The 1,029,674-nt window shown below is 41.1% G+C and overlaps 48 protein-coding genes and 2 long non-coding RNA genes across 105 annotated transcripts; 25 read left to right on the top strand and 25 right to left on the bottom strand.

Moving 5' to 3' along the window:
* Window positions 1-9,024: 9,024 nt before the first annotated feature.
* LOC143356509 (putative aminopeptidase-2) lies at window positions 9,025-44,519 on the top strand. 3 transcript variants are annotated; one of them, XM_076792255.1, is made up of 32 exons: window positions 9,025-9,469; window positions 12,235-12,345; window positions 12,858-13,263; window positions 14,660-14,815; window positions 15,491-15,959; window positions 16,133-16,371; window positions 17,280-17,647; window positions 26,441-26,721; window positions 26,812-26,999; window positions 27,661-27,828; window positions 28,350-28,502; window positions 28,928-29,545; window positions 29,766-29,924; window positions 31,224-31,695; window positions 32,079-32,317; window positions 32,944-33,296; window positions 33,819-34,096; window positions 34,999-35,171; window positions 35,678-35,845; window positions 35,928-36,074; window positions 36,151-36,229; window positions 36,436-36,962; window positions 37,229-37,387; window positions 38,109-38,405; window positions 38,807-38,990; window positions 39,316-39,472; window positions 39,887-40,149; window positions 41,047-41,702; window positions 42,279-42,458; window positions 43,263-43,415; window positions 43,540-43,618; window positions 44,102-44,519. In XM_076792255.1, exons 2-32 carry the CDS (start codon window positions 12,252-12,254, stop codon window positions 44,342-44,344), a joined length of 8,106 nt encoding a protein of 2,701 aa, XP_076648370.1. In that variant the 5' UTR covers window positions 9,025-9,469; window positions 12,235-12,251; the 3' UTR covers window positions 44,345-44,519. The 3 variants fall into 3 exon arrangements, with proteins under 3 accessions (XP_076648370.1, XP_076648369.1, XP_076648371.1); XM_076792254.1 differs by having other exon boundaries at window positions 12,224-12,345; XM_076792256.1 differs by lacking the exons at window positions 9,025-9,469; window positions 12,235-12,345; window positions 12,858-13,263; ... (2 more) ...; window positions 16,133-16,371; window positions 17,280-17,647 and adding an exon at window positions 25,462-25,621.
* A 1,723-nt stretch (window positions 44,520-46,242) lies between these two features.
* Window positions 46,243-94,686, bottom strand: Superdeath (Suppressor of ER stress-induced death). 2 transcript variants are annotated; one of them, XM_076792267.1, is made up of 15 exons: window positions 94,601-94,686; window positions 59,359-59,722; window positions 58,373-58,671; window positions 57,176-57,334; window positions 53,957-54,256; window positions 53,378-53,561; window positions 52,937-53,093; window positions 52,758-52,839; window positions 52,257-52,440; window positions 51,925-52,132; window positions 50,572-50,849; window positions 50,026-50,225; window positions 49,498-49,809; window positions 48,628-48,709; window positions 46,243-47,891 (listed from the first exon to the last, which is right to left on the bottom strand). In XM_076792267.1, the coding sequence occupies exons 2-15, from the start codon at window positions 59,707-59,709 to the stop codon at window positions 47,742-47,744; spliced, it is 2,946 nt and encodes a 981-aa protein (XP_076648382.1). In that variant the 5' UTR covers window positions 59,710-59,722; window positions 94,601-94,686; the 3' UTR covers window positions 46,243-47,741. The 2 variants fall into 2 exon arrangements, with proteins under 2 accessions (XP_076648382.1, XP_076648381.1); XM_076792266.1 differs by lacking the exon at window positions 94,601-94,686 and adding an exon at window positions 66,176-66,730.
* Window positions 73,710-89,116, top strand: LOC143356878 (organic cation transporter protein). Of its 6 annotated transcripts, XM_076792929.1 has the most exons (3): window positions 83,677-83,908; window positions 84,410-84,623; window positions 84,700-89,116. In XM_076792929.1, the coding sequence occupies exon 3, from the start codon at window positions 85,395-85,397 to the stop codon at window positions 87,081-87,083; it is 1,689 nt and encodes a 562-aa protein (XP_076649044.1). In that variant the 5' UTR covers window positions 83,677-83,908; window positions 84,410-84,623; window positions 84,700-85,394; the 3' UTR covers window positions 87,084-89,116. The 6 variants fall into 6 exon arrangements, with proteins under 6 accessions (XP_076649041.1, XP_076649046.1, XP_076649043.1 ...); XM_076792926.1 differs by lacking the exons at window positions 83,677-83,908; window positions 84,410-84,623 and adding an exon at window positions 73,710-73,952; XM_076792931.1 differs by lacking the exons at window positions 83,677-83,908; window positions 84,410-84,623 and adding an exon at window positions 74,500-74,669.
* A 3,395-nt stretch (window positions 94,687-98,081) lies between the features above and the next one.
* Window positions 98,082-99,908, top strand: Syx8 (syntaxin 8). Its single transcript, XM_076792281.1, has 6 exons — window positions 98,082-98,598; window positions 98,708-98,773; window positions 98,844-99,038; window positions 99,121-99,371; window positions 99,439-99,531; window positions 99,606-99,908. Exons 2-6 carry the CDS (start codon window positions 98,745-98,747, stop codon window positions 99,764-99,766), a joined length of 729 nt encoding a protein of 242 aa, XP_076648396.1. The 5' UTR covers window positions 98,082-98,598; window positions 98,708-98,744; the 3' UTR covers window positions 99,767-99,908.
* Window positions 99,909-100,052: 144 nt separating this feature from the next.
* On the bottom strand, window positions 100,053-103,441 carry LOC143356518 (uncharacterized). The gene is made up of 11 exons (XM_076792273.1): window positions 103,187-103,441; window positions 102,885-103,048; window positions 102,405-102,799; window positions 102,124-102,280; window positions 101,783-102,019; window positions 101,588-101,714; window positions 101,123-101,507; window positions 100,933-101,045; window positions 100,695-100,862; window positions 100,501-100,632; window positions 100,053-100,418 (listed from the first exon to the last, which is right to left on the bottom strand). The coding sequence occupies exons 1-11, from the start codon at window positions 103,288-103,290 to the stop codon at window positions 100,160-100,162; spliced, it is 2,241 nt and encodes a 746-aa protein (XP_076648388.1). The 5' UTR covers window positions 103,291-103,441; the 3' UTR covers window positions 100,053-100,159.
* A 29-nt stretch (window positions 103,442-103,470) lies between these two features.
* Window positions 103,471-107,979, top strand: LOC143356512 (uncharacterized). The gene is made up of 3 exons (XM_076792262.1): window positions 103,471-104,084; window positions 104,156-104,269; window positions 104,340-107,979. The coding sequence occupies exons 1-3, from the start codon at window positions 103,971-103,973 to the stop codon at window positions 107,445-107,447; spliced, it is 3,336 nt and encodes a 1,111-aa protein (XP_076648377.1). The 5' UTR covers window positions 103,471-103,970; the 3' UTR covers window positions 107,448-107,979.
* A 50-nt stretch (window positions 107,980-108,029) lies between these two features.
* Tmep (Transmembrane endosomal protein) lies at window positions 108,030-113,246 on the bottom strand. 2 transcript variants are annotated; one of them, XM_076792279.1, is made up of 6 exons: window positions 112,827-113,246; window positions 112,294-112,487; window positions 111,057-111,651; window positions 110,756-110,991; window positions 110,597-110,681; window positions 108,030-109,112 (listed from the first exon to the last, which is right to left on the bottom strand). In XM_076792279.1, the coding sequence occupies exons 2-6, from the start codon at window positions 112,477-112,479 to the stop codon at window positions 108,937-108,939; spliced, it is 1,278 nt and encodes a 425-aa protein (XP_076648394.1). In that variant the 5' UTR covers window positions 112,480-112,487; window positions 112,827-113,246; the 3' UTR covers window positions 108,030-108,936. The 2 variants fall into 2 exon arrangements, with proteins under 2 accessions (XP_076648394.1, XP_076648395.1); XM_076792280.1 differs by lacking the exon at window positions 108,030-109,112 and adding an exon at window positions 109,334-110,126 and having other exon boundaries at window positions 112,827-113,243.
* Window positions 113,247-113,895: 649 nt separating this feature from the next.
* LOC143356763 (uncharacterized) lies at window positions 113,896-116,830 on the top strand. 5 transcript variants are annotated; one of them, XM_076792712.1, is made up of 5 exons: window positions 113,901-114,802; window positions 114,884-115,425; window positions 115,538-116,085; window positions 116,198-116,343; window positions 116,438-116,830. In XM_076792712.1, exons 1-2 carry the CDS (start codon window positions 114,142-114,144, stop codon window positions 115,285-115,287), a joined length of 1,065 nt encoding a protein of 354 aa, XP_076648827.1. In that variant the 5' UTR covers window positions 113,901-114,141; the 3' UTR covers window positions 115,288-115,425; window positions 115,538-116,085; window positions 116,198-116,343; window positions 116,438-116,830. The 5 variants fall into 5 exon arrangements, with proteins under 5 accessions (XP_076648823.1, XP_076648826.1, XP_076648824.1 ...); XM_076792708.1 differs by having other exon boundaries at window positions 113,896-115,425; XM_076792711.1 differs by having other exon boundaries at window positions 113,896-115,425; window positions 116,198-116,380; window positions 116,444-116,830.
* A 390-nt stretch (window positions 116,831-117,220) lies between these two features.
* Window positions 117,221-119,160, bottom strand: LOC143356762 (uncharacterized protein C19orf47 homolog). Of its 2 annotated transcripts, none has more exons than XM_076792707.1 (4): window positions 119,142-119,160; window positions 118,732-118,824; window positions 117,593-118,651; window positions 117,221-117,521 (listed from the first exon to the last, which is right to left on the bottom strand). In XM_076792707.1, the coding sequence occupies exons 2-4, from the start codon at window positions 118,748-118,750 to the stop codon at window positions 117,379-117,381; spliced, it is 1,221 nt and encodes a 406-aa protein (XP_076648822.1). In that variant the 5' UTR covers window positions 118,751-118,824; window positions 119,142-119,160; the 3' UTR covers window positions 117,221-117,378. The 2 variants fall into 2 exon arrangements, with proteins under 2 accessions (XP_076648822.1, XP_076648821.1); XM_076792706.1 differs by lacking the exon at window positions 119,142-119,160 and adding an exon at window positions 119,093-119,111.
* Window positions 119,161-120,242: 1,082 nt separating this feature from the next.
* Actn (alpha actinin) lies at window positions 120,243-143,602 on the top strand. Of its 4 annotated transcripts, XM_076792051.1 has the most exons (15): window positions 121,017-121,124; window positions 121,454-121,578; window positions 136,953-137,187; window positions 137,446-137,781; window positions 138,272-138,361; window positions 138,971-139,056; window positions 139,487-139,832; window positions 140,091-140,367; window positions 140,462-140,633; window positions 140,694-140,930; window positions 141,272-141,356; window positions 141,426-141,529; window positions 141,605-141,844; window positions 141,916-142,212; window positions 142,551-143,602. In XM_076792051.1, exons 2-15 carry the CDS (start codon window positions 121,477-121,479, stop codon window positions 142,707-142,709), a joined length of 2,766 nt encoding a protein of 921 aa, XP_076648166.1. In that variant the 5' UTR covers window positions 121,017-121,124; window positions 121,454-121,476; the 3' UTR covers window positions 142,710-143,602. The 4 variants fall into 4 exon arrangements, with proteins under 4 accessions (XP_076648164.1, XP_076648166.1, XP_076648165.1 ...); XM_076792049.1 differs by lacking the exons at window positions 121,017-121,124; window positions 138,971-139,056 and adding an exon at window positions 120,243-120,432 and having other exon boundaries at window positions 138,272-138,357; XM_076792050.1 differs by lacking the exon at window positions 138,272-138,361.
* A 428-nt stretch (window positions 143,603-144,030) lies between these two features.
* Window positions 144,031-183,627, bottom strand: LOC143356396 (uncharacterized). Its single transcript, XM_076792045.1, has 19 exons — window positions 183,518-183,627; window positions 167,902-167,962; window positions 162,860-163,042; window positions 162,488-162,747; window positions 162,135-162,389; window positions 161,889-162,074; window positions 159,721-159,986; window positions 159,105-159,571; window positions 158,902-159,024; window positions 158,350-158,814; window positions 157,794-158,082; window positions 154,829-155,023; window positions 154,680-154,760; window positions 154,541-154,621; window positions 154,009-154,465; window positions 149,158-150,588; window positions 147,281-147,449; window positions 146,952-147,071; window positions 144,031-146,303 (listed from the first exon to the last, which is right to left on the bottom strand). Exons 1-19 carry the CDS (start codon window positions 183,524-183,526, stop codon window positions 145,852-145,854), a joined length of 5,550 nt encoding a protein of 1,849 aa, XP_076648160.1. The 5' UTR covers window positions 183,527-183,627; the 3' UTR covers window positions 144,031-145,851.
* On the bottom strand, window positions 150,468-154,002 carry LOC143356399 (uncharacterized; the record flags this gene model as incomplete). Its single annotated transcript, XM_076792052.1, has 1 exon — window positions 150,468-154,002. A coding segment is annotated over one exon (2,850 nt), but the record flags the coding sequence as incomplete, so codon positions are not given.
* A 1,091-nt stretch (window positions 183,628-184,718) lies between the features above and the next one.
* Window positions 184,719-188,789, bottom strand: LOC143356397 (putative RNA-binding protein 19). Its single transcript, XM_076792047.1, has 12 exons — window positions 188,660-188,789; window positions 188,383-188,587; window positions 188,111-188,307; window positions 187,817-188,035; window positions 187,476-187,743; window positions 187,201-187,407; window positions 186,092-187,023; window positions 185,815-186,017; window positions 185,626-185,742; window positions 185,350-185,455; window positions 185,148-185,271; window positions 184,719-185,090 (listed from the first exon to the last, which is right to left on the bottom strand). Exons 1-12 carry the CDS (start codon window positions 188,693-188,695, stop codon window positions 185,023-185,025), a joined length of 2,682 nt encoding a protein of 893 aa, XP_076648162.1. The 5' UTR covers window positions 188,696-188,789; the 3' UTR covers window positions 184,719-185,022.
* Window positions 188,790-188,982: 193 nt separating this feature from the next.
* On the bottom strand, window positions 188,983-191,858 carry Pnkp (Polynucleotide kinase 3'-phosphatase). Its single transcript, XM_076791383.1, has 9 exons — window positions 191,735-191,858; window positions 191,339-191,509; window positions 190,615-191,135; window positions 190,310-190,555; window positions 190,181-190,249; window positions 189,842-190,111; window positions 189,495-189,776; window positions 189,352-189,413; window positions 188,983-189,262 (listed from the first exon to the last, which is right to left on the bottom strand). Exons 2-9 carry the CDS (start codon window positions 191,478-191,480, stop codon window positions 189,139-189,141), a joined length of 1,716 nt encoding a protein of 571 aa, XP_076647498.1. The 5' UTR covers window positions 191,481-191,509; window positions 191,735-191,858; the 3' UTR covers window positions 188,983-189,138.
* Window positions 191,859-191,868: 10 nt separating this feature from the next.
* On the top strand, window positions 191,869-195,464 carry LOC143356039 (tRNA (uracil-5-)-methyltransferase homolog A). Its single transcript, XM_076791385.1, has 8 exons — window positions 191,869-192,285; window positions 192,394-192,555; window positions 192,621-192,816; window positions 192,952-193,079; window positions 193,156-193,406; window positions 193,478-193,712; window positions 193,967-194,159; window positions 194,336-195,464. The coding sequence occupies exons 1-8, from the start codon at window positions 191,992-191,994 to the stop codon at window positions 194,587-194,589; spliced, it is 1,713 nt and encodes a 570-aa protein (XP_076647500.1). The 5' UTR covers window positions 191,869-191,991; the 3' UTR covers window positions 194,590-195,464.
* Window positions 195,465-195,617: 153 nt separating this feature from the next.
* On the bottom strand, window positions 195,618-233,183 carry LOC143356040 (uncharacterized). Its single transcript, XM_076791386.1, has 3 exons — window positions 232,642-233,183; window positions 196,509-196,691; window positions 195,618-195,803 (listed from the first exon to the last, which is right to left on the bottom strand). The coding sequence occupies exons 1-3, from the start codon at window positions 232,780-232,782 to the stop codon at window positions 195,717-195,719; spliced, it is 411 nt and encodes a 136-aa protein (XP_076647501.1). The 5' UTR covers window positions 232,783-233,183; the 3' UTR covers window positions 195,618-195,716.
* Window positions 233,184-265,177: 31,994 nt separating this feature from the next.
* Window positions 265,178-296,936, top strand: LOC143356025 (prohormone-1). Of its 2 annotated transcripts, none has more exons than XM_076791338.1 (3): window positions 265,178-265,380; window positions 277,693-277,809; window positions 294,248-296,936. In XM_076791338.1, the coding sequence occupies exons 2-3, from the start codon at window positions 277,705-277,707 to the stop codon at window positions 294,410-294,412; spliced, it is 270 nt and encodes an 89-aa protein (XP_076647453.1). In that variant the 5' UTR covers window positions 265,178-265,380; window positions 277,693-277,704; the 3' UTR covers window positions 294,413-296,936. The 2 variants fall into 2 exon arrangements, with proteins under 2 accessions (XP_076647453.1, XP_076647451.1); XM_076791336.1 differs by having other exon boundaries at window positions 277,693-277,815.
* Window positions 296,937-298,212: 1,276 nt separating this feature from the next.
* Dnalig3 (DNA ligase 3) lies at window positions 298,213-369,285 on the bottom strand. Of its 4 annotated transcripts, XM_076791320.1 has the most exons (21): window positions 369,102-369,285; window positions 343,128-343,347; window positions 341,847-342,177; window positions 339,357-339,650; window positions 308,860-309,098; window positions 307,004-307,083; window positions 306,605-306,682; window positions 306,306-306,483; window positions 305,671-305,826; window positions 304,438-304,569; window positions 304,287-304,366; window positions 304,140-304,227; window positions 303,899-303,976; window positions 303,342-303,465; window positions 302,941-303,011; window positions 300,745-300,891; window positions 300,113-300,655; window positions 299,924-300,037; window positions 299,717-299,808; window positions 299,395-299,485; window positions 298,213-298,995 (listed from the first exon to the last, which is right to left on the bottom strand). In XM_076791320.1, exons 3-21 carry the CDS (start codon window positions 342,160-342,162, stop codon window positions 298,849-298,851), a joined length of 3,048 nt encoding a protein of 1,015 aa, XP_076647435.1. In that variant the 5' UTR covers window positions 342,163-342,177; window positions 343,128-343,347; window positions 369,102-369,285; the 3' UTR covers window positions 298,213-298,848. The 4 variants fall into 4 exon arrangements, with proteins under 4 accessions (XP_076647435.1, XP_076647434.1, XP_076647436.1 ...); XM_076791319.1 differs by lacking the exon at window positions 343,128-343,347 and having other exon boundaries at window positions 369,102-369,284; XM_076791321.1 differs by lacking the exons at window positions 343,128-343,347; window positions 369,102-369,285 and adding an exon at window positions 360,871-360,972.
* On the top strand, window positions 328,944-365,694 carry LOC143356024 (uncharacterized). 2 transcript variants are annotated; one of them, XM_076791334.1, is made up of 4 exons: window positions 328,944-329,366; window positions 360,268-360,449; window positions 360,644-360,872; window positions 364,765-365,694. In XM_076791334.1, the coding sequence occupies exons 2-4, from the start codon at window positions 360,288-360,290 to the stop codon at window positions 364,824-364,826; spliced, it is 453 nt and encodes a 150-aa protein (XP_076647449.1). In that variant the 5' UTR covers window positions 328,944-329,366; window positions 360,268-360,287; the 3' UTR covers window positions 364,827-365,694. The 2 variants fall into 2 exon arrangements, with proteins under 2 accessions (XP_076647449.1, XP_076647450.1); XM_076791335.1 differs by lacking the exon at window positions 328,944-329,366 and adding an exon at window positions 349,161-349,275.
* Window positions 369,286-369,536: 251 nt separating the features above from the next.
* Window positions 369,537-371,883, bottom strand: LOC143356021 (peptidyl-prolyl cis-trans isomerase sig-7). Its single transcript, XM_076791329.1, has 4 exons — window positions 371,698-371,883; window positions 371,135-371,625; window positions 370,821-371,062; window positions 369,537-370,426 (listed from the first exon to the last, which is right to left on the bottom strand). The coding sequence occupies exons 1-4, from the start codon at window positions 371,765-371,767 to the stop codon at window positions 369,685-369,687; spliced, it is 1,545 nt and encodes a 514-aa protein (XP_076647444.1). The 5' UTR covers window positions 371,768-371,883; the 3' UTR covers window positions 369,537-369,684.
* A 1,160-nt stretch (window positions 371,884-373,043) lies between these two features.
* Pkc53e (Protein C kinase 53E) lies at window positions 373,044-446,613 on the bottom strand. 5 transcript variants are annotated; one of them, XM_076791323.1, is made up of 13 exons: window positions 445,644-446,613; window positions 409,517-409,548; window positions 409,353-409,435; window positions 404,470-404,581; window positions 389,961-390,089; window positions 388,220-388,373; window positions 385,191-385,419; window positions 384,973-385,104; window positions 383,668-383,933; window positions 383,262-383,463; window positions 382,989-383,177; window positions 382,512-382,652; window positions 373,044-382,163 (listed from the first exon to the last, which is right to left on the bottom strand). In XM_076791323.1, the coding sequence occupies exons 1-13, from the start codon at window positions 445,841-445,843 to the stop codon at window positions 382,011-382,013; spliced, it is 2,022 nt and encodes a 673-aa protein (XP_076647438.1). In that variant the 5' UTR covers window positions 445,844-446,613; the 3' UTR covers window positions 373,044-382,010. The 5 variants fall into 5 exon arrangements, with proteins under 5 accessions (XP_076647438.1, XP_076647439.1, XP_076647442.1 ...); XM_076791324.1 differs by lacking the exon at window positions 404,470-404,581 and adding an exon at window positions 399,080-399,188 and having other exon boundaries at window positions 445,644-446,597; XM_076791327.1 differs by lacking the exon at window positions 445,644-446,613 and adding an exon at window positions 440,169-440,316.
* Window positions 446,614-451,049: 4,436 nt separating this feature from the next.
* Window positions 451,050-452,580, top strand: LOC143356707 (UPAR/Ly6 domain-containing protein cold-like). Its single transcript, XM_076792617.1, has 4 exons — window positions 451,050-451,236; window positions 451,298-451,417; window positions 451,675-451,853; window positions 451,936-452,580. The coding sequence occupies exons 1-4, from the start codon at window positions 451,182-451,184 to the stop codon at window positions 452,017-452,019; spliced, it is 438 nt and encodes a 145-aa protein (XP_076648732.1). The 5' UTR covers window positions 451,050-451,181; the 3' UTR covers window positions 452,020-452,580.
* An 82-nt stretch (window positions 452,581-452,662) lies between these two features.
* Window positions 452,663-459,652, top strand: LOC143356706 (cationic amino acid transporter 2). Of its 2 annotated transcripts, XM_076792615.1 has the most exons (12): window positions 452,742-452,795; window positions 453,299-453,413; window positions 453,845-454,091; window positions 454,499-454,783; window positions 457,066-457,170; window positions 457,262-457,640; window positions 458,152-458,291; window positions 458,598-458,700; window positions 458,780-458,928; window positions 459,005-459,171; window positions 459,241-459,349; window positions 459,419-459,652. In XM_076792615.1, the coding sequence occupies exons 2-12, from the start codon at window positions 453,384-453,386 to the stop codon at window positions 459,544-459,546; spliced, it is 1,842 nt and encodes a 613-aa protein (XP_076648730.1). In that variant the 5' UTR covers window positions 452,742-452,795; window positions 453,299-453,383; the 3' UTR covers window positions 459,547-459,652. The 2 variants fall into 2 exon arrangements, with proteins under 2 accessions (XP_076648731.1, XP_076648730.1); XM_076792616.1 differs by lacking the exon at window positions 453,299-453,413 and having other exon boundaries at window positions 452,663-452,795.
* Window positions 459,653-459,654: 2 nt separating this feature from the next.
* On the bottom strand, window positions 459,655-467,952 carry Prp6 (pre-mRNA processing factor 6). The gene is made up of 18 exons (XM_076791944.1): window positions 467,789-467,952; window positions 467,640-467,699; window positions 467,435-467,561; window positions 466,792-467,342; window positions 465,923-466,703; window positions 465,646-465,861; window positions 465,217-465,558; window positions 464,665-465,008; window positions 464,319-464,586; window positions 463,454-463,791; window positions 463,205-463,350; window positions 462,903-463,127; window positions 462,660-462,820; window positions 461,228-462,581; window positions 460,723-461,075; window positions 460,303-460,470; window positions 460,027-460,226; window positions 459,655-459,894 (listed from the first exon to the last, which is right to left on the bottom strand). Exons 1-18 carry the CDS (start codon window positions 467,881-467,883, stop codon window positions 459,747-459,749), a joined length of 5,877 nt encoding a protein of 1,958 aa, XP_076648059.1. The 5' UTR covers window positions 467,884-467,952; the 3' UTR covers window positions 459,655-459,746.
* A 767-nt stretch (window positions 467,953-468,719) lies between these two features.
* On the bottom strand, window positions 468,720-472,239 carry LOC143356215 (NF-X1-type zinc finger protein NFXL1). The gene is made up of 5 exons (XM_076791720.1): window positions 472,038-472,239; window positions 471,613-471,919; window positions 471,423-471,535; window positions 469,674-471,354; window positions 468,720-469,409 (listed from the first exon to the last, which is right to left on the bottom strand). Exons 2-5 carry the CDS (start codon window positions 471,874-471,876, stop codon window positions 468,981-468,983), a joined length of 2,487 nt encoding a protein of 828 aa, XP_076647835.1. The 5' UTR covers window positions 471,877-471,919; window positions 472,038-472,239; the 3' UTR covers window positions 468,720-468,980.
* Window positions 472,240-474,041: 1,802 nt separating this feature from the next.
* On the top strand, window positions 474,042-476,712 carry LOC143356175 (zinc finger protein 706). 2 transcript variants are annotated; one of them, XM_076791648.1, is made up of 4 exons: window positions 474,042-474,454; window positions 474,674-474,913; window positions 475,186-475,330; window positions 475,467-476,712. In XM_076791648.1, the coding sequence occupies exons 3-4, from the start codon at window positions 475,187-475,189 to the stop codon at window positions 475,554-475,556; spliced, it is 234 nt and encodes a 77-aa protein (XP_076647763.1). In that variant the 5' UTR covers window positions 474,042-474,454; window positions 474,674-474,913; window position 475,186; the 3' UTR covers window positions 475,557-476,712. The 2 variants fall into 2 exon arrangements, with proteins under 2 accessions (XP_076647763.1, XP_076647762.1); XM_076791647.1 differs by lacking the exon at window positions 474,674-474,913 and having other exon boundaries at window positions 474,113-474,454.
* Window positions 476,713-477,329: 617 nt separating this feature from the next.
* Window positions 477,330-484,923, top strand: Gnmt (Glycine N-methyltransferase). The gene is made up of 5 exons (XM_076791333.1): window positions 477,330-477,482; window positions 479,920-480,255; window positions 480,360-480,495; window positions 481,360-481,480; window positions 482,019-484,923. Exons 2-5 carry the CDS (start codon window positions 479,922-479,924, stop codon window positions 482,307-482,309), a joined length of 882 nt encoding a protein of 293 aa, XP_076647448.1. The 5' UTR covers window positions 477,330-477,482; window positions 479,920-479,921; the 3' UTR covers window positions 482,310-484,923.
* Window positions 484,924-494,108: 9,185 nt separating this feature from the next.
* Window positions 494,109-682,745, bottom strand: Eag (potassium voltage-gated channel protein ether a go-go). Of its 4 annotated transcripts, none has more exons than XM_076791314.1 (15): window positions 682,157-682,745; window positions 632,200-633,593; window positions 546,257-546,357; window positions 545,591-545,723; window positions 527,632-527,900; window positions 524,823-525,122; window positions 523,863-524,131; window positions 520,857-521,122; window positions 518,581-518,866; window positions 517,820-518,183; window positions 510,082-510,197; window positions 508,251-508,367; window positions 499,325-499,482; window positions 498,155-498,546; window positions 494,109-497,994 (listed from the first exon to the last, which is right to left on the bottom strand). In XM_076791314.1, exons 2-15 carry the CDS (start codon window positions 632,276-632,278, stop codon window positions 497,353-497,355), a joined length of 3,492 nt encoding a protein of 1,163 aa, XP_076647429.1. In that variant the 5' UTR covers window positions 632,279-633,593; window positions 682,157-682,745; the 3' UTR covers window positions 494,109-497,352. The 4 variants fall into 4 exon arrangements, with proteins under 4 accessions (XP_076647429.1, XP_076647430.1, XP_076647431.1 ...); XM_076791315.1 differs by having other exon boundaries at window positions 523,878-524,131; XM_076791316.1 differs by lacking the exon at window positions 508,251-508,367.
* On the top strand, window positions 512,123-516,915 carry LOC143356022 (MTOR-associated protein MEAK7). Of its 3 annotated transcripts, none has more exons than XM_076791332.1 (2): window positions 512,123-512,359; window positions 513,557-516,915. In XM_076791332.1, the coding sequence occupies exon 2, from the start codon at window positions 513,557-513,559 to the stop codon at window positions 514,886-514,888; it is 1,332 nt and encodes a 443-aa protein (XP_076647447.1). In that variant the 5' UTR covers window positions 512,123-512,359; the 3' UTR covers window positions 514,889-516,915. The 3 variants fall into 3 exon arrangements, with proteins under 3 accessions (XP_076647447.1, XP_076647446.1, XP_076647445.1); XM_076791331.1 differs by having other exon boundaries at window positions 512,123-512,592; XM_076791330.1 differs by lacking the exon at window positions 512,123-512,359 and adding an exon at window positions 512,858-513,101.
* LOC143356211 (uncharacterized) lies at window positions 606,293-607,226 on the bottom strand. The gene is made up of 2 exons (XR_013082631.1): window positions 606,970-607,226; window positions 606,293-606,933 (listed from the first exon to the last, which is right to left on the bottom strand). It is a non-coding gene; the product is annotated as an uncharacterized LOC143356211 (long non-coding RNA).
* Window positions 682,746-686,066: 3,321 nt separating the features above from the next.
* Window positions 686,067-861,382, top strand: LOC143356414 (uncharacterized). Its single transcript, XR_013082664.1, has 2 exons — window positions 686,067-686,144; window positions 860,593-861,382. It is a non-coding gene; the product is annotated as an uncharacterized LOC143356414 (long non-coding RNA).
* On the bottom strand, window positions 692,720-693,583 carry Grx5 (Glutaredoxin 5). The gene is made up of 3 exons (XM_076792774.1): window positions 693,365-693,583; window positions 693,037-693,178; window positions 692,720-692,973 (listed from the first exon to the last, which is right to left on the bottom strand). The coding sequence occupies exons 1-3, from the start codon at window positions 693,557-693,559 to the stop codon at window positions 692,786-692,788; spliced, it is 525 nt and encodes a 174-aa protein (XP_076648889.1). The 5' UTR covers window positions 693,560-693,583; the 3' UTR covers window positions 692,720-692,785.
* Window positions 700,998-822,947, top strand: LOC143356411 (uncharacterized). Of its 5 annotated transcripts, none has more exons than XM_076792083.1 (3): window positions 700,998-701,133; window positions 816,562-816,892; window positions 817,282-822,947. In XM_076792083.1, exons 1-3 carry the CDS (start codon window positions 701,058-701,060, stop codon window positions 817,925-817,927), a joined length of 1,053 nt encoding a protein of 350 aa, XP_076648198.1. In that variant the 5' UTR covers window positions 700,998-701,057; the 3' UTR covers window positions 817,928-822,947. The 5 variants fall into 5 exon arrangements, with proteins under 5 accessions (XP_076648198.1, XP_076648201.1, XP_076648200.1 ...); XM_076792086.1 differs by lacking the exon at window positions 700,998-701,133 and adding an exon at window positions 795,031-795,931; XM_076792085.1 differs by lacking the exon at window positions 700,998-701,133 and adding an exon at window positions 797,856-798,024.
* Window positions 824,893-844,655, bottom strand: East (enhanced adult sensory threshold). 4 transcript variants are annotated; one of them, XM_076792054.1, is made up of 9 exons: window positions 844,536-844,655; window positions 842,780-843,003; window positions 842,281-842,406; window positions 837,757-842,001; window positions 837,594-837,669; window positions 836,639-836,901; window positions 836,297-836,452; window positions 835,892-836,205; window positions 824,893-835,699 (listed from the first exon to the last, which is right to left on the bottom strand). In XM_076792054.1, the coding sequence occupies exons 4-9, from the start codon at window positions 841,975-841,977 to the stop codon at window positions 834,103-834,105; spliced, it is 6,627 nt and encodes a 2,208-aa protein (XP_076648169.1). In that variant the 5' UTR covers window positions 841,978-842,001; window positions 842,281-842,406; window positions 842,780-843,003; window positions 844,536-844,655; the 3' UTR covers window positions 824,893-834,102. The 4 variants fall into 4 exon arrangements, with proteins under 4 accessions (XP_076648169.1, XP_076648170.1, XP_076648168.1 ...); XM_076792055.1 differs by lacking the exon at window positions 842,281-842,406; XM_076792053.1 differs by lacking the exons at window positions 842,281-842,406; window positions 842,780-843,003; window positions 844,536-844,655 and having other exon boundaries at window positions 837,757-842,013.
* Mrpl49 (mitochondrial ribosomal protein L49) lies at window positions 844,927-846,436 on the top strand. Its single transcript, XM_076792058.1, has 3 exons — window positions 844,927-845,058; window positions 845,606-845,792; window positions 845,871-846,436. Exons 1-3 carry the CDS (start codon window positions 844,954-844,956, stop codon window positions 846,143-846,145), a joined length of 567 nt encoding a protein of 188 aa, XP_076648173.1. The 5' UTR covers window positions 844,927-844,953; the 3' UTR covers window positions 846,146-846,436.
* Eef1gamma (elongation factor 1-gamma) lies at window positions 846,673-849,586 on the bottom strand. Its single transcript, XM_076792057.1, has 8 exons — window positions 849,439-849,586; window positions 849,163-849,312; window positions 848,880-848,943; window positions 848,663-848,805; window positions 848,109-848,411; window positions 847,704-848,027; window positions 847,462-847,614; window positions 846,673-847,373 (listed from the first exon to the last, which is right to left on the bottom strand). The coding sequence occupies exons 1-8, from the start codon at window positions 849,448-849,450 to the stop codon at window positions 847,218-847,220; spliced, it is 1,305 nt and encodes a 434-aa protein (XP_076648172.1). The 5' UTR covers window positions 849,451-849,586; the 3' UTR covers window positions 846,673-847,217.
* On the top strand, window positions 853,753-859,468 carry LOC143356412 (orcokinin peptides). 2 transcript variants are annotated; one of them, XM_076792090.1, is made up of 4 exons: window positions 854,052-854,239; window positions 856,847-856,922; window positions 858,746-858,857; window positions 859,199-859,468. In XM_076792090.1, exons 1-4 carry the CDS (start codon window positions 854,159-854,161, stop codon window positions 859,395-859,397), a joined length of 468 nt encoding a protein of 155 aa, XP_076648205.1. In that variant the 5' UTR covers window positions 854,052-854,158; the 3' UTR covers window positions 859,398-859,468. The 2 variants fall into 2 exon arrangements, with proteins under 2 accessions (XP_076648204.1, XP_076648205.1); XM_076792089.1 differs by lacking the exons at window positions 858,746-858,857; window positions 859,199-859,468 and adding an exon at window positions 857,151-858,497 and having other exon boundaries at window positions 853,753-854,239.
* On the bottom strand, window positions 859,597-860,144 carry LOC143356339 (uncharacterized). The gene is made up of 2 exons (XM_076791943.1): window positions 860,019-860,144; window positions 859,597-859,951 (listed from the first exon to the last, which is right to left on the bottom strand). The coding sequence occupies exons 1-2, from the start codon at window positions 860,142-860,144 to the stop codon at window positions 859,634-859,636; spliced, it is 444 nt and encodes a 147-aa protein (XP_076648058.1). The 3' UTR covers window positions 859,597-859,633.
* A 10,244-nt stretch (window positions 861,383-871,626) lies between the features above and the next one.
* On the top strand, window positions 871,627-873,499 carry Cdk5 (cyclin-dependent kinase 5). Its single transcript, XM_076792726.1, has 7 exons — window positions 871,627-871,821; window positions 872,005-872,093; window positions 872,177-872,370; window positions 872,440-872,527; window positions 872,602-872,773; window positions 872,837-873,048; window positions 873,149-873,499. The coding sequence occupies exons 1-7, from the start codon at window positions 871,785-871,787 to the stop codon at window positions 873,254-873,256; spliced, it is 900 nt and encodes a 299-aa protein (XP_076648841.1). The 5' UTR covers window positions 871,627-871,784; the 3' UTR covers window positions 873,257-873,499.
* A 210-nt stretch (window positions 873,500-873,709) lies between these two features.
* Window positions 873,710-876,317, bottom strand: LOC143356769 (T-cell immunomodulatory protein). The gene is made up of 2 exons (XM_076792725.1): window positions 874,383-876,317; window positions 873,710-874,113 (listed from the first exon to the last, which is right to left on the bottom strand). The coding sequence occupies exons 1-2, from the start codon at window positions 875,919-875,921 to the stop codon at window positions 873,850-873,852; spliced, it is 1,803 nt and encodes a 600-aa protein (XP_076648840.1). The 5' UTR covers window positions 875,922-876,317; the 3' UTR covers window positions 873,710-873,849.
* A 1,147-nt stretch (window positions 876,318-877,464) lies between these two features.
* On the top strand, window positions 877,465-882,190 carry Pat1 (Protein interacting with APP tail-1). Of its 3 annotated transcripts, none has more exons than XM_076791932.1 (10): window positions 877,465-877,656; window positions 879,008-879,324; window positions 879,583-879,702; window positions 879,772-880,022; window positions 880,112-880,213; window positions 880,360-880,615; window positions 880,699-880,820; window positions 880,885-881,158; window positions 881,605-881,770; window positions 881,838-882,190. In XM_076791932.1, exons 2-10 carry the CDS (start codon window positions 879,175-879,177, stop codon window positions 882,068-882,070), a joined length of 1,674 nt encoding a protein of 557 aa, XP_076648047.1. In that variant the 5' UTR covers window positions 877,465-877,656; window positions 879,008-879,174; the 3' UTR covers window positions 882,071-882,190. The 3 variants fall into 3 exon arrangements, with proteins under 3 accessions (XP_076648047.1, XP_076648046.1, XP_076648045.1); XM_076791931.1 differs by having other exon boundaries at window positions 880,112-880,288; window positions 880,732-880,820; XM_076791930.1 differs by having other exon boundaries at window positions 880,112-880,288.
* Window positions 882,191-883,883: 1,693 nt separating this feature from the next.
* Rbpn-5 (Rab GTPase-binding effector protein rabaptin-5) lies at window positions 883,884-888,933 on the bottom strand. Of its 3 annotated transcripts, none has more exons than XM_076791927.1 (9): window positions 888,853-888,933; window positions 887,401-888,101; window positions 887,020-887,127; window positions 886,497-886,942; window positions 885,810-886,306; window positions 885,391-885,672; window positions 885,077-885,296; window positions 884,880-884,990; window positions 883,884-884,814 (listed from the first exon to the last, which is right to left on the bottom strand). In XM_076791927.1, the coding sequence occupies exons 2-9, from the start codon at window positions 887,462-887,464 to the stop codon at window positions 884,647-884,649; spliced, it is 1,896 nt and encodes a 631-aa protein (XP_076648042.1). In that variant the 5' UTR covers window positions 887,465-888,101; window positions 888,853-888,933; the 3' UTR covers window positions 883,884-884,646. The 3 variants fall into 3 exon arrangements, with proteins under 3 accessions (XP_076648042.1, XP_076648043.1, XP_076648044.1); XM_076791928.1 differs by having other exon boundaries at window positions 886,509-886,942; XM_076791929.1 differs by having other exon boundaries at window positions 887,419-888,101.
* A 53-nt stretch (window positions 888,934-888,986) lies between these two features.
* On the top strand, window positions 888,987-893,222 carry LOC143356327 (zinc finger FYVE domain-containing protein 1). 4 transcript variants are annotated; one of them, XM_076791926.1, is made up of 8 exons: window positions 889,057-889,197; window positions 889,511-889,965; window positions 890,044-890,310; window positions 890,416-890,788; window positions 891,230-891,494; window positions 891,573-891,611; window positions 891,675-892,020; window positions 892,326-893,222. In XM_076791926.1, exons 2-8 carry the CDS (start codon window positions 889,512-889,514, stop codon window positions 892,547-892,549), a joined length of 1,968 nt encoding a protein of 655 aa, XP_076648041.1. In that variant the 5' UTR covers window positions 889,057-889,197; window position 889,511; the 3' UTR covers window positions 892,550-893,222. The 4 variants fall into 4 exon arrangements, with proteins under 4 accessions (XP_076648040.1, XP_076648039.1, XP_076648038.1 ...); XM_076791925.1 differs by having other exon boundaries at window positions 888,987-889,197; window positions 889,511-889,956; window positions 891,573-892,020; XM_076791924.1 differs by having other exon boundaries at window positions 889,005-889,175; window positions 889,492-889,965; window positions 891,573-892,020.
* A 44-nt stretch (window positions 893,223-893,266) lies between these two features.
* LOC143356331 (uncharacterized) lies at window positions 893,267-901,841 on the top strand. Of its 3 annotated transcripts, none has more exons than XM_076791934.1 (6): window positions 893,267-893,497; window positions 895,845-896,254; window positions 896,328-896,761; window positions 896,859-897,162; window positions 897,232-897,337; window positions 897,478-901,841. In XM_076791934.1, exons 1-6 carry the CDS (start codon window positions 893,391-893,393, stop codon window positions 897,749-897,751), a joined length of 1,635 nt encoding a protein of 544 aa, XP_076648049.1. In that variant the 5' UTR covers window positions 893,267-893,390; the 3' UTR covers window positions 897,752-901,841. The 3 variants fall into 3 exon arrangements, with proteins under 3 accessions (XP_076648049.1, XP_076648048.1, XP_076648051.1); XM_076791933.1 differs by having other exon boundaries at window positions 897,475-901,841; XM_076791936.1 differs by lacking the exon at window positions 893,267-893,497 and adding an exon at window positions 893,537-894,949 and having other exon boundaries at window positions 897,475-901,841.
* A 385-nt stretch (window positions 901,842-902,226) lies between these two features.
* LOC143356435 (uncharacterized protein CFAP97D2-like) lies at window positions 902,227-903,808 on the bottom strand. The gene is made up of 2 exons (XM_076792129.1): window positions 903,542-903,808; window positions 902,227-902,745 (listed from the first exon to the last, which is right to left on the bottom strand). The coding sequence occupies exons 1-2, from the start codon at window positions 903,614-903,616 to the stop codon at window positions 902,521-902,523; spliced, it is 300 nt and encodes a 99-aa protein (XP_076648244.1). The 5' UTR covers window positions 903,617-903,808; the 3' UTR covers window positions 902,227-902,520.
* A 7,013-nt stretch (window positions 903,809-910,821) lies between these two features.
* On the top strand, window positions 910,822-925,195 carry LOC143356413 (protein big brother). The gene is made up of 3 exons (XM_076792091.1): window positions 910,822-911,251; window positions 912,873-913,064; window positions 924,674-925,195. The coding sequence occupies exons 1-3, from the start codon at window positions 911,060-911,062 to the stop codon at window positions 924,968-924,970; spliced, it is 681 nt and encodes a 226-aa protein (XP_076648206.1). The 5' UTR covers window positions 910,822-911,059; the 3' UTR covers window positions 924,971-925,195.
* A 71,911-nt stretch (window positions 925,196-997,106) lies between these two features.
* Window positions 997,107-1,014,442, bottom strand: Kat80 (katanin p80). 3 transcript variants are annotated; one of them, XM_076791670.1, is made up of 15 exons: window positions 1,014,126-1,014,442; window positions 1,013,448-1,013,578; window positions 1,013,028-1,013,372; window positions 1,012,752-1,012,942; window positions 1,012,524-1,012,674; window positions 1,012,282-1,012,445; window positions 1,012,082-1,012,203; window positions 1,011,834-1,011,887; window positions 1,011,165-1,011,705; window positions 1,010,776-1,011,079; window positions 1,010,108-1,010,287; window positions 1,009,844-1,009,920; window positions 1,009,694-1,009,768; window positions 1,000,636-1,000,755; window positions 997,107-999,690 (listed from the first exon to the last, which is right to left on the bottom strand). In XM_076791670.1, the coding sequence occupies exons 1-15, from the start codon at window positions 1,014,157-1,014,159 to the stop codon at window positions 999,600-999,602; spliced, it is 2,580 nt and encodes an 859-aa protein (XP_076647785.1). In that variant the 5' UTR covers window positions 1,014,160-1,014,442; the 3' UTR covers window positions 997,107-999,599. The 3 variants fall into 3 exon arrangements, with proteins under 3 accessions (XP_076647785.1, XP_076647784.1, XP_076647786.1); XM_076791669.1 differs by having other exon boundaries at window positions 997,107-999,658; window positions 1,014,126-1,014,440; XM_076791671.1 differs by lacking the exon at window positions 1,011,834-1,011,887 and having other exon boundaries at window positions 997,107-999,658; window positions 1,014,126-1,014,440.
* A 143-nt stretch (window positions 1,014,443-1,014,585) lies between these two features.
* LOC143356196 (UPF0598 protein CG30010) lies at window positions 1,014,586-1,016,543 on the top strand. Of its 4 annotated transcripts, none has more exons than XM_076791689.1 (5): window positions 1,014,586-1,014,742; window positions 1,015,499-1,015,657; window positions 1,015,741-1,015,789; window positions 1,015,850-1,016,070; window positions 1,016,132-1,016,543. In XM_076791689.1, exons 2-5 carry the CDS (start codon window positions 1,015,505-1,015,507, stop codon window positions 1,016,369-1,016,371), a joined length of 663 nt encoding a protein of 220 aa, XP_076647804.1. In that variant the 5' UTR covers window positions 1,014,586-1,014,742; window positions 1,015,499-1,015,504; the 3' UTR covers window positions 1,016,372-1,016,543. The 4 variants fall into 4 exon arrangements, with proteins under 4 accessions (XP_076647804.1, XP_076647800.1, XP_076647803.1 ...); XM_076791685.1 differs by lacking the exon at window positions 1,014,586-1,014,742 and adding an exon at window positions 1,014,899-1,015,250; XM_076791688.1 differs by lacking the exon at window positions 1,014,586-1,014,742 and adding an exon at window positions 1,014,901-1,015,221.
* On the bottom strand, window positions 1,016,369-1,018,467 carry LOC143356193 (angio-associated migratory cell protein). The gene is made up of 8 exons (XM_076791681.1): window positions 1,018,315-1,018,467; window positions 1,017,965-1,018,172; window positions 1,017,638-1,017,894; window positions 1,017,426-1,017,570; window positions 1,017,160-1,017,359; window positions 1,016,901-1,017,095; window positions 1,016,647-1,016,828; window positions 1,016,369-1,016,576 (listed from the first exon to the last, which is right to left on the bottom strand). The coding sequence occupies exons 2-8, from the start codon at window positions 1,018,158-1,018,160 to the stop codon at window positions 1,016,504-1,016,506; spliced, it is 1,248 nt and encodes a 415-aa protein (XP_076647796.1). The 5' UTR covers window positions 1,018,161-1,018,172; window positions 1,018,315-1,018,467; the 3' UTR covers window positions 1,016,369-1,016,503.
* Window positions 1,018,468-1,022,354: 3,887 nt separating this feature from the next.
* Window positions 1,022,355-1,027,348, top strand: LOC143356100 (putative glutathione-specific gamma-glutamylcyclotransferase 2). The gene is made up of 4 exons (XM_076791510.1): window positions 1,022,355-1,023,420; window positions 1,025,333-1,025,368; window positions 1,025,870-1,026,132; window positions 1,026,466-1,027,348. The coding sequence occupies exons 1-4, from the start codon at window positions 1,023,256-1,023,258 to the stop codon at window positions 1,026,737-1,026,739; spliced, it is 738 nt and encodes a 245-aa protein (XP_076647625.1). The 5' UTR covers window positions 1,022,355-1,023,255; the 3' UTR covers window positions 1,026,740-1,027,348.
* Window positions 1,027,349-1,029,674: the final 2,326 nt, after the last annotated feature.

Genomic DNA, 1,029,674 nt, shown 5'->3' with positions numbered 1-1,029,674 from the left:
AGCCCACAATCAATTCATTTTAATTTCATTTTAAATTCAAGTCTTTTATCCCCCATATTCGACATTTGTTTACTTCTTGGAAGATGAGGCAAACGCATGTTAGAGAATAATTAATGATGGCCTGTGAACGTAAAGGATAAACGAGCTTTAAAATTAATCCAAACTTATTATGGTACTGTTTTTTATAATTTCTTGAGAATTTCTTGAAAATCGAAGTGCTCAAATACTTTTTCGATCGACTGTAATTCAACGAATATTAGTTCAACATATTCGTCGTATAAACTGAGATAAAGTAAGTAATTGGTCACAAATCGTTTAATCCACTCATGTCTCAAAGTACGAATGTACTTGGAACAAGCATAAGACATCAATTATCCTTATCCATCAATACCTCTTATCGTTTCAAAAAATATTATCTGGAAAATGAACTTCTATTTCCTTTGTGTCGAGGTTAAAAATAAGAACATCGACAAGAAACGTGTCCAATAATGCATGTCATAATTCTTATGAAATTTTATATCGCGAATAACGCAGTAATTGACAACTTTATGTGACATAGTTTTTAAAAGAATTTGATAGAAACTGACGTGCTTCAATTTTATAATTGCCAAGCATTGCGTACAATCAAATGCTACAAAAATAATTCTACTCTATGTTGAATAAACTGTAACAACACAAGGTACTCCATCTTTACCGAAACGCTTGTATTCGAAACAATACATTTTAGAAACGATTGTATTTATTTACATTATAAGATGTTGCAATAATAATAAAAAATCTTAAAGATTATTTCGAATAATGAAATTTGAATCATTCTAATTGAGGAATTCTTTAAAAGCAAAACATTCAAAGAATGTTAGTAATTATTAATAACATCTGTTTTTAATTTCAAAGAAAAAATTTATAAATCATTGATGAACTTCATACAGAAACAGTTGTGATTTCGGCTTCATTTTTTAGTTATTAACAATTAAAAATCCGCCTAAAATGCGGCAACCCGGCCAGCAGAGGTGTACGTTGCGTACGTGATAGAGGCGCGCGACAGTCACGTATCAAGTGACTGATACTCCGCGTGCCACGCAACAAGTCGCCTGGCAAGAATTCCCCCAGAGACTCTTTATGTTATACGATAGAAATAGGCCCACGATAGAAACAAAAATGCAAGTTGGACAGGCCTGAGGTAGGTAATGATTGATACAGAAACGACACAATTTTTTCTTTTTAGAGGTAATCAATTTTGATAACGAGTGGAAGAGTTTTGTCAGCCAGAAATTTCTTGGAAATTTGTCGGCACTCTCAAAGGCTCCTCAACAATATATTATCTCGGAGATCGTTTTTAACAAACAATGGCAAGATTAGGATATGTACATCACTGGCTGGTATTCTTATTCATTGAATTGCTATTCTCAGTATTACATTTACCAGTAGCTTCAGCGTAATGTATTATAATTCGGTCGATAATAGCTAAGTATGGTATATTTAACAAAATAAACACCTTGGAAATTCGAAAGGAAACTTTCTTCCTGATGTTGATTATATTGTACAATATAGTATCCATTTCATTTGTACACTGTGTACATTTATTGAAACCAACATTGTCATTGTATATGAATATATTTTATATTAAAAGACCGACTATTTAAGAAACATATGTATCGGGAATATATTGTGCCTCCCGCTGTTTAATCACTCATTTCAAAATGAATATATTTGACTTTACTCAATTTTGCGAATTTTATAAATCCTTCGGTCGTTAAAACTGTCGGTAGAAATGACTTTTAATTATAGAAGTCTCGTCACAAAACATTTACAGCATTATCAGGCTTCAATGGAGCCTGTATTTACTTGTTGGCTTAAAAGCAATTCTTGATTCAGTTAATCAGGTCTGTATACGTGAAGATTAAGAAATCTGTTTCCAAGAAAAGAAACAGTGTCTTATATTATAGTCGGATTTAGATATAGAGATCAATATGACTTAGTGTTAATATTGTGACAGATACTAATCGTTGTTTAATATTACGAAAATAATACTACCAGCGTTATGTATGTAAGTACAGTTTACCGTTTCATATTTATTCGACGATTCATCAGCTCCTGTAACGAAAGGAATTGTTACTCTTAGGAACTTCGAAACGTGTTCTCATTGAACAAATATTTTAGTATGTGTTCAATAAAAACTCCATAAAAACAAGTTCTTTTGGAGCGTATTTTTTTTTCTTTTTTTTTATAGGTGTAAGCATTTCGGAGATTTTGAGGTCAACTCCGGTTTTTTTTTTAATGGAATACTATATTTTTTTATACCAAAATATGGATGGACATCGAATTCTAAGTAAAAATGTATTGACCTTCATTAGTCCAAAACCTACTAATTAACAATAATTGGGAATAATATTTAATGTGATGTGCAGTTATATTTTATTTTACTAAACTTCATTGAAAACTAACTCAAACTTAAAATCATAATAAGAAATTTAACAACACTATGTATAATTCGGAAACTATAGCTGAGTGGAGGTTATATGTATACAAAGATGTGTAGAGAAAACTTGTTCAAAATGTGACCTTGCTAATCTATTTCTAAAGTAAATAATTGCCAAATTTTGTCAACACCCTTCTTGCAATATAGAATTTAAAAACTATCTCTTTGCAGTTTTAACGTTGATTTCTCAGAACTGGTAAAGCTAGATTCATTTTCTAATTAACTGTTATTTCTTATCATCTACGCGAACATAATAAAAGAACATCTGCAGATGTGATAAGCTGCTCCAATTAGATGCTTGTCGAACAACTTAAAATGGATTGAAAAATGACGCAAAAGATTTAGCTCAAGGATACACACGCAAGAGAGTTAGGAGTCCCCAGAATCGTTTACCATTTAGCAAAGTAATAAATAATGTAAGCTTTTCAGCTACACCCAAACGATAAAAGGAATCTAACATTGACAATTCGCACAATCTTCCTAGGAATTCTACTATACAAGAAGGAATAACGTCACACTTGAAACAGATCTACGAGAAATTCGATTTGGTAGAGTAATTCTTTCAGACAAAGTGCCATTTTTTTTGACAAACTTTGATCTTAATGCGTTCTACATTCAAACACGTGGACACCTCGTGCAACAGACTCATTGAAAAAAAACTTTCTATGTATAAATCGTGATAACGATAACACCAAGTAAAAGGACAATATTTTCACTAACAGATTCCCATTCTTTCAGTGACGACTATCGCAGACCGATAAACAAATAAAAAAATTCGACAACCACTGCGCATCACATACGACCAATCATGACAAAACCGAGTCGATGCAGAACAAAAGAACTGGCCTCAGACAGAATAAACAAAAGCATGATAAGGAACAAACCAAATCGCGCAGTAGAACACGCTAAAGCTCGGTAAATCACGAATAGAACGCGATAAAACATAAATTTGTACAAATCGGACAATTTTCAAGTTCAAAAATGTTTACAAAGAAGACCTGAATATCTATTGTTAATAGACTGCGGATTTTATACATTTATAACAAAACTTGGTGCGTGAAATTTCAAATAGTGGAAAGATTAAAGAATAGGAATTACTCGAAAATGTCGTATTATTTCATTTTTATTATTTAATATTTTGAAATATTGAAAATGTTTCGGATGTAACGACGATACGTCTACTTTATTGAGTATATTGGAATTTCATTTGACAGTGTATAATAATTATGTCAACCTGACTGTCAGCAGTCGAGGCTAATTCGTCAATTATATAATATTGATTTCTTGCATGCGAATTCATCCGTTAAAGTAGGATATAAACAACCAGTGCCGCGTCAATCAATATAATTAAATATTAAGTAACACCTAATACAACATAAAAATTGATTTACATTGCATCGTCAGCTTTTCATCGTGAAATTTCATAAAAAAACGAGTAAATTTTTTCTGATGAAGATAAAAATGAATATTCGTAAACCGAAAACAGTGAATCCGCATTATACAGTAAAAATTCTACTGAAGTCACTCTTTTGGTTCTTTTTCAGTGACTTCTGTAGGGAACGTCGGAGGTACTCGCCGGCGTCGCGTTTGAAATACGATGTTGTACGGAGGTGCTGACAGCGAAACTCGAGAACCGTCGCGGTCACCACATTGTCGGGTATATCGGTGTGAGACCCGAAGACCACTACTAATCCAATTACAAAACTTCTTTATTTTTCGTTATATTTTTATGAAACTTTTACCAACATATTCGTGGCATTTTTCTGATTAAAATGATACCAAATATGATATAATTCCGATGTTATTTACTTGTGTAACAAGCGATAAAAGTTTCGAACGCAGAGGAGGACAGCGTATGGGAAAGAAAGAGACGCAGAGAGTCGAAGCGTTCGGAAAAGATCAAAGACTGGCGTGAGCGCAGGCTTTTAAATGAAAAATTTAACTTTTTTATTATTAATTATTTTTTTATGAGAATTTCACCAATATATTTGTGGCATTATTCTGGTTAAAATGATACCAAACGCGATATAATTTGGATCACATTTACACTAATTTTCCGTCAATGTAATTGTTATGGAAAGTAACTTTCATCGTTCATTATACAGGTAAATATTATCGGAATTATGTCATATTTGGTTTCATTTTAATCAGAAAAATGCCACGAATATGTTGGTAAAAGTTTCATAAAAAAATAATGAAAAATAAAGAAGTTTTGTAATTGGATTAGTAGTGGTCTTCGGGTCTCACACCGATATACCCGACAATGTGGTGACCGCGACACGACGGTTCTTGAGTGGTATGAGGTGTTCGAGTGTCATAAGTAGGGAACGTCGGCAGTGACTTCAGTAGAATTTTTACTGTATGTCAGAAGCTCGGGTCTTGTTGTGCTCGGGGCACTGTTCTTTTATGAAGTTCCGAACGCAGAAAAGGACAGCGATAGTCTAACGTCTTTTACAGCCCGCCGCGGTCGGTAAACACGTCGTAAATCGCGTGCCCTATACGTTACATGCCAAAGTCACAGCGGGGAAATGCTGCCGACGAGACCCTACTATTCTTTGATGCAGTGCCGAACGTAGAAAAAGACACCGAAGCTCCAGAACTTCTTTATTTTTCATTATTTTTTTCTGGGACTTTCACCAACATATTCGTGGCATTTTCCGATTAAACTAATACCAAATATGATATGATTCCGATGATACTTACTTGTGTAATGAACGATTAAAGTTTCGAACAGAAAGAAGGACAGCGTCTGAAGGGGAAAGAGACGCGGACTTTTATTATTGATTATTTTTTTATGGGACTTTCACCAATATACATATTTATGTGTTTCGACTCATTTTCGTCGGGATAAGCTCTACAACTTATTCGTATTAAAAATATTATTCGCATTAAAAATATAAAAGCTTAAATTGCCAATAATGCTCGATTCTCCATCTGCTTACATTGTATGCCGTTTATCAGTCGCTATCATCACAACTCATTGAAGATATGAATATTTCGGTTTACCGATGCACGGGTCTACCGAAGAACAATGAATGGCTCGTTCCTCACGGCTTTTACTCGTAAGAAACATTAAGTTATACGTTCTATGTCTTGTATGACAACACGAGGCATTGCTCGTTCGAAAAGTACGAAACGGAAAGCTGCGTTGACACCGAGATATAAGAAGTGTCTTATCAGTGAATTGCTGATTTGATGCACTCATAACAAAAGTGAGTAGGTGACACCTGAAACAGTGGAAAGATAAAATTGTTATCAACTTATTAAAATTATTAATGGAAGAAAGAAATTTTCCAGTACCTTGTACCGTTCGTGTCTCGTGAGAAGAGACCCGGGACACTACAGGGACAATGGGGAGCGAAGTTCTGGCGATACACCTGAAGTAGCACAGTTTTCTTTCGTTATAAGTCGATACCTTGGGACGTCTTTCGGCGTATTGCGGACGAGAGTACCTATTCGACTTGACATAGTTCTTGAGTGGGCTGAGAGTTTATGGGTTCCATAAAGTCGTCCGGCAGACCATAAAGTGGTCGGCTCCTCAAACGCTTGCTTCCTCCAGCAACCTCTCTTCCATGCAGCGCGCACCTTCGTCGCGTTCACTGCTGTCTCGTGTCTTCGTTGCCCCACCCCGGACAACTGGTGGCTCGCGAGCCGCATACAAGTACAGTGAAATCTCGTTGTATGTCAGTCCCGCTGTTCTTTTTACTGACACGAATACGAAATCGGAGGTTCTCGCCGAGCGTCGCATTTGAAATACACAGGGCACGCTGGAAACCTAAGAGTCATACCGTCTTCAAGTCATAAGAAACCTATGGCCACTAAGCGCTAGTGACAAGAAGACTGCGAAAATTTCCGTCTCCTATGCAATGTTGCACGGAGAAGCGGACTGCGAAGCTCGAGAGCCGTCATCGGAATTATATATCATATTTGGTTACATTTCAATCAGAAAAATGTCATGAATATGTTGGTAAAAGTTTCATAATAAAAATAACGAAAAATAAAGAAGTTTTGTAATTGGATTAGTAGTGGTCTTCTGGTCTCACACCGATATAGCCGTCAATGTGTGGCCGCGACGGCTCTCGAGCTTCGGCCACTCACCGCGGTGGTGTGAGTTTTTCCACTGACTTGGAAACGTAAGGTTGGCACTGTCATACAACGAGAATTCACTGTACTCTTCCCACTCTTGAGACCTGTCGCCAAGGTCCTATGGAATGTGGGAGAAGGAGGCGGGGGCCTAGAAATCTACATAGGACTATCTCCAGAAGAGGTAAAAGCACGGTAGGGTAATGCGAAATGGACAGCGGTGGAGAAATTTGCACACTGCTGGTAGAGATCGTGAAGCGACGGCGGGGAAGTTGTCCAGGCCTGCCCCTTCAGGCCTGTACCCTCGTAATTACTCGTAATTACTTGCAACTACTCGCGACAGGCGAAGCGCGTCGAGCTTTGAATTTTTCGTTGAATCGCAACAAACGCTTCACGTGAAAAAAAAAACTGAAAAAGCTGAAGGATTGCAGAACTGTTGGAATCGCTATATTAACGCAGAATGGAACTATTGCGAAGGAAATGGAAGTCAAAGTTGTCTGATTAATAAAACCTTTCTGAATTTCGTCTGGATTCGTTCCATTCTTCACCCGTTGAAATTTTGCAGATTGCTACACAAGGACATGGAAAAGTGACTAGCAACGCCATTAAATGTTATCTGATATCATCCGATATCACATTGAATTTTATATTGAAAACAAATTCCGACATACATATACAAAGGTGATAAGGAGGTGATGTATTTGTGCTTCTTTGCGACACAATGTCCAAACGAGTACATATAATACAGGCTGATTCACGCAATTGTAACAAAATATAAATTTTTCTTTCGTTGGTATTAGTAATGTTTTCTCCAAGTGCAACCGAAGAAAAAACTGCGACTATTCACAGCCGTGTAAATCGCCCTACTTGAAATGTAAATACAGGCACTGTGAAATTTGTCTTATATTGTAACATGACAGTATGAAATAATATTAATATCATGTTCCTTCAGAATTTGTATTTGTAATTCAGTATTTAAAATATTCCTTTTTAATTTGCACGCGAAGCAACTTATGTAAATGTCCATATCTCTCGCTTACCGCGTTCGCAATGTTACTTTTAAATAGTCGGTGAACAGTGAAACGAAGTTGTAGTGTATAGAATACTCGGGTAAGAAAACATTCCACGTACACCTAATTTTCTTTTTAGACGAAACCAAAAAAAAAACACAGTTAGAAAATTTAAAAAACTTCTCTTTCAGCGATATGTTTTAACTTAACATGGTTCGAGTGGCACATATTTTTAAAATTTCTAAATTCAATTCTTTCCAATAAAGAAACAATTGGATTGTAATTATCATTTACTGGAATGGTAAATACATTATGTATTTGTTTGCGAAACGAGTTGTGAAAAGATGAGAGGAAAGAGCGAATTTTCTGCATTAAACGACTATTACAATATCATTGAAATGCTGACAGAAAACGAGAAATATATGCGTGCAGTAACGAATGGATATTTACAATAACGATGAACAAAAGTATAAGAAAATAATCGTTCCACGCAAAAAGACTTTGCAACAAGTAGTTACGAACGTCGTTTTCGCATTTCTTGCTTTATCAGTGACACATTATTTTTGTTAAGAAAGATACGCATGTATATGTATATGTGTATGTATGTATGCGCGTATACGCTTGCGTGCATATATTAAATGATATTTTAAATGTACAAGTAAGAAAAATTGTATTACAATTGAATAAAGTTTTACTAAATGATTTTACAAAGAATTGGCAAGTTAATATCAACCAAGAAGAAGAGGAGTAAAGTAATAGTAACTTTTAATAACGATATGTTTAAAATTGTTTATTGAAATCATATTACACACGTCGGAAGAGAAAGTCCCGACTATTGAAACTAGAACGAAATTACATTACATTTTAGTGTCTAATATAAAAGATGAATGACTGCCTCTGGCAGAAAATATTCGATCGCAATCGTCAACATGATTGTTGAACAAATTATTTGAGCTCGTAACAATAGTATATACCATATTAGACGAACGTGGTATAAGAGGTAATGATATTTGAGAAATATATGAATAAAATGATGAATTAATGTGCATATTTTTCACATTGGGAATTAAGTGGAGAACGATATACACTTGATTTGTTTGATCATCGAAAGATTTTTATCAGGAATTAGTATTCAAATTATGAGAAAATAAGAGCAACATTAACACTGATTTGCGAATGCTACTTAAAATAATTTACACATCCATCTATAATAGATTTTGTGGTCTTTATAATAGTCTTGCACAACGTTCATGAATATATGCATCAATTTGTGTCGTCATATCTATTGATACCAAGAATGAGAAAGACCCCGCACATCGTTGCTTCAGTTTTATCATTCCCCTTTCCTTCGAGTGCCCATATATTGGCTACAAAAATCTTTTCGACGATTGCAAGTGGCTGCAGTGCCCACTATTCCTTAATACTCTAAACAAAATACCATCATTTGTTAATTTCTATCGACGGTTATAGTATCGCGGTAAAAAGAGCGCAAATATTGTGACTGATTAAGGAACTGATAAGATAATCGACGATGCTAATCCTAAACAAACACGGGAAACATTCAGAAGTAGGAGCAGCCATTCAGTGAGCGAAGCGTGCGTGATCGAGATACATACTCACCTCACGCTGATACTTCGCATAACAGTTACTTTTTTTTTTACGGTGTATAACATCGATAAGAGAATCGTATGACAATCGATCGCGTGCTCTAATGTGACCAGTGATCGGTGGCTCGTGGCAGTGAAATAATCGTGACGGGAATTCTCATCGCCACTTTCATTTTTTCGAGGAACTCATTTCTACCAACGATGATAGTTACTTCTCCATGAAACATGTGGTTCTACAGACGATGTGCTGAAGACTGTAGGAACAATTAACAGACAACAGCATCGACAATGTAAGACACAAAAACTGTATACGTCATTAATAAACTGCGGGTTTTTTGCATTTGTAGAAAAAATAAGTAGATCAACTGTGAAACAGTAGAACCATTCAAAGAATTGTAAAAATACTATTGTATTTGATTGTAATGTAAGTTCGTAACGTTTTTACATTAAAATTCAATGATAAAATTAAGATTTTTTTTGTTTAATCATAGGTTTAATCATCAGAAATGGGAGAAAAGTAATAAAACAGAATGGACAATATATTATTGAATAAATCTATGAATAAATAACTTAATTTTATCTATTTTAATGTAAACATAATTATTTACTCTTATTGCACATTCCTGAATTTATGCATTTGCATGTAAGATCTATCCAAGCATTGGAAAATAGCGATTCTCTTGGAGCATGTATCAGATAAAATTATACAAACATGTAATAAGCCTTGACTAAATTTAACACAGATGTAATTGATACACTGGTAGACAATATCGTTATTGATGTAGTTCAGTTGATGTACACGTTGAAAAATTCAAGTTTTTGGAGATAAGATTGCAAAGTAATCCAATACTTAAAATAGAATTCGACTATCTTTATATCAATGACATTTGCAAACTATAAAATCGTAGTTTAAAGTTGCTCAAGCTTTTCTATCAGTTAATGAGTTGAAAATTCGTTTTCGAGATATTAACAATCGAAAAACGAAGGTCCATATACCAAAGAGACCTGTTTAACCCATTAAGTCCCAACCAATGAAGTAAGACGATTTTTACACAAACCATTATTTATTGCTTTTAATTGTGTGCAATAAAGTGTATAAATACTATCAAAGGAACTTATAAACTCATTCGTTTTTGTAAAAAAAGGAAGTAATAAACGTAAAGAAAATAACTTATAATAATTTAAAAGACATCGATAATTTAATTTACATGTTATTCTGTCGAAACACGAAGGGGTCCTTTAACCCATGGAATTTTGTCGATGCCATTCGTCGAGGAAACGGTTATGAAGCAACAATTTCGAAAGCAGATCAAATAAACGAGAAAAATTATGCTCACGATATATTACATTGTCCAACGAATTTTAACTTTTTCGCATTTCGATTTTGATGCACTGAATACGAACCCTTCCAACAGATTTTCCTCCAACACCCTCAGTTTTTGAGAAATTTAATTTTCGAAAGAAACTTGAATTTTCAACTTTAAGAATTTCTTCCAATTTAATCGTGCAAACTATGCAAATGAAATATTCCTGAAATAATTTTGTAGGCCTTCCTCAACACAACATACATACATATAGGTACATATTTTAGTGGCATTATAAACATACAAACATGTTTGAATAATGTCTAAAGAAAGCAAGACGTCTTTAATTATAATATGATAAATGTGGTATTTTCTTCAATGGGGGACTGCAAACACGAAAATGATGACAAAAGTTCTGAAAAAAGGTATTGAGATGTTCTCGATGTGATCAGAAAATTATAATTTCCATGATCTTGTTTTTTGAGTTTAGATAATAAAATTTGTTTGCATATTACTCACAGTTACAGCCTGCTGCGTAACATTTCAGAGATCTACAGATATTTGTATTATATATTTTCTATTCTACTCTCAATCATATTTGTATAATCATATTTGTATTCTAATTATACAGATATTAGCAAAACAAACGAAGATAGTGATCGAGTTAAGTAACACAACACACTAATGTTGTTATCTCATTAGCTGCATGTTTATGATGAAAAGGTCATGGCGAGTATGATCTTCTTATGAATACGCGTGCAAGACGACGAGCAATGCAGACGAGCCACTGAATATGTACATATGTGTCTACAGTTTTCAAAGTTAGTTCCGAGCAATCTTACTGTCGATTAGAACTGGTATCGGTTAATTTTGTTTTACGAGCGGACGAGACAACGTCGATGAAATACTTGTGAATAATTTTAGGGTTTTACCCTTCTAAAACACCCCGCCTATAAGTTAAAATATTTTAACGGAGTGATACGCCATAGAAGAAAATGAGAAATTAATTCAATTTTACATTCGAACGAAGAACAATTCAAGACTAAGGTACAACCTGTTTTGAAACAGGGAGAAGTTTATTGTTAGTTAAACAAGCATGCAGTTGTTGTTGAAAAAATAGCACGTTTGATGTTATAAAAATAAACGAAGAAAGTTACACGTGAACGTATTTAAGCCTGATAAACTGATAGCACGTTTGTATCTGTAGAATATTGGTGATTTAGATATTGATAACACTTCATCAACACTTTCATTTCATCGGACGCTTTCAAGTAAAATTTTCGATCATGATTCATGTCACTTTTATAATTAAACTATCTCAATGCATTTTTATCTAAAGACTTATCGTTCGTCAAATTGTTATCTGAACATTTTCATCAATGTTTGCTATACCGTGTTTATGGGTGTACGTGTTCAATAATGCTTAAGTGTAAAGATTTACCGTTTCGATGTTTAATGACGAATATACTCTGTACATAAATGTATAGCGCACAATGTCATCTGCAAGATGACGTTTGACCGATAAGAGTTCACCACATATTATCAGTTATATCAATTTTGTGTATTTTTGTACAGATTACGTACGATATCGACTTGCCATATGACAACACAGCAAATTATTTCTTTTGCCACATTTTTCTTATGATATACCTGACATTTATTATATATTATTATTATGTATTTTTCTATTTTTGATAATTATGGAAATTTTTATATTTTCTTGTCTGTAATTGAATTTAGCAAACGGAAAGAATATTGGCGAGACATCATGAATTTCTCCTGGGTGGATCGTTCAATCATTCTTCTTATTCTGATTTGCGCGGGATGTTATGGAGCGAGCGATACGGCCAATAACATTGCAGGTGAATGTTAACATATTGTAATAACTTATAATTATTGAATACATTCTTATAAAGAATAACAAGTAACATAACATTCGTATAAATATATCTGTATAATTTGATTTCCTTTAATTTTTCAACGAATGAAAATTCAATCTATATTAGATCTTAGATACTTGAAAATCAAATCTAAAGCCTACCACAATTGTTATCTTTAATCAATTGCATTGAATTTAAATAAAGGTATGATGTTATGCGTTCGAAACCGATCGATGATACCAAACGCGATATCATTCGGACTGTATTTATGGATATTTACGTATTTACGTATTTCTAATCGTGTTGTTGACATATTTCAAGAATTTATTGTACTTTGAATAAAATATGATACTTTCTATTTTTCTATTCAAACAACGGACTTTTATGTATCAAAAGAATGGCAGAAACTTATTCAAGTATCTAAACATGTTGATGAGAGGCAATATAACATGTTTATATTAATTTTCAATCATAATTCTACTTTCATTGCACAGGCACATTGGTGGGAGGCAATGATGTTTTGGACCTCCGACTGCCAAAAACGATCGTTCCTATTGGCTATGACATTCTGCTAATACCAAAATTAGAAGATGACTTTGTATTTGACGGGATCGCGCAGATCAATGCTACGGTTCAAGAAGAAACCGATACCATAATTCTTAATCATGGGAACATCACTATACCCTTAAAATCTGTATCGTATTTAAATGACAAAAGTGCAACGCTGGAGATAGTAAATGCAAAACTCATCGAGAACACAGAAAAGTACAGAATTAAACTAAAGAATCCTTTGAAAAAGGGATCGAACATATCTATCGACTTTAACTATTCCGGGATGCTCCGAAACGACATGATTGGATTTTATAAAAGTTCTTATATAGATTCGAATGGAAAAATTAGGTAAAGATTCTACTAAATTCATTGAATAATTAATTTTAAATACACATTAATATCGTTCATTCATAAGAAAAGCGATACAGCTCAAACATTTTTTTAATTATTTTTATTGGTTCACTAGCTTTGAAGTCACTCTGACTTGTCACAGTAAAAACGTCAGAACTCTAATTCAACCTTTCAACAATTGTTCGCAGGAAAAACGACATAACTCAAAATATATTTGTAAAAGAAATTATTATAATATATATATATATATATATATATATATATATATATATATATATATATATGAATTGTGGTGTACTTTAACTAACGCACATAACTAATGTACATGACAATTAACCCAGTATTTAAATAACAAATTATTTTACATTTCTAAGTTGGTTATATACAATAAACAAAATTGGCAAGTTTAGGTTATTTTCAAATGGCTCTCCCGTAAAATTTCCTTTTTTTTTACTTGTGTCACTTTTCTTTTTGAATGAACGATATTTTCACCTTCATAGTTAACTCTTAACTGATCAAATCCAGTTCGATATGCGTAGCATTCAATTTACTCTTTGGACAGTAACATTTCGACATTTTCTTTGAAACAAACAAGCTACATAATGTTGTAAATACAATGAGACAAAAATAACTTAAATTTTTGTTTCAAATAAATATAACCCAAATATTGTTCTTTTAAAAGCTTTCATGCACACTTTAAAATCTCACTTTGCCGATTAAGGGTTAACTTTCTCATATGGTGACCAATTATAACATAAATATATTTCGCTAACTCATTTTTAAGTAAATTACTAATATGTGACATGTGATACAAATTTCAACATATCGACTATCAGATATCAACAAACAAATTTCAATATATCGGGTTGGAACGAAAGTTAACGTTTTTAAATTAAAATTCAAAGATAAAATTAAAATACTTACCACAGGTTTATTCAATAACACGACAAGTTACCACAAAAATGACAAATGATAATAGAACAGAATGGACAATATGTTATTGAACAAATCTCTGAATAAATATTTTAATTTTATGTTTGAATTTTAATTTAGAAACGCTCCGAACCTTTGTTCCAACCCAATAGTTTATGAATTCATTAAAAAAACATGCGAATTGAAGCAATTATATCATTGTTGGTCTTGCAGTTCGAAAGATTACTATTTATTATAGTAGTATATCTATTTGTGTAGTATACTAAAATATTATTCCATTTTATAATTACTCTCCAGATTTCTTGATTTATGTAACAACAATATATACTTGTGTTCCTTAATTTACAATTTTGGTGAAATATGCATAACGTTGTGCATATTAACTAAGGCTCCCATTTGTTTCACTAATCATAAAAAGGCGTTGGTTATTCAAATATAAATATTGTGACAAATATCATAGGTGGCTCGCTTCAACACAATTCCAAACGAAACATGCAAGGCATGCTTTTCCATGCTTCGACGAACCGAGCTTCAAGGCGACGTTTCGAATCCGGATTTTAAGATCAAAGGAGTATTCGTGCTTGAGTAATATGCCGTTGAAAGAGACTATACCCACGTAAGTACTTGTCTAGGAACCTCGTTTATTGCACGAAATCCGCATTCGTTGCATACCAGCGATTCCCACAACAAGGTGTTCAAGGGTCTGGAACTCGTGGTGGGAATTGCGGTCTACGTAGAAACAAAAGAAGATCGACAATAGGATTGGTTATCTCTTTTTCCTTGTATGTGTAACCCCGATATTTGCACACATTTTCGGTCCCGTTTCGTGCAACGAGCGAGGTTCTACTGTATTTAAATTATTCTTTAAGGTTCTACTGTATTTAAATTATTCTATTATTATATTGACAAGGGTGCATCTTTATATTACACAAGTCAATTTTTACGAGATATATGTGAAGGATAGTTTTTGGAAAAATGTTGAGATACACGTAGGAGGACTGAAAACAACCCTCAGAATTGAGGGTTAGAAACCCTCGATTTGTTTAAATAATATATCATATATTCCAATTTTTTGCAATTTTTCTCACAAATTGTTAATCTATTTTGATGTAATCTTGTACGTGCGTCGCATGAATCAAAATAGAAGATACGTGTTATTGGATCTTTTTTTGAAAGAAAAAAAACGTGAACAACAGTAGTACATACTATCTACTTCCCGACAAAATTGATAAATTCACTTAGCAAACATTTTGCATTAAATTAATTAAGAAAAAATTATTTATTGTTACAGGAATGGAATGTACTGGGATATATTCTATGATAGCATTCCTATGTCCACGTATCTGGTAGCTACCGTTATTTCAGATTTCAAAAGCCTGTCAGTAGGTAACTTTAGTGTCTGGGCCAGGCCTGAGGCAATAGACCAAGCAAAATATGCCCTAGAAATTGGTCCGCAAGCCCTCCAGTATCTTTCCGAATTATTCCAACAAGAATATCAACTCCCGAAAATGGATATGGTAGCAGTTCCTGATTTTTCCGCGGGTGCGATGGAAAATTGGGGATTGGTCACTTACCGAGAATCAAGAATGTTGTACGACGAGAATACGTCTTCCGACATTGCCAAACAGACCATAGCATCGGTGATAGTTCACGAATTAACCCATATGTGGTTTGGAAATCAAGTTACACCCGAATGGTGGAGCTATTTGTGGTTGAGCGAGGCATTCGCTAGGTACTTTCAATATTTCGCTACTGCTCAGGTAATTTCTAGTTTCAGTAATTAAGAAATATTATTATAATACTACCTACAGGAGAGCTAATCAAATCTACCTTTTAATCTTTCGTAAAAAGATGACGCGATATGAAAGAAATAAAAGACAGTGTACGTACAAAGAAAATTAAGAACTAAATAGAATTGTTACTTATCTTGCAGATTGAAAAATCTTGGAACATGGAGAAACAATTTATTGTAGAACAGCATCAAACAGCTCTCGCAGCAGATGCTGTCGAATCATCTGAGCCAATGACTCGAAATGTTCTTACTGTCTCACAATTGGAAGGAATTGGGGATATCATTACGTATAATAAAGGAGCAAGCATTTTGCGAATGATAAGACTTGCTTTTGGCAACGATATATTCGACGCGGTATTACGAAACTATCTAAAACACAAGTAATACAACGATTTATTATAATGACGTAATGCATGTACTCTGTAAATTGTAATTACACTTTTCCTCAGACTGACTGTGAGTAACACTTTCAACTGAGATATCCCCATCGTTTTTATTGATACAAGAAAAAATATGATACAAGAGAATACACTTTCATACGTAATGATCAAAAATATTAGTTTCAACGGGGCAATTATAGCGATGAAGAACATTATTTCCTCAAAGTCATATTTTTCGATTTTTCAAGATTACCGTCGTTTTTAAAAATTAGATGACATACATATGTATGCTGATTAGAACAGCTCTATGGCTGATGAAAAGAGAAATCCGACCATGAATAATACGTTAACCTTCAAATGATCTTCGGCGTCATTATGGCAAGAAACTGGATTCGTTCAGAAATTAAATAAAAATTATGTTACAGATAAGATAAGATTTTATTAAAATGTTATTCGTGCCGATGAAAATTACTCTATTTCAAGTGTTACTGCCCACGATAGTAGGCATTAATTTTTCCCAGATATCGTACACATCTCCGTCACATGTATCGAGGCATTACTGTATTAACAAATGAGTACATGCATTACATTTAAAGTAATTTAACCTTTTAATTGGGTGATTTTTCGATCATGAACACTTACGAATATGTAACGAAGGACAAGTAAAATGGAGATAATACAAATAATTTTGCTACAATCAATATCAATACAAAATAGTTTATACCAATATACAAGATACTATGACAGAATGAATGAATGAAGTTATTTGTCGAGTTGGAAAGAAAATAAATAGTTTCAGAAAGTAAATGGCGAACTCGAATGACGAATTAACTCGTCATCCCCAGTTAAAAGGTTAACTACACCTTCGTCCCTGTAAATGAAAATAACACGACATACGTCTATCGCAGCAAAGAAAAGAAAGTGGCACAACCCGAGAATCTGTGGATAGAGCTACAAACTGAGGTTAATCGTCAAAACAAAAAGCTGGTTGCTCCAGTGAACGAACTTATGTCAACATGGACAACGAAGTCCGGGTTTCCAGTTTTAAATGTTTCCATTGAAAATGGTATAGCTACTGTGCGCCAAAGTCGCTTCCTATTGAGAAATTTGAAATCGACTCCTATAAATTCCACATGGTGGATACCCATCACGTGGGCCAGCGAAAGCAATCCAAATTTCGATCATGTGAATGTGTCACGTTGGATAAGCAAACAACAAGATACCTTCAAACTGGGAACTGAACGTGGATGGGTAGTACTAAATGTCCAATCAGCTGGTGAGTAGTTTATTAATTATGTTTTCTACAAAAAGAAAAAACCATATTGACAAATTGGTTTATATGAACGTGAAACAGTTCGAAGGAAACTAGTGGTCCACGAAAGTATTCGAACGCCCTTTAAATCGGAATAACTTCTTCAAAATTGGACCAAAGATTTCACTTCTTTTAACAATTAGAAGCATTGATTTACTGAATAACGTGAAAAAAAAATATTTTGAAGAAATTGCAATTGGTTAGAATTACATGAAAAAATAAAAACATTGGCACTTTTCAAAACTTTTCTATTTGAGCCCGTAAGGAAAGTTTAAAATATGCGTCTTGTAGATCTATATTACAATAGTTGCACACATTCTGAAAATTTCATACGCCACTCAACATTGCTGTCAGTAGTAGAGCAATTCTAGATTATATTAAATTATATTAGATTCTAATTTTCATCTATCTATCCGGTTCCCCCAATTTTAGCTATTTCATTTCGATTTGCCTCGCGTGGCCGCATGACTGCGAATATATGTATGTATGCGTGTACATCTACACTCTGCAGGAGTTTGGAGGGTGTGGGGGGGGGGGGGGCACGAATAGGGCGACGAGTCATCTGCGGCCAGAGTTGTGCAGATTTACAATTGAATTACTCCAGGAATTATAATTACAAAGTAATTGAATTACATTGTAATTAAATCGTATTGTAATTTATAATTCAGATCTTCATTCAACTAAATTACAATGTAATTCGTAATTGCAATGGAGTACAATTACAAAATACTTTGTAATTAAATTACATTAATTACGAATTACGATCAGACTTGTGCAGATTTACAATTGAATTACACCGGGGATTATGATTGCAAAATAATTGAATAACATTGTAATTAAATCATATTATACTTTATAATTCAGATCTTCATTCAACTAAATTACAATGTAATTCGTAATTGCAATTGGAGTACAATTATAAAATACTTTACAATTAAACTACGTCAATTACGAATTACGATGTAATTAAATTAAAAATTAAAGACTAATAAAGTAATATGTAATAAGGGGTTGAAAAATCGATGTGAAGATTTCAAACAGAAGGAATTTATTATTAATAAATTTATAATATATGAACAGAAATACCTTCTGCGTTAAAAATTTTTTAAATTTCAAACATAAATATAAAAAGTAAAAAGGGGAAATATGTCTCTACTTTACCTAGGTTACGATATATATATACAGGGTGTCCCACATAAATGGGAACACCTAAATATCTTTCGTATTTACAGTCCTATCAGAAAACTTCAGAGACAAAGTGACACTATTGCAGGAGGCCATTTTAATGGTGAAGAAAAAAATTTTTTATGTCGTGTTTTTTAATGAAATTTCAAGGTCACCGATATTTTTTTTAAATAGAATAGTATATTTTTTTACGATAGCATGATAAATAAAACAACAATAAAAAACTAAATTTAGTGGATACCACCTTTTTGACCTTGAAATGACCTTGAGCAAGAATAATCATGTTGAAGCGGATGAAATGTGGACGTTTAAAACTTACGTGTTTCAGCAAAGATTGCGCGTTGTTTACGTCGGGTTGACCTCTACATATCATAATAAATGTTCGAAATGTTGACCATCCTCATTTATGCAATGTTGCAATCTTTTAATAAATGATCTGTAGGCATTGTCCATTTCCTGAGACGTAAGCAGATGCTGCAATAATCCTTTGCCGCATATCCTCTGGCGTTGTGGGTTTATCGTACTTTTTTATTTGCAGTATTCGTGAAATACTACTTCTGCTAATACCGGACTCTTGTTCGAGTTGTCGCAAACTTACATGTGGATCATTAGATACTACAGCTAGGATATTAATTCTATTTTTTTCGTGAGTTACAATTCTTCGTTTATTACGATTTTTAGAACTTACACTACCGGTATATTTAAATTGTTTTACCACGACGGAAAATGCGTGTAACGAAGGACAAATACGATTCACAAATTTTTCACGATACAAACGTACTCTTGCCTCAAAGCTTGGTGGCTTTCGCCATAAGTGAAAACCATATCGATTCGTTCATGTACAGTATAACGTTAACGATCTCAATGATACATACTCTAACATAAACATACGCTGTTTACTATGAAAACTATTTCGAACATTTATTATGATATGTAGAGGTCAACCCGACGTAAACAACGCGCAATCTTTGCTGAAACACGTAAGTTTTAAACGTCCACAATTAAGGTTTTTATTGTTGTTTTATTTATCATGCTATCGTAAAAAATATACAATTCCATTTAAAAAAACATCGGTGACCTTGAAATTTCATTAAAAAACACGACATAAAAAATTTTTTTCTTCACCATTAAAATGGCCCCCTGCAATAGTGTCACTTTGTCCTCTGAAGTTTTCTGATAGGACTGTAAATACGAAAGATATTTAGGTGTTCCCATTTATGTGGGACACCCTGTATATTAAAGGAAAAAATAACGACAATCATCTAATGAGACTGATTAAACAAACATTACTACTATATGTAAGTAAAATGAAATACGTTATCTATTAACAAAAAACTGAAAAAGGAACGTTTTTAGTTTATCCCTAACCAATAATAGGATCACTTTGACGTATTACGAACAAGGACGAGGTAATTCTTCAAAGTTCTGGGCTATATACAGGGTGAGTCACCAAACGTTAGCACCTCAAATATCTTTGTTGATTCTAAAGATACGTAAAATATGGCAACGACAAAGTTGAATGGTACAATGGGGCTGACACGATGCAAAAAAAAATTTTGTTTTTATGTCATTTTTTTGGAGATATCAAGGTCACCTTGACTTTTTTAAATGGAACCACCCCTTTTTAAACGCCTACAATGATAGTCCCTTTCATAAGGAATTCAGTGACTATAATTAGCCCAAGGTCATTCAAGGTCAAGGACAGAAAAAACGTATAAAACTAAAATATGGAAGCATAATACGTTTATCACGGTTGAGACTTGTAGGAAATAGTAAACATACTATGGTCGTAGTTAAAGTAAACATACTAAGGTCCTTCAATGTTATTCAGCATTCTTATTTACTATCAGTATGTTTCCAAACGCGATTCCGCTATGTTATATTCGATGACTGAAAAGTGTGATATGATCACGATTTACTGTGAATGTAGAAAAAATGCTGTGCAGGCCCGAATACTTTATGAAGAAAGGTACCCCGAGCGAAACACTCCTTCTAGACATACTTTCACTAATACGTACAGGTTGTTTCGAAGTACTGGAAGTGTACATGCAAGACAGTACAAACGGAAGAATCCCACGACTAATGAAGACAATGAAATTAATATTTTAGCAGCTATAGCTGTCAATCCTCACGGAGTACGAGAAAAATTGCCCGAGAAGCAGGCATAAGTCAAAGTAGCGTAATACGAATTCTGGCCCGACATAAATTTCATCCGTTCCACATATCGCTCCATCAAGAATTGCACGGGAATGATTTTCAAAATAGAATTAACTTTTGTCAATGGGGATTGCTTCAAAATCATTCATTTTTTTCTAATGTCTTGTTTACGGACGAAGCAACATTTACTAATCATGGCTCAATTAATCTACGGAACGCACATTATTGGTCTGTGGATAATCCGCACTGGCTGCGAGAAATTGATCATCAAAGACAATGGAGCGTAAACGTGTGGTGTGGTATTTCGAACGACAAAGTAATTGGACTATATTTCGTTAACGGAATGATGATGGGACAGAAATACGCTCAATTTTTGCAATAAGATCTGCCAAATTTGTTAGAAGATGTCCCTTTACAAAATCGCTACGATATGTGGCACCAACATGACGGTTGTCCTGCTCATTATGCACGAGTAGCAAGAGAAACGTTGGATTCTCGATATCCAAACCGATGGATTGGACGAGGCGGAACAGTTTCATGGCCAGCACGTTCGCCTGATTTAAATCCACTGGATTTCTTTTTATGGGGTCTGCTAAAAGAGACCGTGTACACGGATGCTCCAACAACAGTTGAAGAGATGCGTCAGCGTATCATCACAGCATGTACGAATATCGTCGGATACACTTATCAGAGTTCAACATTCTTTCAGAGCTCGTTAACAACAATGTATCGACGCAGACGGCCCTCATTTCGAACATTTATAAAATACAGGTATTCTGCTTCCATATTTTAGTTTATACGTTTTTTCTGTCCTTGACCTTGAATGACCTTGGACTAATTATAGTCACTGAATTCCTAATGAAAGGGACTATCATTGTAAGTGTTTAAAAAAGGGTGGTTCCATTTTAAAAAGTCAAGGTGACCTTGATATCTCCAAAAAAATGACATAAAAACAAAATTTTTTTTGCATCGTGTCAGCCCCATTGTACCATTCAACTTTGTCCTTACCATATTTTACGTATCTTTAGAAACAAGAAAGATATTTGAGGTGCTAACGTTTGGTGACTCACCCTGTATAATTTGGAGAGCTGTATTTTAATTATATTGTATTTCAATTACACATCTTATTAAAATAATTAATAATTTAATTAATTGAAAGGTTTGGATTATGTAATTCAGTTACGACGTAGTTGAATTACTATATAATTGAAATAAAATGTAATTCAATTGGGCAATTGCATTACAACGTCACTGAATTAGCACAACTCTGTCTGCGGCTCGCGAGCCGCAAGTTGCTCAAACCTGCTCTATAGCATTCCATTATTTTAAAGGAAGGATTTACATTAGCAAGTTGAATACAGCAAGTATCAATTGTATCGTCGATTACCTTGAAATGGGTAATTTATAAAATCTCGAATTTTTCGTATGAAAATTACTAATCCGCCACCAGACGCGAATTGTAAGCTTTCCTCAGGCTTTAACCACGATTCCATACAAACAAAAATGTCTATGTGTATTCTACAATATAACTTGTTGATCTTCCTCGCGTTCCATAAAGGTAGCCATAACAGAACCGATGATTTTGTTGTGACAACGTAGTTTTGTTGTGTAAGTGAACAAGTATATCATGATAATCCATTGCTACTCATTGCCAGAACTACGATAGTCGCTTAAGCTGGGCCTCTTATCTTCCATTCCTAGTTTTTTAATTGTATTCCTTATACGAACCCTCACAGCTTCTTGTGTAATATGCAATTAATTGCATTTTTCTTAGTATGTTACCGACAGCTGGGATGTCATTCGCGTATTTACAGGTTATACTTCTTGTTGGGGTTATTTAATATTTTCTAAATTTCATGACTGGTGGATGTAGATATATGTACATGACCTTGTCATTGTTGATGTTTTTTATCAGAGGTCGTTAGACTAAATATTAAACAAATCTTTTTGTTAGGATTTTGGATTAGTGCAAAATTGAGTCAGGAATAAAGTACTGTAACTAGCAAACAGGATTATAACATTAATCGTTTCAGTAGCCAAAAACAAAAAAACATGATTTTTTGAAGAAATGATTTCACCGATTCAGTTTTATTCCCCACTGTATATCTTCTGCGCAGTCGGGGTTTGTAGATTTGTAGATACGACATTGGTATCTCTTCATTTCTAACATACCAATTATGTAGACGGCGTTGTAGCGATACAACAAAAGCATATCTGCAGTGTTCTTAAATAAATATTGATAGAAATGATTGTTTCCTGATCCGTATTTACCCAAGGTATCTTCCCTTATCGAAAAGCTTCTCGTTTTAAAATATTATGCTTAAATTGCCGATTACAAGTATACAAAGAATTAATTAATTATATCGCTCTCCTATCAGTTGCACGATAACGAATCAATACGTCTCCAAGATATCAAATTTTGCTGATTAATCATATTGATCTCGATTAAAGTACTTAAACCTTTCGTAATGTATCAATGGTCACAGATAAAAATGATAAAAGAATCGATTCATCATAGCCGATAATTAGAGACTGAAACGTGCTTTACGATAGTCACGAAATATTGACTTACTCCGCCGCACTAGAGTACATAGACAGTCGTAATTTTTTAAGAGTCGACGACATAAATTTACTTTATTAAACGATGTTTATTAGTAAATTCTCTTACATAGGTCTATTAATAGTATTAGCGGGGAGTAGTGTAATTTGCACCAGTGCCTACGATTTATAAATTAAATTCAACATAGGCGTTAATCTAAATTCAGCTCCTTTCTCCTACATTTAAAAATTGTTACATTCAAAATAACGGGTTCCAAATTTTGTGATTCGCCACTATTAAGAATACAAAAAAAAATTAGTCAAAGTACAGTGGATCCAAAAAGTATAATATTTAAACACTATATTTCCGATTCTCGATAAATTGGCAATATTTGAATTAGAATAATCTAAAGTAGATCAAGCTTTAAGCAATTGTTGCTTCAATCTCTAAATCTACGATTCTTTCAGTCACGAGAAAAATTTTTCAATGTTTTTGCATGCATTTCAATTTGTAATATTTTGAAACAAAAAAGCGTCTCCATTTCTCCAGTCATTATATTACGCAACCGATATCTTAGACAAAACGATGAATGGAAAAACAGAGGCTTCCAGCATCAAAATGAGTCCAACTATATTGTTGTACTATTTTTTTAACGAAATCATCATAGTTTAGATATCGAGAATTTCTCGAGAATGGCAAATGTAGTGTTCATTTGCTTTTTGGATATTACAATAAAAATCGCTAAAAATTTGAAGAAATCAGACGAAACAATTGTGTAAAATAGTCACTTCTAGTGCGTCCTAGATCTAGTATAAGGATAAAATGAACTTTGTAATAAACTGTTTGTTGTGAGTCTCGAAGATATTTTGGGACTCGAAAATATCGGGATTCCCAAGAATTTCGAGCACCTGAAGCACGTGCCGATCTAACTTTGTTGAATACAATCATGCGGTTTTACGTATTTTGCTTTTGGAGAGTTTTGAAACTCCTCAGTACGAAATAAAGAAATCATAAGAGATAATTGATTGGTTAAAAATAATTCACTAAAACTACATGTACATATATGCTATATGCTATTTCAAATTGATATGTAAAAAGGCTAATTTTTTTAAACTTTCCGGTATTAATTTCGTTTTATTTGTATGTTATTCAGTGCGTGCAGAAGTTTTAGTCTTTTCTAATTTTGTGCAAATATTTATTTGCCACCGATGTGTCCAAATAACTATTTTCGTTATCGACTGGTAACATGCTTCGTATGTCGTGTATAAATAAAAGAAAATTTAAAATACGACTAAAACTTTTGCACACACCTAATACAACATCATCGGCACTGGAAAAGAGTTGTTTTTTGTTGTCCCGAAACAAATTCCCTTCGTAAGGGACCCACTTACTGTTGGGGTACCAATTATTGTGACTATATTAATTATACTTATGTTTAAAGTATATTCAATATTTAAAAAGAGATATATAACAGATATATGTATATTAACTGATTTTAATGAAGAAAATGTAATATTTCTTTTTTAATATTCATTGTGCTTTAAATAATAAGTATAATTAATCTAGGCATAATAATTGATACCCGCACAGTAATTGGGTCCCTTACCCTATGTTTTAAGAAACAGAACTTTGAATGCAATTCGTCGAAAATTTTTAGAAAATCAGTATAGCATAGTTTCAATCTTTGCCATGAAAAGTGTCAGGATTTTTTTAATTACGTAAACACAACGTCGAGAATCGATAAGACGTTCATCGTTCAATTTTGATAGGCTACTGCATATCCCACTTCTTCTAAAGTGGTGAGATACAAGTACTCGATAAGTCTAGAGCTATAAAAGCGATGAATGTGTGCAGCGTGGACCTCATTTTCTTCTAGTCAATTGATAATGATTGCTTGTATACAAAAATTTCGTAAATTAACGTAATGAAATAAGAAATCGATAAAAATTAGTGATCTTTTATCATGAATATCTTGTGGGTTGTACTTCTAATCACTGGTTTCACCTTATCCATCCATGAAAATCAAGCTACGGACAGCAATACTGATAAGGCAGAAGGTAATCAAAGAAATGATTAAATTTCATGCTTAGGTTCGTTGATTATAAATATTAAGACTGATCACATGATCAGGAGAAAAAATGAAAGTGAAATGAAAATGAAATGATGTGATTGTTTTAAGTAGCACACAGTAAACAGGAATGGTTGACCCCATAGTTTGTTTGATTTTATTCGAATAATTGAAATAACAAGAATATATCACTTAACACTGTACAAATAAATTTGTTCTATACTTTTCTATAAAATCGATTTAGTGATCACAATAGTAATGTGTAAAACAAATAATGCAAAATAGTAATATTATAATACTAAATGTTACTGTTAAGCTCACTTATGTTGTTGTATTGTTAAATTTTTCATTGAAACAATTTAATGCTCGATGGTGAAGTTGGCTGCGACAATTGCTCGCGACTGTAAAAAGTCGAATTTATAAAAGAAGAAACTGAAGCATTTGTTAAAAATTTCCAAGATTTTATTTAATCCAGAAGGTAAAGTAAAAGTAACGATTTAAACATTTCAAATTTATGCACGATTATTCTTTGGAATTCTACACGCAAGCATGAGTAGAAAGCAAATATAACACCGCACATGCATGAAACGATATTACCTATTGATGGAAGTATAAATAATCGCACTGCTAAAGTAGTAGTATCATATGTATTGTCTATGATTTTTAGGGATAAAAAATATCTGATAATGTGATTATGAATTGATCTATTTAAAATGCTGATGGTCTCGTAGTAGATCTATTGCACATTAATGGACCGAAATGTTTGAAAAAATTATATAATTACTGTATTTCTTGGTCATTTTTATAGGTTTCTACCGGGTAAATTACGACAATGCTTCTTGGTATCGTATCATCGAGGTCCTGAACAGCAAAAATTATCAAAGCATAAGCGATGTTAACAGAGCTGCTATCGTTGATGATTTATTGAATTTGGCAAGAGCTGGTTTGCTGGAATATAAAACAGCTCTGGACGGTTTAAAGTATCTCAGACAGGAGACGAATTATTTGCCATTTAAGTCGGCCTTTTCTGGTTTAACTTATCTTGATCGACGTTTCTCTGGTCATCAGGATTATTACAAAGAGTTTAAGGTTCGTTTGATACGCTTCTAGGTATAATTCAACATACATTCAACATACATGTTACAAAACAACGCTGACTTATTTCATGAATTATTGCAGGTTTTTGTGTTATCACTAATCGAAAATATATACAAAAATCTTGGTTACGTGGACCGTTTGAACGACGACAGATTAACGGTATTATTGAGGAGTGAACTGAATAAGTGGGCTTGCAACTATGGTCACAAAGGATGCATAGAAACTTTTACAAAAGAATTTCAAAAATGGAGATCAACTAATAATTTAACGTAAGAAAGTGTTGACGTTTCTTGTTAGTCTTTTACATTTCGAGAATTCCAACACATAGTAAGCTATTTGATAGAATCATCTGGTTTAGAACAATAAATGCTGAGCTTCGTGATTTTTACACTTCAAGATTAGTTTATATACAGTTATCAAGACGACGGCATTTTTTAAAAGCAGTAACTCGTAAAATCGAATCCTATCATAATATAGTGATCATAATAAAAGCAAACAATTTCATTTTAATGAAAATCGTTGTCTTTAAACAATTTTGAAACATGTGGCCTTGCTTACAATTTTTACTTATCATAATGTTTACACTTTGAAATCCAATCATATTTTATTATGATACTTCGTTTATTAGCCATAAGATGTGAAGCAATTAAGCTGCCCCAATCAGATGGGATAGCCTGTATGTTATGTAATAATTTATAGTATGAATCATTCTTAAGTGTTCCCAATTTGTGTATTTTCGCTTAGGTAATAATATAATAATTTTATCGAATAATATATAAACTAAAAGACACACATTTATTCTAACACACTCAGTCACTCATATATGTATAATTAGAAAATATTTAATTGCTGAAAATTATTAATTAATACTTACAAAAAATTGTATTTATATGGCCATACGACCTCTATACGTGTTTATTATATTCGCAGAATTAAACCTAACCAAAGGGCTGTAGCTTATTGCACAGCCATTAGACATGGAACCAAAGATGATTGGGAATTTTTGTGGAACAAATACATCAATTCAAATTCAGCTAATGAACAGGCAGACATAATGCAAGGTCTCGGTTGTACGGAAGATCCTGCTCTTCGAGAAAGGTAAAACACATCTCATGATCAAACACGTTAAAATAATAATTTCGAACCATTTTTATTGAACCATCCATTTATTGTTCATCTTGTCTATTGCATTGAATTCTTCAAAGTATTACGAACATAATTAGTATATTGGTATTAAAGTGCCTCTTGTAACTTGTTATACATATTAAAAATCGATTTTGCAACCAAAAATTTCGAAATAATTCACTGTCATGTGTGCCATTAGGTAGAATGTTCACGAATTTGTTCGTGATTTTTTGTTGAACAGATCAGAAGAAATAGAAAGTTGAAACTTGTCACAAAGGGGTTTCTTTGGGACCCTTTGGCTATTCTCCCATAATTCGTGTCAGCTGATATTACTGTTTAGAAAACAAAACAGCCATCGAAAATGGGCTGAAAACCTTATACATACATATTTTATGATTTAAATTTTTAGAAAATTCTTAACGAAATTGCATTTCAGTAAATATTTTCGATGTAACCGTCGTATGCGTGTCATTGAATCTTTTTCGTATTTCCAGATACATGTTAAACGCACTCAAGAGTTTAGAAGAAAGCAGAATTCGCCGACAGGACAGTGCTTCCGTGTTCTCTGCAGTTTCCGGTTCCGGTTATGATGGCGCAGTAAATGTTTTGGACTTTGTCCAGAAATTCCATAAAAAGATGAGCGAATAGTACGTATCGAAACTGCAAAATTATGAAATACATTCTCGAACGACATCTATGTCTTGAAACTTTCACATTTACTATTCAATTATTTATAGTTTTATCATATTATTACAAGTAACGGAAGGTGGTCAAAGTTATTGGACCACTCTGTCCATTAACGCATTATCTACCGTTGATTATGCCATAATTTTTTAAAGTCTACAGCTGAGGATTTTTTAATAGATCCTTCAACAGCCACAGAAACTACAATCATAAGCAACTCAATAACATAATCCCTTTCGGATTACTGTGCAAAAGAAGATTTTTAAGCCATTTGTTACAGCATAATTATTGAAAAGCCTACTAATAGGCTTCCGGTAGATACGGTGTTAGGAAGGTAGATAGGTATTATTTATTACACGCATTTCCAATATCGCCATATTTGTTGCAGTAATAACGGACCAGGGAACATCGCCAGCGTCTTGTCAACAGCGTCGCAAGGTTTCGCGACACAGGAAGCGGTTGATAAATTTGAAAACCTAATCGAGACTCACCGAACGGAATTCAAAGACATTGCAAGCTCCCTAAATAGTTCTCTCGAAATTGCAAAATACGAATTACTTTGGTTCAACAAAAACCAGAATGATATAATGTCCTGGATACGGAAGAGTAACAATAGTAACGGGAAAGATCCAAAGCAGACATCTCACCGATTGCCAGGAGGCTTTGCACCATCAACATACTCAATCCATGTCACACCATCTATCAATGCATTCACATTCACTGGAGAAGTAGACATCGTTGCAGAAGTCAAAGCAAAGACAAACACCATAGTCTTGCATTCTGCGGTGAATATAGATAAAAATGTGGCAGTCTCTGTTAACAACAGACAGATCAAGGTTACAGACATAAACACGACTAAGGAATACGACTTTTTGAGTATAACAGTTGACGAAGAATTGACAGTTGGACAGTTTGTGAAGATTCACATCTCGTTCGATGGCATAATAAATGACAAGGGGCGGGGATTCTATCGAAGCTGGTACTCGACAGACTCGGGTCAAACAAGGTAACATTAAAAGTACACTGCATTCACGTATCTTTTAAGTCTTTTATTTCATTTTGAAACGGTACATCTAAAGCGCAATTTAATAGTGCGTGTGACTAACAAAAATCAAGGACTTTCATGAAAGGCGAGAATCATATTTGGTCGTATTTGGTTCAGATCGAATAACGTAAAATTTAAAATAAGTATAACTGTAGATTAAACTATCTCTTTTTGTTGGCAGGTGGATAGCTGCTACTCAAATGGAGCCGGTAGGTGCTAGACAAATGTTCCCCTGCTTTGACGAGCCAGCTATGAAAGCAAAGTTCACGATGAAGGTCACTGTACAGGAAGGATACGATGCAATCAGTAATACACAGATGGATACAGTACTCAGACACCAGTATGTAACATTAAATACATTAATTTTATTCATCTATATTACGTTGCTTATTCTAGCAAACAAATTTATTATTTTATGAGTTGTTAAGAAATCCATCGCCCAGTAAAATCGTTTTGAAGATTTTCAAATCTAAGCTTTAAAGAAATGCAAAAAAAAGGAAAATCGATTTTTCAAGGTTCTAAAACAGAAGACCCCCTTAAAGAAATTATATTTTTTTTTTACATATTTAATTCTATTAGGTACTTGAATCAGTTTCTGCCGTTCCCTTGTCAAATAAGAATCATTTGTTCGAATAGAGATTATACAGTCTTTCACATCGAAATCGTAATTTTTAATTGGCTGAAACCAATCTCTACAACTTTTTTTTTGATAATGCATTGACAGTATCGACACAGTAAACTTCTGCAATATCTCTATCTCCATAATTGTCGTATTATCGGGTCTGCCGAGCGACAGTTCTACTAGAGGTGTTACATTCTTTGTAGTCAATGTAGAGAAGAACAGTGATTGAAAGAGAAAGAAGATTGAAGAAGAAGAGAAAGAAAAAGTTTCGTGCCAGCTCGAAACCTTTAAACTCAAAAATCAAAATTCCTTATTTTTGGTTTTTCATCAATGAAAGTTTTATCATCGTATTCGTCTCGTGTATTTTTTTTTTTATTATGACACATAACACGATACAATTACGATCATAATTACTTGTGTAACAAGCGATTAAAGTTTCGGACCCCACATGTACGAAATTCGTGTCTCTGCCATAAATGCGAAGTCCGAAACTTCAATCGTTTGTTACATGAGAAATTATGATCGTAATTGTATCGTATTCGGTGTCATTTTAATCAGCAAAAGGAGGCGATTACGATGGTAAAAGTTTCATAAAAAATTAATTAAAAAATTAGAAAAGTAGCAATGCTTTGCTTCAGTTACATGAGTGTGATTGTGTTCATCGCTTGACTGGTTCCAAGGGGGATCCCCCTAGTGGTGGCGATAAAATTTTGTCAGTTATGGTAGACAGATTTGCGATATTTACGGAGATATTACTGTACATTACTGTACAAGCAAGCGATAACTTTCAGGTGCACTTTTCATTAAAATGCAATAATGCAGCAACGTCTGCCACAAATGCTGTATTGCGGCACGAAATCCTACATTTTCAATGTAACGAGAATACTTGCTGTTTACGTTAGAGTCAAGTGTCATGCTAAATCTTAAAGCTTGTTTAATGCACTGTCGCATACATGCTACCGAATCAAGCACTTTCAAGATTATCAAACATCGTTTATTGTTTCTGTTGTATTATAGAAACGGACAGAAAACAATAACCTTCAAAGAAACGCCAAGAATGTCCACCTATCTTGTGGTCCTGATTGTCTCCGATTTCGAAGGTGTAACCAGTTATGAAAGATACACAGTCTGGGCCAGGCCGAATGCGATTAATCAAACACACTACGCTTTGTCCGTCATGCAGCCGATTGTGCAGTATTACGAAAAATCACTAAATATTCCATATCAACTTGATAAACTCGACATGACAGCGCTACCAGACTTTGTGTCGGGAGCAATGGAGAATTGGGGTGTACTAACTTACAAAGAAAGGAATTTGTTATATTTGGATGGTGAATCTACGCTCCCGACAAAGCAATCCATAACTAATGTTATATCGCATGAGATCGCTCATCAATGGTTTGGAAACATGGTGAGCCCTGCCTGGTGGAACTACACCTGGTTGAACGAGGGTTTTGCCAGATACTTCCAATACTTTGGCACAGAGTCTGTGAGTATCAAACGTATTCATTTAGATTCTCAATTGGATTGCTGATTTTATGTATTTATGACAAAAATGGCTACAGTATTTTCTCGATATATGTCCATAACACGTGACCTGTACTTTCTTCTTCGCCACTTCGAGCAACAGTAATTTTTAAATAACTTTTTCTATACGTTATCGAGTAAACTAATCCTTCTAACATTTCGAAAATACTGAAATCATTTCAACCGATTCGGAAAAAGTTATTTCTTTTTGAAAGGTGCACGGATTCTTTGTTAAAATTAAAAATAGTAAATTATTCATCGGTAATTTAACATTCATTGATATAAATATAACCAATACCAATTGTTGTTACAACTGATAAAAAAAAGAAAACATCTTTGTAATAGGTAATGAAAGATTGGTCCCTAGAATCTCAATTCGTAGTGGACCAAGTCCACACAGCCCTTAATGTAGACAGTTCTGTAACCAGCCACCCCATGACACACGATGTAGACAGCCCAGCAGAAATTCGAGCAATATTTGACAACATATCTTACAATAAAGGAGGCAGTGTGCTCAGAATGATAAGAGCGGCATTAGGTGATGCTGTATTCTTCAAATCTCTCGAAAATTACCTCAAGAAGCGGTAGGTTGCAAATTAATTCAAAAGTATATTGAATATGCATGAAAATGTTGCACCCATTAGGATAACTACAGTTCAATTAAATTTTCCGTAATAAACGAATCTCGAATGTTTAAACTAAAGTGATAGTGCAATATTACAGCTTAGATCGTCTTGAAGAAATTTTTCTTTTGAAACTGATGCGAAAATAAACAATTTTTAAAAAATACTGTTTTACAATTTCAACACTTTACTTGCCGGCAATTTTCTTACAGTCTTTTTAAAATCGAAGATCAACAGTGGATAATTGCTCAATGAATTATTTAAAAGCAACCATGTCATTCGTAATTCATCAATTTTTCGAATTAATGAAATGTAATGGAATAACTTTTCCTGTAGTTATTATTTACTTATAGCTAAAAAAACCAAAGAATTAAAAGACCTACTAATAGGCTTCCGATTGGTAAAGTGTCAACGAAGGTTGATTCTGTTGCTCAATTTCGGAAGATGTTCGTACAAAATTAATGGGAAATCCATACAAAAAAGTTGTTCTGTTAAAAATCACTTCTTCGTTTCACCAATTATGGTTCACTTTGTACGGGTCGAGCTAATACGTTCACTAATGCTTCTTCAATTGTTTGATTTCGTAGGGAATACGACGTAGCTACACCAAAAGATTTGTTCGATGCCTTCAAACAAGAAATCACCGATAACAAACTAAAGAATTCGATACACGATATCATGAACTCGTGGACCACACAAACTGGGTATCCTGTAGTGCACGTTAGCATGAATCGCAACCAATTGACTTTGACCCAAAAAAGATTTCTAACTGACGGAGAAGATCTTACCAGTGTCTGGCATGTTCCTATCACGTGGGCGATTGCCGGAAAATCGAATTTCGAAAATGTGACAACAAATCATTGGCTGACCGGATTGAGCGAAACAATTGCCTTTCCACATAACGCATCAGATTTATTCGTGTTTAATGTACGACAAATGGGTAAGCAAGAAATTTCCATTTTAATGACTTCCATGAAAGTGAATCTGATATTTTGGTATCTGTCGCGCTAACCCTTAGCAGCTATTATCGAAGCAATTTTACTCACCGTCAATTTAGTTTAACCCTTATGGCGACGCCCTTTCCTGTCAAAAACGCTGAAAATTGCACATCTTTACACACGCATCACTTTAGAACTACCGATCTCCTACCGGGCCATTTTCTCGCCAAAATCTACAGGATTCCTGAAGTAAAGATTAGACCGTGCATTTGAAGATATAGGAGCTGTATAGGCAGTTGTTTCTAAATGCAACGGCGTTTGGAAATTCTCTAACCTTTAGGGGGCCGGAATTTTTCCATCTTTAACTTGAATTTTCTTTATGAAAAATTGATATACAACCAACAAGTCACGCAAAATTCCTTAGTTTAACCCTGGCCACTATAGTGGCCTCTCTATAATTAATTTTTTAAGCAAAATCTAATTATATCATACGATACAGAAAAATAACTAATACTTCATTACAGGATTCTATCGCACAAATTATGACACCGCTTATTGGGAGCGATTAATCGGTTACTTGAAATCTGGAAACCATAAAAATATTCATGAAATCAATCGAGCTGCGATCGTCGATGATTTAATGAACTTTGGTAAAACAGGTGATGTCGATTACGACATGGTTCTGTCTGCGACACAGTATTTGGTTAACGAAACACACTACGTTCCATTGAAAGCATTTTTCACCGGATTAACCTTCCTGCGTAGACACTTCGAGGGCAGGGATGCGCACGGTGCTTTCAAAGTACGATATTAATTTTATGAAAAGTTTCCTGTGTTAGCGTGAATTAAATATTTATTTTTACAATGCTTCATTCAGTTTATACTAATGATTGTTGTAGTACAGTAATATCTCGGCATTGTAATTTCGGTAGTCAGCCATTTAAAGCCAATAGTCAGCCATCGTAAGCGTTGAGCATGGCGTGGGAATCGGCCAAGCCGAAACCTGTCCATCGCTGCCACACCCTGATTGGTCCGTGTTTTTCGTTAATAACTCCTTAACAAAGCCACGGGGAACATTTTCGCAAAGGAAAAAGTTACTTGAAATGGACCGAGAAATCACCCTTTTCAAGGGAGTACAATATTTTTGGGGTGTCCTCCTTTTTTACGTCCAACGCTAACGGCAAGAGTCCAAAGAATACGTAGTGTCTGTACTTCAGTACACGATATAAGTGACTTTTCGATCTCGAACTTTTCACATATAGGATGGACCAATAACTATGACCACCTTAACTATTTCCGCTATTTGCAATAATTTGAAAAAATGATATACGCAAAACCTGCATGGTATAGGAGGGGAAATATTGTGATGCGCACATATTTCATATGAGTGAAGGCGTTTCAGAGATTTCAAGGTCACCCTGATTTCTTTAAAGGTTTTGTACATATAATGTTTTCATGTTATTACGAATAACAGAAGTATTCATGGTGGTCATAGTTATTGGTGCACCTAGTCTACCGAAATATTACCGTACTAGTATAATGCTATGAGATTACTGTTAGGCACTAGTATTGTGAGAATAAATATGGACGCGGTTACTTTATCGTTGACGTGATTTATCCGTATTGCTATTAAATGTTTTGAGTTTTTCGTACGAATGTATAAAAAGAAGGTTTCGCTATCGCAAATACAATCACTTGTTACAGAGATATGTAACTGGAATCATCGGTCCAATATATAATCGATTGGGTTTCTATGAACGCAAAGGAGATACACACCAAAGAAAACTTTTAAGGATACAGCTTCGCAAATGGGCTTGCGATATGGGAATTGGAGATTGTGAAAAGAATGCCGCCAACTTATTCCTGCTTGAAACAAAGTTCGTATTTACGGGGACAGAATTAATAGCTCCTATACGAATTCATTTTCGATCTAACAAGGAACATCACCCAAATCTAACAAACCGATTTGAATGGAATTTATACAGGATATAATTTGTTTTTATCTGCAATGGTTTATATCTAAGGGGTAAAAGTAGCCCTCAAAGTTGGGGGTGAAAACCCTATTTTTGCTAATATCTCGAAATCCTTTTATACGACTACATTCCTTGATCGAAAACACACAAATTGAAAAAAATCATTATCCTAGACTCTCTAGTTCCCGAGATATTTACAAAATAGGGTTTTCACCACCAACTTTGAGGGCTATTTTCACTCCCTAGATATGGATCATTGCAGATAAAAAAAAAGTACGTGTGAAATATTTTTCAAAAATCTATATCCAGTATTTCATTAAAATCGGCGTGTTACACTTGGGTGATGTCCCCTGTAAGACTCCTAACTAAGTCAGGATATAAATTCACGTTGCAATGAATCTTGATTACAGCATTAAACCAAATTATCGCAGCGTCAGTTATTGTGTAATAGCTAGGAAAAATGACAACGAATATTGGAATCTATTGAACGAGCGATACGAGAAATCGACATTAGCTTCGGAGAAAGCATTAATTCTTCAGTCCCTGGCTTGTGCTACGGAACCAGTATTCCTCAACGAGTAAGTCAATTGATTGTTAACGATTTCATTCGTATTTAGTATAAAAGAAGAACTATAAATGTTTATCCGTTTCGAACTAAAGATTACTCAAGAAGGCTATCACTGAAAATTCCGTAATACGAAGAGAAGACAGTACCGGTGTATTTTCTAATGTCATTGATGCTAGTCTAGAAGGTGTTGATACTGTAATGGATTTCGTGAAGATCAACTATGATGAGATGGTTAAATAGTAAGTAAAATATTCTGTTGGAAGTCCAATAAATCAATGCAAAATATTTTAACTTATTTTTTTACAATGCCTACAGTTACAAAGGCAATTCGGAAATCAAGAGCATAGTTAACACTTTGGGGAGAAGGGTGACCACTGAAAAACTCTATTCAAAGGTAGGTAACATTCGTTTGACTATTGTTAATTTTCATTTGGATCACTTTCTTTTATGCCTGATAGTTTTCTAGTCATTCAGATTAAAACGGTTTTCGAAAAAGTTTCTTTTCACACAAGAAATTGATTCGTAATTCGAAATTCATTCAAGTTTTAGGGTGATCGTTAGGATAATTGTTGCTAAATCCAGAATAATCTTCACTTACAGTACATAGCTCTGAGGGCTTGGTTGAACGGAAAGCAGTTGGCACTTGATGAGACTGACACTGTAGCTGACAAAGATCGAGTTTGGGTTGAGAAATATATTCCACGGTTGCACAGATGGATGGAAATTAATTATCCAGAGACAAACTATCGCTTACCGAAATTATTCACCCCATTAAAGTATAATATCTCTATATCGAATATCGAATTCGGGGAACGTTTCACTTTTACCGGAAAAGTGCAATTAGAGATGAAGTCTCTGCAACCGACGTCGCGTATTGTTATTAACAGTAATGGGCTTGGAATAGTGGGACAAAAGGTTTACAATAGCAAAGGAAACTTGGAAAAGGGTGAAGAATTGAAAGTATTGGGACAAGCCGTCCCGAACGATAAGTCTGAAATGCTGACGGTCTTTATGAACGAGTTCGTAAATAATAAAACTATTATTCTTGAGATCGAATATACCGGTGACTTAAATGAGGATATGGCAGGCTTCTACCGCAGCTATTATCAGAATACCAATGGAATACGGTAAGTAAACATGATTTGTATATTATATCCACTATAATATCGAGTCAGACTCGCGACGAAGATTTCGAACTGTATCTACTAAATAAAAAATAATTAATAGTTAATAGTAATCATTATTGATAATTATTAATAATTATCATTACTAATTGTCCTTAAAAAGAAATAAAATTCTATTTTATTGTTAATGATCTGAACCCATCAAAACTAGTAACTTAAATAAATAGAATATTATATAAATGTGTAATTGTTAATTTACTGTTTTGCAGTTGGTTGGCGACAACACAATTTCAACCCACTTACGCCAGGAGTGCATTCCCTTGCTTCGACGAGCCTGCATACAAGGCTCGGTTCGCAATCAACATTGAAAGGCCAGACAATTATGTCGCGCTTAGTAATATGCCTTCTGCGAAAGTGACGCCGTCAAAGTGAGTATATTATTCGTTTTGGTTGATTTTAACTGGGGATTGAAATAAACAGTTATACAATGGATCTGAGAAGTATTTGATCGCAAAATATCCGATTTTCGAAAAATTGTCTATATCTAAACTTCGTGAAATTAATTGGACTCGTTTCAAAGCTAGCATCCTCTAGTTTCATAATCCATCGTTTATTTTATTCTAAGACTTTTTTATGATGCAGTGGGCAAGAAACTGAAGACCCATTTTTTCGTAAAAAATGTTGCAAATGCGAACCAAAATTCCCCAAAAAATTTCAAAAATCTTTTTCATGAATGAAACTACCATATAATAATAATGAAAATTAATGTACCACTTTTTTAGCCGTTTTACCTAGCTTTGAATAAGAGATGTGCCGTCAGCTGAACAGTAGTTACACTGTTGTATAAGTTAGACCACGGGGTCTTACACGACCGAAATTGTTCCTCGTTTTTTTTTTCTCCATAAAACAGTGAAAAAAATCGTGCATCAATTTTTGAGTAATCGTTGTAAAAAGGAGGCTCCAATCTTCAAATCTAAATAATTACTTTTTTAATACTTTTAAATACTGTATAAATACTTTTTAGATCTATTGTATGTTTCTTTACTAAAGAAATTATGTTCAAACTTATATTTTCTAATATAATTTCTATCAAGTATAATTATATTTGAATTCTCCACAAATTTTTAACATTTTGGACGACGTACTTAGTGTTTCAGGTCGTGTGTGGGAAACCTTTGCTGATACTGTACCCATGTCAACATATTTAGTTGCATTTGTCGTTTCCGATTTCAAACCAGTGAGGGAACCAGGCACAAACAGCGTAAATGTGTGGAGTACACCCGATATGGCATCGAAAAGTGAATACGCACAAGTTATTGCGCAAGACATGCTTGAGCATTTGCACACCAAAACGGGCATCAAGTACGCTTTACCAAAATTGGATTTGGTATCGGTACCAGACTTTTCAGCGGGCGCTATGGAAAACTGGGGCCTTGCCACGTTTAGGTGAGTAATTTCATTAATATATGTAGTCGCAATATAGCGATACGTCATTTACAAATTTTTTTATTTCCGTTAACGTTTCTATATGTACACTCGCGTTGGTATCGGTAACGGGCCAAGTCACCGTAACCCGCGATAAGGTAGAGTGACAACAACGTTACCATCAAAATTAGGCGAAAAATGATTTCACGTGCGTCAACTTTATCGTCTTTATATGAGTAATAAGTGAAGTACTGACATTTTCGACGATCTTTTTGGGATAGAAAATATTATTCGATTACATTCGAATTTTAATCGTTTGTTATCGACGTCAATCCACAATTTTTACTACTCTGGAGCTCCACGAACGGGTAGTTGGGCGGTTAATGTACTACACCTAATATGAGAAACAATTATCTTTGCAGAGAGTATGCTATCCAGTACGATGATGCAGTAACGTCAGCCAAGTATAAGGATTACGTGACGACCATAATAGCGCACGAATTGACTCATATGTGGTTCGGAAATTTGGTGACCTGTGCGTGGTGGGAAAACACCTGGCTTAATGAAGGATTCGCCGAGTACATGCAATGGGTCATTTCTGACATGGTGAGTGCCTATAATTGAGTTGTTCAGTATGATGAAAGTCATAGCAGTTAATCATTAGATAATCAGGAATTAAGTAAAAGTTCTACTAAATACAATAACATTGAAGGATGTTACGTTTATTGTATCCTGTATATACAAGCCACGCTAAAATTTTTTTATAATTATTTTAATTAATGACGATTAAACCTTCGAGTTGTGGTTCTAAACCAAACAGAAAAATATCGACCTACACCGCCTGTGCGTTAAACGATTGAATTGTTTTCTATTTCCAATAGCAATAATAACCGATTTTTCCACTTCCAATTTCCAATTCTTCTCATTACAGGTTCACCCTGAGCATAAGTACCTAGATCTCTTCGTTGTTGACGAACTGCAAAAGGCGTTGCTGGCAGATGATTACACGTCGTCGCATCCTATGAACAAGCCTGTCAACTCACCCGCTGAAATAGAGGGCATCTTCGACGGTATTACGTATGGAAAAGGTAAGTGAAGGAAACACGAATACGAAAAAAAAAGAATAAAATTTTCTCACTTAAGACTGCGTTTTCGAATAAAGTGGGTTTGACAATCCGTCAGTCTGTTGCTGCTGTTGTCTAACTTCTGCGATGTAGATTATTACTTTCCTGTATTCTGTATTTAATTTGGATGGATGTATAAATAAGGGTAAGATTAGTATAATAAAGTCCTGATCTAAGAAAACGGGAACTGTAGGATCCTTGAATTTTCAAGCTCAAGGTGAATTTTGCGGCAAGTTATTTACATCAATGTCCACCAAACCGAGAGCGTAGAACGTACCATAGAGTGTAGACATATCATTTTGTGGCACCCTGTACCTAGTGTTCAATCGTTATGTAGCATAGTTAACCTAATTACACACACACTTAATCGCTTTACAGGAGCCAGCGTGTTGCGAATGGTAGAACGTTCACTCGATCCAAAAGTTTTCCCAATGGCAATCAACCGATATTTATCTCGGCACCAGTACAATTCAACGACACCAAAAGATCTCTGGCAAGCTTTCGACGAAGTGATCGAGGAAACAAAAGCATTTGGGGACATGGAAGTGTCTATGACAGAAATAATGGACAGCTGGACCAACGAAGCTGGATTTCCTGTTGTACAAGCAACACGTATGAACGGAACAGTATTGTTGACACAGGTACTCGTTTGAAAATAATTCATTTCTAAACGAATAATCGAAAATAAAATTCCACGCGTCGTATGTACAGGGTGGTCCATTTAAACCGCCCCACTCGAATATCTTCGAACCTGCTGAAGATACTAAAAAATATTTCAGACAAGTTGCATACAGCAGAACTTCGATTATCCGGACCTGCGATCTACATGCAACACGATTTATTGTACAACTCGACATGGATTTACTTTAACACTGAAACTAAGTAACTGCTCTATTATCCAAACACTCGTGTTTCACTGATTAGTACGGATAATCAAGGTTTTACTGTAGCTTTATGTGTACACAGTCAGTGCAAGAAGTATTCGTACACCCCTTAAAAACGCATAACTTTTTTAAATGTGGGCCGAACGGCTTGAATTTTTCGAGATGTTAGTAAGATTAGATTACTAGCTAATGTGTAAGTAATTTTGTTTTTTAGTTACTATTGATCGCAATTTCGAAAGAAAAAAGTAATGTACGCGAGTTTTAAAATTTTTATCTGTCCCTACAATGAACATATAAAACATTTCATGATGTTCTCGTTGAAGGTCACGCGAAGGTCAACCTTACCGCACATCGTTGAATTTGTTTTTTTACGAGATACAAGACTTTTGCATCGAAAATATGTAGTCACATTTTTAAAAAAAACCGATGATCTTCAAATCTCGAAAAAAGTGACCTAGAGAAAATAATTTTGCCTATCACCGCATTTGCCGCTACGAACCGAATACTCTTTTCCTCTGACATTTCATTCCTGTACCATTCTATTTTCGTTTACACAGTGTTTTTATATTTATTTGTATACTTTTCTTTCTTTTTTATTACACAAGTTTTCGGTATCGCGCGGGATTTCGATACACTACAAATTGTTTCTTGCAGGAGCGATTCAGCTACAAAGAAAACGGCGACCCACGAATGGTTTCTTATTGGATACCTATCACCATAGCAACTGCCTCTACCCCGAATTTCACAAGGACGTCGACGAATACTTGGATGGATATGGCTCCGTTGCCACTTACAGTGAAAAATTCGGACTGGTTCATCATAAACGTTCAACAAACCGGATTCTATCGCGTGAAATATGACAGAGATTCGTGGAGAAACCTGACGAAAGCGTTGACACAGAAAGATCACAGCAATATCCATGTAACAAACCGTGCTCAATTAGTCGACGATGCCTTGAACCTGGCTCGTGCACAGAGAATGTTTTACGACGAGGCGTTCAATTGTACCAACTATTTGCGAAATGAAACGGAATATCTGCCATGGAAAGCGTTCTTCAATGGAATAGGTTTCGTGCTTCAACGAGCCGAGGGTCATACGGACAACGTGACTTCCTTGCTCCAAAAGTACATTTTGCATTTAACGTCAAACATGTATAAATCACTTGGCTTCAAGGATGCGAGCGACGACAGTCATTTGAGAAAATTGAGCAGAGAACTGATTTTGACTTGGGCCTGCAAAATGGAGGGTGAGGAGTGCGTAAAAGAAGCGAAGCAATTGTACATCGAGCTCCAAACAAATGAGACAGATGGGTAAGCTTTCTTGTATTGCTACACTCGCATAGTTATGGCACCAGTCATGACGTGTACAATCCTTTCCATATTTTTGTCGAATACACTAGTCATGAAGATAATGGAAATATTTTAGTTAAGGTTTTTCACTGAGGTTCTCGCGTACATATTTCCTATTACTTGGACTATATATAATATAATTTTTTGAAGTAGGTGTACTGAAAATTGTGGGAGTTGTAGAGGTGTTCCTTGAAGAGGGGCATATCGAAATAAAATGCCTTGTTACTTGATACGATTCCAATCGTTCTACAGATCTGAAATTAAAAAATGAATTATCATTTTAATTAGTATGAATGCAATAGCACTAAAATTTCTGAAGATTCTCTTCGAATTTGAAGTTGATCGCACAACTAGCTCTCGAGATATCTTGTCACTTGTGTCAGAAAACAAGGTTTTGAGAAAAATGCGTTTTGATTTTGTAGAAAATGATAATAAAGCGTTCCTGTATATATATATATTAAGAAATTAAAAATTAGGTAGATATCGAATAAACAAAAACACAATAACGTCAGAAATGTTTTTCATTCTTTTTTATAGAAATCCCATTACTCTTTCGCCGAACGCGAGGGCAGCAGTTTACTGTACAAAAATGAGAAGCGCAGATAAAGTTAGTTGGGAGTACTTGTGGAAATATTACTTAAAAGTAGAGTTTTCTTCGGAAAAGAAAACTATCTTGGAAGCCCTTGGGTGTACGACGGATAAGGAAATTCTACAATCGTAAGTATAAATCCATCTCTTTTTTAACGACGTATTCAAAGCCGTTTTTTCACCAATTTATAGGATTTTTTGTCAGAAAAACTATTAAACTTTTTGTATCGGAATTTTCCATACACACACATACATGCGCGCGCATTTATGGGTATTCGATGCACTTAACTTGTTTTTTTTCGAATCAAAACAATCAAAATCACATGAGTTATACATATCTTATAGAGTACGTTTCGATAGTCATGTGTTTACTGCTACCATAATTCCGGTCCTTCTCCTGATCGGAAACCAAAAGACGAGCAAGTGTGCTATTCAGTCTGAATATGGTCTGCATCAAAATAAATTAAAAATCTCGATTATTTACAAAATGGCGGCATTTGAAACTGAAATTACTGATTTTCTAATCGTTTTTCGCCTTTAGCACATTTAAAAAATAAGAAAAAAAAACCGACGGATTATTTAAATTTTAGTTTATGCGCTTACCGGGTATGTGTTAAAGATCCTCTGAAAGAATTTGCGATATCGTGGCAACAGTTTCGAAAAAAGTAGTTTCAAGCTAAACGCGTTTAAAGATACAACTACTAATTGTATGAAATACGAGTTGCATTCTGCAAACACCAATGACCATGTTAATTTTACACTCATACTTGAAGAAAATGCGAAAAAATTGATTTTTTAAAAATGAAAAATCAATATCCCCTTACTGAATCATTCATCGATCAACTTGTGAACAAGATTAAATCCAACATTTCATATTACAGAACCTAATAGCAACATGAATTTCTATTATTGATATCTTTATTTCTGTCATAGGTACATTGACCGGGCAATCAGTGGTTCTTTCACTTCCGCTATTCGAAAGCAAGATGTTACTGCGGTCTTGACATCTGTCTACAATGCTGGAAAAGTTGGAGTGGACCTGATGTCAGACTACTTGACGAGTGAATACAAAAAGCTCCATAAATAGTGAGTATAAAAATACAGTTGTTGTAGAAAAATGGCGTTGAGTCAATAAACAAAGTTGTTTTCCTGCTTCTTATTACACAAAATTAGGTGTATACGCTAAACACATTTATTTTTATTTCCTCAGTTATGGCGAATGGGATAGTGTCGGAAGTCTATTCACCAAATTAGCAGCTCGGATTTCCACAGTAGAACAACTCAGAAAGGTATATTTATATCTTATTAATTATTTTAAACGTTGTTATACATATAAATAATATGTACAACAAATTTTACCTTTGACAATCGTAAGCGTCGTCGTTAGTTTGACATGAAATTGTAATTTCATAATTCTTACAAATAGAATTTTTATAAACATACGTTATTTAAAACGTTTATTTTTGCAAACGTTTTAAATTCAACGACACGTACTTGTCGATTTAAAACGATTACATGAAAATTTATTCGTCGTATTGAGAACAATGCATTGGCCTTACTTTCATTAATTGTAAAATTTAACATTGACCAATTTCCAGGTTTTTAATTTGCAATTTAGTTTACTTATTTGTTGTAAATAAATTTTGAATTTTGATTGGTGCGAATTCTAAATATTACATCCATTAACAGAGAAGCAACAAATTCATTTTTCTATCACCGTTAATATGTTTTAAATTAATCACATTATAATAAACAATTTTCGTTTATTATAGTTCGAGCAATTCATAAACTCTGGCGGGAAAGATCTGGAAGAAATTTCATCTACGCTCAAGAAAGCACTCGAGGCTGCAAAAGAGAACTTCTATTGGTATGAGAGAAATGTCTATTTAATCAAGTATAGTTTAAATGACACAGTTACACGATGGGATCAAGAGACATCAGACGGAGTTACTCTAAATAGTTTCAGTGGGCTATTACTGATAATATTTTCAATTATCACATTTATGTTACATTAATAGATAGATTGGTAGAGATGATTAATACTGACCTTTAAACTGTATGTATCAATTAATAAACAAGTGTATATATACGTATACATATATATATTTTTAATTTATTATGTAATAAATTATGTAATAAATTGCAGTATTGATGTATTGTACAGTATAATAATATATAATTTTGTAAAAATATTAGCAGAGATTTATATATTTTCCTTCATTACTAATCCAGAGAAGTTTTTGTTGTTTTCTATGTTGTATGTGTATGAAGTATTAAAAAGCATATTTAAGTTATATGTTCTTTTTATATGTCTTGTGTTTGTATGGCGTTTTTGGGTTAAACTTCACCTTGGCAACCCACAAATTTTTAACTTTTTTTATATAATCCTGTAGATTTTGACGAGAAAATGCCAAAAATCCAAGTTTTAGCGTCAGGAATTCACTGGTTCAAAAGTTATCTTTATTTTAAAAAATGAACACAGAATGGACGCACTTCTTATAACTCGTAATAAATTATTTGCTATCTAAGGTTTATATTGTCATTTCCGGGCTCATTCAAAATGAAATTATAGACTTAGATTCCAGGAAGGGGGTTGTCAGATAAACGTAAACAATGGCATTAAATTGTTTGGTATATTTTTAATATGAAACATTATACAAAAATGATTGAATTGCGCGTAAACATTCGTTAAACGGTGTTTAATAGATCTATTGCAAATAATCGAAAAATTATTAATTAGATTTACCTATAAATGATTTAGGGAGGATTTCGAACTTATCGTGAAATATGTCGGAACAACCATAATTCGAAAGCGGTAAATAATATTAGACGATAACCGAATTCAACGGTACAAAATTTCACCGATTAAAAATAGTTCGTATCGTATAAATTATAAATATCGAATGAACGAGTAATTGTATAGCAGTCAATTAGTTCCGCTATTCAGCTACCACTTAAACAACGAACGTTCGATGAAATGTCCAAAGATGAATATACGATAGCGCCACCTTGTTTGTAAACGGAAGTACTTAAAAGACACGAAGATTACGTTAACTCTATTTTTATATTACCATATTTATCAATAAATATTGATTTTCTTCGCTTCTTCTATCGGTTGGTTTTTACATAATTATGCAAACAACAGAAACTTGTTCGAACAAACATCGTTAATTTAAAGGTATTAAAAATTACATCGACTAATTGACATAATAGATAATAAAAGATATTTAAAATTGTTAATCAACGAACTCGTAATAGTTGATCAATTAGATAATTTATAGTTGATGAATTAGATAATCGATTAAAAAAAAATTTGACGGTGCCCACATCATGCAATTCTAAACTGGACACTATTGTCGCGTTTGCAAATCGATTAATTTTAAATGTGTAATTTGCAAAAATCTACTTCATCTTCGTATCTCGTATCATGCATAGAACATCCCTGAGTCAGATTTACGTCAAATTGATGTTACTTGTTTGGATATTCCTAATATCACGCAAGCATGTGGTTTCCCAGGAAGTGCAACATTTCTTCGAACAATTTACCTGTCTATATATTCACCATTATGCATACAGTAACACAGTGTTTAATAAGTAGTAAATAAATCGAGTTTCCCTACCTCGTCTCCGTTATCAAGAGAACGAAAATACTAATTGTAAACACAACGCCATTAATTAACATTTCACATTTAACTTTCCACTCTTTCTATCTTCTATCATTCATTATCTCAGCTGGACTGTGTTGACAATGTGGAGTGCATTTTAAACCATGCAAACAGAACCAACTTTGAATTGCAATGCTGGAACCTAATAATTTGTTTAGATACACCTACGTTACTTACTTAACAAACTATTTACAACTAAGTAAAATAAGTAGTACAAAACTGTGGAATGTAAGTGTAACACAGACAAGGAAACAGGAAGAATTGTTTAATATCGACTATACGAATATGAACAGATGGGTCACTGTACTTACAGAATTAACCGGGTGTTAAAACAATTAATGAACCACGCTGTATAAATTACAATTTGCTTGTGAAATGACACTATTTCGAGATCGATCGAGAGATTTCGGTATAATAGTATCCTCGTCTCTTCCTTTAAAATTATATTGGTGCGTTTCAACGTGTACTAGTGGAGATCGATCCATCCTGCCTGTCCACTATACATCTAAATATTCCATTATATATGTGAGGTATCCCATAATAAGTGGATTCCAATAAATTGAAATTGTTCCGTTGAAAATAGTGAAATAAATTCATACGAATATACAACGAGTGACCAAAAAAAAACAGACTCTGTCAGTTTCCTTTCAGCATGACTATTCCTTGCAACTTCTTCTTGCTACCAAAAGTCAAATCGGAGTTCTGAGTTTTGACACTGTAGACGAAATTCGCGTCAAATCGCGAAAAAACTAACGTGAAGACTTGGAAAAAAAGATTTCGAAAAATTCAGTGAGGGGTTGCGGAATTGTTGGAATTGATATATTAACGCAAAAGGGAACTACTACGAAGAAAATGGAAGTCAAATTTCGGGTTGGCGGATTAATAGAATCGTTTTGAATTTAGTCCGGTTTCTTTCCATTTTTGGGTACATTGTCAAATCAGAGAACCACGTGATCATAGTTCTACCCAATTGGACGTAGCAGAGAAGTGACCAGCGAACCAGTCAAATTTTATCGGATACCATCGCAAAGAAACTGACACCGGTTTCCTTTTTGTCACACCTCGTACAGTATGTTGCATCCATTCGTTAGTTATAAATACGACACTTGGAAATATGAAAAATTTGGCACATGTTTAGACGAATCAATTTCATTGTTCACCAAAATTTCCACCGCATTGGATTCAACCTGTTATGCGATACCCTGGGTATATAATTCTTCGGCGCATATTTACAAAAACATACAAATACATTTAATAATTTTGTAAAGTTTAAAGACATCTCGTCTCTGGCGGAAAGTTTGTATTTAAGTCAGTCCATAAGTTCGTTAGTAAGTTTCTATAACACTATTTCAAAACGTCTGAATACTTTGCATTCAGAACGAACTCTTTAAAACTGAAATAAGCGATGAAACATGTGACAGACGGATAAAGCCACTCTCTTTGAGAATTTAAGGACGCCAACAAAAGTGGCGTCCGGATTACTATAATAGGTAAATGATACTTTTGAATACAAAGGTTTGGGGTCCCGAGAAAACTATAGGTTCCATCATTTTTTATTTAGAATGCAACTCTTTGCGTTCCCTATATGTATAACAAGAACATACACACGAATTTACGACTGACTTTGAAACTTTCTAAAACTGACGTTGAAACTTTCATTCTAGAACATTCTAGTCATTCTTTTAATCATTCTAGACCTATTTGTTTGGTCTAGAATCTCTACGATTTTGTCGTTCCTTTGCCATCATTACGCAGTGTTTCGTTTTAACCAGTCGTAGATCATGTCGTGGTTATTTTCCAACCATCTGATATTCGCTTCAGACTGCTCAATCACTTGCTGAACTGTCCTTGTTGCGCCGCTGAGGCTTTCTGCGTGTTCATTTGTAAATTCCAATAGCTAAACGGGAAGAAAGTTCACATTAGTCAAATTTTAGAGATCGTTTATGTATGTATAAGGTAATTCGGGGAAAGATGACAAATAACTAGAATTTCGAATTTATTCGGTACACGTTAACAAAATAACACAGTAGAACCGCAAGTTCCGGAACATCTAACAAGTCGTGGTGGGAATCGCGAGTGTACAATAGGCGAGGATTCTGCGGTATAAACGAGGTTGCAACGAGCGACGTTCTACTCTATCTGTGTGTTTTTGCTGTATCAGTTAATGAAAGAAAGTATGAAGTATTTGTTTTAACATATGACATATTGTGAATAAGTTTTTACCGTTTACTAATATGTAAATGTCGGAATTAATAGTACTTGTATGTAATTTCAGATGGTATACCATGTATGCGATAACATTAGTACCGGGTCTAGCTAGAATTTTCATTACATTGAAAATGTCGAATTTCGTGTCGCTAAGCAGCATTTTCATTTTAATGAAGAGTGTAGCCCAAGGTCACCGTTGACTTGTATAGTCGGTAAACAAATTTAAGTGGGCACCCGTTAAAGAGTAATAACTTTTTTAAAATTCAACCAAACGACTTGAAATTTTTTGAGATGTGAGAAGATCGCGATTTTTAACTTTTTCATCTGTGCCTATAATGAAAATTTGTAGCTTTTGTAGGTCTAAGTAAGTTATATCCGTGCATACAGTTTCATCGAAGTAATAAAGGATTTTTCTTCATACTTACATCTTTGAGATCATATTTGGTGCTTATACCCTTGGTACCTGACTTCACAATGTGATTAATGGTGACTAGGGATGATCCAAAACTAGAAAAAATAATTTTCGTTGTATGTACAGTAATGCTAAACGGTGAATTCAGAAATTATTTTGACAGTTCCTCGAGGAAATAGTTAATACTTCACTTCTTCATACAGTTTAGCTAATTTTTAATAAAGTGATGCCACCTATTGATCAAGATTTGAAGAATTTTATTTTATAAAAATCAGAAATGTTGAGTTCAACGGTTTTTTTTTTATAAACTCTGCTGAAATCATTTTATCATTTATCACTTTTAGGGTCGCAATATATAATATTCCAAATCAAAATAGTAGCATAAATGATGTAATTTGAAAATAAAAGTTTCTTAATTTTCGATAAACGTTAATTCTAAAATGTTTGTTGATTTTATTACTAATTCTATATAGGATAAAATTTCCAATTATAATATTATTTTGTAACACGAGACAATATAATTTTGTAAATATTTCGTGCTCTCTGAAACTATAGGTACAGTTTTCTTTCGATATAAGACGATGGCTCGAGACGGTTTCCAACGTATTGCGGATGAGGGTACCTATTCGGCTTAATATTACTCTTGAGTGCGCATAGAGCTTATGGGTCCCATAAAGTCATCCGGCAGACAAAAAGTGGTCGGCCGTGCAGCGATATCTTTCGCTGAAGAAAGATGGAATGTGACGTACCCTCTCGTTCAAAGAAGAAGAGGGGATAGAGATTCTCTTGTTGCGAAAGAAACATCGTCGTCTTATATCGAAAGGAAACTGTATTAAAATATCGGTGCGGCTATATATTTGCCACTTGATGTAAATAGACTTACTATTCTTTAAGGCGCATCCACTTATTCCTCAAGAAGTTGAACGCCAAAGACTGTCCAACAGGATGATTAGAAATCGAGCCAAGTACCCGTCTGGCATCCTGTTTCCTAATTCCGGAGTTCTCAGTGATCGTCCATTCCAAGTATCGACTGAGAAGCCACGTTTCTTGGGTACAACCCAGTGCATTCAGCAGGAGATCCTTCTCAGAACCCACGTTTGTCTGTTGGTACATTTGCCAAGCGAAATTCCACTCGTTTTGCCCGCCAACCCGAATGGCAGTACAGTAAACCACAGACTTCAAATTCGGTGAAATTCTAAAAAGAAATTATGCTGATTGCTTGAATGCTTCATTATCCAACTGGACACAGTGGTTACTCTAGGTGTGTCCCAAAAGCCTAACAGATAAAAGTCCGAAAAGTATCCCCACTGCCGCGGGGTATATCCAGTGAAGGGCCATCAAGCTTGAGGAACCTCGGTTGCCGAAACACATTCAATATTGTTTTAAACTATCTGTTATGGTTGATACTTACGGATTATTTCTGTTCGGATTGGGCATGTTACGCCAATTATAAAACTGACTTCTGGCATTGTGGACACAATCCTCGTGACCAAAATTACACGCCCATGTTAATACGTTGATACGAGTGAACACCGTTAATTGTGGATCGTCAGCGTTATCCTTGAAGCCAACTTGTTTGTAAATGTTGTCAATGAGTTTCAGAACGTAGACCTGAGAAAAACGCGAGAAAAATTCCAAATGTAAAACAAAATTTATTTCTAATGCTCAGCTTACAAGAGAATCAATGTTCAAAATTCATTAGGAATTTTTATAGTGATATAGATAATACCAGCTGGTTAACTCTAGCATCAATAACATAACATTTTGTACTGTGACCACTAAGTTCGAAATGTTCATATCTAAAATTTTCAAGGTATTTTTTATAATTTTAATACCTGATAACAATTTTGCAATTTCTCTGTTATCTCTTTTATGCAACTATTTTTGAGGATTGTATGTGGGTTAATTCATATATGTTAAGGTGTTGAATATAATATATATATCTATATTTATTTACTCGGAATTTATCGTAGCCGGGCATTTTGACCAGCATGGTATCTAAATAGTGCATGGCAGTGAAAGCAGCCTTCCAAGGTAAGTATTCAGTCTCGTGTGCCAAGTATGACGTGACATCCAATGCAGTAGCGTAATCTAGTCTTCCAGCTCTAGCTAAATTTAAGGCATCATCGATCAACTGCGCTCGATTGATCGTTGATATATCTCTGAATGATTCCTTGTTTAACTGGTTAATTATCATCTGCCAGTTCATTCTGTCATAATTGACTCTGTAGTAACCTGGAGACAGAAGATTCAATGGACGTGAAATCATATTAACGATGCTTTTATTACGTATTAAATGTAATGGAAATTACAACTAAAGCGACAGAGAAAATTCCTGTAATAAACATTTTCTTTGAATTGGATGCTTTTGTTAAATTTTGTTAAGACTAATAGATGTAAACACACCTGCCCCTACTGTTGTTGGTACTTTGTATGAGACAGATTTTTTAACAAAATATTACATACGTCTTTTTGTTAGTACTTTGGATTGGTGCAAAATTGAGTCAAGAATAGAATACTGTATATCTCTATTAATGATAAAATCATCTTAATTACACAAATGGAATTGATGCAATAAATTTGTTTACTGTTAGAATTTCTGTTTTAATTTTCGTTAAATTATCTTGGAATTCTTCAATGAAGTTTTACTTTACTCACAGTAATTCTACAAACTATAACAACAATTGCAATACGTTTGAGAAGCTCCGAGTTTTTCAAAGAAATGTAAACGAAAAATTAGGTACTTTTGATTCGTGTACAGGACAGTTAGAGTAGTGCAGTCAGAGGGCTTATCAAAGATTCTTTATGTTTATCTGTAATGAATCTCAGTAGTACAAAGTTAGCATATGGCAATACGTTTGTGAATATTTCTAAATTGTTCCACGGAGCCCCAGATCATAGTTCCAAGATAAACCACTTTTGCATGGTACGTCACTGCCGTGGACTCCTATTGACCTGATTCACGCGCGCCGCGCCGCCGCTGTTGGCGGGTTGTCATAGCTTAGGGATATCCTTAATTATTCATAACTTGCAAACGAGTAAGAAACTGCTATTTTACTACTCTGATTTTCATGGAGTCCTAAAACGACGTCTCTCTATAGTTCAATATTCTATTATTTATACAGAAATAAAGTAATTGAAATCTCAAAACCTTGCAAATCCTATTTAAATCACGTTTTCTCGTCTCCAATGATTCTCAATGGCCGACTAGAGATTTGAATAAAAATAGGTCTTCAGTTTAAAAAGCTTATAATTAATTAGGTGACCTTAGATAGGTGTGTTGTTGGAGTTCTTATAAATTTTAGCTTACCAGTTTCCTGAACGTTAAAGATTGTCCATTCTTTCGGGCCGGCATTCAATTTCGGCAGAACAATCGATTTTTCAGCTTTCATCCATTCAGATGCCTGGGTCGTGTTGAAATCTAATAATTTCTCGGTGGTGTAGGTGATTGGTATCCACCACAATGATTCAGTCTCAGACGTGGTCTTTATAGTGCCATTATGAAACCGGAAACGTTCCTTAAAATGAAATACGTAGGTCACAGAAACTGCTAATGAATGAATGATAATAAAAACGATGAATAATAGGTACAAAATGGTGGCAGAAAATATTTGAGCCGTTTAATACAAAAGCGTTGCAAACCTGCGTTAACGTTGCGGAGCCATTCTTGTAATTCCGAATAATCGTGACTACAGGGAATCCTGTCTGAAGAGTCCACGTGTCCATAATTTGCTTTATTGTTACGCTTGGGCTTAAGATATTATCCTTGTGTGCTTGCTTCGTTAGAGCGTCCCATAGATCATCCTGTTCCGCGCTTTGATAAGCCCTAAAATCAAGTTGTAAATCGTAGTTAGCAGTGATTAAACCATACTTTATTTTAAGTCGAATTAATAGACTGCGGATTTTACACATTTGTCAAGAGATTTTAAGAATATCTATATGTATAGTATTGTCAACCTATTAAAATTATTAAACCAAAAAACAGATTTATATTTAGCTCCTGCAATTAATGCGATTAATGCAAAAAAATTTGATTTTGCGCAAAGTTCCGCAGTATTGTCCGATGTTTGCTTAGTAAATAATTTATTTAGTAAATAACGCAAACTTATCGGAGTTATATCGTTCTACAATATGATCACTTACTTTCCATTTAAGTAGTTCGTTAATCCTCGTTTGAAGACCTGGGTAGTAAGGAAATGGTCCATCATTCTTATTATGGAAGCCCCTATACCGATACATATTGGTGTTACCATTTATTCATGTCATTTATTACTCGAAAAAGCTTCTAATTGTACGATCAATTATACATAATTATTTAATACCTTTTTCGTACGATATCCTGTCGAAAATTTCGCTGATCTCATCCGGGTGTCTAACTTCAATGGATATAGGGTGCGAAGATTCTAAAGCATCCAATCCAAAAACGCTTTGAAGATCATGAACCACAAACTGTTCCAAAACTTTCCAAGATGGTTCCACCTACACACGGTAAAAGGACATCTTCATGGAAAAATATTGGCAAGAAGTTACAATTAAGAGACAATGAGACAAAAAAGAGATAGTTTCACTTCGACATAAAACGACGGTATTTATTTCGCAATAAGAAAATCGCTATCCCCTCTTCTTCTGCTGAAGTTGTTCGAGAACAAAGTCAAGCTGTACAAGTACTCTCATCCGAAATACAACGGAAGCCGAAGCCATCGTCTTATATCGGAATAAAACTGTAAAAGCTTTTACTTTTTGATTTTTGATTTTTAACTTACTACGTCCATGCCGACGTATTCGACATAACTGGCAAACCCTTCGTTCAACCAAAGGTCTGTCCACCAACTCGGAGTTACCAAGTTTCCAAACCATTGATGGGCAAGTTCGTGAGAGACTACGGTGGCTACTCGGTGTTTATTGTTACTGGTCGAAACGCCATCTTGGTATAATAGGGCTGTTTCCCTAAAACGAGCAGTAATTACATTCTAAAATCCAATTATTCTTACATTACTACTATACTATAAGGTCAAATTGATTTATACAGGGTGTCCCAAAAATGTTGTACTTCCTTGAAAACTTTGAAGTAATACTTCCTTTGAAGTAACTTTTTCGTTTGCGATAATGTTCTCCGCGGCTTTGTTACGAAATTACCAATGAAAAACGTGTGTTTTCGTTAATAACATCTTAACAAAATCACGGAGAACAATTTTGCAAAGGAAAAAGTTACTTCAAATGACGACACTTTTGTGACACCCTGTATAAATTAGAGGACATCCTAACGTTATAAAACATACAATTCATATATTGTACAAATAGAAATCATTATGTCTGTTAATTTAAATAAAATCTCGAGTCACCTGTAAGTAATCAAACCCCAGTTTTCCATGGCCCCAGCCGCAAAGTCGGGCAGAGCTACATTGTCAATCTTCGGCAGGGGAAATTTAATTTTGAAGTAATCCTCGAAATATTCAAGGACCTTCGGGCCTATCTTCAAACTGTAATGTGCTTGGTCAATGGCCTCGCTACGTGCCCAGACTCTGAACTTTCCAGACTCTGATTTCAACATCTTGAAATCGGAAACTATGAAGGCAACGAGGTAAGTGGACATTGGTACCGAACGCTCGTAATGGTCCCACACGTAGGATGGTAATCCTGGCCTGATAACAAAAAATGTTATGCCATCAGTTTTCAGCATAGACAAAAAATAACAATTATTTTGAAAAGTCCAAAGAAGAAAATTAACGAAACGTTATATTTTGCAGAAATTATTCTAAAAATGAAGCAATTAAAAGATTTCAAGATTTCCATGGATTTTTTATTATACTGACTTTAACATTTATCTATTCAATGAGAACACTTTTGACAAAAGTTCCTAACAATTTGTTAAGAAAATTGTTTTCATTTTCAGAAATTTGTATGGATACCGGTTCCTAGTCAACATATTTGTAGTAGTTATTACAATAATTATTCTTAATTTTCCTAACTTCAAAATGAACAATGTGGTTTGTATACTTTAAACGGGTAAATGCATAGTAGCCTTGTATGGACTTTATGAGTCACTACATCTGCAATGACACATTTGCAAGGAACATCGCCCAAGTGTGACACGCTAATATTGATGGAAACCTTGCACCGAGGTAGTGAGCATGAAAACATTCTACTTGTACTACGTTTAGCAACTCATGTTTGTGTCATGGAAGCGAAACCATTTTTTTTTCTTTTTCAAAGTTTAATGTATATGTAAAACATTTTCTATTGCATGATAAAGATCTACAATAAGAAACACATCTCAAACATTAACACTTTTTGGTATTAACCAAGATATTAATACCATAGTCTAAACAAATTTGAATAAAATCAGATGTAGTGTTATAATAGTACATTCTGTCCTATATTTCATAAAAATGGAGTATTTTATTCATCTATCTTAATTTTCGATTTTCGAGTAATTGTGAATGTTTGAACAGCGATCTTTAAAAAAATTTTAAAGATCGATTTTTAAAAAAAAAATAGTACAATAATAAATTTGGACTCATTTTAATACCCTACTTCCGCAGACCATCATTTATTATTTTTCTACAATATTTCTGCATGATATAGCAAGCGAAAAACTGAGAACGCGTTTTTGACCGAAAATGCTACAAATTGAATCGTCTGTAGAAGCACTAAAAATTTTTTCAGGATTAACAATGCAAGGATATCTTAGATAAAAATGAACGATGGATTACAAAAATAGAGACTTCGAGATTTATTACAAAATTAATCCAGGCACATTTCTTGTTGTGCTATATTGTTTAAAAAAATTAAAAGTTCAAATATCAACAATTTCTCGAGAACGGGAAATCTAGTGTTCAAATACTTCTTGGATCCACTGTAGATTATAATAACAAGTAATTGTCCTAGAAAAGATTAACATTGTTATTAAGCAGCCTTGCATACAGCAATTACTAATATTTGATGTCTATGTTATTTTCCGTATTGCTGCCACTATCAATTATTACGTACATGTGAAAATTACATTCTTTAGAAGACAGTTCATTTTGCTTCGTTAATACAAGAGTGTCAATTCAAGGCACGAATTACTTGAAAATGTTTTTCGGTTCTTGGATACCCGGATTTATTTCTACAAGCAAAAGTAGACATGTATAATAATAATTCTATCACGTCCTACTTAATTGTTGTTAATAACTAATAAATTATATTGCTTCATAAATATTGTACGTGGTATAAACACTGTAATTGTCCAGATCTTCTAAAATTTGAATATGTTGACTATGAAAAATCATTTTTCCTAATCATTAGAAATCAATTTTAAAATGCACTAGATCATTTGATGGTGTACATCGTTCAAGTACATCGTTGCTTTATGTTGTTTGTCTGTTTACAGCTAACGGAATCTTCTGCATTATTGGGTCTAACAAACGAGAAGCGTCGCAGAACAATTAGCTGGCACGATTCGTCTTACACAAACAACTTGATTATACGTTCCTTGCTGATTCTGGAAACTAATTCTTCGTTTTATTTGTGTCAATTGCGCGTGCATCACATTTATTTAACATTGGATGAGCTATTACGAAATTTAAGCGTCTTGCCGGAAAAATTCTAATCACTAAATTGATGTCTAACTGAATCGATAGATATCGATACCTGGTTATTATAGTTATTTTCTTATAACCTTGTAGAAATATTATAAGGCACGAATCAATGGAAATGTGATATTTCAGAAAGAAATTACATAGAACATTAACACTTTAACTTTGGAACCAAAGTTACAGATACTTTTTATTTTTCATTATTACTAAATGTTTGAAGTGAAATGTATGCAAAAGTTTTAGTTCCTCAATTTTCTGTCATTTGTACACGACATAAGGGACCCAATTGCTGTGGGGGTACCAATTACTGTGCCTATATTAATTATACTTATTTTTAAACCATAATGAATATTAAAAAAGAGATATTAAATTTATTTCATTAAAATCAATTTATATATATATATATATATATAAATCTATCTATCTATCTATCTATCTATCTATCTATCTTCTCTTTTTTAATAATAATCTACGGTTCCTTACCCTACGAGGTATGTTATCAGTCGATAATGAAGTTGGTTATTTAGACACATCGATGGCAAACAAACAATTGCACCAAAAAGTGGACAATTTTAATCATTGTAACAGCAAGTCGTTACGAATGAACGATTGAAAAAGACTAAGACTTTTGCATACACCTGAAAACCTAAAGCTACCGCCGGCGTTTGTGCGCGCATTCGTGCGAACGAATGAAAATTATACAAATCTTCGATCCCAGTTTGTGAAATCATTCAGGTCCCTATGAAATGGTTGCAGTTTGATATGTTACATTTGACAAATGCGATTCCTAGCGATGTTGAAGGATTAGGATTAGGATTAGGATTTTCCCTATATCACTTTTGTTTTTCCCTATCCCTTGCTGTAAATTTTGATTCGTTTCGAAGAAACTGGTGTTCCAAATATGTTGCATTTCCTCCATACATGTGGCAACTTTCCCCTACGTTTTAACCTGTAAAAATTGATTAAACGATCATAATTACTCACACAGGCATGGGCTCTCCCTTTCTTGGCATATTCGCAATCGATGTCATGTTGGTGGGCCTGGCGATGCTGATCTGAAAACGAGCTTTCAAGGCAGGCTCGTCGAAGCAAGGAAAAGCACGTCGTGCATCCGTGGCTTGAAATTGAGTGGTGGCGATCCATCTGTAATACAAAACCGAGGGGAACTTTAGTAAACAGCCATTGGGAAAGCCTTGTTTGCACTTCCATGGACTCTGTCCATGCTCAGCCCATGACGATATACCCCTGGCTACCGCAGCTATCAGAGACAAGAATCATGAGACACTCTTCTATTCAACAGGGTCGCAGGGCTTGGGGAGATGATGTTGAACTGTTTAAATTCACAGACATTTCCTGCACTGAAAAGAAATGCCGTTGGAAATAGAAGTTTCGTTGATACGAAATGCTGGAGACGGAATCTCCGTTCTTTTACCACTAACCGTAGCCAGCATAAAATATCACTGATATACGCTGTTTTATCAAAATTTCTAAGCTGAATTTATTTAACCCCTTAACTTGTACGCTCGAGTTAATTCGAGCGCGCTAAACAGGCCAAACTGTGCACACTCGAGATAATTCGAGCGGCGTTGTATTTTATGCTGCTATAATTTTTCACACTCGAATATAATAGAGAATTGAAAATAACAATGTGAAAGCAAAGAAAAAAAATCGTTTTATTGATATTTATCATTTACGTGGGATTGTAAGCTATAACACTTATTTATTCAAGAATAAAATTTAGCCTTTTTCCATGGAATAAAAGCGCAGTATATCAAAAATTGATTTTTTCAAAAAAACTGTGCGTTAAGGGGTTAAATATCTCGAAATTTTTATAACAATATATGCTTGAATGAAAAAATTTATTTAATAATTTCTAATAATTAAGTGTTTGTCTAATAATAAGTCTAATAATAAGCGTTTTTAAACATATTTTTAAAGAAGTATTTCTGCGAAATCGAACAGACAGGTTTTGTTTCTTAGTCGAATCATAAAAATATCTTCTAACATTTTATTGGAACATAACTGAAGAATTTAGAAAATGTTATTTCTTGAATCTAACAGTTTTACGATTGCTTTTGTCTTTGTATTTTGTTGAATATAATAAAGCTACACTCTTCGTGTTACTTTATCGCGAATTATGTAATGGTAGGTTTGTACAATTTAATCGGCGAGGATATTTACCTGATCTCACTGCCAACGGTATAAGAGCTTCTGTAGAAACCTTGCAAGTAATCGTTCAAATAACCAACAAACTTGAGATGCACAAAGTACTGCTTGCCCTCTTTCAACGTGTCTGAGGTTTTAATCACGTGAAACTGCCGTTCAGTGTCGTTCTTTTGCTCGACTATTCCGATCGCTTTGGTTGAGTTGCTTGTGCCTGAATATTCTCTGATATTCGTGAAACTTTCATCGATGTCCATGCTAACCGCGTGTAACGTCACATTTTTCGTATCCTCGGTTACGTTCACAAGAATCTTCACCTAAAACCATAATCACAGTTTCGTACTTACAGTGACTCACAGCAAGTAGCTCTTTTAAGATTGAACCGAGCTACTTGAATTTTTTTTCTAGAAAACAAGAAGAAAAAAAGTATATTTTATCGGCGACAGGATAACTGGTGTCAATTTTTTGTAGTTACATTATTTTTCGAGAAACGAAGGTGACTTTCATGCTATATATTCTTTGTCATATGGAAGCGTGAGTCACATGTGACACAATGACTTCCAAGGTCATACAAGGACATAAGGGAAATATGTAAACTGAAGTAGCATGTTGCGGCTACAAATTAATAATACTACAGATCAGGTAGTTTGTGTTAACGTTGCCCTTGATATGAATGCACATGCGTTTTTTATTTTAGTTTTTAAGTGGTTTGAATCTCTCGTAGTATAAACATCATCTTTAATATGACTCTATAAAAAAATCCATAGGTGACAAATGAATCGTGCAGGCCATTTTATAGGTCCGTACGGTCCGATCGATTTGGTTCAATTTACCGCGAACACCCTGTACATATACAGCTTCTCTAAGTAATTTTTCGATCGCGTTACACGGGGATCGACCACATCGTCTACCGATATTTTCCAGCCAGCTCTGCACGAAGTAAAAGCAACAGTGGTTTCCCCGACGCCAGACAAAATCGTTTAAAAGAGGAAGCGTATGCGTACCTCGCCGTGGTAGGTGAAGTTTCCCTCCCATATAAACGGTATCAACCTCAGCTCGTAACTATGTGGTAGCACCGATCTAGGCAATCTGACGTCCAGTTTCTTCTTGACTGAAAACTCCGTGGGGAACATGCCGCGCGGTTCGAATACGGAATTCCTGAGATCATTGCACGATTTAACGAGCTTTTCCTCCAGGCACGGGGCGAAATGATAGACCAACAGTCCCGTCACTACCAGGGACGCCAGGAATGCCGCGCTCAGAAGGAAACCACCGCAAGGTGACAACGTGCATCCTCGTTTCCGGCCGAACGTTGTCGTGTGATCATCCATCATTCCTAAAACCTCGCGAGACATATCATGTGGGGACCTGGAATCATTCAAACACATTCTCGTTCTATCAGCTACTCGAATATGCTTCTGCCGTTCTGTCGGTAAATATACAGGGTGGGTCACCACATTTTGCCATCTAGATTTACGTCATTATTATTACGCGTAGCAAACAATGTTTCAGATGAAGTTGAATGGTTTTGAGAGTGGCACATTCTGATGGTACATTTTTTTTTTGTAGGTGGACGTGTAAAGGACGTATGAAGGTCATTAATGTTTTTTTTTTGTTTTCAGCAGCTGATGCTCCTTCATATTCTTTACAAAAAAGTATTAATCTATTTGTGTAAAAAAATCATTAGTTTAGGAGATATTTTAATTCCAATTTGTTAGGAAATCTCGACTTTCTGGTCAATATTATGAATTCAATGTGATAATGTAGTAGGAGAGCAAGAATTATCATTGTAAATATTTACATTTTCTGTGTTGATAATTCTTGCTCTCGTACTTATTGTGAAAAGACTTATTGGTCCATACTTTATCGAAGGATCACTAACCGGACCAAAATATGCACATTTTTTATCAAATGTTCTATGGACATTTTTAGATGATTTACCATTGCATACACGACAAATAATGTGGATTCAACAAGATGGTTGCCCTGCTCATTATTCAAGAATAGCAAGATTCATTTTCGTACAAAGTGTACGCTGAGTCTCCGACTACAATGGCCAATATGAGGGATCGTATCATCAATGAGTGTAACAAAATAACATCAGATACACTACGTAATGTTACTGAATCATTAACTTCTTGATTAAGAAAGTGTTCCGATGCAAATGGTCGCCACATTGAACCTTTTCTGTAAAGAGACATTAGAATTGAAATATCTCCTAAACTAATGATTTTTTTACACAAATAGATTAATACTCTTTTGTAAAGAATATGAAGGAGCATCAGCTGGTGCAATAAAAAATATATGATTCCATTTAAAAAAATATTAATGACCTTCATATGTCCTTTACACGTCCACCTACAAAAAAAAGTACCATCAGAATGTGCCCTTCTCAAAACCATTCAACATCATCTGAAACATTGTTTGCTATGCTTAATAATAATGACGTAAATCTAGATGGCAATATGTGGCGACCCACCCTGTATATATAGTTCTTTCGACCATTTTTTGTATCTTCATAAGATTTGAAGTACTACTGGGAAAGGCAATGCTGGATCGGAATAGATAATATATATGCAGGGGTTTACGGGTACCCGAAATTACGGCCTCGGGTCGGGTTCGGGTCGGGATTCCGAAAGTTTGTCGACACATAAATATATTCTGGTACCCGTTGTTTCGGGTCCCGATTTGCGACTCAAGACTTGTCGCGTGATTCAGTACAAAACTTTTCCCGCGTAATTTAGTGTCGGGTACCCGCACACTCCTAGTTGTCTGATTAGATTATGGCGAATACGGCGGGTGTGGTAGCACATTCCATTCAAGCAGTTCAAACGTTCCCCGGACTGGTTTTGCAAAATGCGTGGTATAGTATTGTCGTGCGAAAAATTCACTTTGTCATGTCTTTTGGCATATTCTAGACGTTTTCCTTTCAGTATACTTCAATATACTTCCTTTCCAGTCAGTATACTTCACTCCCGGCCACTCGAGAACAAAGCAAAATCCACACATAGGTATACTGATCCGAAATACGGCAGAAGCCGATCCTGATCCTTCGCCTTATTTCGGAACAAAACGGTAATATTGTGTAGTTACCTAGGTATTTACTATTGCTTGTTTAATAACGCACTGGCGATGCGGGGAACACGGTGTGGTTGAATAATTATACTCTGGTGATTATACTGTGCTCGCGGAATCTATAAAATTGCTCGATTCAACAATCAGCTCCAAAACGAGATTCAGCGTAACTCTAACAGTGTAACGTTGCCCTTCTGTACTTTTAATATTATCCCCAAAGGGCTAAAATTCGAGGGTCATATTCTGTGAAATCGAAGTGGGGATGCTCGGGGGATGCTTGCTGTGGAGATCCGGAAATCTTGAGGATGTTCTCAAAATTTCTGTATAAGGAAATCTTATGGAGTTTGTCACTGTATTGAGTCACGCCATGCTGCATCCAGCCGGAGCATAGACTCAGTAAAGAGATTAAAAAATTCTGATCGAAATAGCAGAGTTTGAATTGGATTTTCGTTTGTCTGTAAAAACGACAGGTTGTCAATCGTTTATCGATTATCCGAACCGATGATATCTGAAGTCGCAACAAGCTTCAAATAGCACAATCTAAAATGATCCATACGCAATGCTGTTTATTGTATAATTCAATACAGACGGACCTAGCAATTTGATTAGGTTACTGTTCCATTATATAAACTTTCAGGTGTCCTTGTTTAGATCGGACACTTATACTACTACACTTATATATTACGTTTCGGATTACTCAAATCAAAATCAAATTAAATCAAATTAAATCAAATTTAAACTATTTAAAAAAAAATTGGCTGCGTCATGAAAAATTCCAGTGTGTCTTTAGAAGTATAATTATCAGACTAATTTAGCAAAAATGATAAAAACGATATTACTTATTGATTATGTTTGAAATTATTGCGTACAAATCCAAAATTTGTCATTTGCGTAACAATATTGTTTATGCTAATGACAATCTTGTATTGTTTTTTGATAACTACAATTTCATATCAAGTGCTATGTGTATTACGTTCATACACGTATCAATGTGAACGTAATAATTATTTGTATATAATTATTTAACTTACACATTTGTTACATGATCTATAAGAAGTGTATTTTACCAAGCAGTACAACAAATTAAAAACACAGAATTCAATACCATAAAATGCTGAATATGTAATCAAAATCATTTCACTAAAGAATAAATAATCTAACATCGAGTTTAGAATAACAATACAACGTTTAAATTGTAAATAAAATGATTTGGCATAGAATGCCACATGTAATATAAAAATAAATAAATTTTCTTGAATATCCAATTCAATTGAAACTTATGGTGTAACGTACTGTGTCTTATTCTTCAGGCATTGGCAAACGTTATTAGCGCGTGTGATGAAATATACGCAGGCTGTCATTGGATCATTGTTCTGGAGAAACTTCCTGCCCAGAGTAAACAGGGTGAAGGTAACCGGTCATTAAAAGTAATTTCACGTTTACATCAAACGCGTCAAGGAAAGGAAACGTCCAGAAAGGATCCTTGCAATTACTGGTCGCCTCTTATTGACAATGAATCAATTAAATAGGTGTTGCAAACTCAATGGAATCAATCTCAAGGAACATCGATTGATTCGGTCGCCAGTAATCAATTCCGGCGTAGCTGTCTGCCATTGCACGGAATAGCCGAGAGGTTTGTGGTTTGTTTAATACGACAAAGTGAAATGTACAATCTGCAAAATACTTACTACATTCCTATAATAATTATTCTATGTATTAACACTCTGAGTATCAACCACAAAAATCCCATAAAATTAAAGTAATTTATTTTATGAAATAAAAATAAAAAAATTAAGATGTACGATACCGGCTGCTCTTTCCACCTTCTTGTATTTTCCAAATCATAAGCAAATTTTGCATTTTTATTTGAATATATTAGTGCGAAAGTTCACTTTCAAATCTGAATAAATGATTGTCTCCTACTTTTGAGAGACGTGTTAATTAGTGTTAGTCTATCTTTATTTAAATACGTGTTTGACACTGGAAATAGGATATTACTTCTAAAACGAAAGCAAATCTGAAGCAAGAAAGTTACGAGATAAATATTTGATTGCGAAAACTTTACAAATTACTTCTCCTTTCGTCTATAAGTTTATGTCGTTAATAATATTAGGAGTAACAATACATCTTATCAAATTATACATCTACCTTTTGACCCATTTCCATCATAAGGAAGAATGAAAAATAATGTCCTAAAAATAAATGAATGATTTGTCATTTTGTTTTATTATTTCACAATAGAAAAAATTCAAAAAGTAAGAATACCTCGTGTTTCAGTAATTTGTACGTATTGTTACGTATGTAATGTATTATTGTAAATAAGAAATAAAGAAGTATCTCCAGTACTTATGAAAAAGTAGTAGCATATTTAATAAAATGTTTAACATCCAACGAACGACGTCAAGTATCAAACTTATTAATGTAGAGTTAAAGACTCTCTGTGATTTTATTGCTATTATTAATTGCTAACAACTTTTAAAATTAATTTAATAGTTGAAAATGACATAGTAGTAAGGGACATTATTTTTGCACTAGGCTAGGAAGTTTATGACTGCTGTTGCGTTGTGTCTCTCCGATACCAAAAGATACAGGTAAGTGCCTACGGCATGTCAGTCGCAGTGAAAACTTTTCAAGAATTGTCTGGCACTGCGAGGTGTCGCAACATCGATTACGCTTGTTCATAGCTCTTACTCTTTCCGTTATGTCAAACTCTCTCTCTCTTATGGTTTGTACCTGACTAGGATATTTTCTCTTATTGCAAGGTCTCCATATAACATACACGTATACACTATAGCCTTGGAAAAAATAATGCGATCAAACAAATCGAGTGTCCGCCATTATAATTATTTATATTTCCAATGTGGAAAATAATTTCATTAACGATAAAGGTAAATGCAATGATACACCTTATCATATACAGTGTGTCCCACGAACTTTGCCCACCTGAAATATCTTTGTTATTTTAAGCAATACCCGAAAATGTTTGAAATAAAAGTTATGGGATTTAAAACAATTAATAATACAATAGTAATATCAGTTTTGGACAAGTGGACGCGCAATGGAGATATAAAGGTCATTGTTCTTCAAAATTATGTCAGCTAACAGGATCATGTATCAGGCTTGAGTTCAGTTTATACTGACACCCTTTGTTGCATATTATTTTGATTATTTCTTTTGGCAAACTTGAAATAAAGAAACGTCGAAATAATATACTATTTACAACAACTATTACTTCAAATAAATCTATATTATTTTTATGTTCAAATAACAGTATTGAAAATAACGATGCGAAATAAATTATTTCAAATAGTTATTTCTTATAAAATTTATCCAAGTCAGGCAATGTGTTATTAATGTGTTGCAAAGCTTTAAGAGTTATTCGAATTCACAGAGAAAAGCAGAACAGACTATGGCTCAGTAAATTAATTCGGTTTTTACATATTCACTTTCCAATGGCGCAAGTGCCGATACATAAGAAATCATTACATAATCGGAATGTATATGGAATATATACGAAATGTAATACGATGTAAAAACTGCGGAATATAAATTTTGATGGGCTAGTTGCCTAAGACAAGTTATTAGGCTACCGTAAGATAATATATAAAATTAAGTAAAATATATCCGACACTGATGATTTGTCCTTACGCGTTTGTTTACATGTGTTTCTGAGCTCTGATAATAAGTTTTGCTAGCAAGTTAAACATTACTCTATATTTCAATTACAAACCTCTGTAAATTCTACTAATTGGACATCCCCTTTGTTGTCAGATTATGCATGTTTATTAAAGATTTTTCGTAAATATTTTACACAGATAGGATTCACATATTCCATCGACACTCTCACGCATTACAAATTAAATATTAGCATAAAGTAGACAAAATTTATTACCGCGCCGTTTTATAATAACGCTTTTCCATATTTATATGTATACGAATGATTGATTAGTGCAATGATTTCGAACCTATCGATTACATAGAATTTAACTCAAATCATGATATAAAGAAGTATACATAGAAAACGTAGTTATTCAAGTGACATAAAAGGCACCGAATATTATATGAACTCATTTCATCGAGCTCAAACGATAATTAACTATAGGTCTTTATAGGAAATCGCAATATCTATTACTTAAAAAAATTGTTCAAGTTCGACACAGAAAATTTTTATTTTGCATAGAAATCCGTAATCTAATTATCACGTCTTCATCTACCAACTATAGTCTTCCGACAATTTTCCCTATGAAATATATAAAAAATCTTCTGAAGAAATCGGATAATTTCGGACGAACATTTCAAAAGTCGTTACTCTTAACTCGTTAGATTACAGACTGTAGAATGGCACCGGAACGATCCCGGAAGAAAATCGACACAATAGTTAATACAACTGTACAAAACTATTAACATTTTGCCTATTTTGCCTTTTTTTCACGTGGCAATCCTCCAACTGTTTAGATGGTGGAAAACTGCTATAGCATGAATAAATGAATTAATATTAAGGCATAAACAAATTGAATTCAATAAAATTATACAGTCATTCCCTAATCTAATTTTTCAGGTAGCATTGCATAACTGTTCTAACGAACAGCATGTTACTTTCCCTCCTTCCGAATTTAATGTCACTAGCTGTAAGTGAATTCTTGGGTACAGAAAGTAAAAAAGCAAAACAGTGACTAGTACAGTGTATAAGACTAAACTGTATTTATCTTAACTATTTAGTTCACTATCAAATCTTCGTCTACCTACCATGCACAGTCAGCCGACGATTCTCCGAACTGGATGAATGTAAAATCTTGCGAAGAAATATAGAACAATTTTGAACAAACGTTAACGGTCACCGAACTTCGTTTCGGGAGCCGTTAGATGAACGTTAGACCGCCGACTATAGAATGACACCGGGGTACGATCGAGGAGGAAGGTCGACGCGAATCGGCGCGAATCGGCGCGAAAATGTTCCGCTCCAGGCCGTGGTTAGCGCGCGACTGGCAAGGATCTCGTAGCATTCCGGCTTCGTAGCTTCCTCCATCCTCCATACTCCTTCCTCTCCTTGCCATCCGAGCTTCCTGTCCTCCCCATCTCCCGCTTGCCGAGCCACTCGTATCACCTTCCGTAACCATACATCCTTCCACCTGCATACCGTCTTCCGGATCCTGCGAAATCATACGATCGACAGGACGCCACAGGTTCGATGAATCCTAATATCAACGTCACCGTTTCTCGCTTGATCGATCGCTTCGCTTTGTCACTTGCAAACTTGTCGATTAACTCTTTGCACTCGTACACTCCGCGATAATAGGACACTATACAAAATCCTACAAATCTGTGTTATGAAAGAGTATTTGTCCCTCCCATCTTCTTATTGTACACGCCATGAGAAGTATTGGGTTGTTCGGAAAGTAATTTCGTTTTTTCCCAACCGAGGACGTAATTGTATTTTTTCGCAGGCAACTTCGCCCTTACGCCGCATTCTCATTATTAGACTGCGGATTTTATGCATTTATGACAAAAATGAGTGGGTGCAATTTGAAAGAATAGGAAGATTACAAGAATTTAAAAGAATAGATCTATTATTTCTAAGTTGTTGAAATCATTGTTGAGGAAACGATTTTTATTTTGCAGAAAAATCCGTGGTCTAGACATTGTATATTTTGACAGCTGATATAGCAAGGCTTGTTTCTGAAAAAGTTTGTTTGATTCTGCGCAATAGTTTTTGTTTGGTGCCCTGTCTAATATGGAAAGTTGAAAGTAGTATTTTCGGCAGATTTTACTTTTTTGGTAACTTTTACTTTTCTGGTTTGCAAAATTTCGTTCCAATTTTGATGTTGAATGTACACCACGTTCTGGAAGGTCAGTTGAAGCTGATAAAGACAAAATTGGGTAATTAGGTAATTAGGTACATTAGTATTGCACCGAAATGGAGAATATATAATTACATAAAAGATTTATATACTATAAGAAAATCGTCTTTCATTTTCATCAAAAAAGAAAACGATATTACTTTCCGAACAATCCAATATTATATAATTATAACTGGACCCCGCATCTTTATGCAAAGTAAAAATTTTATAACTCGTCTCTATGCAGTGGAAGTTCCATGAAAATTTATTAAATTCTTCTAATGTCTTTGCAGTGTTATGTTGCACTCATCCACTTTTACCATCAATGCATAACATCCGCAGTCTACCTACCAGCAACTTGAACACATTTACTTATTTATTAATTACGGAAACGATTTCTCTATTATCCCCGGAATACTAAAACTGACTATTTTACAGTACTTTAAAAAAAAAATAACAAAAATATGTTCATCCTGATTGTTAACGATTTTTATTATAGTATATGTTTCTAAAATATAAATTGTAAGATAAAGTACTTAGTAAGATAAATAATCGTAAGATAAAGAATTTAGAATCCGCTATTTTGTAAGGTTCCGTAGTTCTAGTGATAAGTGAGATTTGGCATGATTTTTATTGACATAGATTAATTAAAAATATTATATCGAACTACTCTTTAGACAATGAAAACTATAAACAAATATTTCATTTTAATCACATTAATTAGATTAGTGTTTTCTTAATTGAATTATCAAGGCCGTTGGCAATTTATGGTTACACGCAAATTCCATTAAAACAAGTGTAATAGTGAAATTTATATCAATTATTTAAAATAATAAAATTAAATTAATTTATAATCAAATTAATATAATAATAATTTTACTTATATCACACTTATTTAAAATATAAAATAAACGAATAAAAGCTAATTCAATTAAGTTACTTAAATTCGGTGGTCTTAATGTTACAGTTCTTAAGAAAATTTGTTTTTACAGGATAGAGATTTGTCATTCGTTACAGAGTGATTCACATCCAACTACAATTCCTGGATCTTTTATTATTAGAACGATGAATCGTTACTCTCATCGTTTCTTCTTATTAACCGCGAATCAGCCATGAAGAAAACTATGACACTCCAAGGCCTGTAAAGTTTTTATTTTAGTTGCGTATTCACAATAGAAAAAAACTTTTCCTCAATTTTTCTTTTATTTCGAAACTCGGTGGAGATTAATATATCGTTCACTTATAAGAAAAGTGACACAACTCAAAATATATTTATAAAAAGAATTATAATAACAAATATTATAAATTGTGCTGTACTTTATAACTAATGTACATGACAATTAACCCAGTTATCTAAATAACAACAAATTATTTTACATTTCTTAGTTGGTGATATACAATAAAAAAAATTGGCAATTTTAGGTGATTTTCAAATAGCGCTCCTGTATAATTTCCTTTTTTTTTTACTTATCTCACTTTTCTTACGTATGAACGATATATTATTCTGTTATATTTATTAAATTTAATTATTATTATATTTTTTTATTTAACGATATATTAAAAATTATTACTGCCATATTATAGATCTCCCTGACCTGAACAACTTTTGTTAATAAAGTTTTTAAATATCTCCAAAAATAACAGATATATTCAAGTGTTAATTTTTACTGGACCACATACATAAAATTATTTGTATGTATATGCAGCTTCTGTGGCACAATGTTTTGTACATTTACTGGGCATAAAGAACACATATAGTCTTCTCAAACTGTTTTAATAAATGTTTATTTATTTGCTACACGCTTCCCCTATTTCGACATAATTAATTCTTGGTTTTGAAATTCCAATTAGTTGAAATTACAAGGAGTAGGGCGGGGGGGGGGGGTTAATCTGCGATTGATAGAGTAGCGGCACGAGACTGAAGTTTAGTTAGTAAGTACCCAATAATCCTCTAAATCATCAGGAGGTGGGTAATTGATTCAGGCGCGTGTCCCTAATTGATTGAAATCATCTTTGCTACCCGTGGCGACTCATGATACGTAAATCGTTCGTCACACAAAGCTTGCGCGCGGAATTTGACACGAAATATTTCTCGCAATTGCCATCATTAGCACATCAATTACCTATAATAATTAACAAAGTATTTTCAAAGTGAAATATAGTGATACGAAATAATAGTCGTTATAAGAAATAAAATGATATTATAAGAAAGGTAAGGGACACACAAAAGAAAATAATTGATAATAAGAAGGATTGTAAATATAACAGTGCAAACTTTATTAATAATTAATAAAGCAATTACTTATTTAATTTAATTAATTAACACGTTCGTCGCCGCGTCACCCATATGAGGGTGACGGAATTATTTGTGCAGGTTTTAAAATTAATTTTTGCGTTGATATATTCATTGTACTAAACTTGATTAGGATCTGTAACATGCAAGAAAGTTGGAGGATTATTCAGTATCATACATTTAATTTTTTGCAATTTTTATTTCATTAAATAACACTTTAATTTTATGGAATTTTTGGGGTTTCTAGTTGGACGTTCAAAGTGTTAATTTAACATAATTACTTTATTTTTCATTTAGTTTTATATATAATTTCGTAAGGATTAAAGTGAATATAAAAATATCAGAAATTCAGACTTCAAATTTATTGCAAAACAGGATTTTGAAAGGTTATGTTATAAGTTTGATGTTTCAAACCAAGTCAGTTTAAAATTATTCTACAACATGTCCAATTTACGTAACGTACGCTCTTCATCCTGTTTACGTTTCTTTATTATGTGATAGGATAAAGTGAAATAAGAAGATGTACGAAATAACACTACATAGCAGCAGGAGTTATGACAATACTCAATTCTTACAAAAACGTTCAATAACGGGCTCGGCCTCTGAACGTTCCCATCAAATATAATAGAACTTTACGAACTGAAACAGTCATGAAGATTGAATTAAGTCTGAATTAGCGACTATTTTGTAAGTTGGATCTCAGTGTCAGTTGAACTTCGGTTAAATATACTAGAATCTCTGTTACCCGAATTAATCGGAAATAAGTAGAATTTAATCACATAAACCAGTTAATCAATTTCAATGAAATTTCTAACATGTATATAACTTCCTGTATATAATTCCGACTAAACGTAATTTTTCTAAAATTTCCATTACATCATCTAGTAAACGAATCAGCTTGGCAGAAAAATTAAAGTCCATTTGTAAGATAGTTATTCAGATTTAATCTGTATGCCATCAATTATGAATAGACTGCGCATCTTTATGCATTTATGGCCTATGAAAATGTTCAAACAATGCTATAATACAAAATTAGATAGAATTTAGTACGATGTGTATTTGTTTTGGATCTACAGAGGTTTTTCTCATGAAAAATAGGGTTTTATTACATTCTCTTACATTTTCTTAAAATTTGTCGGCCAAAATTGGAAATTGTATAAAAATCCGCAGTCTAATTAGGTGTGAGACTGACTGTAATTCATTGATAGAATATATGGATTACAATGGTAGTTACTGTAGCCAATGAGTTTATCTCGACAAAAGTAATATTCGTTTAACGACATTTCGTATGCAACAACCTAACAGAATATCAAGGTCTGAAGTAGTGTTCCTGATTTCTCAACATTTTTCATTTCTCGAGAAATGAGAACTAAGACTATATTTCTCGATAATTCTCGAGAATTCTCGAGAATTTTTAATAAAATAAAAAAATATTGGGAAACTTTTACCAAATTTTTATAAAGTGAAACATTACGCTTTTGTTTTGAAATGACTTCTTAAGAAGCATAATGCGTCTAATGTAGAATCAGACAATCTACTTCTTTTTTTTTTTTTGTAACAAAATCTATAGCCGTAGAAAAATTTCTTTCATTTTCTTTCATTTCTTTCATCCAAAATTTGCTGAAGATTGGGTGTCCTTTTTCCAGTGGACTCAAAAATTTGGAATTCCGTTGTTAGAGTCCGGAATTTATTTTCTTCTGCCGCTAAACTCTTGACACTAAATTCTTGAAGACTGTCTGCAATTTCTAATTCTAACTGTTTTTCCAGTGATAGTTCCTCATTCTGAGAATCTGAAGGTTTTTCACTATTTTCATAAGAATCATTGTTATATTTTCCAAAAAGTCTGCTTAGAATTTGTTTTGCCATTTTATACATATCTGCCTTGGATGTTAAATAAAAAAATGTATCTTCTGAATCTTTTTGCAGAGATTCTGGGTTATGCAGATATTTTATAAGGGATACAACAATCTTGTCTCTTCTTTTAGATATTTCTTCTGTAATAACAACAAGAAACTCATTACTCAATTCAGTATTCAGTTTTTCTAAAGTTTTAAATAAGAATTTAAGAGAATTTAAGCATTTATATGTTATAAAGTAAATGAGATTCATAAGAATTTTCCTAGATTTAAATTTCTCGAGAAATCAGAAATAATCAATTATAAAATTTCTCGAGAAAGAATTCTCGAGGAGGAACACTAGTCTGAACGAAGTCTCGGAATAAGAAATTTTGAGTAGAAAGGAAAGTAATCGGATAAGAAAGAATCTGCTTGAAGGGAAGTTTCGCCTCTCTCGCGAAGAAGCTTACTTCCGACCGGAAGAAGCCCGCCGAATTTCATGTCTGCGGCCGAAGAACGAATCTCCTTGGTTCACTCGGTTCGCGTTCGTTACAATAGTAGATGACGGTGTTTTGTTCCGTAAGAGTACACCACAATGAACTGTAACCCAACCAGGTACTGTGTAGGTGGAGCACGTCCTGCATGTAGGTTCGAATTACGGGTACATACCCACTGGATTTTCGATTCGCTCCTATCCAACCCTCGAGAGCCTCCCAAGAAGGAATTCGATATTCTTCCCTTCTACAAGCTCGATCGCTTAAATGCGTCAATAAACAAAAATGTGCAATTTTTTGTTTGATACCTTTCCTTATACAACGTGTAATTTACTAGTAAAAAGCGGTACAGTTAAGTGACTGTCGTTACGAACTTAAAAATGTTTAAAAAGTGTTTACATACTCGAGCAAAGTTGTATTTCTCGGGTTGCGAATGGTACGTAAAAGCAATAAGTAATATTACAATTTTTTCAAAATGAAAATGTACGTAACGCGCCTAATAAATAATTTGTGAATACTACTCTGCGAATCTCATTACTGACATTAAGGGCATAATCATTTTTAATAATATTCTAGATGTTAAGTTTCTATTTTATCATTATTCCATATTGACAAATGACAAGGTTCTAGAGTGAATGTTCTTTAGAATTATGGTATTTTGGTTTGCAATTAAAATTATGGTTTCCAAATGGTTGGAAACGGTATTTGCCATATGTGGAGTGTATTAAGAATTTCAACGAATTTCTAGCATGTGCGAGTCGAGTGGAGAAGGTCAGTTATGTGTCTCGATAACACTCGGTCAACTGCATAACTGTATCCATGTCATTATCCACTTACCTCTCAATTCGTTCCTCTCCTACTTCTACATAGTATGTACTAGTGTTCATAAAATAAATCGCATAATCGGATAACAAGTGCTGACTCCTTGCTACTTGAATGAATATTACACGTTCACTCGTGTCTTAAACCTTATTTAACCTTCTTATTCCCTACCTTGTTTTTCACATTTAAAGAAACTAAGGAAAATCGCTATTCAATATTGCTCAGATATTTGGGAACGAAGTACATTGCCGCTCAGAAGTATGTGGACACTACCTTTAATTGCGACCACCTGAACACAGTTACGAAGCCGTTAATACTAAATCTTTGAAGCACTGGACGTAACCATTTTACGTTACTTTTTCGTGAAAAGTCTAAATAGTTAATCATTGAATAATGAAGATTTAAGTAAAAGTTCTATGATACGCGTTTGTCTTGTGCGAGCCACGCTACAATTCTATTACAGTAATTTTCTTTAATGACGATTAAACCCTCGAGATGTGTTACACCAAACAGAAAAATATTGACTTACACCACTTTCGCATTGAACGGCTCACGTGTAAACTATGAAAATTGGAAGTTTTAAAGTTCATTAGCACTTGATACTATTACCTATATTTACATTCTTTATTTGGTTCGTTTCTATTGTACTACAATTTCCGATATTTGCACGCATACGTGGAGTCTTCTTTCGCACAGTAGAAAATGTGTTAAAAGTTACTAAAATGTACAACTTGTAGAAACCCGTATGAAAATTATTTACAAACATGCCGCATAGAAATAGATTCAGGTGTACTATTGTCCAACTTAGGAATGACATTAAACTGAAACAAAGTGCTCGAAACATAGATAACCCATTGCATATTGTAAGAAGGCAATCGCTGTTCAAACGCGTTTGTCGTTTTCTGGAACGTTTCGCCCGATAACACTCGAAACGTATAAACACAGATAATTATGCGACAGCTGTATGACATCTACCCACAAGTTGATCAGTCATAAATTTGTTCGAAAGTACACCGTGGCTATCAGAGTTTCATCCATCAGAAAATTTTTATTTCGCACCGCTATGACTTCATTATCTCCTACCAATAAGAAGTACACGATTTGTTCGCCAGAGCGCTTCGTTCACTTTCATCCGGTCGCAGACGGTTGCCTCCTTTCGGCTGTTGATCATTTAGTGCCTCAACAATCACTAACAATCATTCCTTGATTTTCAATGTTCACCGCATAACCACCGTGCTCATGGTAAGTACTTTATTGCCACCCGTATTGTCACTCCAGTTACCACTCTCGCGACTCGCCCTCACCCTAAATTACTCGGCACACGCCAATCGTTACAGTTGACAGACGTTGGGTAGTTATCACTGAACAAAGCAACGATCAACTGTTAATTAATAACGAGTTTGAATGATAGTAACACGCATTCGCGAAACGTAACGTATCGAAAACTAAGACGATTTTATAGGGAACCGAATGATTTCACAAACTGCGATCGAAGATTTCTATAATTTTCCCAGTTAGCTTTCCTATCGGCTTTTCACTCAAATATTTCTTTGATCGACTGTGATACACCGAATAGAAGTGAACGCAATGCCACACAATATTTCATGATCTCGCAGTGCAATAGAGCCTTGGAATCCATTTAAGTATATTGGATCAATGTGATCGAAGTCAGCGTTCGTGGGAGGTCTCGCTTAAAAATCCAATATTCTGTTGCGAACCGTTTTCGTTAAAGCAACGATCTTGCTAATGACGATCACATTATCTTGTCTCGGTCTTGGCGCGAGCCAAACTATCCTGGATAACGTGTTCAACCTTGATAAAGGTTCCTGTAGTGTGGTTGTCAAATAAAGTTTCGAAGATGACGCTGGCGATAAAAAACAAACGTGAAAGATATAAGAAAAAGTACTTCCGCTGTGACAGTTTATGCGATGAAGTTACATGATCGATGGACGAAAACAAGTGAGTGAAAACAAGTGTGTGGTGGTTTCATTTTCATAAGGGAAATTGTCGACTTTAATTAAAGTATGGTGCTTTATACGTACTACATTTTTGTCCTTCGGAAGAGTTACGCGCGTTTAGGTATATTGCTTTGAAAGCCGCGCGATTAATGTATCCGAGATCGGTGAGGTTTTTATCGTCTACAACTATTTCTGATCAGATTCTAATCTACTATCCGACAAAAACAGAGAACGAGTCGTATTGCTTCCGAGCGAACTATAAGACTAGTAACGAACACGTTTAGACGGCTTCTGCAACTTCGAAGCTGTGCTGACAGTGGCCACGTGGGTCAACGACTAATGCAATATAAATATTTCTTTGTCTATCGTTAGACGTGTTTTTACAAGAACACGCGCTAATAAACAATTGAGATTGTTTCGTGAAAATTATACCACACGCGACACCATTTGGAAATTATTCCTTAGCACTTTGCTGGCCGCACATTTTGCTCGTTGACTGTTTGCCGACAGTCATCTCGCGCAAATAATAAGTTGTTCACAATCTTCGTCCTGACAACGTATTAAAAAGTCATCGTAATCGGTGAGGTGCACAAACATTTATGCACATTTACCAAAAAAATTCCGATGAATTATGCATGTCGAAGAAAAGATTCAATAATGAATCACAAATTGATAAATATTGATATATATAATATATATATTGATATATGAATATTGATTAATATCTAACGGTAAAGTAAAGGTTAAAGGAAATCATGCATTTCACTTCAATTATATTTAAGGTATTACAACTGTACCTCCGATATTCGTAAAATCTTACCCAATGAAAATAGTTTTCCAAATGAAAAATTCACCGTTTTATCTTAAGTGTGAATTAAATAGGAAACATGCATGCGCGAAGGTTATGGGAAATTAATACGCCTGTTTGTGAAACGTCCTGAATACATATGCATCGGACGACAGCGAAATGTTGCTGCAAACTGGTAGTAAGGGAAGAGTCTCGAACGTCAATGCTATTACGGGTTGTACAGGATGTCTCAAAACTATGCACACAAATTCGTGCTTTACGATTTTTTTTCACAATTATCTCCAAAATTACTTCAGGTTCATTTTAAGGACAGAATGGAAATATCTCTGCTACTTTAATAGTTTTATAGAATGGAAAATAATATGTTGGTACTTTCAAATAATACTAAAATACTTTCAAAAAATACCAATAATATGATAAGTAATAATAAGTAATATAATGATAAGTAAAATTGATAAACAAAAATTTGTAAAAAAAGTTTCGCATAAAAAGTTTCTGTTAATTAATTGAAGAGTGCAGTTGTTTTGGGTGAATGACAGTAGAAATTCATTTCTGAAAAGATAATATAAACATCTTAATAAGACGTCTGAACGAAAGTCATTTTTAATAATTGGCTGTTGCTTTATTACGAGCAATCAGTCTATCAATTCTCATTCGTATACTTTTAATAAATTTCAGTGTGAAATTTTAATCGTTTCCCACTCACATACTTACACTCGGTTTTGCCATTCTCGAGTGGAGTTTATCCTCGTCTTGAACGTCAACAATAAATATATGTTTAAAAATCGGCTACTACCGATTCAATATACTCGGCTGTATATTATCGTCTTGTCGAAATTTCAATATTATTGTGCTATAATCTAGCACGTAGAGGAGGAAACATGACCCAATCAGTTTTTGGGATTATCAGTTATTAATTAGGGCCATACAGAAGGTTACGATAAGCTTTCCAGAAGTTTCTTGCACCGCATGTGCAATACACAATAATAATTGATATACGTATTAATCGTTGGGTATACTTCTTAAATGTTCAATAATGTTTCGACTGTACAAATTGCACAAAAATCCAATTTTTGTCAGTGTAACGTATTTGAAAAGGAACAGAATATCTTAAAATTCCGAAAATATCGTAGAGTTATTGTCGATATAAGCCGAACACTTTCAAAATACACACTGCACTTCTGAAAGTCTCCGCAATTCTGAAACAGACTGTAACTATACACTTCACTCTTCTACACCCGTTAAGCAGATTTTTTCTTCCATCAAGTAATTCGGCATCATCGTCCAGCCCCCTTTTACAAATATTTCCTGCTTGGCAACTATCCTGGAATGTCGATACATGGCTCGCCTTACGGTTCTTGCAAGATTGCTTGCCACACCGGCATAATAATGATTCCGTTTCCTGGATTAGTTTACACGAGATAGTAATCACTGCATCTTCACCTCCAACGCGAATAGTTCACTTCGAAAACTACGAATCGCGAATCTTTTGCGAAATACCATACGACTAAAATAGATGTACGATCATGCATCAAATTCTCTTGGACAAGTGTTTATCATTATTACATAATGAATTCGAACACTCTCTGTACTAATTCAAGATCCCACTGTTCCAATCACTGGACTGTGGGGCTTTATGCAAAATAACAATTGTACGTATAAATTATACAAAACAGCAGCCAAATAATAATTTCATTCTACATTCAATGATTATAGTCAGCTGAATCTGACACATCGATATATTTTTAAATTCTTTTAATTCGACCGGCTACTTTAAATTGCATTTAATCGTGTTTACAAATGCAACGGTCGGAATAACTTTTTGTATTAATTGACCAAACTTTCGTTTTTCTGCCGAGATAGATGGATTAGTTTACTAGATGATATGTAATGAAAATTTTGGAAAAATTACATTTCTTCTGAATTTTGGAAAAAATAGTAAAAATAACTTTTTACAATTTTTTTATTTGCGATTGCAACGAAAACTTAAAAAATGCAATTGATTTATGAGTGATAAGCTCCGGTGAAAATTACAGTTTTGCACGATTTTTAGACTATTTTCGGCGATTTTCACCACTTTTGATCGTTTGTAACTCGTAAACCAATCAACCAATTTCGATGAAATTCTCAGCATGTATACCTATAGATTGTCTAAGTCTATAAAACCCACTTTTTTATATTTTCGTTCCAACAAAGGAGCCCGAATAAAGGAGTTGTAAAAAGCAATTTTTACTCTTTTTTCTTTCTTTCTTTTTTTTTTTTGGTAATTCAGAGTACATTCAATTTTTCAAAAATTTTCTTTATCCTGTCTAGCTTGGCAGAACAACTGATGTCGCTTGGTCCATTTATAAAAAAGTTATTCCGATTACAAGTGTGTGCCATCAATTATGAGACTGCCTGTAACTTTTTTAGAAATTCTTGTAGTCGGGTGAAAACGGTACTGTCTAGTGTTTTGTTTGTTACAAATAAACTGAATGCTTCATAATATGAGTACTTTGAGTGTGAAAGATGTTGCATGGCCGTTCAGATTTAACATAATCTCGTTAGTATTGTAGTTTCTTTTAATTTCTCATTAAACTGACATCGCTAAGTAAATCTTATTTTCGAACAGAATTTCGTTGGTGTAAATATCGGGAAAATGCGCAAACGGAAATCTTCGAAGTCCAGGACAGTGTCAAATTAGCATAAGATAGACACGTCGCGTAAACAGCGAGTAGGTAGCCACCGGACAATGACTTTCTCTTCTACGAATCGTTGCCCCAGACACACACTGAAATGAAAATACGTGTTGTAATTGCTCCTTTCTAATCGGTTGCTTTTAATTACGAGAACGCGTTGCATTTGCAACGACGCCGACCGAGAAGACAAAAACTGAAACGCGTTTCTCTCGAATAAAATTCGCTTGGATCAACCAAGTGGTCGATCCTATTAATACTGTTTTCGTTGTGATCGAGCAAAATACTCGTGAAGATCTTAACGGATACTTGGATGTACATATGTAAGTACTTCGATTTCAAGTACTGGAAACTCACAAGAACAAGTGCACGTGATCTGATACATAAACCTACACACGTGCACCTTTCGTAACGGTTTGCTCCAGTTTATCTTGCATTCGACGGATCAGTCATGTTCAACATTCCTCGGCGAACAATCAAGCGGCCGAGCATCGCGAGACGATAGTCTACCTTCGCGTCCTGATCTATTAACTCTGTAGTACAAATTAGGGACGTTTCGTAATTGGACAAGGAGACTCAACGAGCTTTAAAAAGTGGGGGCACACGGCTGATCGATTAATTCATTGTTCGACTTCGTCTCTCTCAATAAACGAAAGGCGTAGATCGAGGAGCCGAAACTCTCGGGTGATTTCAGAGGCGAGTTCGAAAATGTAAGTTTCCAAAAATAATTTTTCGATAGTTTTCATGCGCTGCACTGCCCGGCAAAAGATAACACAAAGTACAAATTTATACGATTTTATTGAATAAGCAACAAAAAACAAAAATTTTGTTCGCTGACCGTGATACGCTTACAAACTAGCTTCAGTTGTAAAATTTTTAAAGTGTAAACAAGCTTTTTCATCAGCAAAAATGCAGGTATTACAAGTAGAGTCGAGCAGCATAAAAACAAAGTTAACCTTCATAAGTCCTTGACGCGTCCACCAGCAAAAAAAAACTAATAACACCAGTATGTGCATCTTTTGAAACCGTTTGATTAATCTCCATCGAAACATTTCTCGCTACGTACAATAATGACGTAAATCAAGGTGGTAATAACTGATGGCCCACCCTGTATACTTCTATACTACCTGTCTAGTACGAATGGTAACATTATCTTACTTTTGTTGGTAAAACATAATTTTTCCCAACAAGTTACATATACGGCGTGCGTTTAGATTTGTTTGTTCACCAGTTCAGCATACTTTCTGATGTTTATATCACCTTAAATTTATTAAAACCTTTAAAAAAGTAGAGATACAAATACACATACAAATTTTATTTTGCATTATATCATTATATTAATATCATTGTAATACAATTCATGGAATAGCGTTCAATATTTGTGACAATGGTTGAGAACTTTGTTATTATTGATGGGCAAAGTATATGTCTCTGTTACATAATACAATTTTTATTTGGCTATTCTATAAGTTGTATTAAAGTTTTTATTTTCAAGAACTTTTTTTATCTATACTCATCGGAACTTATACTGTAAAAGCTTTTTTTAAAAAAATTTCTATGGTCCCTATTTTAAATCACACCGATTAAAAAGTTCCATAACTCTCTCAGTCTCTGGTATTTTCAGGTATTAGGTCCAAATGAGACTACTTTTATCTGCAAAGATAACATTTGTACATTATCCATTTTAAGAGCTTCTGTACAAAATTCGAACCTTCCTTGTACGACAATGGAGATTCTTCGCTTTCTCGCATTTCAAATACTTACTGAATTCCATTTATTTTGCACAAAACTTTGCAAAACGCGTCGAACATTTCTAATATTCGTTTTCATTCCAACATTTACAAGCGTCGTTATCTTTTTCGAATTCATAACTTTCCTTAAAGTTGCTCGTTGTTCTCAAAGAGTTACTACTGTAGGGCACCTTGTGCTATTCTGTTTCCCAGAATCTTGAGGATCTTTTGAAAACAATAATCATTAGTAGACTCTGGATCTTTATGCAAAATAAAAAATCTGCGCATCAATTGCCAGGCACAGAAGCTAAATATAAATTTATATTTTTCACTAATAATTTTAATGTAGCAAAAATAATATATTGATACTCTTAAAGTCTTTTAATCTATTCACAGTTTTTAACTGTATCTGCTCATTTTCATTAAAAATGCATAAAATGTGGAATCATGTGCTTTTGAAGAGCAAATACATACACTTTTACATATACATGTACTTTTACGTACATATACTTTTTTTATCTTCTTCAACCTTTATCTACGAACGATATTTTTCGAATGATTTTAGTTTGTTAGTATAATTTGATTACTATTTGACAATTCGGACCACTATATTATAACCAATTTATTCGTTTTAATGATTTATATGCGAATGTGTTATCCTCTGTCCATTTGCATCATTGGCGCATATATGCATGCAATTTTTCTGGTCGTTGTCACCACAGGGCATACAAGCATACTAAAATGACGTTCACAGTATGAGTAAGTCGTATTGGATTCTTACGATGATGTAATCGACACAGATTTTGTATAGTTTTTTTTTATACATACCTACTTTTATCCTTCAGAAATTGTTGAAACATCGATGCTCTTATACTGTTTGTAATATTTACACTCGAATTTAATAAATAAGTATTTGACAATAAAAGCACATTTTCTATTCTTACATACGATGTAATTCTTTTTCCATTCTTACACAGCTGTAATTTCGATACTTGAGAAAAGGTAGAGATGTTGCATTTCATTAAGTAAAAAAACAAAACTTATTGTAATTATTAAATTACATTTTATACGACGTATCATTGAACAAACATTCGATGATAATATTAATCAATGAACTGCCTTATTTTTTTTATATAGTTTTTATACGATTACATGTATTCTGTCATTTTCCAATCAATTTAATCAAACCGTATTCTTCAACACGTTCGAATAAAACATAATTCAAAAGAACACGAATTTACATTGATTTTATAGCCGAAGTAATGGGCGTAGTCGTTGTAGGTTTATACAACAATAATAATATTTTGACTAATTAAGATACAACCTTTTTGACATTTAACGTACAACTAATTTTTAATAGTAGTGTCACATGCACTACATAATCTTGATATAAAAGTATATAAATAAGGTGAACTAAAAAAAATTACTCTCAAGAATGTATTAATTTCAATAAATGATCGTCTCATATATTTAACATTAAACGTGCCAAGTATTAAAAGTATCTAGTAAATGTTGCCTCATAAAAATTACAACGTTATATGTATTCGGATTGTCCGTACGCTTGAACAAGGTTTATTTCGTCATATTTTATGAGTGCGTTTTTATAATTTTAATAATCGTAGAATATAAAACCGGTCGTTTGACTGTGACAGGTTTAGTGTAAAATTAGCTAGCAATTCCTTTAATAAATCTGGGATGGTATTTTCCTGGTTAGATCTTGGGAAATATCTTGCGTGGACTCGCAACGAACGGATCTGAAGTGGCTAATAAGTTTCTCAGTAGATTCATCATTGAGCAATCTCATCAAGTTTTCCTGAAAAACCATTCCTGAAGCTACTTGCTATCCACGTTTCTTACCTCTTAAAAAGCATTTCCTAAAACGGAGTATAATCCTTTTAAACCTTATGTATAATTTACATATTAAAAATTCAACTTACAGAGTAAAATTTTGAAATAATTGATTTGCACGATTAAAGAATTGCAAAAAAGGTTAAAGAACGAAAAATTAACATCTCGCTTCATGTGTTCCACAGGAGAATGAAACCCTGTAAAAAATAAGGTCTCGAGATTTGACATTTTTATTGGAAATTGAGTTAGGAGAAAATAAATATTTTTCTGTGTTTCCAAAATGTGTCTTTCTTCACAAAATTTCATATTTCGTTTTCGGGAATAAGTATAGCGTTACTATACGCACAGTGAAGTAAGTTCCGTTCAGAAATCATTAAATATTTTTCACATGCCGATAGAACTCGGCCTTCATAATTGTAAGTTGCGTTAATGGAGTCGCGGAAACTGTTTACACGGATGCATTTGTCAATTCATTGTATAGCGGAGTCGTGATAATTTATGAACTTGAGGCCAATGATTATATGCGGTGTCAGACTCGTTTCATTTCCATTTATGCTAACGATAGTTCATTGGCACCCGATCGTGTCACTTGGTAGACTCGTAAGGTGTACGCAATACCGTGTCGAGAGCCGATGATCGCAATATCGTGTGAAAGTAACTTGGCAATATGGCTGTTTGATATCCACCGAGCCATTCACAAAGTATGATCGGAGTGGTTGAACGCGCGTTAGGCAGGACGAACGTATGGAATTATTTCGATAAGAATTTCGTTGCTTGGGACATAGAAAAATAGATCCGAAAAAATAGAGAGTAAAAAGTCCGACGGACGGGGACCGGTTATTCCGAAGTACTTTAGGAAAACGATCAAGGCCCTGCAGGTATGAAAAGTTTACGAATCAATTTGACACTATGCGAGAATTGAGCATGCGGTCTTTTTTTTTAACATGTTAACACCTTTTTCGGACGAATCAAGTCTGCCTTGGACGAATGAAAATTATTTTAAACATATCTTTCGAAGTGTCTTGTCACAAGTGGTGTATATCCTCGTCCGTTTTGTTTTGTATAATCGTCATTGAATGAAATGATTTTAACACAATTTTAGCGTGGATTGCATAACACAAACATAACGTCATTGTGTTTTGTAGAACTATTACTTAAAACATCCAATGGTTCATTGTTTTGGCTTGTTTCGACTTGCACTATCTTTGCATTGAACGGCTCAGAACGTGCACAGAATTCAATCTATAGTAATATGTTTTCATAGTATGGTTCAGAAACAACCCGGTTTTTTTTTATAAAATTGTTTTTTTTTCTTACGGTCGCATTAACATCATTAAGTCATTAGCGAACAAATTTTGCTACAAAATTATAGATACGTTGTTTCGTTGACGCGGTAATAATAGTGTAAGAATATTGTATACATAATTTATTTGCATTTACTCTAAGAATCAATTTCAGAAGATTGCAATTCACTCGGACCACAATTTTATTTTTTTCTAACGTGTAAACGGAAAAAATGGGAAAATTCTAATTTTCATAGTATGGTTCAGAAACAACCCGGTTTTTTTATAAAATTGTTTTTTTTTCTTACGGTCGCATTAACATCATTAAGTCATTAGCGACCAAATTTTGCTACAAAATTATAGATACATTGTTTCGTTAACGCGGTAGTAATAGTGTGAGAATATTGTGTACATAATTTATTTGCATTTACTCTAAGAATCAATTTCAGAAGATTGCAATTCACTCGGACGACAATTTAATTTTTTTCTAACGTGTAAACGGAGAAAATGGGAAAATTCTAATTTTCGTATTAGATGCAGCACAAGTGTCGCTGCAACCGCAGAAGGTCACAATCAAGATAGAAAGCAAGGCTGTGGCAAACTGGCAACATTCTGACATTTACAGGCATCGGAGCTTATCTGTTGAATAACGTTATCAAATGGGAAAACTCTTTCGAAATTAGGGTAATCGATCCTACTTCCAGTAGATGGCAACGAAAACCATCGCGTTATCTGTACACGTGATACGGCGTTACACACGCGTTTATAGAGACTGCCGTGTGATTGCGAGCTCAGTCGAACATCTAGCGTCTCGCTAGAACTTTTCGAGTCTTTGATAAAAATTGAGGCGGAGCCTGAAAAATGAGGAACAATGGAAATATCATTCGACGGAAAAGGTTCGAGTCTTATACCGTGGCGAATTGCATTCTATCTGCGCGCTTGATTCGAAAAATTGGATTTACGCTCGTTTTGTAAAATAAAATAAGTTTTTGCAATGTAAAGGATGCATACATATTTCTTACGAATACTTTATGCGTTATTAAATAAAAAAAATTATGCATCAATCGTTAATGGTTTTTCTCAATATCAATTCTGAATATAACGTTCTGAACGATACATACTTCTCATGCGTAATTATTATCGAGAAAAAATATGTGCCTATCAGTTTCTTAACCGCACATATTAATGCGAATGGTACGCGGTTTTTCCCGGTATATGTACACTGGGTGTCTCACTTGCAATGAACATTTGAATCGTTTTCACTACTATCGGAGGTAAACAGAAGTATGCAGAGAGGATATTCAGGGAAGAGATGTAAAATTTAAAAGTGTTATTACAAACGGAATTCAAAAATTTAACTGCTAAATGTTCAACAATCTTTGTTATAACATTTTTAGGATTCCGAAACTACCTTCGTTAAGTGTTTCTTGCTGAATATTATATGACCAAATATTCGAAGATTTTGTCAGTGATGACGAACGTGGTGATTATGTTTATATCAGGGTGCGTCTAAAACATGTCAAATTGACTGCGAGAATTTAATGTTTCGTGGATAATACCTATCTACATACGAATTTCGAAGATTGTCAGAAAATTGTACTGAAATTCTTGGTCCGTATCTACTTTTGATGCAACCAGTTTAATCGTGTGGAACGTTTGTGTTTGATTTCTACGTGTTTGTTTTCAGACTGATCATCTCCGGAGTCGTCGCACGAATTTTGTTCGGTCAACAGTAACCTGTTCGAGTCGATACGAACAGTCTGACAAGGAACGTACACGACTAAGATCCAAGGTCGTCAAGCAGATTTCGTGGAAAGTCAATCGAACGCGTACACAGCTTACGAGGAGTTGTTGTTGTTGTTCACCGTGCCAGCTTCAGCCGAGTGATCCAGTTCACCGCGGGCATTCGAACAGACCACTTCACACGATCGTGCAACCACAAGCTTCTTCAAGCTTAACTATCAATTCCGTTTCGTCTTCTAAACCGTTCGCGTCAAGTACTAGCAATGCTGGAAGGGCGCGGATAACTCAATTATAATTATAATAGAAAAACCAGAAGAATCTCCGAACGATCAGATGGAAGAACTTGTACCTGAAAAATACAACAACTACTGCTAGTTGAAAAGTCATAAGATCAACAGCGAAAAAATAATAATTTGAAGCAAAAGGTGCAGGTAGAGCACAGCAGCCATTATAGAGGACTAATAACGCTTCGAAGCTAGATTTGAAACAAGTGCTGCTAGAATCGTGAAGCTCTTCTGGATCTTTTTCTGGCGGATATGTAACGCAAAAAACGACTGTTCGATAACTGTCCAGACCTAGTAAAACCTCCCGTATCGGATTTGAATAGAGGATTCTCCATTCCTGCGGATAGCATCAACGATGGCGAGTGTCGACAGGAACCTCGAGGAACTGATGTCGCATCTGGGCGAGTTTGGCAAGTACCAATGCTGGCAGTTCTCGTTGCACATTCTCGGTGCGTTGACAGCAGGACTTCACATGCTGACGCTGTTAACAGTCGCAGCCGTCCCCCCTCACAAATGCAACATTCCGGGATCCTTGGAGTCTCTGAACGCTTCGTCGGCCGACCGGAACTGGAACGGGTCGTTGCTGCTCGAAGATCTCCCTCGGGTCGTGGACGCTTGTCACTACTTGGACGCCAACAATACTATGCAAAACTGCGACTCGTGGACATACGACACCCAGTACTTTAAATCGTCGCGTGGAATGGAATGGAATTTCGTCTGTTCGCAACGTTGGATGGGCTCGCTCGCCCAATCGACCTACATGTTTGGTGTTTTCATCGGTGCGGTGACCCTGGGCAGCCTGGCTGACAAATACGGCCGCAAGATCATCTTCTACGTGTCCGGCGTAGCTCAGTTGATCCTTGGAGTGACCGTAGCTTTGGTGAACGACTACTATATCTTCCTGTCCCTGAGATTTCTTTATGGAATCTTCGGATCGGCCGGCGCTTACATCACAGGATTCGTCTTGACCATGGAGCTGGTCGGCGCATCGAAGAGAACGGTCTGCGGAGTGATGTTTCAGTTAGCGTTCGCGGTTGGATTCATGCTGGTGGCTGTCTGGGGAGCCGTGATCAAAGACAGGATGTCGCTGCAGATCGTCTACGGTCTGCACAGTGCTCTTTTGGTCGGCCACTGGTGGCTGATGGATGAATCGCCGCGATGGCTTTGGGCTCAAGGCAGAGTCAGCGAAGCCCTGGTGATCGTTCAAAAAGGTTTGAAGATGAATGGAAATCACGTGGACATTGACGCAGCTAAACTGATCAGCGAAGCCAAGGTCCAGCATGTTAGACAAGAAGACAGATCGCACGGGGCTCTGGACCTCTTCAAAACGCCTAACTTGAGGAAGAAGATGTTAAACGTCTGCTTGAACTGGTTCGCCAACTCCCTCGTCTACTACGGGCTGTCGCTGAATGCTGGCAACCTGGTTGGCAATCCTTTCCTCATGTTGTTCCTGAGTGGCCTTGTCGAATTACCTTCTTACATTCTAATGATCTGTTTGATGGACAAGACCGGAAGAAGATGTCTGGTTAGCACGTTCATGCTGATTGGCGGAGTCTGCTGTATCGTAGCCTCCAGTGTGCCGACAGGAAGCAGCCTGGCCGCTACTGCGATCGTAGCGATCGTTTTGTTCGGGAAAGCCTGCATAGCCGGTTCTTTCGCTGTCATCTACAATTATACAGCCGAGTTGTTCCCCACCGTGGTTAGGAACACCGCTCTGGGCATCGGATCTATGTGCGCTAGGCTCAGCGGAGCTTTAACGCCAATGATCATGCTGTTGGACTCGTTCAACCCCAAAGTTCCGGCAGTCTTGTTCGGGTTTGTCGCTTTGGTGTCTGGATTCTTAGCATTGTACTTGCCCGAGACGGTCAACCAACCGATGCCTGAGACCATCGAAGATGGGGAAAACTTTGGGATCGGTGACACGTATTTCACAACTTGTTTCGGCTCGAAGAGGAAAACCAGTGCCAGCTACGAAGTGACGATGAACCAGCTCGGCGAGAAGGACGAGAAGGAGAAACTTAATCGAGCCGAGGCTGCCAAGTAAATTTACGAGGGAATTTTTCATGACCCCGGATTCTGAAGGCGATGATAGACTCTGAGTGAGAGACCTCCCAGCGGTTCTCATTCGGAGCGCAGTGAATGTATCACACAGTGGGTAATACTAGTTGCAATACTATTACAATTTTACCGTGTAGTTTATATCAACAAAAATCAGCTTCCAAATGAATTGGTTAGAACTGGGGGGGGGGGTGCTATACAATTATTATGAATCGACGACGGATCAATGAAAAATAAACAATATCTCATCACAATTAACGATATGCATAAGTTGCTCGGTATGAATTATATAGATTAAATACATACGTCGTCTCTTATCAGTCAATAAATAAAAATGATAGAATTATTGATAAGCGAATTTACGTAGTTTACTTGACTTGTAAAACATGTACATTCTACATAGGTGTACGTATAGTCATAGTTCGCTTGTTTAACAATTTTACGTGAGCGTACTGAATCATCGATATCGTAAGTTAATTCTATTTATTGACTTTTCAAATTTACTGAATGTGAGTACAAAAATATAAAAATGTGTACATCGAATGGAATTGAAAGTTTCATAAATGTAGAAAATAGTTGAATTACATTAGTAAATTATTATGTGGTAAATTTGATTAATTTATAAAAAGCGAATGCCTTGGATCTTTTATTGATAATGTAGATCTCATCTAAAATACGATAGTGAGGCCGAAGATAATGTGTGTACGTATGTAGTAGTAAGGCAGAATAACTTCAGTGTTTTAAAAAAAAAGGAAAGACACATTTTCTATTTTCAAAATGTAATTACAAGAAATCTTAAATGTATGCTCGGATTGGGTGTTATCAAGGGTTTTTAGGTGTTCCTATAAGTAGGAATTGGTAATTAGTGACTAGACTACGGTAGGTTTTATGCATTTATAACAAAAATAAGTGAATTTTAATTTTAAACTTAATTTAATTTTAATTTTAACTTAATCTTAAAATTAAGAAAATTTGAAAGTACCAATATTATTTTCCATTCTCTAAAATGATTAAAGAGTGAAACTATTCGACTCCTCTTTCTTGCAATGGATGCAAACAATTTTTATTTTAAGTAAAGATCTGCAATCTACTAATGATGCTCTGCCTTTCAACCACAAACCGGTGAAACAGTTGTTTAATGCGACGTAAGGAAATAGTTTGTTGATTGTAACTACTGTGTCGGGTAACGAGCTGCATTTGTTGCAGGATTATTTTGTAACTTAGTGCCGTGGATATACAATTACGATAGCTTATGCGTACTGCGGGTTCTCAATTGCGATTGTAATACGACTGTATGTAGAAACACAGCAGTGCTGTCTATCGATAATTTATGCATGGCTCTAATCACGCGTGTTAAATTGGATTACGACATTCCATTGGATAAGGTGAATGTGAAACCTGTTCTAAACAATAAAAGTTGAATATATATATTCTTTTTCTATTATTTTATATCGTAATAAGTACGATTAAATATAATGTCAGCTTTAAATTCATTTTGAGCAGTAAAATATGAAAGTTTTCTAAAATTCTTCGGTAAGATACTCTTCGCTATCCTAAATACTAGTTATTCTTTTCTTAAACGTAAAGAAAATAATATTGTATAAATATCGTCTACCTAGTAAAACGTTCTCGGAATTGTACTTTACTGCAGAAACTTACCTTCAGTCATAAAAGCATACTGGTAATATCGCATACCGGTACTGTTTGTCGTATACGTAATTGAAAAGTCTGCATACAACTGTTTAAACAAAAACGCACAATTTGGCAGACAGTCATTGGCAGTGTTTCTCTTTTATGATTGATAACGTAATTGGTGTCGTCTGAATAAAGGATATGACGTCTATTTTTATGTATTTCAGAACCATTTGGATCATACGTGTTTCATATTTATATTATTCTGCATATTTGCAGACCTATTTTGTAAAAGGAAAGCGTTCATTTTGTTGAGTACGCAGAGTTACTTATGCTAAATGGCCAGTTTTCCAATCCCTTGTAACTAATAAAGTTAGTTTTAGCTTAATGTAGCACGATACTTGTTAGCCAATTTACTACAATTAAACTAAACTACATGTCTTTTCTATATGTAAAGTCAATTCTTTTAGTCGAATAGTGTTATGTTCGAGTAAAGTGTGCGTTAAGTTTGAGTTAAATCTCACCCGTTAGTTCCGAGTTATTTTTTCGTGTGAAATAAACGTTTGCGATGTTTTAGTTGGCGTTTGTTTATATTTCGGTTATTGACTGAGATCTTAATTCGATTTAAATTAACTTAGAATTAATCAAATTATTAAGATACTGTTAAGTATACATACATAGATTAGGTCATAACTAGCTTGTCATAGGTATTATTTGCTTGCTAACGTGTCGATTGACTCCTTCGAAATATAATTAGTTAATTCAAGTCTGCACTGAGCCTATCCATATTTAAATCATCTCTATATTGTCTCTTGGTAGATCAATTGTATTTATGTTTGTGTTACGACTGTCTAGATGCTAACCACTACTCTCTAAATCCACTTTTAATGAAATTATCCAATTGAACCTGAATGAACCCTGTCAAAATGTTTTTATATTCGAATTAGCTATGTATAAAGCTCGACTATGTCTAAATTTGCATCATGTTAGTTTTAATTTAAACTGATTACTATTGATTCAAGGGTTTTGTTCCATTGACAATAAATTTAGGCTATCCATTATGATTAAGTTAGGCCTGTGATGGGTTACATTCATATTATTAAATTGAAGCTTTCATCGAGTGTTGTTTTGCTACCGCTCTTAGAACATTATAAGCAGAATTAGATTTACAACTTACAACCCATAAGTAATGGGGCACCCGTAAGTAATAAATTTCGGGGCACCCATAAGTAATGTCGTTTCTTCATGCATTCGTTTCTATATACAATTTTTTTTTTTTTGTAAATATTTAAATTATAATAGATTAGAATTAATGATCTTAAGAAGTTATATCTGATAATGTTACATCAATGATTAATGTTTGAGACGTCACATCCTTTGAAAACACATATTGTAAACGTATCGATAGTTTCTTAAGCCAGAAAAGCAATAATGTCAATAAAAGAGAATGTTTACTTAACAATTAAAAGTATTTGTTTTTACATTCCTGACTATTCTTCTTCGAATGTTCCCAATTAACAATCTTCATCTTCAGTTGTGTTATTGTTAGTAGTCACAGAAATATTCTCAATTTTTTGGTACCATTCTCACTATTACTTTCCTACTTCTATGCTTTTACGAACATTGAAATTACCGTTATTGTTTAAAAATCCTTCATAATAGTTTACAACTGATAATTAGACTGCGGATCTTTACGCAAAATAAAAATATTTTACCTGTATTACAACGAACCGAATTGAAATAGAATAGACATTTATTTTCCTTCTTATTATGTTTAGCAGATAGAAAATGATATAGTCGTATTTTTAAATTTTTCTAATATTTTCATTACTTAAAATTACACCTACTAATTTTTGTCATAAATCCATAAAATCCGCAGTCTACTGATAATGCAACTTCTCAAACATTTTTAAGATTTTGTGATTCATAGGGTTAAGCAACTTCCGTTTTTTTTAGAATTAAGAATTTGTATTACGAATATACAGTGGATCCAAAAAGTATTTGAATACTAAATTTTCCATTCACGAGACGTTGTCGATATGTTCAGGAACAGAGACCTTCACGTCGTAAATGGACCGGCCCCTAATTAGAAAAGCAAACATTTATGACATTACACACTTGATTGGAATATGACCTGCAGGTAGTGCGACTTAGGCCCCGCCGCACAGTGTGACGAATGGCCTTTTTAGCTGGACAAAATTCTAAATCGCCTATTTTTCTATATTTATCGATTAATATGTTTACAGTTGCATAAAATATGAATAATTATTAATTTTTCACAACATTTAGTTGGTTTTTGTTAATTAAACAATATATTTTAAATGATTTATAATTAAATATAAAATACAACAAAGTTAGTAATGGATCTATGTAACACAAAATGATTTAACAAGTAGTAGATATTGTCAAAGAAGACGTCATTTTTAAGTATGGACAAAAAGAATGTAATTTTGGAAAATTATTGTAAATGTTACTTTTTGGAGATTCAGACATTCTAACGGGAACGAATTATTCTTTGGTTTAGTATAAGGTTTCAATTTATAAATAACAATTCTACTTCATATTATTGTTTATTATTTTAATAAAAAAATAACATGAAAATATAAATAAAACAAAAGAAATAACAGAGATCAAAATCAAAGTCTTAAATAGAAACGTTCGGTTGCTAAAAACAAATAACTTATATACTAATAACTAAAACTAATAACTTATAAACAAATGTAAATAGAATATATCTAAACGTATTTGTGTTACGACAAATGTTTGGGTTTACGACTGGAGAAACGAATTTTCATACGAAGAAAGTTCAGAGGAAAACTCGGGGATCTTATCATTGTTTATTCCTTCAATATAAAATGAATGAGACTAAACAAACCGCTAACAATAAGTGGCAACGGGAATCGGCATCGGCTGCGTTCGAAACGCCCGGCCCGAGCTATGATTGTCACGAGCGTGTACGTAAAACGACGTAACTTGATTGTAAAAATTAGTATAGTTCTGCAACGTGCTGCAAGCCAATTTTGGTATTAAAATAAAGTAGAGAATCTCTACTTTATATTATATGTACAAATCATCGCGTAGGGTGACGTGGGGCATATACTAATTCATTAACGAAGAGTAGTAACATGGGCGTTTCTGTGGAAAAATAAGATAAAGATAATTTGGAATTACTAAAGTGAAAATACATGTTTTGAGATGTTATATCCATCATATATAGGAAATTTGAATACTGCTTAGTACATTTTAACATATTTCTAGCGCGTATGGAAATGTGCCCATTCATTTATAGGTTAGGTGTTCGTTTTTTAGGTGAAGTTTACACGCTCTGTAAATATACAACAAAAGAATTTTAAGTTTTAATATTCCAGGGTTTTAAGACATGGTTATTTTAGATTATATTAGCACAGTTAATTTTTGTTTATTTGAAAGTTAATTTTGGTCCGACGTCGCACAGTGGTGCCAAATGGCCAAAAAACGGGAAAAAATCCGTAGAAACCAAAGTACCCACCCGTATTTGTTTTGTTGGACACTTATCCAACAAAGGTTATAGCCGGTTTTGGGGGTCAAATTGGCCCGGCCCTATTTTAATCTAGTTTGAATCATTCGGTAGCCTACCAAAAAAAACCTCTCTGCCAAGTTTCTCAATCAGATAACTCATCTGTAAGGGTAGTTAATCTAAAATCCAGTTTTTCCACATTTAATGACAATTTAAAATTCTGAGAAAAATCTAACACATTTCGGATACCAAGCCACACATTAGGAATCGTTTTCAGATTTTTTCCGTTGCAAACTTTGGTAATAAAAAGCGAAAAACACGAAAAAAATCGAAAAAATGCAGATTTCATATAGAAATTGAAGTGACACTACGACAAATTTAATTCAGCAATGAGATATTGTCCTAACTTTCAAATTCCTGAGTTTGGTGCGTCATAATTGAAAAAATCAAAACCACTTTTTTCAGCGTCTTTCCCGTGAAAAATTAAGTTATAATTCTCTTAAAAATATATTATGTAATATTAAACATTCCTACGTTCAAAGAAACATCGTGCAGGCATTAAAACTGGAGTAGTACAAAAGAAAAAAACGAAAATTATATGCACTATGTGACTGATGCAGCGGCTATAGTCTCCGACTGAGGAACCGCTGAAGACTTTTTGGACCAGGTTCGAATCCCGCCCAAGTCAATTTCTTTTTTTCGTTAATCAGATGTTTTCTCGATTCCTAACCGTATGATTGTTGTTACGTCATTGTAAAAACATTTTTTAACTATGTTTAAACTATTTTTAAATAATTTTTCGGGAAAATATTTTTGGTGCACTTTCGGCCCCTAATCATTTACAGGCTGTATTACTGCTCTATTTAACATTTTTTTATATGGAATAAGTGCACCGTCTTGACTACCATGTCTTTTATATTGGGTAGTTATTGTCCTTGGAATCGTAACTATTATGATGAGATGTTTTCTTTTGTGTAACCTGTAAATAAGGTTGATTAGTTTGGTCCCCTAAACCAGTATACAGGGTGCCCCAAAATTGTTGTAATAATTTTTTATTCGATGTTAACAGACATTTTAAGCTTTGCACTGTCGTAGCTTTAAGGGAGTACGATAATTTTTAATAACTCAGCTAGGAAATGAAATTTTTCGTTCGAGGATGTCTTTTAAAGGTGAACGACCCAAGTTTAAAGGCCAGTTACTTTCTCGGTATTACCTGAAGCTCGGATGGAGAGTTGAAAATATGGCGGATGCAATTAATGAGGAATTCCATGATATCAAAAGCAGCTGCGTTATAAAAAAAGTTGTAATATTGCAGTCAGTATATTAAAGAATATTTTTATAAACGTGCTGTTTTCAGACGTTTATTTGTTTATAAATGCTATTCTCCAGCCTTTAGCGAAGTTCTTATTGTATTATGTAATATATGCATACATATTTATTTTAATTTTGTTAAATGTGCAACAAATATATTTCTTTCCAACTTCCATTAGTACACAGTGGTGGGCAAAGGTGTTCGTATACCCTTAAAAACAAATGACTCTTTTAAAATTGAATCAGGTACTTTGAGGTTCTCTGAAATATTAGAAAGATTAGTTTACTAGGTGTAAAAAATAATTTAGAAATTGTGATTGGTCGATTGCGAATAAAATTGCAAATAAAATTGTAAAGGTCACGATATTTAATATTTGTACCCGAGCCTCTAATAAAAATTTATTCTTTTTAAATCAAAGGAAGTTATATGAATGCATAAAGTTTCATTAAAATCTATTAACGTCGTCCCAAAAGTTTTTTTCACGATTTGTATGTTTCGTATTGTTAGACAACGCGAGCATACACAAACAACGCGTTCACTTTTTCGTTAATAAGCTTCGTCTAACTTAACATACCATTTGCTTTCTTAAAAAATTACTTTGCGTTGTGAACGTTAATCGAAAACGAAACGAACTTTCGAAACAACCTAATACAAACTTTTTACAAGCTGGTGTCGGAGTGTATTTTACAATTATAAAAAATACATTTGTAAATAAATACACACAGAAACTCTCTCAATTTACACAAAATATTATTCTACAATAAATAAAAAATATTAAGACATAGATATTCACACGAAAAGTACATTGTTAGAATATTCGACACCCCTATCTCTCTCTCTCTCTCTCTCTCTCTCTCTCCCTCTCTCTCTTCCTTCACCAATCCGTTCCCCTCCCTCTGCTTCAAATGAAAACGAAAATCTTAACAACGCTCGTTGTCGATAAACATTAGATTTCTAATGAACCAAACTTAAGTTTCCGGTTTCCAGCTTCAGCCAATTAATATTGGCCACTGTTAATCTCTCGTGAAGTCAACACGGATACATCCAGGTAACGTGTACTCACCTGTAGAGATGAAATACACGGCGGAACGTTCGGAAAAACGCGCACTAGACCTCGCAGCATTGACGAACGCGACTCGTTGACTGAACTCGCTCGCGATTGAAGCACAGGAAGTCGTTGCACAAGCGCGCGCAACTACATATATGTATGTACGTAGACCGCGTCTCACCCCTCGTTTTTCCATGCTAGGAAAACAACGATGAAAAATTGTGCGCGAATCGAAAAGATATTTGGGATCATCGAAATACAATGGGTCCAAAAAGCATTTGAACGCTAAAGGGTATAGCCGGATAAGTCTGTTCTAAAACGCCCTTGGACCAACTTAAAAGGCTAGCGGACCATTCGATAGGGCATCAAGAAAAAAATTTTATTTAAATTATTTTTTTGGGATTTTCACCAACATATTCGTGGCATTTTACTAATGAAAATGATAAGAAATATGATATAATTCCGATATTTCCTTGTGTAATGAACGATTCAAGTTTAGGACGCAAAGAAGAACAGCGTATGGAAAAGAAAGAGCCGCGGAGAGTCGAAGCGTTCGGGAAAGATGAAAGATTGGCGTGAGCTCAGGCCTTTAAATCAAAACTCAAAATTTTTTATTATTAATTATTTTTTTACGAGATTTGTCATTTCCGATTCCAGCGTGCACTGTGTAATTAAAATGCAACGTTCGGCGAGAACCACAGATTTCGCCGGAACACCGCGTAAAGGACTTATATCGAGAATTCACTGTAATATGTGTTCCTTCTCTGTCTATACCTCCAGTAAGTTGCTCTTTGCTAAACACAAAGTTTCGAGGTACGTTTCTGGAACTGCATTTAATTTTACATACCCTCCTGTATACAGAACGTACGGATACCACAGCCCCTCATCGTCCACATTCTAGGTATCGCATCGCATACTACACGCATGTCTAACTGTTCTTTCCGTTGAAATATGGGGGTACTACTAATACTAAAATTAAGGTAATACTAAAATTTTTATAATGAACAATACCATCATTTTGGAATAATGGCGGGATTCTTTTATTATTAGATATTAAAATTTAATAAAGATTAAAAATACTAAACTGAGATTAAAAAATAAGAAATTAATGGAATCACGCTAAAATACGCTCTGGAAAAATGAGAAATTGTATGAGACTAACTCACCGATACAGCGAAACTCGCGAAATGAGAAAGCTTTGAGTGACTACATGTTACCACATGTTATACTAAGTATACTAATTGTACTAGTTACATCTCCACATACATTTTACTTATTATACTGACTGCAATTGTTTGTGGTTTTAAGCAGTATCCAATTAAGCACCCCGACATCTCAAAACGTGTGCCGCAAATACAGTGAGTTCCGTGGATATACATCGCCGACACTTCTGAGTTAGCTGTCGCGAAATTATCCCCACTACCGCGGGGTATATCCCGTGAGAGACTAAAAAGCTCGAGAGCCGCCGCCACCGAGGAGTGTGAACGCAACACGGGTCAGGTATGTCGGTGTGAGACCAGGCGACCACTACTAATTCAATAAGAGAAACTCTTTATTTTTCTTTATTTTTTTATGAGACTTTCGCCAATATATTTATGGAATTTTCATTTTTTAATGAACGATGAAAGTTACTTCCCATTACAATTATATTAACGGAAAATTTTAATCACAAAAGTTCAACAAACATATTGGCGAAGGTCTCGTAAAAAAATAATTCATACTAAAAAAGTTTCGATTTAGACAAAGCGCTGGGTAACTAGCTTCGCCGTCGCTTTCAGTCCAGCGTGCGCCAGGTTGTGCAGGCTGTCGAATACGCCCCTCCGGAAAGCTGACGGTACCAGAGGGCGAGCGTGACCTGTAGAGATGTCGCAGAACACGTCCACGCTGGACTGCAGAAGACGAACCTTCTTCATGTCACCAGACCCCTAGGATCTGCTATCGTCTGTCGAAGCTCGTCATCACACTTCTGCGCCTCGGCGAGCGCTTGGCAGTCCACCGGCGCGATCACCTCCTCGATGCGAGACAGGGCGTCGGCGGTGGAGTAGTCCTTGCCAATGCTGAATATCTGACGAAAATTGTGCAATATAATTCAGATACCGAAACTGGATAGGCGTATCAGAAGTACTTGACCGCCGAGTACATCGTCAGCTCCTGGTCGTAGGCGCTGTCCATATTTCTACTGGGCCACATTGAGCTTCTTGAAAAAGAATGCTAGGGACTCCCAGCGTCGTCCCGGAATTGCTGCAACACCGCCCCAACCGCGATGTCCGAGGCATCCACTATAATGTCCAGTTTGACCCTGGATGACGGGTGCGCCAGTGTGGCTGCGTTATCCAGAGCTGCCTTGGTCTTTTCAAAAACGACCTCGGCCTCAGGCGACCAGTCGACCATGTCCTTCTTCTTCCCGGTCTTCAGGCAGCCTACCAACGGAGCTTGGATTTCCGCTGCACCTGGTATGCACCGCCGGTAAAAGTTTACCATGCCGAAGAACCTGCTGAGTTCCGCTTGGTTTACCGGCTTGGGATAACTCGCGATGGCCTCTACTTTATCGGCCAAAGAGCGAATCCCTTCCTTGTCGACCGCGAACCCGAGGAAAGACAGTTCCGGCACTGACAAGATACTGCTGTAATGCAGCCAAATGCAGCCCATAAAAGATTAGAAGAACGATGAAATAAAGAGTAAACTACAATGTTTTCGTATAAAATTATTTAAAAATAGTTCAAATATGTTTTTAAAGTCATCTAGTAAAAATCCTATGGTTCGGAGGTCAAAAAAATATTAATTCATGAAAGAAAAATTTGTTTAAATTAATAATAACTAAATAGTGATGACAATACCTCATTATTAAATTAATGTTCAGGGTTTTTCATTCTTTACAACTAGAGTTTGCAACTAAAAAATTGAAAAAAATTAAAATACTTATCATTACAATTAATATTATATGTAATTTATATTAATTATAGATGTTGTATGTTAGATTTATATGCTAGTTACATATGTGATATAAAACAATGAAACTGTACGTTCTGATCTGAGTCACCGACGAGATAATATATCTCTTTAGTCTTTAAATATATCATCTTCGTGACCTGATCCAGGCTAAAAGATGATACAGGTTCTGTTCCAGGCTAAAAATTAGACTAGGGGGCAGCACTATACGAGTTACATCGCATAAAGTAAAGAAATAATGAGGAATAATGAATAAATTAATGGTTACGAATAGTAAGCGTAAATTTAATTAAAAATTTCTTTATATTTAATTGTACAAGACATATACATTACTCTGTTACAAAATAGTATAAATAGTAAATAAATACATGAAAACTTAGCCTAAATAATGGAAAAATAAAAAATTAAAAAAACTATATACCAGAGAGGAAATGAGAGTGCTCACGAGAGTACGCCCTCTCTTTTCTATCGGTTGCCTGTAGAAATGCACCTTTCTGTCTGCCTTCCTTTCTTTTATGCTAAAAATAAGGGTATGTCACACAATTGCACTCATGATGTATCCACAATCCATGAGGAACTAATTTACAGACGCAAGCGCACAGAAAATTGACTGCCAAAAGACACTGTCGTTTTGCCTCTGTAAGAATGCTCTGTGGTTCATGTTATGACAAGTAACACGTAACACTTTTGCAATAATAAATTGCTAGCCAATAAGAGCAAAAACAAAATAGCTTCATCTACTCTCGAGCGTATTCTAAGTGAATGGACGATAAGGAGCACTTATTGTATATTCTTTACAATAAATCGTTTACTGGAAGTCGTGCCCGTATTTGCGACCGTGTACATTTTTCTTGAACATTTTCTTTTCATTTATTAATGCACTTGCAATTATGCAGTTACCTACGCAAGCAAGATAACTTCGATCGAAGAATAAAGAACTTCACTGAATTACAATGTATATGTAGTTAGCTGTATTGTATACAAAACATTTTGGAGTACACATTAAAGGGACAATCTGTCGTTTTGACGTTACATCGAATATTACATTGGATTCGTAAGAACCTGTCACGAAATGTTTAGGATTATTGAATGTTTCAATATATTTATATAATTTGAGTGGTCTACACTACCGATGTGCCATCGTCGACTGTCAATGTAATTCCGATATAATCTCCAATACGTCAAAAGTGTGCGTAATAATTCCACGAAAATGATTTCTTTCGAAGACTCCGACCCCTGGTAAAAACCGTGATTTATGCAACAATTGATTTTTCCGGAATTTTTTCATCAATATCATATTTGTAAATAGGTTAACAGAGTATGATGCCTGCGAAGAGCTGTTTAGGTCCATCATGGAACAACTTACGGCCCGCAATAGATTTCCAAAAGCTTCAAGAACGTACGGGCATTATTCATCTACTGTACGACTTCGTCTGAAAAAGTATAGCATGGATGTTCAACGGCTTAGGAGTAAAGTGGATGATGCATTAAGATCTAAAACTATGTATCCTTTTCTCCAATGCTTGACACACATTTCTGTCGTTGCTGTCTTGCATAAACGATTTCCTTAAAATACAGGTAAATAGAACTCTCGAAGAAGCAGAACGGAGAACACGTCAGATAGAAGTACTACAGAGTAAAGACATACAATTGCAGAGACTGTACGATGCTCGTACAGACAGTTTTGTGAACTCCCGCACAAACTTGTTTGCACCAACAGCATCAGCATTTGCGGACGGAGGCACAACTTCTTGGGCAGCTGACGACGATGACGACGAGAAACTCATAGACATAGATGTTGCTGACCTTAGAACTCAACAGGACAGGATTTTACAAGGTACAACTGTGGTACCTATATTCTGTTATATTCAGTTCAATATAAATGTCATGTTAATATTTTCTAGAACAAGACAAGGGATTAGAAGAATTATGTAAAGTCATTGCAAGGCAAAAGGAGATTGGTCAAAACATTAGTAACGAAGTAGATCATCAAAATGGTAATCGATATTCATTCATACTGTAAATGAGAAGACGCGAGAAGATTTACTTAACAATTCATTTTTTTATGCAGAAATAATCGACAATTTAGCCGATCATATGGATACAACTGATGAATCATTAATTAACAAAACGCAACAAGTACAAAGAATCAGTTCTAAGGATAGGACTTGTGGCTATTGGATAGTAATAATTCTTCTGTTTATTTCTATTCTCGTCGTGGCACTAATTTAAACGAAGAAAAGCGTAATTTTAAATTGAAGAAATTCCACTGTATGTAGATTTCAATGTGCATTTAAATTGTACAGACTTTTAAGCATATGAATGATAAACATTTTGTAAATACATGTAAAAATCTTTTACGATTAAAGAAGATTTTATTCTTTCAAATATTTACTAGTTTAGAAACATTACTTCTATTTAAGATACAATGTACCGCAAAGAGTTATTGTAAGTAATTGAAAACTAAACATAAAAAGTTGTATATTGTGTTATAATTAAATAAACTTGAACAATGAAAGATTTTACAATTTTCATATTTATATAAATTACATTTCTTGGTTTATTATACAAAGAAGAAAACTAAGTTTCTTGCACTGTTATGTCTTTAAGATATCTTAGATTCTGTTATTGCTTTTTGGCATTAGACTCTAACATACTGGCTTCAACATCTAATCCCATATTTATCAAAAGTGCTTTTGGATTAGGATCCCTGCCTCTGAATTTTCGGAAAACCTCACTTGTTGGTTGACTTCCTCCTAAGGCCATAAACGTTGCACGGTATCTGTTACCGAGTTCTTGTATCATTCCCTCCATTAAATTTTTCGACGATTTCTCTTCGAAAGCATTAAACAAATCGGCAGCAACCATTTGCGACCAAATAGTGCTGTAATAAAAATGATTGCGATCTCAGGATTTTGAAACTTTTTATATAGCTATGCATTCCTTCCACGCTTCCCATGTCTCACCTGTAATAAGCAGCTGCAAAATCTCCGCTAAAAATAATGTCGAACGAACAGATGTGACAATCTACTTTGTGCTGTGGTAAAACAAAGTGTTTGTTCCAAATGCGATTCATTATATCGTTCCAAAATTCGTCGCTAAAAATAAAAGAAAAATGATTCAATACATTACCATATACTATTGTCACAGTCAATCTTACCTAGAATGCAACTCTAAATCGAATCGCGATAAATACAGTTCTTTACATAAATTGTAACCAGCGAAATGTGATTTTGAACTTCTTAACATTTTAATCATCTCTGCGGATAATGGTTCTCCCGTATCAATGTGAGAGGAGATTTGTTGCAAAGTCGATGGTTCGTACAACCTGTGAAGATAATCATAATATTACATGAATGGAACAGCGTTAGAAATTAATTGAGTAAATTGCCATGTACCAGTTTTCAAAGAAATAGTCAGAGATAAATACTGCGTCCCATTCTACATTCGAATGTCCAGATATTTCGGAATACTCCACTTTTGTACATATATGTTGCAACATGTGTCCAAACTAGGTAACAACATTTAAAGTTACAAACTAACGTGCCAGAGGAAGCGATGATCGTTTTTATAAACAAAAAAAGTTACCTTTTGGAAAAGAGCTTTAACATCTTTAAATGATAATAAAGAAGGCTTTTCCCCGAATGGCGATTGGAAGTTAAATATCAAAGCAACTAATGGTTTCGTTCCACTTGCTTTGCTTCTATTTTTCAAGGGCACCATGTAACCGGAATCATGCGATATCCTCACTTTACCGTCATCCCTTGCGTAAGGGTCTAAATAAAAGCTTCCTATGGGGGTGGTACTCGATTCGTTTAGGTCATAGACATCGAAAAATCGGACATCGTTATGCCAAACGTCAGGTTTTTTGGCTTCAACAATCTTTATACTGAATAACCTTTCAATGAATTCAAATGTACCACATAATACTTTCGGCAGTGGGAAATATTGTTTAAAATCTTCTTCTTTGAACCTATAAGTTGAATGACCATGAAACAATATTACATTTCAAGAGTTTCCATTGTGCATAGATAACGTTCACTTCTCAATTACTTTTGTTGACTTAGCTGTTGTCTCTTGCTCCAAAACGGTACGTCCCAATGTTGAAGCGGTGTTTCACAAGCTTTTTCCTTCATAAATGCACTTAATTCCTTGAGTTCGATTTCTTGGGCACGACGAGCTGTGTGCAAAGAAAGATTCGAACATTGTTCGTTTATCACTTTCCATTGACGACCACAAAAATTTTACCTGTTTCCAGTAAAGTGTCTAATGTATGATAAACATTCTCCACATTTCCAGCCATTTTAGTTTCCATATTTAAATCGGCGTATGTTTTATATCCTAGTAATTGCGCCCGCCTCTTTCTTTGGTATCGAATCTCTTCCACCAGAGTACTAGTTTGTACAAATCTGTCTTGCAATATTGATGCTTTGGTAACGTCTGCTTCCCAAACTCTCCATCTCAATGTATGGTCAGGACAATATTCTAGTTAGTGTGCAACAATAAACAGTTAAAAATTTTAGTTTAGCAAAGATAATTGGAAAATCTCTCTTTTGCTAATATTGAAAATATTTAATGTATCACTATACCCATGAACGGTTTCATAATAGCAGGATTTAGTGTTACGGTCCAAGGACCAACAGTGTATTGTGTTTCGTCTGTTACCATACTCTTTAAAAGCTCCTCTGGAAAATCTTTCACAGTTGAAGCATCTTTTATTACAAATTTAAACTGATTGGTTGCCACCTACAAAAGGAAGCATCAGTATTCGTACTATGTTACTTTATTATGCTATAGTGCATAACATAAAAACACTGCCTACAATTTAAAATGTTTGTAAATGTTTTCAAACACCATAGTGTCTACCAACCTGCAGCCTTTGTGAATATTCTTTGATCTTTCTGAGTAGTATATACGTTAACTCTGTGAGTATGTCTCTGTCTCTGTTGCTCAGATCTAATCCATTTAGCTTACCCTCCAATATGATTTTATTTAGGATTGTTCTTTGTTCGGAGCTCAACTTATTATTGTTGTCATTGATAATGCTTTGGCATGCTTCATAAATCGGTATGTTTACATTTCGACTAGCTAAAGCTCTTTTGGCACGTTCGTGAATACCTATATAACATCCTGTGGGCATTACACTCTGATTACCAAGATATAATATTTTTGCAATGCCCCATGTAATGTACAGGGACGCGTATATTTGTTCTATAGGATCCAAGACATTTTTGAATAGACTCTCTACAGTAACATTCTCCTCGCCTGAAAAAAAATTTGTTTATGCAATACAAGCTATGACAATGTAATAAACACCGAGAGGTGTCAGAAAATATTTTAATAAAATTACTTTTCAGAACCTCCCCTAAGGATTTCACTTCATTTTCGAAATCCAACGCTTGTTTTCCGATAGCGGCTATACATTTCTCTACGGTAATGGTATCAAACTTCGGATTTTTGTCTTCATTCAACAAGGGATCTTTCCCTGGTAAATCATCTCCGATTTCTGGAACGCTACATTTGAACACGAAGGAATATTTTTGATGTATTCGAACTGCTGGGTATGATCTAATAATCGTACGTTATTTTTCTAATGGACAGGTTCTACGAAATAACCCCCATCTAAAACGAGAAACTCGTGACAATACGTACAGTACTAAATAACTATTGCGTTTTGGAATTTTCAAGGAAGAACTGCTAGGCAATATAGCTCTTTTCCCGTAGAACGAGATTAATCTTGCATTTTTTAAAAACATCGTGCCTCTACGGATTTTCAAGTTGCATTTTCCGGGCAACTGTTCCACACGATTACTTCGTCATGAATTATACCGTGCAATATAGAGTCACACAGAGTTACATATATTCTGCGGCATAGGTGGGAGAAATTCTCACGATATTCCCCTCGAATGATTTGCTCGAGCAGATAGTTGGTACCACCACGGACAAGGTATTATGGTACCACGATGCGTTCCAGAGTATAGATTTGATCGCATATTTGTATAGCATAATCGCATCGTTCGTGGTTCAACTATTTTACTGTTCGTTCTACATTGTAACGAAAACAATAGGGAACATGAACGATTGAGGAACAACACTCGTACGAAATGCACGACGTAATATGTGATCGATGCGTTGTAGCGGACACACAAGACAAAATAAAAGTACGCCATATTTGTTTTTGAAGCAACTCATCCCGTGTCTAATTTACGTACGATAATGAGAAAAAAATATCGGTTCAGAAACAAGTTAAAACACGTGGATCGGTTCGAGCTTTAAAACTCTAAACAGTGTGGAATAATTGACGGGAGGGTATGCAGGTGTTCCAATCGGAGTAATTGACGTGCCTTCAAGATTTTGGTTGCACCACATAAGCAGAAAACATATTATGATTTGCTGTTTATGCGTGTAATGTTAGTGCCTATGCTTATTGCTTATTATGCAAATAAAATTCTATTATAAAATGGCGAGGAACGATGGTTCATTGATCCTCTGTGCGAACACTGTACAAGAGAACGAGAAAATGCTACATGAGTCTTGCCGCAGGCATCAAGTGAGTGTTGTATCTTTTAAGTGTACACATGTGATAGACGAAAAACTATAAGTCTACGATTAATTTTTTAGATGGACGGTAAATGCAAGGAAGATCTGGAAAAATTGTTTATTAAACTCAATTCTAACTGTCAACTAAAAGTATCCAAAGAAGAAATGCAAGCAACTTCTTGGAGTAACAAACATGTAAGATCTAATCTAATTGTTTTGTTTTTATTCTTGCGTGAATGAATTCTATCTTCTTCTTTCTTGTTAGGTTATGAACTACACGTATGGACCAATCCCAGAGTTTCCACCTGGCTCTTGGTGGGGTATCCGTATGGACTGTTCCAGGGATCGTGTTCACAATCCTTTTGACAAAAATGTCCAAATCGGTCCGTTCGGAGTTACTTCGTTTTGCACTTCAAGCGTCAACTCCAACGAAGACATTGATCTTGGTAATTTTCTTACTCTTACGGGTCAGAGATACTCCGACGAAAAGTCTGATGCAGATCCATTGATTAAAAATTACGAGAATCAAATACCAGTGAGATTAATCAGGAGTTACAATCTGTTGAACGAGTTTGCTCCAAAAACTGGTTACAGATACGACGGTCTGTATATCGTGGCGAACTTTTGGATAGGCGTGAATTCAGATGGTACGAAACATTACAAGTTCGCTTTGTTACGTTTAATCAATCAAGATCCACCATCCTGGAGCATCAAACAGTCTACTCCGACGACTGTGTCTCTTCAAAACAACTGTGACAGTTCTTCTTCCAGCCCGTACGAGTTTAAAAAATACTTGCACAGTTCTGAACAGGCACAAAAGGGAAAACACGACAAGGCAAGCGGATCTATGCAGTCTCCGAATTTCGAGAGCAAAAAGTTCGACGAGAAGGAACGAGGTGCTTCTGAAAGCGCAATAGTAACTCGACACGTGTTTAAGAAAGGGACTGCGGACTGTACGTTTAACGCAGCCATGTCCGTTATGTCTGAGATCAAGTCGCTAACTCATATGAGTATGCAAGGATCCAAAGCCCACAACACAAACATTTCGATACGTACTGGGCTTTACGACTCGTCGCATAGTACGCAACACGACGTCAAGAGGAATACTTTGCCGACGTTTTGTAGGACCGTTCAACCGCTTAATCTACCCAGAGCTAATCCACAAGCGGAAACCATAAGTTTGTCTAATAAGGATAAGAACAGAAGTTTAAATGGGAAGGTGCAAACAATCGGAGCGAATGAATTTCATGAGCGTGTGGATTATATTTCGCCTAATACAGTAAAGTCGGATACGCCGAAAGTAAAGTTAACTAAAGATACGAACACAGCAATGTGCTGTAGTCCTACGGACGTAAATTTAAATTCTTGTTATAAACGTGAGAGCAATGTCGGCGAGACGTACGAAGACGCGACGAATGATTCCAAAGTGGTACAAGAGAGCAATTCGTCCGATGCGCCCAATGATATATTAAACTTGACAAATTCTTTGTACGGGGATGACAAAGCAACGGGCATAGTTTCACTGAAAGAGTCGCAAGAGTTAAAATCGCTCGACTCCTTAGACACGTTGACGCCGGATAAAATTCTACACTTGATCAACAACAAGTGTCATCCTTTATCAAAACTGCTAATGGGTAACATGATAGGATTAACATCGGAACAGTCTGTGGCATTGAAACCGCACGACTTGTCAATCATTCAATCCGAGAGCAAGAGCAAAATCAGAACACAGAAAGATGTTACGGAAGAAACGAAGGCGAAGAAGAATAGCTCGGACGATTTGTCCGCACCGAGATATTACAAGTTCAGGCGACACAGAAGATTGTCTAGAAAAATGATGAACGGAGAATTGCAGAAAAGGCCTGCACAGTCTTCAAACATTTTAGAGCAAAGTGTAATGGGTTTTAACGGTTTGAATACACCGGAGGTGGAGGAGGAGGAAGACACTATGCATTCGAACAGTCACAGCAAGCATGTGAAAAGTAAAATAGCGAAACAGAAGAAAATCAATTGTCTGGAGGAGTCGTCAAAGAGTACGAAGAAGAACATAGGGACCAGAAACGAGATGAGGACGCGTTTGAGAACGGTGAAAGCGATCAAGTCGTCGATGAAGAAGCACATAAACAAGAAACAGAGACGAGAGATTGCGAATTTATTAATAGACGCGAAAATTGGTCCCAAAATACGTGGCCCGCGGAACAGGAGGCTACGGTGTATCAGCAACACGTATTCGAAGCACTCGTGCGAACGATTCGGTGGCGGGATTTGTGCGTTAAACAAATGTCAAATTAATCCCGAGATGTCCGGGCAACAGGCTTCTTTCAAAACTCGCGGCAGACTGATTAAAATCGGAAGCTGTAAACGCGTTAAGGACAAGCCGGCGGTTGGTATTGAAAAGTCCGAGGCGTTGAAAGAGAATAGGATACACAAGAATCTTACTGTACCTGGGAAACTAACTAAGCACAATGTCGACGATAAGATTGTAAATAATAATAGTATCAACGTGAGGGGTGACAACAAGAAATCAAAGATAGCGAAGACCAGTGAAACGTCCATGGTGGTCAGCCGGAAAAGAAAATTGATGCAACCGATTCCTACGAAACTAAAAACCGCTAAATCCGAGGAAGCGGCGAACGAGGTTTCCAAACCGTGTAAAACGGACGCGGTTACCCAGTGTTCCCTCATCAAGGAACCGTTGATGAGGAACCTGAAGCTGTACGATTTCGGCCAGAAGTGTAATCGCAACGAGCAGTACACTTTTATTAAGATAGAATACGGCGAAAGCAAAGACATGAAATCTGAGACGTGCGAAGCCGCCAGATCAGATAACGAGAAAAGGAGATATAAATGTGTACAACCCGTATGCAATACGTCGACGGGCAACAATATTTTGAAGATAAGGGAACAGAATAAAGTCTCGATGAAACGAGTGTCCGCATTTGTACCTGTTAACGCTTTGGACAGCGACTTGAAGATTGCTCGTCTCAGGTCGATAGGATTTAAACCGATACCTAATGAAGGCACGAAGAGCGACGCAAATCAAAGTAAAGGAGGCTCCTCGGGAACGTTTATTAGCAAAGTATTGAGACAAAATGTTGCCGAGAAGTACAACAAATACACCAACGAGGAGAATGATATTGTGGTGTACATGGACGACGAGTTACAATATCAGGATATCGAGGACGAGGATAACAATTTATCGTGCGCGAAACGGAAATCGTTGAAAACGGAGGGTTATGGTTCTAGCAACGATCACAAAGAAAGAGAATCGACCGACGATCCCAGAGTGTCATTGGAACAAGATTTAGAATCGCCGTGGCACGGCTGGAAGAAAGTTGTGACAAATACAAATACGTACTGGGTTGGTTGGTAAAAGAAACGAAACCACAAGTATATCAAATGATTTGTAATTTTCTGTATTATTGTATTGCGACAAGAAATTTCGATATGTATACATATATACATCGACGAGAGTATCGATATATGTATAACATATACGTACAAGTATATATATATATTTTTTTTCCCGCCAAAAGAAAGGCTGTTGATATAATACTAAGTTATTTTTTCACCGATAGTTGTACCGATTCGATGGATTAGAAATGTAATGATAGGTAACGCTTTTTGTAGAATAAAATGAAACTTGATCTTTCGTTAAATTCATTCGCATTATCCGATTGACATTCGTTGTTATGTCTTTTACTATGTGTTTTTACTAATAAGAGATTCGGAATGTAATCGTAAGACGCTAATAATTAATAGTACAAAATATAGCGGTTTACTTTTAACAAATGAACTTTATTGTTATCTCATGGAACAGAATAATATATTCGTTCCTCAAATATAATTTATGTATACAGAAATATTTCTATTGTACAGAAAATAAAGTTGAATTAAGACCGAGACTGATTCTCGTTCCTTGGTGACCGTTCAACAGAAAATAAGGCGTAGAACATTGAACATCAAATACTTATATTCGAATAAAATAAATACATTGAAGAAAAAAAAATCTTTAATTTTTGCATTATTAAATACATTCTATTGTAACGATATATACACTCATTAATTCTTTAATCTAGGACGCAAAGATTTTTGTGGCTCAGATATATATTTATGTATATATATATATTTTTTTTTTCCCCGGACGCGTGCAAGAATCAGAAGTATCTTTCCCGGTGTATATCCCAATGAAATTAGTGTTCTCCGTCGGCGAAATTACATTGATTTCCGTTCAGACTGGGAATATCGATGTAAAAACGTATACGCGATGTTAGAGTCAGAGTGTAAAAATATCAATTAACTACGGTAAATAATGCGGCAACGTATTTGTGAGTATTCAGATATTTAAGTACTGTACAATCCTCCCCCATTTAAGAAACGTAAACCGTTCCGTGAAACAAAGAATAGTATTATTATAGTAGAGCCACCTCTATAGGTAGGACTGCCTTAAATATGTTCAGCATATTAAAATAAATATCTTCTATGCTATGTTTACATGATGTAACGTAATACATATATTAACATGGATTATGGAACTATTACAGCATGATGGAATCGTTTCCCTTCACATCACGCACAATTTGTTACTTTTTCCTTTTCCTTTTTTTTTTTTGTATCTATCTGCTGTTTGTTTTTCGTGAGCGAGTTAAGTTCCTACCTAATGATGTACAATCAATTTTCAATGGTGTATGTTGCGTTTCCTCGAGACCGGTTAGATTTTTGTAATTTCACGAAAGTCCAGCGTGAGAGAGCGTGGCGTGCTCGCATTTAGCTTTTCAGTTTTTCTCTGTTGTAAATGCGATTCTCAGTTCCGTTTCTCTTTCTTTTCCCCGTGTTGCTTCTTTTCTCATCTCTTGTGACATTTATTGGAACTCATCGTCGCTGCTCAACAGCATGGTTTTCTCGTTATAATTTTGAGAGATGGTCGCAACACGTTGGTGAGAAGTGTGTCGTCTTTGCGGCGGAGGAATTGGCATATTCTGCGGATCGTCTGGATCAAAGCTGGATATCCGCATACCACGTTGTCCTTTGGGCGCTCCTGATTGTTACATTACATCACGTATGTATTATCGCCGGCAAAACCGTGACTAATGGGATACATCGATCACTCAGCGAATTAGCAAAACAATCATGCGTAAATTTATCCTGTCTCTCTAGGCTGCATCAATGCGCGAGATTATATGCACAATGTCTTTTTTGTCTTTCTTTCTTTTTTTTTTGTCGTATGCAATCGGGCAAAATTTTTGTGTACACACTGCATGATATACTACAGCATTTTTTATTCTCATAACATCATTACAATGAACGTACGCGTAACACAATGCTACCAAACGAACATGCATATGCAATAGAATCGTTAAGTTGAATTTTCAAATTCTGGCAGAAACCATCGAGAAGGCATAAATAATAGACACGAGAAAAACAGAATCAAAATATAATACTAAATGAGTAATACTAAATTAAACACGATCGATCATGTTCACATGCCAATCTTCTTTCCAAAGTACAAATCAAGGAATTACAAGATAATACTATGTTCTTCGATTACTCCTTGTCTATCGTTTAAAATGATATTTAATTGCAATATACTGCTGTCATTATCATTTGTCTTCTACGTTTATTTAAAAAAAAAAGCAAAATTTTCCTATGAAATTACACTGTACTCTAAGTGCTCCTGTGGTTAAGTGCTTAATTTCTATTGTACAGTAGATTTCGTTAATTGCAAAATGATGGAATCGTATGCTTATGTATTATATGTATTATATATATATGTGTGTGTGTATGCATATAAGTATATACGTATACAGGATTTTTAATATAAACCTTAAATCATAATTTGAGCAGAGAACTCTTTGCCCACCCTGCAACTTCATTCGAACTTAAAACATCAAGTAAATCTGTAATATTAGTTTTATGAAACTATAGTTAGAGCATTAAGAATTTTTCAATCTTCGTTTAAATTGTATAAATGCCTGACGTCCAATTTCTTGTAATTAAAAAACTGATGCCTCGCACTCTCATAGTTTTTCATACGGCAAGTTGGTATTAACGTCTGAAAAATAATAAAAAGGAAGTGCCTTCAAAGAATTTATCCCTAACTGGCACGTGTAAACTGATATTACAGTAGAAATAATCTTTTCTGTTATAGAGTCGCCTCGTCGCAACTTTGCTCGTAACTCGCAAGTATTGGCAATCTTTTAAATCAGGACTACAGCAATGAGCAGTGAACTATACTCGAAATTGTTTACTTCGTTTAAATTCGGATGAAACATTCGTAAAAGTTGTTAAATGTTAGATTCAATCTTCCTGTCTTTCTTTCATCAATATTTGCGGAGTATAAAGAAATTCAAAGAAAAAAGATATAAATGTACGAAATGAAATATAGATGATTTTAGATTTTGTCATTCGCTACGTCATGCTATATGAAAATATACCAATTAAGAAACATAAAGTAGAAAAAAGAATCTCAAAGGCAATATTCATTAAAACAGACATCTTGCAAAAAGAGTTAATCATACATACCAGAACTGTACTGGGTGTATTGTTGATACTGTGGATGGAAATTGTGAATGGCATCAGTCATTATGTCTTTTGGATTCATAGTTTCCTGCGAAAGAATCGTATTAAAATGAATTCGTCTTTTTCGATTTTGAATACGACTACTAATCGAACCGTTAATACCTTTAGACTGCTGCTAATACTTTGCATCGTTACGCTTCTTCCTCTTGAATCCGTTACACAACCAGCCGAATATACTTGGTAAGGAAACGCGTAACGCAAAGCTATAGCGGCGAACAACATTTCAATGCAAATCAAAAAGTTTTGGTAACCAGCAGATACTGTGCCTGCACTGGTCGACTGGCCTAAGGTAATAGGCGAAATTACATTGGCTTTCTCGAGAATAGCCAGCAAAACTCCTAAAAGAATAGAAATTAATTCGCGATCGGGAGATAGAAAAATCTCGGAAAATTCTGAATATTACCTTGCCAGAACGAGAGGAAGATAACGCTCTTGACGGTACAAAATTTTAAAACAGGTTCGAACGGCGTCAACAGGTCTCTTGTAGCAAAGTAGAAGAGGAAAAGTCCATAAAGCGCAAGGGACACGCTGATATTGTAAATTATAGTTATATAAATATAGCCCCCATCCGGAGACCAATCCCCATCTCTGTAATGTCCAAATGCTTGAAGGAATATGATGACAAATGCCATCACTGGTTTCACCAAGCAAAACTGCAAGGTGGCTTGCTTGCAAAATCTAAGAAAGCCGATAGTGTACGTTTTCCCAACTAGGCAACATGTTCCGTATAGGCAATTGGAGCGAATAGGTTTGCCCCGTATCTCGGACATAATGTTTCCTTCACCTCCCAGGTACTCGTAGCATAAAGACAAAAAGTTATATATAACAAATGCTTCGTAACAGTCTCGTACAGTGAAGAAATAAACATAATAACTTTCACTGTTAAAAAATACTAGAGAGACCCAAGAGTGTGTTGCGTATATTGGGACTATGAACAGAATCCTCACTATCCATCTCTGTTCTGTCGGATTGGTATACCACCTCAGGTGTTGGAAAATCTACAAAAATACCGAAACGATCATATGTCTATTCTACAACACGATCGAGTACACATGTATAGTGTGTATCATAAATAGACTGTGGATTTGATGCATTTAGGACAAAACTGAGTGAAATGCAAAACTATTGCACTATTTTTGACATATTAAAAGAGAAAATATATTTTTACTTGATTTCTGTTTTTTATAACTGATTTAACAAATTTTTATTTTGTGTAAAGATCCGCAGTCAAATTGTAAATTTTTCATATAAGCAAATTGCACTTTTCTTTACCGAAGAGAATTTCAAAAAGACAAATCTGTAAGTTCATTGAAATTAATACGTTTAACTAGAATTATAAGAAAACTGCTATCTAAAGATGTCAGTCCTAAGAATAAATAACTACAGTGTTGGCAAGATAATTGTAATGATAAAACTTTGTGTACTGATGAAACACTTGAAATCTAGTACCTCATTGTTTTTATCTTGCCACTTCCATCATGTGCATTAAAATGTCACGATGCTTTCTTTTCATTAATTTAAACTGTGTTCTAGATTAATCTAAAGTAGCATATTAGCAAAACTTTTTCGTAAACTGTTAAAAGTATTGAAATATTGGTGGGTTGTGTATTTCTGACTTGTACTGTATTGTTTTGAAGTACCTGTTGACACGTTATGAACAGAGCGAACCAAACGGATGTGCCAGCGATAATTTGAGCAGCTTTTGTCTGCAAGAATATCGGCGTTGGTTCCTCCTCCTTGGAAAACGTGGTGACAGTGGTGGTTGTCATCCCATCTACCAAGAACTTGACAATAGTAGACGGTTCTGTTGCCATAGTGCTAGTCATATTTCGATCTAAAGAAAAGTCAGTGTTGCGATATGATAAACAATAACAAGTTCGGAGTTAAGGTAATCGTGGGCGTCGTATGAATCCATTTTAGCGACGGTCACGAAGGGGAGAAAACCGTGCGAACCGAATATAACGTGTTTTCCCGTGACACAGAAGAAACGTCGAACGGGTACACGAGTCGCTTGTTGAAAATCAATATATGCACAACAATAACAACGGGTACACTCGGTCCGTGCGCGAAATTTCGTCCCGTGGACGCACCCGTGCTCCATTCGTCGATGTTTTTCGCAAGATTTCCAGCATACGCGCGTTCCCTTGGTCGACGTAACTCTCGTAGTACTTACGCGTTCTCCTTTTTCCGTTCGTATCGCGCACCGTAACGCGCTGACCTGTGCACGATCGAGCTCCTCCGAGATTCCCCGCTTTCAATTAAAACCAGCCACCAACGCAGCGGTTTCCGCGAATGGTCGTGACCTTCTCGAGAGATAAACGCGCGGAATAAATTCCACCGAATTCACTTCCCTTCACTGTCTGCTTCCGTCCAGCCTGGATCACCGAGTTTCACTTTTACCCGACATTTTCAGGCATCTCTTTACGTTCGTTCCACGATACGTCAAACACGCATTAGTTGCGAGACCAGCTTCGCGAAATATGCCAGTCGACAATAAAAATATAACTGGTCTCACCACCACCACCATATACTCTTCTCTGTTGCACCCGTAAATCTTCCCCTTGGCTCTCTCTTTGTTTCACGCTCATGGACGATCTCTTTTTCCCTTCTCCTTCAGGCGAAATCCCCTCCTATGGTTCTCTTTTAATTAACATCGCGAACGCATGCGCTCACCGCATCTACATTGCCATAATGCCTCGACAACGTCGCGTTCCGCGACTTCTCTGTCGTCACGTTTTCTACCCCCACCACACCCGTTGCGCATTTGATTCTGCGCAGACCTTCGACAATGATATGGAGCATTTCTATAGAGACGAGACTCCTATCAACATCTTCTATGTTTACGTCCTCGAAATTTTAGACCTATATACGGACAGCGTTGCCATTTCTTTAAGTTAACGTCTCTATCCTTTACACTGGCCCTCTAGATGAAAGAGGACGAATATACTGAATTTCAGAAAATTGGAAACGTTGGAGAGAGCGCGATATTTGAAATGGTAGAAAACATTGTTCAACAAATGTACACGATTTCATGAACTGACTCTTTCGAAATCCACCCTTTCACTTTTCAAAGCAAATCAGTTGTATGAAAATTTGGCCTTAAAGACCGATTAGGTAGTTAAAAAGATAAAGAACATTTCAATGAATAAAAGGTCGGAAAATTATCTTGTACAGAATCAAGAGAGAAATCTCTTATACACGGGAACCTTGCATACTCGCAGTCGAATCTAGATAGAGGTGTGTAATCAAAGGCTTAATTTCGCTGACTGCTCCAATACGCATTCTTGCGCATACTTAACTGCTTCATATGCGTATTTCGGAGTGATCCTAATTGGATAGAAAAATTGCGTATGTATTGAGGTTGTTGATAGCGGAATATATCAATTAGTCAGAACGTGAAAGTGCAATTTATTTACCAGTCAAAAAAGTAACATTAACACGGTGTTGTTTCGGCAGTCTAGCCATTGCAAGTGCGTATCCCTGCGACAATGTCTGGAAAAGTTCGAGGAGGAACAAATGTCAATTGGGACAGTTCGGAGGAGGATGATGATGACACATACGAGCCGAAGTGTAATATGAGATTAAGGGATTCTCGAAGAAACACGCAACAAGCTGATGTGTCCGAGAATGAAACTGTCTCGGAACCACGAAAACGGGGCAGGGGCCCCTCAAAGAGGCCCTGCCTAAACCGAAACGCTTTGATGGCTCGCGAGAACAGGCTCCGAAAGAAAGCGTACTTGGAGAAAATAGAAAGCAAACTATCGTTTTATCAACAGGAAAATAAAAATTTGGTGAACGTCGTCAGAAAACAAGGTATCGATATTAAAAGACTGACAGGCGAGGTGGCTTATCTCAGAAACGTTCTGAACAATAACACAAGCATCACGGCGCTGCTCAAGACCATTAATGAGGGTCTCCGTAAAATGAACACGCAAAAAAATGGTAATTTGTTATATCCGAATCATACCTCCGAGTACCCGGTAGAGACTGAGACCCGACGCAAGTGTACATGTTACACGAATACAAAGGAGAGTCTAGCAAATGTCGAAAGTAATAACATGTTTGTCAACAATGACATATTAACAGAAGAAAGTACCACTGAAAGCCAAGTTAGCGAGTCTCGTATCAATGCCAAGAAGCAAACCGCATGTAAGGATTCTAATTTTGATAAAATTGGACCAGCCTATTCTTATTTTGATCACACTTATAGTATTTTCAATAACCCTACAGTTGACGTCAAGAGCAATCTAAGAAAGAAGGACCCAATAAACATAATAACTTCCACAACAGACTCGATATCGGGAGATAGTTACATGGAGAATACAAAAGATTTGGATAATTTGTTGCCAATTACCCAATCAGACTTTCCTAATATTCATGTGAAAAAGGACGACACTATCGGGCTTGATTTCGATCAATTGTCTACTTTCAACATGGACATATTTGAAGATCTGCCTAAATGCGATGAAATGTTGAATTCTGTGGACAGTTTAAATGATACATCCAACCTTTTTCCAGAAGAGGAAACAACCCAAAATTTAGATAGTACAGGAATATGCCTGCATCTAAACTCAGACAAAGTATCTTTGGAATTTTGTTCCATATGCCATTTAAACAGTAAAAACTCTGGATAAAACTGAAGGGGGAATCGATCGTGATATAAGCTCATCCGATGATGGGTCCCATATAAAAGGGACCAGACGTTTTACAGAGGAGCATAAAAGTATTTCTTGATCAGTGGAGAAACGAGCATAAAAGAAGAATAGAACAATGTATTACATAAAGTTCCTTAGTATAGACATTTCATAGAATGTTAAAGAATAATATGTAAATATGTGCACATGAATGGTATGTAATGGTAGTAGATATTCTCTGTATTTTCAGGTATATCAAGAAGATATATATCGCCATCTAGGTCTACCTACCTACTGTTCTTACAACAACACAAGACTATTATCCTTACGGAGCGAAAGTTGCGTTAACTAGTATTCATGTTACATACATGTGTATATATATGCACTATATGTAGACACATGGATGCACATATATATATATATATTAACACGTACATATTAATATATATTTATGTATGTATGTCAACATGTATATAACTATTTTATAAGTATGAGACTCACTATCTGGGTAATGTTTTTAATGATCATAACTGTTCACATGTAATTGTATAATACTACCTCTTGCAATAGGCTGTATCGCTGATATTTATTAGCGATGATATCGAACGAGATACAAGTCCTTTTTGTAAGAAGATTTTATTATGTTTAGTTGTAGTCGCTAACGTGTTGGAGAACTGCTAGTTACTTGATTTACTATAAGCAATGGGCCACTTCTTTTCCCCTGAAATTGTAACTGTTTACTTTTTCCAGGATAATTACATTGGCATTGAAGTTTACTAGCAAGGATGATGCGAAAAGGTGGGCAACATATAATTTTGATTAAAAAAAAAAATTATATTCTTTGAATCACGAACGTATACACCCGATATATATGTATATATAAAACATACAATATTTTTGTTTCATTTAGCACGGTCTGGCATTCCTGATGCGCTTGGTTTAACGACGTAGAGTATTAGATCGGAGTGAATGCGATGAGCTTCTTATGGGAAATGCACATGGAATCACGATCACCCCCTTCTTTTATACGAATTAAATACATACGTTAACGAGCAGGTTGAGTAAACACGTGCTAGTATTCTTCATTGAAATGGTATAATGACTGCACTGCGTGAAAAACTGTATTGCAAACATCTTTTCAATGGTTCAGTTTCAGCTGCATTTTATGGATATAGCTGCCAATATGGAACAACATTCCATCCACTGATCAAGTATATCGTGGTAATTCAGAGTAAAATCTGAATGTTAAACAAAACCTACTTGAAAAAAGTAGATCTGTCGAAAGCGCTCTTGTAATGCCAGAATTTTAGTTCTTCACGATTTTATAAGCTTTTGTTTTTTCTTAGAAAATTTCCGTAGAAACGTTCGCGTTTATATCTACACTGAAAAATATTCAGAATTCTATGATACGTTTTTGTTATTCAGGGAAAAGAAGTGTAAACGAATTAGCTCTTTGTTGTAGCATGTGTAATTTTTTTTTTTATTTTTCTGTAACACAAAGAAAGATCGTTTCTATATGTAATAAAACATAAGCAAATGTTGACACTTAGGTACATTTATTTCGAACTTATGTATCTGTAGCAATAGTTCTCTGGAACTTATGATTGTCTCTGCGTACAAATCAAAATTTATTCATAAATGGACTCAAAAATCATAAACTATTTTGTATAAAAAATTGTTTATTAATAATAAACAATGCATTGATACTTATATTCTTTTGTAACTAAAATATGTTCACATACATTTGTACCCATGTTAATTGAAGCATATACCAAATATTTTGTTTAACTAAAAGAGCATTTCAAATATTGTTTTTATACACTTCTAAGAATATAAAATAATGATTGCATTTCTATATTAAATATATGTATATTTTTAAACGAACATATGTATCAGCCATGATTACTGGGAAACAATGAGATTCCTGGAAACGTTTTTATGTTTAATATTACATTCTTTAATTAACATCGTTCAATAATAGTAATTATCTCTTATATTTCTACATTATATGCAGTAGGAAACTAGTTAACTTTGTACAAAAAGATCTCGACCACGAAGACATGTTACTTTAATAAAAGGGATTCACAGTATTCAAATTCCAAGGCGACTAAAGACATCCGGTTTCTTCACATGTGCCACTGTCGTAATTCTATCAAAAGTTACTTGTTTCGGACCACTCGTCCTAACTGTTCCCAAACGTGCTTTTGCAGGTATCGAAGTCAGTCGTTCAGAAGCTGAAAAATCGTTACTCATTAAATCTAGAGAAACAGTTACAATGCGAAATAATAAAAACCATAGTATTTACCCAATTTTCCAGATGTAACACTAGATTTTATGGATCTAATGGTATCCGGGGATGTGCTATTAAACGAGATTTTTTTAGTTGTTTTCACTACTTGAGACACATTATTAGACAGACTTTTTCTTGTAGCCTCTTGATCAGCTCTCATTGTTCCCATGGTTTTTGATACCGCTTTGCTTGTTGTAATGATAGAGGTTCTTCCGCTAATACTTTTTGGTTTTAATATTCCAGAACTAATTGTCCCATTTTTCAGAATACCTACTTGCATTGCACTGTCTTTCTGAGCATCTTTATCTCCTAGACGTTTAAAAACACTCACAGATCTTTTCAAAACATCTTTTCCTATGCCAGTGATATTGAACGTCGGCGATGTTTCTGCTAGATTTGTTGTACTAGTTACAGAACTATCTCCTAGTCTATCGAAAACAGTTCTCTTCTGTTCTGTAGACTTCTTAAGAATCTGTTGACTTCTAGATGTCGAACCCTTCGGAAGTATTATCGTATAGCCCACTTTATCGTCCTTATTGTCCAATGATTTGACCTTTTTCACTGTCCCGTTCCATTCCTCTTCATTATTACTCTCATAGTCTTCTTCTTCCAATTTTCTCTTAAGAATTGTCTGTTTCTTTTGATTAGCAAAATCTATTATTACCTCGCTGGATGTGGACACTGGTTTTTTTACAGTGATCACACTTTTTTTTACTGAACTTGTTGGAACTTTTACGATCTTTTTTGTTGCTATAGAATCTGATTTGACTTTGGAAGCCACTGTTTTGATAGATGCTTTGGTTACCACTTTTTTAGCAACTGGTTTCTGATTTGTGGATGAATCTTCTGTGTCTACGAGAAACCTTTCGCATGTTGTTTCTTCGACTACTTTCTTGGCATACCTCAAGATCGCGATCATATCTCCCATTAAAGTTATTCCCATTTCTTTGAGACTAGGCTTGTCTAAATCTGGCAACATATCCGGCTTTATGCGATTATTCGAGAATACAACAGCATGCTTTGTGGCAACATCTTGGGGAAATCCTGCTCCCTTAAAAAATTTTACCCAGTATGCTGTAAAAGTAGGATAAAATTGAGCGTATCCAAATAAGGCCACGAAAATAGAAAGGTAACGGAAAGAAATTGTAATATACCTGATAACGACGATGCCATTTCACACCGGTTAGGTTATTTCGAGTATTTTGCTCGACGAACGCCTTCCAAACAACTTTCTCACCAAATATCCACTGTTTAAAGAGAATACATCGATACTGATCACATATTTTATAAAACTTGGCTTTTCTCAAAAGAATTTCGCTTGAAAAAGAAAATCTATCAAAACGTAAACGAGCGAGCCTGTTTCAAGTACATATATCTATTCTGTAAAATACTTAATTGTAGTGTTTCAAATAAGTATTACAAAATATATTTAGGAAATGACAATAAATATCGACATTCCATCGCTTGTGGCTTCAGATCTATTCACGTCTATTTCTATATAATGTATATTTATACCTATGTACACAAACGCGAATACAGAAATGAAATTAGAATGGTTGCTCACTCGGCGTATGGTGTGAAGTATCAGAGGTGAAAACACAAACAGAACTGTTGAGATTCGTGTTTGCAAAATGACGACCTTGGAATCCTAGGTGCATACAGTGTTGCCACATCTCTACGAGAAAATCGAAACGTTGGACAGCGCGGCAACATTTGAAAAGCAATGCGGTAGAACACCTGCAATACACTGGATATTACTAAAAAAATTATTTTTACCATTCCGCGTATGTAACTGAATATTTTTATATATTTAAAATAGACAGTACACACATTTTGTATAAATATTCAAGAATTTTATCATCAATATAAATATTCTCGTAAGATGTCGCCTGCGTAAACTTGTGTGCGCATGCGCGTTGGATCTCCTTACGGACGCATGCGCACTGGGAATTGATTCTTGAAATATGTAACAGTCTCATCTTCATAGAATACATACTTTATGGTTTAGAAGTTGCAACGTGCAGCGACATCATTGGTACACGCGTGTACTAGTAGGTGAATTCGTTCTCTTTCTGTGCGAGCGAATTCTGAACAGCTTTGATGTTCCAAAATTATAATAAAATACGATTTCAAATGATTGATAAAATCCATATCACTTATACCTTAAATACCCTAATTTATCGCATCACATCGCTTCTTGATGCCTCATATTATAATCATCTTTGTTATGTAGTATACGTAAACATTAATCGATCAATAATCTACAAAAATTGTCCTTCCTAGCAAATATACGTTTTCATTAAATTTCGTACAGATACAACAGATGCGTAAATAAACTAATAAAAGAAACGTTCGAAGAATCTTTCGATACGATTTATTATAATTTTAAACAAACTGTAATAGAAAAGTTGTTTATTATTTATTTGTTTAAAAGAAATTGATTCACAAAGAACAAGTGAAAAAACTTCGACCTCAATTCAAATACAACTGCGCGGTTACGAAGACCGCGTTCGAATCGTTCTGTGGATAACAACTATGCTCAATGTTCCCAAGCAACGCGTCCTCTGGTCCAACGATCCACTCGAGATGCAAGTGTCAGGTAAAGGGTTCGCAATTTCGAGTAACGCAATTGTTGCCGTTCTATGTAGAAAAACGTTCATGCCCCAGTGTCCGTGAAGTCTCGGAGGAATGGAGTTACCCTTGTTGTTTTGGGAATTTCGCGCGAATTACCGTACTATTTTTATCGTGTGTGGGTGAATCAGGTGTCTTGGTCGCCTTCGATACTATTTTCGATATCTTGGTATTCACCGAGCTGCCTGCCGCGCGGGATTCGCGTTCTAGAAAGAAGAACGGAGGTTAGTTTCGAACGGTGTGCTTGGGTACGTTCGGATGTCGAGTTGCTCGATGTCGGAGCAATCCGAAGAACGATGGTGTTCCGTCTTCCACGGCGAACATTAAAACGGTGTCGATTGCATCGCAATAACAGTTCATTGGCGAAAGGAGCCACGGTCGAACAGAGAATAACAATAAACCGCCTGCTCGAGAAAAAAACTCGCGGGTATCTACATACTGTACGATCGGTTTGGTAATTCGCTTGTTTTGATCGGCGGATCGTGGATCGAACATTCTAATACGCGCCAGTTTGAAAGATATGAATGAGTATTTAGGGCGGATTATCGTATACGATCTTGACTCGTGTTGATGAACGCATACGTACACGCATATGCATATTCGGAATACTTGACCCGATTGCGAAAAGTTCGCGGGGGTTGAACACACGGAAGCTGCTGCATGGGAACCAGATCTTTGGGTGGGCGACGGGGTGTTGGTGGTCGGGGTGCGGGACGATATCCTACAAAGAGAGAGAGAGGGGGTATGGGGGGAGGAAGGGGAGAAAGAAAAAGAAAAGTAGAAAGAGAGACAGAGAGGGAGGGAGCGTGGGAGGGGGGCTCGTGCGCCGGCGAGCAAATCGTGTGTCAGACTCGTGGCAGAGGGGTCAGCGCGAGAGAAAGAACGACACGAACCGAACGTTTTCTGGGCTTAGCGGGTACGTTTTCACGATTACAAAACGTACACCTATTCTACGTGCTCCCGCAGAGTCGGTCATCCTCTCGTCTCTATCATTTTCATATCTTTCTGTTCTACGATCCCGTACTCCGTACCCTACATTGGTCTCCCATTCTCTTTCTCGTTGCAGCCGTGAACAATCTTTTGTCCCTTTTATCGACGGTACACGGCATTAGACTCGTCGTCGTTATGTTCCTGGTTGTCGTGAACCGTGTGTAGGGGCCATTCGCGTATTTGTCATAGCCAAACGAAACCCGAAAATCGTCGTTACCACCAAAAGTGACACGGAAACTCGTTTTGCGTTTAAAGGAACGTGAGATATCCGCGGAAGGATGAACGACATGGAAGCTTACGGGGACGGATACATGGAGCCGGAGGAAGAGTGGGAGAGGGAAGGTCTTTTGGATCCTGCCTGGGAAAAACAGCAGAAAAAGGTGAGTAACCCGATGAATCGTCACGATATCTACCGTGTTTATTTCGTAACCGACGCTTTTACCGTGTGCGGTCTCCGCTTCCCTCGCTGCTGTCTCGCCGGCGAGAACTTTCGATTCGATTATCGCAATCGTTCCGTCGTTACGCTCGCGATCGAACCAACCGGCTTCAATCCACGATACGTGCACTCGATAAGCGAAATTCCACGCGAATCGAGCTCCTCGAAAAACCACCACGATTCTTTGAATCGCGATCCATCGACTGTCTGTATCGATTCGATTCTTTTCGGCAGCCCAGCTGCGCATAACCTTGCCGACAGCGTTCCGTAATCTCGGAAATATTTATTTCCCCGCAGTAAACCGCAATCAAGAACAGCATCTGTTAGTTCTCAGATGGTTCGCCAATTTCTGTCGAACCTCGAAGTTAGTCGCGTCCGTTCACAATTTATGGGCATGTTTACGATCGCGGGCGATCGATCGAGCGAGTCATTGATCAAATAAATCGTGCAAATCGATACGATATAATTTACGTATAAATATAGCAAGCCCACCCAGAGAGACCCGGGAAAATTAAACTCGATAACGCGCTCGTTTCTCTTCCCTTATTTCTTGGAACATTATCGCGCGCAAATAAATCATATATTTTTTTTTTTCGGTACCATCTATCGCGAATCAGTTTGTACATTTCTGACGCGGCGAGTTTACGATAGTGAAAGTACGGTAATCGTTTTAATTTCTTTCCTTAAACAGCGTTATCGCGGTCACGTCGACGATCGATCTGTAGTTCAATACGCTTCGTCGGGAATGTATAATATATTCGACTCGACGAACCGATAGCGAATTATTTTCGTTAACGACGTGCGAGGAATACGCTGGCACGGGTTCATCAAATGTGTCAAACAGGCGGGGAATTTGTTGGTTAATTTTAAACATTCGGAGCAACGAATAAGATCAGGCGGGAAATTCGAATTTGCGTATCCGAGATGCGACTCTGGTAAATACGGCAGGCACCGATGGTAATGGAACTTCGTGCAAGCGTTACGGACGGTGTAATTACAGGCGCGAAACTTTTTTCTGTTATCAAATAATGAATAATATATTAACGAATCGTAACGGGATCAAACGACGAAGCAAATCGAATCGCGGAATTTTCCTGATCGAACAGGATGGTACTGATATTCTCGGATTCCGTTCGAATTGTTTCCTGATGTCAAGCACGGTCGTGCAGAATCCCAAAACGAAATCAGGGGCGACGTAATACGAGACGTTTGATCCGGGACGGGGTGGGCTCTCGATGATTAAATACGATGACGAAAAGAGAGAGAGAGAGGGCGAGGGCGAGGACGAGATAGATAAAAAGTGAAAAGTAGGGGGGGGGGGAATGTAATCACCGGGACAGGACACAACCGAGTAGTCAGATTAATGCGGTGTCAATTGATAAAGTGGAGCAGCCTCAAGTACGCGTTGAAGACGACGTTTTCCTAATTTTTGGCATGGGCTCAAGGCTCTCTCAGGTCCGACTCGGTTTACGCGGATCGCCGTTCGGGAGCCCTTCAGATCGTATTTTCAGACTTTATGACGAAAATAATCATGCACTGAGTCACTACAGTGACGTTCAGGCTTCTAGTTCGAGCTCCTAAGAATCGATCTCGACCTCGACGATCCAGAGGGACAACCATTCCGATCGATCGTCCCGAGGCGTCCGATCGTCGATGGACAAACGAATCGATCGGAGATCTTCCGAGACGATAGACCGTCGATCCTCTCCGTAGTCTTTGCAACGTGCATGCTCGGTAATGAAATTGCGCGCTTGTACCCGGCGCACGACTCCGTGAAATAGAGCGGTATCGATGTCATGATCATTGTCTTGCTTCGGGAGTCCCTGAGAGTCCCGGAGGAACCGGGTCCGCGCTAGCAGGCCAAGGTGCGTCTAGCGCGCGACGTTTACAATGACAATGCGCGATCCCGACGACCCTGGGCAATTAACGTCCGCAAATTTGGCAAGCGGCTGCGTTTCGGCTCGAGACGCGACTCCCTCAGCGCCAGAAAATCGAACGAAAACGGTCCGTTGATCGGGAACTTTACGGCTCGTACCTTTACATCGTCAATTATCGGCGGCACGCCTTCTTGCGATTTTTGAACAATGTTCTTGTCAACCCCATTCACATCGACAATACACACGGCAGACCGTCGACCAAGGTGCTACGACTCATCAGAAATGTTTTCAAAGGCAAAAACAGTCAATTTTCATTGGCTCTTGCTTGGATAGGAGCGCTCCGAAATGCCCCCGGGGCCAACGCCCCGGGGCGAACGACGATGAAATCTACTTTTTACGGTTACCGAGGATTAAAATCCTCGGATGACGAACTGTTTTTGCGGCTATAAGGCAGAAAATGTTATTTATAAATTTTTTAATGGAACCGTCACAGTGCTCCGTAGGGCACTCTGTGCTTATGTCTATCCTAGAGCGTCACTGCAAGACAAATAGCGTAGAAAAATGAAATCTTTGACCGTGTAAAGTGGCCTGAGTGGGCGTGGCCTCGTTCTACTCCATCGTTGATGGGGCCAGTATAATGCTCCGTAGGGCAATCTGTGGTCACGTTCAGCCCAGAGCGATCCTGCAGGGCAGATACGACCAATTAAATAAATAAAAGGATTACGTAGCTCCGTAGCTGCATCAAGTGTATCGAGTGGGCGTGGTCTGGTAGCTCTTGATTTTAATGTAGCTAGGCCAATGTCCCATAGGGATAGGGCAATATGTGTCTGTCCCAGAGCGATGTTGCAGAGCAAATACGACCAAATAAATAAATAAAAGGATCGTGTAGCTTTATAGCTGCATCAAGTGTCTCGAGTGGGCGTGGTCTCGTGGCTTTTGATTTTAATATAGCTAGGCCAATGTCTTAGGGCAATATGTGTCTATCTCAGAGTGATGCTGCAGAACAAATACGACCAAATAAATAAATAAAAGGATCGTGTAGCTTTATAGCTGCATGAAGTGCCTCGAGTAGGCGTGGTCTCATTGCTCCCGATCATCAACAGAGCCTGGCCAGTGGCCCGTGGGGCAACCGTCGGAAAGCCTGCGCCGCAGCACAGCTAGAAAATGGAAAGCTGGTCGGTCCCGCGAGAAATTTAGTGGATCACGACCCGTTCCGAATCGGCCGTGGAAAAATGACTATCGCCGCGTTCTCTGGAATGTTTGACGCGCGCGGCCGTGCGCGGCCGAGATTTTACGAGAAATTGTACAGTTAACCGTCCCGTACGGAACTAGCCGGCTGCTTCGTTTCCCATATACAGGCTGATTCACCTAACACGACGACCTCGAATTGCTCTCCGGGGAACCGTTCGTTGCACCGACAAAATTATTTAAAGATCTATCGGCGATGCGGCTATCTGCACAGTCGCCGCCGCCGCCGCCCCTTTCGCCGATCGATCCCGTCCCCTTCCGTGTTGTCGTCGCTCCAGCTTTCTCGTTGCTGCCACGTGCTTCTCCGACTATTTTCGAGTCCCCGGCGCCGCGAAGTATTCTCAAAAAAAAAAAAAAAAAAATACCCGACTGCCGGAACAGAATCGTTAACACGTACGTCGCGTCCCGTCGCGCGGTGGTTTCACACGCGGTTCCACCTGAGCAACGTTATACTTCCAATTATTTACGATTAGATCTCGCTCGCTTTCCTGCGCGAGTTAGCGAGGAGAATCGGACGCCAGGATGTCGATTAATATTCTTCCAATTTCTAGACTTTGAATTTGTTTGAGATATTTCTTGCAAGATCCTTCGATATTCTTTTATTTTCAGATTTTTCGGATTTATGACTAGACGGCCGATTTTGTGCATCTACGACGAAATTCAATGGATGAAATTCAAGATAGTGGGAAGATTAAAAGAATTTAAGAACGTCAATGCGTTATTTCCGGTCTGTTAGGATGAGTAATGAACTTTCTATTCGATTTCTATTCGAAGAAATCTTTGCTCGCTTTCGATTGTGCGTTTGCAAATCTTCACGGCACTATTTCTAGATTTGTGAATCGTTTACGAGCGTCCCATTTTCAATTTCTGCTCAGCTAAAACCGCGTTTCAAACGTCCTTGCGTTTGTCGCACGGAGCGGTACCGTGACGCGGGAAACATTTCAAAAATGGCGGACAGAGGTGGCGAACCGTGGACGACGCCGTTAATCCCCTTTTAAATGGAAACTGCGTTAGAAACGCTTCTTCGGATCGTGCAAAGATCATCCCGGACCTCGATCGTGCATTGTTGTTCGCGCATCGCTGTCGGGACGATAACAAATTATAATTAGCGGTGGCAGCATCTGCAATTTATCGGAACCATTTCGAAACGCTAACGATTCGAACGGGCTGTCGAAAAATTTGAATTTAAGAACGTTGTAATTTCGGGACCGAATGAAAGACGAGAATGAGGGTTCAACGGTAGGTTAGGAGGGATTAGATTGAAGATGAAGATGCCAGTGAATCAACACCGAATCGAAACAAACGATTGGTACGTTACTAGTGTTCGCGTGATCGAGTCCTCGAGCCACTAATCTAGAAACGGTTGAAAATTCATGTTCGAAGGCCGAGGAACGGCTTATCGGCCGTTATCGTCCGCTGGCAAATAGCGTGTATTCCCGGCGTTTACACAAGGACTCGTAACATAAAGTTCGACATGAGAATTGGACGTCGCCGATGCGCTTTCCTCGTCGTTTCCGTCCGAGCGTCGCGACGACCGGCGTTACCGTATAAATAGCCGATATACAGGGTGGTCCACTCTGAAACAAACACCCGATCGCTTCTCCTCCATCGAGAAACGCAACAGCAGCTTTGTTTCTTTACTTTTGCCGCCCTCCTTCAAGGAACAAGCTCCAAAGAAACTGTTCTCTAAATAAGTTAGGCTCGCTAGAAATTTTGCTAGTTAATCTTGCTCAGGGACGGAAAGCAAAGCCTGAATGCATTTTGACCAAACCCGATAACCAAAGTTTGTTGCTAATGTTAGCTCCATTGATAGACGGAAAATCTTTTGCATAATTGGTTTCGTTCAAATATGTGACTTGGGGGAACTCTTTACTTAGAGTGGCTCGAGTAGGCGTGGCTTAAGTGCTCTCGTCCTCAATAGAGTCCCCACAGAACCCCATAGACAAAATCTAGGATAAAGAGCATTAAAATCCTGAAGCCTTTTAAATTAGCATTAACCCATTTTCTTTAATTAGAAGTTTTTCGACTTTAATCATTCCTTAAGAGAAAAAGAACGATTACTGTACTACAGGGCGTTTCATCCGGTGGCACAGTCGGAGATTTACTTTTTAAAATGAGGTTTAGAAACTCGCCGTAGTATCTATGTAGAGGAAGTAGAATCGGTCTGTCATGATCAGACGCACCGGCCGACTCGGCGAGGAAATTTATATTCTCTAACACTGGTTAATAATAATTTATTCGTAATTATACGAGTTGGACTGCCCCTGGCCGCATTCAGCTTGTTACATAGATCAATCACATGAGACGGTAAAATCGATATTGCAAATTCATGTCGCAATTAAAATCGTAAATTCATGTCGTCTCAAAATAAATACGCACGCATTCATATTTATACACATACTATTTCTCACACTTCCAGATTCGCTCAATTTCCCTGTTGTATACCCTCTGTATCTACGTTCACTGTTTAAATATCGGTTGCGAAAGAACAGAACTCGATTTAGATCCAAGAGATAGGAATAACTTTTCCATTCATATTTATTAGGTTGTAACACAAATACATTCGGTCGCAAGTATAAATATGTTCTAATTTTAACGATTTAGTTGTGACTCATGGCAAACACATAACAACTGTGGTTAATCAGAAGCCACTGGCAGGCGACGATTTTATAAACGACTGATCGTAGTTCTGTACACTGTTCACACCAAACCTACCGAGTATTCAAAGTGGCTAGTATGTGTTGTCTTAAAAAAATAACAAGATTGAATATCTTTCGATTTTGTGCGATTTTTATCGTAAGATGTATTGTACTTGAATAAGGCAAGAGGAGTGTTTATAATTTCAGTAACCGTAAAACAACGAATCTGAAACCGGTCGTTTCACCGGCGGCGATTTAGTGTCAATAAATGCAACAAATTTATGTTACAAGTCAACAGTACAATACAAACAAATGGCAATCTTTGATTCCATTTAGTTCATCGATTTTTTTCAAATATATAGTTAATAGTACTTTATCTAGATCCGTTGATCTTTCTACGGCACCCCAGCTTTCGATTGAAATTAATCGATTAATGGCTAGGTGATGCCTTTGAGATGGTGGGTGTTAAAACTAGGATAAATCCAGGTAAATCTAGACGAGCCGCAGCTGATTCGCGCGTACGTTTCCACGGACCTTCCGGATCCTCTGGATCCGTCGGATCGATTTTCGAGCGTGCCGAGCGGATTGTTCGCGATCGCCGCGAGTTTTTCGAGCGTCAGTGTCGCAGAATCGTGTTCTGCTCGAGCAGAAAAGACACGGGTGTATTTTTAGAGGCGGTCCGTGGCCACTGCACGGCACCACTCGCAATCAGCTCTCGGCTCCGCTCGGCGTCCTCGCGTCGATTCGTCGAGCGGACCGCGACGAGTGAGCGTGTACGCTCGTCGTCGTCGTGGTCGTCGGTCGCGATTCGATCCTCGATCGATCCGATCCTCGCGGAACGGCACGAACAAGATCGTTAACCTTTCGGAGAGGAGTTTTAGGCTGTGCGCCAGATCTCAGATTGGAACCGGGTGAGCCGCGGCGGCTCGGCATCGCGCTCACGCTCATGCTAAGCCGATTGTTATGCGATGATTAAGCCCCCGTCTCTCTCCCTCGAGCCCGAAGATTACGTTTCGGCTGCGGGAACGGCACGGCGCCCACGCGCTCCTCTATTTTCAGACGGGCCCGCGCTCGTGCTCGCGCTGGCAAAGGTCGCGCGATAATTATGCGAAATTATTGTTTCATTGTCGGGACAGGGAACGCGCGCCGCCTGGAAACCTCCGCGCAAAAGACAACCAGCGTGCAACAAGTGTTGGGTACCGGTGCACCTGGACATTCTAGACCTCGACGCGCGGTTTCCCCGTCTCTTAACCCCTCGTACTCACAATGTCAAAATTACCAAAATTTCGAACAGAATTTATTAAATTTATGTCTTCGAATCCCTAAAATGCGAAATGTTCCACTTTTCGCGGCTAAAGGCGAGACGTGCTACTTTTCGCAGCAACATGTGTACCGAAATATGCTACTCCTCGTCAACAACGCGCTCGCATTCGTCTTGGCGAGAAAGAGCAACGCGCTAGTTTTTGCGAGACAAAACAAACGTGATGCTTTCGCAACGCACGTCGAAATTGTTTCAAATGGACCGATCTATTCGCCGAGGAACGATGGAAAAATAGAACCGTTTTCTCGAACCTATTCATTTCTGATCAGAACGCCACCGACGTATATACGCGCGTGATCGACCTCGCAATTCATTATGACGGTAGTCAAATTAACCCTTAAGTTGTACACTGGTGTTTCGCTACTGCACTGTACGATAACTGCAAATATCACGTTTCTGTTACTTCTTCGGAACGTTTGGATTATTTCGTCCCAAATTATACTCTTAAAGCTACCCGAGAGAATTTATATGCCGAATTTTAGAAAGGTCCTCGTATGATACTTCGTAGTCCGTGTAAACGCTGTATCGTTTAGAACACGTTGACATCATTAATATTTGAAGGAATTACCTCTCGAGATTTGAAAATTAATTTCCGCGTCGATGGATAGAGTGTGCCGCTTATGGTCTGTGAACTGTAAGATTAGAGGGGCGATTGCCAGAAATTTTTACACTTTAATTTCAGATGTAATTAAGTAAATTGCTTTGATTTCGTCGAATGTTTCTGGCCGCAGAAAATGAATGGCCAGAGCCGCGAATAAAATCGACTAGGATCTCGTTCGATCGCAGATCTATCGAAGCAAAACCAGCGCCTCGAAATTGTGCTCGGGTGGTCCGAGACGGCTCAGAGTGTCCAAGTATATAGTAAAATGTCAGCGGATCGTTTCCTGAATGAATGTTCGCCACGTTTCCGTTCGCCCCCGCCGATATCGTACGGAAATAGATCGCTAGAGCGTCGCGTTTTCCACTCGGCGTGATCATCCGGGCATATTTTCGGCGAGCGTAACGTAAACCGCCGCCGGAATAACGTGTTTTCCGCGAAACCAAGTATCGATCATTTGTAAAGATCATCGGGCAACACACCTGGATCCCTAGACGCGGGAAAACTGGGGCATAGTTGTGTTTCGAGCTGGCTTCCGAGCGTGAACCACCCTCGATGGATAAGCACCATCTGCTCTCGCCGTCCATTGTCCTTTTTCTGTCTGTTGTACGGGACGATGGGGAACGCGGAATCGATGCTGCATCCTTCCTACCATCATTCGGGACCCCCATGGCATTTTTCGCAATCTTTTAACTCCCGGACCGCGAATTTTTTATTTCTGGTCGAAGTTAGGCAGAAAACTCCAGAGTCTAGTCTTTAACACTGAACCTACCACGGTCAAAATGACCGGTTTTCTATTTCACAATTATTAAAATTATAAAAATGTTTTCATAGGAAATTATTGAATTGACCTCTCTATAAGACGTTTCACTTTTATATATTTTGTGCTTGGTAGGTTTAGTGTTCATCTAGGATTGACTATAGTCAATTTGCACTGCCAGTAGTACCATAAATGTTCTTTGACAGGTACCTTCCTAAGTTGAGCTGGATCGTCTAACCTAATAAAAGATATGTGTGTCCATTTGAAAAACAACTTTGACCTTCACGTGTCCTCTACGCACTCCTACACGAAAATCGTACCGTAGTGAAGAAATGTTTCATGGCTAATACAGTAATGGGACTGGTTTCGGTTACTTGCTCCACCCTGTGTATCATGTCGATTGATTGTACTGGTAATTATATAGTAAATTGAAAAATGATATGTTATAAATACGGCACAATTCACGATCAACGAATCGAACGAAGTGTTTTTCTGTTTCTGTCGAGAAGAATCAATCGCGATCGAACGGTCGTAGATCCGCGGAACAAGTATGGCGTATAAATCTGCGGGATAATGCGGGTTTCGAATGATCCAACGAGGACAGAGCATGATTCGCGTGAAACGCGGCGTGGCGTCGCGCGGACGGTCGCATCATCTCGCGGGATTTTTACAGGTAGAGCCCGGCGCGGTCGCGCCGAAAATAAATGCAGTTAAACACGAAACGCCCTAAATACGATGCACATAATTCACGTAACCCGAATTCTAAATATCGCGCGCGCGCGCGCATAGAACCGCGCGCGCAGCCTCTGAATTCTGTCTATTCTTAAAGTCTCTGGCATTGAATTTCTTTTCAGCCGTTGAACTTCCCTCGGCCGCGCGATTCGATATCATCCGATTCGATCGGCCAACAATCTGTCGATGAACATTCCACGGTTGCAACACGCTCGATTAGAAAGTTATTACTAGTCCGTGGATCTGTTTGGAAAATAAACGGTCTCCGTATCCGCTCGAAGCCACCTGCCAATTTATTTCACTCTTTTTCTTCTGTCATTTTAACAGAATATAAATTTCGATTAAACCAGCTGGACCAGAGCCATTCAAATCTTTGCTCACTAATTTTATATGCTTTCGAACCTGTTCGTTTGAGGTCAACGTTGATCTTACTGGGCCTAGTGCAGAGAGCTGACGATACGAATTGGCTACCGGAAAAGTTTAACTCTGGGTCAAAATGGACCCCAGGCTCGTCGTTCGAGGGTTAATGTTCCCGGTACTTTAAATTGCAGTTGCTTTGGTCATAACTGTATGAAATCCGTATACTCATCGGTATTATCGATTGATTCGGGGTAACATGATATCTGTTTTCGAAGTGTCAGAAAGGGCTTGTTCTCCGAGGGGGATGATTCAGGGAGGATTGAGTTACCTGTGTGCTGGTCGTTCACTGAACTTCGTGTTTGTGCTCACATTCCGCGTTAGTTTACTCCAGTTTCAGTTGTTTAGTATGCCAACAGAACGAACAGATTGCCCCTTCTTCAACGACCAACAACGAGGCAAACATTTGTTCCAAATTTTCTTCGTTCGAGCGAAAAATTCATGTTATCATTGCCATTCGAATAAAAGTGTTTTTTCGTTATTTCGACGCTTCTCGAATCGGCATGTGCTGGTAGCAGGGAATTATCGCAATTACGATTTCGGTCACGGTTGTAAATCGAGTTCCCACGAGCGCGTTCTCGCGTCGCGTCTTCTCCCTGAAATACATACAACGATCCGAAAGAGGATCCGCCGCATGAATCGTGATCCTCAGAGACGTCGTCGTCGTCGTCGCGGCGAGATTGGCACGAGTCACAGTGACACGGTAGCCGGCCGCAACAATCTTGCGACAAAGCGACTGTAATGCTTATTTACGAGAGCCATTTAGCATGCACTGTCAACCTTTTCTGGCCGACGACCCCCCTTCAGTCCTTCCTCCTTCAGCGCCAACTGCGAGCGCGAAATCGCCAAAATTGCGACTGCGATCTTTCAAGAAACGTTCGACCAGAGCACAGCAATCGAAGTCACCAGGAAGTCCTCAGGGGGACCATTTTTCGGGAAGTTTGTAAAGTCGGGAATGTATTGATTGAAAAATTGGATAGCCATGATGCATTATTTAAAAAGACAGCAGAAACGCCGTTTTGCGACACGTTTGCGAAACTCCTGCGGGGGAAATGGGGTTTGTGGTGAGAGAGGCAGGTGTTGGCAAGGGGCAGGTGGCTAGGTAGCCGACGGTTGAACCCTTTAGCACCCTCTTCGACGCGCCGTCCATCTTCTCGCGTGCTCGGGTAAAAATGTTTAATTCATTTAATTAACCGTTACAGTTGAGACGCTGCGTGCCCGCGCAATTCACGGGGTTCGATGGCGATTAATGCAGTGGCTAATTTGCCGTGGATGACACCAAGATCTTGCTCGAGACACGGTCTTGGTCTGTTCTTATTTTGTCACGCCCCTTTGACATTGAAAATATGGTTGGCGCAACAGTTGCCGTACTATTCCATGGAAGTTTGTTTGTTTGATGCAATCGATTCGCGTGTTTTCTTCTTCTTCCTGTTCTCATCGAATCATGAAAGGACGCTCTTGTGAATTTCTTGGTCCGCTGACAATGGCACTGATATCGCTGCGTTCCTTTCTGCTGAACTTTTCGCTGCGATGCAACGGCGTAACTTCTTTTATTTCTTCTCATTCCTTTCCACCGACATCGTAGAACGATTCTGTTAGTTTGTTCAACGAGAAATAGTACAAAGGCTGTGTTGTTGGGCCCGGGAATTTTAATATCGATGCACTGGATCGATACTTTTAATACTGAAGATAAATTTCCTTGTAGTACCGAGCGGTCAAGCTGGCCGAATTGATTTCATTGTCTAAATTAAGAGAATGCATTTGTCGAGGTTGCGATTGAATTTTATCGCGGTCTGCGTACAACTGACTCGATCTACTGAATAAACACTCGCAGAAGCAAGTTTCTAATGTTTAAAAATTGTGCAGCCAGAGGCTCCCGAAAAATGAAAAAGATATTGTTCTAGTGAGTCACTGTGAAGCATGCACGCGGAATTTCGCCGATTATGACATTAAAATCCATAGTATGAACATTCCGCTGTTGGGATCGTTACGTAACCTGTTATTTTCACAGTTGGAGTGGACTGTAGACATCAAAGTCGGTAATCCGGCCGTGAACACGCGGCGGAACCGCGTTGTTCGGAAAGGGACGGCCCGTGGATTCTCGCGAAGCGTATTTTCGGAGCAGAAACTCGCGCTTGCCGCGGGAAACGCGATCGCCGTGGCCGCTCTTCCGGATCGCTAGCGATTTTTTTATCAGCAAATTCATTCGATCTCGCCAATTTCTGCGTCGCTCGGCGGTTTTTTCCTCGCACTCGTCGCAGGTTAAGCCTTTCCCGACGATCGCACAGGGTTTCGAGAAAATCAGAGAGATCAATTTTGATCATTGCAAGAAATTGTTCTTGCAGTTGCAAGGTCTTCTAACAGTACATACACCCTGTAAAAAGTTAAAAAAATAAATCGTTTGCCGAGTGCACATGTTTGAAAAGACGATTCCAACAATACATTTCAAGTCCCGATTTTAACACTAGGTTTACGGAGCACTAAAAGTAACTATTTTGCATTACTTTATGAAGACAACAAGAACGTGCTACTCACATTTTTAGTAATATTTTAAAAATAATATATATATATATATATATGATATATCCGAAGAAATAAATATGCTAAATAATTTCTCATGTATGCATCATTAGAATCTTAATAATTTTAAATTAAAAACATTAGAACCCGTCATTTCGACGGGCCCTGCAAACCTAGTGTTAATAACAAATTGAAACATTTAGCTAAAATTATAGGTAATATTACAAACGACGCACAGTGGATCACAGTGGATTTCCTTCAAAAATGGGAAAAAAATCTATATCGCCAAAGAACTCAATTTATTGAGTATCGCTTGAATAATAATATAAAACATAGCTTTTAACCTTCGTAAATAGTTGTATTTTCCTTGTCTAGTAAATAATAATTGGTGGAAATTACAGAGAATATACTGGAAGTTGGTGTTTACAACTTTTTCATGTGAGCCTATATTGAAAATTTAAACAATACGTCTTGTAGATGTGTGTCAATGATACATGTCCTGAAAACTTTTAAAGGTGGTGAAAATTGCAGTTTTTCACGATTTTCAACTGACTGTAATAAATGTAAGGATTCTTGCATCTTTCAATGCCTGTAGTTTTTTTCCGCATCAAGCGATTTTTATGAAATTATCAGAATATGTATAATTGACACAGATCTACAAAATGTATTTTTTCAATTTTCATTATAGGCCCACATGAAAAAGTTGTAAACAACAACTTTTAGTATTTTCTTTGTAATTCCAACCAATTGCGATTTTTGAACTTTTTCACGCCATGTAGTAATCTAATTGTTACAACTTCTCAAAAAAATCTAAGTTGTACGGTCCAATATTAAAAAAGTGATCGTCCTTTTAGAAGTGTCCGAATATTATTGTAATTCCACTGTACGTTTGCGTATAGTTTTTAAACTCAAAAAGCCGTAGCTGATTTGAAATTTTGCAGTTGCAGCAATGAATATTGTATTATGTGCAACAAAAAAGAATTCATTCGGAGAAGTTCCAAAGAAGATATGTAACAATATTTAAACCATTGGATTTATTGCAAATTGTACCTGTTGCCTAAATAATTTATGGATTATTGTAATATTTTCGGCCCATATTTTCGGGTTTTCAAAAAATGTTGAACATGTTCAGTTCGGTGGAGGAAGAAAGTAAAATTTTAGTACTTTTTAAAAGAAGCACTTTGTAGTACCTTTTAAAATAAACGTATCAGTTTTACGTATTAGACAACAAAACATATTACCAAAAAATGTTCACTTTTTAAAGAATTTTTTTCCCATTTTTCGAGAAAATCGTCCACTATGCGACATTTTGTTATGAACATTTCAGGAGAAGAAAATTGTGTACATCTTACGGTTCGAGTTTTCGATTTTTGTTTCCCCATTGGACGAAACACTGTGGACCGGTGAGAATCGGTGTCGCAAGATAATAAATTGTCGTGGGTGAGATTGCGAGTTGTAATCGGCCCGTGAACGATCGCGCAGGATGTTTTCGAGATGCTAGGCCGTCCGGCGCGGGAGGAGTCGATGTTTTACAAATAGATCTTAGAGCGGTCTCGTAGAAGTTAAGGTGGCTCATGTCCAATTTTGGCCGGTCGCGCTTCACGCCGCCCGTATTAAATTTCACCCAATATTTTTCTCCGTCGTCTCTCCCCGCTGTGTTCGCCCGGCAGACAGTGAAGCAGGAAGCGGGGGAAAAAAAGAGACACGAAAAAGAAAAAGAATCCGCGGATCGTCGATCCCGGATTTTTCACGCGCCCTCGACCCGCCGCCCGCCGCCATTTTCTCGACTAAATCGGTCGCGATTTCAATCAATCTTCCGCGATTTCCTCACGTTCGCTCGTCGCGGCGGATCAGCCATCTTTTTCCTCTTGCTCTGTCCGATCAACGGCGAGGCTCCTCCACTTAACAATTATGAATTTTCGTTTCGCCGAAAAGCTGAAACATCGAGCAATCGTTTGCGACATTCGTGGTTATTCTAGATCCCGTTCGTTATCTTTGCTGATTCATAGGTTTAATGGGCTAAATCGTTGCGTTGGATTTACGTACAATCGGACGAAAAGTCTCTGTGCACCTTTACCAACACAAAATACCTTTCTTTTAAACGAGTCAAGAATTTTTCGAGATATTATTAAAAAGATTCGAAGCATTTCCAGTCGGTCACAACTCGCTCAATTTTAACATATTAGGTGACCAAAGTTTGCAACGTTTTTCTTTTTTACGTTGAAGGTTCGAACGAAAAAGCTGTGAAATCAAAATGTATAATTTTCTCCAAATTTTTGTACACCTCGCGATACTAGTCCTTCTCGAAGAGAAAATTCAATTTGTCTAGATCGCTTTGGAAGAAGCGACTCCGTTTGAAATATGTACGGAGACTTTTTCGAGAGAGTGTACGCTGTTATTATTTGCTGAGCGTGTTATCAGCGATCGGTTCACGTTCGGCGATACCAAGGGTTCGAAAATCTTCGGACCAAGCGATAGGAAGCACGGTTTAAGAACCAGGACAGGGGATATATATAGCAGGTGGGATTGGGGTCGTTACTAAAATATACACTAAGCAGCAGTCAAGCTCAATTCCCCATTTTAAATTCTTCTTGGTCATAAAGTCCTGTCTGCTGCCGTGTTATTTAATCGAACTTTCCGGCACGGCGGGAGAACCTTGCGTCGATTCTTCCCGCGGTCCTTTTCTAGAGAAATTCCCAGAAAATATGCTAGCCTGTCGTGCGTAGATTCCGAAGATTTTTGCCAGACGACATGGACGAAGAATCTCTGCGAAACAGTCGTCGACCCCTCTGCGGAACCGTGAAGCGGAAATTTCCTTCCGAAGCTGAAGGTGCAATGCCCCATTTTCCCAATTTAATTTACACCTAGCTATCCAATTATCGCATTGGCAAGACGAGAAAGTCGATCAAGCAATATTGCAGTACGGGGGAAATGAACAAATTCTGCTAGTCTTGTAATATAAGTTTTGTACATCGATCGATTAATTAAACTGCGGCTTTTACGTATTTGTAGGAAAAAGGGGTGGTGCAATTTAAGATGGAAGAAAAATTGAAATAATTGAAGAATAACGATACACTGTTTGCAAGGTGTTTAAAATTATTAAAGAAAAAGAAAAAGGAATTTCGTGATAGGGGAATTATTTTTCATTGTTGCTTACGTCTTTTCAAATCAGCGGTGAGTAATCGATCGACGATAAATGTTCGCAGACATTCACAGCCTGGTGTAACTCGCATCTCCGCAAAGCCGGGACCGCCATCGAATCGATCGAGGACGACTTCAGGAATGGGCTGAAGCTGATGCTGCTGCTCGAGGTGATCTCAGGTGAAACCCTGCCGAGGCCTGACCGGGGCAAGATGCGGTTCCACAAGATCGCGAATGTGAACAAAGCGCTGGACTACATCGCCAGCAAGGGGGTGAAATTGGTCTCGATCGGAGCAGAGGGTTGGTATTCTCCTAACAGCCGCCTACCCTTCTAGATTTTCGTAGAATTTATAGCTTCCCTGTGCCAATATTCTTCTTCGCAATTGTATTGTTACGGGGCTACTAAAACAGGGTCAGATAAAATCATTTTACTATAAAATGTGTTTCTATCTTGAAGTACTTGAAATGTTCTACAATCGAATAAAGATATTTTTAAAAAATCGTATTTTCGACCCAACGTCCGAGGCGTCTGGTAGCTGACGTGCTTGTTGTTTGCAGAAATCGTGGACGGCAACTTGAAGATGACTCTCGGCATGATCTGGACCATAATCCTGCGATTCGCGATCCAGGATATCTCCGTGGAGGAGATGACTGCGAAAGAGGGTCTGCTGCTCTGGTGTCAGCGGAAAACCGCGCCGTACAAGAATGTCAACGTGCAGAACTTCCATCTGTCGTTCAAGGACGGGCTGGCGTTCTGCGCTCTTATCCATCGTCATCGTCCCGACCTTATCGATTACAATAAGCTTAGCAAGGATAATCCTCTAGAGAATCTGAACACTGCCTTCGACGTTGCTGAGAAGTATCTCGACATTCCTCGCATGTTAGATCCCGATGGTAAATACGTTGCTCAATCTGTTCGGCTACTCGAACACCCACCGATCCGATATACAAGATGAAAGCAGCATTGGCACCGGCAGTTCTTTCTGCAACAATGTACAATCATCAAAGTAGCGTCAGCGTCCGTAAAGTCCATATAGCAATTTTAGTGGTAAACGTACAATTCACTCCCTGTAACCGTAATCTGATAGTTTTGCTTGGCATAGTTAAAATATGATTTTTAATATTTACTTCCGGTAGATAAACTGTTGAGATAAACAATGAGGGAACCCTAAATGAGGTCCATGCATTTCTGAACTGTAATTTACTGTAAGGGACTTGGCTGAGTGTTACAGCAAGACCGAGCGTGCCAATGCTCTTTCGAACCACCGTACACAGCTCCGAGTCGATGTAAAGCTAGGCGGTTCGTTAGTCCGGGTACTGGATCAAGCTCTCGCCGCTGGATCGTTCAAATCCTTTAATGCATTGTTCCATTGATATCGTATAGATTTGATCAACACACCCAAGCCGGACGAGCGTGCAATCATGACGTACGTGTCCTGCTACTACCACGCGTTCCAAGGTGCTCAGCAGGTCAGCGGAAAAAAGAAATGCGTGTTGCTCCCCCTAACTTTTCGTTACCGAGATCTCTCTACCTTCGAAAGCGGGCTCTTGTGCGCGTTGAGATCGATCGGCTCTTAAGCTATATCCACACCGAAACAACATCGAGCAATTTTTCATCGCCTTTCGTTGCCTTCTTTCTTTTTTTTTTACCGAATAAAAGTTGCAAGATGTTACTTCAGCGTGGACGTCGCTTCGCAAGGGAACATACGTATGCAGAAGTCTGTCGTACGTTCCCACGTTAGATAATCTATCCCAGAAACGTAAAAATTAGTTGCGCCGTCGATCGCAAAGTGCACGAGCCCCCTTCGCACCGTTTTAACCGACTGTCTAACACTCTGATCATGTTCGTTGACCCCGTGATTACTTTGTAACACCCTAAGAATTGTTCGACTTGCATCGATGTACGTTCAGCTCCGTTCGACGAGTTCACTGTACCATGTAGGTGGCACTCGTTAGGCCCGCGAACGTTTCTCCACCACGCACCAGACCCTTCTTCTCCGTCGAAGACCGCGTCGTGTTCTCGGACAACTGACCTAAGCTAACACCGCATGGTTTGAGCCTCCTTTGAATGTGTGTTTTCTAGATATGCGAAACACAGCAATGCCCGACGAGAGGGCTGTGATGACCTACGTGTCCTCCTACTACCACTGTTTTAGCGGCGCGCAGAAGGTGTGTGTGTTTTGCATCCGACATTAACCAGTAACTACAAGCTACCTTGTCTATGTTTTGCGAATGCTTCCGCCACGATCATGCTCCGCCGTTCGGAAGGCTCTTGTTTCTACATATCTTGGGATTGCTGAAAATACTCGAGAATCCCGGCATAGTTGAGAACCCTAATATACTGGGGAATAATCCTAAAAACTTTTTCGAATCCAAATACACATACTCAGGAGTCCCTAATAATTTCGGGAATCCCGATATATTTGAGAATCCATAATATTCCCGAGAATCTCAAAATCGTTCATCCGAATTAAATGCTCGACCTGTCCCGACCCAATATTTTCGAGTTCCCTGACACCTTGAAGAAGTACAGTTCTCAACGGCGGAGCATGTCAGCGAGTCGTTTTATTCTGAAAGCTAAAGTTAATCTGCGCGACAGGCGGAGACGGCCGCGAACAGGATCTGCAAGGTCCTGAAAGTCAACCAGGAGAATGAGAGGCTGATGGAGGAGTACGAGCGACTGGCCTCCGACCTTTTGGAGTGGATACGACGAACGATGCCGTGGCTAGCCAGCCGTCAAACTGACAACTCTCTCGCCGGCTGCCAGAAGAAGCTCGAAGAGTACAGAACGTATCGTCGCAAGCACAAGCCGCCGCGTGTCGAGCAGAAGGCTAAACTCGAAACGAATTTCAACACGCTGCAGACCAAGCTGAGACTGAGCAATCGGCCCGCGTACATGCCGACAGAGGGCAAGATGGTCTCGGACATCAACAAGGCTTGGAAAGGTAAACTCACCGTGGCCAGCGAGCCGATCAGTCGTCCCATTGTCTGAGAATACAAGCTGCATTGTTTTAGTAAACGGTCGGCAGCCTAGATAGTCCGAAGTCTAAAGGAATATCTCTGGGAACTACTGATCGTTGCAATGAATAATTAGCAGTCTGCTAATTATAGTTGAACTCGGGATATTTTTCTATAATTTCCGAACTGTACCCGGCAGTTCGCGCTATTTGCCCTGACGCATGACGATGCGATCATCGTTGCAGGCCTGGAGCTGGCAGAGAAGTCGTTCGAAGAATGGCTGCTGTCGGAGATGATGCGGCTCGAGCGTCTGGAGCATCTTGCCCAGAAGTTCAAGCACAAAGCAGACGCCCACGAGGAGTGGACCGCGGGCAAGGAGGAGATGCTGACGTCGCAGCACTTCCGACAGTGCAAACTGAACGAGCTGAAGGCCTTGAAGAAGAAACACGAGGCCTTCGAGTCCGACCTCGCGGCTCACCAAGACCGCGTCGAACAGATAGCTGCTATCGCGCAAGAGCTCAAGTAATGCTTTTCAAAATAACTACACTTCATTTTGGTCTACCACGGATAATTCCACGAAACAGAATGTTAAATAGGAACGTCAATTTCTGTTCAGCACCTTGGAATACCACGACAGCGCGTCCGTCAACGCTAGGTGTCAGAGAATCTGCGACCAATGGGACCGTTTAGGCACTCTAACTCAACGCAGACGCCAGGCGCTCGACGAAGCCGAACGTATCCTCGAAAAGATCGACGTGCTGCATCTCGAATTTGCCAAACGAGCTGCTGTAAGTGGTTTGCCCTCGAGTAATTCGGAATAACGTTTAACCATTCGATTCGTTGCGCAGCCATTCAACAACTGGCTGGATGGAACCAGGGAGGATCTGGTAGACATGTTCATCGTTCACACGATGGAAGAGATCCAGGGTCTGATGGATGCTCACGCAGCCTTCAAGGCCACCCTCGGCGAAGCCGACAAAGAGTACAACTCGATCGTGGGACTGGTCCGCGAGGTCGAGTCCATAGTCAAACAGTTCCAGATCCCCGGCGGTTTGGAGAATCCGTACACCACGCTTACTGCATTGGTAAACCCGCTAGAATTCTCTGCCTTTAAGGCATCATGCGGATCTTATGCAAAAGAAAAATTGTTAGCATCAATTGCACGAAACAGTAGACATACCGAAGCTTCTTTCTTCCTTTAATGATCTTAACAAGTTGAACATAATATATTGACACCGTTAAGTACTTCCAACTTTTCTACTGTTTTAAATGGTACCAACTCGTTTTTATAAAATGCATAAAATCCGCAGTCCACTGATTGCAGAGTAGAGCTGTAGTATAATTGGTTCGGATAAACGAGATTCTACTGTAGCCACAAGCCCGAAATTCCGCGCGCAACGAGTACATAGTGTGTCATCGGTTGCAGGACCTCACGAAGAAATGGAGCGACGTTAGGCAACTCGTTCCACAGCGTGACGGTACACTGCAGGCGGAACTTCGCAAACAACAGAGTATCCTTTTTATGAAAACAATTTCGCGATTGATCTCTAGATGATAAGTTTCCTTAGTCGCATGAACAGACAACGAACTGCTTCGACGACAGTTCGCTGAGAAAGCGAATGCCGTTGGTCCATGGATAGAACGTCAATTGGATGCTGTTACGGCTATCGGCCTTGGTCTTCAGGTGAGTAGTCGTCTTTGCTATTAGTTTCAAAGTGTCATCTCGAAAGCCGTACCCTAAAACGTTACAATTCTCCAGGGTACTCTGGAAGATCAGCTACACCGTCTGAAAGAATACGAGCAGGCTGTCTACCAGTACAAGGCTCACCTCGAGGAATTGGAGAAGATTCATCAAGCTGTACAAGAGGGTATGATCTTCGAGAACCGGTACACTCAGTACACAATGGAGACGTTGCGTGTCGGCTGGGAACAGCTGTTGACTTCGATAAACCGCAACATCAACGAAGTCGAGAACCAGATCCTCACCAGAGATTCAAAGGTGATTTATCGTTTCGTTGTTTCTCGACATGCTGAAACGCTGAGTGACTTCATGGTCCGCGCGTGTTTTAGGGTATCACGCAAGAGCAGCTGAACGAGTTCCGCAGCAGTTTCAACCACTTCGACAAGAACCGAACGGGACGACTGGCTCCTGAAGAATTCAAATCCTGTCTCGTGTCTCTTGGCTACTCGATCGGAAAGGATAGGCAAGGCGACATCGACTTCCAGCGTATCCTGGCTATCGTCGACCCGAACAACTCCGGTTACGTGCAGTTCGACGCGTTCCTGGACTTCATGACACGCGAGTCCACGGACACCGACACTGCTGAACAAGTCATCGACAGCTTCCGCATCCTTGCTGGAGACAAGGTTCCTATATATTTGATAAATCATCGCGTAACGATTCTATTCCCGATAGTTCCACTGCTTTCCGCAATTTCATCGAGGTGGCGCCACCTCCTATTTCCATTGGCGTTTCACTTTCATTTACACTTTTGTCTCATTTTCTCACAGACGAGTTATAGGAGTAGACCAATCACCTAGTGTATTTTACTGTCACACGCTCGCGGGGCTCTAGAGACAATCAATTCGTTCGATGTGTATATTTTAAATCGTGCGACACGAAACCCCATAAGGTGATCGGTGTAGTCCTATACCTTGTCCGTGATTTGATTCTGTTGTGTACACGATGAAACGAATTGTTGCAGCCGTACATCATGGCGGACGAGCTGAGGAGAGAACTACCACCCGACCAGGCCGAATACTGCATTCAGAGAATGCCGCCTTACAAAGGACCGAACGCCATGCCCGGCGCGTTGGACTACCGTTCGTTCTCCACCGCTTTGTACGGCGAATCCGATCTGTAAATTATACATATCACAAACGCAACTGAAGAGAACATGTTTTCGGACGATTCCCAGTTGAACAACAAGTCAAACGATAACTCGCGAAAGTATGCTCCACGGATGTTTGGTACTCGAACGCACCTCTACAAGTCAGGAATAAGCTAGCGCGTCCTCAAGGAGAACCATCGTTTAGAAGAGATTACGCGCAGTACAATATTCGGAACGTTTTCGAAGAGAAAGGGGCTCTCATCGAATAGTTTAAATACGGAGCGTTCGAACGAGATTTTATTACGCGCGGTGTCGTTTGAACGCGAGGGGACACCCGAGGGCAGTCATATCTAGAAATTTTGATACATCGATATTTTCCTAGGACGACCGTCTTCCAGATACGAGGCGAAGGATCGTCGCAAAGCGCTCAATGTAAGGCGGTGCACCGCTCGAAATCATAAGTCTGTACAGTAAGTGACAGTAAGTGTCTTACCCCAAGTAAACCGTCTCTGTTCAAAGGACATCGCGTGATCGAACGCGACAGGCTCGCCCAGAGTGAGCTCGCTTCTTGCCTAACGTCTAAGACGGATCCTATAATTACTAAGTTATCTCTTCGATTGTATATAAACGTCCCCCAAGCCAAGAGAGAAGTCACACGAGTACCAACAATGAAATACTAAAAAAATCTTAGGTCCCGGGAAAGGGGAACCAGCGAAGCTGTGCCGAAAACGAATATTATATTTAAAGGAAGCTAGGGAGAAGAAAATGGGAAAAGAAAACGGGATAACGAGGAGGATGGACGCGATCGAGAATAATTCGCGACGCGTCCGATCGGCGCCGACGTCGATGTTGTAGCCTTACGTGTCGTAGAACGTAGAAATTCCTTTCGAGCGAAAAGCAGGACGTTTAGTTCAAGGCAAAAGAAACACCTTCGACGTGTCGAACCGAATTAGTTGTTGATCGTGCTCGAAGTACAGTTCCTACGCGTGTTCCTGCGGGTCGCACACAGTTCTGTTTCTTTAGTTTCGTCGATACAGTCGAGGCGTCATTACCGAGAACGTAAGGTACAAGTCGAGGTTCGCGTTGTCGCTAAAAAGGAAAAGGTTGAACAGAAAAAAGAAAACGATACAAATTTCACGATGTATGTGTGTAAATTACGGACATTAACGATACGCAAACTTAATATAACGAACTTTTTTTTGGTAATCCTTGCAAACACGTACGAATCGACTTTCTCGCTAAGGAACCAGAAAACATTGTAAACACGCTCGAAGAAAAAAAAATCGAACATAAACGTTCATATTTTTTTATATAATTAATAATACGCGGCGAACACGAATTTTTTAAACGAGACGACGATACTACCCGCCGCCTTTATACTTCGCGAAGAATCATTACATTATAAATGATAGGGAACGCGAAACGATGCTAAAGAAAGCAAATTTATTTATTTATTTGAATTAAATGATTTATTTATTATTGTTCCGATATAATTAATCACGGTAGCGAAACGAACGCCACTTTTTTCGAGGTATTTATTTTTATAGATATTTGAGAGAAGTGATACAAACGAAACAGCCACTGTAATATACATATAGGACCTGTTACTATGAAATCTCTTCCAATCGCAGCAGCTGCCATTACCGCGTCACGTGTAATCTAGAGTTCACGAGTACTACGCTAGCAGCAGCTTAACAAAACAAAAGGGAAAAAAACGAGAATCGATCATTTAGTCGAATCATTGTCGTCCAAATCATTACTACTACTACCATAATTACTACTATTATTATTGTAAGATCATTAAAAAAAAAAAAAGAAATGCTCGTGTGTGAAATGCAATTATTTTATTCGAGAGAAAAGGGAAACAAGTATACTGTAACCATTTTTGTTTCGCTTGAGGCTTAACGCTTTACTCATTGTCTATCTTAACGCGTTTTGAGAGTTCTATCTTAATTTCTCGCATCTACACTTTCGTTCAGAGACAAATCATCGAAACAGAAGGAAAAACAAAGAAGAGCATAAAAAACGCAATCGGACAGTATACATTTCGACACAAACACCGAACATGTACACACGCAAACATTGAGATATATACGCACACCCAGTCATCATTACCGTACACAGTGAATGGAAACATCGATGTTCGTCAAAATTTAATAAAACCGAAATGCGTACATATGTGTAAGAGATGTAAGTAGGTGTACGGCTAGAAAAGAAAACAAAGAGAAAAACAAAACAGAGATCTCGTTCCGCAAAGTGCACACGTGATACATATTCTCATCGATCGATCATGTACGCTTACAGTTCACGATTCTTTTGATTTCAAACTCCGACACATCGATCGAATCGAGAAATTTGTTTTGCCCCTCTCCACTTACCGAACTGGTTCGATATAGATATATTGTAAAGTCAAAATACGAGGAAAACAAATAAAAAGGAGAAATAAAAAAATCAAAAAGAAAGGAGGTTTAATAAAGAGAGGATGAGAGAGGAATTGTAGAGAAACATCAAGGAGAAAGGTCGACGCAACGGAGGACTAGGCTCGAATGAAGGTGTCCGACATTGTACAATATTGTGGTTAAACGATGCTTTTATTCAAAATAGAAAAAAAAATTTCGTCGTGGCGCGCACGTTCGCGCGGGCGAACGGCTCGATCGATCTTCGTAGAGAGATTCGAGAACAGTTTTTTTTTTCTTAAAAAATTCAAATGCAAGACTCGATCGAGCTCGTCCCTCGACTAAGCCTACGTATATACAATAACTCGAGAATATTTACACGAGGATGTTTTTTTAAACGATAATATCACCGCTCTTCCATTGAGATTATGGCTCGCTCATTCCGAAGCATACCATTTTAATCATAATCCTTACCATTCTCTCTTCTCAATATCATTTCGCCACGGACAAAACATGAGAATAGACCAATCACCTAATGCCATTATCATTCGTGGATCGCATCCTTATCGATTGGAATCAGGCATTGCATCGCAGCGCCACCGTTGGTAGAAATCGATACTAACAAAGTTCTTCGTTATCGACTACACACAGGGGGCGTGACTAGTCGATTCCCTCACCATCGGTATAGCAGGACGGCGTGGTTGATCTACTCTCACGCCGAGTCTGTGTTCGCGGTATTCAATGGTTCATCGATCGGTAAAGAGGATCCCTAGAACCGTTTACTCTTTACAACCGAGTCCCGCGGACCAGTTGCAGATCCCGCCGACAGGATCGTAGGACAACTTATCGGGGCAGGTGTATTCGGCTCCGACCACCAGACCGTTCACCATTCTCGCGCAGGTGATGAACTTCCTGCAGGAGTAAGGGTGCGGGAAGTTGCCCTGGTCCAGGCACCGAATGCTGCCCTGGTTCGTCAGGAATAGTTTGCCGTTGTAGGTGGATTTGCCGACCACCGGTTCCTCCTCGTCCTCGTAATAGTCATAGTCGATCACCTGGGGTCTCCTCGGTCGGCTGGTCGCGTTCTGTTGGGGCCTATCCTGCGTCTTCGGCTTTTGTCGGTCTTTGCGCGCCGCGGAGAAGCTGACGCCGGTCCTAGGGGTCGTCGAGTCTGTTCTAGGTGATAGCGTAGTGCTTATCCTGCGCCTTAGGGCGTCCCTTAACGACGGTCGACCTGATCGTGGAACCCGATTCAATTATTCTGTTCCCAGCTCGAAAGAAAGAGTCTAGAGGAAGGCCTGTTAGCACCCACAGTGTGTCGCAGGGATGATGCGTTAGCACCACGAAGAACCGAAGGCATCGGCCGACAAGAGGATGTCGGTGACAGAAGAAGAAAGTATCGATGTGTGCGCACGAGTTATGTGATTGCATTAGTACTGAAATAGAGCGACAGAGTGAGGGAGAGAGAAAGAGAGAGAGCTAGAGAAAGTTCTGGATAGAGAGGCACGACTGATAAAAGACGATGATTATGTGATTCAGATTAGCGAATCTAACGAACGATTTTTCTGGCCGCTGACGCGACGGAACAATGGTTAGCGCCCCGACAGATCCCCGAGAATTAGGTACCTCGTTGAAAGAAGATAATGTGATTAGTGGTTGTTCGTTTAATGAAAGCCTCGGTTGCGCCGAGGGTTCCGATGACAGAGGCGTCGACGGATGAGAACAGACTGCTGTGACAGAGAGCATGGCGCGCGGTATAAGTCGAAGGTTGAGAATGCGATGAGAAGTTATGCACCGGATGATCCATGAACCTTCACGTATGATCATTTAGCTAGGTAGATTAAGAAGTTGGTTGATGGTGTAGTTAACAAGCTCTGTGTACCGGTGGCTGGTGTCTGTGGCAGCGGCGGCTCCGCCAAGGTCACCGCGATCTCCTGCGCACGACTACTCTGATCAATATCCTTTTCCGGCTTCGCCGTTTCCGGTACGTTCTCCGTGACACCTGAAACAAATACCACAGCATTCTACAATGATTGTTAAACATCTGCACAAAGTGATTTGAATTGAAAATTTCAGCAGAGAGATCGCGGCACTGGTCCAGTGAGCATCTTCTTCTGCGCAGTTAGTCTCGGCGCGCAGTGAGCTGAAAATGTCGGTCCGCGTCGCCCTCCGTATTCACGTAATTTGTTTATCGTTTAGTGTTTTGCTTACCGAGTTTATCGACTCCTTCCGTCGGGCTGTTGTTTCGGTTGGCGATGATCGTGTTCGGTGACTTGTTTCGCGGCGGCGTCAACGAGAATCCGGACGGTTTCCTGAACCTGTTCGTCGACGGACTTCCCGGTGTTCGAGAGGAGGCTACCGTGCTTCTGGTGGAATTCACCTGTTCGCGGGGCACACGCAGATTGTATTTGGTGTCGACAGAAAGCCGGAATCGAGAGTATTTCTTTCATAAGGTTCGCTATTTTTTCAATCTGACACGGTCAATGGGTAGTACAAGCGAGCCACTCGAGTCGCGGGCAGTCGAGGCGTCATTAGACGCAAACAGAGACGTCCGAAACGTCAGAAGCGACAAGAACATAGTGAATCTCTTAAATAGCTAATCCTATTAAGACTCGAATAGCTTCGGGCTCATATTCTCGTGAAATTAGATCGTTCGGTGACGGAACATTGTCGGACGCTTCAAAATGACTTTACAAGTTGCTTGATAGTTCGGCTACCTTCTCTAGATGGCGCTGCTCGTTTGCGCGCCAGCGACGTTTCAACTTTTGAACCTCTTTCGAACTTAAAGTTTAATTTATAACTGGTCTTTGTAACCTTTATCAATCTACCGTTAAGCGATCGACTGTTTTTAACAAACCGATTACATGCTTGAAACTCAACGCGTCCCGAATTGTTTTCTATTCAAAATGGCGGAGGTGCATGGCGAACGCATTAGCTTCCAATAACATAATAATTAGCGAACACTTATTATCGGTACAGTCGATATACCCGAGCAACGCGGATAGATACGATTAACCCTTCGACGGCGGAGCCTGGGTCTATTTTGACCCAGACTATCAAAATCATCCTTTAATCACTCAATTTCTAGCGATTCGGTTGAATATACAGCTGTTACTGTCTGTTAGTGTCTACAAGTACCATGAAAAAAAATATGTTTAAAAAGATTGCTGAATAAAGCGGCGAATAGTCGCAAACATCTTGAATTATAAAATTGTAAAGATGGTCTGCCGTCCGAGGGTTGAGAGTATAAATAAAGGAAAATACGCGATCCCCGACGTCCGCCATTTTGCGTCGGGAGAGACGCATAGGCGTAGAAGGTACAAATTAGAGTTCAGAAGCGAGCGACACAAACGTTCTGGCTAAGCGTTACCTGTCTCGAACAGCGAGAACCCTATTGGAAACGTGAGCCGCGAGCCGACGAGTTAACTCGTCAGCTGCTAGAGACAGGTTAAAGATCATAGAGACACAAACACAGGGACTACGGTCATAGGGCGAAGAGAGACATGATAAGCTCAGGCTGGGCGGCGCGATAACGTGCGACACGCGCCCCCTGCGATAGGAAGAGTTGTGTTAATTGGCCGGAGAGAAGTATAGAGAAAATAATACATCAGCAGGCGTGGATGAAGATATATGTATAGGCAGGCATGGCGGCGAGACAGGTCCCCGTCGAGAGTCTCCTCCGTGCAACAATCTCTCTCTCTCTCTCTCTTTCCCTTTCTCTCAAACGAAACACCTTCACATTCTTCCTGGAGGTTACGAAACGAAGCGTTCTATTTTTCCGGTTAACCGTCGTCGAAGATGAAGAACGGGTCCCGTTGGTATATTTTATTTATTTTTTTGTTAGGCGAGGCTCGCGAAAGAAAAGCCGTAGGCTCCTCGTGCTCGGTCCGTTCGGACGCATTAGTCAGCGGATAGCGAGGTCGTGGACGATGCTGGTGTTTCCGGTTGCGGCCACCGCTTCCCGGTTGGTTAGGCGTAAAAAGAAGAATGGCCGAGCAACAGTTAGTCCTACGTTCTACGAGGTTTGGTTATATTGCGGTTCGTTCTCTCTCTCTCCCGCTCCTACGCCCGACTAAGTTTACACTGACCTCTGGTTCGCTTCGACCGACACTGTCCTTGATCCCGACCTGTTCTTCGGCGTTCTTCTCATGCTCTTCCTTCGCCGGAGAGGAATCGTTCTTCTCGGTCAGGTCCTTGGGTGCGGACTCTCCGGGAACCGAGTCGGTGGACACGTGATCAGCACCCGGTCTCCGCTGACGTCCTCTGTAGAATCGCCGCCGTGGAAGCTGCGTCCTCTTCACCGAATTCTCTTGATCCTCTATCGGCGATTTCACCCGCGGCCTGTCGCGGCTACCTCGACGACCGAACTCGGGCGAATTGAACCTCTGCGCGCCACGGGCAGGTGTCTCTGTGCTCGCTTTGGTAGTCGGCAATATTGAGGTTAAGGTAGTCGGGTTCTGATCCTCCTTCGTCGAGGGTTCTTTCTCAGTACTAGACTTCTCTTCTGGTCCAGGTTCCCTCGGAGTGGTCAACGTCTCGGTCGCAGTGTACTCTATCGTCGAACTTTCGGTGGATGGTTGATAAGTTTCCTCGGTGCTGGAGGAAGTGAAATCGTTCGGCGGTCTGTACGTCACAATGGCGTCGAGGTCTGTCGTAGGAGCTATGGTCGACTCGACGATCGACGTTACGGCTAGAGTCGAACCGGTGGAAATCTTCGAGGCTGTGGAGGACGATGGTTTGATGGTCGTTGGCACCGTGATGGATTCGCTAACTGATTCTTCTTGCTTGATTGATGGAGTCGTTGCTCTATGTCTAGTCCTTCCCCTGCCTCTGACTACTTGTCTAGTAGTTGCGTAGTCAGTGGACGAAGGAGTTTGTGTGAAGGAGCTCGAGGTGGTTCGTCGACGCGACCGTTGCGTCGTCGTCTCGCTCGGCCCGGTGTAAATTGGGGACTCTTCGGTGTTCAAACTCGTTGGGACCTCCGTGCTCTTCTCGGTTCTATTCTCCTGTTCGATGGACAAGGTGGTCGGCTCGGTAGCAAAGGTCTCGGTCTCGGTGAAGCCCGTTGGGGTCACGGTTTGGCTTCTGGTCACGTAGAAACCTCGCGGGTTCGTCAGGTTCTTGGGCAGGTGGGTCAGAGGGGCGCCGCGCATCGTGGTCGGTCTGATGGTGGTCGACGAGTCCTCGCGGTCGATCCTCTTCTTGCTGGCTAGAGAGGATTCCGCCTCGTCCGCGACATTCTCCTCTTCGTAATACAAACGCGCCCTGTCCTCGATCGGATCCAGCTCGGCCTGTTTCGCCTTGGTCAGTATCCAGGCGTCGTCTTTCTGGTAACCCGGCTGTTCGGGTACGTTGGCCTCGCCTCGAGCATCGTTCTCGTCGACCTCGAGAACGAGGTTCGTCTCTCTGTTGTCGAGCAAGCTCAACTGCACGGGCGAGGCATTGTCGGCCTGCTCGCTGGACCACTGACCGATCAGTTCCTTCAGGGTCGGTAACCTGATTGCTTCCGAGCCGGCGACCTGAAAATCAGAAGAAAGGCAGCACGCTTAATCACCGATCCTCCCGGATCATTCCCTTGATTCCCTCTCTCTCTGCGGTGCCGTCCCGGCAGTCTCCGTCCTGGAGGAGAAGAGGCGGAGAGAGAAAATAAGAGAAAGCCGGCGATCCTCTTTATCGGCGCAGGTCCTCCTTTCTACTAGAACTCTCGAAAACGCAGCTCTCCTCTACGAACGAACGATGAACCGATGAAAAATCGGTCTTCGACACGCACAGCCTTCGGCGGGTCCTAGTCCTCTACTCCGATACCCTAACTCTCGCAAAGAGCGTGCGGACGGCTTCTCCTACCGTTCGATCTTGGAGAATCAATTTACATCCTCCGGGCTGTGGTCCTCTGTTTCGATACCCTAACTCTCCTTCCGTGAACAACCGTGATCGATGAACCGACGAATGGAAGACGAAGAGAGTTCCGGTCGCGCGCTACTCTCGAAAATCGGTGTGTGATCTTGCAATATGATGACGAAGAAGATGAACGCTCGTATGTACATTAGTATCGATGGGATGAATGATGAGACGTGGACGGGCCATCACTGGTCCTTGCCGGCGATCAAGTTGCTGAACACCGACTCGATCTCGATGGTCGAGGACTCGTGCGACTCGGTGGTGAGCCTACCGCCGCCTGTCCGATGAAGAAACTCGCTCTCGATGGGCAGCGTGGACCTCTCGACCTGACCTTGACGTATTTCGTTCGCCGACTCGTCCTCGCCGGCGGAGGACTCGTTGGAGGTTGTCGGGAGGATTTCGGGGATCGAGGACGCGGTGGTCTGCACGGGGATCCTCGTGGTGGAGGTTAAGGACGAGTACTTGGTCTTGATCAGGATCTTTTGCCTCTCGGTGGTGGCGGATTCCTCGACCGAGGTGACCAACCTGGTGACCAGGGGCTGCGCGGTGGTGATGTAATCGTCCACGAGATTTTGGCCCTCCGGTTGACCCTGGCTTCTCTGCTTCGTCGAGTCCTCGCTGGGACTCCTGGGGGTGGTTCGGAGGGACTGCTGCGACCTCCTGTGAGCGTCCGCTACATAATCGAACTTCTTCGCCGGGATCAGGGTCTCGGTGACCGGGTTCTCCGTGCTGGTAGGTCTTCGCGCGTAAAACCTGGTCCTCACGTGCGCAGACGAGTCGAAGCTTGGCGACTGCGTGGCGTCCAGCACCGGCTCGTCTTCGTCCGTCGGGAGTCTGCCACGAGTCCTCGGCTGTCTGTAGCTCTGGTAGCCAAAGTACTCCTGGGTATTCTCCGGCGGCGAGTCGGCGAAATACGGGATCTCTGTATTGACTTTCCTCAAGGACTCGGGTACCCTGTACCTGGGCCGGGACTCTGGTTTACGGTTCTTGCCGGGCGTCGATCGGTAGAAGTCCTCGCTCCCTGTTGAGAGAGCCTCTTCTAGAAGTATATGCTGCGTCAACGGGGCCAAGTGACCGGTGGACAGCGAGGGAGTGGTGTAGCGACTCCAGAACTCGTTCGAGTCGCCGTGCTCTGGTAAGTTTACCTCGAAGACTTGCCGAGCGTTGGCTCGGTTGGTCCTAGGGGTCGCCTCCAAGGAGACGTCCTCCTCCTCCAGCGACAGTTCCTTTTCTTCTTTGGGTTCTTCTTCTATCGCCGTCTGTGTTGTTTTAGCGGTCGTCGACGAAACCGGTCTGCGACGGATGAACAGACTCTTCCTGCGCTTCGACACCTCCGGATTGCTCACCTCGGTGGACGAAAACACTCTGCTTGGAGTCCTCGAGACAACGTTCTGCCCGGCGATGTTCTCCAACGAATCGACCGGTCTCCTGCGCACGAACTTCTTCCTGACGAACCTGGAGTCCTGATAGTAGGTTTTGTTGTAAGGCTCAAGCCTCCTGGTGCTCTGAGGAGCCAGCGAAGTCGTAGTCAAGGCCACCGTCGGCGCAGCCTCGGGCTGACTGCGGTCTGTCGTCGTTTCACCCACGACGTTGTCCGTGAACCTGATCAAGAAGGTGGTGGGCGATGTCGTCGATTCTGTCGAAGCAGTTTCCGCGAGGGTTTCTGCTTGCTCAGTCGTGGCAACGGTGAGGTTGTCGAGCATGGTCGAGGCCATCGTGGCCGTGTCAGGGTCTTCGAAATCCTCGTAGGTCGAGGTGCCCGCGGTCGGTGTTTCGAAGCTGGTATAATCGGTGGTCAGAGCATAATCTATCGTGCCTGTAGTCTCTGCCGTGGATGAGTAGATAGTTTCCGTGGATGTGCCTTCCGCTACATCCTCCACCAGCGTCGAGCTCGGGTCAGCGTCCTTAGGGGTCGTGAACCTGAGAACTATACGGTCGTCCTCGGTCGAAGAGACGTCCGCTGGGGTGGTAGCATTCTGATGTATACGAAAACGTCTGACCACCTTCCTCCTTCTCGGCGCCGGCTGCTCCTCTTTGTCTTCTTGCGACGCGGAGGTGGTTGATGTCACGGGTCTCTTCCTCAACAACACCTTCCTCCTCCTCGGCACCGTCCCGTTCTCTTGACTCGGGGAGCTAGCATTCGCGTTGAACACGATCTTGATGATATCTGGATTAAACTCGTCGACCTTATTTTCTCTCCCGACCGTAGTCGGAACTTGCGGTGGCTCGGTGGTGGTGATGGCGATGGTGGTGGTGTAAGGCAGACTATCCGTCGCGGTAACCACTTCGTTCTCCCCTATTGACTCCGTGGTGCGAACCGACTCGACGGTGTTGGTCTCGAGCACCGGATCGGTCGTAGTCTCGTCCTCTTCGATGGACACGCTCGTGGTGGTAGCACGAGGTTCCTCTGTGATCGATTCGCTCAAGGTATCATGGACAACCTCCTCTTCGATCTTCGACGTCGTAGTCACAGTCGTGGAGAGCGTGCTGGTGGAGACTTCGGCCGTCTTGGCAGCCTCTTCCGCGTCGTTCCTCTTCCTGGTGTACCTGGTCCTGGCGTAGATATCCCTGCTCGAGGCGGGTTTCTTGAATACTCTGATGTTCGTGATCCTGTCCTCCTCGTTCGTCTCCTGTTTCGACGCGCTTCTGGACCTGGACAAGGTCCTGCTCGGCGGGCCTTGGGTGATCCTGACGATGGGACTGTCCTCGAGCTCGTTGACCTTCGGTTGGTCGGTGACTGCCCGCGAGTTAGGCTTTCTGAGTCTCCATCTGGCTGGTTCCGGTGTGCTCTCGGGACTCGATGCTCTACCGTGTTCCCGGACCAACGAGTTGGAGGGCTCCTCGGCCTTGGCCTTGAAGGTTGGCGGCGTGTACCTGCTCGTGCCCCTCTGCCGCGGCCGGCCAGGTCTACCTAAGCCCGGCTCCTCGATAGGTTCGCGAGGAGTCTCACTCTCGGCGACCGTTTTCTCCTGCCTCAACTTCGACCGACCTCGTCCCGCCAGGAAGGTCGGCCGCGCGACGTTTCGCGAGGGAATACTCACCTTGGACCCCGGCAGCGGGGTGGTCGGCTCCGTGGTCGGTCTGCTGCGACGGCTCAGTCCGAAAGGTCTCGGCTGGGACACTGTCGCGGCGCTGGTGCGAGAACTGGGAGCCGACAACGTCGACGACAGGCTCGCCGGAGCCGTGGTCAACAGGATCTCTGTCGCCGAGTCCTCGACCAGTCGCACCGCCTCAGTCGTTGAGCTGCTAATCGCCTCCGCGCTCTCGTTCGACCCCGATCTCTTTGTCTCTTCCTCCGCAACGATGCTGTTCGCCGTGGTGAACGCCAAAGTGGTCGACGAAGGGCGGCTCGTCGACGTAACCGTGCTCGTCTCTATTTTTTCCTCTTCCTTACCAATCGACACCGCTTGCGTCACAGGATCCGGGCTAGTCGATGGCTCCGAGACCTCCTCCAAAGACCTCGAGGTCGTGCTTCGGAACCTCTGAATGTTGACGTACCTGCGAAACCATGGTTCATCCTTCGGTTAGCGCTGTGGAGCTTGAAAGTAAAGAGGATTGTGCTGGAGTGTGCACCTGAACTTGGTGGTCGGGCTCTCTTCACTCGAGTTACGCGACTCTTCTTCCTTGATCTCCGAAGAACTGTCCTCGGTGCTTCTGGAATTGTTAACTCTTCAGGATGTTCGTTCCTGTTCTTGGTTTGTCGATTACTTACCTGGATGGGGTCGTGGGACGGCGAGAACGAGCAGGCGCCTCCTCTTCCTCCTCGTCCTTCACCTCGACGTCGTTCTCGTTCCTGGAAACAATGCGAATCTTGATTCTTCACTGCTATCTACACTTTCTCCTGACGGTCCGTTTTCTCACCTGGATGTCGTGCTCGACGGCCGAGTTCGTCTGATGTTGAAGTAGTTGGGAGTCGCCCTCTGCGTCGAGCTGGCCAAGAACGGGTTGCTGACAGTCCGTTCCTCGGACGATGCGACGTCCGCGATGTCGTCTTCGAAATCGTCGTCGTCCTCGACGTCCTCTTCGTCTTCGACTGGCGGCTCCTTCGTGGAGGGTCTATACCAAAAGACGTTACAGTAGCTTCTTGCTCGTTGTACTCCCGATCAAGCGGTAATTTCGTGGAGGTGTTGCGAATCGCGATGTACACATTGTACACTGTAGCGGGGTAGTTACAGGTGGAAAATCTTGCAAGATTGATTAAACACCGCGTTCATTGCAAAAACCTCGGATCAGTGCCGGATTAAGACCTTCAGAGGCTCTATGCCCGTGATGGGCACCAGTGTCGCCAAGTGATACCCATTTGGGTATCTGTTTCCCCTCCTCCTTTTCTCCTTCCACTATCCTATTCCACCACCATGAGTATACTCCAACGTCCCCCAGTAAGACCGTAGACTGGTAACGTGACGTGCCGCGTGGTGCCGCGCACGACTGAGACGACCGTCGTGCACGCGCAACGTGTCACATATTACTCTGGTCATCAGAGAGGGGGTACATTGTATTCCCCTCGAATTTCTCGACCTGGCGACAGTGAGCCAGTGATGGGCACGTATGCCTGCCACAGGCAAAACGCTTCACCCACCAACGTCTCTTTCATGCAGCGCGCAACTTCGCTGCGCAGCGGTCTCGTGCCTCCATTTCTCCCCCCGTACGTCCAGCCGTAGTTGACCCGTGCGCGGCTTATGCTGTCTACAGTAAATTATCGTTGTAAGTCACTGCCGCCGTTCTTTTCACTGACACTCATACGAATCGGTGGTTCTCGCCGAGCGTCCCATTTGAAATACACCGGGCACGCTGGAAACCTAAGAGTCATCCCGCGTGAAAGTCATGACATACAAACATGACTGACGTTCAAACGGAAAGAATATCCGTCTCCGATATAATGTTGCACGGAGAAGCGGACAGCGAAACTCGAGAACCGTCGTCGCCGAGGAGTGGGCCACACATTGTCGGCTGTATCGGTGTGAGACCAGAAGACCACTACTAATCCAATTACAAAACTTCTTAATTTTTCGTTATTTTTTTATGATACTTTTACCACCATATTCGTGGCACTTTTATGATTAAAATGAAACGAAATATGATATAATTCCGATGATATTTACTTGTGTAACAAGCGATAAAAGTTTCGAACACAGAGGACAGCGTATGGGAAGGAAAGAGCCGCGGAGAGTCGCGGCCGCCGGCACAGATCAAAGCCCGCGTGAGCGCAGGCCTTGAAATGAAAAATTCAACTTCTTGATTATTAATTATTTTTTTATGAGACTTTCAAGAATATATTTGTGGCATTATTCTGATTAAAATGATACCAAACGCGATATAATTCGGATCACATTTACACTAACTTCCCGTTAATGTAATTGTAATGAGAAGTAACTTTCATCGTTCATTACACACGTAAATATCATCGGAATTATATCATATTTGGTTTCATTTTAATCAGAAAAATGCCACGAATATGTTGGTAAAAGTTTCATAAAAAAATAACGAAAAATAAAGAAGTTTTGTAATTGGATTAGTAGTGGTCTTCTGGTTTCACATCGATATAGCCGACAATGTTGTTGCCGCGACGGCTCTCGAGATTCCGCCACTCACCGTGGTGGTGTGAGGTGTTCCACTGACTTGGAAACGTGAGATTGGCACTGACGTACAACGATAATTTACTGTATTCACATCCATGAGGCACCGCTGCGCAGCGAAGGTGCGTGCTGCACGAAAGAGACGTTGGTGGGGGAAGCAGGCAGATCAGGGGCCCCTACCGTGTCCACCACTGCCGTAAGCATTTAAAAGATTTTTAAATAAGGATCACTTCAACGCGCAATGTAGGGAGTCCTTAGGCATTTTCGATAATTTGAGTAAAAAGCGTTTTTAACAGAAGTTAGAGCACATAAACGCTTGGTAATATTATTACTATGTAAAAGATTTGACGGTGCTCCCTTTTCCGGATGCCCTAAGCACGAGGTTGCTTCGCTTATTCGGCACGGCTATTCGAACGAAGCTACGACAGCGCCATCCACGTTGTCGCGCCGCTCATGCTCCTACAGGCCTCTCTGGCGGACAACATGCTGCCGAATATAGCTAATCATTTCTCGATGACGCAAAAGTAGGACTTCTGAGGACCTTTTCACCCTAGATTGAACCTTTATCTAACTCTTTTCACTATGGAAAAGTCCCGTCGCTGCATTATTGGGAAATATTTCCAGGCATCCCGGACCCTTGCGATCGCCGTCGGCACACGTACACGCCGACCAGGCGGTGTGTGAGTGTGCCGCCATGTCAGTTTCCATAGCCTCCCTGAGAAACGACGTGCTGCCGAATATTGCTAACCGTTTCTCGATGATGCAAAAGTACGACTTCTGAGGACCTTTCCACCCTAGATAGAACTTTCATCTAGCTCTTTTCACCATTGACAAGTCCCGTGACTGCATTATTGGGAAATATTTCCAGGCATCCCGGACCCTTGCGATCGCCGTCGGCACACGTACACGCTGATCAGGCGGTGTGTGAGTGTGCCGCGGCACGGCTATTCGAACGAAGCTACGACAGCGCCATCCACGTTGTCGTACGTCCGTACATTCTCTCTTCCTCTGTTTTACCAATACAGTGTGTTGCTCGATACTGAACTTTGGAAAACGTTCCTAGCTCCCCTACTGGACAGAAATGTTACTATTTAGCTTCCTCTAGCGGCCGTTCGTTCTTTCATAGCGTGACGATCATTATTGTGTCGGGGCATTCGGAGCTTGCCCTGGTCAGGTCCGGTTCCCTCCCCTTAATCCAGCACTGCCTCAGATCTTACCTGTTCGACCAAAGTCAGTGTTCCAAAACTCACCTAGGCCTCTCGATGGTCACGTACTGAGGCTTCTGCGACCTCCGCAAGCTCTTCACTTCGGGAACCTCGTCCAAACCTTCGAATTGCGCTCCGCCTGGTCCATTCGCGTAGCTCGTGCCCCTCGACGTGCTCGTTTTACTTGTAGCCGCCTTGGCGGACTGACGATTTAGCACCCTTTCGTACAGGCTGCGACTTATGGTTGCAGGAGTGACGCGTTCGATGTCGACGCTTGTTTCGGCCGGACCTTTGCCCTGCAGGTACAGTTGCTTCTCCAACTCCTCGATGCCGCCTGTGGGAACGGAACCTTGTACATGATCTTTACTTTGACCTCGCTGAGGAGCAGAAGTCTCCGCAACAAGTATACAGTGGATTCTATGCATAAGACAGTAAAGAGATTAGAAAAATTTAAGGCTACATTATCTTCAACTGTATACAATTTTGTGCGCAAGATATTCGGCTCCTATTTCATACAATCGATGAAGAACCGCAGTCTAGCGACCCTAACTAACCCTTTACCTACGGCAGTTGCAGCCTGGCCGTAGCTAAAATAAATTACCTGCTTTCTTGATGAGCTTTATCAGCTCCTTGATGACTTTAGGGTCCTCTTCGTCCTCTGTGCCGAGAATCTTCACGGATTCGTCGTGGCTCTCGGACTTCTTGGTGACCTGAGGCGCCTCCGTGGTCGAAGTAGTGGTCGTGGTAGTGGTAGGCTTGTTCCTGGTGATCGTTTTATAGAGAAGAGGCTTCGGAGTGGTGGTCGTGCTAGGCTCCTTCTTCTCTTCCACCTGTTCCTCCTCTTCGCTTTCGTCTTCGTCTTCGTAGTCGTCATCGTATTCATCCTCTTCCGGTTTCTCGGTGGTTGGCTTCCTGGTGGTGCTGTAGAGATAAGTTGTTCGACTAGTGGCTGCCGTAATCGGTGCCCTGGTCGTGGACGCTGAAGCCTGTGACGACGTCTTCGACTTCGGACAGACCACGTTCCGTGGATAATCGCAGGAATCCGCCGCCTTGTTGAACACCAGTCCTGTTCGAAAACGTGTTCGAGAACGACGCGATCAGCATCGAGAGATCCGATTACAAGGCTCAATGAGAAAGTGAAGGTTGAACTCACCGGAAGGACAGGTGAACTGATGCGCGACCACGCCAAGGCCACCCGGTCCGCTGTCCAGGCACCAGAAGTACTTCTTGCAGTCTCGGGGATGCGGGAAGAATCCTTCGTCCTCGCACTTGAAATCTAACATTTGACAGCGTTCGTGTTATCACTCCGATCGGGCCGACGGTTCGGTTTACAATGTGAATTACCAGGGCACTTACCAGTGCCAGGATCAGGCGTGGTTGGGGGCTCGGGTGTGGTCAGCTTGTTGCTCAGAGACTCCTCTTCCGAATCGTTCTCCTTGCGGCGGTTCTGTTTCCTGCGATTCCGATTCGAATTTCCTGTCGGTCGATTCTTCGGCCTGCTCTTCCCCTTCTCCCTCGATCTATCGTTCGTCTCTGCTTTCACCGCGTTCCCCTTATCAGAGTCATCTTCTTCGGAAGAAGATTGACTGTAGGACCGCCTGTACACGTCTTGGTCCTCCTCGTCCTCCTCCCTGCTCGTCTTTGGTCTCGCGTAAGTCCAGAATTTCGGTCTTGGAGACGTGACGCGTTTCTTCGTGATCGGTGCCGCTGTTGTGGTGGTTCTTCTGTTACCGGAACCATGTCTTCTAACTCCTGAGCTGCTTTGCGCTGTTGGCAGCCGTGTCTTCTTGCGATTCTCTGGCTGCGACTTCTGAACGGCGTTTCTGATTCGAACATGAAGACAAGGTTAACGAGACCGCACCCTGATCTTGATCCACGGGTATCGCACAGAGATTAATTAATATTTTACAATAACAGGGTTTGTATAACAATCTACTAGATTGTTTAGAAGATTGAAGCGCTAGAATCTCACGTGGAGTCGGTCAGAAGGGCTTGCTTGGCTGCCTCGATCAGCGGATACGGTCGCTCGTGGCACTTGCCCCTGAAGTCGTCGTTGTCGATCGTCCAGAACATGATGCCGCCGAGATTCTTCTCGTTCGCGTATTTCGCCTTCAGCTTCACGATGTCCTCGTCGTCGTAGCCGACCCACTGGTCGTCCTTGAACGCGTATGGACCCATTGCTTTTGGATTTGGCTGCACCACCTCCCAGTCCTCCGACTGCGATAGACTCTCGCAGATCTGAGGAGTGATAGCAACGTTGAATCAACTATACAGACATGTCCAACATGGAGCTGACCGATCATCGAAACCCTATGTCATGGATGAAGCACTTTTTGGAGGCACTATAAAGAATAGTACCGTTGTAAGTATAAGTCCTACGACTGCAGCGTCAATTTTGCATTTCGAAAGCCAATGCAGGATCAAAACTATTAGAGGAGCCAGCTTAAGCTAGCATTTTATTCCCAAGCGTATTGGTCCAACATGAATTTTGTGTTTCAGGAGCCAATGCATGATCAAAACTATTAGAGGAGCCAGCTTAAGCTAGCATTTTCTTCCCAAGCGTATTGGTCCAACATGAATTCTGTGTTTCAAGAGCCAATGCAGGATCAAAACGAATAGGGGAGCCAGCTTAAGCTAGCATTTTCTTCCCAAGCGTATTGGTCCAACATGAATTCTGTGTTTCAAGAGCCAATGCAGGATCAAAACGAATAGGGGAGCCAGCTTAAGCTAGCATTTTCTTCCCAAGCGTATTGGTGCAACATGAATTCTGTGTTTCAACAGCCAATGCAGGATCAAAACGAATAGGGGAGCCAGCTTAAGCTAGCATTTTCTTCCCAAGCGTATTGGTCCAACATGAATTCTGTGTTTCAAGAGCCAATGCAGGATCAAAACGAATAGGGGAGCCAGCTTAAGCTAGCATTTTCTTCCCAAGCGTATTGGTGCAACATGAATTCTGTGTTTCAACAGCCAATGCAGGATCAAAACGAATAGGGGAGCCAGCTTAAGCTAGCATTTTCTTCCCAAGCGTATTGGTCCAACATGAATTCTGTGTTTCAGGAGCCAATGCATGATCAAAACTATTAGAGGAGCCAGCTTAAGCTAGCATTTTCTTCCCAAGCGTATTGGTCCAACATGAATTCTGTGTTTCAGGAGCCAATGCATGATCAAAACTATTAGAGGAGCCAGCTTAAGCTAGCATTTTCTTCCCAAGCGTATTGGTCCAACATGAATTTTGTGTTTCAGGAGCCAATGCAGGATCAAAACGAATAGGGGAGCCAGCTTAAGCTAGCATTTTCTGCCCAAGCGTATTGGTCCAACATGAATTCTATGTTTCAAGAGCCAATGCATGATCAAAACTATTAGAGGAGCCAGCTTAAGCTAGCATTTTCTTCCCAAGCGTATTGGTCCAACATGAATTCTGTGTTTCAGGAGCCAATGCATGATCAAAACTATTAGAGGAGCCAGCTTAAGCTAGCATTTTCTTCCCAAGCGTATTGGTCCAACATGAATTTTGTGTTTCAGGAGCCAATGCAGGATCAAAACTATTAGAGGAGCCAGCTTAAGCTAGCATTTTCTTCCCAAGCGTATTGGTCCAACATGAATTCTGTGTTTCAAGAGCCAATGCAGGATCAAAACGAATAGGGGAGCCAGCTTAAGCTAGCATTTTCTGCCCAAGCGTATTGGTCCAACATGAATTCTGTGTTTCAACAGCCAATGCAGGATCAAAACGAATAGAGGAGCCAGCTTAAGCTAGCATTTTCGTGCCAAGCGTATTGGTGCAACATGAATTCTGTGTTTCAGGAGCCAATGCAGAATCAAAACTATTAGAGGAGCCAGCTTAAGCTAGCATTTTCTTCCCAAGCGTATTGGTCCAACATGAATTCTGTGTTTCAAGAGCCAATGCAGGATCAAAACGAATAGGGGAGCCAGCTTAAGCTAGCATTTTCTTTCCAAGCGTATTGGTCCAACATGAATTCTGTGTTTCAAGAGCCAATGCAGGATCAAAACGAATAGAGGAGATGCCAGCTTAAGAATTTTCTTAAAATTGAAAGGTCCTATCATTCCCTAAAACTAGATAAACTGAAATGGACTTGGACATGTCCTCCGGAACACAATTCAGTATTCTGAACGAATCCTGACCTCGTAGTAAGCGAGATAACCCTTCTCCCTAGTCGCATCGCCTTCAGTTCCAGGACCATCAGCTGGCGCTCCTAGCTCCGTCGCGTCCTTATTGAACAGCGTGTACGATCTACCATAAGTTGGGATTCCCAAAATGATCTTCTCCGGCGAGGCACCCTTGTTCATCAAGTAATTGATCGTATAATCCTGAAAAATTCGTCAAAGTCACCGCACAATCGAATGCAAATACCACAGAGCAAATCTTACAATCGTCAGCTCGCTGTCGTAGTTATATTCGTTGTCCTCTTCCAATGGATACAGAGGAGAATGATGATTGACAGCAGGCTCGTAGGACGAATGATAGTCGTACGACAGCAGATTGATGAAGTCCAGGTACTCGTTCAACCTGGGCACGTCGTAGCCTTTGTCGATGTACTCGATACCCGCAGGCATGGCCAGGGATAACAGTAATCTCGGTCTTCCGGTCTTCGAGGACTCCCTGTCGAACTCCTCTCTGAGTTCCTTCGATAGAAACAAAATTAATTAATTTCAACTGGATTTACAACTCCTGTGAGGAATTATCGAAGAGATCATCCAGCACGCGAGTACCAGGCGCATACCTGGACCAGGCTGGCATAGTTGTCCTTGTCCCGAGGTTTCCCGCCGTCCCTGAACGCCGGGTACTCCCAGTCGAGGTCCAGGCCGTCGAAGTGGTTCTTTCTGAGGAACTTGACGGAGTTCTTGACGAACTCCCGTCGCCTGTCCTGGTCGGCGACCATCGGCGAGAATCGGCTTGACCCCTCGTTCCATCCGCCAATCGCCAACAAGGTCTTCAGGTTCTTGTTGTACGTCTTCAGCCCGGTGAACTTGGCGTAGCCACCTTCAACATTCGCCACGGTTCATCGTCAGACACCACCTCTCTCTCTCTCTCTCTCTCTTTATGTTCAAGGTCACTGATCACACGACCAGAACTACTCAGCCTCTTCTTTTACCTTTCTCGATGTCCTGGTACTTGTCGAACGGCTTCAGAGCGTTCTCCTTGGTGAATCCACCGAACGCGTAGATCAGGTGGGTGCACAGGTACGGGTTGATGTTCTGAGGTGAGAATTTCGCCGTACCTGGCCTGTAGATCGACCAGTTAGTGTAGTAGCAGACGACCTTGCGCTCGGCATCACCTGCAACGCGAATTCAAGTACGTCCAGGTGTTTTCCCATTTCGGTTTTCGCAGAATTTTGCTACGCGAACGGCGGCGATTTTGAAGACGATTTCATGAGAAAATAGGGGAAGAACGCGTGCTCGAAACCGACGAGGCTTAATGATCCAGCTTAATGATCGATCGAGACACCTGTCTCCCCCGGTGAAACTGAAACCCGTTTCTTCCACTTTCCCACGAATCTCCTCTCTGTATTAAAACTTACTCTCGGTAATTTTCTATAACATAAGGTTGCGGACGGAGGGTTGAATACGATTTTATTCGAATAAATCGATTTTAATCCGGAACAGTGTCACAATCCGTTCTCTCGATATTCAATCTCGTCGAGCAATTAGCACGCGTGCCCCGCTAATCAAATCAGCGGAAGTTTCTCTTTTATTTTCGCGCGCACTCGCGCTGGCGCGAGTCCCCACGATCGCTTTCGATCGCGAAGAGTCACCCCAGGTGCTTTCACCGATGATCGAGCGAATCGAGGTCGACTCCAGACACAATGCGAAAATCGAGTCTGGAATTAAGATCGAGCGCGACCATGACCACACAGCTTGCCCTGGGACTCGAGCAGCGATCGCACGATCCACAAAAACCATTGTTTCTGCTTTTGTCGGCCCTAGAATTTCGTTACAGGGTCATTTGTCCCATAGGTCCCACAATGTAACCCCTAGACATGTTCTCGCGTGTCCTATATTTTTTACAGGCTCCACAATTATTCTACAAATTCTACAATTTTTTTTTCTGGGCCCTATAACTTTTTTCTACATGTCCCATACTTTTTTCGCGGTGTCTACAATTTTTTAACGCATTCCAAAATATGCTTTCAGGTCTCGGACGAAGATGGCCGCACAAATCGCGTGCGCTCATGACACAGAGTGAGTAGATTTAAAAACCATAGTTATTTATATCTACAGAAACCATTATTTTCCCGTTTGTGGGTTCTAGAATTTTTGTACAGGCCCCACAATTTTTCTCACAGATCCCATAATATTTCGTCACACCTAGACATGGTCTCTCATGTATCCTATAATTTTTTACAGGCTCCACAATTATTTTACAAGTTCTACAATTTTTTTCTCGGCCCTATAACTTTTTTCTACATGTCCCATACTTTTTTCGCGGTGTCTACAATTTTTTAACGCATTCCAAAATATGCTTTCAGGTCTCGGACGAAGATGGCCGCACAAATCGCGTGCGTTCATGACACAGAGTGAGTAGATTTAAAAACCATAGTTATTTATATGTACAGAACTCATTATTTTCCATTTTGTGGGTTCTAGAATTTTTATACAGGCCCCACAATTTTTCCCACAGATCCCACAATATTTCGTCGCACCTAGACATGGTCTCTCATGTATCCTATAATTTTTTACAGGCTCCACAATTATTTTACAAGTTCTACAATTTTTTTTCTGGGCCCTATAACTTTTTTCTACATGTCCCATACTTTTTTCGCGGTGTCTACAATTTTTTAACGCATTCCAAAATATGCTTTCAGGTCTCGGACGAAGATGGCCGCACAAATATCGTGCACTCATGACACAGGATGAGTAGATTTAAAAACCATAGTTATTTATATCTACAGAAACCATTATTTTCCCGTTTGTGGGTTCTAGAATTTGTGTACAGGCCCCACAATTTTTCCCACAGATCCCACAATATTTCGTCAGACCTATATATGGTCTCTCATGTATCCTATAATTTTTACAGGCTCCACAATTATTTTACAAAATCTACAATTTTTTCCCGGTGGTTCTATAACCTTTTTCTACATGCCCCATACTTTTTTTCGAGGTGCCTAATTTGTTAACGCATTGCAAAATATGCTTTCAGGTCTCGGACGAAGATGGCCGCACAAATCGCGTGCGCTCATGACGCATGGTGAGCAGATTTAAAAGCGACATTTATCCGGCTCTCATTAGTCTTTAACGATTCGTTTCCACGATCGACCGCGCTGTTGCAAATCGGCCTCGAGTCACGAAAGAAGTTTCATAATTGCCTAGAAAGCAGTTCGATTTTCCCGGTGCGGTGGAAAGAAGAAAAAAAAAAAAGGAACGATCGTTTCGCTGGAACTGTTTCCACGGGTATCGCTAACGACTCGCGCGCGTTTTGCATGGAGCGGAATTGTTCTCCCGTTCGCGGCAGCCATCGACGATTCGACGGAAACGGCTGGCGCCGCGCGACGATTCTCTTTCACCGCATAGTTTCGCGTTGCGCCGACGGTAATGGTGTTAAGGCGATGCATAACATCGCAGATAATATCGGTAAGAGGCGCGTCGCTCGCTGAGAACCTGGAATTATCGCCGGGAGCTCGCGAAATTTCCACGCGGACGTTTTCGGCGACCTATTTCCTTCTTCCCGTGCTTTCTTCCCGTGACTTCATGGTCTCCAAAATTTTTGGAAACACTGGCCACTTCCCTTCATCTACTCTCATTCCCTGTCTGACCCCTCATCGTAAACTACAGCCAAATATTCCTCACAATCGCTTCTTCATTCGTTAATCTCCTCTTTTCGGACCCTGAAGATGTAAACGGTTCTAGCGACCTGGTTCTTGCCTTTTGGGAGGTCTCGATTTTTTCGTGGACCATACGCAGTTGCGTGATCTACCCTCTACTCCGTATATTTCATCTTTCACCGCAAAATACTTCTTACTATTTCTTGCATTCGCACTTTCGTTCGTTAATGTCCTCTTTCTGGACCCTGAAGATGTAAACGGTTCTAGCGACCTGGTTCTTGCCTTTTGGGAGGTCTCGATTTTTTCTTGGACTATAGACACTTCCGTGGTCTACCCTTTACTCCCTATATTTCATCTTTGACAGCAAAATACCCCTAACTATTTTTGCATTCTCTCTTTCGTTCGTTAGTGTCCTCTTTCTGGACCCTGAAGATGTAAACGGTTCTAGCGACCTGGTTCTTGCCTTTTGGGAGGTCTCGATTTTTTCGTGGACCATACGCAGTTGCGTGATCTACCCTTTACTCCCTATATTTCATCTTTGACAGCAAAATACCCCTAACTATTTTTGCATGCTCTCTTTCGTTCGTTAGTCTCCCCTTTCTGGACTCCGAAGATGTAAACGGTTCTAGCGACCTGGTTCTTGCCTTTTGGGAGGTCTCGATTTTTTCGTGAACCATAGACACTGACATGGTCTGCCCTCTACTCCCTATATTTCATCTTTCACCGCAAAATAGCTCTAACTATATTCTGCATTTACACTTTCGTTTGTTAATCTCCTCTTTCTGGACTCCGAAGATGTAAACGGTTCTAGCGACCTGTTTCCTCTCTTTTTATAGGTCTAACATTTTGCTTGGGCCCGGGACACTTCCAAGCGGATCCAGCGATCTATTTCTGGTCTCTCCACGATCTCAGATTCTCAGGCCTCCGGCACTTCGCCCACGCCATCGATTCGTATGAAACAATCCCGATCTACGCGAACGACCATCGATTTATCGCTCGGAGAACGAAACGATCGAGAAGAACATTCTTTCGGTTATAAGGGCGTTCCCGCGCGTCGATCACGATCTCACCTTTAGCTAGCCACAAGCGGATTGCGTCAATTATGCCGGTTTTTTCAGATCCCGGAAACGGTTACCGTATCGATTACGAGATGCGAAGATAGAAACTCGGCGGGAACGATCGCCTTTAAGGATCGCTCGATCGCGAGCCTTTTCACACTTACAATGTTACTTTCGACGATTCCGAGACCGCCTCCGATTCCCCGCCAGATCTCACCTGGTCCCACCTGATTCCCACATGATAGGCAACCCCTCTCCTCGAACGGAATCCGATCGAAACGCTCTCGAACCTCCGCTTCGGGAGGTTTTTGCCGCGTACCGTTTTCACCGGGAACGGTGCTTGTCCGTGTATAAGCACGTTTCACCGATCGGCACACGGGACACGCAGTGAAAACTGCATCCGTGCGTGCATGCATGCACCGGTCCTCACGTGCACCGAGCACGCTAGAGAAATTACGAGGGACGCCGGGAGACTCGGTCACAGAGTAAATGGGCCATTCTTTCGCGGCGCTAACCTTGCTGTCTGTGTACTCTTCTCTCTCTCTCTCACACACACACACTCTCTTTCTCTTTTGCCACCGATTGCTCCAGCGGTGGAAATTCGATCTCGTTAGAAATTGCATTTGACCCTTCGTTGCACCGACCGGGTCTGTGCGATCCGCGAATTGAATTTGCACCGTTTCAGTTGTCTTGAAATTATCTTGGAATTCCTCAATGAATTCTTGTTTTACTAGGAACATGTAGTTTTATGTAATGCAACAACGACAGATCTTATCGTGTGAGAATGCTTGTTAAAACGGCTCCACGGTTCACATAGGAAACAGAACCTGTTAAAATATTCAGCAGCTCTTCCTATCGCTGCTAGAAACTCGTACGTGTCGGCTGCGATTTCCACAATTTTCGCCGACTCGCAATTTTCATCGATACTCCAGTTCGAAATTGAGATAACGTTGAGTCCGTTCGATCTCAGCAACTCACGCGTGTGCTACATTTCTCAACGATAATTCGACGAGTTCATACGTGCAACGAGTAAGCCGCTAAAGTGGAATAAATGAGTTGCAATATTTCGAGGTTTTGTGTACAGATCGTACAAAAACGCCTGTGTATCAAGGCTGAAATGTTTCACTTTTACATGGATCTTGTATTGTCGCAGCAAGCATTGAAATCAGACTTTTCGGTGCGTTGTTCCTGGATCCTCGATCCTGATCAAGATCGAAGACGCGTTCGAGTGGGCGCGCGAGCACGTCGCGTCGTTGTGCGTTTCTAATGACGAAATTTGTTTCTTTCGTTGCTAAATAGAACTAAATATGTACTCACCGTGCTGTACCGCCGCGAGCAAAATACACAAGGCGAGCACCAGCGACACCGTTCGGCACCCCTGAAACGAAAAAGCAATCCCGTTAAAAATCAACGAGATATCCCAACATCAAGATGGAGCCCTAATACTTTAATACAAAAACTATTTCTTCTCACTGTGGCAGAAAAAGCGTTGCCTTCATTGGCAGACTGGAAATTATTCAGATTGTACAAAATTTTCAATGGCTGTACCAAAAGGAAGCTTGACAATCATATTTTGCGCGATAATCCCAACCAAAACTATTAGATTATGTTGCTGTTGAAGGAGCTATTGACAAATAATTCTGCAATCTCGTCATAAATGCACGTCAGTTATTTTCAAAAGGAAATAGAAATTAAACCACGGAACAAGTCCAACTCGGTATGTATATCGAACATACTCTTAGCCTGATGAATGCTTTCGACATCGAGATGATTGAACTTTGAGTCGGCTTGTTTGTATCGAAACGGAAGAATTTTTCTGCGAAAATCAATGGAAGACAGTCGAAGAAAGGAAAGTTTAGGCTGCCTAGCTTCGAAAGTAAAAGTTAATCCTACATAAGAATTGTACAAACAAACGATTAAGCCTGAATATCTACCCCACGCTTTCGTAACCGAGTCACGAGCAGCAACAGGCTCGCAATTATGATCGTAAGTAGCCACGAACGGCTCTCGTTTCGAATTGTACGGCCGAGGCTTCCGCGGCCGCTGTCTACACGCCATTATGTTTCTCTTGCGTTTTTCCCCTTGGGCCTTTTTCCGTTGTCCGGTGCACAGGCGCGTTCAACGATCCCCATTACCCTTGAGCGCTCTTTACTTTCTGCGAACAGTGGTTTCTCCCTCGTTCTCGCAATCAAGGACAGCGTTGTTATCGCTGATCCGTTCGCGGAAGATCGCGATTCCCTCCAATGAGGAAGGACCTGTCCACGAAAGGTTACAGAATATGCAAAAATATTGTAGCGTCTATGAACAAATTCTAGGACCCATGAAAAAATTGTACAACCTTGGAAAAACGTCCAGAACTTACGAAAAACGTTTAGGATCTACCAAAAAAATTGCTGAGCTTGTGAATAAATTTTTGAAGCTGTAAGGACGTCTGTCTCACGAAAAAAAGTATGCAGTCTCCAAAAATTATTGAAGCTTGTGAGAAATTGTAGAACTTTCGAGAAGCGTTCAGAACTTTCAAAAAATGTTTAGGGTTTACCAAAAAATTGTAAAACTTGCGAATAAATTTTGGAAGCTGCGAGGACGTCTTAGGTCTCACGAAAAAAAGTATACAGTCTCCAAAAATTATTGAAGCTTGTGAGAAATTGTAGAACTTTCGAGAAGCGTTCAGAACTTTCAAAAAATGTTTAGGGTTTACCAAAAAAATGGTAAAACTTGCGAATAAATTATGGAAGCTGCGAGGACGTCTTAGGTCTCACGAAAAAAAGTATACAGTCTCCAAAAAAATATTGAAGCTTGTGAGAAATTGTAGAACTTTCGAGAAGCGTTCAGAACTTTCAAAAAATATTTAGGATCTACCAAAAAAATTGTAAAACTTGCAAATAAATGGAAGCTGCGAGGACGTCTTAGGTCTCACGAAAAAAGTATGCAGTCTCCAAAAAATATTGAAGCTTGTGGGAAATTGTAGAACTTTCGAGAAGCGTTCAGAACTTTCAAAAAATGTTTAGGGTTAACCAAAAAAATGGTAAAACTTGCGAATAAATTTTGGAAGCTGCGAGGACATCTTAGGTCTCTGGATAAAAAGAATAGAGCCCCCAAAAGAGTTCTGAGGCTTTTAAAAAATTCTAAGACCCGTGAAAGAATTTTAAGATTTACCAGAAGGGTTCTAGGGCCCCCAAGACGCGTTCAAGGCCCGGGAAAAAATTGTGGGGCCCGCGAAGAGATTGTGGAGGTCAGGAGAAATCGATATAGTGAGCATAGAAGTTGTGGGACTCGTGAAAGAATGGTTAGTACGGCGTTGTTACAACAAATAAATAAAGGAAGTTTGTGATCCATATAGGGTCTGTGGCTCGACTATTTTGGCAGACTGCTTTCTACAGGTTCTGACGATCTCGCCTAATTAACGTCCCCCGACCGATTCCACTTTCGACTTCAACGGAGTCGACTCGATCCGTTATGGATTTGCATAGGCGGGTTCTCCGAGGAGAATACGATTAGCCGCGATCCTCTTTCGAAATCCCGCCGCTCGGAAACGACCGGTCGAGGACAATTGCGTGGATTTCCGTCGGCCGACCTCGTTCGACTTTCCTACCGATCGAAAATACACGAGCCTATCGGAACCCGATCGTTATTCGTGCCCTGGGCAGTACAGAACGCGATAACAGAGATTAATTACTGCGGGTCTTTATGCAAAATAAAAATACATAAGAATTTCTTTCTTCAAAATTTAAAAAAAATTTTATCGTCCATTGTTTACAATTTTCCCTACTCGTTCCATTACATACTCTATTAATTACGTCGTAGATAGGACTTGATTTTAGCTTTATGAAATTGTTGCTGATCATTAGTCAACAAGTTCAAGAGAAATTACACTCTATTAGAAATAGTATCAGTGAAAATAGAAACCCGGGTAACGGGACCGTGCGGTGATAAGTAGACTGTGCATCTTCTCAAAATGCAGCCGAATGATCCTTCTCTCCCAATTTTCCATAACTACAGATTTTCTATCGTTCCCCGAGCACCCTTACAATTTCTCATTGTCGAAAATTCTTCCTACGGGCCTTGAAAATTATTTGCAAACCTCAAAAACTCTTTTTACAAGTCTTGAAAGTTTACTAGAACCTCGGGAGCTTCATCACAGGACCACGCGTTCTCTTCCTTGCTCACAAGTTTCACAATTTTTTCCTAGGCCCGGAACTAACGGTAGATTTTGGGAAATGCTCGGGAAAAGCTCCAAAGTGATCGCAGTCGTCGGAAAGGATGAATTTGCCATCGATCAGCCAGATCGCGGACGCCGGCGCGCCGATCTCGCGTCGTTCTCGATCCAGAGGGTTCCGGATTCGATCGAGGATCTCGGTGATGATGCGCAAAGGCGGATCAGGCCCGCGACACCTGTCGGGGCACCTCCTCTGGTTACGCAACCCGCGAACGCGTAAAGAGAAAGCAAGAAGAAAGAAGGCTCGCGGCGGCGACTTTCTCGCGCGTTTCGGCCGACGAGCGCGCGTTACGTTCGCGTTACGTTACGTTGCGACGGCGTTCCTGCGCCTTCGAACAATTAGCCGGTGTCTAGAGGGAGGCTGCATTTAGGCTAGACTATCCTCGATCGCGGATAACGCATTCCACGCCCGTTTACCGCCTTGGAATCCGCTGGTTTTCCCGCGTTTCCCTTTCACCCGCGCCGCGACTACTGAAACCTCTCATATTAACGTTTATCGCCTGCTCTCGGGCTCTTATGAGACAAGTTCAATTAAATTTGAAAAATTGATCACCGTTGCGATCAATTTAGTTTTCTTTATTTTCCCCAATTTAGTATTTAGTTCTTTTTACGCCACTCCTTAGTGCAATCCACGCGCACGATCCGAAACGGGGATCGTGGCACGTAATGGGTTAAAATAATCGTTGGCCGGGCCGAGCCGGTGATACTCGCGAGCAAAAATAAGCGGCTCGAAATTTAAAGGCTCGACGGGTTCCGCCGCTTTCTCGCGTCGCGGAACGGGATTCCGATAGAAGGAATCGGTCGGGAACGCGTGTGGAGCGGCTCGAAAAATTCTCCCCCCGGACCCTTCTAAATGTCAAATCACTTTCTACGGGGCCGAGAGGCTTCGGCTCGTCGAGATCACAGCCGTTCTGTAACGCCTGTAACGTTTGTAACGCCAGCGAAAAACCACCTGCTCGACGGGCCAATTCCTTTCGGTAAGTTTCGCAACCGGAACGGAAAGCGTCTCGACGCGACGCGTCACGGAATCCCGTCGCGTCGACTTCCAGGAAACATATTATCCAATTCGTTTCTTCGGCTGCGGATTAGCGAAACAACTTCTGGTCGCCTAAACTGTGCGCGTCTGGCCGAGAGCGGAGCTTTTTTTTTTTTTTTTTTGGTCGAACGATTTCGCGACACAGAAGCCGAACGAGCGAGAATGTTGCTTCACCGTGTGTGCTTTGTTCAAGTTGACAGAGTATGTGCTTGGGTAACGCTTTCGATTGGTGAAAACCAGGGACCAAAAATAAAAGTTATTCTAAAATTTTCTACGATAAAAATCATTGGTAAAAGATTGATTATTATTGAAATTTAAGATAATCTATACAAAGTATAAAGAAAACAATTCGAAGAAAACGATTAAAAAGTATCGATTTTTATACTTTTTGGTTACAAGTAACAGTTATTAGCGTCCGAAAAATTGGATCCTCCGCGATAACTGTTATCGATGAAGAAAAACTGTTTCGATTGCTCAAAGCAGTTGTCGATGAGAGGAGTTCATTTCGATCGCTCATAGTTAATGCAAAATAAAAATTTTCTATCTGAATTGCAACAAACTGGAGTGAAGTAGAAATTTATTTTCTTTCTTAATATGTTTAATAGATTGGAAATAATATAACAGTATTTTTAAAATCTTCTGTTGTTTTTACTGTTTTAAATTACACCTACTCATTTTTGTCATAAATGCATAAAATCCTTAGTCTACTCATAACAGTTATCAATGAGAGAAATTTATTTCGATCGCTCATAACAGTTATCGATGACAAAAGTTAATTTCGATCGCTCATAACAGTTATCAATGAGAGAAATTTATTTCGATCGCTCATAACAGTTATCAATGAGAGAAGTTCATTTCGATCATACATAACAGTTATCAATGAGAGAAATTTATTTCGATCGCTCATAACAGTTATCGATGATCGAATTTCTTTTCACTTGTTCATAATAATTATTGATGAGAAAATTCATTTCAGTTGCTTATTTAATTGCTGAGTTGTCTACTCTTTTTCGGATGGAGCAAGCCTTTGAAACCATAAGAACAAAACAAAATATGAAAAAAAATGTTTCAACATTTTTTCAACTGGGAAAATCAGAAATATATACTCCCGTATTTATCAAAACTAGCGTGCATAATTCATGCAGTGCCCTCAACTGAGGTTAGCGTTGAACGAACCTTTTCTGCTCTAAAATTAACGTTAGATGATTTGCGGTGTAATTTGTTAGGAGAAAATTTGGAAAAATTCATGTTTGTCACCTTAAATTTAGATTGTAGCAATTAATTTTATGAATACAAAATTTATTAAACAATTGATTGCCTACCATTTGAAAGTTGTACTATTTAATAATAACTTTATTTAATAACTGTTATGAGCGATCGAAATGAACTCCTCTCATCGATAACTGTTATTAGCGATCGAAATAAATTTCTCTCATTGATAACTGTTAGAAGTGAGCGAAATGAATTTTTCTCAACGATAACATTTACCAACAAGAGAAAAAATTTTCGGTTACTTATAATCTTTATTTGTAACCAATACGATTTTAGTCGATGAAATACTTGTTATTCCATGGCTTTGTTTCTTTTTGGTTTTAACAGTTATGGTCCCTGGTGAAAACGTTTAAGCACTGGTACTAAATGGCCCGGTTGAACGGTCGATTGCTGAATGGTCGTCCTGAGTCCTGAGTTTCAGTATGCAAATTTTTATTGTCCGTTGTTTCGCCAAAATATTGCCGGGTAATTCTCTTTCCTTGTTGTAAATTGTAAATGAGAGTAGATAGATATACCGTCGATCCTGATTTCATAAGCTTCATACTTCATTAGAAAATTGCCAGCAGGTAAAGTATTAAACTCGTAACTTTCATTTATAAGCAAAGAAACTTCTTCTGGAAAGTGCGTATTTAATTACACATTTAAAAAAGAACTACGCGAGTTTTTTAATGTACAGTTACTGAAAATTAATAGCCTTCCGTTGACTAATATGTTCAGACTGTCATGAATGAATGAAGCGCGTTAACTATTCGGTACTAGACACGACACGAAAAGAGATAGCTGTGCAAAAAGAAAATCGAACCGTGATTTCGTAAAAGTCATTAAAAAGAAGATGTAGGTTGAGATACTCGTATGGTACAGTTGAGTGCGCGTTACGGCTGCATAAAGATCGCAATCGGTACAAATATTTCCGTGTATTTTACAAACGTAAAAATTCCACGAACGCATAAAGTTTGCCAACGGGTAAACGCGACACCTACGAAGGGAATTGGGTTCATTAAATAGAAAATGGAAGGGCGACTTCGTGGAATAAACGTTTAGGCTGACAATAGGCTCACGAGGTCGTAAAAATGTCGGAGATGTTTCGGTCGAACGTTTGCCGGAGAGAATTCAATGAACTCGGCCGCGAAAGTTGCGCGAAACGTTCGGGCATTGCACGGCGTGCGTTTCATCGCCAGTTTAGAGACTTCGACGCCCGCAATGGACGTTAGGCGGAGTCTCGCTCGTAAATCTCGCTCGACGAACAATATTTGACTCAATATTCGACTAAAAAAATTGACAAAATTGTAGTGAGAGTCTCTAAAAGTTCCTGAGATTCGATAGAGTATCCGTGAGCAGTCCGAGAACCTCGTTTATCGCAGTACAGTGATTTCTCTATACAGGGTGGCCCACATAACTCTGAACAGCTCAATATCTCGAAAACTATGCCATCGATTTTAAAGTTCTTAGTCTTAAATTGCATGGAACTGAAGGGCCTTTCTGACTACATAAACGTGAAGTGGCCTCCCTTCCCCTTTAACGGGGGAGGGGAGGTACCTTTGTAATTTTAAATGGAACCCCCTATAAAATGTTACATATTTAGATTCTACCGGAAAAAACAAGTCAATTTTGTCTGAAACATTTTTTTGTCAGATACTTCCATGATGAGATATAACAGTTTGAAGTTTCGAGTTGTAGGTACTTGAAGCGCTCGGAAGTAGCGTTATGGAATTATACGCGCTTGAGTCCTTTGCTTATTCATGAAGAAACACAAACAATAATATTTACAATTCTTGAGTTTGACTCACTTATCTATGAAAACGTTTTCAGTTTAGAGCTGTTATTCAAGCAGTAACATTGTGATTATGGCTACTTTTGACACAGAAGTGAATATGTTATTAACGTTAGGTGAATGCCAAAAAAATTATCGGCGTGCAGCAGTGATGTTTTCTGAACGTTATGGGATCAAAAAATGTCATGCAACATTTCATAATTTAGAAAAGCGGCTTCGCGAGCACGGTGAATTGTGTAAAAAAACTCGCAATAAACCTAAAGCTGTTACTAATGAAAATAATAGTGCCAGTATTCTTGCTGCAATTACATTAAATCCTCATATTAATCAACGTACACTTGCACAAACATCACATATTAGTCGCTCATCAATTCAACGAATTTTGAAACGGCAAAAGTATCATCCATATCACATGGTTTTATCACAAGAGCTTTCGATAGCAGATTACGATCACCGCGTAAGATTTTGTGAGTGGCTGCAGGGTGTTGTGGAAAACGACTTTTTGTGCAAAATACTTTTTTCCGATGAGGCCACTTTTATAAATTCAGGGCATGTAAATAGACATAATCTGCATTATTGGGCCGTGGAAAACCCAAATTGGATGCGATGTGTTCCCTTTCAACATCGATGGTCTTTAAATGTTTGGTGTGGCCTAATAGGAGATTTTGTGATTGGACCTTATTTTTTTCAAGAAACTGTAACATCTGCAAGTTATTGTGATTTCTTAAAAAATCATTTTCCTGCGCTTTTGGAAGATGTGCCACTGCATGTTGGAAGAGAAATGTGGTTCCAACAAGACGGCGCTCCTCCACATTTTGCAATCATCACCAGGCAATTTTTGAACGAAAAATTTGGGAACAAATGGATAGGTCGTAGGGGGCCTCGTCAATGGCCTCCTCGATCCCCCGATCTAACACCATTAGATTTTTTCTTATGGGGATATGTAAAGGACAAAGTTATGTTTGAACCACCGACGACAAAAGAGGATATGAAACAAAGAATACGTAACGCTTGCGCTTCAGTGACTCCCGAAATGTTAAAAAATGTTAGAACAACTTTGATGTTTCGAGTAAATAAATGTTTACAAGCCCGTGGTGGACATTTTGAACATTTAATTTAAAGTACATTTTATTTCTTCACGAATAAGCGAAGGACTCAAGCGCGTATAATTCCATAACGGTATTTCCGAGCGCTTCAAGTACCTACAACTCGAAACTTCAAACTGTCATATCTCATCATGGAAGTATCTGACAAAAAAATGTTTCAGACAAAATTGACTTGTTTTTTCCGGTAGAATCTAAATATGTAACATTTTATAGGGGGTTCCATTTAAAATTATAAAGGTACCTCCCCTCCCCCGTTAAAAGGGAAGGGAGGCCACTTCACGTTTATGTAGTCAGAAAGGCCCTTCAGTTCCATGCAATTTAAGACTAAGAACTTTAAAATCGATGGCATAGTTTTCGAGATATTGAGCTGTTCAGAGTTATGTGGGCCACCCTGTATATGTCGCCAAGACCTGGATGATAAACGTCGCGGAATTATCCCCACTACTGCGGGGTATACCCCGTGAGGGGCCGCGAAGCTCGAGAGGCCTCGGATGCCGAAGAGAATTCACTGTATCTGCATTATTAGCCTGTTGCGCGACTAATTGTCATTATTACTGTTACTATGATGCCTTGAAGAACCAAGTGAAGTACCGTTTGCTTCGATATTATGCTGAGAGTGCATTAAAAATTTATAAAATTCACTAGTGTCCATAAGTACTGTTTTATTGCAACTTTCTTGCAACCTCTGTTCATTTCAGCATATCATTAACTTCTCCGTCTTCTTCTTATTATTATTGTGGTGATTATGTCTTCAGAGTCCGGGTTACTTAAAGCAACCGGATCACCGGATCGATAATCGTTTCAGGGGTCGGCGAGGGATCGGTTTCTCTGGTATTTTGTATGCTAATGACTCGCTGCAGTTTCGAAAAGTTGCAAGTGCATAATACAAGAATGCAGGAGTGACGCAGGATCTGTGAAGGGCGGGAATTACGGGACGTCCGTAACGTTTCACTGGAACGAGATCGGTTGCGCAATCGTTGCTGGTCGATTATTTCGAGATTGTTTGCATTCGTGTCGCGTTGCAGGTTGCACGCGTCGGAGCCGATTGAACGGTTCGATGCCGATGCGGATGACTTCGCGATTGAGTACCGTTGCTCGATGAGTGCCTCGTCGGTCGTTAGGACACCTTCACCGGCGCGACAATAATAACCGGGCTGCGGATTTTTATGCGAAATGAAAATTCTCTGTGTTAATTATTTACGTGGCACAATACAACGGTACTTTTAAATTCTTTTACGTTTCGCATTTGTTCTATCCATTTTTGCCATGAATGCACAAAAACCGCAGTCTAATAATATTGGGTTGTTCGCAAAGTAATTTCGATTTTTTTTTTGTGAAAATGAAAGACGATTTTCTTATAATGTATGAATATTTTATTCAATTATATATTCTCCATTTTGGTGTAATACCAAAGTACCCAATTACCCAATTTTGTCTTTATCAGCTTCAACTGGCCTTTCAGAGCGTGGTTCATTTTCAACATCAAAATTGCCGGAACGAAATTTTATAAACCAGTTTTGGCACTGGCTGTCTATCAATATGAATAATTTTTTTTTCTTGCTTAAACAGCATTTTTACCTTTTCGATAGTAAAAAGTAAAATGTGCCGAAAATGCTGCTTTCGACTTTCCATAGTTGATAGGGCACCAAACAAAAACTATTGCGCAGAATCAAACAAACGTTTTCACAAACAAGCCTTGCTGTATCAGCTGTCAAAATATATAATGACAATGCGGCTTAAATATGAAGTTGGCTGCGAGAAAATACAATTACGTCCTGTGTTGAGAAAAAACGAGATCACTTTCCGAACAATCCAATAACATATGAATAATAACTAATAACAGAATGAACATAATTTAATATAATATAAAATGGATAAATTAATTAACAGAATGGATATTAACGGAACGAATAATTTAATTATATAATTGAAGCAATAATTTCGTAGCAGAAGTAGATCCTAATTAGAGTGCTCTTCTCCGTAATTGTCGCGAAGGGTAAACCGTAGTTGCGAACCGTTGTTAGCCTAATTTCGAGGCCGCAGCATTGAATCAAGTAAAAGATAATGCCCAGAGCAACTCTGCGGTTTGAATAGAGGAGACAAGGGAGCACGTGAAAGGAAAGTAGAATGATAACGACGACCGTGGGAAATGAAAACCGATGATTAACGCGAGAGGTATAGCGAGTCGTTCGATGCGTTCGAGCGCCGATTATTATGGAGGACAGGTTTACCGAGATTTCGAGAGAAAAATGGAACCTCGAGGAGAACCTGTCCGCGTTGTTTTCGGCGAGCATAAACGGAGAACGGTGGAATAAAAAGTGGTCGGCGCGTTTCGACTTGACCTTGGGAATCCTGGATCTGGTAGCGGATCGAGTATGCCGCTCGCAAAGGTAAACAGGGTGATTTGGCAGTGGTCCTCGACCAATCCGGACAAAGTCTGGTCTCGGAATTTGTTTTTAAAATCCATCGAAAACCGCCGGCCATCTTCTTTAATCGTCGCGGATCGCATGACATACGGCCTCTCCATATATTTCGAACGGAATCAAGTTTCCTTTTCGAAAGTGGTCCTGCCGTCGAATCGAAAAGTGACCCGGTCTATCTTGGAATTTTTTAAATCCAGCAACGAGGAACTGACGCTTTGCTGCGCGCGCCTTTCAACGCAGAAATTCATAGCTCTCGAAGCAGTGACTTTTAGTGGAATCGATCGAACATCAGAAAGGATGTTGTAGGCTCGAAAGGTGATTTATCTATTAGTTCTTTTAATTAAAGGACGAGTTTACTGTTTTTGCGAAGCGGATTGGCATATTTCAGAAAGCTAGGCAGCATGATAAATTGTAAACGGTAGTTTTCGTTAATTTATAAACATAAATTGGATAAATTTCGATGTGGGAAAATAGATCTCCAAGCAAACGAACAGCCAAAGATCCAGTTCCGAATCGCTGCGTCGGCCGATTAATTATCGTAACGACGATCGATTTCGAATGGTAATCGAGCGATCGAGGGAGCGGGCGAATAAATTCGCATCCCGGCGAAGCAAGCCGCGGGATCGAAAGTAAAATCACCTCGATCCGTCGCCGTCGGATAAATCTAGCGTGGCTCGGCCACTTTTACTTTCCGCGGAATTTGCTTCGAGGCTGTACACCCGTTGCTCTCCGTCCTTTTCTCTCTCTCTCTTTCTTTTTCCGTCGCTCCGTTTACCAGGAAACTAATGGAACGGTCACGCTGCTAATGAAATACCCTTTGTCGTCCCTAATTGCCCGGGGGAATCTCGATGGACCACGACCGTCCGAAGATAATGCTCCTTTCGCTCCATACTCTTCATTCTTTTCCTCTAGAGAAAGATTCCCCAGTCCCCCGTCTTGTTTTGCAATTTATTTCGGCTCGTTAAAGTCCGAGTGGAATTCTAGTTGGTTGAAAAAGTCAGATTTTCTACCGTTTTAACTTCCCGCATTTATTTAGATTTATTTCCCGAGGGAAAAACTTTGCACTAACAAACGATTTCCCGGTCCGCGCTTCTTTTCAGTTTCTGAGGGCTTGTTTTATTCCGAGTGGAATTCTCGCAGAGGTTGAGGAAAACATTTCTTCTTAGCCGGTCGATCATCCTGCATTTATTTGAATTTCAAGTCCTGCCGAGTCTAAAAATGGAAGATGTCTTGATCCCCCGTTTCGCTTTTTTTGGATTTGTCCCGTCTCGAATGGAATTTCTCGAGAGGTTAAAATCGCAAGAGGTCGCGAGAGCAAAATCAACGGATCAGACGCGGGAATGCAGATCCTGGCTGCGAGTCTAAAGGTCCTTGCGGTGACTCAACCGGAGAAATTCCAACCCGAGGAACGAAGAAAGCAAACAGCTCGCCGAAACCGCTGAGCAAACAATACGTCGACTTCCTCACTTATTACTTGCTATTAACGTCAATATTATGCTGTCCATTTAGTTGAATCCAAAGAGCCCCATTAGCTATCGATTAACAAACGCATTTTCCTCTTCTTGTTGCAACGAGTTTAACCTTTCGCACTAGGATTGCAATTCTCTCGGATCACCAATGGTACTTCGACGCTGGCTCGAACGCTATTAACACGATGAGTGCCATAAGCAATAATGCCCATAAAAATCACACAAAATCAAAACAACCTGTTTAATAATACAAGAATAAAAAAGACAAAGTTTATCATAACTATGATTGTCGTAACATTTTCACATCTCACAGATCCTAACAAAAATTGATTTGCTTAATGGATTGTACCAAAAATTGACTTTCAAGTTTGGTGAACAAATTGTTGGATGTGCATGACCGACGTGGCACTCAAAGTGTTAACCGCCAAGGCGCCACTAAAAATTGCTGTACCAAAATATTTTTTACATTACTAAATTTGTTTGTATCTAATAAATTACTAAACATTGCAGTATTGTACAGTTGTATTGAGTAAATTGCACCATTTTCGTATGTATAACATAAAAAATATATATATATAGAAGGGAAATATTCTAGGTCGGAAGAAATGTTTCGTTTTGGAGTTAAAATAGCTTCGTGTGCACAGAGTTAATAGGCTTCCGGTAGATAAAATGTTCGAAGAAATTATCGAGTGCAAAGATCGCACACTGAGCAATTTGCTCGCAATGAAATTCTGCGATGATCGAACAGAAGACTATTTTCGCATTTCGTGGGTCGACGATAGAACGATAACATGAAATTGCACGATTTATCGAGAGCATCGTAGTCGCCGTGGGCTCTGGTATTGCAGCAGCGTACGTGAATTGCAAATGGAGGATCGCGATCATCGATTAAATGGACAACGAGGGAAGGGTCGGTCCGCGAGTCTCGAAGGAAAGGTCACCGGCTGACCTTCCTCGCTCGATCCAGCGGCATTTTCGCTGTCGTCTTCTTCTCCTTGTTTTCTTCGACCACCTTCTCCTCTCGGGCCGAAGGAGCGCTTTCTTTTCCTCTCGCGCATTCCTCCGAACACCTCGATCCGTCGAAGGTCGAGCCACGAAGGTCGCCGGGGTTCTGATAACTCGGACCCGACAGGAAACCCTTTTCCTCTTCCAAAAAAAGACCGGGGGAACCATCGTCCTTGTCCCGAGTCGATTCGATCGGCGGGAAATCTGTCGCGGTGTAATCGTCGAGAGAACACCTGCCGTCGACATAATTGTGAAACGTGAAAGCCGCTCGCAGGAAAGCCTCGCGAATCTCGTCGCCGCTTTCGTGGAACGTTGCACAACGATTTCCGATCGATCCTTCCTCGAAAATCCTCGAATTTCTAATCGCGAACGCGTTCTACGCCGCTGGAACGCTTATCGATCGCCGCGGGCTGCCGAACACACTTGCACACCATTTTTCCTCGTCGTAAGTGTCCGAAATTGTAATTTAGCTCGTCGGACACCTTTCTCCAAGCTTCCATCGAATCCTCGATTCGTGTCTCACACCAATTTTCATTCGTTACGTCCACAGTTGTTCAGCGAAAGACTGCCGTTCGATTTGACGCCACATCGCGTCATTGGTCTTCACGGTGTAAGCGCACTGTGGTCGACGGAAAGTGGCCGCACAGATCGTCTTGAAAATGCGATCCAATGGGCTGTGCTTCGGCGTAAGAAGCCTAAAGCTGTTACGGACCGGGAGAATTAGGTCTCCGGGGGAGAATGTTGAAGCAAGCGAATTTGCAACCCGTTCGTCGGTCATTCTACCTAGTATCTAGCCTACTTGAAGGATTCCAAGCATATTTTCTGCAACTGGGGGAGGGGAGACCGTCTCGGAATGAAGATGCACGGACCTAGATGTTAAAGGGGTCGTCAAAGGGGGCTGGAGAGCTGAGATTTTAGGGAAAGAATGAATCGCGAGACGGTCACGGGAGCCAACGTCTCGGCCTCGGCGATCAGTTTTGCAATCTCTCGTTGCTCCACACACGCGTTCGCTCCTTGTTTGCTTGAAACGCGGCTCGGCGTGTCTCGAATAACCGGTAGATTTCCTCCTCCTCCTCCTCCACTGCCGCGGCCAGGAAGCCGCCGATCGTTCCCAGGTATTCGATACGCATGCAGATCGCGCCCTCGAACGAGATCCCAGCCGGTTCTCCAGTTTCGAAGCGTCGAAAAGACGACAACGACGACGACGACGACGACGCGACGCGACGCGACGGTAGACTCGAACTCGAACTCGGGCCCGGACCCGGACCCGGACCAGAATTCCTTCTCGTTCTCTTTTTTTCCTCGGGCACGCGCGTGTCCCGGCGACACGCGGAGAAAGTGGAATCGATCAACGACCCAGAAGAATTTCGCAAGATCCGATCCATTCAAGTACCTGCTTGCCCGCCCGTGTCTGCCTGCCTTTTATCGGCGTTTATCGTTTATTGGCGAGCCAATCATCGACACGTTCCAGCGAGCCCTATGTTTGCCTATCCTAACCGAGCATCGAGGTCTCCGCAATACGGTCGAGAGAAGGCTTAACACACTCGGTTGGCGGACTTTATTCATCAATTTTTAAAAAGTATATTTTGAGCAGTACGACTTTTGATACTCTGGGTCAAAATAGACCCTGGGAGAGCTAATCCAGGATTAGAAATCCTCTATGATCGAGAACTCGCTTTGTTGACTGTATCGATGGTCGTCCAATTTTCTGAGATTTTTTAACATTTATGGGGAACTAACATTTCCCCATTTAACATTTATGAGGTTTTTGAATGTTGAGTATGGACCTGGTAGACATTTTCACCTGGCAGAGATGTGTGTTGGGGTGCTGTGCTTCTATCTGGTGTTTGTTTTCATTGATTATGCTTTTAGCGATCTACTGATTCCATAAAGGATCAAATTGGTAGCATAAGACGTGTCTTCATAAATCCCTGGTGGTAACTTACGGGTTGACACTTGGTTAATTCTCAAACATTTGAATGTTTAAGAGCAACTGCTATGTAAGCAAGTGCAACTGCTGATGACGGTATGAACATGACAGATTTTATTAGAAAATGTTGTATCGCCTTTCAGTGCATTTGTTGGTTTAGACTATTTCTCTTATTCTCGGCTTGTTAAAATGAATGAAGTAAGAACGAACTGTTTAACGGTAATTTAACCGTTAACAATCTGTCTAACGATTAGATTGCGTATTTTTATGCAAAATGAAAATTGTCCGCATCAACTAGGAGAAAGTGGAGTTACATAAAGATTGGTTTCTTTTCTTAATAATTTTAAGAGGTTGTAAACAATGTCTAGTAATATTAAATTCATCTCATGTTTCTTCTATTTTGTGTTTCACCTATTCATGTTTGCTGTAAATGCATAAGATTCGCAATCTATCAGAATAGAGACTTTTGAACATCGTTCCCTACCGAATCCCAAATCATAGGGAATATATACTTAGATAAACCAAAGATAATGCAAACACGATTGTGGTTAAACACAACTTGCACATCTTTATGAGTCCTGAAGGACAGGGTTCCTCTAGAAGAGAGGATCTTCTCGCACAAATTTGCTCCACAATCTTACAGATTTCGCGAAGTCTGTTCGCCAGGATATTGGCAGAGAAGTGTGTCGCAACCCGCAGACTCACCCAGTCCATTTTGGCAGCTGGAGCGAGCAGCTATCCCGTGTCGAATGATCTCGCTGTTCGATCAGGTCGAGCACATAGTGCACCACGGTTCCTTTGACACGATAGACGATCCTCGATCGTTGGTGCACGCGTTTCCGGTGCACGGTCCGCGACCTTGCGAACACCTCACACAGGTAGGGGCACAGGTTGGTCAAACTCGCGCGAGAGCTTCACCGTTCTCCAGACGCTGGGAGAGAAGGACTGAGTCTCGCTTGGATCCCGGAGAAGCACTGTTACTTTCATGGGTCGTCCCTCCACCTCTCGGGAGAACTACCTTCCACCTCCTCTTCATCCGCGCAGGTGAAAGGAAAACATTTCTTCCCCCCTCTCGAGCGTCTTTTAATATTGATAACGCGGGACCGTCGTATTTTCAGACGCTTTTTCGCGAATTTCTTCGTCCAGGAATGTATGCTAATCTCGAGCCGCGCCTCGCTTTTTTTGGAACCCTAACTGGTCCATAAATTGGACTTTAGAACTGCCGTATTGTCAACTTTTGCTTTTTGAAACTGTTCCGAGTTAACCGACATTTGTCACGATTAACCATCTGATTTTATAGCCCCTAGGCAACGTTAATCTCAAGTCCCATTTTTATATGCAAGATCTACGAAAACGTACTTTTGGTAGTCGCTAGCATCGTACAAAAATTCAAGAACATGGTCGAAATATCCACCAACGAGTCTGTCAAGTTTCACGAAAATACGTCGTTAACTTCACCCCCAAAGATTGGAATGAATCCCGAGGTCCCGGGTGATCGGGCGGAGGATCGCCATAAAATCGGCTTCCACAGATTTCAGCGGTCCTGGATTATGGGCGCAAACAGGTTGAAAACCAGTAGACGCATTCTTGCATTGGAACGAGGTGCAACAGCCCGTCTCGAGGCTGCAATTAAATCGGCCGAGACGTGGGTCGGCGATTAAACGCGACGAGAACACCGTGCCGAACCCAAATACATGGCATTAGTAACCGCGACGCGGCCAGAAATCCAAAGTATTTTCGAGAAAAGCACGGCGAGAGAAAGAGCGACGACGACGTGACGCGAAGGTCAATGCCGATATCCACGCCCTCGGCGATGATTTTTATCACTTTCGACAAGGAGCTTGACTCGCTGCCAGCCGGCGACGGAAAGGAAACGCCGCGTCGGTCGCGATAAAATCGCGAAGCCTTCTCGTGAATTTATAGTTTATTCGTTGCTATGTACAAGTCTTCGGCGATGCGAGTCGTCGAGCGATGGCTCTTTGTTCCAACTGTAAAAAGTAGACGCTAAATACCCATAGCTAATGCTATGTCCACACTATAGCAACATTGAAGAACTTTTTGACGCCTTTTTCTTTTTCTTTTACCGGGTAAAAGAAAAAGAAATGTTGCTCGGTGTTGCTTCAGTGTGGACATAGAACTTAAAGAAGTTAAAATTTGCGTTTCCCTATTTTAGACTAATACCAAAATCTTTATTGAGAAACATCGCTCGTCTACTCAGCTTCCAAGCCAACGTCTTCAGGACTGATGATAGCCTTCCTGTTCCTCTTCGTTGCCTCCTCTGAAAATGAATCGTGTTAACGATACAGCTGAATAGTTGATTGTTGAAAGGAAATACCTTGGTGAAAATGTTTGGCGGTTCTTTTCCTGATTTCCTCGATACCCTCCTCCGTTTGGGCCCACTCCAGCACCAACCTTCGACCGTACAAGTGAGTGCTCTGACACAAAGCCTTGAACGCTTTCTGCGAAAAGAAGGGATTTAATTGATCACCGTAGACCCAAAGGGAAAAAGACGTTCGCATCGTCCTTGAATGCCATACCTTGGCCTCGCTCTTCGTGTAGAACTCGACGAACCCGAAACCTCTGTGCTTCTCCACGCCGACCAACTTCCTGGGCAGTCTGACTGCCTTCAGCTCCCCGAACGCTCTGCGGATTTATTCAAACTTTCATTAATCATTTCCCTCGGTGTTTATGCAAACTCTCGCATTGTTACGAGAAAGATAAAGCAACAAACTCTAGGGGATATACTGTTAATATGTTCATGTTAATGTGTTCATTTTCCCTACAATTAACTCTTACAAATCTAAGAGACGTACTTGAAGAGTTCGGTTATTTCTGCAGCGTTTGCTTGGAACGGCACGTTCCTGATGAGAATCTTGGTGCCAGTCTGAGCGGACACTTTGGCTGTCTTCTTCGTGGTCTTGACATCGGTGCTGCGTTCAAATGTCTTTGTGAATATTTTTTGGAATGGACACTGACGATTAAGGTTAAATTAGTTAGCATACGTTAAAGTTCTCTCCGAACGCTTCAGCTCGAGCGTCTTCCCCTCGAGCACGGTCATCTGCAGGGTTTTCAAAGCGCGTTCAGCATCTGCTTTCCTCTTGTACCTGATAAACCCGTAGCCCATGGACAGTTTCGCGGCTGGATTCTTCGGGTCCTTCTTCGTCGCCACGGTAGCATAATGGAGAGGGCCGCATTTGCTAAAGTACTGCGGAAACACGAACAGAGTTAGCCTCCCGAAGAAATCCCATGAATTCTAATAGATCAATGCGGGTCAGGTACCGTTTTCAGTTGTTCATCCGTGGTGGAGAAGTTGATGTTCTTCACAAACAGAGTGGTGTCCGGCTCGGGTTCCTCTTCGTCTTCGCTCTCCACCTCGGCGTTCTTGCTCGCATTCTCTTGCAGCCGCTCTTTCTCTTTACCAGGAGCCTCTGCAGAGTCGTTTTTCTCCGTTCCATTTTCCACTACAGCCACTGCTTTGCTCTTCTGGGCGGGGGTGGAGAAGCTGTTGTCGGGAGCCCATTCCAGATAGAGCGGCAGGTGTTTGTACTTGGTGTAAGCCAGTTTGGTGAACGCCTTGCGAGCTTCCGATGGCTCTAAGAATTCCACCAAAGCCGTGACCCCTGAAGGCGGCATCACCACCCTGCCTAGTTCACCGTGCTGGCTGAACAGCTGTACGAGATCCTGTGCCGGAGTCCCAGCAGGCAAATTCTTTATCAGAATCACGGTCCTTGATCGCTTTTCCGCGGGTCGATTGAACGCGTCCAAGCAGACTCCGTTGTCCTCTAAAAAGCTCCTGGTGTCCTGGACCAGCTGCGTCTCTCCCAACGCCAGCTTCACAGCGGCACTCAAACCTTTTGACGAGCTGTCCTCCAGAACTTTCTCCTTGGTCGTGTTGTAGGTGGTTGCAATTGCATCCGCCACTGCATTCTGGCCCAGGAACAGAGCGTTCCAGTTGTGGGAGGAGCCAGCGGTCGCCTTTGTCTTCAGATCCTTCTTCTCCTTGTAGGACAGCCCTTTCTCGTTGAGCAAGTCCATCGGGTCTGCTTTCGCCTTGCCAGGAAGCAGGTGCAGCATTCGACCATCGAGAACGCTACCGTCCAGCTCGCTGTACGCTTTCACGGCGTGCTCTGTCATCAGGAAGGTCACTGTACCGAAACCCTTTGGCTTCCTGGTCACCCTGTCCACAGGGAGATTCACCTCGGTAAGAGGACCTGGTTTCGAATCAGTAGATTAGCATACTGTTAGTGGTTACCATACTTTTCAAATGGAATTAGGACAGGGCTGTCGAAACTCTTCCCTACCGCTGCTTTATAAACCTACTCATTCGGCTCCCCCACTATTATTATTTATTTATTATCTTAAGACCTCCGAACAGTACTGAGACGTACCGTATTTTTCGAACAGCTTCCGGATATCGTCCTCCGTCGTCGTGTAGGATAGATTTCGGACAAACATCCTTCCAGACTCGGCTATGCTCTCCTCCTCTTTCAACGCCTCCTCCTGCTTCTTCCACCTAAAGTTCGCATCGTTTTCGTTTTGCTCTGGATCCACTTTCTCCTTCTCTTCGTACCTTGTTAGGAGTATTTGTTTGCCATCTGAAAAGGCAAATTGAATACAGTTTTGTAGCTCGATTTTAGACTCACGACGACCGTCAGATGTTTACCTAAGAAACTTTTATTCTTTAATAATGCCTTTTTGAGCTGCTGCTCGGTTTTAAAACCGACGTACGCTATTCCCTTGATTTTTGGAGGCACTCTTATTGATTTTGCCTTCAGCGGATGGAAGAAGTGTTTGATGTCTTTTTTCTTGTGATTGTATCCTAGCCCACGGAGTTTTAATGTGAAGAACTTCTGAGGGCCACGGTTGTGTGTGGTTTTCTTGTCAGTGTCTTTTGTTGTGCTCTGATCTTTTCCCTTCAGGGCTTCCATATACTATAAAAGAATAGTTAAAGTTGTTGTCTTTATAGAGATGAGTAATTTTGTGATGTAAAATAATTTCAGTCACCTCCAAGTCAGATATAACTTTGTTCGCCACTTTCGGCTTTTCTTCCTCTTCTTTTTCTTCTTTTTCATTTTCATCATTGTCGCTGTCTTTTTCGTCGTCATCTTCACTGTTGCTAGATTCCTTCTCTTGAGCATCATCTAGCGCAATGTCGTTGATCCATACAGCTTTGTTTGCTGCGTGACTTTCGAGAAATTCGGCGAATAAGGGATCATTTTTGTGCTGAATCAAACCAGCGTGAATATTAGATTATTGTTATTAATACTATGCAATGGTAAAATAAATATAGAGACATACTTTCTGAAGAGCCTCTTTTACTTTGTCTTTAGTAACATTCTCCTTCTCCTTCTTCTTTTTATCTTTCTCCTTTTTCTTTTCAACTATTGTTGTTTTATCTATGGAATCGTTTTCTGCTGCATTGGTAGAGTCATTATTGCTTTGCTTGGAACTATCAGGCGCATGTTTACTCCATGACCTGGGTTTAGAAGAATCCCCTATGAGATTAAATGCATCAAATCAAATTATAACAATTCCAAAGCCGTCTTAACATATTGTTGTTGTAAGGGTACCTAAACTTGCACAGAGTTCAACGGATATTCTGCTGGTGTCTATACAGGTTTTGTCAAAGTACTCCTTTGCAGCAATAGCTTGTTCCTCTATCTTAAATCCAACAAATGCAAATCGTCGAAACACTCCATCTTTCGTGTACTTCAATTGCACATCAGTTACCAAACCCTTTTGGCTGAACAACTCCTTCAATTTGGTATCTGTAGTCTACAAAATTTAATTGTGTGTAATCGTTTCTGTTTCTATTCCATACTTGTAAGATTAATATTTATTACTTACACCTTTCGGCAAATTTTTCACGATCAAACGCGACATTTTCTATCTGTCATAATTATTTTTGACAAAATTCTGTATGTTTACATTGACACACTGATGTACACCATGTGGTTTTCAAGAGGTTAGGTTCCCCAGGATTTCAAATTTGTGGCGCGAATATTTAAACGATGAAGATAGTGGCTACGAAATATGTATACTGTTTGAATAAACATCCTAAATTCAAATCGAGTTTATATTGTATTTCTGTTGAATCAGAATTTATGGTAGACTCATTTAGGATTGTAGGAAGATTCGCGATCGTATTGAAATAATCAAAAAACGAACAAGCATGTGGAATGCATTATTTTTATTAAAAAGTTACAATTGCTTTAATGTCTTCAATGATAATAATTTTTTAACTATGTTCTAACGAAGGCTTCTTTTAATGGATCGCGTACACGTCTATTGTTGCAAAATTAATATCTTTTAGCTTTTTAATATCATTAGCTTTCGAGTAAGTACATTTCATAGAGCTCTCGATTTTCGTTGTTCTGAAACGCTGGGACAAAGTTGACTTGCACGATTTCAGTAAAACCCTCGTCCAAAGTCGGTGGTTGATAATTTTTCCTAAAAAAAATGTAGAACTGATTAAATATGTACATTACCGAACGATTCATTGTTATAATTAATAACTGATTTTATTTCTACCAACTCACACGTAAGAATTAATGATTATCTCACTGACTTTAGCGTGACTAGGATCTGTTAATTCCCGGAACTGAAACAGAACATTTGATACACTTTTCTTGTCACGATTATTGCTTCATATGATTGTAATTAACAGTTAGTACTCTGTTACCTTATTATTATGCTTTGCGTGATCGACACTCGTCGTCATGATGAAACATCTGACAGGAATCCCGCGTTTCTTCGCTACTTCTATGTACCGTTGTCTGGAGGTAGGATCAGGATTTGTATTATCTACAACCACGCTCTTTCCCTCGGTCAATTCTTGCTCCATTAGGACAATACATTTTTTCCAACTGCCGAGGGTATCTCGGTTCACGTATCCGTAGTCGTTTAGGTAGTTCTTAACAAAATGGGACTTGCCCGAGCCTGGGCATCCAACCATCAGGACTATCTAAAAATACAATTAAACAACTTGCATTGTATTTGTAAATTATGCATTGCTTTTGCTTCAATTACTTCTTGCTCGTTCGAAGTCGCGTTGCCTCCCGTGCACACATCGACAGTTTGTATATCTTTTGGATTAAACGCAGGCAGCTGGTAAGGTGGTTCCTTCTGACCAAGGAAGTGTCCTTCAGGGGTTTCAAATTTCAGTCCTAGATTCAATGCTAACAATCTGTCCGCCATCGAGTGATCCTTCTTCTTTCCTGGAGCCCAATTTTTCGGTCGACCAGCTGCATCTCCCACGTGGAAAGATTTCGCTTTATCGATCGGTACGGAGTCGTTGTTCTTGAAAATTAATTTTACTCAGCTTCTCGTGAACACAAGTGTTAGTCTATGAATTAATTGAATACATACTTCTTCTAATTTCTGCCACATACCAGTCGTCGGCTTTCTGTAGATGGTGTGTCCGGTGGCTATGAAAATCTGCAAATAAATTTGATCTGTTATACGGAATTACAATTTAATTGGAATCGTGAAGTATACCTGCATCGGTACGCCAATTCTTCGCACTATGTTCTCTATTTTATTTTTGAAAGATTTAACGATATGCCTTCCAGAGCCGAGCCCACTTTGATTAGTGAAGATTACTATCTTGTAACCATTACCGTGAAGCGCTTTTAATTTCCCTGTTACCTCTGGATATATAAGTTGCCAGTCGTCATAGTCTTTCGGAAATACTAAGCCAGAACGGGTTTTTATCAGGGTCCCGTCCATGTCATACGCGGCTATCTGAAAATAAAACAGTCCCGGTAATTTCTCCATAGACTTTTATGTAAATATTTAATTACCTTTGTACGGCCTTCTACATCATGCACCGTATACATTAATAATTCTCCATTGTCTATACTTTCCCATATACCCTGTTTATCTTTGGGATCCACTGAGCTTATTCCATCTTCCGACTTATCCGAACTCATGCTATCTTTCTTTAAAAATTTGAGGATTCCAGTTTCAGTATTTTTTTTCGATTTTTTCCCTTTCACTGTCTTTTCCTCTTGCTGTTCCATTTTAAAGCTTCCAAAACTAAAGCTATTATCTTCGTATTTTGCCATTTTGCAAGAGTATTCCTCATCTTCTGCACTCTCAACTATGTCTCTAGCCCTTTTCTCAGAAGGGAAGCTTTTGGGAGGAGGAGGAGGATTGAACTCAATTTCATACACATATTTGCCATACAAGATCTCTAAGCAGTCTTCGTGTTTGCCTACAAACTTAACATCCTTACGGGTCTTGAAGCCATTGAACCCACAAGGTCTTTTACCCAGTTGCTGTACAGTGACCTTGTATTCCTGATAATCGGCGTATAATCTCACTATGGAAACATAATCATAGTAGTTACACTGAGAAGTCACTGATTACTAGACAGCAGATATTTATGTAAAATAAAAATTATCTACCTGAATTGCAACAGATTGGAGTGAAATAACAGTTAAATTACACCTATTCATTTTTGTCGTAAATACATAAATCCACTGTCTACTGAGTACATAAATGATAATGTGATGAAGTACAAACCTTGTTGTCTAGAACATTGAGAGTCTGTAATGTTGGTCTCTGGGCACCTCCCCACAACAACTGGTTTCTGATGTGGTAGGTGAACCGTCAGTAATGCCTTATCATTGCTCTTTAAATAACAACTTGTAGCTTCTTGAGTCATTGCAATTTATACAGCAAACAATACTAAATCTATAATGGAAATGAGAACGATACGTTTACACCAAGATAAATTTATGAAAAAAATTGCGGCTATCGTATAGCTGATTCTTAAATAAAAATATATTAAAAATGCCAACGTTACGTCTCACAGATGACAATGAAAATCTCCGGAAGTTTATTTTCTATTTACATATTCATTTATCTCAATCGGTACAAGTTAAAAAGTGCTTTATTATTTTTCTAAAACTTCTTTACCTTCGCATCACCGTTTAATTTCACCAGTCGCAAATTCTTCTCCATCATTTTCGCATCTGCTGCGTCGGTCAGGGAAGGTTAGGACCGACGCGAACCTAACCTTACGCAACGGACAACAGCACGTGGTGTTTTGGTAAAGAGACAGAAAAACACTTGAACTAAATTGGAGTGCATATTATTCTTTATTAGGGAATAGTGTGATGGTTCAGTGAACGAGTAACGTGTAAGTCTACAACTCGAACAGGATTCCGAAGAAAATGACTGCGAACGAGTCCTCGGGGGCGGAGAAAAACCCTTATGCGTATCTGGACAGAAAAGATTTCACGTCAGAGAAGTTCAAAATTGAAATACGTGGTCTGCCAAGGTATTACGGGATCGGCGAATTCAGAAAGCTTCTGAACGAAAAGCTAGGATTGGAGACCTGTAAAATTAAGCCACCGAAGAAAGGCAGTGCTTGGTTGTATGTGTCCTTCAGAAGCGAAGAGAACCGTCAGAAGGCCATAGAAAAGCTGAATGGAATCCTTTGGAAGAACTCCAAACTTACTGCTCAGGTATATATTTGTTCATTAGCTATTACATTACATGAATGATTGTTAGATCAATCAGTGGGATCTATTGTACTTAGTATAGAAAGTTTTATTCTTTAATTTGGGACATAGATCGCCAAGCCAGCCCCGGATCCGTTTGTAAAACGAAAACTGGAGCAGGAGAGAAAAGAAGCAAAACGCAAGCGTCAGAAGACAGAAGACGAGTCTATCTCTGCAGCCGACAAAATTAAATCCATCACTATTCCATTGTGGAATATGCCTTACCCTGATCAAGTAAGACAATTGTTGGAATAAGAAACAGGAGCATAGAGATGACAAGGATATTATGTTGTTTTTAGTTGGAGTTGAAGCAAAAGGAAATGAGGTCTATTCTGACAAATATTTGCAAGGAAATGTTAGAATCAAGCAGGGGCGATCTCCAGGACTGGTTGAACTATCAGAAAGACAAGTATGAAGGACTGCCCTGCGAGCTGCTTCCCATTCTCAGTACAGACAAGATCACAGAGTACAGAAATAAGTGTGAATTCACAGTTGGTAATTCGAGATCCCATTAGTTTTTATAATAATGTTAACCATTCGAGTGCTATGAGCCTTTGCAAAAGTTCTGTGCTGCATGGCACTCGATTAGTTAAGAAATTGAAAGGAGTACAACGCGTTATCGGCGTACAGGTAGAAGCACAGACAGCAACGAAACCATGATAGGATTCAGGCTGTCCAGCTACGCGGCAGGATCCACAGCGGTGGGACCCATAGACGACCTCTGTCACATTCCCAGCAGAATGAAGACCGTGATCAAAGTAAGTTCCCTGAAACGATCACATCGATCTTCATCGTCCAGGCTCCAGATTCGTCTTTCGCACAAGCAAATTTCAGATACTGGAAGAGTTCGTGCGAAACTCAGGTCTGGAACCTTTCCAACCAGTTGATCACAGCGGCCACTGGAGGCAGGTGACTGTCAGGACGACTCAGAGTGGACATCTGATGGTGATAGTGGGCATCCATCCTCAGGACTTGACGCAGGAACAGCTAGAGGAGCTGAAGTCGCAGCTGAAGGACTTCTTCGAGACTGGAAAGGGCTCGGAAGCTGGCATCACGTCCTTGCATTTTCAGATCATGAATAAGAAGTATACTGCCGAAGTAAAATGATAAGGAGGAGGTCTCCCTCTGGGGATTTTATCTCTTTATTCTCGCTTAGGAGCCGCGACGGGCTGAACCAGGACAATATCTCCCACATTGCCGGCTCGAAGTGCATAGAGGAGACGCTGCTAGGCATGAAGTTCAGGGTGTCGCCGCAGGCGTTCTTTCAGGTGAACACGACGGCCGCTGAAGTGTTATACAAGGCAGCTATCGAGCTGGCAGCACCGAACGAGGACACTGCTTTATTGGACATCTGCTGTGGCACTGGGACGATTGGCCTAGCCTTCTCAAAGGTTGGCAAGATCTGTTCGCTCTGAACATCTGAAAATTGTTCAAAGTAGCTCGATTGCTACTCCATGTACAGTGACTTGCCTAATTGACCGAGCACGATGTAAAGCAGAATAGCGTTTTCGAAATTGGACAAGTGGTTTTGCGTTAAATAATGATTTCTTCTAGCTTCTCTGTCTAAAAAGGTGCTTGGTCAATCACATGAGGCATTGTATATCTAGTTTCAAGGATCGCAAGCATTGAACGCGTCACGTTGCAGCATTGCGGCGAGGTGTTCGGCGTTGAGATGGTGGAGGACGCGATTAAGGATGCTAAGGAGAATGTTTTGGCAAACAATGTGACCAACTGTGAGTTTTTCGTCGGCAAAGCTCAATACATGCTGCCGCCGACGATCCGCAGGATCACGAAGACCGACATCATTGCCGTGGTCGACCCACCCCGTGCAGGACTTCGTAAGAACGCTTCGCGAAATTTTTATATGCATATGAAACGCGAAAAGGAACACAAAGCTGATTTCACGGCCCAGTCTCATACAGTTCTAACTATTGAGACTTTCGGGTTTCATATGTAGCGTCCGAATAGGACAGCCCGTTGCTGCTAGAATTATACTACGATGAAAATATTCCAGATCAGCGAGCCCTGTTGACCCTGCGCAAAACGAAGAAGCTGTCACGACTGGTTTACGTGTCCTGCGATCCCCGGGCTGCCGCTAGGAACTTGATAGACCTAGCCAGGGCAACGTCGAAGCAGTACACTGGCGACCCGTTGGTGCCCGTCAAGGCTGTCGCCGTCGACATGTTTCCTCATACGAAGCACTGCGAGCTGCTGCTTTGCCTGCAGAGACTGTCGGTCGCGATGAGAGCGCACAATCTCCCGGTCTAAGTCGAGGAGAGCTCCAGTTAGCGCTAGAGGAGCCTTACGATCTGTATTTGCACCGATTAGATTTAGGAAGCTCGGGGAGTTGGCGTTCAGAAGCGTTTCTTTGTCTCTGGATTGAATTTTGTCCGATGGAACAGACGTGGGCAACGAGTCCCCTTTGTGGGCCACCGTTTTGGCGAGAGCAGGGATGCCACGCCCACTTCGGGAAAACATGCCCATTCTGATCAGCTCTGATGGGACTCGTTGTCCACGCCTGCTGTAGAAGCTGTTCTCAGCTAACCACCGCGCAGATGAGATGGTTGAGCAGAGAAACGCGGTACCAATTATCGTTGATATTACTGACGCGACTAAGCAGAATAGGGGCACTTGGAGGAGGTCCTTGTGTCATTGCTCCGCCCAGAGCTCAAACTCGCGAGCTTCCGACCGCCCGTTACAGATCACGAATGCGAGCTACTCGATTAAAACCAGCGTCCCTTATACACAATCTTGTAATCTGAATAATCATTTTATTCGACATAATAATACCAAGACCAGCGAAGTTTGTCGAGTGTCGCACGCGTGACGCGTCCAGAGAACCTTAGTCTACAGGCGGAGATAGAATTTGATGGGATTCTCGGGAGGGGATAAATAGGAGTCGATCGGGATGTCACGGTGTAGACGCGGATCAAGGATCGCTTCAGCTTCGAGAGCCAATTGAACCGGCAACAGCGGGTGTCGTCTTGCTTGGTACGCTTTCAAGTGGGTACGTTTAATCGAGGTGACGTTTTATAATCCAGGGGAATTAACATACTTGATAAAACACATGTGTTTCGATCGAGCGTCGGCCGATGCTGCTTCGAAGGATAGTGAAGAAAGCGGAAAAGAGTGAGAGAGAGAGAGAGAAAGAAAGAGAGTAGAAACAACAGATTACGATCCCGACTCGTGACGAAGGGTAGAGAGCAATCTCGTCGGTGGAGCCTTAGGGGCCTAGTTTCCGTTGATTCCGCGTTTTATTTCGTCTGCTGTGTGCGTGTATGGATCGATCGGGGAATGCATGTGACAGAGGAGGAGTTTCGAGTTTCGGTTGCTCGAGCAGCGGGTCGTCGAGTCGGGCATCGAAGTTGAGGCTGGTGTTGTTGGACAGTGGGTTATCACTTTCTCTTGAAGCACGTCACCGCGTTGAAGTAGCACCGCCAGTAAACGCGTCCTTTCGACTGGCCGCGTCGCTGCAGGTCCATCTACAAATTCGATTTTCAATTAGAATCTGCTCTCCTTTCGATCTACGGTGGCTGTGTGAAACCTCCAAGCGGGACAACTGGCCTGGCACCGCTGAAATCGGGAGCAACGAAGCCACGCTCCTTCTAAGGACAAATTACAGGGCCACAAGGATCCGCTGACTTAAATTTTCAAAGGATAAGAAGCTAGGCTGAGCAAGTGTAGCGCCCTGGCTATACAGAAAGCAGGAGCACCGAAGCCATGCCCACTCGGGGCAAGCCACGCCCACCATACACAGAAAGAGCAAGGTGGACAGTCTTCTATCGGAGGTTTTCTATTTTTCCTTTGACATTATGGAAGTTTCCAACAAAAATATTCGATACACCTTTTTTTAAGGTTGTTTTGACCTCTTCAAAGTGAACGATGGTGGATAGAAAAGTGTGTCGAATATTTTTCTAAACGCTATATCAATGAATCTGTAACCCAACTGTTTCAATAAAAGTAGGATTGAACAGCGAGAAGTCTCACAGTTTGGTGCCACCATAGATCAAATCGTTTGGCTTGAAAATACAGTTCTCTCTCTTTAGCATCACCCTCTTTCGTCTCGTGGTACTTTCACAAGACGGAACATTGGCTGGCCAATAAAATACTATTCAACAAGCAAAGTAATAATCCGCGAACGCGACGCTAAGGAGAGAAAAGTCGTGGCGATCCTAGGGCGACAAGACCTTCACCGTTTGCTCGTCCCCGGTGGAAATGATCTGCGATTCGTCGACTGGGATGTGGGGGGCTGAGGATCTCGCATACGATCTGCCGTTACCCAGCTCGCCCCTGTTCTGATTGTCGACTACTTTTTGTAGCGCGACCATCAGCTGGTCGAATAAAAGAGCCGCCCTTTTCGGCACCACCACCTGCAACAACAATAAGTTCTGATGTACAGTGAATTCCCACTATAAGTTAGTAGCGCGGTTTTGGCGAGAGACATTTAGACGAAATCTGAGGTTCTCCCCGGACGTTGCATTTGAAATAGGGTAGAACTATACAATATGCCCCGGTTGACAAAACGCCTCACAATTGTATTACGCATATAAGTAAGTATACACCGTTGCAAACGACACGATCGAACCTTTCTAAGTCACTATTTCTTATATGATAAATTAACGTATATGTTTAAAAAGTAGAAAAAGTAACTTCTTTAAATCGATATTACCCACGCCTCTTGTCAATGCTTTATTGCCAAATTTACGCCGAGGCGTTTTGTATCCAAGAATTTACAAAACGCCCCAATCGTTATTGGATAATACGCCCCATCTTCAAAATCATATTGTTTATGTATTATGACGCATTTTTTTCTTAATTGTTAATAGAAATGCCGCGTAAATGTGTAAGGACTACATTAAGGACATCATGGTCTGAGAAAGATCTCAATGATCTCAAACAATTCTTTTTGCAATCGTTGTGGTCGAAAAGCCAAAAGAGCAGTCCTTAATTTCGAGAGATTTAGTGTTCGTATCGAAAAAAACGCTCTGGACAGACGTAGCAAAGACATGTACGAACACGGTGGTATGCATTTTTAATTGATTACTTACTTATTTAAGGCGTAAAATGTCTAGAAAAAAACGCACCATTTCGCGGTTCCGCTTACTAGCGCCCCGGTCTCCCCGTGGCAAACACTGTACCTTGCGATAGAATACGGTCGATAATGCAGATCGATATTACAGGTTTACATATGTACGATATGTATGCTGCCGAATATTGCAAATTACTCGACGATGAGGCAGAAATTCGCAATTTGGGCTCTGGACAGACGTAGATTGGACTTTTAGGAAACACAAGTGACCAGTTTTAAAGTACTCATTGCAATATTGAAGCGTCAATTTGTCAAGATTTTGACCCCTGCACGTTTCGCTACGCATCTCGTAACGTCACGCTTGCTATTTTTGTTCGTAACTATAGTATTTGTTGCTTTTGTTTAAACTTTTATAATACTTTATTAAGCATAATATACCTAAAGTAGTGAATAATTTATGTAGAGGCGTATTGTCACATGGATGAGGCATTTTACCCGTCTACTGTGTTACAATATGTCCCACCTAAGGTTAACAAAAATAATTATTTTCTGCTACTTTTTATTACGTTTTGTTCATGATCAAGGAATAGTTGTGAAGAGAAATGAACAATTTATGTGATTTGACAGATAAAATAAAAAATTACTGAAAAATATTTTTTTTTATTGTTTTTTCTTTAAAAATGGGGCGTATCGTATAGTTTTACCCTACAGTGAATTCTCGATATATGTCAACAACACGGATCTTGCCAGCGTCATTTATCGTCCAGGTCTTGGTGACATATATAGAGAAATCACTGTACACAGATCACGCTGGAAACGCAAATGCCACTATCTGTCTCTATGTCATAAACCTATGACATGTTATCGGATTGTGACAATAAGGAGGAGTGTAACATAACATGGTCGGGTATGCCGATGTGAGACCGGAAAACCACTACTAAGCCAATTACAAAACTTCTTTATTTTCATTATTTTTTTATGAGACTTTCACCAACATATTCGTGGCATTTTTCTGATTACAATGAAACCAAATATGATATAATTTAAAAATAGACCAAAAATTCTTCAACGGTTTCGCAGTCGGAGACCATAGCCGCTGCACTAACCGGCGCCGTTGAAAGTACCTTCGAAATATTCGAATACTTTCACGGAAAAAAGTGGTTTTTATTTTTTTCAACTATGTTGTGCCAAACTCAGGAAATTGAAAAAAATTGAGTATAATACTTAGGACAGTATCTCATTGCTAAATTAAATCTGTTTTAGTGTCTCTTCAATTTCTATATGAAATCTGTATTTTTTCGATTTTCTTCGTGTTTTTCGCTTTTTACAACCAGAGTTTGCAACGGAAAAATCTGGAAACGATTCAAAAATATGTGGTTTGGTATCTGAAATGTGTCAGATTGTTTTCAGAATTTTAAATTGTCATTAAATGGGAAAAATGGATCAAAAACTGGATTTTCGATTTTCCTCTATAACTACCCTTACAGATGAGATATCGGGCTGAAACTTGGCAGAAAGGTTTCTTTTTCGGTAGGCTATCGAATGGTAGAAATTAGATTAGAATAGTGCCGGGGGCGAATTTGACCCCCAAAACCGGCTATAGTCTTTGGTATCATTTTCATTAAAAAAAAAGCCACGAATGTGTTGGTGAAAGTCCCATAAAAAATAATGATAAATAAAGAAGTTTTGTTATTGGATTAGTAGTGGTCTTCTGGTCTCACACCGATATACGCGCGAGATATCCCGCGGTGGTGTGGGTAGTTCCAATGACTTTTAAACGCGAGGCTTGCACTGACTTATAACGGGAATTCACTGTATTCCTGCCACCAGGGCTCGGACATGGTTCGGATTCTCGACAACAATGACAGTCAAGCTAATCGTAAGCCGCAAACCGTTAATTACATGCACGCAGGATTTACGCGATAATCGATTGAATGCCGTCAAGCTGCGCGACACGCCGTAATACACCGTGCTCGCGAAATCCCGGACTCTTTATTATCCCGGCTGTTTCCATCGATCTATCCTCTCTCCCCCCTTTCCCCGACATTTAATCTTCACGCTAATTAAAATTAATTAGAGTCGCGCAGATAATTGCCGCGAAGTTTTAACTGCCTTGTTTGGCCGGTCGCGCGGGAGCCCCCGAAAACCGGATCCGAACCTCCGCTGTCTTCGACGGTAGTGGTTCTTAAATCGTTGATCAATTAACCGTGTGCTCATTATCTGACTCGTTCATGGCCCGGAGCGATTAACGACGCTTTTTTAAACCTGTTCACTTTTGTGCATTTGATCAACTTTTCGGAGCTGTTCCTTGCAGTCTTTTTTAAACGCGTGTATTATTTTCTCAATTATTTTATACTGTTTGTTTCGGGCAGCTAATGAGCGAATTGTTAGTAACAACTTGGCGATACCACTTATTTTAACGATTTGATTCATCCGTGCTGCGTCGAATACTTGGTCCCGCGAAGAAAATGTACCGAATATGTCGGAGTCGTTCTCAGCACTTAATTAATTATACCCTATCGTTAGGCTGTGGATCTTTATACAAAATGAAGAGTAAACGAAAAGGAAACTAGCGGGCGATCGAATCTGTTAGCCAATTGTAGGAATTTCACATTGAAATAGACTCTCAAACAGAATCCGTCGAACGAAGGACAATCCATAGATCATTGTGTCCAGAGACCCAGTTCCCAGAACCGCCCACTCAAGCACAACTTGCAATAAACTGTGAACAGCTCGCATAAACCACGAAGGATTCCGAGAAACGTATAGAGGTCATTCGCAAGCGGGAGACCGAGCTTTTCTCGCGCCGATAAATCATTCTACCATGCTGTAAAACGTACGTGCAACGCCGCCATCTTGCCGGTTCGCTTCCGGTCACGGCGGTCGAAGGAACAAAAGGTTAATTCGTATCAGTGTCCTCTTTGATCCAGCTCGCTTTCATATCGACGATAACGAGTTTCCCAGCTTGCAGTATAATATCGCGACTTATTTGATTAGCTGAGAAAACGGTTCTCTTTGTTGCGGGCCGACGGATCTCGGTGAGTGAATTTCATCATTTGTTGTCCCCTTTGTTAGCCGCGACGCAATAGCGCGACAATAAAAACCGCGAGCGTCGTTACGGCCCCAAACGCCACGGGAATCGTTAAAAAATAATTTAATAAATAATGGCTCCTCGCCACTTGTAACAGCCAATTTTCGTTGATCAGGGTTCCTGCGTACTCGTTATCTTCGCCTATCTTTGTCTTTGGATCTCCGAGGCTCTTGTTTAGTTGTCCGTAGGTATCTTTGCGAGTAACATTATTTCACGTTGCGACAATCAGTTTTTTTCCAAAAATATTTTAGTCACTTATTCTTATCATTTTCGTGTGACGTACATTTGGCCTTTGTCGTTGTAGAATTCTATGAAATATAATACATCATCTTGTAAATTAATTTGATTTGATTTGCTCGATGTACAAAATCGTAGTCGTCCCACACGCGTGCACGAATAAGCGAACAAATTAGCGAACGCGTTAATTCCAAATATTGATTATTTGTTTTGTCTATTGAGCGAATGAAATTGGCTGATGCGTCTGGTCGTGACCGGCCGATTCTACTTTGTATTACTGTTAGTAGACCGTGGATCTTCATGCAAAATAAAAATTGTGTGATTGCAGGAGACGAGAGCAAGATAAAAATTTTTTCTCCTTTTAGGAACTTTCTTAGACTAAAGGTCACATGTTCTTAAATTTCATTTATACTATTTTCAATTGAACCCACTCACGTTTCCTGTAAACGTATAAAGTCAGCAGTTTAACTATTATTATTTCAGGTTCGTCGTTCCCACGATCGTCGAAAGATTCTCAAGCGAATCTTCGCGTCACCGTAGTCACCATAGTTGATCGAGAAGCGTTCGGTGGAAAGAGTGGAATCAGGAAGGAAACAAGGTTCCAGAGGACGCCGAAGTTGCCGGGAACGTTTACCGGAGGTTCGCGCTCGATTATCCGCTTGCTCGGGGCTGTCCGAAAGTTGCGAACTCGTCCCGGGATCTAATTATCGCGTTGATTAGCCGTGCACGGTTCAAATTGCACGACGCCAATCTCGTGTCGTACGAGATGCGCGCCGGCACGGCCCGGAACGAAACGTGTTCCCTTCGATTCTGACTGTCGCACGCCGGCGAGAGCCTAACTGCTAGTGACGTTATTAAAAATCCCTTCTAACGAACTATCTCTGATGTCTATCTTAAAAGTTAAACAAACTTACATAAGGATCCCGATGTTTAAACTGTTATAGCTTCGCGAAAAGAAGTCGTACGATCATCTACCTCATTTTAAAGCACGAATTTCTACTTTCGCAATCCTTGATTTTCTTCTCGCTCCTCTATCTTCCATTTTATTTCTGCTCTTACACGTTTTCTCTCGAAAATGGTGCTAATTGAAGCATCCCTAGAAGAAAAAATATTTCCCGTGCCTGAGACCACCATAGATTCGAAGAATGAAGCTTCTTCTTTGAAAGGAGCGTTTAAAAATTGCCGTATGATTCTTCATACTTATTCCATTGAACCTTTAAGAGTAGATTAATTGAACTAACGAAAGAAAACGATTTAATAGATTGCGTTCATTGTTCTGCATTATTAGGCGGAAGGTTAGGAGCACGAGTTTCTCAAGCTTGCGATTTTCGCGTGAAAGGTGAGCAACTGCAAACTTTCGACGCACTACGAGAAATCGCCGGAGTCCCATGAGTGCCTGTAAGGGCGCGTTTACCGGGTGGAGTCATCCGAGAAGGAAATGATTTTCACCGGGAAACTACTCTGATTTTCCACGGAAACGGCGCCAGCCGACCGCAGGCAAACAAATATAAACGCGGTCGGTTATTCGTTCTGCGCGATTTCCCAGTGGCTCGCGCGGCTCCCAGGGGCCCCGGAGCTTTTTATCGGTGCCAACCGGAGCTTGCCAGTCCCGTGGCAAGATTATTATCCCATTCTCGAGGACGTCGGGCCGATTGCTTGGCCAATAAACCGGAACAACCCCGAATCTGTCCTGAAAAGCGATATTAGTTTCCTTCGCGACATTGTTTGCCGGACGCACACACGCTCACTGTATTCCTTTCGAATAGCTACATTTCATCGCGTCGTTGTGTACAAAATATTAAAGTGCGGCTCACTGTATTGTTATTGTTAGACTGCGGATTTTTATTTATTCACAAGGAAATTGATAGAAAACTATGTTCGATTAGAAAAATCTAAGAATATTATTGTTGTCAATGTAAAATAACTATTAAGGAACGAAATGAATTTTTATTTAAAAGCATCTGGTGTCTTGCGAAAATGGCAACGCTGAATTTATTGAGATTTGGCCGTAATTTTCACAATATAACAGATGCTCGGACAACGAAATTTATTCCGTTGTTTTCCATGATTGAATTTTTATAATTTCAATAATTGCAAAATGTAATACCGGTCGTTTCACCGTTTAGCGTTAATTCTCACTTCTCGCCGTCGGTGCAGAGCATTTTTATTTTGTATGAAAATCCACAGTCGAGTCATTGTCATTTTTACTGGGAATTTTGTGTGTGTGTGCGAGTTGAACGGACAGTTTTTCTCGAACACAATGCGTTTCGTATGGTCCGAGGCAGCGAACGACTGTCGAATAACCGGTACGTGACTCCACGAGAGAGATAAATCTGGGCAGGAATTAGTTTCGTTTACCTTCGCGACGCTATTGTCACCGTTTAATCCGGATTCCGACGAAGTAATACAGATTTCGACAAAGACTTCCGATAGAACCGTGGGAGGACCTACGTACGAGAAAATTAGGAGAAAGGTCGCCGGTCAGCTCCGTACGCTCTGTTTCCGTCTCCCGGCGAATTAAGTTGATCCCTTTACCTAGCAAATCGACGTTGCCTCTGTGGTTTCTTCGGTACACTGCAAATCGGCTTGCGAAATTACAGTTTCTTAACCGTGGATCGTTAAACTGTCCGCTAGTAACGTTATCATCACACTGCGGATTTTTATGCAGAACAAAAACGTTCTACCCCACTCGCAATAACTAGGAATTAAATCAAACGGTATTTTCTCTTTCGATCATTTTAACAGGTTGGAAATAATATAACTAGACTACGAATTTATACGCAAATACACCGAAAAAAATACAAATGTGTGTGTTGGATTGAAAAACGTCATTCCTAAAAAGTAATTTTTCCTGTCTCGGCTAGGAAAGTTGGAACGATCTGTGCACAACTATTTTGCGTATTGTAGCTTTAGAATCTTTTGATGTTTCACTGTTTTATATTTCATTTACTCAGTTTTGCCATAAATGTATCAAGTCCGCACTCACGAGAAAAATGACTAGCAGCAATTGAAAAACAAATGACAGAGGCTAGAAAGCTCTAAACAGTTTAATGGTAGCAACGCATCGTTTTCAGAGGGCTAACTATGAAATGAAATTTTGGATAACGCCGAATGCTGGATTCGAAAGGTGAAAATTCCAATTACGAGGGAGCCGAGCGGCTTATCTCGGAGTTTCAAGGGGATCGCTAGTAATTAAAAATCCGCGGTAGAAATTAGCGAGAGCGCGTCTGAGACTCGGAAGCAATTAAAGAAGGGACATCAAGGAGCCTCGGGGCTCGGATCCGTGATGGGATCAAGACCGATCGAGGAAGAGACGCTTCCGGACAGGTGCCGCGCTCCTTCCTTTCGCAGGATGTCGCTGGACGTCGCTGGACGTCGCAGTTCCGACGGGAAGTCGCCGGATTTGTCGAGTCAGTTTTGCTTCTTCTGCCAACTGCGCCAATATTGGTCATCGTACTCCATTCTCGGTTTCAACATATTATGGATACTGCGGCTTTTTTTATAGATTCTTCAATGACAATAGCAATTTCTCCTCCGGTATCATAATCTAATAATTGCGCAATTGTTCGTTTCGTTGCCTATTCTCATTGTTAAACGTCCTAGTTTGTGCATTAATTAATACGACTATTTTTGTACAAAATTACGAGATCGTGAACGTGACCTATATGCAATAACTATAAAAATGGAATTTTTTTGTAGAAGAATGAGTCCAAGGGTGCGAAAGTAGAGGGTTGGGTCTATAAATAGAGCAAAGGTAGATCGTCGTACAATTCACTTCCACGAAGTTACATAGGTTTGAACGTCGGCAATCTTTCACGTAAGATCTAGCAATTTTCGTTCGCTCGATCGGATTTCTTACTAAAATGTATTGCTGTTTGCAGTGATCTTGTGTGGACTCACGCTTCCCACCCCTAACTTCGAGGGTCGTTCTCCCTCGACGTGAACGAGGATCGACCGAGAGAAGACGCCTGTCGAACATCTTTACCATTCTGTGAGTCTCAATTTTCATTTTGCACGGCTCAAAGCAACTGAAAATTAGACCTCGGATTTTCTGCAGTTATGACAAAAATTAGTAGCAGCAATTCAACACGGTGTAAAGATTAAAGAAAATAACGCGGCAGAACCGGGAAAAATGATAAACGCTGGAAGCATCGATCCCGAACGTCATCGCCATGTCAGCGTCACTATTATCCCACACTGTAGAACATCATGACCATATCTGACGTTCAACTGAATTATAAACGTCTTGCACACGGCTCGAAACGGCCCCGAAAATAACTGATTCGAACTGCAAACGTCCTGATTAAAACGGTAAACGCCTTACGGAACTGTGACAAACAATCGAAATTTTCCGAGTATTGTTTCTGTTACGGTTTCCATGTTTCCTGTTAGGTTCACCTTGTCGATTCTAAAAGTTTAACGACGTACCGTTAAACGAAACAAAATCAGCGAAAGAGTTCCAGGTAAAAGCTACTGCCGAACCTTTGTATTAGGTTGTTGCAAATGAAATGGCCGTTTTTGAATCTTTAACATAAACTTTTATTTTACAAACTTTATTCATACTCCATTAATCGAAATAATTTCCATCGACATCAATGCACTTCTTCCATCGTGATACAAGTGCCCCAATGCCTTTCTAGTAGAAATCTAATAAACGGGAGGCAATCATTTCATCAAATGCAGTTTTTACCGCACATTCTTCTTTGAATATTTTTCCATTCAAAAACCCATCTAGGTGCTTGACAAAATGGTAATCAGTAGGTGATAGGTTAGGCGAATAAGGAGAGGGAGAACTTCACGCTTCAACTCTGCTCATTTTTTTACAGAGTTTGTTTCGCAATATGTGGACGAGCATTATCGTGAAGCAATAATACATCACGTCTATTGACTAATACCGGCTGTTGAACACGCCAGTTTTTCGTACATTATATCAATTTCCTGACAGTATTTATCAGCATTCATGGTTTCACATTGTTTTAAAAATGAGTAATGTACAATACCCTTTGCTAACCACCTGTAGAGAATCCATTTTTCGTCACAGGTAATTATCCTGTTTAATATGCCTTCATCATTCTATCGAAAAAGTAACGAAGAACTGATCTCCAGACGGCACATCTTGTTCCTTCCAGTGAGTTCATGTGTTCATGGTTATGATCACGAGGCTCATTTTCCGGATTTGTATCACCGGAACGAAATTTTTCAAACCAACGCCTTATGGTCCGATCACTTGCTATATCTTCACCAAAAGCAGCATTTATGTTTTTCGCTGCTTCAAATGCAGTTTGTCCAAGTTTGAACTCGTACAAGTAAATTGCACGAGTTTCCTTTTTTTCCATGGTGAACGAAAATCGATTTTGGATCACGTACACTATACAATATCAATAAACTTATACACGCAATGTACGAGATATGCACTTTTCATATTGCACAACTTCAATGCTATCTGTCGTGGAAAAACTAAACTGCAAAGACGGGAAGTTTCAAATGCGAAAAACGGTAATTTCAATTGCAACAACCTAATATCATTCAATCGAATGAGGTGAAGAATGCAGAGAGCAAAGAATAAGTTCGCTGTGTTCCATTTAGGCAGCTCCTTGGACGGTGGAGTCCGGGTCTATTCTGACCCAGAGTATCGACATCGTCGTATTCAGTATCTGACGAGTTAATTAAATTAACTGCATTATAAAAAGATTAACGGTGTCTATAAGAAGCATCTTCGAAAATGTGTTTTCAAAAAATTGATAAATAAATCAGTCCTAAACACAATCAATTACGTAGTTATAAGAACGGCCCGAGGGTTAATAGATGTTGATGATGTATCGGGGACACACAAAGTAAAGCAACACAAAAAGTTTCAAGAAAACGAGCAGCACGGTTTCTCTGAAAAAAATTCTGAAAAATGTACAGCGTCGACTACACCGGAAATCGTTTTGTGGTGGTAGATCTAGTGTTCCTTCCGGAAGATTTATCCGTGTTTCGTGGACGTTAACGTCATGTAATCTCGACCGTTCCTTGATCGAGGTGTCCCTTTCACGTGACCGGTTTGCGGCCGAGAATAGACGTCATCCATTTTCGGGTGACGCGTTTCCCTCGACGCGTCAACCTATTCCGCGTGATTTGACGCCGCGCCGGACGAATTCCAGATAAAAGATCGCGTCCCAGCCGTTCCATCTCTTTCACAACGCCTCGCAGACGGTATTCTGCTGAAAAGAGGAACGACCCGCGGCGAAATCGCGTTCTCACCTCTCGACGCATGTCCGACGATTCGTCTTGCTCGAATCTGGCCTCTGCAATCCACAAATTCCTCGAAACACTATACTCTATACAGGGTGGCCCACATAACTCTGAACAGCTCAATATCTCGAAAACTATGCCATCGATTTTAAAGTTCTTAGTCTTAAATTGCATGGAACTGAAGGGCCTTTCTGACTACATAAACGTGAAGTGGCCTCCCTTCCCTTTTAACGGGGGAGGGGAGGTACCTTTATAATTTTAAATGGAACCCCCTATAAAATGTTACATATTTAGATTCTACCGGAAAAAACAAGTCAATTTTGTCTGAAACATTTTTTTGTCAGATACTTCCATGATGAGATATGACAGTTTGAAGTTTCGAGTTATAGGTACTTGAAGCGCTCGGAAGTAGCGTTATGGAATTATACGCGCTTGAGTCCTTTGCTTATTCGTGAAGAAATAAAATGTACTTTAAATTAAATGTTCAAAATGTCCACCACGGGCTTGTAAACATTTATTTACTCGAAACATCAAAGTTGTTCTAACACTTTTTAACATTTCGGGAGTCACTGAAGCGCAAGCGTCATGTATTCTTTGTTTCATATCCTCTTTTGTCGTCGGTGGTTCAAACATAACTTTGTCCTTTACATATCCCCATAAGAAAAAATCTAATGGTGTTAGATCGGGGGATGGAGGAGGCCATTGGCGAGGTCCCCCACGATCTATCCATTTGTTCCCAAATTTTTCGTTCAAAAATTGCCTGGTGATGATTGCAAAATGTGGAGGAGCGCCGTCTTGTTGGAACCACATTTCTCTTCTAACGTGCAGTGGCACATCTTCCAAAAGCCCAGGCAAATGATTTTTTAAGAAATCACAATAACTTGCAGATGTTACAGTTTTTTGAAAAAAATAAGGTCCAATCACAAAATCTCCTATTAGGCCACACCAAACATTTAAAGACCATCGATGATGAAAGGGAACACATCGCATCCAATTTGGGTTTTCCACGAACCAATAATGCAGATTATGTCTATTTACATGCCCTGAGTTCATAAAAGTGGCCTCATCGGAAAAAAGTATTTTGTACAAAAAGTCATTTTCCACAACACCCTGCAGCCACTCACAAAATCTTACGCGGTGATCGTAATCTGCTATCGATAGCTCTTGTGATAAAACCATGTGATATGGATGATACTTTTGCCGTTTCAAAATTCGTTGAATTGATGAGCGACTAATATGTGATGTTTGTGCAAGTGTACGTTGACTAATATGAGGATTTAATGTAATTGCAGGAAGAATACTGGCACTATTATTTTCATTAGTGACAGCTTTAGGTTTATTGCGAGTTTTTTTACACAATTCACCGTGCTCGCGAAGCCGCTTTTCTAAATTATGAAATGTTGTATGACATTTTTTGATCCCATAACGTTCAGAAAACATCACTGCTGCACGCCGATAATTTTTTTGGCATTCACCTAACGTTAATAACATATTCACTTCTGTGTCAAAAGTAGCCATAATCACAATGTTACTGCTTGAATAACAGCTCTAAACTGAATACGTTTTCATAGATAAGTGAGTCAAACTCAAGAATTGTAAATATTATTGTTTGTGTTTCTTCATGAATAAGCAAAGGACTCAAGCGCGTATAATTCCATAACGCTATTTCCGAGCGCTTCAAGTACCTACAACTCGAAACTTCAAACTGTTATATCTCATCATGGATGTATCTGACAAAAAAAATGTTTCAGACAAAATTGACTTGTTTTTTCCGGTAGAATCTAAATATGTAACATTTTATAGGGGGTTCCATTTAAAATTACAAAGGTACCTCCCCTCCCCCGTTAAAGGGGAAGGGAGGCCACTTCACGTTTATGTAATCAGAAAGGCCCTTCGATTGCATAGTTTTCGAGATATTGAGCTGTTCAGAGTTATGTGGGCCACCCTGTATACAAGCGTTTCACGTCGATCGCGTTCTCCTGCCCATATCGCCGATATAAATCCACACGTTTTTGCCCTAGATAACTAACCTTTAGTCAAAACGTACCTGGATGGCCCTACCAAAACGGTCCCACATACACGTCATCGTGTTTTCATTTCTGCCGGATATTTTTCAATGAAAAAATTCGTATACGTCCATCGAGTACGAAAGAAATTACTGTTTTGAAAAAAAATTGGAAAGTCCACCCTCTTTTGATCGTTCAAAGCGAAGTTCCTCGAAAATTGTAGATGTGTCGTTTAATTTGTTTTTTAACGGCTCACCGGTGATTTCCGATGGCATTTCGAGAATGGCGGGACAAATCATAGAGCAGACACTGCTCGCAGTCGCGTTTCACCGTTCTCCCGTTCTCGCGCGAGCGTTTTCGCGATTAGAAAAGAGGGTTGATGGATCGGAACGCATCGGACCCTGTAATCCCAGAGAAACCGCAGCACCGAATTGTCCCCGCAACAATCGGCGTCGATCGATCACGAGAAGAGAGAGAGAGAGAGAGAGAGAGAGAGAGAGAGAGAGAGAGAGGCAGACAGACAGACAGACAGAGAAATAGAGATCATGTGTGCCGGTATCGAATGTACGGGTGCAGAATAACGTGCAACGCGTCATAGCAATCGCATTCACAGTGTTTTGTATTCGCCGCGCCGCGATTTAAATCGATTTCGCGCGAGAGGCGTGTCGACACGTTCTAGGCATAAGGGTGCCGATTGTCGCGATCATGGTCGCGTTTAATTGCTACATTCACTCGCAAATCAGCGCCGAATTAGCCCCTGAACAACCGAGGACACGAAACGAACGTTGTCTCCTTGCGTTAGCATACTCTGTTCATTTGGACGATCGCTATTACAACGGAAAACAGCATTTTGCTCCTTGGAAACGTTTCATTGGATCGATCTTCACGGATTCGGTTTAGCGGGAATCGTCAATTTGCCGGAATTAGCCTTAAATAATTTTACGACAAAAATGAGTAGGAGTAATTTAAAACAGTAAAGACATTACAAGAATTCTGCTATATTATTTTCAACCTATTAAACATATTAAAATAAATTTCTACTTCATTCCAGTTTGTTGCAATTCGGGTATAAAATTGTTATTTTGCATAAAGATCCTCTATCTACCGATTGGCATTTATTCGTCGTCGAACATTTTCTACAACAAGAAATTTCTTAATTTTTCAGGATCTTCCAGGACCTCACAAGGACGAACAGAGAATCAGAAAATATTGAAATTGAAACGAGCGATTACTATCGATAGAAGTTCCCGGTACTTAATGAACGCGATTTTTGCAATTTAGCGTAAGGAGGGATCCGTGTTCAAAGGTTCCTGGATATTGCCTCCTCCTTTGGTGGGAGGATCGTCATAAACGATCGATAGTGCCACGATCCAACGTTGATAATGGACAGCTCAAACACGTACGGTTCATAGAATCGCGAGATTAGCAGCGAAAAAGCGACAAAGGATGCTTAATCCTTGGACGTGAAAAGGCTGGCCGAGTTCGCGACGTCCGATCCAGCGGAGATCGCTCGCCGATCGATTTAATTAAAATCGACGCGCGACTTTCGAGCCTGTTCCGGGCATTGTTCGGCCGCGTTATCGCCAGCCCTGTCGATAATCGAATCGTAAACGCGCGTACGCTGACGGTTCCCGCGTTTATCGGTAATTGAATCGTGATCCACCGGCTTCCGATTTGTTTCGAGATCCGGATCGAACACCGGCTGCGTTGAAGTGTTTACTATTTTTAGGGACGACCGGAAAATGCCGACACGCTTCCGCGTGTCACATCGATTTTCCCAGGTTTTTCCCGAGATGAGTTTCCCGATTTGCCGCGACGCGTTACTGCGCCCAGTATTATGAACTGCGGTATCGTTCATTTTAATTCTAGATTTTACGCGAAGGAAATTGCTCACCTCGTCTGGGGCATTTCTTTCTTTCTTTGATAACTTCCAGATGCAAGTTTCTTGATCTTTCTACTCTCCCGCGAAATTAAATTCGCAGTCTTGTTATTACCGAGTGAAAATTACTACGTTCATTACTGGACTGTGGGTTTTATACATTCTTTTTTAGGATAAATGGATGGCTGAGATTTGAAATAGTAGAAGAATTAAACGAATTTATACGTTATTTTCAATTGAAGAATATGATTGAAGCATGAGAGTAATTTCTATATGGTTCCTATGTCTTACAATTCAGACAGACAATTTTTAGTTAATACGATGACCCGTAGTCCATTACAAACACGGGTATAATTAAATCCTTCATTGCTAAATATTCTGTCACGCAAAGAAGCAAGGTAACTCTCACAAAGGTATATTTGATCATTTACCAAAGTAACGAGAAAATAGATGGAATGATATTTGATTTCGAAGAGCTCCTTCAATGCTTGTTGCTCGGCGGTGTTAAGTCCGATTATTAAAATCGGCGCGTGGGCATCGCACGTGGTAACGAGGAAACGCGTAAACACGGTTTACGTGGGCTCGTCTAACTAATCAGAAGATTGTTTATGCGTGCAGGTACACGTATCCGATCCAGCGAACACCTTCCCGCTGCAAACCCGAAACTCATCGGTCTTCCACCCACACTCGCTGCTGAGCCCTTTGCTCTCTTTATGAGTCTCATGAACTCCTTTCTGTTCACCGATTTTCTCGAGTGTTTCCCTTTCCCTACGCTTCATTCTAATTACTACCACCGCCGATCAAAATGACTGGTCCCAGATTTTTGATTTTACAATTACTGAAATTATAAAGATGCTTTTCTGGGAAAATGATTAAATAAATATATTTAGTAGATCAGGGAGAGGCGCACCACATTTTGTTTTCTGCTCGATAAAAATTTTACTGAATATAATTGAAAACATAGGCAGGTATAGTTCAATTGTTTATTTCAATCTTTTTAAGAAAATATTACGTAAAATGAGTAAAACTTTTATATTAATATATTACTCGTATTCTTTTTTTTTCTCCACTACATATTACACAAAGGAGAATACATAGTACATGTTTCATGGAGCCATTTGAAGCATTCTGAACAAGAAATCCAATCTACTTTAGATGTGGTTGAATAATAATCTTCTAAACATTCAATACAATAATTATTAGAATCTACTAGCCAGTCGTTTTTGTCAAAAATGAAGTATCACCTTTTTAATTACCTAGTTACAGAGCAATGAATATAAATCAATTAATTTTAATTAATTAAAGCGTAAGATGTTAACAAATAGTGTGGTAGAGAACAAGTCTCAGGTTTAATTTACCGCTTCTTAATTAATTAAAGAGAAGGTGCTTCATTTTTTATAAATACGACTGCAAACGCGTCTCTCCCGGAATTACCTTATTACAATACGAATCATCACATTTAAAAGACAACATATATGAGTTATTTTTAAGGCTCGGTAGGTTTAGTGTTAATCAGCGTGGAAAGTTAATAGTAATTTTTATGTGCACCAAAAAGGTACAGTTTCTTTTACCGACCGTCTTGACAATTGACCAAAAACGTGAATAAATTGACAAATGGAGGATCTCGCGGAGAGGATCCACGCGCTATTTCGCGGGTATGATATTCGAACGTGGCTCTCGAGGAGAGTCCCCCTGCTTTCGCAATTCACCGGGAAGCGGAAAGTTGTTGCCGAAGTGGGCGGAAGCACTCTTTGTGCCGGTTGTTCGTTTACGAGCGATTAAAGAGACAGCGGGCAGATGTTCCCGCTCGTAAATACGCGTTCAAGCGAAAAGAACTGTCTTCTCGAAAGCGAAGAGACTTATGTCGCGTGGGTGCGGCTGGGAGGGGAAATTTATGCGAGTGTATCCCGTTTGCGAATTTTCTTCCGTGGCGGAACCCCGCTGGAAGACAACGATATCCAGAAGAAACTGGCATAGTTCAATTTTATGCAGTATTCAATTCTTACAGCGTAAAATTATTATGAAAAGATGTAGATTTAGCTCCTGTGTTTTACAAGTAATACACCATTGTATACAGGGTGTTCACGCTATTACTAGCCAACGTTTTTCTTGTAAGTATTAAATATTAGAGAAAAATGAAAGAGGAAAAAGTAGTACTGTTGTTTATTCCCAACACAATGGCGTATGTAACTTTTTATCTTCAGAAAGAAGACATTTCCGATTATGACACTTATGTTGCTTATTACTTGGCACACAAAACAAACTGATTTTCATTTGCTTGCACTCTGTCCGAATGTTCTTCTATGTATTTCAATGTACTTTTACTTTTATTTCCATGGCACTGGTAATAAATGCGTACCATATCCGCCTTCTCGGCCACCGAATAACTATACATTACTATAGAATATTACTAATCGGTTTCGGAAGTAATACTGAAATTGTCTCGTCATAGTAGAATGTGAATGACAACATCATCTGATTCGACTCAAAATGTTTCTTCCATTTCTGATCTTACATGATCTTGAAGGTCGCTGCAGGATATGGATGATTTCATCTAGACACAGGCTTTCATGTGATATCAAAAATATACAGCATTCAATTTAAAAAATTGAAGATCACCTTCATATCTAACAAAATAGAATCAACAATAAAAAATTTCATACGCCATTGTGTTGCGTGTAAAAAACAGTACTACTTCTTCGTCTTTAATTTTTTCTAATATTTACTATTTACGATAAAAACGCTGTCTGGTAATAGCGTGTACGCCCTGTATAATTTTTACAACGTGGAGAAGACGATTATTTCGTTCGAAATTCTCCGGGCAGTGCCCCCTCGATCGTTTTAATTATTCGAGCATCGAGTAATGTTTTGCCGTTCTTATTATTGTTGTCGGTTTACACTGATTCGATCGTTTGCCGCAAACTGTGTTTACCAGTTAACCTAATGGAAGCAACGCAGTCCGAACACCTCGATTATTACCTGGGGACGCATTTGTCACATTCATTCCGAGCAACAACGCAACGACAATTAAGATGCACAATACCAGGGAATTGCTGGCATTCCGACTTTTTGCGAGCAACGTGAAATATTAGCTGTGCGCTAGCATTCCGAGTGTAAAAGGTAAATATTCCGCGACTGTTGACGTCCGGGATTGTACACCCCCACTGTCCTCATTGTTTGCAGAAATAAAACTCGCCGTTCCAATTTCAATTTATGAGCAACTGCTCTCTTTAATATACGTCTGCTTTCATTGAAGGGAATCGCTACACTGCTTGCGATAATGCCTTCCTTCGCGATTGACCTCGTTCGTTTATATTAAAAGCAAGGGAAAGTCACCTTGCAAACAATGTTGGGCAGGAATTTCTCTTAAACAGGCCACGGATTATTTATCGACGGACGCGATCATTATCTACTGTTTATGCGTTGCAAGAATGAACAAATCTATCAAGCAAACTTGTAATCCGCGGTCCAACCTACAATCGAGTCCATTGACTAATGGTCGGCGAATGCGGGCATCAGGTGCTCGTCAAAACTGTGATCAATAGGCTGCGGATTTTATGCGTTTATTATGGAAGAATGAGTAGCAACTTAAAACAGTTTCAAATAAAACAAAAAAATTAAAAAAGTGGGGAAGATAAAATGATTTAAGAATGCCGATTTGTTATATTCAACTTGTTAAAATTATTCGAGTGAGTTGTCTCCAGTGCGATGTCCTCATGATTCTCTAAAATGGCAAATATTTTGAAGCTTCGGAGGCGACGAAAAATTGGTTGAAAATATGAAACTTGAGAAATTCAATTTTTGGGCCAGGGATAACGAATTTCCAGCCCAGTATGCGATGCTTGTTCGGTGGACCTAAAATTAGCGCCAGAAGACATTGGCCGGAATTAGCGTTTAACACGCGATTATTGTGCGAATGTCGGCAGCGTGGAGTGGCACACGCGGTGATCGGACGTATACACCGGGTAACTAACATTGAATTGATCGGCATCGTCTATTCTGCGGTGACGAATGGACGCGTAATTGTCGGAGGATCGCCTGCGAGCTTTTGCGAGCTTGCAAGAACTGCTTTCAAACGGTGGGCGAGTTCTATTATTCCGAAGCTACGCGGAGTCTGTTCGCCGAAATAATTCCGTTGGACGCGTGGGCGGAAACGGAACCGGGAAGCGTGCGAACACCCGTTACCATCTCTGACGTCCGACAGGGATCGGGTCTGCTAATGGATTCCTCGTGGGGTCGTCCCTCTAATCCAGTTCCGCTAAATCGATTTTTACAGAAGAAGTTTCTTCGCGAGACTGCGACGCCGAACTTTCCTACTGATATTAATCCGTGGACCCGGCATGCGATCCATTTCGCAATCGAGAATTTTTCATATCTACTCAGACATATTCTTTAACATGTACGAAAAGTTTCACAAAGCTTCGTCGAATAGTTTCTCCGATAGAAATTTTTGAAGATCGCCTTGTTTTTAAGGTGTCGTTTCAATCGCTTGTGTCTAACATTGTTTCAAGAATTTATTTCGCTGTCTAATTCTTCAATTTTTGGTGAACAAATATTTTTACCTGTTTAAACGAAGTCTAATCGATATTCTTGACATTTTTGGAATCGATCGCTTCACTTGTTCTCTTGGAGAAAAATCGCGATAATCTTGATCTCAATATTTCACACAGGGAGCTTTTCGTAACTTTATGATTTCCTTTGTTTTCAAAACTTTTCTGACCATCTAACCTTAGAATTTTCGATAAAAACTATTTTTCCCTGTTCAAACGAATTCTGAAAAGTATTCCTGAACTTTTTGGTATTGATCCTTTCGCTTGTTCTCTTGGGAAAAAATCTCAAGAACAATCTGAAAAACAAAAAAAGAAAGAAAGAAAGTCTGAAGAACAAAACTCCAAATTTGTTTACGAATGTATATGTATTGTTAATTATTCACAGAAAATGAAATTTAACAATACAACTAATACATTTAAAAAGAGATTAACAAATTTTCCACAACAGATCCTAAAGGAAAGGTACGGACACTTGTTAAAAAGTTTATAAAATTAAGAGTAGCAGCTAGTTGCAAACAAAACTATAAAATTCTTAAACTATAACAAGTAATATATCCGAATATGTAAGAATCTCAGGATATAATTTGTCGTTTTTGTTATATGTGAATTTGAAGTTTTATATGCAATTAATAAATAAAACCACCGTTGAAAATTTATTCAAAAAATAAATCTGCTTCGTTAAACGTAAAAAGAATGCATATACCTTGGTGAGCACTTTCCATTATACAGAATTATTATTGCAACACTCATCTACAAATACAGTAATGTTCTTCGATTTTTGGGACTCTAGAGAGCGCGGCCATGGCAAAATTTTGTACAAAAATCTAAATTTGGTTTCTAATGTACACGTAACGGTAATTATTCACAAAAAATGAAATTTAACAATAAAATGAATAAATTTAAAAAAATTAACAATATTTATGCATAAAAATGATTGTTAATCAATTTCCTCCTAATATGCAATTTTGCCAAAGGAATTTATCGCACATCGTGATATACACGTGAAGTGAGATATGCCCCGCTTGTCCGCACTGTGTGTCGGTCGAAATTAATAAAAATTCCGGAGAAACAATTTCAATTTTAGGATTCGATGAAAGCAATTTTCTCTTCGATTCGAATCTCTCTAGTCTGCAATTGTTTGTCTATTATGCATCTCTTCAAATGTCGCTGATTCAACGGTTTGCACGTGATTCCGTGGTTGTCTTTTCACAGGTGTTCGCCGACGCTCTACACGTAGAATATTTCGCGACTCTGTAATTCGACTTTTCACCGCGAAATTAGTGTTATCAAGAACAAACCAGCGTGGTCTTTGTGCGACGCGCCGGTGGAAACTAGCGGTCCGGACACGAAAAAAGACAGTAAATTCGCGAGAGAAAAGATATCGCTCGTCCTTTTAGTTTGCGCTTGTACACGCAAATGAATTTCGCGCAACATGATGAAACAGAAAAGGGCCAGGTCCGTTCGCAAGCTGGACAAACTGAATACCGATTTGCGAAACATTTTCTGCGCGGGACGTGGAAAACTGGTTTGCCATGAAAAAATATCCCACGTAGAACAAAGAAGTAGGAGGACGCGACATTTACGGGACATAGATAGGATTCTACGCGTTTATGATGAAAATGACCAGGCGAAATACAAAACTGCACAATTATTGCAAATAATTGACCGTGCAGTTTTAAATAGAAATCAAAAGTCTATTAAGAGGGAGACTTTGTGTAAAGTGAAATTTTTGAGAATTTTTTTTTTTTGTTTAAATCAATAGGAAATTTTCTCAGGAATACGATAAAAAAAGTTGGAAAGTGATCAGAGATGTTTTTGTACGTTATTTTCAAAATAAAGTAAATGGTTATATAGGACGGAGTGGCTCAGATAGTCGGGCTCTCGTCGGAAAGGCTCGTGCTTCCCAAAATGAAGAAAAAACGGCTGAAGTACAACTTTTTGAGGAAGAGGAAGATCTATTCTATGGCCCTGGAATCGCAGATTAGCAAAAAACCGCGGTAAGTCAAAATGAATTAAGATTTTTTCACGATTTTTCTGTTACTCAAACTTTAAACGCATGTCTGTCGAAAGGCAAAATTTCGCACGCCGTGCAACGTAGCTCAAAAACTGATTAGTCGATCTTTATGAAACTTGGTATAAATATTCTATAAGTAATTGGCCACAACATGACGAGCTCCGATTTATTAATTTTTTATTTGAAACATTGTTATTAACAGAAAATCCGTTTTCTTTCAAAACTTCGCCTTTTGTGCAATTTTGCAAATTTTAATAAAAGAAGAATGTCATGTTGTGCGTACTTGTATAAACTAATGATTCCGTTTTGATTTTTTTGTTTCAGATCATTTTTGTGCACTGTACGCTGCATTTTCAAGCCGCCATTGCATCATTGATATGAACGATTAAAATTTATAAAAAATATTTTTGTTTACATTACAACGTTAATCAATGATACCTCAAATTTTAAATCAATCTACGCATTACATTTTTCAAAAAAAAAAAAAAATTCTTGAAAAACGGACCATTTACACAAGGTTCCTCCTTTAATAACAATATAAAGAAATAGCGGCTGGGTTTCCAATTGAGAACTTTCCTGGACAAAATCGAGAAGCAAAAGGTCGATCCACAGTCGGAAAATGTGCCGCACAAACTGAATGAACGGAAGATCGATTTACAGTTGAAAAGTGTGCTAACAAGCTAGAGAAATAGCATGTCGCTTCACAATTGAAAAATTAACTAAAAAACAAGAACAAAAAGGGAAATTAAGTTTCCCCGGCGAAGACCTATCAGCGAGAGGATCGACGCGACGCCGAATTAGGAAGTTCCGAGAACTCAATCGAGAGTTTCGACGTCTTAATGGTTCAGCTCGTCCCAGCAAGGTCCTGTAGCTTTCTCGATTAATAATCCTCGAGACACCGAATAATCCTGGACGCGCGTTCCAGTTCCTCGGCTTCGGAAAAACGAGCAGTTTCCATGATTCCCTGGTAATCCAGCTGGCGCGGCCCGTTAATCCACAAGTGTCCGGTGTCGGTTCATTAATAAGTGAACTTTCCGGTCGCATTAATCACGTCTCCGTTTCTCCGGTGAAACGAGACGGGGCCACGCTAATTGCTCGCCCCGTGTCACGCTCGACGGCTAATTACCAATCAGAGGACACCGGACTTTTTTCCAAGCACACCGTTGGCTGACGCTCGGGATCGATTCTTCGGACATGTAACGTAGAGACTCCTGTATCCGGTGGGTTTTCTAACATGTTTCCGAGGAACGGCAAGATTCGAAATTAGAGTACCGATCGCGAGAGTCCTGAGAAATCCGGTGACTTCAACGCCTGCGTAGTCAGCACTGTCTTATCGCTCGCAGCTCTCCTCGGGATCGTTGACAGTGTTCGACACGACACCGCCATGCTTCTTTGAAACGACGACTCGGTGGTATGAGTAATTCCGAAAATTGTCGACGAAGGGGCGAAAGATTGTTCCCAGGACGCGATCTTATTAAGCGTGTAACAAGAACGAACTGCTCGGCGACCTTTGTCGAATAATTGTCAGCGGAACAAGTTAGTGCCGCCATATTGGCCGCGACGTGAGAGGAATAGGCTGTTTCGCCGACCAGAATCAGGATTGGTGAAGGACCATGGCCGTTCTGTGCTTGACATGATCAAAAACATTATTTAACCCTTGGAAGACGGACCACCATTTTTGTAACAACCGATTGTTTAATACCGATGCGCCGCCAAAAATGCATAAAATTCGCAGTGTAGTTATTAACACTAGAACTACTCTGCACTAAATGCAACTGGCATACATTGCCTCATGATAACAACAAAATTGCATATGTTTAGATTTCGTACCAGTTCTGTTTAAATATCTACTCCGATAGAGAAGATAATTAAAAATTTTTTCATGGAAACGTATGTATAATTTCAATATTTCCAAAAGAAAAAATTAGGAGCAACTCATTTTGATCTTATCCGGTAGTTCTAGTGTTAAAGTATCTCTTTTAAATCGAAATCAAATTCGACGTTGTTAATGTAGCCATTGGAGAATACACAGGCACGCGATAAATACAGAATAATCCTTCTGCTAAGAAATTGTGAACGGAAAAGACGTTCCGATCACTGCAATCGTAAAATAAATCGCAGTACAAGGGCTGATTATTAATGCCTTAACGCTAGGTTTACGGATCACTAAAAGTGACTATTTTACATTACTTTATAAAAATAACAAGAACGTGCTACCCATATTTTTAGCAATATATGGAGAAATCACTGTATATTAATACTCGCAAAGTCTTTTAATCTTTTCAATGTTTTAAATTGTATCTACTCACTTTTGTCATAAATGCATAAAATTCGCTGTCTAATAATAATACATCTCAAAGTATCATAAATGCATAAAAATCCGCAGTCCAATTATTATATCTTGTTTCTTCATGCATCGTTCGAAAGGCTATATAGAGTATAATTTATAAATAATTTTGATTTAGATCAGCAAAAAAATTAGTCGAAATATTCGAAGGAACGATCCACACAGCGATCGAAACGCGAGATGAATGTCTATCGAATTACCTATTGTTATTTGAACTGATTTTCAGCGCAATTTAAAACACCGAAGACGAGGACGAACGACAATTCCCCGAAGGACGACGATTCTCCGAAGAAGCGCAAGACGACACCGGCCAAAGATGATGAGAAGAAACGCAAACAGATGAAAAAGAAAGATTCAGAATCCTCGAACGAAGATCGATCGAAGAAGGATCCTGCAGTTCCCAGCACGCACGACTCCTTTGAGGAGTTCCAGAGGGTGTGCGAAAATATTGCGAGGGTGGACGCTTACACCGACAAAACCGCTGTTGTCACAAGAATGTTCAGCAAAGGATCTACGGGCGGTGATTATTGCGATACCTGTGTGTTTATTATTAGTAGACCGTGGATCTTTATGCAAAATAACATTTTTTTACTTGACTTACAACGAACTGAAGTGAAATAGAAATTTATTTTTCTTCTTATTATGCTTAGCAGATTGAATATAATATAACAGTATGTTTAAATTTTTCTAATATTTTTGCTGCTTAAAATTACACCTATTAATTTTTGTCATAAATGCATAAAATCCGCAGTCTAATTATTAGACTGCAGATTTTTCTGTGAAATAAAAGTTGTGTTGGGTTGCAAGGTGCAATGTATACCTGCTTGATCATTTTGATGGATTGGAAATAATAAAACAGTATTTTCGGATACCTTAAATATTGTCATTGTTTTGAATATGATCCACCCATTTTTCTCATAAATGCAGAAAGTCCGCAGTTTGTTAATTATTATTCGAAATAGATGCGGATTTTATGCGTTCATGACAAAAATCATGGAGTTTATGTACGTTTCGTTGGCACATTTTGTCGTTTTATTATCAGATTTATTATTATTATTATTAAAGTAATAATTTTCTACATCAGTTGCAAGGAAGCGAGACCAAATCGAAATTCTTTTCCTATTTTAAATAACTTCTACAGCCAAATTATCATTATTACTAATAATTAAACTCCGGATCTTCATGCAAAATAAAAAGCTGGTGCATCGATTGTAAGACACAGAAGCTGTATGAAAATTTATATCTTTTACGAATATTTTTAATATAGCGAGAATGATACAGTGAATTCTCGATATATGTCAACAACACGGGTCTTGCCAGAGTCGTGTATCGTCCAGGAGACATACCCGAGCCGTGTTATGTTTACCGAGGTCTCTCGAGCTTCGTGACTCCTCACGGGGTATACACCGCGGTAGTGGGGATGATTCCGCGACGTTAATCATCCAGACTTTGGCGACATATATGAAGAAATCACTGTATTGTGTTCAGATCTCGCTGGAGGGTTGAGAAATCGAATCCACCACGAAATATAGTGCAAACGACGAGGGGACCTAGCTCCTCGAATCTCGGACCCTCCTCTGCCAAAAGTCATGCGGAAACCCTTAGTTTCCCGGTAGCAGAGGACAGAAGTTACCCCTTTTCCTTCGGCTCACTTTCCCTTTCGGGTAACGAAGTTTTGCGGGTAACAACGCGGCATAGAGATAGCCGGTGGGAGATTAGACAGGGAATCATGGCGTTCCGCGTGAAACTTGGAAAAATTGAATTGCGGGATCGCGGGGTGACCGCGGGCTGACCGCCGAGGGTTCTAACGAGCGGATCGCCAGGACAGGGATCGATAGAGCGGAGAACCATGAAAGCCGAGCATACCAGGACCACGCAATATGGTTTTTACGCGTGGCGGCTAATAAAAAGTAACGCGACGAGACGGTGCGGCTTTAATCATCGTTAAATCGACTCGCAGCGGCGACGACGACGTGTTATTTACCGGCCACGGGGAACGACGACGTATCCCGCTGCTCGTGCTCTCGCCGCGAACATTCGACCTGATCACGTTCGCCGTCGAACAGGATAATATATTTATCGTGTTTCGATGGGTGCTTCGGTCGCAAGATCGCCTCGAGCATCGGAACGATGATGATGCGAATGCCGCGAGCATCATGGCGATCGAACGCGGAACGACTAGTCCTCGGTTCAGTTCAACCGTCCGCGTATGTTATGGCGTTGTGAAAGAGTTAGCTGCTCAGCCATTCACATCTTTAGTGAATTTTTGACGTATGTCAACAACACAGGTCTTACTAGCGTCGTGTATCGTCCAGGATAATCGTCTTGAATAATTCCTCATGCCTATATCTTTAGAATCTTAGTAATTGTAAAATGAAAATATTAGAACCCGCCATTTTGACTGGTCCCGTAAACCTAGCGTTAATATGATTACAGTGAATTCTCTATATATGTCAACAACACAGGTCTTACTAGCGTCGTGTATCGTCCAGGATAATCGTCTTGAATAATTCCTCATGCCTATATCTTTAGAATCTTAGTAATTGTAAAATGAAAATATTAGAACCCGCCATTTTGACTGGTCCCGTAAACCTAGCGTTAATATGATTACAGTGAATTCTCTGTATATGTCAACAACACGGGTCTTACCAGCGTCGTGTATCGTCCAGGATAATCGTCTTGAATAATTCCTCATGCCTATATCTTTAGAATCTTAGAAATTGTAAAATGAAAATATTAGAACCCGTCATTTTGACTGGTCCCGTAAACCTAGCGTTAATATGATTACAGTGAATTCTCTGTATATGTCAACAACACGGGTCTTACCAGCGTCGTGTATCGTCCAGGATAATAGTCTTGAATAATTCCTCATGCCTATATCTTTAGAATCTTAGTAATTGTAAAATGAAAATATTAGAACTCGTCATTTTGACTGGTCCCGTAAACCTAGCGTTAATATGATTTCAGTGAATTCTCTATATATGTCAACAACACAGGTCTTACCAGCGTCGTGTATCGTCCAGGAGACATATCGTCTGACATGTATCGTACCAGCCGTGTTATGTTTACATTTCTAGGCGCCCGAGGCCTCTCGAGCTTCGCGGCCCCTCACGGGGTATACCCCGCGGCAGTGGGGATAATTCCGCGACGTTTATCATGCAGGCCTTGGCGACATATATAGAGAAATCCCTGTACTAGGTAGTAGTTGCTTAACAGTAATCCTACGACGATAAAATGTTTCAGATTTTTATTTTATAATTGTTGAAATTATGGAGATATCTTCGTGAGAGTGGATTTCTTCGTGCAAATTATACCTACTTTATTATAACAATCACACAAAATCTAAGTAAATTCAGTCTTGGTATTTTCATAAGAACGAATTTTATTTTTTAAATCGAATTTCAATAGAATTTCTACCATCGGCAAAAATGTCCAGGATAAATTCACTGTGCTTCGCACAGACTTGTGCTACTTTCATTGCATTGTAATTCGGTTACACAACTGAATTACATTGTATTTCAATTCTATAGTAATTGAAGTACGTCGTAACTGAATTACGCAATCCAAACCACTCAATTAATTCAATTACTAATTATTTTAATCAGATGCATAATTGAAATGCAATATAATTAAAATACAGCTCTCCAAATTATAGCCCAGAATTTTGAAAAAGTACAATATATTTTTATGTTTTTTTTTCATATACTCGTTTTCTGTCTATGCGGCGTATTTTCTATTCATCATCCTAGTTCATAATACGTAACGCTATTCTATGTAAATTAATTACAAAGTATTTTATAATTGTACTCCAATTGCAATTACGGATTGCATTGTAATTTAATTGAGCGAAGATCTGAATTATAAATTACAATATGACTGAATCACAATGTAACTCAATGAAACTCAATCTAATTACAATGTAATCAATGTAATTGTAATTATAATTCCTGGAGTTATTCAATTGTAATTCTGCACAACTCCGGCTTCGCGCCAACTATGCACACGCGACGTCCACAATTTTGCAGTCCACTTGAAAACAGTCGAATTAATTTTGCATATTTTGTCGCTTTGAAACACAGCACACAGCATAACGTTCATAGAGCGTATCACTTCTGCCAAATTGTTTGGACCATTTGACAAAACATTTTGAAGATGTAGGTGTACAATGACGCAAATGCAGGCAGCGTCACATTACTTCGATATTCCGGGATGTTCGATGCGAGATTGTTCGGTAAACAACGTATTAAATATCAACGTCAGAAGAGTAGGATGTTCATTGGATGTGAGGAACGGCCGAGAATCGAAACGTCTCGCGTTTCGGAGATCTCGATTGAGCTCCGTCGGAAAAATGAATTTCCAATGCTGCGTCGCGTCGAGGCGGCAGGATCAGGATTAATTTCGTTCGCGATGATCCGAGGTGGAAACCCGAGAGATCATGGAACAGCATGGGAAGAGAACAGGACCCGGACGGGAAGATTGCTCGTTATCGTGGACCGTGGAAAGGGAACACCGGATGACTCGCGCCCGCGTACGTTGCGAAACAAACGCGAGCCGAACCGCTCGCGGTTCCTGTAATAAAGAAATTCGAGAAGAATGAGATTCCAGAGCCTCGAGACGTCGCGGTAACAACGTCGACGTCGATCAGGAATCAGATATTCCGTCGCGCTATTGCGAGATCGGATACCGTTGACTTTTACGCTGGCTTCCTTCCCTTGGAACGCTGATCTTTCACCCCCCCACCCCAGCAACCTTACAGGGTTGTTCTGGTTTCTCAGTTTCAAAAAATTGATTTTTATTCGCGTACTATTTTTATCCTTTATCGAAGTCGTCAATCTCGGATGGCAAACCTGATCACTATGCACTTTTACGCAAAATGAAAATTTTCTTCACCCAATATGAAATTAAAGGCTCAGTTTAGTTATTAAGTACAGTGAATTCTCGATATATGTCAACAACACGGGTCTTACCAGCGTCGTGTATCGTCCAGGAGACATACTCGAGCTGTGTTATGTTTACACCCCTCGGTGTTCGAGGCCTCTCGAGCTTCGTGGCTCTTCACTGGGTATACCCCGCGGTAGTGGGGATAATTCCGCGACGTTTATCATCCAGGCCTTGGCGACATATATAGAGAAATCACTGTATATTAATACTCTCAAAGTCTTTTAGTCTTTTCAATGTTTTAAATTGTAGTATCCAGGCCTTGACGACATATAGAGGGTGTTCACGCTATTACTAGCCAGCGTTTTTCTTGTAAACAGTATACTCCACAGTGACCTCCAAGGTCAGAAATGGAAGAAACATTTTGAATATGTCATATCAATGTGTTTACAAGTATTCCTTATTTATACGAATCAGGCGATGTTGTCATTCACAGAGTGTTTACTTCTGGTTTCAACTATGACGAGACAATTTCAGTATTGCTTCCGAAACCGATTAGTAATATCCTATAGTAATGTATCGTTATTCGGTGGACGAGAAAAGTAAATTGAAATACCTAGAAGAATATCCGGACAGAGTGCAACCAAATGAAAATGAGTTTGTTTTATGTGTGAATCGTTTGAAGGAAACAGGGTCTTTTCTAAATAAGTGTCATAATCGGAAATGTCTTCTTTCTGAAGATGAAAAGTTAGAAGTCCTCTTACATTTTGAAGAAAATCCGACAACTTCGGTAAGAAAAGTAGCTTTCGCGTGTGGTATTGCAGTTGGCTCAACTCATAACATCTTAAAATTACATAATTACAAACCCTTTAAAAATACCATAAAGTACAAGGGCTACAAGAAAGTGATATACCGCCGCATACTGAATTTTGCGATTGGTTACTTATGAAGAACAGAAACGACTGCAATTTTTATAAAACCATTCTTTGGACAGATGAATCAAGCTTCGATAACAATATAATGACCAACACTCATAATGCTCACGTATGGTGCAGTGAAAACCCAAGAGTGAGAAGGGAAACAAGTTTCCAAGTGCAATTTCGCATAAATCTATGGTGTGGCATAAACAATGTGCTATCAGGGCCTTATTCTTATAGTGGAATATTGAATGGGGAAAGTTATTTAGCGTTTTTAAATACACAATTTAGAGACTATTGGGCACATCTACCACTGTCTATTATGCAAGGTATGTATTTCCAACAAGACAGAGCCCCACCACATAACAGCAGAATCGTAAGAAATGATCTCAACGACATGTTTCAAGACCGATGGATTGGAACATACGGATCTGTCAAGTGGCCAGCAAGATCTCTAGATTTATCACCCCTGGACTTTTTTTTATGGGGTGCTTTTAAAGATTTTAAAGAGTTCGTTTACGATACACCACCGAGAGATGATAACGACTTGAAAAGCAAAATAGCACAAGCATGTTCGTCATTATCTCGGACTACATTAGAGGAAGCTGCCAAATATGTAATTAAAAGAGCCGAAATGTGCATCCATGGACGAGGAAGTCATATTGAACATTTACTGTAGCCTCACCGATAAAGAATACTTGTAAACACATTAGTATGATATATTCAAAATGTTTTTTCCATTCCTGACCTTGCATGGCCTTGTAGGTCACTGTGCAGTATACGGATGAATTCGTCTAGACACACGCTTTCATTTGACATAAAAAATATGCTGCATTCCATTTAAAAAATTGAAGATCACCTTCATATCTAACAAAATAGTATAAACACAATAATATTACATACGCCATTGTGTTACATATAAAAAACAGTACTACTTTCCCCTCTTTCATTTTTTTCTAATATTTACTATTTACAAGAAAAACGCTGGATAGAAAATCACTGTATCGTGGAACACGTGTGCGAAAGAACTTGTTCGAATTCGTAAAATTAGTGCAGTGACTTGGGTTTGAAGAACGCGTTCGAAACGAGTCACTTTTTAATCCTCCATACGCTATGCCGGAGTCATAGGTACAATAAGTCAACATGTACAATTTTATTCCGATATAAAACGACGCTTTTTACTCCGATGTAAGAGAATTGCTATCCCCTCTTCATCTTCTTCATCCGAAATACGACGAAAGCCGGTCCCGAGTCATCGCCTTGTATCGAAAGAAAACTGTAAATATCGGTGTGGGTCAGAAATGACCGCGGCTCAGGTCTAGAACTCGTAGGAGTCCGTAGGAGTTAACAGTTTCCATAATTCATGCTCTTGTTTCGTCTTGTTTAGAGTATTCCGCAACGAAATGCATCCTAACACCCCGATGCATTTCAAGCTCCGCCCACTGCCGTTCGGTAAACTGTTGCGTCCAAATATCCCGAATGAAATTAGACCGAAGTTGATGCTCGATTCGGTCGAAAAACTTTCGAACTGTCTAACGCAATTATTCTATGCTCGGATTAAATTCATTTGCATTCATTTGCACACGTGCGCTCGGCACGCGGATAAATTATGATGCACGAGACTTAAATATCCATCCAAGCGTTGCTATTTATAATTATTTTATGTCGGGAAGTTGTATGGCTGCGAGAGACGACTGGAACAACAGTGTGTTGTTACGCATGCTGATTTTTCCGAGGTGACCCAATTAATTGGATATATATATATATTGTTAATAACGTTTCAATCTTTTCTCTTTTCGAAAACATTACTCGCACAAGTAATATCTTGTATTACTGTTTTTCGACGAACGAATCACTTTGTTTCAGACTGCACCACGAACGCGGTTTTGCATCCTGTTGCGATATTGTAACTTTTATGATTTTTTCTGTAACTCCGACCAAGTGCAGTTTTTTTCAAAAGTCGTTTTTTTCGCGTCATGCAGCAAACTAGTTGTTCTAATATCTCAAAAAAAAAAAAAAACAAACAAACAAAATCCAACAAAAATATTGATTGAATATTGAATTAAAAATGTTATCGTTCTTGAGTGACTCTATTGCTTTAAACGCGCGTGCGTTTCGTCGTGCAAACGAGAAATAGGTGTTTCAATCGTTGCAGTTCTATCGCCGTGGAAATGATAAAGGGGAAAAACCGTCAGCTTTGAAAACAATAGAGTCAAAGGAAAAATTATAAGACCACCACGGGTCCGAGAAAAATCAATGGCGATCTTAATTACACGACGACGCGATGTCGAGCCCCGTTAATTGCCGTGTCAATTGGAGAAGCGAGATAAAGACATTTCTATTAACCGGCTGTAGCCGTTGGCTGTACGGAAGATCGTTCCGATACACCCGCTTAGCGGCATTATGTTCGTTAATATTATAATGATCGAACGTGTTTGTTCTGCGAATAGGTATTCGCGAGATTTTCGACGCGAAAAGTCGATATTTTCAGCAATATTGTCGTCGTGTCATTGGATAGCAGTGACTTATCGATAATCGATAGCAGCGTCTCTGCAAATTGTAGCAGAGGGTGTTACCGGAGAGGGCGATTCCTCGATTCCTCGATACAGGATACCGCGAAATTCGTTTCGAATTACAGGGAAAATCCCGGATTCGATGGTCTTTATGCCAGGGTCGATTAGGCGACTGCGAATCGAGCCCGATAAGTCCGTACCTCAAGTGAGATTGAATATAAGACTTTGTCCCGTTCAAACTGACCCGATTTGAACCTATAAAGAGGTCGAGAAAGGGACCAGGAACAGGAAAAGCTACTTGTTGATTCCGCGCGGCGATCATGCGACTCGTCGCGAGCAACGAGAGCAGCGATTCCGGACCGATTCGAACAGGTTCGACGAGCCCCCCCGGGACGAGGATAAGGTTGTCAAAGTTGATCCTCTCGATCCTGTTCGCTCGAGGTAATTAATGAGACCGGAGACGCGCGCGAATACCTGGAAACTCGGCCGAGACGAAGATCGAATTGCAGTCTCGCGCTTTGCCTAACCTGCAAAATGCGAGAACCTGCTTTTTCGCAATGTCCTGCAGTTGCTTCCGAGACAGGACTAAAATTTTTCCCAAGTTCCAGGACTAATCAACACTTCGACTTCTGGTCTTGTTTCAACTGATCTTGTATAATATATTAGAACTACTTAACTGGTGACAGTTAATTTCAAATTCGTTTTAAACTCGAATTTTGTCACTTTTTCAGCTGGGTAGAAAATTGATCTCTTTTTGAAGCATCTGCGAAATTGTGGTGGGTACAGAAATTAATTCTTGGCTCCCGTCAGCAGTCAATTTCAAATTCGTTTTAAACTCGAATCTGTCACTTTTTCAGCTGGGTAGAAAATTGATCTCTTTTTGAAACATCAGTGAAATTGTGGTGGGTACAGAAATGAATTCTTCACTTCCGTCAGCAGTCAATTTCAAATTCGTTTTATACTCGAATCTGTTACGTTTTCAGCTGGGTAGAAAATTGATCTCTTTTTGAAACATCTGCGAAATTGTGGTGGGTACAGGAATTAATTCTTGACTCCCGTCAGCAATCAATTTCAAATTCGTTTTAAACTCGAATTTTGTTACATTTTTAGCTGGGTAGAAAATTGATCTCGCTTTGAAAAATCTGCGACATTCTGGTGGGTATAGAATTAATATATATTATATTAGATATACATAATTCGTGACAGTCAACTTCAAATTCGTTTGAAACTCGAATGTTGTCACTTTTTCAGCTGGGTAGAAAATTGATCTCGCTTTGAAAAATCTGCGAAATTGTGGTGGGTATAGAAATTAATTCTTGACTTCCGTCAGGAGTCAATTTCAAATTCGTTTTAAACTCGAATTTTGTTACATTTTTAGCTGGGTAGAAAATTGACCTCTTTTTGAAAAATGTGCGAAATTGTGGTGGGTATAGAAATTAATTCGTGACTGTCATCAGCAGTTGCAACTTCGTTTTAAACTGGAATTTCTTGCTTGGGAAGAAAATTGATCTTTTTTCGAAGAATCATTTGATTTTTCAGAAACGTCTCTAATGCAGTCTAAGGTGCATTCAGGCTGCATGTCTCTAAGGTAGCCCAAAGTGGAGTTTCGTTTGCACCACAGAAACGAGCAGGTATCGATTGCTTTAAAAAAAGTATTTTCCTTCGTTCGGAGAAATGTTTATGTAAACAAATGTGTAAATAATTCGTGGGCCAGACAAGAATTAAGCACTTCTCCGTGAACGAAAAATCGTGTCGGATAAGTTTAATTTTGTGTGCTTCGGAAATAGTCGAGCGAAACACAACCTGTGAACTTTATGGAATATTGACGAATTTTAACAAAGTAGAGTCGTCGGTTTCTAGAATAGCACACGATGTATTATGCATGCCCTCCGGAAGTTCGCGCTCTTTAAGAGAAGTATAAGCAACCCCCGCCGATCGGAAATGAAAATCGACCTCTCTCTTCTCTGGGAGAAATCGGAACTGGACAAAAGTTCGATTAGCTTTGTATTTAAGAAGTTCCTGGAAGATTTCCAAGCTAAATAGCGGATCCCGCTGGCCAATGGAGGCTAAGGAAATTCCGCTCCGGAGACGTCAGCCCTTTAGGTCGATTCGACCGAAATAAAAACCTCTCTTCTCAATTATTCATTCTCTTCAATTGTTCTCGGAAACGCGGAAAATTAACAATAAACCTACCAAGCATTAAAAGTATTTGGCAAACGTTGCCTTACAAAAATGGCAACAGTAAATTTATTGTGAATGCCCGTAATTCCACAAATGAGTTTTTATAATTTCAATAATTGAAAAATGTAAAGCCGGTCATCTGACTGCGGTAGTTTTAATGTTAATGTGTCATTCAAATTCCTCGCGCGTCGCGGTCAATTTCGCGAGCAACCTTTTGCTAGAAATCGGACACGAACTTTGCTCCAATTCGCAAAAGTCAAATGTGCACCAGCTGCTCAAACTCGACACAGTACAATACACCGAATACAATTGTTTGTTGCAGTGAATTATGCATCGTAATCTGTTGCTTTTCACGGTCAGGAACTGCTTTCAAATTTGGCTGTAGAAATATGCTTACAATGGAAGTTAACCGAATAATTTTGATTATAATCGAACAACTTTGTTCAGATGCAGTCGGTCGAATTCGAGCACAGCAATTTCATAATAGCTCATTACAAAAATTCAGTTTATTACAGCCAGCCAGACATGCGTTTCTTATGCTTCACGATCAAAGCCCAACGATCTAAAATTCAGCTCTATCACATCGATCTTCAATCAGAATCAGATTAATAAAATCCCAAAACACCTGTGCAACGCGACAACCTCGCACTTTCTTTCGCGCGCGAACGGAACCTCGAAGCACCCCTAACCGCGTCGACAGTTTCCCAGTCCACGGAGGGCTGGAAACACCTGTTCCGCGACCAAACTTGTTTCAGCGTAATTGTTAAATAATTCTTTCATGCTCTACAATCAATTATTAAAATAATCGTCTCCACTTTGATCTTCCGAATTTTCCGGGTGACGTCCCCGCACACATAATTCTCAAAAATGGCAAATATTTTGGAGTTCGAAGCTTCGAAGGCGCAGAAACATTTCTTGAAAATATGCAACTTGAGAAATTCAATTTTCACCATGAAAAACGATTTCGCAGCCTACTGGAAACACCTGTTCCGCGGCAGAACTTATTGCAGCGTAATTTTTAAATAATTCTTTCATGCTCTACAATCAATTATTAAAATAATCGTCTCCACTTTGATCTTCCGAAGTTTCCGGGTGACGTCCCCGCACACATAATGCTCTAAAATGGCAAATATTTTGGAGTTCGAAGCTTCGAAGGCGCAGAAAAGTTTCTTGAAAATATGCAACTTGAGAAATTCAATTTTCACCATGAAAAACGATTTCGCAGCCTACTGGAAACACCTGTTCCGCGGCAAAACTTATTGCAGCGTAATTGTTAAATAATTCTTTCATGCTCTACGATCAATTGTTAAAATAATCGTCTCCACTTTGATCTTCCGAATTTTCCGGGTGACGTCCCCGCACACATAATTCTCAAAAATGGCAAATATTTTGGAGTTCGAAGCTTCGAAGGCGCAGAAAAGTTTCTTGAAAATATGCAACTTGAGAAATTCAATTTTCGCCAGGAAAAACGATTTCGCAGCCTACTGGAAACACCTGTTCCGCGGCAAAACTTATTGCAGCGTAATTGTTAAATAATTCTTTCATGCACTACAATCAATTATTAAAATAATCGTCTCCACTTTGATCTTCCGAATTTTCCGGGTGACGTCCCCGCACACATAATTCTCTAAAATGGCAAATATTTTGGAGTTCGAAGCTTCGAAGGCGCAGAAAAGTTTCTTGAAAATATGCAACTTGAGAAACTCAATTTTCACCAAGAAAAACGATTTCGCAGCCTACTGGAAACACCTGTTCCGCGGCAAAACTTATTGCAGCGTAATTGTTAAATAATTCTTTCATGCTCTACAATCAATTGTTAAAATAATCGTCTCCACTTTGATCTTCCGAATTTTCCGGGTGACGTCCCCGCACACATAATTCTCTAAAATGGCAAATATTTTGGAGTTCGAAGCTTCGAAGGCGCAGAAAAATTTCTTGAAAATATGCAACTTGAGAAATTCAATTTTCACCAAGAAAAACGATTTCGCAGCCTACTGGAAACACCTGTTCCGCGGCAAAACTTATTGCAGCGTAATTGTTAAATAATTCTTTCATGCTCTACAATCAATTGTTAAAATAATCGTCTCCACTTTGATCTTCCGAATTTTCCGGGTGACGTCCCCGCACACATAATTCTCAAAAAATGGCAAATATTTTGGAGTTCGAAGCTTCGAAGGCGCAGAAACATTTCTTGAAAATATGCAACTTGAGAAATTAAATTTTCGCCAGGAAAAACGATTTCGCAGCCCACTGCGAGCAGCCACCGATCGCGCGCGAAATCCTCCCGCGTTTCGTGGTCGTCACGGCGCTGGAATTGACCCAGCTTCCGACGCATCCAAAACACGCCTAACTCCGTCGCGGAGCGGAGATGATGATAACTCGCGATGATCAGAGTTTAGCCGTGACAGTGTTCCGGCGGGAATAGAACGCGTGGAATTACTCACCGGATACTCGTCGTACTTGGTCGAATAGTCTGGATAATCGATGCTGTTCGCGTTCCGTTTTCCAAGGGCTCGTTGTCCTATGGTGCCGGCGATGATGGGCACCATGGCCACCACCACTAATGGTATCACGCCGTTGCCCATCTGTCTTCTTCTTCCTCTTCCTTTTCCTCTTCCGTCTGTCCGTCTGTCTGTCTGTTTCGCCGGCGATCACAGCATCAAAGAAAGACGAAGAAGCAGCGACCCTCTTGATCTTCGTTGATCCTTCCGGCGAGGCGCGTCAGGATCGAACCACCACCTCGATCGTGCTGTTCGATCTCTTCTCGATGATCTACCGTCGATTACCAACGGTTTTTCGGGCGTTCTTCCAGAGCGGACGAGGGATGGTGAGTACGATGGGGTTTTGCACGGTGTTTCTTTTTGTTTCGACGGGTTCGCTCAGCAGGATCCGATTCGGGGAGGATCGAACGAGGATTCAGGAGACCGATCTCACGTCCGGCAGGACAGCTGGCTATTCGAGGAAGACGAAGGACCTGCTCTCGAGGACGCAATGTGACGCTACGAGCGGCAAACGCTCTCCTATATACTTCGTCGTGTACGCGTACTCCACGCTACGCAGGCGCTGGCCATTTCCGCCCGCGAAACTAACCGCCCTTGGTTTCTCGACCACCGACGCGCCGAACTACCTTTGTCCTTTCCCTTACCGGACTCTTTCCATTTGGCCCTGATCACGAGGAAACATTTGCAAGCGCCGGCACATCTTCTTGAGATTATACGAAGTTTAGACAATTTTGCGTTTCGGGGACTCTTTCGAGGTAGAGACACGCTACTGTCACGTGCTATCACGTTACATACAGAGCGACTGATAATTGGAAAAAGAAAGAAATTTTTATTTGATTCCTGGGTCTTGCAAACAGATGCAAACATTTTGTTTTTGTTTTGCATAAAGATACGTAGTGGAAGGGAAGCTTTCCTATTTTTGGAGCCAGTGATAAACGAAGGAGTAGCCCTTTGAGTGGAACATTGCTGGTTCCTTGTAAGAAGGCTTGTACTGTAGCGATTTTGGAAGTATAGACAATTTTGTGTTCTCATAAGGCGTTTTAGGGTTGTCCTTTTCTTATGGTTTTTCACGGCTCCTTTCATCCCTTCGGTATGAATGATATTTTTACCCTTTTAGTGCCAGAAATTTTACGGAGTACATGCGAAGAATGCCACGGGCCGATTTGATAAACAAGCGAGGCCCTTCAAACGATCACAGTTTTCGCATAAACGATCACAGTTTTCGCACAGTTTTTGCATAAGTTTTCGATAGATCGGCCCGCTGGCACTAAGAGGGTTAAGGGGGGAACCTTGTGTGAAATGAAATTTTCGAGAAATTTGAAATTTCCTCAAGAATACGACGAAAAAAGTTAGAAAGTGGTCAGAGATGTTCTTGTAAGGTTATTTTCAAAATATAGCGAACGGTTGTGTCGGGCGGAGCGGCACAGGTAGTCGGGCTCTCGTCGGAAAAGTTCGTGCTTCTCGAAAAGAAGAAAAAACGGGTGTAGTACAACTTTTTGAGGAAGAGGAAGATTTGTTCCATGGAAATAACCGCGGTAAGTTAAAATGAATTAAGATCTTTTCACGATTTTTCTGTTAGAAAAGCTTTAAGCGCATTTTTCTCGACAGGTAAATTTGCATACACTAAAGATTCCATCTTGATTTTTTTGTCCACTGTACGCTGCACGGAGCGACGCATCTTCAGGATGCCATTTTCAAGCCTCCATTTCACCATTGATATGAACGATTGAGATTTATAAAAAATACTTTTTTGTTAACAATATAACGTTAATAAATGATACCTCAAACTTTAACTCTTCGTACTCGAAGATATTTTAACATCAAAACGAAACGTTTCTTCCGACCTAGAATATTGTCCTTCATGTTATACATACGAAAATGGTGCAATTTACTCGTACAATACCGAAATGTTTAGTAATTTATTAAATAGAAACAAATCTAATAATGTAAAAAATATTTTGAATAATAATACAGCAATTTTTAGTGGTGCCCTACAGTCGCCATTCGAGTGCTAAGGGTTAAATCAATCTACGCTTTACATTAAAAAAAAAAATTCTTGAAAAACAGACCATTTACATAAGGTTCCCCCTTAAACAACAATATGTTCTCTTAGATTGCTGCTGGACATTTCTAGATCCTTGTAGTAAGTCTTCTACTGTTGCGATTTTTTGTAAGAGTAGATAATTTTTCTTTTCAAGAGTCTTTTTAGAGCTGGCCTTTTCTCATGAATTTTAAGGGCTCCTTTCATTCCCTCGGAATGTGTGACCTTTAAACAATAATGTGCTCTATTGCTGCTGGGCATTGCTAGATCCTTGTAGGAAGTCTTCTACTGTTGCGATTTTGAAAGAGCAGACAATTTTTCTTTTCAAGAGTCCCTTGAGAACTGTCCTTTTCTCATGAATCTTAAGGGCTCCTTTCATCCCCTCGGAATGAGTGACCTTTAAACAATAATGTGCTCTATTGCTGCTGGACATGGCTAGATCCTTGTAGGAAGTCTTGTACTGTAACGATTTCGGAAGTGTAGACAGTTCAAGGGTCTCTTTGTATCGTTCTTTTCCTCACCTTCTGTTTCAAGGGTTCTCTTCACCCCTTCGGCATGGATGTTCAAACAGAGGTGTATTGGTCCCTTGTAGAAAGCTTTGGTGGATATTTCTCCTTGTTCCTGAACGATTTTACGGATCCAGACGATCTCGCCATTTGAAGTGTACTTTCAAAGTTGGTTCTTCGTGCTTCATCCCTGATCTGTAGGGTCCCTTTCATTCCTCTGGCATATATAATGTTTAAACTAAAGTATGCTCTTCCAGATCGATGCTGAATCTTGCTGATTCCTTGTAGGGAGCTTCGATTCGTGTATATCTCGTTCCTCAGCTGTTTTGGTGCTTCAGAAACTATTGGAGTGCATTTTTGGAGTTGAACTTGCGTTCCTCGACCCCAATTTTCGCAACTCCTTTCGCCCCTCCGATTTCGATGATGTCGAAACAAAAATTTACAAAACTATACCATATATACCTACATACATTATTAAATTTAAGTAATAAAATGAGAAAAAATAGAATGGAAATATTCTGAGTCGGAAGAAATGTTTAGTTTTCGAGTTAAAAACCTGTTGGAGATCGCGCGACTATAATTGTTTTCTACCATGATAACGTTGACACAAAGCGAAGGATTAAACGAAATATTTGTAGGCGAACAGGATCGAAGAAAATTAATTGGTTCGCCGGGCTGCAGGTTGCAAAAACGGTACCGGGTTTCGCTTGCACGGTTGATCGCGGTTGCAAACTTCCGCGGTGATCGACGCATCAAAGTTCCCGAGAGTCTTTTCTTCCTCTACGGCGAGCCTAGCTAATTAAAGTTCGCGAACCTCGAACCACGAGAGACGACTTCGACCGATTTGTCGCGAGGTGATCCTCGCTGACGTCGAGAAGCACTGTCGAAGAATCAATCGCGCTGAAACGTGCCTAATTGGCTAACTAATTGGTAAATCTAGCCGCAAACACGCATCCATCGTCGCAACAATTTCGACCGAATTTTACGTCAACTTTGCTCTTTCTGTGCAATAGAAAATTTTTAATTCCTTTTGTCAATCGCATGTTTTATGCTATACCTACTCATGTTTATCAGAAATGCATAAAATCCGTCATTAATGAACGAAATAAAACGAAATAAAATGATTAACAGTTTCAAATCAGATGGGTTCCTCGTTCTTGCGAAGGTTTGGACAGGTGTAACAGGTTTTTGAAGGTCGCAATTTTCCGGACCACGAGCAGTGGACGCGGTCCTCGTCGCAGACCGATTACAAAGTCGCCGATTAACCGATTCGGGAATTCCAACTTCCGGTCTCGGGAGGTTTGGAAAGTTTCGTTCTCCAGCTAATAGGATCTTGATCTTGAGAGTTTTCACTCTCGCCCTCTCGCCCTCCCGCCGCGCGAACCTTTGCCCTTTTACTCGCTCGGGACCGCCCTCCGTTCATAATATCGTGCTATCCCTCGAATGATTACGTTTTCGACTCGAGACGGCCGACTTCTAGTTTCTTCCACTTTTATCACCTCCTTCTTTCCCCTTGAAACAGTGTCAACGTTGGAAATTGTTGAACATTTGTGTTTGGCACACTTCTAATCTCGTGTTTCGCGGGACGGATGGAGAATTTTCAATTTCGAGAACCAAGTGAATTGGAAACTCTTGAGAAGCTGCATGGATTAGTTTTTTGCAGGATAAATGAATAAATTGGTCAAGCAGACTTCAAAATTTAATAACTTTTTTAAAATTGATTCGAGTGACTTGGGAATTTTTGAGAAGCTAGATGGACTAGTTTTAAAAATTTAATAGCTTTCTTAAATTGATTCGAGTGACTTGGGAATTTTTGAGAAGCTACATGGACTAGTTTGTTAGAGGATAAATGAATAGATTGGTCAAGCAGACTTCAAAATTTAACAGCTTTCGTAAAATTCATTTGCGTGACTTGGAAACTCTTGAGAAGCTGGATGGATTGGTTTTTTTTACAGAATAAATGAATAAATTGGTCAAGAAGACTTCAAAATTGAATAGCTTTCGAGTGAATTCGGAATTTTTGTGAAGCTAGATGGACTAGTTTGCTACAGGATAAACGAATAAATTGGTCAAGCAGACTTCAAAATTTAATAACTGTCTTAAATTGATTCTAGAGAATTGGGAATTTTTGTAAAGCTAGATGGACTAGTTTTAAAAATGTAATAACTTTCTTAAATTGATTCGGGTGACTTGGGAATTTTTGAGAAGCTAGATGGACTAGTTTGCTACGGGATAAACGAATAAATTGGTCAAGCAGACTTCAAAATTTAATAACTGTCTTAAATTTATTCTAGAGAATTGGGAATTTTTGTAAAGCTAGATGGACTAGTTTTAAAATTGTAATGACTTTCTTAAATTGATTCGGGTGACTTGGGAATTTTTGAGAAGCTAGATGGACTAGTTTGTTAGAGGATAATTGAATAAGTTGGTCAATCAGATTTCAAAATTTAATAGCTTTCTTAAAATTGATTTGCATGACTTGGAAACTCTTGAGAAACTAGATGGACTAGTTTGCTACGGGATAAATGAATAAATTGGTCAAGCAGACTTCAAAATTTAATAACTTTCTTAAAATTGATTCGAGTGACTTGGGAATTTTTGAGAAGCTAGATGGACTAGTTTTAAAAATTTAATAGCTTTCTTAAATTGATTCGAGTGACTTGGGAATTTTTGAGCAGCTACATGGACTAGTTTGTTAGAGGATAAATGAATAGATTGGTCAAGCAGACTTCAAAATTTAACAGCTTTCGTAAAATTCATTTGCGTGACTTGGAAACTCTTGAGAAGCTGGATGGATTGGTTTTTTTACAGAATAAATGAATAAATTGGTCAAGAAGACTTCAAAATTGAATAGCTTTCGAGTGAATTCGGAATTTTTGTGAAGCTAGATGGACTAGTTTGCTACAGGATAAATGATTAAATTGGTCAAGCAGACTTCAAAATTTAATAACTGTCTTAAATTGATTCTAGAGAATTGGGAATTTTTGTAAAGCTAGATGGACTAGTTTTAAAAATGTAATAACTTTCTTAAATTGATTCGGGTGACCTGGGAATTTTTGAGAAGCTAGATGGACTAGTTTTAAAAATTTAATAGCTTTCTTAAATTGATTCGAGTGACTTGGGAATTTTTGAGAAGCTACATGGACTAGTTTGTTAGAGGATAAATGAATAGATTGGTCAAGCAGACTTCAAAATTTAACAGCTTTCTTAAAATTCATTTGCGTAACTTGGAAACTCTGGAGAAGCTGGATGGATTCGTTTTTTTTACAGAATAAATGAATAAATTGGTCAAGCAGACTTCAAAATTTAATAACTGTCTTAAATTGATTCTAGAGAATTGGGAATTTTTGTAAAGCTAGATGGACTAGTTTTAAAAATGTAATAACTTTCTTAAATTGATTCGGGTGACTTGGGAATTTTTGAGAAGCTAGATGGACTAGTTTGCTACGGGATAAACGAATAAATTGGTCAAGCAGACTTCAAAATTTAATAACTGTTTTAAATTTATTCTAGAGAATTGGGAATTTTTGTAAAGCTAGATGGACTAGTTTTAAAATTGTAATGACTTTCTTAAATTGATTCGGGTGACTTGGGAATTTTTGAGAAGCTAGATGGACTAGTTTGTTAGAGGATAATTGAATAAGTTGGTCAAGCAGATTTCAAAATTTAATACCTTTCTTAAATTGATTCGAATGACTTGGGACTTTTTGAGAAGCTAGATGGACTAGTTTGCTACGGGATAAATGAATAAATTGGTCAAGCAGACTTCAAAATTTAATAACTTTCTTAAAATTGATTTCAGTGACTTGGGAATTTTTGAGAAGCTACATGGTCTAGTTTGTTAGAGGATAAATGAATAGATTGGTCAAGCAGACTTCAAAATTTAACAGCTTTCTTAAAATTGATTTGCGTCACTTGGAAACTCTTGAGAAGCTGGATGGATTGGTTTTTTACAGAATAAATGAATAAATTGGTCAAGTAGACTTCAAAATTGAATAGCTTTCGAGTGAATTCGGAATTTTTGTGAAGCTAGATGGACTAGTTTGCTACAGGATAAATGATTAAATTGGTCAAGCAGACTTCAAAATTTAATAACTGTCTTAAATTGATTCTAGAGAATTGGGAATTTTTGTAAAGCTAGATGGACTAGTTTTAAAAATGTAATAACTTTCTTAAATTGATTCGGGTGACCTGGGAATTTTTGAGAAGCTAGATGGACTAGTTTTAAAAATTTAATAGCTTTCTTAAATTGATTCGAGTGACTTGGGAATTTTTGAGAAGCTACACGGTCTAGTTTGTTAGAGGATAAATGAATAGATTGGTCAAGCAGACTTCAAAATTTAACAGCTTTCTTAAAATTGATTTGCGTCACTTGGAAACTCTTGAGAAGCTGGATGGATTCGTTTTTTTTTACAGAATAAATGAATAAATTGGTCAAGTAGACTTCAAAATTTAATAGTTTATTAAAAATTGATTCGAGTGACATCGGGACTCTTGAGAAGCTAGGTGGACTAGTTTGTTAGAGGATAAATAAATGAATGGATTCACGCACAGTTTGAAAAACAATAACTTTCTTATTTGAGATTTCTCGAGGAGCTAAATGGATTAGTTTGCATCGGAAATCGTGCGGCATGGGGTTAATAATCTTCTCGCAGTCGAAGCGTTGATATAATTCGAACAGTCGCAAACACAGTGATCGGCGAGAAAATCCGTGGCAAGGAAAAGGCAGAAAGGTGCTGTGAACACGATTAGTCGGTGTTTGGCTGTGGAAAAGTAGAAGTGTGAAAGAAAGGTAGCCTGGTGGATGGTGTCGCAGATAGGGTGGCGCTTTGGATAATCGAGTTCCCTTCAGTTCGCCGGAAACTCACGGGGAAAGGTCTCTCTCCGTGGGGAGAACAAACGAAGAAACTTCTCGCCATGAGTTTGAATGGGGTCGCTATAGAAGGAGAACTGGACGAAGAAGAAGGGGCGGCGACACGGTGCCGCGGGGCAGAGTGTAAAAATGATTTCGAAGAAACCGTGCACTATCTTGATTGCAGGGAGATGGGGGACGAATGATCCATAGTGTGCGATTGCTGTTTCAATTCGCCTGATGAGTCGGACTGTCGCAGGGGTTGTCTTTTCAAATTCTGCGTCGATGTAAAGACGAAGGAGGTCAGAAGAGGAGAGGGGAGGGGAGGATAGGAAGAGAAAAAGAGAGGAGTCCATTCGTCACAGCGTAGAGTTATTAGTCGTTAATTATAGCCGGTGCGGAACGGCGCGGCGCGTGACACCGGAAGACGGTTAATTGAATCTATCCGTTTTCCCTCGGCAAACCACCTGTCGCATTTCCGATTCCTCTCGGGATACGTGGCTCGTTTGTTTCTCCTCGTCTCGTGGAGCAGAGAAAAATGCGAGACACGGACAAATGCGCCGACGGGTTAACGTCGAACCCGCCTGCGTCTGGGAAAACCGACGCGAAAAACCGTTTTCTTGTTTATTCTTTTCGACACGATTGTGGATCGCGTGGAAACTGTAGCTGTCGGGTTTGGATAATTTTCGCGAAACGGATTAGTCGATTCCCGTTAGCAGATTCCTTCGTTAACCCTCGCTTGGTTGGCAATCACTCTTTCATTCAATTTTTTGATTAATTTAATCACGCCATCATAGTGTCAACTTGTGTACTTAAAAGTTAGCTGTGTCAATGATTTTGTTGGTCATCGTGTGGCAAGGTTGGAGACGGAGAACGGAAAAAAGTGGTTCGAGCTGATTTAGGGAAACACGGGGCCGCCCCCGCAACAAATGTCGTGTGGCTCATCGAGCAATTAGCCTTACCGGTGGCCATTAATTAGCTAATGACGGTCGAACGAGCCGTGATTCGTTCCCGCTTTGAAACAACACGCGCGCACCGCGAGCTGCGGTTGCTCCTCCGCAAGCGTACTCTCCAAATTGTTTTCCGTGTTGTTCACCGCGCAATTATAGTTCGCGCGTTGGATCCAAACGCTCTCCAAAAAGCTTCCATCTTTCCCATTTGGTGAAACGCAATTTTCTCGTGATTTTAATCGGTCGACCCATAAATGTCATAATTCGAGTAGGCGTGGCTTGGTTCCTCTGGATTTCTACAGAGCTGGAGCCGAGCTCCATAGAGCAATTGATATTCATACTTGTTGCTAATTCATGTTTTTAAAGAAACAATCTTAAAAAAAGAGACACAGGACCTTTTCCGTTGTTCGTTCGTTGCGTCGCGCCATGTCGAGTGCTTTTAGTGGGCGTGGCTTCATTGCTCCGGACTTCTACAACGCCAGAGCGACCACTGTCCAAACTTGTGTTTAATCGATGTTTTAAGAGAAACAATCCTAAAAAAAGAGACACGGGACCTTTTCTGTTGTTCGTTCGTTGCGTCCGCCATGTCGAGTGCTTTCAGTGGGCGTGGCTTCATTGCTCCGGACTTCTACAACGCCAGAGCGACCACTGTCCAAACCTGTGTTTAATCGATGATTTAAGAGAAACAATCCTAAAAAAAGAGACACGGGACCTTTTCTGTTGTTCGTTCGTTGCGTCCGCCATGTCGAGTGCTTTCAGTGGGCGTGGCTTCATTGCTCCGGACTTCTATAACGTCAGAGCGACCACTGTCCAAACCTGTGTTTAATCGATGATTTAAGAGAAACAATCCTAAAAAAAGAGACACGGGACCTTTTCTGTTGTTCGTTCGTTGCGTCCGCCATGTCGAGTGCTTTCAGTGGGCGTGGCTTCATTGCTCCGGACTTCTACAAAGCCAGAGCAACCACTGTCCAAACTTGTGTTTAATCGATGTTTTAAGAGAAACAATTTTAGGCTATATCTTTTTTTCCTCCACCGTATAGAGTGCTTCCAGTGGGTGTGGCTTCGATACTCCGGACTTTTACAGAACTAGAGCAGTGCCCCTACGGCAACGAATCACTTACTTTTAACCGGCATTTTAAGAAAATAATGTTAGAGAACAAGGTAGGAGACCATTTGTTTTCTTCCTTGCCAATGTAGAACGCATTCGGGGGGCGTGGCTTTGACAGAGCCGGAGCAGTGCTCTATAGAGCAATGGGTACCAAAATCTGCTTTACAATAATGCTTTAACTTGAAAACATACAATTTAACATTGTACGTACCAAAAAACCAGATAGAACATTATTTGTCTTGTTTTTTGTTGAATAGGCGGGGCTTCGTTGCTCTTGGCGGAGCCACAGCAATGCTCCACGAAGCAATCGCTGCCCCTGACTGTTTAGGAAGTTGAAAATCGCAAGGTGATGGCACAGAAAAAACCCAATCACTGTCCCACGAAATATTCTGGGCTTCGCGCTCGTATCCGCTCGTGTCCGCTCGAACCCGCTCGAGCCCGCGTCGAACCTCGAGGAGGGTAAGTTAAGCGGCGTTTAACGAGCCGGCTGCACGCGCTAATGGGACGCTTACGACCGCGACGATGGACCGTATAAAACCACGAGAACGGTGGAATGCTTCTTGACTCCGACGCGGCGGGTCGAAGCTTTTACCCGCCGCGCAGCGGGTCGCCCCCTCGTTCGGCTTTACTAAAATTTTATAATGTACCAACGAAAAAAAAAAGAAGTAGAGAGCCGGAGGGAAAGGAAAACGGAGCGAGCTCTCGACGAACCTCGTAATCCGTTTAACCCCGCTTCGGTGCCGGACGATTTACCGCTAGTCTACGATCCACCGTCAATGAAGCACAGTTTGCCTTACCTTTCCTTGTTACTAGATCCTATTTAACACTAGAACTACCGACAGTTGATACGTAGCTATCTCTACCAAAACCAGTCAAAATGACTGGTCTTTAAAAAATACGTAATAGTCGAATATTTTTATATTTATTGATTTATTATTATCTTACAAAAGGAACTGCATGTTCTGAGATCATAAAAACTATATAATAACAATAAGTACAATAATGAAGAATATTTAGTACCAAAATCTTTGGTAACAAGAATATTAAAATAAATTTCCATTGGTAAATATAAGAAGTATAATATAATAATATAATAATAATAATAAACGTAATAGAATAAATAAAATACAAATATAACTTAAATTATTAGGTACAAAAAATTATCATTCGTCACAGTTCTTACAAACGTACAGTTTCTTCTGCGTGCATTTTCCGCATACATATTGTTTACAAAGATTGCAAATGGTGGTAGTCTTATTATTATTACAGTACCCTATCCGACACCATTTGCGTGAATAAGGTGAGTTCTTTGACGTACTTTGGATCTCAGATGCTCTTTGTTCTATTCGTGATTTTTCATAGTCAGCGGCAAGTTCATCTGCTAATTGAAACATAAAATCTTTTCTGGATATCTGCTCACCTGTGGTTTCCTTATATAAAATCCAGGGAAATCCATGCGAACTAAATCTAAAATATTAAAAAATACTTGAAGTGGCCATCTTTTTGATCCCGACTTCACGTTATATTTTTTTGCCATTTGGTCTGCTATATCTACCCCAAATTTTGTTTTATTATAAAATTCGACCGTTTCAGGTAGGCCCTTTTCGCTTTTTCCAATTTTGACGGTTTTATGTTTTGAGCTCAGAATAAAAACTTTCTTCTTCGACTTACTTTTATAAATTGTGAGTGTAATCTCATTTGATCGATACAGCAGCGACGAAAAGCGAGCCATGGTATCCTTCTTCGTTTTACAAATTTTTGTGAGTTCTATTTTGTTTCCGCGTATTGTGCCAACCAGTGTGGTTCTTTTGGCTAATAATTTATATGCCAGCGACAAGCTTGTAAAAAAATTGTCGGTTGTTATGGTCCTTCCCTTCATACAATACGGTTCAATAAGTTCACACCAGTCAAATTGACTGGTACTGGTATAAGTAGCCATGATAAAAAATTACTTTTATTTTAAATGAATAAAACAAAATTAAAGTTTATTATATTATTCCTTTAGCTATCCCTGCAAAAGTCATTACATCATTGCGGAGAAAAAATATAACATGACGTAGGAATTTTAAAATAAAGTTGTCAAACCAGTCATTTTGACTGGTGTGGTAGTTCTAGTGTTAATAACTAGCAGAAAAAATATCGTTTGTGATTGCTAGGTTCTCGTCCGATTTACAGTCGGGGACGATATTAAGTGGACACTTAAAAATCGCATAACTTTTTCAAATTGGTCCAAATGACTTGAATTTTTTTTTTAGGTGTTAGACCGATTAGTTTGCTAGACAATGAGTAATCAAAAATTTCTTTAGGTTAGAATTGGTTGGAAAGCTAAAAAAATTTTTTAATAATAATTTTTCAACTTTTTTATCTGAGCCTATAACGATAATTTAAGAAATGTATTTTGTAGATTCCGGTAACTTACATGCATACTGAAAATTTCATCGATCAACGTTGCTATGAGCTACAAATGTTTAAAGATCACATAAGGGCGAAATCTCCTCGCAAGGTCGAAAATCTGCGACTTTCAACCTTAAGTTTTCATCTTGAAACGTTTGTAGCTCACTGCAACGTTGACCGATTTCGATGAAATTTTCAGTATGAATATAAGTTAACGAAATCCACAAAATCCATTTTTTAAATAATAGTTATAAACTCAGATAAAAAAGTTGAAAAATCATCATTTTTTTAATGATTCCAATCAATTGCAATCTAAAGAAATTTTTGTTTACTCATTGTCTAGCAAACTAGTCGGTCTAACACCTAAAAAAAATTCAAGATTTGCATGAATCTTAAAAAAGTTATCTTAAAAAAGTGTCCACTTAATATTGTCCCCGACTGTATCTCGGATCAATATACGACGAATTATAAATAAATAGACTCCGATACTATTGAGTTTTTAATAGTAGAACTGACCGGTGTTCAGAGTCGGATCAATGCTGTTCAGAAAAAAAATTCCGACTCGACATCCACCGGAATCGCGGCGTTTACACCGTCAAGACCGATGACGCCACCGTGGCGTAATGCTCGGGTCGAGACGAGGTTAGAGCCGGCTTTCCAATGATCGCGTTCAAAAAATGGACTGAAAATCGCGACGACAATGTTGATGGTAAGGGTGGTGATCGTGTTTCATGGTTCTACCTGGAAAATGGCCGGTCACCCAAACAATACGATCCAAGGACAGCTCAGTTGTTCCGCGAACGCTAACCGGCACGGACATTGCCGGTGCCGCGTGCGAGTGAGTCGCGTTCGTGTTTTTTTCTGTTCTTTTCCTCTTCGGCGTCGTTTCGCGAGTGTTTATTAATTGTGCAACATTTTTACGGAGATGGTTCTGCAAAAAAGAAAACGTGGAGGGAAACGCAGAATTGTGAGTAACGAAATAATAGCAATCATCGGAAAAATTAATAGTAGCGATAATACATGGAGAGTTGTTGTTGAATTAATTGTCATCGAATTTTTCACATTTAGCTACATCGTTTGCGGACACCTCCGGCTCCGTTCTCCGATAATTTCCTTTTAAAGAATAACAATATATAGAATTAGTCGAAGCACTTTTTTCCATTAGGGCTACAGCCTGTAACTTACGTTTACCGAGCTTCGACTTCTGTTACAACGACCGACCGAATTTCGTTACCGGATTGTAAACGTTTACGAAAATTTACCGTTGGCAACCGTGCAGTAGTTAGTAAAATAGTAGAATCTTCCTGAATATTTGATTGCTTTCGAGGGGATCGTAAAAATATTCAACGACATAGGAAGGAAACTATAAAATTTCATTGCCTCTGAAACACAGATTTTCACAATATGGTTTAGTTACGATCGTAGTAAGGGTAAAATAGAGATACGGGAAAGAGTCGAGGAGAAATGGTTTCGTTCGGCGAGTCGTTCGCGAAATCGCTGAAAGATGAAGGATGTGGGTGGAGGGACAAGGTTTAATCCTGTGAACAGATTTTTATCGACGCTCGTTTCGGGGAGCCGTAAAAGGGGGACGAGTAGTTGGGGGGAAAGCGAGAGGCAAGAGAGGGAAAGGCGACGAGAACCGTTTCGCGACACTGGAAGTCGATCAGCGAGCTGGCTGGGACGGGCCCTGTAATGGGAGCTAGCCCTAAAGGTTTCTCTGGTAGCACTCAACCACCTACTGCGATCTTCTACCCCGCCATTTTGCCGTTTACGAGGCGATCTCGCGACTTCCTGCTACCTCACGCTCGATCCTCGGCCAATTATACTTCCTCCCGTTAATAATAATCGAAAGTCGATCAAATAGAAACATTCGAGCCATTGTTGTTGTTTAAAATTAACAAAAGATCGGCCTCCCATACGTCTCGGGTAGGCAGAGTGATGCGAAGAAAACTCGATAGTTAATCGGCTAATTGGACAATTTTTTCAAATATTTTTCCAGTGGAGCAATATTATTGCAAACTTTTTCGCTGATAGCCTCGTGTTAGAACTGCCCTGAAAAAGAATTTCGAGCAGAACTAATGCCTATAAGGGTGCGAAAGAAATAATTGAATTAAAAGAAAATATTTTTCTAGACAAAGTGAGTCTAACTTTTCCTTGATAAATAATTTCGGGAAATATTCTCAGCATAATGGTCGAAGCAAGGGCTATATTATCGGGCGAGGAATTATTTGCAATAATTACGGGGGTGATGAGTGTGAAGAAACTCATCGAAGACAACGTCTTTGTCCAATTTTGAGAGCCGGAGGATTCGCTGGTAGAGAACAGGGATTTCAGGGGGGACGGCTGATTTTATCGACAGAGAGTAACAGGTGTCTCTCGGGCGGAGCTTGCGAGATAAGCCGCCGAGAGCGAGGTTCGATAAACTACCTATCGAGGATCGAAACTGCACAATACAGGGATTACCGACGCGATTCCGGCGCGCTTTGTTGGCTGGCGCGCCCTGCGAGAACGACCTACTCTCCCGCGGCGTTTGTCACGATCAATTTTTCAACCGGAGACTCGTTTTTTATCAACGAGCAACTCGAAGGACCTGCTCGAAAGCTTCCGACCGCGATCATTCTCCGGAGAACAGTTTCTCCGAAGCGCTCCGAACGTTGGTGGATCGCTTGAACTTTTTACGCCTGCTCCCCTAACGCGCCCGGTAACGTTTACAAATGCTTCCACCGTGGTTAAGAAAACATGGAACCTTTCGAATTTCTGCTCGATGACGTTCTCGGTACGTCCTTGGCGGAAAGAACGTTTTTTTATTAACCGTTTCCATAGCTCCTCGGAAATGAAATTGTTTGGCTTTACACTGCCAACCAACAAATTCATCTGTGACGTCATATTTCAACAAAACTCACTTTGCCAGTATGTAAAAATATAGTAAATGGGTGAATATACGAAATAAAAATGTATTTCCCAGATTCAGGAGAATAATAAAAATATTTATTCCTTTTTGCTACGAATTATGCTAGAAATGTGTTTGTGAGTTTTTTTATTAACCGTTTTCATAGCTCCTCGGAAATGAAAATTGTTTGGCTTTACACTGCCAACCAACAAATTCATCTGTGACGTCATATTTCAACAAAACGCAGTTTGCCAGTATGTAAAAATATAGTAAATTGGTGAATATACGAAATAAATATTTATTTTCAAGATTCAGGAGAATAATAAAAATATTTATTCCTTTTTGCTCCGAATTATGCTAGAAATGTGTTTTTTTATTAACCGTTTTCATAGCTCCTCGGAAATGAAATTGTTTGGCTTTACACTGCCAACCAACAAATTCATCTGTGACGTCATATTTCAACAAAACTCACTTTGCCAGTATGTAAAAATATAGTAAATTGGTGAATATACGAAATAAATATTTATTTTCAAGATTCAGGAGAATAATAAAAATATTTATTCCTTTTTGCTACGAATTATGCTAGAAATATGTTTTTTTATTAACCGTTTCCATAGCTCCTCGGAAATGAAATTGTTTGGCTTTACACTGCCAACCAACAAATTCATCTGTGACGTCATATTTCAACAAAACTCACTTTGCCAGTATGTAAAAATATAGTAAATGGGTGAATATACGAAATAAAAATTTATTTTCAAGATTCAGGAGAATAATAAAAATATTTATTCCTTTCTGCTACGAATTATGCTAGAAATGTGTTTGTGTCATTTTTATGCAGTCTACGGAGTTCACGATTATTTATACACTGTAAGAGAAAAGAAAAGGTATTGATCAATTTTTGTTATTAGCACGTGTTATAACAGAATTTGACGCAGTTAATAAATATACATTTAATAGAACACGTGCTTTCAGTGTCATCTGAATTTTTCAACTTTAATTTCGTTAAAACGATTCCTTTTATTTTAGGGAATCTTTTAGGCTGTTGAGCTGGCAGTCGACGTGTTAACAGATTTTTATTCCTCATAGAGATCCGCGGTCTAACAAATAACGTGGTGATCGTCCGGTCGTTTAATTTCTGTGGCGGAACTGCGAGGAGCTGGTAGTTTTCCAGGAAAATTCGAGGAACGGGAACGCCGTCAAAGAGTTGAACGAAACTCGGCTGATTGTGGAACCCTTCCTCAGGAAGAAGGGGGATCCAATTTCGCGAGGGACAAGAGACTTTGACGGGGACACTCTTTGCGTCCGCGGATCGATCCCTCGGATCGAATCGGAACGAAACTCTGCCTCGTTAGCCGGATAATTACTGTGCTCGTTTCTCGCGCGCTCTTCGTCCGTTTTTCTTTCGTTGCTCAAACGCCTCTTTAATTTCACCATCGGCGGAAAACCGAGACGCTGCTGGGCTCGCCGATCGATTCTTGTAAACTGATCCTCTTTCGGTCCCCGGCAAAGAAATGCCGGTTGTTCGTTCGATTTTTGAGATACCCACGCCAGGACATCGAGAACGCGATGTTCATTTGATCCGTGTGACGCAAGCTGTTGTGTTCCGCGAAATGAAAATTGTCTGTGCCGGTCGCGACAGACAGGAATTAAATAGAAATCTATTTGTCGTTAGTCCCAAGAAAGAGGAGGATTTAATCCATTTTTATCACCCACGCATAGTGCGGAAAAGCGGGGCATATCTCATTACACGTGTACATCACGATGTACACTCCCGCTCATAAGTCTTAGGACACCTCTGGTTTTTAGTGAAACTCTGGTATTTCGTATAGATTATGAACCTTTAACTGTATTAACTGCATAAATATCCACATATTTTCAGTAATAATTGCAACTTCAATGAAATAATTCATTAAAAATTATGAAATAGCCACACTGATCACCAGATTCGAACCCCATAGAAAAATTATGGGATGAACTGAACAGACAGGTACATAACTTTTGCCCTACTTGGAAAACATATTTATGGAATATTTCAGAACAAGAATGGAATAATATAAGAACAGAAAGTATGAAAAAATTGATCATGCGTATGCCAAGAATAGTGGAAACTGGAATAAAGAAACGTGGCGGATTCTTCGATGAAAAGAAAATATACATATATTTTACATATTGGTAAGATTTTTGATATATGATTTCAGCATCCTTTCCTTGACATGTAAACCTTTAAATAAGAAAAAATTTGTTCGGATCCTTCTACGATTATTTCATTTTTACAGAGTTCAATACAAATATGAACACTGTCCTAAGACTTATGAGCGGGAGTGTACCATAAATTCTTTGGGCAAAACTGCATGTTAGTAGGAAATTGATATTATTAATCATTTAACAATCATTTAACAATAATTTTTATGCATAAATATTGTTAATTTCTTTTTTAATTTATTAATTTTATCGTTAAATTTCATTTTTTGTGAATAATTACCATTACATGTACATTAGTAACCAAATTTAGATTTTTGTAAAAAATGTTGCCAAGGCCGCACTCTCTAGAGTTCCAAAAATCGAAAAATATTACATTAATTGTAGATGAGTGTTGCAATAATAATTCTGTATAATGGAAAGTGCTCACCAAGGTATATGCATTCTTTTTACATTTAATGAATTAATTTTTGAATAAATTTTCAACGGTGGTTTTATTTATTAATTGCATATAAAATATCAAATTAACATATAACGAAAATGACAAAATATATCCTGAGATTCTTACATATTCGGATATATTACTTGTTATAGTTTAAGAATTTTATAGTTTTGTTTGCAACTAGCTGCTACTCTTAATTTTATAAACTTTTTAACAAGTGCCCATACCTTTCCTTTTGGGTTCTATTGTGGAAAATTTGTTAATTTCTTCTTAAATTTATTAGTTGTATTGTTAAATTTAATTTTCTGTGAATATTAACAATGCATATACATTCGTAAACAAAGTTGGAGTTTTGTTCGTAATTTTGCCATTTGTCCGCCACAGTCACAGTGCGGAATTTACTAGAAAAATTCAATATTCTTGTATACCACGATAGGAAATACATTTCTTTTGAAAAAAATGCGTATTAGGATGGAAATTGTTTACAATTTTGCAATAATTATATGTCAATCATTTTGAAGTATTCGTAATTTGTTTTTAATATATGTTATATACCTATTGGAAAAGCAAGAAGAATGCAAGGTCGAGATTGTTTGGAAGAACGTGAATGGAGATTACATTCCAAGTACTGAGAATGCGTCAGATAGCGAATTGCGATTTGTTAAGTTTGTTAATTTTGTTTACTACTATTATAATTTGTCTAAGTTTCTTATTATTAATTTTACATATGGTTCATTTACTATTAATTTCGTTTTATATCTGTTAGTTTTTAGAAACAAATTTTTTTAGTAAAAATTGTTAATTTATCATTATATTGATAAATTTCATTTTCTGTGAAGAATTACCTATATATATAATACATTAATAACCAAATTTATTTGCATTTGTCAGCACTGTGCGACGGCGCGCATGATGGTTGAGAGAAAGATACATTTCCAAAGAATTGTTTATCGCTGCTGGCCTTTTTAAGATTTATATTCAGGAGTCGTCTTCGGTTTATCGAGAATGTTATTTCTCGAGAATGGCGTCGGAAATCGGCGTATAAGCTGCTTACGCGTTCCAGGAGCGATCCTTGACAACGCATGCATTGCTTTTGCCCCATACAGCACCTGCTTGTTAATAAACAAAATTCGAAACTAGGAAGCTGGAACATTATCCTAGGACACAAAAAAACGGATCGGAAATGCGAAAAGAAAAATACTAGTTTTCACACGTAGAATTCCGCGCCCGCGTGATTAGCTCGGGTTTTCGCGTGACCATCTAATCACGTGTGCCCTGTGTCTGATTCAACCATGGACGACGGTTTAATTATCCTTCCACTGTGATCTTCGTTCGCCGGCAGATTTGCGTAACGCCTTTATTAGCCGTCGTTGCTTCTTCTTAGCGTGGTGCTCGCGTAACGACGGTCATCGTCAGTGTCACGTAACGATTCTTGCAGGCGAGATGCGACTTTAACCTGGCTTTATTATCAAGAAGTAATTGTCTCGTCCCTACGAGTCGCATGGACGATCCTCGATAACTTCTTCTTTGTTGTTGTCCTCCAGTGAACTGTAATCGTCGGACGCGTTCAACTGAAACTCGAGCGAAAAATTGATCGACCAAATGGCAAAAATTTTACAAACTTTACAACGCACAAGACTGGTGACATGTTAGAACGTTAGCTGGAAGATCACAGACAGTGTCCTTTTCAATTATGCTCGACGAATTTTGTCTAGTTCAATTTTTGCCATAGACTTACGCGAGGCTACCATTAGAGAGAGCAATTCTATGGGAAATTGGTCAGTGAAATGTCAAAAATACAGTGAAGTCTCGGTATATGTCAACAGCACGGGTCTTGCCACCGTCATGTATCGTCCAGGAGACATACCTGAACCGTGTTATGTTTACACTTCTCGGTGTCCGAGGCCTCTCGAGCTTCGCAGCCCCTCACGGGGTATAGCCCGCGGTAGTTAATAAATGTTTTCCTGTCAACACCGAATCTGTTATTATATTGTGTATTGCAAAACATTTGAATGTATAGCAGCTCAAGGGAATATTTTTGAACATTTTGCGTAACAAAAATAAAGCAAATGAATCTAACACGTTGAATTTTATTTATTCCATTTTTCTGGGTTGAAGGTCATTTGTAGGTCACATTGTGTTACATGGATAAATTCGTTATTTTGTCAGCTATAAGATTACGTTAACGAAAATATATCATTCCATTTAAAAAAACATCGATGACCTTGAAATCTCATAAAAAATGACCTTCAAATTTTTCCCTTACACCGTTACATGTGGCCCTTCAAACAGTGTAACTTTGTGTTAAGAAGTTTTTTTGTACAACAGAAAGTAACGGAGATATTTAGGTTATTCTGTTTCTTCGGACTCACCCTGTATAAAGAAATCACTGTAATTCAAAATTGGCAACGTACAAGACTAGTGACATGTAAGAAAGTTAGCTGGAAGATCACAGACAGTGTTCCTTTTAATTATGCTCGTCGAATTTTATCTAGTTTGATTTTTACCGTAGACCTACTCGAGGCTACCATTGGAGAGAGCAATTGGGAAATTGGTCAATGAAAAGTCAAAAATATTGTAAAATTGGCAACCAACAAGACTCTCGACGTGTAAAAGCGTTAGAATCGAAGATGTTGTTCTTTGCAGTCCGTTGATCGAGTTCCATTTAGTTTGATTTATGCGATTAGTTCAGCGTGTTTGCTTTCTTGGCTCGCGATCGAAACGTTACAACGCACTGTCCGACGTTCGTTGTCTGACTGCACACCGACCTATTCCACTGCGACTCCAAGACAGGAATTCAGGGGAGCTTGTCTCTCTCGCCATTGACGACGATTCGATCGTTTCAAGGACACGATCCGTTCAAAGATAGCAGAGAATTGTGTTCGAATTTGCTAGGCAGCGGTTTCCTCGCGTCTTACAGATACGGGACGAGTCTTTGTCGGGAGATAGAGACACCTTGCCGTGACAGACCTCATCGAGAATGCGTTGTTTCTGTCAGAGAGGTTTGAAATTCCCATTGGTATCACTGGCTCTGAAATGAACCGGTCGGAACGCGATCTTCCATCTTCTCCCCTGAAAAATGCATAGCCGGTCATAGGTGTAACTAAACCGAACTGAACCGATATTCTCTTCCGTGTTCTCCTCGAAATTGCGAGCGAAAATTAAGATAAAAACTAGACACGTTGTAGAAATTGCGATATGTACGACAGAATTTTTACCGATTTTTATGTTGTAAATTTTATGTAAGAGAAATTAATGAAACCGAAGGAAACTATTTGATTTAATTTTTCTTGTTTGTTTCGATTTGTGCCTGAATCTAGACTCCGATCTGGATCCATATTTAGGAGATATGTGGCTCTGACCTTCACCTTTGTCCAGGTGACCTTTCTTTCGAAACCAGTTGGACGTTTTAATCATGGAGGCCGTCCCATTACGACGCGAGATCGTGTTGCGTTCGTGAAAGTTTGATACCGACGGACTCGGATGCGTCGCGGCGGTCGCGTAAACCTCGAACGAAGTTGTGGAAAAGAATTTTCAAAAAAGCTGAGTCCAAAGGTGTGAGGCTGGAGACCCCTTAAAATAAACGGCGGAAGAGTTTGGAGATGCATAACGTGTACGAAATGTGATAATTAGACTAGGGATGTTTATGCAATTTTCAATTTTTGTAGGCAAATTTTAGGAACGCGGAAACAAATAAAATCTAATTTTCAGTGGTAGTGACCTTTGTAGATCGGAATTAAATAAAAATCGTACTAAATTCTGTGGAATTTTATATTATAGTATTTTTTGAAAAATTTCCAGAAGCCATAAATGCATAAAGATCCGCAATCTAGTGGTAGTAATGAATTAATTTAGCAGGCAGCAACGTCGTATCTATGAGATTTTTAAAAGATACAGTGTGTCCTACGAGCTCTGTCCACTTGAATATCTTGGTTATTTGAAAATGTTACTCATAGAAGTTATAGGGTTTAAGAAACTACATAATATGGTATAAATGATATTTTTTGCAAGTGGAGGCGTAGAGAAGATATAGAGGTCACCTTTGTTTTTTTTTTTAAATGGAATGACCAATTTTTTATGCTGGATTTCGATACATTGGCGTATTCTGAGTATAAAAGTACTAAAATGTATTTGTTCTAAAACTTACCGTTGCTGAGATATTTGACTGTTTTCGTTCTATTAATTTCATTATGGAACGTATTTAAGGATATGCTCACTACGTCAAATGTAAACATTGGTAGGCTTTCGACGTCTCTCAGTGCCAGTCAGTTTCTCAGTTAGTGAACGTAAGACAGTCGATATGAAATTTTCATTCTAAGAACAATTAGAGGTGCTTCTAATTTATGGAGAAAGTAAGAGAAACGCAATTGTGGTCCGAAAGTGCGGTGAAAGATATCCAAACCGCATATGCCTTTCACACAAGGTTTTTGAAAGATTGTGTAAAAAATTAAAAGTACTGGAAATCTCGCTGTTCGTAAGATGAATCGTTAAAAGCCTGTATGTACTGATGAAGATAATGAAATTAATGTCGTTGAAATGGTGCATCATAATCCTTGTATCCTCTGTACGTCAGATTCAGCGCGAATCTGAAGTCAGCAAAAGTAGTGCAACACGAATTCTCACTCGTCACAAATATCATCCGTACCACATTAGCCTTCACCAGAAATTACACTGTCCAACACCAAAAAAATTTTGCAATACCTGTTGGGTGATTCTTATACACTTTGTCATCCTAAAACCGAATCTAAAAGTAGAATTGCTCCATCACGCAACGTTTTCGAAAAATTTTGGTTTTTGTAAAAATGCCCGATTTTGATACGAAACGACGTGTTACGCAAAAACTAAATACGCGAGACAGTTCAAATTTGAGTCAAGAGATAGAGGGGACTCTCCTTTACATATTCATATAGTCAATTATATTTTGATGTACTTCCTAATAGTTGTAAATGGTTGTTAAAGTTTGAAAATGTGCCGACGCGGGTACTTTGTACGCTCTATTTTTGTCTTTATGTGAAAAATCCTTTATCTAGCAGAAATTTACTATACAGGAATGCATTCTACAGACATTTCTGGTAAAGAAACCATTCACGAAAAGTATTTGGTTCCCTTAATGTACGAGAAGGATCAGAAAATGTTAATTGACAGCGTGTGCGCGACGCGTTCGCGCCAGACGGCCATTGCAGCCTTTTCGCGACTCGCCAGGGCCGTCGCTATGCGTAGTCGACGTTGGTACCACTCAAGTATGTCTTTGCTTACTATGCTTAATTAAATACATTTTTTTTTGTCTTTTTGGGTGCCAATCATTACAAAAGATTATAAAAATACGAGTTATATTCACATTTCATTGTGGAAATGCTTAATAAAGAAAATTGACCGCAGCAATGCGGTGACTGGAAAATTTTGATTTTCAGTAATTGTTGTCTTATCCTTATAATTGTAATACCAATGGACATTCAAGATTCTTCCGATTAAAATAAGTCCAAACACTATGTAAATGGGACTATTTTTATCGATTTTATTGATCGAAGTACATAATTAAGACATAGATCGCTCTATATTAAATCGATAAAATCTCGCGGAAGTGTATAAATCAGCCGGACTGTTTTTGTTATATTCATGACGAAATTATTTTAAAATCAAAACAAGGAATACAATTCCAGCATTAATCTTTCATCAAGATATTTCAACAATGGAAAAACGTTACAAAGGAAAAGACTTATGTGCGGATGCTTGCTAATTACTGCTGGACACTTATTATTGAAAATCGGGATACCAGGAACAAACGTCAAGCAAGGCGGAAACATTTTTAATTTGTTTACATCAGAAATAGGTAAGTTTTTGTATTCAATTTTCTTTATTAAGCATTTCCACAATGAAATGTGAATATAACTCGTATTTTTATAATCTTTTGTAATGATTGGCACCCAAAAAGACAAAAAAATGTATTTAATTAAGCATAATAAGCAAAGACATACTTGAGTGGTACCAACGTCGACTACGCATAGCGACGGCCCTGGCGAGTCGCGAAAAGGCTGCAATGGCCGTCTGGCGCGAACGCGTCGCGCACACGCTGTCAATTAACATTTTCTGATCCTTCTCGTACATTAAGGGAACCAAATACTTTTCGTGAATGGTTTCTTTACCAGAAATGTCTGTAGAATGCATTCCTGTATAGTAAATTCCTGCTAGATAAAGGATTTTTCACATAAATACAAAAATAGAGCGTACAAAGTACCCGCGTCGGCACATTTTCAAACTTTAACAACCATTTACAACTATTAGGAAGTACATAAAAATATAATTGACTATATGAATATGTAGAGGAGAGTCCCCTCTATCTCTTGACTCAAATTTGAACTGTCTCGCGTATTTAGTTTTTGCGTAACACGTCGTTTCGTATCAAAATCGGGCATTTTTACAAAAACCAAAATTTTTCGAAAACGTTGCGTGATGGAGCAATTCTACTTTCAGATTCGGTTTTAGGATGACAAAGTGTATAAGAATCACCCAACAGGTATTGCAAAACTCGAAAAAAGTTTAATTTTGTTGGACAGTGTTACATGGCATGGATTATGCAAATCGTGTTAGATTTTGTGGATGTGCTCAAGAGCAGCTACAAATCAGTCCACCTTGTTTCTCTTCAATACTATTTACCGATGAGGTTACTTTTACCAGCACTGGGCGTGTTAATTTACATAACACGCATTATTGGTCAGTACAAAATCCTCACTGGCTACGAGAAATTGATCATCAAAGACGCTGGTCAAAGACTACAACGTTGCATCGCTGCAAATGGCCGACATTTCGAGCATTCTTTATGAAAACAGTCGAATATCTCAGTAGCGGTAAGTTTTAGGACAAATACACTTTGGTACTTTTATACTCAGAATACGCCAATATATTGTCGAAATCGAGCATAAAAAATTGGATATTCTATTTAAAAAAAACAAAGGTGACCTCTATATCTTCTCTACGCCTCCACTTGCAAAGAATATCATTTATACCATATTATGTAGTTTCTTAAACCCTACAACTTCTGTAAGTAACATTTTTTCGTATTGTTTGAAATAACCAAGATATTCAAGTGGACAGAGCTCGTGGGACACGCTGCATTTTTAACGTTGCTTTACAGCTATAATTAGTACAATTTTCAACTAATCGATAGCAGCGTCTGTACCTGAATTTCTTCTGGAAGTTAAGTCATATTTTCATCAGATTTGTCATCGTATAAATGAGTTTGTTTGCTGGTCTTTGGAGATGGCGAGCGGTTTCGCGTAGTTTTCGATCAAGCGATCGGCGAAAGAGATTTGATTCCGACGGGACTCGACGCGTCGATCGGAGTGACGCATCGGTTCCATCGCGTTTCACGGTCGTCGACGAGCAGATTACAGCTCCGAACGGTTGATGGCCAGTCTCTGCTGAACCGATTACCTATCGTCGACTATCGATTACCGTCTGATTCCTCCATCTGCCAACAGGACGATCGAACAAAATCAATTCCCGAACGTTATCTATCCAGCCGCGAGCTGGAAGCGCTCGAAAGGCTGCCGTTTCGAATTGAGCAAACTCGACGTTGACACACGCTGTCTTCCCATCCTGCTTCATCGTTTATTAACGAAACGTAGCCACGATTTTCAGCGCATTTCGCAGCCAACGTCGAGAAATAAAGTGCAATATTTTCTCGTGTCCTACATTGCGTATCCTGTACAAACTTAATTTTTATTTTCGCTGCGAATTAATGGCGTGCATGACATTTCCGAACCGTAATTTATTTGGTGAAAGGTGAAATGTAATATCCTTGTTGAATTATCAAGAATATTGCTCGATTTAATGTCGTCAACGTTGCGGTTTAAAACTTTTTTAATATTAAACGATTTTTGGAACGTTTTACATACGAAACGGTCACTGTGCATATTTTAAAATTTTTGCACCGAAAAATGGAGCGGTTTTATGTTACGCGAACGGGCACTCTGGCCACCACGGTGGAAAATCTCTATCGAAAAACACGATCACGTTCTATACATTTATATACTTATTATTGCTTACTACGACTCCGGTGCACATTTCGAATCAAATTCGAGCAATTTCACGTCGATACTCGCACACCAATAAATCGTTCGGCCGTGTTCGAGCGGTCGCGGTTTCGACGTCAGAGAATTTTATCACGATTGCTTGTCATTTATTGGAACTGTGTTTATTTAGCAAATGTTGCGGCCATTTCACAACGAAGAAAATACACTGGAAAGCATTCGGCCACCGCAGTTCCGATTTTCGCAAACATTTTCGATATTCGTGTAATTTCGCGAAAAATAATCGTACAACGGAAAATCGTTTGACAAAGCTTTCGCAACCCAACGTTTTTCCTCGAAAATATTGTGGGTTGAAACGTCTCTGGAGGATTTGCAAAATTTTTTCCGCGACCGAATCCACCGTGGAGTCGAAGATTGAAGCTTCCCCTTTGCAACGAGCTCTTAAAAATTGGTGTGCGATTTTTTTTTCACTGTTTTATGGAACAAGTTCGGGCGTAATCGTTAGCGCAAACTTGCTGGCACACCCTTCACTCGAAGCTCGATAAAACGACAAAAAAAAAAAAATAAAATCGTACATCAATTTTCAAGGTGTCGTTGGAAAGAGGAAGCTTCAATCTTTGAATCCGTGATGATTTCAGTTACGAAAAATAATTTTTGAAGTTTCCACGAACGTTTGAGTGTGTAGCATTTTCGAGAAAAAATCAGAAACGATTAAACGAATTGAAGCACGTGTTGTTATAAAAATTGCGTGGAATAAATTCAGTGTTTTAATTTCTATAAAACGACCGATACCAGTCGCATTTTGTGATTAGGGTTTAAGAGAGAAAGGATGAGAGGGAATCTACTGTAGGTGGGCAAAATTTCTACAGAAGTATAGCAAATACTTCGGAACTTGTATACTTCCTCTAATATCGCTAAAAAAGGCACCGAATTTATTGTTGGCATAGCTAATAGCCAAACACTGGTTTGTCCGTCAGCGGCAGTCATCGACACGGAAATCGATTGACGAATTTATGCGAGGCTGGTCGAACGGATGCGCAAAGGTAGGCGAGGCAGTAGAGCGAACGTGATTCGCACCTGTTTGCGTGAAATTCCGCGCGCGTCGATGGGCTGGTTCGGTCGCGTGTCATGGTAATTCAACGAAGACAGTTGGCGGTGTCGAGTGCGCCGGAAACGGCGGTTGCCCACCGGAAGGGTTTGGCACATGGGGTGAGAAACGGCTGATGAGAGGGACGAGAAAGGGGTGAGAAAGGGATAAACCATGGCTCGTGGCTCGTGGCACGCGGAACCGCACCGCCTCGCATACCGATCCGCATATTTTCGCCGATGAGACATTCCTGGCTCGGACAACCACTGCCGAATTTCGACCTCACCGTTCCACAATTCTCGGCCCTGTCCAAATATTGTTTTGCCCACCCTTGAATGCGTCAACGCGAATTTTTAGCGATCGATCGACCCTCCGAATGACCCTCCATTCACCTGACACGATTTTTCTCTTCATTTTCCGCTGTTCAATATCCTTCGGAAAACCTCGTCACTCGTTTCTTCACGTTTGAGCAAACATTTTTGGGCACAGGTGCGCAGAACCTTGAATTAAATAACATTTGGTATTTTTAGAAAGAAATATGATATGGCATGAAACGGTATGAAGGAAGAAGTGGTTCCTAGATTGTGAATGTTTGTGCAAACTTGATTTTGCGTTGGCAAGTTTGCAGAAGCTGAAATTGAACAAAATTTAGGATCCTTAGCTAGAGAGTTCATAGGAGCTTATATAAAAGACATGACTACTAGATTGTGAATGTTTGTGCAAACTTGATTTTGCGTTGGCAAGTTTGCAGAAGCTGAAATTGAACAAAATTTAGGATCCTTAGCTAGAGAGTTCATAGGAGCTTATATAAAAGACATGACTACTAGATTGTGAATGTTTGTGCAAACTTGATTTTGCGTTGGCAAGTTTGCAGAAGCTGAAATTGAACAAAATGTAGGATCCTTAGCTAGAGAGTTCATAGGAGCTTATATAAAAGACATGACTACTAGATTGTGAATGTTTGTGCAAACTTGATTTTGCGTTGGCAAGTTTGCAGAAGCTGAAATTGAACAAAATTTAGGATCCTTAGCTAGAGAGTTCATAGGAGCTTATATAAAAGACATGACTACTAGATTGTGAATGTTTGTGCAAACTTGATTTTGCGGTGGCAAGTTTGCAGAAGCTGAAATTGAATAAAATTTAGCATTCTTAGCTGGAGAGTACATCGGAGCTTATATAAAAGAGGTGGTTACTAAATTGTGAATGTTTGTGCAAACTTGGATTTTTGTTCTCAGATTTGAAGAAGCTGAAATTGGAGACCATTTTATTCCCATGGCTAAATAATTCAAGCAAAGCAAACGCAGATGCACGATAATTACAAGCTTGTACACGTGTTCTCAAACGCGGAGTTTCACAAATAGATTTAGTTGAAACTGAATGAAAGATCACGTTCTTCGCGACTTTGCCACAGCCCGAATAAAATGCATTCAACTTCATCACACTTGTTATTATAATCCACAATATAAACAGTTGACGTTTCAGTGTGCACGGACCAGATTATTTCCAACGAAAATGTTTAGTAGCTGAACAATCGCTCGTTGATTCGATTTGCACGTTAAGCAGTTAATCGAATTGTTAATTGACCGCGGGTATCGATCGCGTTAAAAATTGAATAGCTCATCGTGGTCGTGGATTGAATAAATAGTTAATGGAGTTAAATGTTGGGAATCGCCATCGGCGGGGCAATCGCTCGGATCAAATACGAGTTTCCGGTAACAGAAAGCAAACGACGGGACACGTGAGCGGGTCTCGTGGCTTCGATTAAAAACTATCTGTACCACACTATATAGAGAATGGATGGCCCGTGGCAGAATACTGTAACGTTGTCTGTGAACAATTGGCTGTCACTGTGCTGTTTGTTGAAGCGTTTCAGAGAAGAGCCGTGGATTTTTTTCGAGACCGTCGTGTCGATGACATTATTTTGTTGACCCACGCGATACAACTAGCGCTATTATTTGTCCGCCAACATTTTATTATTTGCTAATTGTCCACTCATTTAACCGCGCTATTTGTGCTGGCTTCTCTCTGCTAAAAGTACGTATACATAGCACGAATGTTTCCGCACAGTTTAACGCATTTTTCTTTGATATTTGATAATTCTAAAGTTTCCGATTTACGGTTTGGAATAATTACCGCAACCAATTCGATACGCGAATACGATCGGATTGCTTCGAAACTAGCAACAGCGAAGACTCGTCGAAATCGTGGACGCTCGCGCAGTTAAAACACACCGGAATATGTAAATAAAATATTGGAAATGTGCAAACGTATGGTTCGAGTATTTTCTCGCCTCCGAGAGGATTACATTCGGTAACGTGCGCAATTAGCACGCGAAAAATCCTGGCGAATATCGGATTCTACCATACGAACACGTCGAAAGTGTTTATTATAATGCGAGCGAGGTGTGCACTGTTTTTAAAAAGTAAATGAAACGAAGCTTTTGAAAGCTTGCGTTCAAAATCATCGCGTTTCTATTTTTCCAAGCTCTCGGGCTTCCCGGCATTTTTTCAAACTCCTTCGAACACTCTCGAGATCTTCGTAATACTCGAAATTATTGGAATTGTCACGATTCTTCGACTTTTCAACTCGATTCGAAGCTGTCCGAGATTTTTGAGGATTTGCAATTTCAAATTGAACTTACAAGACTCTCGGAATTCTGCGAACGACAGCATTTCAACTTTCCCAGGCTCTCAACTTTCCCAAGATTCTTGAGAACTGCTTTCAGATTTTCGGAGTCTTTTGAAATTTTCAAAAATTTTGGAGCTTTTCAAGAACCTCAAGATCCAGTTCGAAATAATCGAAATGATTAGGTTTCCCAAGGAGTAACAAGGTTTTCTAAAACAACTTTTAGAATTTCAAAGATCCTGACACTTTCCGACATGCTTTAATTAAAGTACTGAACCGAACCGAAGCATTTCAAATGGAATACAACTCGGAAGGTAGTTAGTCGTTCCAACCTGTGCACGGTTTAAAACAATCGACAAACAACGCTAGGCGAAAGTTGATACACTGACAGGCTGATACAATGCAATTATCTGGACACTGTTACCTGTTACCTAGGACTATAGTTAACTGTCTCGTATGACGGAATGTACGTCTGTACTTGCATTGAATCGAATATCGAAATAAAATTTTAATTAAACTTTCACAATGTATATATACAGGGTGTTCGCGCTATTACTAGCCAGCGTTTTTCTTCTAAATATTAGAAAAAAATGAAAGAAGAAAAAGTAGTACTGTTTTTAATACGCAACACAATCGCGTATGTAATATTTTTTGTGTTTATACTATTTTGTTGATATGAAGGTTACCTTCAATTTTTTAAATTGAATGCTGTGTATTTTTTTATATCACTTGAAGTGTGTGTCTAGACGAATTCATCCGTATACTGCACAGTGACCTCCAAGGTCACGCAAGGTCAGAAATGGAAGAAACATTTTGAATATATCATACTAATGTGTTTACAAGTATTCTTTATTGGTGATGGTACAGTAAATGTTCAATATGACTTCCTTGTGCATGAATGCACATTTCGGCTCTTTTAATTACATTTTTGGCAGCTTCCCCTAATGTAGTCCGAGATAATAACGCGCATGCTTGTCCTATTTTGTTTTTCAAGTCGTTAACATCTCTCGGTGGTGTATCGTAAACGAACTCTTTAAAAGCACCCCATAAAAAAAAGGCCATGGGTGATAAATCTAGAGATCTTGCTGGCCACTTGACAGATCCGTAAGTTCCAATCCATCGGTCTTGAAACATGTCGTTGAGATAATTTCTTACGATCCTGCTGTTATGTGGTGGGGCTCTGTCTTGTTGGAAATACATACCTTGCATAATAGACAGTGGCAGATGTGCCCAATAGTCTCTAAATTGCATATTTAAAAACGCTAAATATCTTTCCCCATTCAATATTCCACTATAAAAATAAGGTCCTAATAGCACATTGTTAATTATGCCACACCATACATTTATGCGAAATTGCACTTGGAAACTCGTTTCCCTTCTCACTCTTGGGTTTTCACTGCACCATACATGAGCATTATGAGTGTTGGTCATCATATTGTTATCGAAGCTTGATTCATCTGTCCAAAGAATGTTTTTATAAAAATTGCAGTCGTTTCTGTTCTTCATGAGTAACCAATCGCAAAATTCAGTATGCGGCGGTATATCACTTTCTTGTAGCCCTTGTACTTTATGGTACTTTTTAAGGGTTTGTAATTATGTAATTTTAAGATGTTATGAGTTGAGTCAACTGAAATGCCACACGCGGAAGCTACTTTTCGCACCGAATTTGTCGGGTTTTCTTCAAAATGTGAGAGGACTTTTATCTTTACTTTTTACTTTTTATCTTTAGAAAGAAGACATTTCCGATTATGACACTTATTTTGCAAATACCCTGTTTCCTTCAACCGCTTGGCACACAAAACAAACTGATTTTCATTTGGTTGCACTCTGTCCGAATGTTCCTCTAGGTATTTCAATTTACTTTTACTTTTATTTCCATTGCACTGCTAATAAATGCGTACCATATCGGCCTTCTCATCCACCGAATAACGGATACATCACTATGTGATATTACTAATCGGTTTCGGAAGTAACACTGAAATTGTCTCGTCATAGTAGAAACCAGAAATAATCACTCTGATTGTGAATGACAATATCATTTGATTTGTATGAATAAGGAATACTTGTAAACACATTGTTATGAAATATTCAAAATGTTTCTTCCATTTCTGACCTTGCATGACCTTGAAAATCACTGTGCAGTGTACGGATGAATTCGTCTAGACACACGCTTCATGTGGTATAAGAAAATATACAGCATTCTACTTAAAAAATTGAAGTTCGCCTTCACCACTAACAAAATAGTATAAACCCTAAAAAATTACGTACGCCTTTGTGTTGCGTATAAAATACAGTACTACTTTTTCCTCTTTCATTTTTTTCTAATATTTACTATTTACAGGAAAAACGCCGGCTAGTAATAGCGTGAACACCCTGTATATAATTAATACAAAACGTATTTTTTAAATTTTCAGTACAGGCCCACACAAAAAGGTTGTAAAATACAACTGTTAGTATTTTCTGTGCAGTTTCCGACCGATTGCAATTTTTTCAAAATTGTATTCTACGTTATGTAGTAAACTAGTTGTTCTAATTTCTCAAAAATATGCTGGCCGTATGGTCCAATATTAAAAAAGTTGTCGTCCTTAGTGCGTTCGAATATTAACCCTTAGCACTCGAATGGAGACTGTAAGGCGCCACTAAAAATTGCTGTATCTTTACTAAAAATATTTTTTACATTATCAAATTTGTTTGTATTTAATAAATTACTGAACACTTCGGTATTGTACGAGTAAATTGCACCATTTTCGTATGTATAACATGAAAAGAAAAGAGAAATATTCTAGGTCGGAAGAAATGTTTCGTTTTGGCGTTAAAATAGCTTCGAGTGCAAAGGGTTAATGGGAGTGACTGTATGGAGAGTGACTATTCGAAGAATATTTGAGCGTACTGTATCTCACGTAATTGATTGAAACGAAAATTGTAGAAATGAGAGATTTGATCAACTTGCCCCGGTCTCCTATATCAAGGATTGAAGAATCGGCGAGCAAGACGAGCTCGCGAGTGCGAGTCGTTCAGGAATGGAATTTGACGGACAACTGGCAACAAAAGGGGTCCATCGAGCAGCCATCGTTGTCTCGTTTCGTCGCGAGAGACTTCTCGTCGTGGGAGACCGAACGGGACAGCTCGGCTGGTTCGCATCATTGTTCCCGGACGGGGTGGCCAAGGGGGTGGCAAAAGAGAGACGGGGATGGGGAAGGGGTAGGAAAAAGGGGGTTGGATGGAACGCGTGCAACGTCGGGGTCGGGGTGAGTTGCGAGAAAGAGTGGCTCGGAAAGCCGTGTGGGCTGGCGGGGGTGAGTTTTCCACCACCGAGCGAACCGGTAGCGCGACGTTACCACCGCCAACACCGCCAACAGCGCCGACCCAGTCCGTGTCTCGGATATAAAGTGGTCGCGTGCTTGCAAGCTCAGTCACTCTGTCCCCTGTGTGTGAAGGCACCGATCCTTGCTTTGCCGCTTGTCGCCGCGAGCCAAAAACAACAACCACCCTATACAACCCCTGGATCCCTGGATCGCACACCCCCACGTCGCTACCACCTTCGTCACCTTACACGAGGTATTTTCTCATTCCTGATTCAACTCCCTTTTATTTCGCGCGCTCCCAAACGAGAGCGCCACCGGCCTCGCGATTTCATTTTTTGTCGCTCTTGTACTATACATTTCAATTTTGAGCGACCCGTGCTCTCCGTTTTCGGTTTTATAGAGCTACCCGCGTTTCCAAATTTTATTTCTGTGCGCTCCCGTGCTCTCAATTTTATTTTTAAGACATTTCCCCATTTTCGGTTTTCTGGAACCCCCTGTGTTCTCAAATTTTAATTCTCCGCGTCCCCGTGTTCTCAATTTCATTTTTGGGTGCCTCCGTGCTCTGCATTTCAATTTTGGGGCGCCCCTGTGCTCTCATATTTTATTTCTGCGCGCCCCCGTGCTCTCACATATTATTTCTGTGCGCCCCCGTGTTCTCAATTTCATTTTTGGGTGCCCCCGTGCTTTGCGTTTCGATTTTGGGGCGCCCCTGTGCTCTCATATTTTATTTCTGCGCGCCCCCGTGCTCTCACATATTATTTATGTGCGCCTCCGTGCTCTCAATTTAATTTTTCGGCGCCTCCACTTGCATTTCGATTTTGGGTCGCCCCTGTGCTCTCATATTTTATTTCTGTGCGCTCCCGTGCTCTCACATATTATTTCTGTGCGCCCCCGTGTTCTCAATTTCATTTTTGGATGCCCCCGTGTTCTCAATTTCATTTTTGGGTGCCCCCGTGTTCTCAATTTCATTTTTGGGTGCCCCCGTGCGTTGCGTTTCGATTTTGGGGCGCCCCCGTGTTCTCATATTTTATTTCTGCACGCCCCCGAGCTCTCACATATTATTTATGTGCGCCTCCGTGCTCTCAATTTAATTTTTCGGCGCCTCCACGCTTTGCATTTCGATTTTGGGTCGCCCCTGTGCTCTCATATTTTATTTCTGTGCGCCCCCGTGCTCTCACATATTATTTCTGTGCGCCCCCGTGTTCTCAATTTCATTTTTGGGTGCCCCCGTGTTCTCAATTTCATTTTTGGGTGCCCCCGTGTTCTCAATTTCATTTTTGGGTGCCCCCGTACTCTGCATTTTGATTTTGTGGCGCCCCTGTGCTCTCATATTTTATTTCTGCACGCCCCCGAGCTCTCACATATTATTTATGTGCGCCTCCGTGCTCTCAATTTAATTTTTCGGCGCCTCCACGCTCTGCATTTCGATTTTGGGTCGCCCCTGTGCTCTCATATTTTATTTCTGTGCGCCCCATGCTCTCAGTTTCATTTTTAAGACATTTTAATTTTGGGAGCTCCGGTACTCGCTATTTTCGGTTTTGGGGCGCCCCTGTGCTCTTACATTTTATTTCTGTGCACCCCATACTGTGAAATTTTTATTTTTCTACGCCCCCATGCACGAGAACCCTTAAAGTCGACATTCGAGAGATCTTTTGAACGGGACTTGCGATATTTGTTTTGCATAAAGATCCGCCGTCTATTGATAGCCGTATAATAGATTGCACATCTGAAAGAAAATTCGTAATGAAATTGTAGCTTTGAAGGTGTCCTGTGCTTCAGAGATCGTTATCAAAATAAAATCTGCTTTTTAGGTGAAAACAGTATAAGTAGATTGCTGATCTTTCTGCAGGATTCTTGATATTAGCTTTGAAAACGACTTGTTCTTTTTAGATTATCTTTAACGAAGATTGTAAATGTGATTTACGCTACCGGGCTGTTTAAAACGAAATGCACAGATTTCTTTTCGTCGTGAGGCGTGTTCTTGTTCGCAGACCAAGTATGTAAAGCGTTATTTCAGAATCTAGGTTGCACGGCTCCGTTTCGCAAACTTTCCGAATTCTCGCGAAAGCTTCTTTCCCTTTGTCGCATTTTCAAGTGGGTTCCCTTTGGTTCATTAGGACAAGATATTACAAGAGCATTGTTTTAACGAGGTACTCCTGCATCGTCGATTTGAATCAGGCAAACAGCGCTTTGGTATTAATATGTACAAAATTCAAAATTAATATGCACATTGAAATTTCATTTTAATTTCACATATTAAAATGTGACGTCTCCAACATGCTACGATTAAATTCCGGACTTTTGTGTACCTTGAACAGCTTCAGCATAATCTCATCCTGTTGTACACTGTTTTAATCCCGACCGCAGCGATTAGCAGAATAAGTAAAATTGCATTACGCCGCGAACTTTTCATTTTGAATGGTAACGCTTGAATGTCACAAGTTTAATGTCCAGATGCAATCGAATTACCAACGAGTCTTTCTCAACTTCGATTTTCATCCGTTTTAATGCCTCCTGCTTGGCAAAGGGCGAAAAGATGAACAAAGAGAAGAAGCCACTTTGATAAAAAGTACCGACAATTAAACCTCAGAATGTTTGCGCAATTAATTTTCCTGTAACCTCTTCAGGAACGTGTAAGTTCTACTTTCTTAATTAAAAACTATTCAAAAATTTGTTGAGCCGGAGAATCTCTTGGGAATAAAAACAAAAATCTCTTGTCGTGCCGATAATATTTTTAATAAATCAAAAATCCGTATTACAATTTTTCTCACTTGAAAAAATTCGTGGGTGTCTCATCGCACACCGAACTTTTTTCATTAGAATAATTTAATCTAGATTGAAAAATTATAATTGTAATCTGTCTGTGAACTAGTCGCTGCAGAATCTCTCGGCAATAAAAGTAAAATACCGGTCGCATGGGAGCGTTGATAATATTTTCATGAAAACTGGAAATTAAATATTTAAAAAGCTCGTCTCTCTGGAGAGGTTAATTGCGATGCTTGGTAAAAATGCCGCAGACGAGCTAACATTCGTAATCTGCTGATAAGAGACCGCGATAGCACGGAATAAAATCGACGCTGCGAATCGATCCTTCACCGGCAGCACAAAGATTCACGGGACTATCGAATGGCAGGGAACTTCTCGGATAATTCTCGGCAAACGTGCCGGCGACTGCCGTTCGAATATTGCCCGCCATTTTTTCGAAGTTAAACTGTGCGTGATGCTGCACGGAGGACGATCGCGTGTTTCCAAATGCTCAAAGCGACACAATTTCATTTATGAACCAATCAATTCTTGTTGCAAGCTGTAGATTGGACATCGAAGTCTTTCTATTTTTTTTTTTTTTTTTAGTTTATTGCTGGTATTAGTCGCGGGAACAAATGTTAGGATAAAATAGCCGCTGCGAGATGATAGAATGCTTTTCAATTGATTAGACGATGCTCGGACAATGCAGAATCGATGCACAATGTGAAATAGATAACGCAAAATACAAAACGTACAGTACAGGACGCTATAGAATATGCAACAGAATGACGCCCGACCAATCTAATATCACGGAAACCAAAGTTCGTCACGATCCACAACGTGAGTTGCAGAAGTAGTGTTGCTATAATAAATCTTTGGTCGTCTCTATTCTGGCGTTATGAAATAAGTTGTTCTGGTTTCGTGTGACTTTTATGGGCTCCGTTGTACCAGTCAACGAGTTGACCTTTCGTCACGTAGCCGTAGAAGACCAAAGTTGAGATTTGTCCGTGTTACTTTCGTTGGAAAGAATTGTTTTTAAGAATTTTTAGCGACGGACAACAAGATGATCTATTTTAATCCCTTGCACTACTATTTATTTTGTGATTATATTGATCAGAAGTTTATATTTATTGTATGCCTCTGTTTTCTCCAAACGATATATATATATATATCAACTACAACAAAATAGAATTTTATTTCGGTTTAAACGAAATTAATAACATACATATTTATTAGACTCTGTTCAGAATCTTCATCACGAGTCTAACTCGATATTGTAGGGCAAGGGGTTAACACAATTTTTATCATTGTAACATAACTCAAAGGTTTTTGTATAGATTACTCTTTGACATTTCAATTTTTCAATTTTTCAATTTCAGTTTTTGATGGAGTTCCGCTGTTACATTTTGAATAATTTTTCTTTGGCTCTTCAGTTTTTTATGAAGTTCACATGTTACATTTTGAACAGTTTTGTATGGCTCCTCAATTTCTGACGGAACTCCGCCGTTACATTTTGAATAATTTTTCTTTGGCTCTTTAGTTTCTTATGAAGTTCACATGTTACATTTTCAACAATTTTTTATGGCTCCTCAATTTCTGACGGAACTCCGCTGTTACATTTTGAATAATTTTTCTTTGGCTCTTTAGTTTCTTATGATGTTCACATGTTACATTTTAAACAATTTTTTTGACTCTTCAATTTTTGATGGAGCTCGCGTGTTTTAAATTGTGAGCAATTTGTTTGCGGTTATATTGGCAATGCGGGATTACCCTTTTTGCCCGAATTTGTCGCCCAACAAGGAGACATTATTATTACCATTGTTATTATTATCGCGGGTGACATATAGGTACACAGAGAGCTGAGGTCGTAGATTATTTAAACGTGCTCCTGTTCCAGGCAATTAGCCGCGAACCGCAGGCTGAAATTGGTTAGCCGGGACGCATTAGGTCGCCGCATTTGAAAAATCGTTTTCTTCGGTCTTGCAACCGAACAAGTTCTATCGGGACTTGTCCAGTGCACGAGCGAAGAGCGTCTGTCAACCGGCTAATTCGTTAATTAATCTGCTAATTGGGCCGAGTTCTCGCTCGGTTACACGACACTCTAACTAGCAAGTTGCTCATAAATAATTCAATAAATACCTATCACTTTGATCGCCAAACTAGTAATCCCCAAAATTCCATAAAATCAAAGTAAGTTATTTAATGAAATAAAAATTGCAAAAAATTAAATGTATGATACTGACAAGGGAACATATTCAAGTGCGAATTTCCGATTTTGATGAAACTTATGTGACATATAGTTCTTTGAAAAATATTTGACACGTATTTTTTTTTATCGGCAACCATCCACTTTGAAGGGGTGAAAACAGCCCTCAAAGTTGGGGGTCAAAACCATATTTTTTGAAATACCTCGGAAACCAGAGGTCGAAAAAATTTGAATTTTTTTTTAAATTGTGTGTTTTTCAATGAGAAATGTAGTCGCGCAAGAAAAATTTAACAAAAGTCTTTTGTTTAAACAATATATTGAAAATTTGATTTTTTTTTGCAGTTTCTCTTATTTATTGTTAGTTCATTTTAATGTAAACTTGGGTGTGTGATCTTTGATCAAAATTAGGGTTTACATGTTTCAGGATTTTTTTTTTTTTTGCCATTTAACAATAATTATGCATTATGGAAGATAGTCTTGCATCTGCCGTGCGTAGGAAGGAATTGTGGCTTGTTTTATCGAAATATAAGTATTTACTATAAACGTGTATAGTATTTTAAACAATACCACTGGGTTATGTGTCGTTTATTGTTTTATTAGTAGCTAAAGAAGGTGGCGCAGGTAGCAGCGTGACGCGGTGCTAATTACCGCGGCGGAGTAAGGGTACCGACTTTTATAGCCAATTCGCCTGTGAATTTCTGCAATCGTTGGGCCTTCGGTCAAAATATCCCTGCAGCCTTTTTAAACTGTGAATCCTCGAACCTGGAGTTTCCCTCGTCATTTATGGTAGCTCTAAAAAGAGCTGATTTTGAAAGAAGTGCTGTCCACAAAGATTATTCTACATAATTCTGGCAATATTGATGTCCTGTGATTGTTGGGCCTTCGGTCAAAATATCCCTGCAGCCTTTTTAAACTATGAATCCTCGAACCTGGAGTTTCCCTCGTCATTTATGGTAGCTCTGAAAAGAGCTGGTGCCAATGCCGCACATCAGTTTTACCTCGGTTATATACAGCATTTAAGAAGGACCCAAATATTTTCAAACAATTCCATTGGTTGTTAGAGTGAGAGAGGGGGAAACGTAAAACAGTCTTCAGAATGTATAAATATGGGCACTTTGCTGTATGTGCTATTAGTCTTTCTGCATTACGGTTTGTAAAGCAACGTACATATCAAGAAGTTAAGGCTACTTCTTTCGGATTTTTAAAACGGTGCCACATATATCAAATAATTTCTGGCAATAATAAAGTTCGAACATTATATTAATTTTGCTTTTGCTTATTGTTTATTTGTATTGTTAGATTCGTTTTTACAAACATGAAGGTCAATCCGGTGAACGTTATAAATATTTTGATGGCAACATATAGCAGTAACAATAACGAGGGAACACCCACGAATGGAAAGGAAATTGAACTGGCAAACATAATTATAGACCTGATTAATAGCTACAGAGAAGCAGGGTACATGAATTTCGAAACGCAACAGGAATTAATATTCGATGACCTAACAGACGAACCGACTTCATTTAATGTTCCCGAAGATGAAGAAGATTTGGAATCAGCGTCAACATCTAAACCGTCGTCTTCAAGTTCTCCAGACGAGAGTCCAGAAGAAATAGAATTTGGAGGCATTGATTTAGATTATAAGAAGAAAGCTGTAGATTTTTGGAAGAGTGGAAGAAAAAGACCACTAAACTTCGAAACTGTGAAGAACAAATACAAGAAATTGAAGAGAAAATCAGATTTATACAGATGGGAAGAGCAAATTAATACAGGCGGATCTCGTTACGATAAACTTACAGCAATTGCACATGCTACACTTGAAAAATTTATTGTAGCGAGAAATAATAAAATTTTGGTACACGACGTAGATTTGAGACGGTGGGCAATGCACGAAAATTTATCAATAAATTTAGAAGGATTCCAGGCATCGTCCTTTTGGTTGTGGAAGTTTAAAGAAAACTATAATATAGTATCGAGAAAAACGACGAAACTCGTTACCCGCCATCATACTAACCATTTAACAGATTTGACCGCAGCAGCAGAAGATTTTGTGCATCATGTGAAAGGGTATTTTGAAAATTATGGCGCAAGCAATATTTTCAACAGTGATCAAAGTGGGTTCCAGTTGGAATTGCACTCTGGTCGAACACTTTCACACAAAGGTGAAAAAGAAACGGGTGCTCTTGTCCAATCGATATCTTCAACAACGCACAGCTACACTATCCAGCCCACAATTTCAGCTGACGGACAGTTGCTATCGCCATTATATATTGTTTTGAAAGAAGTCAAAGGGCAGTTAGGACCTCGTGTACGAAGAAGTGTGTTCACGGCACCTAATGTACATATTGAAGCTTCCACATCGGGAAAACTAACGAAGGAGTTATTTAGAACGTGGTTGATTGAAGTATTTCTCCCATCTGCTCCAGAAAATTCTGTTTTACTTCTTGACTCGTGGAATGGATACAACGACGAGATCATACGTAACGCCCTGCCAGAAGACAAACAATTAGAGGTATTGACGATACCAAAAAATACGACGCCATTAATCCAACCACTTGACGTGTATGGATTCCGCATTTGGAAGAATTTTGCAAGAAAACTTTCCGATCTTGCAATATTGTTAAATATTGATTTTAATCTACACGCAAGAAATAATATTATTAAATTACAGTCATTAATCCACAACCAATTATCAGCTGCGCGTTATAAACGGCTGTTTCAATATGCTTGGTTCCGCAGTGGATATATAGAAGAACGGCCAGGAGAATTTGAAAATCCCGTAGAGTTCTGCTTTACAAAATTAGATGGTTTAACGTGTTTCCATTGTTCAAATGTAGTCGTACTGAAATGTTCTTGGTGCAAAGAACATTTATGTTTTTCTCATTTTATCATCGAGTATCATTATTGCCAGAATTATGTAGAATAATCTTTGTGGACACCACTTCTTTCAAAATCAGCTCTTTTCAGAGCTACCATAAATGACGAGGGAAACTCCAGGTTCGAGGATTCATAGTTTAAAAAGGCTGCAGGGATATTTTGACCGAAGGCCCAACAATCACAGGACATCAATATTGCCAGAATTATGTAGAATAATCTTTGTGGACAGCACTTCTTTCAAAATCAGCTCTTTTTAGAGCTACCATAAATGACGAGGGAAACTCCAGGTTCGAGGATTCACAGTTTAAAAAGGCTGCAGGGATATTTTGACCGAAGGCCCAACGATTGCAGAAATTCACAGGCGAATTGGCTATAAAAGTCGGTACCCTTACTCCGCCGCGGTAATTAGCACCGCGTCACGCTGCTACCTGCGCCACCTTCTTTAGCTACTAATAAAACAATAAACGACACATAACCCAGTGGTATTGTTTAAAATACTATACACGTTTATAGTAAATACTTATATTTCGATAAAACAAGCCACAATTCCTTCCTACGCACGGCAGATGCAAGACTATCTTCCATAATGCATAATTATTGTTAAATGGCAAAAAAAAAAAAAATCCTGAAACATGTAAACCCTAATTTTGATCAAAGATCACACACCCAAGTTTACATTAAAATGAACTAACAATAAATAAGAGAAACTGCAAAAAAAAATCAAATTTTCAATATATTGTTTAAACAAAAGACTTTTGTTAAATTTTTCTTGCGCGACTACATTTCTCATTGAAAAACACACAATTTAAAAAAAAATTCAAATTTTTTCGACCTCTGGTTTCCGAGGTATTTCAAAAAATATGGTTTTGACCCCCAACTTTGAGGGCTGTTTTCACCCCTTCAAAGTGGATGGTTGCCGATAAAAAAAAATACGTGTCAAATATTTTTCAAAGAACTATATGTCACATAAGTTTCATCAAAATCGGAAATTCGCACTTGAATATGTTCCCTTGTGAGTAATCCTCCAACTTTCTTGCATGTTACAGATCCTAATCAAGTTTGGTACAATGAATATATCAATGTAAAAATTCATTTTAAAACCTGGACAAAAAATTCTGTCACCCACTATGGGTGACGTGGCAGTCAACGTGCTATTGCAAAAATAAAGGAGAAGGAACCGACAATTCGCGGTGTTTTTTTTTCGAGGAACGAGGCTGATCTTTAATCATGTTGACATTCGATTCGGGGAAAATCTGGCTTTTAACTCGCGCGCGATGCGTAGAAAGTGCGATTAATATTAAATTAGTGCGCGCGTTCGCACAGTCGCCCTCGATAGAGAAATGTTTGTTATAGCTTGGCGAAACAACAATCGTACAAGGAGGAAATTCGACTTCAACTAAACCCATCATTTATTGTCTTCTCAATTGTTCTAGCCAGAGACCGTAACTGTTATAACCAAAAAGAAAAAAGTCGTGGAATAACCAGTATTTCATCGACTATAATCCTATTGGTTACAAATGAGGATTATAAGTGACCGAAAATTTGTTCTCTTGTTGGTAAATGTTATCGTTGAGAGAAATCCATTTCGATCACTTATAACAGTTATCAATGAGAGAAATTTATTTCGATCGCTAATAACAGTTATCGATAAGAGAAATTTATTTCGATCGCTCATAACAGTTATAAATGAGAGAAATTTATTTCGATCGCTCACAACAGTTATCAATGAGAGAAGTTCATTTCGATCGCTCATAACAGTTATTGATGAAGGAATTTGTAATAGTTATTATTAAATAGCACAACTTTCAAATGGTAGACAATCAGTTATTTCATAAATTTTTTATTCACAAAATTAATTGCTACAATCAAAATTTAATGTGACAAACATGAGTTTTTAAAAATTTTCGTTAATTAACGTTAATTTTAGAGCAGAAATGGTTAGTTCCACGCTAACCTGAGTTGCGAGCACAGTCTTGCGGGCGCGGTCTTTATATTTTGTGTAGATTATCTTAAATTTCAACAACAATCAACTTTTTATTAATGATTTTTATCGTAGCAAATTTTAGAATAACTGTCATTTTTGGTCCCTGGTTCTAGTAGTTTGTTTCCACTTGAAATATTGGTGTAGTAGGTGGGATTTGAGGAAACTTCTTTCCCGAGAATGCTGCGTTCGAAAACAAAACTTCAGCTGCAAGTTGCGCCTGCCATTGTTCAATACAAGTTAAATAATCCCTTTTGTCGAGACCGTATAAGCCTTGTACAATACAGGGTGACCTAGCTTGATCACCTCGAGTAACTTCTAAATGCGTCGCACAAAAAAATTATTTCTCCAGATGTCACATCGTATTAACCCTTAGCACTCGAATGGCGACTGTAAGGCGCCACTAAAAATTGCTGTATCATTATTCAAAATATTTTTTACATTAGTAAATTTGTTCATATGCAATAAATTATTAAACGCTACAGTATTGTACGAGTAAATTGCACCATTTTCATATGTATAACATGAAAAAAAAAAGAGAAATATTCTAGGTCGCAAGAAATGTTTCGTTTTGGAGTTAAAATATCTTCGAGTGCAAAGGGTTAAAGGAGGTATACTGTGGTATACATGACTTCTTTATGTATGGAGGCGTTTATGAGATATTAAGTTCAACTTTGTTTTTTCTGAACGAAATGCACTATCTTTTTACGCCAGTTCGAAAGAGCACGAATTTCCAAGTAAAAGAGTATTGAACATTGTTTGTTTGAAAGCTAATAATTACTGAAATATTCGCGAAAGTTTGATCCGCTGTGCAACGCATAATTCAGAAGTGATTCGAGGTGATCGAGTTGAGCGCCTCACCCTGTATAACGTCATCAAGGTGAATGCACTCTTTTTGTCGAAGCCGCCAAATTCGGAGACGCTGTTCCGCGTAATTGGCAATTTCCATCGGCGAAATTTTCACGGACGCGGTGTCGTTCTGTCAATGGCAGCCGGCCGTCGTTCATCGAGCGGAATCGAATCGCCGAATACCGTCGATTCGGTAGGAAATTTTGCAGCTGGTGTCGTGTCGCTGGCAAACGAATAAAACTAACTGTCAAGGACTCGCAATCAACGCTCCTCGAATCGCTCCCCTCTCTCTCTCTCTATCTCGATTAATTCCGCGCATGATTTGCTCTCTTGATCGATCTTCAATCAACTTCGCCTCTCGCGATGCTTCAATACAACGGGAATGAACGCCTAGACCGCGAATTTTTCTTCATTCGCGCCGGCTTCGCGTTGACGAGCCGTTTTGGAAAATACACATCTCCGCAATTTTCACCATTTGTCCAATGTTGTGTCCCTGTTTTATACGAAGTGCCGGTTTTGATAAAAAATTAGTTTGATAAATCTGGTAAATTTTATTAATATTTGATTACGAGACCACGAACTCTCTTTGTCTTGTAACACTAACCACCACTGGTCAAACGACCATTTGAAATTGAAATTTCAGAATTTTCATATTACAATTATTGAAATTAGAAATATGGGAAATAATTCAGTAGATTTCTTTATTCAACCGTATATTATAATAAATATTACACAAATTCTAAATAAATTCATTCTTGCTATTTTCGTGTAAGAGAAGTCACTTTTAATTGTCGGTTAACGCCAGAACTACCTGTGAATATTATGATAATAAGAAGAATGGATTTGTTCAGATTTCATAGGATTTTCGAATAAAGTAGTATACTAAAAAATTACTAAAGAAAATATTTCTGTAATTTCACGAATTGTACAAGAAACATTTGAGGGCCGCCATTTCCACGGGCTCGGTAAGTAATCGCCATAGGCACTGTAATCGTGGAAGCAGTGAATTCGAGCAGCGTTGGTAAAGTCGGTCATTATTTATTGGAGAACGACAGAAAAGGTTCGAATTTGTTGCGACAACGTTGTTAAATCAATTAATAAAGAGTGCTCAAAATCCTGTTGGTCGGAACATAACTGAACAGAACGAATTACGGTGATAACGAGCGGCGTTAGGACCTCATTCGTTCTTGTTAGGCGATCATTGGTCCGACTGGACCGTATCCCGACCACTGTAATTAAGAAAAATTGCGCGCCATTCAATTCAATGATAGTTACGCCGATCCTCAACACGTTCCACCATTGTTCGAACGAATTTTCTCGATCGGAGAACGATTCTCGAGCCTTGATCGCTGCAAATTTGAATAGAAAAGAATACTGCAAATATTCAAACGGCCCTAGAAGTTTCGCAAAATTTTTTTCACAACTAAATCTAACCTGGATTTTTTTACCTTCTCAACGATGCCCTAAAAATTGATATACGATTTTTTCGGCTCTTTTATCCGAACAGAAACAAAGACAGACTCGGTCGCGCAAATCCCTCATAGTGTACTTTCGTTCGAAGTTCGACGAAACGACCAAAAGAATCGTATATCAATTTTTAAAATGTCGTTGGAAAGGGTCTTCCATTCTATGGTGGATTCAATCGCGAACAAAAATTTGCAAAGCTTGCAGAGACCTTTCAGCTCTGATCATTATCAAAAATGCAGGAGGATTGTGTTCGGTCTTCGTTTGTACAGATAGAAATATTGTTTTTTTTTTACCGAAATCAGAGGAATTGCGTAACCAAAAAAAAGTTGCCAAATGCGTCCCTGCGCGTTTTAACAGATCGAAGGACGTGAGAGGTTGCAGATTGACAATTGTCGGGGATTGTGTAAAGCGTACAGCATCTTGGAAAATGATTGTTGCAGATTGAAGTGATCATGTCGTCGCTGCGAATCGCCGTGCTCCTGGCCACGGTCCTGATGATCCTAATCGACTGGTCCACGGCTCTGCCGGCCGCTGACAAAGAGAGACTCTTGAACGAGGTAGACGTAAGTAGCAAAACGCTTGCCAGCTTGTCAGTAGAATGGGAACGCGTCGGCAATCCTTATTTTCCTTGGAGGAAAAGGTTCGGAAAAATGTACCGCAGAAATAGATAAATCAGATCAGTTTAGCATAATTATCGCGGGACCTCTCTTACATCAATTTCCATCAAACACTGATTTCTCTATATATGTCGCCAATGCCTGGATGATAAACGTCACTACCGTGGGGACAATCGGCTTGTTGACATATACCGAGAATTCACAGTATAGACTCTCTCTATGGTAGTTGCGAAATATAATTTCTGTACACCCCGTATACGTCGTTCGGCTGCACCCTGTATAAATAAATCGTCACAGAAGCACTTTCCAGTCCTGAAACGAAATCCTAGTAGCGTTGAACGTGGCAATTATTAGACTGCGGATCTTAATGCAAAATAAAAATTGCAGGCATCAATTGCATGAAATTGTATTGCAGTGTTCTTTCTCTTCTCTTTTAATAGTCTTAACACTAAACCTACCAAGCATTAACAGTATCTGGTAAATATTGCCTTATAAAAATGGCAACCATAAATTTATTGAGATTGTCCGCAATTTTCAATATAATAAATGCTTGGACAAGGATTCCACTATTTTCCATAAATGAATTTTTATAGTTTCAATACTTGTAAAATATAAAACCGGTCATTTTGACCGTGGTAGGTTTAGAGTTAATAAGTTGATATATTGATTTAAATAATGTCTCTAATGTTTCCCGTGACTTATAAATGCATAATATCCGCAGTAATCCTTCTTGTCTGTCACATTTTGTATCGAGCCGTTATGCTTCCGGCACGATTCCGCTCGAGTATCGTTCGTTCGAATGGAAACCGTGTAGCGGGTAATAGCGACTGGCTGGCGTACGAGAAAAATTAGAAACTCGCGAGGAGAATGTCGCGCTTGTTAGAGTCGCATACTCGCGACCCTCGAGCGCCGACAAATGGGCCTCGTTACCGTCTTCGGCCACCGTTGGCCCCGATTTTTTCGCCCAAGAAAACGGCCAGGCTCGTCTTGAACTCGTTTCGATCTTCTCCAAGAAGAGCGTCGTCTCCTAAGCACGCTGATCTCGAAATTTCTCCGGCCGTCTGACCGATTACGTTCCCATTCTACTTGCGCGCTATCATCCGCTCGCTCCACTTGCACGTACAAACCAACACACTGACTGCTTGGTATTCACACCGACGCGTTGCTTGTTGGACACCGTGATTATTATTTGTTTTTGTACCTTACTAATACTAACCCAACCGAGCATTAAAAGCATGTAAATATTGCCTTATAAAAACGGCAACACTGAATTTATTGCCAGGAAATATTCCACTATCTTCTATAAATGAATTATTATAGTTTCCATAATTGTAATATATAAAACCGCTCCCGTTTAAGACAGAATTATTTATCCAGTTGGGAGAAACTTTTGCGCTATCAGGACATTGAGTGTGGCAAATTTTATTACAATCTAGAATTGAACAGAATTCGGGAAGACATTTTTTGAAAAATCTTACACGAAGGGAATCAACTTCAGCTGCTCGTGTAGGAAAAGTGTCTGAAAATTTTTTGGTAAATCTAAGTTGAAATACGCGAAAGTAGAGACAAAAGTTCAAATGTTGACGACGTTTCGGCGGTGATTGATTTCGCGGGAGGCGAAAGAAATTCTAGAGAGCCGGACAGGCTCGAATTGGCCACGGTAATTACTCTTTCAATTCTCTGGCGCCTCGCAGCCGCTAATTAGCAGGTGCACACGGTGGCCCGTGCTTCGGCTTGTGCACTTTCGACGAAACAGCCGCGCGTAAACATTCGTTATGAGCTCCGCGTTTACGCAGCGCTGTTTACTCGTAGATATTCGTGTCGCGGTGCATCGCTAAATATTGTTGCGTCCTTATTTTTCGTTCCACTCGGTGTACTCGAGTGCCCGGAGTGCCTGTGTCTTTTGTCATGTACTCCTGTTTCACGTGTTATCCTTATTTTCACGATTCAACGAAACATTGTTGCATTGTTGTATTCATGACAAAAATGGTGGCCGAAATTGAACACGGTAAAAGTAATTTAAGACCAATGTATTATTTTTGTCGTGTATAAATTATTGAAAAAGGAATAGAAATTTCTTGCTATTCCCGTTTCCCAGAATCGATGCAGGAAATTTTGATTTTGCATAATGATCCGCACTCTGCTTATGAGAATTTACATTCGCGACGACCGCGGCCACGTGCGTCACGCGAGGGAGTCGAATAAATTTTATGCGCGTTGTTGTTTCGCATTCGTAACTCGTGCCGCGACATTCGAGGGACCCGGGACTATTCTTCATTACATTTTTTGAAATGACTCGCCAAAAGGACTACGCTGCGTTTAATTAAATGTTGCGACCCTGACGGCGAGCGTCATGGAAACTCCAGCCGCGAGGTTTAATTGGTAAAAATGGGAATGGGACCGTACTTTGCTCTATTAGGTCCCTTTTATTTTCCACTTCAACCCGTTTATTTAAGGTCAAAGTTGCTCGTCGGGTTCCACGCATTCCGAAGCCTTTTCTTGAAACGATTCGGCTGCGTTTACATTCGAAAGAAATTGAAATTTCAAACCGCAGAAACAACATTGGTAGTACATTTTTCATTAGCGCAGCGAATGTTGCTTGCAAGTAATTTATGAGAAATGAAATTAATTCAACTCCCAGCACTCCCAGTTCGATGTATAGCTCGGTGAGTTAGAATACTTGGGGAACAAATGGCTGCCATTTGAACGTTTTGTAGTACTGCGGAGACTCCGAGCTACTGCTAAAAATTTCCATAACATAATTTAGAACAGTATATTACATTGTTGAATTTATTTGCGTCGGATAAATGGCTCGGAGTACAAGTGTGCCGTGTGTGTTCGCGTAAAAATGAATTAAAACCCGGGTAGAATGAAGATGTTCTACTTTGCACTGCAATGGCGACTCTGTGAGACATCGTTGAAAATTACGGTACCGTAATCTTTTACAGGAAAAAAGTTTATATCTATGTACTCCCTGCGGGGTATTGTCGAGAACAAATTAGAATTTTATTTCCGTTTATAGGAAATTAATAGACGGATTTTATGCGAAATGAAAATTGTCTAAGTCAATTATAAAAGACAGAAATTAAATGAAAATGTAGTATTTTCTCTTTGAATAATTTCAGAAAGTTGAAAATAATATAGCAGTATCATTCAATTTTTCTATAAAATTTGATATTTGACCATTTTTATTATAAAATCTGTTAAAAACCTTCGCCAAGAGTCTCCAAGTCAATTATAAAAGACAGAAATTAAATGAAAATGTAGTATTTTCTCTTTGAATAATTTCAGAAAGTTGAAAATAATATAGCAGTATCATTCAATTTTTCTATAAAATTTGATATTTGACCATTTTTATTATAAAATCTGTTAAAAACCTTCGCCAAGAGTCTCCAAGTCAATTATAAAAGACAGAAATTAAATGAAAATGTAGTATTTTCTCTTTGAATAATTTCAGAAAGTTGAAAATAATATAGCAGTATCATTCAATTTTTCTATAAAATTTGATATTTGACCATTTTTATTATAAAATCTGTTAAAAATCTTCGCCAAGAGTCTCCAAGTCAATTATAAAAGACAGAAATTAAATGAAAATGTAGTATTTTCTCTTTGAATAATTTCAGAAAGTTGAAAATAATATAGCAGTATCATTCAATTTTTCTATAAAATTTGATATTTGACCATTTTTATTATAAAATCTGTTAAAAACCTTCGCCAAGAGTCTCCAAGTCAATTATAAAAGACAGAAATTAAATGAAAATGTAGTATTTTCTCTTTGAATAATTTCAGAAAGTTGAAAATAATATAGCAGTATCATTCAATTTTTCTATAAAATTTGATATTTGACCATTTTTATTATAAAATCTGTTAAAAACCTTCGCCAAGAGTCTCCAAGTCAATTATAAAAGACAGAAATTAAATGAAAATGTAGTATTTTCTCTTTGAATAATTTCAGAAAGTTGAAAATAATGTAACAGTATCATTCAATTTTTCTATAAAATTTTATATTTGACCATGTTTATCATAAAATCTGTTAAAATCCTTCACCACGAGTCTCCAAGTCAATTATAAAAGACAGAAATTAAATGAAAATGTAGTATTTTCTCTTTGAATAATTTCAGAAAGTTGAAAATAATATAGCAGTATCATTCAATTTTTCTATAAAATTTGATATTTGACCATTTTTATTATAAAATCTGTTAAAAACCTTCGCCACGAGTCTCAACTTGATAGTGCGAGCTGATACAATATACTGCCAAATGATTTTCATTTTAAATAAATTCGTCGCTGACCCACGAATTAATTTGCCCACTTAATATGAACTCGTCAATTCAATCAAGTGGATCGAACAATTTAATCACTAACTGGCGAACGCTTTTCAGTTTCTTTCGTCTCGGGCACGTGCCGGTTCGCTTTGACGCGGTTTAAAACAAATTCGGCCGCTCGGAAATTCATTCGGCCCGACAATTAATTTGCGGATTGGCGGACCGACGGGTCGACTCGCATTGTTTGCGTCACCGGAACGAGAACGTCTTCCGTTTCCCAGGAAGATGTCCGTGCCCCGGAACAATTTCCCTGGCGACGGAAAACTCGTCGGAAGGAACACGAGGCTGATTTCGCATTGCGACCATGTGCGACCACCGACAAATGGAACACGATGTCACGTCGGGTTTCGATCATTCCCTTTTAATATAAGGGCTTTAATATAATGCCCATGCGTCAGCCTGACAGTCCTCGACCCGTCACCCATCACCCATTCCCATATCCCCACATATATGTCCCGTTTCTTCCGGGGAAACGCGAACAAAATAAAAAGAAACAGTGGACACCGTTTTCGGTATTCGGGGAATACCTTACGCCCTTGTACGGAATTTTAACATAGACCTTCGAAGAACCCTACAGCTTCCGCTCGGAAATCGATTGAGTTAGGCATCTCGAAGGATTATGATACTTCGTAACAGATTCTGTTCCGTGAGACATGGACCGCAGAACTTTTTTTGTTAAAAGCGTTCTCTCGCGTTAGAAGTGCCGATAAAGGGAAGTTGCTGCGAGTAAAAGTTTTAGCGCAAATAGAACTTGGAAAATACACAGGGCGTTTTGTGGCATGATTCTGCGCTGGAGCGGCCAGGGGATACAAAAGGTTATGTAAATATGTGTTGCGTTAGTCTTTGTTCGAAAGTTGTTGATACTCTTCTGTCTCGACAAACTGAGATGGGTTTGTTTCGTGCAGGGTACTCGAAATGATCGTTTTCGGATTGTGCTTAAACATGGATTTAGGTCTTGTGAATATATCTAGACTGCAAAATTTGAGTAAAATAATTTGGATAAATTGGACATTTAACAAACGCGGGACAGCTTGGAAGAACCAACACAGCTTCAAAATTGGAAAGTTTCGTGGCTCAAAGAGGTTTTCGTTGTTCCCTGGTAAACTTGCACGCGCGTTCTCGATTCTTGGGAAGTTGCCAGTTCTACCGCACTCGGGAAACATTTAGGGACGGGTTAGCATAAACCAACGTCGGTCGATACGCTCGGATCCCTCAAACGGAAACCGTTGTCGCGATTAGTGGTCGAGGGTTAAAGCAGGACGACGAAAACGGGCGGAACCTGTTGCACGAGGCACCCCCTTCTACCGGAACGAGAGTTTCCTTGGTACGAAGCGACGTCCTGTTTCCTGAAAACGGCCGGGATTAACTGTTTGATGGAATTTGTTCGTGGAATTCTGGGAATTCTGACGTCTCTGAGGTACCGCGAGAATGCTATAGGATACTGGTCGATGTGGTTTATTTCGCGGTTAGGTCTCGGCGAGTCTTTTCCAGGCCGAGTAGGAACGATATGATCACTTCTTTATATGATTAGAGGCAATATGATTTCAGTTTATAATACAATTAGATTCAATATGGTCGCTTTCTGACACGAGTAGATTCGGTATGATCAGTTTCTGATACATTTAGATTACGTATAGTCACTTTCTGACTATATGATATTAGTTTAGGTCTCGGCGGATCTTTTCCAGGCCGAGTAGGAACGATATGATCACTTTTTTATATGATTAGAGGCAATACGATTTCAGTTTATAATACAATTAGATTCAATATGGTCGCTTTCTGACACGAGTAGATTCGGTATGATCAGTTTCTGATACATTTAGATTACGTATAGTCACTTTCTGACACGATCAGAAACTATATGATCACTTTCTGACACGATCAGAAACTATATGATCACTTTCTGACACGATCAGAAACTATATGATCACTTTCTGACACGATCAGAAACTATATGATCACTTTCTGACACGATCAGAGACTATATGATCACTTTCTGGCACGACTAGATTCAACATGATCACTTTCTGACACGACTAGATCCAATATTACCACTTTCTGACATGACTAGATTCAACATGACCACTTTCTGACACGACTAGATTCAATATGGCCACTTTCTGACACGACTAGATTCAATATGGCCACTTTCTGACACAAGTAGATTCAGCATGATCAGTTTCTGACACGACTAGATTCAACATAACCACTTTCTGACACGACTAGATCCAATATTACCACTTTCTGACACGGCTAGATCCAACATGACCACTTTCTGACACGACTAGATTCAATACGATCACTTTCTGGCACGACTAGATTCAACATGACCACTTTCTGACACAAGTAGATTCAGCATGATGAGTTTCTGACACAACTAGATTCAACATGACCACTTTCTGACACGACTAGATTCAATATGGCCACTTTCTGACACAACTATATTCGGTACGATCAGTTTCTGGCACGACTAGTCTCAGTATGACCACTTTCTTACACGACTAGATTTAGTATGATCACCTTCTGAAACGAGTGAACCCAGTATGATCACTTTCTGACACGATTAGTTGTCGTTCCTAAAAAAACGTTTTAACCACATTCTACGCGAGTGTACACTAATTCACAGATCCTCGTAATTCATCTTCCTCCGCTAGTCTTCCGCTATCTCCTTTGTCTTATTATGTCCGACGAATAAGATAAAACTTAGACCTTATACCTTTCACATAAACCATCCACGCAATCATGCGACCATGCTCTCAGCGCAATCAGATTGATATCACGAGCAATTAGACCTAATCCCAGCTCTTCATTGGCTACCTGCTATATGGGATCAAAGCGCCAAGCGATCAATCACAACCAAATTCGAATTCGCTGAGTCCCTCTTCAGCTTCTAATGGATACTAATGGGGTTCTCGACTATGTCCTATTGACATTTTCTTTCGGGGAGTCAAATCGGTCGAGGGCCAATTCTAGAATCTCAGTTTCTCGAGAGACGCTCTCTCCCTCTCCGTGTCTCTTCGTCTCTCTCTCCCTTGAGTGTGTTCGAAGTTAATTCCTGGACAGGGCAGAAGTGGATGCTCGCATTCCTCGGTAATGTCGCGTTGCGGCGGCTCGAGGATAATTAACGCTGTCTCTAATAATCCATAGATACGGGTTTAATCGCGCTTTAGTCCTCGACGCGATCAAAGACAAAGGAGCCTCTCGGTGCACGATACAATACAATAGCTACGCCCTTCTCTCTCTCTCTCTCTCTCTCTCTCTCTCTCTCTCTCTCTCTCTCTCTCTCTCTCTCTCTCTCTCACTCTCTCGATTTTCTCGCTCCCGATTTCCTCGCTCGCTTTTCTCTCTCGCGTGTAATGCGGACGGTAATTGTAACGCGTTAATCTCCGTTAGCATGAGCGAACGGGTTCCTTTCCGCAGAATTTCCTTCGTTAACCAAAGCTGCCGCCGAAGAACCGCCGCCTCCGTTTTCCTTCCCGAATTACCAGTTCCGCGAGGAAATTGCACGCTGCGATTTCATTCGCGACGCGATTAGAACTTGCCAGCAACCTTCGCCATTATCCCTTCCAGCATTGTATCTAAGATCATTGGAATTTACCAACGACCTTCGGGAACAATCTTTTTAGATTGTCCTTTCGTTCCCTTGTATACTGATCGGGGGGTACGTTCTCAGAGTTGACGTGGATCTCGTGTAAAATGGATATTTTCTGCGTGGGTTGCGAGAAATAGAAACCGACACAGAAAAGGCATAAAATCCTACAGTCTCGTTATAATCAAGAAGATCATTGCTGAAACAAAATGCTGACAACAGACGGGTCGACTTATATTCTGCATGCCAGAAGATATCTCGAGAACCGTTTGTCAGAGAGACCGGTCCCCGAGAAACTTTTGCACGACGATGTACCTTGCTGTCGAGAGTCCCGATACGTCGCGAGCGTGTAACGAGGGACAATGTTTTCCCAATATCCTCCGCGGTGCCTTATCGTCGCCGATAAGCTCGGAATTTTATAGAGGCCGTGGCCGATCGATCTCCGACGTTTCAAAGACTCGCGACGACGAATTTTCTCAGGCAAAAAATCCGTTTTGTTAGCTTAATCCGCTTTTTCGTTTTACTTTACATCGTGCAAAATCGGTGAACACGAATAGTAAGTACGAACACGAAGAAAATACTGGAGTAGGTGGTTCCGCTGTGAATGCTTCAAAGCGCGGCGAATTAAATTTTCTTCATTCGAAGAACAGCTGCGGCAAAGAATCCGCGAGATGGATTACAAAGCGAGTGGTCGGTATAACGAGATTCCGCGGCTCGACGATCCGTTTCTCCGATGTTTTCACAAAGAGCAACGGCGTCGAAAGATGCTCCTTCGAGAAACATCTGCCGCGTTAATTTAACGGGTCTCCGTGCTAAATTCCGGCTGTTAAATATTCGCAACTTTGCGAAAGTTACGACAGTTGTAGCTGTGCTGGAGTTGTACGCGAGTTTCTCGGAGAAGCTTCCGGTGCAACCATGGTTCTCCATATGTTATGTAAAAGCCGTAGAAAATGCGAGGAAATCGATGGAAAAATAATGGCGTACTCGCGGAGAAAAGTATATCGGAACAGAAAAGCGAAACTGTGTGGAGAGATGTACGAAAGTATTTTCCGACGAAAGAGAATAAATGACATAACGATCGGCAGTCTAGCAATTATGCTGGTACAGTTACGATACATTCTCTGACAAAACAGAACAGGTGATAATTTCGAAGATATGCTACGACAAACGTGGAATGGATTACCAGAGTATAAGTGCACGGAAACAGAAACAACAAAGGGTGCTCGAACAGACCGCAGTCCAAATAAACAGCACAATCACATACGATTCGAATATACTTATCTAACAAAGTAGAACAGATGACAATCTCCAAGACTTGCTACGACAAATGAAGAATAGATTGCCCAGAGTATGAGTGCACGTGAACAGAAACAAAAGAGTGTGCTCGAACAGACCGCAGTTCAAATAAACAGTACAATCACATACGATTAGAATATACTTATCTAACAAAGTAGAACAGATGGCAATCTCCAAGACTTGCTACGCCAAATGTAGAATAGATTGCCCAGAGTATGAGTGCACGTGAACAGAGACAAAAGAGTGTGCTTGAACAGACCGCAGTTCAAATAAACAGCACAATCACATACGATTAGAATATACTTATCTAACAAAGTAGAACAGATGACAATCTCCAAGACTTGCTACGACAAATGAAGAATAGATTGCCCAGAGTATGAGTGCACGTGAACAGAAACAAAACAGTGTGCTCGAACAGACCGCAGTTCAAATAAACAGCACAATCACATACGATTAGAATATACTTATCTAACAAAGTAGAACAGATGACAATCTCCAAGACTTGCTACGACAAATGAAGAATAGATTGCCCAGAGTATGAGTGCACGTGAACAGAAACAAAAGAGTGTGCTCGAACAGACCGCAGTTCAAATAAACAGCTCAATCACATACGATTAGAATATACTTATCTAACAAAGTAGAACAGATGGCAATCTCCAAGACTTGCTACGACAAATGAAGAATAGATTGCCCAGAGTATGAGTGCACGTGAACAGAAACAAAAGAGTGTGCTCGAACAGACCGCAGTCCAAATAAACAGCACAATCACATACGATCAGAATATACTTATCTAACAAAGTAGAACAGATGGCAATCTCCAAGACTTGCTACGACAAATGAAGAATAGATTGCCCAGAGTATGAGTGCACGTGAACAGAAACAAAAGAGTGTGCTCGAACAGACCGCAGTTCAAATAAACAGCACAATCACATACGATTAGAATACAGCTATCCAACAAAGCAGAACAGATGATAACCTCCAAGTCTTTGCTACGAAAAAGGTAGAATGGATTACCAGAGTATGAGTGCACGGGAACAGAGACAAAACAGTGTGCTCGAACAGACCGCAGTCGAAATAAACAGCACAGTTACATACGAATACAACATCGTTATCTAAGAAATCAGAACATATGATAAGCTCGAAGACTTGCTACGACAAATGTAGAGTGGATTACCAGAGTATAAGTGCACGCGAACAGAAACAAGAGAGTGTGCTGGAACAGACCGCGGTCTAAATAAACAACGCAATTACATACGAATACAATACCGTTATCTAACACAGTGGAACAGGTGGTTATCGCGCAGACTCGTTGCGGATACCGTGAAATAGATTACCGGAGCATGAATGCGAGCACAGGCGAACAGGCAGTAAAATGATGGAACGGTGGATAGCAGGTTTTTGAGGAAAGTTGACCGAGTGTGACGGGAAAAATAGAAAAAAACGTCACACGACCTACGAGAAAGAAAGGGCGAACAGAGAGAGAGAGAGAGAACACCCACTCCGCAACTGACAGAGGCAACAATGGGCGGTTGCGTAACGCGTTTGAATTGCAAAACAGGGGATCACGAGCGCGAGTCCCGTCTCGTTTCGTCTCGTTTCCTCACTGTCGGATACGTTTAAACGGTGGAATTCGCTCACATATTAGCATACACCGGTTACGTTTAAACTGCGACCGGCGAGCTCGAGTTACGCGGGTCCTCGAGAGAACGTCTTGCGTAAGAGATTGCTCCCTTCCTCTCTCTCTCTCTATTTCTCTCCTTTCACGTTTCTCTTTCCTCATAGAAGGGAGTAAATTCTCCGCGTTGCGCTCTTCCTCCATTGAATTTTTTCACCTCGCATTTTTATTATATTCCAGACGCGTTCACGTCGACGGTCTTGTTTCACAGGTGTACCTCTTATTTCGCTTTTCGCTTAACGACTTTATTTGCCGTGCCATAAAACAGACGTTGCTCGCGGAAATCGAGGGGAATGGCTTTGCACAGGGTGTGTCGAGTGCTCGTGCAGATCTTTTCTTCGAGAAGCCGTATTTGTCAAGCTTCTCCCGACCAGTTGCACACTCGGACGTGTGCTCCCCTTGTGCCGGAAGTTGTTCGTTCTTAACCCTTTGCACTCGAAGCTGCTTTAACTCGAAAACGAAACATTTCTTCCGACCTGGAATATTTCCCTTCTATATACAGGGTGAGTCACCTGACGTTTGCACCTCAAATATCTTTGTTGTTTCTAAAGATACGTAAAATATGGTAAGGACAAAGTTGAATGGTACAATGGGGCTGACCTTGGAATAATATAGTCACTGCATTCCTAATGAAAGGGACTATCGTTGTAGGTGTTTAAAAAAGGGTGGTTCCATTTAAAAAAGTCAAGGTGACCTTGATATCTCTAAAAAAAATGACATAAGAACAAAATTTTTTATGGCATCGTGTCAGCCCCATTGTACCATTCAACTTTGTCCTTACCATATTTTACGTATCTTTAGAAGCAACAAAGATATTTGAGGTGCAAACGTTAGGTGACTCACCCTGTATGTATATTTTTCATGTTATACATACGAAAATGGTGCAATTTACTCGTACAATACTGAAATGCTTAGTCATTTATTGCATACAAACAAATTTAATAATGTGAAAAATATTTTGAATAATGATACAGCAATTTTTAGTGGCGCCTTACAGTCACCATTCGAGTGCTAAGGGTTAATTGTGTCGGAAGAATTAAGGGGGCCGGCAGGCATTTGGCCTTGACTGTCACCCTATGTTACGGTGTGCCTTTTTTTTTCTAGACATTTTACGTCTTAAATAAGTAAGTAATCAATTAAAAATGCTTACCACCGTGTTTGTACATGTCTTTGCTACGTCTGTCCAGAGCCTTTTTTTCGATACGAACACTAAATCTCTCGAAATTAAAGAGAATCTCTCTGCAATATACGTATATGAACTTGCAAGGGTCAAAATCTTGACAAATTGACGCTTCAATATTGCAATGAGCAGTTTAAAAGTGGTCACTTGTGTTTCCTAAAAGTCCAATCTACGTCTGTCCAGAGCCCAAATTGCGAATTTCTACCTCATCGTGGAGTAATTTGTAATATTCGGCAGAAAACTCGCTTTCTGAAGCAAGTATGACGTCACAAGATGGCTGCCGCAGAGAGATTCTCTTAATTTCGAGAGATTTAAGTGTTCCGGGTGACGGAATTATTTGTGCAGGTTTTAAAATGAATATTCACGCGAATATATTCATGGTACCAAATTTTATTAGGATCTGTAAAATGCAAGAAAGTTGGAGGACTATTCAATATCATACATTTAATTTCTTTAAATTTTTATTTCATTAAATAACTTACTTTGATTTCATGGAATTTCCGAGGTTTCTAGTTTGGCAGTCAAAGTGTTAAGACGTAAAATGTCTAGAAAAAAAGGCACAGCGTAACATAGCGTGACAGTCAAGGCCAAATGCCTGCCGGCCCCCTTAACCCCTAGCCCTTTGTAGAGTATTTGGTTTGCAAAAGGAAAATACGATCTGCGAAAGGGCGAACTGCAAAAACTGTACTGTTTTCAAATAAATCTCACTTTGATACGTTCAATAGATCACAATAAAAATCGTCAGAAACAGTCGAGTCGGAAAGTAACTTATTGGTGAACGACGAATGAAATGAAATTGTTGCGTTGTTTTTACTTACAAGGCCACTGTCAACATAGTTGGGTTTTCCGTTGAATTCTAATCGCGTCCCTTTTTTTCCCCTGTTTGTCGAAGTACCGTGCGCGAACGACAAGTTGTGATTACAGCGGCCTCGTTAATATTCAAATCGCGGGCGGGCGCGCCGCTTTCTGTGAGAGTAAATACGAAATAAATCGAGAAGCTTGGACCAAGAGGAGACTCGGACGGACAAATATGCAAATCTGATTTATCATTTATTAAACGGACGGCGGTCGATTGACGAGACCGAGCGAGCGTGTCGCAGAAAAATATTTCTCCGTCCGAGGAATTAACGACTTTAACTCCTTTGACCTTCGTCAAAGGAAAAGCGAAGAAAAGATACTGGGCTGACTTTTCCTGGTGGATCCGCTCGCGTTGATGACAGGAACGTGGAATTATGTATGAATATGGAATAGCGGCTTTTTTCAGGACACGAGTAATTAACTCTCCCATTCAGGTGTTAGGAAAGAAATCGGGAATGAAAAAGTACGTTTTAGTCTGAAACCTTGGAATTAAATCGAAAGCCTTATCGACGCGATTTCAAAATATTTGAAGAGTTTGAAGATATTGTTACGTTATTTTCATTATTTTTTCGATTTTTATTCTGCATAAAAATCCGCAAAAAAAGCGACGAGCGTCGAGCCTTCAGCAATGAGAAATCGCCTCGAGACTTGGATCGGCTGTGTACTCAGCTTTCTACGCCAAGTAAAATGGCGGTTTTCGCGGGAAACGGATCCGGTGAACCGTTTCGCAACGGCGAAACGAGCTCGACCGGGCGATTTTTCCCTCGTTAACGAGCGTCGTTCGTGAGCGTGAAACGAATATTGTTCGCCTAACGGCCGATAACCGTCGCGTCGCTTTGAATAATTGAAACGAATCGCGGCGGATGGGAACGAGGAAGCTCTTCCCGAGACACGATTTTCCCACCGATTTTTCATGGTTTTCCCTATGGGAGCTGCCCGCCGCGCCGACTGCGAGCGTTCGTTCGTTCCCGATTCTTTCCGACGACGACGCAACGCAACGCAACGAATCGAACGAGGCGTTAATGGCCGATAACGCCGAGTGCAGATTTTATTCGCGAGCGGATTAAACAGGAAAAAGGGGGCGGCGACGACGGCGTCGGCCCCGCATAGATTCAATTTTGTCGATTTCTCGATCGGGACGGTAAATTCATAAACGAGCGGCACGCGCGCCCGCCCGAGAGAGAGACAGAGAGCCCGTTCTCGGAAATTAGAATATTCGTTTATGGCGGCGACATTTTACCGGCGAGAGACCGCGACCCGAACCGTTTGCGTCGATTACTTCGAACTAGAGCAACGCGGATTTTGTGTGTTTGTCGCTTTTACGGCCGGGTAAAACGGGAAATGCATCGAGAGAGTATTCTCCGATTAACGCCTCGAATTTGCCCCGGAGCGCATGCCATCCGAAGCTTATGGTTTCCGTGCGGATAAACTCAATTACCACCATGAATTAAAATTCACATTTGTTGGTCTGGTTTAACATGGTTACATTTCCTCAGCTAACTTGAATTTTTTCTTTGCGTTTCCGTCGCTCGATTTTCAACGCTAAACCTACCGAGCGCCAAACGTGTAGTCTACGTTACCTTATAAATTCTCTGCTTCAACAATCTGTTCGTGTTACGGTCATTAACGCGTTCTTGATCGAGGGCAAGAGGAATCCTTGCATCGTTAACCGCGAAGCAGATTCTCTTGATCAGATTATTCAATTAAAATGAACGAGGGTCTCCGTCGAGGTACAGAAACTTAACGATCTAGACTAATAACGATACAGCGAATTAATTGACGATAAAATCCATCAAAGACTCGAGAAGAACCTCCTGCATGCGCTCCTCCGCCATTTGCTTTTCTACTTTGGTTAATGTTACTTGCTCGAAATAGTTCAGCTTGTACGAGAACTCCTCGAAATAACAATTGACGAAGTGGCAACTTGTGAAAATTTAAAAGTAATTATTTTCGCAATAACCTGATTCTATTAAATGTATCCTCTTATGAAGTTATGAGAAAAGCTTGTTGTCCCAGAAAAATGATAAGCTCTTCGAAGCTCGTGTTACGCGTTAGAATGATTAATAACGAGGTGCACAAAATTAATTTGATTTTTTCGCATGTGGTAACTTCACATGTTAATACTTTACCTACCGGAAGTCTATTTACAGGCTTTTAATGATTATGAAAGAAGCCGAATAATATTCTTTTAAATAATAATTTCAGAAGAATTTGGTGCGCCATATTGATTCGAAAAATTTGTTGAGTTCCGAGTGAAATTGCTCTGTCGCTTTTGAACAATTTCTTCTTTTCTTCAATTTCGTTTTTCGCTGGGGAAGACTATTCGAAAATTGCCGCCGGTGAGTAAAGAGTTAAGACCAGGGACCATAACTGTTATAACCAAAAAGAAACAAAGCCATGGAACAACAAGTATTTCATCGATTAAAATCGTATTGGTTACAAATAAAGATTATAAGTAACCGACATTTTTTTCTCTTGTTGGTAAATGTTACGGTTCAGAGAAATTAATTTCGATCGCTCACAACAGTTATCAATGAGAGAAGTTCATTTCGATCGCTCATAACAGTTATTTGAAGGAAATTTGTAATAGTTATTATTAAATAGCACAACTTTCAAATGGTAGACAATCAATTATTTAATAAATTTTTCATTCATAACATTAATTGCTACTAATTGCTACAAATTTTCTCCTGACAAATTACGCCGCAATCATCTAATGTTAATTTTAGAGCAGGAAAGGTTCGTTCAACCTGAGTTGCGGACACAGCGTGAATTATGCACGCTAGTTTTGACAAATACGGGGGTCTATATTTCTGATTTTCCCAGTTGAAAAAATTTTGAAAATTTTTTTCAGATGTTGTGTTGTTCTTATGGTCTGTTGATTCGTCTTGTTGTACGAAACTTTCTCAATGAATTTCACAGACTTGTTCCTCACGAAAAAGAGCAGACAGCTCAGTTATTCAATAAACAACTGAAATGAATTTTCTCAGCAATAATTATTATGAACAAATGAAAAGAAATTCGTTCGTCGATAACTGCTTTGAACAATCGAAACAGTTTTTCTTCATTGATAACAGTTATCGAGGAGGATCCAATGTTTTGGACACTAATAACTGTTATTTGTAACCAAAAAGTATAAAAATCGATATGTTTTAATCATTTTGTTCTCCGCATTTTTTTCTTTATATTTTGTATAGATGATCTTAAATTTCAATAATAATCAACTTTTTAAAATGGCTTTTATCGTAGAAAATTTTAGAATAACTGTTATTTTTGGTCCACTTTGCAAGAGTTTTTTTTTCGAGATTGATGCCCAGTGTTCGCAAATCACTCGCAGCTTTCACGCTGTCGCAATTGTGGCATGCGAAATGGAAGATGGCTTGGTGTGTTGTTGTCCGCGAGATGGATAGATCTTCAGATCGAGCGGATCGAAGACGACAAATTGTGTTTTTCAGTTGGTGGACGACGACAGCAGCGTGGAGACGGCCCTGATCAACTACCTGTTCAGGAAGCAGATCGAGAAGCGGCTTCGGAACCAGCTGGACGTGACCGATCTACAGCGCAAGCGCAGCTATTGGAAGCAGTGCGCGTTCAACGCGGTCTCGTGCTTCGGCAAATAGATCGACCTGGACAGCCCCAGCGACCAGCAAGCTTTCCTCTTCGTCTCCTCTTCGTCTGTCTCTTCCGGTCTCTTCCGGACACTGATATCCACTTCCGGTCGACACGACATCCGCGCGGACAACCCTGCGACTCCCTTCCAACCCCCCGGATTCAATTAGTCTCTCTCCATTCTATTTGAATATCAATGTTGCTCTTCGGATTGCACTTTTCTAGATTGTATTTATTTGTTTATCAAGTTTCTCGTTCGTCGACCAGCTATGTCGAATTTTTCTATATTTTTGTCGGAAAAAAACGGATTGGTTTGTCGAAGCAATCCGATTTAACCAACAGAGCCATCGTTCGTGGAACGATGCCAATTAAAAACGAAAATGTAATTTAAATCCATTTTGGTCGACAACAAAATCGTTTCGCCCCGCAAAAATTCAGCTTACCGAAAAACGAAATCAATTATATTCGGCATCGATTTTACTGAACGAAACACTCGATGGCTCATTCGAAGTGATAGGATTCGAAGGTTCCTCCAACAATAAGTTAATCGAGATCTTTACAATTAGGTCAGTTGCATCTTTCAGATCCAAAAGGTTAAGGAAATCCCACTGAAGACTACATTGTTTCGAAAAAGCGCCGGAGGAGCCGCGCGGATGCGAATACATAATCGATGTAAACACGTTCGCTATCACCATTTGCTGTCTATCTTCACTGTCAGAATGTTTCATTAAATGCGGCGCATCTCTTCTGTGAAACATTGAAATAATTTTGCAGAAGAAATTCTAGCGCTACTTTAACGCTAGAAGCATCAATTGTCAATGTGTCTCATTTCCAATACTTTCCAAAAACTGCAAGAAAATGAATTTATTTAGTAACGTTCCCGAAAATCTCTAGTAAAACACTGGTAAAATAACAAAATCTAAAGTGCTTTATTGTTAGTTCCATCGTTCAATACGAAAGTGTGTGATTAAATAAATTATATGAGAGAGTGACCCAAAAATGTGCTTCCTCGAAAGGGGCGATTCCTCGGGTGATTCGAAGTAACTTTTTCCTTTGCAGAAATATTCTGCGAGGCTTGTTTAAAGAGTTATTCGCGAAAAACACGGACCAATCAGAGCGCGGCCACAGCGGACAAGATTTCGGCCGGGCCAATACCAACGCCACGCTCGGCGCGAGCCGCTGTAGTCGCGCTCTGATTGGCCTGTGTTTTTCGCGAATAACTCCTTAACGAAGCCGCGGAGAGGATTTTCGCAAAGGAGAAAGTTACTTGAAATCGCCCGAGGAATCGCCACTGAAGTAAGCACAAATACAGTGTAAAAGACGGCGCCAGCGAACGTGTTGCGTCCAAAAATCGTAGATTAGCGAACAGACCGAGAAACACGTCCGAGAGCTCGTGTTAAACATGCCGTTTACTGCGTGTATTACATGTATATTTTCGCGAGAATTGCGAGCCGTGAGTTTACGCGGGTCAGCAAACGCACGGGCCTCGCGTATATGGTGTTGCGCAGCGCGTCACGAACAGTCGAAAGTCGAAAAAGAAAACTATTTCCTTCCATTGCGATCGACGGAAATATCTCTCCGATATCGATCCGTTTTCCCCTCTCAGCTTCCATTCTGATTAAATGTCGCCGGTTTTCGTATCCCGCTGGAACTACCGGGAAGAGAAAAAGGCCCGACAGTTAATTTTTAGCTTGTCGAGCAATCTTCGAATTGAAATGCGAAAGGACTGCGAACAATTGCGAAACTTCGCTTCTTAATCGACCGGGCGATGAACAGTTCAGACTGAAGCGTTCGCACGGTTGCGATGTTTTAATGGAAATGCGAATTGTCGTGTCTCAGAACGATAATTGATGGGACGAAGCGAGATCGATTCAGAGTTTTGTTTGAACGTGAATCGAAACCCTGTAGCACGATATTTGACTGGTTTACGATGATTCATAACGATCACTGGACTGTGGAAATAAAAATTGTGCTAATTATGGGGAACAAAAACGAGATAAAAATGAATTTAGTCGTTCAATAATATTAGTCGAAAGTGTAAAAATATTCTTAAATTTTTCTGTCTTCAGATTTTGATATTCTAACAAGTAATTTTTATCACAAATGCATGAAATCCGCAGTCTAAAGATAATGGGTCACGATAAAAATCGTGGAACGTTTAAATATCCTGAATCGATTTATTACCAACATATCATAAAAAAATCTCCGTCACAATTCGCAAAATTGCACGATCAGGGATTAAAAAGGAAACGTTGCGCGAACGTGCAAGCCTAATAAAAACGTCGAATAATAAATTTCCGTTCAGGTGCTTCGTCAGCTTATCGAAAATAATTGTCGCTTATTAGTTTTTTCCCTTTACAGCCTCCGATTTCCCCGGACATTGGCAAACGCCTGTAATCGTTATTGCTCCGACACAGAAATAAGAAAACGTCGTCGGTAGATCCAGCGAGCGATCATCGAATGTACGATAATAATTTGGTTGAGTTACCCGGCGCAAATTGTATCCAGAAAAGCGATATAAAAGTGTGGTACGTTCGAGACTTGTCCTCCTTTTCATTCCGTTCCTCGTAGATTGTGCGAACGAGTCCGAGGTACCAGTGCTTATGGCGATCGAAAGGTAAGTCAACGGGAGTTCGATAACTACAGCGAATTCTCTATACAGGGTGTTAAAAAAAAGCATTCAATATTTATATGGTACGGTATACAGGATACACTGTACTGAGTAAAAAAACTTTAGTAAACATAGGTTGAAAGGTCAACCGTTTCTGAGATATAGACATTTTTGTTTGCTAACATCAGGATTCATTTACTACTGGCTTTTTGATATTTATAGAAAATTTTACACGTGTTATGATTTTCCGCTACAGAAATGACTGATTCCGGATGAAATCTACTGTCGGCACTTGAAGGAGGACAGTAAGCATCGCATGCGATGGAAGTAAGTTGATCATAATGCTAGCAAACAATAATGTTCATATCTCAGAAACGGTTGACCTTTTGACCTATGTTTGCTTTTTTACTCAGCACAGAGTGTTCTGGTTTTTTTACATCCTGTATCAAAAGGCGAGTAGTAAATGAATCATGAAGTTATCAAGCAAAAATGTTTAAAAATGTGTACCCTATATACCATATAAATATTGAATGCTTTTTTTTTGAACACCCTGTATATGTCAACAACACGGGCTTGCCAGCGTAGTGTATCGTCCAGGAGACATACTCGATCCGTGTTATGTTTACACTTCTCGAGGCCCCTCACGGGGTAAACCCCGCGGTAGTGGGGATAATTCCGCGACGTTTATCATCCAGGTGTTGGCGACATATATAGAGAAATTACGGTATTCAATGTTGATCCGTGAACGGCGCGTGATGCTTGCATACGACGAGCATGATTTAGCAATCGTTGGAATGTTCCGACGACGGCAATTAACCCCTTCGTCGACTATAGCACTCGATTCACCCTTTATGGCTTCTGGCACGGTGCTCGAGATCTGCTCGAACGTGGTGTCGATTTTTCATCCTAAACTAGTATGCATTTGGTGTAATACTTCCGTTGGAAATTATTAAATTTTCTCCACTCGAGCACACACTGGTCTAAGAATTGCTGGAGGTGTAAATAGATTCAGTCTTGTAATTTTTATAAAACAACGTATACCAGTGACATTTTCTGCTTTTGCGCATAATGGACACTTAATGGGTACATTTATGTTGCACACATATAAATCCGCAGTCTAATTCAGGCTTTCAGCAGCTCAAATATTAATCGAGTTTTGTTCGTGGAGGGATTATCGAAGGATTACAAGAAGCACTTCTGGTCCATGCGTTTATTAATGTAAAGATCAGTGGGTTTGTAAACTCGAAATTGATTTTCCATCTGGTGCATAAATATTCTAGTAAAAAAATGCGATTCCAATAACAATTGACAGCACACGGTACGTTAAAATACGGTGTAAAAGTAAACAATAGTCATAGTTTCTGAAACGAGTTGTAGACATTTAAAATTGTTCGCACGCAGTTCACGTGGTCCGAGGTAGTAAAAATTTTACAAAAATTGTGTTTTATCGATTTGAGTAAATGGCGAGAGGTTGCCTAATATAAAATCTCCCCATTGTTACTCCGTGCAATTTTATACAATTCACCCAAGAATGATGTAAAAATTTCATTCCTTTCACTTCGACGACGTGGCCTGGGTCCGTTTTGACCCAGAATATTAAAATTGACATTTCATTACTCACTTTCCAGCGATTGAATTGATTGAACGAAATGTTAAATATGTTTAAAAAATCAATACATGAAACAGCGAATGGTCATTCGCAATATTCATTTTATAAATAGAGTTGTGAAAAAGTAAAGGACTTAATTCGCTAAGTTAAAAGTAATGCATGGACGTCGTATTGGACAACTTTAGCCGACTGTAGGTCGTTTAGGCGACTCTGGGAGCGGTTTCGGGTCATCGGTGCTTACAGGGGCAAACGCAATAGTCCGGGGCCAACTGGACCGCGTGCTCCCCGACATTTTGCGCGAAAGAAGCCGAAGCGGATGCTTCCAGCCAGCCGACGCTCACGTGCCTCGCAGACTTCGGCACGTCCTCGAACTCCTGCAAAACGTGTCGGCTAGATTAGCGTCGCTGCAACATGCGGAACAAGCGGAAATCGCGATCGACAGCCCGCCGGGTACCGGATAGCCGGTAATTGGCGCGTGCGATCAGCAAAGCTGACAAGTTGTAGCGGCCGGAAGCCGCTTAACCGACTTTAACCCCGTTATTCCAGGGCCCGAACCTTTCAATCGATTCGAAACCCGGTTATCGAGAAACCAGACTCGACTAACAAGTCGAAAAAATCGATTGGCTTTTTTATCGCACAAACTAGTCAACCCTTTACGCTGCACAATTCGTTCGCAGACAACAATGCGTGTGAGCAAATATTTTTCAGCCCTTTACAACAGCCAGACCAGACCAGAAGGAGTAAGAATCTTTCCGATCTCGAATCGTACTCACGTGGATCATCGAGGAGGAGATCTCAGGCCCGGGATGGATCACGTGAGTGGCCATCGATCCCTCGTGGTCCTTCAACGTCTTAGCTCCGAGCCTGACCGATTCATCAGGATTAAGGAAAATACCTGGAACTCGTTAGGCGAGATCCAATCATCCCCTTTAAATCTCCCAGCGGGCGGAACGGCGAACGACAACCCTGTTCCCCGATTTCCTACTTTATTCCTCGCTGGAGAAACATTATCCTCTACCTGTACCCCGAGATAATCAATAACCAACTCCGTGACCGGTCGAAGCCGAATGTCGGGTTCGATGAGCAAAAGGATACGTTTTTAGCAAACGACGAACACGATCGCGCTTCTTTCTCTTGAATCCTGACGCGAGGATCACTGAAGCAGCTCCCAGGATCGTTTTCGATTTCTGAAAAGCATACAACTTAGTATGTTCTCGGTAGTTCTAGCGAGTTGAACGGGTTGAATAAATATTAGAAGAAGATTTAGCGTCGGGATTAACGAAGATTAATGCGGTTCATTACCAATTCGCTGTCCGAGAGCCTGGAGAGCGGTTTCGCATTTGCAGGAAGACCGTCCTCAGGTTTTCGTCCATCTATCCAATTCAGAGGCGTTCCGGTTGCGGAATACTCTATATACTGCGAAACGAACAATAAACAAGTCAACAACGCCATCGAAAACAATCAAAATCCAACGAAATATTGCCTGCGTACATCCTTGTCCACGAACGCGTAAAATTCTGGCCGCTGCTCCCGATCTCTTTCTCGACTGGCAGCGTCGAAACTGTCGCTTTGTTCTTCTTTAATCTTCATCTTCGTTTGTTCTACCTTGATCTTCATGCCCATCGATTGTTCCTCGACGTCCGTACCCGTTGGTTCCTTCTTGATGTCCGCGTCAATCGGTTCTTCCTTGATCTTCACACTGCTCGGCTCCTCTTTCGTTTCTCTGCGAACGATCTTCTCCTTATTCGAGTAACTCTTCTTCGCGTTCGGCGACGGCGTCTTCGATCTCTTCCGGCTCCCCGAAGACTCTGGTTCCCCGAGGATCTTCTGCTCTCCCTTGAGCAGGAGACTCACGTCTATCGAGTCCGATCTTTTGCTGAAGAGCCCGCGGAGTTCGGATAAGTTGGTGGCAGTGGACCAATCTTTGTCGCCGCGAATCCTCGTCACCCTCGGGAACCTGATGCTGATCCCGTCCGCGGTGTGCACACCTTGGTTCGTGAACTCCGCGCCAGTGATCTCCCACACCGGTTGCTTCTGAAAATCGAAATCGAGCTGTTGTCATTGATCCTGTATTCCGATCGATACTTCGCTGCGGCTTTTTCTACACAGACAGAAGTTCGTACCTTTGGATCCCTCGCCACGAAGTCGGGAACCATCGGCTTGTTCGCCCGCAGCCAGGATGGTAGCTTGTTAGGGTCCTTGCCGATCTTGATCATGTCCAGCTCGTCCTGCAGTCTGGCTAGTGTCGCGTCATCGTGACCCGTGTGAACCTAAGATAAGATATTATTTGTCGAGGCTGAGATTCGGGGGATCTCGCGTGATATTCAAGATTGATTACACTGCCCCAATACCAATTTCGTGTTTCGAATAATAAATAGGGTAAGGAACCCAATTACTGTGCCTATGTTAATTATAATTATTTTTAAAGCATATTAAATATTAAAAAATGTATACAAGGTGGAAAACATTAGTTGGTTCAAAGGGGAAAATATTATGATAGGCAAAAAAAATTTGTTCAAGGTTTTTTTTTTGAGATTTCAAGATCATCGAAGTTTTTTTAAATGGAATGATATATTTTTATTATCGCTATATGATAGTCGAGGTCAAGACGAATCCAACAACCTGTAATATTATGACCTTCACGTGACCTTGAGTGTGAAAAATTAATGAAAGTAGGCCACTTGATGTAAATAGTAAAATAACAATGATATGATGCCCTTCGGGTTTTAAGAAATATTCTTGAACCTTGACTAATGACTGTAAACACGCTTACAATAAATTGTAAACACTAATACAAATTCTTCTGCTTTCGGTGACTCTAATCAGTACGTTTAAGAAATTCATCGGGATTTATTCGATTGTGAAAGATAACGTTGCTTCTCTGAAACGATGGCGTACAGTGATACAGAAAAAATAGAAATGATTTTAGTTTATGGTGAGGCTAAAAGTAACTTGGTACAAGCATCTCAACTGTACGCAGAAAGATACCCTGAAAGAAATCATCCTTCTCGAAAAAGTTTTGACCGCATAGTTCAATTGTAACTTTTGTATTGGCTACAGTCATTATTGATCGTACTACAAGTTGTCGAAAAACTGGACGTTCTTTAGGCATTTCCAAGGCAAGTGTGTCCTGACTATAGCAACGTCATAAATTTCATCCATACTATATTTCCTTACATCGTGAACTTCATGGCAACGACTTTGAGAATCGTGTTGCTTTTTGTACATGGGCATTGCAGTAAACACAAAGAAATAAATATTTCTTTCACGACGTTCTCTTTACTGATGTAGATAATTTTTCTAACCATGGACAACTGAATACACATACACATTATTGGTGGACTGAAAACCCGAAATGGCTTCGACAAGTTGTACACCAGCGTCCATGAAGTGTAAATGTTTGGTGTGGTATCGTTGGTGATAACATATGAATTTTTCGTACTCAAGGTCATGTGAAGGACATAATATTACAGGTCGTTGGATTCGTCTTGACCTCGGCTATCATATAGCGATAATAAAAATATATCATTACATTTAACACTTTGACTTCCAAACTAGAAACCTCAAAAATTCCATAAAATCAAAGTAAGTTACTTAATGAAATAAAAGCTGAAAAAATTAAATGTACAATATTGAGTAGTCCTCCAACTTTCTTGCATTTTACAGATCCTAACCAAATTTGGTAGAATGAATATATTAACGTAAAAATTCATTTTAAAACCTGGAAAAATAATTCCGTCACCCACATATGGGTGACATGGCAGTTAACGTGTTAAAAGAACTTCGATGACCTTGAAATCTCAAAAAATATAACTTTGAACAAATTTTTTTGCCTTTCATAATATTTGCTCCCCTGAACTAACCAATGTTTTCCTCTGAAATTTTCTTCTATCATAAAAAACAAGCGAGATATTTTAGATGGTCGAGTTACGTAAGACACCCTGTATATAATATATATATTAACTGATTTTAATGAAAAAATGAAATATCTCTTTGTTAATATTCATTATGCATTTAAAAGAAGTATAATTAATATTTTGGTACAGTAATTGGCACCTCCACAGTAATTGGGTCCCTTACCCTAGGGGATTCTAATGTGATGCCTACGAAAATCAATTTCTACTTCTTTTAGTATACTACGTTTTCGATTTGGAAGAGTACACGGAATCGTATGCAGAAACCATTCGGAATATCGGACGAAATTTCTTTTTCAAACGAAATTTCTGGAAAACTGAGAGTGACGGAGTGAAATGAATCGAATTTCGAATTTATCGGACAGTGTTACTGTCGTTATAGTGCTATTGATGATAGATTCTCACTTTGGTCACTGTTACCCACTGTCGGTGTTCCTCGTCGTAGCAGCCCATCAGAAACACGGACATCATTCCACCTACAAGTACCAGAACATGTGTGTAATATGTAATCGTAGTATGTAATGTAATTTTCTTGTCAATGCAGTAGTTTTTTTTAAATGAGGGCGACTTTCAATTTTTCAAATAGAATTATACATGGATTATACTTGTATATATTTTTGGATGTCATATGAAATCGTCAGTCATGACAAATTCATTCGAATACGACACAATGACCTTCATACAACGTCAGAAATTGAAGAAACCTTTTGAATGACAAATATACCTCAGGTCCTTTGGGACAAAGAAAGGCAAGGGACTAGAGTACTATTCTGTGTGAACGTAAAATATCAATAGTCAGTACAAACCCTTGTTTCCAGTGCCGTACCAAGCACCGAGAACGACGAGATCTGCGGTATCGGCCATCGCACCTCCGAGCAAGTAATCCTTCTTTACCTTCAGCCAGTGTCTCTTCCCGGGCTCGTATTTACCCTGGGAACAATTTATTGTTAGTCCACCGAAGCGAAAACCATCGATCGATCCCTCGATTCCAAATTTATTGACAGGCAACAATGCCTAGGCATACAACGTAATCTTGTTCGCAAATAATGGGTTCGTTCTTCGATAATCCCTAATGACGAGTGCAGCTTGCCGTTGCCTACTCGACAGGGAAAGCTCGTGGCTAGACTGTGAATCATTTTTATGCGAAATGAAAATTGTTTCTGTGAATTGCAAGACACCGAAACCAAATAGAAACTTATTTCTTCGTTTAATAATTTTTAAAAGGTACAACGAACATATTGATATTCTTTCAGTCTACTACTTTAAATTACACCTACTCGTTTTGATGCATAAAATCTACTAATGACGATTCAAACTCTTTCAGTACGCTTAATGAAGTTCAAACGCTAGTTGTGACACTCACGGTGACGTCCTTCAGGACCAATCCCTCCAAACCCATCCTGAGGACCTTGGCGATCATCTCCGCCAACTCGCGCGGTTCCTGAAATCATTGTTAAAAAGTACATTTTCGTATTCTCCGAAATGCTAAATGTCGATTCCGCGATTAAAATCAAGCCAGCTTCCGTTAGATACCTACCAGTCGGATAGCCTAATCACCTATGCACCTAACATTGCTTCGAATGGACGACCTCGCGTCTACTTACATGCACTTCCTGGACCTCCGAGAGCATTATCCTGTTTGGAATCTCGGTCATCCTCTTCTTCAAGATCCGTCTGCGCTCCATCATACTCCTGTACAAAAGAAAACATTACCTCTCTCCCAGAATTAGCTACCAAATAAAGGAACTTACTTGTGCAACAGAACCTCCCCGTTGTAATAAATGCAGTCGAACACGAAGAGACAAACGTTGGCGTCCTTGAACTCCGCTTTCTACGGGGAACGGAGTCTGGTTAAACAAGAGAATGCGTACTAATCGAGATCTAACTGCGAACAATTCGAACCTTGTGGATGCCCAAGCTCCCGAAAGGCAAGGGCTGGCCTGTCTTCGTGTCTATCACGAGTACCTCCGAGTCCAGGATCAAGTCGTCGCCGTCCGGGAACGCCTTTGGAATATAGTCCTTGAAGTGGTTCACCTGAAACCATATCGTTAGCGGATCCTAGTCTAGGGCTGGGCTGACCTAGCTTGATGTAGACTCCAGATGGTCTAGTTCTAGCTCTTCTAGTTCCACATTCCAGATTCTCTAGTTTTGGATTCTAAATTCTACATTTTCTAGATTATAAATTCTAGATTCTACATTTTCAAGATTCTGGATTCTACATTTTCAAGATTCTAGATTCTACATTTTCTAGATTCTAGATTCTACATTTTCAAGATTCTAGATTCTACATTTTCAAGATTCTGGATTCTACATTTTCTAGATTCTAGATTCTACATTTTCTAAATTCTACATTTTCTAGATTCTAGATCCTTGATTCTACATTTTCTAGATTCTACATTTACTAGATTTTAAATTCGACATTTTCTAGATTCTAATCTCTACATTCTAGATTCTACATTTTCTAGATTCCAGATTCTACATTTTCTAGGTCCTAGATTCTACATTCCACATTTTCCGGATTATAAATTCTAGATTCTAGATTCTAAATTTTCAAGATTCTAGATTCTAAATTTTCAAGATTCTAGATTCTAAATTTTCAAGATTCTAGATTCTACATTTTCAAGATTCTACATTCTACATTTACTAGATTTTAAATTCTACATTTTCTAGATTCTAAACTCTAGATTCTAGAATCTATATTTTCTAGATTCTAGATTCTACATTTTCTAGATCCTAGATTCTCCATTCCACATTTTCCAGATTATAAATTCTAGATTCTACATTTTCAAGATTATAAATTCTAGATTCTACATTTTCAAGATTCTAGATTCTACATTTTCATGATTCTAGATTCTACATTTTCAAGATTCTAAATTCTACATTTACTAGATTTTAAATTCTACATTTCTAGATTCTAAACTCTAGATTCTAGAATCTATATTTTCTAGATTCTAGATTCTACATTTTCTAGATCCTAAATTTTCTAGACTCTAGGTTCTACATTTTCTAGATCCTAGATTCCACATTCTACATTCTACATTTTCTAGATTCTAGGTTCTCTAGTTCTAGATTCTCCAGTTCCAGATTCTACACAGCACGTTACACCTAGAAAAGGATACAGAAAAAGAGACTTGCCTTGTGAGCGAGCACGGGCTTCAAGGACCTGCTGAAGTACCGGAACTCGCTGCCTCTCTTGTGGACTTGGACGCGTTCCCCGTCGTACTTAACCTCGGACAGCATTCCATCGGGACACTTCTTCATCGCCATCTCCACAGACTTGCAAGCTTCTGCCTGTTCATTCATTATTCGAAACAAACGCTCTCCTTTGCTCGCGGAAGACTAACGACTGACACTGACTGGACATCCGATCGAGCAGACTCGAATTTAACACTTTATATATCGGAATCCGATTAATAGGCTTTTCAATAATTGTACTGTACCAAAATGGAAGCTTAAAAATCATCTACATAATAATTCCAAACGAAATGATTAGATTACGTCATTTAGAGTTGTTGGTTAATGATCGAAGTTGATAATCGCCGGTAGATAATGTGTTAAGTTAATCATTGACGACTAGGCTGCAGATTTTAAAATAATAGTAAGATTTAAAAAATTCCAGAATGTTGATATACTATTTTCAACTTGTTAGGATTATTTAAGAGAGAAAGATCCACAGCCTATCGATGATAATCCAGCAGTTAAAAGATTAAATTGCGAAAGAAAGTGAAGGATTGACTTTCGGCATTCGACTATAGTGAAACGAAGCTCACCAGCATCGGTAGAACGGGCGTCATCAAAGTGAGAGTAGCGACCTTGTTGCCGGAAGGCGATCCCGAAGAGGAAGCCGGTCCTCCAGATCTAGATGTCTCCAGACATCTTTTGACGACGTTAACCAAGTCCTTGGAGGTCTGGTAGGCGGCGTACGCGTCATCGTGCACCGCTGCCAAGCTGCAATCACGTCCAACGATCGATCGCAAGCCTCGCTTATCTTACACCTAGCAGACCTTAACTGGAACCTTCGAACACTCTAAACCCTAATTGGAGGTAAGCACTTGTAAAGGACACTCACATGTGCTTGGGTCCAGCGTTTATCCTAAGGTCGTGCTTGATCAGTCTGATGATCATCTTGAGGTCGTTGCAGGTGCACCTGAGGCCCACGATTAGTCAATGTTAGGAGGTCAAACTTCGAGAAACTTATCTTTCCAAATGAAATTTCTGAGAGAACCCAGAATACCATAAATGGATTACGGATTTTATGCATTCGTGACAAAAATTAGCAGATGCAATTTAAAACGGCGAAAACATTTCGAGGATTTAGGAGCATCGATGTTTTGCAAATTTCTAAAATCTTTTTTATTTGGCTCCTATCGTTCGCAATTGACGCAGATTTCTTTTGCATAAAGATCCGCAGTCTAATGATAAAGATATGATTGAATCTTCCGGGATCTTCCAGAAGATCCTCGTTTACCTGGAGACGGTCGAGCGGAAGTGCTGCGTCTGCTCGTCCTCCTTGGTCAGGGTCGACAGTTTAGCGAGGAACTGGTCCACCTGATAACAGAGAGAGAAAGAGAGAGAGAGAGTGTGTGATGGTTGCGAGCGATCGATGCGCTCGAATCAGCGCGTGATTTATTCCATTTACGACGTAGGTGTTTTACCAAAGGGACACGGGGCTTCTCGATCCAGGCCCGAAATCCTGGTAAGCCGATCGAGCCCTGAGGAATTGTCCTCCCGGCCGAAACTCTATGCAATCTAATCGCGCTGCCAAATCGATTCTCATTCGAGGCGGAAGCCTCTTTTCCTCGGGAGCTATCCAAACAATCTACTTCCGCGTATAAACGACGAAAATATGGAGAAACTGGTGGCTCGTTTCTTTGAAAAACACGATCAGTAACAAAATCAAGAGAGAAGAGTAGATTTTTTCGTTGCGAAGGAGAGAAAATTGTGTTGTTCAGTTTACTGGAGATGCTAAAATAGCTTGAACGTTTCACGTTGAAAGAAATGTTGCAATCCGAATGTTAAAACGCATCGCGAACCACCCCATCAATTGACCCTTCGCACTCGAGACTGTTTTAACTCCAAAACAATCGACCATGATTTATTTCCTTTCATTCATATGAAGCAGGGACCACAACTGTTATAACCAAAACGAAAAAAAGTCATGGAATAACAAGTATTTCATCGACTAAAATCGTATCGTTATAAATAAGGATTATAAGTAACCGAACATTTTTTTTTTGTTGTTGGTAAATGTTATCGTTGAGAGAAATTCGTTTCGATCACTCATAACAGTTATCTATGAGAGAAATTTATTTCGATCATTCATAACAATAATCTATGAAAGAAATTTATTTCGATCGTTCATAACAGTTATCGATAAGAGAAATTAATTTCGATCGCTCATAGTTCAGTTATTTGAAGGAAATTTGTAATAGTTATTATTAAATAGCACAATTTTCGAATGGTAGACAACCAATTATTTAATAAATTTTTCATTCATAACATTAATTGCTACAATCAAAATTTAATGTGACAAACACGAGTTTTTCCAAATTTTCTCCAGACAAATTACACCGTAATTCATCTCATGTGAATTTTAGAACAGGAAAGGTTTGTTCAACCTGAGTTGCGGACACAGCGTGAATTATGCACGCTAGTTTTGATAAATACGGGGGTCTATATTTCTGATTTTCCCAGTTGAAAAAGTTTTGAAAAATTCTTTTTCAGATTTTGTGTTGTTCTTATGGTCTGTCGATTCGTCTTGTACGAAACCTTCTCAATTAATTTCACAGGCTTGCTCCATCCGAAAAAGAGTAGGCAACTCAGTAATTAAATAAGCAACTGGAATGAATTTTCTCATCAATATAATTATTATGAACAAGTGAAAAAGAATTCGATTATCGATAACTGTTAGAAACGATCGGAATGAATTTCTCTCATTGATAACTGTTATGAGTGATTGAAATGAACTTCTCTCATTGATAACTGTTACGAACTGCTTTGAGCAATCGAAACAGTTTTTCTTCATCGATAACAGTTATCGAGGAGAATCCAATTTTTTGGACACTAATAACTGTTATTTGTAACCAAAAAGTATAAAGTTAAATTTCAATAACAATCAACTTTTTATTAATGATTTTTATCTTAACAATGATTTAATAATGAACAATGATTTTAACTTATTATGTTTTCAGAATAAAAATAGCTCCGAGTGCAGAGGGTTAATGGTACTAATTGATCAGGAGTTGTAAATTAGTTTTCAATTCGATAGAATTCTCCGGACGATTCTAAGGGATTTCCGTGTTCTAAGATGGAGGATCGATTTACCTCCTGAAGGGTGAGGTCGCTGCTGCGAGCAGGCTTCGCGACGACGCTCTTCTCGAAGAATAATCGAATGGTCTCGGCCACGTCGCCCTGTTCCAGGTGCTCCAGCATCTCGTCCTCGTCCTGGAGCAGTATTCTGGAGAACAGTTTGACCAGCTGTTTGTTCTGCAGGTTGTAGATCCTCTTCTCGGCGCCTGGTAGCAGCATTCTGCACCAGAGCACCGTGTCGCCTTTGAAACCGTCTGGAGAACCACCGGAAAGTTTTTTCCCAAAATTCTTCAACTATTCCTTCAAATTCTCCCAAGCTACTTCTTCTAATTAGTGAATCGGTTTAACACTGAACCTACCGAGCATTAAAATTCACTACTACGCATTGTCTTATGAAAATAACAAGATTTCTGTAGACTTTGTGATATTTTCAGTGCCATTTAAAACGTTAGAAACGAACTTAATAGAATTTAATATTGATTAAAACAATTTAATTATTTATTAAAAGAATTTAATATTGTTCTCAACGTAGTAAGATTGTTCAAGAAGGAGAGAAAGATATGGCTACTGTTTCTTGCAATTGATGCCAACAATTTTTATTTTGTCTAGCAATCTGCAGTCTAGTTATAACATATGCTTGAATGAAGAAATCTATTGAATCAATTCCCATGAAGCCATCTTTACAACTGCAGTAATTGTAAAATCAAAAATCTGAAACCGGTCATTGTTTAATTAATTTGAATTAATATGATTAATTTTTATAACAACCGTGGCCAGCTTCATCGAATTTTCTCGGTTGTTTAACGGCTGCAAAGAAAGTTCGATTTGCTCCAATTCTTACGTGTCAATTTTCTTTTGGAACATCGTAATCTGACGTAACCTCTTACAGGATTAAGTCAGTGCAAAAGTTTGTGCCCGTGTATTTTAATACGAAATCGGGCACGAGCTTTCGCACCGACTTAATAATAGGAGCAATTGATCATTTCAACTGGCTGTTAGAAAATTCGATGCCGAAAAACCAACAACGCGAGATTGTCGCTCGGCTAGAGACGAATATCCACGATCAGCGGCCCGGTTTTATCGTGCACAGTTATCGCCTGGGAACTTTCCGCTCACTTGTTGCATTCCGACGCGACGCGTTTCGCTCATCGCTCCCTTTTTCCCTTGCGACCACGCACTGTCTCTTCTCGTTCGAGACCGAGCTCGACTCGTCTATCGATTCAATCATTCCTGGACGCCGCACAGTGGGCAATTTGGACAAAATCAAGGAACTTTCGATAAGAATGAGGTAGAGCAATGAAATTTTTTTTAAACGAAAGCTGCAACTTTGTAGAATATGGGAAAAATAGAGAGATTGTGGTACGAACGTTTTTTAACCTCGAGAAAATTCGTTAAACGCGAACAAATTCAAGAAAATTTTAGTTTTTCCAATACCACGCGCGGGAAAAAATTTTTTTTAACATACTATAAAATTTGTCTACGACCTCAGGATTCTGCAAAAAATAGATTTTTGTGACAAAAACTAATGAAGTCATTTTTTCGTTGAAATGATTGGATGGTAATAATCTCCCTATTTTTCCCATATTCTACAAAGTTTCAGCGTTAATTTAAAAAAATTTTCATCGTTCTACCTCATTCCTATCGAAAGTTCTTTGATTTTGAATCCGATTTATTCCAAATTGATCACTGTATGCCGCGTGCCGCACAATGGGCAATTTGGACGAAATCGGATTCCAAATCAAAGAACTTTCGATAGAAATGAGGTAGAGCGAAGAAATTTTTTTTAAATGAAAGCTGAAACTTTGTAGAATATGGGGAAAATAGGGAGATTATTACCATCCAATTATTTCAACGAAAAAATGACTTGATTAGTTTTTGTCACAAAAATCTATTTTTTGCAAAATCCTGAGGTCGTAGACAAATTTTGAGACCAGATTTGAAATCTGCGTGAAAAAATCTATGGGAAATGATGTATAGCATGTTAAAAAAAATTTTTTCCGTGCGTGGTATTGGAAAAACCATAATTTTCTTGAAATTGTGCAAGTTTAACGAATTTTCTCAAGGTTAAAAAACGTTCGTACCATAATCTCCCTATTTTTCCCATATTCTACAAAGTTTCAGCTTTAATTTAAAAAAAGTTTCATCGCTCTACCTCATTTCTATCGAAAGTTCTTTGATTTTGAATCCGATTTCGTCCAAATTGCCCACTGTGCGCCGCTCGACGAAACATTCGTCGACGATCCTTTGACACTAGGTTTACGGGACCCGTCGAAATGACGGGTTCTAATATTTTTAATTTACGATTATTGAGACTGTGAAGATCCATCCACGTGGAATTACTCAACAAACTTATTTCCTTAGGTACATATTATTTAAAACATGGCTGAAAACTAGGATAGACACATTCTTCTTATTTTTATAAAGTAATGTAAAATACTCACTTTTAATGCTACGTAAACCTAGTGTTAATAACGCGTCTGTAGCCGAGAACACAATTCTTGAAAAGATCAACCCACGATGCTGCGTCGATTAGGGGTTCTTAAATCCTACCGAGCATGAAAAGTGAGCGATATTGATTTCGAAAAATAACAGGATTGAATTTATTCCGATTCTGCGCGATTTTTATTGAAGTATATCAACGAGGAAAGCTCTTCAATAATGCCTCATGAAAGCGTCTTTGTATTTTCATTAATTGTAAAATAAGACACCGGTCATTTTGTCGTCGTAGGTTTGGTATTAAAATCAAATGTGTCTGTAAAGAAATCGTTCAACTCGAACGCTATCCCCGATTGTCTTTCGTTTCATTTAAAAAATTGTTCAACGCAGAAACTACCCCCGAATTCTTTTAAGAAAATTTTTAATGCGAAAACGACCCTCGGAATGCGTTTAAAAAATTGTTCAAAGCAGAAGGTAACCCCGAATTTCTTTGAAAAATTGTTTAATGGTGAAACGACCCTCGCGTTTCATTTAGAAACATTGTTCAACGCAGAAGCAACTCCTGAGGTTATATAAAAAATTGTTTAATACAGAAACGTCATTCGGCTATCATTGAAAAAAAGTTGTTCAACGCAGAATCTACTCCCGAGTTCTTTAAGAAAGTTTTTAATGCGGAAACGACCCTCGGAATTCGTTTAAAAAATTGTTCAAAGCAGAAGCTAACCCCGAATTTCTTTGAAAAATTGTTTAATGGTGAAACGACCCTCGCGTTTCATTTAGAAACATTGTTCAACGCAGAAGCAACTCCTGAGGTTATATAAAAAATTGTTTAATGCAAAAACGACCTTCGACTTTCATTGAAAAAAAATTGTTCGACACAGGAGCTACCCCTGAGTTTCTTTAAAAAATTGTTTAATGCAGAAACATCACTCGACTATCATTGAAAAAAGTTGTTCAACGCAGAATCTACTCCCGAGTTCTTTTAAAAAAGTTTTTAATGCGGAAACGACCCTCGGAATTCGTTTAAAAAATTATTCAAAGCAGAAGCTAACCCCGAATTTCTTTGAAAAATTGTTTAATGCAGAAACGTCACACGGCTATCATTGAAAACAATTGTTCAACGCAGACGCTCCGTCCGAGCTTGTTAAATAAATCAGGTGAGCCAATGGACAATCGAGTTGCCGAATCGGTCACCGAGTGACGGAGCTGTTTCTTTCGATAATATTCGTGGGTGTGGACAAAGGTCACGGCCCCCGATTCCACCAGAGCCGCTGCACACGACGTGTCGAATTTTTCGGCGACAATTTATCTCTCCGCGTCGAATTGTCCGTAAACCGGGTCCAGATAGAGAGATGGACGTTTCGCAATGATTATATTTCCGTCGCTCTAATCTGAAGGCCCGCAAGCCTATTTCGAATGAACGAGAAATTCTAGTTGCGACGGTTGCCCGATCGAAACGCAGGTTTCTGTTCGTTCTATTCGGACGGGATCGAGGGATGCGCGTCGTTCGACAGACAGAAATTCCATTGATAAAACCCGGCCGCTTCTTTTTCCTGGTCCAATTACTGGGCTGAGTAATTTCTCGGGATGAATCGAAGCGGCGCGTCGGCTTCGGAACACTCCCGGTGTCATCTGTCTTCATTAATTACAGCCGATAAGATAACGACCGCGAACCGTCCGGACCGCCACGACTCGGTTACAGAATAGGGTTACTGGCCGTTAGAAAGTTCTCGCGTAAATAAATAAACAAGACACCGGCCGATTAGGATGGTCCTTATTTCTCGACTTTCGACGTTTTCTGCTCCGACGCCCCCTCAAATTGCGACAGAAATTTCCAAGTAACACGAGAATCCGTACTCGTGAAGAAAAATTTTTCATCTCTACAGCTCAGGACCGCCCTACTAATATCTAACTATTACCTAATTTCTCTGTCTTCTTTTCTCACTTTCGAAACCGTGCTTCTAGCCAGGTGCGACCTGTTGCCGACGATCCTCGCACCGTTGCTTCACGGCTTCGTTCTTTCGATTTTTCACAGTCAATGTCGACGATTTTTTACCGTTATTGTTCCGCGAACGGTCACGCAGAGGGTTCAGTGAGAAAAACTTGCTACAAACGTCGGCACGTGCAACGATTTCTAAAGCAGCGTCTGCACGTAAGCATGCCAATTGTCAAAATGACAGGGAGATTGTTAACAGTCTGGTGGTCCAGTAACAAATGGACGGCTCTTTGTGCATTTATAGCGCGTGCAAATGTTTAATATACAAGAAAACAGCAACGAGGATTAACACGTTGACTGCCGAGAAATCATCCCTCAAAAATCCTACAAAATCAAAGTGATTTGTAATCAAAATTGCAGAGTTGAACCTTATCAGTGGAATTACTTCTCGAACTGTTTTAGATCGCGCAAATCCCAATCATGTTGTACTATGAGCAAAATTAATTTTTAACGCTAAACCTACCAATCACAGAACATATTACGACCCATAAGTAATAAACAATTTGCAAAGAATTTGTTTTGCCTTTAGTTCTGCACCGATCGTTGAAGAGGAAACACGTATTCTTTCACAGTTTTCGGTAAAGCAGCCTGTGTCGAAAATATTCTAAAAAGTATAATTTTTTTTACAACCCTGTAATAAAATGGCGGCGTCCGTCCCTTCCGAGGATCATATTCGTCATTGCATACTTTTTCATTTTCATGCGGGATTTAATGCAACGGTAACAACAAAGAAAATTTGTGATGTTTATGGAGATGTATTGAAGGTCAACAAATGTCAGCGATGGTTCAGAAGTTTTACTACTGGTGATTATGATCTCTGTGACAGGCCTCGGAGTGGACGACCAGTCGAATTTGATAATGACACCCTAAAATCTCTAGTGGAAGCTGATCCAAAATTAAGTATACAAGAATTATCGAGAAGCCTTGGGTCCACATGGGCAACTATACAAAGGCACCTACACGAAATGGGAAAGGCGTATAGACAAGGAATATGTGTACCGCATCAATTATCTGAGACCAACGAGAATATTCGTCGATCAATTTGTACTTCATTGCTATCCATTTCTTAACAGAATCGTTACCGGAGATGAAAAATGGATTCTTTATGATAACATAAAGCGTTCCAAGCAATGGTTTTCTGCAAATCAAACCGCAATATCAACCCCTGAACCTAGCATATCACTTAGGAAGGTGTTACTGTGTATTTGGTGGTACTGTCGTGGCATGATTCACTTTGAGTTGTTGAAACCTGGAGAAACAGTTGCTGCTGAGTTGTATTGTCAGCAATTACAACGGCTGTATTCAGAACTATTGAAAAAGAGGGCATCTTTAGTCCACAGGAAAGGTGTAATACTGCAAATTGACAATGCCCGGCCCCGTACAGCGAAACTCACTCAGGAAAAAATCAAAGAATTGCAATGGGAAGTTTTACTCCCAGGGATATTGCTCCCTCTGATCTTTTCAGATCTCTGGAGCGTTATTTAGGAAATAAACATTCTGAAGAAGATGCAAGGAGGCACCTTGAGTCGTATTTTGCTTCACGAACCCTGGATTTCTGTAAGAGGGGGATTGAAAATTTGCAGGAAAGATGGCAAACTGTCCTTGATAATGATGGAGATTATACAGGGTGGCCCACATAACTCTGAACAGCTCAATATCTCGAAAACTATGCCATCGATTTTAAAGTTCTTAGTCTTAAATTGCATGGAACTGAAGGGCCTTTCTGACTACATAAACGTGAAGTGGCCTCCCTTCTCCTTTAACGGGGAAGGGGAGGTACCTTTGTAATTTTAAATGGAACCCCCTATAAAATGTTACATATTTAGATTCTACCGGAAAAAACAAGTCAATTTTGTCTGAAACATTTTTTTGTCAGATACTTCCATGATGAGATATAACAGTTTGAAGTTTCGAGTTGTAGGTACTTGAAGCGCTCGGAAGTAGCGTTATGGAATTATACGCGCTTGAGTCCTTTGGTTATTCATGAAGAAACACAAACAATAATATTTACAATTCTTGAGTTTGACTCACTTATCTATGAAAACGTATTCAGTTTAGAGCTGTTATTCAAGCAGTAACATTGTGATTATGGCTACTTTTGACACAGAAGTGAATATGTTATTAACGTTAGGTGAATGCCAAAAAAATTATCGGCGTGCAGCAGTGATGTTTTTTGAACGTTATGGGATCAAAAAATGTCATGCAACATTTCATAATTTAGAAAAGCGGCTTCGCGAGCACGGTGAATTGTGTAAAAAAACTCGCAATAAACTTAAAGCTGTCACTAATGAAAATAATAGTGCCAGTATTCTTGCTGCAATTACATTAAATCCTCATATTAGTCAACTTGCACAAACATCACATATTAGTCGTTCATCAATTCAACGAATTTTGAAACGGCAAAAGTATCGTCCATATCACATGGTTTTATCACAAGAGCTTTCGATAGCAGATTACGATCACCGCGTAAGATTTTGTGAGTGGCTGCAGGGTGTTGTGGAAAACGACTTTTTGTGCAAAATACTTTTTTCCGATGAGGCCAGTTTTATGAATTCAGGGCATGTAAATAGACATAATCTGCATTATTGGGCCGTGGAAAACCCAAATTGGATTGCGATGTGTTCCCTTTCAACATCGATGGTCTTTAAATGTTTGGTGTGGCCTAATAGGAGATTTTGTGATTGGACCTTATTTTTTTCAAGAAACTGTAACATCTGCAAGTTATTGTGATTTCTTAAAAAATCATTTGCCTGCGCTTTTGGAAGATGTGCCACTGCACGTTAGAAGAGAAATGTGGTTCCAACAAGACGGCGCTCCTCCACATTTTGCAATCATCACCAGGCAATTTTTGAACGAAAAATTTGGGAACAAATGGATAGGTCATGGGGGACCTCGTCAATGGCCTCCTGGATCCCCCGATCTAACACCATTAGATTTTTTCTTATGGGGATATATAAAGGACAAAGTTATGTTTGAACCACCGACGACAAAAGAGGATATGAAACAAAGAATACGTGACGCTTGCGCTTCAGTGACTCCCGAAATGTTAAAAAATGTTAGAACAACTTTGATGTTTCGAGTAAATAAATGTTTACAAGCCCGTGGTGGACATTTTGAACATTTAATTTAAAGTACATTTTATTTCTTCACGAATAAGCAAAGGACTCAAGCGCGTATAATTCCATAACGCTATTTCCGAGCGCTTCAAGTACCTACATCATGGAAGTATCTGACAAAAAAATGTTTCAGACAAAATTGACTTGTTTTTTGCGGTAGAATCTAAATATGTAACATGTTATAGGGGGTTCCATTTAAAATTACAAAGGTACCTCCCCTCCCCCGTTAAAGGGGAAGGGAGGCCACTTCACGTTTATGTAGTCAGAAAGGGGCCCTTCAATTCCATGCAATTTAAGACTAAGAACTTTAAAATCGATGGCATAGTTTTCGAGATATTGAGCTGTTCAGAGTTATGTGGGCCACCCTGTATAATAAATTAAGAAATAAAAACTTGAATTTACTACAAAGTTTGTTTTAGATTTCAAAATAATTGATTACTTATGGGTCCCCCTAATATATTTATATTAAACGTCTTATAGAAGGGAGAAGATTGAGTTTACTTAAACTTTGTACGATTTTCATTATAATATGTGCTTAAATAAATATGCCAAGTCGGTAATTTCCCATGAAAACGTTTTTATAATTTCAGTAATTTTGAAATAGAAAACCAATCATTTTGACCGTGGTAGGTTTAGTGTTGAAGATACACAAGAAGAATTGTTTCACCCATATATGACCGACGTGGCAGTGAACGTGTGATACGATCTGTGCTCTGTGCTTGCCATAATGAATTTTCTAGTCGATAAATTGAACTTGTTCCTCATCCTCGTTTCTATAAAATAAGCCAGGAAATTTTGAATTTGCGTACAGATACGCAGTGTAATAATCGATTACGGGAGTCGCTGGCACAGTGTGTTAACATTTGCCATAAAAATTGCATACTTTGATGCGGACGAAGGAGCGGGCACCGAGTGTAAATCAGTCGGCGTGTCTGATCATTGCAAGCTGATTCCACTGGTAATTACGCGAGTCGTGAGAGGATTCAGTGAGTCAGCTGACGTCCCCCCGAGGAAATTCTAATCGAGGGCCCGACGAGGACGCTGTCGCGCTATCAGTTATCAGCTGTCCGCGGAACTACACTTTGTACGAGGCGGTGGTATCAACTCGGTGACCTCTCCCCTCCCCCCCTATCGTCATCCCGCGTTTCCTTCGGCCCATCGATCATTAATTAACTCTTACTCTCTCACTCATTCTCTCTCTCTCTTTCTCTGTTTGATCATTCTCTAATCTTACGTATGAAGTCACCTCCGCTTTTGCGAGCGAGCGTCTCGTCTTGCCGATGCGAAAACGAAAACGAGAGCTAGCAGATCCCGCGTGCGGTCTCCGAGACGCGCGAGAATCGTGTTTACTTCGGCGCTGCGGAATCGCGATCTGCCCCGTAAACAAAGCAAAAAGAAATTCAATTGGCCGACCTTCGCGCCAACTGCGGATTTTTCGTCTCGCTTTATCGTCTCTCCGTTTCGCATTGCACTCTGTTTCTCTCTCTTTCTCTCTTTCTCTCTCTCTCTCTCTCTCTCTCTCTCTCTCTCTCGCGCGCGCTTTCTCTATATCCTCTCTCTTTGTCGCTCTATCTGCCGACAAAGTGAAAGAGAGATTTCACTTTTCGGAGGAGCACGCGCGAGAGGTCAGATCGGCCCTCCATCGAGCTATTGACCGAACGCCGCGCCGCGGTCGACTTTAACACGTTTCAGCATTTGTCCCAATGCTCACCTCCCTTGGTAAAATGTACCCACCTAACCTACCCTCGGACTCGACATCGGTACGCCGCACAGTGGTGCCAAATGGCCAAAAAACGGCAAAACATCTGTAAAAACGAAACTATCCAACGAATTTGTTTGAAAATTTGTGGAAAGATTGCCATAGGTACAATGCTTATTTGGCAAAAATAATTTTTTTTAAAAAGTTGTTAAACATTACGTAACATGGGCTAATCGGGAATCTCTGTTTTCTGCTCATTTTTTATTTATGGAAGCATACAACAAATCCTTTAATAGATGTTGGTCTAGCTCTGATCGTTTTGGCAAGGTATAATATTGAACTAACTTTGTGTAAAAAATCTCAACACCCTTCGATACCCCTTAGCCGCAATTTAAATTTAAATATCATCCTTCAGAATTCCCAAGAAAGAATCGTACGAAAATTACGGTGTATTCGATGTTTTAGGTGAACTTTAGTAGGAACATTTCCAAATAATAATGGAAAATGTGAAATGCATTATTAATTCTTTATGTATAAAAAAATATTTAATAACAATTTTTTATTATTTTACATAAATTATTTTTATAGCGTTCATTGAAATACCTGTTGCATTTTGGGACAGTGGTCCAGTGAACGAAAAATTTGTTTATTTAACATTAAAATATTGTTATTAAATATTTGTTTATACGTATGAATTTCACATGTTTCTTTATTATTTAAGATATATCCCTTAAAAATTTCATTTAAAATATAAATTTTCACCGCCGTTGAAGGTATGTAACCCCTTAACACTTTGATCGCCAAACTAGAAACCCCCAAAATTCCATGAAATCAAAGTAAGTGATTTAATGAAATAAAAATTGAAAAAAATTAAATGTATGATACTGAGTAGTCCTCCAACTTTCTTGCACATTGCAGATCCTAATCAAGTTTGGTACAATGAATATATCAACGTAAAAATTCATTTTAAAACCTGCACAAATAATTCCGTCACCCACATATGGGTGACGTGGCATTCAACGTGTTAAAGTGATAGATGTAAGAATCCAGTCATTCCATTGTTGCAGTTTATTATCGGGAAATGTTAAGAAACCGATTACATCACTAAAACACACACAAACGACACTAACCACACATTACACATGGGGTGCATTCCGATCGTGCGACCTCCACGTGGTGTATCTTGCGTTACTCTAATTCCGGAGATACACTTTTCGTTCAGTATGCGATAAAACGGCAACAAATTTTGTTGGATAGTTTAATTTAAAAACAGTGATTCAATTTAAAAACAGTGATCTAATGAACAAAACGTAGACAGATTATTATTAAATTTTTTTTGTTTAAAAAATTAATTCTAACTAACTATTTCACATTTTTCTTTATTATTTATGATATCTCCTTAAAAAATTTCACCCAAAACATCAAGTAACGGTAACTTCCGCGCGATTCATTCTTGGAAATTCTGAAAGTTGATGTTTAAACTTAAATTGCGGCGAAAGGGCCTGGAAGTGTCTCAAGATTTTTTAAACAGAATTAGATCAATATTGCACTTTGCGAAAACGATTATTTCCAGATCGAAGCTTTTCAAAGGATTTTTTGTATTCCTCCATAAATAAAAAATGAGCGTAACGCAAAAAGGCTTCATGCTAGTTCATATTACTTAATGTTGAACAACTTTTTTTGAAAAATTTTTTTCGCCAGCTAATAGTTTAACCTATTTGTAATAACCCATATAACTTGTAGACCCCTAAGTATTCAATTATAGGCGGAATAATTAGATAACTATCGCACTGAAGAAAAGGTTATTTACCATGCGTGTATCTCCGTAAATAAAATTTTTTAAAAAATCGGACTGTAGCACATTATGTACTTATGCACTCACTATTGGGCTATACAAAAATAATTTTTTTTTATAAAAATCAAAAATTTATAAAATGGATTTTTTGCCGCCTTGGCCACACTGTGCGCCGCACAGTGCGGATAAGCGGGGCATATCTCACTATACGTGTATATCGTAACATATAACGTGAATGGCGACAGTAAGACGCCACTAAAAATTGCTGTATCATTACTCAAAATATTTTTTACATTATTAAATTTGTTTGTATTAAGTAAATTACGAAACATTTCAGTATTGTACGAGTAAATTGTACCATTTTCGTATGTAGAACATGAAAAAAAATATATAGAAGGGAAATATTCTAGGTCGCAAGAAATGTTTCGTTTTGGAGTCAAAATAGCTTCGAGTGCAAAGGGTTAATCATTTAATAATAATTTGTATGCATAAATATTGTTAATTTTTCTTTAATTTATTAATTTTATTGTTATATTTCATTTTTTGTGAATAATTACCATTACATGTACATTAGTAACGAAATTTTGATTTCTGTAAAAAAATTTTGCCATGGCCGCTCTCTCTAGGGGACCAAAAATCGAAAAGTATTATATTAATTGTAGATGAGTGTTGCAATAATAATTCTGTATAATGGAAAGTGCTCAACAAAGTATATGCATTTTTTGTACGTTTAATAAAGTAGATTTACTTTTTGTATAAATTTTCAACGGTGGTTTTATTTATTAATTGCATATAAAACTTCAAATTAACATATTACGAAAACGGCAAAATATATCCTGAGATTATTACATATTCGGGTATATTACTTGTTATAGTTTATAGTTTTAAATTTTTATTTTACAGTTTTGTTTGCAACTAACTGCTACTCTTAATTTTATAGACTTTTTAACAAGTGCACATACCTTTCCTTTTGGGTTCTATTGTGGAAAATTTGTAAATTTCTTTTTAAATTTATTAGTTGTATTGTTAAATTTCATTTTCTGTGAATAATTAACAATGCATATACATTCGTAAACAAACTTGGAGTTTTGTTCAAAATTTTGCCATTTGTCCGCCAGTCACAGTGCGAAATTTACTACAAAAATTCAATATTCGTGTATACCACGATAGGAAATACATTTCTTTTGCAAAAAATGCGTATTAGGATGGAAATTGTTTACAATTTTTCAATAATTATATATCAATCATTTTGAAGTATTCTTAATTTGTTTATAATATGTGTTACACTATACCTATTGGAAAAGCAAGAAGAATGCAAGGATAGTTCAAGATTGTTTGGAAGGACGTGAATGGAGATTACATTCCAAGTACTAAGAAGGAGTCAAATAGCGAATTGCGATTTGTTCAGTTTGTTAATTTTGTTTACTACTATTATAATTTGTCTAAGTTTCTTATTATTAATTTTACATATGGTTCTTTTACTATTAATTTCGTTTTAAATCTGTTAGTTTTTAAAAACAAATTTTTTTAATAAAAATTGTTAATTTCTTGTTAAATTTATTAATTATATTGGTACATTTCATTTTTTGAGAAGAATTACCTAAATATATATACATTAATAACCAAATTTAGAGAAGCGCCCAAAAATAGGCCATTTCCGCATTGTGCGCCGTACTGACTCTAAAAAATATTTCAAAATTGATTACAGAAAGTCTGATTATTAGATGCCATGCGTTCTCGTGCATTACTGTTCACTTTCTCGAATTTTAAGGCAACTAGGAAAAACATTAAATCGTCTAAATCGTCAAGAAATTATTGTAATAAGCAAACCGACAATCCACCGTCGTCCCCGAAGGGTTAAGAGCATCCTTCGTGAAACATTACTAGGTGTATGCACACAACGAATCAAAGTTTCAGCTGTGTCCACTTTGCAACCCTTGTAAATGTGACATCACTATACTGCGGATTTTTACGCATTTATGACAAAAATTAACTGTGTGAAACATAAAACAGTGAAAGATTAGAAAATTTTTAAATGGGTCTGTCGTTTTCAGTGCATTAAAATTATCGAGCGATGAAATCAATTTTTATTTTATTCTTGCTACCCACAATCGCCACAGAATAACTTTATTTGAAATCACTAGACCGCAGATTTTTATGCGTTTATGACAAAAATTAACTGGGTGAAACATAAAACAGTGAAAGATTAGAAAATTATTAAATGGGTCTGTCGTTTTCAGTGCATTAAAATTATCGAGCGATGAAATCAATTTTTATTTTATTCTTGCTACACACAATCGCCACAGAATAACTTTATTTGAAATCACTAGACCGCAGATTTTCATGCGTTTATGACAAAAATTAACTGCGTGAAACATAAAACAGTGAAAGATTAGAAAATTTTTAAATCGGTCTGTCGTTTTCAGTGCAGTAAAATTATCGAGCGATGAAATCAATTTTTATTTTATTCTTGCTACCCACAATCGCCACAGAATAACTTTATTTGAAATCACTAGACCGCAGATTTTTATGCGTTTATGACAAAAATTAACTGGGTGAAACATAAAACAGTGAAAGATTAGAAAATTTTTAAATCGGTCTGTCGTTTTCAGTGCAGAAAAAATTATCGAGGGATGAAATCAATTTTTATTTTATTCTTGCTACCCACAATCGCCACAGAATAACTTTATTTGAAATCACTAGACCGCAGATTTTTATGCGTTTATGACAAAAATTAACTGGGTGAAACATAAAACAGTGAAAGATTAGAAAATTTTTAAATCGGTCTGTCGTTTTCAGTGCATTAAAATTATCGAGCGATGAAATCAATTTTTATTTTATTCTTGCTACCCACAATCGTCACAGAATAACTTTATTTGAAATCACTAGACTGCAGATTTCTATGAATCTGTGAAACGGGTAGGCACACCATAAAATAGTCGAGAATTAAAATTATTTAACCCCTCGCGCTGAAACGCCGTGCCAGCCACGTCGAGAGGTTCCTGCCGCAGAGTTGGGAATGACGTGTCGCGCACGTCGAAGATTTTTCTAAGGATTTACAATTTTTATTCGGAACCGATCAGATCAGTGAGGAGAACGGTTGCCGGTCAAAGTATGGTCGATCGGTGACACGTCGACGCGACTGTTGATGATTTATGGTGCCGCGCAGCTGCTCCTCGTACGTCTCCCCGATAATTAAAGTCGAGCAGACGAAATGTCGCCGTACAATTATTATCGGCGCGGAATTCGTCGGAGTTCTTTGGCTGCAACGAGGCGAAACCGTCGATCGCGATCTAGCTTCGAAAAGTGGGAGGATTCCAAAAAGTGGGAGGGGAAGATTCCGGTCCACGGTGGGGAGGGGGGAAGGGGCGGAGGTTCTTGACCTAGCGCGAAGATCATCCTCGGGATGGTAACTGTGCCAAGTCGTGGTGACTTTCCGCTCGGCCCGGCGCAATCTATCGAAAAATTCGATCGCGCTCCACTTATCGAACATGCGTGTCCACTGGTGAACATGCGACACCGTTCGCATAAAAATTCGAAGAATCATTCGATCTCACGACGGACGGGGTCTCGTGGCATACGCCGTTGTGTTAGGTTAGCGCCGTACGGGTTTGCTAGATCTCGCCCTTTAAAGCGCATTCTTCTAATTCGCCGTAGAAAACGCTCGGAAATTCCCTCGGGAACACATTGAGATCGCCATTCGAAAATCGCCGATCTTTGCGATTCGTTTTTTCAAAATTTGAATGCGATCTCTCGTGGCAATTCTAACCTCTGGAATTTTAAAACGCATTCTTCTACCTTTAATTAGCCGTAGAAAACGCTCGGAAATTCCTTTGGAAACACATTGAAAACGATTTGCAAATTTTCGCCGAGGCCCATTATTCTAACATCCGGCGTCTTAAGCGAGACGCATTTCAGCAACAGGAAAATTATGCAATCCTGCTGGATCTAAAAAGTAAAATCAGCGGCCGAAACGCGGTCGTGGCCGTTGTGGGGGCGTGTGAATTCCCCGGAGCTGTGGAATTCGCGACCTTTGCCCCCGGAGCACTTTCGCTTAACCCCGGGAGGAAATCTCATCAAGGAAACAGATCCCCGTAGAGCGCCCCGGAGGGCGTGGCTTAGTTGCCCGAGACCTCGACGGAGCCAGAACAGTGTTGCCAAATGCTTCAGAGAACAGCGAGTGCCAAATCTTCGCTTGGACTCCGTAGTCTTTAAAAATTGCCGAAAATTGCCACGCCTTCCATTTAAGGGGGCCGGCAGGCATTTGGCCTTGACTGTCACGCTATGTTACGCTGTGGCTTTTTTTCTAGACATTTTACGTCTTAAATAAGTAAGTAATCAATTAAAAATGCACACCACCGTGTTTGTACATGTCTTTGCTACGTCTGTCCAGAGCCTTTTTTTCGATACGAACACTAAATCTCTCGAAATTAAGAGAATCTCTCTGCAATATACGTATATGAACTTGCAAGGGTCAAAATCTTGACAAATTGACGCTTCAATATTGCAATGAGCAGTTTAAAAGTGGTCACTTGTGTCTCCTGAAAGTCCAATCTACGTCTGTCCAGAGCCCAAATTGCGAATTTCTACCTCATCGTGGAGTAATTTGTAATATTCGGCAGAAAACTCGCTTTCTGAAGCAAGTCTGACGTCACAAGATGGCTGCCGCAGAGAGATTCTCTTACTTTCGAGAGATTTAGTGTTCGTATCGAAAAAAAGGCTCTGGACAGACGTAGCAAAGACATGTACAAACACATGCACGTATGCATTTTTAATTGATTACTTAATTATTTAAGACGTAAAATGTCTAGAAGAAAAGCCACAGGGTCAAGTGGGCGTGGCTCTCGCGCTCATATTCATCTTATTATTCTGTAGCAATTTTTGAAACAGTATATTTTTTAGACGATCAGGATACTGTTTAGGACTGGACAGAATGTTTTCGGACGTGTTATCTGATTTCACGAGACCACTGTCAATTTCGACAAGCTCCGTTGCGCAACTAATCCTTCCCCAAACCCCTCCCGCGTTATGCCGAGTCTCCGGAGCTTGTAGAATCACGAAATCTCGTTCGCGGTTCCTAAACAATAATATTTATCCGGTCCTAAGCTTCGATAACGCTGGTTCGCGTGACACAGAGCACGCGAATGCCCTTCCTGTAATCGAACCGTGAGAGATAACGCCGCCACGGCGTTCCCGAATCAAGATTTAGCAATAACGGAATCAATATAAGTTTCTCAATCCTGTGTCCAACTATGTGTTACCAAATTGTTGTCATCTCTCTCGCTGTTAATGAATGAAAATTGTTTGGCAGCGAATCGCGCGCGCAGATTAACTTATTTTCGGCGACAACGATAAACGGTCTATCTACTAGGCTCGCGCTAGCCCGATAATTTCGAGATTACTATAATTATCGACCGCTTTTTTTTACTTGCTGGCGAGAGGTCACCGAGAACCGGCTCTCGTTTTATCAAGAGGCACTCGCACGGCCGACGGATCTCGGATCGGTTCGCGATCGAGGGATCGAGGACTGAAGGAATCGTCCTGCGGGATCGAACGATCACCGATCAGTCGCCTTCGCCTGGTCAACATGTTTGTTAACACTAGGTTTACGGAGCACTAAAAAGGACTACATTACGTTACTTTTATTAAAAATAACATGACTGTATCTATCAAAATTTGTAACCGTTTTTTAAAGAATATACAGTAAAAGTGGGAAAATTGCCATTTTTCACGATTTTCGTCTAAAAATTGCACTTTTAATCGTTTATAACTCGTAAACGAAGTAACCAATATCGGTGAAATGTTCAGCATGGATATAATTTATTCGAGACAAACAAACACATTCTTTAAATTTTCAATACAGGCTCAGATAAAAAAGCTGAAAAAACCAACTTTTACTATTTCTTTTGCGAAAATTTTTTACACCTCGTCTAATAAACTGATCCTTCTAACTTCTCAATAACATTCAAGTCATTTGATCAAATTTTAAAAAAGTTATGTTGTTTCAAATAGTGTGTAATCAGTTCTGCTCCTTACTGTATACCCAAAGAAATCAATTTGTTTAATATAAATGCTTACTAAATAAGTAAATACTTAAATACTAATTAAATAAATACTTATATATTTATAATTATGTAAGTATAAATATTCTTTGTCTCAATATTCGTAAATTAAAAATATTAGAATCCGTCATTTCGTACGGGTCCCGTAAATCTAGCGTAAACTGCGTTGTCTTCGCAGGTCTGAAATAGTAATCGTAAGGGAAATTATTTTCGCAGAAATTTTATGAATTCCTCGGAGCATCAGGGTGTATGTTATAATTTTCTAAATCGACTAAAAATCGCAGTCTTCCCGAGAATATCGAATTTGAGAAGAGCGATTTCGTTTGGAACGTTGCTCGATCGATTATGCGAGCCACCGTGCGCGTATCCGTTGCCAGTCCCGTGTCGGACGGAAAGGAGGCCTAAGTGTTTTGAAATTGACGAAGAAGCAACGACCACGATCCCCGGAGGAAGAAGCTCGCGCGGTTCGATTTACTCGCGGGCTGTAGTTATCGCTGTTTAATTATTATTTATTGCGGTGACACAAGCGCGTCGCGCGGGAAAACAGAGAGGCGAGATTTCTGCGCAACTTTCCGCAAGAATTCGGTGACCGTGGTTGTCGGGCTCGTGCTCGGGAATCGTTGTTGTGTGTATGCGATGTAGATACGACGAGATCTCGAGGCGAACGTTTACATTGAAACCGACTCGCGTCATAGATCTCCGGGCCGACGATGCTGCGTCACGAGTCGTCATTGGTCCGTCGATCTGTATCGTTGCCGATTATCGGCGGGTTAGCCCCGCCCGCTCTCGATCATCGTGCGCGCGCACCGATCATTCTCTCCGAGGAAATCCAAGAAAATTCGCGAAAATACTCTGCGGCGGCTCTTTCCGGTCGCAAACGGCGGCAATTCGTGAATCGCTCTTGCCTCGGAATGAAGTCGAATTGATCGTCGGGAGCGATCGATAGTTTTCACTTTTTTGATGGAGTCCTGTGTACGACACTGTTTCATGTTGATTTAGACGCCATGAACTGGTTCAATATTTTTGTTCGAGTGTTTGCGAGACACTCGCAGTGAAACGCGTTCGTGAATGAACGTAATAATTTGATTTTTTTTGCGATTAAGGGCCAAAGGTAGTCGCGTAACTTTTGTTCATTTTTGTTAATTTCCGTTAACAGCCTCCGGACACTGATTTAAGATCCGTCTTGATCTTGATCCGGCGGCCCTTAAATCTGTGACTAAACTTGTCACATTTTTTGCTCTGCGTTATCGATGTCATGAATGCTGAGGGCAGAAAAGGGCTTCAAGTTTTTGACTTTATTTTCCAGGGAATCATGACAAAATATAGCTCAATTTGTAGCTGGAGATATTTTCTAGCGCGCGCTGCACTCGACTTCATCCAGAAAATTCAATCCAATGGCATAAAAATGCTTGGATCCCGTGGCATGCACACCATCAATTTTTTACCTACTTCTAACACTTATATTACTCAATATCTGCATAATCTAATCAGCTGATGACCAGCCCGCGCTGCATTGAACCTTCCTCTTTCGAATGAGCCCTTTGCCAGCGAAAAATATTCTCATATAAGGACGAAAAGTTGAGGCATGTGAAACCATTTTTCGTCTAATTTTGTCGGTAATTTACAGAGTCTTGGCCCTTAAGGTCGGCGGCGATTATATCGAATGTATTGAACGGAAACGTACTGTTTTAACACTTTGACTGCCATACTAGAAACCTCAAAAATTCCATAAAGTCAAAGTAAGTTACTTAATGAAATAAAGATTGAAAAAAATAAATGTATGATATTGAGTAGTCCTCGAACTTTCTCGCATTTTACAGATCCTAATCAAAGTTGGAACAATGAATGTATTAACGTAAAAATTCATTTTAAAACCTGGACAAATAATTCCGTCACCCACATATGGGTGACATGGCAGTTAACGTGTTAAAGTAGTTGAATTTTTAACTGCCGCCAACTTTGAAATTTATTCAAGGTTCCAAAGTTATCGGGGCAATAAAAAGGTCAACCACGCTCTGAGAAAATATCGTCAAAAATATGTGTGATTCGAAAAGTTTGCGATTCAAGCTGCTTTTGCACTGCGATTCGCGGATGAATGGCGGCCGAGTGGTTATCACTTATTTCGATAATGTTAACAAGACAGAAATACATGTATAACGGTATTTTGAAATTTTCGAATCTGTTCGCCGTTTCGTATTTCACCTGATCGTACTGTTCGCACACTATTCCGTGCCGCAATCGAAAATAACAAATAGACTGCGGACTTTATGCAAAATCGAAGGATATCGTTACGTAATGTTGAGCTTTCCAAACTCATCGCGGAAAGAAACAATTTTTATTTTGCGTTAACATCCGCAGTCCGGAAATAAAATTCAAATCGAAATAGCTCGATCTAATTTATGACAAGATATTCTAAATGACATATTAATTTTGACCCAGTAAGATGATTCAGAGAAGAAGAACGTTCTTAAGGTGGCTCGAACACCATATGAGAAACACAGAAAATTTTTATTTTGCAACAGACGTCCGCAGTCTAATCGTGGTTACTATATTTTTTAATTGTACAGGCACTTTCGATGCTGGGTTTAGCGGCTAATCGTCGGAGGATCGCCGGAGGAGATCCACGTAAACGAAAAGCGAAGGCGATCGTGATCGGTGGTGGGAGGGTTAAGAGGAAAAGAGGGGGGCGAGGGTGGTCGCGAATTAAAAGGGGAGGGGGTAAGGATTGCGATAATCGAGGATCCGCGCGAAATTAAGGGGGAGGGGTAAATCGCGCCGCGCGGACACCGACAGGAAACATCGGAGGGAGAGAGAGGGGGTGGGGGAGAGAACGAGAGGAAAGAGAGGGGGAGGGACAGGAAGGAGAGAGAGAGAGAGAGAGTGAGTGAGTGCAAGCCGTCTGGAGCCAAGCTGGCTGCACGAGAAGGGGCTCGACATCGGCCTTTACACTCCGCACTCGATTAGGTGGGGGACTCTAAGCTTATAAGACTGCGAGCACAGCCCCCCGGCTGACCAATAGTCGCGAAACCAATAGTCGTGATTGCGTGGCCAGTGTCGCGTGCAGATTAGCTCTTAATTAACTCGTGCTACGCGTGCCCCTGCGCAATAAGTCGAAACTGACCGCAAGAAACCTCCGAAGCGATCGCGAACCGATTGAAAACGAAAACCAGAGAGAATAGAAGGCGGCTAAAAATTTTTCTTTTTTTCTTTCTGAAAAAGAAGAAAAAGAGAGTTTGGATCGTTAAGGACACAGTGGTGACAGAGTGACAGTAAGCGTGGGTGGTAACAAAGGACGAAAAGAAAAGGGTCGAAGACGATCGACTTCGTCGTTGACGGAGCAAGGACACTGTACAGTGCAACCACCGACTTGTTCCAAGAGTCCGAGGGATAATAATCAGGAGAACGACTTCGGGCTGCTGTGAGTATTCGAGCAGTAATTTATCTCCGCGCTTCGAATCGATCGAATTCGATCGATCCGAGGTTCTTGATTCGGCGATTAGTCGACCGCGGATCTTTGTGCGCAATAAGTCTTTCGACATCGGTCGCAGGAAACGGGAAACGAGTAAACTTTGCTTTGTTTTTTTTTTTTTTTAAGCATTTCGTTAAGTTGTGATTAGTAGATCGGTATTCTGAAACTCTTTGTTTCTTTAATAGTTTTGATAAGCTGGGAATATCCGATCGATATTCTGAAACTGTATATTTTAAATAATTTTAAGAAGTTGGAACTAATGGATCAATATTTTTAAACTCTTTGTTTCTTTAATAATTTTGATGAGCTAGGAATAGTCGATCGATATTCTGAGACTGTATATTTTTAATAATTTTAAGAAGTTGAAACTAATGGATCAATATTTTTAAACTATTTGTTTCTTGAATAATTTTGATCAGTTCAGAGTAGTGGATCGACATTTAAAAATTTTTTTCTTTTTACTCTTTGAAATATTGCCTACTCTGTCATATAGATGCGTAAAGATTGTGAAATGAGAATGCGACAAATGCGGAGATGTCGTTGATATTATCCTTGTTCATAGTGGAAGATCTTAATCTCTTGTTCAGGGGGATTTAGTAAATATATAGCTAATAACGCGCAAGAATGTTGAAAGGGAATTGAATTCAATTTTTCTTTCACTAAAACGCCTACTTCGATTTCATAGAATTTTTTACTTCACCGATTTGGCAATCAGGCTATTATGCTACGTCCGAAAGAACCTAAATTCTCTTTCGAATAAAACCTCTTGTTTTGCGATCGAACTTGCTGCAATAAAACATGAAACATGCTGTGATAATTCAGGAAACTAAGAAATGTTACAAATTATTTAATAACCGAAAAATAATCGGAAAAATCGGCGTAATTTTGATAATAATTAGATAATTAAAAAGAAGCGTGGGGAAGAAGAGCAATCACAGAAGGTTGACGTGAATTAGTAAACTGCTGATTTTGTGGATTCATGATAAAGATTAACAAAAATTAAAATAGTAGAGGCATGAAAAGAATTTAATACTGACATATTATTTTTAAAATAATATAATAATTAGTCAGAGAAATAAATTTCCATTTAGATCCTGTATCTTGCAATCGAAGCACAACATTTCTATCCCTATTCTGTTAATCAGCAATCGAAGACTTTACTGCAGAAACCGAGCGTGTCCATCTTTTAATGAAATTGTACACTGTCGGGGTCGCATAGATATGTTCCAATTTTACGTGTTACAAATTTTTACAAAATTCGGACATACTCGTTTTTCGCGCGCGAGGCAAGCTTCTTCGAGACAGTGCAGCGGAAAGTTTCGCGAGGATGCAGAATGATGCACACTGGGTCAAGACTATGACGCGTAGAAGGAATCAACGGGCTGCAATCTGTGCCGTGTCAGAAGTTAACTCGCCGTACAGTTTCTACGATAACAATTTCTCGTGGAAATCCCATAGCGATCGTCGGTTTCGCCGGTCGATCGTTTGCGAAAGTTTGCTCAAATTTGCGCAATCCGAACGTATTCATCACTAGGCTGTGGATCTCTACAGAAAATAAAAATTCTCCAGATCAATTGCAGGACGATACGCAAGTCTATCGTTCTGTTATATCGGACGGATTACAGGATAAAATGTTGACTAATTTTTTAATTCACGATCATCGAAATTTGCAAAGACAGACTCGTAGGAAACTGAAAAATGGGTCGAATACAAACCTACAACGACATCAGAAGAATCGAACGTATTATTCTCAAGTAATTAACCAACCCTCGGTTCTAGGCCCTATGCCGGTGTCATTTCTGACCCACGCGTATATTCCACTACAGTTTTCTTTCGATATAAGACGATGGCTCGGGACCGGCTTACGTCGTATTTCGGATGAAGAAAAAGAGGGGATTTTCTTATTTCGGAATAAAAAGTGTCGTCCCCCACTGTGACGGGTCACGAATGACTCCGACATAGCATACGGAGGGTTAAAACGACTAGGAGAGTAAATGTACTTTAATTTAACTTTTGCTTCTTGCAATTACGTTGGACAATTTAGATCTGGTCTTAAAATCGAGAAAAATTTTCATGTAACGTGCGTGGTAGTCGACGGAGCAAATATCTATTTTGGATAAAAGTATGCTAATCGCAGGGGGATGTTAAAATTGGCAAATTTCGGTTCTTGGGAATCGTTTTAATGGGGGAACCTTGTGTGAAATACAATTTTTGAACATTTTCTTTTTTTTTTTTGTTTAAATCGATATTTCCTCAAGAATACGATAAAAAAAGTTAGAAATTGATCAGAGATGTTCTTTTACGTTATTTTCAAAATAAAGTGAACGGTTGTATTGGACGGTTGGCTCACGTAGTCGGTGTCTTGTTGGAAAGGCTCGTGCATCTCGCAAAGAAGAAACACGACTGAAGTACAACTTTTTGAGGAAGAGGAAGATCTGTTCTATGGCCCTGAAATCGCAGATTAACAAAAAACCGCGGGAAATTAAAATGAATTAAGTTTTTTTCACGATATACAAACACGTAATGTGTTTTTCACGTTGCTCAAACTTCAAACGCATTTTTCTCGAAACGCAAAATTTCGCACGCCGTGCAACGTAGCTCAAAAATTGATTACTCAATCTTTATGAAGCATGTTATAAATATTCTATAAATAATTAGTCACAATATGACGAGCTCCGATTTTTAATTTTTAATTTAAAACATTACTATTAACAGAAATTCATAACAAAAAACTCGTTTTTTTTAAACCACCTTTTTGCAATTGTGCGAACTTTAATAAAAGAAGAATCTATGTGCATAAACTAACGATTCCATTTTGATTTTTTTGTTTAAGATCATTTTTGTGCACTGTACGCCATTTTTAAGCCGCCATTGCACCATTGATGTTAACGATTAAAACTTATGAAAAATATTTTTGTTTACATTACAACGGTAATAAACGATACCTCAAATTTTAAATTAATCTACGAATTACATTCTTCAAAAAAAAATTCTTGAAAAACAGGCCATTTACACAAGGTTCCCCCTTAAGATCGACATTAAAATAATTTTCACGCTCCGTAACAAGTCGTCAGTGAATCGGGAGGGTATTTTTGTTTACATTACAACGGTAATAAATGATACCTCAAATTTTAAATTAATCTACGTATATCATTCTTGAAAAAAAATTCTTGAAAAACAGGCCATTTACACAAGGTTCCCCCATAAGATCGACATTAAAATAATTTTCACGCTCCGTAACAAGTCGTCAGTGAATCGGGAGGGTACCGGAGGGGGACAGGGGTCGTGGAATCGTCCCCTGTCGCAGGAATTGCTGGCCGGGGGTGCCAGATAACCCGGTAAAAATCTTCCACTAGCCATGGAATCCGCACGGCACTCGTTTGATTAATGGTTTCCTTGTATCCGATTCCGGTATCGTATTTGTTTGAGCTCTAGACGGAAAGAACGGGAGAGAAAGAGACGACCGAACAAGGGGACGAGGGAAGCGCCTAGTGTGTTTACACGGAGCACCCGATAGTCCATTGATAGGGCTCCTGCTAATTAGTCGGGACCAATTTCTTCCGAATCGCTCGAAACCTCCGCAAAAAGATTCACCTCGACACGGTTTCTTAGTTCCCCGAACAGCCCGAAGGGAACGGAATAGAGGACCGAGGAAGAGAAAGGGGCTGATAGTATGCGAAAAGCCGGGACGGAACTGTAGTATAATGTTTTTTTCCACGAGCCTTCGCTTCCGAGAAAAAACGCGTTCGAAAGGGCGAGGCATGCTGGAGCGGCTGATCGTGGCTGGCAGTTTCTACTTACTCGCGCTACTGTCTCGCGTATACAGTATGGAGCAAAACTGATTACACGCTATTTGAAACAGCATAACTTTTTTCAAATTAGTCCAAACAACTTTAGTGTTTTTGAGAAGTTAGAAGGATTAGTTTATTAGACGAGATGTAAAAAATTTTTTACAAAAATTTGAATTGTTCGGAATCGTGAAAGAAATAGTAAAAGTTGGTTTTTTTCAGCTTTTTTATCTGAGCCTGTATTGAAAATTTAAAGAATGTGTTCGATTCGCTCGAATAAATTATATCCATGCTGAAAATTTCACCGATATTGGTTACTTCGTTTACAAGTTATAAACGATTGAAAGCGCGATTTTAAGTTCAATCGAGTATTACATTCATTAATTTAATTATCTGTGTCCCCCGAATGCTTGGATCGTTTAAAATAATTCGAAGTTAAACACGATCTGATTTCCTAAGGCATGCGGGAAGTTTCCCAAACAAGTTTGGTGTTTAGGACAGATTACTGGTTGTGAAAAATGTAATAATTTATCATAATAACACTGTCCAACACCAAAAAAATTTTGCGATACCTGTTGGGTGATTCTTATACACTTTGTCATCCTAAAACCGAATCTGAAAGTAGAATTGCTCCATCACGCAACGTTTTCGAAAAATTTTGGTTTTTGTAAAAATGCCCGATTTTGATACGAAACGACGAGTTACGCAAAAACTAAACACGCGAGAAAGTTAAAATTTGAGTCAAGAGATAGAAGGGACTCTCCTCTACATATTCATATAGTCAATTATATTTTTATGGACTTCCTAATAGTTGTAAATGGTTGTTAAAGTTTGAAAATGTGCCGACGCGGGTACTTTGTACGCTCTATTTTTGTATTTATGTGAAAAATCCTTTATCTAGCAGGAATTTACTATACAGGAATGCATTCTACAGACATTTCTGGTAAAGAAACCATTCACGAAAAGTATTTGGTTCCCTTAATGTACGAGAAGGATCAGAAAATGTTAATTGACAGCGTGTGCGCGACGCGTTCGCGCCAGACGGCCATTGCAGCCTTTTCGCGACTCGCCAGGGCCGTCGCTATGCGTAGTCGACGTTGGTACCACTCAAGTATGTCTTTGCTTACTATGCTTAATTAAATACATTTTTTTTGTCTTTTTGGGTGCCAATCATTACAAAAGATTATAAAAATACGAGTTATATTCACATTTCATTGTGGAAATGCTTAATAAAGAAAATTGACCGCAGCAATGCGGTGACTGGAAAATTTTATTTTCAGTAATTGTTGTCTTATCTTTATAATTGTAATACCAATGGACATTCAAGATTCTTCCGATTAAAATAAGTCCAAATACTATGTAAATGGGACTATTTTTATCGATTTTATTGATCGAAGTACATAATTAAGACATAGATCGCTCTATATTAAATCGATAAAATCTCGCGGAAGTGTATAAATCAGCCGGACTGTTTTTGTTCTATTCATGACGAAATTATTTTAAAATCAAAACAAGGAATACAATTCCAGCATTAATCTTTCATCAAGATATTTCAACAATGGAAAAACATTACAAAGGAAAAGACTTATGTGCGGATGCTTGCTGATTACTGCTGGACACTTATTATTGAAAATCGGGATACCAGGAACAAACGTCAAGCAAGGTGGAAACATTTTAAATTTGTTTACATCAGAAATAGGTAAGTTTTTGTATTCAATTTTCTTTATTAAGCATTTCCACAATGAAATGTGAATATAACTCGTATTTTTATAATCTTTTGTAATGATTGGCACCCAAAAAGACAAAAAAAATGTATTTAATTAAGCATAGTAAGCAAAGACATACTTGAGTGGTACCAACGTCGACTACGCATAGCGACGGCCCTGGCGAGTCGCGAAAAGGCTGCAATGGCCGTCTGGCGCGAACGCGTCGCGCACACGCTGTCAATTAACATTTTCTGATCCTTCTCGTACATTAAGGGAACCAAATACTTTTCGTGAATGGTTTCTTTACCAGAAATGTCTGTAGAATGCATTCCTGTATAGTAAATTCCTGCTAGATAAAGGATTTTTCACATAAATACAAAAATAGAGCGTACAAAGTACCCGCGTCGGCACATTTTCAAACTTTAACAACCATTTACAACTATTAGGAAGTCCATAAAAATATAATTGACTATATGAATATGTAGAGGAGAGTCCCTTCTATCTCTTGACTCAAATTTGAACTTTCTCGCGTGTTTAGTTTTTGCGTAACTCGTCGTTTCGTATCAAAATCGGGCATTTTTACAAAAACCAAAATTTTTCGAAAACGTTGCGTGATGGAGCAATTCTACTTTCAGATTCGGTTTTAGGATGACAAAGTGTATAAGAATCACCCAACAGGTATTGCAAAATTCGAAAAAAGTTTAATTTTGTTGGACAGTGTAATTAGAACTGCAGATCTTTGTGGAAAACAAAAATCTGCTTCGATAGTTGGGAACAGGAGCCCAATAAAATTGTTATTCTCTTTCTAATAAGTTCAACTAAAAGTAATACACCGATGTTCCATCAATTACACAATTGAATTACATTGTATTTCAGTTATATAATAACTCAATTACGTTGTAACTGAATTACGTAATTCAAATCTTTCAATTAATTCAATTACTAATTAGCGTAATTAATAGTAATTACTATCACGAGTTCGCTGGTCAGCCATTTAGATCTGCCGTACAATACAACCAGAGAAAAGTTATCGATACTAGGTGTGCGTAGTGATTGCTTAACAGTAAACCTACCACAATAAAATGTTTCAGATTTTTATTTTATAGTTATTGAAATTATGAAGATGCCTTCGTGAGAATAGACTCAATCGATTTCTTTGTGCAATTGATACGTACATTATAATAACAATCACACAAAATCTAAGTAAATGCAGTCTTGTTATTTTCACAAAAAAGAATTTTATTTTTTAAACCGAATTTCATTAGAATTTGTATCATCAGCAAAATATCCAGGATATAATCACTGTGCTTCGCACAGAATTGTGCTAATTCACTTACATTCTAATTCAATTACACAATTGAATTACATTATATTTTAATTATATAGTAATTAAACTACGTCGTAACTGAACTAAACAATTCAAACCTTTCAATTAATTCAATTACTAATTATTTTAATCGTATGTGTAATTGAAATACAACATAATTAAAATACAGCTCTCTATTTGCTGTCTATGCGGCGTATTTTCTATTCCTCGTCCTGGTTCATAATACGTAACGCTATTTTATGTGATTTAATCACAAAGTATTTTATAATTGTACTCCAATTGCAATTACGAATTACATTGTGGTTTAATTGATTGAATATCTAAATTATAAATTAGAATACGACTGAATTACAATGTAATTCAACTACTTTGTAATTATAATTCCTGGAGTAATTCAATTGTAATTCTATGTAAGTTTCATAAAGATGGAGTAATCAATGTTTGAGCTACGTTGAACGTGAAAAACACGTTATGTGTTTGTATATCGCGAAGAAATCTTAATTCATTTTAATTTCCCGCGGTTTTTGGTTAATCTGCGATTTCAGGGTCATAGAACAGATCTTTGTCTTCCTCAAAAAGTTGTACTTAAGATGTTTTTCTTCTTTGCGAGATGCCTTGTTGCCTTTCCAACAAGATACCCACCAATACAACCGTTCACTTTATTTTGAAAATAACGTACAAGAACATCTCTGATCACATTCTAACTTTTTTTATCGTATTCCTGAGGAAATCTCCTATCCACTTAAGCAAAAAAAGTGCTAAAAAATTTCATTTTACACAAAGCTCCCCCCTTAACCCTTAGCACTCGAATGGCGACTGTAAGGCGCCACTAAAAATTGCTGTATCACTTTTAAAAATATTTTTTACATTATTGAAATTGTTTGTATTTAATTAAATACTAAACATTTCAGTACTCTACGAGTAAATTGACTGCATAAATTGAATAGCATGAAAAAATATATATTGAAGGGAAAATTCTAGGTCGGAAGAAATGTTTCGTTTTAGAGTTAAAATGGCTTCGAGTCCAAAGGGTTAATCCTTTTACTGTCTTGAATTTCGTCTACTCGTTCTAGTCGTGAAAATCCGTGGAGTTGTGAATACTACCACATTTTTCGTGTAGCGTCATCTCTTAGGTTAACCTTTGGCACAGCGACACTGAGGCGCCATCAAAAATCGCCATTCTCAGTTTCGTATGCATAAAATCAGAAAAGTCATCGAATCAAGAAATTTTGGGTGGGAAGAAAGTTTTTCATTTTTGAGTTGAAACAACTCGACGAAGAGTTAACGAAAGGATTGCGGGAACGCTTTGGAAATTGCCAGAGACACGGAGAATGAAAGCTTGAATTTCAAAGTCGTTCTCGATCCGATCGAGAGACGTGTAGCGTCGCGTTCGTAAGTGTCGAGAAAAGAGAGAAAAAGAGAGAGAGAGAGAGAGGAGGAGGAGGAGGCGAAGAAGGAGGAGGAGGGGGAGGAGTAGGAGAGAGGAAGAGAGAGAAAAAGAGAAAAAGAGAAGCCCCGACCGAATTTCGTAATGTTTCGAAGGGGTCAAGGTTCCCGCGATCCCGCTGCCGCCACCACGGCTTTGTGAATTGGCAGCAGTCGCGATTACATCGCGCACGAGCGTGCTCTCGATCAAATATCAATTGTCGCGCGCGATCTTTTCGTTTCGCATGCTCGATCTCGTGACTCGCCCGCGAAATGTTTCTTCTCGTCGGCAGATCAGCCTCTTCTTCTGCGCGCCTGTTGCCCGCGTCTTTCGTATGTTCAGCGATTCCTTATCGTTTTGTTCTTCGCTCGCGCGCTTCCTGTTCGCGTTTCCTATTTCTGTCAAACGGTTGCCCCCGATAAGAACACTTTTATCGAGACTAATTCGCTCGGCAAGGATCTCTCGTTTTACATAAGCTCGCAATTAAACGATGAATCAGAATTTCTAAGTGATCGTCGCCGTATTTTGACACGCTGATACCGGCTTATTTATATCTTATTTGTACGCCGTTGGTTTCGTTGGTTTTTTGTAGTTTCTTCTTGTTTCGCTCGGGGCTCGGTTTTTCGAAGTAATGCAAAAGCAGTCGGCGCGATGTACAGCGACTCCAACTAATATTGGCACACTCTTAAAAATCGCATAACATTGTCAATATTGGAGTATACTACTTGAATTTTTTTGAGAAGTTGGAACAATTGGTTCGCTTACATAACGTGAAAAACATGTTTGATTAAAATTACAATCGGTCGAAATTGCAGAGAAAGTACTAACAGTTGTATTTTGCAACTTTTTGATGCGGGCTTTATTAAAAATTTAAAAAGTACGTTTTGTACATCTGTATCAATTATACATATTCTTTTAACGATGAAAGCTTGAGGGCGAAAGTCGCAGAATTTTGGCCTTCTCAAGGAATTTCGCCCTTATGTGATCATTTTGAAACATCCGTAGCTCATTGCAACGTTGACCGATTTTGATGAAATTCCAATATTGATAATGTTATGCGACTTTTAAGAGTGTGCCAATATTAGTTGGAGTCACTGTATAGCTGTATCGGCGACGATTCTTTCGCGAAGTTATGAATCATTTTCATTTTAGCGTGGCGATCTTGTTGATTTAAATCGGAATATTTTTACAATCGCACGGGACAATTCACACCTAACAGTTTGAGTGTCTGCGTTATTTGAAACTCCATTACTTTTGTCATGATCGCGTAAAATCCGCATCTATTTCGAATAATAATTAACAAACTGCGAACTTTCTGCGTTTATGATAAAAATGGGATCAAATGCAAAACAATGAGACCATTTGAGGTATCCAAAAATACTGTCTTATTATTTCCAATTATATTTGTTTATATAATTATAATATGTATTTCACAGAAAAGTCTGCCGTCTAATAATTAGACTGCGGATTTTATGCATTTATGAGAAAGATTAGTAGGTGTAATTTTAAGTAGCAAAAATATTAGAAAAATTTGAACATACTATTATATTATTTTCCATCTGCTAAACATAATAAGAAAGAAAATAAATTTCTATTTCACTTCAGTTCGTTGCAATTCAGGTAAAAAAATATTATTTTGCATAAAGATCCGCAGTCTACTAATAATGAACCCATAGAAATCGCAATACTCACCGCCCGTAGATCCTTTGGTGAACATCCTTCTGACAACAGCGGTTTTGTCGGTGTAAGCATCCACCCTCGCAATATTTTCGCACACCCTTTGGAACTCCTCGAAGGAGTCGTCTCTGCTGGGAACTGGAGGCTCCTTCTTCGATCGATCTTCGATCGAGGATCCTGAATCTTCCTTCTTCATCTTTTTCGGTTTCTTCTCGTTATCTTTGGCCGGTGTCGTCTTGCGCTTCTTCGGGGAGTCATCGTCCTTCAGGGAATTGTCGTTCTTCTTCGTCTTCGGTGTTTTAAACGGTGCTGAAAATCAATTCAAATAACAATAGGTAATTCGATAGAAATTCATCTCGCGTTTCGATCGCTGTGTGGATCGTTCCTCCAAATATTTCGACTAATTTTTTTGCTGATCTAAGCCAAAATTATTTATAAATTATACTCTATATAGCCTTTCGAACGATGCATGAGGAAACAAGATATAATAATTAGATTGCAGATTTTTATGCAATTCATGATACTTTGAGATGTATTATTATTAGACAGCGAATTTTATGCGTTTATGACAAAAGTGAGTAGATGCAATTGAAAACATGGAAAAGACTAAAAGACTTTAAGAGTATTAACATACAGTGATTTCTCTATATATGTCGCCAAGAACTGGATGATAAAAGTCGCGGAATTATCCCCACTACCGCGGGGTATACCCCGTGAACATAACACGGCTCGAGTATGTCTCCTGGATGATACACGACGCTGGAAAGCCCGGTGTTGTTGACAAATATCGAGAATTCACTGTATCATTCTCACTATATTAAAAATATTCGTGAAAGATATAAATTTTCATATAGCTTCTGTGTCTTTCAATTGATGCCCAAACTTTTTATTTTACATAAAGGTCCGGAGTCTAATTATTATTTCTATTTGGTCTCGGTTCCTTGCAATTGATGTAGAAAATTATTACTTTAATAATAATAATAATAATAATAAGTCTGATAATAAAACAACAAAATCGACCAACGAAACGTGCATAAACATTTTAAAAAGGTAAATCAATTGGATATTTGCAATTGGAATTTTTTCTGCCGGTAAAGCAATTACATATTTTCTAGTTTCTCGCGTACCCTAATTCGGAAAGAATGACTTTCGATCGAAAAGAAGTGGTTTACGGCTAATTGTCGAGGATTAAGCGTTTCACTGAGTGGGTCAAGAGGATCAGAGCGATCGAGGTCGATCGCGATCGTCGGATTAACCGGTGGAATGCACAAAAGGTTTATAATAATTCATCTGGCCCTAATCTAGCGTGAATAGTTATAATCTGGGTTAGCGGGAGAGACCATTATTTTCCGGGACCGTAAATCTTCGCGCAGACCGATCGCTCTAATAGGCGATAATACTCGATAGATGATTTATGGGGATACGATTTGTACGTGCGCGCGATTCAATTGCAACGGCAATTAAAACCGTCTTAGCACTCTCTCTCTCTCTCTCTCTCTCTCTCTCTCTCTCTCTCTCTCTCTCTCTCACTCGCTCTCGTGGTTGTTAAGGCGATAAGGCGCTCGGCTCCCTGACAGAGAGGAACGCCACGCTGGAAATTGCTCGAATTTGTTTATCTCGAGAGACACGCGAGCAGAAATGTTATCGGGAACCAAAGGGCACCGGTCGCTCATTGATCCCGTCAGGAAAGAAACGAATGCGCACACGATGCAATAAAAGTATAAATCAATTCGTGAAACGACTGTTTTCTCGAACGTCGCGAAGGTATTTCAGTCGAGCACCATCTTGCAACCCCTTGGAAACTAATAAGAAAATTCCCTACCACCGTCGGATACAACCCTTGCAATTATGCGGCCTTGTCGGAAACTTTCCATAAAAACTTTAGAGACGATTCAGGCACGTGTCCAGTCATTCCCTCGCTCGTTTCACCGTGGGGCATCGAAATCGCCGACGGACGCCATCTTATCGCTCCTCGACGTCGAAAAAGAAACAATTTCAACCCGACCAACAATTACGATGATCGAAAATTGTGCACAGTCGTCGACAATTGTTAATCAGTCTTTCCTCCTTTTAATTACTTTCGTTTCAAAGATTTCGTATGGGGTGTATAGATTTCTCAAATTTTCCAGTTTCGGCACATTGCAGAGAAAGTGTTCTTCCGCAATGATTGCAACACCCGGTACAGCTAGCGCAACGAAATGTACAGTGAATTATAATTTCTCGTTTCAATATTATAGCGACTCTGGGGTCGCCGCTAAAAATTGTTACATCATTATTGAAAATATTTTCTATTAAATAGACTTCTATTTAATAAATAGCTTTTCAGTATTGTATGGGCAAATTGCATCAGTTTAGTAAAAAGAAAAAATCATATAGAATGTTCTAGGTCGGAAGAAATGTTTTCGAGTAAACATTGTGTCCGAGTGCAAAGAGTTAATTTTTCTTCTGCAAGTACTGCAGGTAGATGAAAAAGTGAGTTCTAGTCTGATAGGTCGGATGGCTTACCAGAACCCTCGAATTCCTCGATCTTTCGCAGGATCGTCTGCTTGTCCTCGTCGCAGAGGTCCAGCCAGCCGCTGATGTCCTCTTCCGGGTCGTCGATCCGCTTCGTGGTGGCTCTCTGCTTCGCGAAGACCTCGAACAAGCAGGTGAGATGATGCCAGGCCTTCATCTTGCCGTCCCCGAACGGATTGGACATCAGCTTCGCAATTCTGACTGCATCCTTCTCGATGAAACACTTGCATTTCTTGCATTTCGCTCGGCCGGTCTTCGCCCGCTCCACTGCAAACGGTTTCTCCTCTTCCTTTTCTTCGTCGGACATCCTTCCACCAGGTCTCTAGAACCATTCAAAATCATTCGCAAGTCTTGTTAATTATGCAAACATCATAGCCACATACAGTAACTCCCACTAATATTCAGACGCTTTTAAAAATCGTATATCTTTGTTAATACTGGACCACATACAACTTGGATTTTTTTTTAAAGAAGTTAGCACAATTGGTTGTTACATAAAGCGAAAAAAATTTTTACAAAAATTGCAATTGGTCGAAATTGCAGAGAAAATACTGAAAGTTGTATTTTGCAACCTTTTTTGTGGATATTGAAAATTTAGAAAGTACGATTTGTAGATCTGTATGAATTATACGTATTCTGAGAATTTCATCAAAATCGGTCAACGTTGCAATGAGCTACAGATGTTTCAAAATGATCACATAAGGGCGAAATTACACGACAAGGCCAAAATTCTGGGACTTTCACCCTCAAGCTCTCATCGTTAAACGTTTCTAGCTCATTGCAACGTTGACTGATTTAGATGAAATATTCAGGATATGTATAACTGATACAGATGTACAAAACGTACTTTTTAAATTTTTGATATAAGCCTGCATAAAAAAAGTTGTAAAATACAACTTTTAGTACTTTCTTTGTAATTTCGACCAATTGCAATTTTAATCGAACATTTTTTTCACGTTATGTAGCGATCCAATTGTTTTAACTTCTCAAAAAAAAATTCAAGTGGCATAGCCCAATATCGACAAAGTTATGCGATTTTTAAGAGCGTCCGAATATTATTTGGAGTCACTGTATTTCCTTTGCATTTATATTCGAATTTGAATGGGAAGGAAAATAAACACTATTTTTCTTCATCTTTTGCGCAATTAGGCGGCACGGATCTCTGTGCATTTATTTACAAATTTTCCGAATGCGAGGAACAATGTTTTCGTTACATTTTTCCGGTAAGATTCTCTTCGTGTCTGCGGCAAAAAAAAAAAATATAAAAATTACCAGGCAATGGATGCACTGAAGAAAATTTTCTAGGCGAGTTTGTTAACTGTTAAAGAAACTGTTGTGATTTAAAAATCGTCCGAAACATTCTCTCTATTGAGCAATTATTTATCCGAGACTTCCTGGTGACTCCAGGCTGTGACGGTCTGACCATCGACCGACTTTTCTACTTGAACCCTCCGCGAACGCTCTCCGTGTCACTGATCCACTGCCTCTGTGCCTCTAGAATGTACAACATTGCAGTCTACACGATTTTTCAGTACACTTGTAATCCCAAATAATTGTAGTCGGATCAAGTCCTTTTAACACATAACTTTTGAATTCTAAAAGAAATGAACTTTCAAACTTACTGAAAAAGAATTAATCCTTCGCACTCGACGCTGTTTTGTCTCGAAAACTGAAATACTTCATCGAATCCTGATGTCTTTTTCGATCCAGGACATTTTCGAAACGACGAAAAGTGAAGTGCAATACTTTTCCTTGTACTGTTGAACGCTTCAATGATTTTTAATAACTGTTTCAACTTGAAATTATACTATAGCAACTTTTAGTGGCGCGTCAGAGTCGCCATTAGTGTGCGAAGAATTAATCCTTAGCACTCGAAAACACGCCACTAAAAATTGCTTTTTACATTATTAAATTTGTCTGTATTTACTAAATTACTAAAAACCATTCTCATATGTATAACATGAAAAAGTATATACAGAAGGGAAATATTCTAGGTTGGAAGAAATGTTTCGTTTTCGAGTTAAAATAGCTTCGAGTGCAAAGGGTTGAACTTCCAGAAAAATCTATTCCGAATTTTCTGCGCGCTTCGCACAGCAGACGGAACGAGCCTAATTGTTCTACACTGATCGCCTGCTGCTCGCCGACTCGACGCGACCGAGCGTACAGGTGTCGCGGAAAAAGCGCGAGTAGGAAATGCTCCTCTCTGGAGGCTAATCCGCTCGAAATGAAAAACAAACGGCGTCGCAGATACTTCGCCGCTTGATCCTTCCTGCGAGAGGCGTGGAAGGGCGAAGGGAAACGAAGGAAGGACGAGCGTTTAGTTTCCGGCTCCGTGTTCGCGAAAGAAGCAGGTCGGAAAAGATTTTCCGAAATCATTTTCATTCCACATAAATAGCGTGATCGAAATGTCAAAAAGCGGAAGGAATAACAGTATTTAATGACATGTACTATTTTCAACATATTTAAATTACTAGTGAAAGAAACGAATTTTGATTTAGTTCCTGTACGTTGCAATTAGTGTTCCTGATTTCACAACATTTTCATTTCTCGAGAAATGAGAAATAAGACTATATTTCTCGAGAATTCTCGAGAATTTTTAATAGAACAAAAAAATATTGGGAAACTTTTACCAAACTTTTATAAAGTGGAACATTACGCTTTTGTTTTGAAATGACTTCTTAAGAAGCATAATGCGTCTAATGTAGAATCAAACAATCTACTTCTTTTTTTTTGTAACAAAATCTGTAGCCGTAGAAAAATTTCTTTCATTTTGTGTGGATGCTGACTTTATCGTATACAGAACATCCAAAAGTTGCTGAAGATTGGCTGTCCTTTTTTCAGTGGACTCAAAAATTTGGAATTCCTTTGTTAGAGTCCGGAATTTATTTTCTTCTGTCGCTAAACTCTTGACACTAAATTCTTGAAGGCTATCTGCAATTTCTAATTGTAACTGTTTTTCCAGTGATAGTTCCGCATTCTGAGAATCTGAAAGTTTTTCACTATTTTCATAAGAATCGTTGTTATATTTTCCAAAAAGTCTGCTTAGATTTTGTTTTGCCATTTTATACATATCTGCCTTGGATGTTAACTAAAAAAATGTATCTCCTGAATCTTTTTGCAGAGATTCTGGAATATGCAGATATTTTATAAGGGATACAACAATCTTGTCTCTTCTGTTAGATATTTCTTCTTTAATAACAACAAGAAACTCATTACTCAATTCAGTATTCAGTTTTTCTACAGTTTTAAATAAGATTAAGAGAATTTAAGAATTTACATGTTATAAAATAAATGAGATTCATAAGAATTTTCCTACATATAAATTTCTCGAGAAATACTGGAATTTTTCTCGAGAAATGAGAAATAATCTATTATAAAATTTCTCGAGAAATTCTCGAGAAGGAACACTAGTTGCTATTGACGCGCAAAATTTTAATCTCACATAAAGATCCACAATCTACTGATACTGATCGACTGGATCGAATCGAGTTCGCACCGATTCGAAAAAGGGAACCGTTCCATTTTCGCCAGGGGGAATCGCGGATCCGCCATTTTGCCGGGCGTGCGATTCGCCACGAAGAACGCGAACAAGAGAATCGGCGGCGATAAGAGGCAGTGTTGTTAATTGAGCGACCGCGATAAGCGGCGAGGGGCTGTTATTGTCAATTAACGCGCGGCGATTGGTCGGGATCAACGTCGTCGCGCGTCGCAACGCTGGCAAACAATGGCAGAAGGCCGTCACCTAACGTCACACATCGTTGCAGAATGTCCATCAAATTCTATCGACTTCTAGATCCGCGATCATTCCAGAAGATCTTGTCCCTTTGACTTGGATTTGATTTCAAAGCTTGCCATAATTTTTCACGAGCAGCTCCGCACTCGTTTATTCCGCTCGTCTGATCACTGGTGGACCTGTACTACTTGCTCGGACTACTCGAGAACGATGCAACCGTATCTGAACGGTGACAGAACCCGGAAAAATATGCACATTAACACTTTAACGACCGCTCACACAACATGTGTGTGATGCTACCGCCGAAGGTTATTGGCCAGTACCACACTCTTTGTGCGATAATTTATGAATGTAAACAAGTGTGGATATTGCTATTGGCTTCGTGTTTCATCGCCGCGTCTTTGATTTTAGGTAATTATTGCCTATTTTTAATTTTTAATTAATTCTTCAAAAATACTGCCGGCCCCTGGCGACGTTTGACTGCGTAGACGTGCGGTCGTTAAAATGTTAATGCAGAAATGTTTTTGCACAGGATGATAAAGATTATTCAATGTTATCTCCTTGGTTTTCTCATAATTTCACGCGATTTCTTAATCGTTGAATTTTGTTGTAAACAAATTAGAAATGGAGAAGTGACTTGTTAGACTGTAACTGTAAAAGATTTACCATCAATGGAATCGAAATGGATCGTCTGCGTGTATAGAACAACAAACGAAAATGTAAAATCTCGATCTCTTAGCTGCGAGTTCCGCGACGTCTTCGTGCGACTAGAAATAGAATGATTTCTCTATATATGTCGCCAAGGCCTGGATGACAAATGTCGCGGAATTATCCTCACTGTCGCGGGGGATATTCCGTGAGGGGTCACGAAGCTCGAGAGGCCTCGGACGCCGAGGAGTGTTAACAAAACACGGCACGGGTATGTCTCCTGGATGATATATGACGTTGGCAAGACTCGTGTTGTTGACATATATCGAGAAATCAATGTAGAACGTTAACTAGAAAATTGATCGCCTGTAAAATTGCATTACGATGAGTTTGTTATAGAGTCAATCAGAAGGTCGTGTCAAATCGATTTGTCCAGTCCATCGACATTTGTTTATTTTCTATTTTCGTCGCAATAGAACTAGGAGCTGTTCCCGGTTTACCGGATACAAGAACGAACGGAAATTCTTCGTCCTAGAGTTTAATAAAATGAGATTGCAGGGAGGAGGATGATATTATCAAAGGCTTGTGTTACTTCTTTTCTTTTTTTGATAAAATCAATACTTGGAACGAGAGATTCGAGCGGCGCTGCATGCACAAAGAAAAACTTAAATCTGGAACCAAAGCATCGAAGGATGCGAGCGACAAGAAATGGAAAATTGAACACACCGAAATCGATTAACGCAAAACACAATTTCTGATAGATATTTATTAGCAAAGTGCGAACGGAGTTGTCGATCGGAAAAATTTCTAGATAATCGCAGTAATTAGTGAAGTCGAAACCAGAAGGCCGAAATTTATCATAGTAGGTGTTACTTTAAAGCTTTTGCATCCCGAAAATAACGGTGTCGAACAAGGATCTCCGTTGGCAAAGGTAAAAAGAATTTGCAGAAAGGTTGCTTGTCAAAGGTGGAAACCGGGACCAATCGGAGGATGCAAGCGATAAGACACAGAAATTAAACGCACCGAGATCGCTCGACTAAAATTGGATTTATGACAAACGTATGCGTCAATCAACAGTCTCTGTTTACATGCGCAGCGTTTTTGCGATGCGTCGACGTCAGTTTCGATCAATGGAAACTTTGATTCCATGTGTCGCATTATCGAAATAAAATGGGGAGGAAATACAAGTGAAAGGACGAACGGGGGCGCGATAAATTTGACGCGACGCGCCGCGATAGGAAAATGAAAATTTGGAAGAGAAAACGGGTGAAGGAGACCGAGGGGTGGTCAGGCATTGTTCGTAAACGATACGAATCGGAATCGTGAATAAATCAAGGAACGACATTTCCATCCCCGTTCCGACCTAACGAACCGTGCCTCCTCATCGATTGTTCAATCGGCCGCGTTTGGCTCGGCTTCCTTTCGAACTTTCCCTCCACATTAACGTTTCCATCTCTCGCGAACTCTGTCCGTCTTCTAAGCCGACGAAATCGCTACAGACTCTGCATAAATCGACACGAGCTTCGTCTGGCGCGAGCTTCTTGGAAAACAATACTGCTGAACCATGCTAATAACAGCAACAATATTCGAAAAACAAAAATACCTCTCACTACTGCAATGTACATACTATAACACCACCACATTTTCGCCAAAACATAATACTGCTTTCATAGAAAAAATTGTCAAAATGCCTGTAAAATACGTTTGTCCTCTCAGGACAAAAAAAAATACATTTAACACTCGGGTTCAGTGCTTCACCATACGAATAACAGCCACAATTTTCAAAAACCAAAAATACTTCTCAATACTGCAATATACGTACTATAATACCACGTAATTATTTTCGCCAAAACATAATACTGCTTTCATAGAAAAAATTGTCAAAATGCCTCTAAAATACGTTTGTCCTCTCAGGACAAAAAAACTACATTTAACACTCACGTTCAATGCTGCACCATACGCATAACAGCCTCAATTTTCAAAGACCAAAAATACTTCTCAATACTTCAATATACGTACTATAATATCACGTAATTATTTTCGCCAAAACATAATACTGCTTTCCTAGAAAAAATGGTCAAAATGCCTCTAAAATACGTTTGTCCTCTCAGGACAAAAAAAGTACATTTAACACTCACGTTCAATGCTGCAGAACACGAATAACAGCCTCAATTTTCAAAAACCAAAAATACTTCTCAATACTGCAATATACGTACTATAATACCACGTAATTATTTTCGCCAAAAAATAATACTGCTTTCCTAGAAAAAATTACCAAAATGCCTCTAAAATACGTTTGTCCTCTCAGGATAAGAAAAGTACATTTAACACTCACGTTCAATGCTGCACCATACGCATAACAGCCACAATTTTCAAAAACCAAAAATACTTCTCAATACTGCAATATACGTACTATAATACCACGTAATTATTTTCGCCAAAAAATAATACTGCTTTCCAAGAAAAAATTGTCAAAATGCCTCTAAAATGCGTTCTTCCTCCCAGGACAAGAAAACTGCATTCAGCACTCATTATCCATCATTACCCCCAAAATCCACGCTTTCCAAGAACAGAAGATTTTTTAAAGATCCTGTGCGTTCAGCGTGCAACGAGTCCGTTGAGGCTAACTCGGAAGACAATGGTCAATCTTCCGGCACGCCGGACCCATGGTTAAAATTCCCGAAAAAGAAAACGATCCGTGGCTGTCGAACAAAGAGAGGAGAGATAGAGAGAGAGAGAGAGAAAGAGAGAAGAGGGTGGAAGTAGCGGCACTCGCGTGGGTGTATCCCCGTGCCAGCTATCGGGCCAGCTCCTCCACAGGTGGTAGGAGGTGCGGTTAGGCGAACGCGGGTGGCGGAGGACTCTGCCCGGGGGTATAATAGAGGGTGCAACAGCCCTCACCGCTCATTCTTGCACGCACGGTCCCGCCAAAAAGTTGACAACGCGCGTCGCGACCCCACACGCAACTAACTCGCTTCCCTGCGTCTTGATCCATCGATCGTTACAAGTGATCCTGCAGAGGAGCTTCTCGAGACACAGGTAGGATTCCGGAACATGCCTCGGATTTGTTCACTTATTTATTTATCGCCGAAGTTCAGCAGACGTTAGACAATCGTCTCCGTTCCAAAATTTAGTTTTCAAATATAATTTGTCCTTTCTCTAGTCGAGTGATAAACAATTTTCTTTGTCCATTCTATTACCAGAAGTCCAGTTTTGCCTAACACCTTTTTCTCGAAAAAGATAAAAATCGAAAATGTCTGCCTTCACTGATAATTCATTCAAGTATTATAGAACTATATTTTCTTTGTTCCGACAAGTTAATCGCGAATAAAAATTAATTCTTCGATCAGGCAATGAAACCGGTCGAAAATCGACCGAGGGTGAGATCCGCGAAAAAAAATTACAATAAAATCATTGGAGCGGTTCAATTTTGAGTTTTTCGGAGATGCGAGTCCTTCGTGAAGGTTCGATACTAATGTCGGGAAAACTATGTGTCATTTCAGTTCGTTGATAGTGTGTAACGTGTAATGTAAATTCACTCTAGATCGCTGTTCGAGCACAGACAAGGCGCTTTAAACTGCCATACATTGAGTTGCATCGCTGTTAGCATTAATATTAACATTGCAACGGGGTGTCGATGGTATCGCTAGGACACAGTGGACGTTCTCTCGAGTTTCCGCTCGGATTTCAAAGAAAGTTTTGCGTTTCATTCTCGCCGGAGTCTCGACAGACTCAATCGCTCGCTTATGTATTCCGTCGGGGTTTTATGCATTCCGTTTCACTCGTGTTGTTTTGCCCTCGAACTCTCGCGCATTCTTTTTCTGCCATAATCTCGTTCGGGGATCGCCGTAAATCACGTTCGAACGCCGCTTCTTAGATTTTCGCGTCTCTCGCGGGCGAGAAAAATTCACTTTCCATTCACTGGATTACTATTCCACCGCATTTCTAACCCTAATCCCTTACCGTGTTTTGACGAACCAGACTCGTTATGAAGATTTTAAACAAAGTGTAACAAATAAGAATGTCATAGCTTTCCTTTTAGACGAAATAAAATTTTTCTTTTGTAGTCGATATTCAAGCATTGAAGTGAATGTGGCCGTACAAAAAATATAAATTTTCTTTTCTCTTCTGTGACATTTTTGTGGATAAACACGTTCAAATCACTGTAGCCGTAAATAAAATGGGATAGCAAGGGGTTAAACGCTTGATTACATCTTTATTTTTTCAACGCAAACTCGCAACATTGCCGAACCCAGAGATTCAAAAAATTGTGAAGCTTGCGTAATACGTGGCGCATACGTAGGTGTGTATTACGCGATCTGTTTTTTCCCAAATTCATTTAAACACTAGGTCTACGGGATCCGTTGAAATGACGGGTTCTAATACTTTCAATTTAAAATTATTAAGAGTTTAAGGATGCATGCGTGAAAAATTATTTAGCAAATTTACTTCTCTAGGTATAAATTATTTTTAAAATATTGCGAAAAATGTGGGTAACGCGGTCTTATTATTTTTACAAAGTAATGCAAAATAGTCGCTTTTGGTGCTCCGTAAATCTAGTGTGAAGGGGATGAAATCGACCCTTGAAAATTCGGTTATTTTTCGACTGTTTTCTCTTATTATATCCCGTCCCTCGTAGTTTGCGAGTTGTAACGCGAAGTCGAAAAATAGCCGAATTTTCAAGAAATTTCACCCCCTTAAACTGAATTTGAACAGCAAAAAAAAATCGCGTAATACGCACCTACGTATGCACTACGTATCCCCAAAGTTTCATAATTTTTTGGAGATCTGGTTTCGTGAAAATTGATTGTTAGTTTCAAGCCGCAAGTTTTGAACATCACTCGGATCGGTGGTTAATTGTTTTGTTTACCGATTTGCGAACCGGTTCGCGGCTCGATGTTAGGCTCGATCGGTGGCCTTGAACCCAGATCGACGAGAAATCGTCGCGAAAACGACGAGCCTAAGTGGAGCGAACGGGGAACAACGGTGTTGGGAACGCGGGGGAACAGAAAACGGCGCCGGCTAAAATGGCGGAGGCTCGCGCATATTAGGCCGCCATTCGCTTTGCTAAACGGCCGAACGAGAGCCTGTCCCTCGGCGAGCTTATTGTTTCGACGGAAAAAGCGTTAAAACGCCCGGAAAATGACAAAGGATCTTTCGGGGATCGCTTATTCATCGACCGTGAAAAAAGCCCGGTAAAATTTTCCTTGTCCTTTTCAAATGTTCGCTTCGCTTTTTCCGATCACGTGTTCCGTTCTCTTTCGACTCGACGAAGAGATGGCAGGCTCCTGTCAATATTTTCGATAGAACGTTCGAGAACACAGAATTTATTTCGAAACCATGAGTTCGACATACTCGAGACAATTTCGCTGCCTCTTGTCCACCAGTTTCGGTGGATAGAAATAAAATCAAATAAAACAATAGCTTTGACCGTTAGTAAATTCTCTGCAAATATATGGAAATCCTTATCAACCCTTCGACCCCTCGAGAGTTCCATAACGGTCAAAAACATCAAAGTCAAAAGTCAAAACTGATATCCATCGAGCGAGATAGAAATGGAAAAATTCATTCTAATTTTAGTCACGTTTTCCCGATAGTAACAAAATTTTTTCACGTCAAATATACTATCATGGAAATTCATTTTTACATCTTGAACAAATAATTCCGTCTCTCGTTTTCAAACGAGGCGGCGCTCAAAGTGTTTAATCGCGGTCGGGAACGTTCGGCAAATAAAAATCTATTAGGATCGTTCTTTCATCGCGTTTGGTATTTCGGTTCGCAGTAATTAGTATATAGAAAAAAGGGGGAGGGGAACTCGCCTAATTTCCGTGAAACGAAAACGCGTAATTGCAGGCGGTCGATTTTTTCGTGGGCGAGAGACGAATTATGTGGAGTAACGCAATCATGCGCATCCCCCGTCAATCTTATCTGTTCGAGAGTCGGATCGATGGATAAATTATTCGGGCACATCGGACAAGTTGCAGAATCCGACGAAATTGCCACGAGTGTCGCAGAATCCAATGAAAACTGCTGCCGGAAACTCGTGGTTTAATCGTGGACCACCTTCTAAGCTAATACAAATACGAAAGAAAATTTTATGTATAAAAATAGAGCCCATTATTTTCAAACAGGTCGCGATATTCGATCGCTATCGATCTTTTGTTTCTGAAATCCTGTCTCGCACAACATCGTTTCGGCTTTGCCGTTCGAGGGCGAGAAAATTGTGAAATATCTTTAGAACTACAATAGAAATAGAACAGAAATTGTTCACCACGAAAATTGCTTGTCCCAGGTATTTCATTGTTATCGATTTTTGATTCCTATCTCTGAAATTTTTACTCGCAATTCGCATCGTTCCTCGAGGGTGCGAAAATTGCGAAGTATCTTCCGAGCCGATGGAAATACGAGGGAAAGTGTTGAGCAGAAAAAGATCGGCCGTTCTTCTCGAAGATGAGCGGACATTTTGTAGTTCTCGATCTTTTATTAACGCGGCGAAAGAGTTTGTTTTCTTGGGTCACCGAGGATTATCCCTTTCGTCTGATAAACGGAGATCGAGGAGCGGGGCACGGGACATCGGTTGGGGATAAGATTAGGCGAGATCGCGAACAGGGATCGAAGTACGAATTGCGATATATCGGACCGGGCTCGGCGACCAATCGCGGCCCGAGCTTCTCCGATTATTTTCACTGGAATCGTCGCACAGATTTCGCGAACACTCGTCCGCCGATCCGACGCGCAGATTACGGTTTGCGCAATCGATCCCCCAAAAATATTCGTCGTTGCGTAACGTCTGCTCTCTCTCGCGAAGAATAAAATGGCCCGCTCCACCGAAAAACCCGTTCCTCCGTTATTCTGTAGAATTTTATTTTATCGACTGTCTTGTAGAAGCATCGAAATCGCAATTTCTTCTTCTTCTTTTGTCTTTTCTTTCTTTAATCTTGCACCGCTCGTTCTCCACTCTTTATTCTTCGATTTATCTTTCCGTGTTTACCCGTCGCGGCTGTATCTACTATTCATTCTTTACGTTCATTGTGCCACTGTACGGCTCCCGTTCTCTTTGATGAATTACTTCGGGGCTAACTGTGAATGAATTATTATTGTTATTGTTATTCTTGCTCCGTAGAGTGCAGAGGTTGAGCTAATTCGCTCGGTTACGTTCGTCTCGTGTTACACTCCTTTCTCACTGTGTAATCAATTGTTTTTCTCGAGCAACCTAACCGTGAATGAACTATTATTGTTATTGTTATTCTTGCTCCGTAGAGTGCAGAGGTTCAGATAATTCGTCTTCCCTTTTCCAAGAACTAACTTCCCACGAATTTTTGTTATTTTTTATTTTGCACGGTGCAAATGTCGTGTTAATTGGCCGAGCGAAACCAGGATTAGCCTGAGACGTGTTATAATGTATCGTCGCAATTAGTCCGACGTAATCTCTCGTAGAAAAGCGTTAGTTTATTCTTCTTCTTCTCGACTGGCCGCTTTATCGGTCCTTTATCGTCGCGTTTTAAAAAACCCGTTCCAACTTTATCTATCTATTACCGCATCACGCAACAACGCCGCCACGGAACGAGCCGAATTATCATTATCTGCGATGAACGAGACAAGACCGTGGGACGACCGAAAGAAAATCCACGAGATCGCAGATAACATTACGAAATAATCGCTGGACCGCGCAGACCTTTAATTCATTCGAATTTCTCAATCTAATGTTAACGCTGAGCCTACTATAACGTTAGAACTACCCAGTGACAAATACGACTGACGCATATTGCTTTGTAATCGTGACAAGACTACATCTATTCAAACGTCATACCGCTTTTTTTCGTAACACGTGCTTCAATAAAGAAGTTCCTTCAAAAATTTCTGATGAAAACATTTGTATCGTTTGAGTAATTGTGAATGAAAAAATTAGGAACCAGTGTTTTTTTGACTGGCCCGGTAGTTCCAGTGTTAAAAGTGACTGAAACGTTTCGCCTAATAAAAATGGGAAAGATTTATTTCGAATTTTCTTCGTACTCTTGAATCCATTTTAGAAAATTTGAGTATTTGTATCCACCGAAGAACATCGTAGTGATTGAAGGGCGCAAGGGGCAGGATAATTAGTAACGTCAGCGTTTAATGAAACGTTGATCGCGTCACGGATGCGCGGAATTAGGCCCAGAGATTCTTCCGGTTAGCCGCGGGAGAGCACAAAGGGATTCATAAGTCGACGACGCGTGGGAACCGCTGCGATCTCGCGAGTTATGCTTTGAATAATTCACCTAACTCGCTCGAATCCGCGTTGGCGCTTCCGGTTTCCGAGACATGCGGGGGGTGGGTCGAAGGAGAGGGAGGATCGAATTGAGAAGCCGGAACGAGGATTGCGACAGAGAGGAAGTTCGACGGAGATTCCGCGGAACTAGTGTTCCTGATTTCACAACAAATTAATTTCTCGAGAAATGAGAAATAAGACTATATTTCTCGAGAATTCTCGAGAATTTTTAATAGAATAAAAAAATATTGGGAAACTTTTACCAAACTTTTATAAAGTGGAACATTACGCTTTTGTTTTGAAATGACTTCTTAAGAAGCATAATGCGTCTAATGTAGAATCAAACAATCTACTTCTTTTTTTTTTGTAACAAAATGTGTAGCCGTAGAAAAATTTCTTTCATTTTGTGTGGATGTTGGCTTTATCGTATACAGAACATCCAAAAGTTGCTGAAGATTGGGTGTCCTTTTTTCAGTGGACTCAAAAATTTGGAATTCCTTTGTTAGAGTCCGGAATTTATTTTCTTCTGCCGCTAAACTCTTGACACTAAATTCTTGAAGGCTATCTGCAATTTCTAATTCTAACTGTTTTTCCAGTGATAGTTTCGCATTATGAGAATCTGAAAGTTTTTCACTATTTTCATAAGAATCATTGTTACATTTTCCAAAAAGTCTGCTTAGAATTTGTTTTGCCATTTTATACATATCTGTCTTGGATGTTAAATAAAAAAATGTATCTTCTGAATCTTTTTGCAGAGATTCTGGAATATGCAGATATTTTATAAGGGATACTACAATCTTGTCTCTTCTGTTAGATATTTCTTCTTTAATAACAACAAGAAACTCATTACTCAATTCAGTATTCAGTTTTTCTACAGTTTTAAATAAGACTTTAAGAGAATTTAAGAATTTACATGTTATAAAATAAATGAGATTCATAAGAATTTTCCTAAATTTAAATTTCTCGAGAAATACTGGAATTTTTCTCGAGAAATGAGAAATAATCGATTATAAAATTTTTCGAGAAATTCTCGAGAAGGAACACTACGCGGAAGCGACGGAGATTCCGCGGAACGCAACAAGTGGAAAGTCGAAGCGTCGTCGTGTGGCCTTATGTTCAAGGATCAATCACATCCGCACTCGCTCGTGAAAATACGGATCCTCGATCGACACCGGTTCGATCCACAATCCGGGGATCGAAGTCCCATTGCGAAATATTCGAATTTAACACTAAACCTACCGACACTTCTTGTATACCTATTCCTACCATGCACGGTCAAAATGATCGGTCCTTAAAAAAGTTATTGTTAACCCTTTGCACTCGAAGCTATTTTAACACCAAAACGAAACATTTCTTCCGACCTGGAATATTTTCCTTCTATATATTTTTTTGTTCATGTTATACATACAAAAATGGTGCAATTTACTCGAACAATACCGGAATGTTTAGTAATTTATTAAATACAAACAAATTTAGTAATGCAAAAAATATTTTGAATAATGATACAGCAATTTTTAGTGGTGCCTTACAGTCGCCATTCGAGTGCTAAGGGTTAATATAATTAACACTTTGACTGCCAAACTAGAAACCTCAAATATTCCATAAAATCAAAATAAGTTATTTAATGAAATAAAAATTGAAAAAAATTAAATGTATGATATTGAGTAGTCCTCCAACTTTCTTGAATTTGACAGATCCTAATCACATTAGGCACAATGAATATATTAACGTAAAAATTCATTTTAAAACCTGGACAAATAATTCCGTCACCCACATATGGGTGACATGGCAGTCAACGGGTTAAACGTACAGTCAGTCCCATAACTATTCGTACGCTCTTAAAAATCGCATAACTTTGTCAATATTGGACTATACTATTTGAATTTTTTTGAGAAGTTAGAACAATTGGATCACTACATAAAGTGAAACAAATTTTTTACAAAAATTGCAATTGATCGAAAGTGCAGAGAAAATACTAAAAGTTGTATTTTGCAATTCTTTTATGTGGACTTACATTGAAAATTTAGAAAGTACGATTTGTAGATTTGTATGAATTATACATGTTCTGAGAATTTCATCAAAATCGGTCAACGTTGCAATGAGCTACAGATGTTCCAAAATGATCACATAAGGGTGAAATTCCCTGAGCAGGTCAAAATTCTGTGACTTTCGCCATAAAGTTTTCATCGTTAAATGTTTCTAGCTCAATGCAATGTTGACCGATTTAGATGAATAATTAACCTACCACGGCCGGTAGCCAAATTGACCTTTTCCAACTTCTGCGTACAATTTCGTACATACAACGTGATCACATCGCTATTTATCTGTACGACTTTTCTTGAAGTATGTATACAATGTATTTTTCGCAATTTATTTCTCGTTTTATTTATTTTTTTCCAAGAAATATTTGTAGCCTGTCCTACCTACCGCGGCCGGGCATTTTGACCGCACGAGATGGTATTTAAATAGCTCTCCTATTTTAATAGCTCTTCTAAAGCTAAACAATCAGTATAGAAGAAAGGCTATTCCCCATGAGACATGGCCAACACAAAATAAATGAGCCGCCTTATGGAATGAGACGCTATCAAGTTACGCACGTTTCATGACAAACACATCCAAACCGCGAAGGTGGACGACACAGTACAATTTTGTAAATTGAGGAGAGAGCGTCGCATCATTTTTCATACAGGGTGGCCCGTAACTGGTGGTACAACCGAGCAGGGGGTGATTTTACATGAAAAACTGAGTCGAAAATGTAGAATAAAATATTTTGATACAAGGCTTTGTTTTCGAGAAAAATGAGTTTGAAAATTTGTCTAGTGCGCATGCACTCAGCTTACTAGCGGCTCAACGGACTTTATTCTGAGTTACCTCAACCTTTTTTCGCAAAGATTTTCGAGGTTTGTATACACCGAATAAATCGAAGGTCGAGGTTACAATGTTAGAATTACCTTTGAGGAATTCGTTTAATTCATAAATTGCTGGAAGTGCTGTCCACGTTGTTGCAGACATAATTGTGCTCTTCGTATTAAATTCCTTCGAACCTCTTGTAATGTGCAATTATTATGTTGCTTTAAGTGTTCAAACGCTATCACAATTTTTTGTTGCAATTGTTCGATGCTCGTTACGTCATCGCGATACACAATCGATTTCACCTGACCCCACAAATAAAAATCTAACGGTGACAAATCCGGAGATCGTGGCGGCCAAGGTACTCTGCCACCGCGACCGATCCAGCACTGATAATTTTCACTTAAAAAACGTCTTACTTCGCAACTGTAGTGCGGCGGTGCTCCATCCTGTTGAAAAATTAGCGTTCTTCGAATCCCGTTGAGCCGCAAGTAAGCCGAGTGCACGCGCACTAGACAAATTTCAAACTCATTTTTCTCGAAAACAAAGCCTTGCATCAAAAAATTTTATTCTATATTTTCGACTCAGTGTTTCATGTAGAATCATCCCCTGCTCGGTTGTACCACCAGTTACGGGACACCCTGTATAATTGAAATCATATAAAAATAAATTTGTTGAAGTTGTTCATCTACTAATTCATTCAGCAACGAATTGACTATTATCTACGTTTAATCATATTGACGATAACATTGTAAGGATCGGTCATGTTTACCGCCGCGCATGGTAGGAATAGGTACACAAGAAGTGTCGGTAGGTTTACTGTTAACAAAATTGAAGAATATCAGATTTTTGCAATTTAATGAAACCGTTGAGGAGGATCAAACGGGATCAATCCGTTTAAAATAAACAGAATATATGAAGACAGATTCGAAGATACAGGATCCAAGATGCAGGATGCTATTCGAAAACGGAGTCAGCCTCGAACCTAAGCCTCTCATCCATCATTCACAGTGAGGCTCTAGGTCGACGCGCCCCTGGAATCCGAAAATCTTGTCCGAAACTTGGAATGCTCGATCATCGACGCGTTTAGGGAGGACTCAATCAATCCGCGAGACCAAGAGAGAGAGTGAGAGAGAGAGAGAGAGAGAGAGAGAGAGAGAGAGAGAGAGAGAGAGAGGTGGAGACAGAAAATGAAACAGTGGAAGAGAAATACCGGCTGGCGAAGGTGAGGGCCGCGTGGGTGTTTGTTTTCGAGTCGAACGAGCCATCAAACGTCGATTTATCTCGAGGATCGATCGCCACCGTGTAGTTTCTCCCTTTCTGCCCTTTTTTTTCCCTCTCTGGTCTCCCGAGCCTGGAAAGAGCGGAGAGACAGGCCAAGCGTGAATATCGTCGCCGCTGAACTACCTTCGATCCCCTCTCGACAATTGGTCGTTATCGCGAGACTCGACGTACCCTTAACGCTCCGTTGATTCTCGCACTCGTTTTTCCCCGTCGCCGAGGTCGACCGACACCCGTTTTCCCTTTTCAAGCTAATTTCCCTGAGCCCCCCCCCCCCCGCCCATCCAGAAGCCGCAGCGAAACGGAACACGAGAATGGCGAGACGAGAATGTACTGACCGAGTCGATAAAAACGGACCTGTTGATCGTATTAACCCTTTCAGGACCAATGTCGACATATCCATCGACGTCGAAGCTATATATTTAATTCCTGAAGCTGCAAATATGTATTCAGTCGGAGACAAATTTAAGTGGACAATCTCTAAGAACTAATGGAATTTAAGCTTACCTAAACTGAACTTAAACTATACTTAACTGAAATTTACAACCTTGTTTAAAATTGTACCGCGAACTTCTTGAGTTTTTCCTTTTTTTTTTTTTTTTCTTTAAAACAAACGCGAAAGCTCTACTTCTTTAGCCTGCCCTTGTTACTGTAGTAAGTTGATGAACGATGCTGGAAGTCGTCTATGAAAGTAGCGATAGGATAGTGGGGTGCGAAAAGAGTTCTTGTCGGCGAAATCCCTTCTTCCTTGACCAGGCTTTGTTATTGGATAAGGGGCAGCAGCTTAGGAAAGTAATCCGCACTGTGTGCTGATGAGTAAAGTTGGCATTCGCTTTCGAAAGTTGCAGTAGAATAGTAGCTGCTGTTTTACAGATACGATTGAAGAACGCGATCCGAGTCCCACGAGTCTCTCGAGTCCCTCGAGGCTCTTGAGCCTCTCGAGTTTGTTGAGTCTCCTGAGTCACTCGAGTCTCTTAAATCTCTTGAGTCACTCGGCTCTCTTGAGTCCCTCGGCTCTCTTGAGTCACTCGGCTCTCTTGAATCTCTTGAGTCACTCGGTTCTCTTGAGTCACTCGAGTCTCTTGAATCCCTCGAGTTCCTCGAGTCTCTTGAGGCTCTCGAGTCTCTCGAGCCTCACGAGTCCCTCGAGTGTCTTCAGTTTGTTGAGTCTCCTTAGTCACACGAGTCTCTTAAATCTCTTGAGTTCCTCAAGGCTCTTGAATCCCTCGAATCTCTTGAGCCTCTCAAGTCTCTCGAGCCCCACGAGTCCCTCGAGTGTCTTGAGTTTGTTGAGTGTCCTGAGTCACTCGAGTCTCTTGAATCTCTTGAGTCCCTCGAGTCTCTTGAGTCCCTCGAGTCTCTTGAGTTCCTCGAGTCTCTTGAGTCCCTCGAGTCTCTTGAGTTCCTCGAGTCTCTTGAGTTCCTCGAGTCTCTTGAGTTCCTCGAGTCTCTTGAGTTCCTCGAGTCTCTTGAGTCCCTCGAGTCTCTTGAGTTTTTTGAGTCTCCTGCCTCACTCGGGTCTCTTGAGTCACTCGAGTCTCTTGAGTCTCTTGAGTCATTCGAGTCATTCGAGTCACTCGAGTCACTTGAGTTAATGTCTATCCCATCTGTGCTGCCTCTCTAATATTTCACCGCGCTGTTTGTTGTTGCAGCGACAAAGAGGATCGAGGGAATGACGGGAAGGTCCAGCACAAAACGAACGGGCTTGTGTCTGCTGGCACTGTTACTGTTCTGCCTCTCGAACGACAAAATACTCGTCGTTGGGGAGAGGGGCCCTATGCCATCCGAGTTGCTCTACAACAGCGAGGCTTTCCTCAAATCCGCCGAGAACTACGTGAGTACCCTAAACACGCTCCACGCGGAAACCCTACTCGGAACGCCTACTCTATTAAAACTTGCAGGAACGTATACTGTACGTGTTCCAGTTGTTGCCATACGAAATGTCCGATTTTCGACGTAGGGCTGCCGCGGAGACGTTTGCTCGAGGTTGACGACTCGACCTTTGGTTCAACGTGTTTCTCTCGACAGATAATGCTGAGCAAGCTGAGGCAGATGGAGGAGGAGAAGAAGAACATCGACGAGCGAAAGAAGGAGCTGGACGTGATGGAGGAGATCATAATTGAATCGATGGAGGCCAGGAACAAGGACAAGGTCGTGCCGAGGGTTCAGCCCGCAGGTTACTCTGCCGAGGAACTTCCGACGCCGAACGCCGTCGTCAGACAGCTTCAGCGTTCAGGGAAACGAACCGAACTCACCTGTGAGTATCTCACCTTATCTCCTTCTACCTTCCTCCTTTCATCCTTCAATCATTTGCTCCGCGAATTCTCCTGTCACGTTTCTCGCGAGATAATTCAATAGGAGAAATAGAAGCTAAAATAGAAAATAATCTGATAAAGAAATTAAAAAGCTAGAGTAGTGGTTGACACGTTCGCTACCAGCATTTAGAACGTAATAAATCGTGCGGACAACATTATCCAGTAACTAACAACTGTCTTTACTACTTGGAACTAGAAATACAGTGAATTCCCGTTGTAAGTCAGTGCAAGCTTCGCGGTTAAAAGTCATTGGAACTATCCACACCACCGCAGGGTATACGATATATCGAGCTTCGCTATCCGTTTCTACGTGCAACAATGCATCAGAGGAAGACATTTTCTTCTTGTCACTATCCGTCTGTATGTCATAAACCTATCATAGGACATTTGCGTTTCCAGCGTGCATTATGTATTTCAAATGCAACGTTCGGCGAAGACCTCAGATTTCAGAACCACGCAACTGACTTATAGCGGGAATCAGTACAGTAAATTTTCGATATTTGTCAACAACGCGGGTTTTACCAGCGTCATTTATCGTCCAGGACACATACCCGAGCCGTGTTATTTTTACACTCCTCGGCGTCCGAGGCCTCTCGAGCTTCCCGCGGTAGTGTGGATAATTTCACGACGTTTATCATCCAGGCCTTGGCGACATACAGGGTGGCCCACATAACTCTGAACAGCTCAATATCTCGAAAACTATGCCATCGATTTTAAAGTTCTTAGTCTTAAATTGCATGGAACTGAAGGGCCTTTCTGACTACATAAACGTGAAGTGGCCTCCCTTCCCCTTTAACGGGGGAGGGGAGGTACCTTTGTAATTTTAAATAGAACCCCCTATAAAATGTTACATATTTAGATTCTACCGGAAAAAACAAGTCAATTTTGTCTGAAACATTTTTTTGTCAGATACTTCCATGATGAGATATAACAGTTTGAAGTTTCGAGTTGTAGGTACTTGAAGCGCTCGGAAATAGCGTTATGGAATTATACGCGCTTGAGTCCTTTGCTTATTCGTGAAGAAATAAAATGTACTTTAAATTAAATGTTCAAAATGTCCACCACGGGCTTGTAAACATTTATTTACTCGAAACATCAAAGTTGTTCTAACACTTTTTAACATTTCGGGAGTCACTGAAGCGCAAGCGTCACGTATTCTTTGTTTCATATCCTCTTTTGTCGTCGGTGGTTCAAACATAACTTTGTCCTTTACATATCCCCATAAGAAAAAATCTAATGGTGTTAGATCGGGGGATCGAGGAGGCCATTGACGAGGCCCCCTACGACCTATCCATTTGTTCCCAAATTTTTCGTTCAAAAATTGCCTGGTGATGATTGCAAAATGTGGAGGAGCGCCGTCTTGTTGGAACCACATTTCTCTTCTAACGTGCAGTGGCACATCTTCCAAAAGCGCAGGAAAATGATTTTTTAAGAAATCACAATAACTTGCAGATGTTACAGTTTCTTGAAAAAAATAAGGTCCAATCACAAAATCTCCTATTAGGCCACACCAAACATTTAAAGACCATCGATGTTGAAAGGGAACACATCGCATCCAATTTGGGTTTTCCACGAACCAATAATGCAGATTATGTCTATTTACATGCCCTGAGTTCATAAAAGTGGCCTCATCGGAAAAAAGTATTTTGCTCAAAAAGTCATTTTCCACAACACCCTGCAGCCACTCACAAAATCTTACGCGGTGATCGTAATCTGCTATCGAAAGCTCTTGTGATAAAACCATGTGATATGGATGATACTTTTGCCGTTTCAAAATTCGTTGAATTGATGAGCGACTAATATGTGATGTTTGTGCAAGTGTACGTTGACTAATATGAGGATTTAATGTAATTGCAGCAAGAATACTGGCACTATTATTTTCATTAGTAACAGCTTTAGGTTTATTGCGAGTTTTTTTACACAATTCACCGTGCTCGCGAAGCCGCTTTTCTAAATTATGAAATGTTGCATGACATTTTTTGATCCCATAGCGTTCAGAAAACATCACTGCTGCACGCCGATAATTTTTTTGGCATTCACCTAACGTTAATAACATATTCACTTCTGTGTCAAAAGTAGCCATAATCACAATGTTACTGCTTGAATAACAGCTCTAAACTGAAAACGTTTTCATAGATAAGTGAGTCAAACTCAAGAATTGTAAATATTATTGTTTGTGTTTCTTCATGAATAAGCAAAGGACTCAGGCGCGTATAATTCCATAACGCTACTTCCGAGCGTTTCAAGTACCTACAACTCGAAACTTCAAACTGTTATATCTCATCATGGAAGTATCTGACAAAAAAATGTTTCAGACAAAATTGACTTGTTTTTTCCGGTAGAATCTAAATATGTAACATTTTATAGGGGGTTCCATTTAAAATTACAAAGGTACCTCCCCTCTCCCGTTAAAGGGGAAGGGAGGCCACTTCACGTTTATGTAGTCAGAAAGGCCCTTCAGTTCCATGCAATTTAAGACTAAGAACTTTAAAATCGATGGCATAGTTTTCGAGATATTGAGCTGTTCAGAGTTATGTGGGCCACCCTGTATATAGAGAAATCACTGTAAATGGTCTGAAGTACGGAAAATTCGCGCGGCATTCAACGCGTCCAATGTGCATAAAATGAATTTTCACTGTCATCTCCGAGTAAGTCGCGCGATTTTGAGTACCCGCGTATGTGCGCGACCATGGTGGCGAACGTGTCCATCGGTAACGCGTTAATCGTACAGTAATCATGAAAAATGAACGGGGTTCGAAGTTTAGACCCCGGCTCCGCGTCTCGACGTAGGAAGCATATTCTCTCTCTCCGAAATGAAAGCCGCGATTCCGAGGAAAGAAATCCGTCCCGCAAACTTTTCAAGCTTCTTCGCTCGATCTCTCGCACTTCTCCGCCCCCGCGATTAAGCAGACCAGACGTGCCTCGCGTGGCAACGGTCCACTTTGCCCCCGGGAAACACGAAAACCAAGTCCGCGAGATTCTCCGAGGCTATCTTCTTGCTCTCGCCGTGCTCCCTCGACGAAACTTGGCCGTTTAATGAGAATCTTTCGTCGTCGATGAACCGGTTGTGTTCCGTTCCTAGCTCTATCCAATTACATGTCGGTTACGCAAATATCCGAGTCCAAAATCGAATTTGGCCCAGCACCTGGACTACCAAAAAATATCAAAGAAAAATATTTCAAATCCTTTGCGCTCGAGCGGCGACTCTGAGGTAACACTAAAACTGCTATAACGTTCCTTACATTACTGTATATCCAATGAATTAGTAAAAACATTCGAGTATTGAATCGAATATTTTATCAACGGGCGAAGTTTATGCAGATGCGTAATTGTAATTTTAAGTGTAATTTAAAACCATGAAAACATTAGAAGAATTTAAGGATACTGTTATTTCCAAACTATTAACAGTGCGAAGAGGGAAAACAAATTTCTACTTCGGGCCAGTTTGCTTCAAAAAATAGTAGAAAATTTTTATTTCGCGTAAAGGTCTCTTCTCGAACCGCTAAAAAAAAAGCCTTTCGGCGAAGCGAGCGATCGCGTCGCGCGGTCGAAAGCTGCGGCGGAATCGCGCGGTTTCGTTTCGAGGAACTCGCGAGCGAGCGAGCGAGAGTAAATCAATCGATTGCGCCAATTGACTTTTGATTCCGGTGACGTCAGGACGGTTCTCTCGCTGGAAAACAAGTCGAGATATCTAGCTTGCCGAGATCCCCCCGACCCTGGAGAAAATTGACCTCTTTCCAAAAAATCCCCGTCGATGCCCGTTCCGTCGCGTCGTCGTACGAAATTGAACAGAGTCAGGATACTAAGCCGTTGATTTTCGATTGGTCCCGACAGATATGACACTGTGCCACTTCAAGATCTGCAACATGGGTCGCAAGCGGCAGCTGCACAAGTAAATCGAGTGCAGGGATCGTTCGCGGACCGACAGCCACGTTGAGAACGGAGAGCCTCTTCACTCGGACAAGATGTCGGAACACGCGTGCCACCGGAAAGGAATTTCGCAAAGTGATCGAAGAAAGAGAGAGATGTCGCTAGGACATCGTAATAGTTGTTCGTTTACTCCGTCTGGGGATCGCTACAGCGCAAAGGAGTCGAATTTGTCCGCAAGCTGCTGCACACTCGATCGCCGCCATATTAGAAACCAGAATCTTGTCAAGAACTACTCGATGCCCCGTAAATCTTTGATACAGCCAAGATCTTGCCAGGAAAATCTATCGAATCGAAACCGTGGTCTAGAGATTTTGCTGTATCGAAGCCGAAGCTGTCTAGAACAATCTTCGAGATGGCCCGAGCGCCAAACCAGCCGCCATATTGGACGAGTAATAATCACCTCGAGTACTTCTCGAGGCGTTTCTAAAGTTTCAAATCATTCAGATGATCCGAAATTTGCTGCGGAGATTCGAAGAAAAGGCTGGGCAATTTCGCTTTTCCAGTACGGTTGAGCAAACGTCGTCTCGGAGAATCTTCGAGGTGGCTCCGGGCCGCGATCGCCGCCATGTTGGACAAGTAATACCTTCAGAATCTCCTCGAGGTAGTTCCCAAAACGTAGAATCACCGATGTAATCTGGCGTCCGCCACGGAGATTTTACGACAATTTCGCTTTTGCGGTAGAAATTCGATCGGACGTCGTCTCGAAGAATGTTCGAGGCGGCGTCCGAGCCAAGACGGCCGCCATATTGGAAATTCCCAGCGGTCCCCAGACGAGAGCCGAGTACAGAAAGATCTCGGTGGCTTGTTCGTCGCGCGACATCGTCCCGGAAATGTTTTTCGCCCCGTTTCGAAGAGCCGCGAACCGAATTCTGACGGAAATGTAAATAATATATATTGTCGCGGCCGGACCCGTTCGTATCGCTTCCAGGCCGAGAGACGAGCGGACACGTGTTCCGACTGGTTCGGACGCGTGTCCCCGATCTCGAAAAGCAACCGGAGACGGGCAAAATCCCACGAGCACGCAGAATAAATATATTTTTAACTGTAACTCTTGTACGGTGTTGGTCGGAGCGATGGTCGGGTGAGTCGCGAGCGACTTCATCCAGGAGAGTCGTGACTAGCAAATGAGAAACCCGGTGATTTAATTCTTGAAAAGTTTCTGTCGGCTGTCGAAGCAGAGCGAAGACTCGGCGGCGTGCAAATGTATGGACGCTGATGAGATCGAATGAGGCGAGCATTGAAACAAAGAAAACACCGTCAATTGGCTCAATATCGTTCGGGCGAGATAATTGGTTGATGAGAAAGGATGACGCAAACTAGGCGAGAGAGCTCGCGGCTCGCCCCGGTTGCTCCGAGTTCGATACGAAAAACATAGTATTCCTCGTTGAGACGTTTGATCCGAGCAACAAAGCCCACGTTTTGCCCGTCTCCGATCGAACGCGTGTTTCGCTTCTAGTATTCTGCAGTATAATCATTTTGATCCGGTGATCGAGGACGCTGCACTCGCCGCGCCTCGCACGTGAATCGGGTCGGATCTCTCGCGATGAATGATCGCGAGCAAAAGATGGGAAACGAACGAACGAGATATCGGCGAGAAAGAGCGATCCACTGAATTTTTTTCTCGGAGAGTGAAGTGTCCTCGACGCGCGCCATTTAGACGGAGAATCGAAATGGCGATTAGGTATTTATTCGTTAGCTTTAAGCGAGAAGGGTGCACGGGCCGCCGCGGGCCTGCGAAATCATTCGCGCGAAGGACGCGAGGCTGTAACGAATCGATTGCGATCCGAGAAGAAAAGGAGAACCGGAAAACAATTTACACGCGTCTTTTGGGAGCCTTCTACCCTCGAGACAAACACGAAGGACTGGAACAAGTATTTTTCTGCGGCCGGAATGTTCCTTCGTCGGCCGAATGATAAAACCGAACACGCGGCAAGAGAGAACGTAATGAGTGACGAAGAGAGAATCCGCGTGTATGAGAGTGTGTGCATGAGAGACGGGAGAAGGGAGGCCGCCGCCGTCTGCACCCTTCCGGCAATTATTTATAATCGTTTCGCGAGAAGAAACGTGTAACGCGTTCACGTAGTCTTTTTATGCGCCCCTTTTTTTTTTTTTATTTATTTAGCTATATCGAAACCCTCCTCATCACAGCCCCGTGTCGTCTTACTTCTCGATCTTCACCGGCGATATACGGTCTGTTCCCGTTAAAGATACCATCCCGTCGCCAACGGAAACGATGCAATAAGTCCTCGAGCATGATGTTCCTCTTCCGCGATAGCAATAGCAAAAGATCGTCGACCACAATTTTTCCAAAATATCGAATCAACTACTACCCGCAAGAAGAACGCGAGTGCAAACCGTTGTTTACGAAGGAAGAAACGTTCAATGAATTGGGGGCAAGCGAAACCTCCCTGAAATGATTATCAATAACAGTACTAATATTTGCTTCTCGTTGAATGTAGAATTTATCGAGCTGTTCTCCAGTTGTTGCATCGTGCCCCCAATTGTTCAGCGTAAAATTCGTCACCGCATCCCTAATCGTGCGAATGACAATATGTTTCTGTTTCGCGTCTGTGCAACATGATCGTAAAAAATATCGACCGGAAGTATTATCCGCAGGAAGAGCGCGAGCATGCTAATCACGACGAACAACGTCCGAAGAATTGGGGGTAGTATTATCGAAATATCGGCGAACATTCCTGCAAAATTTCAACCGAAAAAATTCGAAGAATGTTGCACCCGCGTTCCGAATTATTTCGCCGAGAAGATCGCCGAGTTCGTTGTTACGACGAGGTCGGTTTCTAACCCGAACAGCGATCGCGATTACCGTCGTCGATTGTATTTTCTACCCGACACTTAACCGAGCGATGTGTATCATTGATTTGCATTGTACGCGCACATCCCCGCCCCTCGCCCTCCCTTTGTCGTCGTGATTCGGTGCCACCGTATACTGAATTTCCCACTGTATTATAACGGAGAACCACGTGACCTGAGCCCCCTAATCGAATCGGACCGAAACGACGACACACTCATCCCCTACGGCGTGGAATCGTCGGGGAACGCGTCTCGATCGCGTTCCGCCGCGACTTTCCGCGACAATGTATAACGCAACGATAGCAAATAAAACGTGTGAGCATCAGTGTGGCACCAGCGCCTGCGTCATTATGTCCGGAATCCCGAATCGCGAGATATCTCGCCGAGATGAACCGCGATCCAGAGTCGCCAGATCAAGACTTGTTCCCCCACTCTAACTTCCCCTTCTTCCGCGATATTCCCCCACTCTAATTTCCCCTTCTACCGCGCTATTCCTCCATGCTTCCGCCACTACTCGATCACGAGACGCTTTTCTAGTCTATTTATCCATTTCCCCCCATTACCATTTTGAGAAATTTAGTTTTCGCGATCTTTCGAAACAGAATGTTGTATTAGTAGTTGCGACTTTAACCCCTTGCACTGTAACATCGAGTCGGACTCGCGATGAAGATTTCCAACAGAATTTACATGAAAATAAATATCTTATTAATATCCTTGAAACCAGAAGAAAATTCTGTATTAGCCATTGGAGAGAATATATGCGTACAATGAATACAAATCTTCGTTTTGTATCAGTAAAATAAATTGTAGCGCAAGGGGTTGAACGGAATTTGCTAAATACGCGGAAATTTCAAAATCCATATATTTCTTAATAGCATCGGATACTTGGCGAAAATTAAATAAGTTTCATTCAGAACAAGTGAACAATAGTAAATATTTATCTCTGTAAAATATACAAATTTATTCGCTCGACAGTAAAGGCTGTTTTGTTGAATACTCGCAAGAACGCGTGGTAACGCCATTTTTACGAATCCTTTTCAAAAATTCTCCGCACTCTCGAGCGAGAATTTACCGAAAAGTCGCGGGGCGAGGCGCTGCTAAGGTCAAAATAAGAAGAAACGCGCTCTCCCGTTGCACCACGTGCTCGAGAGCACGTGACCGATATCGAGCATGTGTCTAATCTCGAGCACGCGACTCGTCTCGGGCACGATGCGCAAATCGACCACCGCCGTTGCGCTAAAATTTGCACTATACTCTGCTGGAAATTGCAAGCGAACGACCTCTCGTTTTGACGATGAAGCTGAGAGGTGTTCCGAAAAACGAAACGCGAGTGAAAAGAGTAAAGGAAATTCATTTCGGAGCGTACTGCGCTTCACCTAACCTCACATTACCAAACAACTCAAAATACAATTTCCTTGCGAGACACTTACGAGTTGTTCGCAGACCCAAAGTCGCCGGTGTGATTCCACGTACGATGCACAACACGTAAAGATAGGATGACGGTGGATTTTAAAACGCGAGATATACGTCGGAGCGTTTTCGGAGTGGAATATGTCGCGACATCTTCACGAACGATAACCAACTACCATTGCGTACGACACCGACGAATCATCGAGAGGAAATTGGACAATGTCAGCGCGATTTCAATCCTTTAGCGTATGACGCATGATGAATATTTCAAACAGAATTTATGAAACACGCTCGTTATTCCTTTTTCCTTTTAGTCGGAGGAAAATTCTAAACTTCTATTATCAAAGTCTGAGCATTAAAGTAAATACGGCTGTATGATAGATTCTAGAAATATGAACCGTCGTAGCTGCGAAGGAAAGGCAAGGGGTTAATCTATGAAATAATCGACCACCGTGTAAATTGCGTAATAATTTTATTCGCTTAAAAATGCAAGCGTGTTTTAAAAACATCCCGTCGATTGCTCGACCCATTGTTTCACAAAATATATTCACATCGAGCTCTGCACTTCCGGTGTACGGTACTTCAGAGTCACAGCTATTTGCGTTATTTTCTTCTCTTGTACTTTTCTGACTTTCCGTGTCTGTCCGTGGATCGGTCTCGATCCCTTTTCTTCTTGTTCGAGTGTCTTTCCTCGTGTTTTCCATGCCTGGAGTCCTCGCTGTCGTTGCTGGAGCTGTCTCTGTCCCTTCTTTTCCGATCGTCATCGTGCTTTTTACTGGATTTATGCTCCCTGTAGCTTTCTTTTTTACTTCGACCTCTGTCTCTGTGTCTTTCCCTGCTCCGATCTCTGCTGCGATGTTTCCTGTCTTTCTTCCGCCTCGATTCGTGTTCGTACCTTTCGCTGGAGCCATCGTAGTGCTTGCTTTCCTTGTATTTCTCTTTCTGCGAGTACTTCCCACCGTTTCGCGAGTAATCGACGTCCTCTTTCCTTCGTTCGTGTTTCCTGTGCTCCAGGATCTCCTCTTTGTTTCTCCTATCCGTTTCTCGTCTGTACTTGACTTCCTCGTTGCTACTCTCGTCTCTTTTCTGGATTCTCGGACCACCCTTCCTTCGAATCTCGCCAACAGCTTCTTCGGTCTTGTCCTCGAAGTACTGTATCCCTTTGCCCTTGCCTCTCCACCTCATCTTGGCTACTGATTGTGAAAAATCAACGTGTATTCGACGATCGTCGATCAACACGTTGTCCATCTTGAAGTAAGCCTCCTCGCAGCTCTTCCGCTCCGCGAACTCTATGAACGCGTACTGCAGAGAATCCCCGGACTGCCGGTCCCTGATCACTTCGCAGCTGAAAGGAGGAAGGTCTCGACTTTAATTTGAACCTTCAAAGTTTCAAAAATCTTCGCGGGAAAACATTAAAATTATCGTTCTAATCGAGTGCAAATGATTCTTGCCGTTTTCGTTATAAAATCCAATGTAAATTCCGGCAAGAAACATTTGCTCCGTTCAGGGATCTGTACAGCGCCATTACACGTAGCGGCAAAATGCTCAAACTTGTAACCAGATGTTACCGACAGAAACGCGACAGAGACGCCATCGATGGTAAAATCGTCAAGTTCGTTGTCAAATAGTTCCACATGTTATCGCCAGACGTCCGAGAAACCCGGGACTTTCCGGTCGGTAATGTTCATCTTTCAATAAAAGTAAAATTAGATAATTTAATAAAATATCTAAAAACATACCCCACGACTTTTCCGAATCGGCTGAAAATAATTTCAAGATCGTCGTCGTTCGTGACAGGATTCAATTTGCATACGAACAGCACATTTTCAGGTGGTGCCATTTCCGCATCCGGAATGTCGCCCACGATCTCCAATATCGTGGCTCTAGCCTTTGCTTCCTTCTCCTTTTGCATCTCCATTATTTCTTCAGCTGTCATACCAGCTGTATCGTCTATCACTTCGTCTGCTCCAATTCTGTCGCTCTGCAAATAGATTTATTAGGGATTACAAAGAATATCTCAGAGCTCTCAAAATACAAAGCGAAGAGACTCTACCATTAAGCATTCCTTTGTAGGTGGTGGGCTCTGATCAGGGACAACAAAACCCTTGGGATCCTCGAAGGGATCTTCCAAGATAACAGTATGAGAGATACGTATATCTTGGTAAGGCCTGTGATCCCCATCGCAGATTGTTTCGTTTAGCTTGAAAATAATTTCCAAACCCTCTGTGATTTCGCCAAACACACAGTGTTCTCCATCTAGAGACTGAAGCTCTGGTGCCAGTGTTAAAAAGAACTGAGAGCCCAGCATGTTGCTACCGCAATTGACCATAGACAGTAAACCGCTCCTGTCGTGTTTTATCTTTGGCATCTGCTCTGCTTCATAATACCGTGCTTTCTCACCTAACACAACCCCATATACACTTTCACCACCTTTCCCGGTACCAGTAGGATCCCCAGTTTGAGCAATGAAATTGCTTTGTACCGAATGAAACAGGTTCCAATTGTAGTACTTCAGCTTGCATAGCTTTAGGAAATTCCTACACGCTGCAAAATATTATTCAAATGAATTAGTGAAGACAGCAGGACGCCTAACCTCAACGCTGACTTTCCACTTACTTTGCGGCCGTTCGTCGGTGTATAAATCAACGGTGAAGTCACCAATAGTGGTTTCTATTACAACAGCCATGATTTCATAATGAATTCAACTCAGATGACTATATAATTGAATATTTCCTCATCAATTATTGTGTACACATTCTTAGTCTTGTACACGGCAGTTACGAATAGTCGTCAACCCCCACTTAATCTCCCGCTCCATCATGCTGTGACAATTAATCATTTGTTATTTATTTTCATCAGAATTCCGTATGAAGGGAGACTATATAAATATTGCTTCAATTTTCTTGTATACATACAGTGCGAGAGCAATCGTAGATCTGAGCGATTTTTATTAATATTTCATTTTTTCAGGATTAGTAAATTCAAGAAAATAGTAGCTGCGCCCTCCATCGACAACATGTGAAACTAATTGGCAAAACAAGCTTCGAGATTCTACTTACCGACGGCCCTACTGTGTTACCGGCTGGTCTTCTGTGTCGATAACTTTCGGCTAGAAGTTTGAGCATTTTGCCGCTACGTCTAATGGCGCTATACGAACATTTTAACGAAGCAAATGATTCGTGCCGGAATTTACATTGTATCTTATTACAAAAGCGGTAAGAATCAAGAATCAATCGCTGTTGAAGGAAATCATAATATAAATACTTTCTCGTAGAGTATTTTAAACGTTTGAGAGCTTACATTAAAGCTGAAAGAACGTGCTTTTCGATAGGTAAAGCTCAATACACAAATTATAACGATAGCCTCTTGGAAATTCTGTCAAGCGTGCGTAAGACGTCATTACCAGTCTGTTATCAGCCTTTGTCACGAAGATGTGACTTTTTAGATGGCAAATAAAAACGATCTCAGCCCCGATTACATACCCTATCTCATTGTAGGGGGAAAAAGAACCTGAGAAACATGGGTGCCTACGATCTACATAAAAGGGATCTGCGTTCAGTCCCTCTCGAGCTTGCGGGTTTGAAGAAGGTATCTGGAAGCCCTATGGATTCATGAAGGTCTCGAACTCGGAAACTTTGCCGAATCTTTTGGGAGACATTGGCAACTTTTCAAGATCATCCGGTTTATTTCGCAAAGAGTAAAGAATATTTTTTACAATAATTAATTAGCACGAAAATTTTGAAAAATTCGTGCCACCTCTTCCGTGTTTATATTCTCCGAACAGGCATCCCAAAATTTTCGAAATTTTTCAAGAAGCTCGAAAAATAAATTTTGTATTAGGAGAATAGAACTTTGGAGGAGGTAACGCGAAATTTGTGCCACCTCTTTCGTCATTATGTTCTCCTAGTAGAAATCCAAAATTTCCACTTCGAAGAGAGGAAGGAAAGAACGAAAGTAGAGTCTTCGTGACACGATTCGAAACTTTTATTACGACATTATAAATGCACAAAAACATCTTAAAAATATGGGTGTACGTGTGAACGTGTATAGTTATGCGACGTGTAGTCGAGAGAACAACAGACTTCGATTACAGCTTCGAGAGTGAACGGAGCTACGCGGGTCAGATTTCATAGATTTGCTTCGGATATCCTGCGCATTGTTTTCTTCGCGTGTTTAGGTAATAGTGATGTTGTCTTTCTACATTTGACGCATTTCCGGCCAACGAACCGCGCGCTTTCCACGCGTCCCGCGATCGTGAATCGGTCATGGATCCTGATCAAAGAGCGGAACGGTTTTGTCGAAGGAACGGGGTTCCCCAGCCTGTTTCGGAAGCCTCGGTTCGGTTTGTGATTAGAATCCGACCCTGGAACGCCTCCGAAATCGAGAGAAAAAAGAAAACAATTCTTCCGGCACTGTGTCGGACCCGAGCAGGCAGGGGGCTCGTCTTCAAAATAATCGTGATTCATCGCTTTCACATTTTGATTTTTCTGAAAATAAAACGTTCGTGATCCCTTGAAACCACCCATTGTTCTCGCTCGTGCAACCAATTCCCAACGAAAAACATCGAATCGAACGTGACGCCGAGTTAGATACAAATAGACTGCGGATTTTAAGCGTTTATGCAGACGTATGGATGGGTATAGCTGCAAACGATATTAACCCCTTGCGTTACGATTTATATTATGGTTGCAGTGATTAGAACTTCTTTATAATTTCCTAGAAGAAGCCGAAAATGTCTATCTATTTTATACCTATATGTTCTTCAGTGGGCTGTACATTAACAACAACAAAATAGAATTTTATTTCGGTCTAAAGAGAATTAATAACTACAATATTTACTATACTCTTATAGTGCAAGAGAGTCCGATATATAGCGCAAGGAATCCGGGAATATCGAAACACTACTTACAATTTGCCAGAAGCATTCAAGAGAGCAACAAATTCCTGAGTAGTACTGGTGAGCGGATTGACAGAAAAAATGTTCATTTTGCACAAAAATCCACAGTCTAGAAATAACACTCGACCGAATTGTTCCGCAATTTAAAGCTCTGCGAGGCTCGCGCAGGCAGAGACAATCGTGTCGTCGATCGGACACGCAGCCAGCGCAGCGGCGCGTCCGATTATGGTTGTCGCCCGTTCCACCTGCCCGTCGAATCGGTGTCGAAAACGGTACCGTTTTCCGCGACCGTTGCCGGAAGAGGCGTGGACCGGATACGAGCGACGAGAAACAAGGGCAGGAAAAAGGGAGAACAAAAGGGAAACGAGAATACTCGACGGGGAAAGTGGGCAAGAACATTTCTAAAAGTTCCTCGGGCGCGAGTGCTCGCGCTCATGCGAAGAAACGAGTACCCCCGATCGTTACATACACCATGCTTCATTTCTCCACGAGTTCTCCGAGGATTCCAAACAGCTCCCAATCCGTTCGATCGCTCGCAATTTCCGATAGAAGTAGTTACGACCAGATCAACTCATTTTATGTAAAACTACCCTCTTTACACACCGTACACAACCAAATGTCTCTACATTTCCGCAGAACTCGATTCAACATGTCAGCCCATCAACGTCAGATTGAATTGAAACCGGGGAATTTAGAAAATTCAGATCAAGACGAAAATCTAGAAGGAATTGCGGATTGTTCTTCATCTTCAAGTAGAGGACAGATAAGAACTTATCCTCGATCGAAAGAAGAGAAGAAAATAAGATTTAATATTTGAAAAGTATCGTTAAAACTGGGAGGGGAGTAATGTGGCGAGTGCCGATAATGTAGATTTCTGTATTATCGAGATGTCGATAATGTGAATTCGTATTTTCTAAATGTATATTAGTTTTCTGTCTTACCGACAGCATTAATATTGATTAATCGTAAATGTTGTCAAACAGTTTTGGACACATTGCAAGTATACAATCTTCGACTGGATTTCTGCAAACGAACAGATTGCGAGCCGTTTCCACGGAGAACGCGGCTAAAATCCTGGCTAATATTGACCATTTCTATTTACCGATTTGAAGATCGAATTCGACAAAATCTCGACCGGTGGTCGCCTTGAGATCTACTGGCTAAAAGAGGAGCGTGGCCGTCGCGTAGTCGCGGCAAATTCTATTCCGAGTTTTACCTCTTCTCTTTCCTTTCATCTTGTTCATATCTTCATGTTTCTGTTCTTTTTTTTTTTTTGGCTTTTTCTTCCGCTTGGATTTTCGTACAAAAATAGATTCTCGAGCTCGGGTTGCGTAGCCTCGCGGCGGAATATTTAGTACCTGCGCGACAATCGCTCGGTGCCCCGGTCCCGATCTATAGATCGCGAGTCAACGGAGTCAGCGGAGAAGTTCGCGTTCGATTGTTTGCATTTCAATACGAGATCGGGCCCGAACTTTTCCGCTAGACATCTCGGATTCGCGAGAACCGGGTTTTCTCGACCGGACGCGCGTTCTTTGGACACCGGAAGTCGCGGAAATCATCGGCGAGGCTACGCGAGCCCGGCCGATCGAAGAACGAGATTGGAATCACCCGTTGAATAAGGGGGCGAGAACTACGTTACGATATACTTATTTATTGGAACACGCTTAATAAGATGTAATTAAATATGCTCGATTCTTTCGACTTGTTCCGAAACTCGCGAACTCGTGTTTCTTATCCCGGATGTGTCGGGAGCTGGTCGAGAGAAATTCCGGTGACCGAGTGAGAGAGAATGAGAGAGGAGGATGCGCCGCGAGTGCACCGCCTAGTGCAACGTGTGCAACGTGCGCAACGAGTGCACTTTACTGGCGACCTTCCCTCGCCGGAAATGATCCTAAGAAATTGGCTAGATCAGGGGCGAAAGTCTGTTCACGCTCGATCCCCATTGGTGTGCTTTGTGGACTAGACTGCCGAGAATTATGCGAATTTCTATCGGCTAATTTGGAAGACGTAGAATCGAATAATTGTATTCTAGATGGCTACACTTTCGTGAGAACGATGATGTTTCAAATAATACATTCAACGTCGAAAAGCACTTTTGAAGTTCATGTGTACCTGGTTCTTTTATACGGTGGAGTTTTCGGAAAATTGAAGTAGCCTCTAAGTCCATAATACTCGGCAGTCTAGCGAACCCTCAAGGTACGTTCACGTTGGAGCTGAAAGCTGCTCCAAAATATCTTGCTCGGATGACGTAACGAATAATGATCACCAATAAAGTTACGAATCAATGATAAAAAAGAAATGCGTTCGCATCGCTTCCACAAAACAATGAAATGTACTTTTATGGTTCGTCGTTGATCGATCATCACAGCTCTAACGCAAACGTACTCTAGCTCGTCAACCCTGAAACTGACAGTGATTGACAAGCAGAACCCTCGAGAAGGATCGATCGGTGAGTAACAATATTATCGAATAATATTTCTATCTTGCTATTTACGAAGCGTCAAGCTTTACACGAACTGTGTACGTGTAATATGTATAATTCTTACTGCGAAAGCCCGAACAATGCCTGCTCTTTGAGAATCATGATCCACGAAGGAGGAGTATTAGTATTGCTTGTGGTTAGACTAAAAATAGCACGACCGTAATCGAATGAAAAAGATGTTTTACCAACCGATGTTGATAAACGAATTTACCGAAGTGGGGCTTTTACTATGTTCAATTAAACCTGCCAGCGAGATTGTTTCAGCGGTTGTCCTAATTGTTTAGTAATAACTAGACTGCGAATTTTATGCATTTATGATAAGAATTAATGCAAAACAAGAGACAGATTAAAAGACTTTAAGAGCATCGGTGAATCAGTCCCACCTTATCAAAGTAATCGAAGCAAGAAAAACATTTCTGTTTGGCTCTTGTTCATTGTAACCGAGATGTGAACAATTGTTTTGCACAAAAATCCGCAGTCTAGTAACAGTTAGAGTGGCTGTAGATACTCGATGACGTTAGGAAATTAGCTGCAGATTCGGCCATAGAAACCAGGCTCTGTGAGCGTAATCTGTCGACAGACTGGCAACAGATCCAGCAAAACCGAACTCAAACGTGGAAGCAGATGGCCCGGAATTTGTAGACAGATTCTGTCAATATCTGTTACCAATTATCGGCCGCCGATCAGCCTCCAATATACGCTCAAATTATTTACAAGCCCGCTATCGCCCGATAGATACGACGAGCAAACCTGTCGCCGTCGTAACCAGAGATTAACAAATTCCGGGCTTCCGCAGCGTCGCACAGCGAGCTGAAAATCCGGTTTTCTGCGGCCAAAATTGTTTTAGCGTTAATTCAAGGTTAAGGATTTTAGTACAGTAGAATTCGTCTCGACACCCTCTAGAATATTACGGAGTTAGATATTTATATTAACGTTTAAAAAATCGAGGTTACCTTAATTTCTTACAGGAAACAAATTGTTTAGAAATTTGTTTACATTGAAATGTATAGAAAAGCGAATACTAGCTATACAAAGCGAAAGGAAATGTTTGAAAAGTGAATTTCTGAATTTCGTCTTCGGAATGATGTCCCCCCGCGTGCATAGTGATCTAAAATGGCTGATATTTTGGATTTCGAAGCTTTGAAGGACTATCGACTGACACATAGAAAAAGTTATTCAATCTATGAAACTTGAAAAATTCAATTTGAGCCTCGAAAAACGTGTTTCCAGTCCGCTGTGTGTCGGTTGAGAAACAGCAGGGACAATCAGCGGGATCGCGACCCCTGATCTAGATCTAGTTCCGCTAATTGTTTCACGTTTCCCGCGAGTTCTATCCGAGACGAAGGAGGCAACGAGTGTCGCGAGAGACAGAACCGAGAACTCTCTACGAAGGAACGAATCGACGACGCGAGACACGGTGCTCGGGGTGATCGAGGAGAAAGGTGCACGAGCCGCGTCAGATCCTAGATCCTAGATCCTCGACTCGAAACGCCCTGGCGCTCGAGTTTTCTTTCTAAAGCTACCAAGTTCGACCAGGTTCGCCGAGCGCTCTTAAAAAAGGACTATATGGCCTTCTTTTGTCCAAGAAGGCTGATCGTCTACCTCTAGGTTCGCGCGTGTCGATCGAGATTCGAGAATGATTCGCCGATCGCCTAGGATCGAGCCGCCGATCAAAACACAGAAGTAGATCGATCTGTTCCCGGTCGCTGGACACGAGTTCCACTTCGATAAGTTCTTCGATCACTAAAACTGATTACCGAGGATTTTAGTTTCTGGAATTTTACGCGTGTATTGCTCCATCAATTTTTCTATACTCATTTTGCGAAGCTAATCGATTTCATCCAGTTCTGTCTCCCCTCTACTGCCCCTTGCTCACTTCGGGCACCTCTGCCGTCGAGTTTGACCCTCGGAGCAGTCTCGGAGCGCTCCCAGAGCCAGGAACGCCCTTCGCCACGCCCACCCTGCCTCCCACTTAACATTTTACTCCTCCAGCGACCGCCCAGAACTGTAGAAATCTCGTACAACGGTCGATCTACTTCTGCAGCTTCTGCAGCGATGAAAGATATAATCGTTCGAGGAGGAAAACGGTCCCGTGGAATCGGTATTTTATCTGCGTTGCTTTTTTTCCCCAGCTTTGTCGATCTTTCCTCGGACTCTCGACGCTCTCGGTTCGTCCCCGTATCGTTCTCGTCCTCGATCGTTTGATAGAAACGCGTGTGATCACTGGATGCGAGGGTTTTCAGGCACGAGACGAACTTGTAGGAAATATTCTTTTTGCATTTTTTTTTAACGTTTTTGAACGAACTCGAGAGAAAAAGAGAGTGGGAGGTGGACAGCGGAGAGAAGTATAGAGAGAGATAGAGAGAGAGAGAGTGATAGAGAGAGAGAAATAGAGACCGTTCGAACGACAGTGTTCCAAACGAAAGGGTAATAATCGTGTGATCGGTGATGACGAACAGCAGAAAGTAAAGGCGGACAACGTCGGAATGGACGAACGAACGAGCGTAATCCGTTATTATCTTCGTGGTAATCTTCCGCCCCGACCAATTAGCCGTAACGACCGTCCAACGACTCGACGACTAATCCTCGCGACAAACATTCTGACTGTCCCGAATGGTCGCGCCGAAACAAAACTCCAGAGAAAGATTAAAACCCTCTTCTTCGAGGCAGAGGAATTCTCCGTTTCTTTTTGAGAATACAATCTTACTCGGAACTGCGCTGTGCAGTCCAAAACGAAGTTCCAGAAATTGGATCTTCTTCGAGGCAGAGAAATTCTCCTTTTCTTTTTGAGAATACAATCTTACTCGAGAAGTCGCCGATTCGGCAGTGCACTGTGCAGTCCAAATCTGTTGTTTCTAACAATAAAACTTGTAACCCGCCGACGACCGAGGTCAAGAAATTAAAATTATATCGTGCGGTGTTGAAACTGCATACATAATTCTTAGAACTAGAACGTGGTAAAAGAGCTGTTTCAATTCAGGTCGTCTTTCGTGATGAACGATAGAATTTAATAAATCAGAAAAAAAGTAAATACAGTGATGTCTCTATATATGTCGCCAAGGCCTGGATGATAGACGTCGCGGAATTATCCCCACTACCGCGGCGTATAACCCGTGAGGGGCCACGAAACTCGAGTTGCCACGGAGTCGAGGAGTCTGGGTATGTCGAGGGTATGTCTCCTGGACGATAAATGACGCTGGCAAGACCCGCGTTGTTGACATATATCGAGAATTCACTGTACAGAGTAGTCGAGGGGAAAAGGAGGAAAATAATTGTGATTCGGTGTGAATGGATTAATTTTGACCAATTTCTCGACCACGAAATGAATTTGGCAAGTCGACTTTTTAATCGGTGACAACAGCAGAACCATGTTTATTGCACGCTGTTTGCCTTTCCGCGGCGCAACTTTCGAAGACGGTCTGCGTGCAGCCATGAACCCTTCAACCAGGTGATTTCAAGATTCGAATGATTAAACAACGCCTCCTGTTTCGGAGTTGAAGCAATTTTTCTACTTCGCGAAAATATCCGCAGTCTAATATACTATACTAGGTGTACGAATTAATTCAAACGTTTGTTAAACCTTCTTATCCACCGAATTCAGTAATTCTTTACAAATAGATTGCGGACATGCGTTTATGGAATTTAGAAACGTTGAAAATATTAGAGAATAGTTCAAATGACGTCAATAGCGTCTCTACGACTTCATTCGCAAAGAATATAGTGAAAGAATTTGAAGATCCGCAGTCTAGCATAAGGGACCCAATTACTATGGGGGCAACAATTACTGTGCCTATATTAAAAAAAGAGATATGTAACATATATATTAACTGATTTTAATGATAAATGATTTTATTTTTAAACTTAATATCTCTGTTTTAATGTCCATTATGCTTTAAAAATAAGTATAATTAGTAAAGAAACAGTAATTGGTACCCCAACAGAAATTGGGTCCCTTTGTAAAATAGTGTAAATAGACAGAGAGTAATGGAGATTTCTACAGCTAATAGATATAACTTTTGCCAGAGTTTTTCAAGAGAAATATGAATGGAGCGACGAGTTAGCTCGTCCATGCCCGGTTAAAGGGTCCCTGTCCGCTTTGTTTCAGCGTCGAGCCGGCGAGATTTCAGTATACGTATCGCGCACACGTGTATTATACTAGGTTCGACTCGGGATCGACGCGAGTAGTGCAACGTTAACGAAATATCGATAGAAACAGTGACACAAGACACGGGCCTCGTGTTACCGTGTCCTCTATACACATAATGTACACGCGTGTATACAGTGCAAGACGGGACTACTGTTGGAAACGTGCAGTACAGACGATCCCTCGAAAGACAAACCGAGAATCAAGTACGAAATCTCATCGGAAAATTCATTCGAGAGTTCCTTTGCAAGATCGTAAAACCGTAATATTATTAACACGTTGACTGCCATGGTGTTCATTGGTGACCGCCGCTATTTATTAATTTGAAAACGATTGTCATAAAGTTATCAGAGTATCAATTTATTCGTTTCGAAATTAACTAAAGTATAGCGTAACACTCGAGCTTCATAATTATGAATAATTCTGGTCGTTTGTACAAACGAAAGGGTTGTGTAAAACACAGAAAATTCACGCGGCACTCGGCCTGTTAACTAATTGTTAAGTGTAATTTTACGATCTAATGTACATCTGACAATGACAGAAGCGGTCGCTAATGACTCCATGTTAATGTGACCCCGTGGAAATGAACTCAAATGGACAATGATGAAATCGTTTTTCCCCCGGTTCCAGCACTGGTCCCGCCAGACGCTGTACACATAACAATATATTCGTCCGTTCGTTCGTTCGATATACATTATATTTATATGTATATATATATAATATATATTTATATATTTATACTCTCTGGAAGGCGACAGTAGAAACTACCGAAGTAAATATATACGATATTATAATAATAACAGGTGATGCGCGGAGACTGAGAACAGCGGTTAGGAAATTTGTTCCCGCCTCGTCTCTAATCGCGAGAGGGAGAGAAAGAGAAAGAGAGAGAGAGAGAGAGAGAGAGAGAGAGAGAATGGGTGAGAGACGGAAAGAGACAGAAATAGAAAGATAGAGAGAAATCTCCTGTCGCGATCATTCGCGCGATTAATACGAATCTTGTTCTAGATTATTCGCCGACTTCGATCGACTTGTTAGGGAATAGGAAGAAGGAGCTCTGTTCGGACCTCGAGGATCCTGATTGCAACACCCGTCGCTACGACAGGCTCTACGTTCGAGATCCGAAATTGGTTTTTGTTTTGCTTTTTTTCCCCAAAAAAACCCTGGAAAGAGAATCGTCTTCGGGAACGGGAGGGGACCAGGACGGGGAAACGATGAGAGGGAAAATAATCGGGAGGGGACAGAAGACGATCGTGTGAAAGCCCTGAGTAGCAAGAAGGAAGATGAACCCCCGGGAAAAAATGGCGGGGAGAGACGCGGCGACGAGAGGTGTATTCTTTTTTTTTTTTTGTTTCTTTCTTTGCAACTAACGAGAGAGGAGAGAACGGACCCTCCTGTCCGCCTTTTTAAATGTGCTGCACGAACTCCGGGTTCAGGAACGAGAAGCCCATGAACTCCGTCTGGTCCAGATTCATCATGAACAGCTTGTCCGTGGGCGTCAGGTCCGTCTTCTCCGAGGTGAACTGTTTGTCGAAGTTGTTCACGTCCTTGCGATGTTTCTGAAAACGCCGGGCAAAGACGAGAGTTAGTACACGTGTACTTGTGGCACGCCCTCGCGACGCCGATTAAGCTAATTAATGAAAACGTGTATCACCTAAACGAAGCGCCGTTGACATGTTAATTGATTAAACAGTAAACACTTAAATAACACTAAATGCCTATTTGGCTACAGCCTCTTGCAATTGACTTGGACAATTTTCATTTTGCATAACGATCCGCAGTCTAGCAATGTTGCTGCAGCAACTTGTGTCCAGCCAATTGCCAAGACACTTCCGGAAGATATTTCTATAGTACGGCCACAGCGGGATCATCTATTTCTAAGTTGCGGTTCAGTTGTTGGCACTCACGATCTTTGGCTTGAACGGAGGTTGCACCTCGCGGTTCTCGATCCTGACCCAGTCGATGTGCCGGAAGAACGCGTGGCTCCGCACGTCCTCCTCTCCCCGGAACCCGCAGCCCAGTCTCTTCACCGGATTCTTCGTGAGGAACTGAACAGAACCGTTTATTCGTGCGACAAGACATTACTATGTCGTCTCTCTCTTTCTCTCTCTCTCTCCCTCTTGCGCAACAATTGGATGGAGGCTTCGCGAGCTATAGCTCGCAGCGTGTTATACCACAGTTTCCCAAGGTTCTTTGGCTCGCAGCTCTCTTTTCGAGGTGTACGTTCGTCAGTAACTTCTTCCGGATCTCCCGAACGCCCACGTTGGGAAATCGTGGTACAACTCATGCGAGGAGCAGTTTAACATTTTTATTCTCCAATGGTAGACGCAAACGGGAGAAAACTATAACATCCCAGTGAAGCTGCTAGATGAACGGAAGCTTACCGCTTTACAAATTTCCCTGGCCTCTTTGGTGAGACTCTTCGGGTAGCTGACGTTGTGATCCTTGATGGCGTCAAACAGCTCGTCCTCATCTTCGCCGTCGAATGGCGGCTGTCCAACTAGCATCTCGTAGAGCAGCACTCCGTACGCCCACCAATCCACGGATTTTCCGTACGGTTGGTAAAGAATGATCTGAGAACGAGTCATATTGATTAGTTCATCCCGCGTAAAATATTGTTGCACCGTGTTTGAACAAATTGCGGGCAAATATAGAACCTCGGGAGCAATATAGTCGGGCGTTCCGCAGAATGTTTTGGTTGTCTTGTCCCCGCTGATGCCCTCCTTGCACATGCCGAAGTCCGCGATCTTGATGTGTCCGTCCTGGTCCAGCAAAACGTTGTCCAGCTTCAGGTCCCGATAGATAATGCCGCGTCCGTGCAGGTAGAACAGACCAATCGCGATCTCGGACGCGTAGAATCTACGAAAATGCCGATACTCGTCGATCTCTGTTCCGAGGATTATACTACGTTAGTTGTACAAATTAATTCGTGGACTTCGCAGGAAAAGCGAGACGGAGTCAGTGCTGCATTAATCAATAAACAAAGTAAGCACGTGGCTCAGAGCACCAGGAGAAAGGGGATACAAATTTGTACAACTAATAGAGAGCTCGACTAACACCTACACGGCCACCGGTTCTTTGAACTTTCCGCACTGCTGTATCTGGTACATCAGATCTCCCCCGTTGACATACTCCATCACAAAATACAGTCGGTCCATAGTTTGGAAGCAGGAGTGCAGTTGCACGAGGAAAGGTGGCTTGCTGGACAAAGCCAGCACTCGTTTCTCCACCATCGCGCACTCCACGTCCTCGTCCTGGATGATGATGTCCTTCTTCAGGATCTTGATCGCGTACAGCTCGTCGGTACCCTTCCGTTCCGCCAGCATCACCTGAAATCCGAGGGCGACCTTTCAAGGACCTGTTCTTTTCTTGCAAGGGAAGATACCCTACTCTGTTTCTATTATCGTCGTGGAGGGAAATGTATTTTTAATCTTCCAGTTTCTGAGAGGAAGATCCGTCGCTCTGCCAGTTTCGTTTCAAACTGTTAACTTTGTCCACTAGGTGTTAACAGTGATTCTAACTATAGTTAAACTCCCTCGTAACCGGCTCATACGGAACCGGGCCTCGTGAGTCATCCGTAGATTCGCGATGAGGTATAGTGACCACTTGAAAAATGGTTTTACGTGCCTCAACTTTTCGTCCTTATATGAGAATATTTTTCGCTGGGAACGGGCTCATTCGAAAGGGGAAGGTTCAATCGTCATGAACCGACGAGATTATGCAGACATTTGATAATATAAGCGTTGAAAGTAGACCACAAATTGACGATGTGCATACCGTGGAATCCAAGCATTTTTATGCCATTGGATGACTTTCATGAACGAAATCGAGAGTAGCCCGTGTTAGAAAATATCACCAGCTACAAATTGAGCTATATTTTGTCTTGATTCTCTGCGAAATAAAGCCAAAATCTTGAAGCACGTTTCTGGCGTCAGAATTCATAATATCGATAATACAGACCCTTAAGACTCGTCGGTCAAGACCAAGACGGATCTTAAGTCAATGGCTGAAGGCTGTGGGCGGAAATTACACAGCAGTTACCGACCTGCTGACTCTGCAAAAGTCACGTGACTACCCTTGGCTCTCAATTGCGCCACCTGTCCTCGTCTCGTGAGAAGAGTAGTACAGTACTCCCTTCGTAACTGTCGAAAAGATCTCTACCGTAACTGAGGTGTGCGGGGTGAACAAGTAACAATTACCGAGATATTCTTCAGCGAGACCCGGATAAAAAGAAGTCTGTAAGGGAGTACTGTACAACGATAAACGAACCGGAACCTGGACTCAAAGAATTTTGTCCAGCTCTGTACAACTTGAACCGAATCTAATACACAAAGAAAATCCAAATGTCTCCATCGAGAGGCGACTGACTTTGCCAAAGCTGCCCTTGCCGAGCACCATGAGGAAGTTGAAGTCGCTCGCTCTGATCAAGTCGCTCTTGCCCATGTTGTGCGGCACCTCCTTGTCCTGGGTGGCAGGGGCCTTCTTCGTCACCGACGTTTTCTACGAGAAGACAGATATAGAAGCGATGAGACACGACCCCAAAAAAGGGAAGCTATTGTCTCGGCCAAAAGAATGGGGAAGCTCACTCGCATCTTGACTTTGAGCTCGGCGAGATCGACGCCCTCTTCGGGCACGGGCACGTTGTAGAAATCGCCCTCCTCCTGGGTGAGCAGCTTGAACCATCCGCTCGCGGGAGCCTTCATCAGCTCCGAGATGCCGAACGAGAGCGAGCCCATGAAGTCGTTCCTGGACGTTCGATCCCAGTCCCATACCTCGATCAGCAGCCGTCGATCCTTGTCCTCTGGCTTCAGATCGCTGGAATAACGAGAACGGTCTCAGTACAATGAAGAAGTCGCCTAATCGCTCGAGCCAGTCGATGCCCGACATTAGCATTCAACGCTGAACCTACCACCGTCAAATCAACGGTTTCGGACATTTTTTATTACACGATTGTTGAAATTTCGAAATAATCATTACACACTTATGTGTTCAAGCACATCTAGAAAAATCGAAATAAACTGTGCAATTTTTTATTGGCTACTTTTAATGCTCGCTAGGTTCAGCGTTAATTAACCCTTGGCACTCGAAACGTTTTGCCATCGGCAGACCCAATTGTTAAGGGGTGAACCTTGTGTAAAATTAAATTTTTTAGCATCTTTTCTTTGTTTAAATCGATAGGCCTCAGGAATACGATAAAAAGTTAGACAGTGATCAGAGATGTTCTTGTACGTTAGTCGGGCTCTTGTCGCAAAGGCTTGTGCTCTCGAAAAGAAGAAAAAACGGCTGACGTACAACTTTTTGAGGAAGAGGAAGAAAAACCGCGGTAAATTAAAATGATTTAATATTTTTTCACGATATACAAACACGTAACGTGTTTTTTCACGTTACTCAAACTTTAAACGCATTTTTCTCGAAAGGCAAAATTTCGCACGCCCTGCAACGTAGCTCAAAAACTGATTACTCGATCTTTATGAAACTTGGTATATACAGGATGTTCTCGTTATTACTAGCCAGCGTTTTTCTTGTAAATAGTAAATATCAGAAAAAAAAATGAAAGAGGAAAAAGTAGTACTGTAGTAGTTTTTTTGTGTCTATACTATTTTGCTAAATATGAAGGTGACCTTCAATTTTTTAAATGGAATGCTGTATATTTTTTTTTATATCATCTGAAAGTGTGTGTCTAGACGAATTCATCCGTATATTGCACAGTGGCCTTCAAGGTCATGCAAGGTCAGAGAAACATTTTGAATATTTCATATCAATGTGAAGCTACTTTTCGTACCGAAGTTGTCGGATTTTCTTCAAAATGTAAGAGGACTTCTAACTTTTTATCTTCAGAAAGAAGACATTTCCGATTATGACACTTATTTTGTAAAGACCCTGTTTCCTTCAAACGCTTGGCACACAAACTAAACTTATTTTCATTCGGTTGCACTCTGCCCGGATATTATTCTAGGTATTTCAATTTACTTCGTCTTTTGTTTCCATTGCACTGCTAATAAATGCGTACCGTATCCGCCTTCTCGTCCACCGAATAACGATACATTACTATGAGATATTACTAATCGGTTTCGGAAGTAATAATGAAATTGTCTCGTCATAGTAGGGACTAGAAGTAAACACTCTGAATGTGAATGACAACATCATCCGATTCGCATGAGTAAGCAACACTTATAAACACATTGGTATGAAATATACCAAATGTTTCTTCCATTTCTGACATTGCATGACCTTGAAAGTCACTGTACAGTATACGGATGAATTCGTCTAGGCACACGCTTTCGTGTGATATAAAAAGATATACAGCACTCCATTTAAAAAATTGAAGGTCACCTTCATATCTAACAAAATAGTATAAACACAAAAATATTACATACGCCATTGTGTTCAATATAAAAAACAGTACCACTTTTTCCTCTTTCATTTAATTTGTAGTATTTACTATTTACAAGAAAAACACTGACTAGTAATAGCGTGAACACTCTGTATATTCTATAAATAATTTGTCACGACATTTTTTATTTAAAACATTGTTATTAACAGAAAATCCGTTTTTTTCAAAACTTCACCATTTTAATTTAGTTATGCGTATTTGCATAAACTAACGATTCCATTTTGATTTTTTTGTTTCAGATCATTTTTGTACGCTATACATTCCACGGCGCATTTACAGGATGTCATTTTCAAGCCGCCATTGCACCATTGATATTAACGATTAAAATTTATAAAAAATACTTTTGTTTACATTATAACGTTAATAAATGATGCCTTAATTTTTTAATCAATCTACGCATTACATTTTTCAAAAAAAATTCTTGAAAAACAGGTCATTTACACAAGTTTCCTCCCTTAAGGATCTTGAAAATCAAGCATTTTATCCCGAGGGGAGAAAGTCGGAAATGCTTTTGATAAAATGCTAGTAGTATTGTCGAGAAAGTTATGAAGTTATTCTTGAGAAAGAAAATAAATTTCTATTTCACTCCACCTTGTTGGAAATTCAGGTAGAGAATTTTTATTTTCCATGAAGATCCGCTGTCTACTGATGATCAGCGTTGCTATAGCAATGCCAATGGAATGCAAAGGGTTAATGCTTTAAGCTTCTATCGCTGTTGAAGGATCAATTAACACTTTGACTGCCGTGCCACCGGAACGTGGGTGACAGGATCATTTCTCCAGACTCAAAAATTAATTTCTCCGGCGACAGCTAGAGACTTTGCTTGCTTATTAGTCTGTGAAATAATAAATTCTACCTTCTCAGTTTTAATTTTATTAACACTTTATCCACCGGTAATCTTCTAAAAGTCCTTTTGAAATCAACAGTGGACAATTCCTTAATGAGTTGCCCCGAAAACAACAATAAATTCGTTCATAGCCTAGCAGAGATAATATGGCTGAATACAGTGTTACAACTTCTTCTGAAATCATTATTTAACATACTACAAAGTGTTGTAAGCTCCGATTTTACCGAATGTTTGGAGTCGTCGAGTTGTGGCAGTCAATGTGTTGAAAAGCTCCTTAGCTAACCATTTGACTAGATACTTGGTACTCGAAGAACTCCTATTTCTATTCCTGAAGAGTGAAGATGAGGAAAGAAAGGGAGACGTTCAGCACTCACAAGACGATAGTCTCGTTCCATTCGGGGTTCAGCGAGGATTTGATCGTCTTGGTCTTTTTCTTCACGTTGTCCGAATCCGGGATCAGCTTCAGCTTGACGTAGGGGTCCGACAGTCCGTTCGGGTCCATCGGGATCAGGTTTCGGCCCTGTTTCACTGGAAACCATGATCCGATCCAGGGATCGGCTCTGTTCAGATCTTCTCACCCTCTCCCTCCGTCTCCCACCCTCTCTCCTTCCCGACTGATGTCCTCCGCGATCTAGCCTAATTTCGAGACGAGGATCGAGGACGAACGGCTCCCCGTGATCGATTTCCATTACCGTTTCGTTTCACGTGTTCCGACCTTGCGAAATCGAAAAGAACCGCCTTTTCCAGCCGATAATAACGGTCTAATAATAAAGATCTCGCTGCTGCTTTCCTACCGAGGCCCTGCTTCACGAGATAATCTTCCTCTCGTAACCACTTGAAAAACGTTTGACGGGAAACCAGTCGATAAATCGATCTCCAGAGATATTTTTAATAACGATTCCCGCGGAACCGACACGGGATTATTACGCGGGCCGTAATAATCAAACGAATCCCGATCACGGTTACGCGTTTTCGACCAATATGCATACCGTCCGCGTCGTCGATCCTCGATCCCGGCGGGACTCGATCGCGATTTTTTTTCAACTTCGGAGATCAATCTCGGAAGAGGATACCTCTCGATATGCGCGAGAAAGATTCGCACGATATATGCGCAAATGATACAGCGTCGGATATATCGGCGAGATCAATAATTTCCTTATGAAACTTTTACGCGATTGTCACATTGTTTCCAATTAAAACGAAACCAAACACGACACAATTTAATTAACAATACAATGATTTCTCTATACAGTGAGTCCGGGATATATGTCGCCGAGACTCCTGAGTTAACCGTCGCGGAATTATCCCCGTGAGGGTCCACGAAGTTCGACATCCGGCGCCGGCGCCGAGGAGTGTAAACATAACAGGGTCCCGTAGGCAGCATTTGTGACTTTGACAGATAACTTATAGGACACACGAATTACGACGTGTTTACGGACCACGGCGAACTGTAAATGGCGGTGACTACCGCTGTCCTTTTCTACGTTCGGCACTGCATCAAAGAATAGTGTCCCGGTGACAACAAGAACCGGGTTGCTGGCATATAACGCGGAGTCACTGTATATGCCACCAAAACCTCGGTGATAAATGCCGCGGAATTATCCCCACTACCCTGGGGTATACCTCGTGAGGGTCCACGAAGCTCGAGAGGCCTCGGACGCCGAGGAACGTAAACATAACAAGGCTCGGGTATGTCTCCTCGAGGATACACGACGCTGGCAAGACCCGTTTTGTCGACATATATCGAGAATTCATTGTATTTCATTTGAAATATCTGCTGAACTAATCATCTGTCGACATGGATGGGTAAATGCTTGTTTACAGAGAATAAAGAACTGCGTCGATTTGTGTACACAAAATATACGGTTCCGTTTGAAAAATCGAAGTTGTCCACCAAATCTCCTCCATTTATAAAGAGTTTATCTCCACCTTGATACCAAGTAACGTTTACAAAAATCATTTTCTTACGCATAATTTGAAAGTTATTCGAGTCGGTTGTCTCACCCTGTACGTCGAGACAGTAGTTGGCATCCTCTTCCAGAATGACAGCGAAGAGGCTGGCGAAGATCGCGGAGAACCTGGGGTGTTAGGCGTAGTACTTAGGGTGTAACTTACCCTCGACGGTGAGCTTGTTTCCGGAACAGCTGATGTTCAAGTAGATACGACCGCGTCGTTCGGTGTGGTCGCATCCGCACAGGTTTGGCACGCTCTCCTCGCACCTCTTGTGTACGTTCATGTCGCATGCTGCGTCATCAGATCATCGATCAGTTATCGGAATTGTTCGACGCTCTCGCTGGCGTCAGCGTCGTCGTCGCTCACAGCCAGACAACCGGCAATCTCGTTCGTTTGCCGTGCTTTTCGTACACTGCTTTTTTCTTTCTTTCTTTTTCTTTTTTTTTTTTTCTTTTTTGTTAACTATATACTTTCGCAACATTCGAACGTTTCGAGCAGCGGGGATGGATGCAAAACAGCGCGGGGGGAGGTGGATGGTGCGATGCTTCAACGCGCGCGTCTATTTCGCTGCCGAAATTGCAGCCGCCGCTCGTTCCACCCTCGCGAATTTATGTTAGTTCGATCTTTGCGCCGGGATCCTCGCGAATCTGTAGTGTTAAGAGATCGTGCTGTCGATCGTGGGAGGGCATAATTCATTCGAACAGAGAAATTCGGGCTCTACATTTTGTAATCAATATTAAGCTCTTTCAATTCTCTCCGCAGATTCTGTAAATATTCTGTATGTATGTATGTCAGGTGTAAGTACAATTATTTGGAACTGTTGATTTTGATTAACTTCAAATTCGCTGCTAGGCATTTTTTAAAATAATTAACGATAACGAGATAAGAATTTTGTTGTTTTCTTCTTCGCGTGTTTTGAAGTAGAAGAGAGAGAATTGTGAAGACGTTGGAGTAGGACAATTTTTGTTTTGCATAAAATTCCGCAGTCTGCTAATTACTAATTACGCGACGAACAAACCTGAACGAAGCCGAGTAAAGAAACGTGCGACCATCAAAGAGTTGAAAAAGATAAATCCCTACGCACTTTGTCAAGCTTCTGAGTTCAAGTGTTTCATTTCATCAATGTCTACCCTGCTTCCAGGGTGGAAGCCATGGTTCCTCTCACCTTCTTTATAACTGTACAATCTCAAAGCGCGTGAACTTTTTTCATAATCGACTAAATAAATACAATTATATATATCAGTTCATCGACATGGTTTTATTAAAAAAGATAAATTCCTCTGTATTTTTGGCAAGCTTCGGAAACCAAGGGTCCCATTTGATCAACGTCCGCCCTGCTCCAAGGACCAAAGGCATCGTTTCTCTTCTCTTGTTTAGAGTTCTATAATTTCAAAACATTTGAGCTATTTTTGACAATCAACCGTATAGATATAATTATGTATTACTACCTCCGCGTGGTTCTATTCAAAAAGACAAATTCCTCTATTTTTCCCGAGCCTCTGAAACCAAGTGTTCCATTTCATCAACGTCCACCCTGCTCCAAGGGTCAGAGTCGTCGTTTCCCTTCTCTCGTTTAGAATTCTATAATTTCAAAACATGCGAACTTTTTTGACAATTTGTCTGTATAAACATAACTATGTATTACTTCCTCCACGTGGTTTTACTAAAAAAGACAAATTACTCTGTTTTTGGCAATCATTGCACCAACGTCCACCTAGATGTAAGGGGGAAACCTTGTGTAAAATTAATTTTTTGGGCATCTTTTTTTTTTGTTTATATAGATAGGAAATTTCCTCTGGAATACGATAAAAAGTTAGAAAGTGATCAGAGATGTGTTCTTGTACGTTATTTTCGAAATAAAGTGACTCTTGTCGGAAAGGCTCGAGCTTCTCGAAAAGAAGAAAAAACGGCTGAAGTACAACTTTTTGAGGAAGAGGAAGATCTGATCTATGGCCCCGAAATCGCAAATTAGCGAAAAACCGCGGTAACTTAAAACGAATTAAGATTCTTTCACGATATACAAACACGTAACATGTTTTTCGCGGTACTCAAACTTTTTAGACGCATTTTTCTCGAAACGCAAAATTTCGCACACCGTGCAACGTAGCTCAAAAATTGATTGCTCAATCTTTATGAAACTTGTAATAAATATTCTATAAATAATTAGCCACAACATGACGAGCTTCGATTTTTTAATTTTTTATTTAAAACATTGTTATTAACAGAAAATCATGAGAGAAAATCCGCTGTTTTTCAAAACTTCGCCATTTTTGCAATTTTGCAAATTTTAATAAAAGCAAAATGTCATGTTGTGCGTATTTGCATAAACATTTTTGTGCACTATCCGCTGCGCGGATTCCAGGATTTATTTCCAGGATGCCATTTTCAAGCTGCCATTGCACCATTGATATTAACGATTAAAATTTATGAAAAATATTTTTGTGTACATTATAACGTTAATAAATAATACCTCAAATTTTAAATCAATCTATGCATTACATTTTTCAAAAAAAATTCTTGAAAAACAGGCCATTTACACAAGGTTCCCCCCTTAACAGCTTTTTTCGCAATGAACTGAATAAAAATCAATGTATTGCTCCCTCCACGTGGTTTTACGCATCTGAAATCAAATGCTCCGTTTCGTCGTCGTCCACCCTGCTTTAAGGGTCAAATCACGTTCCTCTTCTTTTTTCGATCATGTTCGCGAGGAGACGAAGGGCGGCTGCAGTCGGTGATCGCATACGCGCGAGATGCAACGACAGTGAACCTTCTGCGAAACGACTCGTGCGTGGCCGGCGACAAGAAAAAGAAAAGGGAAAGGAAAAACCGGCGAGAACCACGGAAATTGGGCTGGAAAAGTGACCTTTCATGGCCAAAATTCGAAATACCGTTACATCGATTTACTCTCAACAAAAATGCCATTAATGTAACTACCATACATACTACAAAAATATTAGAAACAATAACTGAAAATTATAAAACTGCAGCTATTAGCACTTCGGGCATCTTTCCAAAATTCGCATGACTTCCAATAATTGTCTAAGCGTTTGTATGAAACAATTCCTGTGTCTAAACACTTTTTTAAAACCCTTCTCACAGTTCAAATTGCTATAAATATTACGGCATTTACACTTGGATTAAATAATGCTTGGGAAATAATTAAACAATGAAAACACGCCTATTAATACAGTGATTTCCCTATATATGTCACCAAGGCCTGGATGATAAACGTCGCGAAATTACCCCCACTACCGCGAGGTATACCCAGCGAGGGGCCACGAAGCTGTCCTCGGAGCCAAGGAGTGTAAACATAACACGGGTATGTCTCCTGGACGATAAACGACGCTGCCAAGACACGTGTTGTTGACATATATCGAGAATTCACTATATATATTAACACATTCGCGACCGCTGACGTGCATCTGACGTTTTATTTTAAACAACACATAATTGCAACATTGATATATCAAAACTTTTATCATTTTTATCCTTGCTTTAGCGATACAAGTTTGCGTCAACCAGCTTCAGAATTTCATTATTTTCGCCGGTACTCAGTATTAGAAACGGAAAAATGTGCCGGTCGCGAATGTGTTGATGTTATATATACCGGGTGGTTCACGAGAAACAGGCCACCTAAGTAGCTCCGCTAGGCTTAGAGATGGAAGAAAATGTTAGAGAGAAAAGTTGTACTGTTAAAAGGGACAAATATGGTAATATAAAGAAATGTTCCAATAGCAGTCGTTTTCAAGGTTTTTGAAGGCCATCAACGATTTTTAAATACAACCATATATTTTTTACTTCGCAGTATTGTAGCTGATGTCAAGACGTGTTCAACGATGTTGTACACTATGACCTTCAAATGACCTTGGACTTGAAAATTTATGATAAAGCAATGATAACTTTAAAATATACAATCATTTTATTTGAATTAAATTAAATGTTTGAAATTACGACCTTGAGCAGTAACAGAAACATTTAAACGTTTTACAAGACAATCAATTGTACTTTCAATGGTTTCTGTTGGAATTGATCTACAAGATCTAATTATTCTTTTTTGCATGTTCTCTGGTGTACTCCGTTGATCACGATACACATCATCTTTGATTGTTTCCCACAAAAAAAAATATATATATAACATTAATCGTGTTACTTCATGCTGTATATAAGACAGTAGTGGACTGCAGACGTTTATGCAATATAATAAAAAAAAAATGCGTGCTACAGTAGACTGCAGATTTTCATGCGAAACTTGGAAAATCGAATTTTGGCCACGAAAAACGGGTTTCCAGCCCGGTGTGCGACGGGTCGGTCGATGACACCCTCCGCCGCATGCTCGGTCGAACGAGCCAAGAAAAGATTCGAGACGAGCGGAACGATCGATCGCGAACCGGAACGGCGGACGTTCGTTTACCCGCGCGTATGCGAATCGACGCGACGGTTTCTTGGCTCCCGGTGCCGACCCGCCACCGCGTACTGTCGCAATCCCGTCGGCCATTCAAACGCGGATCATTCTGATTTTCGATTTCTTCCACAGGTTGCCTCGTTTGCCATCGTTCTGTCTACCGCAGCGTTCCTCAACCTTCTACCGAAATCTGATTCGCACCGTAGACGAGCCGCCGTTTCACATAAATAGATAACGTTATGCATATTTCAGTGCAGCGAGTGCGCGCGGGTGCAGTGAACTCAGGCGAAGTAACTACTAGCGAGTAAAAAAAAAGGAATTACAGCGTTGTCAATGTAAACTGGAACAACCGGTTGTAAAGATGCTTGTCAGAGTCGAAAATATTATTGACTGGATCGTAACAATAGTTGCAATTAGACTGCGGATCTTTACGCAAAAGAATAATCTTCCGCATTAAAAATAAGGACCCAAGAGCGGCTTTCTTTCTTCCTTTAACCCTTAGCACTCGAATGGCGACTGTAAGGCGCCACCAAAAATTCCTGTATCATTATTCAAAATATCTTTTACATTATTAAATTTATTTGTGTTTAATAAATTACTAAACGTTTCAGTACTGTACGAGTAAGTTGCACCATTTTCGTATGGAGAAGGGAAATATTCTAGGTCGGAAAAAATGTTTTATTTTGGAGTTAATTTTCAGTTGAGTGAAAGTAACATGTATCGACACTCTTCGATTCTTTTAATACATCTCGTTCCAAGGTGCAGCTACACACTTTTGTCATAAATCCATCAAATCCGCAGTCTAATAAATTGTTTTCTATGTGGGAAATAACGTTCGGTACCTTAATTCCATCTTTTACGGGAGGTATCCCGAAAATGTATTTCCGTGAAAGAGTTGATTCCTGAGGTCTTCTCAAGTAACTTTTTCCTTTGCGGAAATCTTGTCCGCAGCTTTGTTACGGAGTTATTCACGAAAAACACTGACCAATCAGAGCGCAGCCACTGCGAACCGGTTCCGGCTCGGCCAATGCCAACGCTACGCTCGGCGGGACCTGCCGCCAATCCGTCCGCAGTGGCTGCGCTCTGATTGGTCCATCATTTTCGTTAATAACTTCTTAACAAAGCCGCGGGGAGCATTTTCGCAAAGGAAAAAGTTGCTTCAAATGTCCCCAAGAATCACCCCTTACAAAGAAATATAACATTTTCGGAATACCATGTATATTCCGTCGTAAACGTTATCGAATGATAATAATAATACCAGTATTTACTGAATCGCTTGTTTCCTAAATTGATAATTTTCCTAGCTTTCATCAGTCTTCATAGATCCTCAGGCTGAGAAACGTTTCTCCGGTGTACCCTCCCACTACCCGTATGTCATTTTTCATTGAATATTGCTCGTTATTCCCGCGACAGTACCGTTCGGGCGGGATCGGGAGCCGAGAAACGAATGTGGCGGGTAGCCGCAAAAGTTGTGGGTCGTGGCGCGGGTACGATGCGAGTCCGAGTATCTACGGGCAGCGGGTGCGAGTCGAGTAACGTGGCGCGCGCAGCGTTGCTGCGACCCGGTCTGCGATCGTCGGGTAAAAGAGCGGGTAGTTTCCACAGGAGGACAAATCGTCTTCAAATCGTATTCGCTGCTATCGAAACATAACCCAGCTTAATGTTTCGTTGTCATGCAACTGTGACGAAGTGTCTGATAAAACTATTAAGACGAACGGAAAGTACCGACACGATTTACCCGACAGTCGCGGAGAGGGTAGCGCGCGACCGTCGAGCGGGTCGGGTCTCTGCGCTCGCGCGTACTCGTCGACGGGGTTCGTGATCTACGATATATACGTGTATGTATATATAATATACACATACAAGGGACACATACACGTGTATACAACTACGAGCATGCACGATATATAGAGAACAATATAGTGTACGATATATAGAGTGTAACTAGGATGTCCACAGAGATCTAAAAACGTAGACACGCGGGGGGGTACGTGGGGGCGGGGTAGCGTTTATACACGTGTTATATATCGTATGTACAACGCCAGAAGGGGTACAATATATACAGTATATGTATACTTTCTTATGTACAAGGCGGCGAGCTCTGAATAAACGTGCCAGAGAGTACGATCAAGAGAGAGATAGAGAAAGAGAGAGAGAGAGAGAGAGAGAGAGAGAGAGAGAGAGAGAGAGTGAAAGAATGAGAGATAGATAGAGTGAGAGAGCGAGAGAAAGAGAGAGAAAGAGAGGCGACGGTGAGTAAAAGCGAGGAGCGAGAAGGAGAGAGAAAACCAAGTGACGTTGAGCACGCGATACTGTGACGCGAGATTAGGGGTCTGGGGGGAGGGGGGTTACCGGTTCGCACCGGGTAGCCACGGGCTACCCGACCGGCCGAGACATTAACGACCCCAATGTTCGCGCTAATCGTCGGATCGATCCGCGTTAAACGGATCCACTGGCAAAGCGAACAATAGAGAAACAACGAACGTCCAAGTGGCCGCAGAAGAAGAAAGAGCACAGAGCTGTTGAAAATGGCGGACCAAGTGCTCCGGATGAACCACGCAATACTGGAATACAGTAACATGCCTCGGTGTGTGCGAACAGTTTCGAACCGAAGTGTCACTTTGGTACAAACATTTTCCATGGACAATCGAAAACCGTGATTCAAAGTATTTTTGTATCAAAAGTATCGGGAGCACGTAGCTTTGCGTGACCGGTTACAAAAGACGTGGTACATCCTGCACGTTGTCGCCATTAACATTCTGCTCGTTCGCACGATTGTAATTATTACACGAACAGAAATTCATCAGAAATTCCAGCGTATGTGCAACAGTTACTCTTCAAATGACTGGTTTCCGATTTTCTATTTTGCAGTTCTTGAAGTTATAAAGATGTTTCCAATGGTAATGGTTATACTTCTTTATTCAAATATGCGTTGCAATAGAAATCGCGCAAAATCTAAATAAACTCAATCCTGCCATTTTTTAGGTGAGTTTAGCGTTGAAGAAAGCGGGATCGCGAAAAAGACAGAAAATTTGGACGAAATTTGGACAGCGAACTGTAGGTTCTCGACAATTCTCGGCCGTTTGGGTGACTCGAGGCCACCGGAGCGATTTCGTGTTCGTTCAGGGCTCTGGCGGGCATCTTGTACTAGATCAACGCAGCGACGATCAACGTTAGCACGAATTGTGTACGCAGCACGCAATGCGCGGGAAATAATGTCGAGACTGGTATCTACCCCTTTTTCTGTATCGATGCGTGTTATGTTCTCGCTACGGACGAGAGCATCGAATCCGACAAAGATCTCGGGCAAGGGCTGGCGGGCCAACAACGATTACGGGTATACAGGGAGCCGTGCGAGACGGTCGAGACACCGTGGACGGGTACGACAAGATACTGGTACTTGCCAAGCAATAATGGTACTGGTAACACTTGCTAGCTCGCTAGCGGAGAAAGGGTTTCGAGCGTTTTCCAAAACGGAGAATCGCGTTTACTCGCGGTCGAGGCGTTTGCTGAGATATCTGGAGACCGAAGAGAACCTCCCCTCGGCTAAACGAGGACACGGCAATGGTGCACAACGGTGCCATTTCTCGAAAACCTGGCCAAAATTCCGAATTTCGATTTTTAATACTCTTCAAAAGTATTGATTGTTTTGACGAGTTGTTTCGTTTTAAGTCAGATTGTATGAACATTACGTAATATTTCCGAATGTTTTTTGGTGAAAAACTCGACATTTGAGTTGACTCAACATCGTCAGCCTTTTCTGTGGACTACTCCAGTGGGGCTTCATTTTAGCGGGCCATTTCTGTGGGCCACTGCAATGGGCCATTATTTCAGTGGGCCATTTCGGCAGGCCTCTTCAGCGAGTCTCTTCAGTGAATCACTTCAGTGGGGTCACTTCTGTGGGTCATTATTTCACTGAGCCATCTCAGTGAGCCATTTCAGTGGACCATTCCAGTGAGCCATTTCTGTGGACCACTTCAACGGGCCCCGTTAATGAGTCATCATTGCAGTGTGCCACCTCAGTGTGCCACCTCAGTGTACCACTTCAGTCGACCATCTCAGTGGACCACTTCAGTCGACCATCTCAGTGGACCACTTCAGTCGGCCATTTCAGTGAGCCATTTCACTGGGTGATTCAGTGGATCACGTAGTTCAAATATATTATTGAAAGCGATAAAAGGAAACAGTGGATTGTAAGTATTGTCTGAATTGAAGAATGCTGTCATATACATGAATGCTATTACCACCTATGTTTGGATTCTAATTCAGATAATCGGAATTGAATGTGCTACCTGGTATCCTCTACATTACTCCCACGGTTCATTCTACAAGACCGGCGAATGAATCAGCATGGAGAAATCGTTGGAAATGATCCTCGAAATACGATTCGTGTCTTTCGTACAGTTTGTATAGATTGTGTGACACATGACTGTAGTAGGACTTCAATCGTAGAAATTCGAATCGGTAGAAGGCGATTTGTCGCGACATGAGGCGAACGTGAGTCAAAAAAAAATCTACCAACTACGTAATACTACGAACATCTACGTCAACAGTAAAAATGTTTCACACACAAGTTCTTTCGAGAAAAAAACTATCTCTGACAGACATCGAACATGCTCGAAACTTCAAGACACAAAGCAGCACGGATTTTCGACTTTCGACGAACCGTGTAACCGACGTGTTTAAAAAAAATTCAAACGGCGTCGGAAGCTCCGGATACGTGTAGCAATTAAATTGACTGAATTTTGGCCAGGTTTCCGAGGAATGGCACCACCGTGCAAGACGAGACGAATTCGAGACGCGTGATCGCGAGAGCTTCCTGTTCGGCGGCCTTGCCTATCCGGTTTTTCTCTGTTATCGTTCAATATGTGCTAGCTACCTGAACATTTAAGTCCCTGATGCGCGATACCGTGAAGCATCGAGCCGCAGTGGTCGCAGAAGGTTGGCGTCAGGTACGTGAAAACCTCCCATTTGTGTGCGGTGCTCATCTGGGAACACAAAACAGGGGTCCAGGGAACACCCGGTCCTTCATTCTGGTCCGATCCTGGGGATGAGCGAGAAAGAAAGAGAGAGAGAGAGAGAGAGAGAGAGAGAGAGAGAGAGAGAGAGAAAGAGAGAGAAAGGACGAGCGAGATAGACAGAGAGATAGAGAGAGAGAGAGAGAAAGATAGATGGAGAGTCAGAAAGATAGAGAGACAGTGCGGACCGGAAGCACCGAGAGACCACCATTCGCGAAGATTACTCCGGAAAAAAACCGTGTCGACGGATATCCCTAGCTCCTTAGGGTGAATTCGAGGTGACGACAGGTGAGAATCGCGTGCCGTAGCATCTCGCGATGACAGCCGAAGATGACGGACAGTCGAATCGAGCCTCGAGTCGAGGTTGGAGTCAAGCTCGACTCATCGACGCTTGCGAAGACCAGGCAGCGATTTCGCCTCCACACGTGGCGTCGATAAAGACACCCTTGGGGAGAGCCGACTCGACTCGTTGGTTCTCTTTGAAAGAGTACAGTGTCGAGAGACAGAGAAACTAAAAGAGAGAGAGGGAGAGAGAGAGAGAGAGAGAGAGAGGGAGAGAGAGAGAGAGAGAGACGGAAGCTCCGATTCCGTCCGACGGAGCCGAGGCATTAAGTTCGTTTCCGCGGCGTGCTTTTTTCCGGTTGTTGTTTGCTCCCTCTTTCTCCGGTTCAACGAGGAATCTCGATCGTGAAGAATAATTCTCGCCAGCTTCTATAGGTACGGTGCTTGCTCTTTGTAGATATAGATCGACGTGTTCGATCTTCTCGTTCGCGAGAACCCTGCTGTTCCTTGGTTCGATTCGTTGCGGCGCGCGGGATTGCGGGGAACAGAAAAGAGTAAAGAAAACAGAAGAAGAGACGGTGAAGAAAGTGTGCGGGGGAAGAAAGTGTCGTCGCCGACAGGCTGATAGAAGCGAAGGGACACAGAGCGCAAGAACAAACTGTACAGAGAACGTGGAACAACGACTATTTACAATGTCCGAGACGACGACGGAAGACCGTTCCCGGCCGCCGCGCCGTACAAAGCTCTCCCTTTCTATCCGGCAAGCTGATCGATGCGTGCTTTCGCCAGACTACGCTCGGTTCCATCGAGCCGACACTCGATTCCCAGCCATGGGCCACGGAAGTCCCTCTGGGGCTCTGCTTTCCCGTCGTACACCGTGTTCCACGGCTACCGAATCGCTCTACCCTGCACCACAGTAGTGCACGGTTAAAGGGCAAAGCTGGATAAGATGGTTGAATGTGCCCCCGAAACTAGACTAGTCTTTCTTCATACTGTTCCATACTAAAGAAAACCCTGTGTGGTAAGCTTCAAGTCGGCACCCCAACCACAAGGGTATACGGTGGACTTGATTTTAGTGAATTATGCTCTGTTTCTTCTGTTCTGTTCAAGAAAAAATTACAAAAAATTTCATCAAGATTCTACCTTATAGCACACACAACTGTGATTTTTCTCCGAATTTTTGACTGCGAATTCAATTTTTAACAAATTGCAGGAACTTGACCCTCCGCGGGGAACCAAGGACGTTTGTGTCCGAGCGCTTTCTTCTCGATATCTATTTTTTCCCATTGATACCTTCAACATATCACCGTTCAAATAATTATATATTAAAATAGGGACTTCGATAAGTATTCTAGAATTTCTTTAGATTTTTTGAATGCCTAGAAAAGTAAAAAAATTAGTCAACATGAACGACCCAGCATGCGTCGATAAAAATAAGGTTGTCGATGGAGGGTTAAAATTGCTGATTTTATATTGATGTTATCTGATGACCACGTTTTTATAATTATGATAGTTGCGTCGTATTGTGATTGTTAATCTGTGTATTTTTTCAGTTTTTAAAATTTTTTTTATAAAATGCATCGTAGATGATTAGGTAACAAATCGATGCTCCTTTACTTTTCTGTAGACATATTATGCAATATTGATATATACTATAACGGTGCACTACTGTGTAGCGAGATAGAGCGAGACAGATCAGTGGTCTTCGAACTGTGTGAAAACCAGGGATTCCCGGAAGCAAAGTGTAATAATTTTATACATTTATGGCAAAAGCAAATCGGTGTAATGGAGTTGGGAGTTTACTAAATACAGTGATTTCTCGATATATGTCGCCAAGGCCTGAATGATAAACGTCGCGGAATTATCCCCACAACCGCGGGGTATACAGTAAATTATCGTTGTAAGTCACTACCGCCGTTCTTTTCACCGACACTCATACTAGAGCGCAGGCCTTTAAATGAAAAATTTAACTTCTTTATTATTAATTATTTTTTTATGAGACTTTCACCAATATATTTGTGGCATTATTCTGATTAAAATGATATCAAACGCGATATAATTCGGATCACATTTACACTAATTTTCCGTTAATGTAATTGTTATGGAAAGTAACTTCCATCGTTCATTACACACGTAAATATCATCGGAATTATATCATATTTGGTTTCATTTTAATCAGAAAAATGCCACGAATATATTGGTAAAAGTTTCGTAAAAAAAAATAACGAAAAATAAAGAAGTTTTGTAATTTGATTAGTAGTGGTCCACAGTAGTAGTGGACCATCACCGCGGTGGTGTGAGGTGTTCCACTGACTTGGAAACGTGAGATTGGCACTGACGTACAACGATAATTTACTGTACCCCGTGAGGGGCCGCGAAGCTCGAGAGGCCTCGGACGCCTAGGAGTGTAAACATAACATGGTATGTCTCCTGGACGATATACGTCGCTGGCAAGACGCGCGTTGTTGACAAATATCGAGAATTCACTGTATCATTTTATCACGAGAGGTTTCAAGATCCATGGTATTCATTTTTAACGAAACCTTATATTTTCTCTTCGATGTTATTCTAGAGCTTGAAAAGACGAGTCCAACGACTATAATAACCGTACCGGTTAGGATCGACAGAGTTCGAAGACCAGAGACTCGCGACTGCCGGAGCGTTTTGATCTCCGGGGGCCACAGGGGGGGGGGAGCAGAGTCGCCAGATCAGGGGAATTGACTCGAATTGAGGGGAAAAAGTTACCCTCTCTCTTTCTCCGCCAGTACCGGATTACTCACGTGACAGAGACGAAACGTCTCACGTGACCGGGCTGTGAAGGACGCGTGGGGGAATAGAAGGGGAAGGGTAGAGTGGGAGGCAAGTCTTAATCTGGCGACTCTGCGGCGGAGCGGTCTCCCAGGGCGTAGAACGGCCGTCACCCATGTCTGCTCTATTCTACTAGCGACTGGTTTGGTGACTCGAGAGACGTGCTTCAAGCTCTAGTGCTCTAGAGACTAGAGAGGGGGACTCGACGAATCCAACTACAAAGATCATTCATCGAACGAATCGACGAAAGTGACACGCACGGATCTCGAGCTTCGTCAAGCTGGAGTCACGCGGGTCGCGCGAGCGTGCGACAACACCAACACACATACACACACACGTACACACCAACGAAAAGTGAAGTCTGTGCACGGCAACGCGCCGAGAACGTAGAAGTTTCAGAACTTCCGGTGCGAAGGGGGGAGAAATGTCTCTCGCGCGCGCACGCATCGGAACACCAACAGAATTCTGTGCGTGGACGAAGAAACGAGACGGTGGTCCAGCGGTGGGCCCAACCAGTCGATTCTTTTAATTCTCGATCGACCCATCGCTAGACCCACCCGACAGAAAGAGTGACGGTGTCTGAAACAGTCTGCGGCAGGCTTGTGCGGGGATTGCCCCGTGGAGCACCAGGCAACGCCCACTCGGAGCAGTCTGTACAGAGGAAAAGGGATTTTCGCCTCTTTCTCTGGTACGATTCATGCTGCAGCGTCACCTCGAGGCAGGGAACCAGCCTAGGAGGTGTCCTGAAGTGACGCTGCGCAGAGGTGTCACCGTCGAGCCACGCCCACTTAGGACAGTCTAAGGGAAAGAGAGAATTTCGTCTCTTTCTATAAAGCTACACACAAAGACAGACTTCTATTTGTTTCTTTGACATCGTTTACCCGGTTCAAAACTTTAAAGCACAGCATCGTGGGTATCGAGAGCCACGAAGCCACGCCCACTCAGAATAATCTACACAGAGAAAGAGAGGCCAAGGTGTACAAGTAACTCTCTAATTACTGGCCGTGGACCAGTGCCCCTGGGGGCAACCCGGAGCCCGTGCCTGCTTGAGAACGTGCGCGGAAAGAAAAGCAGAAGGAGAGAGAGAAACGAACGGTAAAAGAAATCTCGACGTGTTGTTATAATTCACAGCGGTCCTACGTTTTCGTGGCTCTTTTTTTCTCTCTCTCTCTCTCCGGTTGCTATTGTTCCTTTCTCGAAACACAGTCCTCGGTGCGCACGCAGATTATAGAAGGAAGCACGCGACCGTAAACTGCACGCCTCCGGCAGAGAGCGCGAGCAGCGGTTGGTTCCCGATCGGAGGGGCGTGGCAAGTGTGCCCCGGCTCGCGTGCGACGGAGCGACGCGTGCCGATCGAGACAGCGAAGAAACAACACGGACAAGCAGTCTGTAAGCGATAGGAAAACCGATTTCCTCGTCGTCGGGGATCGAAATCGGCGCGCAATCGAAAACGCGTTCGGAGAGACTGTACACAAGCATTTTCGAGAGCGCGCTCCACGGAGCCAAGCCAAGAAATCTATTTACACAGAGTAGGAGCAGGTAGAAGAAGAACGAGTAGAAGTGGTAGAAGTAGTAGTAGTGGTAGTAGTAGTAGTAGTAGTAGACGTAGTAGTAGTAGTAGTAGTAGTAAAAGTAGTAGAAGTAGTAGTAGTAGTAACAGTAGCAGTAGTAGTAGTAGTAGTAGTAGTAGTAGTAGTAGTAGTAGTAGTAGTAGTAGTAGTAGTAGTAGTAGTAGTAGCAGTAGTAGTAGTAGTAGTAGTAGTAGTAGTAATAGTAGTAATAGTAGTAGTAGTAGTAGTAGTAGTAATAGTAGTAATAGTAGTAGTAGTAGTAGTAGTAGTAGTAGTAGTAGTAGTAGTAGTAGTAGTAGTAGTAGTAGTAACAGCAAGAAGAAGTATATATATAAGAACACGATTAGAAGAGTACGAAGAGTTTGTTAGAGGTACAAAGACGAAGAACAAAGCAACACCATGTACAAACGGTGGGCCAAAGAAACAAAATATATACGATTCCTTTTCGGTATACGTGCGACAGTGTTCCGTGTTCCACAATCGGATTCATTTCCTTTCGTGTGTGTCTGTGTGCGTGTGACTGGTTGCGTGTTCTCGGTTTCTTTCTTTTATTAATAGTCTCGGTTTTCTTTGGTTTTTAATTATGATACCTTGGCACTTCATGCCCTGGTGGATGACACCATAGAGAAGACTACCGCAGTGGTCACAGAACGTGGGGCTGTTGTAGGTATGTTCCTTGAAATGGTGCTTCGTCCGCGTGTCCTGCGTTATTACACCATTACACCGTGCACACACACGCAGACTCTCGGGGGTTCGTGGCTTCGGGATGGACATGTCTCGGTGGACCAGGCTGGATCAGGATCGTTGGGATCTCGGGATTGATTCTAGATCGGATGCGTCGATCGGACTCGATCTCACCGATCTCTAGCGATAATCAAGCTCGGTATGCTGCTCGGATAATTGTCGCGCGTTTCGGACTCTCGCGACCAATTTCGAAAGCGATCATTCGAACGTCCAATTCTCTGAATAATTATAAAGTGGATTTTACAAGTTGGTCAATAGACTGCGGATTTTTATGCAAAGTAAACATTGCTTGCATCGATTGCAATGAACAGCAGCAAAATAGAAAGTTCTTCCTTCTTTTGATAATTTTGATAAGCTGAGACCAATACAGTGAATTCTCGATACATGTCAACAACACGGGTCTTGCTAGCGTCATGTATCGTCCAGGAGACATACCCGAGCCGTGTTATGTTTACGGTAGTGGTGATAATTCCGCGACGTTTATCATCCAGGCCTTGGTGACATATATAGAGAAATCACTGTACATTGAACATCTAAAGTTTTTTGGATCCATATCTTGCTGTGAATTGCAGCTACTCATTTTTACCATAAATCCGTAAAATCCGCAGTCTAGTGATCAATTCGTGTTTGTAGGCGATGTTCTGCGGAAATTCTTGTAGACGTATCGCTGACCTTCGGGACTCTTCGTGAAGTTCGCGGACGTTCGTGTAAATTTTTAATCTCAGCGACTCGAGTACGAAGAAAACGAAACACAGAAACTCGCCAAAGCAGTGCCGAACTCTGTGAAATTTTGCATCTTGCTGATACTTTCAACGAACCGCAAACACGCAAGCTGAGTAATCTCTGAGAGTCGAAAACAAGAACAGCGATAGCGATCTATAAACTATGGACGTTTCTGTGCGAATTCCCGACTATACAGAATGTGGAGCGCAATCTTGCAAACTGTCTGATACGTTCTGCAATCTACAAACGCACGACTCTAATAATCTGCGAGTGTGTCCAGAGCGAATAACCGCGATAGCAATCCCGGAACCGTGGGCGTTTGCGCGATAATTCTCGATTGCACGGGCTAGTACGAACGACAAATTGGGTAAAACAGTTGCCGAGTTCCACGAAATTTTCCATCTTTGTTAGGAAACAAGAGCCACGACAATTATCCGAGGCGCTACCATAACTCCCATCGGGCGTTATGCGTCGCGACACGAACTATTATAGTCTACGGAAACGCTCGCCCGTCAAAGTCCGGAAGCGCGAACTCGATTATGTGCTTCGCACAGCGACGGCCGCCTCTCGTTACAGGTAATTCTGCTCGTTCGATGATCGACGCCACCCGTTTTCGGTTTTAACGCTTGTTTTCGCGACATGTATCGGCTCGGTGTAACGGACGATTCAATTTTCGATACGCGCCCGTCCAATCGTGCTTTTCTATCACGTTTACTGGCGACAACCGGACCTGTCCTACAAAACTGGACAATGTTATTATTAGACTGCGGAACCCTGTGCAAAATAAAAATTTCCTGCGTCGATTGCAAGAGACTACACAGATGTTTCGTTTTTTCCTTAACACGTTGACTGCGAGTTTTATGCGTTTACGAGAAAAAATAAAAAATAATAGCTAGACTGAGGATGTTTATGAAATTTGCAATTTTTTTAGAGGTATTTTAAGAAAGTGGGGTCAAATGAAATTTTACTTTCAGTGGTAGCAGCCTTTGTAGATCTGAAATAAATAAAAATTTTACTAAATTCTGTCAAATGTTATATTTTAGCATTTTTTGAACATTTTCAGAACCCATAAATGCATAAAGGTCCGCAGTCTAATAATAACATTAGAAGGATTTAAGACAATCGTTACGTTACTTTGGACAGATTAAAATTGTTAAGAGAAGAAATAAATTCTTGTGTATTTTCTTTTTTTCTAGTATTTAATCCAGACAATTTCTATTTTGCATAAGGATCTGTAATCTCTTAGTCCTTAGCACTCGAACGGCGACTGTAAGGCGCCACTAAAAATTCCGGTACCATTATTCAAAATATTTTTTACATTATTAAATTTGTTTGTATTTAATAAATTACTAAATATTTTGGTATTGTACGAGTAAGTTGCACCATTTTCGTATGTATGACATGAAAAGAAATACACGTAAGAAAATAAGGATTTTGGGGATAAAGGTTCAAAATTTTAACAAGAAGCATATAATAATAACTGAAGATTATAAATATATATATACTATAAAATTTGTACATATATGTTTACCTAAACACTTATGCAAACATTTTTACAAACAAAATCATATTTTTCCGGCGAAATTTGTTTAAACGAACGTGTAAAGAAAACAATTTAAAAATGAAAATAAATGGATAATACAAATTTAATATTCAGTACGGCCGCCATTACTTCGAATTAAAGAGAAAATTTGGTTTGTCATTGAATTTATAAGACTATTTATGACAGTATTAGAAATCTCTTCCCAGCAGCCTTTAATTTCTCCTTTTAAACTGTCAATATTGGCGAATTGACGGCCATTGGCACATACTTTTGTTACCAGTGTGCCCCATACATTTTCTATGGGGTTCATATCAGGGCTACATGGTGGCAATTCCATCATAGGAATGTGCCGTGCTTGAAAGCATTCACAGGAATATTTTGAAACATGAATCGCTGCGTTGTTTTGCTGAAATATAAATCTATTTTCACCAACTATATTTTCAAAAAATGGGATTAACACCCCATCGAGCATGTCTATGTATACTTCGAAATTCATTTTGATGGAAACGAAACAAAGTTTTAATTTTCCAAATGAAGAAAAACCTCCCCAAATCATTAAACTTCCACCGCGAAAACTTCTGCTTTATCTTGGGTCATTCTTCTGACGGCGATCATGCCAATTTCAAGAACATCCGTCTGAACCATCTAAATTACATTTTTTTCTCATCGGAAAAGATGACTCCAGTGCGTTCGTCGGTCCAGTGCATATGATTTTTTGCATATTGTAGCCGAGTAGCTTTACGACCGTTTTCATTTACGCTTTTTAAAAACAACGTTTGGTGCGTTGTGCAAAATTTGTTGTACACGTCTCGCAGTTATTGGAAATTGCAATTTACTAACAATTTGACGAGAAACTAATTTGTTTTTTGTCACTTCACTGACGATTGTGTTGTGTTCTCGTTTTGTTATTTTCGTATTGCCTTCTGTAGCATATTTTTTCCGTAATTTTCTCCAAATTTAAAAAAATTTCTCACTACGGACTCGGAACGTTTAATTTACAGTCCAGTTTTTCGATTCGATTCCCCCTTTTTATTAAAAGTTAGAATTACTGACATTTCAGCTTCATTTAAATATTTTCCTTTCGCCATATTTTTCTTTTATATCAAATTAAAAGTATGACTTAATTAGAAATACGGGACGACAATACCTTTATGATCACTCTTTAAATTAAACACTTACCCTCATAATTTCTCTCAATATCTGAGAAAGAAGAGCATTGCGTTTAAACGAATTTCGCACGAAAAATATGGTTTTGTTTGTAAAAATGTTTGCATAAATGTTTAGGTAAACATATATATATACAAATTTTATAGTATATAAATATATTTATAATCTGCAGTTATTATTATACGCTTCTTGTTAAAATTTTGAACCTTTAGCCCCAAAATCCTTATTTCTTATCCTTATTTCAATTACTTTAATTGTCCTTCTGTTTCAAATGGTATCTGCTCGTTTTTCTCGTAAATGCACCAAATCCGCAGTCTCATTATTACGACAACGATTCATGTCTTCTCTACATCTGCAAGTTCTTCTTTCTTTTGTGGATCATTGATACACGTAAAAATCATCTTGTTCTTTTTCTTAGGACTCGGGGATTAAGATCGTCGCCTCTGTAGATCCGAACCGTAAAATCGCGGGTTTAAAGTCGCGAGTTTGATAAAAGAAGAATCGGTGAAATCGTCGAGAGATCGAATCGGATAAGGGATCGTTCGTGGGCGTCAAAAGTGAGAGAGTAAGAGAGAGAGATAGAGAGAGAGAGAGAAAGATAGAGAGAGAGAGAGTCATCTTCGAAGCACAGAAGCACGAGGGGATCAGCATCGAGGGGCCGGGGAAGACGCTAGGACATTGATCGTTTTTAGTCAGAATCCCCGAAAGTGAACTGAAAAATCGGTTTCTCCGCACGGTCGTCGAAACGTTCGCAACCCGTGGCGGATCCTCGAGTTCCTAACCGATCCCGAATCGGTTCGACAACTGATTTCCGAACGGAAATCTCGAAGAGAGATCGCGAACGTTTCGCGGTCGTTCCAGCGATTTCGCGGTTTTCACGAATAATCGACTCGGCTCGGTAACCGCGAAAATTATTCCGTGTCACAAGCGTGGTTAAACGAAGCGCAGAGAACGCTTAGGCCAATCGTGCGCGGTGCGAGAAAACGTGAAATAAATATATAGCTCTCAGCCCCGGGTGGTCCTTTCCCGGTCCTCTCCAGCCAATGGATCACCGGCAACTTTTCAATCGTTCTTTCTTCTGTTTCTATGATTTCTATCTGTCCTCTCTTGGAACTGTACGCTTCCGGTACAGAACGCGTAGACGAAGAAAACGATGGATCCACGGCTGTGACGAAGACGAGGAAAGATGAGCGCGCGCGGGCGCGTATCAACTGCGCCGAGAAACGAGTAGTATAACCCGAAACAAAACAAGTCGCGGACTTTCATATAGACACGGACTTGTACGTCGACACTTACATCCGAATCAGCTCCCTTGTCCGCCCCGGGACACGTGAACGTCACGTATTCGTGACATCGCTTGTGCACCACGAAGCTGCAAACTGAAACACGAGCATCATCGACATACCTTATGTCTGGAATGCTTTATGGATGTCCAGGATAGATGTGGAGTGAAAGCTTACCTTGGCACTGGTACCCTTGCTTGCCGAACCCCCTAAAACAAACAATTATGCGGGTTAGCTTGATGGTTTGTGTTTCTGGTCGATGGTCATGTAGGTATGTATTACGCGATTTGTTTTTGCTGCCAAAATTCGCTTTATAGGAGGTGTGATGGACCTTTGATAATGTGGCTATTTTTCGAATCCGCGTTTTCCTTCGATATACGACGTTCGCTCGGGGCGACTCTCGACGTACAGTGAATCCTCGATATATGTCAGCAACACGGGTCTTGCCAGCGTCAAGTATCGTCCAGAAGACATACCCGAGCTGTATTATGTTTACACTCCATCGGCGTCTGAGGCCTCTCGAGCTTCGTAGCCCCTCACAGGGTATACCCCGCGATAGTGGGGATAATTCCGCGACGTTTATCGTCCATCATTATCGTTTGGCGACATATACAGTGTGTCCCACGAGCTCTGTCCACTTGAATATCTTGGTTATTTCAAACAATACGAGAAAATGTTACTTACAGAAGTTGTAGGGCTTAAGAAACTACATAATATGGTCTAAATGATATTCTTGCAAGTGGAGGCATAGAGAAAATATAGAGGTCACCTGTTTTTTTAAATGGAATGTCCAATTTTTGGAATACTAAAGTGTATTTGTCCTAAAACTTACCGTTGCTGAGATATTTGACTGTTTTCATGCAGAATGTTCGAAATGTCGGCCATCTGCAGCGATGCAAAGTTGTAGTCTTTCAACTGCTGCGTCTCTTACACGTCTTATTGTTGGAGCGTCTATTGTAGCACACGCTACGATAATTCGTTGCTTCACATCTTCCGGAGTTATTGATGTATCCCGATACACAATATTTTTCAATATTCCCCACATGAAAAAATCTAGACGCGTTAAATCTGGACTTCGTGCTGGCCAGCAAATAGTGTCACCGCGTCCTATCCATCGACTTGCGAATATTTCATTAAGTGTACTTCTCATACTTCGAGCTTAGTATGTTAGACATCCATCGTACTGATTACACATTGTCTGACGAACGCCTAATGGCATGTTTTCTAATTTTGGCAATGTATTTCTTAAGAACGTATCATGTTTTTGACCAGTAAAAGTGTCGTCAATGAAATAAGGCCCAATTATTTATTGCCCTATGATTCCACACCACACATTAATGGACCAGCGTCTTTGACGATCAATTTCTCGCAGCCAGTGAGGATTTTGTACTGACCAATAATGCGTGTTATGTAAATTAACACGCCCAGTGCTGGTAAAAGTAGCCTCATCGGTAAATAGTATTAGAGAGAAAAAAAGTGGATTGATTCGTAGCTGCTTTTGAGCACACCCACAAAATCTAACACGATTTACATAATCCATGTCATGTAATTTCTGGTGAAGGCTAATTGTGGTACGGATGATATTAGTGACGAGTGAGAATTCGTGTTGCACTACTTTTGCTGACTTCAGATTCGCGCTGAATCTGACGTACAGAGGATATGAGGATTCTGATGTGCCATTGCAACAACATTAATTTCAGTATCTTCATCTCTACATACAGGCTTTTCACGATTCATCTTACGAACAGCGAGATTTCCAGTACTTTTAATTTTTTACACAATCTCTCAAAAATCCTGTGTGAAGGGCATATACAGTGACTCCAACTAATATTCGCACGCTCTTAAAAATTGCATAACTTTGTCAATATTGGACTATATTACTTGAATTTTTTTGAGAAGTTAGCACAATTGGTTTGCTACATAAACAGAAAAAAAATGTTTACAAAAATTGCAACTAAATTGCACTGCAATTTTTTTACGTGGACTTACATTGAAAATGTAGAAAGTACGACTTTTTATATCTGTATGAATTATACATATTCTGAGAATTTCATCAAAATCGGTCAACGTTGCAATGAGCTACAGATGTTTCAAAATGATCACGTAAAAGCGGAATTCCCTGACAAGGCCAAAATTCTGCAACTTTCACCCTTAAGCTTTCATCGTTAAACGTTTGTAGCTCAGTGCAACGTTGACTGATTTAGACGAAATATTCAGAATATGTATAATCGATACAGATGTACAAAACGTACTTTTTAAATTTTTAATAGAAGCCCGCATAAAAGAGTTGCAAAATGCAACTGTTAGTACTTTCTCTGCAATTTCGACCAATTGTAATTTAAATCAAACAGTTTTTTTACGTTATGTAAGCGGACCAATTGTTCCAACTTCTCAAAAAAATTCAAGTAGTATACTCCAATATTGACAATGTTATGCTATTTTTTGGAGCGTGCGAATATTAGTTGGAGTGACTGTACGGGTTGGATATCTTTCACCGCACTTTCGGACCACAATCGCGTTTCTCTTACTTTCTCCATAGATTAGAAGCATCTCTAATTGCTCTTCGAATGAAAATTTCATATTGACTATCTTATGTTCACTAACTGAGAAACTGACTGACACTGAGAGACGTCGAAAGTCTACCAATGTTTACATTTGACGTAGTGAGCATATCCTCGAATACGTTTCATAATGAAAGTAATAGAATGAAAATAGTCAAATATCTCAGCAACGGTAAATTTAGGACAAATACACTTTAGTACTTTTATACTCAGAATACGCCAATCTATCCAAATCGACCATAAAAATTTGGACGTTCCATTTAAAAAAACAAAGGTGACCTCTATATCTTCTCTACGCATCCACTTGCAAGAATATCATTTATACCATATTATGTAGTTTCTTAAGCCCTACAACTTCAGTACATAACATTTTCTCGTATTGTTTGAAATAACCAAAATATTCAAGAGGACAGAACTCTTGGGACATACTGTATAGAGAAATCACTGTATTGCGGTTGAGGGTACCTATTCGGCTTGACATGATACTTGAGTGGGCCGAGAGTTTATGGGTCCCTTATCGTGTTGTATATATCGTATTTTATTACGGGTACGATATTTTTCGCTGGAAAAGGATTAAATATCACCACCCCACCCCCCGTTCTGGCACTAAGCTACGTCGAGCGGACAATTTCGAAAGAAGAAGAGGGGATAGAGATTCTCTTGTTGCGAAAAAAACATCATGGTCGTCTAAGTGACAGGAAAGAAATTAGCCTTTTCAACGAGGATTATATTCTCAGGCTCGAGACAACGCGCCTAAACGATCATCTGCAAGGAGAACCCGTTCCGGAGAATTTTTCGCGCAAATACGAAGTCTCGTCCTTCGCCTTGACGATCGAGACAAGCGATCGCGGATCATCATCCGAGCCCTCCCACGCGTTTAAAATGGTTTAGCTAACTTTTTAGGGCACGGCACAGGTACGTGGCAACCTGTACAACGACGTAACCGAGCACGTTTCGACGTAAGCTTCGAAGGAATGTAGGCTAATCGCGGATTTGTGGCGGCGCTTTTCATCCCCCGTCTCTTCACCGATCCACCTTGCGTTCCATTGGCCGTTTCTTCGCGTTTCGTCGCGTTTCCCTGACTTTCCCACCGTCCCCTCTCCTCTTCGCCTCGTTTCGCTGATTATCATTGTCGTTGCGGCCCTTCTTTCATTCACAGCATCGTCTCTGTGCAGGGAACAGGAAACCTTTTTCTTGCTGTCTGCACCGGTTTCCAACCATCGCGCGAATAAGGGAACCGTACGGAGAGAATAGCCTAATTTGGTCCGGCTCCTAAATTGTACCGTACTTCTCAATCGTATATAAATTGAATTTGCTGGCAAATTACAGTTTTTATGCCGCTTAGTAGCAGCACTGAAACAAAAGACTGTAGAATAAGTAACAACTTCACTGCAACTTCTGATTCGACGACGGTTGATAACTTTTAACTAGCAAATAGATTATTACAGTATTTCAGTAGTGTTACCGTATTTCGCTGAGACTTGCATTAGCTTTTGTCTAACACTAAACCTACCAAGCACAAAACATATAAAGTGAAACGTGTATAGGAAGGAGAAGATTGAATTTATTTACATTTTGTACAATTTTCATGATAATATGTGCTTAAATAAAGAAGTCAATTAAGTAATTTCCTATGAAAACGTTTTTATAATTTTAATAATCGTGAAATAGAGAATCGGTCATTTTGACCGTGGTAGGTTTAGCGTTGATACACCTATACATTAACTGTAAGCTAATTTCCTAAATTGAACCAGCTAATGGTACCTCAAAATTGTTCTTCTTCTTAAATATAAAAATATCTCAACGTGGAAACAATGGAAAACGATTTCTCAAATATATCTTCACGTAATTCGCTTTCCTGGGCATAACTGTTACGTAAATGCTTGCACTTAGTCGTTTTTGTGATAAATGCATAAAATCCGTATTAATAAACTTCGCTAAGGTGGGAACCTTGTGTAAAATGAAATTTTTTTTTATTATTATTTATTATTATTTTTTATTATTAAAAATTTTAATTTTGTTACGCGTATTTGCGTAAACTAACAATTCCATTTTGATTTTCTTGTTTCAGATCATTTCTGTGCGCTGTATATTGCACGGCGCATTTCCAGGATGCCATTTTCAAGCCGCCATTGCGTCATTGATATTAACGATTAAAATTTATAAAAAATATTTTTGTGTACATTATAATGTTAATAAATGATACCTCAAATTTCAAATCAATCCACGCATCAGATTTTTCAAAAGAAAATTCTTGAAAAACAGTCCATTTACACATGGTTCTCTTAAGATCGTTCAGTGAAATCGAAACTTTTCGATGATGTTTCATAACTTGCGAAACAGTGTTTTATTTTGAAACTAATATTTTCCACGCCTCCTTCGACCCACGCGAAGCGCGACCAACCAGAAACCATACATATAGGGATTTCTGTGCTCGTTCCCAGGAAAAATCATTCTCGGAGACGATCGAGGAGATTCGCGGTGGAACGAAAGCTCTGAGGGAAAGAGTTACGCTATCGTATTTTCGTATTCGGAGGGCAAACGTTACGTTGCAGGTCGGCGGAACCTTGAAATATCGATCTGCTCGTCGAAGCCGACTTAATCGAGGGTCCAGCGTAGAACCGTCGCCGGTTATAAACCGCGAGAGCCGACCTGGACGTTGAAAATGCAATTCTCGCTTCAGCTAGCCGCCGGCTAGGCTAAAGCGCTCGAAACATTCGACGGTTTGCGAGAACCACCCGTTTCCATTTTGATCTTTACCGAACTTCCCGGTATCTCTGTTGCTTTCGAGCACGAGCTACAGCTTTTCCGACAAATTGTCCTCTCCGCCTGCGCGGAATAATCGAATTGTCGCCTTGAACGTGGATTATGGGGTCCCAGATGAATTGATTTCTGAGAACAAACAGAAATTAGAGACGTACGCAAAAGCTTTAGGACTACTGGAAACAAAATTGAATCATCAAGAAGACTATTATAGCTGGGTTCGTGTCAAGAATTGCAACATGCCCACGGCGTCAGAAGTCCAAGAACAATTTTCGGATCTATGGGAAAGGTTAAAAGATGATCGATCGGCGCGCAGAAGTTAAACTTTAAAGACTAATGGTTAGGAAATTTGAAGACCCGTGAAGAAGCATTCCTGTCAGCGAAAATATACCCTAATGAACTAGAATAGCTTCATCTGCATAAATGACAGATTAAGCACGCTATCCAGAGAAATTGTAGAGCAGCGAAAAAGCTTATGAAAACCGGATTAACTCTTGGGAAAATTAGCGAGTCGAGCGTCAGGTCATCAAATGGTGCAGGGTCTAGAAGCAACCCTTTGATCGACCCCTAAAAAATCAGGATCGACGCTGCACCGCTTACGTATTATTCATAAAAGTTTCAGAAGCGACAGGCTGGTGGAACATTATTAAAAAAGAGGATGAAATCAATATGAACCCCGATTTAATATACAGGGCGATGCGGGTGATGAAAATTCGCCATGCCTCGAATACAATTTCCCGGTGAGCCCGTTGAGGACAGGATCGATCGACGACACACAAGCCCGGAACCAAAAGAAACCCGTAATCCAGCCTCGCTGGACACAGAAATCGCGAATAGTGTGTGTGTGTGTGTGGGTGCGCGCGCGCGCGAACACGTTTGCTAAAAATACCCCGTTTCGCGAAAGCTCCGACGTTTCCACGGATCAACGTGTTTTACGACCGTCAGAAGATTCTACGTTCCCGCGCGGAGCTCTGGTAAAATATACCTCAAAAGGTAGCCGAATCAAAAGACCGTCTTCTCGTGAATTCAAAGTGTCCTGAACAGTCGCGACGGCGCACACCGCGAATCACTATAGCTGCCCGAACAGAAGTTCTCGTCCGTTTTATGGAAAACGCTGCTTCGAGCAACCGGTAACTTTTCGAGCGGTTATCTCGAGCACTCTGCGAGATATTTGAGCAAACTAAATTGCGAATTGTAAGCATCAGTTGGTTCTATTTTGTATATTTTTTTCAACATTTTTTTATATTCCTTGGGGGCAGAGGAAAATCGTTTTTCGGGGGTGATTTTTCAAAGCGATTCCATTCAATTGGAATATTGGTTACACAATCCCAGATTTTGCAAATGGTTTTCTCGAGATATTCCAACAAACTAAATTGCAAATTGTAGGGCCAGACTTGGTTGCATTTTGTATATTTTTTTCCAAATTTTTGGGTATTCTTTGGGGGACAGAGAAAAATGATTTTTAGAGGATCATTTTCGAAGGCAATCAAAGTCGATGTAAAGCACCGTCTACACAACCCCTAACTTCATAAGCGTTTCCCCCGATTGCTATACCAGCTATTCAAACGAAACAAAAAGCAAAATATAGAAAAACAGAAGCTGTACTTTGAATACTTTTCCGAAAATTTCATATCATTCGGAGAGGGTGGAGAAAAAATTACTTTCAACGACGGTTTTTGAAGGCAATCAAACCTGTCTAGAATACCGTCCAGAGGACCGTCAACTTCGCAAGCGTTTATCTCGAAAACTATAAAAGCTATTCAATCGAAACAAAAAGCAAATTATAGAGAAACTCCCGCTCTGCTTGGAGTATTTTTCCGAAAATTTCGTATCATTCGGAGAGGGTGAAAAAAAAATTATTTTTCAACGACAGTTTTCGAAGGCAATCAAACCTGTCTAGAATACCGTCCAGAGGACCGTCAACTTCGCAAGCGTTTATCTCGAAAACTATAAAAGCTATTCAATCGAACCAAAAAGCAAACAATACGTGGAAATGTTGGGCTTGCTCGCATATTCTTTTCAAAAATTTTCCAATGCTTTTTAGGGACAGGAAAAGATTCTTCTCCCGAAAGCAGCCCGTCAAGCTCTACGAGAAATAGTGGCGAACGACTGGTTTGGGAGCGTCGTCGTCGTCGTCTCCGTGGAAGAGAATGTGCAGTGGTAGACAGAACTGGTGCAGGAAACTGACGGCGCGATTTTCGGCCCGGGGTTGGAGGGTAATTTTCGCGCGGGTCGGCCAATGCCGCGGTTGCGCGGATCTCGCGAGCTTCTCTCGGGGCTGAATCCAATTTCGCGAAACGATATTTTCGTGCTTCTTGGGGGACTGGACGGGTTTCACCACGGGATAAGATTCGAGGTGCACGCGCGTCATCCCCGGCCCTCCCCGCGGCCAATCCTCCACAATATACACGTATTATAGAATATAGATAGATACACGCGGCGGCGAATCCACCGAAAGCCTTTTGTTCCCGCCTAATTGGATGCGCTCGGTGTCCATCGATTTTCTACTCGCTGGCTCCCTTTGCGGTAACGGACCAGCAAAAATTCCCAAAGATAGCCTCGTCGAACGCCGCCCGAGAGAGACAGAGAGAGAGAGAGCTACCCTCTTCGATCCGCCTCGTCCCGCTTCCGATAGAAATCCTGCGTCCTCTCCGCACCGCTCGGCTCAGCTCTGTTCTGTTCTGTTCCACTGTTCTGTTCTGCTCAGCTCCGTGAGCCAACGAGCAGAATACAGGAGTACCAGAGCCGCTTCTGCCCCGTGAATACACCCTGTATCGAACTCGGCTGGCTGCAGCATCGTGCTCCGACCCGATACGTTCCATTTCATCGACCCACTTCCCTCGGGCCGACCGTGACTCGACCTGCCAGCTTCCACAGTCCGAACAAGACAGTCAAAATTTTCCCCGAGCCGAAAAACCTCTAGGTTTATACATTATTATTGAACCGGACCATTATTATTTTCTGTCTATCTTATTCCGAAATTTTCGAAAGTCGTTGCAACACACTCGAGTCTAGGGGATGTTATTCGCGTATTCGAGATTGAAATTTTCTGAAGCTGTTGCGAGATGCTGGAGTCGAATAGAAATTCATCACTTCTGCTCGGGATCAATATTTTCTGAAGCAAAGTTAAGGTAGTAGAGGCAAAAAGGAATTCGGGATCAATATTTTCTGAAACAATTTTAAGGCACTAGAGGCAAAGAGAAATTCAGGATCAATATTTTCTGAAACAATTTTAAGGCACAGGAGGCAAAGAGAAATTCAGGTATACTACTTCTATTCAGGATCAATATTTTCTAAAGCAATTTTAAGTCACTGGAGGCAAAGAGAAATTCAGGATCAATATTTTCTGAATCCAATTTCAAGGTAGTAGAGGCAAATAGATTCAGGTATACTTCTTCTATTCACGATCAATACTTTCTGGACAATTTTAATGTAGTAGAGGCAAAGAGAAATTCAGGATCAACATTTTCTGAAACAATTTTAAGGCACTGGGGGCAAAGAGAAATTCAGCTATACTACTTCTATTCAGGATCAATATTTTCTAAAGCAATTTTAAGTCACTGGAGGCAAAGAGAAATTCAGGATCAATATTTTCTGAATCCAATTTCAAGGTAGTAGAGGCAAATAGATTCAGGTATACTTCTTCTATTCACGATCAATACTTTCTGGACAATTTTAATGTAGTAGAGGCAAAGAGAAATTCAGGATCAACATTTTCTGAAACAATTTTAAGGCAAAGGAGGCAAAGAGAAATTCAGATATACTACTTCTATTCAGGATCAATATTTTCTGAAGCAATTTTAAGGCACTGGAGGCAAAGAGAAATTCAGGATCAATATTTTCTGAAACCAATTTCAAGGTAGTAGAGGCAAATAGATTCAGGTATACTTCTTCTATTCACGATCAATACTTTCTGGACAATTTTAAGGTAGTAGAGGCAAAGAGGAATTCAGAATAAATATTTTCTGAAACAATTTTAAGGCACAGGGGGCAAAGAGGAATTCAAAATAAATATTTTCTGAAACAATTTTAAGGCACAGGGGACAAAGAGAAATTCAGAATAAATATTTTCTGAAACAATTTTAAGGCACAGGGGGCAAAGAGAAATTCAGGTATACTACTTCTATTCAGGATCAATATTTTCTGAATCAATTTTAAGGCACTGGAGGCAAAGAGGAATTTTCTGAATATATATTATCTGAAACCAATTTCAAGGTAGTAGAGGCAAATAGATTCAGGTATACTTCTTCTATTCACGATCAATACTTTCTGGACAATTTTAAGGTAGTAGAGGCAAAGAGGAATTCAGAATAAATATTTTCTGAAACAATTTTAAGGCACTGGGGGCAAAGAGAAATTGAGGTATACTTCTATTCAGGATCAGTATTTTCTGAACCAATTTGAAGGTAGTAGGGGCAAAGAGGAAATTAGAATCAATATTTTCTGAAGCAATTTTAAGGCACTGGATGCAAAGAGAAATTCAGGTATACTTCTTCTATTCAGGATCAATATTTTCTGAACCAATTTTTAGGCACTGGAGGCAAAGAGGAATTCAGGATCAATATTTTCTGAAACAATATTAAGGCACTGGGTGCAAAGAAAAATTCAGGTATACTTTTTCTATTCAGGATCAATATTTTCTGAAACCAATTTCAAGGTAGTAGAGGCAAATAGATTCAGGTATACTTCTTCTATTCACGATCAATAGTTTCTGAACCAATTTTAAGGTAGTAGACGCAAAGAGGAATTCGGGATCAATATTTTCTGAAGCAATTTTAAGGCACTGGAGACAAAGTGGAATTCAGGATCTATATTTTCTGAAACAATTTTAAGGCAAGGGAGCAAAGAGAAATTCAGGTCTCCTTCTTCTATTCAGAATCAATATTTTCCGAAGCTCTTGCAAGACATTAGGAGCCAGTGAACGTTCGTATCTTCGTGTATTCAAGACTGAAATTTTCTGAAGCTGTTGCAAGATGCAGGAGCCGGATAGAAGTATTTTCTCCGTTTACCCCCGACCAAGATGTCTCTGAAGCGAAAGAGGAGGCCGCAGCTGACTACAAGCCTTATTCTCTTTGTATTCATTATCAAAATTTCCTGAAGCAATACCATGGCATAAGGATCGAATACAAATTCATTCCTCCGTACAGGATCAAAGTGTTCTCAGGTACTCGCAAGACACAAGAGTCGAAATTCAGAGATACGTTACGCATTCTTCGTGATCTCGTTCCTGGCAATTCGAGTATATCGTGTTCCTTTTTATTGTTTCCATTTTATCAAGCTTTGAGAGTCGTGTGGACTCGGTATATTGTGTCTTTGATGCATTTATCGCGAAACTGAATAGGGGAAATATAATTAATGAAATGAAGAATTTTCAAAAATCGATTATATTCATGATTCATCGAAATTGTAGAAGGAAGAAGTAAATGTGCCTTGTAATTTATTTGTTCTTCGTTACCCAGAGTTTGACTACCTTCTTTCTCTTTCTTCTAAGAGAGCATGAAGAATAGAAAAGTTCTAATCGCATTGTAAAATGGATTAATAAAATATTAGCATCTGGTACCAAACGAATACACCGACAACAAATTTCGCACGGTTTTTCGCAGATATAAAAACTATGTTTAACCGACTTATCTTTAACCTACTGACTCCGATGAATCGAGCGAAATCTCTTGGACAAGGTACAGTCCCATTATTGCTTGTTTTCTCGAAATCGAAGATAGCTGCGAACTAATTTTGATGTTTCTCGGTGCGCGCGCGATAACAATGTTATTATAGTTATGATTGATATTATTCGCGAGAGCGGAGAGATAGAGAGCGACGATGAACTTTGGCGAACGGCCAACCACCGTTCGCCTAACCACCGCCCACGCTCTAACAACGGTTCCACACGATTCCGTGTGTTGCCGTGACCGACCGCCCACGCATTTCGCGAGACTAATTTCCACCTACGAACAGGAAGATGCTTGAAATTCACCGATACTCGGTCGCCCGGTTCAATCCGATCTTCTGCATCAATGTAACGTTAAATTATCGGCGCGCAGACCTTATGCACTTATTACAGAAACGAGTGAGTGAGACAGAGGACACTGGAAACCTCTGACGCAAAACTTTTTCGTTTGTAATTATTTCTTCGTCAAACTTGTACCAGCTTATTCGCCACATTTTTCCGATTAAAGTGAGATCAAACAAGACACCATTCGGAACATTCTTTAATTCGAGTCTTTTCTCGATATATGTCGCAAATACCTGGCCGATAAAAATCGTAGAACTATTCCCAGGAAGCTCAAGATTCCTCGGACGCCGAGGAATGTAAACATAATACCGGTCGGGTACGACGTTCAGCGTGGATCAAAGAATAGCATCTCCTGGACGATATATGTCGCTGGCAAGACCCGTGTTGTTGACAAATATTGAGAAAACACTGTACTGATAGAAACCGACTAACTCACTGACTTTCTGAATTTTGTCTGCTGGGTGACGTCCCCGCGCACACAATTCTCTAAAATGACTAGACCGTATTCATTTATTGTTACCCTCAGGGTTACAATTCCATTACATAACATCTCCTTCAACTCGCAAAATCGCATACCACTAAATGTCTAAAATGACTAATGATTTGCTTGAATTTGATGAAAATCTGAAACTTTAAAAATTCAATTTTCGCTACGAAAAACAGGTTCCCAGACCGCCAGTGTGTTGAATGTTTGGAGAAGCGAAGATTCGCGGTCAGATTCGAAGAAAGGATGCGACAGCGCCGAGGAAAGTTGTCGATCGCGAAAGTTCCTCTCGGTGAAGAAAGCTGGAACACTCCGGGCCGGAAGTTCGGTCGAGGGTGTCTCCGTTCCGGATCGATCGATCATCGAGAAAAGGGTGGAGGAAGGATGGGGGGGAGGGACTCGCAGTTGATTTCGATGGCGAATTCAACAGGCGGTTTTCTGCGATTGGCGGTCGGCCAAACGGACAGAGACCGCGTTTCGCTTTCGTGGAACGGTCCCATGGCTTTTTTAGCAAGTGTGGCGCCCCGAGAACGGCCGAATTACGAAACCGGCTTCGATTCGTGAAAATCTGGGTATTTTTAAAGGCCGGGGAACCAATTCGCACACGCCTCGGAGGGGAAGGGACTCGGCCTCGACGGCCGAGCAGGATTCCCGTGAATTTCTGAGGAACGACGGAGATTAGTGGAATCCGTGTCCCGGTTGCCGGTAATCCCGGACGCGAGCGACGGAACGCGAATAAGATTCGACTCGATTCGATTCGATTTACACGCGGCACGGCGCTGCGACTCGCCCCGTGTGTAATCCCTTTGTTACATAAATAATAGCACGCCGAGTAGAATAGCGATGTAAGCAGAATCAAATATTTCCCGGCGTAAAAGTTTCAGGACAGTCGTGTTTTCGCAACCAGAGAAACATTCTTTTTTGGTAGTGGATTTTACCAACGACCTGGATAGAACACTACTTCGACAACCCCTAACTTCGCGAACGTTTTTCTCGATTACTATGCAAGATAATCGAATAAACTAAAATGCAAAATTGTAGGCGCAGGTTTAGTTCTACTTTGTATGCTTTTTTCAATATTTTAGACCATTCGTTGAGGGCAGAGAAAAATCCCTGTTTGAGGATGGTTTCTGCAAATAACCAAACTTGGCTAGAATACTACTTTGACGCCCGTAACTTCGCGAACGTTTTTCTCGATTACTGTTCAAGATAATCGAATAAACTAAAATGCAAATTGTAGGCGCAGGTTTAGCCCTACTTTGTATATTTTTTCAAAATTTTGGCCCATTCGTTGAGGGCAGTGAAAAATCCCTTTTTGGCGATGGTTTCTGCAAATGACCAAACTTGGCTAGAATACTACTTCGACAATCCCTTACTTCGCGAACGTTTTTCTCGATTACCATGCAAGATAATCGAATAAACTAAAATGCAAATTGTAGGCGCAGGTTTAGCCCTACTTTGTATATTTTTTCAAAATTTTGGCCCATTCGTTGAGGGCAGTGAAAAATCCCTTTTTGGTGATGGTTTCTGCAAATGACCAAACTTGGCTAGAATACTACTTCGACAATCCCTTACTTCGCGAACGTTTTTCTCGACTACTATGCAAGATAATCGAGTAAACTAAAATGCAAAATTGTAGGCGCAGGTTTAGCCCTACTTTGTATATTTTTTCAAAATTTTGGCCCATTCGTTGAGGGCAGTGAAAAATCCCTGTTTGGCGATGGTTTCTGCAAATGACCAAACTTGGCTAGAATACTACTTCGACAATCCCTTACTTCGCGAACGTTTTTCTCGATTACTATGCAAGATAATCGAATAAACTAAAATGCAAAATTGTAGGCGCAGGTTTAGTTCTACTTTGTATGCTTTTTTCAATATTTTAGACCATTCGTTGAGGGCAGAGAAAAATCCCAGTTTGAGGATGGTTTCTGCAAATAACCAAACTTGGCTAGAATACTACTTTGACGCCCGTAACTTCGCGAACGTTTTTCTCGATTACTGTTCAAGATAATCGAATAAACTAAAATGCAAATTGTAGGCGCAGGTTTAGCCCTACTTTGTATATTTTTTCAAAATTTTGGCCCATTCGTTGAGGGCAGTGAAAAATCCCTTTTTGGTGATGGTTTCTGCAAATGACCAAACTTGGCTAGAATACTACTTCGACAATCCCTTACTTCGCGAACGTTTTTCTCGATTACTATGCAAGATAATCGAGTAAACTAAAATGCAAAATTGTAGGCGCAGGTTTAGTTCTACTTTGTATGCTTTTTTCAATATTTTAGACCATTCGTTGAGGGCAGAGAAAAATCCCTGTTTGAGGATGGTTTCTGCAAATAACCAAACTTGGCTAGAATACTACTTTGACGCCCGTAACTTCGCGAACGTTTTTCTCGATTACTGTTCAAGATAATCGAATAAACTAAAATGCAAATTGTAGGCGCAGGTTTAGCCCTACTTTGTATATTTTTTCAAAATTTTGGCCCATTCGTTGAGGGCAGTGAAAAATCCCTTTTTGGTGATGGTTTCTGCAAATGACCAAACTTGGCTAGAATACTACTTCGACAATCCCTTACTTCGCGAACGTTTTTCTCGATTACTATGCAAGATAATCGAGTAAACTAAAATGCAAAATTGTAGGCGCAGGTTTAGTTCTACTTTGTATGCTTTTTTCAATATTTTAGACCATTCGTTGAGGGCAGAGAAAAATCCCTGTTTGAGGATGGTTTCTGCAAATAACCAAACTTGGCTAGAATACTACTTTGACGCCCGTAACTTCGCGAACGTTTTTCTCGATTACTGTTCAAGATAATCGAATAAACTAAAATGCAAATTGTAGGCGCAGGTTTAGCCCTACTTTGTATATTTTTTCAAAATTTTGGCCCATTCGTTGAGGGCAGTGAAAAATCCCTTTTTGGCGATGGTTTCTGCAAATGACCAAACTTGGCTAGAATACTACTTCGACAATCCCTTACTTCGCGAACGTTTTTCTCGATTACCATGCAAGATAATCGAATAAACTAAAATGCAAATTGTAGGCGCAGGTTTAGCCCTACTTTGTATATTTTTTCAAAATTTTGGCCCATTCGTTGAGGGCAGTGAAAAATCCCTTTTTGGTGATGGTTTCTGCAAATGACCAAACTTGGCTAGAATACTACTTCGACAATCCCTTACTTCGCGAACGTTTTTCTCGACTACTATGCAAGATAATCGAGTAAACTAAAATGCAAAATTGTAGGCGCAGGTTTAGTTCTACTTTGTATGCTTTTTTCAATATTTTAGACCATTCGTTGAGGGCAGAGAAAAATCCCTGTTTGAGGATGGTTTCTGCAAATAACCAAACTTGGCTAGAATACTACTTTGACGCCCGTAACTTCGCGAACGTTTTTCTCGATTACTGTTCAAGATAATCGAATAAACTAAAATGCAAATTGTAGGCGCAGGTTTAGCCCTACTTTGTATATTTTTTCAAAATTTTGGCCCATTCGTTGAGGGCAGTGAAAAATCCCTTTTTGGTGATGGTTTCTGCAAATGACCAAACTTGGCTAGAATACTACTTCGACAATCCCTTACTTCGCGAACGTTTTTCTCGATTACTATGCAAGATAATCGAGTAAACTAAAATGCAAAATTGTAGGCGCAGGTTTAGTTCTACTTTGTATGCTTTTTTCAATATTTTAGACCATTCGTTGAGGGCAGAGAAAAATCCCTGTTTGAGGATGGTTTCTGCAAATAACCAAACTTGGCTAGAATACTACTTTGACGCCCGTAATTTCGCGAACGTTTTTCTCGATTACTATGCACGATAATCGAATAAACTAAAATGCAAATTGTAGGCGCAGGTTTAGCCCTACTTTGTATATTTTTTCAAAATTTTGGCCCATTCGTTGAGGGCAGTGAAAAATCCCTTTTGGCGATGGTTTCTGCAAATGACCAAACTTGGCTAGAATACTACTTTGACGCCCGTAACTTCGCGAACGTTTTTCTCGATTACTGTTCAAGATAATCGAATAAACTAAAATGCAAATTGTAGGCGCAGGTTTAGCCCTACTTTGTATATTTTTTCAAAATTTTGGCCCATTCGTTGAGGGCAGTGAAAAATCCCTGTTTGGCGATGGTTTCTGCAAATGACCAAACTTGGCTAGAATACTACTTCGACAATCCCTTACTTCGCGAACGTTTTTCTCGATTACTATGCAAGATAATCGAATAAACTAAAATGCAAAATTGTAGGCGCAGGTTTAGTTCTACTTTGTATGCTTTTTTCAATATTTTAGACCATTCGTTGAGGGCAGAGAAAAATCCCAGTTTGAGGATGGTTTCTGCAAATAACCAAACTTGGCTAGAATACTACTTTGACGCCCGTAACTTCGCGAACGTTTTTCTCGATTACTGTTCAAGATAATCGAATAAACTAAAATGCAAATTGTAGGCGCAGGTTTAGCCCTACTTTGTATATTTTTTCAAAATTTTGGCCCATTCGTTGAGGGCAGTGAAAAATCCCTTTTTGGTGATGGTTTCTGCAAATGACCAAACTTGGCTAGAATACTACTTCGACAATCCCTTACTTCGCGAACGTTTTTCTCGATTACTATGCAAGATAATCGAGTAAACTAAAATGCAAAATTGTAGGCGCAGGTTTAGTTCTACTTTGTATGCTTTTTTCAATATTTTAGACCATTCGTTGAGGGCAGAGAAAAATCCCTGTTTGAGGATGGTTTCTGCAAATAACCAAACTTGGCTAGAATACTACTTTGACGCCCGTAATTTCGCGAACGTTTTTCTCGATTACTATGCACGATAATCGAATAAACTAAAATGCAAATTGTAGGCGCAGGTTTAGCCCTACTTTGTATATTTTTTCAAAATTTTGGCCCATTCGTTGAGGGCAGTGAAAAATCCCTTTTGGCGATGGTTTCTGCAAATGACCAAACTTGGCTAGAATACTACTTTGACGCCCGTAACTTCGCGAACGTTTTTCTCGATTACTGTTCAAGATAATCGAATAAACTAAAATGCAAATTGTAGGCGCAGGTTTAGCCCTACTTTGTATATTTTTTCAAAATTTTGGCCCATTCGTTGAGGGCAGTGAAAAATCCCTTTTGGCGATGGTTTCTGCAAATGACCAAACTTGGCTAGAATACTACTTTGACGCCCGTAACTTCGCGAACGTTTTTCTCGATTACTGTTCAAGATAATCGAATAAACTAAAATGCAAATTGTAGGCGCAGGTTTAGCCCTACTTTGTATATTTTTTCAAAATTTTGGCCCATTCGTTGAGGGCAGTGAAAAATCCCTGTTTGGCGATGGTTTCTGCAAATGACCAAACTTGGCTAGAATACTACTTCGACAATCCCTTACTTCGCGAACGTTTTTCTCGATTACTATGCAAGATAATCGAATAAACTAAAATGCAAAATTGTAGGCGCAGGTTTAGTTCTACTTTGTATGCTTTTTTCAATATTTTAGACCATTCGTTGAGGGCAGAGAAAAATCCCAGTTTGAGGATGGTTTCTGCAAATAACCAAACTTGGCTAGAATACTACTTTGACGCCCGTAACTTCGCGAACGTTTTTCTCGATTACTGTTCAAGATAATCGAATAAACTAAAATGCAAATTGTAGGCGCAGGTTTAGCCCTACTTTGTATATTTTTTCAAAATTTTGGCCCATTCGTTGAGGGCAGTGAAAAATCCCTTTTTGGTGATGGTTTCTGCAAATGACCAAACTTGGCTAGAATACTACTTCGACAATCCCTTACTTCGCGAACGTTTTTCTCGATTACTATGCAAGATAATCGAGTAAACTAAAATGCAAAATTGTAGGCGCAGGTTTAGTTCTACTTTGTATGCTTTTTTCAATATTTTAGACCATTCGTTGAGGGCAGAGAAAAATCCCTGTTTGAGGATGGTTTCTGCAAATAACCAAACTTGGCTAGAATACTACTTTGACGCCCGTAACTTCGCGAACGTTTTTCTCGATTACTGTTCAAGATAATCGAATAAACTAAAATGCAAATTGTAGGCGCAGGTTTAGCCCTACTTTGTATATTTTTTCAAAATTTTGGCCCATTCGTTGAGGGCAGTGAAAAATCCCTTTTTGGCGATGGTTTCTGCAAATGACCAAACTTGGCTAGAATACTACTTCGACAATCCCTTACTTCGCGAACGTTTTTCTCGATTACTATGCAAGATAATCGAGTAAACTAAAATGCAAAATTGTAGGCGCAGGTTTAGTTCTACTTTGTATGCTTTTTTCAATATTTTAGACCATTCGTTGAGGGCAGAGAAAAATCCCTGTTTGAGGATGGTTTCTGCAAATGACCAAACTTGGCTAGAATACTACTTTGACGCCCGTAACTTCGCGAACGTTTTTCTCGATTACTATGCAAGATAATCGAATAAACTAAAATGCAAATTGTAGACACAGGTTTAGCTCTACTTTATATATATTTTTTTTTAATTTTTCGATCACTTGTTGATGGCAAAGAAAAATCCTTGTTCAAGGCGTCCTGTCGGAGGAGACATTAAAGACTGAAGTGAAAAATGTCTGAATAAAAGTTTCGAAATAAATCCATACGAAAGCCAATTGTTCGTAGACTAGAATTCGAGACCGTTCCGGAAAGTCGGTCTCGATATAAATCCTAACCACCGAGGTGACCAGCGAAGTAATAATAATCCGGCGGCGTAGGATGCACACGGTGCAGACCATAGCGCTCGCTAATGAAACGCAAGATCGGTGATTAGGCCAGTGAGAATGAGCGCGGACCGAGACGAGAGAGCTTGCGGAGCAACGATCAAACGAAAACTGTTAACGGATGCACGGCCCTCTTCGAGCTTATAAATATCGAGGCCCGACGAAAGGGTTAAGGGATCATCGCAGAGCGTTTCGAGTAGCTGGCGACGAACGATCGAAACGCTTGATCCTGGAGTGGCTCGACGATCGCCAAACCTGTACTTGTTTGGCGGCTGCCTAGCGTCAAGCTTTACGAATCCGCGAACCTCGAAAATATTTCCAACCACGTCCAAAAATAACGATCGCGTTGTTACCAGGCTGTTTCACCGTGGAACGATCGTTCTTCTACAAGCGTCTCTTACCGTTTCCGGGACATTGTCGCGACGCGATCACCCGACGACGGATAAACGACATCACCGAACATAGCGAAATCGTTGGTTCACAGCCTCGCAACAGTGGACTGCAAACCCGTTTTTTTTTCCTGGGCAAAATTTAATTTCTCAATTTTTATATTTTCAACAAATTTTCGTCAAATTGGATTTATGGATTAAATAAAATGTTTCGACTAAAAGTTTAGTAGCCGCTTTTCTACAAATTTCACTATAATATATTTTAAAAAATGTTTCTTAAAAATAGAAGTCATCTCGATGGTTAATTGTCAATATACAGTATGTCCCACGAGCTCTGCCCACTTGAATATCTTGGTTATTTCAAACAATGAAAAATGTTACTTACAGAAGTTGTAGGGTTTAAGAAACTACATAATATGGTATAAATGAGCCGTTCAGTGCACACATCGACTAACTCCATAAAACAAAAAGTTGAGAAATGCGATGAAGTAATGTATATTGTTTTTTAAAATTCCTGTTATAATATAAATTCAAATATATAATGTAGAATGCATAAATACAGATATAGCTTTCATCTAATGGTATATAAAATTAATAAGAAAGAATAGCCAAAAAATAATCGTCAGTAATGTTACAGTTTTTATATGACTGGTGGAGTTAATCGATTTGGCAACTGAAAAAAGTAATAAAGTTAAATTCAGTCCTTAAATTTTTAAGTTTTTGATTACAGAAAAAGTTAGTTATTATATATTTTTATTACAGCTTTTCCATACAAATGAATGTTGACAGTTCTGTTATAATATATTTTTTGCGATTAATTCATAGCAGCATTATTCTTTGGGATAATTCAGCAATATTATAAATAATGTCTTTTTCATCAGCTGTATGTGAGGATTCGTCATTTCGATTTGTTGTCAAGTTTTTATAGTAATCATGTTTAACAGGAGGAATGAATTTTAGCAGGTCCATCATGTCTCTCCATTTTTCCCTTGTCACAGTTCTACCTTTAGGATATAATAAAGGCTGATCTATATTTTTCAAACTTTGCGGTCTACCTACTACAGATTTTCTTATATTAATGGCTTTAAATTCTGTATCTTCATTATAGTCACATTTGAATTGTATGAGATGGGGTTTGGACCTTTCTAACTTTATCTTTTTTACTGGATTTTTTCCTGGAATTTACTGGAAGCCCTGTGACGGTTACTTTTCTGTTAATGATTGATTGTTCTAAAGGTTTTGTTGACAAAAAATCTTGGTGTGTCATTTGGATTAGCGTTACTGAAACGATTTACATTAGAGTATGGAGTTAATCAAAATGGCTTCTGAAATAAATTACTTATTATTCAATGGCCAAAAAAATTTTGCCCTTTAATGGTGCTAATCTTTATTATTCAGGAAAGTTATTATAAATATAAAAAGTTATGACTATACCAAGTGCTTTGAGTTAATCGATGTGTGCACTGAGCGGCTCAAATAATCCACTTAATAATCCACTTTCTTTCTTTCTCTATCCACTTTCTTGCAAGTGGATGCGTAGAGAAGATATAGAGGTCAGCTTTGTTTTTTTTAATGGAATGTCCATTTTTTTATGCTGAATTTCGATAGAGTGGCGTATTCTGAGTATAAGAGTACTAAAGTGTATTTGTCCTAAGACTTACCGTTGCTGAGATATTTGACTGTTTTCATTCTATTACTTTCATTATGAATCGTATTCAAGGATATGCTCACTACGTCAAATGTAAACATTGGTAGGCTTTCGACGTCTCTCAGTGTCAGTCAGTTTCTCAGTTAGTGAACATAAGATAGTCAATATGAAATTTTCATTTTTGTGCTTCTAATTTATGGAGCAAGTGAGAGAAACGCAATTGTGGTCCGAAAGTGCGGTGAAAGATATCCAAACCGTACAGTGACTCCAACTAATATTCGCTCGCTCCAAAAAATCGCATAACATTGTCAATATTGGAGTATACCACTTGTTTTTTTTTTGAGAAGTTGGAACAATTGGTCCGCTTACATAACGTAAAAAAACTGTTTGATTTAAATTACAATTGGTCGAAATTGCAGAGAAAGTACTAACAGTTGTATTTTGCAACTTTTTTATGCGGGCTTCTATTAAAAATTTAAAAAGTACGTTTTGTACATCTGTATCGATTATACATATTCTGAATATTTCGTCTAAATCAGTCAACGTTGCACTGAGCTACAAACGTTTAACGATGAAAGCTTAAGGGTGAAAGTTGCAGAATTTTGGCCTTGTCAGGGAATTCCGCTTTTCCGTGATCATTTTGAAACATCTGTAGCTCATTGCAACGTTGACCGATTTTGATGAAATTCTCAGAATATGTATAATTCATACAGATCTAAAAAGTCGTACTTTCTACATTTTCAATGTAAGTCCACGTAAAAAAATTGCAGTGCAATTTAGTTGCAATTTTTGTAAACATTTTTTTTCTGTTTATGTAGCAAACCAATTGTGCTAACTTCTCAAAAAAATTCAAGTAATATAGTCCAATATTGACAAAGTTATGCAATTTTTAAGAGCGTGCGAATATTAGTTGGAGTCACTGTATACGCCCTTCACACAGGATTTTTGAGAGATTGTGTAAAAAATTAAAAGTACTGGAAATCTCGCTGTTCGTAAGATGAATCGTGAAAAGCCTGTATGTAGATATGAAGATACTGAAATTAATGTTGTTGCAATGGCACATCAGAATCCTCATATCCTCTGTACGTCAGATTCAGCGCGAATCTGAAGGCAGCAAAAGTAGTGCAACACGAATTCTCACTCGTCACTAATATCATCCGTACCACAATTAGCCTTCACCAGAAATTACATGACATGGATTATGTAAATCGTGTTAGATTTTGTGGGTGTGCTCAAAAGCAGCTACGAATCAATCCACTTTTTTTCTCTCTAATACTATTTACCGATGAGGGTACTTTTACCAGCACTGGGCGTGTTAATTTACATAACACGCATTATTGGTCAGTACAAAATCCTCACTGGCTGCGAGAAATTGATCGTCAAAGACGCTGGTCCATTAATGTATGGTGTGGAATCATAGGGCAACAAATAATTGGGCCTTATTTCATTGACGACACTTTTACTGGTCAAAAATATGATACGTTCTTAAGAAATACATTGCCAAAATTAGAAAACATGCCATTAGGCGTTCGTCAGACAATGTGTAATCAGTACGATGGATGTCTAACATACTAAGCTCGAAGTATGAGAAGTACACTTAATGAAATATTCGCAAGTCGATGGATAGGACGCGGTGACACTATTTGCTGGCCAGCACGAAGTCCAGATTTAACGCGTCTAGATTTTTTCATGTGGGGAATATTGAAAAATATTGTGTATCGGGATACATCAATAACTCCGGAAGGTGTGAAGCAACGAATTATCACAGCGTATGCTACAATAGACGCTCCAACAATAAGACATGTAAGAGACGCAACAGTTGAAAGACTACAACTTTGCATCGCTGCAGATGGCCGACATTTCGAACATTCTGCATGAAAACAGTCAAATATCTCAGCAACGGTAAGTTTTAGGAAAAGCACATTTTAGTACTGTTATACTCGGAATACGCCAATCTATCGAAGTTGAGTATAAAAAGTTGGACATTCCATTTAAGAAAACAAAGGTGACCTCTATATCTTCTCGACGCCTGCACTTGCAAGAATATCATTTAGACCATATTATGTAGTTTCTTAAGCCCTACAACTTCTGTAAGTAACATTTTCTCGTATTGTTTGAAATAACCAAGATACTCAAGTGGACAGAGCTCGTGGGACACACTGTATAGTTTTGACTTCATAATATTCTAGCTAGTGTCGAGAGGAATTGAACGACCTACTATACTATAAGCCGAAACCTTGAAATAATGCTAAAATAATTTTGTCCACAACAAACTGGTTTCCAGCCCACCGTGGCACGTCGTCTTCGCCAGGAAATCGCTTGTTTTACGTCGCGAACGTTTCACGGATCGGTTGTCCGCGGTTACACGTGGAAACGCGTTAACGCTTCGACCTACCACCGCTAAAACCGATGTGCGCAGACTTATAAAATCGCTGACAGTGCCTTTTATTCGCATCTCGCGCCATTTCTGTCGCGGCGTGCTTCCGAGCACAGAAATTCACTGGCTGCGTCTATCGTAACAATCTTTGTGTCCTCAATCGGAAGAAATATTGTGCAAACTCAAACATACTTTCGTCAAAACAATGATTTAATCCTCCGCGCGAAGTAGAACGGTCAAGGTGATTTTACTACAACGTTCGACCTTGGACGACCTTGAACAACTGTTCTCGTAAAATAATCTGCCGCTTGGGGTGCAGTCACTAGAAAATACAGCGTTTCATTTGAAACAACGGAGACGCCCTCGTGAATCTTCGTGCTTCCACCCACGCGAAAAATATTTATTATATCCCCTGCCATACTAGTTTTTTATTTTTTTTTTTGTTTTTTGTGGTATGAACAATTGTGTCACTCTTTGTATCGCAGAAGCACCATTGTATCGAGCGGTGGCCAATAAAATCGTATCGTGACATTAAACATATAGCTTTTCCGAGATGTTTTGGCAAGCTGCGACTGCTAATCACTATGTTGCATTGTTCTAGCGTGCTCTTGAAAATAGTCTATCGCGACAATAGAATCGCCAGTCGATTCATCAAAAGCAGCACTTTTAGTTACGATAACTTCCCGAGGAATATGTTCAAGGCATACGTGTGTTAATACTTTTACGCAGAGCACAAAAAATTGCATCGATCGGTGCAGTGAAAAACATAGGTCTGCATTGTAAGAAAGAGGATGTTGCATTTTTCTGATGCACCGACGCAGAAACGTACATAAAGTTATATTATGCACCGTCTGATACGTTTCGGATCAGATCAACCGTTTAGGAGGTACAGCCTGTTCCGGTTGCGTGGGACACCCGGTATAATAAACCTGCAAGCTGCAATAGTATTTCTTAATGCAGGAAACCTCATATGCAGGAACCTGATGCACAAACATCCAAAGTGGAAAAGCCTAAATTCGAGGTTTAGCCCTCCGGCGACGTTAATTGCCCGGCAATAGGACATTTAACGGGACAATGATTTTTAATCGGGGCTGGCTCGAAGAGAAATATTCCGCCGGAAGAAGAAGCAGTCTGAAGTGCACAGTTTGTAATAAACTGGTCCGAGATGTGTTAAAAGCGCTCGTCCCTCTGGCGTGCTCTCGTCTGCAACGCTCGGCGCTCGGTGTTTCGCGTCGAGTGGAAACTAGTGGAAAGGGATGAGGCTGCTCCGAGTCGAGATCGTTTCATTTCCTCGAGTCGTCTTTTCCAGTGGCTGACTCGCGGCCCGTATAAATGAATTTCCAACCGACCGGAAAGATCCCGCGGATCCCGAACAGTCGAACCACCGCTCGCGACGCTTCCCTTCCACACAATAATCTTCGTTTCCTAATAAATCATCGAATTTGCCGCGCTCGCTCTCACGCTCCATCGTCCCTTATTAGCCGCCTGCGGATCCCCGCCGATGCTTTCGAGAACCGACGAGATTTCATCCGCTGGAAATCATGCGAGAACACGGCCACCGCTCGCGCGTTTCATCAATCCGCGCCAAAGAGAACGGCCTAAGCAAAGCTCGTTGACACGCCGCGAAATCTTTCGGCAAATACACCGCGTTCGATTCGTAGCTGTATATGTACTTCGATGCTCAATAGCGTTTCGACTTTGATCGTGAACGAGGATAAAGACTGGCACTGAACAGACGTGGCGAGGTCGAAAGAAAGCCTAATTTTACAGGTGCGTTTCTCGATTGTTACGTGAGATATTCCAACGAATAAAACGGTACAAGTAAGTGCACACTAGCTGTGCTTCGTGTATTTTTATTGAAAATTTTAGCACATTTCTTAAGGGTAGAAAAAAATTATTTTCTGATACAGTTTTTGTAAGCAACCAAATTTGCTTCAAGCAGCACCCAGGGAACTAACTTAACAATTGTTTTCCTCGATTGCTATGAGTGATATTTGAACAAACCAAAAAGTAAATTGTATATGTACATCTGCTCTACATCGTGTATTTTTTGCAAATTTTTATATCATTCATAAACAGCAGGAAAAAATTATTTCTCAGCGACAGTTTTGAAAACGATTGAACTGTCTAGAACACCGTCCAAAGAAGCCCCAACTTCATAAACGGTTTCTCGATAACAATGCAAGATATTCGAACGAATCAAAATGGAGATAACAGAGCCGGGTTAGCTCTATTTCATCTTTTTTTTCAAAATTTTATGTCACTCTTTAAGACCGTAAAAAAATGATTCTCCGAAGAAAAATTTGAATACGACCAAACCTGCCCACAATGCCGTCCAGACTATCCCTAACTTCAACATCGTTTATGTCGACTCCCGTACAAGATATTCCAACGAATCAAAATCGAGATAACAGAGTCGGATTAACTCTATTTCAACTATTTTTTCCAAAATTTTAAACCCTGTGCGAATGGTAGAAAAAATGATAACTACTGTTTCTCGTCTAAGCGAACAGTAGCAAGCGAATACTTGTAAACAGAGCTAGATGAAGAGTGCACGTATCGTATCAGCAATAAAGGCGCGATAATAAATCTATCGTGCAAACGTCGTCGAAGGCGAAGGCTTGCGAGTAATCGTTCGTGGATCGGTGTTTATAGAGAGGGTTGGTTGGGGCCAAGCCCTTCTCCCTAGGCAATCGACTCGTTTTCTCGTTTCCTGGTATCCTTTGGTTCGTCCTATAATCCCCCCAAAAAAAAGTCCAGAAGTCTCTGTCGTGGCGAGAGTTTGCCGGTCGATCAGACGCGTTTTTCTACGGTATCGAAACGTGTGGCTTTCATTTTATTGCGTCGTCGTCGTCGTCGTCGACGTCGTCGTTGTCGTCATCGAGGCCTCGTAACTCTACACCGGGTCAATCTAATTCCATTATTTCGCTCGCGGAGGCAAACGATAAAGCTGTCCACTGCGTATTCGATTAGTCAACGAAAACCGGTTCTCGCGCGCGATTCCCGATCACGTACGACTAACAACAACCAACGGGCAGGAAAAACAATTCTTACTCGTGTCCTCTCGCACGACGAACGTGATCGATTCGCGGGGAAAACGAGTTCGGGAAAACTGCACATTGTCGCTGCTAAATATAATATCGTTAATGTCTATTAGAGTTCACAATAACAGCCGAGCCGGGAATATTAATCTCTCTCTTTGTCTCTGACAGAGCCTCCGACTCGTTTAAATAATCTGCGCTTCGTTCCGACCCGCCACAGCGCGAATTTGGACGCCGACCGCTTCGGAATAACACTTCGTTTTCATTTATACCGGTTTCTGTTTCGTCGAGCATCTCTGCCCAGCGTTCGCGGAAATTATCGCGGTTTACACGGCTCCTAGTTGTTCTCGCTCGAGCCGCTGCCACCCATGATTTACTGGCGAGCGACCACTTTTCCTGGGATCAATTTTCAAAATTTTCGAACACTCGCTAAAGGTAGGAAAAAACAATTTTTGCAAGCATACTATCTTGACTAGAATACCGTCCTGAGGACCCCTAATTCCTAAGGGTTTTTCTCGATTACTGTGCAAGATATTCGACCGAAATAAAAAGCACATTATAGAGGAACGCTAGCTCTGCTTCGAGTATTTTTTCCAAAATTTTAGATCATTCGGAAAGGGTCGAAAAAAATTATTTCTTGGTGGCGGTTTCCCAAGGGAATCAAACTTGTCTGGAATACCGTCCAGAAAACCCTTAATTTCGTAAGTCTTTATCTCGATTACTCTGCAAGATATTCGACCGAAATAAAAAGGCAATTATAGAGGAACGCTAGCTCTGCTTCGAGTATTTTTTCGAAAATTTTAGATCATTCGGAAAGGGTCGAAAAAAATTATTTCTTGGTGGCGGTTTCCCAAGGGAATCAAACTTGTCTGGAATACCGTCCAGAAAACCCTTAACTTCGTAAGTCTTTATCTCGATTACTATGCAAAATATTCGACCGAAATAAAAAGCCAATTATAAAGGAACGCTAGCTCTGCTTCGAGTATTTTTTCGAAAATTTTAGATCATTCCAAAAAGGTCGAAAAAAATTATTTCTTGGTGGCGGTTTCCCAAGGGAATCAAACTTGTCTGGAATACCGTCCAGAAAACCTTTAACTTCGTAAGCCTTTATCTCGATTACTCTGCAAGATATTCGACCGAAATAAAAAGGCAATTATAGAGGAACGCTAGCTCTGCTTCGAGTATTTTTTCGAAAATTTTAGATCATTCGGAAAGGGTCGAAAAAAATTATTTCTTGGTGGCGGTTTCCCAAGGGAATCAAACTTGTCTGGAATACCGTCCAGAAAACCCTTAACTTCGTAAGTCTTTATCTCGATTACTATGCAAAATATTCGACCGAAATAAAAAGCCAATTATAGAGGAACAAAATACTCTGCTTCGAGTATTTTTTCGAAAATTTTAGATCATTCCAAAAAGGTCGAAAAAAATTATTTCTTGGTGGCGGTTTCCCAAGGGAATCAAACTTGTCTGGAATACCGTCCAGAAAACCCTTAATTTCGTAAGTCTTTATCTCGATTACTCTGCAAGATATTCGACCGAAATAAAAAGGCAATTATAGAGGAACGCTAGCTCTGCTTCGAGTATTTTTTCCAAAATTTTAGATCATTCGGAAAGGGTCGAAAAAAATTATTTCTTGGTGGCGGTTTCCCAAGGGAATCAAATTTGTCTGGAATACCGTCCAGAAAACCATTAACTTCGTAAGCCTTTATCTCGATTACTATGCAAGATGTTCAAACACATCAAAAAGCAGATAGCAGAGACACGTTGGATCTACTCGAAGTATTATTTTTTTAATTTTTCCGTCCATCGCAAAGACGTTAAAATTCCAATTTTGTTAATGTGTAGACGCACAGACTAAACGAACAAGTGATCATAGGAAATGTATGTGTAAGCAATTCGAGAGCACAGATGCGTGAGTAATTATGTGAACTAAATGTGCATAAAAGAGATTGCAAAACGATCGTTTCGAAACGCGCGGCGATCATTGATTTATGTAAAACGACGGCCCGTGGTGCGCGCGGCAAACTAGGCTTCTTCCGCAAACAAGATGCAAATGGCCGCTCAAATTTTATGTAATTCCACGTGACCCGAGGGGAATAATGAGGCAGCAATTATGAGGCATAGTGTAGACGTGGCTTCCTTCGCAGTCCATTCTTCTCTGTCGAACGCGATGGAACAATGGCAAAGGACCGGAGAGAGAGAGAGAGAGAGAGAGAGAGAGAGAGAGAGAGAGAGAGAGAGAAATAACTGAATTGTAAAAGACGGCGCGCGCGCGCGCGCGTGACTGGATCGAAGCGGCCGCGTGAGCCGGTCGACATCCTTGCAGATAAAGCGAACTTGTTAGCGCGAAACCACACAATTCGATAACGATTTATGGTCTCCTAAATGGGTTAGGTGCTGGGGGATCGCGACACGTGAGTCGCGGGCACAGGAAGCCAGCGAAGTAAGCACCAGCTATCGGGAAATGTTCCTCCGGTTTTTTCGATCTACGATCCGAACCCGAGCTGTGACGTATCTCGCATTCATTTGCAAATCTAACACAGAAAATTGTTATCGAGGACACAGACAGAGACCAGCTTAGGTACTTCACTTATCGCGCGGAATAAAACCCGGGTGCTTCGCGTCGCGCCAGCGGAAACTACGTTTTTCGTTTGTTAAACCTCTACCCGCGAAACTCGATAAGAAACTCGGAGATTTCAGCCGTTCCCTCCCGAGATTCGAGTTGCACGGTTTGCTTCATATATTTTCTGTGCATTTCAGAACTTTCTGAAGTAACGAGAAGTAGGGGCCGAGTCTTTTGTGTAAATGTAGCTTTAATGTTCAGTGATAATACTGAACACTTTGAACAGCGGCTGCCGTCTTCGCGGGGCGGAACATTAATCGACAGTGTAAACAAACGACTTCAATAATTATTCGCAGTAGTAGGAGGTTCTCGGTAACTAGATCAACCGGTAAAATAATGATCGTGCTACCAGTATGTCCGAAACAAATTCAGCGGAAGAATATCGTCTGTTTCATCGATAGAAATCGGGACAGCCTTGCGAATGAACAAACGATTCCGCGGGAATTGATGCAAAGGAGTAGCAAAAATATGCTCACGCTAGCTACGGAAATCGATAACTTGAAAATCGTAACACCGGTCTTTTCAATGCGCTGCGTAGATCATTGCGAAAACGTGAAGAGGCGACTGCTTCCTCAAACGAAATTTACAACGTGAAATCCGCGAGTTCTTTTTCCGCCGGCTAATGCGAGACAGATGAACCTTCCTGTCCGGAAAACGTTTCCCGTTCCGCGAGCCTCGAGTCCCGAGTCCGTGGAATCAGGCCGAAGGAATTCACGGCGGAAAAAACGTTGTCGCTCGAGGTCGATTCCGTATTAATTAACGCCGCGCAGTGGTGCCGTTTCTCGAAAAGCTTAGCTGGAACTCAACGTTCCAGGAAAACTTGGCATTCTAATGTTCTTTAATTCAAGATTCAACCTTTTTATCTCATGGACAATTTAAAAAACGCGTTTTGAAGCGTCACATTCTGCAAAACCTGAAACGATAGGCACACCGAAAGACATAAGAAAAAGTAAAAAGCAATTTCTAGGATTTACTCCGTGACTCCAACCGAACGCAATTTTATCACAATTTCTTTTGCGAGCTATCCGGTAAACTGATTCTTCTAACTTCTCGAAAAAGCTCGAGTGGATCAGTTCAATTTTCGAGGCGCTATTCTCTTTGAAACAATGTCCGAATGGTAATGAGAAGACAGCGGATCTTCATGCAAAATAAAGATGTTCTACCTGAATTGCAACCCAGACCGCAGTGAAATGGAAATAGATTTTCTCTCTGAACACGTTTGGTGCCAGCATTTGTTTCGCCGTTTACCTTGCTTATTAGAACGTTTCATTAAATATAACGTTGTTCCTTTATGAAATATTAAAATAGTACAGCAAAAGAAAAACAAGACTTCTCTGAATACTATGATGTGTACTGCGATTTTAAACAACAAAGTGGATAAACCATCTACGCAAAATAGTTTTTTTACAGTCTTAAAAAGTGATATATCATTTTGAAAAATATACTCGAAGTAGAGCCAATGTTCCTCAACCATTTGCTTTTTGGTTTGTTCGAATATCTTGCATAGTGATCGAGATAAACGTTTACGAAGTTAAGGGTTGTCTGGACGATAATCCAGACAAATTTGATTCCCATCAAAAACCGTCACCAAGAAATCATTTTTTTCTACCCTTTCCGAATGATCTAAAATTTTCGAAAAAATACTCGAAGCAGAGCTAGCGTTCCTCTATAACTTGCTTTTTATTTCGTTCGAATATCTTGCATAGTAACCGAGATAAACGCTTACGAAGTTAAGGGTTTTCTGGACGGTATTCCAGACAAGTTTGATTTCCTTCGTCAACCGTCACCAAGAAATAATTTTTTTCCGCCCTTTCCGAATGATCTAACATTTTGAAAAAATACTCGAAGCAAAGCTAACGTTCCTCTATAACTTGCTTTTTATTTCGTTCGAATATCTTGCATAGTAACCGAGAAAAACACATATGAATTTGGGGTTCTCTGGACGGTATTCTAGTCAAGATGGTTTGCTTTTCATTTCACTACCTTTATATATCTGTGACGGTGGTAACGAACGTGTTAATAAGTTAATACGTTTAATAGCTTGAAAATAACATAACAGTATTTTGAAATTCTTCTAATGTTTTCTATCAAATCCGCCATCTATTAATGAGTGACACTCTGCGGTCCAGTGATGACGACCATATTTGTTCATGAGGTAAACTGAATAAAAATCTCCGGAAAAGGCAGAAGAATGTGTCCCAGCATGGTCGCGCATGTTCCCCCGGGCACGTGACACACCTTTGTTCGATGGACCTTGCCAAGGTCTTCTGCAGTTTCGAGTAGACGCGGTTAACGAAGATCCGAAATTTCACCATTTCTAAGCCTCGTGGACTAGTTGTCGCGGCATACGCCCGTTTTTCACTGGATCCCACAAGATTCCCAAGACACCATGAAACAGTCCCAGGGGAGCTGGAGACGCGGTTCGGACCGGATCGAATCGATTCGAATCGGTTCAGCTCGGATAGAATCGGATAGCGTCTCGCCGAACCGGCTACTTCGCCGCAATTCAACTGGATTGAGCTTGGACCTCGTTAACGCAATCCTAAGTGGGAGAAGAAAGAACGTCGACAGCGATGCACGAAACTCGGCAATTCGAGAACTCTCGATTTTTCTTCGTAACGTCTCGCATGAGTCTTGTTACCCAAGTATGAATCACTGGCTTCGAGCTTCTCCTTTATTGGATCGTGCAATTTTGCAGAGTATGTAAACCGAACCAACGTCGTGCGATTTACTTTGAATAATTTTTCGGCGATGGTTTTTGAAAACGATCGAACTTGTCTAAACTACCGTCCACAGGACCCCTATCTTTGTAAACGTTTTTCTCGAAAACTATGCAAGATATTGGAACGAACCAAAATGCAAATTGTAGAGGGAAATTAGCTCTGGACCCAGAATTTTTATCGAAATTTTCTATCGGTCGTAAAGGGCGGAAAAAAATTATTTCTCGGCGAAGATTTTCGGAGGCAATCGAACTAGTCTAGAATACCGCCCAGAGAAGCCCGAACTTCATAAGCGTTTTCGTCGATAACCATGCAAGATATTCGAACGAAACAAAATGCAAATTGTAGATGAACATTGGCTCTATCTCGTCTATTTTTTGCACAATTTTCCGCTCATCGCGCCGCGCTCAACCGAAAATAAATTGCTGGAGTGCGTTAATGGCACATTTCTCAGATTTTGCAACGCTATGGGGCGCGTTTGGGGGAATCGATGGACTTGGAAAATTTTTCTAAGGCGAAAGAGAGAGAGAGAAATGATCGCGGACAAGTCAGAAAACACGGTTTTTCCCAGCATCGGGCATCGGAAACGTCTGTTGCGTCCGCGTCCGTTCTCGACGGTAAAATCGATGCCGGCGAAACAAGTTAGTTTGGTTTGGTTACTGGGTCGCGAGCTATTGTGCCTCGATGCTCGCCAGGCCTTTACGTTTCAACCAGAAACCGTAAATGTTTCAACTATAAACGGTAAATAGGTTGTGCAGGACCCGATATCGACAGCCAACGCTCCGATTACTCGGATCCGCGATGCGCCCGCATCAATTTAGACCGGAATTTTCAATCCCGCGACCTTTTCTGCCCATCCTGCGCGCCCACCCTTTTCACCATTTTCACCCTTCCCACCCTTCGACCTTTCCCCAGATATCCCTACGAAACCCGGGGAAACCCGTCGAACAGTAGCATCGTTCGATATTTTTCTATCTAATCGTGCTCTCGTGTTTCTGCGAACCCGGGCTGCAACACAACAGACGCCCGCCGATAACGAACGAAACAATTTCGACCGACTATCTGTTGCTTCTTTCTGCTCGAGTTTGACCACCTTCCTCCCGGAATATAGCGCGATCGATCATTTCGCCAGCTTTCACCACGAGGAAATGGTTCCGCTTTCAAGTACGAGGATTTTCCAAAAGTTTTCCAGAGTCCAAGGTATCTGATGCAAATATATACTGCTTATTCGTTACATATATAATTATCATGCATTCGTGGCAAAAGTGAGTAGATGTAATTTAAAGCATCAGAAAAATGACAATAATAATCGATACACTAATTTCAACTTGTTGAACCGATTGAAGGAGGAACGAAATCTGGCTACCGTTTCCTGTAGTTTATACAAATCATTTTTATCATGCTAAAAGATCCCCAGAGTCTAGTGATCATAATATTCGCTCGCAACGTTGGAAATTCTGTGCATAATTCAAAGTCGATCATTCAAAGTCACATCAGTCAAAGGGTTAATCCTAGCAAAGTGGACGCTTTCGTCGATCTCGTGGCAACTATGAATGGGTCCATTCGAGTCCTTGCGCATCGATTCTCTTTGACATGGCATTTATTAAAAATTGTCGTGCTTGACTGAAAAGATGTATCCAATCGCCAGAAGTCTTCTTCGGTTCAATAATAGTCGGATAAAATGTGTAAACCGGTGATGGTAGGTTCAGTGTTAAGGGGTTGTATGGGAGTATCGAGGGCGACGCGGAATGTCGAAGAGCTGCGACGGGCCGGAGGAATGGACGTACCGAAATTGGGAATGTTAACGATGCAGAGATAAGATGCTCGGTTCTAGGCCAGCAGTGTACGGTGAACCGTCTCTCGCGACGCGACGGTTCTACACGGGCCGGGCCCGTGTGTTACCCGGTTACTATAGCCAAGGCCGCGACACACCGGGGATCTCTGGTGTACCTCGTTGTCCGACCTGGAATTCGGTGAACGATCGAGGCACTCGTCCGAGAGACAGACACTCGTAAACCCCGCGCTCTCCGAGATCGACCTCTCGCTTCTAATTCGGACGAGGCGCGAGTATTCCCAAGGACGGACCGTTTAACCGTTGCTCGAGCTGCCTCGCCGTCGTAGCAGCTGTCCGCTGGATTTACGTGCGCCTCTCCAACGATGGCAGACACGGACGGATAGACGAGGAGGCAGACAAATCAACAAGGAAATGAGAGAGAGACTGCACAGAGTGATACGCGTGAGAAAATCGGAGACGGAATCGCCTGGAGCAGTCCGCGCGCGCGCGCGCGCCAAGAGGAAAACAACGGCAATCGGCCTCTCGCTCGAGGGCCGATCGCATGCCAAATTCCTAATCAAAATCTCCCCACCAACTTTCCCGACCACGCTCTAACACGCTCGACCTCTGAGATGCACTAAGCTCGACGCTTAGAACATCGTTCGCTCGGTCACCTTACCCGCTGTACCTTGCAAGCTAACACGAGAACGCTGCTGGCCTGCTATACCTGTCCTAGCGAAATCGTTTAACACGTTCAGTGCCGCGTCAACACCCATAACTGCGACACATGATCAAAACAAGTGATTTAATAAAGCAAGAATAGACAAACACAGTTTATCGTGACGATAATTTTGTAACATCTCAGAAAAATTTGGTTTACTTGATAGATTGTAGTGAACATTGATTTTTGAAAATTGTGTCGGTCATATATGACCGACGTGGCACCTCGGATCTCGTCTGCTAGGTCGAGTTCGTTTATTTATTATTTACCGCAAGTACGTCTATTAATTATTTATCATTTACCGAAGTACGTCACTTCGGTCATATTCGGATGACACAATTTTCTTCGTCGTATCTTTAAATATTCTAAAGACCTACCGAGCATTAAAAGTATCTGGTAAATATTGCCTTATAAAAATAACGACACTCAATTTATTGTCCGTCGTTTTCAATATAATGGATGCTTGGACAAAGAAATTTATTCCATCATTTTCCATAAATGAAGTTTTGTAACCTCAATAATTGTAAAATATAACACTGATCACTTGATACCCTTAGGGCTCGATAGGTTCAGCGTGAAAAAAAATTCCAAATTGTTTAAGTACCATAATCGCCAGGTTATCGTGTCCTCTCGAAAGGTTCGTCCGAGTTGCTAACGAGATTTACGTTGCCTAATTATCGCTAGAGGGGACCAGTCTTCTGCGAAAGGTTACAATTCAGTTTTCCTCTATGACCCAGTGAATCTTTAGCTCGGACACGAAGAATATTTTACTAAACCGACATCATTATAAACTGTCGAGTGCTCTGTCGATATAGCAGTGGTTCTCAAAACCTTTTTTTTTTCTGGCAGCACATTGAAATCATTAAACGTAATTCACGGCTGCCCTATTATTATTATTTCTTTTTGCTTTTTATAGTTGGTAAAGATATGAAGGTCGAGACGTATTTGGCTTTTTATATATACACGATTCAAAATCTCACCCTTGTGACGTACTTGCGGCAACCAGTTTTAGAACCACTGCGATACCACTGTGGTGATATTTGTCAGCTTTTCAGATCGAATCGATGGAGTTCGCGTCGAAACGAACCAGAACGCTTTCCGAAATGTAATTTTTCAATTCGATTCGATATCTCGGCTCGAACATGAATCAACGTTTCCATCGTCGAGAGCAAAGAGGGTCGGAGTACATTGAAATTCTGGGGAATCGTTTGCTGCTCTTCATTCGCGCAACACATTTCCTGGACCAACTAACAAGATAATGCTCGGATAGAGTAATCCGGTAGATCTGAATCTGGGTATTATGCTACGGAAAATTTCGACGAACTCTGTCACGTCGGCAAGCTTCCGACATGTTAGCGTTGAAAGAAGCTGTCGTCGAGAGAAAGCATGCTTGCGACACCTTCGAATTAATGGCCGAGGAAGGAGGGCCTATAGCTAATTAGAATTCATTCTAATGACTACGACTGTAATTCGAACTTGTTCAATTTAAATGAACATCTCATGTACCTATTTAGGAATAATTACTTGAAATTCCACTACCCCCCCCCCCCCCCCCCCCCGACAATTGTAGCAATTCTATCGCTATGCTCCGCAGCGTATATAACCACAATACTATTAACCCTTTGCAATATAAATAATTTCATATGCATAAAATGAAAACTATTGTATAGAACGGAAATATTCAAGGTCGGCAAAAATGTTCGATTTTGAAATTAAAATAGCTCCGAGTGCAAAGGATTAATGATAATAATAACAACGATAACAGACCAAAAATTGACCGTTGTACTATAACAAAAATTTGTCCTTAATAAATCCCCCTAAGCTACTTAATCTACTGAATCTTAAAACTGTTAACCTATGTGCTTAATCGTTTTCAAGCGAGATTATACTCGAATCATCGAAAGGGTGAATGCCAGTGAATGAGAAAAAAGTTCAGACAACCTTTAACCACTTCCGGTCTTAACTTCTGCACCAATAGTTACTGACTTTCCCACATTTTCAGTGAATTCATTAATAATGCCACAATGTCATGGTATGTAACAACAATTGCAGTATTTCTCGACTATTCTACATAGGCTAGCAAAGCTACATATGGGAATATAATTAAATTGTACGTTGAAGCAAGTTCTAAAATGAAAAGGAGAAAACAGTGCGGACCGGAAACGGTTCAAACTGAAGGTATACTGTTCCATGAGTTCTCTCAAAATTTTATCTCCTGGGGGTTAATCGATTTCGGCTCGTGCAGCAATCCCTGTGCTCCGGTTTACAGAACTCTCGCATTACACAGCCTGCCGTGCAGCCCTCTCTCGCAGTCTGGGCTCCTCGCACAGGTAGCTCTCTAATGGGTTCGCCCCGTGCGTCGAAGGGGGTTCTTCTCGATTGAAATCTGTGGTAGGTGAGTAGGAGATTGAGGATGAGGATGAGTATATCACAGGAAGGGGATGCAGCGCTGGCAACGCGATTCGATGGGGATAAAAGCAGTGGACATCGACACTCACCATATGAAGTCCTTGCAATGACTGCAGAAGGTCGGCTGCTTGAAGAACCGCGGCATGAAGTTGTGGTTCTTGACGACGTACACATTCTTCTTCTTGAGCGCACCCTTCCGGCCCCGGATCTTCTTGGCGAACGCGGTTGTTGCGTCCCCGGGGCCGAGCGAGTCCTCGCACGTGTTGTTTGCCTCCTGTTCGTCGGCCATGGTGGCCGGCCGTTGGCTCTCTGCTCCTCCCCGAGTATACGAACTCGTGAAACGAGTAGAGACGGCGCGGTACACCGCGGTGTTTTCAGATACGCGAGATGGTTTTACGGGCGATCGTTCACAGGAAACGCGATGAAGAACGGGTCTGTTTCTCTCTCTCGAGTCTGGCGCGCAACGGCTACGGACACTTCCGCGGCTGTTCCCCGACTGTCACCGTCGTCGCTCGAAGGATGCACGAGCGCGCGCGCAAGCACGCACGCACCGCCGACCCTGGCTGGCCGCGGCTCCGAACGGCTCCGAGCGGCTCCGAGCGGCTGCTAGCGGCTGGAGTCGAACCGGTGCGTACACCAGCGAATCGACCGCGAGCGGACACGACGTCGCCGGAAACGAACGAACGCAGAGAGAGACAGATAGATAGAGAGAGAGAAAGAGAAAGAGAAAGAGATAGAGATAGAGCTAAAGGGGACAGCGGCCCGAGAAGTGGTTGTTGATTCTCTCGCGACGAAACGTCTGAACCGTCCAGTTAGAAACGTTGTTCGTTCAACGCGGGCTCCTCGATCCGATCGGTAGCTAGGGTAAAGTTCCTCTCGCGCCGACCGTCTTCGACGACGATTCTCTGGCCTCGGCCTCTCCAACCCCACCACCAGCCAGCTACCACCCGCTTACACCCTCCTGCTCCGTTTCACCTTTCTCCCTCCTCCTCGCTCCCGCAGGCTAGCTTGGTTCGCGGGACCAAGCGCGCGCGCATTCTATCATCCCGCGGTCGCGGCTTCCACAGCTATAGATCCCCCGTATGCCCCCACCATCGCGATTCTTCACCCCTCCTCTGCTATCCCCGCCACTCTAGGCCGGTCCTCTTTCTTTCTCCACAGCTCGCTATTGGGGCTCTTCTTATCACGTCGTTTCAACTACCCCGTCATCTTCTCTGGTCCTCTTCGTCGTCGTCGCCCGTTCTCTTCTAACTCGCGCTTCGAACATCTCCTCCGGCTACCGATCATCCGGTTCCACCTGCGACCGACCTGCAACGGTGCAGGATCATAGATTAAAATTGGTGCACGGTTGCTCCTCGAAGGAAATTGTAAAGAGACGAAACGAAGCAGAGAGGTTCTACTAATGAGCAGTTTCGTATAAGAGAATTATTTATGTGGATTGAACGGAGGAAGCTACGCATGATATGTAAAGAGGTGAGCACTCTACGGAGAATGCATCGTCGTCGTTGCATCGTAGCCGCCGGGTCAGTGCATGGTTTACAATAGGCTGCAGGGAACGGTCTAATTTATGGCAGCCGCGCGAGCAAGCGCCTCCTTGGTCTTGACCGGTCAGAGTTTCGAATTTTCTTACATTCATCGCGACACATCGGACGTTCCGTTGTATCGTCGATACGTCTTCTCCGCGCGCGAGAAGTTGCCCCTCTTTTCCTCCTTGGTTACGTATTCTTTCATCCATTGCCACATTCTGCTCTCTCTCCCTATCTCTCTCTCTCTCACTCTTTGGCTCCGTGCTCCTCGCCCCCGTCATTTTTTCCTCTCCCCCCCCCCCCCCCCCCCCGAAACAAGCTCTCGTCAGCTCTGCTCGCTCCACCTTCATCGCTTTTCACTCTCCTCGTGTATAAGTGTGCAAGCGCGCGCGCGCGGGCGTGTTTGTGTGCACGTTGTACCTATCCAGCACTCCCTCTCTTCCTCTCTCTTTCTCTCGAAGCGACCGATAATTTTAGATTCTCGGCGCAGTGGCTCGACACTGCCACTGCTCAGCCTGCGCCGCGCACTAGAATATCGACATCCGACGGCCGCGAGTGCCGCGAGCAAGCCGAGCGAGCGAGCGAGTAAGCGAGTGAGCGAGTACACGCAACCTCACCGAAACCCAGAGAGAGAGTTCAAATTAGAAGGAGAGAGCGAGAAAGAGAGAAGAGCACGGACCGCCTGCATCGGCTTGCCTTGCTGTCACTCTCTCTCTCTCTTCCTCTCTCTCTCTCTCTCTCTCTCTCTCTCTCTCTCTCTCTCTCTCTCTCGTCCCATGCATTCTTCCTTCCTTTCTTCCTACTCGCTTTCTCCGACGAACACGCTCCGGAATCGTCCTCGTCGACGACACTAGTTTCTGTCATTCTTCCGCGATTCGCCTTCCTACTCTGACCTGTCGACGAGCATGATTTTTAGTTCAACGTTCCCGTGTCCCATCCATCAACGATGCATCAAGATTCGTAGCATACCTCAACCTGTTCTTCCGGCTAATTAACTCTTAAGTGGGCTTCAAAAAGCGCAACAACTCCGGCATGACGAATGTAATATTCATTTTCACCGAACCAGTGAACGGGACAATAAAGGTTTAACCAAATCTCCGAATAATTAACATCAATACGTATTAAATAATTTAACCCATTTGCATCGTCAGCGTGTGCAGGACCGGAATTTCAGGCGAGATCCGAGATTTATTGCAATGAACGAGAGGTGGTCTAATCAATCGTATATGACTTTTCCCATGTATGTATACGCTCCCCCTCTGTTGAATCGAAACCACGATCAATGTGTACATATTACTATACAAACGTCCGCGAAATTACCATTTCCAAATACAATGAACGAGGTTCGCGTAAAGAACGGGCATTTGATCGGGAGTGCAATGTGCGAGTACTTACTGTACACGCGGTATGTGTGGGTGTACGTAACAGTGTGAATAACACGTATGTACGAGCTACCGAAATATGAAATTTCTTTTTACTTGGAGTTTTTCTATTTGAGTATGATAAAAATGAAACGATTCATTCCTCCTTCTTATGCGAGTAGTCCAATGGTCCAGAAAAGGGTTAAATATTTTTAGTTTTGAACATACTGTCCCGTCTGATCGACTCCAGAGTCAATCGAACACGATCGATTTCTTGAAAAAGTTCTATAATATGTAGACACTTAAATGTGTAGATACTTTCTTCACTGTAATTATCTGAAAAATAACAGAATGTCTAAATACTTTTCAGCGATATTGGGGGTATTCGACGAAACGATACGGCTATAATACTGTGCAATTAAAAATACGTCGCGCCATTTCAAAAGCAACAAGGTGACCTTAACTTTTTTCGTACACCGTTTCGCTGAACACTCTGTATATATGCCATTAAACGTCAAGCCTTTCAGCGTTTTATTTCATTTTGGAAGCATGCACCTATGCGATTAATTATTTTTATACGAATACACTTGTTGTTGAACCTCTATATTTTCGTGACGAGCATACCTGACATAAATATCGCATATCTACAGGGTTAAAGACACAGCACTTCCGGTAGAGAAGTTTCGGAATCGTATGAAACACGTGACTTCAACTAGCGGTATAATATTCAAGTATGTTTACCATCTTATAAAAGACAACCGCGATTTAAATTAAGCAAACATGCACATTCGAATAAAATTGCGTCGAAGATTAACACGATAAATAATAAAACGAAAAAAAGCGCCAGTCCGGTTAACAGATGGATCGTGAGGATAACCGTTGAGCTGTTTCGTCGTCCATTCATCTATTAATTGTGAAGACAACAGGTTAGGTACAATTTAGGAGAATGATAACGACATGGGCAGCTCTCTTACCTAATTGTTCCTACTCCTATTCAGCAATCTTACGCGTGCTTTGAATTCGAACAAATTCAAACTGTCCAATCTCTTGCGAAACTCCTAGCGCCATCTTGAATTTGAACAACCAACAATGAACATACTCGTGAATCGATCGTCGATCTTGTCAGCATCTCGCGCGATATCGATTGGCACCTGTTCTCCATTCAACAACTTTTCAGGTACACTTACTAATAAACAGAAAATGTTCTTTAACTGAACTATACAGTTAATTGTCTTCGATAAAAAAACGCTGACTTGCATCGATCAGGGTTGGGCACTAAGAAATCAAAATTTTCGGCTATAAAATTAAATATTTGAATAGCTTCAGAGGCTATTTACGCGAATTTGATATACTTCAATATGGCGACGTTCGTCCTCAAAGGATAAATAACAAATAAATCAAAGATAAACAAATATTTCATTCGCAATTGTTCAATCTTGCAATGCTCAACTCTGAATGAATCGCGTACATGTTTTCTTCGAAAAAAGGCGCGCGCACGATGACCAAAGTAGGGATTTCTACAAAAATATGAAATACTTGGAATACTAGATACCATCTCGGACGGTCTATTAGAAAATCAGCAGTCCAAATTTAAATGTACGCGGGTCAATAATACCTCCAAGCTATTTTTAATGGCCAGGTGCATGCACGAATTTCTCGCTCGTACATTTTACTCGAACACCGAATTTCGATTGGATCGAAAGATAACGATCGATTCGGATCGATGCACCGATTTTTTTTCTCAAATCGATAGAGATCGATCAATCGCGTCCGCGTACGATCTATCGGTAATACGAATCAACACGTGCCAAATATCAACCCCAGAGATCCTTACAAAATCAGAGTAATTTAATTAATGAAACCAAAACAAGGAATTTAAAATGTATTATAGGGGATGCTGTCTTAACCCTTTTGAATTCGAAGGACTCCAATAAAATTCGGTTTATCTGGACATCTCATAATAAAAATGAATTTCTAAACACAGTCAAAAATCACTGTCAGTCATATGTGACTGACGTGGCAGTTAACGTGTTAATATATTTCGTCCCTTCGTTGAAGATTTATTAACGAAAAACACGGACCAATCAGAGCGCGGTTACAACGGACGGATTCCAGCTCGGCCAACGTCAACGCTACGCTTAGCAGTAGTCGCGCTCTGATTGGTCCGTGTTACTTCAAAAAGTTACTTCAAACGATCTCAGAAATCGCCCTTTTCAAAGAAGTACAACATTTTTGGGACACACTGCATATTGTAATATATTTAAATTTAAGTAATAAAGTAATAAACATTTCAGTAATATCTTTCTAGGGGATAATCTTAAAATATATTTTCCACCGTTATCATTTCATTATATTTCTACTTTTTCAGATTTCCAATTTTGTAAAATTAATGTAAATACTTCGAAAACTAATATTAATAAATAGTACATTATAAATTAACACAAGTAGATTTCTAATTATTAGCCATTGACACGAAACAAGAATATTAAATCCAGTTGATTTAATTTTCCCGCTAGCCTATACGACCAATTTAAAGGGACATGCCACCGATCGACTTTAAAATTACCGTCTAAAGTGTCACCTCTTGTTATTCCTACTCTTTGTTCATAGTTTTCCATCACTACATAGCTAACACAACTGTTTAGCATTTAGCAGGTTTGATTCAAACAAGTGTCGCGTCGTTTATGTCGCGCGCGCGCGTCAGTCCACACCCTTTTGTTTTTAAAAAGTTCCCTTTAAAATGACAGTAAACAAATATTGTTTACTACTGGTCGTTGCGTGCTGCTTCTCTCTCGGTACGTTCAGCGAGTATATTTTTCTTCAAATTGTTTGTGATTAATTCATTAATCTTTTTAGGCCACGCCCTGGAATGTTATGTGTGCAACAAGCAGGAAGGTAACACGGAAAAATGTTTGAAAAGCACAAAGACTTGCGAACAAGGCCAGGATACTTGTCTCACCGAGATCAGATGGGGAAGTAAGTTTTAAATGTTCATCCGTAGGTTTGGCGAACGTTGACGTTGAGGTTATGTTTACATCGTCTCATGAACAGATCTCTACATATGTAAAAGCGATAGTTTCTTTCGTTCCTCGATAATTTGAATGTCGTCTTAAATCGCACCTACTTCGTTTTGCCAAAAATACATGAAGTCTACAGTCATCTTCTCACTAAATCATAGATGTTTGCATGTATGCAAAGTAGAATAAACTTGTGTCCCATTCCGTTGTTTCCAGGTACACCATATTGGTCCCAGGGCGCCAAGAAACAATTTTACGTTTCCAAAAAGTGTTCCACCAAAAAGGAATGCGAAAGGATAAAAAAGGCGAACATGCCTGATTGCACATACATCTGGTATCAGGACTGGAAATGCTCGGATTGCTGTCAAGGAGACAAATGCAATTATTTTGTCATAGTAAGTAACACCACACTGGGACGCTTTTGAATTATAAATCTCACTAACAATAAGAGGTGCATTCATGTTTTTTCTATTTCAGTCTGGCGTTCAAAAGTTGCAACCATCCTGGATGATAGGCGTCGTGTTCACGATATCCGTGTTTAATTTATGTTCTAGAACGTAATAACCCATAGACTTTTAGACAGTGAAGGGTCAGTCAATGAACAAGCCGAAGAAAAATAGTTAAGCAACTCGTATCTCTGTACCTGTATGCCTGCGACTCGATGATTGGATATACCATATACGTTTGTAGTACTGCCATACGTACCACAAGCGTCGTTCGGATGATCCATAATGAGCAACCCTGGAAAAGCTCATAGTTTTCTCTCTCTCTCTGGAGTGTTACAGCACAATTTCTTTCAAATTATGTAAAAATTTCCTGAAACACTTTTCAACGTCTCACATTTGTTGTAGCAGCGAATATCGGTACAGAAACAAATGTTATAGAGGTCTCAGAGACGCCAGTATGCCGTTGCAGGGTTGAAGTATTTAGAAACGAGAGGCGAAAGGCTTTGAACAAGTGGAGGAAATGAATCTACCTAATCGTGCTTTAATCAAGCCGTCCATAATATCCGTCCAATAGAAGCATTTGTAATATTCTATTAACGCAAAGTATATAGTGTTATATATATTTTACAATTCTTGCTACAGCGACGTGTAGAAATAAACGTTTACTTTTTTTTTATTACCGACATAACTTATTCGAATAGCTTACCACCTCTCCCAGTATCGCGAAGTATCGTTTACACTAAGCCATGTAGGCATCACTATTACTGTTCCAAGAACGATCGATATCAGATAAGAATAAGAACGGTCTTTAGTAAAATAATCCTCACGAGCAGTTCAAAGTCGGTAAAGAAACGGAGAGGACCACTTGCGAAGGAGTAATATCCATAACAGGTATGTAGAAAACATTTGGGACAAATTCTATTCGAAACGTGACACTCTATCGCTTCGAACAATAATCAATCTAACGATAAACAGCTCGTGTAAGAACACGTGACTCGGTGTTCCATTACATATGCATTCACCGTAAACGATTGGCAGGGCGGAACGTTGCAACGGTTTTTAAACTATGAAATTAGCAATATTGCTCGAAAACATCTTTTTCTTTGGCTCTGCGATAATCGCAGCCAGGCTGCTGGCCCGCTTGACGAGTGTAAGCGAAAGATGTTTTTTTCTCGATCACGGTGCGCGTGAAACGTTCGATAGCTCGGGATCACGGTATCAACGAACTTATCGAAGAGAATCAACGAACCAGCGGAGCGATTTGATCACATCAGTTAAGACCGGTCGCCTCTAATCTAGCCGCGGGGCGATGAAATGATTCTGACCAATTGAACGGTTCAATCGCACTCTACGACCGATATCTACCAGGCTTGATTTAAAGACATTTTAATTAGCGTGCCTTTAGTCGGGAGCCATGCGTTCACCGCGTTAACAACCCAGCAAGTTCGTACGTATTCGCTAAACGACTTTTGCGCCGAAATGGAATCGTCGATGAGTACCCTGTACAAGGTAAGCTCTCGAATAACTGTTTTACGGAGATTTCCAGCTACGGAAAAGTTGATGCGAAAATCCAGCCTAGCGCCGACATGGAGATCGAAGTAGTTAATCGATGGACTGCGGATTTTATACATTCATGGTAAAAATTAGTGGATGAAACATAAAACAGCGATGGTATTTGATGAATGTAATATTACAGGCAAGTAATTTTCAAATAATTGAAATTATTCACAAAAGAAGTAAATTTGTATTAGACTTCTTGTTCTGGCAAATGAGGCACACTTAGTAGTTGCTCTGCAGCAGCTATTCGAGACGAACGTTCTTCAGAACCGTTTCAAGAATCGAAATCGATATTGCAACAGTTTTCCAGCCCTAGTTACAAGGATCGAGGCCCTTCTCCAGTTTGATAGAGATATCTCATCACGTACTTCTCTCCCTTTCAGCTGTACAACATGAGGTCGTGGAAAGTCGTAGACCTCCTGAAAGCTTTCGGCCGAAAGAAGGACGCGAATCCTCCGCAGGACACCAAGTTGGCGAAGTGCCTGACCACGTTGGATCTAACGGCCTTGGGAATCGGCTCTACCCTCGGCGTAGGTGTCTACGTTCTCGCTGGATCGGTCTCGAAAACAACCGCCGGACCGGCTGTTGTGATCTCTTTCGCCATCGCAGCAATTGCTTCCATGTTCGCAGGTACAGATTTTCGATTAATCCTGATCCTTGCCAGTCCGGCGGATAGTGCAGTTCGTGGTCCCAGTATCACCGATTGGTACTCGCAACTCGTGACCCGGCTGAAAAATATCCAAGTGTAAAACACTTCTTTGCACCCAGAACACAGTCGATCGAACTTCACAGTATGTACCTGGATATTCCTTCGTTTCCAGTTTCAGCAGTGTACTTCTTCCTTTTCATCGTGATCCGTAGACTACCGGTTTTAGACACGCTACTGAAATCTGCAGTCTGGCAATAGATTCTGATAACTTAATGCATTACCTAGCGGCGATTATTTCATAATCTTTGAAAGCTCATGGTTCAAGCTTTCCCAATGGGTTGTCGAACGTGAGCGAGTATTAAGAGGAGTGTTTCTCTTTGTGGATTAGGGCTGTGCTACGCAGAATTTGGAGCTCGAGTACCGCGAGCCGGATCTGCGTACGTGTACAGCTACGTGACCGTGGGCGAGTTCACGGCTTTCCTGATCGGTTGGACACTGATCCTGGAGTACGTGATCGGCTCGGCGAGCGTTGTACGCGGTCTAAGCACCTACGTGGACGCGTTGTTCAACAACACGATGAGGAACGCGTTCGAATCGGCGGCGCACATGGACGTCGATCACCTCTCCTCTTATCCGGACTTCTTCGCGTTCGGAGTAACCCTAATCTTTTCCGGTAAACAACCTCGTAAACACTCGATCTGTGTATCTTTCTGATTTTTCCTATTACGCAATCGCCGTCACAGTGGTCCGTATCCGTCGATTACACTGTCCAACACCAAAAAAATTTTGCAATACCTGTTGGGTGATTCTTATACACTTTGTCATCCTAAAACCGAATCTGAAAGTAGAATTGCTCCATCACGCAACGTTTTCGAAAAATGTTGGTGTTTGTAAAAATGCCCGATTTTGATACAAAACGACGTGTTACGCAAAAACTAAACACGCGAGAATGTTCAAATTTGAGTCAAGAGATAGAGGGGACTCTCCTCTACATATTCATATATTCAATTATATTTTAATGTACTTCCTAATAGTTGTAAATGGTTGTTAAAGTTTGAAAATGTGCCGACGCGGGTACTTTGTACGCTCTATTTTTGTATTTATGTGAAAAATCCTTTATCTAGCAGGAATTTACTATACAGGAATGCATTCTACAGACATTTCTGGTAAAGAAACCATTCACGAAAAGTATTTGGTTCCCTTAATGTACGAGGAGGATCAGAAAATGTTAATTGACAGCGTGTGCGCGACACGTTCGCGCCAGACGGCCATTGCAGCCTTTTCTCGACTCGCCAGGGCCGTCGCTATGCGTAGTGGACGTTGGAACCACTCAAGTATGTCTTTGCTTACTATTTACATACATTTTTTTTGTCTTTTTGGGTGCCAATCGTTACAAAAGATTATAAAAATACGAGTTATATTCACATTTCATTGTGCAAATGCTTAATAAAGAAAATTGACCGCAGCAATGCGGTGACTGGAAAATTTTATTTTCAGTAATTGTTGTCTTATCTTTATAATTGTAATACCAATGATCATTCAAGATTCTTCCGATTAAAATAAGTCCAAACATTATGTAAATGGGACTATTTTTATCGATTTTATTGATCGAAGTACATAATTAAGACATAGGTTGCTCTATATTAAATCGATAAAATGTCGCGGAAGTGTATAAATCAGCCGGACTGTTTTTGTTATATTCATGACGAAATTATTTTAAAATCAAAACAAGGAATACAATTCCAGCATTAATCTTTCATCAAGATATTTAAACAATGGAAAAACGTTACAAAGGAAAAGACTTATGTGCGATGCTTGCTGATTACTGCTGGACACTTATTATTGAAAATCGGAATAAAAAGAACAAGCGTCAAGCAAGGCGGAAACATTTTTAATTTGTTTGCATCAGAAATAGGTAAGTTTTTGTATTCAATTTTCTTTATTAAGCATTTCCACAATGAAATGTGAATATAACTCGTATTTTTATAATCTTTTGTAATGATTGGCACCCAAAAAGACAAAAAAATGTATGTAATTAAGCATAGTAAGCAAAGACATACTTGAGTGGTACCAACGTCGACTACGCATAGCGGCCCTAACGAGTCGAGAAAAGGCTGCAATGGCCGTCTGGCGCGAACGCGTCGCGCACACGCTGTCAATTAACATTTTCTGATCCTTCTCGTACATTAAGGGAACCAAATACTTTTCGTGAATGGTTTCTTTACCAGAAATGTCTGTAGAATACATTCCTGTATAGTAAATTCCTGCTAGATAAAGGATTTTTCATATAAATACAAAAATAGAGCGTACAAAGTACCCGCGTCGGCACATTTTCAAACTTTAACAACCATTTACAACTATTAGGAAGTACATCAAAATATAATTGACTATATGAATATGTAGAGGAGAGTCCCCTCTATCTCTTGACTCAAATTTGAACTTTCTCGCGTGTTTAGTTTTTGCGTAACACGTCGTTTTGTATCAAAATCGGGCATTTTTACAAAAACCAACATTTTTCGAAAACGTTGCGTGATGGAGCAATTCTACTTTCAGATTCGGTTTTAGGATGACAAAGTGTATAAGAATCACCCAACAGGTATTGCAAAACTCGAGAAAAGTTTAATTTTGTTGGACAGTGTTATCCGCGAGTTGTCAGGTTGTTGCATATGAAATGTGTGCGATTTGGAACAGTATCGTTAAAAAAAACATTTCTTTCCTCGAAGCGAAACTTATCAAGAAAGCTCGAGCGGTTTGATCCAATTTGAAAATAAGCATTTGGTTCTCGGGGGTCAGAAAATTCCCAGAGGGACGTTCTCTCAATGACGAACGGCGTGTAAATAACAACGGTATGAATTTAGTTCGCGTTTTCATGGATCCGGGCTACTGTGTACGCTGCCCTCTAGAATCCGTCCTCTTCTTTCTCTCCGATTCTTGACTGGAAATCGGTTTTCTCAGCCGCGCTGGCCTTCGGGGCGAAGGAGTCCTCCGTGGCGAACAACATCTTCACCCTGGTGAACCTGCTGGTGGTCCTGTTCGTGATCATCGCTGGATCGTTCAAAGGTAATAATAATAGCAGTAGAATATTTGATCTCGGCACCCGAATAATAGCAGAGCCTGGCTAACCGTATTTGTGATTCCCCGTTGGTCGAAGCTGACGTGAATAATTGGAAAACGGAACCTCCGTGCACTGAAGAGAGCTGTGAGTACGGGACTGGTGGATTCGCACCCTATGGCGTCGCCGGCATCATAACAGGAGCCGCGACGTGCTTCTACGGCTTCATCGGTTTCGATTGCGTTGCGACCACCGGCGAGGAGGCGAAGGAGCCCCAGAAATCGATTCCGATAGCGATCGTGGTCTCGTTGACCGTCGTCTTCCTGGCGTACTTCGGCGTCGCCACGGTCCTCACCACCGTTCTACCTTATTACGAGCAGAACCCGGACGCGCCGTTCCCGTACCTCTTCGACAAGATCGGCTGGAGCTGGGCGAAATGGCTTGTCACGATCGGCGCTATCTGCGGCCTGTGCGCCAGGTAAACTCGCTGTTCTCGATCGCAGCTACCTGTCCGATTTCGACGACTTTTTGGATATTTTGTAGAAATTGTTATTTGGCACCACGTATTGACTAGCTCTTCAGGAACAGGGATGAAGCGAGCACGAAGGTCCCGCACAGAACTGCATATGCGACACTGCAAGAAGTATCTGTTGCCATTCAATTAAAAAGTGACTATATTGGTTTGGGTTAGGCTCGGTAATCCGACCGGCAACGCTTGCGTGGACTAGTTATAACAGACATTTCTTGCAGTCACGCGTATACAGTTGTGCACTGTCATGCAAAGGAAAAAGTTGACTCGTGACATAGCCAAAAGTCATTGAATCGTAGGGTAGGTAGCTGTTCTGCAGGTTCACCATCTGTTCGTATTAGAGCTCTTACTATTCCTCGAATCTACGAATACCAAAAGTTGGCTGTATTCGAGTTGAAACGAACTCCAGTTCGTGTCCGGTGTCCCGACATGACGATCGCTTCTGCTTCGACTGTTGCAGTTTGTTAGGTGCAATGTTTCCGCTACCGCGAGTCCTCTACGCCATGGCCTCGGACGGATTGATTTTCGAGTGGATGGGCAAAGTCAGCTCGCGGTTCCAGACGCCTCTGGTGGGCACCTTCTCCGCCGGACTTCTCACAGGTTTGCCTTGCGCGGAAGACCTGTTCACTGTTTGCGTCTGCACCGTGGCTCTTACTACCGCTTGTATCTAAAACCCTGTACAGGGTGTGCCAGAATTATATGTCGCAACTGCCACAGCGAGACTACGACTTTCAAGAAAACGATACTCAAGATCAATTTTACGGCCACTTTGTTTCACAAATCTCCACGGATCCAAAGGTGTGCAAACTCGCAGTGGTGGCATATCGTCGTGACGTATAATCTTGGTACACCCTGTACAATATCAGTGGCGCAAACATGAATGCAAATTTACACGTTTATTCGCAGGCGTGCTGGCTGCAATATTCGAACTGACACAACTGGTTAACATGATGAGCATCGGAACTCTGCTCGCCTACTCGATCGTCGCGACTTGCGTTTTAATACTCCGGTAACGAATGGCAACGACCCCAAGCTGATTCAACAGGTAGCACAACCTACCTGAATCATCTTGATCGCTCTTGTTTCAGGTACGAAGAGAGCGAAGCATACGAAAAGAAGGGAGACCATGACCCGAGGACCATAACGTTCATCGTTAAGCAATTGGTTAACGTTAACAAACTGAAGCACTCGACGAAACTGACATCGCAGATCGTCACGTACCTTGTCGCCTGTTACCGTAAGAATCTCGTTTCTCTTCTTCGTTGTCTCTTCTTCCGATTGATGTAGCTGCTCCATAGAATATTCTTTTGCAGTTGTCCTGTGCGTCTGCATCGGTGTCCTAGCTTCATTGTACGTCGAAGATATATCGCACGGAAGAGCCGCAGTGGTCGTGCCCTTAGCGATCATAGTGGTCGCTTTGCTAGCCGTCATCGCCTTTATCTACAAACAACCGACTTCCGGAAAGAAACTTGCGTTTTCGGTACGTGCGCTTATAACGAACCGTTCCCAATGAGTTTAAATTGCTAACTACTTCAGTGGTAATCCCCAGGTTCCACTCGTGCCGTTTCTACCCGCGCTCAGCATTCTCATAAACATTTACTTGATGATGATGTTGGATAAGATGACATGGGTGCGATTCTTAATATGGATGGTAGTAGGTGAGTGAATCGAATCGTAAAGCTGACTCGACCAACGAACCGTGAACTATGCTCTCTGTTTTCTTCTAGGACTTGGTATATATTTCTGCTACGGTGTCCGGCACAGTAAGATGAGGCAAAAGAAATTCCCGATGACAACCGAGAACGTCATCAACGAGGAGACGTGGAACACCACAGACATTCCCAAACTCACGTGATACTTCTCTTTCTCTCTGTATGTCTCTCTTAGAGAAGCGTTTCCAATTTCTAATAAAAGTCTTTCGACAACTCTGAGCACCTTTCAGATCACGGTAAAAGAACAAATCTGCTCCATTCGTATATCAATATAAACTCTATATTACTATATTATGATATAAATATTTATCACAAGAAGGTGTTGGACGAGAAGGAATTCTCATTAGAGAGCGAACAGGGATTTGAGATCGTTGAGTGTGAGCTTCGAGACGGCCGAGTTCTTGTCGCCACTGAGAACGTTCGCCGCTATATCCATTTTCTTCTCCTGCAGATGCTTAATGCGTTCCTCGATCGTATCCTTGCAGATGAACCTGCAAAACCATTTCCATGCTTAACCTGGAGCTGTTCGTGGATACTTAAGCCGCGGGGTCACACGAGCGTTGAAACGACGGACGTTGCAACGTGCGAGCCCAGTCTTATCGATAGTAGTGTCAGCCACTCACTTATATATAAAAACATCCTTTTTCTGTCCGAAACGATAAATTCTGTCCTGAGCCTGCACCTCCAATTGCGGATTCCAATGAATATCGATCAACAACAAATGATTCCCGCCAACCAGATTCAATCCGACGCCTCCAGCGGTGAGGGATAGCAATAATATCTTTGGGTCATCTCCCGGCGAATTGAAGGCGTTCATTATACCCTAGAGAATCATCGAACGCGGAATCGTAAAGTATCGTCGAATATCGGAGAAACCTGTCTTTCATAATCGGATATACCTGTCTGTCTTTGATGGGCACTTTGCCCGTGAACATCATGAACGTAGCGCCTTTCAACGAAGGCAAATAGGCTGCCACGATCTCCAACATGCTCGTCCATTGGGAAACGATGATCAACTTATCGCCTTGTTGCAAAATCGCCTTCACTGTTTTTAGTACCGCTTGCATCTAGTAAGCACGAAGAAACTCTTACTACCCTGGTATTCGAACATGAATTTGAGTATGTACTCGAGTATCAAAACTTGTCGGACCTAAATTTAGGACGCAACCAACGGTGAACCTGCAGAACAGCTACCTAATCTCCGATTTACAGGTTCACCGAACCGAGTACTCGGATGCTCGGATCTCAATCGAGTGGTTATATTTGAGTACTCGGATTTTACGGGAAATGAACTTGGATTGCGTAGGAAAACTAATCACCTTGGAACTGACCCGGTCGGGCCGAAAGACTGGATTATTGGACGTGAGTAAATTGGTTGTCACCCTGCTGTCGACGCCTATCTCCGTTTCACTGGTATCCGCATCCTCTCCTCTATCCATGCCATCGTTTAAAGTTATACCGTCCATTTTCGACAACAAGTTAGGATCTACGTTCTCTGTATCCATCATTCCCGACTCTTCTATATCCTCTTGATCCAGCATAGAATGGATCAAAGACGGGTGGACGCAGACCTGACGTAGGCGCAGCAACAGAACCAAGATCTCGTGTGTCTTAACATCGGCGTGCATCGACAATAATCTGTTTTGCGCTTTCGTGAACTGGGTATTCTTGTCTGGAAATGGATAACGGTTTAACGAGACACGCTCAAAAGCTCTCCAGGAAGAAATACAAGTACGTAAATGTTTACTTTGGTGGAGCTAGCATATTAGGGAGCTCCCCTGAAGTAAATAATTACCGAACTATGTATTCGATTCGCATACGTACTAGGGTTCGAAAGAAAAGAGGGTTTATCGTACTTTCCCGCGGCTAGATCGTACATATGGTCTTTATCAGCTCTCTGCGCCAAAAATTGCGCGAACAGCGTACGGGAATAGACCAAAACCTTTTCGTACACCAACTGTTCCTGCGGATCGAGCTTCACCAACACCTCCTCTATGCATTTGTCGGGCAAACACTCAAGATCGCCTTTGGCCTGCAGATCTTGCTTCGTTCTACGGAGCATCAACGTTTTCATCACGGTCGTCAACCTCTGGCGCCCAGCCGCGTTTTTATTGTCCACCCATCGCTTCCAGACTCGTATATCGTCAAACGGAGAACACTTGATGAACTTCAATATAGAGTACAAATCCAGTTCCTTGTTCTGGATAGGGGTACCGGTGAGAGCCCATCGTTTCTTGGCCATCAGGCCGCATACCGCTTCCGCCGCTTGGCTCTTATGGTTACGGACTACGTGTGCCTCGTCGAGTATCACTCGCTCCCAACGGACCTTGTACGCTGTGGCTCTCGTCTTGAACTCGCGGGACAATATATTGTACGTCGTGATCACCACGTCGTTCTTCGCTAGTCTGTTAGGAACGCTCTCTCTGTTGACACCGTGGTAAACTTCGACCGACAGCATGCCTCGCTTGCACCTGTTGTTGATCTCGTTTTCCCATTGCGACAACAACGACGCTGGACAGACCACCAGGGTGCCGCCCCTGTGACGCAACGGGACATTTTGGTTAGTCCATTCATCATCGCTGTCTTCGTTCGAGTCTTTCTGGCTTGTCTTTGCAATATCAGCGATTATCAACGATATCATCGTAAGGGTCTTTCCCAAACCCATGTCATCGGCGAGGACGCCTCCCGAAGGCTTCTGCCCTTCCCTCCACATCAACCATGCCAACGCGTGCTGCTGATGGGGCATCAACTTTACCTTCAAACCGATCGGGTCTTCTGCTCTCTCATTCTCAGACGGCATGGCGATCAGGGATCCGTGTAAGTCTTGCAATCTTTCGACCGTCAACGCTAATTCTCTATCCAAAGTTGCTTGGGCCTTTTTACCGAGCTCCTTGGTGTCCGGAGACAATTTCGGTTTCATTGGTATGCTGTCTATGTCGATAGGGTAAGGATCTAAGAACTTGCTCGAATGGGACACTTCTCTATCAACGAATTCTTCTTTAACGAACTGTATGTCTTCATCAGAGACAGACACTTTTCGTTCCACATCCTTCGTGAGCGGAGTGTTTTGTAATTCTTCCGCGATTTCATCGATTTCGTCTTCCAGCGACGCGATATTCTCGCGCAATTTTTTGCCTCCGTCCGGTAACAGGTCGATGTTACCAGTTTCTAGTAATATCTAAAAATCCGAAGTTATTAACAACGAAAATGAAATCGTTCTTTTCGCTTCGTTTTTCCCAAGAAGCAACATACTTACTTTCGATTTGGTCAACTGATCCTGCAAGTGTTCCATTTTACAAACCAGTAGAGCTCTCTTTTGCGCGACCATCGGATCTATGTTGCCAACTCCGATCTCTTGTTTCGCCAGTGACATTGTGACATTGAATGATTCTATGTCTTTCTCATCCACGGCAGAGTCTGAAAAGAGACAAAATTGAATGTATGTAATTTCATAAAGTGCTCCTCAACTAGAACTCTTTAACATCTATATTAGACTGACTATTTAAAGACATAGGCTGATCCTCTCTTCTCCCGTCGGACGAATGCATACTGGAATCACTGTTGTGTTCGTCTGACATAGTAAGATCATATGATTCAACTTCATCTGGAACATTATGGACACTGTCTTCAGAATCTGAAATTCGCCTCCCCTTCCTTCTATTTGAAAATCTGTCCCGAGGTTTTGTTTGTCTGCCAACCATTGAGTCATCTTGTTGAACTTCCTCTGCAAAATCGTATATTCGTAATACAGTTTCAATACTACGTCCTTAAGCTACAGATATAAGAGAATTCGATAGATACCATCTTCTTCGCTGCTACTGGCCGAATTAACAAAACTATGTACATAACTGTCCTCCTCGTTGTCGGAATATTGAGGAATATGCTTTTTGATGCTTTCCTTAACGGCATTTTCCGTTAACAGAGATTTTCTCAACGAAGCCGCGTGTCTGAAAAAGGGTTCAATACAAAACACGTGTAGGAATACCACCCATCGGTACGATGAGAGAAACTTAGATTTTATCGGTACAGAGACGAAAACAGTTTGCTTACCTGTCCGGAGTTAGACTCCTGGAACAGTTCTCGCTGCTACCGCTGCTCTCGATCACAAAAACTGGTTCTTTTTCAACATGTTCAACAATATCATCGTCGCTGTCAGATATGACAAACGATCTTCCATTACCAATAGGCGAATCACGCCACCGATTAAAACTTTCATCCATCCGAGCGTCTGTAAGCTTCGCTGTTTTGAAATTGCACGAATTTACATAAGAATAAAGTACAAAACGTGTTCCTGCGTCCTGATTGTTAGGTACCTCGCAACGTGATCCAGGACAGATTTCAACCGAACTTTTCAAATTGACGAATATGGCGCGAATATAAAGCATAGAACATTTTCACAGAAGCGAAACTCTCTAGCTTATATCAGTGCTCTGACTCCAATGAACGTAGCCTCGGATCTCCGTATTGAAGTGCGCATGCGTGCACAAGTTAGCCGCGCCTACTAGCAAATAGGACGAATACTTCTTCAGTTATTTGTTTACATTTGTGAGATGGATGCATGTATGCTTGTGTGTGAAAAACAGAAGAAGGGCGAGCTGCGTGGATGTAAGAAAAAAAATCGTTGTATACGTAACGAGCCGACTTTATTCCCACATAATTTGTATCTATGCCGAGAATATTACCATTCATATAGAGTCCTGATCAATTGGAAATCTCAGTCTGAACTAAATAAAACTAAATGCGCCTACTGGTCTTATTGAATTTTATTTACAAAACACAGTACATAATTCGTTCACGCTAAATAAAACTTAGCGTCAACACACTTAGCGCTCATTTATTTCGCTATCGTACGTAAGTCCTTAGAAAGTATATACAGATGAATTAGTGCTTAGTGTATAGATTATTATATCGGAATTGGCAGGTCTTTAGCCACTAATATTAAAATTTGATCTATACTCAAACACCAATTCACTATATTTTTCGATACTTTACACCAATTTTCTCCGTGATGAGGCTCCGCAGTAACGCACCGTTTCTTTACGTCCTCTTGTTGTTCCTCGGTGCCATTTAGAAGTTCGAATTTGTAGAAGTATGCCCATGCATCTCCCAAGTCAGGGTCTATCTTCACTGTTCTGTTGAACCAATCTCTGCATTTTGAAATTTTATGTTCGCACCAAAACAGTCTGAAAAAAAGACACAAGCAATTACCAGAAAAGCCAATTTTAACCCGTCGCGTTGTAATAAATTATTTATTTATTAACTTGGAGACTGCTAGAAGCACGTGAGGGTCGTGTTCGCATTTCTTCAACGCGTCAACGCTTTTGGTTTTCCGTTGCGGACGCGGCTCCATAAAAATCGCCTCTGCCCAAAGCAACCCCGACGTGGGACACTCTTGTAAAGCTTTCGCCATTAGCGTGTTCGCCATATCCCTTACGCCGCCGCTTTTCAGTTCGTTCCTGATCGCCTCCAACCAAAGCTCCGCGTTCTTCGGATTCTTCAAGCGAGCTTTTTCCAAAACTGATCGAGCCTTGGTCACTTGACCTTTCCTGTGCTCTAACTGCGCCAATAAACGCCACAGCGGAATGGAACTCGGGCATTTCTTTATCTGTAAAACAAATCAAAACGTATAAGTACGATTAGATGCTGCACAACATTGTCTATTTATTAGAGGCGTACGAGAACCCGAAAATGTCGGATCGGGACGGGTTCTCGAACATTTCAGGATTATTCTTGAGCATATTAGGGTTCTCGAATGCGTCGGGATTCTCGAATATCTTCGGATTCTCGTACACCTCAACTACTCATGAACGCACCGCTTGGTTGTACGTTTCCAGAGCTTTATCCAAATTTCCTTGTTGCTCTTCAATCTGACCCTTCATTAGCCACAGCTTAGGGAAATCGTCGAACGCTTCCAGAGCCTCTCTCAGAAGCAACAAGGCTGCGTCGAGGTTGTTTAAGGCCCACTCGAGCTTGGCGCTCTTCATCATTACTCTAGGAGTCGGTGCAGATGCTCTAGCCTTTGCTAACAATCGCCGGGCTCTCTCGTATTCCGAATTCTCGGACTCCAGCTTCACGGCCGCTAACCAAATCTCCTCCGAGTTCGGATTCGCTTGAAACGCGAGGGACAAAATACCTCTGGCTGCTGGAACGTCGCCCTGAAGAAGAAAAATACAATCAGATATATGTATGTAAATACGTTGATAAAGCATCGATGTAAGATTTGATCGATCGTGTACACGTACAGCCAGCCACTTGGATTTCGCACCCATCAGCCAAAGCACTTCGCTCTTAGGACAATGGGCAACCGCTCTCTGCAGCAAAGATTCCAAAGACTCTCGCGTTCCATACGTTTTCTCGAAGTACGCTGCACGTAGCCAAATGGACTTTTTGCTAGGGAACGTCGACAATGCGTACGCGTAGACGGCCCTGGCGCATTCCAACGCACCTTGTTGAGCGCACTGAAACAATATATAAATTTAATAATTATTCTTATTAAATGAAGCATATTGTCGAACATACAGTTTCCGCGTCTTCCATCCACGTGTGTTTCCTGTCTTCCTCTTCCACTCCGAAACCTATGATCGCTTTAACGATTACTTGGCAAGTGTGCACTGCACCCGCCTTTTCAGCCTCCATGGCTTCTTTGAACCAGTGCTCCCTGTTGATCTCGACTCCGTTCGCGCTCAGGGAAGATATAGCGCGATCTATAATTTTTTCGACCATGTGTTTGTTCCCGTTAGCTTCTTCCAGTTTCGCCGCGGTGGTCCAAATTTGTCTGTCAGTTGGAATGTTCTCTCTCGCTTTGTTAAGCACTTTCCTTGCGTTGTCGTAGGTTTCTAATCTGGCCAGGGCAAGCCATAAATCCACGCTGGTGGGACAGCATTCGACGGCGCGGCTAAGCAAAATGCGAGCGTCTTCAGGCTCTTCCAATTCGACCGCCGCTTTCCAAAGCCTGACCGAGTTCGGAATATGTTCGAGCGCTTTGCGATACACCCTTCTCTTCGCTTTAGTTTCTGTCTCTAAATCGGCCGCTTTTATCCATATCCTGACGGAAGTTGGTATGTGGCGTACGGATTGAGCGATCACCGCTTTAGCAGTATCTGGCGGCTGGAGTCTGGCCGCTTCGAGCCATAAGTCTTCCGACGTTGGATTCACCTCGCAGCCCTTCATTATCAAATTCCGAGCGGCTTGCACCTTTCCTGTGACCTCCTCCAAACGGGCCGATGCGATCCACGCTGGCGGATGATTGGGGTTCGTCTCTCTTACGGACTTCAACAGCAATCTGGCTTTCTTGATGTCGCTGGAAAAATAGAGTCGATCATAAATTCGAGAAAGGTGCTACCAAAATTAAGGATACTATTCGCGTTTTATTAGGTTTTTAATCTTACTTGATATCACCGCCGTATGTGGGAATCATACTTTGCAGATCGGTGAGATATCCCTTCGGATCGACTACAGTTTGCCCTTCCACGGAATCGGAGACCTGATTCAGTTTGACGTTCATCAAGGTGTTCCTAGCTTGTCCGATTTTTCGTAAATCCAAATCTCCTGTTGGAGTCAGCATTCCAGGTGTTGCCACCCCAGGCATCATAGAAGCTAAACCACTAGTGGGATCGATACTTGTGGACGTTTCGCCGCCTAAGTTTCTAGCCAGCACCGAGTCTGGCAACGGAGTGAACTTCTCTGCCCGCGGATTTCTTTGTTTCCTGTTTCTAGCGTCGCCTACTTCCGGAACGTTCTTCCATTCTTCCTCGGTTACGTTCACCAGTTCTCTCTTCAAATCGGAGAACTGCTGCTGAATTTTAGGACGTTCTTGACGGTACCTTTCCAGCTCTTCTCTGAGTCTTTTCTCCCTGTACTCTTTGCGCTTTTCATCCATTCGCTTGTCAATAGCTTCGTAAATAGCATCGGCTTCTTCATCATCTTTGTCGTACGGATCCTGTGTGAATACGCGATATATGAACTCTTGGATACGGCAAGAAGTTTTTATTAGAACAGTTAGGAGTTTCGGTAAAACAAATGCTACATTACTTTGCTAAAAAGCGACCCTCCGTATCCAGAAAACTCGTCGTAATTAGAATCATTCAAATCTTCCTCATCTTCTTCCTCTTCTTCTTTCTTTTTTGTTCGTTTTGTTGGTGGAGCATGTCGATCATCTCTACAACACACAACCGAATACAGTAGAATGTGTCCCATTTACCAACTACACTAGGAATTTAATACAGCGAATACTTACGACACATCGTTCGCATCACGAGCTGGACCAATATCAGATCTGGTTGTAAATCCTGTAGCTCTGTAAATAATGAATTAAAATAGAGATCAACGATTCGTGTTGTCACCAGAGGTTAGATTAACTAAACAATATTGTGTCGTATATGTTACCCTCTTCCAACACCAGCAACATAACCTAATGGGGCCGGCACTCCCAAGAAATGCTTTTTATTTCTAGTAGACAGTGAAACTGACGGGACTGCCATTCTTATTCTTGTTGTCAATACCTTGGTATAAACAACAAACACTTTGCTTTCATAAATACACAACGGAACTGAACACAACTGAACATGCCCATTCAGATTACGATGAGAAAAATGCTTTACAACAGCCATCTGTCGACTGCATATAAAATTACGGTACCATCAATCGGTGTATTACTATTGACTGTTGGTAACATTGACTACCACTTTAACATGATAAATGAGATATATATTAGGCCTGCAGCCAATCTTATCACCTATACTTGCACAGTACCGAATGACAGGCTGGTGGTAGGTTGTAGACTAGCACATATTATGATATTATACAATATTTATATATCCATTCTTCTCAAAAACTATGTAACGAAGTTTAACGTTAATTTTCAACATTATAAACAATTTTGCGACAACACCTTTTTACGACTGTACACTAAACCGGAGTATAACATAAAGGAATATATAAAATAACGTTTTTTACAGATCAGATCTAGTTATTTACATAAATGTAGGAAATAGTTGTTATTGCATAATTATTTTCAATAAGGGTAATGCAAATTCTGAATCAACATTACTCAACATTATATCCATTTCACTATCAAAATATATAATGAAACATCCCAAACATTTAGCATTCTCAATATACTAAAATGCTTGATAATATATGTGCTGATCTTCCCGCTGTAACTCGCATCATTGCTCGCATCATGTCATTTTACGCCTGAATTTATTTCGAGCCGATTTCTTTATGCGAGCCGCTCGCTTCGTGCGGGTACTCGACATATATACATATTTTATTTGTAAATATTTCTTATAGATTAAATAAAGTAAAACGCTTTATGTAAAAGTAAACAATTTATTGCTACTATCATTCAATAGTTTAATGACTCTTTCCACATGTAAGGCTAAAATAATGTTCTTTGGGTATTCTCAATTTGATGGCACAAAATCCATAACATAATGATTATACTCAAGGATTATAAAAATATACGATGGTATGTTTGGTGTTTTAGAATATACATAGTCTAGTGTAGAGTGTAACAAATAAAATCAGTTACATTACGTTGTGCTTATTAAACGTTGATATTTAGAAAAAAAGTTGCTCACGTTCTTTGAACGTTCACGTAATATATCACTATACCTACTGTACACAATAAAATCGCTAAAATCCAATATTTCCAATAGTGACTATTCGTTTCTATCCGAGATTGTTTCTTATCGAACTTGTCCCTTCCTTTGCGACGCGGTTTGAATTTCCTCTCGAATTTCTCGATCTCCTCTTGATTACGTATTTCTTCTGCCTGCCGTTTTTGTTCTAGCAAAGCTGCTTCCGCTAGACTCTTCTCCATCTTCAACTTCTTACAAACATCATCACATTCTAATCGAATTTGTTCCTTTTGTATCAGCGAGCATGCAAAATCCTTCTTGATACGTTTACACGGACAGAATAACTTCACCTTCTTATTGCATTCATTCTCGTTTTTGCATACGCCGGGATGGCAATCATACATACATCGGTGACCGCATGGATACTGCAACAGAGCCGATTAGACAATACCGTATACAAAATCCAATAAATGTACGAATGATGTTATTCGAGATGTGCGAGAACCCGAAAATGTCGGGGCGGGAGGGGTCGAGAATTTTATTCGGGATCGGGACCCCTACTCGACAATTTTCGGAATACCCAAAAATATTAGGGATTCCCAACAATAATAGGGTTCTCGAAAATTTGTCCCAACCATCAGGTACCCGATATTTTCGGATTCTCGCACGCATCTAGATATTATATTTACATTTTTAGGGCACTGATTTCCACATTTGAGAAGGTCGTTGCGTTGTTCTGCGGTGGCCGATGTCAACTCGGCGCATCTTCTGTACAAAGTGACTATACCGCAATGACACGGAATTTTAACTAGCTGCTTGCAAGGGTTACAGGGTGCTGGGTGGCACGACTTTGGGCAGGAATGCGTGCAACCTTGTGGACGCGGGAACTCGCACGGTTTCTCGCAATCCATACACGGAGTAGCATTTTTGGTATCCTCTGCGGATAATACCTTGTGGCAAACTAGCTCACAAGTATGATTGGTGCAGGGCAACATTTTCCCGCAAAGTCTTCCGCAAGACGTAGGCCGTGCTATGTGACAAGGCCACGGACGTGTTTCGTGTCCTCCCAAACATGTGACCTGTACCGAGACCTCGCACGGCGGACACGGTAACGTTTTTAGCTGCTTCGTTTCTTTCTGTATCTCCCACGGTCCCGCAGGATTCGCTTTCACGTCACTTTTGTTCACTTTCACCCAGACTTTCGTGTGGCAAACGGCAACGCAAGAATGTCCGCATCGTTTGTACACTAAATCGCAAATCTTTTTGCAGGGTGGACACGGACCCTGATGGCATTTATGCGTTTCCCTTTTAGGGTGATGGCAGATCGGCGGCACCTTGCACGATTTGTTACACGGCGGAGGCTTTACTCTCTTCGTAGTACCGCACGGTACTGTTATTTTGTTGTATCCGCATCTGCATTGGATAATATCCGTACGTTCGCAAGGATAACACGGACCACTGTGACACGGGCCCGAGCATTTGTGCTTGCGACAATTTAAAGTGTTCTCGCAAATTTTCTCGCACGCGTTGAACGTGTTCTTGATCAAGCAATCGCAACATTTTCTGTTGCACATGTGCCTGCCGCAGAGGCGCATCTGCATACATTTCTTGTTGCAGTGGAACTCTTTGCCGCAGGCGACTTCTTTCGTATAGCTACCGCATCGACAGGACTTTGTTACTACTTCCAAGCATTGTCCGCATTGATCCATGTGACATCTCATGTTGCAATAATGTGAACCACAATCCAGCAGCTTGCCGCACGTGTCTCCGCACGTGGGCAACTGTTCCTGGCTGCAAGAAACCGCGTAACGCTTCTTGCCACAGGGACATGTTCTATTCTTTTCCAAAGCGCATGGACCACAGTCTCCGAGCAAATGGCACGTGCTCTGGCAAACATGAACGTTGCAGGACAAAGGCCGGCGACAAGGTTTCTCGCAAGTCCACGCACCTTCGGAACATTGTCTTATTTCTGTGCTGCTTTTACAGCGACATTCGAGTAGCAACGACTCCGAGCAAGGAGGGCAATCTCCTGTGTGGCATAGTTGCACGCAGCTGTGCGAACATGATTTGTACTTTTTGTTACACGCCGTGCCACAACTCCAGTCTTTGGCATTGCATCTTCTTTGTTCAGGAGCCTGTTTACCACAAAAGCATTTAATCGATACTGTTTTCGCGCACGGTGGGCATGGCCCAGGGTGGCAAAGTAGAACACATTTATGACCACACTCTGGTTGCAAGAGTTTGCCGCATATATCTCCGCAGGAATGCGGTATATTCCACGGTTGGAACGCAGGGTCTATAACTTTCTTACAGAAGCATTTATAATTACGAGGAACTTCGTCTTGTCCATAGTCCATACGACATTTTGGGCTGAAACAAATTTGTTTATATTTTAAAGATCATGTAGTATAAATTGTATGTTTAAATATATCTCTTACCATGCCCAAATGGGAGCAACACCTTTCTCACGCTTTACGTTTAGGCTATCTCGTATCCAATGCAGAATGCAGGACAAATGTAAAAAAGCGAAACACTTGCTGCAGTTCCAGATCTATAATATATCCACCGATTATTTGATTAATGTGTTAAACAGTTTGTCGATTAGAGAATCATTAGAATTGATCATACCGCATCTGCTTTCTTTACAGTTGAGATGCATATTAAACACACTGCGCTGCCAGATTGAAATAGATTAACTAAGTAAGATAAAGTCTTTTCCGTGTCTACCTCTCCTCCTTGATAGGCAGACAACACTTTGCCAACTACATTTTGTATGTCTTCTGTATTTATATCGTCTTCGTCCTCGCTCGACGATTCTAAATAAGCATTTGCCTCTAAATGCTTGTTAATTGCTATCTTATTTTGTGCTTGGGCACGTCTGAACTTCTGCATGTTTCTTTGGAAATTTGTACTGGTCAAAATAATTCAACGGAGCCTACACACAGAACGAGACAACACGAATCAAGTACTTATTATTAATATAATTACAACGTTATTGTAATCGAAAATATTTTGGGGAATACTTATGTATGAAACGTGATTCATTTACTTACATGTAGCAATGCAAATGAGTAATTGACACTTAAATGATACATGAAAGGAATCGATGTTTATTCAATAATGTATATGAAGCCGAAAGAGAAGCGTTTCCTGCGAAACATATTCTATTTGAATGGTACCAAGTTGTAGCCATATTTTTGCCACGCACACCAATAAACGCACACAAGTGTTCGCCCCACTACCTGACGTTCCTATCTACATACGTATAACACGATATCTATGAAAGCACGTACATAATGATAAAAAGATTAGGCAATTTGCAATGGATAATACAGTATACGAATAGTAAGTAGACCATCGAATTCTTGTTCAAGGGCATCGAGAAATGAATCCCTCCAGAAGATGCGTAATAATTAAATAATTTCAATGTAACAAATTGCGCGCCTAAAAGTAAAGAAGTGTCACCTGACGGCAGGTAGAAAGTGGAGTTTCATTTCGATTCGCAATGTGTCATTGTAATTATTTTCTAATCGCAATGCATCAGGCATAAAGTGCATTCTTCCAGCTTTAATGTGAGCCATCAAACATCAAAAAATCTCAATGGGAACACATCGAAATATTAGTTTTTAGTGGAGCCCGAATGATTCCTGCCTGTCATTTCATGAGAGACAATGCATATTCCGGCAAGAATCATTTGATCCGTGCAGCGCCATTCCACGTAGCAGTGAAGCGCTCAAACTATTAGCCAAATTTTACCGACAGAGTAGCCAACGTATACTACTAGATGGCGTTAGCAGTAAAATCTTGTGGCGGTTGTAGATAATGTAGATTTCTGTATCGATTAATTTGTTTATATTTAGTCGTTAACATTTATTTTGTTTTTGGTTTCCTACCAACAAAATTATTGACATAACAAATTGCAACAGATTAAAATAAATACTGAAAGAGATAACACGTCTTTTATTTGGAGAAATATATTACACTCCTACAATCTGTGTTATCGTATCTGTCGATAACGTTTGGTTACAAGTTTGAGCGTTTTGCCACTACGTGGATTGGCGCTGTACGGACCCCACAAATGAGCTTCGAAGTTTCGCCACGAACGGCGCTACTGTCGTCTATTTAGCAAATGATTCTTGCCGGAAGTTACACAGTATCTTACGGCCAAACTGGCAGGAATCATTTTTGCATACACACATAAGAAACTATCGTACCAATTATCCGAATGAAAAATTAAAACAGTAGCGCATTTTGTAATTCAAATAATTATCAAAATAATGCTAAGTTTATTAAGCCCACTGATTACCTACAATTAATTACCTCGGATGTCTGTCGCTTATCTACCATTATTATTATAACTTAGGGGAAAAGCCCTGCAATAACTAACGATTGTCGATGCACAATAATATCAATCCAGGAAAATGCGATAACGCTCTAATTTATCAATTCTTTCATACATGCACTTATAATTACAACGAACACATAATTACCCTGAATATCACAAAATAAAAGAAGAGGACGGCCAGGCCGATGGGGATATCAAGATGAAGCAAACCGTTATTTATATCATTTTTATTGCTGCAGCCTCTTAAAAATCTCAGGATTCCCCTTAAAGTCTATCAGTAGTATAAGACTATCTGTGGTAAGCCTCGTTAACCCCTTCCTTGAAAATGACGTCTCGACTATTTTAACCTCTCGTTACAAATAACCTATCCGTTTCACATTGATCTTAAAGCAATACAAATTATTTCGTTTGTCATCGTTATGTTAGGTAAATCGTACGTTTTAATTCGCGAAACTCCAGAATTAAATCGCAAGATAAGCCTCCGTTAATTCTCTCTGAACAACTCCGAAACGATTCGAGAACCAATGGTGTGCAGGAGCTATTGGAAGACGACATTTCCCATTGGAAGGAAACATGATCCGGAGCGAACGTAAAACCTCGTACAGAGCTCCGGCGAATCTAGGGACGCGGACACTGAACCTGCGAGCCTTAATATTTAAATATCGATTGAAAACAATTTCACGTTCTCGTGTATACCATCGAAATTCGAACGAAAAAAAACCACCGGAGAGCAGAAGATTAACCACGCTAACCGCCACGTCGGAACACTAACATTTTGAGTGTCTCGTGCTATTTTTTTTGCCTTTCGGAATCCCGTACGAAACGATTCTCCCTCGGACGGTAGCACAGTACATAGTAGTTCACGTGCGGATGATCGAAGACCACTGGTCCCGACAGATGTGCCGTGGGTGCTGCTTTTGAGCTAACGTATTTACTTATCCTTGTTCCGTTTCTCGCGAATCGTTCGTGCGTGTGTTTCGTTTTCCGAGGCGATTGCTCGGTCTCGCGCGACGGAACGAAAAAATCGAGGAAAAATAGCTGGGCTCGTGGCTGCCGAAAATCGTGCCCCGGATCATCGTGGTGGCCTGAGAGTCTTGCTTTCGCAACACGTTCATCCTCGGACAGGTGAGCGATCTATATTTTTTTTTCTCGGTCGTGTGTGCAATTTTCGCGCACGAATCTCCCGTTCTTCTTTTCCCGATTTTTCCCTCTGGCTCGCGGTACACGATTATGCTTCTCTAATCGAACGATGCTCGATTGCGGTTTTTCAATCGAGATACGGATTCCGCGATAACGCGAATGGGTTCACCGTGCATGTATCGCGGCTCGCGCCGCATTTTATAGGTTGGCTACGTACTGAGTAATCTCGGTTCGAGAGAAAGTACGTAATAATAGTTTGTCAAAGAGAAAGGAACGGACTCTGCTCGGACGAACGAAGATGCACAGTACCGATCCGGTCGCTTTCGAGTGAACTTTTTGTGAACATTTCGAACGAGACACAGTGTTCACGATCCATGGGTTGCAGCGTATGCGGGTCCGACGATATTTGTTCTGCGTTGAATCGTGGCCCAGTTTGTAAACGATGTATGTGCGCCTTTCACAAGAGAAAACACTGTTAACATTTTTGTAGAAATATTTGTATGCGAAACACACATTATTGTACCAATACTTACATAATAATAAATAAATCTTTGCACATGTACAGCCCTTTTTCTTTCTTGTTTGTTTTTCGAGATTTTTTCTTGTGTACGTTGATCAACGATGAATCGAAAATAAAAGAAAATATCGAATGGTATTCGGAGAGTGTTTATTTATTAACGGAGCTGTTGCTAAAACAATGGAACGATTCGTTTCAGAATGGCTCGTGGACAACAAAGAATCCAATCGCAGGCCAAGGCAGCAGAAAAGGCAGCGAAAGTGAAAAAGCAACAGGGACACAGTGCCAATGACCAGAAGAAGGCAGCACAGAAAGCTTTAGTACACGTATGCACAGTGTGCAAGGTAAGTTTATTAGGAAATCTTCTGTTGGACTTAAGATCGTTACCTAGAAGAAACTTGTTGAACTATGATTCAAGAAAGTGTCGAATGCATTGCTGTAAGCTTAACGTTGACTAATATACAATATTCGTTTTCGCAGGCACAAATGCCAGACCCAAAGACGTATAAACAACACTTCGAGAACAAACATCCCAAGAACGATCTGCCAGACGACTTGAAGAATATATGAGGGTAGGATCCCTTGTAACAGTCGAAGGGACAGGGAACGTAAAAGGAAAGAATCTATCGCGAATAATAAAAGAGTGATACAGTTCAACTGATCATTACATAGTTCCAATTAAGAGAATTCAATTAAACATTGTTAGCGCGTTTCGAGTGAACTATTGCACATTCGAGAAATGAATTTCCGTGCACACACGCCCCAAATTTGCTGTAACGCTGCCGACGACTCAGTCGGAGAACAAAATCGTTTCGTTTTCTTCCAAAGATGCTCCAGCACGATCGCTGAGGTCTCACTTAACCGTTAACGTAATTGAACATGTACATTGCTAAGAAATAAAGTAAATCGATTTAGCAGAATGATTCCAAATATTTATATGTACTTTAACGATGCAGGTAGTAGAGCAGTTACCTCGTTTTTCTACGTGTAAGACAAGAACACGAACGGCGACAAGAAAAGACGAAGAAAACTATTGAAAAGAAAACACTATGCTCCGTGGATCCCGGATCGTTAGATAACAATGCGCTTCTTCGAACGGAGAAGTAACTGTCTCTCTAGTTCGTTTTCTTCGTTAAAGTCTATTCGTGAAAAATTCGTTCGTATTACGTAGTCTTCGAGTATCGAAAAAGTTGTGAATAGTGACTAGAGAAGATAATTTATAAAGGGACAAGAAACTGCCATTCGACTGTATTTCTTACCGATTTATTATAAGACCGTTACAACCGAAACATTGTACCGATTAAGTTTAACTGGGAGCACACGTTTCAGCATTGGTTTCTCTTGTTCCCGAGCTTATCAAATTATCCATTGTTAGATTTTTACATAGTTGAAACTGACGCTTAGTACTTGAATGCTCTTTTGTACCGAAAAATGATCGAGCGTTTTCTTTGATCCGTCTAGATTTAAACGAGAAACGTACACACGACAATTGCACTGTACATTTGCTTCCATACACCGAGACGAAAGTACCTTGCACAACATAACGCAACCCTGCGTGTAGAAATGCATTTATCAGTAACCGAAAACTGATAAGATTTTTAGGAATTTCTAGCGTGTACCTAGCTTAGGGATAAGTTCGTGAATTATGTAATTTGTTCCGGCAGGGGATAATTGTTATAGAATTTTACACCAGAACTTGTAATTATATGTTGTTACCCAATCAGAACGACTCGATGGCTTAATTTTTTAATCGACCTGTAATCGTCGCCGAACACTTTCAAACCTTTATCCTCTAATGTGATGGTAAGTATAGATGGTACATGTTATGTATTAAGCGGACCTAGAAAAATATTCATTCTCTCCTAAGCTTTCGATTTTAGGACACTTTTGTCGATTAAAAGGTAGCATAGTTTCCAACAATTTTGTCTCATTGTTAAGGAAACTTATTTTAAATATAGCCAAGCATCGATCAGGCGTTATGGCAGTAAAAAATTGGATGGGTGGGGGATAAACTAATTTTCTGAAATTAAATGGAACAGGTTGATTCCGCGTTTCTCGGAGCCTGCCCCTTACGCACCATTACAATGCAACTTCCTGCGCCAGCCTACGGCGATAAGCGATCCTCCAGGCGATAAAAGGATAAACGAACTGATAGATGCAGCGATAACGATACCGAAGTTATCGTGAGGAAAATTGCTAGCACCATGAAATTGACCGGTAATCATTACTACTCGTATTTTCCTTGAGGATTGCAGCGTCACGACTGTTTGTCAACTATTATACTCCAACCGGGATGAACATTACATCATGCTGCGTGGACCTGGGAAACCTATATACGTTCGGGTGCCAGTCCCGTCGCGTTAGTGGCATTTTGACACACCGTGCGAACTGAACACAATATCGATCACACAGCTCCCTCTTGCTATTTTACAGTCGAAACTAACACGAAATAATCGTAGTGCTCTCCAGGGAAACGTCGAAGATTTGTCTCAAAGGGTACGTTACACGTTTCATTTTCGAAACGCTTTCATTTTCGCATTTGCGCTGTTTCTTGGAGCTTAAAAGCCACTTCTTTCCGATTATTTTCTTATAAAATAATCGGCCCTCGGGCTACCTATTCGGTCAACTATTTTAAATGGTTTCAATCTCTTTTTTCATTAATTTTCAAAACTGCTCGACCGCACGAACGAACAAATGGAAAGAATTTTTAGAAAATAAATCATTTGCGTATTTACCACCGGTGTGCGAACAATTCCGTCTTGTTATTGTATATTTTATCGTTTTTATATAATTCTTCGACAGAGTGTCCGATAATTTAGTCGAATTTTTATTCGAACCGTGGTCTCGGAGAATCGATGTGGTATATGTTACAGTGTAACATCTGACGCAACAATTTTACACATCTCGAAGAATCCAGAATGACCCGCGCGAACGGTTTTCGTTAATTCATCAAAATTTCGTAACAGGTCTTCCCGTAATCTTATCGTGACCACTCGCGGATCATTTAAATAGGAGATAAGAGGCTAGGTAAACACCTATTAATCCAAGGTCCGGCTGTTTTCTCGTTTATTCTCGCTTTCCATTGTCGACGCTCTCGTTTTGTTTTTTAAAATGAAATTTCCATTGAAACTACGCCCCGATAAAGATGATAAACGGGCCGTTGTCAATTCGAACCGCGCGACTTCGTTATCTGCGCAAAAATTCAAACGTTCAATTTATTTGCTCGAATCTCTTCCAATTATACATTCTTATCGAAACAGTGCCAATCCGTCCTGTTCATATCAATTTAATAAGAAATATCGGCTCCTGTTATTTTCATATTTCATAAGTTGGAACTTTGATATTCCCACGGGAACTTATAATGTGAGACTGTCTTATAAAACCAGTTTCACGGTCCATAAACAGAACCTATTAAAAAGGACCATAAGTCTTTCGATCCTTCGTTTTAACACTAAACTTACCACCGTTCAAATAACCGGTTTCAGATTTTTTATTGCGCAATTATTGGCACAGTTTTTTTATTCGAGTATACATTATCAAACAATAAAAATGGCACAAAATCCAAATAAATCCAATCGTGCAATTTTGACGAGGCATCGCATACTAGTCGCTTTTAATGGTCTTAGCGTTAATTATATGGTTGCAAGTAAACCAATTACCAAAAGGTAAGCCACCCAATTACTGTGGGGGTACCAATTACTGTGCCTATACTAATTATACTTCTTTTTAAAGCATAGTGAATATTAAAAAAGAGATATTAAATTTTTTCATTAAAATCATTTGATATATACGTCGTATTTTCAATGTTCCTTATGCTTTAAAAATAGGTATTATTAATATAGGCACAGTAATTGGGCCCCTTGCCCTATATCTACGACACACTGCTCTTCGATGAATTGATTCATCATACTATTAAATTACTTCTATAATTGGAGGCAAGCTGTGTCCATTTTCTTTCTCTACTAAAAATTAGCAATAAAGAATAAATCCAGCGACGAAGAAGTCCCGCTGCAGGACAAGATAGTCGTCTATCAATAGCCTTCGATTAGGCTAATAGTTCTTCGAATTCCCGTCGACTCACGGTGACGACGTCGATTGCATCAACGGTGCAATGCACGAGCCACCGTGATGAACCGTCAGGTTTTCCGGGTGCACATTGTGTCTCGATAACATTGCGGTCCTAATTAACCCTAACTAACAGTTAGGCATCATGTCGAGCAACAAGCGACGCCGGGTCGTTAGTCGAGCGACAGGCGTTGTTCGATTTCAAGAACGAGCTTCGACATTCCTCTCTTCGAATATTGCTCGTTTCGCGGACGATAAGGTTCGCGCGCAACAGGGGTTTATCGGACACTCGGATAGCGTGCGTGCATTGTTTCACACGGTTCTGAACCACAACAACCGATACGAAGAAAGCTGTTTGCGACCAGTTCCTCGAGCTCGAAGAGTGCCTGCGGCGATATCGGGGATCTCAGCTTTCGCTGCGATCTCGCAAGATCCCAAGCTGCGGCGGCCTGGGCCGTGACCTTTCGAGCTGACCTCGAAAAGGAGAAGGCCGTTTAAAATCGATCCTACACAATTTCAACCCTTCGCAAAACCGTAGCATTTCTTCCAAGATATTCCAATTCCGCGCGATTCCTGATTGATATTTGACATGAGTCGATACTGATGCGGATTCTACGCATTTATGATAAAAATAAATCAAATGTAAAACGGTAGACATTAAAAAAAATGTACAAACACTGCTGCATTAAAAATATTGAGAACAGATATACATATTTGTGCAGCTTCTCTATTTTGCGTCAAAATCCAAATAATTACTGCAGCCGCAAAGAAAACGGTTCGGTACCGGTTTAAGAAACATTTCTACCGTGTTTATACCGGAATGATTCGAATTTTGAATTAATTTCGAGCCTTTGAATGTTATTTTCAGATATGATGGACTCAGTGTTTCGTACCCGATCTCTCGGCACGGCAGCCGAGGGAGTCCGCGATCAGTATGCCGATGGCAGGGCCGCGAAAGTATGGGAGGTGTTCATCGGCGACAAGAATCAGAGAACACAGAATTACCGAGACTTCTTGGTCGGTCTCCTGCGGGATAAAGGGTGCCAAAGGATCCTGGACGTCGCCTGTGGGACCGGAGTCGACTCGGTTATGCTACTCGAAGAGGGTTTCGAGGTGGTCAGCGTCGACGCTTCTGATAAAATGCTGAAATACGCTCTGAAAGCTAGGTGGGAACGGCGGAAGGAACCGGCATTCGACAATTGGGGTAAATGATTCTTCGATTTACCGATTTGTGACAAAAATAGGAAAAATTTCAAACCATAGAACGAACTTAAGATGTCTAAATTCGATGTCGATATGATTTTCCAGTGATCGAGGAGGCGAATTGGTTGACCTTGCCCAAGGACATTCGCCACCTGATAGGAGAGGGTTTCGATGCCGTGATCTGCCTGGGAAACAGTTTCGCGCACATGCCGGACACGTTCGGCGACCAACGGGAGCAGAGGTAGCGAATAAATAAAGCTTTCTGTGTTAGGTCAGTGCAAACGTTCGTGCCTGATCCCTTCTTGTACTTTAACACTAAATCTACCACGGTCAGACGACCGGTCTTCTATTTGACAATTACTGAAAAACAGTTTCATAGGAGATGGCTGAATCGGCGTAATAAGTTCAAGTGAATTCAATATTCTCACTTCTACAGGGTGTCCCAAAAATGTTGTACTTAAAAGGGGCGACTCCTGAGGTCATTTGAAGTAACTCTTTCCTTTGCGAAAATGGTTTCCGCAGCTTCGTTAAGGAGTTATTAATCTGTTGCTCTGCAATATCGAGTCTAATAAATATGTATGTTACTAATTTCCTTTAAACCGAAATGAAATTCTATTTTGGTGTTGTTAATGTACAGCTATTGAAGAACATATAGGCATACAATAGATATAAATGTTTTCCTTTTTTTAAGGAAATGACGAATTACAAAAAAGTTCTAATCACTGAAACCGTAAAATTAGTGGTAGCGCAAGGGATTAACGAAAAACACGGACCAATCAGAGTGCAGCCACTGCGGACGGACGCCGGCTCATTGGCTGAGCCGGGATCCGTCCGCTGTAGCTGCACTCTGATTGGTCCGTGTTTTTCGTTGATAACTCCTTAATAAAGCCGCGGAGAATATTTTCGCAAAGGAAAAACTTACTTGAAATGACCTCAGGAATCATCCCTTTTAGGTACAACATTTTTGGACAAGCCGTTTCAGTTTTATATGTTTTGTGCTTGGTAGGTTCAGCGTTAATACGAAATCGGCCACGAACTTTTGCGCTGACCTAATATATTGTTCGAAAGGATTGTTTGTTTAATTCCTCCGGCGAATCGTTTGCAGGCAAGCATTGCTAAACTTCGAGCGCTGCGTGAAACCCGGCGGCCTGTTGCTGATCGATCACAGAAACTACGATTACATCATCGAAACCGGGAACATACCACCAAAATGCATATACTATAACGTAAGTCTCGATAACATAGTCCACGATCATTTCGAGCACGCGCGTGGTCGAGTAATCTTGTGTGCGTAGAAATAAACAAACGAGGAAACAAGAAAAATTAGAAGCAGCTATTGATTATGCTCTCTTATCGGTACACGATAGGGGAATGTCAAATGTCGCCGGATGTTAAATAATCTTTGCTATCGACGCGAGCTCGCTCCGCAATTTCAAGTGGATCGATAATTTGTTAAGATTGATTCCTGCGGATTTTATTAACAGTATCTGATAAATAGTGCCTCGTGAAAATGGCAACCCTAAAATTGAGATTGTCCGTAATTTTCAATATAACAAATGCTTGGACAAGGAAATTGATTCTACTGTTATCCCTAAATGAATTTTTATAGTTTCAATAATTGTAGAATATAAAACCGGCCATTTTGACCGTGGCAGGTTTAGTATTAAAGAAAGAAAGAGAAAAAGAATTTCGCTGAGCTAGAAAATTTGGAAAATAATTCAGAACGATTTGAGCTGAGAGATTTGAACCACGTCGTTTTTCCAGAGCCAACACATGACGAACATAAAGGCGTCGGTGCTGTTCGTCTCGGGCAAGCCAGCCATCGTGACCCTGGATTACATGATCACTCTGGACGACGCAGACGACGAGGATGCTCAGGAGCAGATCAGCGAGTTCAGGCTCTCGTATTATCCTCACAGGCTTACCGTCTTCAGGAACATGCTGGACGAGGCGTTCCACTTCCGAGCAAAGCACACCATCTACGGGGACTTCAAGCAGCTGGACGACGTCAAGCATCCTGGCTTCTACATCCACGTGATGGAGAAACGCGTCTGAAAGAATGGACACATGGCCCGCCGTTGGGATGAACCGCTATCTCTTCTTACTCTACGATATCTATACTCTTTAAATTTAATTAGTCGTTTCTGTGATGTTCGTCGCCCTCGCGCGATCCGCGTCGCCGCCAATGGCGACTGATAAACTCTTCCGAGAAGGATCAAGGATCACAGGAGGACGCTCAGGATCTCTGGTGGTGACGAGGCGGATCGTTGCGAGGCATCACGATGATTTGACTGGAGCGTATGCGAATGTTGCACGCAGAAAATTGGCCGCGCCGGAAATTGCTCGCGACGAGGTGCAATCGTATTGGTAAACGCTCACGCAGAAAATTCTTAGGAGTTAGATCGTTAATTGTTAAAATTTATTTACCTAGTGTAAGATGTTAAGTAGCTTGTAATTATTGAATTTGCGTTTAATTCTGCGTGGGCGCGGTTTGTGAACGTCGGTACGGCTATGTATATGTGCGAGCAATTTTCGGCTAGAGCTGTTTTCTTATGCGCACGTTTCTCCTCTGCGATTACAATATGGAGGTATCTCAATTCTGCGTGCAATTTTCGCGTGTGCTTTTCTCACAGAACCTCTACTCTAGTTTCTCTAGGTTTATTTATTAGAGGCAACGCGCGGAGCTGCCTCAAACGATCAGTCGACTCAGGGTTTCTTTTTGTTTCGAAGACTGGACTGATCGTAGATCTTGCGAGCTCGACGCTTTAGCTACCGGGAGCAATGTTAACTCGTTCAGCGAGCAATTAATATAAACTGTGGATTTAATACATTTATGAGAAAACTGAGTTTAACGACACATTATTTGCAACCTATTAAAATTATCCAAAGAAGACATCAATGTAACTCCTTTTTCTTGAAATCGATGCAGACAATTTTTATTTTGCATACGGATCCGCAGTCTAGCAATGACTGCTGATAGGTAAAGCGTGGATAGCTCGAGATCGCGCTCCGCGATCATGATTTTGATGTATCTTGTGCTATGTCGTGTATCGACTGCGAATGACGAATAAAGTGACTGGATGAATAAAGACGAAAACAGTTTACAAAACGAGGTACAGTGAATTCTTGATATATGTCAACAACACGTGTTACGTTTACACTCCTCGGCGTCCGAGGCCACTCGAGCTTCGCGGCCCCTCACGGGGTATACCCCGCGGTAGTGGGGATAATTCTGCGACGTTTATCATCCAGGCGTTGGCGACATACATAGCGAATTCACTGTAGAATCGGAGGGTGTCGATCGTGTGCTGTACGCACAGAAAATCATTCTCGTCAAGTTTTAATGGTTTTTTTATTATAAGTTCGAAAGCAGCTTTCTTTTGAGTATTCTAGCCAGGCTTCGTTCGATGCTACAATTTGATCTCTCGACGATACGGTGCGTCGCGCGGTCGTTGACGACGATTCGTAATGACGATTTGTAATAATGACGCTTCTCGATCGTTTTCTCGAGCCGTTCGATCGCGTCCGGCCCCAAATGCCGATTTCGAGCGAACAACGTGGGAAGACTAGCGAAACGGTGAAGAAATCTCTCGGTTTTCGTTGGTCGTGCGTGTTTTTGGCCATTCGAACGCTTAGAATTCTACGGTGTCGGTATTCGAAAACACACACTTTGTTGTTGCACCGCTTGGTGGCCGTGGCTCGGCTTTCACACCGACTATCAATCGCGCAACGATTCCCTCGGCTCCTACCGCTCTTCGCATTCGTATTCTTCGAATTTAGAAAATTCAGTCTACTTGAACTTTGCACGGTTTTCGGTACAATTTTGACAATCGATGCTACAATAGCCACGTCGGAATAGAAGTTAAAATATCTCCCAAATTAACAGTTTTTCGGTATAAATAGGTTAATAATTTTTTACAGGGAATGACAGGCTGCATGGATTAATGCGTTAAAAAATATATGGCTACGTTTGAAAAAGTTGAGTTGACCTTCGTATATCTTCTACGCCAAAACTTACAAAAAAAAACTATTGTCATCCAATTATGTCTCGGTCGATACCATTCAACTTTTGTTTGAAACATTTTCCGGTATCATAAATAATTTCATGGATATTCGGGAGGATCGATTTAAATGGAACACTCTGTGCAGCAGAGTTAACCCTTTGCACTCGAAGCTATTTTAACTACAAAACGAAACATTTCTTCCGACCTAGAATATTTCCCTTCTATATATATTTTTTATGTTATACATACGAAAATGATACAGCAATTTTTAATGGCGCCTTACAGTCGCCATTCGAGTGCTAAGGGTTCACTTAACGCGTTAAGTTTGTAGAATGAGGTATCGAGCGTCGGAGCTTTGGGTACCGATCCTAAAAATCGAAAAGATGAAGAAATAGATCGATCGAATCGTAGATCGTTTCGAGGCACGGCCACTCGACAACGCTTTCATCTGTTCCCCAGTGACTGTTCTCTCTCTCTCTCTCTCTCTCTCTCTCTCTCTCTCTTTCTCTCTCTCTCTTTCTCTTTCTTTCTTTCTGTATCTCACTGCGGGCCGATTCCTCGAGGATCGAGCAGGCGTGTGTGTCCACGGACGAATCGTCGACGATCGCTCCTGACCGAGAAACAACAACAAAGAACAGGAAACGCGGCGACACGGTGAGAGACACGCTGTTCGTTTCGTTCGTCGCGTTTCGTTCGCCGGCTCGCGTCGAGATCGCGCGATCGTTATTCTTTTTACACGAGAGTCCGCAAAGAGCTCGGGCTGACACCGATCCACGAATGCCGCAGCGTGGATCCCGTGGATCCATCCTTGAGATGTCCTCCCTCCGATCCCTAGGTTCCTCCCGCGCGCGCCGATTCCCGAAAAATTCGAAAAACTGTAACCCCCCCTCCCTCGCCCGTCAAGAAGACTTCGACCGAACGATGGCGATCGAAGAACAGGGAAACGAGGGATCGATGGATCCTCCGCGGCATTCGTTCACCGGGCAGCGTTCCCGGAAATGACAAGGACAGAATTTACAAGGCCGAGGATTGATTACAGTGCAACGAATTGCCCATATAGAAAAATGGACGAAGTGTTTAGTTATAGCAAAAATTTTTCCCCCCCCCATTCTAATCATATTAATAATAATCATAATAATAATCATAATAATAATATATATATTTTTTTCTTTATTTCTTTGTTATTCCGCTCGATAGCTACTATTATAGACTGTTTTGTTTTGTTTCTTAACCATTCTCATGAAAATTCGGTACGATCACGGCTTCTTCGATCGTCGCAGCGATCACTGTCGTCGTCGCAAAAGTGTAACTGTGTAACCTGCTTTCGGATACGAATTCTGTTCCTCGGCTTCTTCTCTCTCTCTCTCTCTCTCTCTCTCTCTCTCTCTCTCGTTCCGCCATTTTTGGGCTGTGCTTCGTTCGACCGTTTGGCAAAAAATATAACTAGTCGTACTTGATCGATCGATCGATGCGTGATAGCGATGCCGTTCGAAATCAGGATTAACGGCGGGCATGGTCGACAGAAATGGTAAAAAAACATCGATCGCGCAAGGATCGTTCGGTCTCGAGCGGATCACCGTATCGAATATCGACTCTGTGCTCACCGGCAAAGCATAAGAAAAGTATTTCCTCGCGTTTCTCTCTCTCTCTCTCTCTCTCTCTCTCTCTTCAGCTCTCTCCCTCCTTGTTTCGCTCTCTTCTCGTTAATTGAAGACGACGACTCGTGTGTCGCGACGCTCTATCCCCCTCGAGTACGGCTGATAATTATTGCGAAGTAGCTGATATAAAAAATCGGTAATATCACATGTTTATCCATCGTTTTGTTCGCTTACGCTTCCGCTTTCGCGTGTGTTTCCGGTTCGAAACGCCGATCATGAATCGCGTTTGCGCGCTCTTCTCTTGAACGAATCGCTCTCTTTCGTGCCGATCTTTTGTGCCGATCGCCCATGGGAAACACAGGCAAACGTGTGCCATCCGGTTCGTAGTTGCGTCGTCCGGCAACAAGGAGCACCGCGTCGACGGAGTTCCGTCGCCCGTGTTTCCGTCGACACTCGAATCGGATCGATCGCAAACCAACGCGCGTCCCGACAACCGTGGATCAAGAGGTCCTCGAGATCACTCCCTCCTTTCCCCAAAATCCCACTTTTCACGATCCGTTTTACGATTATTCCATTTTGCCCACGCACCCACCTTTTATTTTTTACATCCTAACATTTTTGTTGTTGCGTTCTGCGATTCTTTTTGCCCTTCGCCCCCATTTTCCATGCTACTTTGCAACATTTTAGCTGGTTGCCTTCTGCGATTATTCCTCTTCTCCCTCCATTTTATTTTGTACTTGCCAAAATTTTTGTTGTCGCAACCAAAAATTCTTTTCACTTTTCCCCCACTTTCCATGCTACTTTGCAACATTTTAGCTGGTTGTCTTTTGCGATTATTCCCATTTTAATCCTATTTTAGTTACTACTTCCAAACATTTTTATTGTTGCGTTCTGCGATTCTTTTCGCCCTTCGCCCCCATTTTCCATGCTACTTTGCAACATTTTAGCTGGTTGCCTTCTGCGATTATTCCCCTTTTGCCCTCCATTTTATTTTGTACTTGCCAAAATTTTTGTTGTCGCGGCCAAAAATTCTTTTCACTTTTCCCCCACTTTCCATGCTACTTTGCAATATTTTAGCTGGTTGTCTTTTGCGATTATTCCCATTTTAATCCTATTTTAGTTACTACTTCCAAACATTTTTATTGTTGCGTTCTGCGATTCTTTTCGCCCTTCGCCCCCATTTTCCATGCTACTTTGCAACATTTTAGCTGGTTGCCTTCTGCGATTATTCCCCTTTTGCCCTCCATTTTATTTTGTACTTGCCAAAATTTTTGTTGTCGCGGCCAAAAATTCTTTTCACTTTTCCCCCACTTTCCATGCTACTTTGCAATATTTTAGCTGTTTGTCTTTTGCGATTATTCTCATTTTAATCCTATTTTAGTTACTACTTCCAAACATTTTTATTGTTGCGTTCTGCGATTCTTTTCGCCCTTCGCCCCCATTTTCCATGCTACTTTGCAACATTTTAGCTGGTTGCCTTCTGCGATTATTCCCCTTTTGCCCTCCATTTTATTTTGTACTTGCCAAAATTTTTGTTGTCGCGGCCAAAAATTCTTTTCACTTTTCCCCCACTTTCCATGCTACTTTGCAATATTTTAGCTGGTTGTCTTTTGCGATTATTCCCATTTTAATCCTATTTTAGTTACTACTTCCAAACATTTTTGTTGTCGCGTCCTAACATTCTTTTATGCTATCTCTGCCTGATTTCCTGTGCAACCTGTTGAGATTCCCAGCTATTTTCACGATGTTCCCAACCCTGTCCCATCCGACCAGGATGTTCCACCCTCCCTCGCAATCACGATCGCTGAACGAAGTATCGCGAGGAGAGATCGATAGTTTTTTCGATGTTTCGAAGGTTTCTTCGTCGACACGCGGTGGCTTACGATCGCGAGCGATACGAGTTCGTTTGACGGGTACACGGAAACGTGCGCGATGGGAGAAGCTCTCGGATTGCGAACCGAGCGCGAGGGACCTCCTTGCGATTCCGAGCACCTTGAACAACGTAACCGCCAACGTTCATCCTCGTCCATCCCCCGCGAATGATGCGACGACAGAATTTCGGTCCACTCTCTCCAAGAATAAAAGACAGTTCTTTCCCGCGAGTCTCGGAACCGCAAGCTTCGATCCTGTGATCAGCTTAAAAAAAGAGCCGCCGCATTGTTTCGCATTAGTTTTTTGTTTTTGTTCTTTTCTCTTTTTTGTTTTTTCACTCGATCGACTTGGTGGCTTGAGCTGCTAGAAGAAAAAAAAGAAGAACCGTTTCCCTCGCACCATTCCCGTTAAACTTTCGCGCGTTCGTTAAGTATAGAAACTACGATAGAGCCAGCTATATCGTCTCCGCCGCTAAAACCTAATTAACAAACTCCTCGGTAACTCTTTAATAACTCTTTCTCTCTTTTTATCTCCCTCGTTTACGCGGGATTACAATCGTTCGCTCGTCGCATTCACGCAAACACGCATACATTCTCTCTCTCTCTCTCTCTCTCTCTCTCTCTCTCTCTCTCTCGTTCTTTCTCTCTTTGACTCGCGCAATTTGTTTTTTTTTGTTGTCCATTCTCCTCCTAGATTATTTATAATATTTACACGCACGGCCATCCCTGGCAGCGCGTTCGCCCGTCTCTCTTTCTCTGTTTGTTTCGTTCGTTTCTCATCGGTTCCCGTTTCGGAGATCAACGATCGTCGATCAACGCCTCGATCTTAAAGCGGTATAGTTACGTAGAAAAGAATATACAAAATACGTGAGTGTGTGTGTGTGTGTGTGTGTGTGTGTGTGTTAGGAGGTGACGACGTTCTCGTGCCTCGACGGGTCGTTTCGTCGTCGGTGTTTCGGCTCTTCAGGAACGACGAATTCTCCATTTCTTCTTGCACCTCGTGGACACTCGATTTCTTCCGATCGAGCCGTCCAGTACTTTAAACGTTGCCGCAATGGTACGTTTAGACCAATCGAACGGCCCCCACTCCGGAAGAATTGAAATTCGAACCGGCATTTGTCTACGATCGCCGAACGTTCAGAATGCTTGAAGAATGCTTACTCGATTTTATAAATATAAACAAATGCTACGTTCTCGCCGAATGTTCAGCTCAATACACAATTTTGACATACGGCGATACGTTTATTCTAAGATTATAATTTTATTATATTAATAGGCTCGCTCGCGTTCGTCATTTAAGTGAACACGAATTTGTTAAAGTGGGGGGACGAAAGAGTATTCGTTCGTTTGGTCTAAATGCACCATAATAAGTTGATTAATTAATCAATCCATCATCCATAACCCATCCTACACCTCGGGGAAGCAAACAGCAATGGACGAAAAAGTATCGTGCCCAACGATTTGGCCTCGTGTAATCAATTTTGGAACGATCTTTGGAGTTTAGTACGGTGCGCAGACGTCGTCCCTGAAGGGTCAGCCGAGAGGAGTCCGCCATTATACACGCTTCCGTCCTCCGTTACGATTATTGCATCCGATCATTTTGTCCCAGATTCATTTCTGCCTGCGCAGTCGAATTAAGTTGAAACTGTCGAAAAATCCCCCGTGGATTTGAACGGGACTTTCCTCGACCACTTCCATGAGAAAATAATATCAATAAATTAAAATATTTTCATTTTTTCTGCGTCCTCCTGATTTCGATGAAACTTTGTACATTTAGATCTACAAAATGCATGTTTGAAATTTTCGTTATGGGCACAGAGGAAAAAGTTAAAAATCATGACCTTCGTGTTCTTTTTTCACAATTCTGACCAACAGCAATTTTATGAGAAATGTTTTTGCACATTATCTTCTGAAAATCGTTTGTACCAATTTTTAAAAAGTTATGCGATTTTAAAGGATGTGCTTTAGGGGTGTTTGCATTGAACGGCTCGAACGTGCTCGGTGGAGCAGTTGAAAAAGAGTCCTATGGAAATCCACGAAGGAAGTGTTCGGCAGGATTGCCTTGAGTTAGAAACGATATAGTTCCTGAAGCAGTCTGCTCGGTGATTCGCCGCGGTGTCTTAGCTTAAGCTAACGAAATACATCTAGCCTTAGTGAATTAATCGCTTCGTTCTACGGAGAGTGTGAGATCAGTACTTTCCATCTTTGATTGTCCTTCAGAATTGTTTCGCAGCAATTGTCTATCTGGAAAAAGGCAGCGGCAACAAAGTTTGCGAGAACCGGTGTGTGTCGTGTTTCTTAGCCCCACCCCTTAGGCGATCGCTGTCAGAGAATCGCGCGAGCCGCTCTCGTTTGCCATAATCGATTAACTCGGCAAATTAAAGTGGAATATCAATTTATCGACTAGCTCGCATCTCGGATTGAAATCGAGTGGAAAATTTATTTAAACGTTTCGGTGTTGGACGAAGCTATCGTTGACTCGCAGCATGGCACGTCTTTGAACAAAAATGGAGACGAAGGTTCTAGATCATAATTTAGTCTTGCCGATGCATCGGTAAAATATTTTTAGCTCTCAGAAGTTTGTTTAAAATCGTAGAAATGACTACAAAATTGTTGAGTATCGATCGATTTGGTAGCAAAGTGTCGAACAAACTCGAGGGTTAATTAATGTTAATCGACTCGGCCCGCGAGCGTCTCGCGTTAATCGATTTTACGGAGAGTCGGACCGTTCGCGCGGTGTCTTCCGTCTGGACACCGGAAGTCGAGGAACGCCTCGATCGATTTATTTTGGCCGACGCTGCGACGTCCTACGACATCCCGAATCACGACGAACGCGCTGTCACGGACGCGATGCGCCGTAATCGTACGCACGATACATGTATCATATAATATATACAGACGTCGTTAGTTTTACAAGGTATATATACACCTAATATTGCTGTTCGGCTTCGTGAATGCCATATGTACGCGGTTATTAGGTCATGGTTCGCGACGTAACAAAGTTAAGAAAACCTTGGCGAGTCGCGTGATCGACTACCCGGGAGAATCCAAGGATCGAGACACGTTTGTCCCATCCGATCGGCGGCTAGATCGCAATCCTCTCGAGATCGGCGCTCCGGTTTCATCGAAACTCCTCCGGAAATGAATAAAACTACAGACACATTTTCGAATACCCCGAGATAAAGAACGTCAGAGAATTGAAACTGTACACCACAATTTTTGCCACCGACGGGGATTCGAATCCCAGTGTATCCGCTCCGTATTCATACGCCTCAACCGATCTGCCAACCGGCGATGTGAAACTGTACGTTGAAACTGTCGTTTTTCTCATACATTTCGATACACTTTTACTGCTCGGTAGGCTTAGCGTCGATTCAAGCATCCGATTAACGATTCTGCCAATTTCAGAAGAGGCTCCGATCGAATAGTAGGTATCGGACACGTCGAACTTTCATTGAATGCTACGGGAATTGATCGTGGACCAGAGAAATCCGGAGTCGAACTCGAGAACAGTGCACCTGTGGTCCGAATATCGCGGTGACACTTGAACGAAATAGTTTGCAAAACGTAATCGATCTCAATGGCACATAATGCGACATATCTTCTACTTTTTAAAATAATTTTTTTCGGCTAATCACCTACACGAAATATTAAAAACTATTTGTTGAACATTTTTCGTTTAGAGATTCTTGTAACGCGGACAACTTCGAACAACGATAACTTCTGAAATGGAACGAGTTGGAAAATTATTCTTACACAGTTGTACAGGAGAGAGGCTGCGGAAAATAATCCGCTTTGCAAAATTCCGCGAGACTCGACAGATACGTCGAGCATTAAAAGAATTTTAGAAACTTTTCTCTATCGAGTATTTTTCACAGATTACGAATACAGTGATTTCTGTATATATGTCATCAAGGCTTGGAGGATAAACGTCGCGGAATTATCCCTACTACCGCGGGGTATACCCCGTGAGGGGCCAAGAAGCTCGAGTGACCTTGGTCGCCGAGGAGTGTTATGTTTCCTGGACAATACACGCCGCTGGCAAGACCCGTGTTGTTGACATATATCGAGAATTCACTGTATTTTAATTGACGATGACTTGATTTAAAAGATTGCTCTCCGTTTAAGGAAAATATAAAAATAACTTTCGGTGGACATTCAGGAAGGAATGCAAATTACGCCAACACGAGAAAATTGATTTTCATGTGATTAACTTCCCCGATATAGGGACCACTGTGTGGAAATGCGACGTCCACGGGACACGATACAAGCTCGCGAGGCGGAACGAAACAACTTTCGAACAAAAGCTCGTTCCGCTCGCGAGTCACAGGAACGCTTCGATAAGCGCGGCCAAATTGACTTCTAACAATATTCTACAACGTAGACCGGTCCGACAATCATCGCGATCGTCGGTCGTCAAGGCCCGAGAGAGATTTTGCGGGCAACGGGCGCGTGGATCCGTTTAAAAAAATAAAGCTGACTCCTAGGCATCTCCGGATTCTTGTACCTTGCGTTTTCCGTTGCGCGCAGAACGTCTGTACCTCTTTGTTATTTTTGTTGTTCCTCCGCCTTCTTTCACCAACAATAATCTCAGCGTCGAAACGAATGAAAACCACTTTCGTCTAAAATTCGGTGGCTTTCCTCCGACAAATCTTCTTCGGAGTTCCTCACGCGTTAACAATGGCTGTCGAACCGGCCATGTTTGACTTCTCTTCGAGAAGATCGGTGAGAATACTTTCTGAGAAAGAGCACGGTAGAACTTCGTTTACGCGAGCAAGCTTTTACGTGAACCTGTAGCCGAGCCTCTATTATCCGAATTCCAATTAGAATTCCAAAATGTTTGTCGAAATTGTTTAACATCAGCTGTCCCAAGTTTTATTATCGGAACTGACAAGAGTTGTCCTCTGTTATCCGAACTGGTCGATTATTCCAACATCCTCGTCTCCTAGGTTCTCATAAGGCTAGGTTCGCATAAACGCGGTTCTAGCATACCTGAAGAAATGCGACGAGTTTGTTCGCTCTGAGAGAACAATTCTAGGTCGAGCTAGAACGTTATGTACGGGACAATAGAAGTCACGTTTAACCCCTCGCACTATGATTTATTTTATGGTTTCAATGATTATATCTTTACCGATAACAAATAAATAAATATCGATAACAAAGTCGAATTTTATTTCGGTTTAAGGGAAGTTACATATTTACGTTCGAATTATTCATCACGAGTTTGACTCGATATTATAGTGCAAGGGGTTAACCTTTAACAGACAAGTATGGCTGCTAAGACTGTATCGATTTAATATTCTCAAATAATATTTAACTATAATTTTGTTTCACTGAGAAATTGGGCGCACACGACTCATAGAAACAGTTGTCCAAAAAGGGTTCATGGGGAAAAGGGGGGAGTGTCAATTTTATGGAATTTTGAGTTTACTGTATTTTACATTACTGTATAAAAATAACAAGACTTGTTCAAATGTTTAGCCATTAATAATGTATACCCAAAGAAATAAATTTGTTGAATAATTGAATGCATTTTTTCCAATCTCAGTAATCGTAAATGAAAAATATTAGAATCCGTAGTGCCAATGTTTCGACTGCGGATGTTATGTAAAATAAAAATTGTCTGCACCAATTGCGAGAGAAAGGAGTTACATAAAAATTGATTTCTGCTTTTAATCATTGTAATCGGTTGCAAAGAATCTGCCAGTAATTGATGTATCTCCTATTGATGTTTCATCTACTCATTTTTGCCATGAGTGCATAAAATCCGTAGTCTGTTAACAATGTTGCAAATAAAAGATTTCTTTAGGGTACAGTGTTCAACGACGTGAAATCATTTGCAAAATCAAGTTTTCTTTTCCGCAGAATTAATCCCAATTATTTTCATGCTTTTTCCCATACATCCTTCAAGGACAATCACTGCTGGGAAGTTGGCAGTGAATAACAATGCTGTCAACAGAGAATAGTTAACTAAATCGGACGTTTCGTTACCAGAAACCAAGAAGAATTCTCTCGGAGTGAACGATAGCAAGATTCTCCCTCGAGGCGAAGAACACCAACGAGTTCCAGCCTTTCCACACTGTCAGGAACCGGATCTGAGCGGCGTTGTCGAACAATCTCTTCAAGCATCGCGGAAAATGACGACAGATCGGTTTGCCTTGGGCTCAGGTTCTCGACTGTCCACCCCACCCCTGATTTTTCACCCCCCCCCTCGATAACATGTACAGTGATTTCTCTATATATGTCGCCAAGGCTTGGGTGTTAAACGTCGCGGAATTATCCCCACTACCACGGGGTATATCCCGTGAGGGGTCAAAAAGCTCGAGAGGCCCTGGACGCCGAGGAGTGTAAACATAACACGGCTCGGATATGTTGACCCATGTTGTTGACATATATCGAGAATTCGCTGTATATCAGGAAGCAATTAGGGGACCGTGGACTACATTTGTTCGCCGATACCGAGCGAAGGTCACTTCTGTGTTTGTATCCCACTGTGCCCTAATCGCTCCGAGCACTGGGTCGACGCGCAAGCTTGTGTCGGGAGTCATTAGCCCCACTTTTGGCGGCAATTTAGGCTAATTCTAGAATTCTTCTAAAATCAAGCGCAAAAGATTATCAATTTATATTCATCTCTTTCCAATAATTATTTTCTAGCTTCAAACGACTAGGAATTTGTAAATGCTGCAAATAAATCATCGAAGCTTTACGTATTTTTCCATATTGGTGATCATTTGATGCATAGGAGCGTAATAATTAGACTGCGGATCTTTATGCAAAATAAAGATTTTATATCTGAACTGCGACTAACTGGAGTAAGATAAAAACGTTTTTGTTTCTTTGCAGATTTTAACAAGTCGAGAGTAATCTATAGACATTTTTAAACTGTTTTAACAATACTATGATTTTGAACCTCATCTACTGATTTTTATAATAAACGCACGCAGTCCGCAGTCTCATGGTAATGATAAGATAACGATCTGTTTCTTCGCAGCTGCGACAAATGATCGATCGAGCTTGCGGCACAAGCTCGTGCGCCAGCCCTTCCCCGACGCGACGCGATCCAGCAATCCTTTCGAAGGAAGAATATTGTGTATAAAATTGTTCGCAGAATCTCATCCCTGTTCTTTCTCTTCGATAAAATTGTCGCTTAAAATCTATTCGCATTCGCGCGCCTCCACGATTCTAGCTCTGAGATTCCCCTAAAATGCGTGTAGAGATCTACGATTACGGTGTTCGTGTGTCCTGCGCGCGTAAACCCCTGTACATGTCTTCCCCTTCGCGTGTCCTACGCGTGTATACTGTTTACATGTGTGGCTTTGTATTTGTTTGGTTTCACGTAGAACGCGGGTACTTTGGAAAAAACAGGTTTTCTTCGATTTCTCTTCTCCCCTCCCTCGGATTTCGTGTTCATTTACACACGTGGTTCGATGTCTCGAAGAAGCCGTCGCGCAAGCAATTGAAACTCGATTATAATCTCAATCTCTCTCTCTCTCTCACTCTCACGCTCACTTTTTCTCTCTCGCTCTCTGTTATCGCATTATTATAATTTTTTTTCTTTTTGCTTTGTTTGTTTGTTTTATTTATTTTTTTTTTTTTGGCCATGCAAAAATATGCCAACTTGTTAGCAGCGGGAGCGTCTCGTCGGCACGAACGTCCCCTTAACCCCCCACCCACCCCCCCGAAATCGTTTTCCTATCGATTCAAATTTTTTTACATTCGATAATCGTCTACATGCTTTCCCCCGTCAGCGTCCGCTGTTTGATAGCGCGCGCGCGACGCTAACGAGGGAGAACTATGATATATACAGGGTGAGGCTCGCGACGCGACGACTCCGAACAACTCGAAAATTGTTCGCACGAGATCCAGTTCGCTTCCAGTTTACCAGTTTGTTTGCTTTTGTTATCGAACTGCGAGTTGTGCAATTCTTTTTTCCATGAAACAACTAGTTTCCCTTCTCGAATAATCGCATAAATATTCTTGTAACAATCATCTTGTTCCTTGGTAGACGTTACGCATCATGAGACAAATATAAAAATTATTTTGCGGATGGCACTGTCTTTGTTGAGACGTTAGGTGCTGAAATATTATACTGAGAGGCTTCTTTATATGTTACGTTTAAAAAATTCAATGATCCTCGCGCCGTGATAAAAGAGCAAACAAACATGGATTACAGTACTACCGCTGGACGCCATGCAAGTTCTGTTCGAAACGCTTTTTTATACAACAAATAATTTATTCATTGTTCAAAGTCGTCGCTTGGCCAGGCTCATCCTACACAGAGTGAATCTAGTAACTGGGCCAACCTGTGACTATGTTTTTCATCGTAGGTAGACAATAATCGGGGCAATCGTGCGTTGTTTATCGAGCTGTGTCCTCGAGGAACTGCATCGGTGGAGTTGCAAGGTACAATTGCAATATTTCATAATTGGTGTCATTTGGAACAGAGAAATAGTGACACAATGCCAAAATGGTTAATGTTCTACGCTTGACCACTGTACCGAAACAGTGTCCAAAGAATTTAAGCTGTTCGACGATTGAATTCGATGCACAATGTAAAACTACAATTTTTTCCTATCCGCGATAGCAACAGGATCACAGGTGCGGCCCAATCACCGGACCACAGTGGTCGATGAGTATGAAAAATGGGACAAAAATGAAAAAAAAAATTATTTGTTAAAAATTGTAATACAATTTGATGTGTTAATGTTTAATATGTACAATTGTAAGTTTAATCTCATTTATAACTACAGAAATCTCAATGATAGAAAATGATTAAAAATTAAATGTGTTTCTTACACCGAACTGTTTCAAAAACTGGAAATGTGGCTTCAAAATAGTAAGCTAATAAAAGCTGCAGACATATGGGATGAAATTTAAACAGTGAAACACGCAACTAGCGAACAAGATTTTCGCGTCCCACATTTTCGAAAAATCGACCACTGTGGCGGACCCGCCCCGTATAAACATATGTATACTTAATTACACTAGTACTTTTCCTCCTGTCCGTAGGTTCGTTTCTCGCGTGTGCTCCGACGATCCTCGGTGAAGCTCGCTGAGGATGATTTCTTCGCGAAGCGGATTTTTAGCGTATAGTTTGCGGTGGCGCCGTGGCACGGGCGCGGGGCGGTGAAAGTTACAGACAATGCGCGCGGCTTTAATGGTGTAAACAACGCGCGGTTAGCGCCTCCTCGCGTTTAGACAGTTCGTTGAACGTCGAGAAAAAGAACACAAGAAAAATAACTAAAAAAAGAAAAACGTAGTGTCCGCCGGCGTGTGTGTACGGCTGTCCAGGAGCTCCACACGATCGACTACAAAACAATAGGTATACACGATCTAACCTAAACCGCGTAAGGAACGGTGGTCCCCATCGGTCACGAAACGAGCGTTGGGGACCGGTATCCCTGAACACACCGTTTGTCGTCATCGGGGCTCTTCGTGTGCCGAGCCCCCGTCGAATATATATATGTATGTATATATATCGGCGGCCAGTCGTTTGCTCCTCCGCGAAGTGTTGCGGAGGAGGCGGCGCAACGGCTCTCAGAGTTTCTTTTTTTTCCCAGAGTCTTAGAATTCCAAAGGATCAGAGCAGGAGCCTCGAGACAACCGACCGGAGCCACAAGAACTTTCACAAGTACTCTCTGGGCCTGGGCGGAGGCCTCTTCCTGTCGCTCCTCTCCGCGGCGGTGGAGGTCGTTTGCTGATCCCTGTCGTCGGTGCACTCGAGCATCTGCGTGGTCTCCGTGGCCTCGGACGGGCTGATCGGTTGGCTGGCGAGCGGCGCGAGCGGCGCCGCACCCTTGTTCCTCGATTTGCTCCTGCGTTTCCTCAGAATCAACGGCCCTAGGGGCGCGGCGTCGTCCGACCGGGACGTCGAGGCCTGAGCAAGCCTCTCCAACAGCTCTTTGCTGACTTCCCTCGACGAGCTCTTGTAGTCCGAGTCCTTCAGACGGTCCGACGACTGCTGATGATGGTGATGGTGATGATGATGGTGCTCCTGCGACTTCGAGATACGCTCGGTCGTCGTGCCCTGCTCCCTGTAACCTTCTCCGGCCATCGTCGACGTTGACGCGGTCGCTATAGACACCTTTTGCTCGCCGATACCGTTCCCGCCGGTCGTCTGGGTCGCCTGAGAACCTTGCTGGCAGCTCGACGAGCTCGGAGCAGCCTGACTGGACGGCTGGGTCCCACCCGACCCACCACCGCCCGACGGGAAACTACCTGGCTTCTGTTGCTGGGGACTGACCGTCGGCAGCCGCGTCATTAACACCTGCGGCAGAGTTTTGTGCTAATTCAAATACCTTATAATTGAATCGCGTAAATTAACTACATTTCATTTCAATTATGTACACTGTGTGACAAAAAGATAGCACGTCTTGCAATTTTTTAACGTTTTGTCCTGATTCCGAGTAATTCTACAGAGCTCTGACCTGCAGCATGTCCTCGATCTTCGCCAGCCTCTGGTTCACCCGCTGCACCTCCAGCTTCAGGTCCACCTTGACCTCCAACACCGCCGCAAGGATCTCGCGGTCGTGGCTCGGCTGTGTGATCAGACCGTCGTCGTAGCTCTCCAAACGACGCAGCTGAAGCTGCTTCGAGTCCGCAGGGCTCGGCTGCGCCGGCTGTTGCTGCTGCTGACTGCTCTCCTTGCCGCTCTCTCCGTCCCCGGACTCCTCTATCGTTCCTGCCAGCTTCCCGAATTTCGGGAACACCTTGTTGCTACCTCCGCTGGAGCTTGGACGCGCGTCCCGAGCGCTCAACGATCGCTTAAACGTATCCGGGCCCGTTCCCGTATCGCTGCCCGAGTCCAGGCTCGCGCTTCCTGCGGTGCAAAAGCAAAATTGTTAGGGTACGACGTTTCGTTCATCCGCGCTGCTTTTATTAGAGCAACCTCTGGTTTGTTTGGGTAGGTGATGTCGCAATTGAGCCTCTGTTAGAAGAACCACCAGTGGCGGTTCGCGTATAGGCACTGTGGAACTGCAGCACCCCCTACTTCCACTTGATATTATGGCTAACATTTAATATAATAAAAAGGTATAACAATCTTTGTATGGAACTTTGCGCTTCACAGTTCCAGCGGTGTGGTGTTTGAATGTTGTGCCCATGCGCACATAGGAGGCTGAAATTTTCTGGAGCAGCACCCCCGCTAATTTCAGCTACGAGCCGCCACTGAGAATCACAGCTTCGTCTCTAGGTAAAAGGAGGGAATGCGAGCTCGTTTAGTATTTAAGTTATACAGTGAATTCTCGATATATGTCAACAACACGGGTCTTGCCAGCGTCGTATATCGTCCAGGAGTTTCGGGGCCCCTCACGGGGTATACCCAGCGGTAGTGGGGATAGTTCCGCGACGTTTATCGTCCGAGCCTTGGCGACATATATAGAGAAATCACTGCAGTAGTGGACTCTCTCTTAACCGGCCCATATGTGTACTATAATACAGCTTTCTTCCGCTATAAGTCGATGGCTCCGTACCGCTTTCGACCCATTACTAATGAGAGTACCTATGCGGCTTCACTTTGCTCCCGAGTGGGCCGAGTGAGCGAATAGGGAGAATGTTTCAGGAAATAGGGTTTTTGCGAAAGAGATGTCGCCAGTTACCTAACAATCGTCCCCACTTTCCGGTCCGCGGTTTTGCGGCAGTGCTCTCGTCCGTGGTGGAGAGTTTCCTCGAGTGCGAGGACTCGCCCTCCTTCCCGTCCTTGCTGTCCTTTCCGTCGCCCTTCTCGACGTCGGCGGTGTGCCTCTCCCTGCGGAACCTGGATCGAAAAAAAGTAGAGAGCGAGAAACGCTCGTGTTTAGTAAGTCCGCGGCGAGAAACCAACCCGTTGCTGGGGCTATTTACAATTGTTACGGGGGTCAAAGAGGCCAGTAGTTCACTAGGCGATTCAATTAAGTAAAGGGTTGTAATAATAAAATACATGGTGTACAAAAGTCGGTGGAGAATGGGAGAAGAAGAAGAAGATCGGATCGTATATTATAGAAATTACTCTGTTTTTTTTTTTCTTTCTTTTTTGCTTCCCTCGGGCAAGGGGTGGGGTGGTGGGGGGTGGAGGGTGCGGGCGGGAGAGGTGTGTTTCACATTGTCTCTCTCTCTTTGGTCATCCGTGAAACTTTCGTGTTCCCCTCCGTTCGTTCTCTCGCTTCGCATATCAGATAGCGCGAGAGAGATAGAGAGGCATATACATGTATCTCGTTCTCATCAACGATTCTCATTTTTTTCTGTTTTTTTTTTTTGCGTTTCATTCGGACGGGGTGAAGAAGAGATATGGTTGTTTTTTTTTTGTTCACTTGGTGGCAGAAAAAGATATAATATATATATATATGTATGAGTCAAGTTCGTTTCTACTGAGGCTAGAAAAAGGGAGACAGCTCCAGCGGTGTGTTCACGAGCAACCTACTTTGGTGTGCCTACGGGATTCGAAAGACAGTAGACGCAGTGGTGATAAAAGATGCCGATAAAACATACGGGATGGACGATCGCAACCGTCGACCAACGGTCGATCGTGACTCGACTTCTTCGAGTCGATTCTGGTCAACGGTGTATGTGTTCGACACCGGTAGTCCGTGCGCTCGCGCGCGCGCAACTTCCGACAAAAAGTCGAGGCACGTTATCAACGGGCGACAACGATTTGCACGCTGAATCGCGACCGACTTGCGAACTCGAGGAGCCTCGAACAGCGCTGTAATTAGACTGCTGGCTCTCTCGAACTTTGAATTATTGGCTACCCCGCGGCCACTCGAACGGAATAACAAATCAGAGCGGACGGATAAATATTAGGTTGCCCGATTATCTCGACCCCGCTGTCCACTAAATTAAACCTCCGCAATATCCGCCGGGCTGCGGCTCTTCTCGAGCTCCTTTGTTTTCTGATTGGATCACGCGAACCGGCAATTTTGCCTCATCCGGTTAAAAGTATTCGATCAGAGACGTCTAGTGTCAATTGATATAATTGGAGGACCCTTATACGCAGATCGCGGATCTTTATGCAAAATTGTTGTGCATCCTTTGCAAGATACAGGAGCTAAGTAAACATTGATTTCACTCGTTAATAATAAACAAGTATCGGCATTCTTCGATTCTTGAAATATTTTCACTGTATAATAATACTGCTGAACATCAACAATTGAGGTGAAGTGTTCAAGATAAATGTATACTGTTTCATCGATTCATCGAAAACTCGTCCAGCTAGAAGGTTCATTTTCAAGGCCATAAATTCGCAAAAAGCAGAGTTGTCTCCCGATGAGCCGTCATGGTGAGAAGCTCGAGGACCAGCGATCGGATATTGCAGAAACAGCGTTGATTTCGATTCACCCGTGGGATCTGTATCGATTTTTCAACTAATGATAAATTGTTTTTGCCGAAGAGAGTCACGATTCAGGTTGATCGACGCGCGACGTGCAATGATACGTTGGTGAGGGTGCGACGAGCTGCTCGAAGGACATCCGGATAGCCGTTAGCCGATCGGCTGTCGACGATAGAACCGGGTCATCTCCGCGAGGATCCTCGACCACATCTTTGTCGATTACTCTAGGTACTCTAAGTATCTATCATGCATAGAACCATGCCGCGATCGAGGTACAACTATAATAATAATAATAATAATCTTTTCTCGAACAGTTCTGCGACTGATTTCGACCCTGGCGGCGGTCTGGCAGTCTTTCAAGCAGCTACACTCGCCACCGGTATATGTATATATGTATACATATGTATATGTATATATATATAATATGTACGTCTCCTTGTGTGTCGGTGTGTCCGTGTATGTATATAGAAATATATAAGTACAGGTGACAGAGAGGGAGAGAGAGAACAGAGATATAGTTAGATATAGATAGTACAGAGGTAGAAAGAAAGTAGAGAGTAGAGTAGAAGAGAGTAGAAGAGAAGTAGAGAGAAGAAGAGAAACTTGAATCCTAGAGTGTGTATGTCACATGCATTCGGCGTTGCATAAAATCGTAAAAAGATCGGATGCTCGAGGCGCAGCGAGGACTTCGCCACTTCTTTCGCTCCGCGGGGCTGCGAATTTCAAATGAAATTTCGTTTCGCGTCGCGCGACCACCGTCTCCACTTTAACCAGTTGCCCTGCGATCTGTTATCTCCTACAAGATCCAATTCTCCAGACGCGAAAAACTGTCCTCACAATTTTATTTTCTTCGACGCGCCGCTACCTGCTCGCGCGAAAACTCTTTCGAATTTCTCATGCACGTTTCTTTCCCGGCACCGTCACCTTTTATCTGTTTCCCCGTGAAGCTTGATCAAAATCCAATTTGATTTGCAATTAGTGCTAGAGGCTTTCAGCAACGTCACCGCGACAATGAGAAGATTGAATATTTCTGGTTGATAATATTATTCGTTTGTGAAATTAAAAATTCTCTACGTTAATTGTGAGGACCGCAAGCTAAACGACAATGTATTTCCTCTTTTAATCATTTTGGTAAGTCGGAAATGGTATGGCAGTATTCTTGAAATCTTGTTATGCCCGCATATTTTTGTACCGCAGCAGTCGTCTCTGTCGTCAATGCATATAATCCGCAGTCTAGTGATTACATGTAGAAGCCATTTCATAAGCTCGTTCGTTAATGATTTTACGCTCGATTGACCGTAACTCGATTTTGTCTGTGAATTTTGTCCTTTGATCGCGAATTGATCGAACGATTGTACTTTGTTAATGAATGAAACAGAGGCGTAGTTGAACGTATTCGTGTGATAATCCAATCAATTCTGCAAATGACATTAACGAATGTACGAACAATTTCGCACGGCAAGTGCGCCGGCTTTCGCCGAGTACGCACGGCACTGAGAACAATTAAGCCCACAGGCGCATATTCTCTTTAACACGTTCGCGACCAGCGTCACCATTTTCTTTTTTTTTTTTTATTAGGAAATAAAGGAAGAAATTAGGAAGTACATATAAGTCGATAGACAGCCTTTCGAGAATAAATGTAAACTTTCTTCCTTTAAGGGGTTATGAAGGATGCAGAATTTCTAATCACTGTAACCATAAAATAAATAGTATGGGTTAATAAAGTAACTATGAAGACTATCGCTGAAGTAAACACCGGTCGGGAACGTGCTGGATAAAGTACCTAAAAAGCTGCATTGCTGTGTTTTGTATTATCGAAAGAGACTGATTGAATTTCGATCTGGAGAGTCTCGTAAGGCAAGGGGTTAACGGGCGGCCATTTTGATTTCAGGATTAAGAACGTCGGGCGAAAGAGTTACGGAGCCCTTGGGTCCGCACTATACAATCCTGGTTTCCGCTAAAAATTATATATATATGTATATATATGTATTATATACGGTGGGAGAAAGATGCGCATAACCGTCTAAAGCCGTATATCTTACAGCACTCTAGCATTCGTCAGAACTGCAGTGATCGCCAGAAAATGGCAAACATTGTATTATATATATATATATATATGGCATCGGGTGGTGGTAGTGTGTATATAGACGCATCCCGAGGACTGCGAGACCTGGCCGAATCGAGCTGCTCGAGTCGCACCTGAGAGAAATAAGGAGACGCATAGGGATGAGAGCAGTTTTACGTGTTCGATGCCTGGAACTTCTACAGAGCATCTACGACAACAAGATAGAAGCTATAGTCTACCTCTGGCCTCTAGCTGTCGGCGCCGCGGCGGTTTTCGCGAGACTTTAGGTGCCAATACACTGGTAAATAATTTGCGACTCTCGCGACCCGCGTAAATTGAGAATTCTTCAGAAAATCGATTGTTCGAGAAGATCGATCTTTTGAATCGATTCTCTACACCTCGGTTCTTTTGGAGAATCAAACATCGAGATAGCGGTCAGCAAGTTGAACTCGCGACAGTTGCTCTCAGAGAGCGAAATAATATACAGAGTGATCCAAAAATGTATTTCCTTGAACAGGGCGATGTCTCAGGTCATTTCAAGTAACTTTTTCCTTTGCGCAAATGTTTTCCGCGGCTTCGTTACGGAATTATTCACGAAAAATACAGACCAATCAGAGCGCGGTTACAGCGGCTCGCGCTCAGCCTGGATTTGGTATTGGCCGAGCCGGAATCCGTCCGCGGTAGCCGAGCTCTGATTGGTCCGTGATTTTCGATAATAACTCCTGAACGAAGCCGCGGAGAACATTTTCGCAAAGGAAAAAGATACTTAAAATCACCTCAGGAATCACTCGTTTCAAGGAAAACACTTTTGGATCATACTGTATTTATGTTAAGTTGCTCTCGCAAGAAAATTCCGCAAGTTACTTGCCAGTGTATTCGCACCTTTAGAACCTTTTCGCGAAGGAGACACACGAATCGCGGATTCCCGTATCGTGAGATACACGCTCATACGTACGAGATACCCGGAAATAATTATCGACACAAGAACGTTTTATTCTTAATTGTATATTTTATGTATCGTGAATGTAGCTCGCGAAATTTTTGCGATACGTGAATCGCGGTTCGTGTGAAAAGACTCAGGGAGACGAGCGGATCTGTCGCATACTTACACAAGGAAACAGTCCCCGATGAGAACGAGATTGTCGTAGCTTCGATAAAATCATTATTGACAAATGGTTCGAACCTTGTGTTAACTATTTATCTACCGGAAATCAACACTGCGGATTTTTTAAACTACTGAGAATTTTTTTGCTTGGAGAAACAGATTATGCATCGAAATTTTAAATACTGGATGTAATGAACAATAGTAGTCTTTTTTAAAATGGTAAATCCAAAAGAAAAAATTTTCGCATACTTTTAGAAAGTATAAATATTTGCCGGTAGATAATGCGTTAACAGTTAAAATTTTTGTCCAATGTTCAATAACATCGTAGTCGTCGGGCTTCATAGTATTCAGAGTATATTTTTATTTATTGTCTTCAATAAATTAATTTATAATAAGGAAGTAGAAATTTATAACAATTTTGTTGTCTGTCTACAAGAACATGCACAAAAGTTTTCCAAGACAAATTGAAAATAATATATCGAGATAAGAATTAAAAAATGTCTTTTAAGCGGATAAAAACGGTGCACGTTTTCAAAAATATTTTTATCGAAATTGTAGAAATGTTTTCAAGACGAATCATCGAGGTATCAAGACAAAAAGGTATTAGTGCCAGTATGCAAATGTAAATACACAGTCTAATTACAAGATAAGCAGAGGTTTACCTCATAAGTTCGAGGTGGAGCGTACATCACCGGCCAAAAGTTTACGATCGTTGTGCGAATTTATAAGGACGAGCAACTACTACAAACAATTACGTTAGCTTGTTAAAGTTTCCACCTGCCGTTTCAACCCTTGAGCGTGCTGTTAAGGCTGCTGGAACCGTGTGCAAGTTTAAATTAACTATTCTTAACCTTCCGCGGGGATGGATTTTCTAACATATTAAAAAATATTTTCCTGGAAAAACTAAATTGGATGCAAGTTTTAATGAACTATTTTTAACTTTCTGCGGAGGAGGATTTTCGAAAGGGTGAAACATATTTTCTTGGAAGAACTAAATTGAGGAATTTGCAGCGAGAAGAATGCAGCTTGAGATTTGAAAAATTCACCAAAAATAGAAATAAAAGCACATCATCTCAATCACTACTATTGTGCAAAAATATATATTATTCAATTTTTCTCATTTTAGTGTTGAGTCAGAGCAATAATTTTACAAATTTCTTTTCTAATTTACTTAAAATTGGTAATAAACAAAAAATGTAGCTGCATCCTTCTTGCTGCAGTGTCCCAATTTGTGCATCGAGGTCTAAAATAATTTAATAAAAAGGAAGTAACGTAATAATCCTTTGAGTAAGAATACAGAGAAAAAACGATGCTTAAGAAACTTTCGTGGAACCCATTATTTTATATTCGATCAAAGAAAGAGAGTCCAGATAATTAGTTGGATGGTAGTACATGTTCGAATATTTTCTGGCGGGAATACAGACGCGAATTAAAAGTTTGATAGCCAGTGGCGTACGCTCAGGGGCGTGAAGAAGAAAAAGAAAAGTGTCGTTCTATCGGGGACGTGTTTCCGTGCGAACGGAGGCTTTCGATTCGCCGTTTCGAGGATCGAACGATAAGACAGAACCTGTCCCGAGCCGTCCTTATCGATCTCTCGTTCGGATTAACGAGATTCGTCGTGTTTTCTGCGGGCGTCTATGCATACTGAAAAAGTCTACTGAAAACGTGCGCTTATCTACGAAGAGAGTCCTCGAGCCTCGATTCGGCCAGGCGTGGTGTTTCGTGGACGTGCTGTGAAAATAGAATAAACATATATGTATACATACACATATATACGTATACCGTGCACGCGCGAATACGTATACATATATATACATATATACTTATGTATATATATATAAATATATAGAATGGATTCAATTGTCTCTTTGAAGCGTGTGTACAGCGATTGCACATCCGTGATACCCTTCACTCCGGAAACGTGAACGAGCGTCTCCGAGCGCGGACGGGACCGTGCGCGCGCTTATATCGAGAGAGCACAGAGTGCAGTTTTTCAATTCTCCGACAAAAAACAAATCAAACTTTTTCTTTTCTTTCTCTTAATCATGTCGTCGCTCGTAATACCGCGGGGTCCCGTGCCCGCCAAAAAATCAGGATTACCAGTAACCGGATAATAATATTCTCTCTCTCCGGACGGTCAAAAAGAGAAACAAAAATTGATGCGAATCGGACGTGTACGAGTCTCGCATGTGGTCACATGTACGGTATTATCCGTGTGAGTGTAGTATCGCACACGTGTCTGGGGCTGTTAGGCGAAATGTCGCGTGTCACGCGATCCCGCTTTCGAAACACTATCGGCTGTCTTCGTAGCATTATGCGAATATTCTGGTTTATAGCGACTTGAAATGTTCTTGTTAGTAGCAGCATTTCTTTTTGTTGTTAGGGTATGAGTGTATTAAACTGTGTCCACAACGTCGAGCAACTTTTTGACGCTTCTTGTTGCCTTCTTCTCTTTTTATCGAATTAAAAGTTGCTCGATGTTGCTTCAGTGTGGAATATTCAACTCCTGCAAACAATCTCCATTATTTATATATTTACGTACAAGTAACTGGTAACCGCGGTAGAAATTGAATTTGAAGGAAGTAACAATTAGTTAGTTCTGAAAGCCACGAATTAATTTATACACCTAATACGTTTTCTTTATTCTGTGCTAGTGTCGTTCATTTGAGCGTTAATAAACAATATTGTAGCATGATTACTCGATCGCATCAAGATTATTCTTTTTCCAAGAGAATTTGTAAGAATGGTTATATTTGTATCGTGTTAAAGAAGAATGGATCTCAATGGACGTCTCAGTGAAACTTTAAAGTTGTTGTATAATAGAATTGTCGTGAATGTAAACGTAAAAAAGCAAACAAGTTTATTACGTCGCTTATTGATCCTGACGTTAGGCCATTTTGTAGCAATTTGGGAGCATAAAGAAAATATACAATGCGCCGATGATCCTGATTTATTGTTGGAATTATTGGAGATTCAAGATGGCGGCAAGGGAGATAGGAGAGAAACGATTATTTCTCCTTCTTCTACTTCCTTTTTATGTTTCGTGTATATTAAAAAGTTATTTCCAGTGAAATGAGCATACAGAATGTAATGCTGGTCGTTTTATTCGATGCTAAAGGAGTTGTAGCATAAGCAGACTAATAAACGGACTGCGGATTTTATGCATTTATGACAGACACGACTGCATGCAATACAAAGCTATGCGGACATTACAAGGTTCCAAGAATGCTGCTATACTATTCTCGACTTATTAACATTATTAAAAGTAGGAATACATGGTCATTTAGTTTGTTCCTTGCAATCAACGTGTAAAATTTTTTACTTTGCATAAAAATCCGCAGTCTACTAATAAATGGGATATAAATAGAAAATAGAAGTAAATCAGCGAGGAGAGATCCGAGTAGTCGTCGTTCTCCCCAAATTTAGCGGACCGACATCAGCTTGCCTAGCTCCTACGAATTAAATATTAAACTTTGATTATAGACTGTATTATTTTTTGAAACCTACAAAATTCCTTTCTACTTAAGTAACACGTAAACTGATATTTCTCAAAACTGAAACACTTCGTCCTTGCCCACAGCCGCAGACACGCACGCACGTACGTATACATATATATATAAATATTTATATCATCTCGACCGCATATATATACATATTTATATACATATATATCATAGCGATAGAAAAGTCACAGTCGAGAGTGTACAGTAATAATAATAATAATCAACAATAATAATAATAATAATATACAATAATAATAACGATGGTAAATATAATCATAATGAGAAGAAGAATAATAAAAATCGAATCAATCAAACGGTATAATTCAATCAAGCCGGTAAACTCGAGAGTGTGTTCTCGTTTTTGTTATGTTATTTTTTTTTTCTTTTTTGGTCGTTAATATCTGTCTTTCTTTTGCAGTATATATATATATCGATCGACGGTGTCGACGCAAAAGTTTCTTAATTAGAGATTGGTACGTAAGAAGTAGCAAAGATGGCAATAAAAAAGAATGAAGAAGAGAAATAAATACGTAAGAAATGAAATTGCCTAAAACTGGGCCAGGGCGGCAGGACGTTCACGGTGAGCTCCTCGTCGGAATCCTGCTGGGACCGTCCGTTTGCGGCCCTGGTCACGCCAATCTGGGCTTCCCCGTCGGTCTTGAACCTTTTCGGACAACAGGCCAGCCAAGCAACGATCAACAATCAACAACAATTTACCACAGAGAGATACGGATTGGAATAGTAGTAGTAGTAGAGTAGTAGTAGTAATAGTAGTAGTAGAAGTAGTAGTAGTAGTAGTGGTAGTAGTAGTAGTAGTAGTAGTAGAGTAGTAGTAGTAGTAATAGTGATAGTAGTAGTAGTAGTAGTAGTCGTAGTAGTAGTAGTAGTGTTAGTAGTATTAGTAGTGGTAGTGGTAGTAGTAGTAATAGTAGTAGTAGTATTAGTAGTATTAGTAGTGATAGTAGTAGTCGTGGTAGTAGTAGTCGTAGTAGTAGAGTAGTAGTAGTAATAGTAGCAGTAGTAGTAGTAGTAGTAGTAGTAGTAGTAGTAGTAGTAGTAGTAGTAGTAGTAGTAGTAGTAGTAGTAGTAGTAGTAGTAGTAGTAGTAGTAGTAGTAGTAGTAATAGTAGTATTAGTAGTGATAGTAGTAGTCGTAGTAGTAGTAGTCGTAGTAGTCGTAATAGTAGTAGTAGTAGTAGTAGTAGATGTAGTAGTAGTAGTAGTAGTAGTAGAAGTAGTAGTAATAGTAGTAATAGTACTAGTAGCAGAGTAGCAGTTTGTAGTAGCGGTAATGAGACGTGGATCGCCCGCTGACGACACACCTCTGCTTTCATTTTAATCCGCGTCTTTTCATTACTTTTGATTACTTCCGATTACTTCCCTTTCCTTCACGCACACAATCTCTCGCTCGCTCTCATCTACGCAGACGCACGCACGCAAGCACACGCTCTCTCCCTTTCTCGCAAAGCTCTTCCCTCCTTCCGTTAAATTCGTTAACGAATTCCTTTTTATCTCGTCGTTCGTTCGTTCGTAAACTCATATACTATATGTATATAGAAAATACCGTTCGGTTCAGTCCGCATACAGCCGCCGAACAATCGATGCGAGCGCACGCGCGTTCCCCACTGTTTCGACACATTCCGAGGACCTGATGTCCCGCCTGAGAGGACATAAGTCTCGATTACCAGGACCAGGATCTGTGTCCCCTGTCTCGTCAAATACGAAGCTCTTTCCGCTTCGAGCGGCAGCATCGATCGAACAACGGCGAGAGAACGCACGCGCCTTTCAAAACGGATTTTCGTCGAAGACGCCCGCCGCGATTCGCTCGAGTGCTCGTTGATTTTCTTTTTTTCGCCTTTCTCCATTTAAGAAGGATCTACAGTGACGTCCGGATACCAGCTATTAACTGTTTGTTAAGAAATTAAATATTTCACTATAGATCGACCTCCAATATGATGTTCGAACGATTTGGATTCGAAATAATGTTACGATCGAGTCATTGCGAGAGCCCCGAATTATTTTGCACACCTGATAACTCCTGTTTCCTACGATTTACTTGGACAATGTTTATCTGCTTCGTGCGCGGAATCAAAGTGGAACAGTTGGAGCGTTCGCTTTATGAGAGCAATTTAGGGATCGAATTTAGCTGGTCTCGTTGTTGGAATTGTACTCGGAGATTGTAGATCGTTTCGCCGAGGTTGTGCGAGCTTAAAGTATCGGTCTGATGGCAGTGAGCAAGTAGTTTTCTGCGAAGAGAAATGCGATTGATGAAGCTGGAAGGACGAGGGACCGTCGAGCGAAGCAGCGGGCGTCGTTTCGCGCGGAATGGATTCGCGATCGGTATCCATTCGAGCTCAATGGCAACAAATCTGTCCCTACCTCGAGAAAATTTTGCGCACCAGATGATCCTGCGCTTGATCCAGCTGTGGCTCGTTCTTCCTCCTCTCGGCCAGCTCCTTCTCGCGTCGGACGTCGGCCACCTTCCGAAATATCAGCTGCACAGAAAACGAATTCTTGCGAATTTCCACAATTTACAGCGGTGAAACAGACTGGCCATTTCGAAGGTGACACAAAAGAGGGAGAGTACTGTAATTCTAAAAGCATTTTAAGCGGAGAATAAAAAGAAATCGATCTTGATTTAGGGCGATGTTTGAAAAAAATTCTAGAATAAATGTTTATTAATCTGTACGATTAATTGTGCTCTGTAGCGACGCGTTCTACATTTAACTGTATAATTCTACTGTCAAGACTGAACTGCTAAACGACGCTGATAGTTGTATCGAATCGAAATTCCAGACAAGAAAGTAGTAAGATCCTTCAGAAACGAAATCGAGCATGAATGACGTTTCGATTCGTCTTCTACGGTGAACGGGTTAACTCGATTCGATTTATTTATGCACAAGTGATCCCTTTGTTGCATAATGGATGATGCAGCGGAATGAATGCGCTCGCATGATAATGGTCGAACAGCAAATCGAAATAAATATTTGAGATTTTTTTTGTAACGGACGATAACGGTGTAAGTTTCATTTCGAAATGTTTTGTTGGTCTACGCTTCGGTCATTTATAATTAATTGTTATAGTGCAACGCACTCGGGCCGGTAATTCCGCTGAATAAACAAATATTTAGCGAGATCGCAATTGTATTGGAAGACCGGGGATTATTTATGGTTCCCAGAATAATTATTTCTGCTCCCGGGAATCTCCATTGCTATTATTAATGTTCTGCAACGCTGCGGACCCTTTATCGGTTTTCCGCCCCTTACTATGTAGGTGACGATTATTCGGTTAATTATTCAGTATTAATAATTATCATGGTCCATCAGCGACACGGACCGCACTGTTCCGTTCAAAATTAGATTTGTAATAACACGTGCCAATTCGCTCATCGAATTTGTTCTATTCGCGCAACAAATGCGGCGTCTAATTAAATAGTCGGTCACCCAAATAAACAATTATCTTCAGTAACTCATTAATTTTAAAACAAATTATACACAGATTTGACAAATTTTGTTTAAAAATTTGAAAAGAGTTCCTTTACAGAAACTGTGATCAAACTACTGTGAACGATCTATGTAAATATTGTAAATAAATATTTATAATATCGTTCTAATTGTAAAAGTGGTTTGACGTTGCAGTACTATCCATCTAATAGTATAAAGTATTTGTTACAGCAATCACGAACTTTTTTAATATTGACAAACAATTTGTATTTTCTATTTATATTTTGCTAAATTTGATTGAAACTATATATTTTTATTTAGCCGTTCCCATCGGAGCTTATAATGCGAGGTCGCTTTTCAAAAAAGGTCTACGGTCCACGTTTTAAATAGTACCTCTTACAAAGTTCCACAACTCTTTCGATCCCTGAAAATAATGCCATACTAATATAGAATTTAATAATTTCCCATGATCGTAACACCTACTTTTTAAAATACTTCGTTCATTAGTTCCCGTTTACATTCACTAATTACACCAAAATGGGTCCTATGTAGGCAACAATCCCTACTTCTATTTATGCAAACGTAAACCCCATTTTGAAAATTCAGAAAGCCCGCGCGCGACTGTTGTTTGATCCCTGAACCCCTTCCACACACTAGGCGCATAATTTAAATTTTTCGAATTTTCGAAAAAATTGATTAATAGTAAACGCTTCGTTCTTCAATTATTCCTAATGTCATTGCCAATTTGACATAGGAAGAAATGGGTCAATTGTTGGTACGAGTTGATTCTTCGATGAGTTAATCTTGGTTGGAGCATGCAACAGTCGTCGGGATTCGATCGAGTTCATTCGGACAGGTGCGACACCGGAAAAACACGTTTTTGTGTTGTTTTTCCGGATGAAAAATCGTGAACGAAAGGGACGCGAGGCGGTTCGCACGTCTACATTCGGCCATGGCGCATGCGCGGTGACGAGAGTCGATAGGCGCACAAGTAGCAGACTGCTCGTACACGGCTAACCTCAAAATATTTTATTTATCGCGTCGGAGCGGGTAAGGTCGCGGACCGTTCCGTCGACGAGTTCCGTCTCGGAACTTCGTCTCGGATGCATCGAACCTGATTCGGACAAAAAGTGCGCAGCCTCGTGCGTACTTTCACCGTCGTCACTTCCCACCGATCTTAATTAACACGGTGAAAAAACATCGACGACGAAGAGGTGTGTGCAGATCTCTGTGCTCTCGGCATTTCTCCGTCGACAAGACGTCTTATCTCAATCTTTCAACGAGGAAAGAAACTGTCATTTCTTCGGTCTCCTGTTACGTACACGATCGACGACACATCGACGAGTTACGAATGCCAACGAAGAGAAAGTGACACGTCGGTGTCAAGTAGAATAGGAGGTCGCTGCTCAGACAAACCTGTCATCGGGACCAAATTCAGTGGAAATAGGTATCAATTGAATTTTATCGAGTTAACATTACTGTTGTACAGTTTAATGCATTCGCACCTATTTCTGACGCAGTTGACGGTCGAGGTCATATTATGTTAAAAAATACTACTGTCATTTTTAACCAGTTAATTTGCCGCGCGAATTTTGTGGGCTTCGCACAAGTTTTATTTGTTTCGTTTATAGAAGCGAGTTAATTTTGGCAGAAATAAATGAATGTTCAATACCATTGATTTTATGATAATTGTTCTTAAGCAATGTAATGGTGTTGGTGACCAGTGACCACTTAATATGTCGAGTTATTGAAATATTTATTGTAGCACGTCTGAGGAGAATATCTTATCTGTTCATTTAAACACAGAAGAATCTGAAAGTTCATGTCCGCGTCATCCAGTGAGAATGTGTTAATAAGCTTTGTTAGTAAGAAATGTACACAAACGTTGTGCATAGCTCATGTTTGCACACAACGGTCCAAAACAAACTCATCAGTACCGATTCAGGCTATGCACAAGTAAGACTGTACATAAAATAATAGAAAAGTATAGAAAATGCAAGAAATTTCTTATTGCTTTATCATGTCTTTGTTTTAGACTGAGATAATAAGTTACTACGCAGTAGCTAAGAGAAGTAGAATGTACCTAGAAGGATGGTAGAAAAAATTTACAAAGCATATGTAGTATGTACTAGCACGTGGCTTACGAGATATGCCTTTTGGCACCATTTAAAGTTCGTATCTGGCAAAGTGTACCATTTAGTAGATATTTAACAGTAATGTTAATTCGATGAAGCTTGATCGATGCCTACGGTGACTCGCATAGATCCTAACCATTTGCAATTTGCGGGTCTCTGTATTTCCACTACCTGTTTGCTTGATTTTCTCCCTAATTGTGTCTTTCACGTCTCTATCCGATCAAAGAACAGCTTCCCTACCTTGTTTAAAGATTTAACGAATATGAACTATTCCAGATGGGTCACGCATGGAGCCGCACAGCCTCCTCCGCGAATATCCTATCCGCGGACGAGCTGACGTTGGTGGAGAACCTGTTCAAGTCGATGTTCCGCAGCTCAGGCTCCATAAAGCGCGAGGACATATTCAAGCACTGGTCTATCCACCTCGACGACACGTTGTTGCAGTTCGTGGTGCGGTTCCTCTGCCACGAGCCAGGGAAGAAGGTCTCCGCCATCAACGGAGAGAACTTCGGCCGTCTGTACGTGTACGCGGTTCGTGGCAGCCCGGAAGAGAGGACGAACTTGGTGTTCAATGGGTTCTCCGAGGAAGAGCAGAAGCAAGAGATACCGACCGAGATTTTTCTACAGTACGTTCAAGCGACCATCAACTCCTACCTGAGGCTCCAGAAGAACTCTGGTAACGCGCATTACCTGACTTGGAGCAGCATCGGCTGCACCGTGAATACCAGAAGGATAGGGATGCGCTCGAGGACTCTGTGCGAAGACATCATTAAACACGGGGACACGTTGACCGTTGACCAGATCGAGAACTGGTTCGTCACCGCTGCAACCTTTAAGACTATCCAATCGCATGTCTTCCAGTGCCTTTTCTTAGTTTCCCAGAAGAAGGGGGACAAGAGCACCAGCGGCAGAATAAACGACTTGAACTTGCTGCCGGTCTGCAAGGGTCTGGAGAATATACCACACTTCCCCAGCATTCTAGGACTAGGCGACGTTCTATTTCTGAACTTGAGCTTGCCGCACGAGCTTCGTAACGAGTGGAGATTCCTGTTCTCCAGCCAAGTGCACGGGGAATCGTTCTCGACCATGCTCGGCAGAATCACCATGCAAGGCTCCACCATCATCATCCTCCAGGACACCGATAATCATGTGTTTGGCGGATTCGCCTCGGACAGCTGGGCCCTAGGGCCCAATTTCATAGGGAATCATTCGTCGTTTCTGTTCAAACTCGAGCCGGACATACTGACGTTCTCGTCTACTGGTTACAACAAGCACTATCAGTATCTGAATCTTTATCAACAAACTATGCCTAACGGTTTGCTCATGGGTGGGCAGCTGAACTACCCTGGACTCTGGCTGGAGGGCGAGTACGGTACAGGAAAGTCCAGCTTGACCTGCACCACCTTCCAGAACTATGTGCAGCTCAGCGGTAAGGAGAACTTCAAGATCAAACACTGTGAGGTGTGGGGCGTGGGCCCGTTACCAGATCCGGAAGAAAACGTGCGAGATTCTAGGTCGGTACTGGACCAGGACAACACCTCGAAAGCAATACTGGAGATGTCCGGCCGCAAAATGTACAGCGACGGACAGAGAGAGAAGAAAGAGTGATGCACCGGTGCCATTTGCGTGTTGCGAGCAGGGATCGTAATAGGCCGTTGTCTTTCCTTTCTAACCCCTTGCTCTAGCAAACGAGCGAGATCAGAATTTATTAACGCGTCGACTGCCACGTTGGTCACCCGCAAAGCGTCGAATACGAATGTTTTATAAATTTCTTTCACGGCGGTACATTCTCTTTTTCATGTAGGAAACTAGCGACGTCGAGGAATGTTGTAATTATTTTCTAGCGTCGAAAGCAATCATAGTGCAAGGGGTTCGAAAATTCTGTTCGGATTTATTTGCTTCTGTAGGAACTTCTTTCAAAAGTGTTCTCATAGAATTCAGGAACATAGATGTGAATTATCGGCGCACATATTGCAAGTAAATAACATAGAGTGTCGACTTAACTGTAATAACTAGACTGCGGATTTTAACAATAATCAATGATTGCGTAAAGATCAGCAGTGTAGCGATAACCGTTTAATATCTTTGTAGTAATATTCGTTTAACAATATTCATCTGTTGGAATGTTTTAATTTTTGTTTCTGTATTTTACGAGTTGTGAGAACATTTTTTAAAGAAGTTTGACGGTCCGTAAATGGTACCTCTGAAAATGTTCTAATAACTTTTTCGATCCCTGCTTACGAGTATAGACGAATCTGTATCAGGCTACTTAAAATGTAAACAGCTTCTTAGAACAGAGAGATCATTGTAAAACCGTATCTGTACGATCTTGTGACGAGCGAGGAAATAAACGCTGGGTTTCGCGGTCGTATTAATCCTTTAAGGAGTCAACAAGCGTTCGTTTCCATTCACTGTAACGTTCGTTCAAGAAATTCTCGTGTCTCTGTAACGGCCTGATATACGTGTGTACAGGGTGAAACATTAAAAACAGGTCACCAGGATATCTTGTTCGCTGTCGATAGGAAAAAATACATCCGATTAAAGTCGCTTGGTCCAATAACTATGGTACCACTACTATTTAACAGATGGAGGCGTAGAGAATATACGAAGGTGAACTCTGTTTTCGAATATTCGAATCATTTCATAGCGTCGGTCATCGATGACCCCCGAGGCGTTCAACGTGTGGAAACAGGGTTGACCTCTGTGTATCCTCTGTGGCTCCACTCGTAAACAATCGGAGATGTCAGTACAGTCAGTGGCGGATTTAAGGGGGGGGGGGGGGGGCTGTAGGGGTTATAGCCCAGGGCGGAAAAATCCAGAGGCGGAAAATTTTTGGAAAAATACCAAAGACACAAGTCACAACAATAAAAACAAATAAATGAAAATGTTAACCAATTTAAAAATAAAAAAAAATATGTTTGAATGCCGTTGCATGAAACTACAAGAAATCATTTAAAGCCTACGGGAGGAGAATGCAGAATGCAAATACCTAATTTCCCCCATATCTGAAAAATAGGTTCAACAAAATTAGGGTAGTACTAATACTTTTGTGCTTTGTGCTATTGATAATCCTATTTAAAGCTGAGGTGTAGAGGTAGCCCCTAAGCGACAGAAGTATAAATCCGTCACTGAGTACAGTAGACCCTCTATAACGCGGAGCAAAAATTGCGATTTGATTTGAACCAAATTTAATTTAATTTGACCTGATTTGTAGTAATTCCTGAGTTTTTTTATGACACGGTACGAATTAATCGCGTTATAAATCGTGTAATAGAGGTCCTTGGAGTTCGAGCAGGTTTCGTGCGTATTTGTTTCTGTCGTTGGTACCGAGCGAGGTGAGTTGTTGTACGTGTTCCACCCTGTATATATACTCTCTCGCGCTAAAATCATTTGCGATCGTCGTTCGGCGCGATTTACTTAACTCAACGAGCGACACCGTGTCGCGATCATCGAGAGGAGAGCAAGCTAAACGAGTCGCCGTGTCTTTCGAATGCCTATTCTCTAGTGCCTGGGTGGAGTCGTGACTGTCGTGAGTCGTTTAGAAATCGGAATGCGCCGATAATGCTGATAGCCGCCCGTTATCGGTGAACATCGCCGCGATAAACGTCGGTTAATAATACTATTGTTACATAAGACTGTGTGTGTGCGCGTGCGTGTTATTCCTATCACGATTCAACAGAAACCAAAGAAAAACAAACACCGCACTCTGTTGTTCGAGACTTTTTGGGGGTCAATAAACTGTGCTGAAACATCTTGCGAACGTTCGATCGCTTTTCCTGAACCAAACCCAGCCTTCGACGTCGATCACGACGAGTAACATAGTCTTCGTTTTATTTGGAAAAACGTAGTTAACCTTCAAATGCCTTTTACGCGTATATTTTCACCTTTCGACTTTTCTCTGAATATCTGCGTTGTTCATCGCTGTACGAAAATTCTTCTCAAGTCAAAGTTGTACCGTTTCAAAGGACACATATAATGGCGAGAAGAGTTATTCCTTGAGGTCGTTTGTTCGCGAGATTTCAAGGTCACGGGCATTTTTTGAACGGTATCTTGTGTTTTTCTCTCGACGTCCTTGTGGAGCACGAAAAAACAAATTCAACGATCTCCATGAACATACCATTCTGATCGTTCAATCTCGAGATACTTGTGTCTGAAAGGTACGCTACTTGATACTTTCAGACACAAATATCTCGACACTAGATTATCAGAATGATATGGTTATGGATGTCATTGAATTTGTTTTTTGATGCTCTACAAGGACATCGGAAGAAACATACAAGGTTCCATGTGAAGAAATAGGTGTGACCTTGAAATCCTGCAAATAGATGACCTTGAGGAATAACTTCCCCGTCATTGCACGTGCCCTTTGAAATAATACAACTTTGATTTAAGAAGTTTTTCCGTAGACTAATGAACAACACAGATTTTAGATTATTCTGTTTAAGCGAGACATCTTGATCATACTTTTTTTAAACAGTTTTCTGTGTTATGCGAGGATGCACTGTGCGACGAGAAGGGGGTAGGGGAACGGAGACTCACCCGATGGCTCAGGTTGTACGTGAGGATGAGGTTCCTGGCGAAGGAGTTGGCGAACGCTTGGTAAAAATCCAGGACCTCCAGCAGCCGGTCCCTCTTGATCGTGTGGAGGTCGCAGTAGGTCAGGGCGCGTACGTTCGCCGCGCTTTGTCCGACGGACTGGTTCGTCCAGAAACTGTCCCCGAACACGTCCCCCTTGCCGAGGATCGCGACCACCTCCTCGTCCTGGATTACCTCCAGGCTCCCGGTGATGATGAAGCACAGCGAGTCGATCGACTCGCCGGTGTGGTACAGCAGATCACCGGGAGCGCTGTGCGACATCGTGAAATGCATCGCCAGCGCGCGCAAACAACCATCCGAGGCCAGCCTGTGCAACAACAAATATCCGACTCGCATCAACAACCTGCCGGTAGCAAACGCGCGAAGCGAAAGAAACTTTCAACAATTAACACTAGACCGAGCCTGTCACGATAACGGATTTCAGACTTTTTCTTTTACAATTCGTCAAGTTACAGAAACATTTTAGCATACTTCTACCATAAAAATCCTATGAAATCTGAATACATCCTATTATTATAAAGAAATCAGTCTCGTTTAGGGCTCGATACATAGTTCTTTTCTTGAATCTCGCTTTCGCGATACTATTCCTTGTAAAAATCCAAGTAATTTTCATTTGTATAATTTTTGTTTTAGGTTGTTTCTCTAAATCTGCTTTTCGGCGATTGACAATTGAATGAGACGTTCATTGTCACATTGTCCCTCACCTGAACGCCGGGTGTTCGTTGAAGACTTTTCGATTCAGATGAACACAGATGTCGGCTTTCATGTCCTTGGGGCAGTAGTTGAGCACTTTGTCGGTGTCTAGGCCCTTGGTCATCGCCCAGGTGCTCACGACGTAGTCCATGACACGTTCGCTGAGCGCCTTCGGCACCTCGTGCAGCTTCATGAACTCCCGCACGTTGTTCAGCATGTCGTGATACTTCGCGGTCGCGGAGGTCATTTGTTGGATTATCGTGGTCACGTGACCGAAGATTGTGGCGTACAGCAGGGCTGCGGGTGGGCGTGGCCACGAATCATTCAACTGAATTTATCCAACTGCAGAATTTGTCACACTGCGGCAACATCGAGCAACTTTTTCTTCTTCCTTTTACCGAACAGAAGAAGAAGAAGAAGGCGACAGAAAGTTGCTCGATGCCGCTTCAGCGTGAACATAGCTTTTGTTACGAACCAACCACGATTTTGCTGCTGTAAAACATTTATCCAAATCCTTCGCTTACTCTTGCATCTGTATTTGTTCGTGGAATCGCTCCATAATGGTGTGTAGCTCAAAAAGATAATCGGAAGCCGATACGACATCGTACAACAGCTAAACGATTCAGACGAGCCCTCGCAGCAAAATCGTGGCTAGATTGGCTCGCAGAATAGCTCCTCGAGCCATACGACACACGTAATTAACACACCTTGTGTACCGTACTCTGCCGTATTGTACAGAGACCGTAAGTTGTCGAGCATCTACAAACTGAACAGCATAGGGACAAAGGAACTGAGATGTTAGTTCTACCAACTCTCCTCTAAAAAAAGTTATTGGATTGTTTGTAATTTGACTGCGGATTTTATGCATTCATGACAGAAATGGTCAAATACAAAACTGTGAAGACATTAGAAGAATCGAATGATGTCATAATGATTCTCGGCTTATCAAAATTATTAAAAGAGGAAATGCATTTTCACTTAACTTCTTTTTCGTGGAGTTGGACAATTTTTATTTTGCTTAAAGATCTTCAATCTATAATAATACTGTTCATACCATCATCTATTAGATATTAATACATTTTATTAGTACTACACTACAAATTTGTAGGTTCTCGGTAACTAGAGGTCTCTGCACGGAACCAGGATATCCCAGGTACACCGTTGGTTGCGATAGTTCTCCAGCGTATACTGGCAGTTGCTGGAAAGAAGACTAGCGGGACGGCACAGGGGAAAGAGCAGTCTAAAGGGTTATGGTTATTAGGTATACGGAAGCATCGATGGTGGGGACAGGCCTGCCGAGCGAGAGACCCTCCTGCCCCCTGTGTCGTCGCATGTGACTTCTTTTCAGCTCCCAACAATATCAAGCCCAATCAGTGTCGCCAGATCGAGAAAATCGAGGGGAATACAATGTACCCCCTCTGTGATGACCAGAGTAATGTGTGACATGTTTCGCGTGCGCGATGAGGACGCAACAATGACATGACATGTCGCAAGTTTTAGGTTATTGCTGCGTATCGTACCTATTATCTGCTTAATGAAATGAATCACATAAATCGTTCTAGAAATTATAAACATTCTTTACTATGAATTAAATGAATTGTAACTACCGGTTCGGGCTTGTCCTCAATGCATGACTAACAAATGCAATGTGATTCAAATTGAACAGTACGATTCTAAACGTCACCGTCATCGCCAAGCGTCGCCTCAGTCGCGCGCGGCACCACGCGGTACGTCACGTGACCAATCTACGGTCTTATTAGGGGACGTTAGAGTGTGCTCATGGTGGTACACAGATATCCAAATGGGCATCTTCTGATGACACTGAACCCAATACACAGTCGCCAGATAAAGACTTGTTTCTCACTCTATCCTTCCCCTTCTGCTATTCCCCGGCCCGGTCACGTGACGTGTTTCCTCTCTGTCGAGCATCTGGCACAATGTCACGTGACTGATCCGGTACTGTCGGAGAGAGGGTAACTTCTTCCCCCGCGATTCGAGTCAATTCCCCTGATCTGGCGACTCAGGCGCGATCTCTGGATCAATATCGTGCGAGCATCGGTGTGCTCGGTATCCCTCTCGATCCGCTCGCACGATCGCGGAGCATGATTTCCTGACAAGAGCGACTTACGCCGCGGGAAATTAGGTCAGAACGCATACGTGGGGCCTTCAAGGTCCTCGGCGGCGCGTTAATCAATATTCTCGAGATTGTGGCAGGTCGAGAGAGTACTATCGGTCTGATGCGGTGGTGCAAGGTGTGTGCGTGCGTGTGTGTATGTGTTATCCGTACCGGCGATGATCATCATGCAGATGGTGAAGATCTTCTCGTTGTCAGTCTCCGCGGCGACGTTCCCGAACCCGACCGAGGTCATGCAGGTCATCGTGAAGTAGAGCGCGGTGACGTACATAGTCCTACGGGACGGACCCGCGACCAGTTCAGGTGCGGTGCTGGTGTTGGTCCACAGGTAGCTGTACGGGGATTGGGTCACGTTCGCCAGCTTCCACAGCCAGGAGTACTGGACACCGTTGTCAGCGTCCGATCTTCCGATCGAGTACCTTCAAAACGCAACCGACACACACCTTCTCTCACACGAATGATCATGGCCAACGCCGATCATCGCGTCACGCCGTCAGGCACAGCCACGCGATACCTACACCACCGTATAAACGCGTTCAAACGCTTGCAATTTCTCCGCATACATTAGAGCAAATAGGTTTAGCGTAAATAGGTTCGATGCATGTTAATTCGATCGGTCATAACTTTCTTCCCGCCCGCGATGTCGTTTTTGAACTGCGGATCTTCAGCTTCGAGAGTGCCCTCTTACATGCAATCGATACCGCATGATGGTAAACCTTCGGTCGAATTTTTTCAAGCGTCTAAACCTAAACGGTAGTGTACATCGGCGAATGACAGGCAATTGCCGAGCGACTGTGACCACGCAAGCACACGGCATGCTTTCTCTAGTCGCTATTCTCGTGTTTCTACCTGGGTGATTCAATGATTCACTGTCTACCTGTAGATCTAATGTAATGTATAACGCATGTGGTGGAGAGCGCCGATTAGTTAGTATTTTGAAAGTAAATTTTATGTTTCAGAGTTAATTTTATTTGTTCAAAGAGGAAAAAATATCATTGCTCCGACGTAATAGCTGAGGAAGCAGCAGGTGCAACCCAAACCGTTAGATGACAAAGCAAACGTTATTTTCCAAAGTCGAGTGCCGATCCATCGTTCCTGTAGCTACCAGAAAACCAACAGTTGCACCACACGCTGCCAGATAATAAAATACATTTCATATTTCCAAACGGGAATGGAAAAACAATTCGTTGCTGGATGTAGCAACTAAAGGAGCAGCTGGCGCAGCATATGCCCTTAATAAAACAAATTTTATTTTTTCGAGTGTAAAAACCGTTCGTCGCAACAATTGATGAAGCAACAGGCGCAACGTGCAGCCTCTCATAGCGAAATAAAGTTTTAATTTTTACAGAACGTAATACGTATCGCTCCTGCAGTAATTGAAGGATAAAATGGTTGATGTAACTTGAAAAGTAGAGGGACTTTGTTAGAATAATTAATGCAAGCGTTTTATAACGAGTATTATGTTGGGAATTTTTCAATGAAAATGCAGCGATCCTTTAATTTTGCACGGACGCATACATTGCCGGACAATTATTGAATCACCCTGGCACTTTCGTGGTTCCGATGAACGTGTGGCGATGGGATTTTCGGCCAGCGTCGCTTATGCGTGGCTTGGACTATTCCAATCTGACGGATTCGCCCGCTAATCGGAGGAGGACAGGACGAGCTAACTCGTCGCTACGTTTCTCTATATCGAGTCGAGATCTGTTTTCGGACTAGTTAAGCGCTAATGGCCGCCCGCGTGGCAGAAGCGAAAGTAATTAAGAAGCGCGTGGGACGAGCTAGATGCAGCCAGGGGATGCAACCCGTTCCCTCGTATCCCTCTTTTTCCCTCTTTTTCTCTCTTGTTTCTCCCCCCGGCAGCGTGATTACGCTGCGCCGAGTTTCTTTCGGTTCTCGTTCGCGCAGCTGGTTCACTAGGCAACGGAAACGTGTCGTTACCATTCTAAAAGCTGTAGCAGTCTCGTTCCGTATCGGGGAGCCGGCTGGTTTCAATTCCAGTTCGTCAACTTTTCGCTCGAAACTCTCGCGTGTTCAACGCTGTCTTGGGAGCGGGAGGTTCTCGCCATTTTTCTCAGACTCTCCTCAACTCACTTCGGAAATTAATTTTTCTTTCGGAAACCGTCGGAAAATGTTAGAATGCAACGGTGTATTTTATTTTTTGTAACATTACAAATAGACCGGGGATTATGCAAAATAAAAATTGTCTAAGTCGGTCATACGAAATACAAATTAGCAAATGGAAAAGAGAATAACATTGTTTAAATGTTCATAAGAACGTTACAGAGAGTCTACAGAATCATTTATGTATTTTTGCCGATTGAAGCAAGAAAAATTGTTAAACCCGAAAATTTGACATTGTTCCGTATTGTTAATGATAGACAGCGGATAAACGTTCTGGGAACCGAATAATTCGAATAGCATATGGCCGGGTAACGATGGATCATTTATCGATCAATCGTGTTTAAATGAAATACGATTCATCCCCGATCGGAACGAGCATGGAAAGCGGCTCATGCGTCACGGTGTGTAGTGTGTGCGTGTCCTCTGTGTGTTTCTAATTGGAAGCGTCCCGATCAGGCTTGGGATCCCGGTGTTTATAATTATAACTTATAATTGAACAAAGAAATTATTTCACACAACTTTCTCATGTGGGCCTATATCGAAAATTCAAAGAATACGTTTTATAGGTCTGTGTCAATCAAAATAACAACTTTCAGTATTTTCTCTGCAATTCCGACCAATTGCGATTTTTTCATGCAGTAAACTGATTGTTCTAACTTCTCAAAGAGAATCCGAGTCGTGCGGTTCAATAATGAAAAAATTATTTTAGAGTGTCCGAATATTATTGCGAGCGACTATTTTCTAATCGTTAGCTGGACAGCTAGTACGAGGCCCAGTAAAAATATAAACGTCTCGAAGTAACAGTTATAGAGAGAAGAAGCGAACTTATAATTTGATCGAATTGTTCCAGGGCTAGAACTGCGAAAAGCTACGTGGCGTACAGATGGACGTTGGTTCGTGGTCGACGGAGTTTCTCGAGAGTCCCATCCGACAATCGGGACACGTAAACATCGTGTTATGTAAATGACGTCGAGGTTAGCCGTCAATCCTGCCGCAGCTGTGTTACCTTTCAGTGTGTGGGCAGGGTAAAATCACCTTAAAGTGACGTACCAGACACAGGCCAGCCAGTGAGCAACCAACATGTAGAAACAGAGCAGAAGAATGAGCATCGCGGCTCCATACTCCAGATACCGGTCTAGTTTGCGGACCACGCGACCTAGACGGAGCAAACGCACCACCTTCAGGGCGGAGAACAACGAGCCGATCCCGTCCTCGTCGTGGTCGAACGCGTTGAACACGTCGTACGGAAGGCAGCTGAGCAGGTCGATCACGAACCACGACTTCAGGTAGTTCATCCTGATCACCTGGAACCCACAACACGCTCCTTACCCTTGCCAATCTTCCTCTAAACAAATACGGATCGTTCCGACACAAAACTAATCCAATAACACAACTTTGCTGTCTTTAACACGTTGGGTGCCCAAAGAACTTATTTAACGATTTTACATCTTTCAAGTTTGCGTAAAAATCATGGTGGCACTGAAAATATTAATAATTTTTCTATGAAACTTTAAGCATCATATTTGTCGTATTTTTCTGATTAAAATTAGTCCAAACACGACACAATTCGGTGTATGCATGCTTGTTTAATCCACGATACAGTGGTACCTCGATTATCCGAACCGATTATCCGCATTCTCCGTTATTGAAGTACGTGTTTCAAGCCAAAGTGAATTGCAACACAGTTTGTCGTTTAAATCGGTGAAGATTGAATCTAGCACTGCGGCTACATAACTATTTCGCTATTCGAATATCGATATCGACTCGATCAGTTCGGATAATCGAGGTTCCACTGTACCGTGGATCACACGAGTAAATGTGATCCAAACCGTGTCGTGTTTGGACTCATTTTAATCAGGAAAATTCCACGAATATGTTCGTACAGGTTTCATAAAAAAAAAATGATTGACTTCTTGCGCTACTATTTATTTCGTAGTCATAGTGATTAGAAATTCTTCGCCGTTCAGAATTTCGAAGTTTTAGGTGACGAAGTACCTTCGGGTCGGACACCACCTCACCGCCGGGGCCGACGAATGTCGTGTGAAAGTTGAGGACAATGTCGATGAAGAATATGACGTCGACGATGCTGTCGACCACCAGCAACGATACGTCCTCGCTGGTCTTGTTCTTGAACGCGACGTTGTAAGGTACCATGATGGCCGTGTAAAAGGTCAAACACAAAATGATCCAGTCCCAGATCGCCTTGAACGCGCAGTAATGTAACAAAATGTGTGGCGGTGTCTTCGGCGCCTCCTGTCTGTACTGCGGCATCACGTCGCCGCTTAAGGTCAACATCTAAACCAGAAAGAGAGAACTCGTTCACTTCGAATTTCCACCGGTATTGATATTGTATTTGGAAGCAGGAGCAAGTTAATACATTTTTTTATAAGTGGATCAATTTTTGTTTGAATCGATTACGTGAAAAAAGAAGTAGGGTAATTTCGGGAGAGACGCACCACATTTTGTGTTCTGTTTAATAAAAATTTTACTGAAAATAATTGAAGAAATAGGCAGGTATAGTTCAATTGTTTATTTCAATCTCTTTAAGAAAATATAATGTAAAATGAGCAAAACTTTTCTATTAATATATTAATATGCTGTTTAAAAATGTTCGAAAAAGTGCATCTCTCCCTAGGGCCTGGGGTTAGATGCACTCCTTTTGTTTATACCTTCTTCTTCTTCTCCTACTTGCATTCTTTTTGTCTCTCTACCACATATTATACAACGGAGAATACATAGTACAGTGATTTCTCTATATATGTCGCCAAAGCCTACATGATAAACGTCGCACAATTATCCCCACTACCGCGGGGTATACCCCGTGAAGGGCCTCGAAGCTCGAGAGGCCTCGGACGTCGAGGAGTGTAAACATAACACGGCAAGGGTATGTCTCTTGGACAATACATGACGCTGGCACAACCCGTGTTGTTGACACATATCGAGAATTCACTTTACATGTTTCATGGAGCCATTCGAGGCATTCCAAACAAGAAATCCAATCTACTTTAGATGAGGTTGAATAATAAGCTTCTACACATTCAATACAATAATTATTAGAATCTTCTAGCCAGTCGCTTTTGTCAAAAATGAAGCATCTCCTTTTTAATTACTTAATTACAGAGCGATAAATATAAATTAATTAATTTTAATTAATTAAAGTATAAGATGTTAACAAATGGCGCGGCAAAGAACAAGTCTCAGGTTTAAATTATCGGTTTTTAATTAATTAAAAAAAAGGTGCTTCATTTTTTATAAGAACGACTGCCTAGTATATTTACATACATTAACGATGCGCCAAAAACAAGAATCAGTACAACAAATTTTTGTCGAAACACGATGAAAAATCGTAAAAGAAAAACCATTGTCACTATTTAAGTCCATACCGATAGTTAAAACCATACCATTCGAAGGTAATAACGTTTGTACCATTTACAAAAATATTTCATCAGAAGTTTGGAGCACTAAGAAGTTTTTATACTTCTGTTACACGTAAATAATATAATACACGTGTTCTTCATTTTGAGATTATTTACAAATGTTAAGATGTTATACATGATAACAGAAAAACAGTTGCGAATCGTCCAGTATTGCCACAATAAAAACTGGTGCATTCCACCCTATGGTGCGTCTCTCCCGGAATGTACTGAAATATTCTTTCTTGAAGATGGAAAGAAATTTTTACTTGGTTCCAATGTCTTGCAATTGGTATAGACAGTTTTTATTTTGCATAGAGATACGCAGTCTTAGTTTATCTACATTTTACGGAAAAATTCAGACGAATTTCAGTTACGAATGAGATTTTAGAAATATGAAACTGGGAGTCAAATCACTACTCTTGATAACACTGTCCAACACCAGAATTGTTTTGCAATACCCGTTGGGTGATTCTTATAGACTTTGTCATTCTAAAACCAAATCCGAAAGCAGAATTGCTCTATCACGCAACGTTTTCGAAAAATATTATTTTATAATTTAAGAAAAGTTAAGAAAAAAAAAGATTTAGGAAAATATAATTTTCATTATTAAGCATTTCCACAAAGAAATGTGAATATAATTCGTATTTTTATAATTTTTTGTAATCATTGACACTCAAAAAGACAAAAAAAAAATGTATGTAATTAAGCATAGTAAGCAAAGACATATTTGAGTGGTACAAACGTCGACTACGCATAGCGACGGCCCTGGCGAGTCGAGAAAAGGCTGCAATGGCCGTCTGGCGCGAACGCGTCGCGCACAAGCTGTCAATGAATATTTTCTGAACCTTCTCGTATATTAAGGGAACCAAATACTTTTCGTGAATGGTTTCTTTACCAGAAATGTCTGTAGAATGCATTCCTGTATAGTAAATTCCTGCTAGATAAAGGATTTTTCACATAAATACAAAAACAGAGCGTACAAAGTACCCGCGTCGGCACATTTTCAAACATTAACAACCATTTACAACTATTAGGAAGTACATAAAAATATAATTGGCTATATGAATATGTGTTGGAGAGTCCCCTCTATCTCTTGACTGAAACTTGAACTTTCTCGCGTGTTTAGTTTTTGCGTAACACGTCATTTTTTATCAAAATCGTGCATTTTTACAAAAACCAATACTTTTCGAGAACGTTGCGTGATAGATCAATTCTGCTTTTGGATTTGGTTTTAGAATGACAAAGTCTATAAGAATCACCCAACAGGTATTGCAAAACACGAAATAAGTGTTATTTTGTTGGACAGTGATAATTGAAGTTTTACCATAATCCTCTGCCAGGAGGAGGAGTATTGGTTGTTGAAGGCTAGCATGATTTTGTGGACTCACGTGAGCTAGGTGCGACTGTTTCGCAGTGGTCGGCAACGCGGTGTCCTTCAGGGCGGGCAGATGGGAGCTGAACTGCGAGACGAGAACGGATCTGGACCTGGTGACCGATCTGGCGAGTTTCGCGAACTTCGATAGGCCGCCCTTGCTGTCGTCCGTCTCGATCGGCTGCTTCAGGGCAGTGATGTCCCGGAAGGTAAGCAGGAACAGGACCACCAGGTCCCGTTCGTTTTTGATCGGCGCTATTTGCAGAAGCAGCCATAGTGGTGTTTCTGCGCATCAACGGGAAAAGAAACGGGGACCACAGTCAAGTCAACGGCAGAACCTGTGCCACGTTGCCGGGCAACGCTAATCGTCTAGTCGACATTAGTCCTCCGGTCTAATTAGCCGCTTAGGCCGATGCTCTTTGCCGCGACAAAGTTTGCTTTCTCGGCAAAGTCCTGCAGCAAGGTCTCTCCGAAGGATTTCAACCACCATACTCGACCGTAATTCTACTCGCTTCGTTTCATTTAATTAGTAACACTGCGCTCCGAATGTCCACTTAGAAATCGTCGTTTTCAAACCGTTTTAAAACAGTGGAATTTCTAAGCCTATCCTGATTTAATTCTGAGTCGAGGAAACAACAGATTGAAATATTGATTAAAAACGGAATGAGTTTTTGATCATACACAAGCACGTGTGTTACAAAATTTTTTCGATCATCAGTGTCGCAGCTCCTCTGCAGATATTCCGTTCTCTCCGTGAATATCTACTAATCGAATTTTTTCTGTAAAGTTTGTTCGTGGTACGGGGGGTGTGAAGTTGATTAAACGATATTTGATTTCGTTTTACCGGTTAAGCATCTGAAAAATCGATCGAATCTCCGCGAGAGGTGCATAGAATTGCTTAAAATAAACTTTCACCCGATTCAATCGAATTTCTATTTAAATCCATCGTTACAGAAGGGACTGAACATTGCATCTAAGAAACTTGATTCCGACTCGGAGTCGAACAGTTTTCGTATACGGGATAGATAGAAATTGATGTTGAACAGTCTCGAAGAAGAGGAGCCGCAGTCTAATTAGCTCGAGTTAATTCGAAAGGCGTGCAGGACGACAAACATAAGTTCGCGAGAACATTACGCTCGAGGAAAGTGGCTTTCATCCCGAGTTGTCCGACTGGTAGGGGTTCAACGTCCTCCCTGTTAGGGGTGCCAGGATTAAAGGCTTTCATTCCGAGTGTAGGATGGCGAAAGTTTGCCGGACGAGAGAGAAAGGTAGATAGAGAAAGATAGATAGATAGATAGATAGAGAGAGAGAGAGAGAGAGAGAGAGAGAGAGAGAGAGAGAAAGAGAAAAAGGGAATGAGAACCTTCCTGCAGGGCTTGGCAACGTTATCGCAGTCTATCATGCTACGCACACGGAAGCTGTCGCCCGCTTGCTAGCAAGCAACACAGACCACAGAGATCATCTACACAGGCTAGAGCTGCGACTATCGATAAAGGCTCCCATATACCTCGATAATATCGAAATACGTTCAATTTTATTACATCGATAATCACCTAAGGTAGACTGTAACGTGATGATTATTAACTGGACTTCGGATTCTATCAGGGACCATAACTGTTATAACCAAAAAGAAAAGAAGTCATGGAATAACAAGTATTTCATCGACTAAAATCGTACTGGTTACAAATAAGGATTTAAGTAACCCAACATTTTTTCTCTTTTTGGTAAATGTTATCGTTGAGAGAAATTCATTTCGATCATTTATAACAGTTATCAATGAGAGAAATTTATTTCGATCGCTAATAATAGTTATCTATGGGAGAAGTTTACTTCGGTTGCTCATAACAGTTGTCGATGAGAGAAATTTATTTCGATCATTCTTAACAGTTATCGATAAGAGAAATTTATTTCGATCACTTATAACAGTTATCAATGAGAGTTTATTTCGATCGCTAATAATAGTTATCTATGGGAGAAGTTTACTTCGGTTGCTCATAACAGTTGTCGATGAGAGAAATTTATTTCGATCATTCATAACAGTTATCGATAAGAGAAATTTATTTCGATCACTTATAACAATTATCAATGAGAGTTTATTTCGATCGCTAATAATAGTTATCTATGGGAGAAGTTTACTTCGGTTGCTCATAACAGTTGTCGATGAGAGAAATTTATTTCGATCATTCACAACAGTTATCGATATGAGAAATTTATTTCGATCGCTGATAACAGTTATCAATGAGAGAAATTTATTTCGATCATTCATAACAGTTATCAATGAGAGAAGTTCATTTCGTTCGCTCATAACACTTATTGATGAAGGAAATTTGTAATAGTTATTATTAAATATTACAACTTCCAAATAGTAGACAATCAATTATTTAATAAATTTGTTATTCATAAAATTAATTGCTACAATCAAAATTTAATGTGACAAACATGAGATTTTCCAAATTTTCTCTTGACAAATTACACCGCAAATCATCTAACGTTAATTTTAGAGCAAGAGAGGTTCGTTCAACGTAAACCTGAGTTGCGGGCACAGCGTGAATTATGCACGCTAGTTTTGATAAATACGGGAGTCTATATTTCTGATTTTCCCAGTTGAAAAAATTTTGAAAATTTTTTTTTCAGACTTTGTGTTGTTCTTATGGTCTGTTAATTCGTCTTGAAACCCACTCAATGAATTTCACAGTGTTGCTCCGTCCGAAAAAGAGTAGACAACTCGGTAATTAAATAAGCAACTGAAATGAATTTTCTCATCAATAATTATTATGAACAAGTGAAGAGAAATTCGATGATCGATAACTGCTTTGAGCAATCGAAGCAGTTTTTCTTCATCGATAACAGTTATCGAGGAGGATCCAATTTTTTGGACACTAATTTCCAACCAAGAAGTATAAAAATCGATATTTTTTAATCATTTTGTTTTTGGAATTTTTTTCTTTATATTTTGTGTAGATTATCTTAAATTTGAATAATATTCAGCTTTTTATTAATGATGTTTATAGTCGAACATTTTAGGATAACTGTTATTTTTGGTCCCTGGATTTTATGCATTCATGACACAAACGAGTTGGTGCAATTTAAAGTAGGCCAACGATTAAAAGTATTTACAAACGTGAACGTATCATTTTTGACTTACTACAATTATTAAAGAAAAAGAAAAGCTTCTACATGGTTGCTGTTTCTTGCAATTGATGCAGACAACTATCATTTTGATTGATTCATTGAAATCTGAGCATTGCAGAACAGTGAAAACATTGAAAGAATTTTAGAATACTTTTCTACTATTCTCGACGCGTTACATAGTGATTAATGCTATATTTTTTGGGAGCAATAATAAAAACAATGGATTTTTATCAATATAAAATTTTTAGGATCTTTATGAAAAAGAAATATTTTCTTCGCCAGTTGTAAGGCACAGGTGCCAAGCACCAACTTCTTTTCTCCCAAAATTGTTTCAAGTTGAAAATAATGTCTCAACATCCTCAGATTGTTTTAATCTCTCGGTTGTTTGAAATTTCATCCGTCCATTTTCTCCATGAATGCATAAAATCCTTACAATCTTGATAACCGTGAATTAAAAAATTTGATACTTCAGTAACGAAATTGCCTATGCACTTGCAGTACAGTGCAACCGATGCAGGGCGCCAAATCGCACAGGACAAAAATCCGCAGTCCAATTACATTTTCATCCGAGTTCGTCGCAAGCAATGCATTATTGCACTTTGCTCCCGATCTTGCGATTCAGTGCGCAGGCGCTTTAAAACTTGCATAAAATAGCCCGAAGGGTTAAGCGTCGGTAAGGTATCGATAATTCATCGAGAATCGATAGTCGCAGCTCTAAAACAGACAGTTAGGGTTAGGCTCTAAGCCGGGTTTTGTCTCGAGCAAAGCGATGCAAGCAAGCCACCTCGGCGACTCGAGGAGCCTTCTTCGTGGGCGAACTCATGCCACCATGCAAATGAGTGTCTCCTGTGGCTTTGTGTATGTGTGTGTGTGTCTAGATTTCCCGGGTGCCGATAGTGCAGAAGGAGGAGGACACGTGTTTGAGACGTGGTCATCCTCGGCGATGATCGAAGTGATCGATGGATGTTCCCCGCTGTGCAGAGTGTCCATTATTTATGGAACGTTCGAAAGCGCGCAATGCTTCGAACTTTGCCGTGCTAGCTGGACCAAACTTAACGTTCCGTAGCGAAATGCTTATGGTATTTTCTAGGTGAACGATCTGGAATCATTCTTTATGCGCTCGATCATTATTTGGAAGTTGTCGGTGGTACGGGATACGCGTAATGAGTAGATTGCGCATTTTATGCATTTGTAACAAAAATGAATATACGAAATACAAAACTGTGACGACATTAGAAACAGGCTATTCTTACTAAATAGTTCTGTAACAAAAATGTTCTGCATCGATTGTGGGAAGCGAAAATTAAATAGAACTTAACAATAAAACATTCTCAAATTTTTCGAATCTTTCACCGTTTCATATCTCATCCAGCAAATTTCTTCATGAATGCATGAAAATCCGCAGTCTAATTATTTCACTGTTTACCAACTTATTGAAACAATTGAAAGACTAAATCCACTACTGTCGAATTTCTGTGACCCACACCGGTGATCCGCAGTCCTGTAATGATTTTCATTGCGAGATGGTTTGAACGAAAACGAAGAGAAATTTTTCAATTCGTAGTCGAGATACGTGAACAGTACAGCTTCGTCCAGTTAGCTTCTAAATTTCGAAACGCTGCGAAGGATTTTGAATCGAACGAAAGAAAAATGATAATTTAATGTCTCGTGCCTATTTATAAGGAGAGATTGGTCTCTCGGTTTCGAGGAGGTGGCCTCCTAGGGCTGTATATTGTTTAGACTAGTTCTAGTAACAATCTATTTTCTTTCCTGAAATATTTAAGGGCAGGAGGAGAGGTTGAGTATGCTGTCAGGGCATATATACAGTGTTTCGAGTGGCCCAGAACAATAGGCTCCGCGAGAAATCGAATTTTCTATGCTGAAATGTCTTCCAAACAACAGTTCACACATTTGTAGTCGTTTCTCTAACTTCATAATTCGAATTCTTGTCTACTTCGAATTCATAAGGAGAATTTGAGAAGAAGAACGTTGAGGGAAGTTTAAACGTTCGTTAAGGAGAAAAGGACTAATTATGTTCTGCAGGAGAGTGGTCGCCCTCTCGTGGAGAAGGTAGGAAGATAGCTATAACTTGTGGAGAAAAGATTAGTCATCTCATGGAATAATAGCTCTTTCATGGAGAAAACTAGTAGCTTTCTCGTGGAGAAAAGAGTAGTTATTTCGTAGAGTAAAGGAATAGCTCACTAGTGGAGAAAAGAGAAGTCATGTCATGAAGAAAAAGAGCGGCTTATTGGTAGAGAAAATAGTGATTCTCGTGGAGAGGAATAGTAGCTCTTTCATGGAGAAAAAAAGTAGCTCTCTCGTGGAGAAAAGAATAGTTACCTCATAGAGTAAAGGAATAGCTCACTAGTGGAGAAAAGAGAAGTCATGTCATGGAAAAAAGAGCAGCCTATTGGTGGAGAAAATAGTGGTTCTCGTGGAGAGGAATAGTAGCTCTTTCATGGAGAAAAATAGTAGCTCTCTCGTGGAGAAAACTAGTAGCTCTCTCGTGGAGAAAAATAGTAGCACTCTCGTGGAGAAAAATAGTAGCTCTCTCGTGGAGAAAACTAGTAGCTTTCTCGTGGAGAAAAGAGTAGTTATTTCGTAGAGTAAAGGAATAGCTCACTAGTGGAGAAAAGAGAAGTCATGGCATGGAGAAAAAGAGCAGCTTATTTGTGGAGAAAAATAGTGGGGCTCTCGTGAAGTGGAATAGTAGCTCTCCCATGGAGAAAAATAGTAGCTCTCTCGTGGAGAAAAGAGTAGTTATCTCATAGTGTAAAGGAATAGCTCACTCGTGGAGAAAAGAGAAGTCATGTCATGAAGAAAAAGAGCAGCTTATTGGTGGAGAAAATAGTGGTTCTCGTGGAGAGGAATAGTAGCTCTTTCATGGAGAAAAATAGTAGCTCTCTCGTGGAGAAAACTAGTAGCTCTCTCGTGGAGAAAAATAGTAGCTCTCTCGTGGAGAAAAGAGTAGTTACCTCATAGAGTAAAGGAATAGCTCACTAGTGGAGAAAAGAGAAGTCATGTCATGGAAAAAAGAGCAGCCTATTGGTGGAGAAAATAGTGGTTCTCGTGGAGAGGAATAGTAGCTCTTCATGGAGAAAAATAGTAGCTCTCTCGTGGAGAAAAATAGTAGCACTCTCGTGGAGAAAAATAGTAGCTCTCTCGTGGAGAAAACTAGTAGCTTTCTCGTGGAGAAAAGAGTAGTTATTTCGTAGAGTAAAGGAATAGCTCACTAGTGGAGAAAAGAGAAGTCATGGCATGGAGAAAAAGAGCAGCTTATTTGTGGAGAAAAATAGTGGGGCTCTCGTGAAGTGGAATAGTAGCTCTCCCATGGAGAAAAATAGTAGCTCTCTCGTGGAGAAAAGAGTAGTTACCTCATAGTGTAAAGGAATAGCTCACTCGTGGAGAAAAGAGAAGTCATGTCATGAAGAAAAAGAGCAGCTTATTGGTGGAGAAAATAGTGGTTCTCGTGGAGAGGAATAGTAGCTCTTTCATGGAGAAAAATAGTAGCTCTCTCGTGGAGAAAACTAGTAGCTCTCTCGTGGAGAAAAATAGTAGCTCTCTCGTGGAGAAAACTAGTAGCTCTCTCGTGGAGAAAAATAGTAGCTCTCTCGTGGAGAAAAGAGTAGTTACCTCATAGAGTAAAGGAATAGCTCACTAGTGGAGAAAAGAGAAGTCATGTCATGGAAAAAAGAGCAGCCTATTGGTGGAGAAAATAGTGGTTCTCGTGGAGAAAAATAGTAGCACTCTCGTGGAGAAAAATAGTAGCTCTCTCGTGGAGAAAAGAGTAGTTATTTCGTAGAGTAAAGGAATAGCTCACTAGTGGAGAAAAGAGAAGTCATGGCATGGAGAAAAAGAGCAGCTTATTTGTGGAGAAAAATAGTGGGGCTCTCGTGAAGTGGAATAGTAGCTCTCCCATGGAGAAAAATAGTAGCTCTCTCGTGGAGAAAAGAGTAGTTACCTCATAGAGTAAAGGAATAGTACCCTAGTGGAGAAAAGAGAAGTGATGTCATGGAGAAAAAGCGCAGCTTATTGGTGGAGAAAAATAGTGGGGCTCTCGTGGAGAAAATAGTAGCATTCTCGCGGAGAAAAGAGTAGTCATCTGATGGAGAAAAGGAACAGTTCGGTTCTGGACGAAACAAGTAACGTTTCCATGGAGAAATAGTTACTAGAAAAGGATCAATGTACTTATGACGAAAATCAATCGCTCTCTTCCGGAGAAAAACAGTGGCTTTCTTGCGGAGTCTACGGTACCCTAAACCCATTTGTGTACAGTGTAACAAGCGAAACGCTTCCCAACGGGAAGTGTCCGGTCGGAAACAAATTCGAAAATACAACGGTCCACATCGGAGAGAAGCGTTTCGCGTTGGTCATGGATCAATGGACGTGTGTTTACGGTACACGAGCGGCGAGGACTCTGGGAAAGATGTTGGCACGGGAAACCGTGTCGCGCGTCGTTTCGACAGTCTTCAATTAGTCGAAATCTCGCGATATCTAGGTCCCGGGTCGATCCGGACAACGCTGACCGGATGGCGTTCAGAATTGGGAACGGGTTTCGAGTTTTGCAGAGGTGCAGGGGGAGGGGGAGGGGGTGGGAAGACGAGTTCCAATTGGAGAGGCTTGTCGGGGCCGGTCTCCCGAGTAAAAGAGAAGCCCGAAAAGTCCTCGACGCCCGGCGATCGTCAAGTTCTCACCCCGAAACATCGCTCGGAGGTCGTCGACGAGCGTTCGACAACGGCTATTGTCGTTTCCTCCTCGGTGCTCGACGATGTCGCTTAATTAAGCGATCTTTCGCGGGCTACGCGGCTACAATGGAGCGGGACAGCGTCGACGAGGGCTTCCCAGGAACCGTCCGCGAGTGAAAAAGCCGCATCTCGTCAACAATCCCTCGTTAGAACCGGATGTTCGAGCCCAACCAACATTTCCACGGAAAATTATTTTCAATTATCGCCGAGACTCGCGGCGATTCGCGTTGGGCGTTTTTCCACCCGCTTCCGGTTCGTTTTCCGCCCACAAATCGCCTGGCTATACGTACATTCCTGGATATACTGATCAGCAGACTGAGGATTTTATGCGTGAAAATATTTACATTTGTTTCTATAATAGTGTTGCGTTATATCGAATCCATTCAAATTATCGAAAAAAAGAACTAAATCCTCCCGAAGCTTCTGCATCTTGCAATTAATGCGGACAATTTTTATTTTGCATGAAAATCCGCAGTCTAGTTTCAATGTTCACCTCCGCCGTTAAAATCAGTCTTTAAGAAATATTGAAACAATTTAATAAACAATCGTGGAGTCTCTGTGTATTATACAGTGCGCTACGATTTCAAATGGCAGAGTGTATGAAATTAATTTGGCTATCTTCGAGTAAATCGCGCGACTGTGACGTCACACAGAAGTGACAGTGGCAGCGAACGCGTTGAACGCATTTTTTTGCGCATAAAGATCCACAGTGTACCGATCGGAAGTGAATTCTGGCCGGAAACAATCGCGCCGAGCTGAGCACAGGTTTGTAATCTGGTTTTTCTCTTTTCTTGAACTTCTTTTGTTCCTCGCTGTTACTTGTGGCTTGTTAGCGCTGCTGTTGTTCCATTTCTAGACGAACACCGCGCGCGGTTGCTTAATTATTGCGGACAACTGAGAGAATGAATTTTCTATATGAATTAATAATATTCAATTGTATCAAAATATTGTATAAACACAATAAGTACTAAAGTACAATTTTTTATTGTAGAAGGACTCTGAACGAACAAGATGTTAATCTCATTTCTATAAATATCAACAGGATTAATTAGTTTTGCGTGGAACTTGTACGGATACATTCGTGGCGTTTTCCTGATTGAAACGACACCAAACACGGCACCATTGCGATCATATTTACTTGTCTAATTCGTGATGCAGTTTAACAGATCAGGGGAGTTGACTCGAATTGATCAGGGGAATACAGTTACCCTCTCTATTGCCGGGTTAGTCATGACGCAGACGCAGACGCAACACGAATTGGGTGCGCGACACGTGATTGGTCCGTGGCGGAAACGTGGGGACGATCACCGCCGGAAAGTGGGGGAACAACGTCGTGGAAGGGGAAGGGTAGAGTAGGAGACAAGTCTTAATCTGTTAACACTAGTCGGTATAATAAAACAGTTATCCAACTGTAGCGTCAGATTAAATCGTTACTGATTTCTACAATGAATTGTCTTACAACAAAATATCATATGGATCGCTTTAGACTGAACGAGGTTCCACAGAATCGCGAATTAAACAAGTAAATCTAACTGAAATTGTATCGTGTTTGGACTCATTTTAATCGGAGAAACGTCGTGAATATGTCGATAAAAGTTTCACGAACAAAAAAGAAGAAAGGAAGCTCTTTATCGCTGTATCTTCGTGCTAGTCAAGTTCGGAACCGCTTCTTTAAATTCCCCAGCATCCGGTCCAAGGCACGTCCTCGTTTCCATTTTTCTTCGGCGTTCCTTTAATCCGTCTCGCGAGAGAGCCTTGTTCCCGGGATTCTTTGATCTCGACAATCGAACAAATTCACTTTGAACTTGTCGCGCTCGATTACAAACCCTGCTTGCTCGGGTGGCGGTCGCGTCAGGATCGAGGGTGGAAGAAAAAAAAATACATGAAAAAATACGGCACAAAGACAGAGGAGAGATAGATAACTGTCTAAAAGAGGAGACTTCTCGTGGGGCTTTTGACGGCGTCCCACGGGATTTCTCGCGATGGCGAGAGCTAACGTCGGCTACGGACACACGCTGTTGGTTTACCTACTACGGTGGATGTTGTATTTACGGCTGTTTTCGAAAAAATAGACAAGGAAACTCGTAATTACACTGTCAGCGAGGAATCTCTCTATTCGCCGGCAGAGCAAGTCGGGTATATCTCAGTTACGACATACACTATCTCGCAGCTTTTCAATTAAGACGAAACACACGGACAAACATACAGTTCAGGGGTGGGCACAATCCGCTTAAAATAACACGTTTCGAAGAGATTAGAATGGACAGAATTTGTCTCGGTGACCGGAAGCTTTGCACTAAAGTGAACGTCGTCGCTCCGCGTTAACGTTGTTATATTTCCCGCCGCTGCACAGTGGTCCCAAAGCCGGAAAACGTGGGCAAAACCTAAAATATGAACTTTCAGCTAGGTAAGTTTTAAGTATGGGGTTGGTTACTCTAAGAGTGTTTCTAAGTCGGGGTAAACGGCAAAAAGGTCGTTTTTTTATACCTGACCAACAGTCACAGTCCGAACTTCGAGTTCATTAGACCATACCTTTTTAAGCTTGTGAAGCACATTGCGAATTTTATGTGCCCAGTCTACAAATTATGTTGAAACGTTTCGATTTTAATTGTGCATCATGGATGCTGTTTGTGGAGGTAAGTTGCATAGTTTTTAGTGACAAATGTTTATTGTTCACTGATAACTATGTATGCAAAGAGAGAGTAAAACTGAAGGCATAAATTTTTAAGATGTAGAGTAAAGGTTGCAAATCTCACACGGTCTATCGCTGAAACTTGTTGGAGCTTCTACTATGTAGTATTATCTTGCAATTCTAAAAAAAATTAGCTGTCCCTAGGTGCCTCTGTGGTCGTAGCACTGCTTTTTGTAACGCAGAGTAGGTATTTTATGTGCTTTCCTTGCATTTCTTGTCAAACTGTGAGAGATATGCACTAAGTTTTTCTGTAAAATTTAAACCGATTTTGAATAGAATGTCAATTTTTTTATAAAGAATCATATATCCGAAATTTTTTTATATTTTTCAAACAGGAACGCTGTTTTTATACCGGCTGTTCATTTGCAAACTTTCCAGCCGAATATCTCGAAAAGTATGAAAGATATTAAAAAAGTGTAAAACACGTGTCCAAGGCAGTATCAGTTTTTTATTTGGATGTCGTTTTCAAGGTCATTTGAAGGTCAACTTTGTTTTTTCGAATGGAAACCTATATTTTTTATTATGGGATCTTATTGTACGTAAAAAGACCAGCAATTCTTCAATTCTTTCTTCTTTGGAAACTATGAGGTGCGACTAGAATACCTACTTTATGCAATACAAAGGGTAGAGTTTGCTATCCGGAGAATTAGTCTTTCCCCTCGTTCAGGTCAATATGAGACAGCGAATTTTCTAATTTCAAGTTCAGATTCGTGATCAGCGATTCCAAAAACGGCCTAATACCAATTTTCAAGCAGAACCAATAATTTTTTAATGTATATGTCCGCCATATTGGATCCGCCATTTTGTCTTTTCTAATTTCAAGTTCAGATTCGTGATCAGCGACCCCAAAAACGGCCAATACCAATTTTCAAGCAGAACTAATAATTTTTTAATGTATACGTCCGCCGTATTGGATCGGCCATTTTGTTTTTTCTAATTTCAAGTTCAGATTCGTGATCAGCGACCCCAAAAACGACCTAATACCAATTTTCAAGCAGAACCAATAATTTTGTAATGTAAGTATATGTCCGCCATATTGGATACGCCATTTTGTCTTTTCTAATTTCAAGTTCAGATTCGTGATCAGCGACTCCAAAAACGACCTAATACCAATTTTCAAGCAGAACCAATAATTTTGTAATGTAAGTATATGTCCGCCATATTGGATCCGCCATTTTGTTTTTTCTAATTTCAAGTTCAGATTCGTGATCAGCGACCCCAAAAACGATCTAATACCAATTTTCAAGCAGAACCAATAATTTTTTAATGTAAGTATATGTCCGCCATATTGGATCGGCCATTTTGTTTTTTCTAATTTCAAGTTCAAATTCGTGATCAGCGACTCCAAAAACGGCCTAATACCAATTTTCAAGCAGAACCAATCATTTTTTAATGTATATGTCCGCCATATTGGGTACACCATTTTGTCTTTTCTTATTTCAAGTTCATATTCGTGATCAGCGACCCCAAAAACGACCTAATACCAATTTTCAAGCAGAACCAATAATTTTGTAATGTAAGTATATGTCCGCCATATTGGATACGCCATTTTGTCTTTTCTAATTTCAAGTTCAGATTCGTGATCAGCGACCCCAAAAACGACCTAATACCAATTTTCAAGCAGAACCAATAATTTTGTAATGTAAGTATATGTCCGCCATATTGGATACGCCATTTTGTCTTTTCTAATTTCAAGTTCAGATTCGTGATCAGCGACTCCAAAAACGACCTAATACCAATTTTCAAGCAGAACCAATAATTTTGTAATGTAAGTATATGTCCGCCATATTGGATCCGCCATTTTGTTTTTTCTAATTTCAAGTTCAGATTCGTGATCAGCGACCCCAAAAACGATCTAATACCAATTTTCAAGCAGAACCAATAATTTTTTAATGTATATGTCCGCCATATTGGATCGGCCATTTTGTTTTTTCTAATTTCAAGTTCAGATTCGTGATCAGTGACCCCAAAAACGACCTAATATCAATTTTCAAACAGAACCAATCATTTTTTAATGTATATGTCCTCCATATTGGATACACCATTTTGTCTTTTCGAATTTCAAGTTCAGATTCGTGATCAGCGACTCCAAAAACGGCCTAATACCAATTTTCAAGCAGAACCAATCATTTTTTAATGTATATGTCCGCCATATTGGATACACCATTTTGTCTTTTCGAATTTCAAGTTCAGATTCGTGATCAGTGACCCCAAAAACGACCTAATATCAATTTTCAAGCAAAACCAATAATTTTTTAATAAGTTGTGAGGTTTTGACCACGTTTTGGCGATTTGGGACCGCGATTCGAGTTTCCTGATCGAAACTGTTCGGGTCGCCCGGCGAGGAATCGAGCGATCTCTTTTGTTCGTGCTCGGAAACGTTTTATTTAACCCGTCGGATTTGCCCACCGCTGCTTACATTACGCGTGTCTGCCCGCCCAGCGAACGTTCTCCCGATTAATCGAATAGATTTCACCCTTCGGAACTCGATTCGCCTCGACTTTGATCGTTTCGCCGCGATCCGGGGGAGTCTTCCAACTTGAAAATTAACTGGAACACCGTTGTTCCGATCGTTTCGAATTCCGAGAGCCTCCCGGACCCTTCCCTTTCTTTTTAAAACCGCTGGAACCGCTCGAAAGTGAAACTAACGGGAAATGGTTGGTGCTGAGAGTGGAGTGAACGGACCTTTAGCAGTTTGCTGTGCTGGAAGTAAACACAGACACGGCATAGTTAAAATCAGTTTAAAACCTTTTAACATTTTGAGTGCCGCGTCTTCCACAAGTCGGAGACGGAATTATTTGCTTGAACTCACAAATGAATTTTCGAATCAATTTTTATTTCACTCAATAATTTTTCTGATTTCATGGAATGTTAATGCTGCTAGGTTGAGAATTCGTATATTCTATTGAAAAAACTTTTTGGGAAGGAGAACAGATATTTCATGAATCGTGTAATAAAAGTTTCATGGAAGTATTAAAAAAGTTTCACAAGTTTTCTAATCCCCGATTGAAATTAGTTTGCGAAGAGAGATTGTGAATTTGGTTTAGAGATTGTAATTCTGGTAGAAAATTAGCGAGTTTCGCGACGACGAGATGGCGGACTGTGGGAAAACGGAGAAGATGGCGGACCGCAGCGAAACGGAGAAAATGGCGGCCACAGCGTTCGCCGGGGCGGGCTTTCGAGGCAACACAAAGAACGGGCGAGAGGTGTGTTTGCTGAGACGATTACGCGCGATTACTTGTGCTTGTCGCTATAGTACTAATTATCAGTACGATTCGGGGAGAGATTAACTGAAATCAAGAGTAGGCGGGAGGTCGAATAGTGTCCTCTCAATATGGGCGCCCCTCGGTCCAGGGATCGTTCGACGATCCTTGTACGTGTGCCGTCTCTTGTTCACGCTAGAGATGGGCGTATAACAATCGTATACAATATGTCTCAGCTGTACATACTCGTAGAATATCTTTATGGTCTGTTTCTCGAAAGAACTCGGTCTCCTTGGATTCGCCAAAAATCGCAACTGCTGTCTATCTCGCGGAAATTGTTCTGGACAGCATCATTAGGCGAAGAGAAAGTCGACCGTGCAGTATCGCGGTTTGAAAATTTGCATTTTCTCAATGTGCGGAGGCGTTGCACTTCGAGTGCAAAAAAATCGGGGTCGAATTAGCGTTGTTATCTAAAATAAAAGAAAAAAAATATTGAAAATAAAACTGTTCGGTATCTCTTACAAGAAGCAGGAGTCATTTAAGAAATTCTCTCTTCAATGGTTTCGGTGAACCGATGATACTGTATCAAGATTCATTAAAAATCACTCTTCGATTCTTTTAATGTCTTTTACTGTTGTGAATTGCAGCGGTCAATTTTCTTCTTCTTCTGGGAGATTTGTCTTCAACGATTAGAGAAATTCGACTTCGGCATTGCTGTGAAAGGAATTGCAGGGCAAGCGACGCCATAAAGAAAAGAAGCAATCCTGTCGCACGATAATGCTTGTTCGGCGCAGTTTAGGGCTGAAGACAAACTGCCTGCGCTTGTTTCAGTCGATGCGACTGCCATTAGGTGAGGAGAAATTTCGAAAAGTTGAAGAATCCGTAAAACGCAATAGATAATAGTGGTACCTATTTCGAAAATCGAAGTAGTACCAATAATGTTTAAAACAGATATAAATTTAATTAATTTGCGTCGACTTTCTCTTTCGGTGCCTAAAGTTAGAGACTCTCCTTTCGAGAAACAGGATAAAATATATGTATATATGTATAAAGATAGATATATAGATAGATAGAGAAAGATAGAATTATATATATATATAGTGTTTCATAGTGTGTTATAGTATAATATATATTTATAATATAGGTTTATAGTGTTTGTATAGTTAGATTCGAGGGTGACTTACTGGTGGGTCTTTCGAGCACTCTTTTGCGAACCTGTGCTAGACATACCTCGTGGGGCACCTTTAAACAGAACGATCATTCATTATTTTGCTCGGCCGCGAGCTCGCTCGTCGTCTAATAGGGTTCTCGCTTAGGGTATTTTTACTCGTTGTTTTTTTTTTTTGCGCCCCAAAAAGAATTCGTCGGGGTATTTTACTCCCAGTTATTTCTTTAACCCTCTTGCGACATTGTCAGAAAAGAAAGAAAAAAAAACGAAAGACATGATGAACAAGAGAATGACAGAGAAGGATGGTTCAGAAGCGTCGATGATAGCGAGACAGAGAGACAGATAGACAGACAGTAACATGAACCGAAACAGTGAACAGTGACAACAATTCGCTAAACAAAGTTGTCGCTCGACACGCTGTCTCACTGACACACGAGGCGAGAATATATGTACTTATATATATATTTATCAGGCGACACCAACACGTACAACACGAAACTCAAAGCCGGTCCGATCGGCGCTTGATCTTGATCTCGATCGACGCACACGTGGACTACAATGTGTTGTCGCCGGTCGACCAGCGACTTCTTGCATGCACAACGATACATCGTCTCGCGTTCCGTCGAAAAAGTTCTGGCAAATCGACGATTTCCGATGTGCCCTTTCGACACCGTCAACGAACGCAACGGCGATCACGACAGACTACCAACCTAGTCCGATTCAACTTTGACATTAAGCATCGATCCCATCGATCTATTTCCGCGAACCAAAGGTTCCTCGTTTCTGTGCCAACCCTTCGCGTCCTGAATTATTCTTCTAACCCAGATCTAACCCCCGGAAGGCGGCATTTTTTCACGACTTTCTGACATTCGTCACGAGACTGTGAATCTTTCCGCAGAATAAAAATTCTCCATGTCGATCGTAAGAAGAAGTTAAATGAAAATGTATTTTCAGCATCCCTAAATTCTTACGACTTTTTATTTTTCCGATCTACTAATATTTGCTTGTTAAAAAAATTCTGTTCGAGTTTCTAAGTCTCGAAATCGATCCAAGTCCAACTTTCGCGGATCAGCACATGGAGTCTTGAGATTCTCTATAAATTGTCTAGTGTCTGGTGTCTAGAAGTCATAGTCTGTGCTTCGACGTTTCTAGCTACGATCGATAGGTTCCTAGATATTCGATCGAACGCGATTTGCACCCCCTATCTTCGAAGCCTACTTTCACCCCTTTGACTTGGACAATCGGAAATATTAAAAGTATATACTGTATATCTCTCGAGCATTTTATTCAACTGACATATTACAGTTTTGAGGGAACTTAAGGCATTTGAATTGCTCTTAGTACCTTCAGGACTCGAAGGATCAATATCAAATGTTTCTAATTCAGCACTCTTCCAATAAAGTAACACCATCGAATGATTTAAAGTACCTTCAGGACTCGAAGGATCAATATTAAATGCTTCTAACTCAGTACTCTTTCAATAAAGTAACCATAGAATGGTTTAAAGTACATTCAGGACTCGAAGGATCAATATTAAATTTTTGAATTCTATACTGTTTTAATGAAGTTACCATGAACTGATTTAAAGTACCTTCAGGACTCGAAGGATCAATATTAAATGCTTCTAACTCAGTACTCTTCGAATAAAGTAACACCATCGAATGATTTAAAGTACCTTCAGGACTCGAAGGATCAATATTAAATGCTTCTAACTCAGTACTCTTCGAATAAAGTAACACCATCGAATGATTTAAAGTACCTTCAGGACTCGAAGGATCAATATTAAATGCTTCTAACTCAGTACTCTTTCAATAAAGTAACCATAGAATGGTTTAAAGTACATTCAGGACTCGAAGGATCAATATTAAATTTTTGAATTCTATACTGTTTTAATGAAGTTACCATGAACTGATTTAAAGTAGTCCAGAACTCGAAGGATCAGTATCAAATTTTTCTAATTCAGTACTATTCCAATAAAGTAATTACCGAATGATTGAACCCTTTCAAGATGTATAGCATTGGATACAAGGTTTTCTTTCATATTTTGCCACCTCAAATATATGATCCTAATGGGCAGCGTGACAATGATTTGGTATGGGCCTGGGGACGACTGTCCCTTTAAATTTCGTTTGTCTCTCGAGGCACGCACACGATTATGTTCTGTCTCATCGACATGGTCAGGTGGACTGTAGTAGTAGGCTTTTGTCTATACGTAGAACTCCACACAATCAAATTTTGCAAAAGCTTTAACATATCTCGATAACTATTTGTTTGCGACATATGGTTCCTTTCAAACTTTTTCTTTTCTCGACGTATAGAAGGTGTTGATGTAAAAAAGCTTTAACAACAATTTTCTTTGTTGCAAACAATTTTGCGGCAAGTTTATTTGACAGATGTCCACCGATCCAGAGGTGTAGATTGTCTCCTAGGACGGATGACCATTAATTTTTATACACCCTCTACCTTCAGGACACGAAGGATCAATATGCAATGTTTCTAATTCAGTAAACTTTGAATAAAGTAACCATATATGTAATAACCGCGAAATTAGTAAAAATATCTTCAGGACTGAAAGGATTAATATTTTAATTTTTCTTAAGAGGAGTAATTTTTTCTGAAATGTCGATGCAACATCAATTTGTTGGTTTACAGTCTGTCGAATAGCCGCCAAAATCGGAATTTCGCGCGAAGTGTCCGTAAAGCGGGAAATTTTAAATTCACAGTTCGCGAGCATACAGAGCTGGCAGGGTTTTGCCAGTTGAAAAATTGAAGAGTTCTCGGATGGATCGTTTTTTTTTATCTGGAATCGTCCTGAGGACATTTCTAGCAAGGCCGAGCGATAAAACATCGGCTGCTTCGTCGACCACAAATTCCCCAGGATCTCGATAAGAAAAGGAAACCGATGGCCGTTGGGGGACGCGACGGCACCGAGAGAAACCGAAATCGTCGATTCCAACCGCGAAAGAAGCCACGAACACCACATTTAAGCCTCTCCCATGCCGCGACACGCTATCGACCATCGATTGGCTACTTACTGTTCTTCTTGTACAGCAGGATCTCGAATTGATCGTGAATCTGGCCCTCGAGGCATTCCTCGATCCTGGCGATCGTCTCTTTGTCCGTCAACTCCCCGTACATGAATCCGCAGCGGCAGGACTTTTGCATAACCTGACAAGATCATGAACAGAAATGTCAGAAACTGCTCCCACCGCGGTATGGGATCTCTCGAAGATCGTGGAAAAAATCGCTATTTTTATTCTATCGCCGCATCCCATTTTTCGTGACTAAAACAGTTCCCGTTTACTACCCTCTATTTCTTAATCGAAACTCGTATTTTTTCTTTCGATAAAAAATATTGGATTTCCCGACGACTGCGAAGGAAATTGTTCTCTTTTTAATGTACGACGAGAACACGTTCTTTTTTCCGCCGGATCTAAAATTTCGAACTTATTGGAAAATTGCTCGTTTCGATAAAAACAGTTGAATATTCGCTATTCGTTCAGGAAACTGTCGCAGCACTTCTAGACCCGACTCGAAAGAAGGCACCGTCGCGTTAAAAATTAATTCTTCGCGGTACTAGTTCCACACGGGGCCGTAGATTTATTTTCTGTGAAAATCAGCGGTCTCGTTAAGTTCGCCGGGGAAATAGAGACAGAGAGATAGAGAGAAAGAATAAAGGTTTCCCGCGGAACAAGGATTACCTCGGCACGATTATAGCCAGAGATTTTGCAAAAGCTTTCGTTGCAATAGACAATAGGGAAGTCGACGATCTGAGCGTTCGCCAGGAGAAAACTGCTGTCAGCTGTGAACAGAAGAGAAAAAAGAGCATCGGGTTAGTCGGAATTATTTCTGCTTGTCCGTCGTTCTAAGCGGTCGCTCGTTGGAAAAAGAAAAGAAAGATTGATCGCGTTCCCGTGGCGTTTTAATCTTCGGATGACAGTCATCGAGAAGACGGCGCCGAAATCATCCTGGGGGACGATTTTTCATGCGTTTCGGAATCAAACGGTTCTTTCTTTAAACGAATAGCCTTAATCGATCCACTCTTTCGAGGCAGCCTTTTGATCAATCTTTCTTCTACCGAGCACCGGATTCATTAATATTTCACTTAACTCGATGAACATTTTTATCGCCGAATAATTTAACACATTATCCACCGGCGAGTCTTCCGAAATTTTCGAGAGTCCATGATTTTTTAATAGCTCTTTCTAAATGTAATTAATAATTAGACTGTGAATTTTATGCATTCCTGGCAGAAACGAGTGTGTTTTCAACTTGCTCACATTATTGAATGCAGAAGGAATGTCGACGTAGACAATTTTTATTTAGCACAAGAATCCGCAGTCTGCTAATATTTGGGATTATAATGTAAAAGAGAATTTCCAAGCTTCTTTAGCGTACAGGAAAATGATTGAAAATCCCATTAATAGGGCGTCGGTAGATAAAGTGTTAATATTAAGACACACTCATCTCAGAATAAATATCCAGTCACGAGTCATGTCTCATCGGCGACGCGTCTGACCATAACCGGCGTGCTCTACTTACAAATGCTAGGCGCGAACATGGACATTCAAACTCGATTTTCTAGGAAACGAGGAGTCAAATGAAAAAAATTTATTTGGTATTTTCGACTTATTTTCTCACCTAGAATTAGTTTATATTTAACGTGGTCGAGTCGCAAGCACATAAACTAATTTTTCGATCACCGTTCTTGAGAAGCGACTAAGGGTGGCAGCAGGGCTAATAAGCCGCTGTTTACCCCGATAGGCAACGAAAACGTGGGCATCGATCGAGTTTCAGCTGTTCATGCAACGGCGGCAGCTGGTTTTCCAGGTGTTTGCCAAAAAATGGAAGCTGTTTTGCTCGGGGCGGTCCGTTCCGCCGTTTATTTCGCCCGGTGCACGGCGCGCGGCGATGTTTAATAATAAAACTGTTGATCCCGAGGCCTCCGGTTTTCAGGAAACACACGGTAGAACCCGAACGAACGGGTATTAATATTTTTCTGGCGCGGCAGCCGCGGAACTCGCCGCTTGCTCTCGCTATTGGAAAAACCGGATCGATCGCGCCGGCTATTTCTCGTCGGCTAATACCGGGCTGCTTGTCAATAAATTTGTTTATTTGCCCGGGCCTCCGAAGCCGCTTCTACGCGCGCTGTTGCTCAGACGACGTTCGGTCATCGGAAAAATTGAACAGCTCTGGTCCCGACGTTTCCCACGCGCCGCGTTCTTTCTCTCAACGTCGCACAGTGGGCAATTTGGACAAAATCGGATTCAAAATCAAGGAACTTTCGATAGGAATGAGGTAGAGCGATGAAATTTTTTTTAAATGAAAGCTGCAACTTTGTAGAATATGGGAAAAATAGACAGATTATTACCATCCAATCATTTCAACGAAAAAATGACTTGATTAGTTTTTGTCACAAAAATCTATTTTTTGCAAAATCCTGAGGTCGTAGACAAATTTTGAGACCAGATTTGAAATCAGCGTGAAAAAATATATGGGAAATGATGTATAGCATGTTAAAAAAAAATTTTTTTCCGCGCGTGGTATTGGAAAAACTAAAATTTTCTTCAATTTGTGAGCGTTTAACGAATTTTCTCGAGGTTAAAAAACGTTCGTACCACAATCTCTCTATTTTTCCCATATTCTACAAAGTTGCAGCTTTCATTTAAAAAAGATTTCATCGCTCTACCTCATTCATATCGAAAGTTCCTTGATTTTGAATCCGATTTTGTCCAAATTGCCCACTGTGCGTCGCACAGAGGTGCCAAACGGCCAAAAAGCGGAAAAAAATCTGTAAAGACGAAACTATCCAACGAATTTGTTTGAAAATTTGTGGAGAGATTGCCACAGGTACAACGTTTATTTGGCAAAAAAGTTTTTGCAAAAAGTTGTTAACATTAAGTAATATGGGCTAATCGAAAATCTCTGTTTTCTGTCCATTTTTTATTTATGGAAGCATACAACAAATCCTTTAATAGATTTTGGTCTGGAAGTAATAGTTTTGGAAAGGTGTAATATTGATCTAACTTTGTGCAAAAAATCAGGAGAGCCTTCGAGACCCTTTCGCCACAATTTAAGTTTAAATATCAACTTTCAGAATTTCCAAGAGTTAATCGTGCGGAATTTATTATTATTTGATGTTCCAGGTGAAATTTGTTAGGAATATTTCTAAATAATAAAGAAAAATGTGAGGTGCATATGATTTATTAATTTTTTATGTATAAAAAAATATTTAATAACAATTTTTTTATGTTACATAAATTATTTGTATAGCGTTCATTGGAGCACTACCAAAAAATATCTGTTGCATTTTTGCGACAGTGGAGCAGTGAACGAAAACTTTGTATATTTAACATAAAAAATTGTTATTAAATATTTTTTATATGTATGAATGTCACATTTTTTTTATTATCTGATATGTGTCCCTTAAAAATTTCACCTGAAACATCAAATAATGGTGACTTCCGCGCGATTCATTCTTGTAAATTCCGAAAGTTGATATTTAAACTTAAATTGCGGCGAAAGCATCTCGAAGTATCTCATGAAATTTTGCACAAAGCTAGATCAATATTATAACTTGCCAAAACGATGAGTTCCAGATCGAAGCTATTCAAAGGATTTTTTATATTCCTCCATAAATAAAAAATGAGCGTAACGCAAAGGGGTTTCACGTTAGTCCATATTACTTAATGTTAAACAACTTTTTTTGGAAAATTTTTTTGCCAGTTAATAGTTGAAGCCATTTGCAATAAGCCATATGATTTGTAGACCCCTAGGTACTCAATTATAGGCGGAGTAATTACATAACTATCGCACTGAAAACTGATGAATTCCCAGAAGCGAAGAAATGGTTATTTACCATGCGTATATCTCCGTAAAAAAATTTTTTTTCAAAAATCTGACCTTGGCACATCATGTACGCACTATTAGGCTAACAAAAATAATTTTTTTGTTTATAAAAATCGAAAATTTATAAAATGGATTTTTTGCCGCCTTGGCACTACTGTGCGACGCGCTGGATGTATTTGGGCACGATTATAGTTTAACCATCTCCCTCAACGACTTCCGAATCATTTTCATCCGGTACTGGTTCGGTTAGCTGCGTGTAGTGTTCCTTCTCGACAAAATTTATAATTGATTATTTCTCATTTCTCGAGTAATTCCAGTATTTCTCGAGAAATTAAAATCTAGGAAAATTCTTATGAACCTCGTTAATTTTGTAACATATTTTCGGAAATGAATTTTCAGTTAACTGAAATTGCACATTACTAATCAATCGCGTACGTATAAGCATATCTACAGGCAGCATATCAATGCCTACGTATGCATGTTTGCAATGTGAAAATTTATAATAATTGTTGCGAATGCATGTCGATGTGAGGTAATGCACACCTAAAAGGACACCTAATCTTCAGGAACTTTTGGATGTTCTGTATACGATAAAGCCAACATCCACACAAAATGAAAGAAATTTTTCTACGGCTACAGATTTTGTTACAAAAAAAAAAGAAGTGGATTATCTGATTCTACATTAGACGCATTATGCTTCTTAAGAAGTCATTGCAAAACAAAAGCGTAATGTTTCACTTTATAAAAGTTTGGTTTTAACACTAGAACTACCGGAACAGTCAAAATGACTGGTTCCTAATTTTTTCTTCTACAATTACTGAAATTGTAAAAATGTTTTCATCGGAAATTTTCTAATGAACCCCTTCATCGAAGCACATACTACAATAACAGTTGTATGAAGTCTGAATGGGCACAGTCTTGTCACAGTTACAAAGCAATATACGTCAGTCGCATTTATTGCTCGGTAGTTCTAGTGTTAAATAAATAAATTTATCGGTTATATTTAGCGTGTATTTTTTCCTTGTTTTTAAAGTTATGTACACATTGAACAGGAATAAACACTGAGTTAAAGTTTGTTGCCCTTTCGATCAATATTATTAACAATATTCCAAATATTATAAGTTTTCCAATATTTTTCGAATTTTCGAGGAATATAGTCTTATTTCTCATTTCTCAAGAAATGAAAAATGTTGAGAAGTCAGGAACGCTAGCTGCGTGCTAGCTTGGCAGACTTCGCTGTTTTCCGAATAAATTATTTCTAAGGCAAGAGTTGTACAAAGCAGGGACCATAACGGTTAAATTAAAAAGAAAAAAAGTCATGGAATATCAAGTATTTCATCGACTAAAATCGTATTGGTTACAAATAAGGATTATAAGTAACCGAAAATTGTTCTCTTGTTGGCAAATGTTATCGTTGAGAGAAATTCATTTCGATCGCTTATAACAGTTATCAATGAGAGAAATTTATTTCGATTGCTAATAATAGTTATCGATGGGAGAAGTTTATTTCGGTTGTTCATAACAGTTGTCGATGAGAGAAATTTATTTCGATCATTCATAACAGTTATCGATAAGAGAAATTTATTTCGATCACTTATAACAGTTATGAATGGACATTTGTAATAGTTATGATTAAATAGTACAACTTTCAAATGGTAGATAGAAGTAAGCAACTGTAATGAATTTTCTCATCAATAATTATTATAAACAAGCGAAAAGAAATTCGGTCATCGAGAACTGTTATGAGTGATCGAATTGAACTTCTTTCATTCATAACTGTTACGAGCGATCGAATTGCACTTCTCTCATTGATAAGTGTTACGAGTGATCGAATTGAACTTCTCTCATTGATAAGTGTTACGTGTGATCGAAATGAACTTCTCTCATTGATAAGTGTTACGTGTGATCGAAATGAACTTCTCTCACCGATAACTGCTTTGAGCAATCGAAGCAGTTTTTCTTCATCGATAACAGTTATCTAGGAGGATCCAATTTTTTGGACACTAATAACTGTTATTTGCAACTAATCATTTTGTTCTTCGAATTTTTTTGTTTATATTTTGTGTAGATTATCTTAAATTTCAATAATATTCAACTTTTTATTAATGACTTTTATCGTAGAAAATTTTAGAATAACTGTTATTTTTGGTCCCTGGTAGTACTGGTACAAAGCAATACGTTCCCCACGATTCTGACCAATTGCAAATTTTTCAAAAAACATTTTCCAGCTGGGAAACTAATCGAAAAGTCGTAGAGTCGTTTGGTCCAATAGCCCCTTGCACTATGATTTATATTGGACAAAAACAAAAACCGGTAATTAACCTTCCTATACGGGTATACCCTTTGATCCGAGTTCAAAGGAAATTAATAATTTACATATTTACTAGATCCTGCTCGAAATCCTCATCGCGAGTCTGACACGTTGTTCCAGTGCAAAGCAGTTAAGAAAGTTGCCGCCTTTTTGAAAGGTGTCCGAACATCACTGTGACAGGCATTATTTATATTTATAGCCGCAGGAATTTATGTTACCGCCCTATATTAACCCATTTGCATCATTAGCGTACATATACGCTCAATTTTCCTGGTCACTATGACCGGAGCCGTATGCATACGCTCAACTTTGTTGGTCACTATAATTATTCGTTACCTAAAAAATAGAAATGGAGGGTGTTGCTGGAGATGAAACTGGTAATTCTGATTTTTTCGTATAATGCTGAAATATGAAGTTCTTTTTCTTGAAGTCATTTTTGTATTTAAATATTGTACCTAAAGGCCTTCTTTTCATAATTCCTTATGATGCAAATGGGTTAAAATGTCGAACGTTGCGACAACGGCAACACGGTTCGCGCGGGTGATTTTTATTCGCGACTCGTGCGAGCATTAAAGCGGGTGGACTTCGAGAGGAATAAAAGTCGGAACGAGCAGAAACGAAACAAAAGGGAAGAGAAGCCGAGTTTACGATTGTGGGTGGCGAGCCTGGCGACGGTAACTGGTTCCTCCGGTTCTCTCGACGTTTGCCATTTTCGAACAGCTTGTGCCTCGTCGACGATAACGATAATACGCGGGTACACAGGGGTTAAGCTCGATTCCCACCGTCGTCGTGCACGCCACAGAAGCGAGAGCTTCGTCGTTCGAGCACGAGCACTCCTTTGACCCGGTCTCGTCCCGAGAAACGGGTCAAGGCCACGCACCTCCGATTTACGAGCCTTACAGGATCATTCGCCGACTCGGCAAATCACCATTCTCTACACTCTAGAAATCATCCACGGGATCGTCCTACGTTCTCCCGCAGCCATAAATCCGGCTCCTCGAGCGATTTACTACCGGGAGATCCCTATCGAAAATTCTTCCATAGATCCTGCAATAGCAAAAGCAATTTCAATGCTGAACCAACAACTCATTCCCGGTAGGGCAATCTAATTTTGTTTGAGATTTTTATACAAAATATGATCTCTAATTAAAATCTAACGAAAATCCTATTAATAGGGTTCCGGTAGATGCGATTCAGAGATTGTCCGACCAATTTGAACGACCCGTGCTGTTTTGGGGAATGCTAGACGGCAACATAACGGCGATGGTAGACAGAAGCGGGCTTGAACGGGCCCGGGGCGGGCTCGCGAGGAGGATCGGGCCGATAGAAGGCGCGGGAACAACGGAGGTAGCAACAGGGAGGCACTTTTGATCGAGTGTCCTCTCGAAGCCGCGGCTCTTGGTCTCGATAAGCGGCGAACGGTGCGTCCTCGAGCGTAGCCAAGCTTCTCGCTGTGTTCCCTTGACGGGCCTATGCAACAGGAGCCTCGCGAGACCAAGGGAACGGTGCGGTGGTTCGGGAGTCTCTCGAGGAGGCTGCCAACCGAGGCTGTTTCGGCCAAATTTGTCAATTAGATCAAGACGGGGATATACGATCGCCGTCCGAGCTGGCTTCCGACGGCTGTACCAGGCTTACGGTCTCCGTGGACGCTTGATGACAAACTGATTCGAACGCAGCCAATCTAACTACGATCGGTGTCTCGCGGATTAGGCGATCTACCGGGACAAATCCCTCCTAGATGCTCCTCGTTTGTCTCCCACCTCTGGATTTCTTCTTCGTTTGCTCATTTGTACTACTCCAATGAGCTACTAACATATTCTACTCAAAGAATGGAGTCGGTGTCGGCGAGGCAGCTGTTTGCTTCGTTATGGAGCTTGTTGTACGAGAGAGCTACCATGGTTCTTACACGAATGAATTAGGTATTGGCTCTTCCTGGAAGATAGACTTTTTCTTCCAGAAGGGATTGCTGTCTTCCTTCGCGAGGAAACTGTTCACTTTCTTCGCGTTACTGGTATTATTTTCCTGTACATATAAGGAAGCTATTCTTTTTTCTCCGCGAGAGAGCTACTCCCCTCGAAAGAGCTACTTGTATCTAGATGGAGGTTATTCTTTCTCTTTAAGAAAACTACTAAGAACGAGAACTACTATTTCACTTCACGTCGAAAACTATCTTGCTTCTTCGTAAGACAGTCACCCTTTTTCTCCGCGAGAGAGCTACTCCCCTCGAAAGAGCTACTTGTATCTAGATGGAGGTTATTCTTTCTCTTTAAGAAAACTACTAAGAACGAGAACTACTATTTCACTTCACGTCGAAAACTATCTTGCTTCTTCGTAAGACAGTCACCCTTTTTCTCCGCGAGAGAGCTACTCCCCTCGAAAGAGCTACTTGTATCTAGATGGAGGTTATTCTTTCTCTTTAAGAAAACTACTGAGTACGAGAACTACTATTTCTTTTAAGTCGAAAAGTATCCCGCTTCTTTGTAAGACAGTCTCCCTTTTTCTCCGCGAGAGAGCTACTCCCCTCGAAAGAGCTACTTCTATCTAGATGGAGGTTATTCTTCCTCTTTAAGAAAACTACTGAGTACGAGAACTACTATTTCTTTTAAGTCGAAAACTATCCCGCTTCTTTGTAAGACAGTCTCCCTTTTTCTCCGCGAGAGAGCTACTCCCCTCGAAAGAGCTACTTCTATCTAGATGGAGGTTATTCTTTCTCTTTAAGAAAACTACTGAGTATGAGAACTACTATTTCTTTTAAGTCGAAAACTATCCCGCTTCTTTGTAAGACAGTCACCCTTTTTCTCCGCGAGAGAGCTACTCCCCTCGAAAGAGCTACTTCTATCTAGATGGAGGTTATTCTTTCTCTTTAAGAAAACTACTGAGAACGAGAACTACTATTTCACTTCACGTCGAAAACTATCTTGCTTCTTCGTAAGACAGTCACCCTTTTTCTCCGCGAGAGAGCTACTCCCCTCGAAAGAGCTACTTGTATCTAGATGGAGGTTATTCTTTCTCTTTAAGAAAACTACTGAGGACGAGAACTACTATTTCTTTTAAGGCGAAAACTATCCCGCTTCTTTGTAAGACAGTCTCCCTTTTTCTCCGCGAGAGAGCTACTCCCCTCGAAAGAGCTACTTCTATCTAGATGGAGGTTATTCTTTCTCTTTAAGAAAACTACTGAGTACGAGAACTACTATTTCTTTTAAGTCGAAAACTATCCCGCTTCTTTGTAAGACAGTCACCCTTTTTCTCCGCGAGAGAGCTACTCCCCTCGAAAGAGCTACTTCTATCTAGATGGAGGTTATTCTTTCTCTTTAAGAAAACTACTGAGTACGAGAACTACTATTTCTTGTAAGTCGAAAACTATCCCGCTTCTTTGTAAGACAGTCTCCCTTTTTCTCCGCGAGAGAGCTACTCCCCTCGAAAGAGCTACTCTTAGAATTCTTCTCGCACGAGAGGCTAGTATCACGATCATTGAAGAAGTATTACTGGATATTTTAGAATGTAAATGTTATGAAGCCTTTTGATCAAGAGATATTGTTAACACTAGAACTACCGACAGTTGAGACGTAGCTATGTCTACCAAAACCAGTCAAAATGACTGGTCTTTAAAAAATACGTAATAGTAGAATATTTTTATATTGATTGATTTATAATTTAAAGGAACTGCATGTTCTGAGATCATAAAAACTATATAATAATAACAATAAGTACAATAAAGAAGAATATTTAGTACCAAAATCTTTGGTAACAAGAATATTAAAATAAATTTCCATTGGTAAATATAAGAAGTATAATATAATAATATAATAATAATAATAAAAGTAATAGAATAAATAAAATACAAATATAACTTAAATTATTAGGTATGAAAGTTATCATTCGTCACAGTTCTTACAAACGTAAAGTTTCTTCTGCGTGCATTTTCCGCATACATATTGTTTACAAAGATTGCAAATGGTGGTAGTCTTATTATTATTACAGTACCCTAACCGACACCATTTGCGTGAATAAGGTGAGTTCTTTGACGTACTTTGGATCTGAGATGCTCTTTGTTCTATCCGTGATTTTTCATAGTCAGCGGCAAGTTCATCTGCTAATTGAAAAATAAAATCTTTTCTGGATATCTGCTCACCTGTGGTTTCCTTATATCAAATCCAGGCATTAATGCCAGCTAAATCTAAAATATTAAAAAATACTTGAAGTGGCCATCTTCTTGATCCCGACTTCGCGCTATATTTTTTGCCATTTGGTCTGCTATATCTACCCCAAATTTTGTTTTATTATAAAAATCGATCGTTTCAGGTATGCCCTTTTCGCTTCTTCCAATTTTGACGGTTTATGTTTTGAGCTCAGGATAAAAACTTTCTTCTTCGGCTTACTTTCATAAATTGTGAGTGTAATCTCATTTGATCGATACAGCAGCGACGAAAAGCGAGCCATGGTATCCTTCTTCGTTTTACAAATTTTTGTGAGTTCTCCTTTGTGTCCGCGTATTGTGCCAACCAGTGTGGTTCTTTTGGCCAATAATTTATATGCCAGCGACAAGCTTGTAAAAAAATTGTCGGTTGTTATGGTCCTTCCCTTCATACAATACGGTTCAATAAGTTCACACCAGTCAAATTGACTGGTACTGGTATAAGTAGCCATGATAAAAAATTACTTTTATTTTAAATGAATAAAACAAAATTAAAGTTTATTATATTATTCCTTTAGCTATCCCCGCAAAAGTCATTACATCATTGCGGAGAAAAAATAAAACATGAAATAGGAATTTTAAAATAAAGTTGTCAAACCTGTCATTTTGACTGGTGTGGAAGTTCTAGTGTTAATAGCCTGCAGGTATATTGTAATACCATTTTCAGGTACGAAGCTTATCTTCAAGGTCGTGTCTTCAATTTTTATTAAGACTCTTAATTCGACTTTAAAATAAAGTCTATTCCAATGTCAATCACAGTGAATGAACGCACTATTCGCCGATGGTGGAAAATACTCAAAAATGAAGACGACACGAGGAAGGTGGAACGATCAGCGAAATCAACGAAAAATCCCATTTCCACCGTGATGCAATCCAGAAACATGGAGGTTTATTTAAGAGAAGTTTGTTTAATGTTACTGTCACCAACGAGACATTCCGTAGCAATCTAGCATGTAGAAATACTCCGGTCACCATCTTTCATGTTGGAAGATTCATCCGCGACGAACACACCGAAAGTGAAGAAGTGTAAACGCGTCTTCAGGATCCAGCAAGCGGAAGGAATGACCGAGAGAAATGTACAGATTCCGAACAAGTGGCGGGCTCCCGGCTTCCGTGCTGATCTTGCCAGTCGGCTCTGCCAACAGGATAAGAAGAATGCCGAGGAAATTGAACATTAATATTCCCGAGGCCGAGACTCTGCCAAATTGGGCTGGTGGAACGGTCTGGCAAGCTGACGACGATAAAGAGAACAGCTAGGGGACTATCGCCTCGTTCAGGTTGTCCTACGCTAATCTGGGGATGATTAGGGCGCGGCAGGTCGCTTTCGCCGAACTTAATCATCGATTAAAAATTCCGTCTCTTAGGAGTTGGGCACGGATCCGCGAGCTTTTTCATGCGTTTATCGAGGTGGATCCAATTCGACGGAGCGGAGTGGCACTTGAATATGGATGAGGCCTGGCCCGGCCCGAGTCGCAATAAAACGAAAACCCGCTTCCAGATCGAGGATCTACGTATAAACGTTGACTCCATCGAATCTTGTCGTTATTACAAAGCAATACAGTGATTTCTCTATATATGTCGCAAAGGCCTCGATGATAAACGTCGCGGAATTATCCCCACTACCGCGGGGTACACCGAGAGGCCTCGGACGCCGAGTGTAAACATAACACGGTGTGTTGTTGACATATATCGAGAAATCACTGTACAGTGAGCGAAATTTGTTTAATCGCACGTAAGAAAATAAGGATTTTGGGGCTAAAGGTTAAACATTTGAACAATAAGCATATAATAATAACTGAAGATTATAAATATATTTATATACTATAAGATTTGTAAATATATATTTACCTAAACATTTATGCAAAAATTTTTACGAACAAAACCATATTTTTCGTGCGAAATTCGTTTAAACGTACGTGTAAAGAAAACAATTTAAAATTGAAAATATATAGATATTATAAATTTAATATTTGGTATGGCCGCCATTACTTCAAATTAAAACAAAAATTCGATTTGTCATTGAATTTACGAGACTATTTATGACAGCATTGGAAATCTTAATCTTAACTTCTGCTTTCTTTAAGGTTTTTTAAAAACAACATCTGGTTCATTGTGTAAAATTTGTTGTACACGTCTCGCAGTTATTGTGAATTGCAATTTACTAACAATTTGACGTGTAATTGATCTTGTTTTGTTATTTTCGTATTGCTTTCTGTAACATATTTTTTCCCGTAATTTTCTCCAGGTTTAAAAAAATTTCGCACTACGAACTCGGAACGTTTAATTTCCGGTCTATTTTTTCGATTCAATTCCACCCTTTTCTTAAAAGTTAAAATTACTAACTTTTCAGCTTCATTTAAATATTTTCCTTTCGCCATTTTTTTCTTTAACATCAAATAAAAAGTATGAATTAATTAGAAATACGGGAGAACAATACCTTTATGATCACTCTTTAAATCAAACACTTACCCTTATAATTTCTCTCAATATCTGAGAATTATTTACGCAGGTTTTAAAATGAATTTTTACGTTGACATATTCATTGTACTAAACTTGATTACTTGGAGGAGAAAAGTTGGAGGATTACTCAGTATCATACATTTAATTTTTTGCAATTTTTATTTCATTAAATAACTTACTTTGATTTTATGGAATTTTTGGGGTTTCTAGTTTGGCGATCAAAGTGTTAAACGAATTTCGCACGAAAAATATGGTTTTGTTCGTAAAAATTTTTGCATAAATGTTTAGGTAAATATATATTTACAAATCTTATAGTATATAAATATATTTATAATCTTCAGTTATTATTATATGCTTATTGTTCATATGTTTAACCTTTAGCCCCAAAATCCTTATTATAGAGAAATTTTATAATGGATTATTTCTCATTTCTCGAGAAAAATTCCAGTATTTCTCGAGAAATTTAAATTTAGGAAAATTCTTATGAATCTCATTTATTTTATAACATATAAATTCTTAAATTCTTATTTCAAACTTTAGAAAAACTGAATACTGAATTGAGTAATGAGTTTCTTATTGTTATTAAAGAAGAAATATCTAAAAGAAGAGGCAAGATTGTTGTATCCCTTATAAAATAACTGCATAATCCAGAATTTCTGTAAAAAGAATCAGAAGATACATTTTTTTATTTAACATCCAAGGCAGATATGTTTAAAATAGCAAAACAAATTTTAAGCAGACTTTATGGAAAATATAACAATGATTCTTATGAAAATAGTGAAAAACTTTCAGATTCTCAGAATGCGGAACTATCACTGGAAAAACAGTTAGAATTAGAAATTGCAGATAGCCTTCAAGAATTTAGTGTCAAGAGTTTAGCGGCAGAAAAAAATTAATTCCGGACTCTAACAAAGGAATTCCAAATTTTTGAGTCCACTGAAAAAAGGACACCCAATCTTCAGCAATTTTTGGATGTTCTGTATACGATAAAGCCAACATCCACACAAAATGAAAGAAATTTTCTACGGCTACAGATTTTGTTACAAAAATAAAAAGAAGTAGATTGTCTGATTCCACATTAGACGCATTATGCTTCTTAAGAAGTAATTTCAAAACAAAAGCGTAATATTTCACTTTATAAAAGTTTGGTAAAAGTTTCCCAATATTTTTTACTTTATTAAAAACTCTCGAGAATTATAGTCTTATTTCTCATTTCTCGAGAAATAAAAAATGTTGAGAAATCAGGCACACTATCTGTGACGCCCACGATCTTGCACTCGGAGATGGTCGAATTAGTTGAATCCGCATGGTCGCCGGAAGTCATAGCGCACAGCATAATAGTCAGAGACGTCACGAGACAATCTGAATTGCTTAAATATTTCATGGGGGAGGAACGTGGCATTGAATAAAATATGTGAACAGTGTTCGCAACCGTGTTCATTCCAATAAATAAACCACGAGCGTTCACGCGAAGTAAGAGACTTCCGCATGAATCGTAAGACAGTAGAATTCACTCGATTCAAGCAGAAATCGACTTGAAGTTGTAAATCACCGGAAGGAGTTTGTCTTTGTCCGCTTCCGAGCAGAATCAGTAGAAACAGACCGTGTCAGACATCGGGCAAGTCTAACTTCCGGTGCGATCGGTCTCTTAACGCTGGATGGAGGAGGGAGTGTCGTCGGAACGGAAGTCGTAGAAACTTTTGAGGTAATTGGATCGCGCGTCGATCGCGAAATATCGCGAGTTTCCGACTGGTGGACGGATTTCCGAGCGTTATTGGCCGGCAGCAATTTTTCCGGCGACGGATCCGCGTTCTTTTGCTTCCGCTCGACGGCCGCGGACGATTGTCGGGCGCAACGTTCTCCCGTTGATCGAATTTTCCTCGAATTCTCCTCGGCGGGAGCGATTCGGCTACCGATAACGCCGCCTCGACTTCGAATCCAATTCCCTCGACCGAAACTGCGGCACGGTATAACACGGCTCTTTTGTAACACACTTTCTTTCTGGAACAGTGCTCGCGACAAGAGTTTCTAATCGAATCAGTTTTAACATCATTTAAATCATTCTCATCGGAGAACTCCGGTTCGCAGTTTCCATTTGGTATTTACGAGGAGGCAGAGTTTCTCGTCGACTACTGTGCAATTTGCCACTGCGTCCCGAGGATCTGCACTTTCTCCCTCGAGTTGGCATTGCAGCAACAAGAGAAAAACAGAGGGAGAGAGAGAGAGAGGGAGTGCAAGAACCGAGAACAATGGCGGAACTCGCGGCGACGTTTCCGGGCAACTTGGCGAACCGAGGACCCGCGGAAATTCCTGTATCTCATTAGCAAGGTAATCTAACCGTGACGCGCGGCCCGCCAAGTTAAATAACAGGATAATCGGATCAGGCGAAATTGAATAAAATTTCGCGTAACCGGTGGCCACCGCGGAAACTTTTTCGCAGGCCGAAGAACCCTTGGATCCTATTAGCTCTCTGTTGGGACCGAGCCTCGACAAGAACCTGTCCTACCAAATCCGAAGAAGCTGCGACTCCGGACCGATAAATTCGCAGTCGGGACACTGATGGCTCGGTCCCGGTTAATCCCGACTTCGGAAACTTTCTAATCCCGTTCGAAATTAAGACCGGGAACAGTAACACTGTCGCCGTACTCGCATTCCCCGACTATCCGCACCTCTTTCGCCAACAATTTCGACTGCGAGTTTACCTCGCATGCTGGACATCGAGCTAACCGGGGGAGACGTTCTGACCGGAAACTTCCGGTCGAGAGAAAACTTTGCTCCACGTTCGATTTTGCTCCAGTTTACTGTACACGAGCTTGCGAATAAGATAAATATTTCTAGGACAGGTTGAACCTTGCTTGCGAAAACAAAAAAAGAATCAACTCGATCGGACATGCGATCTTCGAGATAAAAATTCTCAAGTATGAATGTTCCAACAATCGGAATTATCGTTCGCAGCAAAGACGGTATCTGACATTGTTTATATTTCTCAGAATGATCAAATGAATTTATTGATACTAGAAAAATTGCAATAATACATCAAACCTTGCCGGTTAAAATAAAAAAAGATTCAGCCCGATCGGACAAGTAGTCTCCGCAGTAAAAATTCTGAAGTATGAAAGTTCCAAGACTTGAAATCGTCTTTCGCATCGAGGACGTTATCTAGCTTTGTTTATATTTCTCAGACTGAACAAAAGAATTTATCGATACTAGAAAAATTCCTACCGTAGATCAAACCTTGCCGGTTAAAATAAAAAAAGATTCGGCCCGATCGGACAAGTAGTCTCCGCAGTAAAAATTCTGAAGTATGAAAGTTCCAAGACTTGAAATCGTCTTTCGCATCGAGCACGTTATCTAGCTTTGTTTATATTTCTCAGACTGAACAAAAGAATTTATCGATACTAGAAAAATTCCTACCGTAGATCAAACCTTGCCGGTAAAAATAAAAAAAGATTCGGCCCGATCGGACAAGTAGTCTCGGCGATAAAAATACTCAAGTATGAAAGTTCCAAAGCTTGTAATCGTTTTTCGCATCGAGCACGTTATCTAGCTTTGTTTATATTTCTCAGACTGAACAAAAGAATTTATCGATACTAGAAAAATTCCTACCGTAGATCAAACCTTGCCGGTTAAAATAAAAAAAGATTCAGCCGAATCGGACAAGTAGTCTCCGCAGTAAAAATTCTGAAGTATGAAAGTTCCAAGACTTGAAATCGTCTTTCGCATCGAGGACGTTATCTAGCTTTGTTTATATTTCTCAGACTGAACAAAAGAATTTATCGATACTAGAAAAATTCCTACCGTAGATCAAACCTTGCCGGTAAAAATAAAAAAAGATTCGGCCCGATCCGACAAGTAGTCTCGGCGATAAAAATACTCAAGTATGAAAGTTCCAAAGCTTGTAATCGTTTTTCGCATCGAGCACGTTATCTAGCTTTGTTTATATTTCTCAGACTGAACAAAAGAATTTATCGATACTAGAAAAATTCCTACCCTAGATCAAACTTTGCCGGTTAAAATAAAAAAAGATTCAGCCGAATCGGACAAGTAGTCTCCGCAGTAAAAATTCTGAAGTATGAAAGTTCTAAGACTTGAAATCGTCTTTCGCATCGAGCACGATATCTAGCTTTGTTTATATTTCTCAGACTGAACAAAAGAATTTATCGATACTAGAAAAATTCCTACCGTAGATCAAACCTTGCCGGTAAAAATAAAAAAAGATTCGGCCCGATCGGACAAGTAGTCTCGGCGATAAAAATACTCAAGTATGAAAGTTCCAAAGCTTGTAATCGTTTTTCGCATCGAGCACGTTATCTAGCTTTGTTTATATTTCTCAGACTGAACAAAAGAATTTATCGATACTAGAAAAATTCCTACCGTAGATCAAACCTTGCCGGTTAAAATAAAAAAAGATTCAGCCGAATCGGACAAGTAGTCTCCGCAGTAAAAATTCTTGTTAGGATTAGGGATTGAGAGTGTGCAATAACGAGAACACTGGTGAGATATAAAAACCTTTATTCAAGAATAACTGTAAATTCGGCGCGGTCAAGCGTACGTGCGAACAAGACGCGATGCACTTTCAGAGTGGGGGGAGGACGCGACGAATAACAGAGGAAGACCGCTCGACTCGCCACCAACCTACGACGCTGCAGTTATACCAACTTAAACGTAATGCGGTGGTCGCATTCGGTGATTGGTTCTGACGTCGTACCAACACCCCCCCTCGAGTTGATGGGTCGACACGTCAATCCTGACAATATTAGACGGGCATGCCGAGTCCGCAATGTCTAATACACCACTCGTGTTTCGGTTTAGGGAGGCCCTTAGTGAGTGCATCGGCAATCTGATGTTCCGTAGATTTATGAATTACATGAAATTGCTTCTGCTTCAACATGTCGCGAATGAAGTGGTGCCTTATGTCGATGTGCTTGCTTTTCGCGTGAAAAGTAGGGTTTTCCGCTAATTTGATCGCGCTTAGACTATCGCAGAATACATCTATTTTTCCTAACTCATCGAAACCGAGCTCCTCTAAAAACCTTTTCAAATGTACGCATTCTTTAGCGCATTCCGCCAACGCTATGTACTCCGACTCTGTCGTCGAAAGAGCTATCGTTCTCTGTTTCCTCGCGTCCCATGAAATCGGAGATCCGTGTAGCAGGAAGATGTATCCCGAGTAGGAGCGCCTATCTTCAGAGCTGCTTCCCCAATCTGCATCGACGTATCCGCTAACCGGTCCGGGTTCTGGTCCGTACACCAATCCCAGATCGATGGTCCCCTTTAAATATCGCAGGACCCGCTTCGCGGCCTTCCAGTGCTCCTCGCCATAACAATTATTGAATTGGCCGAGGAAGCTCGCTGCGAAGCTAATGTCGGGTCTGGTTGCGGTCGCCAAGTATGTTAAAGCGCCGACCAGCTCTCGATACGGCAGTTCGGCGATTTCCTGATCTCGCGATTCGTTCTTTTTCAGCTTCAGATTCGCCTGAATAGGTGTAGACACGGGGTTTGATTCGCTCATGCCAAATCTACTCAATAAATCATTGATGTACCCTCTCTGATGCATGGCTATATGATTTTTGCGTTGCGTGAATTCGATACCCAGACAATAGCTGACATTTCCTATGTCTTTGATGTCGAGATGCTTCGAAAGCTCCTGTCCAAGCTTGATGATCGCTCCCCGGTCACGCGACGCGACCAAAATATCGTCCACATAGACGGCTACCATCATCACGTTTTCGCCTGTGTTGACGTGATATAGGCATGGGTCAGAATTAGTTGGAGTCATTCCACAATTTCTCAGAATTTGGTCGATCTTGGCGTGCCAGCTTCTTCCGGCCTGTCTTAGGCCATATAAGGCTTTCTTTAAGAGGCACACTCTGTTGCCCTTCTTGAGATCGGACAACATCTTTCTCGCTTTAAGACCGATAGTGCTTTCTTGTTCGTTCTCAGCTATTCTCTGCAGAATTTCGTGTAAATTCTTCGGTGGTTCCATATATAACTTTTCCTCGAGTTCCCCATTTAAGTAAGCTGTTGTGACGTCAAATTGCCTGATTTGCATTTTGTATGCAGCTGCTAGCGACGTCATCAGTCGGATGGTTCCGATCCGAGCCACTGGTGCAAAAGTTTCTGAAAAATGGACTCCCGGTTGTTGACTGAAGCCTTGTGCCACTAAACGCGCCTTGCGCCTTTCCAAGGTGCCATCCGATCTGAATTTATTTCGAAGCACCATTCGACTTCCTATGACCTTTTCGTTATCAGGGCGACTGACCAGTGTCCATGTATTATTTTTAATGATCGACTTCATCTCGTCATCGATGGCTTTGCACCATTCGTTGGCTTCAGGGCTGCGTAGAGCCTGATTCGCGGGAACTTCGGCGAGATGCCCTTGTTCTTCTTCTACGACGTTCGCATCTCCTGTGACGGTGTGGAATAATCGTCGTGGTCTTCCTCTCATGCCCGTTCTGGTTAGGGCAGGTCTACCGCGACCTCTTCTTGGAGGGACCTGAACGTTCTCTTCTCCTTGAACTTCATGTGTACTTGGTTCGATAGTGTTGTATAGTTCAATATCCATGTGATGGGTTGCGGACGCGTCTTCGTCCTCGACTTCTGGTTGCTCTTCTGGAGCGAAATCTTTGAAGTTGCTTGTGCGTTGTGGCGTCTCATCAACGAATTTTACGTCCCTGCTGATAATAATTTTCCTGTCGTCCGTCGACCAGATTCGAAAACCCTTGCATTCCTCAGCGTATCCAAGAAATAAGCCTTTCTTTCCACGGGGATCAAATTTTCCTCTTCCTGGCTCTCTGTTGAGAAAATATACACGGCTACCGAAAACTCGAAAATGATTTACGTCGGGTACATTCCCGGTCCATACCTCGTACGGGGTTCGCCCGTTTAAACTACTGGAAGGTGAACGGTTTCGAATATAATTCGCCGTATTAACAGCCTCTGCCCAGAAAGAAGGGGGAAGACCGAATTCCATCATTAGACATCTGGCCATCTCTACGAGCGTTCGATTTCTTCGTTCGGCCACTCCGTTTTGTTCCGGGTTGTATGGAATGGTCAATCTTCGAGTTATTCCATTCTTCTTCAGGTAATTTTCGATGTCGTGACTTGTGAACTCTTTTCCGTTATCGGATTGTAAGCATTTAACGCTCGTTCCCTTTTGCTTTTCAACGAGCGCAATGTATTCCGTGATCGCTTTTAATGCGTCTGATTTAGCGTTCAAAAAACGTACTTCGCACCACCTAGATTTATCGTCAATAAATTCTATAAAATATTTCGCACGACCGAGTGATTCGACACGCATAGGCCCGCATAAGTCCGTGTGAATTATATCTAATACGTTTGTTGCCCTGTTCGACTTTTTGGGAAATGGTTTCCGCGTCATTTTTCCCGCCGCACAAACGTTACAATTTAATTCGCGAATTACGTCTCCGTGTTGGATTCCGAGTATTGCCCCGCCGCGCTTAGCGTTTATGATATCTTTTACATTTACGTGGCCCATTCGCCGGTGCCATAATTCGAGCGCGTCGTCGGGCTTCGACGCATTCGCGGCGTTGCATGCATCTGTTTGATATTCGCGTATATAATATAAGTCGCCGATTCGCTCCGCGCATAATTTCACATCGCCGTTCGCGGTTGAAACAAATGCCTTATCCTTTTTAAAATGAACTTCTAGCCCTTTGTCGGTTATTTTGCTTACTGACAATAAATTAGTTCTGAGATCGGGTACGTGTAAAGCATTGCCGAGAAAAATATTCTTTCTTTTGCCGAAAACGTCGGCTTCTAAATGTACCGTTCCCATTGCAGTGACTTCGGTTGACGAATTGTTGGCAAGGTTCAAAACACCGCGATCTGTATTACCTACTTCACTAAAATTATTTAGTTCGTGACATAAATGTGACGTCGCGCCACTATCGAGGCACCATTTTCGATCGCTTTTTCGATCGTAGTCGATCGAGTCGGCACGTGAGACGACAACGGTATTCAAACATACATCTTCAGCACATCTCGCGGATTCTCTATTGTTCACTCTCGCGTAGCATTCGTTCGCGGTATGACCCACACGGTTGCACTTATAACATCGAATTACAGATTTATTCGGTCGTTTGAATTTTGGATTACCGTTCCTATTGGGCGCTTCGCTCCGCTCCCGCCAATCGCGCGCGTTCGCGTGTTTTCTCGCCAACATGGCGTCCGATGACGACGACGACGCCACCGCGCGTATTTCGCTTTTTCGCGCGTCGTTCTCCTCTACAATTTTTATACGTAGGGCCTCGGGCTTCGGTAATTCGTCGCGTGACTCGATGGCGCATCGAAAGTTCTCGAAACTCGCGGGTAAACTATAAAGCAACATGATCGCTAGTAAATCGGGATGTACGTTAACGTCCATATCGGCTAATTTATCGACGGTATCGAAGAAATCATTCAAATGCTCACGCACGTCGCTGTTGTCCGCCATCCTTTGCAGCGTCAGCTTCTTCAGCAGCGTGGCTTTTCTGGCCGGTCCCGTCGATTGATAGATGGCTTGGAGCTTTAGCCATGTCTCGTTTGATGTCTCGCAATTTTTAATTTGCTTCAGCTCGCTCGGGCTGATGGCCAAGATAAGGTCGGACATAGCCTTGCCGTCGTTTCTCGTCCATGCGTCCGTGGCGGCGGCATTCTCGTTTGTCGCCTCTGGTTTTACAGCTGTCCCGTTTGCATAGCCCCACAGATCGTTCCTTATTAGGATAGCTTTCATCTGGAGCTTCCACGTATCGTAATTATTTTTATTTAATAGTTCGATCCTCACTGTTCCCGGTACACTCATTATCGTTCTGCACGTGGACCGTTACGTCGCTCACGAGAAAAAAAAGAGAAATTGATATTTTAAATACTTTTTAGTCGCGTATCTCTGGGCCCATAACCTGTTAGGATTAGGGATTGAGAGTGTGCAATAACGAGAACACTGGTGAGATATAAAAACCTTTATTCAAGAATAACTGTAAATTCGGCGCGGTCAAGCGTACGTGCGAACAAGACGCGATGCACTTTCAGAGTGGGGGGAGGACGCGACGAATAACAGAGGAAGACCGCTCGACTCGCCACCAACCTACGACGCTGCAGTTATACCAACTTAAACGTAATGCGGTGGTCGCATTCGGTGATTGGTTCTGACGTCGTACCAACAATTCTGAAGTATGAAAGTTCCAAGACTTGAAATCGTCTTTCGCATCGAGGACGTTATCTAGCTTTGTTTATATTTCTCAGACTGAACAAAAGAATTTATCGATACTAGAAAAATTCCTACCGTAGATCAAACCTTGCCGGTAAAAATAAAAAAAGATTCGGCCCGATCGGACAAGTAGTCTCGGCGATAAAAATACTCAAGTATGAAAGTTCCAAAGCTTGTAATCGTTTTTCGCATCGAGCACGTTATCTAGCTTTGTTTATATTTCTCAGACTGAACAAAAGAATTTATCGATACTAGAAAAATTCCTACCGTAGATCAAACCTTGCCGGTTAAAATAAAAAAAGATTCAGCCGAATCGGACAAGTAGTCTCCGCAGTAAAAATTCTGAAGTATGAAAGTTCCAAGACTTGAAATCGTCTTTCGCATCGAGGACGTTATCTAGCTTTGTTTATATTTCTCAGACTGAACAAAAGAATTTATCGATACTAGAAAAATTCCTACCGTAGATCAAACCTTGCCGGTAAAAATAAAAAAAGATTCGGCCCGATCCGACAAGTAGTCTCGGCGATAAAAATACTCAAGTATGAAAGTTCCAAAGCTTGTAATCGTTTTTCGCATCGAGCACGTTATCTAGCTTTGTTTATATTTCTCAGACTGAACAAAAGAATTTATCGATACTAGAAAAATTCCTACCGTAGATCAAACCTTGCCGGTTAAAATAAAAAAAGATTCAGCCGAATCGGACAAGTAGTCTCCGCAGTAAAAATTCTGAAGTATGAAAGTTCCAAGACTTGAAATCGTCTTTCGCATCGAGGACGTTATCTAGCTTTGTTTATATTTCTCAGACTGAACAAAAGAATTTATCGATACTAGAAAAATTCCTACCGTAGATCAAACCTTGCCGGTTAAAATAAAAAAAGATTCGGCCCGATCGGACAAGTAGTCTCCGCAGTAAAAATTCTGAAGTATGAAAGTTCCAAGACTTGAAATCGTCTTTCGCATCGAGCACGTTATCTAGCTTTGTTTATATTTCTCAGACTGAACAAAAGAATTTATCGATACTAGAAAAATTCCTACCGTAGATCAAACCTTGCCGGTTAAAATAAAAAAAGATTCAGCCGAATCGGACAAGTAGTCTCCGCAGTAAAAATTCTGAAGTATGAAAGTTCCAAGACTTGAAATCGTCTTTCGCATCGAGGACGTTATCTAGCTTTGTTTATATTTCTCAGACTGAACAAAAGAATTTATCGATACTAGAAAAATTCCTACCGTAGATCAAACCTTGCCGGTTAAAATAAAAAAAGATTCGGCCCGATCGGACAAGTAGTCTCCGCAGTAAAAATTCTGAAGTATGAAAGTTCCAAGACTTGAAATCGTCTTTCGCATCGAGCACGTTATCTAGCTTTGTTTATATTTCTCAGACTGAACAAAAGAATTTATCGATACTAGAAAAATTCCTACCGTAGATCAAACCTTGCCGGTTAAAATAAAAAAAGATTCAGCCGAATCGGACAAGTAGTCTCCGCAGTAAAAATTCTGAAGTATGAAAGTTCCAAGACTTGAAATCGTCTTTCGCATCGAGGACGTTATCTAGCTTTGTTTATATTTCTCAGACTGAACAAAAGAATTTATCGATACTAGAAAAATTCCTACCGTAGATCAAACCTTGCCGGTAAAAATAAAAAAAGATTCGGCCCGATCGGACAAGTAGTCTCGGCGATAAAAATACTCAAGTATGAAAGTTCCAAAGCTTGTAATCGTTTTTCGCATCGAGCACGTTATCTAGCTTTGTTTATATTTCTCAGACTGAACAAAAGAATTTATCGATACTAGAAAAATTCCTACCGTAGATCAAACCTTGCCGGTTAAAATAAAAAAAGATTCAGCCGAATCGGACAAGTAGTCTCCGCAGTAAAAATTCTGAAGTATGAAAGTTCCAAGACTTGAAATCGTCTTTCGCATCGAGGACGTTATCTAGCTTTGTTTATATTTCTCAGACTGAACAAAAGAATTTATCGATACTAGAAAAATTCCTACCGTAGATCAAACCTTGCCGGTTAAAATAAAAAAAGATTCGGCCCGATCGGACAAGTAGTCTCCGCAGTAAAAATTCTGAAGTATGAAAGTTCCAAGACTTGAAATCGTCTTTCGCATCGAGCACGTTATCTAGCTTTGTTTATATTTCTCAGACTGAACAAAAGAATTTATCGATACTAGAAAAATTCCTACCGTAGATCAAACCTTGCCGGTTAAAATAAAAAAAGATTCAGCCGAATCGGACAAGTAGTCTCCGCAGTAAAAATTCTGAAGTATGAAAGTTCCAAGACTTGAAATCGTCTTTCGCATCGAGGACGTTATCTAGCTTTGTTTATATTTCTCAGACTGAACAAAAGAATTTATCGATACTAGAAAAATTCCTACCGTAGATCAAACCTTGCCGGTTAAAATAAAAAAAGATTCGGCCCGATCGGACAAGTAGTCTCCGCAGTAAAAATTCTGAAGTATGAAAGTTCCAAGACTTGAAATCGTCTTTCGCATCGAGCACGTTATCTAGCTTTGTTTATATTTCTCAGACTGAACAAAAGAATTTATCGATACTAGAAAAATTCCTACCGTAGATCAAACCTTGCCGGTTAAAATAAAAAAAGATTCAGCCGAATCGGACAAGTAGTCTCCGCAGTAAAAATTCTGAAGTATGAAAGTTCCAAGACTTGAAATCGTCTTTCGCATCGAGGACGTTATCTAGCTTTGTTTATATTTCTCAGACTGAACAAAAGAATTTATCGATACTAGAAAAATTCCTACCGTAGATCAAACCTTGCCGGTTAAAATAAAAAAAGATTCGGCCCGATCGGACAAGTAGTCTCCGCAGTAAAAATTCTGAAGTATGAAAGTTCCAAGACTTGAAATCGTCTTTCGCATCGAGCACGTTATCTAGCTTTGTTTATATTTCTCAGACTGAACAAAAGAATTTATCGATACTAGAAAAATTCCTACCCTAGATCAAACTTTGCCGGTTAAAATAAAAAAAGATTCAGCCGAATCGGACAAGTAGTCTCCGCAGTAAAAATTCTGAAGTATGAAAGTTCTAAGACTTGAAATCGTCTTTCGCATCGAGCACGATATCTAGCTTTGTTTATATTTCTCAGACTGAACAAAAGAATTTATCGATACTAGAAAAATTCCTACCGTAGATCAAACCTTGCCGGTAAAAATAAAAAAAGATTCGGCCCGATCGGACAAGTAGTCTCGGCGATAAAAATACTCAAGTATGAAAGTTCCAAAGCTTGTAATCGTTTTTCGCATCGAGCACGTTATCTAGCTTTGTTTATATTTCTCAGACTGAACAAAAGAATTTATCGATACTAGAAAAATTCCTACCGTAGATCAAACCTTGCCGGTTAAAATAAAAAAAGATTCAGCCGAATCGGACAAGTAGTCTCCGCAGTAAAAATTCTGAAGTATGAAAGTTCCAAGACTTGAAATCGTCTTTCGCATCGAGGACGTTATCTAGCTTTGTTTATATTTCTCAGACTGAACAAAAGAATTTATCGATACTAGAAAAATTCCTACCGTAGATCAAACCTTGCCGGTTAAAATAAAAAAAGATTCGGCCCGATCGGACAAGTAGTCTCCGCAGTAAAAATTCTGAAGTATGAAAGTTCCAAGACTTGAAATCGTCTTTCGCATCGAGCACGTTATCTAGCTTTGTTTATATTTCTCAGACTGAACAAAAGAATTTATCGATACTAGAAAAATTCCTACCGTAGATCAAACCTTGCCGGTTAAAATAAAAAAAGATTCAGCCGAATCGGACAAGTAGTCTCCGCAGTAAAAATTCTGAAGTATGAAAGTTCCAAGACTTGAAATCGTCTTTCGCATCGAGCACGATATCTAGCTTTGTTTATATTTCTCAGACTGAACAAAAGAATTTATCGATACTAGAAAAATTCCTACCGTAGATCAAACCTTGCCGGTAAAAATAAAAAAAGATTCGGCCCGATCGGACAAGTAGTCTCGGCGATAAAAATACTCAAGTATGAAAGTTCCAAAGCTTGTAATCGTTTTTCGCATCGAGCACGTTATCTAGCTTTGTTTATATTTCTCAGACTGAACAAAAGAATTTATCGATACTAGAAAAATTCCTACCGTAGATCAAACCTTGCCGGTTAAAATAAAAAAAGATTCAGCCGAATCGGACAAGTAGTCTCCGCAGTAAAAATTCTGAAGTATGAAAGTTCCAAGACTTGAAATCGTCTTTCGCATCGAGGACGTTATCTAGCTTTGTTTATATTTCTCAGACTGAACAAAAGAATTTATCGATACTAGAAAAATTCCTACCGTAGATCAAACCTTGCCGGTTAAAATAAAAAAAGATTCGGCCCGATCGGACAAGTAGTCTCCGCAGTAAAAATTCTGAAGTATGAAAGTTCCAAGACTTGAAATCGTCTTTCGCATCGAGCACGTTATCTAGCTTTGTTTATATTTCTCAGACTGAACAAAAGAATTTATCGATACTAGAAAAATTCCTACCGTAGATCAAACCTTGCTGGTTAAAATAAAAAAAGATTCAGCCGAATCGGACAAGTAGTCTCCGCAGTAAAAATTCTGAAGTATGAAAGTTCCAAGACTTGAAATCGTCTTTCGCATCGAGCACGATATCTAGCTTTGTTTATATTTCTCAGACTGAACAAAAGAATTTATCGATACTAGAAAAATTCCTACCATAGATCAAACCTTGCCGGTTAAAATAAAAAAAGATTCGGCCCGATCGGACAAGTAGTCTCGGCGATAAAAATACTCAAGTATGAAAGTTCCAAGACTTGTAATCGTTTTTCGCATCGAGCACGTTATCTAGCTTTGTTTATATTTCTCAGACTGAACAAAAGAATTCATCGATACTAGAAAAATTCCTAACATAAGTCAAACCTTGCCGGTTAAAATAAAAAAAGATTCGGCCCGATCGGACAAGTAGTCTCGGCGATAAAAATACTCAAGTATGAAAGTTCCAAGACTTGTAATCGATTTTCGCATCGAGCACGTTATCTAGCTTTGTTTATATTTCTCAGACTGAACAAAAGAATTCATCGATACTAGAAAAATTCCTAACATAAGTCAAACCTTGCCGGTTAAAATAAAAAAAGATAAAAACTCCGCGATAAAAATTCTGAACTAAACCTTGTTCCGTCCGCGCGGATCCGTTAATTATTATTAATTATTTATTTATTTCTGGAACACGGTTCCCCGACGACGTCCACGTACGGTCGCGAGGTAAGAAGGCCACCTTGAAAACGAGCGTTGACTACGCTGGGCGGGGAGAAGGTCGGGCCGGCTTTAGTAACGTTATATTTATCGGGCGGCGTAATCGATAGTTCGTCTCCCAGGTAAACAGTGTGGGTGCAATCGTTATTTCGGGGGCAGTAGCGCGTCGTTGCATGTCCGTACTTGAACCACTTACGGCTCTGAGAACGAACCTCGGCTGGTTCCCATGATCGCTCGTCGAAGGTGGACACGCGTGAAAAAAAATTCATGCGTCCTCCTAGCGCGTCGAGACGCAAATGCTATAACGATAGGATCCCCATCGCAGCAACCAAATGGAAGTTTCTCATGGAAATGAAGCACGCGTTGCACCGGACGCTTGCACGGCTTCGCTGCAGGCTCAATAGTAATAAAATCAAAATATTAACAGTATTGTACGGTTTCGTTGCTCGCTCCGGACCGCTTCCACTTGTGTCTGACCAACGCGGGCCTTCCCTACTTGAATCGGTTTCATTAGTCGTAGACTCGTTCCACTTGCTTTTGCGGATGTCACGCTGATTAATAGCCTACGAGTCTTACGCGACTATGATCAATAGACTGCGGGTGTTTGCGCAAAATTGTCCACTGTAAATAAATACTATAGCACTACAAGTAAATAAAATTTACTCGTTTTTACTCGCATTTATTCCCACAGTTCCCACGCAAGCGTCCTCGCAATTGCAATGATTGCAGAATAAAAACTCGGTAAATCAAGCGCCAATTAACAAAATTAATTACACGGACTAATTCGGAGTAGAGGTTCCGCAAACTATTGTCAGAGGCGTTGTAGTCGATCGAGGAAGCCGCTAATTAGTAATTAAGAGTGTTCCTTACCGGGTGGTTGTGGGAGAAGCGATGCAATTTCGCTGCTCGAGAGAAAATTGAATTGTTTGCAGCAAACATTATTTGCGCGGAGAAAGTTTAAATGCTCCCTAACGATATCGAATCATCGTATCGGCTTTGATCGAATAAAGTTACATCGTTCCCGATCATCGTCCCGGATCGTAGAGTGCCTCGATCGCGGTATTCTTTTGTTCCTTTCGTTCCTCGGACTTCCGGAATCGAAAACAATCGATTCTATCGCCTTTAAAGCGAGTCTCGCATTTCCCCTTTGCAATCCTGCTCTCTTCTCGCTCCTCTCGGCTTCTCGATTTCATCGAGTCACACCTCTCTCTTTCTCTCTCTCTCTCTCTCTCTCTCTCTCTCTCTCTCTCGTCTTCTCTGTTCCTTCGAGTTTCCAAACTGTTCTCTTTGTCGCGCGGCGGAATTGAAAACGGAAAATTCGAAACGTCGAATGAAATTCGCGAGATCGAATATTCTGGCTTTATGCCACTGAAGAAAATTATTCATCAAACGTTTGCCATGTTTCCCATCAATAACTGATGGAATACAATAGCATGCATTGAAAGATCGTTTGAAAATTGTACTTCATAAAATATTTAAGCATTGCTGTGTTCACAACTTCACCGAATCTCATTAAACACGTCAGACCGTTGTCGCGAACTTTAAACAGAATATTTACGAGGTACGTGCTAATTGTTAACACGTTGAGTGCCAGGCCGAATAATTTTAGACAAATACATAATTGAATTCGTTTTATTGAACAACAGATATCTCGTGAAGAATCTACCTTGTACACTGCGGATTTGATGCGTTTATAACAAAAGTGCGTAGGTTAAACAACGTTTAAAACATTTAAAAATTATTAGGAGAAGAAATAAATTTTTATTCAGTTCCAGTACCTTGTAAATGCAGCAGAAAATTTGTATTTCGCATAAAAATCCGCAGTCCAAGTTTCGAATTTGTCAATTGGAACTTTTGGAGAAACGTGATCTATAGTATCTGCGTCCTTGAAAATCTGTTTCAATTATTCAATAAAACTTCGCGTTACTACTTCCCTGTTGCTGATATTTGCCTATTGGAAAAAACCTAATGAACATTGTTGCAGAAACCATGTAATTGCAGACTTGAAAATTCGTAGCAGTCGTCTACAAGGGCATGAAACTTTCGGAAGTGCAATTTCACTGAAAAGCGAGCATGCACGACTCTTTCCCCAAGGTTCGCAATTACCGCAATAGAAAACGTAGGGCAAGAGGTTTACACGTTCGCTGGCAACACTAATTCCAACAACAGCCTTCATAGCTGAAATAATCTATTAAATGCGACATGTCTGATAACATGCGATAAAATTATTGTCGAAGAACGATTATTATTCTCCTTACTCTGAATATATTAACAAATTATCTCCTGGCCCTCGCAGTTATTATTTGCAACTATTGTTTTACCAAATTTTTCACTGGGATCATCGATCACTTATAAAGGGGGTGTAACTGTATGGAAAATATTTTTGAATACGTTTCGATTGTTTGCAAATGAACATCAAATATATATGAAGACGAAGCCACGAATTAATTTGTACACCTAGTGATTTTAAATAACGATAAAAATTATACGATAGAAATTAATTTGTTTTCTTTTACGTAGAAAATCATCAAAGTCACAGGTTTGCGACGATGATAGCGTTAAGGCAGTTTGGCGTGAGACGCAAATCTGTTGCGGATCGGAGCGACTTTCGAGAGACTTTCTCTCGACGGGATTCGATAATGCGAGTTGGGAAGATCGATCGAGGGATCGGTCGCAGCTTTCGGTTGTTTACTCAGGCTAGATCCAAGCAGAAATCACGCGGCGCTGGCGTCCAAGGGTAGATTAGCCGTTTCACGTGAAAGGGGAAAGATGTTCGAGGATCGGTACGAGCACTTCGTTGGCCTCTAAGTAGAAAAGTCCATTAAACAGCAGGCGGTACGTGCGTGCGCGTGCACGTGCGTGCGACCGTTCCTTTACGTTCTGCGCTCTCTGTGTGCTGCTGCTGGTTCTCGTACAATCGAGAAAATCAAATCGTTCTCTTCTCTCTACCTCTCTCTCTCTCTCTCTCTCTCTCTCTCTCTCTCTCTCTCTCTCTCTCTCTCTCTCTCTCTCTTTCTCTCGCGAACTCGATCGCGTGCGTCACGCTGGACTAGCTCGATAAAGATCGGCCCGCTCGATAAACAGGAGAATTTCATTTCGCAACAAATAACGGCAATTACATTCACCGTTTCTGTAATAACAGCTTGTTAAATCGGTGCTCTCTTTGTTCGAGCGCGAACTTTACCACAATCGCTGAACAGCTTTTCGAACCTTGAATCTTCTCGCTTTAATCCCATTGGTCGGTCGATTACGGACCAATGGCGCTATCCACGAATGACGCTGTGGTACTTGTACACAAAGAGTTGATGGTACACAAGAGTTAAAAAGTTAAAAGAGTTGAAAACTGCTAAGGATTTAAGAATATCCATACCAAGAATATCCATGTCCTATATCTCGACTTATTAAAATCATAAATGAAAGAAAGGGATCTGGCTCTGATTTGCAAATGAGACGGGACATGTTTATTTTGCATAAAGATCCACAGTCTAGTAATAGTCCGAGGCGATCTATGACAGTCAAGTAAAAACGGTCTACAATGATCAGGTGCAAGTATAAATAGTTTACGATCATCAGTGGACTGCGGATTTTTATGCAAAATTATCGCACCTGCTTCAACTGCAAGAAACAGTAGCCGAAGATTGTTTAATGCTTTGGTAAAGTTAATAAGTTGGAAATAATGTGTTGGCATTATTAACACTACAACTACCGGACCAGTCGAAATGACTGGTTCCTGATTTTTTCTTTTACAATTATTGAAATTGTAAAAATGTCTTCATCGGAAATTTTTTAATGAACCTCTTCATTGAAGCACATATTACAATAAAAATTGTATGAAGTCTGAATGGGCACAGTCTTGTCACTGTTGCAAAGCAATATACGTCAGTCGCATTTATTGCTCGGTAGTTCTAGTGTTAAATTCATTTTACGCAATTCAGAAGTATCGGACGCAAGTAGAAGCAATCTCGGAAAGTCAGACGCAAGTAGTACCGGTTGACTGGCGTGCTGTCTGATCGATATAGACCCACTCTACTAGTTGCTGGCACAGTCTACTCCACGACCGTCGACGCGTACAATGTAATGAAACTGTCAACGGTGTCGACTATAGTTATCTATTAAAAATTCACTCGGTACGTCTGACCAACGCAAGCCTATTCCACTGGCGACGCATCGAATCGTCGGGAACACGAGTACTCGCGAGCCTTCGGATCACAGCAGTAAAAACGTTACGTTTAATTAGCGTGCTCTTTACGTGTTCCCCGGCAGCTTATTGGTCCTCCCTCTGCTTAAGTATGAGTTGCGGATATATTTACGCGGCCGCGACACGCTCGAACTACGTAAGGCGCAATTAAACGTGTTCGGTTTGATAAATATTAATGAAACGGCCGCTTTGTTTCAGCTCCATGGACCCCGGCACGGCCGGAATACATTTCGTTCCTAACCCAGATACGTCCAAATTTTTTATTACCTCGCAAAATATTAATCGTCCTTCGCGCGGAACTCTCCCGGTAATTGCCTCGCGAGTGATCCTCGCTGGAAGGTTGTCGAGTAGGCTAATTTTCCGAAGAAATGCTCGTGGAGACTCGGGGAGGAAAGTTTGATGGGACGTGTTCGCGAAATCGTTTAGGGTTTCGTGACGGGGAAAACGACGCGTTTTATTACGCACCCGACACGAGGCGAGGCGAGGCGAGGCAACGCGAGGCGAAGCGAGGCGAGCGTGCTCGCCCGAGTAAGGTCAGCCCCGTGTTTCAGCTGCTTAATCTTGATTCGCACGCGAGTTTTCAGCCACGACCGAAGCCGGATCGCTGGGTCAAGGTGCAGCCAATGCAGTTGCAGTTGCACGCACTCCGCCGTCACGGCTGCGCTCCTGTCGCACCTGTCGCAACGCGGACCAACGGATTTCGTGTCGGGACACTTCCCTGACTTTCGACCCTGCGAATCGATCCCCCGTAAATCAGAGCAATCGGGCAGTTCACTGTGCCCACCTTATTCCTCCGGGAAGAAAACTATGCTCGACACTATCCTTCACGCTGGGTTCGCCGGACCCCTCATTACGACGGGTTCTAATATTTTTTATGCACTATTGTTGAGATTGTAAAGATCCATGAGGAATTATTCAACGAATTTATTTCTTCAGGTGTACAGTGATTACTTTATACAGGGTGTTTCACCTAAGTCGAGCATCTATGATATCTCGCTTGTTTTTTGTGATAGAAAAAAGGTCCGACGAAAACATTAGTTGGTTCAGAGGGGATAGTAGAAATATTATGATAGGCAAAAAAATTTGTTCAAGGTTATGTTTTTTGAGATTTGAAGGTCATTGAAGTTTTTTTTTAATGGAATGTTATATTTTTATTATCGTGATATGATAGCCGAGGTCAAGACGAATCCAACGACCTGTAATATTACGACCTTCACGTGACCTTGAGTATGAAAAATTCATAAAAGTAGGGCACTTGATGTAAATAGTGAAATAACGATGATATGGTCCCTCTAGGGTTTCAAGAAATGTTCTTGAATCTTGACTAATGACTGTAAAAACTGATACCAATTCTTCTCCTTTCGGTGACTCTAATCAGTACGCTTAAGAAATTCATCGGGATTTATTCGATTGTGAAAGATAACGTTACTTCTCTGAAGCGATGGTGTACAGTGATGCAGAAAAGATAGACATGATTTTAGTTTACGGTGAGGCTAAAAGTAACTCGGTAGAAGCATCTCAACTGTACGCAGAAAGATACCCTGGGAGAAATCATTCTTCTCGACAAAGTTTTGATCGCATAGTTCAATTGTTTCGTAAAACAGAGAGTATTAAATCACTGAAAAGAAAACGATCAAAGCCCTGCTACTGGCGAAGATGCCGAAACTTTTGTATTGGCCACAGTCAACATTGATCCTACTACAAGTTGTCGAAAAATTGGACGTTCTTTAGGCATTTCCGAAGCAAGTGTGTGTCGAACATTGCAACGTCATGAATTTCACCCATACCATATTTCCTTACATCAGGAGCTTCGTGTACTTTGAGAATCGTGTTGCTTTTTGTACATGAGCATTGCAGCAAATACGAAGAAATGAACATTTCTTTTATGACGTTCTCTTTACTGACGAAGCTACTTTTTCTAACCATGGACAACTGAATACACATAATATGCATTACTGGTGCACTGAAAACCCTAAATGGCTTCGACAAGTTGTACACCAGTGTCCATGGAGTGTCAATGTACGGCGCGGAATCGTTGGTGATAACAAACTCAAGGTCACGTGAAGGTCATAATATTACAGGTCGTTGGATTCGTCTTGACCTCGGTTATCATATAGCGATAATGAAAATATATCATTCCATTTAAAAAAAACTTCGACGACCTTTTCCTCCTGAGCGTTTTCCTCTGAAATTTTCTTCACCCTGTATATGTCGCCAAGGCCTCGATAATAAACGTCGCGGCCCCGAAGCTCCAGAGGCCGCGAACGCCGAGAAGTGTAAACATAACACGGCTTAGGTGTGTCTCCTGTACGATACATGACGCTGGCAAGACCCGTGTTGTTGACATATATCGAGAACTCACTGTATATCACCGAAAGAATGGCAAACAATTTGAATAGATACGTCCTTGTTATTTTTATAAAGTAATGTAAAATAGCCACTTTTGGTGCTCCGTAAACCTAGTCTCCAGGAAGGATTCTGAAGTGTTTCCTCTATTTTACTTCGGAACTTGCTGCAAAATTATATAAATTAAACACATTTCCATAGGTAACTCTACGCAAAATAAAGAAAAATAAAAATTTTCCTCCCGAGGTTGAAAATAATAGAATAATAGGTATTTTTGAAGTCTTCTAATGTATTTGCCGTTTTAAATTGTCCCTAAGCATTGTTGTCAACCTAAACATTCGAATTTTCGTTTTCCGGGCCATTGTAATAAACAGTAATCGTAATAAATTGTAACGAAACGAAGGAGAAGGCGATTTCTTTCTCCCTCTCGGAATAAAAGAGAGAAAGAGAGAGGAGAGCCGTGCAAGTCGCGGGCTTGTCACCGGAATTCGAGCGGCCCGATCAGCCTTGGGGCGAGTTTCCATCGCGACACGCGATCCAAGCTCGTTTCGCCGACAAATCGTGCCCGTAATCGGTGCAGTTTCGCTTTTCGTTCGGCCGATAAAATCCCGAGAGCCCCGGGAATCGAGGAACGAAAACAAAAATGAACACACGGGCCCTCCGCGAGCGAGTCGTCGTCGCCTGTCGTCTCGCGTGTGCCACCGAGCGCACACCGATACACGCCTTCGGTTTCGTGACGATTCCCCGGGATCGAGATCGACGGTCACGTGATCGAGACACGAAACAGCCTCGGGGAAATTTCTCTGTCGAAAGTCGCTGAAATCCTGGCCAAAAGTAGCGCAAATTTTCCACTGAAAATTAACCCTTTCGGAGACCAAATTGATCCTTTTCGTTCATCAAATTCACCCCGTTAAAATTCGAAGTTTTATTGCGTGTAACAACGGTCGTAAAATGCTTATTTAACAAATAGACCGTTTTCCTCTAACAATTTTAATGGGTCGGAAGTAATGCAATAATGCCTTTGAACGCTTCGAATGTTTTCTGTTTTGTATTTCACCGACCCAATTTTATCATAATACGCATAAAATCTGCAGTCTAACGATCACAGTCTCGCGTGTGTACTGTCTTGTGCGAATCAATGTGAATGTAACAGTTATTTGATATTTTTATGCGTTATTGTTATATTACTAGTGGATACAGTTTTTATTAACACGTTGGCTGCCATGTCACCCATATGTGGGTGACAGAATTATTTGTCCCAGTTTTAAAATTAATTTTTACGTTAATATATTTGTTGTACCAAATTTGTTTAGGATCTGCAAAATGCAAGAAAGTTGGAGAACTACTGAATATCATACATTTAATCATTTTCAATTTTTATTTCATGAAATAACTTACTTTGATTTTATGGGATTTTTGAGGTTTCTAGTTTGGCAGTCAAAGGGTTAAACTGATAATGTACCATATTTCATTTCACATTAATTGACAAAATGCTGCAGGCCTACGGACAAACTGAAGCAGTGTGGTTTCAGCTAAACTCGGCTCCAGAATTGTTAACAATTCCTGCGTCGAAGGACGAGGTGAACTTTCTCATTTTTGAGAAATTGAAACAGGCAAGCTTCTCTAATTAAACCACTTTCCCCGTCGCAAGGGCCGAGAAATAATGGGAGACATAATTGAACAGAAATAACGACTTAACTCGTCGTCCCCGGTGAACAAGTTAAGAAATCCTCCTGAGGGTGTAATTTAGACGATACCGTGCAGCGATTCTTTCTCTCTCTCTCTCTCTCTCCCTCTCTCCCTCTCTTTCTTTCTCTTTGGAGAGAACGCGAGAATTTTTCTCCTTGAACTTTTCAAGGGTTGCTCGGTGAATCGCGCGTGTTTTCACGCCTGGAAGTTCGACGCCGAGTCGAATCGGGAAGCTCCCCTTTATTTAAATCGACCGAGGAATAATCGGCGTTAATTAATTCCCTCGCAATTAGCCCTCGCCCCGGTTTCGAGTTTCGGACCCGGAATCGGGGAGGAAATGGATTGAAAGAAACAATGCCCGGCAGCTTTTGCGATCGAGCTGCTCCAGAAATCGGCGAAGAGAGCCGCCCTTTGTTCCCGTTAATTCGCGTTATTAATTCAACGGCTTTCTCCTTTAATTCTCTCCTGTACAAAGAAATTCAAAAATCAACGCAACTGTTCCTGCGCCGTTCCTCTCGTCGACAATGTTTTCTTACGTATGCAGATGTTTTCTCCGCGTTCGTTTCGATTAGAATTTTCTAAGAACGAAAAGCGTCCCCAACAAGCTCCTTTTATTTATGGAAAGATACCGTATGATTTCTTTATATGAAAATCTCTGGAACACATCCTTCTGGAATCCGTCAATTAAGTTTCTGATAGGAAATAGCCCAGATAACCTCCTATTAACCCCTTTTAACGAAAATCTAACCGAGGCCTGGTTTTCATTAGAAGCGACAAAAAATGAGAGTGTGACCCTACGTGACATTAAATCTTAAACAGAGCACCCCATTCAATTTTAGGGTACATAAACCCGTTCATTTTCATTCTCTTCGGTCAGTAATCGTGCTGTCACGTGTAGTGTCACGTCCTGTCACATTCGTAAGAGTCAATTCTAGTGAGATCCGGTTAAAGTCCCCTTCGAATCAAAGTTTAACCCTATAGATTCCGTTAGTTCGGTAAACTTCTATTTGACATCTAACAATTACTCTTCGACCCCGCATTGCCAGTGCGTCAACACCGTGCATGTTAGGTAGCAATTCTTTTACTGAATATTTACTTTCGATTCATTCGCGACACCAACACTTGTAACAACTTTCAATTCTAATAATTGAACGTTCCCACACGGTACAATCTTACCGCTCGGATGGTATCAATTAAATTATATTAGTTACGAGGCCTACTAACTATCCTAGCGGCTCCCTGATTTCGCATCAGGTTCGTCCGCGACAAACCATAGTCCAACAGAGATTTCTCGAACCTAGCGGCTCCCCAATTTCGCATTGGGTTCGTCCACGAAAACTATACCATCCCAGCGGCTCCCTGACTTCGCATCAGGTTCGTCCGCGAGTTATCCAACTTCCCAGCGGCTCCCCAATTTCGCATTAGGTTCGTCCGCGCTGTTACACAATCTCCTAGCAGCTCCCCGGTTTCGCACCGGGTTCGTCTGCGTTCGACTCCATTCCTGGAGGCTGCCTGATTTCGCATCAGGTTCGTCCACGACGTCTATAATCCTAGCGGTTCCCTAATTTTGCATTGGGTTCCTCCGCGTACCTGACTAACAAACTGTAGGGTTATGAATGAGACACTGTATTAGAGTGATTGTTTAGAGTGACTGTGGACGCGACATCGTGGCGCCAACGTGTTTAGGTCCGGCGTGAAAGGGAGTCTGTTTGGGCCGAAGTGTGAAAGAAGAGTGTTTGGGTCTCGGTGACAAGAGTTAAGTGTTTAGGGGCGCCAAGCGCAGGGCGTACGTGACTGTTTGGGTTTTCCGAATGGATATGAAACTGATAGAGAGAGAATGACAGTGCAAGAGAGAAAGAATGAAAGTGGGACTTGCATAAAAGGGACGAATGCGAAGGATGTTGTGTCAGTCGGTAGAGAGTCAGTCGGCAGAGAGTCAGTCGGCAGAGAGTCAGTCAGTAGAGTGAGAGTCGCGAGCGGGTGAGTTTACGAGATATTGAATATTGAATTGTCGTTTGAGAGTCGAGTTGTCGAAGTAGAATAAAGTACCTTAACGAAATCGGCGTGAGATCACTCCACCCGGTACGTCACACCTAAGACGTAGGAGTTTCCTTTAAAATATTCCTACAAAACTGAAACCATATTCCTGGGACAATAACCCTTCGCCAGGCTCTCGCGTTGCTCGCAGCCCTGGCGCGTAACAGTTTCCCGATCTTTGCTGTAATTGTGCACAACCGATCGGACAGTATTATAACTAGATTTTCTGCATGTATAACAGAAATTAGGACGTTTAAAGAACTTGAACGGACTGTTGGATTATTTTCAGCTCGTCGAAATAATTCGGAAAAGAAATAAATGTCTATGCAGCTTCTGTATCTTGCAATAAAATAATTTTCATTTTGCATAAAAATCCGCAGTCTAATTATCAAATAAATAAGTGTCACTCTATAATAGCTGTCCAGCTATGAATGATCCTAAACTTAGTCGATTATGCATATAGTTGTAAAAAGGGTCGGAGAGAAAGTTGTACAGAGCCTATTAAAAAGTTCTTTAAATAAGGGGTTGAACTGACCCCGGAGGCGGCTAGAAGATCTAAATAAATGTTCCCCAACAACGAGGGGGTCTCGAAAGTTGCGGGAACTGTGGAAGAGAGTTGTTGCGGGTTGTTGTTTCGGTACTTTGACGTTGACGGTTGACTGTGCACGACCGACCCCCTTTCTTCTCTCATTCCTGTCCCCCTTTCGGATCTTCCGTCGATCGCATACCCTCTCGCGCCAAAAATAGTCGGAGCTTTACAGAAAATTTATGTCAAGTCGAGGGATGATCGCGACGACGCTGCCAACGGGGTGATGACATCGACGAGCTATTGTCTACCCTTCTTTTCCCGTCTTTTCACCCCTCTATCTTCTCCCCGCCGGCCCTCCTCTCACCCCCCCCCCCCTCCAATGCGTCCTCTCGCATTACTGTCTTTCATGCTGTCGACTTATATCACCATTGTTGTCTCTTCCGTGACGAATATCTTTCCCTTCCGGCGCTGACTTATTTTTTCGGCAGAGGGTGATCACCCCTTACGTGCACGGAAACTTTTTAGAATATCTGTATTCCTTTTCACACGTTTTGTTCCCGCTTTTTTATTCTGGCCCTTTGAAAATTAGGCGAACCTCAGAATCAGAATCGAAGCTGCATTAAGGGACTGGACCACCCCCTTCTATTAGGGGGGCCCTTAAGTAATCAATTATTTTGGAATCTGAAACAAACTATGTAGTAAATTCAAGTTTTTATTTCTTAATTTATTATATAATTTCCATCGTTATCAAGGACAATTTGCCATCTTCCCTGCAAATTTTCAATTCCCCTCTCATAGAAATCCAAGGGTTCGTGAAGCAAAATATGACTCAAGGTGTCTCCTTACACCCTCTACAGAAGTGAATGTTTTATTTCTTAAATAATGCTCCAGAGACCTGAAAAGATGATAGTCAGAGGGAGCAATATCCGGTGAGTACGAGGGGTGCGGTAAAACTTCCCATTGCAATTCTTTGATTTTTTCCTGAGTGAGTTTCGCTGTATGGGGCCGGGCATTGTCAATTTGCAGTATTACACCTTTTCTATGGACTAAAGATGCCCTCTTTTTCAATAGTTCTGAATACAGCCGTTGTATTTGCTGACAATACAACTCAACAGTAACTGTTTCTCCAGGTTTCAACAACTCAAAGTGAATTATGCCACGACAGTCCGACCAAATGCACAGTAACACCTTTCTAAGTGATACGCTAGATTTAGGGGTTGATATTGCGGTTTGATTTGCAGAAAGCCATTGCTTGGAACGTTTTATGTTATCATAAAGAATCCATTTTTCATCTCCGGTAACGTTTCTGCTAAGAAATGGATCTCTACGAAATCTGGATAGCAATGAAGTGCAAATTGATCGACGAATATTCTCGTTGATCTCAGATAATTGATGCGGTACCCATATTCCTTGCCTATACGCCTTAGGGTGGACCTTAGTTGCTCTTGTACAAAATTTTTTTTAAATTCTTTTGATGCGACCCTTGCAATTTGTTCTACTCGGTAAAAAACTAATTCCCTCCAAATTTCAAGTCGATCGGACAAAGGGAAGACGTGTCGCAACGAGTTTGTTTATGCAAAAAATTTTAATTTTGCGAAAAATGAAAAAGTACACATTTTTTCAATCCCACTGGTCATTAAACACTATTTTAATGTAATATTCTTATTATATCAAAGCAATAATTAAATTGTTTAATGAATTTGTTTAAGCAAAATTTTTAATATTTATTTTTTAAATATAAAATTTGATCTCACATTAATATAAGGAAAAGTGGAAAAAGACAGTTAAATACTTATAATTGAATATTTTGTTTATAGGCCTAATTATAATAAGAGTATAAATAATTTTTAAAAATCTGTACTTAATGTTGTTTTATCAATTTTTGGGTATTTTTCCCTATAATCGGTTACAATTTGTAATATGAATTGTTTTTCTTCTTCGTTTTTGCATAACGTTAAATTATAATCTTTCATTAATTTTACTGCTCTTTCTGCAACGTCATTCACAACTTCTAATTTTGTTATAATACCTATCGCTTCGGTATAATTATTATTAGTTTCCCATAGTGCTGGATCAATTAAAAGAAAATCTGAATTTATATTGAACCGTTGGAAAAAATTATTTGATTCAGATGATACGAAATGTTGTATTTCCAAATTCGCAAGATTTTTAATTTCTATAGTCGTTGTCATGTATCTCTTATAATTATTATTATTGTTTACATTTTGTAGTGCTTGCACCATCGATCTTTTTGTTTCTACTGAAACTTTTTTATCAAAAAACGATAGCGCCGCATTCTCCGGTGACAAGTACCATAAATGGTTCACAATTTTTTTTAATGTCACATCGCTTATTTCTTCGTTAACATTTTTGTAATGAATTATATTTTTGATGAATTCTAGATCTACACGTGGCGCCATAGCAGCCATTGGGGTCAAAATCCACGGCTCAATATAAATGTTAATTAGAAATACACATGTATCTCTAATGCTACTATACTCTTCCTGGTTGAGAGGAAATTCGTTTCGAAAAATAAATATTTTTAAAGTGTATATTATTTTAGCCATCCACCTCGCATGGTGAAATGCGCCAGGCATTTTGAATGAAATGCCACCCAAAGGAATCCCCCCAAGAAAAATTATTGCTAATTCTAAAAGTTCTTTGTAGTCATCTCTTGGGTGACTCATTTTTGTATAATTTTTAAAAATTTCGATTTTTTTTTGTATATCATTAATATGTTTCAGAACGTAATCGTCGTGCGTTCCCGGGATGTAATTATTTTTATTAATTTCAGGCCAACTATTTTGAAATTTTTTAAAAAGTTGAATATTCGGGCCTGTTGGCGACCGTTTGGCGCGCTCATAGCTCTACTCCGTAATGTAATAAACCAAAATATTGACAATATTGTTGAAACTTTCAAGTAAAATTTCTTATTATACAACCAAAAGATGATATTTTTATGTTATAACAGTAACTCTTATCATTAAAACATAAAATTTGAGTTGCATGTAAAATTAAAGGGAAATTACTGAAATTTTCAAACTTCAAACCGATTGCGACACCCTTTCCTGTTGTCCAATTGAGTTCTTCTTCTGCAGAACTTATTTTTTTTTTGGATCTGGAACAGATCTAGGGGGTCGCATAAAAAAAATCAGATGGTCGAAAAATAAGGTCCAGCCTAATACGCCTTTCCCATTTCGTGTAGGTGCCTTTGTATAGTTGACCATGTGGACCCAAGGCTTCTCGATCATTCTTGTATAGTTAATTATGGATCAGTTTTCACTAGAGATTTTAGGGTGTCATTATCAAATTCAACTGGTCGTCCACTTCGAGGCCTGTCAGAGAGATCATAATCACCAGCAGCAAACCTGCTGAACCACCGTTGACACTTGTTGACCTTCAATACCTCTCTATAAACATCGCAAATTTTCTTTGTTGTTACCGTTTCATTAAATCCCGCATGAAAATGAAAAAGTATGCAATGACGAATATGATTCTCGAAAGGTACGGACGCCGCCATTTTATTACAGGGTTGTAAAAAGAAATTATTTTACCGAAAACTGTAAAAGAGTACGCGTTTCCCCTTCAACGATCGGTACAGAATTAAAGGCAAAACAAATTCTTTGCAAATAATTGATTACTTATGGGTACCCCTAATATTAAGGGGTTGAGTAATATTTTCGTATTTTGCACTGGCAAATGTATCAAACTGAAACTTTGAAGCCTGTTTTTGCACAAAATAAGATTTCTAGTCAGACTGAAATAAATTATTACTACACTCTGGGGTTGGAACAAAATACCAAAGTTTTTCCTGGCCATCGACACAAACCACAGAATACAAAACACTAATAAATTTCCCGAGAAATAAGAAATCGTCGGAAAATTGACAACTCCGTCCGACATCGCAGAGATAGTTGTTCTCGTTCATAAGGCGAGGGTGGAGGTGGATTACGTAACCCGGTGACGTATAGTGCTCGTGTGTCCGTCAAAATTATCGCCGGAGCGATCGATGCCGACTTATCTCGAGGCTCTCGGTAAAGGTCGAGTCGTCGATTAGCTGTGATCCACGGACGATCTGCGATTACGGATCGGACAGGAGAACGATCTCGCCGAGAGCCTTCGCCGTGTTTCCTGTCAGCGAACCCGCCGTTTCGAATGCTCGAACATTTTTGGTTTCACGTTTCAATAACCTAGACTCGTGTGTCTCAATTTTGATCGCTCACGCGTCCGAATCTTTTGGCCCCCGAACGAAAGAAAACAGTTCTAAAAAAAAAAGCCGTTCATAATACGACACTTAATTTTCTCTAATTTCAAAAATTTTGCTGTTTCCGAAATGTTAGTAGACGTTAATTTAATTCTAATATCGAATATTCATGTCCACATTTACCGTTGTAATTAATATTCTTTATTTCTGACCAAATAAATTACAATGTTAAACGTGTACAGTGTTTTCTCGATATGTGTCAACAAACACGGGTCTTGCCAGCGACATATATCGTCCAGGAGATACTATTCTGAGATCCACGCTGAACGTCGTTCCCGACCCGTATTATGTTTACGCTCTTCGGCGTCCGAGAACTCTCGAGCTTCGTGGCCCCTCGCGGGGTAGACCAGGCGGTAGTGGGGATAGTTCTGCGACATATATCAGCCAGGTATTTGCGACATACATCGAGAAAAAACTGTACATATGCAAAATAGAACAAAATAGAACTAAAATGTAGAATGGTATGGGCCGTTTCGTATGCAGGTCGTGTGGTAGTGTACAGGTGATTGTAGCTGGTAGCATGTGTAGTGTTGACGAGTATTTCTTGTCATTCGGAAGATCGATCTTGACACGCTCTACCCGAAGACTACTGGCAGTCTCCTCCCCTGGCCTGAGAGCTACTGAACGCGAAAGATGCTCACAGAAAAAACAGGAAAATGCGCAAAAAGTAGAGTTGAGAAGAGTTTGAATTGTTGCTCTAATAATTTTCCTGGTTACACAAACTCGTGAACCGTAACACGAAAACAGTGAAAAAATCCAACTGAAAACTATTTGTGAATATTAGTGTTGGCAAGAACTGAATATTCCGTATACTTCATTTTTACTACGGGTGTGTAATATGATTTGTAGTCTCTATGTATTGGAGATTAATCCCTTAACTTGTACGCTCGAGTTAATTCGAGCGCGCTAAACAGTCCAAACTGTGCGCACTCGAGATAATTCGAGCGGCGTTGTATTTTATGCTGCTATAATTTTTCACACTCGAATATAATCGAGAATTGAAAATAACAATGTGAAAGCAAAGAAAAAAAAATCGTTTCATTGATATTTATCATTTACATAGGGTTGTCAGCTATAAGACTTATTTATTCGGGAATAAAATATAGCCTTTTTCCATGGAACAAAAGCGCAGAATATCAAAATTCTCCACCAAAAATTGATTTTTTTTTGCCGGTTCTTTTCTTAAACTGTGCGTTTAGGGGTTAAGTGAATTTCACTGCATCGACATGCTCCTTGCGATTTACTGAAACTATTGAAAATAGGAGGAAATTGAATTTGTATTTCAGTCGACTTGTAAATCAAAATGATAAATCTGTAAACAGATTCAACAGAATCTGAGTAAACGGATCGGTAAACAATGGGGGTGAATTGACTTGCACCAGTTTTGCATTAACGGGCTCAATTAATCGAGAACTTGCAGTACAGTCGTTTCGCAGGTTCCGGGTGTCTGGCGTTCTCCGATGGGCACGTAGGACGCAGAATGCAGATGCACCGAGAAATATCTCGCAGTGGCGCGCACACACGCGTACACAATCGTCAGATAATGGTGAACGATCGAAGGGAGAACGATAAACGAAACGGTGACTCATTGTCCGACCCGGAGAATTGGCCGGAATTTAATAGACTTTCGACGCGCGGCTTGCCGGCATTGTACACCCTCCATTTCCCCCTCTTTCCTCTTCTCTCTCCGGCCTGTTCTCACCCTCTATCCTCTCACCCTCTCTCTCTCTCTCTTTCTCACTGCAACCAAGCCCCTACTAGCGCCGGCCGTGGGCCCGGTCATTGAAAATTGCCGATATTCACCGATGAATACGGAATACGGAACGATCCCGTGAATGACAACGAGATAACCGAATCGACGACGGTATCTCCGTTATTAGGAGGCCGACGAATCCCCGGAATAATGGCCACGCGACCGTACACCTATGCACACCGACACGTGCACAGCCCGCCGATAAATTTCAAATGCGTTCTACGTTTTCGCGCGGATGTCGACAACGCTATGTAAACGATTGTAATTCTACTGAAAATATTTGCGTAGATCGTTCGTCTAGTACACACAAACATTTTGGTCGCTGTATGGACGTTCGGTTGATTGTTAGGTTGGAATTGATTCTGATAAACTTTTTCTTACGTTCACTTGATTCCATTGAAAAATGAGTAGGTGCGATTTAAAGCAGGAGATACAATTAAAGAAAAACATTTCTGTTTGGTTCCTGTGTATTGCAAATTGGCGCAAACAATTTTTATTTTTTGTTTAGATCCGCTGTCTAATTGAAACCATTTTTGTAACATTCTCGCACCGAGGTCTTGATCGGTTTATTCAATAGATTGCAGTTAGGTGGTAATGCATTTGTGACAAAAATGAGTATGTGTAATTTGAATCGGTGGAAAGATTAGAAAAATTTAAAAATACTGTTGTATCATTTCGAAGCTGCTGAACATATCAGAAAGAAAATAAATTTCTATTTCGCTCGAGTTTGTGGAATATATTTTATTTTGCATAAAGATCCGCTTTCTCCTGATTACGTATCACGTTCGCATAAAAGGGAAAGGTGGTAATGCATTTGTGGCAAAAATGAGTAGATGTAATTGAAATCGGTGGAAAGATTAGAAAAATTTTAAAATACTGTTATATCATTTCGAAGCTGCTGAACATATCAGAAAGAAAATAAATTCCTATTTCGCTCGAGTTTGTGGAATATATTTTATTTTGCATAAAGATCCGCTTTCTCCTGATTACGTATCACGTTCGCATAAAAGGGAAAGGTGGTAATGCATTTGTGGCAAAAATGAGTAGGTGTAATTGAAATCGGTGGAAAGATTAGAAAAATTTTAAAATACTGTTGTATCATTTCGAAGCTGCTGAACATATCAGAAAGAAAATAAATTTCTATTTCGCTCGAGTTTGTGGAATATATTTTATTTTGCATAAAGATCCGCTTTCTCCTGATTACGTATCACGTTCGCATAAAAGGGAAAGGTGGTAATGCATTTGTGGCAAAAATGAGTAGGTGTAATTGAAATCGGTGGAAACATTAGAAAAATTTAAAAATACTGTTGTATCATTTCGAAGCTGCTGAACATATCAGAAAGAAAATAAATTTCTATTTCGCTCGAGTTTGTGGAATATATTTTATTTTGCATAAAGATCCGCTTTCTCCTGATTACGTTATCACGTTCGCATAAAAGGGAAAGGTGGTAATGCATTTGTGGCAAAAATGAGTAGGTGTAATTGAAATCGGTGGAAAGATTAGAAAAATTTTAAAATACTGTTGTATCATTTCGAAGCTGCTGAACATATCAGAAAGAAAATTATTTCGCTCTAGTTTGTGGAATATATTTTATTTTGCATAAAGATCCGCTTTCTCCTGATTACGTTATCACGTTCGCATAAAAGGGAAAGGTGGTAATGCATTTGTGGCAAAAATGAGTAGGTGTAATTGAAATCGGTGGAAAGATTAGAAAAATTTAAAAATACTGTTATATCATTTCGAAGCTGCTGAACATATCAGAAAGAAAATTATTTCGCTCTAGTTTGTGGAATATATTTTATTTTGCATAAAGATCCGCTTTCTCCTGATTACGTTATCACGTTCGCATAAAAGGGAAATCGTTCGTCTATGGAATTAAATAAATTTGCCGCGTCCCCGTTCCGAGGAAGAAAACTTTCGTTGATCGACCCGAACGGATGTCGCTGATGGAGCAAACAAGAAAAAGAAGGAGAGAAATTATCACACGCCTCGTTGGAAAAACAGCTCGCCCCGGGAGCGGTTAACGAATAGGATTCGCGTCGGATAGGAGAAGTCGGTCGACGGCTGGCCATTTATCAGGGGAGAATAATTGACGTCGACGCGACAGCTCGCGAGAGAAGCGTCTTCGGTTATCCTGAACGCATCCTCTCGCGGTTGCAGTTTGTCAGTGTCCAGGGACCCGTCAAAAACTCGGGCAAGCTCTCCCTTTTATTGGAAAGCTTCCCCTCCAACTCACCCTTTCATACATTCGATGTTCCGATTCTGTTACATCTGGAATTATTATACTTTGTATCCGTTACATTCACCTATTGTTACACGAAGTTGCTGCAGACATCCGAAAATGAAACGAACTGTGCAGGCTGCGAATTTTAGGTACAATCTTGGGTAAAATTTTTGGGTAAAATTATTTCTTTTCTCGATGACTTTATGCAACAGTATTTCTAAATTATTTAAATGTTTTTACTGCTTCGTATCCGATCTACTCATTGTCGCTATACATGTAGAAAATCTGAGATGATATAAATCCATAGACGATATTTACTATTAAATTGAAATAATTGAAACAAAATTAAAATAATATTTACATTTAGAAACATATTTTTCGACTAACCCTCCGACGGCGGAGCCTGGATCTATTTCGACCCAGGGTATCAAAACCGTCATTTCACTCAGTTTTTAGCAAATGAATGAAATGAACAGCGTTATAAAACCTAATGCGTCTACAAGAAGTATAACCAAAAATACGTTTATAAAAATTGAGTAGTCCAAAAATCATCAATTATGAAATAGTAAGAATGGACCGCTGTTCGAGGGTTAACATTCGGTTTATAATGTCTATGGATATTTTAAGGAAACACTGCAATTGTGCGCCTAGTACGAATTTTTGCTTTGAACTTTTCAATAAATTTCTCTGTTATCCAAACCAATAGAATATATCGCGAAAGTTTCGCGCACACCTTGCGGTGTAATAAAGCTGCGAGGTACGACGAAAATCCGATTCAAAATTCCCGGCGACACGCGACCTGCTCCGGAGCGGAACGAGAGTCCGCCTATTAAAATGATGAAACGGAAAGGTTACACACAGAGGAAATTCCTCGAATTTCGAGGATATTTGCAGCTGCCGCGTGCTTCCGCTCCCACTCTCTCCTCTCTATCTCCTCCCCCTCTCGTTACGAAGTTACTAGACGGTCGATAATTCGTGCTCCTCTAATATTTCTTCGTCCCCGATTCTCCTCGGAGAGAGGATTCCCTCGAGCGCTTTTAAGTATTTTTCTATCTTTAGAGAGCGCCGCGCCATTTTTAGAACACGTCCCACTTCGCGAATCTTCCCCTCTATTTACGTCCGCGCGCACAGCTTTTCTGTGTGTGTATTCATTTTCGAGATCCTCGAACTCCCGGCTTTTCTCTCTTTTCCGGTTCTCCCCCCCCCCCCTTCTCTCTCTCTCTCTCTTTCCTCTTTTATAGACGGGCAAAGCCTTTCTGGTGGTATTTGCCTTGCTGAAAACCCGCGGGGCGGCGGCTGCCACCGCTATTGTACCGCGGAATCGGCGATACAATTTGTCCATGTGCTTCCACGCGCTGTTATTCGTTTTCCAGCCGCTTCCGAATATCATCTGGGCACTGCCCTGTGTGGGCTGGGAACGTCGATACAGCCGGCAAGAGGCTGCCTTCCTACACTGAAGGATACTAAATCGGCTACGACTTCCACGGAGGAATCCAGAATTAGCTGGAGCCACGCACAACATACCAAAACTCTTCCCCGTCAGAGAATGGGGACGATTATACACACAAACCCTCCATCCGCGTTGTTAACTACGTTTCGGCTAATAATTAATTCCGGAAGCTCAACCATGCGTGCCATTTACCCGCTCGCATCCTGACATTCTAGAGCGTGTATACACAGACACACAACTGCACCAGACACAGTTCCCTCCTCTCAACCCCTGGTAATTCCTGGCGTTATTTTCTTCTTCTTTATGCATTCCTGTTTCCAACCATCTCTCCTCTCTCTCCCTCGGTCCTGTGTGTGTGCGTTGGCATTCGGTGTACGTGGGAATTTCTGGGTTGCGTGGGACGAATTGTTACCAAACCAATTACACTATTGCACTATATGGTGTTACACCAGCTTCATCGTTTTTAGTGTATGTATTTATTTTGTCTCTGGAGAAAATTCCTTTTTCGGTCGTACACTTTTACAAAGTGTACTTTGGTGTATTTTTCCTCGATTGTACGTACACTCGCAATAGAACTTCGGATTATTTGAACCTGGAAAATTTTGGAGGGAAGGAAAATCGATTGGGTAAAACTGTGGTTGGAGCGTAGGAGATTCGAACCCGGGCCATCCTGCTTGGCAGTCGAGCTCTATACTCGCCGAGCCACGGAGACTCACGAATCAGACGGTCCCCTCGCAGATATTTAAGGCGCGGGATTTTCTCCGACACGAGAGAATACGTAGGCGACATGGATCCGAATGAAACGGTGTAGGAAAAAATACTTCACACGTATTGTTTCTATTGGTCATCGTTAACGCGTTCGCTACAATTCGTTTCGCTGTCCGTTTCGATCCAAGGTGCTAGCGTCGATTTTTTATTTATAAGAAAACTGTGTAGGAGAAACTTAAAACGATGGGAAGACTGAAAAGATTAAACGATATGTAATTTTCAATTTTTCAAGAATTGTTAAAGAAATACGTCTTGCAATTGATGCAGACAATTTTTATTTTGCATGAAGATCGGCTGTTAATCACTTTTTGTTACATTAGCAGCATCAGAAAAAATGATAAGTCTACAAGAAATCGCGAATAACGAACGTGTTAACTTCAATGGGGTAGAAAGAGCAAGCGGATGAAACGCATAGTCGATCGGCTCGGTTCGCGAGAATCGATATTTTTCGGCACTCGATTTCTCGTTTGCCCTGAGAATGCAAATTTCCTATAGCCTGGACAATTTTCCGGTACTATTGGGCCTGTATTTCCAATCCATTTTCCACTCTTCGGATGTGCAACGGGGATCGATCCCATTCCGTTGCCGATCGCGCAGACGATAACGTTAATCTGGGAAATATCGTCGGCGAAAAATTCTTTCGAAATGCGCGGAAACATTGTCGGCGGTTTGAACAGCGGGAGACGAAATGCTTCGCGGAACAGAGCCATGAATACCTTCCTTTACGCATCTCTAAGCTTCTCTGCACTCTTCGGGTCTCTTTTTATTCATTTCCGGCCGCTTCATGCGAGACACGTAGCCAGCGTTATCTTAGACAAGGTGCACGTCCTCGCAGATTTTTCGCGGATTTTTATTCGAACGATGGGCGTGGCTTTGTTCGTGCTAAATTCTTCTTTGGTGTTTAAAGCGTTAGCGGAAAATTGCTGTAACATAGTTCGAATCACTTTTGAAGGTATTAAACTTGCTCCTCTTCGGTATAAAGAGCTTTAACGAAAAATTACCGTACCAGAATTCGAAACGCTTTCCACAGTATTACATTCGACTGTACGAAATAATTTGCACAACGACGAGTAAATGTGTTGAATCGGAATTCAGTCCTTGTTCGTTCCTGAAATGTTCCTGCTCGAATAAAAATGTCGGTTTTCGAGTCAAAACGAACAGTCGGCTTCGAATACAAACGGTTAAAACATTAGAATTACCGGAAGAGGTGAAATCACAGACACCAAATTCTTCATTTAACCATTATTAAGGGTACAAAGGGGTCTTTGTACCGCGATAAAAATCACGCAAGCCCCGAATTTCCGGGACCTTTTAAAAACCTAGTAAAAATGTACCTAGTAAAAATTTGAATTTAAAATGTATCCGTTGCGAGGGCCACGAATTAATTATTCATTGTGGTTTCCATGAACAATCCTTTGAGTAGATCCCGTAGAAAAATTCGAAACTAACACAAGTCTCGGGATCGTTTCATTGACGGAACATTATTAAAAGAAACAAAAATAATAAAATCAATACGAGCGGCGGTTCCGATTTTTCTGGTAGGTGTCTCTCGCTTCGAGAGACGGCTTTAATAAGCGACCTAAAAATGTAGAAACAAAACAAATACGTAGAAACGAGGAAAAGCTAATGTGCAGTTAGCGTTTACTACCGCCGCGCACAATGGCGGAGAGAACGAGCCTCGTTTAATATTCTAAATAGGAAAACAGGCCGCCACGACGGACGAGATATCGGGAAAACGTGGCTGCGATAGCTGCCTCTTCCGCCACTCTATTTTCGAGCCACTTCCGGTCGCCTACGAGCACCGATCCTGAATAGAAACTGATCAGGTTTCGATGGGACTCCAGAACGGCGACGTTTTTTCTTCGTGACAGTAGCGTTTAGTTGTACTACGTTTATTAATTTTCGTTGATGGACAATTTTCTTCCGAAGAAACCACTTGAGCTGGCTGAAAGTAGAGACTTCGCTCTTCAAAATAAGCCAAGATACTTCAGCGTATGATGTATTTTATAAAAGTTACAGCATTTCAAAAATCAACCCTTTTTGAGTTAAGATGGATCGGGCTTTCTCACGCTGCAGGCACATTGATGATTCAATGCGTGATAAAATGATAACAAAAAATCGTAGCTCAAAATTTTTGGACTCGATGGAAAGGAGAGACTTTAATCTCCAAATCTACTGTAATTTGGTTAGGATACAAAATTTTATCTACCCTGCACACATATTTGAATTTGTAAAATTTTCAAAAGTTACCATGTTCACGTTTTTGTTCTTTTCTCAGTGGTAAAATTGTTTTCGAAGAAACCACTTAAGGGGGCTGAAAGCAGAGACTTCAGCATTTAAAATGAGCCTAGGTATATCACCGTTCGATTTTTTTTACCAAAGATACAACATTGTAAAAATCAATCCATTTTCAATTAAAATGTATCGCGTGGTACTCTCATTCTGACGGTACACTTTCCATGAAAAATGCCATAAAACGGTAACAAAAAATCGTAGATAAAAATTTCTAGTCTCATTGCACAGCAAAAACTTCAGTTTTGAAATCTACATTGTTTCTATCCTCCAGATAAATTTGTTTGTCTCTGAACAACTTCTGGGTTCACTTAAGTTCGAAAAAGTGACCATACTGCATGATGACACGCGTTTTTCGCCAGCTTCGAAGATTGTAATTTGTTTTTAACGCGTTGAATTAGGTCGTCGACGAGGGGATTCGTGTGCTTGCGACTTCGTTCCCGGTAATTCAATTCCACATTTTTCGGCAGAGCTGTTCGCCGTGGAATCAGCCCGTTATCCGGGAATCGGAAGCGAATAAATCGCTGATGGAATTAATTGCCGCGAAGAGAACAACGTTTCGTCCCCCAATTTGTAATGCCGCCCTGCCGCACGGGCACCTGCGGCACGATCAAAATAATTGGCGAAGAATTGCAAAACAGCCGAGCTCCAGGGACACGTCTGGAACGTGGAGCAGGGTTCGTGCGCCGACACGCGCTCGCTCGGATTCATTGACAAATTGATATCCGTCGCGTGTGTCCGATAATTAACGTCCGTAATTAAAGCCGCGTTTATTTCCTCCCTGGGAAGGCCGTTTGTCGCGTGCTGGCGAAATTGTTTATGAGCGGGAGCAGCGAGCCCGTGCGGGCTAACAGGTGAAGGGACAAAGGCGAGCGAAATTTTCGGCCCGGAACTTTTTCAATAAAGCCCCGACACCCCCGTCGGACATTCTGCGAACCTTGACCTTCCGCTGCCCGAATACAAATACAGTGATATCTCCTTCATTTTCGCTCACTTCTCCCATCCAAATGAAAATCGAACCTAGTGATGGGCATGATAACAATATTTCTCATAAGTTTCAAGCAATTCGATTACCAAGTACTCATTTTAAATGTTTGATAGGTATCAAAAATTTAAATGCTTGGTATTGACTGGTGTTCCTTCTAGAGAATTTCTCGAGAAATTTTGTAATTGATTTTCTCAAATTCCAGTATTTCTCGAGAAATTTAAATCTAGGAAAATTCTTATGAATCTCATTCATTTTATAACATATAAATTCTTAAATTCTCTTAAATTCTTATTTAAACCTTTAGAAAAACTGAATACTGAATTGAGTAATGAGTTTCTTGTTGTTATTTAAGAAAAAGTATCTAAAAGAAGAGACAAGATTGTTGTATCCCTTATGAAATATCTGCATAATCCAGAATCTCTGCAAAAAGATTCAGAAGATACATTTGTTTATTTAACATCCAAGGCAAATGTGTATAAAATAGCAAAACAAATTCTAAGCAGACTTTTTCGAAAATATGACAATGATTCTTATGAAAATAGTGAAAAACTTTCAGTTTCTCAGAATGAGGAACTATCACTGGAAAAACAGTTAGAATTAGAAATTGCAGATAGCCTTCAAGAATTTAGTGTCAAGAGTTTAGCGGTAGAAGAAAATAAATTCTGGACTCTAACAAAGGAATTCCAAATTTTTGAATCCACTGGAAAAAGGACACCCAATCTTCAGCAACTTTTGGATGTTCTGTATACGATAAAGCCAACATCCACACAAAATGAAAGAAATTTTTCTACGGCTACAGATTTTGTTACAAAAAAAAAGAAGTAGATTGTCTGATTCTACATTAGACGCATTATGCTTCTTAAGAAGTCATTTCAAAACAAAAGCGTAATCTTTCACTTTATAAAAGTTTGGTAAAAGTTTCCCAATATTTTTTTATTTCATTAAAAATTCTCGAGAATTATCGAGAAATATAGTCTTGTTTCTCATTTCTCGAGAAATGAAAAATGTTGAGAAATCAGGAACACTAGTTTTGTAGTGCCAAAATGGGCATTGGGTGGTATTGGTATCACGCCAACAATAAATGTATCGATGCTACTCGAACTAGAGTCGAGCATACATAAGTATCGAAACAGTAATGAATACTGTAGGTATCGAAAAGTGTCGATTTCCAAATGATTCCTTCAAATATCTCGATGCTTTAAAGATTGTGAGTTCGGACCAGACATGAGAAAAGAAAACTAGATAAAACAAAAATAAACGAAATAGACATAATAAAGGATTTATTTTTTACATATTTAGAAACAATATTTTATTTACTATATTGTCTTTTAATCGATTTCTTTTTTTACAAATTATTTCGCCAGTCTTTGAAAATACTCTTTCAGAAGTAACAGACGTTGCCATTACACAAAGATACTCCTTTGCAAGTTTTGATAATATTCGATATTTTAATGTATTATCTTTCCAAAACATCAATGGATTTTCATGTCTGGATAAATATGGTTCTTTCATATAATTATTTAATTCTCCAGATACACCACTTTTACATGCGATTGTATTTTTTTCAAGTACTTGTATATCAAATATTGACCAAAATGAGGGGCCTTCTCCCGTTACTGTTTCTTGGAATTCCTTTCAATGTGCTGTAGACTCCGTAATCGATGTTTCCAATGGAGTCGTTATATTAATTAATTCATTACATGTTTGTGTAGCGAATGTTTCATTTTGGAAAGATAATTCTCGAAATCGCGGATCTAGTAATGCTGAAATTGAATATTTTTTATTAATTTCATAGTTATGATGGTACTTATCCAGTTGCAATCTTAATTCCGTACAAAGTGTTCCTGCACTACCCCCTTCGTCTTGGTAAGTATCGATGAAAATATACAATTGTTTTTTAATTAATACAAGTTTGGAAATACTAACATATTTTTCAGAACTTAGTTCTTCTGTTATAAGAAAAAATGGCTTCAATAACTGTACAATATTTGGCAAAGTATCCCACTCTCTATCCGTTAGCTTTTCAAAATTAATTTTGAAGGATGACAGAGCTATTACAATTGATGATTTTAATTTAAGTAATCTGTCAAACATTTCGTATGTTGCATTCCATCTTGTCGGTACTTCTGATTTTAATTTGTATTGCGGTAGACTTAACATAATTTGTACTTCATTTAATTTATCTGTTGCTACACAACTTGATTTAAAAAACGAAACTAATCGACGACACTTTTCTCGTAGAATTTGAATTTCAGTAATATTATCCAAACGATGTTTAATAATCAGGTTTAATGTGTGTGCAAAACAAAATATATGATCACTAGGAACGCAAAGTTGTTTCATAGCAGCTCTCATATTTGCAGCATTATCGGTTACCACTGCAGTTACTTTATTCCTGTATATCCCACTTAATCATTATTTCATCTAAACGATTTGCTATGGTAGAAGCTGTATGATTTCCTGTAAATTTCTTGGTTTCTATAACATATGTCTTCAATTCGAAGTTGTGATTTATAAAATGACAGGCAACTGTGAGAAAGCTGTCAGTATTGATACTGGTCCATATATCTGTCGTAAGGCAAACTTTATCAACACTTTGAAGTTCTTCTCGTACTCGCACTTTTTCTTTAACATATCTTTCGTCCAGTAACGTCTTGGTCTTGTTACGTCGAGTAATGTTTTTTGGATTTTTCATATCCAAGGTCACACGAAGGTCATTGTATAATATGTCATTGAAGAGGTCTTCACCCCTACTGTTACATCGCGATAAAAAAAATATATAGTTCCATTCAAAAAAAAAAATTGATGACCTTGATATCTAGAAAAAAATGACCTTGAAAAAAGTTTTTTCCGAATCATTATATTGCCCCATCGGTAAGGTTAATATTGTCCTATAACGTTTTTTTCAAGTTAGCTGGGACACCCTGTATAAGTTACGAGGCTTACTAATCTTAAATTCAAATCAACAAAGATTTCTCCAACCTAGTGGCTCCCCGGTTTCGCATTGGGTGTGTCCACGAAAACTATACCATCCTAACGGATCCCTGATTTTGTATTGGGTTCTTCCGTATCCTAGCAGCTCCCTGGTTTCGCATCAGGTGCGTCTGTGAGTTATCCACCTCCTAGCGGATTCCCAGTTTCGCATTGGGTTCATCCGCGCTCTTATACAACCTCCTTTCGGCATGGAAATACACGGAAGGAGTAAGAAACAGAGCAGGGAGGAAGACAGTCAAGGAATGTCTGAAGGAAAACGAATCAGGGAAAGTACAGGGCGAAAGCGGGAAAGAAAGGGAGGAATACTTAAAGAGAAACGGATGGAGCCAAGAAGGGGTGGAAGAGATGAGAAGGCTAGAGATGGAGGTAACGGAGAGGCTAAAGGAGAGAGACATTGAGGTACAACGGCAAGAACAATATACAAGGATAGAGCAGTCAAACTATAACAAAAGGTACAAGTTTATAAGAGTGGCAGAGTTACCAGAATACCTAAGTAAGGAGGGAAGAGGGGAAAGTCAAAAGTTATTAGCCCAAGTAAGATGCGGAAATGCAGAAAATTGGAACAAATACTGGCTGGGAGACGAAGCAAGAGGATGCGACCTGTGTGGGGACAGGTATGGCAATCTGGAGCATCTAACAAGAGGATGCAGGGAAATGGAGGGAAGGATCAGGATGGAGGACATAGTGAGTGGGAGGATAGATTCAAATGTTGAAGCGTGGCTTCAAAAGCTCAGAAAGAAGAGAGATAAGCGAGCAGAAATATAAAGGTAATATAAGGAAGCGTAAACCAAAGATAACAGAGTAGGAAATGGTGCAATAATCGGAATAAGAATAGGAACAGGCAGAATATAGGTAGAGTAGTCGGGGTAGGGGTGGGTGAGTCGAAGAGAGAAGGGGGGAGAGAGAGAGAGAGAGAGAGAATTAATGCGTGGATAAGATAGTTATTTTTTGTAATCGTAGGTTATTGTAAACCGAGTCCAATTCTTGGCCGTAAGGCTGAATAAAGCAATGTTATATTATACAACCTCCTTTCGTACCGGGTTCGCCGCGTGTTTCTCCTAGTGACTCCCCGATTTTGCATTGGGTGCGTCCGCGTACCTAACTAACAAATTGAAACGATATTCCTGGGGTAACAACCCCTCGCCGGCCTCTCGCGTTGCTCGCAGCCCTGGCTCGTGACAAGACACACCGTTCGTTTCCCCGTGAAACCCGGCGAAAGTGGAAAACATTCTATCGGCAGAACTAATTCTCTAACGGCTCCGCAGGATTCGTTCCTTGATCGGCAGCGCGGAAACCTAATCACTTAAATGCAAAGTTACGCGGCAGAGCAGGCCGTGCAGGGCCATTGTAAACGACCGTGGAGCCGGGACATCGGAATTAACTAATTCCATTTCGATATACCAGCTCGGAGATGGAGTCGAGTTACGGGGAGAGTTCTGGAAGCGTCGTTCCGTTTCCGCGAGCAGTTTCTCACCGACTTTTAAGGGAATGAAGACACCGGCGAAAGAGAGAGAGAGAGAGAGAGAGAGAGAGAGAGAGAGAGACTTCGCTCGGTTGATCCCCTTTCGAAAGAATTGCAACCCAAGGATGATTATCGGCTCGCCCCGCAGCGAGGAAGCATTTCCGCGGGATTTCGCGGCCGAGCAATTAGTCGAATCAGTTTGAGGGCTGATCTTGGAGGGATCTTTCTCGATCGAAACTCGAGGGGACGCCACCACCACCACCCCCCCCCCCTCCCACGGAGTACTCTCTTTTCTTCTACGAGTGGCTTCTTCAACGCTCGTACGACACTGGCCTCTTCTAGCGAAGACGAGCACTGTCTTCGCGAAACGGACTGCGTCGAATCGACGCGACACACAGTGCGGACAAGTCGGCACATCTCGCTACATGTTTATTTGACGATGTGTGAAAATTTCCTTTGGCAGAACTGCATATTAGCAGGAAATTCATATTATTATTCATTTAAAAATCATTTAACAATTTTTTTTTATGCATAAAGATTGTTTTTTTTTCAATTTATTGATTGTATTGTTAAATTTAATTTGTTGTGACTACTTACCATTACATATGCATTAGTAACCAAAGGATTTTTTTTTAAATTTGGCCATGGTGGCACTCTCTAAAGTGCCAAAAATCGAAAAATATTATATTAACTGTAAACGAGTGTGCAATAATATTTCTGTGTAATGGAAAGTGCTTACCAAGGAATACGCATTCTTTATACATTTAATAAAGTAGATTTATTTTTTGTACAAATTTTCAACGGTGGTTTTATTTGTTAATTGCATATAAAACTTCAAATTAACATAAAACAAAAACGGAAAAATATGTCCTGAGATTTATGCATATTCGGATACATTACTTACTATAGTTTAAGAATTTCATAGTTTTGTCTGCGACTTTTTGCGACTCTCAATTTTACAAACTTTTTAAGAAGTGTCCATGCCTTTCCTTTAGGATCTAGCGTGGAAGTTATTTTCTTTTTAAATGTATTAGTTATATTGTTAAATTTCATTTTTTGTGAATAATTAACGATAAGTACACATTTGTAAACAATTTTGGTTGTAAAAAATTTTGCCATTTGTTCGCCACAGTTACAGTGGGGAATTTACTGGAAAAGTTCAATATTCGTGTATATCACGATATGAAATACATTTCTTTTGCAAAACATGCGTATTAGGATGGAAATTGTTAATAATAATCATATAATAATCATTTTTATGCATATTACAATTTTGCAATAATTATATATCAATCATTTTTACGTATTTTTAATTTGTTTTTAATATATGTTTTATAACTATTGAAAAAATAATAAGAATGTAAGGATAGATTGAGATGTGCAAGATCACGAGAGTCAATGATTTTGGGTCGCAATCAAAGTACTGAGAATGACTCGGATAGCGAATAGCGTTTTGTTAAGTTTATTCATTTTATTCACTAGTATTATAATTTGTTTAAGTTTATTATTGTTAATTTTACATATGGTACATTTATTATTAATTTTGTTCTAAACTTGTTAGCTTTTAAAAATAAATTTGTTAATTTTTAATAATAAATTTTTTTCTAAAAATTATTTTTTTTTGTTAAAATTATTAACTATATTGGTAAATATAATTGTCCGTAAAAAATTTCCTCTATGTATACATTAATAACCAAACTACGAGAAGTGCCGAATACAGGCCGTTTGTCCGCACTGTGCGACCGCGACGTGACGCGACGATTCTGCAGGTTCTTCGCGTGCGACGCTCTTCCTCTCTCGTGACAGCCATCTTTTTCACGAGCGATGCCAAAAAAGTCCCACCTCGAACAGGTCCTGTCATACTCCTTCGTTTCCCTTTGTTTCCCTATCGAAAGACCTTCTAAAGTTACCAAGCTGCTATACTTTTCTGCGCCTACCGAAAACTGAGTCGGCTTGCTTCGCCAGTAGACGAGATCTCTGTATAAAATAAATATTGTCTGCATTTCTTGTAAGAAGACTGCGGATATCGAGACTGTGGATCGATTAAGCTAAGCAAGAATCAAACAGAAAATCTCGCTTTAACAATTTTAACCAGGGATCAAAAATAACAGTTATTCTAAAATTTTCTACGATAAAAATTATTAATAAAAAGTTGATTATTATTGAAATTTAATATAATCTATACAAAATATAAAGAAAAAAATTCAAAATTTGGAAAAACTCATGTTTGTCACATAAAATTTTTATTGTAGCAATCAATTTTATGAAGAAAAAATTTATGAAATAATTGATTGTCTACCATTTGAAAGCTGTACTATTTAATCATAACTATTACAAATTTCCTTCATCAACAACTGTTATGAGCGATCGAAATAAATTTCTCTCATTGATAACTGTTATAGCTTAAAAGTGATCGAAATGAATTTCTCTCGACGATAACATTTACCAACAAGAGAAAAAATTGTCGGTTACTTATAATTCTTATTTGTAACCAATACGATTTTAGTCGATGAAATACTTGTTATTCCATAACTTTTTTTTCTTTTTGGTTATAGCAGTTATGGTCCCTGATTTTAACATTAAACCTACCGAGCCTGAAAAGTAACTAATACATGTTGTCTTATAAAAATGACGAGATTGAATTTATTTGGATTTTGTTCGTATTATAACACACGCTCTCCTAAATATATTTACTTAATTATTTCCCACGAAAGCATCTTTACAATTTCAGTAATTGTAAAATAAAATATCTGGAACGGTCTTTTTAACTGGCGGTGGTAGGTTTAGTGTTAACAAGCTGAATACATCGATGCTCTTGCATGTTTTCAATCTGTCCATTGTTTTAAATTGCACCTACCCACTTTTATTTCAGATACATAAATTCCGTAGTTGTAAGATATAGGAGCCACTTAAGAACGTTCTCTTTTCTTCAATAATTTTACTAGGTCGAAAGTAATATATCTGTTCGACTCTTTCAATTTTGACACTGCGTCAAATTGCAGCTACTCATTTGCGTCGCGAATGCATAAAATCCGCAGTCTATTCATAAGAATGACAAGATCGAATTGATCTACATGTTCTGCGGGTTCTTCGCGTGCCACGCTCTTCCTATGTCGTGGCAGCCATCTTTATCACGAGCGATGCCAACAAATCGGCCCGAACATGGATTCTGTCATTTCCCTTCGTTTCCTTTCGTTTTCCAAAGATCCAAAAATCTTGTAATACTTTGATCCATATTTTCCGTTGGGAAATTTTATTTTCTTCCTGGGTTCTCTTTTAGAAGTTCTTATAATTTGCTTGAAGACAGTCGTATACATACCAATTACTATTTTCTTTCGATTGTTCGAATGTTTCCTAGCGGGGGTACGTTTGATAAAACGTTTTGTGCAACGGAAGAAAGGTAGTGAGCGTGTTAAAATTATTGTTCCAATCATCGAACATATGCAACAACCTAATAGTTCTTTCGGAGCTCCGGATTGTTTCGGATCGATCTACGTTGTCGAAGCGCTTCTATTCGCGTAAAGTTTCGCGAAGCGATTTCCCCGGGCGAGGTGTCGCGTTTATCCGGGAACGTGTGTGGCTCGTAAAATAAAGGAATATTTGCCGGTGTTATCGGGCGAGCTATTCGTTGTTGCACGAGCGAAAATAGTTGAGCGCGAGTTGCCGGATCGGAAAGAAATATCCGATGGGAACGGGGACGAAAAGTTTCGAGGCGGGCGCGCGCGCAGCGGCAGCAGCCCGCGCCGAAAAACGCGGAAAATCATCCCGCAAACTTTCCCCGCGAATCGCCGTAATATTTTATAAATATATCCCGGCCTCGATAACGGAGCATATTCTGCTCGGCCATTAAAGGATACCCGGTATTTACTAAACCGAGCAAGCTATTGGCTTTCTTTTTTTTTTCTGTCATTATCACAATCGGAAAATCTCGTGAGCGAACAAATCGCTGGTAGTACCCGTTAACCCGAACAGTGGAAAATAATTAGTCTGAGGATTTTTATGCGAAATAAACATTGCCCAAGTCGATTGTGAGAAAGTTTTAACCCTTAGCACTCGAATGGCGACCGTAAGGCGTATAATTGCTGTATCATTATTCAAAATATTTTTTACATTATTAAATTTGTATGTATTTAATAAATTACCAAACATTTCAGTACTGTACGAGTAAATTGCACCATTTTCGTATGTATAGTATGAAAAAGTATATATAGAAGGGCAAAATATTCTAGGGAAGAAGAAAAAAAAATAAAAAAATATACCTAACCTACCTAATACCTACCTACCTACCTATACCTAATATTCTAGGTCGGAAGAGATGTTTCGTTTTCGAGTTAAAATGGCTTCGAGTGCAAAGGGTTAATCATCTTGGTAAGTCGAAAATAATACAACAATATACTCAAGTTCTTCTAGTGTCTTCTCAGTTTTGTATTTGAGCTATTTTTGGTCAATTAAAAGTTTTCTTTCTCGTTATAGTTAGAATTTCGGATTATTCCAAGAGAATAAATAGAAAAATTGAGCCGTTTATTTTGAAAGTGGCCTAAGTCCACTTATACTTAAATTGAGATATTTAAGGGTTTGTGTTTCAATAAAATTAAAAATATACGTATAGGATACCAATGTGTCATACTGCTTAAGTGTATCTAAAAGAGTTAAATTTACAGTTCCTATTAAAATAATAGCAATTATTAAGTGAATAATATGTGTTTTCTTACCCAAAATGGAGTTAAGCTACTTTCAAAGTTAACAACCAGATTCGTTATAAAATTTGAAAGAGCCCAAGTCCATTCGACATAATTTAAAATGCTTCAAATTGAAAAAACAATACTCAATTTACTTTATATATCTCTACAACACTTCACAAACACAATTTATGCAATTCAGGACATTTTCTAACTACATAAATTACATAACAATTTACTGCTCATCTACATATTGTGTATGGGGAAGGGATTTGCAGAAGTCATGGTGCTCCGGTGGTATGTATCATAGTAAGTCCATCATGTCCTTGTATTTCGCTGTTGTAATTCGTCTTATATTTTTATAAAGTGGTGTCAATACAATATTTTCGAACTTTCTTGGTCTATCCCGACGTGGTAATAAATCCAGGATTTTAAACTTTGCATTCTCATCCATTGATATCCTATAGAAAATTTTATATGGTTCATCTCTCAAAAACGCATCCAGCATATTTTCAACCAATTTATATTTTCTCCGTTAGAATTCTTTACCCTTTTAAAAATTGCGCCCTCCAAAAATTTTGTTGATATGAAATCCTCTTGTTTCATTTCATTTAGAATAAAATTATTACCTTTCCGGCACTTTTTGGATAATGGATTGGACTTGGGCAACTTTCAAAATGGTGGTTTTAATTATTGAACTAACTGCGACAACTTATGTGTCCAAAATTATCGTATATACTCTGAATACACTTATTTTCAACCAATTTATTGTTTCTCCGTTAGAATTCTTTACCCTTTTAAAAATTGCGCCCTCCAAAAATTTTGTTGATATGAAATCCTCTTGTTTCATTTCATTTAGAATAAAATTATTACCTTTCCGGCACTTTTTGGATAATGGATTGGACTTGGGCAACTTTCAAAATGGTGGTTTTAATTATTGAACTAACTGCGACAACTTATGTGTCCAAAATTATCGTATATACTCTGAATACACTTAACCGCAAATGTTGTTTATAACAGCTAACTTGAAGTTGTACACGTAATTACGGGCAACAAAAAATAATTGACAAATGGACTTAGGCTATTGAAGCTATTGTAAATAGTAGAAAGCAACTTCGTATTTCAGTCATTTGCTCCTATTTGCCGTGTACATTGTTGAGTGTATACTTTCGTATTATTGATAAGAGCGACAGCAACGTAGACTAACAGCTTTAATAGAGAACCGTTTGTGCCAGCTCGCAATGTCGTTTAAGAAAGCAAGGCGTTTTGGTGTTAACGAGCGGAAAAAAATTGCGCGTACACATATATACGCAAATGATACAAATGGCCTAAGCGTTCGCGGCGATTGATGTATGCCAGCGAAAATGGTCCGGTCGGTTTATAATAAATAATTGAATAAATATTCCTCGCGGTCGTGTCACAATTACGATGGTTAATCGATACCGTCTATGGACAAGGAGAGGCCAGTCGATTCCACGCTGTCGATAGACCTGCATACAAGCACGGTGCAGAAATAATGCAGGCGGAAGTGATAAACAGCTCGGTTCCTTTTTAAACTGAACGCCGGACGCGCCGTTGTCTTCTGTGAACTTGCTCTAATTGCAGGGATATGGCGTAGTTGAGCTTCCGAACCATAAATCGCGTGCACAATAACGTAGCACGTCTAAGAAGAATTAAAGTCTCCATCATTTTTTTTTTATGTGAAATAATTGAACATCAACTTTCTTCATATTTATCCATATTAATCCTTCTCCGTATTAATACGATTCGACGACCGTGATGTTTTAAACTATACCCACGCGAGAAGGAAGGGAAACGAGGCTTAAAAGTGGGAGAAGTTGAAGAGAATTTTCGATACACTCGGTATATGAAAGAGTTCTGGTAAGCTTGTAACAAGGACGAATCGTGGTACGTCGATTACAGTGAGCTGTAGTTCGCGTGGAACGCTAATACGTGGAGAAAGAGAACTATGGATAAAATGAGGGAATGGTTGAACAGAATTTTCGGCCCACCCGGTGTACAAAAATGTCCCTGAGAACCTACAAAAAGGACGAAATAATAATATTCCCGAGGACGACGTCGACGAAAGCAACTACCTTCCACGGTGAACGCTAAAACGACGAAAAAAGCGCATAACAGGTGAAACGAGATAGGGGTCGAAGAGGATTTTTCGGGTCCACCCGTAATGCAAAAATGTTCTGGTGAACCTGCAAAAAGGGCGACCGATAATATTCCCGAGGACGTCGACGAAAGCAACTGCTTCCACGTGAAACGCTGAAATTACGAAAAAGCGACTAACAGGTGATAGGGGTTGAAGAGGATTTTCGGTCCACGCGGTATACAAAATTGTCCACGTGAATCCGACCAAAAGACGAATGCTAATACTCTTGGAAATGTCGACGAAAGCATCTGCTTCTACGCGGAACGCTAAATCGACGAAAAAGCGGCTAACAGGTGACGGGGGTTGAAGAGGATTTTCCGATGTACCCGGTATAGAAAAATGTCCCAATAAATCTGACAAGGGAACATATTCAGATGCAAAAGTAGCCTTAACTTCTTAATATGCACGTTGCTTTACAAACTGTAATGCAGAAAGACTAATAGCACACGTAGCAAAGTGCCCATATTTATACATTCTTAAGACACCTTACGTTTCCCTCTCTCTCACCCTAACAACCAATAGAAATGTTTGAAAATATTCGTGTTCTTCTGAAATGCTATATATAACCGAGGTAAAACTGATGTGAGGCATTTGCCACCAGCTCTTTTCAGAGCTACCATAAACGACGAGGGAAACTCCAACTTCGAGGATTCACAGTTTAAAAAGGCTGCAGGTATATTTTGACCGAAGGCCCAACGACTGCAGAAATTCACAGGCGAATTGGCTATAAAAGTCGGTACCCTTACTCCGCCGCGGTAATTAGCACCGCGTCACGCTGCTACCTGCGCCACCTTCTTTAGCTACTAATAAAACAATAAACGACACATAACCCAGTGGTATTGTTTAAAATACTATACACGTTTATACTAAATGCTTATATTTCGATGAAACAAGCCAGAATTCCTTCCTACGCACGCCAGGTGCAAGACTATCTTCTATTATGCATAATTATTGTTAAATGGCAAAAAAAAAGAAAATCCTGAAACATGTATCCCCTATTTTGGGTCAAAGATCACACACCCAAGTTTACATTAAAATGAACTAACAATAAATAAAAGAAACTGCAAAAAAAAAATCAAAATTTTAATATATTGTTTAAACAAAAAACTTTTGTTAAAATTTTCTTGCGCGACTACATTTCCCATTGAAAAAACACACAATTTAAAAAAAATTCAAATTTTTTCGACCTCTGGTTTCCGAGATATCTCAAAAAATACGGTTTTGACCCCCAACTTTGAGGGCTGTTTTCACCCCTTCAAAGTGGATGTCTGCCGATAAAAAAAAAACACGTGTCAAATATTTTTCAAAGAACTATAAGCTCCCATAAGTTTCATCAAAATCGGATTTTCGCATCTGAATATGTTCCCTTGTGAGTAAAGGACGAATGAGAATATTCTCAAGGACGTCGACGAATGCAACTGCTTCCACGCGAAACAATCAAGCGACGAGAAAGCGGCTAACATATGACGGGGGTTGAAGAGGATTTTCGATGCACCCGGTATAGAAAGATGTCCGTGTAAAAAGGACGAGTGACAATATCGTCGAAAATAGCGGCGGTAGTGACTGATGGCACGTGCGATGCGGCAAAGGATATAAAAATCGAGTTACAGTTGAGGCAACGGTAGGGGTTGGAGAGGATTTGTGTTGTGTCCACCCTGTGTGTGAGAGGGCGAGCCAATAAAAATGACGAGTCGCAGTATCGGCGAAGACACCGACAGAAGCGACTGGCAGTCGGCGCGATACTCCCGAACGAGAACAAGCGAGTGACAGGTGAAAGGAGGGTGGAGGCGAGCGAGGGTGGCGAGAGGGTTGTTACGGAGACAGAGAGAAGAGAGAAAAGAGAGAGAGAGGAGCGAAGAGGGTGGTGTCGGAGAGGGTGAGCGACGGTCGACGGTCGGGCGTTTCCGGCCGGTTTCGGCTCGGTTCGCTGGGTCATTGGGTCAAATCTTCGGTTACATGGGGGCAGTCGTGTGCAGGGGGCGGACCGTACGCGTTCACAATGCAAACTTCAACCCTTAGCGGCGCGGTGGCCGGCTCGTTATTCGATGCGCGACTATTTTTAGAAGGCAGCAAGACCGAGCCGAGTCGAAGCTTTCGAGAGTGGCCCGGCGCGGCTCCGAGCGGCTCCGCTTTGCTCCGCGCTGCTCCAAGCGGAGCGGAGCCGGAGCACATTCCCGGGTGAACCTGCAGAACGGTCACCTACCCTCCGATTTCGATGATTTTTGGATACGTTATAAATCTCAACATTTTCCTTCGCATCACAGTGGCGGTCTCGCTCCGTTTCCTCGCTACAATTCTGTCTACACTTGTGCTTCTACGGCGGCGCACGCGTTAGTGTTGGTGGTCACTTATCATCTGTTTAAACGCAGGGATAGGGGTGAGCTTAAAGGTCCCGTGCACAACTGCGTAGGCGTGACGGCAAGAAACTGTTATAACTATTTCACGCGAACATTGTCGGCCGGATTACTGAACCGAACCAATACATCCGTTCCATTTTTTCGTGCAGTCTGCTGCTGTTGTGCACGGGATCTTTAAGCTCGCTCTATACTTGTCCTTAAAGCGACTGGCGATCGGTCAGCAATACTAACGCATGCGGTATCAAAGACGCACGAGTATAGGCAGAATTCAATAGAGTGATACCGATCATTTTTCGCGAATATTTTGGAAACTAAGACCGCGGCTAACCTGCTACGGAAAAGTATCGATCAAACTATCGATCTCCACGACGCAGGTAGCTGCCAGGTTCGCCCAGCCCCGAATGAAAGATGAATAACAAGCGAGAGACACGGTGCCCCGTAACCAACCCCTGGTTGTTCCACCCCCCACGTCCCCCCGTTTCTAGCCACCGAGTGACGCGGTGTTCACTCTCGCGATACCGCTATCGATTTTCAAACGAGTCCTGTCGATACGCCTCGCGATCCACACAGCCTGTCGCGAGAACGCTCTCGGTGGTTGTTCACCCCCACGACCCCGGGCTGTCGATTTTCACCGGCGAAATTGGACAGGCGAGCGACGCAAGCCCGATCCACCGGATCAACGGAGTTGTTCCCGTGCAACCCGTGACTTCGCCGATTACAAAACTTCCACTGGCAGCCATTCGCGATGGTTAATATTACACCGTCCGACGGTGCGCGGGATTAGACGCGATCACGGTTCAATTTAGATGCTGCCTGATCCGCTATTCTATTTGTACGGTGGTAGAACACACCTGGGTGCTGCTGCCTGATCGTATTCGGTACTCACTACACCCTGATGCATTATTCTGCGGCCTACGCTGTTCGGAACATTTTCCGAACAAGATCAGAACGCAATCTAGCCTCACCTAATCGTGTACTCCCTTTTGTCTGATCGTGGAGCACGCCTTGTTCCCTCTGCCTGATTGTGCACGGTCGCTATTTTATTTGCTCGACTCTATACAACTGGGATTCCGTCGCTTGTCGGGCCATACACATCGCTACTCCACTTGTCTGATCATGTTATCCACATCGTAATTCCACTAATGTGCTCTCTTATTCTACTTGCTTCAACATAAACATTTTTATTTCTACGCTGTTTCATTATAGACACGCTTGTTCCACTTGACCAGCCATTACACTTTGTATGGAAAATGATGCGACTCCGTTGTAACAGGCAGAAAAGTTAAATGAAATGTAGATGTGTCTGACTATACAGCTACCCGTTCTACTTGTCGGACCATACACATCGCTACTCCACTTGTCTGACCATGTGCATCGTAATTCCACTAATGTGCATTCTTATTCTAATTGGCCCAACATCAAAATTTTTATTCATACGTTGTTTCATTATAGACATGCTTGTTCCACTTGACCAGCCATTACACTCTGTATGGAAAATGATGTGACTCCGTTGTAACAGACAAAAAAGTTAAATGAAATGTAGATGTGTCTGACCATAGAGCTACCCATTCTACTTGTCGGACCATACACATCGCTACCCTACTTGTCTGACCATATGAATCCTAATTCCACTTATATGCATTCTTATTCTAATTGGCCCAACATCAAAATTTTTATTTATACGTTGTTCCATTATAGACACGCTTGTTCCATTTGACCAGCCATTACACTTTGTATGGAAAATGCTGTGACTCCGTTGTAACAGGCAGAAAAGTTAAATGAAATGTAGATGTGTCTGACTATACAGCTACCCGTTCTACTTGTCGGACCATACACATCGCTACCCTACTTGTCTGACCATATGAATCCTAATTCCACTTATATGCATTCTTATTCTAATTGGCCCAACATCAAAATTATTATTCATACGTTGTTTCATTATAGACATGCTTGTTCCACTTGACCAGCCATTACACTCTGTATGGAAAATGATGTGACTCCGTTGTAACAGACAAAAAAGTTAAATGAAATGTAGACGTGTCCGACCATACAGCTATCCTGTTCTACTTGTCGGACCATACACATCGTTACTCCACTTGTCTGACCACGTACAGAGTAATTCCACTCATATGCATTCTAATTGTACTTGCCCCAACATAAAAATTTTTATTTATACGTTGTTCCATTATAGACACGCTTGTTCCACTTGACCAGCCATTACACTTTGTATGGAAAATATTGTGACTCCGTTGTAACAGGCAGAAAAGTTAAATGATTTGTAGATGTGTCTGACCATACAGCTGCCCGTTCTACTTGTCGGATCATTTAGCAGCTCGTTATACTCCTCTCATTACAGATTGTATTCCACATGCTCGAGTTCACGCGTTAAACTTGTCCGACCGCATACCGATGTATTCTACTTGCCTGATCGCACGTCAACGTATTCTGCTTGTCTGATCGCACGCCGACCTATTTCCCTGTCTGACCGAGGGTAATCCTCGTTCTACTACTTCAAGCTACTTATCTAACCATGAGCAACCCTTATTCCACTGACCTTATTCCACCGAGATATTTGCAAGAATCGACCATCACCGCAGCGACAATCTTTCATTTTATTAGGTGTAGAAATGAATTCGCTCTCACGATACAATGATATGAAGCGAAAGAGTTATCCCCGAAATCGAGAAGAATTAACTCCTCGTTTCTGGTTGAAAGGTCGAGCTAGTAAATTCTTCCTCGTGTAGCTCACTCGTTGGATGTAGACCTTTGGGATTACCACCTGTTTCGCTCTCTTTAACGTCTTTTGGTCGATGCAGCTTTCAAAATGTCCGAAAAGGTACAGAACGGAAACCAATTTTCCAAAAACGTTTAAACAGTCACCTTTAACCCTCTGACCGCGTCTACTAGAAATAGTAGACGGAATTATAGGGCAGACTGAAGAATAAATTTTTGCGCTATTATATTCGCTGTACCAAATTTCATTGGGATCTGAAAACTGCAAGAACTGAAAACTGCTTTGGGGCTAGGTGGGTTAAAAACTATCCCACCGTTTGCTTAGCTTTTTATGCATGGTGGGATATATTTTAACCCACCACGAAAAGTTGAAGTTACTCATGGTCATACAGTTTAATATTTTATTTAAAGTTTTCCATTCAGTTGGCAATGCTATGCACCAATGGTGAATGCATAAATAAGTGAAAAGAATGTATGCAAATCAAAACGCAGCAGTAAGTTGTGACGCAGTGAATTCGCAAAATTCTGTGCAACCAAGGTTTTTATTTTCTTTAAAAACGTGTGCCTCAAAGCGTTAATATATCAATGTTTATTTCATCAAGTTACTTTGATTTCGTGGAGCTGTCGGGGTTACCGAGTTGCCACTCAAAAATGTTCAACAGCGATTGTTCTCAAGCCTAGAACACATTTTGACAATTTCAAACAGACAACTGTCTCGAAAAGCCACGATTGAGAACTCGCACGCCTGACACAATCGCCTCGCCGGAACCATCGACGCAGTAAAATCGATTTCCATTCGTTTGTCAGAGAGGGTTCCTCGGTAATTGTTTATGCGAACGCAAATTCGCATAAAATCCACAGTCCAATGATCGCGGCCGGCGAGCAAACACGGTCTTACTGTAACGGGGTATCGAACAATAGATACGATAATAATATTTGAAAGCGGGCCCGGACAATGAGCGCTCAATGGCTCGCGAACAGACAATTGATGGATGCTTGTTTTCGAGTTTTCCGACGAGATACACCGTGTAGCCGATTTTTCGGGTCGGTCCGGTGCCAGGAAAACCCGGCTCGGTGTGTTTTCACCGTGGCGGGTCGAGGGAACGCGAATCGAGTCATTCCGCTCCGATATACGACGACGATTCATCTTCCGTACTCGGCCGGCTTTCTTCAAGCCCGCGTCGCCCGGTGTTATCGATTCCTCTTCATCTTCTTCGGCCGGTTTTTTTGCCCGGGTGCCGAACTAATTCTTCCACTACCGGCACACCGAATTTCTGCTTTATTAGATCGAACCTTTCGAGCTCGAACGGACCGGGGCCGCAGCTCGGATCATCGGACACTTTGTCGCCGTGAACTTCTTTCGCGGTCCTACATTCGACGGATCCAGTTCCATCGATTTCACCGAAAAAAAAACACCGTCGGATCCTCGGCTTTATTCTCCCGTCAGCAAATTTCGACTATGCGCTCACCGTGAATTATAAGAGCACGGAAACCCGCTTTCAGCGTTTTCAAACCTCACCGTTCGTTAAGTATAGTAATTAGAAATTAGTCACCGGAATACGAGCAGTCGGACCTCGCTAACAAAGCGGCGGGTCGGAATTGACCCGGTGACTAACGGTCGAGGAGCCAACACTGCGACTCCACCCGCTGTTCGATTATCCGTGTCGAATCCAGTCGGAAACACAGGCTGGAAAAATGGCCGCCGCGACCTTGTCACTCGTGCGTTTTTATTGAAATTTTTAGCAATCGTTCTTCAAAGAATGCTCTATCAAACGCACCTTTCCTTCTTTAACGAAACCTAATTTTAACCGAGCTAAAAATCAAAAATTCGGACAAATTGGACTCGTCGACGAATAAGTTCTCGTGTTTTCACCCAAAGCACCGAGTGAAGAAATGGCCGCCTCGACCTTGTCACTCGTGCGTTTTTATTGAAATTTTTAGCAATCGTTCTTCAAAGAATGCTCTATCAAACGCACCTTTCCTCCTTTAACGAAACCTAATCTTAACCGAGCTAAAAATCAAAGATTCGAATAAACTGTAATCCTCGATAAACAAAATCTCGTCTTTTAACCCAAAGCACCCGTTGGAAGAATGGCCGCCTCGACCTCGTACCGGCACAATTTTATTACGATTTCAAGGAGATATTCTCCAAGGTTCCCTCCCTAAAACACTCCTTTTCCTTTTCAATTAAACTCCTTTTCGCAAGCGCGAAAAATCAACGATTCGAACAAACTGCAAGCGAACAATTTCTCGCGTTCCAATTCGAAACAGCGGCGGGAATAATGGCCGCCGCGGCCTTGAAAAATCGCGCGTTTTCACGAACATTCACAGGGGGCGTTTTCTGCAAAGATCACTCGACGGGACTTCCATTTTTTTTCTTTTTTTTCCCCGGGAGAACGCAATTTGAGCGGGGCAAAAAATTGGTTAAGTTCGACCCAGTTTCCGGCCGGTCGCATGGCACCGCTCGAACAAACAGAAATGAAAAAAAGTGCGTTATTTAAAATTGAAAAATGGACTCGCGCGCGCGCGCGAGCGCGAGGATTCACCGACGCGACGCGGCCCGATTAAACCCGCGCAGACCGTTCCGCGAGCTACATTTACACGGCCGAATTCAGCCGCTATTAATAACGCAGCCGGTGCGATGATACACAGACCGGTGTAATTATAATTAGAGAGTCGCGTTCTGTCGCTGATAGCATCGAGCGATCCGTTCGCGGCACGCGCAACAATTTTCGACTCCCGTGGTGAACACGCGCCGCAATAAAAATTCTCTCAAAGCCGGATACCTATAAACTCTTTTTCCGTTCGAGCAAACTTTCGGGCTTTGTTAAAAACCGTTCGACAAGCTTCAATCGAATCGTTCGCGTTGATTGAATAATCTATCCTCCAAAATCGCGTCTTGTTTAGACTAACAGTCTCTAGAAAATACTCTTTGCCAATTAAGTTCAAAGTGGACCCTTTATTAACCAGTTAACCGTGGAATTTAACTTTCAAAATCCCTCACGGCGCGGAATTAAAATCAAGCAATGACGACTATATACGTTGAATGCAGGCGAAATGCCGCCATTATAAATTTCACGAAAAAAGGAAAGCAAAATGAGAAAGAATTAAATTTTTATTCGATAAGAAATTAACAATTCATTAACGTTAACCGCACCGCAATAGAATTTTCGATGACGTGTATACACGTCAAACTCGCTTAACTGGTTAATTTTATTATTGCAACTAGACTACGGATCTTTACAACGAAAATAAAAATCGTTTGGATTCATTTCAAGATGTAGAACCCAAGTAGGGGTTCACTTCTCTTTAATTTATTTCACCGAACCATTTTTAAATTCATTAAATCCGCAGTCGTTTACAGTCTTTTCTCGATATATGTCGCAAATACCAGGCTGATAAAAGTCGCAGAACTATACCCACTACTGAGGGGCCTCGAAGCTCGAGAGCTCGGACATAATACGGGTCAGGTACGACGTTCATCGTAGATCACAGGATAGTATCTCCTGGACGTTATATGTCGCCGGCAGGACCCGTGTTGTTAACATATTAGGTCGTCCCATAAGTTTGTGCCGTGGATATGTTACTATTATTCACCATTGAAAAGTATTTTAATGAAACACCGCAGAAATTTTATAGTGACGGTATGATGTCTTTGCCGAAAAGGTCAGAAGAAGTTGTGGAATGAAAGGGTGATTACATATTTTATTTTTCAAATTTAAATGGTACAAGAATAAACGGCACGAACTTATGGGACGACCTAATACAGGGTGTCCCAGCTAACTTGACCACCTTGAATATCTCGCTTACTTAGTGTTAGTAACAGAAAAAAAGTTATAGGACAATATTATCCTAACCGAAGGGGCAATATAATGCTTCGGAAAAAACTTTTTCAAGGTAATTTTTTTCTAGATATCAAGGTCATCAATTTTCTTTTTTAATGGAACTATATATTTTTCTTATCGCGACAAAGCATTACAAGTATTATCAGTGATTCATTTACTACACTAATTGGTTTGATTGAACTACTCTATTTCAATAAATGTTCGAAATGATGACCATTGTTTGCAATACATTGTTGTATACGGAAAATAAATGATTCTCTGGCTCTTATAATAGTTTCATTGCTAATATTGGAACATATGATGTACAGTAAAATCTCTTTCCCTGTCCAACAGCCATGGTTTTATATTTATTTATAACTGCGTCTATCGCGCCGGCCGCGCCAATCGCACCGATGAATGGAATGTATTGAATGTTAGTAAATAAGTTTTTCTTATCGTCAATGATAAATAATTTCAATTTATAAACGCTGATAAGCTTTTGATTTCGTTTACTACTGTCAGTTTGATTGTGAAATTCATCGTGAATTATTTGCTTCATTAATTGAGTGAATTTTCGTTATTTTTATTAAAAAATGGCAGTTTTCAGTTTACAAGAGAAAACAGATATGATATTTATTTATGGTGAGACATCATCCTTCTCGAAGGAGATTTGATGTAGAGTAGTTCAATCAAACCAATTAGTGTAGTAAATTAATCACTGATAATACCTATAATGCTTTTTGGATTTTTCATACCCAAGGTCACACGAAGGTCATTGTATAATATGTCATTGAAGAGGTCTTCACCCCTACTATTACATCGCGATAAAAAAATATATAGTTCCATTAAAAAAAAAATTAATGACCTTGAAAAAAGTTTTTTCCGAATCATTATATTGCCCCTTCGGTTAGGTTAATATTGTCCTATAACGTTTTTTTCTATTACTAACACTAAGCGAGATATTCAAGGAGGTCAAGTTAGCTGGGACACCCTGTATATCGAGAAAACACTGTAATCAGTGAAAGAAGTCAGTGCCGAGTCAGACACAGCGTTCGTGTTCAAAGTTGACTTCCAGCAAGTGAAACCGAAAATTTGAGAGGATTGCGGATGGTCCCTTTGTCGATTAACAAAGACGCACACGTTCTGAATATCGCGCGAACTTTTCGCTGCATATTTTGTTCGCTCGCGGTTCGACGCTCGGCACCGTCGAAACGCGTCCCGCGTCCCAGGGGATGTTAATTCTGTAATTAATAGGCGGGATACGCCGTCAATATTTGACGGGGACAAATTGCTTTGCAAATGGAAGCCCCCGGTTCGATGGAAAATCCTCGGCGCGGATGAATATCGCGACACACGGAATCGGCCCGGCCAGAATTAGTAATTGCGGAAGATCTCGTTCAGCCGGGAAACGATTATTGGCCCTGATCGTGTATTCAATGTGTCGCGATCGCGTTAACCCCTTCTACAGTTCCCCTCGCTATTACAATCGTTTAGAACTTCTGTATCCGATCGTTCCTGCAAAGAAAATGGGCAATCACCTCTCTCCGGCGCCGAGGATCGTTTCTCAAAAGAGATAGCAATTCGTATTTATTACTGCGATCACTCCAACGCTCGAACAATCATAACCAGACTGCGGATTATCTGCATTCGTGAGAAAACTGAGTAGACGAAACTTAATACAGTAAAACATTATTTTCATCTCTGTCAAATTATCAAAGCAAGAATGACAATTTTACTTGTGGCTCCTATTTCTCACAAATGATGCAGGCAATTTTCATTCGGCATAAATCGCGGTCTATTCGTAACGAGATTCCGGATTTCATGCGTTTATGACAAAAGTGCGAAAGTGAAACACTAGACAGTAGGAATATAATTAGGATTTAAGAGTATCTGTTGGAGTATACACCGAAATGCACGAAACATGCGGAGAGGGAGGTCTTTTTTGACCTGCGATTTATTGCACTTCGAACGCCGCCATTTTCCGTATTAAAGGGCCTAAGGAGGAGGAAGGCAACAGTCAATCCAAGCCAGTCTACCGAACCAGTAACAGCTCCCACATTTCTATTCCAACTACCGATACTCACACTTTCAGTGTATCAGTCAAATACAGAATTGTGTTATATGCGAACAATATTAATCAAGCTGATCGACGTTTATTCCGTTGCGGAGTTTAAATGAACACTTAAAATATAAAGTTGCATTTAATCTCCTAACCTCGTCATCCCAACAGTATCGGTACATTATCGCCGATGTATTGAAATTATTAAATGAAAAAATAAGTTTCTCTTCGGTCCCAGAATCTCGTAAATAACGCAGACAATTATTATTTTGCATTAAGCCCGGCAGTCTGTTCACAGCAGAACTTCGTTTCCGCTGAAAAGTGAGAAGTAACTTTTGCGCTTAAGAAAAATTGTTTCGCCAGTTCCGCGAGCCTGTTTTATTTAATCGGTACGATCTAGGAAACGGGATAAATCGAGAAAGTTCTGGATTTTCGTTTTGCCAAACAAACTGCTTGTCTTTGTGCAATTCTTACGGTCACCGGGTCGTCGGTCAACGCGTCAAACGAAGTTTCGGAGCGGGCATTTAATAAATAGCGAGGGGTCGGGAGAACTTTCACGGAAGTTCTAGGAGAAGTTGAAGGGGAAGCCGGGTCCTGGCAGACCCATCCATCGCCCGAGAGTTTCGTGAGCATCCCTTCCGATGGAATCGCATTAATGGAACCGCGGGAGAGAACGTTCGAGTCTCGAAAGTTTCGTGTACGAAGCCTCGGGATTACCGTGGGATAGAGGAAACGGGAGCTCGAGGTAAGAAGGGAGGATCGCCGGGCTTTCCGAAGGCTGAGAGACCTTAGCCGTGTTTAAATCTCGTTGAAAATGAACGTCGTCCAAGCTGACAGGAAATTTCCTTTCGACGATCGAACCGGATCGCCCAGCGATCAAATATCCGACCAATTAACCGGCCTCGGCTAACGATTCTCCGCGGCACTCGAATCGAAATCGATTCAATGGGAACTCGCTAGTATCTTCCAACTGTTCGAAAAATATTATTCGACGCGTTTAAACAGCCCATTTAACGCTGCCGCGGCTCTGCTCAAGCTGAACGAATTTTCAGACCGCGGAACTTCATGCGACATGAAAATGTTGTGCACCGATTGTGAGAAGTAGGAGCCAAGTAAAACGATGTTTCTAAATTCTCTTAACATATTTATTGTTTTGTTGTTAATTGCAAGAGGCAGGATAACAAAGGCAAATATAATTACTTTTGTTTCCTGAGTCATTTGAATAAGATCAAAATATTGTATTAATATTCTCGAATTATGTTCATGTTACATCCGTCTTGAATTACACCTACCCAACTTGATCATAAATGCACGCGAAGTCTACTACTTATTTTGTATTGCGCGCCACCGCGCCGCGACCACGATCGCAAGTAGAATCGGTCGACCATGGTCAGACGTTGCTGCCTAAACGAGTCTTCTTTCACAATGCTTTCTGCGGCTTCGGTCATAAGACTGCGGATCTTTACGAAAAATAAAAACAATCTGCCCCAATTGCCAGAGGCTTAAGAGGCTTAACAATTTTAAGAGGCTTGAGATAATGTTTTAATCTTCTTAAACTTTTTTTGTCCGTTTACTATTAGAAATTGAACCCACCCGCTCTTGTCACAAATGCACAGAATCTATTGATTACACGCGGATTTAATTCCCAACGAATTTCAAAGTTGATTTCGGAATCATATACAGGGTGTTTCACTTAACTCGAGCATCTAAAATATCTCGCTTGTTTTTTATGATAGAAGAAAATTTCAGAGGAGAACATTAGTTGGTTCACAGGGGCAAATATTATGATAGGCAAAAAAATTTGTTCAAGGTTATATTTTTTGAGATTTCAAGGTCATCGAAGATTTTTTGAATGGAATGATTTATCTTTATTATCGCTATATGATAGCCGAGGTCAAGACGAATCCAACGACCTGTAATATTGTGACCTACACGTGACCTTGAGTTTGTTATCACCAACGATTCCGCACCATACATTTACACTCCATGGACGCTGGTGTACAACTTGTTGAAGCCATTCCGGGTTTTCAGTGCACCAATAATGCATATTATGTGTATTCAGTTGTCCATGGTTAGAAAAAGTAGCTTCATCAGTGAAGAGATCGTCATAAAAGAAATGTTCATTTCTTTGTATTTGCTGCAATGCTCGTGCACAAAAAGCAACACGATTCTCAAAGTTGTTGCCACGAAGCTCCTGATGTAAGGAAATATGGTATGGGTGAAATTCATGACGTTGCAATGTTCGACACACACTGGCTTCGGAAATGCCTAAAGAACGTCCAATTTTTCGACAACTTGTAGTAGGATCAATGTTGACTGTGGCCAATACAAAAGTTTCGGTATCTTCTCCAGTAGCAGGGCTTTGATCGTTTTCTTTTCAGTGATTTAATACTTCCTGTTTTACGAAACAATTGAACTATGCGATCAAAACTTTGTCGAGAAGGATGATTCCTCTCGGGGTATCTTTCTGCGTACAGTTGAGATGCCTGTACCGAGTTACTTTTAGCATCACCGTAAACTAAAATCATTTCTATCTTTTCTGCATCACTGTACGCCATCGGCTCAGAGAAGTAACGTTATCTTTCACAATCGAATAAATCCCGATGAATTTCTTAAGCGTACTGATTAGAGTCACCGAAAGGAGAAGAATTTGTATCAGTGTTTACAATCTATTATAAGCGTGTTTACAGTCAGTAGTCAAGGTTCAAGAACATTTCTTGAAACCCTAGAGGGATCATATCATCGTTATTTCACTATTTACATCAAGTGCCCTACTTTTATGAATTTTTCATACTCGAGGTCGCGTGAAGGTCATAATATTACAGGTCGTTGGATTCGTCTTGACCTCGGCTATCATACAACGATAATAAAACTATATCGTTCCATTTAAAAAAAACTTCGATGACCTTGAAATCTCAAAAAATATAACCTTGAACAAATTTTGTTGGCTGACATTCTTTTCTATCATAAAAAACAAGCGAGATATTATAGATGCTCGAGTTATGTGAAGCACCCTTTATACTGGGTGTGCTAAACAAAGCGTTGCCAGCTGTTTCTCATAAGATTTCCCCGGAGTCGAAATTTTGCAAAAACTACTGCTGCATGGATGTTTGCGCATTGTTTCCGTTTCTCCTGGAAACTGAGGACGTTTCCGGCGACTTTGTGTTCCGGCACCGTCAAAAAAATTCTCGAGAACAGCCCAGGAAACGCAAGGAGTGGAGGAGAAGGCGGCTTGAAAGTCCCGCGTCCCCGTTAAAGTGGCAATGTTAGACACGGCTCTCTTGACAGTGGTCTCCGTCGCGCCCTCGCGCAATTAGCAGCGTAAAAAGATTACGCGTTTCTTACGTCCGCTCCTTCTTCCCCCCTCTCTCCCTCGCTCTTCGTTTCGCTCTCGTCGTTTTACGAGTCCGTTATGGAGTTAATGTCGCAGTAACGTGGTGGAAGTTAGTGTCAACCGTTTATGCTGTTCTCGGAAAGGGCGGCGAGCGTGTCGGGTCGCGGGTCGCCGAGGATTTTTAACGCGGGCCCCGAGTGTTTTGCACGAGTGCGAAAATGCGCGGCACGGTTGTACAGTGTACGTGACTGCACTATACCTCTTCGCATATCTCTCTCTCTCTCTCTCTCTCTCTCTCGCTGTCTCCCTCGCCGCTAATTAATTCGTTCACGGCACGTTTGAATTGAGGACGTAACAGTCTGTGCACGAGGGCCCGCGAAACAAGCGCGAACAAGAGCACGAGTGTCGCCGCGCCTCGCGCCTACGCTCCGCGAGCTTTAACGGCCTATTTACACGTATCAATGACGAGGACGAGATCCGGTCGTAACTCGTGCGCGAAACTATTCGGGGAACGTTTACGCCCGAATACGAACCACCGGCAAACAATTTTACCTAGCGAACAATGAGACGGCTGCAGCCGAACGAACGTTTATAGAAGCTCCGAGGTGGCCATGGGCTCGTATCGAAAGTTTCGGGGCTGTGGGCGGGGCCGAGGGCGGGGGCAGATTGGGGCTAAAAGCAGTTGACGAGCAGTTAGTAACTGGCTTACACGGGAGATTTATTTAACAACCACAAACGATATGAATAACATAATTTGACAACGCTAGGAAGGCCTAAAGTTGGGTGTAGAGGGCCCAGGGCGGGGCTAAGATGATAACGGGGGCCATTGACAAGATTTAGTACGGAGTTATAGCAGGATCCCAGATAGATGGTTGTGACTTGTGACAGAGTAGACTTTTGAAAGATTCTGAACAGTGGGCGTGTCCAAGGTGGAGCTATAAAAGCCCCAGGGCGTGTCTAGAACGGACTATAACAGCTATGGAACCTGTCTAGAATGGAGTAAAATGGACCAGCTACAAATTATGTATGAATTAGTGGCAAGAACATAATTGGACAAACCTGAGCTAAGATACAGATGATTCGCGACAATAGGCGTGTCTAAGGTGGGGCTACAGTGGGCCCAGGGCGTGTCTAGAACGAACTATAGCTAGAATGGGGCATGTCTAGAATGGACTAAAGTGGACCAGCTACAAATTATCTATGAATTACTGATGAGAATCTAATTGGACAAACCTGAGCTAAGATACAGATGATTCGCGACAATAGGCGTGTCTAAGGCGGGGCTACAGTGGGCCTAGGGCGTGTCTAGAACGAACTATAGCTAGAATGGGGCATGTCTAGAATGGACTAAAGTGGACCAGCTACAAATTATCTATGAATTACTGATGAGAATCTAATTGGACAAACCTGAGCTAAGATACAGATGATTCGCGACAATAGGCGTGTCTAAGGCGGGGCTACAGTGGGCCCAGGGCGTGTCTAGAACGAACTATAGCTAGAATGGGGCATGTTTAGAATGGACTAAAGTGGACCAGCTATAAATTATCTATGAATTACTGATGAGAATCTAATTGGACAAACCTGAGCTAAGATACAGATGATTCGCGACAATAGGCGTGTCTAAGGCGGGGCTACAGTGGGCCTAGGGCGTGTCTAGAACGAACTATAGCTAAAATGGGGCATGTCTAGAATGGACTAAAGTGGACCAGCTACAAATTATCTATGAATTACTGATGAGAATCTAATTGGACAAACCTGAGCTAAGATACAGATGATTCGCGACAATAGGCGTGTCTAAGGCGGGGCTACAGTGGGCCCAGGGCGTGTCTAGAACGAACTATAGCTAGAATGGGGCATGTCTAGAATGGACTAAAGTGGACCAGCTACAAATTATCTATGAATTACTGATGAGAATCTAATTGGACAAACCTGAGCTAAGATACAGATGATTCGCGACAATAGGCGTGTCTAAGGCGGGGCTACAGTGGGCCTAGGGCGTGTCTAGAACGAACTATAACGAGAATGGGGCATGTCTAGAATGGACTAAAAGTTATCAGCTGAAAATAGTATCTGGATTAATATTATATAACGAAAACCTGAATTGGACAAACCTGAACCCGAAATACAGAAGATTCGCGACAATAGGCGTGTCTAAGGCGGGGCTACAGTGGGCCCAGGGCGTGTCCTGGACGACAGCATAACAAAATCAATGCGGGAGTCTACGAAAAACCTATGATACGGTTGGCGGGACAACTATAAAGTCTCCTAGGATAAATTTAGACTCCCAGACAGAATGTTCAGGACTGAAGCAGGGATGTGGCAGAGAGATTCCTCGTATAGTCTCACGCGTAAATTTGATCTACGACGAGATTGTATCGGGTTTGTGTCCGATCCGTATCCGGTCTATGACACAGTCATTCCCGAGCAACTCGGGAGAACCACTAATTAGCGCTCTCCCCCGTATAATTCATGGTACAATACACGTACACGGTCACAGCACGCGACTGAAGCGGGACGAGACGGAACGCGACTGGCTCGACCGGTGAAATTATACCGGGTTGCGTCACGTGACTACTACCGCTCGTAAAAAATGCACCGAGCTAATGCTCCGCGGATCCATCGTTCCCGGCGCGATGCGGTTTATGAAAGATTAAATCGGCCGGATTACAGTGAGCGGGGATAGCTAATACGTCGTTCCCTGGGCACGAAGGAAATTTTTCATCGACCTCGCGGATCCTTCTCGATCCTGAGCGCACGGAGTCGAGACCCAGCTCGAGGAATTTCCGTGCGGTCCCGGAGGTCGTGAGCGTTTCCAAAATTCACGGGGACAGGTCGGAGCAAGTTGGACGCTTAGCGTGCTCCGGGGAATGTTCGGAAAGTTTCGTGGAAGACCGGGACGTCGTCGCGACGACGGCAGCCAAGTCGTCGAGCTGCTGAATGGAATATCACAGAGCCTCGGGAAACCGTGCTTCTCGTGCGGGACGTACATTCTAGAAAAGCCCTCGACTCCCCCGCGCGGCGTAGTCGCGCGTCTTTGAAAAATCTTCGCGACTCGCTTCGAAGCATCAAATATTCTGCCACGCGGAACCATCAACCGCTTATCGCTCATTTCTACGAGCGAAAAGAGGAGAAAAGGGTCGCCGCCTGCTGCGCCACGACACCCGCTATCTCGAGTCGTTTACAATATCGCGGGGAGGGCATAGTTACGAGCCAACGGGGACCGGAAACGTCGCGACGTCGCGCGTTTCCTATCGTTGCCCGAGTTCCCAGCACGAAGACGTAATCAAGATTCGAATGCGCAGTGCGTATGCGACGCGACGGCTGCAATTCCAGTCGGACCTCGTCCTCGTTCACGTTTTCCAGATTGTAACTTGAATCGTGGTACTAACGCGGAGCAGGATAAAATGTCTCTGTATCCTTGGTATTTGGCAAAGAATATAAGGCAGTCAGAAGACGTCAACGCGAACATGGTTCGTCTGCGTTCTCTAGATTGTATCTTAAATCGTGGTACAACCAGAGCGAGAGAAGATTTCGAAGAAAGAAACACACCTCCTTAACCTAATCCAGATCAAAAATTATTATTACTCGCAGCGACCAAGGGTCTCATATATTTTCTCATACCTAGTGGTCGCTCTTAAACTGACATTTTAAAAAAGGCGCTGGCGGCACCTGTACGTGCGTAGATGGAAAAGATCAGTAAATTCGACTTTTCTCACATCTGTCACTCCTGCTTGGTTACTTAAAACCGTGCTGGGCAGTTCTTTTTAAAGGGTGAGGTGTTTTGAGTGGTATAGGAATTGTACAACTTGTTGGTAACAATAACTCTTACTTTAATTATGTCGACTGTACAAAAAGATGTGGCTTAAATGAGGACTAGCTGAAGACTGACTGAAGACTGACGACTCGCACGCAGAGATCGGTTTTTAAGGGATGTGAAATTGGTGGTGAAAGTGGTAAATAGTAGTGGGAGAAAATTGGGGGGGAGTGTTTAGAGGTCGTCCAGACGCTGTCTTAAATTGTTAGTGTTATGGCGCCGAAAAGTCGCAGAAAACATCGGACGAGTCCCGTCGCTTTGGGCTCAAGAACCTTCGACTCTTAGGCTAATTTATTGCCTCTAGTAAGGGTGGTCGAAGTGTTTGTAACTCGGTGTCAAATTCGAGAGACAACAGCCCCCTTTTTAATATTTCTCGTAGCTATGTTCAGATTCTGGAAGGTAAATGACGAAGTATGAAAATGCACAGTGTCTAATCATTAATTTCTAAATATTCCTCAGAGTCGACATGGCGCACCGATGTCGTCTCCGAAGGGTTAACAGAGCTTTCTGTCAATTGTGAATTTTTAGAATTCAGGAGATTCGAAAGAACTTGTCTTATTATAATGGTTGCTCGCTGCCGATCGCAGCCGGGGCAGCGTTTTTCGGGAACGATTAGCGACGCGACCAATTTTCCGGTCAATAAATAAAGTCAATATGCTGCCACGGCACGGTTAATATCAGTGTGTGTGGAGCGCACCGTGGTCCGGAACGGCGAAATTCAGCCGGCCGAACGTTCTCCACGCGGAATAAATTATTTCGTACGAAACACGGCGGTCTAGCCGTTCCTCGCCGACGTTGGCATAATTCGATCGTTCCGAGGCGTGCATACACGAGCGCGCGTTTTCCGGTCTTGGGAATCCGCGGGCTTCCGCGTTAATGGGTCAATGCCGGCGGGTCTCACACTCGGTTTAACCCTTTCGCAACAGCTTATTCATCGTCGGTGACCTTTCACCGGCGTTCCGACAGTTTTCGGCCAACCCAGACGAACACGACAACGTTCGTATTTCGCGCGCTAACTCCGTTGCCGCAGGTTTCCGCGGCAGCAAGAGCTGCGACCGGGGAGAACGTACGAGGCTTGCGAAACGAGCTCTCGAGAACCGTACACCTGCCGGTTTAAGAGCTCCCAGGCAGACCTAGTTGCGAGTTCATATCGCGGGGAATATCGAGGACGTCGATTGCTCGAATCCTCCAGCCCTCGAACTGCAGGGTCCGTTTCGACCCGGAGCTATTGGCCGAGCAAGTTCGGTGCCCTTTCGTTCGATCGGTCGTAACTTTGGTGGCGTTCTAAGAGCCAAGGGTAGTCACGTGACTTTTGCAGAGCCAGCAGGTCGGTAACTGCTGTATAATTTCCGTTGACAGCCTTCGGCCACTGACTTAACCACTTCGCAACCAAGGACGAGTTATCTCGCGACCAAGTTTCGTTTGCAAGTAGTTCTGCACGATAGTTGATGGAGATGCCACGTCGATGTAGCTTCGTAATGTAGCACTATGTGTGGATCCATGTTTCCAAATATTTCGTGTAAAAGACAAATAAACATCATTCTTGCTAGAAATATTTTCAAATTAAAACTCTCGTCCCAATAATCATCCAAATAGCTCATCGGTGGCGGTATACGAACGAAACTTGGTCGCGAGATAACTAGTATATGGCATAGCGTAAGCGACATTGCGTCGCGAGATAACTCGTCTGTGATCATCGTACGAACGGTATTTCATCGCGAGATAACTCGTCCGTGGTCGCGAAGTGGTTAAGATCCGTCTTGGTCTTGATCCGACGGGTCCAAAGTCTGTGACTAAACTTGTCACATTTTTTGCTCTGTATTATCGATATTATGAACTCTGACGCCAGAAACGTGCTTCAAGTTTTTGGCTTTATTTCGCAGAGAATCAAGACAAAATACGGCTCAATTTGTAGCTGGAGATATTTTCTAGCGCGCGCTGCTCTCGATTTCATCCAGAAAACTCATGCAATGGCATAAAAATGCTTGGTTTCCACGGCATGCACATCGTCAATTTTTGACCTACTTCTAACGCTTATATTACCAAATATCTGCATAATCTCGTCAGCTCATGACCAGCGCGCGCTAGATTGAACCTTCCTCTTTCGAATGAGCCCTTTCCCAGTGAAAAATATTCTCATATAAAGACGAAAAGTTGAGGCATGTAACACCATTTTTCGCCTACTTTTGTCGGTAACGTGGTCACTCTACCTTATCGCGAATCTACGGAGTCTTGGCGAGGGCCGCCTTGCCGGTTTGATGACTCTGCGTAACCACACACACATAGAAGAAACCCATATACGTATACGAAACTTGCAAACCGACGCTTCAATATCGCAATGAGCAATTCAGAAGTGGTCACCTTGAAGTAATTTGTAATATTCGACGCCATACTGTCTGACAATGACAAGTGGCGCTAGTAGCGAAAAATGTCGGAACCGCGAGTTGCAGTTCAGACGCCTCATGATCGACAGTATGCCACCGAATATTACAAATTACTCCACGATAACGTACAAATAGGCATTTTGGAGACCATATAGTCCTAGATTGGACTTTTAGGAAATCAAATTGGCTACTTCTGAATTGCTCATTGTGATATTGAAGCGTAAGTTTGCGCCCCCGTGAAGTTTCGTATACGTATATGGGTTTCTTCTATGTGTGTGTGGTTACGCAGAGTCATCAAGGCGGCCCTCTTAAGTTATTCCCAGCTCATTAAAACGGTAGATGTAATCGTTTTATATTGAACATTAACCTTAGCTAGGACCTTGCAGTCTGAAAGAGACGTTATTGTTGCGCGACATTGATATGAAGACGAAAAGTTGAGGCACGTGAAACCATTTTTCGCCTATTTTTGTCGGTAACGTGGTCACTCTACCTTATCGCGAATCTACGAAATCTTGGCTGTTAAGTGTCGATCTTCAGGTTTAAAAGTACCCTTTTACGTGCAATCGATATCTCTGCGCCTTAAAACGTTGTGGGTAAAATTAAGAAACTTGGACGTTGAGGCCCCTATGAACCGGATGCCGAAATCAAATGGCGAAAAGAATTGATACCGCGGCATGTTTGCTTTTTCGATTTCAAAAGAAGAGCTTCCCACACAAAATCATGACGCGCGATGAAAATGGGTCCTATATGAAAATCGTGAAGAACCTTCCACGCAGTGTTCCCGGATAAAGACTAGTCCCCTACCCTATCCTACCCCTTCTACGACGCTATTCTCCCACGTTTCCGCCGCGGTTCGGTCACGTGACTAAACCGGTACTGGCCGAGAGAGGGTAACTGTACTACTCTCGATTCGAGTCAATTCAGGTCAACGAAGGCATTTGCGATCTAGCAACATGGTGGGAGAAAGTACTACTTATGGCGAATACAGTGATTTCTCTTTATATGTCGCCAAGGCCTGGATGATAAACGTCGCGGAATTATCCCCACTACCGCGGGGTGTACCCCCTTAGGGGCCTAGAAGCTGGAGACGCCTCGGACGCCGAGGAGTGTAGACATAGCATGGCTCGGGTATATCGACATATATCGAGTATATATCGGGTATATCGACATATATCGAGAATTCACTGTACTTCGAAAGCTAATCTAGTACACTTCCTTTATGAATAGTGGCTTTCGCGCCGAATTCATTTGCACAGGATTGCACTTGTTTTAGCTATCTATCAGCTATTCGTAGTCAGTCGAATAAGAAGATCGAGGTTTATCTCGACGAATTACAAATTAACGAGTTAATCCACGGCAATTAACGGACCCCGAGACGCTGCGCCGTGCACACGCCTACGAATCCAAACAAACGCGAGAAAAGGCGGTCCGATATCGTCAATTACCCACCTCATCCGATTACATTAATTAAATATTCCCGCCCCCGCCGGATGAAACGAAAGGAGGACGACTAGATGCCCGAGCCGGTCTTTTTCAAGTCCTGCGTTCCGGTGAATTAACTGTTCGAGAACCAGGATGTGTCTCCTGAGGCAAGACTAATTCCTTGGGTCAAAACTAATCTCTTAAATCAGAACCAATCTCTTAACCCCTTGTACTATAACACCGAGTCAAACTCGTGATGAGAATTCTGAACAGGGTCTGATAAATATGTATGTTGTTAATTTCTTGTGTTCCTAATATCATGAGTAGACAGCAGATTTTATAAATTTATGACAAAAACGAGTAGGTATCGTTTTAAATGGAAGAATTGAAAAATACTGTTATATTATTTTCAACCTGTCAAACATATTAACCCTTAGCACTCGAATGGTGACTGTAAGGCGCCACTAAAAATTCCTGTATCGTTATTCAAAATATTTTTGACATTATTAAATTTGTTTGTATTTAATAAATTACTAAACATTTCAGTACTGTACGAGTAAATTGCACCATTTTCCTATGTATAGCATGAAACAATATATAATATATAGAAGGGAAATATTCTAGGTCAGAAGAAATGTTTCGTTTTAGAGTTAAAATGGCTTCGAGTGCAAAAGGTTAAGAAAGAAAATTAATTTCTATTTCATTCCAGTTTGTTGCAATTCGGGTAGAAAGTTTCCATTTTGCATAAAGATCCGCTGTCTAATTATGACGATATGACAATAGTAGACTTGGAAGCGAAACAATGATTTTGATGCTCCGGGTCCGGGGCCGACCATCGCATCGCCGGCAAAATGTGAAACAGTTCGAGTAAATTGCATAGAATAATGTAACTAATCGACGCAGCCGCACCGGACTGCGGAAGTTCATTCGAACGACCCCGCTGTCGGGGCCAGGTTCCAAGAGAACCGGAGCCAAGTAGAATTTTATTCCCTGCGGCAAACGGCTGTTCCCAACCGTCGACCAAAAAGTCTACGTCGAAGTCTACCGAGTTATTCGAAAAAATTTCGAGAAACCATCAACTTCGTCGCAGTCCGATTCGAAATGGTCGAGACTCCACGCCGAAAGAATCTGCCGCAGTGCATCGGTGTTTCGCGCGTGACTCGCTTTAAATGGTGGGCCGATCGAGCACACCATGGTCCCCTGGCAAGTAAAATCTATCATGGTCAACGGCGGGTAATCTCGTTACTGGCTTTCGCGCGCGGACCAACTTTTATCTCTGCACACTTGCCGCGGTTACGTAAAGTTATTAGTTTGACCTATTTCCATGCAGAGAAAGCGAACTCGATACAGAGAAAGAGAGAGAAAGAGAGAGACGGGAGAGGCGGGAGAGGCGGGAAAGGGGCACGCACTAAAATGCCGCGAATTCCCACAAAACCATACTTGCCGGTGGCGGCAACGACAACCTATCTCTATCTGCATCACGCTCTCTCTCTCTTCCTCTCTCTCTCTCTGTCTCCCTTGTTGTCTTTCTTTCAGTATCTATCTCTCGGTTGCCGAGGGAGCCCAGCGATTCCAGGCTCGACTCGGCTATCATCGATTCCATCGGAAAACGAAACCAATCAAAGCCGTCGGTACTCACGTTGACTGCTGCTCCGTCGTATGATGTTCTCCAAGAATGTGTTTTGCGGGGCGACCAGGCCCCTGCGCCCCCCTGGCATCCTTTCTCCCGTGATTTATTCCCGGATCCTGGTCGCTGCGGCTATCAGGACCTAGGCCAGCCTCTGTCGGCTACGCTGATCATCACGGTCATCGGTCTTCCTCGCCTCATCTCAAACGGGGCGGCTGCTCGCGCTCGAAGCACTATTATACATACATATATATCTCTCTCTCTCTCTCTCTTTCTCTCTCTCTCTCTCTCTCTCTCTCTCTCTCTCCCCAGGCTTCCGTTATCCGGCTCGGCTAGCAACGGTGACGAACAGGCCGCGACACCACAACACTAACTGAATGTCATGACTCGCGGATAGTTCACCATCGTGACTATCACCACCGGTCATCCAATATGTAGTCCCAGGGGCCGAGATAGCGACACACGGTGAGTCCTGCCTCGAAATCGATCTAGACCGGTTGATCGATCGCCTGGATCCTCCGTAGAACGTTTCACGGTTTCACCGTGAATAACACCGTTCCTGGGTCCCAGGTGGGCAACACCTTTGACACGGCGAGGCGTTGCTGGAGTTGATCGGAGTCGTCTTTTTGTCACCTGAACCAGGCTCCGTTTGTCCCCCGACGTTCGACAAACTGCTCGCTGCTCCCCGCGAGGACGATCTCCGGCGCTTCGGGTTCGGCAGCAGTCTTGGAGGGTTCTTCCGGTGTCCGGAAGCGCGGCGTCGACCCCCTCGAACCGTTGTTGTTGTTATTATTATTATTGTTGTTGTTGTTACTATTATTAGTATTAATATTAGCGTTATTATTGTTAGATGGCGTGGCGGGGGTGGCGCGGGAGGAGGCGCGGCAGGAGAACGCCGACCAAGGGAACGAGGAGGACGGCGGTCCGGATTTATCGAGGCGGCGACCACGACGTCGATGTCCTCGCGATACTGTCCTCGGCTGGTGGACGCGCGATCGATGACCCATCTAACCGCAGTCCTTCCAGGTTATCGCGCGCGCTGTCACGGATACCCGACGGCAAGTAATTAGACGACTGCGCGGTACCTGCCACGTCGTTCTCCACATCCTCGGCGTCCTCCTCGGCGTCGGTGCAGCTGGTGCCCGCGGAGGAGAACATCCCTTTGCGAGGGGAACAAGGACGCGACGGCAGCAGCCCCGTCGTCGGTCACATCCTCGACGCTGGTCACGTACTCGATCACATCCTCGATCCTTGAACCGGGGGCCGGCCGCTGGATACTCTTGCTGCCGTTGCGAGTAGCCTGGCTGGCTACGATCGAGAATGCTTGGCGGGTTTCGGGGTTCCGAGAGCTCGACACTTCCTCGTCGACCGGCTTCGTCTTGTTTCGGGAGGCGACCGTGTACCACCTGGAAAACAAAGAAGAACGCTGGTTAGACTTGAAACTGCTGCTTCGTCGGGTTCGTTCCTTTTTGTTACCGCTTACATTCAATTTCAGAACCTATCGATCATGACTAGACTACAGATCTTTATGCAAAACAAAATATGTTTGCATTCACTGCAAGACACCGCCTTAAATTGTACCTACCCATTTAATCATTGTAATAGAACACCCGAGCGCCTAGAATAGGCAACCCGCATCATTAACGATGCCGCTGCGCGCGGGTTGCCTAATCTAGACGCTCAACCATCTTTCAAAGAACAGTTGAGCGCCTAGAGTAGGCAACACGCACACTCCGTCATCTTTCATTGGTGATGCAGGTTACCTACTCTAGGCGCTCGACTACATCCCTTTCAAGGAACACTATAAAATGTAATTTGAACAGTTGAGCGCCTAGAGTAGGCAACACTCACGCACCGTAATCTGTCATTGTTGATACGGGTTGCCTACTCTAGGTGCTCAACTACATCGCTTCTTTCAAAGGAGAGCATAAACTGCAATAGAACGGTTGAGCGCCTAGAGTAGGCAACACGCACGCTCCGTCGTCTTTCATTGTTGATGCGGGTTGTCTAGTCTAGGCGCTCAAGTACATCCCACCTTTCAAAGAACAGTTGAACACCTATAGTAGGCAACACGCACACTCCGTCATCTTTCATTGTTGATGCGAGGTGTCTACTCTAGGCGCTCGACCACACCCCTTTCAAGAAACACTATAAAATGTAATTAGAACAGTTGAGCGCCTAGAGTAGGCAACCTTCGCGAAGGATGAAAGATGACGGCACGTGCGGGTTGCCTACTCCAAGCGCTCAGGTACAATTATACCCTGTATGCTTCGACAGAAGAGGGCCAAAGCAGGGACAAGATTCGCAACGTATAATGGGAGAGACACCGCGGGACGTTTCAAGGAACTATCTCTGGCTAATCTGAGGGCGGATGCGAGGACGCGTGCGGATGTATTCCAGCACGGTCGTATTCAGTCCGGGTCGCAGGCATGATACGCTTTTCTAGTCTACGGTTCCCTGCAGGTATCAATACGCTGTATTCAGAAGTTTGAGCTAATTCCCTTGGTGAATGGAGCGCCGGCGGTGCCTATCTCGGCGACAGAGCACCGGTACATCTTGCCAACCGCCCGGTACGAAGTTGTGTTTTCACGCTGCGGGCAGTAAGTCGTGCCAAGTCGAAACAGAGAGCCGTTCAATGGCGCTGCGCTCTCGCATCGCGACGTGCACGAGCATCAACACCACGGTGCGATATTTAAATCGGAAAGTTTAAACAGCCCCTGGCCCCTTCCACGATGTTTCGTACCAATGCACGATAATATCGACAAATCAAGTTAGCCCTGCTCAGATCGCGCTGCTTAACACTCGGATGCGAAATTTCTCCAATTGCAACAAGGACGGGATTTGGATAAAATGCCATTGAAAACATGTTTGAGAAGATTGACGAACAACTGTTCAAGTGGCATCAAAGATTGCCATCTGCACGATCAGCAAAACCATCCGCCTTCCGAATGTTAATTTAGCTTGACTGCCAAACTGAAGGTAAGTTGCCGATTTTTCGACCCGTCTCTTTCTGGAGAGTGCTCCGCCATTTTTACCAGCCCGCAATATACTCGATTACAATTAACAAAGATGCCCGTACCGCTTCCTTAATCGCCCTTAATCGTCCAACAGGAAAAACACCAAGAAACTAGCACTAATGCCCAGCAAAGAAACTGTCGCGCGTCAGCAATCAACATGGCGGAGACACGAGATCACGTGACACCGGAGAATGTGACTCCCAGTGAAAGAGATGTCACTTTTTTTTCGTTCTAACAAGCTCGATTCGGACGTTCAAAGAAACACACGCTGCCTGTCAAGCCCCGTCACAATTTTCCATTCGGACACAGCCGACCAGAAGAGGTTAAGCGTACCGATATAAATGAAACTCTTTTGTGGCGTGTCGCCCCCGAACGATCGGAAACGAATGTTTGTTTGAAATCGGTGACGTCATTTAACGAATCGATAACACTTACAGGTGACGAGCCATCGTTGTATGTAGAGGTGAGAGAGAAAAAGAGAGCGAGAGGGGGGGGGGGGGGAGGGAGAGAGAGAGAGAGAGGTAACGTCCGTTCGTCGGGTATCGCGGCGAGATTGGTCGCGTTTTTCGAGCGGAAGCTCACGGAATCGATCCGATTCCAAGAATACCGGCGACGAGACCGCCTCTATTCCCCGGCTAAAATTAAACCGGTCCGATTGTTGAAGATCGACGCGACACCCGGCGCGAGTTTATCGGGTCCGCGACGAGCACCGCCGCCGAACGACAATTAACGATCGTACCCCACTTTCCACCGACTTTATATCACGCGTTTATCCGCAAAAAAACACAACGCACTTGTTCGAATTCGACCGATTCTGGAAAGTGGTCCTAAAAGGGGCGCCACTTTCAAATACGATAATTGAATTGGTGTCCAGTAAAAGAGCGTGTAATCACAGTTTGTGAAAACAGGAAGACGTTACATTTAACAATGAAGGTATTTTATAACATAGAATCTCTAGTCCCATTGCTGAAAAGCTTTGCCCCAAAGTAAAGTGATTTTTTGTACTATTGCATTGCACGGAAGAGTCCATTTCGGAAAATTTGTAACACACATTAAATTGTGCATAACGCTATCGGAAAATTGTTTAAAAGTCTTATTGTCAAACTTGCACATCAGTTTGCATTACAATCTATTAAGTAAACCAAACTTTGGTAAGGTAAGGTCTACGTGATGAAGATTCCTAATAGAGTCTAGTAGATATAATTAATTTCCTTTGACACGTTGTCACCCATATGTGGCTGACGGAATTATTTGTCCAGGTTTCAGAATGAATTTTTAAGTTAATTTATCCATTGTACCAAGTTTGATTAGGATCTGTAAAATTCAAGAAAGTTGAAGGACTACTGAATATCATACATTCAATTATTTTCAATTTTTATTTCATTAAATAACTTAATTTGATTTTGTGGAATTTTTCAGGTTCCTAGTATGGCAGTCAAAGTGTTAAACCGAAATAAAATTCTATTTTGTTGTAGTCGGCATATAATCTTTGGAGAAAACATGGGCTCACAATAAATATAATCTTTCTTTTTTTTTCTGTGGAATAACCGCGAAATAAATAATAGTGCAAGGGGTTAGGATTGATTATGGTGTCGTCGAGTTAAAACGTGACGGAAATCTTAGGTGGCCCGATCTTCGTGACTATTTAACCCGACCCGGGGTACCGGTAGTTTATCTACTATCGGAGGAGGGTAGTTAATTCGATTAGAGGGGATCGAATTCTCGGTTCGGGGGCATCGAATATAGAAACGATTCATTTCGAATGAATAGCAACGACAATAGCTCCGTCGGATCGGGTCGAACGCCGGATTACCTTCGAGAGTAACCCGTAGCTCGAAACATTAATATTCGATGGTTTCGTGGGAGCCGGTGGAAGGTTCGGAGCAACTTGATGCATTCGAGAGGAAGATTCTAGGTTGGACGAGGTTTCGGGATTCGACTTGGCCGAGTCGAGGCAGGAGATTGCCATTCCTCCTCGCGTCGGTCTCTCGAAGCAGCTCGTTTCGCCGATACGTACTACCCTTTGTTTTGTCAGGCATTGTGCTGGCCCGAGATTACTGCTGATAGCGGCACGGCGGCGGCGACGCCGTTCTTCCATACCGTTTCGAAAATTGCTCCCGGTAATAACTTTTGCGCGTCGCTGCGTCTCGCTGCCCCTCATTTCCGCTCCTCAAGATACCTACCGCCGAATTTCCAGGTCCCCGCCGAACAGGCCAAATGAAAACTCGCCCAAAGATACGCCGAACACCGCCCACGCGAGGCCAGCTCTTCGAGGACCCGACTTGGAGAAAGAGAAACTTGACCAAAAAAAAAAAATCGTACGGCGATCATCGAACGATCATTTTAAACGCGAGACTGCCATCTCTGAATCTCCGGAAGTCAAAAGAGCCCCCAAACCAAATTGAATTTGCAATAGGCCATTCGATAGCTTATACAAAGAAAATACCAATTTTCAACCTCATATGTCGACGTGGGGGGTAGTAATGGGGTCACAAAGAAAATCAGGTTTTTCCGTAATTTCTCTTATTCTCTTTAATTAAAAATACTGAAAAAAATCAAGCATGTTTTAGCTATTAGAAAGCAGATCTATGAATTTTTTCAGAATTTTTAGCTTCAAAACCGAATTTTAAAAAATAAAAAACTTTTCAGTTGCCGATTTCTTGTAGAAGTTACGAGATACTACGTTTATATTGTTACAATTTTAGCAGCTCGTTATTTGGTCTCTCCAAATATCTGGAATTCCGAGAATTTTCGGAACAGGAAAGCATCTCCACTTTCTCACCCGTTACATGGTATGAAAAAAATTTAGTCGAGGAAAATGAACAATGGGCCTCGAAAGTAGAAGGTTCAAGCTTGAAAACGAGACCAGAACGAATATTCTATGACGTTTTCTCGTGAAGTTACAGCATTTTGAACATGGTCAATTGTTGAACGAAGCGAATGTTGACATTTGTTAGTTTCCTCGGACGGTACGAATCAGCTCCGATGTGTAAATCGTTTACGCCTCGCAGTGGTTATCGCAGTGGCTCTCGAAACGCCGCACAGTGGGCAATTTGGACGAAATCGGATTCAAAATCAAGGAACTTTCGATAGGAATGCGGTAGAGCGATGAAATTTTTTTTAAATGAAAGCTGAAACTTAGTAGAATATGGGAAAAATAGAGAGATTGTGGTCCGAACGTTTTTTAACCTCGAGAAAATTCGTTAAACGCGCACAAATTCAAGAAAATGTTAGTTTTTTCAATACCACGCCCGGAAAAAAATTTTTTCTAACATGCTATACATCATTTCCCATAGATTTTTTCACGCTGATTTCAAATCTGGTCTCAAAATTTGTCTAAAACCTCAGGATTTTGCAAAAAATAGATTTTTGTGACGAAAAACTAATGAAGTCATTTTTTCGTGAAAATGATTTTATAACACTCTAGTTGGAAGGTATATTGTATTTTCATATATAAAATTCAATAAAAGTAATAATAATGACGTATTTGAACGTTTTGAGTTACTTACGGAACATGAAGCGCTTCACATCTCGTCACCACTTGACGTATCGCTGTTCTTGCTACTGGCACTTTCTGCAAACTGTTTGTGGTTGTAATGTAGTATAAATTAGATATCTATTGTCCATAATTATATTTTCGAAAATCCGACAATATTTGCAGAAGCTTTGGAGATCGACGTGCAATTTATAAAAAATATTGCTACAATATTATCAGTCTTCAAATGCAAGCAACCCTTAAAAATAAAAGAGCTCGAAGAATTCTGTTGGGAGACATATTGTTTTCATTATACATTATTCCCGTGGGCTCGAATGAGTCCTACCTTGCATAAGTTATTAAAGCATGGTTGCGAAATAGCAAAACAGTTTCTATTGCCAATAGCTTATTATTCAGAAGATGCAAATGAATCGTGGCATAAACTGTACAGAAAAAACATGATACTTCACTCACGACAAAATAGTCGAAAAAATAGAATCTTAGATGTTTTTAATCGCGCAATGCACTTAACCGACCCGAAAATTTCTATCGTATTACTAAAAGATCGATTAAAGTTGTACCGAAGAAAGAAAATAGCAGCAGAATGTAGAAACTTCGTCGAAGAAAATGCGTAAGTTAAAAAGATTAAATACTTACCTTACTTCCTCTGTAAATGAAAATATAATTATGGACAATAGATATCTAATTTATACTACATTACAACCACAGACAGTTTGCAGAAAGTGCCAGTAGCAATAACAGCGATACGTCAAGTGGTGACGAGATGTGAAGCGCTTCATGTTCCGTAAGTAACTCAAAACGTTCAAATACGTCATTATTATTACTTTTATTGAATTTTATACACAGTCTGTCCCATTTCCAATGAGACTGGTCGAAATTAACAGCAGATTGCAGCGTCATCTATTGATTCATCTATTGAATTTTGTAGACACATCTTTCATCTATCTTCACACCAAATTTCTTAGCATTTCAATTGTTCTGTCAATAGTTACGACATTATAACTAACCGTCCACTGTGTCGGTCTGTCGAAAAATCGCTATGGAGCAAAGAGCGAATATCAAGTTTTGTTTTAAGTTGGGCAAAACTGATCAAGAAACATTCGAATTGATGAAAAACGTTTACGGTGACCAGTGTCTATCCCGTGCACAAGTATTCCGCTGGTTTGCTAGATTTCGTGATGGTCGTGAAGACCTTGAAGACGACGAACGCGCACCGAAGCCGAGAACCTCGAGGAATGAAGAAAACATTGAGAAAGTCAGGCAAATTCTGCGCTCTGACCGTTGTGTGTCCGCGAGACTTATCGAGGAGATGACTGGCATTCCTAAGAGTGTGGTCCATCGCATTCTGACCGAGGATTTGGGAAAGAGAAAAATCTGCGCGCGATTTGTGTAATGCGCCGTCGCACAAAGCCCTAATTGTACGCGAGTTTTTGGCCAAAAAAAGCATCATAACGCGCGACCACCCGCCGTACTCGCCTGATCTAGCGCCGTGCGACTTCTGGCTATTTCCTAAACTCAAATTAGCGTTGAAGGGGAACACTTACAGTACGATTCCTACCATCCAGAAGGCTTCGACCGACATCCTGCAAGCTAATCCGGCCCCCGAGTACCAGACATGCTTCGACAAGTTTTATGATCGGTTTCAACGCTGTATTGACTTGGAGGGGGATTATTTCGAATAAATACGATGGAAGAAATGTCCTGTAAAGCGTCTTCTTTTTTATTTTTGAGCAGTCTCATCGGAAATGGGACAGACTGTGTATATGAAAATACAATATACCTTCAAACTAGAGTGTTATAAAATCATTTTCACGAAAAAATGACTTCATTAGTTTTTCGTCACAAAAATCTATTTTTTGCAAAATCCTGAGGTCGTAGACAAATTTTGAGACCAGATTTGAAATCAGCGTGAAAAAATCTATGGGAAATGATGTATAGCATGTTAGAAAAAATTTTTTTCCGGGCGTGGTATTGAAAAAACTAACATTTTCTTGAATTTGTGCGCGTTTAACGAATTTTCTCGAGGTTAAAAAACGTTCGGACCACAATCTCTCTATTTTTCCCATATTCTACTAAGTTTCAGCTTTCATTTAAAAAAAATTTCATCGCTCTACCGCATTCCTATCGAAAGTTCCTTGATTTTGAATCCGATTTCGTCCAAATTGCCCACTGTGCGCCGCAGCGGCTCCGAATCTGTGTACACTAAGTTTTGCAAGCGTTCTCGTACAGCTAATCGCTCGGCTCCCGTACCCCGCACGCGCGCGAGTTCTCTGAATCGAGATCGCCGAGCCACTTGAAATCCCGCCACACAAACGGCGTCAATTATAGGCGCGAATTACAAGGTTCTCTGGCAGAGAAGCATGCCTCCCCCCCCCCCCCCCCTCTCTCTCTCTTCGCAAGCAACTCTGTTCATCAACGGGTCCGCGTTCTTTCCGGGGTGAATCGAGGCCCACGCGAGCGTTTTCACGGTCCGCTGGCTGCTGCGAGCGTGAAACGCTTCGGAACGGATGGGATAAGAGGGATTCGCGGATCCATTAACAATGGTAGACGGCAAAGGGATGTATACAGTTGCCTGGAACGGCACCGGCACCGGCACCGGCGCGCCGAGAGGCCGGCCCGCCGAGAATCGATTCGAATTAACCCTCCACTGCTGATCCGGCTTCGCCAAGATTCCACCGAACATTCTTTCGAAGACAACTGTCCAACTGTGCCCGGCACTGGTAACTAGACTGCGAATTTCATGCATTTGCCATAACGATGAATAGAGCAAGCACCAAACAGTAAAACCGTCATTTAAGAGCCAAGGGTAGTCACGTGAGTTTTGCAGAGTCAGCAGGTCGGTAACTGCTGTAGAATTTCCGTTCGCCGATCCGTCTTGGTCTTGATTCGACGGGTCTTAAGTCTGTGACTAAACTTGTCACATTTTTTGCTCTGAATTATCGATATTATGAATTCTGACGCCAGAAACGTGCTTCAAGTTTTTGAAATAATATATTCTAATAGTATAATAATATATAATAATAATGAATACAGCTCAATTTGTAGCTGGAGATATTTTCAAGTGCGCGCTACTCTCGATTTCATCCAGAAAACTCATCCGATGGCATAAAAATGCTTGGATTCCACGGCATGCACATCGTCAATTTTTGACCTACTTCTAACGCTTATATTACCAAATATCTGCATAATCTCGTCAGATCACGACCAGCGCGCGCTAGATTGAACCTTCCTCTTTCGAATGAGCCCTTTCCCAGTGAAAAATATTCTCGTATAAAGACGAAAAGTTGAGGCATGTAAAACCATTTTTCGCCTATTTTTGTCGGTAACGTGGTCACTCTACCTTATCGCGAGTGTCTGGAGTCTTGGCGAGGGCCGCCTTGCCGCCTTGATGACTCTGCTTAACCACACACACATAGGAGAAACCCATATACGTATACGAAACTTGTAAGGGCGCACGCGGACTCAAACCGACGCTTCAATATCGCAATGATCAATTTAGAAATGGTCACCGTGGAGTAATTTGTTATATTCGGCGCCATACTGTCTGACAATGACAAGTGGCGCTAGTAACGAAAAATGTCCGAACCGCGAGGTGCAGTTTGAGACGCCTCGTGACCGGCAGTATGCCACCGAATATTACAAATTATTCCACGATAACGTAGAAATAAGCATTTTGGAGACCGTATAATCCCAGATTGGCCTTTTAGGAAACCAAATCGACCACTTCCGAATTGCCCATTGCGATAGTGAAGCGTCAGTTTGAGCCCCCGCGAACCCTTGCAAGTTAATTTGTAATACTCGTCGGCATACTACCTGACAGTAACAGTGGCGCTAGTAGCGAAAAATGTCGGAACTGCGAGATGCAGTTTCAGACGCCTCGTGATCGACAGTATGCCACCGAACATTACAAATTACTCCACGATAACGTACAAATGGGCATTTTGGAGACCGTATAGTCCTAGATTGGACTTTTAGGAAATCAAATTGGCCACTTCTGAATTGCTCATTGTGATATTGAAGCGTAAATTTGCGCCCCTGTGTTCTTCTGTGTGTGTGTGAGGTTACACGGAGTCATCAAGGCGGCCCTCTTAAGTAATTCCCAGCTTATTAAAATGGTAGATGTAATCGTTTTATATTGAACATTAACCTTAGCTAGGACCTTGCAGTCTGAAAGAGACGTCATTGTTGCGCGACATTGACTGGGATTAGGCACATCGATTGGAATTAACTCTCGACTGCTGACCCAGGCTCGCTAAGACTCCACAAACATTCTTTCGAAGACGACTGTAGAGGCTGCTAACAACATTTCCGTTAATATTAGCTGGGTGGTTGTAGTCTGAAAGAAACATGGTTGTTGCGCGATACTGGCTGGGATTAGGCTTGTAGACCCGGATGGATAATTGCAAGTCGAATCAGGGTAATCGTTCCTTTGAACAATCTGGGTACAGCGATTGCAAGTAGAATATTCTTGGTAGCTGGGACGCTGCGGTCTGGAGAAAAAGTTACTGTTGCGCGATATTGGCTGGGATTAGGCAGATCGATTCCTGACTTGTAGAATTGGATGGAGAATTGCAAATTGAGTCAGGGTAATCGTTTCTTTCAACAATCTGGGTACAGCCATTGCAAATAGAATATTCCCGATAGCTGGAACGCTGAGGTCTGGAGAAAACGTTACCGTTGCGCGATATTGGCTGGAATTAGGCAGATCATTTCCTGAAACGCAATCCTGGCTTGTAGACCCGGATGGAGAATTGCAAGTCGAATCAGGGTAACCGTTTCTTTGGACAATCTGGGTACAGCCATTGCAAGTAGAATATTCTTGATAGCTGGAGCGCTGCGGTCCGGAGAAAATGTTACTATTAAAGGGTGTTCGACTACAGGTGGGAGAAAATTTAAGGGGTGGTTCTCCATGACAATGCAAGTAAAGAAATTGTGATTTCGGCTTCAGTTGTTAGTTATTAACCGTTTAAAATCCGCCGGAAATGCGGCAACCAACAGATGTGTACATTGCGTACGTCATAGAGGCGCGTGACAGTCACGTATCAAGTGACTGATACTCCGCGTGCCTCGCAAGAAGTCACCTGGCAAGAATTCGGCGTGTAAACCGTCCGATTGGGTCATTCCACACGTATTTTTGGTTCTAACCGAATTATTGGCTAAAGCGTGTGACGTCAAAGCCTCACCACTAGGTGCGAGCGAGGACCCCCTTTGATACGTGGCTATCGCGCACCTTTATGGTGTAAGCCACGTAACACCTCTGTTGGTCGGGTTGCCACATTTTAGGCGGATTTTTAATTGACAATAACTAAAAACAGAAACCGAAACCGAAACCGCAAATTTGTTATTCTTCATTTTCGTCTTATACTGTCTTGGAGAATCACCCTTTAAATTTTCTCCCGCCTGTAGTCGAACGCTCCGTATAATAATAAAATACCGCGACTGAAGTTACTCGTACTATTCAAATAACAATGTCGCGAGCGAAATGTAACAGTCGAGGCAAGCAGATTAAGATAGATTGAAAATCGGCCGGACAGTGAAGGGTTAAAGCGCGCAGATGAGATGGGTCTCGGAGCGAGAGACCGGCTCCCGATCTGCAAGTCAAATGAAAGCGGGCACGAAATTGGGACGGTTCACGAGGACCGGAAGTCCTCGGCAAGGGCGTCCAATTTCGATCGCGTGGAATCTCGTAGGACTCCGTCGCTCGAAGGTCGAGCTCTCGCGGTTCTTTCTCGAGAATGATCGAGCCTCGAGCAAGGCTAAACGTGTTGTGCTCGTGGGTCTAGAAATTTTTAGATCAAGGATTCGACTGTTCGGCCGTGCCGTTCTCCGAGGCTCCTTTGTCGATTAACGGGCCATCGAGGAAACAATAAGACCGTGGAGGGCCAATATATTCAGATTCGGAGAGGCATTTCGCGAGGGCGCCATGTTCTTTCATCGGGTTCGAGACGGGTCCCACAATTGGCACGCGACCACTAGTCGAGAAACAACTGAAATCGCGGACTGGATTTAGAAGAATTCTAATGGCCAGCGAAGGTCGGATACGAAAACGGGGAAACTGCGATCGATAGAAAGGTTCCCCCGAGCGAACTTCGGGACGCTTCGGTGTTCCTTCGATAATTCCCGATTCGGTCTTGTATACAGTGATTTCTCTATATATGTCGCCAAGGCCTACATGATAAACGTCGCGGAATTATCCCCACTACCGCGGGGTACACCGAGAGGCCTCGGACATTGAGGAGTGTAAACTTAACACTGTAGTAGTATGTCTCGTGGACGATACACGACGCTGGCAAGACTCCTGTTGTTGACATAAATCGAGAATTCACTGTATCAACGTTTGGGGATATCTGTTTTTAATCATTTTAATAGGCTGAAAAGACTGTGCCAGTAATTGATGTATCTCCTATTGATGTTTCATCTACTAATTTTTGCCATAAGTGCATAAAATCCCAAGTCTGTTAACAATATTGCAAATATAAGATTTCTTAAAGGTACAGTGTTCAACGACGCGAAATCGCTTGAAAAATCAAGTTTTCTTTTTCGGAGAATTAATCCCAATTATTTTCACGCTGTTTCCCATGCATCCTTCAAGTACAATCACTGCCGGGAAGTTGGCAGTGAATAACAACGCTGTCGATAGAGAATAGTTAACCGAATCGGACGTTGTGAACGCGTGAACGATTGCAAGATTTTCCATCGAAGCGAAGAACACCAACGAGTTCTAGCGTTTCCACACTCTCTGAAACCGGATCTGATCGGCGTTGTCGAACAATCTTTTCAAGCATCGCGGAAAATGACAACAGATCGGTTCGCCTTAAGGGGGCCGGCATGATTTGAAATCCATATACGTATGCAAGGGTCAAAATCTAGACAAACTGCCGCTTCAATATTGCGATGAGCAGTTTAGAAGTGGTCAATTGTGTTTCCTAAAAGTCCAATCTACGTCTGTATAGAGCCCAAATTGCGAATTTCTACCTCATTATTGAAAATAACGCGTTTATATTTTAATAATGTGGTTTATTTTCCGCTTTACAAAAAAGGTGTTAAATAGAGTAGTAACACGTCGTGTCGGTTGCCTGGTCAGAGTTTCAACTGAGCATCGGTGGCATCGTAAAACGAACATCGGTGGCCTCGCAAAAACAAAAAAACAACGAAGAGAGCACACCGATTAGACAAATCGGTGGGCGCCTTCTCATTGGGTATTGTCACGGCACAGAGTATGAAAAGCTCACATTCCAACACTCATCGTGGAGTAATTTGTAATATTCGGCAGAAAATTCGAATTCTGAAGGAAGTATGACGTCACAAGATGGCTGCCGCTGAGAGATTCTCTTAATTTCGAGAGATTTAGTGTTCGTATCGAAAAAAAGGCTCTATACAGACGTAGCAAAGACATGTACAAACACGGTGGTATGCATTTTTAATTGATTACTTACTTATTTGAGACGTATAATGTCTAGAAAAAAAGGCACAGCGTACCATAACATGACAGTCAAGGCCATATGCCTGCCGGCCTCCTTAAGCTCAGGTTCTCAACTGTCGACCCCACCCCTGATTTTCCAACCCCCTCCTCGATAACATGTATAGTGATTTCTCTATATAGAAAGGTTCCCCCAAGCGAACTTCGGGACGCTTCGGTGTTCCTTCGATAATTCCCGATACGTTCTTGTATACAGTGATTTCTCTATGCAGGGTGTCCCGTAACTGGTGGTACAACCGAGCAGGGGATGATTCTACATGAAAAACTGAGTCGAAAATATAGAATAAAATTTTTTGATACGAGGCTTTGTTTTCGAGAAAAATGAGTTTGAAAATTTGTCTAGTGCGCGCGCACTCGCGTCTGGATATCTCGGAAATTGCCTTCGTACTTCTAGATATGTTTACAAACATTGTCAGTATAATGATATCACTTCTATCGCTCCTATTCTTTTCCCATCCTTATGAAATTACGCCTCCAGTTCTCAATTATACCGTCGAAATGGCAACTTATAGCAATCGAGAGTACACCGATATGATTATTGCGTTGGGTGCGTGTAATGGTAGTGCTTTAGCAGCGGCTACTTATTACAGAGATCGGTACCCTAATCGTCGACATCCTGAGTTATCCTGGTCATTCAAAGAGCCGAACGGACACTTCCAGAATACGGGTCTTTTGAAAAACCTCGCAAGCATGGAGGACGTGCCCGAAGAATTGACAGGATGGTGGAAGAGAGGATTTTGGAAGACATAAACGACGATCCAAGCACCAGCATAAGGAACCTTGCCTCACAATACGATATCAGCCGATCTTAGTCGATATTAGTCGATATTAGTCGAATACTACATCAAAATGAGCTATATCCTTACCACGTTCGTAGAGTGCAAGGGCTTTTTTTTTTTTTTTTTATTAAGCTATAAAACCCCACATGGGATTATTAGCAGCATGCACATGGCTGTGCATGCTAACTTTACATTACGTAGGTGGCTTATAACTAGGATTGAGACAATAGAATGAACGTTTTCGAATACAATAATAACACTAAGGATATAAACAGTGAGACTAAAGAAATGAATGTATGAGAAAGATCGAATTATTTGTTACTATTAAGCATAGTTTCCACGCCAATAAATATGTCAACATCCTCTAAATATTTTTGGAGTTTAACATTGCAGGTAGACATGCCTCTGCAATTCCAAAAGACAGCTTTGAGGTTAGTGTTAATGCGATAGCTCGAAATATTAATATTCATGAATAGTGTAGATAAGCTTAAGTTTTCTGTGGAATGTGAGCAAGATCTTCGAGAGAGAGGGTCACATCGGAGTCGGTTCCAAGGTCTAGAGATGTATTAGAGATATCTTTTTCCTTATCTTCGGACCAGCTGTTGTTAAGTTCCAATTTCTTGATAATTCTAGAGGTTCTATTTTTAATAGATCTACTAGAGAGACTAGAGTAAGTTTCCCGAAGCATCTTCACAAGTTGAGATAGGTCGTCAGTGAAGGAGTGGGCCAGTTGAACGATGTTTGAATTACTCTTGGCTTTTGATAGAAATTCTTTGTATTGATCGTATCGTAAGATATATGTATCAGGATGTTGACTAAGAATATGCCTAATTGGATCCAAAGCTTCGTCCAATTCATCCATTGTCTTAGAGCTAACCATTTCACTAGAGTTCTCAATTTTTTTCTTTTTCTTAACTGGAACGACTGACCTTTTAGCTGAGATAGGATTTGAGAAGTTTGCATCCGCTAAGTCATTACCTGAAGTAATGTTCAAAAAAACAGTAGAGTGTACTTTTTTAGGTTTCTCCGAGATGCCGTGTGAAGTATTTGACGTTGTAGAGGAGAGAGGTCTTTTACTAAAACCTTTGGTTAATCCAAGATTTTTAGCTTCACCAGGATCAGGAAAGGTTTCTTGCAAGTCTTTTTGGTTGATTAATTGAGGACAGTTCATCGTGTCCACGTCAGGATCCTCTACACGAGTCAATAAGGAAGGAGCGTTATACCGTTGAATTGGATTATAGATAGAGGTCGGGCAGTGTTTAGCTACATGACCTTCCTTCTTACACAGGAAACAAGTTAGACTATCCGTTGAGATGAAAATCCAGTATGAAGTATCCTCGAAGTTAACTTGTATTTTCTCCGTAAGTTTGCTTACATCATCTGGATGGATGTAGATTTGTCGACGAAAACTGAGGATATGTGAGAATCCTGGTTCAGAGAACCCCACTCTAATGAAGGACATGGGTGAAACTGTTCTAATTCCCATTTGTTTAAAAGAGTCCAATATCACAGAATGTGGGATGCCAGGGCACACATTAGAAAGAGTAATGCGTTTAGATATCATGATACAAGGTCTAACAGATACTAGACGGCCTTTAATATTTATACAGTCATTTTTAGACGTGATCTCGGCTACTAAGGATTTCTCAGATAAGTATATACATACTCTATTATTAGAGATTCTTGAGCCAAACCTTATATTGATAGGATTGGTGACCTTTGCCACCGCAATTATGTATTCTTTGATGGTGATGTCATCATGTGCGTCTAGAACTATGGCATATTCTTTCGAAGGAAAACAAACTTTTTGCATTACACTGGCGTATGTAGCTACTGTGGCGTTCTTAACTTGCAGTACATTTTCTGTGATCATGATTTCTGTGGGAGAGATTCCTGTGCACAGGAATATATCTCTCGACAATTAGAATTTAGGAATACAAACTCGCGATTCCAATCGCGACGAGCATCGGTATAAGGAAACACAACACTCACTGTATCCAATGGCAGATCATAACACGCGTACCTCGTGGAACAAGACAGACGTCTTGACTCTTTGAACGTCAACACGCGACTGATGAGTGCAAGGGCTTACAGAACGTGATTATGTCCACCGAATGGCATTTTGTCACTGGTTGTGTGAACGACGCCCATTTTTTACTAAAAATTTTATGGACGGATGAAGCAAAGTTTACGCGAGACGTCACGTTTAATGTCCATAACTCGCACAGGTGGTCAGATCAAAACCCGTATACCATTTTGCAAACAAATTTCCAAGTAAGGTGGAGTGTGAACGTCTGGGCTGGCATAGTAGGTGACCAAATTATAGGCCCTTATTTCTTTCCGGGAAATGTGACATCGGAAGCATATTTGCATTTTCTTCGAAACGTGTTGCCGGAATTATTGGAAAATGTGCCTAACGCTAATTTTGCAACAGGATGGAGCACCACCGCACTACAGTTGCGAAGTAAGACGTTTTTTAAGTGAAAATTATCAGTGCTGGTTCGGTCGCGGTGGCAGAATACCTTGGCCGCCACGATCTCCGGATTTGTCTCCGTTAGATTTTTATTTGTGGGGTCAGGTGAAATCGATTGTGTATCGCGATGACGTAACGAGCATCGAACAATTACAACAAAAAATTGTGATAGCGTTTGAACACTTAAAGCAAGATAATAATTGCACATTACAAGAGGTTCGAAGGAATTTAATACGAAGAGCACAATTATGTCTACAACAACGTGGACAGCACTTCCAGCAATTTATGAATTAAACGAATTCCTCAAAGGTAATTCTAACATTGTAACTTCGACCTTCGATTTATTCGATGTGTACAAACCTCGAAAACCATTGCGAAAAAAGGTTGAGGTAACTCAGAATAAAGTCCGTTGAGCCGCAAGTAAGCCGAGTGTACGCGCACTAGACAGATTTTCAAACTCATTTTTCTCGAAAACAAAGCCTTCTATCAAAAAATTTTATTCTATATTTTCGACTCAGTTTTTCATGTAGAATCACCCCCTGCTCGGTTGTACCACCAGTGACGGGACACGCTGTATATGTCACCAAGGCCTGGATGATAAACGTCGCGCAATTATCCCCGCTACCGCGAGGCGTATACCGAGAGGCCTCGGACGTTGAGAAGTGTAAACTTAACACGGCTCAGGTATGTCTCCTGGACGATACACGACGCTGGCAACATCCGTGTTGTTGACATATATCGAGAATTCACTGTATTATCAACGAAACAACGCGAAAACGGGACAAAGGGAACGCGGAAACGAGCAGGAATCGGAACAAATGATCGCCGCCTCCCTATGGAAATCCTATAACGTCCCGATGTCTGCGGCCGTATCGGAAGAAGAACTTCGTTCGGCGAGGAATTTCGTCCATCCGGCGGAATATTATCGATTTTCCAGATGTAGAACGCTTCTACGAAACTCCTGGGGACACTCGAGACCTTTGTACAGCCTTCGAGGACGCTCGGACCACTCCCACGACTGCGAAAAGACTTTCCGAGGTTCTCGAAGGTCCTGAACGCCATCAAGGATCCCCGCGGGACCTCCAAGGTCGCCGCTAGGAACCCGGTATTCCTGACAAACCGAAGTAGGAACTTTCTAAATGAACTTTCGATTGTCTTTGGAACACCTCCGGAGGATGTCCAAGGCTCTCGATGGGCTTTAGAGATTCCCGAAGAAGTCCCGGGAATCTTGGAAGTCTTCCAGGAATCCGTGAAGAATACGCGAGGTACTACCGTGGTCCTCGTAGAACCTGCAAGGGTTTCTAGCTGAGTTGTCTAGCCAGCGGGTCTATTCAGACCCGAAGTATCAAAATCTAGTTTCTCAATTTCTGGTGATTCGATTCGGTGAACAGCTGTTACCTTGGGAACACCGGAAGGACTAACGTGTCCACAAAAAGTATAAAATTATCAATTGTAACGAATAAATTATTTCCAGGCACTCGAGGTTAATAGTGACATGTTTGGGAGAATTTCTATAGCTCTCAGAGATTCACCAAGGATTTTGAAGGACTCGTTGGAACCTCCGCAGGACTAACAATTTTCGAGAGACCTTCGAGTTATCAGTGGGAGCGGGGTTACCAGTTCTTTCAGCGAATCGAAGCGTTTTCCGAAAAAGAGAAGATGCTGAGAGCGATCGCGAGAGTCCCGATGCGATCGGAATACGCGAGGAAAAGGGAGCAAAGACCGGGTCGGGAAAGAGGTCACCCGGATTTCGAGCGATCCGGATCCTCGCCAGAAAGCAAGCCGTATCTCAAGGTAGCCCATCATTTTTCGTGGGAGGAGTTTTTGGCACGGCTGTCCGGATTCGCTTACCCTTTTTCTCGTTCGGCGTTGATCGATCGGCTACAGGACCCACGCTTTTACCTAGCACGGACACCGGTCGCCTTGCCGAACATCGAACAAACACGTAATCGAGCCACACTAGTGGCTTTCAACACCGGCGCGGGTCTTCTCCTTTACCCCCACCCCCACGCTGCCCGTATCCAATATACACACAGAACCAACGGAATAACTCGAACGATAAATAGACCTTCGAGACTCTCGATCCGCGGCTCGAGAGATTCCTCGGCTTTGAATCTCGATAACGAATTTGGTCGTTTGGAAGCTCCGCACCGTCGAGCCTCGGTTGTCCGAACTAATTCGAATAACAATTATGCTGTGCCATGTTTAGGCTCTTTTTAATCGGAAGAATGTCGCGAACGTGTTGGTGAAAGTTTCATTTTAAGAAATGATCGAAAGAATTCGGTCGCTTGCGAGCATTGTACGATAGAGTCACGGAACTAATCGAGAGGACCTGGGTGCTCGAATATTAGAACAATATCGCTACAATATCAGTGTGATAATCCAATGTCCTAAATATGAAGTTAAAAGAACAGAATATAATCTAGTAAATTTAGAAAATTCTTGTTCTAAAACATTCCTACAGTATATCGGTCATCTTATGTGGAACCAGTAATGTGGCCACAGTGGGTCACTAATAACCTAAGAATGGTGATGTAATAAGGCAATATCCCAAATATGAAGTTAAAAGAACAGAATACAGTGATTTCTCTATATGTGTCGCCAGGGCCTGGATGATAAACGTCGCGGAATTATCCCCACTACCGCGGAGTATACCCTGTGAGGGGCCGCAAAGCTCGAGAGGCCTCGGACGCCGAGGAATGAGAATATAACATGTTTCGGTTGTGTCTCCTGGACGATAAAGAACGCTTGCAAGACCCGTGTTGTGGACAAATATCGAGAATTCACTGTATAATCTAGTAAATTTAGAAAATTCTTGTGCTAAAACATTCCTGCAGTATATCGGACATCTAACGTGGAACCAATACACTGTAGCCACTAATAACCTGAGAATGTACATGTAATAATCCAATGTCCCAAATATGAAGTTAAAAGAACAGAATACAGTGTTTTCTCGATTTATGTCAACAACACGGGCCTTGCCAGCGACATATATCGACCAGGAGAAACTATTCTGTGATCCACGCTGAATGTCGTACCCGACTCCTATTATGTTTACTCACAGGGTATACCCCGCGATAGTGGGTATAGTTCTGCGACTATTATCAGCCAGGTATTTGCGACATATATCGAGAAAAGACTGTATAATATATTAGATTTAGAAAATTCTTGTGCTAAAACATTCCTGCAGTATATCGGACATCTAACGTGGAACCAATACACTGTAGCCACTAATAACCTGAGGATGGACATGTAATAATCCAATGTCCCAAATATGAAGTTAAAAGAACAGAATACAGTGTTTTCTCGATTTATGTCAACAACACGGGCCTTGCCAGCGACATATATCGTCCAGGAGAAATTATTCTGTGATCCACGCTGAATGTCGTACCTGACTCCTATTATGTTTACTCACAGGGTATACCTCGCCATAGTGGGTATAGTTCTGCGACTTTTATCAGCCAGGTATTTGCGACATATATCGAGAAAAGACTGTATAATATATTCAATTTAGAAAATTCTGGTGTCAAAACATTCCTGCAGTATATCGGACATCTAACGTGGAACCAATACACTGTAGCCACTAATAACCTGAGGATGGACATGTAATAATCCAATGTCCCCAACATGAAGTTAAAAGAACATAATACAGTGTTTTCTCGATTTATGTCAACAACACGGGCCTTGCCAGCGACATATATCGTCCAGGAGAAACTATTCTGTGATCCACGCTGAATGTCGTACCCGACTCCTATTATGTTTACTCACAGGGTATACCCCGCGATAGTGGGTATAGTTCTGCGACTTTTATCAGCCAGGTATTTGCGACATATATCGAGAAAAGACTGTATAATATATTAAATTTAGAAAATTCTGGTGTCAAAACATTCCTGCAGTATATCGGACATCTAACGTGGAACCAATACACTGTAGCCACTAATAACCTGAGAATGTACATGTAATAATCCAATGTCCCAAATATGAAGTTAAAAGAACAGAATACAGTGTTTTCTCGATTTATGTCAACAACACGGGCCTTGCCAGCGACATATATCGTCCAGGAGAAACTATTCTGTGATCCACGCTGAATGTCGTACCTGACTCCTATTATGTTTACTCACAAGGTATACCCCGCCATAGTGGGTATAGTTCTGCGACTTTTATCAGCCAGGTATTTGCGACATATATCGAGAAAAGACTGTATAATATATTCAATTTAGAAAATTCTGGTGTCAAAACATTCCTGCAGTATATCGGACATCTAACGTGGAACCAATACACTGTAGCCACTAATAACCTGAGGATGGACATGTAATAATCCAATGTCCCAAATATGAAGTTAAAAGAACAGAATACAGTGTTTTCTCGATTTATGTCAACAACACGGGCCTTGCCAGCGACATATATCGTCCAGGAGAAATTATTCTGTGATCCACGCTGAATGTCGTACCTGACTCCTATTATGTTTACTCACAGGGTATACCTCGCCATAGTGGGTATAGTTCTGCGACTTTTATCAGCCAGGTATTTGCGACATATATCGAGAAAAGACTGTATAATATATTCAATTTAGAAAATTCTGGTGTCAAAACATTCCTGCAGTATATCGGACATCTAACGTGGAACCAATACACTGTAGCCACTAATAACCTGAGGATGGACATGTAATAATCCAATGTCCCCAACATGAAGTTAAAAGAACATAATACAGTGTTTTCTCGATTTATGTCAACAACACGGGCCTTGCCAGCGACATATATCGTCCAGGAGAAACTATTCTGTGATCCACGCTGAATGTCGTACCCGACTCCTATTATGTTTACTCACAGGGTATACCCCGCGATAGTGGGTATAGTTCTGCGACTTTTATCAGCCAGGTATTTGCGACATATATCGAGAAAAGACTGTATAATATATTAAATTTAGAAAATTCTGGTGTCAAAACATTCCTGCAGTATATCGGACATCTAACGTGGAACCAATACACTGTAGCCACTAATAACCTGAGAATGTACATGTAATAATCCAATGTCCCAAATATGAAGTTAAAAGAACAGAATACAGTGTTTTCTCGATTTATGTCAACAACACGGGCCTTGCCAGCGACATATATCGTCCAGGAGAAACTATTCTGTGATCCACGCTGAATGTCGTACCTGACTCCTATTATGTTTACTCACAAGGTATACCCCGCCATAGTGGGTATAGTTCTGCGACTTTTATCAGCCAGGTATTTGCGACATATATCGAGAAAAGACTGTATAATATATTAGATTTAGAAAATTCTTGTGCTAAAACATTCCTGCAGTATATCGGACATCTAACGTGGAACCAATACACTGTAGCCACTAATAACCTGAGGATGGACATGTAATAATCCAATGTCCCAAATATGAAGTTAAAAGAACAGAATACAGTGTTTTCTCGATTTATGTCAACAACACGGGCCTTGCCAGCGACATATATCGTCCAGGAGAAATTATTCTGTGATCCACGCTGAATGTCGTACCTGACTCCTATTATGTTTACTCACAGGGTATACCTCGCCATAGTGGGTATAGTTCTGCGACTTTTATCAGCCAGGTATTTGCGACATATATCGAGAAAAGACTGTATAATATATTCAATTTAGAAAATTCTGGTGTCAAAACATTCCTGCAGTATATCGGACATCTAACGTGGAACCAATACACTGTAGCCACTAATAACCTGAGGATGGACATGTAATAATCCAATGTCCCAAACATGAAGTTAAAAGAACAGAATACAGTGTCTTCTCGATTTATGTCAACAACACGGGCCTTGCCAGCGACATATATCGTCCAGGAGAAACTATTCTGTGATCCACGCTGAATGTCGTACCTGACTCCTATTATGTTTACTCACAGGGTATACCCCGCGATAGTGGGTATAGTTCTGCGAATTTTATCAGCCAGGTATTTGCGACATATATCGAGAAAAGACTGTATAATATATTAAATTTAGAAAATTCTGGTGTCAAAACATTCCTGCAGTATATCGGACATCTAACGTGGAACCAATACACTGTAGCCACTAATAACCTGAGAATGTACATGTAATAATCCAATGTCCCAAATATGAAGTTAAAAGAACAGAATACAGTGTTTTCTCGATTTATGTCAACAACACGGGCCTTGCCAGCGACATATATCGTCCACGAGAAACTATTCTGTGATCCACGCTGAATGTCGTACCCGACTCCTATTATGTTTACTCACAGGGTATACCCCGCGATAGTGGGTATAGTTCTGCGACTTTTATCAGCCAGGTATTTGCGACATATATCGAGAAAAGACTGTATAATATATTCAATTTAGAAAATTCTGGTGTCAAAACATTCCTGCAGTATATCGGACATCTAACGTGGAACCAATACACTGTAGCCACTAATAACCTGAGGATGGACATGTAATAATCCAATGTCCCAAATATGAAGTTAAAAGAACAGAATACAGTGTTTTCTCGATTTATGTCAACAACACGGGCCTTGCCAGCGACATATATCGTCCAGGAGAAATTATTCTGTGATCCACGCTGAATGTCGTACCTGACTCCTATTATGTTTACTCACAGGGTATACCTCGCCATAGTGGGTATAGTTCTGCGACTTTTATCAGCCAGGTATTTGCGACATATATCGAGAAAAGACTGTATAATATATTAAATTTAGAAAATTCTGGTGTCAAAACATTCCTACAGTATATCGGACATCTAACGTGGAACCAATACACTGTAGCCACTAATAACCTGAGGATGGACATGTAATAATCCAATGTCCCAAATATGAAGTTAAAAGAACAGAATACAGTGTTTTCTCGATTTATGTCAACAACACGGGCCTTGCCAGCGACATATATCGTCCAGGAGAAATTATTCTGTGATCCACGCTGAATGTCGTACCTGACTCCTATTATGTTTACTCACAGGGTATACCTCGCCATAGTGGGTATAGTTCTGCGACTTTTATCAGCCAGGTATTTGCGACATATATCGAGAAAAGACTGTATAATATATTCAATTTAGAAAATTCTGGTGTCAAAACATTCCTGCAGTATATCGGACATCTAACGTGGAACCAATACACTGTAGCCACTAATAACCTGAGGATGGACATGTAATAATCCAATGTCCCAAACATGAAGTTAAAAGAACAGAATACAGTGTCTTCTCGATTTATGTCAACAACACGGGCCTTGCCAGCGACATATATCGTCCAGGAGAAACTATTCTGTGATCCACGCTGAATGTCGTACCTGACTCCTATTATGTTTACTCACAGGGTATACCCCGCGATAGTGGGTATAGTTCTGCGAATTTTATCAGCCAGGTATTTGCGACATATATCGAGAAAAGACTGTATAATATATTAAATTTAGAAAATTCTGGTGTCAAAACATTCCTGCAGTATATCGGACATCTAACGTGGAACCAATACACTGTAGCCACTAATAACCTGAGAATGTACATGTAATAATCCAATGTCCCAAATATGAAGTTAAAAGAACAGAATACAGTGTTTTCTCGATTTATGTCAACAACACGGGCCTTGCCAGCGACATATATCGTCCACGAGAAACTATTCTGTGATCCACGCTGAATGTCGTACCCGACTCCTATTATGTTTACTCACAGGGTATACCCCGCGATAGTGGGTATAGTTCTGCGACTTTTATCAGCCAGGTATTTGCGACATATATCGAGAAAAGACTGTATAATATATTCAATTTAGAAAATTCTGGTGTCAAAACATTCCTGCAGTATATCGGACATCTAACGTGGAACCAATACACTGTAGCCACTAATAACCTGAGGATGGACATGTAATAATCCAATGTCCCAAATATGAAGTTAAAAGAACAGAATACAGTGTTTTCTCGATTTATGTCAACAACACGGGCCTTGCCAGCGACATATATCGTCCAGGAGAAATTATTCTGTGATCCACGCTGAATGTCGTACCTGACTCCTATTATGTTTACTCACAGGGTATACCTCGCCATAGTGGGTATAGTTCTGCGACTTTTATCAGCCAGGTATTTGCGACATATATCGAGAAAAGACTGTATAATATATTCAATTTAGAAAATTCTGGTGTCAAAACATTCCTGCAGTATATCGGACATCTAACGTGGAACCAATACACTGTAGCCACTAATAACCTGAGGATGGACATGTAATAATCCAATGTCCCCAACATGAAGTTAAAAGAACATAATACAGTGTTTTCTCGATTTATGTCAACAACACGGGCCTTGCCAGCGACATATATCGTCCAGGAGAAACTATTCTGTGATCCACGCTGAATGTCGTACCCGACTCCTATTATGTTTACTCACAGGGTATACCCCGCGATAGTGGGTATAGTTCTGCGACTTTTATCAGCCAGGTATTTGCGACATATATCGAGAAAAGACTGTATAATATATTAAATTTAGAAAATTCTGGTGTCAAAACATTCCTGCAGTATATCGGACATCTAACGTGGAACCAATACACTGTAGCCACTAATAACCTGAGAATGTACATGTAATAATCCAATGTCCCAAATATGAAGTTAAAAGAACAGAATACAGTGTTTTCTCGATTTATGTCAACAACACGGGCCTTGCCAGCGACATATATCGTCCAGGAGAAACTATTCTGTGATCCACGCTGAATGTCGTACCTGACTCCTATTATGTTTACTCACAAGGTATACCCCGCCATAGTGGGTATAGTTCTGCGACTTTTATCAGCCAGGTATTTGCGACATATATCGAGAAAAGACTGTATAATATATTAAATTTAGAAAATTCTGGTGTCAAAACATTCCTACAGTATATCGGACATCTAACGTGGAACCAATACACTGTAGCCACTAATAACCTGAGGATGGACATGTAATAATCCAATGTCCCAAACATGAAGTTAAAAGAACAGAATACAGTGTCTTCTCGATTTATGTCAACAACACGGGCCTTGCCAGCGACATATATCGTCCAGGAGAAACTATTCTGTGATCCACGCTGAATGTCGTACCTGACTCCTATTATGTTTACTCACAAGGTATACCCCGCGATAGTGGGTATAGTTCTGCGATTTTTATCAGCCAGGTATTTGCGACATATATCGAGAAAAGACTGTATAATATATTAGATTTAGAAAATTCTTGTGCTAAAACATTCCTGCAGTATATCGGACATCTAACGTGGAACCAATACACTGTAGCCACTAATAACCTGAGAATGTACATGTAATAATCCAATGTCCCAAACATGAAGTTAAAAGAACAGAATACAGTGTTTTCTCGATTTATGTCAACAACACGGGCCTTGCCAGCGACATATATCGTCCAGGAGAAACTATTCTGTGATCCACGCTGAATGTCGTACCTGACTCCTATTATGTTTACTCACAGGGTATACCCCGCGATAGTGGGTATAGTTCTGCGAATTTTATCAGCCAGGTATTTGCGACATATATCGAGAAAAGACTGTATAATATATTAAATTTAGAAAATTCTGGTGTCAAAACATTCCTGCAGTATATCGGACATCTAACGTGGAACCAATACACTGTAGCCACTAATAACCTGAGAATGTACATGTAATAATCCAATGTCCCAAATATGAAGTTAAAAGAACAGAATACAGTGTTTTCTCGATTTATGTCAACAACACGGGCCTTGCCAGCGACATATATCGTCCACGAGAAACTATTCTGTGATCCACGCTGAATGTCGTACCCGACTCCTATTATGTTTACTCACAGGGTATACCCCGCGATAGTGGGTATAGTTCTGCGACTTTTATCAGCCAGGTATTTGCGACATATATCGAGAAAAGACTGTATAATATATTCAATTTAGAAAATTCTGGTGTCAAAACATTCCTGCAGTATATCGGACATCTAACGTGGAACCAATACACTGTAGCCACTAATAACCTGAGGATGGACATGTAATAATCCAATGTCCCAAATATGAAGTTAAAAGAACAGAATACAGTGTTTTCTCGATTTATGTCAACAACACGGGCCTTGCCAGCGACATATATCGTCCAGGAGAAATTATTCTGTGATCCACGCTGAATGTCGTACCTGACTCCTATTATGTTTACTCACAGGGTATACCTCGCCATAGTGGGTATAGTTCTGCGACTTTTATCAGCCAGGTATTTGCGACATATATCGAGAAAAGACTGTATAATATATTCAATTTAGAAAATTCTGGTGTCAAAACATTCCTGCAGTATATCGGACATCTAACGTGGAACCAATACACTGTAGCCACTAATAACCTGAGGATGGACATGTAATAATCCAATGTCCCCAACATGAAGTTAAAAGAACATAATACAGTGTTTTCTCGATTTATGTCAACAACACGGGCCTTGCCAGCGACATATATCGTCCAGGAGAAACTATTCTGTGATCCACGCTGAATGTCGTACCCGACTCCTATTATGTTTACTCACAGGGTATACCCCGCGATAGTGGGTATAGTTCTGCGACTTTTATCAGCCAGGTATTTGCGACATATATCGAGAAAAGACTGTATAATATATTAAATTTAGAAAATTCTGGTGTCAAAACATTCCTGCAGTATATCGGACATCTAACGTGGAACCAATACACTGTAGCCACTAATAACCTGAGAATGTACATGTAATAATCCAATGTCCCAAATATGAAGTTAAAAGAACAGAATACAGTGTTTTCTCGATTTATGTCAACAACACGGGCCTTGCCAGCGACATATATCGTCCAGGAGAAACTATTCTGTGATCCACGCTGAATGTCGTACCTGACTCCTATTATGTTTACTCACAAGGTATACCCCGCCATAGTGGGTATAGTTCTGCGACTTTTATCAGCCAGGTATTTGCGACATATATCGAGAAAAGACTGTATAATATATTAAATTTAGAAAATTCTGGTGTCAAAACATTCCTACAGTATATCGGACATCTAACGTGGAACCAATACACTGTAGCCACTAATAACCTGAGGATGGACATGTAATAATCCAATGTCCCAAACATGAAGTTAAAAGAACAGAATACAGTGTCTTCTCGATTTATGTCAACAACACGGGCCTTGCCAGCGACATATATCGTCCAGGAGAAACTATTCTGTGATCCACGCTGAATGTCGTACCTGACTCCTATTATGTTTACTCACAAGGTATACCCCGCGATAGTGGGTATAGTTCTGCGATTTTTATCAGCCAGGTATTTGCGACATATATCGAGAAAAGACTGTATAATATATTAGATTTAGAAAATTCTTGTGCTAAAACATTCCTGCAGTATATCGGACATCTAACGTGGAACCAATACACTGTAGCCACTAATAACCTGAGAATGTACATGTAATAATCCAATGTCCCAAACATGAAGTTAAAAGAACAGAATACAGTGTTTTCTCGATTTATGTCAACAACACGAGACTTGCCAGCGACATATATCGTCCACGAGAAACTATTCTGTGATCCACGCTGAATGTCGTACCTGACTCCTATTATGTTTACTCACAGGGTATACCTCGCCATAGTGGGTATAGTTCTGCGACTTTTATCAGCCAGGTATTTGCGACATATATCGAGAAAAGACTGTATAATATATTAAATTTAGAAAATTCTGGTGTCAAAACATTCCTACAGTATATCGGACATCTAACGTGGAACCAATACACTGTAGCCACTAATAACCTGAGGATGGTCATATAATAATCCAATTAAAAAGATACTGGATTGCATCTTCACGGAGTTGTGCAGTAAATCGCGCAACATGCCGGCAACGAGTTGTCCCCAGGGTTTGCCTAAGCAGGCACTCTTCCGGAAACTCCCGTAGCAGTAGCATCGCGGCTTCTCGGGTGGAACAAGTACATCCTGCTATTTCTCACAATGATGTCGTATTCTCTTACATAGAGTAGACGTACCCGTTCGAACAAGATTTTCGTTTGCAAACTAATGACAGGAGCAAGGTAGTCGCGACAATGGCGGCGTCGAGCACAGGTGTGCGAGACGATAAAGAATCGCTGGGCTCGAGTATAGGCAAAAGCCGCAGCCGGGCGGGTACGGAGATTGGCTAGCGATATTCACGAGCGGGCGCGCTCATTGTGCTCGAACGGGACACTAATGTCGTCGAACAGACGGTATCCGACAGGGACGTCCTGCGAACCTCCCCCTCGAGGCGTCTACTTTCATAGCTAACGAGCCGTAATGTTCCAAAGGTATCTCTCTCTCTCTCTCTCTCTCTCTCACTCACTCTCCTGCCTCTCGTTCCATGCGGTTTCCCCCGGCGGGATTGAAAAACAGAACGACGAAAGTGTTACAGGGACGTGCTCCGCAACCCTCGAACGTCCATCCGTCCGTCCGTCCCCGAAGAAATCGCTCCCGAGGCGGGAACAAGGACAATGGTTCGCGCGCGACACCGAACAACGGATGTGCCGGTGCAGCGTTTCCTTCCGACCACCAGATGATCGAATAAATTTCTCCCGAAAACCTCGGAAATCACTGTTGAAACGCGGCGACACCTAGCCCCGGCAGTCGGATCACTTTTCACTGGAAAATAACGCTCTTCTTCTCCGGTCCGCGCGATTTGCCGCAACGAAATCCTAGAAATTTCTCTCGTTTCTCTAGGAACGCGCCGATCGTTTTTCAATAAACTGGCGGCCGATATTAACCAGTGCTTGCACGCGAGCAGTGCACGTGCTTGACTATTTTGCGGAATTTTTTGCGGACAATCTAAGTCAGTCCAATAGACCAAGTTTCTCCCAATGATTTATTTGTACCGTTAACGATAGTTACAAATTACAGTGAATTCTCGTTACGAGTCGGTTGCGCGGTTCTGGCAACTGACTCTTAGACGAAATCTGAGGTTCTCGCCGAGCGTCGCATTTGAAATACACAGGACACGCTGGAAACATAAGAGTCACATCAGTCTATAAGTTATAAGCCTATGACTACTAACCGATAGTGACAAGAAGAATGAGAAGATGTGGGTAGTTCCGCTGACTCCAAATCGTAAGGTTGGCAGTGACTCGTAACGAAAATTCACTGTATTTTGTCACTAAAATATACGGGAAATTCTTTTATTAACACATTACCTACCGGTGATTATTTTACAATTTTTTAATGCCTACGGTTCATACAGGAATGGTTCGAACTCAAAAATTTATTAGGTACATTCTGGGATACTAACACATTGCGGGACATTTCGCGCGCGGCCTTGAGCCTGTCGCGGACGTTTTTTTTTTTGGCCACCGCTTAAGAAATTAGATATTTTTAGAAATTGCTATAACTTTAAAATAACGCTGTAAATAACAAAATTAGTATGTCAATGTAACAAGTACAGTAATTTCCCTATATGTGTCGCCAAGGCCTGGATGATAAACGTCGCGGAATTATCCCCACTACCGCGGAGTTTACCCTAGAGGTACCAAGAAGCTTCAGAGACCTCTGACGCTGAAGAGTGAAAACATAACACGTCTCGGGTATGTCTCTTGGACGCTATACGACGCTGGCAAGACCCGTGTTGTTGACATATATCGAGAACTCATTGCATGTGTGTTGTGGAACTGTCACAAAGACGATTCTGTCATAATCCGTCGTTAAAAACCCGTATAAATACGGGACCCGACTTCCACCAGCAGACAATGGAAAACGGATTTTTGCGTGTCCCGCAAACCACCGCCAGTTTAAAAAAAGAACTGATCTATCATTACTAAGATATCCAAAACGATCGAGAATGCCAAGATAAACGACCTCCCAGTTTCCCGGATTCGCGAGCGAAACCGCTGTAATTTGTTCGCGAAGAACGTATAGTGGGTCGTTGAATTCGCCTTGACATATTAAACAATTTAACGATTAACAACCTCGGCTAGCGATCGATCGTCTCTAGAACCTAGTTTTCGACTTGAACTTCGCGATATACTTATTCGAAGTTGCGCTTCTTTTTTCTTTTTCCACCCCGCGAGCTGGCGAATCAATCGGTTCGCGATGGCTTCGTTGACCTAGCCTAACCGTCGGTTCTGCGAACAAGGTAGCGAAGTTGAAGGCCGAATTGGTAACCTCGGTCCACTGTTGACACTGGCAGCGAGCGCCGACAATGGCAGCGAAGCGTTTGCCAGCGTCTGGTTTCGAAAGGCGCAGCCTAACCGGTGTGTTTCTATCGATCGATCGACCTTCCCCGTTCGACGAAGGTGGGCCACCTTTTCGGCTTCACCTTGCACCTACACCGAGGAGGAAGGCAAAGGGCAGGAGAGATTGATGGCTCGATAAACGGAGGGAGAGTCGCCGCACACGGACAAGTCGCGCCGAAATCCTGGCCGAAAAGCGAACCAAATTTCTTTCCTTTATCTCAACCCTCCCCGGGCAACCGGGCTCGTTTATGTCCGGAGCGAAATTGCACTCTTGAATTTCTTTCTCTCAGAGAGAGAATTTTTTCCCATTCGTGCTTTAAGCGTTAACACTAAACCTATCACCGCCGCACAGTGCGACGAATGGTCTTTTTAGCTGGACATAATTAACTTTCAAATAAACAAAAACTAACTGTGCTAATAGAATCTAAAATAACCATGTATTAAAACCCTCGAATATTAAAACTTAAAATTCTTTTGTTGTATGTTTGCAGAGCGTGTAAACTTCACCTAAAAGACGAACGCCTAACCTATAAATGTATGGGCACATTTCCATACGCGCTAGAAATATGTTAAAATGTACTAAGGAGTGTTTAAATTTCCTATATATGATGGATATAACATCTCAAAACATGTATTTTCACTTTAGTAGTTCCAAATTATCGATAACATTCCTCTATTTTTATAAATTAAGCGTCAAAGACGGTACTTATTTTTCCACAGAAACGCCCATGTTACTACTATTCGTTAATGAATTAGTATATGCCCCACGTCGCCCCACGCGATGATTTTTACATATAATAAAGTAGAGATTCTCTACTTTATTTTAATACCAAAATTGGCTTGCAGAACGTTGCAGAACTATACTAATTTTTACAATGAAGTTACGTCGTTTTAGGTACACGCTCGTGACAATCATAGCCCGGGCCGGGCATTTCGAACGCAGCCGATGCCGATTGCCGTCGCCACTTAGCAATTTGTTTACTCTATTCGTTGAAATCTATGGATTGGTCTCATTCATTGTATATTGAAGGAATAAACAATGATAAGATCCCCGAGTTTTCCTCTGAACTTTCTTCGTATGAAAATTCGTTTCTTCAGGCGTAAACCCAAACATTTGTCGTAACACAAATACGTTTAGATATATTCTATTTACATTTGTTTATAAGTTATTAGTTTTAGTTATTAGTTTATAAATTATTTGTTTTTAGCAACCGAACGTTTCTATTTAAGACTTTGATTTTGATCTCTGTTATTTCTTTTGTTTTATTTATATTTTCATGTTATTATATTTTTATTAAAATAAGAAACAATAATATGAAGTAGAGTTGTTATTTATAAATTGAAACCTTATATTAAACCAAAGAATAATTCTTTCCCGTTAGAATATGTCTGAATCTCCAAAAAGTAACATTTACAATCATTTTTCCAAAATTACACTCTTTCTGTCCATACTTAAAAATGACGTCTTCTTTGACAATATCTACTGCTTGTTAAATCATTTTGTGTTAGATAGATCCATTACTAACTTTGTTGTATTTTATATTTAATTATAAGTCACTTAAAATATATTGTTTAATTAACAAAAACCAACTAAATGTTGTAAAAAATTCATAATTATTCATATTTTATACAACTGTAAACGTATTAATCGATAAATATAGGAAAATAGGCGATTTAGAATTTTGTCCAGCTAAAAAGGCCATGCGTCATACTGTGCGCCGGTCAAAATGACCGTTCCAAATTTTTTATTTTACAATTACTGAAATTGTAAAGATGCTTTCGTGGGAGATAATTAAATAAATATACTTAGGGGAGCATGTATTATAATACGAACTGCACAGAAACCAAATAAATGCAATCTCGTCATTTTTATAAGACAACATGTATTAGTCACTTTTGTGTCACTGCAGGTTTAGTGTTAATGTACGTGTTTGCAGACGCTCCAACGATTGTATATTCAAGGACGGACTTCGGTACGTATTCCAGAATTTTGTTAGATTTTTTGAAAGCCTAGAACAGTAAAAAATTAAAAATAATCAATTCAGCACGATAAAAATAAGGTTGCAGACGGAGTTGTTGCTATTTTTGGGAGACGAAGAAAAAGAATATAATCACTTAATCAATAATTTACAATCAACTTTAAGAGACTACCATATAAAAAGCTAAATATATATCTGCATCCTTATTTTTGAAAATATTGCGAATATTTTCCTCGGAGAATGAAAGTGCAGAAAAAGATGGAAGGGGTGTAATTATTTGTCTGCAACTATAGTAATTAGGTGCGCGTGTCCTCAAGTGTACACACGATGTACACGCCTGACAAAATATCTCTCAGTTTTCAGCGATTTTCGTTCGAAATAAATGGAGAAACCAGAGCGGTGAATTCTGGATGCCGTTCTTATCGCGGATTGAAAAATAAATTCTACCGGGAATTTCATTGGAACTTGCAGAGGAATTCGCGAACCCCCGTCGGTCAATGGAGTCCCGGAGCACGGTATGACGTCATTCGCGCGTCCCTGTTTCGCGATCCAGCAGCGTTCTACGATCCATGTCACGGGAACACCGCTCGCTCGCTACGGATGGGATCAAGTTCATCGTGTACCCGCGAATCCGAGTCAATTTCAACGGGCCAACTTCCATTCGATAAGTTTCGAACGCCTAAGTGGATTGCAAATTTTATGGGTCTATAGAATATACTGCGCGATCTGGCGCGAGGGTGTTAAAAGTTTTACTTTTCATTAGGCGAGCACGGCTATGCCAGCGTATCTAATCAATTCCGCGGCTCAGTCAATTTTGAAAAATTAGTTCAACTCCATCATGGCTCGACCCTCCTCGAAAATATTTCTGTGGTTTCATGGCTCTCCTGTTAATAGTCTGCTCAATCAGGATGGCCCCTATCAATATGAGCTAGTCGCTTCAAACTAACTTTATGCACGCTGCTTTTGAAAATCCCAAAGCATAGTAAACTATCCCATGGCTCCATGAGGAGTTCACGAGTTTCCTTCACTAAATTATTTTAATATTTCATAAAGGAGGAATGCACAGTGGTCGATTTCCTCGAAAAATGGGACAAAAATGAACAAAAATTTTTTAAAATAGAACATCTTTTGGTAATATGATTTATTAATGTCTAATACGTAAAACTAAAATAATTGGAACAATAAAAAAGTACTAAAATTTACAAGATTACTTTTTTCCTCCATCGAACTGAACATGTTCAAAATTTTTGGAAAAACTGAAAATATGGGTCTAAAATATTACAATAATCCATAAATTATTTAGACAACAGGTACAATTTGCAATAAATTCAATAGTTAAAATATTGTTACATTTCCTCTTTGGAACGTCGATTTTCCTCGTGGAATGAATTCTTCTTTGTTGCACATAATACAATATTCATTGCTGCAACTGCAAAATTTAAAATCCGCTGCGGCCTTTTGCGGTTTTGTTGAGTTCTATAAACTAAAAGCCATACGCAAACGTACAGTGGAACCACAGTGATATTCGGACACTTCCAGAAGGACGACCACTTTTTTAATATTGGACCATACCACTTAGATTTTTTTGAGAAGTTAGAACGATTAGTTTACTACCTGACGTGAAAAAGTAATTTTGAAAAAATTGCAATTGGTCGGAATTACAAAGAAACTACTAAAAGTACTGAAACTACTGAAAATCGTGAAAAACTGTTATACTGTGTCATAGGCTGAAAATCGTGAAAAACTGTTATACTGTGTCATAGGCTGAAAATCGTGAAAAACTGCAATATTCACCACCTTCAAACGTATGTAGCTTATTGCACCGTTGACCGATTTTGATGAAATTTTCAGGATACGTATCATTGACACAGATCTACAAAACGTATTGTTTAAATTTTCAATATAGGCCCGCATAAAAAAATTTGTAAACAACAACTTCTAGTATTTTCTCGGTAATTTTTACCAATTATTATTTACTATAAAAGGAAGATACAACTATTTGCGAAGGTTAAAAGGTATGTTTAATATTATTATTGAAGCGATACTCCCAATAAATTGAGTTCTTTGGAAATATTGATTTTTGTCCCATTTTTTAAGGAAATCGTCCATTGTGAACGTGATGCGTTTGATAAAACATTTGAACGACGAAGACAGGCTGCTAAACAAACGGTGGGTAGTGAACGCGTTAAAGTGTAAGCGACTGAAATATTATCCTCGGCTCTTCTATGCAATTATATTCAAAGAGAAGTGCGAGCAGAAAGTGCAGTGAACAATTTCTCAGCACGCAGAAACAGAAAATGAGGAAGTACGAGGATTAACGATTTGCAATGCTGTATCAAAGTTCGCCGTTTTAACGAGAGGAGTTTGCAGACTCGTTTCGCGCGAATATCGTTCGTACAGCACATCGGATCGAATCGCAAGAGATCGTTGAAGTCGTACGATCGTAATTCATCGATGAAGTTAAAGATTCGAAGATAAAGTTCCCGGGGTGTTTGACTAATAGGAGATGAAATATGCGCCGGCGTTAATGGGTTAAGAGCGTGTTCGATTGCTCCCGTTGATCGTAAAGCGTTGAAGACGATCCCAGGAGCCGGGAGCCAGGAGCTGGGAACGCAGCCATAAGTTCCGAGAGATCGCTCGACGCCGGATCGTCTCGAGGATCTCCGGAGCCAGGCCAAAGAACGAACGAACGAACCGCGATACACCCGCGGTATCCGCCGGGAATCGAACCGGCGATGACCGACCTCTTGACCTCCATTCCCCGTTTCACGGCCTGTCGATAATTTATTCGATTCGGTTGTTAACAGGCCGGAATGGTTCCGAACGAACGGCCCCCGACAATTCATCGTTGTTCCTCGTCGACTGCACGGCAACTCGACGCACGCCGATGCATACCGAGAGCTCATGGATCTGATTAATTGGATGATCCCGCCTCCTTAACCCCGCGAATCGTCTAGCGCGTAGATTAGCTCGACCAACCGCGTGTCAAATTGCAATTTTCACGCTGAAATCGATTTAAGGAGTAATAGCGGAAGAAACGTCGTCGCGAACGCGTTACGTTTAGGCTCATCAAATCAATTGCTACTTAAGAGGGCAGCCTTGATGATCCTATGTGACCACACACAACTACAAGAAACCATGGGTCACGGGGGATTAAACTGACGCTTGAATATCACAATTTGCAATTGAGAAGTGGTCAATTTGGTTTCCTAAAAGTCCAACCTGGGACTATACGGTCTCCAAAATGCCTATTTGTACGTTATCGTGGAGTAATTTGTAATATTCGGCGGCATACTGCTTGTCACAAGGCGTCTGAAACTGCACCTCGCGGTTCCGACATTTTTCGCTACTAGCGCCACTGTCACTATCAGGCAGTGTGCCGCCGAATATTACAAATTAACTTGCAAGGGATCACGGGGGCACAAACTGACGCTGCAATGTCGCAATGAGCAATTAAAAAATGGTCAATTTGGTTTCCCAAAAGTCCAACCTGGGACTATACGGTCTCCAAAATGCCTATTTGTACGTTATCGTGGAGTAATTTGTAATATTCGGCGGCATACTGCTTGTCACGAGGCGTCTGAAACTGCACCTCGCGGTTCCGACATTTTTCGCTACTAGCGCCACTGTCACTATCAGGCAGTGTGCCGCCGAATATTACAAATTAACTTGCAAGGGATCACGGGGGCACAAACTGACGCTGCAATGTCGCAATGAGCAATTCAAAAATGGTCAATTTGGTTTCCCAAAAGTCCAACCTGGGACTATACGGTCTCCAAAATGCCTATTTGTACGTTATCGCGGAGTAATTTGTAATATTCGGCGGCATACTGCTTGTCACGAGGCGTCTGAAACTGCACCTCGCGGTTCCGACATTTTTCGCTACTAGCGCCATTGTCACTGCCAGGCAGTTTGCCGCCGGATATTACAAATTTCTCCGCGGTAACATACAAATAGGCATTTTGGAGACCGTATAGTCCTAGATTGGAGTTTTAGGAAACCAAATTGACCACTTCTATGTGTGTGTGGTTACACAAAGTTATCATGGCGGCAAGGCGGCCCTCTTCACACTTTGACTGCCAAACTAGAAACGTTAAAAATTCCATAAAATCGAAGTGTTATTTAATGAAATAAAAATTGAAAGAAATTAAATGTATGATATTGAGTAGTCCTCCACCTTTCTTGCATTTTACAGTTCACATTAACGTGAAAATTCATTTTATAACCTGAACAAATAATTCCATCACCCAAATATGGCAGACATGGCAGTCAACGTATTAAGGGGGAACCTTGTGTAAAATGAAATTTTTGAGCATTTTCTTTTTTTAATCGATAGGAAAGTTCCTCAGGAATACGACAAAAAAAGTTAACAGAAAGTATTAACAGAAAATCCGTTTTCTTTTCAAAACTTCACCATTTTTGCAATTTTGCAAATTTTAATAAAAGAAGGAGGTCATGTTGTGCGTATTGGCATAAACTAACGATTCCGTTTTGATTTTTTTGTTTTAGATCATTTTTGTGCACTGTACGCTACTCGGCGCATTTCCAGGATGCCATTTTCAAGACACCATTGCACCACTGATATGAACGATTAAAATTTATAAAAAATATATTTGTTTACATTATAACGTTAACCCTTAGCACTCGAATGGTGACTGTAAGGCACCACTAATAATAAGTTAAATAAACATTTCAGTATTGTACAATTAAATTGCACCATTCTCATATGTATAACATGAAAAAATTATATAGAAGGGAAATATTCTAGATCGGAAGAAATGTTTTGTTTTGGAGTTAAAATAGCTTCGAGTGCAAAGAGTTAATAAATGATACCTCAAATTTTAAATCAATGTACACATTACATTTTTCAAAAAAAATTCTTGAAAAACAGGCCATTTACACAAGGTCCCCTCCTTATAGTGTAGTATGTCGTGGTATATGGGGTGTCCCAATATCGATGGTACAACCTTCGGTACACTCTTCCTGACATAGAGGGTGACTCTACACGAGAGAGTCGAGAATACCGAATTTTGTTTTTTAATTTGACGCTTTGTCTCGTTTGATAGAGCATGATAGGTCACGGTAAGAGCGATCAAAGTTTGACGTCAGATCGCGAAAGATTCGCGGGGCGATTAGCAGTCCGGTGTGCGATTAAATGGCGCAAATGAAGCTTTCGAGCGGAAATGTCGCGAGAACGGTGAAACTTCGCGACTCGGCAGCACAGAGGGGTGTTAATTGAGATCGATGTTGCGTTTTCGAGTTGGAGGTGGAACGGGGTTGCAGAACCCCTCCCTGGAGACAGTTTCTTCTCTTCCGTTCGACTCGCAGAGCTTCGTGGAGCCGATAAATATCTAGTTCTACGAGCAGAACGGATTCGAAGCCCGGGTACGTTCGGATAGTTTCGTTAACCCTCGTTTATAACCGTTAAGGGAGCGGCGGGGGATAACATTTTTTACGCAGATCGATCGTACTTCAACACGATAGCAAACGTCTTAAAGAACAATTACGATAGAAACAAATGGAACAATTGGCGAGTCTCCGTGAAGAAGCAAATGTCGGCTTTCTGTACAGTAGATTTATAATACTACAAGATGTCCCAAAAATGATGTACTGAGGTCATTTGATGTAACTTTTTCCTTTGCGGAAATGTTCTCCACTGCTTTGTTAAAGAGTTATTTAAAAAAAAACGCGGACCAATCAGGGCGCGGCTACAGCGGACGGATTCCGGCTCGACCAATGCCAACAATACACTCAACAGGACTGTGATTGGTGTGCGTTTTTCGTTAATAACTCTTTAACAAAGCCGCGGAGAACATTTTTGCAAAAGAAAAAGTTACTCGAATTGACCTCGGCAATCATCCGTTTTAAGGAAGTGCACTTTTAGGACACCCTATATGTAACAGCACTTTTAAAAAAAGAGATTTTTTATTCAGTTAGCTAGAAACAGTTAACATTGCCTTTGAAATTGATCGCAGAATTAAATACGGAATGAAGAGATATGAAAATGGGGGATTGCGCGAAGACTATCTACACACAGTGACTATTTGAAATTCTTCTCCGCGTTCGGATGCTCTCAAAACGGTAGTTTTTTACTCGGTTTCGCGAGCAGCGCAACCTCCGACCAAAGAAAACGGGCGAAATGTGAGTAAAAAAGAGCCGGGCGAAACGAGCGGATCCGAGGGGCACCGAATCAATTTGCACACGTAATATTTTGCTTTTAGTTATTACGAGAACAAACAGCTCGGTGAATTTCGCTGTTCCCCGGCGGTTTGTCGCTGCGCCCAGACGGGCCGTTCCCGAGGAAATCAAATTACACCGCGTACGAGATTTCAACGAGCCAATTTCCATTGTCGCGCGACTGGGATCGCGACGGATTTTTCCCGATTTTTCCCCTTAAGTCCTTCATCTTGAAATATCCCGTCGTTGCCATCAACCTCGTTCCCCCAATAACAAAAATAGAGAAACCAACATCTCGATGACTTTTCAATCTCGAGCCACCGCGACACCCGACACGATGGAATGAACGAGATGCTCGACAAAATGTCGAGACAAGGCCGAGCTGTATCCACAGCTGCCAAGTTTCTTCAACAAAAATGGAAAAAATATTTCGCGGAAGCGATGGGAAATACTAATTAACTCTTATGTCGATAACCGGGTAGCAGAGTAACCGCTTTCAATATTCTTTTTGAAACTTCTTTCACCCCCTTCACTGCGATTCATTTCACGGTTACAGTGATTAGAAATTTGTCGTCCTTAATTTCTTAGAAGACAATTTATATCTATCGTATGTGTATATGTTCCCCAATTGCTATGACCGAAAAATGTACTTCCTTGAAAGGGATGATTCCCGAAGTCATTTGAAGTAACTTTTTCCTTTACGGAAATGTTCTCCGTGGTTTTGTTCGAGAGTTATTAACGAAAAACACGGACCAATCAGAGCGCGGTTCTAGCAATGGGATTCTGACTCAGCGACAGGTTCCATTGAGCGAGGCGTTGCCATTGGCCGCGCCGGAACACGTCAGCTGTAGCCGCGCTCCGATTGGTCCGTGTTTTTCGTTTAATAACGCGAGAGCTTAGCGTTTCGGCGCGAATTGGCAAAGGAAAAATCTGTTCCACATTAGCTCAGGAATCGCTCCTGTTTTTCTAGCACTCTTCCCGGGACACCCTGTATATTAACAACTAGATGCATTTCTATTTCGGTTCAGAGGCAATTAATAGGGTCCCCCCGGTAAGCTATGTCACCATTTTTTAGGCATTTTCGATAGTGCAATCAAATAATGTTGTAGACAATAGTTTGTCAGTACTTGGCGAGGTACATGTTCGCATATTCTTAAATCTAAAAAAATGCTTTTTACGTAAAAAGGTAAAGGTCACCTTGACCTTTTTTAAATGGCACCACATGTTTTGGACATCATAGGATTGTTGCTGACGTCGAAACGAATTCAACAGTTTACTATGACCTTGAAATGACCTCAAACTCGAAAATTTTGTGCAAACGTAACTTTAATAAAAAATTATTTCTTACAAAACAAAGCAAATTACATTACGACCACCTTATCTTTGGGGATATCTGCAATCCGTTGTACACGACACAAAAGTCAATAATGTTCAAGAACTTCGGAATCGCATAACAACTGCATGTAATAACATAAACCGAGACGCCCTAATTATGGCGACAACGAAAAGTCTAATACAAAGAACGGAGCTCTGTATCGTAGAAGGTGGATCGCAGTTCGAACATCTAATGTAATTTGCTTTGTTTTGTAAGACTTAATTTTTCATTAAAGTTACGTTCACACAAAATTTTCGAGTTTGAGGTCACTTCAAGGTCACAGTATAATACACTGTTGAATTCGTCTCGACGTCAGCAACAATCCTATGCCGTCCAAAACACGTGTTGCCATTTAAAAAAGTCAAGGTGACCTTTACTTTTTTACGTAAAAAGCATTTCTTAGATTTAAGAACGTGCGAACATGTAGCTCGCCAAGTACTGACAAACTTTTGTCTAAAACATTTTTTAATCGCACTATTGGAAATGCCTAAAAAATGCTGACATAACTTCACGTGGGGACCCTGTACATGTTTGGTAGAGTCCGTTCCGATTTGATAGTGCAGTTCTAGTAAAACTCGAACAACTGTAGCCGTAAGGGAAACCGTGGCACAAGGGATTGATTAATCCATGAAAGCAGTCTAGATTCGTTATCACAGAGGCGCCTTCTAATGGCGCAGAACGGGAAGCAGCGACTAACGTGGACAGAGCTTAAAACCGTCGAGCGTCGGACAAGAAAATCCGCTCGAGGTTAATTTGCGCGTTGCACGGTCGCGAACGAATTTCCTTGTAGTTGCCTCGGGGGGTGAACACGACCGTTAACCGATAAAAAGTAGTAGAGGAAAGGTGAAGACGGTGAACAAAAAAATTCGGCCGGGTTTTCGCGATCGCTCGATGAAATTTTGATCTCGCGCGCGCAAAGCACGCCGGGCCTATTTATAGCGGATTGTTGACGACGAAGTGGCTTTGACGAGCGCGGTTGCGAGAGGAATCACAAGGCAAGGGAGAAACGGATCGAGGGGTGTGCGAGCGAGAGAGAGAGAGAGATAGAGAGAGAGAAGAAGAAAGAGTGGGAGAGAGAAAGGCAGGGAAATAAGAAAAGACAAGAGCGACTCCGGACGGGAGAGCCGAGTGAAAAGACGTCGCGAGATCGAGAACGGGAACGTTGCGGGGGGGAAAAAAATGGCGGAATGCCGAGCACGGAAGGAAAGGGTTAGACAAAGAGGAGACGGTGGGACAAAGCATCCCCCGAGCAACTCCGCCACGGATAAAAGCGAGCAAGGGGTGAACGAGGCCGGTCGGAAAAACGAGCAACAGATCCGGCCGCGCCGGTCGCCCCAGCGAGATCGTTCTTTCGTTCGTTTCGGTATTTTTCCCTCTTTCGCCCCGGCCGTTTCGAACACCGCGAAATTCTATTTGGGCCAACGGAGCGCATATACGGGTCCTCGATTTCCCACGAGGGGTCAGGCGAATTCATAAAGCCAATCTATTCCACTGCCGGGCCGCGCACCGTCGACCGGAACCGTAAAAAGCCGGACTAAATTCTCGTATCTCTGTTAATTAGACGTTACAGCGGTGTCTTGATGACATACGCGGGAACTTCACAATTTTACTTTGTGCACAAACGCTGTTCCCTGATCTCTTGATGACGTCGGGGCTGCGAGCTAACTGTGACTAATCCGGTGACGCAACTTCTTTGGTTTTGATGATTTTTATTTATGGAACTTTCGCTGGCTTATTCGTGACACTTTTCTGATTAAAACGGAACCACACAAGACTATTCGGATCGTATTTCATTGTTTGAGGCACGACACGGTGGAGTCTCCATTATCCGAACTAGGAACCTCAGAAATTCCATAAAATCAAATTAAGTTATTTAATGAAATAAAAATTGAAAAAATTAAATGTATGATATTGAGTAATCCACCAACTGTCTTGCATTTGACAGATCCTAATCAAATTTGGTACAATGAATATATTAACGTAAAAATTCATTTTAAATACGGGTGACATGGCAGTCAACGTGTTAACAACAAATTTAGACCATCTATGAGACGTGTCCCTCGTTATTTTTAAACAATGAACGGGCTACGAATCAATTTGTCCACCATATGCACAAGATGGTCGAGTGTTCCTGAGACACCCTGTACATTGAACTTAAGTGAATTCTCGATATTTGTCAACAACACGGGCCTTGCCAGCGTCGTGCATGTTTATACTCCTCGGCGTCCGAGAGCTCTCGAGCTTCGCGACCCCACGCGGGGTATACCCCGCGGTAGTGGGGATAATTCCGCGACGTTTATCATCTAGGCCTTGGCGACATATATAGAGAAATCACTGTAATCGTGTCAATATACACTGGCACACAAAAGTATTCGAACGCCCTTTAAAACTTCGAACAACTTTAAAAATTGAACCAAACGACCTGACTTGTTTTAGCAATTAGGAGAATTGGTTTACCAAATGATGTGCAAAAAAGATTTTGAAAAAATTGCAATTGTTAAGAATTATAAGAGCAAATAGAAAAGGCACGCTCCAAAACTTTTTTATTTGAGCCTGCAATGAAAATTTAAAATATGCGTTTTGTAGATCTATGTTAGTAAAAAAAGTGTATAAAAAGTAATGGTCATCAGGCCTAGGGGTGAATCTACAACTTTGGATCGGTGGACATTTGTCAAAGAAACTTGCCGCAAAATTGTCTATGATAAAGAAAATTGTTGTTAAAGTTTTTCTACATCAACACCTTCTATACGTCGAGAAAAGAAAAGTTTGAAAGCAACCATGTGTCGCAAACAAATAGTTATCGAGATATAAGCTGTTAAAGTTTTTGCAAAATTTGATTGTGTGTTCTACATATAGACAAAAGCCTACTACTACAGTCCACCTGACCGTGTCGATGAGACAGAACATAATCGTGTGCGTGCCTCGAGAGACAAACGAAATTTAAAGGGACTATCGTCGTTAGGCCCGTACCAAGTCATTGTCGCCCTGCCCATTGGGATCATAAATTTCAAGTTGCAAAATATGAAAGAAAATCTCGTGTCCAATGCTATACATACGAATACTGAGCCTACATTATAAAATACTAATGTAAGGTACAGTTACAAATTTTTGAGAATCATCTGTTCCTCTGTCGGATCAACAGCATACTATTATTGACTCACGCGAATACGTTCGAATAATTGGACCACAATCACTACACTCTACACAACACACTTAACGAAATCGTGACAGCGAACGAGAAGAAGTTACTCCGACCACGAATAAAAACAGGGAATTCCGAGAAACAGGCTCGGCAACTCTGCCGCCAGAATTTGTTTACCTTGGTTTTGCATCTAGCGTTTATAGACCATCAGCGTCCGACCTGCCTAGTATAACCTGACTAGTGTTCCTTCTCGAGATTTCTCGAGAAATTTTATAATTGATTATTTCTCATTTCTCGAGAAATTGCAGTATTTCTCGAGCAATTGAAATCTAGGAAAACTCTTATGAATCTCATTTATTTTATAACATATTTTCAGAAATGAATTTTCAGTTAACTCAAATTGCATATTACTAATCAATCGCGTACGTATAAGCATATCTACAGGCAGCATATCAATGCCTACGTATGCATGTTTGCAATGTGAAAATTTATAATAATTGTTGCGAATGCATGTCGATGTGAGGTAATGCACTCCCAAAAGGACACCCAATCTTCAGCAACTTTTGGATGTTCTGTATACGATAAAGCCAACAGCCACACAAAATGAAAGAAATTTTTCTACGGCTACATTAGACGCATTATGCTTCTTAAAAAGTCATTTCAAAACAAAAGCGTAATGTTTCACTTTATAGAAGTTTGGTTTTAAATAAGTAAACTTATCGTTTATATTTAGCGTCTATTTTTTCCTTGTTTTTAAAGTTATGTACATATTGAACAGGAATAAACACTGAGTTAAAGTTTTTTGCCCTTTCGATAAATATTGTTAACGATGTTCCAAATATTATGAGTTTCCCAATATTTTTTATTTTATTAAAAATTCTCGAGAAATTTCGAGAAATATATTCTTATTTCTCATTTCTCGATAAATGAAAAATGTTGAGATATCAGGAACACTAAACCTGACCGTAACACGTCCGTGGGAGCGACGCGGTTAAGATCGCAGTATTATTTTGTTCTTAGTCAGTGTAACTTCTCGTTTGCTGTCGCAATTTCCTAAACTGTGTTGTGTAGTGTAGGCTCCGAAAGACAGGGACAATTATTCGGACGTATTCGCGTGAGTCAATAATAGTGTGCTGTGGATCCGACGGAGGAACAGATGATTCTGAAAAATTTGTAAGTGTACTTTACAAATTACATTTGTAAGTGTACTTTGTAAGTGTATTTTATAATGTAGGTTTAGTATTCGTATGTATAACATTGGACACAAGGTTTTCTTTCATATTCTGCAACTTGATATTTATGATCCGAATGGACAGGATGACAATGTCCCTTTAAACTTCGTTTGTCTCGAGGCACGCACACGATTATGTTCTATCTCATCGACACGGTCGGGTGGATTGTAGTAGTAGGCTTCTGTCTATACGTAGAACTCCACACAATCAAATTTTGCAAAAACTTTATATCTCGATAACTATTTGTTTGCGACATATGGTTCCTTTCAAACTTTTCCTTTTCACGACGTATAGAAGGTGTTGATGTAAAACAAAACTTTAACCACAATTTTCATCGTTGTAAACTATTTCGCGGCAAGTTTCTTTGACAAATGTCCACCGATCCAGAGGTGTTGATTCGCCCCTGGGACGGACGATCATTACTTTCTCTACACCCTGTACGTAGGAGAAATTGTAATTTTCAGAAGCAGACTGCGTGGACGGAAATGGAGCTGTTGAGGCGGCGTGTGCAAAAAATCGCGTGCGTTCCGTGGCAACAGCTCGGCGCGGCGTAAATTCCGCGTGGCACGGACCCCTTAAATTCAAGGTAAACCGAGGGAGGGTCGACAGGGGGTGGGCAGAGAGGGAGAGCGGTCCCGTATCGGAAATGCATAGATAACGCGTCGTCAGCCAGCCGTGTACCAAGAGTTTGCAAACGCGGCGACCTGTGAACCTGGCAGAGCTCCAGGACTCGCGTCAAGACAGAAAGAAACTACCGATTACAGCCGTTCCCGCCTCCCCGTACCCGAAGGGTGGTTAATAATCATCGGACGAAGCGTCGTCGAATCGTCCCTTTTGTCGGGAACTTAGCATGATAATAACAACTCCTCACAGTCAGAAATCTACCGAACACTCTCGGCCCGTGTCCCCCCCCCCCCCCCCCTCATCATTCTCATTTCGATTCGAGCGTAGATTCGTCGGTGATAAACGCGAAATCAAAGTTGCAACGCCGGGGAAACCCTAGTCGTGAGGTCGACGTTAAATATTTAGAGAGCAATCTGCTCTATCCCTTTGTAATCGCTACACCGCGAGTCTCCGAGCAAGCTTCAATCTTCATAACTTTGCCAAAACCCCGGTCGAATTTGACTCGGCAGTTTCGATGGACGTCGTTGACAGAAATCTTGGGATTTTACGAACACCTTTCGCACTGTAAATCATTTCCAGACTGCGGATTTAAAATTACAGCAAAGACCACCAGCAGTGGTAGAGCCAGTGTTAAACACGACAAACTTTCCTCGCATCGTTGCAGAAATTACCTTTCGATTCGTTTTGCAGCGCGAGCTGTCGGCGACAAGGGGCGCTTCGAGCAAGAGAGGAAGAAAAGAGAACGAGAGAAAAGGGAGTCCGCAGTAACGTGACTCGGCGCACCCCAAACCGTTGGAACAACAAAAACGTTGAAACAATAGCGGAACGTGGAAACGCGAACAATTCTAGAGGCAAACTCGTGGACCCTGCGCACCCCTGTCGCACGCATTAGGAATAGAAAAATATTGTCGGAACAACGTTGGTACGCGACACATAGAAGAGTTTGGGGAGCGCTGACGCAACTGTTTTCACGCGACTCGTTAAGCGTGTCGACCTCGATCCGATCGCGTAAGCCTTTCGCGATTATCTTAACCGGGAAGCCCTAATAAATCTAACCTCCCCCCTCGCTCCCTTCTCGAGGAAAAGCTCGTGATTCACGCCCCTGAACGACACACGCCACCCGATGGGGGTGGGATCAAGTTCAATATATGTTCACGAAGTTTCGCGAGTCGGACACCAGCCGTTCGTTCGCCACATCGATCAACTGGACAAATTGAAAAATAGTTGATAAAATGATACACGCTCTTCCTAAACACTCTTCTTAACTTTCAGCGTTCACTGGCGCCGAGCCTAATCGTTAGGCCACGGATTCTTCATGCAAAATAAACGTTTTCTGCATTTTTCTTTCTAAAAATTACATTTTTAGAAAGTTGAAATTGGTATGTCGATACTCGTGAATTCTTGTATATCTTTTCACTGTTTTATATTTCGCCGGATAAAATCCGCAGTTTCATCGTTACGTGCGTTATAATTTAAGTAGCGACATGCACGAAATTCATTGAATTTTACGACACGTAACAAATCATAGCTGCCACAAGTGTGACGCTGACACCCGCCAAGGAAATTTATTGTAAAATATGAAAGTTAAACGCGAATCACGAAATGTCAAAAAAAAAAAGAACTCGGTGACCGGAGTTAATCGATTTGGTTCGTGGCTCAAATAATACACCGATCATGCTTCGCGCTCGCTTCCAAGGGGTGCTTATAATACCAAGACTGCGGACGTTTATGCGAATTCCCGTTTTTATAGAATCAACTCGCTCGGCACCGAATCACGCCTCCAAAGAATTCGACGAAATGGAAGCAATCTGGAAACCGAAACTGGGAGGTTCGGATCCTAATAGTGATTCAGAAAATCTTCTGCCAGCGAAGTCTCGTGAGATGCACAAATCTAGGAACGAACGTCTCGGACGTTCGTTGTGAAAGTGACCCAGATTCGCTAAGAGACATCGTGCCGAAAGGATCTCTCTACCACTGGTTTCAAATTTTTTATTTCGTATTTGAACCGTTTATTTTGAAACCGATGGAAGTCCATTTCTTGTTGATAAAAAGAAAAACACAAATATACAAACTATGTGATATCTCGTTTTTAAAAAAAAATGGGCTTTCACCACTTTCAAAATAAACGGTCCATTCACGCATTTGTTCAAGCACGTATAACGAAAATCGAATAAAATCGAAATAAATTCAATCTTGTCATTTTTAGAAAGCGACGTATGCCAGGTACTTTTCAGACTCGGTATGTGTAGCGTTAAACGCTATCGAAAAGTGCACGAACGTTGTCGAACGAAAGGGCAAAAGAGAGTTGGACAACCCTTCACAAATTGTCTGCGTGTCGCCCGACGTTGCAGAATTTTCTCAATGGGAGAACGCATCCCCGTTACGACGTCGACCTCCCACAACCGCTAGAATGTAGAATGTGTTTCGGTTAATAAGAAAAGACGTTTCAATCGTTGCGGATCAGAAGAAAATCGTAGCTCGATCGAATAAAAATATGCAAATTCAGAAGGGATGGAAAGTATCACCGAAGGGACTTCGGTGCAACCATTTTCGAACACCGTGCGAGGTTTAACGCTTTTGCAGGCTGAAAAATACCACAAGAAACCATTCGTGCATCGAATGAAATACAGATTGAAAAGTTAACCGTTTGCGACCCTCTGTCGAGCCAGACTCGACATTAACTTTTGCAGTTGCTTATTTGACTGATTTATATTTCGCAACAGTTCTAAACAGGTTAGTTGCATACATACAGTGAATGTAGTTGAATCGTACGATGTTACAGCAAGTTCTGGAACTAAAAGAGACGAAGCTCTTTGGACCGCGGCGGGTTAAGATTTGTGACGCTGAGAGAACCTTTCCAACTTTCGAACGTATCGTTTCGCGAAGCACTCGCAGTTGGCAAACAAGCTTGAACCCGAAGACCGTATTCTCGAAACAAGCCTGAATGTGGGAAAGCATGCGGGTTCGAGGCGGCCAAGGAAGAAACGGTGGTTCGGCCCCTAACATCCGGAATACCTTTGTCCCGATATCGCGAGGATCGAAACTCGAGGGGTGCGTGTTCGTGGACAGGGGGGAAACGCGAGTCGTCGACTCCCGTCGTGGCTCTCGGAGGCTCTCCGATCCGCCTCCTTGACCCTCTCTGACCCAAATATTTCCCGTTCGCTGTGGCCACGGTATCGCAGGATCGCCGCGAACTCGTACAAACGACTCTAGCTCGGTTTTCCGGGCGTACGCTCTCGGCCTCCTCGAAGGGATTCACCTGTTCTCGGCTCGAAGCGAGTCCGCTGGAACCGAGGCCCCTCCGCACCTCTTTCTCTCTCTCTCTCTCTCTCTCTCTCTCTCTTCCCCACCCTCTCTGTCCTCTGTCCTCTCTGCCCTCCGACACCCTCCGAGGCCCCCCACCCCCGCGTCGACCGCGGAGGACACGCGTGGAACTCTCGCCTGAGTACAGCAGCACTCACCCACCAATGGCGTAGAACACTCTCTCGAAAGGTATAGCATATATGCACCGACGGGACGCGACTTCTCTATCGTCGGCCGAGTCGCACGGCGCACTCAGGCTCAGGGGGATCGCTCGATCCCTCGCGATCGACGAACTCTCTCGCGCGCGCGACACCGCCGACTGACTACTCCCCGGCGATTGATCCACAAGCGTTCCACTTTTCCCAGAGCATCCCCTAAACCCGACGGGGGAACCTCCTTCTCGGGTACCGCGATCGTCGAATCGATTTCCGTGGGGATCTCGAGAACGATCTCGAGCGACAGAGAGAGAGAGAGAGAGAGAGAGAGAGACGTTCGACGTCGATCACAAACACGTCGTCCAACAAACGGCTGACCGACGGAGGAGGGTAGAAAATCTAGAGACGGATAGAAAGAGAAAACGCAGATGGAGGGCGAGAGGAAGCGAGAGAGAGAGAGAGAGAGAGAAAGAGAGTCCGATGGCGCACCACGCGACCGCAACGATCATCCAAAGGCCGCGCGGATGAGTCCTCGTCCTCGGGCCGAGAGCCATGATAAAAATGGGACGAGCCCGCCTCTTACGGATCGTACCGATTAGCAGTCCCGCGCGGCGTTGGGCCCGGTCTCGGCTATCTGGCTGGTCGCAGGATGGTGGCGGTTCTGTCCATCGCGTTTCTGGATCGTATCGCCGCGAGGATCGATCGTGGTCGGGTGCACACGCGCTGACCGGTTGCGGGTACGCGTCCGGGATACGTTTTGTCGCGGCTGTGTTACGACGATCGCCGGACTCGTCGAGGATCGTTTTCTTTTTCCTCTCGCTGATCCGAGAGGTGATTCCAGCGAACTAGATGATCCGCACCTTGCTGCTCCTCCTTTCAAGCACTCTGCCACCCCTGTTTCGGCTCTCCTCGCGTGCACACTCCTCTGTGTCGACGAGGCGAGGGTGTGTGTACGTATACGTTTATCCGTTTCTGTGCGTTTGTATGTATGCCTGTAATTGTGTGTGTGTGTATATATATATGTATATGAATATGTGTGTGGTGTGCGAGTGTAGGCGTGTGTCTATGTATATTTGTGTGTGTGTGTGTGTGGTGTGTGGTGTGTGTGGCGAGAGGGAGAGAAAGAGAGCGCGTACTCGCGTAGACGGATTCCGAAACCCAGCCGTGCGGCAGGCTGACCGAGTGGCGACTGAGACTCACCCTCCGTGGCGGCGCTGACTACCCCCGAACACCCAATCCCCCTAACGTTCTCTCCCCACCATAACCGACCACCCCCTTCCCACCTCCCAACCTCCCTCTATTTTGCGTGACTTCGTCTCTGAATTTCTTCGGATTTCTACACGCTTCTCTCTCTCTCTCTCTCTCTCTCTCTCTCCTTGTCCTCCTCCTCTTACCCTCACTTTCTCTCTCTCTCTCTCTCTCTCTCACCCCCTTTCGAACAGCAGCGGGAGGGGGACAGTTCGAGCGAAACTTTTTCGCCTGCCTCCCCTCTTTCTCTCTGTTTCTCCATCGGGGGTTTCCACGCCTGATTGATCCGAGATAGTTCGCGGAGCGTGAACGGGGCCGACCTTACCGCAGATGTTGCCCTAGTCATGGGCGCCATGGAGCGAAGATCCTCCAACGACACCGACTATCAGAGACGCGGGACCTTCTTGTCGGGGCTGCAACGTCTTCCCTGTCTGCGGAAGATTTTACTGTTGGGGGTGGCGATCCGGGGTAGGGGCGGGTTCGAGCTTCATCCCCCCTGTCTCGTTCCTTTCCCAACTGCCGTAGTTGTGGAACACTTTGCCTGATAGTGTTCTTTATGGAATAGGAAATTTCTGTCTCGCACACGCCGACCGTTTAGTGTAACGTTTAATTATTAAACTGCGGGTTTTGTGTGCTCGCGGCGAAAATGAACAAGTCGGATGCTAAGTACTGAGAAGACATTAGAGAAATTTTAGGACGTTGTTGTATTACTCTCGACTTTTTCAGAGGATTAGAAATACTTTCGACAATTTTTATTTTGCACGAAGATCCGCGGTTAATCATCGGGAAGGCAAGAGGTTGACAACCAGGTTCTACTTCGTGCAAAGTGAAAATGTATTAACAATTTGCACTCGAATGGAGACTGTAAGGCGCCACTAAAAATTGCTGTATCATTATTCAAATGATTTTTTACATTATTGTTTGTATTTAATAAATTACTAAACACTTCAGTATTGTACGAGTAAATTGCATCATTTTCGTATGTATAACATGAAAAAAAAAAATATGTAGAACGACAATATTCTAGGTCGGAAGAAATGTTTCGTTTTGGAGTTAAAACAGCTTCGTGTGCAAAGGGTTAACAATTTGCACTCGAAATTATTTGAACTCTAAAATGAATACATTTCTTTAGTCCTAGAACGTATTGATTCTACGTGATCTTTTTTACATTGTGCGCGTAATATTAAGCCTGTGGAACACAGGAATTTTGAGTAATTTGATTAATAGGGACGCATTTAACACTTCGGGGACGACGACGCATCGAAGAATCTATTAGTCTATAATCCAGAGTCGGAGAGGAATCTCCGATTCGAAAGATACGGTCTGTCGGAACGCAGTGAGCTGGTCATGGAACCCCAGAGAACTCGAGGAACATTGTTTCAGCAAGAACTCACCCCTTGGTTCGACGATTTTCGCTGGGAAAGTTGAGATATGGGGCCTCGGAAGGGGGATGGGGATGCAGGAGATAACCCAGTTGCTCTTTGATTTTTCCGCTTGGTCAACGGTCGTGGTAGGAGAGAGGATCGTGTCGGAGGGTGTCGGTGGATCGGGGATTCGGCGGTGTTCGACGTTTCCGGCGGTTTATTAGGTTAATGGAGACACAACGCGGCTACGCGAGTCGACACGCGCGGCGCGGCGCGGCGTCCCGACGCGGATTCTGCGGGCGCGGGGACACGAGGAGGGTGTCGCGAACTAACCCCTCTCCAGGAGCGTCTCATTATCCGCGGAACGTGTTTACCGTTTTAATGAACGACGCTTTAATTACTCGGCTGAGTGCATAAAGACGCGGCCCGCGCCATTGTGCCGCCCTCAAAGCCGTCCTCGAGCACCGGGAATCAAAAGCGGCGAGATTCGGACCGTGGCCCGCGAAAGCCCGCGGATCTTATCGTTTGGTTACCGACGAAACAGAGCCGTGTTAACCGGACGATGAAACGCGGCGCAACTTATCAACCCGTTCGCGACCGAGGACGCACCGGTACGTCAAAATCAAACTGGTCTATTTCCGCCGGTCAGGTCGGTGGTTGCGAATGGGTTATATAACGGAACATGCTTTGTTACTCGTGTTAAAACGTTTTATGAAACGCAGCATCCCTCCTCTATGAAATATAGAAACAATTCAATAGGAATGGAAGTCCACAAAATCACTGAATATTATGCTGCGTGTTATCCGACAAAACGTGCGCAATTAATTTGACTATTTTTAAATGTACTGGAAGAGCGTGGTTTTTGATGCTGGTAGCGAATGGGTTAACGCGTTTGAGGATTCGCGTGCGTCCCGAACGGGATTCGAATCGTCCCATAAATTGCCCCGTTTTATTGCTTTGATCCGTTGATGATCAAAATGTTGATTTTCTATACAATCCACGTTCAGCGGTTTCCAATCGCAAAACTTCTGTCCTGTTTAGAGCTATTAATATAGAATAACAATAGCGGGGAAACTCGAGCTATGATAGCCCGCGAAACCGTCGATCTTATAGCTTGATAGCCAGCGAGATAGCGCTCTTAAAACCTGGCTATAAAACGCCTGTAACATATTAATGCCGTCGAGAATTCCGCTCAACCGCGGCGATCGAAAACGAAACAATCGAATCACTTTAATCCTTCTGTCTGCAACATACCGCGATTTCCAGTAGCTGCAATTCTTTAACACGTTGACTGCCATGTCACCCATATGTGGGTGACGGAATTATTTGTCCAGATTTTCAAATGAATTTTTACGTTAACGTATTCACTGTACCAAATTTTATTAGGATCTGTAAAATGCTAAAAAGTTGGAGGACTACTCAATATCGTACATTAAAATTGTTTCAATCTTTATTTCAACTTACTTTGATTTTATGGTATTTTTGAGGTTTCCAGTTTGGCAGTGAAAGTGTTAACCATAATTACCCGAGGATCCGCCAATTGGAAAATTGATCAAATAACATTTAATCTACAGTATTTAGGACTTCTATATTTGACATTATTATTTGCGTTCAATAAATTCCATCCGAATGGATGGTTCACGAGGTATAGTCCCACGTCGGTAACGCGACAGTGTAATACTAGCGTAATACTAGTGTAATAAAATACTAGCAGATGAAATTTAAAATAGAAAGAGGGTTGAAATAATTAAAAAATATTGATTACTATTTTCATCTTCATTGAAATTACTAAAACTAGAACCACTGGACCGGTCAAAATGACTGGTTCCTAATTTTTTCTTTTACAATTACTGAAATTGTAAAAATGTTATCATCACATATTACAATAAAAGTTGTATGAAGTCTGAATGGGCACAGTCTTGTCATTGTTACAAAGCAATATAAGTCAGTCGCATTCATTGCTCGGTAGTTCTAGTGAGGGATCATTTTGTTTGGTTCCCGAATTCTGAACACATATCTACCGAGCGATTATTCCACAATTTTTGGAATTCCGTGGCTGAGGATTTTTTAAACGGCAACAGAAACGTTAATCATAAACCGTAATAACATTAAACATTTAATCGCGCGAGAAATGTGCCGTGTGTGAAGCTAATAGTGAAAACCCGAGGTCTCTAATAGGAATAGCCGAAAGTTGCGATTCGCTTGACGGTGTTATTAAAACGATAGAGGAACGACGAAGATGGGGGCGAAGGGGGTGGCCGAGCACCCGCGAGCGTACGCGTGACGTCACGTCCCGAGGCCACGTGACGCCCAGTGGCGTCGGCTATCGAAGAAAATCGAGGAGATTTCGTTCGAGCAACGAGGATCCCGTTTCGATCTGCGTGAAAGGGGGACGCGAATGCGAACCGGTTGATAAGGGGCGATACACAGGGTGGTTCGGGGCGTCGCGACGCTCCTGAATGATGGTGGAAAACGCGCGAGAGGCGGAAGACGCAAGAAGAACACGGGCAAGAGAGGGAGAAGAAGCCGACGGGGGGTTGGCTCGATCGAAGTTGTTGAAGGGAGGGCGCCACCTCGCCGGCCACCCCATTTCCATCGGCACTCGCAGCCGTGGACCGCGCACTTATCACCCCTATCATTACCGTCGCGGTTTCTCATCCCGCTCATTGCGTCAATACCCAAAATTTTCCCCCACGTCGGATCACATTAAAGTCGCCCGATGTTATATCCATCGCCACGCGTTTCTCGTCCCGGTTCAACTCTGGCATCGATACCCTAAATTTTCGGCTGCATTCGGTTACAGCAAAATCGTTAGACTCACATTTGATTCTTACTACAACAATTTTAACAAGTTAACACATTGGTAAATCATTTTAGCTCTCTACTGTTTCAAAATGCACCTACTCATTTTTCCTATAAACGCATCAAATCCTTATTCTCCTGTATCCCGAATTCTCTGCCTCGTTCAATAACGTTACAGTCACCAGACTACATGATTAATCTTTTATCAATACATCTTCTGCCACGGCCAACGCCATCGCAGTCGTCGGACTTCATAGCTCGCAAGCGTTTTGGCTCTCGATTGTAAATTATAATTACCCAAGACAGTCCATGAGGAATTTTGCGATTCGCCGACGAAAAACCCCCACGCAGTAAAGTTCTACAAATTGAATCTGCGGAAGGGGTTGATCTAAGGTTCTCGCGGAATTATTCAATTCGAAAATTGGAACTGGTTTCGGCACGAGAATTTTTCTCGCCGAGGCAAACTTTTCGAGCGAGTTACCGAAGATCCGCCTGCAACCGCGGAAGTTCGAAAGGAGACTCGAGGCTATTCAGGTGAATCGCGAGGCGGTCGCACGAACGTGGCCGTTTCTCTAACTTTCGGATTATAAACATTAACATTAAAGACACAGGCAGAAGTTGCACAAACGTTTCTCGGGACGTTAATCTCGAGAATAATTGATCACCTCCGAGTTGCACAGTGTATCAGAGGGGGGCCGTGACTGTAGCATAAATCGAGCGTGGTGGAAGAAAATATATAAATTGATTGCTAAGCGAGGGTATCAGCCGCGCGTGTTTTCGTCCGTTCTCGGTTTAGCGATCGCGTATTTAAAAGTCCATTTGGCGAGCAGCCAGTCGGTGCTCGGAAATCGCGCGTAATTAATCCCACCCCATTTTCAGGAGGAAGCAGCTCCCTTCCCTCCACCCCCTCCTCCTGCGTTTCAGGATCAGCGTCGATCTTTCATAAAATCTTTACGACGGACGGGATTGGTGTCTCGAGAATAACTGTTTCGCAAAATAACCGGAATAACGCTGAACTTGCTTCCGCGATGTTTATGAGAACGTGTGCTGGAACAAAGGAATATATTCGTTCGTTTCTCGCGAGTTTGCCAATATAATTTAAGTTCCACCGACTGGAAACGAACAATATACTTGCTTCGATGTCCGCACACAGATTCACAAAATAAAGGACAAAATGGCCATTTTAGAGAACAAATAAATCTAAAGGACAGAACAGTGAAATTAAGGAATGTCTTAACTCATTACGTACCATGGTCACCATTAGGGATCATGCACATGGATTGCACTAAGGCGTGGCATAAACATATTTTCAATGTAGCATAAGAATAATTTATTTTTCAAATTTAATTTAAGGGAACCTTGTGTAAAATGAAATTTTTGAGTATTTTTTTTTTAATTGATAGGAAATTTCCTCAGGAATACGACAAAAAAAGTTAGAAAGTAATCAGAGATGTCCTTGTACGTTATTTTCAAAGTAAAGTGAACGGTTGTATTGGGCAGAGCTGCTCACGTAGTCGGGCTCTTGTCGGAAAGGCTCGTGCTTCTCTGAAAAGAAGAAAAAAAGGCTGGAGGATGGCCCTGAAATCGCAGATTAGCAAAAAACCGCGGTAAATTGAAATGAATTAAAATATTTTCACGATATACAAACACGTTACTCAAACTTTAAACGCATTTTTCTCAAAACGCAAAATTTCGCACGCCGTGCAACGTAGCTCAAAAACTGATTACTCGATCTTTATGAAACTTGGTGGTATATATTCTATAAATAATTGACCGCAACATGACGGGCTCCGATCTTTTAATTTTTTATTTAAAACATTGTTATTAACGGAAAATCCGTTTTTTTTCAAAACTTCGCCATTTTTACAATTTTGCAAATTTTAATAAAAGAAGAATGTCATGTTGTGTGTATCGGCATAAACTAACGATTCCATTTTGATTTTTTTGTTTGAGATCATTTTTGTGCACTGTACGCTGCACGGCGCATTTCCATGACGCTATTTTCAAGCCGCCATTGCGCCATTGATATTGAAGATTAAAATTTATAAAAAATATTTTTGTTCACATTATAACGTTAATAAATGATAAATAAATAAATCAATGTGGGATTCTTGTCTCGTGGGTCCTACGAACTGTAGATCTTAAGGAGTGCGTGTCTATGTTATCGGTATGAATGAGTGTGTGTGTGTGTGGCGAGATTGTTTTCGGGGATTGAGATGCAGGGCAGTGCGTTGAGAGTCGCGAGACCGTGAAGAGTCGTGCGAGAAGTCGATGAGCGAGTTTAGAGTGAGAAAGCGATCGAGCGAGTTCGTGTCATATAATTTTGTTTTCTTAATTTTCTAAATCATTAAATATTATTGCTTTCACTTTCGTCTTTGAAAGAAAACTCCCTATACCCCAAAAATCCCTACATCAATTAAATTTAAAATCAAAATCTGAAATTTTAAATCAATCTACGCATCACATTTTTCAAAACAAATTCTTGAAAAGCAGGCCATTTATACGAGGTTTCCCCTGAACTCTTGGTATAAATCGTCTTAAATATATAAATACTAACCATTTAGAGCAGAAGTTTGGCACTTAATGGGTTAAATAAAGCAGTGATATATCACCGTAGCTATCGTAGAGAATGTTTCAAAGTTTGCATCCAGTCGCGTGTCCGGAACGTGTATCGGGAACGCGATAATGTCGGAGGGGAATCGCCGGGATAAAGAGCATCGCGGGGAAAAAGAAGAAAACGGCGAATCGAGGCGAGAAAAAAGAAGAATAGACGGGTCGCTAACGAGGCACGTCGACGACGCTCCTGGACGACGACCACGCCGAAGTAAAGGAAGCATTGGTATTCGCGGCACGGTCGCGTACATCGTGTTACTTCAGTTTTTCCGGGGAGATGGGTAGGAGCCCAGAGACTCTCTTGCTCGGTCTCGTCATTTGGTATGCCATTAATTAATTTGGTGCTCGAGAGCCAGCCAGACGCGGCTCGCAATTAGTGTCGGGGAATCAAAATGGCACGTGTGCGAGCCAGATGCTCCCGCGAGCATAGTTCCCGGCCGGAAACTGCGCTGCGTCGCGCAGCTTGCACTACGAGCCGTAAAATGTCACCGTTCAGGTTACTCGCGCCTTTCGTCTCGGCGATCGATCTCCGAGAGAGATCGAATTCTCTCGAAATCGGAAAAGTATCGCGAGAAGGCGCTTTACAGAAACTGGGAAAAGAAACGAGACCAAGTCGCGGCGTGCACGCACGCGATCCTACGATTTGCTGGTCCCCGTTCAAGGACGAGTCTCTCGACACGCGTACCTGCCGCGAGGATAAAAATGGAATTGTAATATACAATGAGTTCTCGATATATGTCAACAACACGGGTCTTGCCAGCGTCGTGTATCGTCTAGGAGACATACCCGAGCCGTGTTATGTTTACAGTTCTTGGCGTCCGAGGCCTCTCGAGCTTCGTGGCCCCTCACGGGGTATACCCCGCGGTGGTAGGGATAATTCCGCGACGTTTATCATCCAGGCCTTGGCGACACATACAGGGTCATCAGTTTTTAAACGGTCAAACGTCAACCAGCTATAGAGGACCCCAAATGGAACAGCTTTCACCCCTAACACTTTTTTTGATTCGAAGTTATTTCATTCAGTCTCCACGGCGTGCCCCATGTCAAAAAAACCAAGATCCAAAGGTCATACAAAACAGTTGACTGAATAAAAAAGATGCCCCTATTTATTTTAAACCAAACAAAGGAAAAATCATCAAGATACATAATTGCAGTCCTAATATATTTAATCTTAAGTGAACGCAAAAAATGACGGGTTTTTGCAATTATCTAAAAATCAAGACCGAATCGAAAAAAGTGTTAGGGGTGAAAGTTGTTTCATTTGGTGTCCTCTATAGCTGGTTGACGTTTGGCCGTTTAAAAACGGATGACCCTGTATAGAGAATCACTATATTCGTATTTGTAGAGCTCGCGATCCGTTCGGAAAGCCATTCGAGCGCGAAATGTTTCCTTGAAGCTTTAGGAATCGCACGCGCCAGTCCGATGACGCCAAAGTGCCGATATTCTCGAAGGGTCAAGACACTTTGGTCTTAGCTTTTTAAGTACGGAAAGTATTGCGTTCACGCCCCCTTTCTTACGCCATTGGCCGGTAGTAAACGCGGTGCTGGCCGGCGTGGCGGCGACCATAATTTGGTCGAGCAGGTCGTAACGAAAGGGGCCAGAATAGTCTGCGAACGCAATGCGGAAGAACACGATGCACGATGCACGTTCATGCTCACGCATGACCCCTGGCCGTGACGTGACCCGCGCGCTACGCTACACGCTCGGCCTTGAACCACTTTTTCCACCCTCCGACTGCATTTGTCCCTCGCGACTCGCGCCGAGGAAACCGGAAACCGGTAGTAAATCCTCGGCGACGCACTGCCGGATAATGTTATCCCTCGGGGAATGAATACGATTCCTATCCTCCTCCCATATCATTCTGCCGTCCTTCTATCCCCTGTTTCCCTTAGTTCCCTCTCTCTCTATCGCGTCCAGGTCCAGTTTCCGAGAGGTAAGACACGGACCAGGTCGATTTTTCAACCGGCCGTGAAATTTAACTACCCCCGGTTCCACTCTACGACAACCAGAAGTAAAAGGGCGATATTAAACCGATGGTGGTGCACTGCCTCGGCGATGACCTTCACGGTTTAATGTCCTACCGTGACTAGCTACCGGCCAGCCCCCATAAACGCCGCAGTAACGTGGCCTACGTGCGTTAATCACTTTCATTTAATTAACCCTCGACTGCCGGGGCGGAGCCTACCGAGACTCGGTGGAGCTTTTAACGCTCGCTCGGCGAATACCCAGTCCAGTTCGTAGCTGTCCCTCTATACCGTGATTTCTGCAGTATAGCACATAATAATAATAGCTTATTAATTCGGTTTTAGCACTTTATCTTCATTAAATCCGCGGTATCCGCGTATACAGTTTGATAATATTGGTCAAAGTTGATGCAAATATCTCGATGCATAATATAACCGCATGGTTACACATACACTGCGGATTTTATGCATTTATGATAAAAGTGAGCAGAACAAATGCGACATTGAAAAAACATTTAAAATGAAAATGCTGTTCTATTATTTTCGCCTGTTTTGCATGCTCCAAAAAAATATACATAAAGAAATACATCATTCGATATAGCAAAGTAGCGGCGACCGTGGAGAAAAAATAACGTTACCGCAGCATGTGTTCATTAAAATAGTACAACTTTGCTCCGAGGACTTTTCCCTTAAAATCATTGGCAATATTTAGTGGTCCACCCAGTATAACGCATAGTTTTATTAAAAGTACCTAATCTGGTTAGGCAATTATGGGTTGATAGGTATAATCCGTGTTTACCGTCCAAGGTTTCCTATTATAGTTGTTTATACCTTTATGGGATTTTTTACTGTGCGGGAGAACATAGTAGAGGTTCCTACGCTACCGCTCTAATTGTTTGAATTAACTGTTCCAATCCAGCTGAAAATTGAAAATATTTAATTTTCGAAAGCAAAAAATTGCAGACCATATTTTCGTAGACACCTGTTCCCTCTATCGCGATCGCAGCGCAATCGATCTACGGTCATGCGCACAACCGAGGCAGGGGGAGTTACATTGCCAAAAATTGTCAGTCGTTCTCGAGCCGTCGAGCACGGCGGACGGAAATGGATGCAAGGAGTTTCTGACGAGCCCCATAAAGAATTTAATATTTATTGTAACAAAAATGAACGTCAACAAATAAATGGTTTATTTACAGTTGTTATAAACAAACTAGACTCTTAAACGAATGCTTAGTCCTTAAGTTTTTTGTCTTTGCCTTCTTCCTTCTGCAGAAGGGCGCTCGTGATGCCCACCTTCTTCAGCTCCTCCACTAATTCGCCATTTCTATGCATTTCCAATAGTATGTCACATCCTCCCACAAACTCACCGTTTATGAACACTTGTGGTATCGTAGGCCAGTTAGAAAAGTCCTTGACACCTGAGTACAAATAGATATATCCATGTATTGTTTATTCTGTTGAAATTATTTGGTTGTCGTTACCTTGCCTGAGAACTTCATCCTTGAGAACATCATGTGCATCGTACTTGACATCGTGCATCCTCAATATCTGAACAACCGCATTGCTAAAACCGCACCTGGGCTCCTCTGGGACACCCTTCATGAATACAACCACTTTGTTTTGCTATGAACAAACAAATTGATCTCTGAGAAGGGGGTTCCCACTGACAAACATTTCACGCGCAAAATATTATTGCCCGAATCGTCTACGCCATAAAAAACAAAGCAGACAGTATCTCGAAACTTAAAATAGACGATGTCTAACAATATCATACTATATTTAATTCATATTATTCGAAGAATGACAAACCTTGACAAGGTCACCAATCTTGTCCAGTTTCGTTGCGAAGCTCCTGATTCCATTGTAAAACCTGAATGGAATCATCTCTTTCTCTGGAAACAGCTCTTTGTGTCCACAATTTGACAATAAACAGAATGTTTGAACAAGAAAAAAATACAACGTGCGAGAGGTTATCCGGTCAATACACAAATCGTGCCAAACCATTGGTTGTTCAGCGTTACCATTCCGAGTGCTCAACATTTCGCAAATATTTTAGCCATCTAGCGGTCACACGATCATTGAATGTTCTCTTTGACAATATGTAATCCGCTGTTGTTAATTTCAATCTCGCGTTATCGATGGGGCAAACACTCTGCGAAAGAGGCCATTTCTATTCGTGCGAATTGTCGCCAGATGGCCATAGTATTTCCGTCTGTGGCGCAAACATAGTAAACAAACATCTTCCATAGTTGTCTATACCAGTCTATTCTATACTTGTACTCTAATTGATAGTTATCTAAGAGAATACTTTAACAATAGACCTAGTTAAGACATTCCTTGTTGGAAAGCCATATTCATCCTATACTATGCACCTATCTTTCATATATCTTTTTCTATAACAGAAGAAACCGTTTCTAGCCACTAGATGCATAAATTAAAATTGTTAGCTTCGCTTATAAACTTGAATAGGTTTGGAGCTTGCATTTTTTTTTAATAAAAAAAATAAGCATAGTGGTAACTGCAGAAGCGCCATCTGGGACTCCATGGCAAAGTGTAAATGGTTTCTAGGGACGAGCAGTTTCCATCTAGACTGATACTGATACGTCGCGATGTAAGAGAGGGACTCTTTTGTGCAATATTCATTCCAGATTTAGTTGAAGAACGAATCGATTGCACACAGCCAATCGAGTTTGTCGTTATCATCGAAATCTTCGTCTCTATCGATCCTCGGGGTTACGAAAGTATATATATGTACCCGGAAGATTTTAATTTTCCCACATATCCGAGCTGATGCTGAAAATAACCAGTGCCTCAACGGAGGGGAACGAATAGTATCAGCCTGCTAATGATCTTGTCAGTAATTCGTATCCAACGTGCGTTCCGCTGGACATTTTATTACGTTTACGCTTTCAAGTTTCGAAGAGTAACTTTCACAAGGAGTCTATCGATCCCAATTTAACACAGCCACTCGAAGAAGCGTCGCTAAAATTTTTCCCACCCAACCGACTCTATCACCACCTAATTTCAATTCTCATTTGGAACATTGCACGCATGCATCTTACGTAACCATTACACGCCGTAATTACGTAATATGTTATTATTTTGACTTGTATCAAATCATCCTTACGCAAGCCACCGTCAAACATATTTCATTCTCATTCACGAAAGAATTGGAGCCGTACGACATTCTCAATGCGGATTGAGCCGTGATGCAAGGAGAATATTATTTAATGTAGAAGTATCTTTAAGTAGATTAGCATTTCTCCAGACACTTCAAATTCGATCTACAGTCACCCGTATCAACGTTCGTGGCCTACTTCCGTAGACTACGTGTAACATAAATCTTGAGTTACGATACTTTTCAGATAAACTTCGAACGTATTCGCTTAAATGCTTCGCCAGTGAAACGGGATAATAATGATACTGTTCGCTGCTTCGTTTTAATTAGCTTGCGAAGTCGACGTGATTTCCCCGAGTCTACGAATTCCGCACAAGCAGAGATACACGGTATATCTATCTCTGTAAAACGTTCTTTGCGTCGAGACTCTGTCCTTTGCACGATTATATGAATATCCATAAATACTGTAAACTTATCTTATCAGCTTCGATACGGTATCGGCCCAACTACGCCGAAAAATGTTTTAACAACCGATGTCGAACGATTTCGCGAGACTAGCTTTCAACTTCTGAAATATCTCTGTACTCGTTGCAGCCCAGCAACCAACTTATTTAGTTCCCTTGACGTTTCGCATACGCTTCGGGATCAGGTTATAGAGGCCCTAGCAGATAGGTTAGCTCTATGTAGGTCCACGTTAATTGTTGTTTGCGCCGTATAGCGTTAGTGTCGTCCACCTCGGGTTCCCCTAACCATGCCGGAGTTTTCTGATTCTTGAATACCGAATGACGCATGCACGAGCTTTTTCCCCCCGAGGCTGGGATATACGTACTCGGCAGCTTCGCCAGGTCGAGTGCATTTTTCCCGTGACGTAACAGTGAAAAATTGTTACGAAGGAAACTCGTTGACGGACGCCGCACGTACGCAGCACGTGGATGTCCTTTCCGAACCCATGACGTCACGTCGAAATCATGGTCACAGCGACCGATCACCATGGAAACTCGTTCCTACTCGCGAACCTACGCGAGAACGCCCACGAGATTTTAAAGTTCGCCCGATGCACGCGTCGCGGCGCACAGCTTCACGGACCAAGTCCTTGCGATAGGTCACGGATGAAAGCCACGAAAATAGCAACAGGTTAAAATGTTGAAAAAACACGTCCCGCGAAAACTGATTCCCCGCTTTCATGCCGTGTTCACTCTCGAACCCTGAAATTTGTACAAGAGTTACGCGACAGCTGCGTATTTCATTACTACGAAATTGGCTCGCGGTCTCCAAAAAAAAAATAACTCGATAGAATCTTTTCTTGCGACTAACGAACGGCAAGGCGACCTTCCGACGCGCGACGGTCGTGTACATTTTTTTTTTACCATTGCGTAAGTCCGGCGGGGCTTACTTATTGTTCATCGGTTACACGGTCGCGTTACAAGATTACGTGATGTAATCAAGTTCAAAGAAATAATGTTTCCCATTTCTTGTCCCACTCCGTTGGTCTCGCGTGACGTCGAAAATGTAGAATCAACAACTCAGCTAAAAATGACGTAGCGCTGGAATTCCAACGGATACATATTCACGTCGCATAAGCCGTCTCGAAACAACTGGAACATCGCCGTTTCAAGGACAAATCTTTATCTGGACGCCCGAGCCAGACTGTATTAAGTTCAACCGTTTTTAATATAATGTAACGTTTACATCGAGTCCGTATCTCGTTCTAGCGATACAACAGAGTAGTTCAGTATTATGAAATCTGACTGTGTAGGCCAGTTGCGTAGTATTCGCAATGTTTTTAGGAGATAGTGGATCGTTTGCGCACGGAAAGTTTGCTCGGTCGGTAAGGTAGAGCTACAACGTTACACCAAGGCGTCGCGATACACGCAACGATTGCGCGTGATCTTGTAAGACGACCTTGCGTTCTGGCTGTTTCGTTGGAACTGTGACTGTACTACAAGAATGCTCAGCACGAGACCCGAGTTTAATAAACAGGAAGGCTGACGGGAGCTGCCGAGGGGTCGGTCGCAGAGGGAATAAGGGACAAGCCGGAAAGGGACGTTAGTGGGATCACAGTGTTCGGGGGCTGCGATTGTTGCACTATTTTACGTGGGCTCGCTTTAACGTGACCACACCGTGACGACGGGTTTCACTTTGCTGTAATGTTGCCCGCCACTGCCAGTTAATGCATTTTCACTCGTGGGATGGTGACGCTAAATGATACGGTTTCCTGTTCACAGGAAACTCGAAACTCCCGCAGCGACCAGGTAGCCGAAACTCTGCCGTGCAACTTTATTGGATGCCTGAAAATATTAGTCTGCGCAAATATTTCACCGACGTCATTAAACCAGAATTTTGCGCCTGAATGAACATCGAATTAAGAACACACGCGTGCGCTCTCTTTGAAAAACGTTCCACAATCTAGAGAGTCCTCTATGCCCGAATACTTTTCCGACAGACTCGTTTCAGACTTGAAATATTTTATACAATTATATGGAACTCAGGAATATGTTTCTAGCGTGAAACACGGTTTGGTATTCGTGTCGGCCATACGTAGATAGGAATACGATTTCGGGTAGAATGTAGAAGGCTCGTCAGGTCGGCTCTCGATTATCCTCGCGAGTTGGTTCAGGTGGGGGAGGTTGTCGGCACTGGCGAGCATCTGCGATGAAGAACAAACACTTTAGAGCGAGAAGGAGCGGACTACCGGGAAGAAGAGGGAGACGGGCGATCCGTGAACGCGCGGATCGTGGCACGCGCGACGAAGAGGGAGAAACCTTACGCCGATTCCTCTCGAGGTCGAGCACGGGAGAACGAAATAGAAAAAGACAGACCGGTCGGTCGACCGTGCTGGCGCGAATGCAACCAGCCTGACGCGACGCTCTGCTCGGTCGAAAACACGAGAAAAAATAATCCCGCTGCGTCTCTCGATGCGTCTCGAGTCGAATTCACGATAAGAGAACACCTCTCGAGAGCGGCACTGACCTTTCTACACGGTATCAAATCCCGGTCGATTTTTACCGTCGAGCAACCACGATTAAACTCTAATCGAACTATGTTATCGGCGTCGCAGATGTTGCGAGAACGATCGAGTAGATCCGACTCGAAAGCGATCCACCAGCGATCGAAGAGGAGATGTGGGAATACGTAAAAGAAATAAGAAAATACAAAGTTCGGCAGATGCGCAGTCGAAGGAAACAATGTAAAACAGAAGCGGACCGATAGTTCCGGCGTCTCTTCGGAGAGAGAAGGAAATGTAATCGAATAAGCCGAGAAGAGGGAAGGACGAATCCGAGGGAGAAAGAGACGGCTAGAGGAGGAGCAGTGGGGAGGAGGAGAGAGTGGAAGGGAGAGAGTGCCACGCGACGCGCTCGCCGGAGGAAGAGAGAGTGAGAGAGAGAGGAGAGGAGAGCGGCGCGAAAGGGGGGGGGTAGGGAGAGAAGTAAATCGAGTGGCTTGGTGAGCGGCGGACGGTATCCTGTGTGCGATGGTGGGCGGCGGTGGGCGGTGAGGGGCGCGAGGACAAATGACGAGGCGCGCGAGCCATCAGGGCCGTATGCTAGGGAGCACGCGACACGCGTTCCAGGAGCCGTGGCTTGCGCTCGCGACCTTAACCCTTTAATAAAAGTAGTCGAGCTGCTTGCGAGATAATACGATCGGATGCCACAGATTTCGCGATATCCTTGTCAACACCAATTTTTTCGAGAACGTACACCGCCGCGCCGTCGCGTCGACCGGTTGCTTTTCAACAACAGCGAGCACCACTGTGCTTCGGGACTTGAAACGATCGAATCCCTGCGCGAACGCTCGCACGAAACTTGTTGAATCTTTTCTGCATACCTCGTCTACACGGAAAATCGTGGAGCGCGTTGTTCGCGCTGTTTGAACCGCGAAAGAGTCATTGGCCACGATAATGTTCGGCTTCGGCAGCTGTTTCCGAGCCGCGCGCAATATCGGCCAGAAGACAGAATCTCCGGCATCTGTCTCGTTTCCCAGGTAGCACGCTGAAAAGTAGCGGGTTAGAACCGGGAGACGCATAACTTTGTGTTTACTGGCCGGTTACCGGTAACCCGGGCTAGCCATAACCCGGAGAATACGGGAACGAGGATAGGAGTCTTTTCACGAAGGACGGAGAACGAGGAACGGTGTCGGTGGGAACGAGAAGCGAGACCGAGACCGAGCCCGAGCACGAAGCGGGACCGAGCACGGCTAGAGGGAGACGGACGATCGAAATAGAGCGGGAAGGAACGCGGAGGCCGAGAGAGGAACTGAAATAGAGAGTGGAAGAGGATTCACGAGTGCCTCGCGAACTTCTCTCTGCATTAACGGTCGCAGACTACAAAGTACGAGAGAGAAATGAGAGAGGGAGAGGCGCGCACACGCTCGCCGATGAGACCAATACCCTTCGCGGACTCGGCTAGTGCTGGGGTCGGCAAACCTTTTTCGTAAAAGGCTGGATATTCGGAATTAGTACCGGGATTGAGAATAAGCAAATGAAACGGATAAATAAGTACTCGTTGAAATTGGGTCCTATCTTATCTTCTACATATAATTATGCATCCGGCCCTTGAACTTGTCGCTCTCATTAATCTTGCATTGTCACTTGATCGTCTTAATAATATCTATTCCAGAATTCTTATCGGTCTTTTTCCTTGGAAAACCAATGTTACATAGCCACCGATTACCAATTGTACATAGCTGTACAATTGAAATTATTGTGAAGTGGTAAACGTCCGTGTACAAAGTTTCGCGCTGCGTGTTATAAAGAGAAGAAAAATCAGCGAGCGAACGAGTTGTCTTCGATGCACGGCGGTCGCTAGACACCCCGTATAAATATCAGTAAATATAGATTCATATCGAGCGTTACGGACACTGGTGTACGTTCAAGCTGCGTGTTCAGTAGGTCGTCGACGTCGCGCAGAAATCCGTTGACAATAAGCGCCACAGAGTTGATCGTACAAAGAATAGATTGTGCAGAACAATTACACGGATGATCTAGCTTGACCTCAACCTTTATACCTTGGCTACCCTATTACTCGAAACGTTGGATGCATAATTTAATCCGGCACACGCTCCATTTAGACTAGTAGAATCACCTTCAAAATAATCTACTATCTAATAGTCGGCACTTCGGAACATTTCTTCTTCGAAACCAGCTCCGTGCTCGACCCATTTCCAACCAAGTATAATAGGAAGTTAATTTTACACTTTCCACTTGTTATTGCGGAGTAGGATCACCCTGTTCTCGATTGCGCCACAACTTTCGCCGCACCCTGTACACTTGCAGCGAGAAAGAGAGTGTGTGCGACAGAGAGGCAAAAGGGAGAGAAAGAGAAAGATGGAGAGCGGCAGAAGGAAAGACAGGGACGGAGAAAGTGTGGATAGGGAGAAAGGGGTGCGGATAGGCGCCGAGGGGAGGGTCAGACGTTCTACCGTTGCTTGCAACCAGCAAGCTTGCGTGGAGGCGGCCGCGGGGGGGGCGGAGCGGAGGTGGGGGCAGTCGATGGCCTGGTGGGGGGAGGGTAGTGGGTGGCAGCTGAGCACGTAGTGATAGGGGAAATCAGTCGCGGTTCGAGTACCGCCACGTATGCACGCGGGCGAGCCTGCTCGTCTCGTAATCTTGCCAGAGAGACACGGTTTCTTCCGTGAAGACCCGCGCGAACGCACCATCATCATCCCCCCTTTGAAATAAATGGAACACGCGTACCCGGCCGTCGGGCACACCGTCAAAATATCCTGATCTTCTCCCAGCCATTTATTAGGCCTTTCGAGAGGAGAAGAGAGGACCGCGCGCGCGACGCTTGCGCCGTTTCCCGGCCGGACCGGTGACCAACCAGAAAACACTCCGATGTAAACAGAGAGCGGAGTTTTAAACGGCGAAAAAAAGAGTTCGTTCGGCGAGACGCTCGCGAACGGGAAAGAGAAGCAGAGAGAGGGAGGGAGAGAGAGAGAGAGAGAGAGAGAGAGAGAGAGAGAGCGAAGCCCGGTCTCGCTCCATCCGATTCGCTCGCTCCTACCCCCACCACCCACTCTTTCTTTCTCTCGTGACGAAAGGACGTTCGAGATTATCCGAGCGAGCGTTTCTACGAGGGGAAAGTCGTGTCTTTGATACACACCAGTTTTCAATTGTCGCTCGAGAAGATTCCGCGCGGCGAGATTCCACCGCGGTGTGTACCGCTCGCAAAACCGTAACACGATCATCCCGTGTATTCCTTTCGCCACGCCGGTGTGCGGGCGAAACTGTACGGACCCAGGAGACAGCAGAACTGTGGCGATCATTTTTGTCGTGCGAGGTGTAGTGACTAGATAGTTGCCCGTGCCCGAGAGAAGACACACTGCGCGCAGAGACGGAGAGGCGAGAAAGAGGAAAGAGATAGAGGAGAGACACCGTGGGCCAAGATGCTCGACTTCGAACAACAGGCTAATCAGGCACAGGCACTGGCATCGCTCGACGAAGACTGGCACCTGCTCGAGGGTGAGTGTACGACCTTCGTAATTTTTCTTCCTCGCCTGTCTCGTATTTTCGTATCTCTACGGTTGTTCAGAGCTGGGCAACATTTCGGGTAGAGATGCTGCAACTATTGTATTTATATATTCTTCGCAATGAAATTTGCCGCCAAAAGTTGCGTCGCGGTGACACGTTGATTCAAGATGTAGCCGGATATACCGATTTCAATCATTAGATAATGTATTCGAGAAATTTGTTGCGAACGGATGGATAAGAAGAGCGCGTTAGATTGAAACCGAAGTAGGTTATATACGGTATTTGAAATAATATTTCACCCAGTACTGGACACGGCAGTATCGACGCTACATATATCGGCGCACACCTGGTGAAACCTGTGTCGAAGCGGATACACTCGATGACCCTTTCAGGCATATTGCTTTCCTGCTCGGTGCTCGACTATACGGGGTGTTAATAAATTAGCCATGTGCACCTTGCGCCTCGATCGCTGGTCGAACGTTACTTGATTTCTTTTTCTCTTTCCCTCTTTGAATTCGCTTTCTCGCGGACCGTTGTTTCTAGGTCAGGTTAGGTATTCTAAGACGCTCTATCGTGGAACGTACAGCTAGGGAAAAAAGTATTCGCGCACCTGTAACTGCGGCTTTTGCTCGGCCGAGTAAAATTATAGATCGATAAAAATCGTTTCGGATTTGCGTTCTTGTTTGTCAAAAGGCAGGAGCGCACGTACACACGTACAGTATATTTTTATGTCTCTACGCTCTGTCGTGCAGCGTACAGAAACCATGCAGAGTTGCTCAAAGGGCAATCGTATCGGTCATAACGGGAGTAATAAAGCCGCGGGACGAAGATATCGAAATTATTGAACCTGCAACGATAATCTCCGTACAAACGGAAACGGATTTCATGCACTAGAATTATAAAATTTTGCGCGTGGAATGGAACCTAACCTACGTGGCGTCAATCTTACCGCCATTTCTTTTTCCCGCGCGTTTAACCCTTGCGTCAGCATCCAAATACCTGGTTCCCATTTGTTCAAAAAATATTCTTGCCGTACTTTCTTGTACGATTACAAATTGATCTACATTCGAGACGTGAAAATATACGTTGAAATAAATCGTGAAGTATAATGTTAGACTTCGTAGAAAATTTTGAACCGGAAGGAACGACGTCGTAGGAGACGCAAGGTGCATACGAATGAATTCGAAATAAGAAGAAAGATGAAAATAACTTCGCTCCGATAATTCGGAACGTCTGCTACCAACGGAGTCTATTAAAAGGATATTCGAACGTGCAAATAGTTCCGTTATGCGCGGGTTTCTCCGCGATTGGGACGACTGCGTAATCGCTGGTTGCTGCACTGCGGTGACGGTTCCCTGCGAGTGGCGCGCTCAAATTTTCTCCTTTTTTTTTTCTCATTTCACTCGCCGGGCAATATGGTGTACGCAGCGATATCGACACTCGCTACTTCTCCCGTAGCGTTTCTCGGTCGCGTGATCGCACACGCGTTGCAGAATCGAACGACAAAAGGCCAGGTCCTCTTTGTGCCCTCTGAACATTATAATCGAGCGCAGAGTGTTGCGAAAGGCAAGCCGTGACAAGCGACACTTGGTCGTCCGAACGTCCTTTTCGTCGAACAGCTGCCTTCCGGAACAGCCTTTCGACTCCGCTGTCCTTTTTTCTGACCGCGCGAACCTCCGGAGACGCGTCCATCGCTCTCACTGTGATTTCTCAGTGCCCTTAATACCACTGTTCGACGAATCGACGCGGCGGAACCGTATTTCCCGCCCTTTTTCTCCGCGAAACCGCACGCGCGGCGCGTCACCGTTCAATTTGCAAATTACGACCTCCGTCTGGCGCGTTTCTCTCCGAAAATTCGCGTACTCAATCTTTCGGCACACCGCTTTGTACCTAACCCGAAGTGCTGAATCTTTTATGCAATCGTTGCTGAGGAGTGCACGCAAAAATACGAGTAATGACATCTAGAATAAACCTTGTTATGCGCAGAGTTGGCACGGCGAATCTAATTTTTCTCTGCGGCGAGGAATTTGTTCGGATGCGCGTTCGATATGCAAACGAGAAGGCATCGGAAGAAAGTCCGAAAGTTTCGGTGGAAAGAAAAGTGAAAGGAGGCAGCGGCGGTAGAACTAGAGAGAAAAAAACCCTAGCTCGCAGCGAGAGTTTCGAATCGAGAACAATATTGCGTGCGACGATGAAGTAGCACGCGCGCGCGCGCGAGCGAGCGAGCGAGCAAGCTAGCAAGCGGGCGTCACGCGGCGAGAACGTTTAGCCGGAAACGTTAATAGTCTACAAATCGTTTTCTATCGAGCGGCATTAACGAACGAGTGGTTACATTCGTCGACGAGTATTAGGGTGGTAAACGCGCGCGCGGGAGGAATTAGCTGCAAATATTTGGGCGCGGCGCGGTTTCGATCGCGTAACAGTGGCGGCCGGTTAATTGACTTTTAAATTCGGCCATAGCTTCCGGGAAAATTGAGACTCGTCGCTGCCTGCTGCATCGCCGCGGGGCGTGGGAGGGAAACGCGTCGGGAAGTTTATTTAATGCGGCGCATCGATGCATCAATCGTTGCGACAGCCCTGCTCTGCGTTTGTCCTGACTCGCAACCTTTATCTACCGGCGCGCAGTCTGCCCGAAGCAGTCTAAACGTAGCGAAACGTATCCCTTTTCGTTTTTCAAATTCATGAATTTTTAACAATTCCCCGAAATCACCCGAAACCACAGCTACCGTTAGACGACGGAACTTTGTTGGAGATAAACATTTTTTCATATAAAAATTTGTTTCCCTAAAATATGACTGATGTAATCTTGATTATTTTCACTTGAAAAAAATCACACGTGTGCTCCAAATACTGATAAATCTGTGTGCAAAATCCCAATGCGAAAGATTCTATAATTTTTCTGAAAAAAATTACTAAATATTTACGCCAAAACGGCCTTGAAGACCAGAATAAATTGGCTGCTACTATTGGGCCGGCCATGAAGAACCCAATGAATCAGAGACACTTCGGAAGGAAAGAAAGAGCGAGAGAGAGACAGAAAGGAGGAAAGCATGTCGATTTTGAAGGTTTGCAGGTCGTCTCGTCTCGTCTCGTTCACGGGTTACCGCGGCGAAGTTTGAGCGAAGAAGATCGAGAGTTTCGACTTTGCATATTCATGGTCACCGGAGAAGATCGAACAATGGCAGCAGCGTGGAGCGGTGCGGGAACTCGAGCGGCAGAAGATATGGAAGAAACGAGGTTAAATGGTAGGCGCGCGCAAGAGGAGCGGAAATACGCGTCCCCGATCTACTAAACTCGATGATTTCCGAGGCTGGTTATGCGTGCGCGGGCTCGGCCCGTCCGTAAACGGACCTTGCTATTTTTCTATCGGCAAGCGGCACCGAGCTCGGGTTCGGGCTCGACGCAAAAAGTTTGCCCGACACTCATAATTTCGGGACTTGAGTAATCGAATATTTTGGATACATACAATATAAATGCGTCGGGATTTTTGCAGTCGACAACTCGGAGACGGCAAGACAGCGCGGTGCGGCATGTTCGAAAGGGAAGACGAAAGGCGAAACGGCGTGTCGACAACGGCGACCTTGACTCCTTTCGACTGTTGTTCTTACGTTAGAAGAGTCGGGGGTGCAGAAGACACGTGGAACGAGGGTAGCGGTGACACGGCTCGGCTCGGCTCGACTCGGCTCGGCGTATCGGCGTGTCTCCATTGAAAACGGCTTTCAAGCCGGATTTGAATAATCCTCGCCCCGGGAAATCCTCTTTGCACCGGCGCTAGTATACAACCATCCAGCGTGTAATAGCGAGTGGATCTTTCTAACAGCTTCTCGGCCGATAACCGATGCCCCGGCGATACTATGTGTTGTCTGAGGACAACCGAGCCGACTGTCTAGCTACTCTCCCCTTTTTCCGTATCCTGTTTCCTGCCACCGGGTCTCTAATCATCCGATAATCTCGCGGGAAGCTTCCCGCAGACGAAGTGATTAGTAAGAAAGTAAATCGTTACAGGTTATACCGCTCTCCAGTAAACGCGTTTAATCCTTGGTTAACCATTTACTGCATTTTTTTCAACAATTCCTTAGTTAGTGCTTCGCGAAAAATATTACACAACTTTTTTCACTATTTGATCGGTTTACACTCTCAAAATAAGAATTTGTGCAAACAATGTTCAATACTGAAGCTTCAAAATTATCGATTACATTTTATTTAAGGGTTAAAGAATTTCGAAGCACTGTTGTATTGTTTTTAAGAGAAAGAAATGTCTATAAGGTCTGGGTTAGGAGTAGCCATTGAAGAATACGCAGACATATAATAAATATAAATTTTCTTTTCCTCCAGGAAGTTGTGGACGACAAGGAAATTCTAATCATCGCAACCATAAAATAAATCGTAGCGCGGGGGGTTGATTAGGCGACGATAAAGGCGAATTTGGGCTTTTCGATTACATTTTATTTAAGGGTTAAAGAATTTAGAAGCACTGTTGTTTTTAAGAGAAAGAAATGTCTAGAAGGTCTGGGTTACGAGACATATAATAAATATAGATTTTCTTTTTCCTCCAGGAAGTTGTGGACGACAAGGAAATTCTAATCATCGCAACCAGAAAATAAATCGTAGCGCGGGGGGTTGATTAGGCGACGATAAAGGCGAATTTGGGCTTTTCTATTACATTTTATTTAAGGGTTAAAGAATTTAGAAGCACTGTTGTTTTTAAGAGAAAGAAATGTCTAGAAGGTCTGGGTTACGAGACATATAATAAATATAGATTTTCTTTTTCCTCCAGGAAGTTGTGGACGACAAGGAAATTCTAATCATCGCAACCATAAAATAAATCGTAGCGCGGGGGGTTGATTAGTCGACGATAAAGGCGAATTTAGGCTTTTCACTTTGGATGTACGTCCCGGATGATTCATCTACGATGTACACGCATCCAAAGGGAACAAGCGTAGATTCGCGTTTATGGCGTCGTTGGGCGAATCGACCGGGGCGTGAAGAATCGATCAACGCGCGTCTAGTTCGTCGACGTAAGTCGAATCCTTTGGCGAACACTGTCGAGGAGATTTGAACGTTGTTCAGGGGTGGGGGGGCTAAACAGGGCCGACTGATCGATCGGTCGAGGCGGCCCGAAACTTCGTCCCTTCGGGGGTGGTTAGGGATGACCTGTAAATGCCTCGAATCAAACGTTGCCCGTTCAATGGCCCAGCCCGCTCTGTTACACGTCGCGTTCCAGTCTGCTCCATCGAGAACCTTCCCGATCGGCTTCCAACGAAAAAAGAATCAATTGGACCGTGCACCGAAACGAAGCATCAATCTCATATTTAACCCTGAGACACGTAACTAACAGCGGAACACGTTCGATTCGCGCAAGCCAATTTCAACGAAATTTATTTAATCTAGTACGAGAGATGGTTCTCCCAAAAAAAGTAGACACTTATCAATTTTTATGGGACTGCGGATCTGTATGCAACATAAATATGGTCCTGTTGTAAGAGACAGTATTTCTTAGTAAAGGTAACTGTAATAAACTGCAAACATTCTTCGAACGTCTTCAAAGTTTAGTATTTGTGCCATTTTTATCATAAATGCTTAAAATCCGCAGTTCGGCCGTCGCCGAAGGGATGAAAAGTGTCTAGCTGGGGGTTGGAAATTCTGTGTTCTCGAGTGAGTAATTTAGTAGTGTAGGAAAAATCATTTGTTTAAATAATATATTCAGTATTTTCGTCATTTTCTGTTGAATTTATTTTTTTATCGTGAAAAGGTTTAAACATTTGGCTGCAATACCACTTGTACATTAAGTTAGAGACTACAAGTACCTCAGAATTGGTTCAGTTTTCTCAAAAGCCCAAAACAAGAAATCGGACCTAGGAATGGGTTAGAATATTTTTGGCGAATTTTCTTACTAATCTGCACTGTACATATTTGGCGGCGTTCATTCGTCTCTAGCGTTAACTCAATATTCGAAATTGCGTAGAACTTCCGCTCCAAAATCGGCCGTTTCGTTTGTCGATTTTCTCGAAATTGTGTTTAGGATTTTCCTTGTCCCGGTGCTCCTGAAGGTGTTAAAAGCGGTAAAACCTAACGGGGCAAGGCTAGCCAGCAGATAATTGCCACCCGTAACGAACGGCGACGAGCACAATGCGAGCTGGAAAACAAACCGGGGTCGGTGTTGCCCGCGAAAAATTCTTTGACTCCTTTAGCAAGCCGTGTGTTTCGTCGCTCGGAGAGCCGGCTTCTCTCCTTTTTGTCCTCGTGTTCTCCCCTTTTGATCATCGCGCCGGTGCACGGTCCTTTTAAGCGAAAGGAAACTACCCGGTTCAGAAATTAAAGGAAACAAAAAAAAAGAACCGGGCGGCAAGGAAACAAACGAAAAGCGCGGAACGAGCGCCGGTGCAGCACAACGTCGCGAGTATCGCCTTCTGTCGCCGAAACGAAGAAATTCGAACGAAAATCTCGCGGCTGCGCCCCTCGCGTCCTCCGACCATGTTTCGCTTCGCAGAGATTCAAATCACCCGGGTTTTCGAAAACCAGATTTAATTTTTCTGTCGCTCGGTTTTGCCGAAGACCGTTAATTGAGGAAATAAATTACAAAAGTACCGTCAAACTTGGTTTGAAAATTCCATAAAATCAAAGTAATAGATTGAATGAAACATAAATTAAAATGTTAGGGCACACGATGCGGAGAATACTCTCCCAACGATCCTGCATTTAGCAGATCCTAACTACGTTTGCTACTATCTAAATCTAGACAAAAATAATTCCATTTCTGGGAGATACGGATGGTTTGAATAGCATTCGAGCCAGAAAAATTCTTAAAACTGTACATTTATATTGGAATATGATTATACAGTAAAACCACACTGTATTATCAATGAATAACGAAATAGAATTTATTCTAAATAACTTTACTATTCGGGAGACTCGACGAGAGTGAGGATCGTTCTGGAAGAAACGGACGACGATCCAAGAAACAAGCGAGAGTTGAGGGTGCCATGACGCGGAGAGCATAGGTACAATGTATCACTTTGTATAGGCGCTCGAAACAAAAGCGATCGAATGTGCCCACTAAACGACAGTAGATTATTTCTGTCTCTTTGTTTCACAAATAAATTGCAACAATTTATTTTTCAGAATGTTTCAAAGATCGGTGGTGACGGGGAAATGTGTAGAATTGTCGTCGTTAACGCGGCAGTCAACGTGTTAACCGAGAGGAGTTCGTACGTCGAAGTCCTTTCGAGGAAGGCGGGAAATTCGAACGGGGAGGAGCGAACCCCGCGAAAACCGGGAATATATCCGGCGGCGATGAAAAATATTCGTCGCAAAGGTTGCTGGTCGCTGTCGCGACAACGTTTTTGCCCGCGTGACGGCCGGATCTTTAATTTTCGAGCCGGAGTACGACAGATACCGTAACGGCTTGGCGCGGAGCGGAGCCGAGCGGAGCAGAGACGAGGAGACGGGCCCCCACCGTGGATTATCGATCGCGCCCTCGTGTCCCGTCGTAAAACTTCGCCGATGATCGCGATCGTATCGCTCCCGGGGCACCGCACAGGTGCGTAGGATGGGGTCACGGGCCCTGTCTAACTCCGATTCACGGACAAGGTCCGCGCGGAACGGTGTCACGGTTGCGTTTCAAAACTCGCACCGACCCGCTGATCCCTGTCTGTCGGTCGTTTCACCCTTACGAGCGAAGGACCCCGACCGCCCCACTTCCATTTCGACCAAGTATTCTCTAATCGCTACGTATACGGTAGGACTCCCTTCTTAACCGGCCCCTATGGGACCGGACTTCTGCCCGGACAAACGATTGGAATCCTAATCGTATACAGGGTCCCCCCGTTAAGCTATGTCACCATTTTTCAGGCATTTCCGATAGTGCAATTAAAAAATGTTTTAGACGACAGTTTGTCAGTACTTGGCGGGTTACATGTCCGCATATTTTTACGTAAAACAGTAAAGGTCACCTTGACTTTTTTAAATGGCAACACATGTTTTGGACGTCATAGGATTGTTGCTGACGTCGAGACGAATTCAACAGTGTATTGTACTATGACCTTGAAGTGACAACAAACTCGAAAACTTTGTGCTAACGTAACTTTAATGAAAAATTATTTCTTACAAAACAACGCAAGTTACGTTAGATGTTCGAACTGCGAGACACCTTCTACGATACAGAGCTCCGCTCTTTATATTCGACTTTTCATGGTCGCCACAATTAGGGCGTCTCGGTTTATGTTATTGCATGCAGTTGTTATGCGATTTCGAAGTTCTTGAACATTAGTCACTTTTGTGTCGTACACAACGGATTGCAGATATCCTCAAACGTAACACGTTCCTATCCGACGATTTCTAAACTTGTTATTAAGATATCCTCGAATATCTAATGTAACTTGCTTTGTTTTGTAAGAAATAATTTTTCATTAACCCCTTAACGCACAGTTTTTTTTTTTTAAAACCGTTAAAAAAAATCAATTTTTGATATACTGCGCTTTTGTTCCATGAAGAAAGGCTATATTTTATTCTTGAATAAATAAGTGTTATAGCTTACAATCCCATGTAAACGATAAATATCAATAAAACGATTTTTTTTCTTTGCTTTCACATTGTTATTTGCAATTCTCGATTATATTCGAGTGTGAAAAATTATAGCAGCATAAAATACAACGCCGCTCGAATTATCTCGAGTGTGCACAGTTTGGCCTGTTTAGCACGCTCGAATTAACTCGAGCACAAAATTTTCGAGTTTGAGGTCATTTCAAGGTCATAGTACAATACACTGTTGAATTCTATGATGTCCAAAACATGTGGTGCCATTTAAAAAAGTCAAGGTGACCTTTACTTCTTTACGTAAAAAGCATTTTTTTTTAATTTCAGAATATGCGGACATGTAGCTCGTCAAGTACTGACAAGCTTTCGTCTAAAACATTTTTTAATTGCACTATCGGAAATACCTAAAAAATGGTCACATAACTTAACGGGGGGACCCTGTATACAGGGTGTTCCACGCAGGTTTGCGCATCTTCGATATTTCCGTTACTTGTAAGAATATGAAAAAATGATGTGTACAAAAGTTGTATGGTGCAGAGGGGGAAATATTGTGATGCAAACATTTTTTGTGTGCATGAGGCCGTTTCGTAGGTCTCAAGGTCACCTTGATTTCGTTAAACGGAAAGATCCTTGATGAAGTTTAACACTAAACCTACCGACATTTCATGTATACCTAATCCTACCATAAAAAAATATGTATCTTAATATAGAAAGAGATTTTAGCCAATTGGATAGTAAACAAAATATTTGTTTCCATTTAGAAAAGTTTTATTTACATTTATGCAATTTCAGCACATTCAAGTCGACAAGTTACATGGCGATACAGTAACGTTGTATACAAGACATTCTAAAACGAAATTCCAAAAACGGTCATTTGTCCGCGCGTGGTAGGTTTAGTGTTAAGCACTCCGATTGTCATCTTTCACGAAGCAGTCATCGGCGAAGAAATCGTAATTTGTTGCAGTGCACACCGACAAATCGCCGAAAGAAGGTGGCGGTAGGCTAGTTTCGAAAGCGATCGCGGGAGAATCTGGGTTAGGCACGGTAAAAAATGCTGCCGCTTCAAAGTCGAGGTGTCCCGAATCTTGACTGCGCCAGCAACGGGGGTCGATTGATTTTTGTTTGTAACCGGTGGTGTGCGAGGCTCTCTCTCTCTCTCTCTCTCTCTCTCTCTCTCTCTCGCTCGCTCTCTCGTCAGCGCTCGGCGGCGAATCGATGACTAAACGATAAGAGGCGCGAGTCGCGTAGTCTCTCTAGTCGCATTCCTACGGTATAATTCGCGGCGTTGGTTGAGTAACGAGCGAGTCCTTCTGGCCAGGACTTATTTAGCGTCGCGACGATGCGGATTGCGGATTTTTAGCCGTAGCCGTAGCCGCGCGCCTTTCACCGGGTTCTGGCCTCTACCCGCGCCTCATAATTAGATGGACCGGGGTTTCGTCACGTCCGTGCGTCACTGACAATTAACGTTAAGACCGTCGTGTCGCGAGCCACGTCCAGAATGGAAGAAACGACTCGCGCCTCGACGTCCGAGCGACGTCAGAGCGACGTACTGCTCCGACCACGAGCCAAATGGTACCGCGCGGGCTGGAACCTCGCTTATCGGAACGCGTCACGAGCGGACTGCGGACGCGAAAGAAAAATTGTCTGCGTCGATTGCGAGACGATTGCAGGAGTCACTGGAGAATTTTATTCTTTCTCTAACAATTTTTGAAAATTGAAATCTTTCTACTGTTCGGATCCTGGAATCCAAGAAGAGGATAGTCGAAAAATTGCCAGGGACTCGGGAAGATCTGAGGCACCGAATGCCATAGTCGCGGATGCTCGAATAGAGAAACCGCGCCGTGGAAACACCGCTTCTTAACCGCATCGCGAACGGAACGCGACGCTCGAAATCGTTAACGGGGGTCCGGGTCCGGCCGACGCGACGGAGCGGGTTAATTAATCAACGGGTCGCGCGATTTTGCCCCGGTTAATTATTTACTTGGTAGTCTGTTGCTTGCGCGGGGCTAGATGATGTAACAACGCCGTTTTACACGGGCCCAGACTTGTCCGTTACACGCTATCGTTATCTGTATCGTCCTTGCGTCGTCGTTTCGTTTTACACGTGTAGGCGACCGATTACTCCCTTTTCCTTCGCTTTTCGACGTTTTCCGCATGAATCGATTCTCCTCGTTCAACAATTATCATTTCCCTTCGACGTGTCGGTACATCGTCTGTCTTATCTATCATAGTTCATAATTTTCACAACTGACATTGAATAACCGTTCCAAAGGTCGCGCAAAAGTTTCCGGCTAAAATAAATTTGTTAGGTCGTACTGTTTGTACTTCACTGTTACCTAATAACACATTATTTTTCTAGAAGCTGAATACCCCATTGTTAATGCGATCTCTTGGAAAGAAACTCAAGGTGACCCTCCGCCTGCGATTCTTGAATTTCTTTCTCTCCAATATTTTTGTCTCATTAATTCCTTAAACATTTAACGTTCCGACGATTGCATATTTGACAGGGACTTCGGTACGTATTCCGGAATTTTAAAAAAAATTTTTAAACGACCTAGAACGCGGATGGCGTCGATAAAATAAGGTAGCAGACGGAGGATTAATAATAAAATAAATTCGATATAAATAAATGAGCCGTTCATTTTGAAAGTGGCCTAAGCCACTTATACTTAAATTGAGATATTTAAGGGTTCGTGTTTCAATAAAATTAAAAATATACGTATAGGATCGCAATGTGTCATACTGCTCAAGTGTATCTAAAAGCGTTAAATTTACAGTTCCTATTAAAATAATAGTAATTATTAAGTGGATAATATGTGTTTTCTTACCAAAAATGGAGTCAAGCCACTTTCAAAGTTAACAACCAGATTCGTTATAAAATTCGAAAGAGCCCAAGTCCATTCGACATAATTTAAAATGCTTTAATGTCCTTCGGACATTATCAACAATCGATTGGACTTAGGCCACCTTCAAAGTGATGGTTTTAATTATTGCACCAACTGCGAAAACTTATGTGTCCAAAATTATCGTATACGCTCTGAATATACTTAACCGCAAATGTTGTTTATGCCAGCTAACTTGAAGTTGTACACGTAATTACGGGCAGAACAAAATAACAGACAAAATGGACTTAGGCCACTTTCAAAATAAACGGCTCAAATGTCCATTCTCCTCTGCCGGTGAGAGCAATAATATTCTTTTTCCGTTTCGTACGTGCGAAGGAAATCGAAGCGCAAGGGGTTGAAGCCGCGAGTTCCCTAAACGTTCGAGGAGAAACGAATCAGCTTTCACTTGGGTTTTCACATTGGAAATGATCGACGCGGCTCTCCGGTCGTGGAAAACTCGTTCGACGTGTATCGTACCCGCTCCGTTATCCGAACACTCGTCCTCGGTTTCCTCCGGTTTATGGATCACCGGGACGCGATTTGTCCAGGATGTGTTCGAGTGGCAAGGTCAACCGGGTGGTGTTATCTTTCTTGGATCGACATTAACGCCGGCACGGATGTTAGAGCTGGTTTATTATGCCGGCGTTATGCGCGTACACGCCGGCCAGAGGTGGAGTTGCAAATCAATAACCGGTGTTAGAAGGCATTTGGCCACGCCGAGATATCGATTATGTAGCGCCGGTCCCGTACGTCTGTATGCTGTGCTGCCCCGTCCCGTGTGCACGCGTACACCTATACACTATACACCGTGCACAAGCCGATAGGTGTGTCGAGAAGACGACAAGCGTGACAAGACTTCGGCCGGGAATCGCGCGATCGCTATGCCGATAAAAGATCCGATCGTTCCCCGGCTGGTTTGTTAACCTGGATCCACGGAAATCTCGGAGGAGTCGGCTGACTTGAAATCCCGCCGTTTCATCGAACCGACAACTTACATCCGAGCGGCGAAAGTGCTCGAACACATTACGCAACGTAGTCGATGTTCGGACCAGAGGTTCCCAGTTTATCCTAATCGCGAACCACTCGTGCATCGATCCGTTTTGCAATGTTCAAAGCCAAATTTGAAACCGACGTTATGGAAACTATGCAGAGTTACATCTAAAAGCTTGAGCGCGACCTTCAAGGTCGTCTCAGGGCCAAACGATTATACTTTGCGATCGATTCGTTGTCGTTCCCTATCAGCATGACGACCACGATTTAAACTGCCTATGACAATTTTTATTTTTATATCTCATGAGGCCATACGCTGCATTACTGGGTGTTTATTCCTTCGGGTATATAATTGTACAAAAATGGCAAAAATTTGGATAGGCACGTTCTTGTTACTTTTATATAAGTCCTACCGTTCTACCAATCCTACCGTTAATAGAATGAAATAACAATGCCTAGAAAATTTTTAAAGGGTTGGTATATTGAACCCTTTGCGGGACGTTTGAAAATATCAGGACCTTGAATAAGTTCTCGCTGTTTCTTCAAAAATGGCAGTAGCAATACCCCGTTCGTGGAATTTCGAATGGTAACACACATGCAAGGTAGTAGTGTATCTAACCTTATATTTCAGTGTATGGTAGTTCACTTTAGTGTAAACAAAGCAATTTTTTCTTAGTTCTGAAAATGTCTACTTTTGTGCCAAATAAAGTGTATTTGCGGGGAATTTTATTGCACTACTTTATTCAAAAGAAATCTGCAGCTGAAGCACATAGAATTCTTGTTGAGACTTATGGTGACAATGCTTTGTCGGATACGACATGCAGAGACTGGTTTCGACGCTTCAAAAATAATGATTTTGAACTTGAGGATAAAGAACGTTCTGGCGCACCGAAAAAATTTGAAGACGAAAAGTTGGAGGAATTACTCGATCAAGACCGATGTCAGACGCTAGCAGAACTTGGAAAAACATTACAAGTAGATGAGTCAACTGTTTCAGAACGTTCAAAAGTTTTAGGAATGATCCAGAAGCAAGAACATTGGGTACCGTATGAATTGAAGCCGAGAGACGTCGAACGGCGTTTTCTCACGTGTGAATTACTGCTTCAACGGCAGAAAAAAAAATGTTTTTTGCACCGCATCGTGACTGGCGATGAAAAGTGGATACACCACGATAATCCAAAGCGTAGAAAATCGTGGGGTAAGTCCGGCCATGCATCAACATAGTCTGCAAAACCAAATATCCATGGTTCGAAGCTTCTTCTCTGTATTTGGTGGGATCAGCAGGGTGTAATTTATTATGAGCTGCTCAAACCGAATGAGACTATCACGGGGGAGCGCTATCGACTTCAATCGATGCGTTTAAGTCGAGCCTTAAAAGAAAAACGGCCGCTATACGAGCAGAGACACGACAAAGTGATTTTGCTACTTGACAACGCTCGGCCTCGTGTTGCAGAACCAGTGAAAACCTACCTGGAAACGCTTCAATGGGAAGTTCTACCCCACCCGCCGTATTCACCTGACATAGCCCCTTCTGATTTTCACCTATTCCGTTCGATGGCACATGGCTTAGCTGACCAGCGCTTTCATTCTCATGAAGAAGCTAAAAAATGGATCGATTCTTGGATAGCCTCAAAAGACATGTCGTTTTTCCGACGCGGAATTTATATACTGCCAGAAAGATGGGAGAAAGCCGTCGCTAGTGATGGGCAATACTTTGAATGAAATGTTTTTGTTCCTTATAATTTAAATAAAGCTTTTATTTTGTAAAAGAAACAGCGAGAACTTATTCAAGGTCCTAATACTACGTTGCTCAGGGAACCGGAACACGTCAAGTTCTCGTTTGATATTTCGGCATAAGGGTTAGCGATCAGGGTTAATGAAGAGCATCGACAACAAGGGTTAATATAAATTGCCATGACGAAAGCAGCGAAAGTCTCGGGGATTCGATGGAAATCGAAAATAAACGACAACGAACCGTGAAAGCAGGCTCTTCCATGCAGCTCGAAAACAATGGCTCGTTATTAATAAAAAGTTCGATGAAACGGGAAGCGATACCACCTCCCACGAGTTACGGAATATTACAGCAGATATTCGCGAGCGGGAGAGCCCCGAACCGGATGGGGATGACAAGGTGTATTACGCAACGGACTATATCGGCGGCTCGCTATGCCCGCGTAATAATGTTACGACACCTTCCCCGATTTAACCTTCTCCGGGGTTGCCGTCGAAAACGGGGTGAGCCGCACCCCCGCAACCCCTACAGCTCCACGATCCGCACCCCCGAACCTCGTTCGGCTGGTTTCACCGTGCTCGACTTTCTGCTTGCACCTGTAGTCGTCTTTTAGCCAACGAGTCGTACCGACCAGTCCGCTTAGGCTAATCCAGGAATCTCTGACGTTTGGCAGCGGGTCTCGAAAAGCAGGAGTCCTTTGATGTCGCACAGTGGACGATTTCCTCGAATAATAGGACAAAAATGAAAAAAAAAAAAGAATTCTTTAAGAAACGAAAATTTTTTGGTAATATGATTTATTAATGTCCAATACGTAAAACTGATAAGTTTCTTTTCTTTATTCTTACTTATAACTAGACAGCGGATTATATGCATTTGTGACAAAAGTGGGTATGTGTTATTTAAAACAGTAAAAATATTAGAGGAATTTAAACGTACTGTTACATTATTTTCAAGCTATTAAACATATTAAGAAAGAACATAAATTTCTATTTTACTCCAGTTTGTTGCTATTCAGATAGAAAATTTTTATTTTGCATAAAGATCCGCTGTCTACTTATAACTAAGATAACTGGAGCAATAAGAAAGTGCCAAAATTTTCAAGATTACTTTTTTCCTCTACCGAACTGAACATGTTCAAAATTTTATGAGAAACACAAATTATTTAGACAACAGGTACAATTTTCAATAAATCCAATAGTTTAAATGTTGCTACATATCTTCTTTGGAACGTCTCCGAATGAATTCTTTTTCGTTGCACATAATTCATTGCTGCAACTGCAAAATTTATAATCAAGATACAACCATTTACGAAGGTTAAAAGGTATGTTTAATATTATTATTGAAGCGATACTCCCAATAAATTGAGTTCCTGGGCGATGTCGATTTTTCTCCCATTTTTTAAGGAAATCGTCCACTGTGCGTCGGGTGCTTCAGACAAAGAACTAGGAGTCGAGAGAACTAGAGGAAGCTGATTAAAAGCGAACTATGGCATGCTAGGATAATAAGAACTGGGCGAAAGTGCTCAAAGATGGCCGAAGAATGAGGATTCGGAGATCCCCTAAACAGTAATGATTACTAGACTGCGGATCCTAAAATAAACACTTTCAACCTCAGCTGCAGCGAACTACAGTAATATAAAAATTGATTTCCGTTCTGAACAGGTCTTGCAGAAAATAAAATTTCTTAATTCCATCGAACGGATAATTACGCGAATGTTTTTACGAATCTCCCGAACACTCGACGAGTTCTGCAGGCTCGGTTGTTTCTAGCGCGTCGAGGGATTAAAACGAATGATAACGCGGAAGATGTCCGCGAAAACCCGGCGGTCCGGCAGGAATTAATTGGACGTCAGACGCACGGGTTCGTAATTATGTCGGCGGGTCGATCAACATCATAAAACACCGAATTGCTATCGAGTCCGGCCCTAAACCGAACCGTGCGGAGAGCAGCCCGCGCGTGCCCTGCCTATGTATGTATGTAATATCGATCGGGACGTCGCGTCGTCATCGTCGTCGTATGCGATACATATACATATCCGTCGGAGGCGTGCGAACCGCAACTTTCATTGCATTTTATTGCAGCTCGCGCGAATTCGGCGCGCGTAAACACCCACTTATCGCTTCTATCGGCCGCGCGGTAGTGTTCCTTCTCGAGAATTTCTCGAGAAATTTTATAATTGATTATTTCTAATTTCTCGAGAAAGATTCCAGTATTTCTCGAGAAATTTAAATTTAGGAAAATTCTTATGAATCTCATTTATTTGATAACATATAAATTCTTAAATTCTCTTAAATTCTTATTTAAAACTTTAGAAAAACTGAATACTGAATTGAGTAATGAGTTTCTTGTTGTAATTAACCCTTTGCACTCGAGTGGTGACTCTGTAGCACCACTAGAAATTATTGTGGCATTATTTCAAAGCAATTGCAAAAAATATTACAAAATATTTGTTACATTACAATATTTGTATTTAATAGATCACTAAACATTTAAATATTATATGTGGAAATCGGATCAGTTTCGTATGAATGAAATGAAAATATTCCAAGACGGAAGAAAAATTAAGTTTTAGAATGAAAATAGCGCCGAGTGCAAAGGGTTAAAGAAGAAATATCTAAAAGAAGAGACAAGATTGTTGTATCCATTATAAAATATCTGCATAACCCAGAATCTCTGCAGAAAGATTCAGAAGATACATTTTTTTATTTAACGTCCCAGGCAGATATGTATAAAATGGCAAAACAAATTCTAAGCAGACTTTTTGGAAAATATAACAATGATTCTTATGAAAATAGTGAAACACTTTCAGATTCTCAGAATGAGGAACTATCACTGGAAAAACAGTTAGAATTAGAAATTGCAGATAGCCTTCAAGAATTTAGTGTCAAGAGTTTAGCGGCAGAAGAAAATAAATTCCGGACTCTAACAAAGGAATTCCAAATTTTTGGAGTCCATTGAAAAAAGGACACCCAAACTTCAGCAACTTTTGGATGTTCTGTATACGATAAAACCAATATCCACACAAAATGAAAGAAATTTTTCTACGGCTATAGATTTTGTTACAAAAAAAAAAGAAGTAGATTGTCTGATTCTACATTAGACGCATTATGCTTTTTAAGAAGTCATTTCAAAACAAAAGCGTAATGTTTCACTTAATAAAAGTTTGGTAAAAGTTTCCCAATATTTTTTTATTTTATCAAAAATTCTCGAGAATTATCGAGAAATATAGTCTTATTTCTCATTTCTCGAGAAATGAAAAATGTTGAGAAATCAGGAACGCTAGCCGCGCGTTACACCGCCGCCAAAACGTGGCCAAAATAGGAAGGAGTACTTCAATTTAGTTCAAAATTGATACTCATAGGTTCCTCGGGTCGCTGATTATAAATCTGATGTCAAAATTAAAAAAAACAAAATGGCGGATTCAATATGGCGGATGCGTAACCAAAAAAATTATTGGACTTTCTTGAAAATTAGTATTCCCATATTTTCCGGGCCGGCGAATATGAATCTGATGTCAAAATTACAAAAAACAAAATGGCGGATTCAATATGGCGGATGCGTAACCAAAAAAATTATTGGACTTTCTTGAAAATTAGTATTCCCATATTTTCCGGGCCGGCGAATATGAATCTGATGTCAAAATTACAAAAAACAAAATGGCGGATTCAATATGGCGGATGCGTAACCAAAAAAATTATTGGACTTTCTTGAAAATTAGTATTCCCATATTTTCCGGGCCGGCGAATATGAATCTGATGTAAAAATTACAAAAAACAAAAATAAAATTTTTTTTTAAACAATAAAAAAGTGATTGTTAAAAAAAAATTGTTGTATCAGAAAATTCTATAAGTGGAACCATACAATGCTTATTTAACAAATTTTATTATAACTTCTAAATTTCTCGAGAAAACATGCTTGTAACTAGTACCATGACTACTTCTGCGTCACAAAAATGGATCGCATTACGAAAGGGGCAGTTTTGGGCAGCTACTTTTTCGAAATAATGTTAAATAATAGTATCTACTATAAGACTCGACAAGTATCTCCGTGGAATATTGTGGAATATACAACTTTTAGTACACATTTGTAAAATCTGTGCACTAAGTTTTATCGTTCGCTTCATACATTCCAAACATTAATTAATATAAATCCAATGTTATTATTATGTATAGTACTTACTTCCAGGAACAGCATCCATCGTACACGCAGAAAAAAAATTCAATTTCCATAAAATTGTAAGCTTGACACCCTTTTTTTCACAACGTAATTCACTGCACGAAAACTGCGAGACGACTGTATGGGATATTTGTAGTCCCAAAATTGATTTTTTGCATTTTGGCCACTTTTTGGCGCTTTTGGCCCACTGTGGCGTCCCCTTGAAGACGGAAAACCTCTTATCGACATACCCAGGTTCCTTCTTCTCCATGCGACAAATAAGCGAATAGGGAAAGCTCGAAGCATTCTGGAGAAAAGGAATCCCGTAGACGAGATCGAATAATATTTTAATGACACTTTTGCGCATTTAGGCGTCGTCGCCATATTCTGGAACAAAGGCGAATTGCAATCTTTCGTACTTGAAACGTGTGAGAGTACATCTCGAGACGGTACTCCCCCTTTTCCGTTGCTCTGCACCCCAATTTCTCTAGGCAGTCGATTCGATCGCGTTCATGAGGTCAAGCTAGACTGCGAATCGCAAAATGTCTCTGCATCTATTTGCGGGAACAGGAGTTCAATGAAAATTCATTTCAATAATAGATTTTTTACATGGAAAGCAACGTAATAGTATTCTTGGATCTTTGAAATCTTTTATCGTTTTATATCTCACCCATCCAATAAATGCATAAAAATCCGCTACTGATCGCTTGCGATCAAGTCGTTCCAAGGATCCTCATTTCGCAAGTATTTTTAAGACAATTGTACCTGTACTTAGGTTATGCGTTTCGGAGATGATATCGTTGCCTGCGCACGAATACTCCAAAGTGTCGCGAGAATTCCTCGAGCAAGGAGAATGCGCGGCGGTGGTATAAATCATTTAAATGTTGGAATGATCCTGTTACGGCATAAACTGATTCCGTAGTTTAGCGGGTACGATTGATTGGGAACTGTTCCCCCAACCAACCCACCGACCCACCAACCCCTCGGCGCGAGCATGAACGCCCTGACGATGAAAATGTAATTATGGATTCGCTTTGACGCTGCGAAAGGCTCGATGCACCGGCGAACTATGTGTCTTATTAGCTCCTGGAGAGCCTAGTCGGTTCATACGCGAGTTTCTACTCGAAGGCGACCGACTATCGATCGGACGAGACACTCGCCAAAGATCCTCTTCCCTTTAACTCTTTTAGGCACGAAGAACCAAGTCCGCGACGATAGCAAACGATAACTTACGCGAGGATATATTTTTCATTGACACTTTCACGATTTTTATTCCCATCTGAAATTTTTTTACAGGATTGCTCTGACACCGAGTAACACGCACAAATATTTTCAATGACCCCCAAGCACCGATAGTGCTTTCAAAAATCGCTCAATGCCACAAAGTGACAATTAACCCTTCCATGCAGGAGAACGTTGATCATACACCCTTATGACCGTTATCTCTATTTGAAATTTTTTTGTAGGACAACTCTGACACCGGGCAACTTGCACAAATATTTTCAGTGACCTCCCACCCCCCGCACGGATAGTGGTTTAAAAAATTACTCAATGCCACAAAGTGACAATTAACCCTTCCAAGCAGGAGAACGTCGATCGCAAACCCGTGTGACCGTTGTCCCTATTTGAAATTTTTTGATAGGATAGCTATGACACCGAGTGACGCGTGCAAAAATGTTCGGCCAATCCGTTTCATCGACAATGGTTTTAAAAATCGTCGATTTCGCCGATTCTGTGATTTCTGTTATTCCTGTAAACAAATCGCGGGGCGGATCGTGTTGTTGCGATGAATAACAACGGCCCATGAGTGGCGCGAGAATCGAAGAAGAGGATTTTCGATCATATGGAATATGAAAAAATATTTCGAATTATGCTCGTTCGGCGGTGCGACGCGGTCGGGAAAATTGTAGCGACCGAAAGAATCGAGCGGATTTCATTCGCGACGCGTGTCCGTTTAATTAGACCGACTTTGTTCCCGTGTTCCGGCGACTCGACGGTTTGTCCGTTTATCAGCGATTAATCGTCTCGCTAAAACAAGAAGGAGCGGCCGGGGGAGCTCTCTATTGTTTTAGGCCCGTGTGTCCGTCGAATCCGAAGCAAGTCACGCGCCCTACGGTTACGCCATTGACCCAACTTCGGGACCCTCGTTTTCATTAATCCTTTCAGCGTCGCGACCACCCCCTCTTATTCGCCCCTTTGCCCCTCCGACGCCCAGGGACCTTCGCAGACAGACGATTTAAGGGGGTACTCCCATTCTGTCGATTTTAGACAATTTAACGGGTCAAAAATGGTTAGGTTATTTTGGATCAAGTGTTTCAACATTTTTTATGCAATATTGTTATTTTACACCATCGGATTTCTTTCTTCCAAATGTTTACTTTTTCCCATTCATGCTTCAAGCCTTAGACCATATAAACCTATAGACACGACACAGATAATCTTGCTTGAAGCATAGATAACTGAATTTGTGACGTCACAGTTTCGAAAGATGTATAAGCTGTGCTCATTCACGCGCGCCGTGAACACAGTGCACGGAAAGAATGGACAGGATAATTTCAAAGAATTTTGCAATTTATCATGAAATAATCAATATATAAAGTATATTTAAAATACTAATGTTTATTCTATATGTTTTATTAAGGTATTACAATGAAGTGTGAAGTAATAATTGTATTATGTATCTGGCTTTAGGAATCGATATTTGATTCTGAAGTTTAACAATTTTCGCGTATTATGCAGGTTACAGAATGTTTTTTACATATAAATCGATCACATTTACAACATTTTAAGGTGGTACTGCTATTTTTACATAATTTACATCTACCTAGCTTGTGATTTGATATTATTGGGCACTTTATGGGGATCTTTATGCATTTATAGCAAAATTGAGTAGATGAAATGCAAAATTGTTGAAAAATTTTAAAAATTGAAGATCAATATATGATTTCTCCTCCATGAAAATCATTAAGGGAAGAAATAACATTCAATTTAGTTTCTATTTCTTGCGATCGACAATGTGTAATGGCGTAGTATTACCTTAGGAATTATCTTGTGACGTCACAAATTCAGACATCTTTGCTTCATTGGATTCTCTGCTTTCCTATACACATACTAAACCTATGTCGGGTCGATAAATATATATGGTCTAAGTTTCTCACGTTTCACATTCCAACCATTATAAAATGGCGTTCCAGAATCTTTTCAGAATTATTGAAAGCCTAGAATGGTAAAAAAATTAGTCGTAAAAGTGACCTAGGCTGCCCACGTCGGTCAAACTTCTTTAAATTTTACACTACTATTGTGTACACTGTAAATTTCGATAAAAACAATTTTTTCTATGAGAAATGGGTTTCCAGCCCGCTGTGCGCTCGGCCGTTGCGCGATCGTTCGATTTCACAGGTCGGGGAATCTATCGCGACGATAAACGTGCTTAATCTTATCTCGACGAGCGAAAGCGGACGGAATCCATCGACGAACAGGCGACGAGGAACGACGAGCGTCGCGGCGAACGCGTCACTCCTTCCAAGGATCCGTCCTTGGATCTTTGAAAGTTGAAGCCAGGAATTCCCTGGTGCCCGCTGTGAAATCGTGGAATCGTCGTCGTCGCGAATGACGTCCGACACGCGTCGATCGAAGTACGCTGTTCAATTAGAAATAATATCCTTGCTACGTCTACCTAGAAATTAGTTACATTTTGCCGACAGCTTACATTTTGCATTAAGTGTAAATTACAATTTTTGCATCCCTTTCGTCACTGAATGGCGTTCAGATCGAACCTAGACCAAAGTCAACTCTGAAATAAATACAGTGATTTCTCGATATATGTCGCCAAGGCCTGCATGATAAATGTCGCAGAATTATCCCCGCTACCGCGAGGTATACCTCGGACGCCGAGGAGTGTAAACATAACACGGCTCAGGTATGTCTCCTGGACGATACACGACAAGGCCCGTGTTGTTGACATATATCAAGAATTCACTGTACCATTCATTTTTGCGACCCTTTTGTCGCTAGCATAGCACTGCGAATGACGTTCAGATCGAACCTAGACCCAAGTCCACCCTGAAATAAGTCACAGCAAGTCCAGAAAAATTTTTGTTGTTAGTATAGCACAATGCCAATGACTTTTAGATCTCGAATTTATAGACCTCGACCAAAATCTATAAATTGTATAAATCGCATCAATGTTCGGTGCAACTAGCAAGGGCTGTTAATGCCGAAGCCCTTTGCCCTGTAATTTTTCAAGTCTTCGTAGAACCTCACCTCCTCCATATTAGAATCTCTTCAGGGATTAGTACGTGACCTGCAACAACGTTCGAACGATCTGCATAACAATCGAAAAAATATTAATTTGTGTCTCTACCTTAATACCGTCATCAACAAAACATGACAATTTTACCACATTTTTATTAGCTTGCTTTCTTGTCTGTTTGTTTGTCTGTGCGGTACAAATTTTGCAATTGATTTTAAACCAACTTCCCGATGAGCTAAAGACTTGAAACTTTAAACATGGCTCAGAACTGGATACAATACAATTATTTAAATAGTTTATAATGCAACTAGAAAATATAATTTAATAATGTAATTTCGTATGAAAAGTTTCGTAACCACAGAAATTTCATAAACCTGACCACATGTCTTCACACATAAGACTAAAAAGTAGAAAATAATCATTTATATAAAAAAAATCTTTAATATACCACGTTTTTAAAATGGGCTAAAAAGTATAATTGGAGAACGGGCTAAAAAGTATAAAAAATAATTTTTCCTAGCCCCATACGAGGAAATTATCTTGCGTAGCTGCCGTTGAGAAAACTCACACAACAGTTCATATCATTTGCAATGCAATAAAATACTTACAAGTATTTTCATAGCTATTCAAAATTCACAATCACAAATTTTTAGGACTATCTGTATGGAGCTAGGAAAAATTATTTTTTATACTTTTCAGTCCGTTTTAAAAACGTGGTATACTAAAAATTTATTTTCATTTAAATAATTATTACGGATTAATTTCGGAAAAACGAGGACCTCCCCGTCTTGTCTTTTGAAAGGATTCAAAAGTGAAATTTTCGCCTAGACGTAAACGATCCATCATGCGGGAGGGTTAATTATGGGAGGATCGCGCGAGTAGGCGCCGCACAGTGGTCCGGATCGAAGAATTTAGGGACATTTGTGTACAACTTTTGAACCGTTTCAGATATTGAAATGGGGTTTGAACTAAAAAATATTATAAAATAATCTCTTTCTAACAATACATGTTAGAATATATTTTTTGATTAATTTGTTAATTAATTATTTTTATAAATTTTTATGTTGTTGAATCAGTTGCTTTCCTTATTAAAACCATTGTATAATAATTCGAAATTCAAATCTTATAGTTTTTTATATATAATGTAATTATGTTATTAGAATTTTTGATAAAATGTACAAACGTCACAAATATATATTGCGAGCAAAAGTAATATTAATATTTTATTTAATTGATAAAATAAGAAGCATACTAATTAATCTTACCATTTTGTTGTTGAAGAAGTAGGTACGAGCGGCTTTTGTTTTCTTTATTTTTTTAATAATTCTTCAGCCTCTGGACTTGATGGGATTTTTGATAATATTCCAGTAGGATATATGAAATCTTTTTCTAACCACTTTTTATTACGATGAAGAAATTTTGATTCAATATAACGTGATTAGACCCATTTCGTTCTTAATTTAAAACATAGTTTGTTTTAACTGACTGTTTGTTAAAACACTCTGGTGAAATATCCAGTACCTTACATATCTTTTTACATAGAAATAGGTGATCACTTAAGTCTTTAACCGAGTTCCTTAAAATGTAGAACAAGTCTTGATTTGTTCGGAAAGCCTCCATTATAAGTGTAATAAACTTAATTAAACACGCGGATACACAACCACAAATACATTAACAAACACACTATGATACACTAACAAATACACTAACTAAACACACATAAACTATACAAATAAAAACGTAAACTATGAACAAAGTACAACGAAGAAAACTAGATAACAGCATACAGTTTTCAAGAAAATGCTTCGAATGTCTGACTGTGTTCTCTGGTATCGTTCTGCGCCGACTGATGCAGTTAGGCATTGGGAAAAGGCATAATATAAAACAGAGCTTTAAACAACTATAACTTGTAAAGTAGGACGAAGTGGGAAATGATTCTTGTACGGTCATTTATATTCCTTATATAAATATAAAATATAAATTTTTTTCATCTGTCATGTATCATTCAGCATTACTTTTTACATATATTATTATTAGTTATTACTAAAAAAAATATATGGTTTCTTATTAGAATGGGATGCTCTATATCATGCAAAAAAAAAAAAATTAAGAGAAAATATGGGACGAGACGATGAGGACATCGCAAAGGACTCGAGCAATTTTTCCTGGTGAAATATGTTACTTTCAAAACGTTCCACTTTAAATGATCGTAGTAACTAAAATATGTATTCAATTTCATTAATTTCTTCATTTTCGAGGTCTGTAGACATTTACAAAGGAAGACAAATTGATTGGTTTTCAATTTCGAAAAGTCGACTTTTCGGTCGAATGTCCCTAAATCGTGCGATCCGGACCACTGTGCGCCGTGATGGTCGCGAAGCTTCTAATCGCCGCGAGACATTCGATCGTGTGCTTGTAGCGAGGAGGAACGAGCTGAAAAGCGGAGTAGTACCGTTGCGTTCGCAGGGCAACGCCGGCTTTGCAGGGATAAGGAATTCCAGTTGGCGAATATTCAACGCGAATCACGCTCTCCGGGAGTATCGAGCTTGCACCTGGACCAGTTTTCTGCCGCAGTGCTGCCGCCAGAGCCCCCCTTGCCCCTGTCTCTCCCTCTCCGTGTTCTCCCTCTTCTCCTCTCTCTTTCTCTCCCTTCCCTTCCCCCCTCTCTCTCTCTCTTTCTCTTTTGCTCCCCTTCTCTTTAGCCACGTCTCTCTCTCCCCGCGTTTGCATTTTTTTCATCAAAACGTTTCGGTGAACGAACGGGTACAGCCGCCTAGCCGCCGCGCCGCTGGAGCGGATGCATTTTAAATCTTGGCACGCGATGAAAATTCAACGGGTCGAATAGGTATAAACAGCCACCACCAGCGGGAAAGACGATCGTCCTCCTTACCGATCGCAGTGCTTCCACTGTTCATTCGCCGCGTCGTATACCTACGGCGATCGCGACCCTCGAAATCGCGCAAGACTCTCTGGCACGATCCTCGATCCTCTTACCGATCTCTCGCCGGAGCCCCGAATCTTCGACAACGTTCCTCGATTTTTCCGGCAGGAAATCGTTTGCGCTCGGCTCTGTTCGCGCCAACGCAACGAGGAAACAGACGTTGGAAAAAACAAAGAAGATTCGAAAGTTGCACGGCGGATCTTTGTGCAAAATACAATTTTTAACTATCGACTGCAGGCTACAGAAAGCGAGTACTTTATTTTCCTCGTTGGCGATTCTAACATGCTGAGAATAGTATATTCTTGAATTCTTTCAATCTCTTTGCCGGTTCAAATTGCACCTACTTGTGAATTTCCGATATAAGTCCCTACAAGCCTCGCGTTTTCCGGTCCCTGGGACTACCCACACCACCGCTCTCGAGCTTCTTGTCCCTATCCTTCTTGTTTGCATATCCCTGGATTTTTTCTGTGCATTTCAAATGCAACGTTCGGCGAGAACCACAAATTTCATCTAAATGTCCCTCGCCAGAACCGCGCAAGGGACTTACAGCGCGAATTCACTGTACTCATTTTTCTCGTGCATTTATCAAATCCGTAGTCTATTCATCCTAGACGACTGAACAGTCTGCTTGTGATTTTCTTCGCGTAATATCAGGTCAGAAAAATAAAAAGAAAATTAAATGATTTTATTTTCTTTGTAAGAAAATTAAACTACCAAACTACTTTATTTCCTAAAAATTTTCTTCGCGTAATATCAGGTTAGAAAAATAAAAAGAGAATTAAATGATTTTTTTTTTCTTTGTAAGAAAATTTTCAGGAAATAAAATGAAATTTTACTCGATAATTATTTGGTTTAGGGCTAATGAAGGTCCATACTTTTTTACTCAGAATTCGACATTGCTCCATATTTTGGTATAAAAAATATGGTATTCCATTTAAAAAAACAAAGTCGACCTTCAAATCTCCGAAACACTTCCACCTGTAAAAAAAAAATAAATACACTAAATTGTGTACCCCTTCAGACCACGTAACTGCTGTATACAAAACTTTTTCGTGCAACGCATCCTTTGGAAGTTATATAGGCGTGCAAGTTGCGTGGACCACCCTGTATAAGGAGTGATTCTACGTAAAAACGATAAGTCGAAATAGCGTTGAAAAATCATTTAATTTTGCCGGCGCGATCTTGTTTCGCCGAAACGTATCGACCATCCTTCGGTCGATTATTTTCCCCGTGGAAAAGAAGTATCGATCTAAAAATAGAGGGGAGACAGTACGTAGGAGGTGTGAACGAACTGGTGGGTCCTTGATGGCGGGCTGGGTACAACGGTCGAAAAGCCTGGCCCCGTGTCCCTGACTCGGCAATTAGGCCAATGCCTCGGCGAACGAATCGACGACCCGTCGAAAAATCGTTCTTATTTATTCAGTGTCGCGTCTCGACTGGTCTCGTCTCGTCGGTTGTTGACCAACTGACCGTCCGATGGACGAGCACAGCGCTCGAACAACACAGGGCCGTGCAATCCGATCGGCTAATTTCCTGCCGGTCCCAGAGACCGCTAGAATAATGGATGAACGAGAACGGCGCGGCGTGACGGCCGCGTTACAAGCCGATCCAACGATCCAACGATCCAGCGAGCTAGCCCGCCTGTTTATCTTCGGCTCGTTCGTCGAAACTCTTTATCCGGATATTACGTTTATATCGCTGCGATTCGGGAAACCAGTGGTAATGTTCACTGGCCGCTCGAGCGTTCAGGTAAGCTTGACCAACTTCCTGCGCGCCGGAATATTGCGCGTTAGACATTCACGGTCTTTGCAAAGTCGAAAATACCGGGGGAAAAAGGATAATTTTGCACCGGTCTTTCGTCATGGAAATGATCGACAATTTAAAGTTTGTGTCTGCTACTTCAGAAATTAGGTACAGTGATTTCTCTATATATGTCGCCAAGGCTTGGGTGATAAACGTCGCGGAATTATCCCCACTGTCGCGGAGTACACCCCGTGAGGGGCCGAGAAGGTCGCGTGGATCAAAGAATCCACGGCCGATATATGTCCGTAGCTAGACCCGTGTTTTGGACTTATATCGAGTAAACACTGTATAACGGCCTGATGTCGGCAACATGGCGACGTTCGTCCTCGGAGGATTAAAGCTCGAGCGTTCGTACCCAGCTTCGCGAATTTATTTAACGGAAACCATAAGCTTCGTTTAAGCGGTGTTCATCGTGTATATTCAACAATGCTCGGAGCAGCGTCGTGAATTTTTGCAAGCATTTTGGTTAAGAGTTTGTGGAGCTACAGTCGAGAATGTAGGTCGATATTTTTCGCGAAAACGTATACGATTTGAAACGGAAAGATTGTTCTTAACCTCCGACTCGTCGATACCGGTGACCAATGCGCACTTAGGCTACTACGGTCGTTGAACGCCGGTTGATTTATGCCGTTCGCGCCATTCTTTGACCTTTACGAATTCTTCGGACGCGTGCAACAAGTTAGACCACCGTTTGGAAACGGCGCCGGTCGGCGATTCAAGAGGACGATAACCATGTGTATCCCATTGGCCTTAAATGCAAATACCACCTCTTCCTCGTCGACGCACAGTTCAGACGAGCCAGCCTAAACGCGGTAAAATGTCCCTTTTACCGAAGCGGATAGAAACGAAATTTTATTCGGATAACAAGTTCTATATCTGAGCTATAATATTTTTGGTTTGCAAATTTATTTATTTGTTACGCTGCTGCGCGAGTTCGAATGCTAAATTGAATATTAAATAATCTTTTTAGAGACTTCAATTTGAGGCACAGTATTATGTGTACTGAAACTTGACACCGTCAATTCTATGAAATTAATTAGACTACATTTTAATGAAATTGTGTGACGATGGTGGAGAACGTATTAGGTAATTAATCGGAGAACAACAGAATTTCATTTCGACGAGTGACATTCATATTTCAGCAAAGATAGGAAACGACTGATCGAGATAAAGGCTCAGATCGCCAAGATTGATTATTCAGTATTTCGGGGACTGGAGAGTTGAAGAAGGATCGATCGATCCTGGTTCGAAGAGGAAAGCTAGGTGATCAAGCTCGAGGACGGAGTTCTAACAAGTGTCTCGGTCGAGTTCCGAAGGAAACACGGTTCTTTTTCGAAGGTCATCCGAAGGTCGCAGCTGTTATAGGTCACCGACATCCTATCGAGGTCAACAATGGAGCAGAGCCTCGGAGAAAGCAACTGTCCCACCCTGTGTATCTATTACTATTGTATGTACGACCCATATTCTCGCGGAAGCATCGCGTTCACTTGCTCGTCCGCCATTTTCGTCGCCATGTTTACCCAGATACGATTCACAGGAGTCTACTTGTCGGACGTAGAACGTAACAGCGTCGTGGGTTGCCTTGAGATGCGCTTCCAGCTGAATTTAAGAAGCGAACTGCATATTTGTATTGTCGCCATACAGTGAAACATCGGCTGGAAACCTATTAGCAACGTTACCTTTCGGCGACTATTATGAAACTATATTATTTCCTATAGCAATAACTATTCCAATCGTGAGCCAAAAAAGCACTCTCAGTAACAGTCTAACAATTCCCTCGGGGATTATTCTTTAATCTTTTCGATAAAATACAGTGATTGAAAATCCTATTAAAAGGCTTCCGGTAAGTAAAGTGTCAATAGGCTCTTCGATAATTGTGCTGCAACAAATGAAAGTTTAGAAATCTTCTTTTGCGCAATACAGTGTTTACTCTATACAGGGTGCTCGCGATCATTTGTACCAGCGTTTTTTTTTTCGTGAAAGGTAAACATTAGAAAAAAACCGAAGAGGAGGTAGTTGTAGTATATTTTACTAGCAATATGATAGCGTATCTCAATTTTTTGTATTTTTGATGTTTTTCTAGAAAGAAAGGGGACCTTCATTTTTTTAGATGGAATTTTTTTACATATTTGTTTACGTCAAATGAAAACGGACATTGAGACGGGTTCAACTACGTAGTATACTATGGTCTTCAGGGCCATACAAGGGCAGAAATAAAAGAAATAGATTTAACATTTCGTAGTATTGTATCTACTAGTATGTTATAGTGATAAGACTACATCTCGTGTTCAATGTGACTTCCATTAACAAGAATGCATTTCTGAGTTCTGCTGACTACATTCCTGGTAATTACTGCCAATGTTGCACTAGATATGGATGCACAGGCTTCTTTTATCTTATTTTGCAAGTCGTCCAAATTTCTCCGTGGTGTAGTGTAAACAATATCTTCAATATGTCCCTACAAAAAAAAATCTAGTGGTGACAAATCGGGAGATCTCGCAGGCCATTTTATAGGTCGTATGTTCCGATCCATTTATCGTTAAATATATTATGTAAAAAATGATTTACCGACTTGCAATTATGAGAAGGAGCCCCATATTGTTGGAAGTACATGTCTCGCACAAGAAACAATGGCATTGATTACCAGTAATTTTGAAATTCGCAATTTCGAAATTGTAAATAGTTATTTCCATTTAGAATTCCAGTGTAAAAATATGGACCTAGTGAAATGTTATCAATAATTCCACACCAAGCGTTTGTTCTGAATTGTACTTGGAAATTTGTCTGTTTTTTCAATTTCGGATTCTCGGTCGTCCAAAAGTGAGCATTATGTCGATTACACATGATGTTATTATCAAAACTGAATTCATCTGTCCATAATATTTTTCTATAAAAATTGGAATCGTTCGCGTTATTTGTTAGGAACCGATTACAAAATTCAGTACGTCGTGGATAATCAGATTGCTGGAGGCATTGTACTTTTTGATATTTGAAAGGTTTGTAATAATACAATTCTAAAACTTTATGTGTTGATGCAATTGAAATATCACATATTCTGCCCTTGTACGACTCTGAAGACCATAGTATACTACATGGTTGAATGCAGCTGGTCGCAACGTCCGTTTTTATATGAAGTAAACAAATATGTAGTATTCCATTTAAAAAAGTGAAGGGCACCTTTGTTTCTAGAAAAATATTAAAAATACAAAAAATTGAGATACGCTATCATATTACTAGTCAAATATACTATAACTACCTCCTCTTCCGTTTTTTCTACGCTGGTACAAATTATCCCCAACACTCCCTATATGTCCCGAATGCCTGGCCGATAAAAGTCCCAGAACTATCCCCACTGCCGCGGAGTATACCCCGTAAGGGGCCAAGAAGCTCGAGAGCCCTCATTGGCCGAGGAGTGTAAGGTCGCGTGTATCAAAGAATAGTATCTCCTGACCGATATATGTCCGTGGCCAGACCCGTGTTTTGGACATGAATCGAGTAAACACTGTAATCCCAAAGGAAATGATTAAATTGTAGACGGTGAGTTGTTGGTTTATGATTAAAGTTTTTGTTGCTCAGCCGGGGACGATGAATTTCCAAAAATTATGGAATAATCGCCGGTGGATAATGTGTTAATTACCCTGCGGCTTGTAATCCCGCTGAACGATCGATGCCAGAGAGTTTATAAAGCGCGGCGGGTTTGCTTGAATTCTACGATCCGGGTAAAACGTCGGATTATCGCGTGATTGTTATCTCGAGATCGACGACGAGCGACCACAGGTGACTCTGTTCGAGCGTACAGAGGTCGCCTTGCGACTGGCGAGCACGGTATCGAGAGGGTTCGAGAGAAAAAAAAAAGCTGAAAGAAAAAAAGAAACACGTCCCTGCGGCCAGGTGAGAGAGCCCAGCCATCGCCAAACACGATATTGTACCCGCAAACATTTACGTTGCCGTGGAACAGGTGCGAGTCGTGCTTTCCACGCGAGCACGACCGGTCGCGTAATTTTTCCCACTCGAAAATCATCGTTCTGTAAGGCTTCTCGTCGGAATACACTCCGCGACAAAAATATTGCCGTAAATATTGTTATTTCTGAAAACTGCGATGGAATTTGATATGTTTCTCTCCGTGTATGTACTTCGGCGGAGCTTCATGGCTACTTACACCGGCGGATTTAAGCGCAGGTTACAGATTCTAGTCTAAATGTAAACATCCGGGGTCACCGACGCGACAAAATGATGGCACAGTCTTCAAATTCTTTCTCTGCAGCTGACACTAGACCGTCAGACTGTTTGTATCGTGTACTGTGTTACTGCGCATTAAATATTGTGCGCGTTTCTTATTATCTTCTATTGAAATTACACTGTGGGTAGTGGAACATCTTTATCCGATGCTGAAATAAAAACGATTTTGACATTGCATAAAGAGAATTACTCGGTTTCGAAAATTGCACGTATTATACATCGGAGCAGAAAAGTGGTGTATAATTGATTAAAAAATCCCAAAACGTACGATGCAAAAAAGAGTTCCGGTCGACCGAAAGCAGTAAGCAATCGCGGAAAACGTGGAATTTTAAAAGAAGCTTCGAATTCTTCGGGAACAGCACGACAAATTGCTAAAGCAGCTGGCGTACATGCAAATATACGTAATGTGCAAAGGATAATGAAAGAATGTCGCCACTTAGTTCGAATGAAATTGAAAAAAAAAACCACCTTCAACCGCTCAGCACAAATCAGACATTTCAGCGTCTGAAATTTGCACAAGAGAGTATACATTGGGAAAAAAGTGGCGTCGTGTTATTTTTAGTGATGAGAAAAGGTTTAATCTCGATGGGCCGGATGGTTTCGCACACTATTTTCACGACCTGCGGAAAGAAGAAAGGATATTAAGCCGCAGACACATGAACCCACAGAATTGGGTATCGAGGAGTGACTGAAGTGAAATTTATAAAGAAAACTACAAACAGCAATATTTATATAGATTTGATAGACGAACAATTAACTCATTTCGGACAGACAGTTTCCGGAGAAAATTTTATATTTCAGCAGGATAATGCAAGTGTGCATACTGCAAAATGCGTTAAGCAGTACTTTGAACAAAACAAAATTAGTGTCTTAACGTGGCCAGCGAGATCGCCAGATCTCAACACAATTGAAAATTGTTGGGCACAACTAGCAAGACATGTTTATGAAGGCGGAAGACAATTCCAAAGCCTTGCAGATTTAAAAACGTGCACAGAACAAAAATGGACAAAAATACGGCCAAAATATATTAAAAAACTCTTTAAGTCACTTCCGAAACGTATGTTGGCTGTTCTAGAAAATAAGGGAGGCCACGCAAAGTATTAAACACAATGTTATATATTTTATGTACGTAAATCACGTATATTTTTTATATGTGCCATCATTTTGTCGTACCGATTTCTTGTTATTTTTTGTTTCCATAAACGAACGGACATTTTCTTTAATTTTATTGTTTGTAATGTAGTTTATTTTGTAATAAAAATGTATAAGTACCAAGAAAGACTAGATTTATTATGTCGAAATGATGAAAACATTGAATTTTCGCGGTGTGCCATCTTTCTGTCGCGGAGTGTATGCTTCGAATAATTGAATTGTTCAGAGAAATGAGGTCCGTGTCCGAACGCGTGCACAGGTTTTGCTCGATTCATTTTGGTATTTTCGTGCGACTCGAGGCGAACGATACCACGCATCATGCGTTCGTATATTATGTGTAATACAATTTTAATTAGTTTTCAATATTACAATTATTCGTCCTATGTGAACCGACTCAATTATTTCAATGTACAGGGTGTCTCAGGTACGCTCGACGATTGTTCGAAAATTGCCTGACTCGCGTGGACAAATTAATTCGTAGCTCTTCCTTCGTGAATTTGTCGATTGTTTAGGACCTAAATTTTTTTATAATGGAACGAGTAATGCACAGTGACGGAGGCTCTACTGTAAATTAAACTAAAATGTCGCGAATATGTTGACAAGAGTTTCGTAAAGGAACGATGAAAAACAAAATAATGTTTGCCACTGCATAACAATATCGTTCCGCCGCGTTTCTACGCTCGAGCTAGGCAAGAGATCGAGGAACCCGATCGAGATCCCGAAGTTTTCACGTGTATCGAGACGATCACTTTATTTTGAACGATCTCGTCGCGTTTTCGGCGGACTCGATCGACGATAGGGAGCACGATTTTCGAGCCGGGATCGAGGGAGCGATCGGAGATCGCGGCGATCTATTTGCCCGGGCGTATATCTATCCGTGAGCCGTGGTGCGCTCGGCGATGTCGCTTTTAATTCGGTAAGAAAGTGGGTTTCTGGGTCAGAGCGCGCGGCGATACGCGCAACACACAGGCGAGAACGGCTTCACGCGACTCTCGGGGAAACGACTTTCTTCGGAGCAGTGCCGTATCTCTTAGCGAGCACACATACGTGTATCGTAGACAAGCAGACATGTTGACGACGCCATTTTTCGATCGCTATTATTCGGAGAGCAGTAAAATTTCAGTTATCTCGCGCTAACGCCCATCGGACGCCCGAGCAACCCCAAAATCACAACACCCTAGAGACAACGTCCACCGAACAACCCCGAACGTTGATACAGTGAATTCTCGATATATGTCAACAACACGAGTCTTGGCAGCGTCGTGTATCGTCCATACCCGAGCCGTGTTACGTTTACACTCCTCGGTGTCCGAGGCCTCTCGAGCTCCTCGGCCCCTCGCGGATAATTCCGCGACATTTACCATCCAAGCCTTGGCGACGTATATAGAGAAATCACTGTATTCGCATTTGTAGAGCTCGCGATCCGTTCGGAAAGCCATTCGACGCGAAATGTTTCGTAGAAACTTTAGGAATTTTCTAAAGTGCCGATATTTTCGAAGCGTCAAGACACTTTGGTCTTAGCTCTTCAAGTACCGAAAGTATGGCGTTCCGGTCCCGTTACTTACCATTAGCCGGTAGTAAACGCCGTGCTGGCCGGCGCACAGTGGTGCCAAGGTGGCAAAAAATCCATTTTATAAATTTTCGATTTTTAGAAGAAAAAAAAATTATTTTTGTGCCAAAGTCCGATTTTTGAACAAAAATGTTTTTACGGATATATACGCATGGTAAATAACCTTTTCCTCTCTCCTGGGAATTCATCAGTTTTCAGTGCGATAGTTATGTAATTATTCCGCCTATAATTGAATACTTAGGGGTCTACAAATCATATGGGTTATTTCCTCCTCATGGTCCTCGAGGAGTTACACTCCTCGGCGTCCGAAGCTTCTCGAGCTTCGTGCCCCTCGCGGGGTATACCCCGCGGTAGTGGGGATAATTCCGCGACGTTTATCATCCAGGCCTTGGCGACATATATAGAAAAATCACTGTAATCTTTTTATTGTTTGAAATTACACAAGTGAACAGGGTCCGAACTGTCTCCTGTCTGGACTCATTCTCGACTGTGAACGTGCAGTTTGAGCAACGCGACAGACGGTAATCTATTCGTGTTGGAATTTATTTCATAAACAGAACAAAATGAATCTGTTATTTCTTTAGAAGGAAGGATCGTTTGAATCGGCTTTTGATATACATTGTATCTGCAGTTAATATACATTGTATGTTGTCCCCGGCATGGAACCCTCGATCCTCTGATGTTCATATTGAACTGTTGCTCCTCTGTTTCGTTTTCTTGTTTCATTCGCGACGTTTCTCTCAAACCGTAAACACGTGTCTGACGACGTGCTATTAGAGAATTTGTTGAAATATAATCTCTATTCCGTGTGCTATAAAAGACTGTGCTTTCTTTATATTTATACCCATATCCCAACAATTCGGGTATACACACATATAGAACGAAGATCGAACAGCCGGGATAAATTGCGAAAGATACCGGCGGGCGATAGAGTGAAATAATAGTAAGGATAATAGGTTTATCAGTGGCGCGGGTAGGTGACCCACATACGGGCGCGTACGACCGCGTTTTCCCACGGGGGAAGGGGGGGGGGCATAGTCGCGACGCGCGACGCAACGGAGGAAATTCGTAGGATGGACTCGGTGCCGCGTGTTCTCTCGCCGGGGACATTTTTGCCGAGAGTGAAAGTGGTGGGTTTCGACGGGGCAACGGGAACTTTTACGTTCCTCCGGCATGGAATGCGCGGCTCGATCGGAGTAGGGGACCAGCGTCACGCGTTTAGCCTTACGTAAATTCCTGGCCGCGTTTATATCACCGGACCACGCGGATCTTTATGCGAAGCAAAAATTACATTCTCATCGATCCCGCAAACCCACGCTAGACACGAATTCGTTCCGCTCTCTGTCGGATCATAATCCTAGAAATCTTCCACGAAATCAATAGAGAATTTCATTAATCAAACCAAAGTCTCATTAGACTGGTCTTTCATAGCCCTCTGTGGGTCCACAGTGGGTCGTTTATGCGTAGGCGAAAATTGATGTGTAAGCTGTAAAGTCTATTTCGTTGATTACCGAAAGGAAGATGATCGATCGCGATTTTTGATTTTCTGAGGCGTCCCGTGAAATCAGGTCACGCGACGAATTAGACGACGCTGGTTAGGCTCGTTTCTCCGTTTTACCGTGCTCGTGGTCGTGGATGCGCTCGTTTCATCGTGTCCGTGCACGCGCGTGTCTCTCCTGGTCTCTCTCTCTCTCTCTCTCTCTCTCTCTCTCTCTCCCTCTCTTTCCCTCAATGCCAGACCACGTCACAATTCATTTCCCAACCGGTGTGCTGCCCGACATTCTTATCCTACTAGTCTATCCCCGTTTGGAACGTTCGCGACCGGGTACAGTTAGATCTCGGTTCTACGCGCCGGTGTTTTCTGACTGCGTTCGTCGTCGATTTTTCTGCAACCGGTGATAGAAAGTAGTACTCTCGCGAGCGTATCTCGCGGCGAACTCCTCTTTGACGATCGTCGTTCGTCGTTCGTATCCGAGCGGCGAGAACGACACCCTGAAAATTGCGTTTCCGGCGAAAACATGCTCTGAAAACTGAAAGAACTTTGTCGAATCGCCTGCGTTTGCCAACGTGCGATCCTCTTGTTTTGTCGATACCGATTCAAAAAACGGGGCCCCTTTGTCGTTCGTTTCTCTGTATGAACCGCCATATTTCCTTGTGCCTGAAAACGATGTATCTTGGGTTTTCGATGAAATTACAGAAATGGCTTTTATCGTTCCCATTAGCACTGCCTATCCAGCAGTACAAAATATTCTAGACAATCAAAAGAATTTATTGGATGGAATAAAGATCGAAAAGTTGAGTAATCACTTTGAGAATACTCTGTCACCGTTCTAGAAGTTTGCAGACCGGAATTGAATTTGCTATACTCGAAACATTAATGTGAACATTCGTGTACATATGTATATCGACAAATAATTCCGTCTCCCATTTTTGGTGGACGTGGCACTCGAAAAGCGTCGAAGGAGAGAAAACAGCCCTCAGAATCGAGGAGGTTGAAAATACATTTTTTAGGATATCACGGAAGCTCCACTTTCTCTTGTATAGTATAACAATTGTATAGTCTCGTATAGCTAGTATAGTATAGTAGCTGTGTGTATAGTATTCGTATAGTATAGTATAATAGTTGTGTAGTTTCATATAGTATAGTATAGTAGTTGTATAGTTTCGTACAGTATAGCATAGTAGCTCTATAGTTTCGTATAGTGTAGTATAGTAGTTATAGTAGTCGTATAGTTTCGTACAGTATAGTATAGTAGTTGCATAGTTTCGTATAGTATAGTATAGTAGTTGTATAGTTTCGTATAGTGGATGTATAGTTTAGTGTAGCATAATATAGTAGATGTATAGTTTAGTATAGCATAGTATAGTAGTTGTATAGTTTCGTATAGTATGGTAGTTGTATAGTTTAGTATAGCATAGTATAGTAGTTGTATACTTTCGTACAGTATAGTAGTTGTATACTTCCGTATAGTATAGTATAGCAGTTGTATAGTTTTGTACAGTATGGTATAGTAGTTGTATAGTATTGGTATAGTATAGTAGTTGTAAGGTTTAGTATAGCATAGTAGTTGTAAGGTTTAGTATAGCATAGTATAGTAGTTGTATAATTTCGTATAGTATAGTATAGTAGATGTATAGTTTAGTATAGCATAATATAGTAGGTGTATAGTTTAGTATAGCATAGTATAGTAGTTGTATAATTTTGTATAGTATAGTATAGTACAGTATAGTAGTTGTATAGTATTCGTATAGTATAGTATAGTAGTTTTATAGTTTCGTACAGTGTAGTATAGTAGTTGTATAGTTTCGTATAGTATAGTAGTTGTATAGTTTAGTATAGCACAGTATAGTAGTTGTATAGTTTCGTATAGCATAGTATAGTAGTTCCGTGTAGTATAGCATAGTTCCGTATAGTGTAATATAGTAATTATATAACTTCGTTCAGTGACTGTACCGTCTCGTGTAGTATGCCCTATATTTCCCAGACTCCTAGGATAGAAATGAATGCTGAAAGCTTTCAAGTATCGATGCCCGAGCCTCGTCCACTAGTTTCGGTTGCCCTCAGAACGGTTAAAGGGTGCAGTGATTTTCTCGTTCGCTGCAGCACACTCGTCTAAGGGAATTGAAACGAGCCAGGGACGTCGAAACAAGGGGCGGCGAGGCTTCCCGGTCGGACGAAAATTTCCTACCAGTGATTTACGAACTGGGCTAGGACTATTTAACCGAGGGTAGTCTCAATGTCGCTTTGTATCGCGCCCCTCGGACGAAGAAGTCGAACGCGAGTCCCGAGAGTACGAGACGCTTGTAAATCGCCCAGGTAGCCGCCAGGTAGTTTGTCAACTGTAGGATAATCCTGCGGTGACACTATTGTGATCCGCGATTACCGAGAACTTCTAGGTCACCGGGAGACTCTCGTCGCGGCGTCGGCGTCGGCGTCGGCGACGGTGATAATCGTTTCTGTAGAAAACGAAGCCTCCCAGCGCACTCGGACTTTCACATTCCCAGCATTTTCACGGAACGGCATTACTTCCGTCGAAAAGTTCATTCCTTACTCTGTCCGCCGTTAACGAGGAAGTCTCTTCTCGGTTTCCATCGCATAATTATGAAGAAGCAACTAGTTCGCTCTCGGCTACGGATTTTCAAACATTTCTTTATTCCGGGAGCAACAAGACCACGCCCACTCTGGCTCTGTTGAAATCGAGGGCCACGAAGGAACGCCTACCTGGCTCGGTACGCATAGAAAACCCAAGCTAGGCAATTTTCTACTCTGTCGGCGAAATCGAAATTTTCATGCCGTGCCCCTGCGGGCAATCCGGAGCGCTCCCAGAACAGAAACATCGTAGTTGTCGCTTTTAACGACAAGCGTGTAATAAGGATGAACGATCGACGTCCCCCGAACGATTGTGTAGATCGGGGAACGGGTTCTGTTGGTTTAATCGAGGAGCCTCGGCATAGCGTTCGCGGGAAACTGGCCGTGTCGTTACGTAACGCGGCCGATAAAGAGTTTTTTAGCAAACGACAGGCCATTGGCGAGGTCGTTGCACCGGCCAAAAACTTATCGGCGAGCCGTCCGAATACCAGAAACGGCTCCTGTTCGATATCCCGCGGAAACGCGGCGACGGTAATCGAGTTTTAATTACCGATTAACCTTTCGCAGAGAGCCGGTCGGCATCGGGACCCGAGTCTCATTGTCTATCAACGGGAACAAGTGGGTCGCATGGATCCCTCGGGCATTTTCCTGGCCCTTCGGCCGCTTCTTTCCTCTTTCATGATAATCCGAGGAACTCGAACACTATAAAGGGGACTATATGGGTTGGGATAGTTGTCGTTGGAAGGATCCGTCGACGAGGGGAACCCTTCCCAATATTATTGCTAGACATTTGTGACAAAAGCCAGCACATTTCGTAGGAATATATTTCTATCGATGTGCTTCTCACAATCGGTGCAGAACATTTTTATTTCGCATAAATATCTATAGTCTAGTGATTAGGATCAACAAAATGGGAGTTTCGAATAGTGCCCTAGTATCACAAATCTTAATTTTCCAATTTTTATTTCGTTACATAAATTACTTTTATTTTGCTATTTTGTTAAGGCCGGAAGTAAATTTCTATTTCACTACTACAGTGTTTACTCGATATATGTCCCAAACACGGGCCTAGTCAGTGACATATATCGGCCAGGACATGCGCAATTCTTTGAGCCACACCGAACGTAGAAAACGCCCTTATAGGGCATACCCCGCGGCAGTGGGGTTAGTTCTGGGACTTTTATCGGCTAGGCATTTGAGACATATACAGTAAGGAGCAAAACTGATTACACACTATTTGAAACAACATAACTTGTTAAAAATTAGATCAAATAACTTGAATGTTATTGAGAAGTTAGAAGGATTAGTTTATTAGACGAGGAAAGAAAAGAAAATTTAAAAAAAAATTTGAATTGGTCGGAATCGCAAAAGAAATAGTAAAAGTTGGTTTTTTCATCTTTTTTATCTGAGCCTGTATTGAAAATTTAAAAAATGTGTTCTATTGAAACGAATAAATTATATTCATGCTGAAAATTTCGTGGATATTGGTTACTTCGTTTACGAATTATAAACGATTAAAAGTGCGATTTTTAGTGGAAAATCGTGAAAAATGGCAATTTTCCCGCTTTTAATCGTTTATAACTCGTAAACGAAGTAACCAATATCCATGCAATTTTCAGCATGAATATAATTTATTCGTTTGAATAGAACACATTTTTTAAATTTTCAATACAGGCTCAGATAAAAAAGCTGAAAAAAACCAACTTTTACTATTTCTTTTGCGATTCCGACCAATTCAAATGTTTTTCAAAAATTTGTTACACCTCGTCCAATAAACTAATCCTTCTAACTTCTCACAAACACTGAAATTATTTGGACTAATTTGAAAAAAGTTATGCTGTTTCAAATAGTGTGTAATCAGTTTCGCTCCTTACTGTATACAGTAAACACCGTACTTGTATTTTTATTTCGCACGGCGATACACGGTCTAGCACGGCCAGCAAAATGAGACATTATGCGATTGTTAATAGAGCAATCAAACGAGATGGAACTAAGGAGCTGTTCGAATAACGGAGAATGTTCTTGTTCATAAATTAGCGTTCGAGCCCGTAAATTGGCGCGAACGTCCGCGTTCCGAGTTATCGGGGCCCGATAAGAAGTGTTTTCGAGCGAACACGAACAACGGCTCGAGATAAATAAATTTGAAAAGTGAACGATTACCGTGGCTCACGTGTACGCGCACACATGCAGTCGGACGTCGCCTCGAATCCGTATAATTGTCGGCGCGATCGCGTGGCGAGCAACGTTTGCTAAACAATCGTCGCGGAATAGTTAAACAATACGGTTTAAGTGGCGAGTTTACATTGCAACACACGGGCCGATCGCGATAAGCGGCACGTAGTACTGCATACATGCATACGTACCTCTCGTAGCAGAGCGACGCGACGGAATTATTGTTCTCTCGGCGAAGCGGATCGTCGAGACCGTAGATTTGCATCTGTATTCGGACGAATTCCATTTTAAGTCCGGCCCGCAATCGCAATCTCTTCGATACTCCGCTATCTGGTCTGTCTAACGAGGGAACTTCGGGAACGGAACGATCTTTTCCAGACTTGGCGAGTTTCTAGTGGACTTCGATGTGGCAGCGTAGAACAATTTCTTTTTTTTTTTCAACCATTTTTCGATTCTCAAGGGGCGAAAACATCGCTCGATCCTCGCACAGGAAAATTTTCACGCGTACAGACCGAAACTGACCCTCGACCAGCGGACTCTTACATGTATACAGGGTGTCCCATTCACAACGATCCCCTCCAAATCTCTGGAATTATTTATACCGAAAAATGTTTGAAACAGAAGTTGAATGGTATCGAGGGGGGGCATAATTTGTTGTCGAATCATATTTTTGCAGGTGGAGTAGTAGAGGATATACGAAGGTCAACTTTACTTCTTGTTTAAATAGAACCAGCTCGTCATTCACTGTAAAAAGTTATTAACCTATTTATACCGAAAATCCGTCAGTTTGAGAGATTTTGGACATTTTAATGTTCTGGGTCGAAATAGACCCTGGCCCCGCCGCACAGTGATCTATTTCCTCAATGTAGGTCGAATTAATTCGAAAATATTCGGTTCACGAAGTAACTTCGATGTCCTTGACAAGCTTGTACGTTGCTGATAAGGGATTGGAAGGTTTTGAGTTTCGCTTGTTTTGTAAACATTAAAAATTTTCAAGTGTTTCTCGTCTATTAAGAATACGCATCAGCCTGTCTCGATTTTGTCTCAAGTTCAGATACGATATTTGTTACTTAGCGATTCCTGTTTGTTGAAACTTAGTATGGATTCTTATAATACAGGTATTTATCTGTTATTTTTTTAAAAATTCGGAATTTCCAATTTCATATTTGACATTTACACTGTTAGGTAATGATAGTAGATTCTATTTCTTATGTAGGCTCATGATAAAAGTGTTATAACTTCTTTGGTATGAGTAAGTATATTAACATTTTTACAGTACCCTATTCGGTAAGCATTATAGTTATGATTAAGTGAAAATTTATCTGCAGCGGCTTGCAGCTGTAAACGTAGGACAATTTTTTGTTTCAGAAAATCATTTGGTAATAAGTAGAAGATACCTATCTCAATTATTTATTCATATTAAGTTATTATGTAGTAATATTTCATTGTTATATTATTTACAATTATTGTATTTGGGATCAAACAAATTTATATTGTTAAGTTATTATAAAATAGAACATTACTGAAAACGATTTTGGTTTAAGAAATATTCGAAATTACAAACTTTATAATTAATTTCACCTACAATCCTAAATCGGACCACTGTGCCACGGGACGTGACACTGACGAAAAAATGTTTGGAACAAAAGTTAATTGATACTCAGTCGTCTATAAACTCCCAGAGAAAATAATTACAAAACATTTTTTTCTTAATAAAAATTTTAATTGCCACTATGTATTTTTTATTATATATTGTTGTAGCTGACGTCCAAACAAATCCAATAAGCTATTCTACTACGGCTTTAAGTGTTAAAATAATGCTGAAATCATTTTGTCCGCCTAAATTGTCATTTTCGATAACTGTGCGCTGTCGGGGGGTTAAACATTCTACAGTTTTCGAGAAACCAGAATCCCCGCCAGAGGAGACGGTAAAGTGATATAAAACTGATTGAAAATTCACCGATTTACATTTTTCACGTACTGTAAAACAGTCGATCTGTCTGATAGTTCGTTAATTTAAAGTAAAAAGCAGAAATAAATGAGATATCACCCTAGGATCTTTTATGCAACTATTCCCGAGTTAAAGAATCCCGCGAACGAAACAGCCTTTAAAGACGGTGCGTGATGGTCGAGAGTTAAATGGTAAAATCGCAGTAGGCATCAAGAAATTGCAAGAACGAACGTGTAACGGTTTGCCATGCCCCAGAAAGCCGTGCAATAAAATTGTTAAGAATGTGCAACTGCTGCCCTTGTAAATCACGCCGGAAGACTTGCTCGGGCAGGCAGCTTCGTGCGTCACACAAAATTCAATCGGAATTGTAAATGACCAAGTAAAAGACATTCCGCGATATCCGCTCGTGGTAAAAGAAACTTTTTCCCAACGTTCGTTCTATACTATCAGCACTAATTACGTACGCGTAAGGACGGTTCCGAATGTTAATTTTCATTTGCATGCGTTTACCATTCGTCTAACATCATTTCCCGCCGTTTACAATTAGTCCGCTTGATTTATTCTAATTTTTAAACGATCGACCGATTCCATTTGCAGTTTTTCCCGTTCATGGTGGAATATCACCTTCTGTATTTTTATTTTGCCCGAGTTCAATGAAACAATCGATATCGGGTATGGAACACAGTCGGGTTAAATGAATCTGTTGAAATTTCCGCTCGCACAAAGATCTCGCGCATCATTACTATCAAAGGGCCACCGTCGAATACATTATTGCTACTATTTGAGCTCTCGGTATCGGCCTTCGGTGAGCATATTACGAAACTCTCTGATTATATAAGCAATTTACTAGCAACGGAATAATCTTCGTAATCGAGGGGTCGAACCCGTTTCCCCGACTCCAACGAGCAAGTGAGAAAGAGTGAAAGATAAACAGAGAGAGAGAGAGAGAGAGAGAGAGAGAGAGATACACAGAGAGATAAAGAATCACCGAGATAAATGACATAGAGAGCGTCTTCGCTACAGTGTGTGTCTAATGGCCCGTGGAATTTGTTTCGAAACGTGCCGTCGAAGTTGTTAACCAATAGTACAATTTTGCATCGACAAACATCGAGAACGCTTTACCTATCGGAAGCCTATTGAAAAAATTGCTAAATAATTGAACGATTCAATGCATTCATTTTGATCGAGATTTTTATGGAAGATAAAAACTATCCAGGATTAGTCTTTCAACGATCATGAGAGTAAACACGAATAAATAATACGTTAATGCACAGCACAGCTGTTAAAGCAACAGGCTTCCGGCGAAGGTAAAATATTAAAGATCGCGAGAAGAAGACAATGTTGCGTCTCGAACAGTTTCGGAAGATGATCGAGAGCGCGCAGAGGGGACACCGTGCGGAAAGAAAAGAAAGAGGTCTGGCGAAATAAAACAATATCGATCGGATGGTCCACGCAGCGAAGAGAGCGAAGAAAGAGAGAAAAAAAGAAGCATTATCGAGCCTAAGTAATTCTGCACCCTTCTATTATGGCCGGCGCATTCAGATCGGGGCACACCCCGTCAAGAGAGAGAAATATCCCGGTCCTCTCCCCGGGTTGAAAAGGGGTCGTCGTCTTTGTGCCTCGACTGCGTAAGATCAAAAAGGGGGGCCGGCCCCGGAGGGCTTCGTACGCAGCCATTTCGAATCACCGACCGGGCCAAACTCTCGACAAACAAATATCCGTCCGCCTTTCAATTTCAATTACGTTTATCGGCCGGTAATACGCGCCGCGCGGCGCTCGGTCGCCGTCGCTTTTATCGATTCATCGGGCTCGCGGGCTCCAGACAACAAAAATTGTTACGTACACCGACGTGCGCATTAGGTGCTTTTCCATTCAATCGGTCGTAACTTTAGTCCGAATTATACTTTCTTCCCGCTCTCGGTGGCGTTTTCAAGTGCCGATATCCGGCTTTAAAAATGCCCTGTTACCCGCAATCGATATCTCTTCGCCTTAAAAAGTTATAGCTAATATTCAACAGCTTGGTCGTTCGGCCCTCCCCCCCCCCCGCGAACCGAATGACGAAATCGAAAGACGTAGAATCGCCACCGTGTTTGCTTCCTCCGATGAATTTATTTCCACAAGAGGCCAGGGACCGAGAATTAGGCTTCTTTGGACAACGACGACACCCCCGGACTAGCCCTAACCCGAACGCGACACCAGGGCCCATGGGAAAAATCATCGACAGCCAATCTGGATATGTTTCTGAAAACGAACGCGCCGGCAAAACGCTGCCCGAGATATACTTAACCGATTTGCATCATTAGCGCACGAATATGCGCATTTTCCTGTTCACTATCGCTCGAGCGTATAGAATTGGTCAACAAGATCTGACTCGTTGCTAATCACGTGCATAAAAAACGTTGCAATGAATCATACCGTATCTTAAGTCTGCTATTGAAAAAGATGCATCGACCTTGAGGAAGAACGCAAGGTCACTTTGACGTCTTAAAAGGAGAGTACGACATAAACCGATCGAATCGTGTCCAACCAGTGATTGTGTTATTTCTGGATGATTGAAATGTGAATTCTTGCGACGTAAATACAATAGAAAAATATATAATTGCATTAATTTTCCTTATGTCGCTGTCGATCGTTTTATTCGGTAACGTTCTGCAATGTTTCTGAGAAAAATACAGTAAATTATGCAAGAAGAAAAATTGTTCGTAGTGGGTGCAGAATGTAGGAACCACTGACCTAATAGTATATTGTGTTCGATTCGAAATTGTTTATGTCCGCTTGCAAGAAGCCGTGTTAAGACCGCCGAGTCGTAAAGACAGCGAACGCACGAACTTTCGAGTCGCACAACGATCAACGACGCTGAAAGATAACAACGGTGCGATATAGGAGTCTCGAGGAATCGCGCGATTCTCAGGCGACTGTCATCCGCGGTCTGATTCGCTGCCAGTGATATCGGCAGGGAGAGTCGTTTGAGAGCCGCTGCGTCGGCCGTGCATTGAAAATCACTTAGAAAACGACGCTGTTATCGAAGAAGAATCGTCATCGTCGCGTTTATCCGTGCACACGCGGTTCAGCAGCGCCACGCGTCCATCGGGGGAATTAACTGTAGTTCGAAGGTGGCTCGAGCGACTGCTATGCTATACATACAACGATACACGTGTATACGTGTAAACGTGGCCGCGCTCCGTATAACCTTCTACTCGGATGCACAACAGGCGTCCGAAAAGTAGGGAGCCCACCGAGACGGCAATTGCTCTCGAACCCTTTCCGAACCCGCCCTTTCCACGTTTATTTCTGTCCGCCGCAATTCGTTCCTTCCTCGATGCCTTCGGAATTAGGTTAACCCACCGCTGCTCGTCCTCCGTATCGTCGCTCTTCTCGCATCGACCAAAATGCTCCTTTCGCTCCTTAGCCTGCTCCTAACCTTCCCTCGTGGAAATCATAAACTGAAAAGCGCGTGCAACTTATTTCGTGAAAGCAATGAACGGCGGTAGTGTATCGTGTTTGATGTCGTTTTAATCGGAAAAACGAGACCAATACGACAGTAAAAGTTTGATTCGCGAGAAACCAAAAATAAGAAAGTTTAGTTTTTGCTGCGAAGGGCCTGACAGCTGCTTCGCTTTCTTTTCCATTTTCCGTTCTCTTTCACCGCTGAAACTTGAATCGCTCGGCACACGAGTAATTACAATCGTAATTGTATCGTGTTGGATGTCGTTTCAATCAGAAAACGAGACGAATAAAATAGTAAAAGACTTTTGGAATCTTTAGGTAAAATGGGCTACCGATTACCCCTAAAAATTGACATGTTCATAGCGGAACCTGATATTAAGGCTTGTAGTTATATTCACTTGTATTTTAGAGATTGTAAATTATCTATTTAAATAATAATTAGATCTTGCAATATTGTAATACTAACCTGTTAAATTGTAATACCACATTGTAAAGCGAAATGGGCCCATTTAAGGGTCCAAAGAGCTTCAATAAAAAAAAAAAAAAAAATAGTAAAAGTTTCATGGAAAAAAAAATCGAACAGGCTTTTGCTTCGTTTGCTTGCTTATGTGAGTCTCACCGATACTCGAGACACCTTGCTGGCTCGGTCACTGGACCCAATCCCCCCCCCAGTGGCAGGGATAACATTTTAACAGTTACGGTAGAGATCCCGTTCACAGTTACGGAGAGAATTCTGTATAGGCTAGCAGAGGGTGTTCCCGCGAGCATATCATCCAGAAAGTATCCGTACACTTACGTCAACGCCGATCGATTAGCTCTCGCCGAGTCGCATGCAACCTAGATGCTGAAATCTTTTCCATCGTAAACCGGGGAATACATGGTACATAGTACGGGATCACTGTTGGAAGCGTCCGACAGTCGGCGGCAATTTTCGGGACACCCTTTGTGTGTGTGTGTGTATGATGTGTGGGCTTGTGTTTGGGTGGACGTGTGTGTGTGCGAGCCATGTGTATATGTATGCAGTCGCACTATTCCATCGAGGGGAGAAACCTCGGGCTCGGGCTCGGGCCGAGCAACGGAGACAGATCCGAGCGAATGGAAAAGGAGGTGTTGCGGGTCGAAAGGTACGGGAAGGAGGAACGAGGAACGAGTTCCGCACGAGCGGAACGAAGATATACGAACCGTCTCCTTCCCTCTCCTCCCCTCCCGCCAACTCTCGGCCCTTGTTCCTCTGTTTCGCTTCATCCAGCGGGGGGAACCCCGTGGAACGAGAGGGGAACATCGACCAGCCACGGTGACACGACCGTCGGACAAAGACGGACGACGCCGGGCGAACAACGTGTGCCACATTTTCGAGATAAGCACTGCTGCCCCGCGCGCGCAGTTTTTACTCTCCTGCGAATCTACTTCCTCCCGCTGCAACACCCACCTCTTTCCTCCGAAATGCAGTTCTATGACCGAGCGGAACTCTAGTAACAAGGTGTACTCGTAAGCACGTCCTCCTCGCCCGCCTAATCCCGGAGTCATTCGTTTCGGAATTAGCAGCGTTAGCTTCGCAGGCTGCTTCCAAGACTTTCGCGTTTCCGCAGATCAAATCCTTTATTGGTATCGATGATGATTAGACTGAAGATTTTCATGCGAAATAATAAGTTGAAAGTATATTGATTTTAGTAAATTCCTGTAATGTTTCTACCGAGTCAGGTTGAGGTTAGGATAGGAGCGGGCAAAGGAAGGAGATGTAATTGGAATTGCAACCCTGAGGGGAACAATAAATGAATACTACTACTGTAATATTTCGACTGTTTTAAATGGCACCTGTTTCTGTCGCGAATGCATGAAAGCCGCAGTCTATGCATGATTTACCCCTCGGACGATCGATTCACGGTTTGCGCCTGTATGATCGACGTTGTATGATGTTATGATAAGCTCATGATGATTTAGACTTTTTGATACCTACCCTGGCTGTCTTCGGTTTCCAGAAAGCGAATGACAATAATGCGTGAAAATTAGGGGTATGCGGGTACCTGAAAATACGGGTTCCGAGCTTCGGGTCGGGTCGGGTCGGGTCGGGTCGGGATTCCGATGGGAACAATTTTTCTGATTATCAGTTACAAAGAAAAAATTCAAGGTATCGTTTGAAGGTTCTAGGGAATACTAATGACTAGGCTGCGGATCTTTATTCAAAATAAAAAATGTTTGCATTGATTGCAACACACAGAAACGAAACAAAAATTTTTTTCCTCTTTTAATTAGTTTATTAAGCTGAAACCAACACGCTGATGTCTTTCGATCTTCTTAATGTGTCCACTACTTTAAATTGTGCTTAACCATTTCTGTCATAAATGCATAAAATCCGCAGTCTACTAATGACGTAGATCGTATAGATAAAGTTGTCAGCTTACGGCTCATAAAGTTCCGAGAACGCCGCACAATGGGCAATTTGGACGAAATCGGATTCAAAATCAAAGAACTTTCGATAGAAATGAGGTAGAGCGATGAAATTTTTTTTAAATGAAAGCTGAAACTTTGTAGAATATGGGAAAAATAGGGAGATTATTACCATCTAATCATTTCAACGAAAAAATGACTTCACTAGTTTTTGTCACAAAAATCTATTTTTTGCAAAATCCTGAGGTCGTAGAAAAATTTTGAGACCAGATTTGAAATCAGCGTGAAAAAATCTATGGGAAATGATGTATAGCATGTTAAAAAAAAATTTTTTCCGTGCGTGGTATTGGAGAAACCATCATTTTCTTGAAATTGTGCAAGTTTAACGAATTTTCTCAAGGTTAAAAAACGTTCGTACCATAATCTCCCTATTTTTCCCATATTCTACAAAGTTTCAGCTTTAATTTAAAAAATGTTTCATCGCTCTACCTCATTTCTATCGAAAGTTCTTTGATTTTGAATCCGATTTCGCCCAAATTGCGCACTGTGCGCCGTGGATGACTTGTAACGCCGGGACTCGTATTTTGCGATGAAATAAAAAGGGAACGCGCCGGAACGTCCAGTCTCGAAACAGGGGAGGGGGGAGGGGGAGAAGAATTTTGAATAAGCGGTTCTGGAGAAGTTCTTTGCTTTTCTTTTGGTCGGGTCGCGCCACGAAATTCCTGGTGGGCCGAAAATTTCTGCCTTTCGAGCCGAGCCGAACGACGACGCGGATTTACGAGCTCCTTCTGTCGAGTCTATCGATTGGTTTTTCGGTGGTCCCAAGGCCAGCCAGGAGATACGGGGTTTTAAAGGGTCTCGTGGAAGCCCTCGAAGGCGAGGGTGTCTAATAAGTTTTCGACGAAGAATGCTCGACCGAGAGCTGCAACAAATTATCTGACCGTGAACGCGATGGCTGCCACAAATCGCAGCCCTCGACGCACAACCGTCAAGCATTCCATAAACGCACAATATATTTTCCCTCATATTACTTTTATAGGTGTTAAACCAATTTTCTGAACACCTCACAACACCAGTGCAATACGAATGATAAAATCGAGAAAAAAGTCGATACTCTTTCTAGTGTACGTATTTTCGTTTGATCGGCCACCGAAAGGTTTGAAGAACAGGATATTCGTATTCGTTAGTCGGGCGGGGATCGTTTTCGCCCGAATCTTGAAGAATATGTGTCTCGCTCTAACTGTACGGTATAGCCGAAATGAACCTCGTCGGAGGTTCCAGATGCTTGATAAAAAGAAAACAAGTATGCGGACAAAGACGCAGCTAGTGGAAGGCCAAAGGAGAGGAGAGAGAAAGAGAGAGAGTGAGAGAGACAAAGTTGGCCAACGAATGGAAACGAGATGCGACTCGCGCGCGATCGGGTAAAGAACAGAGCAGAAACGATTCTCGGCGGTGTTTGCGAGAGAGAGAGAGAGGGGAAAAGTAAACAAGGCGCGAGCGAGAAGCGATTAAAAGGAACGAGGATCGAGCTCTTGGTTGAGAGGAAGGAAGGGCGGGGGGTGAGGGGGCACAGGCGAACGAGAAAGGTAGACGGGGAAAGGTTGCAGAGCAGCGGACACCGAGACTCGCAGGTAAGAAAGGAGCGACCAGCTGTTTCCTCGTGTGACGTCACGCAGGTGCCTCGCGGCCGGCTGGGGGAACGAAGGTGGACAGGTGGACAATGCTCCTAACCCTCCGCTCATATCTGGATCCTGTTTTCCGCTCCGCTGTGTCTCGTGGCCGCGCTCGCCGTTCTTTTTTTTTCTTTTTTTTCTCCATTTTTCGACACTCGTTGTCGGACCACTTTTCGCGAAAACGTTGTTTTCAACGCGTCCCTACCCTCCGCCGATCGTTTGCCGAAAAGACTTTACACTTGCGCACACCGTTTTTCATTTAACACTAATCCTACCACGGTCAAAACGACCGGTTCTCCACTTCACAATTATTGGAATTATAAAAAGATTTTCATAGGAAATTACCGAACTGACTTCTTTATTTAAGCACATAATTATAATGAAAATCGTACAAAGTGTAAGGAAAATCAATCTTCTCCCTTCTATAAGACGTTTCACTTTCATATGTTTTGTGCTTCGCAGGTGTAGTGTTAACACGTTCGCGGACGTGAATGCTATAGCATTCAAATTTTAAAGCCAATTTTTATTCATTTAATTTTATACAACCTTAAGTTTTTGTAATTAATATACATTTCAAAGTAATGACCAACTGTCAATTTCTAATGACAGTTAACTTATTATTATTGTTTATGTCTAATCAGATTTCGGATAGTACAACTAATTTCAAGAAAAATTGCCTGTCTATTTTTGCAGCTCACTGAAATTTTTACTGTCCACAGGAATTTTATCGGGTTTTAAATGGAACAAAATTGGTATATTTTTATTAAGGTATAACGTCACGTAAAAACATAACAAAATAGTAATAGTCAATTAAATTTGTTGTTATTGGACGCGGCTCAAATAGTCCCACCGTGCCACATAGAAAAGACGAAATATAAACCAATGCACATGCAGCTATTGCAAGATTTCGAGGTGGGACTAGAAATGTTCCACCATGCCGTAAAATACATCAAAAAGGTGGGACACTTTCAATCCCACCGTGCCCCAAAGAGTTAAACAATATTAGGTTTTTGCGTACGGAATTGTCTGATTTCCGACACTGGAATTGAACGAACATAAAGTTTCCTCAAACGAAGCTTGTTCGCCAGCGTCATTGTGATCAATAGATTGCGTGGATTTTTATCCTCGTAGTAGTAGAATTCACTGGAAACGACTGCCTGCTGGAAGGTAATTTCGGAAAGTTTTCCAAGGGATTTCCCTGGTTGACAATCAGCCGCCTGTCATCCTTGGAACCTTCGAAGGACAGCGATCCAACCGCGGCATTGTCCTTTTCACGATGCATTTCGGTTCCAAGGACAATTTGCTCGGTTCTGCGTGCAGTCCCGATTGTTCGCGCGTAAATATGTGGTCCCGCGAGCCCCCCCCCCCCGGGGGGGGGGGGGGGGGGGTGTGGAAAACATTTCTACGCTTCGATCATGCAAACGCCAGCCCGTTTGAAACGGGCGGAACGTAAACGTTGATAAACGAATTTTCAAGTGTCCGTCGACGATACACGGAATTGTTAATTACACGCGGAAACGTGTAAACGGATAATCCGGAGCTCTGGTTACCAGTCGAGCGCTCGCAGGCCCTCTCTCCATCTCCCAATGACGAAATCCTGCAGCCTCTCGCGCGACCCCGTCCTTTCCGAAACGAGGCAGACCCGTGCGTGTAATCGTGCGTTTCATTGTCGACTGCGAGAACATTCGCGGGCCCACGACAATCTTCATTGCCAATGAAGCCGGTCGTTAGGTGTGCAAATAAAAACACGATAAATTCACCAACATTTTTTAGCACTTTTTCCCATCTAATTGATAAATTACAGACATGCCTTCATTGACTTGAGTTGACTCGAATCGAGGGGAGTACGGTTACCCTCTCTCTGTCAGTACCGGATTATTCACGTGACGTTGCGACATATACGCGACAGAGACGAAACGCGTCACGTGACCGAGCCGTGGCGAAAGCGTGGGGGAATTAGATCGTGGAAGGGGAAGGATAGAGCGGGAGTCAAGTCTTTATCTGGTGACACCACTCTCGCCATATCAAGACTTGTGCCCCCACTCGAACTTCCCCTTCTACCGCGGCTCGGTCACGTGACGTGTTTCCTCTGAGAGAGGGTAACTTTTTCCCCTCGATTCGTGATCCCTCCCCTCATCTTGCGACACTGCGTTCTCCGGGGCTAACCCCATGAATTTCTTCGTTTTGGATTGTCATATACAGGCACCATAACTGTTACAACCAAAAAGAAAAAAAGTCATGGAATAACAAGTATTTCATCCACTAAAATCGTAGTGGTTACAAATAAGGATTACAAGGAGCCGAAAATGTTTTCACCTGTTGGTAAATGTTATCGTTGAGAGAAATTCATTTCGATCGGTTATTACAGTTATCGATGGGAGAAGTTTATTTCGGTCACTCATAACAGTTGTCGCAGAGAGAAATTTATTTCGATCATTCATAACAGTTGTCGATGGGAGAAGTTCATTTCGATCGCTCATAACAGTTATTGATGAGGAGATTTGTAATAATTATTATTAAATAGTACAACTTTCAAATGGTAGACAATCAATTATTCAATAAATTTTTTATTCATAAAATTAATTGCTACGATCAAAATTTAATGCGACAAACATGAGTTTTTCTAAATTTTCTCCTGACAAATTACGCAGCAAATTAGCTAACGTTAATTTTACAGCAGAAAAGATTCGTTTAACGCTAACCTGAGTTGCGGGCACAGCGTGAATTATGCACGTTGGTTTTGATAAACACGGGAGTCTATATTTCTGATTTTCCCAGTTGAAAAAATTTTGAAACACTTTTTTTCAGATTTTGTGTTGTTCTTATGGTCTGTTGATTCGTCTTGTTGTACGAAACCTTCTCAATGAATTTCACAGGCTTGCTCTGTCCGAAAAAGAGTAGACAACTGAGTAATTAAATAAGCAACTGAAATGAATTTTCTCATCAATAATTATTATGAGCAAATGAAAAGAAATGAAAAGAGCGATCGAAATAAATGTCTCTCATTGATAAGTGTTACGAGTGAAGGAAATAAACTTCTCTCATTGATAATTGTTATGAACGATCGAAATGAACTTCTCTCACCGATAACTGCTTTGAGCAATCGGAACAGTTTTTCTTCACCGGTAACTGTTACCGAGGAGGATCCAATTTTTTGAACACTAATAACTGTTATTTGTAACCAAAAAGTATAAAAATCGATATTTTTTAATCATTTTGTTCTTCGACTTATTTTCTTTATATTTTGTGCAGATTGTCTTAAATTTCAATAATAAACGACTTTTTATTAATAATTTTTATCGTAGAAAATTTTAGAATAACTTATTTTTGGTCCCTGGTCACATAGGACCCCGCTGCTGTATCAATTTTGCACCTTTTGATTTCTTCATTTAGTTTAGGTTTTAATTTTACCTATAACTTTTTAAGGCGAAGAGATATCGATTGCACGTAAGAGAGTATTTTTAAAGCTGAAAATCGTCACCTTAAAACGCCACTGGGAAGAACGTATAATTGAGACTAAAGTTACGACCGTTCGAATAAAAAGGCACCGAACTTATTTGCACGCCTAATAACCGGGGCCTGAAACTTTCGCGACGAGCCTACGCAACGGAATAATTTATTTAAAACGATAGCCGAGGATGACGAAACAAGAGTACTGGCCAAACACGCGTCGCTCTCGTGGCTCAATTAATAAACTCGCCGGCGTGGATAAAAATAATTAGCCGCGAAAGCGACCCGGGGAACTCGGAACGCGATCATTCGACTGCGCGAAACTCGAGGAACCGATCGATTGTTCCGCGAAAAGATCTGGAAACGGCGAGATCGTTCGAATCGCTCTCCGATTGCGCTTTAAGCCTGACAATGGTATTATGCAATGTATTTCTTGCGTATTTATAAATCGTGAGAATTATTCATCGATTATTTGTGGACTCTACCAGTTGGATATCGAATTTGTGCTACCGTACGATAACTATTTGCGTTTGGAGACTTTTCTCAAATCTATCTTATTTATTTTTACGGAAATAATTACTGTATTTAACACTTTGACTGCCAAACTAGAAACCTCAAAAATTCTATAAAATCAAAGTAAGTTATTTAATGAAATAAAAATTGAAAAAAATTTAATGTACGCTATTGCATTAGTCCTCCGACTTTCTTGCATTTTACAGATCCTAACTAAATTTGGTACAATGAATATATTAACGTAAAAATTCATTTTAAAACCTGGACAAATAATTCCGTCACCCACATATGGGTGACATGGCAGTCAACGTGTTAAGTAGAACTGGACGTACAATTTTATCCATACTGATTGACCCTTATGTCGATAACCGGGTACTCAATTCTTTAATATTTCTCTTGACAAATAACAAAATTATTGCAGATTTTTCTGTACCCGGATGGTCACAGATTAAGTTACGTTTGAAGCACAGAAATATGCATTGAGACTATGAAACAGCAATCGTAGAAAATGTTTGAAGAATAAGTTGTAAACAAACAATTTTAGCGATAACCAGCGATGAGGGGAAAAAAAGAACGTATGTTTCGTATCTATAATGACATCGCCCTTCGAGCATTTTTTCTCGAGAAAGTCGGGATTGCATAAAAATCCGCTAGCGGCCGGTCACGAGTCCGATGACGTGTCCTCGAGACACCGAGGCCGGAAGAAAGCCACGAAACCAAGCGAGTGGTCGCGGAATACGAACGATCCTTGCCGAATATTTTAATCCCTTCCACTTAAACGAAGAGCGGATAAGTCATCGTGAACTTTCCGTGCCAAATAGACGACGACCAGCCGCTGTTGTTGCGCATTATCGCTGGATAATAGTCGTCGAATAACGAGCAATTGTTCGTGAGAAACGTGATCACGAATTTAAGAAACGTGGTCGGCAAATGGAATTGCAGTGGAAAGGGTCGGCTACCTGTAACGTCACGGGGCGTGAATTATTGCCAGGACCGATCAAAACACTGCGGCAGTGTACCCGGAATATTATCGGTTCGGATAACACAAGGTCTTGCCATACTTGGCTCTTGAATTCCCTAAGTAGGCAGGTATGCGTATGACTAACAGCGTCTCCACCGAACAACGGGCCAGGTCACCGGCTCTCCTCGTCCTTTTCTTGCTGTTTCTCTCTCTCTCTCTCTCTCTCTCTCTCTCTCTCTCTCTCTATCTGTCTCTTTTACTCACAATTAACCGTCCGAGAGTATCCGAAGGAGGAGGATTACTCAGCCGAGCACATTGTTTTCATTGTCCGTCGAGTTATGATGCTAGAGTCGATAGGGCCGAAGGCAGAAACCACCGAAGGACATTGTCTTCGGGAACTCGGAGACATTATGGTTGCCCCCGAATTTCGTCGGCGGGACAGATTCGCTCGGATAAGTCGAGAATTTTGTCCATTTTCTTTCGATTTTTACGCATAATAAAAATTGCCTGGCTTATTTGCAAGATACCTCACCGTCGGCGAGCAGATTCGTTCGAGGGTGGGAGAAATCGAAATTTCGATTCGATCGCGATTACAACCGGCTCGGCGAGAGTATAGTCTTCGGGACGAGCGAGAGCGGATCGCTATTTAAACAGCTGCTCCGCGGAATCTTGCGTTTGACCTATAATTAAATGCGCTATTTTTCGCCGCGCGGGCCGATCTTACAGTCCCGATACCGTTCCTCGCGAAAACACGGCCAGCCTCGCTAGAAGGCCGCCGAAGCAACCGGAAGACAGCGTTGTCATGGAAGAAATCTCGCGGAACCGAGGAGAACGCGTTTCCGAATCGAATTCCACTCGAGAACCCTTCCAGGAACAAACAAACTTTCCTTCGGGATCGTTCGAGAAAGACGACGATTAGGGGCGTGTAATTTTTGGAGTCCCCATGTGACGTAAGCTGCGAAATACTCCACAAAAATTAACGAATCTCGTTCTACGTAGAGATCAACTTTTATTCTATCATTTTATTTATTTTAGAAAATGTTGCTATTTAATTTTATCCGTATCAAGTTAGTCTTAGAATCGACACCAGCTTGGACATTTGTCCCAGTTATTGTGCCATTAATACTAAACCTACCAAGCAGAAAACATATAAAAGTGAAACGTCTTATAGAAGGGAGAAGATTAAATTCATTTATATGTGCTTAAATTCAGAAGTCAGTTCAGTAATTTCCTATGAAAACGTTTTTATAATTTCAATGATTGTCAAATAGAAAGCCGATTATTTTGACCGTGGTAGGTTTAGTGTCAAGATAGCTTGTTAATTAATGAATAATTCGATTTCAATTCGAAATAATGTTTGTCCGAACGTTGTCGAGTACCAAGCCTGTTGCGCCCTCGAAGCTCGTCGGGTTTTCCGAGAACTTTGACTCGCGCTATGACAACGCGAAAACAGTCCCGGAAAGTAACCTATCCTTCGTGTATCCGCGGAACGGTTCTATCGCTACAACTCGGCGCATTTGTCGGCACGATCGGTCAAAAACGTCCCGAAGAATTAATACTGGCAAGTGGTTAATCACGTTATGACAGCCACTGCCAAGCCGGACGAAAATAAATCGCCGAGCGTATCCGAGCCACGCGAAATAGTTGATTAGTTGCTTCATCGTGAGTTCCATTCGCCCCGAACTGCATCAACCCCCCCCCCCCCCCCCGACCACCGGGTTAGTTATCAACAATCGATTTTTACGAAGTTTAATCTTCGAGACTTATTCAAAAGATTTCGGACCTTCAGCGTTCGAACTGCGAGGACACAATTTGGGCATTGTGTCCTCATTACGTTCACGGGGCACTAAGTATGCCTATTCTGCATTACTTTATAAAAATAACGAAAATGTATCTATCCAAATTTTTAGCCATTTCTTTTACAAATACACAGGGTGACTCACCTAACTCGAGCATCTAAAATATCTCGTGTGTTTGAAAACATCAGTTGGTTCGGAGGGGCAAATATTATGATAGGCAGAAAAATTTGTTCAAGGTCATATCTTTTGAGATTTGCAGGTCATCGAGGTTTTTCTGAATGGATAGATATATTTTTATTATCGCCATATGATAGCCGAGGTCGAGAATAATCCAATGACCTGTGATATTATGACCTTCGCGTGACCTTGAGTACGAAAAATTCATAAAAGTAGGACACTTGATGTAAATAGTGAAATAATGATGACATGGTCTATAATGATGACACGATCAAAGCTTGCTACTGGAGAAGATGCCGAAACTTTTGTATTGGCTATAGTCGTTGATCTTACTACAAGTTGTCGAAAAATTGCACATTCTTTAGGCATTTCCAAAGTAAGTGTGTTCCGAATATTGGATCAGGAGCTCCATGGCAACGACTTTAAGAAGCGTGTTGCTTTTTATGCATGGACATTGCGGCAAATATAAAGAAATGAACACTTCTTTCATGACGTTCTCTTTTCTGACAAAGCTACTTTCTCTAACCATGGACAACTGAATATACATAATATTCGTTATTGGTGTACTGAAAATCCGAAATGACTTCGACAAGTTGCACACAAGCGTCCATGGAGTGCAAATGTATGGTGTGGAATCGTTGGTGACAACAGACTCAAGGTCACGTGGAGGTCATAATATTACAGGTCGTTGGAATAGTCTTGACCTTGGATATCATGTAGCGATAATAAAAATATATTAGTAGTTTAAAAAAACTTCGATGAACTTGAAATCTCAAAAAATATGACCTTGAACAAATTTTCGTTGCCCATCATAATATTTTCCCTTCTGAACCAACTGGTGTTTTCTTCTGACATTTTTTTCTATCACAAAAAACAAGCGAGATATTTTAGATGCTCGAGTTAGGTGATACACCCTGTATACCCAAATAAATAAATTTGTTAAATAATTTCTCATTCACGCATCTTTACCATTTCGATAATTGTGAATTAAGAATGCTAGAACCTGTCATTGTCACGGGTCCCGTAAACCTAGTGTTAATGGAAATATTGCTGAGAAAACCTAACTCTCTTACTAATGATTTTATGTATCGATACTACTTCGACAAAAACGTTTTCTTAGCTGAATACTTCAATGCAAATATCTGCTAAACATTTTTCGACATGCATGGGTTAATTTTATAGAGAATAGAAAACTGCATCGATTGGTGCATATACAAATATACGGCTCCTTTTACAAAGTCAAAGTTGACCTTTAAATCTCCTAAACGCATCCGCTTTTGAGGAATTTAGAAGTTATTCGGGGTGATCAACTTCTTCCCCTCTGTCGCTTCACGGCTCCCACTGCCAGTGTACATAACGGTTTCCCCGCTATCAACTATTTCATACCTCGCGTCCTCGTGTGACTGCAAACGTAAGCGTATGCATCTATACTCTAGAGGAGCTTGGTGGGGGGACCCAGGAATAGGGAGAGAAGTCGTCTGTGGCTCGCGAGCCGCAACTTGCCCAGGCCTGATTTAACACTTTGGCTGCCAAACTAGAAACCTCAAAAATTCTATAAAATCAAAGCAAGTTATTTAATGAAATAAAAATTGAAAAAAATCCAACTTTCCAACTTTGTTGGATTTTACAGATCCTAATCAACAGGTACAGTGAAAGGTGCAGTGAATATATTAACGTAAAAATTCATTTTAAAACCTGGACAAATAATTCCGTCACCCACATGTGGGTGACATGGCAATCAACGTGTTAAAGAATTAATGGGTAAAAAGAAATATTGGGACGTAAACGAGAGAGTTAATCGCACGGAGATCGGCAGCCTAGTTATTGCGATCAGTCGCAAACGGAGACGGTCGGGAGGGAGTCCCGTAATCCGCGACGGCGGACGTTAAGGGGGGGGTTAACGAATTCCTGGTGGGTTTACGAAAGAAGGCACGGACGTTGCGGAAGCTGGCGAAGATAACGCCGGGGCCAGCTCCTGTAAACACAGTTATCCGCGGCGCTGATCGTACGTCCACGCGGATTGTAATCACGGGAAAGGATGCAAGAGGAGTCCGGTCTACAGCTTATGGTTACAGCTCTTATGGAACCGCGACTCGCCAGCTAACGAGGGAACCAGTCCGCCGCGAAAGTTTTCCGTCGAATCAGTTCGACTGGATATTCGAGATTTCCGTGTTATGTATCGATCGGTGTAATAATTCGATGCGTGCGAGCATCGCGTCGAGCAGATCGTCGTTTCGTTCCGACGAAACCCGTTGCCTCGACGAGGTTAGGCTATCGATACACGTCGAACATACGGTGTTCGACGAGGAGGCACTTTCGAAGGTGACTAAAGCAGCCTAAATATAGCCGGGCCTGCTACTGAAAATAAAGACGGGAGTGTACCGCTCATTCGACAAACGATTGCTCTGCTTTGATGCGTTCAACCGTCTCGGGCTCGGCCCTCCATTCCCATCGAAACTGTACGTAACAAAAAAGGACGCCAAAGAATTATCGAAAACGGATCTCGTCCGCTTTCGGTGCTCGCTGCGTCGACCACTTTATTTATAAACTAGCCTGACACCCGTGCCTCGCTAAGACTCTCGCCTAGTTTCAATCGAACCTCCACTGTTACAAACTGCAAGGAACTTTTCGATCTCTCTCATTTCTTAAGAAAAAAAAAACCAATGTTTTTCCATCGCCCTAAGGATTGAACACGAAAAATATTTTTCCAATTACTCGGGGAAACAAACATTGAAAACTATCGTGATTGCAGCCTCGGCAGTTCATCTCTCGAGGAATGAATCTCCAAACTTTCAACTTTCCAAATCGAGAATTACCAGAGATACAGCGATTTGCAGTCTTCCCCCCTTTGCGTCGCGCCTCTGGCCCCGCCCCCTCAAGACGTGGCCAACGGCACTCGTGTTTGTCACTGTCCACGTGCGACGCCGTGCCTTGACGCCAGCCAATAGGAAGCAGCGTTCGTCGAAACCGCGGGACGCTAACGAGGGAGAACTGCTTGTACGCATAATCGACAAGCCTGAATCGCTATATTGTCGAACTTGTTCCAGTAGTTAATACGGGGGGAGAGAGACGAAGAGACAGCGAGGGATACGCATAAATGGCAGTGGTCGACGTAAAATAAATCACTATTGTTGGCACACGTTCTTCGACATGTATTAATAACGGTTGTGCCGCACGGTCAGCGTTACACACACACGCTCGCACGCGAATTTAACACGCGCCCGTCCACGAGGAAGATGCAAACGCGCGACGCGGCTCGATTACGTAACCGCGAGCGCGGTTTAATGATAGTTTCGATGGGATCTATCATTCTGCACAAAACAATGATCGGAGCGATTGGCTAACCGTGTAATTACGCTTTTGTAAGCGGCCGGTTAAAAATGAACTTTCACTTCTTTCCGCGCCGCCGCGAAGAAAACTGTATCTCGGCCGAGCCACCGGGCCGACTGGATCTACCTCGATCTGCCTAATCTACTCGGTGGCCTACTGCTCCAGAAAACGATCCGGACACCCGGTACACGAGCTCTACACTTCGGGACAAAAAGATAGCACATCACAGATTTTTTCTCGTTTGATACCATAAACTGAAGAAAATGAATATTTTAATACGTCAACATTTTTGGACATGTCCGTATGCATAATGTACTATCATCCGCAACGTTTACGTCATCAGAATTCCAGGAACGATAACGTAAATATTGGTGGTCCGCAAACGGGACAAAATAATAGCACACTTAACGAAAAACTTGAAATATAAAACAATTAATTAATAAAAATCGAACCTCAATATCTTATAGAACCTCCTTTACATCTAATGACTTCCATCATTGTGTTTGGTAAAGATTTATACATTTTTTAAATATCTTTGTGGCTAATATTCTCCCACTCGTCCAGAATACATTGTTTTAAATCGTTAATACTTTGAAATTGTCTGCCATTTTGGTGTACGGCTCTGGCAAGATGTCGGGGTTGAGGGATCTTGCCGGCCAATCTGAAATACGAATATTCTTCGAAGAAAAGTATTTCTTTACTTCTTTTGCCGTGTGAACGGTGGCATTATCTTGTTGTAATATGTATTTATTTCCAGCAATTCTTACAGCATATGTGTTTAATGGTTCATTTATCATTTCAATATACAGTTCGCTATTCATTCATTCTTTTATTTTGATTTCTGTTTTAACCCGGTGCCCAATACCGGCCGAAATCATTATGCTGCGGCCTCCCATTTGGCGACGGCTTAAAAATTGCTGTTCCTTTCTCAAATCATAATAGTAATAACCTAGACCGTCTGGTCCATCCAAATTAAATCTTTTTTCGTCAGTAAATATGATTTTTCGCCACTTTGTTCCGACATTTGTAAGCTTTTCGGCAAATTGTAAGCGGAGCGCTTACGCTCCCTCTTTGACCAAGGTTTCTTCTGCAATTTCCTTCGCATTAAATGCTTGCATTTTTGTGAAACCCGACGTACATTTTTTACGTTAGTGTTCACACCAAAACTTTCTGCGATTTGTATCGTAGCCATGCTCGAATTTGATGCTGTTCTTAATATTGCACGTTTTTCACGAGCAGTTAAACTTTGTGGACGCCCAGAACTCTTCTATTTTCCGTAATTTTCAGGATTTTTTAATAAGTTTATAATTACTTTTCGCCTTGTATTTACAACTTTTGATATTTTTGTAACTGAATATTGTTCTTCCTTTAACTTCGATATTATATGTATTTCACATTCATTTAATCTTTTTCCACGACCCATTTCTAACACTTTACTATGTTCTTTTTATCAAATAAGCACAAATAAACTACGTACACACTTTATCAATTAGGTTGTACAATGCATGTATCCACTTCAGGATCTTATACACAACTGAGAATCGAAAATCTGCAGCTTGTGCCATCATTTTGTCCCGTTTGCGGACCACAATATTTACGTTTTCGTTCCTACAATTCTGTTGACGTTAATGTTGTGGATAATACTCAGTACATTATACATATTGATATGTCAAAAAATGTTGCAATATTAAAATATTTATTTTCTTCAGTTTATGGTATCAAACGAGAAAAAAATACGTGATGTGCTATCTTTTTGTCCCGGAGTGTAGTCGCAGGGAAACCGTTCTTCCCTACGGCACTGGTTCTCGTCAACTCTTACACGCCCATGGATTTCAAATTATTCGAAAATTTTCGTTTTCAGTGAAAATGAATATGATCGTCTTGATCGATTCCTCGGATGTTTTAAGTCCATTTTGGAAGGACTCTTAAGGGTTGACAAAACACTATTGACTTGTTCTTGTGAGTATGGTTGTTCACGAGCGTTATCTGTCATTTTTCTACTGTGTGCGCCATCTTGGAATCTTCTTAGTCTCGATTTATAAATCTTTCTTTGACTCGGACAACTGCGGGAGAATAACCCTGGGGTCGATGACCAACATTTTCTGCAATCTGCAGCGATGACTTTTATAGCTTCAACGCATATTTTAACGTTATTTATCAACAAAAGTATTAAAGATGTTTTAAGGAGAAATTGAAAGTGGGTACCCCACTTGACGTAAGGTGTAAGGGCAGTGCTCAAGGGAGCTGAAGATCAAATTTCACGAAATGAAATATTGTCGGCCCTTTGGTCATCTGAAACGGATCGGTGAAAAGTTATTTAACAAGTTGGATTCTTCGACCGGACGTAAAAATCCATTTTCGTTTGTCTCGAATCAAGTCCAAGTTTGAGGACGCAGAGGGATTGGTATTTTGGCTTTGTGTTGGGCAATAACGGGGACGTTCAAATTGATTGTCTCTGGTTGCTTTCCGCATAAACAACGCGAACCTAATTTCGCTTTCCACATTCGAGAAATGGGGCCGGGAGGGAGTGAGCGCAAACGGCAGCAGCCATTTCGTTTTTTCTTTTTATTCGAGCTTATCGTCGAGAATGCGATGCGTATGGTTTAGGAATGAACGCTATACATTATCCGTGGGATCCCTAGGAAAGTCGATGGAGCGACCAGAAGGAGAACGAGGGGAAACGTCGGGATAGAAAGAGAGACGCAGAGCGAGCGAGAGAGAGAGAGGGAGGGAGAGAGAGAGAGAGAGAGAGAGAGAGAGACGGAATAAGAGGGCGAGGAAAGAGGGCTTGAGGGAAGAGGAGGGGAACGAGGGGAAAAAGAGAAGGAAAGCTGGGGAGGCGACACGAAGGACGGCTTTCCATTTGCGTTCGACCATTTTCATTAAAGGCGCGCCCGCGATGTTTATATCGCGCCAGAAAAATCGACGAACTACCTGCGAGCGACGCGCGACGTTCGTGTTTTACATTCGTAAATCCGCGGCCGCACGCGCCGCGAGACACCCTGTATATTTAGAATATTTCACGGTGTCGATATCAGTGCCGAAACACGCGACCGAAAATATAGCGGTACGGGCAGCAGAACTATTACTTAGTATGCTCGTCTGCGAAATTGAATTTTGTCCCTTGGCAAATTGAACGCTTCATCCACCCCGGAGAGTGGCGCTGTCCTGGAATGGACATTAATAAATTCTCCCGCGATGACAATCCTAAAAGAACGTCGCATCTTGTTTCGTTTTCTCGATCGAAAATTGCCTGGGGAAAATTTCAGACGCGAGAAAGATGGCTGTTGGTGATCGAAGGTACTATCGAGAAACTGAGAAGCTGGGCTGTCGGTTGTCGACTTTTAAAAGACGACAGGATTTTCTATTAAGGATTATAACGCGATATGATAATAACATGCGAACGATGCAATAAACGGGAAATCAATACGCAGGACGGACGTTGCCCGCGCTTCGCACAATCGTATCGAGAATCGACTATAAGCAAGAACACAAGGAACACTCGATTCATACAAGCGTGCTCATTGCGCTGATCTGATTCTTCTATGACATTAAATGGACTTCTTCTTAACACGTTAAGTGCCCTGCCCGTTTTGCTTGCCGGTCCTTTCAGGCCCAGACTCGGCAGTGTTAACGGATTTTTGAAAATCCATACCTTTGTTTATATTGTTTCAATCAATTACATTGACTTTTTTATATTATATTCTTCTTCTGAAAGCATTGACTGAGCAGAAACCGATGTCCCCTAAGCATTATTTCTTAAATGTCCATGGACCTCGAAAATGAAAAAATTAGTACAATTGAATAAATATTACAGTTGTAATAAACATTAAAACTTGGACGTTTTAAGAACAGCATTTTTCGCCACAAAAATTGCTTCTCTTTAATGCGATATCCTGACGCTCCTATTTAATATTTTCTCTCGATTTTTTTTTTTCTAAATTGAAGAGCAGACTTTTGCGATGAAAATTGATATCGTTTAATAATGATTACTATAAATAATCTATTTAAAAAATAATATTGAATACAGAAGGGAACATTTGTAAAATTGTTTACGTTCAGAAAAACAGATCCATGTTTCAAAAAGTTCCGTATCCGGACAAATCGGAACATTTTCAGTATGTTTTTCCCTACATAGTTATGCAAAAATCGTAAACCCCCTCAAAACCACTTTACAAGTTATTGTTGTACAAACTTCGCGACGCGTCTTACAGTACATGTATACATTCGTATATTTCATTAAATGTTCTTTAAATATTTATATTTTTACAATAATTTTACGTTTATACCTGAAGTAACTTATATAGCCATTTAAAGAAATAATTTTTTTTATTAACTTAAGAAAGATAATGAACAATAACAGTTTTTTAATGCTATTGTCGAAGGCTTGTGAAACTTGAAACTGATTCTAAAAACTTCTAACGAACTGTTTAGATTACAGAGTATACATTGTATAACATTGTTTGCCACGGCATTCAAAGAGTATCATTAAGAGAGGCTCGTTCTGAAAGATTCAAGACATTTTTTCTATTACTTAAACCTTATATTCTATTTTTTTCGTTTTGTTGCATTTATGTCTTTGTGTGTGGTATATATTTCTTCTACGTATAATTAAGATTTAATAAACACATTATTATTAGCGTCAGATCCCTACATATCGTCCATAAGGGTAAAATCAAATAATAAAAAACCAAACTTGTTGGACCCAGAAGCATTAGAACTATTAATTTAGTATTACTATTACCAATTTAATAACGTAATTATTGATATTATCCATTATTATTATTATAACTTAATTTTAATATTATTTTTGATTTGTGATTACTTTAATTAAGATATTCCATACTTGTACGCGGTAGATACAAAAAGATTTCTCGAATCTACATTTTACGTGTCCCATAAAACATTACATGTATGAAGCATAAATATAAAATACATACTTACAAGTAAAAAATAGTTTGAAATATTATATTTAAACGATTTTTATTTTCATCAAAAATATTAATGAAAATAAATTAAAAATTATTGTTTAACAAATGCAAAATATATTTAACACTATTCCTAACCACACTCTTCCTCATTCTCACTATCGGAACTAACTAAAAATCTCCTCCTCTTTCGTCCTCTACGTACGTCGAAACATTCTCTTCGTCTTCATCGGTGTTCGAGTCGGTCTCAAATAGATCACAATTTTCCGCATTGTCATTTTCAATATCAAAAATTTCCTAATCATCTTCGGAACACTCTTCATCAATATTATTTATTTTCTCTAATAATAAATTTACACTCTTCGAACGTCTTGACATTTTGGGAATGAATATTCAAGGGATAAAATAAAAACTAAAATATAAAAATGTAAATCAAGATGGATAAAATAAATGAACAAAAGATAAAATGTGAAACTTACTGCGAAGTATTGTTGGATTGTTCACTTTTTTGAAAATGACACTTGTAACACGTAATACAATATAAAATAAAAGTAGAATAATAATAGAATAAAAATACAAAATGGTAAAAGACTTCCGAATATGCTCCTTGTAACTTTCACGTTTTGATGCTCTCTGTTCAGGTCACAAGACTTCACTGATTTGAATTCGTGAGAAGACGTCCAGGCATCCTCTTCGGCTATGATTTTATTTATTTTACAGTCATAGTAGATAAGACGGTGTAAGAAAATCCGAGGTTCTGGACCGCTTCGGATACCAATCAGGCAAATAAACACGGCGAAGCCGATAGGCGAGCGAGAACTGTAAACACTTTGAAGTGCCGTAAAGCAGTCCCTGGAAGGCACTTTTCGGCTAAAATCATGCCACAACTGCATTACCTTTCGTTTGTAACGACTTTACAGTTTCGGAATTGAGTCTTTGAAAGAATACTGTTACAAAAAGATATAAATCGTTCTACCGGTCAAATGACCGGTCGTGGTAGGTGAGACAGACTACAAATTTTTCTCAGAAACTAAACAATAAAAAAAGATGTGAAGTTTAAAGGCGATTCAATTACGTTGTATATAGGAAATTCTAATCGAAATTTTAAAAACGGTCATTTGAACGGTCGCGGTAGGAATAGTGTTAATTATCAACCATTAAAGAATGACTATTTTTTAAATATTTTTAGTGAAGATTTCATTGCGATATCTCTAATAGTTCAAAAGTTATAACAAAATGTCACTTATGGCACTTTTCCGATCCGGACCACTGTGCGGCTGGGCCCGAGCGGGAAGTCTAACGCCGGTCCCTGCGGACCGGCGTGCACTTGACGTGTTTAATGGACGAAACATAGGGGACGGAGCGAATCCCTTCGGAAAAATTTGCGAAGCAGCGAGCGACACTCGTTTTGAGAAAGTATTGATACTGGATGATCGACGCTGATTTTAAGAAAATTGACTCTGGAGGCCTCATTTGTTTTTTAAATTGGCACCGCGGTGACAATAATTGGGAGATAAGAAAAACCCGCGGAAGGAAAGGCGGAAAGCGTATGTGTGTGTGTCGGGCCGCGATTCGAAAGTTTGTTCCCAGTCTCGTCCCTGACCTAACCTATCGGAAAACACGAGTTATCAGAGCGTGCGGCTGTTGTTTTACGTGTCGTGCGCTCACTCCCGTTTCAATTTTCTAGCGAGTGGACCCGGGCCCACGCGCGTGCACGAATCCGAGATCGAATTTTTCCTTCGCACGATCGATCCTTCCCCCGAACGGGTCGACAACACGATCGATCCGTTTTGAAAATGTTCGACGACCGAATAAAATTGTAAACCGAGGGAGGATCGGGACACGCGGTACGGGTTACTAGAGTCGTTTTGCAAATGTTCAAGGACGAAATAAAATATGAAACGAATGGGTAAAGAGGACTGGAATACAACGGGTTAACAACGCGATCGGCTCGTTTTGCAAATGTTCAAGAACAAAATAAAATACGGAATGACGGTGTGCAGAGAGAGGCGGGACACGCGGGACGGGTTAACACGATCGATTCGTTTTGCAAATGTTCAAGGAACGAAATAAAATGTAAAATGGGGTGGAGGGGTGAAGAGAACGGTGGCAGAGGTTAATAATACGGCCGATTCGTTTTGAAAATGTTTGACGACGAAATAAAATGTAGAACGAGGAGGGTGCAGAGGACCGGGACACGTAGAACGGGTTAATAACGCGTGGAAAATGATTTCGAATGGCGTATGCACAGGGTTAACCGAGGTGCACCACCCTCGACATGCCTCCGCCAGCGATTGTGGGGGCCGCTTTGGTGGTTCTCAATGGAAGTCCTCGGCTCCATTGCTCCCTGCGTGCCAACCGCTATTTTCTGGCGCCGAACTATAGATACTAACCTCTCCTGCCGATAGAACCAACTCGGACATTCGAGAATCCTGCTCGAAAGCCTGCAGTTCGTTTGTATCCCCGATTTCTCGACGCTGGATTTGCCCCTCCTCCTCCTCTCGCCCTTCCTCTTTCACTCTCACCCTCTCTCACCCTCTCTCTCTCTCTCTCTCTCTCCCCCTCTCCCTCTCCCTCTCTGTCACCCCCTGTTTGCTGTCACTCGCCCCTTGCGTTCACCTTTCGTCGAACAAAGAACCACCGCAACTCCACGATCGTCGTTTCATTTTCATCGAACTTTTCTTGGATCAGCTACTTGAACGCGATTATTTATTTATGCTCTATTCCATTTAACACTTTAACTGCCGAACCTCAAAAATCCCACGAAATCAAAGTAAGTTATTTAATGAAATAATTATTGAAAAAAATTAAACGTATGATATCGAGTTGTCCTCCAAATTTCTTGCATTTTACAGATCCTAATCAAATTTGGTACAATGAATATGTTAACGTAAAAATTCATTTTAAAACCTGGACATATAATTCCGTCACCCACATATGGGTGACATGGCAGTCAACGTGTTAACTGTATCCTTATTGGTAAACTATTTTATGCTTTTGTGGTAAAAACGAGCGCGTGTAACTTAATATAGAGGATAGAGGGAGAACCTTGTGTAAGTGGCTGTTTTTTGAGAATTTCTTCTGAAAACGTAACGCGTAGATTGATTTAAAATTTGGGGTATCGTTTATTAACGTTATAATGGGAACAAAAATATTTTTTATAAGTTTTAATCGTTAACATAAAAAAAAAAAGATCAAAATGGAATCGTTAGTTTATGCAAATACGCACAACATGACATTCTTCTTTTATTAAAATTTTCAGAATTGCAGAAATGGCAGTTTTTTTATGTTATACTGTGTAATAATAGGGGCTCGTAACTAGTACACGTGATTAAATAGCGAGTAATTTATTGGGTTCGTAGGAAAGTATTTTCAGAAATGAATTATTATTGTTGCGGGTAATGTGATCGTCGTACCGAAAAGAAAACCGAGCAAGCATTTTCGACGTCCTAAAATATCGATTGTTGACAAACACCTTGACTCGATAGTATGCAAAACGAAGATTTTCCTGAATTGCAACAAACTGAAGTGAGATGGACATTTATTTTCCTTCTCGAAATAATATAATATTTCTCGATTCTTCTAATGTTTTCACTGTTTCACACCCGCTCATTTTTCTCGTAAAAACACAAAATCCGAAGTCTGATTACAACTAAATGATCTTACTCGTTCGAAAAACGAGATTACGAGTAAAACGGGAGAACCACGAGACGGTCTTTTCCGCAACTAATTTCGCGAAGGGGGTTAAATAACGGGGATATCGAGCGCACGGTCCCAGCAGAGGGATCAACGTTTGCCCGTCGCCGATAATAATGTATTTAAACAATCCTTGGCTCGTCGATTAGTCCCACGATAATTGGACTGTGTCCGGGCATCGCGTTCGAATCGTTCGAGAGACGTCGAAAACGTCTCGTAAATGAATACGAAGAGGTTATCGGGATCGAATCTGCTCGCGAGAATACCTGCTCACGGTTCGATCCTTCGAAATCTGATCTTCTCATCCCCACCTATTTCTCTCTCTCTCTCTCTCTCTCTCTCCCTCTCCTACCTCTCTCCTGCTCTGTGGCAACACAAGTTCTGTAGTAAGAGGCATTGTACACACCATCGCTGCGCAAATCGATAAATAGACGTCCCGGAGACATCGACATTGGGTTTTTTCTCCGCTGGCACCTGCCGCTGCACTCTGTGTACTAAATTTTCATTCTGTTTCTCGTCGATTACTCATTCCCAGAATCGTCTAACCTAGACCCTTGCGAAAAATCTTGGAAACCCCCTGTACTTTAAAAGGGGCCTGTCCGCAATGGTCGTTTCACCAGTTTGCGGTTCGTCGGTTCAAAATGGAGACTATGTTTCAATATTTCCTCTATGGAAATATGAACACTAAACCCACCACGGCCGGTCAAATTGAGCTTTCGAAACTTCTGCGTACAATTTGGTACATACGACATGATCACATCGCTATTTATCTTTACGACTTTTCTTGAAGTATGTATACAATGTATTTTTCACTATTTATTTCTTGTTTTATTTTTTTTTTTTCTAAGAAATATTTGTAGCCTGTCCTACCTACCGCGGCCGGTCAATTTGACCGCACGAGATAATATGGTATTTTATATAGCTCTTCTATTTTAATAGCTCTTCTAAACCTACACAATCAGTATAAAAGGAAGGCTGTTCTGAATGTGGCATGGCCAACTCAAAATAAATGAGCCGCCTTATTGAAAGAGACGCTATCAAGTTACGCACGTTTAATGACAAATACAGTCGGTGTGGAAAATATTCGTACAGTGACAAATTGAAAATTCTGCACAATTATCTGTTTTTGTTGATCCTTTTGTAATGCTGAAGGCAAATAAAATTTTGTTTCCGCAAAATTTATTCTACAAACATCTAAGAATATTTATTAATCATTTTTTCCTCATATTATTGGCATGAATATACACAGTTTCAATTTGTCACTGTACAAATACTTTCCACACCGACTGCCCATCCAAACCGCAAAGATGGACGACACAGCACAATTTGTAAATCGAGGAGAGAGCATCGTATTATTTTTTGTATAATTGAAATCATATAAAAATAAATTTGTATCGTCATATTACGGAAGTTGTTCATCTACTAATTCATTGAGCAACAAATTGACTATTGTCTACGTTTAATTATATTAACAATAACTTTTTTAAAGCAACGGTCATTTTGACCGCACACGGTAGGAATAGGTATACAAGAAGTGTCGGTAGTAGTGTTCCTTCTCGAGAAATTTTATAATTGATTATTTCTAATTTCTCGAGAAAAATTCCAGTATTTCTCGAGAAATTTAAATTTAGGAAAATTCTTATGAAAATCTCATTAATTTGATAACATATAAATTCTTAAATTCTTATTTAAAACTTTAGAAAAAGTGAATACTGAATTGAGTAATGAATTTCTTCTTGTTATTAAAGAAGAAATATCTAAAAGAAGAGACAAGATTGTTGTATCCCTTGTAAAATATCTGCATAATCCAGAATCTCTGCAAAAAGATTCAGAAGATACATTTTTTTATTTAACATCCAAGGCAGATATGTATAAAATGGCAAAACAAATTCCAAGCAGACTTTTTGGAAAATATAACAATGATTCTTATGAAAATAGTGAAACACTTTCAGATTCTCAGAATAAGGAACTATCACTGGAAAAACAGTTAATTAGAAATTGCAGATACCCTTCAAGAATTTAGTGTCAAGAGTTTAGCGGCAGAAGAAAATAAATTCCGGACACTAACAATGGAATTCCAAATTTTTGAGTCCATTGAAAAAAGGACACCCAATCTTCAGCAACTTTTGGATGTTCTGTATACGACAAAGCCAACAACCACACAAAATGAAAGAAATTTTTCTACGGCTACAGATTTTGTAACAAAAAAAAGAAGTAGATTGTCCGATTCTACATTAGACGCATTATGCTTTTTAAGAAGTCATTTCAAAACAAAAGCGTAATGTTCCACTTAATAAAAGTTTGGTAAAAGTTTCCCAATATTTTTTTATTTTATTAAAAATTCGCGAGAATTATCGAGAAATTTAGTCTTATTTCTCATTTCTCGAGAAATGAAAAATGTTGAGAAATCAGGAACACTAGTCGGTAGGTTTAGTGTTAAATTCTGGAAAATAAAAATTTCGGACCAGAGACAGACGCTTCCTACTGTTTTAAACTGCACCTACTAATTTTTCTCGTGAACGCATAAAATCTAGTAATTGATTGGACGCCTGGGTCGCCTGACAAGCGAGAAAAAGATGATTACGAGAAAAGAAAGACGCGCGCGTCTTCAACCGATACGACAGCAAACAGTTGAAGAAATCCAGTTCATGAAAAACCGATATGTTTGTTACGGATCAAGAGAAAAAAAGCGATGGTCATCGAAACGCAAAATAAGCGTGTATGATCGGTGTCGAAGGACACGCTCGTGCGAAGCCTAGGAGGAGATTGTGATAGCGTGATTCAGGTAATGCAAGCGTAATAGGCATATCATGCACGAGACCATCCATGCTGATCGATCTTCCGGCGTGGCGCGACTAACTGTGAAAAGCTGTCGGCGCCGGTAGCGCCGCCGCCGCCGTCGCCGTCGCCACTGACGTCGACGACGTCGTCACCGTCGTCCGATAACGAGCATGTTTTACGCACCACACCAAAATAATCCGATTATCGGGCCCAGCTCGAAACGGAGAAAAGCCCGTGGAAAAAGGCGGCGCGGCGGAAAAGGAAAACGCGCAAGAGGTTCTTAACCTCTTTCAGTCGGCGGTGTTTTACCCAGCGATTTGGACATCAAGTTTTAATGAACCCTCGGTCCACCTAGTTCCCGTAATCTGATTCGTCAATTTGGATGGCCGCCAGCCTGCGTCGCCTCGCTGCGAAATATTTCTTTTTATTAATTATCGCTCATCTTTCCCCGTCCTTATTGTTAGACCGCGGATTTCCTGTGTTTACGTCGAACGTGCGAACTGCGCGATACACTTTACCTCTTCCACTAATATCTTCTTCAATTTAAAAAAAAAATTATACGACTTTTAACAGGAATTTCCCACGGTATTTTCGATGCAGGGCTTGTGGACATTTCTAATTGTTGAAAATTCAGAAAATTACTATCCGTCTTGGTTAACGATTCATCTACCGAAAGCTGGTTATTGTATTGACTGTTCCGTAATTTATACAAAATGGAAACGATTAGATCCCGGGAAATTAATTTTTGTTTTCCAGCTGATCGATCAGGAGGTCGAAAGTGCAAATGCGAGAACGGGCGGTGGAAATTAATTGGAAGAAAAAATAGGTCGAGGCACGCGCGGCCCTGAGAACGATAGTCTAAAAGTAGGAGGGACAGCGAGTCTTTCGCTGCTCGAATTTTCAGTAGTTTGCATAACGTTAGGTGAAAGTCTCGAACTGGAATGGTAAGGGCCCGGTCGACGCAACCCGAACCAGAGATCGAACAGCTCCCATAGAAAGTGAAACCGGGACTCTTGTCTTCTCGTCTATTAACGCGTGCCCCGACTCGACGCGCCGAGTGCCCCTAAATTCACTTTACAATCCTTCCCCCGACACCATATTTTACTCCGAAATCCCTTCGACCCCTGCACAGCGGATCTTTCGAACAACTGTGAAATGCTTACAATCGTTTACCGGTTTTTCTAAACATTAAATACAATTTGCTTCTCCGAGAAAAATATTTGCAATTCATCTTTGATCATTCACAATTCATTCCTTTCAAGGTCCCCTGGTTTACAGTGTCCTTCCGTAGGCTATTTTTCGAAATTTTTGTACAAAAATCGGACGGCCGTTTTGAACTAAAATTTTGCATACATATTTCCCATTACCTGAACCGTGCTATATAATTTTTTCAAGTCGAAACACTTGAAACTGTAGGAGTTATAGTTCTTTGAACAGGGGCGTATGGAAACGAAGTGCTGACATGATTCCCCGGTAGAGGTAGCATTTCAAACCACATCGAATAACAGCAATATAGAATTTGTTTGGATTCCGTCCCATTCAGGCATTGTTGGAAATGATGGGGTTGACGCCTTAGCTAAGTTGGCAACACTAGAACACTAGAATCTTTTAAACACAAATGTAGAAAAAATACTAACGATTTCACAATGCAACAGGGTCAGTACAAGGGCAAGGAGTACTTTCAGTATTATGTTAGGGACGGGGTTTCACCATGGTTCTCGGACAGAGGCTTATCACGAAAATATATTGTAACATTCAATCGTTGTAGATCAGATCATTACCATCTTGCAGCATCCCTTTCACCACTACATATTATAAATGATTCCAAATGTAACTGCAGTAATGAGGTTCAAGATCTTAACCATATTATTTGGCAGTGTACCTTATGGGAATCACAACGAGTTGAACTTATGAAAATATGAATGTTAGATCGTTGCTTTGTAAACCGAACATTCAACCGTGTCATTTTCTTCTGAACTTTTTCAAACAATGCAATCTACTAATGCATTTGCCAAATACGCCGTATTCATATTAATCCTAATGTAAAGCTTCATAACCCCCTATGGGGAGTTAAGCTCAATAAAAAAAAGAAAGTAGCATTTCAATTGGTAAGAATGTAGCCAAGGCATGAACCGAACGAAATTCTCAAACAAATTCTTTTTCAGAAATATGTTTTTACAAAAATAGAAAAATCGATTTCTTCAAGGTTCCAGAGCAGAGAACCCCCGTTCAATGAAAATTTTATGGGAACTTTGGGGATTGATCGTTGGGTCAATCGACGATTTCGTGGGTCGTAAAATTAATCCCCCGAATCGTTCCTTTCGGATCGCGATACGTGAATGCTCGAGCGGCCGATGATCGGCGAGATTTGTCGCGCGCGAAACGTCATTATCAAATTAGTCGACCCCGTGGCAAACAGTTCTAATTCGTTACCCAAAAAGCAAACGATCGATATCACGTCGAGGAGGGGGGACCGAACGGGGCGCGGCGAGGCGGGGGTGGGCAAGAGGGTGGCGGGGAGGACGGGGTGGTTGTCGAAGAAGGGGCGGGGGCAGAGGATCTAAACGCGCTTTTCAATATTTACGAATAACCGCACTCGATTAACCAAAAAGCCGACAGGCGGACGAGTAAACCCTGTTCGAGCCGGCCACGTGCATGGAGGGGGTGAATTGACCCCCGACGAAACACTCGTTGCGCCCCGTGTAATGTAACAGAGACCAATGAATCGCAAAGAGGCCGCGCCACCGAGCAAACTGCAACAATATCGCCGTGTGTTCGACACAGAAACTCCGCCATTATTGCGTTCCGTTCAAAAATTAGACGGGTCACCGGTAATTTTCGAAAAACCTCACCGAAATTGCGAACAACGCCTAACACAGTGTTTCGCGTCGGATCAAAATCGTGCAACAAACACTGCGACAAATAAAATTAGCACTTCGAGTGACAACCTAGCAGCCTAACAATTCCATGAAATTAGAGTAACGAAATAAAAATCGAAATGTTCAGATTTATGATGTTGAAATAATTCAGTCCCTCGTTTCAAAGTGTTAATACTAAACCTACCACGGTCAAAACGACCGGTTTTATTGTCTATATACCCTAATTGTTTTAGTTAAACACGTTTCTTACTTAAGATAAACTATATGCTACGTTAAAGTGGCACAGGTTTCCACTTTACACTTTCCCATGGTAATGCATAGAGTTAGTTTATGTACTTAGTGTATTATACTTCTAAATTATTGTCTATATACCCTAATTGTTTTAGTTAAACAAACGACCGGTTTTATATTTTACAATTATTGAAACTATAAAAATTCACATATAGAAAATAATGGAATACATTTCTTTGTCAAAGCATTTATTATATTGAAAATTATGAACAATCTCAAGAAACTTAGGATTGCCATTTTTATAAGACAATATTTATCAGATACTGTTAATGCTCGGTACGTTTAGTGTTAAACTCTAACGTAACCATTTCTTGAAACAAAAATCATTATGTATTTACGTAGACAGAGTCCCAAAAATCGTAAGCAGCAGACAATTTATTTTAGCTTGGAAAACGATTAATATTTTAGTTCTGTTACATTTCATTCGGTAGTTACGGTATTGTATTCTTGACTCGATTTCATACCGAAATGCTAACGAACAGACTGCGGCTCGTTATGCAAAATAGAAATCGCTTGCGTCGCGAGAAAGGGGAGTCGCATCAAAATTGATTCTTCTCTGAACAATTTTAATAGGTTGCGAATAATGTACCGGTGCTATCAGATTCGCTCGAGGTTTCATATTTCGTGTTCCACCAGTCTCTTCCGCGGTCTGCTAATGAAAAAGACATAGGGGAGAATGGTCTAATTTGGATCAACACCTTGAACCTGTCGAGAAACGTCTGGAGGACAATGGTTTCGATGGTTTTGTTCGGCAACTTTGTAGTCGTGTCGCTGGATGAAGGATTGAGAATCCGTCACGAAGTAATTGGTTAAGGGCCCGGGCGCGAAGTAGAGGGATGAAGTTTCATTTTTTTGTTTTCGGAAAACCGCTTGCGGTGACGAAGCTGCTAACCTGTAGAAAAAGAGCGGCCGATACTTGGCCGCCGCGCCGGTATAAGTGGTTAGTTCCTGGTCAGGACGCGCATAGAGAATTTTGAAACACGATGAAAATCGATCGACCGCCGTCTCCTCCTCTTCCTCTCCGGCTTAAACCGGCTGTTCACAGATTCCCGGTGCACACCGACACGCCGTCAACGCAACTGCGTGCTCTCTCTCTCTCTCTCTCTCTCTCTCCCTCTCTCCATATTTCTCTCTCTCTCTCTCTCTTTCTCTCTTTCTGTGCATTCGCCCTTCCGTGTATTCGTTCTCGGCAGAGAGAAGAGGAGAACTGACAAAGGGAGGCAAACAAACAGAGAGAGAAAGACAGAGACAAAGGAGAGGGAGAGAGGCAGCCAGAGAATATTCACCGGGTGATTCACGCGATCCGACTCTAGGTGCTCCGATAAAGAAGCAAGGTGGCGGACCAACCGATCACCGTTCCATCCAGAATCCATTAGAATATACGGATTAACCCCTACGCCAATCACCAAAATTTTGATCTTCAACGATGCCACATTTATATTGCAATCTCAACGCGTATTTTAACTAATCTGTAATCAGGATGTAATCTGAAACAGTGAAACGATTAGAAGAATTTCAAAATACTCTTATAGCGGGGGAAGGTAGCCTAATTTGGACCAATTTTATACGTCTCAGTATGTACATAAGACGCGTCGATAAAAATTAGGTAGTAGAAAAGAAACTCGCTAAGTGTACCTTCAAAATAATACCATCTATTAAATTTTAAGAAACATTTATAACCGTGAAAAATTAATTAAAAAAAATCATGTCATCGGTCCAAATAAGGAAACCGGTTTCCTAAATTGAACCGCTAGTTTCATAAATTGGACCATTAGCTTTCTTAACGACAATTTGAACAAATGTTTAATGTTTAATGTTTGATATTGTAGAGAAACCTAAATCTAACGTAACCTCTCAAAATTGTAACTGCAAATTATAGATAAATCAGTAAGCTTTGTGTTGTTGTAATAAGACTTGTAATTACTTACGTTTAGATGAATTAACGGCTTTCACTCTTACGTCGAAACAACTAATTTTCTACTTAGTCAAACAAATAACTCTTCTCTCAATGTAACCACGAGGCGTTTGTTCACAAACACGATTGCATTAACCTCGTCTATACCTACGTATAACAAGATGCCTATCCAAAATCGCAAAGACTTCAGCAATCTTTGGATATCATAGTGGTCCAAATTAGGCTACCTTCCCCTATTATTTTCAACCTATTAACACTAAACCTACCAAGCACAAAACATATAAAAGTGAAACGTCTCATAGAAGGGAGAAGAGTGAATTTGTTTAAACTTTGTACGATTTTCATTACAATATATGCTTAAATGAAGAAGTTTGTTCCGTAATTTCCTATGAAAAAGTTTTTATAATTTCAATAGTTGTGAAATAGAAAACCGGTAATTTTGACCGTGGTAGGTTTAGTGTTAAATCTATTTCAATCCAGTATGTTGCAGTTAGGGTAGAAAACATTTATTTTCTATAAAGATCCGCTGTCCAGTGATCACCTAAGAACATAAAAGTCTACGATAATCTTGCTATTTGTCACCAGAAACCGTGAAAGAAGTTCTACGAAGAAATTGAAAAAGATAAGTAAATAAAATATTTAAAGGATAAATAAATATTTGTCGACGGTTGTTGGACGACCTACCGTTAATAATTTGTTTTCGAAGCGGTCTTGTTAGTCACCGAAAATTTGATACCTGATCGTGTTTGGCACTTCAAGATCGATGACTCGTACGCTTTATGCTCGTCCACTGGGGCAACAATGATTCGTCGTTTTCTCATTCTTGTGAGCGACAGATACAGAATGTTTGCGCGAAATTATGTGAGACGGTGAACCGTGACAGAGCGCTACCGTCGCCCGGTAAATAGGTTAAAAGTAATTTTTAGATTATCGAGCTAGACGAATCGCCTTGTGCATACATTAAGGAAAAAGCTTAGTGAGCGATACAGGGGGTATCGATTGTCCGGAGAAGGATATACAATAATTAGAGTGCAGAACTTTATGCGAAATCAAAATTGTCCCTATCAATTACAACAAAGGGGCGCTACATAAACATTGATTTCTTCTCTCGATAATTTTAATAAGTAGGAAATATCATTTCCTGTTTCGACTACTCGTTTTTACCACGAACGCATAAACTCCGCAGTCTAGTAATAATACTTTGTCAACCCCAGAGACCCTTGTGTTATCCGCCAAATATTTCGGGCCATGAAACAGTTGCAAAAATAACAAGCCATGCTATAATTGTATCATAAGTACAGTGAATGTCTCGATATATGTCAGCGATGCCTAATGTAGTGTTATGTTTACACTCCTCGGCGTCCGAGGCCTCTTGAGGTTTCGTGGCTCCTCGCGGTGTATACCGCGCGGTGGTGGGGATAATTCCGCGACGTTTATCATCCTGGCCTTGGCGACATATATAGAGAAAACACTGTATTTTGCTTAAGGGGGCCGGCAGGCATTTGGCCTTGACTGTCACGCTATGTTATCCTGTGCCTTTTTTCTAGACATTTTACGTCTTAAATAAGTAAGTAATCAATTAAAAATGCATACCACCGTGTTTGTACATGTCTTCGCTATGTCTGTATAGAGCCCCTTTTTCGATACGAACACTAAATCTCGCGAAATTAAGAGAATCTCTCAGCGGCAGCCATCTTGTGACGTCATACTTGCTTCAGAATTCGAATTTTCTGCCGAATATTGTTAATTACTCCCCGATGAGGTAGAAATTCGAAATTTGGGCTCTATACAGACATAAATTGGACTTTTAGGAAACACAAGTAACCACTTTTAAACTGCTCATTGCAATATTGAAGCGATAGTTTGAAAAGGTTTTGACCTATGCATAAGCATATGGATTTCAAACCCTGCCGGCCCCCTTAACGCGGGTCGAAACCTTGAGATCTGTTGCAAAACCAAACAAACGATTACTTCTAGGTCGAAGTCGTGTCGAGAGTCTGGTGCAAAGGGTTGAGAAATTTTCGGGCGAACGTATATTGATTCCGAACTGGTAAATCCTGATGTGGGATCGGTGTGTAGCGCGCAGTCCAGAATATTACGCGATACAGTGTAAGGGTGGACCGTGTCCTGCGTGGCGCAGAGGGAAACAGGGAAACAGGGAACAGGCAGGAGGAACGAAGAGGGCAAAGACGAGTCCATGGACCACGGTTCGTTCGTTCGCGTTCCACTTCGTCCCTCGAACTTCGCCGTCGCTTCTCCCTTCATTTTTTCGCGTCTCTCTCTCCGGCGGACAGAACGAGGGAGCACCTTTTTTTGTTCTGGCTCGTCTACCGTTCTTCCTTCTACGATTGTCACGCGGCTATCCCCATCCTTTTCCAGCCGGCCGTGTTTCTCCCACTCTTTCTCTTCGACTCTCTCTCTCTCTCACTCTCTTTCCCTCCCTCTTCCTCTCTCTCTCCCTTGCTCGCACGATTTTATTCCCCCTTCACGCGCACGCTCTTATCCTCCTCTCATCGAGCTTCATTCTCCGTTACTCTCTCCTTCGCTCTGCTCTGCTCCGCTCTGCTCCGCTCGCTCCTTCACCGGCGCACACCTACTCCGTTCTCTTATGCTGTCCTGTTTCTATCGTTCGCTAACTCGTCTCCTTTTCACCCCCCCCCTCGCCAATCCCCTTCGTCATGCTCTCGCTCTAACTCGGCTCCCCTTTCTTCCGCCGCCGACGTGCATCGTTTCTGCAAAATAGGTGGAATTCATTTAAAAATGTTCTTCTCATGGAATTGAGTCGACTAGGTCTTTTCGTAAGCCAATGCTTGATCGAGATAGACTGGAAAGGACACAGACTTATACCCGATCTCGTTTGTTCACCCCTTGCTCAACGATTCACTTTACGGTTACAGTGATTTACTTTGCCCGTCCATTATTTTGTAAGAGAAGAAGAAGGTTTATGGGTGTTGTACCACTATGTGTTCTCCGACGGCTATGTATCGACAACAACAATATTTTATTTCGGTTTAACAGTTTGACTGCCATACTAGGAACCTCAAAAAGCCATACAATCAAAGTAAGTTATTTAACGAGATAAAAATTGAAAAAAATTAAACGTATGACATTGAGTAGTCCCCCAACTTTCTTGCATTTTACAGATCCTAATCAAATTTGGTACGATTTGGTACGAAAAACTCCGTCACCCACATATGGGTGACATGGCGGTCAACGTGTTAAAGGGAATTAAGAACAAACATATTTAGCAGAGACTCTCGATTGCTCTAGAAGGAATGTATCAGTCGGATTTCTACGCGTCTCGAGTGTTAATGCCCGTTCCTAAGCGAATGTTTTTCTCGCCAATTAAGAATGGATAAGAATTATCTGATTCCACTAAAAAACATTTACATTTCCACCACTCGCTAAAGTCGTAATTCGCTATTATACTATCACATCAAGTAGTATTCGATATTCTTTATATTGGACTTTTGCTCGAACAATCTCCTAGGAGCAAACACCGAAAATTGCCGTATCATTTTTTACATTATTAAGTTTGATCGTGTCTAATAAATTACTAAACATTTCATTGTTGTACGAGAAAATTGAAAAGGTCATATAGGATGGAAATGTTGTAGGTTGGAAGAAATGTTTGGTTTCCGAGTTGACATTGTGTCCGAGCGCAAAGGCCTGATAGATAGCACTATAGTAAACGCGTCCGTGTAAAAGTATACACAGAAAGAAATCTTAGCGCGAGAATCGCGCGACGTCGAGTGATGGGGTTGCTTCGAATTTGTGCACGGTGTTTGGTCACGACATTCGGTCTCGATTTTTCACCAGGTTTTTGCCGATTCTGGCTGACCGGTGCGGCAGAGTCGAGTGATCGACTTATGCTCGCGTTGCGCTCCCCCGGACCTACCTCAAACTGAAAAAGGAGAAGTAATTGACGCGGGGTGGTGCAGCCGGCAACGCGGCGTCGAAATATTCATTAGCATGTCCGCGAGCAATCGAACAACATCTGCCGTTCGAAAGTGACGAGGGTCCTTCCTCTCTCTCTCTCTCTCTGTCTCTTTGCCAAGGAAAGATGACTGTGCGCCGATGCCCGTCCAATAATATTACACGAAAGGCATCGACCAAAATCGTATAAACATGGATTATCCGGTACACGAGCCAGAACAAAAGCCTCTGTCTTTCGTTGGTTCGTTGGTTGGTTGGTTGGTTGGTTCGTTCGCCAACCCGACGAGAAAACGAACGGAAGAGACGAGGAAAGGGGATCCCGGCGCAGTTCGAAAGAGTAAAACGAGGACGGAACCAGCCAGGACTACTCGAGTCCTGCTGTCCTCGTTCCTCCAGGCTGGGGTCCTCGTCCTCCTCTCTTTCTCCTCATCTTTCTCTCTCCCTCTCCCGCATTCTCCCTCTCTCTCTCTCTCTCTCTCTCTCTCTCTCTCTCTTTCTCTTTCTCTATGGCTCTCCCCGTCCTCTCCTCCCCATTCGTTCCTCTTGCACCGTGCAGCTTTCGAGTACTGCGCTCTCCTATTCGAGACGCTCGATATTTTAATTCCTGCCGATCGACCGTCCCTACGGCCAGCCGACTTCCTTCGCGAATATCGTTCCCGTGACCCAAGACGCACCGCAAATATCACGTGTCCGTTTATTTATTTATTTATCGAACTTCCTCCAGGATGGCCGCCTAAGGACAAAACGGTCATTCGAATATTGAAGAACAGTGTCTGCGCGATATCTCTAGATAATTGGACTTAACTCTCACTCGTTGAATTTCGTCAAACGAAATTTCATTCTTGAACTTCTTTCTGTTCGATATTTATTTTTTCGCATGAATGCTTTAAACGTTTGGCGCTCCAGCTGTATTACAATAGGGACTTCGAATCGAGTATTAAAGAATTATTTTAGATTTTTCGGAAGCCCGGATCAGTGAAAAAATTAGTCGTGAACATAATGGAGGGATAAATCGGTGTTACTCTGTATCCTATTAACAGCCAATCAGAAGTACAGATAATTTTTTGCAGAAATTCTTATCTTGAGACTATAAATTCTAGTAGCGAACAAAGAATAGACATTCCTGGGTTTGTGATACTTTTGGAGGAACATTAACAATGCAGTAAATGCGGGTGTGTACTCGGTTGGCTACAGAAGGGTTAAGCGATACAGCGAATTCGAGAAAAATACAGAGAAACAATCCGATAATTTCCAGCGTGTCGAAGCCGTGGAATTGCAGAAAATTCTTATTATTAAGCGGGATCAATACCCGACCAGAGAAACACCGATAGAGTTCAATGGAATCGAATCGCTCGGCGTGCGAACGGTTTTTGGAGCCGGTGTATGGACCGACACGGTGACAAAAAGAAATACATAAATAATTGGTAGTTTAGGAGCGGTGGGGAAATTCTGCGAGCGTTCGGTGCTCACAGTGCGGTGTGTCGCGGTTGTTCAATTTCGTGGCAACGAGATACGCGGGTGCCGAGAAGAAAACGAGTATACCGCTACGACACGAGTTCCGAGTCGTTTTCCCCTTCGCGCGGCTCTGTTCCCCTATCTCGCCGGTGTTCCACCGTTCGATTTCGTCTCCGTTGCGTCGCCGGCGAGCCGACGGCGTTCTCTTTCCCCTCCGTTGCCGCCTCCTGCCATTGCTATATACCGTATACCCCTCTCCGCTTCCTCGACCGTCCTTCGTGAGTACACTGCAATTTTTCTCGGTTAGCAGCGGCCGCGCCGCCGTCGCGTCGGGTCGCGTCGGGTCGCGTCGGGTCGCTGAGGCCAAACATGAAAATCAAACTTCAAGGAAATTCCTGATTCCCGACCGCGCGCCGCATCTTTTCGTCCCCGCCGTGACGAAACGTCCTTTTTCTACCCCTCTTTTCCGAAACCAAGGCTTTCTTCGAAATAGCTCCGACGATGGACGAAAAGGAGCCTCGGAATCCGGGCTCGTTTCACCAGTCCTCGCTTGTAATTTGTCCGATGAAATCAAATCCTGCCGGGTCTCCATCTTCGAATTAGTTTTGATGGTATAGGGCTGCTGAAGGGGGACTCGTTTCACATTTCTTACACCAACCTGGAGCAATTCGAATTTCAATAAGTCCATGTTTGTAATTTGTATGTAAAGAAAATGTATTCCTTTCATTTATTATTTGGCGGCACATCTTCGAGTGACGGTGGAGTAGAGAACGTTCCAGACGGTAAATAGAGAGAGAGAGAGAGAGAGAGAGAGAGAGAGAGAGAGAGAGAGAGAGAGAGAGGAGGGGATATGTGAGGGAAAGACAGATGAAAAGTTGTGTCAAAACGTTAACCAAAGTAATTAACAAAGAATCGTTGGTAAAAGGGAATTGTCACTTGGAGAATAAACTTTAAATGTCGTTTCTCTATTTCAGGTAAAACGTTTGTGTATATAATGTAAATAATGTAAATAATATTTATTTCAACCAAATTAAATTCTCTATTTCAAAGCAACACACACGTGTTTACTCCTTTTGCCAATTTCCCAAGATAATAATAGAATAATCTTATATGTGCCCATAATGATGAAAGTGGTCTAAGACAAAATTAAAAAAAAAATGAATTTACCAGTTATTTCATACCACATTATTTTAACCTAAATTTATTCAATGTAATTTTTAGGATATCGTCGAAAATAAACCATTAGATAGTGGTTGTAATTTCAACATTATATGGAATTCATTTAGTGTTAATTATGAAAGTGGTCTAAGTCAAAAATTTAAAGAAATTACATAAACATAACTTCAAAATGGCGCGTGGCCCTCTGTGACGCGTTTCTGAACTACATAATAAGCCGATAAATGACAATCAAATAATAACAGAAACGACAATTTATTCCGGTTTATCTAACGATATAATTCAGTTGGGCTCTTCGCAACTAATTATTGGCGGCAAATAATTTATATATTTTAGCACTATGTCACCAGATATGTTCAGGCCAAAATCGTAACATTAAAGTAGCATCGACATGGATGAAAATTGCTCAGTCATCAAATAATAATATTGAAACGGTAGACTACAAATTTTTGGTATCGGGTCATTCCTTTTTACCGAATGACCGGGATTTTGGGTTGATAGAAATGAAAATAAAGAAAGCAAATTACTTATACAACCCTGAGCATTATTACGAATTAATAGAAAAGTGTAGAAGAAGAAATACATTTTTGATAAAACGAATGTCGCAGCCGGATTTTATTTCAACGAAATCACTAGAGGAGTCAATAACAAGAAGAGTAAAAAATACCGCGGGCGAATCTGTATCTTGGCTGCAAATTCAATGGATGAGATTCTTGAAAAATCAACCTTATAAAATGTTCTATAAAACTTCTTGAGATGATTCTACATTCCACGTTTTGGCTTTCACCTAAAAGAGGAAGACCAGAAATATACGGAAATATTAAATTACTTCCATTATACACCACGACTAGACCAGTAACGGAAGAAAAACATAAAGATATTATGTGTTTGCTACCATACATCCCTCCAGTTTTTCAGGAACATTTGAAGAATCTTGAAAACTCTAAATGATAAAAATGGATTACTTTTTAAAAATAATTAATAAATGTTCATGAATTATTTCATTAAAGTTATTGTTTCAACTAAAACTCACAGTTCTTTGTTGCGTTAAGTCATTTATAGGACATTCAGTTAATTTTGAAAATGGTCTAAGTCAGTTCAAACTTTAAAAACAACATTTTCGTATGAAATTCACACAAAATTTCATATTCATAATAAATTTCCATTAATCAAGACTAATAAAATTAAAATGTCGCATAATGTAAAAATATTTTTTAATTTATTCAAAAGCAATTCATGAAATATTTCGAAACAAGAAATGTATGACTTAGACCACTTTCATAATTATGGGCACATATGTATATACAATAATACACGATTCATTGAATTAGCTCCGACGGTAGGGCTGCCGAAAGAGGCCATTGCCTTCGGATTCCTTGTCCCGGAAGTGTTTCCGCGCGAGAACATCGAATAAATCGTAATTTGAACGAGGGTCGATTCCCAGCGATAGATGTTCGAGAGGTCCATCAGCGGGGCATTTAAAGTCCGTCGAACGAAAAATCGGCGGCGCTTGCTGTTGAAGCAGGACACGCTCGGTTACGAAGCGAGCGGTGTGCAACTTTCGAGTTGTTCTCTGCGGCGAACTTCCTTTCTCCGCGAGTGGCCACGCCGCGACGTCCTTCTCGAGATATTAAATCTCGATGTTTCCCGTAAAGTCAACGAACAGAGCCTCCTCCTGTGAATTCACGAAGGATGAAAGAGAGGGAGAGACCGAATCCGTAGCCCTCGAATTCGAAAGGTCTTGGTTGTTTAACCCCTTTGGCCCTTCCGTGATCCCGCCACGATCCCACAAAGATACGGTCAAAGCTTGTAGCTCGCTTTAAAAAGCCGATGACGACTCCCGCTTTCCGGTTCAACCGAGCGAGAAAGGATTTTTTCCGACCCCTGCCTCCTTGCCGGTTTTTTAATTGGCGGATTGTCTCGGGGTATTATTTGTTCGTTTCAATTGAAACGGACAGAGAAACGAGATTGTTTATCGTAAATTCTGGCGTACGCGTTCAGTTGGTCACGAGCAAGCCGAGCATCCTCGTCACCGCATGAATATTTCCGAATAAATTAGTCCGAGCGTTCTCAGCCTCGAAACCGTGGCCTTCGACAGAAGAACACTGTCACCGCGAGCCTATCGTCCGCATAGCCGAAGCCGCGCCGCGTCGAATACGTATCCCGACGATTTCGATTCTCTTTCGGTCATCCACCCCTGGAAAACACCTTCTTCATTTTGCATTTTCCGAAATTAATTTTCGCCTACGACTCTCTGGAGTTATTGCAAACCACCTGTTTCGCTGAAACTTATTCCCAACTCGATTCGTCTCTTGTCAGATCGACACACAGTGGTTATTTAATTACACCAATTAACCGAATTGCAGTATTCTCTAAATATCTTTAATTTTTACTTTAAAAAAATTTGTATTTAACTCTTATGCTGTGTAGGCAAGCTATTAGATGTACAAAGTAAAGCGAAAGTCACCGCAACGCCGGGAGGCGGGCGGGAATGAAGTATTCCAGTTCTAATTCTATTTACTAAATATTATTGTAGAATTTAGTCTGGCACGGAATCGACGGTGACCGCATGGAAAAATACATCGGGGCGCTAGACACGCGACGAGGGATTCGTTTTCGGGGGTGCAACGACGACGACGATCGCGGCCTCTTGTCGCAACAAGTAAAAATAGACCGAGAATCGTTCCTCGAAAGCGGAAATCCGAGGATTCCGCCACGAGGACAAACAAGCTTCTAATCCTAGGCTGTTCGCAGCCCGTAGAATCGGGCCTCGGCACAGGCCAGAAATAGGGTCCTCACCCCTGCGAACGTCAGGAAGTCTCCTCCGTTCGATTACGGGACATCCTAAGCGGCGCTGGAAAAATTTCAATCCTCTCAGCTCGGGTTCTACCTATCACTGCAAATTATTCGAGTTACAGGTCTTAACGAGTAGCCTGCAGTGGTATTCCAAACCCTCGAAAATTTTACCAGGGTCACGAAAGACCCCGATTCGACATCCATAGTCTGAGGAAACAAGATACCGTTGCGATCTTAACCCTAAAGCGAGTAAGGGGCGGGGCTCCTCGAACCGAAAGTGTCGAACAAACATTGTTTCCCCTATTCCGAAAAGATTTCATGCCTCCAAAGCTGCATCAATATTACAAATGCTATAGAAGATATAGATTTTAAGGTCGATTGCGCTTGACCTTCATAACAGGTCATTATATTCGTCTTGAAACGCTCTATTAAAATATAAATACAAAACAATATCATTCGATTTAAAAAAAAAACCTTACTATTCGTAAGATCTCGGAAAATATGGCCTTGGGATGACTTAGACCGCACAGACTCATGATCCCTCCAAATATTTTTTGGATCTGCATAAATAACAAAAATATTAGGGGTGGCAGAGTTCAATGTGACACTCTGTATAATGAAACTTTGGAACAGCGTATCTTGGAGACCGAAGGATAGATAAAAAAAATCGAAGCCAGTCGGTACAACTCGAAGCTCGAACTTCATTTGCCGCCCTAGTCCCGGAGTGCAACGCTCCCGACAGCTCCGCTACGAAACGAGTCCTGACGCGCGTTTTTCCCTCCTCGCCGTTTCGCTTCTCTGTTGGCCGTTCCTCCGGCCGCATTCCCGCAAACACACGTTTATTTTCGAGATTACGGTGTTGAGCGCGTATTAAAGGGACACGCGTGCACGCGGGACCCGTGTAACACGCGCATCAAAAATCCGTGCTATTACGTTAAACACCGGTCCCGACGACACCCGCGAAACCGGAATCGTATTGGCAAAATAAAATTATTCGAGGAAGGAATTAAAATCGAGGAGCCATCGATATGCACGACTCTGGAACAGAGAATCGCATACATGTGCTCCGGGAGGGCAGCGCTACCGGGGCGAGGAGCTCACGCTCCCGTGATCGTTCCTGTAACTTGAATAGCGATTTGGAAAATGCTTGTAACTCGAATGGCCGTTCATCCGAAATTCGCGGGTAAATGGAGTTGACCGGTGCGCGCCGCAGTAATATCGAGGAAAGTTCGGCGGCAGTCTCGATTCGCATCACGTCGCAATCATACACCTTCCTCTCTTGCAGCCTCGATTGTCATTACTCGTGCACGAAACTCTAGGGAAAAGGCTTTCCCCACTCGACTAGGCACGCTCTCGCTGGCTAGGTGCTTGGTCACGTGTTGCGCGGACCCGTCTGCGCACCAGTCAGAACGTCGTTGACCGTTCAATGCATTGGATCCCGAGCCTTTACCCCGACGTCCGACCTTGTTTACCCTCCTTTTATTCCACGATTATTTACATGGATTCTCTCTCTCTCTCTCTCGCTCTCTGGCGGCGGCGTTGCGGCCGTCGCGTCGCGCGCCGGTTATTAAAAGAGGTGTTACGCGATAAATTAACTACGATAAATGTATTATCAAGGTTGAATTCAATCTGCCACGTCGACCGAATGCCCGATAACCGTCTGATTTATAGATATCTGTGAGCGGAACGAGTAGCCGAATACGTTTACGACTGTAGACCCTATCGTGACCAGCGGTTCTCAGCCTCTCGACTTTCCGCAACACCGGATTTTTCTCGATACAAACCGAATTCGTAAACAATCTCTCTCTCGCCGATTATCTCGAGGATGCAAATCTCTTCAAAGCCTTTCTTCGCAAAGGCTTGCAAACGGTACAGCCTTAGAGGTGGCACGTGACCGGTCGAGGGTTGAAAATGGCGGGCCCGCCGCGCTAGTCCTAGTCCACGGTGTCCCCTTCTTGTTACTCGGGCTGCACAACGGCTGCTGACAGGTGCTGACACGGAATTAAATAAATACCGATAGAATTTGTATCGTTCGTCGCGCTTCGCGTGTTGCAAAAATACATCGATGACTAAAAGCAAGTGTACGTTATTCTACACTGACAAAACGACACGACTCGCGGGGTGATCTAACCAGACAACCAAACATGTCTTCCGATCTAGAATGTTTCCATTGTGTACGATTTTTTTCATTTTATGCATATGAAACTTATGTAATTTACTCATACGATACTTAAATGTTTAGTAATTTATTAACACGTTCACGGACAGTAAAAATTTCAGCGAGCTGCAAAAATAGGCAGGCAATTTTTCTTGAGACTAGTTGTACTATCCGAAATCTGATTAGACATAAACAATAATAAGTTAACTACCGTTAGCTGCCATTAGTAATGACAGTTGGTCATTACTTTGAAATGTATATTAATTACAAAAACTTAAGGTTGTATAAAATTAAATGCATAAAAATTGGCTTTAAAATTTAAACGCTATAGCATTCCTGTCATTTTGTATCACTATGAAAATGAATGCTATAGCATTCATGTCATTTTGTATCACTATGAAAATGAATGCTATAGCATTCGTGTCATTTTGTATCACTATGAAAATGAATGCTATAGCATTCGTGTCATTTTGTATCACTATGAAAATGAATGCTATAGCATTCATGTCATTTTGTATCACTATGAAAATGAATGCTTTAGCATTCATGTCATTTTGTATCACTATGAAAATGAATGCTATAGCATTCATGTCATTTTGTATCACTATGAAAATGAATGCTATAGCATTCATGTCATTTTGTATCACTATGAAAATGAATGCTATAGCATTCATGTCATTTTGTATCACTATGAAAATGAATGCTATAGCATTCATGTCATTTTGTATCACTATGAAAATGAATACTATAGCATTCACATCCGCGAACGTGTTAAACACGAATAAATTTAACCTTTCGGGGACGATAGCTGTCTTAAAATTCTAAAAAGCGAACAATAGTGCATGAAAACACATCGCTTCTAATAATCTGACATTCCGAGGAGTTAATAATGTAAAATATATTTTGAATAATGATTTAGGAATTTATAGTGGCGCCTCAGAGCGGCCACTCGAGTGTCAAGGGCTAATATGTGGGCCACGATAAATCGATTTCTGGCTGTAGACGGCTCTAAAATTTAGCGAGCCTTCTTTTCGTTTGGTTTCGATTCGATTCGATCGACCTTCGAATTTTCGTTCGACTGTGCACGGGTCCTTCGGCAAATGTTTCGAGTGCCGTGGCCAGCCATGAGCGAAACAAGGAAAGTAACATAGACTGGTTAGGCAGAAAGAAGAGTCGGTAGCCAATATCGGCTGGAAGTATGTCGGTTCGAGGCAAAACGAATACAAACGAGTAGGAGCCTCGGTGCGTCTATTTTGCGCTGTACTGCGCATCGTTTCTCCTCCTTCTCCCCTCCCTCGCGTCATCCCAGCCGCCAGGTTGCCAGTCTCTTCCCCTACCGAGCATCTTCCCCCACCTCCGATCGACCCTTCCTCGTTCTAACAGAGGATAACTTTCATTCGAGCTGACTGAAACGTTACGGCATAAACTCGAGACAAAAGCCGCGCCGAAACTTGCTCCCGTGGCGTTCCATTCGAAACGCGAGTTCCTTAAATAATGCATCCTTTTCAAGGAGCAACGTTACGCCTATCCTCCCGCCGTTTTCCTCTGTATTTTATAATAATTCACACCGCCTGCCTGGTCCGGGGACTAGACACCCTAGACCCCGCTATCAATCCACTTAACGAGAGTAATATTTAAACGCAAACGAACGTCCCCGCTCCGAAAAAATTCTGTCTAAATGGCCCGCGCGCAATCCACACAGTTGGGCATTGTGCTGTTCGATGCCAGTCAACGACTTCGTTTCAAATATTTGATTATCAATTGCAATCGATGCTCGTATTTTTTATTTAACCAATGTATAATCGCAGTCGACCGAAATAAGTGTTTAACCATCGACTCGATGAGATATACATTGTGTGTATATGTATATATGAGTAATGAATACAGAGCCGTGTCGAGCACAGTGACTCACGCGCTTGTTCACGTACTGTCCGAATAAAAATAAACTGTAAAAGTCGTCATGCTACGATTATTTATTTATCTCAGGTCACGAGTATTCGTCGACCGATTGAACAGAAAATGTTAATCGATTAATGCCCGACCAGACCGTTTCACAAACTCGTGATCATTTTTAAATAAATTAATTAAATTTTCCCCGGAACGTTTGCCATAGAATCTGCTGTGAATGCGTCTGCGAGTATGTGTCAGCTTTGTTTCACAGATGTTTACGATTATTTCAACGAAATGTCTGCTTTGTGATTCGACCGGCAGTTCAATGGTGAAGTTTCGATCGAGTGGAGCGTGGAGGGGGGTACGGGGGGAGGAGAGGTGGAACCAAAGTTCCCCCTCGCCCTACGGAGCCATTTTAAATTCGTTAACCCGAAAAATAGTTGTCGGTGCTAACGCGTGGCTCGACAAGTTAAGCCGAAACATCGATCCGTCGCAATTTCCTGATTCGACGTGTCCCGCGCGGTCCCCCCCCCCCCTCCTTTCTCCGCGATTGTTTCTACAGTGCAGGCGCTTCACACACTGTGCATAATTATCTGATTTGATTCGACCGTGATTCGACCGCAATGCGAGAAGAAAGCAGAACCCGAGAAAACATAGGAAACAATAATTTCGTATCGATTTGCCCTCGGATGACGCTACCTGGGTCCGTTTTGACACACTGTTGCGAACTGCGTTGTCCTTCAACGCTGAGCTACCCGAACGGGTTAAAGTGATCAGTACCAAATTTTTTAATTTTAAAATATAAAAATCACCTTAATTGTCAAGTGCTAAGCGAATTGGGGGGGGGGGGGGGAGAGGGGTTACTTAAATGGAATAAAATGAAATGTCGCACGACACAATTTCCTTTGTACGTACACAAGTTCCGGTTAACCGATCGGGGCAGATAAGATTAGCCGCGTAAAGTGGTGTACGAAACAGAGAGATAGCCGTTGATAATCTCGAACAGGAAAATGAAATCGGCGAACGCGAAACGGTCATGAATAGTGAGTAGATTAGGTCCGTTCAAGATGGGGGAATTATGCTTGATATAGTAGCTACACGTAGAGCCGTGCACAAGAGTGGCCGGCATCAAGAGGAGCGGACAGGATCGTCGATCACGTGACTCTTTCGAAACGTCTCTCTTTCCTCAGTCGGTTACGTAATTAACGATCGATAAGTTCCTTGTTCCACCGTCTATTTTTAAACGTGCACCATTTTTTTTTTCAACCGCATTCCAGCTCGTTTCTTCCTCCAGCATGGAGGAAAAACACCAGTGTCCAACGCCATGGTTCACCTTTTTTATATTCTGATGCAACTTGTCGCAAGGAATTTCACCTTGGCCTACTGCATTTTCTGGGCATGGGTGCCCTAGACGCAACACTAACGGGAGGGACGGGGCGTTACGTTAACGCGAAAGCCCGCGAATCTCGGACCAATACGCTCGAGCTATTTTATTCCGGTTTTTCTTCTCGCGATTTCGATTTCGGTTTCGCTTGAAATCTGAAGCGATATCGACTGGATATCTTTGAATCGGAAAGATATCCTAGACTCGGCGGAGGCGATTTAAGTGCACGGAGCTGTCCAGTATTAAATTGTTCACTTTTACTCGGTGAAAGGAAGAAACGCGCGAGAAGATAGGAATGACGGGCACGGTGGGGGCGTTTTAATAACTCGCGCGCTTAATCGCTGATAAGTTAAACGTATCGAGTCACTTTCGCTTTCGTCTTGCTCAGCTGATCAGCCGCAACTACGTTGCGTCCGAACGGAAGACACCGATTTTATTTCGACATCGACTCGAACGTCGGGCAATCCAAAATATAAAACCGTACTTCAGGAAATCCGGTGAATTCATCAACTTTTCCATAAAATTGCGAGTAAAGTTAAACTATTACGTTATTCAAAATAAGCGAAGCGCCGCGAGACTGAAAACGAAATTAAAAAACAAAAGGGTTACTGGTTTAATGTTTCGATAGGTGCACGCGTTTTTTCCCCTCCAAGGTGCGCGCGCGCGCACCCTACGCTCGCGACGATATTTCACGTGGACGATCGCGCAAAACCACGCGCGGCGCATTATCATATCGCATTACGGTACTTAGACGCGCGTACATCCACTAAATTCCACGTATAACCCATTGGGTATAATGTACCCTTCCTATCTGCCATTAAATCCAGCGCGAACCACCTACTGGTTCGTCGGCCGGTTGGCTCGCACCGTCTTCCGTATTCTAACAGGCTTTATTATTTCGGGGCACCGTCTACATTAACAACTTATCAACAAGGAATGTTCATTTCCTGGTTGGAAGATAATTCTACGATATCTCGTTGGAAAAATAATTCTAATCCAATAATTCGTAATCCACTTTGTAGTTTAACACTAGAACTACCGAGTAATAAATACGACTGATATATATTGCTTTGTAATAATGACAAGACTACATCTATTCAAACCTCATACCATTTTTATTCTAACCTGTGCTCCAATAAAGAAGTTCAGTCAAAAATTTCTAATGAAAACATTTTTATCGTTTCAGTAATTGTGAAAGAAACAATTAGGAACCGGTCATTTTGACTCGTTCGGTAGTTCTAGTGTTAAAAGTTACTTTACCCTAACCTTGGAATTTTGAAGTGTGGTAGATCGTGGGAAAAAATGTAAAACTTCGTTTAAACATTTGCATCATTATGTTTCCTACGAGAGGACCATTACCGAGATATTTTGTAAAATGTGGTTTCCGATCATACTTGAAACGATTCCTCAACCGCCATTTGCATCGGACACAACCAACCGGAGCGTTACGAGTAGACTTTGCATCTTCATGCAAAATAACAATTGTTTGGATGAATTGCAAGCAGCAGAAGTGATAAACTGAAAACAGTACGTCGTCGTGCTTAGCTCAACTTGCTAATGAATGCTTAAAATCCGCAGTCTCGTTATCAGTAAGAACGCGCTAGGTTAGGTTCCAGTCTAATATGTCTGAACCCTCGTCACGTCTGCTAGACGATTTCTTTTACAAGTTCGATAATAATCTCTATGATGTCGTATCGTACGATTTACATCCGCGATTTTGTTCGTTCTCTATTCGACCTGGAGGGAGAAGGGTCAGCCAGACGTCGCATGACCGGTAAATAACAAAGTGGCGAGCAGATAACAGTAAAGACGCGCGCGCTCTCCGCGGAAAACCGGCGCGGCACGGCGCAGCGGTGGCGGCGGTCGAACGTGAAATTCGCGAGCGCAATAACGCGAGCAAATAGCAAGAGCACAGTGTGGTTGGAGAGCGTGCGTCGAGCGCGAATCACTTAGCATTCCCCTAGTCTCTTTAACCCCGGGGCCCCCACCTTGTTGCCTCACACCTGTTCGGCATGGATCCGCAGCCGACCCCGGTCTGGATCCCGTGAGAAAGAAGCACAGGTAGCGAGAGAGAGAATTACAATTCGGATAGGCTTTTTCGGGTGTCGGCTAGGCGCATCGGTCGTCGCTTTGAAAAATCGCGTTACGTATCTCTGGTACACCGAAGGACGTGTACGAGTTTAAGCACGAGATACATATAGCGAAGAGATCATGCAGAGGGGACGAAGGAGGAACAACGCGCGCGTCGTCGGTACGGCGTGGCGGTCCGCGGTGGAGTGAGGGGTCGGGCAAACTATAGATAGAGGGCGGGGAGGGGAGGGGCGAAGGACTCGGAACTCGTGTCGTAGCGGTACGACGTTCGGTCGGGTATCTCCGCGTCGTGGGCCACACGCTCGGCCAGTGTCGGCTCGCGTACGCGCTCAGTCGTGCTCCGGCCTTGCTTGCGTACGAACGTTCTCGGTCGGAAGCAACTCGTTTCGAGTAACAGTACGGATACGCAGTGTTTTCTTCGCTCGTATACGTGTGTATCCGTCCCCACGTATTTGTGACCGTGTGCTGCTGCATACACACAAACCCGCTATAGACGGCTCTACATGAACAAATACACACACACACACACTCACGTACATCTCAGTCTGCGTTCGTCCTTCGGTCGAATCGTTTCGCGAGGAGACGTACACACGGCAATCGAACTGTTAGGTGTCGCGTGCCTAGTGCACTTTTAACGGCCGACCAGATTTAATAGCGGTGCGTCCAAGGAAGAAGCCTATCTTGTATACTATTGTCTAGTATACCTGTCCGTATACACGCATAGAAATCAAAGAGTGCAACAGTGACAAGAAGGGACTCGATACAGAGAGAAAGAAAGAAAGAAAGAAAGAAAGAAGGAGAGATAGATAGAGAGAGACAGAGAGAAGCTCTAACGTGCTCCGATTAACTTCGTTCCGTTAGTCAGCCGAGTGTGTGGCGAAGCTCCGAGAGTGGCTGCGAGAGCAGGAAGGAAGAACAAAGAAGAGACGTCCTCCGGCAGTCGGCGGAGTGGAGAGCGGGTACCGCTCGCCAACAGACTTACACCATCGTCTCCCCCTCTCTTTCGCTCTCCGTGTGTTGTGTGTGTGCGCGCGTGTAGTGTGTGTGCGCGCGCGGTGCCTTCTTCACCCCTTTCTCTCTCCGGGGATTCTCATCATCTCGTCGTCCGTGTGTTCTTTATCACTCTCTGTTCTCGACTCCATCGACGTACGCGGATCCGTACGGGTACGAAGACAGCGGACCGGGAGCGCGGTTGCTTTCGTCTCGAGGTAAAGTGATTTTGTATGACGTCACGAAAGCGATGTCAAGTTGAGCAACCTCCATCCACACGCGCGCGTCACCTATTTGTTCCCTTTGGCTCTCGCGACTCTCTCCTCCTCCCCTCCCCCCTCTCTCTCTTTTTCTTCTACGTTTGCCCCACCCCCCACCCCACAGCCCCGTATCTTCCCCGGCTTTTCTCCCCTCCCCCCCACCGCGTTCCTACTGTCATTGTACAGTAAGTAACGCGGCCGACGATCTTGCGACAGAAACGATATTGCGCGTACCGTGCGTATGACACAGCATCTATCGTCAATGGCAAGCGTAATTCCCGGGGAAAAAGAACGAGTCGGGTTTCGGGGATTTGCGTGTGGGCGTTTACTCCCAAGGATTGATGAACCCCGTGCCGGCTGTGTTCCTTGAAACGGTTTCCGACCGGAGAGTCGCCTCGAAAAAGGGGTGGCGCGTTTCAACCCCGATATTGCGACATGCGGGCTTCGGTTCGCGCCGATATTGCACAACGATCTTTTTCTTTCCGCGCGTATATCAATTATTAAAATGCGTCCTGTTGTCGTCGTGTACGAGGAATGCGTCACGGTAGGACGTAGAGGCCCTACTCTCGTTCTCGTACTTGACCCCCACCCCACGCGATATTTTTTCTCAACTCCTCGACTCCATAGAATTTCACGGGTCGATAGTCGATTGACTCTATATTCGTGTCGAGTCAAACTTTTGCAAGGCTAAGATTTCCTAAGACTTGATAAACTTTTTATAAAGTCCAATTTTCGGTAATCCGTGTAGATAATCTGGTTCGAACGTTTCGCATACCGGAAGCTGATCTAATACGATGCTCGGCGACCGTGCTGCGAAAAATCTTTCGAATACTAATCCCAAACGAAATTGTTGCAATAAATTGTTGAGAATGCCGGTTGTTATTGAACAATTTCCACCAGTTGTGAGTCGTAATGTTTTTATGTACCACTAGGTTAGACACGGGGTATTGCGCTATTACGTATCCAGGCCTCCGTATTACGATAGTGTCGAGCATCGCTCGACCGCGGTTAGTTTAATAATTATCGTGACCGTCGTAACGCCCTCGTAGCGATTGTCGAGCGGAGCGCGCGCGGTTCCAAAAAGTCGATCGAACGAATTCGATTGCCGGTCGAGCGGCTGGTACAGGGCGAGGAACTGTTCGTTAGCGTTTAATCTGTTCCCTATCTCGTATTGCACCGACCGTTCGATGTATCGTTACGGCATATCTAAATAGTCCGCAGCCTTCGATTTATCACGTTCAGCGGCTGCTTAGAGAATGCCGTTAAGTGGATTGCTCGGTCGCTATCGATTTTGTCCACTTTACGGCTGTAACGTATGATCATGGTCAATTCGTATCTCATTTTCTGATGCAGCACACACATACACAGTGTGCCCGACGAAAATGGAAAACCGATAAATAATTGGGAAGCGTTTCCGACTCCGGGATCGATGTCGAAAATCTTTCGATATTTCCAGAGACCGCGCAGCGAGGACAGGTCGCCACAATACCGATAACTTTTTCCCCTAACCGTTTCCAGAGCCGATGAGTCAGAACATCGTTTCGGAACGATGCGGACCGTGCACCGTTTCGGAAATGTGAATCGAAAACGATTCGTACACTACTTCCGGAACAACGTTGTATATTTTATTAAATCGTTGATTCGAAGATTTTCGTTTATTAATTGTTACCGGTGTTCGACGCAATCGATTAATACAGTTTCGCGAGCACTTGGTTCGATTCTCATCGCGTTCCTGTGGTGTCCTCCGACACTCCCCCCCCCCCCCCATGGGGCAACGTATGCACGGTAGATTTACGGAACAGAGACACGTACCGAGCCAACGTATCGAGTTATTATCGCGGGAACCACATTACAGGTAACAACGGCTACGGATACCACCGGCTGTCCGAATCTATTTTACGTAACCTAAAATGTCATTGGTCGCTAATCGCCGTATGCTCCGCTACGGCCAGCGAGCCTAGGGTCGCGCGTCGAAAGCTTTAACCACTTGACCCTCTATAGGGCATTATACTACCCTCTCGAACGTATGGTTTCAATGCCCCAGGTAACCGGTGAGTAAAATCAACCCTTACTGTTTTCAATCTTTTATGCCGCGCACACGTACACATTTCCGCAGTCCACCGACATATTGAAAACACCCTGCATAAGCGCGCTACATTCTTACAGTCGGTACGCTGGCGCGTTGTCTCCGCTTACATTCAAGGACGATTTAGACGTAACTGTCCTATCTTTCTCTCGTTCATGCTCGCACGATTTTCTTGACGTAATTTCAGTCGCTGGATATGAAACGGAAAAAGGAAAATATTGGCCACAGTTGAGTCAACGATTTTTTAAGTTTCCTCTAAAAATATTACAAAACTGCTCCGAATTTGCACAAAAGATGTGTTAAATACGTTACTTAAAGTCACTCGCCTCGGAACAGCCCACGAGAAAAAGTAGATGTTCTCGGTCGAGTAGCCGCGGATTAGAGCCGCATTTCTGACCTCTTTCTGCCACGTCGGGACTAATCTGCATTACTCTACATGTTATGTACCATCTCATTGGACATGCGTGCCCCTCTCCGTCCTCCTTGAAATTCAACTACGGCATCGACGTAACTATTTACGACTCCATCGAGACGGTCCCTCGCGACATCCCACACTTGGTGAACAGTAGATAGAGGTTCGCGTACATAACCGGTCTCTTAGATAATGTATCGGTCATTGAGCGTACACCCTGCTTCACCGACCGATCGACAACGAGCGCGAACTTTTTATCGCGATATCCTCTGTAATGCTCCATCTCGCGACGATACAAATAAGTTCAGATTTATCGCAACGAGACTTCAACAGCTTTTAACCCTTTGCGCTCGAAGCGATTTTGTCTCGAAAAAATCTTGCGCAACGGGAGTTCAATAAAAATTGATTTCGACTACTAATCATTTTAACAAGTTGACAATACTGCTATGATATTCAATGTTTCCACCGTTTCAATTTTCGACTAATAACTTTGCTATAAATGAACTCCATTTTGCGCACAAGAAATCGAGTATACTTACTTGTACCGTGCTGGAACGCTTAACGATTTATTAAACACGGAGATCTTTAGTATGGTAATAATTGTTTTGAATTACAGTATATTCGTTTTTAGCGGCGCCCTAGAAAAGACGTCGGGGTTAAGGGCCCGGGGTAGTCACGTAACTTTTTAATTAATAATTTCCATTCACAGCCTTCAGACACAGACTTAAGATCCGTCTCGTTCTTGATCCGACGGGTCTTAAGTCTGTGACTAAACTTGTCAATGGCATAAAAATGCTTGGATTCCACAGCATGCACATCGTCAATTTTTGGCCCACTTCGAACGCTTATATTACCAAATATCTGCATAATCTCGGCAGCTCCTGACCAGCGCGCCTTAGATTGAACCTTCCTCTTTCGAATGAGCCCTTTACCAGCGAGAAAATATTCTTATTTAAGGACGAAAACTTGAAGCACGTAAAACCATTTTTTGACGGTAATGTAGTCACTCTACCTTATCGCGAATCTACGGAGACCGGCCCCTTAAGATACTGATAGAATTAACCGTGAATAAGGTTGAAAGTAGGCCTAGTAGAATTGACCAAAAGAAATGGTCGGAGTTGAAAAATGCGTGGAGCCTGCGAAGACCGTAGCGCGCAGCCCTGCACGAACGCGTCCGCGATACAGGAGCGGATGTAACGCGAGCTAATTGTAAGCCATGGACCAAGGCAACGAGTATATTGAAAGTGGCAACCGGTGGCGTTCACGGAAGCTTCGTGCGCGCGCGTACAGATATCGCCTTAAACGTATCGCGGGGCAGACGTTAACTCCGCTTTAAAATTCTACGGCAAGAGGCTCGTAACTATTTACGTCTCGGTCGAGAGAGCGTACAGCTACTTTCATAGGGCTACGCGACGAACGCAGCTGTTGGTGGTGGACTGAGCGAACACACAAACCAGCACACGCAACACCAGCTTTTCTCTTTCTCTGTGCGCTCGTACTCGAACTCGCGCGCGCGCGCGAGCGCTCCTGCATCGTAGACGACGATCTGAACGCTAAACAAAGGTATTATCGCGCATACCAGATCTGCGTTGAATTACAAAGTGACTTACGAAAGGGCATCCACCATACGAAGCGTATACTCCGCGTAAACGCTTGCAAAAGAACCCGAGAACAATAGACGCACGCGAACGTCCAACAATTAACGGTATAAAAATCCCGTTTTCGACGCACACGTTTTTCTCCGACGATTTTTGTTGCCCGACGGAAATAGCTAGGAGCTATCAATCTCCACTGCCAAGATCACCGAGGACCCTATTGGAATTTGTGCATTTACGATAAAAATTAATGAACCTTATAACAATAGGAAGATTGCCAGAATTTGTTAACGCATTATCTACCGTATTTCATAATTTTTTAAAAACCCGTGGTTCATCGGCAAATTTAATGGATCCATCGACGGCAATTTCAATTATGAATCTATAATTTACCTCCAGTAACGCCATCGAAGAATTTCGTTTCAGATTGTAAAAGAAATTTTCTAAGCTTCCTTTTGATACAGTACAATTACTGAAAATCCAATTAATAGGATTCCGGTAGATAAAGTGTTGATATCGTTCAAGAGAGAAAGAAGTTAAATGTTTGCGCTTCTCATCGTGCGAATCAATCCGATCTGCCCGTCCAGTTTACGTATGCATCAGATAAGGTTGCAAATTCTGTTCTCGACGAAAAGAAAAGAAAAGAAAAGAAGGGAAGCAATTAGATCGAACGTGACGAAAAGCAGACGACTGTTGCGAAGCGTTTTCCTTGCTCCGAGGGCGCGCGAACCAACGGAAACCCGTTAGAAATTGTTCGATGCTACTCTTGCGTGTCGCGAACGACCGTACATACATACTCGGTAGTCAACGGCGTTCTGTCGGCGGTGGGGGACCATTGGTGTTGGTAGCTCTCGCACTGCTAGCACGCGCGCGCGCGCGCGCCTGCACATCTGTATCTGTACGCGAGCAGAGCAAGTGTGCACGTCCGCCATAGGGCCTTTCTCGTCGTCGAGTTACGAAGCCCGAGTAGCGAGCGCGTCGAAAGAAGAACGACGCCAGCGTGAAAGTAAAGAAAGTGGGCCGCTCGAAGTACAGTTCAACCTAGTACTCACCTTCCACCCCCACCCTCGACCGCCATGCTACTTCCAGTTAAGGGTCTACCTAATTAAACAAATATATTTTCGTTCTTCTTCAAAATATATTTCCGAACGTCGGCCGGTGACTGGGTCTGTTTCGACCCAGAACTAATTAACCCCTTGCACTGTGTGTGGCATCGGATCAGACTCGCGGTGAAGATTTCGAAGTTAGAACAACTAGTTTACTTTTAGAAAATTTGAAAATTATGTTTTGTAAATCTTTGTCAATTATGTACATTCGGAAAATATCGAAATGTTTGAAATAGTCATTTCGAAATCGTAGCACAGGGGGGTTCATAAAATCAGCTTGTCCACCGTTGTAAAATTCTGAAAAATTGCAAGCGACATGGCAACGCGTTCGAACGACGAAGGCGACGAAAGAGGTTGCCAAAGAAATTCGCTGGAAGTCGTTGGGAGGGGGGAGGGAATTATTCGTTTTAATTTATTCGTCGGTCGGCACTCGATTTCCGGACAACACAAGCTCGCGCTAATTTCTTGAGAGGCTATCGATTACCGATCGGGGGAGTCGACTCGCGCGCGCGAGCGAGAGCTGCGCAATTTTCCACGACGCTCTCGGGCTGCGTGCCGCTTTTACCGGCGAACGCAACAGTGTAGACTCGTCGAGACGGGAGACGAGTCGAGCTGAGCTGAGCTGAACCGAGTCGAGTCGAGTTGAGTCGAGTCGCGCGTCGCTGAAATGCAAATTGATTGTATTCCGTCAGAGATTCTAGAAAGTTGTCGTCAAGGTGATTGTTACGAGGTTGGCCCGGGGCCAGTATCAACCTCACTGAACGACAACATTGAAAATCGTCCCGGCGCGCATTCCTCGGATTATCGTGCGCGTGAACGCCTACGACTATCGGCTCGATATTCGTAACAATAAGGATGTGCTGGGAAGCGGAGTGCAGTCGTTCATGGGCTCGCGTTATCGAGCGTCGAACTCTCGTCCAATTAACACGTTATCCACCGGCGATTATTTTGCAATCATTGAAAGCCATGGCTAGGGATTATTTTAACAGGGATTATTATATTTAGGAACGTACAACCAGCTCCCAGTAATCTAATAGTATTAAGATTATTAGATGAAATATGATTTTTAAGCTTCCTTCTGGTACAGCGTAATTATTAAAATCGATTCGATATTATAGTGCAAAGGGTTAATAGTAATAGGCTTCCGGTAGATAAATAGTTAAATCCCGGTGAAAAGTAATCGTTAATGTGTTAAGCGGTTGATTTCTCCAAAGAGAAATGACTACGACACAAAACGACTTGTCCCTCGACGAATGCTAAAAATCAAATCCTTGATGTTGGCGTCTACTAACGCGCGTTGAAAAGGTTAGGAGAGTTCAGGCTACCTGGGTCGGGCAAAATGGAGAGTTCTCGTTCTTTTATCCCCTTTTGCAGCGGCCGTTCTTTTATCCTAGTCGCGACGAAAGAGAGAGAGAGGGGGAAGGAAGAGAGGGGAACGACGAGGCGACCGATACGAGCATCGAGCGAGGCAGCTTCCCAGGGTCGAGCGAAAAATAACCCAATTAACTACAATTGTCGTAACGCGAGCCGAAATGCTACGCTTCCGCGATTCCCGCAAGATGGCCGTGTCGAAATTGAAAGTCTTTTTCGTCCCTGGTTCCTTGGCCAAATGTTAAGTGTTCTCCTCTCTCTCGTTATGTATATGTCCCTACCCCCCCCCTCTCTCTCTGTCACTCTCCCTCTCGTCGAACGATGATTCATGATTTCCCGTTGTCAGCGAATTGCAACGTTTACCGACCATGACTTTCCCCGCAATTATGACAGTGAGAGATGTCGCAAGCAGTTTATAAATATGTAACGCGCTTCGCGTGTTTCCCATCGATTCGCGCGTCCCGCCTTTGATCGTTGAATCTTGTGGGGGAACAGGAATGGACGTCTTTGAAGCCGATCCTAACCGCCCCTAGGGTAGTTAATAATTCCCGTAACGGTGGTTCGTGTCGCGGGTGTGATACATATTTGTAACGTTCCGCGTTTCGAGAAATTAGTTTCTAATGATGAGACAATGGGAACGAAGGAGCCATACATCTCCTCAGACCTCTGTGAATAAAATCGTCGGGCAATGGATTACTTGGCACGGCGCCATCGTCGAGGATGGCTTCTTGGTGACTCGCGATTGTTGCGATATTACCGAGTCCATTTCGTTCGAACCTTTGGCACCGGCAAGAATTGTGCCGTCTCTCGGCCCTTTGAGAATCGTCTACCACGTGTTCGTCACTTTTCAATAAATTTTTATGCATCTGTCAGAAAAATGGGCAAGTGAAATGGAAGACAGTGGCGACGTTAAGAAGAGATTAAAGAACATCGTGATAGTTCTCACGATCTATTAAAATTATTAAGGGACGAAATCGATTTGTTTCTAACTCCTGTTTCCCCCAATTAACCGGTAGCGCTCGAATGGCGACTCTAAGGCGCCACTATAAATTGCTACACTTGTTCGAGCAATTTTTACATCGTTACATTCGAGACTTGGAAATCAATCGCAGGCGAATTTTCGTTTATAAGTTATAATCCCGGAGCCGTGTCGGCTAATTCGAAAGCGAATTCGTGGGAAATTACGGGCGCAGAAGGTGTATCCGAGAGGGGCTTTCGAAACGCGACCGATCAACCGAGACCATTGTTCGACGCCGGCCGTTTGCCTCGGCTTGATAGAATTTTCTAGAAATATTATTCGGTCCGCGATTTTTTTTCGTTCGGAATAATTCGCACGATTTCTCGATCCATCGAGCCCGTATTTGAAACTTTCCGCTGCCGTAGGCCGCTTCCTCGCAAAAAGAATGGCGGGAAAACAGAATCTCGAATCGATTAGATTTCTAATTACGTTCCGATTTGTCCACGAATCTTTTTCGAATCCTCGATCGTTCGATGGGAACCGTACAGCCTGGAACAACTCTGTTAATCCGTTTACCGAGTTACATTTCGATTACAGTCACCTATATGCGCACGATCAAAAATTCATGACAGAAATCGAAGTTGAACTTTGAGTCGCAGCTAAGAGGAACAATCAAACAGTCATAGGTCGCGACTCTCGTATCGTCTGGTCGAAGACGAGACGTCGTTGCTCGATTACACCAGTAAATACGTAGTTGGCGAGCAAACGTGTTTTTGTTTACACACGGTGCGCCGCGATGCGTTATTGACAACGCCGGTTTGTCAACAGTGCGCGTCATTGTTTCAGTTTTCGACTTCATTCAACTCTCGCATATACCCGCGTATTGTCGTTGTCTCGCGAGTAGCGACGCCGAAACAACAATCAGAGTTTCCAAATACACGTCTGACAAAACTTTCAACAGGGGTCACGAGTGACCCGTCCTCAGACTCCCGCGCCGTAACGAGGTAGTTGACCGTTAGAGAGTTGAAACGCGTCTGCCAGCGAGATCTAGCCAGCATAGCTGCGAAAAGAGGAAGAGAGACGGAGAGACGATAACATTCCGGCGTGTAAGGAGAGGGATCGGTTATAAATTTAGTGCACTGATCTCATTCTATGGTGAATCCTTCGACGGAAATAGAACGCTGTCGTGGACAGGTTATTAAGCTGCGTTTAGGTAGGTACGCACGCCGTAACGAGCAAGCCGTCGATCGCGTCTTCCCCGTCGATGATTTGCCTACGATCCGTTCACGATTTATTCTTATTCGATCTTTTGCTGTTGATCTCATACTCGACGGGTTTAGTATACGTACACAGGGAAAGAAAACGCTAGTGTCGCGAGCAACGGCGTTCGGCGTAAACACTTCGGTGCGTGACAAAGTTTATTAAAGACCGTCGTGCTAGCTTAATCTTTCCGTCTACTTTCGTTGAAAGCGACGTTTACTTCTCGATCTCTCTCCGCTTGTAGTTCGGATTTTACGAACTTGCCGCGATTATCAGCCCCTCGTGTCGCACTGCTCTCGACACATTCGCGTTGCCGCGAAACTTATCGATGCAGCACCAGAATCACGACAATATATGAGCCGTTTATTTCGAAGGTGGCCTAAGTCCATTTGTCAATTATTTCCGGTTGCCCGTGGTTACATGTGCAACTTCAAGTTATCTATCAATATAGCATTTGAGGTTACTCATTTTCCGAGTAAGTACGATAATTTTGGAGACATAAGTTTTCAGAGTTAGTTCAATAATTGAGCCGTTTATTTTGAAAGTGGCCTAAGTCTAAGATAATGTCCGAAGGCAGTGATGAAGGTAATTTTAATTAATTAGTATTTAACAGGTTAACCTCAATTTTTGGACAATTGCTTTAGTTTAATAATCAGTACATTTAATTAATGCCGTTAAAAAAAAATGTACGCAATATACATAGGGACGTAGGCATACTTACAGTTAAATATAAAACTTATAATTTAATATTAAATTTTAGAAATTATTTCTCCCATGGGGAAGAACAAAACGACAAGAACATTTAGTTCAGATAGTGAACAACAAAAAAAAATGTTTTTTTAATTTTACAACAGCAAAATTCAAGGACATAATGGACCTACTACGATATATATTTAGTTCCGGCTATTGCTGTATTTATTTAATTATTTTTGTTGTGCGCGTTAAATCGAGTTTGGAAAGCGGTTGACAGAAGTTAATTCAGCCAAACGTGAAGCGCCTTTACTGTGGAAAAGCACATGCGAAAATAGAGACAGCGTGCGTACGCGCATCCGTTTGTTCGCTCCTGGAATGAGTTTCGAGCCAAGAGTAGTACCCGAAGGTGCCGCGGACAGCGCTGCGAGCGCGATGCCAATCGAAATTTTGGGAGGACGATGACTGGCCGCGGCGCGCCGCTCCGTGGAACTGTGAACTCTTCTTTCTGTCACTGACCTTCCGCGAGCGTGCACCTCGCCGCAAAATATTACGCGCGTCGCACGCGTTATTAATTATACAATCGACCGACCGCGACACTCGTTTGGCACGGCTGAGGGTCGAATTTTTATTGACCGATTACGACTCTCTCGTTCCATGACCTATAGATCGCTCTCAATATGTACCTCGCGTTACCTAAGAGTACAACGAATTAAATCGCCATCATTCTCACTATGACCGCCCGCTCTTCGAGAGAAGACACCCGACTGTCGATCATAACGGCTGTCTTGCTCCCTATCTATTTCATGAACCTCGGATGATTGAAGTGGGGTGGACAGCTAATCTGATCACAGCCAGTGTCGCTCTGAACCGAACAGAGCCGTGGTAACACGGCCACGGCGAGTTGTCGACGGAACGCTTCACCGCAGAAATCAAACGAGAGCCCGCACTTTGATACGACACGGTTGTAAATGTTACTACTTTCGCGGCGCGTTCGACCGAAAGCCGCAGAAGCGAAAACAAGTGATATACGAAAGCCATTGACGATCCACGATGCTGCCGGGGATCACCGAACCATGTGACACCCTCAGAATGCAAAGCATCGCTCACAATGGCAGAAATCCAAAGGAAGCCCGGCCCGAAGCACATTCAGCCGCGCACCGGGCCGCCATTGCTTTGCTCTCGGTTTTATGAATTCCCTTAGGTGCGCGCGCGTTTCCTTCCATCTGCGTGGGCATAAATGCTCGTTGCTGCGCGTCGTCACACGCGGCATTATGCCACAATAATTACTAATGCCGGCATTACGTCACGGGCTCGTGTACGCGACACCCGTCTTTAGGGAAATTCTGGCTGCGTTAACGTCATTAACGCGGTCGTGTCTTCGAACCGTTTGATGTCTGTTCGTCTGTTTGTCGCCGGAAATGGGTCATCGTTTCGCAAATCGTTTTTCATCGAAATTAGTCCGGCCACGGATTAACTTATATTAGACCCGATAACTTTCGTACACGATAAAGGTTCGATCAAAAATGATACATAGGGAAACACCGGTTCCATCGAGATTCGGTCGAATTGAATCGTGATAAACGAAAGCGACGTTGGCCTCCGAAGGAGAGCGACAGGATCGAATATCTGCCAGGTGTTTTCCTATTTCCTCGGGTTACGCGTGACTGTGGGATAGCGCGAGGGGTTGCCGCATAGTCGCACGAGGATGCCGGGCAAACGTCCGTTGCGCGTTAATTCGATGGGAACTCTTTTGTGCATGCCGAAGAGCTGCGAAGGGAAACTCGTTTAAATTTTTAGCAATCCGTGCATCTCACAGCCATAGGTACCCCGCGCAGATGTGACCGCTGATCATTCCCGATACGCACAAAAAGAGATTTCGCAATCGGGACTTTTACTTGTTACGCATCGAAAAATAATTGGAATCACGAGAAGCAGCGCGTTGTCAACAGGTGGGGCCTTGTTAAGTGGAAAGTGGGAGTACGGAAGTCAAAGTGGGGCAAGTCCCCCTAAGCTCCAGGGAGCTGCTTTGAAATAGCCCTGGATCGACAGGCAAAGGGTCCCGTGAAACGGTTTTGGGTCCAACAAGCGCACACTGGTTTTCTCGCCCCTGTTTCTCGGCGACAGTGTTATCGTGACAAAAACACGGGCATGGCAACAAGGAGAGTGGCGCGTCTTCCGACCAGCTGGTGGAACGCGTGACGTCACGCGCCTACCTACACCGACGTTACGGCCGTCCTCTCTCCCTCCCTCTCGCTCTCTCTCTCTCTCTCTCTCTCTCATTCGTTCTCTCCACTCGGCCTCTATCGATACACAGCTCGGTTCTCTCCCCACTCCGAGCGAACGTTCTCCTTCCAAACCTCTGGCTAAATACTCACACCGAGCCTCGGTCCCTCTATACGTAGATACGCGTACACCTTCGAACGTGGCACGAGACACGTGTCAGGGCCGTAGCTCCCGTTGGGCACATTGGCGAGTAGCTCATTGAATCGTCACGCTATATTTACTCGACGCTCGTGACGTACCGAGAAGAAAGGTTCAACCCTATTCTTGTCAGCGTTGATCACTCGCCGCTGATCCTGGTTTGAGAAACGCTGAGGGTTCCACTGAGGATCACTGCCAATGGTGAATCATAGGATAATCTTGCGACAGTGAGTTATCACAGTGTCTTTCAGCGATCGATAAATTCCGAGAATCTGTTCGTTTATGATTTTCCCAACAAAGAATCATCCTTTTTCGATCAGGAAAATACGCGGAACCGTAAACGATCGTATCGATATTTTATTAAAAGTAAAAACCAGTGAGGCATGCACGCGTCATACATTGAGTAATCTTACGGGCACGCGCGCGTCATTTTCATTCTAAGCACTATGACGGCGATAACGGGGAATCTCTTCGTATTGTGCTCTCGGTCGGGCATCTTTTGTTTTCCGATAAAGTCGACCGATGAGGAGATAATAAGTAAAAATCGCGGTCGGGAGGACGGACGAGCGTGCGCGCGCGCGCGAAGGGAACGTGCTCGCGCGCGGCGCAACCCTGATTCGCAGTGGATGCACACACGCGTCGCGTGGGTGGGGGGACAGCCGAGTATCGGCGACACGAGCCGATTCATCCCCACTCGAATCTCGGCCGATCTCTCCGGCAAAGAGTCGAGGAAACTGGAGGGGTAGCGTTGGTAGGGATAACATCTGCTCTTAGCGTGATTGCCGTGTATTGATGTGGCTTTACGGCGCGCGGCGGCCTGCGGACAACAAAGTAAGCTGACGGTCGTTAATGTTCCTGCTACGCGAAACTCGAGGCCGTCGGAATATTGCGCTGCACCTACCGTTCGGCGTGGTCGCCGCGTTCCAACCGAGATTCGCCGAGTTTCAGCACTATAATCGTATACACTCTGTTTTTCGAAAGACGAGACCCGAACGGTAACCGCCTGCAGCCTCGTCCCCCCTCCATCCCTACCACCTGAATTATCACCTGTTCGCCAGGGATTCTTTCGTGAACGAAAATTGTTCGCACATATTTTTCGCGATGCTTTTTCTAGTTTATATAATGGTTTCAGGAAAGCCATAGTTGTAAAAACAGTACAGCGCTCGTCGTTACGCAACATGGGCGCTAAGAAAAACTGTTGTGTAATTAATTTGCATTTGGACACGATAGTACCAGCAATACTCGTGCCCACATCCGCGGTAACGTTAATATATCTCTTTTCTTGTTTAACAAGCTGAACAGGAACGATATCCGCTTCTGAATTCGCGCGATCCCGATCGCCAAGACCGAGGCACGTGTCGCGTGAAATCCATGATTCGGAGAAAGTGACGGGACAACATTCTTTTCACTAATTTCTCGCGTACGTATTACCGAATCGTTATGGGAGCCACGAGGGTCACGAGTAGAAAATTAACTGGAAATTTCGTCAGAGTTTTTCGTCCATTGATTTTTTCTACCTGTTGCATCCGCACACGATATATTTACAGATTGTTGTATTTTTTTTTTATAATACAATGACACGCGTTTCAGTTGTTATTGCTAACCGAACTACGTCGATAACAGACCAGTTTATAAATCGATGGTGCGCTAATACAAATAATTGTTCGTTCTCGTAAAATTGTGTCCGATAGGTAAGCAAGCACGATCGGTGAAAAAGCAAGGTCGTTCAATCACTGCTTGCTACTCATAAACTTGGTGTAAATGCGTCACAAAGTCGATTCGATTTTACGTAAGTCGTATGGTATGCGGCTCGTACGACTCGGAGACACAGTGCTCGTGATCCTGCGACAATGCGCATCTTTCCCTGCGCGTCACAATGGCAATAACTATATTTCTTTCGTCCGGTGAATATGAAAATGAGCGTCGTTTGTTCGAGCATCGGATAGCCCGAGGTAAACAGTGACTCCATGTATGTGTATTCCCGATCGCCGTTCTATTCGAGTTCTATTCGAGCACATTAGCATATTGAAACGTTTGGTGCGCGCAGCGCGTATAGAATAAGGTATTAGGTTTCCCAACAATGGGACACGAGCCGAAGCAAGTCGGTTGTTAAGTAGCCACGGAATCGGAAACAAAAGCGAAGAACCGACTCCCTTTTTCCGGTTTATTTTAAGAAGCACCGGCCGCGCGACTCGAGGAATCGTCGAGCTCTCGCGTTCGCCGGAGATAAGATGTCGCTGTCGTCGTCGTAGCGGCATTGTCGCGATGCTTCCCGCGATACTTGTAACGGTCGTTCACAGAGAGACAAAGCGTTCTAAATACGAACCGCTTCTTTTTTCCCCCCGATTACTCGTCCTCGTCCATCGAGGCTCGCCAGAGAAAGTCGACCGACCAAATGGTCACGGCCTATTTAACGATTGCCCCGTACAATTTCATCGTTTCTATGTAGACTCCGTGGCGCTGGAGCCCGAAAGAAATCGGGTTGGATTACGACAGTCGAGACAAAACCTGGTATTTACAGTAAATCCTACAACGCGAAGCAAAAATTGTAACCCATATGTAACTCCAAGTTTCTCATATAACAGTTAACCGACTAACTGTTTACGTCGAGTATATTCGTCACGAAAAAATGGCATTTTTTGGTCTAACGACATGCTATTAACACGTTGACTGCCATGTCACCCATATGTGGGTGACGGAATTATTTGTCCAGGTTTTCAAATGAATTTTTACGTTAATATATTCATTGTACCAAATTTGATTAGGATCTGTAAAACACAACAAACTTGGAGGACTACTCAATATCACACATTTAATTTTTTCAATTTTTATTTCATTAAATAACTTACTTTGATTTTATGAAGTTTTTGAGGTTTCTAGTTTGGCAGTCAAAGTGTTTAATGAAATGTGAGAAAGTACGCGTTAAATGATGTTCTTGAACCATCTCAAATTCGTTTGGATTCTACTCGAGAACGGGTTAAAGTCGGATAGGGATGGTTACAGCCGCGCGCGGGCGGGTTCGTTCGACGAAAGAGATTCGCTCGCTTCATTATTCGCGCAGAGTAAAAGTACTCGCGTCGGCGCAATTAACGAGCTACGAGAAATCCTTAACGGAGTTTCGCGCGTACGTGTTTATGCATACACGCGGGCGCGCGCGCGGTACCTGTTCACAAGGTATCCGAAGCTCCGAGAACGCGTTGAAACGAGCAAAGATGAAACGGTATCCGGCCGTTGCGTCGTAATAAGCATTTCGATGCGACTTTTCATTTCGCGGGGAATTGCGAATCGATTCAAAACCCACCCCTCGCCCATTTACGACGAAATATCGTTCGATTCGATCATTGAGAAAAGTTGCGTAGGAAGCATGAAGTTGCGCAGGTTGCATTCGAAGCAGAGAAGGTGGAGGGGTTCGAAGGAAGCGGACACGTCCCGAAAAGATAATCTGAATGCTAATCAGCCCGGGCGTCTTTCTCTTTTCGCAGCGGTGAAGGAAAAAGTGATAGTGTTTTCAGTGGCTCGGGCCAGGCCGGTCGCCTAAATGTTTCGCGCGCGACAACCAGTCCGAACAAACGGTGTGCCTGCTGCGTGTGGTGTGGAAGCTCCGTGTCGCGTTCCACCGGTGGTGGTGGGGATAGAAGGTTGACGGGGCGCATGCGCGAGGCTCGCGGCACTGCACACGCACACACGTAGGCGACCACTCGTGACGTCACGCGACGCCCGATAACACTTTTGTTGTCGTCGGGACTATCGTCGTACGTGCGCCGCGATTACGCGTGACGCACAGATCAGTTCGAGACACCGAGCGCGTCTGACACGGACTGGCTCGCGGCGTCGCACTTCCATTGAAATTTCTCTCGCGGGTTCAACGACGAACCAGATCGTGTTTTCCTCTGCGGTTTTGTGCTGTGAACTCTGTGAAACAGTTAATCCTCCTGCTGGGTTCCCTCCGGTACTTTGTTTTTCCGGCCGCATCGCGCCAAGGAATGTGGAAAGTGTAACGACGCGTGTACGGATACGGTTTTCCATAGTTCGAAAGTGAGTTCCCTCTATTTGACGATTTGCACGACGTTGTCGCACGGAACACGTCTATATCGTATTTCTTTCTCTCTCTCTCTCTCTCTCTCTCTCTCTCTCTCTCTCTCTCTCTCTCTCTCTCTCTCTCTCTCTCTCTCTCTGTGTGTGTGTGTGTGTGTGTGTGTGTGTGTGTCACTTTCCCTCCGTGTTCGCGAACGTGTTTCGTCGCCCGAATACATACCTGTTGTTCCCGAGCGTTTTAAAAGCAACACATTATTCCGTGTAATTCTTGCGACTCGCGTCGCCACTGTATTATTGGATCGTCCTTGGGAAGTGGAACGACCACGCTCTCGCAATATATGTAACCTCTAACCATATCTACACCAATAAAACCAGCGATTTGTATCTCGATCGAGAAAAATCGTCGAGTTAATGAACTAGCTCCGAATACGTTTATCTATGAATCCTTTATGTACACACGGGTACTACTTACTCCGAAGCATCGAAAAAATAGTCGACCGGTGAAACAACGTCGACTGTTTTTGTACGGTCGATAAAAAGCGATACAATGAAAATTCGGTAACGCGTTAGCCGAACCGTTTCGCGTTTAATCTTCGAGATTTTCGAAATCCTGTGTATTCGCGCGCGCGCGCGAAATCGGCTGTGGAATAAAATGCACGGCCGATATAATGAAACACAATGCTTGTAAACGAGCCGAAACCGGAGATTATAATCGCGGTAGACGAGCGGATCAAACGGAACGTACGCGCACGGCCGGACTCGCCTTGTACGTGTTTATTTAGAAGCGTGTAAAAGTGCTCGCTCGCCGATTTCTTTTTATCCGCGCATTCCTTTCAAGGCCCCTGCAGGGAACGGACGGGCGGCGACTGTTCGACCTGGTCGTCCCCCATGCACCGACCGCTTTCTACTTTGAACGGTTCAATATGGTGGCCTTTCGAAGCGTTTTCCTTGCCTCGCGTCTTACCTCGAACCGATATCTATAGGCTCTCGGTACACGCGGTGCATTAATAAACGCGTTTCGCAAATTGTACGACTACGAACCGTACCGCTCGATGGCCAAACCAAATACGTTTCTCCTACGAAAACGTTACTTTCTCGGCAAACCCAAATATGTATCTCGCGCGAGAAATATCGATCTAGGCTCTAGCGACATTCTATGAAAATCCATGAATAAGTTCTTCCTTTAAACGATTAGAGATTACCTTCAATGTAGAGGACGCTGATTTACTTTAAAGAATATAGCAGAAAGGAGCGCGGCAACTCGGAAATCGGTACCGCGGTTCGAAAGTAAGCAGCGATCCTGAAACGGTCAAGTATTTCTGTGTTTTGAAACGACGGGTTTAAACGGATCTAATTCTGGCCGAGGTCAAAGCTTCGTTTAATTGCCAGACACTGCTCCGCTACGGCGTGTGATGTAAGATTAGATGTAACGGCATCGAAGTGACGTACAGTTTTTAGAGCGATCCTCGCGAACGGATTGGGCGGGATCCAGTGAAACTGGAAGCCACCGGTTTATATCGCTCTGCCTTTTTTTCGAAGAGTACTCGAAAACTTATCTACGCCGATTATGGAACAGATAAGGGTTGAACTGCGCAGCTTGAATTTCGGTAGATTGTCTCGGGTTCATCGAGTGACGCGCGAGCTTGATATCAATTCTTAAATTGAACATCCTGATCTCAAGGAGAAGCTGCTACAATGCGCGATGTAAGAGCAATCTACAGTGCGCGTCATGAATAACCAACCCACCGATATTTCAATACTACAGTAACTTAAGCAAAGATATTTGATATTTTAATTCCTAAGAAAAAAAAATAAAAAAACATGACGATTTAAGCGCTCCGTTAACTTAGCAACCTTGAATATTTCTGCAATATTACCAGCAACGTAAAACAAATGAATAGAAACGTCAGAACAAACAGCACGACATTATTTATTTGGAGAGGCCAAATTATTAAAATTTTGTGGGGTTGGTATATTTCTGATATCGCTGTACATATGTATTTAATCTGCGTCTTGCGTTACGCGAATAATGTCAACCGTATCGACAGTTAAGTTGTTTCGAGTAACTGTATCGGATAAAAATGACGAGGCAGCGACGTTAGGGAGGAAGGGAGAAGGTACGGTACGCGAGGAAACAGGGGAAGCCCGTGTAGATGTGTAAATATATATCCTACGCGCGAGCAAGCTTACGGAAAACGGGTGGGGAGAGGACGACGCGCACGAGTCAGCGACTCCGAAGCAGAGACTGTACTGTACAGGTTAGGTAACGCGTATCCATGGCGGTTTTTTCTTCTCGCGGAGAAAGTTAGCTTAGGCACGCTTGGAGCGTAAAATCGTCTCTCGGGTCGCCATGGTTCTTCTCCGTTCTCCGTAACAACAAAATTAAGTAGAACCGTCGTCGAATCGAAGCTCTCGACGGATCTCGCCAAGTAGACTTGACCGCATTATGGTGGTCGTACTATAGGCACTTTGTACTGGTTCCACAATTCCTCACCCACTCCCCATACCCGTCTTAAGGGCGTCTCGTTAAACTACCCTACCAACTGTTTTTACTTCTGTGATTCCGAAGTAGCCGGCCACTGGAATCGAACGACTCTTTTTCACGTACGCTTTGAAACCGTAAAAGTAATAACGGTTGTCGTGACACCGATTAACATTGGATATCGACGCTCGAACGTCAAACTATATCCCGTATCGATTAAAGTTCAGCACCGATACGCAGCAAATGATTTAGCAACAAGTGTCACGCGACACTCGGAACGTCGATTCTTTCGACGCGATTAATGTAGCGCGCGGCAGCCATCTTGTTGCTGGCAGGCAAACATGTCGGAGCCGCCACCTGTCAGCCGGTTGAACAACTCGTTTTTCGAATTATTTCTGTCCGCGAATATGACTCAACCGATCATTCCTGGAAATGATTTCCGCCAAGAGATTCATGCTTTTTCCCGTTAACGCTTTAATTGTTGCGTACGCGAAAACGTGACTCATTTCGTGGGAATAACCCGGCGAAAATGAGCTGCGAGAAGAGTCCCGGTTCAAATCTGATTTTCTTTCGACGTCCACTCTTAACCTAGAATCGCCGATGTTAATCACGACGATTCGGTCGAACCTTTCTGATTTTTAACAGGAGTCCTGGTTCTGCGTACTTTCTACGTACTATGTAGGTAGGCAGCCTTCCTCCGCTCGATTATGCTGCTGAACAACATAATTCTATGCCATTTCCATGATCACTCGTGGAAAAAACGTTGCGAACGTCCGTTACGCGGAATAACGCGATCACCAATGGAAGAAAAGGAAAACCCGTGGACGTCTTCGGGAACTTTATGATTTTTCGCGGAACGTACTTACACACTACGCTCTTTTACCGTTTATGATTTATAGGTTAGGAAGTGGTTCGATGAGAACGTCCATAGATCTGTGTATAAACGATACGAGCGAAAGATACTCTGATTCAATCCTTTCGGACGACGCGTCGCGACGTCTCAGACTTTCTTCCACCGACAGAAACACTAGGAAGCTCGTGTCGCAGGAGAATTCCGTTGCTCCCGTGCGTACGAAAAGCGATCTCTATAAATAGTGCATTACGCAGTCTGTTAATCGGTCACGCATGCTCCACGCCTGCGGGAACATTGACATCCTGTCAATTCGCCGGGAAAAACACGTCTCGCATCTCGACCCGTTTCAATATCAACGTACTCGATTGTTTTTATCGCGTACGAGCTGACACGATTTATTGGCTGATCAAATTGCACACAAAATGAACAGAGGGTAGAGGGGTGGGAGAGTCCACTTATATCGTACTTGTTTCCCCTGTCATCTACCCTGTCAATCGCGATTAATAAAACGACGTCCATCTTATGTTTCGGAATTGTTCGAAATAAAAATTTATACGTAAAATGAACATGGCTGAATGAAACCGGCGAAATTACCGCGGAATGAAGTTTGGTATGGAATACATTCGTCTTGCCCGGTTAACAGGTTAAAGACGAACACGTTGTTATTGTTGTTAGGGGAATGGGTCGGTTCTGGTTAGAAATTACCGATTCCGGTGTTCGCGCCGCGTTACGAGTATCGTGCGTCGCCGAACGACGGAAGTTCGTATTCGGGTCATCCGCGACAATAGCGGAAAAGAATACGATAATCTGGCTCATAATCGGCGGAGTGCGCGCTCCATGTAAACACGTAAATTCGTGCTCGCGTACCGCTAACCTTCCCTGTATGGTCGCCACGCGTTACAGTCTCCTCGGCGATACCGTTACGCAAACATTTTTCCTTTTCCCACCGTGCGCGTTAACAGCAACAAAATGTATCGGACACACTGTTGCAACGATAAAATGCATTTTCACGATTTAATTAAGAAAAAAAAAAAAAAAATGATTCTTACCTTTTCCGACATAGACTGCGGATTTTATGCATTCACGATAAAAATTAGTAGATTCCAAACACCACAGGGAAGTCGTTTAAAGTGTTTAAAGATTGTATTATTTTCAACCCATTAAAATTGTTAAGAAGAGCCCTATATAGCCCGTGTATTTTGCAATTGGCACAATTTTTGTATAAAAATCCGCAGTCGAATTATCAAATTCTACGGTATAAGAATGAATTATAAGTAACTATATGGTGAAAATAAACAAATATTTTCTCGTTTCAGACGCTAAGATGAGATTAGAAGAGGATCTAGTGATACGAAGGAGCCGACCCACGATGATTTCTGCCAAGTATCGTGCGCGAGAGGAACGTCGTCGTCTTCTGAAGATCTCCGCGGGGAAGTTGAGGAGGATCGAGGACCCGGAAGCCAGCCTCTGCAGATCGGTCCTCATCAACAACGCCGTGAGGCGACTGCAACGCGAGAACAGAGACGAGAAGACGAGGAACTACGGGCTTCCGGTGGTCTCGTATCTGAACGACTCCACCAAAGAGAACAATGTTTCCAGCAACCTTATTGTCGGCGTGACGGACGACGACACCACCTCCAGAAAAAGGTACAGGATCCGCTCGCTGTTGCAAACATGTCGCGTGATTCGAAATCTGATTAGAACCTCGGTGCTCGTTTCTCGACGCAGAGTCGCGAGGGGATTTCTATACTTTCGACAGGTAAATCTCGTAACGGTAGAGTCGCGTAACGTCGATCGGATATCTACGCAGTGGCGGAAGAAGAACGCTAAATCTTAATGGTTCTAGCTTCGTTTTACATAATGTAGATTGCGCAAGGAACCAATGGGGAAACTGAGTAGGGCGCGTCCACGGTGTATAACGTGTTCGGGAGAAGGGGTGGGGGTCTATCGAGTCGCAACTTCCGAGAGAGACATAACCAACCGGTGGTAACCATTGAAGATCGATCGTGATCTGATCGTGTGACTGATCTGCGTAGATTGAGCGATGACGCGAGGACCGATGGACTCGGCTCGAAGCGGCAGAGGCACGACGACCTCGATCTCCAGGACGACGTGTTCAGCGACTTCTACATCCTGCCGCCAACACCGCGGCTGCTCTCTCACATCGACGAGGTCCAGGAGCCGGAGTCCCCGCACCACCATCACCTGGTCTACCCGGAGGATCGTCTGGGCAGCGTGGACGTTCGATCGTCGACGACGATGATCAGCACCAGCACGGCGAACACGACGACCAGTAGCAACAACAGCAACGCCAACAATGCCAGCAATGCCAGTAACACCGCCAATAACAACAGCACCACCACCACGAGTAGTTGCTGCAGCTCCTCCGTGATGTTCCCCAGCGAGTTGGAAGACTCTGGCGCGCAGTTGAACAACGTGGTCGCGAGATCCGGGGACGTTGGCATGATGGAGACGTCGGACGTCGTCGACCCCGACCGGATCTGCGATTTCGCCAGGTTCGCGGATTCGGCAAAGAGCCTGGAGGAACGTTTGGTCGAGCTCCAGTCCCTGGACGAGCACTTCGACCTGGCGAAGTTCGAGAGGAACAACAACCAGAGCTGCGGCAGGGCCTTCCACGATATTCAGACGTTCCACAGTCTAGTCCCTGGCCTGGAAACTTAGAAGGGAGCCTCGTGCCTCGAGCACCACCCTCCTATCGTCGTATCGGGTCCGAAACAGGGCCACGACGTCGACCACGACGATGCGGGTAGACGGTTTCGCGGCACACACGAGGACACACGGCGAGGATGAACCTGGACATGGAAGGTGCAGAGAGAGAGAGAGAGAGAGAGAGAGGAGGCTGGTTGTGCTCAGTCGTCGAATATTGGCTTCGCAGACATCGTCCCGCCTCTTGTCGAGGATGTGTTTGGTACCGGAGACTCGAAAGAGGACTCTTCTTCGGTCGGCAAGGTATCCCCCAGAACACAAGGGGACACCTAACAGTGTTCTCGCGCACATCGGGATTGGAAGGGAACACTCGATTAACCGATGCGATCTCCGGACGATGAGACTAGATCCATAGAAATTTTTATTCGACGAAATATCTGCTCCTCGTTCGTAACACGCACGGCAATCGTTCCGGCAGACGAGAAAGACTATTGAACCATTTGCATCGTAAGGGGGAACGAGGAATACATAGTGCCCTTGTCAGCAATTTTTTTTTATCACATTTAAGTAGAAATTTTTCGAAAAGCAAAAAAGACTCCGTGTTTTAGTAATTTGTACATATTTGTTATACGTGTTGTTACGCCCGTACGTATTGTTTATGATGACAACAGGAACGTACTGTTTCCGCCAACACGTAATGTCGTCAAAGATGTGTGGGTGCCGATCTGTCCTCCACGATGCAAATTGGTTAACTCCTTAAGATTGTTTTTCTTCACATCGACAACGATTAGAACTTCTTTGTCGCTTACAGTTTTCTAAAAGAGATCTTTTATCGCGTGCCTGACTTCACATTGTATGGCAAGAGGTTAAAGATTTATACGGTCGGGCATTAGCGGTGAGCCTCGAGCAAACAGCAACGATCGGCATCGTGGTTGTTACGCGGAGGAGCGTCGCGTTTACCTCATGCTATCCCACGGATTTAGTCTTGTCGTCTCTTGATCGCGCGAGTTTGTATAGATAAGAAGTTCGAAAAGAGGTACACGGTGTTCTCTTGCAACGTGTTGTACGAATACGCGTTTCTCTTCCTGGTATCGTTGACCTTGACGGAGACGCGGAATTAACGTGCAACGAGAGGACTCTATAGAACGCTTTTCGCATAGCCTCGACGAGGTCCTTTCACATCGTTAACCAGATCCGTTGGGAACTTCTTTAGAGTTGAATTCGGTATTTTGAAGCGTACGTACGGAGGATTTTCACGCCGGAAGTTGTACGTATGATCGACCGGTACCAAAATGTCCTGAACTACGCGTAGGCACATATACATATGTATATGTATATGCATATATATGTACACATATGTACGCAGTGCATACGTGTATACAAATATATATACATATATACATTATATGTGTAATTTGTATATATTCTAAGTACGTTTGTAAGAGCACGTTATCGATAATATTATAGGTGAATTTGTAGTGGAAAATTTCTCGACGGACAATTACGCGAAGTGCAACAGACGAGAAACGCTCTGAACGAAGGAACGCGTTCTCGCGCCTCTGTAAAAATGCCTTTAGAGTAGCGTCGTGAGTTAAAAGAAATAATAATATTAATGTGGTGGTGTGCGATGAAATCGAACGAATTCACTGTACCCTGCGATAATGCCACGGTGGGCCTTAATTGTTGCGCAACGTTCTTCGGTTATACTATCAACGATATTTCGTCTCGCGTGTCGCCCCCCTCGTTCGCACCGATAATAACGAGAGGGCAGTCGTTTCCTCGCAGTCCTTCAGCGACGAATTCAAACTGTTTCGACGGGGTTTTCCGGTATTCTGTCGAACGCTACCACAATTTGATTCGATTCTGGCTATAGGCAATATCGCATCGTCAATAGCCAAACAGACATACGAAATATGGCGGGGGTCGGTAATGGGTTGAGTCGTAAACGAAACGGAGTTTTAAGCTTGGGAAAATAGCGGAGACTCGTTGAGCCGAAACGGCAACGGAAAATTTGTACCGTGAGTTGATTTTAATCGCAGGAATTTTAACGAGGGACGTGGTACGCGTTTATGATTCAACCTTAGCGCAGCTAGGCTACGAGCGAGTTGTTAATGTTGGTCGGGTTCGTGTTCGATCGGAATAGAGACGAATAATTGTGAGAGGATTGACGAACGGTACAGCCGAGCGTTCGTTTTCACTAGTTACAAATGTTTTTTTGTTCGCTTTTCAAAGTATATGTTCCATTTCGATACGTCGAACGACTTACGGTCTCGTGACCGCGTGTACGCGGAATTTTGTTAACTCAACTTTTCCCTGCCCCCTTCAAGCTAAGAATGTCGCAATAAGTTTTTGTAAAATTTTGTTACGATGAAACGATACACGCGACCGTGTATATTAATTTGTACACACTGTTCTTGTACATAGAATGTATTGTTCAGAAGATACATATATAGATAAGCTCGATCGATAAAATGGTGTATCTTAGCGTGGACTCTGCAGACACTGTATGGTGCAATACTTTGTACATCCGGTTGGCTAACCGGCGAGAATCCGCGAATCAATTTCAAACACGAATCGCGTTAACCGGGTACAGTTTTCGAAGAATCGAAGCTGCGAGACTTCCCCGCAGAAAAGTTCTCGAGGGTGAACACACTGTCCTAAAAGAATGTTTGGCATTAATTCGTGGACCAAGTCGGTCACACTTCACGTTGATCCATTTGTAAGAGTGGCCCCGGCACGAATAAGCCAGGGAACAGATTTAACATCGTATGGGAGTTTGTGTCACGTGATCAGAAACAACGACCTTGTCAGAAAGAACGCGTGTTTTTCTTTGTCATTGCTTCTCTCTTACCCCAAACATTGACCAGAACCGATATTTCGTTTCGGATCGTATTTTGATTTGTGCGTTATTGCCTTGTTAATGGTCGGAAAGCGGTGGCGTTTGGAACTATAATTAACCTAGGCGCACAGTGGTCGGTCGAAGATATTCGAAAGAAAAATGGTAGAACACGGACGAACGTGTAATCGTCGCATTATTTAGCTTGAGTAATTACTACTGAGACTATTGCAATCTCTTTTGCACTTCGATAAGAATATAAAAAGGGTCGTAGAACCCTCGTGCTCGCGTGACACAAAAATACATCGGATGTTAGATCTATACTTAGCTTTACCCGTGCCGTTCCCTCCTCCTAACTTCTCTACCTTCCCTATACCGTTCACAAAAGTGCTAAAAAGGAATTGGATGTTCGACGACGCGTTGTTTTCCCCGCAGCCCTTCTTATTACGTTTCGTTCGAAAGAGACATTTCGTATGTCCTCCTAGCCTCCCGCGCGTCTCACGGCTAGATTCTTTTCCATATTTTCACCGTTCCGGTAACGGGAATCGAGTCGCTGAACACGGGACGATGCCCTCTATACGTGTATCGTGCAACTTAAAGGGTTAACGCAAACCTGTCTCCGTTACGTAATCATATCGGTAAAATCGAAGCATCGTCAAAACACTTTTACAAATCTCGTGTGTGTGTGTGCGCGCGCATTTGTGTGTGTGTGAGCGAAAGAGAGAAAGAGTGAGAGAGAGAGAGAGAGAGAGAGAGAGAGAGAGAGAGAGAGAGAGAGAAAGAGCTGCTGGAATGAAACAAATTGTAACGAAGCAAACGGTGATAAAGAGACTGCGGGTGTTTATGCGAATTTACAATTTTTATAGATGAATTTACAAAACTGTTGATTAGACGATTTAGCGACAAAATTGACAGGACTAATTCGATAGTCCCTCGGTAAATAGATAAGAGAACGATGCGATAGACGATTCGACTCGTCGATCCCGGTTAACAGGTGAAGAAAAATTCAACGATCAATCAAATTCTGTAGCAACGTCAATAAAGATCCGCAGTCTATATGATATATATATTATATATACATATAAACAAACGAGGAAATAATACAAAAAAAAAAATCCAATCTTCCTTTCGAACGTTCGAACCACAGTTCGAGGGGACGTTTCCTAACTCGATACGCGATCGTCTGCGATGCCGGTAAAATCGGGATCTCGATCTGATGGTTTGACGCGACGTGTCACACTGTAAATAGCTGCCTTAGCCACCCGTGTAAGAGTAATCAACTATGTATAAAGTTTCATACATTGTTTAGGTTTTTAGTACTAGTTATCCGAGATCAGTTACCAATTATACGAACAATTTGCGAATAAACTGCAAAAATATAACACCGTGTCGTCTTCGGTCTCTGTTCCCGCCATTTCACTCTAACCTACGAATCCTGCGACTGTTACGATCGTGAAAAGGTACGTATATCAAGAACAGACAAACAAGTAAGTTCGTTCGAATATTAAAAACGCATGCGTGCAGTTTTTTTCAATATTTCTTTTTATTGAGTGTTGCGAATATATATACAAAGGATGGCGAACTAATAACTATTACATTAGAACCAAATAAACAAAGGTTACGATAATAGTATTAACGCGTGTTAATAATATTTATTTAAATAACATGATCGTAACGATGTGTGTAGAATTTTCAAAAAGAAAAAAGAAATGGACACTGTCACTGCGTACGCTAGAAGCGTCTCTGTCATTTGTTTATTCGTGTCTCGTATCGAATTTGTTCCCCTAACAATTGCTCTCTCGCACAGTATCGACATTGCTCTTCGCGATGCTCGATCCTCGAAGTAAAAACGAAAAAAAAAAATAGTGAGAGAGAAAAGAAAAACAGGAAAAAGAAGAACGGGGTAGGGGAGGGAAACTTGTTCGAGATCGATGTCGATATTGTGTCAAAGGATCGCTATCGAATGGCTCAGTACGGAGAGGCGGCAATCCACCAAAACGTCCTATATACTCTTTCTTCTATCCGAGGAACGCCATCGAATTATCGTTCTCGTTGAAACGGACCTCGTGGATCGCCGTGTTTTCATGGATCGCGAGCTCGAGTCGATTCGAGTAGAGAAGCGTATCGTTTCGCTTCGCCGACGTCCGCGAGTTGTATTAAAAAGTGAAAAATCGTCTATATACGTATTCGCGCACAAATCGCTTACTATTGACCGTGTCGAGTCGACATGACGTTTGTGCGTTTAAAGGGTCTCGATCCGTTCGAGAATCGATCGCGAATCATCCGACTGTCACCATCGTCGCCGAGAGAGCGTGTCCCCGGCCGAGTCGAATGGACCGTTAGAAAATCGGGTAAAAAATATGAACACGTTATTCTTTCTGTCGCGTCGTCGGATGCTTGTCTATACGGTTGCGGCGGTGCCGCGCGTTCCACGGGGAACGATCGATGTGTTCGAAATTCGAGATATCATGAAAACAATCGAACCTCGGGTTTCACACGCCAACGATAATCTCTCTTGTTCGACGTGAAGTGCCGGACTGTCAACGCGTGCACGAGTCTCTCTGAAGTAAGGGACAGAACCATGCGCCGAACAGATCGATTCGAGATACGTGCGTCACGCTTCGCGCACTCGCTTGTATCGGTCGATTCCGCGATCGCGCGAAGCGTCTTTTGAAGTTGGTCGAGAAACAGCAGCGTTGTTTGGTGAAATTGACGCCATTGCGATATGCAAGTTTAACAAAAACCAACCCCACACACACATACACACAGTGTTCGCAGCGTTTTTTTACTCTTTCTCTCTCGTTCATTCGTATTGCTTTTTTGTTCTTCGCATATGTATATATCTTTCGTCTCGCTTTTCACGTAATAAAATAGTATCTGCTAAGAAAGACCATAATTCTGTCGCATCTCTCGGTTTACGCAATTTTCAAAAATATCTCTTCTCCGCGAGGGAACGTCGAATGATTTTTTCCTCTATTGAAAGCATCTCGAAAAATATTTCAACGTTATATTACGCGTTACGAGGAGCGAATGGCAGTCGAGCCCGACTGATCGTCTGTCGTTTCAAGGAACTGTGTTTAGTCAAAAGCCGTGCAGTACCGCGTTGCGTTCTCGCAGGCGCGAAAGAATCCGGTTTCCCCAGCAAGCGGTTCTTTCGCGTGTCCCGGCAAACGTAGTCGCGTCTACTGCCAGTAGAAACAGAACCGTATGTTGTCAGACACATGTTCCCGGAGCGTTAACGGTTCTCCGGCCGTCCACAATTCTGGATCGACTACTAGCGAAAAGTCTCGAACCGCTGCTGCCGGGCTCCCGGCATTATTTTTACCGCGGCTACTCGTGTCGCCGACGAGAATTTCAAAAGGAACAAAGAAACCAATGTTCGCGCGTTCTTTCCGGCAAAAAGTCATTCGACGATTCCTATCCCCACCCGACTACAGTAATTACACTTTTTCTCTTTTAATCACAAAAATAGAATTCTTAAAACTTAAATTCAGTTCGTTCACACTGTTCTTCAGACACGTAAGCATACACATACACACACGCGCGCGCGCGCGTGCTCACACACGTTTACAGACACATACGCATAGAACCTCTCTCTCTTCTCCTTCCCCTCCCGCGTTTTCTCACGTTCCTTTGTGTACAGCGATCCGTGCACACTCGCGAGCGATCATTTGCCGAGGAGTATGCAGTTTGCGTGGACGAAACATTTTTGACTCGCGCGTCCGATCGTTCTCGACTCCCGTCCGCCATTTTCAGGAAACATGCATCGTGCCTAGAACTGCGGAGGAAATTCGAACGCGAGCTGTTCGAAACGAGGAAACCATTGATTTTCATAATTTCACGAATATTTCTAGCTGTTCAAATATTTTACACATCGAGAACCATGAAACCATTTTCAATATGTTCAAGTGGAAGGCTCTCAATATTTGTTAACTGCGAAAGCTGCGAAATATTTCTATAGAAACTTTATTTCTTAAATTTAATTTAATTTAATTTCTATAGAAATAAAATTCCATTTTTAAACAGAATATAAATACAAACTTGATTTTTGCAAGGGGTTAATAGGTAGGCAGGAATTGTTTCAGAGCAAACGTTCGAAACTAATTAGGCGGTAGCAATTCTGGATAAGAGCTCCGGTTCCAAATTTTTCGAACCGCTTGAAAAATCAGTTCGTACGTGTATGTGAACGTTGTAACATTTAACATTCGTCTGACCGCGGAACTGATTTTCTTTGAAATCCGAAAAATTGTTGCAGATAATACGAGCGGGGTTGATAACCGTTACAACTATTTCCCGTATCTCGGGTGTCTTTGTTTTTTCGAAAAGCAGACTGTAGTTCTCAGAAAGAATTGATTCGACGTACTCCAGTTTCAGGGGAAAAAAAGGTATATTTTAACGCAAAACTGTAATCGATACACAGGTTCTTACAATAATCGAATACGCATCAGTTAAATGTTTAGCTGTTACGTTAAAGGGAACGAAGAGTGGAAGAGAAACGGGCAAAGAATGAAAGGATCCCGCAAGGTCTCAGTGCGATGTGTATATCGAGAGAGGGGGGGGGGGGGGGGGAGAGGAGAGAGACCCGTGCTCTCGAACGAAGGAACGGACATATCGCCTACACCTTTCTCTCGCGGACATAACAAACACGGGGCAGTAACAATTATCTCTTTACAACAACGACTTATAAAAAACTATCCGAATTTATCTGTTTCGCGTGTTCCTTCGTTTCTCCGAGCGGGGGAGGGGGGAAAAGGATGCGAAGGAAAGGATCAGAATTGAGAAGAGAAGTACAGTCGGGGCGAGACATCATGCGGTAAAACACGAATAAATAAGAGATTAACGATTTTTCCGCGGACGAGAAACGACAAATCCGAGCGGGATCGCAGCTTGATCGCGTTCTCTCTCCCTCTCTCTCTCTCTCTCTCACTCACTCTCTCGTGCCCGCTCTCTCCACGGGAAACAAAGCGGAGAAACCGTCAACAATCGTTGCTGTGATTAGGGTCCCAAGGAGTCCGAATAGAAAAATACGGTTCGACACGCACTGCACACCGCTCGGTAAAATGGCCGCGCGACTTTCCTCAGACGCGATCGGCCGCTGATAACAATAATTACACTGATCGTCAAATATCCTATTCGATCGGTGATCTCGCATAGTTTCGATATACATATATTTATAATTTTTATTTCTCTCCATATATATATATGTATATACATATATATATATATATAAGTGTGTGTGTATATGTATATATATACGTATATATGTATATATGGATATAGATATATCAAAAATATCCTTAATAAAATAGAGCATTTTATATGTATAATGTACTGTCAAGTACTTTTTTGTATTACATTTTTTTTCTGCCGTATACGTGCACATGTATACGTACACGTGGACACCGAGTACGCATGCATGTGTACTTATATAGTCGTAACGTTCAGTATTATATATATTTTTAATATACATATAATACCCACGTAGACATGCTTTCCTACCGTTCACGCGTACGTGAGCTCGCAAACGTGGATGCACGGCTACCGAACAGTATCCATGTCCTTCGTGTGTGTATGTGTGTATGTGTGTACGTACGCCATTTTTTACGTGTCGCCACGTGAACGTTTTTCCAGATTAGATTACACGAGCAAGCACGAAGTTGCTCGGTCTCTTCGCTGCGACTTCGTCTCACGGACACGGTGTCGTGTGCTGTTTCTTGACTTTCGAAAACCGTCGCTCCTCGATTCGATACAATTCGATCCGATCCGACCCGTTTCCGGCAACGATCGATCGGCTAATGATGATTCGATCGACGATGCCTCGCGCGAATCAAAACGGATTTCCATTATACGCGCAAACACATATCTAGAACACAATAAAAATTGTTTAAATGAATTACAAGTCACCGAAATTCAATGGAAATGTGTTTTCCCTCGAAACCATCAGAGAAAGTCGAAAAATAATGGAACAACGTTCTCAAATTCTTTTAACACGTTCACTGCCGGAATTCTAAAAATCTTCCACAAAATCAAAAGAATCTAATTAATGGAACCAAAGCAGTTAAGACGAAATTTATCGTACTAGGTGCTCCTTTAACTACACCCTCCATATCCTAATCCAAATTAATCTACTCGACTGTACCACTATAAAAATTAATTTATTAGACTTTGACGAGTAATAGTGTCACCCATATATGACCGACGTGGCATTCAACGTGTTAATGTCTTTTCAGTTTTGCATTTGAGTTCTCCAATTTTGCCATAAACACATAATGTTCGCAGTTTATACATATTCGTTCGGTGTCGATCAAGGAATCTTCAAGCGAAAGAATTGTTCTAGCAATTTCACTTTTTCTCGCAACCAAGGGTACCAAAGTATGCTTGAATATTAAGTTGGTTTTGTGTACTGCACCTGTCGGATAATACTCGTTGGAACACTCGTCCAACCGGTGCAGTACGAACAGATTCAATGTTCGTGCGAATAATACAAATCTATCTTGATTCGTTTCACGAGGTCTACATGTGAGTAATGGCTAGAATCATTTCGAGAAACCGGAAGCCGAAGCTACCTCTCGAGGAAGCCATGCTCTGCTGCGAAATAATCTCTTTAGTTTCGATGAACAGGGTGGAAATCATTCTGACCCGCATAATTCCCTGGAAATAATCTCGACTCGACTTCGATTAAAAATTAACCGTTCACGATTAATGCTTTTCTTTATGGACGAATGGCCTGTATTTATAGTCTGTATATGGCGACTTATTTTGACTACGAAGTGAACACCAAGTAACTTGCTCCATTTCAAATAAATTAGGCTTGATATCATCGCACGAGAAAGATTAAAGGAACTTTTTCAAAGGAAGTGATGAATAATGTAAATATCCTGTTTCTTTTCAGAAATAACGATGAAGGAGTTCTACGAAAGAAATGGTGATGCAAAAGACCAATCGTTGGGCGCTCGATCGAACGAAGAAGATCAACGAACGCTCATTTCAGACGAATAATGAATTATGCGTGAATTTTCGTCCACCCTGTACATTTTGCCGGCTTTAATCAACGGCGCCCTTGGGACAGTAGTTTGACTCCAAGTACGAGAAACGCGTTGCTAAATCTTCGGATGACTAAGAGGAACGCCGAGCGCGCTATGATACAATGTGATCGTCGGGATTGCAAAGACCGTACCCGGGAGCGTGTCGTCAGACTCTTGACGAAATTAGCTGTTAACCTAATAACGTAGGAGCACGAGTTAACTCGTCGGTCATGTCCGACTTTTCCGTCCACTGATTTCCGTTGTTTTCTCTTTTATCGGTCTATTATAATGTACGTTGCGTCCGTGCTTTACGCAGCAAAATGTTCATAGAATTCGCGAATCACTATAAAAATTACGTGGTCAACGGGTTAATTTGTTTCGAAGAGTACAGTGTCGGCTAACAATTCTTCCTAAGAGTATGACCCGCCGCCATTTTGAACAGAGCCAACTTAAACGTCGCATCGTAACATTAAATTATATGGTTTTTTAACCGGAAAGAGATAAAGCTAGCTGCGACTATGGCAAATCTTGACTTTTCAGTTTCCGTTCTATGAAATTTTGATATTTTCCTGAATTGAGATCCAATGTAATTCTGGAGATGCAAATTTAGAAAATTTCCGAAACAGTGTACGAGGGTTAAATAAATTTCGCGGCACTGTTACGGTCACTGTAACGAAGAATCTCCGGTCTTGTTCCTTCGAAAGCTACGCTATGAACCTATCTCGTACACTAGCTCGACACAGCCGACATTAGACGTTTTTTTCAAATAGAAACCGAGGGACACACACTCTTGGACCGATCGCGTTCGAGCTTGAACACGTAACTAGTGCGAACGGTGAACAACGAATCCTCGAACCGGAAGCTTCCTTGATCGCATATCTTTGTACAATATCGAACGGGAATTTATTTTTGTTTTTATTAATTTTTAAAAATTTTTTCTAATTTTCCTGTTATCTGAAATCACACCAATTTTTGCCAGAAATATGCAACATCCGCGGTCAACTTATGTCAGTTCTGAGATGTATTGTAACAACTAAACTGCGGATTTTATGGACTTATGGCAAAACCTGTTAGATCGGATACAAGTAAAGACATTTAAAGAATTTAAAAACACTTTTGCATTATTTTCAATGTCTTACAATGATTTAGAAGAGAACTCATGTCTATTTGGCTTCTATATCTTGCAATTCATTCAGGCAATTTTTATTTTGCACAAAAATTCGCTTTCCGTTAATAACTTCTGACGAATTTGAAACGCTGTATGATGCCGGGTCCCAAACGGGCCCAGGGGTCGCCATAAGTAAAACGGCGACCGTTCGAACGTAAAGAAGAAAACAGGGAAACCAACGGAAGAGAAGTCTACGGATGTTCCCTGTTTTCGAATACTAAAGGCAGTTTCCATTGAACAGATCGGAGACACGATCGGTTCAAAAGTGAAAATATCCCGCCCCTCCCCCCGATTTCTCTTCCTCGAGAAACTAGTCACCCTCTCGCAGTCCTCGAGACCGATCGATAAATCGACGTTGTGTTTCGTTGCTCGATCCTGTTCCCCACCAGGGGTCGGAACGGTTCCGGACTGTTTAAAACTGTTAGACAAAGGTTCCAATAGAAACAGTCGTGACGAATCTTTCAACAACTGTTACGAACAACCGGAATTTACAACTATCAATTATCGTTCGTATTTCGATTTCTATCATAAATAATATTCTAACGATTCGTTTGAGCGTACAGAAAAACGCGCGGCGAAGTATTAGACAAATTTGAACATGTACAATCGTGTTTAGTATATTGTTATATTAACTACGATATGAAACGAAGTGAAAATTAAAACTTCTGCTTTGTTGCTTCTATTTTGCATAATATAACGTGTCGAGTGTAGATGTGAAAAAGAAGGAATCGATATAATTCGTTTGCAATGATTTTATAGTAAAAATACATGCACATATACGGTGATCTGCGGGTGTAATATAGTAATATCGATCACAAGAAAATCCTTTCAGAACGTATATAGTAATAAGAACAGATAATAGTTGAAAATGTCGGTTCCTCGTAACAGTTATTCGGAAGAGTGATGGTTCGTAACCATTTCGAGAACCGGAATCGCCGTTATAAAAGTTTTCGATACCTGGCTCTTCCCGCGTCTCGAATTCTGTGTAACGAGGTGATTTACATTTATTCCTTAAGATTAAATCGTTTGTTTCGTCATGTAAAATCATTCTCGGGCTATGTACAATATCGATATATAACGACGCTAGTCACTTTCGTTAAGGCAGTAGATTCTAAATGGTACACAACACGACCGAACGAATAGTAGAACTTGGGTTTCGAAGCTCGGACGTCGAGCCTCGATTCTCGCGTCGATCTTCACGTGGCGACAATGTAAAGACGAAGAAGAAGTGTTGTAGAAGAGGAAAAGAAAAGAGAAGAACCGTGGAAATCTCAAAATCTCTCTCTCTCTCTCTCTCTCTCTCTCGCCCGCTTTTTCTTTCTTTCTTTTTCTCTCGCACTCGTTTGATCCGCGCGCGATCCATCGCGTTACACGATCGATAAAGGAATCCTGCACGACCGAATACGTCGTGGCGTGTAGCAATCGAATAATTGAAATAATAATAATAATAATAATAATCGTAATATTAATAATAATCATCATCGGTTATCAACTAGAAAATAGTTATCAAGTTATATACAATGCAATAGAAACGTATATATATGTACATATACATACGTATATACATACACAGATACATATATTTATACGCACGTGTACGTTTGCACGTAGATGGATAATTTATACACGTGCGTATACGCATACGTATGTGTGCAGTTAACGTAATAAATAAGCTCGGGGCGTAGATCTACACCTATTCAGAGTGTGTTTACCATGTCACACAATCAACAATTATCTCGTAACTCCGCTCGTCCAACAATCGCCCGCTAACTCTTTCCCCTTCGTTTCGCGATTAGAATTAATTACAAGTCGTCATTATGCGCTCTCCTCTGGCGAGCGGGCCAAAATATATATTTCTTCTTTTTCTAATGTACAATTGATTTCCGCGGAGCGTCGCGGCATGCGACACCTCCTATACCTCCGAAACGTTTTCCAGGTAGACAAAATATATACATATATATACATATATATGTATGTATATGTATGTACCAATGACGAACAGGATGTACCGGGTGTCTCGCCACTCACGATTCGGAACGATCTCGACCACTCCCGACCGTGCAGAAATTTGATCACATTTCTCCCGATATAAAGGACGTCCTCGAATAACTTTAACCAACAGGGGGGACGACACCTTTCTTCCTCGCTATTCTAGATCACGCTAATCAGTTGACCAGGGAAGACAAGTCAATTTGTCCTCCTCCACTAGATTCCATCAAGTTTCGTCGTCATATATTACTCCGTTCTTGCTCGTTTATGAAAAAGCATTTAACCGCATTTCTGTATCTACATTAATCTAAATTACTTTGTAATCGCGTTTATCACAGGAGTCGATCGTGTCTTGTCCGGTGTATTCTCTCCTTAACGTCTCGCTTTCATGCCCAACTTTCCCCCTCACCCTGCCCATTCGTTTGTGGCCACGTGGTTATGACAGTACAATTGATAATGCTCAGGACAGTTTTAGCTTTATTTATAAATTTATTAAATATATTTTTTGAAGGTTCTTCCTGTAGACCCATTAGTTCCTTTATTATTTTTAATCCAGCATATATGTTCCTTTCGTTTAGTCGTCTTAAATAGAGTAATTGTATGACAATTTTGATACCAACGGTCAAAATAGACCCGGGCACCGCCGGCGGTGGGTTACGCAATTGAAAAGAACGTCTACACGGCTCGACACGGTCTCCCGAGAACGCTACGTTAACGAGGGAACGCGGGCACAAGTTTCGTCGACACCGATTCGCCCGGTTAACGTGTTCAGGATGCTTTTCAGATTTTAGAAGGAATCGGTTCGAAACTGTGTTTTTTCGGATTTCCCGCCATGTCTGCTCGCACATGCACGGTCGGGAGCAACGTACGGCCGCGGTTCAAGGCGAGTGCGAGTTGGCCGAGACATCCGGTGCACGATGAAACACACCGGCGCCGCGTGTATGCTCGACTTTTTCTCCTCGGACGCCTTCGACAAAAGGAACGAAATTTCCACTTCTTCGATTTCCTTCCAGTTATCACTTTATCTCTCTCTCTCTCTCTCTCTCTCTCGCTCTCTCATTCTCTCCCGAAGAAAGTGGAACAACGATATGTCTAGCAGTGAGTACCCCAAGTACTGATAACAGCAAGGCAAAAAGATCAGTTCCGTCACTCGTGGGAATCGCATACATATGCATATCTTTATTAATATTTCTATCGATACGTTTGATCTAAGGAGGAGGATCCCTTTCGGATCGAGCGAGGAAACGAAACGGCCAGAAGCAGTCTCGGGGTTTCCGGTCTCCATTCTTCCCGTCCACTTAATTTCTTTTCTCTTCCTCTCTGCCTGCTTCCTTCCGTCGGAAAATCCTCCGTCCACCCCCCCCCTCCTCCCACCCGTTATTCTTGTTATTACTGCTTTCGATACACAGTGTGTCCGCTTCAAACGTGTACACGCGATCTTATGCCAAAGTATCAAAATCACAGAACAAATGCTTCGGACGTATGTACTCTCCGTGCCACGCAAGAAGTCTCGCGGGACGACACCGGGGCAAACGGGGTCCTCGCTCGCATCCAATGGTTAGGCTCTGACGTCACAGACTTTAGCCAACAATTTGGTTAGAACCGAAAACGCGTGTGGAATGACCAAATCGGACGGCTTACAGCCACATTCCTGGCAAAGGAGTTCTTGTGAGGCACGCAGAGTACATGAATAGCTCCACCGACGTTATGGTATTGCGACGATAACTATTCGACTTTGAGATCACCTTGGAGAGTCCTGTAAAAGCTAAATGGTAGTCTATATTTTCTTTGTTACACGATCTACTTACACTAAGATTCGAAGACACTTCGAGGTGGTCGCACGGTCAGATTTTGAATATCGTATGTTGGCTCTAGAAAGTTCCATTCGAAAATTCTAGCGTGACCATCGCGAGACTCCCCAAGGTCATCGCAAAGTCAAACAACTATCATTACTAGATTGCGGATTTCTATGTAAAGTAAAAAATTGTCCGTGTTAAATACAAAATACGGGAGCTGCATAAACATTTGTTTCTTCTTTTAGCGACAACACATATTTAGCAGATTCTGTCTAAAGTCTCCATCGTGAGTCTCGCTCAAAACTATAGTACAAGAGATTGATAATGTTATTGAGTTGAAAACAATACGACATTACTTTTAAATTCTTTTAATGTTTCTATCGTTGTGCATTCGATGAGTTCATTTTTGTCATAAATCCATAAAATCCGCAGTCTAATCATTGCGACACGATACCTTGCAACCTTCGTCTAAAACGTGTATTTGCATTTGTAACAATTCGGGAGAACCGATTAGCGTGGACGATTCAAACCGGACATACTGTACACATACTATCTATATATATATATATGTATACTGTGTTTCGAATCCGTTCAACGATATACTCTGTCATTAAAAACTAACGACTTCGTTTCGCGACACACTTTAGGCACTTCCTTCCAACTTCCACCTTCCCCCGGAAACGGGTGTACACACACATATATATACACACACACAAATTCGCTGCGTTTCTCTCTCTTTACCTGACCGTGTTCCCTAATTTCGTTAGCTTCCTTCGTTCCTTTCATCTATATATCACTCCTGGTCACACATACACACGTCGATGCTTTGGTTGGTTAGTGTAATTAAATCTCCGTTAGTGTCTCTTCGAGTATCCTCTAACTTCCTCGTGATATCCGTACTCTGTTATCTTCGTTTCGTAACTCCTATATTTCTATCTATATAACGTACGCGCGGCCAGGTCGACGAAGAAAAATATTCAATCGACGACGCGCCCCGTGACGCGCGCGTCGTATATGTTTTTTGAGCTTTTTCCAGAGCGCAGTAGCAAACGATGCGCTCGATTAAGGCAGATATTGTCTCGCTTCCATCGTGGGCGGTTTCCGTCCGTTTCGGCGCCATCGAGCGCGCGCCGTGAGATGAGCCGATTCCGCAGCTCGGCTCGGCTCGGCTCGGCTCGGCTCGGCTTGGCCCGGATCCTCGATTCGCAGCCGATTCGTCGCGCGGCCTACGAAATGGTTCCTTCGCAGAGGACGCCCTTTTTCGTCTAAAGATATAACAACGTGTTTGTCTAGCTACTTACTGTCCGCTCTGTCTAGCGAATCTCGAGCGTCCACCTTGTCTTGTCTCATAGTCTCTCCTTCTTTCTTTCTCTGACTCATTTGTCGGCGGGTCTGGTGACGGTCTGCGGTATCACCGTCAGCGATTTCGGGATCTTCGGCAATATCGGGATCTGGTTGGACGATTTGGTGGTGACCTGTATCGACTTTGGCAGGTTCAGGTTGTGCAGCAGGTTCTGAGTAGGGCTGTTCTCGTTCGCCAACGAGCGTACGTCGCAGATCAACGGCTCGAAGTCGCCCCTGCTCTGCCGGCTAAGCATCTCCTGCTGCATCCTTAGATGTTTCTGGAACTGAGTGTGCGCGGCCAGCTGTTGCGCCTTCTGGTACTGCGTCGACTTCAAGTTTGGTGGCGAGGAGGAACTCGTGCCGGCCGTGGCGCCGGTCGCCCCGGTGCTACCCATCGACTTCTCCGTCAGCATTTGCTTTTGCTTCTTCAAGGTCTGCAGACGCTTGAACTCGGGCTCGCTCATCTGGAACACCTTGCCGCTGCCGGACGAGGCCGGCGACGCCTTTTGGCCGCCGTCTTTTCGTTTCACGTTGCCGTTCGTGGCGTTGCTAGTGGACGGCAGGTTCAATCGTTGCAAATTCGGCGGCGGCTTTTTGATGATCGACACGCCGGAATTCAGTTTGAGGACGCGCGAGGGACTGCCTTTCGCCGATTGCTGCGAGGCCGTGGTCGTCGTGGCAGTCTTCATGGTGCTGGTGCCGGGCAGAGCCAGCCGGTCCCTCTCGAGCACGTAACCTCCGCTCAGACGCCGAGAATTGTGGTACTCGGAGGCAATCGGCTCCATGATCGGCTCGTCCATCTTCTCCGGACCCTCGTACGATATCAGTCTGTTCTGAACGGACGTGGAGTAATTGATCGCGTTCCGCGAGGCGTTCGGAGCCAGCACCAGGTCGCCAGACCTGTAATATTTCTCTAGAAGTATCAAATGTCTGAGGAACGAGCTCTGGTTCCCGTACGGTCTCTGTAGCTCTTGCCAGAGCAGCTTCGTGTCCCTGTCATACTGTATCATTGTGGCGCACTTCTCCCAGCCCTGGGGTGTGATCTCCCGCACGTTCGCGAACTCGATGTTCGCGTGGAGGTTCATCTCCTCCTCACCGGGGAACAAGGTACGCACGCTGATCGACGGGTTCGCGCCTAGCCGCTGCACCACCGGCGTGATGTCGTTGCTTGTCCTCGGTCTCTTTGGCAATCTGGTCAGGGTCACCTCTTTATCCATCGCGAGGATCTCCACCACCTCGTTCGGGCTGTCGCAAGATATCGTCGCATCCGACCCGGTACTGTACGAGTGCATTTCGAGCAGCTTGCGTTTCTTCAACTTCTCCACCGTGCTCTCGAGGCCTAGGTACTGCACGTCCCCGGGCACGATCACCTCGTTCGTCGAATTCGCTTTCGTCGCGCGATTAGTCTCGTTGTCCGTCTCCGAGATCACACCCTCGACCTTGGCTAGCTCGGGCGTCGACTTCTCCGAGATGGAGTTGACCGTAGCGTCCGGGGATTTCGTGGTACCGCTCTTCGACTGCGCCGGGCACTTGCTCTTCTTCCGCTTCTCCTTGTCCTTGGACTGGTTCTGCGATGACAACTCGTCCTCCTCATTGTCCAGGACCTCGATATCATGGTAGTGTAGAATTCTAAACGAGAAAATCGAGCGTACAGGATGTATGAAAATAGTGGTCACTGATTCTAGAATAAAAACAGAAGAAGAAGACAACAAAAAGCGACAAACAGTTGCTCGATAATTGCTTCAGCGTGAACATAGCACCAATCTGTTCGTACCCTAAGAGAAACTTGCTATGTAATCGTCTAACCACACAAGACCTTACCTCTTGCGATAATTCTTGAAGAAGGACCGATGACTCATGTTCATGTTCTCGACGTCCTTGTATTTGAGTTGGAGCTGCGTGAAGTAACGGCACAGCTTGCAAACGAAGGTACCAGCGGCCAGCACAACAGGAACGCCCTGTTGTCCCAGTAGTTGGTTCAGCTCGTCGGTCTCCGCGTTCGCCAGCTGATGGGTGTAGTTTCTCGCCAGCCGACGTTTGCAGAGCGCACAGGTCAAGAATCGCTCTATCTTCGAGTAATGACTGACGCAAAACGACATGGAGGTGTGTTGACTGGACTCCCAATCGATATCCACCTGTGGATAGCAGCGGAGTGGCTCGTTAGAACGTAAAGTGTCTCGTTGTGTACCGAAGGAAAGGTTCCTTCGTCCGAGGCGTACTACTCACCTGTTTTTGCAAACCGGCTTTTATCTTCAGCAACCAACGGCGTTTCACGTGATGTCTCGCGGCATCCCTGCAGTCGCGGGCCGAACACTTGGACACCATCAGCTGTCGGTGTTGTTTCTGCGGTTTGGTCTGCATGTTCGTTGGACTCGTGTTCGCCTGTGGACAATAATCTTATTTAGCAACGATTCTGGCGAAAATGATCGCGAGTCTGGAAAATTCAGTTAAAAAATCAGAGTTGGGCGTTACTCGAATAAATTCTTATTCGAATGACGAATAAATGGGTTTATTTGTTATTCGAAATAACTTTTGCACAGCTTCGCCAACAAATCGAAGAAAATGCACCTTTCTGTCGACATGACGATAGCAAGCGTCGCACAAGCAAGAGTCCTTGGTAAGGTGTCGCTCGATGTTCAGGATCTTCTTTCGTCTTTCGTCGGACTTCATCTGTGCCAGATGCATCGGTGTATCTAAGGAACCGAACTTCCCGAAACAATAGCAACAGACGTCCGCGCAGAGACGACCCGGGTGAATGGAGAACGAAGAGGACTTCTCTGGAATCACAAGAGACTGACGATCCTTCGGTGCAACGTCCTCGTTGTCTTCGTCTGTAGCGATAAAAAAGGATAGACGATTACGCACAGCACTTCTCTCTCGAGGCTCTCGGATCGTGGACTGAACCGAGGTTGAATGTTATTATTTGTTGGAAGGAGAGTTGGAGGGTTAAAAAATGAATCGGTTTGATCTTTGAAGCAGTAGCACGGAGTAGCATGCTTGTTATTAAAAAAAAAAAAGGAGAACTGTTATAAACACTTGCAGGGTTGGAGAGGGATAAAAACTGTTTGACACGAGATGCAAGAACACCGATCCAATAGATCTTCAACCTTTTAAATGTTTTATTTAACACAGGTTTACGAGACCTGTCAAAATGATGGGTTCTAATATTTTTAATTTACAATTATTGAGATTGTAACGATGCATCCATGAGGAATTATCCTAGAAATGTATTATTTAAGAAATGGCTAAAAATTTTGATAGACACGTTCTTGTTATTTTTAGAAAATAACGCAGAATAGTCACCGTTAACGTAAACGTAATGTTAACTTTGAAAATGTGAACCTGCATCCTTGATTATTTTCAAGTGACGACAAATATACTTCGTTTCATCGCGAATATCAGAGTCAAACAGTTCTCTCCGCGATTCTAGGGCTTGAACAGGGTACAAGGACACGTGTTTGTTTAATAAAGCAGTGGAGAAGGGAACGATTAAGAATGTAGTTATTCCCGCAACCAGGATTACCGCAAGAGTGTCTGTGGTTAGTAGAGAACTTTCGGTTCGCACCAGAGCTGCTATCGCCCAAACCACTGGTTCCAAACTGAAAACGAAAGAAGGACATATTTATTAAGAAGTTTTCTGCTGACGAATCACACGTACATCTGCTGATATAGTGATCGACACCTACCTCCTTTTGAATGGTGTAGAACTCTGGTGAATCGCCTTCGCCGTCCCCACGACCCTGCTTCAACACCATCTTCAACGGCGACCTGGACCGTCTCTTGTCCCTCTCCTTCTCCTTCTGCACCCTGATCACGGTCTTCAAGGTGCCGGTGTACTGTTCCTTTTTGGCCTTCTGATGGTTCAACCTCTCGGCGGCTTTCTCCAAAGATTCGAGGCCCAGCAATCTCAAGATAGACTCCTTCTTGGCCTTGTCCTCGGGCGTCTCCAGGATCTTGACAGCGACGTTCACGCTGCTAGACGACTCGCCTGACGTGGACGTCTCGTCCGAATCCTTCTGCGAGGTCTCGGGCGTCTTCGCCGGTTTACACTCCTCGTCCAGCATGCTAATGTTCTCGGTTTGTTTGGTCATATGATTCTCGGACAAGTTCCTCGACAGTCTGTCCTCGCAGCTCTCTTTGCTAGGCTCTTTAGCGATCACCAAGTCGTTCTCCGACTTGCTGCGCGCGCTGTCCGCTGTGTTTTTGTGCTTTTCCAAGCTTCCTCTGCCTCCCTCGGAGAATCCTCTGAAGTTGCCGGCGCATTCCGCCCCGCTGCTGTACTTGTTCAAAAACGACCGGTTGTTCTCGTTGATCGTGGCTACCTCGTTGTCCAGCAGGGTCTCCTCCTTGTTCTGCTGGTCGGACCTCCGCACCTCTCGCTTCGGTCTCTTGCTCTTCTGGGACACCGACTGGTCGTCTTTGCGTTTCTTCGGCTCCCTGCTGCGTCGAGGGCGAGCTTTCGAGTCCAAGTCGTTCGCCTCCAGGTCGCCATTGTTCTGGTTCTCTTCGGGATCCTCCACGTTGGCTGGAGCCTCCGTCTTCTCCTCTGCCAAGTCTTCCTCGGCGTCGTTCTGTTTCTTCTGAGTACCGTCCTCCTCAGCTTTTCCCTTGGAATTGTCGTTGCGCTCCCTACTCGACGACGTCTGCCCTTTCTCAGCCTTCTTCGCCTTATCCCGAGCTCTCAACACCCTCTTCTTCTCCTCGCCGGCAGACTTTTGCTCTTCCGTCGCTTTCTCGTTGCTCGTCTTCTCCTCCGGACTCTCCGTCACCGTCGACGATTCAACATGTTCGGGATTCTTATCCGTACTCTTCTCTACGGTCTCGCTGGGACTGCTAGCTACATCGTTGTCCTCTTTACATTTGTCGCTCTCCGCATCTTCCTCTTTAATATCCTGAACGGAATCCTGAATGGAGTCCTGAACGGAAATAGAGGTATCGTTGGAGTCTGTATTCGTGTTCTCTTTCGAATCTGAACTCGAGTTAGGGCTGTCTGGTATGTGACAATTATCCGTGTCCTGCACCACGCTCGAAGCTTCAGTTTCTTTGGCGTTCTCCGTTGACTCCGGTTTCTCTTGCTCGACAGTTTTCTCCAATTCTTCGGCTATGCTATTTGCAGCTGCCTCTTGCGTGTCGTTGCTAGATATTGTCTGAGGCGCGGACAACTCGGCCGTGTTTTCGACACTCGACTCCTCTTTATCTTGTACGTTCTCTGTTGTGTCCGTTTCCTGCTGATTGCTCGGCTGGTCCCCTGCCACCAGTCTCTCCACTTCTTTCGAAATACTCTCCAATGTTTCTGCTTCTTCCGTGTTCGCGGGAACAGTCGACGGATTCTCGGGTTTCGATTCAACGGGTTGCTCGTTCGATTTAACTTCATCCTCTTTGCTTTCTTGAACCTGCGAGATTGCTTCTTCGGGATCGTTGCTCGAAGACTCGAGGGGAACAGACTCGGCGGAGGATTTAGAAGATTCGGAGACCTCTTTCGCTGGCTCCTCCGTCAGGGCAGTCTCTTCGGAAACGGGTTTACTCGATTCCTCGTGCGGAGATTCTTCGTTGTGAACAGTTTTACTGTTTGCTACTACTTTGCTCGGCTTCTTAGTCTCGCTACACTCCGGAGAACCTTTGTCGCTAATCCTCGGCGATTTCCTAACGGGGACCGTTTTCTTGGCGTCGTCCAATGTCTTCGTCGTTTGATCTTCCGTTTGTTCCGTACACTTTTCAGGCTCCTCGATTGCGGCGGAATTCTCATTCGGTTGTTCAGACTGTTCCACGGTTTTCGAACTGTTCTCGGTGCTGTTCTTCTCCGTGACTTGCACAGATTCGGAGGCATTGTTGTTGTGCACGCTGTTGTTCTCGTCGGCCTCGCTTTCTTGGATATTTTGAGAATGAGTTTCTGCTGGCTCGATATCACCCATGACTAGTTTCTCAATTTCTTTGGCAGTGTCAGCCACTTTTGGTACCGAGTTCGTTTCCGAACTGTCCGATTTCATCTCATTTTTCGTGATAGCCGATTTCTCTTCGTCCGTGTTCTCTTCGAGCCCGAGCTTCTGGGACTCCGTGCTCAACGGCGCGACGATCTCCTCGATCTTCGGCACCTCGAAGTTCTTGCTCAACCCGAGACCCTTCTCCGGCCCGAAGATCTTGCTTTCGATCGATTTCGCGATAGTCAGCTTGATGTTCTCTATCATCTGATCGATCTGGGACTTCGGATTCCCGTCCGATTTGTCTGTACTATAAAAAGAGTTGACCGTCTTCTTCATATCTATGTTTAAACTACTCCTCCGACTCTTGGACTTATCCGCGAACTTCGCTAAAATATTATCCTTCCTAACTTGATCTAGATTGCTTACTTTCTTTACGTCCTCCTGCGCTGCATCTGTACTCTTAGGTGCTATTCTCGTGTACTCCGCTTTAATATTGTCATTTTTCACGTCGACCTCTGTACTTTTGGCTTTAGTTTTTGAGCGCAGAGTGGGTCCTATCTCGCTAACTCTATCTACTCGATCACTGTTATTATTGTTCTCTGTTTCAGATCCGTTTTGGGAACTGTCGTCGCAATTCTTCAGCGCTTCTTGCTTCAAAGAGTGCTCATCTTTGGCTGCTACGAGAACCGTATGAGGATCGCTGCCGCTAGACTCTGAAAAGCAAGACTCTGTGTCTAGATTGCTATCCGTAACGTTGTCTACCATAACTTCGAAATTGCTGGGGTCGTCCGAGTTTAATGTGCGACGTCTCTTTTGATCCAGATCGGAGGACAGACCGGCGTCCGATTGTCGTAATTTACCATTTCTTAAACTTCTCTGACCTATCGACGTGTTCGACCGTTTCCGTAACTGGATCGCGTTTTGGATCGATTCTGTGCCTAAATTTTCCCCGTCAGATATGCTTTTGGTCTCCTCCCGGTCTGGATCTTTCTTAATTTCAATGTCAGGAACTATGTTGTCCTCTACCAGCATTTTCTTGCTTCTTGTTACTTTTCCTTCGATTTTCTCCGTTACCCCTTGTTGACTATCTATTTCCGAGTCGCTCAACATCGAAGCTATCACCTCGTCGATGGTAAGATCTATGGAACTTTTAGCCTCGAGGAGGGATTTTGAAAATTTCGTGTCGACGTTCGATACCTTACCGCAATCGACGTCTTTGCTGTTATTACTCTTCCTTCCTTTTGTATACTTCACGTCTGCTTCCGTGCTCTTAGGGCAAACGTCCTTGTCCCTGATATTGCTTCTTTTGAATCCAGAGAACTTTGTCGACTTGACGGTTTTCGTCAAAGAATCCGGACTGTCCGAACCTTTACCTTTCCTGCTAAATTTCGGACTGTTCTTGGTGCTGGATCCAGCAACAGAATCCGTGTCTTTGTCTTGAGTATCCTCGTTTTCTATTTCTTCGCTACTTTTTGTTACAAATTTGGTCTTTTTGGTCCTGAGATTATTCTTGGCACTTCTATTAATTGTTTCCGTCCCTGTACCCTCGAAATCTATGTCACTGATCTGTTGTTCTAAAACTTTTGAATTGTTATCAAATGTCTTAGCACCGCTCTCCTCCGACAGTTTCACTCGTTTCGTTCGCACACTTTTCTTGACGTCGGATGTTAATCTGCATAAATTTCTGTTGGCCACCTTCCTCGGAACTTTGGACTTGATGAGATTTGCTTTCGCTACTCTCAGCTTCTGCTTGCGCTTCAGGTTCCTCAGGACCTTCTTACGCGGCAGGCTAGCCTCTAATTTCGGAGGAAGTTGACTGCCAGTCGCCACAGCCTCCAAGATATCACGTGCCAGTTGCTGTTGCTTCAGATTTGACAGAGTCTTACCCTTTCTGCTTTTAATCTCATTCGATGACAAGCCGCTTTCATTATTCGCCTTCTGTTTTGCTTTGGAAGGCGCTAAGGGTTTCTTTTCCCTGGATGCCATCTCACTTCCACCCACATTGGGCTCCTGCAATTCCATCGGTAACATGAAATTGCAAACCAATTATCAGTCGAGGGAGAAAGTATCATTTTATAAACTAGTGCCAGTATCGGGTATAAAATTTAATCATTTTTTTTTTCATATTTTTTTTCATCGAGCAAACAAAAACAACGTGTACTCTTCTGAATAAACACATGTCAGAACGTTTATCTTTAGATGAGACACATAACAGAGAGAAACGAAACTGAAATGATAATCGGAGGGACACGTACGCGCGAAAAAATAATAATCGAATAAAAACAATACCTTTCCTCTTACAAACGAGACAGGAACAAATTGAGAGCACACGCCAACCAAAGAAGCTACATAATTCGTCTTTGGGTGCGAGTAGACAATCGGCCGGCCGGAATAGTGGGGTTGATAGATGCGGCCCTGGCGGTCAGAAAAATTACGTGACAAACTTTGCATTTACACGGATACACACGGCGAGCGCCTCTCTTCTCTCTCGGTCGGAGGGGAATCGCTTCGAAATATTAACTGCGATATCTCGACGATCGTGGCCGGGATCACGACAACTCGGTGCTCGTAAGAAAGCCCAGGACGCGCGTTAACTACCGAGAGAGAAAATCCTGGGATTAACTGGCGAGAACCGTCGAAAATCACGCGACGAACCGTCGCGAAAAAATCGCCACGAATAAACAAAAGGTCGGACCCGATTCGGGATTTCCGAGGTTTAGTGGGGCCGAGGCGAGCAGTTGCCGAGCCAATTTCGGGTTCGATGATTCGATGGACCTTGTGTACTCACCTCTCGGCCGAGAAATCACCGTCGGGGAGCACGGTGCTTGCGGGAAAACGCGGAAAACAATCCCGTGAAAAACACACAGTCCCGTTGCAGGGTGTCTGTCTCTTATACGCTGTCCCACTGTTTTCAGGCTACCGCCACCTGACGGTGGAACACGCGACCTCTCCCAGGTCCATAGTTCGTTCGCGGTAACTCCCGTTCGCGTTAGTCCACAGACCTCGAGATTCCTATAGACATCACACGCTAATGCATCTTTCTGTTCATAGTTCTGAATTATCGACTCGACGCAGGATCACGACGAACCCTATCGAAATGGAACGATCGACTAGCTAACTACGTCAGACTGTAACGCGAAAAGCATGTGCCGAGGTGACTGGATTTTACAGCGTTGTCAGCTTGAAAAATGCATCGTTGTCGCGTTCGATTTGTACGAAAATATTCGAGGGATTTCTTTTCACTGATTTTAAGAGTTGTCGGAATTCAGAAACGGATTGTTTCTAAATCTACAGCACTGGATACTCTACAGTAAATAATTTAATTAAACGATCATGTGAATATTCAGTGACTTGTTGAAAATAATTTTTATTTTTTTGGGTAAATATTAGATTGTTATAAGTTTCGAAATTTCCAATGAGTGCATTGTTCGATACATGAATTTTTACAATACAATGTGCTTGATAAACATTTTGTTTGGTGAAAATATTAAGAAAGGCATAAACAGTTGTTCAAAATTGCAGGTTAGAATTCGTCGTCGAAAATCACAAGTAATGTTTGTCAATGAACTTCGAGTGAAACACTTCAATACTGATGTATTTTACCCTATTCGATTAATGGCGTGTTTAAACTTGTTTTCGATGGAAAATCATTTCCAGTCAATTGATAATGTTTGCAAAACAGAATTACGAATTATAGCGAACATTCATTACTATTAACATGTTCGTTCAGTTATTACTATGTTACCAAATTCAATTTCATTTATTATTAACATTATCGTAATGGTATTATAGTCAATTGATTGGAGATATTTTCCTAATGAAAATACGTGGAGACAAATCAAGGAGACCCGTAAGTAGAAATAGTAAATTACATGCACACGTTACTTAAAACAAAATTTATATGTTTTCATTCAGGTATACTACTTCTCTGTATGTTGTATAACAAAGCAATGTCTTATGGAGTCCAAGAGTACTAATAAAAGAAATAGTGGTATCATTGTTGGAAGATGGTATTGCGACTTAAACTCTCAACTTAGATTGTTCGAATATTATGAACTACTATTTATCTAGACCTAAAAAGGGTACACGCACAATTAAGCTCATAAATTCATTGAACTTGAAAGTACTCATTTACATTAAGTCAAAATAACATTTTCCAAAATTGAACCAAACGGCATTTGAGAATCTAGGATTATAATGGTGATTAATCGCAATATACTTTCTCCGATTATGTGATCAACAGAAATAGTTACACATATTGAAATAAAAATAATTGTTACATATGTCACGAATACTATTTCCACCGTTTGAATGAACGCGCCGAAAGCATTCGTTGCCTCGAAATCGAACGAAGTGTTCCTAGTAAAAACGAGGTATAACGGGACATTCGGTTCTCACTAACGCGCGTAAATTGACGAACTATCGGTAACGTCGGGCGCGACACTGAAATGGTACAAGGGGTCCTGAGGACCCCCTTTTGCCTACACAGAAAAGCCCACGAGATGCAATGTCTTTAGGGATGTTAAGTCTGTGGTTATTCTCACCGAGAATCTCACCCCTCCGGAGCTCGCGGGGGCCGGTGTTTCCGGCTGGAACAGCTTCCTGGAGGCTCGTGCACGGTCGCCGGCCCGAGAACGGCCCGACCGAGCCTCGTTCTACCGCGAGGATCCTCCGGGTAAATTCGGAGCAACGCGGCACTTGCAACCTCGGCGTATACAGTGTTCGCGATAACTGGAGGCCCCGTTGGCCGTTCGGTCGGTTTTCACGTAACTCCGGACCGTTGGACGACGCGTTCGTCTATCGGGCGAGCGACCGGCCGCGACCAAGTTTCCCGCGAGTCGGTGAAAATGCTGGAAATACAGGCTCGCCGCGTGGAAATCCTCGATCTGGCACGAGAACGGGAAGGAAGACGCGCCCGTGCGCACCAATGGCGGCCACCGACCCTTATTTACCGAAGTCAAAATGGCCGCCCTTCGGCTCATCGCACGCTCCAAACTCTCCGCGATTATTCTGCGCTCCGCTCGACAACTTGAACCGTTGAACCATGCCACGCCGATCCCGGTTCAGGTAATATTACCGATCTCTCTGATTTCGCGACTTCTCACTTTCCTCGTCTCTTGTAATCTGTCGCCTGATAAACAAGCTCGTCCGCCGTTTTCATAATAGATACCTTCGGGCGAACTAGCGAAGGGCCATGCTAAATAGACCACGTTTGTGAGAAATACGTGTGAACCGTTCATTTTTCATTCGATCATGCTCTGCATTCATGATGATCGCGATCTTTTAACATGGGGGACGGTCCCGACAATTTCTCGTTTTCACGATTTCAACGTTTTTAATGAAGTTCTTAAAGGCGACCTTAAACGAAACTTCGGGCAGCGGATTGTTAAACTTCAACAATACTACGTAAACTGTACGCCATATTATTTTATTGTTAGTCGGGAAAACATTGGCGCTCGTTTCAATGAAATTTTAATTGGGAATTTTGTAGAGAAACATGCGGTTTTGCTGATAATATTTCACGTGGTTACGAGCGTTAACCTAAAAACATGCGTACAGAAATTTATCTGACAACGACACCAATAACAATCAATGATTTTTTGTTTTTTGATAGATCCAAAAAAGATGGGGCAGCTACACAACTTCGCCAGAGTACAAAGATCCCTCCAAGTACACGGATTACGAGGTAACGAGGGATCCGAAGGAATGGGAATATGTGGAACGTTTGCTCAAACCTAAGATCATACCTGAGCCTCAGTTCGAGAATAAAGAGTATCCATCTGGCTGGAAACCACCTACTGGTAAGTCTGTTACTTCAAAGGATTTCATGTTTAAAATGCTGACATTTCATTGAAATTTTATCTATTACAATTTAACAGCAAAACCAGAAGATTATCCGTACTATATACGGCGCTCGAGAAATTTTATGCAGCCCGTCTATTTACATACGTACAACAGAGGAATGCGAAGATTGACAATTCTCAAAAATATTCAGGGAGATATTTGGGCTTTAGAGACTGAATTAAAAGAGCATATGCGAAACGAAACAGGCAGACCCATTGGTGTCCGTATAAACGAATTAGTAGGTATAATTAAATTTAGGGGTGATTTTGTATCCCTTATAAAGAGATGGATGGATTCTAAAGGGTTCTAAATGTTCTAATTAGACTGCAGATTTTATTAACATGCCGGAAGAATTCAGGACACAGTGATGTTATTTTCAACCTATTAAAACTTCTGAGAAAATAAATTTCTATTTAATTTCCGTTTGATGCGATTAAACCAAACAATTTTCATCTTGCATAAACATCCGCAGTCTAGTTATGTATTGCAAATTACGATTAAATATTATTCTTATGTATTTGTGTAAAGAGAATGCATTTAGTATTTATAATTGTTGTTTGTTAGACATAGTGAAAAAATAAAATGTTAGGAAAACGTGCAACTGTATGTCCTTGATACAACGAAACAATATATAACCAGGAATGTACAGAGCTTTTATAAACGTAGAAATTTTATTCCAATCATTGAAATATTCAACAACTTTATTTTTGTAAAAATATGCATTATATTTAAAATGAAATTTCACACAAGATGGTATGGAGAATGAATTCTGGTATGATGAAGCAGCACTACAATGATAATCTCGTGTTTCTTAATATTTAATTACAAATCGAAATATTTACGTGGATTTTCTTTCGTTTAATTAAACAACCAGTAACAAATGCATAAAGATTCTTAAGTCTATCGAATCAATTGTATTTCTATAGTTACGACATAATTTTAAACAATTCATAGATTAAATAATTTAACACGCATATACATATAATATATAAAATATATATTGTATATATTATATATATATTATATATGAAATTTTTTAAAATGCGCATACCAAAATTAATATCACTCTATTTTTTAATGTTGCAATCCTGTTTTACGTTCGTATACTGCAACGATTAACTCGATAATAAAATAATTAAATATCACTCAAAGAACAGTACGCTTACACAAAAATATGTAAACTGAGAAAAGCCATCGTTGCAAATAATAGAGACTTGCGGAAAAGAACATTCTTCCTCTCGAAATGAAAACACCTTAATTAAATACAGGATTCTAAAGGTTCTTTGTGTAAAGTTCGATGGTACTTGAATCAATGTTTCTTTTACGTTTATTTCATGCGAACAAAAATGTTCCGTTTAATAGCAAGCATAGGGCAAAAGAGTTTACTTGAAAACTTTTCCCTGATTAAATTCGCGTCCCTCTTTGTCGGTACCAGTCCAGCTGAAGTATTGTTGAACCAACTGTTTCGTTTCCTCGTTGCTCGGGTCTAACTTGGTCCAACTGTATGACTCATAATCTACTTGCCAGTCTGGAGACAGCTGTATAAAACGATACGATTAGTCGCGTTGCGTTTCTAAATATAGCGACAGAAAGACGAATAGAAAATATCGAAACACCGAAACTTACCGTAAAAGCGAGTTCTTGTCCGCGCCAAACCCAAATACCACTGATACTACTGTTATTGTCCGTGCCGAATACACAAGCGCTAGCAAACGCGGCCTTGCGCATTTTGTCTAATCGTTGATACATACCACTGATCAGATTGCAAGACATGAAAACCTGGACGGAACGGGAAAATTTATTAAAATCATGTGCGAAACATTCGACATTTCGACTCCACTTCTCGTCAAGTGATCAAATAATCTTACCTTTGTTAATTCGTTATTGTATTTATATTCGCCGAGCCAAATGCTGTAATGTTCTGGATCGAACTTTTCCCAGAAATAAGGTATAGATTTTGCCTCGTCTTCGTTGGAATAAAATCTCTTGAAATCATCGAAATCGAACGTGCCTTTAGGCAAAGTATCGAAAGGATTTGTTGTCTTGGGTTCAGCAGCCAAAGCAGCGTCTGCAGGATCTAACTCTTCTGCTGCCTCTTTCTTGGACGCTTTAGGTTCTTTAGGTTCCTTAGGTTCCTTAGGTTCTTTTGGCTCCTTCTTGGATTCCTTTTCTTTTTTGTCTTTCTTGGAAGTCTGTAAAATAGGACGAATTACTTAGTGAAATACAAAGAAACGAGACATAGATTTCGGAAAACAAGACGGTAACCGACTAACTTTTCTTTGGGTTTCTGCGAACTTCTTTGGATCGTATTCAAGTGTTTTCGCAGCCAATTTAAAGACACCAAGTACAGCCACAGATTCGGGTTGGTTAATTACTGTTTGGAACCATCGAGTTACGCATTGGTAAGGTTTACGTAGATTCGGCTCGTATACATATTGGTATAAGTGAAGCAGTGTCATGGCTACACTAATATCAGCCAAAGTCAGGCGTTCTCCAACCAAGTAAGTACGTGTAAGTAAATGAGAATTAAGAGCAGTCATCACTTTCTTTATATCTTCCTTAGCATGTTCCACTGTCTGAAATTCAATTAAATATACACGTTACCGAACAATCGTAATCGTAACAAAACAAAGCAAATCGCAGGCCTACGGTTTGCAACTGTAAGCATCTTACAAAATCATGTACGAAAGAATCTGTACATGATTACAACACATGCTAATGTTTCTATACCTCCAAGAGTTACAAAATTAGTCACAATTGAACTAATTTTGCCTTTGTAGGAGGAATAGGGAGAAAAATAAAATGCCATGACACATTTAATCTATACCTGCTTATTGTAAGGCATAATACCAAGCAATGGGAAAACCCATGCGCTACTGGCTGGAAGAATTTCGGAATCTGCGAAGCCGAACCATTGGATAATTTCTGCACGCTCGAGATCGTCCTTGCCTCTCAGCTGATTATTAGCCACTGAAAAAATATAATTCATTTTAGAGATCTACGAGTTACTGTCGCTTGTACGATATATCGATTGTGAATTTTACCATAATAAGCAATTGCATTGCTCTCTGTGATACACTTCCCATCGCTTGTTTCGAACGCAGGGACCTGATGGATAAAATCACGGGGCCCATTAACGACCATCATTTGACGAGTTTGATCCGTTTTATATATATTTCATTCAAAACGAACAAATTAGATGTCTATCGAGAAATCTTTGTACACACTTGTTAATTCTTTTGTAATGTTAATACCAGCTGGTTTCTGAATTTCGTGTTACGCGTGTAGAAAGAACGAAACCATGTTACAACTGATGAGGAAACGTACCTTTCCCAGGGGGAATTTCTTTAGGAAGGCTTCGGTCTTGTTCGTCTCACCGAAAACGAAGTCATCTGCGATCTTGACCTGTGCGCCGGAGTACTGAGCCGCAATCAGCACCTTGTAGGCTCTGAAGTTTTCTGGGTAGGTGTACAGAGTCTGAAATAAATAGTACCTCCATTAGTTCCGTTTTCGGTCAAGCTGTAATTTTTCTGGCGCGTATGCTCTTATCGAATTGTCGTAAGGTCGATGTTTCACGGTGCGAATCACACGAGAAAGACTTACTCCGGACGCCATTATATCCAGTTACGGGAAGAGGAAGTCGAAGGCCGGTAAGGATCGTTTCTCTTCGGTGCATAAAGCTTTTCACGTTGATAGATGTGCCACCGTACAACGTAAAATTGTCTGCCCCACTTCTTACTCTTCAGAGTTGCCATTCAAATCGATATCCCTGTCTATAGCATAATATTCTATGGTATAGATCGTGGTGTACAAGTTAGAAGAAACGTTAAATTATTTGGACAAATCCGAATGAAACACACGCGTGCCGTTAGCAGATCATCTAGTACGATCCTATGCTACGATATCGGGCTTTGAAATCTTGTAATAGCTGTGAAATAAATGATATCTAATCGAATAACAAATTATGCGGTAAAAAGTGAACGATGGCGACATCTAACAGTCACGTTCTTAGAGCATCGGCGATCGTTTAGTTTTCTGCGCTGCAAAATTGAAAAATACGTAAAAATAAACATCAAATTTCGATTTATAAGGTTCAGAAATCTCTGTAGACTATTATTTGTTTGAATCTGAAAAGAATGCAAGCACAGACGAGGTATAAGAGTAGACCAATCATCATATGGGGTTTCATGTCTTACACAAAACAACTCGTTTTCTTACGCCCTCTACGCTGGCAAACGATAAATGTTGGAACTAAATCCACGAAAACGCGATCCAATCTGATCAAATACATACAGACTCTAAATCATATTACATACCCGTAGTAAAATTAAATATATGGAAAATTCAGTTCTTGCTAATACTAATATTCACAAATAGTTTTCAGTTGGATTTTTTCATCCTTCTCCTGCTACTCTACTCAACTATACTTTGCGCGGCTTCCTTTTTAAGTTCCTGCGACCATCTTTCGCGTTCAAGAAGAAGCCTCTTTGCAAACGGCATGACGTCGTCTATAAAATATTGAAAGACACAATGGAGCTATCAGTCCAGGGGAAGACACCGCCAGTAGTCTCAGAAAGAGTAGAAATACCTGTCAACACTACACATGGTACCGGCTACCATCACCAGTACACTATCACACGACCTGCATACGAAACGGCCCATACCATGCTACATTTTAGTTCTATTTTGATCTATTAGATTAGAGGAAATTAAGCGTTATATTAGGAGAATATGTTAACAAAGGAGATGCCACGAAAATTTGGTGCCACCTCTTTTGCTATCATGTTCTCCTATTAAAAACCCGACAAGAAATTTTCGAAAATTCCGAAAAATCGAGCGTTGTATTGGGAGAATATGATATAGAAGAAGGTGGCACGAAATTTCATGTCACCTATTTTGTTATCATGTTCTCCTATTAGAAATCCGAAAATTGCGAAACATTGTCGAAAATTCCGAAAATCGAACTTTGTATTAGGAAAATATGATATTGAAAGAGGTATCACAAAAATTCAGTAGTAAAGTCAATGACTAGTCAGACCGTCAAGATTTTCCGAAATTTTTTGAAAATCGAATTTTCCATTAGGAGTATATGATAGTAAAAGAGGTGGCACGAAAATTCGAAAAATTTCAAAATTCAGTAGTATAACTCAACGACAAGTCACACGTTCGGGAAGAATTGAGAGTTCAATAATTATATACGCAGATACGTCTTTTCATTACATTGTCTTTATTTATTCATTGTCGATTCTTACATAAAAATATTATGTTAAAATACAGTATAAATGTTTACATGCAATGTGAACTGCGCGTTGGTAATCGTATTATCGTCCAGTAATTATCGTTAACAATTGCGCATAGCAACAATTAAAAGGACACAACATATTTTTGTTTGCTCTATTATTTATAGTATCTCCGATATGAGATTTCAAATTCTATCAGCAACAGCGCTGTTAGAGAATATTAGTTCCACGATATTAGTTCCTGCCGATACGATAGGATGTGACACGAAATGATAAGGGGGCTCTAGAGTCTAGAGTCCCCCGAACGTGAGACAGAAAAATACATTGAGTAATGGGTCTGCTTCTATACCTCGGTGTGATGCAAGCATAATCGATCCTATAGATTCGTTGAACTTGCAAATACTTGCAAGTTCAAGTTCACTTGCAAATACTTGCAAGAAAGAAAAAGAGATAATCGTTCACTACGGAGCTTCCATATTTAGCCTCAAGAGGCGCTACCATCGCTCGACTAGACAAAATAAATAAAAATAAAAATCTATGACTCAAATTAAAGCTGGGAATTTGCATTTTACGATAGATTCCTTTAGAAAAATCGATAAATACCGTTCGATAGCTCGGTGCAACTACAGTTGAATTGTCGGTTGGCTTCGAGAAGAATTTTAAAATGACTTCCAGTTACAATCCATGAACTTTTGAGGACTTCAATGAGAGCTGAAAGTTCGACCTTCGCGGTAGGTCTCTTTAGGCTCATAGGAAAATTCTAGATCGTTCAGAAATTCGGCAAATTCCGGTTCACTGCTCAAGCAACATGGTTGAACTTTGAGTGGTGACTGGTAAAATGATTTATTCTCTTTCAAGGACTCGAATAAAAGCTGGAAAAATGCTCTTAATGGTAAATGCACTACGATTTGAAAGCAACTATAACCGGCGTACAGAAAATCGAAAAATGCAGATAATTTTTGCAGATCCTTGGAACTGCGTGCATTCGTTGCACGTGCGTATACAAGATTGTACATTGTGAATTAGGGACAGCTGACGGTGGACAAAATTTCACGGCAATTCGTATAATTGCGGCACAGCTTTCAATTATGTGGAACATGAACGCGTTGAAAATCCAAGCTGATAATAGCAGGGAAGGAGGAACAGGTCGGGAGACTACGCAGGGAGAAGCTAAAGTCTATCTAAATGACGTATAATCCAGGAATGGAACAGCATTAAGATAAATTAAGATAAAAGCCACGAATCTTTTAACGGATTAAGCTCGTTGAGTGGATGTCGGGCGTCGATAGCTATCGGAGGGTGTCGGGAAGATAGGGTGGAAAACGAAAGTTCTGCCAGCGGGAACGCTTTCGAGCGTGAACCGCGGAAAAGTAAACTTTCGATGGCCTGCATAGTAAACATCGCCTCGAGTGTCGATATCCGGCGCGCTATCGCTATCTCCATTCGCCTCGATGTTGCGATCGATGCGATGCGACGACGAGACATCCGTTTTTCTTTTCCGCGAAAACGGAACGAGCAAAGAAAACTCGTAACTCCGAGGAGGGAACGCGCTACTGTGCTAATGCGATCAAACAACAGTAATCTTTGCCGAGAGAGAGAGAGAGAGAGAGAGAGCACAATTGCATCTCCGGCGTTTGACTCGCGGTCGATCCGCCGACGCGCGCTCGAGCCCTCGTAAAGCGTTAACGGATCGCGGATAATTGAACTGTGTGTTTACGGGCGATTCGTACGCGCGATTTAGTGCCGCGCTTTCACGCATCACCACGCGCTCAGCGGAGGCGCGCAGTTTTGCGTTTCACGGTCTCCAGGATTTATTTTCTGCATCGCGGATGCGAGCAAAATCGATCGCACGGGCGCCGCGCCGCGCCCCCGACGCCGCTCTCCTCGCAAGCCACGAGTACCCGCTCCCTTTTTCGATTCTTCCCTTCGCCAGACGTCTTTCTTTGATCGTTCGCCACTTCATCTCGAGAGGAGAGCGGTGTCCGTTCCCACGGGCTCGCCTCGATCCACTTCTAAAAGTACAAACACACTAACGAGATTTCTTGCGAGACCGACTCTCGCGACACGTGCAAAATGCCTCTGAGATGGCGGCCACCAAGTTGAACTCTCCGGCGATAGTTGTTCCCAGAGAGCGAAACAATGTAAGAACAATATTTGCGAGCAAGCATACTTCTGCGTGCTGCTTGTCAGCCTGTTCGCAACCTCATGGGAAACCGAAGATCAATTCGGTACCAATGGTTCTCAAACGAACAACCTCAACCTAGACACCGTTTCCAATTTGAAGTTGCGCAGACGTCGGATGCGGAAGTGGATGGTAGCAAAGGGGTTAAAGGAAACTGAGAAGTCGAGTCTTAAAACATTCATACAACAATACTTATACCTATAATACTTATACCCACAGACTGGTACTTTGAAAATATAAACGACGTCGCTCTTAAACTTCAATGCGAAATCTGAATTTTTCCGATTTCTTCGAGGCTTTTAATGTTTTACAATCACAGGATTTTCAACTTAAAAATCCATATGAATTGCGGCATATGTATCTGGGTATATGGGCAAATGTATCGACATCGGTTGAATTTTTTCCAGAATAGAGTTAAAGTTTCACATATGTTTTTTCGAGCATCTTATCCGGTTACTCTTATTTCGAAGTTGTTCTCGGACGGATGGAGAACGCGACGAGCCATCGAGGGATAACAGGGCAAGTCTTCGGGGATGCGGTCCGTCCGGAAGCAGACGGTTCGTTCGTCCGTGTTTGTTTGTTACCGATAACCATGATAATGCACCGATACGCGTGTCGCAAAAGCAACCATCATCGCGTCGGTGTGGGCCGATCGCTTAATGGGTTTCGGTGGCGTCGCGTTTTACCTTTCGTCCTTCGTCTCGCGTCCTCCGAGCTTCTGTGTCGCCGGTATCGCGTCGGGGCGCGTGCGTCCTCGCACCCCTTTCACCCCTTGGCCGTCGTTCCACCTGTATATATTCGGTGGAAAGAGACGAGGAGGACTCGTAGAAGGGACGCGATCCTTCGCATGTGAACACCGGCATTTCAACACTCTCGATCTCGCCCTGAGGACACTCGCGCAATGGCGACACTTGGTAACTGTGCTCTGCCGATCTTTCTCTGGTCGATCGCGGCAGCTTGGGTGGCAGCCAGCCCTCTTCAGGTAAAGGTAGCCTCGTATTATCCCCTTGCACTATGATTTAGTTTGAAGTCACGGTGATTGAAACCTCGTTGTCGTTCATAGTACGAACAATGAATATTATATTTCCTAGAAGCAGAAGAAAATTTTGAGCTTGTATTGTATGCGTGTTTATTTTCCAATGGATACATATCGATAACAACAAAATAGAATTTTATTTCCCTTTTTAGGGAAATTAATAACATACATGTTCAGTAGATATTGTTCGAAATCTTAACGAGTCTGACTCTATCATTGATCATTTGCAATCGCATCTACAACATCAATTCGAATCGGGAAGCAACTACTTAATTTCAGTAATGTATTCCAACAACCTCGGGTTAAATAAAATAATATAAAAAACGATTTTTAAGCTTCCTTTCGGTACAGCACAACTATTGAAAATACGCTTCGAGTGCCGCATCTCGAAAGAATGAGAGACAGAATTGTTTGTTCAGATTTGAAAATGAATTTTTTCGCTAATGTATTCAGCGTACCAAATTGTCTTGAGATGTGCAAAATGCAGGCAGCTTGAAAAAATACTGTAACGCGTCTTAATTTTTCAGCCCTTATTTCATTAAATGAAATCACTTTGCAATCAAAGTGTTAATAAAATAGTATTATCCGCACAGACACGTAATGCATTCGTTCTGTACCGATCGGACAAATAGTGCAACGAGTATATTCGCATAATCAATGTTTAAGACTTTAACTGCCGTCTCTGCGTTGATAACTCTGGCATTTATGCTTTTATACAACCAGCTTTGTACCTGTAGTAGCTTGTTTTGCTTTCGGAAAGTTCTGCTGGCATCCTGAAAGGTACTTACAATCAGTGAAAATATGTGTACCTTGCAACTAGTGTTCCTGATTTCTCAACCTTTTTTATTTCTCGAGAAATGAGAAATATATTGGGAATTATTATATATTGGGAAACTTTTACCAAACTTTTATAAAGTGAAACATTACGCTTTTGTTTTGAAATGACTTCTTAAGAAGCATAATGCGTTTAATGTAGAATCAGACGATCTACTTCTTTTTTTTTCTTGTAACAAAATCTGTAGCCGTAGAAAAATTTCTTTCATTTTGTGTGGATGTTGGCTTTATCGTATACAGAACATCCAAAAGTTGCTGAAGATTGGGTGTCCTTTTTTCAGTGGACTCAAAAATTTGGAATTTCTTTGTTAGAGTCCGGAATTTATTTTCTTCTGCCGCTAAGCTCTTGACACTAAATTCTTGGAGGCTATCTGCAATTTATAATTCTAACTGTTTTTCCAGTGATTGTTCCTCATTCTGAGAATCTGAAAGTTTTTCACTATTTTCATAAGAATCATTGTCATATTTTCGAAAAAGTCTGCTTAGAATTTGTTTTGCCATTTTATACATATCTGCCTTAGATGTTAAATAAAAAAATGTATCTTCTGAATCATTTTGCAGAGATTCTGGATTATGCAGATATTTTACAAGGGATACAAAATCTTGTCTCTTCTTTTAGATATTTCTTCTTTAATAACAATAAGAAACTCATTACTCAATTCAGTATTCAGTTTTTCTAATGTTTTAAATAAGAATTTAAGAGAATTTAAGAATTGATATCTTATCAAATAAATGAGATTCATAAGAATTTTCCTAGATTTAAATTTCTCAAGAAATGAGACATAATCAATTATAAAATTTCTCGAGAAATTCTCGAGAAAGAATTCTCAAGAAGGAACACTACTTGCAACCCGTTGTCTGAAATTTGTAAAAAAAAAAGCGTAAAAGTGTCAGGAACAAACAATAATCCAAATACTTGTTTTGCTAATTTTACTGATTTACGTTTACCAGAACAACTGTAGTATCTCTGAGCTGTTCTAAATCGGTTAGTAAAAGTACATACAGGGATGTAATTGAGTTACACGACGCTGCAGCAAGTAAGAGAACACTTTAGCCCGCAAAGGGTTAACTCTGTTCGACTCGAGCCACTCGACGCTACTTGTTGCGCCACGGCTTGTGTCCTTTCCAGCCCCGAAAAGAAGACTCTCTCAGGAATCGCAATACACAGTTATCTATTTGTTTCGAAACAAATTCGAGGAATAAATTCGCGCTCGACTATTCGACGTTCTACGGCCGAGCATTAAAATTAAAATACACGTGCAATGTAAATACACGAATATTCCTAAAATTAAAATACACGAATACCGGTGCATTTAATATTACACGGATTAAGATCCGGTTCCCTTCGTTACAAGTGTACACGTGTACTTGCATAGGCGTGAAACAGGGAGCTCTAGTTCTACAACGGTTCTTCAGGGTGAAGGTTCTTCCTATCCATTTCAATCGAAACCCCCGTAGAACAATACTTTCTGATCTCGGTTATTTTCCGAACCGTTTTGAGCCCTGTTCCGAGGCGCGAAATTGTCCTCGTACTTGTATCAGCACCGGTCTCGACCGCGACTGATTATCGAGCGCGTCGTTACTTTCCCATTTGGGTCGCGTAGGCTCGTTCGCGTGTTGCTCGGCTGTTGTGTTGTGTGTCGCGTGTTATGCTCGCGTGCTCGCGACGCTTTCAACGCGCTTTCCGAGGGACGAGCTTTTAACGATTGTTGGTTGCAGGCTGGACAGAGCGTGATGCAACGGAACCAGTACGGGCCGACGGCTGCGGAGATCCTCGCCGCGTACCTCGAAGACGGTAAGTTTTCTGGGTTTGTCGTTTGATCGTCGAGCCGTGAAGCCGCGTCGTCCGAGCTTTGTTCTTGTGTTTGTGCGCCGATCGCCTCTCGTCCCCCTTCGTTACTCGTATCCTCGTGTCTCGTCTACAATATCTGGTGCATCGTACCGAAAGCTTCTCGTGTCGTCCAGGATCCGGATCGAGATCCGATAGATCGTCGCGATCACGGTTCTGCCACGATAATTTTAGATCCGACGGAGCAACGAAAACCGGTCGAAGGAGAGTCGCGACCGGATCGGGATCGAGAATGGCTCGGTGATCGCCGACCCCCGAAAGGTTTCGTCTCGATCACTGATCCAGCCTCGACCACGGAGACGGGAGTCCCGAGGTTCGATCGAAATCTGGATCAGATCGGAGGCGGTAATTTGCTGCGCTCCGCGGACGATCGGTTCTCTCGGAATTTGGATCAGATCGGAGGAGGGAATCTCGTACGTTCCACGGACGATCGACACTCTCGAAATCTGGATCAGATCGGAGGAGGAAATCTCGTGCGCTCCACGGACGATCGGTACTCTCGAAATCTGGATCAGATCGGAGGAGGAAATCTCGTGCGCTCCACGGACGATCGGTACTCTCGAAATCTGGATCAGATCGGAGGAGGAAATCTCGTGCGCTCCACGGACGATCGGTATTCTCGAAATCTGGACCAGATCGGAGGAGGGAATCTCGTGCGCTCTATGAACGACCGGTATTCCCGAAACTTGGATCAAATCGGAGGCGGCAATTTGGTGCGCAGTTTGAACGGCGCTCGCGACGAATTCCGCCGGAACTTGGATCAAATCGGTGGAGGGAATCTGGTGCGAAATCTGGCCCGCGCCGTTCGCCAGTTTCAATCCCGCACGGCGGAGACTGAATCGCGAGACACGATCGACGCACCGACCGGCCAATGAAACACTGCACCAATTAGTTTCTCTTTTGTTTTCCGCTCGGCTGGAGAACGGTTGCGGGTATAGCCGACGATAGAATCGTCTTTGTATCGAGTTCCTTGCATTAGACAATAAAAATCGTACGTACGAACGATCTCGACTCACCGATCTTCCTTTTCCGTTCCCGTATCTTTCGATTCGATCTTGTTTGGGGATGGTCGATGTCGCTGCTCGAGCGAAACCGGTACCTAATTTCTCAAAGTACAATAGGTTCTAGCTCATTACATTCCCCATTGAATGCCCTCGAGATCCGGATTAGTTCATTACTAAACTGCGGATCTTCATGCAAAATAAACATTTTCTATTACAATTGCTACAAACTGGAGTGAAATAGAAAATGATTTTCTTTCTTAATATGTTTAATAGGTCGAAAATAATGTAATAGTATTTTTAAATTCTTCTAATGTTCTCACTGTTTTAAATCACACCCGTCCATTTGTGTCATAAATGCATAAATTCCGCAGTCTACTCATTACACGTGAAATGGGGACCTTCAGTTTCTTGATATTGTTATGTGTACACACTGATACCGCGGCGCCGATTCAATGGTTGGGGAGTTAGACATATTATGAAAAAAGATAATTGCAAAAACCGGTGCCGTTTTCGTGCAACGAGCGAGTACGGTATCGTGGTATCGCGGAAAGGTGTCGACACCTAAATGACACGTGGATGCTCGATCGTAAACGCGGTCTGAACGAAGTTGGTATTCTCACACTCGTAATTCGATCTACGGAATAGTCTCGTTAGTAGCCTTTGGTCCATATACCTGAGGTTGGACCTTCAAATTCATAGTCTACCGCGACCGTTCAGCCTGGTGTGCGAATCGAACACTTCGATTTCGTTTCGATTTCATTCAAGATGCGCCGGATAACGACGACCCGAACGACATAGTCGGCATTCGCGGTCGTCCCGACCGTCTCCGTGACTTCGCGAGGACGTCGGATCTTGCCCGTGGACTTTCTTTCCCCAGGTAAGCGGGAGAGTGTCGTACGAAGGCTCCACGGAAAAGAGAAGGGACGCCAATTTTCTTTGTCGTTCCAGTGTGAAATAAAATGTGTGAAAAAATTAGTTTTCCTCCCCCGAGAATCGCGAGATTTTGCTATCCTTCTTCTTTCCCCGTGGACGCTCCGCGTTCGATCGTATTCTCTCCACAGGTGTGCGAGAACCCGAAGATATCGCGTACTCAATGTCGGATATCCCGTTGTTTCGGGAGTCTCGATATATTCGAGAGAATCGCGAAATTTTTCGGGCTCTCGCGCACCTTTAATTCTCACGGGACGACTCGTTCCGTCGTCGACTATTTGTTCGCAGCGGATGGATCGATCCTGCCTCGATCGCCAGAAGGATTCATCTGACGCCGATCGAACGATTCGGCAAACGGAACATCGACGAGATCGATAGGACGCCTTTCGATGATTTCTTCAAGAGAACCATGGACCACGGCAGGAGGGATCGTGTCGGTTGGACCGGTTATCCAGCGTATCGCGGATCGAACGCTCTCAACCTCTAATCCTAAGATATCGTAACCTCTGTAGCAGCGACGATTCTGTCACGGAAATAGACCACTTGGCAAACACAATCTTGCTCGTTTTTCGTTTGTTTATTTGCCCCGACAACTCGATAGACTTGGAATCCTTATCGCACAGCTATTCCGACAGAGCTTCGAAGCTGTTGCTTGCTTCGTTCGAAAGCAGGGGGAACTCGAGAGAAATATTGAGGAAAGAAATAAAAGAAAGTCGAACCGTTTCAAGCTCTGTCGTTCGCTTTGACCGATTCGCCGAGAAGACGGACTTCCGGTGTGGTCGGAATCCGCGGACGATCAGAAACGGGGTTTCGGGGGCTGCACACGGAGAATTTCGACAGAGGATGTCGACGAGCCTGTTCGCGAACTGGACCGGCTCCGTTTTCGGTCCCGCTCCCGAGTCTGACCTTCGCGTCCTCCGAACGTTCTTGGCTCTCGCGCCTCTTGTTCTCGATCACAGCGACGATTCTTCTGATCTCTTCGTTCACGTCGTCCGGCGTCTCGATCATCGCGTTCTCCATGTTTCTGTTCATCCGGACCGTCTGTGTTCGATTCCGAATTCGCGACTCAGTAATCCGGCAACAATCTCGATTAGCCTGGTTTTTTTACCTCTATCACGTTTGCCTCGAGCTCCGAGAATCGCTGCAACATCGCTGCCACCTTCGTGCTCTGAGAAGTCAGTCGATCGGTGATTCGTAATTCCTCTCCGACGTCCTGCTTGATCTGGAAGATCATCGCCACAAATGAAGAAAGAATCGTTCGACCTCGAGCCGAGTAGACGAACTACGGCGTATAGTGGTCCGGATCGGAAAAATAAGTGACATTTAGCCCAAAAACGAACTTTCTCGTCTCGATATCTAATCAACGAACATTATTTCTTAAATGTCCATGGACCTCGAGAATGAAAAAATTAGTACATTTTAATCAATATTACGGTTGTAATAAACATTGGAACTTGGACATTTTAAGAACAGCATTTTTTGCCACAAAAATTGTTTCTCTTTAATGAGATATCCTGACGCTCCTATTTAATATTTTCTCTCGATTTTTTTTTTTTTAATTGAAGAGCAGACTTTTGCGATGAAAAGTCTTGTTTTTTAATAGCAATTCATGCACGTATTCTATAAAGAAATAATGTTGAATATAGTAGGAAAAATTTGCGAAATTTTCTACATTAATAGAGCATATTTTTTTAATTCCACAGAATTCCGCTTTCAAACCAATTGCAATATTTACAGTACATCTTCTTTTATATAATCACACAAGAATTAGTTCCCCGCCTCGTCCCACTTCACAAATTATTGATATCTAATGTTGTCAATGTTCAGTCCGTCCATATAGTTTTATGTATACTCCTGTGTAGCTGCGGTTCGAATCCATCGCCCTACTCTGCAATACTTTGTATGCAATGTTTATGTTACTCTACACATTCGATTGTCACAATATATTCGACGTGTTTTTAGCATTCAGTTGAAAGAGAATCGTCTAAGCGTGCATAGTGAGATATTAGGAGCACTTTTTTTGTATTAGAGTTATTTTTATGTTATAATACAAAGGGCACTATTACCAATTGGGCAGCTTTCTGAGGAAGCTCAAGAATTCCGACATAAAGATTTTAAAGCAATTAGATACAAAAATACCAGAAAATGTTCCCGACCTTTAGCAAATGAAGATACTGAAGATACTAACGTCCGATCCTTATATATCTAATATACGGATAAAATCACGTACAAAGAAAATTATAAATTTAGATCAAGAAGCTACAGAATTAATAATTACGTAACATAAAGTATGTAATAACAAATACAAAGTAAATATTACTAAAATAATTTTTTGATTTTTTTTTTTTTTTCACCCATTTGTAACATAATGATAATATATTATTGAGCCCAAATTTCCTGTCGATATTTCTTACGGTTCAGAAGTTATATTCAAATGTCACTAAATTTTCTGATCCGGACCACTGTGCGGCGTTGTCTCGGTAAGTGTCGCGTCGAGGATCCGTGACAGAGCTTGGAAAAGTGGAAACGTGGAATGGGGAACGTTCAAACAGAAAAGGATAAGGTTTCTTCAAGGTTGCAGGAAAAGGTGCATTCGAGGACAACCGTCTAACAGGGGGCAGGGGTCGAACGCGACAGTTATCGAGACGGAGGGTTGTGGCCTTCATTCACGAGAAGAAGGGGAACTTGTCTACAGCGTTACCAAATCGAAGAAATTTAGAAAAAATAGTGGGGGGATCTACAATCGGAACCTGAGTGGGGATCCTGTCATGATCCTACCAGTACGCATCGTGACGTCACTGATTACCCCCCACTATTGGCACGTTGGTGGGACAGTTTCCGGAACGTGACGTCACACGTTTCTTCGGAGAGAATTTTTGCGGCGACGCTGCTTGCACGGGGTTACCGTTTCAGAGCCGTAGCGACGTCGTTATACAACAAAATTATTATTAAAAAATTGGTTTTCTGAACGTCGAAGTCTGTGTAATAGAGACCTGTAAATAGATTTTACATTTCTTTCGTTATATTCGCGCAAAAACTTCTCAAAATTCCTGTTTCTCATGCTCTAGAGCGGGATATCGGAGATCTCCCTGTCAATGGCGTGTCCTCGTGGACGAAGAATGCTTATTGTTAGCCGACTGTGCACGCACCTGTTCCACAGCTTTGGCGACGTGCTCGCCGATGTACTTGATGTTCTCGCGGACCTGCCGAACCTGTCAAAGCGATCCACCTGTAACATTACTTGCTCCCGAAGCGAGTCAGCTATACATTACGCTCGAGGAAACTTCTCTCATCTCGGCCATGATCTTGCGTCGCACCCTCGCCGCCGCTAGAATCTACATTCCGCGAATCAGATATGCTATAGTCGTGATCGCGGAGTATTTTATCGACGCTTACTCGCCAACAGACGTAGAACAGGATCAGGATGTTCACGATCATCGGGATCGCGCCTCCTAAAAGTTGATGCATCGTGCACGGATACGTCCGATCACGTTTGTTAAATCGATCTAACCGATTCTATCCGGCCCGACGATCCATTTTCCTCGCTTCCGGACTCAAAACATCCTGATTCTCTGGCGCACTCGTCCGAACTTTTCTCCGAGCAAAACAACGGAGCGAGCATCGAGATTCGCAACAAAACAATTATCGACGCCACAGATTTTCGTCAGCAGTTTCGATAAATGTCAGCGACTAGGGTGAGGGACCCAATTACTGTAAGGGTACCAATTACTGTGTCTATATTAACTGTACATATTTTTAAAGCATAATGAATATTAAAAAAGAGATATTAAATTATTTTTATTGAAATCAATTACTATATATGTTATATATCTTTTTTTTAATATTGCGAAAGAACGCAAGCGGAAAATGCATTTTATTTCTGCAAAAACGAATTCTTTCTCTCCGCAACTCTTTTCTGCATGTTTTCTTTATTTTTCCGCAATTTCAGAGCTTGGTTACCGTAGTATTTATAAAGCGTGCCGAGCTACCAAAGTGCCTAGCCACATGTTATGTTATAATTAAATTATCGTCGCCGATACTACGCGTGCTCGCCAATCATGGTTGGTAATGGTGCTCGCATTAGGCTGCGCAAGGACATTCGATTCGATTCGTCCTAGATTCTAACCCATTGGCTACAGAATTTCGAGGGCGACCCGAATATCGAAATCGGGGAGAGACGATTTCAAAAAGTAGCGGCAAGATCGAGCGTGAGCAGTCGAGAAAAATTACAGTTCCGAGTTGCGCGCGGCGTGGCGGTCGATTTGAATTGTTTGGACCGGAAGAAAGGTAACGTTACATTCGGTATTTTAACATTAATATTTACAATTCTCGTGTATATGTATAATAATCGTCGGTAGATCGAGCACTTGCGGGAAATTTGTTTGATTTCTTTATTTTCATTCGCCCCCTTGTGGAGGTCGTTATAAATGCAACACGTGCGCCGTGTCTACTGATATTATCTACTCAATGTTGTAGGTCGCGTGTCGTTTCAACTTTAAATTGCCCTTCTTTTTTCCATTTTATTGATTCCCATTCACATTTCATTTCACGGTCGCGATTTTCGTCAAATGTACAGAGCTAGCGTCTAAAACAAATTGAAACCGATTTGTTAAATAATCATAAATCTAAATTAAAACCGAAAAGTGGAAATAGATTAATATTTTGAAATAGAAATGCATAATTTACGCACCAGTAGTGTGTAAAACTGAAAAAAAAGAGAATATACAAACAAGAGATCGCCAACTAGATTTTCGTCGAGGAACTCCGTTGGAACTCTTTCTCTCTCTCTCTCTCTCTCTCTCTCTCTCTCTCTCTCTCTGTCCCGGATAAAATAAATACACGGCTTTGACCTAAACATTACATTTTATATTCAAATTTCCCTCCCATTTCCATTAGGGAAGGCGTGAACAGCTACTTTTGGATCGCTCATGATTCGATCTGATTCGATCACGATCGTCTTCAATCGCGGTGATTTTTCACAGTGATTCGTGATTTTTGTGATCGCTTTTGATTGGCGGAGAACATAACTGTTCTTTGCGCAAATCACAGAGGCATAACCTATATGTTCTATATTAACGACATTAAAACAAAATTGCGAGTTACATCAGTTACATCGCATGAAGTAAAGGAATAATGAGGAACAATGAGGAATAATGAATACATTAATGATTACGAATAGTAAGCGTAAGTTTAATTTAAAATTTCTTTATACTTAATTCTACAAAACATAAATATAACTCTGTTACAAAATAATATAGATAGAATATGAATACATGAAAACTTAGCATAAATAATGGAGAAACAAAAAATTAACAGAACTGTATACTATGTAAAATACACTAAAAATATGTAATATAAAAACAAAACAATAGAATAATGTTTATATATAAGTAATGTCAGAACAATAGTGAAATATTTTAAGTGTACTTAATACTTTAACTATCTCTTTTTTCCTAAATCTTCATTAGAGGCTCAGATGACGAAGTGATTAAACGTGACCTTTATTTACTTATTTTTTCAAAAAATGTTTGCATGTCATCTAGTAAACTAATCCTTCTAACTTGTCACAAAATATCAAATCATTTGGTCCAATTTTTAAAAAGTTATTCTGTTTTGAAATGGAAATATTACAGACAAAAATTATAGATTTTTATCAGGTCGAACAACCTGTATATGTACGCTGTATATATATTGTGAACTTGTGAAAGCTTCCTCTCGTGTTATTTTTTCACCCATTCTAACTTCTAATTTCCCTCCGTCGCCATTAATCGACCATATGGTACAGTAGCGCTATCATAACTACAAACGAGGTATAAGGATAGACCCATTATCTTATGGGACTTCATGTTTCATGTTCTGAAATATCGACTGTTCAAAAAATCAGAGGTTTTGGTATGTCCTCTACGATTTAGAGTGGTGAGTTTAGGAATTATATTGAATTACAGGTATCGAAGGCGTAGTTGCAAAATCACATCCGAGAATATTCGTCGCATAGTTGCCAATTTACTATTACTGTCGTGTAATGCACAGCGTGTATTTCGGCTATTTTCCAAGATGCAGTCGCAATTCTAGAAAAGTAAACGAAACGAGCCATTACATGATTAATTCAACCTGAATATTTCGTCTCTGTCTAAATACAATGCTTTGTGTTTCTATACACATTTTAAAGCTGAATAAATGCTTTTTCAATTTATATAAATAAACTTTTATTTATTGATAGTAAACAAAATAATAATTGTTGTTGAAAATTGATATACCTATTTAGCCCTATTTTTATCTTAAAATTGATTCATATAAACTGTTGTTGATTTCTTTGAACCCTCTGCTACCAAATACAATTTTCAAAAGGACGGGAAACTATTCAAAAGACGGTCAACAAAAATTTTAATGACAATATGCGAGGTTCCATATTCGTTATAAGTTGCGGCGTGTCTGTTATTATATGTTAACATTACATATATATACAATTATTAGTTCTTTTTCCCAAATATTTTCATAAGTTGTACAAGATTTTATTAATTATAAACACTAAATCTGTATAAAATTCTGTTTATTGCTGATCTGACTTATCGTTATATCGTGAAAGCATGCAGGAGTTCAGATTTAGTTGATCTTTTACCATTATTGCTATCAGTTTGAAAACAATTGTTTATCGATAACAATTAACAGACATGCCGCAACTTGTAACGAATATTGAACCTCGCATAACAACTGTCATTAAAATTTTTGTTGACAATCTTTTGAATAATTTTCCGTCCTTTTGAAAATTGGATTTGATAGCAGAAGGTTCAAATATAAATAATATATTTTATAACGTTAAATTAATTTTAATTTCTGTCGTCCGTTTATTCCAATCCTACTTTTCCGTATTCAATTTCCATTAAATATAATACATTTAATGTATATACTTTTTCCGTTCTGCAATGGAATTTCCAGAGTTCTTTTTCCTGGCATTCTTCGACACGGCTGATTAGGCTCTTTTCAATTGAAAGTAGTGTACAATTTCGATATAATTTTTTTAGTGCAAGACAATGTCCATTCTTCAAACGGACGCGGACGGACGGTGCGCCCCACAGTGCGGACAAGTCGGCACATCTCACTACATTTTTATTTGACGATGCACGAAACTTTCCTTTGGCAGAACTCTTTATTAGCAGGAAATGCATATTATTATTCATTTAAAAATCATTTAACAATTTTTTTTATGCATAAAAATAATTTTTTTTCAACTTATTAATTTTATTGTTAAATTTAATTTTTTGTGACTAATTACCATTGCATATGCATTAGTAACCAAATTTAGATTTTTGTAAAAAAATTTGGCCATGGAGGCATGGAGTGTAATGGAAAGTTCTTACCAAGGAATATGCATTCTTTATACATTTAATAAAGTAGATTTATTTTTTGTACAAATTTTCAACGGTGGTTTTATTTGTTAATTGCATATAAAACTTCAAATTAACATAAAACAAAAACGGCAAAACATGTCCTGAGATTTATGCATATTCGGATACATTACTTATTATAGTTTAAGAATTTCATAGTTTTGTCTGCGACTTTTTGCGACTCTCAATTTTATAAACTTTTTAAGAAGTGTCCATACCTTTCCTTTAGGATATATCGTGAACAAATTTGGTTGTAAAAAATTTTGCCATTTGTTCGCCACAATTACAGTGGGGAATTTACTGGGAAAGTTCAATATTCGTGTATATCACGATATGAAATAGATTTCTTTTACAAAACATACGTATTAGGATGGAAATTGTTAATAATAATCATATAATAACCATTTTTATGCATAATACAATTTTGCAATAATCATATATCAATCATTTTTATGTATTTTTAATTTGTTTTTAATATATGTTTTATAACTATTGAAAAAGTAATAAGAATGTAAGGATAGATCGAAATGTGCAAGATCACGAGAGTCAATGATTTTGAGTCGCAATCAAAGTACTGAGAATGACTCGGATAGCGAAGCAGCAGCAGCATGCTCGGATAGCATTTTGTTGAGTTTATTCATTTTATTCACTAGTATTATAATTTGTTTAAGTTTGTTGTTGTTAATTTTACATATGGTTCATTTATTATTAATTTTGTTCTAAACTTGTTAGTTTTTAAAAATAAATTTGTTAATTTTTAATAATAAATTTTTTTTTCTAAAAATTTTTTTTTTGTTAAAATTATAAACTATATTGGTAAATATAATTGTCTGTAAAAAATTTCCTCTATATATGCATTAATAACCGAACTACGAGAAGTGCCGAAAACAGGCGATTTGTCCGCACTGTGCGCCCGTTGAAACTATATAGGTCTTCTTACCTAGGATACTAGAGTCCCGAAATCCTTGGGGCATTGAGCCCCAGAGTTGGACAAAATATTTATCTACATAAAAATTTGGAATAACGAATAAAAATTTTTTATCTTTTATTCGTTATTCCAAATTTTTATGTTCGAAGGTTCGAATAAAGAAAGTATCTTAAGATAATTATAATTATCCTGCGGTTAACTACTTTAATTTACCCCATTTTTGCATTAACCGGCCCGCATAGAAATCGCAAAACGGCTTGAAACTTTTTTCTTTGCAAGAACAATGCTTACAAAATTTCTCCTTCGCCAGTGAATCTTTTATTCGACACCGATCAACTTTGATCCGAAACGTTTCATTGCGATGCCACTAGAACCAATTTAAACGCGCTACGGGCACCTATACCGATGGTTTTTTGATAGCTACTGAGAAAAGTTTCGTAAATGCGCCAAAAAAAGGCACAGGTGACGTCATACAAAGTGAATCGATCGGGAATATTCATAAATCATTTCTTCTTCGATTTTTGCTATTAGCTCTGTGAAGGGTACACTCCTGGACAAAATGATAGCACATGTACAAGTACTTACAAGCGTATGAATACAAGGATACACGTACAAGAAAGTTTTGCGAATTTGCATTCTGTCCATCTTTATGTTAGTAATTTGAATTGAGCACACATTAACAGTAAAAATAAAAGAATACCTACCAGTATATAGAGCGACATTTGCACTGCGAAATGGTACTATAAATCAACAGAATTAACCTAATATAACTGTTGAGAGGTAGAACTAATTTCAAGTAAACATTACTGTCTCCATAGAACATTAGCATCGACCTCGATCAACGGGTGATAATTCTGTGATTACCAACAGAAGACACGAAATTTAACGACTCAGATCGTCTCATAATAAGCGTATTGTAGTTACGTGAAGTTCCAAGTGTACAAGTAGTAAAGCTTCACAAAATACACTAATATTTCATCGTGAAGCATAATATTCTTATAAGAATTGCGTGCACTGTAGTTCTGTGTGCTTTGTGTGGTAGTAGTAGTAGTAGCAATATTGTTTTATTACTTTCCCTTCAAGTTTACAAGGTTGTTCCATTTTCAGGTTTCGCTTCTTCACTAACTCACTTAATTATCATTATCCCTAGATAAATTCTTAAAATATAATACGAAATAAAGTAACATAATATGAAAATATTAAAATAAAGTAGATATGAAATATAATGTCTCCTATTGTAAGCTTGTAGAATCGAATTGAGTCGTTGTATACAGGGTGATTGTGCTGACAAATGTGCTACCTAAATCACTTGTAACTGTTTGGTAAGTGGAAAGATGGTATATGGATAATGGTAGAAACAAAGATTATATGGTTTTAATAGTAGCATACCATGTAATAATGAATTGTTTTCTCTTTTGCTATTTTATCATGCTATAAAACATCACTTGCGTTAAAAATCGTTTAAAGAATATCTCAGTCTACTCTGTGTGTGTTTGTGTGTGTATGTATGGAAAGATCTAGAAGAAACAATTGAGAATAGTATGAGAGAGAGAGATGGAATGAGTGAGGAGTGGGAAGAACGGAAAAAAGAAGCGAATCGAGGAAGCGTCGTTCGCGGGTTTTGTAGGAGATTGAATGTGACCACGTACAAGAGTGCACGAGTTATAACATCTGTTGTATAATTGTTATTAATATAACTGAAAGGTAAAACCAACAAGTGAGTGATATACAGTAGACAAATATCCCCAACATACTCTACTAGTATTTTTAGTGCATTTACATCGTCTACCTCAGAAATCCGTAGAGTCGGTTCAATTGGGCGGACGAAGGAAGTTGAAGAGTTGTCATACGGTTTAAGTTGGGATACAGTAGAGGAGGCAGTGTTTGGGAAGACAGGATCTGACGCGACGATTATTTCGGCGTAAACGTATTTGAGTTATCTATCTGGTTTGCAGTTGGGTTTGCAGCTTGTAACGGATAAGAAGAATTATACTGGCAAACGTTCTACCTCTGGAGCAGCTAGGAGAACAGCTAAAAGATGGCGAACAAGAGCTTACAACCTTTAACGCTGAATGGCGATGTCAAAGAACTTGGAGAGTACTCTTATTATCCCACCAGTGTTATGATGTTGCAGCATTGTTATTGGTGCCCATACGAGATATTTATGACGTGGATGCTCAACATTCAGTTCTCGGACTTGTCTGTTGTGACGAGTATCTATGCGTCAGATGCACATCGGTTCGCACTGTTTAAGAAATCACCATTTTCGCGTACCAAAAGATTTCCACGAAACGAATTATAGATAAATGTAGGTCATAGTGATATTACTGACTCAATTTCTTCACTTTACAATTACATACATAATTCCCAGTACAATTATAGCACAAAATGTGTTAAAGAAACGTTCGAGAGATTACGTGCCATAACGCGCCCGAATAAGGCTAAATGCAGTCCATATGTGCATAGCCGTGAGTCTTTTGAGTTAAAATACAAACTAACATGGAGGCCTAAATTACCGTCGAAATAGTTCTTTATGTAAGCTGGTTACCGTTCTACTTAGAAGTCGAATAGATTAGTAGTTGATTATTTTATTTGACATTGATCTTGAATTTAATTCGTAATTGTACCGATTTAAGTTCAGCTGTTATAGCTTGTTATATTTGAAAATGTTATTGTTCGTAGTATGAACGAGTGTGTACACTGTCAGAACCGTAATCGCCATTACACAGCAGATATTCTTATCTTTATTTTTCCTTTTTAAACTTGTTCAACAGAGTTCAGCGTTCTTTTCACTAATATTGTAAGGGTCGAAGCGTTAGCTTTAATATAAAAAGAAAAGTTGACTGCTACTAGTTGCTATTAGGACAGCGATTTTTGTTATTTCTGTTATTGCTTAAGCAACGCGTCAGCAATCTAAAGCGACATATTTTTTTTTAATTCTGCTTGTAGCACTTAAATCTTTTCAAACAGCGCGTTTCAAAAATTCATTGTCATATTTTTGTTGTTCCGGAAATGTTAAGTATTACTGAAAAGTTTTACGGATTTCGGTTTGTTTTTTATTCACTGATTTTTGTACGCAGCACATTTTATTTTGTCATATTTTTATGGTTTCATATATGTACCAAATAAACTGAAAATTTGTTTGTTATTTGTTGCCTCTTCATAAAAGTTTCACCAGCAAACCTAGTGTCACATTCCTTTTACAGTATTATCTCCGTAAGTGTCGCAGCGGTGTCTACCGTAACTGTGAAAATTTTATCCCCACCACTGGGGGGATGCCCCTTGGCACCAGTCAAACGGTACAGTAAATTATCGTTGTACGTCAGTGCCAACCTCACGTTTCCAAGTCAGTGGAACACCTCACACTACCACGGTGAGTGGCCGAATCTCTCAATATCTAAGTATTTTTTATTACATATTGTTGTAGCTGATGTCACTACAAACCTTTTATTTATTGTTAACAAATATAGTAATAATTGGTGTTCAAATTTCCAATATCTACTGATTAGAGGCTATTTATATATAACCAAGTTACGTTCAAAGCTTGGCTCTGTAGTTTTTAGTAAGTTATTAAAATATTTGTTTTGTAATGTTCATGAAAATTTTCATAAAAACCACTTGCTATATAATCCACATATGAATATAACGAAATCTTGTTTATTTCTTTTCTTATTGCTGAAAGCAATGTAGTTAATCAATAATAGCAATACATAGCAATAACAATAATAATACAGTTCTAAACAATACATTTATTCGTGTATACATTACATTTATAAAGTACATATTAATATTTGGCTGTTTACATGATTTCGAATTTTGCTGTTAAACATACTCTTTATTGTGCGTACAGTTTCATTAATTTATTATTAATACCCATCATAAAATTTAATTAATCATAATCGAAATTAGTATTTGAAATCGTTGAAGCATTTTAGAAAACAATATTCTATTGTATTCGCGAGACTGCAGTGACTATATATATAGCCATTTTTAATTTTAATTCCTACCACTAACGACGCTGTCAGCAGATTTTAGTTCCAGTTGGTAATACAGGATGTGACACGAAAATGGTAATGGGGTTACGGGCAGTTACGGGACCCCACAAAAGTGGGCCACGAAAATACATTGGATGATAGGTCTATCCTATACCTCGTCTGTGTCACAACTACGTTTGCGTGGTAACGCATCAAAACTAAAAAATTACGATCACGGCGTGAATGAAGTTAAAATCACAACCGTGATCGTGATAGAGAGGATAGGAGAGGATCCTCTCTGATCGTGATTCTGCGACCACTGTGATAAATCACGGTTAGCGATTTTGAACGCCATCTCTAGATATGGTACTTACAGCAGAGAGGAATCCTCTCTGCTTACAGTAGCGGCACAGAGAATATCCTATCGATGGTCGATGATTTACTTATCGAAAACTATCGATAGCGCCGGCTATCGATATTCCTCCGTCGGTAGTACTGCCATCTGCACCGGTGTTTTCGCGCACGATCGTTCTCGAGTGCAGCGCTAACCACTCTGCGACTATTCCGCCCATAGGATCGCCAAAAATATGCAAAAATATGAGAAACTCGAGAAAATAGGAGAAGGTAGGTGTGTTCCGAATATTGTCGATCGATGTATTCATTTCCGAAGTTCGAGTGACGTACGTGCACGTTTTCGCGGGCTGTAAACTTCGCCGGTGCAGTTCGACAAAGTGCATTGGTTTTGACAGTTGCATCGAAAGACGCGCATCACTTTCGGATCGCTCTAACATTCTCGGCGTTTTCCAGGCACTTATGGAACCGTTTTCAAAGCCAAGAACCGAGAGACACACGAAATCGTCGCCCTGAAGAGAGTACGTTTGGACGATGATGACGAAGTATGTGCACCAAACAACTTAGTGACAGTCGGTCGACTGATTTTATCGTTACACGCTCGTTGCCCTTTCTCTGTCCTCAACAGGGTGTACCGTCGTCTGCGCTCAGAGAGATTTGCCTGTTGAAGGAACTAAAACACAAAAATATCGTTAGGCTATACGACGTGTTGCACAGCGACAGGAAACTGACTCTGGTCTTCGAGCACTGCGACCAGGATCTGAAAAAGTATTTCGATAGTCTGAACGGAGAAATAGACTTGGATGTTGTCAAATCCTTCCTGTAAGAAATCCGAAAGAAATTTTTAACAAGTTAAAAGTCTGGTCGTTATGTATTTGTTAATTGTTTCAGATATCAGTTGCTGCGCGGATTGGCATTCTGTCATAGCCGGAATGTACTACACAGGGATCTTAAACCACAGAATCTGCTCATCAACAAGGTAAGATGGCCTTGTTGTCCATCGGACAAGGAGGTGACTCTAGTTTTAGAAAGTGGTTGCAAATCGATTTCTAGAATGGGGAGTTGAAACTAGCAGACTTTGGACTGGCTAGAGCCTTTGGAATACCAGTGAAATGTTACTCGGCAGAAGTCGTCACATTATGGTATCGTCCCCCGGACGTTCTCTTCGGCGCAAAATTATATACAACGTCCATAGACATGTGGAGCGCGGGATGTATATTCGCTGGTGAGTAGCAATCGGTTCTTTTCGAAAATCTTTGATTCGTCGCGATTCATTGACTGCTCGCAGAACTAGCGAACGCCGGCAGACCGTTGTTCCCTGGGTCGGATGTGGAGGATCAACTTAAACGGATATTCAAAATGCTCGGCACACCGACCGAAGAGACTTGGCCGGACTTCACCACGCTCCCCGACTACAAGCCGTTCCCTCCGTATCAAGCTGGCCAAGGATTGGCTCACGTTACGCCAAAACTGAACTCCAGGGGCAGAGACTTGTTGCAGGTAACTACGAACCCACGCTGACAAGGAGAGTGCAAGATATCTTGTAATCCGCATCCACGGAATCGGAATGCGTTGTTCACGTTTCTCTTCTCTGTTTCAGAGACTGTTAGTGTGCAATCCAGCGTTACGATTATCGGCGGACGAGGCGATGACTCATCCTTACTTTAATGATTTGAACCCTACCGTGAAAAACGATCGTTGCCAGTAGCGCATTCCCGTTAATCTACCCCCCGATGACCGCGGGGGAGCATGTACCGCGAATAGCGCAGCGACCAAAACCAATCTGGTAAAGATCATTTGTTAATATATACATACACATATTGCTATTAATATACGCGTATATTTCGTATTCGACGTGTCGCGTCGACCGCGATGCGAGATAAAAAACATGCCGACGAGTCCTGTTTTTTCTAAGAATGCCCAAAGAGTAACGAATAAACTGTCAATTTGATCGGTGTCGGTCATGTTCTATGGAGCCAAATGAAAAAGAAAGAGAGAGAGAGAAAAGGGGGGAAAAGCACGTGTACAAAATACTTTACAAATTCGCGCGTGTATCGTTCCTGTATATTTTCCTATTCGTTCTCGTTACCCCCGCGCGTTCAAAGTAAATACATGTTTACCGATACACGTTCTCCGTACCCATGCTACGAAGCGACTTCAATTTAACGATCAATCGATCACCCATTTTATTTATCGTTTATGAAACACTTACACGTCGACAAATGAAATAAATATACACATTCGTTGAGGGTGAGAACGAGCAACAAATCATTCACATTTCTTCCCCTCGCATTTATACATTTACATAGCGTCGAAGGGAAATCTGTGCGCCTCTTGCAGCTTCTCGATCTTGTCCTCCCTTCGTTCCTTCCAATACAAGGCGATGATTATGAACGATATCAAGCCGCAAGTGCCGGTCAACGCAGCAGCGCTCAGTAGAATCAGCTTGCTCGGGGTTACGAACAGCTGCGCCTTCCACTTCCAAGGCTCCGCTATTGGATTCGGAATGACAACCATCTGAGAGTTTGGAATGATCTGGGGCCATTCCCGAAACTTGCCGCCCACCTGTTTCAATCAGAAAAACACGTATCTTTGTAGGAGAAACGTCGTAAAGATAACGGCTGATAACAGAAAAGAAGAGAGTAGTGAATTGCAGAATCGAGGTAGATTTCTATTATCTGCACCGGCATGGAACGTATCGGATCAGACGATCAGATAAATATCGCTGCTTAACAAATATGTTCCGCGTTCGTCCGAATAATAGAAATCTACCTTTAGCCCTAGAGCCTGAGAATCGCTAATCGTAAAAACGTTAATATCAGTTTATTGCTCACCCCTATCGTGAGAGCGTCGACAAAGTTTGGTGTCCTGCCGAGCCCGAAGGTCGTGTACGGTAAATTCAGAGAAAAGTGCGCGCTCTGGGGTAATTGTGCGGCTAACGCATTTCTCGGACTACCATCTTGAGTGGTGGTCCGATATGCTATTGAGGGTCCGGGTAAATTCGTTCCGTAGGTCCTCTTCTTCTTGCCAAGGGATCCTGGCGAGATCGGATACATGCTGTTGTTGCGACCGGTGAGCACCATCACTTTCACGAAGTTCGCGTCGTAGTCCAGGCTGTTCTTGAACGCGGCCGTGCGATAGATCCCGGTGCTCTTGTTCACCTCCACCAGAATGACGTCGAGAATCCCGTCCTGATAAAAGTCGTAGAACACGGCCATCGCGGTCTCATTGTAAAACGGGTTCAGAGCTTGCCATTTCACCTGAAAGGTCCGAGTGAAGCCAACACACGCATCGCACGCAACGTTCTCGAGTAGGAATGACTGTTTCTGCTTGCCGCTAGTTGAACGAAGCGTCGCCAACACGTCCGGGTAACCGTCCATGTTGAAGTCTCCGCCACGCAGAGTGATCGTGTCTGTGTATCGTTGCCCGTCAGGCTCCACGAAACCCCAGAGCACACTGTTACTGTCTCTAAAATTTACTCGCAGGTCATACCAGTTGTCCGAATACATCATAATCGTGCTGTTAGTGCATGCGCTATCAAAACACAGCGGCAGCAATAGGTCTATCTTGCCAGTCAGTTCCATGTCCAGGTAAAGGGTCTGTCCAATCACGCCGGGGAACCTTCTCTCGGGTGAACTGTTGTATGGGAACGGTATGGTGTTCTCATGGACGAAACCTCCCCCCATGACGCCCAGCCAGATCTCAAACGATTCCCGTGATGTGACCACCAGATCCGCTAAAAAGTCGCCGTTCCAATCCAAATAAGCGTTTGAGTGAGGCTCGTCGATTGATGGTATCGGTCTGCCTAGTTCCTTTTTCAGAGGATGCATCGGTTCTGTTTTCGGTGGCATTCTGCTTTGGTCAAATATCCAGAACGTCCTCTTACCTTCTTCGTCTATTCCAAAAAGGTCTATGATCATGTCCCTGTTATGGTCCAATGCTAACGGCTGGCCCCGCATCTTTATTAACGGTTCCTTCTCGTTGGTGCAATTTAATTTTCCGTTACCGCCCCAGAGCACATAGGCGTAAAATAAACGCGACTGCTTGTCGAACGTAATTACCAATACGTCCATGAAAACGTCTCCGTCGAAGTCTCCGGGTACCACACTGACCACTTTGCGACCAAATGTGCAACTCAGGTCCGAGCTGGGTCTGAGCAGTGGTTCCTGTTCAGCGGCTAGGAATATCTCAACCGTGGTTCCGTTCTTCCGCAACATGAACACATCGGTCAATTCATCGGAATTGAAATCGCCGAAGGCGGCTGGCATTCCGTCCAGAACGTCTCCGAAAACCGCTGCTGTTATGTCGCTGCATATCACTGGTCCAATTAACAGGGCTATCGCGCACAAGATCGTTGTCCACCCGAGTCGCATTTTCTTGCCTTTGTATCTGTTATCTCTGTCTCTATTGAATAAGAGCAACAGCTCTTATAATCTTAGATCGAATCGCTGTTTCAAAAGAACAAAATCTTTTACGAAATTACACTTCTAACCTAACTAATTAGCTACGGTTGCAATTACTGTGTAACCAGATAGTCTACCACTTGCCACGCTGACGCATTTTTGTTGTTTCTTCATGAAATCAATCCCACCATCCATTCATTCGCTTTTGCAATAAATATGACAGTGTGAAATAATTTTTCGATAAAATCACTCGTAAACATATATTCCTTACCCGATTGCGTCGTTCATGTCTTTCTGACAGCTGACTCATACGATTATGCTACGATCTATCCACCCTTCTGCTGGACGAGTCACGAATGCAGTCTTACCGACTACTGGTAACACATTCTATTAGAATAATTGATTTTCCTCTTCTAGTTTTATAATCAGATAATTTTGCAGATATTTGATATTGAATTTAAAATGGTCATTATTAGGAAATGAGAGTGCTCACGTTCTATTCTGTGCAAAACAAAGATGATGCAGGTTCTGTTCCATGCTAAAAATGATAGGTTCTGTTCCATATTATGTAGAGCGTTGAAACTATTTAAAAAGATGGTGGCATTGAAACCCCTGAATCAGTGTCACCAAGTGATACATACCCATTTAGGTATCTGTTTCCTCTCCTCCTTTTCCCCTTCCGCTAACCCATTCCACTACCATTTTTTTTTTTTTTTATCGTGAGGAAATGTTTTATACATACCCCGACTCCCTGGGGGAAGCCGGGGTTATGTGGGATTCTCCCCGGAGGATGAACCCCCGGAGACTACCCACTAAAACCTCACGCCCACCTAAGCTACACGGGAGGTGCCTGGATCACGCGAGTACTCAACAGGGCACCTCCCAGCTATCATCATACCCCGGGGGAGGGGTTAACCTCCCCCACTGCCTACGCTATAAGACCCCGGGCGGAGGGACCCGCCCGGTGTCCCCATCTCTGGAGCCTTCGGATTGGGCTTCCCGAGCCCCAGCTCGGTCCACCCACAGCTCCCGGAGTCTTCGTGCCCCGCTCGGGGCCGGTGTCCCGAAGGAACCAGCCCCGGCCGAGGCAAGAAGACGCCGCCACCGGAAGGAAGGGCCGTCGGAGGCGCGATCCGGCACGCCCCGACCCTTCCTCACCCAAATCCCCCCACGAATCCCCCTCCCTTAACGGGAGGGACGGACCGACACCCCCCCCCCCCCAAACCGGGAAATTAACCCGTGGGGTGTCGTCCTGTCACGGGGGGAGCTATGCTCCCCCCCGGGGGCCGGGGTCAGCTCACACCCCGAACCCCCAAATTCACCGCCCCCAATGGTGGGGGACCCATTCCACTACCATGAGCACACTCCAACGTCCCCCATCGCGCACGCGCAACGGGGATTGAGTGGGGCGAACATCCCCATTCCACACACTGATATATATATACTAGTATATATATCAGTGATTCCACACCACACGTTGCAGTGTGCTGGATTGTGCTTATGGTGGTGGAATGGGATAATGGAAAGGGAAAAGGAGGAGAGGAAAAAGCTATCCGTTAGGGTATTTGGCGATGCTTGGTGATGTTTGGCGATACGAATCCTGATGAACGTGAGCAGTGCTCACTGAGCATGCTGAGCACTCCCAAGCACCCCTCATTTCCTCTCTATAACTAGTTACTTCTTTAAGAATAACCAATTAGTTATAGTTAGTTACTTTTCACCCGTCACTAATAATACATAAGACAACGCAAATTTGTGACTGAATTTTTGTAATCTGTTCGATAGCAGAGAGGATAGGAGAGTGCTCACGCCCGGGGTTTCGGCGTTCCCACTTTCGTGACACCGCCGCTTTAGCATGGCACAGAACCGTGTCGTCTTTCCTGGAACAGAACCGTGTCGTCTTTCCTAGAACATAACCGTGTCGTCTTTTAGTATAAAACCGAACGCACATTATTTTTTTAACCAGGATTAGAACGTACAGCTTAATTGTTGTATATGAAATATGTAACTAACATGTAAATCTTGGGTACAAAATCTCTAATTAATATAAATTAAGAATAATATTAATTGTAATGATACGTATTTTATTTCTGTCCAATTTTGTAGTTGCAAACTCTAGTTGTAAAAAATGGAAAACCCGGAAAAAATCGAACAAATACAGATTTCATATCGAAGTTTAAAAGCGACCACCCTGAAAATTAATTTAATAATGAGCTATTGTCATCAACACTATCTTAAATTTTTTCATATATTTAGCTACTGTTATTATTAATTGAAAAAAATTTTCTTTCATGAATAAATATTTTTTCCACCTCAGCACCATAAGATTTTTACTAGATGACTTTAAAAACATATTAGAACTATTTTTAAATAATTTTAGTCGAAAACATTCTAGTTTACTCTTTATTTCACCGTTCTACTAATTTTTTATGGGCTGCATTGCACTCTTTTACAACTCAATACCATGGTACCATCCATATTCAAGGAAGAACAATTTTTTGCGACGATCATTGAAAAAACAAAAGTGTTTCCTTCATTTCAGTCCTTTAGTGCGTTGGTGACGTAGCGCCCAGCACACCTACCTGTGTTCTGTGTCACATCTGGAGTTTTATGGTACGCTAACTCGCAAGCCAGACCATACAAGCGAATGCATCCACAACTTCCAGAGACCTGCCTTCAAAACTAATTAAAGGAAGGCTAGACATGCAGTGTGTACTAAACTCCTCAAAAGAGGCGGATTCCAGTCGCTCGTGTTATAAATCTCATTCGATACTTCATCGAAAGGGTGATCTTACATATTTCTGTAACAGTTCCAAGTGCATGCACTTTGTTCATGATACACTCTTTGTAATTATTAAATTCAATTAAATATTAAGTAAATCTTTCACGGGCATTATTTGGGATAAAAAATTATTTAATATCTCGTCGGTGACACGGTTCTGTTCTAGGAAAGACGACACGGTTCTGTGCCATGCTAAGGCTGAGCAGATGTCAGCACTATATCGGGAACGCCGAAAACCCGGGCGTGAGCACTCTCCTATCCTCTCTGTCGATAGTAATTTCACTGCATCCAAGTAATTTTTTATCTGAAAAAGGAACGGTAGACCAAATAAGCTTGGGAACCTCTGATTTAGCATCTTCAGAAGAAGCAAGACGCTGGACGCGTGATAGCGATTATTGCGGTTGCGTTATGCGTTCATGATTATCGAATACCTCCGGGAAAATGGCCGAAAAAGCATGTACATATTCACCGAAAAGTCTTTACGAATTGAGCATGGCTACAGTAATAGACCTTAGGCGTATACACGATTTTCCAATTTATGAACATCTGGCCACTTTACCGACGACAATGATGGTCGATGTATATTACGAGGTAAACTTTAGATCGTTTCATGTACAGCTCTTTGAACTCGCATGATCATCAGCGATTCATACATAACATCCACATGCATGTGTACATACTTACAAATTTATGTACTATTACACAGACATGTGTTTCTTCTTTTGTAGTTTCATTGATTTATGAATTTAATTCATGAGGAAGATGAGACAAATGAAGACATGGTCCCAATGTCTTCTTCTATTAACACTCATAACATAATAAATAAATATATTGTCCACAATTTTACAGATCTACAAGGTATCTACCCTATCCCTTTGTTTTGTGGAACTGAAATGGAGCACTTTGAAAGTCTTCTCAAAGATGTTAGCAGTTACTAATCGGCGAGTAGATTTACTAACATGTTTTGAGGTGAGACTTTGGAATGAGAACTAAGTCTTCAACACCTGACTTAGAATCCAGCTTGTATTGTTTTTCAAGGAATTTGTTAGAAATGGAATCAGGATCAAAGAAGAATTAACAGAAAAATATATTGAATCCTGCAACAATGTTGACAAAAATATAGAAGCACAAGATTGGATGATAGATTTAGGTCTCAAACTCGGTAGATTCTTCAGTGATGCAGGCTACTATCCTAACAGTGAGCAGGTTTTGCTTGAATGTGAGAAATTATGTTTGTTGAGTAATTCTACACCAGAAAATTTGTATAGAACATTAGAATGTCGTCAGAGGTAAACACCATATCATGTTTTTAATTTAGCTTGTACAAATAATTGTGCACAAACATATTAATTTATAAGAATTATCTCTAATTGTACAGATTGCTGCACACCCAGACCATGTATTGCTTGTTCAAAAATGCATTGGATACATACATAGAATCTATAATAATATGGATGCAATTAAGACAGTCGAAATTCAAGTACAATTTTGCTGCCTTTTACACGGAATGTAGCCTTATATGTTACATGACACATAGATACAATGACGCTTATAAGTACTTATACATTGTGCGTAGATGCTTAGTTGTTGGCCGATTTTTCTAATTGTATTTTTATTGTTATTCAGATGGAGTATACACGCTTTAAAGGAATTGAAACCCACGTTGCCAGTTCGCGTTACTGTTGACGTTTTGAGGCAGGCTGCAAAATCGTGTATATGCAAACAAGAATTTCAGAAAGCTGGTCTGCTGATCATAAAGGCTGTTCAGCTCGCTGGAAAAAAGTTTCAGAAAAACCATCCAGTACACACTAACGCCCTTCTAGATTATGGATTCTATTTATTAAAGATTGATCGTTTATTTTACAGTGTACCAGTTTACGACGTAAGTATACTGCTTGTTACCATTTATTTCATCGTGTGATCGCTTTTCGTTGACTTGTTTTACACTTAAATGATATTTTATAGGAAGCAGTATACTTAATGAAGTCATGTTCACAGTTAAATTTACATGTCGCGCTGGCAAACGTAGATCTTGCGTATGCGTGGTACGCGTTCAGTTACGACACCGGCAATTTTAGAAGGGCTAGGTAAGCAATTTCAGAATTAAATTATTCAGTTTATTCATATTCTAAACTGTGATTATACACACAGAATACATATTGTAAGTGCGATAAATGCTCTGGAAAAGTTTTTGTATGGGGGACATTTGTTACTCGCAAATGCGAGGAGGGTATACGCGTTAATAGTGGAGGAACTAGAAAGAGTAAAATCTGATTCACCGTCACGGTATATGCTATTACGCTGTGAACACTTTCATAATTTGGCTTTAAAAATAACAAAGAAAGTGTTCGGTGAAAACCATGCGCATACCGCAAAGTCTTATGGGAATTTGGGGCGCCTTTATCAGACTATGGGCAAGTTTGAGGTAGGCACTTGTGGTGTAACAAACAGGCTAACGAAATATTCCAACGTTGTTATTCATATAGACACAAAAAAATGTTTGGGGAGAAAATTATGGTATTTGGAGGGGGACATAAGTTTGTGTAGGCGAAAGTCATTTAAAGGTCATATTGTCCAAGATCTTACGAACAGTTTTTTGTTAAATGGAATGATATGGTTTTTTATTTGCATTTTGATAGAGTGTTTGAACACGTACTAGACTGACCTATTATGAAAGTCATTCAAGATCACGCAAGGGCATCTGAAACGGGAAATATGACCTTGAGATGACCTTCACTCACACAGTTTTACGCCCCTCTCCAAATACGATAACTTTCTCTGAAAACATTTTTTTGTGTCCGTATTAATAAGAAAGTTATTAGGGGTGGCAAAGTTAAATGAGGCCCTGTATATATGTAAAACTACTTTCAGCAAGCAGTAGAAATGCATATCAAGGCTATACGGATCAAGGAAGAAGCACTAGGACCGGACGATCTCGATGTCGCCTTAAGCCTAGGACACTTAGCGGCGTTATACAATTTCGATATGGGTCGATACGACGACGCCGAAAAGCTTTACCATCGCAGTATTGCAATCTGTAAGTGTGAAATGATCATTTCAGAGTTCAATGGCCCGTGCATAGTTTAACGCGTTCGTGTTATTAGATGTGAAATCGTTCGGTGAATACTACAGTGGATTGGAATATGATTACGAAGGTCTTTTACATATTTATGAACAAAGGAACGAATTCGAGAAAGTGATGGAGTATGAAACCTTGTTGAACAACTGGAGGACATCGAAAGCGGAACAAGAAAAATGCAGCAACCCATTTTTGATTCTATTCAGTACGCACCTAGACCCGATCGAGAAAGTGATCGAGCAATTTTTTGCCATGTAAAAAAGTCTGTAAATAGTATTGAATAAATGTAAATGAAGAAAGGTTCGTGGTTTTCTTTATAGTTAACACTCCAGCGCGGGTGGTGCTGCCACAGTATCGAACGCTGATGTCCATTGGCGATTTTATATTAACTTCTACACGACTAGCATCTTGTGTATCATTTATTTTATTTTGCTGTACATACCGCGACAAACTTTTATATTGTCAACACGGTGCCCGTGATTGTTGGACTCATTCTAAACTACACGATATTTCTCATATTTATACAGTGTACCTCACCGTTTTGTACATGGTACAGTTACTTCTCTTCTTTTGTTTACAAAACAACGATTCATGAATAGCATTTACAACTACAACAGATGCATTCAACACACACGCGCACGCATGCACACACCTGTAATTACTTTACAATACACCATTTTTGTAGCAAAGTGTGAAAATAAATTTACATTAATAGAAAGAATGTACACATATTGTTTACAGAACAGTTCAGTGTTCACTAGAACAATATATCAGGCATAAATCGTAATAAATTCTCGATTTTCATGGTATCCACGTTAAGATAATTAAAAGGCAGCATATTATTGCATGTTTCCCTTCTACTAGCCTTTTGGTGTTGATAGTATAATAAGATGTGAAGTATGTGTGTACATACATGTTTGCATATGTGGTATCTTGAATAAAGAATAAATGCGTATACAGGGTGGTCCTTTTAAGTCAGGCCACCTAAATATCTCTTCAGGTTATTGTGATGCAAAAAATATTTAAGTAATGTGCATGGTGTCAATGGACCAAATATTTGGCAAGAATATTTTTTTCGGAGTTTTCAAGGTCATCGATGTTTTTAAATCCATAACTATATATTTTTTTATTGCATCCTGTAACTGATCGAAAAATGCATTCACATATGTATAATAACATGACCTTGAAATGACCTTGACCTTCGAAAATTAAAGTTTTACCTAGAACTGTGACGTACTGTTTGAAATGAATTACTCAATGCAAGAGGAAGTTGATATGGTACTCATTTACGGTAAAGCTGATTGTTATTTAAGGGAAGCACGTGATAGTACGTTGTACTTATGCAAAGGTGATCAGTAATTTCCGTGAAACTGGTGGTGTTGTGAAAAAAGCGTGTATAAAAATCAGAACTGTTAGGAACGAAAGAAGAAAAATAACTATTGTAGATAAAGTTAACGAAATTCAACATGTGAGTTTAAGACAACTTGAGCGTGAAACTGGCATTTCTAAAACGAGGATAATACGAATGCTTCAAGAAGAAAAATTTTATCCCTATCATTTATCGATACATCAGGAACTTCATGGAACAGATTTTGTAAATCGTATGAATTTTTCTCGGTGGGGTTTGCACCAATACGAAAATAACGAATCATTTTTTAAAAGAGTACTATTTACTGATGAGTTAACACACACACATCTGTCGATCTATATTTTTAGAGTGATAAAAAATATTTTCTTCGCATTCACAGGTTCAGGAGTCGTGGCCGTAGATAATCGACATCAGTTCTAGAAAAACTTTAATTTTCGAAGATCAAGGTCATTTCAAGGTCATGTTATTATACATATCTGAATATATTTTACGATCAGTTACGCGATGCAATAAAAGAAATATTCTTGCCAGATATTTGATCCATTGACACCATGTACATTACATAACAAATATTTTTTGCATCACAACAACCTGAAGAGATATTTAGGTGGCCTTACTTAAAAAGACCACCCTGTATACGCAAAAATGGCAAAATACACGAAAGATGAGTTGAATCTGTTAGTGAAATGTCAAATGTACTCATTCTATGCGAGATGTACTTTTAATAATGTAGATAACAAGACAATAGATATATATTCATGAATTTTTGGATAACACATACATTCAAAAGCTTTAATCTTTTAAATTACAATAAACATTAAGTAGTACATAATTCGTATTTACACGATATTTATCTTATCACTCCAGTTGTCAGGTAATAGGAATTTTATCTAGCATCCTCTCATACTAAGAGCATTTCTAAATCTTCCTGAAACTGATCGCACAAGATTTGTTACATCAACTCATATGTCCACCTAGAGGTACAGTTAACGGGTTAGACTACTGCAATTGCCCGACAAAGGCAATCAATTCCCGGATGCAGTCCATAAAAAAAAAATAACATGCTCGGTTAAGTAGCGGTTTTGCATTTTATTTTAGCGTAAGATAAATTACGAAAAACAAATGGGAAAAATAATACTAGGTTCACGGAGCACTAATAAAAGTGCCCTATTTTACATTACTTTATAAAAATAATGAGAATCTGTTTATCCAAATGTTTAGCCATTTTTTTAAAAATTATATATACCCAAAGAAATATAAACTGTAAACCTTCTCCGAATCCAACAAAACATAACTTTTTGCATTAGCCTGCATTTTATACGAGACTTTGAACTACCATATAAGTGACAAAAGAAATTTCGAATGTTTGGTAATTTCACAGTAATCGAACCCCGTAACTTGTCAACATGCTGAATTACCGAATTCATATTGCACATTTTGCTGGACTGGTTTCGCGTCAGAATATTTAATCAGGTGTGTGTGGAGGTTCTTGGCTAAAGTATGGCGCTGTATCCTGCACCAATAACGTATGGCAAACATCACAGACTCTGGATGGTCTTTGTTTCGGTCCACTTTTCACGACATGTGAAAGACAAGACTGACAAAATATATGGCCACAATGACGGCAATGCGCCTGCGAAAAAAAAATATACTTGTTTAGCTTTCGCAGAAACATGTACGAACAAGAGACAACAATACCTTTTTCTTTGTAACCGTGAAAGCGTTATGACAACTGGGGCATTCTTCCACATCCTCTTCGTGTTGCCATCTTACTTCGCTACCAGCTTGTCTGATTCTTTCTAATTGTACCTGTATCGCAAACAATCGATTTTGTAATATAACAACACACACGTAGCAATAATAGCATGTATTCAAAGTCCTTTCGTATTTCATACCTGCAACGATTGCGACAGTCTAACAAAGTCTTTCTGTACCGCTTCACTAGTGTCCAGTTCTTGTTGCAGGCTGGTAACTCTTTGCCGAAGTTCAACAATTTTTAATTCAGCCTCTTTATTCTCTTTCAAAACAGCTTCCAATTGTTTCTCTAAACGCTCGAGTTTCTCTTCCCTTTGGGCAAGCGATCGATGATCCCTAATATATTTATCTAAGTGAGTTCTGCATAAACAAAAAAAAGAAAATACAATTAGAGAAACCGAACACTTATTAACTCGTCGAATACTCGTAATATTAGAACATCGAGAAATTGTACCTTAATCCGCTAATTTCATTTTTCAGTACCAACAACTCTTGTTCTTTCACTCTGCTTTCTTGTTCCATTTGTTCATGTAACAAGGTTACCTCGTACCGTAACGTTTCTTCCTTCTCTTGCGCGACTTCTTGTGCAACTTTAGCAGTGATCAAATCCTCGCGCATCTTCAAAAGACTGACATGTAGCTCCTCGACGTTGTTTGGCATGTTGATGCTCTCACTCTGCAGTTGCTGGGAATGTTTACTATGCTTACCAACAAGATTCTCATTTTCTTTTTGCAGTCTGCAAAAATTCAACTAGATTTTCAATAAAATTTTGTCAGGAATGCCTTGGCAAAGAGGATTGTTACTTTACGCACGTCTAAAATTAAGATTACGAAAACGATATCAAAGTTACACGATTACAGAAAGTTTTCTTACGCGATAAGGTGCCTCTGTACTTCCTCTCGACCCCGGGTCAGTTTCATCAGCTCTTCTTTGTTGTTTTTCTGAAGTTGTTCGAAAACTTTCTTCAACTCGAGCAAATTCTGTTGTACCGTTTGCCAGGTGTCCGTGAGTTCGCCTACTTTGATTTTGTGTTCCTCCTTCTTTTCGTTCCATTTCTCCTCCATTTCCTTGCGAAACTCCACCTCTTTGGCCAGGTCCTCTTTCTGCATTTGTAGCATACGCTCGGAGTCCAATAGTTGTTTCTCTAAATCTTTCGCGGTGGCTTGTATTTTGACTAATTGGGTCTCGTAATTGGCGCACATGTCGCATGCAGGCTCGAACGAACCCGGCTCCTGTTGTCTCTTTACCGACTGCGTTTCTTTGCACTTCTGTAACTCGTCGTCTGTGGCTCTCAATTTCTCTTTCAACGCTTTAATCTCTTCTTCGAGTGGCACAACCAGTGAACGCAGAACTTCTGCATCTTCCTGTGCCTATAAAGCAATACTTTCTAATATTTGCACACCTATGTAAAATCGATAGGAAAAAAAACACAAGTAATAAAACAAATGCTTCATCGTGATCATCGGGGATGATTTATGAACAGTTTTCTGAAACGCGGCGTCGCGACTGCGAGTTCATTACAGAAAAGTTCAAAAATCATGTATCCTAATGTTTACGTACATATCTTTTTACCTTCCTCATGCTTTCCTCGAGATTGTCGGGACCTAAAGATAAAGCATCTGCACCTAGTTGCGAAACTACTTTTCGAGTTAGTGCTTTGGTTACTGAGGTCAACGATAACTGTGGGCCATCCACAGACGGTTCCTTGGGTAACTGCGACTTTAACCATTTGTTCTCTTCTTGCAACTTGGACAGGTTTATTTTCAATTTAGACACTTCTGTATCCAACTGTTTCTGCGAGCTCGATGACTCCTCTACCGTTTCGTGTATAACTTTTTGCAAGGACGCTATCTCCTCTTCGGCTTTCCTTTTCTCGAAGAGTACATCATTCAGTATATTCAGATTAGTCCTATCCAGTTCACTCTTTACCTCGTACAACTCGTTTTTCAGCTTTGCGTTCTCTTCTTGCAAGATAGTATTATCGTTTAATCCTCTCTTCAGTTCTTCTGCAAATATATGCTGCGATTAACACCCCTCTCGCAAAGTTATTTACAACACCTACATACAAAAAAATTATTGTTACCTTCTTTCTGAAGATATAGCTCCTTCATCTTAGCCCTCTGAACATTGAACTCCTCTTGCATCTTCACTTTCTCCAATTCCAGTCTACTTATCTTTTCCTGCAGCTCCTCTAAAGCGTTGCAAACTTTTGTTAATAAATTCAATCCAGTTACTTTACCAGTGAACAAGGTGTCAACAATGAACGAATAATTCTAAAGGAACCGTATAGAGATAAAATGGTGTGCTGAACGTGCTACGAATAATTCGAGTTAAAGTTGGTCTATAATTTTTACGGGTTATCGCAGCGGAGCGGAAACGAACGAATAATTATAATTGTCTCGCGTGAAATTTACGAAACCGTTTCTGTCATTGACGTGACACCGAAAACAATTTCGCGAATTACCTTTCGCATCGGACGTACCGCTTCCGTTCATGTTGATGGTGTTGTCCTCGGTGTGGTTCTCCATTGTTCAAAGATTTGCTGCAGCCAAAGAAAATTTCGTCGGGGCGGGTCACTGGTTCTCGTGCAAGGGAGAAAAATGAATCCTAAAACTCTCCTCGACCGAGTCTTTCGGTGACATTATGGCACGTGTGCCGTACCAGTTAGTATCAGATTTTTCTGACATTCATTCCAACGGGAGCGTCTCGGCGATAAAATCGCGTGTGGCCACGCAGTACGATGTCACGTACGACGAAACAGAAAATCAACCTCAATAATCCAGCGGTCGGCCAGCGCAGCGGTGTATTATCAGCACTTCCTCGTCAATCAGTATATCGATATTTTGAACAGTGCGCATTCGATAATCGAGCGGTGTCGCAGTCGACTTTTACCGGACTCTCGTTCGCATTAGCGATATCGTGTGGCTACTTCAAAATGCACGCTGCGGAATCACCGCGAATCAACCAGGAATATTCGCAATGAATTTGCGAAACGACGCAGCAGCTACTATGAACTGTAATTATACGTTTACGTTGAATCAGCCTTTGCTAGAGTGTACCATTATTGGTATACACTGCTATAAATATTTTACAGTACCGCTTAGGTAATAGAGCACTATGGATACATGTAGTTTCGCAATTACAGCGATTCATTGTATCGATTCTCTGTAAAAGAAAGTTATGTATTGCTCTTTAATTGAATAAAGAAATGTTCAATAATGTTGTCCCTTTATTTCATTACGACCGTGTTTAAGTAATTTGTTTACAATTCACGAGTATATATAGGTACTTATTCGTTAGTTTAATCAATAACAAATCGACCGTGTTTACGAGATCGCAAACTTCGTAAGATTAATTATATCAAAGCTTTCGAAGTACGCATATATATATGCACTATATACTGTACGCGTCGCAATAACGTACCGCTATACATTCATCAATAATACCGTACATATATTATCATTGAATAACGTATCTCGAACATAATTGTATCGGTGTGCGAAAAAAGTCTGATAACGCATGACCAATGCCAACCATCGTAATCAGTTTTCCATCGTTAATTACCCCTTCTTTTTCTTGAATCGCGAGTCTAGCTGCACAATTGCATTGGTTGTCTTCTAGAAAGCTGATGACAAGCTGATTCACAACAGTAATGCTTCGTAACATTGTGTGATACAAATAAAGGCATGTAATGCGCATCCATATATGTAGTATATACAGAAGAATGTCTCAAAAACTAATAGAAAAGGTTAGGTATCTCCTCCCACCTAAAAATTTGGGCTCATAATTTTGTGTGGATCATGCCGTACAAGGATCTCAAAAATGGAAAATGATTGCAGCACTACAATCACCGGTCATTTGTTTTTATAGGGAATCGCTTTCAGCAACTGTTGACGATTCATGGTCGTAAGGTTACCTCAGTTGGGGGTCCTTAGGTATTTTGAAGTCGAGCGACGAATAAAAACGCTGCGATACATTTCACAGGACAAAAGAAAACGCGGAACGTTAGCCTTGAAATCACTTTCGATCTGTTTTTGAAAGAGTTGCCTGCCGGATCTGCGCGGCCATACTGTCAATCGCTCGTAATGGAGGTGTTGTTTATCATCAGGATCATTTGAATTCCCGAGGTCGTGCGAAATCCCTCGTTCCCGGTCGACGTCAACGGCGCTGACGAAACGCTAATCGCTTTTACCGTGATGCTACCTCCTTAAACGCTATGAATCATTAAATCTTGAAAAGGTAAGGAACGTCGCCATCATGGGTTCTGTCAATTCGTGCAAGTACAAAATGTTTACGTGACTGCAACGCATGTGTGTTTGCTTCGTTTCTTGTTTGTTCTGTGCCATTGCACAATAACACATCGTTTGCCGCTTCACTGGTGCGTCACAATTGTTTTTCCGCTCTCTCTCCAGTTTATTTACATAAGCGCTAACCACACTAATTTTTCCGACGCGATTATTCAAATGATTATATGAGATTCCGCTTTCTCGCAGATTCTCTTTCTGATAATTTATTACCAATCTTATTTTCCAAAGTATGTAATCTAATGTTTCAGAAGCGACGTAGCATCGTAGTATGAGTGCATTATCAATAGAACGTAAGTACGAAGCGACCAGACCAGCTATGTTGAAGAGCCTAGACGGCATTAGCATTTTCAATAGGGAAGTACGTTGTCCCAACCACGACACGATCTCTTCGAATGGGATTTTCGAGAATGGACTACAAGCGCAGTGTGAGTGTAATCAGTCGAGGAGTTTCTTATTGATCGACGGACAGGAAAATCTTATGGTTTCCAATGAGAAACAGTTTGTAGAGAAATTAAATTGTGGTCAGAAGGATCTGAGAGTAAAAGTAGTGTCTATTTTCGGGAATACTGGTGATGGGAAGAGTCATACGTTGAACCAGACATTTTTCAAAGGAGAACAAGTGTTTAAAACCTCCAATGATCAGAACTCTTGCACTTTGGGTGTTTGGGCTGCTTTCGATCCAGTCCTTAAAGTGATCTGTTTGGATACGGAAGGTCTGCTAGGTATATTTCTATTTGCATGGTCCATACTTTGAAAGTAAGTACAGAAACAATTCAATAATTAAATCGTTTTGTTTCCAGGTGTCTCGCCTCACGAGAATGAACGTACAAGGTTACTGCTTAAAGTTCTCGCTGTGTCTGATATCGTAGTGTATAGAACACAGTCCGAAAGACTGAATACAGACTTGTTCAAATTTCTTGGTGCTGCCTCTAGAGCTTACAGTCATCATTTTCAAACCGCTTTGCAAGCAGTAGGGCAGAGGGAAGGTGTTTTAAACTCCTTAAGTACAATGGGGCCAAGTATCATAGTACTACACGAAACTAGATACACCCAGCCTCTAACTAACAGTACATATTGCCACATTTTCAGATTAACAGTAACTTCGATACAAGTTCTTTTCTAAATCACAGCGGCGACGTCACAGCAGATATATTATTTTCTTTCTGTCGCAGGCGAAACGAAAACCACGGAAGATATTCTCCAAACGCGATTCGCTGAGATGGAACTGGAAACAGAGGCGTTTAGTTCTATGAAATACGTTGGCCTGCAGGCAGCGAATTTCATAGCTGATTACGAGCCGTTGCACACCGCTATAACAAAGGAATTAAACAACACAACCGTTCGATACGCCAGGCAACCGCATTTAGTTTACAATACGCTAAGGATTCTGAACGACAAATTCTCCGGGCAGATCGACAACTACACCACTTGTTTGTTTCCCGATCAATATTTCACTTGTCCCGTCAAATGTCTCAGCTGCGGGTGTAGATGTATCAACAGTATGGGTCATCTTCGACAGGGAGTACCGCACAACAGCAATAACAGGTCAGTTCCCTGATCGAAATTCCATCGAATCAGAGCTCGCCAGTATACTCATCACGTTCCCTGTCACGTATACTATTTTTCGGTACAAGCCGAAACCCGTTCTTACGCCGATTCTTATAAAATTAGTGACATTGAATATATCAATTTATTCGTTCTGAAATGAACTAGACTAAATTATGGAATACGGTGTAAAATTCATTAGCAAGTAACTAATAATAATTGTTAACAACTGTGGTCGTTTATACAAATAAAATAGTCAAGACACGTAGCGTGAAACACATAAAATCCACGCGACAGGGAACGTGTTAATGCGATTAATTACTAATAACTAATTAATAATTAGTAACATTTACAATCGATTAATTTCGATGTCCAAGTCTGCGCGAGACGCAGATTGCAATCGATGACACCAGATAACGTTTGACTTTTACGTGTTCGTAGGTGCCGGTATCAGCATCAGTACGAAAATTTAGTGTATATATGTAAACAATGTTATAGCGATGGAAACGAGGTGCGAGTCACGAAACGTATCCAATCACAGAACGATAATAGTTGGTACAGTTTAGTTACTCATGCATGGGCAGGGGATGTGATAGAGTGTCCCCGTTGCAGGAAGATCTATAGAAGTCGACAGTATTGGTACGGCAACAAAGATCCAGAAGAAGAGTTTGCCGTGCGCACGGAAATCATACATGTGTGGAACATGGTACGCCGTTCGTGTATCATTTTTCTTGTACCGAACCGTTCGTTATCTTCACCGTCCCATCGTCTCGTTTATTTTTAGGGAAATCATTCTGTTGCGTCACAGAACACCGCGCAAAAGGTAATAGATGGTGTGTCGTACATTACCGAAGCTGTGACTAACGTTTCGTTACAACCGACAAAGGTGTTGTCCGCGTGGGTTGCCGATCAAGTAGCACCATCGTACTGGAGACCTAACAACGAGATTAAACATTGTCATCAATGTGAAACCGTGTTCGGACCAACGGACACGAAGCACCACTGCCGGGCGTGCGGCGAAGGCTTCTGTTCGCAGTGTTCCTCCAAAAAGAAATGTGTTCCGAACAGAAATTGGCATACGCCGGTTCGTGTCTGCGATAACTGTTATGCTAAAAATATCGATTCGAACGACGAAGTCTCCGAAACGTCGGAGGACGTGAACGCTAGAAAAGTCACAGAGCAAGTGGTCTCCACCCTGAGTGCAGTAGGAACAGTTTTGAACTACTCGAAATGTAAGGTCACAGGAAAATAGAGGTGTCCGAGAACCCAAAAATGTTGAGTATCCGGTGGTCAGGATAGGTAATCCCGAAATTTTCTACAACCCGTTCCGATCTCAAAAATTCTCGGGAATCTCGATATATTCGAGAATCCTAAAATTTTCTATAACCCCTCCCAACCCCGAATAAAATTCTCAACCCGTTCCGACCATCGGGTGCTCGACACTTTCCGGTTCTCGCACATTTCTGCAGGAAAACCATAATTGCATCATGGAGAATATATTGTTTATGCGCTGAACGTTCTTTCCAATTTGTTACAGCACTTATAAAGGATACTGTTCGACCCTTGTATTGGATCCCTGATTCGGAAGTGGTCAGCTGTTGCGTGTGCGATGCAAAATTCTCTGTCTCCCTTCCGTTGCATCACTGTAGAGATTGTGGGCGTGGAGTGTGTCAAGACTGTTCGCAAAATAGCAATCCCGTTCCGCACAGAGGATGGGAAAAGCCGGTTCGCGTTTGCGACGCGTGCAAAAAGATCGAGTAGGAGAAATCATGTAGGAAGATAAGAGAAAATCAATTCGTTAGGGACATCATTAACTTATCCGCGCAGTACACGATGACTTGTGAATATTACACCGCCTACGAAGGTGATCAAAAGTACTAATTTTCTGTTCTCCAAATTTTGTATATACCCTCCTCCCCGTATATGTTCGTGCGGGTAACAATTGATGTGTGACTATAGAACTCTTCGCCACCGAACGAATTGAAATGAAATATTTTAATACATTATTGTAAAGAATTTTCCTATGATTGTGCCATGTGAATACATACATATATATATATATGATAAACATTTATTGTAGCTGCGAGAAATCGTGTTGACGAAAGCAAATCATCATCGTTGCGATTCGAATACATTACACAACAGTATAAAGTATATGGTGCAGTATATTGTAGCAGTATGAATGGAATTATAAAGTATGATACGAAGGTATTATTATTCGACGAAATGAGACAAACGTTGTCATCGATGTCACGGTTTATCGGGCTGTGACTGCCTTTCAGATCCCAGAAAAAGCATTAAGCAATTTTTCTGTTAGAATTTTAAGTATCCATTACCCGTTTTAGCGAATTTAAGAGAAAAGAGAACTACTTTCTATTTACTGTTGTAACTTACGACGATTGAAAATGATAGAATAAAGTTATGAATGCTCAAACGATATGGTTATTCATTCTCCAACAATCGTAATCGAGACTCTTATAAGCTTCTAAACTCATGAGATACTGTAAATTATAGAGTTCGTAGTGCCGCAGATTCGTGTTTTCCCGGGTCGTGCGCGATACATCGATGTTCGAGATCCGATAAATGTTTCGGCAAACACGTGATGACGTCAAAATATGGCGTCTCAATCAGCTGGGTGTTGTGTAGAGTGTGCTTGAGATGCCCGTCTTTAGAAAACCAACGAAGACTGCCGTCTGTCTACTCGAATACGTGAGTTTTTTCAAGAGAAACCCTCGCAGCATTTTTCGCGTTCGTTTTCAAGTGACGAGATTCGAGTGCGCGGCGACGATCTCGCGCGACGGTGAAAATTAAAAAGACGCAAAACGCCGTTTCATTCGTTAAACGTTCCAATGTGGCTATCGCCAAAAAATGTTCATCGAAACAGCGAGGATCTCGTGAATGTATCCAGAAGAGTATCGTTCGATCACGGAGTTAGGAAAGCACGGTCTCGTCCTCTCGAAATTGAACGTCTGAAATGATGACGCGTACATAAGAATACATTAAAAATATGGTTGGCAGGGGACCTTTTTTCGGTGTGCTCGCATTTCGTTCGTTACTCTAATATCTGTCGCGAAATCTATCGGGGGACAGATTATCGAGAAAAAGGGACACATTCCTCGGGGAACAGGGGATTGATATCGTGTGCAACCGCAACCGTGGCCATTTTCATGTTTGCTCCAGTTTCGTAATCATTATCAACTCCATATTTGAATTCAACAAGTAACGCAGTGGCATGTTTTCGCGTGTTCTCGAATTTTTTGACGGACGTTCACATGGAGCACCGAGCTCGCCGAGGACGCGTTCGATACCGCTTTCCTTGTTGTTTTTCGTCGCGAGTTCGTCCCGTCGAGGATCGTCTCGCAAAAAACGAATCGTCCGCGATAAATCTGTTCTCGGTCGTGATCCACGTATTCGTCGTGTGCAGTTGTCGTCGCTTGTCGGTGTGTTTCTTGCTGTCCCGAATCGGAAAAACCATGAACGCGAACGTTCCAAAAAACGAGCGTCGAACGTGTTCACGTTGCAGCGTTAACAACAAGGCCAGAGAAACATGCTGGGGAAAACAGACTGCGCCGTGCAGACGCCATTTTTCTCGGAGCCCGTTTAAAAGTACAGTGTCGGTCGCACGGAATCCGTGAAATGTAGCACGCACCATGTACCCGCGACACTATCGTTTAGGTCCATCGTGAACGGTATCGAGGAACGCATCGATCCCTTCGAAGTTTATTTTCAGAGTCCAATGTGTTCCCAATAGCGCGGCCATTTTGTCGCTTATTAGCGGATAAACAAATGACGATGTTGGCACTCTGGGTTCGAGGCTACAGGCGCGTCGCATGCGCGGAAATTCAATTTCACTCGGGCTTACGCGTCCATTCTTAATTATAGTATTCCTATATGCTACCAAAAATAGGAGACGAACCGCATCCACGATGATTAACCTCTTTAACGTTCATTTCTATGTTTCCCATCGTTTACCAATGAATTATCTCCGACCAACTTGACACGCGTTTCCCCCGCTATAAATAGACCGCGGATCTTTACGCGTTCGCAGCATCGAAGTTCCTCGGGAAAGAGTCAACCGAACATCCCTTTTTGATTCGGTATCGTTGACCTACTGCGACTGTCGAGAGGTTGGAATACCGCGAAAGCCCAACAAAGTAAACGGTATCGTTTCTATTTTCCATGCTGAAATAGTTTAACGAGGACAATTCGGACCTTGTTTTGGAGCTTTCAAACAACTATCCAATTTTTGTTAATTTTATTATACCCGATAAGAAATTCCATTTCATTTCGGATCTTTGATACTCGACTATAGAGGCTCGATATCCGCAGTTTACTTGTAGAGTGAGGGACCCAACTGCAGTGAGGGTATCAATTACTGTGCCTATATTAATTATACTTATTTTTAAAGCATAATCAATATTAAAAAATAAATATATAACACATATATTCACTGATTTTAATAAAAAAAAAGTTATATCTCCTTTTTAATATTTATTATGCTTTATAAATAAGTATAATTAATATAGGCAGAGTAATTGGTACCTCCACCGTAATTGGGACTCTTACCCATTTCGGTTCTACGATTTTCTCAAAAATTCAAAGCGAATTTCGAACGTACGAGTTACCAGCAACAATAATTGGAGCGTTGCGACGAATCGAAGATTCGTTCGAGAAACTAGGCGCAACCATATTGCTAGGATTACATGGTAGCTGTTGCTTGGCAACAGCATTTCTGCTTCGTGGCCGGCAGAATCATTCAGGCTTATCTATTTTTCCCCGATTCGAGGCTAAAATTCCATTTCGCTTCGACGAACAAGGAGCGAAATAATTCGGGCCGATAACGCGAGCGATTCTCTTATCTCTTTACCACCCCCTCCGTTCCCGTACTGCGGTGTCTGGGTCTGCTTTGACCCGTGTCCTCAAAGACTATTTATTTCCCCTGACCCCTGACTCGAACTTTCGGTTGTTTAGATTCGAAGAATAGAATAAAATTAGTTGGGTCCATTTTGACCCGGAAGCTCAAAGACTAGTCTCTAATGCTTACAACTGTTTTCAGTGACAAAAAAGATACCGGACACAACATGCCACCAGATAGACCAGATGCATCGGGAGTTGAAACTGGAGTAGGACTGAATAGCACTCAGGTGTTCAGTTTCGGAGAAACGGTGTACACTATGAAGGAAGAGGAGAACGCGAGTGCTTTTGTCGAGGCGAATTCGTCCGACGAGCTTCACGAGGACGTCTCGATGTCGGAAAAATCTCTGGAAAAGAATAGTCAGTTGGACGATGATTTGACCTCGTTGAGTTGGCTCCATCAGCAGAATTTGTTGAAGGGCTTGGACATCGCGAATCCTCCCAAAGACATAAAAAACGAGAACGCGCTGAATAACAATGTGTGCGACGATGCGGCAGACTTTTCTGAAAACACGAACTCCATCTCAAGCTTAGACGATGGTTATTGTCCAGGTAATTATTACACGGATCGTTTAAATGAACTGAAATATTTATTCGAATTTTTCGTTTCTCGTTCTCTCGGCAGATAACAATGGCAAGATAAACAATTCAACGTCGCACGGTCATAGTCAGAGCTTTCAGCACGCGACTAAGAATGGTCAAAAATCGATGCAAATCTTTCAGGAATCGGTAAAAAATCATTACAATTCCTCGCAAAATAATCAAACGAAGATCTCCTTGAGCAACAACAATCTGCCGGTTTCGAACCGGAACAAGCATCCTACTCACATACCATACGATCCTCATTTGCACAGAAACAGTAAACCACCATACTCATTTTCCTGTTTAATTTTCATGGCTATTGAAGATAGCCCTGTAAAAGCCCTACCAGTCAAGGAAGTGTATGCTTGGATATTGGATCACTTTCCATATTTTAGGAACGCTCCCACTGGCTGGAAAAATTCTGTAAGACATAATCTAAGCTTGAATAAATGTTTTCGCAAAGTGGAGAAAGCGCCGGTAAGTTCCGTCGGCTTAAATTCCGGTATACATATTTCCAATTTCAACAGATTCGCGAAGTAGACTTTGTTAACAGAGTAACTTGCTTTACTTTCAGAATTTGGGGAAAGGTTCGTTATGGATGGTAGATGCTCAGTATCGACCAAACTTGATACAAGCATTGTCTCGCGCTCCCTTCCCGCCTCCTACCGCTCAAACTTTGTCTTCCCCAGAAAAACCGCCGAGAAAGAATACAAGCACACGCCTTCCAGACCCCATTCTCTTCCCATACCTCTCCAAAAGACTGGCATCGAGCAACATTTCCGACAACACAGAAACCGAAGTAGACAGCGATGTAGATGCAGCCGCCGCTGCTATGCTTTCTTTTAAACACGGACCTATTATTTTAAATCATAACAAAGGTACCGTATAACACGGGACAGGCTTGACGCGATAAGGCGAACATCTATTATAACAGTTTCTACTTGTAGATCGTAAGCGAAAATTACCAGAGTCGGAGAAGTGGATTCCAGTGATCACTAGGAGCTCTAGTGAAGACCATACGTACAGTTGCATCACTACGGCGCAACGAGAAAGGTAAGCGTACACGGTTTGTAATCGAAAGATTTAAAGTATAGAGAAATGACTAGCGAGGGCTAGTCTGTCGGTTATCGTAAGGCAAAATTGGCGTTGAAGGGCCGTTGCTGACGCGTTTCTTGTGCTCCATTGTTCAGCAGATACCCAAGCGAAGAAACGAATTCGGATTTCGACGAGCAACGGAAGATAGCAGAGGGTGCGGATGCGCTTTTAAATTTAGCAGGCGTGACCACGGCGCTGAATCACGCTAGAACGCCTCACACACAAGGTATTAGCCCAGCACCAAAGTCGGAAGGTACGTCGAAGCCGAAGAAACGTTCGACTCCGAACGACTACTCGAACCCGCCGGAAAAGAGGCGTAAACATTGGCCAAAGTGGAGCGAAGGAAAGCGGTATTTAAAACAAATTATATAAAACTTATCGTTGGCGTGTACCTCACGTATGGTGGTGTTCACGTGCGCTCGTTATCTTTTTTCCATCCTCGGATAAGAAAAGAAACAGAAATGTTTTCCCGCGATATTCTACTTTCTTTCGATATAACGATACAAATTGAATCGGAAACAGACTCGAAACACCTTCGAACATACACATATACATATACAATATATTATACGTATATGTGTACATATATATCACTGGTTACAAACACTCTGCCGTCTTTCGAACGCAAAACAAATGTTAGCAATGATTCGCATCGAAGTTATATTGCCATTTTTAGGCGTGTAAGAAGAAAGAGTGGGAGAAGAACGCGAAGGGAAGCTCTGTCAGGTGCATTTCTATTTAACGCGAGGGAAACAAGAAATGACAAAAAATTGGCGGTCGCTCAGGGTTTAGAACTCGCTATATGCCAAAATAAATTCAGTAGTACTAAGCAACAAGCAATAATAGGATGGTAGTGTTTGAGGAGAGGAGAGGAGAGCAGAGATAGAGAGAGAGAGAGAGAGAGAGAGAGAGAGAGAGAGAGAGATCGTTTCTTTCGCAGCATGTTAACTATGAACATGGACACAACTAAGGCGGTTCACGGGATTGTCAATGAAGGAAACACTATCGCATACTAAACTAAATAACGATGAAACTTTTTAGACCTGTTGTGACGATTATACATATTAATTCATAGAGAGTTTAATTAATGATAATAGAGTTCTATATATTAGGTTTTTGTAGATATGTATAGAGATATAATTGATATCTATTCGATAGAGAAATTGATAATATATTTAAAAAAAGATTATATATATATATATTATACATATATATACATATGTCCACGTACACACATGCGCACTCATGGACAGTCATACACAATCAAACACACACACACACACACGCACACATACAAAGACACAGAGGTTCATGTGCTCATTCATTTACACTGAAATACATCTGGTCATGTACGCAGCTATATGTGAGCAAAAATGCGTACCGCGAGAATTAGTAATAACAAAAACGAAAAAAAAAGAGAAATCCAGAGAGAGAGGGAGAGAGAGAGAGAGAGAGAGAGAGAGAGAGAGAGAGAGAGAGAGAGAGAGAGAGAGAGAGTGAGAGTGAGAGTGAGACAGTAAGAGATAGGAAAGAATCACAAAGTCAAGGTGCACTAAAAAAAAACATGGATTTGAAATGACGAAAATATTATCATTTCATGCCTTTTTCTACTCTCTTCGTGGCTTTTGAGATGATTTTAAACAATGCTGTATATATATATGTATATATATATATGTAGATCCTATGATGTATGCGCGGACCAGTTTTAAAATTTTGTTAAAGAATCAATATATCATGTCGAATCGATACTATGTATATTGATCGGGGGCGTACGGGGCGTAGGAAACACAAGAGGTAAACCTATTTTTATAAAAAAAGAAAATAACAAAAAACAAATATATCTGTAATATTTAAGAGACATCGTGAAATACCTGATAAGTAATCGAAGACGCGTATACAAATGGGGTGGAGATATATATATATATATCGATACGGGAGAGAACTGGTCTGGCATACATTAAACGTCTAGTTCTATATAGAGAGAACGTATATATTTTTACAGGGCACTGCCCGCGTGATAAAAGCTCTTCCTAATAATTCGCTAAAAACACAGATTATTAGCTTAAACCATTTACTAATTGTAATCATAGCGTAACTTGCGTGACACTACAAGCACAGCACGGTAGCGCAGCCTGAACAATTCCATGTGTTTTATGATTGCATAATGTCATTACACGGTTCGGCGATTTTCATAAACAGAACGAAAAAGCAAACAAAAAAAAAAAAAGAAAAGAAAAGAAAGAAAAAAGGAAAAACGAGACAACGTGTAATCTTTGCCAATTTAAAATGATTTGGAAAGTTTAAATCGGAGACGTTTCTAGTCTTGCGACATCATGTGTGAACCTAAAGGGAAAGAAATTGCGAATATCTCTGGTTAGGTCGATAATGATAATTAAGCGTCACAATCGAGAATAATAATGAATTGTTACCTGCGAGATCTATGTTAAACTGCTGGCTCAGATATATTCGAGACACAAGGAGACACGAGTCGTGTAGGTGTAGCTTTCGAAGAAGGTGCAATTTAGTTTAACTTATTGATTATCGCATTGTTTATCGTCCGATATTTAATCCAGAAGTCTAGTTTACATTCTCGAGGTCTTCGATGCTTTGCTCCTCGTAGTAAATTGATTTAGTTAAGAGCTACGCGATGATCGTTCGCTCGGGAGAAGCGACTTTATACAATTTTCAGTCGGAAAGATGTCGTTTGTACACTTGGAAAAATTCACCGGAACGTGACATCGCTCTGGATGTCGTTCGCGCGATCTTTCTATGATTTAGCGTAACGATAAATTCAAGGGACAAATATTGACAGGGCGCGCTGCCAAAACTTTTTATGTGATTGTAGCTAGTCAGCTACAGAGAGAAGAAAAGTAATCCAAGATATGGGTGCAAGGAAGAATGCCATGTTGTGCATACATATATATATATATATACATATTGTTATATATGTGTATATGTATATATGATACGGTGAAGCAATTTTTGAGACAAATGTACATTTTTTATGTAATGTAAAAAAAATTTATCCTATTTAATGTATACATTGTATATTTGTATTCTTTAGATGCTCGTGCTCTCACGAATTCGAGCGGTTTTTCTTTTCAAAATTCGTATACACACACACACAAGCAAGACCAGTTTTTGTAGACTTTACGTTTTCTATTGTCTGTGATATTATTGCAAAACTAAACATGCCTTGTTGTTGTTGTTATACTTTTGGTGAAACAGATGTTTTTAGAGTTTTATAAGTTTTGTTTAGAGAGCGGGAAAGGTGTAGACCCGCACTTTCTGATATTATCGAATTGGCATTCTTGCTGACACCTTGACATTCTAATCTAGATAGGGAAACTGGCATCTTCAAATTAGTAATATATTGTATATAATAAATATATATACACATGTATATGTATTGCACGAATACATATATATGTATATATGTATACATATGTATATATATATTGAAAGTAATATCACAGTTTTCACTATTTGTTGAAATTTTTAGTCTAGCTTTCGTTTGCTACGACTGAAGATCTGTTCTTCCATGTAGTTTATTCTAATGTAATCAATTAGGGGGTGGGATGCCATTTATAATAATAGTAATTTAGCTAATCGATCATTTACAAACTAGATGTAATCGATTAGTGGAGCAACGTAAAAGCAATACACCAGTAAATCCTGACATTTGGGCAAAATACTCTGGTCGGCCGTCGGTCCTCGGGGAAAAGATATTTATTTATAAAAGAACAGTCGAACGACACGCGTTTGCACATAGCGATATAAGTACAAGAATAAAAGAAAAAGCATTGTAAGACAGTAATTGTACAAAATAGCTCACTCGTCGAGTATTTTTTACGAAGTATTACTGTAGCGTACTGTACACAAAATAGGGAATACCGTTTCTTTTACGCGACCTTGTAATGCATGCGAATCGTTACTTAAATATAATGTTCATATCCTCGTGAAGAACGGCCGACTAAATTGCATAGAAACCATCGACGAATGAAACACCAAAAATAAAAAAAAAGAAAGAGAGCGGGAGAGATAGGGAGAGAAGAGAAGAAAACGCAAGTGTACGAAGCAAACCATACTTCATTGTATCTCACTACTAGCCACGGACAATCAAAATGTAACATGGTGTTTAATTTGCTTCGATTACATGACATCGTGCCAAACGCAGAAATCATTTATTTGAGGAACAGATGTTAATTTATATGTATATCTACGAGTTGTACATTATACGAATTTTGTTGGCGATATGCGTAATATTATTATTATTATTATTATTATTATTATTATTGATAATTATATTATTATTATTATTAATATAATTATTACTCATTTTAAACGAAACGCTGTAAAATGTTTGTTAAGTTTTTGACCTTGCTTATATAAATGAGTAAACTATTTAATACTTTAGATTGTAACCAAGACAGAACTTTATTAATGAAAAGAATCTGAAAAATCAAGTACAAACAGAGTTAATTAATTTCTAATCCCGCATTAATATGCTACGAAGAATTATTTCCCCGTTCAGCCATGTGACAGATTGCCGAAAAAATTTAAATCTACGCATAATTATTTGTTTCGTAAAATTTAAAAATGGCACCATTTGGCGGTAAAATGGTCAAGATTCTAGCCGATTAGTTCCAATTTGATCCGCCAGATAGTAGCACATGGCACTTCTGCTAAAAATTTGAAAATAGCGCCATTCAGCGTAGCGGCGAAATGCCCAAGCACAGACGAGGTATGTCTGTGGCCCAAGCTTGCAGCCAAAGTAATTACGGTTCCCTCCGATAGATGGCTTCAGCACAGTGTGGTTCTCTGACGGTAATATTTGGCTACAAGCTTGGGCGTTTCGTCGCTACGCCGAATGGCGCTATTTTCAGATAGGAAAATAGGAGCTGGTAGGAACCAGCTCGTGTCGCCGTCTAGCGGAGCATTGTTTGTACCTACCCGAAATTATTTAAAACGAAAGAATAAACGGTCGAATAATTATGAACTTTTCTTGTTTGTGTTTAAAACTGGTCATTTACTGATTGCGACATATATTCCCTTTATTGTTCGATTTGTTAGAAGTATAAAACTATTGTTTAAATTGGCAAGCTTTATTATTTCCTGGATCACGAAAAGAACGAACCCCGTTAACGAGTCCTCATGCATCTTGCCTGATCCCATTTCAGTCTCTGGCTCTCCTCCGCGGGTCGTTTCCGGTGCATGATGTCGCGGAGCTTCTGCAGGAGGATGAAATTTTCCCGCAGGATACGATCCTGCTTCTCCCGTTCTAATTGCAAGCCCTTTGCGTTCAGGACCACGTGGGGCCTGCCTTGCGGAGGATTCACGTCTATTGCGCAGGTAGCTTTCTTCACCTGAATCAAGATTTCGATTGTCCATCAAGTCCTGGACGCATTGATAAACTATTACAATACCGATTATGCTCGGACAAAGCATTTTCATTATTAGCGGGATCTTTATGAAAAATAAAAATTTTCTTCGTCAAGGGACTGAAACCAAATCGAAATTTATTTTTTCCTTTAATACTGTTAGCAGAGGAAACAAAAGTAATACGTCGATTCTCTTCGATTCTTCTAGCGTTACTGTTTACAAGCAGGGCTACCCATTTTTGTCATAAATGCATAAAGTCCGTAGTTTATGTATTACCAACTGTCTGACGTCCGAATTACAAATGACGGGGGGGGGGGGGGGGGATTTACTATCAACATTTATGTTGATGGTAATGTTAAATGTTAATGTTAAAAGATTTATTTAAAAATCACTCAAGTAACTCTTCAGGATCGACGTCTGTACCGACCCTGAGGAATATTTCCAAATTGATTACAGGGGATTAAACGATGAGCTGCGATGTGCTTTCACGTATTATGTATTGTTCGCTTTCTAGAAGTTGAAGATAGCTGGGGAAAATATCAAAAAGTCTAAAGCATCACAAGATTATTCAAACATCTGTAACATCTCGTAACGCAAACTGGCAATCGATCGTCGTCCCACAAGAGCTAAGGTATAGAAATGATAAAACTTCGTCAAACTTAAAACTGCTCATTGCTAGAGTTCAACGTCACTCGAACCGAACGATAGAGGATCGGACACGAAACACGGTAACTACGCAAGTTTTGTCGAAACTTTTTGGCACACGCTATCTTTACTTACCTTCATACGGTGCCGTTTGTAGGCTTTGTGCTCCCAAGCGTTCGAACCGGAAGGACTTCTCTTCTCGCAGGACATGATTGCGAAGATCGACGACACCCTGAGCACGTTTACAGCCCGTATCCGAACGGCAGCACCATTACAAAGTTTCTTTAGCAACGCTTTCGCGACCGGCTGCTATCGATCTGCTCCTTGTTTGCCGTGTCGGCTCGTGTTTCGGCTTCGTTTCGCTCACGACAGAAGCACAGTCGCAGAAATCGACGTCCTGGCCAAAACTAATATTTCCAATTCGAAAGTCAATGATCGATTACGAGAAAATCACACGAAGAAGGCAAGTCAAGTTCTGATTTCTTAGCTAGTTAGCATATTCGTACGCAATATTTTGAATGTTTACTTGCTGCAGCTTCAACAGCTAATCCGAGCTATTGAAATCGATGTTATTGTGATATAATGATCATGGTAGATCAGCATGATTGCACAAAATATTTTCCACACGACTCTTTTTTAAGACTAGTTAATGAAATAAGAATTGGAAAATTAACACGTGTGACACCAAGTACTTGTTCGATCTTTCTACATTTTGCAGATCCTAATTAAAGGTACAATGAAGACGTTAGCGTGAAAATTCCGACTCCGATTTTTGGGAGACGTGACGCTGAAAGTGTTAGATACTCTAGATTATTAACCCTTTGCACTCGAAGCTATTTTGACTCCAAAACGAAACATTTCTTCCGACCTGGAATATTTTCCTTCTATATATATTTTTTTATGTTATATATTCGAAAATGGTGGAATTTACTCATACGATACTGAAATGTTTAGTGATTCATGAAATACAAACAGTAATGTATACAATATTTTGAATAATGATATAGCAATTTTAAGTGACGCCTTATAGTCACCATTCGAGTGCTAAGGGTTAAATTAACCCCTTGACTTACGGCAGGAATTGAGTTACGATATGCGCCGAGAACGGCAAACTTTTGGGTAGGGATGCATTTTTGTGAAAACATATTTCAATAATCAAAAAACTGAATTTCACTACATTAAAACAATATTATTTATTTCTTTGAACTGAATTAGTATAAATATTACGAATTTAATATTAATGTAAATAATAAAGCCAAACTATGTCGAGCGCCTATAGGCGCTCTCAGTGTCACAAACGCAAAATTTCTAAGCGCCTATAGGCGCCCACAGTGGCCAAGGGGTTAAGGAGCGAATCTAATCGCATCAAATGAAACTTATTTGAAAACATTTTTACTGTCCTTTAGATGAATATTGATCTTAATACGAGAACGAAGCTCCACGAGAAGCGAATCTTTTTACTCCGTCTCTTTCGAACGTCCTTCGAAATGAACTGCAAAAGATTCTCAATGGTTTGCAGGAGGAGATAGGGATCGTTGAACGTTTCCGCATGGCGATGGAAATTTACACGGTCGTTTTACGCGTTCCAGGTTCGAATTTCAGCTTGGAGCGTTGCACGAGAACGGTGGAGGGGTTTCCATAAAGAAACGAAGAAGAAACGCGCGCGTGCAGCGGCGTGCACCAGCTCTGGGATCCGCATCGACGAGATTTCCCTTCGGAGGCTGGGATTGGCGAGGCTGCTGGACCAATCCGTGTAGAACAGGGGCGGGCGTCCCGTCGACGCGCGTTTTTTCCCCGGTCGTCGCGACGCCACGGCGAACGAACACGTGAAATTCGTTTCGACGCGCTTGGCATTTATGGCGACGCGTTCTCCTCGTCGGCGGACGACTATATCGTCGACGTCGACGACCGGCTCCAATCGGATTTCATCAAATTCACCGAGTCGAGCCAAAAGAAATAATAATATAAATAAAATCAGTTTGATAATGAGGAAGCTTTACCATAATTTTTTACGGGAACAATCGAGCCTTTTGACCTACGGTTCCATTCGACGAACGGAATACGCTGCAATAATAAAAAAAACTGTTGACCTTTAGACCTTGAAGGTCAATGTTAATTTTGCGACACTTTCTTTACATCAATTTCCACTAAACCTAGGATAACGCTATGATAGTCGCCACCTATAATTTCTCTACTACCTGTACAGTAAATCGTGCTGTACATGGATCGCTTACAGCTTAGGATTATGCTCGGACAATCGAGGTTCGACTGTATTAACACTTTGACTGCCAAACTAGAAACCTAAAAAATTCCATAGAATCAAGGTGTTATTTAATGAAATAAAAATCGAAAAATATTAAATGTATGATATCGACTAGTCCTCCAACTTTCTTACATTTTACTGATCCTAATCAAATTTGGTACAATGAATGTATTAACGTAAAAATTCATTTTAAAACTTGGACAAATAATTCCGTCACCCACATGTTGGTGACATGGCAGTCAACGTGTTAATTCGTACAGAGTTATCTACGACAAACCGACTCGCCTGAACGTCCTTATAGTAGAGAGGTGAAAAATGCACGAATCGCATCTCTGTGCTCTTCTGTGCACCGACAAGCCGAACTTTCATGGAATATTTTCGAATTTCTCCAGAATGTAATAAGTCTGGCAATCAGGGAGATCGTAAACTGCCGTGAACTGTTGTAATGCTCGGTTGAAATTCGGCAGTAAAGTTGTTTAACGGTGGTCATAGAGCGAGGTTTATATGGAGGTGCGTGTCGCCCGCACTTCCGACATTTTATTATCAGCGACGAAACGAATAGCAATCTTTTCGGCAACAACCGAAGGATGGGGTTCGTTATGGGCAAGGGACGCGGGGGCGTAATAAATAAACCTGGGAAACGAAGAACGTTGGCCATAAAACATAGACGGCTCTGCGAAGATCGCCCCGAAGCAGCTTTTCGGCCTCTCGGTCCGACGCGCAAACACCGACATTCGCAACGAGACTCTACCTGAGCGGATCACGAGCCCCATTCCCACCCCTGTTCCTTCGGCTACCCCTGTACACTCGAGCCTATCCCTACAAAACATTTATTACTTCATATTGTGACTTCGGAAAATATTTACCCTGTTCGGATTGTCGGTATTGCCCTATTATCCCGTAAACGGGCCTCCGAACCTATATACAGTGACTCCCAAAAATATTCGGACACTAGCTATAACTACCTTTACGACTTGATAATTCCTTTGTTAATAAAGCAATCGTCCCGGGAATTGTTTCTAGCAATAAAAGATCTATTAATGTTGATAAACATAAATAATTTATTTGAAAAATGTACATAAATTCCATAATAAAAATTAGTAAAAGAAATAATGTACCATTTTTGGCTCACAAAAATATTCGGACAATATTAATTTTTCAATTTAGATAATGTAATTTAGCATTACAAAATTTGTTTAATACTTCGTGGCATAACCATTTTGTTTAAGAACATGTCTTAATCTGTTTGGCATACTGTTTGTAATTTTTTTTAAATATTCAACAGTTATATTCGACCACTAAGTTGCAAGTCTTTGTTTTAATTTAGCTATCGATGTAATTGGGGTTTTTCGAATTTTTCTATCCAATTCATCCCATAAATTCTCGATAGGATTAAGGTCCGGTGATTGGGGCGGCGAATGAAGAATTTTGGGGCAGCGGTATAATAAAAATTCTTGCACAATACGTGACTTGTGCTTGGGGTCGTTGTCTTGGTAAAACTTAAAAGTATTATTAAGACCCATTTTTTCAGCACTTTGAATTAAATTATTTTTGAGTATATTTAAATAATGATTTTTGTCCATGATACCGTCAATAAAAACTAGGTTACCGACTCCATATGACCAAATGCAACCCCAGACCATTACGCTGCCTCCGCCGTGTTTCACTGTACCTCTTGTATTTTCAAAATTAAACTCTTTATTCGCTTTCCGCCACACCATAGTTCTTCCGTCGGAATTGTACAGATTGAATTTGCTTTCATCAGCAAATATGACATCCTTCCACCATGTCTCATCCTTAGAAATTAGCTCTCTTGCAAGGGTTTTTCGTTTATCAATATTCTTTTCGTTGATAAATGGTTTCTTTCTAGCTACTCTTCCATTGTAACCAGCTTGCCTCAGCACTCTCCGAACTGTTTCGGCTGAAACATTTTTGGAGCTTTCTCCTAATAGCTCACTAACTAGTTTTGGAGCACTTAAGCGCGGATTTTTTTTCACTTTCCGAATAATTTTGCTTTTCTCCCTCGTACATAAGAGATTTGGTCTTCCAGTTTGCGGAATAGTCGACATATATCTGCAGAGCAGTACTCTTACTTATACGAAGCATTGCACTAATTTCGCGATAGGTTTTTCCTTTTTCTCGATGAAAAATTATAAGCTGCCACACATCGAAACTCGTATTCTTTCCTTTGCGACCCATTTTGAACGAATTCACGTTTACTACTGACAGTAGTGAGGTGGCATGGACATCTAATGGTCCACGAGATTCTGGTTGTAAACAAACGTTTTCCCGTTCTTGGAATATCGCGTCCCCAGAAGGCGATTGCCAGAGAAATATAATACGTGTCCGAATATTTTTGTGAGCCACAAATGGTCCATTATTTCGTTTAATAATTTTTATTATAAAACGTATATATATTTTTCAAATAAATTATATATGTTTATCATCCTTAATAAATGTTTTATTGCTGGAAACAATTTCCAGGGCGATTGCTTTATCAACAAACGAATTATTAAATCATAAAGTTAGTTATACCTAGTGTCCGAATATTTATGGGAGTCACTGTAAATAAAGTAAACATTTGCCTCGTTTGTCATCCATATTCGAGATTCTCCTCGATCCACTGTCCGCTTCGATTTTTCTGGAAGCATTTCAGAACTAAATATAGCAAACATTGGCTGAACTTTTCTATCGAGTTTTTTTAAGCAATATTTCTTATTCTCTTTATCAACAGTTGTGTGTTATCTAGCAACCTCAAAGGTTTCATTAAATCAACGTAATCTGTATAAAGAAATACAAATTGATCCTTCAATTTTTAGGCGTTTCGCGGATTCTAATGAAATGCGGAACAGGGAAAAAATTCAGTTTTAAATCTGGACAAATAACTCCGACTCCGATTTGCAGGAGACGCGCGCTCGACGCGTCGGTGATGTTACCATTTTGTTTAGTTTAACACCACATCCCAAGAGTAAAATCGTCATTAAGTAAAATAATTGTGATGTAATTTTAATCGTATTATTTTAATGTGATCGCACTTAATTCGTCGTTATCCAATGATTAATTCGACTTACATGATTTTTGTATTAACACTTTACCAACCGACATTTCTTCTATACCTATTCCAGCCATGCGCGGTCAAAATGACCGGTCCTTAAAAAAAAGTTATTGTTAATATTAAACGTAGATAATAGTCAATTTGTCGCTGAATGAAGTAGTAGATGGACAACTTCCATAAAATGACGATACAAATTTATTTTCATATAATTTCAATTATATAAAAAATACTGCCATGCTCTCTCCTCGATTTATAAAATTGTACTGTGTCGTCCACCTTTGCAGTTTGGATGTATTTGCCATGAAACGTGCGTAATTTGATAGCGTCTCATTCAATAAGGCGGCTCATTTATTTTGAGTTGGCCATGCCACATTGAGAATAGCCGCAGTATAATTTTATACTGATTTTTTAGGTTTAGGACAGCTATTAACTAAAAATTGCTGTATCATTATTCAAAATATTTTTTACATTATTAAATTTGTGTGTATTTAATAAATTACTAAACATTTCAGTATTGCACGAATAAATTGCGCCATTTTCGTATGTATAACACGAAAAAAAAAGAAATATATAGCAGGGTAATTTCCTAGGTTGGAAGAAATGTTTTGTTTTGGAGTTAAAATAGCTTCGAGTGCAAAGGGTTAAAATAGGAGAGCCATTTAAATACCATCTTATCTTGTGCGGTCAAATTGACCCGCCGCGATAGGTAGGACAGGCTACAAATATTTCTTGAAAAAGAGAAAATAAAACGAGAAATAAATACTGAAAAATACATTGTATAGATACTAGAATACAAGAAAAGTCGTAAAGATAAATAGCGATGTGATCATGTTGTATGTACGAAGTTTGGAAAGATCAATTTGACCGGCCGTGGTAGGTTTAATGTTAAACCGCTCGTACATTACACGGTGAATAATTATTCCCTAGAACATTCTGATATTTATTTCAGCTATCACTGTGATGTTTCGTATCGAAAGAATGAATGAGAAGAAAAAAACGGATAAACGGGTATCCGTGGCGGGTAACGCGGATCGTGCAAAGGGTCGTCGATCTTAATCGCGGATCCTCGACAATGATCCTCTCAAATGGATGAGCCCTCGGCACTCGAGAGCGAGAGAGACGATGATGAAGATCTCTTCCCTCGAGGGGATACACGCTGTTACAACTTGGGACGCGAGCGGAGGTCCCTGGCTCGAAAAATAGGGACCCCCCGACACGTATTTTCCTATATCTATGGGGGGACGCGTCGGCCAATCCCCGTACTCGATGATCCCGATACACTATATTATACATTATCGTCCTGCCACTCGTCGCCTCGCCCATCCTTCCTTTCATCTCTCGAACCCGCTGGCAGCCTGCTCGAGCTGCTACCAGCTGACTCGGATTCACCGAATTCTATCCTTTTTCATTCGCTCCCGTTGGTGCACGGACTTTTTACTCATTGTATTCCTCGGGTCTTATCTTTTTGTATATTTACAACGGTATCCGTTAGAAATAACGTTCGCTTCATCGGGAGCATCTTTAGGACGGTCGTCCATTTCATTCTTCAGAAAATCTAAGAGGTTTGAGAAATTGTTTACGGCTGACAATACATTAAACACAATTCAATTTGACCAATAGCTTGCCTAAAAATGTTATACCGAATAAATCTCTAAACAGAAACGCTGTTAGGTGCCTGGTAGTTCGAGTGGAATACAAATTTTCAGTTCTTCGGTACAGTTCGCAAATCAAAGCTTTCTCACGCGATTCTCCCCAATTTCGGGCGGTCGGTTTTCGCATAGTTCAAGCTGACGTTCTTCGAAAATATTTTGAAACGAGTAGCAACAAGGGGCGAGGTCTTGTTACCGAGGACGCCAGGTTTCGACGTGTAGCCTCGCAGGGGCCGAGAGTAGGCGAGCAACCGTGTCATCTGCTGGGAAATCTGACTAACGCAATTTCGAAGTCAGCCCGTGGTGATGGTGGGGGTTCGATCCCCCACGTGACAGCGTCCCGTGATTCAGAGCAGCGAGACGAGTGGTGGGGATACTGGTGGGCGGTCCCGGTGGGCGTGACCTGGGCCAGGATTCAGAGATCCCGGAGCTTTGCGCTCTCGGAGTCTCGGAGTCCTTAGTCACCACTCAGACGCCGCTCGGCGCAGTTGAACGCGCGGATTTCGGTGCTCTGTCAGTGTTTTTCAAGTTCAGGATCACCGTCGCAGTTCAGTGGGAAGAATAAAACCCGACCGATAACGACACACACAGTGTTCCTCTTGCGTTCGCCTGGTCGTCGATTTTTTTTTGCGTCGACGTTGATTTTCGGACAGAAATTGTTTGGAGGGGGGATTAAAGGCGGCAAGATGATGCACACTATGAGCGAACACGCCGGAGGAGCTGGGGGCCTCGGTGTCAGCGTTTTGCCGTTCGACGGAATGGGCCTGTACGAGCAGCGTCGGCCCAGGTACGTCTTCAAGGTGCCCAAAGTGGTCCCCGATCAGAAGGGAAAATTTGAGACCGACGAGCTGTTCAGGAGACTCAGCAGGGAGAGCGAGGTAATTTTTATTTTGACTTTTTGCTTTGACGACGGTGGGTTTTTCGATGTTGGATAGAAACGTTGTTGATCTTCTGGGGAGCTGGGCCGCCAGGACACTGCCCGAAAGGATTTGGTCGAGTCCCCGATGGGGTTTATTTTCGAGCAAAACGGGGAGATCGAGTGCATGAGATTTCGTATAATTAACCGTTTGCGAGCGAAAATTTATAATTAAATTATTCGTTCGCAAACTTCAAATACATAGACTTGTTGTCACCAATATGAGGATATTCGTGCTCGAAGGGTTAGAGGGAGACTGTAAAATTAAATAAGGTACACGTGGTTTGTGGTATAGTTCTTTTTGCGACGTGTGCTTCCGATGTACGTGTTTATCGAATGATATCAGCTGACGTACGAATTGCGGTATCCATCAAAGAGAAACATTAGTGGAAGCTCTAGTCGGGTTTTGAACAACAGAAACAAGTTTGTTCTTTATTATTAGACTGCGGATCTTTATGCTAAATAAAAATTGTCTATTAAAAGCTAACTAAAATTTTGTTCTTCGGTTAATGACTTTAGCAAGCTGGAAATAATACATCGATATTTTTAGATTCTTTTAATCTTTCTACTAATCTTTCTGCCTTTTGAGGCAGCAATTCATTTTCTGTGTTCGGTGACATTTATTGTTGTTCAGAGACGGAAAAGAATATTGATTGCGAACCTGTTTATTTACGTCTTGTCGCGTGTTATTGGGAGGTGAAATGAAGCCACCTTGACCGCACAGGGGCAAGGGAGGTCTCTGACAACTCGGTATGCCTGTTAATACCAACGATGCTACCTGTAGTCCTAATTTGTAAACTTTAGCGACACTCGCTGTGTAGTATTGTATGCCCGCTTAGCCTATATTATCCAGGAGCCGAGAATACGTGTGACTTGGGGCGTGTCCTTTCCGCATTCCTTCAAATCGCTTTTGTTCAGTTCCCAATAATAGTAAATATTGTTCTCCGGAACTGTGGCGTCATTGTACCGTAATGATACCGCAATTGTACTCGCTAATTCGTAGATTATTCGGCCGTGGAACAGGCGGGAAGTCGAATACAAAATAAACGTGGACTGCGAACGACGAGCTATTGAAGGAAACACGGATTTTCCGACGCTTACGAAACAATCGTTGATCTCGCTCGCTCCCGACGGCCACGTCGATTGCCATAAATTATCATTTTCCTCTCGTTGTTTCTCTCTTTATTTTAACACTAGATTTACGGGACGCGTTCTAATATTATTTGCATCCATGAGGATTTATTCAACCAATTTTTTCCTTTGAGTATTTACTACAAAAATGTTTGTAAAGACATATTCCCGTTATTTTCATAAAGTGATGTAGCATAGGCATTTTTAGTGCTCCGTAAACCTAGCGTTAACCTACTTGAGTGGATAAAATGCTCTAACAAAAATTTCTGACAATCACAAGTTTCACATAAACGTAAACGAGTATCTCCGATTCTTTTTTCCACAAAATTCGTCGCATGTCGAACCGGTCGAAGAATTTTAAAGGCGTCCATAGAATACAGTAATTGAGTAATCGATTTTCAAGAGTAACGGCTGTAAAAGACTAAACCTGTTGTTTAATCGCTATTTTGTAGGTCAGATATACTGGTTTCCGGGATAGGCCGATCGAAGAACGTAGAGTACGCTTCCAAAATGGCTGCCGAGAGGGCCTCACAGAGATCGCTTTCGCAGCGACCGGCACCAATCTTCAACTCGCTTTTGGCAGAGCCTCCGGGAACTATGCGGTAGATCCAAGCGACTGCGATTTCGAAAAAGACTGCGGCAAGGTGAGTCGTATAATTAAACAATCGCTTATCGACGCAAAAAAATCCCGCACGTTCCCAATTCGAAAGGTGTTTGCACACTAAATTTCCGAATCTCGAGAAATTCTCAATATTTGAACTACGATCATTTCGATAACAGAAAATAGTACATTTGTAAATTTGGACCCATTCTAAAGCCCGGAGCCTCCACTTTCGTGGACCTTTATTCTTTTTTCCTAGGCTCCACCGTAAGTTCAATTTTTTTTTTTTTTGTCGAATTGGTCGATTGTGAACCATAGTAGTATTGAACGAATCGATCGGCTTTGAAAGTTGAACGGCGGCGATTGCGACTCTAATTGGTCGATTGCGAGCTGACAAATGGCCGAGATCGTTAAACAGGCCGGTCTTTGAATTGTCTACGCGTTTCGTGTCCTTGGCATCGTATGTCCCGGGACGTCGAGTCACCCCCACGGACAATTTAGTATCAGTTTCTGCCTCTCGGACAATGGTGTCAGCGTGTCAGTGTTCTCGGCGGAACGGGAGACGCGCATCCGGCCCCGAATTTCGTTGGTTCGTCGGGGTCCGGACACGTCTGGCCTCGAACACTTAGCTGGAAAATTCGAGTCAACCAGCAAGAAAAAAACTTCCAACCTCTAACCGTCTTACAAATAAAATATCCAGCGACGAACTACAAACTTTAACGCGTCTTTACGAACGAATTCAGATGCATCGTCACGTGTCGCGTACATTCGCCTTTTTGTTGTTGGTATATGTTTTTCTTTGTTGAAAATGGAAATATTTTAAATCGTTGCAAAGTATAATTTATGTACATTCTAAATTACACGGACGTTGCTTCGATCTACCAAAAAACGACAAAAACATGAAACACAACAATGCTACGATGTTTTTTCCAAAAAACTGGTCGAACCCGCTCGGACTTTAGCTTACAGTTTTTCGAAGCTGTTTGTTGTTCGTCTGGGATTATGGGGAAGGTCCTACGAGCCTGCCAGAAGAGCATAATCTCTCGTACGCCGGCGCCGACGGAGGGGCGACGCCATCGCGATCGATAGGTGCGTCGCGAATCCGCCATTTTCTAGCTGTTACGCCTGCAGAATTTACCATTCGACGTTCTGACAATTAAAACGCGAGCAATTTTCGTTAAAAACGTGTCTTTATTTCGGTAGATAATGTATTCTTTTCACAATAATAACTAGACTGCGGATCTTTATGCAAAAATTGTTCGAGTCAATTGTATGAACCAGAAATTAAATAGAAATTCATTTTCTAATGCCTCTACAGGTTATAATAATAACGATAACGATAACGATAGAACGCCGAAGACTGTACACGAAGAGCAAAGTTCCTCGCGGTGAATAATAGCCCTCACCTCGCGGAACGAACGCTTCGAACAATTGTTTAGCGAGTTTCTCAACAGGGAGGACTCGGCGATCCCATTAGCAGTCGCCAGAGCCAATTAGCGCTTTTCCAAATCCGTCAAACGGGCCGGTGCCAGATGCCCGAAGGCTTCAACAGCCACCCGGTATATAATGGCTCATAAATCTCGACCCGTCCCTCTTCTGGACCGAAAGATCCTCCGGCAGGATCTAGAAATGGTCTCTCGGACCCGCAACGATTCTCTTCTGTTCGAAGTGGCGCGTTTCGGAAGCGTTTTGTCACCGTTTAGCCGGCACTTAAAGAACAATTTGCTCGATTTCTCGGGCCCACCCGATTTTCCGTCACGCTTTCGATCTCTTTGCCCGATCTCCACGCTTTCTCGATCCTCGAGTTATCCAATCCCGAGAGGTTCTGAATTGTACATTATTATAAATCGGGCCATTTCATTTGCTCGATCGAACTTCCAAATTGTACGACTTCACCGGTAACGTACCAAAGTTAATCTGCATTTGATGTCCGATTTCGTTATGCCAATTTTAAAATTGTACTTTCTAGTCTCTTCTTTAAGCGCATTGTGTTTGCTCGATCCATCAATTGGATATGTACTGTTTTCATTTTCTTGAAAGTGTCTTGGAATAAAAAATACTACTACTTATTAGCAAAGAAGAGGCTAGAAAGTAACGTAATAGATATACGACGGATCTTCAAGCAAAATAAACATTTTTCACCTGAATTACAACAAACTAGAGTAATATAGAAATTTATTTTCTGTTTAATATACATTTAAAAGGTTAAAAATAATACAACGGTATTTTTTAATCCTTCTGTTTCTACTGTTTTAAATGGCACCTGTTCGTCTTTGTCATACATACATAAAATCTTCTATCTAGTGGTATAACAACAATAGCATTGTCTAATACGCTTCGAGCTTCTACAAGAAATAGATTCTTTTGACCGAAGTGCTGTGAATTTCAAAAAACAAATGTCTCGGACGTACCAAAGAGAAAATTATATCCCTGGAACGAATAGTATGGACAAAAAGGGCGAACAAAAATTGCAAACGGCCAGTTCGCGCTCCGGAGGTGAATCATGGATCGTGATCGCCGGGGATCAAGCGTTTCGAGATTTGTCCGTGGAGCGTGGTGCTCGCTAACGACTCGTTATTTTCCTGCTCGAGGAGAGGAGACGTTGAAGAGGGAGAGGGGGCATGGGACTGTTGGTTGTTTACACGGCGACCCGCGGCTACCCGTTTTGTTTTAACCGACAATGCGAAACGGAGGGAAAAAGAGACGTGTAATAAAGAGCGACGCGCGGCAGCACGTGTCCGCTGGCCATTGTCTACGAGGACTGTTCCCCGCGGAGAGGAAATAATTAAGGGAGAGAGATCTCGCGATCCAGATAAAGCACGATAAAGACCGATAAAGACCGGTAAAATGAAAAGGGCGCGCTTCGAACATCGAACCTCGAACCTCGTTCCGAAGATCTTATCGAGATCCTTGCTCGTTCACGCTTGCTTTGCTCTTTCTACGCCGCGGTTCCTCCACCCTACAGGTTTTCGCGTTTCCCGATTAAGATTTTTAATTGACCGAGTACTGGGCTATTTTTATAATTGCACAGTGCACATTGGTCGAGACTGATTAAATACAGCGTTGTTTATTTTTTGAAATTGATTTCTCATGGCTAGACTGCGGATTTTTAGGCAAAACAAGACGCAGGAGCTACCTAGACATTTATTTCTTTTCTCGCCAATTCGAACCCGAGCTGTGCCGTAATTCCGAACAAATTGATCCGTTTGCTCGTTATGATTTTACTAGTAATTACATAGGGAATTGAAAAATTATACAGGATGTTCGAGATAATTTGTACTAACGTTTTTTTTTCGTAAAAGGTAAACATTAGGAAAAAAAACGAGGAGGAGGTGGTTGTAGTATATTTTACTACATTTTTCATTTTTTAAATGGAATGTTACATATTTGTTTACGTCAAGTGAGAACGGACAGTGAGACGGGTTCAACCATGTAGTATACTATGGTCTTCAGGGTCATACAAGCGCAGAAATAAAAGTAATAGATTTAACATTTCGTAGTATTGTATTTTCTAATATGTTGTAGTGATAAGACTACATCTCGTGTTCAATGAGACTTCCATTAGCAAGAATGCATTTCTGCACTACATATTGAGTACAAATCGGGGGATCTTGCAGACCATTTTATAGGTCCGTATGTTCCGATCCATTTATCGTTAAACATATTATATAAAAAATGATTTACCGATCTACAATTATGAGGAGGAGCCCCGTCTTGTTGGAAGCACATGTCTCGTACAAGAAACAATGGCATTGATTACCAGTAATTTTGAAATTCGCAATTTAGAAATTGTAAATAGTTATTTCCATTTAGAATTCCAGTGTAAAAATATGGACCTAGTAAGATGTTATCAATAATTCCATACCAAGCATTTGTTCTGAATTGTACTTGGAAATTTGTCTGTTTTTTCAATTTCGGATTCTCGGTCGTCCAAAAGTGAGCATTATGTCGCTTACACATGATGTTGTTATCAAAACTAGAACTTTATGTGTTGATGCAATTGAAATATCACATAGTCTGGCACACTTTTCTTACCGAAGTAGATAGATCTTCTTGAAAATGAAGAAGTATTTCTAATTGTTTATTTTCTGAAAGTGTGATTCGACGGACCCTCTGATGTTTTTACTCTACTACAGATCCTATTTCATTGAAACGTTTATTGAGATGGAGAAACTGAATTTCACTAGATTGTACTCTCTGTGGATATCTTTCTTCGTACACTAGTTTATTTTGTCTCTTATTTTGATTACACTCGTAAAAAATATTTAACATCCACTTTTTCCTGCGTAGAATAACTTGCGTAGAATATACGTAATGATAACGTGTGATTTGGATAGTTGTTTCGCACAACTGTACTGGAACTAAAGGAATACGCTTGTCTTTTCAAAACATATACATTCACATAGCCAACGGAAGTAACATTGAACGCGAGATGTAGTCTTCTCACTACAACATACTAGTGAATGCTATATTACGAAATGTTAAATCTATTTCTTTTATTTCTGTCCTTGTATGACCCCGAAGACCATAGTATACTACATGGTTGAACTCGTTTCAATGTTCGTTTTCACATGAAGGTCATATTTGTTTCTAGAAAAATATTAAAAATACAAAAAATTGAGACACGCTATCATATTGCTAATAAAATATACTACAACTACCTCCCCTTCGTTTTTTCCCCTAATGTTTACCTTTTACGAAAAAAACGCTGGTACAAATTATCGCGAACACCCTGTATATTATATAATGATAGTTTCACTGTTTTATATTCTACGCCCACTCAGTTTTGTCATAAACGCATCAAATCCGCATGGTATTACAATGCAAAAATGTGATGTAGCTTTTTTGATAAATCATCTCGCTGACTTTTAGAGTCTCCCTAACGAATAAGGAGAGCTCCGGACGCTTCCTTTAATATCATTTCGAACATTTTCGTTGACTTAGGTATCGGGATGATTTACAACTCGGCCAGGACTTTCGGTAGTCCTTTCGGCCGGAACACTATTCTCTAGAAACGTTCTGGTTCCTCGAACTCATCCGATCGTAAAATTCGATGGCAAATAAGCTGAAAAAACGTTGGCGCACACTTTTAACCCTGCTTTGCGGAACAATAAATAAAACGATTAAAATATGAATAAATAACGAATAGCATACTCAACCGTCGAAGAATTAACTTGCGAGCAAAAATCATATTGGGAACTCGAAGAACATTAACCCTTCCGGGACGATATCAGTACACTATACTTGCACGACGTTAGTGACGTTACAATAATTTCTTGGTGATTTAGACTTTTTAGTGTTCTCCACAACTATGTTGAAATTGTAAAGACTGTATGACAAATTATGAAAGTGTATCTAATAACTTGATCACATGTGATCGATTTTGAAATATTCGTTGTCTCTGAGGGGTTAACGCATTGTTCCCGGGACATGGATAAATCCGTTCTTTTTTAGACTGGTGGCGGAACATGTAAAAATCCGTTTTTCATTGTCAGCTGGTGGAAGTCGGGTCCCGTATTTATATGGGTTTTTTAACGACGGATTATGTCACCATCGTCTTTGTGACAGTTCCACAATACACATGCTTGTTTTATATTGACATACTACTTTTGTTATTTATAGCGTCATTTTAAAGTTATAGCGATTTCTAAAAATACCTAATTTCTTACGCGGCTGCTAAAAAATATCGCCCGCGCCAGGCTCAAGGCCGCGCGCGAAATGTCCTGCAAACAATGTGTTAATAAAAAAATGTACGCTGGCAAACATTTGAAGCGAAATAGACCATCTCCTAAATTAGTATGGCTAAAGTGGTCTTTACGAGGCAGAGGGTTAACCGTCGGCAGAAAACCCGCGAACAGAGGCGAGAGAAAGATGGCCGGTCGAAATCCGGTCGAACGGAAGACAAAAGGAGGTTCCGCTGACCATGTGCGCTGTGTCCTGCCGGTTGATCCTTTCCGACAGGATCGCTGGTTGACGAATGTTTCGGGCATTGTGCCCGTCGTTAGTGGACCCGATCGCAAAAAGGCGCAGCGGCCGGCTACGCCTACCGAAAAACAAAGGAGCCTGCGAAATAGCCGGTCTCTCCCGTTTGTTCTTCCTCGGGTACGTCCATGTTTTCTCTCTCTCTCCTTCTCTCTCTCTCTCTCTCTCTCTCTCTCTCTCTCTCTCTCTCTCTCTCTCGTTTCCACCCTTTTCCGATTTTTCACCCCTTTCGTTCCAGCAGGCTCGAACGTCACGTCTCTGTCGGTTTTCATTGTAGCCGCCGCGACATGCAAATGTTGCCAGCGAAAGGGTTGAGACACGCGTGTTACAGTTTAAATATCGCCCGGCTATTATGCCAGGGCGATAATGGGTCACGCCCCGTCGTCGCGCGAACAGAAAAGGTGTGAAATGGATTCGGATACATATATTTCTTTTCCGCTCGTGAGAACGAAACGTTTGTCTCTTTAGCTTCTCGCTTCTTTTCATTTCTTTTTCGTTCTTTTTTTTTTTGTTGGTTTTCAACCGGTATGGACATTTCGTTAATAGTAGCCGGGTGACGAAGGGTTGAACACATACGCGCACCCTTCTCTCTCGCGCGCCCTTTTAACGAGATTAATTTGTTTTCCCGTTTTTTTTCTCTCTAGCTATGCTCCGTTAGGTGCTCTCCTCGGTCGTTGATTTAGTAGCTTCTTCGGGGCTGTTCCGGACTTGAAGAATTGGAAGAACGAACTCAAACATTCAAACTTGGGGACTCGAATTTGAACGTGTTCGAACACGTGTACATTCCCATTTACAGTGTCGCGTGTAAACGTTAATTTAAACCATGAAATTTCGTGACTCAATCTTGAACATTGAAACTTCGAATGTGAACCATAAAAAGATTGAGGAGAAATGATTCGTCAAGGTTCCATGACGAATTCTCGGCAAACGAATAAGCGAACCTGCGGTACTTTCCCGAAATGCAAATGAATACATGGATCATGCTTGTCCTTCGAGCTGCGGTACTTCCCCATTACGTGTCGCACATGCCTCGCGAGTCGTGCAGGGATTTCGAGCGCTCCAGACGTTCGACATGGTAAGACAAAATTTATTTATTGTCAACACCGATTGACGTCAGCCCGCCGAAAAAGTAAAACGTTCGAGTAGAATTTGAACTTGTTTCGAGGGGCTAATTGTTCGAATTTGATCGTGACGTGTCAGAGAATATTCTTGGTGCCACGAACTGGTTAACGATTTCGGAAGATTCGTACACCGGAGAAGCGGGAGGTCTTCGCAGTGGTATTGTTTCGGGACGCGTTTCGAGGATCGTTTTGGGAGTGAACGCGCGTGAAAAATGAGCGAATAATTCGACGGGTTCCCCGGGTCGGAGAAGGCGGCGAAACGATTCGATTATCGAGTCGCCGAAAGTTCCAGTCACCCGCGGCTCGATTATGATTTCACAAAGAGCTGCACGCTGCGCCGCCACATTGTTACGCCGTGTCAACAACCAGCTGTAAGTTTCGACCGGGGAAGGAAAAAACGCTGAAAAGACCGAGGCTCCTAACGATGATTTTTCTCTCTCTCTCTCTCTCTCTCTCTCTCTCTCTCTTTGCCCGGAAACCGTCTTTCCATTTTTCCCTGTTGACGCGAGCCCGTAATTTGACGACGACTTTGCTACTCTCGACAAGCTCGATTTGTCGAGATCGACGGATACGAGGCATCCCCTTCCCTGTTCTACTACAAAATTATCCAAACGCGAGATTTATTTTGTCCATTTGCCGGATCTTCCGACTAATTACTAGACTGTGGAGTTTCGTGCAAAGTAAAAATAATCTCTGCTTTGATTACAAGGTACAGAAGAGTCGGATAAAGGCGTCCATAATTTTGCAATTTGCTTAGGAAATAGTCGATTGAATTTCATACACTTGTTCTGTTACAAGTCATTGTACAGAGTGTTCGGACCGTTGTGCCTGAAGAGTTGATAATATTGAAGACAGTTTGAAATGGTCTCTAAGTAAAATGTTGCATCCGACGTTAAATATCCAAGAAATCCTCAGTATCTCGATTGAAAGGAGGAAGAGGGGACCTGGGTTCTCCGAATTCGAAACTATAATTATTTAGTTCGACGACGGACGTATTAATTTCTCGAGCTGCGCGACCGAATTATAGCGTTCGGTTTCCGTAACTGCGGAGGAGGACGTGAAATTGGTTTGGAAACGGTCAGGAAAGGTTCTCGACAGGTTTTCCAGGGGCGAGACGGATTCCGTAACAGTTTTGAAGCGGCGCGCCGGAAACGGGGCCATTTGCCAGGAAATAAAATAACCCTGTTCGGACCGGGACGAGCTAATTGCTTGTTTCGACTGTTTCGAGAGCCGTCGGCACTAGCTCCCCTTCCGTTCCTTCTCGTGTCGCGTAAATTTCACGGTACAGGCTGACTCAGATTTTTTCCCCATATTTCCTACTCGATGAATTCTACAAAATTCTTCCTGCCTTCGCTTTTATTACTGAACTGCGGTTTTTATGCATTTATGATAGAAATGGCTAGGCAGAATTTCAAATAGTGCCAAGATCGAGAGAGTTTAGAGGCACCGGTATAGTACACCTATCCTCCGATTTACACGGTACTTTATTTACACGGTTTTTAAAATATAGGATTTAAAAAATTTCTGCAGTTATTTTTTAATTCCGTTCTATTCTGAATTCCATTTATTCTGAAGCGACCGTCGTACTAGCGTGTATAAAGTTAATAGTCTACGAAAGTGATGACAATAATTAAATTTTTGGTTAAATTTTTTAATTTATATTTCTTGTTTCTATATGTAAAATGAATTACATGCATATACCTCTATATTTTTGTTAATTTATGAATAGACCTTTATTTTTATGTTTTTTTAAGTTATATTTAGCTTTTATTTTACGTTGAAATAAATGACTGAATTATGCACATTTTAGTTTGTTTTCTATCCAATCTGTTCTGTGTAAATCGGGGTATATTTTCAATTTGCTGAAATTAGTACAGAAAGAAAGAAATTTTTGTTTGGCTCCTGTTTCTTACAATCGATGCGGAACAGTTTTATTTTGCATAAAGATTCGCAATCTGGTTATTTCGTGTGAAATAAAAATTGCTCCGATTTGATTACGTTTGGAGAGAACCTCGAGTGCATCGAGGAGAGTTCGCAAATCGATTCTTGCGCGATTGAATCGAGTCTCCGAACGTTTGAAGAGGACCAGAGGCAGATGAAAGAGGAGGGTAGGAGAGGAGAGGAATCGCCGGGCGAGTAATTTCGAGCGAGCAAAAGCAGCTTGTACCACGGACCGCGTCGTGGGAGGGGTCCATTAAGGCTCGCAAACCCGTCTTCAGGTTTCAATCATGTTCCCGGAGACCCCTCGACCCCCCTTGCTGCAAACGTTTCTTATTTCCAGAGAACGATTACGCAGATTGGACGGTACAAGCTTCGAGGAAAGATGAAATTGCGAAACAATTTCACCATTAACCCTCAACCGGTCACGTGCCATCTGTAAGACTGTTTCGATCGCGAGTATTAATTCCTATACTTTGAGCAAAATTTCGAACAAATTCGCGAAAGCTCTGTTCAATTTTCCGCTTTGAAAAATTGCTGTCATGGTCAATTTCGAATTTCCCGCTCTTCATTCCTCTCGATCGCTCGGTCACGCTTACTTTCGCGTGCTTCACAGCTGTAATTCACGAACGTCGCTCATTTCATATCGCTCCGTTTTATTTATGTTTCATTTTACAATAGTTTTATACTGTACATACCATGTTTAGTTTCAATATATTTATTTTATACCAGTATTTCACTTCTCTCGGTACATTTCACCATTCTCCTTCATCATCCATCCGTTTAACTACGCAACGCAACCCGTAATCTATACAAGGTGTGCCACAAAATGTTTTACTTAAAGGAGATGATTCCTGAAGTCACTTAAAGCAACTTTTTCCTTTGCGAAAATGTTCTCCGCCGCTTCGTTAAGGAGTGATTAACGAAAAATACGGACCAATCGGAGCGCGGATACAGCGGAGGAAATCTGGCTCGACCAATGCCAACGCCACGTTCAGCGGGACTTGCGATGTCCGCAGGAAGCCGTCCGCTGTTGCCGCGTTCTGATTGGTCCGTGTTGTTCGTTAATAATTCCTTAACGAAGCCGCGGAGAAGATTTCTGTGAAGGAAAAAGTCCTTTGAAATGACTTAAAATAAAAATATTTTTGTGACACCATGCATACATATTTAACACTAGGTTTACGGAGCATTAAAAGTGAGTATTTTACATTACTTTATAAAAATATGAAGAATGTGTCTATTCAAGTTTTCAGCCATTGTTTAAATAATATATACCTAAGGAAATAAGTTTGTTGAGTAATTCCACGTAGATGGATCTTCACAATCTCAAGTATATTCAGAGTATATACGATAATTTTGGACACATAAGTTTTCGCAGTTAGTTCAGTAATTAAACCATCACTTTGAAAGTGGCCTAAGTCCAATCCACCATTGATAATGTCCGAAGGACATTATCAAAATGTGCCGGAAAGGTAATAACTTTGTTCTAAATAAAACGAAACAAGAGGATTTCATATCAACTAAATTTTTGGAGGACGCAATTTTTAAAAGGGTAGAGAATTCAATTGGTTGAAAATATGCTGGATGCTCTTTTGAGAGATGAACCATATCAAATTTTCTATAAGATATCAATGAATGAGAATGCAAAGTTTAAAATCCTGGATTTATTACCACGTCGTGGTAGACCAAGAAAGTTCGAAAATATTGTATTGACACCGCTTTAGAAAAATATAAGACGAATTACAACAACGAAATACAAGGACATGATGGATTTACTACGATACATACCACCGGAGCACCATGACTTCTTCAAATCCGTCCAGCATACACAAAATGTAGATGAGCAGTAAATTGTTATGTAATTTATGTAGTTAGAAAATGTTCTGAATTGCATAAATTGTGTTTCTGAAGTGTTGTACAGATATATAAAGTAAATTGAGTATTGTTTTTTCAATTTGAAGCATTTTAACCCTTAGCACTCGAATGGCGACTGCAAGGCGCCACTAAAAATTGCTGTATCATTATTCAAAATATTTTTTACATTATTAAATTTGTTTGTATTTAATATATTACTAAACACTTCAGTATTGTACGAGTACATTGCCTCATTTTCGTATGTACAACATGAAAAAAAAAACATATAGAAGGGAAATATTCCAATTCGGAAGAAATGCTTTCTTTTGGAGTTAAAATGGCTTCGAGTGCAAAGGGTTAAATTATGTCGAATGGACTTGGGCTCTTTCAAATTTTATAACTAATCTGATTTTTAACTTTGAAAGTGGCTTAACTCCATTTTTGGTAAGAAAACACATATTATTCACTTAATAATTGCTATTATTTGAATAGGAACTGTAAATTTAACTCTTTTAGATACACTTAAGCAGCATGACACATTGGTATCCTATACGTATATTTTTAATTTTATTGAAACACAAACCCTTAAATATCTCAATTTAAGTATAAGTGGAGTTAGGCCACTTTCAAAATAAACGGCTCAGTTATACCAGTACAGATGGCACGATGAATTCGTTGAATTCGGAAGAAAGCGAAAGAATTCCGAGCGGAGACGGAGAATTTATTGCTAAAACAGATTGTGTCGTTTCGGTTGCAGGTGCACCTGAGGGCGCAGATGATCATGAACGGCGTCTGCGTGTTGTGGCGAGGTTGGATCGACCTGGAGAGGCTCGACGGGGTCGGCTGTCTGGAATTTGACGAGAAACGGGCCGCGGAAGAGGACGCTATCCTCCGGGACCAGGTCGAGCGCTATAGTCAGCGGCAACGAGACCTGGACGAGAAGCAGAGAGCCTACAGAAGCGGAGCGCCACATTTGAACCACCACCACCACCATCATCACCACCACCACGGGCACGGACATCAGTACAACGCAATTGGGACGCAACAGACATAATTAGAGATGCATTACATAGAGATTACACTTATATATATATAAGTCGACATTCATTTCGGCGCGATTTTGCGTTTCGGACGCTGTTCGGCGCAATGTTCGTCGAAATAACGTTCAGGTTTGTCCGAGGCCTTTGATGTATGTCGAAAAACCGACAAGCGACGGATCGACCGCGCGCACGAACGCAAACGGGTGAGCCTCGCACAACCTGAACATTTCGACGAACATTGCGCCGAACAGCGACCGAAACACAAGATGAAATTATGTATAAATTTCGTTCGATATTTGATAAAATATATTTCCTGTTACCTGGAGTTACGGTTTGCATTGGTCCGCAAACGTCTGTGTGAATCAAGTCCAGAATTGATTCACTCCTGTTGGTTGATTCCTTTGGAAACGGTATCCGTGCCATTTTTCCCTTTATACAGCACTCGCAGGTCTCGCGCGTTTTACAGTCCTTTACCTTGATGCCTGTCGCTAGACCTTTTTAGGCCATCTCCTAAATTGCGACCGGATCGCGGTGCCCAAAACGTCGATGCCATGAATGTTGACAGTGATCTGTATGTCCCGTATTTATGGCCTCATTGACCACGCAGACCCTATCGACCGTTTCTAATTTGTACAGGTCTGGAGACAGTCTTGTCGTTGCCTGTAGTTTCCCGTCCTTCAGGATTCGGCACTGTTCCCTCTCGAAGTCGAGTTTATACCCGTCTTTAGTTAACCTTTTTACAGACAATAGGTTACAGCCTAGGGTCGGAACGTAAAGCACATCCTGTATTGGGATTTCGCCAACTTTCTCCGAGTCCGCAGCGTACCTAATTATTCCTGAACCGATGCCTTCCACTTTAGCTGTTTTATCTTCTTCCGCGAGACAAACGTGTCCCTTCCTGCCAGGGTCGAAATCCTTGCAGAAGTCCCTCGATGTAGCCATGTGGCTCGTTGCGCCGGAGTCAACAATCCAAGAACTCATTTTTCCTTTTATTATCTTCGCCCCGAAGCATGCTTCTTTCGATGTTCTGTCCTTCGCGTAAAAACAGTATTCTGGAGAAGACTTTTCATCGGACGCTTTATTAGCCTTTTCTTGTTTGTTCTTCCAAACCTTGTACTTCATGCATTCACTTTTAAAATGTCCAGGCTTCTTACAGAAGAAACAATTTTTCTTCGGTTGTGCACCGCTGTTGCCCATGAATGCAGTCTTCATAGCCGCTTCTTCAACATTTTCTTTAGTGTCCCTTGAGCCCTTACGTCTTCTATACTCATCTATTAGTTTGCTTTTCACAAACTGAGTACTGAGTTCGCATTCTGATCTACTTTCTAATGCCGTTACTAAAGTCTCGTAAGATTCTGGTAAGCTTCCTAATAGAATTGCTGCAACAAGATTGTCAGGCAATTCTTGCCCGAGTGCTGCCAGTTGATTGACATAATTCTAAAATGTCGTAATATGCTCTTCCATATCACCTCCTTCCTTTAGCACCATTCTGCATGCCCGTTTTAACAAAAATACCTTACCTGTTAAAGTGGCTTTCTGGTGATATTCCCGGAGTGCGTTCCATGCGTCTCGTGCTGTCCTAGCGGTCCTTATATGCTGCAATTTGTTCTCTTCTACCAACAATCCAATGGTAGCACGCGCTTGGTCGTCCCTTTTTGACCATGTAGCATCCCCTGTAACTGGCGTTTCCTCGATCACGTCCCACAAATTGTCCTTAATCAGTAGGAGTTCCAACCTGTAGCTCCATACTGGGTAATTTTCACCATTTAATTTTTGTATAGCGAAACGAAATCCCGCACTGTCTGCCATGATTTCACTTTATGTTTCTCTAACAAAAAATAACTGTGTCCTTAGTTGTCCTTATAGTCTTTAGTCTGCACACAACTGCTTAATACACTTTTCACTCTAAAACACTGGATCCTGGGCCCATAACCTGTTGGCGTTTATTAAAAACAGTGGAATGTTCCTATATCGCCTGAACAGTGTCTAAGATGTTAACGGTTGTGTGCGTACAACTGTATGACTATAACTCGGTGTTACAAAATGTGGCTTGACGACGCGCTGGCTTGGATTACTGTTAGCGACTGACTGTTAGCCTCGCTTTTCCTTTACTTCAAGGGTCGCTTATACCTAAGGGCTGTAAACCGCCCCTTAAACCTAAGGTCACCGAAGTGGCAATCGTTGCACACGAACACGCCTGACAATGGAGAAGCTGTTTATGCTTTTCTAACATAATATAATATTCACATTCGCTATTACCCCGCGTTCGTGTTTCCCTCACTCTCCCCTACTATGAAACATTCGAACCAGTTTGTAATGTATACTTGATCCCATCTCTAATGTTTAAGTAGATTTCGTTTGAAACCATCGTCACGACTCGTTATTATACAGCAAGGAGTTGAATTAAAAATCGTTAACGCTTCGACTGCCATCATGTCAACCATATACGAACGATACGAAAATCAATTGCAAAGAAGTAGATCAGCGAAATTTGATTAGGGTGTGCAAGATGTGAGAATAAATTCTGTTCTGTTCGGCGAGGGGTTACAAAATGAAAATTAGCAGAAATATTTGAAAAATCCTGGAACATTTTCGAAGTATCGACGAAGCGGTTTCGCAGAGGCGGTCGATCGAGAACAGGCGCCTAAACGCTCACGTATTTGCGGATCGACTGGGGAGCCGTATTAGGGTGTTATTTTCTGGAATAATGCCGTGGGCGTTCGAGCGTGGCAATGTGCGGGTGTATCGGTGCCCCGTTGATCCCATCAAACGGGAATCAGTACGGAATCTCCCCCGTAAATCGGCTTTTATTGTTTTAAACTCGTTCGTATCGGATCGAGTCGGATCGCGTCAACCCTAACGCACACGTTTATCCACCCTTCCCTCCGGCTGAAATGGATAAAACGGCAAAAGGAACATCGAATCAAAGGCCGAGCGACACCGACCATCAATTTCACCCGAGGAATGTTCAGAATGTTATTAATCGAATCTTTGAAATCTTCGTTTCAGTCAACAGAAAGAATCGTTTGAATCATTGTGCAAAAGAAAAATTGTCCGGGTCAATTGTAAAGGCGCGTGTCCATTTAAGAGATCTATCAAGATTATAGAAATCGCGATGAAAATATTTAACAGTTTACGCGAAATTACCAAAAAGATTTCGAAGATTTAAATAATTTTAATTCATACATCTTAAACTTTAAAATTAATGGTATATTGTACTTTAATAATAATGGGGGAGATGAAGTATTAACAGCTGAAATTACTCGGGGTAAAGAGCTTAAAATTAGAATTATAATAGTGGCGATATACGAACGAATCTTGGTCGCGAGCTAACTCGTTCGTAGCCATCGTACGAGCAGTGTTGTACCTATCGCGAAATATCTCGTCGATAGTGTAGCAATGTGAAGTCATCTAATAATGAAGCACACGATGTCTGCGGTCTGCGGCGACGCAGAAGCGGCATTGCATCGCTAGATGACTCGTCTGTGACCTTACACAAACAGTACCGGCGCACAGTGCGGACAAGTCGGACGGTCGCAATCAAAGTACTGACAATTAGGGCTGTTACTTTTCCGAAGCTTCGACACTTCGAAGCTTCGAAGGATTCGAAGGAACGAAGGGACCTTCGAACCTTCGCACCTTCGAACCTTCGAAACTTCGAACCTTCGATTCGTTTCGAGTTAACGGATAAAAGGAATAAATTTTCATAATTTGTTTCTATATTCACCATCTGAATTATTTCAATAATTTATTGTTAAGATAATATATTTATTATTTGAATTATCATTTCGATAGTTCACTGATAAAATAATTGTTTAAATAAATAAATTTTTACAATTTGTTTCTATATTCATTATTTGAATTGTTATTTCAATTATTTATTGTTAAAATAATGGTTTAAATGAATAAATTTTCAAATTTTGTTTCTACATACATTATGTGAATTATTTCAATATTTCATTGTTGAAATAATTATTTAAAGAATGTACAAGTATTTACATAATGAATATAGAAACACATTTCTATAGATTATAAAAATTTCCGTAGATTATAAATTTTTATACTCTATAGAAATGTATTCCTATATTAATTATGTAAATACGTGTACATTGTCTAAACAGTTATTTGAACAATAAATTATTCGAACCTTCATAACAATAAATTTCGAACCTTCGATCCTTCGATTTTCATCACCTTCGAATTTTCTGCAATCGAAGCTTCGACCTTCGAAGCAAAGTAACTGCCCTGATGACAATGACTCGGACAGCAAATAGCGTTTTGTTAAGTTTACTCATTTTATTCACTAGTATTATAATTTGTTTAAGTTTATCATTGTTAATTTTACATATGTGGTTAATTTATTATTAATTCTGTTCTAAACTTGTTAGTTTTTAAAAATAAATTTGTTAATTTTTAATAATAAATTTTTTTTTCCAAAAATTATTTTTTTTTTAATTATTAACTATATTGGTAAATATAATTGTCTGTAAAAAATTTCCTCTATATATACTGTTGGTGTGCAACGATTGCCACTTCGGTGACCTTAGGTTTAAGGGGCGGTTTACAGCCCTTAGGTATAAGCGACCCTTGAAGTAAAGGAAAAGCGAGGCTAACAGTCAGTCGCTAACAGTAAGCCAAGCCAGTGCGTCGTCAAGCCACATTTTGTAACACCAAGTTTCAGTCATACAGTTGTATTTACGCACACAACCGTTAACATCTTAGACACTGTTCACGCGATATAGGAACATTCCACTGTTTTTAATAAACGCACACAAGGCGACTAGGTCTCAAATGCGAAACTGTTGACACGAAAAGCTATTGCAGATTCATGTCCATTTTTAAATTTTTTGATTAAACTAAGTACAACTTTTGCATTTACAATTGTCTCGATACTAATGCTTCAGGATACAAAAATGCACAAGATCAACGATTATTCATTTGAAACCACTATATTTGCTATTTGAAGTTTGTTACCCAACCATGCTGTGTCCACTGTTTTTGCTTTCCACTTTACGGGACAATGACGAACGTATTGTGCGAGTCAATCTCGAACGTTCATCATTACCCCGTGTTTTGAACTAAAGAGTGTTATGCGCTACGAACATAGCAAATGGGCACACGAGAAATGCAGTGATAGACACCTAGAGGCTATTTATGCGAATTTCGTAAGAAATAAGTAGTGTTCGCGCGATTGCCCCACTCTCTGTTCGCGATTAACCCGCGATAGTTGGGAAACCACGAACACCGATGGTTTTGTTTTCGGTATTGAGGTGGCAGGTACGACAATGAAATAAACACGGAAACCTAACCACACTCTGTTGTTTCACGCGAAGTTTATTTTGCAAAGATATTATTTACAAAGGAATATTTACACGGCTATTTATACGGAAGTATAGAAAAACGAACAACGGTGATCGCGGTTCGTAGACGAAAATGACGGAGACCGAACAACTACTCTCGTCAGCGCTAAGCGAAGTAATGAACGCCTCCGACGCCTTCGGAGGTCTCTTTATTTGGTCCTTGAAAAGGACAGAGTGTCCCGCGGAAAAGGGATGGACGAAGGCTAGCGGGAAAAACCCGCCAGCCACGAAAACGTGCAACGAGAAAGTCCCTTGGTCGTGCGAGGCCAGCCATCAGGTACGTACAAGTACCTGAGGTAGCTGGGCTCGTCACGGATCAAGGACATTCGCTGGCGGGGCGATATCGGCCCGGAAAAGTCTGGCTGCCAGATGAGTCGGGGGACTCATTATGAGGAGGCACGTACCAGGCCTAGGTAAAAATTCCAACAATTACTTTTATAGCCAAGGGATGCTAAATTCCCCGGGACGTGGTAGCGAAGACGTCGCTACACTATTAAAAATTGATTTTATTTTAAAATTTTATTAAAGTCGACTATAGAAATATGTAAACACATAATATGTTCTTGAATATAAGCAATAAAGAAATTATTAACTTTCTAATATTTTGTTTCATTTCATTTTTTCCTTAGGTGTTCGTAATTCCCCCACTCTCCAGAAATACTCCGAATCTCTCGAAGTTACTGCCACGCTGGTTCACCAAAAAATGCGTACGCGAGCGCTAAAAAGACACCTTTGTTTGGTACTTTCGTTTCTTTTTGTTGACGAGAAGAGAATAAGTATATCATTAGTATAGTAACAACGTTAGGTCACGAAACCTCGTGTCAGCGACAAGCGTGAATAGAGTCGGATCCAAGATGGCGGCCGTGGTCGAGGAGGATCGAGCACTTATTAAATAGCACACATTAAGTACCCGCCGCAATACTTACTACTACATTACCGATAAGGGTGGCGTCTCCCGTCGTTAGGCGAGTATTTTAAGAATGACTTTATGGTACGGTCGACCCTCTGCAAGTGTCTCAACAGTTCCTTTTTAGCAACTATTGTCATTTCTCTAGCTGACATAGCAATAAAGCTAGAAAGGTTGTATGGTTAATGTTTTCACTTCAATCTGCCAGGCCCAAGAAAAACCGTATCATAAAGCCCCAAGGGCGAGGGATCAGTTAGAATCATTCGTCAGGTGTCGATATCAACGAGTCTGGCCAACCGGAATTTCCAACCATTGCCGAATACCCGTAACAGCACCAAATCCGCAGTCTACTAATTAATGTACATCTTCGGTATTTAAAACAGAATCAGGAATTTCGGTATTTAAATATTTTTCGATTCATTGTGCATTGTTGAAAGTGGTTCGTCAGGATTGCCGTTGTTTCTCGTTTGACAGAGTGTCGTTCGCAGAATTTTCAGCAAAAGACGCTCGCAGGAGTAGCATAATCGCGCGTCGGCTCGATGTAAGACGATAATGCCTGGCCTGGAATTCTTATAAGAAGCCATACGCGCGGAGAACCGATACTGGGGGAACAAGGACCCCTGTCACTTCCCACGAAAGGTTCCTCAAGATCAGTCCAACAGGAAGTAACGGACTCGACCCTATTTTTTTCAGAGTCGTCATTCAAGTCGCTAAGAGACTGACAGCGAAGATAAGCAGCGGGAGAAATGCCGGTTGCAAACGTGTTGACAAATGCTAAAAAAATTTGGCATTCCCTAAAAGTTTCGGAACATCGATGATTCGAACGTCCACTCAAGTAGGAAATGTGAATGAAAATCCTCGGTTCGCGGAGAGGATCGCGACGTAGGTAGGGCAGCAGCCGTGTATTCTATTATAATTTATTGGCCGAAGCGTGACTTTTGTCACCCCATTATGCAAAAGTTTTCAGCGACACGATTCTTCCCGGTGGCTTTGAATGGACGGGCACTCGACGAGGCTCCAGAGGTGAGGAGACGGTGGCCCCGGGGGCTTCGGGGGCCAACAGTCATCAATTACGATCGGAAATAAATCGAAAGCAGATGCGACGAGTGCCTACAGGCCAACCCCGCTGCGACCTGGCCTCCTCGTACACCCCCCGCGGACAATACGACTGTTTTCGGCAAATACAAAACGATACACGACGATTGGCCACCCCCCGCCCCCATTTACTGCCCCTCGGTGCCCCATGGATTCCTCGAAACTGGAATGTTTGGCCCTAATACGCTCCTATTTGGCCCTAATACGCTCTCGATGGAAAGTCACACTTTCCCGGAGAAAATAAACTCTTCGCTTCACACGGATCTCACATACACTTTTCTTCTAGGGCCATAATTATTATAACCAAAAAGAAAAAAAGTCATGGAATAACAAGTATTTCAACGACTAAAATCGTATTGGTTACAAATAAGGATTATAAGTAACCGAAAATTTTTCTCTTGTTGGTAAATGTTATCGTTGAGAGAAATTCATTTCCGTCACTTAGAACAGTTATCAATGAGAGAAATTTGTTTTGATCTCTAATAACACTTATCGATGGGACAAGTTTGTTTCGATCGCTCATAACAATTATTGATGAAGGAAATGTGTAATAGTTATTATTAAATAGTACATCTTTCAAATGGTAGACAATCAATTATTTAATTTAAATGTGACAAACATGAGTTTTTCCAAATTTTCTCCTGACAAATTACACCGCAAATCATCTAACGTTAATTTTAGAACAGAAAAGGTTCGTTCAACGCTCACCTAAGTTGCGGTCACAGCGTGAAATATGCACGTTAGTTTTCACAAATACGGGAGTCTATATTTCTGATTTTCCCAAATGAAAAAATTTTGAACATTTTTTTCAGATTTTGTGTTGTTCTTATGGTCTGTTGATTCGTCTTCTGGTACGAAACCTTCTGAATGAATTTCACAGGCTTGCCCCATCCGAAAAAGAGTAGACAACTCAGTAATTAAATAAGTAACTGAAATGAATTTTCTCATCAATAATTATTCTGTACAAGTGAAAAGAAATTCCATCATCAATAACTGTTATGAGCGATCGAAATGAACTTTTCTCATTGATAACTGTTATAAGCGATCGAAATGAACTTCGTTCATTGATAACTGCTTTGAGCAATCGAAACAGTTTATTTTCATCGATAACAATTATCGAGGAGGATACAATTTTTTGCACACTAATAACTGTTATTTGTAACCAAAAAGTATAAAAATCTAATATAATCATTTTGTCCTTCGAATGTTTTTCTTTATATTTTGTGTAGATTATCTTAAATTTCAATAATAATCAACTTTTTATTAATGATTTTATCGTAGACAATTTTAGAATAACTGTTATTATTGGTCCTTGCTTTTCTTTCGTTTTTTAGAGACTGAGAGCCTCATCATTCATGCTGATTTATATGAATTTTCTTTGATCTTTTCTAATGTAATCTACTATAACAATCATTGAGCCTACCAAACGAAACGATTAGACTACGTTACCGGAGTAATTAATATTTGTTACGATTGAATTAATATTTGCGACCGATTGCACCAAGAAACGGAACATTCCTCGGCGCAGACATGGAATTTATCGGGACCACGTGGCCCCTGCGGTTCTCTTTCGACAGCTCAAATGAAGTGCTCGCCGCGATATCGATAATCTGTAACGGGGCACGATACCGTTTATCAGCAGTCCGCAGGAAGCGAAGCGCGAGTCTAACGATAAACAATGCTCGGGGAAGTCTACGTGAGAATAAAGTGCTACCGACACTCCGAATTATAAAAACACAAGAAACACAGGAAAAAATTAAAATGGCCTATTTTTGGGCACTTCTCTAAATTTGGTTATTAATGCAGATATATGCATAGGTCATTCTCCATAGATAATGAAATTTACCAATATAATTAATAAATTTAACAAGAAATTAACAATTTTTATGAAAAAACTTTATTTTTAAAAACCAACAAATTTAAAACGAAATTAATAATAAATGAACCATACGTAAGATTAATAATAAGAATCATAAACAAATTACAATAGTAATAAACAAAATTAACAAACTTAACAAATCGCTATTCGACTCATTCTCAGTACTTTGACTATGATCCCCATTCACCTTTTTCCAAACAATCTCGATCTATCCTTACATTCTAGTATATGTATTGTTAGTTATTCACAGAAAATGAAATTTAACAATACAACTAATAAATTTAAAAAGAAATTAACAAATTTTCCACAATAAATCCTAAGGGGAAGGTATGGGCACTTCTAAAAAAGTTTATAAAATTAAGTGTAGCAGTTAGTTGCAAACAAAACTATAAAATTCTTAAATTATAACAAGTAATATATCCGAATATGTAAGAATCTCGGGATATATTTTGCCTTTTTTGTTATATGCCAATTTCAAGTTTTATATGCAATTAATAAATAAAACCGCCGTTGAAAATTTGTACAAAAAATAAATCTACTTTATTAAATGTAAAAAGAATGCATATGCCTTGGTAAGCACTTTCCATTACACAGAATTATTATTGCAACAAGCTAAGTTTGGTTACTAATGTACATGTAATGGTAATTAATCACAAAAAATGAAATTTAACAATAAAATTAATAAATCGAAAGGAAATTAACAATATTTATGCATAAAAATAATTGTTAATTGTTAATTGCTAATATGCAGTTTTGCCAAAGGAATTTTTCATACATCGTGATGTAAACGTGTAGTGGGATATGGGCCTAACTTCAATAATTTTGAAACATTTTCTGAAGAAACATGAAGCCATCGTTGCGACTACAATAGAGTCTTATACGAACCAATTAAGGTTAATATTATACGAACCTGTTATGCGAACTACAGCCCAGCGTAGTTACATGAACGCGGAAGCTGCCGCAAAGTGTAAGCAGATAATGCATCGGAAATGTAAACAGTAGTGAACGGACGATCCTCAAAAATTTCAGTGAGGACATTCTTCGGCGTGTTTGTCGTTCCACAGTCCCCGAGACCGATTCCCAAAGCAATCCCCTTTCATTCCGCCGTTCGCCAGTGAATTTACGGGCAATGATTCCGGGATCTAATTCCGTCGACAAAGGGAAAAGAGCGGAGGGCAAGGTTCTTCCCTAAATACGATCACGGGGGCGAAGATCGAGAGCCAACCGGCCCCGAGGCACGATCCTCGATCTTCGTCTCCTTCTGCGTGCTCCTGAAGCGAGTCTCCACTTTTCCACGGCTGACACACGACTCCGAGTGTTTTGACAGAAACGCATCTGCCCTAGGGACCGCCATTCCTCTTCTACTGACTCGAAACTCGTTCCTATACGACACTACGCGCCCCTTTCCAGCGAAATAAATCAGAATCTCCGAAATACAGTAAGGAGCAAAACTGAACACACATACGACGTTTTAACAAGAATAATGTTTTATTCAATATTTGCATGTAGAATACAAAAGAAACAAAATAGTTGGTATTATCTACAATCTTTTGGCTTTTCAAAAGAAACTTAACATTTGTGATATTATTATTATTTCGCTTCATACAATCTTTTTTCGTGTAATCGGTTTTGCACCGCACTAAGATTCTCGGGATTAGGAACTATACACACGCATCAATATAACATCGTGAAGCCATTATCTAAAGATATGAAGAATAATATCATTTCCCAATTAAAATCGGGTTTATCAACGCGAGTAATTGCTAGAAAATTTGTCGTCAGTCAGGGAGTTGTACATAAGATACGGAAAAAATACTGTAGTAAAGTCCCTGCATCTTTTTGGAGGCCGTCCAAAATTATTATCTTGTCAGGGGAAGAGAAGATTGACGAGATACATTACTTCAGAAATTACAACGACGGCATCAATGGCTGCAAAGTTATTCGAAAGCGATGTTGGAAAGAAAATTAATAGGTGGACGGCTCCAAGGGCATTAAAAGAAGCCAATTTTACAGCAATTGAGAAGAAAAAAAGCCTGCTCTATCAAAAAAGAATGTTAAGGCCCGTCTGAATTTTGCAAGAAAATATTTAAGCTGGAATATAGAGCAATGGAAAAAAGTAATTCTTTCCGGCGAATCTAAAATCAATCGAATTTCATCGGATGGACGTTCTTGGTGTTGGAAGAAGGAAGGCAAACCTCTTTTACCGCGTCATGTGAAGCAAACAATAAAATTTGGTGGTGGTTCACTTATGGTGTGGGGGTGCATTACGGCGTACGGTGTAGGTACACTACATCGAATAGAAGGTATGGTGAACCAGTATACGTATAAGGATATTTTAGAAACAAATTTACTGGAAACAATTGAAAATATGCCGGTACCAGAGCGTGATGTCGTATTCCAACATGACAACGCTCCTGGTCATTGTGCGAAGAGCGTAAAGAATTGGCTGCAAACTCAACCATTTCAAACCATGGAATGGCCTGCTCAAAGTCTAGACATAAACCCGATTGAAAACGTCTGGGCGTACTTAAAAATGAAGTTACAAAATAAATATAGTGCTCCCCCAACAACGATAACTGATTTGTGTCAAAGAGTGCAGGAACAGTGGTATTCTGTTACACCAGAATATTGCGAAAATGTAGTATTAGGTATGCTAAACGTGTTCAGGAAATTACCAAGGTTAAAGGTTCGCGGACGAAATAGTAAATGTACGAAAATCTGAAATGTTTACTCAAAATTAGTTGCGGTGCAAAACCGACTACACGAAAGAAAATTGTATGAAGCGAAATAATAATAATATCACAAATGTTAAGTTTGTTTTGAAAAGCCAAAAGATTGTAGATAATACCAAATATTTTGTTTCTTTTGTATTCTACATGCAAATATTGAATAAAAAATTATTCTTGTGAAAATGTCCTATGTGTGTTCAGTTTTACTCCTTACTCTACACCCACACTGCGGATTCGCTATCGAAAAGTGGCTGTGGGGCCGCCATTCTGTCAAGGTAAAAAGCAAGAAAAAAAAAAAAACTTCATCATTGGCACAACGAAACAGATGTTTTATTTACCGTACGATTTAAAAAAAATTGCTGGAGGCAATTCTTGCGAGCTTCGAGATAGGTACAATGAAATGTAACGAATTTTTTGGCGGCTCTATTATTTTTCCGGGGGAAAAGTTGTCGAAGTTAGCCGAGGTTCTGCAAGTTCGAAGCTGCGCTTAACGGTTTGATGATCTCGAAAGGATCTCTCGTGGATCGTGTTCCGTCCAGCGAGCCTGTCGATATCGTTGCGAGTGTTGGACGTGATCGGTGACTGCTCATTTGACTGCGTTGATCGCGTCACAATGGGCACATATGCCCGCATGCTCCTGATGTTCGACGCGAACGAGCTCCTCGCACGCTCCACGCGGTAGGTCCTCGTAAACCGGCGAGCATAACGATCGTCGAGAAGCTATCGTCAACAAAGCTTGTTGCCGCGAGTCCGCTTCCGGTTACGAGCTCGATTTTAGTCTCGTTTTACGCCGTTTTAGTTCGGTTCTGTTTAGCCTTGTACGAGCACGAGTCCAATCAAAATATCGAAGGTGTATCTCCAAACATTTCCATCGTAGAACCAGATACGGAAGATCCAAATACTTCCGTATACATTTGTCACAAAAATGACTGGATAAAATTGCGAAATAGTGAAAACATTTCAAAAATTTGGAGATATACTGTCGAATCACTTTCAATTCATTAATTTGGCCCTTGAAACGAAAACAATGTTTGTTTTGCATAAACATCCGCAGATTTCAGTAATTAAAAAAGAGCTTGGGGCCTTCGAACTTCGCAATGACTTACAAAAAAAAAAAAAAAAGACGCCATTCCTCAGATGACAATAATACTCTTCGAAGACCTCTATTTAGGAGAGGGAGATTTACGACCATCGAGGCCCGAACATTTTCACTTCTCATGGAAACTTGTTGGTCTAGTGAAGGAAAAAAAAGACGGTAGAATGATAAATAGACCCCCATAGAGCCAGAGTTCGACAGTGTTGGTCTCGATTCCGGGGCGGATGGTCGCTTTGATCGCGCCTCGGTGTGAAACGAACCGATCTCGAATCTGGACTCGTTGGTGCGCGCACGTGGGCTCGTTCGCATGCTCGTGGATCCGTGGATCCGTGGATCGGTGCGAAGGGCTGCTGCGAGAGTTAGGCTGTGTCCCGTGGAGTTCTGTGTGCCAACAAGCTAAACGCGTTTCACGGATCGCCGCGCCCGATCAATGGAGCCTCCGTTTCCGAGCGCACTCGCCTGCAATCGGCTGTGCACTCGTAAGAACTTGTTCGCAAGAGGGACTGGCCCGACCGGTGCTGTTGCGACGATCAGAGTGGGCCACGAGTGGCCCCGAACTGCAAGAGGAGCAACCACGACTTCCGGTAAGCCGATCGTTCACTTGCCCTTGCGTCTTGATTCGTTTGTTGATTCTTTTCTGGAATCGAGAGATTTCAACGAAGTCCAGATTTAACACCCCTAGATTTTTTCTTGTGGGGAACATTGAAAACTATTGTGTATCGAGATGCAAGAACAACTCCGGAAGATATGAAGCAACGAATTATAGCAGCGTGTGCTACAATAGACGCTCCAACAATAAGACGTGTAAGAGTCGCAACAGTTCAAAGACTACAACGTTGCATCGGTACTTATGGCCGACATTTCGTATATTCTTCATGAAAACAAATATCTCAGGAACGGTAAGTTTTAGGACATATATACATTTCAGTACTTTTATACTCGGAATACGCCAATCTATCGAAATCGAGCAAAAAAACAAAGGTGACCTCTATATCTTCTCTACATCTCCACTAGCTAGAATATCATTTATACCATATTATGTGGTTTCTTAAACTCTACAACTTTTGTGAGTAATATTTTTTCGTATTGTTTGAAATAACCAAGATATTCAAGTGGACTGAGCTCGTGGGACAACAATACGAGCCTTGTCAGAGTCGTGTTCCAAGAGACATACCCGAGCCGTGTTATGTTTACACTCCTCGGCGTCCGAGACCTCTCGAGCTCGTGGCCCTTCACGAGGTATACCCTGCGGTAGTGGGGATAATTCCGCGACGTTTATCATCCAGGCCTTGGCGACATATATGGAGAAATCACTGAACTGATTAATTGAAAAACTAATTTCCTCCTCAATTATCTTCCTATGAAACTCTTGCTAGATTTGACTACACTTTTACGTTCGTTTCGTATTATTGCTGGCACTACAGTAGTGTTACGGGCACTTTTGATTTAAACTGCAAATATTAAGAATTCGTGTATACTTCACTGTACGCTTTATGCCGACAATTAAATATAGAGAAAGTTTCGGCGTTTTTCATGGTTGCCGAAAAGAATTATTGATAAAAATTGAATTTTTGTGGATCCACTATGTCTCCCGTCGAATTGTGGGCTGTCCCGAACGTTTGTTTGTTGCACACTGGAAATTCAGAGTAGTTTAGTGTGTCGTTTTTGTATGGTCGTGTTATTCAACAATCTGCGATGAGAACATCGCCAGAGACACGATTGGGACAATTTAATAATAGAAATCACAGTGGTGCCGAACGAAATTGGAACGTATGCAAAACTCGTCGCCGATCATCATCGCCCCCGTTGAACAGGGGTAGCGACAGGGGCCCGTGTAACGGGGTTAATAGTTTTCGTTCGGTTTCGGGCGTCGAGTGGTCGCACGTGCGCGTTTTTACCGTGATTTATGGTTTTTCTGTCCCCCTCTCGCCTTGTTTTGCATTTAACGGGGGCGGGATTTAAATACGCGAGCGGATTTAAATAACCGCGCCTCCCCCGTTGTCCTAGGATACGCGCGGTGCTCGCAGGTGAATCATTCGAGTCGAATCTCGGAGCAGACGATTGAAAAAATAATCGCATTTATCTTCGTGCCAACAATTTTTTTTACGGCGTTCAATAATTTTATGGTAGTTCGTGATTGTAACTCAGACTTTTATGCTTGGAGTGTAAATCAATTTACAATTTTTCACAGAAGCAGAAATCTACGGTAATTTCTTATTTTTGTGTCTCGAGTTTGTAAATCAATTTATGGTTGGTATTGTTGTTGAAGTAGGAATGTGCGGAAATTTTGCAATGTTGGATAACCGTGTGCTTTGGTATAGCTGTAAGGGTTGTTCAGTGTTCTTTTTTTTTAAATTTCTGCTTATCATTTTTTGGTGAGCACGATCGATGGCCGACGGGATTTTCGAACTTGCGATCTCACGCAAGCAGAGATAGCTCGAACCCTCGTGCGTTCACCCTATTCGTGTAACTATCGGCGCCGCGAGAGGCCATCTTTCCCCCTTGCGAGGTACGCAAGCATTACAACGTTTTTTCCTGTGGCATAAATTGTTTAACACTCGTTACGAAATTGCAACGCTGTGAGCGATGCTGCGGATCGTTCCCCAAAGAAATTTCCTCGAACGTAACTATCGGCAAGAATATCGATATGTCATCTTCAATTTCTTGAAATTACGAAAGGAAGAATCTACTAAAAATGGAAATAGAAATTTAATTAGTAAATTGCTAACGTAGCGTCTGCTGATAATTTGAAAATTTTTCACGACAAAGAAGAGGAACGCGTAGAATTCTAACATGTCCTCGTTTTTCATCTTAAGAGTCGTGTATCCGTTCGTCGATCACATTTCCTCCAGAGAAAGCGAGGTCTGCAGGTGGGGGTGGCTTTTTAAACGATCCTGTGTTCGCTCGTTCGCAGAGAATGTAATATACCTTTGTACTCCGACATTCGGAGAATGCAAACTATTCTATTAACCCTTGGCAATAAAAATAAAAGAAACAGCCCCCTCGCGGAGGGTCCACATCTGTGCGCCGAGGAGCAGCCGGGGGTCTTTTTATTAATTCACTCCCCCGAGTCGATGGAAACGAATCGTCGACGAGAGCTCGGCTCGAAACAGAGACCGAGAGACGCAGGAACGGAGAATAAGAGAGAGAGGGGGAGAGGGAGGAAAGGGCTGGATGGGTCGTGTCGCACTATTTATTACCTAATCGTTACCCTGTCGCTCTCATAAATTATGACATAGTACGGGCAGGTGCTGTGCGCCGTGCTAATGAGCGCTAGTTGCGCTCTGCTTGCAATATGCTGCACGGTATTTAATTACCTCGACGAGATCGTAAAATATTTTACGAAATAAAATTACTAGACGAATTAGCGGTCTAAGACTGGCTTTGATTTATCTGGGATTCTCGATCGACGCTATTGCTTAATTTTCTTTTATAATTTCTAATTATTAGGCTGAAAGGTGACTCTGCTTTGAGAGTAGTCGTGTGTTAAGGATTCAATAGGAACAAAGCTGCATTAATATCAGGGTTGTAAAATCTGTGGCCACATACTTCAGCGGACAACGCATATTTTTCGTCGAGAGTAGCGATTGGTCACGCCGAATTCGACAATCGGACGATTTTTCCTCTCGATGAACTCGCTGCAAGCAAGGAACGAATCGGAGAATGGAAAAGCGATCCATGGATCATCACCCTTCCGCGGTTAAACCGTTGGGGCTCGTGCAACATCTTTTTCCCACCCCTTTCGCGTTCGATTTTTCTGATCGGACGCACAAAACCCTTTTTTCTCGCGGCATGAAAAATTGAACGGAGAAGAGGACTTCCGGTCGATTTCACGAAAAGTCCGTGAAATTTCAACGTTGCACGTTGGATCGGCGCTCATGAGAACTGCACTGTTAACAGAATCGTAGAACACAAGCTTGCAGAATGAATTCTTCCAAGATTTTAGATTACGCATCGAGAAAGCAACGTGGTCGATCGCGAGCCATTAACGTTAAACCAAATGATCGGTTTCCCATTTTACAATTATTGAAATTATATGAAAACGCTTTCATAAGACTGAATGAATTGACTTTTTTATTTAAGCAAAAAAAAAGTTCAAGTAATGTTCTCACTTGCACAAGGAGGTTCACTTTGACATGCTTCGTGCTTGGCAGGTTTAGTGTTAAAGTTTGCGTCGAAATTTCCAAAGAGCGTTTTCCCCCGTTGTATTCTTTCGTGAAAGCAAACTTTCGCGATTGTTCCTCAGTCTCGGCCGAGGAGCGAGTGGATTCCGGCGTAATGCGAACGTCAAACACTTAAATACCCCCGGGCATAGGACCAAGCCTGTGGGAGCGGACACCTGAGCATGCGAGAGAACCAGAGAAAGAGAGAGAGAGAGAGAGAGAGAGAGAGAGAGAGAGAACCCTAAGCTCCGAAATCGGGGGTGCTGGATCGCTATGCGCACGGAATCCCCGGGATTCGTGCTCTAGTTCTCGTTCTCGATTCAATTAAACGTATCAGCTATGCTGCCAGCTATTTTCTAATAACAACTGCCACGAGCGAACGTTTAAGGCGGTGGGCACGGCTCAAGATTGTGTGAGTGCATCCCCTCCCTAGTTCCGCACACGTACCCGAGTTTTGCAAGGGTACGGGAGGCCCGCTCTCATTTGTTAACAATGCAAAAATAGTACTGTTCTGTAGTCAAAATCGCTAGATAAAAGTTCAATCTAGGGTGAAAAGGTCCTCAGAAGTCGTACTTTTGCGTTTTTTAGCCGTAATTTGCAATATTCAGCAGCATACTGCTTAATCGAGTGACATTATCGTAAATATCGAGAGATTCAGAGCTCGTATGGAGTTCGTTGGACCTTTCCACCCTAGCGGGAACATATAGGAACTCAATGCCACGCCGATCACGTTGTATGCTTACGTATCAAACAAATGAAAGCGGGCACCCAGAAAAATTAGATCATTGAGTATTTCATCAAAATATAGTTCCGACATTTTTCGCTACGAGCGCTGTACTATGTTCCCGATCTGTCTCATCGTCAGTAGTCACTGTATCGGTAAAACAGAGGCCTATAAGAGCATGCGCGTGTACGTGTGCGACGGCGATCGCAAGGGTCCGGGATGCCTGGAAATATTTCCCAATAATGCAGAGACGGGACTTTTCCATAGTGAAAAGAGCTAGATAAAGGTTCAATCTAGGGTGGAAAGGTCCTCAGAAGTCCTACTTTTGCGTCATCGAGAAATGATTAGCTATATTCGGCAGCATGTTGTCCGCCAGAGAGGCCTGTAGGAGCATGAGCGGCGCGTCAACATGGATGGCGCTGTCGTAGCTTCGTTCGAATAGCCGTGCCGTGGCACACTCACACACCGCCTGATCAGCGTGTACGTGTGCCGTCGGCGATCGCAAGGGTCAGGGATGCCTGGAAATATTTCCCAATAATGCAGTCACGGGACTTGTCAATGGTGAAAAGAGCTAGATGAAAGTTCTATCTAGGGTGGAAAGGTCCTCAGAAGTCGTACTTTTGCATCATCGAGAAACGGTTAGCAATATTCGGCAGCACGTCGTTTCTCAGGGAGGCTATGGAAACTGACATGGCGGCACACTCACACACCGCCTGGTCGGCGTGTACGTGTGCCGACGGCGATCGCAAGGGTCCGGGATGCCTGGAAATATTTCCCAATAATGCAGCGACGGGACTTTTCCATAGTGAAAAGAGCTAGATAAAGGTTCAATCTAGGGTGAAAAGGTCCTCAGAAGTCCTACTTTTGCGTCATCGAGAAATGATTAGCTATATTCGGCAGCATGTTGTCCGCCAGAGAGGCCTGTAGGAGCATGAGCGGCGCGTCAACGTGGATGGCGCTGTCGTAGCTTCGTTCGAATAGCCGTGCGGCGGCACACTCACACACCGCCTGATCAGCGTGTACGTGTGCCGACGGCGATCGCAAGGGTCAGGGATGCCTGGAAATATTTCCCAATAATGCAGTCACGGGACTTGTCAATGGTGAAAAGAGCTAGATGAAAGTTCTATCTAGGGTGGAAAGGTCCTCAGAAGTCGTACTTTTGCATCATCGAGAAATGGTTAGCAATATTCGGCAGCACGTCGTTTCTCAGGGAGGCTATGGGAACTGACATGGCGGCACACTCACACACCGCCTGGTCGGCGTGTACGTGTGCCGACGGCGATCGCAAGGGTCTAGGATGCCACTAACCATTTCCCAATAATGCAGAGACGGGACTTTTTCATAGTGAAAAGCGCTTTAGCCAATTAGCATCTTGGAAGGTTGGATAATACAAGGATGTGAATTTTCAGTAATGGCACTAGATAAAAAGATCAACCTGACATGCTGAATCCCTCAAAAATCCCTAAAAATTATTGTTCGCGAAATGTAACAAATAGTTGGGCAAACTATATTTATCAATTGATTTTTTCTAGTTTTTATCTCCAGATAAAAATGAATATATTCTAAATATTTTCTGTAAAAATTTGATTTCAATATCTCTAATGGTTTGAAAGCAACCTGTTGCGAATTAGTATCTTGCGTCGATGGCCCGCTCCATAACATTGACACTGGAGGGTGTCATAAATTAGCCCTCCCACGACACTGTCCCGCCGAAGACGAAAGAACTTTCCTGTAACCTCAGTGCAAAACACAGTCATTCTCTAAAGTCTGAAACATTGCCGCTTCGCACGAATGTACGATTGCCTAGTAAATATGATCCAAATTATATCATGTTTGGTGTCAATTTTATCAGGAAAATTACACGAATGTGTTGAGAGAAGTTTCATGAATATATTATGAAAAACAAAAGAATTGGGACATTGCATTAGTATTGTTTCACCGATATACCTGACCCCGCATAATGTTACACTCTTCGGCGGTCTAGCTTCTAGCCCCTTCGAAGGGTAGACACTTGGGCGCGTCATAAATTGGCCCTTCTCCGATAGTGTCCAGCCAAAGACGAAAGAGCTGGCATGCAGCCTCGGTGCGAAACACAGTCATTCTCTGAAATCTGAAACATCGTCGCTCCGAACAAATGTACGAATGCGTAGTAAATATGATACAAATTATACCATGTTTGGTATCATTTTTATCAGAAACATTCCACGAATGTGTTGAGAGAGGTTTCAGGAAAAAATAAGGAAAAACAAAAAAATGATGACATTGCATTAGTATTGTCTCACCGATGTACCTGACCCATGTTACACCCAACGACCGGCACACCGAACGGCCAGGCCGACTACGCTTGCAATGTTCCGCATTTTATATGGATTTCTGTATGCATTGTCTGGCCGGCCTGACGGTACGCGGGGTCCGAGAGTTTCTGCGTTTTTATGAAATACATAATGGTAATAACGGTACTTCATTCATAACTTATAACGTAACTTTTAATATACTTGGTTTTTTTTATAATTACAGTAGGTATATTTAGCAAACATGTGCATAATCTTTATTTGCATTAAATTTTGTATTAAATTAAATTAAATTAAATTAAATTAAATTAAATTAAATTAAATTAAATTAAATTAAATTAAATTAAATATTTCTGGAATTCCGACGAATTTGTTTCGAATGAAGTTGCATACGTATCGATAATATCATTAAAATATCCTCACGAAGTTACCGCACTCCTCAAAAAATTGTCATACTTTACCTTCTTGTCATACCTTCTAGGCGTATGTAACTTCGTAAGTATATTTTAATGATATTATCAATACGCAGAGTTGGGCAAAATAGTTATCGAAATAAAAATTTCGAATAACGAATGAAAGATAAAAAAATTTGTATTAAAATTTGAAAGTTAAAATTACAATCTCATTAAAGACGGTCCAAATGCTCTAGATAAGCTCTAGAAGTCATTCGTATTAACAATATTGTTCTGATTAAAAACATAAAAGCATAAAAAAATAAAAGCATGTATTAATAAATAGATTAAAAACATGAAGCATCATTTGGACTGTCTTTAATGAGATTGTAATTTTTATCGTAACATTACGTATCGGTGAAATTTGTCCTAATCCCACAGGCATTCTGTGCCCCTTAGCTCTTTTATCTGGGGTTATATTGGGAGGGCTAGTTTCTGACACCCTCAAGCGTGTACCTGTCGAAAGACCCAGAAGCTAGACCGCCGAAGGGTGTAACATTGTGCAAGGTCAGGTATATCGGTAAGACAATCCCGATGGAATGTCATAATCTTTTTTGTTTTCCATTATTTTTTCATGAAACCTCTCTCAACACATTTGTGGAATGTTTCTGATAAAAATGACACCAAACATGGTATAATTTGTATCATATTTACTACGCATTCGTACATTTGTTCGAAGCGACGATGTTTCAGATTTCAGAGAATGACTGTGTTTCGCACCGAGGCTGCATGCCAGCTCTTTCGTCTTCGGCAGGACACTATCGGAGAACGGGTAATTTATGACGCCCCCAAGTGTCTACCTTTCAAAGGGGCCAGAAGCTAGACCGCCGAAGAGTGTAACATTATGCGGGGTCAGGTATATCGGTGAGACAATACTAATGCAATGTCCCAATTCTTTTGTTTTTCATAATATATTCATGAAACTTCTCTCAACACATTCGCGTCATTTTCCTGATAAAATTGACACCAAACATGATGTAATTTGGATCATATTTACTAGGCAATCGTACATTCGTGCGAAGCGGTGATGTTTCAGACTTTAGAGAATGACTGTGTTTTGCACCGAGGTTACAGGAAAGTTCTTTCGTCTTCGGCGGGACAGTGTCGTCGGAGGGCTAATTTATGACACCCTCCAGTGTCAATGTCACGGCACGGAGTTATAGAAAGCAAATTTTTACTGAAAATATTTAGAATGCGTTCACTTGTATCTACAGATAAAAACTAGAAAAGAATCATTTATTTAAATATAGTTTGTCAAACCATTTGTTACATTTCGCAAACAATAATTTTTACGGATTTTCGAGGGATTCAGCATGTTAGGTTGATCCTTTTATCTAGTGCGAATCATTACTGAAAATTCACATCCCTGTATTATAGAGAAATGGGTTGCGGAATTCCAGACCCTTCCAGCCCTCGTAGGCACACGTACACGCCGACCAGGCGGTGTGTGAGTGTGCCGCCATGTCAGTTCCCATAGCCTCCCTGAGAAACGACGTGCTGCCGAATATTGCTAACCATTTCTCGATGATGCAAAAGTACGACTTCTGAGGACCTTTCCACCCTAGATAGAACTTTCATCTAGCTCTTTTCACCATTGACAAGTCCCGTGACTGCATTATTGGGAAATATTTCCAGGCATCCCTGACCCTTGCGATCGCCGTCGGCACACGTACACGCTGATCAGGCGGTGTGTGAGTGTGCCGCCGCACGGCTATTCGAACGAAGCTACGACAGCGCCATCCACGTTGACGCGCCGCTCATGCTCCTACAGGCCTCTCTGGCGGACAACATGCTGCCGAATATAGCTAATCATTTCTCGATGACGCAAAAGTAGGACTTCTGAGGACCTTTTCACCCTAGATTGAACCTTTATCTAGCTCTTTTCACTATGGAAAAGTCCCGTCGCTGCATTATTGGGAAATATTTCCAGGCATCCCGGACCCTTGCGATCGCCGTCGGCACACGTACACGCCGACCAGGCGGTGTGTGAGTGTGCCGCCATGTCAGTTTCCATAGCCTCCCTGAGAAACGACGTGCTGCCGAATATTGCTAACCGTTTCTCGATGATGCAAAAGTACGACTTCTGAGGACCTTTCCACCCTAGATAGAACTTTCATCTAGCTCTTTTCACCATTGACAAGTCCCGTGACTGCATTATTGGGAAATATTTCCAGGCATCCCTGACCCTTGCGATCGCCGACGGCACACGTACACGCTGATCAGGCGGTGTGTGAGTGTGCCACGGCACGGCTATTCGAACGAAGCTACGACAGCGCCATCCATGTTGACGCGCCGCTCATGCTCCTACAGGCCTCTCTGGCGGACAACATGCTGCCGAATATAGCTAATCATTTCTCGATGACGCAAAAGTAGGACTTCTGAGGACCTTTCCACCCTAGATTGAACCTTTATCTAGCTCTTTTCACTATGGAAAAGTCCCGTCTCTGCATTATTGGGAAATATTTCCAGGCATCCCGGACCCTTGCGATCGCCGTCGCACACGTACACGCCGACCAGGCGGTGTGTGAGTGTGCCGCCATGTCAGTTTCCATAGCCTCCCTGAGAAACGACGTGCTGCCGAATATTGCTAACCGTTTCTCGATGATGCAAAAGTACGACTTCTGAGGACCTTTCCACCCTAGATAGAACTTTCATCTAGCTCTTTTCACCATTGACAAGTCCCGTGACTGCATTATTGGGAAATATTTCCAGGCATCCCTGACCCTTGCGATCGCCGTCGGCACACGTACACGCTGATCAGGCGGTGTGTGAGTGTGCCGCGGCACGGCTATTCGAACGAAGCTACGACAGCGCCATCCACGTTGTCGTACGTCCGTACATTCTCTCTTCCTCTGTTTTACCAATACAGTGTGTTGCTCGATACTGAACTTTGGAAAACGTTCCTAGCTCCCCTACTGGACAGAAATGTTACTATTTAGCTTCCTCTAGCGGCCGTTCGTTCTTTCATAGCGTGACGATCATTATTGTGTCGGGGCATTTGGAGCTTGCCCTGGTCAGGTTCGGTTCCCTCCCCTTAACCGCGATACTCCGTGTCACGTAATCACAATTTTCAAGTTCCATCTACTCGATGCGAATGGCCGCGACTGTACAGCGTGTGTCGGCGCTTTGAAGTTGTAGGACGAAGAGAAAGAAAACGAGAGAATATTATCTCGAAGGATCGAGAGCAAGCCAATTAGTCGGTTGTACGCGGTACGAATGCACGGGGTTCCTTTGTCCTCGAGGGGGCACGCGATTTCACGGATCCCGGATGTCCTAGGAGCTAGCCCTTCTTCCCCCTTTCGTGCATCTGCATCGGGGAACACCGTAAAATTTAAATAAATGTTCCGGACACGCCGAATTAGGTGACATGCTAATCACGGCTCGGTGCAACCTCGTAAATACGCGACCGAATAATCGGCAACCCTTCCTCGGACACCCTGTCAACCTGTACGCACCCCTCAACAGCACCTTTGACATTTCTTCATAGCCATTATATTGTTTCGATGGATCTGCTAGTAGCAGAATTTGGATTGGGAAATCGGACTGTAAATTGCAACGGGGTGGTATAAAAATTAATTTGTTGCCGAGGAGGAGGACCCGGCGGTCGCAGGGGTTTCGGTGGATTGAAATAAATCCGTTGGACGGATCCGAGCGCGATATCAGAGGGTGCGAGGTGTTTTCTATCGTCCCCTTGGAGGGCAGACGATAGAGAAAAAGCTACGTCGGAGTTCACGGGAGAGCCCGTTCGTGATCCACGCACGGCTTATCCCGGCTTATTCCGGCTTATCCCAATCATTTCTGCCCCGCTCGTCTCCTTCCTGGTGGCAATTACGTCAAATCAACGTCACGGGACAATGAGTATGCGACGCGTGCACGGTGCAGGTACCAAGACGCGTCTCTAACCGAGCGATACTCTCTGCACTCTCGCTGATCCTTTTTTAATTTCCTATCGCTCCCCTTTTACACGAGCGAGCCCGCTTCCAGTAGAAATCGGAGAAAATTATTTCTAAGTTTTAATTCTAATTTCTAACTTAATTCCAGTTTGCGTACTTTTGTTTCAGGAGAAAGAACCCGGCAATTGAAAGTTGTTTCGCTCAGCTAGAATAGAATGCAGTTCCAGGGAAGGGTGGTGCAGCATGATTTTTCGAAGATCATACCATTTGCTATTCGTTCTCGCAGTTTTTTACCGTAGGAATTAAGAACTGCTTTTTGGAAAATACCGTTAAGAGCCCAGGGTAGTTACGTCACTTTTGCAGAGGCAGCAGATCGGTAACTGCTGTATAATTTCCGTCCACAGCCTTCAGCCACTGGCTTAAGATCCGTCTTGGTTTTGATCCGACGGATCCTAAGTCTGTGACTAAACTTGTCACATTTTTTACTCTGTATTATCGATATTATGAATTCTGACACCAGAAACGTACTTCAAGTTTTTGGCTTTATTTCGCAGAGAATGAAGGCAAAATATAGCTCAATTTGTAGCTGGAGATATTTTCTAGCGCGCGCTGCTCTCGATTTCATCCAGAAAACTCATCCAATGGCATAAAAATGCTTGGATTCCACGGCATGCGCATCGTCAATTTTTGGCCTACTTCTAATGCTTATATTACCAAATATCTGCATAATCTCGGTAGCTCCTGACCAGCGCGTACTAGATTGAACCTTCCTCTTTCGAATGAGCCCTTTCCCAGCGTAAAATATTCTCATATAAGGACGAAAAGTTGAGTCACGTAAAACGATTTTTCGCCTATTTTTGTCGGTAACGTGGTCACCCTATCTTACCGCGAATCTACGGAGTCTTGGCTAGTGGCTCCCGAAGGATTAAAGAACGAAAAGCGAAAGATTGCACGAGCCGAGAATAAAGAGCAAACTGTTTGTATGGAAAAGTAGACTCGCGACGGCGATTGAGATCTCCGAAAAGTGACTCGGCTGAACGGTGTGACTTTAAACAACGCGGTCCCCGACGTTTCGAAACGGGATTAAAACGCGTGGCGATTTGCATATCGCAGTGTCACGAGGGCCGACCCTTGTGCAACGGTGTCGGAGGAACATCTGCATCATAAAGAAACACGGCGCAAAGTGGATTACGGTAATGGATAGCTCGCGATCGATCCTATTCGATTGTTCACGATCGGGCCCGGCGATAGCCTAATCGACGATCTGCGCAGCCAGTGTGAAACGACATACGTTGCCGACGGCCGACGATCCGATTCAGAATGAGATCCTGGACTTCTGCGAACCTGTCTCGCATTATTTTCGATCCAGTGAAATTGTCAAGAAAATCGGTAGACTCGTGGTAGATGATGATCTGGTGGTGATCATGTTTACGTTCTTCGAAGAAATCTCAAACAATAAAGCTGCTTGTACGATTATTCCAACAGGAAGGTTAATAGGGTCAACTATACAATGATTGGCACCCTAAGCCAAAATCGTAGTAAAAATTTTTCTTATCTTTTTTTGACATTTTTAAACGAGCATAACTTGCTATTCTTATATGCTAATAGAGATTTTTCAGCAAAATCAAACAGTTTTACGACTCATAAATCTTTTATTATAAAATCTATTCAGTGAATAACAATCGTAACATGTATCAGTTATTGGCACTGAAGAACTGAATAGGAATTATGAACTTAACACTAGCTTTACGGAGTACTAAAAATGACTATTTTGTATTACTTTATAAAAATAACAAGAACGTGCTACCCACATTTTTAGCAATAGTTTTAAAATAATATATACACAAAGAAATAAATTTGCTAAATAATTTCTCATGTACTAATGCATCCTTAGAGTCTTAATAATTTTAAATTAAAAATATTGGAACCCATCATTTTGACGAGTCCCGTAAACCTAGTGTTAATAAAGAAAAATAATGAAAATAGTTTGTACTGCATGTAGGAGTAAATTCTGCACAAGGTATAATTTACGACTGAATTAATATTATCAGCTTAATATATAGAAATAACTTAAGAGACGGAGATAATGCTCAAAGGAAAAGAAAGAAAAATATTTTAAGGTTTACATGGGTCATGCGATTCAACTCTTCCTTTTCGGTAAATGTTCTTCTTGTATGAATTTCGAATAATTTTTTTTTGTTTATTCAAAAGAAGATCTTCGTATGATGTACATGGTGGAACAATCATATCGACTGATACGATCTCTGGCTTTTTGTATTGCAGCCTTTTCTGAATTTTCTTCTTTCTTCTCCGTCTTGAGATTAACAACAGCATTTTCGGTATTGTTGTTGGCATCTATCCTTTTTATATTTTTATTTCAGTATCCTTGATGTACTCAAGTGTATCTATTCGTTTACGGGAAAGTCATCGTATTCGTCATCAGTATTTTTAAGTTCAATATCTCTATCAGTCTTTAAGCCTGCAATTTTCATTTTCTTCTGTGAGGACAAACTTTCTTTAGATTTTTTAGCTTTTTTCCTTTTCCGTTTTCGTTTTTCCCTTTCCATTTCTTTCAAATATAAGAATACCAGTGATTTGCACAAGTAGGTGAATAAATAGTACAACGATTACCTCTCTAATTTCCATTGCAATGATTGGCACCTTATTATCCTATAGTGATTGGCCCTTTCAACGTACAATGATTGGCAGTGTCAAGAATTGATAAGAAGACTTTTTTCAACGAATTAAAGTCATATTTCTAATTTGTTTTAAACATCCAAATCCTATTGGCATACGTGCCAATTAATTAAACTTCCATACAAATAAATGAACCATTCGTTGACACCTGAAAATCTGAGGTTATGTCTGATCAACAGTAAGAAGTACAGGCTAAGTTAAACAGGCTATTTGATTTATATAATTAAACATGTGCGCACTTATTACATCCGTCGTACCGTCCGAATTAAGTTATAAAGTGATAAAGTATACTATCTCGTAACGAAAATTTTAACAAAACACTATTTACACTGCATTGTGGTCATCCGTCGGACGTACTGGATGTCCTCCAGCGTTACTAACAGTCATCTGTGGAACTCTGTTATGAAAACTTACAACGTTGCTTTGAAATACAAATAAGAAGCAATAAAAAATGATTTTCTACACCAGGAATTCTTAATATTTGCAGTTTAAATCAAAAGTGCCAATAACTACTGCAGTGCCAGCAATAGTACAATTTACCTTAATAAAAGAAAATGGAAACGAACGTAAAAGTGTAGTCGAATCTGGCAAGAGTTTCATACAAAGGGAATTGAGGAGAAAACAGTTTTTCAATGAATTAGTTCAGTGATATTTCTATACATGTCGCCAAGACCTGGATGATAAACGTCGCGGAATTATCCCCACTGCCGCGGAGTATATCTCGTGAAGGGCAATTTAATTGTAATTTCATTGTAATGGCAATGTAATTTCTGTTGAAGGCTAATGTGGTACGGATGATATTGTGACGAGTGAGAATTCGCGAAGCACTACTTTTGCTGACTTCAAATTCGCGCTGAATCTGACGTACACTGATACAAGGATTATGATGTACCATTGCAACGACATTAATTTCATTATCTTCATCACTACATACAGGCTTTTCACGATTCATCTTACGAACAGCGAGACTTCCAGTTGCTTTTAATTTTTTACACAACCTTTCAAAAATCTTGTGTGAAGGGTATATGTGGTTTGGAATTCTTTCACTGTACAAATTTCGCGTCACAATTGCGTTTCTCTTACTTTCTCCATAAATTAGAAGCATCTCTAATTGTACTTCGAATGAAAATTTCATATTGACTACCTTATGTTCACTAACTGAGAAACTGACTGACACTGAGAGACGTCGAATTCCTACCGATTTTACATTTGACTTAATGAGCATATCCTTGAATACGTTCCGTAATGAAAATAATAGAAGGAAAACAGTCAAATATCTCAGCAACGGTACGTTTTAGGAGAAATACACATTAGTACTTTTATACTCAGAATACGCCAATCTATCGAAATCGAGCATAAAAAATTGGACATTCCATTAAAAAAAAAAAAACAAAGGTGACCTCTATATGTTCTCTACGCCTCCACTTGCAAGAATATCATTTATATCATATTATGTAGTTTCTTAAACCCTACTACTTCTGTAACATTTTCTCGTATTGTTTGAAATAACTAAGATATTCTAGTGGACAGAGCTCGTGGGACACACTGTATATCGAGAATTCATCGTACTGTCTCGTTTCCAGGGTCTTCGAGGGGTACATCCTGTTCTCATACATACATTGAGACATTACCGTAGTTCGAACGATCGACGTTCTACGGTACTTGTTAGGGGCACTTTCTCTCTCGAGAAAGAGAGAGGCTTTCGTTTGTTTTCTGACTTCGGGCCGACTCGAATTCGCCATAGACAGGATAATAGAGACGTCTGGCCGGGACCAGGGCGCGTGACGTGTAATTAAACGCAGTCGCGCCGATTCGTAGCAGTCGCGTGGATCGTCGCCGGTAGATCCCCCGTGATGCCGGCAATTACCGAGGGCTTAGGCCTCGGGATCGGGCAAAGGCTGAGGGAACGCGACAGCGAATAGCTGAAAAGCGGCTCCGCCGTTCCGCGTGTCCCGTTCACAGAAAGGAAACGACGCCGAACCTCGACGATTTCGTCCCCTGTCCACCCCCCGAAGCGCGCTGAATGCTTGCCGATTCACCCGGGGGGCCACGTGTCCCACTGCCCTCCGAAATATTCATATCCTTCCTCCGCTCTCTCCACTCTCTTCTCTCCTCTCCTCTCGTTGCGTACGGGACCGTACGTGAGCCTGTATAATGCATCTCAAACAACCGATCGCGCGAACCTCGTTTTTTCAGAAATACACAAACATTGTACATACGTGTCTTTTAGAGTACAGTAGCCCCTTTCACCTTAATGTTGAAAATTGAGTATGTGTAATTTCAAACATTAGAGGAATTAAAAAAAAATATAAAATAACTATTAACACGTTCACGGACAGTAAGAATTTCAGTGAGCTGCAAAAGTAGACGGTCAATTTTTCTTGAAACTAGTTGTACTATCCGAAATCTGATTAGACATAAACAATATTAATAAGTTAACTGTCATCAGTAATGACAGTTGGTCATTACTTTGAAATGTATATTAATTACAAAAACTTAAGGTTGTATAAAATTAAATGAATAAAAATTGGCTTTAAAATTTGAACGCTATAGCATTCATGCCATTTTGCATCACGATGAAAATGAATGCTATAGCATTCACGTCCGCGAACGTGTTAAACATAGTAAAAAAGAAAATAGCTTCCTATTTCACTCGAGTTTGTTGTAATTCGGGTAAAAGAAATGGCGGCGCAGTGGCAGGTGGAAAAGTGCGAATAAACGTTGCGAATTGTTGCTCGATGTATGACGACGGCTCGACTTCCCCATGACGGCTCATTGGCCATGAGGTTTCTACGGTCGCACCGTCATGCTTACTCGCAGCCTATCGGTTAGGTTCATGGTCAGCCGACTATAACCAGCTAGCCGCTTTGTTACACGAGCGTCGGCGACGTGCAACATTTACTCCCATTACGAGGTATTACGACACGACATAAGGCCGTCCGAATCTCAGCGCGTCAAGTACTCGGATCATTAACTGTTACAACGCCGAGCCATGTTCCATAAACGCTGTCCGATCCGCGTTTTTCTGGCTCGTCGTTCGCTGAACACGATCCACGGAAAACATCCTGAAACCCGATTCCACTCGACCATCATTTTTAGAAGAATTATTTTTACGATCTTCGTTGCTTCCACTTTCAATAATCGAGAAATCTCATTTTTCGTCGTAATAAAATCTGTAGTCTATTTAACTCCGATATTCGAATTTTCAAGAAAATGGCAAGTCGCTTGGTTTCAATGAAAACGTTTAACCAGTTAAGCGCGTTTGACGTGTACACACGTCGGACCAAATCTCTATAGCCGTGCGGTTGACGTTAATGAATTGTTAATTTCTTATCGAATAAAAATGTAATTCTTTCTCGTTTTGCTTTACTTTTTTCGTCAAATTTATAATAGCGGCATTTGACATGCGTTCGAGGTGTATATTCGTCATTGTTTGATTTTAATTCCGCGCCCGTGAGGGATTTTTAAAATTAAACTCCGCAGTTAACTGGTTAATCGGCGGATTTCTGTGAACCGCGTTCCTCTCCCATTGATATTTCCAAGAGAAATTGCTCGTCACCGCAGAAACCGAGAATTTCGTGTTCGCTCGAGTCGCCTGACATAAGGTAAACGTCCCAGTATCTGGACGCTTAAGGAATAGCGGTACGGTATTTCTTTATTTAACGTGTAAAACCAACATAGAATTCAACAAATTTTGTTTAATTTGGAAGCTAATACAATGTAATTACTGGAAGTTAGGACAGTCAAACTTTTAAATCATGTTAGGCGTATTTATTTTAACGATTATACGAAAATGTACAATGTCCCAGTTAGCGGACAACCTAAGACTGCACGTCTAAGTACCTGAACTAACTTGTCCCATTAACCGAACACATAACATGTACGATATTAACTGTTACCTCTTCCGATAAAAAAAAGTTTCTTTTAATTGATCTTGTGTATATATTTGTTTTTTCGTTTCTGCCATGCTTAATTTATAAAAGAAAAAAGATAAAGTTTAATTTTATATGAGTCTGAAATTTTAAGGTTATGTACAAAATACTGTATAGTACATATACTTACTTCAAGAATACACAGATGTCAGAAATAAACACTATTTATTTACTATTGTTTACTATGCAGGGTGAATTCGATGAAGCAGGACACCTAAATATCTCCGTTACTTTTGGTTGTGCAAAAAAACTTCGTAGGACAAAGTTACACTGTTTGAAGGGCCACATATAAAGGTGTAAGGGAAAAGAAAATTCAAGGTCATTTTTATGAGATTTCAAGGTTATCCATGTTTTTTTAAATGGAATGATATATTTTCGTTAACGTAATGTTGTAGCTGACAAAATAACGAATTCATGCATGTAACACAATATGACCTTCAAATGACCTTCAACCCAGAAAAATGGTATAAATAAAATTCAACGTGTAAGATTCATTTGATGTATTTCTGTTACGCCAAATGTCCAATATGTAAATCTTATAATTTTATAGTCAAAAAATTAATTTTCTTGCACGTTCGAATATTTGGTTTACATATTAACCCTCAGCACTCGAATGGCGACTGCAAGGCGCCACTAAAAATTGCTGTATCATTATTCAAACTATTTTTTACATTACTAAATTTGTTTGTATTTAATAAATTACTAAACATTTCAGTACTCTACGAGTAAATTGCACCATTTTCGTATGTGTAGTATGAAAAAATATATATAGAAGGGACATATTCTACGTCGGAAGACATGTTTCGTTTTAGAGCTAAAATGGCTTCGAGTGCAAAGGGTTAAAGTATATTTATTTCATTAATTCATTCTCGTAACATAAAATATCAGATGTAGTGAAATATTCCCTTAATAAATTAGCGAGATTTCTCAGTAAAAGCTTAAGAAATTCTTCGAGATTTGTTATAGATATAACACATGTTTCAACATAATAATTTTGAACTTATAAGTTTTAACTTTATATAATGATTATTTTAATTCATATTAATGAGCGTTTCTACTTTATGCTACTAATTTATATTTTTAATTATATGACCAAGTAATGTAAAAAATAAATGAATGATTTATGTTACTGTCCGGATACCGGGACATGGTCAGCCACTGGGACGTTTACCTTAATGTCCCATAATTCCCGCATTATAATCAGCGAATCCGACTCCCATCCCCGTCCCATAGACGAGCAGATGGACGAGTCTCGCGATAAACCCCCGAACCGTCGAATCTTTCGTGCGTCGAACCTTTCGATCTGGCCAATACGGATGTCAGTCAAAGTCAAGAGTCGAAAAGGCCCGGCTGACAAGTTTCCGAGAGCTTGTCCCGGCAGACAGACACACACCAAAACAGAATTTTGGGCTCAGGTAGTGCTCCGCGTATCGCATTACCAGCATCCACGAGTCCGCAGTGTGCTACTGGGCGTGGATTCGGCTGTACAGGACGATTCAAAATTCGTTATCGAGATAATTAAAACATCGGGATTGAACGGATCGTTCGATCAAATCGAGGGAGCTCTCTGTTCACGTCTATTATAATCGTTTGCTCTCGATGAAATCTGTTCTCTGCTTCATCGAGATATTGGCTCTTTGTCGCGGGTCGAAACACGAGAGGACTGCACGAGCTTGACTCGCGTACGGTAATTGTCCTTTGATTAATACTAAACCATAAGCATTAACAGTATCTGGTTAATGTTACCACTACTTTCCATAAATGAATTTTTATACTTTCGTAAAATATAAAACCGGTCATTTTGACTGTGGTAGGTTTAGTGTTAAATACCTTTCGTTGAACGATAGAACAAGAAAGCTTCGAGTTCTATAAAGTCGTGCACATTGCATTAGCAAAAATACAAACAATAAGAGTGCAGTCTCTAGAAGCCGTGCACGCCCAACTTCAGTCTTTATGTTCGCGTGTGTACAGTAATCGTCGTTCGATTGAAAATCTTTCGCTGCAAGCAAGATAGCTTCGATTCGAAAGAACGCAAAAATGAAAATACGGGCTTGTACTTCTCGGGTACAGAGAAATTTTGCCATTCGATCCCCAGTCCGCGGGCCGTTTACGTCAGTTTGAAGGATCCTGTACCTCGTCCTCTCTGTCTCGTCGTCGGTTCTAATGACCGGCTGTCAATACTCGCCTCCCCCGAGTCTGGTGAATGGGAGCGCTTTGGCAGCTCGTTTGCCGGGTGCGGGGGCGTAGGTGTATTATGTTCCATTCGTTCCTGGCTGTTCCGCGAGGGTCAATATTGTGCGACCGATTGAGCGTATCCCCGTGTCCCGTGTTCCTTGTTTGCGTTTCGACCGTTCGACGGAACAGGTCCGGGGAAATTAGTGCCAATTAGATTCGTATGGCGACGCCGGCCAAGTATCGCCGAACGAATGTTTGACCCTCGACCTTCTCCGTTCCGTTGGCCTAACGAACGCGCAATTTTTTTTCTTTTGAATCGTCGAGCTCTGTTTGCTTCTCGCTGCGATTTATCCACTCCACGAGTCTCCTGTTAGCTTTCCTTTGTCGTTCTTTCCCGTTCGCATTCGCTTCCTGTTACTTCGAGAATTATGTCGGAACACGCGCAGTTCCTGGCGCAGTCGTTATGCTCGTCAGATTTTTCCGATTAAAACGAGAGAAACGTGTTCCGCCGATTACGATCATCGAGATTGTATCGTGGACTAAACAAGTATATACGATTGAAATTGTTTTTCGAGCTGTTTTAATCACAGGAAAGTGTCGTGAATACGTTGGTACAATCTTCATAGAAAGATCGTAATTAGACTGCGAATCTTTATGCAAAATAAAGATCTTTTACATCGGTTGCAAGAGACAAAAGCCACTTGGGAATTTCTTCGTTTTTGTAAGAATTTTTAAAGGCCCAGAATAAATTTTCCTACTGTATCAAATTACGTCTCATTGTTATCGTAAACGCATAAAGTCCGCAGTCTAATCATAATCTTGAAGTCTTGGGGAAGCCCTTAGAATCTTGAGGAATCCTCATTTTTTAAGAAATTCCGAAGTCTCGAGGACAGTTTGAAGTGTCGGAGGAACCTCGAAATTTCGAAATCTTGAAAATTGCGCAACGCGTCACGATCTCGTGAGATCCAGGAGCTGTTGGGGGATTGAATGAGAGAGGGTGGGAGAAGGAAGAGAGAGGTGAGCTCCATCGAAACGCCTTTCTCGCCGAGACGGTGCAACGTGCAGACAGCACACGGCACGCTGGAGTAGGTATACGACTCAATTCAACTCGAGTCATTTTACACGGCTCGAAATAAATCCCTGTTCCACGGGCATTGAATCGAAAACGACACCGTTCTCCGGGCGACGAGAACACGAACAGAGTTTTGCGTCGTGCCGGTATAATCCTAGGGCCTCTGTTTGCACGTGTTTTACATCGACGCCCCGTCTGTTTGCAGACAGTAAATTATGTCGTACAATGAGGGCCACCCCTTTCGACGTACTCTAGCTTCCTCTCTGTCTCTCTCTCTCTCTCTCTCTCTCTCTCTCTCTCTCTCTCTCTCTCTCTCTCTCTCTCTCTCTCTCTCTCACGCGCGCGGATTATAAACCGGGAAAAAGGGAAAACGTCCTCGTTGCGCTTTTACCGACGACACCCCGTTTATTCTACTGTGCCCGTGCTCCTTTTCTCGCTGTGCAACGCTTCGCTCCCTTCCTGATCTATACAACAATTCCTCAGATATTTTCATTCGAAAGCACTCGCTACGTTCTCCATACGAATAGAAATGATTAGACGCAGTCAAATTCAAAGCAGTGAAAACTTATCGAGAAAAGAAATAAGTTGTACATACCTTGTAACAAATGCAAACAATTCTTATTTTGCACACAGATCCGCAGTCTAGAAATTATAGTAGTAACTTCGTGACTACTTACCGCTAAAAATTGTGTAATGAAACCACAGTTATATTCGGTGCGACATTTCGAGCTCTTCGATTCGATAGGATAACGATAGTTATTCGCACGACTGCTCCGGTGTTAAAAGTGCTCGCAATTTTTCGTTCTTCCGATGACGAACATTTTCTGAAGAAATCCCCAAGGAAGGCGTTGACCGCCGAGGAAAATTGAAGAGGATGTTCGAGCCAGGTCGTATAATGTTTTGCGTCGAGACGACTGAATAAAAAAGGCGAAACGTGACGGTCGTGCGGTCGAAATTTTGCGGTCGGCCTCGCGATATTCGCGGTCGAGGGAACACCGCAAAGACAATCGAGACTACTCTCGGACGTTCATTCCGGACTTTTACCGCGCCCTGGGCCTGCACCGTTAGAATACCGTCATTTTCTCCGACGAAAAATACGTATCCACATCTCCGGCGGAATCTCGACGAATCTGCAGACTGCATCACATCTATTTTCCTTGTTCGAGCCGCGAAAAGACGTCTGTAAAAAGTCGTGCTTTCGTGCATGTTGCGGTTTCTCTTCGAACGTATGCATTTTTACAGTTTTCGCTCCGAGGCGGACAAAATGACTTTTAACGCGTCGTTTTATGACGTATTGCAGCCGCCATCTTGATTCTAGAATGAATTTTTAGTGTTCTTTTCCTTGTACTAGGTTGGTGCATATGGAATGTCCAAGTTTAGAATGCAAATGGAATAGGTTTATTATTTACTATATAATAAATATAGAATATATATAATAAATTATGCATACAGGTATATTTTAATGTACAAAGCTCGAATTCGAAAAAAATGTCCAAATCTGGTCATGTGTTTCTTCCGAATAAAATTCTAGTATTCTGTTATTAATACTTGATCATTGCATAAGTTCTTGTACTATAGTTTCAAGGAACTACAGTCGACGAGGAAACCATTGGACGGCGCAATTAGCGATATTCGCGAGCAGGATTAATCGGCAAAAGAGGACTCTCGCGAGGGAGCGGTGGAAATACTTTCGCGAGACGATAGAGAGGGAGGCAGAGAGAGCAGTGCGAGGGTGGTCGAATGGATCGATACCATTTCCACGGGGTCTCCTCTTCGTCTCCTCCCTTGTATCCATGGAGACGTAGCAATGGCCGACGGGAGCGTCGCGCGGCGCCTGCGTCTCCCTCCCTCTTTTTCTCCCTTTTTGTCGCTGTTCGTTGCATAATTGAATTTCCTCTATAAAGCGGATCCGACGTGAGCTTCGGCTCGACCCAGCAAAAAGAGGGACGCCTAGCCATCCTCCCTCGTTCTGGTGCTCTAACGAGGCTCTGGAACCCTTTAAATTGCCCCAGGACCTCCCTCGCGATCCTTTTAATCCTCCGTTCTCGTACGGCGTCGATTTTCTTTCGAGAAAAGATTTTTCTCCATTTCATCTTGCTCTCTGCACCTCCAAAATATGCACGAATTTAAGGAATTTTTTCTGAAAAACTATAGAACATTAGGATTTTGCACACATATTTATTGATATTTGTAGTGCATTCAATGATTTTGTAGTACATTGAGAAACATGGGTCGCCACGAATTCGGCCTTTGTGCTCAACAGAAACAAAAAATGCAGTTGTTTATTAACCCTTTGCACTCGAGTGGTGACTCTGAAGCACCACTAGAAATTATTGTGGCATTATTTCAACGAAATTACGAAAAATATTACAAAATATTTGTTACATTACAAAATTTCTATTTAATAGATTACTAAACATTTAAATATTATATGTGGTAATCGGATTAGTTTCGTATGAATAAAATGAAAATATTCCAAGGCGGAAGAAAAATTTAGTTTTAGAATGAAAATAGCGCCGAGTGCAAAGGGTTAATAAAAAAAGAGATTGGAATTTCGTCACAAAATGGCGGCATTTGAAGAACCATTTACTTACTGACAAGTTTAAATTTTATGTAAAAACGGGACGTGTAATTAATTTTGTCCGGGGTCTACAAAACTAGCTACACGGATGAAGCAGGGAGAGGAATTTGTTGGGCGTTCGATGCCAAATAAATGACACGGTTTCTATACGCAGTCGATTATTACACGGTCGGTTTGACCTAGGCGGTGTTTGCCTTTCCCATGTACGGAATAATCCGCGATTTCGGCCGACTTGTCGCACGTATCCTCGCCTCCGAATTATGCCCGAAACGGGCAAATAAGAGAGGACGTCGGGAATCGGCTTAAACGACGTCTCGCTTCGCTGACGTATTGACGTTCGACGCGTGGAAAGGGGTGATCACTCGGTGAACGTTCCCAGAACGCCCAGGGGCTCGTTGTTCACCTACAGAACAATTCCGACAGGCAGGTAAACTGCCTCGATCTCGATCCTTCACGAGCTATCAATCTTTCGAGTCGATCACACAATCAAAAATTCGATTTTAACCCATTTCGACATACTGCACCGTACGGTTAATTAAATCAAATTTACTGGGCACAGCGCGCACAAATGGCCTATTTTTGGGCACTTCTCTAACTTTGGCTATTAATGTATTGTATATATATATATATATATATAACAAGAAATGAACAATTTTTATAAAAAAAAATGTATTTTTAGAAATTAACAAATTTAAAACGAAATTAATAATAAATTAATCATATGTACAATCAATAATAAGAATCTTAAACAAATTGTAATGGTAGTAAACACAATCAACAAACTTAAATCGCTGTTCGCTATCCGACTCATTCTCAGTACTTTGAATGTGATCTCCATTCACGTTCTTCCAAACAATCTCGATTCATCCTTACATTCTTAGTACTTTTCCAATAGGTATAAAACATATATTAAAAAAAAATTAAGAATACGTAAAAATGATTTATATATAATTATTGCAAAATTGTATTACGCATAAAAATAATTACTGTATGATTATTAATAAGAATTTCCAACCCAAAACGCATTTTTTGCAAAAGAATGTATTTCATATTGTGATATACACGAATATTGAATTTTTCTATAATAAATTTCGCACTGTGACTGTGGCGGACAAATGGCAAAATTTTGGATAAAAATCTAAATTTGGTTACTAATGTACATGTAATGGTAAATATTCACAACAAATGAAATTTAACAATAAAATTAATAAATTTAAAAAATTAACAATGTTTATGAATAAAAATGATTGTTAAATAATTAATAATATCAATTTCCTTCTAATATGCAGTTTCATGATATACACGTGTAGTGAGATATGCCCCGCTTGTCCGCACTGTGCGTCGACTAGAAGGTGTGAATGATAGTGCAAAAATAGTGAATTTTACTATTTTCATATATTTGTGATGAGTTTCAAACACCATCCGAGGCACCATTAAAATTAATTAATCATTAATTCTCGTTTCAAAATGACGTTCGTCAGCGATTCGATAGTTCAGTTCGTTTTCTAAGGATGGAACAGGACATTTAACGAAAAAGCCGTAATTAAGAGGGTTCTGTGTGGGAGAGGACTGTTGTCAAAGGACTGCCGAAATTCTGGAAAAACGGATCGCTGCTTTGTGTTTCGAGAGAGCGAGCACGGAGCAGCGAGAAGACCCGTGTTTCACGGTGCAAGAAATCAGTAGAAATCGATCGTCCATTATACCGAGACGCCACGGTTCGATTCCTTGCTCGTCGTCCTTTCTTTTTGCCAGGATCTGTTTCGGGCTCTAGTCCCCGGAAGAACGGGGAAAAAAGAAGAAGAAGAAGAAGAGAGTATCCGTTGCGTTTGACGGTAGATAAAATCGACGGATACCTCGACGTTTCGAGAGGACGATCCTGTCGCGATTCCGTAGGCTTCCTTTGTACAGGTTCTATCTTATCTGTATCTCCGTCGAGCCCTCTCGAGCGAATCAACCCTCTTACTGATTTATCCGTTCAGCTCACGTACCTACGAACTTGTACGAAACTAGTCCTCGTCCTCTTTCATAGCAAAATCGGGCACGAAGCAATTCTCCGATACAAACGAAGGAGATCGATCCAGGGTCGACGAGTACAGTAGAACCTCGGTAGTTGCAGCCTCGATACTTGCACGCGAAACGCGTCAATGTCATTTCGTGCGATTATTATAGCGACATAGAAGTGGGAGATTTCTCACAAGGGAACATATTCAGTTGATACAAGCCGATTTTAATATAAATTGTGTGAGATATAATTCTTCGAAAAATATTTGACACGTGTTGTTTTTTTTTTTATCAGCAACCATTCCACTTTGGAGGGGTGAAAACGGCCCTCAAAGTTGGTAGTCAAAACCACATTTTTTGCTATATTTCGGAAACCAGAGGTCGAAAAAATAAAATTTTTTTTAATCGTGCGTTTTCTAATGTAGTCGTGCAAGAAAATTTTGACGAAAGTTTTTTGTTTAAACAATATATTAAAAATTGGATTTTTTGCAGTTTATCTTATTTATTGTTAGTTCATTTGTATGTAAACTCGGGTATGTGATCTTTGGTCCAAAATAGGGGATACGTGTTTTAGGATTTTTTCTCTTTTTGCCATTTGACAATAATTATGCATAATGAAAGATAGTCTTGTACCTGACGTGCGTAAAAGTATAAGCATTTAGTATAAACGTGTATAGTATTTTGAACAATACCACTGGGTTATATGTCGTTTATTGTTTTATTATTAGCTAAAGAAGGTGGCGCAAGTAGCAGCGTGACGCGGTTATAGCCAATTCGCTTGCGAATTTCAGCGATCATTGGGCCTTCGGTCAAAATAAATCTGGAACCTTTTTAAACTGTGGATCCGTAAGATAATTGAAACTGGAATTTTCCTCGTTGTATATGATAGCTCTGAAAAGAGCTGATTTTATTTTGGGTTCTTCTTGTTCCAAATCTTAACAAACATTGAGAGTCCTCTTAATGGGAACATTAGACATTAGAACTGAGACAGAGAAGTCGGTTCGTTCGTTAGGTCGCCGAATATTAATCCTTGTTGCGTTTCCAAATCCATGCATCCTACTTCTCTGTATCTATCCATCGGGTCTATAATATTGTGTGCCAGTTCAATTTCCTTCCCATTCGTGGATGTTCCCTTGTTATCGTTGCCGAGACTATATCTTTTCATCAATATGTTTATAACATTCATCGGATTGACCTCCATATTTGTAAAAACGAATCTAAATCTAAACAATCAGGAAAAGTAAAAATAATATGATTATCGTATGTTTACCTTGATTATTGTCAGAAATTATTAGTTATTCTGAAAAGAGCTGGTGGCAAATGCCGGACACTGCAGTTTTACCACGATCATTTACAACATTTGAAGCAGAAACGAATATTTCTATTCAAGAATTTCTATTGGATATTAGGGTGAAAGAGGGGGAAATGTAAAGTAGTCTTAAGAATGTCTAAATATGGCTTTGCCGCCTGTGCTATTAGTCCTTCTGCGTTACGGTTTGAGTTGTGTGGGACTTCTTTATCAAAACAACTTGCATATTAAGAGCTTAAGGCTAAGGTAAAGGAACCAGTAGTTGACCAGGTACCATTAGTTGACCATTTTATAGAAAAACATAAAAAATAAGGTTTTTATGAGCTGTGCACTTTTGATGAAAGTGAATCTCGGATGCCATGCTATCTGTTGTTTAAATTTCAAAAGAATTGCATGCGAAGTGAAGTATGCATAGTAATAACGGACGTTTGAATTCATTAGGGTTAGTAATATGCTGATATATCTCTATTTCCTTAACGTTTCTGTTAAGAAAAGCTGTACGGTTCAGGTAAAGAAATCTATACGTTGTGAACTTTTCGCGACCGAATTATTTGCTGTTTATATTCTCACAGAGTTTTATAAGTGATAAATGCATTGTTTTTGTTATTCTAACCTGAAAAACAATAGTTTATTAGGTGGTCAAATGTTGAATATTGTTTTTGAACAATTTTTAGAAGTTGACAGGCGTGATCAATTACTAACGTGACTCATTTAAATTTGTTTACGACTTATAATGTATCCATTTTACATCTACGATTGTTAAGAGTACAAAATATAATTATAAATTTTGTAGCATGCTGTGTTTTAGAGGATGACCACATGGTCAACTATTGATTGCATTCACGGTCAAGTATTGATCAGTGTCTTTCAAGACAGCCATGTGCGCGACATTATAAATACCAACGGAAAATTAAAATGCATTTATTTAATTATTTATTTCAGAAGTTATTTCATTACTTATCGAGAGATGCCTCCTATCAAGGGCTCCTTTAGAAATTATTCTGAAGAGACGATGAAATTTTTTTTTTTGGAAAAATTCTTAGTGTAACTAAAACAAAAGCGACTATTTCATCCATGGAAATGTACGGGCGATTATGGAAGTGGCCAGACAAGCCTGATGTGCTGGACTACGAGTGGAAGGCTGTACTTTCTCATATCAATGAGCCCACGAAATCGAGCAGAACTCGCAACGTCTGCTCTGTTCCTGAATTGAACTTTTTATGGAATTGATTTATTTTATTTCTTATTTTATTCTTTAATTGTAAATTGTGCTAGTAATTGTTGAAACTAAATGATACTAAAATGATTCCCAACATTATTGCTTTAACCCTCTTTCTAGTATAAGTGGTCAACTACTAACGAAGAGAAGGTCAATTACTAGATTTTTCATGTTTAAGAGTGGTCAACTTCTGAAGCAATTACAGAATTTTTAAATATGTTTCTTAAATTTGTATAAGTAAACTTTTTTTAAAAAGTGGCATTGTTACATAATCTAGAAGACTTAAAGAGTGTCTTCAGGCATCGACTGTCGCTATTTGATGACAGAGCAAGCGGTTACGGTTGTTCGCGTGAAAAACTTCTCTTAACTGGTCAACTACTGATACCTTTACCTTACTGTTTTCGTAAGACAGTGCCACATAAATAATTCTCGCAACCACCGAGGTTCCACTGTAATTGTTTCGCCGTTTCAGTCGATCTGCCAATGGGAAAGCACCCTCGCCTCGTTACTTGGCGCGAAACGCCCCGCAGTTTTTCGAACCGGGCGTCCACAGCTGCTTTTCGAGCATGGTAACGACGCTTTGACGCGAGGGGTTGCAGAATCGTTTCGTGAGCAGCGCGTACGACTTAATTTTCTCGAGATTTTTTTTCTGCTAAAATGTCGTGTCTCCCCGCTCGCAGAAAACGACGCGGTCCGACGACAGGTTCACCGTTCGGAGTCACGGATCACGATATAAGTGGTAATTGATTTCACGCCCCTTGATTTACGACCCCGGACAGAGGTTTTTGGGGTAAAAACCGGCCGGATCCAACCCCATCCTATCTTAACTGATCGCGTTTCGACATGTGTTACCCCTTCTGCTCCCATGGGGTGGCGAATTTCCATCTTTATCGGGAAAAAACGCGCCCCCGACCACGTCATCCCTTGGAAATCGATTTATCGTCCCCGTTTTGCTCCGCCTCGATCGCATTGCCGATTATACTCGATTTCTAGATGCGCAAACTTTCGTTTACGTTGTCAAACTGTTTTTTCTTTTATCGATCGTCCACAGTGTCTCGACATGTACAGGGTGTTCCATTTTAAGTGAACCATTCGAATATCTCTGAAAGTAACAATGATATCGAGAAACGTTTCAAACAAAAGTTATGTGGTTTCGAGGGGAGCATAATTCTATGCTAATGGTTTTTTGTAGGGGGGGAGCGGGGGCCAATTGGAAGGTCACTACCAATTTTTTTTATAGGACCGTGTAGTTTTTAATACACCAATTAATGCAATTCATTATTTCCCGTAAAAAACTATTAAACTTTATAATCGAAAAACCATTACTTTGGGAGATATTTCAATTTTGAAACATTTTTCGATGTCGTTGATAATTTCAGAGATATTCGAGCGATTCGCTTCAAATGGAACGGCCTGTGTATGCGTAGAACTTTCTTTAGACGGCAATTAACTATTGTCTGAAAACCACTGTGTAATAATTGAAACAGCGTTCACGTTAATCGAATTCTGTAAAAAAGTGGTCCGCTATAAGTGCTTGCTGGACGGTATAAAATCCAATAAACGTTTGATTTCGTTGATAACGGAAGCTGCCAACACTTCCGGAGCAACGTAGTCGGCCTAATGGTTCTTTATCACTGTTTCAGATTCGTTTCGAGTCTCCTGGGCCGTCATTCAGGGCATTCAGGGCATTCAGAGGCGCAACGGGCCCCGTTCGGCCGTCAAAGCGAGTTAACGTCGAATAAATCAAAATAAAAGGGAGTAAACGTGGTGGCCTGCTGCGCGACGGCCTAGAAAGATCAGGGGTGCCTTTGTTCCCGGATCGAAAGAGTTACCTGCTCTCTTTCTCCCTTTCTCTCTCTCTCTCTCTCTCACACACACAGTCTCCCTCTTTCTCCCTGTTCCTCTCTGTCTCTCGGCGAACGGTTGTTGCACCGCGTGCAGCACACGCTCGCGAGGATCCATGGTCCGTGGGCATCGACCAGTAAAATTTGTCTTAATGTTCGTGAACGGTCTCGCGCCTCTTTCATTTTTCACCGGAATGAAAGCCTTACTATTCTCTCCTTTCTCCGTTGCCTCGTTCTCACTCGTTTCGCACCTTAATCGAACTAAAATTGAGTCCCATCTCCGGGAACGATGTCCCTAACTGTTCAATCGATCCTCATTGTACCTCGTTGGACAACTGAACATCTTTTTGCCCGCCCAATGGGCTTAAAAATTCCAAACAATCAGAGTCAACTATGGAACGAAACAGAAATGGAAAATTAAAGATGTTTAACTAAACGTATGTGTCTTCGAAGGGATTAAGGGGGGAACTTTGTGTAAACGACCTGTTTTTCAAGAATTTTTTTTTAAAAATGTAATGCGTAGATTGATTTAAATTTTGAGGTATCATTTATTAACGTTATAATGTAAACAAAATTATTTTTTATAAATTTTAATCGTTAATATCAATGGTGCAATGGCGGCTTGAAAATGGCATCCTGGAAATGCGCCGTGCAGTGCACAAAAATGATCTCAAACAAAAAAATTAAAATGGAATCGTTAGTTTACGCAAATACGCATAACATGACATTCTGCTTTTATTAAAATTTGCAAAATTGCTAAAATGGCGAAGTTTTGAAAAGAAAACGGATTTTCTTTTATAATTTTCTGTTAATACCACTGGTTTAAATAAAAAATTAAAAGATCGGAGCTCGTCATATTGTGGCCAATTATTTATAGAATATATACACCAAGTTTCATAAAGATCGAGTAATCAGTTTTTGAGCTACGTTGCACGGCGTGCAAAAGTTTCGTTTCGAGGAAAATGCGTTCAAAGTTTGAGTAACGTGAAAAACACGTTACGTGTTTGTATATCGTGAAAAAATCTTAATTCATTTTAACTTACTGCCGTAGAACAGATCTTTCTCTTCCCCAAAAAGTTGTACTTCAGCCGTTTTTTTCAGCGACTACCTGAGCCGCTCCGCCCAATACAACCGTTCACTTTATTTCGAAAATAACGTACAAGAACATCTCTGATCACTTTCTAACTTTTTATCGTATTCCTGAGGAAATTTCCTATCGATTTAAACAAAAAAAAGAAAATGTTAAAAAATTTCATGTTACACAAGATTCCCCTTTAAGGAAAGAGAGAAATTCGCAAGTAGTTCCTGCTTCCTGCAGCAGACTTGGAAGCGTCCTCTCTCGCGTAAGATCCACCATTAAAGATCCAAAATCAGTGTTATTCGTTCCACTTAACTGCAATGTCTATATTCGAATTTCGCTGGATGATCGAGCAAGAAAACGTGTCAGGTTCGACGGAACCGTGCGTTTCGCATTCGGCAGCCTAATACAAATCAATTGGGAGGGCCATAAAGAGATATTCCGTCCGACGCCATAGATCAAGAGGATCCAGTCGGTAAACAGGATAGCGTTACAGATTCCTTGAAAGAGATCCTACCTTTGTTTGTTGAATGGGCGATATAGGGGAAGGAAGAGGAGGAAAACAGAATGGCCCCGAATCGGAGCCCCGGGTACACGGAATCACAGGATTAGCCGGGTCTGAATGGCTTCTCCGTGGTTTCCTTTCTCGTCTTTCCTGCTCCTTAGACGTCTCTCCTTCGCGAGAACGATCCTGCAGGATCAAAGGTGAACGGCCCCCCGAAACGAAGCTAATCCGGACGGTACATGCGTGGCCAGGATTTTTCACATGTGTGTGAGTGTGATACATCAACGTATTATGAGATCTAGATCGCGTGGGAGGGTCCTGTTTACACCTAACGCAACCCAACGCGATCTAACGCCCGGGCAGGTAGCTACGCGACTCCTGAAATCGATGCTGGATCAGTTCACGATCATGGACTCGTTGATCGAGCTAATGACTACCGTTGATTCGTGCTTTGCCAATTGTTATCTAATATAGTTGCTGCTAATTATTCTATTACTCTTCTTCCCGCTAGATCAGATTGCTCGAAGAAACATCGAGTGGAAAGATTATCATACGATTCGCAGCTTGTGTTCGTCCTTGTGATTGGACTGCGGATTTTTGTGCAAAATCGTCTGTATTAATTTCACGACGTTTCACAATATTTTTGTTGACTTGGAAAAATAATGCAACGGTATCTCCCAATTTTTAAAATGATTTTTACGTTAGTACGGTGAATTCTCGTTGTAAGTCAGTGCAAGCTTCGCGGTTGAAAGTCATTGGAACTACCCACACCACCGCGGGGTATACGATATATCGAGCTTCGCTGTCCGTGTCTACGTGCAACATTGTACCATAAACCTATGACATATAGTATTTGCGTTTCCAGGGTGCACTGCGTATTTCAAATGCAACGTTCAGCGAGAACCTCAGATTTCGTTCAAATGTCTCTCGCCAGAACCGCGCAACTGACTTATCCGAACAGTAATACAAATTTCATTTATTTTTTACCTTACTTGTTCATATAATCAAAAATATAAATTAGTAGCATAAAGTAGAAACACTCATTAATATAAATTAAAATAATCATTATATAAAATTACAACTTATTAGTTAAAAATGATTATTTTGAAACATGTGTCATATATATAACAAATCTTGAAGAATTTCTTAAGCTTTTACTAAGAAATTTCGCTGATTTATTAAGGGAATATTTCACTACATCTGATGTTTATGTTACGAGAATGAATTAATGAAATAAATATACTTTAATATATAAACCAAATCTTCGAACGTGCAAGAAAATTAATGTTTTGACTATAAAATTATAATATTTAGATATTGGGATAACAGTTTTCTCAATGTACCAGTAAGGGACCGTTGTGTTGTACCGGTAATTGACCGATTAGCACGTGGCTGCACGTAGCACAGGCGAGTTTTCATGTGAAAAAATTGAGGATTTAAGTTACATAGTAAACAATAGTAAATAAATAGTGTTTATTTTTGACATCTGTGTATTCTTGAAGTAAGTATATGTACCATGCAGTATTTTGTACATAACCTTGAAATTTTAGACTCGTATAAAATTAAACTTTATCTTTTTTCTTTTATAAATTAAGCATGGCAGAAACGAAAAAACAAAAATATACACAAGATCAATTAAAACAAACTTTTGAAGCTGTATGGGAAGAGGTAACAGTTAATGTCGTACATATTATGTGTTCGGTTAATGGGACAAGGTAGTTCAGGTACTTAGATATGCACTCTTAGGTTGTGCGCTAACTGGGGCGTTGTACATTTTCGTATAATCGTTAAAGTAAATACGCCTAACATGATTTAAAAGTTTGACCGTCCTAACTTTTAGTAATTACATTGTATTAGCTTCCAAATTACACAAAATTTGTTGAATTGTATAGTGGTTTTAACGTGTAAACGTTAAATAAAGAAATACCGTGCTGCTATTCCTTAAGAGTCCGGATACTGGGACATCTACCTTACCTTCTTTTGAGCGGTATCGAGTGAACACGAGAGGACGTCACTGTTAACGATCATCAGTGGCGTTTCGACTCGATCTTCACAGTTTCACGGAAGCTCGGGAAGGCTTGGTGCTTTCGATGATAAATCGAAGAAGCTTCCAAGGATAAAATACTGGAGCTATCCGAGGAATCTCGAAGTAACGGTCGGGCGAAAAGACGGCGAAACGTGAGACGGGAATATTTGCGAGGTCCCGAGGGTGTCGATCAGGGAACATCGATCCGAGAAGTCGTTCGCTCTCGATTCACGTCGATGATCGTCAGCCCCGGGTGGCGGCGGCCGAAAAAGAGAAGGAGAAGCACGCGAAGAATGAGCCCGGGAAGTATGAATGAACAGGAAAGAGAGAGGTTGCCGTGAAAGGAAGAGGTTCCTGGAAAGACGCTAACGTGCCCCGGAGTCTTCTCGTCCCGATGAATGGACCTCGATGCGTCAACGTTACGTTTCAATCTCGCGAAAGGAGAAAAAAGAGCAACAGAGAGAGCGAGGAAGAGATAGAGTAAGAGACATAGAGACTCATAGAGGAGAAGCAAGAGAGAGAGAGAGTGAGAGAGTGGACTGGAAAGTGTACGGGGCAGGTAGAGAGGTGCCTTTAATGCCATTTCGTGGCATTTACACCTCGAGAACGTTCGTACAGGGTTCGAAGGGGGTTCTGCTCCCTTGGAGCTCGGCTGTTGTTCATTGTCGGAGCTGCCTATACACGGTGGCCATTGACGAAACGACTTCCCGTCACGCCATTGCTCGCAGCCTCGTCTCTTTTCACTCGGACGACGCGGACGGTGCTCGCCTCTCGCTCGATGACCAAACGAATCGGAATTTTTCTTGCGAGATTGTCGAGATGCTCCTCTGGGAACAGGTACCTTCGTCGGGCTACTTTGTGCGCTGGACAGTGGACGACATACTGAAAGAAAAATTGCTCCCGTCCGACGGGATGACTTCTCCTTCTGTACGAGCCACTGCAAATTGGAGAAGGTTCGACTTCCCGACACGAGATCGCTTAGGAACGTCTATCCAACTTCTCCCGCTGTGGGAATATCGGGTTGCGAAACTGGGTCATTTTGTAGATTCCTCTTTGTGTATAATATAGTTCATGAAATACATCTAATATTTTCAACGCGGCGCGAGCTGTGAACAAAGTCTGTATAACAAAGACCTGGAAGTAGATTTTTCATTCTATTCGTTGCAAACACGTAAAAAATTCTTAAAATTTGTTTTTCGAGCCGTAAAATCGCCTCGCCTCTTGAATAAGAAACGGTCAAACGATCGTGAATGATCACGAGGACTAGCAATTCTGTGGTTATGAAAATACAGCAATCTGTCATCGGAGGGTGAAACAGAGTTTTTCGATGCATCTCGATCGGAGTAGCTCGATCGGCAGGTGAAAAATCGCGAGAAGTCGACGGACGAAGGACAAAAAGGATCCAGAAAGAAATAAGGGAGTTCTCCGGGCACGAATATGATCGATGGACATTGACGGTCCCTGATCCGTGTAATTCGCATGCGTAAGAGGATACGAAAGGACTCATTGTGTCGGCTGTCGGCTCCTCGAACGACAGCTCTGACGGATCCGACTGCCGCCGACGGTTTGCGCATTTCGGGAAAACTAAAATAAGCTTCTCGACCTGTTCCAGCGATCTCCCCCGTCGGATTTTGATGGAGGGGGGCCCAGTGGCAGGATTCCACGCCGATGCAAATGTCGGTTCCGCTTCCGTTACGCGGATCAATGAGAATTTTCGATCGGTCCCGAGACGGATTCCACTTAGACGCGATCGAAGGGACGAGCCGACGAGTCGTCAACGATTCGACGCGAGTAACTGGATCATCGTTTCCGCTGACCGGTTTCTTTTATTTTCTTTTACAGCTGGTCCCTTCTCTCTTTCTCCCCCTCTCTAGCTTTCTCCTTCTAATCGGTGGAAGAAGCGTGAACTGTGCTTACGCGCTCGAATCGAATTGGTCGAGCAATTAGGAACGCGCTGCGGATCCTAGCACGGTTCCGGTCTGTCTGCATTGAAATTCATCGCGATTTTTAAACGTGCACTTTGACTCGTTAATTGTCGAATTTGTAATTCCCCAAATTAATAAATGAATCATTATCGAATTGATGAATGCATGCCAGATAGGTCAAATTTATCACGGTGAATATTCCTTGAACCTTTCGGCGTCTTCAGTATTAGCAGAAATTTATTTTCACCAATGCAAGACAGTAAAATTAATTTCTAAACCCGTTACAAAAATAGTGTCATCCATAAATGACCAACGTGGCGTGCTCGAGAAATAAAAGTAAGCAACAGGTCACCAACGTCCGTCTTCCGAAAAGCGAAACGAAAAATCTGTGTAATCGGAAGCTCGCACGCTGTACATTTTTGCGTTCCGGTGTGAACATAGTGAATTCTCGATATACAGTGTGTCCCACGAGCTCTGTCCACTTGAATATCTTGGTTATTTCAAACAACACGAGAAAATGTTACTTACAGAAGTTGTAGGGTTTAAGAAACTACATAATATGGTATAAATGATATTCTTGCAAGTGGAGGCGTAGAGTAGATATAGAGGTCACCTTTGTTTTTTTTTTTAATGGAATGTCCAATTTTTTATGCTCGATTTCGATAGATTGGCGTATTCTGAGTATAAAAGTACTAATGTGTATTTCTCCTAAAACGTACCGTTGCTGAGATATTTGACTGTTTTCCTTCTATTACTTTCATTACGGAACGTATTCAAGGATATGCTCATTACGTCAAATGTAAACATCGGTAGGCTTTCGACGTCTCTCAGTGTCAGTCAGTTTCCCAGTTAGTGAACATAAGGTAGTCAATATGAAATTTTCATTCGAAGAACAATTAGAGATGCTTCTAATTTATGGAGAAAGTAAGAGAAACGCAATTGTGACGCGAAATTTGTACAGTGAAAGAATTCCAAACCACATATACCCTTCACACAAGATTTTTGAAAGGTTGTGTAAAAAATTAAAAGAAACTGGAAGTCTCGCTGTTCGTAACAGTGTACTTCATGTAGTGATGAAGATAATGATATTAATGTCGTTGCAATGGTACATCATAATCCTTGTATCAGTGTACGTCAGATTCAGCGCGAATCTGAAGTCAGCAAAAGTAGTGCTTCGCGAATTCTCACTCGTCACAATATCATCCGTACCACATTAGCCTTCACCAGAAATTACATGACATGAATTATGTAAATCGTGTTAGATTTTGTGGATGGGCTCAGGAGCAGCTACAAATCAATCCACTTCTTTTCTCTTTAATACTATTTACCGATGAGGCTATTTTTACCAGCACTCGGCGTGTTAATTTACATAACACGCATCATTGGTCAGTACAAAATCCTCACTGGCTACGAGAAATTGATCATCAAAGACGATGGTCCATTAATGTGTGGTGTGGAATCATGGGGCAACAAATAATTGGACCTTATTTCATTGACGGCACTTTTACTGTTCAAAAATGCGATACGTTCTTAAGAAATACACCGCCTATTAGAAAACGTGCCACTAAGCGTTCGTCAGACAATGTTGTATCAGCACGATGGATGTCCAACACACTACGCTCGAAGGGTGAGAAGTACACTTAATGAAATACATATTTCCAAATCGGTGGATAGGATGAGAGGTGGCACTATTTGCTGGTCAGCACGAAGTCCAGATTTAACACCCCCAGATTTTTTCTTGTGGAGAACATTGAAAACAATTGTGTATCGAGATGTACCAACAACTCTGGAAGACATGAAGCAACGACTTATCGTAGCGTGTGTTACAATAGACGGTCCAACAATAAGACGTGTAAAAGACGAAACACAGTTCAAAGACTACAACGTTGCATCCCTTCAGATGGCCGACATTTCGAACATTCTTCACGAAAACAGTCAAATATCTCAGCAACGGTAAGTTTTAAGACAAATGCACTTTAGTACTTTTATACGCAGAATACGCCAATCTATCGAAATCGAGCATAAAAAATTGGACATACCATTTAAAAAAACAAAGGTGACCTCTATATCTTCTCTACGCCTCCACTTGCAAGAATATCATTTATACCATGTTACGTAGTTTCTTAAACTCTACAACTTCTGTGAGTAATATTTTTTTGTATTGTTTGAAATGACCAAGATATTTAAGTGGACAGAGCTCGTGGGACACACTGTATGTCAACAACACGGACCTTCTCAGAGTCGTGTTCCAGAAGACATACCCGAGCCGTGTTATGTTTACATTCCTAGGCGTCCGAGGCCTCTCTAGCTTCGCATCCCCTCACGGGGTATACCCCGCGGTAGTGGGGATAATTCCGCGACGTTTATCATCCATGTCTTGGCGACATATATAGAGAAATTACTGTATTTCGTTTGTGCTCAGTTCTCGTAGCAGCGGAACGTTGTTTCCTCGTAAAATCGCGAACCCCGATGCCCTTCTCTAATGGAATATGATGTCAAACGCGTTCCCGTAGCTGCGTAGTAAATCTCGATGAGTTATCGTCGTTTAAACGACTGTGAAATTAGCGGTTTAGCGAGCCGCGGCTCCGGATCGCCTCGTAACTGTCTTCTAGGTGCTAAATTTCGCGGGGGCCACTCTCCTGGACGAATATTCGCCGCAGAGCCCGGTTCTCGAGCGATTATGCGATCCGCTTCCTATCCAGCGTTCACCTTTCGAATGGATAACTTCGCGGGAACGACCATCTTACCTCTTCCACTCGTATCGCAACGGAATACTGGATCTTTCAGTATTCTAAGTTTATTCTTCCTAACTATTTTATTACGTCGGAAATAATTCAAGAGCATTTTCAAATTGTTTGAATATTTTTTCCGGTTTTGAATTTGATCTACACATTTTTGTCATAAATGCATAAAGTTTATCATACGAAGTCTCACGTATTGCTGTTTAGTTCTGTACCGTATTACCTATCGACCAAGTATGGGGAATCGGCGAAAGGAAATTTAAAAATGATTTTAAAATGAGAATGTTTCTCTTTGATACGTTGGTACTGGGGGTACTCCTATACGGGGTAGAGCTATGGGGCTTTAAGGAGAGAACAGAAGTAGAAAGGATTCAGCTGAAATATATGAAGTGGACACTTGGTTTGGACGTGCGTACCCCAGGATACTTGGTACTGGAAGAAACAAAAAGGGCGAGGCTTAGAGTAAAGGCAGGAATTAGGGCATGGAAATACACGGAAGGAGTAAGAAACAGAGCAGGGAGGAAGATAGTCAAGGAATGTCTGAAGGAAAAGGAATCAGGGAAAGTTCAGGGCGAAAGCGGGAAAGAAAGGGAGGAATACTTAAAGAGAAACGGATGGAGCCAAGCAGGGCTGGAAGAGATGATAAGGCTAGAGATGGAGGTAGCGGAGAGGCTAAAGGAGAGAGACATTGAGGTACAACGGCAAGAACAATATACAAGGATAGAGCAGTCAAAATATAACAAAAGGTACAAGTTTATAAGAGTGGCAGAGTTACCAGAATACCTAAGTAAGGAGGGAAGAGGGGAAAGTCAAAAGTTAGTAGCCCAAGTAAGATGCGGAAATGCAGAAAATTGGAACAAATACTGGCTGGGAGACGAAGCAAGAGGATGCGACCTGTGTGGGGACAGGTATGGCAATCTGGAGCATCTGACAAGAGATGCAGGGAAATGGAGGGAAGGATCAGGATGGAGGACATAGTGAGTGGGAGGATAGATACAAATGTTGAAGCGTGGCTTCAAAAGCTCAGAAAGAAGAGAGATAAGCGAGCAGAAATAGAAAGGTAATATAAGGAAGCGTAAACCAAAGATAACAGAGTAGGAAATGGTGCAATAATCGGAATAAGAATAGGAACAGGCAGAATATAGGTAGAGTAGTCAGGGTAGGGATGGGTGAGTCGAAGAGGGAAGGGGTGAGAGAGAGAGAGAGAGAGAGAGAGAGAGAGAGAGAGAGAGAATTAATGCGTGGATAAGATAGTTATTTTTTGTAATCATAGGTTATTGTAAACCGAGTCCAATTCTTGGCCGTAAGGCTGAATAAAGCAATATTATTATTATTATTATTATTATATTACCTATCGACCATTTCGGTGGTTGTTGTGAAGAGTCTGGCAAAGTGAATCTTCGTAGACGTTTGGTGACGACAGGGTGTACTCGTGGGAGCCGAGCAGCATCGTCACGACGCGTCTCGTCGCGTCGGCGGCCGTCAAAGCGTGTTCGTGTCCCGTCCAAGCAGTTTTTCGCCGTAATAAAGCCGTGCTTACGGTGATAATAAAAGCCCGTCGCTTCGGTTACGGCTCGGCGGTGTTTGTTTCTCTTGCCAGTCGTCTCTGATGTCTGCTGGTGCTCACCGATTAACGACGGCCCCGTCCGCTTGTGGGAAACGAGCGTCGTTTTCCGCGACATCGCCGTCTTCTACCGAGAAGTTCCCTTTCAACGGCGCGGAACATCGGGACCAGGACCGGTGTTTCTAAAATTACAATGCTAAAAACGAGTTACGAGCGTCCATTCGAATCTCCGCTCCGCACTGCTCGTCGACTCGTCGAGCCTTCCGATAGCGATCGCGCCTAATCGCCACGATGCGTTCCCGCAACGCTCAATTTTCACTTTATTGCTCATTTTGCGTGCAGTTTTTTTCGGATTGAATCGGTTAATTTAGTGTTCTTACATGTCGCCTGTGGCTCGAAATATTCTAAATGCTTGACCCCTTGTTCTGTAATATCAATTGTAATACCGGGTGAACCACGAATCGTGACCAGTAGAGGTTACTCTATTATTAGCAGTCCGATCGAAAATGTTTTTATCGAGGTCACCTTCAATTTTTTGCAAATACACCTACAATTCTTTTACGCCTATCTGTTAGAGGATTTCAACGTAACTTACACCTTAATTTAAGAGATGTTCAAAATGGTGTCCGTCAGCTGTAATGACGAATGCAGTCAAATAAAATATGACAGCTGAGCACGCATCTACAATTTTCTGTAGCATATTTTTCGGTGTTCGAGGAGTGCGAATAACAGAGTAATCTCTACTGGTCATGATTCGTGGTTCACCCTGTACAAATTGAATTAAAATTCTACTTCTCTGTCGTCGATATCTAACCATTAGTGGAAATATAGGAATACAAATAACACGTTCCTTACGTCCTAGGGATTTACAAAGAAGTTCCGATTGCAGATGATTTGAAGAAAATCGTAGCACAAGGGGTTAAGAAGATTCGCTTCTTTTCAAGCCGGGAGGAAGCCAATTGCGTTGACGGACGTTGACGGGAACGTGTAATTTCGCGTGCGAATGTCCACTTGAATGTCCGACGAGAAGGGGTGTGAACGTGTGCCGACACTGGGTCAGTGTCCGGCAGTGTTCGACGAAATTAGGGAGATGGCGAAAATTGCCGGTGCTCGTCCGGTGCGATGGGCGCGGTCGAGTCCGGCGAAAATTTTCGCGACTGAATGGACAATGTCCCGAACGCCGGACACCGTTTTTATCCCCGTGTCGCGACGGTGTTTCGAATTTTAGCCCGCGCTGCTAGAATCCTCGCAGCTGCTCTTAATTGACAGAAAGAGCTCGCGCCCCGGGTACCACCTCGTCGATCGAACCACCAGCCCCGTTTCTCCTCTGTAATTCGATCAAGAACCCCGTTGACTACCGACACTGTTGACATTTGGTTATTTTGACGTCACGCTGCGAATCCGGGGCCCTCCAGAACAACCCTTCCGCTTTCAGAGAAGGACCTCCTTCGAGGACCACCCGCGGGCACGCTGCTCGGACCGACACCGTCTAAACTCGAGCTGAACGACGATCAATTAACGGACTCTCCCCATTAGGAACAATTCTACCGACGAGGTATTCGATTTTACGGGGTCGCGCCCCCATTTTCTGAAATCGCCATGCAATCTTCCTCGGGGATGAACGATTTTCGTGTTCGCGCTGCATGCAAATATTGTCTCGTCGAGTTCTTTGTGAGAATAGCTGTCTTCGTCGAGTCCTTTCCAGCGTGATTTTACCTGAAGACCAATTCTGCCTGGTGCCATTTACGAGCAACTTCCGCACAGAGGAAACGGCCCCTCGAAAATGCCGAAATCCTGTTTGATTTCGAAACGCGAGTCAATATTGAACGGTTTTTTCCAGGATCACGGGGCTCAGGGAGAGCTCAAAGGGGACCGACCGATCCATCGATCGTTTGTTTGACTTTCCACGCGTGCTCCACGCCGGAAATGGAGGGAAGGAAAGAGAGAGAAAGAGGACCAGCCTATTTGTCAGCGCGCGCGCGCTGACCCTTCAGGACCTCTTTACGGAGGTTGCCGAGGAGCTCTGAAGAGGTCCTCGAAGGATCGAGGATGCAGATGTTTATTTTGACGCGACGAGTTGCCTCGGGAGTCACGACTCGTCGGATTCGAGTGGATAAATGCTTTTCGACCCCCGTGTGTGCGGTATATTTTAGCGGCACGCGAGCAACGCCGCCATTTCTTTTCTGTAGTCGATGCTGCGGGCGTTCCTCTTCAGCTAAAATCATCCAAACGATTCGAAATTTCCCGTTTTCTCTCGACAATCTGTGTGCGGCTTTTGACGTAACCGTTTCAAGGCTTTCGAAATTTTTCTTAACGGAAGGGCATTATACGACGAAGAAATCATTGGGATTTGGCTTGAAACTTATTTCGACGGCCCTCGATCACTGCGGATTTCATGCATTGGGTCAGTGCAAACTCCCGAATCGACATTTGTCTGCAAGTAGAAACCATGAAATCGAGGAGGAAGCGTACGGATCGGTATTGAAACGTGTTCGGAAGGTCCCTGAACGCGAAACCGCGTATCCTGTCGTGAAAAAAGAAACGGAACCGATTCGGAGGGGGGAGAAAGAAGATAGCGGATCGGAAGAAGCTTCCACGGAGAGAGGTTCGATTACACGGTTACTTTGTCCCCGTGAATGGGGGACGTCGGACATCGGCGATCGTGCATCGGCGAGCAGCAACGAGAACAACGACCGGCAGAAACCGGGAAAACGGCATCGGAGCCATCCGCGCAAAACCGCACAAAAGAATTAGCAGTCCGCGCACGGCAACCGTTCCTTCCATATTATCTCTTTCTTTCGCGTCTCGTCTCTCGTCTTCTGCCGACTTTCGCCGAGTCCTTTCTCCATATCCTTGCAGCGGATTCGGGAATTTCCGAAAGCCGTTGCGTTGTTCGGAGGCCATTGGTCCACGGGAAAATTGTATTTGTCTATTTATCTTGTTCTAGCCATAAGACTTCTCCCTTCTCCTTTCTTCACTAAATATTGTGGTAACCTTCGTTCATATATTTATACCAATTGTTTTATTTAGATGTCATCATCTCGATTTTTCCTTCCTTCGTTCCTTTTTTTATTTCTCCTTCTATTACTCTTTGACAGTGGCGGCTCGTAGCTAAAATTCGTGGGGGTGCTGCTCCATAAAATTTCAGCTTTCTATGTGCGCATGGGCACAATCGTCAAACACCACGCCGAACAGTGGTCTATTTCCTCAATATAGGTGGAATTAATTTGAAAATTTTTGGTTCACGAAATAACTTAGAATTGATGTCCTTGACAAGCTTATGTGTTCCTGATAAGAGATCGGAAGGTCTTGAGTCAGCCCGTCTCGATTTTGTTTCAAGTTCAGATACCATATTTCTTACTTAGTGAGTTCTATCTATTGAAATTTAGTATAGATTCTTATAATACAGGTAATTATCTGTTATTTGTTAAAAATTCGGAATTTTCAATTTCGTATTTGACATTTACGCTGTTAGGTAAAAATAGTAGATCCTATTTCTTATGTAGGCTCGTGATGAAAATGTTATAACTTGTTTGGTATGAGTAGGTATATTAAAATTTTTACAGTAACGTATTCGGTAAACATTACAGTTATGATTAAGTGAAAATTTATCTGCAGCAGCTTGCAGCTGTAAACGTGGGACAATTTTTTGTTTCAGAAAATCATTTGGTAATAAGTAGAAGGTACGTATTTCATGACTTACAATTCTCAATTATTTATTCATATTAATTTATTATTTAGTAATATTTCATTATTGCATTAATTAAAATTATTATATTTGGGATTAAACAATTATTGATTAATATATGAGTTTTTCAAATTTATATTTTTAAGTTATTATTAGCAAAATTCGTAAGTGACTTTCGGTGTCACAATAATCTTATAAATACTTCATAATTCTCAATATTTGAATTCTGAACCTTGTCTCCTAAAGGATTTTTAAGTTTTCTAGTGGCTAAACCACGGGACGTGACACTGACGAAAAAATGTTTCGAACAAAAGTTAATCGATATTCAGTCGTCTATAAACTCCCAGAGAAAAAAATTACAAAACATTTTTGTTTTTATAAAAATTATGTTCACGTTAATTTTTTAATTGCCACTATGTATTTTTTAATACATATTGTTGTGGCTGATGTCAAGCCGAATCCAATAACCTGTTTTACTATGACTTTAAGTCTTAAAATAATGCTGAAATAATTCTTGAAGCTCACAGTTCCATACAAAGATTTTTGTATCTTTCTATTATTTATATTAACACTAGAACTATCGGACCAGCCAAAATGGACTGGTTCCTAATTTTTTCTTTTACAATTACTGAAATTGTACAAATGTTTTCATTGGAAATTTCTTAATGAACCTCTTCATTGAAGCACATATTACAATAAAAGTTGTACGAAGTCTGATTGGGCACAGTCTTGTCACTGTTACAAAGCGATATACGTCAGTCGCATTTATTGCTCGGTAGTTCTAGTGTTAAATGTTATCGATAATATCAAGTGGAAATAGGGCCACTGCTCTTTGATTATCACTTTGACTGCCAAACTGGAAACCTCAAAAATTCCGTAAAATCAAAGTAAGTTATTTGATGAAATAAAAATGGAAAAAATTAAATGTATGATATCGAGTAGTCCTCCAACTTTCTTGCATTTTACAGATCCTAATCAAATTTGGTAGGATTAATATATTAACGTAAAAATTTATTTCAATACCTGGACAAATAATTCCGTCACCCACACATGGGTGACATGGCATTCAACGTGTTATATCCGTTTTCATTTGCATACTCTATTTCTTGTTAGTTCACACTCTTCCTTTATTTCTCTTGTATTTGCGACATATACAGAGAAATTACTGTATACAGTGATACCTCGGTCACATCTCGGGACCGGCTTATATGCTAAAATTACGGTCATGGTGTATGGTTGTTCATTCGATGGAAGGGTGAGTTCGAGCTATTCGGAAGAGGTAGTTTCCATGAAATCGCAGCAGATTCGGTGGTGTTACGGCGATGACTCGTGCCCGAGGATTTAATCGTCTTCCATTCGTTCCGCCACGGGGGCGGGTTCATGAAAAGATCGTCGTCATCCGGCAGCTTGTACTCGTTCACGGTTTCAAAGGCGACCCGGGATTTCCCGTAATGATCTCGACAACGTCGCGACGAGTCGCTCTCTTTCATTTCTGTCCTCGCCAGAACTGTCGATGATTAATGTGCGTTTATGTTTCCGGCGGGACGGGCGTCCTACATGGTATACCTGCAAGCCTAAATAGCCTAACATACGACTCGATTCTATGGCTCTTTCACACAATGTTCTCAGTTACTTTAACAATTTGGTGAAATATCATTTCAAACGGATTGGTTTGACACGTTGTTCCTAATAAATTCATAAACAGCTCCCCCTTAATCCTTTGCACTGTGGTTGCACTAATTGAATTGCAAACAATAATGCATACATCCGTTGCTGAAACAATTGGTTATTAGTAGACTGCGTAAAGTAGACATGTCAAATGAAACTAGTCTGTATTAATTTAACACTAGAACTACCGAACCAGTCAAAATGACTGGTGGATGATTTTTTCTTTCGCGATTAATGAAACTATGAAAACGTTTTCACGAGAAATTTTTTGATATATCTCTTCTCTGGAGTACATGTTACCATAAAAATCGTATGAATGTGCCCGCAACTCAGGTTAGCGTTGAACGAACCTTTTCTGCTCTAAAATTAACGTTAGATAATTTTCGGCATAATTTGTCAGGAGAAAATTTAGAAAAACTCATGTTTGTCGCATTAAATTCAGATTGTAGCAATTATTTTTATGAATAAAAAATTTATTAAATAATTCTACCATTCTACCATAAGTCTACCATTTGAAAGTTATACTACTTAATAATAACTATTACAAATTTCCTTCATCAATAACTGTTACGAGCGATCGAAATGAACTTCTCTCATTGATAACTGTTATGAGGGATCGAAATAAATTTCTCACATTGATAACTCTTATGAGCGATCGAAATGAAAACAAGAGAACAAATGTTCGGTAACTTATAATCCTTATTTGTAACCAATGCGATTTTGGATGATGAAATACTTGTTATTCCATGACTTTTTTTTTCTGTTTGGTTATAATAGTTATGGTCCCTGATTAAAGTGAGTATGTTTTAGGTCAAAAGAAATGTCTTGATTTTGGAGTGAAAATACTTTCAAGTGTAAAGAGTTGAGATTCTTCAAATGTCTGCACTGTTTTGCATTTGATCTACTCATTTCTCTCATAAACGCATAAGATCGTCTACTCGTGACGAACCACACTCGTTCGCACTCCACAGAAACGGGGAATGGTTTAAGTATAAGGCGAACAAATCGTCTTGTGTGCTCGATTCGACTCGCTCGCCAACGAAACGCATCGATTCGGAAAAAGAACAATAACGATCGGACGGGTTCCAGTCGTCCATGACTCGGGTAAAAATCGAGGAAGGCTGCACGAACCGATTTCTAATAGAAAAACTGTCCGAAGAAGCTGCCTTGGGGCAGCGGCGTTTAAACGGCCGAGCGTGGGTGTAATTGAAAGGCGCGTAACGGCTGATTACGAGCCGCTGAAGGGGCTCTATTCAGCGGCGCGAGACACAAAAGTGCGTCGCCCCGGTCGAGACAATGCCCGCCACGGCACAAACGCGGCACATCGGCTTGATTAAAACGAGAATTAGGGAAATAAAGCTGCCTGTCTCTCCTAATTGCGACGGGCTTATCGCCTGGCCTTATGTCGGCCCGACAGATTCGCTCGCTCGCCAACTAGCTTCATCGAAACTGACATCACTTCACTGAAAACGACAGACATCTAAATATGCAATTCAAGCATTTGCCATTTTGCAGATTTTCAAAAGAAATTATTGATTTTTTGGTATGGCCCATGAAATATAGTCAAATATACCGATTAACGCCAGACCTACCGAGCCCTATATGAAAGTGATGTATATTCCTTCACGATAATAACAGGATCGACCTTGTCCAGATTTCATAGAATTTCTATGGTTACACGCAGGAACTTGAACAGAGAAGTATACTAAAAAATTCCTATAACTTTACACATTGTAAAAGAAAAAAATCTGCAATCCGTCATTTTGACTGGCTCGGTATTCCAGTGTTAATATTTTCACGATTTTTAAACACGTCTTTATCGCCGACAAGATCGAAACAATTAATTAAGACCACATAAAAAATTGTTCTGTACGACGAGCAGTTAAATCAAAGAAAAAACGTTTCATCGATTTGAAGGAAATTCGTGAGAATCGTGAAATTTTGCAGCGTTTACACGACAACTGCATCCTCAAAAGAGAGGACGAACAGCGATGAACGCGCTGCGCACAGGCTGCGCTTTACGAGCCCTTTCTTCCTCCCTTCGTACGACTGAGTCCGAAGGTCGATGTACAATATACAATATACAAAACGTTAATATCCTGCGACGAGGAGTTAATGGACAAGCGGCGGCGCGATGCTTCCCCGTTACGTGGGCGCAGATAATATATAGTCTACGTAACAAGCTTCTAACCGGGTGCAACCCCTTTGGTCTGTTTCGCGTGCCTACACTACCACTGGCACCACGTTCAACGTGACGAGGACAAATTACGGATACCGTTCGTCCCTTTTCCTTCCTCTCTCTTTCTCTCTTTCTGCCCTCCCTCGCTGCACGCGCAGCCCTTCTTAGTTGATGGATGGTCCTGCCAGGTGATGCACCCTCTCGTTAAAAACCCACCCTCGTTACAGTCTCTACAGTCTCGATTTTCCTGCCTTCTTCGCTTTGATCGACTATCCTCTTCGCCCTCTATTTTGCATCGGAACATTCTAAACACATAAGGTAAAGGCACCAGTAGTTGACCAGGTACCATTAGTTGACCATTTTATAGAAAAACATAAAAAATAAGGTTTTTATGAGCTGTGCACTTTTGATGAAAGTGAATCTCGGATGCCATGCTATCTGTTGTTTAAATTTCAAAAGAATTGCATGCGAAGTGAAGTATGCATAGTAATAACGGACGTTTGAATTCATTAGGGTTAGTAATATGCTGATATATCTCTATTTCCTTAACGTTTCTGTTAAGAAAAGCTGTACGGTTCAGGTAAAGAAATCTATAAGTTGTGAACTTTTCGCGACCGAATTATTTGCTGTTTATATTCTCACAGAGTTTTATAAGTGATAAATGCATTGTTTTTGTTATTCTAACCTGAAAAACAATAGTTTATTAGGTGGTCAAATGTTGAATATTGTTTTTGAACAATTTTTAGAAGTTGACAGGCGTGATCAATTACTAACGTGACTCATTTAAATTTGTTTACGACTTATAATGTATCCATTTTACATCTACGATTGTTAAGAGTACAAAATATAATTATAAATTTTGTAGCATGCTGTGTTTTAGAGGATGACCACATGGTCAACTATTGATTGCATTCACGGTCAAGTATTGATCAGTGTCTTTCAAGACAGCCATGTGCGCGACATTATAAATACCAACGGAAAATTAAAATGCATTTATTTAATTATTTATTTCAGAAGTTATTTCATTACTTATCGAGAGATGCCTCCTATCAAGGGCTCCTTTAAAATTATTCTGAAGAGACGATGAAATTTTTTTTTTTGGAAAAATTCTTAGTGTAACTAAAACAAAAGCGACTATTTCATCCATGGAAATGTACGGGCGATTATGGAAGTGGCCAGACAAGCCTGATGTGCTGGACTACGAGTGGAAGGCTGTACTTTCTCATATCAATGAGCTCACGAAATCGAGCAGAACTCGCAACGTCTACTCTGTTCCTGAATTGAACTTTTTATGGAATTGATTTATTTTATTTCTTATTTTATTCTTTAATTGTAAATTGTGCTAGTAATTGTTGAATTTAAATGATACTAAAATGATTCCCAACATTATTGCTTTAACCCTCTTTCTAGTATAAGTGGTCAACTACTAACGAAGAGAAGGTCAATTACTAGATTTTTCATGTTTAAGAGTGGTCAACTTCTGAAGCAATTACAGAATTTTTAAATATGTTTCTTAAATTTGTATAAGTAAACTTTTTTTAAAAAGTGGCATTGTTACATAATCTAGAAGACTTAAAGAGTGTCTTCAGGCATCGACTGTCGCTATTTGATGACAGAGCAAGCGGTTACTGTTGTTCGCGTGAAAAACTTCTCTTAACTGGTCAACTACTGATACCTTTACCTTAGTTACTGTCAGAAAATATACTGGGTTGACTGCAACGTTTTTGTCTGAGAAAAACAATGGGAAAAGTAGCGTACAACTGTCCTCTGTCGTACACATTAAGAGAAGCCATTTAACCCCCACGCGTTCCTCAGGGTGAAAATTCACTCATGCACGTTTCACGCGTATTGTGAAACGATCGACTTCTTTCTGCCTGTGTTGCGAGATGTATTTCTATAAAATGTGACGTTATAAATGACATATAATTTGTTAATTTGAAGTGTAAAAAATGGGTGAGACATTATCTCACGCTCTTTTGTGCAACTATTTAGAATAAAATAAGAGGCATCGGACTGGTAACAGTTACATACCGGTGTCGCATTAGAGGGCAGCTTTGAAATAATGTTCCGTGACAGAACGCGGGCTCGCCCGAACGATCGCAACCGGCCGGCATCGGTGCCAACGCGAACCGTTATAGTGATCGAGAGACATTGGCGGCGCGACGCGGCGAGGAGGCACCGTTTGTCAACCGATAAGCGTGGTCGCCGATCAACGTGACGAGACCTTGCGTGTGCCTCTCGCGGATTGAGTTACCGTATCGATATCGAATTATACGCCGTCTTGAATCGATACCGGTCGACGTAAAACAAAAAGAGAAAAAAATAAAACAGAAAACTGGACCCCGACCTCTCGACGATGGCGGACCACGAGAGAACAACGTGGTTTCCTTTACAGGGAAACCGAGACAAAGGAACCCGGGGAGCAGTAGGCGAAATAAAAAGAAGAATTATTGGATGGTAACGTAAGTATAACACGTGTCGAAGAATGCAGCAAATCGTTCGAAAACTTGGCCTACAATTTGGCTACAGAACCGTCGCGACGATCCCCGATCGATTTCACACGGAGAATTTAAATAACAAAGAGAAGAGACCCATTCACGGTGTCTAGCGAAGGATTCCGTGGCCGTCAGTCAAATGTTGAGGAGGAGGAGAGAGGGGGAGGAGCTGAGGAGAGAGACGAGCTAACCCGGGGCGAAACGGGGAAAATCGCGAAACGAAACGCTGTCACGGGCCCCTCGGGAGGGCTCGGATAATTCAAGGAGGTCACGCACGGCGCCAGATGGATCCCGGTGCCTGCTTGCTTCTCTTCGATTTCGTGGAGGTTCCTTAGACACGACATTTGCAGCTGGCAGACGCGCGCGCCACGAACCAGAAGGAGCTCCAGCACGTGCTCCGAGTGCACGCGTGCACCTACAGCGCCTCCGAAAACTATCCCGACGCTAATTCGCCGATCTTCGACGAGCTCTCGACGCTCGAGTTTCGGAAGTAGCAGGGCAAGTGGTTGAAACAGATCTCCGCTTTGTCGACAAATAAAATCAACACGCTTTTCCGTCTTAAAAATCCTATTTCGACATGTAAAAGACGTACCTGCATACAATCTAAAGCTACGTGCATGCTGTAGCAACATTTCGTTGCCTTCTTCTTTTTTTTTCACGGAATAAAACGTAGTTGGTCGATGATACTGGTTGGAAATCGGCGACCATCGGGCCCGTCATACCCCAAAAATAGGCGTCCTCCGAGCGTGTTCATGTTCGCGTTCGAGGACGGTTTCAGTTTCTTTTCGCGAGTCGACAAAGGGCTAGACAATGGACCAGAGGGTACGGGAGAGATGCTATCGATTAACTATGCGAGAGTACCGCCTCTCCTCTTCCTTTGTCCCCGTCTCCCGCGTTCTCTTTCCTCCCCTTCGCAGCCCTTTCAGCAGATTTCGCGCGCACCCTGCCGACAAGGGGGAAGCAGTCGAAAAGGGGAACGATCATCCCTCGAGGGGGCAGTTTCCACCCCAGCTGATGGCCAATCGAGGCTCGTGCACGCCCAGTGACGTCACGATCAGCCCTCCGCACTGTAATTAGCCAATCCCGTCGTCGGGGCTGCGTTCTGTCGCGATCCAACCCCTGGAACGATTATGCTCGCGAGCCAATGATCCCGTCAGTGTTACAGCGAGCGTGAACAAGTGTGCGTGCAACCCTCACGAGCGTGCTCGCCCGCTCGCTCGTCGTGCATCCTGCACGTCGAAAATCGCGAGAGACAGGCACAATGGTGTCCCGTGTCTTTTTTTTCCTGTTTGCAGGCTCGAGTTCTCGCTCCGGTCGGTCCCCTCCCCTAATCTTGCCTTTCCAGGCGAACTGTCTCACACCCTCGACAACCGTTCCTCTGCGACTTCTCTGCTCGCGAAACTCTCGCGCGGCGTCCTTCTCGAATCTTCGATAGGCAAACTGTTGCAAGGTGGCCGGCAAGCTCGACTCTATTCGATCGATCGTTTTGTTATCTTACGAGTTTCTTGTGGGCGAAACTTCTTTTTAGTAATATTCTTTTAATGTCTCCGCCATTTCAATGAACTCGGTTTTGTCACAGATAAGGCTGCGAATCTTTATGCGAAATTAAAAATTGTAGGAACCAGGAGCTAAATAAACATTTCGTCCATGAATTATTTCAATATGCGGCGAAATAATATATTAATATCCTTCGATTCTTTTAATCATTTTAGTTTGATCTGCTCAGTTTTGTCACGAGTGCACAAAGTCCGCAGTGTAATGATCCTAATAGATAATACGAGCCGTTTATTTTGTAAGTGGCCTAAGTCCATTTGTCAATTATTTTTTGTTGCCCGTAATTACGTGTACAACTTCAAGTTAGCTGTCATAAATAACATTGGCGGTTAAGTATATTCAGAATATATACGATAATTTTGGACACATGAGTTTTCGCACTTAGTTCAATAATTAAAACCGTCATTTTGAAAGTTGCCCAAGTCCAATCCATTATCCAAAAAGTACCGGAAAGGTAATAACTTTATTCTAAATGAAATGAAACAAGAGGATTTCATATCAACAACATTTTTGGAGGACGCAATTTTTAAAAGGGTAAAGAATTCTAACGGAGAAACAATAAATTGGTTGAAAATATGCTGGATGCGTTTTTGAGAGATGAACCATATAAAATTTTCTATAAGATATCAATGGATGAGAATGCAAAGTTTAAAATCCCGGATTTATTACCACGTCGGGGTAGACCAAGAAAATTCGAAAATATTGTATTGACATCACTTTGTAAAAATATGAGTGGAATTACAACAGCGAAATACAAGGACATGATGGATTTACTACGATACATACCACCAGAGTACCATGACTTCTTCAAATCCCTCCCGCATACACAAAATGTAGATGAGCAGTAAATTGTTATGTAATTTATGTAGTTAGAAAATGTCCTGAATTGCATAAATTGTGTTCTTGAAGTGTTGTAAAGATATATAAAGTAAATTAAGCATTGTTTTTTCAATTTGAAGCATTTTAAATTATGTCGAATGAAAGTGGCTTAACTCCATTTATTATAAGAAAACACATATTGTTCACATAATAATTCCTATTTTTTAATAGGAACTGTAAAGTTAACTCTTTTAGATACACTTAAGCAGTATGACACATTGGTATCCTATACGTATATTTTTAATTTTATCGAAACACAAACCCTTAAATATCTCAATTTAAGTATAAGTGGACTTAGGCCACTTTCAAAATAAACAGCTCATGTATCGCTATCACCCTTTCAGCTTCAATATTTCTCTAAAATGGAGAAAGAATTGCTCAGATTAAGATTACAATACAAATATTCGTTTGCCATGACAAAACCGTAGTCTAAATCATGGTGCAATCTAAAAGGGTTGAATCAATCTTCGAACAAGGAATGAAAATGGCCGAAGCTTTGCGAATACTCGTATCGATACAGTCTTAAAACCGTGGCGCGAGATTGAATTTCCCGAAATTCCATAAAAATGCTGCAAGCGGAAGTTATAGCTTCGATCGCCGCGAGATAGGTTTGTCGCGATTTTCCTGGATCGAGGCGGTCGATCCTGGGAACCGGAGCCATTAGCCGTCAATTTTCAGCAGTGACAGGCTCCCACCCCCTCTATCAAATCCAGAATTACACGGCCGACGCTCGACAAAGGAGGAGAATCTGTTGCTCGAAGAACAGGAAGAAAGAAGAAGAAGAGGGGAAAAAAATAGAATAAGGAGCTTCCTCGAGAAAGATCTCGAGGAGATAGCGATTACACACGGTGGAGTGTACGGAGCGAGAAACCAGAAGCAGGCGGAACGAAGAAGACGCGAGGACGAACAGAGAGGGGCAAAAAAAAATAAGACGAAAATGAGGAGAACGGTTTTGAGGATCGCTGAGAATGAAAGAGACGCGGCGAATGCTGGTGTCCGTGTATCGTCGTTCCGAAGACGCGTGGGCGGCTGTGTAGATGTGTGCTCGCGTCTGTATTCGAGTATCGCTTTCTACGACGAGGGATAATCCGCTTAGGCGATCCCCGGCGCTGTCGTCCAGTCTCCCGGTCGTCTTTGGTGGCATTGTTACCGGCGTTTTGTGAGAAAACAGCATTTTCGACGCTCGAGGTGGCGACAAGAACAGGGCTTAACTTATCTCCGTCACAACAAGAGCCGCGCGCCGGTCCTGGGCTTCCGCTTTCACGTGGGTGGATCCCGCCCGTTGCATCGAATGCACCTGATGCGCGAGACGCGACGATGCACTTAGCGGCGGTGCACCTGAGAAACGAGATTCACCCGCGTTCGAAACGTTTTCGTCCTGTTTCGTCTGTTCGGGATGGGATTTGATGCAGACTGCTGTTGGAAGCACTTTCCTAACTCTGGCAGAATCTGGAGCAACGAGGCCACGCCCACTGGAAAGGCCCCGCCCATTTTTTAACAGAAACAGCATCGTTGACAGGCCTCTGTATCTTTGTTTCGTGTTACTTGACTTGGAAAGTAGTTCTAAAATAGTCACAGACACAGACATACCTGTGAGGCACTTCCTTTGCTTAGTCAGGATCTAGAACAGCAAGGCCACGCCCATTTTTTAACAGAAACAGCATCGTTGACAGGCCTCTGTATCTTTGTTTCGTGTTACTTGACTTGGAAAGTAGTTTTAAAATAGTCACAGGCACAGACATACCTGTGAGGCACTTCCTTAGCTTAGTCAGAATCTACAACAGCAAGGCCACGCCCATTTTTTTATCAGAAACAGCAACATAGATATACTTGTCTGTTTGTTCCGAGTTATTTGACTTGGAAAGTAGTTATAAAATACCCACAGACACACATAGGGGCACTTCCCTAGCTCCGACAAAATCCGGAGCAACAACGCCACGGCTATTCTTTAACAGAAAAAGCAAAGTACGCAGTCTTTTTCTCTCTGCTTCAGGTTGTTTGATGTAAAACGTTGCTCTGTAATAATCACAGGCACAGTCTGCCCTCTGAAGCACGTCCCGAGCTCCGTTAACGTCGAGAGCTACGAAGTCACGCCCACCCGGGGCACTTTACACACAGAAAACGAGCTAGATACAGTTTTTATTTTTCTGTATGTTTCTCTGACTTCGCAACTTGTAAATTTGTTTTGTCTCGCATTTGACCGTTTCAATAAAAATCGCTATAGCTTTGCAGAAGGAAAAACGTGATATCTTTGGTCGACGAGCACGTGTCGGCGTGATCTTTCCTGATCGATGAAGGGTTGTCGGCCGCGGCCACCCTTCGGCACGGCCGCGCATAATCCTATGAATGCATAATCCGGACGCAAACAGCCGCCACGCGCGTCTCGTTTTAGAACGCGGCCGGTGATGTTTCACGGATTACGAATATTTGCGCTACGTTTCACGGTATCTCGATCTCCTAGCGCGTCGCTCTCCGTGATCGTACTCCTCAGTCTTTCTTTCTTTTTTTTTTTTTTTTACGCTATCGAACGAGTGTTGATGGATGAGCTCGGAAAAAACAGCCGCCGATTTTATCTATCCGCAAAGCGTCCGTTCAAAGTCTCTGTCGTTCTGCTTCGAACGAAAAATTTTCCCGTTTTTTCTTCTACCTAAATGCATAAAGTTCGCAGCCTTCGGTCTTCTTTCGAGTTTGAACCGTGAGTTGTGGAATAAAGGAGAGCGAGAGCTTGTTCGGTAAGTACTTTATTCTTGGATCAAGTGAAAACGTTTTGAACAAAGTGACGCGCGATCGTTTGTTGCTCCTGGCACCGTGGACACGCTCCAGGAAGAAGGCGACGACGACAATGCATAAACGTTCGCAGTTCCAACGTTAGCGATTTCGTCGTCCAGTTTGCTGTCGTTCTATCGCTACTATCACTTATCGAAGGAAACGTCGTTAAACCTATCGGGCGCGTCGCGAACGAGAACGCATCGTTCGTCCCCCCTTTCGCAGCGACGGGGGCTCACGGTACGATTAATATAGAAAATATCGTTATTGTTATTTACATAACGTACAAAACTAGAACGTTCTAGACGGTCGAACGATCGAGGCGCGCGGCGCACGGTCTCCCGGATGCTGTAATCCGCCGACAGTCTGCCAATCAAATCATTTACTTCAACACAGAATTTTTCCTTAAATAAACATTCGAAATTCTCCTTTGATTTGCAATTTGGAAACTGTCACGATTCGAGCAACGTGCAATTTGTCGAATAATGGGAATATTAGTGTCGCTACTATATTATTTAATTGAAGTGGCGGATGTCAATATAATATAGCACCCATATATAATTACTCCCAAAAGTAGTTGCCAGAAATTCCAATTACTTTCGAGACGAAACAATTTCAAAAGGGAAGATGGCTGAATTCAGGCGAACGGAAAACCGTGCGACGGCTCTCGGTCCCGGTATACAACAGTTATCGCCGTATGTTCGTTACAGTTAGAGTTCTATGAGTAAATTAGGCTCTATTCCTCCGTAAGCGAGTCTATGAAACGATAGAAAATTAGCGAAACGAGGGAAGAAAGTGGAAAACAATTGAAACGAACGGAATCTGTCCGTAGTTTGATTATCGAAGCAAACGAATCCCTCGCCATGTTGTCCTGAACTATTCAACAAAAATAAAAGAAAATGAATCATCGTGATTTTCATGTTACGTTCCACACCTTTCGAACGGATTCGCCAAGATATACAACAGAAACTACGGGAGTTGTAAATCAATTTTGCAGCAGTTGATTTATTCTTCGATGCAACCCTTTGAGGACGACCTATGTTCTCTGAGGTTGCAAACACATGATTTACCTTGTCCACAGTAGCACAGGATCAGTACTATGATTTTATTTTATTTCCCAGTGATCTAGTTTCCTCGGGAAAATATGTTTTCGAAGCTCCTCGTCCGCAAAGGCTCGGCGGAAAAACGAAAGTAACGGCGCGAAAATTCGGGAAAGCGAGGCGAGGGATGGAAACTCCACAAAAACTGGCACGATCGAAGGATAAAACGAGGAAAGGCGATCGACAGGAGCGATCCAACAAGGGGGACCGCGCGTGCAGCCTGCAGTTGTTACATTCGATTATCGCTAGTGCACTCGCAAGCTACAAATTGTCGGTCGAGCGTTGTCTCGTGTACGTCGTATTTTACAATTAATTGAGCGTTAGGCAGCTCGTAGTATTTGTTCGACAGGAGTGCAAAGGCTTAAACAACGAAGGCGTATGTACATTGACGCGTTCCGAGTCGGCTTTCGGTTTTCGGGAACACCTTAGCTGCCGAGACTCTCTCTCTCTCTCTCTCTCTCTCTCTCTCTCTCTCTCTCTCTCTCTTTACGTGAACCGAATTGAATCGGTTCGTTGATTGGTTCAACAGAAAAAGAAACGTCCCGCTTCCTCGAAGCTGGGGCCGTTTTTTACGAAAATGGTGGTCGATGAGTGCGAGGCCGCTTCTATAGTTCTCTTACGCTTTTAACCCTCGTCGTGCGACGCTCGGGTCCACACGGGCCCGCGTGATTCGTTTATCTGTGTCATTGTTTTCGAACTACTTGTACCGATGATTATAAAAAAATTCCAAACAAATTGATCTTTTTGCGTATTACGTCAATCGATCTTTTTGCGTAATGGGTCCGATCGGACCCGACCAGTTACTCCGAGGGTTAAACAAGCTCTGATACTCATCGCCTTCACGATAACAGAGTTCAAGCTGAAAAGATGACGCATAATGATTGCAGCCGCGAATTTCTTTGTCGCGAGGACATAAATTGTTTGATTTCGAATTTTCACGAGAATTGCACACGGCGAGGACGACGAGTCGTTTACGAGGATTCGCGATCAACACGATAGTGAAAACCGGTAAATGCTTCGTAGAAAATGGCGGACGAAAGGATATGTGTCTGACGAGTCGCGAATCGTTCGTAAGCCGGTGCCTCGTCGTTCGAAAAAATGAATCTTCCGTTTCAGTGCGATCTCCGGGGTTGTACAGTGCTTGTACAGATCGAATAAAAATCCGTCGAAAAATAGATCTCGATTGTTCGAAAAGTTTCATTCCAGAGAAAGGACCTTGAGAAATGGATGGATAACGATGATTTTTTAGGAGAAGTGCAGAAGATGGGCGACGAACGTGCAAAAGGAAGAAGAAACGATTCTAAAGGACCGCAGCTAAAGTGTCGAGATGGCGCAACCGGAAGTGGATGGCCGAGGGAACAGAGCACGCTCACTCACTCTCCTTACAAAAATACGTTGGACGGAACCGACGACGAGTTTCTTCTCGTGCTAGCACTCATTCACGTACACTCTTTCTTTCTTTCTCTCTCGCTCTCACTCTCACTCTAACTCTCCTATTTTTGTAAATTTTCTATTATCGTTTAGGTAAAACAGCGTTAATATTGCATTTTGAGCGCTCCAGTTCGTTTCCTTTCGCCATCTTTGTTCCATCGAGAATTCTGCGGGATCGCGACGGGACGGGTTCGCCGACAAAAAAGAAAGAAATCGTCCGGCAGAGATCTCTGTGTTTCGGCGTGTCTTCGTTTCCCGTTTTTCCGCTCTGAGAAACCGAGTCGATCGATCGAGGATTCGACTTCCGGTCTCCTCGGACGGAGTCGACGCAGCGCGAGCACCGAAGCAGGATAGACTTGGAGAGCCATAGAAAAATATTCGTTGTTCAGGTGTAAAGGTAATTTACTTGATCACATGGTATAAAAACAGCTTGTTAATAAAATAGGCCGGCCGAGGTACATTTCACGAAGCTTCATTCACTCGAATTTTCATTTCCTCCGCGATCTTCTCGATTCGATCACCTTGGCGATCAATCGCGTGCCCTGACTAATCGAAATTTATCTCATCCGGAAATTCAGATCATTCCGAGACTCTGCGCGCAGGTAAAACGATAAGTCTCGGCCGTAACGCGAGCACAATTTTTATTCGCGCAGCCTTAGAAGATGAAATCGTGAGAAGAGTGTGTCAAGAAACATTTTTTTAACGTCCGAACGAAGTATTTGCAACGTTAAAACAGTTTCAGCAAAATCGCAATAAAGTTGTTCGGCTACAAATAAAAATAACAGACAACTTCGAAGACTTAAAACCGAGCTTTCGTACTTTGAGTAATTTCGTATAAAATTTGAACCTTTAGCAGTCTTGGTTGATAAAACGATTCTCAAGAAATGATATTCAAATCAGTATGAATTTTTTCGCCCAATGGAACCGCAGGTACGACGCGGTTTCATTCGAACAGTTGAAATTTAAAGAAGCACTTTTCAATTTCATCCCTACAAACTGAATCCTGGGGGAAATAAAAAATATGCTCGCGTCGAGAACGAGTTGCTCCACCTGCGCAAAGAGTTTTTCGAATTCTCGAGGCCCCCGTTCGCCTAATTTTCTTCTTTAGGCGCGACGCTCTCGTCTTTTCCCGACGAAATCGTTTCCAACGTCGATGACGCTTCGCCTCCTCTCCGATCCCCGGCAAAATTGTCACTGGAACACGATGTCAGAAAGCTCTCGCAGATTATGTGTGTATCTCTGCAGAAATTCGCAGGAGAAAACCAAGAGGATCAGAAACTCGCGAAAACTCTCCGTCTCTCTGGCGCGGTGTACCATTCTCTTTATTGTACGTGTTCCGCGAACAATGGTGCGATCCTCGCCCGAACTCGTTCCCGAAAGCACCGTGTACTCTCGAGAACGAGTTCGGCTCCTAGAAGGACACGTTGCGGTACAGAGTTTCGATCCAAGATCAAAAATTATTGTATAGAAAATTTGTCTCGAAAAAGTTCGTTTCGGACCGCAGAATTTTGCTCAGGTTTCGCGCGTTCATTGTCCTAATTTTTCGAGTTTTCTCTCGTCGCGATTCGGAGCCTTTTGAAGTTCGAATCGCGCGGTTCTCGATTGTTGAAAGATTTTCGCATGAAATTCTGCGGCCAACGCGAGTCGACGTGTCAACGTTATTCGGCTCGAGGTTAAAAAGTCCGTGGATTGCGTTCAGAAGAATAAATCTTGAAAATTGGTCGGACAATTTCGAAAATGTTTTCCAGCCGTCTCGTGAAAAAGGAACACCTTCTTCGGCCTCCTCGATTTCTCGGGGATTTCAAGACGCACGATCGGGGAGCATCTTCTCCCTCTCATTCTTCCTCCTCCCATTCTATCTCTTTTCCATTTTCAATCGTTTTATTAATGAACGGACGCAAATGGCTCTTGCAAAAATACAATTTCTTATCTCTTCGACCTGTTTCTCTCGTTCTCTCTTTCACACTCGCACTCTCTCTCTCTGTCGCGCGCGCGCACGCTCACTCTCTTACTCGGTTACTCTAAAATGAAACGCGTGTAACTAGCTACTCCTTAATTAAACGTCGTCTTTAGTCGTCGTCGGGGGTCCTCGCCGGAAGCGCGAGGAGCTGGCAAGAAGGCCGTCGGAAACAACGGACAGCGAACGTTCCCGATAAATCGGAAAAATTTCATCGATCGTCCACCCTCTCCATCTGCAACGTCCCCAGTTGCATATAATATAGCGCGATATATTATATAATAATATACAGTATTCCTTATCTAGGCTTCGAGACCGAAACGGTTTCAAGGCAGACGAGCATCCCGCGGACAGATCGAGGAAATTTTTCGCGTCGAAAGGTGCGAGAGGGCCTTCGAACAGAGCTTGAAACGGTTCCAAATCACACTGTCACGAACGACTGAAATTTCCAATCTGTCCATTATCCATTTCAGTTGCGGTTTCCATTTTGCTATTCATATTCTTGTTTATTCTCTGCATTCAAATTTCTTCCGAGCTCTCTCACTGCTCGTTAGCGTAACCGGACATTGTAAACGAGATATAATTGATTCCTAGATTCAATCTGTCAGACTTCAAGATCGTTGGAATTTTTTAAATCTTCCATGTACTTGCAGAGCATAAAAAGACGAATCCAACGACCTCGATAACGATATCGTTACGATCATTCAATCTCAAGATCACTCGATGCTTTCAGACTCAAATATCTCGAGATCAAACGATCGAATCGGTATGGTGAATTAGGTCGTTGGATTCGTCTTTTTATGCTCTACAAGAATATAGAATTTCCAGTGTTACACATACCCTTTGCGACAGCATGGCTATGTCCTGTGAACATTTTCCTACAACAATAAATTATTCATTTAAATGTGAAGATCAAAATGGAAACCGTTTACGAAACAGATGACAAAATGTCGGTATTCTCCTGAACAGTTCTCTTCGGAGTAAAGATCGTTTGAAACCGTGTTTCCGGTGCCGAGATCGGCATTACTAGACTGTGGATTTTATACATTCATGACGAAACAGAGCTGTAATTTGAAACAATAGAAAGATTAAAAGAAACGAAGAGTATCGATAACCAAACACCGGCTCATGGAAATGATTGCAGAAAGAAAGATATTCCTAAGTAGTTCCTTTTCGTAGCAATCAATGCAGAGAATTTTGATATTGCATAGAAAACCCGCAGTCTAGGCGTTACACGGCTTTTTCAAGCTCTACCTTCGAGGGCGCCTCTCCATCGATTCGAACACGTTTGCCTCTCTTTTCTCTCGGTTCGCCGCACAGGTGTCTCTGTACAAGGTGATCGTTGAACGTTGTTGCTCTTCCTCCAGACGGGTCGACGAGTGGACACGAGGAACCGACGAGTGCCGAACGGCGAAGGAAGAAACGAAGATTCCCGGGCCGATCGTAGCAGCTCGAACGAGCGGCCCGGTCGGACGACGACGTTCCGATCTGGCCCGTCTACACCTACACTTCCGGCGGCCAGGTCCTTGATCTCGGTCCTCTGTCAGGTGACGACAAGCCTGGCGGCGGGGTGCGCGGTGTTGTTCAGCCGTGGTCACTCGAGGCTCCTCATTAATACTGCCAGCTCGCGGAAAGTCGCGCCCAGCTTCCCCGGCGTCGACTGCTTCTTCAGCAACACACCCCTAATCGTCTGCAGCTTCTCGTAGCAGGAGAGGCACTTGTGGTATCTGACGAATGGTCACCGGTTAACAACGATCGCCTACGATTAGGGTCCTTAGATCGCTACTGGATGGGACCTCTAGTCAGAGGATGGGTGTCCTAGTCAGTGGATGGGTCCCCTAATCTGTGAGATGAGTCTCCTAACCAGTGTGATTAGCTTTCGATAGTGCAAGGTCAAGCAGTTAGAAACTGCTTGCTCTGGTCCTTGAATAGCTACCGTGTGGAAAGGTCGGTCTTCTGGTGAGCGAGCGAGAGAATTTCGAGCTTTAGGTAGCCTTTGATAGTGCAAGGATAAGAAAAGATCGGTCTGCAGAAACCGATCGCTCTAGTCCTTGAATAGCTACCACTTGCAAAGGTCAGCTCCTGAGTTACAGGTAGCTTTTAGATTAGTATTGCTGCTAGAAATTGTTAGCTCTAGTCCTTGAATAGCAACCATATGCGAAGGTCAGTTCCCGAGTTATAGGTAGCTTTTCGGTGATGCAATTAGTATTGCTGCTAAAAATAACAATTTTTAGCTAACAAGCTCTAGCCCTTGAATAGCTACCGTGTGGAAAGGTCGGTCTTCTGGTGAGCTAGTGAGAGAATTTCTAGCTTTAGGTAGCCTTTGATGGTGCAAGGATAAGCCTGCAGAAACCGATTGTTCTAGTCCTTGAATAGCTACCATATGCGAGGGCAGCTCCTAAGTTAGATGATGCAAGGATTAGTATTGCTCCTTGAATAGCGAGCATATGCAAAGTACGTGGCTTTTAACGATGCAGGGATAAGTTCTATCAGGTTGCTCTGGACTTTGGATAACTACCTGATGCAAAAATAGATTTCCTACTTACTAATTGTGGATGTCAGAAGTATCGGATAGCTTTTGACAATACAAGCATGGATCTTCTACTTGTGGATCGTGTGCACTAGGTTCTTGCAATGTAAGGATGAGTCCTCGAAGTAGTGAAAGGACCTAGACTACACATAAACGTTTCCAAAAGTTACTCACCGTTCCTCCCGCGACACGTCCACACCGATCGTGTGCAAAGGCGCCTCCACGTTCGATTTTATCACCGTCGCGAAATTCCGCAGGATCAACCTCAGCGCTGTCGAACCCGTGGTTATGTACCTGGAACAATGGAAAAGGATATAATATATTCAAAAATATTCCGATATATTCTAATGTAGTTTTTGATCTCCATGTTTTTGGCCAAAGACGCTTCAGCTCATTTACCAAAAACCCCTCTGCTTTAGCCCCCCCGACGGCGAAGACCGGGTCTATACGAATCCGGAGTATCAAAATTTAATTACTCAGTTTGCTGCACTAGAAACCACAGAACTATTAACCTGTCTGCAAGAAGTCCCTTCAAAAATACGATTTTAAAAATTGATGAATAAAGCGGTGAATGGTCCTAAACATCATTAGTTATACAGGGTCTCCCGTAACTGGTGGTACAACCGAGCAGGGGGTGATTCTACATGAAAAACTGAGTCGAAAATATAGAATAAAATTTGTTAGTGCACGTGCACTCGGCTTACTTGCGGCTCAACGGACTATATTCTGTGTTACCTGAACCTTTTTTCTCAAAGGTTTTCGAGGTTTGTATACATCGAATAAATCGAAGGTCGAGGTTACAATGTTAGAATTACCTTTGAGGACTTCGTTTAATTCATAAATTGCTGGAAGTGCTGTCCACGTTGTTGCAGACATAATTGTGCTCTTCGTATTAAATTCCTTCGAACCTCTTGTAATGTGCAATTATTATGTTGCTTTAAGTGTTCAAACGCTATCACAATTTTTTGTTGTAATTGTTCGATGCTCGTTACGTCATCACGATACACAATCGATTTCACCTGACCCCACAAATCAAAATCTAACGGAGACAAATCCGGAGATCGTGGCGGCCAAGGTATTCTGCCACCGCGACCGAACCAGCACTGATAATTTTCACTTAAAAAACGTCTTACTTCGCAACTGTAGTGCGGTGGTGCTCCATCCTGTTGCAAAATTAGCGTTCTTCGAATCCCAAGAGGCACATGTAAACATGTGCATGTTTGTAAACATATCTAGAAGTACGAAGGCAATTTCCGAGATATCCAGACGTGGGGCAGTGGAATCCGTTGAGCCGCAAGTAAGCCGAGTGCACGCGCACTAGACAAATTTTCAAACTCACTTTTCTCGAAAACAAAGCCTTGTATCAAAAAATGTTATTCTATATTTTCGACTCAGTTTTTCATGTAGAATCATCCCCTGCTCGGTTGTACCACCAGTTACGGGACACCCTGTATAATGAAGAGAAATAGTCCGCCGCCCGAGGGTTAATTATCAAATGCCAGAGATGGTTTGACAGAAATCCTAATCACTGCAGCCGAATAATAGAACGCACAGCGAAGATAAATAGAAGTGAAAAGGAGCGAACACGATGCCGTTTCGAAAGGTCCCAGGGAACGCTAAGGAAAAAGGGAAAGGACGAGAAAGCTCGGGACGAGAGAGAGGGAGAGGGAGAGAGAGAGAGAGAGAGAAAGAGAGAGAAAAGAGAGAGCAGAGAACCACGCCGCACAGTGGTCCAAATCGAGAAATTCAGTGACTTTTGGCCCGAAAATGAACTTTCATGTATCGATACCTGATCAATGAACATTGCTTCCCAAATGTCCATAGACCTCGGAAATGGAGAAATTAGTACAATTTATTAAATATTATAGTTGTAATAAATATTGAAAGTTGGACATTTTAAGAAGAGTATTTTTCACGATAAAAATTGCTTCACTTTGATGCGATGCCCTGACGTTCCTATTTAATATTTTCTCGCGCTTTTTTTTTTTAAATTAAAGAGCAGATTTTTGCGATAAGAAATCGTGTCTTACATTATTAATTAGTCTGCACAATGTATTAAAAGTTAATGCTGGACTAAATGGAGAAAATTAAAAAAATTTTTTATATTCGGTAAGATATATCTTTAAAGTCCCAGGAAGTCCCAGTTTCTAACAAATTGGACTATTTTCAGTACACCTTCCTCTATATGATGGTATAAAAATTATTTCCGCACTCTTCCGCCTTTGCAAATTATAGCAGTTTAAAGCTGACAATGTTACGATTATGATTGGTATCCCATGCCTGCTTCAGTCCATAAGTTATTAATGCATGGTGCAGATGTAATAAAACACGCATTATTACCAATCGGACAATTATCGGAGGAGGCTCAAGAAACACGTCACAAAGACTTTAAACAATTTAGATACAAACATACAAGAAAATCAGACAGAATATTAACAAATGAAGATGTATTTTATAGACTTTTATTGACATCGGACCTGCACATGTCAGCAATGCGAGTGAAATCATGTAAGAAAAGAATACAAAATTTAGAACCAGAAGCTGAATTATTAATAATTAAATAATAGAAAAGGCAGGCTTTGAAATGGATGGACTATAAAAAATAATGCTAGACAAAACCATTTGAGAATGAAGACTGACAACGTATAAACAAATATTATTTTTTCATATTTCATGTTATTATTATTATTATATTATAAAAGCATCATTGTTATCACATTTTTATCACAAAAGATTTACAAAAATGTTACTAAATTATTTTATATTATATACAATATTACAAATATTATCAATTATTATAAAAAATATCATTTGACACAGTTATGTGACGTTTTTACCTTACCCGACTCCTCAAATTTACATTTTTCCCAATTCATTAAACATTGCATGTGTGAAACAAATATAAAATACACACTTAGAAAGAAAAAATGGTTTGGAAGATTGTATTTAAACAATTTTTTTTTTAGTGAAAAATATCAATGAAAATTAATAAGAAATTATTGTTTAACAAATTTAAAAAATATTAATTTTTCTTTAGTTCAAATTGACTATTTTTTTAATGAATTTTAGTGCAAATTTCATCCCGATAACTCTTATGGTACAAAAGTTATAACAAAAAGTCACTGAATTTCTCGATTTGGACCACTGTGCGCCGCCCACCGGTGCTGGCGTCACGGCTAGTTTGTTCCAAAACGTGTTATTAGGCCATAACGGCGCCAATAAATAACGAAAGGCACGAAAGGCTTAGGCGGCCGGATTCGACGCGCTCGCTTTCGGAGGACGATAAAGGGTTCGCTCGCGCTCCCGTTCGAATCGGCGCGACGAATCGGCGAATCGCGCGGGCCGCCTCGTAAATGTTCCGCGTGACGCTGATCGTTCGCTTCAGGACCACTGAATCGCCCATCCACCGCCACTAAAATCCTCCAACAACATTCAAACCACCGTCCCGCGACGCTTGCGAACGTTTGATGCCGATCTCGTTCGCGTCGAACGACCTGCTCGAACGATTTCTCGAAGCGAACTCGGATTTCGCTGGGAAACGACGGTCGGAACACAATTAGAAAGAGACCAATAATTTATCGAATAAATCGTGTCTGGAAGATTCGAAAATGGCGGATAGAAGGAGGAGAAGATCGATAAATCGGTAAACGAGCGCGGTACGACCCCTCGAAAGGCAGCACGTGCCCCATCGAATATTCATCGGCTCGATACTTTTTTTTTCTCACGGGGCCCCGTCGGTTTCGGGACCAGGACGAAAGCCCATGACGAACCAGCCGTGAAAACGGCGAATAGCTCTATGCAAACTGCACTGCATCATGCCGGCCGAGATGCATACTCGTTGTAATATGCATTTAGCCGGCAATTTGCTGACCCGATACACCCTTTTCGCTACTGTCAAATAATCGCACAGAAGCACCGCGATTCTTCTCGATTACAGTTCTTTTTTCTTTTTCGTTGCTCTGGGACCGATCTCTGCATTCACTGCAGCTCCGAATGCGCAAGTAGCAGAGACCTAGGAGCTGAGAGCCCTTCAACTACTCGATATGATGAGTAGATCGCGGTTTTTATGCATTTGTGACGAAAGTGAATTGGTGCTGTCATTTTTTTTCGTTTTTGCACTTATTGAACCTATTAACACGTTGAACGCCACGTCACCCATACATGGGTGACGGAATTATTTATGCAGGTTTTTAAATGAATTTTTACGTTGATATATTCATTGTACTAAACTTGATTAGGATCTGTAACATGCAAGAAAGTTGGAGGATTACTTAGTATCATACATTTAATTTTTTGCAATTTTTATTTCATTAAATAACTTACTTTGATTTTGTGGAATTTTTGGAGTTTCTAGTTGGCCGTTCAAAGTGTTAAGGGAGGAAATCAATTTTTACTGTATTCCCGTTTGCTGCAATTAAGAGCCAAGGGTAGTCATGTGACTTTTGCAGAGTCAGCAGGTCGGTAACTGCTGTATAATTTCCGTTCACAGCCTTCAGCCACTGACTTAAGATCCGTCTTGGTTTTGATCCGACGGGTCTTAAGTCTGTGACTAAACTTGTCACATTTTTTTGTCTTTTTTCGTATTATCGATTTTTGTATTATCGATATTACGAATTCTGACGCCAGAAACGTGCTTCAAATTTTTGGCTTTATTTCGCAGCGAATCAGGACAACATATAGCTCAATTTGTAGCTGGAGATATTTTCTAGCGCGCGCTACTCATAATTTTATCCAGAAAACTCATCCAATAGCATAAAAATGCTTGGATTCCACGGCATGCACATCGTCAATTTTTGACCTACTTCTAACGCTTATATTACCAAATATCTGCATAATTTCGTCAGCTCGTGACCAGCGCGCGCTAGATTAAACCTTCCTCCTTCGAATGAGCCCTTTTCCAGTGAAAAATATTCTCATATAAGGACGACAAGTTGAGGCACGTAAAATCATTTTTCGCCTACTTTTGTCGTTCACGTGGTCACTAGTGTTCCTTCTTGAGAATTCTTTCTCGAGAATTTCTCGAGAAATTTTATAATTGATTATTTCTCATTTCTCGAGAAAAATTCCAGTATTTCTCGAGAGATTTAAATTTAGGAAAATTCTTATCAATCTCATTTGTTTTATAACATATAAATTCTTAAATTCTCTTAAATTCTTATTTAAAACTTTAGAAAAACTGAATACTGAATTGAGTAATGAGTTTCTTGTTGTTATTAAAGAAGAAATATCTAAAAGAAGAGACAAGATTGTTGTATCCCTTATAAAATATCTGCATAATCCAGAATCTCTGCAAAAAGATTCAAAAGATACATTTGTTTATTTAACATCCAAGGCAGATATGTATAAAATGGCAAAACAAATTCTAAGCAGACTTTTTGGAAAATATAACAATGATTCTTATGAAAATAGTGAAAAACTTTCAGATTCTCAGAATGAGGAACTATCACTGGAAAAACAGTTAGAATTAGAAATTGCAGATAGCTTTGAAGAATTTAGTGTCAAGAGTTTAGCGGCAGAAGAAAATAAATTCCGGACTCTAACAAAGGAATTCCAAATTTTTGAGTCCACTGAAAAAAGGACACCCAATCTTCAGCAACTTTTGGATGTTCTGTATACGATAAAGCCAACATCCACACAAAATGAAACAAATTTTTCTACGGCTACAGATTTTGTTACAAAAAATGAAAGAAGTAGATTGTCTGATTCTACATTAGACGCATTACGCTTCTTAAGAAGTCAGTTTCAAAACAAAAGTGTAATGTTTCACTTCATAAAAGTTTGGTAAAAGTTTCCCAATATTTTTTTCTTTTATTAGAAATTCTCGAGAATTATCGAGAAATATAGACTTATTTCTCATTTCTCGAAAAATGAAAAATGTTGAGAAATCAGGAACACTAGTGGTCACTCTACCTTATCGCGAATCTACGCAGACTTGGCTCTTAAGGAAGAAAATATTTATTCCGCATAAAGATCCGCAGCCTAATAATGAGAAATCGATGTCGTAAAAAGCAACGAGGAGCATCGTTGGACATACAAGACCGTTTTAAATTGATTGCAGCCTAATGCCAAGGGGGAAAAGAAAAGACACGGAGGAAGAGGGTCGCGTAAACGGCTGAGCTCGACTGTTGCGATTGACCGTGCACACAGCAGCTGCTGAGCGATCGACAACTAGTACGAATTCACTTTTATGGTATCGGTGGCAACGTGCACGCGAACGACGACCAGGCGAGGGGGTACTCTCGAACGGTTACGATCGACGACCGTGAACTTTGAGAATCGCGATCATCCGCGAAGAACCGAGAACTCTTTAATGAATCTTGAGGGATCGAGGAATCTTTAGGTCTTCGAGAATCGATGAACTTAGGAGGGTCTTGAAAGGCTGCAGAATCTTGCCGAGTCCGAAAGAATCGAAGAACTTCGAAGATCATAGGAACATAGAGGACGATAAAGAATCGAAGGACTGAACGGCTCACGAAGAATCGAAAAATTTGGTGGACCATAGAGAATCAAAGAGCTTGCAGGATTCTAAGAATTGAAAAACTCGGAAGATCTGAAACAATTCAAAAATGTAGTCGGTCTTTAAAGGATTGAACTTCAAAAAACAAACGAATTGAAAAAAAGACTACAGAATTTCGAAGGAACGAGGGAATTAAAAATTGAAACTCGAAGCACGCGTCATTGATAAGCTTGAAGTAGAGGCATATCAGTAAATGACATAAGAGATCCGACAGAGAATCAATTAGAAAGCCGGTATCTCGCTAATGGTGCGCTACAAATTGATTCGCCGACAGTGCCGTAAATCAAGGCGCTCGTTCTAATAATAGCAATGACCGTTGGAATAAGTGAAAAAGGAAAATCGTCGCAACAAGCGATCGCTTAATGAATGGAATGGCAATTTTCCGGGCTGGTGGTTTCAGATCGTCATCGAGGAGGAGATGTATTATTAGATCGTGGCGCGATTGGCTCGTCATTGAGTCAACGCGAGGAAGTTATTATTTACGATAATAGCCGGCGACAAACGATCAAACCGATGATTATTAAATGATTTCGACACGCCTGTACGGATCACGGTGCGATGATGACCGGGGGGGAGGAGGAGGAGGAGGGTCGAGGAGATCATTGATGGACGTAGCTTTGTATAGAAATTGCGACGGACAGCCGTGTGGAATTCGTAATGCTTGTTGTTTATAATTGGCGAGGAACGAAACAGGAAGAGACGGACAACCAGCGCGCACGTGAAAGGAAACGCTCGTTTCTGGTCACGACAGCGCAATGGCAACAGCTTGTAACTGTGCGCCGGCTAATTAACTGGTTCCGAACACCGGTTCCACCCTCCAATTCATTTCTTTTTTATTCTTTCCCGCCCCCGCTTTCCTCAAAGTCTACCAAAACGTGGACAGCTAGAAACAATTATCATTACATTAGACGGATTTTTATGCAAAATAAAAATTTTCCAAGTCAATTGTAAATACCAAATGTATTCTTATTTTTTTTTTTTTTTTAATTATTAAACCGAAAATAATGGAACAACTCTCGTTTCTCATAAATGCATAAAATCCGCAGTTATTCCACTGTGTCGACTAACTTTTATACGCTAATATAACGCGAACCAAAATTGTTAAAAAATACTACATATATATTTTCCGTGGCAGTAAGTGAACAGTCTTCTTAAACAATTTTATAAATCGTTAATGGCATTTATTTTCAACGGTAGAATGTATTGTGGTGGTTTGAAGATAATCGACAAATTCGCGAAGAACGAGCTATGAGTTACATTGTACATCAAATATAAAGCTGCTTCATCAATAATTTAGTTGTATATTGGAAGCAGTGTTTTGTTAAAAACGAATCTTGTTGAATGAATCCATTCGGTCTTGCAACTTTAATACGGCAACGCGTGCGTATAACGTTAGGAAGTAACTGTTCACTTCGATGTCCGGCTTTTTTGATAAAATTCGAACGAACGAAAACGAAGTCGAGGTCCAAAGGTTCCCGCGAGCCCGACTCGGAATCTGGGTCGACCGTTCTTCCTACGCTGACATTAATATTCATGATCGACCGGCAGCGGCCCCGACACCGGGAGGACAAAACGAGAAAAAAAAAGAAAGAATGACAAAAAGGATTTAGCTATAACTGTCCACGAGACACGTCGGCATATGCACGCGAAGCACGCGTGGCCCTTCGAATTTAAACCTAACATCGGGACAATCGTCGCGCGACAGCGAGGATCCGGGGCTTGAATTTGCATCTGGCCTCTGTCCTGCATTGTCTCGGCTAATTTCGCGCAGCCCTTCTCTTTTTCGCCTCGTGTTTCCCCCGTTCGACAAATTAGCCATTCCCATAGACAGCCGACACGGTGAAGTATGCCGACCCCACTCGAAACCCACCCTGTTTGTATCGCACGGAACTCGAGAACTTCATCCCCTCTTCTCTCACCCTTCCCCTCTTCGCGGCCCTGGAAGGGCTGTCTCGATTTTCTTCAATTCACCGACCGTGTAGTGTTTCACCGTTGAAAGTGGAGTAACGTTAGACGATGATACGCTCGAACGGACACCGTGTGCACGCGTGCATTCTACTCTCGCGATAGAAACATTGTTGACGCTGGTACTACCGAACGCTATCTCTGCAAAGACTCGTAAACATAGTAGCGCGTTTAATAAGACTTACGGCGATTTTTAACACATAATTTTTTCAAGTCCGTGGCCTATGGCTAAGGATTTTTTAAATAATGCTTCGACAGTAACAGCTACTTCGATCGTGAACCAACTATTCAACCCCAATCACGTAATCAAATCATTTCGTTTGGGATTATTACGTAAAAAAAAATGTTTAAGCTTTCTTTTGGCACAGCACAGTTATTGAAAAGCTTATTAAGAGGCTTCCGGTAGATAAAGTGTTAATAATGATATAGATGCATTCAACGATTATAGAATCTACAACCGATCCTATTAGTTCAGTTATCTATCCTCCAGTTTGACCAAAATAAAATTAAAATGGGCGAATACAGTCAATCATTTTGCTTTGACAAATTTGTGAACAAAGAATATGTTGGTGTCCAGTTGCGAATAGTAGCGCCAAAGGACTCTCTAGTTTGAGCGAAATACATTTAAAATAGTTGGAAGAGTGCCTAATAATCTTTCTTTGACGAATTTGTGAACAGAGAAGATATTGATGTCCATTTTGGGATAAATCCCTAGTGCCAAACGGTATTGAAAAATCAGTGTGTACTCACATTTCGTATTTACTTTGCAGGAGATCTCCGACCGGACCAAGCAGAAAGTTGCACAGGTCCAGGTTCCACATTGTTCTGAAACGAAACGGAATCGTGAACGCGGCTGCTACGGATCAGAATCATCGAATCGTTCGGCGAAAAACTACTCACGGTTTCAGAGTCAGTATCCCCAGCAGGTCGACGATCACCGAAAGATCGTTCATCGCCACAGCAGACTCCACCGCAGCCTAGAAAAATCCAACGATTCGGTTCAGTTTCTAATTATCGTCGTCCATCCATTTGGAAGAGCGAAAAATGTCAACCAATTTCATTAATTTCTATTATCGATAGCAAACGAGATATTCAGGTGTTTCAAATACTCCTGATAATGCGAATTGGTTAAACAAGCTCCGACACGCAGTAGCAATAGGGTACCTTAAGATCTTTATGTTGCATCTGGGAGTAGATGATCTGCAAGGACCGATGTCGGTTCGTCAGCACGGTCATCATCGAGTCGTGACCTCGCATCATGCTGTTGAGAACTTCAGCCTCGGACATTTCGTTCAGAACTCCGATTTGAGGATAGCCGAACGCTGTCGAACTTGCAAAATTATTCTGTGGGAAGTATCATCAACATGAGTTGCAATTACAATCGGTTCGTTAATGGCATTACTGTGTACGGTCTTTCCTCGTTAACGTCGCGCGTCTCGATAGACTAGACAGTGGGGGTGGCGTGACGTCACCTAGGCGACAGCCAACAAGGGCGACGAGAAAATAGCGTCCACTGTTCCCTAGCGTCTCGAGTCGCGCAACGTAACACGTTTGCTACCACTATTTGTTTCGCTGTCGTTGAAATGTCCCTCCTTCACGAAATATAAAAAGAATTTAACAAAGCCATGGACTTCGCGAATATTATGCTGTGTTCTATGAATTTAAACTGCATCGCGCACAAATTATTTATGATACCAAAAATTTATGTCAAGTTGTTTGACTAGCTTCATGTAAACTACGAATTCGTGGACGTCACACACGAGTGCCGGTGGTAGCGAACGCGTTGGAGAAGGAATATACTCTAATAGAACGAATCGTAGATTCATACTAACAGGCAGGAAGTTTTCAACGTCCAGCCCATAAGGTTTGTCGGTGCTTATAGGGACGAATTCCTCCTTCCCCGTGGTCTCCACGCCCGGCCTCAGTTGAGACGCCCGTACGTCTACCTTAGGATTCGGGGGCACTTGAGCTTTGTTCGCTTTCTTAGTCGCGAATGTTGTGGTGGTAGTGGAAGCGTTGCGTGCGGACAGCGACGTTGAGGTAGTATAGTTCCTATTTAGCGAGGTGGACCTGGACTGCGCCGAGTTCGGCCTGTTTAACGCTGGATCAGAGGGGCTATGCCTTATACTATTAATTCTGGAAGAACGTAACGCGAATCGTTAACGCGACACACAGCTAACCAAATTGGAATATTCGTTGAAATGAGCGGCGATATACTTACTGTACCGGATAATCGCTTTCGTAACCCTGTTCCCCGTCCTTACAACTACTCTGTCTCTTCAAGTAATGCTTCGGAGAGTCCGGGCTAGGTGCTCTGTTCTTGAGTTTCCCATCGTCCATGACTGGAAGAACGGCAGCCATCGGCGCCACTCGCGGCGTCAACGTCGAGTTCGACCTTTGCGGGCCCAAGGGTTGTGGAAGCGTCCCTATATCACTGCTGGCGCCGATCTTTTTGCCAGGAAGGGGCGTGATGTTCTGTCTGAGAGGAGGTATCGACGCCAGGTTCTTCGAGGTTCTGGTCAGGCCGTTGTTCGTCTGCAGAGTCTTCGATTGGCTCGTCGAGGTCACTGCACTTCTCTGAACCGGTGGCGACGACTTTATCGGCTGAACACGAACTGGCACCGACTTGGTCAACGCCAACGTCGGGGCGGGTGGAGGCGGGGATGATGGTGACGGTATGGGTGGAACTTCCTCCGGTTCCGCCGCGTTCAGATTCGACATTGAGGTAGAAAGATTCTGCAGTATCTGCGGCTGGGTGGGATCTAGAAAAGGTAACCGTGCGCGATTTGTAAATACGTTTATACATCAGCGGATAAAACAAGTGCAAAGGTTCGTCTCATGCAAACTTCAGTATCAGAAAAGGAGTAGGGGACATTTTCGTGGAACTCACCTAAGTCTTGAGGCTCCTGGAAAGCCTCAGGTTCTGGAGGTGGAGTGCGTGACACTGAAACATACCGTGCATAGCATGCTCATTCGCAGACTGTACGACACAACATTCACAGATGCATTTGTATTTTTCAGGCTTGTGTGATTTGTAAGTGGATAGTTAACAGTTAGAATAGAACAGAGTTTGAGTCGAGTTAGGGTACACAATCGAGTCTTGCAACAAAAGAGATAGGACGACGTAGATATACTTACGTGATCTGTTTGGTTGAAAGATGTCGTGATAGGCGGTGACATTGGGTATGTCTGCGTACGTTGCTTCGTCCTCTGGGTCCGTTCCGGACTTGTCCGCTTCCTCGATCGTTCGTACGTCTAATCTATAAGCAAAATTATCATGGTTACGATTTACAATGCATCAGTACGGAGAACTTAAGGCGATTTCGTGTTTCACTTACGTATGTTTTTTTAATCCAGGCGGCCTTTCCCTCGAGAAGCTCTTCCTTAACGAGTTCCCGTGACTAAACGGCGAGTCAGACGTCGATACTCCTCCTAACGGCGCTATTTTTTTTAAATCGCATACGTATAAAATGACATTGGCAGTATGAAAACTCGCACCGATCTGAAAAAAATTCGTTGTAGCGGATTTCTGTTAACTGTTCATCGTTTGTCGATCAATTTCTGCGCTGTATCGACTTACCAACTGGTTCTGGGCTACAGCTATGTCTTGCACTTTTACCCAACCAGTCGGAACCGAGTCCAACGTGCGACCCGGTTCCCAACCATACACCTTCAACACGTCATGGCAACCAGCGAAAAGACATTCTCCACCCTGACTGAAATAGAGGCACCTAACGAACGGAAAAACCAGTCTAGTGAAATACTTCAGATAATCGGAAATCGGGTTTGCCTTTGTCAAGAAGCATACCGAATTGCTGTGGAGTGACTTTGATCCGTGGACGAAACAAGTTGAAACGATTCCAGGTCCCAGAAGTGAACCGTTCTATCCGCACTGCCACTGGCTAACAGAAACTCGTGAGGATGAAATTCTACCGTGGTAGCCGGACCTCTGTGTTCGGAAAATTCTCTGAGTTGTCTGCCAGCTCTCAAGTCCCACAGCTAGTGAAAAAATTGAATGATTGGTCATCCGATAGTAGTAGTCATCAAACGACATTGCACTGAAATGATCTTTAGCTGACTTTACCTTAACCATTCCCTCTTCTCCTGCACTGGCAATCCATTGGCCATCAGGACTGAATTTTAAACTGTTCACCATCCTATTGTGCCCTTTATACGTGAAGATACAACCTTTCCTTCTAATGTCCCACAATTTAATCGCTGTGTCTAAACTTCCAGAGGCCAGCAACTCCCCGTAAGGATGAAAGTCCATGCAGCGTATACCTGACTTGTGTCCTGTTAACGTACGAGCTAATTTGGCGTGCTCCAGGTCCCAGATTTTCAGTGCTCCTGTCTGCGAGCCAGCGCATACCAGATCCTCAGTCTGTCCAAATCTTACACATTCTATTGGAGTGGTATGGCCACTCAGGCTCTAAAAATAAGTTGAAGATAAATATTCCATATTGGAGTTTCTTTGGACCAACCCCCAAAAAAGGACTGGCCATACCATAATACAGTTCTGCTTGCCGACTGCCCATAGATTCACTTTCTTGTCATCGCCACCAGTGACCAGAACACGGCCAGATTTGTGACCCAATGCCAGGCAATTGACATTGGATGTATGGGCAACAAAATCCTCTGCAGAAAAAGAAACACATGTAAGAAAGATTCATAGCAGAGCGTTATGTTACAGAAGAATACTAGAGAAGTCTCTAAACATCCGTCTAGTCCGGCAACAATAAAGAGTGCCCTCTGCTACAGTTGCATAGTCATAGAGCCACTGAATCCTCACACGGTGCGGGGCAATGCTGTCTTTGCAATCCATCGAGTGGTTTGTTTTCTCTTTCCACAATTCAGGGTGACAGAAGTCAGACGAACGTATTCAACACTTGAATTTTCAAGTTATCTTGCACACGATTGAATCGAGAGCGGAATGAGATGTCAGCGATCGGTGACATCACGAACGCAGTGTGTTCTACGATCCGACGAAGGTTATGACCATAATAGGAAGACGCAGCGAGGAATTAATCGGCATCGAGACAGCGTCGTGCGCATTGTAAACAGAAATTGTTTACCCGTATCGGGCACGGATATAGCGCCGGAATGGAATTGCTCGGACGCGCGAGCATGGTATATCGAATCGAGTATAGTACACACGACAGACAGTTAGGAGACGAGCACTTACGGAGTTTCCATGACCTCTTCGTGGACGAAGCCATGTTCCGGGGCCGCAGGATCGCGTTGTTCACTATACTTATTTGGCAACGACAACAATTTGAGACTTCAGCTTGCGTACGGAGAATTTTCTCTTGGCCGAGCTCGCGGTCAACATTTTGCACGTTTCTGTTATGATCTCTCGGTACGGCGGCGATCGTTCAACGGGGCGACAGCATCTCGCCGCGCGACACGGTCCTCTTCGCGATCCTTTCCTCGAAATCTCAGTCCGTTTGCAGAAACCGTTCGTTCCACCTCCTCGTCGTATCTCATTTCTTGAATCTGCCTGTCCGTGGGCAGCGCGAACTAACGTGACGTTGAGAAATATCGAAGTCCCTGTTTCTATCGAGATCGCGTTCCGATCGATCGCGCCAGATGTCACCAGCTCACCGGTCAGTTGAACCCGAGACGTCGGAGAAACAAGACGCTCCTGTGGAGTGTACTGTTTCTTTTTTTAAACCATCCACGAAAATATAAATTTCACGAAAAAACTTGTTCGAATTATGTATGATTGCATCTGGAATTTATTAATCCATGAGCCGCTCCTATTACATCCATAAGCGATTATCATTCTTCCCAGTCTAATTGGTAAATGTATGTCTTTTTAATCCCATGCTTTTCATTATGTGATTCGTGTAATACTTGCGCTATTTTTTTATTAATCAAAAAAGAATCAAGACACCGGAGCTTTGACCACAGATGTAGTATAGGAGTAGACCAATCTCCCAATGTATTTTTCTGTCACATGTCTATGGAGCTCTAAAGCTCTATTAACATTGTCGTGTCGCGCTCTACTTTACCGATAACTTTTGAATTGGGCTCCTTAGTGAGAATCGAGTATACTGTATACTGCATTTCTACTGCGTACTACGGTAACTCATCTGTTCTCCAATCAGTCAAACATGGCCGACGGATCGGTCCAGAGGCGCACAGTTAAACGTTATCGGAAATTTTATCAGGCCTGGCTGATTATTTTATTGGAATCTACTACGTTATTACGCGATCTGCGTACGTTACGTCGCGTCTGACATAATCGCTGCGCCAAGACGCAGTCGAGATTCTATGGAGTGAGGTTATGTTTTCTCAAATGAACTGTGTAATCCTCTCAATCTTACATAGGTGTATCATTGAAATACAGACGGGCAAGAACAAAATTAAGTGAACAAGATGTATATTATATAATGAATAAAATTGGAACATGTAACAGTAATGTTAATTCGATAAAATCTCGGTGATATCTACTTTCACTATATGTTAACTTGATTTTGTTCACGACTGTGTGTACTACGTTTTCGTATGGACAATTAACTCTCAAATGTCACGAATTGAATAATTTATGTACAGAATGCAATGTTTCTACATTTACGATCACGATTGTTTACGATCCCGATTAAAACATCCGTTTCTAAAGTACACGGAAGGCAAATAGCAAAATATGAACAGGGACAGTCTCCAGAACCTAGAGTTCGAGAATATTTCTATTACATAGATCATCAAGGCATGGTACAAGTCTCTACTAAATTTAAAATAACTTTAACAAAAACACTATTGAACTATTTAAAATGTATACTTTTCTATTTCTATAGCTGTTCTTGGACGATGCTCGCATGAAGAACTTTACCTCGTGTTTTAAAGGTTGGCATACATCTTGAAAGATATACATTTTGATCTGTTTCAATCTTTATATCATTTTAGAGAAGAAATTTTTGGCATTCTTTTTCAAGCGGTTGAAGAAAAATGAGACAGGAAGATATATGGAGGATTTCCCATATATTTCACCTTGTGGCCCAGAAAGAAATTTTATCAGATGCGACGATCTACCAATAGTATTTACTAAAGTTCTACAGAAGCAGAACAGCGAGACAGGAAAGGAGGAAGACTGGTTTGGCTATGCTCATGCAGAAGAATTACTGATGGTACGTTTCAAAATGTAATCCATGTATCTCGGTTTAAGTTTTAATAATTCATTTGTTGTAGGTGCCATTCGAGCCAGAAAAGTTGTACATGAATATTCACACAGGAAGAGTATATCATCCTGCACCAGAGAGAGCAGGAGGAGTAGGTCTAGTAAGATCAAAAATAGCAATCGAATTCAGCGCTTTATTCAATTTTGAGAAAGGTGAAGAGCATGGTCCAACTCACTTTCTCTGGAAGGATGAAAGCTATTCGCTTGATTCTGAGTGGTGCAAGGACAAAATGCTGCAGACTATGAGCTAAAAATAAATAAACTTTATTTTTAATTAAAAAAGGAAACAAAGTACAATATATATATGAACAACTTTCATAAAATGTACATAGATTTTAGATAATAACAAAGATTTTATATTTTTCTCTATGTAATAGATTACGTTATGATAGAGACGAAATATCAAAAATTCTGGCTGTCGAATCGTCGGACGTTGTTAATGCCTTCTCTCCGTTCCTAAAACGAATTTCCATTAAATCTTGTTTCCTTTATCGAGAGAAAGTAGTCTCGAATTGCTTCAACTTACTCAGATATACATAAGTCGAGAATATCTGCGGTATGTCCTAGGAATGATTGTACACATAGACCAGTTCTTGCATCGAAACATCTAAGTATACCGTCTAATCCTGCCGAGAACAGGATAGTTGTATTCCCCTTCCACACCAGTTTTGATATACCGCTTTCTTGCCCGATTTTTTGCCTGAGCACCTGAACAGTTCCAATGGAAATCAGTAATGTACACCACATAAAGTTGCATCTGAATGGTAAGAGTGGTAATACCTGTTTCGAGATATCCCAGATAAAAATTTCTCCGTTAACTGTACCAGTCGCAGCAACTGGAAACGCAGGATCCTTGCAGAAAGCTGCAGTCTCTACCCAATTGCTATCGCTATTACCTTCGCTGTTCCCAGCGTCCTGCTCGATATTCGCGTTATTTCTCTCGCCGAGATTCAAGTTTTGCAGAACGGAAATTATCTGAAGATTGTAAACCGTGTTACTTTGGCCCCTAAAATACAGCATGAGCACGGTTCTTTATTACCTTGCCTGTGTTTGAGGTACTGATTATAGTCTTTCCATCCAAAGCGGCCGAGAGGACTAGATTATTATCGGAATGACAGTCGAGGGTGACGATAGTGGAGGAATGACCTGAGGAGGAAGAAATTGACGACAGGATGGAACCAGTTCTCAAATCTATTATCCTAATTGTTCCATCTTCGTAACCAACGGCGATACGTTTGCCTGAAAAGTTATATCCTGTTCAGACACGATTCTTTCTATTTTCTGAACGTATCAAGAAATGAATACCATCTGGAAAGATCGTTCCAGTTTCTGCTCGGTCACCATAACCCTGGAAAACCTTGCACTCTCCATTAGGTATTTTCCACATGTATATTTCTCCATCTACGGATCCTGCTAGCAATACATTCGCAGCCATATGCCACTTCATCCACTGCAAGAAGGAGTCTTTCTGTTACCTTGTTTACAACTGAAAGTACAATTACAGAGATCAAACTAACTGTTGCGTCCCCCATATTATAGTCCCAAATTTTGGTTTTGTCAGCAACCGCCCAAACTTGAATCAAACCGCTCATGTCTCCAGTGGCTAAATACGATTCGTCGTAATTGAACTCCGAAAAGATAATGCTATCCTTGTGTCCAGTACAGTCGAGAATGATCTCTCCGGATGATGTATCCCAAATGTAAGCTTTATCTTCTTCCCCCCCTGTGGATGCTAGTTTCCCATTTTTGGATAAATAGCCACAGAAAACCGAACCTGAAATTTTCAATGAAATTGCGCTTGTTCGTAAGAGTACATTCATTGAGGCAACTAGAGCTTGCCTCACCTCGCTTATGGCCAGTGAACAAGCAAGACGCGTCTCCTTGCTCTACAGGATCATCTCCCATCGCATCTTCAACTCCAACATCACCAGCCTCGAAAGCCTCGATCACTTCATCAACATCACCCACGTATATCAGATCGTCTTCATCCATTTGACCATTCATATCTGGAGAGGATGGCGGCGTGTCTATCTCCGTCATTTACTTTAATATCTAATAAAGCGTGCAACAGGTCATGTTTTAAGAGGGTTACAAGTATCTTTAAGTAGGATATAAACAAAACGGAGCAGCGGTTCGAGAAAGTTCGTTTATCACGCTGTCTGGCCAAAATATGCTAGCAGTATTAAATTCTTACCTTTATCAGAAATCTCAGATTGCAGGCGATACTTTTTCGTACGAAAAAAATGGGAATTCAAACGCCCGTCAACAACGCTCAGCTCTTTCGTGAATATCAGCTGATTTAGAATTTTTGTCTTATGTTGCATGCCCTGAGAGAGTTTTACTCGGGAGGATGAAGTAAATTCCTGTAATACCGGCAACGCCCATATCAGATTTCTACTTCATCGACGAAACTTTGCGCATTTACAATTTAGCCAAAAATATTTGACACTTATTTGCTTTTATCGCGACGTCTTCGAAAGTACAGTCTTTGTCTTATTAGCAGAGCTGTAGATCAAGATCTTTAGAAACAGTTAAGTAATCTAAGGAAATGAAAATTTAATGGTTAAAATGTTTCAATATTGAAATAATGAATCAATCGAATTCAGTTCTTTTTCTCCGGTATCACAGACGATACCTCGTCTGTGCCGGTATGTACTAGGGCTGTGCGAGTACCCGAAAATGCGAGCCGAGCTTAGCTCGGCTCGATTGTGCGAGTCGAGTCGAGTACTCGCACGATGCGAGCTGCTCGCACCGATGCGAGCTGCTCGCAACGAAGCGAACGGCTCGAAATAAAATCAGGCGTAAAATGACATGATGCGAGTTACAGCGGGAAGATCAGCACATCGATATTATCAAGCATTTTAGTATATTGACAATGCTAAATGTTTGCGATGTTTTATTATATATTTTGATAGTGAAATGTTGATTCAGAATTTGTATAACCCTTATTGAAAATAATTATGCAATAACAACTATTTCCTAGATTTATGTAAATAACTAGATGTGAAGAACGGTATTTTATATATTCCTTTATATTATACTCCGGGGTTCAGTGTACAGTCGTAAAAATGTGTTGTTGCAAAATTGTTTATAATGTTGAAAATTAACGTTAAACTTCGTTAAATAGTTTTTGAAGGAATGGATATATAAATATTGTATAATATTGATGTGTATTTATACGAGGTCGCCGCCGCGTCTACAATGTATGCTGGCGGTTCGTCGGCGTGCTCTTTGCACAGGCCGCCACACTGGTACTCGCACCAAAGGTCAAAAGACTGAATTCTGGTAAGCTGAGAAAAACTGTTTGACAGAATCTGAGCTAACTAACCTGTGAATAGATTGTCTTAGACTTTTATATTTTTCGATAATGAATAACTAAGCTAGTGGCTCGATGGGGAGGGAAGAGCAAAACGCATACGCGTGCAGGTAGATCAAATACTCAGAGCGGGTGACCTAAGTGGGCGCGTGCAGGCGAGCCGGTCATAAACCTTAGCTCGCTGATGAGAGCCCTACTGTCCCATTGTACGGAAGTACACTTTTTAGAAGAAATGGTCGAGATAACGAACCAAAGAGGCAGTAAACCATTTTCACACTACACAATTATAAACATGGAGATAGCGCAGGTTGCTTAGCGAGAAACGTGCGGCCGCTTCTCGTTATACATTATGCAGTCAGTCTCATAATTGATGGCAGACACTTTAAATCAGAATAACTTTTTTTATAAATCGACCAAACGACTTCAGCTTCTAGACAGCTACTAGATGACATGTAATGAAAACTCAGGAAAAATTGCGTTATATAATTGCGTTAATTGTCGAGCTAGGAAGTAGATTTAACTTTGCTGCCACTACGAATTATTTGGTAGTTAGCATGATTTTGGACCATCGTATAAAAGATCGACTGTTATCCACGGAGAAGAGCCAACAATTGCAAATTGAAAAAAGATTTCGAGATGAGAATCGGTAAACTTTTTACAAACATTGAAATATTAACTAAACAGAAAGTATGACGAGTGTTGAACGTAGACATCAGATCCTTTTTAAAGGGCCTAGCCGATTTATGGTCAAAACTGCCCTTAGAGGTTTTTCAATGATTAATGAACAATTCGAAAGCTGACTAAGAAAAACCCCTCTGAGTAAAATTTCAACCCCCTATCTTGCCCATGAGGTTGGTTACAGGGTAAATTAGATTTCGCGCTTCTCCGCGTATTTTCCGCACTCTGATTCTTCCTAAAATTCTGAAAAAATGTGACATATTTTGGATTCTAAGGCTGACTTTTGATAATTTTTTCAGATTTTTTTGTTACAAACTGTGGTCGTAAAAAAATGAAAAACCTCCAAAAAATCGGAAAAATGCAGATTTCTCAAAAATGTGAAAACATGCTATTCTACTGTTTAGTTCCTTGTTAAAGTACTATAACAGGCAGTGTCGTCAATTTTTTTTAGATTTTTTGTTGTGAGACATCATCGTCAAAAAACAATAAAAACCGAATTTTTTCGACGTTTTTGCTATTAGGAGGAAAGTTACATTTGTTGGTTTTATCGCAGATATATATTAAGTAATTTTTAGCATTATTAAATTGAAACAAGTAATTGTTTGACCTAAGAAATGTGATTTAAGAGAAAGAGTAAATTGTATTTTGTGTGATATATACCAGAATGTTCGTAAAGTTTTGTAACATACGTCGCCAGACGTCGAACTAAGGAGCGGATACGCTGGGGTTCTTATCCCGTCGGTGGTAAATGTTTTTTCCCATACATCATCTTTATTTTTTCAATTTCTTATATTATTTATTCATGTGATTTTAACAATATTTTTTTAATGTTCTAAAAATATTGAAGTAACATTGATTAGGCAATGAATATTTATATTATTGTGTTCGTCCACGATTTCCGCCAGATATGAAATTGCTTGTGAAAATTGGTAAGATTCCGTGAAAAGAATTTTGAAATCCACTTCTGTCATTTCCAGAAAATCAAGAAATCAATACTGTTTGAAATGGAATCTTTTTGCGGTTCCAATTGTTTTGACCATCTTAATCGGCTATGCCCTTTTAAATCTTATCACCTATACGTGCACAGTACCGAATGACAGGCTGTTGGAACTTCCAACTTGTGTGAAAGGTTGTAGACTGGCACATATTGGCACGAATGCGTACAAATACATATCAATATTATACAATATTTATATATCCATTCCTTCAAAAACTATTTAACGAAGTTTAACGTTAATTTTCAACATTATAAACAATTTTGCGACAATACATTTTTACGACTGTACACTGAACCGGAGTATAATATAAAGGAATATATAAAATACCGTTCTTCACATCTAGTTATTTACATAAATCTAGGAAATAGTTGTTATTGCATAATTATTTTCAATAAGGGTTATACAAATTCTGAATCAACATTTCACTATCAAAATATATAATAAAACATCGCAAACATTTAGCATTGTCAATATACTAAAATGCTTGATAATATCGATGTGCTGATCTTCCCGCTGTAACTCGCATCATGTCATTTTACGCCTGATTTTATTTCGAGCCGTTCGCTTCGTTGCGAGCAGCTCGCATCGGTGCGGATAGCTCGCATCGGTGCGGATAGCTCGCATCGGTGCGGGTAGCTCGCATCGGTGCGAGTACTCGACTCGACTCGAAAAGCGAGTCCCGGCTCGACTCGACCCGAGCTCGGCTCGCATATGCGAGCTTGGCTGCAGGCCTAGTATGTACAAACAATTTGAATCTACCGCTATAGTCGGTCAGCAATCGCGTCATCTACGAACAAAAGACAGAAACGTCTGCTCGTTTACCATCAGAGGTAAAGCGTACAGTTTTCGAAAAAACCGGTTAGCAAATTTTGTTTTATTGCTCCAGGATAATTTTCATGAATTTTGTGATATTTTGACGTATCACTGACGTCCTGACTCCTTTCAGTTATGAACGTTAATTCAATATAATCTTCATTGGATCGGTCTACGTACAATCGTGTTATCGTGTTATCACTTAAAACCAATTCGCGCCAATTTCATGGGCAGAGCTTTTGAATAACAATTGTTACATCATTATCGGGCAACCGTGCCGGTCGCGTGGTGGATTAAGTAATACAACATCTGTCCGTGCATTCGAAGTTCGGCTGTCATACGATACGTCAATCGCACTTTGTGTTTCATCAGCCGCCGCATCCGTATTCTCCCACTAGCGCCCCGATCGTTCTCTCTCGCTCGTACCGCCAGGATTTTCCCGTTGCCCTCTTCGTCAGCCTACTTCCATCTCTTTTCACAAATGGAGGTACACGCCCGACGAGCCGGCAGTCTCGGTCAAGCTTTCGCGTGGACTAGTTGTTCGATCCGGTCTTTCCAAATTTTTTCCACGTGTACCCGAAAACTCGGTAATTCCAATGAGACGTCTACAAAAATCGCACCGATCGAATCATCACGAATCATCCACGGTACGCGCGAGAAACATCAGACACCACCATCATCGAATTCTGGCAAGAATCCTGCGAAGGACGCTACGCGAAATCCCAAGGAACGTCAAGAAAGTCGACTGATTCCTGTGAAGTGGTAACGGTACAAATTATCGGAACGATGGCTTTGTTGCTGTTGAAGAGCCGCCAAACGTCACGTGAAAATCGGAGAAGAGACACGTGATCGAACGACCGAATACTGAAATAAATAAGTGAATGAAAGTGGAAGAAAGGAAATAAGAATGTTTGTAGAGGCAGCGAGATTTGCTTAACGGCGTTGGGAGCTTTCGTATCTGCTGGTGGACAGTGGTACGAAAGCGCAATCTAGTAGCCACGTGCCGCGCGCTTGTCAAATCGATGAACACGTTCCAACAAAACTAATTCCAGATAACGGAGCTTATTTAGTATTCAAATTACTGTCGACGCTCATTCCTTCTAGGGGCGACTGTAAAGGATTCGTAGCTAGAGCACTAGATAATTAGTAAATATTTTGAACTGCGCGCATTCGCGTAAGCAGTATATCCCGTCACGGGTGATACATCGTTTGAAACGATTCGGGGATTTTTACGGGAGATAGACAGCGTGTCGAGCCGGACAAAGTCAATGCAACACGTTTTGGTCCGAAATCGAGCGCAACAGAGAAGTTTACACCGTTGACGGCAAACATGGAAAATAGGAACAATGGGAATCACGAGTTTTGGGTGTTCGGTTACGGGTCCTTGTGCTGGCATCCAGGATTTAAATACACGAGAAGCGTCGTGGGTCACGTGAAGGGATTCATTAGGCGGTTCTGGCAAGGAAACACGACGCACCGCGGCACTGTCGAAAATGTGAGTTTCGGGAACGTTTGCGTTCTCGAGGGGCCAATTTTCCCTTTCCGTTCCCTGCCCACTTTACCCCCTTCAATTTTATTCATCTTGCAGACATACAATAAATATAAATTTTCTCTTCTACGATATTATGAAGGACGATTACCCATAAACAGTATTATACGGCAAAGGATTAACAGCTCAGAAAATTTTAACTGAATTCACTGTTTTCTAACATTTACTGCTCTTTCAATCCGGTAACTTGAGAGGCGTGTGTCTAGCTATTCCGAAACGCAAAATGATTGCATTTTCGTGAGCAGAAAACAATAAACATTATCGTATGTGGATGTCGTTCCAATAATGCATCGTTTCGACACTTCTATTTACGCGTTAGAAGACGGTGCGGCGTACGAAACATCGTAAAGGATATACTATAACATATATGTATATGTGTACGAACTTGCGAAATATTTTTGATTGGACGGATTGTACGGCTTTTTCGCGCGCAGGTGTCTCGCGGTTGTTCTATTTATACCGACAATTTTCTTGTTCATGAACCGGTCGCGTGAATTCTTTTACAAAGCTTTGGCAACCATCCATTGAAACGCTACAAGGATGCACTCTTGCTCGACGTCTTCAATTTGTAACGGACGCGCGTAACAAATGTATCAGTCAGAAAATGAGGTATTCGTAATCAATAGATTATTATTGCAGATTTCATGTATTTATAATAAAAACGGTCTGGTCAACTATCAAATTCTGAAGACATTAGAAGAATTGAATGATGTTATATTATTTTCGACTGCCTAAAAGTATTAAAAGAGAAAATACATTTTCATTTAACTCCGGTCTCTTTCAATCGACTTGGACAATTTTTATTTTGCACAAAGATCCGCGGTCTAGTAATAATTAAAATATTGTGAAAATATCCCGTGGGATAGTTGCATGCAGTGGGACTTCGTTGCCTGCAATTTGTCTTGCACGCTTACATAAGTAAAGAGTAACCATAAATAAAGTGGAAATAAAAATATTTTTAGTCAGCTAATACCGCTGAATCCGCCGTATTGCGCTGCTCGTTTATCTTTCTTTTCGTCGTATCTTCCAATTTATTTTAAATCGTAGGAACGCGTGCGTGCGTCACTTCTCCCGTGATTCGGGAACACGATATTTACAGGCACCGGGAAAATTCAAACGTCATTGGAACAAAAGCTTCGTCGAGGGGAAATTGTTTACGTCTCGAGTCACGCAATGTGTAACGCACATGCACGCACGAGTCCGTGGTCGGTCAATAAGTAGCCCTGGTTGCTTCTATTAAGACCAATAAAACTTCGACACTGTTCCATCTCAAGTAACAAATTAATATCGTTACAAAAATATATTCAATCAAGCCGTCGATAACAGAAACTTTTTCTTTTCGTCGCGAACTAATCTAATCTAATTAGAATCCGTACCATATGCACATTACGTCGCGTGTATATGTTACGCTGTGCTCTGAGCTATTTTATCATTAAATTATGACGACGAGTCGATTCGTTTTCGCAAGTTAACAGGTCCTTCCGGTTGCAGGTTTGCCAGCGTATTCGCGACCCGATCTCTTCGATCTTGGCCGTTATGCAAACGTCCCAGCATGAGATGAGATCGCGTTCCTTACAGTTTATTGTACTACCGTCGCGTCAATACGATCCAATGAACGAGTTTTATTAAATGACTGTGATTTCTCTCGATCTCGTATTACCCTGCCGTTACTAGTCCGATGCGAAACCAGTTGCAGCTCGTAGAAACTGATATCTTTCGAACACAATTTCGTCCCCGTGTTCGTGTTACGTGTTTACATCACACAGTCCGCGCAAGCTCCCTTGTTCGTTGTTTGTTTTGTTTGTTTCTCTTCGAAATGCTCGCGTTTGCTCAATGATTCCGTTTTCTTTTGTTACAGCCTGGACGCGTGGCCACGCTGATCAAAGAACAGGAGGTAAATATGCGCGCTCGCAAACACTGAATCACTTCGGTTGCCTAATCCACAGATTTTTCTAAACATCGGTAAACAATACGCAACCGTCGGGAAACAATATCATTCTCTTCTTCGAAAACAAATTAAATTAAAAAATGTTTTCCATTCCAGACAGTGATTATACAGAATGAGTAGCTGCAATCTGAAACAGTTAAAACGTTAAATGAATTTAAGCATGTCGATATATTATCTCCATCTTATTAAGACTATTAAAGAAGAAAAGAAATTTTGTAAATGGCTCCATAAAGATCCGCAGTCTAGTGAAGCCAGTCAGTTCAATTCTGTAAATATACGATGAAAATGTAAATTATTCCAAAAAAGGCTGAAACGGTTGCTCGGGTAATGAGGGGGGAGGGGGGTTCTGTACGATGGAATTCGTTAATCGAAAATACGAAATTACATACTGCCCCGTAATGGCGATGCTTTCGATTGCAATTAAGTCGATTTCTTTTGTCGCCGCAGGGTATCGTGTATGGACGGGCATTTCAAGTCGAAGACAGCGTGGCGCTGCTTTATTTGGAGAACCGCGAGTGCACTTTGGGTGGATACGTAACGACCTTTTCAACGTTCCACAGCCGAGATGGAGACAAAAGTTTCCCCGTTATCGTTTACATTGCCACCAACAAGAACGAGCATTGGCTAGGGGATGCACCGTTGCACTGCATTGCGGATCAAATCTTCCAATCCTCCGGCCCGACCGGGCACAACGTTGAATATCTTTTACGGTAACCTTTCAGTCCACTTTCGATTCAACCCGAACGTTTGAAAGTTCGACCACTCGACTCCTTTTCTGTTAAACAAATATATTCTAATAAGAACTTCATCGGTAAACGCTTTCGTGATCCTCAGAGGATCTTTGTTCTCGAACCAGACAACAGACTGTTTACTCTTAGCACACGTAATTTGATTTTCCGGTCTGTCGACACGTGGCTATATTTGTATATCCGTACTAATCCCCTTTAGTCTACGTCTGATAGCATATCGTATCGAAATCAGAGGTCAACGAGAGAACACAGACGCTCGGTTATCATAATAATATTCGAATCTACTATTTGCAGATTGGCCGAATTTATGCACGATTATTTTCCCGAAGCCTGCGATGATCATCTTTTCACGTTGGAGTTGTTGGTGCGCAGACGGATCGAGCAGGAGAATATGTGTCTCAGGACTTTAATGGGTGACCGAGACTTCGACATCCTCATCGACAACGACAACGACAACGCCGATTCAGACGGCGAAAACGATAACAGCGATGTTAACGATATCAGGGAAAATACGATCCAGTTTTTATTAGGGATACATCGCAAGAACTCGCGCTGCTTGAAGATATAGTTCGCGAGAAATGGTGACATTTTCAGATACTATAGAAACTTTTCGATGGACTTGCAGAAAGCGGCGAAAAACGTACAATGAAACGGGGAGTAGTGATTCGGAAATATTTTTAACCGTTTTCTGTTGTACAAATTGCATTTTAAGAGTTCAGAGGTGATATAACGGCAACTTGATATACTGACTGACTTGAATATATTTTTAAACGTGGCACTTTCGTTCTGATGCCGTGCTGGATATTGTTCACGGCCGAATTCCTTTTTATAAGATTGTGCCTTAACATTAATTTAATGCACAAACGATTGTTCCTGCAATTTCTTAGGTTTAACACGACGGTATGTACCACCGGTGGTACAAATACAATGGCCAAAATATGGCCCCGTCGTAAACGTGTTAAAGATCTTCAAGAATTTTATATTTTTCAATCTGCGTATCTTACCGTCAAAATGCATGAAAATACTTGTATTGGAGAACGTAGTCGTCTTATGGTCTCTACCTTTGCAAGGTCTCTTTCTCCTACCCCTGACTTTTCCTCGTCATTGTTTTTTTACTTGGGCAACGTATGTCTTGTGTATCTTAAAAATATAACACACTGGTGGACGAGCATTTTAATTATTGTTCTTCTCTAACTCTTTCCCCAATTTCGATATTAAACCTCAGACGAGGTATAAGAGCAGATCAGTCACCAAATGGGCACTGACAGGGTACAGACAGATATGATATGACAGTGCTCACGCCCGGTTTCGGCGTTCCCACTTTTGTGATATCGCCTTTTTAGCATGGAACAAAACCTGTGCAACTTTTAGCATGGAACAGAACCTGGGCAACTTTCAGCATAGAACAGAACCTGGGCAACTTTTAGCATGAAACAGAACCTGGACAACTTTTAGCATGGAACAGAACCTGGGCACCGACGAGATATATATAAAGACTGCCAGCCCCCGTGTTAAACTGCGAGTCTCAAAGTGGGTCCCAGGTGGGTACTGGGAGCGGTCGGTAACGGCCCCAATGTCGAGATACTCTCGTCGGTTGTGGAACTAAGAACGTGGAACTATCACTGATCTCAAATACCAACATCGCTAAACATGCCGCGCTCGCTACCTAAATAGAACATTTGCTCGTGAATTACGGAAGAAACGGCAGTGACATAGGCAATAAATAAACGGATAATGCGTAGAATGAAAATAATTATTTTTTATTGTATAATTTCATTACACTGTTATTGCCTTCTTATTTTCCATATTATTCACCATTGTAATCACTATTTTATAATCGATAGTTTATAGGTGTAATTAATTAATTTGGAACTTATTGCGATATTTATAAAATAATGATTATTCAACAAAATATATTCTGTAATAGTTATAGAATAAAAAAAAAGAATAAATACAATATTCAAGTAATGACAAAATTCAATCGTTCTTATTGTGATCCGTAGTAAAAAACAGAAAATTAATTTTTTTACTTATTTATCCGAAAATACCACTTCTAATGCTCGACTGCATTGACTGCAATTATTCAAGTAGAGGTAGTAACGAAATAAAATTGTTAAGTAATGAAACTATCTTTCGACGGCTCTTATCCATATAATGCTATTTGGAGGCAGTATCTTTGCTATTTGTACAAACACACAGATACACAGATTCTTATATCTTGCAATGCACGTTGTTTTTTTCTCCGTCAACCGATTTCGATGAAATTTTCAGTTTGTGTATCACTAACATAGAGGTAGAGATAAAAGTTTTGAAAAGTGTCTGTCATTTTAAGTTTTAATTATAATTGTATTGTTTGCTATTTTTTATACCTTATAGAATTGTTTCTTTACATTTAATATTCTTTATATTTTATAAGCAATAAACTTTATGTATAATCATTAATTGTATTGTTAAATTTAATTTTCTGTGAGTAATTGTCAATACATATACATTAGTAACCACATCTATTTGTCCGCGGCGAAAACCAAGCTGTCGAACTCGAGACGGGAAGGACTCGCCGCGTCTCTTTCTTTTCATATGCTGTCCTTTTTTGCGTCCGAAACTTCCGTTGTTCATTACACAAGTAAATAGAAAGAATTTTGTCATATTTGGTACCGTTTTTCTTAGAAAAATGCCACGAGTATGTTGGTGAAAGTCCGATAGAAAAATAATTAATAATGAAAAAGTTTATTTTTTTATTTAAAGGCCTGAGCTCACGCCAGTCTTTCATCTTTTCCGAACGCTTCGACTCTCCGCGGCTCTTTCTTTCCCATACGCTGTCCTTCTTCGCGTCCGAAAGTTCAATCGTTCATTACACAAGTAATTATCATCGGAATTGTATCATATTTGGTTTCATTTTAATCAGAAAAATGCCACGAATATGTTGGTAAAAGTTTAAAAAAAAATAACAAAAAATAAAGAAGTTTTGTGATTGGATTAGTGGTGGTCTTCTGGTCTCACACCGATATAGCCGACAATGTGTGGCCCACTCCTCGACGACGCGACGACGGTTCTCCAGTTTCGCTGTCTGTTTCTCCGTGCAACATTATATCGGAGACGGATATTCTCTCCGTTTGAATACCAGTCATTTTGGTGTGCCATAGGTTTCTTATGGCAGAGTTGGGCAAAATATTTATCTAAATAAAAATTTCGAATAACCAATAAAAGATAAAAAAATTTTTATTCGTTATTCGAAGGTTCGAATAAAAAAAGTATCTTTATTTGACGAGTATCGAATAAATAATTTTATCCGACGAAAAAAGATAATTCTTTTTATTCGAAGCGGATTTATTCGAACTTCGAATAATTTTTTCATCTTTTATCTGTATCTTTTATTCGAAGGCTTCGAATAAACCTTCGAATAACTTTTGCCGAGCGCCGAACTTCAAAGACCCAGCGACGACAGACGACATACAATGTAAGCGGATGGAGAATCGCGCACGAATGAAAGTTTAAACTTTTAG

Source organism: Halictus rubicundus, chromosome 8 (genome assembly GCF_050948215.1).
Source record: "Halictus rubicundus isolate RS-2024b chromosome 8, iyHalRubi1_principal, whole genome shotgun sequence".
In the NCBI taxonomy this organism is placed as follows: Eukaryota; Metazoa; Arthropoda; class Insecta; order Hymenoptera; family Halictidae; genus Halictus; species Halictus rubicundus.
The sequence above is the reverse complement of the archived record's forward strand: the minus strand, read 5'-3'. Positions and strand labels throughout refer to the sequence as shown.

Bases quoted from the DNA above. Each gene is read 5' to 3' on its own strand.
- LOC143356509 (XM_076792255.1), top strand. From the start codon at position 12,252: ATGAATTTCTCCTGGGTGGATCGTTCAATCATTCTTCTTATTCTGATT. The intron at 34,097-34,998 runs GTACGATATTAA...CACTTGTTACAG, and splicing joins ATGCGCACGGTGCTTTCAAA to AGATATGTAACTGGAATCAT. The intron at 35,172-35,677 runs GTTCGTATTTAC...TCTTGATTACAG, and splicing joins TTATTCCTGCTTGAAACAAA to CATTAAACCAAATTATCGCA.
- Superdeath (XM_076792267.1), bottom strand. From the start codon at position 59,709: ATGTCTCGCGAGGTTTTAGGAATGATGGATGATCACACGACAACGTTC. The intron at 50,226-50,571 runs GTAAATAAATAT...CGTTTTTCTCAG, and splicing joins CCGGCTACGATAAATTCCGA to GTCTACGTTCTGAAACTCAT. The intron at 48,710-49,497 runs GTAAGTCTATTT...TATTTTTTCTAG, and splicing joins TGGATGCGCCTTAAAGAATA to TTTTGGATCATCCCTAGTCA.
- LOC143356878 (XM_076792926.1), top strand. From the start codon at position 85,395: ATGGCGAGTGTCGACAGGAACCTCGAGGAACTGATGTCGCATCTGGGC.
- Syx8 (XM_076792281.1), top strand. From the start codon at position 98,745: ATGATTTCTTTCGAAGACTCCGACCCCTG. The intron at 98,774-98,843 runs GTAAAAACCGTG...ATTTGTAAATAG, and splicing joins TTCGAAGACTCCGACCCCTG to GTTAACAGAGTATGATGCCT. The intron at 99,372-99,438 runs GTACAACTGTGG...AATATTTTCTAG, and splicing joins ACAGGACAGGATTTTACAAG to AACAAGACAAGGGATTAGAA.
- LOC143356518 (XM_076792273.1), bottom strand. From the start codon at position 103,290: ATGTTTTTAAAAAATGCAAGATTAATCTCGTTCTACGGGAAAAGAGCT. The intron at 101,046-101,122 runs GTAACTTTTTTT...GTTGTTACCTAG, and splicing joins TTAAAGCTCTTTTCCAAAAG to TTTGGACACATGTTGCAACA. The intron at 100,633-100,694 runs GTAAGATTGACT...TTTTATTTTTAG, and splicing joins GATTTAGAGTTGCATTCTAG to CGACGAATTTTGGAACGATA.
- LOC143356512 (XM_076792262.1), top strand. From the start codon at position 103,971: ATGCAAATAAAATTCTATTATAAAATGGCGAGGAACGATGGTTCATTG. The intron at 104,085-104,155 runs GTGAGTGTTGTA...TTAATTTTTTAG, and splicing joins AGTCTTGCCGCAGGCATCAA to ATGGACGGTAAATGCAAGGA. The intron at 104,270-104,339 runs GTAAGATCTAAT...CTTTCTTGTTAG, and splicing joins CTTCTTGGAGTAACAAACAT to GTTATGAACTACACGTATGG.
- Tmep (XM_076792279.1), bottom strand. From the start codon at position 112,479: ATGACTAGCACTATGGCAACAGAACCGTCTACTATTGTCAAGTTCTTG. The intron at 111,652-112,293 runs GTACTTCAAAAC...GTATTTTTGTAG, and splicing joins TGTTCATAACGTGTCAACAG to ATTTTCCAACACCTGAGGTG. The intron at 110,992-111,056 runs GTAATATTCAGA...CTATTCTTTTAG, and splicing joins CTTCCTCTCGTTCTGGCAAG to GAGTTTTGCTGGCTATTCTC.
- LOC143356763 (XM_076792708.1), top strand. From the start codon at position 114,142: ATGTCTGGAAAAGTTCGAGGAGGAACAAATGTCAATTGGGACAGTTCG.
- LOC143356762 (XM_076792707.1), bottom strand. The intron at 117,522-117,592 runs GTAAATACTATG...ACGATTTTTCAG, and splicing joins TGTTACATCTGGAAAATTGG to CTTCTGAACGACTGACTTCG.
- Actn (XM_076792051.1), top strand. From the start codon at position 121,477: ATGAACGACATGGAAGCTTACGGGGACGGATACATGGAGCCGGAGGAA. The intron at 138,362-138,970 runs GCGGAAAAAAGA...TGTGTTTTCTAG, and splicing joins CCAAGGTGCTCAGCAGGTCA to ATATGCGAAACACAGCAATG. The intron at 140,634-140,693 runs GTAAGTGGTTTG...TTCGTTGCGCAG, and splicing joins AATTTGCCAAACGAGCTGCT to CCATTCAACAACTGGCTGGA.
- LOC143356396 (XM_076792045.1), bottom strand. The intron at 159,025-159,104 runs GTAAGTGCCCTG...GTCAAATGTTAG, and splicing joins CACGCCTGATCCTGGCACTG to ATTTCAAGTGCGAGGACGAA. The intron at 150,589-154,008 runs GTGAGTATTCCC...TCTGATTTTCAG, and splicing joins CCCCGCTGCCGGGGTCCAAG to GTCGCCGGCTCGGAAGCAAT.
- LOC143356397 (XM_076792047.1), bottom strand. From the start codon at position 188,695: ATGTCGCGTTTGATCGTGAAAAATTTGCCGAAAGGT. The intron at 188,308-188,382 runs GTACCCTTACAA...TTAATCTCATAG, and splicing joins TGAACTCTGTGCAAGTTTAG to GGGATTCTTCTAAACCCAGG. The intron at 186,018-186,091 runs GTACCTGACCCG...GTGTTTCCGCAG, and splicing joins CGGATGAACAACTGAAAACG to TACTTTAGCAAATGCGGCCC.
- Pnkp (XM_076791383.1), bottom strand. From the start codon at position 191,480: ATGACTCAAGAAGCTACAAGTTGTTATTTAAAGAGCAATGATAAGGCA. The intron at 190,250-190,309 runs GTATACTTCACG...ATTTATTTGCAG, and splicing joins GAATTGGCGTACCGATGCAG to ATTTTCATAGCCACCGGACA. The intron at 189,777-189,841 runs GTAATTGAAGCA...TTGTATTTTTAG, and splicing joins CGACTTCGAACGAGCAAGAA to ATAGTCCTGATGGTTGGATG.
- LOC143356039 (XM_076791385.1), top strand. From the start codon at position 191,992: ATGACTGCGAACGAGTCCTCGGGGGCGGAGAAAAACCCTTATGCGTAT. The intron at 192,556-192,620 runs GTAAGACAATTG...TGTTGTTTTTAG, and splicing joins ATATGCCTTACCCTGATCAA to TTGGAGTTGAAGCAAAAGGA. The intron at 193,713-193,966 runs GTTGGCAAGATC...GTCACGTTGCAG, and splicing joins TTGGCCTAGCCTTCTCAAAG to CATTGCGGCGAGGTGTTCGG.
- LOC143356040 (XM_076791386.1), bottom strand. From the start codon at position 232,782: ATGGGCAACGGCGTGATACCATTAGTGGTGGTGGCCATGGTGCCCATC. The intron at 196,692-232,641 runs GTGAGTAATTCC...TTGTTGTTGCAG, and splicing joins CCAAGTACGACGAGTATCCG to GTGGTGGTGCCGAAAAGGGC. The intron at 195,804-196,508 runs GTCTTGTCGCCC...TCGAATTTGTAG, and splicing joins GGGACGAGCAAACGGTGAAG to ATGGACCTGCAGCGACGCGG.
- LOC143356025 (XM_076791336.1), top strand. From the start codon at position 277,705: ATGTCGTCGCTGCGAATCGCCGTGCTCCTGGCCACGGTCCTGATGATC. The intron at 277,816-294,247 runs GTAAGTAGCAAA...TGTGTTTTTCAG, and splicing joins GACTCTTGAACGAGGTAGAC to TTGGTGGACGACGACAGCAG.
- Dnalig3 (XM_076791320.1), bottom strand. From the start codon at position 342,162: ATGTCCGACGAAGAAAAGGAAGAGGAGAAACCGTTTGCAGTGGAGCGG. The intron at 307,084-308,859 runs GTAAATCGATCC...CTCTGTTATCAG, and splicing joins GCGACCTCACCCTTCAGGAG to GTGGACCAGTTCCTCGCTAA. The intron at 299,486-299,716 runs GTATCCTTTTGC...TGAATCGGTCAG, and splicing joins GTTCGTCGTTTGCTAAAAAC to GCTCGGAGCTAAGACGTTGA.
- LOC143356024 (XM_076791334.1), top strand. From the start codon at position 360,288: ATGACGGGAAGGTCCAGCACAAAACGAACGGGCTTGTGTCTGCTGGCA. The intron at 360,450-360,643 runs GTGAGTACCCTA...TTCTCTCGACAG, and splicing joins TCAAATCCGCCGAGAACTAC to ATAATGCTGAGCAAGCTGAG. The intron at 360,873-364,764 runs GTGAGTATCTCA...TGGTCCCGACAG, and splicing joins GAAACGAACCGAACTCACCT to ATATGACACTGTGCCACTTC.
- LOC143356021 (XM_076791329.1), bottom strand. From the start codon at position 371,767: ATGGCTGTTGTAATAGAAACCACTATTGGTGACTTCACCGTTGATTTA. The intron at 371,626-371,697 runs GTAAGTGGAAAG...AATATTTTGCAG, and splicing joins CACCGACGAACGGCCGCAAA to CGTGTAGGAATTTCCTAAAG. The intron at 370,427-370,820 runs GTATGTTTTTAG...TCCTCCTTTCAG, and splicing joins CGATTCGGAAAAGTCGTGGG to CTGCGAAGTGATCAGGGACC.
- Pkc53e (XM_076791323.1), bottom strand. From the start codon at position 445,843: ATGGCCGACGAACAGGAGGCAAACAACACGTGCGAGGACTCGCTCGGC. The intron at 383,934-384,972 runs GTCAGTCGCCTC...CTCGGATTTCAG, and splicing joins GCAAGGGCAGCTTTGGCAAA to GTGATGCTGGCGGAACGGAA. The intron at 383,464-383,667 runs GTAGGTGTTAGT...GCATTTTCGTAG, and splicing joins TTCAAAGAACCGGTGGCCGT to ATTCTACGCGTCCGAGATCG.
- LOC143356707 (XM_076792617.1), top strand. From the start codon at position 451,182: ATGACAGTAAACAAATATTGTTTACTACTGGTCGTTGCGTGCTGCTTC. The intron at 451,237-451,297 runs GTACGTTCAGCG...TAATCTTTTTAG, and splicing joins TGCGTGCTGCTTCTCTCTCG to GCCACGCCCTGGAATGTTAT. The intron at 451,418-451,674 runs GTAAGTTTTAAA...CGTTGTTTCCAG, and splicing joins CACCGAGATCAGATGGGGAA to GTACACCATATTGGTCCCAG.
- LOC143356706 (XM_076792615.1), top strand. From the start codon at position 453,384: ATGGAATCGTCGATGAGTACCCTGTACAAG. The intron at 453,414-453,844 runs GTAAGCTCTCGA...TCTCCCTTTCAG, and splicing joins CGATGAGTACCCTGTACAAG to CTGTACAACATGAGGTCGTG. The intron at 459,172-459,240 runs GTACGTGCGCTT...GGTAATCCCCAG, and splicing joins GAAAGAAACTTGCGTTTTCG to GTTCCACTCGTGCCGTTTCT.
- Prp6 (XM_076791944.1), bottom strand. From the start codon at position 467,883: ATGGCAGTCCCGTCAGTTTCACTGTCTACTAGAAATAAAAAGCATTTC. The intron at 462,582-462,659 runs GTAAGTATGTTG...TCGGATTTTTAG, and splicing joins ATCAGTTGACCAAATCGAAA to ATATTACTAGAAACTGGTAA. The intron at 459,895-460,026 runs GTGAGTGGCTGA...ATGGTTTTGCAG, and splicing joins AAGGATGTTTTTATATATAA to GTTCATCTGCAAGGATACGA.
- LOC143356215 (XM_076791720.1), bottom strand. From the start codon at position 471,876: ATGCAGAAGTTCAGACGTGCCCAAGCACAAAATAAGATAGCAATTAAC. The intron at 471,355-471,422 runs GTAAGAGATATA...AATTTGTTTCAG, and splicing joins GTTGCTCCCATTTGGGCATG to CCCAAAATGTCGTATGGACT. The intron at 469,410-469,673 runs GTAAATATAATA...GCTCTGTTGCAG, and splicing joins GAAATCAGTGCCCTAAAAAT to TATCCATGCGGTCACCGATG.
- LOC143356175 (XM_076791648.1), top strand. From the start codon at position 475,187: ATGGCTCGTGGACAACAAAGAATCCAATCGCAGGCCAAGGCAGCAGAA. The intron at 475,331-475,466 runs GTAAGTTTATTA...TCGTTTTCGCAG, and splicing joins ACGTATGCACAGTGTGCAAG to GCACAAATGCCAGACCCAAA.
- Gnmt (XM_076791333.1), top strand. From the start codon at position 479,922: ATGATGGACTCAGTGTTTCGTACCCGATCTCTCGGCACGGCAGCCGAG. The intron at 480,256-480,359 runs GTAAATGATTCT...ATGATTTTCCAG, and splicing joins ACCGGCATTCGACAATTGGG to TGATCGAGGAGGCGAATTGG. The intron at 481,481-482,018 runs GTAAGTCTCGAT...TCGTTTTTCCAG, and splicing joins CAAAATGCATATACTATAAC to AGCCAACACATGACGAACAT.
- LOC143356022 (XM_076791330.1), top strand. From the start codon at position 513,018: ATGTACACAAACGTTGTGCATAGCTCATGTTTGCACACAACGGTCCAA. The intron at 513,102-513,556 runs GTAAGACTGTAC...GAACTATTCCAG, and splicing joins CCGATTCAGGCTATGCACAA to ATGGGTCACGCATGGAGCCG.
- Eag (XM_076791314.1), bottom strand. From the start codon at position 632,278: ATGCCAGGGGGGCGCAGGGGCCTGGTCGCCCCGCAAAACACATTCTTG. The intron at 508,368-510,081 runs GTAGGGACAGAT...TTGTCCGAAAAG, and splicing joins GTGCGCAAAATTTTCTCGAG to GTTCAAGACCGACGGGGAAG. The intron at 499,483-508,250 runs GCAATTTCATTT...TTTTCGATCCAG, and splicing joins CCGCCCTGGCCCAGTTTTAG to GTTCCGCAGGGAGAGGCACA.
- Grx5 (XM_076792774.1), bottom strand. From the start codon at position 693,559: ATGGTTTGGCACGATTTGTGTATTGACCGGATAACCTCTCGCACGTTG. The intron at 693,179-693,364 runs GTTTGTCATTCT...GTTTGTTCATAG, and splicing joins AGATTGGTGACCTTGTCAAG to CAAAACAAAGTGGTTGTATT. The intron at 692,974-693,036 runs GTAACGACAACC...ATTTGTACTCAG, and splicing joins GGATGAAGTTCTCAGGCAAG to GTGTCAAGGACTTTTCTAAC.
- LOC143356411 (XM_076792083.1), top strand. From the start codon at position 701,058: ATGCTCGACTTCGAACAACAGGCTAATCAGGCACAGGCACTGGCATCG. The intron at 701,134-816,561 runs GTGAGTGTACGA...TTCTCGTTTCAG, and splicing joins AGACTGGCACCTGCTCGAGG to ACGCTAAGATGAGATTAGAA. The intron at 816,893-817,281 runs GTACAGGATCCG...TGATCTGCGTAG, and splicing joins GACACCACCTCCAGAAAAAG to ATTGAGCGATGACGCGAGGA.
- East (XM_076792053.1), bottom strand. From the start codon at position 842,013: ATGGAATTGCAGGAGCCCAATGTGGGTGGAAGTGAGATGGCATCCAGG. The intron at 836,206-836,296 runs GTGAGTAGTACG...TGCTATCCACAG, and splicing joins AAGCCGGTTTGCAAAAACAG to GTGGATATCGATTGGGAGTC. The intron at 835,700-835,891 runs GTAAGGTCTTGT...TTTCTCGTTTAG, and splicing joins TTCAAGAATTATCGCAAGAG to AATTCTACACTACCATGATA.
- Mrpl49 (XM_076792058.1), top strand. From the start codon at position 844,954: ATGGCCGCCCTTCGGCTCATCGCACGCTCCAAACTCTCCGCGATTATT. The intron at 845,059-845,605 runs GTAATATTACCG...GTTTTTTGATAG, and splicing joins CCACGCCGATCCCGGTTCAG to ATCCAAAAAAGATGGGGCAG. The intron at 845,793-845,870 runs GTAAGTCTGTTA...ACAATTTAACAG, and splicing joins TGGCTGGAAACCACCTACTG to CAAAACCAGAAGATTATCCG.
- Eef1gamma (XM_076792057.1), bottom strand. The intron at 848,806-848,879 runs GTAAAATTCACA...ATATTTTTTCAG, and splicing joins CAATGCAATTGCTTATTATG to TGGCTAATAATCAGCTGAGA. The intron at 847,374-847,461 runs GTAAGTTTCGGT...CGTTTTATACAG, and splicing joins GACAAGAACTCGCTTTTACG to CTGTCTCCAGACTGGCAAGT.
- LOC143356412 (XM_076792089.1), top strand. From the start codon at position 854,159: ATGGCGACACTTGGTAACTGTGCTCTGCCGATCTTTCTCTGGTCGATC. The intron at 854,240-856,846 runs GTAAAGGTAGCC...TGTTGGTTGCAG, and splicing joins TGGCAGCCAGCCCTCTTCAG to GCTGGACAGAGCGTGATGCA. The intron at 856,923-857,150 runs GTAAGTTTTCTG...CGATAATTTTAG, and splicing joins CGCCGCGTACCTCGAAGACG to ATCCGACGGAGCAACGAAAA.
- LOC143356339 (XM_076791943.1), bottom strand. From the start codon at position 860,144: ATGATCTTCCAGATCAAGCAGGACGTCGGAGAGGAATTACGAATCACC. The intron at 859,952-860,018 runs GTAAAAAAACCA...AATCGAACACAG, and splicing joins TCGAGGCAAACGTGATAGAG to ACGGTCCGGATGAACAGAAA.
- Cdk5 (XM_076792726.1), top strand. From the start codon at position 871,785: ATGCAAAAATATGAGAAACTCGAGAAAATAGGAGAAG. The intron at 872,774-872,836 runs GTGAGTAGCAAT...GACTGCTCGCAG, and splicing joins CGCGGGATGTATATTCGCTG to AACTAGCGAACGCCGGCAGA. The intron at 873,049-873,148 runs GTAACTACGAAC...TCTCTGTTTCAG, and splicing joins GGGGCAGAGACTTGTTGCAG to AGACTGTTAGTGTGCAATCC.
- LOC143356769 (XM_076792725.1), bottom strand. From the start codon at position 875,921: ATGCGACTCGGGTGGACAACGATCTTGTGCGCGATAGCCCTGTTAATT. The intron at 874,114-874,382 runs GTGAGCAATAAA...TGATTGAAACAG, and splicing joins TCGACGCTCTCACGATAGGG to GTGGGCGGCAAGTTTCGGGA.
- Pat1 (XM_076791930.1), top strand. From the start codon at position 879,175: ATGGCCGAAAAAGCATGTACATATTCACCGAAAAGTCTTTACGAATTG. The intron at 880,023-880,111 runs GTAAACACCATA...CTAATTGTACAG, and splicing joins ACATTAGAATGTCGTCAGAG to ATTGCTGCACACCCAGACCA. The intron at 880,616-880,698 runs GTAAGTATACTG...GATATTTTATAG, and splicing joins ACAGTGTACCAGTTTACGAC to GAAGCAGTATACTTAATGAA.
- Rbpn-5 (XM_076791927.1), bottom strand. From the start codon at position 887,464: ATGGAGAACCACACCGAGGACAACACCATCAACATGAACGGAAGCGGT. The intron at 886,943-887,019 runs GTAACAATAATT...ATATATTTGCAG, and splicing joins GCTATATCTTCAGAAAGAAG to AAGAACTGAAGAGAGGATTA. The intron at 884,815-884,879 runs GTATTGTTGTCT...TTTTTTTCGCAG, and splicing joins TCACGGTTACAAAGAAAAAG to GCGCATTGCCGTCATTGTGG.
- LOC143356327 (XM_076791924.1), top strand. From the start codon at position 889,512: ATGAGTGCATTATCAATAGAACGTAAGTACGAAGCGACCAGACCAGCT. The intron at 889,966-890,043 runs GTATATTTCTAT...TTTTGTTTCCAG, and splicing joins GGATACGGAAGGTCTGCTAG to GTGTCTCGCCTCACGAGAAT. The intron at 890,311-890,415 runs GTACATATTGCC...TTTCTGTCGCAG, and splicing joins CACCCAGCCTCTAACTAACA to GCGAAACGAAAACCACGGAA.
- LOC143356331 (XM_076791933.1), top strand. From the start codon at position 893,391: ATGACGTCAAAATATGGCGTCTCAATCAGCTGGGTGTTGTGTAGAGTG. The intron at 893,498-895,844 runs GTGAGTTTTTTC...AACTGTTTTCAG, and splicing joins CCGTCTGTCTACTCGAATAC to TGACAAAAAAGATACCGGAC. The intron at 897,163-897,231 runs GTACCGTATAAC...TTCTACTTGTAG, and splicing joins TATTTTAAATCATAACAAAG to ATCGTAAGCGAAAATTACCA.
- LOC143356435 (XM_076792129.1), bottom strand. From the start codon at position 903,616: ATGTCCTGCGAGAAGAGAAGTCCTTCCGGTTCGAACGCTTGGGAGCAC. The intron at 902,746-903,541 runs GTAAGTAAAGAT...ATCTTGATTCAG, and splicing joins ACAAACGGCACCGTATGAAG to GTGAAGAAAGCTACCTGCGC.
- LOC143356413 (XM_076792091.1), top strand. From the start codon at position 911,060: ATGATGCACACTATGAGCGAACACGCCGGAGGAGCTGGGGGCCTCGGT. The intron at 911,252-912,872 runs GTAATTTTTATT...GCTATTTTGTAG, and splicing joins GACTCAGCAGGGAGAGCGAG to GTCAGATATACTGGTTTCCG. The intron at 913,065-924,673 runs GTGAGTCGTATA...TTTCGGTTGCAG, and splicing joins TCGAAAAAGACTGCGGCAAG to GTGCACCTGAGGGCGCAGAT.
- Kat80 (XM_076791669.1), bottom strand. From the start codon at position 1,014,159: ATGGCTTCGTCCACGAAGAGGTCATGGAAACTCC. The intron at 1,013,579-1,014,125 runs GTAAGTGCTCGT...CTTTTTCTGCAG, and splicing joins GAAGAGGTCATGGAAACTCC to AGGATTTTGTTGCCCATACA. The intron at 1,000,756-1,009,693 runs GTGAGTACACAC...CCATTGTTCCAG, and splicing joins CTGCAAAGTAAATACGAAAT to GTACATAACCACGGGTTCGA.
- LOC143356196 (XM_076791685.1), top strand. From the start codon at position 1,015,230: ATGTTTTCTCAAATGAACTGT. The intron at 1,015,790-1,015,849 runs GTTGGCATACAT...ATATCATTTTAG, and splicing joins CTTTACCTCGTGTTTTAAAG to AGAAGAAATTTTTGGCATTC. The intron at 1,016,071-1,016,131 runs GTACGTTTCAAA...CATTTGTTGTAG, and splicing joins ATGCAGAAGAATTACTGATG to GTGCCATTCGAGCCAGAAAA.
- LOC143356193 (XM_076791681.1), bottom strand. From the start codon at position 1,018,160: ATGACGGAGATAGACACGCCGCCATCCTCTCCAGATATGAATGGTCAA. The intron at 1,016,829-1,016,900 runs GTATTACCACTC...GGAACTGTTCAG, and splicing joins TCTGGGATATCTCGAAACAG to GTGCTCAGGCAAAAAATCGG. The intron at 1,016,577-1,016,646 runs GTAAGTTGAAGC...AATTCGTTTTAG, and splicing joins CTCGACTTATGTATATCTGA to GAACGGAGAGAAGGCATTAA.
- LOC143356100 (XM_076791510.1), top strand. From the start codon at position 1,023,256: ATGGAAAATAGGAACAATGGGAATCACGAGTTTTGGGTGTTCGGTTAC. The intron at 1,025,369-1,025,869 runs GTAAATATGCGC...TTGTCGCCGCAG, and splicing joins CGCTGATCAAAGAACAGGAG to GGTATCGTGTATGGACGGGC. The intron at 1,026,133-1,026,465 runs GTAACCTTTCAG...TACTATTTGCAG, and splicing joins AACGTTGAATATCTTTTACG to ATTGGCCGAATTTATGCACG.